Genomic DNA, 1,153,433 nt, shown 5'->3' on the forward strand with positions numbered 1-1,153,433 from the left:
GTTTTACAATTTTGTGGTAAAGGTTTTCTGTGGGCTTTACCAGTTTTCAGTGTTATTTTCATTGCAGCAGCCACGCAATTATTCTGAAGCCTATAGGTATGCAAAGGACTAATGGAAGGCATGGGAAGGCCAAAACAAAGTACAGGCCAAAACCAAAATAATAAACCTGACTTATGGTTATGTCAAAAAGGGTAATTCAAAAATCAAAGACCAGAACTGAAGGTCGCTAGCTAGAAAAGATAAAAGATTTGATTCAAAAGGGTAGTCACAACACCTACAAATTAGGACAAATCAGCAGGGATAGAATGTCTGACAATGAAGCTCATATCGATTTAATGAAGCACAATACATTGAAACAGTGTATCTAGATAGATAGATAGATAGATAGATAGATAGATAGATAGATAGATAGATAGATAGATAGATAGATAGATAGATAGATAGATAGATAGATAGATAGATAGATAGATAGATAGATAGATAGATACTTTATTAATCCCAAGGGGAAATTCACATTCTCCAGCAGCAGCATACTGATACAAAAAAACAATATTAAATTAAAGAGTAATAAAAATGTAGGTAAAAACAGACAATAACTTTGAATAATGTTAACGTTTACCCCCCCCCCCCCCCCCACAGTGTGGAATTGAAGAGTCGTATAGTTTGGGGGAGGAACGATCTCCTCAGTCTGTCAGTGGAGTAGGACATTGACAGCAGTCTGTCACTGAAGCTGCTCCTCTGTCTGGAGATGACACTGTTTAGTGGATGCAGTGGATTCTCCATAATTGATAGTAGCCTGCTCAGTGCCCGTCGCTCTGCCACGGATGTCAAACTATCCAGCTCCATGCCGACAATAGACCCTGCCTTCCTCACCAGTTTATCCAGGCGTGAGGCTAGTGTATCAATGTCCCGTCATTAAGGGACTGATTAAGTTCAAAGCTTCAAACGTCGCTCAAGTATTGGGATAGGTCTGACTGCTTTGAAGTTTTGTGCTATCCCACATGCTATAATGGTGGATATGAAACTTCTGGTCCAATTTTATACAGCGATGCTATTAAATTAAATATGAAGACGGGTGCTCATATTTATTAAGCATCTCAGAATTACTCTTAGGAATTGCACTTAAAGTCTGACTAGGGTTAGAATTTGTTCGACCCTAGAGCAGGACATGAAAAGTAGTTATGAAGCATCCCATATCCACTTCCAATGATGAGTAAGAGTTCATGTTTGAGAATAAACAACGTCACGATTTTATGACACCGCAAGGTGCAAAATAGGCACTTATTATGTGTTGTAGTTTTCTGATAGTGATGCTAAGGATTCATCACAAAGATAATAATAACAATAATATTCAATGTAGTAGAAGAAAAAGAAGAGAAGGAAAATCTAATAAGGTAGGATATTTCGCTAAGCTGCATGTAATTGTTGCCACTTTGTAACAACATCAAGAGTACTGTAAAGAGCACTGATATGGAAAGGCCAAGACACACAAATCGAATGAGAGCAAAGTACGGTAACTGGCATGTTTATCTAACAATGAATGATCCACATCTGTACTTTGAGAAGACTCATCGTCATGGACAGCCCCCTGTAAAGTCTAATGAACATAGCAACGAGTATTCTAGTGCAGCTTCTGAAGTTGTTCCCGATCATCTTCCAGAGTTATATGCAATAACTCTCTCCATTATCCTCACTTATCTTCTTCAAGGCTCTGTTTATCCAGTTCCCCGTGGAGTCTCCTCCTGCTATTTCTTGAACCTTTCTAGGCTTGTCAAGTATAAAGCAAATGTTCCATGGGTTTGTGGAATGCAGCGCTCAGTGTACCTGTGCAACATTTTGCTGTCAGTCACCCATTTAGCTCCTTCCTATCTTCAGGATAACATGCTGTCTACAAGAATACAGTTGGCATCCATGACTGCCTGTGTGTTGATAATATGATACCGTTTGCTATTCACAAATGCATGGTCATCCACATTTGTGGCAATGATCTTTATGTGCATGCTGGCATTTTGGAAATGCAATAATTTTCACATCTGTGCTCATTAAAGACAAGAAGCATTAAATAGAACATTGATGTGTAAAGTCTAAGCTACAGATCTACTTCTCCTCCTTTGATCTGGAGACCCAAATTATCAGTTTACTGAGTTACATAGGTTTTAATTTCTTCTTGTCAATATACAGTACCATGGCTATTTCCTCTAATTTTTTCTGCTTTACTTATATATCTAATGTTTTTAATATCTTAATATATGCTATGTTTTGCTTTGTTCTTCTTATTATTCCTTTTGGTCCAATGTATGTTATTTGTTGTTGGTGTCTCTAAAGTGTAATTTCCACACAGCACAGGAAATGGTGCAACTTCACTTAGCTTTCCAAAACAAAGTTTTTATAGTAGGAGCCTTAGCAAGTAAAATTCTTTTAGCTTTGAAATGGAAATTCCCTATAATGTTTCACTTTATTTTATGATCTCATCCATTCTGAACTGTCGGCAGCATCTTATATATAATTCGCCAGCCTACTCACTCACGTCTGTCCGAAGCCGAATGCGCAGTTGCCTTCTGCGCAGCTGCCCGAAAAACCTTACGAGACCGACATCACGACAGGCGGCGGATTTACAGCCGCGAAAATTCAAAGAGAAAGGCGACTTCGATTAAAGCTCTAGAGGCCTGAAAGGCGATTTCGACTACAGCTCGAGGCCTAATTATGCATTCATTCAATACACCTATATCAGGTTTGTGGTGCTTATACTTATTACTATTCCACTCGTGCCCGTTTCATCTTACGTTGTCAAAACGGGCTCTTTCTCTAGTGAGTTAATAAAGCATCCTTGAGGTGAGCAGGTGAGACGATTAGGGCTTTGCTAGTTCATGGCCCATGCCTTATTGCTGGTAGGCCTGGATATTTCTCCATACACTCCGTAGCAATGGTTCTTAAACTCTTTCTCCTTGTGACCTAACTTTACAATTTTAGTGTCTTCATGACCCAGAAGTGCCATCAACCGTCATCCGGAGGGGTTTGGCATTCCTTGCTAGAATCACTGCAGATTATCATCCCTTTCCATTGGAGAATCAATCCTCAGCATCATCACTGGGAGGTGGGGGGTTTAATGGTTCCCCTTTGGAGAACTGTCACTCACCATCATCTTCTCCCCCTTGGAGCATTGCTGATTCAGATCATAACAGAGCAATGATGTTTGCTTAAACTGCCTCCGGCAACCCATCACAAGACACTCTGCAATTTGAGCGCAACCCTTTCCAGTTATGTACTATTGTGAATCACAAATCTTCGAAGCTCAATTCCGGACATTTTGGGTCGTGACCCATAATTTAAGAATCTATGCTCGTAGGATACAGGGGATGTGGGTGGGAAGATTTTTTCTGGGGGCACATCTCACATATTCTAGGTTTAATTGGTGGGGTTGTTTTACTTGTTTTAAGTTTTGCATTTTGCAGGTAGTGTTTGGGTTTTACCTTTTTATGTCTAAATTACTTGGTTTCATAGTTGACCTTTTGTATTAAAAAACTGATAGCAAAAAAAAATTGTGAGAAATTGGAGGCTTGCCAATGGATGAGCAATAGAACACTTTTAACTACACTGAATGAAGGACAACTATGGGCTTGTTTGGCTGCACGTATTGCAGAGTGCAAATAGCCAGTAATGAAAATAGTTTGCAGTGAATTTTCATAGCCTTTCCTTTATCTACTAGGGGGCTTCGCCTCCTGCTCGCTTCGCTCGCCAACCCCCCGTGCCTGCTTTGCTTCCGCAGTTTCAGATGCGCGTTGTAGGCGCCTATGTTCATTGTATTTGTCCATGCTGGCGCGTTTTTGTAGCTCCGTTAGTCAAGCTGTTTGGTTCTGGAGCCGAGACAGTTTTGCTGCCGCGGTTTCAGACGCACGTAGTAGGCGCCCACGTTTATTTTCTTTATCCATGGGGGCTCGTGTTTGTAGCTCCGTTAGTCGAGCTGGATTGTTTTGGAGCCGTGACCGTGACTCCATTAGTTATCCGTTGTTCACTGTTAGTAATATGGATAATTGCACTTACTGTTATACTGTTAATACTGAGCATTTTCTGTGGTTGTACTGTCAATGATGCATCACTGTAATGTGATTTACATATCAGTCAAGCTGGTTCGTTTTGAACCCGTGCCTGCTCTGCTTCCGCAGTTTCAGATGCGCGTTGTGGGCGCCTGCGTCCATTGATCTTATCCAGGTGGCCTCGTGTTTGTATTGTTGAGCTGTATTGTGTTTGAATTTGGTGTAAAGTGTTCAGCGGTTTGTACAATCCCAAGCAGCACATTATTCCTAACTTCACTCAGCAGTAGTGGCACTCACAATATGGCGGTGACGCCTGCGCCCTATCTTTGTGGACCTGTGGGGCCTCTGTAGCCTCTTCCGTTTGAATCTGGGCTGCAGTGCAGAATCCTCTTTTTTATGTGGATGTGTCGTTAGTCGTTAGCTATGGGCACGTTGTTGCTTTATTTCTCATTCACGTCAGTTGAGCTCTTTCGTTTTTGGGCCGTGACTCGCGTGCGGTTTATGAGACGCACGCTGTACGTGCCTGCGCAGTATGTCTCATGGTCCCATCGCCGTGTACCTGCGTCCATTCCATCCGGTTTTCGCCGTGTGCCTGCATCCATGCCATCCGGTTTTCGCCGTGTGCCTGCGTCCATGCCATCAGGGTTTACCATTCTCGGTTAGTAATATGGATCAGGGGCTTAAAATGTTTCACTTGACTAGTTTAAAGAATTTCCACTGAACTGAAAACTACTGTAACTTGACTGGACCATTTTGCATAGTTTTGTAAAGAATAAGTTTTAACATTTTAAATGTGAATTTATTTTCAAATTATTCTGGGACATTTTCTTAGTGTACCATTGACTGACTGACTGACCATCATGATGTTTATAGCATTGACGCCATTGCTATTCATGTAGTTCTTCACGCATGACATCATGACACAGCCCCTATCAAAAAGGATGACGTGCATAACATAGGACCCAAACTTTACCTCATAAGGACTCTAGCAAACGAAAACAAACAATTAGTTTGTTAGTAATTAAGTTATTGTTAAATTGTACTGCTTGTGAAAGACGATGGCAATTTTGAGGGAGAGTGGAAGCAGAAGATGGCATGGAAATGTCAGAATTCGCCTTGGGATTGTGACTGGGAATATATCAATAATTATAATATAGCTCTGGATGTGTTGCTAGAATTGTAGTCAAAGAAAAGAGAAGTAAATCAAAGCTAAAAAGAGTATAATTAACCATAGCTAAGAAACACATATTGTAATCAGAGTCAGAAAAAAATAGTAATCAGGCAATTCAAAACTAACAATGTGAAATCATGCAAAGGTTTTATTTTGTTTTGTGAATCCAGTCTTGAAAAATTAGTAACTTGGAGTGATAGTTTTGTGAAATTAGTGATTAGTGAAATCATGATTCGCCACCCTGGGATTCACATCTCAGCAACTGGACAGCACATCCCAGTCTACCAACATGGTGGCATCCATTAAAAAAAAAAAAAAAATCTTTGGCCTGAAAATGAAAACATAGTTAAGAAAAATTTAATTCTCTAAGCCATTACACAAAACCTTACTGACAAGGCAAAAATTGCCTTCATCATATTGTGAGGTTTCTAAACTCTTTTGGGACTTCCCCCAATGGGACAACATGCCGAAGAATGCCCCAAAGTGCGATCTCAGCATCTGTGGAAGACAGCTTATTGTCAGGGCAACTGCAGGCTCCCAGAGCTGCAGCAAATCCGAGCTGACCGTGGTCATGCTATAAGCGGCTATCGTCGATGGGTGATGCAAGGAACATTATAAATGCAGGGCACAGGATTACTTGTCCACTAACCTGGCCACGTCTATGCCTGACTGCTGTGTCTGTGTATAGGAGAGTGGTAGATCCCGCTACAATAAATAACCGTGCTCTTCCTGTTTCAAGCTGAATAAAGTTGGTGTTGCTAAAGTACTGAGACTCAGCCTCGTGTTTTGGGGTGTATATGGACTCACACATCACAATATTGTTAAAACTTGGCAAATCTTTATATTAGGCATGTGCTGTGTTTTCAAATAATCACCCTTTATGCTCAGTTTTAATTATTTTAAATAGAATTTCATGTCGTTTTGATATCCTTAAAATCAATAATGAGAACTAAATCAGTTACTCCAGATAAATAAAAGGAATGGCACTATTGGGGACTTCATTGTGAAACTTCAATGAAAAAAGACCAACTTCATATTGTTCAATGTTGTACCTATTGTGACTTTTTAAAAATGGGTTCAGTAAAAACATAAAAGATAAGATGATTACACACTGTATTGATAATTCCTTTGAAGGCATTATGACTTTAGCTTGTAAATTTTGAGCTCAGCTCTTAAAACTGTCCAGAGACCACAAAAGAGACATCCAAAAGTAAAGTAAAGATACTAGGACAGTATCCCATTTTCTTGATGTCAAATAATTAGTCCTTTAGGAAACAATGCTGGACTAGCTTCACTGAATCTATTGATTTACTGACTCCAAATTGGTTCTGGCTGATATGACAAGAGTCACAAGACACACAAGTCTCAAAAAGCACTTCTAATAATGCCCACTAGAGGTAGATACTACCAAAGCCCTGTTAGAGAAACAGGCAAACCTTCATAAAAATAAAAAAAGGTTTTATTCTTCACAAAAACACTCTGTCACACAGAGAAGCTCAGGAGAGCACAATGGAGTTGCCTGAAAACACTAAGTAATCCAAGGCAAGCACAGTCCCAATACAATGATTCAGAATCATAGTTAAAAACAGAGAATGAAGGTCAAAAACTCAAACCTATGGTTACCCCGTAGAGTTTTATAAGAAATTCTCCACTCAGCTAGCTCCACTCTTATTGGTAACATTTACAGAAGCTAAAGACCACCAAATACTACCTCAAACATTTCGACAAGCATTAATCACCGTCTTTCCTAAACAAAATAAGGACTTGTTACAATGTGCATCATATAGACCAATTTCACTCCTGAATAATGATGTTAAGATACTCTCAAAAATCCTAGCTAGAAGGATGGAGAAAGTGCTGCCCTCGGTAATATCACAAGATCAAACTGGATTTATTAAAGGCCGACATCTATCTTCAAATCTCCGACGCTTGTTTAATGTTATATATTCACCAGCAAAATCAAACACCCCAGAGATATTACTATCATTAGACGCAGAAAAGGCATTTGACATGATCGAATGGAATTACCTTTTCACTGCATTGGAGAAATTTGGGTTTGGCCCGAATATTTGTGCTTGGATTAAACTACTGTATACCAGTCCAGAAGCTTCAGTTTGTATTAATAAAATTTGCTCAGACTACTTTAAACTAGAACGTGGTACCAGACAAGGATGTCCCTTGTCGCCACTGTTGTTTGCAATCGCTATTGAACCACTGGCGGTTCACTGCCGAAATTCTCATCAGATAAAGGGGATTGTCAGAGAAGGACTGGAACAGAAAATTTCTCTATATGCAGATGATATGGTCTTATATATATCGGACCCAGAAAACACTGTCCCTGATGTTTTAACAGCACTAACAGAATTTCAAAAGATATCTGGTCTTAGAATTAATCTGAATAAAAGTATACTCTTTCCGGTGAACTCACAAGCATATAATATTAAATTAGACACCCTACCTTTTACCATAGCAGATCAGTTTAAATACCTAGGGGTAAATATCACAAGTAAACATAAAGCTCTTTATCAACAAAATTTTGGAGTCTGTATGGAAAAAATTAAGCAAGACTTGCATAGATGGTCAACCCTTCATCTCACTCTAGCCGGAAGAATTAACATTGTTAAGATGAATATCCTTCCTAAACTTCTCTTTTTATTTCAAAACATTTCAATATATATCAATAAATCATTTTTTAAACAGTTAGATTCAATAATAACCTCATTCATTTGGAACTCAAAACACCCACGTATCCGAAGAGCGACCCTACAAAGACCTCAGGCAGAAGGTGGCATGGCTTTACCTAATTTTCAGTTTTATTACTGGGCAGCAAACATACAAGCCATAAAAACCTGGACACAAATAAATGCACATACACAGGCTTGGTCTGCAATAGAAGTAAAATCCTGTAGTACTTCTTTATATTCCCTGCTCTGCTCTCAAATAAATGAAAGTTATCGCAAATATACTAATAACCCAATTGTGCTTTACTCACTCAGAATATGGAACCAAATTAGGAAGCATTTTAAGATGGAAAATCTTTTATCAGTGGCACCTCTGCAAGGGAACCACCTCTTTCAACCTTCGCAAGTATATCCAGTTTTTAATACCTGGAAAAGTTTTGGGATTAAAATGCTCAGAGATCTTTATATAGACAACATATTTACATCTTTTGAACAATTACGTTCAAAATTTAACCTCCCAGCTACACATTTCTTTTACTATCTTCAAATTAGAAATTTTGTTAAACAGAAATTGCCCGATTTCCCCCACCTTGCACCCTCCACAATGCTGGAAAAAATACTGCTCAATTCCGAGGAAACAAACACTATTTCCGCAATATATAAAATCTTATTAGAGTCCCTACCTTTCAAAGATCCAAGAGGACATTGGGAAGAAGATCTCTTAATCAATATATCAGAAAAGGAGTGGAAGGTAGCAAAGCAGAGAATTCACTCGAGTTCTATATGCGCAAAGCATAGAATTATTCAACTAAAAATTATATATCGAGCTCATCTGTCTCACTTAAAATTGTCCAAAATGTTTCCAGGCCAGGATCCAACCTGCGAGCGCTGCAACCAAGCTCCTGCCTCACTGGGTCACATGTTCTGGGCCTGCACCAAACTAACATCATTTTGGACAAAAATTTTTAAGTGCCTCTCAGACAGCCTTAGTATCACAATCCCTCCTAACCCATTAACAGCTGTGTTTGGTGTCCTTCCAGATGGACTTGAATTGGAGAAGGACAAACAAACGGTGATTGCATTCACTACACTCTTGGCACGCAGACTTATTTTGTTAAATTGGAAGAATCCTAATTCTCCTCTTATAAGTCAGTGGGAAACTGATGTTTTATATTATTTGAAATTGGAAAAAATCAAATTTTCAGTTAGAGGATCTGTACAACATTTTTTCAAAACTTGGCAGGATTTAATCAATATTATTTTAGAATAAGAGAATTAACTATTATTGCATTTAACTCCCTTCTCCATCTCTTATTTATATAGATATTTACTTCTCCCCTTCTTTTGTCTAATGTTGCCTTATTAAAAAGCTTAAAGAAATTTTCCTTTAGCTAAGCTCTCCTTCTCAGGGATGGGGTTTGATTTGTTTTCAAATTTGTTGGGTTATAAATTGATCTGTTTGTATGGAATGATTACAATGAAAATTAATAAAATAAAAATATTAAAAAAAACAAAAAAAAAAAAAAACTCAAACCTAACAAAACACAGAAAAGGCACAAGAACTCCCCCCAAACTCAGTGCAGAAACAATGGGAGACCCACCAGATTTATAGGGCAGAGGGCAGTTCCTGTCGGTGATTGGCAGGAGGCCCCACCTCTTGGGGAACCACCCACAAAGAACACAGAAGATAATCCAGGCAGCTTACATACATTGACCCAATTCCAAAAAAAAGAAGAAGGCAAATACTCAACAAAAGCAACATTAATATAAGAATTGAAAATGAACCTAAAAGACATAACCCTGGCTGAAACACAACTCTGGCACTTCGTACTTATGCATACAATGTAAGTGCTGACAAGTCGAAGAGGCAGAGACAGAGGTGATTTCACTGGTCCCAGTCCAGATTTGAATATTCTTGAGTAGAGGTAGAAGTGTTGCAAACAGTGCAGAAAAAAGTGTTACACTTTGAAAAAGAGACAGATTGGTCCGAAAAATGACATTTGAAAAAATGGATCAGGAGATTATGAGGGAAAATTAAAAAAATTAATTTGTGAGACAATTATTAGTATACTGTATCAAAAAAAATCCCAGGAGATGATAAACAAAGGCAGAGGATGTGATCAAGGGACAGCTAAGAGTAAAAGCCACAAGGCCATTTAGAAACAGGCAATCAGAAACCAAAAAGACAAGATGTACAGTAGACCCCTGCAAAGTCACGGTTCAGAGTTCGCAGCCTCAGTTATTTGCGGATTTTTCTTAGAACCTATCTAATAATTTTTAGCGGAAACCGCAAATATCCTCTGCAATTTTTATGGCTTTTTTCAAGGAAATACTGTACTGTAGAGAAAACAGGAAGCAACTGTAAAGGAAAACGTGGCTTGGGATTGTGAAAGTAGCCAATAGAATTTGAAACTGCAACTCCCAGTAGTCCCTGCAGTGGCTCCGATTGGTCTTCTGCTGGGGCTGTTGGGGTCAAAGGATGTCAGCGCGGCTTTTAAAAAGGGGGCCGGTGACCAAAAGCAATAAAAAAGTTTTTGTAATTTGTGTTTCAAGTTCATGTCTGTCTGCCTTCTTTTGGATTACCTGTACTTGTGAAATGTGAATTTCCCATTGGGATTAATAAAGTATCTATCTATCTATCTATCTATCTATCTATCTATCTATCTATCTATCTATCTATCTATCTATCTATCTATCTATCTATCTATCTATCTATCTATCTATCTATCTATCTATCTATCTACTTATTTGTTTTGTCCTGGATCGTTTCGTTTTTGGTGTCTGGATTGTCTGCCATCTGCCTGTGTACATAAGGACTGTAAGTGGATTCATGGCCATCCTGCAAAGAAAGGAGCACTCCTGAACTCATTCACCCGTCTTCACCATTTCAGGAACTAGTGGTAGGACTATCTTTACATTCCCATTCAACATGCGGATCTCTGGACTATCTATTTTCATCATTACATTTCATCCGTTGCCGTTTTTCATGAACATTTTTCATGATTTACTGTGTGTGTTTTGTTTGTGCTTTGTTGTATCTAATGTGTAATCGCCGTAAGGAGAATGGGGTGGCATCGTTGTTTTCATTTATTTCATTTGTTTTCATTACATTCTTTATTTGCTGTTTGATTACCGGTTTGCTTTGTTTTTGTCTCTGTTTGTGAGTGCGTGCAGGTCGGGCCAAGGCTGGATGCATCCCTGGAATCTCCACCATAAAAATAAATAAATCTCTGTCTTCTCGACGGTGTAAATCTTAGCGGCACCGGATCACTACAGCGTTATTCATTTCTCCTTGCTGCTGATTGACTGTGATGCATCTCCAGCTGCGTGTTCTTGTGTTTTCCGTTTTGTTCCTCTTAACCCTTAAACCACCACAACCAGCTATAGTCGTTTCCCAGTGCCATTTGCAAGCACGCAGGAGCTGATCAGTCAGTGCCATACATTCGTTGAGCAGCCAGCTCATGACCACTGCCAGCCGCTTGTGAGCAGGGGGGCTGAATGCACCCCTAGAAGACACGGACATTCCTCAAAAAAACCCTCTTAAAAAATGCTGATAGACTACCTTCACATTGCTCCCTTACTTGCTGGGCTTACTTGTGGCTGCTCTGTCGCGTGATATGCTTCTTGCACAACGCTACGCATACTTAAAAGCCTGAACAGCACCTGACCTTTTTAGCTGATTGTTTTGTTTCTCTCTCCTCCCCCAGACATCCTCTGCTCCTGTTGGGGGTCCCGCTTCTGTTGTGATCTCCTATGATGTTTGTCTATTCTTTAATCGAGAACTAACTGCATACTGAGCTTGTTTTACTTCTGAAAGAGACATGTTTGTTTGAAGTGTTTGAATAAAGTTCCTGTCTCTACAGTCTCCTGTGTTTCTGTGCAATTCTGTGACCCAAGTGTGACATCCTGCAGCACTGCAGCCTCACTGTCCCTGTGATTGAGCCACTGCACTAGACTAGCCAGCAGTCATCAGCGCTTCCCTCTGTGTGCTTGAGTGCAGCCAGTTCAAGCGCAGTTGGTTGAATTTCATCCATTGTGTCAGTTGCACCTTGTACATATTGTTCCAGTACTTTTTAAATAGTTTTTACAGTTCATTAGCAGAGTGTAAAATGATCAGTGTTGCAGTAATTGTGATGATCTTTGCAATGAAAAAAGTGTTCCATTAAAATTTCACTTTTTCATTGTAAATTGTGACGTTTACATAAAGTGCAGCAAAAAAGTATTTGGCGTCAAAGGGGTGCATTAACCCCCAAGTATGTGGCAGTTTAAGGCTTAAAGCCCCAAGATGCTGCCGAAATGCCCTGCACCTTCTAAGGCAATGAAAACACGCTTGCATGAATTACAGTACATATAGTGGTAACATCAGTATTTTACGTTCTACCACTGTGGGACACATAGCAGTACAGTATACAGGTTTACCTTTACATTCTTTATTTTTAGGTAATGTATTAAGCTGAGTTTGAAATTACATTAAAGTGTTTTGGGGGCATATTTAGGGTTTAAACTATAAAAATAGGCATTTTTTAACCACATCCAAAATTTGCGGTTTTTCACAATTCGTGGGTGCTCTAGGAACATAACCCCTGTGAATTTTGGGGGTGTACTGTAATTGAAAATCAAAGACAGAACATAGTTTTAACCAAAATACACAATCCTACTGCTAGGGCCTACATGAGAAAAATCTAACTATCACTAAAACATCTGAAAAAGTAGTTCTATCCCCTGAGGAATGATTTTTTGTAATAATAATAATAATAATACATTTTATTTATATAGCGCCTCTCCCATGCTCAAGACACTTACAGAATATAAGAAAGATCGACAGGGTATACAGTATACAGCATTGTATAAACCAGATAAATAAATAAAGAAGATTACGACAGTGAATTCAGAGAAAAAAAAACAGACAACATAATTGATGGCATAGCACGCACACACAGGTTACATGAGCATCTTGACAGAGAAGTAAACTGAGAGAAGGGTAATAAAGTCAAGTGGAGCTAAAAGCCTTCCTGAACAGATGAGTTTTGAGTTGTTTTTTAAAAGAATTCATGGAGTCAGCTGACCTGATTAATTTCGGTAGGTCATTCCAGAGTCTGGGCGCTATACAGCTGAAGGCCCTGTCACCCATGGAGTGTAGATTTATGCCATCACATCCTGTGTCGTCATCAGACCCGATGACCAAAGTAATGTTTCATGATGCAAAATGGCAACAAATAACTAAAGAAAAATATGGTAATAAAAAACACCTTTGTAAATCTATAATAAAATGTGAAATAAACATCTGAAAACCCCAAAATAGACAAAAACACATGCATAACCGTGACTAATACTACGTCAAGAAGGCCATCTCGTATGTAAGGGTAGAGTTTATATACTATAAGGAACAGCACTGATAACAATGGAAGAATATATTATTTAAACTTGGTTAATTTGGTTTACTTCGCCTTCTTCTTGTCCAATAGAGGCATAGTATGTTTTTGTTGAAAAGATGGCCCTCAATGGCCATTAGTTGACTATTGTGAACTAAACAAATCAGCTGTCCATTATCAATTCACAGATTCTGTTATTTTGGTAGCACTGAATTTACAATGTGCATGTAACCTAATAAGGTTTATGGAAAGGGATAAGTGGAAGACTGCTTTCAATACCACCTTTAGATATTATCTAGTAATGCATTATAGATTATCTAATACAACCTACAATGTTTTGTTAAAGATACTTTTAGAGGCATACTATGAATTCTACAGTAGTATTGATCTAAACCTATGACATATTAAGATTCTCTCATGACAACCAATGCATGTTCCACATATTAAAGCAGTTCTTTCTCAATTAAGATAGTGGTAGGATTTTACTAGGATCCCTTCCCTGAATTTTGTCTTCTTCACTTTTAAAGTTATTCTTCTGTTTCATTTAGGTGTGCTTGCTTTTAATGAATGCAGTGCCCATTGTGATAGCCATGTCTGTCTGTCTGTCTGCATGAAAATACTTGGTCCAAACAGATGAATTTTGTTGAAGTGTGGTACACTCATTCTTTGAGGAAATTTGTTGAGACAGCTTTTGTTGAGATATCTTGAATAGGTTATGCTAAACACAGTTTTAAAATTTCAAAATCTCCCATTGCTTTTCAAACTTGTCTATCTTAAAATGAAAAAAACATTCTTTGCAACTTCATCAACAAACTAGATTACTGTTTCAGTTTTACCTTGACAGCGGTTGCACCAACTTGTGTATTTTGTATATTTTCCTCTTTTTCACCTTTGACAGCCTCTACTGTCAGCAAACAGATCCCCAGTACAAGCTAAGGAAGTCCCAACAGACTATATGTAAAATGTAAGCAATTTTACTAAGATGAAATGCACAATAGTAAATTAACATTCACTCAGTATTAATCCATATTACTAACCGAGAATACACCGGATATGGACGCAGGGACACGGCGATGGGACCATGAGACATTCTGCGCAGGCGCACATTCCATAAACCGCAAGCGAAGTCGTATCGACCGCAAACGAAGGAGTCACGGCCCAAGAACGAAAGAGCTCAACTAACGTGAATGAGAAATGAAGCAACAACGTGCCCATAGCTACCACTAATGACACAACCACACAGAAAAGAGGATTCTGCGCTGCACCCCAGAGTCAAACGTGAGAGGCTACGGAGGCCCCACAGGTCCACAAAGATAGTACGAAAGGCACAGGCGTCACCGCCATATTGTGAGTGGCACTACTGTGGAGTGAAGGCGCAGGCGTCACCGCCATATTGTGAGTGGCACTACTGCGGAGTGAAGTTAGGAATAATGTGCTGCTTGGGATTGTACAAACCGCTGAACGTTTTACACCAAATTCAAACACAATACAGCTCAACGATACAAACACAAGCCCACCTGGATAAGATCAATGAACACAGGCACCTACAACGCGCGTCTGAAACTGCGGAAGCAAAGCAGGCACGGGTTCAAAACGAACGACCTCGACTGACAGATATACAAACACGAGCCCGCCTGGATAAAATCAATGAACGCAGGCGCCTACAACGCGCGTCTGAAATGCCGCGGGCAAAGCGGGCACGGCTCCAAAACGAACGAGCTCGACTAATGTATTTCAGGATACCCAACGCCGGGGGTAGGCGAGCGAAGCGAGCAGGGAGCGGAGCACCCTTGTATTATACTAAACCCGCCTTGCACCATCATTATCTACATATTATTTCACTGACACTGTAATTTACTAGTTTGACCAGATATCCCAGTGACAGGGACAGTCCCAATTTCATGCGATGCATCCCGATATATAACTAAAAATATCAAAACATCTCAGTTTTAACCCTTTGCGGTCGTTAGGCCAGAAAACTGGCCTTAGTAAAAAGTGCGCTATAGGTCGTCAGGCCACCGCTGGTGGCCCTGCAAGTTTCTGACCGATTTGCACAGTCGCCTGGTCGAGAAAAGTGGCCTGTGTTATTCCTACGTGCTTGAAAAAAATAACTGCTGTAATTATTGGCGTTTTTTCAATAATTAATTACGACTAATGTAGCGTGACGTTGAAAATTAAATACGACTGCAAAGGGTTAACAGGCTGTCTATCTAATAAGACATAACTCTGCCGAAACAAACATCCTCACAGTATATTTAGAACAGCACGTATGAAACTCCAATACATAAGTCCAGTCCTGTTTTGAGTCTTTTAATCATTTCTGATGGGATGGTCCTTGGCACCTGTAACCCTAAAATGGATTGAGAAAGTTCTAGAACCTACCTTCTGAACTCAGTCCACTGAAGGCTACAGTACCTGCACAGCCCTCAAATGCACCTTATTGTTACGCCATGCGTACATTTTCTAGCTTGTTTAAAATTTGTTGATTTCCAGTTGAGCTGATTGCTTTTTGTAAGGTTATTATCTTTTAATTTAGTTAATTACTCTGTAATTATTTTCCCCATGTTTTGTGTTAGTGTAATCCTTTTTAATTGTTTTTTAATTTGCGTTTCTTAATGTCAAGTCCGCAGTGTTTTCTTAATCCTATAGACGCAAGGCTTTACTAAAGAGCTCTTCATGCCTCAGTCTTACATAATGAGTCCTACACCGTTGTTCTTGTCCCCCATTCTTTAAAGTTGGTCTTTCTTCCCTTTTTATCAGTTTAATTAATATTATTATAGCAGAAGAGTCAATCTGAAGGAGATGCAGCATAGGGTTGGTGGTCTGTAGGATGATGTTGAAGACCAAGAATAGGAAGAGAGTGAGGGCAGAGCCAAGGATCAAATGGTGGAAGTTGAAAAAGGAAGACTGTAAGGTTGAGTTTAGGGAGGAGGTGAGACAGGCACTAGGTGGCAGTGTAGAGTTACCAGACAGCTGGGAAACTACAGCAGATGTAGTAAGGGTGACAGCAAGAAGGGTTCTCGGTGTGACATCTGGAAAGAGGAAGGAGGAAAAGGAAACCTGGTGGTGGAATGGGGAAGTACAGGAGAGTATACAGAGGAAGAGGATGGCAAAGAAGAAGTGGGATAGTCAGAGAGATGCAGAAAGCAGACAAGAGTACAAGGAGATAAGGCACAAGGTGAAGAGAGAGGTGGCGAAGGCTAAAGAAAAGGTGTATGATGAGTTGTATGAGAGGTTGGATGCTAAGGAGGGAGAAAAGGACCTGTACCGATTGGCTAGACAGAGGGAGCGAGCTTGGAAAGATGTGCAGCAGGTTAGGGTGATAAAAGATAAAGATGGAAACATACTCACAAGTGAGGAGAGTGTGTTGAGCAGATGGAAAGAGTACTTTGAAAGGCTTATGAATGAAGAGAACGAGAGAGAGAAGAGATTGGATGATGTGGAGATAGTGAATCAGGAAGTGCAACTGATTAGCAAGGAGGAAGTAAGGACAGCTATGAAGAGGATGAAAAATGGAAAGGCCGTTGGTCCAGATAACATACCTGTGGAAACATGGAGGTGTTTAGGAGAGATGGCAGTGGAGTTTTTAACCAGATTGTTTAATGGAATCTTGGAAAGTGAGAGGATGCCTGAGGAGTGGAGAAGAAGTGTACTGGTGCCAATATTTAAGAATAAGGGGGATGTGCAGGACTGCAGTAACTACAGGGGGATAAAATTGATGAGCCACAGCATGAAGTAATGGGAAAGAGTAGTTGAAACTAGGTTTAGAAGTGAGGTGATGATTAGTGAGCAGCAGTATGGTTTCATGCCAAGAAAGAGCACCACAGATGCAATGTTTGCTCTGAGGATGTTGATGAAGAAGTATAGAGAAGGCCAGAAGGAGTTGCATTGTGTCTTTGTGGACCTGGAGAAAGCATATGACAGGGTGCCTCGAGAGGAGTTGTGGTATTGTATGAGGAATGTCGGGAGTGGCAGAGAAGTATGTAAGAGTTGTACAGGATATGTACAAGGGAAGTGTGACCGTGGTGAGGTCTGAGGTAAGAGCGACGGATGTATTCAAGGTGGAAGTGGGATTACATCAGGGATCAGCTCTGATCCTTTTCTTATTTGCAATGATGATGGACAGGTTGACAAATGAGATTAGAAAGGAGTCCCCTTGGACTATGATGTTTGCTGATGACATTGTGATCTGTAGAGATAGTAGGGAGCAGGTTGAGGAGACCCTAGAAAGGTGGAGATATGCTCTAGAGAGGAGAGGAATGAAGGTCAGTAGGTACATGACAGAATACATGTGTGTATATGAGAGGGAGGTCAGTGGAATGGTGAGGATGCAAGGAGTAGAGTTGGTGAAGGTGGATGAGTTTAAATACTTGGGATCAACAGTACAGAGTAATGGGGATTGTGGAATAGAGGTGAAAAAGAGAGTGCAGGCAGGGTGGAATGGGTGAAGAAGAGTGTCAGGAGTAATTTGTGACAGACGGACATCAGCAAGAGTGAAAGGGAAGGTCTACGGTAGTGAGACCAGCTATGTTATATGGGTTGGAGACGGTGGCACTGACCAGAAAGCAGGAGACAGAGCTAGAGGTGGCAGAGTTAAAAATGCTAAGATTTGCACTGGGTGTGACGAGGATGGATAGGATTAGAAATGAGGACATTAGAGGGTCAGCTCAAGTTGGATGGTTGGGAGACAAAGTCAGAGAAGCGAGATTGCGTTGGTTTGGATAAGTGCAGAGGAGAGATGCTGGGCATATTGGGAGAAGGATGCTAAGGATAGAGCTGCCAGAGAAGAGGAAAAGAGGAAGGCCTAAGTGAAGGTTTATGGATGTGGTGAGAGAGGACATGCAGGTGATGGGTGTAACAGAATGAAATGCAGAGGACAGAAAGATATGGGAGAAGATGATCTATTGTGGTGACCCCTAACAGAAGCAGCCAAAAGAAGAAGAATAGTATTAGTATTATAGAATGAAACAATGAGATTATTTATTGAAGAGGATCACAAGATGAAATGTAGTTCAAAAATGAAGCTGAAGTCATAAACAAAAAGATCAAAGCACTGTGCTGTCCCTACATTGATGGATTACAGGCCAGAAGTCCACATGACTGTCATCATCAAGTTCTTCCATGAGAACCCTGAATACAATGAGGACTGATTGAGATCATTGATGTTAGGTAGAATGCCTAGAGGGGGCTGGGCGGTCTCATGGCCTCAGAACCCCTGCAGATTTTATTGTTTTTTCTGTCTTCCCTGGCCATCGGACCTTACTTTTATTCTATGTTACTTAGTGTTCCCTAATTTTAATTCTTATTTATTTTGTCTTTTTTCTCTTTCTTCATCGTGTAAAGTTTGAGCTACATCGTTTGTATGAAAATGTGCTATATAAATAAATGTTGTTGTTGTTGTCTTGTTATCATTTGATAATATTACTGTAGATCTCATGTCATTTTCAAATCCACTTAACCCAGACAAGGGTCATGGGAGGGGGCTGGAGCCTATGCCAACCAGCATAGGAGCAAGGCAAGAAGAAACCGTGGACATGGTGATGGTCCATTGCAGCATTACTGTAGATGTCTTCTGAGAAAGAGAAAATAGACTGCTCTAACTTTGCACTTTTGAGATGGAGAAGCTTCTTCATACATTCTTCTTATGAACCATTCTAGTCTACTCCATTGTTGAGCACCACACAAGATGAAACTGAATTTCAGTCCATCACAGGGCATATCTATCTACACTCACTCACAAAAGAACAATTAATACTCACCATTTAAACAAATATACAGTAGACAATTTATAGGATGTAGGACAAAATCAGAATACCCTGGGAAAACCAGGCAGACCTTTGGAAAACAGGTAATATCCACTAAAACGGTAACTGGGCCAATATTCAGTTTCTGTGTCTGGAGGGCAACAATAATAGATAACGTAGCACTTCCATTAGCTAGAGGACACCTTTGTTCAATATGAACTCATTTTTTTCAAAGCACTGAACAATTTGTAGCCATTACCTCTTTGATCTGGTTATGGATGTGTTGAGTCATGGGATGAAAAACTAATCCACCTGGTGCAGGCTTTTTGCTGATGACATTGTATTGTGAAGCTCCAAATAAAAAAGGAAGTTGGAAGAATGGAGAAGGGTTTTGGAAGACAAAGCATTGAACATAAAAGGGAACAACACAGAATATATGAGGTTGATGATCAGGATTCAGAAGTTAGTCTGCAGGGAGGGCTATTGAAATGAATGGATACATTTAAACATCTAGGATCAGTGGTAGCCTGGGATAGAGAATTGTAGGCACGGATAACCCGTAGAGTGCAGTGTGGATGGAACAACTGGAAGAAGTCATCAGGCGTATAGCGTGATCAAACAAATAAGGAGAAGGTTAAAGGTAATGTTTTTAAGACAGTGGCAAGACCAGCAATAATGTATGGAGCTTACACACAGGCAGTAAACATTGTGCAGGAAAACAAGTCAGTTGTGGCAGAAATGAGAATGAGATGGATGTGTGGAGTTACAACAAAGAACAGAATAAGAAATGTAACAATGAGAGGTACAACTAATTGAGAGAGATTTCTAAGAAAGTACAAGAAAGAAGGTTGAAGTGGTATGGACATGTGATAAGGAGAGACAATGAATATGTGGGTAAAAGAGTGATGGGGATGGAAGTACAGGGGAAAGAGAAAACGAGAGAGGCCACAGCAGAGATGGATGGATAAAATAAAAGAAGATCTGAAGGGAAAGGTCTTGACTGAGGAGGACCACGCTGTTTAGAAAAGGTTGATCAGGCACATTGACCCCACATAGAAGTGAGAAAAGATGAAGAGGAAGAAGAAGAAGAAGTTAGCCTCTGAGATTAACAGTATGTTTCTTGAACTTTAATCTGTTGTAGCAGTTCTTGTGGAGTTTCTTGATTTTGTCTTCATTTGATTTGTTTCTTTATGTATGGTAACTTGTCTGTTATCAGAAATGAATCATAAACTGCAGGCTTGTAGACAGTTATAGGTAACAGTGTCTGCAAAATAAAACTATCCATCCATCTATATTTCCACTTTTGGAAATCTTTCAGTCCACTTCAGTATCATGGGATGTTAAGGACTATCCAAACAGCACTGGATGGAAGATGGGAAGCAACCATAGATAGGGCAGCAGTCTTCAGCAGAAGATGTATTTTAGTTTACCGATACACCAATAGCAATGAACTACTCTTCACCTGACTGGGGTTCTCTTAAATCTTCAAAACTCTCTAATTAACCTCCAGGGCTGTAAATATCAATCCCATAATCACACTTTTCAGTTCTGTGCCTATAAAAACACTTGACAAACTTGAGATCTTCTAGCAGCAGCCTTCTCTTTATTTCACATCCCCATTATGTAACCCTCAGAGTAACCTCATTCTGATCTGTGAAAACCTCTCCTCTGGTCTCTCTATAGTTCTTCATCAGGTTAAATATTCAAAGTCCTCCCTTACTCTCTTGTAGCTTAAATTCATAGTTCTTTCATTTTCTTTATTGCAGTCTGCCTGGTGCTGTTTTATGGGTTGACTGCTTCTTTTGAAACTCTTCATCATGATGCTTATTCTGTGAATGTGATGTTGTTAAACAAAGACCGATTTTTTATCACCTGTTGCTTCCATGCTAGAGGCAGATCTGCCAACCATTGCAACACACATTTAATTAGTGAGAAAAGCAAACTGGAAACCAGTAACATAGGAATTCACAAGTATTAGTGTACAAAAAAGTTTATTATCAGTTAAAATTCCATAGATATTCTGCTTAAAATACAGAAAGATATAATCTCTCATTTAGAAAAGTGGTAAAATGTCACCACTTCAATGAACATTGAACAAAAATAAAATAAAATAAAATAAACAAGGGTCTCTTTAGGTTATTTTTTTTTTCATTAAATGCATGAAATTCAAATCATACAAAATCACGTTTGGATATTTTACACTAGAATAGGAAAAACACTAAATGACATTTTTTTTTTTTACATTTTCCATTTCTCTTTAGCAGCTTTACACAAAACCACTCTATTATCGTTCAACTTGTTGGGTAAGACCAATATGTTGATTGGGTTTTGGGTCTAACAGAGGACAAAATCCAGCATACGACAGATAATTAAGGACTGATCACATTTAAATGAAGACATCAGGGGGTGTTTACTGGGTCTTTTGGGAAATACACAGTTAAATATTGCAACTAACTGGTGTTGCTTTTACTGGAATGAGCCAAATGTTTTTTCTTCTTCTAAAAGAAGATATTTTACAACAAGCATAACATCTCCTTGACATGTTTTATGACATGGTAATTGAAAAATGAGTTGATACAAAAGCTGACTTCTCTCTGATGATTCCAGACTCTGCAGGAAACATATCCAGATTGTTTTAAAATGTATATTAACAATCCACATCTTCCTTTTCTATAAATGTTTATAAGTTTGTCTTCGTTCTTACTTTGTTTTAACTGAAGGCAGTGATGCACTAAGTCCCATTTTTCAGTGAAGGAAAGTTTAACTCCTACCGGGATAAAAATCGCAGGTGACAGTGAGGCTGAATCCAAACAATTTGTTGTGTGAAAAAAAGTTTATGTTAAAGTAAAAAGTGGTCAAAGTGAAATTCAATGAAAAAGTAGACACAACTTTACAAGAATTTACTGTACTCTTTGATCCTGATCTTCTAGCATAATTTGGTATACAGACTTATTAGATGGGAAATTTGCCAACATTAAGGCTTGAAATGTGGCGGATTTTGTTTCACTTGGTCTCCCTGTAGATCTATTGAAGAAAATTCAGTTTACAGAAACAAAATCCATCCATCCATCCATTATCCAACCCGCTATATCCTAACTACAGGGTCATGGGGGTCTGCTGGAGCCAATCCCAGTCAACAGAGGGTGCAAAGCAGGAAACAAACCCTGGGCAGGGCCCCAGCCCACAACAGAAACAAAATCATTTTTGTAAAAAAAAAGAAAAAAAAAGAAAGAAGAAGTAACGATAGGGTCAACTCACCACTTTTAACTTTTAGTTCAGACACTAAACTGAGTGAATTTTTGTAACCGTATTTCAAAGTGTTTAAAAACCCTGTAAGAGACATTTTCCTAGTTCTATAAGATTCATGAATATTTTTCTAGATGACAATGCATAATCTATGGGAGGTTCCTATAACCCCCGTAAGTAGAATTGTATTGGTATATTCTTGCCATTTCTAACAGCTTTGAGTAAACATTATTCTTCAGTTAGTGACAGCCTTGCCATGAGTAAGGTGTGGAAGGCATACGCTTTTAAACTGTGCCTGGGCACATGCCTACGTGCCAACTGGTCCACAGGCCTTTTGAGTGTGTGAAGAAAATATGTAAAAAAACAGCACTTAATTTATGTGCTGTGCCATACGTTTAAAGCGTACAGAAGAAAAAGTTAAGAATCTTTAAGTATATAAGAATATAAGAATCTTTAAGTAGAGAAGAAGAAGTAAAGAACCTTTAAGTACAGGAATAACTGAAGTTTCTCAAGAAAAGCTAAGTTTAGAGAAGATACATTTTTCCTTTTTTTGTTTTTTATTCTACATGTGTAACTATTTTTTCTTTTATTCTTGTGTGGATTATTTGCTTTTAACTTTCACTAAATATTTTTAAAACAAACTTTTGGACTTTGAGAATTCTTTTTTCAAGTGTTACAAGACACATTTATGCCAAACACTGAAATAAATTGAGCTGGTTATGTAATATAGTTGACAATATCAACTTGGAGGTCTTTATGCCTCAGCTTTGAATGATTATTTACTGCGCATGCTTCCATAAGATCGTTGGATGACCTATAGTGGGACTGATGGCTTGAGAATTCAATGTCATATTATATTAGTTCTAACCCCATTTAAGATCCATTTTTTATGTGATAAAAAATAAATTAGAAGCTAAGCATTATTATTATATAGATTATAATAATATTATTTAATAATAATATCTATTATTATATAATAGATAATAATAATATAATTATTATAATTAATTATAATAAATCGTTGGATGACCTATAGTGGGACTGATGGCTTGAGAATTCAATGTCATATTATATTAGTTCTAACCCCATTTAAGATCCATTTTTTATGTGATAAAAAATAAATTAGAAGCTAAGCATTATTATTATATAGATTATAATAATATTATTTAATAATAATATCTATTATTATATAATAGATAATAATAATATAATTATTATAATTAATTATAATAATATCTATTATTATAATAGATTATATATTAGTAATATCCACCTACACCAACTGCATTTCCTTGTATGTTTTGCAGTACTAGGGTGTTATACAGTGTTAGCCATTATGGATGTAGTGAGAAGTCAAGCAAAATGACCTAGAAAGATTACAATATGCAAGCTTTCAAGATGACTCAGGCCCCTCCTTTAGGCAAGATGTAATTACAAATGGATCAAACTATCACTACCAACAAAGATCAACGGTATACTACGGTATCAGCACACTTGCCGTGATATGTTACACTACCAATGTTTAAACTGACTGTTAAAAAGTACTCACAGCCTTGAACGATTCCTCATTGAGTTTTTTATAGTACTCAATTAAATAAGTAAGTGATTGGAATGGAAGCAAAATTGTCGGCATTCATTAAGATAAAATGGGAAGTGATGGACACTTTTTAATGACAAATAGAAATAGGCTGTGGTACAAAAATTCTGTTTCAGTGTCACAATATCAGTGGACTGGAATCTACCAGTGTGCAGTTTAGATCTTTGCCATGATTACATGTGAAATGCACTTACTTAACATCTGGAAATTCCTGCTGTTGGTTACATCAACTTGTAAAAGCAGAGGAATGTTCAATAGTAAGGTTAATAAGAAACTGAACCTTATTTCAAAAAAGGAATCTTATATAAAATGGAATACTCCAAGGTAAAGTCTTTTACAAAAAAAATGGCAATAATCATAATAATTAATTACATTTATGTAGCACTTTTCCTGCTACTCAAATCGCTTAGACAGAGGAGAACCACTTCAACCACCAGCAATGTGTAGCACTCACCTGGATGATGCGACGGTAGCCATTACAGTGCCAGAATGCTCACCACACAGTAGCTATTAAGTGGTGAAGGGGCAAGAAAGGTACCCAATTAGAGGCAGGGGATGATTAGGGGGCCTGAATGGATGGGCAATTTCGCCATGACTCAGGATAAACACTACTCTTTTCAAAAAATGCCCAGGAATCTTTAATGACCACAAAGAGACAGGATTGAACCTGAACAGAGGAAGTGTGTGAAGGAGACCCTATGAGGTCTACTGCAACACTAGCCTATTGTCAGTAGAAACTGTATAGATAACAGTTAGTGGGCAAAATAAAAATATTACTATTGGAAAAAATGTCATCAGATGTTGATTATAATTTCCAGGAGGCATATGGAACCCTGTAAGATCAAGTGGACAAAGACTTTTATGGTGCTTGTTCATATTTTAAATAGACCCTGGTCTGTTTCTTGAAAAAAACATCCCTTCAAAGGGTTTTGGCTGTGCTTCTTCTAATTTCATAGTCTCAAAAATAATAATCTAAAAATCCAAGACAAAACAAGCCTGTGATGGACTATGATTTTGTCTGATGCACCCTTAAGATTGTTACATACATTGCTTCTTCAGAATAAAAAGATGGCTTAGAGTAATCTATATAGGCTTGATCAGAATCCAAATTAAATAGATTTTGGAATGGAAGACCTAAACCAAAGAAGGAAAATCCAAACGAAAAGATCTGCTTTTTTGTTTTTAGGGGAATTACGAGGGACGTTCAAAAAGTTTCTGCACTTTTTTTTTGACTCTATTTATTAAGAAGTTCAAAACAAATTACATCACTTTTCTACATAGTCACCTTCCTTTGTGATGCAAATTTCCCAGTGTTGTGCCAACTTTTTAATGCCCAATTACTTCTCCTCCCGCCTTCACCATTTCCAATGAAAATAAGAAAGTGCAGAAAGTTTTCGAAAGTCCCTCGTAATTCCATATTTCAGAGCCAGAATCCTAGAATAGGTTTCACTGATGGCCAAAGAAACAATAAAATGCAGAGGAATGTATGGCTTGCATCTATGTTAACATATATGGCTTCACCTCCTATGGTTTGGAGGTCTGACAGCTACCAAAAAACCAACAAAGACTTCCACACTTCTTGGTGACAAAGAGAGTATCCAAAACAATAGGTCCTTTAAAGAATTTAATAGTGGGTAACTCATAACTGACAGTGTAAGTTGAAGGCAATATGCACAATATGCAGCAATATAAATGGTCATTTCCTGACAAAAGAATATAATCTGAAAGTTGGGGACACTGGATAATGGTTCACTGGCAACAAATAAGAGAGACTAGAATAAAGGAGAATAAGACGAGAACAATATTTATGCTGAAAAAGCATCTGATTATCCTCTCTAACAGTTCAAATTGAGTGCGTTGGGTTTGGTATTTTCAGTTGTCAGAAACTCTGGAGCCCTTGTCTGGATTAAGTGGAAGGCTAGAGTGGCCCAACTAATATTATGGATTGGAATGCATTTGCATGTTTTTCAGGAATAACTGATGAAATGCACAGTCACCTGCATTAAAGTCAATCATTTACTCATCCATCATCCATGTGTTTCACAGGAGTCCATTTTATTATTACAGCTGATCAAATCAAAAGTTAACATTTGCTTTGTTAAGGCACACTGCCCCTGAGGTGATATATTCAGCATTTAAACTTTTCAAAAGCTGGCTCTCTGCAGTGTCTGCTCTGGGATAAACAGAAAGAAGGCAAAAAATCAGGATTGATTTAGATAGCTACACTTGGTCCTCACCAGAGGTTAGGCATAATTTCCATCTAATAAGTACAGTACTTACCATTAAAAAGGACCACAAAAGCACATTTTAATTTGAGATGTATTAATCATTTTTCTTTTGCCAAAATATTTTCAAGTCAGCCTTTTAGGGCACCGACCAATATTTTGAAAATACTGATTTCTGAGAGAGAAAGTTATATTCTCATTTACAGTTCAGCCTGCCAAACAACCTTGGGGAAAAAACGGAAAATGTGAGCACAATGAATGTTTCTCCGAAACGTACGTGTGATTGTCTTTACGGTCTTTGTGCTTTTTACCATTTGCATAATATTGTCCTATGTTTTTCTTCATTTTTTTCTTTAGTTTTGGTACCTAAGTGGAGTTGAATGGCAACAACTGGGTATATAGGAAAGTCAGCATGCTGGAAGAGCAGAAAGGGGCTAAACAACCATGCACTAAAAAAAATGGGAAAATAAAAATATTGGGCATCAGAGTGTCTCAGTCAAAGGGAAATAACATCATGCAATACTTTAAAACAACATTCTTGTAACGTTCTAAATGTAAAACTGATGTTGACAGTGTTAATGCACCGCCCTTCTTTTTTTTCCCCACAGACAGAGATTCCTTTTCATGTTGCAGGAAAACAAGTGGTGCATAATTTGCAATTCAGATCAAATTCTTCTCTTCTCTCCCCCTCTCTCTCTCTCTCTCCCTCTCTTTTTAAGAGTACAAATGTTTCAAAGAGATGCCATGCTATAAATATTTATAATTGTCACAGATTAGCTAGTAAGGGATTTCCTAAGCCACTGAAAAAACTGTTCTTCAAAGAGGCCGTGCCACCTCACATTAGCTTCCACGATTTCCAAAGCTCGTTGAAAGGAAGAAATTGTTCCACCTCCATTGTTCCGTATGAAGTGCTTTAGCTGGAAAACAAAAGAGGAGATTAGAATATAGCACTGCTGGAAACTCTTATATCTTATGAAATTCTGAAAACCTCTGAGGTAAGGTGTAATTGTTAAGTAAGCCAGAACAGAAACTTTGTCACTTTATTCATTATTAAAAATGAAAGATTAAATGATTATGGACCCTTGAAAATATATGGAAAGAAAAAATTGTATTTTGTAAAATTAGAATATGTGGCAGGCGAAATTTATTGAAAAAAATGTATGAAGAAAACATGTTTTATTTCCCCTTTGGATCCAAATAAAATATAAATCAGTCTACCTAATTAACCAAACAATTGCAAATATGTGGGAGGGAACTGAAAGGCCCAGAGAAGACTTACATAAAAACAACAAGAACATGCCGACATCCCACAGACAGTGACCAGATTTGTAACTAGACACAACTATCTGGCCCTGTGCAGCAGCACCATCATTAAAATATTTTTTTTCCTTCAATTCTTGTATTCCTGCATAGCCTTATACAGTAGGTAGTTACAGCTTGTCTTGGCATCACTGGGTATAAAGCAGGAATTAGCCATTGATTAAATTTAATTTATTACAGGGCCCACTCTCATAACTACACTCACTCATAAAGGTGAAAAGTACAGTCACCATTTAACTTAACACATCTTTGGAATTTTGCACTAATACTGGAATACCTGGAGGATTACCAGCACAAACACAAACTGGTGACAAGGCTGGGATTTGAGCCTATATGATTAGAGAGTCAAACAATAGTCATTTTTCCATGCCATTCCAACTTTTTCTAACTTGGGGTTGTATATTTTATTATATTATATAAATACTTAGGGTTAGGGTTAGAGTCTGCATCACTTATAGGAACTCCTCTTTTGCTCATACAATTGATCTATACAATTTAGGGGAAAATGGGTGATTTATAATTGACCTTTGTGTGAGAATGAACATGGGATTGTGAATAAGTGGCCCCTGGAATGGACTGGCACCAGGGCGAGGATTGTTTTCTGCAGTGTGTGCTGCTTGGTCACAACCCTGAATTGGATTAAGCACATCTAAGATCATTGTAATATTGTTATGATTCTGAATGTTATACAAAATTCCCAAGCTCGTTTCAACTTCTTGGTGTTTTCTGAAGTGTAGCGTCAAATTTTATACTATTTCTTTATTAATAATATTATTTTTGACTATTAAAGAAATAATTATGTCATTTCTGTTGCTATTTTATTTTTTTGTGGAGGCCACCATGTTGGCATCATTACAATGCAGTGTTGGTTGCTACAGAGTACCTCTCCAGAAATATCATAATTAACATAATTGATACACTGATATAAAAAGTGGCACAATCAGACACATCATTATCCAACTTCATGGATATCTCTAAAAAAATATCTTTCAAGTGTGTATGTTTAATTCTTGTGCTTCAGACTCCCTGGTTTGGAATCTTTGCTTTTGTCTTCTTACTGTGATTTTTTTGATTGCTGTTATGGTAGCGGTGAACAATAGTAGAGTTCTACAGTCTTCTACTTTTCTTTGTTTAACGCTTCATCTCCTAGTCATCCCCATTTTTTCAGTTAGCCATTCTTGGTGCAAGGCATAATAAATATAAGTCCATGAAACTTCATCTTACATCAATTTATCCATCCATCCATCCATTTTACAACCCGCTGAATCCGAACACAGGGTCACGGGGGTCTGCTGGAGCCAATCCCAGCCAACACAGGGCACAAGGCAGGAACCAATCCCGGGCAGGGTGCCAACCCACCGTAGGACACACACAAACACACCCACACACCAAGCACACACTAGGGCCAATTTAGAATCGCCAATCCACCTAACCTGCATGTCTTTGGACTGTGGGAGGAAACCGGAGCGCCCGGAGGAAACCCACGTAGACACCAGGAGAACATGCAAACTCCACGCAGGGAGGACCCGGGAAGTGAACCCAGGTCCCCAGGTCTCCCAACTGCGAGGCAGCAGCGCTACTCACTGCACCACCGTGCCACCCTACATCAATTTATTTTATACAAATTCAGTTTAACACAAGTTGCATTCGAATCTAAAGATAAAAAAAATCATTAATGTGGTATACAGTGGTGTTGTTTTTTGTATCATGCTCATTCCATGTTTCCTGATGTTCATTGGTTTTTCTTAATAGTTCATTTTTATTTTGATGACAATGATGTCACTGGTGCTGTTTTTGAACAGTGGTAACATCACTAGAACTGATGTCTCAAACCACAGTCATGTTGTACAGTATGTAGTAATGATGTTGGCTGATGATGCAAGGTTGCCTGCATTGTGGTAGGTGACATTATTGCATTATTAGATTTACTGATTTGAAACAATCAGTAATATTATTATTAGCATTTTGAGTCTGATAAAAGGCAAAATGAAATGTAATAAGTGGTGATAACATTGCTACAAATTGATAAGAAATGCCTTTACCGATCCTTTTTGTTTGCATTAAAAAAAATGCGTAATAAAGTCATCTCTGTATTCTCTCACTCAGCACTGTCACTTGGAAGGTGTTTCATGCAAAATTTTACACTGATAAGCTCATATTCCCCATATATCCTATGGCATGTAAATATAAGATTAGCCTACAGTTAATTTAGAAGAGTGAATGAATAAATTAATGAAAGCTGAAATTAAATGAAAGGCAGCAGCAGCTGTGGCATGGAAAGAGGTTGTCTTCTTATGTATAAGAAAGTAAAACCACAGAGAAGCAGATAGTTCAAATATATTTGGACAATGCTAAACACAACACAGGCTAAACGTATAAAGGCACACAGTACTTGAATACAATCCAATTCTGTAATTCTTTTCAAAATAACGGTATATTTTGCTCAAATTTTTTATTTTGTCATTTCTTATGCAGTAATTTCAGAGAGTGACAAATTAGACAAGGAATTTATACCACTTAGCTATACATGCTTGTAAACAGATTTTCTCATTTTTATTTTCAGGTCATTATATATTATGTTATGTTCACATCCACATCACAGTTTTGTCAAGTTTCAGAAAACAGAATGATAGTTTGGACTGAAGATTATTCCACAGGAAATAAAAAAACAGCAATATTGTCTTGTTTTGACCATGAAACATCTTCGCAATCACAGGATAAATCTACATTTTTTTAAGAATGGTTGGAAGAATAGTGTAACCGTCGTGACAAACAAGCATGGAAAAAAAAGGCAGGTAAAAATCTGTTACAATTCTGTTCATCCATCCATCCATCCATTCATTGTCCAACCCGCTGAATCCGAACACAGGGTCACAGGGGTCTGCTGGAGACAATCCCAGCCAACACAGGGCACAAGGCAGGAACCAATCCCGGGCAGGGTGCCAACCCACCGCAGGACACACACAAACATACCAAGCACACACTAGGGCCAATTTAGAATCGCCAATCCACCTAACTTCTTTCACGTTAATTTTAATCTCCTCCTGTCAACAAGTTATGCTGATGAGAATTTTTCTCAGCATTTCCTTGCGATAATACACTTTCAGGGTGCGAATGATGCCCAAATCCAATGGCTGAAGCACTGCTGTGCAATTGGGTGGGAGGAATTCAACACGAACATTATCTAAATGTGGAAGCATGTTGTGGGCAGCACAGTTATCAATCAGAAGCTGAATCATCCTTTTCTTCTGCTTCATATTGTGAGGCTTCTGAACTCTTTTGGGATCCCCCCACCCAATGGGGCGACACACTGAAGTGCATCCTGAAGCACGATTGCCGAAACTGTGGAAGACTGTTTGTCCGTTGCCGGGGCAGGGCAACAACAGGCTCACAGCGGTGCAGTGAGGCGCCACAGAAGTGAATCCTAAAAGATCGGGGTCATGCTATAAGTCCCTGTCTTGAACCCCAAAACACGAGGCTGAGACTCAGTACTTTAGCAAAACCAACTTTATTCCGCTTGAAACAGGAGCAACATGGTTATTTATTGTAGACTGGTCTACCACTGTCCTATACACAGACACAGCAGTCAGGCAGGGTTGTGGTTAGGTTAGTGGCCAAGTAATACTGTTCCCTGGATTTACAGTACAATGTTCCTTGCATCACCCATCAAGATCTTTTCTGTTTGCTTTGGTAGTGAGCCGCAGCAGAGCTGTGAGCCTGCTGTTGCCCCGGCAACTGATAAACAGTCTTGCACAGACGTGGTGATCGCACTTCAGGATGCTCTTTGGCATGTTGTCCAGTTGGGGAAGGTCCCAAGAGAGTTTAGAAACCTCATATTTTCTTGAAAGAGTGGCACATTAATAGGAATGTTTCTTGAACGAGCATCACTGAACTACATAAAAACAGCTTTTTTGACATCTTCAAATGCAGCAAGTTGCGTATGTTTGCAGTCAGAGATTTTTCTTCTTTTTTGCTCAGTCTTCCATGAAATTTAACAGTGTCGATGGCGAAATTCCAAATTCAATGGTAACGTCTTTTTTTTTTTGCTGGAATTGAGAGCCGCAAAAATGTAAAGTTTTTTTTATCTCATATGAACTGTTAGCGTTTTTTTTCGTGTCTGCCATTTCTATAGGAGGGTGACAATTAGTCAAATTCCAATGGATGTTTTTCAAATGTTGACAAGCAAGCAAAAGGTATCACTGAAAACCACAGAAAACAAAAACAGCAAAAAACAGTACGAGCAAAGTTCGAAGAAAGAAAAACACTTACAATGTTTCTGTTTGGGGATCGTTGTGCACAACTGAGCTGCGACCACAGAACTAACTGCTCTGTGGATGATTCATTCATTTCAAGGTCTTTTGAGCACTTCGTTGTAATGAAAGTATCTGCTGAATGTATTTCATAGTAACGAGATTTCTATAGACTCGTGTCATATGGGGAAACTGTTTTGTTGTAAAGATATTCGTTGTAACAGAATTTTACCTGTATTTATATGCACAAGATGTGGCACCGACTTACAGAAGGATTTAGTAGCAAAAGGATGAAGGACAAAGAATAAGAAAAATGAAATGATTCAACCTTATTGTCATTGTACAGGTACAATGAAATGTAGTTATCACATACCCCTTGGGGTCAGAGTGCAGCGTCAGCTATTGTACAGTACCGCTGGAGCAACTGCAGGTTAAAGGCAGCAACGGGATTCGAACCAAAAACCATCCAGATGCCAGCTCAGATCCTCAGCCTCAGAGCCACTACTAATACCACAAAGGCTTTCATTGGCCCAGTGATAATTTGTAAAAATAGAAATAAGACTGGGAAGATTGTTATGACGTGGCAGTTTTATTGATCGATGTATTTGTTGTGATGCATATTTCCTTGATCTTTTTCTTATTTTAACAATGTTGTTAGTTTCTAACATAATTTTGTTAATTGTATTACACCATTTTATTTTTTTATGACCATGGACACTGTCATTTAATGTCTTTTGTTGCTGGTAACACCACTTTAGTTGCTACCATTTGATTTTTGGGAGTACAATGCATAGTGTAACCACACCATTCATATAAAACATAACAGCACCTTTCTCTGCGTGTCCAGGTTTCTGGGTTGTTTTCAGACATGATTTGTTTGCACTCTGGCAAACTTTTTTTGAAAACCATTATGACTTCTTTGTGTTGCTCTTGTTTTTGGATTTTTTTGTAAGTGTTTAAATGTACTTCGTGAACCTTGTTTTGTTATTGTGTGGAAGGGATTGTATGTATTCCTGCTCTGTTCTTTAGCTTTAACCTGTGAAGGCCGCAAAGCATGCTTCTTGAATTTGGAGGTGAGTTGACTTTGGATCTAGGCTGGTTTGTGGCCTAGATGTTTGATAAAGCCTATATAGATTTAATTTAGTAAGCTGGAAAATCGTAACAGACAGATGACCACTTTATACTCTGGAAGAATCATTATAAGAACTAGAAAGTATGAACACATAACTCCAATTCTTAAGTCTTTGCACTGCTCCAAGTTAAACTTAATCCACAATTTTACATATAAAGTGTTAAATGACATATGCTCAGCTTTACAAACCAGTGAGCACATTAAGATGTCAAGATTTCTGCTTAAGATTCCAAGGATTAATAACATAACAGTAGAAGGTCAAGCCTATAGTTACGAGGCCCTAAAGCTGTGGAGTGATCTGCATGCTAATAGAAGAGATGCCCCTTGGGTCTTAGCTTCTAAATCCAGGCTGAAGGCTCACAGCTATTAGCATACTGCATTTCTATTTGTTAGCCATTTGTACAGAAATGTAATGTAGTAGAAGGGGCCTGAGTTGCCTCAAAAGCTTGCATATTGTAATCTTTTTAGTTAGCCAATAAAAGGTGCCATTTTGCTTGACTTCTTTCTACATTCATAATGGCTAACATGGTACAACACCCTAGTACTACAGAAATGTAAGTAATACAATATTTATAAACTGTAGTAACCCTCATCTATTCTGATTCTCTTCTCAGTATATACTGTACTGCCAAGCTGATCTCCTGGGAATGTCATCAGAGATATTGAGATCCTTGAAATCAATGGATGGAAAGATTCTGTCGTCAGATTGGATGGCTCAATGGTTTTCAATCTTTTTAACTTGTGGCCTGGCAGAGAAGAGATAATCTTCACAAGCCAGGGAAGTGGAAAATAGAATAAACGTATTTACAATGTATTCTACTTGGTTCAATAGTTTTTGTTAATATACTACTTTTAGCTCAAAACACAAAGCTATAATTGCTTACATATTGTTTCTGTGTTCTGAATAAAAAGAAACTTGGGACTGTCTTGAAAATTGGTTCAGACATCAGAAGCTTCAGATTCATGTTGTACTTCCTTCAAAAAATCAAAAAGATCTGTTTACTGATTAAATTCAGTCCCTTTGCCAAAAAGTTAAAAAATGTAATTGTTTAATTGTAGAGACAAATGCCTAAAAATAAAGATACTATAATTTAAAGATCAGGATAACAATTCACTATTGGATACCCAACCTCAGGTACTCCTTGTTATAATGTCTAATAAAATTTCCTTTTTTTTTTGTACTCTTGTGTTCATCACCTTTCCTTTTTCTCACTACTTCTTATCTTGATGATTTTCCACCTTGGTTACCTTATTCATCTTCTTTATAACAAATTAACTAAAGAAAATTGAAAAATAATTTGAAGTCCTTATTTACAGTGTTTGGAAACAACATATTAAAATGGAATTTTTGTCTAATGAGGCAGAATGCAACTTCATATTCATATTACAATGATTTCAAAAAGCTGGCAATAAATGAAAAAATTGCCTATGTTTGAGTTGTGAGTAATTAAAATTTCAAAAACCTCACTAAAACTGTGTTGTTAGTGAGAAAAAGTACCCACCTCGCCCCAGTGCACAATCATGCAGTCATAAAAGCCAGAAATCTAAACTAATCCACCTAAACTAAAAGAATTAATAGAAAAGAAACTAATTGTAAAATAAGTCAATAATTATTCTCTATATAAGAAATTACTTGAAGCTTCTCACAAAAGCAACTGCAAACAAATGAATATTGCAATACGATGAAAGTGAAATAGCAAACAATGAAAGTGAAAATACAACGTAAGTACTTAAACTTCTTGAAACTTTGAGTTCTGATCATGAAATCAGAATGCAGTGGGGTAAACTCATGTTGATCTAGGCGATTTAACAATTTATCCAGTCCAATGATTCCAGGATTAGAGACTGAATTCAAAAATTGTACAGAAGGGGCTTGGATTCTATTGAATGGTTTATAGAACCTTTTGAATCAGGTAGTCGATCCAAGTGTCATGGTTAGGTTTTTTGTTCAAAATGTAATATGAAAATTTTTCAAATTATCTAATAAGCAAGACCTGGAAATTTCATCCATCCATCCATCCATCCATCCATCCATCCATCCATCCTCTTCCGCTTATCTGAGGTTGGGTCGCGGGGGCAGCAGCTTGAGCAGAGATACCCAGACTTCTCTCTCCCCAGCCACTTCTTCTAGGTCTTCTGGGAGAATCCTGAGGTGTTCCCAGGCCAGCCGAGAGACATAGTCCCTCCAGCGTGTCCTGGGTCTTCCCCGGGGCCTCCTCCCAGTTGTACGTGCCCGGAGTACCTCACCAGGGAGGCGTCCAGGAGGCATCCTGATCAGATGCCTGAGCCAACTCATCTGACTCCTCTCGATGCGGAGGAGCAGTGGCTCTACTCTGAGCCCCTCCCGGATGACTGAGCTTCTCACCCTATCTTTAAGGGAGAGCCCAGACACCCTGCGGAGGAAACTCATTTCAGCCGCTTGTATTCGCGATCTCGTTCTTTCGGTCACTACCCATAGCTCATGACCATAGGTGAGGGTAGGAACATAGATCGACTGGTAAATTGAGAGCTTTGGTTTACGGCTCAGCTCCTTTTTCACCACGACAGACCGATGAAGAGCCCGCATCACTGCGGACGCCGCACCGATCCGCCTGTCGATTTCACGCTCCATTCTTCCCTCACTCGTGAACAAGACCCCGAGATACTTAAACTCCTCCACTTCAGGCAGGATCTCGCTCCCAACCCTGAGAGGGCACTCCACCGTTTTCCGGCTGAAGACCATGGTCTCGGATTTGGAGGTGCTGATTCCCATCCCAGCCGCTTCACACTCAGCTGCGAACCGATCTAGAGAGAGCTGAAGATTGAAGCAAACAGGACAACATCATCTGCAAAAAGCAGTGACTCAATCCTGAGTCCACCAAACCGGACCTCCTCAACACCCTGGCTGTGCCTAGAAATTCTGTCCATAAAAGTTGTGAACAGAATCGGTGATAAAGGGTAGCCCTGGTGGAGTCCAACACTTACTGGAAACGGGTTTGACTTACTGCCGGCAATGCAGACCAAGCTTTGACACCGGTTGTACAGGGACCGAACAGCCCTTATCAGGGGGTCCGGTACCCCATACTCCCGGAGCACCCCCCACAGGATTCCCCAAGAGACACGGTCGAACGCCTTTTCCAAGTCCACAAAACACATGTAGACTTGTTGGGCGAACTCCCATTCACCCTCCAGGACTCTGCTAAGGGTGTAGAGCTGGTTCACTGTTCCGTGACCAGGACAAAAACCACATTGTTCCTCCTGAATCCAAGGTTCGACTATCCAACGGACCCTCCTCTCCAGAACCCACGAATAGACTTTTCCAGGGAGGCTGAGGAGTGTGATCCCTCTGTAGTTGGAACACACCCTCCAGTCTCCCTTCTTAAAGAGGGGGACCACCACCCCGGTCTGCCAATCCAGAGGCACTGTCCCTGATGTCCATGCGATGTTGCAGAGACGTGTCAACCAAGGCCCTACAACATCCAGAGCCTTGAGGAACTCCTGGCGTATCTCATCCACCTCTGAGGCCCTGCCTCCAAGGAGTTTTTTGACCACCTCGGTGACCTCAGTCCCAGAGATGGGGGAGCCCACCTCCGAGTCCCCAGGCTCTGCTTCCTCATTGGAAGGCATGTTAGTGGGATTGAGGAGGTCTTCGAAGTACTCCCCCCACCGACCCACAATGTCCCGAGCTGGAACAGAATAAGCATGACCTGAAAATTTCGTGGACCAACAAAAATATTCTGGGGACCAGCAGTTGGGAAACACTGCACTGTACTCGAGAATGTTCAGTAGGAAGTGGTCAGCTGGTTGGTCAAGGTCTCCAGGAATATAGTTGTGTATTTCTATGGAAAAACCTATTATGTCACATTTTTCAAGTTTTTGGTAAATTGAGAAAATGATGTCACCCCTATAATTAATGCTCTCTAGATTTAATTTTTCATGAGCTTCACGTACAGAATATTGATTTTTTTCACAAATCAACAACACCTGCCATTTATATCACGTAGTGGCAGCATTTAAATCATGTGATCGTAATCTGACATTTTCATTGATAGGTGGTCTTTCCTCATTTGTCAGTGGAGTTGCTAGGTTTTTGTCTTGCAGTATGTAAAATACTGTGTACATACTAGATTCTTCCATCATGCTATGACCGGAGAGAAGACATTTTAGGCCATCACCACTACCTTATAACATCAGGAAAGACCTAGTAACTCTAAATTTTGTTTTTATGTGTGATTAAATAAATATGTGTCTTTATGTGTACTAATTATGTATGTAGTAATTTGTAAAATTCACACTTGTGTTTTACCTGAGAACTTGCCACAGCACTCAGTGAAGAGCACTATAGAAAAAAAAAAAACTAAATTGAAAACTGAATTGAATACTTAACTTGAAATCCATATCAATGTCATAAGGTCATTATTTAAAGAAAAACGTAACTGAACACTTTATTACAATTGTTTTGCCTCCATTATCTCTAAGTATATCCAACTTAAACTCTCATGTAAGAGAGATGTATGTTGGACACAAAAAAGCTTGCATTTATATCCACAATATGGCAACGCAAATCGAGAACATCCGGCAGCCAGATGTTAATAGCAGATAGCATTCATAATGAACCCTTCTAGACATAACTATTTATAGAGGATTGCTTTATCTGGTTTTATCCAACTTTAAAAGTTAAAGAGAAATAAAGGTGCTAAATAATCTATGTATACAAAGACAAATAAAGCATTATTTACAAATTAATAAACCCCAGTTAACTATGTATTAGCTGAACTTGTTTAATTCCATTTTAGGTGTGATGAAAACTAGTGCTTACCCTTGAGCACAAAGAAGGACCCAGCCTCGGACAAGGCACCAGTAAACTGCAGCCATTTACTGTCTAAGAAGATGACCTTTGATGATAATAAATGCACGTGATATTGTTTTCTATTAATTATCTCTAAATACGTGTGTCTAATGTTTCATTAGAATTCCTTATCTCCCGACAATTCTGTTTTCTACTGATCATTTAATCCAGCACAGAGTTAGAAAATTCAACTTTCTTTTTTTAATTCTAGTCTTTTGTTTTTATTTCTAGTTGCTTTTGATTTCAACATGCTTGTCCTAAACTCCAATAACATAAATTGAAGATGGATATTGGTGTGCAATTAATCTGAGTTATTTTAACCAAAGAGGGACTAAAAATGTCATTGTCAGGAGGTGCATAATATAATTACATTGTAAAAGAAAGAATGTGGTGTCTTACAATAACATAACTTGGAGAGGAGAATGAAAAACAAAAAACAATAAAATCATGATGTTTCAAATTTTTTATTCCAAAGCACAATGCACACAAATAATATAAAGGCCTGCCTGGACATCCAGGGCAAAGGTCTGATGCGATGTCCAGTGATGAGAACTGGAACTCAGAAGTATTACTTTTGTAAAATTAAACATAAAGCAATTATTTTTATGTCAAAATCACCTTATAAGCATGCAACTAGTAGTGACTGTTGTATATAATAGTGGCAAATTAAACTCAGGCAATTAAAAAGCAATTACATGTCTTTCTGCAGAGTTTGCCCAGTCAAGCGCGTGGAAACAGGAGCTCAATAACAAACCTTATGGCATTTTAAAAAGGGTAATTGCCGAGAATGAAAGGATTTGTCCTGCACCAACTCCACAACTGTATATTGTTAGAAAACACAATTAAAGTTGATCTGTGTACTAAGTTACATTTTTTAATTATTCAAGAACTACTGTAGGGTTGAAAGCAGATCCTGGCTAAATTTAAGCACAAAACTAATTGCAAATGTGTTCTACATCTTCAGATTTTTAATTGACTGCCATGTAGGTACAATGGTAGTTTGGTTTCCTGCTGTCTTGACTGTGTGTTTTTTCCAGGAACTTAAACCAGTTTCAAAAAATCAATTTAAACAAATAAAGTAAATGAATGCAGCGTAAATTACCTGTTGGATGGACTGTCAAAATGACTGAGATTAATCTTTGTCCATTCGGGAAGCTGTAATGGATGGACATTATACATGGATGCTTAACTCGGCTGGGGTGGTTCTCTGTTACTATCGCCATAGGGGTGAAAGAATAATGGTTGGTCAAGGGGGAAACTGTCTGCCAAGAACAGTTCCTCCCCCAGTATGACGGATGGCAGTGTTCCTCTGGCATAGTCCCAGTATGGACACCAGCTGGGCGTGTAGTCTGGAAACACAGCTCGGTTGGGGTCCATGGGTGCCACCAGTGGGTGCTACTGGTAAAAGACCTCCCTGTTTTGTGGAACGTCCAATACTATGACACTGGAGGTATTCCCGGGTCCTCCATAAAAGAAGCTACTCCACCTAGGAAGTCAGTCAGAGTAAGAATAAGGTGGACAAGGCTGCATGGGAGAAGTGATGAGTGTAAGGAGAAAGAATTCAATTATACTGTATATTGTGTTCACTGATGAGAAGCCTGTAAAAGGTATTTCTTGAATCAAATCCGGGACTGCTTTTCTGCACTTGTGATTGGGGTTTGGGACCCAACGGGCTACAGCAGCAGTAAGATTAGTATTTATTACCAAACTTTTTATTTAAAAAACAAGAGATCAGCTGGAATCATTACAAACTAAGTAATGAACTCTGGACCTAAGCTTCACTTCCCCCTTCCTACAAAAGGTGAATGTGGCACGCGGCTGGGGGTGGTACCCAGCCGGGACGCCCAGAAGGACAGGAGGAGGGCTCATGCCTCCTCTGGACCGCCAGGGAGCGTCCTCATGCCTGGAGGATTTGGGACCTCAGCACTTTCGCCACACTAGGAAGGGCTGGGGGGAAGAAGGAAATAGAGACACCCGGAGTGCTTCCGGAAAGACAGCCGGCACTTCCGCCACACAGGGGCGTGTCAAAGGAAGATTGCCGGGAACCACCTGGAGCACATCCGGGTGACTATAAATGGGGCCGCCTCCCTCCTATCAATGAGCTGGAGTCGGGAGCAGGAGCAGGACGAAGCTCCTGGAGAGAGAATAGAGGTGGCCCAGGGACAAGGCGAGAAAAGGCCCAGGAGAAGGGAGACTGGGGCTAGAGCACTGTGAGTTGTGCGGGACTGAGCTGTGTTGTGTGGAGAACGGGACGAAAATAAAAGGTTTTTGTATAAAGATGTGGTCTCAGTCTGATGGTGTCCGGGCAAGTCTCACAGTGAAAAACAAGCCTTTTTAGACCAGTTTACCGTGTACATGACTCAACGTGATTTACAGTTGGAGAGGTTGTTGGAGTTGCTGAGTCTCATTTTTTAATTATATGCCTAAAACCATGGGGTGACTTTATTATATTTTCCTCTCGATTTATCATCACAGTTCCAAATCTTGCATTATGCTGCAGAAGTACAGATTTTTGCAATAAATCAATATACAGCACGCCAGAATAAGAAGCACTGAGAAAGTAAGTGTTATGCATCGAACAGACATCTTTGCTGGCTTCTTCTGACAAGCCATTACTGTTTGCACAGTCCAGAACACTCACTCTTTCTTGTATACGAAGTATAGGGAAAGTATTGTAATCGTTCAAAGATTCGATGTTGAGATTTTGATGAATCTCGACATTTTAAACCTCCCTGACTTTCTCATATACAAAGTACTGTATAGGGAAAGTATTGGAATCCTCCAATGATTCCAGGATGAGAGACTGAATTCAAAAATTGTACAGAAGGGGCTTGGATTCTAATGAATGGTTTATAGAACCTTTTGAATCAGGTAGTCGACCCAAGTTTCATGTTTATGTTATGTGTATACCAAATGTATATGACCAAACATGACAGAATTTTTTGTTTGAAATGTAATATGAAAAATGTTCAAATTATCTAATAAGCATGACCTGGAAATTCACTGAGTTTCATGGACCAGTAAAATTATTCTGGGGACCAGCGGTTGGGAAACACTGGGAAACACTGCACTGTACTAAAAAGTTCATTTTGAGATTTTGATGAATCTCGACGATTTAGACGTCCCTGAGTCCGAAAATATCATTTTTAGAATTATGTCTGTGTGTGTGTGTGTGAGTATGTAAATATGATAATTGGAGTATGCTTTCACTTAGGTCAACCAAAGTTTGCATAGAAGTATTCGGTACAAAATGTAGATTTCTATCAATATACTTTACCTTTTATTCATGCAACTGCAGAGTCCAATTTATTCAACTTTACTTTTAGAATAATTGTTCAGTATATTATTAGTTTGGTTTGGTTTGTTGTTGATGGTCCTTTAATGTACATAATATAAAAATATAATCATTCTCTTGCGGTTTACTCCTCAGATATCAATCCCCATATCTGAGTATACGAGAAAGTTTAGGGGAGACCACTCCTGATTTTTTTCCTTGCAGCCATTGTTCGTCACTGATTATAAGCATTGTACTTTTCGTTCTGTGTTTATTTGCTGTCTATTCTTCCACAAACAAGAGCCCACCGCTACTGGCTATAAGAAAATTCAACCAGTGTCACACTACATAATCACAGGTGTACGCTACTCTGTGACTTACAGTGATTTTCTTAAGATTATGTAAAATCAAGGCTATGAATGAAGATAGCTGGAAATGTCATGTAGTGTGTCACCATCTTTAGACATCCCAGGACACAATCATGATTATACTAGAATATGACGGTGAAATCAGAATTGCATGTTAACAAACTAATGTGGTTAAGCAAAATAAAATCAATAACATGTGAGTACAACAACATGTGGTTTTAACATATACAATGCATCTGAAAATTAACCAAGGTTTTCTAGTTACTTTAGTAACTAACAACTGAAACTTACACCTATTCGTCTACATGATGTAAAATTAGTGGTATAAAATGAATAAATGTCAGAAGCAAGGAGGGAGTGTGCAGTTTGGTTGGTAATGATACATTTCAAGTTTTACATTGCTAGTTGTAATAAGTTTAAAAGGATTATTTTTCCCACTTGACCTTTTGGTAATGGAGAAAAATATTTTAGCATTAGGTATGAAAGGGCAGAACAGATCAATAAGTAAAAGGGAAAACAATCACGTGGAATGTACACACCAGTGGCAAAATCAATACATTATATAGCAATGAACAACTCTCAGTATACGTTTATGGTTTTCAGTCTTTAAGGCACTTTTATGATTGCTGCATTATGACCTAAAACCTGTGGACCCAAGTCTGGTGAGATGTCAGTTTTAAATATAGTGCAGGACTGAGAGAGTTTATTGTGGTAAAGTAACTCACCTCATTAAGCTCAGCTTCTGTCGTTAAATATTCCGTAACACCGTTGATGAGTTTGGAATTAATAAATAATGCTTCTCCATATCTGAAAAGAAAGCCCATATTTAAATTTGGCAAAATGGCAAGGCAGAAGAAGACATTCCCATTGCATTATTAGTCATCACATTCTGCAAATAAATAGTAAGTAGGTACCCCAAAGTAAAAAACTTTCATCATTGTAAATGCAATGTTTACCAACTTTAGTATAGTATAGTAGTATATTTTAAATATCTACAAGGTCTGTCCAAAAAGACATCAAATGTTTTAAAAACAACATTTATTAACATGATTACAACTTAATCAAACTTGCCATTATACACTGACCCCAACAGTTTTCACATTTCTGGAATGTGTCCTGGAATTTGTTTTGTGATATCTTGTGTATGTCCCTTGGCAAATTTTTACTGTTTCAAATCCACAACATTTAAGGGTGGAATTCAATTTTTAAAACAAAAAAGAAGTCCGCAGGGGCTGTACGCCTACCCTGTTATGATATGTTTCAGAAAGTTTTCATCAGCATTTGATAAATCTAACAAATCCTGACTGACTGTGACATGGCTCACTTTTCACTCAATTGTCAAGAGACGTTTCACAAATTTTGCAGCAACACGATGCATCTACAGTTTCTGAATCAAAATTGTGTGACACAAACCTTTACAATTTTATCAGCTTTACGGATATTTATGAATTAAAGCAGACACTTTCTCAAAGTGGTCACTGTTGAGCGTTGGGATTGCCTGCCCAATTTGAAACATTGGCACCATTTTTGACATTGTGTGCAGCTTAAATAAACCTCTTCATTAGCTTGCTGCAACTTCTGAAAAGCCTTGGCAAAAGTTTTTGCCAATTTCACACAGAATTTCACAAAAACAAGTTATTCTTCAAGATCCTTAATATTTTAACTTGCACAAAATTGCAAAAGGCACAGTAGACAAACTCATTCTACTGCATGTACTCGACGATTAATTAATGTGGTGTGATCGAACAAGTGGTGATTTTAAAAGATCAAGGCCACCACTAAACACTACTATTATCATGAATGTGGTATGTTGGCTTGTTGGCTCACTGTTTAAGAAGTTTGATTTCTTTTTTGACAGACCTCGTACATACAAATTACAGTCTGAGAAGGTTTGGGCATGAGTAGTGAAGAGGTATGTCAAGATGGATGCGAAGAGCATGAGGCCCAGAGCGAGGCCAAATAAAATGTAATTGACATTGTTGAAAAAATGTACAGGGTTGCAGAGAGCGGAGCAAACACATTCTGGATGCAACTGGCTAAGGTAGGTAAACCAAGAAAATAGCCATTAACACAGGAACGACAACAATGATGATGATATATGCATGCGAGCACACAGTTTCATCTGGGAACCCTGAACTGGAATATGTGGGTTCAGAAATCATTCAAGTTCAGAAATGGAGCGATAGATGGTTACAGACTTTTTGCAGATTGCACTTGGTTTGGACAGCCTGTGGGTATTCCACCACTAGAGCCATTTCATGCTTCATTCTCCTTATACTATCAGGTTTGGAAACACTGAGAGATTTTGCACAGAAACATTCACCAGATGTCCATCAAAATCAAGGGGACAGAAAACTCCTGTCTTGTAAAGTCATGTCTCTAGACAAATACAGTGCATAAAACACCAGCAGTGAAAGAAGTGAGTTATTCACTGTCTAAAGAGGTTGTGAATTTTAAGGTTGGAGTAGAGTATGCAAGGGTCTACATGAAGACATCCTATCTGATTTTATGTGTCATTTTGAGGCTGCCACAGTTCCTTTGAGGATCCTACCTCAAAACACTTCAGTGGCTTTCATGAGTTAGGCAGAATTTCATTTCAACATATCTTATTTAATATTGTGTGTGAATTTCTGGAGCACTACCAAGTAGTTAGAATACCTATTCATGAGCCCTTTTCTTAAATATTGGGGAGGTGCAGGATATTCCTGAAGCAACTGAGGCAAGGCAGAAACCAGGTCTGGATGAGACACCAGTCTGACACACACAAATACAGACAATGACGATTATTCAAGCCAAGTCAGTTCAATGATCATTCAAGTTCAAGTTCAACTGACCTGACATACACAGTTTTTTTTATACCCACTTAGAAATGTATAGTGTTTTCGTCAATGTTACATGCTTTAAAACTTGTTCACATTAAAATGTGTTATTTATTGCTTAAAATTTTGTATTTCAAATGCTTCCTGCCTCAGTGTGTCAAATGAGTTTATGCATATTCCTTAGGTATATTGAAAACATAAATAGAAAATGAGCCTTGTCATTTCTCCTCAAATGTTTTCTTTGTTCTGACTTTTTTTAAAATTGAGTAGATGGAAAATAAAGGTTTAACCCTCAACTTTACCATAATATAAGTGAGTACGTTTGAGAAACAAGATGAAATCCTGAAATTAACAGACATTATTATTCCATCAAGTAATGAGATATTTCAATTATTAAAACTTTCTAATATTTTGTGGAGCTCAAAATTAACGAGTTCACTAAGAAGAAAACATGTTGTCATGGCCAAATCTGTCACAATCACTGATCGTGCCATCCTGTGGCTCGACTGACTAAGGCAGTTGCTTTTTGTAGTCTGTGTGTAGTGCAAGCCCAGATTCAAGTTGTATTAAAGAGTCATCTAAATTTTAAAAAAGCAATCAGGAATGATGTATTTATAAACTATTTGGACAAAATAATTTTGAGAGATACTGTGGAATGATCACATAAGAGATCTGTTCTGGAATCATCCCTACTTAGAATTGCCATAAAAAATTAGATGACTAATTTGCAGAAGGCAGTTCACATATTTACAGTAATCCATCTTCTATGCATTGCCTCTTGATGTCTATGAATCCCGCCATTGGAAAGGATGATAAAAAAACCCACTATGGCACATCAGGCTTAATTCACTCTGGTGGACCCAAAATTCAAAGGTGTTAATATGGAGCACATCAGAGAGGCTGATAGACACTGGCACACTGTCACATACACATGGGATACACCAAGATGAGTGCTGTTAGTATTAAGTGATCCACACTCTGTAGTTGAAATCTACTGTATATATATATGCATATATATATATATGTATACTGTATACACACTCACTTCACCTTCATGCATGTTTTGCAAAACCCACTGCACCTAGGGAAAATTCCTAGACTGTAATCCAGCAAATGTCATAGTATTATTTAAAAACAAAAAATGAGCAGACTAATACAAGATAAATCAATGGAAGCAAAGAACTGGTGTGTTAGTGAACTGTCAAAATGGATATAGATGGGGAGGTAGTGCTTCACTAATATTCTGGAATTCTATGAGAAAGAAACTAAAGAATACTATAAGAGAGTTACATATATTATTATTTATCTTGATTTTCAGAAGGCTTTTGATAATGTACCGCACAGAAGACTTGGGACAAAATTGGATTAAACATTAGGAACAAATGGTTTTGGTTAGAGCAAGTCCTTCTAAAAGTGGTGCTGGGGCTGCTGCTTTTTTTAATATACATAAACATATGGATACAAATATAATCAATAAATCAAGTTTTCAATGATCCGACACTAGGTTGAGTGGCAGATAATCTAAAAATAGCTAATTCAGCTAAATCATTAAAGAGGGAACACCACTGAATTTAAACTGGGGAAATTTGTAGAAACTTTAATGTAAGTAAATTTAAGATTTTAAACATAGGAAGTAAAAATGATATATTTAAGTACAAAATATCAGATCTGAAACTTCAATGAAGACCTTATGAGAAGGAGCTAAAAGTTATAGTGGGCTCTTCACTGTCCATTTCCAGACTGTACAGAAGCCATTAAGAAGGCAAATGCGTTGTAGAATGTTAGCTTATACAGCCTGAAATGTAAAGGTATAAGTCAAGGGAGGATATGCTTAAACTATATAATGTAATAATAAAGCCTCATCTGAAACAGTTTGCACATTTTTGGTCTCCATATTATTAGCATTTTACAAATATTACATATTATTACATACGACAAAGACATAGTAGCACTAGCGAAAGTCCAGAGAAGAGCAACTAGGCTGTGGCTGGGACTGAGGGGTATGAGCTAGAAGGAAGAGTTGAAGGAATTAAATCTTTTTACTTTAAAGAAATTATGATTGTGTAGTGGCATGATTAAAATGTTTCAAATTATAAAGGGAGTTAATATAGTAAATGCAAGCTATTACTTTAAAACATGTCATAGAAGACACAGGTTGGCTGGGGTTGAAGGTTCCTTAAAAGAGTAAAGGAAGAAAATGGATTGGACGGGCATCCCAACCGGGTTGGTCAGTGGTATCTTTTCTGGTTAGGAGCCCATTATGAGGACAGGGGAAGGACATGTGCTATTTGTTCCTCCAGTACACTGGGTGGCAGTGTCCCTCTGGTATGGCTCTTGTTTGGGCACCTGCAGGGCTGCACAGGAGTTGTAGTTTTGCTGGGCAGCCCTGTTGGGGTGCCAATAGGGGTCCCTTGTTACAGAGAGGTTCTAGGTGGCAATCCTGTTGCACTGGAAGAACTTCAGGGTTTGAGTTGAAAAGCAGCTGCTCTGCCCCGTTTGGGGCTCAGAGTTGGGAGGAGGTAAACAAAGCTTGCATGGATGAGATTGGAGGTGAAAAAGCAAAGAAAAGGAATTGTGACGAATTTATCAGGAAATAAAAACAAGTCAAAGGTATTTTGTTTAACAGAAATATTTTTCTTTCAACCTGTGACAATGTGGTTTAGTTGTGTCTCGGTGTTTGGGTGCTGGCGTGCCCCCTACAGGTCACAATGTTTTTTAACATGTACATAGGGATGGGTTTGAACTTGTTAAAGGTACATTTTGTGAAAATGTTAGAATACGTTACCAAGCAGTGTAATAGACAGTAGTACTTTAAAGACCTTTAAAGTGTAACTTCTTCTTTTGAAGAAATTAGGTGGATAAGATTGATAAGCTTTACGGTGTTGAGTTACCTAATGCCCTACTTACAAATCTCACAGGCATGGCAAAGCACTCTTATTCGGTTGAGAGTAAATTAATAAATGCAATTTCAACAAAATAAATTTTCACACCAAATATAAAATACTAGCCAACCCGCGGCGTAGCATATGCCGCATAATTATGTATTGATGGGTGAACACTTCCTGAAAGACACAGTTGTCCTGATGGGGTTGGTTTTGAGGATACGACTGTAGGTGAATGAAAAGAGAGGGCAACATACAATACAGTGTTTTACACGCTGCATACAGCGATTCACATCGAAGTATAGACACTGCTAAGACCATGGAATACCCCTCGCAAACTGTTTTACACGCTGCATACAGCGATTCACATCCGCGACAAATATGATTCTTCTTAGATGGTGCTGGCGCATCCACCCTTGATCTTGAAGCATACACACTGCCTGGTCATGTGCCTGCTCGCAAGAGCAACTAACAGAGACCCGCCCACCAACTGTAAGACCATGGGATACCCCTCGCAAACTGTTCTACACGCCACATACAGCGACTCACATCTGCGACAAACAAACTGTTTTACACGCTGCATACAGCGATTCACATCTGCGACATGATTTTTCTTAGATGGTCCTGTCGCGTCCACCCTCGCACTTGAAGCATACACACTGCCTCGTCATGTGCCCAGTCGCAAGAGCAACTGACAGAGACCCGCCCACCAACTCTAAGACCATGGGATACCCCTCGGAAACTGTTTTACACGCTGCATACAGCGATTCACATCCGCGACAAACAAACTGTTTTACACGCCGCATACAGCGATTCACATCTGTGACAAACATGCCTCTTCTTAGATAGTCCTGCCGCGTCCACCCTTGTTCTCGAAGCATACACACCGCCTGGTCATGTGCCCGCTCGCAAGAGAAACTCATGGAGACCCGCCCACCAACTCTAAGACCATGGCGTGTAAAACAGTTTGCGATGGTGGACGCGGTCGTGCGTCATAACCGAAAAGAATACAGTGGAACCTTGGTTCACGACCATAATTCGTTCCAAAACTTTGGTTGTAAACCGATTTGGTCGTGAACCGAAGCAATTTCTCCCATAGGATTGTATGTAAATACAATTAATCAGTTCCAGACTGTATGAATTGTATGTAAATATATATTTTAAGTTTTTAAGCACAAATATAGTTAATTAAACCATAGAATGCACAGCGTAATAGTAAACTAAATGTAAAAACATTTAATAACACTGAGAAAACCTTGAACAACAGAGAAAACTAACACTGCAATAGTTTGCGCTATAGCGCAACCAACCGCTGGCTAAAAACACTTTTTTTAATGAGTTTTAAGCACAGGGAAAAAAATGAACATTTGAAAAAATCCGTAATTTAATAAACCACCAAGAAAAGTAACATTGCAACAATGCACACTATGAACCGATCGCTGTAAACAGAAGTGAAAACCAAATCAAGCCCAGTGCATTCTTTAACTGCCTTCCTACCTTATGAGTCCAGCCCCCTCTCTCTCGCACTGCCTGTGTGTGTGCGTCTGTCTCTCTCTCAGGCTGCCTGTGTGTGTGCGTCTGTCTCTCTCTGGCGCTGCCTGTGTGTGAGCAGGTCTCTCTCTCGGGCTGCCTGTGTGTGTGCCTCTGTCTCTCTCTGGCGATGCCTGTGTGTGTGCGCGCATCTCTCTCTCGCGCTGCCTGTGTGTGTGTGCCTCTGTCTCTCTCTGGCGCTGCCTGTGTGTGTGCGCGGCTCTCTCTCACGCAGCCTGTGTGTGTGCCTCTGTCTCTCTCTGGCGCTGCCTGTGTGTGTGTGCGCGGCTCTCTCTCTTGAGCTGCCTGTGTGTGTGCCTCTGTCTCTCTCTGGCGCTGCCTCTGTGTGTGCGTGGCTCTCTCTCTCGGGCTGCCTGTGTGTGTGTGTCTGTCTCTCTCTGGCGCTGCCTGTGTGAGTGCGCGGCTCTCTCTCTCTCTCTGGCGCTGCCTGTGTGTGTGCCTCTGTCTCTCTCTGGCGCTGCCTGTGTGTGTGTGAGGCTCTCTCTGGCGCTGCCTGTGTGTGTGCCTCTGTCTCTCTCTGGCGCTGCCTGTGTGTGTGCACGTCTCTCTCTGGCGCTGCCTGTGTGTGTGCGTGGCTCTCTCTCGTGCTGCCTCTGTGTGAACCGAGGTTCCACTGAGGTTGACTAATGAAAAATCAGCGTGGCTCAGAGGTGCATGTGGAGTCTAGCAGAGACGAACGTGAATGACGCCCGGTGTTGTGAGTTGCTGCGTCCGAGTTGGTGGGCATGGCTCTGCGAGTTGTCGTCGTATCCAATGGTCTTAGAGTTTTTGGGCGTAGCTGTCTTGTGTGCTTTCCATGAGTGGCTACTTGTCGGTGGCTTAGTGAATTATATACGGTGGGCATGGTTGTCTTGCGTGCTTTCCATGTGTGGCTACTTGTCGGCGGCTTAGTGAATTATATATATAGATATTCATAAACTAATGACAAGTATTCTTGACGTAGAAGGGACCTAGGATAAAAACATCTGCAAAATTATTAGTAATAGTAAAAGTAATAATGACTCTTGTAATGGAGCGGTGCTATGATGAGGTCTGATTCTTGCCATCTATATTGCTGGAATGAGTTATAGTCCTTTCTAACCTTCTGTTTTGTTAAGCAGATGAAGGGAGCAATAATGATAAAAATAATCTAAAACTTCTTTCTCCAATGGTTTAATGGCCATTGTATGGGTTCACACTAGTAGGCCATTTGCCCCAAAATTTTGGGGTATTGGAACATACAGGTAAGTTATTAAGGCAAGATACCCTTTTATGAACCCAACACACATTATTTGTCATTTATGAGACACCACAGAGATATTGACCTTATTTAACCTCAGCTCATTAAGGTAATGATTTGTGCCCAGGGGGAAATTCAGCATTTTACAGATGCTCTTTAGATAAATACAAAATAAACAAACAAATAAATTAATTAATTAAAAAAAAAAAAAAAAATATATATATATATATATATATATATATATATATATACATATATATATATACTGTACACACTATGGTCAACTGTAATAATAATAAAATCAATCAAAGTTATACAGTACCTGGAATTCAGAATGTCCCACTTGTCTCTGAAGTACTTCCAGGCTAAATGTCTGCCATGTGGATTTCGAGCTACATGAATAATTACATCAATGACATCTTGATTAGGAACCAGGTCTGAACTCAAAGACAGGTTTAAAAGCCTAAAAGTTAAAAAAAAACAAAAAAAGATTACAAATTATTTAGTTACAGAATGATTATTACCATTCTTTAGTTACAGAATGATTATTACTACATGGAATGGTAGGGCATATCCAGGAACCTGTGTTTGATTCCCAGAGATGCACATTTTGGTGTCACACAACTTGAGGGCTCATCTAGTTGCAATACCATTCCGAGCCAAGGGTTGGCGCTGTTGCCTAATTCTTCTCCTCCTTTTACTACAGATCAGATGAACGCCAGTCCCGGTAACATCACTTCCGGGTTACTGTCTCCTGGCTTACTCTTAAGGGACAGCAGCGCCATCTTTGTAAGTAAGTGATTAGACTCCAGCCTAAAAAGACCTTGCAACCTTTTTTCTTTATTTTTTGGCTAGCAAATATATGGGGTTTGCCTTTGTGGTGCTCCAACTATTTCAAACTGTCCTTTGGATTTTATTACAATGGAAGCTCAAAGTTAGACTGATGTGAGTGAGTGTGGTGATGTGAGCTACTTGCTCATGCCTTGCATGTGTCCCACACTGACAAATCTCTTTTTCATGTCTGTTGGGTGTGTACTATATTCTTTTTTGGTACTCCTATATCTGTTGGCTAGGCACTTCATCTTTTACTGTACATCTTTTACAGATGAAATCGCCCAAGAAAGCTACAACATGTCTTAAAATCAAGCAAGTCTGATAATACCATGGCTTCATTACTGAAATGTTTTGCATGGAACTGATTCACGTTTACTTTTTGAAAATAATTTACAAAGAATTAAAAAAAGGTTTGGCCTTACTGTAAGTTGTACCCCTGCAACCTCCCTGCTGAATTTACTCCAGATTAGTGCGGTTGGTTTCACCCAAGTGGCCCCACTCTTCACAGTGCTTTAAATGTCTTCTGTCACCTATACACTGAATATTTTCTCACAAACTTTTCTTGCCTCCATCTGACTCTTTCTACTGAAATGAATGTGTTTACACTGCTTTTGGCCATAATTTACACCAAGAATGGTTAACTGTGCTGTATGTTTAACTTGTGCAAGTTAACGCTTGCATTCTGCTGCAACTGCTTTTTACACACTGCTGTGTAAACAGTCATGCAGAAACATAGATTCTTTGCAGATGAAATAACTAAGCTGTACCCAAAAATCTATTTACAAAAGGCTTGCAGTAGCGACTGTCAGCCTGACATGCATCTATAACATCATCTTGTTCAAAAACTCTACCTTATGATTAAAGTTCACATCTTTGCATCTCTGGAGTACTGTTGGGAGTTTTGGTTTCCAGGCTACAAAAAGGACATAGTAGTGCTAGAAAAGGTCCAGAGAAGAGCGACTAGCCTGATTCCAGGGCTTAAGGGTATGAATTATGAGAAAAGATTAAAAGAATTGAGCCTTTTCAATTTCAGCAAAAAAAGATTAAGAAGAGACATATTTGAAGTGTTTAAAATTATGAAGGGAATTAGTCCAGTGGAGGGCGGTACGGTGGTGCAGTGGGTAGCACTGCTGCCTCGCAGTTAGGCGACCTGGGTTCACTTCCCAGGTCCTCCCTGCGTGGAGTTTGCATGTTCTCCCTGTGTCTGCGTGGGTTTCCTCTGGGTACTCCGATTTTCTCCCACAGTCCAAAGACATGCAGGTTAGGTGCATTGGCGATTCTAAATTGTCCCTAGTGCGTGCTTGGTGTGTGGGTGTGTGTGTGTGGATCTGGCACCCTGCCTGGGGTTTGTTTCCTGCCTTGTGCCCTGTGTTGGCTGGGATTGGCTCCAGCAGACCCCTGTGACCCTGTAGTTAGGATATAGCAGGATGGCTAGATTAGTCCAGTGGGTCAAGGCTGTTGTTTTAAAATGAGTTTATCAAGAACACAGGGACACAGGTGGAAACTTATTAAGGGTAAATTTTGCACAAACATTAGGAAGTTTTTCTTTACACAGAGAACCATAGACACATGGATTAAGCTACCAAGTAGTGTTGTAGACAGAAGGATTTTAGGGACTTTCAAAACTCGACTTGATGTTATTATGGATAGGACTGGCGATCTTTGTTGGGCTGAATGGCCTGTTCTTGTCTAGATTGTTCAAATGTTCTGATGTTCTTTTTGATTGATATGAACTGTAAGGTATTATTAGCAAAAGAGTATACACTTAATTTTCAATGATCAGAATGTTATTCAAGTTGCACAAAAGCAAATGGGAGAAAGTGATATTCAGAACTGGATAAAGGGTCAGAGCATGACTGAACACATGGCTGGAAAACACTTGCTAAAAAGTTCAAAATAAAGTCATCTTCAGAGTTTCAACAGTGACATGGACAAAAGGAACATGGGGTACTAACTCATGAAAGATCCCGGACAATGAACTAGTGACTGCTTAAATATGAAAGTGGAAAATCTACGTCTCAGATCTTTTGTGTGAATCTAAGCATATCATTTAGCCTGCCTAAACACCAACTTTAAATAACAGCTCACAGGCTTAGTTGATGACGCTATTAACCTGGGCCACCCGGGGGTAGTGTGCTATAACTGTATCTCTTCTTCTTTCCCCTCTGCAGAAAGAAAGATTAGCGGGCCTACATCCATGACGTAAGTTCTGGATACTGACCAACTATACCTGCTTCTTCCTCCCAGATACCATTATAGCCGGAGATACCTCCATCTTGGGGCAGAGTTGATTTGCACACAGAGATAGTCTACGAAATAAAACTATAGCATGTGTATTCTTTTGCACCTTTTGCGCACATTTCAATAATTTCATGTTGTGCTTATTTAAGCTCAATTACACCATTAGGCTGGAAGCCAGCTTTTTTAAAAAATTGAGTACCCTTCTTGGAAATTCATTACTTCATTTTTAATTACCCCTGAACTTATGCACTTAGCCAAAAAAAGCCAAACTCCACCAGATGAAAGCAGAGAATTTAGAGAGGTGCCATCAGAAAAGGAAGGATCCAGTCTGAGTGATCTTCATTGGGGGTTTCTTATTGGCTTCAATGAGAAGTCCATAGTATACTTTTCTAAATTGTTGAAGTTGTTCATAGCCAATATGTACAAAGCATCCTAATCATGCATTTAGTTTTTCCAACCTACAAGTAGAGACTGTCAGTCAACTGAGACCTTACAGATTTTACCACTTGTGAATCTCCCACATATTCCTATTCACAGTTTTCATTACTACTTGAAGACAAAGTCAGAGAACCTTCACTTATCATCTGTAGCTTTCAATTTTTTTCACTAGAAACATTTATGGCTGCCAGGATTTCGCCGGGCACACTTTGAATCACTGTTTTGCCTGTCTCACACATTTTCTGTCTCTTCTCGCTGTGAAGTTACCACCCCGGAACTATCAATTAGGCATGAAGCACAGACACAGAAACACCTGCTATGCTGCAAAGTGTGAAATTCATCCCCTCAGAGAGTACCAGATAGATTATCAGACATGCTGGGTGAGAAGGAATGTGTGTTTCCAACAAATAAGGTTTATTTAAAAATAAAAAAGTGTTCTGTTTTAATGTCAAATCAGCACAAACATTTTCCAAGAGCACCTCTAGTTATACTCATTACTTAGGAAGACATCAATGGACAAGGGGTGCACAATATTCAGAAAGTATTGTGCCCTTTCAGATTGCCCTCCGATACTAAAGTAAACAAAAAAAATTAATATTTATTTCACAAAAATTTTTAACAAATGAAAATCAAATGTGTACAAAATAAACCCACACCATGATCCAATGGATGTTTAAAGGTGTTAGTAAGAAATCAGGCTGCTTTAGGCCAGCGTTACTCTATAAGCACCTCACAAAAATGACCCTCCTCTTCCACATCCTATTCTAATAGTTACATTTTAGAAGCTTGATACCACTAGTGACTTATATTGTAGTGAGTGATCAAGCCTTTAGCAGTAATAAGAGTGAATCTGTCCAAGTGAGGCCATGTTAGGCCAAAGCACATAAACATTGAGGAAGTAGCAGAGAACCTCATAACACCATTCAGGATTCTGTACCTCTCTTCAGTTTAGCCTACGTTACATGCATGATGCCATCATTAGAGGAACATCCTCCATCCATCCATCCATCCAACCATTATCAAACTTACTTAATCCAGGTCACGGCCTCATAAACAGGAACAATGTGTGAAAATATAAATTTCTGAGGAAGATGCAAAGTGGAGAGTGTTACTGAAGTAAATGGTTATTTAAAGCTATTATAAGATATCTAAAAACAGTTAAAAGCCTGCTTCTCAGACTCTGTCATTATTTTCAAGGCACCTTTCTTGCCACCTGCTCGGTTTTACACTTGCCGTCTTTGAAGGCGACTCTCTCAGCATTTCTTGTATGTCTCACAATCACAATCAGACTTAATCTTTCGTTGCGTCACATCAAATCAGACTGACTAATCAGATTGATTAGAGGGACTGGACACACAGACCTTAGTGTTTTATTATATAGTGGATAGTGTGGCGGATGGCTGGGGCCCTTACCTGGCCGGGACACCTCGACAAAGGAAGGACTGGGGGAGAGAGCTTTTTCAGGACATTATCTCCCCCAGACTAATAGAGGGCAGCCCACTTAGCTTGTAGCGGGGTCACGGGTTTAGAGCATGGAAGCTCAACCCTGCTGGGGTCCGCCAAGGGGCGCCTGGATGTTTACTGAGCTCTGTTTAGCAGCACTTCCGCCACACCTGGAAGTGCTGCTGGAAGAATGTCGCTGGACACCTGGAGTCCTACCGGGTGTCCTATAGAAGGGGCTAGCTGCCATGATTCAATGGCCAGAGTTGGGAGGAAGAAGGACAAAGCCTGTAAGGAGGACTGGAGGCGAAGGGACTGCTGTGCTTGTTGGTGCTTTAAGTATTGTGCTGTGGGGAACAGAGAAAGACCGCTTCCCCACTTAAAATAAATGTGTGCTGTGTGGTGAAACTTGTGTCCTGCCTGTCTGTGTCGGAATAGGATGGCTAACACACCCTGGGCTTCACAATAGATTGCTTAAGAAACTTTTTTCTTTATAGACAATCTTTCTGTAAATCTTTACAAGATTAATTTTATTCACAAATTAGACAGCTTGCTGTTATATACAGTGATTGCCAAGACCATGTCACAATGCTCCCATGCACCTCAGTGATACCACAAGTGACACATGGCAACCATACCTTTTAGGGGTGACACTCAATATTGTCAAATCTGTCTGACTGATCATAAAAAATAATGAAAATAAAAAATGATATTAAACAACTGAGTTAAGTCAGGTACCATCTTTGAGACCTTAGGTGTAGATTGCTCCCACTGATAGAGAAAAACTCTTAGCTGCTCTTATGAAGATATACAAGTTTTCATGAGAAGGAACCTTTATACAAGACCTATTGTAGTAGTAGTGATGGTCTGTCACATCAGTTCATTACCAGTAAAACAAATGGTCTTTATCCGCATGCCTGTGATGAATCTAGGATTTTGATATCCTGTCTTCTTTCTGATTCATTTTTAAACTGTTTTTTTTTTCATTTTTGTGTTATTTTAAAATTTTAATCATTTCAGCACCACTATGTTGAGTTTTAGTTTCGTTTTTCATGTTGGCTTTGAGTCACAATTATTTTGTCTGCCTAGTATTGATGACTCCAGCTTTGCTTTTCCTGACTGAACACACTGACTGCTGCATGCTGCAGTATTGGTCTATGCATATAAGACAAATCAAAATTCATAAACAATGAAAAGAAATGTATTAGAAAAGAATGGTTTTATTATCTGCGGTGGGTTGGCGCCCTGCCCAGGATTGGTTCCCTGCCTTGCGCCCTGTGATGGCTGAGATTGGCTCCGGCAGACCCCCGTGACCCTGTGTTTGGATTCAGCGGGTTGGAAAATGGATGGATGGATAACTTCGGACTGTCTATTTGTAGTACTATTTTCGACAAGCTGTTGTGTATAAAAAAATCTACAGCTATCCACTAGATGGCAGCACTATAGAAGACATGTCAGCAAAGCTCACTGGCAAGTTGGTTGGGTCTATAGTGGCTGCAAATTGAGATATGAGTTATATCATACACTGTGCCTAGGCAGGCTCAATGAGGTACGATTTAACTCATACCATGCGCTCAAAGTGTTAAGATTCATCTCCTAGTCTTTTTTGCTCACCTCCTCCTGTGGCAGTACATTGATATGTATGGCTTGGATTCCTGTATTAATAAATCTTTTTTGCCCAGGTTCATTATAGCTGGATGGGTGTTTTTAACTTGCTTACTGTTTATTGAAATATCAAATTGAATTTTACGTGAAACCTGGCATTGCTTATTGTATAACCGGCAGTCAGTCTTTACTCAGATAACCTTTCCGGCTTCATTCTTCTCTGGCCTTGACATAGCGGCTAAACAATTGGTGTTTAGTTCAATGACATCTCGGATCTTTCGTGTGAATCTAAGCATATCACTTAGCCTGCCTAAACACCAACTTTAAAAAACAGCTTACAGGCTTAGTTGATGACGATATTAACCTGGGCCACCTGGGGGCAGTGTGCTATAACGGTATCTCTTCTTCTTTCCCCTCTGTAGAAAGAAAGATTGGCGGGCCTACATCCATGATGCAACTTCCAGGTATTGACCAACTATACCTGCCTCTTCCTCCCAGATACCATTATAGCCAGAGATACCGCCATCATGGGGCAGAGTTGATTTGCACACGGAGATAGTCTACAAAATAACACTATACCACATGTATTCTTTTGCGCCTTTTGTGTACATTTCAATAATTTCAATACAGTGGAACCTCAGTTCACGAACGTCCCTGAACACGTACAAATCGGGTTATGACCAAAAAGTTTGCCAAACTTTTGCATCTGTTCACGACCACACACTCGGTATACGAACAAGCCAGTTTGATTTCTGCATGTGTTCAGTCTCTCCCTGTGCATTCCTTGTGCAGCAAGCGAGAGAGAGAGAGAGAGAGACAGACAGACAGACACACACACACGCACACATGAGAGAGAGAGACACACACACGCACGCGACAGAGAGAAGGCAGTTAAAGAATGTACCGGGCTTGTTTTTAAAGAGACTGATTCGGGCATTGTTTTAGCCTCGTTGTATTTAATGAAGACTTTTTTCTATTGGATTTTAACCTCCACTTCACTTCTGTTTACAGCGATCGGTTTGTAGCGTGCATTGTTGCAATGTTACTTTTCTTGGTTGTTTATTAAATTACTGATTTTTCAAATGTTCATTTTTTTCCCTGTGCTTAGCGAGGGGTTTGTAGCGCTATAGCGCGAACTCTTGCAATGTTAGTTTTCTCTGTTGTTCAAGGTTTTCTCAGTGTTATTCAATGTTTTTACATTTAGTTTACTATTACGCTGTGCATTCTTAATTCTATAATATTCTATTAATTATAGAATTATATAATTAGAATATATAGAATTAGAATTATATTCTATAATTAACTATATTTGTGCTTAAAAATCTTTAAAAAAATATATTTACATACAGTTCGTACGGTCTGGAATGGATTAATTGTATTTACATACAATCCTATGGGGGAAAATTACTTCGGATCATGACCAAATTGGGTTACGACCTGAGGTTTGGAACAAATTATGGTCGTGACCCGAGGTACCACTGTATACGGGGTTTCCCTTCGGGTGCTCCAGACCCTTTACGAGAATCTTGTGTTTCTCTTACTATATATATATAAGCAGTTGTACTGTTTATCAGTACTTGTAAAGTGTTCATTACAAGTGATGATGTTCACTTTATAACGGTACTTCATAAAAATGAAACTTAGTTCCTTACAAGCACTGGCAGCTGCCTACAATTGCCCATTTTAGGCTATTCCACATCTTTCTTCTGAGCTGTGCTCTTTCGCTTACGTTAGATGTACCCTTAATTGCAGTTGCAATGAAAATACAACTAATCAAAGAAAATTCTAAAAAACCATTCAACAGTTTCCAGTGAGTACTGTCACTGATCAAATAGCACTTACCTCAACTACACAGCAGCCACTTTAAATGAAAGAAACGCCACCACCTATGATTTCCGCATAGCACTGACTACTGGATACCCAACCCTTTCAACACAGATAGCAGATCAATTTCCTGCACACTTTTTGACTATGTGCTGTAATGCAGATCAACCACTTGATGTGCATCTACAATGTGAATATAATATAATATTTGTCTGTAATTTATCCTTAACCATCTTCTGTCTATGTTCCTATGTTCTTGCTGAAGGAGTCATTTTAAAAGTAATTAGTTGCGTACACTCTGTTATGCATCAATACCTGTAAGAGCCAATCTTAGAACGTTTAAAGTTAATATTAGAATTTCTTAATTTCAATAATAGAATATCGGTTTTTCATAGTAACTTAAGTTTGACATTGTGTTGAATCAACGGTTGCTCATGGAGTCCCGAATGAGGCACATTACCTGCATTGTGAGGGAGCATCAGTTACGGCACTATGGCCATGTGGCGCGATTCCCCAAGGGTGATCTGGCTCATAGGATTCTCATTGTTGAGGACCCGAGTGGCTGGACCAAGCCAAGAGGATGCCCACTTAACACCTGGCTGTGGTAGAGACAGGGTAATTTCCGGAGGGTGGGTCTGGACTGTGTATCTCCCTGGGGGGGGGTTACCAACCAGGATCCTGAGCTGTTTCATCGTGTGGTGGGTGCAGCAATGCACTGTACCAGTGCATGCCCTGCAACCTGACCTGATAGTTACTATGGCATAGTCTTTTACCCCCTGTAAGTTAATACAAAATAGAATTTTCTTAGCTATATCTGTATACAGAGTGTTAATGAAGACAGTTAGGAAATAGTCTCACTGCTAGCATGGACTGTTAGATACATGTGCAAATAGCCGATTGGCATACAGTTTTCTGACTATTTTGATTTGAACATTTGAAAGTATGACTGTACGACCAAACATAGAGAAATATGAAACAAGATAAGTAAGCATTAAACAGAACTTTCTTTAAACAATAACTTTTGTTTTATTTAATATCAATTTTTTCTCTATTTTTCTGTGATTTGTTTTGCTTTGAAGTTAGTCTGTGGAATTATTTGAAAACACATCACACTGTTGCCAGGCTGAAGCAAACTAAAAGCTGCAGAACTTTGGTAATTTGGGACAAATGCAGTTACAAAATACCTTTAAATTATTCTGTTAGATCAACATTTAATCTCCATTTGATTAAACCAAAAAAATTAATCTATTCTTAAATATGTCAGAAATAATACAAGTCTTGGGATCTCAGGTGCAATTCCATGGCTGTCATTTTTTTCAAAAACAAACTAATGGCATGTTTCTTTGCTGTTATGCTGCTGTTATTTTGCCTCTGTCTGACAGAATTCAAATGCAGTACATCAGTAACACACTTAAAGAACAGAATGAAAGTGTCAAAACAGACCAAAGATAAAATAATACCAACGCTGACATAGACAATCAGTTTAATGTCCCTAAAATATGTGGTAAGAATGGCAAACTAATGAGAAATATTTCAATCTATGTATATACATGTGAAATTGTTCATGAAAACAATACTGATGGTGATAATAATTCTCATACAACAATGGCTTTGTGTTTACTATTTCTAGATAACAGCTTTCTTCCGTCAGCTGCTTAACTGATTTGTGAAAATTCTTTAATGGTATCCTATAGAAAGTAAAAAACAACTAACTTCTGGTTTGCTTTTTGATTATTGATTTTTTTTATAACCATTGTGAGTACTATGCATTGTTCTAAATCTTTATTAGACACTACAGTAATCCCTCGCTATATCGCGCTTCGTCTTTCACGGCTTCACTCTATCGCAGATTTTATATGTAAGCATATTTAAGTATATATCGCAGATTTTTTGCTGGTTCGCGGATTTCTGCGGACAATGGGTCTTTTAATTTCTGGTACATGCTTCCTCAGTTGGTTTGCCCAGTTGATTTCATACAAAGGACGCTATTGGCAGATGGCTGAGAAGCTACCCAACTTACTTTTCTTTCTCTCTCTCTTGCGCTGACATTCTCTGATCCTGATGTAGGGGGATTGAGCAGGGGGGCTGTTCGCACACCTAGACGATATGGATGCTCGTCTAAAAATGCTGAAAGGTTATCTTCACGTTGCTCCCTTCTGTGCAGCTGCTTCGTGAAGCGACATGCTGCAGGTGCTTCGCATACTTAAAAGCTCGAAGGTCACGTATTGATTTTTGATTGTTTGTTTTTCTCTGCTCCTGACGGAGGGGGTGTGAGCTGCTGCCTTCAACAGCTTTGTGCCGCGGTGCTTCGCATACTTAAAAGCCAAACAGCCCTATTGATTTTTAACTGTTTGCTTTGTTCTCTCTCTCTCTCTCTCTGACGCGCACTCCTTTGAAGAGGAAGATATGTTTGCATTCTTTTAATTGTGAGACGGAACTGTCATCTCTGTCTTGTCATGGAGCACAGTTTAAACTTTTGAAAAAGAGACAAATGTTTGTTTGCAGTGTTTGAATAATGTTCCTGTCTCTCTACAACTTCCTGCGTTTCTGTGCAAATCTGTGACCCAAGCATGACAATATAAAAATAACCATATAAACATATGGTTTCTACTTCGCGGATTTTCTTCGCGGGGGGGTTCTGGAACGCAACCCCCGCGATGGAGGAGGGATTACTGTACTTGTTTTTTCAGGCTGGTTATCTCTGCAGACCAATTATTCCTACTGTGTAAGGGGTGAATAGTTACAAATTGCATACAGTAAATTCCGTACAGGACTAAATTCTTGAGAACATCTAAAAGTGTGATGGTGAATACATGCAGCTGGGGGTGTTTAAATGAAAAGGTGGAAATCAAAGCAACAAAGATAAATATAAGAACATGCTTGACAGACTTTGAGGAAAACAAACAAAAAGATGTCAGGCGGATTGTCTTGGTTTTCAAGTCTTGAAAGCTATGGAGAGAATTTTGTAATTTCTGTATAAAACAGTGTCATGAATGCGCATCTGTGGATCCCTCTCTGGGCTCATCTGAAGCAGTTACTACCAAGGGGGGGCACTTGAGCTAACTTTTTCGTGTTCCCTCCACAGCACTGAGAAGACGCCCAGTGAGGGCAACTGACTCAAGTAACTTCTGGTCTAATGCCTATAAAGCCCATCACTGCCAGAAGGAAGGTAGTCAGTTGTAAACAGACTGCACCGTAGAACGGAGCTCCCTATCATTCATTCATTCATTTACTTATTTGGCTGACGCCTTTACCCAAGGCAACTTAAAGCATTTATGATGCAACTGGTTAAATTTCTTTTGGTTTTCCAATTGGATCACAGACAGGTCAAGTGACTTGCTCAGGGTCCCACAGTGTCAGTAGCAGGCTTTGAACCCACAGCCTCAGAGTTTGAAGTCCAAAGCCTTAACCACTACAACACACTCTCATTTTCCCTGCCAGACATCTTTCCTAATTTTGCCTTTTGTCTTTTGTTGTTTGTACTGGCACATACAGCTTCACCTTATCATTACATTTTGTGACTGAATGAAATGGGGATGACCGGGTTGGTGCCGCCACATTTACCTGTGGGAACCTGCAACCACAACATTCATTTGATTGTGACTTGGACATTTCAGAAAGGTGTACTATATTCTAAAACGTTTAGATAAATCCTTAAAGAAATGAGCAAAGTGAACTTGGACACGATCAAGGGTGTTTAAGCTTGGCCCTGCCAAATGCTTAAGTGGAAGGTAATCCTTATTTTTAACAGAATTTACCCAATTTTATGGCTTGTCAGTCTTTTCATTCCAACATGTCAGGTCCTTATATTTTCAAGTGTTCTTTTCCAAAGAAATCATCCAAATGACATATGGCCTAGAGCAGAATAGTCTTTCACCTTTTTCCTCTTCCATTTCTTTCCAAGTACTTTATTAAAATGATGTCAAACACATGAGCCAGGGAAATGCTTTCAAGGGGTAACAAGAGGGAATCTAGAGAATGTGACAAAGTCTATAACGTGATTTCAGCGTTTAAGTTCCCAGAATGGGTTACAAATCCATGCAGAAGAGGCCCTGAGGACATGATAAGACCACCCTCAAGCTTATTTTCTCTCCATGCCGCCATAATTAAAGAACAAGAATGTTACATTTCAGCCAGAGTTCCACCCCTGGCTGGGCTTCAAATGCTATTGTTATATCTGCTGTGTTCAGTTTTGATTCCTTTCTTTATTGTTGTAACTTAGAAGTCCCAAAGCACATCATTCCTAATACGTTCCAAAACACATAGTCCAAAACACTTGCAATAATGTCCATTAGAGGGGGGTTAGACTGTCCAGCTCTGGCTAGTTAGAAGGGCAACACAGAATCTTTATAAAACATAGGTTTAATTTCCATGACAATCAAACAATGAAGATCTGTAAAGCACAATATGCATAAATGAGTTGCATGAAACAAAAGGCAATCAAAGAAAGCATCCATCCATTTCCCAACCCGCTGAATCCGAACACTGGGTCACAGGGGTCTGCTGGAGCCAATCCCAGCGAACACTGGGCACAAGGCAGGAACCAATCCCGGGCAGGGTGCCAACCCAACGCAGGACACACACAAACACACCCACACACCAAGCACACACTAGGGCCAATTTAGAATTGGCAATGCACCTAAACTGCATGTCTTTGGACTGTGGGAGGAAACCGGAGCACCCAGAGGAAACCCACTCAGACACGGGGAGAACATTCAAACTCCACACAGGGAGGGCCAGGGAAGAGAACCCAGCTCCCCAGATCTTCCAACTGCGAAGCAGCAGCACTACCCACTGCGCCACCGTGCCGCCCATCAAAGAAAGCAAGTTTCCAAATACAGAAATCCAGAGTAATCAATAATATTTTATATTAAACTCTTAAAGCACTGAGGAAGCAGATTATCTTCCCATTTCTTTTTCTTCTCCATTTATCTTTATCCACCTATTAAACTCAGCAATTTATTTATTTTTACTAGCTTTAAGTTTAACTCTGTTGGCCATGCTCTCTTTCTCAGGGGTGGGGGCTAATTTGTTTTCAAACCTATTTTTTGTAAAAATCGATCTATTTGTATGGAATGATTACAATAAAATTAATAAAACAAAAAAAAAAAGAAATTCAGGGTAAGGCTGCGGTGGGTTGGCACCCTGCCCAGGATTGGTTCCCTGCCTTGTGCCCTGTGTTGGCTGGGATTGGCTCCAGCAGACCCCCGTGACCCTGTGTTCGGATTCAGCGGGTTGGAAAATGGATGGATGGAATTCAGGGTAAGGTCAAAATCCAGAAGTATCAAAAAGCAGAGAAGAAACACAAACTCCCACAAGTATTTGAAAGAACCACCAGGAACTGTGGGAGACCCTCCAAAGTTATAGGCAGGGAGGTAGTTCCTGGTGGTGACTGGCAGGTGACGCCGCTTCTTGGGGGACATCCTACAAAGCGCATGGAACACAAGCAAGGCATTGACAAAATGGAAAAGAAAAGAATACAAATAATTAACACAAGCAGTATTAACATAAACAGATGTATCAAAGATGGACAAAAAGGACATAAAACAAAAATCTGAACACCAGCCAGGGAGGAAACCCTCGCTGAAGTGTAACAGTTTATATTAATATTGTTGTTGATTTAGTTTCTATGTATATGTGTATCTTCCTTTTTCTTCCATGTGTTTTGTTTTTTGTTTGAGGCGAGATCATCAAGGGGCTGTTCTCAGCCCTATAAAGACACGAACAACCCACAGTCCTTAGGAGTTCATTCTGGGTGAGGAGAGTTTCTTCACTTATTATTGTTATTGTACCTTTTATGATTTTCCAGACTGTGTGAAGGCTTTGGATTTTGCATTGGGACTGTTTATTTTTGGAATAGCCTTTTTTGAAGGCATCGCCTTCTGTGTCTTTGTGCTCCTCTGAGCTTATTTTTGTTCAACAGAGCTTTTGAAAAATAAATCTATTTATTATAAAGATAATACAGTGTCCTTTGTGAAACTAGTCAGGTTTTTATAAAGGTATATCCCCCTGTAGTGGGCATTTTTGGGATTTTTCAGGACTTTTGAGGACTTTGTGTTTTTGGGAACTCTCTAGTTCAGAACAATGAGGACAGGAAATCGTCATCATTATATGGATTAGGATGTGCAAGAAAGGATTGATCCCACAGGCCGCCTTTCACGGACATAAACAAGAAATCTTGCCTTTGAAGAAGAAAACGTAAACCACAATATCAATTAACTATCTATCTATCTATCTATCTATCTATCTATCTATCTATCTATCTATCTATCTATCTATCTATCTATCTATCTATCTATCTATCTATCTATCTATCTATCTATCTATCTATCTATCTATCTAAAGGAGATCTTTAATCCAGCTTGCCAAAACAATAAGTGTCTCTGTGTCTGTCTGCGTGTCTATCCGGTTGGGTTGCTCTGTCTGGGTCATTGCAAAAGATGGCTCATCAGAAACGTTTGTGGTAATAAATTGTATTGCATTTGTCATTCCAATAGATTAACACTGCTTTCACAAATCCATACCAAATGGCATATAGCAGAAACACATGTGTTGACTTTGTCATTCTAATAAATGGCACACCACAAACATTAACACTTCTTTTACAAATCCTACACCAAATGGTATATAACAAAGAAATACGCAGAGACACACCAACAGGTTTTACGAATCCGATACCAAATGGCATATAACAGAGACATATGCATTGCATTTGCCATTTCAACAGATGTGTTGCATGGAGCACTTCAAATGTTAACAGGTCCGTGTAGATTACATAGATTTCAACCCATCTTAGACGTCTAGCACAACTAGTTACTTAAAATTTCTCTATGCAGTATTAACATCAGATCATATTTTCATGACATCTTCATAGAAGAATATGACCTCTTACCTATGTGTAAATGAAAAAAACAAACAAAAAAAAATAGCTAACGCTAAATCCATATATTCTGTTTTCCAATTTTAAAAAATTGGGTATTGTTATTCTGCGGTGGGTTGGCACCCTGCCCGGGATTGGTTCCTGCCTTGTGCCCTGTGTTGGCTGGGATTGGCTCCAGCAGACCCCCGTGACCCTGTGTTCGGATTCAGCGGGTTGGAAAATGGATGGATGAATGGATGGTATTGTTATTATTGCTTATACAATAAATCGTTTTTCCTGTTTTTCATAATTAAAGAAGAATAGGTTAAAATATTGAATATTTAGACTTAAAATATAGTAAGATAAATTATTTAACTTCCACACCCTTCCTTTTGCCATCTCTTGACATCTCTCGGTTGCTTTATTTCTAGCAGATACTTCACAATGAACACATTAAGGTGGAAATAGGACAACGTTGGAAGATGAGCTGCTGTTTCGTTTGTCGTTTGCATCTCAAAGCATCTCATTGTTAATTTTCAGCTAGTAAAGAAACATATGAAAACAGCGAACAGAGCTTTTTAAGGCACATAGAAGTAAAAGATGGAAATCTTAACAAGTGAGTAAAGGAAAATGAAGCACAAAAATAACTGCCTAAACAATAAAGACTTTATCACTGGATACTACAACTCCAAATCAGAAAAAATTGGGACAGTTTGAAAAATGCAAAAGCACAGTGATTCTTAAATTTACTTTGACTTATATTTCATTACACACAGTATGAACCCAAGATATTTCATGTCTTGTCCGGTCAACTTCATTTCATTTGTTAATTTACATTCATTCCTGCATTTAGGCCTGCAAGACATTCCTAAAGAAGTTGGGACAGTAAAGCATTGATGACTTTGTAATGTCGCCATTCCTTCTCACAACACTTCCCCCACACTATGCAACTCTTCAATTCCACCCCTGGGGGTAAACGTTAACATTATACAAAGTTATTGTCTGTTTTACCTGCATTTTTATCACTCTTTAATTTAATATTGTTTCTTTATCAGTATTCTGCTGCTGGAGTATGTGAATTTCCCCTTGGGATTAATAAAGTATCTATCTATCTATCTATCTATCTATCTATCTATCTATCTATCTATCTATCTATCTATCTATCTATCTATCTATCTATCTATCTATCTATCTATCTATCTATCTATCTATCTATCTATCTATCTATCTATCAGGCATTTTGGCACCGAGGATACGAAGCGATGAAGCATTTCAGGTGTTATTTTGTCCCATTTTTCCTGCAAACATGTCTTAAGGTGTGCAAATAAAGTGCAAATGCTTACTATGTATTTTTCAGTAGTACTAGGGTGTTGTACTGTGTTGCCTGAAGAAGGGGCCTGAGTTGCCTTGAAAGCTTGCATATTATAATCATTTTAGTTAGCCAATAAAAGGTGTAATTTTGCTTGACTTTTCATTATATGTATTTTTCAGAAATACTGTATCTATACATTACACTAATGGAATTTCAGAAGAATGGAAGCTAGTAAGCATTGTCCTGTTATATAAAAAGGTAATGGGACCAACAAGGCGATGTAGCAGATTTGTAACACAGGTAAATTAGCAGAAGCACTTATAAATGAGAAGAGAATGAATGAGAAATAGCTGACCATTCCGGTGTGTCAGCAGATAGCACTGGTTTATACTGGGTGAAGCTGTGTTTTAATAATAGGCTGGAGATTTATAAGGGAGCAGCAAAACCATCCGATGAAAGTGGTGTGCACAATATTATTTACATTGACTTCAAAAATCTTCTCCTGTGTTACTCATAGGAGGCTATCATTAAAGTACAGCGACAAGAATTTGAGGAGAGTGTGTCAATAGAGAACAATATGAACTACAATACAAATCTTTTTTTTTACCACATCCTATACTTGACATTCCATAATGCTGGTACAACTGATATTAGTAATTTAGAGAAGTATTTTACAGTCAAATAAGCAAATTGTCAAAATAAATAAAAATATAATGAAGTAATACTACAACTTGAAAATGTAGATTCATAACAGATGGAGCTGGACAAGGCTCAGATCTGAGCAGAAGTGTTAAAGTACACCTAGGAACTAATATTAGATTTGCCATAATTGCACAGTGGGGGTGAGAAACATGAAAGTACAGCTTATTAGCAGGACCTAAGAGTTAGAGTGGACTCATCATTGTCCTTAACCAAACAGTGTGCAGAAGAGAATAAGTAGACTAATAGGATGCTGGGTCACATAGCATCCTCGCTGTGTGGTATGTCATGTAATGGCAGGTTATTCTGTACAACACTAGTAAGGCCTTATCTTGTTTGTTTTGTGCAATTTTGCTCTCATTGTTATAGAACCGACATAACCGAGTCAAACAAAGCCCAGAAAACGGCTACCAAACTGATTTTAGTACTATGGGGGTATCAGCAAGGAAGAAAAACTGAAGGATTTGACTCATTTCAGTTTAAGCAAATGCAGATGAACAGGACTGAAGCGTTCAGAACTATGAATGAATGAATCAGCTGTTACTGTAAAACGAGTATGGGGGTCACATATTGAAGCCTATAAGGAGTAGGTTATGTAAACATTAAGTTATTGCTTCAAGCTGACAACTTGATAAATAGAAGAGATTACCAACATAATTTTTATTTCTTTAATTTTATTGATATTATTTGAAGAAAACAACATTCCATTCAGTCGTGTCAAACTTAACAAACTGTAATTCAACCTCCGCCTGAGAGAAGGAGGAGGAGAGACAGATGTTTACCAAGCAATTTATCTAAAAGTAAACTAAACATCAAACTTGTAAAAACAAAGTTGTTTTTACAGTTAGGTCCATAAATATTTGGACAGACAACTTTTTTCTAATTTTGGTTCTGTACATTACCACAATGAATTTTAAATGAAACAACTCAGATGCAGTTGAAGTGCAGACTTTCAGCTTTAATTCAGTGGGGTGAACAAAATGATTTGCATAAAAATGTGAGGTAACTAAAGCATTGTTTGAACACAATCCCTTCATTTCAGAGGCTCAAAAGTAATTGGACAATTGACTCAAAGGCTATTTCATGGACAGGTGTGGGCAAGTCCATCGTTATGTCATTATCAATTAAGCAGATAAAAGGCCTGGAGTTGATTTGAGGTGTGGTGCTTGCATGTGGAAGATTTTGCTGTGAACAGACAACATGTGGTCAAAAGAGCTCTCCATGCAGGTGAAAGAAGCCATCCTTAAGCTGCGAAAACAGAAAAAACCCATCTGAGAAATTGCTACAATATTACGAGTGGCAAAATCTACAGTTTGGTACATCCTGAGAAAGAAAGCAAGCACTGGTGAACTCAGCAATGCAAAAAGACCTGGACGTCCACTGAAGACAACAGTGGTGGATGATCGCAGAATCATTTCCATGGTGAAGAGAAACCCCTTCACAACAGCCAACCAAGTGAACAACACTCTCCAGGGGGTAGGCGTATCGATATCCAAGTCTACCATAAAGAGAAGACTACATGAAAGTAAATACAGAGGGTGCACTGCAAGGTGCAAGCCACTCATAAGCCTCAAGAATAGAAAGGCTAGATTGGACTTTGCTAAAGAACATCTAAAAAAGCCAGCACAGTTCTGGAAAAACATTCTTTGGACAGATGAAACCAAGATCAACCTGTACCAGAATGATGGCATGAAAAAAGTATGGAGAAGGCGTGGAACAGCTCATTACCCAAAGCATACCACATCATCTGTAAAACACGGTGGAGGCAGTGTGATGGCTTGGGTGAGCATGGCTGCCAGTGGCACTGGGACACTAGTGTTTATTAATGATGTGACAAAGGACAGAAGCGGCCGAATGAATTCTGAGGTGTTCAGAGACATACTGTCTGCTCAAATCCAGCTAAATGCAGTCAAATTGATTGGGCGGCGTTTCATGATACAGATGGACAATGACCCAAAACATACAGCCAAAGCAACCCAGGAGTTTATTAAAGCAAAGAAGTGGAAAATTCTTGAATGGCCAAGTCAGTCACCTGATCTTAACCCAATTGAGCATGCATTTCATTTGTTGAAGACTAAACTTCAGACAGAAAGGCCCACAAACAAACAGCAACTGAAAGCCGCTGCAGTAAAGGCCTGGCAGAGCATTAAAAAGGAGGAAACCCAGTATCTGGTGATGTCCATGAGTTCAAGACTTCAGGCTGCCATTGCCAGCAAAGGGTTTTCAACCAAGTATTAGAAATGAACATTTTATTTCCAGTTATTTAATTTGTCCAATTAGTTTTGAGTCCCTGAAATGAAGGGATTGTGTTAAAACAATGTTTTAGTTGCCTCACATTTTTATGCAATCGTTTTGTTCACCCCACTGAATTAAAGCTGAAAGTCTGCACTTCAAGTGCATCTGAGTTGTTTCATTTAAAATTCATTGTGGTAATGTACAGAACCAAAATTAGAAAAATGTTGTCTCTGTCCAAATATTTCTGGACCTAACTGTATATTCTACCATTGACTAGTATAGTCAACTTGGCCAGTAGACACTTCAGTCAAACTAAATGTTCATACCACATAGACATCATCTTAAAGTAGCAATAAGCGTTTATTACTGTATTAGGCTGCTGGTGAAGATAGCATCTTCTACATTTATGGATTATACAATTAAAGTCATACAGGCCACTTCACATGTTTGAATCACCTCTAAGAAATGAGAGCACTTAGTCGCCACAGGAAGAACCACTGACAAGCACTTTACAGATGTTTTGTTTCACTTTTTATGGGAAATGTAGAACACACTACTCAATATCCAACTTTCATTTTGCTTTTCATAACCACAAAAAAATCAATTGTGGATTAAAGTAAAAAATAAGGCATATTAAATCTGTAAACTAACAAATCAATGTGAAACTACTGGCCTGTACTATACTGCAGCAGTATATGAAATACGTGTATCAGTTTCTGAGAAGTAAAGATGTGATACTAAAAAGAGTGAATGAGCGTCCTAACCTCTGAGACCATCCTGGGGATTTTGTTCCTGCTTGAACAGCAGAATTCAAAGTTCTGCATGTTATTCTCATTTTTCACAATGCAGTCTTCTCAAGGGTACAACTTGTACTGCCAAAGTATCTTCATTTAAAAATAGGGGGGACCATGTATAAAAAGTGTTGTCATTTTTACATGGTATGGCCCAAATATATGTAAATCCCCTTAAATGCAATGTGCACTTTAATCACGTCTGAATTGTGTGATTTGTAATTTTAAAATGTGGAGCGGAGGGGTAAATCAGGGGAAAATGTGTCTTTGTCCAAACATTATGAAGGGCACTGTAATCTAGAAAGATATTAGAGTAAACAAGAGCTCTGCCATATTTCTCTTACCCAATACCCTTAGGCTGAAACAAATGAAAAGTAGAATCCGCTGTATCTATGCTCTCTGTACACTTTTTGTTTGTCTTAATGCAAACTTATGTTTCACAACATCTTGTTAAGTATGATGTTATAAAATGTAAACACATTTATTATTATGATTTCATGCAAACAATTTCAACATGATGATTTAAGCAAAGAAAAAAATACTTTTTTGCATCAGACCACATACTGACACATTATTTTGACAGATACCATTAGTATGCAGACAGCTAAGTCAGAGACTGTTGATAAAACTTTTTTTTTCTCATTTCAGTTTGACTGCATTAATGTAATTGCCCATTTGTCTCAGCAGGTCATTAAAAATCTCTTGGTGCCATTTTGTGCAAATCATTTGCTTTGAATGCAGGAACTTGACAGTTCTACGTACAAGCTTATATATGTTGGATTATTAAAGTGTTACTCAGTGGTATGCCTTTAGCTGCTTAAGGAAGTAGCTGTATAGAGCTGTATATCCCATTATATCTTTGCCAGTAACAGAGCACTGCATGATAATGTGCAGTGAATACACTTGACCTGAGACATTCCTAGTTTTCATCCTCTTTCTCTGTACGTTCAGCATTTATTTGCTCAGAGGTTGATGCGCTTGCTGCTTCCTGAGCAGCTCTTCTTTTCTCCAACCTAGCGGCCCGCTTCTTCTCTTCTTTTGTCGGCATCTTTTTATGTTAAAACTGATTAAGTCAATGTTCATGTTGCAATTACTTAGTACGTTTTCCTTAATTTTTCACTTAAGCTTGCACTTAAGTCTTCAATCTGCCTCAAGAATGATTTAAGATATAAAAAGGTAGGGAAAGTGATGGTGAAAGGTGGTAGGGATGAGAATGGTACCCGTATGCATGCTCCGCCTGGCTGGCCGTTGCTGAGAGTTGATTCTACAATAAAATAAAATAAAAAGAGGAATAAGCTTGGAGGTCAATCATCACCCTGAAAGCGGATAGTAGGCGTCACGTAGTATATGTGTACCAAATTTCAGGTTAATCGGTCTAACGGTTTGCGAGCTACAGGTGATTTAAAATCCTGGACAGACAAATGGACAGCCATGGTAGCGTATTATATATAAAGATATTAGCTTGGGTCTCCTCCTTAGGAAATAAAAACCTCTTGGGGGGTTAACAAAATTTTAATTCACTTGTGCACATTTGAGGTTGCTCAGTGCCACAACACAGTATGCATTTAGAATATTTCCTACAGAATTGATGCTGTGCATGCTGAGTTGTAAAAATAAAATTCTCCCTCAATCATGTATGTTGGGAATACCCTCCTAAATGGTCAGGGGCTTATGACATACACATTTACAATGAAGATAACTGTACCAAACATCCTTCTTTGAAGGGTAAGCTGTGAGGACTTTTTGTGCCCTATGCAGAAAAGACCGATGACTTACAGCAAGTAAGAGAATATTTGAGATACCACTGAACCAAACCAAAAGTCAGTTGGGAAACAACTATGAACCACTTGAAACATTTCAAAACAACCTATAATCCAATATAATTTATTGTAAACAGCCCAACTGTAACTGATTTAATTTTGGGAGCTCACCCAGGGAGGTAAATATTGTTAGGTGATTTATAAAGCCATATGGCCAGGACTGAAACTAGAAACCACTGGCTTTCTTCAGCTGGGTAATTATTAAGGAATTGAAAGTCATTATGGGTAAATTTACATAGTGAGCATTGTTTGCTGTCTTATTCCTTGTAGTCTGAGGTGGGTTTTGTTATAGGAATAAGTGAGAATTCCTTTTCCAAGGGATGGCAGAGACTGAGGATGCAGCAAAAAAAAATCGAAAAAGAGCTGGACAAGCTTCAGAACTGGGCAAACACTTACAAAATGCAGTTTAATATAGAAAAGTGCAAAGTTCTATGCTTGGGCAAAAAGAATATCAATTATAAATCCAAGATGGGAGACACTGTCATACAGGAAGCAACCACTGAAAAGGATTCAGGGGTTTATGTTGACGCAACATTCTCATTGACTAAGCAACATGCAGAAGCTATTAAAATGCAAATAAAATGTTAGGTTAGATCATAAAAAATGTTGAATTTAAGTCAAGGGACGTTATGTTTAAACTGTATAATGTGCTAGTAAGACCGCATCTCAAGTATTTTGTGCAGTTCTGGTCACCACAATGCATTAGCAGCACTTGAAGCTGAACGGAAGAGAACAACCAAGAGCATCATGGGACTTATGGACACGTCGCACACTGACAGACTCAGAGAATTAAACCTATTTAGTCTAAAGCAGAAGGAATGTGTGGGGACTTATACCAAATATCTGAAATTCTCAGAGGCATTGATAAAGTAGATCCAGCAACATTCTTTCAACTTAAGGATGAATCACATTCTTGAGGACATGAGTGGAAATTAAGGGGAAGTGCATTTAAGACTTGAAGTTAGGAAGCACTTCTTTACGCAAAGACTTATGGGACTACCAAGACATGTAGTTGAAGCAGAAACCTCAAAAACCTTTAATAAGAATCTTGATGAGAGATTAGGACAGCTTAACTATTAGCTAAACAAACAGCCTTGATGGACGGAATGGTCTTCCCTCATTTGTTACATTTCCTATGTTCTAAGACAAGATTTGCTTGCTAGACACCCATTCACATCGTAATACAGCACTTAATATATTGAATTTTCAAAAAGTATCTGTCGGGCTTCTCTACATTTCAAAGGAGATGTAATGTTTCATAATCAGGTTATAACATCTTTTATACAGTTCTAGTGACCAGGTTGGTAGAAAGTCATTTCAGGAATTCACAAATATATTGTCCTCTGAATACTGGAATAGATCACATCAGAAGTATTGAAAGCAGTCTGGGTTGGAAAGATATAGCAGCTTTGGAAATTATTCAAAGATGAGCAATTAAGTGTATCTCTAAATTCTCTAAATTAAATGGCCTACACCGAAAAGCTACTAGAATAGAAAATTCTTTAATGCTGAACACAGACGCCCTTAATCTAAGTCTTCAAAATTCTCAAAGACATCAATTATGCTGTTCCTCCACAATTCTTTTAGTTAAATAGTGAATCCTGTATTTGAACACAACTTATGGTGACAATAGAGAAGGGTATTCAACAATAAACTCAGAAAGCTCTTCTTTACACAATAGGTCTTGGGAATGTGAAACAAATGACTGAGTCATGTAGTTCAACCAGAAACTTTGACATATCTATCTATCTATCTATCTATCTATCTATCTATCTATCTATCTATCTATCTATCTATCTATCTATCTATCTATCTATCTATCTATCTATCTATCTATCTATCTATTAAAAAGTATCTAGATGAAATTATGGGATAGCCTTCTTACTAACTAACCAAATGAGCACACTTATCAAACTTCTTATAGTATAGTAAAGTTTGTAGCATACTGTACATGATTCCTGATACCACAGTACTTGGTAAATTTATTCTATGGTTCTCAGTGTCAAAATAAACTTTCTTATGTTTGTGCACAATTTATCAACTGTGTCTCCATGTTCTTGTTGAATTTGCTGCTGAGAAGCTGTGTAGGTGGACAGCTTGTGAGCTCTTGCTCTTGGTGTCTTGGTGTTACTTTCATCCACACTTTTGGTATAAATTAGTCATTTAGCAATATGTCTGATATCCATTGCTTACAAAAATCAATTACTCAAGATCAAAGTTGCATGAAGCCAACAACAGAGTTCAGTTACACAATGCTGTTCAAAGAAGTATTCAAAACAGGTTGTCTACACACTTAATAGCACACACATATACTAGGCAATTCAGTCTTTAGTCTATAGAGAAAACAGGCAAATGTCTGAAAAAAATGCATATTTTCTGCTGAACTACCTGTCAGTTCTGTAGACCATTTTTGAACAGAAACAATTTTAATAGAGATATTTTTAAGAAACTCTGCAATTAAGGGTATTTTTGATTATCTGCTATATTGATTATGGCTACCCTATGATTAAGCCGTCACTGTCCCATACACTCTAATAATTTACTTTGTCAGCACACACAACTCATTCAAATGGCTGTTTAACATTATATCACTTGTAGAAGTGAAGTTTTCAGATGCTTCTGCACCTATAGGGTGTATTGATGAGGGTGGTGAGAAAGGAGTCAGACGGAGAACTTTGCTTCTTGGTGCCAAGAGAATTGTCTGCAACTAAACATCAGTAAACCAAGGAACTGCTTATTGATTTTGACCACACCAAAAAACTCTGTGCCTGGTCCCTATTCAGGGAGTGAATGTAGTTTAATGCAGAGGTGGTCCACTCCTACAAATACTATGTTAATGACAGGTTGGACTGGTCTCATAACACAGAAAAACTATATACTATAAGAAAGGGCAGAGCAGACTCTTCTTCCTTAAGTGACTGCATTCCTTTAATGTGGGTAATGACATCTTTCAGATCTTCTATAACTCTATGATGACCAGTGCAATTTTTTACGCTGTGGTGTGCTGAGCTGGTAACATCACTTCAAGAGAGGCCCACTGAATCAACAACCTAATTAAATGGGCATGCTCAGTTAAAGGAACCACTCTGGACCCCCTGGAGGTGGTTGCAAAGGAGAGAATTAAAACAGAACTGAGTGCCATTATGAACAATGCTGCACATCCTCTCTGTGACACAACAACACTGAGGACTTTCAGCCAACAAATTACTCAGCACAGCAGTGTCAAGGGGCAGCCAAGTTAGAATGTTTTCTATCTATCTATCTATCTATCTATCTATCTATCTATCTATCTATCTATCTATCTATCTATCTATCTATCTATCTATCTATCTATCTATCTATCTATCTATCTATCTAAAGGGCTTTGGTAAAAAGCCAAATTTCCCTTTTGGGGACAAATGTCAGTCAGTCAGTCACTTTCTAACCCGCTTAGTCCCAAACAGGGTAGCTGTGGTGCTGGAACCTCTCCCAGGTAGCATAAGGGCACAAGGCAGGAACAATTCCCTGGACAGGGTGTTAGTCCATCACAGGGAGAACACACACACACACACACACACACACGCACACACACACACACACACACACACACACACACACACACACACACACACACCACACACGCACACGCACGCACACACACACACACACACACACACACCCAACCACCACAGACTAGGTCCAATTTAGCATCACCAATTCACCTAACCTGCACATTTTCGAACATTTCTTAGGAACCCAGCACTCCCAGAGGAAACCCACACAGACATCAGGAGGACATGCAAACTTCATGCAGGAAGACCCAGGAAGCAAACCCTGGTCTCCTTACTACGGGGTAATTCAGTCAATGACAGCTTTTTGTTTTGAAGATGATCATTTGTAATTGTTGCTTTAGGAATACAGTTAGCCAACTAACAGTTAAACACATCTGTGATGATGAATGATACACATCAGAATGCATTGCTTGTCCTACTCTGTCACAATGGGCAGCAACATTCACATATGCAAATGGGTATTTTCAGCAGACTGCCTCCACGCCTCTAGGTTAGGTTAGGTAAGGTTCTGGAACATTACAGTCGATTTATCTTAATATATTGGCCACCACTGTCACCAGGGCTCAGTTCAAACTGACTATCTGTAGGAACATATGAGGTAAATATGGAAATGGAGGTGGGCCAGCATATTTTTGCCACAAGCCTGAAATCTTGTTCAATTCATGCTTCACAGAATTCCGGCTGTTGAGATGTCAAATGGGGAGCCAATTTACAATTAGATAGTTGTATGTAAGAAAATGCCTGCTTAGTGAATCTTAAAATTGTAGTATGAGATTTCCCTTCAAAATCTAGTGGATGTAGAAATTTGGTGAATGAAAAACTGTAGATAACTGGGAGACAATTTAGGGAGACACACATAGCGTGTTTAAGCTGATTGTGGTGTTCAGTTTTGGACACCATAGGGCTTCTAGACTTTGATTCATTTATCACTTGTTTTGTATGTCACACCTTATTTTTCCGTGTATATGTGAGCATTTTCTTTCTTTCCAGAATCAAATCAAAATGGTCACCTAAACATCTCTCCCTTTCACACTACACCTTTGAAATGCTTTTCAGTTTTATCTGCTAAATCACTGTTAGGAAGGCAGGATTAAATAGGAGCACTAAAACCTGTGAGGTAGATCTTATTGTGGTTTGTTAAGTGACAGATATAGTGCAGCACAGCCTTGGCAAAACAAGTGGGTCAGTAAAAAGCTTAAAGGAAGACATGACTGAGTTTTATAGTCTGAATCAAACCATTTGAACCATTGACAATGACATAAGGCTGTAAAAAATGGTGAAAGTAATTAAAATTTATTTGCACTTGGTGTTACTCTTATTTATTGATTCTTTTCAGCTTTTTGAACTCTAGCTTGGTCCTTTATTCCTCCCTTGTACTCGGCAGGAGAAAATGCAGCTTTCAGCTGAATCTTTATAAAACATCGTAAAACTATAAACCACAGAAATACAGGGTTTGTATATCATCTTTAAAAATGTTCTAATTAAAATGCTCTTAGTGTTCTGGTAACCCAGCAGATGACACTTCTACATATGAGCAAACTAAGGCTTTAGGTATGCTGATGCATACAAGGAAGAGAATACGGAAGTATCTTCAAGGTGCATTCTCACTGAACAAACAGCAATTATAAAAGAAAATTATAAAACAATTACAACGTAAAAGAAATCAAATGAAAACATTTGAAAGTCTATGCATTATGATCTAGAGAGGGAGAGAGGGGTTGGAAGAATGCACTGATTACAGCATGTTGCCGCACCCACCACACGACAAACCACTCGGATTGGGATCCAAGTGCAGCCATGCAACGGGTGACACCTCAGCACCACACTAGTTTGAGTGGAATGAAACAGTGTGAGGGTTTTTTATAGTGGCTGGAGTGCCAATCTTGCCACCAACCCCAGAGTTTTCCCTGCAAGTTGGAGGACCTGCTTACAGGGCTGGATGCAGATTAACGTCATACCCAAGATGGAGCAATTGCAGGTTAAGGACCTTCCTCAAGGGCCCAGTGGAGTAGAGGGTCTAGATGAATGAAAAAAAAAGTTTTGTGAATTCCTTTGACAAAAAGAAGACATCAAAAGGCAGAAGATGGTGTTTATTTTTGGTCTAGGTGAAAACTGGCTAGTCCAAAGACTAAAGAGTAAAAAGGATGGGAGATAAACAAAGGGAAAGCCAACAGGAGAATGGTTAAACAGAGCTAGATGGCTGAACCCACCAAGACAAATAATTTTGATGTCAAAATTAAAGTACAAACTGTTAAGAAATCCCAACATTGAACAAATGTTCAATAGAGATTTTGATCACACCACCGGCAGGTCACGTGATTAGCAGCAGGTGTCATTGACAACAACAATATGGTCACGGCCATTAAAAGACTGAACAAAATGGCAGCACACATAAGAAAAATGAGGGACCAATTGGTGTAGTGAAGATGTGAGCAGAATAAAATTATTAATCAAGAAAATGTAAGAAATACATTAAACCTTATAATTAATAAACCCAAATTATACAGACCATTCATGACAATCTTCTGCTAATGTTAACAACCAGGAAATAATGGATTTTCCACGGGACAATCCAGGAATATAATAGTAAGGCAGGAAAGGTGCTACCATAGTCAGAAAATGTTGTAAAGCTGGTTACCCAAATTCTAAGAGTTATTATTTGCCATCACTAGTGCTAGTATTGGTATGGTGTTTCTTTTAAGGTCTTTAATCCAAAAATTAGATGAACTACTGCACTTGCTGGCATATTTTATGGAGGAATCATGATGAGCTCATAGATCAGAAACCGAGTAGCGACACAGTTCTTTCCTACAAACAGCATGGTAGCACCCATGTAATAAAAATTCAGAATTATTGTACCCATAGGAGAACTGAAACCAAAATAGAAATGCAATGAAGATATGAAAATAACACCACTGAAATATGGATGCAAATCTTTGATAATTTGGAACAATATTATGTTTAAATCTCTTCTGCACCACTGTGGCACATTGATGTCCACAATAGGGAATTACATGGGCTTTGCTGTGTAGACTGAAACACTTAACTAAAGAGCGGACGTTCTTAACTAACATTACTGAAATTGCTAAACTCTTTAAAGTTTAACAGATAGATAGATAGATAGATAGATAGATAGATAGATAGATAGATAGATAGATAGATAGATAGATAGATAGATAGATATTATTTATTGGACTTTGTTTTAGAATCCATTTTTGATCTAGTTTGATGAAAAAAACATTCAGATGGTGTATTCTTCTAACTCTGTAATTATTTACAAGGCAATAACTAAGTGAGAGGGTCTTGTTTTCCATCTGCTGCCTCTGCTGTAACTAAGAAATGAGCCACCTAAAATGAAGATCATTTTAAAACTGCTGCAACTACAAGAGTCTAGCATGTATACTTTACAATTGCACTTCTCAAGTTTGCCCAAGATCACCTGGATGTTCTACAACACTTCTGGGAAAATGTTATGTGGATAGATGAGACAAATGTAGAACTTTTTGCCACAAATGCACTGCAATATGTTTGGAGTTAAAAACAGCACTGCACACGAACAACAAGATCTCATTCAAACTGTAAATCATGATGGAGGGAGCGTTTTGTTTTGGGCATGCTTTGTTGCCCAGGGCCAGGCCGCCTTGCAATTGAAGGAACAATGAATTTAAAGGTGTATTGAGACATTTTACAACTGAACTTATGGGCCATAGTTCATGACCTCAAGCTTAAGAGAGGCTGGGTGATGCAACAAAACAATGACCCAAATTGGCACACAAATAAATCAGCTAAAGAATGGCTGAAGGTTTGTGTTTTGGAATCACCTGGCCTTAACCCAATTGAGTTGTTGTGGCTGTGCGATCAAGACAACCCAGACGTACAGATGAAACGAAACAGATTTGTAGGGAGGAAAGGTCCAAAATGCATCCTCAACGTTGCATGCCATCGGTGCTAAAGGGATGGACGTTGGACGTTGTTGCAGCTAAAGGGGTTAAGGGATTGTTTACTTTTGAAGACTGCACTGTGAATGATTACTCAATGTACTCTATAAACACATGAAAGTTCAACTTGTGTCTATCTATAAATGTGACTTAAATAAAAATAGGACCACATTCTATTAGTAATCAATGCAGAAATCCAGATAATACCAAAGAGTTCACTTACATTTTCTAGCAACTGTATATAGTGCTTTTGCTTCTGCATATGGTTATTAGAGGTTTAGGCTACATCCAAACTACTATGCTTCATTTAAAAATGGCATTTTTAAATTTAAATTATCTCTGTGCACACTCGAGTTTTCGTATCATTCATGAAGGTATCTCCACCCACACAAAAATAACCAAAACTGCATATGATATAGCTGTTCACCTACACTGGGCATGTGCATTTCAGTGGAAACTGGCAGGGGAAGTGTCCCCCACACTAGACATTCATTTGCAGCTTGCATTCACGAAAAGGTGGAATTGTTATTGATTGTAGCTGCAAGAGTATAAGGCAAGGACAGTGGATGAGAAAGTGTAATGACCAGGATCCAATTAGGGAAGGGACATATAATAAGCACAAACCAATCAGAACATGACTCTTTTTTTTACCCATCCACACTGCAACACTGAGCCTGCGTTTTCAGAAATATTGTGTTTTCAAAAGTCTCCACATTAGAAATGCAGGGGTTATGTACACCTAAGGTGCAAATGGAGACTAATGTGTGCATTTTTAAATGAAAATATAATAGTGTGGATGTAGCCTTAAATTATACTGACATAAGGAGCAGTTTCCCTTCACTGCTATTTTTGCCTGTGGTTTCTCGTCTGAAAATTAAGAGCTCACTATTAATTCTAGGTCAGTAGAGGTGACAGGAGACATTCTCAATATGATCTGAACAAAGTGTAGTCTTGGGTTGAACAGCACTATATGTGAAAGGATGTACCTTAGGGACTAAAGCCCCAACTCCATGAGTCTGGTAAGCACAAACACAGAAATCCAGATGTAATAGACTGTTGGTGCATAGTGGAGTTTAGGATTAAAAACAGTTAAGGGTGGCTGAACCCCCAATTGCCTATTGGGTACACTGTGGCTACAAATTTTAGAGTCCAGGTAAAGGTGTTATATACAAAATACTACAGTCTGAAGTATATGCTCTTGCTTATCAAAAAATGTAAGGTTTAGGGTCAGCGTAAAAACCCAAGAATTACACCCAGCATGTCAAAAAATAGTACAAAATGATTTATAGTGACACTAAACATGTTCTTAGAATAGAATACAGATGAATCTTTGAGTGGAAAATATTGGGCAGATTTTCAGCTAAACAAATCATTGTCAAGATTCAAAAGAGATAAAATAATTAAATACAAGTTTATAAGACACTGTAAAAATGTTGTCCAATGTCATGATAAAAAGATAAAAGCTGATGTTTTACTGAAGTATGATTTGAGAGGGAGCCAGTCTTAAATCATCTGAATTCTTTCCCATAAACAAAATCTTCTTTTGCCTTCTTCTGTTTTTTAACTATACTTCTTTTCTTTGTATTGCTTTTCTATAATATTTTGTCACAAACAAGCAGGGTCTTCCCTTATATCAAACACATGTATATTATACATTTCATCTACAAATGTAAAAGTGGAGAACTTTATGCAGGTACATAGTAATGGTGCACGTAACACAAACATATGCAGTCTGCAGCACGATCACCATCAATGTGTAGACCATAACATCTACTATGTAATAAAACACTAAAGTCTAAGTGCCCTGTTTATCTGAGCAATCTGATTGGTTAGTTTGGCTTTGTAAGAAATTGTAAGATAAGAAACTTTTATTCTCACTGTACAATGCAATGAAATATCGATTAAAGCAAGCCTAGAGATGCCTTAGATAAAGGGATATAAGAATAGACAATAAACTACAAGAAGCACAAATTTAATTAATAAACATTAAACTATGAGAAGCACAGTTACTATAACAGTTCCAAATATACACAGAGTAAAAGTAAAGGTAAATATGTAAGCATAAACAGACAAATAAATAAATGATGTCACAGTGACAATTACAGTCAATGGTCATGAGTTCCACATGGGCTGTGTATAAAGTGTGTGACTATGTGTGGCTGATGAACATGTTCAGTTCAGTCAGTGGTGGTTTCTGTTATAGAAAGAGGCAGTGATCGCTGTGCATTTAATAGGCTGATTGTTTTAGAGTAAAAGCTGATCTTCAGCCTAGTAGTGCAGGAATGCAAGGCTCTGAAGCACCTGCCAGAGGGCAGAGGACTAAAAAGTCTATGGCCATGGTGGGTTGGATGTCTATGAATGCTCTTTGCTTTTCTGCTGCAGCGGATAGTGTAGATAACTTCCTAGCTTCCTATCCTAAGCTTCCTTTCTATTTTCATAGGTAGCTGAGTGCCTGTAATTCTCTGAGCCATTTTGATGATACAGTGGAAGATTTTCCTGTTCGCAGAGGTGCAGCCAGAGTACCAAGCTGTAAAGCAGTATGTGATGACAAACTCTGTGGTGCACCTGTACAGGTTAACCAGCAGCTGTTGTGGGAGTTGTGCTTTCATCAGGTTCCTCAGAAAGTGAAGCCTTTGAAGACCTTTTTTGACCATTGCTATCATGTTTGTTGTCCATGACAGGTCCGGCCTGATGTGGACTCCAAAAAATCTGAAACTCTGGACTGTCTCCACCCTCTTGCTGTTAATGCTAATGGGATGGTGACTGCTGTAGTTCAGTCTTCTGAAGTCCAGAATCAGTTCCTTTGTTTTCTTGGAATTAAGTGCAAGGTTGTTGTTCTGGCTCCAACGCTCTAGATTCTAGACCTCTTCTGTATAGGCTGCTTTGTTATTATTGGAGATATAATGGTGGTGTCATCTGCAAACTTTATTATGATGTTAATATCATGGGTAGATTTGCAGTCGTCTGTGAAGGGGGACTAAAGGAGAGGGCTCAGCACACAGCCCTGCAGTACCCAAGTGTTCAGTATTATGGATGAAGAGAAGAGCTTACCATTGCGCACAGTTTGTGGTCTGTTAATGAGAAAATCCAAAATCCAGTTGCAGAGGTGTGAGTTGATACCCAAGTTGTTCAATTTAATAGCCAGCTTATTGGGGGGTATAGTGTTGAAGGCAGAGCTATAGTCAATGAACAGCATCCGCACACAGCTACCCCTCTGCTTCAGGTGTGACAGGGCAGTGTGAAGGGCAAGTGAGGCAATGTCCTCAGTTGACCTTTTTGGCTGTAACTGAATTGGTATTGGTCCAGGGAGGAAGGGATGTTACTCTCAATGTGTCTGAGGACAAGTCGCGCACTTCATAACAAAAGGGGTCAGGGCCTCCAGGTGATAATCGCTCAGAGAACTCACCACTGCCTGGTCATGTGCCTGCTCACAAAAGCAACTCACAGAGGCCCGCCCACCAACTCTAAGACCATGGGATACCCCTCGCAAACTGTTTTACACGCTGCATACAACGATTCACATCCGTGACAAACATACCTCTTCTTAGATGGTCCTTCCGCGTCCACCCTCGTTCTGGAAGCATACACACCGCCTGGTCATGTGCCCGCTCGCAAGAGAAACTCACGGAGACCCGGCCACCAACTCTAAGACCATGGCATGTAAAACAGTTTGCAATGGTGGACGCGGTCGTGTGTCATAACCGAAAAGAATAATGAAAAGTCACCGTGGCTCAGAGGTGCATGTGGAGTGTAGCAGAGATGAACGCGAATGACGCCCTGTTTTGTGAGTTGCTGTGCCCAAGTTGGTGGGCGTGGCTCTGCGAGTTGTCGTCATATCCAATGGTCTTAGAGGTGGTGGGCGTGGCTCCATCCTGCGTGCTTTATTGGTGTCTTGCTTGTGCTGGCGGCTGCTTAGTGAATTATATATATATAGATATTACATTGTCTATATTGTATATATTATGTATAAATATTGTATCCATATAGTGCAATATCACAATCACTGTGAAACGATGTGCAATATTTTCTTTCATATTATATTTCACCCACTGACTGGCTTACATTTATATATATCTTTTGTTTTTATTGTTTGTACTGTGCTGCCTTGTGCTGTCTTACGCTGTCTTACCTACTTTCTGTGTAAGAAGTGAAATGTTTGTAATGTCTGTATGTTGTCTTGCGTGCACTTGTTTTTTATGCACCTGTCTTTTATGTCTGCACATTGAACCTGGAGAAACGCAATTTCGTTCAGCTATGCATCCATTGTTGTAGTGTTGTATGGTATGAATGACAATAAAGTTCACTTACTTACTTATTTACTTACTTAAAAGCCAAGTGTACGGCTCATGTCCTGAAACCATTGCTGAACTAAAAAGGAGGACTGAAGAGGAAATTGCTGGCATTCCTCTTGACATGTTACATCGAGCAATGCAGAATTTCCACAACAGGCTGTTAGAATGTGTACAGAGAAAGTGACAACACCTTCATGATGTTTTCTTCAAAACATAAAATGAATATTGAATATTGATTACCATCATTAATTGCATATTCTGTACAATATATTTCATCATGAAATGTATTTTGTAACGTGTTTATTCGTGCATTGAACATCAATTGTAAATGTCTTGTTTCCCTGTGCCACCCTGCATTTTTGAATGGTTGTTGCCGTTTTATTTGCTGGTGTTGTGCCTAAAGAAGGCAAAAAGTACAGGGTTGACATAAAAAAAGAACAGTTTAAAACAGAAAATGGGGAGATGGTTGGAAACTGTTTTCAACAAATAAACAGTGGGGCACAGTTTGAAACTTGTTAAGGGTAACTATCTCACAAACGTTAGGGTGTTTTTCTTCACATAAAGAATCATAGACACATGGAATGAACTGTTGTGTGGTGCTGAGTAGGACTTTTAGGACCCTTCAAATCTTAACATGATGTTATTTTTGGACAATCAAGGTAAATGGGCTGAATGTCTTGTTGTTGTCACAATTGTTCTAATGTTCCATTGGTTTGAATCAGCAAATAATTGGGTAAACCAAAAAGAAACATGGGGAAAAAGCATTAACATCAGACAGAAACTGCTACCAAAACTAACATGGGAGAGTTAAAAATGCACTTGCCACTTCCATTCAAAACGTTCAATGGAAGTTCAAAATATGTAAGTAAAAATTTGCAAAAGAGTTGATTACATCTTGTCCGAAGAAGGGGCCTGAGTTGCATCGAAAGCTTGCATATTGTAATCTTTTTAGTTAGCCAATAAAATGTGTCATTTTGCTTGACCTGTCACTACATCCATAATGGCTAACATGGTACAACACCCTAGTACTACAAAATAGTTTTAAAGCTTCCCAAAGTTTAGATGCTGTAGCCTCAGTCCTGACATGTTTTAAATGTGGAGTGAAGTCATAATACATGCCGCCATGTGAATATGTATTCATTAATTCATCAATGATAAACAGCATGGACGTGTCTATGATAGCCAAACAGATGACAATAATATGTAATAACATTATCTCACATGAAACACATAAAATATTCAAATTAGATCATGACAATTGCTGGTGTGTGCCATCTTAGAGCTCCATAGTCCCAGGTTTGAAACCTAGCTGCCTGTAAAAGATGACAGTGTCCTGTGTGCGTGTCCTGGTTATCTCAATGGTGGATGCAACTCTCAAAACAAATATTCTCAAATCTTAATAATCTTCTAGATCAAGTTAGGGGTGAGGATTACAAAGTTATCTTTGACAATGATTTCAAGTTTGTGTTTTGGTTTTGGTGCATAGTTAAATTGGCTCTGACCTTTGTAAGATTACTTGCCTCATCCATGTGTTTAATTCCATCTCCTAACTATTATTTAGCCCTGAAGAAAGCATTATGAACACCTGTAATTATCTGGGTATTCACAGCAACTGTCACTTCAGTCCTTTGACTTAAGCAGCTTCATGTTAGGTTCATTGCTGACTGTAAAATGAACTCTGTATACATGGTGAGTGTAGGTATACAGTATGTATAAGCCTACCTTGTGATAGACTGGCATTTCATTCAGGATTGCACCTGCAGCCATTAGACCATGAAATGGAAAAAGTCGGCCCAGAAAATGGATGAATAGATGATTTAGAGCTGCCTGTCTGTTTAACCAATACGACAAGCAGGCACGTAAGATGGATACTATACTTTGCTGTCTAAGTCACCTCTTTTATCATCTGCATAGAACCTGGTTATAAAAAGAAACATACAATAAATGGTTGGATAATTATTTTTGAAGATTAAATCAGAAGTCTTCATTGTAGTGACATTTAAAAGATTTTCGTACACATGGCTTGCATTTTAAATTATGCTGACTGCACAGAGATCTGGACATTCATTGAGTTGAAAGAAAATGTCATGGAGAACAAAACATTCAAGACAATTTCATTATTATTTTTATTATTATTATTTAGCAGATGCCTTATTTGTAAGGTGACTTACAAACATCATACTACCTGCCATGTAAAAATAAGAAATGGCAATATTAATAAACGCACCACTGATTCACCCGGAGCGACAGGGAAACAAAAAAATATGGTGGGAGAGCACAAGGCGCAGAATTCTAACAGGTCCTTGCACTAATCTAAAAAAAACAGAAGCAACTGGCAGAACTACACTGAGCTTCAACAGGGGGCACATGCCTACACAAATGGCAACAAAGAAAAATCAGGAACACTAAAAAGCAAAACAATAGTCAATAAATATTAAGAAAAATAATGTGTAAAAATATGAATACAAATGTAAGTGATGCTATAAAACCTTTCAGAAAAAACAACAGCAAAAGAGTCTGAAAATTGCAAAAATCCCCAGTATGTGACCACTCCCACTTTGACATGTGACTATGCCTTGTGACATCACAATGTGGTAGCCATCTTGGATCCTTGAAAAGAATGAGAGATCACCAGTACATAAAACATTTTTTGACCATTTCCTCCCAGGACAAAAGACCTAAACTAAAATTAACAATATATGCTCAAAAGCTGGTATCAGATACCTCAAAAGAGGTATCAGTAGTTACATTTTTTGGAGTATATATGGACAGCTAATTGACTTGGAAGTGTAATATAAGTAAAATAATAGACAAATGTAAAAAAACAATGAATATACTAAGATGTCTACAGTATGTGTATGTGATTGGGGTGCAACAAGAAAAGCCTTATTATCTATCTACAGTATATATACAGTATATATATATATATATATATATATATATATATATATATTGTGAAAGCTGGCCTCGACCACGAACAAACACAAAGACAGCTATATCCAAAAAACACTCTTTTATTGTGTTTTCTCCTCCCAGTACAGCACAAATCACTCACAGTCCTTCTAATTTCTTCTCCTGCTGCCTACACTCCTCTCTTGTCAAGCTCCGTCATGCTACCTCCCAACTCCGGCTCCCGGAATGGAGTGAGGCGGCCCTTTTTATCCAGTACCCGGATGTGCTCCAGATGCTTCCTGACGAGCTCCCTGCAGCATCTCATGGTGTGGCGGAAGTGCTGCATGAGCACCCGGAAGCACACCGGGTGTAGTTGTCTTCGGGCTTAGCAGCACTTCCGCTGCAGTCCATGTTCTCTAGAATGTTCGGGCGTCCTCTGGCGGTGGCCATGTGCCCCAACAGGGTGGAGCCTCCCAGCTCCAATCTTGTGGCTCCCCTGGACCCCAGGACGGTAGCCCTCTCGTGTCCCGGGAGAGGTATTGGCGCTCTCTCCCGGTCCTTCCACGTTCCAGGCATTCCGACTGGAATGACTATCACTATATATATATATATATATATATATATATATATATATATATATATATATATATATATTGTGGTGGGTGGCTGGGGGCTGTGCCCAGCCAGGACGCCTAGAAGGGCTGGGAGAGGAACTATACCCTATAGTGGACTGTGGCTGGATGATTGTGAAGCCCTGGACGTCAGTACTTCTGCCACACCCGGAGATGCTGGTGGAAGAAATACCAGGGACACCCAGAGTGCTTCCGGGTGTGGTGGAAGTGCCATAGGAAGCTTATCAGGAGGCACCTGGAACACATCCGGGAGGGAATAAAAGGGGCCGCCTCCCTCCAGTTGTCAACTGGAGTCAGGAGGAAGAGGACAGAGCTCGGAGGAGAGGAGTGGAGGTGGTGAAGGAAGGCATTAGAAGGCCCGGATTTATGGGTGATTGGTGCTGGGGCACTGTGTGCTGTGCGGGACTTTAGTGTAAATAAAACTGTAAATGAATGTGTGTGTTTTGGAACCATTGGTGTTTGCCTGTCCGTGTCTGGGGCTGGGCTGGACTTCCACTATATATATATATATATATATATATATATATATATATCCATCCATCCATCCATCCATTTTCCAACCCGTTGAATCCGAACACAGGGTCATGGGGGTCTGCTGGAGCCAATCCCAGCCAACACAGGGCACAAGGCAGGGAACCAATCCCGGGCAGGGTGCCAACCCACCATATATATATATATATATATATATATATAGGCTTAATTAGATCAATATTTGATTATGAAAATATAGCATATGGATCAGCATCTCATTCCAATTTAGAAAAACTGGATGTTATTCAGAGTCAAGCTTTGAGAGTTTGTTGTGGAGCAGTTAAATCTTCGCTTAACTCTGCAGTACAGGTAGAGATGGGACAAATGCCATTAAAATTATGCAGATTATAGTTGCTTTTAATGTATTGGGATAATATAAAAGGGCATAAGACTGATCAGAGTTTAAAAGTCTGATAAGATCGAAAATCAATGAGATGTGGCAAAACATGTGGGACACTCACTGTAAGGGAAGGCATATGTACAGAATACAAAGCAAAGTTGGTTCCATGGGAAAAGGGGGCAAAACAAGAAAAGAAGAAATTATATTAACATGCCTCAGGATTGGGCATACTAGGCTAAATTATACGCAATTCAAAACAGGACCGCAGCAGTCTGGAGTGTGTAGATCATGTAATCAACTAGAAGCAGTAGAACATGTATTAGGGTGTGTGGAGTATAAATTACAACAAGGTCAACGTTTTAAATCCCTGGAAATGGATAAATTGACACTAGATCAATTAATAAGGTATGGAGAAGGATGTAAACTGATTCATAGATCCATATTCAGTTATTTAAAAACTATAAGGTTATTTGAGAGAATCTAATTGGAGATATAGGTATTTCGAGTCATAGTTTTTTTTGTTTCTTTCCCCCTTTCTGCATCACACTCCATTCCAGTAGGTGGCACCTGAAGTTGGTGTGTCAATCGCCATTAAATAGAAGAAGAAGAAGAAGAAGAAGAAGAAGAAGAAGAAGAAGAAGAAGAAGAAGAAGAAGAAGAAGAAGAAGAAGAAGAAGTACAAAAAACAAAGTGAAGAAATTCACCATATGTTGCAAAAACACTATGAAATGGCTCTGGATGCTGACACATGCTACAACCAATTTTGAAAAGCATGCTAACATTTGAAGGTGCTACATTTATCCAGACTAGTAAGTACCATTTTGTATTGTACCAAGCAAATATCTTGAACCAGCAGGTACTTGCTTAAGGTTTAGTGATGAAATTGTATGGATGGGTTATGTAAGTGTATGTGTTTTTATCTAACTAGAATAAAGGTCAAAATAACTTAAGATGTTCACTACAATGGTAACAAGAACTAGGGAAATGTTGGGAAGCAAGAAGGAGTGGAACTTGTTTTAGGATAGCATTTTGCATTTAAAAGATTACATGCTTCCTCTTGCCTGGGGGATTACAGAAGGAGCTGATCATTTGACATTATTCACCTGCATTGAAAGACCTTGATATCTGAGGAGATTCCTTCCTACACATCACATAGAAAAGAGCAGTCAGGGATCTTCTTTGTTCAGTAAGGCCCAGATGGCATAATCATTTTGTTATTTTTACCCACCTTTTATCCTGCACTTTGTTAATAATACCCCTTTTTTGTTGCTTTTTGTTACACTTCAATTGTTACTATGTCTCATGAGCACACCCCAGAGTCCACTATATCTACAGTATATGTTAACAAAAATTTATATATACTGTATATATAAATAAATATTCAATTCTGCTTCTTAACGTAAGTGGGTTGGACGGTCATATTATTTATTACATTTACCTAATGGCAGAGCATTTGAAGCTCATTTTTTGTGTAGCCTTTCTCTTTGTAAAGCACCTTTTTATGGACAAACTGTTCAATTTCCTTGTAGATTTCTCCAGCCTAAGTTCTAGCTGGTGAAGTTTCACACAGGTTACTAGGGACTCCACCTATGATCTCAAGTTCTTTTTTTGCAGACTGCAGGATGTCAAATTTTAAAAAATATTTGTAACATAAGAAAGACACCCAATCCTCAGATATTCCTCTGCTGGAAATGACAAGCCCTATTACAGTTTATAAATGATCTGAAGACTCAAGGTGACTCCAGGCATAGAAAACACCCTGAGAGCGAAATGTCAGGAGTAAATTACTGTGCGGCACGTAACAATATGATAGCACTTCCTCAATGTATCTGGCAAAAAAAGGAAAAAAAAAAGAAATTGAAGCTCTACTTCTCCACAATTTGATAAAATGTACCATTTTACAGAATCAGGCAAACTACAGCATCTGCTACAGAAATTTCACACATAGTGATTGCATGGACTTTGAATTTTGGGGAATTGTTTATATTAAATCACTCTTATTATAGTGTTATTAAACTGTAGTTATCATTCTTACTCCACTGCAACTAGCCATTATTACTACAGAAAATACTTATGGGGCGGCACGGTGGTTGTGCTGCTGCCTCGCGATAAGGAGACCAGGGTTCATATCCCAGGTCCTCCCTATGTGGAGTTTGTATGTTCTCCCCATGCCTGTGTGTGTTTCTTCTGTTTGCTCCTGTTTCTTCCCACGGTCCATAGACATGAATTTTAGGTGGACTGGTGATACTAAATTTGTCCTAGTGTGTGTTTGGTGTGTGTGTGTTTGCCCTGCAACAGAGTGGCACCCTGTCCAGGGTTTATTTCTGTCTTGTGCTGAATGCTGACTAGGAGACACTTCAGCAGACCCTGCTCAAGACAAAGCGGGTTTAAAAATGACTGCCTGACAGAGCTGCAATTCAAGTAAAAGTAGGAGTGCATTCTCTTTTTTTTTAATTCATATGTTACTGTGTACTCAGTTATATGAAAAGTTTCATCAGCACAAAATAGCCCATTCCTGAGCAATTTCTTTTGCCTTTTAGGTCTTGTTTTGGGTTTGAATCCCTGCTTGGTAAGACTTCACAACTCCTGCTTAATCTCTATCATTTTGGTTTCTGGGTTGAATTTAGTGATCTTGACCAGTCAGAGCTCCCCTTTACCTTCACTACCTTCTTGACTTCAGGTGATTGTACAATCACAACAAAACAAAGTTACTATTTTGACAACATAATAAAAAGATGACATGGTAGAAAATAAAGAGTAACATAAAACAGAAAGCAAGTACCAGGAGTGTGAAGCAATCTGCCAAATCGAGTAGTGTCACTGAGGCATCCTGGTGTCTTTCACTAAGTGAAATAGCTGGATCATCTACAGTTTTCACACTTAATTGATAAAACAGCATTAAATCACAGTAGATTTAATTTGTCTTTTTTAAAACTCTGATCAAAACAAAAAAGACTCTTTAATGTCAAAGTGAAAACACAACTCTGAATAGTGACCCTAATTAATAACAAATGTAAAATAATTTACAATTTAATACTTTAATCTAATACTTTCACATTTTTTTAGTATTCACTTTCCACATTCACTTCCAAAAAGGTCATCTGCTTGTTTGGGGTTGGCTAGTACATGGATGGGAGACCATCTAGGAAAAGCTTGGGTTGCTGCTTGAAGAGGTGTTGGTGAAGCACGTAGCGGGCACTCACCCTCTGGTCTGTGTGTGGATCACAATGCCCAAATGTAGTGCCAGGGACACCGTGCTATAAAAATGGTGCTGTCATTTGGATGACATGTAAAACTGAGGTCCTGAATCTCTGTGGTCATAAAATCTCCATGGGCATCCTTTCTAAAGAGTAGGGTGTATCCTGATGTCCAGGCTAAACTGCCCACCATGACCTAGTCATCTTTTGCCCCCTAATAATCCCCTGTCTCTAATTGGCTATCTCTCTCACTACTTCACCACCTAACAGCTAAAGTGTGATGAGCATACCGGTGCAAAAAATGGCTGATGTTGCATTATCCAGGTGGGTGCTACACAATAGTGGTGGTTGAAGTGGCTCCCCACTCACTATGAAAAGTAATGAGAAAAGAGCTATAAAAATGTAAAGAATTATTATTATTATTAATATGACACCAATAAATCATCACTAGTGTAGCCAATTGGTTTTAGAAGTCTCATATTTGTATTTCAATGGAGATCACCTGTCTGTAGTTAAGGGGTTTCAGTATAAATGTACAGCAATAAAACGTGAATATTTCCAAGTGGGCAAATACTTTTATAGGCACTGTACCTACTGAGTATGGGCTTTCCTGGAATGGTCTCCCGTTCAGGACAGCTTCCTGCCATGCATTCTTGGATGATATCCCAATGACCCAAATGTGGATTAAGCAGGTCTGAGAATGTTATGTTATGTTACTATTAATAAATTTGTTAGGTTATGTTATGTCACTATTTGTTAAGTTATGTCAGCGTTTCTCAACCTCTATTTGTGACCCGAGTTTTCATAACAGTTTCAATCGCGCCCCCCTAACATTTTTTTTTGAAAGGAGACCACTAATACCAATTTGTTCTTTTTTAATTAATAATATATCATTGATGCATATTTTATTATACCTACTTAACTTTTATCGACATTTATCTAACTCTATATTTATTTTTCTAGTATCAGAATGTAGTTTAAGTTAATTTGTTTTAGTTTCAATAGATGTATTTTTTATATTTTTGATTCTTGTTTTCTTTCTTTCACATCTTCGCGCCCCACTTTTTATTACTTTGCACCCCCCTGGGGAGGGGGCCCGCCCCACAGTTTGAAAACGGCTGAGTTATGTTACTATTAATAAAATTGTAGATATGTTCAATGCACTGAGTTGATATATGACCAGCCTGAAATGTGAACAGCTTTATGACGAAAATTTTTGTTTTGAATTACGACCAACATCTTGCGTTACGACCCGAATGCGGTCACGTGTATCCGCTTGTGCAATTGTAAACAAATAGCCGAGAGCCTTTGTAAGCATCAGTCGGAGCCCAGATACACGTGTTTGTGGACATAATTTTGGTCAGTGCAGTGATTTATATAATTTATTTCGATAATTGCTAAGGAAGGAAGCGAAGGTAACAAAGGTAAAAGAAAGCGATCACAATCGAAATGAATAAGGAAATTGTGTGGAAATATGAGAGTGGCGTTCGTGTGACCGATCTCGTTAATATGTACAGCATGTCGAAATCCACCATCTCGACAATTTTACAAAGAAAAGATTTGTATAAGGAAACTCCTTCCAAACAATAACCACCTTCCATTTCATTCTCCTCCTCCTTCCTTCCTGCAAGCCAAAGATGTCAACTTAAATGGTGAGTACAGTATGAAATTGTTGTTTCTGGTAGGCTAGGCACTTTTTATAACTTTTTGGTTAGTACATTAGAAAAAGTATTGGTGCTTTTGGTAAATTATGCACATTATACAATCCTTTTCTATTAAAAAAAAGTTAAGTAAGTGTTGCTGTGGGCGGTTTGGAACACATTAAGGGCATTTCCATTATTTCTTATGGGAAAAACAGTCTTGACTTACAATCAACTTGAGTTACAACCAACCCTCGCGAACGAATTGAGTTCATAAGTCAAGGGTCCACTGTATATGAAAATCAATTGAAAATACTGTATTTATGCTCATGTCAATCCTTTGTCTTTCCTTCTTGATTCAGAAATAGTTTGTTTAAACACAATAACTTTATGTAGTGCCTTTCCCTAGTGAACACCATTCCAAGACACTTTACAGCAGTGCAGTACAATTGTTTCCATACACTTGTCATAGGTGGATTCCATGCAGTTTAAGTGAATTTCTCAGGTCACACAGAGAATCAGTGATGTGGACAGATCTGGCAGGCTTAGGGGTTTAAAGTCTGGTGCCTTTAAGAATAAGCCACACTAATAAACATGATAAAAAGAAATTCTTCAACGCTTAATGGTTTATTCATTTTTTTTTCTGTTGTAATATTTAATTTCAAAATATATCTTTGGAAGGAACAGAGCTTCTCATGGCAGCCAGTACATATTAAGATGTAAAAAGATGACATTTTTAAAGGATGGCACTTTTTATTTCTCTTTAACATGGAAGCAAGACTAGAAAAATGGTAGGAATTGTGACCTAAATGGTATCTTCATTTTATAAGCTAGAGATGTAGAGCTTAATAAGAAAATGGAAAGCTGACAAAGGATTTGCTTTCAATCTTGGAGGTGTAAATTTAGATGCCTAATCCAGGATGTGCTTGATATTTAAAACAGAGATATAAAGTTTAATCAAAGATATATGACATTTGCCATGAACCTCAGGCTTAATTCTTTCATATCAGGATTGGAATTTCACATACATTATACGACAATAAAAGATTACCAGAGCAGCTGTTTATATTAAGATGGGTCTACTGGTATGCAAAATATTTCTAGGCAGAAAAGGCTGGCATAGGACAAGAACAGTGTATGGCAAGTTCATGAAGCAGAGAAAGACATGGGTGACACACATCTTCATTCCAATGTGAAGAAAAAGACCCAACAGGGGAGTGGTATGCAATATTTACTTAGTGAGGGTCCCGGAAGTAATCATTTTGTAATTGTTAATGCAAAGAAGACGTCATGGAGGAAAATGGTAGGATCTTAAGTTTAGTTGCTAATTCAAATTGGTGACCTCCTTTTTTCCCTTAAGTTATTTTAATACCAGCCATTTACATCTACTCTAGAGTCTTGTATATGACTAAAAATGCTTATATATACATTACATACTGTATATATGTATTATATACTGTATATATATATATATATATATATATATATATATATATATATATATATATATATATATATATATATATATGTGTGTGTGTGTGTATACAGATGTACCATAATGGAAAAACGTGTGGTGTGGTTTCCCTTTACAAATGGACAGGTCCAAATTTGTGGATTTGCATACCGAACAAACACACACAAACACACACACACATATGTGTATACAGTATCTATCTATTATATAAAAAAATCTTGGGCTGAGACGTGATCATCTCAGAGAGACACTTTGAAGTCCCGTGAGACTTCTTACACGTCACGCCCAACTTACAAACAATTTCTCGGAGACACTTTAACGTCCCGACAGCTGCTGTACAGGCTTTTAAATGATCATCATGCGGCATGACATGCAGATCACACAGCATTGCAGCAGCTAGCAGCAAGCCAGCAGCTGATCCATCCGCATCTCCTTAGCGTGCGTTCAGCCCCCCCCTCACAACGCGAGTGGTAGAGACACGATGTGGCTAGTGTGAAACGCTCCCCTGGGGGTTGGGGTTGTGGGGTGAGCAAGCGAAGCAAGTAGGTGGCACAGCCCCCTAGTATATATATATATACACATTCAGCTTTATATATTAGATCTAGGGTGTCAGGTAGCAGGACAGTACAGTGTGGCTGCTGCTGCCTCACAACAAACAGACAAGAGTTGGGGTCACATAACTGCATGTACATACAGTATGTAATCCATAGTGTACAAAAATATTATAATGCCATGGAGAACAGACAGGATGCCATCTGGAGGAGAATTCCATCCGCCATATGACAGGTGGAAGGGGTCCTTTCGAGGCATCCCAGTTTGGGCAACTGCAGGGGTGCATGGGAGCTGGAGTCTGGAATCACAGCCCTGTCGAGATCCCTGGGTGCCGTTAGACAGGTTTGTCATGGGAGGACCTCCCTGGTTCCCAGTTGACTTGGAACTGCTTCCAATAGGATACACTATATTACCTGAAGTATTCCTGGGTCTTGGGTCCAGTTTAGAAGGGGCCTGCTGCCTCACCTCGAAAAGTCATAGTTCAAAGGCAGCGGGCAACACTCTCCTTTAGGGCAGAAGGTGAGAAAAGGTCCAACTTGTGTTGGGATTGTGTAATTATTGATGGTAAAGACTTTGTTTGGCATTACTGTGTCTGGGGCCTATGGCTTAGTGGCAACCCCTATTGTATATTACTGTGTATTCAGATATATATTTCATGCTGGTAGGATATGCACTGGTCCAGCCATATCTGCTACTATAAATCGGTGCTGTGCCTTTGAGCTCCAGGATGTTTTTTTTTCATTCTAAAAAAGGTATTATTCAAAAATGTATTTTGAAAAAGTAATTAAATATATTTATGACACAGGTAGCATTCAAGCATTGCAAAAATAAAAAGAGAAGAAACTTACATGTTTCTGTGCATTATTAATAACCATCTCTTCATTCTTATCATGTTCATTAGTGACTAAAACTTTACCTGTCTGCTTTAGTTACCTGTTCAATAGGAATGCATTATCACTGCAGGTCAGGGCCTCCAGGAGCACTTTTTTCTCTGAAATTGCAGTCGACGAGTGGAATTTCATCCATATGAACTCCCAGACATCCTCATCCATTAGTGAAACGCCAGTGCAGTAAACAATGTCCCTGACATTCGGGGGGATTCTGGAAGTATATCAATATCATTAATATTAATAAAATCAATGCAAAATCTTCAATAAGGGAAACAAAGAAGATTACACCAATGTGCTCAGTCTGGTATACATAACCTTATTTTCATTTGCTAGATAGATAGATAGATAGATAGATAGATAGATAGATAGATAGATAGATAGATAGATAGATAGATAGATAGATAGATAGATAGATAGATAGATAGATAGATACTTTATTAATCCCAAGGGGAAATTCACAAAATTTGCTTTTGATATTGCTGATTTAAACTACACACACACACACACACACACACACACACACAAACACACACACACATTTATATAAATACACTCAATTACTCAGTCAATAAGATGCATACTGTACATATGCTAATAGCATAATACCACAGTGGTGCAGTTGTAATCAGGAAAATTGAATTTTTTATCAGTAATAGAAAATTAATTGAAGCCACCTTCATATCTAGAATTATGTCCTCAGTCTTGAATACAACCAAAAATGCACTTATATCTCTATGTTACAAAGTGTTTCCTATCCTGGGTACTGTAAATGCATCCATATTGCACTCATTCAGCAGACAGACATAATGGAACATTGTCTGTCTACTAATGCATATGGCCTATAGGCCAGTGCGCTGATGTGTAAAATCTTAGACTTTTCTATTTTATAATAAACAGATTGATACACATGATACACATTTCATTAATTATTGTTAGTCTAATTAGTATTTCTAGATTCTAATGAATACAGCTAAACCCTAGTGGTGACATTTTAGTTCTTATACTCTGTTCAGTCCTCATTGCTGACTTCCTTTATACCCTGCGGAAGTCCATTAACATTACACTAATGATTTAAACTTGCAGACCACAGTTTCACTCCTGCCTTATATGATTTTATTTACATCATGTATGTTTTTCGCTCAGTTTTTTTGGAATCTAGGATTATCACATATTGAATTCCTTATTTCGCTTATTTTAGGATATGTTTTCAGGCTAACTCACTCATATACAAAGGTTACCATCCTATCAGCACTTGCTTATCCAAAAGGCATCAATGTGAACTTTGAGCTCTTCTGCAGTTCAGCGCTTCTCAGCACCTTCTAAGATCCTTGTTTTTTCTGTAAATCGTGCAAGCAGGTCCTCCATCTTGAAGGAAAACTTGGTGGTTGGTGGCAGTATTGGCACTCCAGCCTCTGTAAAAAAAACTACTACTGTTCAGTGTGGTGCTGTCATCTGTTGCATGGCTTCACTCGAGTCCTAATTTGGGATCCTGAGGTGGTTTGTTGTGTGGTGGCTGTAGCAACATACTGTATCAGTGCATGCTCCCAACTTCTCCCCTCTCTTGTTATGTACTAATTTGTAACTTTATGTGTTTTTTAGTTATATATATATATATATATATATATTTATCTTGTGTACTGCACTTGTTGACTCTGGAGGATGATATTTCGTCCCACTGTGTACTGTAAGTATATTGTTAGGATGACAATAAAGCTCTACTTGACTTGACTTGACTAATGCTTTTTAAATTTCCTTCCAAACTTTTTATTATTTTTTTTCAATCATGACACCTCCCATGTGTTGTAATTTATCATGAAATTTTTAATTCGTTGATTTATTAGTCTTAATCTTAATCTTTTTCACTTTGTAAGAATATCCTAGTTGACAAAAAAAAAACCCTATTTTTTTCAAAATTAACTACATTATATTAATAAAGGTGCCTAGTGATGTCCAAATTATCAAAGTACTAACAAGTACTGTTTTCTAAGCAGATAAGAAATTGTCTTTATTTTTAACAGCACCTTTCCCACAGAGCATCATCAAAAAGCCCTTCACAAGAAAGGGATAAAAAGCAATAAAGTAAAGTAGATTTAAAAAAAAGTTGAAATACAAGCTAAATTATTAATCCTAGGAGACAATTGTAAACGTTTTGCCATCACGTGAAGAAAAGCCAAAAGGTGTCTCATTTTGAAATATAAACAGAATAATTTGTGCATAAACGACAATTCAAATCTACAGTATGTGTGTTTTGGGTACCCACCATTACTTTAGTAGCTTTGATCTGTTTCTGGCTAAGAATGGGTGTTACCTTTTTCCAGAATTCTGCAGGCTCTTTTAAGTACTTTTTCATAAACTGTAATCTGACCATCCTGTTTTTGTGGCTGAGTAGTGGTTTACATCTTGCAGTGTGGCCTCTGTGTTTCTGTTCATGAAGTCTTCATGAAGTCATGAAGTAGTCATCTCTGAGACATCCACATCTGCCTCCTAAAGACTGTTTCCAATCTGTCAGACTGGCATTGGGGGCTTTTTCTTTACCATAGTGAGGATTCTTCTGTCATCAATAGTGGGGGCCTTCGTTGGCCTACCGGTCCCTTTATGATTACTGAGCTCACCCGTGCACTCTTTCTTCTTAACGATATTCCAGACGGTTGATTTAGATAATCCTAAGTTTTTAACAAAGTCTGAAATAATTTTATTCTTGTTTTTCAGCATCATAATGGCTTCTTTGACTTTCATTGACATATCTCCTGTTCTCATGTTGAACAATGAAAACTACTGACTGCAAAGGGCAGAAGCAAGCCAAGGTATCTTATGCTTGCGCTATTGAAGCAATGAACCACACTTGAGTCTTCGTAAATATGTGACACTAATTGTTCTAAATGTCATGGTGCCCTGAAATGGGGGGCCATGTAGAAAAAGTGTTATCCTTTCTACAAGGTGTGACTGAAATGTATGCAAACACCGTTAAATGAAAGTCTGCAATTTGCACTTTAATCATGCCTGAATGGATTGATTTGTAATTTTAAACTGTGGAGCAGAGGGGAAAATCAAGGAAAAACGTGTCTTTATCGCAAACATTATGGAGGGCACTGTATTTTATTTACTTGAGGCCATTTTGAGGTCTGTCAGATGACCACGGATGTTGTACAGGACTTGACACTATAAATATGGCAGTGATTGAGTATTACTATATCCCTCAGTGGATATAAAGTCCTTGTTAACTTTATCGACAGTTACTTTCTGATTCAAACATGCACCACTGGTAGAACTGAGTTTTGGTTTTGACTTGTTTCTGGCTTTGCTTTCAATTTGTTCTTTGGTATTACCCTATATTCTCATGTATAAGTCGGGTCTTGAAACCTGAAAAATCAATCATAAAATCAGACCCCGACTTGTACGCCCATTGAAAAATGCGACACTTACATTTTTTCATCTTCTTGCCTCAGATCTCGTATCAGTTTCTCAGACGCATCAAATTTTGTTGCAGCAGCGCAGTTACCAATTTAGTTCACTACTTCAATGACGTTTAATTTAAAACTAGCTTCAAATTTTCTTCTGATTGAAAGCTCCATAATAGATAAGGGATGCTCTTACGATAAAGGTGTATGAGGGTGTGAGATACAAAAAACACAAATCAGTGCAAAAGTTGCTTCTGAATAGTTCAGGTATTTGGGCAAAATAGAGAGAGATAGGTTAGGAGCACGTGTTGATACAGCGCATTGCCGCACCCACATAGAAAAAAAAGGCAGTGTGCTCCGTGGTTACTCTCTCAGGTGGGTGCTAGCATATCATAATCTCTTGGAGTTTTCCGCATTTGACTTATACGACCAACATTATAAAATACCAGAAATTATACTGTAAAATTATACTTATCCGCGAGTATTTATAGCAATCACTTGGATTGAACCTTACGTCTTTCTAAACTTGAAGTTAATTGCCAGCTGGAAATTTCTCTTGGTGCTTTATTCATAGCAGTCTTAATAAGTACATAAAATGAACACCACAATATAGCATATATGGTATGATACAATCACAACATTATATATAGTTGTGTACATCGCCTCAGTGAACTTTGCAAGTTTGAATGACTTGCCGGGAGGTCATGCAGCCATCTTATTCCATAATATACTGTATAGCACCCTCCCATATTGTGTACCCTAATTTTGTGAATTTCCCCTTGGGATTAATAAAGTATCTATCTATCTATCTATCTATCTATCTATCTATCTATCTATCTATCTATCTATCTATCTATCTATCTATCTATCTATCTATCTATCTAAAGCCCTATTCCCTTTGCTACTGTTATACAAGGGATGTTCAAAAAGTTTCCACACTTTTATATTTTTGTTGGAAACGGTGGCGGCAGAAGGAGTAGTAATTGGGCATTAAAAAGTTGGTATAATGCTGGGAAAATTGCATCGCAAACGAAGGTGACTATGTAGAAAAGTAATTTGTTTTTGAAATTCTTAATAAACAGAGTTAAAAAAAGTGCGGAAACTTTTTGAACGTCCCTGCATTTTGAGTTCCTAAAGTTGGAACTAGGGCCTTTGAAGTAACTCATTTATGTGGATAATGGGGATTCATCCTTGAAAGTTTAAACTGCCCTTCCAAAGAGAACAGCATCCAAAATCATTACCTTTAACTAGTTTCCATATTTCTGCAATATGAGAGCTGACAGGTGAGGACTGAATATGGAGCTTTCTGATTAATAATGTCACTTTTCCACAAATAACTCTATTAATAGACTGCACATTTCATCTCTCAATCCATCCATCCATAAGTACAGTGCATTCATTTACATATGTTTTAAAAATTGAGCCCAGGTAAGTGAAATGACCTGCCTAGTGTCACACAATGAGCCAGTACTTAGAATAAAGCTTTCTGAATAACACTTGTGATGCCACCTTTTATAGTAAACATTACCCAAGTGCACTTTTTATTCACCATGCATCTATCCATAAGTACAGTAACTTTATAAAACATATCTGATAGACTTTCAGCCCAGGCAGATGAAGTGACCCATACAGTGAGCCAACAGTAGGAATCTAAATGTACACATCTAGTACTGTTTAACACCTACCCATAATAAACATCATATTCTCACAGCTACAGCATCACACATCAAACTCAACACAGGTGTCCCTGCCTCGATGGTCACTCCCTAAATTTACACCATTCTTTTCCTGCACAGAACGCAGAAATTGAAAGTCAGTAAATGGCCTGTTGTGCTTAGCAACAGCGTAAGCAGTATTCAACAGCCTAGCATAATGCTCAACCTCCGAGCGTTCAACTTTAGAAAACGCTTTTTCAATTCAACTTTTTTCTTACTTTTAGACGCATGCTTTGACATACAGGCAATGTGTTTCGCAGACAGCTGATGCGACAGTAGTGCGTCTTTTCTGTCGACTTTCTTGCCAGTAAATAATGTGGATGTTTTGTCGGCAATAAGTGGATAGTGACAGCAAATTTGGCAAAAAACGGAGTCAGTGTCGTCTGCATTTACCCATGGAAACTCTTTGAGCCATTACGATTGAAAAGACCGTTTTCGTTTTTTATCATACTAACGGTCCCTTTCAGCTTTTGTTTTTCTTTTCTTGCCCTCATTGTCAGGTTTTTCAGGGCCTGTTGTGCCAGTTTTAATCAAGAAACCATCCATTTCTCATCCGCGATGCTACTTGCTTCAGTTTCAGCAACACGCATATAGCGAGAAAAACGTGCTTATCGCCTAATGACGTATTCGAAATTCCGCAAGATGGTACATTTTCAAAGAAGTAAATATTACCGATGTCGTCGGGAAAAAATAATCGCGTCTAAGTGAAGATTTTTATAGATATTTCATAACATTTGGAAACCGTTAGAATTTTTCTTCTTTATTTTTAATAAATTGACAGCGCAAAACCAACTTGTTTTATATGAAAAATTCTCTAATCAAAAACGATCTATAGACAGCTAATCAAAATTAATGTTGTCACGCAATAAATTTCTTAACTCCTCAATATATCACAACCTACGCGAAATTGCAAATTTCAGGAAAGATTAACTGCCTAACAAGCTTTGTTATATGGTGAAAACATTTGCATTGCAAGTAAAATGACTGCATTTTTATGTAGAAACAATTAATTTTATCAATAATATATAAAAGTTATCAATTATAATGAAAAATCATCAGATTACATCGTAATGTCTGCATGAAAAAAAATTACCGCATCTCCAGGTGTGTTAATAGTAGGGTAAAATACTTATGTAAGACGGTAAGAGTGCTTCCCCTTTGAAAAATCAGCCGTCATTTTGTAAACAACATTGAAGACCAATATGAGACATGAAGAACATGCCTAAGTAGACCGCACGAAGTACGTTCCCAAATGTTTAAAATTTGAAAGTAGTGATAAAAATGTGCCATGCACAGCACATATAATTCTTTTTTCTCCAGAAAATTGCACTTGTCCGCGGACAACTGAAACAAGAAAAACATGCTTGTCTGACAGTCAATTTACCTGTGTCGGCATTGGATTTCCGCACCCCTGAATATGGAGATTGATCTTTTAAAATTTTATAGTATTCTATTAAAATAACTGACAACCCAAGGTACACTATAGTACAATAAAGCAATTACTATGCTACTACTACTGGTGCCTATAACAAGATTATTATTAAGTTTTTTGGATTTTACCATTTTTCATCCTATTCAAATGGTATCCATCCAAGAAACGTCATTGCCTAAGGTCCAGGATTCATGTCTGATTAATGTTAAGGGTGGCTGGTTGAAATATTTGGTATTAACTACTGCTAACAGTGCCAAGGACTTCGTTGAAAATGGATGCTCCACATATTAATACTATTTCTTTTTTTTATAGAAGTGTTAATGTTGAGTGAGATCTTTTCAGTATGTTGGATTTTGTGATAATACCAGTAGCAACTATGATGATAGGAATTGTTTCCGCATCTGTTTTCCAGAGTCTCTTATTCTCTTCGGAAAGCTGACAGTTGTTCTCTAATTCGTGGTGTTCTTGGAATGATTTTACAGCCCAATGGCATAGAGTTACCTATTAAATATATTACTGATTGAAAGTTTTGTGTAAATGGTGTCTGGTTGGTTGGTATTAACCATAACATCAGTTTGCACAGGAAGCTCCCAGAGAATCTTACATTTTATGCTCTTGATAAATCAGTCTCAACCATTTTATTGACCCTTGGAAACTGTTGTCCAGGGAATTACATTTACTTATTTGGCTAATGCCTTTATCCAAGGTGATTTACAACATTTATGATACAATATGTTGCATTTCTTTTGGTTTTCCAGTTGGAGCATGGGCAGGTGAAGTGACTTGTTCAGCATCACACAGTGTCAGTAGTGGGATTTGAACCCACAACTTCAGGGTTTGATATCAGTAGTACTACCTTAACAACTCCATCACACTGCCTGCCTGAATTAATTGAACTACGTTTCATAACACCACAGATGAAAAGTATTGGCCAGTGTTTCATTGACAGTATGACAGATTTTGTAGACAAGCAACACAAACTAGTTGTTTAAGATGTTTTATGTAAAGCTCAGCTTTTCACTTTCTGATTGCAGATAGAACTACTTGCTTCACATGAACATGTAAAAGGCTGTCATTTCATCCATATGAGTCACAAGTGACCTTCATTGTGTGCTTCCTCAGTTTTGTCCCAGTACTGTTCATGATCAAGTTATTGGTCATATGATTTCTTCACATCAAGTACATTAGCTGTCTCTTCAGTGAATTATTTGCTATTCAGATTAAATTTGGAGGAAAATCCTAGTCTTTTGGATTTTGTTTGGATGGAATATCTGGACTTTGTCAGTCTGAGTGTACTCATAGCACAGACAACCTCATCATCTCTTCTTTTAAAGAAAATGACTTGACTGACCTTTAGTTAAGTAAATCAATATTGATAAGTTTCTTGTTGACCTCCTCTATTGGCAGATATGATCTTTTGTCTCAGCTTTAGCTTGATTGAGAATGATTGAGAGTGAGGACTCTGTGGGTTTGTGTGTCTACCATTTATATGTTGCATTAACTTCAAATAGCTAATTCAAAACTGTAGGTCAAAGTAGGGATGAGATGTATATATTTATTTTCCTAATCCTAGTTTTGAAATGCTGTTTAGCTGCCAAGATCATCATTTGTAATAATCCTTTTACAGATTAATGTTGACTTCTTTGTGATTGATGCTGCAATTTTCTTTTTTTGTCAGATATTTCTTGATGTCTTTGGATTGCAACTTCTCTAACTCTTGGCTGCTGAGTACAGTGTGTTCCTCACCTAATATTATTTTCTGTTTTCTTCTTTTGAGATGGAACACTTTCAGTTTATCAAAGCCAAACTACATTCCTCTATGCTTAAGGAAGATTTCCAAGGACTCCAACAATAATTTGAACAATCTGAACTCTTTTTTGCACTTAATTTAAGATTACTCACATATATGGGGGGATGGGTAACACAGTGACTTTTACCTTTAATCTTGTATTACAGTCCTATTTTACTACACAGGCTGGAAAATTACATTGGGCTCATAGACACTGTGCTTGCCCGGATTAGTTCTTATTTATCTAACCAATTCCATAATGGACAGAAATGTGCTGAGCGTACTCCTTACGAGGAAATTACACCTTATGAGAAGGATTTAGGATTCAACACTCTTAACTGCCAGACAGTGTTCAGAAGCCATTAAGAAGGCTAACAGAATTGTAGGTTATATAGCACAATATGTGAAGTACAAGTCCAAGGAGGTTATGCTGAAGCTTTATAACACACTGGGGATGCCTCATCTGGAGTAGTGGATACAGTTTTGGTCTCCAGGCCATAAAAGTCCAGAGAAGAGCGACTAGGCTAATTCCGGGGCTACAGGAAATGAATTATGAGGAAAGGTTAAAAGAGATGGGCATTTTCAGTTTAAGCAAAAGAAGATTAAGAGGTGATATGATTGAAGTGGTTAAAATTATGAAGGGAATCAGTACAGTGGATAGAGACTGTTATTTTAAAATGAGTTCATCAAGAACACGGGGACACAGTTGGAAACTTGTTAAGGGTAAATTTTGCACAAACATTAGGAAGTTTTTCTTTACACAAAGAACTATAGACACTTGGAATAAGCTACCAAGTAGTGTGGTAGACAGTAAGTCTTTAGGGAATTTTAAAATTTAACTTGATATTACTTTAGAAGAATGAAGTTGATAGGACTGGCGAGCTTTGTTGGGCTGAATGGCCTGTTCTCATACAGATTGCTCTAATGTTCTAATGTAGTCCATCATTATACTCAGAAATTACAGTGAAATGACACCTTTTATTGGCTAACTAAATAGATTACAAATGCAAGCTTTCGAGGCAGCTAAGACCCCTTCATCGGGCACACATGTATCAATCTATGGCTAACACGGTACAACACTCTACTACTCAGAAATTAAACATGGTTTCTCACAGGGCTCAGTACTGAGACCTTTACTGTTTTCACTTTACATGCTTCCATTGGGAACTATCATTAGAAAGTATAACATTAATGTTCACTTGTATGCAAGGGACACCAAATTATACCTATGTTTAAGACCAAATGTCATTTCAGTTGTGTCAGTGAATTATAGGAGTGGATGGATGAGAACTACTTGTCTCTGAATACATAAAAAATAGAAATGTTAGTTATTGGAGAGAATGATGCTGATCACAACATTCTGTCATTTATTGATTCAGTTGGAATCATCATCAATTTTACTGAATCAGAACGCAATTTAGGCATTATCTTTGACACTAGCATGTAATTTAAAACATACATTACAAGACTATCCAAAATATGTTTTCCCATCTTAAGAAGGTTGGAATATTAAGATGTTTTATAAATATGCAGGACACTGATAAATTACTTCATACATGTATTTCTAGTTGGATTGACTACTGCAATGCATTATTCACTTGTTCTTCAAATTGTTACTTATGCAGCTTTCCTGTAAAGTGCTATGAATCTGTGCTTGTATATAATTGTTCTGACTTCAGTACTTTTTTCACATATGATTCTTTGAGCTTTTTCCATATTTCTGAACATAAAGATTTCAATTATTCCATTTTTCTTATGGATTAGCATTAGAGCATGATATAAATTACCACCATTCATTTTTATGTTACCGCAGTATAATTGAGTGACGTCACTGGAATTATATTTAAGATAGCTACTCAGTAGATTCACTTTCCGAGTCTCACTGCTTCTAGTGTTATGTAAAGTATTTCAGGTCTTGAATCGTTGGCTATGAACATACAAGTTATCTAGTTTTTACTATGCTCATTTTTTGACTTATGATTCTTCTTCTGACCCATTTTCAATTTTGCTCAGTGGTCTGTCGTTTTTTAACTCGTGTGTGTGTGTGTGTGTGTGTCCTGTGGTGGGTTGGCTCCCTGCCCGGGATTGGTTCCCTGCCTTGTGCCCTGTGTTGGCTGGGATTGGCTCCAGCAGACCCCGTGACCCTGTGTTCGGATTCAGCGGGTTGGAAAATGGATGGATGGATGTTCTAGAATTGTCTCATTCTGCAGGTGGTTATTTAACACTAGAATTACCAAAGCCTACGAAAAAACTCATAATCCCGGCCCACCTTAAATCCCTTCACACCTCTCCATCAGCGTCTTTTGTTTTGTAAATGTGTTGATCAGCACAATCAGTAAGCAGCCTTCTATCACATCCCCACCTTGACGGAGCTCAACTCTCCCAGCTCTAGACAAGGCTCCTTATCTGTGTGTGAGATGCCTTGGGGTTGTATAGGGTAAATAATACAGTATATTGTTATTTGGAATATATGCATTTCTGGTGTGTTCTGTGTCTGCAAAGATCTGGGTAAGTGTAGGATGAAAGGAAATGTGAGGCAAGAAATGCTGAACACATACCTAAAGCAGAAACTTTTTCCATTTTATTCTAATAATGACATGAAGTGTATAATGTGTGAAGACTTTAGTCCAAATATTAAATAAACAAGTGCACTTTTTTTCAAGAATATAACCAAAGAAAAAAAAATCATTCGGTTTATATGTTGCAGTCAATGAGTTAAAAATCAATGCTCAAATATCAATTGACAGGAAGTTGATAAGTGTTCTTGAATGGCGCAGAGGTAAGAACTGCTGCCTTATAACCCAAAGGTACTGAGCTGCTGCTATTATTATTACTATAATATAATAAAAACATACATTTGATTTGAGTCTGTAACACCTGGTGTAAATTTTGGCACTTCACTTCATTATTAGTATAACATGGAAAAAGTTTCCAAGTAATGATATACTGTATTATTTATCGTATACAACTCCAGGAACCTCATACACAGATAAAGAGCCTTGGTTTGAGCTGGGAGAGTTGAGCTCCATCAAGGTGGTTGGATGGGACAGCAGGCAGCTTGCTGCTTGTGCTGATCGACACATTTACAAAACAAAAGACGCTGATCATAGAGGTGTGAAGGGATTTGTGTAGGCTTCGGTAATTCCAGTGTTAACAACATATTTGATCAAGATCTCTACTAAAGTCTTTCATCCTCACATTGAACCAGTGACACCAAATCAGTACTCCCGGCCACCTCCCCACTTGTTCTGAATGGTTTCTGATCATTACATTCGCCAAGTGTTCTTGCCACTGCCTATACCTTAGGTTAGTGTTTGTGTGAAGAACAGAGTCATGTTTTACAAGTAGTAACGGCAAGTAATCTTTAGGATCTCTGGGTTTCCCCAGAATCCTTGTTTTCTTTTGCTCTTGATAAGGATATTTTTTTATCTACCTTCATCTCTTTGGCCTCTATCTAAACTTTGCAAGGAAAAAATCAAGAATGTTGTTTTGCTGCTCTGAAGGTCTCACGTAACTAAGTTAGATGGTGGAAAATTAGGCATAACCTGATAGCTGTTAATGTCTCTTTTTGAGCTATATGATCTTCACTGGATGTCACTATTGGGTGGTGTTAATTGCATTGACCAGAATCTAAGTAGAACCCTTTGTTTGTTCTTCTCTTTAGAAAGTAGTTGTCTGGGGATAGTATATTTGGATATTATATGCCTTCCTTGTGCTGCTAGGGTATTTCTAAAATCTATTGATTATAAAAATAGATATTAAATAGAAACTCATGATAGTTAGCCAGGTGCTTGTGTCTTGAGAGCATAAAAGCTAAATATAAGTCCTTTCATTTCACCTTAATTTTCTTTAAGATTTGCCAGTATTGCCTATTTGAGACATACGTTTCAGTGGGTAAAGCATTATGACCTTCACCATATCTGTGATGGTTTGTGTCCTATCCATGAGAAAAGATCTTGTTATTTTTTTAGGCATTGTAGAGTTTAATGCTTAAGAACTGTAGTACTGATGGCCATTGGAGATAAATTTCATTCCCTGCTTGCTGGAACAGAATCCTTGGAGGATTGTGCCACGTAATAAGCCCATATGATGAACAATTCATTATGATAATCCATGGACTCTTCACAGGTTTATTATCTCCAGGGATGCTGCTGACTGGAGTTTTTGTTTTCCTCTGCTATGTTGTCAACTGGCTGTAGTCCAAAAATCCTTTAATGAAGAGACAGTGTTAGGCTGTATTTATGGTAATCAGTTTTGAGTTACTTTGTTTCCTGTCTGTTTAAACAAATCTGTGTCTTAATGTGTTCTCGTTATGTAATTAGTAATTTGTGAAGTTTGCAATTCCATTTTACCTGTAAATTTGTCACAGCACTCTGCACCTGCATTCAGTAAAGAGCTTTATACAAAAATAACCTGAAGTGAATTGAATTTATGGTCGTGTTTAAAAAACTCCATTTTTATACTGCCATAGGAGGTGGCAGAGATTTGTGTTTCGGATGATAACTAAGCTGATTAAAAGGGAAAGTTAGCTTGGACTCCAGAGGGGTTACATCATAATAATAAATATATCAATCAATTAATTAATACCACTTACACAGTGCTTTTCTAACCTATTCAAAGTGCTTTACACAGACTGTGAAGAACTACTTCAACCACCAACAATGTGTAACATCCACCTGGATAATGCCACAGCAGGCACTCTTGAGCCACTACACTCACCACACATTAGCTATTAGGAGGTGAAAGGATGACAGAGATAGATAGCCAGTAAGGAACAGGGGATGATAAAGGGACAAGAATGATCAGGCCCTGGTGGGCAATTAGCTAGGGCATCAAGAAACACCCTACTCATTTCAAGAGATGCCCAGAAATCTTTTCTGACCACAGAGAATCAGCACTTTGGTTTCACATCTCATCCATAAGACGGTGCCAATTTTTAAGCTACAGTGTCCCTGCACTATGGCATTGGGGTCCACACACAGACTACAGAGTAAACATTCACTGATGACCGCAATAACGCCACTTCCAGTAGGAACACAATCTTTCCTGGTTGGTCTCCCATCTACCCAGTGGTTAGCTTCAGGTAGAATACCTGTTCTGAGGTGCAGGTCCTATGGCTGCATATTGAGAATAGTAATATCAACAACAATAACAGTTATTATTATTATGATGATGATTATTATTATTATTATTATACAGTGAATTATGTCATTCTATATGTAAGGGCTCACAGGTCTCTAGTGAACCAACAGTAGGAACTAAACTTGTAAATCTCCAAGTCTGCTTAACACCTTTACTTAGTAAACACCACCCAAATGCACGTTACAGGCATCATAGACCACTTTTCATATTTATACTTCTGGCAGGTTAGGGGGATGAAAAAGCTGACCTTGTGCTTTACAGCCCAATACCTTCTCTACTAAGCCACAGTGCTCACTGCGCTCTTCACTCATAAAGCTTCATTACTGCCTCAGAGCCAGCTGTTTATTTATTTTTCCATATGGAAGACTTTTTCCTTACATCAGTGCAAATAAAACAAGTAATTTTTTAATCATGTGTTTCTTTGCAGCCTCATTTATAATATGTGCAGTCATTAGGAAGAAAGTGAAAAACAGCATCTCATTCATCTTTTTTAATTAAGTCCTGCAACCAGCTTTTTCAAAGTTGGTCAATTGAGGCCCATAGGAAAACACAACCCCACACGCACACACTACCAATTAGCTGGAAAAAAATATTTAATGTAATTAAAAAAAATCATACAGGCTCCAGTAAAACAAAAAGAACAATCAAGTGTGTATCATTGTTAAAATGAAGCATCTTGTCATCTTAACCAAATGCTTCATAAAGTTGTTACTCTCATGTTTATAATTACTGTTGACACAGGAATGTCGTGAAGTATGCTCATTAAGGTGCTTTGCTTTCTGTTGTTCCTGTTTGATGAATTTACTTGATGTTTCTTTGGAAACTAGGCTTTCTCATAAAATGATTTTACTCTCAGATATAAGAAACAAAGCATGAAATGCTCCAACTTGTGTAATCTAGCTCTGGATTATTAGGGTGATAAGAAGCAGCCAACAGAAAATCAGTCAAATTCAAATCTGTTTCATCAGTGTTTGTGGATTTCATGGTATATAGGTGTCCGCTTCTTGTGAATGCACTCTTGTGAAAGTGTAGACAGACTAAATGATTTGATTGTGAGGCACATGCATAGCCGATCAGGCTCCCCCAAGATTTTACAGATCCACTCCTTACATAAAAGAGATGAGGCATGGAAACATTTGGATCTCAGTGTACTTTTTGTACTGACTGCACTAAACAGCAACAGTCTGAGTAAAGAATGGAGTTGGGAGAAGAGAGATATACAAAGTAACCAAGGTTAAAACCACAAAAACAAAAGATGACAAAAACATTAATCACACCGTTGAACCAAGTCATAGTCCGGGGCATAACAAGAAAGCCAAACCAGTAAAATCCCACGTACTGAGCCAAATACGCAAGCTGGAGGTTGACGTCAAAATGAACACAAAAATGGTTGTAACCTGTAATCATGTACATGGCATAGAAAGTAATGCTGTGGTTTTTGGGTTGTATCCACAAACTTGGACAAATCATAAAGTACACAATGCTGACTTTTTACATTGTTGCAGTAATGACAATACACAATCCTAGCCATCCTGACTAACGACGGCTTAGCAATCATCAGGATAACTGATTAAAAATAGTGATGCCCAAAAGAACGTGCAAAAGAACATGATTTACTTTTCCAACATTATGAAAAACAAGTCAAATCAGAAAACACATATAATCATTAAATTCCTTTGTCCCCAAAACATTGTGTCAACTCTTTTTTAAAACCAAGGATAATTTAAAAACAAACATCAGATCAATACACTTTTCTTGCATTACAGCCATTTGTATTGACATTAGGCAGACCTTACCTTCATTCATTCATTCATTTTTCTGAACCCTCTTATTCCAATACATTATAATGGGGTGGAGAACTTTAGTGGAATGAATATCAGCAAACACTGAGATGACATGATAGGGAGATGAATCCACTGTTAGAGGCCTCTACTCATGTGTCTATTCATTGTCGGAACCTGCTTTTTCCTTTACAGGGTCAAGGAGTGCCACTGTTTATCCCATCTGAAATCCATTTTTAATTCCAATAATGTTAAATTAATCACTTTTACCCACTTCTTATCTGGCTGTGTGTGTGGTGTGTTTCTTTAAATGTCTGAATCTTTGAATAAATTAAAAAATAATATAAGGTGCTGATGAGAATCTTTTATTTTCAGTACAGATTATATGTGCTTAAAAAAATCAATACTCGTAATAAAAAATATACTGAATTGACTGTTCAGTAATTAGTAACTGCTGTATCAGTGGACATTTCCTTTTCTTGATTTTTTTTATTGATACTTTGAAAACCATTAAGCTTTGTACTTAAAAATGTTGGTACTTTAAGCATGGTGAATCTCTTCATACTCTCTGTGCTACAGTGGGTTGCAATGTACTCTCATATTTTCCTTGAGCTAGGTCTAGGAATGGGCAGTATGGCTAATTATATCAATTCATATCACTATATAACTAAAGTCTGATTAGTTTGAAATATACACCAACATCTACTATATAATAAAACACTAAGGTATGTGTGTCCAGTCCCTCAGAGCAATCTGATTGGTCAGTTTGGTTTTGGTGTGGTTGGTCAGTTTGGCTTTGGTGACTCAACGAAAGAAGAACATAAGAAATCTGAGAAACGAGTGGAAACCATTTAGGCCTGTTTGTTAAAGTGCGAAGAAGAAAATGTACATGTGAGAAGCACAAGGAGGAGTAAAAGAGTAGAAGGCACACTGAGAGAGTCGGCTTCAAAGACAGCAAGTATAAAACCAGACAGGAGGTGAGAAGCGTGCCTTGAAAATAATGACACTGTTGGAGAAGCAGGCTTTACGATAACATGATCAAGAGATAGAACACCAGTGAAGTGACGTTAACACACCCACGAATACAGAGGAAAGGCACTGAAGGTTTACGTAGGGCATGAGACAGCAAATGTGTTTTAATTATTCTATTACCCATTTTCAAAAGGTACTGTGGCTAGTTTGTATACTGAATAATTTCAGAGTGAAATACATTTTTAAATACATTCCAAATGTATTACTGATTAACTGTACACTCAGATGTGCCTCTAATTTATTGTTAATGCTCTGCTGCACAGATGAATTCAGTAGGAAGTATTCATCTCTCTTGAACCGATAAAAATGCAGCTCCTTTCTCCCTCACTCACAATGCTGCCATTCAAGCACTGCATAACACATGGCTCTTCCCTAACCTTTCTTCCTGTTTGCATCAACACACCAATCAGATTGAACCATACAACAATATGGGTAATTCCTTTACAAGGATAGCTCAAATACAAGTCCATACACAAAGATGTTACCGTTAAGATTACCTTTACTAATAAATACACTGGCAGAAAAATCACGTTTTGTGTTTTTTTTTTTTTGAATGCACAGATTTACATGTTATGTGAAAGAACCTATTTTATGTTTAAATGTCTTAGTAAGCTTTCTACTCCTTTTTAGCAAAAAGGTAAAGCTTTTTATTTTGTATGCATACCGCAAGAACAATTTCTTCTGAAATACTGTATCAACCACTACTATCTGGGTCCCAGATTTTCCCAGCCTTTGTCTATGAAGAGTTTGCATCTCCCACCTCTAGTGTCTAGTGCTTTTATACAGGTATTCAGGTTTCCTCCCACATCCCAAAAATATTTTGGTTTAGCTGATAAGTGACTCCAATTTGGGTGCGTGTGTGTGTGTGTGTGTGTGTGTGTGTGTTTGTACCCTGTTATGAACTGACATCTCCTCTAGAGTAATATCTCATTTTGTGCCCAAAACTGACAGACACCAACTCTCCAGTGGATAATGAATAAAAAGGGTTTAGAAAATGGAAAGGATGAAAGAATATTCCTTTTTCCTATTTAGTATTATATTTTATTCTTTATTTAACAGACATTTGCACCTAAATCAATAATCATGTAATTCCTTGCAGCAGAAAGTATAAGGTTATGAGGTGAAGGAGATCACAGTCATACAGCAGAAGCCTATCCTAGTTTCCTTAGTAAAAAGGAATTTCACATTAACAGTACTAGCAAAACAACAAATATAAAACAGATAAGCTCACTCCTTATCGCCAGCACCATATTCACACTCTTTCAACGCCTTCCACTCCCTGTCTTTTCAGCCCACGCCCGTTTAGAATTTTGTTGTCTTTGGTTATGGAGAACTGGAGCCTATTCTATTAGCAGAAGGCATTGAATTAAGACTCGACACTGTTCGTATCATTCAGTGCCTATAAAAAGTATTCACTGCTTTGGATATTTTCACATTTTATTGTAATACAACATTGTACCACAATGAATTTAATTTGTCATTTTGACATTAACATAAATGACTCTTAATAATAATGTGCAAAGTCATCTAAATTAATTAGAAATGTAAAACACAAAATAACTGTTCGCAGAAGAATTCACCCACTTCAAAGTCAGTATTTAGTAGATGCACCTTTGGCAGCCATGACAGTCTGTCTGTGTGCACAGGTCTCAATCAGCTTTGCTCATCAGGACACTGCCATGTTTGACCAGTCTTCCTTATAAAACTTTTTTTATAAAGCACTGTTAGGTTCCATGTTGATAATTAATAAACAGCCCTTTTGAAGTCCTGCCACAAATTCTCAATTGGAATGTGATCTGGACTCCAGAAAATTAACATGGTTGTTTTTAAGCCATTCCTGTGTAGGTTTGGCTTTATGCTTGTAATCGTTGTCTTGCACGATCACATATTTTTTGCAACTGCATCCCGTTTTCCTTTGTTTTCCTGCATGTATGCTACCCTCTATCTGCACAAGCCTTCCAGGGCCTACTGCAGAAAACGATCCCCACAGCATGATGTTCCACCACCAGTGCAGGATTTACGTATAAGCTACACAAGCTATAGCTTAGGGCCCCCGCCTTCTTGGGGGCCCCCAAAACAAATTGTCCGAGTGAGCAATTGTCATATATACTTAAATATACTACAGCATTATTTGTCCCAATCAGGCCCGGCCTTAGGCATAGGCGAAGTAGGCGACCGCCTAGGGCCCCGGCGTCCGGGGGGCCCCGGATCGACTCCTTGGTCTAATTTTCACGCATTTCACAGAGCTTCCAGGGGGGCCCCTGGACCCCCCTTTCGCCTAGGGCCCCATAATACCTAAGACCGGGCCTGTCCACCACCAAACTTCATGGTGGGGATGGTGTGTTTCTGATAATGAGCAGTTAGTCAAACATTTCATTTAGTCTGAATTTTGCTCTCATCAGGCCAATAAACCTTTTTTCCAGCAGATATCAGACTCTCCCATGTGCCTCCTGCTGAGATGTTACGTGTGTTTCTTCTCTTTGACACTTCCATACAGTTGCAGCTGGTGAAGCCCCTGGACAACAGTTGCTGTCTGCACAGTGTCTCCAGGCTCAGCCACCGGAGCTTATAACTCCTTTAGAGTTCTCATAGGCCTCTAGGTTTCTTAGAGATGCATTCTCACAGCATGATGTTGGGACCACTATGCTTCATGGTGGGTATAGTGTGTTTTTCTGAATGTGCATTGTTCAAACATGGCATTTAGACTGATGGCTTAATTTTGGTCTTATAAGATCATAGAACCTTCTTCGAACAGACTACATAGTTCCATCATGCCTTTTGGCAAACACCAGCAGGTGTCATATTTGTAATTTTTGTTTGTTTTTTATTAGCAGCAGCATTTTCTTTCCCACTCTCCCATAAAGATGTAACTGGTCAAGTACCAAGACAACAGTTTTTTTCTTCACAGTCTCATCCAGAGTCATCCATAGTCCAGTCTGCTTCAGTGTTCTCACAGGTCTCTTGCTGGCCTCCCTCACTTTTCTTCTTCTTATAAATATAATATATATATAATATAATATTATACATAAATATATGTTGTTGTTCTTGACCCATCACTCAATTCTTGTGGATGGTCGGCTCTAACAGATTTATGACTATGCCATACTCTTTCCATTTCTTAATGATTGATTCACCTGAATATTCAGTAACTTGGATATTTTCTTATCTCCATCCTCTGACTTGTACTTTCCCATCACAATTTGAAGGAGTTATTTATAGTGTTCTTTTGTCTTTATTGTTAGTGTTAGGCTACCATAGTGACTCATGATCAGTTGGACCTCCTGCATACAGTCAGGCACATTTAGACTATAATCAACTGAAACCCCAGACCAGTGATCTCCAATGAACTAATTCTGTAACTTCTAAAACATATTGACTACCCCACTGATGATATATTAAATATTAAAGGGGGTGAATACTTACAGGGTCAATTTTTTTTTTTGTTTTATATCTGTAATTAATGTAGACGACTTTGCTGAGATCTATTTTTTACTTTGACATTAAAGAATCTTTTTCTATTAATCAGTGTCAAAAAAGCCACATGAAATCCATTGTGATTCAATGTTTTACAACAATAAAACGTGAAAACTTCAAAGGAAGTGAAAGTTAATAATAATATACAGACTTGATGTTTAAGATTGCTTCAAAAATAAACAAATACATAAAAATTGTTGTTGAATGCCTTATAGATTCACAAGTATGTGTTTGTTTCACAGTCTGGACATAGCCTATGTAACACTTCAATGTCCCTTCTCTGTTCTCTGTACCCAGCTGGGGTTTATTCAGTTATTCTAGTTTCTTTCATAAACCCCAAAGACATTGGCGTGAGTGCTCATGTACCCTGTTATGGACTTATGTACTGCTTGGGAGTTTGTCATTGCCTTTCTCCCACTTCTCCAGTGAGTCCCTGTAACACTGCAATGAAAGAACAGATGCATGTCCCTGGTGTGCCATACCAGCTCCTTCACCTCCCAGCTCTGTCACCTACATATTTACTGACATTCATTCTACCAAACCATTCACTTCAAAGTAATAAAACCATCTTGTATTTTCTGTACTTTTCTTTTGTCTGGTCCTGGCTGTGAAGAGACAAAGCAACAGCCAGTTGTGCATGGGATATTAATCAGTCCTTACGCACAGATTAATTTCCTTCCCTAACAATCTCTGGATGTCAAGTACTCATCTGTTACATGATGTAAGCCTTGAGACGACAGTGAATGCTAATCTTATCATGGGATATTAGTGCACAAAGAATCAGAATCTGTTTTAATTCACTCTAGATAATGTCTGTTACAAATTAAAATTTTATTTTTAGCACAGTTTTTCTTATGACATACTATAAATGATGTCATGTACTAGTAAAGTGGTCCTGTTGGCCATCTTAAATGAGAGCAAACCTGTGTGTCTGCACTTTGGAAAAATTAAGAAAAAAAAATCAAAGGAAGATAAAAATACTTCGTTAAATTTTGTAATTTAAGAAATAGTTCAGGCTTTTCAGTTTGCCTGTTGACTGACTTTGAGTTTTTTTTTTTAAATTTTTTATTTTTAATCCTTTAGTATAATGATTCCTGCTAGGTTAAGACATTTTTAAACCATCCACATTTAAGAATATTCTCTGCCACTCAGTACAAATTGGTGCAAATTTGTCCAAATGGAAACAATAACCCTTTAAGTTCTGCCCAATAACATCAATCATAATTTTTACTGCTCAGCAAATGCAGTAATTTTCCTGTCACGTGATGCTTACACTACAAAAAAGATCTGTGACAATATTAATATTTAAGTAAACATTTTATATTGTTTTTAATGTAAAAACACTCAACTTTTACTGAGTATGAAATTAGTTCTAATAGAAAGTGCATACTTTCACCCTTATAAACTCATTCTGTTTAACCATACACATAACATTACAATTAAAAATTATACAAAAATCTAAGTGTTAGGAAGTAATGTAAGTCGTGGGGAATTTAACAGACCATATTAGGGAACCCACATGGATATTTTTCAATAAAGATTAATAGATGAAGTGCTGCCATAGTGTGCCTGCACATTGCGATGGATCTTGCTGCAAATGAATGGATGGATGGATGGATATTTTAACTGTTTTAGGTAAATGATAACAAATCACATTAATTAAAGTCCATCATTTTCACTCAAAAAAATAAACCAACAGGGTTGTTAACTTTATTTATCTGATTTAAGTTAATATAACTTAAAAAAGCATGTTTACTGATATTACGTAGATTTTTCTAGTTATACGGTGACATCATTCTCTTAGATGTCACATTAACATAATTAAATCATGTACTATGCCTGGGCTGGGTGAAGCCAGAGGAAACTCTGGTGGAGGTCCACAGTGGTCCTGACCGTTAAATTAACCATTAACCATTAAATTATTTTCTTTTAACAGAAGTGTAATCAGCCTTGGGAACTGCTGTCTTTACTCACCAATCTTAAGTTAAACTATTTTAATATTCGAAGCATGGTGTGCCCATGTCTTACTATACACATTTGAATGAAGTTGATTGAACTTAAAGCAAGCAAGTTTGGTGTAAGTGACTCTCCAATATTTGCATAAAGATACACCCCTTCTGTTGCATTGTGGTCCAAGGCAACCCCACACCTTTATAAATTTTGGGATGAAGATTTGATAAATTGATTTTTTTTTCCAAAATCTGTGGAGTTTATGTGGTTGTGGAAGCTGATTTATGATGCATTTTATAAGTTTGTTGCCAACCCAACATCACGGAAACCTCCTATTCTGCAGTTAGTACTGTAAAGATTACACAGAAAGCGCAATCATTAAAATAACATGATAATGGCATAACCTTCCATATTTTTAACTGTGTGGATGCAGTATAGTTTACCATTTGATTATTGACAAAACCATTTGTATACAGTATGTTACATAAATACTATTTAATTGAATAGAATTTAATTATTTTCTTTTTAAGTACATTATGATTTATATAAATGGTTCTCTACAATGTGCGCATATAAGGAATTTTAATTGTATAAATCAAAGAAAAAAATATTAAGATTACACAGTGCACTTAAATGGATACTTTCACTTGTAAATTGGACCCAACTTTTCTTCAAATACAAAAACAGTAATAAAATTAACATATTTGATCCTCTTTAATGATGGTCAAAAAGCTCAATTTTGCTCTCATCAGGCCACTTAATGAAAACAAATTGGATTAACTACAAAATGTCCTTCTAAGGCAATATGCTTTATTTGGCTATTTTTCTTAAAATTCAGTATTTGAATCATTTCAGTTGCATAAATCAGAGAAAAAAAGATTGATTCAGTTTGATGGAAATGTGTCATACAATTGAAATGTGTTACTCTTAATCTTAAATTGGACCCAAATATTTTTTGCAGTGTATACCTTAATAATTACACAGGCCCACGACAGCCACTTAATTTTTGTTTTTTGATTTAGTTCATAAGCTTCTTGTTTATCTCCTGCACTTGTATTTTTTCTTCGGGTGTTTTTCAACCTCTGTGTTTTTGTCTTTGTTTAGTGATATTCTAGTGTTTGGTTCTTTTAATTTTATTAGTTAACTTTTCTTTCAATGTCTTTATGTGCTGCTTTCTTTTTGCTCTTTATTAGATTGACATATTAACCTATTAACTTTTAATGATGCCTCCTTACCTCTTTGACTTTCAGTCTCACTTATATAAATCTGTTCTTTAATAATGATATCACACTCAGATGTGACCTTTATCACCATGAATGTCTCACTCCCAACCGAGGGTTAACTGTGAGTTGAGAGAAGATGGCGTAGAGGGCACATTGTGCAGCGACATGATATCACATTCATTAAATCAAATTAATCAAGAAGTTAACTTCGAGGTGTCTGGAGATATGGCAGATGTTTTATTCACCAAATGACTTGAAGACACCTCTTTTCCAAAGAAATGTGATCTTTTAGCATATTCAAATTGTTTTTCATTTGATCTGTCATATCAAAAAGCGACATGAAATATCTTGAAACAGAGACTTCAACTGTATAAAGACTGGCGAATAGCAGATGTTCAAAACAGCTTTAGGAGAAGGGAAATATGCAACCAAAGTGCTAAAGGATGACCAAAAGAAAATTAATGAATCTCAGTTAGTCACAGTGGAAAATTAACAACCTTTATACTTCATCGATTATTTATCTCTAGATGGATTTTTATTTCAATAATCAAAAAATACATTATTTTAGGATTGCTAGACCCTTCTTCTGAATCAAGTAATCAACTACTTTGGGACTATAAGAATTATTTTGAAATAATTAGGCAAAAAATTGTCCAGCTATTTCAAGGTACATTTTCCATGTGCATTAAATAAATGAGCAGTTGCATGGTGGCACAGTGAGGATGATATATTGAAAAATGCAGCTATTAGCCAACCAAATGAGCTGTTTGTTAAATTCAGTGACATTTAGATTGGTCTCAAAATGAATTATTACAAAATGTGAAAGGGATCTGTCAAAACTGTCAGTTTACTGATGGGCAGAGAAGAAAGCATTGGAGGAAGCAGAAGATGAAAACAAAATTTAATGTAGATAACCCTGAAGTCAGTCTATCTATCTATCTATCTATCTATCTATCTATCTATCTATCTATCTATCTATCTATCTATCTATCTATCTATCTATCTATCTATCTATCTATCTATCTAAGCTGGCCTATTTGTTTAGAAAGTTTAATTATACTGTAAAAATGTATAATTATTGCTTCATTTAATAACAAATAAATTATATTTATATTAATTTTTTTTTCTGAGAAATTTTAGTATGTCTTCACAATGTTTAAAGTACAAAGAAAAATAAATGAGAAATTTGTCAGGCTTAAAGTTATAAGGGTTTCTGGTAGAAAGAATACAATGAATAATTAAATAACAAAAATACTTCCTAATATTTATTGAATTGCAGCAAATTCTCTGACTTCACATTCTAATATTGAGTTACAGTTTTCCTAAGGATGATGCCCTAGAGCAGCACTCCTCCTATGTCCACTGCTGTTGTGTACAAACATGGCAGCTTTGCTGATGTTTGAAAGGGTGTAAACACGGTACAATAAGTGACATGTGAAAGGCGGCTGTCATTCATCACTGAAGTTCCTCTGACAGCATTAGAATTAGAATTAGAATGCCTTTTATTGTCACTATACACATGTAAAATGAGATTAAAAGCAGCTCCTTCAGTGCAGACATATATGTAGAACACAAGTAAATAAACAAATAAACAAATGGTGCAAAAAGTTGCAAAAAAAGTTCTGCAACGCTATATACAAATGGAAAGAATAATAACTAAATCGAGTTATTGCACATTATTTAAATACTGGAAAGAAGAAATAACTATTGCCCTATTGGGTTATTGCACATAATTTAAATATTGCACAATAATGATGATCATGTGCAGTGAGTAGTGGATGTTGGACCCTGAGAGTAATGATATTGTACAGTATACAGATATTACACAGTTATTATCAGTACCATTTAGATATGGGATATTGCACAGTTGATGGATAGAAGGAAGTCCAGGGGTTGGGGGGTTAGACTGTATAGTCAGTGCATATGTAAGTTTAGAATGGTTATGGTTTTGGGAAAAAACTGCTCTTGAGTCTATTTGTCCTTGTTGTGATGCGCCTGTAGCGCCTCCCTGAGGGCATCAGGTCAAACAGATCAGAGCCAGGGTAGGAGCTGTCCATGATGATGTTTTTTGCTCTGCTGAGGCAGCAGGAGGTGTAAATGTCCATCAAGGAGGGGAGAGGGCAGCTGATGATCTTCTGTGCTGCCTTTACTACTCGCTGAAGCCTCTCCCTGTCTGCCATGGTGCAGCTGTCGTACCATACTGTGATACAATACATCAGCAGGCTCTCAATGGACGAGTGGTAGAAAGTCAGTAGCAGGTTGGAGTCCAGGTTGTGCTTTCTGAGGACCCTCAGGAAGTGTAACTGCTGCTGAGCCTTCTTGATGACTGCTGTGATGTTGTCTGTCCAGGAGATGTCAGCTGAGATAAGGACGCCAAGAAACCAGAAGGTATGGACCCTCTCCACACACTCGCTGTTGATGTAAAGGGGGGCTAGGTCAGTGCTGTGCCTCCTGAAGTCGACAATGATCTCCTTGGTTTTCCTGGTGTTCAGAGCCAGATTGTTCTTTGAACACCAGGCTGCCAACTTCAGGACCTCCTCTCTGTAAGCTGCCTCGTCTCCCTTTGAGATGAGTCCGACCACTGTGGTGTCATCAGCAAACTTGACTATGAGGTTGTTGTTGTGGGCCGGACTGCAGTCGTGGGTGTAGAGACAGTACAGAAGGGGGCTCAGCACACAGCCTTGTGGGGTATCGGTGTTCAGTGTGCGAATGGAGGAGTGGTGGGGTCCGAGTCTCACAGTCTAGAGCCGGTTGGTAAGAAAGTCTTTTATCCAGACACATGTGAGAGGGGGGAGGCCAAGAGTGACCCGTTTAGTGATGAGAATGTCAGGAATGATTGTATTAAAAGCTGAACTGTAATCCACAAACAGCATCCGGACGTAGCTCTGCTGCTGCTCCAGATGGCTCAGCACAGAGTGGAGAGCTACAGCAATGGCGTCTTCTGTGGATCTGTTCGTGCAATATGCGAATTGGTAGGGATCGAAGTCTTGGAGGAGATAGTCCTTGATTTGCTTGAGAACCAGTCTCTCGAAGCACTTCATGATTACTGGAGTGAGGGCCACAGGGCGATAATTATTTAGGCTGATGATGGGAGACTTCTTCAGCACTGGAATGACTGTGGCTGATTTGGAATGACTGCCTGGGCTAAGGAGAGGTTGAAGATTTTGGTAAAGATAAAGGTGAACTGGTGGGCACATGCTCTGAGCACCCTACCAGGCACTCTATCTGGGCCGGCAGCCTTCTTGGGGTTCACTGCCAGGAGCACCCATCTGACATCGTGCCCCTTTACAGGGAGTGGAGTAGTGCAGGAACCCGGTGAGGGTAGAAGCAGGGCTGGAGCAGGTGAGTGCTGCTATTGTGATGATTCAAAGCGAGCAAAGAAGCAGTTTAGCTCCTCTGCTAGCGGCGCACTCAGATCTCCTGTTGTTGCATCACAGCCTCTGTAGTTTGTGATGTTTTGTATTCCCTGCCACACCTCCCGTGTATTGTGGCTGGACGGGTGGGACTCTATGCTCCTTTTATGGTCCGTCTTGGCTTTTTTAATTCCACTTTTCAGAGCGGCTCGGGTAGCCCTGTACACAGCTCTGATCACCTGACCTGAAGGCAGCGTCGCGGTCTCTGAGGAGTGTACGGACCTGGCTGGTCATCCAGGGTTTCTGGCTTGGGAAAACCCGAATGTTTTTGTCCACAGTCACATTCCCGATGCAGAACCTGATATAGTCCAGTACCGTTCCTGTGAACGTTTCCAGCTCTTGGTGTTCAAATATGTCCCAGTCCGTCTGTTCGAAGCAGTCCTGTAATTTGGAGAGTGCATTTTCAGGCCAGGTTGTAACAGTCTTTATGGTGGCCCTGGCACTGCATCTGAGGGGGGTGTAGGCTGGGGAGAGCAGGAGAGAAAGATGGTCGGACTGTCCGAGTTCGGGGAGGGGTATGGCTCATGACAAGCTGCTAGTGTTTATAACTATCAGCATTGCACTGAATCTTAAGAAAATAATAATTCCACTACTGGTAGTGTATGTTATTTTAAATATGCAAGTAATAAATAAATAAATATGATAACAATAACAACAACACAAAAATAAAAATAATAATAACAATAATACTAAAATTTTAAAAAAGTTTTCAACCCTTGGAAGTTTTCACATTACAGTGGATTTAAAGTGGCTTTTTTGGCACCTGTCAACAGAGAAAAAAGTGAAAACAGATTGTAGGATAGCATTCATGTGTGGTGGTCTAACCTATTCAATTCCATTGAAATGTGACTGAAAAGCACAAGTCAGAAAATGGAGAAAAGGAAATTTCCAAGTCACTGAATATCCACTTAAATCAGTCATTAAAAATGATGGAAATGAAATGACTTTGGCACAACTGTAAATCTGTTTAGATCAGGCCATCCACAAAACAAAAACTGGGTGACCATGCAAGTAGAAGAGAAGTGAAGAAGGCCAGCAAGAGACCTATAAGAACTGTGCAGAGAGTCTGTGCAGACAAAAAATGTTGTGTGGGTGCTTCACCAGTTACATCTTTATGGGAGAGTGGTAAAGAGAAAGCCACTGCTTAAAAAAACAAAACAACACACATGACATCGCAGCTAATATTTGCCAGAAAGCACGGTGGGACTCCAAAGTCGGAATAAGTTCTATGGTCTGATGAGACCAAAATTGAGCCATCAGGCTAAATGCCACATTTGAATATTGCACATTCTGAAAACCACACCATCCCCACCATGAAACATGGTGATCATTGCTGTGGCAATGCTTCTCTGAAGCGGGTCCTGAAAGGCTTTTAAGGGTAGAACTTAATGCACCAAATACACGGCAGTCCTAGATGAAACCCTGATGCAGTCTGCAAGAAACCTGCACCTTGAGAGAAGATCTGTTTTCTAAGCATAAAGCCAAAGCTACACAGGAAATGGCTTCAAAACAACAATGTTAATGTACCAGAGTGGCCAAGTCAGAGTCCAGATCTCAATCCAACTAGAAATTGTGGCTGAACTTGTGTTCGACATGCAGCCTGGCAGAGCTTGAGCAATTTGGCAAAGAAAAATTGAGGAAACATTTCAGTGCCCAGATGTGCAAAGCTGATAGAGACCTGTGCACACAGACTGAAGGCTGTCATGGCTGGCAAAGGTCGGTCAGTCTGTCATTTTCTAACCTACTTAGTCCTGAACAGTGTCACGGGGGTCTGCTGCCGCCTATCCCAGCCCTATGCCAGCTGGGATAAGCTCTAGCGACCCCCACGACCCTGACAAAGATGCATCTGCTAAATATTGACCTGAAGGGGTGCATACTTCTACCTTCAGTTATTTTACGTTTTATCACTTTTTAGAGATCACTTTTCACTTTGAAAATAAAAAGTCATTTTTCTTTTGAATGGTATCAAAAAAGCTGAATTAAATCCACTGTGATTCAATGTTGTATAACAAGAAAATGTGAAAACTTCCAAAGATGTTGAATACTTTTCACAAGAATTATATGACTACTTTTAATATGATAACTTAAAAAGTTAAGTTGAAATCAGCTGCTCAAATTCTCTTGTTCACCCCTTCAGGTTGAGAGGCTGTCATTGCAAGGCAAAAGGGACTAGAAAGGATAAATTGTAAAATACATGATCTGCAAAGCAAACACCAGATTCTGATGGAATTTAGGGCTCACAGAAATGAAATAAACCCCAAGGGAAATCTTCTCAGAACCTTCAGTATGCTGGAGGTTAAGATTAGTGAAACCCATCCTCGGTTTTGCCTAGGGTTACACAGTCCATCTCTCTATGACAGTCTTGCCAGAACAACTACCTGAAAAACTTTCATTGCTTCTGTGAAAAAGGTGATGCTCATTTGGCATGCAGGAGGAAGAATGATGAGTAATAAGTGCTACCTAAACATTACTTCCAGCTGTTCTTACTCATTGTGATATGTACCTACCTTTAAATAATTATAATCATTGTAATCATTCTAAAAGTACAGTAAACCCTGGATAAAATAAATTGTTATGGAATAGATTTGTCAAATTCAGGCCCTGGCAGAGGGTGAGCAGGGCCCTGAGCAAGGCATGTGTTCTGTTCATGAGGGCCAGGTCATGGAGATGGAGTAGATTTCATTGTAAGTAAAAACAAGAGTTGTGTGTGTCACTTTGATAAAATATTTAAACACTGTCACAGGTGGCTGGGTGCCATACCCAGCCAGGACGCCTATATAGCGCCTCTGCCAGGAGAAGACAGCCGCCCTGGTTGCTATGGGGGTCATGGGAACCGAGCTGGGAAGCTCAACACTACAAGGGCCTGTGGCCACCGCCTTTGGGTGTTGGGGGTTCTGGATCCTGAAGCCCTGGAAGCCAGCACTTCCGCCACACCAGGAAGTGATGGTGGAAGTTATTCCAGGGTCACCCAGAGTGCTTCCAGTTGCTCAGCCGGCACTTCCGCCACACCAGGAAGTGCCGGCAGAAGTTCAACAAGGGGCACCTAGAGCATATCTGGGGAAGGATAAAAGAGGCCACCTTCCAAGAGTCGGGGAGCTGGTGTTGGGTGGCAGAAGACAAGGCTTTGGAGAGTTAGAGAAGTCAGCCCGAAGAGGACCATTGAGAGGTCGAGAGGGAGAGGTGTTTGGTGCTGGAAGCACTGTGTGCTGTGTGTATTTGTAAATAGTTTAATAAATCGTGTGTGGTGGACTTAAAATGGTGTCTGTCTGACTGTGGTCGGGCTGGCTTCCACAACACGTATATATTTATATTTGTATGCATGTGTGAAAAGAACACTTTGCACTCGCTCTTTATGTCTTGTTTTGTTTGCCATGCTGCTGTGACATCACCCTTGCAAATGTAGTCTCCACACTGTCTTGGTTTATCTTTATTTGAGCCTCTGTTTCTCTGTGCAAGTTGTTTGCTGTTTTCTAACTTAAGGACTCTATTTGCAGCATGTAAGCAGTCAGTGTTTCCTTTTGAGAGCAACTTTTGTTCATTTTGATCCTGGTGATCCATTTCTTGGTGTACTTCTTTGCACCATTTTCACTTTGTCACTTAAACCTTAATCTACTCTATATATATAAAATCCTAAGCGTAAAAGTGCAACGATTGTGTGCAATGATTTTATATGACGTTTTTATGTCACGTGTTTTGCAACGCTTTAAATCGGGCTTATTTTAAAACCTACATATATATGTTTGGTATCATTCTTTTCAGAATTTATCAAACTTTAATGTGATGTTGTTAGATTTTCAGATTCTTATTCCATTTTTAAATTATGAACTAATAAATATCAAGAACTCACGTCCCGCGTGAGTCCTCCATTATAAAAAGCCAGGGTGGGCAAGATCTATTTAATTTATTTAAGAAACCCTTAACTTACAACAGTTTTGTGTGGCTAATGCATATATGTCATGTCTGTAAAGAAATAAGTATGACTTGAAAAATACGAAAATTATTCTTTAACACCTCTGCTGCACAACTCCTCCAGGAAATTACAGTATGTTCAAATGCCTATGTTGAGTTTGTTTGTTCTCACTCCATTCACATAGGGTTTCTCCATGTGCTTGGATGCAGTTCAGGTTTACCAGCAACTTTAAATTTGCCCAACATGAATGAGTGTGGATAGGCAAAACTACTCTGTGAGCACCTGGGTCCCATTTACAGATTGTACCTGAACTGTGCCCAGTGCTTCAAGACTAGACTGTTGTTCTCTACAACCCTTTTAGTTGGAACAAGCCAGGCAAATTTATTCTTTTCAAAGCCACAGCATCCCCATTTTTTTTACATATTGACCTGAAACATTAGGGAGACCCCTGTGCTTCTGTTACCAAGCCACACAATAGTGTATCCAGCTTACACATGATTTCATTATTACCTAAGACCAGTGGTTGAGACACACTAGGCACTGAATCAAAATCCTAGACTTTAGAGCAAGATGTCAGGAGACATCTCAAAAAAAGTAGGGGAGAGTGTAATGGGCTAGAGTTCAGTATTCTAAAGAAAATGACATTTCTCTGTGCTTTTTAGTGTAATGGGGTAGAAATCAGTGTTTTAAAGAAAAGGCAACAGGTTATTGTTGATGGCTATCTACAGGACATAAATATTTGCCTGTCTTGCAAAATAGTCAAATAATCAGACTGATTTGATTAGTATCTCATCCACATACAATATAGTGATACAGAACTGCCTGCTTCTTTTGAAAAAAGGTTCTGGGGACATTGGTTTCTAATTAGGTACTTCTTGATAGCTGACAACAATGCTAAATGTACTATTGTACATTTATAGGCTGTATCTCTGGGAAAATTAGAATTAAAAAGTACAGAAAGTATGGTGAGAGATTCCTGACTGCTGCCTGCTTCTTTTATGCTTTTGACACCATATCACTGTGGCTACACCCTGTAGCAACAGTGGCTTGTACCTATCCCAGGTATCCCTAGGCCTGAGGCCGGTAACACTTTTATTATTTTTTATTTGCTAATATGGCATTTCCTGTACTTCAAGTTATGTTGGTACCTGCACAGAAGAGTTATTTTTCTAGCACAAAATGTTTTATATAAAGATATACTGTCTAATATGATTTTCTCCTTGTACTTCATACTAAAAAATTCTCTGCTTTGCTTATAGCTAGGATGCATTGTCCACACGTATGATCACCCTCTCTTAGAATATTTTGATTCAATCTGATATCCAGTCTGTGACTTTATTGACATGGACAGTTTTGGGTTTCTTAGTAAGGCAGGCTAATCCCATCCAGTGTTTTCAAATGTCTAATTGAGTGAATCACACCATTTAACCCAAAGGCTATGACAACTGGTTTAGAGCAGCTCAACACAACTGAACATCTTGAACTTTTGATTAGTGACCCAACTTGATGTTCCTGAGTACTTAGATTTCAAAGCACCATGCTTGTCAGAGGCTTTGGCTCTGTTTTCACTTCCCTAAACAAATTAGGTTAGATGGATTTAGGACTCCAAATTGACCTTGTGTTAGGGTGAATTAGAACATTAGAACAATCTAGCCGAGAACAAGTCATTCAGCCCAACAAAGCTCACCATTCCTATCCACTTAATTCTTCTAAACTAAAATCAAGTCGAGTTCTAAAAGTCCCTGTGTGTATGACCTGTAAAAATGTATGTATGACTGACGCACTGTCCAGGGCCATTTCTTACTTGTGCCAAGTGTTGACAAAATAGGTTCTCTCCAGTCTTTAACTATAAACTAGAGTAAGTCTTTTTTTAAAATGTGCGTCTGTATGTTTATTCCTTTCAGTATTCAATGAGGACATCTTTTTACATGTTCTTGTTCTTTTACATGTACCTGGAACACCAGCTCTCTAACAAGTCAAACAGGCATAGATAGAGGTCTATGATACTGGTATTATTACCAAAAGATGATTTCTGCAACCCAATCAGTGTTTCGGCCCAGTTTGATGACTTTGCTTTTGTTGTTCTATTTTTTACGTGGGCTCAAAGAAATTGTGCTGGTGTGATTGTGTTCTGCTGAGTTGATTAACTTGAAACTGATGCTGTCAGTAAATGTACGTGTGTGGGCAGGAGTGTACATCACCATACATTCTTTCAGTTAGGACACTTAACAGTTATTGATACTTTTACCAGAAGTATCAGAGTACAGAAAAAGGATGGATGAATTGTTACCAAAAAGGTCCAAACAAGAAAACAGGAAATATCAAAATGAACAGTTTAACTTAATCACACACAACAGAAAAAAGTAACATAGACAAAGACAAAAGGAATCCTGCTGCCCAACTGGTTATAATTACAACATGTTCCAATTGCTTTATAGTAAGAAGGCATGCTGTCTACTAAACACAACCAACTAGTTAGTTTCCATTATTCCATTTTCTCACCCGCTTCATCTTGAATTCTATGGCCGTCTTCATGTCTGCTACTTAATTATATATCACGATTAATGTGAATGTGCATGACCTTGGCATTGCAACATCCCATCTAGGATTAGTGATATTGTACAGTGTGAGATATGGCCGGCCATTCATCCCGGCCAATACCCCCAAGCCGCTAGATGGAGCTCTCCTTGCTACATGGAGGTGCCCCGAAGGCCAGCAAGGAATTATGGACAACGGAGTTTTATGCACAGCCCTGCTGGCTACCATGGGGGCCGCCAGGAGTCGCTGCAGGGAGGCACAAGGACATGTATTTCCCCTATATCCTGGAAGTACGTCCCAGTCACATGGACAGAAGAAATGACGTACATCCGGGATGAAGAAGGAGAGTTTTTATCTGACACGGAAGTGCTGAATAATCACGTGGACTGAGGGATCAGAAGCACTTCTGGGTCAAGGACTATAAAGGACTCTGGGAAATCCCAGACAAACGAGCCGAGTTGAGAGGAAGGGTGTCTGAGCTGCTGGGAGTGGAGGATTATTGTGTTTGTGATTATTATTGATTTGTTTATTGAGTATTGTGGAGTGGAGGGTGCTTTGCGCACATTATTATTATAAAATAAATAATTCTTGGACTTTTATCTGGTGTCTGAAATGTGGTCTGAGGGTTCAAGGTGTCGACAGCGCCCCCATCTGTCACAATTGGCGTAGTCGGCAGGATACTCTGGCCGTCGGTTTGGCAGAGGACCTGTATTTAAAAAATTTCTGTGGACAGAGAACCTCAAGAAGACAGCGTCAGGACACGCAGAGAAAAATCACCAAACTCAGCAAGCAGCGCTGCAATACAGTAAGCCTTATTGTACTTCGGTCCGTGATGGGGAAGAAATCTAGGAAAAAGAATGGGAATACCAAAAAGGAGCAGACCCTAGATGATGTTGTGCGTCTATGGACATTCCTGATGGTAAGTGAAGAAGACAGGGTAAGGATTGATGCAGAGAGGACCCGAGCATTAAGGCAGCGTGGTATCTCCCGAAGGATTGTGGGAAGGAGAAGGTCAATGTTGTCCCGTAGGTGAGGTCGCCGTTTCCCCAACGGAACTGAGCTCCCTGAAGGGGAAGGGGGAGGCAAGCGAAGCAGCGCCAGCCATAAATAAAGGTATAGAGGGACGGGATATGACTGAACGGTCCGCCGTTAAATTGGAAAAGGCGAATCGCAGTCAGTCGGTAGTGGCACCCTGGACCTCTGCCAAACAAAACTCCAATTTCCAAGAACCCTTGCGAAGCCCATCAGAGCATGTGCCAGGAGCGGACGTGCTCATTGGCTCCCAGTCGGAAGGTAAGCCTAGTGATTGCTTGAGCCTACCTCCGACTGAATTAAATAACTTTATGGACGTGTGTGTATTTGAAAAGCTAATCGAGCCTGTACGGAATTTCTTCCATATGCTGACGGAGATCAAGAGTGTGATAAAGGAACTGGGAGCGACGGCCGAAGCGCCGCTGAAGAAGATAGAGGAATATCTACGGCGGTTTGGTCGGGAGTCTCCCGTCATGATTGATTCAGTGGTACAGGTGAGTGTTACCGGTACCGTATATCATAGAGGGTCGCAGTGTGAACTAGGCCTGTGATTGATTAGTAGCGGTTGCCAAACCACTGCGAGCCCTACACGGGAGTTTGGAATGTTAACTGAGCGGTTAGGGGAAGGGTCGATCGAGCCAGAGAAGTTGGATGGTGCTGCCTCCTGGAGCGATGCGATCCTGAAGACCCCAACCCCTATTATGTCTAAATCTAAAGGGGTACAGACAGGAAAGGGTCTCTCTTTATCACATACAGAGACTCAGACTGTGGAAAAGCCCCAGAGCAAACAGGAGAGCCTAAAAATGAAGCGCAGGTCTCCTGACAAAATGGAAAATAAAGATGAAAGTTCAGGTGCGGCTGTGGAATCCTCCCCAGTGGACAAAGGGGCGAAGCGGAAGTTTCCTGACTGTTTCCAGTCTCGCAGAGGGAGACCAGTAGGAGAATGGCGGCTGTGTTACAAGTGCCGCCGGCCGGGCCACATGTGGCAAAGTTGTCCTTGGAGGACAGGGGATCAGAGGTCCTTTTCATATAATGTACCCCCTAGATTCTCCCGGGAATATTCGAGACATCGTCAAGACCCGACCAACAACTCCTCCTGGAGGAAGACATCCCTCGCGGGGCTGGCCAATCCGAATCATGTGAGATATGGCCGGCCATTCATCCCGGCCAAAATCCCCAGGCCGCTAGATGGAGCCCTCCTTGCAGCATGGAGTTGCCCCGAATGCCAGCAAGGGGGCCGCCAGGAGTCGCTGCAGGGAGGCACAAGGACATGTATTTCCCCTATAACCCAGAAGTATCTCCCAGTCACATGGACAGAAGAAATGACATACTTCCGAGATGGGAAATCCCAGACAAACGAGCCGAGTTGGGAGGAAGGGTGACTGAGCTGCTGGGAGTGGAGGATTATTGTGTTTGAGATTATTATTGATTTGTTTATTGAGTATTGTGGAGTGGAGGGTACTTTGTGCACATTATTATTATAAAATAAATAATTCTTGGACATTTATCTGGTGTCTGACGTGTGGTCTGAGGGTTCAAGGGGTTGACAGCGCCCCTATTTGTCACAACAGATATAACATACAGTTAAGTTTATATTGTTTATCTAAATTTCTCACTTGTTTATAAGTGTGGGTGCTGGAATGTTCGGCAATGCATTGGCATCCCAGCCAGTGCTTTTTCCTGCCTTGTACCTAACAATGCAAAGTAGGCTCCCATCCAGGTGATGCTGAACTAGGTTAGGCCACTTTGACAACGGATAGGAGGGTAAAATTACCATGGACCTTTCTCTGCTCAAGAATAAAGAAGTAAAGAGATTCAGCTCTCCTAGGATGTCAGAATAGGTCATGTCCTTTAGTTGAACATATGCACTCAGTTGCTCTTCTTTACTTTTTTGATAGCCACTGTGTGTTTTGTTTTCAAATCTGGGGGCCAGAGCTGAGGTCTCACTAGTACAACATTGAGTCTAACACTGACATCATTTGGAATTCAACAGTTTATGTGTCTGATAAATTTTATATAATATAATGACTGAATGATAAGTATTGTTTTGCCAATGTAAACCCCTTTTTCACGATTTGCTTCCTGTAAGTCAGAACTGCCAATTCTGTATTTACAGTATATAATTTTACTTTACCTGTGTACCTCCTTTAAATTTCAATTTATTGGCAGATGACAGGAAGGTTTACTTCAGAATTGTTTATACTGTCATGCTCAGTAGTTTCTATTTCATTCCTTTATATGCCATCTGCAAATTCTTTGATTTTGTCCTCTACCGTGTTTCCCCGAAAATAAGATCTACTCCGAAAATAAGCCCTTGCATGATTTTCAGGCTGCTTTGTAATATAAGCCCTACCCCAAACATACAGTAATCCCTCGCTATATCGCGCTTCGCCTTTCGCGGCTTCACTCCATCGCGGATTTTATATGTAAGCAGATTTAAATATATATCGCAGATTTTTTGCTGGTTCGCGGATTTCTGCGGACAATGGGTCTTTTAATTTCTGGTACATGCTTCCTCAGTTGGTTTGCCCAGTTGATTTCATACAAGGGACGCTATTGGCAGATGGCTGAGAAGCTACCCAACTTACTTTCTCTCTCTCTTGCGCTGACTTTCTCTGATCCTGACGTAGGGGGATTGAGCAGGGGGGCTGTTCGCACACCTAGACGATAGGGACGCTCGTCTAAAAATGCTGAAAGATTATCTTCACGTTGCTACCTTCTGTGCAGCTGCTTTGTGAAGTGACATGCTGCATGGTGCTTCGCATACTTAAAAGCTCGAAGGGCACGTATTGATTTTTGATTGAAAAACAAACTCTGTCTCTCTCTCTCTCTCTCTCTGCTCCTGACAGAGGGGGTGTGAGCTGCCGCCTTCAACAGCTTTGTACCGGCGGTGCTTCGCATAATTAAAAGCCAAACAGCCCTATTGATTTGTTTGCTTTTCTCTATCTCTCTGACAGTCTGTGCTCCTGACGCGCACTCTTTTGAAGAGGAAGATATGTTTGCATTCTTTTAATTGTGAGACAGAACTGTCATCTCTGTCTTGTCATGGAGCACAGTTTAAACTTTTGAAAAAGAGACAAATGTTTGTTTGCAGTGTTTGAATAACGTTCCTGTCTCTCTACAACCTCCTGTGTTTCTGTGCAAATCTGTGACCCAAGCATGACAATATAAAAATAACCATATAAACATATGGTTTCTACTTCGCGGATTTTCTTATTTCGCGGGTGGCTCTGGAACGCAACCCCCGCGATGGAGGAGGGATTACTGTAAGCCCTAGTCAAGATCATCAGCTGAAAAGTAAGGTGCCTAAGGCCAGGTTTATACTTCATACGATGTGAATCGTGTACCTGAAACATCCATTAAATTTCACGTACACCTTGCCACAATATCTCTGAACAAGATGTTTCATGATTACATCCATCAATTCGGGGATGCACCCATTCCAGCAGCATCGGTGCAAGACAGAAACAAAATCCCTGGATGAGGCATCAGCTCATCGCAAGGTGAACACAAGCACACAGACATACACTAACGTCATTGTAGCGTCACCAAATCCCCAAACCTTCATGTCTTTGGATGGAAAACTGAGCACACTGTGGAAACCCACCAGGAAAACATGCAAACTCCAGGCAGGGATCACAAGGGACGTGACTCCCTGCTAGACAGCAGCGCTACCACTCTGCCACCGTGCCACCCCATATGTGTAATTATTAGCAGTATTCATTATTTAAACAAAGTTAACGATTTATCTGTAAAATGTAACATACATATTTTTAATGCATTTCATCATGAAAGTGATATCAAGTATAAATCTAAGAATTCTAAATGTGCAGGGAGCTGGAATATTATAAATTTAATGTGTTCTCTGTGGTGATCTATTGCTGCTTGTCGCTGCTGTCAGGTCAAGAGGAAGCCCCAGAAGCGTGTAGCGATTTAACAACTAGGTCGGTTTTAAGATGATGTTTATGACGGTCTACTTTAATGACAAAGTAAACTACGGGATTAAAGAGCACATTTCGAGTTTAAAGCTGAAATTTCCACTTTAATCACAAAACAGACATTTTCATTATGTCCTTATTTTTTTTTCTCTCTGTGGCTCAAATATGGCGCCGAAAATTCTGATGGTATTGTGAAGGCATAAAAAAAAAAAAAAAAGACGGCACAGAAGGTGGTATGTGAGATTTTTTAAATGTGTTGTGTCATTACTTTGGGGAATATGCGACGCTTGAATATAAAAGCACCACAAATGCATTTGCATGCTGGCATCTTGCTTCACCACATTGAACCATTCATCAAACATCGAAGCGTGCACATCGATCCTGGAAGATCCTAAAAGCGGTTGGAGTAGCAAGAATTTCAGGCTAAAATTCAGGGTTTGAATGTGGAGAGTTATGACGATATTCCAGAAGAAGATGACATGACTGTATTTGGATAAATGTATATTGTTGTACATGAATAAATATAAGATATCCCCTGAAAATAAGCCCTAGTGCATCTTTTGGAGCAAAAATTAATATAAGACTCTGTCTTATTTTCGGAGAAACACGGTATGTCTGTGTCTTTTATGCAAACTCATTTGAGCATCCATCTACTCCAAGATCCTAGGTGGACTCACCCCATGTCTAGCTGCGTTTGTCGAGGGTTTCCAAAGAGTTCAAATGCAGCTAACAGGCAGGCATTCCAGCACTAGTATTATTACTTGTTGTACATTAAAAACTCCACAGTGGAAGTGTCTTCCTTTTAAAGATTTAGTGAAATTCAAAGTAAAGACTTCACATAAAAAATAAGGGAAAAAGGTTAATAATATGTTCAATAAAGCCGGAGAAAGGGAAACCTGTGGTATTCTGCTTGAAGATTAAGTATCTAGGTTACATTTCTTAAGGTTTCTAATGTGTTATCTCATTCACCCCATCAACATACATAGCTTAACATTGGTTGAAAAAAGGAGGTCTCAATTTTTACTGTGAAGAGAAGACTTTCTTCCAGTCTGCAGTAGTCCACAGCCGGTATTTCAAGGCCCTATTTTGTCCTTTAAGGAATGGCTTTCTTCCTGCCACTCTCCTTGTCAAACCTGCAGCACAAAGTCTCCTCTTCACAGCAGAAACTGAGACCTGCTATTTTGACCATCGTTAAACTGTGCTTGAAGCTGTTACACAAACTGGTAACCCTCAGAAACTTGTCTTCTGATGGGGTTGTGACTCTTGGTCTGCCAGATCTCTTGTTATCAGAGTTTCTTCCAGTTTCCAATTGCCTTTGGATTGTGTAGGACACCAATGTACTCACTGACACTTTGATTTTTTTGCAATTTCTCTAAATGAAAGGCCTACACTTATAAGGGCAAAAACGCTCTGTCTCATTTCATTTGTTAATTGCCATTTTCTGGCCATTAACTCTGGAATATTATCCAAATAGTACTGCAGAGGGTGTAGTAACATAGTCTGTTCCAACTCTGATTTAAGGCAGACAGACGGGTTTTTAAGTAATCAACAGAAGTTGGGACACCTGTGCAAATTGTTTGCTTCAACTTGCAAGGCTTAATTTACCTTAATTGCTGCAGAACATCTGTAAACCTAATTGTAACCTGTTTTTTCCTGAAGAAGGCCTGTTTGTAATATTCTGATATTTCCATTTTTTCAGTTTTTGCTAACCTAAACTTTAAATTTAATCCTCTGCCAGTTTACTGCTTACCTTTTCAACATTTTAAGTCATTTATTGCATTTAAGCTGATTAAAGGTGAAAAGACTAAGGTGTTCTAAAACTTATGACCAGTAGTATATGTATATTTGTTCCTAGGCATCACTCACTATTAGATTACATCTACAATCACCCTTGGATTACAATTTCATTCTGGATTTACACGCATGTCCTGTGCCTGCTTATTCGTGAGATTTTGTTTTTGTTAGTAAACATCTTCATCCGGGGAGCACTCCCAACTTCTACATATCGTCACACAACACCTGGAACATGGTAGGACAAAACTTTCATACCATTTAGGAAACTACTCACTTGGCATCTCAAGTCATTCTCTCCATCATCCGCACCTATTGTACTGAACTGTGTTTTGGATTGTGTCGTAAGTGTTGATTGTTATCACCTAGTGCTTAGTGTTTCATTAGGTTTCCTTCATGTAGTGTTTGTAAATTATTATCAACTGGGGATGGTTTTTACGTACATGTTATTTGTTTAATAGTGTTTTTTATCTTTTAAATATTTGCTTTATATATACATATTATCCTTATTATATCTTTATTATTGATTGAGTCATTGAGCCTCTTTATTAGTGTCTGTGTGTGAGTATATGCAGGCTGCGTCATGGCATGGTGTGTCCCTGGAGTCCTCAGAGTAAAACAAATAAATCACCATATTTGATCGGTGTGAATCTTAACATCCTTGCGACCGCTACAAACATTTCCTCTTCCAGTCCATTCCCATTTCTCAATCAGTCTTTCTTTGTGGAAGACATAGAACATACTGTAAAATATTAACAAATTGTCATTTAATGTGATAATAGTATATGCTCCCAATACCTCCAGTGTTTATTTTTTGAATATGTCACAGTAATAGCTTCAGCAGAGTTGTTTATTTGATTGATTTAGTATGCCACCACACAGTGTGAAGTTGTTTTTTAGCCTTATGTGTGAAGTTATGAGCCTGTTTCAATTTAAGTTCATTTAAATCTAGTCCATGGAATCTCCAGAAAAGCAGGTAAATCTTTGATAGTGAGTGCAAGGTTTTATAGGAAATTACCATGCTGCCATAAATTACTCAGCAGACTTTCATAGTTGCTGCATAGAGGTTCAGGATATGATCCCAAATGTGGGTAACAGAGTCTTCTTATGTACTATTCTCAGTCCCCTGTTATCATTTGTGGTAGACAAATTATATGGGGAGTCATGTGCACCCACCCGAGTGAGGATCACCATCCTAGCTATGTATGTGAAGAGAGGGTGCTGCTGCTGTCTTGTCATTTTTTTCTTCCAGTCCTGAGAAACCACCCAATGAGGACAACTGACTCCGCCCCTTCTGGTCCCAGGGCTTCAAAATGACGCACACCCAGAAAGGAGGTATCACTTATCAGGGAGATGACTTGAAGGAAGGAGCTCTGAATCTGATGACCCAACAGCAAAGCTGATTTAATAAGAAGCCCACCCGTTTTATGTGGCTATTACTTTTGTTGCTTTTTTTATGCCACCAAGTGTTATTTATATTTAATACTGCAAGTAAATGGGTAGGGCCATGTTGGCACCCCAACCATTCTCAAGTTGTTGCAATCTTCTCTCACTCGAATGACCACAAGGATTTGGCTGGCCCTTTTAAAAACGATGGTTTTAGAGTTTGGAAATACAGGAGCAGCTGTGGCTGTGTGAGAAAGCTCTAGGCATATGGTCTCAGGTCTTGTACACAACATCTACCGAAAGACCCAGGATTACCTGGAAACAGGTCATGACTAGGATTTAAAGATGCCTTCCAACCATATGACCATTGAATTTAGAGTTATGAGGTGAGTCAGAACAAGGGTTCAACCACTGGAACTACAGGAAGGAACAACAGAGCCTCAGAGATAAAGCATAGAAGGTAAGAAGGGGGAATGTCTTAGTGGTATTTGTAGGTGTACAAATGTACAAGACAAAGTGGGTTTGTAAGTCCTGTGTAAACTGGCCCTGTGGGATGATCAAGATATCTGTTGCTGCTTGTTTCTTTGATAATATACAGTATTACTCCTCATGTTCTTCCAATCTTGTGTTCATTATTTTACTTAATAAAACATCCTTTTGTGTAATTGCAGCCTCTTTAGCATCTATTCTAAGTTTTGGGAGAGCTTGTGACTGGCCACTGTATTTCACAATGCATATTATCACAAATTAAATTTTATGTTTTTACACATTTAAAACTCCAACTACAGAAACACTGAGTAAAATAAGAATTGTTTAACCGACTAAAGAAAATGTATAGAGTATATGCAAAATAAAGTACAAAGTACGTAATGAGTTACTGAACAATTAAATAAGTCATTAATGTCTAAGGTCTTGTAATACTTCTAATTCAACATTTCAACAGCCCCTCTTATAAAATTTAATAAAAGTGAGCATTATAAAATTGTTAATTTTATAATCCTGGCCTAAGAATCCTCACTCAGAAATGAGTGGCTCTGCACGTTCATATACTTAATGAAATTCTGATCATCAGTATCACCACAAGAACAGCAAATTAAAAATTATAATGATATCCTAATATTGCTGAGATGATAATCTCAGGTTTGTCTTCTGTTTTTCATTAATTATTCATTTCTTTTTAAGCTCCAAGTGCAGTGACACATTAATATGTGCTGAGAAAGTGCAAGGAGGACGATATCTAAATGAATATATGGATATTCTCTTGGTGGCAATGAAAGAAAACAATCGAGTCACTTTCAGTGTTTAACTACATTAAAATTCAGCCTTTGTTTTGCAGAAATGCAAGCCAGTTTTTTTTTTTTTTTTTATATGAAGAAATGCCAGTCTGAAAGTTAGCAGCAAATTTGTCATAAAAAGCAAACGGCTGGCACTGTGAAAAATAACAATACTCGCAATAACAAATTTATTCCAGGCAAAAGTGAAAATAATTCATTTCTGACCATAAACTTCAAGCCTTCCAACCTGTAAGAACCATATTTTGATTTATATCAATATTAAAAAAATGCAGTTGTTTCACGGCATTGCTGGAATTCTATTTGCTTGAATATTTTAAAAGCCATTAGGCAGTAGCAATGAGGATGACGTATGCAAAATCACTTCTCAATTTAACTTAAAAATATCTGATATACTGCATAAAGTATTTAATATCGTCATGCTAGAGAAAAATCCAGAGGAGAGCGACTTGGTTGATTCAGGGACTGAGAAGTGTGAGATCGAAGGAGTTGAACGTTTTCAGTTTAAGCAAGCTGGGATTAAGAGGAGACATGATTGAAGTGTTTAAAATTAAGAAAGAAATTAGTACAGTGGGTGCAAGTTGATACTTTAAAATTAAAAATTCTTGAACATAAACACAAAGAAATGGTTGGCAACTTCTTAGGGGCAGATTTTCCACAAATGTTATATTTTCATCATCTAAATAACCACAGAAACACAAAATAAATAGTAGTGTGTTGAAGACTTCAGGAACCTTCAGATCTCACCTTGTTGTTATTTTGAGGAATAGGATCTATTATTCTAAGTGAATAATAATAATAATAATAATAATAATAATACAGAATAGGATGGACAGACTTGTTGGGATGGATGGCCTGTTCTTATTTAAATTGTTCTAATGTTTAAATAAAGTTTCCTAGGATTATTATAACATCACGATTGAAGACTGGTGGCACAGTGGTTACAAGCCTGAGGTGGGTTGGCACCCTGCCCGGGATTGGTTCCTGCCTTGTGCCCTGTGTTGGCTGGGATTGGCTCCAGCAGACCCCCGTGACCCTGTGTTCGGATTCAGCGGGTTTGAAAATGGATGGATGGATGGTTACAAGCTCAAAAAGACAATGCTGCTTTTTGTTTTTTGTAAAGTTTACATATTTTCCTTGTGTCCGTGCAATTTTCTTCTCAAGGTACTCCAGTTTTAATCCCAAATCCCAGAGTTTGAGCAGATGCTGGAGTATGTCCAGCAAAGATTGCCAAGACCTACCTTGTGTCAAATTCCTAAGACATAGCCCTCAAATCACTATGACCCTAAATTCGAAGGATAGATGGATGGATAATTTATGGCACGACAAAATCTTAAGTCTGCCACCTGAATATCGCACATGTTTGTCATTTTATTACAGTACTAGCCATGCTACCTGTTGAAGACAGGTAGTAGAATAATTTAAAAATATTTGCTATCTCTTGCCCTACGTGCTCTTTCAAGGGGAAGAATGCAGGGTCAACACACACACATCGGGACTAATTTGTCATCACCACCTAAACTGCATGTCTTTAGACTGTGAGAGGAAACTCATGTGGACACAGGGAAAACATGTACATTCACACAGAAAGTACATGGGATGTAAATCTGTTCTCTTTGTTGTGAGGTATAAGCACTACCACTGTTCAACTGTGCCAACCATAATATAATATCCCACAATCCAAATAAATATAGGTTAGGTAAATTGACTATTCTAAATATGCGGTCGGGGTGTGTGTGTGTGTGTTCACCCTGAGATGGACTGGCACAATGCCCAAGGTGTGTTCCTGCCTTGCACCCTATGCTAACTAGGATAGGCTCCAGCAGCACCCTGTTCAGGACTAAGTGGGTTAGACAATGACTGATTACTATAATATAATATAATATAATATAATATAATATAATATAATATAATATAATATAATATAATATGGCGGCACGGTGGCGCAGTGGGTAGCACTGCTGCCTCGCAGTTGGGAGACCTGGGGACCTGGGTTCGCTTCCCGGGTCCTCCCTGTGTGGAGTTTGCATGTTCTCCCCGTGTCTGCGTGGGTTTTCTCTGGGCGCTCCGGTTTCCTCCCACAGTCCAAAGACATGCAGGTTAGGTGGATTGGCGATTCTAAATTGGCCCTAGTGTGTGCTTGGTGTATGGGTGTGTTTGTGTGTGTCCTGCGGTGGGTTGGCACCCTGCCCAGGATTGGTTCCTGCCTTGTGCCCTGTGTTGGCTGGGATTGGCTCCAGCAGACCCCCGTGACCCTGTGTTCGGATTCAGTGGGTTGGAAAATGGATGGATGGATAATATAATATAATATAATATAATATAATATAATATAATATAATATAATATAATATAATACATGGAATAAGCTACTAGGTAGTGTGGTAGACAGTTGGACTTTAGGGACTTTCAAAACAAGACTTCATGTTATTTTAGAAGAATTACATCGGTAGGACTAGCGAGCTTTGTTGGGCTGTTCTCGTCTAGGTTGTTCTGATGTTCTAACATAAATTTAATAACAACAGATGAGGTGTATATGACTATCAAAGACACTCAACCCCTGCTCCTTTATGGTTCCACATTTGAATAATGGATCTTACTCACACATATTACCTCTTCATTTTCTGCCAGCATAAAATGGGACACCACAAGATGACAAGACAAGGTAATGAAAGCAAAATGAAGTCCAAATGGACCAGTGTCAAATCCTAAAATCAGAAGCATGAAACCTAAAGTTCTTAAGTCCAATTTTTAGAAAATCAAAGCATTATGATTTTTTTTTTTGTGAACTATCCAGAAACATGGACATGGAGGAATAGGCATTGCCGTTATATATTCTTGGTGTTGTGATGTCATGTACCACACTTTGGGGGGTTACATGGTGGTAAAAGGAGCACCACTGCAGAAAACAAACAAATTAACACTTGCAGTTGGAAAATGAAAACACAACTGCAGCAAAACAATATTAAAAATTACTAACATTGTTAAAATAATGTAAAATCTGAAAAACACATATTAAAATGATACATTTGATCAAGATAATTAAAGCCCATTTCCAACCACACCCCATGAAATTTAATTTCCTAGCTCAGAGTATCTCACAATTGACTGCACATATTTTCAAAACTCAGATACTGAAAGACTAAACCTTCTGTACGTGGAACAGGAGTGGCAGCTCAGATTAAGCCCACAGTATTAAAAAGAATAAAGTTTGTTATCAGACTGTTGAAGGAAAGTGCTCAGAAAAACATGGAATTACTTATAGTGGAGGATTAAGACACATTAAAATCTCAAACCAGCTGCCAAAGATTACAGCCTTCAATATCAAACCACTAGAGGAATCCATTATGTTTTTATTGAGTGCTTATCCTTCAAGTTGCTATTAATGTATAGCTGAGCAGGTCTGGCTGGCAGGAGAGGTGCATTAGGAAAACTGTGAAGAATAAATATGGGTAAGAGTGCTGACCCTGAACGTCAAAGGCATTGCTGGGAAATGACATGAAATGTAATAGTATTTGAGATCTAATCAAAAAAGTTTGTATAAAGCTTTGCATCTCACTTCTTGTCATCCGAAATCTAATTAGATCAGGCGTACAAATGAGTACCATATGCACGATGGCCATTTAGAAGCGTAGTGTTCATACTTCACTGAATGTCTATGGAATCACTCTTTAGGGAATTAGGATTACAAGCATAAAATTCAGAGGGCCGAGCTAAAACCGATGAAACTGGTAATGAGAAATATTTTTTAAATGATGACTTTGGTCTCATGGTCTCTATGAAACAATGCATAATTTCTAATTTCTTTATTCTCGACTAAACTAAATATGAGGAAACTAGTCCATTACAAAGCACCAAAATGCCAGCACCCAAACCAATTCATATTGGAATAATTAAAACTCATCTACCATATTCCATTTAATCACAGCACAGTTATAATCCAAAATTCTTTATTTAATAAAACGTATTACAGTTTTAACTTATACTGCTAGCAATACAGTGCTTCTAAAAAGTATTCACCCTTTGGAAGTTTTCTCATTGTATTCTTATACAACAATGAATTACAATGGATTTAATTTAACTTTCTTTGACACTAATCAACAGACAGGAGGAGGAGGTTGGGAGCATGCACTGATACAAGTGTTGTTGCACCCAACACACGACATACAGACTATTTAACGGTAAAGTGAAAACAGACCTCTGCAAAATGGCCTAAATTAATTACAAATATAAATAATATATTGCATAAGTATTAATATAACACACCTAAATTATCACAGGTGCAGCCAGTTTAGTTCAGTTAGATCACCTGTCTGGGGTTTTAGTGGACTGTAGAATAAATGCACCTTATCTGGAAAGGTGGGTCAGTATGGTCACCTAACCTACACAATGAAGACAAAAGAACACCACATGCATTTTCATGATCAGGTGACTGAAAAGCCAAGGGATGGAGACAAGAAAAATATCAATGTTACTGAATATCCAATTAAATTATTCATTAAGAAAAGAAAAGAGTATGGTACAGCTGCAAATCTCCTTAGAGCAGACCATCCACCAAGAAGAAGGCTAGTGAGGGAGGCCATTAAGAGACCTCTAAGAACTCTGAAGGAGTTACAAGCTACAGTATGGAGATACTTGTCAGACAATAACTGTTGCCCGGGGTGCTTCACCAGTCCAGCTTTTTGGAAAAGTGGCAAAGAAAAAATCACTTAAAAAAGCACATGAAATCTCAGATAGTTTGCCAGAAGGAGCATGAAAGAATTTGGAGTTAGCTGGAAGAAGGCTCTATGGTCTGCTAAGATCAACATTGACCTTTTTGGCCATTAGACTAAACAGCATGATTGAACACTGCAAAATTTCAAAAACACACCATAAAGTTTGATGGTGGCAGCATCATGCTGTGGATATGCTAATGTGCAGCAAGTCCTGGAAGATATGTAAGGGTAAAATGAAATCAGCAAAATTCCAGGAAATTTGGGAGGACAATCTGATGCAGTTGGCTTTGGAGAAGATTTGTTTTTCAGCAAGAAAACTCCCCAAAGATACATAGGAATGGTTGACAAACAACAAAGTTACTGTCCTGGAATGGCCGAGTTGAAGTTCTGAACTTATTCTAATTGAGAATTTGTGGCTGAACATGAAAAAGGCTGTTCACTCCCAATCAACATGTAACCTGAATTTGAACAGTTTGTGAGAATTGGGAAGTATGGCTGTTTGCAGATGTGCAAGTATGATGGAGAAAGACCTGTGCACACAGACTCAAGGCTGTCATGGCTGACAAAGGTGCATCTACTAAATACTGACTTGAAGGGATGAATACTTATGTCATTAATTATTTTGATTTTTATATTTGTAATAAATTTAGATCACTCTGCAGAGATCTGTTTTCATGTTAAATAGAAAAAATATTTGTCTATTGATCTGTGAAAAAAGCCAATAGTGGTTCAATAGTGTACAGTAATAAAATGGTAAGTTTTCAAGGAGGTGAATAATTTTAAAGGCACTGTATTTCTGTATACTTACTTTATAATGTGCCTCTCTTAATCATCTGTATTTTAATTCAATGCACATTTTATTTGCTAGAAAATTTTTTATATCAGTACACCTTAATGTTTATTTTGTATTCCATTTTGCATTATCTATCTATCTATCTATCTATCTATCTATCTATCTATCTATCTATCTATCTATCTATCTATCTATCTATCTATCTATCTATCTATCTATCTATCTATCTATCTATCTATCTATCTATCTATCTAATCTATTGTGACAGATAGAGGGCACTGTCATACTCTTGAACCCTCTGACTTGACTCCAGACACCAGGTAAAAGTCCAATAATTATATTTATTTGGACAATACAGTGCACAAAGCACCCTCCTCTCCACAATACTCATATAATACACAAATAATCAATCAATACAATCCTCCACACTCCCAGACGTGTTGCCACCCTTCCACCCAGCTCAGCTCCACGTCTGGGATTTCCCATAGTCCTTTTATAGTCCTTGACCCAGAAGTGTTTCGCCCTCTCTGTCCATGTGACTAGGAACACTTCCGGGTCGTATAAAAACTCTTCTTCTTCACCCCGGAAGTATGTCATTCTTCCTGTCGCTATGACTACGACTACCAGGCACATAATAGTCTCTGGACCTTCCTGCAGCGTCCCCTGGAGGTTCCCACGGTATCCAGCAGTGCTGTGATGAAAAAATCCACTGTCCATGATGCCCTGCTGGAACTCGGGGCACCTCTATGTTGCATGAAGGGCTCCACCTGGTGGCCTGGGGGTACTGGGCGGGATAAAAGGCCGGCCATGTCCCACACTATCTATCTATCTATCTATCTATCTATCTATCTATCTATCTATCTATCTATCTATCTATCTATCTATCTATCTATCTATCTATCTATCTATCTATCTATCTATCTATCCCTGATATAGAGCTGCTCCCGCTCATCTTTCTAAATTCAGGATGTCATTATAATCCTGTGAGGTAGGAAAATATTAGTGTTTAATGCAACAATCTTTATATAATACATTTTATGGAACACACCATTAATGGATACTTCATGCATTTCATAGCTTTAAGTTTGGGTGCTTAGCCGTTGTCATTTAATTAAATACATTTACACAGGGGCGGCACAGTGGCGCAGTGGTAGCGCTGCTGCCTCACAGTAAGGAGACCTGAGTTCGCCTCCCGGGTCCTCTCTGCGTGGAGTTTGTATGTTCTCCCCGTGTCTGCATGGGTTTCCTCCGGGTGCTCCAAAGACATGCAGGTTAGGTGCATTGGCGATCTGAAATTGTCCTTGGTGTGTGTGCTTGGTGTTTGTGTGTGTGTGCCCTGCGGTGGGCTGGCGCCCTGCCTGGGATTTGTTCCTGCCTTGCACCCTGTGTTGGCTGGGATTGGCTCCAGCAGACCCCCGTGACCCTGTGTTAGGATATAGCAGGTTGGATAATGACTGACTGACTGACATTTACACAGTATATCAGGTATTATTTAAAATAAATCCATTCTTGATTCATTCAGGATTCTGGAATTGCTTTGTATTGTGAACTAAAACCTTTCTGACAAGTCACTCTGTTCAAACTTGCATTTGCCCGATCATCTCAACCTTCAGGTAAAAGCATTCTTACCTAATGTAAAGTTTCATTTTCTCTGCTTTATTATTTGAACTATTCTGACGCTTAGTAACAAGAGCCACCACACAAGAAAATTTCCAAAATTAAGACCAGGTCTGAAAACAATGATCTTTCTTCAGTTTTGGATTCTCGTCATACATTGATAATATAAAGGTTGGTGTCTTCTGGAAGAGGTGTTGGTGAGGCCAGCCGTTGACGTTTATCCTGTGGCCAGAATGTGGGTCACAATGCCCCAGTGCAGTGATGGAGATACTATGGTGTAAAAATGATGCCATACTTCAGATGAGATGTAAAACCAAACTGCTGACTCTCTGTGGTCATAAAATATCCCTGGGCATCCTTCATAAAAAGTAGGATGTATCCCAATGACCAGGCTAAATTGCCCACCACAGCCTAGTCATTCTGGCCCTCTAATGACCCCCATCTCTAATTGGCTATCTCACTCTCACTACTACACCACCCAACAGCTAATGTGTTGTGAGTGTACTGGTGCAAAAATGGCTGCTGCTGCATGATCCAGGTGGATGCTACATATTAGTAGTGGTTGAAGTGGCTCCCCAACTCATGATGAAAACTGCTTTGAGTAGTGAGAGTAAAGTAAAGTAATGAGTAAAGCGCTATATATAAATATAAACAGTTATTATAATTATTATTATTATTGCTGTCTCTTGAACTGAATTGTTTTAAAGAATGTCATGTTTACCTCAATGGCAAAATATTAGTGCATAGAAGCATAACAGGATCAAATCTAGGGCATGTAAGCCAATTAGCAGCGCTTGTCTGACCTTGGCACACCTTAGCTTCTTGGCTTCTACTTTTGTGACACAGATGCAAACATTTTCAGCATCCCAATCTGTCTTTAGACACTATCCCTTGGGAATGCATTCATTTAGTTGTTATCTTGCTAACACCTCCATTACCAATCCGGCAGCCAGAAATCTATTTGAAAAAGAAAAATTATCGTTTGCAAAAATATTGCTCCTCTTGATGTGCCTGATTGATGGTACTAAAGTTGACTTCCCCTTAATTTTCTTGGTCTTGCGAAGTTAAAGACAAGACTGACAGCATATAATAAATTGTTTGTTAGATATATTGGAGACCAGAAGGGATAAAACACTCCACTTAAAAGCCTGAAAGGCACATATGTACTCCATCTATAATGATTACTAAAAAGATATTGAGTCATAAGGAAGATATGATAATTTGCAAGATGTGCAGTAAAATGGCAAAAAAGCAGAAAAATGCAATGCTTCAGAGTTACAAGTACTTACAGCATAAATTATGATAAGACTTTAGCTTCTCAATCATGCATGGTGTCTATCCTATCTATCTATCTATCTATCTATCTATCTATCTATCTATCTATCTATCTATCTATCTATCTATCTATCTATCTATCTATCTATCTATCTATCTATCTATCTATCTATCTATCTATCTATCTATCTATCTATCTATCTATCTATCTCTTCTCGAAGAAGGGCCAATCGAATCTGTAGATGTGGGAAGCTTAGCACATTAAAAGACAAGAGTCCTTGCGGTCATAGCAGTGGAAATAGGCTGCCAGCACCAGGGGGTGGTATGCCTCCTAATCAAAGTTTTATTTGTTCCAATCCTATACATTACAGAAATAGTTTTATTATATAACAATCAAACATAAGTTTCAGTAAAATATTACAGGATTTAAAAAGTCCGTTCAATCAGAAATGCACTAAATCCCACAGAAATACGTATGATTTGCAATCATGAGCCACTAGTAAAACCCTACGCTCATCCAGAACACAGTTAATTAGTAATAAAAAAGAGGTTCACAGTGTTATACAACCTCTTATATATTAAAACAAAGAGAGTTTATCAGAGACAGGCGGGAACTCAATAGACTTATTTTAGAACAACATTAATGAATTTTTACCCAGACTTTAAAGGAATTATGCACAGTTATACACAAGAATCATTATTTATTTTTAAATAATATAAAATATAATTTTCCCATTGAATTATGTAGGGTTCTAGCGTTTTCATCTAATTAAACAGAATTAGTCGACACACTAACAGTATAGTATAGGACAGGGGTAGGCAACGTCGGTCCTGGAGTGCCACAGTATGTGCAGGTTTTTGTTCCAACCCAGTTCCTTAACGAGAACTCAATTATTGCTGATGAAGCATATTTTGCTTAAGTGACATTTTAATGCTTCATTTTAGTGGTCTCGCTTGTTAAGGTTCTCCAACCTTAATTGCTTATTTCAATCTTAAACTGCTGCATTCAGTGTTTTAATTGCTCCTTATTAGCAATAAGATGTAAAACAGGGGTAGGCAATGTCGGTCCTGGTGAGCCGCAGTGGCTACAGGGTTTCATTCCAACCCAATTGCTTAATTAGAAACCAATCATTGCCAATCTCAGACCTTATTTAATTTTATGGCTTGTTAGTCTGTGCAATGTAAGGCTTTTATATCATAGATTTTTTTTCCTTTCCAAGGATATCATCCAAATGATTTGAAGCCTAAAACAGATCATTTTCAGTCTGTCACATTTTTCTATTAAGTGTTTTATTAAATCAAACCGTGCATGATGAACACACACAGATGTAATTGGAAAAAAGCTAGCTGGAGAACTGCTGGCTGCTTTGTCTTTTACATCTTATTGCTAATAAGGAGCAATTAAAACACTGAATGCAGCAGTTTAAGATTGAAATAAGCAATTAAGGTTGGAGAACCTTAACAAGCGAGACCACTAAAATGAAGCATTAAAATGTCACTTAAGCAATATGTGCTTCATCAGCAATAATTGAGTTCTCGTTAAGGAACTGGGTTGGAACAAAAACCTGCACATACTGTGGCACTCCAGGACCGACGTTGCCTACCCCTGGTATAGGAAATAAGGCTCAGTTTATCACCAGATAGTCTAAGATTACCTGAAATAAGTTCCAAGGCTGCTGTTAAAGTAGTTGCAGTGATGATAAATTCTACATTTTATGATAGATATTCAAAAAATATTTTGCAAAAAGGGCTTTAATTTTGGACAGTCCCAAAACATATGCCCATGCAAGGCTGGAGCTACCTGGCATCCTTCACAATGAGATTTTAATCCCTGGTATAGTTTAGAGTAAAATTTTGAGTTAAGTTGTAATATTTCTTGCACAAAATAAAGGCGAGTGAAGACTAACACATTATCAAATCCCCCTTGTTGCCTGAGGTATTGATGGAGTGGTCTATTTCCTAGGAGTGCCTAAGTTGGTCTAGATGTGAGCACAGTAACAATATTTGATAAGGTCTGGAAATGGGGAACAAATGTCTTTGAGCCTAAATTAAGAAAATAAAAATTAGAAAAATAAGTGTAGTGAAGGAATTCCATGCGGAGCTGATCAAAAGGTAAACATATATTATCAGTCTAAAGATCTCTAAAGATAGTTGTCTTAAGGAGAATAGTTGTACATTCCCTCAGAGTACTACTGGTCAGTACTTCCCATGCTTGATAGGGCTGACTGATGCAATGTCGGTTAGTTGTATGAAAAAAGTGTATATTAGATGGAACTCCTGTGTTAAACGGACTCAGGGTGTTAGTTTATTGAATGGTCCATCAGAAAATAAAGATGCTACTCCTTTATCAATCTATTAATGCCGGGAATGTACTGTAACAAAAGCAAAAGCTAAAGTTCTGAAGATTAAGTGACCATGAAAAGAGATGTTAATTAGAGATCAGGCAGGATATAGACAAGGAACAGTTAAATGTTAGAAATAACGAGATGACGTCAAAAATATTGATTGTCAAAACCATCATTTGTGTACAAAATTTTACATCCTAAAAATACAAACCTAAAAGTTTTTTTCTAGTTTTCTTGCATAATTGTCCCAAAACTAGTATAAACAAGCTACCATAAGACAATGATGTCGCATGTCATGATGCACACAATCTCGTGTTTAGTGTTAGAAGCAGATTGAGTCAGTGCCAAAGTCATTGTGAGTTACTGTATATGACCAGGAGATTAAAATGGCTATAGAGTGGGAGAGGTAAGCTCAGAATTGTGGACAGGCAGAGGCCAAAGCCAATAAAGCTAATGAGATCAGCAAGCTAAGCAGTTTTTGGGCAAAGAAAGAATATAGTCAAAAAATCAGAGCCAAAATCAAGAATCAAGCTAACCAAAAATGAATCTCTAACCAAAGAAAAACTAAGCTCACACAGAAAAGATTTGTCTTGAAAATCTCAAAATTCAGATAACTAGAGGTCTGTGTCTCTATCAGTTAAATGCTTGTGGTGATGATGTCACAAATCACAAGGTCAGGACCATGTGACCCAAACACATCTGCTTAAATCACTAAAAAGATGGCCACTGAAATGAAAATGATCACACCAAAAAGGTGGCAGTTTCACCAAAAAGGTGAAAGATTCACATTGCCGTCACAACCATAAGAATAAGTAAATGCAATAAAACCCAAATATTTACTCAAAATATGTATAGTATTACTATAGAACCTAACTAGCAACAAGTGTCTCAGGAACCAAGACAGCTGCACCCATGAAAATCAAGCACAAAGTGGTGGCACCAGTGGCCAAAGACACAATCAAAATAGTGCTTAAAAAGACGTCATGAAAAGAATGTTAAAAATACAGAAAATAGGGGACAAAATAAAAAAAATATATATCATTTATTAATTGTCAAAATGCAGATTTATGGCAATTAGTAGTATGAAAGGAATGCATTTTTTAAACATACTCCTAAATATAACTGATTAGGACCCATTCATTTGTAATATGTAAATCCATGCATGATTTATTATTTGATTCAACATAACTGAATTCTTAGTTTATGGCTGTATGTCTGTGGTTGCCGGCTGTATGCTTTCTGAGGCTTATTATTTAATTCTGTCCTGCCAAAGAGTGAAAGTGGTGTTTCATCCTGGCAGTGGGATCTGGTGACTCAGAAGCATAAGGTTGAAGGGTTGAAAGCTTGCCATCTGTATGGCCTTGAGCAAGCATCTGAGTTCAAATTATGTAAGTATGTACATGTAGAAAATTCAGTCACCCGCTGCATTTAAAGAGATTTCAAATGGCGGAATGGAAAATTGGAATTGATTACTAATTCTAAATTTGATTAGAACTAAAAACCTACTGTCCAAAGGCCTTTACTTGGAAAATAATGTTGGCAATTAACACTCTTCTCAACTGGAGGTGGTGCACACACAAGAGACATTATTTCCAATGTTTATTTTAAATAAGTTACTCACACATAAAACAACAAGCTTCAACTAACCAGATAAGCTATTTCCTTTCACATTCATGTAACAATGTAATAAAATGACTAAAAGGCATTTTAGAAAAGCAGGTTAGGTATTTATGAGTATGTGGAATGTAAAGTATATCTGCAGGTAAAGTAAGAGACATCTTTTGATTGATCCATCAGTTTGTACTAATAATTTCACAATGGCGTCTAAACCCCACTTTTGACTCTCTTGTTGATGCACTTTGTTCTTGTCCCCTTTGTTGCCTATCTGTGCTGCAGATCTTTGATGGAAGGGGCAATTGAAATAAAAAAGAGAGATAAAATGAAGTGCATTATTCTAACATTGTACCCTGTGCTTAATAAATACCTTCTGCCAAGCTCTCTCCCTTTTTTCTACTTTCTCCTCCCATCATGTGACTGTGTTGTGATTAATGCTGGCCAGCTAGGGGAGGAAAAAGCAGATAAAGGTAAGGGTCACCGACAGAGCCTTGGAGCTGGAAACTTGTTCTCTGCAGCACTATGTATAATGAAGGATCCAGACCTGAAGATACTACCATTCTAACAATGGGCATTGTATGACACTCAAATGACAACAGCTTAGAATCATTGAGGACTTCTTCATTTTTCCGCTGCTCTGGTTAGGGGTCGCCACAACGGATCATCTGTTTCCATATATTCCTGTTTCCTGCATCTTGCTCTGACACACCCACCCTCATGTCCTCTCTCACCACATCCATAAACCTCATCTTAGGCCTTCCTCTTTTCCTCTTACTTGAAAGTTCTGTCCTTATCATCCTTCTCCCAATTTACCCAGCATCTCTACTCTGCGCATGTCCAAACCAACACAATCTTACCTCTTTGGTTTTGTCTCCAAACTGTCAGACCTGAGCTGACCCTCTAATCTACTCGTTTCTAATGCTATCCATCCTCGTCACACCCAGTGCAAATCTTAACATCTTTAACTCTACCACCTCCAGCTCTGTCTCATGCTTTCTGGTCAGTGCCACTGTCTCCAACCCATATGACATAGCTGGTCTCACTACCGTCCTGTAGACCTTCCCTTTCACTCTTGCTGGTACCCGTCTGTCACAAATAACTTCTGACACTCTTCTCCACCCATTCCACCCTTCCTACACTCTCTTTTTCACCTCTCTTCCACAATCCCCATTACTCTGTACTGTTGATCCCAAGTATTTAAACTCATTCACCTTCGCCAACTCTACTCCCTGCATCCTCACCATTCCACTGACCTCCCTCTCATTTACACACATGTATTCTGTCTTGTTTTCTACTGACCTTCATTCCTCTCCTCTCTAGAGCATATGTCTAACTCTCCAAGGTCTCCTCAACCTGATCCCTACTTTCGCTACAGATCACAAGTCATCAGCAAACATCATAGACTCCTGTCTAATCTAGAAGAATTACTTATAATCTATAAGAATCACATATAGATGTCTCAGCATGAGGACTATGGTAAAAATATTGGAGTTAATGAAAGAAACCCACATGAGTATAGGAAGGACCAGAAATCTTAACGTAGAATGCACCCAGTCAAATTGGGTTCTCATTGCTGTCTGTTGTTAGTGTTATCCAGTTTACATGCTTTTCTTGTTACTCTATAAAACTAGGAGGACAAACTTCCCTTTACCACTTGAGGAGTAAGAAGAAACCAAAAAAATCAGAAGTATTGCGAATGCCCAAGAACGCCACTTTATCCTGTTCTTCTCTCTTCCTCCCTACACAACACCTATGCTCAAGGCCACATCATCTGGCACACACTTGAGCATAATCATGTGTTCCTTGAGTTTCACAGAACTTTCATCCTTCCACTTCAGTTCTGCAGGTAGCCTGCTTTTGCATAAAACAGCAAGTCGCATTTCCTCTGCAGGATTTCTTCTTAGTGCTCAGCCAAAAATAAGATACGGTGCAATTGCATAGCCTACTTGCTACAGTATTATTATTGACAAATATCAACAAATAAAAATAAAGAAAAAAAATAAGTTGGGTATTTCCTTTTTTATGTCTCCAAATTTCATTCAAAGCAGTCAGACCATTTTATAGATTTTGGGATTTTTAGTTTGTCTATTGTAGGGGTTGTTTTACTTTTTACAAATATTGATATATCAGAATGTCTTTTCTTAGCAGATACCTACTACCCTAGATGTACAGTCCTGCCAAATTACTGCTTTCTAACTAAATGGGAAATAATGTTTTTATTGATGACTGAGTGAGTAAGTTAGTCAACTTTGCATGTTGTATATATTGTAACAGATGGCACACACTGCCGGGTAAGGATCCCTGTTCCATCATGGCTGGGGGACCAGCTGAAGCCTGCTATCTGTTACAATGTATTTCATGACTCACTCACTCACTCACTCACTCACTCACTCACTCACTCACTCACTCACTCACTCACTCACTCACTCACTCACTCACTCACAAAAACACTATTCCCTGAACAGGGACCCATTGCTGTCCAAAAAGCCAGTGCATTGAAAGACTTAGGGAAGACAACCGCTTTGGAGTATTTTCTCCCTCATCATGTTAGATGGAGGCATCAGTGGCCTTAGATACCCAGCTGGATACTCACAGGGCATGCTGGGATTTGGAGTCCCAGAGTGCAGCCCTTTTGGGTTCCAGGGGGTGCTGCAGGGATTTATAAGTACTCCTGGGTTCAAAATAAAAGGAGCCAATGCACCCATCCTGGCAAGTTGAAGGTGGGAATGGAGATCAGACAAAGCTTGCCTAGGAGTAGTGACACTGACAGAGAGACTGAGAGAAGGAGGAAGAGTTGTTGGTGTTGTTGTGTAACAAATATAAAAGTAGCCTTTTCGGTGTGTTTGTGTTTTATAAATTTTTATCTGAAACTGGGACATGTGTCATTGTGGTGGTGTCTGGGGTTTGGGGGGCTGCAATGCCTTCTACAGGTCACAACATATAGAGATACTGAATCAAAATGTTCCCTACATTGTTCCTGATATATGACAGTACTAAAGTGGGATGCAAGCTGGGAAAGTTAATGATGGAGGTCCACTGCTAACAAGGATCCCTAGCCTTGTAATCTAGAGGTAGAAAAAAATTCTTGTTAAGTATTTTGGATTGAGTGACTAATTATTTGAAATGAACTCTTGTACCTATGGTCTGCTGTCTGCTGTGTACCTCATCCTTTAACTGACTATAGATTTGCCTGCAATGGGTCTTTTTAAATATTTGCTTGCTGTGACTGTTTAGAATATGCTTGATTTATTAGTGTACCTCATTTCACTATACTTTCCCTCATGGAAATTACACTGTATGAAAAGTGAGGTTATTGCTTATACAGCACCTGTTTAAGCAATGTAGTTATCCAAATTTTATTAGTAAGATCTCAGAAACATATCTTAACACTTTTTTGCCTATTGGTGCTCTATTCAACACAAGTCAGGAGTGATAGTGGATGGTGTAGGTGGAGTGTACTTTGAAAAACAGAGTATATATAATAATAATAGGGGAACACAGCAGTTCCTCTTCTGAAATACTGCTGATGGCATTGTATCATATGTAACAATGTCATACTGAGTCCTCTGTCATTCCTCACTAATAAAACTACCCTCCATATACAAAGGTACCATGCTGAGTGTAAATTAAAGATTATTAATGTCACATGAACTAGCCTCTTCTGATATGCAAACCTGCAGAAATTGATCATTGGATAACTAAACAAAAGAGTCGGGAGGCTTCGACATCTTACAGGTTCACACTGAGCCCTATCTCTGCTACCAGAAGCTTTTTTATAATAAGCAATGGGTTTAACAAGGATGCAGGTCAAACTGTTTAATGCAGAGATTTCAATTTTACCAAGGATTCAATTTCACTGTCATCTCCATCTTGGTCAAACTGATCATGTTGCTAATACATGGCTCAAGATACACAGTGAAAGTAAATAATTTATTACTAAGATTAATACACTTAGATTACTGGATTGGAAGCCTTAATAATACGTATGATGGAGGTTATGAAGAAATGTCATTAAATTAATAAAAGCTGTTGGCTGCCTAATACACTGTTCTTTGTTGTTTTAAACATTTAAAAAATTAAAACTGTGTAGAGATGTGATGTAATGAGCCTCAATTTTGTTGTCTGTTGGCCCTGCATTGAAATTATAGACACATCTGTTCATGTTGCAATTAATAAGCTTGTCAGGAACACATTTAGATAACATTGAAAATAAATGAGGAATGATTACAAAATTATTGTTGGACAATCTGCAGCTAAAACAGAGCTCTAATTCGTTTCTGATCGTTTTTGCTATCTAACAGTTCCACTCTGCTAAAAATCTGAATCTCAGACAATGTTCTGTCAGGAGAGGGCACATAGGGGACAGTTTAAGGGCACTGGAGATAGGAATTCTCCACTGCTCCAGGGGTTTACATGAAAGATTCATGGCTTGTACACCTCTGACATCACTTTCGGCATGCGTCCACCTGGAACTGCCTCTTCCTGATGGAAACAGTCTTAACCAGAAAAACTGCCATCTTTGGTAGTCCTATGCAGACTTCCGTCTGAAAAGATATAAATTAATACTTTAGCCGCATTTTACTTCATATAAGACTTCAGTTACGTAGGGTTTGCCTACAGGTGTCCCAAAACTTCTCAGTCTTTGTTTTGCCATTTTGCCATTGCCATTTTTTTTCAATTTTTTTGCAAGAGGTGCCACTTTTTTCAGCAATTTTCATAGGCACTATCAGATTGTTGATGGTAGCATCAGTCATTAGCCATGTAGAGCAACATTGACTCAATGTTTAATGTTATAATTTATAAAGTTGAACAAGCTAATGGCCAAATTTTGAAGAAAGAAGTCAAAAACTTTCAATAGCTAGATGCTAAAGCTACTTGAAGAAAAAAAATATAATTTAGTTTGTTTAGATTTCAAAAAATTATTTTTGGATAATATTTTGGGTTTGGTAAAACATTATAGACTCATGTCTGTAAGCTGACGCAGTATTTTCATTGACGAAGCAATGCACAGAAGCAATTAAAAAGGCAAATACAATGTTAGATCCATCCATGCATCCATTATCCAACCCACTGTATCCTAACTACAGGGTCACGGGGGTCTGCTGGAGCCAAACCCAGCCAACACAGGGTGCAAGGCAAGAAACAAACCCCGGGCAGGGCGCCACCCCACCACAGACAATGTTAGATTATTTCATAAAAACTGTTGATTTTTAGTCAAGCGATTTTGTGCTCAAACTCTATAATGAACTAGTAAAACTGCATCTGGAGTACTGTGTGCAGTCCTGGTCATCGTGGTAAAAGAAAGGCATAGCAGCACTTGAGGCTGTGCAGAGGAGAGCAACCAAGTGCATCCTTGGATTTAAGGACATGTCCTCTTGTGACAGACTCAGAGAATTAAACCTGTTAAGTCTCAAGCAGAGGAGACTGCATGGGGACCTCATCGAGGTATTTAAAACAGTCAAAGTAATAAAGTAGATCCAGCAACATTCTTTCAGCTTAAGGGTGAATCACGTACTCAAAGATATCAGTGGAAATCAAGAGGAAGTGCATTTAAGACTGAAGCCAGGAAGCCCTTCTTTATGCAAAGACTTGTGGGACTCTGGAGCAAACAATATGGAGCTGAAGCAGAAACCGTGACCACCTTTTAGAAGAATCTGGATGAAATATTGGGACAGCTTAAGATTTAGCTAAACAAACAAGCTTGATGGACTGAATTGTCTCATCTCGTTTGTAAGATTTTTTATGTTTCTTATGTATCAGACGTCTAATTTAACAACTATCCTTGTGCCTTATTCTAAAAACAATTAGCTTTCTCTCTGCCACCCTAAATATGCTAATGTCCATTCTAAACCAAAATAACATAATAATTGTGATGAGGATGGACTTTTGAACTTTGAACTATTATTTGGTGTATCTGTTTTCATATTGTATTTTACAGGCGTTCTTCTACTGATATAAAAATAAATAAATAACAAATTCATTACATTTATATAGCGCTTTTCTCAGTACTCAAAGCGCTAACCACACAGGGAGGAACCGGGAATCGAACCCACAATCTTCCACAGTCTCCTTACTGCAAAGCAGCAGCACTACCACTGCACCACCTGTGAGGACTGATATAGTATGTGCCAGAGAAAACTTTTACATAATATAAAATTGTTGGTTTTCTTTACTAAATAACAGGTCAGAAACAGCTAAAAGATGAACTTGGGGTTGCTTGTACAGACATATTACCCACAGGCTGGGGTTTGCAAAAATGAAAGATATATGTCTCCCTAGCTCTAAGCCACAGGTAGAACATTCATTAATAGAAGGTTAGAGAACACAGGTTTTGCCTATCCAGGATTGGTTGAAAGGCACAAGGCCTGAAAATAATGGGGGAGATGGCTGCTAAATTATGATGCCTCATTGGTCCAAGGAGTACAGTAAGGAAATACAAGACAGGCATACATAAGGCCCTCCAGCTGCTCTAGGTCTCACTCTCTCACTCTCATTCAATCAGTTCAATCCAGAGAATATCCCCCAAAACACACAGATCAAAGACCAATAAGTTCAGAAGTACAACGCAAGCTTAAAAGGGCCACCTAAGCCTTTAGGCATATTGTGTGTTTTCTAGCAAAAGAAGCTGCTATTTATCCAGGTTGTAATGTTGTGAGTTGCAGCAATCCTTTAGGCATATTAAGAACCTTAGCTTAGAGAATTCTAATTCTTTATTGTTTAAATAAAAGTTTGAACTTCTGTGCTTGCCCTGAACTTATTCTACTAAACCATGTGCTTGTTATCATAAGCGAATGGAGCATGAATTTTGACAATAGGTGCAGTCAACCTTTGTTTGTCCTGATGGTAACTGAAAGTGGAGCTGTACGCTGCAGTTGCACCGCCATGACAGGCTGGTAAATGTGACTAGAGGGGAACAAGGGACAAAGTTTTGGGATACTCAGTCCTACATAGAAAGTGCTATGGTGAGGACAGGGTCATCATTGGACCCGTCCATGACAAAACAATAGTGAAAACTGTTACCTGAAATGAGAACATACTTTAATGAATTTGTATTCTAATTTAGGTGGTGTTGAGGAGTTTCCTAATCAATGATTTTGGGATTGTTTAACTTAAATAAAGGACTTACCGGTTTTTATTGCTTGATATCCAGTCTGAAATTAAGCTAATTGCCTGCTGGTGACAGTGCTTATGGCCAAAACTGCAAGCTAACATGATCACCTCTCGACGGAGTTCTCTGAGAACAAAAACAAATAATAAATAAATATCCTGAATAATGAAAGGCAAACATATTGACAGCTTTATAAAGGAAAATTGAAAGAAAAAACTGAAATGACAGTACTCAGTCTGATAAGCCACTTGAACAACAGAGCCATTTGAAAAGGCAGTGGGCCATCCAAGCATATGGTATATAGAAGCCACTTGTTTCAAGATGTAGTCCTGTGTAAAATAAAATAAGAAGACTGTAAGATACAAAAAATAAATTTGTTACTAAAATGAAGTTTTTTGAAAAACACAGGTTAATCTCTCACTCAGAGTTAAAATAATACCAGTCAAGTTTACATGTGTAACATTGAATGGCTGTAGATTCCAATCCTTACTTTACCGTGTTGCATTTCACATGGTCACCATACATAGTCGGAGGACTATTAGTATAAAACATTCATTTAACCATTAGCAAGCATACTTAATTAATCCAGTTCAAGGCAATGAAGTGCATAATCTAAAATATTTAATACTGCATATAGAATTTATTTATAAAGAAAAATATAATTTTAAAAAGCTACTGTTTTGAAATTTAAAAATGTGAAATACTATTTATGACATTTTGGCATCCTGTCTAGTGCTGCCCAACCTTCTTCTACGAATTTTTTATGCCACTTTTAAATTTGCTTATGATGAGGAGGCTGTATGTTGAACTGTTGGCGGAATTCACGTTGCACTTGAACAATGGACTCATACTTCGCAAACTGAAGCACGCAAAATGATTTCTCTTCAGGTGTTCTCGCCATTTTACAATAAACGAGAAACAGCGCTCGGGGTCATTCACTGGTACTTTTAGGTGGGCTATTAAACTTTGAACTTTCCTCTATCCAGTGATGTGCAGAATGTGTTTCTGTCTTATACAGTTTGTTTGAAATAAAGTTTTGAATTCTGCTCTTTCATTTTGAATAACCCTGTACAGGCTACATGGCATTTCACCAATTATATTGGAGAGAGGATTAAAAAGGGGAGCAACCCAAAAACTGTACATTGTTCTAAATCAGCTGAATTGATCTTAATGAATTTTTGTGTGTATGATAAAACAGAACCAACGTATTATCCAGAATACAAAGCATTTGAAAAAAATCATCAGGAATGATGGGTAGTGGAGCTACAAATGCATTGCTTCAAAACAGCAGAGTTAAACTTCATGAATTTTTGAATGCATATTACTGTTGATATAACCTAAAATATAAACTTGTCTGAGCCAGCCTTTCTGAATTTTCATTGAGAAAAGGAGTTGTAATTCATAAAACCAAAACTGCATTATCATGCCAAATGAGTTTTCCATATTATTTAGGTTTGGCCATACTTTCTCTTGGAGTGGATGTGGTATGATGGAATGAAATTCAAAAACTAAACAAAATGTTTAATTTATATTATTCATTATTCATCATCATTATTATTTATATTATATTATTCTTCATGCAAACTAAAATATAGGACTTGTGGTGGGCCAACAAAACAAAAACCACACATTACTCTAAAACCTCTGCATAGCTGTTTGTGAAATGTTGCATGTTCATTACAGTTAACCCAATTTAACATGTAGGCTTTATAGAGTTTCAAAAGTTTCATCATGAACTGGGGTTCAGTGGAGGGAACAACGCAAACACCAGTAGTTTTGCCCAGTGTACATGCTGTATCAATGATTCCATTATTTAGCAAGCCACTCAGTTTATTAATATTGGATTAAACATTTATTCTTGAAATCACAGCAAACCATTGATTACCAATCGTATAGAAAAAGAAAAAATTCTCAACAAATGAGAAAAAAAGATATCAACAGTTATCAGATTGGTAGTGTAAATGACACATTTGGCAGTAGCATTTCAGCCAGCAATGACAAAAGGGGCAACATTTAAAAACATAAATATTTGCTTTGTTACCTTAACTCATTATGCATCTATTCCTGTGTACTTCATCTGGTGGAGCTATATTTTAGAATCCTTTTACGTTAATCAGTTGAAAATGGCTTTGTTTAACTGTGTGGTTAAACTGTTTTAACACGTTTAATGTGCTGTGGTGTGTTTTTTAACACTAAATCTCTTAGAGCACTCTATAGAGAAATAAACTGAAAGTCCAAATTCCAGATATCGACAAGGCACGAGAGAGAAGAGAGTGCAACCAGTAGCACCATGCTGGCTCAGACATAGTAAACTATTAGCTTCGTAAATACTTCATATGGCTGTATTGTCATAAGTATAGAGGTTACTGTTGTTGTAATTATTATGTCTATTTATTCATTATGTACAGCGCTTAGATGACCTTGGACTAATCAACAGAGGCAAATGTCCCCAATTAACACACTTGTCGCTCTTGTGTTTTCTACTGCGGTGTACTGCACCTTTTCAGAATGATCAAAATGTATAATTCACCTACACTAAAGAGGTTGTACTCCTCTGTGCGGTCCAGCAATTTATCAAGATGATAGAGCACACGGCTGGCAGCGTGCCAAGGCAGAAACTCCTTCTCCTGAGAAAGGTAGCGTATAAGCTCTAGGGGAATGTTCTGGGGCAAGTATCCAGCTCTGTTAGAACAGGAGACAGAAAGAAAGAAGAAGAAGAAAAAAAAAAACACTCGCATTATACAGAATGGAAATAAAACAAGCACATTGTGAATTCAATTATAAAAGGCCCTTTTAGCAGATCTGCAGAAACAATGGCAACAGAGTTATTATACTTATTTTCACATCGACTTAAATTAAATTGTCCACTTATCACAGAGCAGCCACTTAAAGTGAAATTTAAAAATTCAATTAATTCCATTTTAAGTGTATTAGAAAGCCATTCAAATCATGACTAGCCTTACATTATCAAAATAAAAAAGAGCACAATAAAAGAACACATTGGAGTCGAGCACTTGGTATGGCACGCTGCAGAGAAATAAAGCTTACTGATGTCTGTTAGTTTAAAGGAAACAACATAATGACATCTCCTCTTAACCTTATTCATCTACCAATCCATTTTTCTTTATAGTGTATCAGATGAAAGGTACAAGCCAACAAAGAAAGCAATGACAATCCATTATAAAAGTCACTTGTCAATACCAAGGCCCATAAGCCACTTTGGCAACCTCCTTATCCCCTGACAGAGTGGGCAGACTCAGGCTCACAAAGAACTGGAGCCCATCCTGGTGGCATAAGGGGCAAGAAAAAACAACTGTGAACAGTGTGCCACATTCACATGGAGGTAATTTAGAATCACTGGCAACATACGTCTTTGGGGATGAATGTGAAAAACTGGAGTGCCTATTGCTAAATCTGAGGACAACGTGCACACTCTTCACAGACAATAACCAGGTATGAGCTTCGAAGCTACCACTGCACTGCCTAGCTACTACATCATTATTATTATAATGATAATAATTACTCCACTGGACAAAAAAAAACACTTTTGGCCATATCATTTGATTTTGGTCTTCTCGTCACAAAAATGAACCTGTCATGAACTGTTTTACTGCAATCACCTATTTTAGAAACTTTCTCTCATATTATTAAGTATACACTTAGAGTACAACAACTACAACTGAAGCATCAGTGCTGATCTAAAATAGTGGCACTGCTACTAGATATGGATATCCCAAGTACTGTTGTTTCTTTTGTGCTGGGACAGCCATGATATAGAGTCTCATTACATTAGAAGAACTGGCCATCCCGTAAACGTTTACTTCTAGCACACATGATTCACTTGTTGACCCAACAAAGTCATGTTTGCCTCCTCTTCATATAAAACTTGTACTGATGAAAAAATTTGGGAACGCTTTGAATAAAGAAAGTGAAGGAGACAAATGTTTCCATGACTAACTGGTGCCAAGATTAAAGAAAGCATTTCGTGGGTCCACAAATCAGGCATGTCATCAATGACAAGCGGTATGAAGATCTGCTAGTGGGACCAGAAGAAATCTCATGGGAGGCATTCAAGGATGCTGTTGAGAATTTGTTTTTGGTAACTACAGAACATAAAACTGCTATCGGATGGTCGACAGCATGCTTCAAGCATAGCACACCATGAAGTGCAAAACGTCATTAAAGATTAATTTTCTGCATTTACCCTTGGACTTCTATCCTGATAATCATGGTGCAGACAGTGATGACCATGAAAAAAGGTGTCAATAAGACATTACAATAATAGAAAAGCGGTATCAAGGCAAGTGGAATCCATTTATGCTGGCTGACTGAAATGAGATGCATCGCCTTCAGAGCACAAACGAAAATCAGCAGCTAAACCTTTACAGCTCAATTGAACTAACTCAATATGTAACCATCATTAAGTGATTAAATACACTAAATTCAATGAAAGTTAATTCCATGTTTCTCCAAAAGCTACATGATACTCTCTATCTGAAATTACATTGGTGTTCAGCTTGTAGCTCTCTATTATAATCGTCAAACTTTTTTCAGGATGCAAAACTGTCCAGTGTTATTAATGTTAATAATAATAATATTTATAATATTGACTGAAACAATGGGATTGTGAGTACAAGCAGACATAATGAAGTATCTACAGAGTGTGAGGAACTCAGCCATACAGGAGAACACTGGAGTGGAGTCACTGCTTCTCCGATTGAGAAGAGCCAGTTGAGGTGGATTGGGCTTGTAGTGAGGATGCCTCTTGGTTACTTCTCATAAGGGGTATACCAGGCACAGCCTGCTAGGAGAAGAACCAGGGTCAGAACCAGGACACACTTAAGGGATAGTAAATCTTGAATTGTCTGGGAGTGCCTGGAAATAACTTTGCCAATGGAAATGTGTGGCCTGTTAAGTCCATATTGGCTGCTAAGTTTTTGTAACCTAGGGATTTGAACTCATTTGTATTTTGTTCTGAGCTCTTCAGTTTTGTATGCTTTTCCTGTAACACTTGTTCCTAAACCAAGGGGTACAAAAGAGGTCAACATAATGAAATGAACATCAGTCTGGGGAACTGTACACTTGTTCCTAAACAGTCCCCCAGATTCCTGTTCATTTGATTATATTGACCTCTTTTGTAAGTTGCTTTGAAAAGTGTCTGCTAAGTGAATAAATGTAAATGTAACTTGCCACACTGTTATCATGACCAACAAAACCAACAGCAGGATGAAAATGAATGAACAAATCCTTTACATGTACTTATTTGACTGACACCTTTATCCAAGGTGACTTGCAACATTTATGATACAATTGGTTCCATTTCTTTCAGTTTTTCCAATTAGAGTAGAGGCAGGTCAAATGACTTGCTTGTGGTCACACAGTGTCTGTAGCGGGATTTGAACCCACAACCTTAGGGTTTGAAGTGCAAAGCCTTAACCACTACAACTCACTGCCTGCCTATCACATAACATTATTATTAATATTAAAACATAATTACATGATATTATTAATCCTGCTTAGTGCAATTCCTATCCTAGCACCACTGACTCATGACAGGACCCAATAATAATAAAAACATCCTTATTATTATTATGACTGTTAACGATTATTATTATTGTCAAAAAAACATGTATGTTTAAATATTCACATTTGTTTTGAAAGCAAAAGAGAAATAATTGCTCTGTGTTTTTGTTTAGGTTTAGTTAAATGCATTTAGTTAGGTGCATGAACTAGATACTGATGGATTGATTAATCACTCTGTCAAGGTTGGTCCCTGACTTGCACTTGACTTTGGTGGGATAAACTCCCAGATAAATGGATGAAGTACAAAAGTGCATTAATTCTTAAGTTTGAACTGGGCTGAAAGAGAATTTTGAGTGTGTAGCACAAAAAAGTCAGAATGTCAATATGCCAAAGTTAGTGTAGCTTTAAATGTTTACGAAAGTCTATCAAAGAGATTTTTTACTTCACATATTGCTATGAATATACTTATGAGATAAATTATTACATGTTTATACTTCTTAGGCTGCACACATGGGAAATAAATCCCAACCAAACAGTTCTGCTGTCTTGGAAAAAAAACATTTATTTTTGTACCATCTGTAAACAGAGGGGGTATTGTAGGCAGGAAAATTCTAGAAAAGCGATAAAAACGGAATCTAATTGTTATTATTATTATTATTATTATTATTATTATTACATTAAACATTTGTAACAAGGAAAAATGGTTATTTTTTAACATTATCATCAAAAACACAGAATACTGATGGAATAAAAAATTGCAGTCTGTTATATTGAACTTGCTGTAAGAATTGATCTGACCCTTTTAAAACATGGAAATCCCCAAAGGCTATATCGACCCCAGACTGTCTCTTGTCTAGTCTTGATACCAAGTAACAAGCTTATCTGATTTTAAAGGATAGATGGACCCGTTTCTGTTATGCAGTTACTGTATAAGCTGCCCTCAAACAATCAAGGAAAGAAGAGGCATGATGGGCCTGTGTGAAAAGAAGTACAATACGGTACCTGGCAAGGTTAAAAACGTCATCGATAAGACCTGCACGGTTTCCAACAGAGATTACCTGAAAGGATCAATTAAACACAAGTCAGTTTCACTCATCCAGGGAATGAGCAGGAAAAACGAATGTAAATTTTACCTCGTGATTGGACATCAGTTGCTCAATGAGCAGTCTCCAGTTCCTGAGATCGTAATTTACTCTGAAGTAGCCAGTTTGGTTTATATTTCCAAGTAACCAACTATCTTCATCCATCTGATTAATCCGGTGTAATTCTTAGAAGAACAAAAAAAAAACCCTTTAAGTGTGATGCCTTCCCCAAAGTCATCTCTGCCTTCTGATTAGGACAGTCATTGTAAGCTCTGACCTGCTGTTTCCCTATAATTGGATAATGTGAATTTATTTAACTTTGTTTTATCCTCTTCTTTTTGTAACAGTGACTTTAAATCTGAACTAATGAATTTTTTCCTAAAAAAAGAGTTGTTTGTTCTGTGTCGGCAAGAAAGGAGCATTTGCCCAAAGTAGAGGAAATATTTTAAGATTAGTTTCACATGAAGGGTAAAGGCGATGAAGTGGGTGATGATTTATTTCTGCAGAACTGGCAGATGTATAAATATTGAACTAGAGCAAGGGTGGTGAACTCCAGGCCTTGAGTTCCGCCGTGGCTGCAGGTTTTCATTTTTACCATCTTCTTAATTAGTGACCAGTTTTTGCTGCTGATTACTTCTTTTAATTAACTTGACTCAGGCCCCATAGTTGTTTCTTTTTCTTTAATTAGCAGCCAAACAATAATGAGACACAAAACAAGCCACCACATGACCAGCTCCCCTGTGCCCATTACACAATATCTGAAATTAAAGAGAGGTGAAGGTCTCAGTAAGATTGATCTCTCAGGTCACCAAAACATTTTGATGGTGCTCTTAGAAAGAACAGAAGAACAACAGTTTTCGAAATGTGTGCTGTGGCAGAATGAGAGCAGCAACAAGCCATGGAATTAAATAATGGGTTTAATTAACAGCAAGAATTGGTTTCTCATTAAGAAAGTGACTGGAGTGAAATTGGTTGGAGTTTGAAGCCCCAGTTTAGCTGGTCATCTGTTAGCTCGTTTCACATCTCATTTCTGCTTGGCTGTCATTTAATGAAGAAAGGAATCAATTCAGAGGGCTGAACACTTCTATTAAAGTGATGGGGAAAAAGTTCATTAGCAGTGAAAACTGGTCACTGATTAGGAAAAGGGTTAGAATGAAAAACTGTAGCCACTGCGGCAATCCAGGCCTGGAGTTCGCCACCCCTGCACTAGAGTGTATTGGTGCACCAGGAATTAATTCCACAGACTATGGTTTCCATTTAATGGTGACTCTACCTCTCCATCCTCATCTATAATCACAAGCTCTTGGTAATGACCAAAGAAATGCGATCATGAATAGAAGTGTTCAAAATGAGGATCCTGATTAGGGATACTGGGCTCACTCTGTGCTACATGGTGAGGGGCTCAGCCATACACTGGAGCCTTGGAACAGAACCAACTACTTTTTCCAGATCAAGAGGAGCCATCTGAGATGATCTGGGCATGAGGTTAACATGTTGCCCTGGTTGCCTTCCATAGGGGAGTATACTAAGCCCTACTCAACTGGGTGAAGACCCTGGATACAGTAGTGAAATTATACTTCTCAACATGCTTGAGAGTTTCCAAGGATGGGATGAAGACTGTGACTCAAGATAGGTTGACCTGCTCATTCAAAAGAAAAAATCAGAAAATGAGTGCAATCAGAACAGTTTCTTGGTATCACTCTGTGTTTAACTTTGTATTCCAACTCCCATTTTCAGACTTTAAACTTAAAGACTTTGGGAACATTCTAGGTTGAGAAATTAAATGCATCTGTTAGGCACTTATGCTGATGTATGGTAATACACACAGTACAGTAAGTGGCTAATAGATGTACCTATGTGGCATTTCCTTTAAGCTGCTACCAAGATTTAAGTTTTAAACTTTAAATCTTGTTACTGTTCTCACCTAATATCAGCGTTTAACAATTTTGGTCCATCTGCAGTCTCACTTTTCAAAGCTAATGCCTCACCTTTGCTATAAGGTGTCAATTGTACTGCTGCAGAATAAACTAATTTCTTCTCTTCTGGCTTTTGTCCTGCTTTTTATTACCTCTTTTACAAGCTTACTTCACTTGATTAAGTTTAACAGGATGAAATGTTTCTATATTTATTTTTTTTCTTTGCATTATTAATTTGATTCTACAGATTTAGAGTCATAGGGCAGCCAGCTTTTATTTAATAAGACTTAAACAGTCTGGAGAGTTTGATTTGGTGGCTAAAATGAAGGACTATGAAGTCTGAGTCTGCTGGTTTAGTTCCCACCTCAAAAGTCATGAAGCCTGCCTGTACTTCAACTGTAAGAAACATGCATATGTGTAATTAGTCGTACTATGTATCTGAATTTATAAAGTGCCTTGAAATGGTGTTTTTTTACAGGAGGGTGCTATATATAATATCCATTTGTTAAATTAAGGGCAAAAAAGCTTTGTCAGAGTTAATTAGAAAACAGTTTTAAGACATCCAGTTCTGACCATATCCTGAGTTGTGATATGTTTTAATTTTTCTTTGGTTCTGCTCCACATACAGTATGTTCATATTTTTTTCTTCTCAAGTTGGGTTTTTGACAATAAGGAATCCATTAATTTGATCAATTTGTTTATTTAAAATTGTTCAGAGGTTCTCAGAATTATTTTGTGTCTTGGCACACCACCATCTTAGTGCAAACGGGATCCCATCATTTTAGTCAGTGTGTGTGTACTGTTGCTAGCTTATTACTACTATGTGACAACTGGAAATTGTGGCATGTGATGCCAACTTTAATGACAAAAGTTGCAGACCTCTGCATTATCCAAGATTCTGGATGACAACAAAGAAATCCATTTGCAGTGCTAGTGGGAAATTGATTCAAGGGCTTAGGAAATTTTTCCATAAATCTTAGACTTCATGTTTGGTATTTCATTTTGGGCTTGGTTTCTCCTGTATTTTTTACTGCGTTATCTACCTCCTGCTTGTTTTTTTTGATTAGGCTTTTGAGTTGTCCATCTTCTTGTTCATGTTTACATTTAGTCACTGCCTTTCTCCATCTGTGGTAGAAAAGGACATCTTCAGCGTATACAAGTATTACAGCAACTTTTGTTTTTCATTATGTGTTACTGTTATTAAAAAGTCTGTAGAGTTAGTCCTGAAGGGACATAGTGGCTGCGAGGTTTGTTCCAAACTGATTGCTGAATTAGAAGATAATCCTTGCTAATCAGAGATCTTACCTCATTTGAATGATTATTAGTGTTTTCATTAAGCCATGTCAGGTCATTCTTGTAGATATTTTTCCTTTCCAGGGATACAATCCAAATAATTTGCAGTCTGAAGAAGATGAGAAATTCTCATTCTTTTACTCTTTTCTTTTTCATTTGTTTTCCCAAATATTTTATTTTACAAGCTAGTTCACAATTAATACACACAGGTGTAACTGGAAACAAGTCAGATGGAGATCTACTGGTTCCTTTGTCATTTGCATCTTATTGCTAATAAGGAGCAGTTAAATGCAGCAAATGCACAGACATACTGCAACAGCATTTTAGGAGATGCAAGATTCCAAATATACGGTATGTGCTCAAGGAGTCTGTGTGTGTTCAGGAATTTAACAGTCCCAATAGGTCAGAATGTCATTTGGTGTTAGAGGGTTAGCAAAGATTGACTTTTTAATGAAGAAATTGAGTTAAAACGAAAACCTGCAGTCACTAGAGCCCTCCAGGACTGACAATGATTGAATCATTCAGCAGAGGTGTGTCAAGAAACGCTACTGAGGCTCATTTATACCAAGGTTTCTGCATAATGCCTCACTGTGACACTGTGTCAAGTCAGACATTTTCTTTCTTCGTAGATGTCTTTCTTTTAGTCATTTTGTTGTGCATATCTTTATTTATTTTATGAGCTTCGGTAATAAGCCAAAAGTTCCCCTTAGGACACTTAACTCTAAGTGATAAGTGTGACCACTTATCTATCTATCTATCTATCTATCTATCTATCTATCTATCTATCTATCTATCTATCTATCTATCTATCTATCTATCTATCTATCTATCTGTCTGTCTGTCTGTCTGTCTGTCTGTCTGTCTGTCTGTCTGTCTGTCTGTCTGTCTTTGAAGACCTAGAGTATCATCTTCAGGTAATGAGTTAGATGGACAACACAAATATCCAGAGATATGTATCATATTATCAAATAAAATACATAAGAGTATTCTTAGAGGTAATATATCCCATAAAGACTTATTTAAGGCCTGAGGCAACCTTAGTAAAGTAAAACTTGGGGATGATAGCTCATAGCCAACAGGTTTTATGTAGTAGGGTCAGTCCAGTTTTCAGACAGAGGAAGAGAAGAAGAACAAGACCCCTTTATTTATCAAGCATAGTGTTTGTTTTTTTTTTTACTATTAGGTGGAAGAAAGAATACGAAAAATTGTGTTATAGCCACCCTGCTCCAGATAAGCCCTAGAACATTTGTGTCATTTTTATAAACTGCTCTCATTACAACTTAACTGAGACAGTAGCTTTTAGTAGCCCTGGCCATAGGTGACTCAACGATGGGGTGTGATCTACCATTCTTGCCATCATGAAATTAGGAATTAGTAGACAAGACCTTTTTACTTGGCTTAGAAGAGTATGGAGAGAAAGAAGGGGTGAGTGGTGGTTGGAGCAGGACAAAAAAATGGAAGAACAGGCAAACTATCAACCTTTTGGCTCTGTAGTAAAGCCATTAAATATTTCTTTGTTTTTTATTGTGCTAATGTCAGTCTTTCTTTCAAGTCATGGAAACAAACACATTCAGACCAACTAAATGAAAAGGGCTCTCAGTTCAGTTTAGACCTGATTTGAGGAAGAACAAGGCCACACCTGCCATTTATACATATATTGTAATAGTCTGTTCTCCCTCATATAGCACAATTGGCCAGGACAATCTTAAAAATGAACCAAATATAGCATTTGGTAGAACTCCTGATGCCCCATCTATGCTTTTCCCTCCCACTCAACATTACCCACAATGTTTTCCAAAAACTAATGTCAAGACTTTTCTGTGGTCATGACCTGAGAATTCCATGAGGTGGGAGAAATTGGAGGGACCCATGAATAATTTTGTACCAAGAAAGAACAATATTTTAAGACATAAAAACAGTTTGTGTATTTGTACTTTTTCCTTGTGATCCAGCTATTACAATAAGTAAATAAACACAGTGTAAACAAATGAGGAAAAAAATACCTGATCTATTAGAAATCCAAATCGTCAACTCTGTTGAAATATGACTTGAATTTCCAACTGCAATTGTTAATGGGATATGCCACTGGTAGCTGGAAAAGAAAGAAGACAGAAGAAGGCATCAGAACCAACTGATGGATGAAACTATGAAAGTGTCCTCCAATCTGTATTCTTGATTCTTTTGGAGAATGATATTATATATATATATATATACTGTATATATATATATATATATATATATATATATATATATATATATATATATATATATATTGTGGTGGATTGCCGGCTTCCCATTCCGGCCCTCACCCCCAGGCCGCCAGGAGGAGCTCTCCCAACAGCATGGACGTGCCCCGAGTTCCAGCAGGGCCTCATGGACTATGTAGTTTTTATACACAGCCCTGCTAGATACCTTGGGTACCACTAGGAGTCGCTGTCGGGAAGCCCATGGACTCATATGTGTCCTATAACCTGGAAGTACGTCCTGGTCACGTGAGCAGGAGAGATGATGTACTTCCAGGTGGAAGAAAAGGACTTTTACCCTGACCCGGAAGGAATAAGGAACTGTGGACTGTTGGGCAGGAACACCTCCGGGTCAGGGTGTATAAAAGGACTCTGGGAAAGCCCAGACACTGAGCTGAGCTGGGAGGTAAGGTGGCAAAGTGTCTGGAAGTGGAGGATTGGTTTGTGATTAGTATTTGTGATAGTTATATGAGTAGTGTGGAGTGGAGGGTGCTTTGTGCACTGTATAAGAAAAAATAAAAGAGTCTTGTACTTTCACCTGGTGTTTGGAGTGGTACCCGAGGGTTCAAGAAGTGGACACACGCCTCTACTGCTACAATATATATATATATATATATATATATATATATATATATATATACACATTGTGCTTAAAGTGAAAAGGAAAAATGTAGACTTTTGTTTTTTTAAAACTCAAAAGTGCTTGCCATAAATTACCTGGAACTGGTTATAGACTTGGGTTTAAAGTTCCTTCCAGCTTCTTGGCCTTTGAGCTCAACTAGCACATGAACGGCAGCCCGCTGATGAGCGAAGGTGATCAGATGACTTGGGGAAGCAATGGAACGGCCATCCCACTAGGGCCCTTATTGTTTAGGTAAGCCCTGAGGTTTAGGGGTTTGTCATTTACACCCCCTTGTGTATGAACCCCTTTCACTTGCTGTAATTATTCTTCCATGTGTTAATAAACACCCCTTTGATTTTTTTATTTGGGAGTCCTGTGCCAAAGTTTAGGTTCATTGTCAGCACTCAGGTGTTTTAAAGGGTTCCTGTGATGGCACTTGTTGTGAAATGCACTAAATGCAGATTAACAAAAATAAACTGATGTTTAAATCACATTACAATGAATAATTTTTAGCTTTTTGACTTTTTAAAATGCTTAAAAATGAAAAGAAAATTAAAGTTAGAACTGTTTGCTGGTATCCTATATGAATCAACAGAATTCACCTCAGCAGGACAGGCAGCAGGAGTATCATTTCAAAGCATCCATACATCTGGAAATAGTACCTCAGTGAATCCACGGTTCAAAAGTGTAATGTTGGCATGCTTGGGGAATATACTGGATGCCTTTTAATGAAGCAGCCAAGGTAGGCTTGAGGGACCTAGTGCCTCCACATCCATTTCCTACAGTCTATGGGGACTATCTACATGGTAGAGAGCATCTGTCAATGTAGCTCCAGACATGCCGTTTGCTGCTTCAAGACAACCTTCAGGCGGCTCTGCTCCTTAAACGTATCCGAAGTTGAGCTAAACATGCAGCGTACAAATGACGTATGGATTTATTTACAGGGCTATGTGATGTTGAATAATTTATTATAAAATGATTAATTTCTCAGGGAAATGTTAGTGAGGGCAGACCAAAAAATGCACCTGTTTAGCAAATTCAATAAAAAATAAATGAACTGTGATATAAATGGGAAACAAAACCAAGCAATCAGGGGGATGAGTCACATAAATTTGCAAAGAAACATGTAGCTTCTCTTGACATCTTCCAGGCTGCTGAGTGCTCTTCCAAACCTGTTCTGCTCAGTGAATAATAAGCATTCATTTCTTTAACTGTACTCTTGTTTGCTTAAATTATAGTGTATAGGCCCGTGCCATAGAAAATCACTGATTAATGCAATTTTGAGTGTGTAAAAGACAGTTATTGGATTGATAAAAATGTAATTGTGTGCACTTAGTGCACTTTGCCATTTCACCTTAATACTTCTGTTGTGTGGATTCATTTTCTTATTATTAATTAATTTTTTTCTCTTAGTTCTTTTAAATTTGTATATTTGGCAAAATAAAATATAACAAATTAAACATTTCTAAGCACTATATAATTCTTGTGTAGAACCCCTCCCTGGATACAGACCCAGAGCATTTGCACAAATTTACAACTATAAGGCAATTCCAGGAAATTAATAAACCTTAAATATAACAACAATTAAATACCATTAAAAACAGACTAAATCAGCAATTTCAAACAGAGAAACATGATCAATAGACAAGAGAGGAGAATAAAACTTCTTCTTCTTCTTCTTAATAGCTTTATCTACTCTATATATATAAAATCCTAAGCCTAAAAGTGCAAAGATTTTATGTGATGCATTTATGTCACGTTTTTTTTTTTTGTCACGCTTTAAATTAGGCTTATTTTAAAGCCTACATATTTATGTTTGGTATCATTCTTTTCAGAATTTATCGAAATTTAATGTGTTGTTGTTAGATTTTCTGATTCTTATTCTGTTTATAAATTCTAAACTAAAAAATATCAAGAACTCACGTCCCGCAAGATGAGACTTTGTGCCAAAAGATTTAACCACACCCGGAGCAGGAAATATAAGACAAAGAGTAGATGACAAAGACAGCTGCTGTACAGGCTTTTAAATGTTCAAAGCGCTGCGCAACATGCAGATCACGCAGCACGGCAGCAGCAGCAAACCAGCAGCTGATCGAGCAAAGAGGAGGTAAAAAAAAAAAAAAACTGTATTTGTTTTCACCATTTAAGAGGGGGTTTCAGAGGAGCAACCGCATCTCCTTGGGGTGCGTTGAGCCCCCTTCTTCACAACGCGAGCAGCAGAGACGCAAAGTGGCTGGCGCATAGCACAGGCTGGTGGGGTTGGCGAGAGAAGAGAGCAGGGGGGAACCCCCTAGTTCATCTATAGTTTCCACAATCCATCCTGAATATCACCCTTCTCCTTATAAATGGGTATAATCACAGTGGTATTCCTTCATGTTCGTAGATCTGCATTAGATCCCACAACACATCTACTCCCTCTTCTCCTAAACTATCTCACACTTTCACTGGTATTTCTTGTGGTCCCTTTGAATTTCCATTCTTTATTCTTTCCAGCGCTTCCTTTACTTCCTCCCTCCTTATTATTGATACTAGCCCTTCACTTGGGATGCCATCCCTAAATACTAACCTTAGGTTTTCTTCATTCAACAGCTTTTCAATGTACCTCTTCCATCTATTCTTGATCCTATCCTTAAGACCAGACCTTGCTCATCTTTCATCTGCTTATCTGACTAAAATCCTTTTCAGCTTTGTTCTTAGTCTTTACTATACTAAAAATCATTCTCTCTCCCTCATTTGTCTCTAATGTTTCATACGCCTCCTCCAAAGCTTGTGCCTTGGCTCTTGCCATTGCCCTCTTTGTTTTACTGCTTATATATTTCTCAATCTTCCTCCTTCCCTGATTGGTACCATTTCTTCTTTGTCTCCTTCTTAGCCTTCATCAAATCCTGCACCTTTCTATTCTACCACCATGTCTCTTTGTCTCCAGGTTGGCTCCTTCCTGCCATCCTACCCAACACCTACTCTTAATACAACTTTGCTATTCTTCTCCCACCATTTCTCCACACTCTCAAATGACTACACATCATGTAAAAAATTCTCCCTAATAAAATAAGAACATAAATTAACATTCCAGGATAAAATCAACTTATAACAGACAAAAATAACAGTCTTGGTGACCTTGGCCATCAGTCTGCCCACCCATTCCTGGGCATTCTATACTATTTTGAGCTTGATAAGGCAGCAAGTACACATACTGTATGTCATGTTCTTCATTTTGCCTAGATTCCTTGTGTTGGATTTGTTTTTTTATGTAGGTGCTCCAGTTTTCCTATCACATCCGAAAAGGCGATCTTGTTAGGTTAATAAGGAACTGTACATTGTGTGTGCACAAAGATGCCCTGGGATGAAGTGGCACACTATCCAGAGTTGGTTCCTGCCTTGAACCTGAGGCGCTGGGAGGAATGCCTAGTTTAATAAAAGGATAAAAGGATGATGTTAAGTATGCCAAAAGGTTAAAAAAGGAAAAATAAGAGGACTGTTATTTTGGCATTTGTAGTATTAGTCTAAAGAATTATGTTCAATATTATTATGGATTTCCTGTTGTTTTTAATATCCGTATAAATCTGTTTGTGATATTATGGCAGCTTCTTGTTATTGTCTTGTTTTGTCTTCTGCCAGGACTGTGACCTGTTTTCATGACTGCAGTCATACTGTATCGGTGCCAGTCACATAAGGTATAGATTTCGCTACACATTACTTCACCATGTCATCATTTTTTTAAGATGGTGCCATGCTAACCTTTATGCTCAAGCATCAAAACTCTTGAAAAAACAAACTTTTGCTTAGTGATCAAGATAGGGAAAGGCTGATAGACAGGTTCTGAACTCCTTACTGTGCTTTTCTGACTTTCATTTTGCTTCACGCGTTATAATTCTGACAATCATGTGTCCACAATTTCAACTATTCATCTGACCCAGATCTCTTCCCTTAGTTTTTTTGTCCCTGATCCTAAAAAGACTCTTTTCATCTCTTAATCTTTTTCACAGACTTTTGCCAACATGCACAAAATCCTTTCATTATTTTCATGTGATAAGTGGTCCATGGCGTTGTGCTTATTATAAATAAATAATTGCGACCCGTGAGGTGCAGGCTCTAATCGGGCACTGATGAGTGTGAGACAGAAGGGGGTGCCTAGCTGATCGTAAGGTTTTTGGGAGCATCAGTCAGGTGCCTCATTAGCGCCTCTAAGGGAGTGTTGTCGTCTCAAACCCACGCCCAATTAGGAGAGGCCAATGAAATTGAAAGAGACACGGAGGTTAATGGATGGAGAAAAGGGCAGGAACGAGAGAGAGCCAGTGCAAAAATGAAGGGAGCAGGTGGACAGGGATGTGAGCCCCAGGAAAGGAGTGTGTGGCCAGCGCTTGATGGGGCTAAGGTTTGCTCCAGCGGAGCATTTACTCTGGAGGATTCCCCCACAAGGCCAGAGATGGCAGCAGGAGTGGATGCCCGGTGGTGCCTAGTGGAACGCCATGGGATGGGCGGCAGGGAGAAGAGCAGGTGTGAAGGTTGTCTGCAACCTTTGCTTAACATCTCCCCATGCTGCAAGATCCAAATAGGATAAGCCGGAGTGATGTCAGTTTTAAAGGGATACACCAGAGTTGTGGGATTTTAAAGGACAGCTTCTTGCAAATATTTTAACCTCGTTTTATGCAATATTTCCTGACTATTTTTAATCTCCACGTTTACGCTGTTTTATGGATTATTTATTTAAAGAAGAAGATTGCACTGCACTGTTGGACAATGTTTTGGATTTGTTTTTAATAACACCACTATGTCACTTATGCATCCACCCCTTGGCTGAATTTTGGTGTTCTCATTTGCTTTGCTCATCTCGGCAACATTATCGATGGTTTGCAGGTTCAAGAGGATCCCAAATGGCAAGTGAAAGCATGGAGCTGACCCCTCACATTCACTTTTCATTAGAGAGATATGTCCTTCTACAAGTATTAGAACACTAGAAATATTTTGAGGAGAAAAGGCAATTCAGCGCATTATTTCCCTATTCATCCTATCATATGTTTGTCACATAATAGTTTTTGCTAAACAATATAGTAATGCGTGAGATGGAGTATGGGAGATAATTATTCCAGTCTGAGATTAGGGAGGCAAGATAACTTTACTAACTTCATTTATTAAACAAATCTGCATGTATGGTGATAGAAGATAGTGCCATGAATGCACATTGGAGGTCCTCCTCATAGGCTCAGTATGCAGTAATGGTGCTGCCCGCTAACGTTGTCATCTCCTTCCTTCCCCACAGTGCAGAGAATCCATCCAGTGAAGGCATTTGACCTCACCCCTTTCTGGATGTCCATGAAGGAGGCGCCATTGCTAGCTCAAAGAACCCGCTGGACGGAGCTCCACTAACAACAACTTCAACTGCATGACGCTACCATTGTTGAATTCCCACACTCGGGACATACGCCAAAGACTGCTATTTTCTTCTTGTGTATTTTCATTTGTCCTTAGACCATAAAAGGGATGACCGTTGTGGCACCACAAAATTTCTTTTGCATTCTGGAGACCTGTCATTCCCACAACAAAAATTTGTTTGGAACAGTTTAGGTCAGTCCTGTGATCAGCAGTTTTGTCCTTTAATTGATTCAGATGCGTAGGGTGCACATTTCTGTGGCATATAGATCTTAAGCATCATCCATCCATCCATTTTCCAACCCGCTGAATCCAAGCACAGGGTCACGGAGGTCTGCTGGAGCCAATCCCAGCCAACACAGGGTGCAAGGCAGGGAACCAATCCCAGGCAGGGCGCCAACCCACCACAAGACACACACACACACACCCACACACCAAGCACACACTAGGGCCAATTTAGAATCGCCAATCGACCTAACCTACATGTCTTTGGACGGTGGGAGGAAACCGGAGCGCCCGGAGGAAACTCACGCAGACACGGGGAGAACATGCAAACTCCACGCAGGGAGAACCCGGGAAGTGAACCCAGGTCTCCTAACTGCGAGGCAGCAGCGCTACCACTGCGACACCGTGCCGCCCCTTAAGCATCATGAGCATCTTTATTTCATTTACAGCAACAATTGTTTTTGCAAGCTCCTCAGAATTGTTTAATAGCTACAAGGTCTGGGCGTTCAGCCATGAAAATTGTCATTTTCTCCAACTGTGGTTAGTTCTTTCTAACTGCCGACTATTCCAAAAGGATGTATTTATTTAGGATTATTACTACAACTTATTTTATGCTAATATTAAACATTAGAATCACAGCTTGATAAAATTTTAAGATTAATGGGCTTAAATAATCATAATGTATGGCTTTAAATTATTTTTAAATTACTATATTTCCATATGTGGCAGGTAGCACTAACTGATAGTTAGTTAGGGGAGAGTAAACCTTGTAATCCAGCTTGACATTTCTATAACATAAACACAATGGTTTTTGGCACTATCACATTTATTTTCATAAACTCATCCAAGTTTCTTAATAACATTGTTTGTGCTGGACAAGGGTAAGTTGAAACGGATTGATTGAATTGCACATGACATGGATTAAAGGGGCCTTTCTTTAAGGGCAAGGCCAAAGAGTAACCATTGTTATTAGTGGTATATTAACACATTGTGATACATACTGTATATTTGTGTGATGGTATAAAGGTTATGATTCCATGTTCTATTTTTTATTTTAATTTAATTTGAGAAAGAATATTTTTTATTCACATAGTGCTGTTTGGTGGAATCATGTAACATCACACAGTTAGTTTCTTAATTCAAGTAGGCTCTGGTACTAGGTTTGTTTCTTTATTTATTTCTACCCCAAATTAGAAAAAGTTTGGGTGGTATGGAAAATGCAAAAAAAAAAAATCATGTTTTGTCTGGTCAGCTTCATGTTAGTTGTAAATATACATCCATTCCAGCATTTCAGACATTCAACACGTTCCAAAAAATGTTGGGACAGTAAAACATTCACCACTTTGTAATGTCGCCATTCCTTCACACTTAAAAGACGTTTTGGCACGGAGGATATGAAGCGATGAAGAGTTTCAGGTGTTATTTCTGTCCCATTCTTCCTGCAAACATGTGGTACGGGAATATTGGTGTCAAATTTTTCGTTTTTTAAAATTCTCCGCACATTCTTTATTGGGGACAGGTCATAATTGCTGGCAGCCCAGTCCAGTACCCATACCTTCTTCTTCCACAGCCATGCCTTTGTAATGTGTGCAGAATGAAGTTTTGCATTTTCTTATTGAAAAGATGTTGTCTTGAAGGCAGCATAGGCTATGTTGTTCTAAATTCTCAAGGTGCTTTTCTGCATCAATACTCCATTCACAGAAGTATAAATTATGTTTGCCAAGGGCACTGACACAACCCCATACCATGACAGACCCAGGCTTTTGGACTTGTTGCTGATAACAGTATGGATGGTCCTTTTTGTCTTTGGTCCAAAGCACACTGTGTCCATTACTTCCAAAAAAGATCTGGAAAACTGGTTTGTCTGACCACAATAGACATTTCCACTGTATGATGGTCCAGCCCAGGTGCTTCCGAGCACAGAGAAGTTGATGCTGCTTCTGGACATTGTTAACATAAGGCTTATTTTTTGCACAGTAAAAAGTGCCATTTGTGCATGTAACTTCGTGTTGTAGTGATTGACAAAGGTTCACCAAAGTAATCCCTTATAATCCCATGTGGTTATATCAGCTATTGATAAGTGATGGTTCTTGATGCAGTTCAGTGTACGCACTGAAATTCCTCCAGATTCCTTGAATCATTTAATGATTTTATGCACTGTAGAGGGAGAGATTTTCAAATCCTTTCCAATCTTTCTTAAAGGAACATTATTTTTAAACACTTCAATAATTTTCTCAAGCATTTGTTGACAAATTGGAGATCCTTTGACCATCTTTGCTCCTCAAAGCCTTTCATGGATACTGCTTTTGTACTGTCACACACAAGCACATCGGGAGCAGTCTAAGGGCCCGACACGCACCGTAGAAAGCTGTGCTGGGGAGCAAAGGCAGCGTACTAACCTCTCTTTCTTTATTTCTCCAGAAAGATCAAAGCACCGCCGCCGTAAAGCCTCCCGGACGACTACATTTCCGGGTTCCTTTGTACCTTCTGGTCCCTCCCTGATGACGTCAGCCAGCCATCCACCATCATGCCTTTCCCAGCATCCCACTGATTAATTTCCGGTCTGGCCCTATAAGTTGTCCGTCTTCCCGTTCTCTGGTGTCTCTGATTTTGTGTTAAATAACTGATCTCAATTTTTTGCTTTGGAAACAATATATGGGGCTAAAAACCCCAAACCTTTACATGTTTCTTGTGCTTCTTTTACAGTACCAAATCATGATTATCTGGTATAGGCCTGAAATGCAGGAATGGGTGTATATTAAGAAATTAAATTAAGCTGACTAGACAAAAAATGAAGTATCTTGGGTTCATACTATCTGCAATGAAACAAAATTCAAAGTAAATTTAAGAACCACTGCATTTTTTATTTGCTTTTTCTATACTGCCCCAACTTTTTCTGATTTGGGGATGTAGATAGATAGAAGAGCCTCTTCTGAGCTATGTATATTCACCCCAGGTCAAGAGAGAGTGCTGGCAACCAACTTTATCCTCTGTTTTTCCATCCACAGTGCCGAGAAGAAACCCAGTGAGGGCAACTGACTCTGCCCCTTCTGGTGGTTCCCAGAAGTAGGGGTCAATCGTTACAAGAACGCACTACAGAACAGAGCTCTTTCCCACCATGACCCTCAGCCAAGAAAGTTTCCTTGGGTTAGGACCCTGGCACATGTTTAGTATAGAAAATTATTATAATTTAACCTGCAGTTCCTTCCATGATACATAGATAGATAGATAGATAGATAGATAGATAGATAGATAGATAGATAGATAGATAGATAGATAGATAGATCGATCGATCTAGTAGTATGTATGGGTACGTTCATATCAACAGGATGAAGTGACTCACATCTAATGTTTTGCCTTAATGTTATCCAAACCTGATGTTTTCAGGGATGTGTGGACACAGAAATCTGATGATTTCAAATCAGATTTGAATCACTTTCACATATGTTCCTCAATTGGATACATATCCATTTTGTGGCCATGAATAATAGTGGTCAGGTCGGAATTCATATTTTCTTTTGCCTATGTATTGGCTGAGTGCTGTCATCATTAGCCAGCACTGGCGGCATAATTGTGCGCATGCGTACCATTTCGGAGGACAGATGCCTTCACATTCTAGTTTGATACTGATCTCTTGTACTTATGAATGTGAAATGTCAAGATAGGTAAATCTAATATGAGCAAAAAATCAGAATTGAGCAATGAGGCTGGTAATGTGAATGTAGCCAGTGAGGCAAAACTTAAATGTTAACAGACAGAAAAGAAGATAGGCAATGAGATATGGCAGATGTAAAAGCAGAAACTGGGGAACAATCTGGAAATCTATGACCAAATTGAAGGGATGAAAATAGGATCAGAGGCCAAATGCTTAGCATGAAGTTTGTGAGGTGTAAGCTATAGGAGATGTACAAATTTAAACTGAAAGTACTGATTGTTTTGGATGTTAGAGGAAATAGAGCTGCTATTAAGTATAGATTTCAGTAACATGGTGGGGAATGGGAGAGGTGACTCTGCCAGACTGCAAATGAAGGTAGAGGTCTAACAAATGCTTTTAATAAAGCTGCATATAAGCATTGTACTGGCTTTATGTTTTGAGATAACAAATACAAAAGCAGTTGGAAGAGAGTTGAAAGTATATTGGGAGAGTAAAGTTTAAAAAAATATTTTAAACGTATTCTTGTAAATCAATTAATATGTCAAAAACTTTCTTAATACAACAGCTGTAAGGAATGTTTATATTTACTTTCCACATGTTTGTTAAATCAGTACTCTGCTGCTACAGTTAAGCTGCTCTCTTTTAATTCAAAGATCTGTCTTCATCTGGCTTTCTGTTTGACAGCAGCCTCTAGTCTCCTACAGCTTACATTGTTTATCTTTGTTATTTAGCTTTCCTCATCTTTTGATTTCCTCCAACATCCAGATCCAGAGCACTCCATGTAGTCGCCTCCTATTCCTGTCTGTAAGTACTCCCACAATTTCTCCTTCTTGCGGTCTCTTTTTTTCATAATGTGAACGCACTGGTTTATCTTGCCTTCATCATCTGATCACATCCCCTTCCTTAGAGCTGCCAAGGCTGTCTTATTTGACGTCTTTCTTCACGCTGCTCGTCCTTGATTACCTACACGAGCCACTCTTGAAAGCTATCAGGTGAAAGAACGATATTCTTTTCTCATTGTTGGAGACATGCCGTGAAATGCTCACCACCATCACATTGCTTTGTAATTCTGCTTTTGCCAATGTTCCTTATTCTCCACATTACTGATACGCATTTGAGAAATACTGCCACCCTTGTGATTTTAGATTGACGTTCAGCTTGTATCTTTTTTTTTTCGAAGTAAAAAAGTAAAAAACTTTGTTTGTGGTGTAATGAAGTGTATATTCTAAGGTGTCTGTTTCACTTTTACAACTTCTGCCATAACATTTTCCTTCTACTTTTATGAACAGAATAAATCACAGGAGGTGAATGGAAAAATATACAGTAGACGCAGAATTGACGAACTCATGTTAAGAAATTGAACAAATTGTTCCTTAGCCAATCCATCCTAACAGAGTGAAGAAGATCAGAGAAGTGACTAAGAATCAATAAGCATCTCGACAGACCTCTAAAGTTCAATGGTTGAAATGGTACCAGCAACATTTCAACATTTAAAAACAAAAGACACTCCAGAGAAAACTTCTTCTCCTAATGTTTATAAACTGAAGGAGTATGAAACATTGTGTTAAAAGATTTTCTCATCTAATTAATAAAAAATATGGTCTAAATGTTAGGCACATACAGCTCTCCAGATGCATTTCTTTGTTAAGCATGGCTGTGATAGCATTTTAAAGCTATGCCTCTCAATTCGCTTACCACCATACCTTTAGTCACACCTCCGCATAATGAGTGTCTCTGGCCACACCTCCCACTTGCAGGCTGACTTATGTGGCACTCACCTCAGTCTCCTTATGCTATTTCCTGGGTTATGTAAACAGGCATATGGTCTATCTTTACTCGGCCATGAAATATTTCATGTACTTATTGCAATGAATCTGTACTGTTTGCACAAAGTGAAAGCGATTTTGGGAGAAAATGGAATCAGGAGATGGTATGAATGAAACAGAATTCACACAGAGGTCATAACTGGAAAGACAATAATTAAATAAAAAGTTTAGGATGTATAGTCAGAATTTTGGGAACGGAGAACACAGCAGTGGGTTGTAAGCCAAAACAGGTATGTTTACCAGAAGTACGAGACATAAATTGTAATCAGAGGGCAGAAAGAAACATGTCATAACCAGTAAATTCAAAAACTAACAATTTCAAATGATACAAAGGTTTCTCTTTCTTGAATGCAGATCTTGAAAGATTAAGTATGTGTGGCACCGGCTTTATAAAATGTTGTGCCCTTGGGGAAGTACCTCCCTGCAACACGGAATCATGTCCTACCGACTCCTCCAACATTGCAGTGTCAATAGTGAAAGCAAGATGGCACTACGGGAAAATACAGTTTGTTTTTAACGACGCAAAGATGTAAATAACCAGATTCCTTAGTCTTAGAGATCCGATACTCAAATAATTTCTAGAGGTCAAGGAACAGTAGCAAAACATTGAATTTATAATCCACTTACTTATAGGACACTTACAATTCTCATTTATACATGTATCTCTCACTTATTTTTTAGTTTTTTTGGTCTTACAATGCCTTTTTCTTGTTTTTGCTTATTCACTGCCTTTGATTGGCCGAGTTTACGATTGTTAAGCCCATTGCTGGATGCATGGCATGTTGTGTAATTGCTCATCGACTATTCAAGATGCTGGCACAAAAACTTTACTTATATTACACATGAATCAAGCCTTATTGACAAAGATAGGCAACAATAATTTTTCAAACTAGTTATGAGTCTCACGCGCATGTGAGTGGAAACAGCTTAAAGGCTTGGGTGATGGTAGTTCTCCACCGTGACAAAGAGATGACGCTGTAAAATAACATTCTCTCTTCTCCTCCCTCTGCAAAAAGGAAGACTGATACCTTACCACCTCTGGTGTCACTTCCAGGGTTTGTCCACCTGGGCCCACCTCTTCCTCCCAGATTGTCTAAAATCTAGAAGAGCCGCCATCTTGGGCAGTCAACCTGAGGCACTAGTCTGAGGAGCACTCATTTTTGTGCATTTACAGTACATATATTTCTTTAGCCTTCAAGTTTTTTCCAGTTATAGGCAGTCTTCTTGCTTGATTTCAGCTTATGAATAGTGGTTTGGTTTAGGTGGACAATTTGAAAGATCTGCTTGATTCTGACTATGGATAGTTTTCACATTGTTCAGTATTACCCTTCTGGCTACTTTATTGCCTGGGTTTATTTTGATCAAAATAAATATTACAATTGTTTTGGTAATTATTAGTAGTGCTGGTAGTTACTCTGGCAGGTCAAGTCAGGTCAGGTTGGGGAGCATGCACTGGTACAGCACATTGCCGCACCCACCACACGACAAAACAACTCGGAATCCTGGTTGGAAACTCCCCAGGCAGACATACAGTCCAGTCCCACCCTCCGGAAATGACCCTCTATCTACCACAGCCAGGTGTTACATGGGCATCCCCTTGGCCTGGTCCACCAACTCGGGTCCTCAACAATGAGAATCCTATGAGCCGGATCACTCTCAGGGAACCGCGCCACATGGCCAAAGTGCCGTAACTGACACTCCCTCTCAATGCAGATAATGTGCCTCATTCGGGACTCCACAAGCAACCACTCATTTGACACAAAGTCAAACCAGTGGTACCCAATGATTCTCCAAAGAGACGCAGTACCAAAGGAGTCCAGTCTTTGTCTCAGTTCACTGGATAGCATCCATGTCTCCCAACCATATAGCAAAACAAGAAGCACAAGGACTATAAAGACTTGGACCTTTGGCTTTTTGCAAAGATATCGGGAGTGCCACACACCCCTTTCCAGCGACCTCAGGACCCCCCCATGCTTTCCCAGTCCGTCTACTGACTTCATAGGAAGAGTCATCAGAGACATGGATATCACTGCCAAGGTAAGTAAACCACTCAACGAGGTCAACACTCTCTCTGCAGACAGACACTGCTGATGGCTGTGCCCAAGAGGTCATTAAAGGCCTGGATCTTGGTTTTTATCAGGACACTTCCAAGCTCAGACACTCAGGCTCCTCACTCAGTATCTTGAGCTCACCAATCAGAAACTCCATTGACTCCGCAAAGATCACAGCATCGTCAGCAAAGTCAAGATCACTGAATTTTTCTTCACCAACAGATGCCCCACAGCAGCTGGACTTCACGACCTTGCATAACACGCAGTCCATGCAAGCACTGAACAGAGTAGGAGCAAGAACACTCTAGCAGTATTCGTAATTATTAATGCATCAGTACTCAAACCCTTTAATACAGTTAAGCAATGCAGGAGCAACAGAACTGAGTGCTAGGAAGAAACTGATTTCAGATCACCTGGCAAATGGGCTCACAAATGTCTAGAAATTCACTCACTCAGACTGAACCTATTTTTGAGTTATCAAATAATCTAATAAAGTATATTATTATTATTATTAATATTATTGTTATTATTGATATTTGTGTAGTAGACACCGATTCCAAAGAGGACATACAAAATATCAATATACAGACAATGCATCAGAGTCTTTAGTTTGAAAGTACAAATGTTATTGAACAAGAGTTTTCTAACATCTTGCCAGTTCTTATTCAGCATGTGTTTCCAAACTGTAAGCAAATCAAGATTTGAACGTTCCCAAGGTGCTTATTTCAACCACATGTCTAAGCAACTGCTTCAGTGGATTTCATATTCTCCAAAAGAGAAAAAAACTTGTGAACATTTGTGAGAAATTCACGGTACTCTTAGCCAACATCGTCTGCCTTCCCCCTTGTCCTTGGTGAAGAAGCAAGTTTTCAAAGAACATCTGGCATCAACTTTATTTATTCCCTCAATAATTTAGAGCAGTTCTGTTTAGTTCTCCTCTTGCATGTAGTGCACAGATTTTTAGCACTGACAAAACTCTAAATGAAGATTTAAATACCTGAAAATGTGATTAAAATTTTTAGTCCCATTACACCATTCAGCTAAAGCTATTGTACAGAAAAAAACCATCCAACCCTTGCCAAATGCAACAGAAAGTCACCCACCTATTATTTTTCTACAAGGAATGTCAATCTCTGAGTACTGGTCTTTATTCAAGATTGGTTTCTGGCCCAGTCCCAATGCTGCCAGTTTGGGCTCCATCTACCTATGAACCTGAATTAAATTACACAACTCTTGAAACAAACAGATGGAGGAAGAATTGATTGATCATACCAGGTAATGGGTTAGGTCCTGTCTTGAGTGTATTGTAAAATGGATTGATGGAGTGATTAATAGATCTCACTAGGTAGGCAGCTTTGGATGTTATTAATGAATAACCTGCTAACACTGTAAAAGCCAGTAAAGGCATCTAGCCTTGCCCCTTCAGGTCCTGCCACCATAATGTCCCGGGTGTCCTGGAAGGAGGTGTCACTATTGGCCTGAGCAAATGTGAGACAGAGCTTTGCTGTAACTAGATGGAATCTTCCCTCAGTCATTTTTTTGATTTCCCACAAGATGGACATGCACCAACGAGGGATATATATATATATTTTTTTTTCATTACTTTGCGTCTTCGGACAAATAAAATGGATGACCTGGTTGACATCCAAAATTTCTTGCAGCAGTCCAGTGCTGTCATTACCGCACCCACCCACAGTCTTTCAATGAGATTTAAGAGGAGGTAGCCAAAAATAATGAGAATTTTTTCTAGAGGCTGGAGGGGTTAGGTGCATGTACTACACTGCCCTCTGCATCATTTGGGCAAGCGGCGTCCTTGATGTACTCAAGTGATTACATGATACAGTGCGGAGAAAATGATTCGAATTGTGGCTTCTGCATCATGACAACGCTCCCGACCACACAGCATTATTGGTGCACCAGTTTCTCACAGAGAACAATATGACAATGGTTTCCCACCTCCCCCCTACTTCCCGGACCTTGTACTGTGCGATTTTTTCTTATTTCCAAGAATGAAGAGGGATCCTTAAAGGAAAGAGTTTTAAGGATGTAGAGGAGGTCAAGAAGCAAACGACGGAGGCTCTGAAGGCTAGAGATTCAAAGAACAGTTTTGAACAATGGAAAAAGCAGTGGGACAAGTGTTTTGCTTCTCAGGCAGAGTATTTTGAGGGTGGTTAAATTTTGGAAATATTCTGAGAAATCTACGATTTTAAAAAAAACTTGTTATTTTTGGGTCCTCCCTCATAAATGGGAAAGGTGCTATATAAATAAAATTGATCATTATTATTATCATTATTATTATTATCAATAATAATAATAATAAAAAATGTCAGGATCATGGAAGCAATAATGATAACTCACTCTGGAGTTTTGGAGCAGCCACTGAAAAGCCTCAATCCCTTATTCTTATAAGGCGAGAACGTGGCACTGACAAGAAAAATTGGGAAGATGATCTCAGTGCCCTGGAGGAAGAATATTAGCTGAGGAGATCTGAAATATATGGAGGAGTCAGATTATTTAATGCTTTAAAACAAAAGGAAGAACTTTAAACAATGTCCTGAACCTAAATAGGCAGCCAATGAAGAGAACCTGTGAACAGCTTGGCAGCTGCATTTTGAACCAGCTGAAGATGACACAGAGAAGCCTGACTGGATCCCAGATATTGAGAACTGTAATAATCCAACCTATTGGAGACAAAGGCGTGGATAACAATCTCCAGGTCTTTGACAGATAAGAACTGCTTGATTTTGGCTATGTTTCTGTCACAACAGAGGGAAGAATCAAAAATCACCCCCATGTTTTTTACATGCATTTTGATATGGGGAACAGAGGGTCAAGGTTATTGGCAAAGCTACTGATGGAAACAGGAGGGCCAAAAACAGCACCTCTGTCTTATTCTCATTTAACTAAAGGAAGTTATTAGCCATCCAGCATTTAACTTCATTAAAAATGTTGAGCAAATTGGTTATTGAACTCTTATCAGTTTGTCTCAGGGGTAGTTACAACTGTGTGTCATTAGCATAACAGTGAAATGCAATATTATAATATTGAATAACTGATCCTAGAGGAAGCATGTTATTAGCGCAAAAAGTCCTGAGGCCAAAACAGACCCTTGGGGAACTCCACAAGATACAGTCGCAGAAGGAGAGGAGAAAGTGCAGATGGAGACAAAAAAGACCTGCTATTAAAATAATAATAATTACAATAATAATACATTTTATTTATATAGCACCTTTCCCATGATTTGAATCAGGCTAGAACTGTCCCCTTAATACCTACCAAATGCCTACCTACACTCTTATTTTGTAAGAGCGCAGATGCAAAGACTAAAATTGTTGAGTTGAACTTTGGCAGGGCTAATTTTGAGCAGATGCGACAAAGTCTAAGTAGGATACACTGGAATAAGCTTTTAAGTGTGGAGACAGTCGAGGAGCAGTGGAACAGGTTTAAAAATGTTTTACATGTAATGCAGGACAGATATATACCTAAATTTGGAATTAATAGGAACCTAAAAAAACTCCACGGTGGATTAATAAAGATTTAAAAAAGAAGTTGCAAAGGAAAAAACTGCTTTATAAGGCATATAAGACTAATGACTGCAAAGTGAATTGTAGAGCTTATGAGAACATGAGGGCAACCATTAAGAAGGATATCAGGGAGGCTAAAATACAGTTGGAGAGGAACACAGCAGATAAGGTGAAAGAAGACCCTAAGAGATTCTTTCAGTATCTTAGTAGTAAAAGAACAGTCAAGGAGGAGGTCAAGTGCATCAGGAATAGTAAAGGGGAATTAAAAGATACAGACAGTGAAATAGCGGATGCCTTAAACTTACATTTTTCTGAGGTGTTTACAAGTGAGCAAGTGGATAACCTCCCAGAGGTAACAGGGACTACTAAGGAGGTACTGAGGGATTTGGAAATTGTAGAGGGAGAAGTATTGCTCAGATTAAATAAGCTGAAATCGAACAAATCACCAGGACCAGATAATATTTATCCTCGTGTTCTTAAGGAGGCTAGTGAGTACATATATAAACCCTTGCAGCATATTTTTAGGAAGTCACTGCGCACTGGAGAGATTCCGAAGGACTGGAAAATGGCAAATATCATCCCATTATATAAAAAGGGTGACAGGGCAGATCCAAGCAACTATAGGCCAGTAAGCTTAACATCCATCACAGGAAAATTAATGGAAGGAATCATTAAGGATAAGATCGAGCAACACCTGGCAAGGACAGGAGTTATTCTAAGCAGTCAGCATGGGTTCAGAAGAGGGAGGTCGTGTTTTACTAACATGCTGGAATTCTATGAGGAGGCAACAAAAGGATACAATCAAAGTGGAGCTTATGATGTTATTTATCTGAACTTTCAGAAAGCATTTGATAAGGTGCCACATGAGAGGTTGGGCATCAAATTAAAAGAGGTGGGAGTTCAGGGTGATGTTTGTAGATGGGTGCAGAATTGGCTCAGACAAAGGAAGCAGAGGGTGATGGTGCGAGGAACCTCATCAGAACTGGCGGATGTTAAGAGTGGTGTTCACAGGGGTCAGTGTTAGGGCCGCTGCTATTTTTAATATATACTGTATAAATGATTTAGATAGGAATATAAGTAACAAGCTGGTTAAGTTTGCAGATGATACCAAAATAGGTGGATTAGCAGATAATTTGGAATCCGTTATACCATTACAGAAGGACTTGGATAGCATACAGGCTTGGGCAGATTTGTGGCAGATGAAATTTAATGTCAGTAAATGTAAAGTATTACACATTTCAAGTAAAAATGTTAGCTTTGAATACACAATGGGCAGTCGGAAAATCGAGAGTACACCTTATGAGAAGGATTTAGGAGTCATAGTGGACTCTAAGCTATCGACTTCCTGACAGTGTTCAGAAGCCATTAAGAAGGCTAACAGAATTTTAGGCTATATAGCAAGATGTGTGGAGTACAAGTCCAAAGAGGTTATGCTCAACCTTTATAATGCACTGGTGAGGCCTCATCTTGAGTACTGTGTGCAGTTTTGGTCTCCAGGCTACAAAAAGGACATAGCAGCACTAGAAAAGGTCCAGAGAAGAGCGACTAGGCTGATTCCAGGGCTACAGGGGTTGAATTATGAGGAAAGATTAAAAGAGCTGAGCCTTTACAGTTTAAGCAAAAGAAGATTAAGAGGTGATATGATTGAAGTGTTTAAAATTATGAAGGGAATTAGTGCAGTGGATCGAGACTGTTATTTTAAAATGAGTTCATCAAGAACACTGGGACACAGTTGGAAACTTGTTAAGGGTAAATTTCGCACAAACATTTTCTTTACACAAAGAACGATAGAAACTTGGAATAAGCTACCAAGTAGTGTGGTAGACAGTAAGATGTTAGGGTCTTTCAAAACTCGACTTGATGTTTTCTTGGAAGAAATAAGTGGATAGTACTGGCGAGCTTTGTTGGGCTGAATGGCCTGTTCTCGTCTAGAGTGTTCTAATGATTTAACAGAATAGTATGTCCAATTGTGTCAAAAGCAGCACTGCTATCAAACAAAGTTGGACAGGCACAGTCTATAGTATTGGGGGAACAAACCTAACATCTGTCAAGACACTTATTAACTGATATTGCCCATGTCTATCAGATGGGGTGTCTCACACACATACAGTACCTTCTCATAAACAGAATATAATCTTCTTCCTTCTAACTACTCTGTCCAGCAATACGCCTAGGCCAAAATCAGCAATTTGGGGGTCAAGAACAAGCTTGGAAACTCTCAATGCCATTCTCTTAGAGCACTCTCTAACTCTCCTTAGGTGTCTCTGTAATCTTGTACCCTAGCCTTCCTTGAAAAGGTCAGGCAATCCCCATTTATCTGCCCACTTTTATGGGCTGCAGAGATCCATGTATACAACAACATGCTACCTTCTACCTTACAGAAGACTTTGGCCCCAGTGATACTGAAACATCCAACTAAATATCTTTTGGTTAGAATACTATAAAGCCAAGCTCTTACTTTGAATCATATGAAACTGTTGGTAATCCTTGTCTTGTCCTATACTCTTAAAAATAAAAAAGCACTAGAGCAGCTGCATACAATAACACAGGCTAAGTCCAAGTTTTCTTTAACCTGTTAGTGTCCAGCATGGTAGACTTCCTTACACAAAAGATTCCAGTTTTTTTCAACATACTGTATTAGGAAATTTTTCAAAGCACAACTTTATATGCAAAGAATGGTGTTTGGTCAAGCAATGGCTCTATGAGGAACCACACTATCCAGTGAAGAACTATTAAAGGGCCATTAGAGAACTATTACTTTTAAGAGTGTTCACTATCTATCTATCTATCTATCTATCTATCTATCTATCTATCTATCTATCTATCTATCTATCTATCTATCTATCTATCTATCTATCTATCTATCTATCTATCTATCTATCTATCTATCTATCTATCTATCTATCTATCTATCTATCTATCTATCTCAGATAGCTCATTTCATACAGTGCCCTCCATGATGTTTGGGACATTTTTCCTTGATTTACCCCTCTGTTCCACAGTTTAAAATTACAAATCAAACAATTCAGATGTGATTCAAGAGCACATTTTAGACTTTGATTTAAAGGGATTTGCATACATTTCAGTCACAGCATGCAGAGGTGACACCACTTTTTCTGCATGGTTCCCCCCATTTCAGGGTATTATAATGATTGGGATGCAATGGCAGGTCTATTAAAGCCGTTATATTTAGAACTCTGTCACATATCCCTTGCATGCAATGACTCCTTGAAGTCTGCTATTCATAGACATCACCAGGCGCTGAGTATATTCTCTGGTGATGCAGCCATCTTCAGCTCCTGCTTGCTTCAGGGGACTTGTCCCCTTATGTTTTCTCTTCAGCATATGGAAGGCAGGCTCAACTGGATTTAAATTAACTGAATGGATTGGCTATTCCAGAATTTTCCAGTGTTGCCTTAGCAGTATGTTTAGGATCATTATCTTTTTGTAGAGTGAAGGGTAGCCCAATGAGTTTGGAGGCATTTACTAGAACTATACACCTCAGAATTCATTGTGTGACTGAAGTCAGCAGTTCCATCATCAATGAAGATAAGTGTGCCAGGACCTGTGACAGCTATACATGACCGAACCATAACACCCCCACCACTATGCCTAACAGATGAGGTGGTCTGCTTTGGATCTTGGGAAGTACATTTTTGTCTCCACACTTTGCTCTGGCCATCATTCTGATCCAGGTTTGTCTTTGTCTCATCTGTCCACAAGTCCTTTTTCCAGAGTTCTGCAGGCTTTAAAGTCCTTTTTCACAAACTGTAATCTGGCTGTCTTGTTTTTGTGGCTAACTAGTGGTTTGCATCTTGCAGTGTGGCCTCTGGATTTCTGTTCATGAAGTCTTCTGTACATAGTTGTCTCTGACATCTGCATCCTGAGACTGTTTCTGATTTTGTTGGACAGGCATTTAGAGCATTTTTCTTTACCATAGAGATGATTCTTCTGTTCTCAGAAGTGGAAGCCTTCCTTGGTCTACCAGTCCCTTTGTGATTACTGAGCTCACCATTGCGTTCTTTCTTTTTAATGATATTCCAGACAGTTAATTTAGATAATCCCAAAGTTTTACCAAAGTCTCAAATGGTTTTAATCTTGTTTTTCAGACTCGTGTTGGATTCTTTGACTTTCATTTGCACAGCTCTTGTCCTCATGTTGGCAACTATAAACTCCAAAGGGTAGAAGCAAGCCGAGGTATCTTATGAAGCAATGAAACACACCTGAGGAATCACAAACACCTGTGATGCCAATTATCCAAAACATTATAGTGCCGGGAAATGGGGGGACCATGAAAAAAGGTGTATTCATTTCCATATGGTGTGACTCAAATGTATGCAAATACCCTTAAAGTAAAGTCTGAATTGTGCACTTTAATCATGTATGAATTGTTTGATTTGTAATTTTAAACAATGGAGCAGAGAGGTAATTAGGGAAAAATGAGCCTTTGTCCCAAACATTATGGAGGACATTATATATAGCTATCTAGATTTCTTACAAAGACATGCTCATACTGTTACAACACCTTGACAAAAATAAGATAGATACAAAAAAACAGTCATTGAATCGCTACAAAAATATGTCCTGTTGTCAAAACAATAAAAACTCGCTTTCTCTCCCTGAAGTAATCTTTTCACATGCGTTTGACTTTCTCACTTCATTTCTACTTCTCCTGGCAGCATGTTGAAAAGTGGGCGAGACACTTGACGGAACTGGCTGTTTATCTCTTTTGGAAATTTCACGACGTGGAATGCACTTTTTCTCCAGTAACTCAAACAAAATGAAAACTGAAAAAAATCCTATATTGTGAGATTACGCAAGGTCTCACCGTAAATCGGGGTTAGTAAAGTTTGCCCTTTGCCTCCTAACTAACTGTCATTTGTGTAACATTTTTAAAGCTATAGACGTGGAGGGCACAATGTCACTACTTCCTCATAGTTTGAAGCACCTGGATTCAGTTCCTAACATGGTCCATATTGATGTTTCATGAAAGGAAGAATGGAGCCTCAATGCAAAGCTAACAAAATACACCTAGTGGGTGCTTGAATCCTATTATTTATTGAAATATTGGCTCCACTTTTTTATGATTATTATTTTTATGATTATTAGTAATATTAGTAGTATTGTCACATGCACAGAGCAAAGTGAAATTTGTACCTGAACACCCAACCAACATGCAACACGCTGCCACTGTCCAGCGCCATGCTAATGTGTCGGATTTCTCTTTTTGTATCCTATCACATGTGGGGCCCCATACTTTATTTTCCTTATCTTTCTCTTTGGATCAGGTTTCTTGTATTAAAATTAAACCCAAGAATATGAACTGCATTATTCTTAAGAAATGTCATGATATAATTTACAGATAAACCATGAGAATTATAGAATGGCATCATTTTTTATTTCTAAAGAGGAAACACGGAATGGGAAAAATGAAGACTTAACAAAGAATCAGTTGTTCCTTTTCAAAGCTGTTCCTTTTCAGATTTATTTGGATTTAACATTAGTACAAAAGTGCTCGGTTTCAAAATTATTTTACAAGTTTCTGCATAGGCTCATAGGAAAGCTGATGTCTCTTTACATGACTAAGAGCCGTAGCATATGTCACACGTACCTTCTGAGCTTGTCACGAGACCATGTCAATTTACAAGACCTTGCTCCTTTCTCTGGCAGTCAATAACATGCTGCTTGACCGAGTCTGTGCTGTACAAATGGGCAACAGGTACAGTGAGTTCAACCGCAGCCTCTACCCCTTTTTACATATTTTTTCCATTCTATCGTAGTATGCAAAACACAAGATATTAGACAGAGGTGCATCTCTTCTGTTTGTGAATTCAAAACGCCTATATTCCTTATTCCTTATCTCTGCATTTTATGCATTGTACTTCTGGGTGAACATTCATTGGTTGTCAGCTCTCATGCACACAGTGCCTGTCCAATGACTAGTTTTGTTGAGGTGAGTCATGCACTAGCTGGAGTGAGTCACTGGGTATATTAGATTAGGTAACTGGTCTTCATGAGATTATGTAAATGAAGGCTACAATAGAAAATTGTTTCAAAAATCGTCTAATGTGACACAGCCTTAAGAATGATAACTCTAGGCCTGCATTCTTCAGTGACCTACTATACTTAACATTACAGTATAAGAAAGAGCTGTTTAGTTTCTTCTTAGTCAATTTTGATTGAAAGGCTTGTAAAAGTAAGAAGTTAACACAACTCAGTTACAGCTCAAATGTTGCAGATGGACTTACACATGGCCAAGTTAAATGGCAGTTACTGCAAATGTAGTCTCACTGAGTTATACATATCATACACAGTGATCCCTCGCTATATCGCAGTTCAGCTATCGTGCCCCCGCTACATTGCGGATTTAGTAATGCTATTATTATTACTAGGGGGATCCACCCTCCCCCGGGTTTGGTTTGCCGCATAAACAATTTAAAGAGATTGTTATTTTCATGGGAATTGTTACATATGCATTATTTTCATTTTTACTTTAAAACTTTTGTAAAAAACAATATTTGTCCTTTATTTTCTGCCCCGGGCTTGGTTAAATCTCTTTCTCGCGGCACTTATAACGCTGCGCGCATTGTGAAGGGGGGGTCTGAACACACGCTAAAGAGATGCAATCGGTTCAGCTGGTGTCTTGCTGCTGCTGCTGGCCAGCTGTGTGTTGTGCTTGTCGCGCTTTGTGTCAATCACTTAAAAGCCTGTACAGCAGCTATCCTTTTGCCACTTCGCGTCTCTGCCGCTCGCTTTGTGAAGGGGGGGAGCTGAACGCTAAGCAGAAGTGGACAGATCAGCTGCTGGCTTTGTGCTGCTTCTACCAAGATGCCTGTTCTGCTTGTTGCTCTGTGCGTTCTGAAGGAGGAGGAGGAGGAGGAGGGGGGTGAGGGCTGAACACACGCTAAGAAGTGCTTGGATCATCTGCTGGGTTTCTACAGCTGCTACTGGCAAGCTGCATGTTCTGCTTGTTGTTGTTTTAAGAGCTGGCAGCGCCTGAAGTTTGTCTGCCAAAAAGCATTCCAACAACTGCTAGATTAGATGTCAGTGAACTTGTTTTAAATTGTTTGTAAGCAGGGTGTGTCGTCAAAGTGTCTGTCCGAGATGATCTGGTCTCGATCGCTTCGCTCAAACCCATGTTCCCCGGAGGCGCGCTACGTTCCTGCCATTTCGTGTTGTGAAGGGGGGGAGCTGAATGCACGCTAAGGAGAAGTGGACTTTGTGCTGCTTCTGCCAAGATGGTTGTTCTGCTTGCCGCTCTGCGTGTCAATCATTTAAAAACCTGTACAGCAGCTGTCCTTCTGTCTCACTGCCTTGTCTTGCGTGACGTTAAAATGTTTTATAATAGAGAGATGTTACTCATATCCTTAGCCCGACATCCACATATCATATGTGTTTACAAAGTGTGTTGTAATAAGTTTACATGTGTTTAAAGCATGTGGGAGAGGTATTTTAAGGCTTAAACTATAAAAAAAATGTTTATTTATATGGTCTTTCTATATCGCGGATTTTCACCTATTGCTGATGGGCCTGGAAGGTAACTTCCGTGATAGGCGGGGGATCACTGTATATGTCTAAAGACGATCGTGGGTGAACTTTGCTTAAAACTTGATGGGAACAATTAGATGGCTTAGTGAATGTCAAACTTCTAATTCAATCCAATGTCTTATGCAGGAGGCACTTAAAGCAGGGATGTTTATTTTTAGCTGTGAAGAGAAATGGTGTTCCTGTTAACGAGATCCGACAGAGAGCAAGCTTCTGATTATGATGAACATTCTACAGCCGAAAAGCCCCATAAGAACACCCCCCCATTAAACATACGTGTGCCACATGTGTGGAGAGTTCATTGCATGTGTAAAAAATAAACATACCTTTTTGCAAAGGAAAAATCTTTCTGTCACATCAGATCATATATTGACATTCGCAGGCATCAATAGACTCGTAGTAAAGTGAAATATACATTGTCGCAAGTGCTGGATGCACTTTCTGTACTTCACTTTTGATGACACTTTTGAAGTCAGCAAAAGGTTTAAAGAATTTGCAGCTATGTTCGTGAAAATGTGAGGACTGCCACTGAGAAAGTGATAACGAAGAGCTACCAGGGATGCAGATTTCAGTGCTCAAAACACCCAAATCATCATATTTGGATAACAACTTTAGTAGAAGCACAAGGCTACACAACATCCACCGTCTGATGACAAATCTAAATTAATAACAGAAGGAAATTAACATTATTGTCTAATTGTAAATGCAAACATACCCTGCCAGACAATAGCTGTGGCATTTTAATACATAGTTTAGACTTAGTCCACAATGTCTATCTAAACTCTATTTGCTGTTTTTCTGCCATGTAGTGACACAATAGTCAAAATAACAGAAAGATATCTTTGCAAACGAGTGGGGCCAAGTAGCTGCAGTGGTCTATGTGTGTGTGTGTCTGTCTGTCTCTTCTGTTGCCATGCTCATGATTACAATTTACAAATTAGTTGTTAAGCTTCAGGTTACTCTGTGCTACTGAGCTCCTGAAATGATAACGACAAATTTTACTTTTTATTTTCTGTCAGTGTCAAGTCTTCTGTTCAGTTTAATTTTCTCTCTCCTTGAAATTCTGTCTTTTTAAAATGTAAGGACTAGAGGACCTGGGGGTGAGTTTTTAGGAAGAAACCATGTGGGTGTAACCGTTGCAGTTGTGGATTTCTCCTCTATTTACTGCAAGGTTTCTAACTAGTTGCATCCCTGTGAGACTACTACTACAGTATTTCCTTTCAGTATGAGAAGAACCCCAAAGTTGAATATTGCAGGGAAGTTAAGAAAGAAAGATATCAAGAATACTTGCTATCACATATGTGGCTCCACAAATCCTGGAATAATGGGTAGGTACAGTATCCTGGTGGTTGCCTGGGTCCTTCATGTAATGATGAATCTGCAAACCTGACGCTGCATAGAAGGCCCCAAGAGCTTAACAGGCTAGTCCTGTCCTTGGAAACTATTTCTGGATCATACCCAAAAGTATGATCTGTCTGGGGCTTTAGAACTCCTTCAACTCATAATGCTTTTGAACTTAGAGATGTGAGAAGAGATGGTAATTAGGTGTTGAAGGTAAGAAGGGAGAGTGCGTTTTGTATCACTATGAGTAACTGCTTTATGCACCCTATTCTGATAGGGAACTACCAAAACTGCTAGTAAGAATGTGGCAGGGTAGTAAGTTACTTGGTTTTCCCCTTTATTGGTTATTTAGAGTTATCCATTTTATTATTTCATCTTGTATTTATCATTTATTTCAAAAGCTACCTTTATTTTGAACCATGTTAGTTTCTGTGGAATCTTGAGTTTGGGTGATATTGAGACAATACTGTATAACAGTTAAACACGAGAAAATAATTAGACAATAGTTTGTCTGGCTAGTGTGGGGAACAGACCGGACACAGACAGGCAGACATTGTTTTGTCACCCAACACACGTTTATTTACACTATATACAAGTATGACACATGCACAAAACACAGTGCCGCAGCACCAATCACCCCAAAAGTCCAGGCCCTTTCACAATGCCTTTCTCTTCTGGTCCGCCTCCACTCCTCTCCTCCAAGCTCTGTCCTCTTCCACCTGACTCCAGCCATCGAATGGAGGGAGGCGGCCCCTTTTATACACATCCGGATGTGCTCCAGGTGTCTTCCAATGAGCTTCCGCTGGCACTACCCAGTGTGGCGGAAATACTGACTCTGCACCCGGAAGCACTCCGGATGTCCCTGATCCTCTTTCCCCCAGCACTTCCAAGTGTGGCGGAAGTGCTGAGGTCCAGGGCTCCGTAGTCATCAGGGTGCCCCCTGACGGTGACCACAGGCCCCTACAGGGCTGAGCTTCAAAGCTCTGCACCCGTGGTCCCCAAAGCAACCAAGGCGGTTGCCCCTTGTGGTCTGGAGGAGGCGTAAGCCCTCCTCCGGTCCTCTTGGGTGTCCTAGCTGGGTACCACCCCCAACCGCATGCCACACTACTAACAGACCTAATTTATCTTCACTAAATAAAAAGAAGTTAATGATGCCTCAACTTCCAAAGTAACATGCGACATTCTGAAGACTAACATCATTTGCTTTAATCTGAGTTTCAGTGTAGACCCCCAGCTGACATGATAAACAGACAGCACTTTATTTCTCGATGAAGATCACATTTGTGCTGTTTTGTCTGTTTGACTGTATTTCTGTATTTTGTGATATGTGAAATAAAAGTGTTATGATCTCAGACAGATTTAAAGAGGGAGTATAATCAGTATAATATCAGTATAATAAGAGGGATGCCTCACGCCTGGACAAACTGGTGAGGAAGGCAGGCTCTATTGTAGGCACGGAGCTGGACAGTTTGACATCTGTGCCAGAGCGACAGGCACTGAGCAGGCTCCTGTCAATCATGGAGAATCCACTGCATCCACTAAACAGTATCATCACCAGACAGAGGAGCAGCTTCAGCGACAGACTGCTGTCACTGTCCTGCTCCACTGACAGACTGAGGAGATCGTTCCTCCCCCACACTATGTGACTATTCAATTCCACCCGGGGGGGGGGGGGGGGGGGGGGGGGGGGGGCAAACGTTAACATTATTCAAAGTTATTGTCTGGCTGTATACCTGCATTGTTATCACTATTTAATTTAATATTTTCTTTATCAGTATGCTGCTGCTGGAGTATGTGGATTTCCCCTTGGGATTAATAAAGTATCTATCTATCTATCTATCTATCTATCTATCTATCTATCTATCTATCTATCTATCTATCTATCTATCTATCTATCTATCTATCTATCTATCTATCTATCTATCTATCTATCTATCTATCTATCTATCTATCTATCTATCTATCTAATCAGGAGATGGAAGGAAATGAGCAAACTACAAACTTAAAGCAAAGTCATAGATAGAAATAGGGAAAAAATACTACTAGGGTCTTCTTGAAAGCACCTTTTAGCTTTCTGCAACTCTTAGGACAACTGGCCATACTGTAATTCAACAATTAATTAATGGATAAATATTGCTAGGCTCCATTTATAGTAGAGTGTTTCAAACTACTTTATTCTCCCAACTATTTAAACAAATCTGTGCCTTTATGTGTACTCATTCTGTAATTAGTAATTTGTAAAGTTTGCATTGGCATCTGCCTGTGAACTTGTCACAACGCCCCCGCACTTGCACTCAGTGAAGAGTGCTACACAAGCATAAGTAGAGAGTCCTTGCCGTGCTACCATCTTAAGCAGTAAAAACACAATGACGAACCTCTACATGGTGAAGTCTGATCATGTGACTAGGAACTGATGTCATTAGCATAACCAACAATGCAAAACAAACACAAGACAATTGAGCCTGCAAGAAAAATACAGCAAAAGATGATGCTGAGGTGATCACAATCTCAATAATAATTTTTTTTTTCAGGAATACAAAATTCCATAAATGAACAGAAAGTGCAAAAATGGGACATACTTTGTAGTCTGTTTCTTTAAGAGAACTCATTTGCATACCATTGTCAGGGTCATGTTCCTCGTCTTTGGGGTTGTGACCTTGACTTGATCAACAACCAGCATAAAAGGTCAGCCTTTCGCTAGGCACCTTATCTGATCTGCGCATAAAATTCCTTACGTTCATTTAGATATTGTGTGTTTTCTCTTCTTGTATTGCCTGATTACAACTTACTGCCTGTTTTTTGACTTTGATTTCCCTCTTGTCTGAGCTATGGTCACTATAATTTATTTTTATTTGCTTTGTTGTTGGCCTATTGCCACTTCTCATGGTTTACTCTCAGATTCAGCTCTCTTGTTTCCCTGCTGAAACAGGACAGTTGTCACATAATGTTCACCTTTGACTTCATTTACTGTATAAAACACAGGCGCAATGAGTTTTTTACTTTCTTTAAAAAAATGACAGCCAATGTAGACATGATATGGACATGAAAATAACAAAGTAGGAAGGTGTGGCAACACAAGGGGTAGCTCCACCAATTTAACTTGCACCCAGGTTGATTCTTAGGAGAAAGTGTGACCCATTCTGTGGCACCCTGCTAATGTGTGATATAATTGTCTACTGTGTTGTAAAGGTCTTCTACTAAAATATGCTTGGAAGGCTTTACCTTACACTTGTAAAGGGTTGCATCACTAGAACAGAGGCAGGTATTGATGTCTGATAATAAACACACACATGCACAACCAAAACAAGAAATACTGTACATTGTCTTAACTAGGTGACAGTCCACATCCAGGGATCTCTCAGATCCATCAACATCTATAATAATAAGATGCTGCAGATGTTCTATCAGACAGTTGTGGTGAGCGCCCTCTTCTACGCAGTGGTGTGCTGGGGAGGCAGCATTAAGAGGAAAGACGCCTCACGCCTGGACAAACTGGTGAGGAAGGCAAGCTCTATTGTTGGCATGGAGCTGGACAGTTTAACATCTGTGGCAGAGCGAAGGGCGCTCAGCAGGCTCCTATCAATTATGGAGAATCCACTGCATCCACTTAATAGTATCATCTCCAGACAGAAGAGCAGCTTCAACGACAGACTGCTGTCACTGTCCTGCTCCACTGACAGATTGAGGAGATCGTTGGGGTAAACGTTAACATTCAACATTATACATAGTTATTGTCTGTTTTTCTGTTTTTCACCTGCATTGTTATCATTCTTTAATTTAATATTATTTATTGTATCAGTATGCTGCTGCTGAAGAATGTGAATTTCCCATTGGGATTAATAAAGTATCTATCTATCTATCTATCTATCTATCTATCTATCTATCTATCTATCTATCTATCTATCTATCTATCTATCTATCTATCTATCTATCTATCTATCTATCTATCTATCTATCTATCTATCTATCTATCTATCTATCTATCTATCTATCTATCTATCTATCTATCTATCATCCTCCATTTTCATTGTTGCTTACCAGAGTAGGTAAGGGGTCAGTTCTGGCTCATGCCAGCATCTCAGCTTTATATTTTATTTAAACTGGTTTTCTTCCAGAGGCCTTTTTATATGGGAATGTCTGGAGAAATGACAGATTGTTTTGATTAACACTGTTTTATCAAATGAGGAGAATGGCTCAGTTACCAGGTTCTGTTCTATAAATAGTTTATACATAAAAAAGGGCCCATGGGGCGAGTTGTCCTCTTTTAGTTTTTTTTAGGTATTATTCTAGACTCTGGCAGCGGGTGTTAGGTGTGAATCTTGCAGGAATTTAACAGAAAGGCAAGTTTCTTTTGCAATTCCAAAAATGGGCAATGTCAGCTTGCGTCTGCATGTTCCACTCCATATCGGCCTGCTTTTCCTAAAGGTATTGCAGTTTTCTTGGAGGAGTTTTAGGAGAAAGTGCTTCAGTTTTAATGAGCATCTAGTGTGATGGAGTGGCGGCTCTTCAAGTATCATACTAATGCTACCAAGAGAGATACTAGTATACTACACCTGTATATTAGAAGAAAAGATTAAAAAATGGATCTTTCCAGATTCTGTCAATTCAGACACTACATACAGTCATATGAAAAAGTTTGGGAACCCCTCTCAGCCTGCATAATTTACTCTACTTTCAACAAAAAAGATAACAGTGGCATGTCTTTCATTTCCTAGGAACATCTGAGTACTGGAGTGTTTTCCGAACAAAGATTTTTAGTGAAGCAGTATTTAGTTGTATGAAATTAAATCAAATGTGAAAAACTGGCTTTGCAAAAATTTGGGTCCCCTTGTAATTTTGCTGATTTGAATGCATGTAACTGCTCAAATCTGATTACTTGCAGCACCATATTGGTTGGATTAGCTCATTAAGCCTTGAACTTCATAGACAGGTGTGTCCAATCATGAGATATAAAGGTATTTACGGTGGTCAATCGCAAGTTGTGCTTCCCTTTGACTCTCCTCTGAAGAGTGCAGCATGGGATCCTCAAAGCAACTTTCAAAAGATCTGAAAACAAAGATTGTTCAGTATCATGGTTTAGGGGAAGGCTACAAAAAGGTCTCAGAGGTTTAAACTGTCAGTTTCAACTGTAATGAATGTAATCAGTACATGGAAGGCCACAGGCACAGTTGCTGTTAAACCCAGGTCTGGCAGACCAAGAAAAATACAGGAGCGGCATATGCGCAGGATTGTGAGAATGGTTACAGACAACCCACAGATCACCTCCAAAGACCTGCAAGAGCATCTTGCTGCAGATGGTGTATCTGTACATTGTTCTACAATTCAGCGCAGTTTGCACAAAGAACATCTGTATGGCAGGGTGATGAGAAAGAAGCCCTTTCTGCACTCACGCCACAAACAGAGTCGCTTGTTGTATGCAAATGCTCATTTAGACAAGCCAGATTCATTTTGGAACAAAGTGCTTTGGAATGATGAGACAAAAATTGAGTTATTTGGTCATAACAAAAAGCGCTTTGCATGGCGGAAGAAGAACACCGCATTCCAAGAAAAACACCTGCTACCTACTGTGATATTTGGTGGAGGTTCCATCATGCTGTGGGGCTATGTGGCTAGTTCAGGGACTGGGGCCCTTGTTAAAGTCGAGGGTCAGATGAATTCAACTCAATATCAACAAATTCTTCAGGATAATGTTCAAGCATCAGTCACAAAGTTAAAGTTCCGCAGGGGTTGGATATTCCAACAAGACAATGACCCAAAACAGTTCGAAATCTACAAAGGCATTCATGCAGAGGGAGAAGTACAATGTTCTAGAATGGCTGTCACAGTCCTCTGACTTGAATATCATGGAAAATCTATGGGATGATTTGAAGCAGGCTGTCCATGCTCGGCAGCCATCAAATTTAACTGAACTGGAGAGATTTTGTATGGAAGAATGGTCAAAAAATACCTCCATCCAGAATCCAGACACTCATCAAAGGCTATAGGAGGCGTCTAGAGGCTGTTATATTTGCAAAAGGAGGCTCAACTAAGTATTGATGTATATCTCTGTTGGGGTGCCCAAATTTATCCACCTGTCTAATTTTGTTATAATGCATATTGCATATTTTCTGTTAATCCAATAAACTTAATTTCACTGCTGAAATACTACTGTTTCCATAAGACCTGTCATACATTAAAAAGAAGTTCCTACTTTGAAAGCTCAGCCAATGATACACAAAAATCCCAAAATTAAGAGAGTTTCCCAAACTTTTTCATATGACTGTACATTTAAATCTTCTGATACTGTGCTGTGGGGCACTTATTTAGCACTATGGTTCCCATTGACTAAGCCTGGAATCACACTACAGGACTAACTGCAGTTGATAAATCTCATTGCCTCTGAGGGTGTCAAATTTTAGCACTAGGAATTGCAGGAGGTGGCTGATTACATGATTGTCTCACATTTTTCTTCACACTTCTAAATCTCATATTGCATTGTGAAAGTACCCTGAGGTTGCCTCCTTTTGGCAGCCATTCAGAGTGAAGCACACCACAATAAGGGCCCATCTTTTTGCAACATAAAACTTCAAGCAGGTATCTGTTCTAGCTCCAGTGTTTAAAGACGTCCTCACAGGTGGCGCAGTGGTAGTGCTGCTGCTTTGCAGTAAGGAGACTGTGGAAGATTGTGGGTTCGCTTCCCGGTTCCTCCCTGTGTGGATAGCGCTTTGAGTACTGAGAAAAGCGCTATATAAATGTAATGAATTATTATTATTAAAGAGCACCCCTTTCCTTTACATAGTAAAAAAATGTTTGCCTTTTCTAATTTCCCTGCAGTCACCATTGTGTTCCCTGTTTCTGGGCATTGTACACATTGCACTTCCAGTTGAGCGCTCATTGTCTGTTAACATTTACAGACACAACAGCACACACTCTTTGACTTGTGAGCAGTGTGGATTTGCAAGTTTCACAAAAGCATTTTTTGAAGTAAATATGTTGAATTTGCTGGTGACCTTATTTACCAAATGTTTAATTAGCCAAGTGGTCAGCTTAGAAGAAGGCCAACATGACGTCACAGAGCTGTTAGCAGCCATGGTCAGAGCTTTCTGCCTCATGCATCTGTAATGTCACAAACTATTAATATTCCAGCCTTCATCCTCACATGCATTAAAAAAATATCTGTATTTTCATTTGAGGAGTACATTAGGTGACCATAATGAGAATAGAGTATTAGATACTGTATATAACAGTAATCCCTGTGCATTGGCAGTGCAGCACTGCATGGTTATTTTACAGGTGTAATTGGCCATGTGCTACAACTATGATCCAAAACAAGCCTTAAAGGAACCCTCTACCTCATCAGAAACACAGGAGATCCTTTGAAGTAATATTAACAAAAAAATGTATTTCTATTTACAAGGCATTTCTTTCTTCTTCATGGAAGAAAACAGTGTGAAGCATTTGCATACATTCATGGGAAACACAAAAGACCTTCTGCCTGTGCCCAGAGCTGTGACTTCAAATAGTGGAACAAGTCATTGTTACACGGCTAATGTGTACCAGAAGACTAAACTCTTTTAGAGCAATAATTTATATATATATATATATGGAAGAGAAGGTCTGTGATACGGTTTGCATATTTGCAGCTGGAGATCCACAAAGGGAGAAAATGAATCACATATTATAAAGTAGTTTTTATTCCTGAGCTTTCAGAGGATAATGCTTAGACTTACAAGAATCAACAGAAATATATATTAAAAGTATCCAGCTGCAAATGTATATATATATATATATATTTACATGCAGTATGTATGACACATGTGTGTCTATGGACCACTCTCAGTATGTAATACCAATCTGGGTCGAGAGTGGGTGTTAACGCTAATCTTCTTCTCTCTTTTTCTCCCCACAACACAGGCAAGATGCCCAGTGATGGCAAGTGACTTCTTCCATTCCGGTCCCCAAGAAGCTGCCAGAAGGAAGTGTTCTGTGTTCCACCAAACCTATCGCAGGACAGAGTAGCAGCCTTTCTACTATTTAGCTTGACGGCAATCTTGTCTGATAAGTTCTTTCTGTTGGCGTGCATAACTGACCTAATTTTTGTTAAGTTTTCCCACATATTTTTGTTTGGAATTACATGGGTGATTGGGTTGGATCCCTAATATTTTCCAGTGGTAATGTCCAATTTCTTTCTTGAGAAAGTTATACGTATATTACCTCTTGCTAGCTTGTGGCTGTTTGTTGTATTTTGTTTGTGATTATGGTTCTGTGCCTCTTTTGTTGCTTGAGACAGTTAGTCCTACCACTTTAACTTGAATGCATTTTGTGGAATCTGGTAAAGTTCCTGAACATTTCCGTGATTTCTACAAATTCATGGCAAAGTGATTTTCAGAGGATCCGCTGATCATTACTTCTGAGTTGCTACAAGAAAATCAAACCCATTCAATCTTGTCATACTAGGTCACAGAGCATTATGGGGGTCTTTTGAGAGCACTATTCATATATCTGAGTTGCTAAGGTTGTCCCATATCACAACTAATGGTAACAGGTGCACAAATCACAGCTTCCTTTATTTCACAAACCAGTCATATAAACATGGCGGTACACAGAGCACTGTGGCTGAGGTTTTGGATCATACTATTTTAAAAGTAATTATTTGGATTTCATGCTTTCTTTAGTATTGGAGGAAGCTAAGAGGTGATTCCAAGAAGAATTTAGTATTAGGACACTTTGATTTTTTTTAAATTCGACTATGAATTTGCCACCTGTTTGTTAGTTGTTTTCTTGAAGCTCTCTGTCTAACATAATCAATGTTTACCTGCCTCATATCAAATCTATTGGTTGCTCTTTCATACCTCTTCATTCCAGATGTGCTCGTCTTTCTATCCAGGCACAATATCTACAACATATTCTGCAAAATGTTCAGGGCTGTGCCTGTGTCTGACTTTGTCTGTTATAATTGACTGTAGACCTCCCAAAGGTTTATTTTGTCCAAGGATGCTGCTAAATGAAGTTTTCATTTTCATCTTCTTTGCTGTCAACTGGCCAAAACTGGACCGATATTGCTGGGCCCCATTTATGTTAATCAATTTGTATCCTGTCTATTTAAAGAATTATATGTCTTTATGTGCACTCATTATGTGAGTAGCAAGTTGTAAAGTTTGTAGCTGCATTTACCTGTGAACTTGTTACAGGCTTTACATTTTGTGAAGTGCGCTATACAGAAAGAGACTGAACTGAATGTTCCTAAGATTATGTAAATGAAGACTAAATTGAAAATCACGAGAAAGGTCATGTAAAGTGATGGCAGCATAGTATGATGTATAATATGATCTAAACTGCATCTGAAGTTTCAGCCATTTCCACTCTCTACATTTTTCCATAGTATATTGTGTACCTTCTGCCATGCTTCATGGTATATTCCTGTTTGGTTTGTGTGATACCATGTGAAGGCTGTTGCTTTCGAACATATGGTATACAAAAGGCCAAAAACTCCTACCTGTTACCAGTCCTCTGAAAAATATATAAATACATTATTAAAAAATTGGATATCATGCCTGCATTATAAATGAACAGACTCTCCATTTCTCATTACGTAGTTTAAAGAAAAAGACTGTTCCTAAATCTCTAAGAAATGCATATTTCAATTTATTTGATATTACAGTCATATGGAAGACTCTATTTAAAATGAAGTCTGATTGAATTCATATGAGCAACACATACAGATTAGCAAAGAGAAGCAAGCAGAATTAATTATATTTTTAAAAACTGAACTCTGAGTGGAGGCACTAATCTTCAAGCCCTGGAGGACAAGCTGAGGTAGGATATGAATACATGCATTTATACTTTCAATAAGGAGAATAAATGCACATATATATCATTCCAAACCATTTTGTGCCAGGGTAGATGAATGTGCTTTGTCTCAGCTGCTCAGTATTTATTGTGTGACTGTTAAGCAAGAGGTTGCAGAGTCACTACCAGGAATGGCACTAGACAGGGTAAAGTCCCACAGTATCTTTCTAGAGCAAGAAGACAACCAAACTGGCACAAGAAATGTCCTAAAAGTGCCAGCATGAGCAAGTAGGGAATGAGGGAAGTAAGCACAACATATGTGGGGCTTAGGTGGTGACTCTAGTTTGAAAGAATGAGGTACAGCCTGGGCAGATGTAACCAGTGCTCCCTCAGGACATTACAGGGTAGGAATACCTGGCTTGCAGATGGAAAGGAAATTGAGGCGCTTGAGGAAATGCCAAAGTTGGAGGGTATACACAAGGTACAGGGTTGATTTGGTTTTGGGTGGGGCCCAATATGATATCCTTGGCTGGTGCCCACATTCACTAGCAGTGCCCATGAGTGCATGATTCCTTAAGGGAACCATGTGACCCAGACCTAGACTTTTAAGAGCAACAGAAAGCTTTGTGGTGCAGGAACACTAGAGACTGGTAAGGGAGTATTTAGTCTTGTATCACTGGGGCAAATGGAAGGCTGTTCCTATTCCAGAAGTGATTCTAGGGCTTGACTACAGAATGAGGTTTAAATCCAGCTATATGAGTTCAAAGTAGGAAGAAGAGTGCACTAATAGGGAAGAGCAAGAGAAGCCGACATTTGGAAAGAGAAAGAGAGTGAGACAAAAGGCTTTTAAAAGTTTAGTTCTTTACTATTGTATTGCCATGGCCCAGTGCAAGAGCCACCAGTAGACAGATCTTGACGCCTCCAAAGGTACATCCAGAAGCTGGAGGGAACAATGTTTACTTTTATTTTTTTCACGTCTAGGGAATTTTTTTTTCTCTCTAGATTGCTGAAGAAGAGTGGCATTTCAGCATTAAGGGCCAATGTGGGACAGCCCACCTGAAATTGTGTAAAATCAGTAATAAACTTCCCACTGTAATTTAACTTATCAAAATGTTACAACAATCCTCAACTTTGTCTTAATAGCGTTCAATTTTCTATCACAAGGTCAATATTACTTATCTGGGAGCATCTTCCTTCTTGTAATGTGTGAAATCGTCTTTCTGCTAGATGTGGAAACAGTGGCACTGACTATAAATGACTTGGTCACATAATAGTTAGTGCTATTACTGGAAGTGCAGTGTGCAGTTTGAGATTTTTCCTAGCAGGTAATGGCTATTTGACTCTTACTTTACTTAGCATTTAAATCTATATAGCTGTATTTGGTCAGATGGTCAAGATTTCAGAGGTTGTTACAATGATCTGATATTTGATGAGAAAGACCAAGCACCAGCATCTGACTGTTTGATTAATTTTGTTGTGATGGGATACGTGTATGGTTATGCATGTTTCACTAGTTATTAGCAAAAGAGAGGCAGCCATTATTACTGTACTTAGGTAAATTAATGTCAATTTTAGAAAAGTATGGACACAGAGAGTAAAATTCTGGTATGTCCCAGTGTTACCAGGTCTGTGGTTTTTCTACCCAGTTTGGCTATTTTTGATCAGTATCCAGGAGTAAAAAATGGGCTTTTGCTGGTTGTGTTTTTTTGGGATAATTTTTTTAAAATAATGCAGGTTTTTGGCCTTGTTTTTTAAACCCCTTCTCTGTCTTATTAACATTGTTTTTCAACCATCAAGAACCTATTCTCCTACTCTTCGCACCCTTATACATATTTATGTATAAATATGGACCATAGCCACACCACCCTCCCCTGATGTTCGATGGTATGCGCCTCATTTTATTGCTACCAAATCTCCGAAGGGAAACCTCCTAACTCCAATCTTGGATGGTATGTACCTAATCCTTTGCTCTCAATGCTGTCCTCTGTTTTCCGGTGTGTCATTTTGTCTATGTTGGGTATTAGTCTAGGTTTTTTGTGCCACTACGCACGTTCTCAGCTGTCCTGGCAAACTTGGAACCTGGTAGACCAACATATTATGGCCCTACTAGAATATGCCACTGCTCAGAATACTATTTTCTCAAAATTTTGTTTTATATGCACAAAATTCAAGCACCATTTGGTAGTCAAGATTTAAATTACTAACTCCCACCACATCAGATGCCAAGTGGGCATCCATGAAAAGGCAGAAGAACAACAGAGAAAAACAAAAAGAGGAAAATGAGACATTACCACTAATATCCTAAAAGAGAAAAGCTATGGTGGGTGTATTTTTAGTTCTCTCTGTGATCATGATGTTTCAGCTAGGATGAGCCATTAACACACTATCATTAATAAATCTGAGTTTTGGAATCATGGGAGGGAGTCTGCTTCATTTATTGTACACATTGGTCAATTCATTTGTGTGTGTGTGTTGTTTTTTTTTAATAGATACTCTGGTAATGTCATTTTGCATTTTATTTTTTCACATGGTCACTGTACTTCTGCAACCCTATTCTGTACTGTTTCCTGTTTTCAGTCATGTGACATGAGGGTCATGTGTCACACTGCATCATTCTGTACTGCCTATTTAAGATGGCATCATGCTATACCATCCATCCATCCATTTTCCAACCCGCTGAATCCGAACACAGGGTCACGGGGGTCTGCTGGAGCCAATCCCAGCCAACACAGGGCACAAGGCAGGAAACAATCCTGGGCAGGGTGCCAACCCACCGCAGGACACACACAAACACACCCACACACCATGCACACACTAGGGCCAATTTAGAATCGCCAATCCACCTAACCTGCATGTCTTTGGACTGTGGGAGGAAACCGGAGCCCCCGGAGGAAACCCACGCAGACACGGGGAGAACATGCAAACTCCACGCAGGGAGGACCCGGGAATCGAACCCAGGTCCCCAGATCTCCCAACTGCGAGGCAGCAGCGCTACCCACTGCGCCACCGTGCCGCCCATCATGCTATACCTGACATCTATTATGAACAGGTTCTTCTTTTATTTATACTCTTTTGTAAAGTGATCATGAACTTCTGGGTACCTGTTTAGGATTTTTCAGACTCAAGGAATCGATTTCTGCAGTTTATTTTTTACCTGAAGATTTTATTAAAAAATCCATTATTTTTATCTCAGCATTTAATCTAATTGTGTAAGGACAATGGGTGGATAAACTTTGTGGATGTCTAATTGTTTGCTGCCAAGGAAATGTTTCCCACAATTCACCGGGTAGGTCTGACAATGACATTATCGACATAAATATTGAAAGATCAATCCTTTTACTTATAATTTATCTAAAATTTGATAACAACCTGAGAACGTTTTGGCAATCATTTCTTTGAATTTTCTGGCTTAAAAAAACTTCTTTCTTTCTGACTTTTGACAACAATTTTGGTTTAGTCTTTTTTACTTTGCTGTCTCTGACTACATTTTTTCTTTTCAAAAACATTTCTGTCTCATTCGGGCAGTACAATATCCAACCATTTCATTGAAATATTTTTTGATTTTAAGATTTAGGGAAAGGATATTAAACAAGTCTCGATGCATGCTCAATAATCCAGGTAAGGAAATCCTAGAAATTTGATTCTGTTCATCTGGACAAAGTTTTTAAGTGGGAGAAATATTTCGAGACTTATCCAAGTCTCTTCCTCAGTCTCAATTGACTGCAGGTTTCCCCAACCTTATAAGCAGTACCTTTGCTTAATCACAGAGACTAGCACCATTGACAAGGGGCCAGTTGATCAGTGGTATGCAAATTGTCCACTGATTAGTAAACGTGTGAACCATTCATAGAGGGTTGAGGAATGGCTGCAATCACAGCATTGTAAGACGGCGACAGATGTACCCTTGACTCTCACCATCCACTAGAGCATAAACTAGGTGTCATTAGGACTCTACAACACAGAGCTAACACCATTCCCACAGACTCAGACGCCAGGGAAGCAGAAGAACACCACATCAAAAAGGCCCTGAGTAAATGTGGATATCCCAGCTGGCCCTTTGTCAAAGCAGGGAGGACACCTAAAGAACACTCCAAGCGATTCATGAGAGTTGAAGGACATCCACTGCCTAAGCGAAAACCCTTAGTGATCCCGTATGTGTCAGGAGTATCGGAACAGCTGAGGCGCATTTTCTCGAAACACCAGGTCTCAGTGGCTTTCAAACCCCAAAACACGCTACGCCAAAGATTGGTCCATCCCAAGGATCGGGTCCCACGGCACAAACAGAGTAACATAGTTTATGCAGTTAAGTGCCAGGAGGAGTGCCGTGAAGTGTACATCGGGGAAACCAAGCAGCCACTGGCTAAGCGCATGTCACAACACAGAAGAGCTTCCTCGTCAGGCCAGAACTCCGCAGTCTATTTACATCTACAGGATAGTGGTCACTCCTTTAAAGACGAAGAGGTTCACATCCTGGACAGGGAGGAGCGCTGGTTTGAGAGAGGAATCAAGGAGGCCATTTACGTGAAAAAGGAACGACCATCTCTGAACAGAGGAGGGGGCCTAAGGGTACATCTGTCGCCATCTTACAATGCTGTGATTGCAGCCATTCCTCAACCCTCTATGAATGGTTCACACGTCTACTAATCAGTGGACAATTTGCATATCACTGATCAACTGGCCTGCGGTGGGTTGGCACCCTGCCCGGGATTGGTTCCCTGCCTTGTGCCCTGTGTTGGCTGGGATTGGCTCCAGCAGACCCCCGTGACCCTGTGTTCGGATTCTGCGGGTTGGAAAATGGATGGATGGATGATCAACTGGCCCTTTGTCAATGGTGCTAGTCTCTGTGATTAAGCAAAGGTACTGTTTATAAGGTTGGGGAAACCTGCAGTCAACTGAGACTGAGGAAGAGACTTGGATAAGTCTCGAAATATTTCTCCCACTTAAAAACTTTGTCCAGATGAACAGAATCAAATTTCTAGGATATTAAACAAGGGCCTGAAAATTTCATGAATTCCCAATTTTTATAGACAACATTTTGTGGATTTGGTTCTTATTTCTTCTAGTAATGTTTTTGAAATTTGACCCCAGCATGTACTGACTGTGCTGTGCATCTGCAGTGCTTAAATAAGAATGACATCAGGTGATGGGCTATGGTCTTATTAACTGGCAAAGTTCAATTTTTGGAAGACAACAATTTAATAAATAAATTCATGAAGTACAACCAGAATCAGAAGGAATCGAAAACCTGATTTACACCCTTCATAAACCATCTTCAGAGCAATGTTTACAACATCTAAATAATCAGTTCTACCACTTTTTCTTTATACAGTCCAAGCACATAGGGCATAGGCATGTCTCCCTCTACTTACAGAATAAACATGCTCCAATAACCCCTGTTCCATTCTTCCACAACGCTTGGTCTGTGAAGCAGTTTTTTAGCTGGGAACAACATCACTATGCTTGAGCACTCGCCTTATTCACCAGACCTCGCTCCCGGTAACTTCTACCTCTTCCCTAAGATCAAGTCGGTGCGCAAAGGCACCCATTTTTTGTCTATAGAAGATGTGAAAGCAAAAACGACAGCCTTTCAGAAAATGATCTGTGCTAAATTGCTTTGATCCTTGTCAGAATTGTATGCAGCTGTATGTCAATACTGAAGGAAACTATTTTGAAGGTGATCGTAGTTAAAATATCATTTTCAGCTTAGGTGCGATTCTTGTAGACACCTCAGCAAGCTAAGCTGTCTGGTCTGTCATTGAAGCTCCAACCGACTACACCTTAAAATTCAAATGTCTTTCATTGAGACAATTGCTTTGTGTTCATGGTAGCCAGAGTTTTAAGCTAGACCTGATCAGCAGTTTAATAGGTGGAACTCAAAAAGCTCCTCTGATACATCCAGGTTTCCACATTCTCTGTGTTTACTCAAGTTTCCCACCTTTCTGATTTGTAACTTTACTTGGAGGATATTTTTTGACTTTCAGTTATCCTCCCAATTTTAAATCAGCAACAGAAATAATATATTTATGGCAAAATACTGAAAGTGCAGTGTCTTTTCTTATTTCAGTTATCAAATATTGTAATGGTAACTTTTTCAAGCCTGGTCAATTTGTTATCTGTCTTGTGCTCAGAAGCATTGATTTTTTTATCCTTTTCTCAAACACAAAACTATGCTGAGCAAACAAGTACAAGAGGATAAAGAAGAGCGATTTCATCTCTTTAACCACATCTGCAAGGGCAGAAAATGACCGTGATAAATGAACAGATCAGCCAGTATGGCATCGTTGTCAGACTCAATCTGCAAAAATATACGTTTCTTCACCCTTCGGATCATTCCCTTGGATAGTCTTCAGTTATAGAGCACACTAAGCTCCTGGTTTATTACACTTCTATAAGGAAATGTACAGATACACTGTAGCTTTCCATTATAACATTTTTATTGTAAAGAAATACCAAAGGAAATAAACTGTCTGCAGACAGATAAGAGGTGACTGTCTCTTCAGGAGGGGCTTTACTGCACATTTTGTTTTGAGCCTCTGCAAACTGTCATTGTCATTTTTTTTCAACTTAGAGTTCAATAACTGAAGTGAAGTTACTTGGCTATTGAAATTCATGACCCCACTGAAAACTGCAAACAATGTAAAGTAAGAAGGAACAATGAAAATTTTCCATTCCATTGGAATGTTTTTTACACAGCTTGATATTCAAAACTAAACCTGGTCCTTCAAATGAGGTTTCAACCATCTTTTAGAAAAATATCCAACATTTGCACAATTGGGTTTTCTCAAGGTAGGACAGTTTACTTCCACATTCCAAAGAAGTGTTGATTAGGTTTATTGACAACTAATTATCAGTCATGTGTGGGTGTGAATGTGCCCTGAGATGGATGTTCGTGGCTTGGCTACTGCTTTGATAGGCAACAATCCCTCACTAGCTGTATTAGTTGTGAATATAAATTACTATTCTGTTGTTGTCATTAGACTGTGGGAGACATACAAGTAAGAATTTTATTATATTATGTACCACTTGTCAATCCTTTTTCAAACTACTGTATTTTAAACCAATTGTAAGGTCACAGGGAGACAAACTTGACCTGATCAGGCAAGATGCAGTAACCGGACCTAGACAACTTGATTTTTCATTACTCACCTACTCATACTTCGGATGAAATAAAGTGTTTGTCTTACGTATTTGGGTAGGAAACAGATTAAGCACACAGACATTGGAAGAAAATACAAGTTCAGCACAGCAGGATGAGATCTGAGTACATTTTCCTGGAAGTGTTATACTAGCATATCAGATCCAAAAGATCCACAACAGTGAAGTTTGGTGGTATAGCACACTATTATGACGTAGAAGCAACAATGATGAAACAGAGGCTATACTTAAGTTATAACATTCACTGGTGAGACTTCATGCCGAGTACTGGCTACAGTTTTCATTTTCTTAATACAAAAAAGACATAGCAGTGCTAGAGAAATCTCAGAGAACAGTGACTAGGCTGATTCCAGGACTAAGAGGTATTAATTATGAGGAGAGATTGAAGGAGCTGATCCTTTTTAGTTTAAGCAAATGAATATTAATAAGTGACATGACTGAAGTGTTTACAATTAAGCTAGGCATTAGTATAGTGAATCTTCTTCTTCTTTCGGCTGTTCCCGTTAGGGGTTGCCACAGCAGATCATCTTCTTCCATATCTTCCTGTCCTCTGTATCTTGCTCTATCACACCCATCATCTGCATGTCCTCTCTCACCACATCCATAAACCTTCTATTACAAATCCCAATATACCCAGCATCTCTCCTCTGCACATGTCCAAACCAATGCAATCTCGCCTCTCTGACTTTGTCTCCCAACCGTCCGACTTGAGCTGAGCCTCTAATGGTCTCATTTCTAATCCTGTCCATCCTCATCACACCCAATGCAAATCTTAGCATCTTTAACTCTGCCACCTCCAGCTCTGTCTCATCACAATTGTTCCAGTATTCTAAAATGAAAGACTGAATATGAATGGGTAGATATGCACCTTTAAGGTTTAATATTTGCAGTTTTAGGTTCACACAAGAGTCCAGGAACATGCCATTTTTATATATTCTACTGCGGTAACTTGAGAGGTGTAGCTTATTAGCCCACCTTATTTAAACAAATTGATTAGAGGTAGCAGTGGGGACACTTCTAAGAAGGCTCTCACAAACCTGAACTTCCCATGTATACACTTATGGGAAAATGGTGAATTTAAACCACCTCTCAGGGTTAATTCCAGCCCTACCCAAATTCACATTTAGAGTCAGGAATACATCTTTAAAGTCTTCCATCCACCAAGCCAAAGTTTCCACTAGTGACCCCTGAGATTACTGAATCAATCCCTTAAACTGCCAAGCCTCTCAGGCTGCCTCACTTAAATGTGCTGAATTAAGATAAGGGGCTTATTTTATCTGTGTGACCTGTGACATTTTTTTATGAAAATGCCTCCTAGATACTGTGTTAGTATGTTTGAGACAACTTCACAATAAAGATGCAGCCAGTAACCTTATTAAGACAGAATGGAGTAATGGTCCCTAATCCGTGCCGGCCGACAAACAGGGAGGATGACTTACGCGAATAGAAACAAGTCATGGATATTTATAATTACTTTGTTTTATCTCGTGGCACAATTCAACAACAAGAAATTACAAAAGCACCGAAGCATACCAGTATCTCTACAGCTTGAGAGTGCCAAGTTCTTCTTCACCAAGTTATCATTTTTGTAATTTTGATTTCACAACATTTACCTATGTAATATGCATACACGAGTGAGTATCATTTTGTGTGACCTTTGTGGGTCAGAGGGCAGGGTCAGCCATTTTAGAGAGCAAATGGAGAACTTTTAAGGTTAAGCACCCAATGGAGTAGGACCCCTTCTGGCAAAGATTAGCTCTAGTATTTGCAGGTGTAATCTTAACTTTGATAAGAAAATTGTTTCTGTAGCGTGTGTGTGTTTTTGTGTGACCCACCTACTTTATGCATCTTTGTGTTGTTGCCTGATCTATGTTCAGTTTTCATCAAATCACTATGTGCTCCTCTGGTATCTCTTCATCTGACAAAGTATAGCCACAGAGATAGAAGTACATTACATAAAGTGGAGGCCTCACAACTACTCACTGGCCAGGAAAGTATATGAACTGCCTAACATGATGCAGCAACATCTTAAACTCTGGAGCTGTGCTGTAATAGATAGCGTGAGGCGATCAAACCATTGAAACAGCTTTTCCCTAAATATGTTTTCTTTTCAGGAGTTGGACGCCGCCATTCTTTAAAGCAGGGGCACCATAGATTAGCTAATGTTTTGGGTCAGGTTGGCCCTTTGTTGGCACCTATAGAACATAAATACGACTTCTTTCAAAGCTCTTTTGAATTCAGCACTTACAAGCAGAGATGCTGACCCTTCTCATACATCGGCAGTAGGTGAAAATCCAAAGTTGTTATATAATCACATTCTGATTGACACAACATGTTGTGCATGAAGCAACCTGGCAAAAGATTTTGTTACATTTCACAGAGCAAATCTGAACTTTGCTTTCAAAAGCCTAGCCTTGACTGTTAAAAGCTATAAGATTCCAAGTGTGAACAGGAGATTAGAAACAAAGCGGTGCCCATTTTCCTGCCAAGAATGAGGTGGATACCATTTCTTATAATTTAGCCTTGTCAATCAAACAAACAGTTTTTATGTAGATCAATTCACATTATTCTGTTTTTCCTCCCAAATCTGAAATAAGTGTGTGTTATTACAATTGGACACTCTTAAATGGCCCAGTGTGTCTCTGCGTGTGTATGTGGATTACTGCCACATACATGGTTGGCTTGATAGGCTTTGGCTGGCCATGACTGCAAAAACTCCTTAAGGTAGGATTTAAGATAAAAGGATGGATGAATTATTCATAAGTGTAATTACTATACAATTACAAAACAGATGTCAATAGCTATGAAAGGCACTATAAAATAAAACTTGATTGATTAAGCTTTCTTCACTTTGCAGATGGGCTGACGATTCAAACATGAATGTATTCATTTTCAATCACTTTCTTACTTTATGAAAATGCCTGCACAGCCCACAAGAAAACTATTCCAGAAATATATTTTCCAAACCCTATAATGCATTAAAACTTAATGGAAATGTTGCCAGAAATGCAAAGCTTATGTTATTATAAACCAAGCATGACACTGAATGCGGCATCTAGTACCTGTCTGTGTTATCCTTAAAAGAAAAACACTTGTAAAATGTCACTACTGCCTCTTTTTTTTTTCTCCAAGTGAAATAAATTCCTAATCTCTAGACACACATGGATGGTCTTCCGCACTCGGAGCTCACGTCACCTAAAGGATGTAACTTGTCTGATTCCGTTGCAGCTGAGAAATGTCATTGCTACTTGCCGCGCTATGTCTAATCTATACATTTAAATCCTGTGGTTTGAGCTCATCGGGATACAGATCATTTACAGGCTTGTTTTATCTGTGTGTGAAAAGCTGCTCCGATCCAGAATAAAATAAAATAATCATCAAGACTGCAGTGTAGGAATGGAGCAAGTGAGGCATGAAAAGAAAATATTTCAGAAATTAGATTTTTAAAGGCTTGGATCATTTTAAACAAACGCGTTTCTGCATCTCATTTCTTGCTCTGGTGCAGGAGATATAAATTGTAGTGAGGGGCGGCACTGCTCTCTTTCAGCCAGGAAGACCTCAGTGTACAAGGCTGTGAGTAATCAGTAAAGGCAGCTGATAAATAATGAATTTGGCCTATCTTTTCACTCACAATTCCTAACTAATTGTAAAACAGCAGTTTGTGATTCATAAATACCTTTTAAATGATATTTTCCTTACTCTTGAATTCCATTTCTATGTAATTAGAACAAGTGCATTGTCAATTGACTGCATTAGAAGACTGGGAACGTTTAACCACTTACAATGATGACAGGCAATACAAGCAGTGATGAATGAGTGAATCTGCTACACGGATGTGGTGGCTGGGAAAACCTCAGACTCAGCACAAGAGCAGTGACGAGTGAACCATTGACAAAACGACAAACCTACAGGCCTGTGAATTCAGCTAGCATGCTTAACCCTGCAAAACCGGCTTCTGCTTTCAGAAATCATTTTCATAACTTTATAGGTATTGACAAGAAGGCCTCTTCCCTCAGATTAGAACCAGCTTTATTTTGTTTATATGAAGGTGTGTAGAGACAGTTGGGCAGGGGTAACCTAAAATGGCTAAAGCAATGCACTATAAAACACACATTAGCTAATTCAATTTCCATGAACATATAGTGGATTCAGAAAGTACTCAGACCTCTTTGCTTTCTGCACACTATATTGTGTTGTACAGTTAATTTTAAATGGAAAAATTTACCATTTTTGTCCATCGATCTATACTCAATAACCTATAAGGAGAAAGTGAAAATGGCTTTTCAGAAATCTTTTAAAAATTAAAAACTTAAATCTTCAGTCTACACTCTTAAAAACAAAGGTGCCAAAATGGGATTTTAGAGCAATGGCATAGGGGTACCATTTTTAGTTCCCAAAAGAACTATCCACACAAAGGTTTCAGAAAGAATCTTTATATATTTACACCTGTAACAGGCTCCATACAGTAAATAAGCACACTGTAAAAAATAATGTTACATTTACGGAAATGTACTGGCAGCTGGTTGACAGAATTTTACCGTAAAAAATAAGGTGACAGTATTTTTAGGTCTACGGTATAACTTTGTAGTAAATACGTGTTTTTTCTTTACAACACATCCCCATAGAAGTGAACGTTTAATCATAACCTGATATCCATGCACTGTAATAAATATGCCAGTCAATAAACCATTAGAAAACACTGTCAGGATCAAACACAGGTACACAGTTTGCATCAGTAAATTAACAACAATCAAAACAAACATTTTCATTTAATTATATACACTGAAAAGAATTCAATGTTTAAGAAAGTTATGGCACACTGTCTGGTGGAGATGTAAAGTTTGCTTTTGTGGTGTATGGTGTCCTGCAGGTGTGCCGGTTTATCAAATACAACCCACCATAAATCATCTTCCAGAACCTCAAAAACCTTCCACACACAGGGAAAAATAAGTCTGCTGACTTTGTTTAAGTTTTTTTCCCTGCTGTTCAAAGGTATGCGGCTCACTAGAACAATATGGTTAAAGGAGGTGTGTCCTTACCGAAACAGCGCTTTACCGTTTTACATTTTACAGTTGTTTACCTTCACTGTTTAACAGTTTTATGTTGTAAAATTAACAGTGATTTTTTCAGTGTAACTATAATGTATCAGTAAAGGTATGTAGCATATTTTGAAAGTAGAAAAAATATTGATTTTACAGAACTTGGCTGTGAAAAATAATGAAATGAATTGTTTATGATATACAGGTAATTTACAGTAGTAAGGTAACTTTCTTTTTGTTCAGAAAATGTATTTTACTTTCACCATTTACAGTATTTTTGCTGTTAAATTTACTGACATTTTTTACAGTGCATAAATAGATGGCAACAGATCTCTGAAATACCAATCATGATTTTAAAAGGACTCTCACTGCATCTAATCACACATGCTAAGTTAAGGTTTTCTTAATCTATTAGCATCCTGCTAGGTAGCCTACCATATATTAAAAATTTCATTTTTTTTTCTACATATTAGGAAGATTTTCAAAGCACAAAGAACCAGCTTTATATGCAAAGACCCCTTCCCAGAATGAAATGGTGGTTCATTAAGCAATAGTTCTATGAGGAACCAAACCACCCAGTAAAGAACTATAAAATGCCATTAAAGAACCAGTATGTTTGAGATTATATATAAGTATTCAGACCCTTTGCTGTAGCATCAAATGAATTCTGCTTGCTTTATTTGTCCTTGAGACATGCCTAGAACTTGATTGGAGTCCACCTGTGGCAATTTGAAGTGATGGGACATCCTTTAGAAAGTTTCACATGTCCCTCTGTATATAAGATTACATAATGTACAGTGAATGTCAGGACAAAAACAAAGACATGAAGTCCAAGGAACTCCCTGTAGTCCTCTGCCATCAAATTATGGTGATCAGGGAAGGGGTATAAAACAATTTCTACAGCTTTGAGTGTTCCAAGGGCTGTTCACAGTGGCCTTAATAATTGTGAATTGAAAGATACTTGGGATCACCAGGGTTCTTCCTAAACTTGGCTATCCAGTCAAATTGAGTAAAAGGGCAAAAAGCGTGTTGGTCAGGGAGGTAATCAAAAACCAAATGATCACTCTAACAGAAGTCATCTGCTGAGATGGGGGGATCTGTTGAGAGGATGACCATCTCTGCAGCACTCATTCAACCAGGTGTATATGACAGCCAAGTTGTAGTTTGCTAAATGGCATTCAAAGGGCTATGAGTGCACAAGGAAAAAGATTCTCTAGTCTAATTAAACAAAAATTCAACTCTTTGGACAGAACATCAGGCAAAACGTCTGGCAAAGACCAATCACTGTTTATCGCCTGACTAGTACCATCCCTTTGGTGGTGGCAGCATCATGCTATGAGGGTGCTTCTTAGCACTAGAGACAGGGAGACTGGTCAGAATTGAGGGAAGGATGAATGCAGCCAAATACAGTGAGGCCCTTATATAAAACTCCAGACTGCACATGGACCAATGCTGGGGTGATGGTTCATCCTTCAGCAGGATAATGACCTAAAACAAAAAGTCAAAATAACACTAAGGTGACATCAGGTCAAGTCTCTGACTGTCCCTGAGTGGAAGGCCAAAACCCAGACTTCAACCCAATATAGAAGAACATCTGTGGAGAGACCTGAAGATGGACATTTTCAGATGCTTTCCATCTAATCAAGGAGAGATTGAGAGGATCTGACAAGAACAATGGGATAAACTGTTCACATTCAGGTACAAATTGCCCTTTAGAAACTTACCAAAGAAGACTCAAAACTGTAATGACTATCAAGGGGACTTCTGCAAAGTACTGAATTAAGTGTCTAAACACTTGTATGAATCAAAGAATTCCATTTTTGGTTTTTAATAATTTTGCAAATCTTTCTTAAAACATGCTTTCACTTTGTCAATATGGATTATTGAAATAGATTGATGGGTAAAGTTTTCCAAATGTTTCCCACCAGTGCACAGTATAACAAGCACAGTATTAACAGCATACAACACTACTTTCTCTTCTCTCTGTCTCTGTCTGCTGCTACTCCACTCCTCCTCTAGCAAGCCTTTTCTTTTCCCTTCCCACTCTGACTCCCTGAATGAAGTGAGGCAGTGTCTTTTATGCTGCACCCGGGGTAGTAGTAGGGCTCTGTCACTCCTGCAGTACCTGCTAATGGAACCCAACTGGGTTGTGCCAAATTACAACTCCCATGTAGCCCTGTAGGAATCCGAGACACCGCTTCCACTTGGGGGGTAGGAAGAGAGGGGTTGTGGCTGCCATCTACCACTCTAGGGTAGGTAGTTCCTTATGCATATCCACTCCCCTGGTCATTCCATTATGAAGGCGTTCTGGCCGGGAAAGGGTGCTGGCTGTCCGTCTCTCTCTCTCTCTCTCTCTCTCTCTCTCTGTATATATTGTGATAGATGGCCAGGAACCCTGCCCCACCGGGACAACTGGAGGAAGGAGGGACTGGGAGAGCGGCACTTCTCTTCCTTGGGAACCTGGACAGTCCTTGATCCCTGGGGGACAGTGCTTCCAGTACACCAGGAAGTGTTGACAGACCAGGGATGGTGCACGCCCAGAGCACTTCCGGGTAAAAGGGCAGCACTTCCGCCACACTGGGGAGTGTGCTGGAAGTTCATCATCAGGCACCTGGAGCACATCTGGGGTGTTATAAAAGAGGCCACCTCACTCCATTCAAGGAGCAGGAGTTGGGTGGAAGTGGACAGAGCTTGCGAGAGAGGAGTGGAGGTGGCCGAAGGACCAAGGACTGCAATAGTGTGTAAATATTATTGTAAATAGTATAATAAACGATAAACCATTAATTACACAAAACATACAACAGTAATTTCTCAGTGTCTTGCGTTTCTCAGAGATGGATACAGATTCCAGTTGGCTCAAAAATATTTCATGAAGCATACAGTTGTTTATATGCTGTGTGTTTGTTCAGGATATGAATTGCAACGATGCGATTTGTGTTTATAACAGACAATAAAGATTTATCTATCTATTATACTGCCTGGCATATGTATCTATCTAAATTCAAATTTTATAAAGCACCTGGCATATTATTTTATCTAACTTTATTTTTATATATTGCCTGACATATATAGTATATCAATCTTTTTATTGTAAGAAACAAGAAATGCTCTCACAGTGGCATGCCCACCCCAAAATGATTCCAGAAAGGCAATACTTTATAACTGCTGTTTTTGCTGAAAATAAACTCAACAGGAAGGAAGGAGCAAAGGAACACAACAACACAAAATACGCAACATTATATAAAGCCCTATAGTCCCTAAGAGCCTATCTGTACATGGGTCCAAGTCTTATCAGATGGGACGGCTCCTCCACTTACCCACCTCAGGTACTACACAAATGCACTCCCTTTTCTGACCTACTCCAAATCCTACACACTCCAGCCCGTTCTCAAAATCTTTGCCTATCTTACTTCCACCTCTTAGCCCTTGTACCCAACTGAACTCTGGATTTTTGTGGCCTAAGGTAGTTTTCAACCATCTTGTGAGGTAACCTCTTTTCAGAGCCAACTTATTTTTGGGCTCAAGGGTGAGTTTTTAAAGTCTTTGGGCCACCAAGCCATAGTGCCCAGTGCTGGACAATGAGACCTCTGTAGTTCTAAACCTTTTGAAACCCTTTGATAGAGTGTTTGGACTACTTTACCCATATGGGTAACATGGTCTATTTGGTTGTTCCTAAAAAGCTGAAGAGGAAACAACAGGACATCTGTCAGTGTATACATTAAAATTACCAAAACACTACCATTTCTGTTGACCTTCTGCTCTGAAACAACTTTTTCCAGTTTTACAGCAACTCTTTGAGACCTTTTTATCCCTTTGAGTTCAGATATCCTGGGCTAACAGCTAGATTGCCATTCCTGCAGCATCCTGGAGAAACATTGCCAAATTCCTCTCAGAACACATTTCAATTCTGTTTATTCTTGTTACAATTTTGCTTGAATAGAGAATGGCAAGACTGTCAAAATCCATTACCATAAATTAATCTTAATAATTAAGGTAAGTTAACCCAAAGAATGAATGACGAAACCATTAAGATACAAAATTTTAATTTTAGAGGCTTTAAAAAACAGTTCTATATTAAATTCTGTACTTCTCTTAAGTACATATCTATCTTACATAACTATACATTATTAATTTGTTGTATACCATTTATTCATTATTATTCTTATCTAATTTTAATTTGTTTTTTTATTCTCTTATAAGTATTTCTTTGACATTTTGTACAGCACTTTGAGCTACATCTTTTGTACAGAAATGTGCAATAGAAGTAAATGTTGTTGTTATAAATTCTAAAGTTAAAAATACAAAACTCAAAATTTACAGTGAAAGTATCTAACAAAAAGACAAAGAAACACAATACTACAATGAACACTAAAAATGAATCAAGGACATAAAGCTAGGCAAATAATTTTCCATTACATTAATAGGATGATCAAGCTGATCCAGGTAACTATAGACTATGTAACAGACGGCCGCCCGCTCAACCTGGCTGGGATGCACAGGGACTGGAAGGATGAGGGAAGACAGCTACTGTGAGACACTGCCTCCCCCAAGACATTAGATGGCAACTTCCCTACACCATAGCAGTACCCCAGATTCCCACAGGGCACCATGGGATATGGAGTTCGGTTTCACAGCCCTGCTGGGTACCGTGGGTGCCACCAGGAGACACTGCAGGAGGACCTGTGGACCAGAAGGACGGAAGCAATTCTGGGTCGGACCATATATAAAGGACTGCTATGAACCCAGCAAGAGAGCCGGAGTCAAAAGGAAAAGAACAGAACTTGTGGGAGAGGAGTGAAGGTGGTGAAAGAAAGAGAAAGCTATCTGTGGTGCTTTGTGCACTGTGTGTGTGCAGCAGAGAAGAACAAGAAAATAAACATGTGTGTTTTGGACTTGGGTGTCCTGTGTCTGTCTGTAGCCGGGCTGAATCTCCACAACTAATATGCTTAAGGTGCATCATGGGTAAATTAATGGAATGAATTATTAAGAAAAAGACTGAGCAGCACATTACATGGGCAAGTGCGTTAGGAAATAGCATGGGTTCTGACAAGGAGGTGTTATTTCACTAATACTCTGGAATTATATTAGGACACAGCTAAAGCATTTGATAACAGATGTGGAAATGATATTATTTACCTTAATTTTCATAAGGTTTTTTGATAAGGTACCACATCAAAAGTTAGTGATTCAGCTAAAAGAAGTGGGAGCTCAATGTATGTACAGGGATGCAAAATTAATGAAAACAGCAGGAACAAAGGATTATGGCAAGAGGAACCTTTTGGAATTAGGTAATGTTAATTGTGGAGACTTTCAGGGATTGTTGCTGAGACCATTGGTTTCTTTAATATATGTAAAAGATGTAAAGAAAAATATAATTAATAACCTGGTTAAGACTCCAGGTGATAGAAACATGGTGGAATAGCAAATAATTTAGAATCAGCTAATTTGTCACAGAGGGACCAGGGCAGTAGATTTATAGCAGAAGAAATGTAAAGTGACTAAATGTAAGGTATTACACATAGAAAGCAGAAGTATTACATTTGAATGCACAATGAGAGGTCTGAAACTTGAATGTACACCTGATTAAAATGATGTCAGAGTCATAGTGAACTCATCACTAACTACATCCAGACAGTGTACTAGACAGAGGTGATCAAGAAGGCTAACAGAAAGTTAGATTTCATAGCACAATGTGTGGAGTACAAGTCCAAGGAGGTTACACTTAAGTTATATAACACAATGGTGAGAACTCATCTGTAGTACTGTGTGCAGGTTTGGTCTCCATATTACAAAAAAAGCAAAGTAGTGCTGGAACAAATCCAGAGAAAGAGACTACGTTGATTACGGGACTGAGAGGAATGTCATGAGGAAAGATTAAATCTATCTATCTAAAAGAGGTGAACCATTTAGGTCTCGTCCGTTACAGGAGATGGACGTCTGAAGCGGAGTTCCATTAGCAACAGCTTTATTTTCTCACGTATATCTTATTATTTAGAGATATCCTGTATTTACCCGACCCGAGGAGCTTCCACTACAGTATATAAACATGAGTAACAAGAAGAGAGGTCAGAAAGAACTGGAAAAGAAACTTAAAACCACATCAAAGTCTAGACAGACATCAAGCCCAAGTGCGAGGTACGGCCTCTCGGAGACTGACTTGGAACTGGCAGACGAATGCGCAGACTTCCTAGGACCTCACTCCACCGCAACGTCTCCAGTCAAGAGCGAAAATGGGAGCGAAGATGCAAGTGATGCAGGTCACGATGGATCGCCGATTTCAGAAGAAGATCAATCGAAACTAGAAAAGGCCCTGCAGTACATGCTCTCATGTACTCCTTGCGAGTCCGAAGCATCGGCTGTAATAGGAGCGGCAATTCCACCCACGGAGCATGAAAGCCGAAGCGACCTTTTCCGAACTAAAAGACATGATCGCAACACTGGTGACTGCCACCTCCACAGCCATAAATGAGCTTAAGAAGGACCTTAAGGGGCTTAAGAAGGATAACAAAGATGGGGAAATGCATCTATTTAATCGTTTTGATTCGACCTTTAAAGGTATAGTGGGGAAAATAGAGGAACACATTGAAGAAAATAGATCCAAACTGAAAAAAATTGCCGGTCAGCTGGATGACATTAAGCAGGCATTCACGGCTCGATTTGAAACAGCAGAACAATTAGCATCTAACGCCGATGAAAAAGGTACAGCTGCAAATTCCGAATGCAAAAAACTCAGAGACAGACTTGCAGCCCTGGAGGATGGGTGCAGAAGGAATAATATTAGAACTGAAGGTCTACCTGAGAAACGAGAAAGTACAAACCCAGTGAAATTTGCAGTAGAATTACTCTCTAAAATAATTGGAGATGACTTTAAACCAGATACCGAGATAGCAGCAGCTTATCGTATACGCAGTTCAAATACCTTTAAACCTAGGTCTTTTATTGTTCGCTTTGAGCGACTACAATGTAAGCTTGATGTGATGACACTTCTCAGACACAAGCAAGAGATTATATTTGAAAATAATTTCATCCGTATTTTCCCTGACTTCTCACCTTTAACAGCTGCAAAACGGGCAGCCTTCTTCAACATTAACCCCTTAACCGCCCTCTGCCGGATATATCCGGCACCGTTGTTTTATTGCTAACACCATACTGCTGGAATTATCCGGCACATTTGCCTGTGGTTATGTGAATGCCTGGCATGTAGTACAACTGACAGTTTGGCGTGGGTATTATTACTACGTTGTATTTCGACAACTCTGCGCTTGTATTGGCCGATCACGTGATGTGATTCGAAAGTGAAAGCTGTGAATATGGCAAAACGTAAACTGACTTCAAGTGAGGCTTTGCGGGCGATTTTGGACAGTTCTGATCATGATTGTAGCAGTTCTGAAGAAGATTTTAGCGACAATGATGAGCAGCGACGTGCGCTGCATGATACTGTGAATGGAGACGCATCGGATGACGGCGATGAGTGGGCGTATCCCCAGCATCTCAACTGGACTGCTGCCCGAGGTGAACTACCTTTTCTGCATCCGTTTGAGGCAACGTGTGGCTTTATTGTTGATGTAAACAATTACACTGCTGAGCAGTTTTATGAGCTGTTTGTGTCACCTGATTTGATCAGACATTTTGTTCATCAGACAAATCTGTATGCAGCACAGTTTATTGAGAAAAATCCCAATTTACCTCCACATTCCCGTGTTCGTGCTTGGTTTGACACTGATGAAAACGAAATGAAAAAATTCATTGGGATTTTGATGTTGATGGGAATAATCAGAAAACCAGATATTGAGATGTACTGGTCTACAGATCCTATGTATGCAACACCTATTTTTGCAGCTGTCATGACACGTAACCGATTCTCTTTGCTGCTGAAATTCTTTCATTTGAATGACAACAGAAATGAGCCAGATAAGAAAGATCCAAACCGCGACCGCTTGTTCAAGTTACGTCCTTTGATTGATCATTTATTTGAAGCATTTCAGTTGCCCTACATGCCAGGACCGTCAGTTGCAGTTGATGAAAGTTTATTGTTGTGGAAGGGCCGCTTACAGTTTCGACAGTATCTACCATTGAAAAGGGCACGGTTTGGTATCAAGATGTTTTGCTTAGCTGAGAATTCAGGTTACGTTTATAGATTTCGTGTATACACTGGCAAAGAGGATCCTATGAGTAGTATTTCAGCAGTGTTGCCAGATGAATGTAAGGACTTTGGACTTTCAGAAAAACGCTGTCGTGTCTATTCAAAGAAGGGTCAGCGTAGAGACGTCAAGACCTTCTGCTCAAAGTGTCCCAGCAATCCAGGACTTTGTGCAGTTCCCTGCTTTGGCCTGTGGCACAGCAAACTCAAATACTGGGAATGAAACTATGATTGACTGAACTACTTTTGACTTTTGAATTACTTTTGACTGTTCCATTTTGTAGTAGACAATAAATCCAGAAGCCTGAGAAAAGGTACATTTTGTGTTTTATTATGTGTTTGCCCATTTCTAGAACTTGCACAACATTTAGTGGTCAATACTGCTTCAATAAATGTAAAAAATGTAAAAAAAATGTAAAAAAGTAAAAGAACGAAAATTGTTCAGATTTCGCCTGGCGTGGGGAATATTTAGGGAGTTGGCGGTTAAAGGGTTAAACAGCTGTTACGGAAAACCGATATCAAATACAGCATCTTGTGTCCCGCCAAACTGAAAGTGGAAGTTCGTGGCCAATATTATGTATTTTCAAGCAAGGAGAAAGCTAAAAAGGAATTAAAGAAGCTGTTCCCGACACTCTTTTGAAAGACAATAATGAGCCGTATCCTCTCATGGCATGGCAAGGAGCTATCACCTGCTGTCTGATCCACTTGGAAAGATATGGGTATTATAATCATACATCCTTTTCATACTTGGACGCCTATAAGTTTATGTTTTAATTACAGTTATAGACGTGAGTGTGTGGAAGTTATAGATGTGAGTGTGTGGATGTAATTAAAGTAGGGGTTTTTTTTGTTTTTTTTACTTCCCTAAAGGAGACTGTTTAACATCATACCCTTGGTTTATAATTATTTCTATTATTGCATTAGGATTTACTTTGCTTATCTTAGACCACTTTTTAACACCATTCCCAGGGTTCATTATTTTATTATTTTAAAATTGCTGAAGATTATATTTTAACCTTAAACACTGTTAATGATTATATTTTTGGCAGATAGAATTTAAACTTTAGCTGCAATAGATACCTCTACTTTATAATTCTCAAATGCCGCTGCTGTTTTTGGGGGGGGGGGGTTTGTTTTGGGACATTGTGGAGTGGGGTCTAGCCTCATGTGGGGGGAGAGAAGGAGAGCAGTCTATATCTAATCTATCCTTTTAATCCTTATAATTATAACTATCAACGCAACAATAGGCTGTATGGCAATAACTTGTGGGGAAATGGGAAATTAAGATTAAAACTGCCTCACTACCAGTTTAGACTATAAAATGACATTAAAAATTCAGAATCAATGTCTCCATGATGGGACAGTTAATTTTGTGAGCTGGAATGTTAAAGGCCTGAATCACGAATTAAAGAGAAAGAAAGTATGCTCTCACCTAACAGGCTTAAACGCTAAAATAGTATTTTTACAGGAGACCCACTTACTAAGCAAGGATCTATTCCGGCTACAAAAAGACTGGACTGGCCAAATGTTCCATTCTAGCTTTACAAAGAAAACTAGAGGGGCGGGAATTCTCATACACAGAACAGTCCCATTTGTAGCATCAGATGTAGTATTGGGTCCTGAAGGGAGATAAGTGATGGTCATGGGCAACTTATTTAATTGTAAAATGATTTTGATAAATGTTTATGCACCCAATGTCGATGATAAGGAATTCATGCAAAATCTATTTGCATCCATTCTCAAAGTGAACACTCATAAAATTATAATGGCCGGGGACTTTAATTGTGTTTTAAATCCACTCTTAGATAGGATTCCTGCCACAGGGGAGATGACATCTAAAACTGCAAAGACTATTACACAGTTTGTAACCGACCACAACTTATCAGACCCCTGGAGGTTTCTAAACCCAAACTCAAGAACATATTCGTTCTACTTACCAGTGCATCATAGCTACTCAATAATCGATTATTTCTTTATAGATAATAATTTCTTGCCTACAATTAAATCTTGTAAATACGACACAATTGTTATCTCCGATCATGCACCTCTAGTTTTGGAGCTAAAATCATTATGCCCCCCACACTCACCTCACAGATGGCGCCTTAACCCACTTCTATTAACAGACGAGAACTGTACAGAATTTATATCCAAACAAATTAGCTTCTTCCTAGAGACAAACACACCCTCAGAGGTCTCTACAGGAACACTATGGGAAACTCTAAAGGCCTTCTTAAGAGGACAGATTATTTCATATCTTTCCCACAGAAATAAATTAGAAACCAAGAAACTGTCAGAGCTAAGAAGCGAAATTACTAGAATAGATGAAGAACAAGCCAGGCGTCCAAGTGAGGCTCTTCATAGGAAAAGGCAGTCTCTGCATACAGAACTCAACATCTTGACAACTAAAGAAACTGAACAACTTATTTACAAATCAAGACATCATTACTACGGGCACAGAGAGAAAGCTAATAAGCTTTTAGCTCAACAAATCCACAAGCAAGAAGTTCACAATGCAATCCCAGTAATCACCAACACTAATGGAGATGAAATCATCGACCATAAAAATATAATGCACACATTTAGAGACTACTATAAAATCTTATATTCTACTGAGTTTAAAGAAGACAACACACAATCTAATGCATTTCTAGATACTTTACAGATACCACAAATAGATACTTTTAGTGCTGAGGAACTGGATAAACCTCTGACCCTATCAAAATTACTAGATGCTATAAAGTCACTTCAAGGCGGCAAATCAGCAGGCCCTGATGGCTACCCTATAGAATTTTATAAGAAATTCTCCACTCAGCTAGCTCCCATCTTATTGGCAACATTTACAGAAGCGAGAGACAACCAAATACTACCTCAAACATTTCGACAAGCATTACTCACCGTCTTTCCTAAACAAAACAAGGACTTGTTACAACGTGCGTCATGCAGACCAATTTCACTCCTGAATAATGATGTTAAGATACTCTCAAAAATCATAGCTAGAAGGATGGAGAAAGTGCTGCCTTCGGTAATATCACAGGATCAAAGTGGATTTATTAAAGGCCGACACTTATCTTCTAATCTTCGACACCTGTTTAAATTATTATATTCACCAGCAAAGTCAAACACCCCAGAGATATTATTATCATTGGATGCAGAAAAAGCATTTGATATGATTGAATAGAACTACAGTATCTTTTCACTGTATTGGAGAAATTTGAATTTGGTCCGAATATTTGTGCATGAATCAAACTACTGTATACCACTCCAGAAGCCTCAGTCTGTATTAACAACATTTGTTCAGACTACTTTAAACTAGAACGTGGCACCAGACAAGGATGCCCTTTGTCACCACTGCTGTTTGCAATCGCCATTGAACCACTGGCGGTCCATTGTCGAAATTCTTATTAGATAAAGGGGATTATCTGAGAACAGAAACTGGAACAGAAAATTTCTCTATATGCAGATGATATGGTTTTATGTATATCAGACCCAGAAAACACTGTGCCTGCAGTTTTAACAGCACTTTCAGATTTTCAAAAGATTTCTGGTCTCAGAATTAATTTGAATAAAAGTATACTCTTTCCAGTGAATTCACAAGCATATAATATCAGATTGGACACCCTACCTTTTACCATAGCAGATCAGTTTAAATACTTAGGGGTAAATATCACAAGTAAACATTAAGCTCTTTATCAACAAAATTTCCGTCTGTATGGAAAAAATTAAGCAAGCCTTGCATAGGTGGTCAACCCTTCATCTCACTCTAGCCGGAAGAATTAACGTTGTTAAGATGAATATCCTTCCTTAACTTCTTTTTTAATTTCAAAATAAAAAAATTGAGAAAGCACATGTACATAGGTATTCACAGCCTTTGCCATGAAGCTCAAAATTGAGCTCAGGTGCATCCTGTTTCCCCTGATCATCCTTGAGATGTTTCTGCAGCTTAATTGAAGTCCACCTGTGGTAAATTCAGTTGTTTGGACATGATTTGGAAAGGCACACACCTGTCTATATAAGGTCCCACAGTTGACAGTTCATATCAGAGCACAAACCAAGCATGAAGTCAAAGGAATTGTCTGTAGACTTCCGAGACAGGATTGTGTCGAGGCACAAATCTGGGGAAGGTTACAGAAAAATATCTGCTGCTTTGAAGGTCCCAATGAGCACAGTGGCCTCCATCATCCGTAAGTGTAAGAAGTTCGAAACCACCAGGACTCTTCCTAGAGCTGGCCGGCCATCTAAACTGAGCGATCGGGGGAGAAGGGCCTTAGTCAGGGAGGTGACCAAGAACTCGATGGTCACTCTGTCAGAGCTCCAGAGGTCCTCTTTGGAGAGAGAAGAACCTTCCAGAAGGACAACCATCTCTGCAGCAATCCACCAATCAGGCCTGTATGGTAGAGTGGCCAGACGGAAGCCACTCCTTAGTAAAAGGCACATGGCAGCCCGCCTGGAGTTTGCCAAAAGGCACCTGAAGGACTCTCAGACCATGAGAAAGAAAATTCTCTGGTCTGATGAGACAAAGATTGAACTCTTTGGTGTGAATGCCAGGCGTCACATTTGGAGGAAACCAGGCACCGCTCACCACCAGGCCAATACCATCCCTACAGTGAAGCATGGTGGTGGCAGCATCATGCTGTGGGGATGTTTTTCAGTGGCAGGAAAAGGGAGACTAGTCAGGATAAAGGGAAAGATGACTGCAGCAATGTACAGAGACATCCTGGATGAAAACCTGCTCCAGAGCGCTCTTGACCTCAGACTGGGGCGACGGTTCATCTTTCAGCAGGACAACGACCCTAAGCACACAGCCAAGATATCAAAGCAGTGGCTTCAGGACAACTCTGTGAATGTCCTTGAGTGGCCCAGCAAGAGCCCAGACTTGAATCCGATTGAACATCTCTGGAGAGATCTTAATATGGCTGTGCACCGATGCTTCCCATCCAACCTGATGGAGCTTGAGAGGTGCTACAAAGAGGAATGGGCGAAACTGGCCAATGATAGGTGTGCCAAGCTTGTGGCATCATATTCAACAAGACGTGAGGCTGTAATTGCTGCCAATTATTGACCAAAGGTTGTGAATATTTATGTACATGTGATTTCTCAATTTTTTTATTTTTAATAAATTTGCAAAAACCTCAAGTAAACTTTTTTCACGTTGTCATTATGGGGTGTTGTGTGCAGAATTCTGAGGAAAAAAATGAATTTAATCCATTTTGGAATAAGGATGTAACATAACAAAATGTGGAAAAAGTGATGCGCTGTGAATACTTTCTGGATGCACTGTACCTGGTTGGGACACCTTAAAGGAAGGACCGGGGGAGCAAATATACACAGTGGAATGCCTCCACTGAGACACTAGATGCATCAATGCCTCGAATTCCCAGAGGGTTCCATGGGAGTTGGAGTTTGACACAGCCATGTTGGGCTCCGTGGGAGCCAGCAGGTGGCGCTGCAGAGTACTCATATTTCCACCCCTCCTGCTAACAAGCCAACTGGAGAACCCCAGGTGCAGCATAAACAGAGCCGCCTGCCTTCATTCAGAGGATGAAGCTTGCCCGGAGGAGTGAAAGTGGAAGGACAGAGATAGAGGAAGAGAAAGAAGGCAAAGAAAAGTGCTGTGTGTGGTATTTGTTATTGTGCTTGTGTACTGTGCTGGCAGGTGGGAAACAGTTTTGGAAGAGTTTCCCACTGCTCAATAAAAGCCTGTGCTGTGCTGGGACTTGTGCCTGTGTCTGTTATAGATAGATAGATAGATAGATAGTTATGTTGGGTTTTGGGGAGCTGGAGTGTCCCCTGGTGGCCACATGTGAAAGCTAGGTCAGAACCAGAAAGATGGTCAGGAAGGCAACTAAAACCAAGGGGCAAATTGAAAAGCAAAGCAAAACATGAAAAAAGAAGGTCAAAGCTGAAAAATGATACCTTAAGCAATGCCTGCTTTGGAAAAGAAACTAAATGACACTAAGAATTTGATTATTTGATTTCTTTATCCAACCAAGGAATAGTTTGCATCATAAATGCAGCTCTTATATATATCACAGTTCTCGCTACTTATTCTATGATGTGATACTAGTGTTGCATAAACAGAGAATGGAATGAAACAAAAAGAAAAATAAACTTTCTTAAAGCAAATCAACATTGAGGAAAAAAAAGTATACAATAAATTCTGCTTTAACAAAAAGCCCAAACTAATTTAAAATACACATATAAAAACATTTTAATGTGACACAACAGAATGGACAAACTTGTCGGGCAGAATGGCCTACTCTTGTCAGAACTGCTCTAATGTTGTAAAAACTAATTTAAATCATGTCACTCATTTCTAGATATTAAATGGAAAACTACTGAGGTAAAATCCTAAAACATGACATGCAAAACCGAATTATCAAAAGATCACTAAAGTTACAAAAGTGACAGAAACACAAAAGGAAAATCAAAACACGATTAGTAAAAACTAATGCCACTGCACTGAAGCAGTAGCTGTCTGAAATTGATATAGTCGTCAAGTGTTGTGTCCCTACTAAATAACAACTGAGAACTGTTTTGTTCTTCCACCTTCAATAAACTAAATTACATTATTAATACGAAACAGGGAATAATTCAATAAACTAGCACAGACAAACAAAGAAATATAATTAACAAATAAAAAATAACAATAAGATAAAACAAATTCAGATAAAAAGAAATGAAATACAATAAAGGAAAAATACAAAACTGAAACAAGGGCCGAGCCTCTTATAAAATCCTAACTGCTTTTCACCGAGTCCTAACCCAGAGCTCTTACACAGATTTACAGATATAATAGAATGCTAGCTAAGTACAAAACCTTGCAGAATTTACCTGTCCAAATGCACATTTCCAGGTAAACAAATATCATATCATATCATATCATATCATATCATATCATATCATATCATATCATATACTGTATCATTTTCAAACCTACTAAATGCTTATCATGGTTAGGCTTTAGGGCAAACCCTGGGTACACAAACAATAAAACAGAAAACAATATCATTGATTATATATTAACAATCATACTAAATTAATCTCCCATTAATATAAAAATTGAAATACGGTTTACAACAGAGGAGAAGAGAACATAATGTTCAGTTTAACAACAGTTCTGGAGGCCATAAAGCTTTGGGGGAGTTCATGGCAGGTGAACAACATCACAGTCTTGCTGAACCTCCACTTCATGGGCATTCTACATCTTCATGTGCACACACAGAAGTGTAAACCTGTATAACTTAACATAAAATGAGAAGATCTCGTGTTGTGTCACTAATCACTACTTCAGAGATTGATTCCGTGCACTTCTCTTTGATGCTGCCTTTATCTATTATCCTTCAAAAAATACCAGTAAACGTAAAAGGCCCACATCACCTTTAAGGGTGCGTGTTCCTGCACTGTCTTGACAAATGTACATTGTTATTAATTGTCCCTGCTTTTCACTCTGTTTTCAAATCTAGTCACCTAACTTTTGCAAAGCAAAAATGTCATTATGCCAAGATTTTAATATCCCAGTAACCCTTTCCATTATTCTAAGATTGGCAAAAATGTCCTAAAGGCATCTATAGGTGCTCCCATGTTCTTGTAGAAGAACTCATTTTAAAACTAGTATACATAATTTGCAGTATTAATTATCTTAACAATATTAAACATTTCAGTCATATCACCTCTTAATCAGTGCCTGCTTTAACCAAAAAAGTCAGATTCTTTATCTCTCCTCCAAGGTTAAACCTTGAAGTTGTATCAATTTCTCTGTCTTTTTGTATTTCTTTTCTCTAAAACCCATTTAACCTAATTCAGGTTGTTCACCTGGTGGAGCCTATCCCAGCACCATGAAGCACAAGACCTGAGACAGGGTGCCAGTTCACTGCAGGGCCCAGTCACGAACACAGGCACACTTACACGAAGATCGATTAACTAACCAGCACCATACTGAGGAGTCTATCTAGCCATTTCTCTAAATTTGTTTTTAATACAATATTTGCATGTTTACAGTATCTATCTAAACACATGCTAACATCTCCAGCATAGAAAATGTGTGGTAGGTACGATAGGCTTTGTACATCCTAACTCTGACAAAAATCAATGGTTTCAAGCCTCTGTTTAACTTAATTTCAGAAAGTGTTTTACTTTCCACTTTACTTTTTAATTCAAGGAATGAATTATTTTTTTTCAAGCAATATGAAACAATATAGCTTATTGTCAATTTTCATGTGAATATCTTCCCATCAGAGCATGGTGTGTTGATTTCCTATTTTCATTTCCATCTGTGCCTCCTGTTTCTCTACAGCAGTGTGCATACGATTGCCATTTTTACAGTTTAGTTGTGGTACAGAGGTAACTTTATGCGCGGTATCTGGCGAAATGAAGAAAGGGCCAACGCTTTGGGTAAGTTCATCTAACACGGTAGAGACTGGAACCATATGCTTACTGCTAAATATTCAATGGATAATTTGCTGTGTGTTAGTAGCATCTGCTTGGTCTCTTAAAAGCCCCCGTCTTTAAGGATTTTTTTTTTACTATTTTTTTTGATTCTGCTCACGTATTTTCAAATGAGTTTCCGAATGTATAATTCAATGAACCCAAAATGAAAGCAAGCCAGATGATGAGCAGAACAATTTTTGTATCCTTTCCATATGGTATTTTAAGCCTCATACTTAATCTGTTGAATGCAGAACATATGTAAAGAAAAATGCAATCCAATATGAAACATTTCACTGCTTTATTTCTTCACTTTGTTTCATCCATCCATCCATTTTTCTAATAAAGTCAGTCCAATTTCAGTTTGAGGGAGTTTAATTTTCTTTCATTCTCACTGTCTCTTCTACATGTCCAGCAGCGGAATGTGGGTTTCACTGTCTGGTTGACACAGAGCTAATGAGAAGCAATGGCAGCGCCATCAACAGAACCACTGGCAGACATCCATTGTGTTACACCATGGACGTGAACACTAGAATGACCAATGAGCAATTGGGGTGGAAGACCAGGTAACCTTGGTCACCAAGAAATTTATGTTCAAGTGGAGTTTTTGATTTCCCATTTTTTAATTTTTCCAAAAATCTTTATTACTCTTACAGGCCTTAAGAAACTGAATAAAAATATGAATAAGGGGCTATAAAAGTCGTGTGAAGTTTATCGAAATGATTACGTAGTACAAGGAAGTTTTTATAGGTCTCCTCAAAAGAATTGACAAACATACTGTCATGCATGTCTGTCTGGGGACCACCTTTCTTGGCTTTGATGAGATAAGCAATACCACCCTGGGAGGAAAAGTGGTACCAATGCTAATGCAATTTTCTCTTTTCTTCCCCTGCAACCAAGAAAAAATACCAAAAGAGACGACCACCTGCCTGAGAAACTGCCTCCTCTTCTTCTGTCCTCAATGTACCGTATAAGAAAGGCTCATTCCTGGAAGGTGGCGTCAGATGATAAACTTACAAACACAGGGAACAAAGCTCCTATGATTCTATCACACAGCTATTCTTGACCAGTGATATTTTTTGTTTGAGCCATTATGGGCTGCGTTTTCAGCTTTTCGATTAAACGGGGCTACCAGGCCCTAACAGTTTTTTGGCGTCTCTATCCATCTGCTTCTTACCTTATGTAAATAAATAAAAAAATAAAAAATACACCTAGCCTGAAACATATATAAAAAATAGAATATTTGTTCTCATGACTGACTACCTTTGGGTAGAAATTGTCCCTGAATTTGCTGGTGTTAAGTGCCAATGGCCCCATACTGTTTGGGAGGAGTGAGAAAAGCAGCGGTACAGAATTGCCAAGGTCTATAATGATCCTGCAGGCCTTTGTAAGGCAGTAGATGTTGTATACGTCAAAAATTGGGGGCTGCTGGCTGGTGGTGATATTCTTTGCCACCTTCACCACCTTCTACAGTGCTTTACAGCTGATCAGGTGCCGTACCAGGATGTGATGCAGCCAGTGAAGATGCCCTCCACTGTCACTTGTATAAGCTCTGATGGAGAAATGAAGACATGCAAGCTGCCTTCAGACGTCTGAGGGAGTAGAGGCGCTGGTGAGCCTTCTTGATTGACAGAATGTGTGGTGTCCACTATATATATATATATATTCAAGCACACATAGCAATCAAAAATATACCAAAAGTGTGTCACCTACAAAGAAAATGCCATTCCTGTGCCAGTGTGAGTGGCCAAGGCATGTAACATGCCTACAGTTGTTATCTCTGATGATTTGGAATTATTAGAAGTACTAATTATTTCATTTTTAGCTTAGAATAATTTTTTTTCTTGCTTGCTTAATCCAGACCAGGGTCGCCGGTGGTACTGGAGCATATCCCAGCTAGCAGAGGACACAAAGCAGAAACAAACCCTAGACAGGGAGGCAGTCCATTGCAAAGCGAATACACACACATACACACACACTAGGGCCAATTTACAACCGCCAATCTGCCTAACCTGCATGTCTTTGGACAGTGGGAAGAAACTGGCACTCCTGGAGGAAACCCACGCAAACACAGGGAGAATATCCAAAGTGGGGTGTCCTTACTGTGAAGCAGCAGTACTACCACTGTGCCACCCATGCCACCTTAGTTTAGAACATGAAAGCTTTAAGCAAAAAGGCAATGGTTTTAGATTTATAAAAAACCTATAATATATTGCAGAGTTATGAATTATTAATTAATGTGTATGAACTGGGGTGGAGAGGAAGAATTTATTGGTCGATTTCTTTAAAATAAGAGTTGGTATCTGACCTTGTTCAGAAAGGCTATTGGGAACTGACATACTAAAAGGTAGTTTTATGAGCCCGATTGTATTTCATATCATGTGTTAAACACGCACATTAAAGAGACACCTTCAAGGCTCCTGCAAGGTAAGCACTCTTACCCCAGGTCGAGAGGGAGTACTGCCATTAACTCTCTCTTCTTCTCCATCTGCAGCTCTGAAAGGCAGAACCAAGAAGATACCTAAACTTCTTGACCCTGCCCACTAGGCAATTCCAGAAGCTCCACCCCTTCTGGGGCGCACACAATATATTCAGTCCACTCGGTGGAAGTGACTGCTCATTTTAGGACCTGCATGCAATAGACACATCACTTATCACTGCGGAGGCCAGGAACATCTCACACACAGCTGCATGATCACTGATTTGGTGAGTGACCTTCATTTTTGTGTTTCAATAAAATAATGTTTAAAGATAATAAAATGTTTTATTGATACAAGTGGGCCATAAGTGCCTTAAAAGGAGTCAATGGAAGCCTTTAAAAGCCTTTAAAGTACTTGCGCCTGGAAATGCTTTTATAACTGTGAGGCAGTACTGAAAAACTAGGGAAGCTAAGTTAAGAAGTGAGGTGATGATTAGTGAGCAGCAGTATGGTTTCATGCCAAGAAAGAGCACCACAGATGCAATGTTTGCTCTGAGGATGTTGATGGAGAAATATAGAGAAGGCCAGAAGGAGTTGCATTGCGTCTTTGTGGACCTGGAGAAAGCATTTGACAGGGTGCCTTGATAGGAGTTGTGATGTTGTATGAGGAAGTCGGGAGTGGCAGAGAAGTTTGTAAGAGTTGCACAGGATATGTACGAGGGAAGTGTGACCGTGGTGAGGTCTGCGGTAGCAGGTGATGGATGCATTCAAGGTGGAGGTGAGACTACATCAGGGATCGGCTCTGAGCCCTTTCTTATTTGCAATGGTGATGGACAGGTTGACAGGCGAGATTAGACAGGAGTCCCCGTGGACTATGATGATTGCTGATGACATTCTGATCTGTTGCGATAGTAGGGAGCAGGTTGAGGGGAACCTGGAGAGGTGGAGATATGCTTTAGAGAGGAGAGGAATGAAGATTAGTTGGAACAAGACAGAATACATGTGTGTAAATGAGAGGGAGGTCAGTGGAATGGTGAAGATGCAAGAAGTAGAGATGGCGCAGGTGAATGAGTTTAAATACTTGGGATCAACAGTACAGAGTAATGGGGATTGCGGAAGAGAGGTGAAAAAGAGAGTGCAGGCAGGGTGGAATAGGTGAAGAAGAGTGTCAGGAGTAATTTGTGACAGGTGGGTATCAGCAAGAGTGAAAGGGAAGGTCTACAGGATGGCACTGAGACCAGCTATGTTATATGGGTTGGAGACGGTGGCACTGACCAGAAAGCAGGAGACAGAGCTGGAGGTAGCAGAGTTAAAGATGCTAAGATATGCATTGGGTATGATGAGGATGGAAAGGATTAGAAATGAGGCCATTAGAGGGACAGCTCAAGTTGGACGGTTGGGAGAGAGTCAGAGAGGTGAGATTGCATTGGTTTGGACATGTGCAGAGGAGAGATGCTGAGTATATTGGGAGAAGGATGTTAAGGATAGAGCTGCCAGAGAAGAGGAAAAGAGGAAGGCCTAAGAGTAGGTTTATGGATGTGGTGAGAGAGGACATGCAGGTGATGGGTGTAACAGAACAAGATGCAGAGGAGGACAGAAAGATATGGAAGTAGATGATCCGCTGTGGCAACCCCTAACGGGAGCAATCAAAAGAAGAAGAAGTAGGCAGTACTGAAAAACGCCTGTGAAGATTTGATCAAATTTTACAAAAAAGACAAAAGTTTATAGTTTACCTTAGAAAGAATCCCACAACTCACTGCTTGAAGTAAAGAGACTTGAACTGCATACAATCCAACCTCTGCTCCTTAGGGACAAGCTGATAGAGATGGGATTAGATTCATACCTAGTGGCATGGATTGTGGACTCGTCTTGGGAACTGCACGTCTGACATTGTGGTCAGCAACACAGGAGCGCCACAAGGGACTGTACTTTCTCCGGTCCTGTTCAGCCTATATACATCGGACTTCCAATACAACTCGGAGTCCTGCCATGTGCAAAAGTTCGCTGATGACACTGCTATCGTGGGCTGCATCAGGAATGGGCTGGAGGATGAGTACAGGGACCTAATCAATGACTTTGTTAAATGATGCGACTCAAACCACCTACAACTGAACACCAGAAAAACCAAGGAGCTGGTGGTGGATTTTAGGAGGCCCAGACCCCTCATGGACCCCGTGATCATCAAAGGTGACTGTGTGCAGATGGTGCAGACCTATAAATATCTGGGAGTGCAGCTGAATGATAAATTAGACTGGACTGCCAATACTGATGCGCTGTGCAAGAAAGGACAGAGCCGACTATACTTCCTTAGAAGGCTGGCGTCCTTCAACATCTGCAATAAGATGCTGCAGATGTTCTATCAGACAGTTGTGGCGAGCACCCTCTTCTACGCGGTGGTGTGCCGGGGAGGCAAGCATTAAGAGGAAAGACGCCTCACGCCTGGACAAACTGGTGAGGAAGGCAGGCTCTATTGTTGGCATGGAGCTGGACAGTTTAACATCTTTGGCAGAACGAAGGGCGCTCAGCAGGCTCCTATCAATTATGGAGAATCCACTGCATCCACTAAATAGTATCATCTCCAGACAGAAGAGCAGCTTCAGCGACAGACTGCTGTCACTGTCCTGCTCCACTGACAGATTGAAGAGATTGTTCCTCCTCCAAACTATGCGACTCTTCAATTCCACCCTGGGGGGTAAACGTTAACATTTAACATTATACAAAGTTATTGTCTTTTTTTCACCTGCATTATTATCATTCTTTAATTTAATATTATTTATTGTATCAGTATGCTGCTGCTGGAAAATGTGAATTTCCCATTGGGATTAATAAAGTATCTATCTATCTATCTATCTATCTATCTATCTATCTATCTATCTATCTATCTATCTATCTATCTATCTATCTATCTATCTATCTATCTATCTATCTATCTATCTACAGGTTTGCAAATACAGCCTCGCAGTTTTAAAAACATAATTATATTTACATTTTAATTGTTTCTTCCCATTCCCTTGAGACAATTAAAAAGGAGTTCAAAGGTGCAGATTACACTCTGCGATGATCAGGAACAGGGCTCAATGATCAGAAATGGGTGTCTGAACCCGTGAGTTAATAGAACTGCCCCCTTGCACTATTGTGCAATTAAATAAACTGCAGCATATTGGACAGGCACTAAGCAAAACTACTTATGACAACTGTTTACTTTGTTCATCAGAAACTATGGGGTTTGTTTATTGGCTGTTTTAGAAATACTGTAATGCATAAAGTGCTGCAATTATTTTCATAATTGTATCACCTACAACCTTTCCCCACTGATGCCTCCATGAAGTCACCAAAGATCTGTAATGTACTTCATCATTAGTGTAATCCCTGATCTCAACTATGTTGTTTCTTTCTCGGTTTGCATATCCTTTATAAATAGGAGGTGTCAAATGTGAAGAGAATGTGGCACTTCTACTGATGACTATAGTCAGCCAATGTGATGTTGTTCTTGTGATGCTGTAAACCCCCCCAAGGCAAAGGGTCTGTATGTAGCTACACAACTGCTTGAGGGTCTGAGCTCCACTCCTGCATCTCACCTTGACAGTTATATTGAAGACAATATTTAGGGTCTGCTGAATAAAGCACATTTGATTAATTAGTATTATTTGTGTAAAATGTGCATTAAAAGAATTATATGTATTATATCTTTGTTTGCTTTACTAAGGCCAAATAATTTTGTTGCCACTGTAGCCTACATGAAACAACAAACTAACCAAATACACCGCAAAAAGCTTTTATTCCACAGGGTCAGATATCAACAGCTGCATTTCATGCACCTTTTTTAGAACAGAAGAAACATAAGAAATGTGTCAAAAGAGAGGAGATTGTTCAGTCTATCAAGCTTGTTTGTTCAGCTAATAGCTAAGCTGTCCAATCATCTCATCAAGATGCTTCTTAAATGTCGTTGTTTCTGCTTCAACTACGTCTTGGTAGTTTGTTCTAGATATACACACACTCTTTGAGTAAAGAAATGCTTTCTGGCTTCAGTCTTAAATGCATGTCCCATTAATTTCCACTGATGTCCTCAAGTATGTGATTGAACGTTAACTTGAAAGATTTTTGCTAGATCTACTGTACTTATTTAATACTTTTGAGGATTTTGAAGACCTGGATTAGGTCCCATGCAGTCTCCTCTGCTCATAGCTAAACAAGTGTAATTCTCTGAGTCTCTCGGAGTATGACATGTTTTTATGTCCTGGGATGCTCTTTCTTGATCTCATCTTCAAATCTTCAAGTGCTGCTATGTCTTTCCTGTAGCATGGTGACCATAATACTCCAAATGTAGCCTCAGTTGTGCATTATATAGCCTAAGCATAACATTCCTTAATTTATATTCAACAGTTTTTACAATATAAACTTTTATTTGTCCTTCAAATTGCTTGACATAAACCCCTAAATCCTTTCCAGCTGTTGCTTCCTGTAGGACGCTGTTGCACTTTTCTATGCCTATCTATCTATCTATCTATCTATCTATCTATCTATCTATCTATCTATCTATCTATCTATCTATCTATCTATCTATCTATCTATCTATCTATCTATCTATCTATCTATCTATCTATCTATCTATCTATCTATCTATCTATCTATCTATCTATCTATCATTGTAAATCAGAAAAAGTCCAAGGAGAGAGACCCCGAGGGACTCCATTGGTGACCTCACTCTATGTGGAGTATTCTCCTCTTTGTACTGTACTCTTTGCCTGCATCCAGTTTTGAGATCCAGTTTTGTTTAATACCTCTAATGCCAACAGCTCCTAATTTAACAAAGAATCTAGAATCTAAAGAGTGGGACTGCATCAAAGGCTTTTTGAAAGTCTACAGGTTGTGTTGTATACTCTGCTTTTATCAACTACTGCAGTTGCCTTTTCAAAAAAATCTTTGGTTTGGCAAGATCTTTCTTGCTTGCTGTTATTTAGTGTTATTTTCAGATAGATACTTTTCTAATATTCAGTATTTCTTATTATATTTTCTATACTTGTGTATCGTACAGATGTGAGACTTATTGGTGTTTAATTACCAGGATCCATTTTATCTCCCTTCTTCAAGACTGGAGTCACAACTGCAACATTCCAGGCCTCAGGTACTTCTCCGTTCTCAAATGACTGCTCAGGTATGCCTAGTAAGGGTTTATAGATGACATCTTTCATTTCTTTTACTACAACTTTTAAAATCCCATCAGGTACAAGGGTTTTATTAGTTTTCAAGCACACATTAAATGCTTAAAGCACATCTGACTTTTCTATTTTAAAATCTGCCTTTTAAATCTGCCCAGGGATACAGTGGATTTTCAGAATCACCCTATCAGTGTTTCTGCCCCTAGGATATTTTGGAGGTTCGCAACACCATGCAGGATGGATGTAATTATTATAAGGCTATTACCAAAAAATACTTATCTTTGTATTGAGCACTTAAACACAGTATGAAACTGTGGGTGATGATTATGCATGGACAAGAACATATCTACGCTACCTCCAAGCACCAAGGTAAGATACAGCACCTTGCTGTCAGAAATTAAACACACCAGATGGCTCACAGTTATTTCATGAGTTTTCATTTTTATTTCCTTTGTTTCTACAGTCTGTCAGCTGCAGATATGGAGTTTATCTATCTTCTTTATCACACCGTACCTTTCATACGAATGTATCTAATATAGTGAGTGTCATTACTACTATAGTGTCTTTCATTTTCTATCTATCTATCTATCTATCTATCTATCTATCTATCTATCTATCTATCTATCTATCTATCTATCTATCTATCTATCTATCTATCTATCTATCTATCTATCTATCTATCTATCTATTGATATTGCACGGCTGGCAGCTCAACCCAGCTGGGATGCCCCTGGGATGGAAGGATGGGGGAAGGCAGCGACGTGCCAACACTCAAGACGCTGGATGGTAGCTTCCAGAGTGCAGATGTACCCCGGATTCCCGCAGGGCACGATGGGACATGGAGTTCGGATACACAGGCCTGCTGGGTGCCGTGGGTGCCACCAGGAGGAGCTGTCAAGAGACGCAGGGTATTTCATTTCCCATATAGGCTGGAAGTACTCCCAAGTCACGGGGAAGGAAGAACAGAAGCACTTCCAGGTCAAGAACTATATAAAGAACTATGGGAGACCCAGCAAGTGAGCCGGAGTTGGGAGGGTGTGTGACGGAGCTGCTGGGAGGAGAGGAGGAAATTTATTGTATTGATTTGTGGTGTGTTTGGTGGATGTGGTGCTTTGGAGGCACTATACTGAAGAAAAGATTACAAATTTGCTTAGTGCTTTTAAACTTGTTCAGAGCATCTGTCTGTTGGGTTTCATGGGGCAACAGCACCCCATATCATCCACACTATCTATCTATCTATCTATCTATCTATCTATCTATCTATCTATCTATCTATCTATCTATCTATCTATCTATCTATCTATCTATCTATCTATCTATCTATCTATCTATCTATCTATCTATGTATCGTTTACTCTCTGTAAATATTTTAGCCTGTAGCATGTTGAAATGTAAATTTTGCAGGTAATAAAGAATGCACAACTGTGCAAAGCTGTTTCCCTCATTTGCTTGTGTGCACATTTTTTTTTCCTACCACCAGACTTGTACATTGTTTGTAGCACCCTCCACAGTTATGGAAGATTATTTGTGGCAAAATGAAATGCAGTTCAAGGAGTGCAAACTACATCATAATGTAATGCATATGCATGTGGTGCATTTCATTTTGGCACAGTTTTATTGTCATAATTATCGACCTAATATACAGTATGTATGACCTAAGATCAAAGGTGCCAAGCAGTGTAACTTGATACAGTGTCTATAAAATGGCCATCAACTTTTTATTAGTATGATTGGCAAATGTAAGCAGGCCCATTGTGAGTGAGTGGGACCAAAAAAAGATGTGTGATTGAAAACACAGCAACAGTAAGGCAAATAGTTGTATTTACAGAAATTTACTCAGAGAAATTCCTCAAGTTGTTTTTGCACCATTTAAGAGAAAGAGAGAGGTTCACCACCTTGTAAGGAAAAGGGGGTGAAATCCATCCATCCATCCATTATCCAACCGGCTGAATCCGAGCACAGGGTCACGGGGGTCTGCTGGAGCCAATTCCAGGCAACACAGGGCGCAAGGCAGGAACCAATCCCGGGCAGGGCGCTAACCCAACGCAGGACACACACACACACACACACACCCAGCACACACACTAGGGCCAATTTAGAATCGCCAATCCACCTAACCTGCATGTCTTTGGACTGTGGGAGGAAACCGGAGCATCCGGAGGAAATCCATGCAGACACCGGGAGAAAATGCAGACTCCATGCAGGGAGGACCCGGGAAGCGATCCAGGAAGCTAGCCACTGCGCCACTGTGCCGAAGGGGTGAATTCTGAGCTAAAATTTGATGAGGTAGGATAGGCAGATGCTTTATAAATGAGCTCTCATCTGAGTCCATTTTCTAGAATCCTTAGAGGTTGATGTGACCACTAAGATTACTCTCTAGCTATGGTTCACCATTGAAATAGTAAAGGCAATATTTAAAACAAGGTGGTGTACTTGGGCAGTTAGAGGTTAATACATGTTGTGTTGCACATTTTGAAGGTGGACTTATTGAATTAATTTTCTTTAGTCTTTTCCTTTTTTCTGAATATTAGAAGTTAATATTTGACTATACTCAATGTAACAAGGATAACATTGTTTCAAACAGTAATGAGTATTAAAATTGCTCTAATCTTATTGCTATTTACTTATTCATTTTTTTCAGGACAAGGTGTTATGGCCAGCCGAGGAATTCTTATAAATAAAACTGCCCTTTAACAAATGTGACATTTCGGCTTATTAGAGGAGCATTCCTAGCCAATAAAGGAAAGGTTAAATATTTTCAGGATTACAGATTGCAGAGGTACTTTACTGCAACACATTCATCCTTTTAGTGCCTTCAAGGTTTTGTGCGGAAAGGAAGAGTCCTGCCACACACATCAACATTGTTTGCTTGCCCATTAAAGATTAATGAATAAATTGCAGAGGGTGAAAACTCCTCCAACTGCAGACTCACTAACTTTTATCTCAAAAAGGTTACATCAAAGCAAATATTTATGGCACTAGGTCTCAGCATATAGATGACCTTACAAAGAAAACCATCATGACAGCCATAAAGGGAAAAAGACAGTATAGATCGTTTTATGCTCATGGACAAAGAACACATTATGGATGTTTGTATAATTCACTCATAAAAAAATAAAATACTTTTCTAATCTTGCCAAAGGGCAGCACTGAAGCAGGTTAAACATCTTCAGTGGAAGGTAGAATCAAGAAAACTGTTAGTATATATTTTTTCTTTGATGAAATGAAACTTTTCTTAAATCTGCTTGTTTTGGCATATATTAATCTACTGTATAACGCCTAGCTGATGGAAGAATTTCAAAAAGGTTGTGGCCTGGATGTGAGGGTTCGGTGATGATTTTCCCTGCCCGTTTCATGACTCTGGAATAACACATGTCTTGCAACATGAGCAGACTGGCATCAATAATACTTTCAGAAGACCTGACTATCGTTGTTGCCTGTTTTTGTCATGTTTAGTCACTGATCTGAAGCACACTGTTATAGATGAGGTGAGAAAAGACTACACATACTGCATAAATCAAACTGCACACTTCACATTCAGTTTCAGCACTACTGTGTGTATGGTATTTTAGTTGATATATAATAATCTTTTACAACTTATTTCAAATATAAATACTATACAGTATTATATTATATTTTATATATATTGTACCATGAGGCTGGAGCCTTTGCCTGGTTGGGACACTTCCATGCTGGAAAAACCAGGGGAGCAAGCATGTCCAGAACGTTACCTCACCTAGAGTGCTAGGTGGCATCCCCTGGGTTGCAGCAGTGCCACAGACTCCTACAGGGCTCCGTGGGAGTTGGAGTTTGGTGCAGCCCTGTTGGGATTCATGTGTGCCGCCAGGGGTGGCTGCAACAGAATCTCCTGAGCCCTTAAGGGCAGTTCTTCCACAACACCTGGAAGTGCTGCTAGAAATGAAATCATCAAGCACCTGGAGTACTTCTAGGTATGTTATAAAAGGAGCCAGCAGCCACTATTCGGGAGCCAGAGTCGGAATGAGGAAGATGAAGCTTGATGGGAGGAGTGGAGGAGAAAAAGAAAAAGAAAAGAAGAAGAGTATTGTGTTGAATTGTGCTGTGTAGTGCTTGTGCTGGGAACTGTGTTGTCCTTATGGGAATTAGGGGAAGGCATTTCCCACAAGAAGAAATAAAATAAAAAAACTAAAAAATGTGTGTGACTAGAACTTGTGTCCCACGCTTGTCTGTGTCAGGCTGAGGCGGTGGTGCCAGCCTGGTGGTCCACAATATATATATATATATATATATATATATATATATATATATATATATATATATGAAGCCATAAGAGAATGAAGAACACAAGGTAAAGGGTTAACTGAATGTAAATTGAAGCTTAAGTGCATGAGGGCTCTGCCTAGTCTTATGGAAGCTACCAACGTCCCTCCAGAAAGTGGAAACAAACTGATGGGAATGTCCATACACCCCTCTTTATGAAGTGTTGCTGAAAGAAATGGAAAAACACTCCTCTTAATGAAGAAGTGTGCAGAGTAATGGGAAAATCGACATGAGTGAGAAATTACTTGAGGCATTAGTTGATTGGAGGAGATAATAAAGTTCTGGATATGAAGAATCAGATGAGGCACTGTATTAGATGAGGTGATGGAAATTAGAAAAAGTATAAAAGGAGATGAAGTGTTTAATTGATTGCTCACTCCAAGGACTGAGACATTTGTGCATAACACTATGTAAATAAAGAGATGTTCTACATTCTCATCCTGGCTCCGTGGCTGCCTCTTTAAAAGACTGATGAAAGTTTATTCACAACATGTTTGCTGCTCAGTGTCAGGCCAGCTGAGAATTAAAAAAAAAATATAAACACCAGCATCATACTGCTGACTTCTTTTCCACATAGTGGAAATATCACGTGTTGGCTTCCTTGGTGGCTTGGTGGAGACTGAGGTATCTGAAACTACGCCCCCTCTCCACATGAGTTAATACTGAAGGGGTGGTAGTGCCTCTACTGTTTTCTCCCAAAGTCCACGATCAGCATTTTATCTTGCTGACATTCAAGAGTAGACTATTGTCCTGCCACCAGTGTGACAGACTCTCCACTATATCCAGGTGGAGAGTCATAATGTCTTATGAAGACTCAATGTCTTATGAAAGATGCATTTCTGATATTAATATTCTTTCTTTTTTTTCCAGATTACTGTAGCTACATTTTATGGAAGAAATGGTACTACTCCTTTCATACCTCATAACTGTTATTTGCTGCATGGCGACAACTGGGAAAAGATCAAACCATAAATGCAAGTACACAATTAAAAAAAACCAACAACAGCAAGTGGCCCTATTTTTAATATGGGCTATGTACTTCAATCCCATTGCTAAACTGAAAAGTTCAGGTTGCACACACACACTCACACACACACACACCCAAGTGTGTAGAGAACACTGCAGGGCCAATTTGTCCAGCACTTCAGACTGAAACAGGCTGGCAGCATTTGTTACGAAGACACTTTCATATGCAATAATTAGCAATATTTCTCTAGATATGTAATTATATTGAACTAATAATAGACAATTGGGAAGATAATTGCTTTATGAAGATAATGCTGATGGTTGTTTTAATATTTTAATGATAAGATAAATTACTGAGGGAAACTTATTACTTATTTTGCACAGCACCCTTAATGTAGAAACACCACTGTTGAAGTAAAGCTAAAGGCCTGCCTAAATCAGCCTCTTGAGATGGTAGCTATGCAGGCTGAAAATGAATTAATAATTAGCACTGTACTTGGTTGGTGTGAACAAATATTCCCTAAGGTAAACTGTCCCACTCAAAGGACAGTTCTTGCCTTGTACCCCCCATCCTACTAGGATAAACTTTGGCCCTTCCATAATGCTGTACTGAAACAAGCATGTTTAGAAAATGAATGAATATATGATAATTGTGTAAAGACATCATGATTATCAATTTTTGGCAAAAATAATTTTATCGTACAATAATATTTCTAAACCCACTTAATCCAATTCTGGTTGGGGCAATGAAGTATGAAAGGAGGAATGTATGACTGAAATAAAACAAAAAAAAGTCCGATCTCTGGGGATGAAGTGGATTGAAAGTCCCCGGCAGAGTATACATGTAATGGGAGGAGAATACCTGGGTGGGTCACTCAAAAGCTTATCCCACTGACAAAATGATTTCATGATGGGTGGAGGAAAAAAACATATTAACACTCATTTGTAATTGGAGATGCCTTTTAATGTGCCATTCTGCCAGAACAGTCCTGACGACTCTCAGCTTGGCATCATAGATGACGTCTTTGTTAATAGAATGTCACTGCTTATAGTTAACAAAAGCAGCTTCATTCTCACTTTGTGTCCCTATTGCAATATGAGTACATTAAAGTGATCCAATTATGTTAGGAAAACCAGACACTGCTGCAAATTCCTTTTTGATGTTGGTAACAACATGTTATATGTATCTGCACCCACACCATATGAAACCTGGATGTTTCACTTTGTCAGCCAGGCTTTTAGCACAGTGGGCGCGACTGAGTGAAGTTTGTCTGAGATATTCCTGACCTGTTGGTCAGTTCCCTGAGAAGTGACAACGTGTAGCCAATATAATCTAACGAAAAAGCAAAAAAGTTCTTTGGTGCAAATATAACCTTAAAAGGGGACTAAAATACAGTCTATGCATATACATCACTTTTAAGGTGTAATATGTTTGTCACGTCAACAGACATTGCAATAACTGCTCAGTGATATGAGTTATCATGTGTCATCATTTCCCTATCTCTCCAAAATGTGACATATGTATGGATCTGATTTGCCGAAAATATACACATGTTTAACCCTCAAGATTTCTTTTATAAATCCCAACATTTGTGTGGGAAACTGTGTAGACACATTTTGAGCATCTTTTTGTGTGCTTTATAAATGAGACCCCAGGAGTTAAAACTGGATAAAGGGGGCAGATAGTTGTCGAGTAACAAATGAGGGTCAGAGCCATAAATGTCAGAGTTAACTGGTAAATAAAACCAAAATGTGAGCAAAAATCATAAGCTTAAAAAAAACAAAGAAAATGCCCAATTACTAGAATACCCTGTCTATACTGACATATACAGTGCATCCAGAAAGTATTCACAGCGCATCACTTTTTCCACCTTTTGTTATCCATCCATCCATTCTCCAACCCGCTGAATCCAAACACAGGGTCACAGGGGTCTGCTGGAGCCAATCCCGGGCAGGGTGCCAACCCACCGCAGGACACACACAAACACACCCACCCACACACTAGGACCACTTTAGAATCGCCAATCCACCTAACCAGCATGTCTTTGGACTGTGGGTAGAAACCAGAGCGCGCGGAGGATACCCATGCAAACACGGAGAGAACATGCAAACTCCACGCAGGGAGGACCCGGGAAGCGAACCCAGGTCCCCAGGTCTCCCAACTGCGAGGCAGCAGTGCTACCCACTGCACCACCGTGCCGCCCTTACCTTTTGTTATGTTACAGCCTTATTCCAAAATGGATTAAATTCATTTTTTTCCTCAGAATTCTGCACACAACACCCCATAATGACAACGTGAAAAAAGTTTTCTTGAGGTTTTTGCAAATTTATTAAAAATAAAAAAACTGAGAAATCCCATGTACATAAGTATTCACAGCCTTTGCTCAATACTTTGTCGATGCACCTTTGGCAGCAATTACAGCCTCAAGTCTTGTTGAATATGATGCCACAAGCTTGGCACACCTATCCTTGGCCAGTTTTGCCCATTCCTCTTTGCAGCACCTCTCAAGCTCCATCAGGATGGATGGGAAGCGTCGGTGCACAGCCATTTTAAGATCTCTCCAGAGATGTTCAATCGGATTCAAGTCTGGGCTCTGGCTGAGCCACTCAAGGACATTCACAGAGTTGTCCTGAAGCCACTCCTTTGATATCTTGGCTGTGTGCTTAGGGTCGTTGTCCTGCTGAAAGATGAACCGTCGCCCCAGTCTGAGGTCAAGAGCGCTCTGGAGCAGGTTTTCATCCAGGATGTCTCTGTACATTGCTGCAGTCATCTTTCCCTTTATCCTGACTAGTCTCCCAGTTCCTGCCGCTGAAAAACATCCCCACAGCATGATGCTGCCACCACCATGCTTCACTGTAGGGATGGTACCAGGTTTCCTCCAAACGTGACGCCTGGCATTCACACCAAACATTTAAATCTTTGTCTCATCAGACCAGAGAATTTTCTTTCTCATGGTCTGAGAATTCTTCAGGTGCCTTTTGACAAACTCCAGGCGGGCTGCCATGTGCCTTTTACTAAGGAGTGGCTTCCGTATGGCCACTCTACCATACAGGCCTGATTGATGGATTGCTGCAGAGATGGTTGTCCTTCTGGAAGGTTCTCCTCTCTCCACAGAGGACCTCTGGAGCTCTGACAGAGTGACCATCGGGTTCTTGGTCACCTCCCTGACTAAGGCCCTTCTCCCCCGATCGCTCAGTTTAGATGGCTGGCCAGCTCTAGGAAGAGTCCTGGTGGTTTCGAACTTCTTACACTTACGGATGATGGAGGCCACTGTGCTCATTGGGACCTTCAAGACAGCAGAATTTTTCTGTAACCTTCCCCAGATATGTGTCTCGAGACAATCCTGTCTCGGAGGTATACAAAAAATTCCTTTAACTTCATGCTTGGTTTGTGCTCTGACATGAACTGTGAACTGTAGGACCTTATATAGACAGGTGTGTGCCTTTCCAAATCATGTCCAATCAACTGAATTTACCACAGGTGGACTCCAATTAAGCTGCAGAAACATCTCAAGGATGATCAGGGGAAACAGGATGCGCCTGAGCTCAATTTTGAGCTTCACGGCAAAGGCTGTAAATACTTATGTACACGTGCTTTCTCAATTTTTTTATTTTTAATAAATTTGCAAAAACCTCAAGTAAACTTTTTTCATGTTGTCATTATGGGGTGTTGTGTGTAGAATTCTGAGGAAAAACATGAATTTAATCTATTTTGGAACAAGGCTGTAACATAACAAAATGTGGAAAAAGTAATGCGCTGTGAATACTTTCCGGATGCACTGTATATGATACACATATATACAGTATGTATATATATACTGTATATAAATCATGGCCGGCCTATACACTGGTACTGTGAGTGCTGTGCAGAGTGGAGGCAGAACTGTTTTTCCCAGTTGATTCTGGGGTTTGTCAGGGGTGTGTTCTTGCTCCTACTCTGTTCAATGCTTGTATGGACTGGGTGTTGGTTAAGGTCGTGGGGTCCAGCAGCTGTGGGGCATCTGCTGGTGAAGAAAGATTCATGGATCTTGACTTTGCTGACAATGCTGTGATCTTCACGGAATCAATGGAGGCTCTGATCGGAGTGCTCAAGAGACTGAGTGAGGAGTCTGAGTGCCTGGGCTTGCGAGTGTCCTGATAAAAACCAAGATCCAGGCCTTTAATGACCTCTTGGGCACAGCTATCAGCAGTGTGTCTGTTTGCTGAGAGAGTGTCGAACTTGTCGAGAGGTTTACTTAACTTGGCAGTGACATCCATGTCTCTGGTGACTCTTCCTATGAAGTCAGCAGACGGATTGGGAGAGCATGGGTTTTCATGACGTCGCTGGAAAGGGGTGTGTGGTGCTCCCGATATTTACAGTATGCAAAAGGACGAAGGTCCATGTCTTTAGAGTCCTGGTGCTTCCTGTCTTGCTAAATGTTTGCGAGATATGGACGCTATCCAGGACCTGAGACGAAGACTGGACTCCTTTGGTACTGTGTCTCTCCGGAAAATCCTTGGGTACCGTTGGTTTGACTTTGGGTCGATTGAGCGGTTGGTCACGGAGTCCCGAATGAGGCACATTACCTGCATTGTGAGGGAGCGTCAGTTACGGCACTATGGCCATGTGGCGCATTTCCCCGAGGGTCATCCAGCTCGTAAGATCCTCATTTTTGGGGACCCGAGTGGCTGGACGAGGCCAAGGGGTTGCCCACGTAACACCTGGCTGCAGCAGAAAGAGGGTCATTTCTGGAGGGTGGGACTGAACCACGTGTCTGCCTGGGGGGTTGCCATCTGGGATCCCGAACTGTTTCGTAGTGTAGTGGGTGTGGCAATGCACTGTACCAGTGCATGCTCCCCAACTTGACTTGACTTGACCTGTCTATAATAATTGAATGGCTCTGTTTGGAGGCAATTTAAAAACTTGGATACAGGAGTGTACATGCCACCATACTTTATATGAATGGCACCATGACATGACACACAAAATAATGCTGGTTATGAGCCAAGTACCCAGCTGTCATCAAAAACAACATGAAAGTGACCATAAAAATGGCACAAAATAGTAGTGCCGTGAAAACCCTAAATAATATTACTTAATGAAAATAGCAGAAACAATAATGAGTTAAAGATCCAAAAGGTCCAAATTAATAACAAAAACTGAAAGAGTTAATTAATTAAAAGAATCAGTAGGTTTTCCTAAAATGCCTTAAAACTTAGGGACAGAATACACTCTTGCCTAAAGATGGAGTTGTGCTGAGAAGAGCTGTGGTGGCAAAGCCATTATATACAGTTAGGTCCATAAATATTTGGACAGAGACAACTTTTTTCTAATTTTGGTTCTGTACATTACCACAATGAATTTTAAATGAAACAATTCTGATGCAGTTGAAGTGCAGACTTTCAGCTTTAATTCAGTGGGTGAACAAAACGATTGCATAAAAATGTGAGGCAACTAAAGCATTTTTTTAACACAATCCCTTCATTTCAGGGGCTCAAAAGTAATTGGACAATTGACTCAAAGGCTATTTCATGGGCAGGTGTGTGCAAGTCCGTCATTATGTCATTATCAATTAAGCAGATAAAAGGCCTGGAGTTGATTTGAGGTGTGGTGCTTGCATGTGGAAGATTTTGCTGTGAACAGACAACATGCGGTCAAAGGAGCTCTCCATGCAGGTGAAAGAAGCCATCCTTAAGCTGCGAAAACAGAAAAACCCATCCGAGAAATTGCTACAATATTACGAGTGGCAAAATCTACAGTTTGGTACATCCTGAGAAAGAAAGCAAGTATTGGTGAACTCAGCAATGCAAAAAGACCTGGACATCCACGGAAGACAACAATGGTGGATGATCGCAGAATTATTTCCTTGGTGAAGAGAAACTCATTCACAACAGCCAACAAAGTGAACAACACTCTCCAGGGGGTAGGTGTATCGATATCCAAGTCTACCATAAAGAGAAGACTGCATGAAAGTAAATACAGAGGGTGCACTGCAAGGTGCAAGCCACTCATAAGCCTCAAGAATAGAAAGGCTAGATTGGACTTTGCTAAAGAACATCTCAAAAAGCCAGCACAGTTCTGGAAAAACATTCTTTGGACAGATGAAACCAAGATCAACCTCTACCAGAATGATGGCAAGAAAAAAGTATGAAGAAGGAGTGACACAGCTCATTATCCAAAGCATACCACATCATTTGTAAAACACGGTGGAGGCAGTGTGATGGCTTGGGCGTGCATGGCTGCCAGTGGCACTGGGACACTAGTGTTTATTGATGATGTGACACAGGACAGGAGCAGCCGAATGAATTCTGAGGTGTTCAGAGACATACTGTCTGCTCAAATCCAGCTAAATGCAGTCAAATTGATTGGGCGGCATTTCATGATACAGATGGACAATGACCCAAAACATACAGCCAACGCAACCCAGGAGTTTATTAAAGCAAAGAAGTGGAAAATTCTTGAATGGCCAAGTCAGTCACCTGATCTTAACCCAATTGAGCATGTATTTCACTTGTTGAAGAATAAACTTCGGACAGAAAGGTCCACAAACAAAACAGCAACTGAAAGCCGCTGCAGTAAAGTAGTGTATAAAAAAAGCAGCGGCTGCTGCTTCACCACCTGAGGCCACAGGTCCGCCACGCCCTCGACCCTCTGCAGTTCGCATACTAGGAGAAGGTGGGAGCAGAGGATGCCATCATCTACATGCTACACCGATCCCTCTCCCACTTGGACAGAGGCAGTGGTGCTGTAAGAATTATGTTTCTAGATTTCTCTAGCGCCTTCAACACCATCCAACCTATGCTCCTTAGGGACAAGCTGACAGAGATGGGAGTAGATTCATACCTGGTGGCATGGATTGTGGACTATCTTACAGACAGACCTCAGTATGTGCGTCTCGGGAACTGCAGGTCTGACATTGTGGTCAGCAACACAGGAGCGCCGCAGGGGACTGTACTTTCTCCGGTCCTGTTCAGCCTATATACATCGGACTTCCAATACAACTCTGAGTCCTGCCACGTGCAAACGTTCGCTGATGACACTGCTATCGTGGGCTGCATCAGGAATGGGCAGGAAAAGGAGTATAGGAACTTAATCAAGGACTTTGTTAAATGGTGCTACTCAAACCACCTACACCTGAACACCAGCAAAACCAAGGAGCTGGTGGTGGATTTTAGGAGGACCAGGCCCCTCATGGACCCTGTGATCATCAGAGGTGACTGTGTGCAGAGGGTGCAAACCTATAAATACCTGGGAGTGCAGCTGCATGATAAATTGGACTGGACTGCCAATACTGATGCTCTGTTTAAGAAAGGACAGAGCCGACTATACTTCCTTAGAAGGCTGGTGTCCTTCAACATCTGCAATAAAATGCTGCAGATGTTCTATCAGATGGTTGTGGGCAAGCACCCTCTTCTACGCAGTGGTGTGCTGGGGAAGCAGCATAAAGAAGAGGGACGCCTCACGCCTGGACAAACTGGTGAGGAAGGCAGGCTCTATTGTAGGCACAGAGCTGGACAGTTTGACATCCGTGGCAGAGAGACGGGCACTGAGCAGGCTCCTGTCAATAATGGAGAATCCACTGCATCTATCTATCTATCTATCTATCTATCTATCTATCTATCTATCTATCTATCTATCTATCTATCTATCTATCTATCTATCTATCTATCTATCTATCTATCTATCTATCTATCTATCTATCTATCTATCTATCTATCTATCTATCTATCTATAGGCCTGGCAGAGCATTAAAAAGGAGGAAACCCAGCATCTGGTGATGTCCATGAGTTCAAGACTTCAGGCTGTCATTGCCAGCAAAGGGTTTTCAACCAAGTATTAGAACTGAACATTTTATTTCCAGTTATTTAATTTGTCCAATTACTTTTGAGCCCCTGAAATGAAGTGATTGTGTTAAAAAATGCTTTAATTGCCTCACATTTTTATGCAATCGTTTTGTTCACCCCACTGAATTAAAGCTGAAAGTCTGCACTTCAACTGCATCTGAGTTGTTTCATTTAAAATTCATTGTGGTAATGTACAGAACCAAAAATAGAAAAAAGTTGTCTCTGTCCAAATATTTATGGACCTAACTGCAAGTCACATGCATTATTATTATTATTACGGCAAAGCATTTCTTTCAAGTTAAAGTCAAAGTGAACTTTATTGTCATCTCAACCATATACAAGTATACAGATGAAATTGTGAAGCTCAGGGTCCACAGTGTAACAATATGACGTGCAAATAATAAATTAAAAATAAAATTAAATAGAATTTCAAACCATCTTCTTCATTTCAGACCAATCCCCATTGTTGTTCCATTGAACTGCACTCAGACTACATTTTGAGAACTTATCAATAGTTCACCCATTTAATAGAAAATTACAGCTAAGTGAAGACAGAACATTTTCTACTTACTGGGTGCAGTTTTGTTTTTTGTTTTTTATTTTGCCTTATACAATTTCTTGTATTAGGAATTTGTTAGTTTTTGCATACCCCTTGGGGTCAGAGCGCCCCTGGAGCAATTACAGGTTAAGGGTCTTGCTCAAGGGCCCAGCAGAGTAGGATCTCTTGGCAGTGACGGGGATTTGAACCGGCAACCTTTTGGATACCAGCACAGATCCTTAGCCTCAGAGCCACCACTCCTCCCCATTACTCACACTGGGCCAACCTAAAGTTACCCTGTTGGGTAACTAACCATTTCAACATTTGAATGTGGTCCGAGAACTCATAGGTTTTATCCATAAAAGGAGGCACCAGAGCAGTTGTGCCGCTAAAACCGCTGCTCAGACACAGTGCTGAGGTCTATTTAGTACCGAGGATTAGGCAAAGAATAAGCTACACCACACCTCACTCTCACCAGGAAAGCTACTGGCTTTCAGAAACCTTCTCTAAAAGTTGACATTCAAAGTTTACATTCTTTGTCCAGGAAAGCATCCAAATCCTTGTGAGGTATTAGATTAATTTCTACTTCAATACTTTTATCCAGCCTTCTTTGGATTTTATGACCTCAAAATACATGGCAATGTATTTCAAACAATGCTTTGAATTAGCCTGCTGCATGTGAAAATAAAAAATAAAATATCTACTGACAAACACAGCCACCATTCAGAGTCTGAGGTTTTAGCCTCCAGGCCAGTTGTTAATCTAAGGTGATCTGAAGCCTGTGAAGGCCCGGAAGCCTCTCGGAAGAATTAGCAGTGTCTTTGAAATGAAAGGAGCGTGTCTTCGATCATTTAAGTCCACATCCAAAAGCAGGGCTGTCTGCTTGATTGAATGCAAATGGAAAATGAGCTCACCCTAAGGGAGCAGACATCTTTCTCAAGGCACAGACACACTGCTGAAGTGAGACTTCAGTATTTGGCAGACTGAAGAAGATAACCTAATTACCACCAGAGCCATTTATAGGGGATTACACCCGTGTGCTGCCAAATGAGCTATAGGACACTAATGAACTGTATAATAAGACCTATTATTGGCAAGGATTGTATTTGTAATCAAGCAACCGGGGTTGGAACAAAAATCTGACGCCACTGTGGCCCTGCAGGACCAACATTGCAAACCTCCTTTGAACACTTTGAATGCGAGGTATGAGTTAAGTCATACATGAAAATGTCCATATATGAGAGAACTCGTATTTCAGCATGCAGCCACCATAGATGTAGCCAGCTTGCTGGCGAGCTTTGCTGCCATGTCTCAGTTACCCCCTTTAGTGCTGCCATTTATTGGATAGCCATAGAAATTGTTTTTGGTGTCAACAACTTCCGGTAAATAGTGCTATAAATAGACTGTCCGTAGTTATGTTGTTGCGAAAAAGGTATAAAGCTGCTGATGTTTTGAAACAGCTAGAATTATTGTAAAATGAATATTTTGATGATAATGACAGCAACCAAGAGAGTGACAATCAATTGGATGATATGGAACCTGTAGACTCTGCTACTGATGCAGATAGCTGCCCTGAATGCGTTTCTTCATCACAAGGCATCCGACTCATCACGACTGTCCAGAGAGCACCACAGTATATGAACATTTGCTGTCAACCAAGCACAAACAGTCACAAACTACTGGATGTGTTGTTCAACCAGTTTTCACGGCACTTCTTTGTCTTGTCTTTGCACAATGTCTTGTCTTGTTTGTGTTTTAATTTTAATTTAAAACTTTAATTATAATTTTAATTTAATTTTTTATTTGCACTTCATGTTGTTACACTGTGGACCCTGAGCTTCACAATTTGTATTTTTGTATATGGTTGAGATGACAATAAAGTTCACTTTGACTTTTGACTTTGACAAAGAATTGTGTCATATTTATGGCACATGTTCTTCTAAGTCTGCAGTTTGCAAGGTGCCATGCCGCAGAACTCTCACTCAAATGGAGACTTTTAGTTGTGTTGCTGATTAAAACAAAGTAACTGACAGTTTATTTACATTTTTTAACACAGTTACTGTTGATAGTGATACTGCTGCTTTCTGATACATTTTATTTTACATTTTTTTCGAGTTTTGGTAGAGATGATTTATCATCTAAGCACAGACTGTAAGCCACTAGGGGGCGTACTGCTGCCCAAACCCCCAACACAGACAGGCAGGACACAGGTTCAAGTCAACGCCAATGTTTATTTGCAGCTTTGTGCACAAAATACCAACACCACACCAATATACAGTCCCTTCTTGCCGCCAGTCCTTCCGCCTCCACTCCTCAGGCTTTGTCTCCTTCCTCCTGACTCTGGCCCCTCAATGGAGTGAGGCAGCTCCTCTTATTCAGGTCCCGGGACTGTTCCAGGTGGTTCATCAGTATTATCTGGAATCACTCCCAGGTGCGCTGGAGGTCCTGTATAGGGCTCTGCAGCTCCCCTTGCAGGCCCCCACGGAACCCAACAGGGATTCACCAGACTCCAGTTCCCAACATGCCCTGCGGGAATCTGTGGTGCCAAAGACGCCCAGTAGGGCTGCCCTCTAGTGTCCCAGGGGACGTATTGCCTCATCAATGTCCTCTCCCCTGGTCCTTCCACTCTGCTGGTGTCCCAGCCAGGTAGTAGCCATGGCCGCCCTTCACAAGCCTTATACTGCAGTGGTCCAACAGTCAATGTGTTAAGCTTGGTTTATATTTGAAGTTACCACACTAGTCACAAAAGTATGCTGGGTTTTTGCTGCAACTCTGAAACAACTTTTTTTCCTGACTATGGGGCAACGCAATTGTTGCGCCATATATTGAAAATGGCGAATAAGAGGACAAGGTAGTGGGAGAAGTGAGGTAACAAAGGCATCTGTACGATTCCTCTCTCTGAGATCAGAAACATGAACAGATGACGACAAATTCATGGAAGGAAAATACAAATAGCACTGGACAAAATGAAAGAGTAAGAAAATGTGGAAAAATATAAGTGTCAAATTTTGTCAAAGCCAAATATAAAATAATGGGACAAAGGAGAGCCTGAAGTGGTAAGAAGACTATCCCACTTATTCTAAATGAGTTGGGCTGGTTATCCACTTTTTTTAATTAAAGTTAGTGTGATGGAGGGCCGGCAGCTCAACCCGGCCAGGACTCCCCTGGAATGGAAGGACGGGGGAAGGCACCTACTTTCCGACACTGCCTCCCCCAAAATTCTAGATGGCAGCACCCCTGGAGTGTAGAGGTGCCGTGGATTCCCGCAGGGCACCCTGGGACATGGAGTTTCATTTCCCAGCCCTGTTGGATGCCATAGGTGCCACCAGGGGGAGCTGTCGAAGGACCTGGGGAGTCATTCTTTCCTTATAGTTAGGACGTATGAGGTAGTCATGAGGACGGAAGCCCCGAAGAACTTCCAGGCTGAAAAAAATGTCAGTTCTTCATTAGACCTGGAAGTGCCAGCCAGTCACGTACTCGGAAGGACAGAAGCACTTCCGGGTCAAGGACTATATAAAAGACTGCTGGAGACCCAGCAAGCGAGCCGGAGTTGGTAGGTAGAGGACAGAGCTTGCTGGGAGGTGTGGAGGAAAGATGTTGAGAATTGAATATTGTTGTGTTTATTTGTTTACTGTGGTGGAGGTGCTTTGGGCACTACTTACTTAAAAAGAAGAAATTAAAATAACTTCTTGGTGCTTTTAACACGTGTTGTCAGTGTCTACACTGTGTTGGGTTAAGCGCTGGTATAGTGCCATCTAGTGTTACACTAGTAACAACTGGCCCAACTCTATTCATCAGGAGAGTCTCATCGAGCATAGCTATCTTTTGCTGAGCAATCATCTTAACGATTCAATTGCTCTGCTGTGAAATTGACTGAACACTGCCACCTACTGACTAGGAGTATATCGACGTGCCAAGCAAACGGGCTGTCAAAAGTTATTGTATTTTGACTGTCTACTAAATAAAAATAGAGTTATACTGATCTTTTACAACACACAAGGGGGTGGTTACTATGGGGGAATAAACTCACTCAACCTTAAGAAGGCCAGTTCAGGCTGCTCTATTGCAATAGGGGGTCAGTAAGAAGGCAAAGAAGTTTCAGGAAAGTATCCTTTGCATAGTTAAAAAAAGAATGATGACCAGGGGCTTAATTGTTAATATTCTTTATTGAAAGCTCATGCAGCATTCACATATTAAAATTTTAAATATGAAGAACTTGGCATCAGGTCATCTTGTTCATTTAGTTCTAATTGGAAACCAGCAACACTTGTGGCTGAAACTCACATAATTTAATGCCACATTTTATCCTTAATCTTTCAATTAAAGGTACAAACAGTAAACACTGAACACTAACTTTTGTTACTTATATTGCACGTGATGCTGCCTTTACTTCACTGCCCCACACCACTCACTGCTCTGCTGACCACCTTCTGATCACCCACACACCCACCAGAGCTGCTTCTGTTGCCAGCAAATGGATTGGTTCTGCCTTTCTTACAGAGACACTATCCTAACCCCAGGGGTGAATAATAAAGTAATTAAATATACTTCTTTTTAATTTGGTTGTTCAGCTGTCTACTTATGAAGTCTAAATTGTTAAACAGTTTGGTCCAAATTTCATGCTGATGTTATTAAAGATGTGATTGGCTTTGTTCGTCTAACCTCTACACAGAAAAATATCAGAATTGAATCACAGTCACAAGCCAGAATCGTTACTAAGGTACTTTTGCGATGGCATGTAGCTAAATTTGGGAAATTTGAGAAATAAAGATTCCACCCCATCCATATGTTGATTTAAACGATGGAAAAAAAATAATATAGATGACTTTCTTTTTTTCTAATACATAAATGGCAAAATGGAAAGGGCACCAAAGAGCAAAGATGATTAGATAGCAAATGATCCATGACACTTTAAAATGGCAAAGAAAAAAAAAAAGAAACCTGCTTGAAATATGATAAAAACATGTTAGAATGAAGTTGGTAAAAGAAATTCAGCTCTGTGTAAATTCAGATGAGCCACAAAAGCTGCATACAGTACATTCAGATTTAGGGTCGGTGAACTTTGCTTTCAATGCAGTTGCCGGTGGATTTTCAGCATTCCTAAGCTTTGCAGCTGAAGTCTGTTTGCTCCCGGGCAGAAGAGGTTGCTGCCAAAAACCAATGACCTTTTGCAAAAGTATGTGACAATATGAGTGATCAAATAGTCCATTGTATGTGGTAGGAAATAAGGATTAGGAAAAAAAAAATAGAGAATTTAAAATAGTTTTATGTTGCCAGGAAGCGCAGACAGGAGGATCATAAACTTCACGCTCTTAGGCTGGCAACGGCTTGCCACTGGCTGTGTTATAATAATGCCGCTGGCCGTCCTTTAGCTTTTTCACTCATTGCTGAAGTTGCTTGCTTGCCCCTAGAGTACATTTGTCTTTTTTTCTCCCTGTTTTGCTTTAAAGCAGGAAGACATTACTGAGATGGAGGGATAGACCTTACATTTCTTAAGGGCTGACATTCATTTTGTTTGCTGGATGCAGGCATCATTTTATCCGCATGATTGGATGTCCTTATCTCTTCCACTAGTAGGCAGTGTGGCGCCTAAGAAAGTCCATTCTAAACCAGAAAGGTGAAGTTTTAAATTAAACCCTCGGTGTCACCCTAAGCAAGTTATTTGATGTGCCTGTGCTCTAAATATAAAAACTACACTGAAACATACAGTTGTAAACGATGGCATTCTCGAGAGAAAGGAGTTGCATCAAATGAAGGTTATTTCTTTGCCTATAGCCATTGCTTATGCGATTTAGCTTGACTGCTACTATATCTACTCAGAAAGTATTGTGACAATCTACACAAACTTAAAATGCCATTTTTTTATTTTTAATGATTATTTTTCTGGAAGGATCACAAGATCATTTTTTTTATATTTGATTGGCACATGTCATCATCACTGCAGTGGGCTGGCACCCTGCCCAGGGTTTGTTTCCTGCCTTGTGCCCTGTGTTGGCTGGGATTGGCTCCAGCAGACCCCGTGACCCTGTAGTTAGGATATAGCGGGTTGGATAATGGATGGATGTCATCATCAGCTTGATCAATGGATGAGGTGTGAACACATACACCAGATGTCTAGCATGCCTTCTAGTCCTGAAACTCTGAAATCCAACTCAGCTCAGCCCCTCACTCATTCTAAAAGGTTTGTTGTTCTGTCTCCAACTGACAACCTGACAACTGGAAAAGTTAATGTGTCCCACTATCTACTCTATATATATAAAATCCTAAGCCTATGTTAGTGCTATGATTTTGTGCAACGATTTTATTTGACGTTTTTATGTCATGTTTTTTGTCACACTTTAAATCGGGCTTATTTTAAAACCTACATATACAGTATATGTTTGGTATCATTCTTTTCAGTGATGTTGCAGGATTTTCAGATTCTTATTCTGTTTTTAAATTATAAACTAAAAAATATCAAGAACTCACGTCCCGCGAGATGAGACTTTGTGTCCAAGAGATTTAACCACGCCCAGGGCCAGAAATAAAACACAAAGAGTAGGACAGCTGCTGTACAGGTTTTTAAATGTTGAAAGCACCATGCGAGATGCAGATCACGCAGCACGGCAGCAGCAGCAAGCCAGCAGCTGTTCGAGCAAAGAGGATGTAAAAAAAAAACAACTGTCATTTATTTCCCATTGTATCACTGTTTAAGAGGAGGTTTCAGGGGAGCGACTGTGTCTCCTTGGGGTGCATTCAGCCCCCCTCTTCACAACGCGAGTTGCAGAGACGCAAAGTGGCTGGCGCGTAGTGCAGGCTGGGGGGGATGGCGAACGTAGCGAGCGTGGGCAAACCCCCTAATAATAATATAATAATAATAATATTATAATAAAGACAACTGGGCTTTGAATAGCCCATTTTGACATGTTTCTCCTTAACAGTGCACTGGTATAAGGGAAAGAAGAAGTGGATAATACCCTGTAGCAGGAATTCTCAATCACGGTCCTGGCTGCAGGTTTTTGTTCCAACTCAGTTGCTTCATGAGAAGCCATTTATTGCTGATGAAGCACGTGTTGCTCAAGTGACATTTTTCTGCTTCCTTTTAGTTTTCTCGCTTGTTAAGATTTTGAACCCTAAATTGCTTATTTTAGTCTTAAACAGCTGAATCTGCTGTTTTTAATTGCTCCTTAATAGCAATAACATGCAGATAACAAAGGAGCCAGGAGTTCTCCACCTAATTTGTTTCCATTTACACCTGTGTGGATTCATCCTGCACTATTTGGCTTAATAAAGTTTAAACTGAAGAGCAAGTAATAAAGACAACTGAAGATAAGGTGAGGAACTAAAAATTACTCATCTGTTTTGGGCTTCAAATAATTTGGATGATCTCATGGGAAAGGAAAAAGAAATCTGCGATTTAAGAATGATCTGCCATTGCAGAGTTAAAACACTAATAAGTCATGATGTTAAATAAGACCTGTTATTGGCAAGGATGATTTTCCAATTAAGCAACTGGGTTGGGATAAAAACCTGAGCCACTGCAGCCCTCCACGACTGTGACTGAGGACCCTATTGTGACATGCTCTGGCTCTGGTACATTCTGCACAACTTTAAATGTAAAAGGAATAAAGCTCCCTTCAGTCATCCCAGCCACTGGCTGGAGGTAGGCATGCAAAGAAATAATAATTATGAAGTTAAGTTAATCATTATCGACACTTTCTTTTTGAGGATGACTATTCATCTTTCCCCACACACATGTGGAAACAAGGAGTGTCTCTGTTCAGAGTGGTAAAGTTTCAATCTTGATCGGTCACATTTTCTTGTTATTTTCTAATGGTGAACAGGGCCTCTCCACTCTCCGTTTGTACCAAAGTAGAACAGCGAGCAGTGATTTGGTTTTTATGGGCTGAGGGTGGATTAAGGTGGAAATCCAAAGTGGGCTTTCTGCACAATATGGAGATGGTGTTTTACCACGGCAAAGTGTTTACGGATGGATTGAAAATTTCAAAAAAGGTTAGACAAGTGTAGAGCACAAAGGAGGAGCTGGATGCCTGTGAATGTCCACTACCAACAACAACAAGAAGTCTATACCATGACAATAACAAACCGGTGAGTGACTATCAACAAAGTGGAAAATAAAATGCACATTAGTCATGGTTCTGCAAATAATGACAGGCTTGGCACAGGGATGGGTCCTGAAGCATATTTAGCTCCTGGATGGTGGAGCTGCTGACTCAATCAATGTACTTAAGAAGTGATTTTAACCCCTATTGTGCTGTGAACATCAGTCAAATTGTTAATGAATGCTTTTTCCTCTGTGGCTATCTGTCATAATTGCTAAATTGTTAAGCAATCTTTATAGCCCATCACTTCTGGTGATCAGCTTTTGTAACCTCTCTGGCTACACTTGATCAAAACAATCCCTAGACTGATGTTACTCAATCAAGTTGACTTCCTTTGTAAATCACTCTGGATAAGGAAATAAATGTACCTGACACAGCTCCTGGAGGTGCATAAGCACAATTGTCTATCCACCTGTCAATGCTTATTAGAGTGCCACAGTAATAAAGATAATCATCACTGGAGATTCATCACTTCAAACTGGAGAGCAAACAGCAGTGTATGGAATGAAAACACTCGGGATCACCATCATTCCGATTACCATTTGTTTGGTCCACTTAAAGATTCTTTTAGAGGTCATTGGTTTCCCACACACCAACATACAGTATGAAAAAAGTGGTGCATGAGTGGTTGAAAGACTAACAAAAAATGTTCAATACACTTATTTCCATAAGTTTCCACAACAGGACTACCGAATGATCTAAAATGATGAGTCTGTATGTTCTCTTTTATAGTTCAAATCAATCTCAAAAAGACAGTGCAAATCATGAAAAAGTAGGGAAAAAATCCCCTCTAACCACCTATCCAAAAGTGTTCCTTTCCATTCTAATAGTTTGTGACATGGCCATTTCATGGTGAAGGTGTTGAGCAGTAAACAAGAAGGTTGTCAATTCAATGCTCACCACTGAACTGCTGTAGCAAGAAGGTTATTTTGTGCCAATATAATCTGTGAAATTTACTTCAAAGCCATGCAATTCAACCGAGAAAGATAGAATACCAGAGAGATAGATAAATGACAACTGGAGGGCAGGCAAGAGAGATGGACAGAAGGACACACAAGCAGGTTATTTTAAAAGTGCTGATGTCTGCTAGACCAGAGTCTGCAGAAGCCATCAATGATGAGAACAGGGGAAGATGTTATATTGGCACACAGTTCGTCTGATAGTGACCCATACTTTATCTGACAATAATTCTCTGAATATGTACTATGTGATTGTTTATAATGATGAAGATCCAGCAAGAAGTCAGAAAGTCCACCATGCCGTCGACATTCGCTGGATGGGACAACTGGTTGTCAGCATTCCCCACTTGGCTGTGATGTCCCTTGGATTCTTTCCAGCCTGAGTATGTATATACTGTATATATGAATATATATTGTATTATTGGGAATGAATGTTATCTTTTAGAACAAGTTAAATACATATATAGCTTTTTGTGCAATATTTCTCTTGTGTAATAATTTCCGCCATGAGTACAAAAGGGATGCTATTGGCTCTAGCCTGTTCTTCATCAAGAAAGGACATATCCTACAGGAGAAAGAGCACCCTCTGCTGGATACACCTGCCTATGTAACCCTAAGTGCTTCTCTTTAATGGTACGGTTCACATTGTTAAGGTATATAAATTGCTTTGAAGCACTGAATACAACTGAATTTCACTCCTTTCTTTTTTTAGTTGACATTGAGGCCAGTTAGTGACTAACATTATATATATGCTGCTATTTGATTTCCCACTGGGTGACCCCAGTGAGACACTTTACTTACCAAGTGCAAGCAGAGTGAAAAATGAAAAAACTTTACACTTGGATTTGGAAGTAGATTTTGATTAAAGTTTCATTTTTTATGTATTAAAATTAAACTGTTAAAAATTTTAGTCACTTATCTATTTAAACTTTATAAAAATATAAAATAGCTGAGATAGCTGGCAATGAAGATCTCTGTAATATAATGTGTTTTCTTAGGACTTCAAAGAGCAGAACTGAAATGAGAAGCATTCTGCCTTATAAATTAAAAAATCTAAAAAAAAAAAAAAAAAACACCCAATGCGACAAATTACTAAATCAGTAGAGCTTTAAATTGAAATATATAATTATCAATACAGATCAAGTATTAAAAAAGGCTGCGATCATTTTGAAAAAACAAATCTAGGAGGCGACATGTTGAGGCTGATGAATGGTTTCTAATGAAGCGCTAAATATCAAATGTGCCACACATGGAAATTCAATCAGGTAGGTCCGTGGAGCAATGCTTAAACTAAAATGGAGTGAGGCATATAAAGTTTGTATCGAATCATCCAGCCATCTATTTTCCTTTTTCGGGGATGCAGACAGCCAAACTCTATATCCTGAAAGAAGAACAAATGATTCCTCCATTGCTCTGTTTTCTAACCCATTCGTTCAGTTCTGTGTGACAGGAACCTGGTGTTCATCACAGCGTTTCAAAAATACTTAAAGGAGCCACAGCATCACCCTCGCCCCAATCTACTAGGGAATGAGATGTAAAGATTTACAAGTTTTAAAGTGATTTGCCTTAACATAATTTTCTCATACTTTCCAAGCCTTTTTTGTACAGTACCAGCAGATGGCAACTTTTCCTAGAAAGACACCAAGCCGGTGTGCTTGCTAGTGTAAATCAAAGCATTGACCAAACAATGACATGTGGTTTTGTCTCTTCTTGTCCTCTTTTGAGGTCTTATTGCTGTGCCCCTGCACCTTTTTTGTATCCTGCTGAGGACCCTCAATCTCCACTTCCTTCCCTGCTTTTACTATCCTGTAGCTCATTTATAGACTATCACCGCCCAATTAAGTAAACAAAGAATTCATTAACATTAAAAATAATTTAAAATAATATTCTAATATAATAAAACATTTTTCAATGTGCTTAATCCTATTCAGGGTAGTGGGAACTGCAACGTATCTGGCAGCCAAGGGCACAAGGCAGGAAACAGTCCTGGATAGGGTATGGACTACAATGAACTGGACCATGGAGCATTGGAAGAAGGTGCCCTTGTCTGAGGCAGTGTGATGCTCTGGACAGCGTTCTTCTGGGAAACCTTGGGTCCTGACATTCACTTAGATGTTATTTTAAAATGTACTACCTACCTAAAGATTGTTGCAGACCATGCACACACCTTCATAACAATGGTATTCCGCAATGGCAGTGGCCTCATTCAGCATGAGTAGCCACATCTCAATCCAATTAAGCATTTGTTGTATGTGCTGGAAAAAGAAGGCCGATCCATGGAGAACTTATCTCATAACTTAGAGGAAGTAAAGGATCTGCTGCTAATGTCTTGGTGCCAGATATAACAGGACAACTTCAGAGGGTCTTGTGAGGTCCATGCACTGACAGCTCAGAGCTGTTTTCTGGCGTGAGAGAGGCCAACACAATATTAGGTGGGTGGTTTTAATGTTATGGCTAATCCATGTAGATAGATAGATAGATAGATAGATAGATAGATAGATAGATAGATAGATAGATAGATAGATAGATAGATAGATAGATAGATAGAGAGAGAGAGAGAGAGAGAGATAGATAGATAGATAGATAGATAGATAGATAGATAGATAGATAGATAGATAGATAGATAGATAGATAGATAGATAGATAGAAAAACTTCTGACATTGATAACAAAGAGTTGCTACTGTCAATAGCAGTAGTAACAGTTTTATATTTAAAGGCATTAATATTTGGATAGAGCAGTGTCCACGAATGGAACAGGTCTAAAAGAACCTTGATTCCTTGTTTGATATATATATATATATATATATATATATATATATATTTACTATTCATGTACTATTCATGAACTTGGCGAGGTGTCAGCTAACTCTTAAGAATTACCCAGTGCAGAGGACATGGACCCACCTGTGCTTGCTGCCCACTGGCCTTTCATAAGAAGACATTGGCGATACCATACTCTTTGCCATACAACTGGCATATGAGTCCTATTAATCTTTGTCTCGAGAAAATACCTCCAGACAGACAATGTTTTTAGTGAAAACTTCAAGCCTTGCTGAGCTGTTTCACTTGCAGGCTTGTTCAGCAGCGGCCTTTGCTTCCTTTCGACATTGAGTCTCTTCATTTATGTCATTAGCACAACATCATTGTTGTGTGGCGGTATTTGCTACACAAGGGTCTTTTGTAGTGAGAAGTGAGGTGCATGTAAGCGCTGAAAAAATGGAAAAGTGCATGCATGCCCCATCTAGTAGCTATGATTGAGCGAGAGCACAGCGGACTGCTCCATAAACACAGGTCATTTGTTTATGTATGCTCTAATAATATTTATATTTGGCTGCTTCAAAATTCAAAATAAGTGTGAGCCTCAGGAGCACAAAAATGCTTTTATGTCACTGGTATCTTAATGCAGTTTGCAAATGCAAAGCATAAACCTCATAAACAGTATTGGTCTCTGTTGATCAAGGAACTAGAGAATAAAGACTTGGGATGGTGCTCTGACAGTTCCCACCAGTTAGACACTGTGTGATGCAGATCAATTGTTTCAACTCTCATTGCAAATACAAAACTATGAAAGCAATTTTATTACATTTTATTATTGTACACTATAAAAAGTCACTAAACAACACAAGTCAAACTGGTTGAGTTACAGTATTATGCAATCACAATATTTGATTCAGGACTGAAGATGCACAAATGCAGTGTAGATCCTAAGTGGCTATTGTACAAGTATGGCAGTATGCCCCTTAGTGGCTAATGTATAAGGTTACCCACTCAGCCCCATGGGTAACTCCATGACCTTGAGTGTAAATCCAAAGCCTTCCCGTTTAGTCCCTACTCTGTCTGCCAGCACTCATATTGTAGAAAATGAAAACAACTGTGCAATAAGTGCCTTCAGGCAGTGCTGCATTTGGAATGGTGCTTTGTTGCTTTAATGGCAATAAATTGCTTTCCATATTATATCTACTAAAGTATTTAGATATGAGACACAATATTAGCTAACGTATTAGACCATAAACCTTTGTTGGTTCAATTCCTTTCACATACTCCAAGTGGGACACTAAGTGACATTTACTTATTTGGCTGACAGTTTTGTCCAACACCACTTATAACATGTATGATAAAGTACAATCTATCTATATCTATCTATCTATCTATCTATCTATCTATCTATCTATCTATCTATCTATCTATCTATCTATCTATCTATCTTTATTCTGCCTTCTAACATTTATTATACAGTGCTCTTCAACTAACTGTTATATTTCATTTCTTTCATATTTATCTATACAGTATCTCAATAGTCCAGATGAATTATACATTGTGACCAAACTTTCATTGATCGTTATGGACTGTGCATGAAGTACTGCTTAAAACTGTACATGCGACAAGGTGGGGTGATTGACTAGTTAATTTATTTTAGAGTATTTAGTTAATTGCCCTGTCAATGTTTTAATTGTTTTTGGCTCATTACATTGCTGTTTACGTCTTCTACTTAATTGAAGCAGAGAAGCCATAAGGATAAGGCTCTCTCATGTCAGCTATAAAACCTAACCTCTTTATCTTGTTACCATTTAAATGTGCTCACTCAAAAACACAAGAAATGAGCAGAGTGGTGGGATCAACAGACACAGGAGCTACAGTATATGCAAAAGCATCACAGGTCACCAGAAGCAATAAAGATATCCATTTGGACAAATCCCAACAGTCCATGTTCTTCGATCTCACTTTATTTTATTTATTTATTTATTTTTACTTTAAGCTTCATGGCTTTATTTAGAGCACTTAATGTTGTAAACGTTGAAGGTGTAGAGCTTTGTCAAACTGTACACTTAAGATTTCTGCTCCCCATAGAGATTAATTGCTTCATGATCAGTGTGGTGCAAAAGATCTTGCATTTTGCTTTTATTCCACCTTCTTTTTTCTTCATTCTTTTTCTTTATTATCATTCCAACCATTCATATCCAAATCTAATTAAGTCACTTGGGGTCACCAGGATCTGGAGTCTATCCTGACACATCTAAAACGCTTTTGTGGTCCCACATCCTCCCACCTCCACTCCTATGAAACAGACCCTACCTGTAACGGTTTTAATGGATTTTTTTAAATAAAAATTACTCATAATCAGGATAAAGTGAGACCTTCACAAGCTTTTCTGTTATCAAACCTCCTCAATCTAGTTCGGGGTCATGTGGCGACACAAGGACACCTGGACAATGCATTTGTTCTTCTTCTTCTTATATGTATTATTAATTTTAACTATTACTAATATTAATGTGTTTATTTCTACTTACTCACAGGATATGAGGGTATGTATTTGTAAAGCACGCCCTTTCCATGTCAGTGTGAGGTTCTTCACCTGCTACACTGGTTTTCATCCAACATATCAAAGTCATGCAGGTAGAATTAATCAGCAACTCTAAACTGACCTAGCAAAGCTGGGTAAATGAATGTGCCCTGCGAGGAATTGCCACCATATCTCTACTTGATAGACTCCATCGCTTACCAATCCAAGGAAGGACACTTCCACAGGTGTTCTCAATTTGTCTTCATTTACAGTGCACCGGCGTGTCTTTATATCACAAATGGGTACCCTCTTCCCAGGAGGTTGCTTCTATTTTATTAACCTGCCTAATAATTAAACTTGGTTTCCAGAAAAATAAACCAAACCAGGAAATCCCTTCAAGATCACCTTACTACTGTTATTTTGAATTCAATTGCTATAAAATATAGACACCTCCCTGTCGCCATTGCTGTAAGTGAAAGTCATTATTTTCAATTTCTTGCAGCCATCCACTTTTTCAACCCTTTTAGTCCAATAAAGAGTCTGGTAGTCTTGATATAATCAATCTGTTTTTTGCTCTCATGACTTTGTAACAGTTGTTAAGTGTGTTTGGTGTCAGTGTCAGTTTATACCTTTCATCACTTCTGTGAATAGAAAAAGACGGTCAGAATAGGTATTGGAAACGTATGCTACCTTGGAACGAGTATCGGGCTTGGAAACCTAATAAGAGTAAATAGCGGAGGTTCTGACCATATCTCAAAGGACTAAAGAGCGGAAGTGAATGAAAAAGAAAGTTCCGGAGATAACATTGACAAAGTCATTTGCATGATGGGGGAAATGACACCACTTACAGGAAGCCATCAGACGAACCGGTTTATTTTTACAGAAGTAAAGCAAAAATAAACAGATTGAGATTGCCTTTTCATTTGATGGTGAATTTTGGAGTGGGTCCAGTGGATGTGTGTGAAGTGGCATCTTTTTATTTACTGTGAATTCATTGGTATAGTTGATATTCGTGTATTAGTATTTAAAAAACTCACTGCACTTCTACGTGGTGATGTAAAAAAGTTGCATAAAGAGAACTAGTTTGACTGCAATGCAAATTACATGCTTTACGCTGCTGCAGAAAACAACATAGGTGAACACTGAAGTGTGAATGAGACTTGGGGGAGCTGCATTCCTTGTTTTTCACCCCCCCCCCCCAAATTCTTTTCAATGAGTTTAACATTTCACAGTTGTGAACTGCATGCAAAATAAATGCATCTGAGTCCCATTTCACTCATCGTTATTCACAAACCAAAGAATGCAAAGTGCGCCTCATATGCCTTTACTCCTCGTTGTGTGTCTTCCTCTTTCATCTGAAAGCCAAACTGACTGTTCACACCTAAGCCAGACTGACAAATCAAATTGTTCTGAGGGACTAGACGAGCAGACCTTAGTGTTTAATTATATAGTAGATACAGTACATTGTGGGTGTGTGGGTGGGGTCTGGCTGGCAAGAGGTGGCCTGGACAAGCACATCACCTGGATTGCACATTAAGTCTTCAGTAGATAAAAGAAAGGAGAGATACCAGGAGACAGAGAGCTCTTGCAAAATATAATTCAGGTCATCGAGTGTAAAGGAGTAACTAACTCTGGATGGACGGTCAGGAAACACACTCACTAACACATCCTCTAACACACTCTGGTTCCTAACCTGGTGTTCCAGGACCCTCATGCAGTGCAAAGATGGCTTTTCGGGGGTTCAAGAAAGAAGAAAGTGTGGGATGCTGATTGTCCGGGTTTACTGTAGTACAAATGATTGTCCTTGCAGTGTGCCGTCACTTGTAAGTCTTTTATTAGTTAGTGCTCCTGATCCCATGGTATGAAAACAATCACGCATTCCACACACAATCTGTGAGATGAGACACAGAAATGCGCATTTCTCACAGGGTTTATAGCTATGGGTGAAGTATTTCTTTAGAGAATGGAATTTGAACCTTGCAAAGATCCAAAGAGAAGGGTGAGATCTGGTATTGATTTGTAATGCGAGCATTGTTTGTGAAACATCACTGATTTCAAGGTCTGATTAACCTATTGGCCAGGAGGTGGACAAGGGGGATTGAATTGGATGCAGCACCTGCTGCTTACACACAGCCTATATCTCCCATGTTGATGGGCCTGGCAGTAGCACAGCAATTTTAACTGTGCGGCACACCTGTTTTTGAACTGCATAGCAGGAGTTATTGGATGACAAAGCTCTTTGACTATGTCTCAGTGCCTAATGGTGCGCCAACACCCATGGCTTCATGAGGATTTCTAATCCCCTACACCCCTCGATTGTTGATCGTGTGTCATTTCCTCATGGCACTTGATGCTTTGCAGGATTCCACAAACCTCAGATCATCAACTGAGTGTCTAAGCTTCATAGAGGACACATTCAGATTTAGATTTTATGTACTGAGTTAAAGCTGTATAGTGCCCAGACTCTGGAATGACCTACCGAAATTAATCAGGTCAGCTGACTCCATGAATTCTTTTAAAAAACAACTCAAAACTCATCTGTTCAGGAAGGTTTTTAGCTCTACTTGACTTTATTACCCTTCTCTCAGTTTACTTCTCTGTCAAGATGCTCATGTAACCTATGTGTGTGTGTGTGTGTTAGACCATCAATTATGATGTCTGTTAGGCTTTTTCTCTGAATTCACTGTCGTAATCTTATTTATTTATCTGGTTTGTACAATGCTATATACTGTATACACTGCCGTTCTTTCTTATATTCTGTAAGTGTCTTGAGCATGGGAAAGGCGCTATATAAATAAAATGTGTTATTATTATTATTATTATTATAAAAGCTTATTTTTTGATTTTTTTCCCACAGTATTGAATGTGCTTCAGTTTGTGGTTCAAACGTTTGACATTTGATTTCTTCATCTTCAAATGTGGTATTTATTACGTTTGTATGGGGTGCAAACATAAATTGAACATTTTCTACTCCGTTGGGCCCCTGAGCAAGACCCTTAACCTGCAATTGCTCCATCCTGGGTATGCCGTTAATCTGCATCCAGCCCTGTAAACAGGTCTTTCCATTTATAGGGAAAACTTGGGGGTTGGTGGGCAGGTTTGGCACTCCAGCCTCAAATAAAAAAAACTTCACACTTTCCAGTGTGGTGCTTAGGTGTCACCCCGCTGTAACCTCTCTCTTCTCTTCCTCTCTCTTTCTCTTAGGTGTGCGGGGCATAGAAAAGGTTAGGAAGCACTGCTCTGACATGAGGTTTCTGGGATGTTGTAGGGAAAACTCAAAAACAACACACAGAGGACATGCAAACTCTACCGTGACAGTAAGGAATGTCAGGATTTGCAACCCGTCTACTGTACATGGCAGAAAATGATCAATATCCTGATCACATCCAAAACCTACCACATAGATCTTCTGTTATTGAATTACATTACATTTAAGCTAATGTTAATGGACTGTGTGTAAATACTTTAGTCTTTTCAAGTTCCGTTTTTAAATTTCAGTGTACAGGAACAGTTATTCCTCAAAAGGTCTTGATGATGAATAATTAATTTCTTTCTTTTCCTCATAACCAATGAGATCCAACTTAAGGCATCAGTATTTGACACTGGGTGTGGGTGCCAGTCCAGGCACAGGGTACACTCACACAGTAGCCATTTAACCCAAACTGCTTTGTCTTTACAATATGGGGGGAGAAATGACCAGAATACTCAAGCGGAAAACCCTTTCAGATAAAGTGAGAATGTGGGAATTCCGACTTTACCTGCCCTGCCCGGACATACTGTATGTAGAAATTAACTGAATGCTACTGAATTAGACAGAGTTGTTGGAGCATTTTTCCATAACTGTGGTTACTAGAACTTGAATTTATTATTCCATATATATTGATTGCAACTTTTATTTCTCTCCAGTCTATCCTCCTTCATTTTACATTTTGATAAACATGTTGAATAGATGTGGAAATTTAATAGATGCTTTGTGGGTCTCATTTGGTCATCTATTTGGTTTCATCATTTTTTGGGATTTTACTTTTATTCAGATTATTCTCCAGCATCACCAGACCAACTTAATTAGGGCTGTGATGTTCTTTCCTGTTTATTATGTACTTTATTATATTAACTTTTTAACAAGCACTTCTTGTTTTTTTTTTCCATAGATCTTCCCACTGCTTGGAAGGCTGACGACGAGAAAATGGATTATCATGATAATTCTTTTGAGATAAAGACCATCATTACTGAAAAATAGTGTTGATAAGCCTGCAACTGTCGGTTGCCTCGGGGGCTTTGAAGAGAAAAAGGGCATTTATTTATAATTAATGGTCAACAACAGTATTTCACGGGTCTGCTGCTGAGGGCTATGAAGCATCAATTAACGAATCCAGCACATCATGGCACTCTGATAGTGATGAACTGAAGAAGGGAATCAAAGGCAAAAGGGGCAAGAAAAATTGGAATACCTGCTGTTTGAGCGCTCGGGATCTCTGGGCTTGGCGTCAACGTCAAAGATGAAGTGCTCCTGGCTTATTGTTACGCTGTCATCCAGGCTGTCGTTCTTGATTATTGTAACCACAGGAAAGCCCATCTGTAAAGTCCAGCGATCATCACCTCTTTCACATTGATGTCTTTCCCCTTCCTTCCTCATGGCCTGAGGGAGAGAGAAAGACATAGAGAGAGAGAGAGAGTCAATCAAGGCAGAGCCGCTGATGAAATATCTCGTTACATCGCACTCGGATAAAATGAACTACTTATTGTATATGATTAGTGAGAATATTGCGGAATGAGACTGGCGATTCTCTCAAGCATCCATCCGCGTGTGAGCTGCAGTTAAAGCTTTCGCCATGTTTAACACTTCCAAGCGTATTTAAACACGATCTAAAAATGATATCTATGAATGTACACATGAAACGGAATATAATATGCAGCACGCATTTCTTGCGCTTGTTAGTGCATCCATGTGAATCGATCAGAAATTCATTGAGAGAAAAGTACAACGCCGCGACGGCTCAGAACGACGAGCTTTTCAAATGAATCGCCCCGGCACTGACTTTTTTTTTTTTTGATCAGTCTTTCAAAAGAGCTGAACATCACATTATTTTTTTAGGCAGACCCTGACAGGTTAACGTCGTAGATATTTTTTTTTACCAAGTTCATGTACGTTTGCCTTCCCCTTACTGCCACTTCTGCCTGCGGAGCGGCATAAAAGCGCACATTTGTTGAAGAGAGCGCTCACCTTCTCGAAGGGGCCAAAATGACAGGCTAATTAGCCGCCGAATTATAGGGCGCTCCTGTCGGCGAAAGGCGGCCCGCGTTCTCAACAATCTGCACTTCTTAAACAAACTACTGGCAGCCTCCTCGGCTGGAAGATGAAAGTACTAATGCTGAGGATAAAACCTCCATATTTTGTTATTATTCAAATGAAGATGGGAGCTTTTTATTTTTTCCTTCGGCACATAAAATTGCTAACACATGCTGTGCGCATCGCGTTGCTTTGCCCAGTATTTACCCAATTTGATTAATGTACCTAAGGATTCTTTAAAGATACACATCACATATTATATAACCGAGCAATCTTAAATATATATAGCGCCTTTCACTAGTAAATACCATGAAAGGTGTTTAGCGGTAAATAAAGTAGCACAACAGTTTCCCCGTGTCCTGCACTCCTAACTAGGTAAGTGAAATGAATCCGATAGTAAACTAAACCTTATATAGTGCCTTTCATAGTGAGCAACATGTACTCTGTCAATTTTTTATCTCCTTTAAGTGAATCAAAAGCCTTAACATTTTAATATTTATTTGTATTATTAATATAATAATTTTATTTATTTATATAATTATTCATAGTGATCATATCCCCAAGGCACTTTTCAGGGAACAGTAGGCTTTGTTCGTACAACCTCAGAAATTTAATTAGTACCTTACTTTTGTGAACACCATCAAATATACTTTACAGGCAGAGTATAATTGTTTTAGTGTCAATGATTAGAGCAGCAACCATCCCACAGGACAATTTTACTGCTCAAAGTTGATCTTTGATGAGAAATTAAAGAAGATTCTCATTTATGCTTCATTTCGGCATCAACTTTGTCACAGATGTTTCTCCTAAAATTTCTTACAGTAGCTTCAGACAAAAAGGAGACACCGGATACAACTGAGGTTAAAGGAGTCCAAATAAGCTGAATTTGAAAAGCATGGATAATTTTGAGAGTAACTCTCTTGTTTAAATTTCTTCAAGATTTTTTTTACTTATTATTTTACCAACATCTGAGCCACGACCAGTACTATTTCGTTTATTTTCCAAATGGAGCATAGACAGTTGAAGTGACTTGCTCGTGGTCCACACAGTATCAATAACTGGGATTTGAAGTCCAAAGTCTTAAGTCTTAAGTCTTAGCCTGCCTTTCCAACCAGAATGACTATGACTGAATTAGAGCACAACATAAAAATTTAGAGCAAATAATAATTTGATTCAGAAGCAATGGCTGCCTGTTAAAGTGTTTTGTTACCACAAAACAACTATAAATGGATTTCACCAGATATTAAAGAGCACACAATACAAATACTCTTAGATTGTGAAAAAATATGTCAAGACACTACTTGGGAAAATCTGAACCCATTGTGTGACTCTGCTGAGGATCTCGGACTGAATCTCAAAAGAAGGACACTTGTGAGACTACCGGGGTATTTTTTCTCACAAGTAAAATCTGAAATATTTCCATTTTATCTCTCTCTGATCTCATTGCTGTCTAGGAAAAAAACCAAAAAGATACTAAGGAGATCTCTTTTTTTTTATTATTTTTCATTCCTATAGGCTAAGATTTTATAAAGTGCTTTTAATACTGAATACCATCCCAAAATCTTTACAGGTAGAGTGTTATATTTCTGTCATTGATCCAGCAACCATAGTGAGCTCCATTCCAAGGTACTTTACAAATAGAGAATAATTATTTTATGATTTATACCAACTTTTTATTTAATGTAAGGCAATTTCCTAATGAAAACTGTCATCGGGGTACTTTTCAAGTAAAGTTGCTTTTTATTTTTTGTTTTCTGGTCCAGAAACTTTCATGTTTTGTATAATGCTATTTGCAGTGAATACCATTCCAAAGTATTTTACAATTAATTACAGTACAAATATTTTTTATAGTTTTTTGTATTTTTGTAGTATTTTATATAATATGCTGCATTTGCATGGGAGCCATGTCTATGGTTTTGTTTTTTGCCTTGCACCCTAGGCCCCAATTTAAGTGACCCTGTTCAGGACTAAGCGGGTCAGAAAATGGCTGACTGATTGACTGCAATTCATAGTGAAACACTATCCAAGGTACCTGACACAAAGTGTACAAATGCTTTCTATATTTCTGTTACTGATCCAGCAACTGTCTTACTTTATATAAAGCTGCTTGCAATGAATGCCATGCAAAGGTACTTTACAATTGCTGTAAAATTATTTTTATATTTCTATATAAGAGCCTTTATTGGTGAACATCATCTGAGGTATTGTATAGGTACAGCAAATTTGTTTTTATCTTTCTGCTCATGAAACCTACATACTTAGGACTTTACATACAGTAGGCATCTTATAGGTGTGCTGGGTTTTTGCTGCAACACTGCACAACAATTTTTTTCCCTGTCTATGGGGCCAATGCGAATGTGATGCCATATGCCCCAAATGGCAAATAAGAGGACAAGATAGATAGATAGATAGATAGATAGATAGATAGATAGATAGATAGATAGATAGATAGATAGATAGATAGATAGATAGATAGATAGATAGATAGATAGATAGATAGATAGATAGATAGATAGATAGATAGATAGATAGATAGATAGATAGCAAACTTTAATACTCCCAAAGGGAATCGTGGGGTTACAACTGCAGACTAAAAAGGCACAAATGTACATATAACAAAAATATAATAATCCTCATTATGTTAACAAGGTCCCAAACGCAAATATAATAAGAATTATCTATAAGTGAATTAACAAAGTTTAGGTATTTAGTAAGTGTACAGTGATTGGAACTGAACCTACTTTACTTATAAGTTACAATTTCACAGTACAGGCTGTATACAGTACTGGCACAATATATTACACAGAGCATCATTGTCTGTTCAGGTGTCTGCCAGACCAGCTCAGTACCATTCATCATACAAGGAACAACACCGCTTTAGTCAAGGGGCAATTCATTATAGAGCTTGATGGTTGAGGGTAGAAATAACCTCACGTAACTCTCTTTAGAGCAGTGCAGTCGGTCTCAGTCTGTTACCAAATGTACTCCTCTGTTTAGCCAAAGCCTCTTACATGTGACAAAAGTCATTGTCCAGGAGAGTCAACAACTTCAAGAGTGACCTGTTCTACCATATCTTCCAGTGAGTCTAGCCTGACTCCCAAGATTGAATTAGCCATTTTAATTAGTTTGTTTAGTGTGATGGCATCACTTGCACTAATGCCATTTCCCCAACACACAACATCATAGGGAAATACAGTACACTGGCCACTGCAGACTGATATAAAATGTGTAAGAGATGTTTGCATACACCAAAAGACCTCAGCCTTCTTAAGTAACAGCGGTGACACTGATTCTTTGTTGCTACTCCACTCAAGCCTGTTGTTCACCCCAAGGTATCTGTGTTTCCGCTCCACCTCCACATCTTCACCACCAATGACAACCAGGGTCAAAGTGGGCTTCACCCTCCTGAAGTCTATGATTACTTTCTCTGTCTTATTGATGTTATACTGCAAGTGGCTCAGTTTGCAACATTCAAAAAAGTCCTTCACTAGTGCAGTTTACTGATTCTATTGCCACACCACTGATACACCCAACTACTGGTGTGTCATCAAAAAAAATCTTTCGGTGATATGATTCAGTATTATATCTGAGGTGTACAGAGTAAACAGGAAAGGAGCCGGTGCTGTTCACTGTGGAACACGTATGTTACTCATGACCATGTCAGATGCACAGTTCTTAAGGCACACAAACTGTGGTCTACCAGTTAAGTAGTCCATTATCCAGGACACAGTGCTGGAATCAACCCACATTGACCGGTGATTTTCCCCCAGCTGTTTGGGCTATATGGTGTTAAATGCAGTAGAGAAGTCTAAAACAACATCCTATGCTACCCTGTTTCTCCAGATGGGAGTAGCCTCTGTTCAGCATAAAGATGACATCATTGTCCACAACCATGTGGGCTGTTAGGAAGACTGCAGAGAGTCAAGTGATGCTCTGACAAGGGATTTCAAGTGAGCCAATATTAGCCTGTCCATGGCAAGTGCTGCTGCCACACAGTAAGGAGACCGGGATTCCCATCCCAGGTCCTCCTTACCTGGTGTTTGCATGTTCTTGTCATGTCTGCGTGGGTTACTTCGGGTGCTCCAGTTTCCCTCTCACAGTCCAAAGACATGCAGGTTAAGTGGACTGGCATTTCCTAAACTGGTCCTAGTTGAGATTGGGATGTTTGTGTGGATGTGTGTTTGCCCTCCAATGGACTGGAACCTTGTCTGGAGTTTGCTCCTGCCTTGCACCCTGTGCTAGCTGGGATTGATCTCAGGAGATCCCTGTGACCCTGTTCAGGACTAAGCAGGTTTGAAAGTGGCTGACTGACTGGTCTTTGTAATGTGTGAGGTCAGAGCCATCAATTGATAGTCATTTAGGACTTTTGGCCTGCACTATCTTGTTATCTATACAGCTTTGTAGGATCAGAATGAGAATGAAGATACATTGATCTACAAACAGGAGAGGTGACATGATCACAGTGTTTAAATTATGAAGTAAATTAGTGCAGTACAGCCTGTCTGTTACTCTAAAAAGAACACAGAAACTCAGTTGGAAGTTTGTTTAAGGGGCAGTTCAGCAAATGTTAGAAAGTTCTTCAAGCAAAGAACCATAGACACGTCCAAAAATCTAGCAACTAATGAGGGAGATGGAAGGGTGATGGTTTTTTTTTTCAATCTAAGGGAATGGAACGGATGAGTTTGTTGAGCTGAATGACCTGTTCTCATTGCAATTGTACAAACTAATGTTGAGAACACATTGTATGTTCCTCAGTGTGTCATTCAATTAGTCTGCACAAAACATAAATCAGTATAAAAGGGTTTGGAAAGGGAATGACTTCATTTCTCATGCTTTAAAAATGTAAAGCACATGTTCACTTTGGTAAATAAATTTAGAGGCTAATGCCAGTGAGGCTCTCAGCATTTAACTTAGCTATCCAATTAAAATACAAATAGGCCTGAGTTGTTTTGGAGAAAGAATGATTGAATGAATGAGTGAATGAATGGATGAATGCTAATACTGTTTATAAACATGTAAAGTGCATGTTTACTAAATATAGGTGTGCTATATAAATTTAAGTAATCTGCTAGTCTGGCCTTCAGTTTGTGACTTAACTGTCCTGTAAAATGTATAAGACATGAATAGGTCAGTAGTAAAGAAATGAAGAAATGAATTCATTCTGCTATAATTTCAATCACGGAATAGCCATATTCACTGAGGAAAGGTGATACTGTATATAAAATTATGATTTTTTATACTTGCGGTCTTTGTATTGCAGTTTCACACACTTTTGCTTTGCGGTTTTAAATAAATAATCAGGTCTTGGAGCATGTAGGCTCCGAATGGGTGTGGTTGTGTGCATGCCAGCACTCCCTCCAGGGTTTATTGAGGTGCTTTGGCTGGTCATGCATATAAGAGAGTGCCTGCAAGGCAGTTAGGGAGTTCAAAAAACAAAAAAAAAGATCAGAGCAAGGAAAGAAGAAAAGAGAGAATGGAGGTTATGGGGAGGAAAAGGAGGCAGGACGGTGAGGAGCCTGTTTCATGAGGAATGGGAGGCAGGTGCTTGGGTGTATGTCCCAAAGAAGCGAGCAGCAGGTCTGCGCTTGAGTATGCGGCTGGAGAAAGGGCATTACATAGAGCAACAAAGATGAGTAGGAGCGTCTCCCTATGACAATGATGGACTGGCTGAGGGAGATGTGAGGGGGAGTTCGACAGGGACTCCTACAGGCGCTGACAGACTCGCAATAGGAACCTGAACCTGGGATTTAGTGGATGAATACAACCATCGCAGGCATCTCCTCATGCAGAAAGCTCCTGAAGGGATAAGCTGAGGAGACGTCAAATTTTGGAGAAAGGCATTTGGGCTCATGACTGTTTTTAATAGAGAAACCTGCCTAGGACTTTAATCACATTTTTACTGGAGTATTTATTTGAATTTTGACCTCAACTGGACACTTGAAATTTTATGGAGTATTTATTTATTGACTGTTTTGGAAATACATGCACTGCAGTTTAGACACTGTTTGTTTTTTCGATTGGTTTTTAAGAAAAGCACTTTGCATATTTTGCACCAAATCCGCTTGCTGACTGTGTGGGTTCGTATTTGCCCAGCTCATCTCAGTTCATAACTATTTGGGTTCAAGAGTTTCCCAGGAGCAACCAGAGAGTGCGGAGCCGGCCTGGATCGTCACACAGAGTAACACGAAACATGGAGCCTATCTTAGTATCAACGGTAGAAAAGTGAGAACAACTCTGTCTTAGGGCACACAGTTATGCCCTGTTTCATTCCCTTTACATCAGGCCATCATGGGAATAGAACCAAAGATCAAGTTCCCATAAGGCTACAAAGTGACATCATCCTGCCTGTATGTCATCTCCTACTCACAAAGTAATAGTGAACCTAAAAAAGATGCCACTGTTCTTTTAGTGGGGGGAAAATAAAGAATGGACTACTATAAGAATATGGGGTAAAATATGCACTTTGTACTGACATCATGGAGGTAGGAAAACAACCTGTGCTGATTTACACTGTTTAAAGTCATACAGAGGCAAAAGCCCCAGTGCCATGGGCATAAAGGGAATAAGGTTGGGAGCATGCTCTGATATCGTGTTGCCCGCGCCCACCACACGATGAACCACATGGACTGGGACCCAAGTGCAGGGGGGTGACACCTCAGCACCACATTGGAACAGTGGTGAGAGTTTTTTTTTATGGTGGCTGGAGTGCCAATAGCTAGGAATTTATTGAACCCAAATGCACCAGACATACATTTACTATGAAAACTGTTTAATCCATTCCAAGGATGAAGGGACTGGAGCCTATTAAACTAGCCCTGGGTACAACCAGGAAACATCCCTAGTACATTTCAGGTCTTGTTTCATACACATACACATACTCTCAATCACATGAAGTCCTGTTTTTATCATTGAAGGGTTTTAGGGTAACCCTATCAAACTTTGTTATGTAGCCCTATAGATATGTCCTTGCAATCACCTGGCTTGGAAAAATACTGAGCCCACAGTCGAAATAACACTTGCAGATTGACTATGGTACTTGAATACACCAATTATTGATTGCTACTGTTCTACACTTCTTCTATTAGTGTATGTCTCCTGTTTTCTCTATACCCTAGACAGCAAGATAGAACAAGAAGGCAAGCAAGGGGAGCAGTCAATAAAATTCATGAATTCATTCATTTATCTATTTTTGCGCCTCTTATCTGTGACCAGGTCATGGGGGCAACAGTATTAACAGTGTGGCCCATACATCCTTTTCCCCAGCCACACTTGCCATCTCAAACTGTGGGATCCCAAGGCCATTTGAAGATATAATCCTTCCAGCAAGCCCTGGATCTCCCCCAGGGTCTCCTCCCAGCTGGTTGTGCCCTTAAACCTCCACAGGTAGGCATCCTGGTGGCATCCGTATCAAATGCCCCAACCACTTCAGTTGGCTCTTCTCAATGTGGAGGGTCAGCAGCTCTACTCCGAGCCTCTTCCGGATGTCTGCACTTCTCACCCTATCTCTAAGAGAGAGCCCAGCCACTGTGCGGAGAAAACTGTATTTATTTATATACAGGTAGTCACCGACTTATGACCTATGCATCTCACGACCATTCGATTTACAACCGTTATTGTGACTCACGGGCAAATGACAGTTTTCACAACAACATCTCCATTTGCCATGACTTATTCATCTCAAGCGCAGTTTATTATCTGCACTTTTGACTACTTTCAGTTACATTTGTCTTACAAATCAGGAAAAAAAAGGCAATTGATTTCATCACAAAAATGAAGGTGATCAAGCAGTATGAGGGAGACAAGAAAGTGAATGCGAATGCGTGTGACTTCATTATCCCTTTGTAACTGGTGTTAACCTGCTCCAAATGTGCTGTACTGCTGCGCTCTGGCTTTGAATTCGGTTAACCCTCCGAAGCTTCTGTGTTGTCACTCACAATGTGCCGCTAAGTGCGAACTGCCATGAAGAGATAATGAAACCATACTGAACTCTTATATCTGTTAATATTTATTATTAACAGGCTGAAATGTTGAAACAAAAAACATATGTGTGCTCAATCTCCTCTCACCATTAACACAATGAACACTGGGAGAGGCTCACATTGATGACATAGCATAACACAGACATTCATGATTTGTGAAGCTGTTAAAGTTTTGGTACCCATGACAGCAGCAGTAATAATGAAACAAAATAATAAAATAAAAAAATACAAAAAAGTTGACAGAAAATCAATGCAATGTGATAATAATGATTACCAAAGATGGATATACTGTAAAACAAACAATATGACTCAAGGGACTTACAGTATATAGTACAATACATATAGTATAGGTTTGAATACATCTTCTGGACTCTTTTATGACCATATCGACTTATGACTGGTCCATCAGAAGTGAACGTGGTTGTAAGTTAACAACTACCTGTAGTCATTATACATTTTAACATTCTTTAATATTGTTAAGGTGCTAAAAAGCAAAAGCAAATAAAAGTAAATAAGTGTGACAAATCACCAATAATGCAATCTGGCTGTTTCAGGAGTTGTATAAGGCAATGATTTCTGAAACATCCTGTGTGTGGCTTTGAGTCTCCTCAAGTTACATGGCAGTGTCTTCTTGGTGACTATCACCTTTGTGGTTCTCTCTCTCTTAAATTCATATTTTTTTAATTTAAGCTGCTGACTTTTTAAGGCTTGTCAGGGCCAAGGTGAACACCCCTAGCTTCTTTCTGTCCATTGTCATTCTCACAAACAAAACAATATCAGTACATGTTCACAAGGTGTGAATGCACAAAGATATCTAAGGGTTTAAGGGCTTTGCTTTTACCGATGTGGAACATCTAGAAATTGACTAGTTTACCTTTTAATGTTCTGACATTTCATCTTGCCAGATGGCCCTTTTTACAGTGGTAAGACTTCATCTTTTCTGTGGTTAAGTAAGCTGCTTTAACAGAGATCTGAAGTTGGAGTAAAACAAAAAGTACACTTGCAGTTTAAGTATTTTTTATTATAAATACATTGTCTATAATCTTTCTTAACCCATTTATAAGAAAAATAACTAAATATCTACTACAAGGAAAATCATATTTCCCTACAGAGTCCATTAACCTAATATATGTGTTTTGTGGAATGTGGATGGAGAAATGGAGTACTGAAGGAATACCAAGTCACGGATGTGGTAAAGTGAGGCCCACAGCTATTTGGCATTTTGATTACATAATTGCCCCATTTGCGTCTTCATGTGCGGGGGCATGGCAACATGGCGAGAGCGGTTCCTGTGTGTGATATGGGAGTGGACAGTCCTGCACTTAGTGCACAGGTGTAGGATCGCCCGCGACCCTAATTGATTCTGGGAGCCGCTGATTCCCACAGCTGTGTGACATCCCCATTTAAAATGGGGAAGTGTGACAGATGAGGATCACGTAAGGAAAATGAGACGAGAACAGAGGTTTAAGGAAGAAAGAGTGAAGGTAAGAGAATGTGGAAGGAGCTGGTGTGAGCAAACAGGGGGAAACAGGCTCGAGGAAGAGAAGGCAGTAGACTGGGAAGGAGTGCCCCTTGAGCGGAGCGAGAGAGACTAATGCCCGTGGGATGAAGGAGTGATTGCTCTGGCTGAGCAACTTGGGGAGCCAGAGCAAGGTGCGTTAAAAGGAGCGACTTGCTGTAGAAGACCAGGAAGGTAGCAGAGGTCGCGGAGGCTTAGGAAGAGAGCTCCAATGTTGACGCCATACCCATTGGGGTCCCAAAGCATGGGATGGCAGGGACCTGGGCATGTGGAAGTTCAGGCCTGTATGGGATAAGCAGGGGAGCCACCAGTGAGAAAGAAGTCACAAGATAGTTTCCTACCATTTGATTTTAACCTTGGTTTTAATGGATTTATTTATGTGATCATTTTAACCTCCACACGAACACTTTTTCTGGATTATTTATTGAACTTTTTTTTTGAGCATTGCACTTTGGGATGCTTGTTTTGTAAATGTTTTTAATAAAAGCACTTTCACTTTTCACCGTCCCCTTGCTTTATGTGGTTTTGTCCTCATCTGCCAAGCTCATCCGGTTACAGTACTGAAGGTGTCGGATTCAAGAGGCTCCCATTATAGAACAGGGAGCAAGGAGCCGAGGCGCATTGTCACAACAGAACATTTGGAAAACATATAAACACCACTCAAGCATTCCAGGGTTACATTTGAGTCACTAAACAACTTACAGTAATTGAGCTGCTGGAAGGCAGATACATGCAGTGAGAACACTTGCTATGTCCATGACAATTGTCTCTTAGATGGAAAGCATCATGGTGCACTAACTTTCTTCAGTTTTGTTTTGGGTTTAAATAGAAACACAAATTTTCTCTCAGCCTCTCAATTCACTTTCAGAACTTCTCTTCCTAGTCAAGGCTGCAGCTGGGGTTTCAGAGCCTATTCTAGCAGCCAGAGGTATAAAGCAAGACTCAGTCATTAATGGGATCATTTAGACACCCACACATGCTCATGCTGGGGCTAATCTAGAGTCGTCATCCAATTTTGGATTACGCAAGCAGAGAGAGCATGGCAACCGCACAAACAAGGCACTTCAGCAAGTAAGCAGGATTGGCAAAGAAACTGGAATATCACAAATCAGGCATCACAGCATAATTGTGTAACACAGAACTCAAGATATTAAAGAATATGACTAGCAATATATTTTTGAGTGATTCAAGGAGTCTGTGTCTATTGTGAAAAGATTGGACAGACACAGGGAGAGGTTTGGTGGCTGCCAAAATTGAAAGGTTGGTTCCATAGAACAGGTCTCAACCGACTTCAGTCAAACAATAGAACAATCATAACAGGCAAAGATGGCGGTTTTAAAGCTGGGCAGGGGAAGTGATGTCATTTGGGCAGGAACCGGAAATAATGTTTTCGGGACCGGAACCAGAAGTGTCGTCATCAGCCCCGGAACTGGAAGTGACATCATCAAGCCTGGAAACAGAAGTGATGTCATTGGACCCGGAATTGGAAGTTTAGTCCTTGAGTCCATGGTTGGTCTGCCGATGAAAAAGAGGGAGGACTAGTGCACCCTGCCACCCCCTGGTCTGGCATGGAATTATCTCTTTGTGAGCCCTTCAGCTGCCTCCCATGCACACGTGTGTGACACTATGTAAGGAAAAACTGTCTGTTTTAGAACTAGCAGGGAAGTGAGTACACTCTGTAACTGTTATTTTCTGGTTTATCTGGTTCCTTGTAGAACCATTGCTTGACAAAGAACCACTGAATTCTGGGAAGGGTTCTTTGCATATGAAATTGTTTCTTTGGGCTTTGAAAAGGTTCCTAATATGTGCACAAAAGAGAAATCTTGATTGTATAGTATATGAGTCTATTTTATTGTACACAGCAAGAGTCCTTTTAAAATCAGGAACCTATTGGGATTGCACAAATATGTTATGATCTCTCTGCGGTGGGTTGGCACACTGCCCGGGACTGGTTCCTGCCTTGTGTCCTGTGTTGGCTGGGATTGGCTCCAGCAGACCCCAATGACCCTGTGTTCGGATTCAGCGGGTTGGAAAATGGATGGATGGTTGGGTTATAATCTATTCATGATTACTTATGGAGCATGTTATGGACCTAAACTGAGGTTCTTTCAGGGACCTTCATGTGATTGATGCATTTGGAAAGCAATAATGATTTTCAAGTTGCCATCTGAAGTATTCAGTGTTCTAGTTTGAATCCTGTCATGTCTGCATGGATTACCCTCCATATCTGCAAAGACGTGAAGGTTAAACTAATTTCTGGTCCCTGTGTGAGCATGGATGTGTGCATGAATGAGCCCTGAACTGGACTGGCATCCTATCCCTGATAGTCTTTACCCTTGTATCCATTGGATTCAGCAAGTTTGAGAATGTCGTATTGTGTTAACTACAAGCAGGGAAAGTCATCTAGCACTAAGGAGGTAGACTCTGGACCTCAAGTGTGTTAATTCAATCGCCACCATTCACCTTCTGCATAACTCCATTTCTCTGTTATTGAACACATTCGACAAATGTGGCTTAATTATAGTGAGTGTGACATTGAACTTGGCAATGGACTGCCATCTTGCTCCTGGTAGTTTTCTGTCTAGTGGTACTCGTCACTCATTTCTGGGGCTCCAAAAAGGGAACAAGAGGGCACAGGAAATGACTCAATGGTAACATTTTTTAGTTGACTCCAAATCAAGCCACATCAGTATGCCATTGCAGAGACAGAGCCCAGCTGCCCTGTGACCCAACATGAATGTAAAATGTGCTCACAATTTGAAGGTAAATGCAATTTTTGTTTTTTTGTATTTGCCGTTTTTGTTGCGTGAAGGCAACCAAATTCATCTGCTACCATACAATACAGACAATGCAGAGAAAGCTGGATTTGAACAAGTAGAGGAAGAGGAGGTGGTAGAAGGTCACCCCGGCTCTCCAGCTGTAAGGCTACGATAGCATTAATGATGAAGCCGCACCAGTCTGTAATGGCAGTGATGCACAACAGGGGGGTGGCAACAGGAGGGGTTTTGAAGGGTGACCCTGACCCTGAAATCTATCAATCACTGTTTCTTAAAATGCTGTGTTATTCGGGATAGGATTCTGCTACAACTAATATTAGACATGAAAATAAATTGGTTACTAATACCAAAGCGGAGAAGGGAACATAATTAAATGAGAAAGCACAGATAACTGAGAGATAGCTATAGCTAGAAGGGTTATAGGAAGCACTTTAATTGAAAAGAGAGAAGAAACAGTCAGTGGGCTGTAAAATCAATTAAAAAAAAGAGAAAGAAAACTTTGCTGTGACCAAAAATGCTACAGGGTCAGTGGGACAGAAGGGATAAGCAATGCAAGCCAAAGGGATTCAGAGATGTTTCCAGAATATTGGTTCAGGGAAGAAAAGGTCACAAAGAGGGACAGACACTATTCTGCCTCAATATGTGTGCTCAGGACATGAATAGATCAACACTGCAAAAGACTTCTTAGCCACTTCTTAGTTATACTCTAGTGATGTAAGGATTTGCTGTTGGCTACAACGCTATGGGATTTAGAGCACTCTTCATTTGAGTGAGGCATAGAATTTATCATCCAGGCTTTCCTAAGGCAATATTTATTTGAGCTTGGTGCAGTTTCTCCAGTTGCTGAATTGTAAAAGTCAAAATTGCAGGTTCAGCCACCACTCTGACGCCATTGTGACCTTAGTGAGTCATTTAAGCTACTAGTGCTCTTATTATAGATTTATAACAAGAAGAGGTCAGACATTGAACTGTATAGTATAAAGGCAAAGCCTGAATTCTCATGAGTCTCTGAGCAACTCCCACAAATGTGAAGCTAAGTGGTATAGGCAGGTATTTTATTGCAAGAGTCGCAGAAGATTGTCAGTGTCATTACGGTAGGTTACATGGAGAACCTTAATGTCTTTTCACCTAAATCAAACTCATGAAAAATAAAGTCAAATCAAAGTTTTTTCCCTAATGAGTTTTTTTTCTTAATTTTTTATTTTTGTATTTCACCAAGTGCTAGTCAATCCTAAAGAGGACTTTAAGTTTGAACGCCCATTATATCATCCATCCATCCATTTTCCAATCCGCTGAATCTGAACACAAGGTCACAGGGGTCTGCTGGAGCCAATCCCAGTCAACACAGGGCACAAGGCAGGAACCAGTCCCGGGCAGGGTGCCAACCCACCGCAAGCACACACTAGGGCCAATTTAGAATCGCCAATCCACCTAACCTGCATGTCTTTGGACTGTGGGAGGAAACCGGAGTGCCCGGAGAACATGCAAACTCCACGCAGGGAGGACCTGGGAAGCGAACCCAGGTCCCCAGATCTCCCAACTGCGAGGCAGCAGCACTACCCACTGTGCCACCGTGCCGCCCCCTTTATATCATATGACCATCAATTTTACAACAAATGGTGTTCATCAAGCTTTACCTGGCTGGCAGTGAATGGCATTTCATTAAAAAAAATTCAGCGCTCATGAAGTGCAATGACATCACCATGATAACATTAAACTTTTTAGAAATATAAAATAAAAATAACTAGCTGACGCCCGCCGTAGCATATGGCGGTGTAAGAATAGGAACGGAAAACAGTGAGAAAGGAACTTAGAAATCAAGACGAAATAAATACTTCTTGAAAGACGCAGTTGTGAATAGGTGTTTTGGTGGAGACGACAGATAATGAGTCGAAAATTCTAACCCTAGAAAAAGCCACGTACAGCTGACCGTGGCTGAAGACTGGTTGTTGTAGATTAACGCAAATCTTTGCAAACGTTTGTCCTGGGGACTTGTTGGTAGTCATGGAGAAGGTGAGTCTGAGTGGGAATTGTGTGTGTTTAAATTTAAAAGGGAGATTGGTGTCGGAAGGAAGGAGAGATATTCTGGGAATGAAGATTGTTTAAGAATTTTGGATAGCGATCAGTTTGCACTCAATAATATTTGTATGTATTCGGGTAATGATGAGTCTTGTTCCGTTGCAAAGACCTTTTGATGGCATAATATTTCGAAGGACCATAACTACGGCTCCCACCTTCAGATGAAGGATATGGGGAGGCATGCCAGTTGGTGTGAAGGTGTGTAAAAACTCCTGTGGGTACGTTAGTTGATCATTAGGATCGTCACTGACTACTGTATCTACACTCTTGAAGGTCACTTTTTCACCTTGTATAAGATCAAGAAGTTTGTTAATATGTAGAGAATCGTCATTTGCAACGCTCAGTATTGCTCTTGCAGCAAGTTCTTGGGGAGTCACAGTCGAGAAATTAATATCACCGTAAAGTTGAGCAACTGGGTCTTGTTGTGGTAAACATTGAGAAGGTAGTTCTGCCGTTAGTTTTGTTGCATGTATCTTGGACTTCCTGGAAATGTGGATGGTAATATGATCATTTTGCCTACACGTACTTTGTTATTTTCAGTGTTTGCTTGCAGTGTGTCTGATAGTCCTTTGAATTATTGCATGAGCAGATCTTATTGATCTAATCTGACATAGTTGAGACGCACGCCCTCTGTTTTAACATACGCATCTACGACGTACTATTAGGATAGTTTGTCGCTGGAGTGCAAAATAGTAAATGTATTCCTCATTGCTAATCTGTACAATTGGCATTGAGTAAGCCTTATTCGCTTGGCGGTTCTTTTATCGGGAACATGTTGTAAATCTTTGTGCCAGCCAATGTCTCCATATGGGAATAAAAGTGGGTAAACCATAGGATCACAACTCATATTGAGCGTGGAACTCTGTCCCAATGTGATGCAACAAAATCTACTGCCCTATGTCGTAGTGAGAGTGCATTGCCTTCGTCAACCTTTTGTGTCAAGAAATAACCCACTGATAGGAACAGGCAGTTGCCGGATCCCGGAATAGAGATGATGTTGTACAAAAACCCATCGACAGAGAAGATACTGTCGTTAATTTTATAACAAAGGCTTAGGAAACAACCGTCGCAGTATAACCAAAATAGCAAGGTGTATGGGAGGCCACAGGCAGCGTGGGGAAGGGTTTGGAAGAGGACAAATAGGATTCGAGAAATACCGTGTCGGCTGTGTGTGAGCGGGACCGGTTTTGAAGTGGAAGCAGCACGAACCAGAAGAGAAATATATATAAGAGATAGTTCTCTGGAAACAACAGAAAACAAAGCAGATTGACCTCTATAGTGTTGTAAACTGTAAACTGCCAGCATTCACATTGCAGTGCTGCAGTATTAAGGTCAAGTGTTGCCCCCTATTGGCTAGCATTTTCAAAAGTAAAGCCAAGGTCACTGGCTCATTAACCACTGATGAGTCCAAGAGTGTGACAGCAAGGCCAAAAGGGACTCACTGCAATGCACTTTGAGGTACACATCTGACAGCAAAGCACAGTAATTTACAGCAACGCCTTTGACCACAATCCCCTGCATGGATTTCCTGTTCCTGAGATCATTTGAATTCCTTCTGATTTTACTATGCATAATTGCATTCAAGTTGGAGAGTTCATATTATAAAAATGCAAGAAAAATGTTATTTATTGGTGTTAAATGCTGAACAAATAAATATTTGTTATTATAAAGCCAAACAGAAGAAAGGAAAAGGTTTAAAAAAACATTTAAGCATATTATGTTTCCTATGGCAAGGTACAGTGTTCTAAATGTTAAAATGAACCACAATAAAATACATTTAAAAATGCTCTGTTACACACAGGCCCATAGGGGACAGCTTAAGGGCTCTAGTGACACACCAGGGGTTGGCACTGTGTCTTAATCCATTTTTGCTTCCTCCCTCTGCAAACCGAAAGATTGAAAACTGTAACACCACTGACATCACTTCCAGTGTCCGTCCACCTGGAACTGCCATTTCCTGCCAGAAGGACTTAAATCTATCTATCTATCTATCTATCTATCTATCTATCTATCTATCTATCTATCTATCTATCTATCTATCTATCTATCTATCTATCTATCTATCTATCTATCTATCTATCTATCTATCTATCTATCTATCTATCTATCTATCTATCTAAAACCAGAAATCAGCCATATGGAATCCATTCTGTTATAAACTCACATCTGTGAAGAAGTCTCTGCAATTGTTGCATGCTTTCTTTCATTTTTCAATCATTCAGTTATACGGGTTTACCAGGGTAGTACCCTAAATCTGCCTCAAAATCAAGTGGCATAATGAACAAAGCAAAATCCATGTAAAGAACACCACTGAGTTTCATGTAATGTAAATGAGATGCATCATCTTCTAATGTGCACAGCATGAATGGTTATCTTTAAACTAGAGGAGGACAGCTCTAGCGACAGATTTTTGCTTTCTCAAGGCTGTGGAAGATGGCCCAAAAGAGAAATGAAAGATGGGTCCTATCAGCTGGGATGGTTGCTACAATAATTAAGGTTCTTTATCAGACCGCACGTGCTCTTCTGAAATTCTTTGGTCAAAAACTGCAACTAGTCATTCAGTGCTTAGGATTACAGGTATGAGCAACTTAAACAAAGCTTAATTTAAAAGAGTGCACACCTTAGAAATCTGGGAGAAGAAACCTACTGAAGACATTTGGACACTGAAGTTGACCTAATAGAAGTATACAGAAGCAAATCTAGGGTACACTCGAGGGAATGTAAGACACCATGACCCTAAAACTCACTAAGTGGAATGGGAGGTTATTGTTGAGAAAAAGGAAGTCTGGGTGATGTTGTTTGGTGTGTTGTCTTTATGACCTTTACGTGGATATTTGGCTAAGAAAATGGAAAGAGGAAGCCCCATTCTTTTTATATTTCCTTTTGCTTCCACTGCTTCCTTATACCTTGTACTCTATTACTAGACTGCAATCTATTTTGTTTAATAAAATAACTTGCCAACAGCAAGGCACGGTACAATCCATAAAATTAAGATTATTTTATTTATAATTCCAAACCAGTGATAGAAACCAAGCAGTTTGTTTTCTTCTTCTTCCTAGTATTACCTGGTTCAAAGGTGTTTTGGCCCTTTATCATTTATAATCAGTATACTCCATCATTACAGATTTGTAGTGTTTATTAAAGAGAAAATAAAAACTTAGCTCAAATATGTGTAGCAGTTCAAACAATGGCATGACAGGTGCTTTGGTGTAAACAAAATTTCCACGATTGAGTGACATTTAAGGCTTGTGTCACTTTATAGGAATTGCCATGATTTCTTGTCAGACAGCATGTCAAATTTAACGATGGTAGTTGCTTAATCTTTTGAAGCCATTCAGAGTGTCTAATTTAAGCTTAGGATTCAGGAGGTTTGACTGAATACAATTCCTTCATGACCTTTCATACCATGAAAGTACTGTGATGTCACCTAATTTTGGCAGCCAATCAATATGAGCACATCACAATAAGCTGCAGTCTTATTTCTTTCTCTACTCTGTTATAGTACAGCAAAGACAAAACACTGCATAAACATGTACAAATGCTTCAATGTTTGTGGAGCCTCTCCTCTGTTTTCACAATAGAAAACATCTGATTTACTTGGAGTGGCCCGTGTACCTGATTGTTTGTGGGCACTGTAGTAAGAGTAGAATGGAAATTAAAAATGAGCAGAGCAATCATAAATCAAAGTAAAGGCTAAAGGTCAAAGCCAGCAGTCAAGAAGATCTTTTATCAAAGACAAAATGCAATTGGAAAATTCGGAGTCAAAAACAATAACAGGGTTTCAAAAAACCATATGACTAAATAAAGGTCTTTTAATGCAGTAAAACAAGGTTTATCCATCAGCTCAGATACCCTAGAAATGCCTGGATGTCTATTTATTGTCACCAAACTGATGTTACAAAGGACTTCACCTCGGGGAATTCTGGTCAAAATTTCTATGGAAACAGCCGAAACAGAAACTTAACATAGTGGCACATAAATGGGAAACAAAAATTGCACTGTGACAAAATGGGATTAAAAATTGAACTTTCTCAAAACAGATTCTAAACAAAATCAATCCCAAGGCTGAATTCCTTGGATCTCAAAACCATATGATCCCTACATAGATTAATAGAAACTTAACAGGAATTTAAATAAAAGTAAATTAATAAAGTTGGACATCATGACAATTAGCAATAATGATGTCCCATAACATTTTCTGTTTTTTTATTTATATATACTTTCAATATGTTTTGGTCAACTTATAAAATGTTAACAAGCCACACTAGTAAAGATGAGACAGTAATTTGGTAGGTGTAATTTGGGCAAAAAGGGCTGCCTTTAACAAAAACTGACACTTTAACAAAGTTTTCTATCTTTCTTTATATTCATTTGGTTTGAGAACACATACTCTGTAACTAAGGAACAGAGCAATCTGGATGTTCATCAGAGTCTTGCTATTCCAAATGAGAGTGCATGAAAATTTAACCCACCTACACTATATTGTATGATTCTTTTTTAAGCACTTTATTGATTTTATTAAAATCAAATAACATTCCATACAGACAAGTCAAGTTTAACAAAACTAGGTTCGAAACAAATCAACACCCCATCCATGAGAAAGAGAGCTAGGCCAACAGAGTAAAACTATAAGTAAATATATAATTTAATAAATGAAAAAAAAAAGAATAAAAAAGAGGGGAAACAATCCACTTCCTCAGTTTAAATGCTTATTCTAAAATGTTATTGATTAGATCCTGCCAGGTTTCGATTCTATATTGTATGATTCTATGTATCACTTTGCATTTGCTGTTATTAGTTTTGATGCAAATAAATGTAGTTTTGTAGTGAAAGATTAAAGCCAGTCTCTCTGTCCAACTGCTACCAGCACTGCAGGGAAGGCAGATTGTTCATACCTTGTCTAACTGAGTTCCCTTATGGGCAACAAGAGGCTGCCTTTGTGAAGCCCTCTGTTGGTGGTAAACTGGATTAAAATAAATTGTTTGAAAGTACAGCCAGCCCAAGTTAATAGAGGGCCTGAGAATTAAACACAAGAGGTGTAGCACAAACACTGAAGTTAAAAGTAACAGTTACAATCTAGAAAACAGCCTAAGCATTTAGTTTGTGGCTTTCTTGTTAAATGCATGTCACTGGTGGTCTGATAGCATGATAGAATACTGCCTATAAATATAATTACTAAAGTAATTCAGGAGAAAACAATTGTGCAAAATATCTTGAGAGACCAGAGAAAAATTCTTGTGTGCATGAGGTATTATTTTTAATGGGTTTCTTTCTGAAGGAAATGGCATAGTTAAAGCTTATTAAGGAGTAGCCTACCTTGTTACATAAGCAACGAGTAAAACATTTAGGGTATCAATACAGGCATATGTGAAATAGAATGGCATCAGGTGTAATGCCACATCAGATTGTCTTCTGTTTATGAGTGATTCACAGTATTAGTTATAATTAGAGTATGGTTGGGTGCGGGTGGGATGGTGCCCTCTGTTGCAGTGATGTCCTACCCCATGTGGTCTCCTGCCCGGTCCATAGCTGAATGATTTGCACACTACCCTGCATTAAAGACGTTTAGTAGTTGATGGATGGATATGGTAATATTTGTGTAATTAGCAATATGTAAAATACACTCTGAAAAGTGTATTTCTCAATAAAAAATAACCATTCTTTCTGTTTGGTTAGAAAGAGCTATAAAAATAAACTTATTTGAGTTGAATTGAACTTTCAGAACTTATATGTCATTTGGGTTTAATGCCACATTAAGAGTGGCCCACTTTATCTATTAAAAACCTGCTCTCTGAAGTACGGAAGGAAAAATCATGCGTCTGGAAAAATACCATAAAAAGAACTTGTTAATTTTCTACATAAGATTTCAAACTAGGGATTCAATTGCTGTGATATGCTGACACTCTGCTGCTGCAGTGCTGCACGAAAATATAATTATACAGCATATATATTTCATTGTGAACATTTATTAAAGAGAAACTTTTTTTATAATTTTCTTTATTCAACTGGCAGACATATCAATGCGAATCTTCCTCTGCTGAATCATGCAATTAAAAACCATGTAATTTAATGAATAATTCCATTTTTACATTTACTATTTCACACACTGAAGTTATCTGCATATAATTGGAATAGGACAGCCCTATGGCTACCCCAGGATATGATAAGGCAGGCTCTAAAGAGGACTAAATTCAAAATAAATCAGATTTCACTCATAATGGTACAGTAAGATGAAAAAATGAAGACATCTGAACAAAAATTGGACCAATAAAACAAGAGCTGCTTGGCTTTAGTGAGTACTGTGGTGCAAAGCTTAATGGCATTCTGCTGTTATTTTCATTAAAATGATTTTTATATTCAGAAAATGAAAAAAGAATATCTTACCACAGAGAATTTATTCCACAAATCATCCCTTGCTGCATTGCCGTACATGTGAGTTATGAGGTAATCCTAAAATATAAAACAGAAGGTTAGTTTGTGTAAGGTTCACTTAGCAGACTTGTTATAACACCATTTATAATCATTAATATAATGGTTAGTGAAATATTGTAAATGAGTATGAGGTTTTAGCTGATTATTAATTCAGAAGCATAGTGATTGCTAAACCAATCTGGCCAGGAGGACCCCTGTGGCTGCTGGTCTTCGTTCCATCCAAATTTCAATGTGAAGTCATTTGCTGCCTTTAATTGGGCTCATAATTAAACCCTTAATTAACTGGCTCTCATGCCCTTGTTTTTGTATTCATTGTGTGAACCCTGGAAAAACCAGCAGAGTGTGTTTAATATCTCAAATGACTTTGAAATGTCTGGCAGAGTTGGAATAAAACACGTTACAGCAGTACAAATGGTGATATCGTATCTTTCAATCCTTAATAAACTTTAATGTGATATGAGGTATTACTGTAAATATCAGTTCCTCAGCTCTGGCTCACTTGTTTGTTGCTGAAGCATGTACTTAAAAAAAAGTTCAGGTATAACAATGAGTTCTTCATTAAGAAAATGTAGTCTTTATGAGAAAACCCATCCAGGTTACACCTCAGAAGCTGCTTTAAGTCATCTTGAAAATTATATTGTAAATCCTGCAGAGCAGGAAATACTACCATTATTGTACTTTTAGACTTGAGTACTGCATTAATCCTATTGTCCACATCATATTATATCAGGGGTCTCAAACTGCAGTCCAGGTGGGCTGCAGTGGCTGCAGGTTTTCATTCTAACACTTTTCTTAATTAGTGACCAGATTTTTGCTGCTTATTAGCTCTTTGCCTTAATTTTAATTGATGCACAACTTAAGATTCAGGCCCCTTAATTATTTCTTTTTTTCCTTAATTAGCAACAAAACAATATTAAGACACAAAATGTCAACAAAATAAAGGGAAATAGTTAATTAGCAGCAAAAACTGGTCACTAATTAAGAAAAGAGTTAGAATGAAAACTTGCAGCCATAGTAGCTCTCCAGGGGCCTTATGCATAACACTGTACGTAGAATACACACTAAAAAATGGTGTACGGACAAAAGCGGAAATGTGCGTATGCACAAAAAAATCCAGATGCATAAATCTGTGCGTTCGCCAACTTCCACATTCTTCCGCTCCATAAATCCCGGTCAGCGTGAAAAGTAACGCACGTGCACGTACCTGCTGTCCCACCCCAAACTCCTCCCAGAATTACGCCTCTTTGAATATATAAATAGCCCTTAAGCTCAGCGTTCTGTGAAAAGGCAATGGCAAAAGCACGGAGGAAAATAGAAGAATTTCAGCAAATACCAAGTGGAGGCAAGGAAAAACATACTATTTTTTGGTTTTAACAGTGGTATAAACAACAAAAGGAAGTTGATCGAGTGACATAGAGTGTCGGAGAAACTCGAAAGCTCAAGTTCACAAAATCAGATATCAAAATCGCTGTAAAAAAGTGAGTCGTAGCCCAGTGTCTGAGTGTCATATGAAAGCTAATTAGGGTACAGAGAAAAGAAAAAAAAATAGGGACACAGTGGGGAAAAAAGCTCGAAATGTCAACTTTAATCTTGAAATTTCCACTTTAATCATGTAGTTTATTTTGTCATTAAAGTAGAACATAATAAACTTCATCTTAAAATCGTTTAATTTACTAGTTTCTCAAATCCCATCGTAACTAAAATAGCACGTTAAATGCTTTGTTTTGAATGTCTTCTTCTATGTGCTCTATGTGGGTGAATCACTATGTGCTTAAATGGGCTTTCTCTTCCTCCAACAGGACACAGAATCCATTATATTCACGATATTACAGCTCTCTGAATAAATCAAATACTGAGATATATACTTGATATCATTTTCATGATGATAGGAATTATAGCATGTTATTAAACATGGTGATAGTGACGAGCTGGAGCATCGTCCAGAGACTGTTCATGTCTCACGCAAGATAATTGCTGCTCCATGAGTGACCTTCGATGAAATTATTTATTGTAGCAGTATTGTCTCTTTCAAACGTACTAACCTCCAATTCCTGTCCTTCCTTTTCTTTCTCCAAATACCCAATCGCCACACAATCAGCTCTGTAATAGATGTTATGCCATCTGTAAGCTGAGAACGCCCATTCTTCAAAACTTTTAAAGAACATTGAAATATCTTCGTAGTATGTGTTTAATTATTCTATCCATCTATCCTTCCAGTGTCGCGCCAACCCCAGCAAGTATACAGCACAAGACAAGAACAATCTGTGAACGGGGCGTCAGCTCCTTGCTAGCACTGCGACACCGTGTCCTCACATGTTTAATTATTAACAATATAGATTATTTAAATGAAGTTAAAGTTTTATCTGTATAATATAATAAACATATTTTGCTGCATTTCATCTTAAAAATGATATCGTCATCATATATAAAAACGCGCTAAAGTGGCTCAGGTTGTGCAATATTATAACGTATCGCAAGTTTACAGTGAGGTGATTGTACTTATAAGTACAAAGAGTTCTACAAGGAGCACCTGATGGACTGATTGATTGCCTTTACCACGAGGTCAGTACAGGAAAGACTCTAAAGCATTTGCCGTATGGAAGCAGTTCAAATAGCACATGGCTGAGGCAGCGTGTGCTAGATGCTTTATACTGATAATTCTCTTTCCGACCAGCTGCTGTAGAGCTGTGATTCTACACTCAGTGATATAAATACTCCAAGTGGTGCAGTGAGAGTAATATGGAAAAAGATGATCCGCTGTGGAAACCCCTAACAAGAGCAGCTGAAAAAGAAAAAGAAGAAGGTGCAGCGAGATTATCAACGCTAAAGCAGCTATGGTATTAGGATATAGTTTGGCCATTCCGTAGACCATTATATTGTTACAGGTTAATTACAATCAGATGCCTTAAATTAATAAACAAAATGTGGTTAATTTCAGTGCATATGATAAAGCCGCGTCAGGGATGTGAATCTAAAAAAGAAAGGGAAACCACACTTGAACAAAAGCACTGCTTTGACGCTGGGTGCCGCCAGTTTGCAAAAACCGAGCGGAGAACTTGTGTACGCCAGGTTTTGAGCTAACATGAAAATGTGCATGAGTTTACGCCAAGTTTAGGTTTTATACATCATGATTTGAGCATGGAAACGGGAGTACATAACATTTTTGTGCATATGCACCGTTATACATGAGGCTCCAGGACTGGAGTTGGAGACCTCTGTATTACATCATATCATACCATACCTATTCTACAATACTGGCATTAAAATTTACTTGGCCTTTAATGGATTGTTCTTAAGAGGTTACCTTCATACTCATCAATTCACTGTGAATACGGAGTCTGAAAACACCACTGCTTTATTCCTGTCCGCACTGGTTCCCTTGGGTTTCGGTGCTCCTTTAATGGGTAATAATGAAGGCTGAATATATATTACATTTTTGTAATATTTGTGAGATTGCTGCACTTTCTCCAGCCTGATTTTTTTTTTTTTGGTTTAGAGATATTGCAAACTACAGCTGCAAGAACTGTAAAAATGAAAAAATGTTTAATTCATTTGCCACAAATGGAATTGACAATTGTAGTGTTTAATGGTCAGGATGTTTGAATCATTAATTTACTACTCTACAGTTAATTCAAAAGACAGTGACAAGGATCATAACTAAGCATTAAGAAGTGTAACCATGTTACTTAAGTTCTTAGATTACTTCACTGGCTTCTGGTTTAGTTTATCTAAAAAGTCTTATCTGTGTGCAATTTGTGATCTCAAAATACAAGCCTCCTTAGAACTTCTAATAAAAGGGGGGAATAGGAGGCTGATTAGGACAGTTTAGGCTAGGACACCCTAACTTTGGAAAGGTAATTTATATAGAGAAGTCCCAGTAGTCTCAAGGATAAAGACTCATTCAAAAAGCATATGACTTCTACTTTGACCTGTTGCTAAGGTTATTTAATATTTTTCTGATATATTGCTTTTAGTTAATTTGTAAAAATTGCTTTAAATTTGCTATTTAATTGCTTTTAATTTGCTATTATTAAGACTCCATTGTTTACTGTCTTGCCTCAGTATTCATGGTGGCACTTTGTCTCCCATGAATGCATAGTCACATATAAAGATCCGATTGTTTTCTATGCTAAACAAATTGAAACATTTAGAATCTGGAGTTAAAAACATCCTTTACAACCATGTAATTTCACTGTGCTATTGTCACTTTGTGACGGTTGGTTGCACAGACAGGGCAGTGCCGTCCATCACCTTCTGCTTTGACTAAAACTTAGCAGACTTGCCACTCAATGCCATGATGCCATCATACTAACATTTTCTCGGTCTTACATGCCATCTGACTTCTTCCAAAAGTTCTCTCATCACACTAACTTCAATGGCATTGGGTGGTTGCCTCATCACGTGCCTTACGTATCCTAGCCTATGAGTGTTATTGTGTCTCAGGAGTTCACTTTCTGTTCTAGCCAGCTTGTAGACTTGCTTAGTAGTCATCATCTTTATCCACGAGATTCTCAGCAACTTTATGATTCATTTGTTTTCAAAAGACTCATTTCTCTTCTTCTTTCTTCAGCATTCAGGCCTTGCATCCATAATCTGCAATCACCAAGACCAAGGCTTTCTTCAAACGCAGATTCATGGAGGTGCTGACTGACTTGTTTTTTTTCCACATCCTTTTCAAATTAACCATGACGGCCATGCCTTTTATAATCAAAGAACTATATTCAGGTAAAAATCTGTCTATTCTGGGGCACAACCATGGGGATATATGGGAGAATTAGTTTATGGTGGGACAGCCCTTGAGTTCAACCTACAACACAGACAACTTCAATCAAATAGAAAAGATGAAAAGATGCTACGTCATGCCCCTCTGTTAGCATTGATACCATTTAAACAACAGCATGAAACTAAATGAGACATGTGAGATGTCAGTGATTTACTTGGGTAATCTTTAAAAAAGGTCTCAATACTTAAAAGTTTGTTATTCAATTTCTTTTTTTCTTCTCATCACACCAATTAAACACTGGCACCATGACCCTTTTGTGACCGGTTTGTGATTTATTTTCTATATATCAATAGATATATAGAATGCTTTATTTAAAAATAAATACAGTCATATGAAAAAGTTTGGGAACCCCTCTCAGCCTGCATAATAATTTACTCTACTTCAACAAAAAAGATAACAGTCTTTCATTTCCGAGGAACATCTGAGTCCTGGGGTGTTTTCCGAACAAAGATTTTTAGTGAAACAGTATTTAGTTGTATGAATGTGAAAAACTGGCTGTGCAAAAATTTGGGTCCCCTTGTAATTTTTCTGATTTGAATGCATGTAACTGCTCAATACTGATTACCTTTAACACCAAATTGGTTGAATTAGCTTGTTAAGCCTTGAACTTCATAGACAGGCGTGTCGAATCATGAGAAAAGGTATTTAAGGTGGTCAATTGCAAGTTGTGCTTCCCTTTGACTCTCCTCTGAAGAGTGACAGCATGGGATCCTCAAAGCAACTCTCAAAAGATCTGAAAACAAATTGTTCAGTATCATGGTTTAGGGGAAGGCTACAAAAAGTTATCTCAGAGGTTTAAACTGTCAGTTTCAACTGTAAGGAATGGAATCAGGAAACGGAAGGCCACAGGTACAGTTGCTGTTAAACCCAGCAGGTCTGGCAGGCCAAGAAAAATACTGGAGCGGTATATGCACAGGATTGTGAGAATGGTTACAGACAACCCACAGATCACCTCCAAAGACCTGCAAGAACATCTTGCTGCAGAAGGTGTATCTGTACATTGTTCTACAATTCAGCGCAATTTGCACAGAGAACATCTCTATGGCAGGGTGATGAGAAAGAAGCCCTTTCTGCACTCACACCACAAACAGAGTCGCTTGTTGTATGCAAATGCTCATTTAGACAAACCAGATTCATTTTGGAACAAAGTGCTTTGGAATGATGAGACAAAAATTGAGTTATTTGGTCATAACAAAAAGTGCTTTGCATGGCGGAAGAAGAACACTGCATTCCAAGAAAAACACCTACTACCTACTGTGATATTTGGTGGAGGTTCCATCATGCTGTGGGGCTGTGTGGCTAGTTCAGGGACTGGGGCCCATGTTAAAGTCGAGGGTCGGATGAATTCAACCCAGTATCAACAAATTCTTGAGGATAATGTTCAAGCATCAGTCACAAAGTTGAAGTTCCCCAGGTGTTGGATATTCCAACAAGACAATGACCCAAAACACAGTTCAAAATCTACAAAGGCATTCATGCAGAGTGAGAAGTACAATGTTCTGGAATGGCCGTCACAGTCCCCTGACTTGAATATCATGGAAAATCTATGGGATGATTTGAAGCAGGCTGTCCATGCTCGGCAGCCATCAAATTGAACTGAACTGAACTGCAGAGATTTTGTATGGAAGAATGGTCAAAAATACCTCCATCCAGAATCCAGACACTCCTCAAAGGCTATAGGAGGCGTCTAGAGGCTGTTATATTTGCAAAAGGAGGCTCAACTAAGTATTAATGTAATATTTCTGTTGGGGTGCCCAAATTTATGCACCTGTATAATTTTATTATGATGCATATTGCATATTTTCTGTTAATCTAATAAACTTAATGTCACTGCTGAAAAACTACTATTTCCATAAGGCATGTCATATATTAAAAGGAACTTACCAATGATAAACAAAAATCCAAAGAATTAAGAGGGGTTCCCAAACTTTTTCATATGCCTGTACATGATTTGTTTCTGAGCTTTCTCAAATTATTTTGCAACATTATTTTTTTCTTTTTTCATTATATATATATATATATATATATATATATATATATATATATATATATATATATATATATATATATATATATATAGTGACAGTTTGAGGCCCTTGTCATCCTCATGAATCCCTTGACTCGACTCCAGACACCAGGTAAAAGTCCAAATATTACTTTTATTTAGACAATAACGTGCACAAAGCACCCTCCACTCCACAATACTCATAAATCAATAAACACTACAATACTCAATCCTCCACACTCCCAGACACTTTGCCACCCTTCCTCCCAGCTCAGCTCAGTGTACTGGTTTCCCAGAGTCCTTTATATAGTCCATGACCCAGAAGTGTTTCTCCCTTCCGTCCATGTGATCATGAACACTTCCGGGTCGGATAAAAAGCTCCTTTCTTCAACCCGGAAGCACATCGTTTCCTCTTGTCATGTGATCATGATGCACCTCCGGGTTATAGGAGCAAGTAAGAGTCCAGCAGCCTCCCCACAGCGATTCCTGGTGGTCCCCATGGTATTCGGGGAACGTCCACGCTGTTGGGACAGCTTCACCTGGCGGCCTGGGGGTGAGGGCTGGAATATTTAGCCGGCCACCCACCACAATATATATATATATATAATCGATATTTATATTATTGATTTTAATAACAAATAACATTCCATAACTTTCCAAATAAGTCATGTTTTACAAGACTTGGTTCAAAGCAAATCAACCCTCACCCATGAGAAAGAGAGCTAGGCCAGCAGAATAAAACTTTAAGCTAGTAAAAATAAATAAATAGATAACTTAATAAATAATTAAAAATAAACAGAGTTAAAAAAGAAAATAAAAAAAGAAAAATAAGAGGGATGAGAATCTGCTTCCTCAATTAAAATGCTTATTCTAAAATGTTCCTGCGAGGTTTTGAAAAACTTCTGCACAGATCCTCTAAGTGCAAATTTGATTTTTTCCAGTTTCAAATAGTATTTGACATCAGCTACCCACTTATTTAGAATAGGTGAGTTAGGATTCTTCCAGTTGAGCAAGATAAGTCTACATGCCAGTAGTGTAGCAAAGGCAATTACAGTTTGTTTGTCCTTCTCCTCTTTTTTCAAAATATATTAATAATTATTATATAGCATGCTGGACTCACAAATGGAAATGTGCTTAACAAAAAATGTTGAGTTAAATGCAGTCATATCTTGGTTGAACAAATAAAACGTCAATGCAGAAACCGGCAGGCTTGTACATGCTGTGGGATATGGACGTGTATTCTAAGTAGTTTAGCATGCATAAATCAAAGTGAAGTGCTGTGTACTTGTGTTGTCACATTATTACAGTGTTCAGTTTTATTAAATGTCAGCTTTTCTTGATGCTTATCAATCAACTTGACTTGTCATCTTTGTCATTTTCTTTTTCTGAGTTTCTAAGTATTTTTCATAATTGTTTTCTTTTGTGCACGTCCTTTTCAGAACTATTTACCGCATATTGTTTTCTTTTATTCTTCAAGCTGTTTTGTCTGTACAGTTTTTAGTTACATGGTATTTCAAGGTCTTCTGCAGGATGTTAGTGCTAGAGGCTTTCTCTGGTCATGCGAAAAAGCCAAGAATTTAGGGAACCCATTAGTCTTCATCTGTTCAGGTTTCAGTGCAATGGCATGCTTAGGTTTACACCATGCGCTGACAGTCACTATAAAAAATAAATGCTTAGCAGCAAGACTGAGTTTTTTCTATGCCCTGGGGTGGCTGAGCCTTGAGGATATTAGAACTGATTGTGTGTTTGTACATTCCATGAATCTGTGTCACTTGTGGATTTAATCTGATCATATATGGAAAAAGGAACTTTTGTCCAGTAGCAGCATTGTCCAAGAGTAGTGTGGTTCTCTGTGTGGGAATCAGCAGTTACCTCATTCCTATTCACCTTTTTTGTTATGATGTGTATTCATATCAGTGTTAATACTTCTGGTTTACAAATCTAAATAATTGAATGGAAAATTATCACATAGTATTACTTGTTAGAATTAGTTGGTAAGTGCTAAAAATTACAGTTTGCATCATTTATATAAGTATGCTGTATATTTTAACCAATCTGTCCACTTTCTAAACCAAGAGTCTAGTGTCTACTTGAGCAAATTGGAACGCCTAGTTAATGGAGCAACCTTTCTCATTCCTATTAAGTCTCCTCACAAGAGACTACCTGAACCACAAATTGCCAGTTAATAACCATGACTCCACATTTTCCTTTAGATTGTTCCCTCTCCCATTTTCCTCTGATGTAGTCCTATTCCTTCTGTCTGTCATAACCACTAATCACTAGTGTTTCTTCTGCTTTCTTGCACCATTCTGGTATACAAGAATGTCACACATTTCCTTAAGAAACCCTCTCTCAACCCTTTTCAATTGCAACTTCTCTTTTAATCTTTCACACAAAAACAATATTATTTTTCCCATAATAATCTCCTTTAGAGAAAATAATAAATAGCAGCACAAAACTGCTCCACTGATTATCCATGAGGCACTTTAGTAAACCATTCAGTGGAGTCTCCCAGGACACTGACTTGTCTCATTCCTCCTTTTCTTAGGCAAAGATTTTTATTGCCTAAATCATTGTCTCGCATGTTTTTTATTTCTCCTCTTTCATGCTCTGTAATACACAGATCTTCCACTATAACTAATATATTACCTAACAGACATCTCTACTCAGATAAACTTAACCTTCCTCTACATCACCTAGAGTGTCTGCCTGAACTTGTTCACTTTCTTTCCTTAGCTCATAGTCCAAAGGTTCACATCATGTCCATCGCATTTGTATTACAATTGGACTATTTAAACAAATCCAAAATGCAGCAGTCTGCAAGCTTTCGCAATAGACATAAATTTAGTCCCCTCTAACCTGCCTCCAAACTTCATGATATGACATGACACTCAAAACTCTAATTTTCACTTACTGTGCTACTAGGACAGCTGAACCTGTGCACCTCCAGGACATTGTCACATCTTGTAAATCACTCAGATGTCTATGCTCAATTTCCACTGGATATCTGGAAATGCCACTGCTAGACAGCAGCACATCTGCCCTCAGCTTTTTGGCCCTTACACTGTGGTGGTGGTGGTAGTTTACCCAACACATTAGCTCTGTCCATCCCCACTTTTTAAAATGACTGGTCACCCACATGTTTCAGCAGTATTTAAATTTGGATGGATGAGCAACCCCTCTATAATTTTAGAACTACAAGAATTTTAGAACACTGTGCAGATGTGCAAAGTTGATAGAGACCTATGCACACCAACTCAAGGTCATCACACCTGAAGTAGCGTATCTACTAACTATTGACTTGAAGGATTGAATACTTAATGCAATCTATATATATATAAGTCAATGTTTGTATGTGTGAATGTTCCAGCATTACTTCCGAACAGCTGGAGCGATTTTCATGAAACTTGGTATACATGTTTCTCATTGGTTGACTAAAAATACTGTAGGGTGAAATCAACCCTAACCCACCCCCTTCTGGGTAGGGTGAGTGGTGACCTAGCGATCTTGTATGCATGTTATCTTCCAATTGACACTCTGAATGACCACCAGAGGGCGAACTGGAGGTGACTGCCATCATTCTTTATTTTTAAGCCCCACCGCACCTGCCTGTTACTTTTAAAATGAAATAGAGTTGGCCAGTTTCAAGTGTCAACTGGATGATAACATACATACAAGACCACACGATAAGCACATTAGTGAGTCTTTATTGTTTGTTAATTTATTTCATTTTTTTCTCAAACAATTAAAAAAAAAAAACACTTTATTTTTCTCCTGGGCAATGCCGGGTATTTCAGCTATGTTACCCAGTTAATTATATTTGTAATTCGTATAGAGCACTTTGCATAAATCTCTTTTTATTTTCATTATATTGTCTTTTTCTGCTGACCAGTGTCAAAAAAGGGAAAGTTAATCCATTCTAATTTAACGCTACAAAACAATAAATGTGAAAATGTCCAAGGGGTGAACATTTTTTATGGGAACTGTTTTGTGTCTTCCATTATGACATATGTTAATAATTTCCATATGAGTATTCAATTGTTAGAATGACAAAGCACATAAGATTCAGAGGAGATGCAAATCCAGAAATTATATTAAGGCACAAGCAATGAATATTTAAATTCACCACAGTTTACAGTTGTTTTTATCACAAATATTTACAGTGTGGTCTGCAATTATCACACTGAGGTAGAGCTGCTCATCTAATACCCCTATTTATTTACCTGCTGAATCAATCCACACTTTGAGTTGGGTTAACAGTGTTCATTATTGCTCACAGTAGTAATTTTACTTGATATGTGATGGCAAATATGTTCAGGACTAAGTATACAGGATCATATTTCACAAGCATCAAATAACTAAACACATTTATAATCTTTTTAAGCAGTGTGTAACTGTAACTACCAAGAGTTTTCTCCCAGAAATTTCCCAAGGTCCAAGTCTAGGGATCAGTACATTTGTAGCTCAGAAATGAGAGGGATCACTGCAAAATGATATCTCGTATTGCAAGCCTAAAGTCAAAACAACATTCCCAGCAAATGCATTTTTTAAATACTAAACATCAGATGGAAACATGACATTAGCAGAGAATATCATCTACCAGTCAAATCACCAACAGGGGAAGAGCAAGAGAGCTGTGATAAAATGTGCCATGTCAAAATTACACCATATGAAGTTTGAAGAAGTGAGAAGAGACCATTCAGTCCATCAAACTTTTCAACATCTCATCCAGATGATTTTTAAACTTTTCAAGGTTTCCACTTCATCAATATGTCTTGGTACTTTATTTCAGATTTCTACAGCATTTTGTGACCTTGGGCCTCATGTATAATGCAGTGCATAGAATTCACACTAAAACATGGTGTATGGACAAAAGTGAAAACGTGTGTACGCACACAAAAATCCAGATGCATGAATGTGTGCATATGTCAAGTTCCATGCACTTCCCCTTTACAAACCCCAATGAATGTGAAATTTAACAAATGTGCACACTCCTATAGCCCCACCACAACTCCTCCCAGAATTTTTGAAATTTTAGTATGAAAATCAGTAGAAATATCACCTTCTGTTCAGTGTTTGGTTAAAAGACAATGGAAAGAGCACTTGAAATAAAGAAGAATTTCAGCAAATGTGAAAAGGAGGCAAGAAAAAAAGTACAATTTGTTGGCTTACGCAGTGACATAAGCAACAAAAGCGTGGCGGCGACCCTAGAAAGTTGAAGTTCAGAAAGTTGCGCAGGGCCCGAAATAAAAATGAAATGGTCAGATATCACAGTGTATTTATTCAGTTTCAGACAATATTTCAAAAGCTAACCCCCATGCCGATGACATGGTGGTGCTGCTGTGTCGAGTACGTCTTAAGGTGTTGACTGTGCACACACCTCTGCCTCAGAAACTGCTGGGAGGCCATCTAGCTGTGTGCCAACCAACGCTGTTCTGGAGTCACAAAATGCAATAGTGGATGCTGTAGGAGATGAGGCCAGTGAGCTAAGGAATATAAGGGCTTACTATGCGATATTTACCACAAATTAAATGAATTGGTTAAAAATTAAATGCTGCATCTGTTTACCTGTTTTTACATTCTGCTAATTACATTCAAATGAAGTTATAATGCTGTCTGATTTGGCTGATAATTTGGTGGGTCAGGTTCATCATAATGCATCTCTTCAGGTGCCACAATTGTGTGCCACATTATATATGCAGCACACTTGCACAATTCAACACATGTTCTGTGCACATTAATAGAGTGAAAATGCTCTCTATTGACATGAGCAAATTCATTCTTTGAAGGTGCCTTTATACAGTAGTGAAGCATCGGCATCGAGCGATGCAACGGATCGATTCTTTGCTCTTTATCCTTAAAAAGACTGCTTGCCTTTTGCTGCACTAGTTAGAAAAAGCACCTGCGACTGCTGTTTTTATTGGTTCTCCAGCTATAGATGATATAATGCAAGCTCATTATTTTGATGGTTCATCCTTGGCTGATGTAACTTGTCCATACCAATACATGTGCATTTGACCGTTCCAATTACATTTGGAAAACCAGATGTTGCTGCAAATTGCACTTTCATATTTCCCAGTTCAACCACAGTGCAAGGAAATCTTACTTATCTGTATAACAAGCAGATTACACCATCCTATACAGCTGACCCAGCTCGACTCAGTGATGTTTGTGAAATACTCGATCTGTCAGCAAGTTCACATTGAAAAGCTCCTGTAGCTAAAAACCCGAGAGTGGACAGAACTTTGAAAATCGAAATCGATTTAGAAGCCAGTCATCATTGTCTTAAAATACACACTTTATTCTAATTCTTTTCTTTTGCAATGTCTACTAACAACGATAAAGCAGCTATGGTAGTTGGAATAGTTTGGCCATTCCATGCACCATTATATTGTTACAGAATAGTTGCAATCAAGTGAATTAAATTTGTAAATGATATGCAATTAATTTCAGTGAATTTGATAAAGCCTGCATCATAGATGTGAATCTAAAAAAGAAAAGCTGACCATAGAAAGAATGGCACTGCTTTGACGCTGGGTGCCACCAATTTACAAAACCGAACAGAAACTTATGGATGTAAGGGGTGATGCTTCTGTGAAAATGTGCATGGCTTTATGCCAAGTTTAGTTTTTATACATCTTGAAGTGAGAGTGGAAATGGGTGTATACAACATTTTTGTCCATACGCAACATTTACACACGAGCCCCCTAATCTCTGTATTTATAATTAATACTGCTTTGCCTACATGTACCAATAAAGTGAAATAATGGAGATTAGTAACACACATATTAACATTCTCCAACCTAATTAATCCATTTCAGGGTCCCTATGGGGAGGAGCCTATTCTGACAGTATTGGGCGAAAGGTAGGAAACAGTCAGGGACGGGATGCCAGATTATCACTGAGCCCACTCATGAACTCACCCATACTCAAAGTCACACAGCACCAATTTAGAGCCACAAATTAAAGTAACCTGCACATATTTGTTGATATGGGAAAAATAAACAGTTGCTGGAAATCTAAATATTCAGTGATAAAATGAAGCACATCTAGTTTCATCATTAATGTACAGACGTTTGAAAAATATTGGCTAATGTCACCAGAGAATACAGAAGGTAGAGCCCTCTCCATCCTGATTCATCTCATCAAATATAGCATGCACATTAGGTTTAAATGTGTTTCCACTTGTCACTAGACGGTTATTGTCTTTCAAAAGGTGCAGTCTAAACTACACACTTACTTATAAAATCACCTCTTTTTGATGAAAAATGTTGAAAGTGTTTCCCCATAAAGAGTATATAAGGGGTGATCCTACTCAAACAAAAGACATAGCAGCACGTGAAAAAGTCCTGAGAAGAGCGACTAGGCTGATTCCTGGATTTTTGGGTATGGGTATGAGGAAAGGTGACGTAATTGAATTATTTTAAATTATCAAAGAAACTGGTACAGTGGATACCAGATGTAAATTTGAAATGAGTTCAACGAGAACATGAGGGCAAAGTTTGAAAATCATTAAGGGTATATTTTGCACAAATAATAGAAAGTTCTTCTTAACACAAAGAAACATGGACAGATGGAATAAGTTACCATGTAGTGTGGTAGACAGTAGGATTTTAGGAATGTTCAAAACTTGACTTGATGTTATTTTGGAGAAAATATGTGGATAGGATTAACAAAGTTTGTTGGGGTGAATGGCCTGCTCTTATTAAAATATTTCTAATGTTCTAATCTACTCCCCTTGTTATTATGTAATCCTAAAACCAACTATTAACTTTTCATATTTGCAATTGCCTGCTTAAATGTCAAGTCGCAGCCTTCTGTGACACTCTAATTATCAGACCAATCGGGGTTAACTGCACTGATGACTTTAATTTTTCTTTTTCATGTTAACTCTCTAATTCCCAGACAGTAAGATAGAATACAAAGCAAAGGAGTGAGCTGGTTCAATTTTTTATTCTCTCTTTATAAATTTAACAATGGCATAAAGTTTAGCATTCTTAAAAGAGCGTAAAGCAAAAGCAAAACAAAACAGGTGTGTTAATCATTCCATACAACTTGGATGGAGAGCAGTAACCTTTGCTAAAAGTCTAGGCACCCAATGCCCCTAGACATCAGTTGCCTGATTCTGAGCTGATAGATCTTTCGTCTGACGTGGCCTCTGGATGCATCTTGATGGAAAGACTGAGAGGCAGCCACCTGCTGGCATGCCATATTTTTATGCCAACCTTGCTCTTTCCTACTTAAGTTTATGATAGTCATAGCGTTACGGTTTTGGCTACATGCATCTTGACCAGGCTTGACTAAGCACAAACTATATTCTTGAACCTTCTACTAGTCAACATTTCACTTGTGCCTATGGGTTAGGGTAAAACTTTTCTTTTGTCTTAATTAGTTAATGTATCTTAGTTTTGTTATTGTATCTGCTTAGATGACCCCAGGTTTCTCTATTAAGTGGTTCTAACCTGTTATGCACAGCAAGCAGTCTATTTCTTATTATATATTAACTAAAAAGTTACAGTGCAGGGTTTTGTTTTAAACCTTAAAAATGTTCTTAGTACAGACTTTATCACTATAAGAACACCAGCATTTAGACTATTACAATAAGAAAACAAATGCACCCAACGACAGTTCAAAATCCATCCTTATATCAAAGGGGACTAATTGACTGTGCGGAGCAAGCTATACAATCTTCTTCTTCTTTTGGCTGCTCCCGTTAGGGGTTGCAACAGCAGATCATCTTCTTCCATATCTTTCTGTCCTCTGCATCTTGTTCTGTTACACCCATCACCTGCATATCCTCTCTCACCACATCCATAAACCTTCTCTTAGGCCTTCCTCTTTTCCTCTTCCCTGGCAGCTCTATCCTTGGCATCCTTCTCCCAATATACCCAGCATCTCTTCTCTGCACATGTCCAAACCATCACAATCTCACCTCTCTGACTTTGTCTCCCAACCGTCCAACTTGAGCTGTCCCTCTAATGACCTCATTTCTAATCCTATCCATCCTCGTCACATCCAATGCAGATCTTAGCATCTTTAACTCTGCCACCTCCAGCTCTGTCTCCTGCTTTCTGGTCAGTGCCACCGTCTACAACCCATATAACATAGCTGGTCTCACCACCGTCCTGTAAACCTTCCCTTTCACTCTTGCTGATACCCGTCTGTCACAAATTACTCCTGACACTCTTCTCCACCCATTCCACCCTGCCTGCACTCTCTTCTTCACCTCTCTTCCACAAACCCCATTACTCTGTACCGTTGATCCCAAGTATTTAAACTCATCCACCTTCGCCAACTCTACTCCCTGCATCCTCACCATTCCTCTGACCTCCCTCTCATTCACACACATGTATTCTGTCTTGTTCCTACTGACCTTCATTCCTCTCCTCTCTAGAGCATATCTCTACCTCTCCAGGGTCTCCTCAACCTGCTCCCTACTATCGCTACAGATCACAATGTCATCAGCAAATATCATAGTCCACGGGGACTCCTCTCTAATCTCGTCTGTCAACCTGCCCATCACCATTGCAAATAAGAAAGGGCTCAGAGCCGATCACTGATGTAATTCCACCTCCAACTTGAATGCATCCATCACTCTTACAGGAGCCAAGCTATACAATATTATTATAAAATGTGAATGTTTATATCTGAAGATTGGCAGTACTAAATTGGCACTAGTGTATGAGTGTGTGTGTGTGTGTGTGTGTGTATGTGTTAACCTTGCAGTAGACTGGCGTCCTATCCAGGGCCTGTCCCTGACTTGCACCCTTGTGCTTGTTGAGATCGGCTCCAGCTTCAATGCAACCCTACTCAGGATATAGCGGGTTTAGGAAATAAATGGATGGATAGAGTATTTATTATTGTCAGAGACTTCAACAAAAAGTGGAAAATTTCACTTAAATATCATAAGTATCTGGTATGGCCCATCAGGGGTACTACACCTGGATCACTGTAAAAGATGTTTACTATCCACTGCCATGCCCTCAGCTGACAGAGGCAGATCACTGACGTCTTTGTTCAAGGCAACTTACAACATTTGAGATTCAATTGGTTACATTTCATCTGAGTATTTTTTCCCAATTGGAGCACAAGCCAGTGAAGTGGCTTGCTCTTGGCCTTAATTAAGAGAATAAAGTTCCTCCCTTACATGTGCCCACAACACAGTATGATTCATCGTTCTCTGTTTCTGGGGATGACAATTTTTAAATGAGTTTAGCTCTGTTAAATATCCACTCCAGGTGGAATTGTAGGATGCATTACATAAAAAACAACAACATTTTTGATACTTCACCATGGAATCTATGATTTGTACCTGTTTAAAAAAAGAGAACATTTTTCTTGTGGCATAGAAAACAAAAGTAGATTGTGTAAATGATTACCGACTGGTGGCACTCACTATCTTTGTCTTGGTTGCTAGTGCAAATTACCCATGAATATTCCATATAGTTTGGACCACCTCCCATCAGCATTTCACCACAACCAATCCAGAGGATGCCCACTTTCTTGCACTTCACACTATCCTGGCACACCTAAGTACTTAAAAGCTACTATGCTAGAGGAAAGACCATAAACCATCAAACTGCAAGACTTAGGACTCAGCACCACCATCTACAATTGGATTCTGAACATCTTAACTGGAAAACCACAGCATGTGTGGATAGGTAACATCACTTCCTTCACATTGATTCTCCATACTAACACCACATGTGGTAGTGTGCTGAGCCCCCACTGTACTCCTTATTCTTCTATGAAACAACTCCAATGTAATCATTATATTTGCTGATGACATCACTGACAAAGGTCTGATTATCTCCAATAATGAGATGGCTTAGAAAGAAAAGATTTCAGTACTGACCTGACAGAGTGGTGCCAGAGCAACACATTCTAATATAATGTCAGAAAAAGTAAATTCTTTTCATAGATCTCTGGCAGTAGGAGGCAGACCATATTTACATCTACAGTATATTGGTGGGAATGCTGTAGTGGGGGTTATCAGGTTTAAATTTCTTGGAAAAACTATCACTGAAGACCTGAAGTGGACACAACACAATTCATCTAGCAACAAGAAGACTTAATGATGCTTTAACTGCTTGAGTTGTCTGAGGAAATCCCATTTGTCTCAATCTATGATGGCCCACTTCAACAGGTCCACTTTGAAGTCTAAGCTTACTGCCTGCAATACATCCTGGTATGGCACCTCCTCAGCTCAGGGTGTACAGCTCTACAGTGCAATTGTGAGCAAAGAATGCTACTTCTACAAAGCTGCCTTCAGTATCTCACATATATAACAAACACTGGCATAGAATGGCAGACAATATTTAAATTTAAGAACTTGGCTGAATTCTTTTGATTAGATAGGGAATTACATATGAGGGGACACTGTGGCAATTAAGGGTAAATGCATTTAAGACAGAATTTAGGAAGTGTTTCCTTACACAAAGGGTTTTTGAATTTGGAACAAAATACACAGTCATGCAGATTAAGCGGACAACTTTTAAAAGTTCTGGTCTAATAATGGAGAGCTGCTAGCGAAGTAAATTACCTTAATGGACTCAATGATCTCCTCTCATATGTCAAATGTCTCATGTCTATCTTGCACAGTGTCACACACGTGTGAGTAGGAGGACATTGTATTGACCAAGTGAATGTCATTCCACGCCAGCCCAGAGGGTGGTGGGGTGCACTAAACCTTCTCCTGTTATCTCTGCAGACCAGCCACAGGAAAACCTGCCTGACTCAGCAGTGACGACGTCACTTCTGGCACCCCGCATGACGTCGCTTCCGGTTCTGGCACCCAGAAGAACGTCACTTAAGGTTCACGTGCCCAAAAGAATGTCACTTCCGATTCCTACACATCACTTCCAGTTTAATCCTTTAAAGCCGCCATCTTTGCAAACCTTCAGCAGTTCAATTCTGGACTCCAACAAAGAAACATATCTTGTAAAAATCAATCTATTGCAGCCAGGGATAATATAAGGGTGGCTGCCCCAAATCTTTTCAAGTGTGTCGAGTCTGATCATTTTCACAACAGTCACTTTTTCCTATGCTTGTTCTGGCAGACAGTATATAACCGTAAACACTCATACCCACATTTTTAGTGACAGTTTTTACCCATGGGTCATGACTACTCAACAGCTGTTCATTTTGACATCTAAATTAGGGTTTCTTAGATCTATTGTCTAATGTTTTATTTAATCTATCCCATACTGTTCATTGTTTGTTCTTTGCATTATACTTTCACTAGTCTTGGTGAAACATGCAGGTAAGAATGTCACAAGACAATAATGACTTAGACTTGTAAGACATTATGTTAAGTTTGCCCTTAGTTTATTTTTTGACAGGATTAATATTCTATAAGGTTAAGCAAGAGTTTTTTTTTTTATTTCCTTTCTGTTTAGTAACATTTTTGTGTATTTGTTTATTACAAGATTTATGCATGTTTATATGTACATAGTTATTTATTTATTTGTTGAGCTTCTGTAAGTTTCCCCTTGGAAAAAAAATAAGTTCTATCTATCTATATAGGGATTGGTGAGATTCTGGGGTATTAAAATCTTGAAAGGTGAGTGCTAAGGGTTAAATTATTTTTCTAACCATGCAGCAGTCCTCACTTATTATTTTATGCCCATATTTGTATTGGCTTATAACTTCTTTAGTCCATGTTTAATTATTTTTATCTGTTGTCTTAGCTTATACATTGACTTAAGACAAATACTGCAACAGGTTTAAGAATCTTAAGTCTCTTTCTGTGGTTTGTACTAACAAAAGTTGCATATGAAAGCTTGTTTAAAAATTAGCCTTTTTATTAGTTTTTAAGATTATTTTGTTCTTTCAGAGAAATGACACTTGATAAGAGATACTGTAAATGGTGACATATGTGTGACTTTATAAAAGTAGCCTGCTCAATGCAATGAGCAAAACAGTTGTAATAAGCTACTTATTCTGCAGCATCAGGTGGTTATGAAGACGTTTGCATAAGTGAAGTCCAGTTGCTCTTTTCGGAACCCGAGTGTATTTTGCCACCAGCATCACACAGCATGATCTTGCCGAAGCAAAATTAAAATATTTGCGTAAATGCACAATCACACATCAACTCTATAAAAAGGAAAGCGCCTTTTACATTAGCCTTAATACTTACCACATCTGCACGTATGGAGTAATGCTCACATACAATAATTGTTTTCTACATACTTAAATTTCTATGCTTTTTTTACTTTTACAGTTAGCATATATCAAGCAGCAGTGGAATGGAGCTGGTGGACCAATGGCTTCTGCGTATGAGATTCTTCCAGCATTTGACTAACTTTAACAGGCAATCCATTCTGCCATCAGAAGCAATCTGTCAGAAAAGTTAAAGAGGATGTCCTGCGGTACCAGATCTTCAATTTATTTTTCAAATAATAGATACCTATATTTTCATTATTATTTGGTGCAAACAGACAAGATAAACGAAAAATCAGGACACTTGCATTAATAATTAACATCAAAGTATCTTCTTTTCCTGAATTGTACCAATAATCAGTCACCTTAAAACATCTGTGTAAACGAAGCAGAAGCCCAGGAAACAGCTGTCATGCTTTGGGCCATTTTTTTATTCCTTGGGAAAAGGACATGCATAAAAAGATCAAGGAATTTGAGTGAGGATGTCCATCATATTGACAGCCAGTCAATCAAGTGTGTATAATATCACATGTCCCTGAAGCCCCACATGGAATTTTAAAATAAATATGACTTGCCCAAGGGACCAGAGAAGAGATAAGAAACAGCAATGACTAAAAAAGGACATCAGAAGAGGGCGAAGGTGATGTCAGAAAAGGAGACAAGACATATAACCGTTTCATTTGATTGTCAGCAAAAGCTTCTTATGAACAATATTGATTGCTAAGTCAAAATCTGCTCCAGGACAACTTCCAATTCTTGACATTCATTGTAAGCTTTTTCTAAAGACTATAAATATCCAGACTATGCTATCTATATTTTCTTTAATGATTTTTCTACTGGTATTATTAATGTTTGAATAAATACCACGTTACTTTAAAATTTCTGTACTTTGTCTTTATATCCATAGGGTTTATCAAAGCTAAGAAGTTGCTCCTCGAAAGACAACAGCAGTTAAAGCAGGGGATATTGTTTAGTCTGCGGTGGGTTGGCACCCTGCCCAGGATTGGTTCCCTGCCTTGTGCCCTGTGTTGGCTGGGATTGGCTCCAGCAGACCCCCGTGACCCTGTGTTCAGATTCAGCGGGTTGGATAATGGATGGCTGGATATTGTTTAGTTGGTAGGTGGCATATCCAAAACAGTTGCGCTTTTAATTGTGTCACAATGACACCTGTATGTTTGTCAGTTCTGGTGATAGTAAGTTCTTAAGTAAAGACTCCTATAGAATATTGCGAGATGTATTAAGACTCCATTATCTATTTAAGAATATTGATGTATGTATCTGAGGGGGCTCTAAGTAGAATATGGAGGGGTGACTGACAATTAGACTTTCACTTGAGACTTTGTCTACAGGATCCCTATGTGTACGAGTGATAATCTTAATGAGCAAGAGTAGACCAACCTAGTAATGGACTTAGGAAGTCCTACAGAAACCGACGACAGTACAGAGGAAAATAGACAAAATATACAAGGTGAAGTGTGTAGGACAAAGTGGATATTGTCCATTCTGTTAGGCTTTGAGTGGCATAACAAGGTCTGTTAAGACTGCAGATTTAACAAAACCTAGAAATCCAGCTACACCACTAACTTGCATTTCAGAATCACTGACTGAATTGCACATTCCAGTATCAGTTTAGTACTTCATCTGAAAACAAAGGTATACATCAGAGTGAAACTAACATTTTTGATGAGGCTACTGCAGATATGATGGCACTGAATGGACATTCATCTTAGATTTGCAACTGACAACTGAACAGTTTTTGTTTGTGATGATCAGAATAACATGGCTCGAAGCAGGCCATGGTTAGGTAGCTGGAAGTGACTTTAATTCAATCACCAGATATTACACTTTCCTTCAGAACTAGATGCACTCATCTTTATTTCTCAGCAAGCTTCCTCTCTGAAGGCTTTAGACCTGTTGTCTGCAATCTGAAAGCCGATAAGCCACCAGATGAATGCTGAAAATATCTTATGTTTGTGGACCTGAAAGCTGAGATCCTCTCTGCCAAACCAGACTCCATGCCAGTGACTGAGCTCAGTCTGAGAAGACTGAAAAGCAACCATTATGTCAATAAAGGAACTTCAGAGCCCAAACTCGTGTGCCATGAATAGCAATTTTCTTTCCCTATGAAGTTGCAGCAGACACAACAAAGAGTCTAACAGTAAGCTGAGAAAAGCAAAGTCCATCACGTCACAAAAAGAAAGAGTACACTCCAATGCAAGAAGAATCATCCACTTGAACCCAGAGCAGAAACAGCATCACGCAACATTTGATTCTTGGTATTGTAACACTGTTTATCTGTGCCAAGATAAATTAGAACTCTAAAGTTCAAATAAACAGACAAGACTTCTGTGTTATACGTTTGTTTTCCTTGACTGTCTGGCGTTCTGTCTTATTTGTCGATATATATGGAATTATAATATTTCTTTGATCCTTGTGTTTATCAATAAATTGTATTGTTCTGTTCCTTCAGTGTGCTTCAGTTACCTTGATATAACTGCCGGACACCCGCCTCCTACAACACAGAGAGGCAGCATAAATAAAGTAGGCACCCTATTAAGTTATTTAATTAATTAGATAGATAGATAGATACTTTATTAATCCCAAGGGGAAATTCACAATTGATTAACTGGCTTTGCCAAAGACGAAGCTGATAATTTATAGACTCAGTTAAAATTTTCTCTCCTCGCAAGTTAAACTTCAAGCAAAAAATTAATCCGTTACTGAATTCTCCCCCAGGTCTTTCTCTGTTTTAAAACAGACAAATCAGAAATTTTTGTGATGCTTTTCAATGGGACATTTTCAAATTTCAAAAAATTGTACAGTACACTGTATTCAATGTATTTGAATGAAAACTGAACTTTCCTGGAAATTTTTCCTTGTAGAATAAGTGTGCAACACAGTATTTCAACAAACCTGGACCACTGGGGGCAGCAACAGACATGACAATCGTCATGCTTTTCGTATTATGTACCTAAGAAGGTACTGTAATTCCTAGAATTTGTAAGCTGACTGCAAGGTATTTTTTGCTATATGTTCAAACACGTACCAAAAGACTTTTGAAACTACTATAAAAGTTTACATCTAATATCACAAAAATGAGGAAATAGTTATTGACTTTCACTGTACCAAAGAGCATCTATGTCCAATCACAACTCAGGGAGAGGATGTTGAGTTTGTTGCCATCTTACAAGTACTTGGGGGTCTACATTAATGACAGGTTGAATTGGTCTTGTAACACAGAGGAGTTAAACAAGAATTTGACAGACATCTTCGACCCCACTAACAAAAAACAGTAGAGATACTTGGATAATTCGGGACTGAGAGATTTGAAATAAAAGGAAAGATTTAAGGATGTGAATCTTTATAGTTTAAGCAAATGGAAATTAAGAAGTGATATGATTGAAGTGTCTACGATTACAAAGTAAAGTAGCACAGTGAATGGCGGCTGTTACTTTATAATAAGGTCTTTAACAAGAACACGAGGACAGAGATGGACACTCGTTAAGGGCAAATTTCACACAAATGTGTTTTTCACACTGAAAATTGCAGACACTGGGAATAAATCACCAATTAGTGCTGTTAGAGAAATAGGACTTTAGGAACCTTCAAAACTTTTTGGAAAACATAGTGAATAGGCTTGGCAAGTTTTGTAGGCCTGAATGGCCTGTTCTCATGAAAATGGTTCTGATTTTCTTATGCAAGTGTGATGAGTGATGAAGCCAATGTATCAGTAATCAACATGCATCACAACAACCAGTCACAATTACAAATAAAAGGAAAAATAAAATGTTTAGTGACTGGGAATATGCTGTCTCCTATGAACACCAACTAATTATATTTAAAGCTGGGTTATCGCTGTGGGTGGCATCATGGATTTCTTTTTAAATAATCCCTGAAGTCACACTGCAATGGCTCCAATTAAGCTCCTATTATTACAACCTATCTGCAGAAGGCAGCAAGTGAAGAGGAAAGTTCTGCTTAAAGTCTACTAAATAGAAACAAGAATTCCTGAGCTTATAAAGACATAAATAAGAAATATATGTCAGAAGTGCCAGAGGGCAGTTGATTTACTTAGAAGGAATGGAAAGTCACACAGTATTAAGAAAACAAATGTTTAACCTGTGAAATCTTTAAGGAGCAGCTGGCAAGAAATGTTTGTTGTAATGAAAGTAGTATATGAAATACTAATGTCTGTCCACCTGCCACACATTTACTCACAAATTAATAGGGCTAGTACCTGGAAATTAATCTGTAATTCAAAGAACATGTAGGTAGCAGCAACCTATTGGGCACTTTACTGGTAGGTAGAAATATTAATTGTAATTAAAGCACACTTCCTGCAAGCTCATCTGTTGATAATCCCCCAGAATTAATCAAGTGTAAATTCTTACATTTGCAAATATCAGGTGGGGTGTTTACTATTGTGGTGGTCGGCTGGGGGCTGTGCCAAGCCGCGATGCTTGGACGGACCAGGAAAGCCAGGTGATCACTAGAGGGCAGCCACCCTTGTTGGTATGGAGGCCACTGGAATGGAGCATGGAAGCTCAACCCTATAGGGGCCCGTGGCCACCGCCAGGGGGCGCCCGGACGAGTGATGAGCCCTGGACGTCAGCACTTCCGCCAGCACCTCCAGGAAATACCAGGGACACCCGGAGTGCTTCAGTGTGCTCATCTGGCATTTCCGACACATCAGGAAGTGCCACAGGAAGCTAATCAGGGGACACCTGGAGCACGTCTGTATGGAAATAAAAGGGGCCGCCTCCCTCCAGTTGTCAGCTGGAGTCAGGAGGAAGAGGACGAAGCTTGGAGGAGAGGAGTGGAGGCGGTGAAGAAAGTCTGTAATGTTGAGAAGCCCGGACTTGGGGTGATTGGTGGAAGGACACTGGGTTGTGTGCGGGAATTTGTTACTTGTATATAGTGTAAATAGACGTGTGTGTTTGGAACTGTTGGTGTCTGCCTGTCTGTGCTTGGGCTGGTCTTCCACTATATATATATATATATATATATATATATATATATATATATATATATATATATATATATATATATATATATATATAATATATATATATATCCAACTTTAATCAGCTTGAAACAGGAACAGCATGGTTATTTATTGTGATGGGATCTAACATTCTCCTTTATACAGACACAGGAATCAGGCAGTTGCCCCAGCAATTGATAAACTTCCATAGACCGTCTTCCACAGACGCAGTGATCATACTTCGGGACACTCTTCAGCATCGTCCTGTTGGGGGGAGTCCCAAACGAGTTTAGAAATCGTACTATATATATACAAGTGTAGGATTGGGTGGACTGGCCTTTCAACTGGGTTTGTGGAAGGAGTGCAAAAATGGAGGTACAACTCTGTCAAGAAGAACCTACGTTTCTATCTCATTTGGAATGAACAATTAATGAGCAGGTAATTCGTTTCCTAGAACGGGAAGTGGCAGTGCTTCACTGACCAGGTCCCGGTTGGGAAACCTGCAGTGTTGCTTGGTATTTGTAGTACTGAAGGGTAATCCTGTCAGGATCCTTGGGTAACACCAGGGAGTGCTGTCGGGAGAGGATCTCCTTGTTATGGGCATCCGTGTGACCCAGAAGTGCTTCAGTCATGCAATGCTGTGGCACCGGAAGAGTGGTCTCAGGTCCAAGGCAAAAGGAGGTATCACACCTCACTCAGGGAGTTGGGAGATAGAGGACAAGTGTTGTGAGTTGAGAGTCGAGGAAATACTGTATTGGATTGTGCTTGCAATTACTGGCGTTGGAGGAAGAACCTGTGAAAGGTATTTAGTGCAATACAATGCACTTCATTTGAACCCTTGACTGGGTTTGTGTACTTGTTTCTGGAGTCTGGGTGCCCCCTTTTGGTCACTATATATATATATATATATATATATATATATATATATATATATATATATATATATATATATATATACTAGGGGGTTCCCCCCTGCTCGCTTCGCTCACCAACCCCCTTGGCCTGCGCTACATGCCAACCACTTCGTGTCTCTGCCGCTAGTGTTATGAAGAGGGGGGCTGAACGCACCCTAAGTAGACATGGTCACTCCTCCGAAACCCCCTCTTAAATGGTGATACAATGGGAAACAAATACAGTTTTTTTTTTATCTCCTCTTTGCTCTATCAGTTGCTGGCTTGCTGCTGCTGCCGTGCCGCGTGATCTGCATCTCGTGTGGCGCGTCAAACATTTAAAATCCTGTACAGCAGCTGTCCTACTCTTTGTCCTTTATTTCCGGCCACGGGTGTGGTTAAATCTCTCGTCTCGTGGGACCAGAGTTCTTGATATTTTTTAGTTTATAATTTAAAAACAAAATAAGAATCTGAAAATCTAACAGCATCACATTAAAGTTCGATAAATTCCAAAAAGAATGATACCAAACATTATATATGTAGGTTTTAAAATAAGGCGATTTAAAGCATGACAAAAAATTGTTGCACAAAATCATTGCACTTTTAGGCTTAGGATTTTATATATAGAGAATATATATTGCCTTTGATTCTTGTAAGTCTAAGCATTATCCTCTGATGAAGACCCCTGACAGGGGTTGAAAGCTCAGGAATAAAACTATTTTATGATACGTGATTCGTTTTTTCTCCCTTTGTGGATCTCCAACTGCAAATATGCAAACCGTATCACAGACCTTCTCTTCCATTCATACAGTATATATATATATATATATATATATATATATATATATATATATATATATAATATATATATATATATATTGCTCAAAAAAATTAAAGGAACACTTTTTAATCAGAGTATAGCATCAAGTCAATGAGATGTGTAGGCTATTGATCTGTTAAGTTAAGTAGCAGAGGAGGTTGTTTCCGTTGCTTTGGTGTTAATGAAATTAACAACAGATACACTAAAGGGGCAACAATGAGACGACCCCCAAAACAGAATGGTTTTTCATTAGTTTTGCATTTGGCTACGATCAGTGTCACTACTGGACCATACAGAGGTTGTACATGTAGTCCAACCTCTCCAGGATGGCACATCCATACGTGCCATTGCCAGAAGGTTTGCTGTGTCTCCCAGCACAGTCTCAAGGGCATGGAGGAGATTCTAGGAGACAGGCAGTTACTCTAGGAGAGATGGACAGGACTGTAGAAGGTCCATAACCCATCAGCAGGACCAGTATCTGCTCCTTAGGGCAAGGAGGAACAGGATGAGCATTGCCATAGCCCTACAAAATGACCTCCAGTAGGCCACTGGTGTGAATGTCTCTAATAATAATAATTTTTTGCATTTATATAGTGCTTTTCTCAGTACTCAAAGTGCCTAGCAATTGCAGGTTAAGGGCCTTGCTCAAGGGCCCAACAGAGCAGAGTCCCTTTTGGTATTTTACAGAATTCGAACCGGCAACCTTCCGCTTGCTAGTGCAGATCCCTAGCCTCAGAGCCACCACTCTGCCTGTCTCTAACCAAACAATCAGAATAGTGGGCCCTGTGCTCACTGCCCGGCACCATGGAGTTCGATTGGCATTTGCCATAGAATACCAGAATTGGCAGGTCCACCACTGGCGCCCTATGCATTTCACAGATAAGAGCAGGTTCACCCTGAGCACATGTGACAGATGTGAAAGGGTCTGAAGAAGCCGTGGAGAACGTTATGCTGCCTGTAACATCGTTCAGCATGACCAGTTTGGTGATGTGTCAGTGTCTGGGAGGCATATCCATGGAGGGACGCACAGACCTCTACAGGCTAGACAATGGCACCTTGACTGCCATTAGGTATTGGGATGAAATCCTTGGACCCATTGTCAGACCCTATGCTGGTGCAGTGGGTCCTGGGTTCCTCCTGATGCAAGACAATGCTTGGCCTCATGTGGTGAGAGGATGAAGGAATTGATACAATTGACTGGCCCTCATGCTCACTCACCTGACCTCAATCCAATAGAACACCTCTGGGTGTCACATTATGTTTCGGTTCATCTGATGCCACCAGGTTGCACCTCAGACTGTCCAGGAGGTCTGTGATGCCCTGGTCCAGATCTGGGAAGAGATCCCCCAGGACACCATCCATCAAATCATTAGGATCATGCCCCCCAACGTTATCAGGCATGCATACAAGCACATGGGGCCATGCAAACTATGATGAGTATGATTTGGAGTTGCTGCAATGAAGTTTCAGCAAAATGGATGCGCCTGCCGCATCATTTTTTCACTTTGATTTTTGGGGTGTCTTTGAAATTCTGCACTCTGTAGGTTCCATCAAATGATGTGGCATCCTTTAGTTCCTCACACATTACCCAATCCATATCAGTAGAGATATCCAGCAGGATTTTTTTCCCATTGAGATCTGATGTGTTTTGTAAAGTGTTCCTTTAATTTTTTGAGCAGTTTATATATATATATATATATATATATATATACACACACATAGCATTCGTAGTCTGAAACACAATCTGATTGTATGGGTGGTTACCAGGTAACGCATGTGGTTGGTCTACAAGTCGGCAAACGTTCGACATGCCCTCTGAAGTAGATCATAGAATGTTATATAGTTTACTGTCAAATAATGCAAAGAATACGTGACACGTGCTTCACCCTTATTTGGGCTCATCAGGCGTACACACTCCACTGTATCCCCTCGTTGGGATTGAACCTCGGACGTCAACATCAGATGCGAAGCCCCTTTACGCTGCGCCACGGTGTGTGGTTCGTTTATTTGACAGCCTGGAGATCGGAGTAATTACAATCATATTCAGTTACAAACACGATCTGATTGTATGGGTGGTTACCTATATAATACATTCTTTTATAGTGTCCAGGAATTATTTTAACAGAACGTCATATCACAAAGTGCCTCTAATTAGCATCTTTTGTGATTGTTAAGTAGTTGAGTAGTGAGAAAAGTGCTATATAAATGTAAAGAATTATTATTATTACTATTATTATTATTATTATTAATGTAGCATTCCATACTGACACCTGGCAGTTGTGCCCAGCAATGATATTCAGAAACCATGAGAAAAGGGTCTCTGCTCAGGCCAATGCCTGTCTGTTCTTCTCCACAGACATATCCTAAGGTAGTAAAGGGAAGTCAACTGAGTTGCAAAGACATTTTGCTATTTATTAGAATACTGAAGATCTTAAATAAAAGCAAAGTTGAAACAAAAAAAGACAGAAATCAAAATGCATTATGGTGGTCATTTTTATTTCAGTACAGTTAAAAACACTTACTTTGCTAGTGTGCAGATCATGTACTACATTTTTAACAAGTGCACTTTTGATTTAGTGTATTATTTATGTAACTGTATTTTCAATATATTGAAATCATATTTTTTGAGGATTTCGATCGAATTATCAACACTTTGAATAATATAACAAAATGGTTTACAGAATAAGATGTTGTAATTTACATGTACATTTTGTTTGTCCGCTCTTCCATACTGGTTTACCACAGTTCCCTCAATTTGGATGGGAAGCACTGATCTTTCCGCAGATCCTTAAAGGGTTTTGTGTTCTTGCCTCTCAAGGTCATGTGCTTTTTGCTGTGAAGCCATTCCAGGAAAACCTCTTTACCTTTTTGGAATATGAATTATTGTCCCTGCCTTTAATTAGCATTATATTTTGCTAATGACTTTATCTAAGGTGAACTATAAGATCTGCCATAATTTTCCAGTTAGTCAGATCAGAAAGATTAAAAGAGTGAAGCTGAGAAACTTTAGTCAAAAACAGAAAGAATAGTTGGTTCAGAGCTGAGGTCAAAACACTGGTGGACAAAATAATCAATAACCAAATAAAAAACAGGCTACAATTCAGGACAAATGGTGGTCAAAAATAAAATCCTTAAAAGGAATTGACAGAGAAACTAACTTTCTTTCACTAGAAAAAATCTAGTTTCCTATATTGATCTAGTAAATAGAACAATAACTCGGTACATTATTTAAGTACACACACACTCTTACTGTATGTTAATCTGCATCTATTTAAAATACATTTTAAAAACTTTTGAAAAAATATGCTGTATATTTAATTAAACAAAATACAAGTATATGTAATGTGTTTATAGAGATTAGTCTCACAAATTAATATCTAAGTAGTTTAACAAACATCAATAACCAAAACTCCACTGAGAATAGGAATTACACATTGAACCGCATGCACAAAAGAAATGAAAATATAAAAAGTATATAGATGTTGAGAACCAAAACTAATCGAAAATACGATATTTAGTTTAAAAATCCTGCTGGACTTCATTAACTGAGTGAGCGGTGGGGATTGAACTGACAGCACTGCTCTTTCACTTGAATGCTTTAGTTACTGTGGGTGATGTGGTTTATAATTTAGGCTCAAGGGGATTAGTCTTTACTAGTATCTTATCTCTATATTAATATACTATTTAATTAATTATAGCTTAATCTTAATTTGATGATGAAATCATTATTTAACTGGGTTTTTTGTGTGTATTGTTTAAATTTTTTCATTAACTGCTTAGTTCTTTGTTAAAAATGAAATTAATCTATTACGGTGTGACAGATGGCTGGGGTCCATGCCTGGCCAGGATGCCCCTTCACCACATCTGCCAGGGGGACAAGGGCGGGAAGCCCAGTATCTCCCCCTGGACGCTAGATGGCAGCATCCCAGGGCTTCAGCGGTGCCTTGGACTCCCCCAGAGCTTCAAGGGGGTTGGAGTTCTGTGCAGCTCTGTGAGGTTCCGCTGGTGCCGCCAGGGGGTGCTGCAACAGGAGTGGCTGGCCCCTTTTGGGCACTGGTTTCACCTTACCCGGAAGTGCAGCAGTCAGCAATCAACCACCTGGAGCACTTCCGGGTGCCTGATAAAAGGGAGCCAGCAACCACCACTCAGCGGCCAGAGTCGGGTGGAGGTGGACAAAGCTTGCTGAGGAGGAGTGGTGGTGGTAGAGAGGAGAGAAGAGTGCTTGGTGTACTGTGCACTGTGCTTTATTTGGGACTGTGTTGCTGGAGGGATTACGGGGAAGACATGCCCTCCAGCTGAAGAAAATAAACAGTTTGTTTTATTTTACACGTGCCTCCCGTGTCCAATTTGTTGTTTTACTTTACACGTGCCTCCCGTGTGCAATTTGTGTCGGGTCTGCGCAATATAGCACCTTTTACCACAATGGCAAATAAGCCATAGCTGATTGATGTGCCATGTGTTGTTAAGGAAAGTATTTACATCAGGTCAGGTCAGGTTGGGGAGCATGCACTGGTGGAACACGTTGCTGCACCCACCACATGATAAGACAGCTCAGGATCCTGGTTGGCAACACCCCAGGCAGACACGCAGTCCAGTCCCACCCTCCGGAAATGACTGTCTATCAGCCGCAGCCAAGTGTTACATGGGCATCCCCTTGGCCTGGCCCAGCTGCTTGGGTCCTCAACAATGAGGATCCTGTGAGCCGGATCACCCTTGGGGAATCATGCCACATGGCTGTAGTGCCGTAACTGACGCTCACAATGCAGGTAATGTGCCTCATTCGGGATTCAGTGAGCAACTGAAAGTCAAATCAGCACTATCCAAGGATTGTCTGAAGAGACACAGTACCGAAGGAGTCCAGTCTTCATTAATGGGTTGTATTCATGCCTCATAACCATATAGCAAGACAGGAAGCACCAGGACTTTAAAGACTTGGACCTTCGTCCTTTTGCATAGATATCAGGGCTGCCACACATCCCTTTCTAGCGACCTCATGACCCCCATGCTCTCCCAATTCATCTACTGACTTCATAGGAAAAGTCACCAGAGACATGAATGTCACTGCCAAGGTAAGTAAACCTCCCGACAAGGTCGACACTCTCTCCGCAGACAGACACACTGCTGATGGCTATGCCTAAGAGACCATTAAAGTCCTGGATCTTGGTTTTTATTCAGGACACTTGCAAGCCCAGACACTCAGACTCCTCGCTTAGTTTCTCGAGAGCCCCGATCAGAGCCACCATTGACTCTGCGAAGATCACAACATTGCCAGTAAAGTCAGGATCAGTGAATCTTTCTTCATCAACAGATGCCCCACAACCAATGGACTCTGTGACCCTGCCCAACACCCAGTACATGCTAGCATTGAGCAGAGTAGGAGCAAGAACATACCCTTGATGAATCCCAGAATCAACTTGGAAAAACACAGAGGTTCTGCCGCCACTCTGCACAGCACTCACAGTACCAGTGTACAGGCCAGACAGTTTGATAACAGGGCAGTTTGATGAACTGAGTCAAACTCTTTATGAAAATCAACAAAGGCTGCAAAGAAACTCACGTTTGCACTCCATGAGAGCCCTCAGTGGCAGGATGCAGTCGATGGTAGACTTCTTAGGTGTAAAACCATCTACACCCACAAAGTTTAAAAAAATATCTGAGTAGTAGTGACAGGGATGAAGAAAAAGAAACCAAAAAGATGATTGGGATTAAACAAAAAAAAACCAGTTAGGATCAGTGTAATGGAAAGGAAGTGAAGTCCAGGGGCAGGTTGCTCCTGTTGAGCATCTGTAGGAGCACAAGTGGATGATGGCTTCGAGGGTCATCCCACATATGCCTATAAATGGTGAGGGGATGATAGAGCTGGGCTTTGGGAGTCCTAACAGGTACTGGCTGCAAAAATGAGATGAAAGCTGATGAAGGATGACCGTAGTTGTTGGCCTCTCAGCTCCACTGAAAAGACCCCGAGGGGTGGTAAATGGGAGAGAGAGAGACAAAAACAGGTTGTTTTTAACTCTGTGATTTTAGCCTTGACTTTAACATATTTATTCTGAAAAATATTTGTTTATTTATTTTTTTCATAAAGGCACTGGTTTTTATGGATTATTTGCTTAATGAACTGTACTGCACTTTTTGAACATGATTAGATGTTTTGATTGAAAAAATAATATACTGAGCACTTTTGCACCAATCCTGTTTTTTGTGTTCTCGTTGTCCTAGTCCATCCCCAGTTCATGACAATCGATGTCCCAGGGAATGGGTGATGCCAAGACTGCAGGCACCCAGTAGTTAACACTGATGCCACACAGTTCCATCGACCTGGGTTTGAATTCCATCCCAGCTAATTTACATATGGCAGTATCTCCAAGTTACTAAAATTTCCTCACACATCTAAAAAATACATGGATAAGGTTAACTGACAACTCCAAATTGACTTGATGTGAATGATTGTAGGTGTGTTTGTGTGCCTGCCATGTAACAAACTGCTTGGCTCCTGATGTGGCTGGGTTAACCTCAGGCTGATTCAGTAAACGAATTAGTGAATATATATTGAACATAATACTATAGGATACATTAGAATAGACATTTCAGTAGAGAAAGCAATTCATACATGTTAAGGATCTACCAATAAGGTGCAATGAGTCTCACTATACAGGTTTTGTCTCTGAATAAACAGTCCATTTCTAAAATTTCATTTCAGCGTTTTGCCTGTAATGCCCCCCTTTCAGAATTTCCACTCACTTAAACACTCTAAATGGCTAATTATAACATATCCTGTGATTATTTTTCAAGGTAAGCACAGGAGTGACTTCTAAGGTCAGAGGTGGCCATTTAAATTCTAAAGACCACCAGACACCAGCGCCAACCACACCCACCACATTGCCCTATCTTCTGGTTACAGGGCTAGACACACAAACTTGATTTGATGGCTGCCTGTCCCCTTTTTATAAAGCAGGGCCTTGGCCACTGAAGTAAGATTTGTCTCTGTGTCGGATATGGAGGTTCCTTTGTTCATCAAAAGGTGGGTAGCCATTCTCCAGCCATAACTGCCATAACATGTGCCAAAGAAAGCATCTGCAGGAGAAGGGTTGTTTGGTGCTCCAGAGGGATTACACTGATTATTAGGAAATGTCAGGGTTTTATCCTTGACTTAAACGTGTTTTCTTTAAATGTAGTTATTTTTTATTTTTCCATTAAATGTTATTTTGTACATTTTGTTATTGAATGTTTTGATGATTTATTTTTGTGTTTTTATTATTATCCAAGAAGTACTGCTTTATCACATTACATTATTTATGTATTCATTAACTTTGTCCTCACAGATTGAGCCTAAGGGAGTGGAGCCACCTGACATTCTTGCTGTAGGACCACCTCCAGGCTTATAAAAGTTCGAGTAGACCATAAGTTAGCCACTGCAGCGTTAGTGAAAACTACCATTGTTCTGTCCTCTCTAATTTTTTGAAATTCACATTTTTTTGTGTTTTTTTGATTTTCTGGTTAGTGAATTTTGGCTGTGATTTATTGATTTGAGTTTTGCGGATTACAGACTTGTTTTTGTCCTTGAGGTTTGCCTTTTAGATATATCTTTTTGTTTTTTATAAATATTTTAAATTAATATTTTTCAATTTTAAATAAAATTGTCTTGCTTATGGGAGCCAGGGATTTTACATGGTCCTCCTGTGACGATGCGGGTTCGGCTCCATGTTCCCCTCTTCTGTTAGGGAGCCCTTGAACTCAACACCGTCGGTAATGTCCCTGATGAGCTAGACAGTGAGGCAATAACAATTGAGCAAGGGGATGATGTATAAAATGTGCAAAGTGCTTTTATTAAAAGAACAAGCAAAACAATCAGTGTTCTAATAAAGTGCAGTAGTGTTCATTCAACAGTCTTCATTAAATAAATAATCCATAAAACAAAAAACGTGTGGAGGTTAAAATCAATAGAAAAACTCTTCTAAAGACCACAAGGTAAAATAGTACAGGAAGCAACATGTTAAAACCAAAAAGCCCAGTGTCTTCTATTTAGCCTGGCGGCTCCCCTGCTACGCCTATCTGGGCTGCTCTACAGGAGAGATGCTCTCATTGCAGCTAACCTTCTGACTACTCCTACTGCAACTGTCAGTCGCCTTTCCAATCCCTGGCTCCGGTCGGCTCCCCTTGACAGTGACCTGGGAAATCCTCCATACGGCCAAGGCTCTCACGTCAAGGACACTATGTTCCCAAGTTCTGATTCCCGCGGTCATCCGTGGAGAATCATCCACCTTCCAGTCACTCCCGTCCTTCATAAAACTCTGCGGGAGCGACAACAACTACTACGCCTGAGGTGTTGGCCTAACACCCAGGTTAGCTACTCAGCTGCTGCGAGCCTGCTCTCGCTCGCTTACTCACTCACTCGCACAGGCGCACTCGCTCTCTCTCCCTTCCATGCTTTCTTCCTTCCTTCTGTAACCTCCGTCTTTCTTTCTTCCTTTCTTTCTTTTTCTTTCCTAACCATCTCAGGCTTCTCTATATATGCAGAGAGGACATGGCAGCTGCAACCCATTAGCCACAGGAACAATCACGGATGTGGGCAGTCCCTCACCTGTGCACTTAGGTGAGAAACGTCCACATCGCAGATCGCCCTGCGGCTTGCTTCAGCCACCACGCCCCCTCACTAAGCCGCGAGCGTGGCGATTATTTATTTAACTAGCCTTAGCTGGAGAGCTGTGGACCCGTAACACCACACCTCCTCTCCCTCAATCAATTTATGAAGCCTGGATCCCCACATTTGGAAGCATGGCTTACTATGATTTTAGATACCTGCCTGGGGCTTTGAGACCTGGAGTTTTTGTGTTCTGGCTAATTATCTCGCATCTCTGTACAATGCCAAATGTTTGTACTTTCTTGTTGCAAACAAGTTTCCCTCTGGGATATTAAAATTTTACCTAACCTCTTCTAATCGTAATCTTCTTATATAATACACTACCGTGGCTGTCCGTTTATCTGTCCAGGATTTTAAATCACCTGTAGCTTGCAAACCGTTAGACCTATTGACCTGAAATTTGGCACACATTAACTATGTGACATCTACTATCCACTTTCGGGGTGACGATTGGCCTCCAAGGTTATTTCTCTTTTTATTTTTTTTAATTTTATTTTATTGTAGAATCAACTCTTGGCAGCAGCCAGCAGGGTGGCCATGCGGTGCATGTGTACGGGTGCCGTTCTCATCCCTACCACCTTCGCCATCACTTCCCCTACCTTTTTATATTTTAAATCATTCTTGAGGCATATTGAAGACTTAAATGCCAGCTTAAGTGAAAAATTAAGGAAAACATACTAAGTAATTGCAACACAAACTCTGACTTAATCAGTTTTATCGTAAAAAGATGCCGATGAAAAAAGAGAAGAAGTGGGTCACTGGGGTGGAGAACAGAAGAGCTGCTCAGGAAGCAGCAAGCGAATCAACCTCTGAACAAACGAATGCTAAACATACAGAGAAAGAGTCTGAAAACTAGGAATGCTCAGGTCAAGTGCGCCGTCACTGGTAATAATAATAATTCTTTACACTGAGATTGCAACAGAATTCTTCTACTACATGAGACAACACTGGAAATGGTATTTGGTAATGTTACTAAGATAGTTAAAATCAAGCAAAGCTGATTTAAAATTGCTACAAATCATAAGTCTGTATTGCCATCTAAGCCTAAAGGTATAGGCTCATATTCAGGTTCATATAATGAACTTGAATATATTTCAACTAATTACTGTTATTCATTCAAACTCACCATCCTCAATCGTACTGTTTCTCTCTACCATGTTCTCATCTTGTGTGACTCAGCATATACTAAAAAAAAGGACAATGTGTTTGTGGCTCTTTCTTCTGTTTGTTCATGACTTGGCTATATTGGAAATTTAGCCTTTTTTCAGTTCCTCAGTATTTTTCTTATCATGCATGAACTGAAAGTGCAAAATGTTGATTTTTGATAGGTATTGTGAACTTAGTGACAAAGTTCAGGTGGCCAATGCCATCAGCATTTTCAAAAATGTAAGGTTTTGATTTGACAACATATGTCAGGGGTGGCAAACTCCTGTCCTGAAGTGCTGCAGTGGCTGCAGGTTTTCATTCTAACCCTTTTCCTAATCAGTGACCAGTTTTCACTGCTAATTAACTTCTTTTTCCCTTCATTTTAATAGCCCTGTTTTTAAGGATCTGAATTAATTATTTTCTTCATTAAATGACAGCCAAACAGAAATCAAATGTGAAACAAGTCAACAGATGACCAGCTAAATTGGGGCTTCAAACTCCAACTAATTTCACTCCAACCAGTTTCTTAATGAGAAGCCAATTCTTGCTGTTAATTAAAATCGTTATTTAATTCAATGGCTTGTTGCTGCTCTCATTCTGACACAGCAGACATTTCCATAACTGTTGATTTTCTGTTTTTTCTAACAACACTGTCAAAATGTTTTGGGGACCTGAGAGATCAACCTTACTGAGACCTTCACCTTTCTTTATTTTCAGATATTGTGTGATGGGCACAGGTGAGCTGGTCATATTGTTTTGTGTCTGATTATTGCTTGGCAGTAAATTAAAGAAAAAAAAACAACTAAGGGGCTTGAATCAAGTTAATTAAAATTAAGGCAAAAGAAGTTAATTAGCAGCAAAATCTAATGAAGAAGATGGTTAGAATGAAAATCTGCAGCCTCTGCGGCACTCCAGGACTGGAGTTTGCCACCCCTGACGTATGTAATGCAGTGGGTTTAGTTCAGTCCACATTCATTATCACATGTTTACAGTAGAATGAAATAGTTTTTGGGACAATTGACTAACATACAACAAGCTCTACTTTTGGAATACCATGAATCTCACTCCATAGGTCTCATGATTAATTCTTTTATGTTGTCATTTCATCATGATTTTTTTGGAATTTTCATTTTCTTTATACATGTTTGAGGCTGTTTCACCCATTTCTGAAGTTTGTTTTTTTATGTGGCATTTTTTTAAAAATTATTAAATATTTATTTGCATTTTCCTATGGCTCTATTTCAGTTAGGCATGGGAGTTCCCATTTGATGTAGTTTTTTAGAACAATCTATACAAGAACAGGCCATTCAGTCCAACAAAGCTTGCCAGTTCTATCCACTTTATTCTTCAAAAATAACATCAAGTCAAGTTTTGAAAGTCCCTAAAGTCCTACTGTCTACCACACTACTTGGTAGTTTATTCCAAGTGTCTCTGGTTCTCTGTGTAAAGAAAAACTTTCTAATGTTTGTGCAAAATTTATCCTAAACAAGTTCATAACTGTTTTCCTGTGTTCTTGATGAACTCATTTTACATTAACAGTCTCGATCCACTGGACTAATTCCCTTCATAATTTTAAACACTTCAATCAGGTCTCCTCTTAATCTTCTTTTGCTTACATTGAAAAAGCTCAGCTCTATTAATTGTTCCTCATAGTTCATCCACTGCTGCCTCGCAGTTAGGAGACCTGGGTTCACTTCCCGGTTCCTCCCTGCGTGGAGTTTGCATGTTCTCCCCGTGTCTGCGTGGGTTTCCTCCGGGCGCTCCAGTTTCCTCCCACAGTCCAAAGACATGAAGGTTAGGTGGATTGGCGATTCTAAATTGGCCCTAGTGTGTGCTTGGTGTGTGGGTGTGTTTGTGTGTGTCCTGCGGTGGGTTGGCACCCTGCCCGTGAATGGTTCCTGCCTTGTGCCCTGTGTTGGCTGGCATTGGCTCCAGCAGACCCCCGTGACCCTGTGTTCGGATTCAGCGGGTTGGAAAATGGATGGATGGATGGATAGTTCATCCATTGCAGTCCTGGAATCAGCCTAGTCGTTCTTCTCTGGACGTTTTCTAGCACTGTTGTGTCCATTTTATTGCCTAAAGACCCAAAATATACACACAGTACTGCAAGTGAGGTCTAACCAGTGCGTTATAAAGCCTGAGCAGAACCTCCTTGGATTTGTATGCATAACCTTCTTGGACCACCAGTTTAGTTTGGTGGTTGCCATGCTAAAGACACTGAGGAGCATGAAAAGAGTGACATCAGGAGACATGGGGTATAAAGTTCATTCCCTGGGTTTATTTCCTTATCAGAGTTTGCAGATTTCACGTGTTTCAGGTTGCTCAGATCTGTGAAGTTAGATTTTCATTCTGGGCTTAGATGCTAGGTATTTTGATCTTCAGGTTTAGACTTTCACTTTGGTTGTGACTCCTGTTTATTTCCTGGTCCTTTCTCTTGCCTGCATTGCACAACATTACAACAAGTTATGTAAATTATAACAACACTGAATACAAAAGGCACAAAGTAGCCTGGACCCAGGCCTTGGTGGCAATGTGGTCCTAAAGTACGTGCAGCTTAAGTTTTTTTCTCTCTCCACTTACTTCAGCTTATTTTACTATGTATAGTTTTCAGTTTGTTTCAATACTTCATTTGACTTTTTTGTACAAATCTATAAGAATTGAATATAATGAATTCACTTGTAAAGTGCACAAGATGACCATGGATAAACTAGCATTGGATTTTTGACAAGAAAGATACATTTTGGATGCAATGTGTATAAGTCAGTGAACAGAGCCCTTATGCCTGGTGATGCATGCAAGTTTTAATTAATGAAAATAAAATTCAGAATGAAGCCTGCTGATTGCTGTCTAGGAAAATGTAGAATGCAATAGGACAGCATTCATTAGTCTGCCTGTCTGAGCCGTCTCTGCCTAAAATATCTCACACGAAGGATATGATTAGTTTCCTGACTTTGAAAATCCAACGAAAATCGATCAGCAAAGGCATTTGCCTTACATTTAAATCTATGCTGAAAAAAATATGACTTCACATCTAAGAAGTAAAAAATAAGAAACTGCATGGTAAGGTACTGGATCAGTTTGGACCCCAGATCAATTTCTAGCCAAAGTATCTTCAATGATGCAGTTTCTCCAGTCTTTTTACATATTTCCTCAGGGGAATCTGTTTTACTTCCTGTAAACAAAAGGAAATGGTCCTGTAGTATCTTCCAAACTCACAAATAAAGCCCAAGAACAATGGAGAAGAACACAATGCACTCAAATAAGCTTAAAGAAAACAAAACTTTGCTGCCTCACTGAGCCATCCAAAACAGGTATTGAACTCCTGACTGGCAGGTGTGGTAGCTCCATATCACACCACAATCTCACGCACAGAAACACACGCCAGGCCTCTCTTGTTCCTTCCAAAGGCCTTTACACTTTAGAACCTATTTTCGGGTCACTTCAGGCCAAGTCCCAGCATTTCTTTTAGGGGCAAGACCTGGAACTACAATTTGATTCAGTATACCAGGCTGCAATACCCCCTAGTAATCTCTTGCATTTGGCACATCTGATAATACCATTGGCCTTTGAGAATTGAACTGGCAACACTGAGATTTAAAGTGCAATGTATTATCCAATAAATCGCACACTGCCTACAGTAGATTAGTAACAAAACAATGGAAAAATTAGTGCAAATGTTAAGGAAGTGGAATGAATATGGCTGCATCATATGATTTCTGTGTTTAAACATAGTAATGTGAAAGGTCTAAGGTCCATCTGAACATTAACAGAGCTTGTTTATTTCAAACAGGGTTACAGGGAGCTGTGGCTAATCTCAGTAGACTGGAATCAGAAATAGCCCTAGGTGGGGTGCCAGTCCATTGTACAGCCCACTCACACACAACCACATGCAGCTAATATAGAATCACTAATTAAACGTAAACCACAGCTTTAAGAGAAAAACCCACACCGGTTAAGATAAAGGAGTCTGCTAAATAATAATAATAATAATATTTCAAAATTGAATTGATAAAATAATGAACTAGCTTCACCCTCCATCCAAATCTTAATTTAGTAAAAAGGGGATTTGAAAATGTAATATTATATTGAGAAAAAAAATACACAAATGTGCAACCACAGTATTGGAAACTCTGCAAGGTAGCTTTATAAAACTATTGCTCACAATTAAAAAGTAAATATTTAAAGGTTGTGAATGATAGGGGGTGCACTTGAGCTGTCACGACACCTAAAATAATGTCAAAAAATATAAAGTTCCACAATTAAAAGGTTTATCGGAAAAATATGAAAGATAAATAAGAGAATAAATATTAGGTAACACAGACATAAAATACGAATCCCTGATGATAAAATTAACCCTTGACTGTTCATTTTTGTGGCTGCAAAATTACACAATTTTTAGATAGATAGATATCTATATTGTCAAGCATGCATGAGTAGGAGAAGTCATCAGGGAACCGGACTCTTCTTTATTAAAGTCGGACAATCGCACTACCTGAAGAGCAGATTTCAGTACTGTTGTAAATGATTACGTCATGATGGTGTGACCGCCAGAACCTGCCCCCAGAAACTCATATTCACATCCTTTTAACCTAATCACAAAAACGACAGTGGTCATCAGATACCATGAGAGCATCAAGGTAAAAATAACAACAAAGAAATGAATAAAACTATTAAAAGTCTTAATGTGGATTTGAAATACAAGTAAAATGACACACACCAAGAATGCCTAAACTGAGAAATAAATGAATAAATGTATATTCACTCATGAGAGTTACACCTTTACTTACATACTTTTAAAGGTTAAAAATTCACCCAGCTTTGTTATACATCTTGGCGCCATTCAAGTCAAGTCAAGTGGCTATATTGTCATACCATCCATACACAGTATCGCAGCACACAGTCACATGAAATAATGTTCCCCAAGACCACAGTGCAACATAAACATAAACACAGGACAAGTGCAAGACAAGTAAAGAACTATACTATACTGAAAATAGCTAAATAAATAATAGGTAAGTGAATAGACAGTGTCACGTATGTGTGCTTGGCAGACATCTTAAGGGCTCTGGTCATGATAATTATTCGCCAGAGCAGGGGTTGGCACTGTCTGCTAATGCCTTTTTCTTCCCCCCTCTGTAGAATGGAAGACTGACAGCCATTCCACCTCTGATGTCACTTCCGTTGTCCACCCTCCTAGACCTTTCCCTTCCTGCCTGGAAGCCATATGATCAGCAGTTCGGCCATCTATGAGTTAGTTCTGTTTTGGACTTGCATCTGAAGGGATATATCTCTGCAACTTGTTGCTTGCTTCATTTATTTTCTACAAACCTGCAATTATATGGAATCACCAAAGTGGTGCCCCAACCCTTTCACATTGTTGTGTTTCCTTTAACAATAGGAATCATTTGAAATAGATTGTAATTAATAAAAAAAATAACTAATAATTAAAAACTACAGTAATAACGAGTGTACTGCATATCAATAAACAACTAGGAGCAGATCTGATTCTTGCCAGGTTCAGTTGTTACACAGGATTATTCTTACTAACAGCTCTCAGATTGGGCCTCCACAGCCTGCAAATGCTTTAGGCCTCATCATGTCAATATCAAGTCCTGCCTGCAATTTAAACTGAAGGCAGGGTGACCTGCCCAATGCACCCCAATGGTAAGATGCTGCAGATGTTCTATCAGATGGTTGTGGCGAGTGCCCTCTTCTACGCAGTGGTGTGCTGGGGAGGCAGCATTAAGAAGAAGGATGCCTCACGCCTGGACAAACTGGTGAGGAAGGCAGGCTCTATTGTTGGCATAGAGCTGGACAGTTTGACATCCGTAGCTGAGCAACGGGCACTCAGCAGGCTCCTATCAATTATGGAGAATCCACTACATCCATTAAACAGTGTTATCTCCAGACAGAGGAGCAGTTTCGGTGACAGACTGCTGTCACTGTCCTGCTCCACTGACAGACTGAGAAGATCATTCCTCCCCCAAACTATGCGACTCTTCAATTCCACCAGAGGGGGTAAACGTTGAACATTATTCAAGTTATTGTCTGTTTTTTACCTGCATTTTTTATTACTCTTTAATTTAATATTTTTTGCTGCTGGAGTATGTATATTCCCCCTGGGATTAATAAAGTATCTATCTATCTATCTATCTATCTATCTATCTATCTATCTATCTATCTATCTATCTATCTATCTATCTATCTATCTATCTATCTATCTATCTATCTATCTATCTATCTATCTATCTATCTATCTATCTATCTATCTATCTATCTATCTATCTATCTATCTATCTAAAACCCCACAAAACTGAATGCTGCCTGCTGACCAAGTTGTTTGCATTATGTTTTGATGATGGAGGGGTTTGGCTGTAATTGTGTGGTATACATTAACAATGCATTTGAGGTGGTGTGGAGCTCTGGTTAGCATGGAACCTCTCCAAATCTATGCGCCAGAGCACATTGTAAGGAGAGCAGGTATTGTATAGGTGGAGGCTATTAAAATGGCTCCATATGATTGTATGTTGTTCTGTGCATGAGTGTGATCCTTCTTTTGACAATTGCTTTGTATCTCTTCATTACTGCTGGGAAAGGCTCTGTCCCCAGTAACCTTATCCAGCTTTTGTAAATGGTGAACAGATCCTTGGAAATTACCCCCAGCAGCATCTGGAAAATGAATATGATGTAATAAAAACCTTTAGCTCTAACATGGATCACACTGCATGTTTAATGTATTATAAACACTGAGATCAATTTGCTGGATTTAACCTCACCTGGGAAGCTAGCGGAGGTGTGTCTGCTAAAAGATGCTTGTCATTTAAAAGGAAATCTTCAAATACTTAAAGTGATTCCCATGTCTACTTTCATTATTTCTGATCTAGGATTGGAGTTAATGTATTTACTTATTTATTTATTTAGTGTCAGGTTTTCGGATTTTTTCAATACATTTTGATTAGTCAGACTTATTAAAGTAAAATTTACCCTGATCCCAAGACGCAGCTTATTCAGATTGTTCACTAAGAGCTCGTAAGATTGATTGCTTGCTCCTCTCATGGTGTAATTGTGCTGTAGGTGAACATCAATTTACTTCAAGGGAGCGCTCTGAATGTCAGGCCTGGACATAAATAATTCATTATTTACTGCTGTTCATCATAACTTAGTCCACTACCCAACAGATATAAACAGAAAATTTTGTTTTTGTGCTAGGTCGCTGTTACTTCATGTTTTGGAATAGGTGGTCTATTACTCAGTGAAGTGAATTTTAACAGTCAAGGTTCAAAAAAGAAATGGAAAGAGTTAGGCAATAATTGTAATGATTTGGGGGTTTTGGACCATAAAGAATTTAATTCTGCACACATTGTTTATTCATAATAGTTATTTCTTAATTATTATTTCTGTACTGCCATTTTGTTTGATGATTTTGACCACAGAAACCCTCATGTTGAGCATTTTTCAATGGCCACAGGCACACTGTTGTTAATGACAGCTCCACACAACTTCCATATTGTTACTGGAAGTGTGACTTGTTACGTAATATTTAAGATGGTCATGCTCTGTGCCTCACATGCTTCGGCACCAAAAAAAAAAGTGAAAAAGTTGAGTTCTTTATTTATAGTGTTTGGGCGATTATTTACAAAAATGAAAAATAAACATCACAAACCCTTTCTTCCTCTTTGAACTGACAACAAATACAAGGAAAATAAAAAAAAGATCAATCAAAAAAAAATATTTACAAACACACAATGAGCTTACCCGTCCACCAAATTGGCTTTGGCACTCCAACTGTGGCTCTCTCACCTCCCTTCGCTCTCTTTGCTCCACCGGATTCTTTTTCTTTGCACACTACAGCAATTCAGGTTTTTTAAGCCCAACCAACCCCCCACCTTTTCCAATTCTGGTTTGCCAATAGGGAAACATGTCCATGTCTATGTCCCTACCAGAACTCAGCACATGACTACATTTGAAAGTGCTTCTTTTCTCTCACGTGCATTTCTGCTCATAAGAGTCCACCCATCTGCTGGGCTACTATGTTCATCCGATAATCTATTACGAATAAACCTGTTTTATGCTGGGCGCTTCTCTCACTGATAGTCTCTTTCTCCTTGCCACCCTCTGATAAAACTTTATTACTCTGCAGCCGGCATCCTCCCTTTTCTGCAAGAAGTGCATATGGCCATGCAATGCTTCATTAACCCCCCCACGTTTTGGCCCCATGCACTATGCGGCGTTGACTAGTAACCATTGAGCACACTCTGTCATCCTCTGAAATAAGTGTTACCAGTTCTAACTATTTAAACAATGTCAAAAAAGGCTATAAACAGCCAGAGCTTCTCTCTCAGTTGCAAAAACTGTAACACATCCCATCATATGTGTGCTATTACTGACATCAGTGAGCTATTGAAAATCTACCTGAAGGGTTTGGGCTTTATGTGCCTTTCTTCAGCTTAATTTTTGATTTGTGTTTTGGGTTTTTGACAACTCTGTCAATTTTTTTTCTTTGGCTTTTGACCTTTCCTGTCTCCTAATCAAGCTGCACTCTTGTTCTGTGCTGACTTTTTTTCCAGCATGCCAGGCAGAACAATAACTATAAAGTCACTTTAACTGCTTTTCAATAAATGTTTTGTGAGCAGGTTACTAAAGCAACACACTGCTTTGAATAACTTGCATTGGACTTGTATCTTCAAGATGACCCTAAAGTTATATCAGCAATATGTCTTCAGAAACGATGATGCATTGTAATAAAGTACAGAAAATGCTCATAATCCTGATGTGATGAAATGTGGGCAGTACTTAAAAGATGATGTGAATCACAATTAGAAATACATGACTACAAAATCTGTCCTGTTAATGAGAGGCTCATTTGACAAGCGAGAAATACAGGATAATTCTGAGGTGGCACCTGCGCTACTTGACTTTAATTTTGGGGACAATAGGGAATACAGTGAAAATAATGCGTCATTCTGAAGATTAAAACATAGAATTGAGTTTCTGATTACAGTCATCTCAATAGACACTACTAAGTAATATTCAATGGAAAAACAAGACAAAGCAAGCTAGAGTACAATGCATAACACAATTTGATAATGTAACACAGGAAATATTGGGGATATTCAGAATAATTACACTTCACTTTACTTGACATTCACTCTCCTTGGCATGGTGAGTCTCATGCTGATAACATGCTTGTTATGTTTTAGTACGGGTTCTTCCCTGGATTATATTTATATTTTATCTTCTTGTTGTTTTCATTCATTTATCACTTTGGATTATTTATAATGATTATTTCTATTGACAGACAGATAGGGGCAGCAAGCGCAGTGCTGCAGTCACTATAATGATCCATGGTCATGGAGAAGGAGCTAGGTCAGAAGGGAAAGCTCACAATTTACCAGTTGATCTACGTCCCTACCCTCACCTATGGTCTTGACCTTTGGGTAATGATCGAAAGAATGAGATTGCGAGTACAAGTGGCTGAAATGACCTTTCTCTGCAGGGTGGCTGGTCTCTCCCTTAGAGATAGGATGAGAAGCATAGATATTCAGGAGAGGCATGTAGTTGAGCCGCTGACCCTCCACATTGAGACCTGTGACCCATTTCAGATAAGCAATGGAAAATGAACGAATGAATTATTTCTATTAATATTGTTCTGTATATTTATTTCTGAGTCAATGCTTATTGTCATGTTTTTGCTATATTTATGATTATTTATGAATTGTTTTTTTAAATGTCAAAATGTTCGTTGTGTTTTGGAGTTGGAATCCTAAGAGGTAGGACCACCTCTTGCATCACTTCTAGGAACTGTCCCCAGCCCTATAAAAGGAAGCTTGTGAAGTGGAGTCCCTGTAGTTCATTGAATGCACTTTGACAAAGTGTTTCATCTTTTCTGTGTGTATTGTATTGTTTCATTGGATGTAATTGTTACATTGTTTTTTTTCTGCCTCTGTTGAAAGTTCACGTTTAAACATTTTGTTTTGTGATTTGTTTGCTTTTGGATTGCCTTGTTAACAACTCTATTTGCCTCATTTTTGCAGTTTTGGTCATTATATAATATTTTCTTATTTTTGTTAGTATGTCTCCATTTGTAAAGGATTTTTGATGCCCATTTCTCTACAAGCCAGGGTTTTATTTTGAGATATAGATATATATTTGAACTTTTGAAGCCCAAGCCTATTTGGCCTGGTGTACACCAAATCCAGCCATCAGAGTAGACATTCAAGCTGCCTGGAAGGGAGCCTCTGGGAAGGCTAGTACAGGGTTTGGCCTTCATTGCAGCTCTCTTCTACCAATCTTGAGTGTGTGAATCATAACACTGCTTAGATGATCAAACCAGGCCACCTTATACGTCAAAACTATTGTTAAGTTGCTCCCCGTCTTATGTGTAATTATTCTCTTATTGTTATTTTTTAATTATAATTTTTTTGTTTTTATGTATTATTTTATGTAAATGTTATTTATTTGTTTTCTATGGTGTATATGTGCTTCATGGAATCTTTTCTTGTTGTCTGTGGGTGAAACCATAAGAGGTAGGGCCAACAGAACATCACTCTGTAATTCCACCCTCAGGCTTTATATTGAGATTGTGGAGATGGGTCCAGCCAAACATCACTAACTGTGTGGCATGCATTTGTGTAAGTGTTGTTGAATTTTATAAGTTTATTGTGGATTTTTGCTTTGTCTTTGGTTTCTGATTTCTGCATTACAGATGGAACTTGTTAGCTTTGGGTTGTTTTTTTAAACAAAAACATTCTGCCTCATTTTTGCCTTATTTTGTTAATCTTTTCCTTATATAATAAATTCTTTGAATTTAAAGAAAAATATTTTGTTCTTGGGTGGCACGGTGGCGCAGTGGGTAGCGCTGCTGCCTCGCAGTTGGGAGACCTGGGGACCTGGGTTCGCTTCTCGGGTCCTCCCTGCGTGGAGTTTGCATGTTCTCCCCGCGTCTGCGTGGGTTTCCTCCCAGCGCTCCGGTTTCCTCCCACAGTCCAAAGACATGCAGGTTAGGTGGATTGGCAATTCTAAATTGGCCCTAGTGTGTGCTTGGTGTATAGGTGTGTTTGTGTGTGTCCTGCGGTGGGTTGGCACCCTGCCCGGGATTGGTTCCTGCCTTGTGCCCTGTGTTGGCTGGGATTGGCTCCAGCAGACCCCCTGTGTTCGGATTCAGCGGTTTGGAAAATGGATGGATGTTTTGTTCTTGTCCTTCAAGCCAAATAATTTATGGTAATTCGCTCCTTTGAAGGGTATCTTTGTGTTTTTAGGACTTTTAGAAGTGTTTTTGAACTGTTAAAGGCAATGCCGAATTTTTGGCCTTTATAAAGTCTGAAAGCCTGCCTCTTGAGCTTAGGGCCTGGCTGCCTGGCATGAAGCCTGTTTTTGAGGCTGACCAGTAAAGCCCTGGGCCAGATTTAATTTATTCTGAGGCTTGTTCAGTACTTTTTACCATTGTGTGTTGCTGTATCACAAAATTCCCAAGCAAATTCCTGGCTCAGGAACATATCTAATATTGTTGGGGCTCCCACCCCTCTCTTCACAACTAAACAGGTTTAAATCCCTTGGGTTTGTCAGAACAGGACAAGCAAAAGGAAAGATGAGGTTGTTCAGTGTTGCTCAACATATGACGTAAAGGAAAACTATTAGAAGGATGGTGATACTACATTGGCTTTCTCCCCATGTACTCCACAAAGTACAGATATAAGAAATTCACTTTATAAAAGATCTATGTACAGCCAGGTAATTGGATGGATGGAAGAATAGATAAACAGATGGAAACAAGGTTTAGAAAGTCATGTTTATAAAATTGTTGTCCAAGATGGATCCTATGTAGTCGGTATGTTTTTCCTGTGCCCATGTGGGTTTTACTTTGAATGCTCGGGTTTCTTTCTGTATTGTAAATGCATGCAGCTATTTGGAAAATATAATGTTATGAGATTTTGATCTCCCATAATCCCAAGCACAAAGTTCAAATGACAGGTAAATCCATTGTCATGACTGGCAAGTCCATAAGTGTGAGTGAGAGGTGTACTGACAGGTTAGGACCATGGATTGGTGGAATAGTAACAAGACATTAAAACATGTTCATAATCACACTACTAACAGCATGTCTTGAATATAGGTGGATGGAAACCATCCGCCTTATAATTTACTGTGTCATGGTTTATCCACTGAGGGAAGGAGCATATGTCTTGCATGGATAGATGTATAATTTACAAATATTTAACTGTTCAACACTGTAATGGAGTCTAGCATATTATAATAATGATAAGACAGTTTACATTTAATGATACAAGTATGGACTGAAACACAATTGACATCGTCTCCTGTTAAACTTACTGTAATATAATCATGGAATTCCGTAAAATGTGCATATTTTTAATTTATTATTGTAAATTAAGGGAATGAAAAAAACATGAAACAACTAGCTGGCAGCTTATTAAGGCTTCCAATGTCTGCTCGCTTATGTCATTTCTACTTTAATTTCACAGCTCACTGTTTCTTTCACTTTGTCTTCTTTGACAGAAGTATATTGATTGTAATGTTGTATATTTTATATAAAAAACCAAGCTTTCAAAACAAATTTGGTCTGAAGATGCTAACTATTGCACGGAAAAGAAAAAATAAAACTGGTTGAATACATATTGTCCCTTTCGATTTAAATTATCTGTATTGATCTTAGCTGGCAGAGATACAGCAATAACAAGCTGTTTACACGTATTGTTCAGTCATCCGACTTATATGTCATTTATAGAGCTAGTATTCTTTAATGAGGTTTTGTTATTAACTGATAAAGCCCTGATGTGTTCAGCACTGTGGTATGCTGGTCAGACATGTAAGGAAGAATTTCACTGTGCTTTGTACATGTGACTTTATTAATACTATGACTACATTATTTTCTCTACATAAAGCTGTCATTTTAGTGAATGTTGAAGCCAATGAGTTTAAAAAAGTCTGTTTTTTTCTGTTGTGCAAAATCTGTTGGAGCAAGTTTACTCAAAACTAGTAGGCCTGTTACAATGCTAGTATCTGCACTGGCAATCGGAAGGTTGCATGTTCGAATCCCGTAAATGCCAATAGGGACTCTGCTCTGTTGGGCCCTTGACCAAGGCCCTTAACTTGCAATTGCTGAGTGCTTTGGGTAGTGAGAAAAGCGCTATATAAATGCAAAGAATTTATTTATTTTCCATAATGTTTAGGACAAAGAGGCATTTTTACTTGATTTACCTCTCTCCTCCACATTATTACTCCTGTATTGACAATTGTCCTCAACGTTATTGTTCCCTGAGGGGACCATGTATAAAAAATATCATTTCAACAAGACGTGACCAAAATGTATGCAAATCCCCTTAAATGAAAGTCTGCAATGTGCACTTTAATCATGTCTGAATTGTTTGATTTGTAATTTTAAACTGTGGAGCAGCAGAGTAAATCATGGAAAAAAAGTATCTTTGTCCCAAGTGTTATGATGGGCACTGTAATTGTGCCATATTTCTGTTGGATTAAGTGATTCGATTTTTCAGTTATCACGTCCACACGCTACAAATCCATTGTACTTTCATCCCAGCTTCATGTCACGTCTGCCTCTACTTTAGAGTCCCGCTTACCATAGCAGAGTTTTTTTCAGGTTTTTTTCTAAGAAAATTTCATGAACTGGAAGCGTAACTGAATAGCAGGTAAGCTGAATTTTGTTGTTAATTAAAAAAAAAAACTCAGTTTGTAAAGACAATGGTAACAAGTTGCATGTTAGTGGAAAATGCACATATAAATTTCATTGTACTCTGTACAATGCTACTACGGCGGAGTGGTGGCTCTGAGGCTAGAGATCTGCACTGACAATCAGAAGGTTGCCGGTTCGAATCCCGTAAATGCCAATAGGGACTCTGCTCTGTTGGGCCCTTGAGCAAGGCCCTTAACCTGCAATTGCTGAGCGCTTTGAGTAGTGAGAAAAGCGCTATATAAATGCAAATAATTATTATTATTACTACTACTATGACTATTAGTCGTACTTCTACTGTTGTTACTACTGCTCTCTCCTGAAAAAAACAGACAAGCATTACTCTGGAAATGAATGCCTAAAACGTGTAAAACAAAATTTTAGTTGTCATTTGACCCAGTCACAATACTTTCCTACAAATATTTTAACAAGCCCCGAAAAGAGAGGCAGAGAACAACAGTTTATTCCTGTCTTATTACAGACAAGTTTATTATCTTGTTAAAAATCAGATAAGTCACGAAACTCTGATTCCCGTGTGTTCATTTTAGGGAGGAAGTTGAGGCTGTTATTTTATTGTAGAAGACATTTAATAGAAAAGAGCTTTCTCTCAGTTGTTGTCTTTCTGACACTTTTGTCACATGGTCAGCTCAGTTTCTGCCTAGTAAAAAAAAATGGACACTTCCAAAGAGCTTTCTCTATATGGCAAGAAACCTATTTCACTTTCTGATAGTAGATGTATAATTTGTAACTGAGGAAATGGACCATCTGGGAAAGTGCCACCAAAATTTTCTTTTGTAGATGGGACTTCATGACTACCCTCTGTTATAATCTCAGGTATTTGTTATTGTTTTTTTTGTGGTATTTCAATACTACTTTTGGATCTTTGACAACAACTATTTTCTGTATCGATTGCTAGGTAATTGACCCAGAAGTCTCACGTTTACACTTCTGAGGTCAAACGTATAATGTTCTCCTCAATTCATTTGTTCTCTATCCAAGTTTGCAGATAAATTAAAAAGAATGTTATTTTGTTTCTAACCCCTTTTTCTGATTCTTATACTTTTGATTTCTGATTAGCATTTTGAAATAGAGAGCAGACTTTCAGTTGTAACCCGAAAGTCTCCTGGCATTTTCTCCTTTGTTTTTTGTAGTTTATATGGGATAAATTATAAATTATAACACCTACCCAGGTTAAAAAATTCTTTCAGTTAGTATTCGCTGCTATTAGTTTTGATGCTAATAAACATAATTTTTAAGTGAAAGCTTAAATCAAGGGTCTCTGTCTGTCTGTCAGTTGCATTGCTGACAGATTTTGATTGTCAAATCCTTATCTAAATGCAAATCCTTAGGGGTAAGAGGGGACTTGCATATGATGTCCCGTATTGGTGATAACTGGATTGAAGTAAAAGTAAAAGAAAGCCCAGGTCAGTGACCAGACTGCCATAAGAGGTCCCTACGATTAAATACATGAGGTACAATATGGAAAGTGAGACAACTAAGAATTTTCAGGAAACGGCAGTAAATCTGGTTTTGGAATTTCTTCCTAGCTTCCATTGACATACTAACCTTAAAAGGTTAGTTTAGTACCTTCCATTTTAGGTGCACGTCATAGGTGATCTAATAACTGGTACAACTGGGATCAGTACAGTGGTCTCACAGTGGTTTGAATCCTGGCTCAGGTCACTGTTTCTGCTGAGTGACCCTGAATTGGACTGAGTAAAAGTCTGAGAACAGGATCCTGCATTCTTTAATGAAATATAATGTCATGACTTGAACTGGGATCCACCCTACACCAATGGTTTTGTCTGCAGATTGACCTCGACCTCTCAAAGCATCATCTGTTACCACACAGCATTAACTTATTAGTAGTCATGTGACTGTTTTGTAGAGGCAGACTGCCCGATACTAGGGCTCAACTGCATATTTGTTTTGCCCTTACCATGATGTGACTGTTAAATGTTACACCATTAAGAGGGGGCAATAGTAATTTCTAGACAGAAGGAGTGGTTAGGAGCAGAATCTCAATCAACTTTTGATATATATTGTCACGCATGTGTGCCTGAGGAATACCATCCAAGCTCTTCCCAGGTATGTGATACCACCCGTGCTGAGAGGGGTGCTGCTGCTAACTGTCTTGTCATTTTCTTCAAGTAAAGTGCCAAGAAACTGCCCAGTGAGAGCAACTGACTCTGCTCCTTCCTGTTTGTGGACACCTGGAAGGAGGCATCACTTGACAGAGACATGACCTGAGAGAAGGAGCTGTGTATTTATCGACCCAATAATACAACCTACATTATGACTGTTTTGTTTTCATTATCACGCCATTGAGTGTCTGTTTTGTTTTTAAAGACAGAATAAACGGGGAGGGCCAAGTTGGCACTCCAAAATTCTTCTGGTGTTTGACCCTTCTTTACCTCGGATGACTATAATAAATAGTAAATATATAATAGACCACTAAACAGTATCATCTCCAGACAGAGGAGCAGCTTCAGCGACAGACTGCTGTCACTGTCCTGCTCCACTGACAGACTGAGAAGATCGTTCCTCCCCCAAACTATGCGACTCTTCATTTCCATCCGGGGGGGGTAAATGTTAACATTAAACATTATACAAAGTTATTGTCTGTTTTTCACCTGCATTATTATTATTATCAATCTTTAATTTAATATTATTTATTGTATCAGTATGCTGCTGCTGGATAATGTGAATTTCCCATTGGGATTAATAAAGTATCTATCTATCTATCTATCTATCTATCTATCTATCTATCTATCTATCTATCTATCTATCTATCTATCTATCTATCTATCTATCTATCTATCTATCTATAATATACAGTATATTTTAGGCTGATTAGTGATTCTAAATTGGTCTGAGTGAATGGGATTATGTTCATGGGTGAGGTCTGTGATGGACTAGTGCCCAGTTTAGGGTTACTTTTTGCCTTGCGCCTACTCTGCTGAAATCAATTTCTGCCTCAAGGACCCTGAATGGGATTAACGAAGTGTCAGAACAATATAATATAATACAATATGGAGAGAATAAGAAACACTTTATCAATTTAAGAGCATAAGAAACACTAATCAACTGGATTCCTGTCTTTGCCAAGCTCTTATACGGCTCTCAAATTGAATAAAAAGGTCAATAAATGGAAGCATGCATGAAAATACTTTAACGCTGTTCTGCAGCAGGTAGATTTCAATATCATTTTTGTTTCAGCCAGGTGATTTTCATCTCCTGTCCGGGGGTGCACTGGTGTATACAGTACATGTGTGTGGAAAGAATAAGGCGCTGAGCTAGAAGTGCCAGACTTGATGGATTGCACAATTTACTCTGAACAAGTCTCCCTCAATTATTAAGGAGCTTGACACTTTTCTTTCATTTATTCTTCAGAAAGAGGGAGGAAATACTGAATAAAAGATAGACACCAACTCGTACACAAATATAAGCATTTTCTTTTTGCGTATAATAAAGATTAAATAGCTACCTCAAAACATTCCCTCTTGCTCATCCCCAGCTTCCATACATAAAGTGCTTTCTTTCCTGCTGTCAGTTTCTATGAGAATCATTTAATGCAGATTAATAAAAGGCATGTGCACAAGTTCAAGCAGACCAATTGTCCAAATTGCCAGTTCACTCAGTGGTGCAGAGTCGAAAGGGGAATTAAATGATAGCATTAAGCACAGTCAGCCAAGAAGACTTGAATGCTTAGTTAAATGCATCAAGAAGCCAAGCAGACAGCTTCTTCTGATTAGCAAGGCTCTTGAGCTGCTCTGGTAAGTGGCTCCCAATGAATGCCCGCGCACTTTAAGACACTGCTGTAACTGGGAACTCTCAAGAAACAGCACATATCAAGAGGAATGGAGCCAAGAAGCAGGCATTCTCAAAAAGGGCTGATGAGCCTCTTCTCCCAAGGCAAATTAGTGTTTTAGGACCAAATGAATTACCAACACCAAGACACTGTAACATGATGTTCAAGTAGCTAGGATAAAAGAAAAAAGTGGGATAAGAGAACGTGAAAGAAACACAAACAGATGAAAACAACTCAAATCTGTTCAGGTAGTTTCAGACTATAAGACTACAGTATAGCACTGCAGAAATGATTGGCAAGAGTTCACAGAATGAAAGCATGATCACTCTTTATAACTTTATTCTGGAATCTGTGTGTTAAGCTTCCTGGTAAGTGCAGTTAAAGCTAAATCGAATATATAATAATAATAATAATGCATTTTATTTATAGGGCACTTTACATTAGCAGTAAATCTCAAAGGGCAACATAAAAAGTTTAAACAAAGGCAAAGCAAGATAAAAACAGAGATAAAACAACAATAATTTTAGCATTCTTGTTAATAAGATTTCCTAAATAGAAAAGTCTTTAGCTGTTTTTTAAAACAGCCCACCATCTGCTGTGTTCTCAGACTCTCTCGTAGGGCATTCCCTAGGCAAAGGCTCGGTCTCCCATTGTATGAAGTTTGGCCACAGGGGGGTGAAGACGGTAGGTATTTGCAAAATGGAGGTTTCTTTTAGTGGATTGTAGTATAACGAGTTCCTTGAGATATTGTGGAGCATTTCCACAGATACACTGGTGAGTAAACAGAGTTTGTATTCGATACGGAGGTGAATAGGGAGCCAATGAAGTGACCGAAAGATTGTTGAAATGTGTTCATATTTCAGCACCCTCATCAGGATTCTTGCAGCACTATTTTGAATTTGTTGGAGCTTTTGAAGGCTCTTGCTGGGGATCCTGGTGAGTGCATTACAATAATCCAGTCTGGATGAGACAAAGGCTTGAACCAGTTTTTCAGCATCACAGAGGGAGAGGTAGGGACGGAGTTTGGCTATGTTTCAGAGATGAAGGAATGCAGTTTTACAAAGGTGATGAACATGTGTATCAAATGACAGATGGGAGTCTAACTTGACACCCAGATTTGTAACAGAAGGGGAAAGAGTAATGATACGGTCAGAAAAGGAAATACAATTTACAGAGGAATGAAGTTGATGGGGTAGGGTGCCAATTAAAAGAGCTTCAGTTTTGGTGCTGTTCATCTTGAGGAAGTTCTTGTACGTCCAGGCCTCAATCTCACCCAAGCAAGAGGAAAGAGTTAATGGAGGTGTAAGAGAAGTCGAATCCAGTCTCACATAGAACTGCGTATCATCGGCATAGCTATGGAATGAAACTTCATGCTTGTGGATGATGTGACCCAGGGGTAGCATATAGATATTAAAGAAGGTCGGCCCAAGGACTGATCCTTGTGAGACCTCACAGGTGACAGTGTGGGTATGAGATTTAGCGTCCCCCAAGGCCACATACTCAGCCCTATCTGTAAGATTGGACTCGAACCACTCCAAAGCAATGCCAGAAAGTCCAATTGTATAGTGAAGATGATGAAGGAGAATATTATGATCTACCGTCTCAAATGTAGCTGTGAGGTCCAGGAAGATAAGGAGTGATGGAGAGCCCTGGTCAGCAGCCATCAGGAGGTCATTGGTGACTCTGACCAGGGCTGTCTCTGTACTGTGAGAAGTTCGGAAACCAGATTAAAATTTTTCAAACAGATTGAATTTTTTGAACTGATCCTGAAGCTGGACCAAAACAACCTTTTCCAAAACCTTACACAAAAATGGAAGGTTGGAGATCGGACAATAGTTTGCTATCACCTCAGGATCCAAAGTGGATTTTTTTAAATGAGGTCTAATTTTTGAGACTTTCAAGGCCAGTGGGACTAAGCTGCTCTGGAGAGAGTGATTAATGATATCAGAAATAAGAGGAATGTATGATTCCCCACAATAAAAAGTGTTTAAAATAAAAGGGTTACAAACAAAGGATTACAATTCATGACCTAGCCACCTTTTGAGGTGTCTCAGTCTCCTTTCCTCATTGTTGATTGTTCCCTATAGGGTCTGGAGCCTGGTGGGGCAAAGCATCTAATTGGTTTTTTTTGGGTCTTAGGTGTTGCAGAGTTTACAGTTGCAGTCATCTAAGAGAAATCAAGAGAGGCCTCAATTCCTCAGCTCTGGCATTGCCTTTGGACCCCTTCTGTTGTGCCAAGTGATGGAATAAATGGAGTCTGTAATGACAATAAGTGTAGGAACCAGAAGATAAACATTAGTCAAAAGCCTGAGCCAAAGTTAAAAATTGGGAGATTAAAGTATAGCAGGCACTTAATAAAAACATTAAGCAGAGCTTGAGATCAAATAACCAGAAACTACCACACATAGGCTTGTGCCTCCTCCAAACCATGAGGGGGCGACCACCCTGGTTCCTTTGGGGGTCTCCGCCAGGGGGTGCCCCCATGCATGGAGAGCCTTGGACCTCAGCACTTCCGCCACACCCGGAAGTGCTGGGGGAAGAGAAGTGGGAACACCCGGAGTGCTTCCAGGTACGCAGCCAGCACTTCAGCCACACTGGGGAGTGCCGGTGGAAGATTGCCGGGCAGCACCTGGAGCACATCCGGGTGCATATAAAAGGGGCCGCATCCCTTCATGGAATGGCTAGAGTCGGGTGGAAGAGGACAAGGTCTGAGAGAAGAGAGAAGGAGGCGGTCTGAAGAAAGGCATACTGTGGTTGTGGCCTGGACTTTGGGGTGATTGGTGCTGTGGCACTGGGGTTTGTGCATATTTAATAATTGTAAAATATTGTAAATAAACGTGTGTTGGGTGCAAACATGATGTCCGTCTGTCTGTGTCCGGGGCTCGTTCCACAATAGGTAGATTTGTTTGAGAGTCCACAATCTTGAACACCAAGCCTAGCGCAATGCTATTTATGCTGTAACAGGATATGATTTCCTAGAAAACCAAACCCATATCTTACGTTTCATTCACGTGCTATCAGAGTATTATGAGGTTTTAAGTTCTGATATTTCACCTTTCCTCTTTAGTGTGTTCACCTCAATTTCTGGTTAGACTGAACTTCTGGTTGTGGTCTAGGATGGCATTTTATGGTTCTGACCTTGCCATTGTGTATAAAGCATCACTGAAACTGGAACAGGACATATAGCAGCAGTAGAAAAAGTCCACAGAAAAGCAAATAGTCTGATTCTGGGACTACAGGAAATGAATTATGAAGAAAGATTATAATTTTGTTTAACATTATTGGTGTGTACTTTTTGTTGTCTTTTTTGATTACCATTTATTTTTTATAGAGACATTTTTAACCCTGTTTGTTATCAGCAATGCTGTTCCTAGCAGCCGTGGCCCAGAAATCATGTTGTGGGACTTTAGTAGGTGAACGTTATTTGTAATTCCATTATATAAGTCCTCTCCATTAAAGTTTCTGAACTGAATAAAAAAATACACAAACAAAAAACCAAACCAGAACAAAAACATTATCTGTAATTCTGTGTAATTACTTTTAGTGTTGTGCATTTTTGCTTTTTTTTTTGTTTATTTGCATTTCTTTTAAGCATTTTGGGCATTGGGTTTTTGATTTTTGATTTCCAGGATTTTGACCTTTCTCTTTATAGCCCACGTTTCCCTTTCCCCTCCCATTCTACTAATTTTTTTCTCTTGACTCCTCCAAGCAGTAGAACAATTCCTGGTGAACTAAACAATATCTGTAATAGGCAAAGAAAACATTTTATAAAATTTGAGGATTTGTGAAATCCATTAGATGATTACAACAAGCAGGTAATTCAAGCACATCTGTATGATAGATGCTTGCATATATATTTTTGTCAATTAGATGTAAAGATTTGCTCAAAAGCAACACTGGGTAGTGAGGTTGAACCTGTTCAAGGTCACAGGAGGTCAGAGCATAACTTGATAGTATTGGGTATAAAGCAAGAACTAACCCTACAGTGCATCTGGAAAGTATTCACAGCGCATCACTTTTTCCACATTTTGTTATGTTACCTCCTTATTCCAAAATGGATTAAATTCATTTTTTTCCTCAGAATTCTACACACAACACCCCATAATGACAACGTGAAAAAAGTTTACTTGAGATTTTTGCAAATTTATTAAAAATAAAAAAATAGAGAAAGCACATGTACATAAGTATTCACAGCCTTTGCCATGAAGCTCAAAATTGAGCTCAGGTGCATCCTGTTTCCCCTGATCATCCTTGAGATGTTTCTGCAGCTTAATTGGAGTCCAGCTGTGTTAAATTCAGTTGATTGGACATGATTTGGAAAGGCACACACCTGTCTATATAAGGTCCCACAGTTGACAGTTCATGTCAGAGCACAAACCAAGCATGAAGTCAAAGGAATTGTCTGTAGACCTCCGAGACAGGATTGTCTCAAGGCACAAATCTGGGGAAGGTTACAGAAAAAATTCTGCTGCTTTGAAGGTCCCAATGAGCACAGTGGCCTCCATCATCCATAAGTGGAAGAAGTTCGAAACCACCAGGACTCTTCCTAGAGCTGGCCGGCCATCTAAACTGAGCAATTGGGGGAGAAGGGCCTTAGTCAGGGAGGTGACCAAGAACCCGATGGTCACTCTGTCAGAGCTCCGGAGGTCCTCTGTGGAGAGAGGAGAACCTTCCAGAAAGACAACCATCTCTGCAGCAATCCATCAATCAGGCCTGTATGGTAGAGTGGCCAGATGGAAGCCACTCCTTAGTAAAAGGCACATGGCAGCCCGCCTGGAGTTTGCCAAAAGGCACCTGAAGGACTCTCAGACCATGAGAAAGAAAATTCTCTGGTCTGATGAGACAAAGATTGAACTCTTTGGTGTGAATGCCAGGCATCACATTTGGATGAAACCAGGCACCGCTCATCACCAGGCCAATACCATCCCTACAGGATAGATAGATAGATAGATAGATAGATAGATAGATAGATAGATAGATAGACAGACAGACAGACAGACAGACAGACAGACAGACAGACAGACAGACAGACAGACAGACAGAACGAACATCATTTGACTATTTACGGAAGATCATTAAATAAATGGATAGTGTGTGTGTGTGTGTGTCTATCTATGGTCTGAACATACAGGAGAATGACTGAAAAAGGAAGAAAATTTAAAAGAAAGAAGACCTCTGGCTTTGTTGTCCCAGTCCCAGTGCGGCATTAGGCAGGCATATTGTTGTTAGTATAAAGGAGCCCCCATTGTGTTTCTTGACACACTTCTGCTGAACGATTTGTTTTTTGAAAGTCCCCAGTTGTTAGTGTGTCAGAGAAAGGATGTGCAGTATTGTTCGAAGTGGCACTCTCCTTTGCTTACTAAAGGGAGCTCCGGAGTGTGTCCTATACCTGATCTTAAATTAGATTGTTGATTCAAGGGGCCTCTCTTGAAGTGATGTTACCAGCCCAGAATACAACACTGGCCATCACAGAGTTGTAGGGATTGTAAAGGATGTTAATACCTTCATAAAGGAACACAGACTCCTAAGGATTTTGTTGCATAGTGGTCTTTTCAGTAACATAATTCTAAGTCTCTCAGATTCAGTGCTGCCAAAGTTTTTATAAGTAATCATTTCCACTATATTGGTAACCGATTGTTCATTCATCACAGTTAAAAAAAAAACTTGTGGATGGCTATGATTATCAACAGTAACCAAGTAAATCAATAAGGTTAAAAACTAAATTAACAGCCTCTGAACAGAAACCTTTCTCATTAATGATGATTTACGCCATACACAAAAAATCCTTTTAAATAGGGTTACCATGTCTAGTCTTAGCCTGCATTGGTTCCAGAATTGGTAGTAGGACGGTGTGTAGACATTTGGAGATATGAAGCGGTAGGCCTATTTTGGGAGCCCCCACCTCTCCACTGAACCAACAATATTAAATTATTCAAATATCCTAAACTGGCTGCATCCCTTGGCTGGCTTATGTCAGCAAATAGCCCCTGGTAAAGCCTCCATTACTTTCAGTTCTGGGGACTCTGCCAGCTTACATTAATTGTGAATAAGCTTTTACAAGATCTAAATTTCATATGCTTTTCTTGACATTATTCAAATGAAAAAAAAAACATAATAATATAGGAAATAATAAATAACAGGCAAAATATACTCAATGGCAAAAAAAAAATCTGGTGTCTTACACTTTCACCCTTCCCATCCACCCACCCACCATTCCCCAGTACATATTTCTAATAGGTTGTTGAGAATTAGGAAACCCACTTTATCAGCTTAAAAAATGTATTGTGTATTGTGTATATATATATATATATATATATATATATATATATATATATATAGATACACTAGCTGTACCACGTAGCCCCGCCCATGTAGTAGTGAAATAGGAGAAATTTTAAAAATCACTTAAAAAATTTAAAAAAAAAATGTAATAATTTGTATTGAGAACAATTTATATTAATAGCTTTCATATCTGAGGGCCTCTTGATATACAATATTTTCGGTTTTGCTATCAGGGGTGAGAATGTAGCTGTGATCTCTTTGCTAAAAATGTAAAAAGTTGGCAAGGTGTCTCTGATCAAGCAAAAGGTACGTACGCTCTGACGTCAAACGTTGCCACTGTATCTGATCATGTTCAGCTTGGACGAAAGAGTGTCCCCTGCGTGGGGAGAAGAGCACGTGGCGTGATATCTCAGCCAAAGGTCAGGTACCCTCTAAAACACATGTAACTGTGATCTCCCTCTCAAAAACGTCAAATGTTACTCTTTAACAATCTCTAGATGATAATGTCTGCTGAACAAACAAGTATTGCTAGCTAAACGGAGGCAAGGCACACTCCAGCACATGGCGAGAGGTAGAGTGACTTGAACAGAGACTGGACGCGTGAGTGAGGAGGGCCCCACCCAGCTTCCCCCTCGGCCCGCAGCCTGTCTTTTGGATTTGTGCGAATAAATCAGTGCCTCAACCAAACTATAATACTTAGCACGATGAGACAAGTCGCAAAATCAACCAGAATGTTAAAGGAATGTTAAAGCTAATTATAGAAAAAAACCCGTTCTAAATCTGTTAAGTAGTTCTCTTGTGAAATGCAGACAGACATACAGACAGATGTTGGATTTTTATATATATATATAATATATATATATATATAATATATATATATATATATATATATATTGTGACGTGTCTTGCCATTGCATGGGCTATAGGGAAGGGAAGCAGTGTTGGGGTGGAGTCTTGAGGGAACCCTGTTTGTAAGGGCTTGGGGCACCTCCCTAGAGAGAGATGAGTGACAGGGATCTGGGTTAATTAATGGGGTGTGATAAAAAGGGGTGTGTGGCCGGAAGTTGGAGTTGGAGGCTGGAGAAAGTGAGGAGAACAGTATAAGGTGTAAAGAAGGGAAGTAACTGTTTGGAGAGTAAGAGAGGTAGATAGGACGAAGGTGATTAGTCTTTGTTATTTTGGAGGTGTCCCCGTGACCCAGACAACGGGCAGCTGTAGGGCACCGTTTATATCGCGGCTGATTGAATAAAAAGCCAGTCGGCATTTTTGGAAGACTTCCCCGGACAAGCGGCTCCTGAGTGTGTTATTCGACGGGACGTCACATTGGTGATCAGAAGTGGGATTTGGTTATTAGACAAACGGAGTCGCGACAGTGTGGAAATGAAACGAAGCAGCAGTCAAAGTCCGGGTGAGAGTGTATTTAAAGAAGCGTTCACGCCGCATATAAGTTTGCCTAGGCAGTTAGCACTCATGGAGGAGGGCGGGTTTTCAGCCTGCGTGAAGCAAGAGGGCGACTTAGAGCCTCCGTCGGAGCAGTTTGCATTTATGAGGCTGAATGCTGTTGAGCCTGCAGCGCGACCCCATTTTATGGAAGATGCTCAATTTAATGCGAGGCTGGACGGAGCGATAGAAACGAAAGAATTGCAGCGCTTCCCGAGTGTGTTGGCGTGGACCGAATTTAAACAGCGCTTCCTTTATTTAGCAAATAAGTACGGATGGATGGAGGATTATGGAGCAGGGCAGTTATTGGCACACGTAGATGGAGAGGCAATAAACGTGTTGGCTGAAGGATTGCGCGAAGGGCGCTAAAAATGAGAACTGATCTCGGTACAACAGGCTGGTGTAATAGATGCGGGTGAGATAAAGTCCAAACGACCTTAGACACGATCAGATGTCTGGTCACGGGAGGGTGTCGCTATTAACTCCACGGTGGGTACAACTTTGTTTGTAAACTCCCCTTTCCAATATCGAGGTAAAGATTAATTGCAAGCACAATCTGAAGTCTGAAAGTACTTTAATTCCTGTGGCTGTGGTCTGTAAACAAATTAAATACATACACTAAGTTACAACGTTACGTACAAATACACATTTTAACACTCTGAACGTGTAAGTTTAACAAACATTTGAACCTCTTTATATCAAATTATCTATGATAAACTTACTTTTCCGCAAGGACGCACAGCATGGCTCAAGTGATAAGAGAAAAGGACAAACTATTCCCACAACGTGCAGCAAGCAAACAAAGGGACGAAAGACGTGCGAAGCATGAACTTTCACCCGGAAATATGTAGGAAAGGCGCCACAAGTGATTTTTAATATTCTGCCATTAGAGGTTCAAATTCAACCTGACAAAGGACTTTCTGACATAGCCGCCCCCAAATTTGTTAGCACAAATTTGTACTTCAAGAAGAAAGTCCTCATCACCCATCTGGTCTATATCCATCACAGTCTTCAACAGCTGGAAGCCTGACTAATTTGACTGTGGGTCGGATATACACTCGATCCTTTACCTGAATCTTCACTGTATGTATGCGACCATCAGGTCCTGGGTAGGTTTCAATGATTTTACCGCTTGGCCATGATGCTCTTGGGAGTTGCGCATCAATAATCATGACTACCTCTCCAACCTTCAACTCATCACAGTCAGTCTGCCATTTCTGACAGAGCTGGAGACCAGGTAAGTAATTCTTGACAAAATTACTCCAAAAATGATCAGCTAAAATCTGACTGTGACGCCATCGCCGTCGTCCCAGCAAATCATCTGGAGGGTAAACTACCTGTGGTAGTGAAGCATCTCGCCGCCCCATGAGCAACAGATTCGGAGTTATCGGGTCAGGATCTGCCACATCTGAGGATACATATCCCAGGGGTTTGGAGTTCAAAATACCTTCAACTTCTATAAGAACGGTAGCTAATACGGCCTCAGTCACAACATTGGTTCCAAGAACTACTCGTAAGGCATTCTTCACTGACCTGATTTCCCGTTCCCAGGTCCCTCCAAAATGTGGACTACTTGGTGGGTTGAACTGAAATTTCACTTGCTGCTTAGCGAGTTGCTCCTGCAAGGAAGGTGTCATGGCAGTAATAGCTTCCTTTAACTCAGCTTCTCCTCCTCGGAAATTTGTACCTCTGTCAGACAGAAGTTCAGAAGGCTGGCCTCTTCTTGACACAAACCGACGGAAAGCCATGAGAAATGCATCAGTATCTAAATTTTCAATTAAATCTAAATGAACACAACGAGTAGTCATACATTTGAATATAAGTCCCCAACGTTTTTCCGTCCTCCGGCCAATTTTTACCGTAAAGGGACCAAAGCAATCAACCCCTGTGGACCAAAAGGGTGGCTTAAATAGCCGAAGTCGTGCTGGAGGTAGATCCGCCATCTTTGGAGCCCGAGTGGTGGCACGCCAACGCTGGCATTCCCTACATTGGTGCTGATGTCGTCTGATAGCCTCACGACCCCTTAATATCCAATATTTTCTTCTTACCTCTGCAAACACACGCTCTGGGCCTGGGTGCAGAAGTTTTTCATCATAGTTCTGAATGAGCAGTTTAGTTATTGGGTGACATGGGTCCAGTACAATAGGATGGATGCCTTCCTCATTAAAACCCTCTATTCTTCTTAGTCGGCCACCGACTCGAATGAGACCCACAGTATGGTCAAATTCTGGTGATAATGTCCTCAAGCGACTACTTAGAGGTATTTCCACTCCTGATTGAAGATTCTTGACTTCCACAGGGAAACTGCTCTGTTGAGCTCTTCTTAGGAGTTCAACTTCCGTCTCCCTCCAGGTTTCTGCTGAGGAATAAGCACTTGAATTCCCATCAGCCGCCCCATGAAGATCCTGAATGGTAGCCTTAACTAAATCATTCCAAGACTGGAAAAGACTGGGATCTGGATATCTAGTGTGCTGCTCCATTACAAGACTTCCACAAAAGGTAGCATTCTTCATTTCAGTGGAGTCCTCAGGTGGGCCAGTAATCAAGGAACATGGCCATTCGTTAATAGGCTGTTTGAGAAAGGAAGGTCCATTCCTCCATCTGTTTAACTCACTAAGCTCCTTTAGGGTCTTTCCCCGGGTAATGTCATCAGCTGGATTATCTTTGGTTGCTATGTAATTCCAGTTGTCTAAATTGGTTAAGTTCTGTATTTCCGCTACTCTGGTGCCTACAAACACTTTATACCGACAGGATTCGGATTTCAGCCAGGTCAAGACTGTAGTGGAATCACTCCACAAGAGTACCTGCCCTATAGGCAAGCTCAGCTCTGTGGTAAGTAGATGCGCTAACTGAGCACCAGTTAAAGCAGCACAAAGGTCTAGACGAGGCATTGAGATTTGCCGTTTGGGGGCTACCCTGGACCTAGCCATCACAAAGCTAACATGTATTCCCCCCGTTTCATCTTCAGTACGTAGATAAGCAACAGACCCATATAATCGCTCGGAGGCATCACAGAATACATGCAAGTCTCTCTTAGCCCCGGGAGTATCAGCACATGGTGGGATGTAGCAGCGAGGCAAGATTACATGCTTTATACTGCCTAGCTCCTCTACCCAGGTAAGCCATCGTTGCACAAGGGTGTCAGGGGTAATGTGATCATCCCAACTACTTTCAGTCTTCCAAAGGTCTTGTACCAGAACCTTGGCTCGTGCTATAAAGGGAGTGAGAAACCCCAGTGGGTCATACTGGCTGGCAAGTACCTTATAAATGTTCCGCTTAGTTGGCTCAATGCATTTAATTGGGCAACATCTGTAACCAAGACTGTCCATGGTACAGTTCCAGCGGAGATCTAGTGTTGGCTCTAGTGGCTCTTCGCCATGCTGTGAAAGCCACAATACAGAATTCTCTGATCTGGCGTCATCTGGGAAATGTTGAATGACTGATGTGAAATTGCTGGCCCACTGCCTAATTTCAAAGCCACCTTCAGAAAGATGTTGACACAATTTATCTACTAGCTGCTTGGCACTTTCTATACACGGTAAGCTGTACAGACACTTATCCACATAAAAAGCTTTATTAACACAATTCCACACCTCTTCAAAGCCTTCCTGATTGTCCTGAGCATGTTTTCTCAATGCATATGTTGCACAACAAGGGCTACAGGTTGTGCCGAAAGGTAAGACTTGCCATTCATAAACACTTGGTAACTTATCACAGTCCATATTCCTCCATATAAACCTCAGTAATGACCTGTCAGAAGGTAGCAAACGTATTTGATGAAACATAGCCTTGATGTCACCAGATATGGCAACTATATGCTGGCGAAATCGAAGAACACCCAGTAATGAGGGTCCCAAAGTTGGACCTGCAAACAGATGATGATTTAAGGCAAGTCCGTCCCTCTCATAGGAGCAGTTGAATACAAGTTGAATACAATACATACCATTATGCTGCACCATATGATGTGGTATATACCAAGCCTCTTCATGTGATTTTATTTCCTTTTCAGTCAGAATTCTGACATGGCCTGCATCCACAAGCTTCTGGATGTGCAGTGTATGTAAGTCAGCCAAATATTGATCTTTCATAAGACACCTTTCTACACGTCTAAGGTGGGGAAGCATAGCTTCTGGAGAAGCAAGGAAGCATGGACTTCTGGAACGTCTCAATAATGGGGTGGCATATCTTTTGACCCCATGGACCTCAACTCTCACAGTCCTTGTTTCAAGCAAGTCCAGGGCTTGTTGGTTTTGCTTGGACTGGGTCACCTGCTGCAGGTTCAGATAGGGCAAAGTGTCGGTCTGCCAAAGCCGCTCTACATTTCTTATTAGTTCAGTTGAGGGGGATGAGACATTCATCAGTATACATCTTTCATCTTGTCCCTGTCCTTGGATTAGACCTGCAGGCCCTTGTAGTGTCCATCCCAAAGCAGTGTGGACTGCAACAGGTGCATTCGGTGGACCAAAATTTACTGGTTGAATCGGCATCACCAGTTGGGGAAAATCTGAGCCTATCAGAAGCAAAGGACAGGCCCGGTCTATCTGAGGTAATGGTACATTGCGTAGATGCAGGTAACGCTTCTTTAACTCATTAATAGGGTATGAGTATTCTGACAAGCACAGACTGTTTGCAGAGAAGGCCCGTTGAATGGTATATTTCTTGTTGGGTTCATTCACCGAAGAGACTTCAAAGTTCACCGCATTACCAGGAATCCGGACAATATCCTGTCGGACTGTTCTAAGAGTCATTACCTCTGGGGTTTGGGGTAACTTTAGTGTGCTGACTGCCGCAGTCATGATAATGGTCCTTTCCGATCCATCATCTAGGACAGCAAAGGTCTCAACTGAACGCCCAGCATAGTGTACTAGAATCTTCACGACTTTAAGTAACACTTGATGTGGACGTCTGTTCCGGTCAATGTATATGGCATCAGACTTGACTACGGTCATAAGTACACTCTGCCCTCTTCTCTGCATAACAGTATCATGCAGAATTGTAAGGTGGAGCTCCTTGCATGTGTTGCATGGCTTCTTCAACGTACACGAGTCAGGGGTGTGTGTACGGCCACATTTCCAACAACGCTCGTTATCTCTTATCCAGTTGGCAACCTGTTCAGCACTTAATTTCTTAAAGTCTGTGCAGGCATTCAGATAGTGCTCCTTGTTATTGCAGAATGGGCAATAAGGTTTGAGCTTTTCATTGGACGTTTTAAGTGAAGGAGAGGAGTGAGGATTCGGTTGAAATGTAACTGGCTCAGCATTATAGTAAATTGTGTTGGTTGGCTCTGTTCTCCGGACTGAAATTGTATTCTCCTTTAAGCCATGCTTCAATGTCTCCCCCCGATACAGGGCAGCAGCTTGCTCTGAAATGCGTTTAGCACGGGACTTGGTTTGTAGCCAGACTGAAAGGTCCTGCAGTGTGTAGGTACAGTCTGCATTGGACTGTAATATTCCTTGAGCAAAGCAATATTCCACAAATCCATCACGATAACTAGGGGGCAACTTGCTCAAAAGCCGATCCACATGTGATCCACACCTCAATTCGTAACCACCTTCTCCTTCCAAAGCCTGAAGCATACCAACCAATGCATGTACTGAAAGGGCAAAGTCCTCAAATGCTTCAGCATCCCCAAATTTTATAGGTGAAGCATTAAGTATTGTTCCTATTTCACTCTGTACTAGCTGCCTTGGTTGACCATATTTCTCTTTCAGCGCTTGCAGGGAAATCGAATATGGATTTGGGCAATGCATATATGCTTTGGCCAATTTGTGTGCACCAGGAAATTTCAAACATCCAAGCAGCACTTGGTATTTGTACTGTTCAGTGAGATGGGGATGGCCATTTAAAAGACTGTCTAGTCCCATTTTGAAGAGAGCAAATTCACTCTCTTTGCCACTCTCAAAGCATGGCAGTTTCGGCTTAGGAATCCCACATGATGAAGCAATAAGCAAGTCCATCATATCGGGTGCGACTTGTACTGAAGGGGCATAGGCAGATGGCTTTGACAGGAAGGGTGATTCTGTAGGCATGTTAGAAATCGTAGGAGGGACATTCACCAGCTGGAAAGGCTGATGTACAAGTCGTGGACCCCCAGGCAGTTGGTGCCTGGCGTTTCCACTCTGCATATTATTTGTTACATGTTGGATTGGTGTATTGATTATAGGAAAACTAAAATCCTGGTGGTCTTGGGACATTATTGTTGCAGTAGGGACCCTGGCACTGTCATCCTTATTTCTGCCACTCAGGTCTAATGGATAGGACATGGTGAAGGGCTCTGCATTCACATTAAGCAAATCTTTAGTTGGTGCTGACAGATTTGAGAAGTGCTTTGGGATCTGGGAAACAGTAGGGGTCACAATCCCTTTGCGTTCATTTTCCATAACAAATGAAGAAATCATTTGTGCTTCTTCTAAGTCCTGCTCAGCCCTTCGGAGACGTCGCTGCTGGGACAACTGCTGGGCTATAGCCTCTCTTTCCTTCAATGCTTCTCTAGCCTGAGTGTCTAGTAGTCTACGTTGCTCATCTATTTTAAGGTCTTCCTCTATTTGTTTTCTGAGTTCTTGCAGTTCCACAAGTTTCCTTTTTTCTCTAAGAAAGGCAGACTGTGAATCGCTCAATGACAAATGCGTAACATTACTATGCTGTGAACTTACAGTGCGATGTGACTGCTCGCTGTGACCTACATGGGAACCCAAAGCCATCTGAGGAATAGTCGGTTGGGATATTGAGCAGCTTGTAACAGAGCGTGCCTTTTGTCTTGATGGGTAATATCCCACCTCATAGGCTTCTAGCTGGGGTGGAGCGCGAGTCTCCCGGTGGATGCGGAGGTGAACTGACTGCTGACTGCGTGCATCTGCGGCAGAACTTGTTTGGCAAGTTGTGCTCACTGTGCATTCAGGAGGGTAACTCGTCTCAGTACATAAAACGGAAGGACTGACCTGACCAGCTACTGAAGGGTTAACATTTCCTGCCGTATTGATCAGGTCCGCTTTATCTGAAGTGTTACTTTGAAGAGCTGGGCTCAGCTCATCAGCGTTTTGCTCCTTATCCATTTGCCTTTGAACTTTATCCTTGTAAAGAAAATTCCGGCTCGAAGGACCATAAAAATGAGAACTGATCTCGGTACAACAGGCTGGTGTAATAGATGCGGGTGAGATAAAGTCCAAACGACCTTAGACACGATCAGATGTCTGGTCACGGGAGGTGTCGCTATTAACTCCACGGTGGTACAACTTTGTTTGTAAACTCCCCTTTCCAATATCGAGGTAAAGATTAATTGCAAGCACAATCTGAAGTCTGAAAGTACTTTAATTCCTGTGGCTGTGGTCTGTAAACAAATTAAATACATACACTAAGTTACAACGTTACGTACAAATACACATTTTAACACTCTGAACGTGTAAGTTTAACAAACATTTGAACCTCTTTATATCAAATTATCTATGATAAACTTACTTTTCCGCAAGGACGCACAGCATGGCTCAAGTGATAAGAGAAAAGGACAAACTATTCCCACAACGTGCAGCAAGCAAACAAAGGGACGAAAGACGTGCGAAGCATGAACTTTCACCCGGAAATATGTAGGAAAGGCGCCACAAGTGATTTTTAATATTCTGCCATTAGAGGTTCAAATTCAACCTGACAAAGAACTTTCTGACAGGCGCCGTGGCTACACAGAACTGTTATGCTGCATGGACAACACGTGGCTGAGGGCGGCTAGGGAGGCGGTGCATGTGAGTGATGAAATAAAGACACAACGGATGGGTGGGACTGTATTGAAGATTGGCAGATTTGATGGAACTGGGTCTTGGGAAGCATACAACACTCGTTTCCGCATGATTGCCAGGGCAAATGGCTGGAGTTTGGAGGACCAAGCTGTACAGCTGGCTGCAGCATTGGATGGTGATGCATTGGTGGTGCTGACGGATGTGCCAGAAGATGAGCTGTTAAATTCCCATGCTTTGGAAATTGCATTGGAGCGACGGTTTGGCCATACAGAAGCTGTGACTACAATAAGACAACAGCTGGAGCAGAGAGTTCGCAGGACAACTGAGGCCCTGGGGGCATTTGCAGCAGATGTACAGTCTCTGGTGCGACGGGGTTATCCCCATTTTGACAGATCCGTGCAGGCAGAGTTGGCTAAGGAGGCATTTCTGCGGGGTTTGAGCCCACCATATCTCCGACAGCAGGTCCGTTTTGCTAAGCCTGAGACCTTGGAACAAGCTTTGTCTGCAGCCCAGGAGGCAGAACAAATACTTAAAGAGGGTTACAGCCAAGCACCTCTTGCATCAGCAGAGTCGACCAAGGTGAGGAGACCGGAAGCTATCCACCAAACTAAGGCCATAGATGTAGAACAAGAGTATGAGGCAGTGGCTCCAGTGGCTACCGTACAGAAATTCAGGAATCCTTCATGCCTAATGCGCCCACCCCGCTGCTGGTACTGTGGACAACATGGACACTTACAACGTGACTGCCCCAGTAGGGCTAAACAAGAGGACTCCCAAGTAAGCATTGTACCGGGAAACGACATGGGACCAGTGTAGGAGGGACAACGCTGGCCCCAAGAACAGTCCCTGTTGGTCAGTTGGGTGAGGGTGATTACTGTCACCTTTCAGTTTTGATTGGTGGCCATGTATGCAAGGCACTGGTGGATACAGGGTCAACTGCATCTATTATCCATCCTGACATGTTGGATGTGGCGGTCCTATGTGCAGCCAATTCTACTAAGTTGATGACAGCGACAGGTGAGATGACCCCCATGTTAGGCAGAGCACAAGTAGACATTTGTATTGCTGAGAAGCAGTGGGTGCAGGATGTCTGGGTGTCTAATATCAACAACTCCTGTATCTTGGGACTTGATTTCTTACAAGCAGTTGGAGCGCGAATAGATCTTCAGATGGGGACTCTGTATCTTCAAGACATTGGGACACTCCCCTTGTTAGGGCACCAGCAAGGCAGAAGGGAACCACCAGTGGTGGCTCCCCAAGAAGAACATGTGCCTATTTTCACTAACATCACTCAAACCGTACCAGTAATGAAGGTTGTCCGGACTGTTTGGAATGCCAACAGGGAAGGGTTAACACACAAGCAACAGCGCCAGCTCTGGCAGTTGTTACATGACTTTAGGGACCGTTTTGCTACCTCTGCAGATGATGTTGGCCAGACTTCTCTTGTGCAGCATGACATCAATACTGGGAGTGCTTTCCCTATCAAACAGCGCCCCCGCCGTATGCCACTAGCTAAACAGACAGCAGCTGAGAACATTCTACAGGAAATGAGACAGGCCGGAATTATCGAACCCTCTGAGTCTCCCTGGGTCTCTCCTGTGGTCCTTGTCCCTAAGAAGGATGGCAAGTGGCGATTTTGTGTTGATTATCTGCGGGTAAATGCTGTAACCATCAAGGACTCCTATCCGTTGCCTCGCATTGATGAATCCCTGGACTTGGTGGCAGGATCAGCCTGGTTTTCGTCACTAGACCTGCGCAGTGGCTACTGGCAGGTGCCACTAACACCTGAAGCTCGACCTAAGACTGCATTCTCCACAGGAAAGGGGCTCTGGCAGTTCCGAGTTATGCCTTTTGGTCTTTGCAATGCTCCAGCTACCTTTGAACGGTTAATGGATAAAGTATTGGCAGGTATGTCTAGTACTCAATGCCTTGTCTACTTGGATGATTTACTGGTTCATGGCAAGACATTCCAGGAAGCTCTGGAGTCCTTGAGGGAAGTTCTGCAGAAGCTTCGTGTGGCCAACCTTAAACTTCATCCTGATAAGTGCCACCTTCTCCGGAGAGAAGTGTCATTTCTGGGTCACCGTGTGAGTCAAAGAGGTGTCACCACAGAGAAAGATAAGGTGTCTGTTGTGCAAGAGTGGCCAGGGCCACAGGATCGAAGGCAGATTCGTGAATTTCTTGGACTGGCCTCTTACTATAGGCGATTTGTACCTGAATTTGCCACTATTGCTGCACCCTTGCATCGTTTATTGAGCCCAGATGAAGCATTCCAGTGGGGGGGGGGACCAACAAACCGCCTTTTGTAAATTGAAAGAAGCCCTTTGCGGTGCACCGATCTTAGCTCCACCCAATATTGACCTGCCATTCCTCCTTGACACCGATGCCAGTGATGTGGGCTTAGGGTCTGTGCTGTCACAGCGGCACCCAGAGGGAGAGCGTATGGTGGCTTACTATAGCCGTGCTCTCAGAAAAGCTGAGAAGAATTATTGTGTGACTCGGAGGGAGCTCCTCGCCCTGGTGGAATCTGTTCGTCACTTCAAGCACTACCTGTGTGGCCTCTCTTTTGTGGTCCGCACTGATCATGCTGCTCTTCAGTGGTTACTGTCTTTTCGAGAACCTGAGGGTCAGATTGCTCGTTGGTTGGAGGAACTTCAGACTTACCACTTTCAAGTAGAGCATCGACCTGGTGAGCAACACAAAAATGCAGATGCTCTGTCTCGACGACCCTGCGCAGATCAGGGATGTACCTATTGTGAAAAAAAGGGAGCGTCAAGATCAAAGCTGTGAGGATCTTGATACGGTTCAGTGCCAAGCTCTTTCAGTGCCAGGTTGTACCCAAGAATGGCGAGTTAGTCAGGAATGTGATCCTGAGGTCAAGAAGGTTCTCCAGTGGAAAGAGGAACAGCATCGTCCCTGCTGGGAGGAAGTGGCACTTGAATCACCTGCAGTTAAGGGTCTTTGGTCCCAGTGGGACAGCTTGGTTGTGGAAGAGGGGGTATTGAAGCGACAATGGAGGGACCCTGCAACTGGAGAAGGGAGGTGGCAGATCGTTGTACCACGACAGCTGCGTGAAGAGATCCTGAGGAACATGCATGGAATGCTTGGAGTTGGTCATTTTGGAGTCACCAAGACCTTAAGGCGGGTGAGGCAGGCGTTTTATTGGGGACAGTGCAGGCGCGATGTAGAGGACTACTGCCGCAGGTGTGATTTATGCACAGCCAGGAAAGGACCCCAAGGAAGGTCTACTGCCCCACTACAACAGTATCAGGTAGGGGCTCCAATGGAACGGGTGGCAATTGACATTCTTGGGCCATTTCCCTGCTCAGCTATGGGGAATCGGTTTGTTTTAGTCGCAATGGACTATTTTACCAAGTGGCCCGAGGCCTATGCACTACCTAATCAAGAAGCTGAGACTGTTGCTGAAGCTCTAATTACAGGATTCTTTAGTTGGTTCGGGATGCCTGTCGAACTGCATTCAGACCAAGGGAGAAACTTTGAAAGCCAGGTCTTTCAAAAAGTATGTGAGAGACTTGGCATCCAGAAAACCCGAACCACCCCTCTACACCCCCAGAGTGATGGGCTAGCCGAGCGGTTTATCCAGACTCTGACCACACAGCTGGCTCTTACCACCTCTAAGGATCAAAAGGACTGGGACCAACAGCTGGCTCTGGTTCTGATGGCCTGCCGATCTGCTGTGCAGGAATCCTCTGGATGCACCCCTGCTTTATTAATGCTAGGACGAGAGCTGCGAACACCGTCTGCACTTGTATATGGTGTTCCCCCTGACACCCCAGCTGAACCTCCAGGCCCTGACTATGCTCGCAAGTTGTAGGATCGATTGGAGGTGGCACATAACTTTGCAAGGGGCCGGATAAGAGTAGCAGCAGAGAAACAGAAGCGCCACTATGACATTAGGGTTCGGGGGCAGCTTTTTCAAGCAGGTGATCAAGTTTGGGTGTATGGGCCAAAAAGACAGAAGGGACGCTCTCCAAAGCTGGACAGTCCTTGGGTGGGACCCTGTCAAGTATTGGAACGGGTGGGGGAGGTTGTTTACTGGGTCCAGTTACCACCTCCGGGCAGGAGAGTGTTTTTGCATCAGGACCGTCTGGCCAGTTACAGAGGTTGTGCTCCTTCACAACCTGCACCCATGACTGCCACAACACCTTCCACAAATCTTGGCTCAGACGTTATACCACTTGCCCGGCCTGACTCCACTAACAGACGCCCACGCCGGCGAAGACAGCTGCCAAGACATCTGCATGATTATGTGCTTCCTCGGGGACGAGGAGCTGAGGAGGGGGCAGTGTGACGTGTCTTGCCATTGCATGGGCTATAGGGAAGGGAAGCAGTGTTGGGGTGGAGTCTTGAGAGAACCCTGTTTGTAAGGGCTTGGGGCACCTCCCTAGAGAGAGATGAGTGACAGGGATCTGGGTTAATTAATGGGGTGTGATAAAAAGGGGTGTGTGGCCGGAAGTTGGAGTTGGAGGCTGGAGAAAGTGAGGAGAACAGTATAAGGTGTAAAGAAGGGAAGTAACTGTTTGGAGAGTAAGAGAGGTAGATAGGACGAAGGTGATTAGTCTTTGTTATTTTGGAGGTGTCCCCGTGACCCAGACAACGGGCGGCTATAGGGCACCGTTTATATCGCGGCTGATTGAATAAAAAGCCAGTCGGCATTTTTGGAAGACTTCCCCGTACAAGCGGCTCCTGAGTGTGTTATTCGACGGGACGTCACAATATATATATATATATATATATATATATATATATATATATATATATATATATATATATATATACAGTATATATATTTTTTTTTTGTTTAAATTTTACCTGTATCATATCAACATGAAGAAAGACACTACAGGAAATGAAAGAGGCTTACTTGTTTGACATGGGTCGTGTCTGGTTGTTAAAGTCTGTCTTTCTGGTACAAGCGGATTAATTGCAGCAAATTAGTATGAGATACTTTATCCAGAATAGGGATTAAATTAGTGAACCAGAATGAAATTGCAAAAAGTTGTTCACTAAGACAATTCTAGTCAATTACTACTAACACTTAAACATAAATCTAGCTAATACAAACATCAAGAGTCAAAACCTGTACATTGAAAAGTATACTTTCACTGAGTACTACTTGGTTGGTTAAACAAAGCAGGCTATTCAGCTGAACCTCAATTTATCAGCTTGTTTTAAGAGGGTAAACCTTGGAATCCAGATCCTACAACATCTATTTTAGTTCAAGGCGACTTTTAACTTGATGATGTAATGCACATAAATGAAAAAAAAAACAACATTTTTTCAAGTGAAAAAATAAAATTCAAACTCAGATTATGAAAATAAAGCTGAAAAATTAAACTTTTAAAACAGAAATGGAAATTTATTCAAAACGGTTTCTCAAACTGACAAAAAGAAGGTTTCCCAATTCTAAATAATAAAGTTTCAAACTTAGTACCTAGCGTCATGGAATATTTTGCTGTGCTTAATGAAACAGAGGTTAAAGTTAAACAGAATTTTAGTAACGCAAGTCTAACAGGCAAGTGATACGTGGATCACAAACAATAAAAAGCTCCAGAATGTCGTGAGGGAGACAACAGTTGCTCTCCACTAAAGATGCTCATCTTAAGGTACTGTCACATGAGGTTACACTTGTTTTATCAATTTGTATAATACTGATAAAAAGAAAAGTCTCATATTGGTTGGCTCTATCAATCATTTTAAAGAACACCAAGTCTTCCATGTCTCATGTCTCATTTGCTTCCTGAAAATCTTAGACTCTTGCAGACATCACTCCTTGGATGGATATCTTGTTCACTAGTTTGGGAAAGAAGGTGGGATCCTGGTATAGAAAAAAGTCAAATAGTGGGCTTCCATGATGCATGTTTCTGGACCATTTGTACTTTTCCATCCATCCATCCATCCATCCATCCATCCATCCATCCATCCATCCATCATCCATCCATCCTCTTCTGCTTATCCGAGATTGGGTCATGGGGGCAGCAGCTTGAGCAGAGATGCCCAGACTTCCCTCTCCCTGGCCACTTCTACAAGTTCTTCCGGGGGAATCCCAAGGTGTTCCCAGGCCAGCTGAGAAACATAGTCCCAATATTCCCATAGTCCCATAGTCCCAGTTCCATGACTGAAAAACCATGTGCAAAATGTGAACCTCAAGATATATACAGTAAAAGAATAAAAGAAAAAAAATGGGGAAAAATCATTAAAATAAGAATTTATCAGGTATTGGAAATACGTAATTTGCAAATGCTTTTTGCAGTAGATCAACTAGATTGTTCATTTCACCTTTCAAGTCTTCTATTACCAGTTGCCAAATGTTCAGAGTATTAGCAGATGCCTTATTAATCCTCTCAGAAGATTATTTAAAGTGAACAAGATAATCAAACTGAATGTGCCGTTGCCAAAGTGTCAGCTTTCCTGGAGAACTTCCAACTTGAAGTCATAAAAAAAAAACAACTTAGCAGTAATCTTACCCATCAGAAACATTTTAAGAGAATTTGAGAATAAATTAGAGGTGTCCAAAAATAAAAACATGAGAAATAAAAGTAAGTTTAAAATCAAACAGGCAACAGAAATTTCAGGCTAGAAGCGATGCGATGAAAATGCCTGGTTTGAGAAAAAAATAACATATTGAATCACAGATAGCTTCATGGTAACTTATTTCAGTAGCATTAGTTATTATGAAATCACACAACTTATGTGAATTAATAATTGAAATGTTTGGAATTTACCAGTTCTATCTTGAATATAGCATTTCAAGACTGGCTAGGGGAGTCCATCTTAAGACTGTGAGAACTAGCATTAGTTACTGTCAATTTCTTATAGCAGGAAATTACAGAATAGTGTATATAGAAAAGATGCCAGGACCTTTACCTAGCGCCCCATTGTGGAAATTCTTCAATTTTCGAACTGCAGACTGTTTATATTAAGTTTTAATTATTGAAATGAACCAGGATGAACTGAATTTACAGGACTTTAATTTTAGGAGTTGCATAAAACGGATGAACATTGTAGGATTAGGAATTACAGAATTAGTTTACAACGTGAGAAAAGGAAGGTGTTGGAGGTAAATAAAAGACCAAACACTTTCATCACAGTAATTCGTCATTAGGGAAAGGTAGGCAATCAAATGTGTGCAAGGTCACATGTCCCAAATCCACACATGTGCATGTTAGTATAAATATGGCTCATCTGAGGGACCAAAATGAAGAGTAAAAAAATGATATCAGAAAATGCAACCTATGGATAACACAGACTGCTAAATCAAAAGATGCCCAGGACAATACCCATTGGCTGATTTTCAGTAAGCTTTTCAAAACCGTTCTTATCCAGACTTTATCTATTTTATTTTCAATTGCTATTTGGTATTTTTATACATTAATAAACACCATGTTGTCTTTTATCTAGAATGATTGAAATAGTAAGAGGGTCAAAATCTCCCCTTATTTTCCCATAGGGTTTATCAAGGCTGCTAATGTTGCTCCTTAATAATTAGAACAACTGAGGTAAAAGCAAGGCATAGTCTGGTTAATAAGGGGTAGATAAAACCAAAAGAGTTGTGCTTTCATTTGTGCTGCCATGACACCCTCATATGTGTTAGTGCTGGTGATAGTGAGTCGCTATGTAGAGAATCCTATGCAGAATATTGCAGAATGACTGACAACTGGCACCACTCCTGACTTTGTCTGGCTAGGATTTCTACAGTATATGTATCTGCGTGGAGAGAATTCTATATGAAATATTGCGGGATGATTGGCATCTGGCACCACCCAAAACTTTGTCTGGATAGGATCTCTGTGTATTTGTGAGTATCTGTGTGTTGATCTTTAAGGGAAAGAGTAGATGAAACCAATAAACGTTCCTGGTAAGTCTCAAAAAAATTCACGATAATACACTTTGTTTTGGGGAAGATATTAAAAGTAGGAGTAAAGGGTCTAATATCATATGAGCTGCTAAACAGACACTCTGGTCTAAGGGCAGCCTATTGTTGTAGGACAAGTACTTTAATTAGCATAGTAATTAGCTAGGATAAGGATGTGTCACACAAGGTGATGTGTCATCATTCAAACAATCCCACACTTAAACTTGACTAACAAAAAAGGAGAGAAGAGGATGAGTTTGTCATCACAGTGAATGACTAAGAGAGCAGGGAAAAGGAGATGGTCATTCTAAAGCACCAAAAAATAAATCTCTTGATTAGCTTTGATGGAAGTATTTATAGGGCTGTGGTTAATGGTGCACTATTTGTTTTGTATATACACATTTTTCTTATTCTGTATTTTGAATATTTTTGTTGGAAAACCCCATACTGTAAACTGTTGAGCAGATTCCTGACTTGGATTACTGTGGAGAAAGATAGCTTTATTTTTGTTTTTGTGTACATATGGGTTTCATTAGTTTGTGTTTTTCTTTTTCATTTGGGACATTAAGTCAGCACTGTAAATGGTGTGTATATATTCATCATTTTTGGGCTTAGTTTCATAACTGTTTTTGCATGTCCTTTCCGGTATTGGACTGTGTATTTAGATTTATATTCCACAGGACGTTATTTTTTTAATTTTTCTTTGTGTGCATCTGTAAATAAAATCCTCATTTTAATTTTGCAATTTAATTATGCAAAACCCAACCCTTTTGTGTCTGTGTCTCTCTGTCTTACACCACCATCCTGGTCTAGAGTGTAGACTGGTGTCCCCCATTTCATACTACAAGGGGTGTCACAAAAAGTTGCATTATAATCTTAACAAAATTAACAGAAACCTTAAAGATGCTACCACTTGAAGGTTGTTTTCTAGGTAACAAAGGTTTATACCCAGAAATAAGTAGCACTGGACAGGTACAGGGCCTCTTAAGGTACACTCTGAAAGACAGAAAAACAGTTGTTTCAGTGACAGAGAAGAGAGCCTGTTTTTGTCATTATGGGTGGGATATCAGGGGTAGATGAGGTGAGGATTCTGGAATTAAATCCTCTGGGTGCATTCCCAAAAGATCATGATGAGATCAGGAAACTATAGAGAGGACTTGTACTCGGGGCTTTTCCCTGTACATAAGCAAACTAAGTAGCCACTTGGAATCACAGTTTGTGGGGCGGCTCCAAACACAGAGTAGTTTTGGCTTGGCATGAAAGAATAGAAATGGCTTTGTAATAATACATTACACATGTTAAGGGCCTTCTAATCAAAGAGCAAAGTCTTGAATAACTGGCACTAGGCTAGTACAACTTTCTTGGGCCAGCAGGTGGAAGCAGAGTTATCCCGCCTGTGAAAGGTGGATCCTCTTACAAAGAAGGCTTGAATTGGGGGGGGGGGGGTACCAAAGGTTCAGTTTAAAACTGTACTAATGGGTCTTACTTCAGCCTCAGCCTCACAAAACATTAGCTATTTAACCGTTACTAAAAAGACATTATCAACATGTATTTTATAACATTACAAACAAAATGCAAAACATCAACACATCTCATTTAACATTTCAACCTAAATGAAAAACATTACCAGCTTGTATTATTTTTGCATGTCAAGCCAAATGCAAACAATTATAATGTAAACCAAATACAAAAAAATATCCATTTAACATCATGCAAAACAAATATACTAAATCCTATCTTGCATCACAAATTTCTACAGAATCCACCTCTGAGCTTTCACGGTTGCAAAGTCATTAATGACACCTGCAAAATTCATTTGATATGCAAAGTTTCCATTCAAAGGACGCAATTGCAAGATTCTTCAATGTTTTTTGGTACATCGTTGCACATAAATAAATAATTTCTCATGGATTTCGGACCACTTTCTCTAAAAGGACTGATCAATTAACCCTGTGGAAACACCAAAATCTATCTGAGGTGGGAGACTGCTTTAATCTAGTGGAGGGCAGAGTGGGACAGTATAAGCAGGGAGCTGATTTGCACAGATGCATTAGCAGCTTATGCATTATACATTTGTGCCATCTGCAACCTCACACAGTTGGTGCCACCATTCCTGCCAGTATTCTTACTGATGGTGCGGTTACAAAAACAGTTAATTTCTGCACAAACTATCCTGGGCCTCCCACAAGCCTAGAGTCAAGTGTTCTTATTCCCCACGTTGAATCCCATGTTTGGGTATCTAAGGAGAGAAATTGAATGATCTAAATAATCCTCTTTAATAAAATCCCTGTGTGCGTCCAGGTGTCCGTGTGTGTGTGTCTTCTGGTGAAGTGTGCATGCGCGGGGCAGGTGCGATGCGCGATATTACTGTCAGAGAAAATTCCAGGCGTTTTACTGTATTACAGTATTACTGCGAGAGGAAATTAAAGGTACACAATACAGTGACGCATATTACAGCCACATACAAGCCAGTATTACTGTCAGAGAAAATTAAAGGCATATTACCGACGTGCACGCTTGTATTACCGCCAGAGAAAATTAAAGGTATATTACGGATGTACAAGCCAGCGGACATACAAGACAGTATTACTGTCACAGAAGATTAAAGACACACAATACACGGCGGCAGCCCACAAAGAACGGTCAGCTCAGCAAGTAAACATCAAGAAAGGCTGAAAAAAAGAAAAATACGACCACCAAAAAGAATGAGGTCAAAGTCCCTTGCCATTTAATATAGACTGTTCCTACTAATGTTTATGCACTACTGTTCTAGCGCCCGTTATTGTAACGGGCTTAATGACTAGTAATAATAATAATGCATTTTATTTATAGGGCACTTTACATTAGCAGTAAATCTCAAAGTGCTACATATAAAGTTTAAACAAAGGCAAAGCAAGATAAAAACAGAGATAAAACAACAATAATTTTAGCATTCTTGTTAATAAGCTTTCCTAAATAGAAACAGCCCACAATCTGCTGTGTTCTCAGGCTCTCTGGTAGGGCATTCCAGAGCCGTGGAGCAGCGGCTGTAAAGGCTCGGTCACCCATTGTATGAAGTTTGATCAATGGGGGGCGAAGGTGGTGGGTATTTGCAAAACGGAGGTTTCTTGTAGTGGATTGTAGTATAAGGAGTTCCTTGAGATATTGTGGAGCATTTCCATGGATACATTGGTGAGTAAACAGAGTTTGTATTCAAAATGGAGGTGAATAGGGAGCCAATGAAGTGACCAAAGGATTGGTGAAATGTGTTCATATTTCCGCACCCTCATCAGGATTCTTGCAGCACTATTTTGAATTTGTTGTAGCTTTTGAAGGCTCTTGTTGGGTATCCCGATGAGGAGTGCATTACAATAGTCCAGTCTGGATGAGGCAAAGGCATGAACCAGCTTTTCAGCATCACAGGGGGAGAGGTAGGGACAGAGTTTGGCTATGTTTCGGAGATGAAGGAATGCAATTTTACAAAGGTGATGGACATGTGTATCAAATGACAGATGGGAGTCTAACTTGACACCCAGATTTGTAACAGAAGGGGAGAGGGTAATGGTACGGTCAGAAAAGGAAATACAATTTACAGAGGAACGAATTTGATGGGGGGTTCCAATTAAAAGAGCTTCAGTTTTGGTGCTGTTCAGCTTGAGGAAGTTCTTAGACATCCAGGCCTCAATCTCATCCAAGCAAGAGGAAAGAGTTGATGGAGGTGTAAGAGAAGTCGAATCCAGTCTCACATAGAGCTGCGTATCATCGGCATAGCAATGGAATGAAACTCCATGCTTGCAGATAATGTGACCCAGGGGTAGTATATAGATATTAAAGAGGGTCAGTAAATGGCAGCATGAGGAGACTGGTGATCCTGAAAAGTTTTAAAATTCATTTCTGATTCCTTCCAATTTAGTCTTAAAGTGTATTGGGTTTCTTGCCATAACCTCAGTGAGTCTCCAGTTGAAAGGTGAGTTCCCTTGAGAGCGAGAGAGACAGAAACAGGAAGATGGGTAATGTTAAGTAGTTCTTTAGGCTACTTTATTACCGAATGCTAAAATTGTATCTGTGATCCAGATAAAAGTCTTCCAGACACTTTTGGAAGATTACACAACACGTTCTATTAACCATTTATTTAATGTGCTTGCTTTTCAATTGATCACTAAAAACTCTGAAAAGCCAGCTGCTGTGCAATCACAGTTTGGGACCTTCTTCCTTCAAGTGGCTGTCCACTGAGGGCACATGTTAAAGAACTACACCTTGCACTATCCTGGTGTCCTGTCAAAAAACTGTACTGGCCAGCACTCCTCATTACTAACTCCTGTTACTTTAAAATAAACTCCTCAACAAGAACATGGGAACACAACTGGAATCTTGTTAAAAGCAGATTTTGTGCAAACATTTTGAAGTTTTTCTTCACATAGGGAGCAATAGGCACATGGAACCTGTTATCAAGTAGTGTGGTGGAGAGCAGAACCTTAGAGACCTTCAAATCACAACGATTTTATATTTGGACAATGTGTGTGAATATTATGGACAAGGTTGTTAGAATGAATGGCCTGTTCTTGTCACATTTCTTCTAGTTTTCTAATATTTACCTGTTCAGGTCTTGTAGTCTGAACCTTTAGAATGCTTTGTACTCATTTGTCTACCTTTTGTGTACATGTGATTTGTGTTTCCACTTCTGAGATATTGTATCATTATTCTGAAAATGCTATACATTGCAATTTTTAGCATGAGGTAAGCTACCAGGGGACAATGCTCCTCTCTGTGGGCCTCTCTTGTGATACGAAGCCTCTGTTTGGCAGTATGTTCGGAAAATCTGAGGGCATATCAAAGAAATTGTGAAATTACCAGCCATTCCTTGAAATATGAAATACAGAGCACATAAGTGACCAGGGAGTCAGATAAGAAATCACTCTTTGTGTTCTGCAATGGTAGATAGAACATAAAAAAGTAAAAAATGAAACTAAAAAATGGAGACAAGTCCATGTCAAAACCGAAGTCAAAGCTGTGAAGAAATTTAAGGTTCTTGACAAATGTTTAAGTACAGAGTAACCCTTATGGAGACTGATATAAAGGGGACACAGTGGAAAGAGTCTGATGATGCCAGCTTGTCTATTCCACCATCAGTCCTGGACCTCAATTTGTGAACATGCCTCCCACCCTTCTATGACTTCAGTTCTTCAGCTCACAAGCTTGTCAAATTAAATGAAGTTGGTCTCAAACAGGACTACATGAAGGTGGCTGCTGTCCAATGCACTTATGGGGTTTTGTGCCCCATCCCTTCCTAATGATTTCTGTGTGGTTTCCTGACAATGTTTAAGATATGTTCAACTCTGGCATGCACAACTATTCTGATGCTGAATTTAGTAGTGAATATGAACTTGTAACCCTCTTTCAACAGATTACATTTTGTTTTATCATTTTTGTTATTAATTAGCTATGACATTTCACATTAAACTAAATGCTTATTTGGATGGGTTTAGTTTTATACCAGGAGGTGTCATGTCAGTTACTTTTTACAGACTGCACATTCATGTCTAAAGATTACAGAACTTTTTACCTACTATAAAATGTCCGTAAAAAATAAACCCAGGTTTAACTAGCCCCGTGTGGATTGACATGTTAGTAAGATTCTGTCATTTGAGCAATTCGGATGAAACTAAAATTACAGAAGTCTTCTGCTAATAATTACTTTTCCCAGCACTTTTAAGGGGAAAAAAACTGCCAGTACTCCATTTTGTGCTAAAAAATGGGGTGGGGTATCACTTATTAGGTCTGAAGGTACACTTTGTGACAGCTTAAGGGTCCCTGTGACCCCTTGAACCCTCAGACCAGACATCAGACACCAGATAAAAGTCCAATAATAATATTTATTATTATAAATAAGTGCACAAAGCACCCTCCTCTCCACAATACTCAATAAATCCAAGAACAATAACCAATAAACAATCCTCCACTCCCAGACGCTTAGCCACCCTGCCTCCCAACTCAGCTCATCTGTCTGGGCTCTCCCGCAGTCCTTTATAGTCCTCGACCCGGAAGTGATTCTGAGCACTCAGTCCATGTGATTATCCAGCACTTCCGGGTCAGGTAAAAACTTCTTTTTCTTCAGCCCGGAAGTATATAATTTCTTCCGTTACCGTGAATTGGAAATACTTCCGGGCTATACAGATAATATAAATCCCTGGGCCTCCCTGCAGCGACTCCTGGTGGCCCCCATGGTATCCAGCAGGGCTGTGCATTATAACGCCACTGTCCATGATTCCCTGCTGGCTTTCGGAGCACCTCCAAGTTGCAAGGAGGGCTCCATCTGGCGGCCTGGGTGTATTGGCCGGGATGAATGGCCAGCAATATCTCACAACTTATATACACAATTTATACCTCTCCCTTGGGATGTGTGAATGGATATCTCTCTATTATAAAAAAAAATCCTGGAAAGCAACAGCAAGGCTACGATACGTGATCTTATCGGAAGACATTAAAAAGACCCGCGAGACAAAAGAGACTTGCCATGGTGCGTCTCGCGAGGACTGTAAACATGAGACATTGTGCCAAGAGATTGACCCAGGACCGTCTCGCGATGACGTAGAACATGAGATTCTTGCAATACACGCCCTACTTACAATCTATCAAATAAGACAATGGGGCAGCAAAACATTCAGTCTTCTGAAGGGTTTGAGCACATACAGATCCAGGGTCTCAGTGCATATAAAGCATATAAGGACAATACGTTATAAATGAAACGTCGATGAATAAGCGAAGAAGAAAGCAGCGCGGAGAAAAGAGACTCAAAAGCATTGGAAAGAAAAAAGAAAAAATAATTTAGGTGCAAATTCAGAAAATAAGGCAAGTAATTATCAGCCCGTAACAAGTGGAATTGAAACAAAGCACGTCCAATCGGGCTCAGAATTAAAAGACAGAGTAAAAGACAAAGTAGAACTTCATAAAGACGTTCACAAACGTTGGCGCTGTACACATGCAGAGCAGATTATGAAAGCAGTGGGATTCGAAAGGCTCCAAAAAAAAAAAAAGTATGCGTGATTCAAATGTGGAGAAAGTTAAAGAGTAAAAGACAAAGTAGAACTTCATAAAGACGTTCACATCGAATATATGGACATAGGTGATATGTCAGAAGTATGTAAATATTGTAAGGCTTTGAAGTTTAAGTCAGAGAATTTCAAAAACGTGTTTTACCTCACATGCATTTATTGGTTACTTTGCAAAAAAAATTATTAACTGCTGATGATGTCGATCACTTTGTCTGTGCTTAAATTTCAAACAGAGAAACTTATCCTGAATTATCTCTAACCTACTCTGCATGTGTTTGGCCCTTTTGTTTTGTAACCTCTTTATGACGTTTTACTTTGTTTTCTACTCTGTCTTTTATCTCTGACCTCGCTTTGTCCTGCTTTTTTTTCAATGACACCTGGTCCGTGGTGATTATTTTCCCTTTTTTCAAGTAATAATATCCATTTGTTTTCACTACTGCGATCTTTACTTTCATTTTTTATACTTTCTAATTTTCCTACTTTCATATTCTTTAACTTTCTCCACATTCGAATCGCGCATACGTTTTTTTTTTTTTTTGAAGCCTTTCGAATTCCACTGCTTTCATAATCTGCTCTGCATGCGTATAGCGCCAACGTTTGTGAACGTCTTTATGAAGTTCTACTTTGTCTTTTACTCTGTCTTTTAATTCTGAGCCCGATTGGACGTGCTTTGTTTCAATTCCACTTGTTACGGGCTGATAATTACTTGCCTTATTTTCTGAATTTGCACCTAGATTCTTTTTTCTTTTTTCTTTCCAACGCTTTTGAGTCTCTTTTCTCCGCGCTGCTTTCTTCTTCGCTTATTCGTCGATGTTTCATTTATAACGTATTGTCCTTATACGCTTTATATGTGCTGAGACCCTGGATCTGTGTGTGCTCAAATCCTTCACAAGACTGAATGTTTTGCTGCCCCGTTGTCCTATTTGATAGATTGTAAGTAGGGCATGTCTTGCAAGAATCTTATGTTCTACGTCATCGTGAGACGGTCCTGGGTCAATCTATTGGTACAATGTCTTATGTTTACGGTCCCCGCGAGACACACCATGGCAAGTCTCTTTTGTCTCACGGGTCTTTTAAATGTCTTCCAAGAAGATCACGTATCGTAGCCTTGCTGTTGCTTTCCAGGATTTTTTTTTTATAATAGAGAGATGTTCATTTTTGATATCAGTTTCCTCTACTTTTAAACACAAGGAACCAAAGGAATCCATGCCATTTGGTGTAGTTTTCAGAAAACCAGAAGTAGACAAGAAATAACTGACTTTCATCCATAAGTATAAAAATGGGCTTAATCTCCCTAAATGATGTCCATTAAAGTCAAGAAAAAGAGGTATAAGTATGTTGCAGGACATTCTGTCAGTGATTTTCACAGAAAAGACCTGTTATTATCATTCAGGTAATGTGAAGTAAATGTGAATATCATTAATGGCTTTCTATAGACTGGAAGACTTTCAGTTACTGAGAATTCATGGAGAAAGGGCTACCACAGGTATTGCCTTAATAGTCCATAAACTAACCAAAATTAAAATTCAGCTTTCCCCACACATATGTGACAAGATTAATTGAAACTGAAATTTATTTTAAATTATTATTAACAGTATTGTACAGCTTTGCCCAGAATTTCATAAATGATCTAGCTCGTTCAGGCGCTCCACTGTATTTTACACCTTGGCTTTTCAGTTTGCCCTGAGAGTAGTCTGAATCAGGTGGCCATGAGGTCAGCAAGCGTGTCTATTAATTGTGGTTGACCTGTTCTCTGAATGGTGTTTTCCTGCCTCATGACACATGTACATGATGGAATTCAATTCTGTTCAGTTTAGTTTATTCCTGTACAGCACCTTCAAAGGCCTTGAGTACTTAGAACTGTAACATAACAGTAAATTAACAAGCTATACAACAATTACATATATAATCACATTACAACAAGTTCAGGGTCACCAGGAGCTAGAGCTTATTCTGCAGCATCAGGTACAAGATAGGAAGAAAGCCTGAATGGGGCACCAGTTTATCACAGATCCTTCTCACACAAACACCCATCCTTACACTCAGATAGTTTGGAATTAAAAATGAACTTAAAAAAATTAGTCTTTTGGGATGTCGGAAGAAAACTGGAGTATCCAGAGGAAACCCCACATAGACATATTTGAATCCCATGGCAGAGTTGTCTTGTTTTTCTGCAGGTAGGAGTGAGTGATAACTGATTGAGTCTTTTGTTGCCATTCTTCATTTACGAAATGGTACCTTTTTTTTAATATGACTCATTTACATCCAGTGTTTTCCCAAATAGAATAATTTATTGTTGGGCTGCCAGTGCAAAGTTTTCTGCCACTGTTGCAAATAATGAAAAGTCTTAACTATTCCCCGTGCCCTGCTTCACGCTTTTCAAAATTAATGCAGTGTAAATTAATATCTGTTCACACAGATTTGTTTATCTGCTTCTATAAAAATGTAACCTATTCCACATTATCCACAGTTTACTAATGCCTATTTATGGTCATATGCAGTAGAAAATAATATTCTGAGAGGCCCATCTTGCAGCAGAGACACAAGCTCATAGAAGGGACGCTGCAGTTTTGTTTTTGAGTAAGGTGTCCATTTTAGGACATCCTCCTCCCTCTCATAAAACTCTGATAAAAAAAAGTGGGATCTGTACTTCGACAATATAGTCCTCCTCCCTGGCCCACTGCCATTGTTCGCTGTTAAACCTCTGCCATCCATTTTCTGTTGTTTTTTTAAAATCAAATAACACTACATACACATAACTCGAGTTTTACAAAAAGAAAAAAAAAAAGGTTAGAAACAAATCAACCCCGACACCTGAGAAAGAGAGCTAGGCCAGCAGTGTAAAACTTTATGCTAGTAAAGACAAATGAATAGATAAAATAATAAATGAACCTGCTTCCTCAATTTAAATACTTATTCTAAAATGTTATTGATTAGATTCTGCCAGGTTTTGAAAAAGTTTTGTACAGATCCTCTAAGTGCAAATTAGTTTTTTTCCAGTCTCAAATAGTATTTAACATCAGTTACCCACTGACTTAGAATAAGTGAGTTAGGATTCTTCCAATTGATCAAGATAAGTCTATGTGCCAATAGTGTAGTAAAGGCAATTACAGTTTGTTTGCCAATTATTTTTCTTAGTTAGATTTTACAGCGTGACTCAAAATCAGGAATGAAGGTAAACGTTGTTGAATGTCTTTTAATACTGTGTAAGCATACATATTAAAATGTCTATATATATATTTGCATTCACAAAGAGATTTCTTACCTTTTATTAAAAAGAGCAACACAAACTTTTTTTTTTCATTCTTAAGGGCACAAACCACTTTGGATTTCAGCTGTTGTATGTGCAAAAATTTCGGGACACCAAATAAATAAACAGAAAAATATAGCACAGAGAGTTGATGGTGAAAAACGGACAGCAGAGGGCTGTGATGGAGATGATGGAGGTGGGAGGAGGGATGAGAGAGGAAGCCGGAGGTAGCAGGGGTGATAGAGTTTTATTAGAGGACTGAGAGCTGATGGAGTTATCCTCTCAGGGAGGAAGAATATTTTGTTGAAAGACAGATCCCGCTTTGGCTGAGAGAGTAGGAAGGATGGAGTTTTGAGGGAGGAAAATACCTAAAATGGACACTGTACTTGTGACATCTGTTGTGTTAAGAAGTCTCCACAATGTTCTGAAATATTCCATGTGTTCTCTGTGTTTTATGCTTCTTTTCCAATAAATGTATTCAGTTTCACCAATTACAGTGAAGCAAAGTGCAGATTTAAACATATGTATGAATTAACCCACAAAGAAAGTAATTTTAAAGACCAAAATATAATGCCGGTGGCCATGTGTCCAAAATGTGCCCCAACTACTAGATCAGAGTTTTGTAGGAAACACTACATACACCTCTTTTCTCACTGAATTTATGTGTTCTTCTACCCTGCCCAAGGTGTTTCATTAATGTTTGGTGGACCATTCCTATTGCACCCCTGACCACGGTGAGTCACTTAATCTGTCTGTGCATCAAAATTACAGAGAATTAATTGTAGTATGTTCTCTATAAATGTAAAGTGTCTCTGGATGGTGTTCACTATGTGATGTAAAAATAAAGATGTTTCTTTGTTTTCACAGCCTCTTTATTCTTCCCTTTAAACTACACACACACACACACCAATATGTTTGTCTGGTTTAGAGAGCTTTAATTGTGTATCTACAGCACTGTCTGAGCCGTCAGTTATATGGGGAGAACTGGCAGATCTAAGAAGGTGCCTTTCTGATTAATTTATCTTTTTATGCATTGTCTTGAAGTTCAGATTTGAGAGGTCATTGTGGGTAAATAAAGTGTGTACTCTAATTAAATAATCTGACCTTCAGAATGACCATGGTGCTAAAGTAGATGTGTAAAGGTAAGGCTGTCCCACCAGGTTATATTTTAAACCTTTGGAAGGTCACTCATGTGAATAGTAGGATTTACTCATTTAAGCAACTAGCCTCCTCTTGTCTTGATTAAAAACCTACATAATTGTACAATGATGTGCTGAGTTGTTATTCAATTACAAAGTTATTTTGACTGTTATTGTTTTTGTTCAGTTCTGTTTCTTTTTAATTAAACTGACAAGCTTATTTTATGTTATTACAGTGGACAGTGTTATTAGAAAATCACTGCAGATGAAAGGCAGTCATTGAGAACTTAATCATGAAAATGTAATTACTTCAACATACAAGTAATTATAAGAGTAATATATAAAAGTAATTACACGTTAACTGTATGATTATTATAGGGTAAGCAAAAATCTACAATACTTTGAAGGCTTAATGCATGTCTGTTACAAGAATCGATGCTTCTGTGGAAAGTATTATGAAGGACTAAGCATGCAGAGCTAAGCCCTCAAAGCATTTTGCTGTGATCTAGAGAGACAGACAAAACTCCACCTGGCTGCCATGGCTAATTAAACAAAATATTTTTTTTTTATAGATAGATAGATAGATAGATAGATAGATAGATAGATAGATAGATAGATAGATAGATAGATAGATAGATAGATAGATAGATAGATAGATAGATAGATAGATAGATAGATAGATAGATAGATATGTGAAAAAGTAAGTACACCTCAAGGAAATTGTTGACTTTTTCAACTGGCAGTCAATCTTCATACAAAGTGTCTACAGATAAAGATGATATACTTGAATAAAAACACAAAGAAAAAGTGCCTTTTCAATCATTTCTTCAACAAAACTAGCAATAGATGCAGAGTTTCCAATCCACGTAAATGTAGAAAGTAACTAAGGTCCTTGAGGAAATCCACATAGAAGCCAACCCAGCCAGAAAATCCCTTTCCTTGTGCTGTGTTGTCATTGTGGCAACTGTTTTTCTTGTTACACCATCATGTTGACCCATATAGAAATAAACAGATCATTTGACTGACTATTTTGCTGATAAAGAGGCTGCTCGTTTGTTTGTAAATGCCACCTCCTGGTACTACAGATACTAGCTCTACAGATCTGGTTTATTGCATGCAGAAACTGAGCAGGGATCCAAGTGCTACCAGTGAGGCACCAGTGCTACCAGCTGCTCCACTGTATCACACTAATTAAACAAAGCAATTTGTGTTCTGTAAACTGAACAATGGGCAGCTGCTGACAAGGATAACATTTCAGAGCGCAGCAGGCTAACCAACATAGCGCAGAATCTGAACTGTATAACAAGTGGGCTGCCCTGTACCAAATGAATGACAGAGATAGGGATCTACAGATAAAAAAATGAAATCAACGTGGGGCCAATTAAAGCCAGGTCAAGTTTATCCAAGGCTTCTTCCCCAAGTCGATCTGTAACATTCAAAGACACCCTTAGCTGAGTGACGACATGCAGGGTGAAGCTTCCCCATTTAATTCTGTAATTAGTTATGTGTCATTACAACACACGGCATAAAAAAAGCTCCAGCTGCTGATAAAAGAATCCCCTACATGTAAAGCTGGTTTTCACTGAAAATTGGTATCTAATTAATTATTTGACTGGTATTAATTAATGCTTGTGCTTTGAAGTGTAGCTCAAGATTTCACTAACAAGGAAAACCAGTTAAGTGACTGCTTTTGAGGCAGGATAGTCTGCTACATGACAAAGCCAATCAAAGGGAATTCAAAGGGGTGCTCTAATGGCCTTACAATTGGAATTTCTCAGCTGTTAAAATGAAAATTTTTATCTGCCAAGCCTGGAATAAATGAACGCTTTACAGAATACAGGGCGACTAAAAAACTGGGCTCTCTGAGAACGAGTGTACACTGCAATGTACTGTTGTTAACATTCAGGCTGTCTTAGTCCTTCACACATACACACACACATATACACAAAGAGGTCAGAAACTGAAAAAGCAGAATAGAAAAAGACAGATTAATGGATTTTGTTTGTTTTGTAGTGGGCCCACTAGATAGATAGATAGATAGATAGATAGATAGATAGATAGATAGATAGATAGATAGATAGATAGATAGATAGATAGATAGATAGATAGATAGATAGATAGATAGATAGATAGATAGATAGATAGATAGATAGATAGATAGATAGATAGATAGATAGATAACTTTATTAATCCCAAGAGGAAATTCACTAAGAGCATTAAATAAAATACATTTATTTTTTAAAACTAAAAATTCATTACAGTTTCTTGTTAGTTGAACTTACAGTAAATATTAGTAAAATCACCTGCCCAGGGTCACTTACTATCTTGATGATTTCTGCATTCTCACAGTGCTAAAACACTATCTCACTTACTTGGCAGGCAGAGGGCTTCATGATGATAATGAAATGAGCAGACTGTGAGGACAAAGCCTAACCTGTGTCATATGAAAGAAGAATCCAAACTGGTTGATTGGAAGACCATTGAAAAGCCAATGAGAGCAAACAAAAACTAGTAGTTTGTGGTTTAACTGATGTCCAGATAGTCACCAGGCCTATGTGAAGAATTTCGATCTTTAGAGTTAAGGATTTATTAAAGTTCTCAGACTTGTCTCCTGGCAGCAACTGATTTCAGCCTGATGGGCGGACTATAGCAATCAGAGACAGAAAAACACACCACTGGCCATTAGGCAGCAGATAGCTCATTATCATGTAACAGATACCCAAGTGAACATTCTCCAGGGACACCAGGGCACTGTGCAGAAGTCTTGAAGTTAAACAACTTAAAGATTCAATATGGTCACTTGACTATCCTGCGGCAGGGACTCATTTCAGCCTGATGGACTGACTGCAGGAACAGGAAAGAAACATGCAGGCCACAAAGGATCTGATCTGTGCTATCTAATATTAAGGAAGGTAATATTTCTGCCATCTGTCACTGAAGATCTGTCATTGTTTAAATCTAATTTAAAGAAGAGAACTGTCTTCTTTAAAAAAAAAACTTAGTAATTCATACATTTTTCAGAAGACACCTTGAATGTTAAAAGGTCAGGGAACAAAACATACATTCATCAAAGGCAACTGTATCATAAGCTTTCGATAATCTAGTGGGTAGCTTGGTGGCATAACATTACAACATTACTTATAATATAAGCACAAGCATGATTAAACATAATTGTTTTATTTAATTTAGATATAAACATGTGTAACTTCAAAATTAAGGTTTTGCCAGGAGTGCCTCCTTAGCTGTTTTCTTCTGCAAACTATTTCTGCTCTCCCCATCTCTGTCAAAACTTTCTGACACCAGCCCTGGTATAAAGTATGCATGTTCATGTGGCCACAGTCTTATGAAATAAAATCTTTTAGATTAGATTAGATTAGATTAGATTAGATTAGATAGATAGATAGATAGATAGATAGATAGATAGATAGATAGATAGATAGATAGATAGATAGATAGATAGATAGATAGATAGATAGATAGATAGATAGATAGATAGATAGATAGATAGATAGATAGATAGATAGATAGATAGATACTTTATTAATCCCAAGAGGAAATTCACATACTCCAGCAGCAGCATACTGATAAAAAACAATATTAAAGAGTGATAAAAATGCAGGTAAAACAGACAGACAATATCTTTGTATAATGTTAAATGTTAACTTTTAACCCCCCGGGTGGAATTGAAGAGTCGCATAGTGTGGGGGAGGAACGATCTCCTCAGTCTGTCAGTGGAGCAGGACAGTGACTGCAGTCTGTCGCTGAAGCTGCTCCTCTGTCTGGTGATGATACTGTTTAGTGGATGCAGTGGATTCTCCATAATTGACAGGAGCCTGCTGAGCATCCGTCGCTCTGTCACAGATGTCAAACTGTCCAGCTCCATGCCTACAATAGAGCCTGCCTTACTAACCAGTTTGTCCAGGCGTGAGGCGTCCTTCTTCTTAATGCTGCCTCCCCAGCACTCCACTGCGTAGAAGAGGGCGCTCGCCACAATCATCTGATAGAACATCTGCAGTATCTTATTGCAAATGTTGAAGGACGCCAGCCTTCTAAGGAAGTATAGTCGGTTCTGTCTTCTCTTGCACAGAGCATCAGTATTGGCAGTCCAGTCCAATTTATCATCCAGCTGCATTCCCAGGTATTTATAGGTCTGCACCCTCTGCGCACAGTCACCTCTGATGATCACGGGGTCCATGAGGGGCATGGGCCTCTTAAAATCCACCACCAGCTCCTTGATTTTGCTGGTGTTCAGGTGTAGGTAGTTTGAGTCGCACCATTTAACAAAGTCCTTGATTAGGTTCCTATACTCCTCCTCCTGCCCACTCCTGATGCAGCCCATGATAGCAGTGTCGTCAGCAAACTTTTGCACGTGGCAGGACTCCGAGTTGTATTGGAAGTCCGATGTATATAGGCTGAACAGGAACAGAGAAAGTACAGTACCCTGCGCCGCTCCTGTGCTGCTGACCACAATGTCAGACCCGCAGTTCCCAAGACGCACATACTGAGGTCTGTCTTTAAGATAGTCCACGATCCATGCCACCAGGTATGAATCTACTCCCATCTCTCTCAGCTTGTCCCTAAGGAGCATAGGTTGGATGGTGCTGAAGGCGCTAGAGAAGTCCAGAAACATAATTCTTACAGCACCACTGCTTCTGTCCAAGTGGGAGAGGGATCGGTGTAGCATATAGATGATGGCATCCTCCGCTCCCACCTTCTCCTGGTATACGAACTGCAGAGGGTCAAAGGCGTGGCGGACCTGTGGCCTCAGGTGGTGAAGCAGCAGCTGCTCCATGGTTTTCATCACATGTGACGTCAGAGTGACAGACCGGAAGTTGTTCAGCTCACTAGGACGTGATACCTTTGGGACTGGGGTGATGCAAGATGTTTTCCAAAGCCTCGGGGCTCTCCCCTGTTCCAGGCTGAGGTTGAAGATGCGCTGTAGAGGACTCCCCAGCTCCAACGCACAGACCTTCAGCAGTCGTGGCGATACTCCATCTGGACCCACTGCTTTGCTGGCACGAAGTCTCCTCAGCTCTCTGCTTACCTGGGCTGATGTACTTGTGGGTGTGGGGAAACTCTCTCCTATGTTGGTATCAGTAGAAGGATGGGTGGAGGGTGCAGTACTCCGAGGTGAGAGTGGGTTAGGGTGGTAAAACCTGTTAAAGAAGTTTTTCATCTGGTTTGCTCTCTCCACGTCTCTCTCGATGGTGGCACCCCGCTTCGAGCTGCAGCCAGTGATGATCTTCATCCCATCACACACTTCCTTCATGATGTTATTCTGCAACTTTTGCTCCAGCTTTCTCCTGTACTGATCCTTCGCCGCCCTGAACTGGACTCGGAGTTCCTTCTGCATGCGCTTGAGCTCATGCTGATTACCACCGTTAAAAGCCCTTTTCTTCTGGTTCAAAAGGCCCTTGATGTCACTTGTAATCCATGGCTTGTTGTTAGCTTAGCAGCGTACTGTTCTTACTGGAACTACAATGTCCATACAGAAGTTGATGTAGTCATTAGTGTAGTCAACAACCTCCTCAATGTTCTCACTATATGATCCCTGCAGGATATCCCAGTCCGTAGTTCCAAAGCAGTCTCTCAGAGCCTGCTCTGCCTCGGGGGACCACTTCCTGAATGAGCGTGTGGTTGTAGGTAGCTCCCTCGCCCTTGGTTTGTAGTGAGGCTGAAGCAGAACCAGGTTATGATCTGCTTTCCCAAGCACAGGCAGCGGGGTGGCGCTGTATGCATCTTTAACATTTGCATACAGTAGGTCAATAGTCCTATTTCCCTGGATGTTACAATCCATATACTGGGAGAAGGCAGGTAATGTTTTGTTCAGCGTCACATGGTTAAAGTCTCCAGCGATTAGCACAAGCACCTCGGGGTGCTGCGTTTGCAGTTTAGCAACAGCAGAATGGATGATGTCACCCACTATCTCCATGTCTGCCCGAGGAGGGATGTATACAATAACAACAATGAAGTGTCCAAACTCTCTGGGCAAGTAATAGGGAAGCAAATGTACGGCCGACAGTTTGATGTCCCTGCAGCAAGTGGAGATTTTGACGTTTACATGTCCAGAGTTGCACCACTTTGTATTCACATAGAGAGCGAGTCCTCCTCCTTTCCGCTTCACGCAGGTATTTGCGTCTCTGTCCGCTCTAACTGTGCTAAACCCGGGTAGCTCCACGTTAGCATCTGGGATGGTAGTTGTTAGCCACGTTTCACAAAAACACAACAAACTGCATTCTCTGTAGGTCCTGACATTTTTCACCAGCGCGGTCAGTTCATCGATCATATTTGGTAGTGAGTTCACATTTCCCAGGATCACAGAAGGCACCGAAGGCTTGTAATGCCACTTTCTTGCAAGCCGGTTCGTCTTTAGCTTAGCTCCGGCTCTGCTGCCACGATACTGCCTTCTTACCTCGTCAGGTAAATAGGGAACCACACCGGCACAGGCATTTGTTCTCAGCGCTTGAAGTTGACTACCTGAATAGATGAGTCTCGGTGTGTAAAAATCCATGTCCAAGCAGTAAAAAGTAGTAAAAAGTGTCCAGGGAATGAGTCCACATAAAAGAAAGTGGTAGGAGTGATCAGTGAAATAGGTAAAATAGAAAAAAAGGTAGAAAGATAAAGTTGTACACGGAGCTGCTGGAAAGGCTGCCACTTGCGGCAGAGCCTGAGTCACAATCCGATGGATTGGTAAATTCTGATTTTACTACCGTGGATATGACTTGAAATAATGTGATGTACCTCCTCGGCTACTACTGGACTACCCACCTTCTGCCTATTACCTGAAATGAATGTAATTAATTAAGTGAAGCAGGATAGTCACATGGCTGTAGGGCTCTGAATTCAATGACTGGCTCTGACAAGTAGATAGACAGATAAATGAAAAGCCAATTGAGAATTAGCCATGTAGGAATGTACAAGTGGATTTTGTGCTGGATTGACATCTTAGTCAGGGCTGGTTCCAGCCTTGGACCCAAAGCTGCAGTGACCTTGATTTGAATTATGCAGATTGTGTTATTTTATCTTGTGTTATTCTGGTGTTGCTCACAGAGACCCGAATGAGGCGCATTACCTGCATTGTGCGGGAGCGTCAGTTACGGCCATGTGGTGCGATTCCCTTAGGATTATCCGGCTAGCAAGATCCCCATTGTTGAGGACCTGGGTGGCTGGACCAGTCCATTGGGGCGCCTATATTACCCTTGGCTGCGGCAGATAGATGGTCATTTCCGGAGGGTAGAACTGGACCGTGTGTCTGACTTTGGGGCTGACAACCAGGATCCCGAGCTGTTTCGTCATGTGGTGGGTGTGGCAACATGCTGTACCAGTGCATGATCCCCAACTTGACCTGACCTGACCTGACTATTCTGGTGTCAAATTATTTACAAAATGTCTTGATTGCCCCTGACTGTAATGGTGCTGTCTATAAAATGTTCAGTACATTCTTATGTACAGATCATTGTTTTAAATTCTAACTTGACATATGGATATTTGAAGGCTCTGTCCAGTTTATCCTTTACCATCCAGTGATAAACCATATTTTGTAATGTGAATTTTTAATTGTACATTGCTTGTTTGAGCTTATTTAATTTTTATGTGGTGCTATTCACTGCGACTGGGATCAAATGTCTTTTAAGGTCTTGCCAAGGACAGTGGTGCCAGAATTGGACATACCAGGGGAAAAGCTTATCAAGTGCCAGAGACATGATAATAACATTACAATGGCAAACCAGAAGTTCCTCTGCCGTGTACCTGTGGACAGAAAATAACTAATAGAGAAAGTACTATCAAGGGAGAAAGCCTGAAGATGGCTTGATACAGTCAGACTCGCATAACAGATGAGATATTTTGATTAATGTAGTCTCTTGACCTTGAGGTGGTGAGGCAATCATAATGATTAAACCAATAGATTGTTGCAGTGGCAGTGAAAGACACCCCTATTCTCTTTTTTTGGTTGTAATCTGTTGCTTGAGACAATAAGGATGCAAACTATAAAAATGAGGTATCTATTCATGACTGTGAGGGGTGCGACAGTCCAAAAGATACTGAAATATCATGTTTGCCAAAAAAGCATGTATAGAAATTGAATAAACAGGAAAGAAGAAATAAGGATGAAGTGTCATTTAGATAGATAGATAGATAGATAGATAGATAGATAGATAGATAGATAGATAGATAGATAGATAGATAGATAGATAGATAGATAGATAGATAGATAGATAGATAGATAGATAGATAGATAGATAGATAGATAGATAGATAGATAGATAGATACTTTATTATATAACTGGAGACAACAGAAAAATAAAAAATGAGTAAAATGTTTGACCTACTTTTAAGCCCATCTGAAAAACTGGTTGTCCCATAACATTTGCGAGCATTCGGATTAATGCGGCACCCTGTAAAGAAAGGAGACAAAGGTATAAATTCAGAAGCTTATCATTGACATTAAAATACCCATACTGTACATAACAAAATCTAACACAACATTTTCAGATTAGACAGGAGTCCTTTCGTGGACTATGATGTTAGGTGATGACATTGTGATCTGTAGCGATAGTAGGGAGCATTTTGAGGAGACCCTGGAGAGGTGGAGATATGCTCTAGAGAGAAGAGGAATGAAGGTCAGTAGGAACAAGACAGAATACATGTGTGTAAATGTTAGGGAGGTTAGTGGAATGGTGAGGATGCAAGGAGTAGAGTTGGCGAAGGTGGATGAGTTTAAATACTTGGGATCAACAGTACAGAGTAATGGGGATTGTGGAAGAGAGGTGAAAAAGAGAGTGCAGGCAGGGTGGAATGGGTGGAGAACAGTGTCAGGAGTAATTTGTGACAGACGGTTGGAGATGGTGGCACTGACCAGAAAGCAGGAGACGGAGCTGGAGATAGCAGAGTTAAAGATGCTGAGATCTGCATTGGAGAGGAAGAGGATGGACAGATTTAGAAATGAGTACATTAGAGGGTCGGCTCAGGTTGGATGGTTGGGAGACAAAGTCAGAGAGGCGAGATTGCGTTGGTTTGGACATGTGAAGAGGAGAGATGCTGAGTATATTGGGAAAAGGATGTTAAGGCAGGCAAGATGAAAAGAAGAAGGCCTAAGAGAAGGTTTATGGACGTGGTGAAAGAGGACATGCAGGTGATGGGTGTGACAGAGCAACATGTAGAGGACAGGAAGATATGGAACAAGATGATCTGCTGTGGCAACCCCTAACAGGAGCAGCCAAAAGAAGAAGAAGAAGAAGAAGAAGAATTCTCAAAAATCCTTATTCCAGTCCAATGTCATCCAATCTCAGGATTTAGCACAAGTTTGTCATGGGGTACACTCACACACACTCACACATGCACCTTTACCACTTTCAAATTACTAAATAATCCAAACACACATGTATTTTGGCTAGATAAGGAAGGAAAAGTGAAGTATCCAGAGAACAATCCACATATAAATGTGCAGAATGTGCAAACTCCATGTAGTGACCAAGTGTGGGATTTAAAGCCAGGGTACTGGTGTATCAATGCTAACCACTGCACCTTCTTGACAATTGTTATAAAAAAATATCATAAAAATTTCAGCAATTCCCTTTTAGTCAACATCAAAATATTTCCCTTGAGAGTCAAAACACTCGTTCCAGCAATATTCCTTCCCTGGAAATATTTCCAGCGATCATCTTTTATTACCAGGTCTAGAGACTCATACATTTTGTTTCCTTGATTTCTCCCAATGGTAGCAAATCTCCTTCTCTTCAGTCTCAATTTTAATTTTGGGAACAAAATTAATATCTGGTGAATACTGGGGGTGCAAAGCAATCACCAAGTTGTTTTTTGTCAAAAGCTCTTTGATTAGCAATGCGGTTTGTGAAGGTGTGTTGTCATGGTGTAAAATGTAGCTCAGGGTGTGCCACTTCTTTGTAAGCTTTTTTTATGATGCTCTCCCACAGATGCCTCAGCGGTTCAACATAATGTCTCTGATTAACACCCTGTCCACAGGGAACAAAACTAATTTACGAAGACATCCATTAATGTTGAATATTGAATATTGTCTTGAAAATCTGCCTTGGTGTCTTGGAGAAAAAAAATCGCCCAAGTCCTATTCACAATTGTAGAAGAAATGGTAGAAATACTCAATCAACGCAGCACAATGTCATTCGGCAGACCGTTTAACCAGACTGTAGGCATACAAGACTTAACGGCATATTCAATAACTACACCCTATTACTGTGTAATTCAAAGTCCAGGTGTTTATATTATCATATGTGCAATGCACATCCAAATTCTAACTTGCATAATGTTCCTTACAGAAACAGTAATCAACATAAAACATTAGGTTCAAAAAAACAGCTCAAACTTAAATCTAATAATTACAGTAAATAACACTTAACACAATATTACATACCCTAGAACCACAGAAGATGTGGCACTTAATTTGCTCAGTTGATTACAGAGAGTTTATCACATATGACAGTTGATCAGCCTTATTACCTGCTGGGTAGAAACTGTTCTTAAATCTAACAAGTTCAGGTGTTAATAGCTCTATAGTTGTCTGCATGATGCGAGGAGGGAGAAAAATATTCATTCAGGGTGACTGGGGTCCTTAATGACTCACTTTGGCTTTCACAGGCAGCGTTTGGCAAATGTCCTGCAGAGATGGTATCTGTGTGCCAATGATGATCTGCACAGTACCAGCACACCATGGAGCCTGTTATGATGGACCATATAGTACATTTGTAAAAGTTAATGAAGCCTTGTAGAGACCTTTGGGCCTTCTTAAGATGTTTTGAGAAAGGACAGACACTGATGGGCCTTTCTGATGATTGCTGTAGTGTATTCTGGCAACCTAAGATCATTGAGGTTGGTAAACCTTAGGAATCTGAAACTGTCAAGTGTTTCTACAGCCTCTTTCCTAATGTAAATGGCGGGTGTGATTTACCTGATGCTTCCTGAAATCAACGATCATCTCCTTAGCCTTGCTGATATTCAGACAGAGGTTATTGTCCTCAAACCACTCTGACAAGAGCCTAATCTCCCCTCGATAAGCTGTCTCATCATTGTCTGTGATCAAGCCTACGTCAATGGGATTATCAGCTAACTTTATGATGATATTGGAGCTATATCTGGTCATACATTCATGGGTGAACAGAGAGTATAGCAGGGGACTCAGTATTCTGCCCTGAGGGGATGCCACTGTTTAGGATAAGTGTGGAGAACGTGAGTCTACTAATTCAAGCTGAGGCCTGCCAGTTAGAATGTCCAATTGCAAAGGTAGTCAGTCTAATGGAATTACAGTGTTAGAGGCCCCGCTTTAATCTAGAAAAAACAATCTGACATAGAAGCTCTTTGGATCCAGATGTTTGAAAGTGCTGTGCAGTGTAAGTGCTACTGCATCCTCCGTAGTCCTGTTGTGTTTATAACAGAGCTAAAGGGGATCCAAAATATCTGGAATAACACTCTTAATGTGTCCCCCACCAGTTTATCAAAGCAGTTTGTGATAATTGGAGTCAGCACTACTGGATGATAGTCATTAAGGCATTTCATGTTGGTTTTCTTGCACACTGGAATTTTTAAAGTATGTGGAAACCATTACTTCAGTCACTATTGAGCGATTCCAGGAATTTTTGGGCCCCACTCGTATGCAGATGTATAGTAATATGTTGCTCATTTGGGTGGGACAGGACAGGACACATTCATAAGAAGAGGAACTCATATTAGTGAGTCCCTCACTGAGTATCAGTATTGTTAAAAAGTGTAAAAAGGTCCAGTTGCAAAGAGAGGAGCAAACTGAATGCACTTAGTCTTTCTCATTGTAGGAAGACAAAGGACAACAAGATGGTATTATGTTATGTGATCATAAAAGGTACTATACAATGGACACCAGAGAAAGACAGAAACTATGAAGGATAGCGAGTAAAACATCAAAGGAGATCTACTTGGGATGGTCCCATTCCAAATACAAACAGCCCAAACATTCTCCTGTCTATTTAAATTTACATGTGAAGTTGAAGGTGCCGTTAGGGATCATCAAAGAGTGGTGTAGCCCAGCAAACATAACATTTTCAAGGTGTCACTAACTCTGAAAGTGATTCTGAAGGCTGCTCAAAATTGATTCTTTTAGGATGCTACCTCCCAGAGCTGTAAGACTGTCTCACCTCAACACTTTCCTTTATTTTTGTAATTCCACCCCTGGTCCTGTTTTTGTTTTACATGTGTAGTTTTATTGTGAACTTTACCCTAAATTGCTTCTACAGGGGTGAAAACTAACCTGAAATTTAAAGTCACTGGTGCTGCAGTCATTCAGGCCCATAGAGGACTAGATAAAGCCCTCAGTTGCCTCAGCTCTTTCACTGTGGCATTAGTTTGTTTTAGTAACTGTTTTCATCTGCTCTTTTTGTGTCTTTTCCTTTTGTAAAAAAAAAAATAGTGGTCAGCTGAGACTTTTCGTTAAAGAATTTTATAGTTTTCAATTATGGATTGCCTCCAAGGATTTAGAATTTTGGCTTGTTCGCTTCTGTATTTTCTCATTTGTTGTTGATTTATTTCTGAGCTTTTTGTCATTGCTTCTTTTGCCTTTTTTGAGTAGCTTTTTCTGTTTATTTGTTTGTCTTTAAATTAAACACTTAGTATTGAATTAAATACTTTATATGCCTATTCTTCAATGTATTCCATCCATCCATTTTCCAACCCGCTATATTCCTAACTACAGGGTCACGGGAGTCTGCTGGAGCCAATCCCAGCCAACACAGGGCACAAGGCAGGAACCAATCCCGGGCAGGGTGCCAACCCACCACAGGACACACACAAACACCAAGCACACACTAGGGCCAATTTAGAATCGCCAATCCACCTAACCTGCATGTCTTTGGACTGTGGGAGGAAACCGGAGCGCCCAGAGGAAACCCACGCAGACACGGGGAGAACATGCAAACTCCATGCAGGGAGGACCCGGGAAGCGAACCCAGGTCCCCAGATCTCCCAACTGCGAGGCAGCAGCGCTACCCACTGCGCCACTGTGCCGCCCATTCTTCAATGTATTCTTCTTGAATAATAAACATTACATTTTTGTATTTTTATTTTATAATTTTGAATTCATTATTTAAAAGAATTAATAATTTCCATCAGTTTATTTAACACTAGAATTACCAGAGCCAACGAAAAAACTCCTTGTAAATGTGTCTTGTAAATGTGTCAATAAGCCCAAGCAGCAAGCAGCCTGCTATACCATACCCCCCACCGCCTCAGAATGGGCAAGAAGTTCTCCCAGTTCCTTCCTTGATTGATTATCTGGGAGTGAGCTACCCAGATTGTAAGGGGAAATAACTTGATGTGTGTTTTGTGTCTACAGCAATCTATGTAAATACATCGTTAAAACAGAAATGTTTTTCATGTTTTAGTAATAAATAACAAAATGTAGAAACTAACTGTATAATATGTGAAGGCTGATGGCCAAATATCAAACAAACACTTTCACAAAAGGTGTAAGTACTATACAACAGCTTCCACGGAGCTGTGGTTATAACTGCTGACTTATAATCCGGAGGTTGTGAGTTTGAAACCAGCTGTCGGGCAATTTTACCATTTAGAGTAGTGAGGTGCTCTTTTTGTTAATATTAAACAATAAAAACATACATTTGATTTGTGTCTATAACAGCCGGTGTAAATTTATAGTACTTGTAAAAATTTGCTTTTTTTTTTCACTTTTACTCTCTCAGTCATGATCACAACACAACAACCACACCCCACAGAGATCTGACGTGGTTACTTTTTATCTGAAACTGGGAATAACTGTAGATGTGAGTGGTGTTTTGACACAATGGAACTGGAAATTCTCTAATCTGGATAAAAGCTGACACACAAACGCTGGTGAATCTGCCTTCTTCGTAAGTATCTCACCATTACTTGAATTTTTTTTATTCAGTTTTATTGAGTTTTCCTGCTCACGCTGAATTAGTATGCACCTTATGGTCCATGATGTCAAAGCCGCACTGACAAAAAACAGAGAAGACACAAAACACACATCAAATTATTTCCCCTTACAATTCTGGGTAGCTCACTCCTAGATGATCAATCAAGGCAGGAACTGGGAGAACTACAGAAATGCACTTCAACTATGGAAGTGAAGAGCTTTCAGCTGTTGAATATTAATTCTCATTTACTTGTAAGCAATAAAAAAATTCATGGAGGCCACTCCATTTCAATGGAAAATAGAAATATTCACATTTACGTAAATCTCAATCCCGCTTCAGCCAACTCAGGGTCTTGGGGGGCTGAAGCCTATCTCAGCAGCTTTGGGGGAAGAAGGAAATCATCTCTAGACAGGGTCATTTGCAGGACACACACCTACACTCATTTCCTTTTCTATCCTTGGCATTTATAATCTCTTTTCAAGCATAGATATACGTTTTTTTAATTGACTTTCAAGTGTAGCATGGAGGTGATCACATTTGAAAGGTCTGATGGTTTAAAATTGGGTAAAAAGTTAAGCAACGTAAGAAAAGTCAGTATTGAAATGACTGTGTTGAAGACACAGTGAAAGAAATGTAGTTTTCTGAGTAATTAAATTCAGAGGAAAAGATTTAGGTTTTCACCCACTGATTGTTTAGTAACTTCCAATTTTGTCTTGACCCATTTTTAGTTGATTTCTGCTCTTCGTTGCTTTAGCCTGAGTATTCTCTTTGGTTTGCCCTTATCTTCACTATTTGATTCCCTTCTTTCTGTTGACCTTTTTTTTGGAAATCCCAAAGTGGTCATGACATTAATCTGCACGACCATGCTGCAGTACTGAACACATCATCTATTCATCCATCCATCAACTCTCTTTTCTACATAAAATAATCATCAAATATTGAGCCCCATTTTACTGTATGCAATCAAAATCATAAAATTTAATGCCAAGAACAACTTCATTCACACAAAAGATTCTTCCTGACCTTTTTGTAAGCAATCCAGTCAAACACTCTGTCGATGTCTGTCGCTTGATGCACCTCCTGGGATATAGGGTGGGAGCTGGCGAGGCCATCCAACAGCATCACTTCATGGAGAACATCAGTCAGAAACCTTTGCTTCTCCTAAAATAAGAGGAAGGGAGAGACATAATCAGCAAGAAAAGAGCTGCAAAATGATTGATTAAAGTATTTTCCAGATTACATACCAGCTGCACTAGAGGAGAAGTAGGAAGCCATCATCAATCAAGACACCAAGCTCTTACATTGTACTAACTTACTAAGTAATTATGTTGACTGTAGTTAATAATATGTTTATCTAATTAATTAGTTAATTGTCTAGTGAATGAATTAATGACATTATAATAATAATAACAACAGATAGATAGATAGATAGATAGATAGATAGATAGATAGATAGATAGATAGATAGATAGATAGATAGATAGATAGATAGATAGATAGATAGATAGATAGATAGATAGATAGATAGATAGATAGTCATGTGAAAAAGTAAGTACATCTCAAGGAAATTATTGACATTTTCAACTGGCAGTCGATCTTCATTCAAAGTGTCTACAGATAAAGGTGATATACTTGAATATACTTGATAGATCTTAATAATAATAATAATTCTCATCTTCCAAGTCCACTTTTTCTGATCAGGGTCACAGTGGCAACAGGCCAAACAGTTCAGCCCAGACATCCCTGTCACCAGCTACAGTTTACAGCTGTTGCAGTGAAATTCTCTGGCATTCCCAAGCCAGTTGGGAAATGTAATCCCTCCAGTGTGTCTTGGGTCCACCGTAGATCTTCACCCAGTGGGATATGCCTGGAGCAGCTCCAATAATCATAATCATAATAATATAAAACAACACTACTATGTGGTTAGAGGTGAAGTGGTAAGACTCAGTGTGTTCTTAAAGTGGAGTAAAGTTGCAGTTAGAAGAAAAATAAAACAATGGAATATCAGAGTTAATGTCATGCTTTGAGAACAGACCTATCCATCCGATCATCATGTCTTGAAATTGTAATTTCAAACTAATAGATAAGGCATAATTATTAATTACTAGCTGTGTAAGCCCATGCTGTAAAAAGCCCAGGGTCCTAGAAACTATTGGAATAGTCAGAAAAAAATTGAAATATAGAGATGTCAGGTAATTGAAAGGAACTACTCTGGGCATCTCTCTCCTAGAGAGAGTTGTTTTGCCGTCATGCTCGCATCGCTTGTGCATTAGCGGCGGGAGGAAAAGTAAAAAGGATACCGTTTTGCCAATTTTAACGGCTAAGCGACTTTGTCTTTCTTCTGAGGTTTCATTTTGCAGATGTGCTGGCCTCGCTTGTGTTATTAGCGGTTAAGCGAGTTTTCTGTTTCCTCGGAGGTGGAACCTTTACCCTGACTCCACCTCTCACTTCTGGGCCGGACAGACACACACACGTAGACGTTTACATATAAGATGGTTGAGAGCATGAGTCAAGATCACTTATTTATGAATTAAAATGGAGATATTAAGTCTTGGGTGTGTTTCGTCTTGGTAGAGTAATATATTGCTCCACTTTCCCCTTTTGTATTATTAATATGTAGCCTTTATCAGAATGCCACTAATCTCACAGATTTACCACTGTTTATAAGGTATTATAGTATAACTTCTCCCCACCTTCCCTTCTACATCTATAACCTCAGGCAATTAGGTGTAGTAAAAGACAAGCAGGAGTTAAGTTACAATTTAAACAATGTATTATAGATAATATTCATAAATAATAACAATATGCAAAGAATATTTGAATATTGGCAACCATACAACCTGATTAAATGCTGATGTGTACTTTCAGGCGGCACACAGACTTGTTAGTTACTTAAAATGTGTCTAGTTAAGGCGTCATTTGTGGTCAGCTTTCTTCAGAACAGGCCACATGCCTGTCTCAATATGGCTGCCGAGCTGTGCTCTTCATTGTGTTGCCCTTTTCAGTTCATGCATCAGTTTGGTGAGATGGTCATTCAGCAGTTTGGTAAGAGAGAGAGAGTGAGGGAATGAGCAAATTTATAGATTCTCTGTCCAACCCCTAGAGCCAATAGGTCGTCATGGTACTTAAAGGCTTCTGATACAAGCCAGTTCCAAACAGCCATACTTCAGACCAATGGGGAAATAGAACATCTTCACACTTGCCACCAAAACCATTTGTTGAGCTAAAGTTTGTCAGTTAGGCAGCCTGGCTTTCCTATGGGGGTTGACTGAGAGACTTCAGAGAAACATTAGCCAAACTTGTTTAAGGCACTTCCCCCCAACTCTGTTGTAAAATTCAAAGAGACCTATTACTAAAAGAGGTGGGGAGAGGGGTTGTAAACATGAATGCTTCTCACTAATGTAACACTAATATTACATTACTTTGCCTAAGTTAAAAATAAAGACATACAAAATATTTATCAACTTATATGCAAAATCTCACATCACAACAGGTGTTTTAAATATATTTCAATTCTGTTTCCCATCTGTAAGAAGTACAAATATTGGCATGTTCAACACATTTTTTAGCTGTCAGTTTAGCTGTCAGTTCACACCTCGTTACGTGAACCAACTTATGGCAAAATTGGAGAAGGATTTTATGTCAACATAAGTCTTAAAACTAGTGTTGTATCTCCGTTACATAGGTGACATTTTCATAATCTGGAATGCCAGTGAGAAGGGCCTCCTTCATTTTCATAGTGAATATAATTCTTTTCACCCCAACATAAAGCTAAAGCTTAACTACTCAAAAACAAGTCAGCTTCCTTGACACCACCGTTCATCTGAAAGATAACACCCTTGTAACTTCTGTTTTTCACAAACCAAAAGACAGATGGACATACCTGAGAAGGAATAGCTTTCACCCCAAGCATAGAAGGTGCTCCATCATTTTCAGCCAAGTAATACGTTACAATCGTATTTGCTCAGACCCGACAAACCGGGATAAACAACTGCAGGAGCTTAGACAAGATTGCATTAAACAAGGATATACCCCCAAAACAACAGACACTCAAATAAGAGAGCTACTGCCATACCTAGAGACAACCTTCAAGAATATAAAAACAAAGACAACAAGAACTGCATCCCCCTTGTTGTCACCTACAACCACATCTTGAAGCACTTTGAAAAATTATAAAAGAACTCCAGCCAGTACTTAATAATGATGACACACTGAGAGAGAGCAGTCCCAGAACCTCCCCTTTAGGCTTACAGACAAGCACCAAACCTGCAGCAAATAATTGACCGAAGTTCCCTGGGTGAACCAACGGATAATGGTACATCTCCCTGCCTACAGTAAAGATGTAAAACGTGTGCTCACATGATATATGATAAAGTTTGTGTTTTCATAACACACTTCTGATAATAACACAACTTAAAGGGATCATATTCCTGCAGATCATCTAATGTGGTCTACCTAATTCTTTGTATGAAATGTCCCAATACTGTACTCTGTGTCAGAAACACTAGACAAACACTCCGCCAAAGAATTAATTTACACAGGTTCCACATTAAGCATGGCAACAGGGATGTTCTGGTAGGAGGTCACTTCAGCAGCCATGGTCACTGTGAGAAGGATTTTAAAGTCACAGTGCTTATGGACAACTTCAAAACACAGCAAGAGAGAAAGGAATAGAAAGATAAACTGATGATTTGAGGAGTATTTACATCTCTCGGACTGACCCAGACAACCTGACTACAGATCCACATTGCATGGAAGACTCATCAAATTCTTCAAAAGACTTTGTTGGACAGTTATCAAATGATCTTGACTATACATTGTTCTAATCTCCCTAAATGATTCCTAGCCTGGAGAGGTCTATTAATATTTTACATTTAAGTTGACCCACTTAACAGTTTTCTAATGCCGTATCTGTCCTAGTGTCTATATAAACACAGGGAATTCCAGTTTCTGTATTATGTCTTGCCTGAAGAAGGGGCCTGAGATGCCACAAAAGCTTGCATATTGTAATCTTTTTAGTTAGTTAATAAAAGGTGTCATTTTGCTTGACTTTTCATTGCATTTCACTTACTGTAAGACATTTTATGTGAAACACTTGACAAGTTTTTTTAAATAATTCATTCTCTTTTTTTCTTAATTACAGTTAAAATACAGTTACATCTGAAGGTTTTTTATTATTTTTATTTTGTTTATTATATGTCATTAATCCAGCCATGAGTTACACTCAGTCACCTGTTAATTTGACTAAAGCCATTTTAGTTAAGCATGGTCAGTGAATTACAGATCTACATACAGTATATTTTGGACACTAGGGTCGCTCCAGCTCCCCAAACCCCCAACATAAGCAGGCTCAGACACAAGTTAAAAGGCTAAAGAGTCTTTTAATATGAGAAACTCTTTAAAGCAAGTGTTTCCCACCACAGCACAATGATCACAATGGGCGCACAGCAACTCTTTTCATCCTTTTCTCTGTCTTTCACTGCCTCCTTCACTCCCCACCTTTTCCCGGCTCTGGCTTGTCCTTGTGAGGCAGGCAGCTCCTTTTATCTCCCACCTGGGAGTACTTCTGGTCTTCTGCACACATAGTCCAAAAGAACTTCTGGGTTAGGTTGGGGTCCCATGAAGTTGGGCTCCCCAGTCTCTGCATCACCCACTGGCAGCACTCACGGAACCCAACAGGGCTAAGTTGAAGAACTTCATGTCTCATGCTGCCCTGTGGGAATCTGAGGGACTACTGCAATGCAGTGGGGGCTGCCATCTATCACTCCAGGAGCATTAATGCACTGTGAGCACTCTCACTCCCAGGCCTTCCATTCTGAGGGCATCCAAGCCGGGTAAGGCTGCCCACCATCAATTGCAATATTCAATGGGGGACTAAAGTGGCTCTTCTTTTTTTTTCTGCAATCTTTAGGTAGCACCAGAAAGGCTCAGTCATTCAGATGTTATTAAGAGAAGTTCAAGGCTTCCACAATACAGTTCAGGACTGAAGAATGCAGTAGAGGCTAAAGCAATCAGAAAGCAGAGGTAGTACCAGGGTATAGCTCTTTTAACTTTTCCTGTATTTCCACTGCCCAAATGACCTCAAAGAGCTTTATATATACTGAGGTGGCCAAACTAATCCTGTCAATTTTTCAACTACACACTTCCACTCCAGGTAGGTCATGTGTACAGTGTGCTTGGGGTCATTTATGTGCCAATGGTGAAGTTTTTGCCAAAAGTCTTTTTCACAAAGAAACTCCATGATGGACTGAAATGTTTTTTATATTTCATTATGAAAAATGCAGCTTGAAAATTTGACTTGAGGTGCTGCTGCTCACTGACTGTAGCCCTGTTAATGCAACACTTATACAATATTTGTATTTCTGTCAAATTGTGTTAGCTTATTCATTTCTAAAACTCTACTCATGATATCCCAGTATTTGTAGTGACCAGGCAATTACACACTTAAGCTGCACCCCTAGCACACCTAATATCAATAAATAGCCTATTAATATTTAAGTTCAAGTTTACTATTATGTATATACTGCATAATACAATGAATTTTTTATTTGCATTTTTCCTCAGAACTGTAATAATGATAAAGTTCTAACAAAGATAAGACCACATATCAAAAAGAATCCAAGTATAAATACATGCAACACACACACATGTTTGGGTTTATGCCAGGGAGAAGAACAACTGATTGAGACAGCTCATAAAGAAGCAACAGGAAAAACAGAACATTTTATATGTTTTGCTTATTGATTTGGAGAAGGCTTATGATAGAGAGCCACGTCAAGGGGTCTGGAAGTAATAAAGAGAGAAAGAACTACCACAGAGATATGTGAGGATTGTTCAAGATATGTATGAGGGAGTGAGGACTGTTGGTTTAAAAGCAGTGTTGGGGTAACAGACAAGTTCCCAGTTAGAGTCGGTCTGCACTAGGGATCTTCTTTAAGCTCTTTGATCTGGTTATGGATGTGTCAAGTAATTGGATAAAAGGCCAATTCCCCTGGTGCAGACTTTATGCTGATGACATTGTGTTGTGTAGCACCAGAAAAGAGGAAGTGGAGAGGAAGCTGGAAGAATGGCATTGAAAGACTGAGAGTTGAAATTAAATAGGAAGAAGACAGAATATATGAGGTTTAAAGATGATCAGGATCCTTATCACGGTGGCATGTCAGGATGCAGTGGCTTTGCACTCTCTTCTGTGTTTCTTTTGTTATTTATCTGTCCTTTTAATTCTGCTATGGACCACTAGTGAGAATCGTTCATACAGTCACACAAAGTTGCTTAATACCGAACAAAGCTGTGAACATTCTTTTAACTTCAGTAGTATCCCAAGGGAGATAGCCAAAATACCAGCAGCACCCTGGATTACAATCCCGCTGAGGTGAAGACACAGGTGGCATTGGGAAAGGTGGCAGAAGCAGGGACAGCGCCCGGGTGTACGGCCTGGGTACATAAGGCTCTACACAGGCCATCGCTACCAAGCATCTTTCTATCAAATGTCCATCCACTTACGAACAAACTGAACAAATTAAGGCTGAATTCAATTCAATTTAAATCAATGCCTAATGATCTATGAGGAACTACTGCGTGCTAATTTTAACGGGGACATCAACCTGGTTCCCGACAGAGCTGTGAAACTAACTAGCCTGTCAGTGTATTGAGCCGACTTCAGTGACTTCTGGTAAGAGCAGGGGCAGAGGGCTCTGTGTCATTATATACATAACTAGCTGTGTAAGCCCATGCTGTAAAAGGCCCAGGGTCCTAGAAACTATTGAAATCGTCAGAAAAAAAATTGAAATGTAGAGATGTCAGGTAATTGAAAGGAACTACTCTGGGCATCTCTCTCCTAGGAATTTTCATTTTGCCGATGTGTTCACATCATTTTTGCATTAGCGGCCTAGCGACTGTCTTTCTTCAGAGATTTCGTTTTTCCGATGTGCTCGCGTCGCTTGTCTATTAGCCGCTAAGTGAGTGACTCTTTCTTCAGAGGTTTCATTTTGCCGACATGCTCGCCTCGCTTGTGTATTAGTGGCGGGAGGAAAAGTGAAAAGGATACCGTTTTGCCGATGTGCCCGCCTTGCTTCTGTATTAGTCGCTAAGCAAGTGACTCTTTCTTAAGAGGTTTAGTTTTACCGACGTGCTGCCACACATGTAACCTCGGAGGTGGAACCCTTAACCCGACTCCACCTCTCATTTCCGGGACGGAGAGACAGACAGACTTCCACGTATAGACATTTATATATAAGATGACTGGTGCTCAGATCATGCTGCTATATAGAGTTACTGCTCCCCAGATTTGGAATACTTAATGCTCAAATATAGGCCATTTTACCTACCAAGGGAAGTTTAAGTTGTTATCATTATAGCTGTGTACATTCCACCTCAATCTAATGCTAAGCTAGTGCTGGCACAGCTGCACTTGGCTATCAGAAACAATAGGACGATCACCCAGATGCTGCCTGCGTTATTACTGTGTACTTCAACCAGACAGATCTTTGAAATGTGCTCCAGAAATTTTACCAACATGTACAGTGCCCCACCAGGGGATCAAACACCCTGCTTAAATTATATACAAATATCACAACTCCAGGACTGATTTGAATGCAAACATTGGGAACTGTTTGTTCAGCAGACAGTATGGGGCACTGAGATAGACTTGGAAGAATACACATCCACTGTTCTTTTCAATGTTTGTAGCTGTGTGGATAATGTCACTATGGAGAAGAAGATTAAAAAAAAATTCCAAATATGAAACTATGGATGAGCAAAGAGGTGAAACCACCTTTTAAATGCACATAACCAGGCATTTAAATCTGAGGATCTCATAGCTTACAGTGTTTCCAGGTCAAACCTGAAAAAGGTATAAAAAGTCCAAAGACATCTACAGGAAATATGTGAAAGATCATTTTTACAGCATGGATACCCTGTCTCTCCCCACAGTGATTTAACATTGGCCAATGATCTCAACAAATTTTTGCCCACTTTGAATCTAGCAACCCTATTCCTCCTGAGGAAGCCAAGTCTCCCACCTTCAGAGTGAGTATGTATGATGTACAGTGCACGCTGCAGTGGGTCAGGCCACGTAAAGCTGCTTGACTGGACAGAATTTCAGAATGGGTGCTTGGAAACTGTGCTTAGCAGCTTGCTGAGGTATTTACAAATATTTTTAATCTCTCTTTGATGCTGAAAATGGTCTCTGCATGCCTTTAGCCAGCCATTATTGTGCCAGTGCTGAAGAAAACCAGCATCAGTAATATGAATGACTATCGTCCAATTGCTCCGACACAGATAATAATGAAGTGCGTTGAAAGACTGGTTCTCTCTTACATTAAAGCCAACATCCCCACCTCCCTGGACTCATCTCAGTTTGCTTACAGAACTAATAGATCTACAGAGGATGCCATCTCTCTATCTCTGCACACCCCCCTGACTCATCTAGAGGGACAGGGCACATACAGTAAATGAGGATGCTATTTATAGACTATAGAACTGCTTCAATACTGTTGTCCCCTCCCAGCTCATCTATAAAGGAGGAGGTGTATAGGAACCTAATCAATGACTTTGTTAAATGGTGCGACTCAAACCACCTACACCTGAACACCAGCAAAACCAAGGAGCTGGTGGTGGATTTTAGGAGGCCCAGACCCCTCATTGACCCAGTGATCATCAAAGGTGACTGTGTGCAGATGGTGCAGACCTATAAATATCTGGGAGTGCAGCTGGATGATAAATTAGACTGAACTGCCAATACTGATGCGATGTGCAAGAAAGGACAGAGCCGGTTATACTACCTTAGAAGGCTGGCGTCCTTCAACGTCTGCAATAAGATGCTGCAGATGTTCTATCAGACAGTTGTGGCAAGCGCCCTCTTCTACGCAGTGGTGTGCTGGGGAGGCAGCATTAAGAGGAAAGACGCCTCACGCCTGGACAAACTGGTGAGGAAGGCAGCCTCTATTGTTGGCATGGAGCTGGACAGTTTAACATCTGTGGCAGAGCGATGGGCGCTCAGCAGGCTCCTATCAATTACGGAGAATCCACTGCATCCACTTAATAGTATCATCTCCAGACAGAAGAGCAGCTTCAGCGACAGACTGCTGTCACTGTCCTGCTCCACTGACAGATTGAGGAGATCGTTCCTCCCCCAAACTATGCGACTCTTTAATTCCACCCTGGGGGGGTAAACATTAACATTTAACATTATACATAGTTATTGTCTGTTTTTCACCTGCATTATTATCATTCTTTAATTTAATATTATTTATTGTATCAGTATGTTGCTGCTGAAGAATGCGAATTTCCCATTGGGATTAATAAAGTATCTATCTATCTATCTATCTATCTATCTATCTATCTATCTATCTATCTATCTGTCTGTCTGTCTGTCTGTCTGTCTGTCTGTCTGTCTATCTATCTATCTATCTATCTAAACTGCACCAGTTGGGCCTCAGCATACCAGTATTGTAATTGGATCCTCAGTTTCCTTTTAGAGCGCCGCCATCAGGCCCCCATTTCTCCTCCACCATAAGCCTGAACATGGGCACACCGCAAGGCTTTGTACTGAGCCCCATCCTTTAATCCGTCTTCACTCACAATTGTGTACCTGCGTATACCACTGATACCATCATAATATTTGCAGATGACAATTGGGTTCATTTCCATAAGGATGAATCAACCTATAGACTGGAGGTGAAAAATCTGGTGCTCAGTAAACAACCTAGCCCTGAGCACAGGGAAGACCAAGGGGCTCATCATCGATTTCAGAAGATCATGTGATGAAGATTATGCTTCAGTTTTGATCAATGGGGACAGGGTGGAGTGTGTATAAAGCTTTAGATTCCTGGGAATACATATCACAAGGGTCCCATCATGGACAGCTAACACCCCGGCACTGCTGAAGAAGGCACAGCAACAGCTGTTTTTCTTAAAAAAAGGCTGGTCTCCTTCAACCAGTGCTGCTGACCTATTACTGCTGAGAGTATTTTAAACCATTGTATTTGATTGAAAAGATCTACAGCAACTTGTGTTGAGAGTGCAGAGGCTTGTTGAGGTGCAGCTTCCATCCATGAAGGAGATCTATAGCACACGCTGCCTCAGAAAAGCCATTCGCTCACTCATGTCATAATCTATTTGAACCTCTCCCATCCGGCAAACCCTACAGAACCTGTGGGGACCTCGAGGCTCAGACACAGTTTCATCCCAAGAGCTATAAATGTACTCAAATATACTCAAATGTACTCAATCAGTCCATTAAGTGTTCCATGTTTACACCACCACACAATGCATTAAACAGCCACAAAGTGCTCACAGTCCCTTCTTTCCTTTTGTCTCTCTCAGTTCTTCTGCTGCCTCTACTCCTTTTCTCACAAGCTCCGTCCTCTTCCTCCCGACTCTGGCTCCTCTAATGGAGTGATGCGACTCCTCTAATGGAGTGATTCGGCCCCTTTTATAATTCCCTGGATGTGCCCCAGGTGCTCTGTAATGATCTTCCAGGAGCACTTCCTTGTGTGGCGGAAGTGCTGCATGAGCACCTGGAAGCACTCCGGGTGTGCCTGGATTCTCTTCCGGCAGCACTTCTGGGTATGGCAGAAGTGCTGCAGGCAAGGATCTGTAATCATCCGGGCGCCCCCTGGTGGTGGTCACAGGCCCCAACAAGGTTGAGGTTCTAAGCTCTGATCCCATGGCCCCGATGCAGACCAGGGCGGCTACCCTCTCATGGCCCGGGGGAGGTATTGTCCCTCTGTCGTCCTTCCATGCGTCCTGGCTGGGCAGGATCCCCAGCCGTCCACCACATTATATACAGTATATATATATATATATATATATATATATATATATATATAGATATATATATACATACATTGTAATTATGTTTTCATTTTGTACATTTTCATTGTTTAATTGTGCTATTTTTGTCATCTTATGGGACGATTACTGTTTTGTGGAGGAGTTGCCTATTCAATCTCATTGTACTAGGTACCATGTGCACAATGACAATAAAAGAATTCAATTCAGTTCAGAAGTTAGCCTGCAGTGAGGGCTATTGAAAAGAGTGGATACATGTAAATATCTGGGATCAGATATAGAAACTTAGATGCAGAGATAACCCATCAAGTGCAGTGTGGATGGAACAAATGGAAGAAGGCATCAGGAGTATTGTGTGATTGAATAATTAATACTTCTCTACATTCAAGCTTATTACAATTCTATGACAGAATCACATCCACAGGCTACTGTACATGGTACATAAACGTCTGTAGAAAATCATCACTAACTCACTTAGTTAGGTCTTCTAATGGTCTTGCAAAAGGGAGAACTCAGCTGAAAAAAGGGTCATGAAAAAAAATTCCCTGGAGATGAAAAACTAATAGGAGTGAAATAAATCATTGTCTGGGAACAGGCTAGCGCCATCATTTTACAGGTTATTATGTATTTTATTATTGCTTTTTGAGTTATATGTATTTTATGTATATTATTTAGTTTATACAATCCCTCCTCCATCGCGGGGGTTGCGTTCCAGAGCCACCCGCGAAATAAGAAAATCCGCGAAGTAGAAACCATATGTTTATATGGTTATTTTTATATTGTCATGCTTGGGTCACAGATTTGCGCAGAAACACAGGAGGTTGTAGAGAGACAGGAACGTTATTCAAACACTGCAAACAAACATTTGTCTCTTTTTCAAAAGTTTAAACTGTGCTCCATGACAAGACAGAGATGACAGTTCTGTCTCACAATTAAAAGAATGCAAACATATCTTCCTCTTCAAAGGAGTGAAGCAAACAAATCAATATGTCTGTTTGGCTTTTAAGTATGCGAAGCACCGCGGCACAAAGCTGTTGAAGGCGGCAGCTCACACCCCCTCCCTCAGGAGCAGAAAGAGAGAGAGAGAGAGAGACAGAGAAAAACAAAGTCAAAAATCAATACGTGCCCTTTGAGCTTTTAAGTATGCGAAGCACCGTGCAGCATACTTAAAAGCTGCACACAGAAGGTAGCAACGTGAAGATAACCTTTCAGCATTTTTAGACGAGCGTCCGTATCGTCTAGGTGTGCGAACAGCCCCCCTGCTCACACCCCCTACGTCAGGATCACAGATAGTCAGCGCAAGAGAGAGAAAGAAAAGTAAGTTGGGTAGCTTCTCAGCCATCTGCCAATAGCTTCCCTTGTATGAAATCAACTGGGCAAACCAACTGAGGAAGCATGTACCAGAAATTAAAAGACTCATTGTCCTCAGAAATCCGCAAACCAGCAAAAAATCCGCGATATATATTTAAATATGCTTACATATAAAATCCGTGATAGAGTGAAGCCGCGAAAGGCGAAGCGTGATATAACGAGGGATCACTGTATATATGTTGTCTGTGTTCCATATGATTTGTGTGTGGCAGGGTCACCTGTCTATCATTGTTTTTCTCAGCCATTATAGGGATGAGAGCAGTCCCTTGTGGTTCATTGAATGCACTTGGCAGTTTCAGTGAGCTCTCCTTTGGTTATTGTTTATTATTGATTCCTTGAATTTTTTTGACCGTTTTGCTCTGGTTTTTGACCTTTCTACTGGATTATGTTTTGAGCCTTCATTTTTTTTGAGACTGCCCATTTCAGGCAAATCCTGCTGTGCCTATTGTGCTCCCTGGAGCTTTTGTTGAGGAGAGTAGGTAACATTTTAGTTCAGGTACTGCAAAATGCATCTATTACTCATTGACTCTTATGCAACATGACATCAACAAAGGGCTCTTTAACACTTAAATATGGTTTTAAAGCATTGGTATAGTGGTTATTCATCTCTATGTACTGTGGAATTAGATATGCTGGTAAAATTACTTATGAATACTAAGAATCCACAGGTCTTAAAATGAAGTATCTGTATCAAGGGATACAGTATATGTCTTACTTAAGCTACTTTGGACTGTTTCAAAGTGAGGTTGTTTTAGTAGGCCATATTGCCCAGATGAATAACCACTTTACTGATGCTTTGTAAGTGTATTATCACCAAAATAAGCCTTTGTTAAGGTCTTGTTACATAAGAGTAAATATGTAATAGATGCATTTCTGCAGTACCTAAACCAAAGTGTTACCGAAGAGTATTTTGGTAATAAATATTCCCATTTGTAAAGAATCTTTGTTTGCCCTTAATGTCTACAAGCTGAAGGTTGACAGATTTTTCTACTTCATGCTAAGGTTCTCCCAAGTTCATAACAGCTAGAGGTCAGAATGCCAGGAAATATAAAAAAGAAACCGTCATCAAAACCCAAAGTCAAAGCAAAACTAATAAAGCAGGAGATAAGAAAACTAACTAAATGTCTTTCCCTAAAAAACAAATAAACAAAAGACGGGTCACAATGATGTCAAAGACTGAAGAACTGCTAAAATCTATAATAAAAATTAACTAAAACATTTCATAATTAGAGTATGTATATGTTCAGAAAGCAAGGATCACGACAGATCCCTTGAGATCAACCCATGATGAGGCTGGGAGTGTTTTGGCTGATGTATAATCCTAGGTAGAGGATGAGTCATGATGAGTGCTAAGGGGGAACCAGATCTTAGATACAATGGTGTCACAATCAAATATGCCCCTTTATCAAAGTCAGCAAATTAAAGATACAGGGAGACTGACACTGTTGAACACATAACGCTCTTATGGCACACCATCTTGATAGCACTGATCTGAAGCTTACTTTCCAAGCAACAGATATTCTTTTATGTCATCAAAGTAGGCCATTTGTGTCTGATACATGGAGAGATCAAGACTACAATGAAACAGGGTTTGCTGCAAGGTGAAAGCTGGTGTTAACAGTGAACTCAGACTTAGTTACATTAGTATAAACAGTGCAGCTGATCATTGGAGGTAAATGAGTGTAATAGTGTTGAACATTTGAGCAGTAATGACAAAAAATCTTCTTTATCTAAACCAGTCAGGTCACTTGTATCCAGTCCATAATGAAACAGACAGAGGCATGGTTAGACCAAACACTGGGGTGGTGGTAATGCTAACTAACTAACTAACTAACTAACTAACTAACTAACTAACTAACTAACTAACTAACTAACTAACTAACTAACTAACTAACTACCATAGGAGCACCACCTGTATTGTAGGTAAGTCAAAGTGTGTTGTGTCACATGTGCTGGTAAGTCAATTTGTATATTACATGTTTTTAACCCCTTACCTTCTTTTTATTTATACTTTTTTTTGTCTTTACTTAAGTTCAGGGATTACTTCAGAGTTTTTTTCAAAACAATTATTTCAATATAATCTCCCTGCTTCTAAAAGACTTGTACCAGTAGTCTGAATGTTGGTGCAAATAAGAATTTCATTGGACCTTTACACATGACAAAACTACTACTATAAGCTTCTGAATGTCTTCAGAAATCGTTTTGGCTGAGTGAGAATCCAGGTATGCACCTCTTCTTTTAATGCTGACCTCTCCTAGATATAATGCAATTTAGTCTGTCGTTATTCCATTACTCTTCTGTCAGGGAGAACAATAGCTCCAGCTTCTTCCCACTTCTCTTTAGTGATTGATGTTAGTGGCCATCCGGAGAGCTATGCATCCATCACACTTGTCCAGCCATTTTTGAATATCGCTTTCCACTTGTATACACTTCAGTGAAGAAAAGCTTGTACTTATTCTGACTGCATAAATGGATGTGAAATTTCATCTCCTTCGATACCTTCTGTTCATAAAATGTATAACATCTCTCTGTTGTTCTTTGATAGGATCTGATAGACGGACAGCCATCTTCACAATTTGGTATAATTGCACATACTTATAAGAGAAGCAACAGTAGCAGGATAGGGTATACCATATATTTAATACAGTACCTTTTAGCAGTGACTGATTTACCTGAAAATGTATTTGATAGCTACCTGTCTCCCAGTGCTACCAATTTAACACTTTGTGTGTAGGACTAAAGGTATTAGAAAAAATGAGAATTTCCTTGTACTTTGTGCTTATGTGTAGAACATTTAACAGTACTAGTGCACATATTACTATACATAATATTGAAGTCAAAGTAATTGGGCTACTGAAACCTATCCGGGCTGGAAAACGGTCTGGGCAGTCCATTGCAGACTCCACTCACTGACACTGCATTTAATTTAAACTCAATATTTAACCAAACATCAGTGGCTCGATGCATGCTCAATAATCCAGGTAAGGAAATCCTAGAAATTTGATTCTGTTCATCTGGACAAAGTTTTTAAGTGGGAGAAATATTTCGAGACTTATCCAAGTCTCTTCCTCAGTCTCAATTGACTGCAGGTGCTTAACCAGACAGACTACCATGAGAAAATTTTATCTCTGCTCAGTGACAAAAATACTTATGAGCCCTTAAAGCGAGATCCAGGTAGTGGTTACAAGAAAAAGGTGATAGATTGTCTTAAGCAGTTAGTTCAGGACAATGCTATTGACCGGACCACATACCACAGATTATACCCAGGGGAATCTACACCAAGTCTGTATGGTCTACCAAAAATACACAAACAGGGTGCTCCTTTAAGACCCATTGTCTGCATGATCAATTCTGTCACGTATAACATCTCAAAGTTCCTGGCCGCTGTTCTTAACCCGGTGGTAGGCAGCTCAAAACACCACATTCAGAACACTTTGGATTTCGTGGAGAAAGTGAGAGAGGTCATTATGGAGGCAGAAGAAACCTTGGTCTCATTTGATGTTACATCTCTATTCACTTGTGTCCCAGTGACTGAAGCAGTGGAGGTAGTACGTAAGAGATTACAGAATGACCCCACTCTCAGTAAAAGAACCTCTCTCAATGCAGACCAAGTGTGCCTGCTTTTGGAACTGTGTCTTCAATCAACATATTTCATATACAAAAGCCAGTACTACAGGCAGAAGCACGGGTGTGCCATGGGTTCCCCTGTTTCACCTATAGTAGCCAATCTATATATGGAAGAAGTGGAAAAGAGGGCTCTATCATCCTATCCTGGAACACCACCGAGCCATTGGTTCCGATATGTGGATGACACCTGGGTGAAAATCAGATCTCAGGAGGTACCACAGTTCACAGACCACATCAACGGGGTGGACAAACACATCAAGTTCACCAGAGAGGATATGAAAAATAACAAGCTAGCCTTCTTAGACTGTGAAATTTCCATCGTCAACAGGGGACATTTGAAAGTGGGTGTGTACTGTAAACCCACACATACGGACCAGTATCTAAGGTTTGACTCTCACCATCCACTAGAGCACAAACTAGGTGTCATTAGGACTCTACAACACAGAGCTAACACCATTCCCACAGACTCAGAGGCCAGGGAAGCAGAAGAACACCACGTCAAAAAGGCCCTGAGTAAATGTGGATATCTCAGCTGGTCCTTTGTCAAAGCAGGGAGGACACCTAAAGAACGCTCCAAGCGATTCATGAGAGAGGAAGGACATCCACTGCCTAAGCAAAAACCCTTAGTGATCCCGTATGTGTCAGGAGTATCGGAACAGCTGAGGTGCATTTTCTCGAAACACCAGGTCTCAGTGGCTTTCAAACCCCAAAACACGCTACGCCAAAGATTGGTCCATCCCAAGGATCGGGTCCCATGGCACAAACAGAGTAACATAGTTTACGCAGTTAAGTGCCAGGAGGAGTGCCGTGAATTGTACATCGGGGAAACCAAGCAGCCACTGGCTAAGCGCATGTCATAACACAGAAGAGCTTCCTCATCAGGCCAGGACTCCACAGTCTATTTACATCTACAGGATAGTGGTCACTCCTTTAAAGATGAAGAGGTGCACATCCTGGACAGGGAGGAGCGCTGGTTTGAGAGAGGAATCAAGGAGGCCATTAAGTGAAAAAGGAACGACCATCTCTGAACAGAGGAGGGGGCCTAAGGGTACATCTGTCGCCATCTTACAATGCTGTGATTGCAGCCATTCCTCAACCCTCTATGAATGGTTCACACGTCTACTAATCAGTGGACAATTTGCATATCACTGATCAACTGGCCCTTTGTCAATGGTGCTAGTCTCTGTGATTCAGCAAAGGTACAGTTTATAAGGTTGGAGAAACCTGCAGTCAATTGAGACTGAGGAAGAGACTTGGATAAGTCTCGAAATATTTCTCCCACTTAAAAACTTTGTCCAGATGAACAGAATCAATTTTCTAGGAAACATCAGTGGCATTTCTGTATTAAGGGCTAATGGGATAGAAGCCTAACAGATGTTGTGCAAAAAAGCAATAAGCTTCCTTCAGTAATTTAACTTATTATTAAAATGTTTATAGCAACCCTTAACTCTTTCTAGACATTTTTTCACTTTTTTATCCTACGAGTAATACGATTACTGATTGCTTCTTGTGATATGTAAAAATTACCTTTGTGCCGAATGCTGCAAGCCTGTTTCTGGATGAAGGGCTAGACCAGTTGGCCCTGCAGTGTTCTTTATATACTTGGATGTATGTGCACATTTGAAACCTTCAATTTCCAGTTTAGTTATGGACCTTGCCAATAATAAAATAACTGTTGCATGATGATATTTTTTTTTCGAACCATGCATTTGAACATCTGGTTCAAGTTTGTCCCATTTGAGAGCCAGCGAGAAGGTAAAAAATTCCATTTGCTTCTGTAAAGGTAACCATAATAATTTGAAAAGAAAGAAAGAAAGAAAGAAAGAAAGAAAGAAAGAAAGAAAGAAAGATCTATAAATTTTGAAAATGCTATGAATCATAATGAGCTAAATATGAAAAAGCCAATAAGGAAAGCTACATGTGCTCCTTCGACATTGAAAGAAGCCAGCAGTATGATACTTTTGTTTCAAAGAAGCATGGAATCTTGGGGCCTCATTTATAAATCTTGCATTTGCAGAAGAAAAGGCTTGAAATGTGTTTATGCAACTTCCCAGGAAATATTATAATTAAAAAAAAAAACATCGACAGGGGAACACATGTATATTTATGGCAACTCTGACCTATGCTTACGCATCATTTTGGAGAAACTGTGAAATAATGACACCCTTGATCAAGTAGGGAAATGCAGGCAAATTAGCTAAATATCGACTTGCAAACATTTAATAATTCATATCACTGAGTCATTTTTATAATGTGTGTTCATGTGACAAATATATTATACCTTTATATTACTCAGTGTTATTATACCACAGTGATCAGTACGATGTTGAAACTCTGTTTTAGTTCCCTTTTGAAAGGACCAATGCTGCATATTTGCACTGAAGAAGGTTTTTAGTTTTTCATCAGTTTACATTGGCTACCTGTTGTCACTTCTCAGTGAACTGGCGGCCGACAGATCAGGAATATCCCAGCCAAGCTTTGCTCTGTCATGCCCGCTGTGCTGGAAGCCTTTAACCAACCGACAAAGTGCTACATCTAGTTTTTGTTTGGAGAGGGTGTATATACATACTGTATACACTTCATGTTGTTACCAACATAAAAATGTCATTTGCACCAGTGTCAATTTTCCTAACATAAATGCAGCACTGTATTGACTCATATTACATATGAGCACCTAATGAGAATGAATCTTCTGTTAAACATAAGCAATTACATTGCACTGCTGCATCTAAGATGTGACTGGCAAACATTGTGTCTCAAATGCCCAGGTCAACCTGTGATTCATCTATTTTGAGGTATAGTAGCTTTGACAGACATGACGGTGCTGTACATAGTGTCTGGCTTGTATGGTAAGGTAACTGGCTGAACTCTCAGTGTTTCATATGACCTGTGCTATTCCTCCATCCATTTTCCAACCCGCTGAATCCGAACACAGGGTCATGGGGGTCTGCTGGAGCCAATCCCAGCCAATACAGGGCACAAGGCAGGAACCAATCCCAGGCAGGGTGCCAACCCACCGCAGTGTGCTATTCATTGTAACAGCAATTATGTCATTACATATGTCAGCTAATAGTTGCTACCTGTTCAGACAAAGGTGCCTTACAACTTTCCCAGACCCCCGGAGCATACAGGAAAGTTGCTATTGTGCTGTGCATGATCTTGTGTTCTCAGTTGCAGAGAACAATCACATACTCTTGAAAGCAGGAGGCGGGGTCTTGACATGTCAGGAGGGAGCTGCTCTGCTGGCCAATGAAGTTCTGTAACATCATGACTGCATATGTATGAGGTTGATTAGCATGCTGCCATATATGGATGTTTCAGGTGGCCTTCGAGGCGCTCACATATGCATATTTACAAGGTGATTGTGATTAATAAATGGTATACACGTGCTATAGGCATTTTGCTGTTTTTTTTTTGGCCTGCGCATATTTTTGCGCTCACATCCATGCAAACGTGAAGCCCCTGGTGTGGAACCAACAGGTCTGGATGTAGAAAGTCATTTTTTTCCATTATTTCTGCCCATGTTATTGTATCTTGTCTGCTTGTACCTCAAAGCTGTTCTAATCCAAAGTTGAAGTGCTCCCCTTTCAATTTAAGCAGTTCATAGCCAATATGAATGGAGCAGCAGGTGGTTGAGAGGCTCTCACTTTAGTTAGTGTTTAAATCTATATTGGCTGTATTTTGTCAGAAAGTGTGTCAGTTATGTGAATGATTCACTGGTAGGCGGCCAAATGGAAGACAGATGTTGTTTTTGTAACATAAAACAATATCACGTTAAAAAACTGATTTTGTGTTTTGAATGCATTAACAAGAAATATCATAGAGAATGCAATTTCATTGTAGGGGTCAAAGCTCTCAATACAATCATATGTGCAGATACTGTATAGTAAGCATTGTTACTACAGTAAAACACATCACAAAGGGTTGGACTGGAAGGAGCAGGTGGGACAGCAAATCTACAGCAATGCCATGTGTATTCTAGCGCATTGAGATCTTCCTGGATGCAGACTGAAATAAAGGGAAGTTAAGCTTTTGGATGTTTTCCCACTCTTTCCCCAGTATCATTTTATTTCAGACCCCAAGAGAGAGAGACACTGGTTATATGTGTGATTTTATCCCAGACCTAGAATCTGAATTTGAGAATGTATACATTAGTGCATTATAATATATATGCAAGGACTGCTCCTGCCTAGTACCCTGTGCCTGATGGGATAGGCTTCAGCTTCCCCACCATCCTGCTCAGAATAAAGTGAGTTTAGAAAATGGATGGATATATTTAGGGAATTAATAAAGAGCTGCATGAGTCACACATCTGCAAAGGAAAAAAAAAAGTTAAAGGTCATTTCGACATTGTAAAGGAAAGACACAATATTTTGACTGTATATCTCTATATATAAAATCCAGTGTCTGTCTATCTGTCTGCTTTTCACGAGAGAATTACTTAACGATTTCGATCGTTTTTTTTTTTCTATAATTTGCTTGGACATTCCATTTGATTTTGCGACTTCTCTCATTGAGCTAAGAATCATAGGTCGCTTGCAGGAGCGATATATTTGCACTAATCCGAGACAGAGGCTGTGGGCTGAAGGGAGTGGGAAGTGTGATGTCAGGAGTGGGGAGCTGGGCGGGGTCCTCCTCCTCACTCACGCGCCAGTCTCCGTTCGTGTCGCTCTACCTCTCGCTATGTGTTGGAGTGTGCCTTGCCTCCACTTAGCTAGTGATACCTGTTTGTTCAGCAGACATTATCATCTAGAGATTGTTAAAGAGTAACGTTTGACGTTTTTGAGAAAGAGAGATCACAGCTACGTGTGTTTTAGAGGGTAGCTGCTCATGGCCATGTGTTCTTATCGCAACACGGGGGATGATCTCCCATCAGAGCTGAACACGATCAGATACAGTGGCAATGTTTGATGTTGGAGCGTACCTACCTTCCGCTTGGCCAGAGATACCTTGCAAACTTTTTACATTTTTGGCAAAGAGATCACAGCTGCATTCTCGCACCTGATAGCAAAACCAAAAATATTTTATATCAAAAAGTCATCGGATACAAAAGCGATCAATATAATTTTTTCTCAATGCAAATTATTACATTAATAATTTTTTTTTTATTAATTTTTAAAGTTTGTCCAGTTTCAGTACTGTGCGGGCAGAGACGTGGGGGACAGCTAGTATTTACAGTATATAATTGATTAAAAGATAGAAAGAAAGGTCCAGATTATATATATATATATATATATATATATATATATATATATATATATATATATATAAAGTGCTATGGAATGCTTTAAATGTTAAATTTGATGGAACCCTTATGAGTTAAAGAGTGTCTACATTTAAATACGCCTCATTTAAAAATTGAGAACTGCTGTTTCTTCTTCAGGTCACTGAACATGTATCTTAATTGTGGTCAGTAAAACTAAAAGGAAAAAATGAATCATTTTTATATAAATGGATCTCTCCCTCCCCAGCGAAGGAGTGAAATGATGTCAAATGCAAATATCTGAAAAATATGTTAAGCACCCATCTGGGTTGATGAACATTAGTTATAAATTTGGAATTAATTCATGAGCCAATGACCTGATTATCCTGATTTTTTTTTTTTACTGTCAACAGGTACATTCAGCATATATTTAGCTGAAAATCTAGTCACAGACAAAATAATACAGTTTTAAATGATAAGTTAGGCAGTATGGTTGTGGGAACTTCTTATTGATATTTTCAGTCCCTGGAGGCTACAGTAGCAAAAGCACAAGGAATTACAAACACAGGGAAGGTTAAATCAAATCATTCCTTAAGGTTATTAGTCTGCTCATTTGTGGGAAAAATTCTTTTAAAAAAATTGATCTAAAACAGAAAATTGCTTTGAAAATTGCAAAATGTGAAGACGGAGCACAACGCCCACTTAATCTGGTTTGATTCTCCTTGTTAAAAGTTGGTGGAGGCATGAAAGTGTCACTTTTGCTCATACTGAGATGGTAGTTCACAGTTTGCAGAACCCCACTAACAGCTCATAAAATCAATAAATATTCCACTAAAAACAAACTGAAAGATCCCAGGCAGATTCTTCTTTTATAAAAACCATGAGCCCCAGTGCCTCTTCCTAAAATCTGGCATCTTATCCCATCAGGATCTTGTAGCATGAGGAGATGGCCACCAACAGGTGCAGTCATCCATTAATCTCAGGTTCAGGTTCCTACTGCCAGTCCTTCAACGTCCGTAGGATTTCTCTCTGAACTTCATTCACGTCTCCCTCAGCCAGTTCGTCGGCATCTATCTGGGAGATGCTGCATGATAGGGCTGCTCCTACTTCCCTGTGTAGTTCTAAAGAGCACAGGCTCGCCACCCACTTCCTTGGGGCATACTCCCGACCACCTGCTTCCACTCCTTACAGCACTGGATCCTCACCATCCTGCCTTTTCTCACACCCTTAAAATCTGTTAATTCTCTCCTTTTTCTTACTTTATTTTCTTCATCTTTCTTTTCGATCTCCCTTTTTTTACTTTATAGCCCTGATTGGGTGTAGGTGCTATCCACCAACTACTCCGAGGTGTGAATGAAGCACTTGAGTGACTCACTCGCATTTGCATGTGAATACGCGATCAGCCAAGCACCCCAATCAGCTTCAGAGAGGAGTATGGATGCTTACATGTGCACCTGCACCAGCTCAGAGCCTACACGCCCTGGGACTCTCAATTATTTATTTAAAATGCAGAGCGCCATGAACCTCCCTCATCACAACCACAAAGGAAAGCTTACAAACGAATTGAGAAGTTCAAAAATGGCTGAACAAAGAAAAGGAGTAAGGCGCCCGTCCACATTCACTACATGAAAGCAAGCCTGTGCCACAATTCTGACAAACTGACAAGTGGCTAACAATAAAGTGGCAAAACATATGCAAATTAGGTATGATTCTGTATATGACATCATCCACAACAGGCTTTTATTTCATAAATCTCACATACTGTGAGTGCAATCATCTCAGAAGAAGCTGTGCATATGTGGCTGAGAGACCAAGCAAAAACTGAAAAGCAAGGGGATTCATCTGAAAAATGACATGAAAAGTAACTGTATGTTCTCTGCTGTTGTCCTAATAAATTTTTGAAATTGAGTGTAGATAATTATTGACTTCATCCATAATGAATATACATAAAGACACAGGTTTGTTTAAACAGACAGGAAAACAAAGTAGTTTAAAAATGATTAATGTAAATGGAATCCAACAATATCTGTCCATTAATTAACTGTTGAAGTATGGCCAGTTGACAAGAGGCAATCATTAAAAGACCAGAAAGAGGTGGGCTACTTCTCAAAAGACTGGACTTGGTGGGAATCTCAGTGGTCAGTGTGCATTTTTTATGAGGGATGAATGGTTTAAGGGAATAAAAGAAATAGATTTAAGTAAAGAAATGTTTATGAGAAGACAACCTGAAGAAGTATGCATCCTGGGAGTTTTTTGTATTTTTTAATTATCCAATGGATTTGTCAGGAAGTCTGTTTTGCATTTTTGTATCTCCATGCTAAGGGTTAACTGGTAACCACACAAAGTGAATATGCTAACATTATGCATAGCCTGCATAGCAGTTTATCTACCATTCGTTACGGTGTGTTGCAGCAGCCAAAAGGCTTGTTTAGAAAATAAATGAGAGCATGGAATGTTTTTTTCTTTTTCAGATAAAAATAAACTGTTTTATTCAGTCATGTATATTAACACAGCAGGAATCTTCCAAAGGTACAATATTCTTCAGAATATTATTAATTGAAATGTAGTCAAAAGGAGTCACCCAGGAAGTGAACAAAACACAAATACACCATTCTAAACATTCAGTAGCTGCTACTGAGACTTTGACCAGCACACTCTGATAAAATGTCAAGGGTCCACAATATACAGTAAATGAAGTTCAAATTTATAAATGCATATTGTGACCAGTAGTGGGGTTGCAGTCTCCCAAACCTCAGACACTACCACACAGATACACATCCCGGGTTCAAATAAATGATTTATTAACAATAAATCCTTCACAATGAGTTTCCAAAATGCACAATACCTCTTCCTTCTTTCCTTCCTCTCCTCTACACCTTCATGTGAGCTTTGTCGTCCTCCCGACTCCAAAGTGCCCGGATGTGGCACGGCAGTTGCTTTTATCTTAGATCCAGGAATAATTCCCGTGCCAGGGCATAGCCCAATGGCAGTGTTTCCAGGTCAATTGGAAGGCCAAAGAATAGGGATCAGGTATCCCTCCAGCAGCCCCTGATGGAACCCACAGGACACAACAAGGCTGCTCTATTAGACTCCAGTTCTCCTCAAGCACTGGTAGTGTCACCTACTGTGGCTGCCTTCTATTGTGTCCATCGTGCCTTGCCAGGTTGTTTCCCAGGTCCTTCCATCCTACTGGCATCAGGGCTGGGTAAGAGATTGGAACCCAACCTGACTGGGACACCTGCACATACGTGTTGACCATCACAATAGTCTGCCACTAGTCAGTCTACTTCTTCTTCTTCTTTGTTGTCCATAACTCTTCTGAGCCAGTTAACGACTAAGGTATTAATACTGATATATGAGACTTCTTTTGGATAATTAATTACCAAATTGTATTAGTATTGCATCCAGTGACATTTTAAAACGGATCAAGATTGCAGGTCATTCCAGACTCTAAGTGCTAACTATGTAAGGAAATACTTCCTTGTCATTTTCCTGGACACTTTTATAGATGTGAAAGCCTAGATTAGTTTCCCATTATCTTCTTTGCACATAACAGAAAGTTCTCCAGTTTCTTATAGTGTAGGTAAAAACATCATAGATAGATAGATAGATAGATAGATAGATAGATAGATAGATAGATAGATAGATAGATAGATAGATAGATAGATAGATAGATAGATAGATAGATAGATAGATAGATAGATAGATAGATAGATAGATAGATAGATAGGAGACAACTGATGAAGCTACACGCAGAAAAAGCAGTCCTCGAGTTCTTAAGGCCTGTGCTGAGTAACTTTGTGTTGTCCTCTGTGAATTTCCCCTTGGGATTAATAAAGTATCTATCTATCTATCTATCTATCTATCTATCTATCTATCTATCTATCTATCTATCTATCTATCTATCTATCTATCTATCTATCTATCTATCTATCTATCTATCTATCTATCTATCTATCTATCTATCTATCTATCTATTCAGTCTGTCCCTAAGGCTTTAGAAAGTGCCACTGCTATGGACCCTGCATTGTTCTGTGTGAAAGAAGGCAGATGCCTCTTCACTTAATGACTACAGACCAGTGGCACTTATGTCTCACTTCATGAAGACCTCTGACAAACTGGTCCTGGACTGTATGAGTCTTCTTGTGGTAGACCTCCTGGACCCACTGCAGTTTGCCCATCAGGCAAAGATTGGAGTGGTGGGTGCAATTATCTATCTATTTCAAAGGGCTTATTCTCACCTGGACAAAGCTGGCAGCACTGTGAGGATTATAATTTTTGACTTCTTCAGTGTTTTCAATACAATCCAGCCATTCCTGTCAAGGGGTAAACTCAGAGATATGCAGGCGGAGGACACTATTGTATTCTGGTTAATGAACTAACTGTTGGGAAGACAGCAGAGTTTGAAACAGATGGACTGTGTTTCTGCAGGCAGGTTGACCTGTAATGAGCAAAGTACTGTCCCCATTATAAGACACAGGCTGCAGAATTCTGCTGTGGTGGGTTGACTTTTGAAGCTGACCCAAAGTCTGGTCAGCCTTTGCCATCAATCATGGATGACAATTTTGCCTTTGTGCAGCAAAACATAATGGATAACTGAACAGTCGTGTTTGAGATAGCAGACTTTTTAACTTATTAATTTTGAGTCAGCAGAATTTATTCTTCATAAACAATTAAACATGAGCATGGTCAACGCATGTTGGGTGGCAAGAATGTTGACTCTGGACGGAAGAACCACCCCATTAAGCGTTTGAAGGAGTATCTCAAACTAAGGAATTCAGATAAATTTCAGAATCATTTCAGGACTTGAGGAAACGGATACTTTGCTTTGACTCAAGTGCAAAGAGTAATCAAAATATTTTAACGAGGATGATTCTATAACAGGGCGGCATGGTGGCGCAGTGGTAGAGCTGCTGCCTCACAGTAAGAAGACCTGGGTTCGCTTCCCGGGTCCTCCCTGCATGGAGTTTGCATGTTCTCCCCATGTCTGCGTGGGTTTCCTCCGGGTGCTCCGGTTTCTTCCCACAGTCCAAAGACATGCAGGTTAGGTGCATTGGTGATCCAAAATTGTGCTTGGTGTGTGTGTGTACCCTGTTGTGGGTTGACGCCCTGCCCGGGATTTGTTCCTGCCTTGCGCCCTGTGCTGGCTGGGATTAGCTCCAGCAGACCCCTGTGACCCTGTGTTAGGATATAGAGGCTTGGACAATGACTGACTGATTCTATAACATCAGAAATATTCTAGGTCCAAGCCAGGACTGAAAACAAAATCTTCATAATCTTGTATGATATTGAAGGTGAAGTTCATATTGATAAAATGTCTCAAAAGGTGAAAATAACAGTCACAATTATGCTGATCTCTTTTGATATTTTAGCAATCAATCAGGGAATAGTGGCAAGAAAAGCTGTTGACCAGTCACCTTCTGCTCCATTCTCTAGGTCTGCCACTGTGTGATCATCAACTGTTTCCCAATCTGAAGGGCTACCTCAGTAGGATGTACTAAACTAATAATGAAGACATCAGAAGAGTTGTTAAGCAACCCAAGAGAAAATGTTTTAAAGTGCATTGCAACAGTATTGACACTTTATTGTTATAAGACAGAATCAGAGCAGATTTAACTTTGCTCTTTTGGCACTGTATAACAGAAAATAACTCTATGATTTCAAAGTAACAACAGATCTCTGCAAAGTGGTCTAAACTAATTAGAAAAATAAAATATAAAATAATTAATTTCATAAGAATAGCAAAAAAAATTCTTTGTGAACATTAAAACAAAGTATCTTTGTGTTGAAGAATTAGAAAGCTTTGGTGATCAGGCTCAAAACTTTTTGTTTGATCCCAATGCCAGTGGGAATGACACATTTCTGATCAATCAATCCATCCCTGTTACATCCCGTCTGTTCATGATGTCTGTAGAGTGACGTGTCCCTTTCTTGACTGTTCTCTGGCTTCCTCTTATATAGAATTAAGAAGCTTGGCCCCATTACATGGATGGAATATGTTAAAGAAGACCTGATTTACACTGGCTTAGTGTGTGGTCCAACATGAGTCATTACAATGGATGAAGGTTAATTTGTAGACACTAAGTATCCCCTGATATAGATCATATTGTCTGTTTGGAAGGATGGTCATCATGAAAAACTGTCATATTAGTTGAGGATTAATTAACTGATTAATTGTTTTCTGGAGCGCTTTCACTCAAAACAATTTTGAATGAAACACATTGCACTTTCAAAACTCTGCCAGAAACTGTGGGATGCCAGCCAGAGGAATAGAAGCCTAGGCTCTTTTAATGTGCTTGTGAGTTCTTACTGTGGGTAATTGAGCACAACTTATTGCGGCACTATTAGGAGGCTGAAAGAGTACAAGGAAAAGCAACCATGTTGATTACTGACCTCTGTTAAATCAACTTAAATGGCAGTTTAACAATAGAAACATTATATTAGACAATCTTTTTGAAAATAGTGGAGAAGAGGTATTGCCAGAAGTATTAGGCGATAACAATATTTTTACAGTCAAATTCCTAAAGATATAATTCATCATGCAAGAATGTTTCGCAATCAGCAATGCCAAAGGATATCCAATAAGTATACTGACACTTGTGAGCATCCTAGGTTTGGTTGTCTTTAAAAGGTATGCAAGAACCTGTTTTAATGACTACACATAAATGTCTGATTGTCAGATGATTCACTAGTGATGCCACCCTTCACCCTATAAGATCGATCAAATCTCCTCTTTGCACATTAAGATTTATGTAATTTACTCCACAGCACATTGAGGTTTATGTAATATGATAACTTATGGGGTTACATAAATGCACAGATCACAGTGTTGTTTCTGGAGATGATTTATGGTATAACGTAAGTAGACTAAATACAATAAGGTGGTGATAGATAGATAGATAGATAGATAGATAGATAGATAGATAGATAGATAGATAGATAGATAGATAGATAGATAGATAGATAGATAGATAGATAGATAGATAGATAAAGCAATGTGTCTGTTCCTGTTAGCTAGCATCCTCTCCACTTCTTCCTTTCTGGTGCTACACAATGTCATCAGCAAAAGCATGCACCAGAGGGTTTGTTTTTTTATCCCAAAACTCAACACATCCATAACCAGATCAAAGAGGCAAGGACTTAAAGAAGATCCCTTCTGTAGACCTACTCGAACTGGGATCTTGTCTGTTACATCAACGCTACTTTAATCCACGTCTTCACTCCTGTATACATATCCTGAACAATCTTTGCATACTTCTCTTGTACTCCTTTCTCTCTGATGCATCTCCAGATCTTTTGACATTGTACTCTATCCTAACCCTTCTTCCAAATCAATAAAAAACTCTATACAAATATTTCTGTTTTTCTCACTGTTTCTCTATGAGGTGTCTCAAATGCATAGACTGCATCAGTTATTCTTCTCCATGGCAAACAACCAAACTAGTCCTCACCTATGGTGATCTCTTTCCTAAGCCTTCTCTCTATAATCCTTTCACTAATTTTCATTGTGTGTGACATCAGGTGTATCCCTCTAAAATTTCTACATTCCTGAATATTGCCTTTCTCCTTATAAATGGGTAAAATCCCAATTTTCCTCCACTCGTCTGGTATTCTCTCCTGTTCATAGATCTTCTGCATTAGATCCCCCAACACATCTACTCCCTTTTCTCCTAAACTCTTTCCATTTCTATTGGTATTTCATCGGGTCATGTTGCCTTTCCATTTTTCATTCTTTTCAGTACCTCCTTTACTTCCTTCTTCTCTTTCTCCCAGTACTGTCCGGTTTGGTACTTGCCCTACATTTGGACTCTATCCCAAAATACTACCCCTTAATTTTCTTCATTCAACAGCTTTTGAAAGTAATCCTTCCATCTAGTCTTAGTCCTATCCGTCTCACTTAAGACCACACACTGGTCATCTTTCTTCTGCTTTATCTGACTAAGTTTTGTTCCAAGCCTTCGCTATTCTTAGAAACAATTGTTTCTCCTGTTTTTGTCTCCAATTTTTCATACACCTCTTCTGAAGTCTGCCATGGCTCTCTTCGCCTCCTTGTTTGTTTGCCTGGACATTTCTCTATCTTCCTCTTTATCCTTGATGCTGCTTGCTCTGGTTTTATTATCCTGATGTTTCCGATCTCCCAGTCCATCAGCAGCATTTTATGCTGCACTGCCACATGTTTTCTCCATTTATGACCTTACAATTCTTTACCTCTTTCCAATGAGATCTTCTACACATTATAAAGACAATTCGGCTTTCTCTTCCTCTGCTACTGTAAGTCACAAGCTGATTTACTTTCTTTTCAAAAATGTGTTAACTATTACCAATATTCCCCATTTCTCTCCTCTACTTCCCACCCTCCATGTACCCTCTCTCTCATCTCTCTTCTCTTTCCCACATGCCAATTTTGATCACCTCTAACAATCACCTCTTCTCACTCTTGTTCTGCCCTACACTCTTCATCCATTTATGCTCAGAAAACACCCTTTTCCTCTTCCTCATACTCACTTGAGGAGCATATGCACAAATGAAAAATAACTACAGTTTCACCAAGGCCCAGCTTGACACTATCACTCCTCCTATTCACACTGATAAGACTATCCTTAAGTCCTTTGGAAACTGTTATATATATACCATTTCTACCTCATTCACTCCACTGTACTATACAACAACTTACAGCCAGCTCCCAGTTCTCTCGCCTTATATGTAGCTTCCTGTCCATCATAACATTCCTGCATTCCTCCTTTCCAGAAATTCTGCCAACTCTCTTCCTTTCCCAGTCATTGTCCCAGTGTTCCTATCATTACCTTCATCTTCACCTTTTAGTTATCCCTTCCCTGTCTTCTTCTTCTGCTTCTTCTGGACTAACTTCTTTAGCCAGGTCTGCCCTTGGCATAGTAGCCCTCGCTCAGTTACCACAAGGGTCAGGTGAGAGTCCTGTGAGTCGCCAACAGGGTATACCCTAGCTTTTTCTAAGGCTAATTTGATTTATTCTATTATTAAGGTTTTGGCTAATGTTTTGCAGACTTCTTGACAATTACCATTTATATTTATCTGGGCTTGGTGGCTACATCTTACCTATAAGCCTGTTATCAGACAGCAGCATCTCTCTTATATTATCCAAGCCAGAAGTTCACCACAATTCTATCTATCTATCTATCTATCTATCTATCTATCTATCTATCTATCTATCTATCTATCTATCTATCTATCTATCTATCTATCTATCTATCTATCTATCTATGTCTCTCAATCAAAAATAGGTTCAAAAGTAACCTATTAAATAATTTCTTTAAAAATCCCCTTTAGCTCAACTAGATGGACACCTTCTTTTCATGCTCTATGAGGGTGAGCAGTTCACAAGGCTGCAAGTTTAAGTTCCAACAGACATGTAAGTCACATTATTAGTAGCATCCTAAAATGGATTATGTTACATTGGTGCCCTAACCCATTTCTAAAAGAGTGCTGGAAGCAGACCCCTAGGGACTCCTTTTTGTAGAAAGTGAAGTTTGTGTGGGGAGATTGCTATTTGGATTCTGTAGCATTTTAGTGATAAACCTGGAAACTGGCTACACAATGGCACATTAGGCAAACCAGGGGGAGTTCAGGCTTAAGGGTTGTTGAATTGGGTGATGAAAAAGGGGAAGAGCTGCCCCTTTAATAAAATAGAAGAGAGTTGTAGTTTTTTTTTTGTTTGTTTTTCTGTTTGCTGCCATTCATTTTATAACCCTCTTATCTAGTTCAGGGTTGAAAGAAGTCTAATAGGGCAGCAATGGGAGAAAAGCTTGAGTCAACTCAGGAAAGGGTGCTAGTCCATTACAATGCACAATGAAAACCGAGCCTACGCTCAGTTACAATTAACCTATTAACCAATATGACATTTGCTTAAAAAAAACTGAGTACCCCAAGAGAACATTGTGTAGACATGGAGAGAAGATGCAATCAAATCAGAGGCTGTGATTGCAGGCCAGGCTACTGGAGCTGAAAGGGAGTAGCTTTAACCACAATACCATTATGCCACTCCTCATTTGTTTGTTTTTCTATGTATTGCAATAATACTGTATGTAATTGAGATCTTTATTTACAATAAGTATTTAAAGTTTTGTGCCTGCTGTTTTTCTTTTCATCTTCTCTGTTGTCAACTGGCCATAGTTCAACAATTAATTAATGGACAGATTTTGTTGATAATCATTAGTTTATATAGGGTCATTAGTTTCAAGTAGTTTGTTTTTCTGTGTGCTTAAAAAAATCTGTTTTTTTATATATAATTATTTTGTAGTTAGTAATTTGTAAAATTTAAATGAGTATTTTACCTGTAAAATTTGCACCTACACCCAGTGAAGATCACTATACAAAAAATAAACTGAATTAAATTCAAAATTAAAAAAGACAAAATTCACACAAAGCAAAACAGGCTAAGCCAACTTTGGTAAACAATATGGGAGAAAAATAGAGCCAGGCATAAAGAGAATTTACTCAGTGACCCAGCAATCACCCTGAGGCCTGCTAAAAACCTAAAACAAGGCCTAAGGTGCTCTCTTGCAGTGTCCTCCAGGCTCAGAAATAAGAAAAAGAAAATAACAAACTAAAAGAACCGAACTGAAAATCTAAAAGAAAAATTATACAATTGTTTAAAAAAAATTTTGTTTTGAGATTTTTCCGATAAGGAAGGCAGACATTTTGAGGTCAGGTACTTCTGCTCATTCATCATGGTACTGGAAAGTGGCAATGCATTGCATGTTGATTAGCACATGCAAGTCATAATTTCACTGTACTATATGCACATGACAATAATCAGCCTCTGAACCGGCAAAACTTTAAACTGTAATGTGTAGGCTTAGTAAGCAAATGAAACATTCATTAGTGGAGAATATCAATCATGCCCAAAACATGATGTACTTTCACTCCCTGATTAAACTCTTTACCTGGGAGAAAGTCAACCAGAATGAATGAGAGCTAACAGGGCAGACAGTCATTATTTTTTAACATGTAAGCTATTTATTAGTTTTATGGAAGCAGCAATATTGTTCATTGGAAAGGCACCCACTGGCTTGACATCATCACAACCTAGTAGCTCTAGTGCACCAGTTTTTGAATTAATAAAAAAAAAATTGGTTTATGATCTTAAAACATCTTAAAACAATTACCTTCTTCTTGACCGCAAATTTTTGCTTCTTTTTTCTAGTTACTTTTTTGGTATTTCCACCTACTCCTCTTTTTCTGGCAACCTTATCTTAGCCAAACTTTTCATATTTCTGCCAATTATCACTAATTATCTTTAGACTAACTGTCCCCCGCAGCTCCACCCGTGTAGTAGTGAAACAGGACAAACTTTAAAAATCAATAACCAAACAGGTACCGCTAGGTAAATGGAGGCAAGGTACACTCCAAAACACAGAGGTAGACCGACTCGAACAAAGGCTGGCGTGTGAGTGAGGAGGGCCCCGCCCAGCTCCCTACTCCTGATGTCACGTTTCCCCCTCAGTCTGCAGCCTCTGTCACAAATTAGTGTGAATAAATTGCTCATGCAAACGAACTATGATTCTTAGCGTGATGAGAGAAGTCACAAAATCAACCGGATTGTTCAAGCAAATTATAGACAGACAGACGTTGGATTTTATCCTCTTTAATAAAATCCCTGTGTGCGTCCAGGTGTCCGTGTATGTGTGTGTGTCTTCTGGTGAAGTGCGCATGCGCGGGGCACGGTGCGATGTGCGATATTACTGTCAGAGAAAGTTATAGGCGTTTTACGGAAATACAAACCAGTATTACTGCAAGAGGAAATTAAAGGTACACAATACAGTAACGCATATTACAGCCACATACAAGCCAGTATTGCTGTCAGAGAAAATTAAAGGCATATTACTGACGCGCACGCCTGTATTACCGCCAGAGAAAATTAAAGGTATATTACGGACGTACAAGACAGTATTACTGTCACAGAAAATTAAAGACACACAATACACGGCGGCAGCACATGAAGAATGGTCAGCTCAGCAAGTAAACATCAACCCAAGAAAGGCTGAAAGAAAGAAAAATACAACCAACAAAAAGAATGAGGTCAAAGTCCCTTGCCATTTAATATAGACTGTTCCTACTAATGTTTATTTATGCACTACTGTTCTAGCGCCCGTTATTGTAACAGGCTTAATGACTAGTATATATATAAATATGTGGCATTGTGGGCATAACAGCTTGGGCCAGCAGAATCAGTAAATCCTGAACTCCTACCACAAAAAAGCTTGGACAAGAACCTGATAGACCACATCAGCATAAATCCATGTGCATGTGGCTGTGGTCACTCACCCCTTGTCTCTACTCTTGTGAACAAAGTTCTTAATATTTGGGTGACTAAACATAATTTGGACGTGCAAGGCATTCTTTGAGCAGAGACAAGGTTAAAAGTTGTGTGGTTAAAAGTCCCCAACAAGATCTACTGTTGACCTGAAGTTAATACAAAGACATAAGGGCTGAGTCTGCAAGGACTTGCTTAACAAATCTGTGCCTTCATGAACATACTTGAGTGTCTACCTAACTAACGTCTTCTTATATGACAGCAAAGTAAACAGCATGGTACTGGGTATAAAAAGAATTCTGTAATGATCCTCAGCAAAACGAAATAAACTGCTCACTGTACTGACTGCGCTAAACAGGATGGAATCAGGAGAAGAGAAGATAATGTATAAACTAGCCAAAGTCAAAACCATTAGAAACTAAAAATTGTAGCCATGGGGCACAGCAAGAAAGTCAAAAGCCAGCAAATGAATGTAAACTGAACCAAAACCACAAACCAGAAGATGAGGTTGAAAAGGACAGAAAAGAAGTTTATAACCAGAGATCAAACATGAGGCATAGAAATCAACACTAGAGTCTTGGTGTTGTATCCACAAATCTGGAATACCAATACACTAACTCTGCTCCAGGTGTTAATGGCTTCTGCTTATACCTCACTCATTGCAACTTCACTCACCAGTGTCTGTACAATCCGCTCCTTGATGGTCACTGGGCATCTTTTTTCCTAATGCAGCCTTACACTATTATTACAATCTGTGGCCTGTAAGCTATCATATTGGCAGCTATTAGAAAACATGCAATCATAAAGGGCATATAGCAATTCTACCCAAACCACAACTACATCATGAACTGAACCCATATCCCTGAAGCTGTGAGGCCACCCTATGCAGTTCTAATTAAATTGGTTATTTCTTTTATGCATAGATATTTTGTAGGTTTATATCTTTGTTTTGTAACAGATTCTGCTGGTACAGCTTTTTAAAGTCAATTTCTGTAGGCTTGCACAAATAAAATAATCTCAAGTGGGTTTCATGGTGGAATACTTAAAGTATGCAAATAAATATACAATAGATAATTATTTATCATTTCTACAATTTCAGATTAAAAGTTGCTGGCTGTGATATTAAAATTGCAAATAACAAAAAAAAATCCCTAGCTGAATAAAAGGCCGACTTAACTAAGAATGATTCTCAGTCAAGTCTCTGGAGTGAAATGTTACATACTTTAATCATGCGATTGGGCAGAATCTTCTTCATTTTGTCCTTCAACAACAACCCCAACTCCCCCCGAAACACAGATTAGGAAACAGGATAAGTAATATTCTTTATTTTTCTCTAGACACTAATCAGTTCTGCATGAATGCCTTTAATTATTTCCATATTGTACATATGATGTTTCCTTATTTCTCAAATTGCCTAAAACAGTTAATTGGGGTTACTTGATGTCAGTTGAAAAAGTGCAGTTTAAAGGACAATGAAGGCTTCAGAAAGATTTTCATCAGGGTACAAAAAAGATAGCAGAAATTCAGAAGTGCTCTCTTCTGCCTTGCACATTTTTCACTTTGTACTGCTTAAAAAAAAATTTAAAAAAATAATTCAACATTCATTAAAGTGGCAGTATTTTTTACTGATTTATGCATCAAGCACTATATGAAAGAACAATTATTAAAAATATTCAAAAAGCAAGAACCGCAAAGTCTTGTTTGCATTTTTATTATCAATTTTTAAACAAACATGAAAAATGGATGAATGAAAAAAATAATCATACACACAAACATTCACACCCATACATGCACACACACAGACTGTAAAAAAGATCATCATTACAGTGAAAAACTCCTTACTCCTTCCTCACAAAAAGTCTTTTTCCATTGATGCCCTGGGAGCATTTAGTACATGGCTGAGGCTGAGAAAAGCTTCTTCTTTTTCTTTCGGCTGCTTCCAGCAAAGCTGAATAATTTATTATCATTAATATATTTATTAATTTTAATTCATTACTATTTATTCTTTATCTATTATATATTTATTAATGTATAGTATAGTATAGTTCTTTACCTGTCTCTCACATGTCCTGAGTTCATGTATATGTTACACTGCAGCCCTAGGGAACTTTCATAAAAATTTCATACCACTGTATGTTGCAAAACTGTATATAAATGGTATGACAATAAAGCCACTTCACTTGAATAGAAAGTAAGAAACAAGGAAAATGTCTCGCCCCGCTCTCACTTAAAACAGGGAGCTAATCCACCCTAATAAAACAATAAGCACCTACAGTATATGTCTATCTGTGCGTCTGTCCGGCTGCTGTCATTCCAAAAGATGGTGCAAAACAACCATTTTTTAATAATATAATGCACTGCATTTTTCACTCCAATAGATGGTGCACCACAAACATTAACATTGCTTTTACGAATCCCGCATTTAACTGAAACATATACATTGCATGGCGCACTACAAACATTAATGCTGAGGTGTACATTGATTGCTCTGATTTCAGCCCATCTTAAGACGAGTACCACAGCTAGTGTATAAATATAAAATTGTAATATCTTCTGTCTGTCTTTTAAATTTTTTCGTCATCGTTTGTTGTTATTTATCTGTTTTGTACCCTAAGGACTTCATTACAACATTCAGGTTCCATCTTATGTGCTTGCTTGTTTGCCTATCACACAAAAATGGCCAATTTTCAAAAAATTTTACACGTACGTTGCTGTTGAACCAACTTAAAATGCAGGTTAAATGGCATTTCAAGTATTTTATTGGCGATATGGGTTCCAATGAGAGTGCAATCCAAACTCTTCACATTATTGCAAAACAGCTGAGTCGATTTTAATGAAATTTGTGTTAGTAATAAAGTTGAACCAACTTAAAATCCAAACGACATGCCACTTAATACATTTCATCAGGAATGTGATGGTAATGGGGTGTAAAAAATGTGTTGCTCCAAAATGGGTGAGTCAGAGTTCATGAAATTTTGCATGCATATTACTGTTGATATGCCTTAAAATTTGGACTTCAAAGGTTGCACGGAGAAATGGGGTTGTAATTGTAAAAATACGTTATCTCACCAAAAGCTGATGATAATGATTGATTGACATCCAGTTCACTTGGGACGGGGTATGTGGTGTGTTCTCGGGTCAGCAGCAGTAAGAATCTGTTTATATGAATACTAAGGGAGCCTTAGAGTGATTCAAAATATACTGACATTAGGTGGAAATTACTATCCATACTACTATTATAGCTCTCTCCTAATATTTAAAGAGCCTTGTAATGAGGAAGCAAGATACAAGTATATAAATGTAATAGACATTTATGATAAAACAAAATAATTTATTTTGTAGAAAAAACAAGAACACAAGAAGCATTGTGTAATGATAATAATGATGATGATGAGTATGCTAATAATTTCAAAAATGATTACATGACAGCAAAGATGAAAAAGTCAACATCTAAAAATATGAACATTTGCTTTCTTACCTTAACTCGTTATACAAATATATACAGTCAGTGAGGGGTACTTCAGCTAGTTCAAAAACTAAAAAAAAACATTTTGTGGCACATTGGCACAATGACTACTCACCTACTAAAAAGATTTTGCATGTTATTCTTTTTTAGCAGATTTCCTGACACATCTCAAACACATCTTGGCAGATGCCAGTTTCAAACTGAAGTGTTGTGAGAGAGTGCAAGTGTATTCTCAATGTACCCATTATAACCAGGATATGCTCTGTCTCCCCACACTGTATAAAAAACAGGTTAAGAAAATTCTCGGAGCGGTTCATGATCATCACCTCGATGCAAATATGATTTAGACAGCTAAAGATGTCAACAGCTATGAGAAAGACATACGAGAAAATTACGAGATACGAGATTGATTAGCCACTAAAGATCTTTGTATTGATTCTTTCAGTATTTTAGTGTAACAGAACAGACAAGGAGGATTTGAAGTGCATCAGGAATAGTAAAGGGGAATTAAAAAATACAGACAGTGAAGCTCTTTCTGAGGTCTTCACATGTGAGGAAGTGGATACTCTCCCAGCAGTAAAAAGAACTACTAAGGAGGTACTGAATGGTTTAGAAATTGTAGAGGGAGAAATGCTGCTCAAATTAAATAGGCTAAAATCAAACAAATAACCAGGATCAGATAATATTTATCCTTGAGTTCTTAAGGAGGTTAGCGAGTACATATATTAACCCTTGATAATAGTTTTAGGAGGTGACTGCACTGGGAAAATTCCAAAGGACTAGACAATGGCAAATATTATCCTGGTTTATGAAAAGGGTGATTGGGCAGATCCAAGCAACTATAGGCCAGTAACCTTAATGTGCATGCAAGGTAAATTAATGGAAGGAATTATTAAGGAAAAGATGGACCAACACGTCACAAGAACAGGAGTTTTACTGAACAGTCAGAATGTATTTAGATGAGAGAGGTTATGTTTTACCAACATGCTGTAATTCTATGAGGAAGCAACAAAAGGCTATGATCAAAGAGGACTATATGATATTATTTTTCTTGATTTTTAGAAAGCACTTGATAAGGTGCCATATGAGAGGTTGGGTATCAAACTTAAAGAAGTCAGGGTTCATGGTGTTGTGCATAGGCAGCTAAAAAATTGGCTCAGACACAAGAAGCAGAAGGTTGTAGTGTGAAGAACCCTTTCAGAATTGGCTGATGTTAAGAGTGGTGTTCCACAGGGATCAGTTCTAGGGCCGCTGTTATTTTTAATATATATAAATGATTTGGATTGGAATAAAAGTAGCAAGCTGGTTAAGTTTGCAGATGATACCAAGATAGGTGGATTGGCAAATAATCTGGAATCCATTAAATCATTACAGAAGGACTTGGGCAGCATACAGACTTGGACAGATTTGTGTGCAGATGAAATTTAATGTCAGTAAATGAAAGTATTACACGTAGAAAGCAAAAATGTTAAGTTTGAATACAATAGGAGGTCTGAAATGTGAAAGTATACCTTATGAGAAAGATTTAGGAGTTGACTCTAAGCTATCAACTTCCAGACAGTGTTCAGAAGCCATTAAGAAGGCTAACAGAATGTCAGGTTATATAGCGCCTTGATGTGTGGAGTTCAAGTCACAGGAGGTTCTGATCAAGCTTTATAACACCCTGGTGAGGCCTCATCTTGAGTACTGTGTGCAGTTTTGGTATCCAGGCTACAAAAAGGACATAGCAGCGCTAGAAAAGGTCCAGAGAAGAGCGACTAGGCTGATTCCAGGACTGCAGGGGATGAATTATGAGGAAAGTTTAAAAGAGTGGACACTTTTCAGTTTAAGCAATAAAAGATTAAGAGGAGTATTGAAGTATTGAAATAGTTAAAATTATGAAGGAAAATAGTCCAGTGGATTGAGACTTTGGTTTTAAAATGAGTTTATCAAGAACATGGAGACACAGTTAAAAACTTGTTAAGGGTAAATTTTGCACAAACATTAGGAAGTTTTTCTTTACACAGAGAAACATGGACACAATGAATAAGCAAAGCTGAGCTAACTATCTTGCCAAATTCAACTTGGTTATTTCCAGGTCAGGAGCTTGTGTAATTCTTTAGAAATCACTGGGTCTGCTTATTTGTAACCCAAGGCACAGAATTCTTAGTTAAAGAATGAACAATTCACAACAGTAACACATAAAATCCCAGTATGTGAATGTAAGATAACCATTTATATGAACAGAAAAATGAGGAACCCCATGCCAATCTGCCAAGTTTATTTGTCTCATACAGATACCAAATAATAATTGTCAAGTTTTCTACTTTAGCTATATAACTCTATAGTTCATAACTCAGGTGCTTCCTGGCTTCAGTCTTGAATGAACTTCTCTTTATTTGCCACCAGTGTCATCCAGTAGGTAACCTGGGGTGTGGCCTTCTATACCTAGATCTTTGACTACCTCAGTAGAGCTTAGAAATTATTATTTGTTCATTGCTATTTGTTTTACAAGGTTAGCTATTTTTTGAAAGGTGCTTAGGCATAGGATAAACTTTGAAATATGAGGCCAGTAGCAGAACATTGTTAAGTTTGGTTGGTGGCATGGCATTTACTGTACCAACACCTTACTTGGTGGAACTAATCGCATATTCAAAATTCCTTACATGCAGGGGCCTGAAGATAATATGGGTTAATACTGAGAGGACATGCCATTCTTGTTAGCATTGTCTTGACGATTTATTCAATCGCCTGTAAATAAGAATTTTAAAAAACTCAAACAAAGTCTGTATTTCCAACCAGTTTAATTTGAATGATTTTTCCAAAAAACAAACTTTCAATCTTGTACATAGTAAAGCACCCACAGCAGTAAAAGAAAAATGATGGCAAATTAAAAATATTTCAAATGAAAATTATACACCTTTTGATTTTCTGCAACATCTATCTGAAACTTTAGGATGAAAAGAATTTGTGTAGAATTAATACGACTGAAACCTTTTCAGCAATAACAGAGCCAAGGGTGATTACAAATAGTTAATCCGTTCATTTGCGTAGATGCAAAGACACACACACACAGACAGATTTACTGAAGGTATGGAAGTTTATTTTGTTATGTTAAGTATCTCAGAATCCTGGGAATGTTTATCACCTGAAATAAAATACTGTAAGCTCAGTAGAAACTTTTGTAATTGATTACACATCTAAGTGTTTGATTTCCATACAGATTGTATATGACTTTAACAAAACGAAAGCAGGACTTCTAATATCAGAGATTAATATTATATTCAACCTTCCTTGCTAGCAAAACTCTTTCTTTTTGCTTTTCTTCTTTGCCATATAGAAGATCTTGGCCTCTTTTGCAAAACAAACAGTGAGTCTCATTTGTTCTAAAAAAGGATACTTGCACCCATACAGAAATCCTGATGTAACAATGTTAAAATGGAGGAGTCTAACTAGAAATTGAAATTTCAACCTCATTATAATATTCTCTCATTTAATGAAAAGCATTTGTTTAGCAAGTTATGGACTAAACACAACAAAGTCTCCTTTCCATTCTCTTTACGTTTGGGTAAAAACATAATTAATTATAATATTCATTATTATTGTCCCCCTTCCTGGGAGCATTATATGAGACTGGTATCAACCAGGACATTATTACATACAGTATATAAATGAGGAAATCTTGCTAGAGGGATAGCACATCTGGGAGTTTCCCAGGTTATGTGTGGAAAAGAGGCTTGTGACAGTCAGCGAATCAAAACAGGAGATGTTTAGACACTACCAAAAATACAGATGGAAGGGTGGCATGACAAATCTGCTTTGTGATAAAAGCGCAGTGTAGAAATCCACTCAATTACAAATGTGTGCAGCTAGAAACCTCCTTTAGTTATATTTTCTCCATTACATATAAATATAATTTCAAGTATAATATACACTGTAAGCTTCTTTTGAACTATGATTTTACCACATAGTTTTGGAATTTACCACATACTTTCATGGAATTTTTTAAAGTAACATAAAGAAAACAAAATTTGCAAAACAACATAAAATGTGAGGAGAAACACTAAACGTAAATGAAGATCACTCATAAAACCATGTAAATCAAAGAGTTACCATATTATGCATTTTACGGAGACAATGTATGTGCAATCCCTTTCAAAAAGTCTAAATGCAGCACCTGACTATAGAATTAACTATTAAAGACTAAGAAGAACGTATTTTGATGTGACACATGTCTAGCTCTGGAAGGAAAGTATCCACAAGCTCTTCAGAAGCAGCAGGAATGCTACTGTATCATAATGCACAAAATTTAAAGCTAATAATATTTAATCTGTAGGGAAGCCTTTCACCATTTCTTAGGCATCCACTAAAACTAACTGTTGGAAACTGCAAGCAACTAGGTGATGCATTTGTTGCTGAGGACAGTTTTTCTGTGGGCACTTATTGCTGCAGAATTTTGCTTTTGCAAGAATAAACAAATTTAATATAATTCAAAAGACAACCTGAATAAACACAATACATTTGATTTATTGAAGGAAAAAATCACAAACACCAATACAATCTATGTGGAAAATTAATTGCCCCCCTAAACTTAATACTTGGTTGTGCCACCTTTAGCAGCAACAACAACAATCCATTTTTCTGGCAACAGGAGATCAATCTTTGGTATTGCTGTGGAGAAATTTTGTCCCAGTCTTCTTTACAGAATAGTTTTAATCCAGCCACACAGGAGGACTTTAGGATATGAACTGCCCATTTAAGTTCCTGACACAATATCTCAGAGGGGTTCAAGTCAGGACTTTCACTTGGTCATTCCAAAACCTTAATTTAGTTTTTGTTTCTCTGCACTTCAGAGGTGAACTTGCATAACCCATTTTCAGCAGCACTATAGTACTGCTGCATTGAAGTAAGGAGACTAGGGTTTATGTCCTGGGTCCTCCCTGCATGGAGTCTGCATGTTCTGGTTTCCTCCCATAGACCAAAGACGTGCAGGTTAGGCAAATTGATGATGCTAAATTGGCCCTAATGCGTGTGTGGTGTGTACGTGCATGTGTGCCCTGTGCTTGCTGGGATAGGCTCCAGCCCCTGGGCTCACAGAATGGCATGTTATGGAATGGTATAACCCATATGCACTTGAGCTTCAGATCATGGGCTGTTGACCGAAAATTGTCCTTTAGTACTTTCTGTTACAGAGCTGAATTCATACTATGGAAAGTTGCCCAGGCCCTGAAAACAGCAAAGCACCCCACCTCCATTACACCATCACCCACCAGGTTTAAGTTTGGATATGATGTTCTCACTGTGCAAAGCTGTCTTAGCGTTGTGCCAAATGTAACAAGACCCATTTCTTCCAAAAAGTTCCACTTTTGACTGATCATTCCACAGAACATTATCACAAAACATTTTAGGGGAATCATGGTTTTCTGACAAATATCAGAGCCTTTATGTTGGAAGATTGTGGGTTCGCTTCCCGGTTCCTCCCTGTGTGGATAGCGCTTTGAGTACTGATAAATGTAATGAATTATTATTATTATTATTATTATTATTATTATTATGTTCCTCCTGTTTAGTAGTAGGTTTCTCTTTGCTGCTCTCCCATAGATACTACAGTATTTTTTGCCCAGTGTCTTTCTAATGGAAGAATCATGACCACTGACTTTAACTGAGTTCAGAGAAGCCTACAGTTTCATAAATGTTTGTCTGGGTTCTTCTGTGACTTCCTGAATGAGTTTTCTATGTGCTCTTAGAGTTATTTTTCCTGGCCTGAATTGTGACTGTTCTAAGTTTTCTTCAGTTGGAGATGATGGCTCTCACAGTGGTTCACTGGAGTCCCAATTTTTTAGAGATTGCTTTCCCAACTGATATATTTTAGCAATTTTCTTTCTCAGGTCTTCTGGAATTTCTTTTGATCAAAATATTGCATTCTGCCTGTTGAAACATTTTGGTCAACGTCACATTACTGGAAATGTTCTGTTTAAGTGATGTTTAGATTCAATAGGGCTGGAAAAAATCAAGCTTGAGTGTGTCTAATCTCATTTAACAAGTTATCATTTATATTTAGTCCATTGTATGACTGAGTGGCTGTGGGGGCAATTACTTTTTCACATGGGTGAAATAGACGTTGGTGAACTTTTTTCCTTCAATTAATCAAATAATCATTCATAAACTGTGTATTGTGTTTACTCAGGTTGTTTTGTATTATACTAAATTTGTTTGCAAAATCACTAACAATTATGTGTTATGAATTTTACAAAAATAGAGGAAGTGAGAAGGGGGCAAATACTGTTTCACATTACTATAAGAAAATAAAGTTCAAAAAATTAAACTTAAAAAATATATAATTCTCAAAAACTAAAAATAAAAATAATAAAAGGCACAAAGAATCTTGTAAGCAGACAAGCAAGGTTTCCCAATTTTCAACACAGAACATTTTCTGACCTGCTCATTCCAATTTGAGGTCACCCTGGACAATGTGTCTGTGAGCCTGATCATACGATCACAATTAACAATTCAGAATCACCAATTAAACAGACACACATCCTTAGTGAAATAAAAGATCCAAAAAGACACAGAGAGATCATGCAAACTCCATACTGACAATGATTTGAGCAATCAATGCTAGATCTGCAAAGTGGTGGCACTAATTACTGCTATGAAGTGGCCTCATTCTTATTGGAATCAGATGAATGTGTGGAATTGGACAGGGACAAGTCACATGGGGGCCATTAAGTATCTTAAAAGAAAGATAGTGAAGGTTTGCAAAGGACGTATTTGCATCTTGAAGATTTCTGGAAATGCTGCTTGACATTTAAAGACACTGGTGAAGCAAACATGTACTGTTTTATAGAAAATGAAAGATGAAAAATTTGCAAGGTGAAGTATGTAAGAATATCCTTAAGAGTAGAAGTTTTATTTACTAAAGTTGGTGATATTTAGAGAAATAGCATAAGGCACCAGGCATAGACTGAAGCGTGACCAAATCATAATTTGAATTTTCATATAAAGGAAACTAAACTGAATAATATAAAAGAAGTGTACAAAAGAGCAACAGAGTTGAACATGAAGATACAACAGCAATTGCAGCAAAAGAAACTTAACAAATCGGTCTTTCTGCATTGTATCTGATATCAGGCTGTAGTCCATGTCTAAAATGTTGAACTTACTTATATTCAGAAATGTACTACATAAAAATCAAATACCACCATGTATAGTAAAAGCTGTTCACCTTAAGATAAATGTATGACAGCACATCTTAATTTCAAATCCAAGCAAAAAGACAAACAACCAGGCTGCATATGCAAATGTATTCTGCCACATGAGGACTCTACAAACCAACTGTGAATATGTTGGCATTTGATGTTTTATTAAACTGTTACTCCACAGTAGTTTTCTGTTTTTCTCGGTAGGCCGCTTAATGGTGGAGGAGCTGGATTTGTATCCTCTTTGGATCATGTCTCACTCTTCTGTTGTACATTCAGCAATTTTCTTAATCTTTATGAGCCTCAGTGTAAACAATAAACAACCTTTACACAACATTTTCCCACAGTGTTCACAATTCTAAAGCACTTTCAAAGTGGGTACCTACTGTATGTTGCAATTATATGCATGCTGTATATTTTTTATAGAGATTTACTAAGGGACACAAGTGGGGACTAGAGCAATAGCCTAATGGTTTACAACCTTGACACAGGGAAACACTATGTAATTGCTCTATAATGAGTGCGAAATACCTATAACAGTGAGTCGGTGAGGCTAAGTGGAAAACGTAACCCTAACCCTAACCCTCAGTCTAACCCCAATCAGGCCCTGACATAATTGGATTAATAGGCTAAACATTGAAATCCTTTATATGTAAATTAAGGTCAGGGAAAAATCCAATAAAAACTTGGAAAGCCTGAAAACAAACAGGTCTGATGGACTGAATGGTCTCTTCTTATTCGTCAGATTTCTTTTGTTCTAAGCCATGACTATGGGCAACCCCCACAGGCCAAAAGAGGTGGCTTATAGAAACCCCAAAATGACAAAACAAATTTTATCACCAATATATATATTAAAAATAAAATGTAATATAAATAATAATAAATGGGGATTAGCAAGTATCTATCTATCTATCTATCTATCTATCTATCTATCTATCTATCTATCTATCTATCTATCTATCTATCTATCTATCTATCTATCTATCTATCTATCTATCTATCTATAATGTAGTATTTTCCTACATATTTATCTATGGTATGGTGCCTTTCACATCTATCTCTCTGTTTGTTGTGTACCACTATTCTTATCCATCTATGTATCTATCTAGTGATTTCAATTATTGTATAAGACTACAAAGATTTAATTATAGTCAAGTGTCCACAACAAATTTAATTACAAACATTGGTTTAAACAGTTCCAAAACAATTCTGTGAACTTGGAAGAAAACAAACCCAAAAATCTTTGCAAAACCAGAAAATTAGGAAAGCAGTATATCCAAAACAATGATTAGATATATTCTGAAGATAAGGCGGAATGTCTCAGGAACCATCTGTCCCAGGTTACAAACAAAGATGGCAGAATGATGTTGACAAGAGTAGACTTGTGTTCATATCTTTAAAGCTCAAAAATATGGGCAAGCCACATCGCTGCAGAAATTGCTTTTGTGCTTGATGATGCAAAATCACCAATAAAATCAGGCATTTCTGTATAACACTTGGATATTGACCAATAGGCATTAATGTACTTTGAGAATGGAACGTGTAGGAACCTGCACTTCGCTAAGAAGAATGAGCCTTGCAGGAGCAGCAAAACTATTACATTCATTATAGAAAAACGGAAAGCCTGCTAAACTATACAGTACAGGAATGGCCTCTGGACTCTCATCTATTTGTAATAAGGCTGCTGATTTCTTCTGGAACTTGAATAACTACTCATCTATACCATATGGGCTGTGAAGGAGACACTTTCTTTTCTTTATCACATCTGATTGTCCACGTATATATTATGATATGCTGCTTTGTTGTGGGTTCCTGAAGGCTTCGTCAGTCAGGTAATACTGATACATGAGAGCTTTGTATTTATAATGTTATTATGAACCAACTCCTCTTCTTCCATTATACCTTATGGTTTGGGGATCTTGAGACATTGATTATATTGTATCCTATGTTTTGCCAAGATCTTCATGTCTTCCATGGTCATCCTTCTCTTTTCTAACATATTCTTTGATGTTTTCTTCCCATACTCTTTGTCACCATACCTTGTCACCATCACCATTTTGTAGTTGTGCCATTTTGGGACTGTGTTCTTAGGATCCTCTGGGCTACCTCCCAGAACCCATTAGTGCCACATCATGGATTTTTCATTTTATAACTCTGTCCCTGAGGGTCTGAGATTCCAGTAGTCAAATAACTTCAGCATGAGGTCTCAGGAGCAAAAACGTTTTGATCTTTGATTTCCAGCCGTTTTTGTTTTGGCTTCTCTAATAGTCTTGTGCCTAGATTGTTGTGGCAGTGTGCTTTTAGGGTTACTGTCCGGTTTCATGATTTTTGTGTCAGCTTGCTTTCTGATTATTGTATGGTGTCAAGTTAGGAACTTTTGTAGCAGTACATGTTCTGGTTGTCAATTTCGGGCAGTTTTCATTCTATCATTAATCACAGTTTTACACTTTGGTTTTAACTATGGCTTTTCTGGTTTATGGATTCAACCTCCAAGCAACATCAGAGTGTGTACTCACAGTATTGAAAGTCATTTGGTTTTTGATTCTCAGCATTTCCACTCTTGACCTCATTAACAGTTTTTCATCTACTTTTGGTGAAAGCAAGTGTTTTGATTTTTCAGTGGTTCCCCTTCCAACTTCATTGCTTTGTGTTCAGGTTTTGCAATTTCAGTGTCTAATAGTACTTAACCAGCATTTATGAATTTCACTTCCCTGGCAATGCTTTTATATAGCTGCAATGTTCTGGTGAACCTTTTCTCATTGCCCATCACTGACTTTACCAAGATTAGCACAGAAAAAGTTCAAGTGTGAATGCAGAAAACAAATCTTTAGAGTTATGTTGCCCTTCATGGTTTTGTATTATTGAAGCAATCAGCTGGATGTAGTTTGCTGCTTCTGTAGTTGCCAAAAAAGTTCTAAACAACAACCTGGAATGCCTTCCATGTGATTTTCTCCAGCGTCACTAGCAGATCTTTGAACTGCTTGTTGCTGATAATATGTCCGATTTGTGGACCAGCATAACATACCTTTATTAACCTTGGCATCTGCTGTTCGTGGAAACATCTGTCTAATATATCAAAATCCTTCACCTTCCTTATACATCATTTTCATGAAATGTCAATGTCAATTTATTTATATAGCACATTTAAAACAACATAGGAATGCTGTGGCCAAAGTGCTTTACAATAATAGAATAAAAGAAAAAAAAAACAAATAACATAAATAACATAAATAGAAATAAAATATATGAACATAAATAAAAATAAAATAAATAATAAATAGAAGTGATGTTATATAATCACAATGAGAAAACCATCAGTATTACTGAAGGTCACGGAATGTAAGTGAATAGAAATGAGTCTTTAATCTTAGATGATAGAGATAGATAGATAGATAGATAGATAGATAGATAGATAGATAGATAGATAGATAGATAGATAGATAGATAGATAGATAGATAGATAGATAGATAGATAGATAGATAGATACTTTATTAATCCCAAGGGGAAATTCACATACAAACAATCTCATTTTAAACAGTTCAGTTGTAGACGACTCCTTTATATGATGAGGTAAAGAGTTCCACAGGCGATTAAAATTATTAGCCATCCAGGATCTAAGTTCAGAAAGATAGTTGTCTAGTTGATTTATTGCAGAGTTGCAGACAGGAATATAAACCTGTGTGTCATCAGCATAGCAGTGAAAGGAAATGTTAAATTTCCTAAAAATCGCTCCAATAGGATGAAGGTATATAGGGAATATAATAGGACCCAAAATGGATCCCTGAGGAACACCATATTTAAGAGGAGCAGTAGACAAAAAAGAGGAATTTAAAGTCACTGAAAAGTGTCTACCAGTTAAATATGACCTGAACTAGTTAAGAACAGCCCCTTTAAGCCCAACAAGATATTCAAGCCGCATTAGCAATATCTCATGGTCAATAGTGTCAAAGGCAGCGGACAGGTCAAGGAGGAGAAGGACTGCCGCGTCACCTGAGTCCATAATAAGAGAAATGTCGTTGAACACTTCCAGGAGTGCCGTTTCAACACTATGATAATGCCTAAAGCCAGATTGGTAGATCTCAAATAAATTATTAGAGTTAAGGTGATCGACCAATTGATTATAAATAATTCTTTCTAGAATTTAAGCCAGAAATGGCAGTTGGGAAATTGGACGAAAATTGGCTAAAACTCTAGGAACTAATTCTGCCTTTTTTAGACAGGGACGGACCGCAGCATATATCAACAGTCCAAGTTGTATATGATGAGGAGACAAAATTTTATTTTTGATATTTTTGAATCAACAAGTGGTTTATGTGCTCTGGAAGTTAAAGCTTACAGAGCAGCCAGTTCTTTTTAGTTTAATGAGACTCTTTAGCATGGCTGTATCATTTGGAAATGAAACAACAGGACTTGGCATACTTGAGCTGCATTCCCAGTAGCAGTTCCAGTACTTTGAGATAAGCACACATGTTCCACTTGTTGTTGTTGTTCTGTAGTGCATACTGTATGTTTCAGCAACAGTTTCATGTTCAATTTTCATGTGTACTGCATAGCCAGTGGATATTTAAGGGAGAGTATTACCATTGCGTAACAAGACAGCTTTTAGGATTAACAGTGATAAATCAATACACAGACATCATTGTTTAGAGTTATGATCACAATCCAAAGCCATTACCAGCCCATCAATGTCATTGCAGAAAAAGTGGTTATAAATCTGCATGAAGAAATTTGTCAGAACCTTCTGGCGGCCCTGAAAAACAGAAATCTTTGTACCTGGCCAGAGCAAACACCATCCTTGTAGTCTTGAACCAAACAGTTCTGCTTTTGCCTTTGACAAAACAATGCCCCTGGCCAGTTTATTTAATTCTGATTGTGTTATCGCATGAGGCTCAGCAGACATAAATGGTTCAACAGCTGGAATACTGTCATTTTCCACGTGCATCACAACATCTTTGTCTGACTCATCTAGGTTGTATATCTCTGGTGGCTTCGGTACTGGCAAACTGTCACCATGTGGAACTGGTCTCATGGCTGAAGGCAGTTTGGGGCATTCAGTATATTTATTTATTGCAGTAGAGAAGCCATAGACATTATGACACACGTGCGCATGGGAGACAGCTAGAGGGACCAATCAAAGGTAATTCCACGCCAGGCCATGGGGTGGCAGGGTGCACTAATCTTTCCTCTGATATTCCTGCAGATCACATACAGGAAATTCTGCCTGAGTCTGATGCCGGCCCCGAAGAGGTCACTTCTGCCAGCCTACCTTAAAACCTTCTAATCAGTTCTGTTTTGGACTCAAACCTGTTCACAACTTTACATATATTTACCATTTTGCAGCCAGGGATTAAGTATACAGATGGCTGCCCCAAACCTTTTTCTGTGTGTCAAGGCTGTTTATTTTCACAACATATAACAGGTAAAAGTAAGAGTCTGTCATGTGATCCTTCTGTTCTCGCCATATTATGGAGACTAGACAGCACTGACTTCCAAGTACTTTTGAACCAATTTCTGAGATTGACAGCATTGACATATTCCACAACAGATGTGAGGAGCCCACATTTTTACGACTGAAGTAGAACTCCTAGGCTTTCTTAACAAGTGCAGTCATGCTGCATCTTTAATGCTTCAGTGTATACTCGCCATAAATATAACAGTGAGTACACGGCTGTTGTGATATTGGCAAGACATTTCTGCTCTAACAAAATGTACTCTAGACAATAAATGCTAAATACATTGTGAATTGGCCGCTGTATAGCGCCCGACCCGGCACAAACTCACTCAGAGGCACGTGTAAAAAACAAAAAGACTTTTATTTTTCTTCAGCTGGAGGGCACGTCTTCCCCGTCAACCCCCCAGCCACAACACAGTCCAAAAGCACCTTTAGCAAACCACAATAACACTCCTGTTTCGCACTGCCACTCATCCCTGACAACCTTGTTCTCTTCCTCCCGATTCTGGCCCTGAGTGGTGGTTGCCGGCGATTTTTATAGCCCACCCGGAAGTGCTCCAGGTGCTTGATCACCTGCTTCTGATTGCACTTCCGGTAGAGTTGTCCAGGTCGGCTCAGGGACCCATGCAGCACCCCCTGGCGACCACCCCAGATCCCAAAAGGGCTGTGGACAACTCCATCTCCCATGGAGCCCTGCGGGAAACTGAAACACCATCCTCAGCCAGGAAGGCTGCCACCAAGCGTCCCGGGGGAGGTATTGAGCAGTCTACGATTGCTCCCCCGGAACATGTATAGACCCGGCAACCTGCCACAACATGTTTGTATGTACAAACTGATATTAACGTGATGGCAAGCGATCCGTAAACATTGGCATATCCTATGAATGTTGTGCAAAGGGCATCAAATTCATGACTAAACAAAACAACTTACTTTGTGGACGTCATATCAGTAGACTTAAAATATGAGAGGAAATCATAAAAGCAGGCAATTTCAATTAAATGGTATGTAATGAGAAAGCGTAAGGGTGATTTTTGTGATTGGTAGTCCAAATTCCATAAGATACTCCCATAAGTGTTCAGAAAGCAAACTCTCTGTTGTCAGTTATAATTTTCAAATTTCTAAATTATAACATACATGCTGTATTTACAGTAATATTTCATATTGTATAGCAGCATAGTGCATATGTGCCACTGCCACAGTCAATTGTAAGGACCTTGACTAAATATACAGTAATTTACCTGAACATATAAGCAGCATTGCTTTATACGGGTAGAGGAACAAGTTTCAATTCGGAGTTATCCACGCTGAAATGTTGCTGCTGGTGACCCCCAAGGTCTTACAGGCACTCGTGTGGCCAGAATGGGCATATCTATACGCTTTGGCAAAGTTTTCTGCAAAGACTATAGTAAAGTAGTCCAAGATTAGGTGCAAGTGGGTATGTAGAGCTAGAGTGTAACAAAACATGGACTGTAAGATTTGAGTGGTGGCGCAGTGATAGTGCTGCTGCTTTGCAGTAAGGAGACTGTGGAAGATTGTGGGTTCACTTCCCAGTTCCTCCCTGTGTGGATAGCGCTTTGAGTACTGAGAAAAGCGCTATATAAATGTAATGAATTATTATTATTATTATTACCAGTGCCACTCCACGCATAGCAGATGCCATTGCTGTCTCCTTGGTCTGATCTACATCTTTCTCTTGCTGGAAGCCTTTCCCTTAAGTCCAAGAAATCACCCATCTGGGTTCCATCTTGTTCATTGGACACATTACACAATCAATTATGTTTCTTTGATCTGTATATTAACCTAATTAAAGATAAATAGATATCTTTTAGAATGCATATTAATTAGTTCAGCATCAGGGATGCCATCAAGGTACTGCAGAGCATTTCTGGAATGGTCTAAAAGCACATCCAGGCTGAGACAGATGGAACTCGGTCCTTGCATTTATTTGCTGTAGTGCTGCTTTTCCTGCCAGTACCTCAGTGGTTGCTGCGGAATCTTTTACATTTGCAATATGCTATGGTTTCCTTAACTCTATTCTTTTTTTTTATGACATGAATTCTAATGCCACCAAACACTTGTGCTTATCTCGATCAGAATTCTGTGGATGCCTGCCCTCTTTTAAGTACTGTTTATTTATCACTTTGCCTTGATAGCATCAGCAGCACATACGAGACCTCTTATACAAGAAGAATGTGTAATTAAATCCACATAAAAGAACAGACTAAACAGGTACAGTAGGTCATTACTCGAAATACGGGAAAGAAAAAGAAGAAAAAATAAAGTCTGAAGGATTTTTTGATCAACCCCCTGTGACATTTCATTGAAATGTCTGCTTGTTATTTCAGTGCTATCTTCATTATGTTAATCCCTGTGGCTGGCAGGGCGTCTCCTGAGATTTAATTTGGATCATTTTAGGAGGAGAGTAAAACACACACACACAGACACACACAAAAGACTTTTTAAATCGTTTTGCTGTGCCGCCAGTGCTCCTTGTTTTCATGTTTTGAACTCAATATGTATAATTATGCAATTTTCCTCTTGGGTGAGTGTGCGCTTTCGGCTAAGAGGCGCCCCTCATGTTGTAAATAAAAGTGCACTGATGTGATGAAACAAAACAAAAAATAAATGCCTCCTTTTTAAATTTTAACTATAGTGCTTGGGTGTTATTCCTTGGGTTTTGATCTTATGGTGCCACTGCAGAAAGACCACCTTGGCTTTTACTCAGGAATGTCTACCAACTCCACAAAATTTTGCACCTGCCAATGAAAATTCCCATTCAGTTTTCTGTAGATTTCATTTCTACCTGTTGCATGCAGTTAGTATGATTTTACTACTAGGCCTGTGAGGCACTACAGGAGCAGCTGGTAATTTATTTCTTCACCTCTTTATTTCAAGAGCTCACATGGAAAAGCAAATGTCAATTGTACTCTGTTAGGCCAAGTTTCAGCTGAGGAAAGAAATACACTTTTATTAATTTGTAATAATAATATTACTATTACTACTACCTATACATGTCATACATTAACAGAGTTTCAAACAATTAAAATACAATTTATCTTAACAAATATATAATTACAAAGATAATTAACAGATAGCAGTAGAGTCAAACTGCTACTAGAGTTGTTCTCTGGCTTACATTTATATGTATGCAAAAGGTATTACATAAATAAAATGTATTATTATTATTACTATCATTATTATTTTTCCATTTAATTGATGTTTTTGAACTATTGCTTTACATTTGTTTTTGTGCGTTGATTATTTTTGTTGATAGTCTTTTATGTAAATATTATTTAATTGTTATGCATTGTGTATACGTATGTACTTGAAGGTAATATTCCTGATATTTTATGGCTGGAATTCCAAGAGGTGGGACCACCATTATGTAACTACTGAAGGACCACCTCAGACTTTATATTTCAGGCTGGGGAGCAGTTCCTCATAGATGGATTGATTATTGTGCAGAATGTTTCTAATAAGTATTTCTGGTATTGGATTTGTGCTTATTGTTCATGGAACTTTATTTGGCACTTGTTAGCCTTGGTTTTCTTTTTATGACAAAGCTTTTTGCCTCATTTTTCATATTTTTCTGTTTGCCTTAGCTTTGTATTTTTTTTTCTTATATACATAAATTAGGATACACATAGGCCTCCCATCCTCACGTTAAGGTGATTCATATAGAGCAAGCCGAACATTTCCATTTTGGCAAGACAGTGTTTTGTCTTCACCCTGTAAAAATACAGCTCTCATAGTGATCAACTTGCTGAGAGGTCACAGCTCTTGTTCTTCTTCACCTTCTTCTTCTTAGATGTGTACATATATCATTCTCTTTTGCAATCATATCCCATACATGATGTTCAGCAAATGGAGCTGCTGCTATTTTTTCTTCCTATGATCAGCTTCTGCAATGCTCTTCATGCTCAGCAGATGTCATCACTGCACTTTCCCTTTCTGCCATGTCAACCTGTTGAGAATTTAGCCATAAGAAAGACTCAAATGCTAATTATTCTGTGGAGGCTGACTCTACCAAAATGTTTTGTTTCACCAGCATATATCATGTCATATGCCTACAATTAAGACCAAGATTAAGGTTCTAGCCCCAGTGGTTTGTGAGTAATTGCATGACAGATGGACACAACCCTTACCATTTTATAAATATAGATTCTTTAATTGCTTGAATTGTCTTTTTAGCCAGAGAGCTTCCCTTGAAGGGTGTTTTGTGCAGTTTAACAATTTTTTTTAACTTTAAAAGTCAGTCCCACATTTTAGGCTTTTGCATGTCAAAGCATACCTGTGACGTTTGGGGTCAGGCTGCCTGTGGTGAGGCCTGCCTGTCTCCAGATAGGCCAGTAAAAATCCTGGCCTTGTTCTTTTTTTAAAGCCTTTTATCCTTTCTGCTATATTTACGATGCCAATTCACAACAGTAAGCCCTGTTCTTGAATTTTCTAGTTTATCAACAAAGTATATCAAATTAAAATCAAAATTATGGACTTTTACGTAGTCTATATTTTTTGATTATTGCATTAAAGATTTGATTTGTTAGCTTTGGGTTGCTTTATTTTTGCCTTGTTCTTCTTTTGATCATCTAAATAGCTTCTTCACACATAAAGATTTTTCGTTCACCTTTCTCAAGCCAGGAGTTTTCAGTTACTCTCTTACTTTAAAAGGCATTTGGTGTAGTTGGAGTATTTAAATTAAATCTGAACTTTTGATAGGACAACCTAAAATCTGGGCTTCAGGGGGCCTTAAAACCTGTCTTTGAAGTTTGGAGTGCTTGGGGTGAGGCCTTTTTTTTGCTTTCGGATTTAGTCCTGGTGTGGCTAGTGGTATTTGGAGGTCTATTAACACCTTTTTACATTTTGTGCTGAAGCTTCATAACACCCAGATGCTGTGAGGGAGTGGAATGTTTAGCTAGAGTCAAGCCAACGTGTTCTAAAATAGATGCCGTATTGAAGTGGCCCATTCCGAAAACCAAGAGGCAGGTCCAAGCCTTTCTCAATTTGGTCGGGTACTTCTGCTGGTTTGTACCCAGGTTCTCCAACAGAGTGACGTATTTGACAAATAAAAGAACATGATACCAGGCAGGTGCCAGGAATAGTTTAGACTAGTTTTGTCTTTTTTTTTTGATAGGAAACCATGCCTTTTGGGAGAGAAAGGGCTGTTTCAGGAAAAACAAAAAGCTGTGCACAACTAATCTTGTTTTAAAATGACTGAATCTCATAATATTGGTATTTTTTGTTTGGAAATAATATGTTGAAGTTATTTTACAATGTGTGTGTAATCTCAAGGCATGGATCAAATCTTGGCAGCTTTTGTGGCTTGAAAAATGGACGTATTCAGTAAGATTTTAGGCTTTTGTTTTTAGATTACCACAACCTGAACCCCAGCCCCCCACCAGTGCCAGGATAGGTACTGTATTTTAAAAAAACTGTACAATAAGCCCAACCTTACAACACAGTTCCACATAGCAAATACATATATGCCATGTTTGTGAGCAAATAATTTTAAACTGAAAATTACCGAACTTATCATTAATGCTTGGTCCGTTCAAGATTGTGCCTTCTACAGGATGGCTGTTAAAGGTGTCCTTCATGACTCTTTTATTGCTTTGGCCAGTAGCTTGGATCATAAATCTTATCAAAAGATTTCTAATCTTGAATGCTGACTCTTGCACAAGATAGGCTTGTGCCCCACCCATCCGTGTGATGGACCAAGCACATGTCATGCTGAGTTTAAGGTTCGATGCAATATGGTGCGCTGCTACGTTTCTGGATGCATACCCATTATATTACTTGCTCTTAGGCCCATCAGATGTGAATCTTTCACTACAGCTTCAGCCTGCTTTACTGCTACTAATAACCTAGGCAAAGTTAAAAAAACATTTTTTAATTCAACACTAATCTATTCTCCATACTGATGTTAGCTCCTTTCACAAATATTTTCCTTTCTATTCAGGAAATTCTTTTCTTGCTTACTAAGCTCATGGAGCCTCTGGGCCCCTTGAGCTTTGGGAAATCTCCAGGAACCTCATGTATAAACAGTGCATATGCACAAAAATGTTGCGTAAGCCCATTTTCACACTCACATTGCGATGTATAAAACCTAAACTTTGCGTAAAGCCACACACATTTTCACGCCAGCTAAATGCTTGGCATACGCAAGTTCTCTGCTCGGTTTTGCAAACTGGTGGCACCCAGCGTGAAAACAGTGCTTTTGTCCCAGTGTGGTTTCCCTTTCTTTTTTAGATCTACATCCCTGACACGGCTTTATCAAATACACTGAAATTAACCGCAAATTGTTTATTAGTTTATGGCATCTGATTGTGATTAACCTGTAACAATATAATGGTCCACGGAATGGCCAAACTATTCCAAATACCATGGCTGCTTTAGCATTGTTTCTCTCAATGCACCACTCATAGTATTTATCCCACTGTATCTGAGTGTGGAATCACAGCTCTACAGTAGCTGATCTGAAAGAGAATTATCAGTATACAGCATCAAGCACTTGCTGCCTCAGCCATGCGCACTGTCTATTGAACTGCTCTTATGCGACAAATGCTTCAGAGTCTTTCTTGTACGGACCTCGCGGTTCAAAAACAGTTTCATCCCAAGAACTTTAAACTCACTCAATCAGTCCATCAAGTGCTCCTTGTAGAACTGTTTGTACTTATAAGTACAAGCACCTCACTGTAATCTTGCGATACAGTTATAATATTGCACAACCTGCACCACTTTATAAAGAGTGTAATTACATATGATGACAATATCATTTTTAAGATGAAATGCAACAAAATATGTTGATTATATTATACAGATAAAATGTTAACATCATTTAAATAATCTATATTGTTAATAATTAATAATGATCTGGTGCCCCATTCAGAGATTGTTCCTGCCTCACGCTGTATGTTTGCTGGGACTGGCGTGACCCTGGATGGATAGATGGATAGAATAATTAAACACGTACTACGAAGATATTTCAATGTTCCTTAAAAGTTTTGAAGAATCGGCATTCTAAGCTTACAGATGGCTTAACATCTATTACAGAGCTGATTGTGTGGCGATTGGTAACTTGGAGAGAGAAAAGGAAGGATAGGATTTGGGGGTTAATACGTTTGAAAGAGACAGTACTGCTGCAATAAAATAATTCATCGAAGGTCGCACAAGGCGCAGCAAGCATTTTGTGGGAGTCAGGAACAATCTCTAGACAGGGCGCAAGCTCATCGCTAATACTGCGCCACTGTGTTCCCATGTTTAATAACATGCTTTAACTCCTATAATCATGAAAATGATATCAAGTATACATCTCAGTATTTTAATTATTCAGAGAGCTGTAATATCACGAATGTAATGTATTCTGTGTCTTGTCAGTGGAAGAGGAATCCCGTTTAAGAAGCACATAGTGATTCACACACATAGAGCACATAGAAGAACATATACAAAACAAAGCATTTAATGTGCTACTTTAGTTACAATGGTATTTGAGAAACTAGTAAATTAAAAGATTTAAAGATGAAGTTTATGATGTTCTACTTTAATGACAAAATAAACTAAGTGATTAAAGTGGAAATTTCAAGATTAAAGTTGACATTTTGAGCTTTTTTCCTCACTGTGTGCCTATTTTTGTTTTGTTTTCTTTGTACCTTAATAAGCTTTTATATGACACTCATGCGGTGGGCTACGACTCGCCTTTTCACGGCGACTTTGATATCTGACAACTTCTTTTTTATTTTGGGCACTGTGCGACTTTGTGAACTTGAGCTTCGAGTTTCTCCGACACTATGTCACTCAATCAACTTCCTTTTGTTGATTATACCACTGTTTAAACCAACAAATAGTACGTTTTTCCTTGCCTCCACTTGGTATTCACTGAAATTCTTCTATTTTCCTATTTGCTTTTGCCATTACCTTTTCACAGAACGCTGCGCTTAAGGGCTATTTATATTGATTTGCATATTCAAAGAGGAATAATTCTGGGAGGAGTTTGGGAGTGGCGGCAGGCGCGTGCATGTGCGTTACTTTTCATGCTGACCGGGATTTATGGAGCGGAAGAACATGGAAGTTGTTGAACGCACAGATTTATGCATCTAGATTTTTTTGTGTGTACGCAAATTTCCACTTTTGTTCATACGCCATGTTTTAGTGTGAATTCTATGCACGCCGTTATGCATGAGGCCACAGGTTCCAATGGTTTCCCTATGGATTCTTCTCAGCTTCCTGAAAACAATTCTCTGTCCTCTAATTCATATGCTTATTTCCACAGATTGTTCCTCACACTTTAACACCTTTTTTGATTTAACTTTCATTATGTCATTTCTCAAACAAGGAAAGAATTTCAAATATTTCTCAAGTTAACATCCATTATTGCTGACATATTCTCATGTCAAGCTGCTGAAAAACATACTTTCCCATTGACTGCAAGCTGTAATTTCTATAATTGATTTATTCAGATTTAAACACGTTTTCAGTCTCATCATGCTGCCGACAATGTATGCTGCTTTTTGCAAGTCCTACGCATTGTTCCGTTTTTTTCACTCACTGCTACTTGAGAAGGCATTTGGCAGAATGAATTTGGCCTTTGGAAGGTCTTATCTTTACTAATATGATTCAGACCCCTCTTCTATTCTTTTTACTAATACTAACTCCTTCCCCTCACTTTCCATGTATTTCACTGAGGCAGGCAGGGATGCCTCCTTTCTTCACTTCTCTTTATTCTCACTTTAGAGCCTCTTATGGTAGCTCTTGAAAAACTCAGGCATAATGAATTCTTTATTCGTGAAATGAAGATCTCAAAAAGCTTTCCTGTGTGCTGATGATATTCTGCTTTATCTTAGTAATGTCCCTGATACGAAGGATGGGGGTGGGTCCTGGGGGAGGGTGGTGTTGTTCCTTTTTTATATAAGTATATGGTTGAAATCATTCATTCAATTTTGACCTACTTCTTTTCTATTAATGAAAATTTGATCACAAAAAAGGAAATTAAAATGTACCAATAACTTTGTGTTTGATAAATTGGAAATTACAATGAATCCAAGAATATACATTAAGCCGCAGAAAATTATATGAACAAATCTAAAAAATGTGAAACATTTGTTTATTTTAGTGTTCACATTTAGGTGTTACTGTCCCCTCCACCCCCAAAAATGTGTTTATCCATTTTGCAGTTTGACCCAGTATCTGTCAGCAGGCAACAGCCGCTAAATAATGTAACACTTGCACAGATTGCTAATGGAATAATCCATTGAGTTATTTACATTTGGGGATGTTAGCTGTGTCTCTGTGTATGTAGCAAAGTACTAAAGATGAAAAGGCCATGATTCATTTGCTCTTTATTTGGTAGGGGGCTGCTTAAATGAGCACAGGTGACCTTCTAAAGTAAAAATATTGATTGAATTCACTTTTGCAGAGAACAGAGGGTTTACATTAAATTATGCTTGTCCTTTATGTCACAAAAAGTTAAAAACCGCAACATATTACTGACATATTGACCTATTTCATAAGCTTATATATACATTTTTTAATTTTTTTTTTTTTCTTTCTAAAGTGGTTTAGTGGCATGAAATTAATTCTATATAATAAGAATATCTAAGAATATCCAGTGGTTAGCACAGTTCTTTAAATTTTGGTTTTGAAGTTCAATTTTTTGAACAGATTAATGTTCAATTCTTACCTGTATATCTGACCAACATGGAACCTGTCACCTTCATTAGTAAGTATTTCAAGTTACAGTGACCAGCACAATTCATCACAGTTAGTTCTGTGTAAAATTTACATGAATTCTGGATAATGATTTCTTTTTCTTTTTTTTAAGTTTCAATAAATCAGTTCATTCTATTAACACTACAATCCCTGAAACCTATGAAAGAACTTGTAATCCTGGGCCATCTTAAATTCCTTTGCACCTCTCCATCAGCATCTTTTGTTTTGTAAATGTGTCGATCAGCACAAGCAGCAAGCAGCCTGCTAGTCCCAGCCACAGCCCAACTTGGACAAAAAAGTTCTCTCAGCTCCAATCTGTTTGTCTGGGTGTGAGGTGCCTGGAGTTGTATAGGATAAATAATATATCATTATTTGGGACATGCATTTCATATGTGTTCCGTGTCTACAACGATCTATCTAAATGTAGGATGACAGGAAATGCGAGAAATGCAAGAAATGTTGAACACGTAGCTAAAACAGAAACTGTACTGTACTCACCATTTAATTTGACATCTTTGGGCTGCAGGAAGGGAGGAGGAGGAGAATGAAATGGAAGGTGGTTATTGTTTGTAAGGAGCTTCCTTATACAAATCTTTTCTTTGTAAAATTTTCGAGATGGTGGATTTCGACATGCTGTACATATTAGCGAGATCGTGTCACACGAACACCACTCTCATACTTCCGCACAATTTCCTTCTTCGTTTCGATTGTGATTGCTTTCTTTACCTTCGTTACCTTCTCTTCCTTCCTTAGCAATTATCGAAAAAAATTATATAAATCACTGCACTGACCGAAATCACGTCCACAAACACATGTATCTGGGCTCCGACTGACGCTTATGAATGCTCTCGGCTGTTTGTTTACAATCGCGCAAGCGGATACACGTGACCGCATTCAGGTCATAACGCAAGATGTTGGTCGTAAATCAAAACAAAAATTTTGATCGTAAATCAAGTTGTTCGCATGTCAGGCCGGTCGTATATCAAGGGTCGACTGTATATGTAGTTGTATTTAATTATAACATTAAAGCAGTAACAGAAACTTGTCACATTTTTAATAAGGTTAGGCAAAATAGAACAGATGGGGAAATATTTATGTAAAGGAAAAATTGAATGATGAACTACACCATAGTGATGATTTTTGGATTTGACTGGAAAGCTTTACAGATAGCAGCTTGATATTGGGAGTATTTTAAAGAGCTCCCAATACAAAGCAAAGTTTCAATGTCCACCTTTTTAATATTAAAAAAGTTTAGAGGGGATATTAAAGTATAGGTGACTCTAATTATCTAAATATTAACCAGGGAAGATATAAGAGGATGTCTTGATTTATTATTCTATAATAATAAGGATTCATAAAGTAAAGGTGGTTGAACTGTTAAGGTCCAACAACCATATTAAGCATATTTCACAGTTCTGTTGTTGTTGTTTTTTTTTTTTGCAGACAGTTGCAAGTTAATTTTGGTTGGACAAATGTTGACAAAATGTGGAAAATCCTAAAAATGTAAACCTGTATAAGTGTGAAGTTTGTGGCGTAGCAGGGAATCAGGTTTCTAAGAATTTTACATGCAATGCCAGATAAGTTCATCCCAAAATCTGAAAGCAGTAAGAAGTTTAAGAGAACTACACAGTAGATAAATAAAGAGCTAAAGAAGCTAAAGAAGAAGTTGCAAAGGGGATAACATCTATATATATAAAAATGGAATGGGTGGGTCGTCGGGTGGGCCTTTTTTTCATTCCGTTGAAAGACACGCCCTACTCACTGGACAGTTAAAAAGACCAATCAAACTAACGATGACATCAAGTATTACCCAATCAAAAGTAGGAAAGGAGGCATCTTCATAAAATGCGTGTGGGATGATTTGCATGAGACGCTGCTTTAAAAAAAAATGATAAAAAAAATACGGGATAAATCCCGTCCAGTATTGATTCAAAACGGGACGCGCAATTTCATTCTCAAACGCGGCACGATTCCGTATTTTAAAGGACGGGTGGCAACCCTACAGTGCCAGGTAACCACCCATACAATCACATTGTGATTCAGACTAGGAATGCAATGAATGTAATTACCCCGATCTACATACAAAGCGAAAGTGTTGCAACATTCAAAGATGATGGTTTGGGATAATTACACCATACAACATAAAAGAGCTTATGAAGCCTTGAACCGAAAAAAGCAACATCTCAGAGATCGTAAAAAAAAAAATAGGAGCTAATGTCGTTTTACTCGCTGTAGATTTTAGTCAAACATTACCAGTTATTTCACGAGGGAGACCAGCACATCAACTCAACGCGTGTTTAAAATCCATGCTTCTCCCACGCTCGGTTATATGTCGCGTGTTCTCGGGTAGGTGCACCAAAAAATGTATACATTTAAGCATGTAATGGACAAACAAAAAATGAGGTATACCCGAAGGCACAGCAGTAGTACTTAATGTAACTTTACTTCTTAAATGTTAATGTTTTACTGTTTAATAATTTATACGCTTCTTATATGTTGTTCAAATTCTTTTATCAAAATACCACTGACAGCGCAATGCACGATAACATCGAGTGAATACACCATACACATCCGCCCACGGCTGCCCTGCTGTGCGCAGATAGGACTTGATTGTACAATAAAATAAAATAAAGATAAAAACACTAAAACAATCATCACCCATAAAGCGGATAGTAGACGTGACGTACTATATGTGTACCACATTTCAAGTGTATAGGTGCAACGGTTTGCGAGCTACAGGTCATTTAAAATCCTGGACAGACACACAAATTGCCACGGTAGCAAATTACAGAAGAAGATTTTACTGTTTAATAATTTATATTTATATGAAATGTGCTTCTTATATATTACTTCATATTCTCATATGATAACGATGTTAATGTTTATATTGATTTCTGTGTTATTAAAACTGCATGTATGTGTGTATATGTATATATACATATATATATATACTAGCAAAACACCCGCGCTTCGCAGCGGAGAAGTAGTGTGTTAAAGAGGTTATGAAAAAAAAAAGGAAACATTTTAAAAATAACGTAACATGATTGTCAATGAAAGCCTGTTTCACTCAGTAAGTCTTATGTGTGTGTTTATGTATGTGTGTGTATATATATGTACACGTGTATATGTAGATATGTATATATATGTATATGTATATAAATGTTTATGTGTGTGTGTATATTATATATATAATATATATATATATATCTATATATATATATATATATATATATATATATAAAAGACAGCAACAGTTATAACAATGACAACACAATTACATTGACAATCATGTTACGTTATTTTTAAAATGTTTCCTTTTTTTTTCATAACCTCTTTAACACACTACTTCTCCGCTGCGAAGCGCGGGTATTTTGCTATATATATATATATATATACGAGCTGTATATACCCGGCGTTGCCCGGGGCAGAAGTAACCTAATCGGTCAAACACTTACATATATACCAAAGTAAACCTAATCGGTCAAACAGTTACATATATAAAAAAACCGAACCTAATCGGACAAACAGCTAATCTATATACATAAGCAAACCTAATTGGTCAAACAGTTACATAAATACAAAAGCAAACCTAATCGATCAAACAGGTTCATATATACAGAAGCGAACCTAATTGGTCAAACAGTTATGCATGTGCAGAATGATTTTACAAACATTATGCGTGTTAACAATCATTAAAAAGAAAAGATTGAGGAACTGTTCTTCTATATGTGATGAAGCCACTAATAAGACAGATTTTTTTCAGGACCCAGCTGTTTCATAACTAAACTACTGCCACCCCAAAGTAATGCCTAATAGTGGTTTTTGGGGTAGCTGTGGAATAAAAAGGGTGTTTTTTAGTCAGTAAGAATCTGACACTACCCTTCAGTACGGGCTGAAGGGTGCCTATGTAAGGTTTTACATCGTTCCCGTATGGAAAAAAAAACATAAACTTTTTTTTCATCATTACACATAATCTCAGTCAAATGGAAGTATGCATTCTCAATTTATTTTTATCTAATTTTTACTTTTTCACAAAGCCATCCCATGCCAATTTGTATGAATAAACTTTTGCTAGAGAGTTAGCAAAAGTTTATTCATGCACATATTTTAATACGGATAATCTATCTCTAATCAAGGTTCTCATTTTCATTCTAATTTAAAATAATAATAGATACTCATTTTTTTCTTCTGTTTTAGAAAAACCAATCTATGCCACCTACGTCTTCGTCAAGTCAGCTTCATCCAGCTTCATCACATATAGAAGAAGAGTTCCTCAATCTTTTCTTTTTAATGATTGTTAACACGCATAATCTTTGTAAAATTATTCTGCACATGCATAACTGTTTGACCAATTAGGTTCGCTTCTGTATATATGAAGCTGTTTCATCGATTAGGTTTGGTTTTGTATTTATGTAACTGTTTGACCAATTAGGTTTGCTTATGTATATAGATTAGCTGTTTGTCCAATTAGGTTCGCTTCTGTATATATGAAGCTGTTTGTCCGATTAGGTTCGGTTTTTTTATATATGTAACTGTTTGACCGATTAGGTTTACTTTGGTATATATGTAAGTGTTTGACCGATTAGGTTACTTCTGCCCCGGGCAACGCCGGATATATACAGCTCGTGTTCTATAAAGCCCACAAGGCAAATAACTCCATCACTAACCTTAAGGTATTTGAGAAAATGGGAGTAAAGGTTAAAAAGAATGTTAGGAAAGGTAAAAGATACATGAGGAGAAATAGTGGCAAAAATGCAAACGTTGACCCAAAAAAGATACTTTTAGTATTTTAGTAGTAAAATAGTAGTGTTATGATTGAGCAGATTTAGACTTATCTTCCCAGTTGTGACCCAGGTTTGCTGACAAAACATTCATGTCCCAATCTCTGACCCTCTTAGAAATCTTTACCGTTGCCTTGTTCATACAGTTCCAACAGTCAAAAAGGAAGTGAAGTGATTTAGGAACCATAAAGGCAAACTAACATATAAAGACAGATGCTCTAGATTCCCATTTTCCTAAAGTTTTCATGCACAAAAGCTTCAGGAACTACTGGAAATTTTAGTGGAACTATTCAGCAGTTACTGGAACTATTAAGGACACAGATAGAAATGCTGCTTGAATTAAAAAAAGGTACAAATCAAACAGTTTGCAGAGACCAGATCAGCTTTATCCCTGCGTGGTTAAGGGGGTTAGTGAGCACATAAAATTTATACAACTTTGATGTACAGTCATCCCTCACCTATCGCGGGGGTTACGTTCCAGAGCTCCCCACGATAGGTGAAAATCCGTGAAGTAAAAACCATATGTTTATATGGTTATTTTTATATTGTCACACTTGGGTCACAGATTTGCACAGAAACACAGGAGGTTGTAGAGAGAAAGGAACTTTATTCAAACACTGCAAACAAACATTTGTCTCTTTTTCAAAAGAAGGTAGTCTTTCAGCATTTTTTAGACGAGCGTCCCTATCCTCTAGGAGTGCGAACAGCCCCCCTGCTCACACCCCCTCCGTCAGGAGCAGAGAATGTCAGAGCAAGAGAGAAAGAGAGAGAAAGAGAGAGAAAAGCAAACAATCAAAAACCAATAGGTGCTGTTTGTGCTTTTAAGTATGCGAAGCACCGCGCGGGAAGCATATCGCGCAACAAAGCAACCACAAGTAAGCCCAGCAAGGAAGGGAACAACGTGAAGGTAGTCTTTCAGCATTTTTTGAGGAGCGTCCGTATCCTCTAGGGGTGCAAACAGCCCCCCTGCTCACAATATATTTGAGGAGTTTTATTTAATTCATAATACATGCTCTGATTGGGTAGCTTCTCAGCCATCTGCCAATGGCGTCCCTTGTATGAAATCAACTGGGCAAACCAACTGAGGAAGCATGTACCTGAAATTAAAAGACCCATTGTCCACTGAAACCCATGAACCAGCAAAAAATCTGCGATATACAGTATATTTAAATATGCTTACATATAAAATCCGTGATAGAGTGAAACTGCAAAAGTCGAAGCGCAATATAGCGAGGGATTACTGTATATATTTAAAGAATACTGCACATGGTGAAGGCTAGAAAATATTGTCCTGTCATATAGAAATTGTATTTAGGCAGATTCAAGTAATAATTTGCCTGTAACATTAACATGGATTATGAGTAAAATGGAAGCAATTATTAAGGAAAAGATCAAGCATCACATGCCAATCACGTCTGTATTGGAAACAGACAGCATGAGTTTTCATAGAAATTGTGTTTTACTAATATGCAGAATTTCTTTAAGGCTTCAGCAAAAGCATACGATCAGATACTTTTGCTCGGGTCCCACATGAAAGGCTGGTGATCAATCTAAAAGTGGTGGGAGCTTGAGGTACTGTGATGATTTAGATGGAGTCAAAGTTGGCTTAAACACAGGAAGCAAATAATTATACTGTGAAAAGCTTTTCAGAATTAGATGACATTGAATATGGTGTTCCTCAAGGTTTAGTGGTGTGGTTGCTGCACTATGTAATATGTATAAATATTATTATATATTACATAATATATATAATTATATATATTATATACATAATTTATTATATACATACATTGTTCTGAACAAGAAAATGGTCAGATTTGTAGATAATACCAAACTAGGTGGAAGACCAGATAATTGAGAATCAGCTAAATTGTTACAGAGGGTCCTGGACAGTATACAGGCTTGGGAAAATATGTACTAAATTAAATTTAAGACAAGTAAATACAAAATATTAGAAATATTAAGTAAAATTAAATAAATTTGTTAAATTTGAATGCATAAGGGGTAAAACAGGAGAAGGACTTAGAGGTCATATAGACTATAGTCACTACATCAAGATAGTCTTCTTGCTTGCTTCTGTAAACTAATACAATGTTAGGTTACATGGCACCTACATTGTGTAGAGTACAAGTCAAAGAAGGTTATGTGTAAGTTTATAACACATTAATTAGGCCTCACTTGGAATACTTTGTTCGATTTTGGTCTACATATTACAAAAAAGACATAGTAGCACTAGAGAAAGTCCTAACAGGAACAACTAGACTGATTCCAGGACTGCAGAAATTGAAGGGGTTGAACCATTTCAGTTTAAGCAAACAGAGATTCAGAGTTGACATGACATCTTTATAGGTATGAATGTGTATTATATTGATATTTACAGTGGATACAAGCTGTTACTTTAAAATTCCATCCATCCATCCATCCATAATCCAACCCACTATATCCTAACTACAGGGTCACAGGGGTCCGCTGGAGCCAATCCTAGCCAACACAGGGCGCAAAGCAGGAAACAAACCCCGGGCAAGGCGCCAGCCCACACACACACACACACACACACACACACACCAAGCACACACCAGGGAAAATTTAGAATCGCCAATCCACCGAACCTGCATGTCTTTGGACTTTGGGAGGAAACCCATGTAGACACGGGGAGAACATGCAAACTCCACGCAGGGAGGACCCAGGAAGCGAACTCGGGGCTCCTAACTGCGAGGCAGCAGCGCTACCCACTGCGCCACCGTGCCACCCTACTTTAAAATTAGTGCTTCAAAATAAATACGGGGACACAAATAGAAACTTTTTAAAGGTAAATATCACAAAAATGTTAGGAATGCTTATTCACAATAAGAGCCATAGACACAATATGTGGAATAAATTACTGGGTAGTGTGGTTAAGAATAGGATTTCAGAGACCTTCAAAACTTGGCGTAATGTTATTAGGGCGAAATAAGTTGGACAGGATTGGTGAACTTTGTTGGGCTGAGGTACCTTTCTCATCAAAAATGATTTGTAATGTTGTAATTTACACCATATGAATTTTCATCAGTATCAATGCCAACTTATATAGTATTTACATCTTCTGCATGTAAACTATTGACCTCACATATTTCCTTCAAGCCTCAAATCACTCATTGCCCATAACTTACTAAGAAATTCCAAAATGTATCTGTTATATTGATTAGTACACAAAGAAATCTCCAAACCTTCTTTATTATAGAAAAGCCTCTCTCATACAATCTCCTTCCCGGAACTCCCATCCCTCTCCCCGTTCTATTTATATCTTTGTACAGTGCCACCTACTGTCCAAATGAAATAACATTAATACCACAACATAACATCTCCCCCTTTCTTAAATATCTAACTTCCCGTCCAAAACTTGCTGTTAACAAAACGGAAAATAACACAACAAAGAAACAACAAACTAATCTGTTTGACTTGCATTACGATCCCGTCTCATAGTCTTTTAACCACACAGGACGGCGGCATAGGCGGCCCTTCAAGGTGGACTTCCCATTTCCTTCAGGGACCAACAAAGCAGGTGGTTTCACTGTTGGAATCGGAGGCGGAAAACTCTCAAGGAACGAATCCCCATGTGACTCAAGCAGAGCAGCAGGAGGCGCACCAGAGAATTGATCCGCGGGTGGCGCGTCATTTGTCGAATCTGCACATGGTGCGCAAGGCGACAACCGCGCTGCATTCCATACTTTACCGTCACCAAGCACGTAGCTGCTTTCTCCAATTTTGTCAAGTACAGGCGTGGGATTACTGTAATGTGGCAATCCTTTAGACACCAGGGTGGGCATTTTTACTCGCACTGTGTCTCCCTTTGCCAGTAACGGGAGACGAGCTCCTCTTCTGTCATCCGTGTATTTCTTCATCTTATTCTGTTTAGCAGCAACTCGATGTCTTATGCTTGCATCGTCTAGTCCAACAGATGTTGACAAAGGCAGTATGTTCAGTTTGGTACGCATCTTGCGTCCATGAAGCAGTTCAAAAGGCGAAATACCCGTTGTCGCATGTGGCGTAGCTCTAAAAATATGAAGGAATTCCGTAACGGATGATTTCCAGGGCTTACGCTGTAAATGAAGCGTCTGTACCGTTTCCTTGAGCACTCGATTAAATCTTTCAATTGCTCCATTAGCCTGAGGGTGATAATTTGCAGATATAGTGTGCTGAATGTCCCTCTCCTGTAGGAATGTGGTCAGCATAGAGGGTGTGAACTGAGGACCATTATCAGATACCAAGCATTGAGGGTTGCCATGGCGACTGAAAATAGATATTAAAAAAGCAACTACAGCTGAAGCAGTAATTTGGGACGTAAAACCAACTTCAGGCCATTTTGAATAATAGTCAATTAGTGTGAAGGCAAAGCGACAGTCTGCAGGTGCGATTTCGAATGGCCCTATCACGTCAATGGCAACTTTCTGCCATGGCCCGTCTGGCCAAGGTACGGGTTGTAATGGCGCGGCACACACTTTTGCGGTCTTATCATTTGATTGGCAAGGTTGACAGGACTTGATTGCTGTAGTGACAAGATCATCCATTTTCGGCCACCAGTACAGGTCGCGAAGCCTGTTTTGTGCGGACAATTCCTTGATGACCCTCATGTGCTAGGTCCACAATTACCTGTCGCAAGTTAACCGGCACAACTAAACGATCCGATCCTCTGAATACAAAATCATCTTTAACAGACAGTTCATGCCGTATGCGAAAGTACGGTACAAGCTCATTTGGTACAAGTGAAATATTTGCAGGCCATCCAGAATGAATGCGATCCCGTACGGCACTCAGTTCTGGGCATGAAGCAGAAGCAGCTTCGAATTCTGCATGGCTTACTGCCTTCACGGCCGAGGACAGAAGGGCAACATACTCCGGCTCTAATTCAGATGGCACATTTGGAGCAGATATAGGGAGACGAGATAGGCAGTCCGCAGTCGAATTCTGCGCTCCCGGGCGGTACAACACGTCATAATTAAAGCAAAGGAGACGTGCCGACCATCGGGCAATACGCAAACCAGCTCTCCCCATACCTTTCGTAGTTAGAAGTGTTGTGAGGGCCTGGTGATCTGTTTTCAAAGTGAAACGGTGTCCCCACAAATACGTACGCCACTATTCAACTGCCCAAACGCACGCTAAGGCCTCCTTTTCCACTGTAGAATACTTCCTCTCGGCCTGAGAAAGTGTACGAGAAGCAAAAGCAATGGTGTGCTCTGTTCCATCTGCATGCATTTGTGTAAATACTGCACCTAGCCCGTAGTCTGAAGCGTCAGTTGGTATAATTGAAGGCAAAGCAGGATCAAAAATTGCCAGAGCAGGACTGGTCAGAATTAATTCCTTGACCCTATGGAAGCTACGCTGTGCTTCCTCTGTGAACTCAAAGTTGGATTGCCCACGTAAACAAGCACGTATAGGTTCTACTATCGTGGCGTAATGCGGTATAAACTTTGCATACCATGATGTTAGCCCTAAAAATGAACGTACAGCTGAAACATCTGTGGGAAGAGGTGCGTTATGGAAGGCATCAACGTGCTCTGTGTCAGGCGAAATACCCTCCGCAGAAATTACATGCCCCAAAAAACGAAGGGAGGACTGCTTGAAATGACATTTGTCCTGATTTAATTGTAGCCCTGCCTTCTCCAAACATTCTAAAACAGCTGATAGGTGACGTTCATGTTCAGCAGCCGTGAATCCATAGATAATAACATCATCAAGGTAATTCTGGACACCTGGAAGATGGCGGAGAAGTGTTGACAGTAATTTTTGAAACGCGGCTGGAGCGGACGCCAGCCCAAAGGGAACACGGCAAAAACGGAACAAGCCATCGTGTGTTATAAATGCAGTCAGGTCCCTACTCTCCTCGTGCAAGAGCACTTGATGGTACGCGTTTGCCAGATCTATAGTGGAGAAGACAGTAGCACCTCATAATTGAGAAAGCAGTTCCTCAATATGTGGCAGCGGAAAAGAATCAACAATAACAGCCTTGTTAGGCTCACGAAGGTCTACACATAAGCGTATGCCACCAGTTTTCTTCTGTGTGACTACTATTGGTGATACCCACGGAGAAGCATCCACGGACTCAATAATTCCTGCATCTAGCAAGTGGCGCAGTTCAGCAGAAACAGCAGTCCGTACCAATATTGGCAAGCGCCTCAGTCTCTGCTGCACCGGCGAAACCTCTGGCCGGATTCTTACCTTATGTACAAACCCTTTTGCACATCCTAGGCCTCTGAATGGAGTGGAAGACAACTGTAGCACTGGGGCCGGTGGGGTAAGTACTGTATTACCTTCAATGTGCAATTTCAAAGATGTAACTAAGTCCATGCCTAGTAAAGGGGCACCGGTTTGCACGATGAAGAAAGTAGCCGGTACCGTTACAGCTGCATATGAAACTCGGGCTTGGAGGCATCCTATGACCGGTAGTTCAGTTTTGGAATAACAGAGCAGGCGTACGGGAGGTGCTGATAAATTACAAGTACCGAAATACCGGTTACATAACCCGCTGGGTAAAATGGATACAGATGAGCCCGTGTCTACGAGGAGTCGCACCAAATGTGGTTTAGAATCGTTTGCTTGAATTGTAACAGCACATGAAATTTTCCCAGGCCGTTTTGTACCATCATTCACACACAAAATGGTAGTTTCCGGAATCTCAATACCTCGAACTCGGTCTTGTGGAGGAGAGCGACATACACGAGAAAAATGTCCAGATTTCCCGCAGCTTCTGCAAATAGCCGATGCAGCCGGACACTCTGGAGCATTTGCGAGATGTGCTTTGGATCCACAGCGGAAACACGACCGATTCTTATTGGAGGTCATAGGAGTGCCATAACTAGGCTGTATGGGGGCCTGACCATCGCGGCATCGTGTAGATAGCATCGTGCTTTGAACTGCATCGACTGAAGCTGGAGAAGTGGCCGCCAGGATCCCCGCTTGGTTTTTAGCAGCTTCAATTTGCGAAGCGAGCATCACCGCTTTTTCAAGAGTGAGGTCATGTTCAAATAATAGTTTCTCGCGGACCCGTGGACAGGCTGTCTTTTCTACCAACTGGTCCCGTAGCATTTCATCAGCTTTATCTTTAAAGTCGCAGGTAGATGCAAGATCTCGTAACGCAGAAATATACTGAGCCACAGTTTCGTCATGTAGTTGGGCTCTACTACGAAATTTATGGCGTTCAACAACCACATTGCACTTGGGCAGAAAATGCGCCTTCAACGCCGCCACGGCCTCTGCGTATGTGTTCCCTGTGTTTGGTAATGTATAGAAAAGTCTGTGTCCTTCAGTGCCCAAACAGTGCAGAAGCAACGCTCGTTTCCTGGCTACTGTCCAGTTGTCTCCATCTGCCCCAATAACAAGCAAATAATTTTCAAATATTTTCATCCACGTATCAAACGGAAGCGTGGGCTCTCCTGGACAAGGAAGAAAAGCAGCTGGTAGTGGAACAGTAGAGGCGTCCATCATTGCTTAGAAACGTTCTCGTCGCCAATTTTGTTATATTGATTAGTACACAAAGAAATCTCCAAACCTTCTTTATTATAGAAAAGCCTCTCTCATACAATCTCCTTCCCGGAACTCCCATCCCTCTCCCCGTTCTATTTATATCTTTGTACAGTGCCACCTACTGTCCAAATGAAATAACATTAATACCACAACATAACAGTATCAATTCAGTTCTTTTCCTGTTCTAAGATATTTGAATTAAAAGATAAGCAATCAAATTAAAATGAGACAAGAATTGTTACAGGAAAATAAAATCCTCACAAATGAATAGAGAGGCCATAAACTTACCATGTTCCAGTTGGGGAAGAGAAAATCTGTGCCCACAAATTCAAAGAAATGAGCAAATCCTTCTTTTAACCAGACATCTTCCCACCACACTGGGGTCACAAGGTCACCAAACCACTGCAAAAACAAAAACAAGTAACACATTTAGTTCATGTGAACAGCAATGAAAATCACTTTCTTGATATTCTTGTATATGATTTGTGGAACTTCTAACAACTGATTAGTATACTTTCAACACAATGCTTATGAATGGTGTCATTCAGTTCTGGCTTTAATCTGGAATGCAATCCATTCATACTTGCATTTTCTTGATGTATTTAATCAACTCAAGGAAAAGTAAAGGAAGAGTCTATCCCTGCAACAAATGGGTAAAGAGAGAAAATCACCCCGAACGGCATTTAGTATTTCACTAGACATACTATACATAAAACACAATCAAATATACTGTATAACAGGAACCTAATTAGCCACAATGCAAGTTGTTGGGTTATACTTTAATGGATCAGGTGTATTCAATCTTGAACAAAAAGATGAAAAGAATTGTTAAAAAATGAAATGCATTATTGACTGGTAGACATTTTTACAAGACTTGAATGTAAAGAGACAAGCAACACTCCTTTTAGACTCTGATGCCAATGCAGTGTTGTAATTAGGATGAATTTAAAAATAACTTTTAATGCCTTTTTAATAATCTAGTTGCATGTAATGCAATATTTAAAGAGCTACCTGACAAAGTTGCCCACTCAAATTTTTTAACTTTGTTGCCGATTGTTAGCTTAATATCTGTTCAGATTCATAAACAAATTAATGAATAAATAAAATGTTATGTGCTCAAACAGCTTTACTAAACATGCTAATTTACAGATCACACTTAACAAAATATTTTTTTTTAACGTGGAAAAGTTTTTACAAATGAATACATAATTATAGCATAATGTTAAGTACTGCTTACATGGTAACATAATTGAAAACTTTTTGCTCATGCCAACATGGTACTTAAAGGGAACAATGGTAATACCGGCGCAAAATTCAAAATATCACACTTTTCATCCACGGGAAATAAGAATATTCTATAGCTACTCAAACTAACAACTGCTTGAGTATATCTAGTGTGTGTTCTTGATTAGCCCACAGCGAATGAATGCAGCATCAGCCATAAGAACGACTGTGACTGTGATTGTGTGTCACCTACATGGACCTCAACCTCAAACATTCAGTAGCACCCCAGACATCCAGCCCTGCCCTGCTCCATAATAATTCATTTTTTTGTAAAAGTGATTATGCATAATTTGCCGGTGTACCATATTGTTTCTTTTATAACATACATGTACATACCATGAACTTCATGTCCACATTATAAATAGATAAAGGTGATACAATATAACAAACACCATGCCCCATTTATATTGTGTAGTCCATTGTATAATTTAAATTAATATAAAGGAAAATTTCACTTTAGGAAAATGTAAGTCTACTCCCCCACATTTATCACTAACTCAAATATCTCAAATCAGTATCAGATGCAAATGATTAGAACATCATTAGAGGGGATCTTATCTAAACCTGTCTTATTTAAACTCAGATATTTAGATTGGTTTGCTCTTTTCTGTCAAAGTGTATAATGATGCCTAGACCAAAAGAGAGGTCTTCAGAAATAAGGTTATAGATACCTGGGAGTCAGGAAAAGGATGTAAAATGATCTTCAAACAATTGTAAATCAACTATTCCACTTTTCAGAAGTTCATCTACAAGTGGAGGAGATTTCAAACAACTGCTACCATGTCCAGACCAGGCTTCGCTAGCAAGTTTAGCCCAAGAGCAGAACACGACACTAAAAGATGTCTCCAAGAACCCTAAAATTTCATCACAAGACCTACAGGTAGTTCCTTGCCACTCTTGACATCTAGGCACATGATTCTACCAATAGAAAGAGGCTGCACAAATTAGATCTAGATTGGAGGTGTGCCAGGAGGAAGCATTGTCTGTGCAGTGCGGACACCAAGAAGACTAAAATGTGTCCATTAACTTTGCCTAGGAAAACACCTGGAACAACATGGTTAGGACAGATATGGCAAACATAGAGTTATTTGGCCATGGTACACCAAAGACACCATTTAACCAAAAGAACCAACTGTAAAGCTTAGTGGTATAAATGGTTTGGGGGATGTCTTGCTGCATCAGAGTCTGAGCAGCGTAGCATCTTAGAATCCACCAGGGTTTCTTCATTGTAGCAGAGGGTGCTTCAGGATAATGTAAGAACATCCATCCATTATCCAACCCACTATATCCTAACACAGGGTCACTGGGGTCTGCTGGAGCCAATCCCAGCCAGCACAGGGTGCAAAGCAGGAACAAATCCCGGGCAGGGCGCCAGCCCACCGCAGGACACACACACCAACCACACACTAGGGACAATTTAGGAATGTAAGAACATCTGTTAGAAAATTGAAGCTCAAATAAAAGTTAACCAGGCAAGTGACCCTAAACATACCAGTAAATGGTTGAAAAGAAGGAAGTAGAATGGTCTGCAACTGAAAGAATTCTGTATGGAGGAGTGAGAAAAAACTTTCACCCTATCAATGTTAAGGACTGCTTGAGGGATAATGCAGAGCCGAGGGTGGACTTACTTTTTACACAGAAGAAAATGGAATATCTGTTTATGTCAATGTCAATTTATTTATATAGCACATTTAAAACAACATAGGAATGCTGTGGCCAAAGTGCTTTACAATATAAGAAGAAAAAAACACAATTAACATAAATAACATACATAGAAATAAAATAAATGAACATAAATAAAATAAATAATAAATAGAAGTAAGATTACATAATCACAATGAGGAAACCATCAGTACTACTGAAGGTCACGGAAAGCAAGTGAATAGAAATGAGTCTTTAGTCTTGTTTTGAACAGTTCAATTGTAGACGACTCCTTTAAGTAATGAGATAAAGAGTTCCACAGGCGAGGAGCAGCAGCTGCAAAAGCCCTGTCCCCCTTGGTTTTACACTTGGTACGAGGGACAACAAGAGACAACTGACCCAAAGATCTAAGCACTCTAGATAGCTGGCAACTAGCAACAAGATTTTAAAATCAATTCGAAAACTGACAGGCAGCCAGTGTAAAGAAGCTAATATTGGAGAAAATATATAGTATATATTTTTTAAACAAATTTTCACTTTTTTGTTGATTGTATCATGTTTACCTAAAGATTCTGTTTAAGTAAAGATCAAATCTTGAAATTTCCACAAATGTTTACAAAAAACAAATCATGGGGTGTGCATACTTTTTCACATCTACTCTCTATATATATAAAATCCTAAGCCTAAAAGTGCAACAATTTTATGTGACACTTTTATGTCACGTTTTTTTTGTCACGCTTTATAGCGGACTTATTTTAAAAACCTAATTATATATGTTTGGTATCATTCTTTTCAGAATTTATCGAACTTTAATGTGATGTTGTTAGATTTTCAGATTCTTATTCCATTTTTAAATTATAAACTAAAATATCAAGAACTCACTTCTGGCGAGATGAGACTTTGTGCCAACAGATTTAACCACGCTCAGGGCTGGAAATAAAAGACAAAGAGTAGATGACAAAGACAGCTGCTGTACAGGCTTTTAATTTTTTGAAGTGCCGCACGAGATGCAGATCAGCAGCAGCCAGCTAGCAGCTGATCGGACAAAGAGGAGGTAAAAAAAACTGTATTTAATTCCCATTGTATCACCGTTTAAGAGGGGGTTTTGGAGGAGCGACCACGTCTCCTTGGGGTGCGGCAGAGATGCGAAGTGGCTGGCGCATAGCACAGGCCACAGGGGTTGGCAAAGGAAGCGAGCAGGGGGTAATCCCCCTAGTAACTATATAACGATTATATATATATATATTATGGATAGAGAGAGAGAGAGAGAGAGAGAGAGGAAGTAGACACTAAAGTTGTATTGACAGCATAGTGGTGTATTCTGTCTATCCAGTTTACTGATCTATCTATCTATCTATCTATCTATCTATCTATCTATCTATCTATCTATCTATCTATCTATCTATCTATCTATCTATCTATCTATCTATCTATCTATCTATCTATCTATCTATCTATCTATCTATCTCCTGTATCTGTGTAACTGCCAGTCATGAGGTTTAAAAAATACCTGTCACAAGAAACCAATCAATGTGTACAATTATGGATCAGCATTTTCTCTTGGTCCCTGATAATTAAAACCTTTTGTTAGAAATACATAAGTTTTTTGTTTACTCCATGCGAGAAAGTAAAATGTATCCCAGAACAGCAACAATGTAAATTAAGCAAGTTTTAGGCTCCCTGATCTGTCTGCATGACTTGAAGTAAATTATAGACCGCTTCATTTTCCGTAACATTTTCAACATGTCCATGGATAGGATCGCTTGATGTAAAATCAATGCAATGAAAGTTGTAGCTTTCACGGAAGAGTGATTCCTAGCTGGAGAACAGCAAGATCATTTGCATATGAAAGCCTGGGGGATTCAATGCACCTAAGTCATAAACAGCAAGAACTGTCTGCTTTGTTATGACAATGCATAATAATGTAACAAAGCCTGAATGACATTTATCTTTTCCTGAGAGTGGCCTCATTCATAAAGAAAATGTGTGAGATTAGGTTTGGTATGTATTTCTATCAATCCAACATATTCTGCTTGCACCACATCCGATCTTTAAGGCTTGAATACAATACTGGGAGATGGTTTTCTCTGATAAAAATGGACCTGAGGTGATGAGGGGCCACCAACCTAGAGGAATGAGCGAGACCATGAATATGCTGTTCTGGATGAAAAAATTACAGAGGAGGCATAAGGACAGTTCTTTCCAATTTGCAAACCATACAAGAAGAATCCAGAAACTCTATGCTTAGGTGGGACAAGAACAAGCCATTCATCCCAGAATTGGTCATCAATGCTATTCACCTTATTTTTCAAATATGATATGGAGATAAAGGCAAGCAAAGTACTAATATTTACTGTAGTACTGGATCATTTAATCCAGGTATCTATGTTTCTTATGTAAAGGAAAGCTTTATATGCCACCACAATCTACTGCCATCTGTAATCTTTGTTCACAAGAAAGTCAATCAACTTTTGTCTTGTTGACAGAGGAAAGAATAATCTCATACTTCATTTTATGTTCTGCACAGTATTTGTTTGAATCAACTGACTGAGAAGGCAATGCTTGTCAAATGATTGAATTAGCTTGTGCTCTTTCAATGGTGATTTTCTTATGATGCAAGGTGTTCCTCCATAGAAGGCAATTAAAGGAATTTTAACTCCTGAAGCCATAACATTTATGTGCCTTCTAGGTAGATGAGTACATCCAAACCAATTCACCATTATGGACTTGCCAATACCACAGTGGTTAGCGTTTCTGCTTTGCAGTGTGTTTCTATGAATATCTTAGTTTGTGTACACATGCATTTAATAGCATTTGAATCTGCCACTATTTATTTAATTATATTTAATATTTGGTTTAGTTGCTGTAATGCCCTGTATTAGCGGTCCTTGACATTTTCCCTCTTTACTAAAACCATAAAGAATTAAAGTATACACAGTGCACCAAGAAATAATATCCTTGGAATGAATAAGTACACAAGCACACAGTTCAGCCCCTTTCCAGGAGAACCATTGCCCCAGTCCTGCACATAACCACAGCTCCTCTCAGCTTCACAAACACTTACACCTTGACCACTTCGCTCTGTACTGTTCCTTCTGCTTGCCAGCCTTATACTGCCGTCACTGCTCCCTGAAATCACTGAGCAGATCTGAACCTCTTCTTTCTGCTGGATCACACTATCAGTCTCTCTGCTGCAGAAAACCACAAACAGGTCACCACTGCTCTGCTCCCGTCTCTTTTGGCGTTGTGCTCACGTTCTGTTTCTTTCTCAGTTTTGCTTATTTCAAAGTCCATGCCCTACTCAGGTTTGTCATAACTGCTTTTGAAAGTTCTGTCTTTTGAGCCTTATCTTTGTAAGCAACTAGGATTTCTATCTCAAACTTAATCTTTATGGATAGATGTTTTTGGTGGCCACAAGCTTCTGTCTACAGGATCTTACAAGGGGCTAGAATATTTATGCAGAAAGTCTTTCATTACAAATCAGGGAGTAGAAATCTTGTATCCTCAGATCTGGCTGCCGTTGGGCAATGTAGCATGGTGCTTGACGGAATTTCAACTCCAGATGTGATGTTGGGGTTGCATATAAAGGATTTTCCTCATGCATCTCATCAAGTTAAGTTTAAATGACATTAACTAAGCAGCAGTACATGGGAAAAAGGAAATTAAAACTCCACTGGTAACAACTGAAAACAAATTCAAACAATCCTACGTCTTGCTGCTTCCTGGTGCACCTAGCCTGATCAATGCAACAGCATATTATTTAATGTGTGTTATTTTACAGTTTTTTATTGTGGAAAAAAATATTTTCAGGGTTTTCTGATGATTTTGATATATTTTGGCAAAAGTTGTTTTTGTTTTTGCTCATCTCATTCTTTGTTTACACGAAAAGGCAGATGTGTCACATGACCACAAATCACTTCATCGGTGAGGTCACCAGAAATTTCAGTATACATATAGTTCCATTTAAATTAGATGTTATCCATAGTCTGGGTAAACTAAAAACTCCTTTCAACAGGTAGGCCTAGCATTATTTTTTGTTTCAGTTTCCTGAACTACTTTTCACCCTTGAGTACTGACTCCTATTTTGTGCTCATGCTTTGTTTTCTTAATCTTTCTTTTGGTATTGACTCAGTTTGTTTAAAACAATTTTTCCTTATCTAACATTTTCATCTTCTGGTTTATTTCTTCTCATAATAATGCTTAGAAACATCTTGTCTCACGACAGTCACTTTCTTTCGCCGTTTGCACGTTCCTCTCATATTTGTGTAGGTTTTTCTCTCCCAGAACACAGTCATGTTAGGTGTTCTGGCACCTTTGCATTCACTTGGAATGAGTGGAAGCAGATGTCCTATACCATAGACTGTCATCAGATATAATTTTGGCTAATGTTGTTGGCATAACAATAACATTTTTTTTTTTCTTGTATAGACCAAAATCACGGAAGGAATGCCTCAATAGGCTTTACCAGGCCCTGTTTTTTGACAGCTCCCTCCCAGCATTGACTCCTTAAGGTGACAAGAAAAAACTCCCCAAAAAACCCTTGCAGGGGAAAAAATCGAAGAAATCTTGGGAATGGCAACTCAGAGATGGACCCCTTTCCAGGTAGATTGGGTCTGCAGTGGGTGTCAAAAAATGGGGAACATACAATACAAAACAGAACACAAGTAATCATCTTCACGGAGCGAGATGGCCAATCTATCATTGCCACCTCAGAAATACAATATAATAGGACAAATTACAAGGCATAGCTTACACCACTCACTAAATACAGAAATATTACATATGAGGAAACAGTTTTGTTCAAATACATCAAAAAAAGTAGAAACCAATAAACATACATGGAAAACAACAATATCTGTCCATCTGCTAATTGTAGAACCACTGCACAGGCTGTAACACTCCTTAATCCTGAATTTGTTTAAGTAGTTTTGAAAATGGACAACATGTTGCATAGGTCAGCTGCTTTAACAAGACTATAGAAAAATGACAGATGTTCCCATGGTTTATAAATCCTGAAGCCGATGGGGTATCATTTACTTTTGAAGCTAGATTGTTCATATTTAAGGCCTGTGAATAAAGGCTCTTCATCGTAATGCAGTTTTGGTGCCCTTTGGTATTATAAGATCCCAGCATACACTGTTGTATAAACCTTAATAAGTTCAGCTAGAGGACTGAAACCATTCAAAGCTTTAAATGGGAAAAGGAGGACTTCTAAAGTCTGTTTTACACTTAGCTGACAGCCAATGAAGAGATTTAAGAGTTGGTGTGAGATGATTGTTATCCTGATCCTTCTTATGCTCCCTCCTTCTGCATTTAGGATTAACAAAGGAGAACAAGTCCCAGTGGCCGAAGCTAATGTGTTACAATTCTCAGTTATGGATTGTCAGACTGCATACCAATAAGTGCATTATCTTTTGTCTGTTTGGAACAACAAGAAATCTCCTTAGTGCTGCGATTTTTGTCAAGCAGTAGGAAGATATCCTTGATAGCAAACCACACTTAGGCCATTTTTGCAGTGGGGAGAGGGGAGTAGCATGATGCTGTTTTTGCTGTCTTATAATACTTTTAAAATTGTAACATAGATCTTATATGTAATGAGGGCCCACGTTTCATAAAACTATTACATCTGTTTGACTTAGATGCAGCAAGGTATCATTTCTATGTCTACGTTTAAATGAAATGAATATGCATGGCTCCCTTGGATTACCAAATGTCATTCTTGTACCTCATAAAATCAACTAAGTATTTCATTATATACAATAGAAACATTTTAAATATTATCTCCATCAATGTATTTAATATCAAACACCTGTAATTCACTTTAGGGTTGTAAGGGACCACAGCATGTCCTTTTGTATGTGTAAAAAAGTTGATCACCTACAGCAGAAACAAGTACCACTAAGGAGGTACTGAGTGACTTGGAAATTGTAGAGAGAGGCTGAAATCTAGCAAATCACCAGGACCAGTTATTCATTCTCTTGTGCTTAAAGACATTGAATAAAAAGGGTGATTGGACTGATCCAAGTAACTCTAGGCCAGTAACCTTAACATGCATTACAGGTAAATTCATGGAAGCAATTAATAAGTAAAAGATTGTACAGCATGTGTCTAGAACATGGTTGTTAGCAAATACTTAACATGGGTTCAAGGGGAAGATTGTGTTGTACTAATATGCTGGAGTTCAATGAGGAAGCAATAAAAGAATATGGTTGGAAAAGTGCATTTAATATTATTTATCTGGATTTCCTTGAGGTATTTGATAAAGTACCACATGAAAGGTTAGTGATCAGACTAAAAGAAATGGGAATTCAGAGTGTGGTCAGTAGGTTCCAACAAAGGAAGAAGGAAAAGATCTTTTTCAGAATTAGGTAGTTGTAAATATGTTCTGAGCCAGGTTATCCTTAGTAAAGAGTGTGCTGCATATAGTCAGTCAGTCAGTCATTATCCAACCCCCTATGTCCTAACTTAGGGTCATGGGGGTCTGCTGGAGCCAATCCCAGCCAGCACAGGGCACAAGGCAGGCTGCATATAGTGGCACTGAGTATTACACTGTGTTTTGTATCTCACCAGAGATGACATTCAGGATATTACCTCTTAACACTAGAATTACCAGAGCCAACGAAAAAACTCATAAATCCGGCCCACCTTAAGTCCCTTCACACCTCTCCATCAGCGTCTTTTGTCTTCTAAATTTGTCAATAAGCCCAAGCAGAAAGCAGCCTGCTATTCCATCCCCCCACCGCCTCAGAACGGGCAAGAAGTTCTCCCAGTTCCTGCCTTGATTGATTATCTGGGAGTGAGCTACCCAGAATTGTAAGGGGAAATAATATGATGTGTGTTTCATGTCTATAACAATCTATGTAAACACATCATTTAAACAGAAACGTTTTTCATGTTTTAGTAATAAATAACAAAATGTAGACATGAATTGTATAAAGCTGATGGGCAAATATCAAATAAACACTTTCACAAAAGGTGCAAGTACAATATGACAGCTTCCATGGTGCTGTGGTTAGAGCTGCCGACTTATAATCCGGAGGTTGTGAGTTCGAATCCAGCTCCCCAGCAAATTTACCATTTTGAGTAGTAAGCTACTCTTATTGTTAATATTATATAATAAAAACATACATTTGATTTGTGTCTGCAACAGCCTGTGTAAATTTATAGTACTTGTAGAAGTTAGCGTCATGATACAACACCTCCCCCAGGGATATGACCTTGTTAGTTTTTATCTGAAACTGGGAATAACTGTAGATGTGAGTGGTGTTTTGAGACAATGGAACTGGAAATTCTCTGATCTGGAGAGATAAAAGCTGACACACAAACACTGGTAAATCTGCCTTCTTCGTATCTCACCGTCATTTGAATTTTTTTTTATTCATTTTTATTGAGTGTTCCTGCTCACGTTGACTTAGTATGCACCTTATGGTCCATGATGTCAAAGCTGCACTGACAAAAAACAGAGACATAGGTATATATAATATTTGGAATAACTCATTTTATGACCTGTATAATACATTTCAGAAAACATTGTGGCACTAATGGAACATTATTCATATTATTCATATTCATTCGAAAGCTTTCTTGCGCTTGTAATCAGTGACCGTGTTTTTTTTTTTTTTCAATCTTGCCCATGCAGTCTTTCACATTTTGGTGCATGGTGCTGTTTCTTTTGTACTCCAGGACATGCAGAGGAAAGAATAGTACAGAGGACAGTTCCGCGCTATGTGCAATCATCAGATTCAAATGTTAGCAGTTCCCACACACCCAAGGACCGTCCTTTCTACATTTATGACATGTATATCATATATACCTATGTCTCTGTTTTTTTGTCAGTGCGGCTTTGACATTGTGGATATTTGGCCATCAGCTTTCATACATTATACAATTCATGTCTACATTTTCTTATTTATTACTAAAACATGAAAAAAGTTTCTGTTTTAACAATGTGTTTACACATCAAATTATTTCCCCTTACAATTCTGGGTAGCTCACTCCCAGATAATCAATCAAGGCAGGAACTGGGAGAACTTCTTGCCTGTTCTGAGGTGATGGGGGTTGGTATAGCAGGCTGCTTGCTGCTTGGGCTTATCGACACATTTACAAGACAAAAGACGGTGAAGGAGAGGTGCGAAGGAATTTAAGGTGGGCTGGATTTACGAGTTTTTTTGTTGGCTCTGGTTATTCTAGTGTTAACAATACAAACACCCCACCTAGAATAGTGACTGATGCATTTCTTTGACAGGATAATATCATAATTGAAAAAAGGCATAGGAGTTGCTTTAATAAAAAACTAGTCCACCTGGAGAAAAGATAACAGCAGCTATTGCATGTGCCAACCCTGACATGGTTGAAGTTTGGACAGTAATCCATATTAGTGGAGAACCCTGGGCTTCTGGATGGAGCTCTAAAAAGAAGGCCTCAGTATTTTGCTAGTCTGCAAACTGTCCAGAAGATACTTAATAGTTAGGTGAGCATGACACGCTAAGTAATCTTGATTAGGTCTTTTAAAAGGGACTCCTACTCATTGCACAAAAAGGCCTGGAGATGGGAATGGAGTGAAAACAAAAACTCACCTTGCAAGGAGGAAATACACAAAAGTGACATTCTCATAGTTGTTGTTCCAGGAATGTTTTTCACCTTAAACTCAACCTCTAATATTGCAAACCAGGAAATCCATGTAAAAGCACCACAAAACCTCCAGTTTCAGTTTTTAAAAAAAGAACCTTCCTTTCTGATTTGTAAAAACATTCATAAAGCTCATCCTTAATAAAGTCAGCGGCTGAGATTAAACATGTTTGTTTGAAGATGAATGGTTGTCCTTGAACAAGTCGAATGCCATTCCAGGAACAACAGAAACCCAATTATATCACATCCACCTTATTTGGTTAAAAAGCTCTGGAGATAGGAAGAGTTTGCATTGTTGTTGTTTAGGAAGGCCCAGAGAGAGGCACAGTATTTTATTATTTTGTCCCCATGTCCCATATCCTTATATTCTGAGCCAGCCCATAATACTATACAAAAATACATTGACTTGACTCTCTATTTTTGAGATAATGTGGTTTTTACTGGCTTTATTCTAAGAGAAAAGTCTACTTAACTGTGATACAAGTGGCCATAAATACTATCTACAGTATAAATATTTATATCCATATCTATCTATATCTATAGCTATACACATATATGTTTATAAAATAGTTGAGTGAAAGACGTAAATAAGTGACAATCGTAAACATCTAATAATAATAATAATAATAATAATAATAATAATAATAATATCTAAATAGATAGGTATATAGATAAATTTGTAAACTAATTTCACTTTATTCATAGTGATTACCCATTTCAAATTAAAAGCATACACTTTGTGTAAAATTGTGTTTTACAGTGACCATCAACACAAGTCAAGTCACTAGGAAAAACAGAAACTGATCTATAGCTGGAATGTTTTACTCATATGCAGTTCTATATAGCATATTCAAGATTTAGCAGCTCCAGTAACCTCATAATATTATTACTTGTGTAGACAATAGAGGGTGTTCCAGCTTCCCAAACCCAACACAACAGACACAGGGCACAAGTTAAAAGTGCAAAAGAGTATTTTTATTGCATGGGAAACTCTTCCCACAACCATAGCCACAAGTACAAGAATAGTACAGCACACAATGACTCTTCTTTCTTTTTGTCTCCTGTCTTTGCCTCCTCTGCTCCTCCCAGAAAGCTTCGTCCACCTTCCACCTGACTCTGGCTTGCCTCTATGAGGTCGGCAAGTCCTCTTATATTGGCCCATGCCATATGGCTCCCCAGTCTTTGCAGCGCACCCTGGCGGCACCCACAGTACACAACAGGGCTGAAGTAAAGAACTCCAAGTCCCATGGTGCCCAGTGGGAATCTGGGACACTGTTGCAACCCAGGGGAGCTGCCATTTAGTGTTCTGGGGAAGGCAGTGCCCTAAAGAAGCTACCTTCCCCCATCCTTCCATTTCTTCGGCGTCCCGGCCAGGTTGGGCTGCCGGCCGTCCCTTATGCTTATTATTTGGCTGACACCTTTATCGAAGGTGACTTACAACATTTATGATACAATTTGTTACATTACTTTTGTTTTTCAAATTGGAGCATAGCCAGATGAAGTGACTCGCTCAGGGTTACACAGTGTCAGTAGCAGAATCTGAATCCACAACCTCAGGGTTTGAATTCCAAATCCTTAACCTCTATGCCACACAAAAGCTTATGTTGCATGCTCTGTAAAAGCAAAACATGTGACTAGCAGGAACTTATGAGATGTTATTGGGTTCAGGTCTTTCCTACAGCATTGAGATGGTGACATGGCATAAAGAAAAAGAAGAGCAGCAATATCTGCTGAGCATGAAACAAATTATTTAAGCTGATTATGTGATAGGAAGGAAAAGAATGACAGCTCTGGCAACCTGCTGCTACTCGTGAGCTACTGGAGCTAGAATCCTGATCATTACTGGACCAGAGGTCCACATCCTTCTAGTCTAAAGTCAAATGAACTGAAGTGAATGAAATACTTGATAAACAATTTGTAAAGATGTGCTGTTAATTCAATCATTCACCTACATAGCTACAGCCATTAATCTATTTAGCTACAGTCTGTTATTTCTTTACCAACAAAGCTAAAACAGGAGTCTTCCAGGTAAACAATTCTCCTTGGTCATGTTAGGGAAAAAAGTTTACTGTTTGTGCTAAAAATAAAATGTAAAAATGCAGTCATCACATCCTAATTTACTGTATGTAGGTTACTTTTTTCAGGGTTCACTTTTATACACACCCACACTTACACCTGCTCAATTCTGTATCGCCAGTAACTCCGGCAGGAACATCCTTGAGAGGTGGGTGACAATCTGAAGAAATCAGGGAAGAAAACACAGCAACATGGGAAGAATGAGTAAACTCCACATGGACAGAAACTGGGACATGGCCTCTACTGTCTGAAAAAATCTACCTTTAAACCAGGTATACTGCCTCTCAACTGCTCAGCCCTGTAAATAAAGAAATGCTGTATTTTAGGTATATTTTGTCTTTACAAATTTATAAAAAGTCAATAACAATAGTATTAATAAAATACCTAAAACAAAAACATGTTCCATATATCATACACGTACACCAGTGAATCCAGTATCTTATATGTGTGTTTGCCCACCAATAATAATATTTTCTATCACTTAGAACATCCTCTGAAGTTATTTCAAACATTGTCAACCAACTGGCCTTTAAAGCATTGAGGAGTCTCTGAAATTGAAGATTCCAACAAAGCAAGAACAAAACTGTTGCCAGGCAAGTGAAGATCGATGCATTGTGAAGCTCATTGACTCAATTTATAATTCTTGATCGAATAAATGGGTCCAACTAAAAAGAGAACAGATTCATATTCAAATGTCATAAAATGAATGGGTCAGAAACAAAACCATATGGTGAATATTTGAATTCTTAAGTGTTCCACCTATCACCCCATCACCTTTTACTCCAGTTGTCTTTTTCCCAGTTGTTTTCAGCCCATTTTTGTCTCAGTTTGTCAGTTTTCTTTAATGAATTTCTGATGTCACTAATCATTAGTGCCTCCTTGCTTAATCATACACTGGGCTAGAGACATGCAAGTTACTTTATTTAAGAAAATATTAAGAAATTATTTAATTTTCTGGACATAGTAATGCAGATGACTAAAAATAAACATCTGTGACTTTCACAGGGCTGGATTTAAAGGTGCGTCTTTAAGGAAATATTTTAGTGTGATGCAGCCAGTCACAAATCTATCTCCAAAGCTGAAAACCCAGAAGAGCAGAAATATCCATACCTCCAGCTGCATCCCTTCCAGGCCTTATGCAACTAGTAAGCCCGCGATTCGCCAGCGAATCAGAAAGCCAAGAATGGCAATCAGTTTCTGTTCCGTCCGATATCTGGATGGATGACATATCATGGAGGGTGGGTGTGTCTGGGGAAATGTCATTTAATTACATAAGCATATCTGTAGTAAAGCGGTCTCGTTTTGTGGAGACGTGATTCCGTTGCCTTTGCTGACACCAACTGCTGGCAGAGTGGAGCACAGCAAGTTCAGTTTACAGGTTGTGGTGTTCGTGTGCCAGCCATTGAGTGTGGGAAGCCGCTCGCCGCTGCGCAAGTTCAGTTTGCAGGTTGTGGTGTTCGTGTGCCAGCCACTGAGTCTGGGAAGCCGCTGGGTTAGAGTCTGTGACCGTCATATGATCTATATTACTGTCACAGTGGATTAGAGCAAGTGTAGCTCACAGGTTGTGTTGTTTGGGCGGGACGCCGCTGCGTTTGACTCTGGACTTTGGGGCGGGCGCCAAACTGAATGACTGCTATGTGATCAACATTACCGGCACAGTGGATTAGAGCAAGTCTAGTTTACAGGTAGTGGGCTCGTTGCAGTGCGGCAGTGCGCGTGACATCCAGTGTACAACCTTCGCGTTTCTGTGGATGTGTCGTTGAGCTGTTTGTTTTTGGAGCCGTGACTCCGTTAGCTATACGGCGTCTACTGTTAAGAATTATAATCGCACTTACGTTTAATACGGAGCGCTCGTGTATTGTTTCTTTCCATCTGGTGGCGTTTCTGTGTTTTCTGTGGCTGGTCTGTTAATAATGTACTACTGTAATACTGTAATGTGATTCCAATATGCTGTGTAGTGTGGAATGTGATTCATATATGCTGTGTAGTGTGGACCCCTGGGTTTTCCGTACTGTAATACAACTTTCGAATCCTCTCATTTATTTTTGTGCTCTGTGGCGGGCTCATTGCAGTGCGTCAGTGCGCGTGCGCTTCGACGGGCCCTGCGCAATTGTTTTGCTCCGTGGCGGGCTCGTTTTTATTTGTTTGCTCAGTGGCGGGGTTTGCGTGGACCTCTGGGGTTTCTGTAGTGTAATACAACCTTCGAATCCTCTCGTTTATTTTTTTGCTCTGTGGCGGAGTTTTATTTTTTTGGTCTGTGGCGGGCTGGTTGCAGTGCGGCAGTGCGCGTGTGCCTCGATGCGCCCTGCGCTATTTTTTTGCTCTGTGGCGGGCTCGTTCATATTGTGCGGCAGTGCGCGTGTGCCTCGGTGTACCCAGCACCCAGCGCCCAGCGCCCTGCATCCATATCCGGTTTACAACCTTCGGTTAGTAAAATGGATGATAGACTATTCAATCTGGAATCAGAATCCAGAGAAGATACTTCACAAACTTCAGAAGCATACTTTGTACCATCTTAAAATAGCCTATGCATATTGGTGGTTAAATGAGGTTTGCTGTTGACAGCCCAGTCTATTTTTCTTTGATTCTTTCCATTGTATATATAGTACATATATAGTAAATATATGCAGTATAGAGAATATACATACAAATAGTAGCCTGTGGTTGTCCTTAGTAGTGTCCTGGTTTTGAATTCAGTGCCCAGGTATGATCCAGTGGTGTTTGCACATTCTCACAGTTTTTCTTGCTGCTTTCCTCCAGGTAGTCTGTTATTTTGAGTAGCATCCAACTGCAAAGCCACAGAGCCATACATCACCACAGGTGTACACCAGCAGTGTCAGGATGGAAGTGGTTTTACCCCACGTATGTACCACACACATACTAACTCCTAACTCTAAGCTACCCCTAAACTTAACTGTCTATACTACATGCCAACCACACTAATCCCTAACCATTAACTTACTCTAATATGACTTGCACCAAGAAACTGCAGTCAAAAATTGTAGTGACTTATAGCTCTGTGATTCTGCAGTTAAATATTATTGTGTTTTTCTCCACATTACTGAAGATCTGCAGGTTTGGGTGATTGGTAACCCTGAATTGGCCTTGGATATGTGCAAAAGTATTGGTTTCTGTCTTGTATTTAATGAAGATGAGATAGGGATAACCCCCTGTGACCCTGAGTTTGACTAATTGGATTTGAAAGTGTTACATTTTACATATTGCAACATTATTGTGTGAAAACCCTCTTAAGCCAATTCTGGATTACAGGGGTCTATTATCTGTCCTAGTAGCACCTCGGTGAAAGGAAGGTAATGATCCTGAACAATTAAGTCATATACACTCTCACTTTAAGATGGGGCCCAGTTTGAAATGGCCAACTATGACATCATGCATGGCTTTAGAGATGTGGGAGGAAAAGTAAAGTACCCAGTGGGCAGAGGAAAAAACAAAGGCTGGCACTGAGCTAATGTGCCTACTCGACACAGACACAGGATTTGAACCTAGAACTCTATATCCATAAAACAGCAGGCCCACTAATTGCATGACCATTCTCTTAAAAGCTGAGATATTTATTCACTAATCAAAGATAGGTTTGAATTGAAATATGGCTATTTACCTATGTTGTACATTGTTAATAAGTAGAAGATAATTACTAAAAAAATATATACAGATCTATACAATCTATCTATCTATCTATCTATCTATCTATCTATCTATCTATCTATCTATCTATCTATCTATCTATCTATCTATCTATCTATCTATCTATCTATCTATCTACTGTAGGTGCATACTACATGGTGATTGTTGTGCTCTATTTCATGGTGTTTAGTATTTATATTACTGCTGATTTGTTTTGATGATTTTATCATTGTAAGCAAACTTGTCAGTGTGAAGTGTGCAATGCAAAGATAAATGAACAAATTAAAAAACACAACACTGTAGTGGCATAAATGGATTCAGCAAATAGATAGATAGATAGATAGATAGATAGATAGATAGATAGATAGATAGATAGATAGATAGATAGATAGATAGATAGATAGATAGATAGATAGATAGATAGATAGATAGATAGATAGATAGATAGATAGATAGATAGATAGATTTCTATTTCCCTTATTTTCAATACAGAACAGATTCTAAACAGTTTGTTTAGATAAAGTCAGCTTCCATACTAGCAGCTGAAATGAAAAAGACTAACAGCAGAAAATTAAATGATAAGTGAGTTAAGTTTAACAACAGAGTGGCACTCTACTTCTAGATATCAGAATACTGTGCCCTCTGGTGGCCCTTGGTGTCCTAGCGGCTTTGATCATTTAAACACGTTTTAACATCCACTGTCGTGTTCTTATTGGTCAGCAGCACTTACAAAGAAAACCTCACTTAAACTGATTCCTGCCTACAGAAATCCATGTTTTGCTTAGAGCAGGGGTCGCCAATTCCGGTCCTGGAGGACCACCGTGGCTGCAGGTTTTCATTTTAACCCTGTTTTTAATGAGTGCCCTGTTTGTGCTGCTAATTAACTTCTTGTGAATTCATTTTAATTGACTCCTCTTTTAAGATTTTAAGACAGATAGTGTGTGTAGGTTCCAAGGTGGACAGACTGACATCTCAACCAGAAGGGAGGGCAAATTCTTACCCAGACAGGAGGCCATAAGGAAATATATGGATGGACAGGCATCCCAGCCAGGGTAGATGCAGATATCTTTCCGGGCTGGGAAGATAAAACAGAAGGACTGAGAAAGGCAGTCTCTTGGGTCCATGTAGTCCCCAGTGTACCAGATGGCAGCATCCCATGGGTGGAGGTCCCATTTGTATACACGCAGGGCACCTTGGGAGTTGCAGTCCTGATGGACAGTCATTTAGGGTTACATGGGTGCTGCCAGAGGGAGCTGTGGGGAGAGGACTCACAAATTAAGGAGGTTCCACCTGACCTGGAAGTATTTCCAGGGTATAATCATGTGGCACTGGAAGTACTGTCAGGTCTGGCATAAAACAAGCCATCCAACCTCATTCCGGTGAGTTGTATTCGGGAGGTTCAGAAAAAGGCTTACCTGGAGGAGAGTAGAGGAGAATTAATGTATGAATTGTGCTTGTGAGTACTTTTTGAGGAAAGGACCTTGAAAAGGTATTTATGAATGATAAAATAGATAGATAGATAGATAGATAGATAGATAGATAGATAGATAGATAGATAGATAGATAGATAGATAGATAGATAGATAGATAGATAGATAGATAGATAGATAGATAGATAGATAGATAGATAGATAGATAGATAGATAGATAGATAGATAGATAGATAGATACTTTATTTATCCCAAAAGGACAATTTAGCTTTTACAGAACCTCAAGAAATATAGAAATACTATAAAAAACAACACCCTATCATACAAACACACAAATTATGAAAAATAAAAGATGAAATGCATATACTGTATATTTAAAATTTAAATGAATCTATGAAGTAATTAATGTGTGTACATTATGTAGATCTTAAACTGAAACACTGATTTTTAATGTCATCTAGTTCCTGAACACTACAATTGTTATTTTGTAGGAACTGGTGTATAGGTTTGCTTTTCCTAACCTGCTTATTCTAAAGTATGGAGGTAAGAGGCTGCTACTCATCTCAGCAGCATTCAGTGCAAGGCTGGAACCCACTTGTCATCCTCATATATTTATACATGACATATACTGGAGAGGTTTGAGAGTAACAATCAGATCAAGCTCAACGTTTTAGGAGATGCCAGGGAAGCCTACAGAGGATGGACTTAACCCAGGACTCTGGAAATGGCAGGCAGCCATTTACTGGGTGATACCTACCTGATGATCACAGTGCCTGTGCTAAATTAATAATATATACTGACAAATTACTAGTTGAAAACGAATTTTCACTTTAACAACACTTTACACTTAAGCATTATGCCTTGTCACAGAAAGAATACAGAGAGAACAGATTTAGATAGCACACATTATTTGATTGTACACATTTACAAATATTTTCAGAAATTCAAATAACCTTGTTACCTTTGCTGTTCTCCTTTATTTCAAGTGCTCGCTTGCCATGTAAACCTGACACATAACAGAGCCTTTAATAACAACTAAATAATTTATAGCTGATCCTGTACCTTACTTGGTAATTGATTAATGGCAGTATGTACTGTAAGTGAGTTCCACACAGGCTGAAAGTGTCTATGTTACGGTAATACAGTCATTATGCATATTATAGCAATAAATAAATGATCACTGCTCTTGATAAACAATGTGTCTGTAAGTAATACGCATATAATATCACCTCCCACCCTCATTCTGAGGGTTCTGTTCCATTGACAGATCAGGTTGAGAGGTTCAAAATGGGTGACGTGGGCCAGAAAAGAGGTGAAAACAATGGGCAGCATAATGAATAAGTTTAAGATCTAAACAAAAGAGAATTCTATGGAGATCAGAACGGCAATCTTACACCTTTGAACACACATGAAATGAATTGGTAGAGTTGTGCACTACATTGTGCCAGGACGGAAGAGAGCAAAGTGTGTGGCAAAAGACTGAAGCCAGAAAATTGACTTGATCCAAACCAAATCAGTAATTAAAATCAGAGTCAAAATTTACACTTAGAAGTCTTGTTGCCTAAATTGTTATCAATCACCACTACACCACAAAGTTTTATCACAGAAAGTTTTATGTTTAATGTCTTGTGGGTTCTGTAATCTGTGGAAATTGATATATTCTAGAAAGATGCATTAGGACTGCTGTAGCATGACGAAGGAGCTGAGACTATAAATGGCACAAAGTATCTATACAGGTTAGCTCGATAACTCCCCAATCCTTTCTTCCTCTTATTTAAATTAACCCAGAGATATTCTTCTTAGATAAACATAAGCCACACTTGTGTTGATCAGCAAAATTCACCTAAGAGAGTTTTTCGCAGTGAATATGTTGTGTTTACCAGTGACTAGTGTAGTGGTAAAATTTACCTTGCACCTGGCTTACAACAAGCATTTTTTTGTCCAACAAAACAAAAATGTTGCATATGCCTGTTTCCATGCTCATGTCAAGATGTATAAAAAGTAAACTTGGCATAAAGCTACGCATATTTTCGCGGCAGCCTCAGACCATGCATACGTACGTTTGTGCTCAGTTTTGTAAATGGACAGCAGCCAGTGTCAAAGTAGTGCTACTTTTTAAGTGTGGTTTCCTTTTCATTTTTAGATTTGCATCCATGACGCATGCTTTATCAAATACACCGAAATTAATTGCATATCATTTTAAAATTTAATTCCCTTGGTCCTGACGGTTAACCTAATCAGCGGTTTAGAAAGAGCGTTATTACCTTCAGCATGGAGTCAGAAACTGCTTGAGTCCTGACACCTGTGAATGTTCACGTGCGCCTGCTAGTCTGTTTATATTTTAATAAGGGTCGTGCAGAGGCGGGATGTGACATGAAGCGTGAATGTGCCTGCTTCACACGTGATTGGTTAAAGGGTTATGTTAGAATTCCAGGATTGGTCGGCTGAGAATAAAAGGCATTTCCTGCCTGCAGGGGTGGTCTCTTTTTGACCAAGTTGTGGTGGTGAGTGTTTGGTGTAGCTAAGCTTATAAAATACATCAACCATAACAGCTTATACTTGTGTATATATTTTCTTTCTGTAAATACAAATATCTTTTATGTTATTGGGGTGTTTCTTCTTGCCTGCATATTCATTGAAGAAGACTTTTTGCATGAATACATTTATCGTTCTTATTTGTTTTTCTTTCTGGACTTGTCATACTCACTTTCATTATTGTACAGTTTTTTTTTGGGGATATTGATTCTTTGTGTTTTGTGTGTCAGTTGCAGTGTGGACTGTGTAAAAAGCCTCCATGACACCAGTTAATATTCCTGCTGTAAATAAAAACACACTTTTGTGTTTGAAACTCAACCTTTTTGTATCTTACATCTTTCATTCTGATCCCGATTTGTCCCAAACTACTAAATGCCTAGTGTGAATTCTGGTGTCTTCTTTCCCACTATACAGGGTATCGCAGACCAGACAAAGGTAATTCAATCCATATTGCACATTGAGACTGGCATCCCCAGTTTCTGTACAGATCCAGAGTTCAACTGTTTACATGTATTTTTTTACAGTTATGGTGAAGATAAGTTAAGTGACTTGCTCAGTGTGGCACAGTAGTCAGAGGTGGGAACTGAAGCAGCACCCTTGTGGTCCCAAATTCAGTCCCACCCTGCTTCCTATAAATACAATGCCACAGCCTTCAGGTAGCAGCCAGCCTGCTCACCTCAGCATTAGGCTGGGAATTGCGAGTAGACAGCTCAAGCTCCTGGACCACATTACACCAACTTCTTTGAGGCCAGACATGGTGTTAACATCTGCCTCTTCAAAGCAAGGTGCTTACTGCATTGAAGAGGCTAATGAACGAAAGTGGTCCAAGTATCATGAGCTGGTGGAGAAGTGCAGCAGTGGAGGAAAGGCTGGAATGCTCATTGTGAGCCCATTGAGGTGGAGTGTAAAGGCTTTGATGGCTGCTCTTTATGTAAGGAGAGCCATAAAGTCCACCATAAAGGCTGCAGAGAGGAGCTCCAGATGGCTTTGGATCAGGAGGTCTGAATCGTGGGCTATTGCTGCTGGGACCTGATCAACCCTGGCTGGGTCACCTGAGGAAGGGTGTCTAATGTTGTGGGACCAGAAACACCCAATGACCTCAGGAAATATCACTGATGATGTGTCCCACCACATCCTCAGATGTATCTTTAAAACACTAGAGAAGCGTTAGAGCAAAATGTTTGTTGATTAGTTAAAAGTTTTGTTTTTTATGACAGCACAGTAATTGGCAAGGCCATCCATGATGCCATTTGTGTGGATTTTACAACTTTCTACCCACCTCTGTGTGAATTTTCTCAGAGCAATTCAGTTTTCAAAAAATAGGTAGATAAAAGTTAAATTGGAAGCTCTACATTTTATTAATGTGAATTGAATGTGACTGGTGTCTCATTCAGGAGTGTCATCTTGTTAACAGTGCTGGCTCCATCACCCAATAACCCTCTAATTAGCTTAAACAATTAAAATAAATTTTTAGCTGTGTAGTCTACCATTTCCTTAACAATTTTAAAATCACTTTTACTGATTACCCAGCAGATGGGAACATGCTGCCAACATAAATATGTTTTTGAGTTTATTTCCTTTCAGCCAGCATCATACATCTCGTGTATATTCTTAATTTAACCTGCAGATATATTGGCATTTTTATCAGTGTCACATCTATTTCAGCATGTTTTCTTTTTTGCGGTTCTCTGCAAACACATATTTCAAAAAGCAGATATCATTCTTGGGTCTGTGCTTATTCCTCTGGCTATTACTGCCATTCATGCTCCTTAAACAAGAAACATCTGCCATCCACAGCGATTTCTTCAATGATTCCTCATCATCTGGTAATGAGTTGTGTACTTAGCGAGTCGGGAATAACTTCCAATCTATTTTGATTTAGGCATGAAGAGACAAAATACAAATCTGTAACTGATGACTACAAATTCACTGTACATAAGTATCACAAAACTCAATCCGTAAATCCATGACATTTTTCTCTTGAAGCCCGCATTTCTGGGTCTCTAGTGCTTCATGCTCACCAGAAGCAGCTTGCCTTTGATCAGTTACATATTACCATTCCTGCTGAATTCCTTCCAGTTTTATATCCTGTTTAATATTTATAGGTTTAGTAAACATCAAGTGCAGCATTTTGACTTAGTAGGCTATATCTTTGACTTGATATGTTGATGGAAAAACTGCACTAAGGTTAAAAAAGCGCAAAAGAATTAAAAAAGTGAAATAGTTTTGGAAGACTTTCATTAATTAGGGTACAGGATGAAGTTAATATGTTAATGAAACATTGAAAAGACAGGAGATTTCCAAATACATGGTTACGTTTGTGAGAGTTTAGTTTCATATCGAATATTGGGCTGTGAAACAGGGTGACCAATACATAAGGTCATTATATATTCAATTAGCCTTTAAATTCTCTGCTTTTCTTTCATAATGAAAACTTGCCAGACTTTTGACATTATGTAATCAGAAATTAATAACTTTATCATGTTTCAGTACTGAGGAGGTTTATTTTCTGCAGCTTCCACTCCACTTGGTGTTTTTATGTTCCCCTTATGCCTGGCAATTTAGCATATGTTGTCAAAGTGGAAATTGATCCTTGTCATTATAACCAATTAACTACCAGAATTCAATGGCAACAGATTCAAATCTGTTAGGGATTTCTCGATTTCTGCCATTTATTTATTTTTGCAATTTATTTCTTGTATTATTTGTAAAGCACTTTTTAAAATTAAGGGAGATGTGCAGAGCTGTAGTAACTACAGAGGGATAAAATTGATGAGCCACAGCATGAAGTTATGGGAAAGAGTAGTGGAAGCTAGGTTAAGAAGGGAGGTGATGATTAGTGAGCAGCAGTATGGTTTAATGCTGAGAAAGAGCACCACAGATGCGATGTTAACTCTGAGGGTGTTGATGGAGAAATATAGAGAAGGCCAGAAGGAGTTGCATTGTGTCTTTGTGGACCTGGAGAAAGCATATGACAGGGTGCCTCAAGAGGAGCTGTGGTATCGTATGAGGGTGTCGGGAGTGGCAGAGAAGTACATAAGAGTTGTACAGGATATGTATGAGGGAAGTGTGACAGTGGTGAGGTCTGCGGTAGGAGTGATGGATGCATTCAAGGTGGAGGTGCAATTAACATCAGGGATCGGCTCTGAGCCCTTTCTTATTTGCAATGGTGATGGGCAGGTTGACAGACGAGATTAGACAGGAGTCCCCGTGGACTATGATGTTTGCTGATGACATTGTTACCTGTAGTGAGAGTAGGGAGCAGTTTGGGGAGACCCTGGAGAGATGGAGATATGCTCTAGAGATGAGAGGAATGAAGGTCAGTAGGAACAAGACAGAATACATGTGTGTAAATGAGAGGGGGGTCAGAGGAATGGTGAGGAAGCAGGGAGTAGAGTTGGTGAAGGTGGATGAGTTTAAATACTTGGGATCAACAGTACAGAGTAATGGGGATTGTGGAAGAGAGGTGAAAAAGAGAGTGTGGGCAGGGTGGAATGGGTGGAGAAGAGTGTCAGGAGTGATTTGTGACAGCAGCAAGAGTGAAAGGGAAGGTCTACAGGACGGTAGTGAGACCAGCTATGTTATATGGGTTGGAGATGGTGGCATTGACCAAAAAACAGGAGACAGAGCTGGAGGTGGCAGAGTTAAAAATGCTAAGATTTGCATTGGGTGTGACGAGGAAGGACAGGATTAGAAATGAGTACATTAGAGGATCTGCACTGGTAATCGGAATGTTGCCTGTTCAAATCCCGTAAATGCCAATAGGCATTGGGCCCTTGAGCAAGGCCCTTAACCTGCAATTGCTGAGCGCTTTGAGTAGTGAGAAAAGAGCTCTATAAATGTAAAAAAAGTGTCAGTGTGTGTCTATCTGGTTGCTATTTCTCAGTCATTGCAAAAGATGGTGCATCATAAACATCTTTAGTAGTAAAATGCTTTGCATTAGTCATTTCAACAGATGGTGCATCACAACCATTAACACTGCTTTTACGAATCCATACCAAATGGCATATAACAGAGACATATGCATTACATGATGCACTGCAAATGTTAACACTGAGGTTAACATTTGCAGTGTTAGATTTCTTGGCATTGTTGATTACTTAGATTTCATCCTGTTTTAGATGGGTAGCAAAGCTAGTCTATTTATATAAATTGTAACCACAAAGAGGTGCCACCAAGCCCTAATCCACAGACACAATGTTACCCCACACAATTTCGGATTCAAATGAAAGGGGTTTATTTGCCACCAACACTTTTCTAATTAAATGTTAGCTGAATAAAAAAGTATACACAGATTCTCTTCCTCCTTCCTTCATCCTGATGATTGTCGCCCGCTGCCTCCTGAGTCATACTCCTTGAGGTAAGGCTGTGGCCTTCTTTTAAATTGGAACTGGGACTGCTTTCGGCATACTGGGATTTGTCATCCAAAGCATTTCTGGGTCAGGCAGAAACCAGGGTAGTGGTCCCTTGGCAGCCCCCTCTGTAGGCACCCAAACACCCTGACAGGGTTGAACTTCTGGATTCCAAAGGATTCAGCTTGGTGGAGCACTGCCACCTGCCATGTTGAGGAATGAACTGCTCCTGGCACTCATGTTCACCCAGTCTATTCATTATCCTGTTCTCCATGCAGGGATCAAGAATGTAAGTGCCAGAGGGGAAGGACAGGCACTGACTTACAAAACATATATTGTGCCAATCATGTGCATCTGGTGACCATCTTCCAGGTTCAAAAGACATAAGCAATACCACCCTAGGACAAGAGGGGACACTGACACTATCCTCTATCTTCTTTTCATCCTCAGCAGCCAAGAAAAAACTCCCAAGAATCAGTCAAGAGGGATGACTGACCTCACCTCACCATCTCACCCTGTCTCATCTCCACCATATAAAGCTGGCCCGTTCCCAGAAGGTGGCATCAGATGCTATATTGACTAGATCAGAGGACAGCGCTCCTACTAGCTATTACTACATTTGTCACTGAGAAAAAGTATTATTGTTTTGAGCCATTATTGGCTGTCTTTTGTGTTTATATCAAATGGGTCTACCAGGGTGGAACACTAATCTTCCTTTCTTTGGTTCTCTGACTTGTCTGCCTACCTGGTTACCTCTTAAAATATATATATATATATATATATATATAGCGATTGGACATAGTTTTATGTTATTATATATGTATATGATCTTGATCATCTTGCCTCCTTATCAATCATGCTATAAGTAAAAAGTGTTATAATGACAGGAAACCTAAGCTTCAAATCACATATTAGGCAGTTTACTAAAACTGTGTTCTTTCATTTAGAAATTTTTGCAAGAGTCAGATCTCTTGTAACATCTTAAGATTCTGAAAAAATTATTCACAATTTTGCTTTCACTTTGGCAGATTACAGTAATGCACTCCTGACAAGACTACCTAAGAAAGCAAGAATTTTAATCGAACAAAGGATGTAGTGAGAAGTTAAGCAAAATGACAGATTTTATTCAATAACTAGAAAGATTTAAATATCTAAATTACAATACAAATTACAATATATTACAATATACAATGCAAATTACAATATCTAAATAATACAATATCTAGTTAGCCAATAAAAGTGTGTCATTTTGCTTAACTTTCACTACATCCATAATGGCTAACATGGTACAACACTAAAGTACAACCGAACAAAGGAAAATCTGAACACATTCCTACAGGTCTTAGTATCAATACAATGGTTGCCAGTGTCCTTTAGGATTGATTTTAAAATATTATAAATAAATAACTGTACTCCATATATTTTGTTGTGCCTGTTCCCCTACATTCCTAATCACAATCTCAGATCCCCTAACACTGGTCTGTTTATTATAAGCATTAAAGGAGTGAGGCTGCCTCTTGCTGTTATGGGCCAAACATCTGGAATGCTTTACCAACAGAGACCCACCAAGCTAATACTGTGGAACATTCATAATTCCTTTCCACGCCAGTTGTATAATCAGTACTTCATGACCGTGTAGTCATTACTTTTCTCTGTTTTCTTATTCTTTTTTATTTTTTTTTGTGGTGGTATTCCTGTGTCTCTGCCACCTGGCCAAAGCTGTCTTTAATGTTGGGTAGGATTTTGATGTTATTATTTAACATGCTTAAAACATTTATGTGTTTATTAATTTGTTTCTTTCCTCCAAATATCATTTTGTTTTAAGAGTTTTGATTATCAAAGATTTTGAATTGTTATTATCTTTGTTATTACTTCTGGAACAAAAATACATTTTACTAGCAATATATTTTGTATTTACCATGGTGCCATTTTGCTTTTCATGGGAGCTGACATATTATAACTCAGTTACCATGACACATTAGTCTATTGTTGGAGGGTGGGACAGTCAGGGGGCTGTTGGGGGGGGGGGGGGGGGGGTTGTTCAGGAGGTTGAATTGTGTGATCTCGCTTACTCAATGCCTTATAAGATGGGAATTTTGTGTCAGACAGTATCTGAGATTTTGGATACTTTTAAAAAGATTTTGCTGAGTGATTTTTTGAAGTCCCAACTCCTGGTTAGATTTACCTTGTCTTTGAATTCTGACGCATGTTTTCAGTTAAAGAAGCAAAAACTTATTATTTAATCTTTCTGGTTTTCACCCTTGCATGTTTACCAGCAAAGGTTCATCTCCTGGTCCTATATCCATTTGCCGTTTTCTCCTGCCTTTCTTCTGTTCTATGGAAGAGCAGTGGATAGTTACAACTGTTAATAAGTATATTAAATTTCTCACATGGCGTATCATAACAATAATGAGTATACTGTATTTGTCACAGGTATGTACTACAGAATATCCTTAGGGTGGACTTTTGGCCTTGAAACCACTAGGGGTTTATTTTGTCTAGCATCCCAAGAACTGGAGTTTTTGTTTTCCCCTTCTCCCTGGCCATCTGAGCATAGCATTGATTGGACTCCGACTTTGAATATTTTAACTATTAAACCTATAGGTAAGAGTAATTTAAGTTTTTCTTAATTCTATTAGGCACTCTTCCTTTTCTTATTTCTGTTTATTTGTTTGTTTGCTTTTAGTTTTTATATTTGTAACTGTAATTTTGTATTTCATTTTTGTAAAGTTACATACCAGTCATGTTCGGGACAGCAGCCCTCCCCAGGTGATATACAGCAACTCCACGTGATTATTTTAATAAATGAACAATCGATAAATTCGTCAGTCAATCAACAATTTGATCAATTAACCGTTCTTTACTTTACCTTATAGAGTGCCTTAAACAGCGAACCAAATTTCCAGAGCAGACAACAATCCTGTCATGCCACATCATCAGAAACGTTCTTTGCCTTACCTTTGGCCACACCTCCCATAGGCCCTGGTGTCATGTGGTGCAAGGCAAATGGTTATTTGTATTTAAACTCTAACTTCTTTCACTGAGTCATTTTAGCCAATTGAGAATTTAGCTTGGGCTCTCTCTTCTTTGACTCTTTGATCCTCAGTCGTCTTAGTGTTTCCGCCTGTTGGCTGCCGCCTTTGTACTCCTGATATTCTGCTTGGGTATTCATGAAGGCGACCTGAACTACTGATTTATTTCCTGGACCTGTTTCACTTCTTTGTGTTAAATCTGCTGGTATCACAAAGCTCTTTAACTTCACCTGTCTTGAATGGCCATGCCTATCAATCAAAAAACAGTGATTTTTTTCTATTGTTCTTTTTATTTTTTATTCTGATGGAAAAAAAAGAAATGTACTATTTTTAGGAATGAGCAAACAACTAAATCTAGCTTTTATTATTTCACAAAAAATTCTGTTTTTTTTAAGAGCTCTTGGAAAGCCATCCAGCTTGTACAGTTAGGTGGACTTTCACTGAGTGAGATACGGGAGGCAGTAACCCCTTCATTTAAAGCTTGGGTCACAACCAGATAAAGATCACATGGGGTCCATTTTCTGTGCATTCTAGGACATGTTGAATGTTACCAGCCGTATCTGGCATGTGGCAGTGTTGGTGAGCACCGTAGAGTAAGCTACTCTGCTGTAACAGAGCTGCAGGTAAGGTTTTAGCAGGGAACATAACTATATGAGAGCGAGTTGCCCTAAAATGACAACACCAAATTAGAACAGTGCTGACATATCAGGATGGTCCATCTGTGAAACTGTTTCAGATTATCCACCTGTACAATTGTTGAAACTGCTAACAGACCTGAAAGCAGCAACAGAACATTGAAGGATAAGCTCTGTGTTGATGGCCTGAAGCAAAATGGCCTGTCAGCAGCTCTCTGCTCACACCTCCACATGGCCTAACTATACAGCACAACAATGCCACACATAGCTGCTGTGGTCACAACTGTTCTGAGGAATGAATGGTCTGCCCAGCCTTCTGTCTTGACCAGTACCCATTAGGGCACCTTTGAGATGCCCTGGAGCACAACATCTGGAGATGAGATCCTCTCTCTGCCAATGGCCAGCAACATCATCTGCAAGAATGGGATAACAGCCCATAACTGTAGACTCTGTGCCAGAACTGTCAGGGGATTTTCCTGTTATCCTTGTTGTTGCCCTGTTTTTTTCCCTGTTATTTATTTTTATTTCATTAATGACAGTGAGTGCTGAGTTTCTTTTGCCATCAGTATATATTGAGTGGGGCGACACGGTAAGGAGACCTGGGTTCGCTTCCCGGGTCCTCCCTGCGTGGAGTTTGCATGTTCTCCCCGTGTCTGCGTGGGTTTCCTCCGGGTGCTTCGGTTTCCTCCCACACTCCAAAGACATGCAGGTTAGGTAGATTGGTGATTCTAAATTGTCCCTAGTGTGTGCTTGGTGTGTAGGTGTGTGTGTGTGTGTGTGCCCTGCGGTGGGCTGCCTTGCACCCTGATTTGGCTGGGAATGACTCCAGCAGACCCCTGTGACCCTGTAGTTAGGATATAGTGGGTTGGATAATGGATGGATGGATGGATATATTGAGTGGTAGTACAGAATGCAGAAGAATGCATAAGAAATTTGACTAACGAGAGGAGACCATTCAGTCCATCAAGCCTCTTTGTTTAGTGAATAGCTAAGCTGTCCCAATATCTCATCCAGATTGTCAAAGTTTCTGCTTCAGCTCCATGTCTTGTTAGTTTGTTCCTGAGTCCCCACAACAATTTGAGTCAAAAAGTGCTTTCTGGCTTCAGTCTTAAATGCACTTTCCTTAATTTCCACTGATGTTCTCGAGTATGTGATTCACCCTTCACCCAAAATAATGTTGCTGGATCTACTTTATCAATGCCTTTGAGGATATTAAATACCTGGATGAGATTCCCACACAGTCTCCTCTGCTTGGGACTAAACAGGTTTAATTCTCTGAGGGTGTCACAGTAGGACATGTCATTAAATCCTGGGATACACTTGGTTGCTCCCAAGTGCTGCTGTGTCTTTCTTGTACCGTGGTGACCAGAACTGCATACAACATTTGAGATGTGTTCTGACTAGTGCATTATATACTTCGAGTTAAATTCAGCTTTTTTTATGATATAACTTAACATTTTATTTACCTCTTTAATTGCTTAAATGTGCACTGTTAGTTGATGAAGTGTATCCAAGGTGTCAGCCAATTGGTCACATTTGTTTTGTTGTTTTCAGTTGGGGCCCAGGCAGCTGAATTGGCTTGTTCATGATAACGCAGTGTCATCAGTGGTGGGATTTGAACACACAGCCTCAGGATTTAAAGTCCAAAGCCTTAACCACTATAGCACACTGCCTAAGAGCATGCTTAAGATGCATCTGTCAGACTTAATAATGACCTCAAAATGAAACCAATACAATGGTAATATTAAGCTAGGAGACTAGCAAGTATATTTGATAAGTAAGAAGGAAGAAAAAGGTGTAATCCTAAACCCAAAAAATAGTCAAAACCATGAAGAACAACGCACCATTACCAAATCCCAAAATGTGAAACAAAAATGAAAGTCCAAAACTAAAGTATGAGTTGAACTCTAGGTGAAGAAGAGAAAATAATTTTAATGCACAAAAAGGTTGATTTTTGAAATCTTCAAACCTGGATAGGAAGAGTATCTTCTGATGACCTTTAAACCTGTTGCATTATTGACAAAAGATATGACCTCTGAGGACATACCCCTAGCAATGTGGGATGAACTCCTAACACAAGCTGCAGGCGAGTGTAAACAAACAAAGTGCCCCAAGGAAATTTACAGAATCAAAGTCAAATCACCAATCGCAGAAATTACACTAAATTCAGATTCCAGGGGATTAAACTTTGCAAAAGGTGAAGGAATTCACCGAAAAAAACATAAAAAGCAACTCAAATTATAACAGGCGTAGCACTGAAATCCATTCATGATCTCATCACCACCATCACTACTTATCTTTTCAGAAATCATAGATAGATAGATAGATTGGCTTTTTATAGAAGCTCTTTAAATAAATAAATACAGAAATAGATAACGAAATATATATACACAAGCACAATGGTCTGAACGCACAACAGAAAGATCTAAAAAGGAAGATAATTTAAAAAGAAAGAAATCTTCTGACTTGGCAATAACTGTCAAGCATCAGACTTTAACAGAAGCTCCATACAAGTACAGAAGAGAAGGTTGAGAGCAGTTCCATACAATAAAGCAGTTCAAAGACTGGACTCAGTCATGTGAGGACATACAGATAAACCTGACGACACCCTTCTCGTTTGAGTGATGTCTGAGTGTGACTGAATGAAAGAGTGACTCCACATAGAGTGAATCCTGTCTTCAGGTATGGAATTCCCTCACAGAATCGCCAACCTCAGAAATCCTTTCCATTGAAGTTACTGTAAGTGTTGGTAACTTGCTGTAGCTATAGTTTCTACCTTTTATTCAATTTCTTACCCAGAAGAAAACATTTACCTGTAATTTTTCCCTGTTTCATTGTTGGAAGGAGTGCAGTTCCTTGGAAGTGGTAATTGTGTCTTGTTTTACTATTGGAAGGAAATATTTCCACAAATAGGGAAAGGATTCTACTTCCTTTTCAGCTTTAGCTTGTATCTATACATATAAAAGGCAAAGCCCTCACTGACTCATCACTAATTCTCCCACTTTCCAAATGGGTGGGAAGTTGAAATTTCTCGTGCTCATTCCTTGCAGTGTACTTACAAAAGTTAGGTATGTTTCATGTCCTATTGCAACACCCAAGGGGAGGAAACGGGTGTACCCCCTAAACTGTACATATAGATAGGGGAAACCCCTCCTCACTATTTCTGCGACTTCCAATATACGTAGGAAGCCCAAATTTCCCATGCTCATTCTTTACACAGTACTTACAAATGTTAAGTATGTTTTATTTCACGCCGTGCCCTGTAATGAACATTAAAAAATATCGTCTTCTTTTTGGCGGCTCTCACCATTATGCTGTAATGAACTTTGGAACTCACCTATCCTTTTGGTGGTTTCATTCCTTATTTCCATTAACAAACAATTTATTTCACAGCAGAGACGCACAACGGCCGCCCTCAGTCCCCCTTCCTGTTTCCGCACGCCCGCTGTCCGCGCACCTACCACGTGGTTGGCTACCTGCCTATATACAATAATGACATCCCGCGCTCATGTGCCTGCTCACTTGCTTCCTTATTTTCCTCAGCTGTTCGTCGTGCTCCCTTCTCCTTTCTTCTTTACTCCACCGCTTCAAGGGTGGAAGGACTGCTCATTCTTCTTTAGGCTACCTCTAAACCTCATTCATACTGATTCCAATTCGAAACACCTCCAATTTCCAGTAAGGGTCTGCTTCACTGTGACAATGAATAAGTCACAGGGCCAGACTCTAAAAAAAGGTCACCATTGACTTGACACAAGATTGCTTCTCACATGGCCAACTGCACGTTGCATGCTCAAGAGTAAGTTCAGCAGACAGCTTGGTCATTTTACAGCCCAAGGGCAGAACTGAAAACGTCGTTTACAAAGAGATCCTCACATCCTAAAAATGTGCATTTCTCATACACAACATTTACAGTCATAAATTAAGTTCTTTACAATCATCAAATTCACTCTCAATACTAAAATAAGCCTACGACAATTACATTGACAATCATGTTATGTTATTTTTAAAATGTTTCCTTTTCTCCACTGCGAAGCTCGGGTATTTTGCTAGTCCATTATAAACTAATCGTCTCCTAGAAGGAAGTGTCTGTGTTGAATTTGAATTTCCTGGTTTGATTCTGTCCGGGGTTCATTTTTTTTTATTTAAATAACAAAGCAACAGCAAGACAAAAATAAAAGAAGAAAACATGCCTAGTACAATAACATGTTGCAAAAACACTTCATAAAGCACAGCAGTCTACTCACACCCAACTTAAAGAGCTCCATTTAAAGTGGTACTTGTATAGGACAACAGTAAATTAAATTAAAAAGGCTCAGGTGTTTACTCTACAATTAAATTAATGAATTCTTGCCAAATTCTAAAATGTTCTAAACAGATTCTGGTAAAGAGATTTGATGTTTTCCACTTTCCAAGATAAAATAGAACATAAATTTCCACTCTAAATTATAAAAGGTGGATTAGAATTCTTTCAGCTGGGCAGAATAAGTCTTTTGGCAAGTGAAGTAGCGTGCAGTATGACAGCAGAATTTCATAGGACAATGTTAGCCCATCTGGTGTTAGGAATGTACAGTATAAAGCTCAAAGGCGATCTCAGACACATACAAAAAGTGTGTCCAAAATAGTCCAAGTGTAAAACATTCCCAAAACGCAGTGATGCATGTACTTGACAACCTCACTCTCAAGTTGGATCTTGCCCTGGGTAAAGTTTTGACATTATTTAGACAGGAAACATGTCAATGATGGCGTGATGTTTGGCATATATTGAAGTAGAATGTATTTTAGGAATGACTGAATTGGTTGTTAACTGGCCAAGAATAGACAGATATTGTTGGATTCCATTGATGTTAATCAGTTTCAAACTACTTTGTTTTCATGTCTGTTTAAACATACAGTATCTGTGTCTTTCTATGTGCTCATAGTGTAATTTGTAAAGTTTACCTGTGAACTTGTGGCAATGCTCTGAGCTTGCACTCAGTAAAGAGTGCTGTGCAAAAATAAACTAAGTTGAATGGAATTGAACAGAATTGTATTCTATTCCATTTCTGAGGTTTTAATTGAAAGATCCCTTTACCATCAGTCACTAAGAGTATTAAGAGATCCTCATTCAATTTAGCCATTGTTATTTCAAGGATAAATAAAAGCAAAAAATGAGGGAAGCTGGGTAGTTTGTTGTTGACAAACTTTACGATTTGCATATGGAGAAAAAATGTGTGCCACTGGAAGATTCCGAGCTTAATAGTTCAAAAGATGCATCTAGACGGTTAAGGCTTTGGACTTTAAACTTCAAACCCCCTTTGTTGTGGGTTCATATTCCACTACTGACTCCATGAGCAAGTCACTATATCTGCCTGTGGTCCATTTGGAAAAACAAAAAAATGTAACCATTTGTATATCTCAAATGTTGTTCTTGAATGAAGCTGTCAGCTAAATAAGTTTATAAATAAAAAAATATGTAAATAAATAACAATCGCTCAGTATATAACAAATTTATATCTAGAAACTTCCTTGGAATAAATACTACACAGAGGTGATTATTATGATTATACTGTATAGTGGAAGCAGATAACACCTTCTCTACTTTATCTATAAACACATCCTACATTGGTTTAATATCTTCAATAAATGTTTCACCCTCAATTGCTGGTAAATCTTTTTGTTCTGTTTCTGAAACTGTTCCCCTTTCTGGGGCTCCATTCACTGGCTATTCATGGGTGGAAGATTTTTCATGATCTAAAAGATTTGCTTAAAGCCAATTTTCAACTAACATCAAGAAGTAAGATTCAGAAACCATAAATGTGTAGTTTCCTGTGACATGCAAGAACAGAGAGGAAAGTGTTGCTTGTTTAGTAATTACATGAAAGATAAATAAGAGGTTCTTGAAGGTTGAACAACATGGAAGAGATAGAAGGAAGTCCTACAATGGTAGCAACGCATCTTGCATTTTTCTCATACTCTTTGTTTTAGTTTTTATGCTCTGCAACATTTTAAAAATTGGTTGACTCCAGGGTTAACTGGTTTACATGGGACTGCCAGGGCCATCACTAGATTGGCACAGAGTGGTCATGAAATTACAGCGATAACCACAATGGCAGAAGAAGAGAGTAAAGTGAGAAGCTCAGAGACCTTGGTACAGTATGTTTGGTAGTGGTTCCATAAGAATAATAGTCACAAATAATAGAAACACGTAGCAACATGAAACCTGAGTATTAGCAAGCCGTATTCCCTGGAGATGCTATGGAACATGAAAATCATTAATTGCTAGTGGCATCTAACACACTTTTCAGCAGACAATTTGGGAATTTACGTTCTCAAACCTGATATGCTGAAAGCTGTGCCATGATAACCTCTCCATGAAAAGCTTGAACAGTAGATGTGAGAAGATGCATACTTGGTGGGGTCCAAAGGTCACATTGAATAGTCTCAATATGTGAACACAACTCCTGTTCCTTAAATGTAAGAATGTTGATTATAGTTAGCGAGGTTTTTTGGTTAAGTATTTCAGTTGCATGTGGTTCCTTGAGAAAATTATTAATTATTTTTGTGTTGGTATTTAAAGATACCATGACACCATTTTGCTTTCATTTGAACATCATCATTTTGGTACCTGGTTGCTAGGCGGTCGCCAGGGTCACACCCCCAAGGAGACTGTGCTCCTGCACCAATTCTACAATTGTATAAAGAGACTTACGCTATCCGACTTTATAGATGGATTTAGAAACCTTTGCACAAAAAGCTCTCGTGTTTGTATTGTGATTTTTGACACTACTTTATTTTTTTTCCCCTATTACGAGTTTGCTTTTCCATTTGGTTGTGTCACCTGATCTCTTCTCTTCCTGGTTTCAATTGTTGCCTGCCTATTGACTTCTTTTCCTGGTTTGCCCTTTTAACCCATCTGCTCGTTTTTTCCCCGACGACAGAACAACTTGCTGTCATTCTCACGTTTTCATGTTTATTTTTGATTATGTGATCATTTTTTATTGTTTTTGTATTTTGTTTTTTATCGAGGTCAATGACATTTAGTGTGTTTTTGAGTGGCCGCGGCCATAATGCTGTTAGTAGTTGTCTCCTGCTGCTAACACATGACAGCTGGAAGTTGTGACGTGTGGCATCGTCAACCCAACAATATTTAAGATGGCTGCATGCTATCCATGGTAGCCACACTTTTGGATTTGTGACTCACAACCTGTTATGTTTATCTAGTAAATAACACCAAAACCTGTCAACTAAATTTAATTGTGTTAGACAATTGTATGTTATTACTGGTTACAAGATACTATTTAAAGTAGAAAAGTTCTAACATCTTTTAGTTTTGATTTCCATGTCCTTATAACCCAGAATGTCAACATTCCAAATGCTATCAAAATAATAATTATCTAGTAATATAAAACACACAAGGAAATGATGGAAAGTGGGAGAACACAAAATTATTAAATAAACAGAACAGCAATCCTTATCTCTCCCCAGGTTGTTTTTTTTCTTCTTTTCATGAGGTGGGTGACTAATTTGGACTAACTTGTCCAATATACAAAATATTGCACCTCAAAGACCACATTCTCGAAATTCTGGCATCAGTACCTCCCTACCATCTGAGCCTTAGCCCTGTCTCTCCTCTCAAGTCCAAGCTGAGTGAGGCATTGACAGGAACTGGCTTTTAAAAACTCTCCTTTACTTACTCCAGGGCAGTCCCTTGACCTATTTTAGGGGTCATGTCCACCTTTTGGAAGTCCTGAGACTGTGTTCCTAGCACTCCAAAAGCACAGCAAAAGAACCCACGACCCCTGTGTCTCTGACACTGCCTGCTGTCCAAAGCAGGGGAAGGGACTCCTCATGTACCACATATGGGTCTTGTGCTGACACATAGCCACATGTGGGATGTTGTCTTTCCTCCATAAATATTCTGTTAATCTAGTGATTGCAAAATAGTTACATTATGGAAGCTCCATAAATCCCTAGGCATGATGTATCCCAGCAGCCTCCTAAACATATTGTGGGGTCTGCTGACCACATTTCAGCGAGTTGGAATGCCCTCTAGTAGGTGACGGAATATAAAACTACTAACTATGAACCCTTTCAATAAAGTCTTGTCATGACTGACATTGCCTTGCTAGCCCAGCACCCTGTCAAAACTTCTATTATATATATATATATTTAGACACAAGTGCTTAAGAATACTTTCAGGGCTTTATGAAGGTAAGTAGTACCACTTCATGCCAAGAGAGGGGCTGGCTGGTAAATGCCTTCTCCACAGTTCCAAAGAATATTCAGAAACTGAATGATGTCACTTGCTCCCATTCCCATGATCTCCCACCTTTTCTGTGCTCTATGATATATAAACCTGTCTGCCACTGGAAGAAACCATTCATCCAGAGAGGACAGAAGAAAGAGATTTTATTGCATGAAAACTGCATGCTTAAGCAAAATACTGTCTGGCAGTGGCTGTTGATCCTTTGAGTTTCTTTCTTGTTTGATGCAGAGGTGCTGCAACTCTTTCCTTGTCTTGTTTTACAGTGTAGACATTATATCTATGCATATTAATAAAAATTATAATTAAAATGGCAATACTACTACTACTATACAATACAATACAGTTATTTTTGTGTCGTGCTCTTCATTCTTCACTCTTCACAAATTCTCGGGTAAAATGCAAATATAGATTATACTAATTACTAAATTAAATTGCTGAATTAAATTAGTACATATAAAGCTACAGATTTGTGAAAACACACAGAACAAGTAGAAACTAATTAACATAAATGGAAACCAACAACAACTGTCCATTAATTAATTGCTGAACTATGGCAACGAAAGAGATTAAAATTGAAAAACGAGCAAGTCAGCGCTCATATTACCATTAATAACAGTACTACTAATAATAATAACCTCAGAGTAGAATGCACTAAAGTAACCAAACTTTCCAGAAAAGATCCTTAATCCTTTAGTAAGAACACACCATAGTCATTTGCAACTGTGAAACAGATTTACCAGAGTAAACACCTACACACTCTTCTTATGCAGCTTTGTTACATCATTAAAATCTAAAATAAAATGGTTTAGAATTTCTTTCTGTGGTCATAAAGAATCAGATGTGAGAAAAATTTTCAACAACAATGGAATTGATAATGTAAAATATTAAGTTATATTGAAATAAAACTTAATTAAAATAATTGCATACAAGTTTTTGTTTTCACTGGCTCTATACATTTTTTAATGAGCATTTGCAGTGGGTCTTGCCTCACTACTAAACCAACAGAGAACTTTAAAGGCTTCAGGGTTCTGTGGTCAAGAGCATGACTCCAAAGCTTTCTCATTTAAATCTCCAGGGTGACTTTGAGAAAGTCATTTAACCTCACGTAGCGTTTTTTTCCCTCAACATGAGACTTGAAAAGCAAGACCATACTGGAAGCAGTTCGGCAGCAGTTGTTTGATGCATTATTCACACTCCCGTATCTACAAAGCGATGTGATGCCTTTGGGGATGAAACGTTCGATATAAAAATTGTAAGTGTTTGACACGTGGTCCTGTAGGTGACACAATCTAGCAATCAATTAAATGAACCAAATGCAACATGTTTTGTTATTCTTCCGTTTTTATAATTAATTTTGAAGCTATCTCCTCTAGACAGCTCATCCTTGAAGAAACAAAAAAAAAACCAACTGTTATGTGAATCCCAATCCCAATCCCAACAAAAATATGGTGTATTCTTTAATATAGCTAACAGTATGAATATGATTTGTTCAATACTATACTTTTCAAATACAGTAATCATTCATTTCCCCTTGGAGACAGACAGACAGACAGACAGACAGACAGACAGACAGACAGACAGACAGACAGACAGACAGACAGATAGATAGATAGATAGATAGATAGATAGATAGATAGATAGATAGATAGATAGATAGAAATCTATCTATCTATCTATCTATCTATCTATCTATCTATCTATCTATCTATCTATCTATCTATCTATCTATCTATCTATCTATCTATCTATTTCCCTTATTTTCAATACAGAACAGATTCTAAACAGTTTGTTTAGATAAAGTCAGCTTCCATACTAGCAGCTGAAATGAAAAAGACTAACAGCAGAAAATTAAATGATAAGTGAGTCAGGTTTAACAGTGACAGTGATATCGCAATACAGTCCCCTCTGGTGGCCCCTGGTGTCCTAGCGGCTTTGCTCATTTAAACACGTTTTAACATCCACTGTCGTGTTCTTATTGGTCAGCAGCACTTACAAAGAAAACCTCACTTAAACTAATTCCTGCCTACAGAAATCCATGTTTTGCTTAGAGCAGGGGTCGTCAATTCCGGTCCTGGAGGACCACCGTGGCTACAGGTCTTCATTTTAACCCTTTTTTTTAATGAGTGCCCTGTTTGTGCTGCTAATTAACTTCTTGTGAATTCATTTTAATTGACTTCTCTTTTAAGATTTGTTCCCCGTGAATTTCTTCATCGTTCCTCATTTCTTCCCTTAAATGGCACCCAAAGAGAAATTAAATGCGAAGACCAACTAAGTCAGGGCCTCAAACTCCAACCAATTTCACTCCAACCAGCTGCTTAATGAGGAGCCGATTCTTGTCGTTAATTAAACTCGTTCTTTAATTCCATGGCTTGTTGCTGCTCTCGTGGTGAGGAAGCGGAAGCACAGAGCAGTGGCGTCTCCCACAGGCACGTAGCCCTTCGCAAACACCCGAGCAAGTTCATCTGAAGTAAAGCCGGCAGCTGACCAGTAGAAATAACCGGCAGTGAGAAACTAAAGGCGATCGCTCAGCGGGTGGTGGAAACTTAAAGCCGACGGTCTCTGTAGCAGAAAGCACTTAAAGTAACTATAGAAAACGGAGAAGATGACATCAACACTAAACGTAAGTTCTATCTGCTCTCTGCCCGTTGAGGGCACGTTTATTTGTTGCGTGTCCTGCAGCATGTACAGTTCAGGTTTTCCGGCCGACAGTGTAGACAGCTTCACTTGCCAAAAGTGTTTAGTTAATTTAGAGTTGGTTGGGAAAATACGCGAATTGGAGGACCGCGTTAGGAATCTGATAGCGATTAGGCAAACTGAAAATTGGATCGACTCGGTTTGTTTAGACAATTCGGCTACTTCTGATTCGGCTTCAGTCTCTTCTGGTCCCACTGTAGTCAGTGCACGGCCGAAGTCAGCAGCACCAGTTCAGCCACAGGGCGAGTGGGTAACAGTAAGACGGGGGTCTAACAATCCAAAATGTAGTCCCCCGGCACCCAGGTCACCAATTCGGACCCAGAACAGATTCTCAGCACTCCGCAGCGCGCCTGTGGAAACAGAATAAGAAAGTGCTCATAATTGGCGATTCCATAGTGCGGAATGTTAGAATTCCAAACTATGTTAAACCAGCAGTTAATGTTAAGTGCCTCGCAGGGGCCAAGATTTCTGGCAAGAGGCCGCATTGGACTGTGTCGCCAACGATGAAGTATCTACCTTATTGCTGCATGTCGGCACTAATGATATTTATTCACAGCAATCTGAGGTATTAAAGAGGAACTTTATCTCTCTATGCATCAAAGCCAAAAGAAAATGTCGGAATTTAGTTGTATCTGGCCCCTTACCAAGATTACATAGAGGGGATGTGATTTATAGCAGATTGCATTCCCTTCACTGCTGGCTAGAAACCTGGTGTGCAAACAAAAGCATAGCGTTTGTGAACAATTGGGATGATTTTTGGGAAAGGCCTGGATTTTTCAGAAGAAATGGTCTTCATCCTAACTGGAGGGGATCTTATGTATTATCCCAAAATATGGCAGAAAAATTGCCTGGTTGACTGATTAGAGCACCATCCAGGCCACAGTCATGTGATCTTAAATCACAGGCTGTGGTTTATCCCACCTGTTACTTTCCTGACGCTGTTACCCATAATCCTTGTCATGGGGCATCCAGTAAATTTAGTCTTGATACAAACCTTAAATTAATTGATAACCAAAAAATAAGGTGTATAATTAGACCAAGGGATAAAACCATACCCTCCACCAGGGGCATCTGTAATAGAAATTTACTTCAAATTAAAACAAAAAATATATCAGCAGTTCAGAAAGAACCATGCAGTTTTAAATGCTGCTTATTGAACATTCGCTCTCTTGGCACTAAAGCTGCTTTGGTAAATGATATTATATTAAGTACAAAATCTGATCTGTGTCTTCTCACTGAAACCTGGCTTAGTAAATGTGACACTGTCCCCCTAGCTGAGGCGTCACCAGATGGATACTCGTTCCTTCATAAGTCTAGAGATTCAGGTCGATGAGGAGGCCTTGGAATAATTCATTGTAACAAAATGCAAATCACTTCTAAAAATTTAGGCAACTTTACATCCTTTGAGGAATTCATTTTAAATATTAAAACAGATTCCAACACAATTATAGTGCTAGTCTACAGACCTCCAGGGCCGTATTCATTGTTCATGACTGAATTTAGCAACCTTCTATCTGATTTGGCTATAAATTATGATCATGTATTATTGATGGGGGGTTTTAATGTACACGTTGATGTGGAAACTGACACTTTTAGCAAATGTTTTACTTATTTGTTAAATTCAGTAGGATTTTGTCAGATTGTCAAAGGTCCAACTCATAATCATAACCACACATCAGATTTAATTATAACTTACAAAGTTGAAATTCAAAATTTAAATATCACTCCATTAAACAAAGTTATTTCCGATCACTACTTAATTACATTTGATTTTGTCAACACACTCCCAGATTAAAACAAAGACAGTGCGACATCTAGATTGTAATTCTGCTTCAAAATTTATAGATATTTTGAGTAAGTCAAGTGTAATTGTGGAAAACAATTTAGATCAGCTAACATCACATTATAATGTGACCTTGAGAGATGCTCTGGACACAGTGGCTCCCCTTAAAACAAAAGTGATCAAAGCACATAGAAACTCTCCCTGGTTTAATAAAAACACTCGAGCTCTTAAATTAGAGTGTCGAAAACTGGAGCACAGATGGAGAACAACAAAGCTACATGTCTTTCAAATTGCATGGACAGAGAGTGTTAATAAATATAAAAAAGCCCTCTTTAAAGCTCGCTCAGAATACTGTTCTACATTAATAGATAACAATAATAAAAATCCTCGGGTACTGTTTAGAACAGTGGCTAAATTAAAAAATGGAAATTCAGATCAACAGTGCAAAATACCAACAGATATTAGCAGTACAGACTTTATGAACTTCTTCAATGAGAAAATTAAAAATATAAGATCCCAGATCTCTGCATCACACTACAAACCAAATACTAGCTTAGCAGACCCTGTCTCACATTGCATTCAGCAATTTAGTAATTTTAATCCTGTAACTGAGCAGGAAGTCTTAACTTTAATTTCTAAAATGAAACCCACTACTTGTTCCCTAGATCCAGTGCCAACAAAACTAGTAAAAAGTGCAATGAATGTTCTTGCAGCGCCTATTCTAAACATTATCAGTAGTTCATTATTGCATGGCACAGTACCTGATACACTAAAAGTGTCTGTCATTAAACCATTACTTAAAAAGTCAGACCTAAACCCACACATACTAAATAATTATAGGCCTATTTCAAATCTACCGTTTCTCTCTAAAATACTAGAAAAAGTAGTCGCCAATCAGCTTCAGTCACACCTTATGCATTACAATTTATTTGAGAAATTCCAGTCTGGTTTTCGCACTGGTCATAGTACAGAAACGGCACTAACACGGGTTGTAAATGACATTCTGATATCCTCTGATGAAGGAAACTCCACTGTAATTATGTTGTTGGACTTAAGTGCAGCATTTGACACCATCGACCATTCTATTTTGCTACACAGGCTAGAAAATGATGTTGGGCTTACAGGCACCGTGCTCACTTGGTTTAGTTCTTACTTATCAAATCGATTCCAACATGTACAGAAATGTGCTGACAGTACTCCATCATTATATTCAATATGGTGTCCCGCAGGGCTCAGTACTGGGACCTTTACTGTTTTCACTTTACATGCATCCACTGGGATCTATCATTAGGAAACATAATGTTAATTTTCACTCGTATGCAGATGACACCCAATTTTACCTTTCATTTAAATCAGATGAAGTTTCTCAGATGTTGTCTTTAATTAGTTGTGTTAGCGAATTAAAGGAGTGGATGAATGAGATCTACTTGTCTTTAATTACAGATAAAACAGATGTTAATTGTTGGAGGGAATGACGCTGATCATAACAATATTTTGTCATAATTTAACTCAGTTGGAATCCCAATTAATTTTACTGAATCAGCCCGCAATCTAGGAGTTATCTTTGACTCTAGCGTGTCATTTAAAGCGCATATTACAAAGTTGTCCAAAACATGTTTCTTCCATCTTAAAAATGTTAGGAAATTAAGGCGCTTTCTAAATAAACAGGATTCTGAGAAATTAATTCATGCATTTATCTCTAGTAGGATTGACTACTGCAATGCGGTGTTCACTGGATGTTCAAACTGTTCTTTATACAGCCTCCAGTTAATACAAAATGCGGCTGCAAGAATTATTACAAGAACAAGAAAATACGAACACATAACTCCAGTTGTTAAATCCTTACACTGGCTCCCGGTTAAGTTTAGGGTAGATTTCAGAATCCTTCTTTTAACATATAAAGCATTAAATGGCCGAGGTCCGGCTTACTTGTCTGAAATTATCATGACTTACAAACCAGAGCGCACATTAAGATCTCAAGATGCTGGTCTGCTTATGGTTCCAAGGATTAATAAAATAACAATGGGAGGTCGAGCTTTTAGTTACAGGGCCCCTAAACTGTGGAATGGTCTGCCTGCTACTGTAAGAGATGCCCCTTCGGTCTCAGCTTTTAAATCCCGGCTGAAGACTCACTACTTCAGTTTAGCATATCCTGACTAGAGCTGCTGATTAACTATACAGACTGCATCTCTGTTGTTAGTCATTAGCACTAAAACATAAGTAACATGATAGTTAGAATTGGGTACTAACCCTCACCTATTCTGTTTCTTTTCTCGGTACTCAAATGTACGGCCCACCTGCCAAGTTGTTTTGCCTGCCTAAGGTAAAGTCATCCCTGATGGAGGATCGCAGGAATCGTGAGAAAGAGGGGTCCTTTCATCGGATTGGCTGGCCCAACACCGTTTCAGCCGTGGAATGGCCAAATGGGGGAGGCAGCTTGATGGATGAGGTCTCCAGGAGTCTAAAATTATCCAAATCTTATTATGTGATAGCATCTACTGTTAAATTCTGCTCCGTACTTCTAAAAAAAATTTTTTTTTTATTTTTTATTGAGGATTTGTTCTGTTCTGTGTATTGTATTGACCCCCTTCTTTTGACACCCACTGCACGCCCAACCTACCTGGAAAGGGGTCTGTCTTTGAACTGCCTTTCCCAAGGTTTCTTCCATTTTTCCCTACTAGTTTTTTTTGGGATTTTTTCCTTGTCTTCTTAGAGAGTCAAGGCTGGGGGCGGGCAGGTCCTGTTAAAAACCCATTGCGGCACTTCCTGTGTGATTTTGGGCTATACAAAAATAAACTGTATTGTATTGTGGTGCATTGGCAGAAATTTCCGAAACTGCTGTTTTTCTCTTTCTAACAGCTATGTTAAAATGTTTTGTGGACCTGAGCAGATTAACATTCCTGAGACCTTCATTTTTCTTTACTTTGAGATATTGTATGATGGACACCAGTTGTTTTGGCTCATTTTGTATTTCATTATTGTTTGGCTGCTAATTAAGGAAAAATAAACAATTAAGGGGGCTGAGTCTTCAAGAGCAAGTCAGTTAAAATTAGTTCAAAAGAAGTTAATTAGCAGAAAAAACAGGTCACTCATTAAGAAATTGGTTAGAATGAAAACCTGCAGCCACGGTGGTCCTCTAGGACCGGAATTGGCAACCCTTGCATTAGAGAACATATCTGCACAGAACAAAGTATAACCTTGTGCATAAGATATGCATTTTTGGTGGACACGTTACAGCAATCAGGACAAAGCCTATAATGTTTGTGTATTTTTGGACCTGCAAGTCACATTTGTATTGTTTATTTGTTATTCTGATCTTGTTATGAAAAGTGGATTTTTGTCATTTATCGCGTTAATGACATTGCAGTGATCACAATATACATATGTGATGGTTTCAGTAATCACTATCTCTCAGTGGATGAAAAATGCACTGGCAGGCAGTGTGGTGTAGTGGTTGAGGCTTTGGATTTCAAACCCTGCGGTTGAGGGTTCAAATCCTGCTCCTTGACACTGTGTGACCCTGAGCGAGTCAGTTGGCCTACATGTGCTCCAATTGGAAAAACAAAAAGAAATTAAACCAATTAGATCATAAATGTTGTACATCACCTTGGATAAAGGCATCAGCCAAATAAGTATATGTAATGTAAAATAACATTCAGCTTAATGTAGGTTCATTTTTGGCCTTCCAGTCTTTCACTTTCTGCACATCCTGGACTTTTAATTTCTGTCTTACCCCTTTGCTTGTGAATTCAAAGTTGATTTTGACTTCCTGGTTATGACTTTGTTTCTCACTCCCAACACTGTTTTATTTCCATTGGTCTTTTGCTACTTGCAATAATCTTTGGACAAATTCTTTATCCCTTAACAGTCATCATCTATTAGGAAAAGGTAAAAGTCCATAAAGACATGAATTAATAATAATAATAATAATAATAAAATGAAACCCAAACCTTTCACAGCACAGCAAAATCTATGATGAACACACTCTGGCTTGGAGTCTGCTTTTAGGCCCCAATCTTCCTATCACCCAACTGCTAAATGCTCAACGTAGCTTTTCATTTACAACTGTGGGTTTCTTTTTAATTAAATGGCCTATGGTTGTCACTTCAAATTTCCTTTGTTCTTTTATTGCAGTTTTGGTCCTTTCAGTCTCTTTCCAGTGTGATGGATGGCTGGCAGTTCAACCCAGCCGGGACGCCCAAAGATTGGAAAGATGAGGAAATGGAAGATAATTTGGGACACTGCCTCCCCCAGGATGCTAGGTGGCAGCTTCTGTGCAGCTTAGTGGTGCCCCAGATTCCCTCAGGGCACTGTGGGATCTGGAGTTCGGCTTCACAGCCCAGTTGGGTACCATGGGTGCCACCAGGAGATGCTGCAGGGAGACTAAGGGATTTTTACCTTCCTATAGCCTGGAAGTACACCCAAATCACGGGGATGGAAGCCCTGAAGTACTTCCAGACTGAAGAAGAAACTCAGCTTCGCCAGCTGACCCGGAAATGCAGGAATATTACATGAATGGAAGGACCAAAGCACTTCCGGGTAAAGAACTATATAAAGGACTGTTAGAGACCCAGCAAGCGAGCCAGAGTTGGGAGGTAGTAGGACAGAGCTTGCTGGGAGGACTGGAGGAGAGATTTGTGTGCTTTATTGTATTGTATTGTTGTTGTTATTATTATTATTGTTACTTGCCTGTTTATGGTGGCGGAGGTGCTTTGGGCATGGAAAACAAGAAGAAAATAATTAAATATCTTCTTGGTGATTTTACCCTGTGTTCAGTGTGTCTGTCTGTGGGGTTGAAAGAGGCAACAGCGACCTCTAGCATCTTACACTAGTCAGGCAATGTGGGCAGACTTTTAGTACACCAGCACCAGAATGAAGGATGCGATGCCTGGTATTTTTCTGGTAAGCCTGTGGGTCCTTTGATTTTCTTCTCCTCCAGGTGGTATGGCAGCCCTTCCACAGCCCTCTCGCACAAAATCATGTACTGTTCATTCAGCAGTCAGGTTAATTCACCCAGTGATGCCACCTCTTGAGTAATGAGTTGAAACACTTACCCTGTGTTAGTTTTAATGTATTAAGCTTGTTCTGACCCTCAAGTAATTTTTTAAATATCACTGAGTCATGGTGGATTTAGTTTCACTTCCATTTTAAGTTGATATTCTGTTTCTAAACATTCAATGCTAAGTAAATATATTTTATCGTTGTGTTTTTGTAATTAGACATTCCCAATTTAAATTGTTGGAAGCACCACAACTTTTTTAATGGTTGCTTAGATGCAGTTTCTCTTTACCAGGGTCACATAACCTTCCTCGAGCGACACTATTTGACTAACTGACTTTTTGCTAGAAAATTTTGTCCAGGATTGTGGATCAGTCTCTTTAGACTTTGGCATGGAAGAGTTTATTAAGACTACATATCCTTCGCTATTTATTAACAAATAGGATTTTTGAAATAGGATTAACATTTGTTTTTTGTTTGTTTTTTTTTAGGAATGTTTTAACAACTCTGCGTGTTTCAGATGATATTTCATCTCTTTGTCCTTTTCCTATTAAACACCTGCCACCTAATTACATTTTCACAGAGCACACTGTTGTACAGCCTCTCCATATTTCTACAACTGTTTTGTTACAGCCAGGGTTATGTTCCCTAAATTATGTTTATTTTCCTTTTTTCTGCATTCTCTGTTTATTTTATTTTACATATTATTTTCACGTACAGCATTTATTGTAATTTTTTTTGTACTTTTTGTCATAGTTTCTGTTAACATTGTTCTGTTTTCCTTATTATTTATCAGCTATGTATTGTGTCATTTTCCCTTTTGTTCCTTTTCTTGTGCTTTGTGGATGAAACCCCAAGAGGTAGCACCCTGATGTCACTGGTGAAGGATTTATATCCTGAAGCTGGGAGCAGATCCCTTAGTAGTTCATTGACGTTTGGAGAGTTGTGTTCTATATTGAGTATTGTTTTTCACATTCTGTGTTTTTGAGTCTGTTTTGTTGTTTCAGCTTATGCTATTGGGATATGTTTTTCCTTGAATTGCCAGTTTAGACAAGTCCTTTAACCTTACTTTGTTCTTGATTTGTTTATATAAAAAGATCCTTTTGGTAAACGCTCTTAGTGGACTTGTTTCTCAAGCCAAAGCTTGTTTATTCATTTTCCTTTCTGTCAAGAGGCATTTTGATATATTTTATCCATTAAGGTTCCATCAGGTAATATATTCTGCTCCAATATAGTCCTTGGGCATTAATAAAAATATTAATGTTCTTTTCTTTCAGTTTGACATTACCTTCTAGTGGTACTGTCACAATGATATTGCGCATGGTCACTATATGGTTCCATGGTTTACAGCCCTATAAGTTCACCATTGTACACTGGAAGAGCTTGCAGCATGACAGCACTTTCAGTCAGGTCTGCTTGGCCCATTTTGTCTGAGTTGGGGGACAGGGAGTTATGCATACACAAGCAATTTGGAAGCTCCAACGGGGCTATGAAGTGGGCACTGCCACCTCTGAACAGGAAAGAGCTCTTTTGGTACCATTTTCTCCTCTCTTATCTCCAGGACTGATCCACACTCAACTCCTCCCACATCATATTGAAAGTTGCGCCTCTTCTTTCTCAGAGGAGGTTTGAAGAACATCATTACATGAAGTTGACATTCAATAGTGGGACCCGCATTTCAGTGAATTAGCAAAAGGAATGACTTTGTTGTACTTTTATAAATGACCGTGATGGTCTTTATTGGTCTATAATTGTGTATACACCTGCTAACCTTCTCAAAGTTCTTTTATTTTATGGGGTATATATTTTTGGTGTTCTTTTGCAACAATTTTACTATATATATATGAAAGTTTGTGAACCCTTTAGAATTTTCTATACTTCTGCATAAATATGACCTAAAACATCATCAGATTTTCACTCAAGTCCTAAAAGTAGATAAAGAGAAACCAGTTAAACAAATGAGACAAAAATGTTTTACTTAGTCATTTATTTATTAAGGAAAATGATCGAATATTACATATTTGTGAGTGGCAAAAGTATGTGAACCTTTACTTTCAGTATCTGGTGTGAGCCCCCCTTTGCAGCAATAACTGCAACTAAACGTTTCCGGTAACTGTTGATCAGTCGTGCACACCAGCTTGGAGGAATTTTAGCCCATTCCTCCGTACAGAACAGCTTCAACTCTGGGATGTTGGTGGATTTCCTCACATTAACTGCTTGCTTCAGGTCCTTCCACAACATTTCGATTGGATTAAGGTCAGGACTTTGACTTGGCCATTCCAAAACATTAACTTTATTCTTCTTTAACCATTCTTTGGTAGAGCGACTTGTGTGCTTAGGGTCGTTGTCTTGCTGCATGACCCACCTTGTCTTGAGATTCAGTTCATGGACAGATGTCCTGACATTTTCCTTTAGAATTCTCTGATATAATTCAGAATCCATCAATGAAGGCAAGCTGTCCTGGCCCAGATGCAGCAAAACAGGCCCAAGCCATGATACTACCACCACCATGTTTCACAGATGGGATAAGGTTCTTATGCTGGAATGCAGTGTTTTCCTTTTTCCAAACATAACGCTTTTCATTTAAACCAAAAGTTCTATTTTGGTCTCATCCATCCACAAAACATTCTTCCAATAGCCTTCTGGTTTGTCCGCGTGATCTTTAGCAAACTGTACACGAGCAGCAATGTTTTTTTTGGATAGCAGTGGCTTTCTCCTTGCAACCCTGCCATGCACACCATTGTTGTTCAGTGTTCTCCTGATGGTGGACTCATGAACATGAACATTAGCCAATGTGAGAGAGGCCTTCAGTTGCTTAGAAGTTACCCTGGGGTCCTTTGTGACCTCACTGACTATTACACGCCTTGCTCTTGGAGTGATCTTTGTTGGTCAACCACTCCTGGGAAGGGTAACAATGGTCTTGAATTTCCTCCATTTGTACACAATCTGTCTGACTGTGGATTGGTGGAGTCCAAACTCTTTAGAGATGGTTTTACTGTATAACCTTTTCCAGCCTGATGAGCATGAACAACTCTTTTTCTGAGGTCCTCAGAAATCTCCTTTGTTCGTGCCATGATACACTTCCACAAACATGTGTTGTGAAGAGCAGACTTTGATAGATCCCTGTTCTTTAAATAACACAGGGTGCCCACTCACACCTGATTGTCATCCCATTGACTGAAAACACCGGACTCTAATTTCACCTTCAAACTAACTGCTAATCCTAGAGGTTCACATCCTTTTGCCACCCACAAATATGTAATATTCGATCATTTAATATTTTTGTCTCATTTGTTTAACTGGTTTTTCTTTATCTACTTTTAGGACTTGAGTGAAAATCTGATGATGTTTTAGGTCATATTTATGCAGAAATATAGAAAATTCTAAAGGGATCACAAACTTTCAAGCACAACTGTGTATATATATATATATATATTGCATAGTTTACTGTCAAATGATGCAAAGAGTATGTGACACGTGTTTCGCCCTCTCGGGGATCGAACCTCGGAAGTCAGCGTCAGAGGTGAAGCCTCTTTACATTGCGCCAAGGCGTGTGGTTTGTTTATTTGACAACATGTAGATTGGGGTAATTACATTCATGACATTCGTAGTCTGAATCACAATCTGATTGTATGGGTAGTTACCTACCAGGTAACGCTTGTGGTTGGTCTGCAAGTCGGCAAACATCCGCCACGGTGCCCTCTTCAGTTGCGAGAAGCAGATCATAGAATGTTGCATAGTTTACTGTCAAATAATGCAAAGAGTACGCGACACGTGTTTCGCTCTAATTCTGGGCTCATCAGGTGTACACACTCAATGCACCCCCTCTCAGGGATTGAACCTCGGACGTCAGCGTCAGAAGCGAAGCCTAAGAGGGCACCGTGACGGATGTTTGCTGACTTGCAGACTAACCACAAGCGTTACCTGGTAGGTAACCACCCATACAATCAGATTGTGATTCAGACTATGAATGTCATGAATATATATACAGTATATATATTATATATGTCTTTGTGAACATACATATTTGTAGTATATTATAATCTTCTTGTGTCCGTATATATTTTTTGGTATATTAAATTCTTCTTTTGAAGATTGATTTTTCTTGATTTGCCCCTGAACCCAAAGTATATCAAAAGAGAGGTGTCATTATAACAAAATCAATAATAATAGAAAACTACAATGTTTTGGAGGAAAAGGCACAAACAACAAAGGACACACAACAGATCAACAGCTGCCCTGTTCCTTTCTAAAACAAAATTTCCATCTAGCCCACCTGCCTACCAACTTCTACCTCAAACTGTACTGTCGCCTCCTGCTCTCTCCTTCTGCTCTGTTCCTTCACACTGGCATCTCTTCATGCTGCCAGTAAAGAAGTTGCCTGTCACTAGAAGCGCACTGGTCTGGATGGCAGAATGGGCCTTTAGGCATCAGCCAGGTGAGTACTTTCGGATAAGCCCATTAATGGCATTGGGTCTGCTTTGCTAGAATTCTTGGGTCTTCATGTAAAGAGCCAGACAAGACCCACATCATATAATGGAAGAGGAGGCCATTTTTTATTTAGCTGGTGTCCCTGCTGTGGCCTACTTTATTCCCTTTCACTATCTCTTTTTGTTCTCCACAGTCTGTTATTTGTAATGATGCCTTAAGAGTTTTTATCACCAATGCTAAATTGTTTAAACTGAAGCACAACTCCCTCATTACCAATCTGGTGTCACCAGCAGTGTTGCCATTTGTTGGTTCACTTAACAGCTGGGCATCTTAACCAAAGACCACACTATGCACAGACTATCTACTAAACAAAATGTAATAAATTATTTCAATTTGTTATAGTAGGATGCTGTACTATGTTAGCCATTATGGATATAATGAGAAGTCAAGCAAAATGACACATTTTATTGGATAACTGAACAGATTACAGACCTTGCCACTGATGGTTTATGTTGATTTATGTGTAAAACTATTGCTTTGTGTGCTTTTTAAAAAACAGAGTTTTTTGGAAAAAATATTCAACCCTCAAAGAGTTAAATCCCATCTTTTGTCCTGCACAATATTAAATTGTTTGCACTTGCTGACCCCATATAAAGAGTGTATGCTCACAAATATATTCTCCCTAACATTTCCCTCCATATTGGGAAAAAAAAAATTCAGAAAATATCTGGAGATACACATTTAAAACATCAAACGCATTTAAAGGAGCAATGAAAGGATTCAAACTTCAAGTCTCCATATCTGTGCTGTGTGTGAAATAATTTAGGAGAGAATCAATCACACCAAGTTCTAATCAGGTTTCATGGGAGCCTTATTTTTTTCCTCAAGCTAAGATAAGGTCAGAACAATACACAAGAATCTTGGTGGTGGCTCTGTCATTAATGTCTTGCCTGCGGAACTACTTTAATCCACTACTTTGTTAGGTAGTATGTGCCTTAATGTAAGGGCCGCTTGCACAGAATTAACAGATTCGCTGTGGTCAGTTATAGTACAGTTTATTGCACTGTTTGATTCATGTTCATAGGTGAAATGATTCATAAAGTGCTTTAAAGTAGTGTTTCCTTTGGAGAGTACTATATGAAAAGAAGCAGAATAAACAAGTGACTTTGTTCAGATATTAGAATTTTACTTTAGTGGTTTATTTTTGAACAAAAGTCATTAATTTATTCCAAAAAAGTGACCTAAAGGTTTATACATTTTTCTTAATATACCTCCTACCCATTAATAAAGGATCTAATGAATGATGTTGAAATAGGACCCCAGAGTAATCAGGAGACATTAGCTTTACCAGTGATAAGTGATGATTGAAATAGCCGGGTTTAACATACAGTTTACGAAATTGATGCTGAAATTCATTTTGCAAGTTTACAATTGCAAAACTAAAATGTGTTGTTGGGGGTGGAAAACAAGGAATATTGCTTTCTAATGCCTTGTTCCTGCCCTGTAACTGCAATTTTCTGCCATTGAATAACAGAGGTAATCAACAGCACACTAATAAAATCAATCGTGGCTCTCATTCACATCACTGCAGAAAACTACAGTGGTTTTTTTTTGTTTAATGTAACTTGCTACATACTTTCTGCACAAAGATGCATCAAAATGCAGCAAAACTCGCTACACTGGAACACGCTGCTTGTGTTATCAAGCTACTGTTTTCTGTTTCTTGAATCCTGCAGATGAGGCTAATGTTCATGTGCAGTAGGTGAATATACAGAGCATCTTTTCTGTCCCAACACATCTTTGAGATTGAGATTAGCAACATTGTCACCTTAAGTGACAAATCATACTACTAGAACAGCAACAATAAATACACAGTTTAATAAAATGTCTACACAAGACACAAAATGACTCCAGTGTTTTTTTTTCACTTAAGAATTACATTTAAATACTAAATAACAGACACATGTGAAATTAACATCGGGAAATGCTTCCGCACTAGAACTCTTCGCCTTTCTTCCTGTGTCAGTACAACTAATTTTAATGGTTAAATTGTACATTTCTCTGTGAAATTGGTTTTTACACATTTTGCTAGCATTTTCTGGGATCAGACCAGATATACTCTATATATGTATTTTTATATATTGTCACACACATGCGCATAGAAGATATCGAATAAATGTGTTTCTGCTCCGGACTAGGGGTTAGTGCTATTCTCTAACACTTTCTCATTTTTTCCTCTGCAGACCATCAGAAGAGCCCACCTCCTGAAGACATCACTTCTGCTTCTGGTCCTTTAGTTTTGGACTCAAGTCTGTAAGGACATATTGCTTCCTTTTTCTGATTAATTTTGCTAAGTATATGGGGTGGAAACCCCAACTCTTTATATACAGTAGTCACAGATAAGATGATAGAGTAATTAAAAAAATATTTCTTATCTCTTGTACTACATGTAACTTCAGGGCCTTTCTTCCATATTTGTATTTGTGTGAGCGCCTCTTCACTGAGGCTCTCTCCCTCGAGCTTGTTCCTGTAAAGCCTGCTTTTTATACTCATTTCAAAATTTTCCATTATTTGCAAGGAACCTTTCTCACCTCCTGCATGGTTTTTATACTTCTGTCTTTCAAGGTGACTCTCTATGTATGCCTCATTTACTTTTACTCCTCCTTGTGTGTCTCACACTCGCACTTCCTCTTTTGTCGCGTCATCAAAGCTAAACTGACCAATCACACCAAAGCCAATTTAACCAATCAAATTGCTCAGAGAGACTGGACACACAGACCTTATCATTTTATTAAATAGTGTATGCATATAACAACACTATGAAATGAGAGAAGGGAAGAATTGGGGTACCTCCATGGAGAATCCTGACTTCCTGAGTGGAAAAAAGGGCTAAAAAATAATAAGAAAACACAAAGGTTAAACAGCCTCTGCCATTTTTAACAAGGTGTCAGGTTTGTATATTTTGCAAGGTAGGATCTTTGTATCTTCTCCTTTCTGGTACAAGAATGAACTTCCTTTTCTGGTGGTTGGCAATTTATATACTGTAGGATATGAAAGTGGTTGGACTTCCTGGGTAAATAAGGGAAGTGACTTCAGCTGGATTCTGAGTGTTCTTCAGAACAGTAGAGGAAAGGGGAGAAGGTATTAGTAAATGCATCCCATCTTGCTGTGGATTGGTACTGCTTACTTTATTAGAGTCCTGAAGGTGTCCTATAAGTGCTTATTTTAATTTCTATAAAAATAAATATTTTATAGAAGCATGTGCCAGAGATTAGGCTGAGATCCCAAAATCCTAGCAAAGTTGGTGTCTATAGAATTTTCATATTCTTTCCGTTTCCATTACGGTATCAGTTAGGTTAGATTAATTAGCAATGCTAATTTGGGCAGGTCTGATTGGGTGGTGCCTTGTGATTGAAAGGTTCCCTGTCCAACATTGGTTCCTGCTATGCACTCAGCACTACTGGAATAGACTACATCTTCCTGTCCCTGAAAAGTCAATCAAACAGGTTTATTAAATAGATTAGGGGCTAATAATAGAATAGAGTTAAAATTCTAGCCCAGTCAATGTCTGTGTGGAGGCTGTAGAATCTCCTGGTGTCTAATCACATTTTTGTCTCGCATGCCAAAGACATTTAGGATGAGTGACCCTAAACTGCCTACCATAAAGCATATGCACCTTATTATGGTGTAACATTCAAATTTGGCTTCACTTTTGCATTTGTTATTTGGGTAGGCTGTTTACCTCAATGCCTCTCTAAACTGAATTTAACAGGTTTGATAATATATGGATGGATGCATTTGTAAATTTGTGTACTCGTCAGATAACTGTTGGATTTGTTAAAGGAAAATACACTAATTCAAATTGTATGTTGGCTTCATTGACTGAAGGTATACTCTCCTGCAGAACTAAAATCGTGAGTAACTCTAAAGAAGATTGGATATGAGAACAAAACCTGTTTATTAATATATATTAAATGATTCAAAGGTAGGCAGTGACATACACAATAATAAGAAATAATAGTCCTAATGTGTCTCTGGGCCAGCCTAAGCATCATTTAGATCCCCTTACTAACTCATGGGGTGGCTGATTCACTTACCTACGGGAACCCTTAGCATTCACCCCTCACCCATAGCCCTCCTTTTTAAGCCTCAGGCTAATAAGCATTTCTGTGGTTACTGCAGTACTAACTCTTGGAAATACTTCCAGGTGAGGAACTAACCATTTCCTGGTAAAGGACACCAGGTCACGGCACCATCTAATGGAACTGGAGGTTGTTCAAATCTAATAATAGGACCCCCAGTATAATAGACTGGGCTGAATCTCACAGCTTGTATATCTATTTCATTTCACTATAGCAAACTGGGGGAACACGGTGATCTCATACCTCTTGGATCCTGACTAACTTCTAGGTTAGGTTTCCATCAGTATCTAGTTTGCAAATACACTTTGTGTTATCACGTTTTTCATAGACTTGCAACTCTAAACTGGCTCTGTGTGAGTGTGACTGTAGATGTGAGCCCAAGTGGTCTCTGCAATGGACTTGGGCCTCATCTACTTCTGATTCCTGCATTGTACCCAATGCTAAAGGTTAATTCTAATTCCTTAATTGATATATATTAATAATGATATATTTTATATGTATTGATATATAATTAATATATGAGCATTCCTCATAAAGCATGTGTAAGTGGAGCAATCTGTTTAAAATAGTGTTAGATGACCATTTCACCAAAAACTGCATTCATGCTGCTTTGGTGGAAATCTTAGGTCATTAACTCTTTCAATGTGGCATATACACTTACATGTTTTACTTATATTATGTTTGTAGAGTTTTATTACCTTATGCTGAGGTTTGCCTCTGTTTTAATGTTATTGTTAATGTTCTTTTTCTATATTTTCCATATGTCATGTTAAGCAAATAGAGTCCTGTTGAAGTGACAGCTGCTCTCAATAGGCTTTCCCTGAATAAATAACAAGTTTATAAATAAATAAGTACACTCAAGAAGTTTCCTGGCACCTCCAGCTGGGTTGCTTCCTCCACTGCACCTCTTGCCCCTGAGAATGGCTTGGTCCCCAGCCACCTTGGGGGAGTGTATGGACTGGAATTGAGTAAAGGAGCTCAATTCTTTAAAGATCTAACAAATCTATTTATTTCTCCACCCACACTTTCCATTTCTTTTTTGTCCTTATTTGCTTCAGTGTAGTTCCTTGTACACGGGGGTGTTGTGAGTGGCTATGGGACCGTTGAGGCATTGCGACAAGATTTCAACTGGGAGGGTGCGAATGGATTGCCCCCGGATCATCTGTGTAGTGTGGGTGAGTAGAAGACTTAACGGTTTCATCTTGCTTCTCTTATTTTTTTTTTTTTTACTCATTATGCTATTTGTGGTAATATTAAATTAATAAACAATTGTTCATTAAAAATGCAACATAAAAAAGGACAAGGGCTACTCTGCAAAGTGACACCTACATAAAGGCAACTGCTTATTTATTAAAGGCACTGTAAAGCTGAGGCCATACTTCAGGTTTAATTAAGTAGTAATTTAGACAAGAGGAAAAAGGCTGAGCCAGAAAATTAGTCCTCAGAACGGAGTGGCAAATTACCCAAGGACACATGTTGGAAAGAAACAATAATTGAGAAAAAAGATAAGAATAGGCAAATAATCCACAAAACAAGTTTTATTGACCCTAAATGGAAGAGCCGGCTGCAAAACATTATTCTTTTGTCACTTTGTTTCTGTCTTTTATGTTCCTTCTCCATTTTGTCATGCACACTATATCTCCCAGCTAACAGCATGCACACTTTACACTGCTGGCCAACTTTCTTCCCGAGAGGCGAGATCATAAATCAAAAGCCACATCCACTTTAGAGACTATGTCTGTTCAGTGTTGCTTAGCTGTTAGCCTGCAAGGCACCAGACTAACAGCAACATACAGTTCAGTACAAGAGGGATTTCAGACATTACAAGACATGTACCACCTCCTCCTTCTGCTTTTCAACAGGTAGAGTGATGGGGACAAAAGACAGGAAATGAAGAAAAGGGCTGGAATAGGGATGGAGGTGAAATTGGCCTATGGGACTAAAGATGATGGTAGGATGGGGGACAATATTAACACTAGAATTACCAAAGCCTATGAAAAAAACTCGTAATCCCGGCCCACCTTAAATCCGCTCGCACCTCTCCATGAGCGTCTTTTGTTTTGTAAATATGTCGATAAGCACAAGCAGCAAGCAGCCTGCTATGCCATCTCCCTTCACCACCGTTGAAAGTGCAAAAACCTCTCCCAGCTCAAGCCTTGCTTATCAGGGAGTCAGGTACCTAGAGCTGTATAGGCTAAAAAAATATATAGTTATTTGGAGCACATGCATTTCATGTGTGTTCCTTGTCTACAAAGATCTGTGTAAGTGTAGGATGACAGGGAATGCAAGAAATGTTGAACACATACCTAAAAGACAAATTTTTTTAATGTTTTAGTATTAACGACAAAATTTTGACACAAAGTGTATAATGTGTGAAGAATGTAAGTCCAAATATCAAACAAGCACTTTCACAAAAGGTACAAATATAACAGAACAAGTGCGCTTTTATACAAGACTATAACCGAAGAAAATGAAATGAGTTAGTGTACTTCATTGTCACAACGTTTTTAGTAGTACAGCAGTAAGAGCCTTCCCACGTCCCTAAATAAACGTTTTGAGTAGTGAGATGCTCTTATTGTTACTATTATACAATAAAAACATACATTTCATTTGAGTCTGTAACAGCTGGTGTAAATGTATGGTGCTTGTAAAGGTTAGCATTTTAATTTTATTTTAATTCAGTTTTATTCTCTCAGTCACGTTCACGTTCCACCCGACCTGACACTGCTGTTTTCAAATAAAGACATGCTAAAACAGAAGTGAACTCAGATGAGGATGAGGGATCTACATCTGAGAAACAGAACAGAAGCCCTCTTCACAAGAAACGTCCACTTACATATAAGAACAACGCAGCTGCACCAGGCGTAAAGGCAAAAGATGGCAATGTTTAGATGCAGCAACAGGTCCGGCGTCATCCTGCCAGTCAGTCCACCCCACACCTGTCCTTCAACGAATCAGCACAGCTTACAGAGCTCGCCAAGGTATCATGCAAAGTCCAGTTTGTGATAATGTTTTGTGATGTTCTTTATATAAAAACATTTATACCGTATGATACTTATATAAAAGCCATGTTGAATGTTATTTACCTTGATTTATTTACTTATCTTCCTACAGCGTAAAGTCACAAGTAAACTGAAGAGCTTTCTGTGTTTGATCGACACGGGCAAGCTGACAAAGTACATATGTACTAAAGTGACTTTAGCTGCAGGTGGAAGCTTCACACAACTGTCTTTATGGTTCTGTTTGTCCAAAAACGGTTTCATAAGCTTTATGATCTTAGTTTCTGAAAGTCTTTCTCCCATGGGGTGACTGGTATCTTTTCCTGAATAAGATCAAACACAATTGCGTAGGATGCGAAAGGAGCAAAATCAAATCAAATAATGACACTGACATTGGTACTCTTGAACCACTGGCTGTTTAGGTCAGAACCGTGAGAGCTTAGTTGTGGTGCATTGTCATTTGTTTCATGTTTAAGTAAGTATTATATTCTGTTTGGATTTTCTGTTTTTATTTATTATACTTGTTCTTGGATTACTTTTCTGCACTGTGTATTGGCCAGCAGGTAGTATTAGGAACTTGGCTGAATTAAAGTGAGCATCTTCTCTGCAGGCTATTCATTTCCTGGTCTGCTTCTTAGCTTATTGTTAGAAGCAACACACCCTTCCTGCCTTTGAATACTCCATTTCATGACTCTACTAGTGATTGAGATTGAATGGGAGTGGGAATCAGAATATGGATAGAAATGGGTGATGGAAATAGGAAAAGTGAATAGGAATGAGAAGGAGGTGGCTACTGTGATTTGGAGGAGTGAGGATGGGAACATGTGTGGCGATGCATGTCCAGGGTTCGTGGCATATCTGAGCAGGTGTAGATGTGTTGAAAGAAGTGTAGCTCAGACCTCATGAGTGCAAGTGTGTCAAAGGAAAGCCGTGTGGCCGCAAACAACATAATTGGGGAATTGGCCGATTGCTCGTTTACATGTACAAGTGCAGGTGGCTCAGCCATTCCTTGATAATGTTCCACAGATCGTTTAGAGCACCTACACTCACAGTTATAAAATGGTCTGAGTAGGTCAAAAATTAGGGAGAAAAAAGAAAACCAGAGTAAAAGAAAACTGTTGGGAAATGGAGAGCAGGATCAGGTGGTCAGGTCAATACCATAGGGAAGAAGGAAATCATTTTCCCTGTGGTGGGACAAGAGAAATGGTACTCTAGGAGCAGTTCAATCTTGCTGAGCAGATTGAAGCAGGGTGATCATAGGCTTCAGGGGTCCAACTGGACCTATGGAGGTGGCAGAATGAGGGAGCTGAGTTCAAAAAGTCCCAGTGGCTATGATTGGGAGTTGAATGGTGGGCTGCCTTTGTTTAAGCCTCAACGTGCAGACCTGTATGGGTGAGTAGGGGAGACAAGAGAGTAGAGCACTGGGTATGAGATGGAAGAAAATTGATCCTGATTTTGGTTGTATTACTGGGTTTAGCTTTTTATTCATGGAATTTATTCACTGTTTTTTTTTTTTTTTTACTTTTTGGCACTACACGGTTTTTATGAATGATTATTTATTGGATGTTCTGCTCTTTTTGGACATTACTTAGTGTAAACAAGCTTATTATGTACTTTTGCACTTTAAAACTGTTTTTATGTCCTCATTCACCCAAGTCTGTCCTTGTTTGTGATTACCAATGTCCCGAGAAAAGCACCTGGGCCGTCAAGATAGGAATAGGAATGGATGGCGGGAATAAGAATAAGAAATGAGGAATGGATTGGCCAACGGGATCGAGCTAGAAGTAGTAATAGGGATTATTGATGAACAAGATAAAAGATTATTTCCATGCTGAACAGAAAAGAAGGGTAAAGACATACTGTTATGGCTGTATAGCCTTCATTAAGTGTACAACTGGAATGGAAAGAACAGGTTACATATATAGATAGGGAAGGAGAGAACAAAGTCAGGGCAGATGAAAGGAGAGTAGGTGTGAAAAAGATTAGAGAAGATGCAGGGAGAGATTACAAAGTTATTCAGTCATTAACTCCTAAAGAAATGTGTAATGTGTTTTTCTTTGAAAAGTGACAATGAAGTCCAGTGAAAGAACACAAAGAGAGAGATCAGTGTGGCTATGATCCAGGGATGTGAACTGATTTGCAGTAGGCGTTTTAAGGTCTTTGATTTTAATGGTTCAAATTTGCTCTCTGAGACAGTAAGCTAGCTGTCTCCCTGTTTCACTTATCTAGTTGGACTAACACTTCCTGAAAGTAATGTAGTAAATAAGATTTCTAGACTGGCAAGAGGCCTGTTCTTTAATATTGAATTTACCAGAGGGCCCAGATACAAGTGTATTGTTGATGACATATCTGCAAGTGACACAGAGGCTCAAGTTACAGCTGAAAGTGCCTGGTGACAGATGTGGTTCTCCTATGTGAAATGTGATTGTGCAGGATAAATGTTGGGGTGCCAATCTGGCTGTCCATGTTTACATTAAAGTATTTTTTAATGAAACAAAAAAGTGCCCCTGAATGTACGAGTAACAATAGTTTAACTAAATAGCCTCTCTGGGGCTTGCAAAGACAAGGCTTTTATGATTCTCCTTGCTTTGTTAGGGAGCTCCGTCTTGCAGTTTACTCAGCCAGCTAAATGACACCTCCTTCTGACCACCTCAGAATTTATGTGCCGGAAAAAGGAAGGGGTGGGTTCAATTGCCCTAAATGGTCATCTTCTTTGTACTGTGGAGGAATAAAGATAGGTCATGATTAGTTCCACCACCCCCTCTTGTCCTGGAGGGGAATTACATACCTTAGACAAGCCCTAGAGGCGATCCTCAGACGCACACGCAGGACAGAAATGAGCTGAAGACGAGAAGTTTGCATAAGTTAGGTGGTCGATGGAATTAGATCAAGGGAGAATTAGGAAAAAGGATTCCTGTAGAAGGATCAGTCTGCAAAATAGTGAAATTTTGCTTGTTGACCTGAGGGAAAGGTTGAGTGATAGGGTGAAACTGATTGGCCAGTGGGATGCAGGTTTCAATTTTGGGGTACCTTTGATAGTGGATGTTATGAGATCTACTCCTGTCTTTGTTTTAGGGCCCTGCCTACAATATGGGATTATGGATGACTTTAGTGCCTTGGGAATTGGATCCAAATTCACAAGACTGTAATTTAAAATCTGAAAAAAATACTAAATTGCTTACAATGACATCAGCATACAACTTGTTTATTAAACAGATTATAGGAGTAAATTTCACATCCTTAAATCAGCATTTCTCATTTTGCAAGGTGTAAATTGTATTCAATTTCATTTCAATTCATCTCCACTCTCTTCCTAATTACTGCTTCATTTCAAAAGCTTTAAATGATTGTTTGCTTGAAAGCTGCAAATATACTGTTCCCCACATAATGTGTACTTTAAAAAAATAATCACAGTTGATTAATTAAACTACAGAAAACATTAAATACCTGGTTATTGCTTTCAAATGATTGCCTACATTTCATAATTTATTATAACTAGGTGATCAGCTCCCATGGAGTTTTTACAATTAGCTAAGCAATAACAATATCTTAACATACAGAATGTATAGTAATAATGCTGGTACTTCAGAGGATACATTGGAGTCACAAAATTCTTGGTTACCCTGATAATCAGAACTAAACAAGCAGCCAAAGCTTTTATCTATAGGGCCAGCAATTCCGGAATGACTGCCCCCACTACTGTTAGGGAGGCTTCATTAATGTCAAGTCGGCTTTTACTGTCATCATACGTAATACATTAATACCTTGGTTAATAAAGTAGATGTGTTCTGTGATTTTAGCTTGTTATGGAAACATACTGTATTATAAAAGCCATGGGAGTTGGGGCTAGGGTGGATTTGTTTGGATGGATGTAACGAGGTTCATGCCCTCTGCTGTCTCTTGTGTCCTTCTGCAGGTCATCATACTTGTCACTGCTGAAAGCCTCATTTTGCACTACTCCATCTATGACAATCCATACACACTCTTATCTGACTTGTTCATGATGCTGGCTGCTTCTCGATCTCAGAGGGAACACCATCAGCAGCATTTTTCTCAACTCTGTGAGATGATCCAAGCCAGGATCTTTAAGAAGACCCACCAGTGGAAACACACCCAGACTAATGGAGTTTAACAGTGGAGAAACATCTCCTAAGTTGTTGTATTTAAGTGCTCTGTATCCATGCTCTCTTTTCCAAGCTCTGCACTGAATGGGTTGCCAACCCAAAACAGTCCAACTGCAGGTGTCCACAGCTTTACTCCATTGATGAGCCAATCAAATTATTCATGGATGATAGGTTTTAGCTGCTTTCACATTACATGTTAGTAATGTTATGTTATGCACCCAGTCATTTTCATCTTTGTCAACATTTCAAGGCATACCTTGTGCATCGTTCTCATAAAATATCCTTACATGATGATTCATCTTAGGGTTGTAGCAGGGTTATCCTACTCAGGGATAATGATGACAATCGATTAGTCATGTTATGTAGCAGGCATTCATATAAGTAGGAGTGTTGTGTAGTGGGATGGGCCACAGCCAGACCTTTTTCTGAGTTTTTATTGTGTAAATCACATGAAATAAACATACAATTCAATTTGCTGTTCAGCATAGCTCCTGAATCGCAGAGCTTATAACGTCTGCAGCTAGAACCTTTTCAACGATTCTGCTACATGGTGTTTTTTCTCTCCAGCTTCTTACCTCTTTATATCTGTATTTTTGTTTCTAAAGATACTGCTTTATGTTTTTGAGACTTAGTAAGTAAATTATAAACTACTCAAAAAAATTAAAGGAACACTTTGAAAAACATCAGGTCTCAATGGGAAAAAAATTCCTGCTGGATATCTTTACTGATATGGAGTGGGTAATATGTTAGGAATGAAAGGATGCCACATCGTTTAATGGAAATGAAAATTATCAACCTACAGAGGGCTGAATTCATAGACACCCTGAAAATCAAAGTGAAAAAATGATGCGACAGGCTAATCTATTTTGCCGAAATTTCTTTGCAGTAACTCAAAATCATACTCAGTTCTTTGTATGGCCCCCACGTGCTTGTTGTATGGACGCTTGACAATGTCGAGGGGGATTGCATGCTCCTAATGACACAATAGATGGTGTCCTGGGGGATCTCCTCCCAGATCTGGACCAGGGCATCACTGAGCTCCTGAATAGTCTGAGGTGCAACCTGGCGGCGTAGGATGAAGCGAAACATAATGTCTCAGAGGTGTTCTATTGGATTGAGGTCAGGCGAGTGAGCGTTTGGGCCAGTCAAGGGTATCAATTCCTTCATCCTCCAGGAACTGCCTGCATACTCTCTCCACAAGAGGCTGGGCATTGTTGTGCATCAGGAGGAACCCAGGACCTACCGCACCAGTATAGGGTCTGACAATGGGTCCAAGGATTTTATCCTGATACCTAATGGCAGTCAAGGTGCCGTTGTCTAGCCTGTGGAGGTCTGTGTGTCCCTCCATGGTTATGCTCCCCAGACCCTCACTGACCCACCACCAAATCGGTTATGCTGAACGATTTTACAGGCAGCATAACATTTTCCATGGCTTCTCCAGACCCTTTCACGTGTGTCGCATGTGCTCAGGGTGAACCTGCTCTCATCTGTGAAAAGCACAGGACGCCAGTGGTGGACCTGCCAATTCTGGTATTCTATGGCAAATGCCAATCGAGCTCCACGGTGCCGGGTAGTGAGCACAGGGCCCACTAGAGGAGGTCAGGCCCTCAGGCCCCCCTCATGAAGTCTGTTTCTGATTGTTTGGTCAGAGACATTCACACCAGTGACTGGCCTGTTGGGGGTCATTTTGTAGGCTCTGGCAGTGCTCATCCTGTTCCTCCTTGTCCAAAGGAGCAGATACCGATCAGTCCTGCTGATGGGTTAAGGACTTTCTATGAGGGGCCCTGTCCAGCTCTCCTAGAGTAACTGCCTGTCTCCTGGAATCTCCTCCATGCCCTTGAGACTGTGCTGGGAGACACAGCAAACCTTCTGGCAATGGTACATATTGATATACCATCCTAGAGAAGTTGGACTACCTATGCAACCAACCTCTGTATGGCCCAGGTATCGCCTCATGCTACCAGTAGTGACACTGACCGTAGCCAAATGCAAAACTAGTGAGAAAATATATGAGGAGGGAAAAATGTCAGTGGCCTTCACCTGTTAAACCATTCCTGTTTTGGGAGTCATCTCATTGTTGCCCCTCTAGTGCACCTGTTGTTAATTTCATTAACACCAAAGCAGCTGAAACTGATGAACAAGCCCCTCTACTACTTAACTGACCAGATCAATAGCTCAGACGTTTCATTGACTTGATTCTATACTCTGATTGAAAAGTGTTCTTTAAATTTGTATCCTATAGCAAGTTTCTTTTTCTGGTTTATGACTTCTTCTTGATTTCAACTCCTGATTTACATTTTGTGCTTTGGATGTATAGCTGCCTGGTTGATTTCAGTCTCTTGGTTGTGACCCTTTGCTCTTTCTAATTACAATTTTGTCTAAAGATGCATCTCCTTGTCTTGTTGTTAAAAAAAGTAGGTTGGTGTTAAGAACATAAGAAAGTTGACAAACAAGAGTAGACAATTCAGTCTATCAAGCCTGATTGTTTAGCTAATAGCTAAGCTGCTCCAATATCTCATCCAGATTCTTCTTAAATGTCAAGGTTTCACTTCAACTATGTGAGTCAGTAGTTTGTTTCAGATTCCCACAATTCTGGCTTCAGTCCTATATTCTCTTCCCCTTAATTTCCACTGTTGTCCTTTAGTACATGAATCACCCATAAGCTGAAAAAAATTTCTGCCTCTACTTTATCAATGCCTTTGAGGATTTTGAGGACAGGGACTAGAAGCCCATGCAGTCTCCTCTGCTTGAGACTAAACAGGTTTAGTTCGTTGAGTCTACCCGAGCATGGCATGTCCTTAAGTCCATGGATGAACTTGGTTATCCTTACCTGCACAGGCCCAAGTGCTGCTATGTCTTTTCTTCTAACATGGTGACCAGAATTGCACAGACTACTCTAAATATGGCATCACTAGTGTGTTATATTGCCTATGTTGCAGTCCACCAGGCTAACCTGAATAATATGACTGGCACCACAGAATCAACATAATGCTCCAAGCAGAAAAATCAGAGTAGTGTATGACAGCTTCACGAGACGTCATTGGGATGTGAAAGAAATGTCACTGGGGATGTGTGAGAGACTAAGTAGTAAAGCACAGAGACAGGTGTAATACCCATCCCGGAAACTGACCTGCTTTCATAAAGTAAGTTAAATGTCTGACATTTATTGCCCAACTTTTACACAAAACACACAATAGAAACAAATGTGATTTTTAAATGGGAAGTGAAATGATTTAGAAGACTTAAGACTGTTAAAATATCACGGCTTTTACAAATCCATTGCTTAGTCAGTAGCCTTGCCCCTTCAGAAAAGGGACTTAGAAGCAATTAATTTATACACAATTGTCATCCAGTGTAAGGCAGATTCCTATCTTGAATATGTTGCTGATGAAATCAAGTGCAGCTCTGCCTGACGTTATGTTCAGGAAATGAACAGGTATAGAAAAACAATTTCTCTGACATTTCCAGTTGTTGAACTCATAAATCTGGTAACTCTTTCAGCCTCTAAAAAGTGTCAAGGAGTATGAACTTTACCTACAACAATAGTTTATTTAAGAATGGCAATGCAAATCAAATCATTTTATAAAAGGGGGACCACAATGGCACCAGAATTCAAATCATAGAATTCATAAAAGCCCTCTTAAAAGAAAATAACAAAAAATGGACAGTGTTAAAATGTTCCAACATAAGCAATTCAAAATAAAGAGGTAACATGATAGAGGTTTTTAATATTATTGTTATATTATTATAAAAGCTGAGTTGACAGGACATGTCAGGTGTTAATTTCAAATCATCCCTTCGATGAGGAGATGGAGGAGGAGAGAATGATGCTGATTTAGAGTAAAATTAAATGAATTTTTAAAAATAGTGCATCATCTGACTAGATTAGTTAAACTAACTATGAAGACCAAATCAATAATATATTGGAAATGTTTCCTAAATAGAAAATGATGTGCAATGCTGAATATAACCTTGTTCTCACTGCCACCTAGTCTCGCTGTCCCAGATGTGTAATATATATAGTATATCTGGGGACAACTATGTGTGAATTGTGTTTAAAGCTATGTGGGAATGATTAGATGGCTCACCGAGTGTCATATTTCTAAACCAGTCCAACACCCTTTGAAGACGTTGCTCAGGTATGGTCAGTGATTTTGAATTGCAAAGAGTAGTGGTGCACTTGTCATGCTGCTCCGACAGACAGCAGACTTCTGATAACGATAAACCGTACAGCTAAAAAGACGTCTGTTAAACGTGTATGTTTTGTGTGCACAGAACATATTGTGCATGTTAAAAATAAACATAATCTGCAGCAAAGGAAAACCTTTTAGTACACTCAGATTGTACATTAGCATTCGAAGACTCTGGCAATGTCGCAGGTGGTCTGATCTGTCCAGTGTTAAGACGATAGTGCAGGATTTGGTGTAAGCTTGATAGAATTGTCAGCTATGCTTATGAAAATATGAATTGCAAAACATGTATTTGAAGTAAACGATGTGTCACACCCCATCAAAAGGACTGTCATTAAGAGAGCTGAAAACGAAGAGCTGCAGGGGATGCAGATTTCAGGACTCAACCCACCCGAATCAAAAAGTCTGCTTAACAACACCAGCATCCACCTTCTGACTGCACATCTAAATGAGTAATTAAAAGGAGTTAACATTACTGTCTAATTGAAAATGCAGACATGCCATAACAAAAGAGCCACAGTGTTTTATGATGTAGTGTTTCCACACACCACAATGCCTATCTAGACTCTGCTGTTATGACATTTAGTATTGCAATGATTAAAATGACAGAAAGATATCACATCTAAAACATGTCCAGCCAAGTGTTCTTTAAGATGTACAAATATATCATTAAGTTTCAGTTGCCTTGTGCTTCTGAGCTCCAATTTTTGCTTTTTAGTCTTTTGTTCAGTATATTTTGCTCTCTTCCTGAATCCCCAGCAGTGGTTTAAAATGCATGGACTAGAGGAACTTGGTGCAGGTGCTTCATGAAGAAGTTCTGTGGGTGTAGCCTTTGCAGTGCAGAATTTCGCCACTATTCACTACACACTTTTTAACAGGTTGTTCCTGGACGTGTATTCTCGTTCAAAATATAAAGTCTGGTCCCGGAAGACTAATTTGTACCTATTTTAAGCATGTTTCAAAGTAAGGTAAAAATAACTCTGCTTATTCAGAGGCTTGTGCATCTATAATAATAAAAGGCAAAGCCCTCACTGACTGACTGACTGACTGACTCACTCACTGACTGACTGACTCATCACTAATTCTCCAACTTCCCGTGTAGGTGGAAGGCTGAAATTTGGCAGGCTCATTCCTTACAGCTTACTTACAAAAGTTAGGCAGTTTTCATTTCAAAATTATACGCGTAATGGTCATAACTGGAACCTCTTTTTTGTCCATATACTGGAATGGAGTGCAGCTCGATGGCCGTGAGAGGCGGAGTTGCGTGTCGCGTCATCACGCCTCCCACGTAATCACGTGAACTGACTGTGAACTCAGTACGTAGAAAAGAAGGAGGAGCCCCAAAGAGCGCAGAAGAAAACATTCATTACACAATTGACAAGGCAGCGAAACAATAAGAAGCGAGTGAGTGACGCATACAAGCATCTTCATAAGACATGAGGTATAAAAAAGCACGGTGTAAACCGTAAGTCTAAATTAACTTTATAGAAACGCTCCCGCTGCCGTTTGCAATACCATATTCGCGAGATACAAGTTTAATAAGAAGACACGAGGTATAAAAAAGCACGGTGTAAACCGTAAGTCTAAATTAACTTTATAGAAACGCTCCCGCTGCCGTTTGCAATACCATATTCGCGAGATACAAGTTTAATAAGAAGACACGAGGTATAAAAAAGCACGGTGTAAACCATAACCTTAACTTTATACAAACGCTCCCGCTGCCGTTTGCAATGCCATATTCGCGAGATACAAGTTTAATGAGAAGACACGAGGTATAAACGACAGTTTGCATCACTTTGTAACAGAGTTAAAATTGCTGTAGCGAGAAACTTTTAACTGCCGGGTCTTAGCTAACATTAAATAAACCCGTGGACATCGCAACATCACACAAGAGAGTGGCTCACGTGAAGTGACTGAACGCAGCAGGAGTGATCACTTGCATTAATCAAACCTGTTCAAAAAACACATTACACAATTGATAAGGTAGGAAAAGAATATGAAACAAGGCACGGTATAAACCGTAACTTTAAGTTTATAGAAACGCTGCCGTTTGCAATACCATATTCGCCCCTGCGAAGCGCGGTGATTTTGCTGTATATATTAAATTATTTCAACCATTGTATGATCTGCTTCTCGCAACTGAAAGAGGGCACCGTGGCAGAAGTTAGCCGACTTGCTCACCAACCACAAGCGTTACCTGGTAGGTAACCACCCATACAATCAGATTGTGAATCAGACTACGAATGCCTGCAATGTAATTACCCCGATCTACATGCTGTCAAATGAACGAACCTCACGCCGTGGCACAATGTTAGGGGCTTCGCCTCTACGTCCGAGGATCGATTCCCATAAGGGAGTGCAGTGACTGTGTACTCCTGATGAGCCCACAATTACGGCGAAACACGTGTCGCATACTATGCATCTTCAAAGCACGGTGTAAACAGTAAGTTTAAATTGAGTTTATAGAAACGCTCCCGCTTCCGTTTGCAATACCATATTAGATGACTTTGTAACAGAGTTAAAATTGCTGGAGCGATAAATTTTTAACTGCCGGGTCATGTCGCGTGTTCTTGGGTAGGTACACCAAAAAATTTATACATTTATGCATGTAATGGGCAAACAAAAAATGTACTATACCCGAAAGCACTACAGTAGTACTCAATGTATCTTTACTTCTTAAATGTTAATGTTTTACTGTTTAATAATTTATACGATTCTTATATGTTATTCAGATTCTTTTATCAAAATACCAGTAACAGCGCACTCCACGATAACGTGGAGTGAATACACTTGACATGACCATTCATAGTATTTATCCTCTTTCTCTGTACGTTTACCATTCGTTTGCTCAGAGGTTGATGCGCTTGCTGCTTAATGAGCAGCTCTTGACCCTAGCGTCCCGCTGCTTCTCTTCTTTTGTCGGCATCTTTTCCCGTTAAAACTGATTTCTTTTAAAACTTAGTATGTTTTATTTAATTTTTCAGTTAAGCTGGCACTTAAGTCTTCAATCTGCCTGAAGAATGATTAGCGAAGGTGGTAGACAATGAAAACGTCAGCCGTACGCATCCGCCACACACGCACTGGTGCGCGCAGCTGTGAGTTGATTCTACAATAAAATAAAATAAAGATAAAAAGAGTAATAACTTGCACCACCGCTATTCAATTACACTTGCCTAACGCCTCTCCTAAGGGGAAATACTGTGGGATCTGGGCATCCGTCAAAGCAGCAATCACAAGCCCGATTAGAAAGCGGGAAGCTGTGATTTGTCCTCTCCCTCCCATGTAACAATCACAGCCCGTGTTGCAACGCACTATGTATGTATATGTATATATGTGTATGTGTGTGTATATGTATGTGTGTATATATATATATATATATGTGTTCATATGTGTGGGAAAGCGAATAGTAGACGTGACGTAGTATCTGTGTACCAAATTTCAAGTCAATAGGTGAAACGGTTTGCGAGCTACAGCTCATTTAAAATCCTGGACAGACAAACTAATAGCACGGTACTGTTTTATAGAAGAACATTTTAATGTTTAATAATTTATATTTATATGCAATGTGCTTCTTATATATTACTTCATATTCTCAAATGATAATGATGTTAATGTTGTTTATATTGATTTCTATGTTATTGTAAGTGCTCTTTATTTGTGGAAAAATAAATTTGGCAATTTCACTTATTTTATACATACATTTTATTTTTTTCTCTTGCACTCAGTGAGCGAATCCACTGGCTAATCAGCTATATATATATATATATATATATGTATGTGTATATATATATATGTGTGTATATATATATATATATATATATATATATATATATATATATATATATATATATATATATATATATATAGATAGATAGATAGATATATGTGTATGTATGTAGATATACAAATATGTATATATATGTATATATGTTTATATATATGTAGATATACAAATATGTATATGTATATATATGTATATATGTGTATATATATGTAGATATACAAATATGTATATGTATATATATGTATATGTGTCTGCATCTGTGTATATATATATATATATATATATATATATATATATATATATATATATATATATATATATGTGTGTATGTGTATATATATGTTGATATATGTATATATATGTGGATGTGTATATGTATATATTTATGTATATACACTATGTTTATGTATATATATGTTTACATAACCTCTTTAACACACTACTTCTCCGCTGCGAAGCGCGGGTATTTTGCTAGTTTATATATAAACTAGCTGTGTAAGCCTGTGTTGTAAAAAGCCCTTACCCACAACACCTCTCACTTCCGGGATGGACAGACACACACACTTCCACACATAGACATTTATCCATCCATCCATTTTCCAACCCGCTGAATCCGAACACAGGGTCACGGGGGTCTGCTGGAGCCAATCCCAGCTAACACAGGGCACAAGGCAGGAACCAATCCCAGGCAGGGTGCCAACCCACCGCAGGACACACACAAACACACCAAGCACACACTAGGGCCAATTTAGAATCACCAATCCACCTAACCTGCATGTCTTTGGACAGTGGGAGGAAACCGGAGCGCCCGGAGGAAACCCATGCAGACACGGGGAGAACATGGAAACTCCTAACTGTGAGGCAGCAGCACTACCACTGCGCCACTGTGCCGCCCCATAGACATTTATATGTATATGTAAGATTATTACTTACTTATTATTATTTTTCTGATACCTTTATTCAATGAGACATCCAACATCTGAGATTCAACTGATTAAATTTCTTTTGTATGACAAGATGTTTTTTAATTCCATGTCACCAAGTAAACAATACCTGACCAGAAACAAAATCGAAGTGGAGACTACAGACAGAATTTCTCCGTTTTCTGAATATCATTATTGCTGGCCAACAAAGTGCTTCTTTAAAGAACCAAAAGGATGCAAGTCACCTTGTGTAAGGTCTCGACCACAAAGTCGATCGTCTGGCACCTCTTATGTAAAGCATTATGAAGTTCTTCCATTCATCGGGTGGAGTCTCAACCTGCTTTTTCTATCATTCATCTGCAGTGAGACAAATGCTTATCTTTGCAGCCCTGGGGGCAAGGATAATGGAATGGCAAATCTCACATGCATACCTACACCCACCAGAGCATTTATCCTAACATAGATGTCAAAAGAAACTGAAGTTATTAAAAAAAAGTGGCAAACAGTATACAGTCTGCCATTACTGTACAACAAGGTGACTTGTCAGTGGAGAGGCACAAGCTGGACCTGATGAAAGGCCTGCTGCTAATACGATGATGTGTGACAATAGCACCTTTATTTTTGACTATGTTTTGAGATTTCACAGCAGTAGATGTTCAATCACAACCTCTGAAATGTTACCATACATAGGGTGCATAAAATCAGTGTTTAAAGTGAACATATTTGTTCTGTGTAAGGCACCATAAACATACACCTAAATTCAATACCATTAATTGTAGAATATGGAAAAAGTCCATGGACAAGTGAGAAGAATCTACACAGGTAGTATCTGGGTCAGAAATCAACAGAAGTTGTGAGGGAACATTACTGAACCCTGTGCTTCCCTCATGACTACAATAACAACAAGCAAAATCCAAGCATGATGAATTCAGGCTAATAAAATTAAATGAAGCTGGACTTATAAGAATGTTACCTTTAAAAAACGTCATATACCATACAGGTTAATCACAGTCCTTTATGATCTGGTTTCCCATCCAGAGTAGTCTCCTGCTTTGCGCAGATGTTGCCATAATAAGCTCCAGCCCCCATCACTATGAATCACATTAAATAGGTTTTTGTACATTAAGTTAGGTTACAATCAGGAATCAAAAACAGTTTCTACCAGTAATTTGTTTTAATGAGGCAAGACAGCTCATTAGATGTTCTTCAGAATGTCTTAATGAGATTTTCAGTGCATGACTTTAAAGTGCCCCACTTTACCTTATCATAGAAGCTTTCCTTAAAATGTATTTGACATTATTGAACAATAACAACCCTACATTTGAAAACTTCCTTTGAATGTTACTGTGGGAAAATCTACTGTTAAGATTATTTTTTATTGCATCATTTTAGAGTGAAGTAACTAAAATTAAAAGCGCTGTTCCTTCTTTTATTACCCCCTTTGGTTACTGTTGATAAGTAAAAGAGGAAGATGGAGAGACTGAAAATTCCACCATTGTTGCCAAGTGTATTGATGTAGACACAAATCATATGTCATCTTAGTTTGTATATATATACTGTGGCAACAGCCGATGACCAGCAGTGAAGCAAAATCTGGATTAGAATGGCCCTCAGCACAAGCCCCTTGTCACTTTGAACTAAAGAAGAACTTACAGTATATATCCAGACTATGAGCAACATGAAGCAGAGCACTTTCTGCAAATCTGTGAACTGTGATGTTTCGTGGTGTGAGTACACAGAAACACACTTGGCGACAAAGATGGGATTTACACTGTGGATGGGTGAAGTGTAGTGTTGGGTGTGGGATCAAAGAGGGAGTGAACTCAGCTGCCGTCACTAGGAAGAGCTTTGCTTGCAGTGTTCAGAAGCTTTCTTTGCATGGCTGAGACAAGGAGTTCTATCAGCTCTTGTTGTAAGGAGACTGCTTCTGAGTCAGCGGTTGAAGGTTTGTGGCTGACCAGCGACAGTTTATTATAGTGCAAATTGGCAAACTGAGATTCTTCATGGTGTGAGTCCATGGCGATACATCATGGGAAAAACAAGATTTGAAAGGAGGCTCCAGAGGCACAGCTGAAACACCATTCTGACAAGAAGAACATTTGCCACAAGCTGTAGTGCTTATAAGGTACAGAAGAGGGGTTTTGTTGATGAATGGGTTATACAAGTAACAGTGTAGTTGAAGCTTATTACATGTATTTCATATTAATAGGGGGATGATCACAATTTCAACTTATCCTGCAGTGGGTTGAAAACTCTTTAGTGCTCCTTTAGCTTTGAATTTAAGTAGGCTGTAGAATTAGGGTCTGATTTTTCTCAGATTATTGGTAGCTCATTTCTACTTTTTAACTCCTGGCATTATAACCCATGATAACCCCTTTCGACAACACCTTTGCAGCATTTTATTATCTCCTGGGAAATCATGTATAATGCCATGTGTAGAATTCACACTAAAACATGGCATAGGGACAAAACCAGAAATGTGCGTATGCACAAAAAAATTCAGATGCATAAATCTGGTCAGCGTGAAATGTAACACATGTGCATGCGCCTGCCGTCCCACCCCGATTCCTCCCAGAATTTTGCATATTTTAAAGTGCAAATCGATATAAATATCACCTTCCCCATTCAGTGTTTGGTTAAAAGACAATGGCAAAAGCAAATGAAAAAAAGAATTTCATCAAATGCAAAAAGGAGGCAAGGAAAAATGTACTATTTGTTGGCTTAAGCAGTGATATAAGCAACAAGAGGAAGTTGATTGAGTGATACACAAACTTGAAAGGTCAAGTTCAGAAAGTCGCACATTGTCCGAAATAAAATAGAAGTGGTCAGATATCAAAGTCAACGTGAAAAGGTGAGTCGTAGCCCACAGTCTGAGTGTCAAATGGAAACATATCAGGGTACAGAGAAAAAAAAAAAAAAATAGGGACACAGTGAAAAAAAGATTGAAATTTCCACTTTAATCTCGTAGTTTATTTTGTCAATAAAGTAGAACATTGCACATTTAATCTTAAAATCAATGTTAAATTTACTAGAGTTTCTCAGATCCCATTATAACTAAAGCAGCATGTTAAATGTTGCGTATTTTATGTGGTTTTTATGTGTTTTATGTTTGTTGATCACTACATGCTTCTTTAACAGGCTTTCTCTTACACCGACAGGACACAGAATACATTATATTCATGATATTACAACTCTCTGAACAATTTAAATACTAAGTTGTATACTTAATTATCATTTTCATGATGAAATGAATTAAAGCATGTATTAAACATGGGGGCACAGTGGTGCAGTGATAGTGATGAGCTTGCGCCCCATCCAGAGGTTGTTCCTGCTTCCCGCAAAATGCTTGCTGCGCCTTGCGCGACCTATGATGAAATAATTTATTGCAGCAGTACTGTCTCTTTCAAATGTGCTTTTCTTTCTCCACACAATGAGCTCTGTAATAAATATAAAACCAGCTGTAAGCTTAGAATGCAGATTCTTCAGAACCTTTAACGAACATTGAAATATCTTCATTGCACATGTTTAATTATTCCATCCATCTATCCATCCAGGGTCACGCCAGTCCCAGCAAGCATACAACACGAGGCAGGACCAATCCCAGAACGAGGCACCAGCTCATCGCTACCGCTGCGCCACCGTGCCCACACATTTAATTATTAACAGTATACATTATTTAAATGAAGTTAAAAATGTATCTGTATAATGTAATATACATAGTTTGATGCATTTCATCTTAAAAATTATATTAAGAGGTCCAAGAAGAAAATCTAAATCGACTTAGAAGCCAGTCGTCCTCATCTGTAAATATTGAATTGAATTAAATTCCTTTATTGTCATTGTATGGTACAATGAGATTCAATATGCAACTCCTCCATAAACTAATTTTCCAATAACATAACAAAAAATAATGATAATACAAAAACAATGCCAACTATACAATATGAAAGCATAAGTACAATATGCATGTACATATAGTGCAGATTAGCCAAATGGTTCATAAAGTGGCTCAGGTTGTGCAATATTACGGTTGTAGTGCAAGTATCCAGTGAGGTAATTGTAATTCTAAGTACAAACAGTTCTGCCAGGATGGCAGATGGAGTGCGTTTTGGAACTCTTGGGATGAAACTGTTTCTGAGTCTCGAGGTTCATGCTGGAAAGGCTTTGAAGCATTTGCCGAATGGGAGAAGTTCAAAAAGACTGTTCTTCATGGTAGATACTGTATCCCGATAATCCTCTGCGCTCTTGAGACAACCCGCCATAGAACTTTCCGATCAGCTGCTGTATAGCTGAGATTCCACATTCAGATACAGCGGGTTAAAATACTCTGAGTGGTGCACTGAGAGTAACAATGCTAAAGCGGCTATGGTATTTGGAATAGTCTGGTTATTCCGTGTTAAAGGTTATAGATTGATTATAATCAGATGCCTTAAACTAATAAATGATATGCACTTAATTTTAGTGTATTTGATAAAGCTGCATCAGGGATGTAAATCTAAAAAATAAATGGAAACCACACAAGAACAATAGCATTGCTTTGTTGTTGGGTGCCGCCAGTTTGCAAAACGAAGCCAAAAACTTGCGGACACAATGGATTGAGATGGTGTGAGAATGTCAATGGCTTTACGTCAAGTTTAGTTTTTATACATCACGTTGTGACTGTGGAAATGGGCGTATGCAAAATTTTTGTGTATAGGCACTGTTTATACATAAGGCCCCTTGTCTTTTTGTGCTCACAATAATATCTGTGCACTCTGCATATCTATAATAATATGTTGCACAGAGGTCAAGGAGTTAGCATGTGTCAGGAGGCTTAAGAAACCATGCGCTGGAGAAGCAATTGTGAAGAGCTTGGCAGGTCTTCACAAATGTATGATGGATTGAAGAGTGAACATCATGAGTGCCCATAAAGTGTGAGAGCAAGGCAAGGTAAGCTGTGTCTTGCCCTGGTATCTAGATGCATACAGCATTTGTTGTTTTCAAGGTATTCCTCGTTGCCCCAAACTTTGGGGAAGTTTGCTAAGGTGTGCTAAAGTATTCTGTGAAGCAATAATTAGATTAATTTATTCAAGGGCTTGAATCACTCATTCTGCATGGTGTCTCTCTTTCCTCCATACTGGTGCTCATAAAATATTTAAAAACAAGTAATCTAAGTAACCAAAACTACAGCATTGGCATTAGCCCTGCTTGTTTTTATGATAAGTCCATTATATCCATCATCTCTCTTTAATTCAATTTTAAACTTTTCCAGATTTTTGTGAAGGTGTTGGAAGCAGTAACACAATTTACATTCAGCAGGGCCGCAGCCAGTACAAACATGGATCAACAAAAGCCCTAACGTTAGTAATACTAGCATTCTCATGACCACTGTAGGACAGTATCTGCCACACCCTATAAGCCTTCTAGGGAGAACATGCAATCTGGCACTGCCCATTATACCTCAATAGCACAGAAAGAATTCAGGAACATCTGGGGCTTCCAGAGGAAGCTCTGCAAACTGCCAATGGACACTGTGTCACACATGCACATCTGTGGATCAGCCTCAGTGCTCCTTTAAAGTATATACTTGTGCTAATCATGTCCTCTCCTATTCCTTCCACAGAACAATGGATAACCCAGAGATAATCATGGCCAAAGGCTTAAAATAAAGTACCCTTCCATCCCTCCATGTAGTAAACTAACGTTAGGCTGACAACACAGAGTTGTATGGTATGTACAACAGCTAGCAAAGATGGAATAAAGGAAGACAATCGTTTAACTCTCTAGGAACATTTCATTTGTAAGCATTAAAGAACAAAAAGAAATTAAACTTGGCAGGGGTTGAGCAAGAATGTTTAGCAAGCCCAGCAGGAATTCTGAAACTGATTTCTTGAATATTATTTGTATATTTTTATTACTTATATTTCTCTCTGTAACATGCAGAGAAATATAGGCTTGCCAACTTTCAGACAGAAAATGAGGTAAATAAACTTTAGAAAAAATTTAATCTTTGAATAGTGGGGGAGATGAGTGTTGCCATGTTTTCTCAATGTTTAAGCTTTTTATGTTTTTGCTTAAAGCTGCATTTTCAGAAATGAACTAATTTGGTTTAACATTAAGTTTTCTTTTTTCAATTACTTAATTGTACTTATTTTAACAATTTCAACAGATGTTTTTGTGATTCAGATAACAGAAGTAATCATCCATCCATTATCCAACCCGCTATATCCTAACTACAGGGTCACGGAGGTCTGCTGGAGCCAATCCCAGCCAACACAGGGCGCAAGGAAGGAAACAAACCCCACGCAGGGCACCAGCCTACCGAAGGGCACGCACACACACGCACACCAACCACACACTAGGGACAATTTAGAATCACCAATGCACTTAACCTGCATGTCTTTGGACTGTTGGAGGAAACCAGAGTACCCGGAGGAAACCCACCCAGACACGAGGAGAACATGCAAACTCCACGCAGGGAGGACCCGGGAAGCGAACCCAGGTCTCCTAACTGCGAGGCAGCAGTGCTACCCACTGCGCCACCGTGCCTTCCCAGAAGTAATCAGATATTTTTAATACAGGGCTATTTGTACAGTGCTCTGACAGTGGGGAAATAAGAGTTGCTTGGCATTGGGCACATTTCCAGAATGTACAGCTGGTCTTTTCCTGGCTCTTATACCATGACCACTCAAAATTCATCTTGGGCCTTTTATAAAGGATATCAAGTATTCTTATATACACCTGATGAGCCTCAATAAGGTTGAAATGAGTGCCGTGTACTCTTTGTATTATTAGGCAGGTACTGTATCACATATCTATGAGCTGCTTCTCGCAACTGAGAAGACGTGGCGGAGGTTTGCCGACTGGCCGACCAACCACAAGCGTTACCTGATAGGTAACCATTCAAAATAACCAAAATACGATTCAGACCTATGAATATATACCTATATATATTGATTGGGGCGGCACGGTGGCGCAGTGGGTAGCGCTGCTGCCTCGCAGTTGGGACACCTGGGGACCTGGGTTCGATTCCCGGGTCCTCCCTGCGTGGAGTTTGCATGTTCTCCCCGTGTCTGCGTGGGTTTCCTCCGGGCGCTCCGGTTTCCTCCCACAGTCCAAAGACATGCAGGTTAGGTGGATTGGCGATTCTAAATTGGCCCTAGTGTGTGCTTGGTGTGTGGGTGTGTTTGTGTGTGTCCTGCGGTGGGTTGGCACCCTGCCCAGGATTGGTTCCCTGCCTTGTGCCCTGTGTTGGCTGGGATTGGCTCCAGCAGACCCCCGTGACCCTGTGTTCGGATTCAGCGGGTTGGAAAATGGATGGATGGATATTGATTGTATATTGTAATGTATTCACGCCAGTGAAATGTGGTACGACCCTAGAATGAGAGGAACACTGTTGCTAACGATCTTGTTTCCTTTTTCCCTCCACAGCCTCTTCAGGGGCAATAAAGCCCTGGAAGCCCTGCCCATTCCAGTCCACTCAATATAAAAGGGAAATGGTCAGGTGGTGTCTCATTGGACCTGACAGTGTTAGAGAGAGGGAGAAACAGCGTGTGTTGTTAAACTAACGACTGTAATAGGGAAACTGTCCCAACAATACAGCGCCATCGAGTGTGGGTTTTGTTTAAGCACCTTCTTTATTTGTTGGAATTACACCAGCTCTTGCAAGGCTGGCATTCCAATCATGCCGAACTTGCCCTGTCTCATCATTCACCTCGCTACTTTATATATATATATATATATATATATATATATATATATATATATATATATATATATACAGTATATATATATATATATATATATATATATATATATATATATATATATATATATATATATACTGTATATATATATAGTCAAAGATGTCCGTAGTCCTTGTCTAGTAAGGAGGCCTCTAGCAAGCCTGGTCAGGACAGTACCTTTCCCGGAACACTAGATGGCAGCCTCGCTGGGTTGCAGTGGTGCCTAGGACTCCCCCAGGGCTAAATGGGAGTTGGAGTTTGATGCTGCCCTGTTGGGATCCAGGGGCACCACCAGGGGTTGCTGCAGCTACTGCTGAGCCCTGGAAAGCAGCTCTTCCGCCACACCTGGAAGTGCTGCCAGAAACAGGTCATCAAACACCTGGAGCACTTCCAGGTTGGCTATGAAAGGAGGTTTATTCAGCTTGAAACAGGAACAGCAAGGTTACTTATTGCAACGGGAGCTACCATTCTACTACACACAGACACAACAAACAGGCAGGGTCGGGCCACGTCAATGGCCAAGTTATACTGTTCCCTGCATCACCCACCGGGCGACAGACACGTTGTGTATGGAGGCAGTGAGTTTGCAGGTGCCTCTGTGACACTTCAAACCTCTGGGGCGCTGTGAACCTGTGCTTGCCTCAGTGACAGACAAGCAGCCCTTGGCAGACGTGTCAATGGTGTTTCGCATGTTGCCCCTTTGGGGAGGGTCTCAAAAGTGTTCAAAAATCTTGCACCACAAGGCCAGTGTAGGGAAAGCGACTGCCCAAGCCAGGCTCAGCCAGACATGAGAGAATGTCAACGTTGATGAGCGCAGTCCTGGGACGGTAGCAAACATCAAAAGCAAATGGCTGTAAACTTATAAACCACAGAGTGAGCTGGGCAATCGCATTGTTCTGTCTGTAGAGCCACTGAAGCAGGGTGTAGTCAGTCACCAGGGTAAACCGCCATCCCCACAAAGTCTCCACTGCCCACTTAATCACTAAACATTCCGTCTCTATGGTAGATTAATTGCACTCCCTGGGAAGCAGTTTCCCCCTCGATACATTGAGAAAGCGCCGCCTCCAAACTGAAAGCACTTGCATCCGTCTGCAGAAGAAATTCCTTCGAAAAAGTTATTAGTATGCCTATACCAGGATTTTTTTTTCTTTATGAAAGACATCCACATCTCCCTCTCTGATTTACAGATGAGCAGACTCTAGAAGCTGTCCCGTCATGTTAATCAAACAATCTTGTACTGAGCTGCAGTAGTATTCTGTCCTGCTAAGTTGTTCATTTGTGATGAGTAGAACACGTCAGCTTTGTTTTGCATATGTAATTGAAACTAATATGTTTTCGCAATCACAAAATTCACTAAAAAGAGACCATTTTGGAAATTGTAAAGTTTTTTAGAAATGGATAACAAGGAAATGTGTTCCCTTATACCTTGTTAACACTTTTGTGTTTACCTGTGCTCTTTTTCACAGTTGCGTAAAAAAATATATAAATGTATGGAATGATTTAGCCGTTTTTTTTTTTTTAATTTTCATTATAATTTTTTTATTTTTTATTGATCAAGCAGGATCCAATTCCTCTATTCAGCTGGCCAAATGTGCATGACATAGTCGAGGAGATTCTTCAACGCTAGCCTTATTTTTCTTCTGTATTTAGCCATTTATAAGCAGAAGTCATATTCAAGTATCTTCCATCTCCTGCTTCATCTGTCTTTATTGTTCATAAATAAGTTGTGCTACGGAACTGAGAGCTCAAGATCATGCAGAGAATTATAGTGCCTATCCTCTACACATTAAGGGTCCAGCAAAGGTGTATGGGACCATTGCTTAAGTGGGTAGCTGCTATTACCTGGTACATGTAATGGCATGATTCCTGTAACAATGAATAGCAAAGAACATATGAAACTGTGAAGGCTCAGCCACTTGCCTAACCAAGAAGCCAGCCATCATGTACTGTACAGCACATATCACGTTTATCAAAGCCAATCTGCCTTAAAATAAATGAATCATAGGTTGACCCAAGCCATTGAGACACCATGTTTGCCAGTCACATCTTTGATGACTTGAGCATTAACTGTTTACCATTTTCAAAGGCAGCTTCATTCAGGATGGAGTGGAGGCTCTGAGGCTAGGGATATGCACTGGCAATCAGAAGGTTGCCAGTTCGAATCCCGTAAATGCCAAAAGGGACTCTGCTCTGTTGGGCCCTTCAGCAAGGTCCTTAACCTGCAATTGCTGAGCGCTTTGAGTAGTAAGAAAAGCACTATATAAATGCAAAGAATTATTATTTCATTCCCACTACTTGTCATTGTTGTAATATGAGGTCTGAGATATATCTGTAAACTCAGATAATCCAGAAATGGCTGATGCTGCCCTTTATCCTGTCACTCTTGTGATGTCAAGCAAAGCGCATTTCAGGTTTTCCAAAAATGGTGTTGTCCACAAGAAACAGAATGATATTGAAAAAGATTCAAAATTTTTTAACCATTAAACATGCTGGTGATAATTTAAAAGTAAGTAAAATAACAAATAAAAACTAAAAAAAAGCATTTTAAATTTAATGTCAAACAGAATAATAACAAGATGAACTTTAAAAAATGTTCCTGGTTCAAAGTAGGACATTGTAAAATGTGTTTTATAAGGACACAAACAAGTACAAATTCATAAATCCACCAAATACCAGTTCCACTCAGCCAAGAGACACATGCTGTGTTTTTATTTTCCAGATAATCTGAATTCCATATGTCCATATGTATAACTAATAACATGGAAAATATCCAGATTAAATCCACAGTACTGCCAGAATTGTAAAAAAGTACTGGCCTTCAGTGGTGCAGTGGTTTCAGAAATGTGACCCGAGTTCATTTATTTACTTAATTACAGAAAAATGTAAGGGTGGTGCGTACTTGTCATAAATATTGACTATCACCAGTTTAATGCCAGTGAATATATTATAATATCAAATCACAAAACAGAAAATATTTTATTCATTTATTGGCACAAGACCTGCTCATAAGAAGGAGATTTGCTGTCTTGATAAGAAACTTCTCACTCAAGTGCCGGGACCAGCAGGATGGAGAGATTAATTAAAAACTACTGAGTTTTCAGGTTTGTTGTAAGGCACCATGATTGGGCAGTTGTTACATCTTGCTAAATTATAGACAGACAGACAGACAGACAGACAGACAGACAGACAGACAGACAGACAGACAGACAGACAGACAGATAGATAGATAGATAGATAGATAGATAGATAGATAGATAGATAGATAGATAGATAGATAGATAGATAGATAGATAGATAGATAGATAATCTCCACAACAGGATTATTCTCCATTTGAGCACCTACCACACATTTTTTTTGCGCTCCTTTCAATATATGCGGTTTGCCTGCGGATGCCCCAGACTCTTTATGAGCTTCCTTGTGTTCTCTTGTTACAGTACATATACTCATTAATTATGACATCAAAGAATAACATGTTGAATGTTGCTTAGCACACACAAATAAGAATTTCAATGTACTCTGTTTCATTTATGCAACAGTCGTGACCCTGTAAACCTATAAAAATCCATCATTTTATGATTATGAAATCTACAAAAGCTCTCACAAATCTACCTTATATTTTGATGCATATGGTCAGCTGTGCTCTACAGAGTGGCCCATTTTCCAACATTCCTCATGGCTTTTTAGTCTGTGACAATACTAATGACTGGGAGTTACTTGTCTGTGCTGTCATTTCTGTCTGTGTGTATGCATGTGTATGGTGAAGTGGCATACACAAGATAATCTGGTCTTCTCCTACAGCTTTGAGATGTCCATGTTAAATTGTTAGGGACTATGTATTGTAAATACATTGAATACAATTATGTGAAAAAGTAAGTACACCTTATGGAAATTGTTCATTTTTTTCAACATATCTGAATGGTGACAATTAGATGTTTATGCAAACAGTGCCTACAGATAAAGGTGATATACTTGAATAAATGGCACATAAAATTGACATGGTGTAAACATGCTCATAATCTAAATTAACAAAAATGAAGATTTGTAATGTGGAAAAAGTAAGTACACCCCTGCATTTATCACCAATCATTTGTTCCAGACTTGGTGCCAATGATTAAAACCTCTTTAGGGAACGTGCCTTATTTAAATCACAGACATCAAAGGTCTGGTGTTCTCTGTGAATTTGACATGTGCTGTGTCATTATGCCAAGACCAAAAGAGCTCTCAAAGGCCCTCACAGAGAATGTTGTAGATGCCTAGGAGTCTGGAAAGGGAGTTAAAAAGATCATCAAATTATTTGAGATCAATCAAAGAAAATCAACTACAAGTGGCATAGATTTCTGATGACTACAAATTTGTCCAGGACTGGACTGGAATTTGCCCATCATATTCAACCAGGCAGCTGACTGTTTGACATTTCAAGGAGTCTCCAAAAACCCCAAATTTCACTATGGGATCTGTAGGTAACCCTTGCAAAAGTTGGTGTCAAAGTGCATACATCAACAACCAGAAAGAGATTGCACAAAATTGACCTGTATGTGAGGTGTGCCAGAAAAAAGATCTTAATGTCCTTCAAGAACATTGGAGCAAGGCTACAGTTTACCATTGAACACCAGGCTTTCGGGAACAATGTGCTCTGGACAGATGATTCAAAGTTATAGTTGTTTGACTAACAGTAGTAGAAAAGTGCGAACCAAAGACTGCATTTCTGGAGAACATTATTCCAACTGAGAAGCATGTTAGTAAAAATGTTAAGCTTTGGGGTTGCTTTTCTACCTCAGGGCCTGAGCAGTTTGCAGTCATCAAGTCAACTATGAATTCTGCATCATATCAAAGTATACTTGAGGAGAATGTCAGTGCTATCTGTCTGAAAGTTAAAATTGAACTGGAAATGAGGAACAGTTGAAAAAGACGTGGTAGTGTGGCGGGAGTGATTCCCAGGCACGATGCGGGCGTGGGTGTTTCCACACTGAAGTGCACAGGTGCGGGATTGCCCGTGTCCGTAATTGATGCTGAGAGCTGCTAATCGCCACACCTGTGCCATGTACCATTTATAAAAAGGAGAAGGATGAGTGTGGAGGGGAGAAATAAAGAGAAGGATAAAATGAAAGGAAAGAGAGAGCAGAGGTTAAAGGAAGAAGAAGACAGTAGGCGCTGAGAGCCGGTGCAGGAGCAAGTGAGAGTAGGCTTGCTGGTTAAGGCGGGCAGTTGGGAGGAGAGCCCCTGGAAACAGTGTTTGGCTGACATTCGGGGGCTGACAGAAGCGGTCGCTCCAGATGAGCGCTTCAGAGGAGCAGGAGTAACCGGGAGTAAGGATGGCTCACCATGTAAAGCAACGGGAGTCAGGGAGGCTTGGGAGGATGAGCCCCAATGTAATCGTCCTTGTCGCTGGGGAACCCGAGTCTCAGTCCGGCGAGATAGCTGTACATAGCCAGGGGATGGAAGGCAACCGGACCAGGAGAAGGTCAGCTGCAGATGGGCAACTCCCCTGTTACTGTTGCAAAGCTCATTGGGACAAGCAGGGGAGCCACCAATTAAGAAAGAAGAAGGCACCAGGCTTTTAAAAAAGGGACAGCTTCCAACACATTGCTTTAACCTCGTTTTAAAGGATTTATTTTTTTGGATTTTACCCTCCACTTTTATCACCTAATTTTTATGGATTATTTATTTATGGATTTTTGAAGCACTGCACTATGGACACTGTTTGGTTTTATTTTAATAAAAGCACTTTTGCACTTTGCACCTTCCCCTTGCTCCAAGAGTGTCAGTCAGTCAGTCAGTCAGTCATTGTCCAACCCGCTATATCCTAACACAGGGTCACGGGGGTCCGCTGGAGCCAATCCCAGCCAACACAGGGCACAAGGCAGGAAACAAACCCCGGGTAGGGTGCCAGCCCACCGCAGGGCACGCACACACACCCACACACCAAGCACACACTAGGGACAATTTAGAATCGCCAATGGACTTAACCTGCATGTCTTTGGACTGTGGAAGGAAACCAGAGCACCCAGAGGAAACCCACACAGACAGGGGGAGAACATGCAGAAGCGAACCCAGGCCCCCTTACTGCGAGGCAGCAGCACTACCACTGCACTAACATGATGCCCATCTCCAAGAGTGTTTTGTCCCCATTTACACAGCTCATCTGGTTCCATTACCGACACTGTTGGGTTCAAGGGCTCCCAAATCTTAAAGGAGGAGCATGGAGCAGGACCTGCACCGTCACAAAGTGCTTAACTCACTTTTCCTGTTTTCTGATTATTTTCCCCTTTTCCTGTGCAGTTTTCTCCCTTCATTTAACCCTAATAGTGACAATTAACAACAAGTATAACAGACACCCCGGATGACGAAAGCTGCAGCAATTCACTAATTAGTCAATAATCAATTAAATAACCAGAATACCTGGAAAAGCAGAATGAAAATTAGGTTGAAAATACTGTTAACGACTTAAAAAAAAATGACATATTCCCCATATAACTGCTTATTACATTTTGATAAAAATCCACCAAACTTAGTTTGTAATTTCTACATTGATTTCAAAACACAGAAACTGTGGAGGTAATGACTCACTTAATTAGGCTAAGAGTCCAATGAAAAATGGAAGTTGAGCGGAACAAAAACCTGCAGCCACAGTGGGTCCTCAGGATCGAGTTTGGGAAGCACTGCTATAACTAATTATGATTATTGCTTCTTATTGACAACCACTTTATATTAAAGCACAAAACTTCTGCATAGTGTTTGTTGCATGACAATAAGTAAACTCTTTTGGACATTTTTGATTTCATCATTAACAGGCTGTGCATAGTAGATTCACTGAACATTTTATAATATAGGAAACAGCACAACTTTCACCAGTATATGGCCCTGCACTACATATGGATTTGACCTGTGATATTTGCTAGTCTCTGAAGTAATACATAGTACTGATTAAGGATATTCTAACCATTGTTAATATAGGACTCTTCATAGCAGACAATGTACACAAGTTCAAAAACAAAAAAAAAAGTAATAAAATAAAAACTATAAAACCACAGTCCATAAGCAATTACAATGCAAGTGGAAAACAAAGTAAAACTGGGTCTTGCTTTTATGCTATCTTTAAGATATCTAAAAATAATTCATTAACCACAGCCCATAAGCAATTAAAATTCTAGTAGAATAAGAATGTAAAACTGGGAGCGGTTGTTGTGCTGTGGCGTCAAATTCTGCATTGCACAAATCAATTCAAGTCATGGGAAAATGACACAGAATTTACCAACTAAGCGGAAGCCTCCGGGAGGTAAACATAATGCTTTGTGAGACCAAATCCCAAGCTGTGATATAATACATTATTACGGGCTGTCCTGCTTTTTAAATTGTATGTTATTGAACTACCGGTCAAGTCACTTCTAATGTGCCTTGCTTTTTTTCCACCCATTTCGTGCGCTCATTACATTTATTTCAGCAGAAGAAGTTGAATGCCTCATTTTGCTCTAAAATCCAATTTGGCTGCCTGATCCTTATGTCCCTAGTTAACTCACCCCAAGTGAAAGTAAAACAGTCTAATAATTAAATGGGAAACAAGACCCAATATTAAACAAGGAAACCATCTAATTTAATAGGAAGAAATATCTTTGTTTGTCCTTCATCTTAGAAAATAAATTCAAATGGTCTCCTAAGTTCAGTTTATAACTCCACAGGCGCAGTGTAGAATTAACTATTAGCTAAGAGCCAAGATAGACCTGGCTGTCTTGTTGATTATAAAATTAAGCCTTTTAATCTTTTTAATCAGTGAGTATTACTGCACATATAAGAATGAGAGGATGGAAGAGTGTTTAATTTATTTTGAATTGTTGCCATGCCCACTAAACATGTTGTCAAGCTAAATACCTTTAATTGACTTTTTGCTAGCATTAATATAACCCTGTCTGCCGTTCTGTCTTTGTCCTCCTCTGAGCTCATGTAAACTTGCAGTTCTGCCTCCTGCTGATCATTTTAATGACATTGTTTTGGATTTAATAGTAAGAAACCAAAATAAACAAAAGAGTTCTTGGAGCTGGACAGGGTGATCATTCTGTGATAGTAATATTATTATTTATGAATCAGTCTATTTTTCTATTTTCTCCACAAGGCGGCATGGAGTTAATGCCTTGATCTCTCTATCTCAGAACTCATGGACGTATACTCATTTTTCTTTTTTAATTTTTAATCTATTTTTTTATGCAGAATAGAGAGAAAAACGTTGCCTTGGAGGGAAGGAGACAAAGTTGGTGGGTAAGGCAGAGTGCTACCAACTACTCGCTTGGTTCTAGAACCAAACCTCTCAGAGGGCTCCTTCTGCCCAGTCGGTGCCATATTGGAGTCTCAGAGAATGAGAGGGCTGCCTCTGTGCAGCTGAAGAGGAGGATTATGATTGCTGTATGTGCTTATGCACCAAATGGCAGCTCAGAGTACCAGACCTTCTTGGAATGCCTGAAGGGGATTCTGGAAAGTGTCCCAGCTGGGTACTCCATAGTTCTGCTGACTTCAACACTTATGAGGTATCATCCAGAGAGTGGTGATTGTGAGGAATGGAGTACCTGATACGTATAAACCTGAACTGTGTTTTGTTATTGGACTACTGTGCAAGACGTGGTTTGTCCATAACTAACACCATGTTCAAACATGGTGGCTCATAAGCGTACTTAGTCCCAGAGAACCTTAGGCCAAAGATCTATGATCAATTTTGTAATTGTATCATCAAATTTGAGACCATATCTTCTGGATATTCAGGTGTAGAGAGGGGCAGAGCTGTCAACTAATCATCACCAAAATGGCGAGTTCAGTCTGATCGTGGAGCAGGGGCCTGGAAATCCCAAGCCTAGAAATGAGGTTGGACTGGAAAAGTCTGAGGGAGGCTCCTCTACAGAATACTTTCAACTACCATATCTGAAAGAGCTTTTCCTGTATCCCGGGGAAGTTTGGGGACTGTAAACATTCCAGCCCGGATCACAGACAAACACCAGAACACACAGAAGTCCCAAAACACATGTGATTTATTTACAGTGTCCCAAAAAGCACAAACACACTTTCTTTACTTTCTTTTCCTTCACTCTTTGTCTCTCACTCTTTCTTTTCTCTTCGTCCTTCTTTCTTCTCCACTCCTCCTCAGCAAGCTTAGTCTTCGTCTTCCTGACTGGCTCCCGGAGTAGTGTCTGCTGGGCCCTTATATAGGGCACCCGGAAGTACTCCAGGTGTCTGATAATGTGTTTCCAGAAGCACTTGCAGGTGTGAAGGAAGAGCTTCTTTCCAGGGCTCAGCAGTAATTGTAGCACCCCCTGGCGGCGCCTGCGGATCCCAACAGGGCTGTACTATACTCTAACTCCATGAAGACCTGTGGGAGTCTGAGGCACCGCTGCCATCTAACGTTCTGGGAGAAGTAATGCTCTGGCCACACTAGATTCCCCGGTACTCCCAGTGTGGAGGCGTCCTGGCCCGGCAAGTGTCCCAGCCATTCACCACAGGACATACAGTCCAAATGGACCTTGCTTAAAGCCTTACTTGTGGAATTGTCTGCCAAGAGCTGAAGCCTGCAGGCCACAGGCGTCTCTTGGGGTGGTAACCCAAGGACCCAATGGTGAACATTTTGTTTACAAAAAGTGAGGGATGCCATCAGGCTGAAGAAGGAGGCCTTCCATGTATGGTTAGTACTGGAGACTCCTGAAGCAGCAGATGAATACCGACAGGTTCAAAGGGCTGAAGCCTTGGGATTCAGGGAAGCCAAAACCTTGGTGTGGCAGGAGTTCAAATGACCATAAAAGCGACTATAAATTGGGCTCAAATAGGTTCTGGAAAACTATCAGACAGCCCAGAAGGGGTAGTCAGCAAGGTTGGAAGGATCACTTTGTGGAGCTCCTGAATCTGACGATCAATTCTGATCAAGCACTGAGTACAGGAAAGGAGACACTTTCTAGTGGTGGAACTTCAGATCCAGGAGTAGCAATGTGGATTCCATCCAGGCCATAGAACATTGCTCAACCTCGTTACCCTCATGAGGATCCTGGAAGGGGCTTGGGAGAATGCTCAGCTTGTGTTTAGTGGACTTACAGAAGACATATGATTGTGTTCCTCAAAGGATTCTGCGCTTTAAGAGTAAAGGGTTCCAGAAGCCACTTATAAGGCCTATTCAGTCCCTGTATAATCCCAATGAGAGTTGTGTCTGCATACTCAGCAAAACAACCCCATTTTCAGTGGGTGTGGGACTCCACCAGGGTTGTGTTTTGTCTCCTGTCTTGTTTGTGACATTTATGGACAGGATATCAGTTTAGGGTCCTGTTTGTTGGCCTTAGAATTGTGTCAGTGCTTTTTGCAAACATCGTGGCCCTGTTGGCTTCACTGGGCTGTGAACTTCAGCACGCATTGGGAAGATTTGTGAGAGTGAGAAAAGAGTTCTTGGGATCACTAATCTCATCGACATGACAAAAGTAACTAGAGTTTAAAAAATTGTGTAATCTAAATCATTAAATCAAGAAATCAGATGTTCTGTTTTAACAGACTGCATTACTTCTGAAAATAACGCACTTGCTAAGATATAAGCATTAGTTGACATTAAAAGAAAGTTTTATGCTATTGGATTATGCTGTGCCAGTGACAGCACAAATTTTGAAGTCTCATCCTCGACTTTAATTTTACAACTGATTTAAAAACTCTCTGCTATGATCTAATGAGAATTGTAAGATCAAAACTGCCAGAAGCCTTGCCCTATACCATATTTCATTATTTTTAAGAAAAGCTAAATTATTAAAATAAGGAATAAGGAAGAAAAATACATTTAAAAAGTAAAAGCAAAACTAAACAACTGAAATTAACTAACAAAACAATAAACAAATAAGTCTCTAAGCCAAAATGCCCATATTTCCTAAATTCCAGATGTTTCGACAAGTGCCTGATAATTCAGAAATTATAACAGCCAAAGCTGACTGAAAAGAAAGAAAACAGAAGCCAAAGATCACAGCTGCGTACACAAATGAATTCCCAAGTGGTTTGCTGCAGCATGAAGAGGTCTTATATAAGATCCTCAGGTAACTGCTAATTTAATTAATGTAAAAAAAAAAAAAAACAAACACACACAAAACAATAAGAAGACAAATCAAAAACAAGGGAAACATGAAAAAAAAAAACAAAGGAAAACCTCAAACACTCTGAACAAAGCAGAAATCTTAACTCATAAAGCTGAAAATAGCTAGTTTTTCTTCCCACTAAGATTGGGACACAATAAATTGATTATTTAACTTATTCAACAGATTCACCTGTGACTGTAATTTTATGTTAGTAACAGAAAAGAAATTTTCTAATACAATAAGCAAGCTTACAGTCGTGATTCTAGCAAGAGTCAAAAACAGATACTCTTCAGATTTCTTTTTGCTTGGATTTTTTAAGACCCTTGCCACTGCCGTTGTTAATCCTCATACCAGCACATATTCTGTGATCACAAGCTGCTGGCTATTTTGTAAATCCTAGAATAAATAAAACTACTGCAGGCAGCAGCAACTTTCAGTATATGATTACAATAATGTGAATAATTAAAACAAGACTGAAGATCTGCTATGGCTTTCTCTCTTCACACCTCCTTTCAAGTGCTGCCCACTGCTGGCAATGCCATCCATATGTCCTTTAAGTTGGGCCATCTTATTTTGTTCTTTTCAACATATTAATTATTCAATGATTACATGAAAGACTTGAAATGTCAGACTTTCTTTTGATTATGGATTCAATTTCAGTATTGCCCAAAGCACAGTTTCATTATACAGGCTATGACATGCACTGTTGGGGTGTCTTCAGGAAGCATTGAAGATGGCTTCTTGCACAAGAGAAAATGGCTTGGGGACACTGCAGTGCTTGCTGATACCTCTTATTGAGCATAGCAGATTAGTATGGATGTCAGACTGCTGTTTTCTGGGCTTGGGTGGAAGTTCTTATTTTTATACACCGATTTCCAAAAGTATTGGAAAGTGTACTCAATCAAAGCTTCAGCGTGCTTCAAATGACATATAGTTGGCAGGGTCTGAAAACAGCACATCAACACTCCTCACCCAGCATAAGGAATCCTTAGTCATGTCATTAAAGAAGAACTGGTGTCTGGTACTGTTAACTGACTGAATGTTTTTCATTTTTATTTTTTTGCTCTAAATTCTTTTGATTGCTTGTTGTGTTGATGTTACTCTTGTGGAATGTGCACCCCTTTTGATGTTTCTCATTGTGTGGACATCACCTTTGCTACTTGTGCCCCTACTTTAATAGGCCATGTATGCACTGGAGAGTGATATCAGTGATGGTGAAGAAGGTATTAGGAATATTGTGTGACAGATGAATGATGGCGAGGGTTAAAGGTAAGGTTTTTAAGGCTGTGTGAAGGCCAGCAATGATGTATGGAGCTGAGACATAGGCAGGAGAAGTTAGATATGGCAGAAATGAAAATGTTGAGATGGATGCATGAGAGTAAGAAATGAGACAATAAGAGGTACAACAAAATTGGGAGAGATATCTAAAAAAGTACATGAAAATAGTTTGAAGTGGTATGGACATGTGATGAGGAGAGACAATGAATATGTGGGCAAAACAGTGATGGGAATGGAAGTACATTGGAAGGGAAAACAACGAAGGCCAAAGTGAAGGTGGATGGATAAAGTAAAAGAAGATCTGAAGGAAAAGGGTCTGACTGGAAGGTGCAGGACTGAGCTGCTATGGAAAAGGCTGATCAAACACATCAACCCCTCATAGAAGTGAGACAGAAATGAAGAAGAAGACAAAGAAGAGGAAGTACAGCAGAACCACATTTATAGAATTAACATCTTTTACATGTTTATTTCCAGAATTATAATTGTCATTTTTTTTAATTCAATTTGTTTTTATATAATATTAATGATTGCATGCTCAAAACCTTGTGACAGGTAAAAAAAATAATAACATATTATGTACACATAAAAATATACGTTACTTTACAGTGACTATAATTTTACATTTACATGTTTTTCCTTAGCAGACACTCTTATCCAAAGAAACTTACAAAGAAAAGGTCAACATAATCGAATAAACAGTCTGGTGGACTGTTTGAGAAAAGGCATTACAAGGTTACAAGACTGATCACTGCAAGTAAAGAACACAGAACAAATACAAGTGAGTTACAAAACCTAAAAGCAGTTAGACAGAAACTGTCCAAAAATTGAGGATGTCAGAATTTCGAAAGGAGGTGAGCAGGTCCTTTCAGAGTTTGAATTGGTATTTAATATCACGCAGGGAGAACAAAAAGGTTCATCTTTGACCTTTATATTATCCCAGCTCTTTTTTTTATAATAATCATATGTCAGTTTTATTAGCATAAACACGCAAAGTTATGTTTTCTATTGGGATTTAATTTTTGATTTATGGGTGGTACAGTGGGTGTTCAGTGTCTGCTCAAAATGATGTCTGTTTTGTTTTTTATTGTTGTTTTTGTTAATTTGGAATTATTAACTTTCATGTGCATATGTTAACTTTCATGTGTAAATGTAATTCTGTTCCTTGTTCTTTGTGTGTAGAGCCCCAGGAGGTGTGGACACCCCCATTCTTTTGAAGGGGTTTTCTATAAGTATTAATGTTTCTTGTTGGAGTTTCTGTATGATTTTTTAAAATTGTACTGGGACTCCTGAGTGCCACTTTTGCTTTTTTGATCCTTTATTTAAATTTTGTTATTTTTGTTAATAAATCTTTTGTTTATAAAACGTCTTTGTTTGCCCTTTGCCCTTTTTCTGCAATCTGACAGTTTACAGTCATCCCACTGCTTGTGGAGCTTTTATTATATTTCTGTGCTATGTATAGCTTTTTGCCAGTTCTGCATTTTTGGGCCTATCCCAGCTGAAGCCAGCAAGCAGTCTAAGGGGCCTAAAAGAGTTAAGGTGAGGCCCTACTGGACAGACCAGTGAAGATTCTGGCCTGCTTGAGTAGAAGCTTTTGGATGTCTCGCACCTTTTTTGTCTTGGAGGAAACTCCAGATCATGAGAGTAAGGCACTGCTGCCTCTGCATGCATCCCACATCCTAAGTTCATTTCAACACCTGTGTGGAGTTTCCATGCTCTCCCTGCATGGCTTTCTTGAAGGTACTCGTTTCATTTCCACATGTTTAATGGTATGCAGGATAAGTGAAGAGGCAATTCACAATTGATCCCTGTGTCGATGTGTGTGAGAGTGGGCCCAGTGATGGACTGGCACCCAATTCAGTGCTAGTTGTTTCTTACCTTGTGATCATTGCTAATTGATAAACACTGACCCCACAATGATCCAAATTGGCTTTAACAAGGTTTGAGAATAAGCACTTTTTATTTACAATTTGTCATTTTCATTGATACTTGATGATGTCACTGGATTCACAGTTCAGAGTAGCTGAAGCTGCATTGTTTCTAAGCACATATCAGGGGCGGCTCTAGGCTCGTGGCGGCCCTGGGCAGAGAAAGAATCGGTGGCCCCTTCACCCGCCAATGTCAATATGGTATCTTATGCACGGCAGATGGCCACGTCCGTTGCGGACACTGCATAGCCATCTCGTGCTCATGACACAAGTTCAGGATTGCTCCTTCCTGTGATGCAATGAAAGCCTCCTGATCCGCCTTTCTCTTTCTTTTCGAATAACCAGATTTGTGTACTCGAAATCTCTTCATTTTGCTTAGAATGGGTATGCGAATGTCTTGTGTCCCCTATCCAACCAGATATTCACTATGACTATTGCGCTAACACTAATACTTTATTAAAACTAGGTGAAACATTAAGTTGTAAGACGACTCGTCCACTTGCACTAGCTTCGCTTCTATATGCGCGTGTCCGTAACGTGAAAACCAAGTGGCGGCCGATGATATTCTCATTACAGCAGAACGTTATAAAACTACATATGGCTTACTGCTCCGACTCTAGCGACATTAGTAAATACAGCGTACTAATTAACAAGAAACACAATGTTTTTCGTCCACATTGCCGTCAGCTGTGTCGTTATTTTCTCTTTCTGTTTTATATTCAATATATATTGGTGTGGCGGCCCCTGGGATTTGGCGGCCCTGCGCAGGTGCACAGTTTGCACATGCTTAAGGCCGCCCCTGCACATATGCAAACTGCTGTGATGTTACTGTGGCTATCCAATTTAGCAAAGAGTAGCAGTTATGGAAAACATCTGAGTTTTACATACAAATAAAAGGAAGGCTTCTGGCAAGAAAAAAATGTGCTTCAAATACTTATTTAAAAGTTTATTTTTATCTGCCTAATGGTGAACACAAGATTTGTTTGGTCCATCTGGTTACAATGTCAGTCCTTGCAGTTTTTGGGCAATGTTACATTTTGACTTTTCTCAGCTGTTTGCTTTAAAAAATCTGCCACTCATAACAAATAGCATTACATTACTCATATTTTAGTTCATGGAAATACTAAATTGACTATTACACTTTGTTTCATTTTGGACACTTACATCACTTCAAGAGAGGCCCACAGAATCAACAAGCTAATTAAAAAAGCAGGCTCAGTTATGGGACACAATCTTGAATGTTCACGAAGGAGAGGATTAAAACAAAACTGCTGCACATCCTCCCTCTGACACATTAACACTGGGGACTTTCAGCCAACAAATTATTCAGCAGTTTTTATAATTTATTATAAATTATTTCCCATTGGGATTAATAAAGTATCTATCTATCTATCTATCTATCTATCTATCTATCTATCTATCTATCTATCTATCTATCTATCTATCTATCTATCTATCTATCTATCTATCTATCTATCTATCTAGTGTGTCATGAAATGCTACGGGGGGCTCCTTCATACCAACAGCAATATGCCTGTGTAATACCTCACTGGAACTGGGACTGTTTTTTGTATCTTGAGATGAGTCAGACATTTTCTATTAATTTTCTTTTCTTTTAGTAATTCTTGCACATATTTGTTTGTTATAATATTTATGTATCGCCAACCCCCATGGCCTGCGCTACACGCCAGCCACTTCACGTCTCTGCTGCTCGTGTTGTGAAGAGGGGGGCTGAACACTCCCCAAGGAGATGCGGTTGCTCAGCTGAAGCCCCCTCTTAAACGGTGATACAATGAGAAACAAATATAGTTTTGTTTTTTTTTACCTCCTTTTTGCCCGATCAGCAGCTGGCTTACTGCTGCTGCCATGACACGTGATCTACATCTTGTGCGGCGCTTCGAACATTTAAAAGCCTGTACAGCAGCTGTCTTTGTCATCTACTCTTTGTCTTTTATTTCTGGCCCCGGGCATGGTTATATGTCTTGGCACAAAGTGATGTCTCGCGGGATGTGAGTTCTTGATATTTTAGTTTATTATTTAAAAATGGAATAAGAATCTGATAATCTAACAACATCACATTAAAGGTCGATAAATTCTGAAAAGAATGATACCAAACATATATATGTAAGTTTCAAAATAATCCCGATTTAAAGCATGACAAAAAACATCACATAAAAACGTCACATAAAATCGTTGCACTTTTAGGCTTAAGATTTTATAGATAGAGAGTAGATTCATTCAGCTTCTGTAAAAAACCAAATTACACTCGTTGGGGGAAATAAAGTAGTATCTAATCTAAAACCTGGCAGGAAATAATCAATAACATTTTAGAATAAACATTTATATTGGGGCAAAAGACTCTTTTCTCTCTTTACTACTCTCAATAGTTTTGCTGTGGCTGTTGGCCTTCCTCTCTTTCTCATGGGTGGGGGTTAATTTGATTTTAGTTTTGTTAAGTTTTACTTGATTGTATGGAATCTTATATGCTTTTAATAAATTCAATAAAAGATCCAAAAAAAGTACTATCTATCTATCTATCTATCTATCTATCTATCTATCTATCTATCTATCTATCTATCTATCTATCTATCTATCTATCTATCTATCTATCTATCTATCTATCTATCTATCTATCTAGTCTTGCATTTTCATATCTATCTATCTATCTATCTATCTATCTATCTATCTATCTATCTATCTATCTATCTATCTATCTATCTATCTATCTATCTATCTATCTATCTATCTATCTATCTATTTACAGTGTCTGTCTGTCTGTCTGTTTCATTTCTATGGTGTCCTTTAATTAGTTTTCACATGAACTGGTAATTAAAGGTAAGTAAACACTTTTAACATTTTTAGGTATAATTGGGTTAAGCAAACCCTTTCAGGCTCTACAGTAGTTTTGGTTACAGTGTTCACTGAGCTTGTTTGGTAATATTTTGAGGACTATGACTGAGGGAACTGAATTGATAGCCTTGTAATTTACAGTAAAACATGTGAGCCACCATAGAACAGTTATATTCATATTCTAAGATCATCTTTCCAGACTGTAATATAGAAAAACAGAATACAATTCCAAATTCTCAATGCTACGACTGAAAAAATGAAGAATATTATTTGGTGCAGATCTGCTTTCAATATGTCACACTTTTACTAAACACTGTAGGAGGACAGGGTCTGTGGCTCCTTCAGTGGCAAATGACATGGAGTGTATAGCATAAGGCTGTGGGAGCAATCACCACTAATGACAGGGCATTACTAGATGAAACATTGACATCATTTTGATTCTGAAGTCACTTTGGGTGAAAGCATCATCAAAATGACCTCATTATTAAAAGTCTGTGTCTATAAAACCATAGTAATGCTGTAGGTATAGAATTAAAAGTGCAAAAAAAAAAAGCCTCTGTAATAGTGACAGCTATCTATTATGAAAACATCCACAGTTTTGTATATGCCAACCACTGAACCAGTAAAAGAAACTTGATATACAATATCTAATGCACAGCAGAAAGGTAATTAAAACTGTAATTAACAAAACATGCTCTTCACAAAATGTTCATTACCAGTCAAAATAAATAAACCTGCTTCACACAGATAACATGTCCATGAATCAAGAGCAGCAATTGAACTGTGCAAGGAACACAACATAATATCAGGGTGCCATCAGTAAGTGCTAAGAAGAGAAAGAGCTGGCAGAATTTTCAGTGATCCACTAAATAATCGTTATATGATATAATACCTGTGTGCTCTCGGAAAGCAATTACAGTTCAGGAAAATCATCAGTACAAAGTGACATACAAAGCATTGAAGAGAAATCAAACATGAAAGAAAATCTTTTGATAATTAAGAGGAAGTGCAATCAAGATGGACGACAGAACACATTTTTTTACACAAATGGTCATGAGAACTTGGAAAAAACTGTGATTATGAAAAGCCTGACAGCTTTTAAAAATTATTAGGATGACACATCAGCTAATCAAATGAGCACAATTGGCTGAACGGCCTCCTATTAGTTATAACATTTATTATGTTCCTAACCAGGAATCACTAATAACGAGCATGAGAAAATTAGAAAAGAAAACCAACGATTTAAATTTGTAGGTGAATTTACTGCTTTAAGTGCTCTTATTGGATCATGATAACTAAAGGTGCTGGCAATCCTTTCATATGACAGTAAATCATGAGCTCCAGTGTGAGGATAGAAAAATGGTGAAGCTTGAGAGTCCTAGCATTACAAATCACACAAAGTTCCATATCACCCCTCTCATAATAGCCTTGTCAGGAAACACAGTATTTTTAGCCACATCAGCACAACAAAAATTCACATCATGCTGAAGAGAAAAATACATCAGTGACATGGCACAGAAATGCACCGTGGTGCAGTTGGGAAATGTGAGGCAGCAAAAATTTCAGCATATTTCTCTCAAGTACACAAGTTGAGAGGAAACTCGAAAAAAGAAAACAAAAGTCAAGGTAAAGGGTTCAAAACGTTTGCCACATCTCAGTTTCTTTAAGTTACTTTTGAATAAGGTGTTTCTCCAATGCTGTCATTAAGCAGTTACGTCAGGGAATTATAAGAGTTTGTACAGAAATAGAAGTAGCAAACTGTTATTAACCCTCCTCTATTCTGTTCCTCTTCTCAATATCTGGATGTGTCACTGTTGTACTGCCAGGCTGATCTCCTGCTTATGGGAATGTCATCTCGGATAAAGGGATGTGGGAATCATCAGATAGAAGGATTTTGTCTTCAGTTTGGACTGCCAGTGCATACTATAGAAAACCCAGGAGGGGGTCGGCAGCCAGTTGTCCGAGGTCTCCAGGACTGTGACTTTATTTTTGACTTTCTCCTGTATGATTTTAATCTTCATCGTTGTGAAATGGCCATAGTCCATCAATTAATTAATGGACAGATATTGTTGGTTTCCATTTATGTTTAATCCTTTCCTGTCTTGTTCTCGGCGTGTTTTAACAAATCTGTATTTTATGTGCACTAGTTCTCTATTTAGTAATTAATATCATCAATACTTGTATTTTAGCTGAGAATAGTTCATAGCTCTCTGTGCCTGTACTCATTGAAGAGCTCTATACTATAAAAAAGTTGTATTGTATAGAAGTGGACTTGTCTTTGAACACAGAAAAACAAAGATCTTATTAATTGAGACTAATGATAAAAACTGCAGCAAGTTCCCCTCACGTTTATAATACAGTTGGTCTAAACATCTATTTTACTGAATTGCTGAGAAATCATCTTTGACAACAGTAAATTGAGAAAATTAGGACAGTTTCTAAATATGGACAATAGTGAAAAATTAATTCAAGCATTTACTCGTATTTCTGGTTGAACTAACTGCTGCATTATTCAAATGCTGTTCAAGCCATTGTATATGCAGCTTTCAGTTAACTCAATGCTTCAGTGCTGCTGCAAGAAGTAGAATTAGATTTGGGATATACAACCACGTAGTGTTGTGAATGTATAAATCTTTACTTGTTTCTGGAAATGTTTTCTGATTTAATTATTTTGTCATAATGTTTTTTTTTTTGGAATACTAAATCCATAACTGACATTAGCTTTTTGCTTCATCTCCATTTTGTTATAGCTAATCATTTTTTGCATCTTTTTCTAACATCATTTTGTTCATTTCCATTGTAGAGGTGTTGCATCAACATTACTACAGAAAGACCCGCAAGTCTATACATAATATCACCTGGCCGACATTATAAACTTTGCACTTGGCACTTCCTTATTATCAAAGTATTCGTAGATTGTCCCTGAAAAAAATTGTGGTTACTTTAGTTATTCTCTTTCAGGTATTAAATCTTTTGTCTATGATTCTTTGACTTCAAAATAGGATTTAGATATGGCTTAACGAAAGATTGGTCTGATTTTCCGGTTTTGATCTTAGTGTGTTTACTGACTTATGTTTGGTTCTCTTGTTCTCATTTTAAATCTTTTCTGCTATTCTTTAGCAGAACACATAAGTCCTATTCATAACTGGTAAGTCTGGCTTCCAGGTAGCTTAGGGCTAATTTCAAAATGCTTCTTCTCATATATAAAGCTTTCAATAGCCTAGATCTTACTTACCTTTCTGAACTTACTGTATCATAACATACAAACCAGAGCTTACATTACAATCTCATGATGCCAGTGCCACTGCTATACTAATGGTCGGTGCAACTCCTACACTGCCAAGCTGTTACTCTGACCCATGACAAATATACTAAAGATAATAGAAGCCATGGGATTCAAGGAAATCTATTTTTTGACTGTCCAGCATACATTTACATTATATAATACTGTAGGAGAATGAGGGAGGCCTGTTAGTACAAGTCTCCTGAGGTGTGACTGTGTCTGTGATTTTCCATTACAACAAGCTGTGCACCTCCCAGGGGTTTGTTTTCTCCACACCTGCTGATTGGTGTTTTTGTATTCCACTCCTCCTTTGTCAACTGACCATGATTAAACACTAGTATTAATGGACTTAAACTGTCAGGATCTTTTTATGCTGATCCACTTGAAATTGTTATGTTTTATTGCATTTTTATCCTTATCTGTACTTTTGCATATGTACATCATGCAATTTGAAAAATTATTAATCTAATTAAATGGTAAACTTGTTACATTGCTTACAGGAAAAAAATACTCTACAAAAATAAATTGACCTAACACTTTGAATAAGAGGTACGAGTTAAGTCGTATATCATTGATCCCGTCAAAATGCAACATACTTGTATCTACAGTCATTATAGGTGCAGCCAGCCTGCTGGTGAGCTTTGCTGCCATGTCTCACTTACTTCCTATAGTGCTGCCATCTAGTGGATAGCCATAGAATTTTTTTTGTGGTGGTAACAGCGTACAAGTGTCCGTAGTTATGTCGTCACAAAAAGATATAAAGCTACTGATGTTCTGAAGCAGATTTGTTGCAAGATGAATATCTTGAAGATAATGACAGTGACCAAAATAGTGACAATCAGTTGGATGATGTGGAACTTGTAGGCTAAGGTACTGATGTGGGTAGCTGCCCCAGGCGTTTCTTCATCATAAGGTGTCTGATGTGTCAAGACTGTTAGGACTGCACTACATGGACATTCTGCCACACACTGAGCACAAACAGTCACCAACTACCAAATGTGTTGTGTGTAACAAGTGTGGACAGTGCAAAGAAACGTGTTATGTTTGTGGCACATGTGCTTCTAAGCCTGCACTCTGTGAGGAGCCATGCCTCTAGGACTCTCATTCAAATGGAGACTTTTAGTTATGTTACTGGTGAAAATAAAGTAACAGTTTCTTAACATTTTAGACAGTGTTGCTGTTGAAAATAAACCATAGTTTTCAATTACATTTCTTTATATTTTGTAGAAGTTTTGATAGAGTTCATTATTTATCATATTTGCACAGACCAACACTACAGCGTTCTGGCAGTAAATGGTCGAGCAGTCAATGTGTTAATGCATCTACGATATATTTGTAAAGAATCAGGCTGCACTCGATTTTAGAACCATAATAATAACAATAATAATAATAAATGCAGCTTATTTATATAGCACCTTTCCCATGCTCAGGTGCGTCACAGAGTCTTAAGAAACAGCAGGCATATGTAACATTGGACCCAGATGTTTCCTGAATAGAACAGTAAAAGAGATACATACTGGATATACAAAGGCGTTAAATAACATAAAAGACAATAAACCAGAGTAAAATACTAAATTCAGTACTAAAAGAAAGGCTAGCAGCAAATGGCATCATTTGTGATATAACACACACACAAATTATACTGAGAATGAAAGAGGAAGCAGAACGTCAGGTAACTTAAAAGCATTCCTGAACAGATGAGTTTTAAGTTGTTTTTTAAAAGAATGAATGGAGTCAGCTGATCTCATTAATTTCGGGAGGTCATTCCAAAGTCTGGGTGCTATACAGGTACAGGCCCTGTAACCCATGGGGTGCAGGTTAGTGTGGGGCACAACAAGATTGTCAGAATCAGAGGACTATAGTGGGTAAAAGGAGCAGAATGATGGAGAAGGTCACGGATGTAGTCCGGTGTGAGGCCATTTAAAGTTTTGTAGGTTATTAATAGAATTTTATATTCAACTAGCTGTGTAAGCCCATGCTGTAAAAAGCCTGGGCTACTAGAAACTACTGAAATCATCAGAAAAAAAACTGAAATGCAGAGTTGGCTGTTTCGTTTTGCGGATGTGCTTGCCCCCTCCTTGTCTATCAGCGTTTAAGTGAGTTTCTCTCTCCTCAGAGGTTTTGTTTTGCCATTATGCTCGCTTCACTTGTATATTAGTGGCTAAGCAAGTTTGCCTTTCATCAGCGGTTTCCCTTCGGCAATGGAGTCACTTCCTTTCAGCTTCATGCTGTTGCCTCGTACTCTTTCTTCTGTTTAATTTGGGGCCGCCTTGCTGGCTCTCTGAGCTTCGTGCCGTAGCCTCGCACTGCTGGGCCGGACACACAGACACACACACTTCCACACATAGACGTTTATATATAAGATTCTGTAAGACACTGGGAGCCAGTACAGGCAAAGCAGGATGGGTGTTATGTGCTTACTGGTGTTGGTCTGTGTTAGGACACTTGCAGAAGAGTTTTGAATCAATTGGAGATGTGATTTGAAGGGGGCACCTAATCAATGCTGGTTGTGATAACAGCATGGACAAGTTATTTATCCTTAGGAAAGGAGAGGACTAAGCAAACAGGGGATATGTTATGGAGGTGAAAGTAGGAAAGTTTCTAAATGTCTTAATGTGGTTTATGTGAGCAAAATAAGAATGTGAGGGACTCAAAAAATGACACATAGATTCCTTGCATCAGAAGGAGGTCTGTTGAGATCACTGTCAAGAATGACTTGAGATGGAGCTCATTTTCTTAAGTTGCGCTTTAGTGCCAATTTACAGGAGTTCATTTTATTGCAATTTAATTTGAAAGAGTTTCTGCTCCATCCAGGTTTTAATTTCACTGAGGGCAAGTTGTGAGCTGAGAAAGCTCTGATGAAGTTCACTTTTAACATTGAAACAGACTTGAGTATCATCTCTATAAAAATGATAAACCAGTCCATAGCTATGAATGATATGGCCAGAGAGGAAGCATTCAGTACAGAGGAGCAGAGGGCTTAGCACAAAACCCTGAGGAACCCTGTGACTGGCGCTGAGCTGGATCTGCTGTTGCCAAGACTAACAAATTCGTGTCTATCAGTCAGATAGGACTTAAACCACTGGAGGCAGTGCCAGAGATACCCAGCATGTTTTCCATTCTGGACAGTAGAATGTCATGTCTGACAGTGTCAAATGCTGCACTGAGGTCTAACAGAATTAATATGCTGGGTTTGTCCAGAGTCTGCTGCATAAGCAAATCATTAGTTACCTGAAGCAGTGCAGTTTCACATCTGTGCTGTGCCCTGAAAACAGACTTGAAAGGGTTTCATCAAATTATCAGAAGTTAAGTAATTGGTGAGTTGGAAACAACAACACGCTTGAGCAACTTTTGACAGAAAAGGTAAGTGAGAAATGAGCTGAAAATTATTAAGATTGTACGCATCAAGACCAGAGCTGGATGGAGTGAGAAGGCATGGAAAGATATAAATGGATGATAGATTTATGTTAGTTGAAATTATTTAGATCTTTAATTTTATTGCAGACAAAGTGGAGCAATTTTTCACAGGCATTGGTAGGGGAGGTAACTGGGCCAGATGCAAGTTGAAGTAGTTTATCAACTACAGAGAACAAAACCCTTGGATTATCATGGCCACTTTCTATTATTCTGCCATAATGTGTGTTCTTGGCTGCAGTTAGTGCATCCCTGTAAGCCCTTTGAAACCTCCTTTTGCTTTAAAGGAGCTGTTTTATGTAGTGCTGAAAGAAGGGCTGTGTTATAGTGATCAACAAGACAATCTGGTGTTGATGGAATAGGTGAAAACAGAAAAAGATCAGAAATGGAACTAGCAAGGACAGAAGGACAGATATTTTTAAGGTTTCTGAAAGAAATTTGATGTTTACAGGTAAGAGGAGGAAAAGGTAATGAGACAGTGAAAAGTACTGCTTTATGATCAGAGAGTCCCAAATCACTGCTATAAGTGTTGCCAACAGATAAGCCAGATGTGCAGATCAAGACCAATATATGACCACCAAGTCACATTTTCCCAGAGGGTGGGAAAATCATCATGCTGCACCAAGTCAAAACAGTCCAGTAAGGATAGGAATCATTTCTCAGCTTACATGTAGTAATGTCAATATGGATATTGAAATCGCCAAGAAGAATGATTCTCTCTGAAAGAGAACTTAAGTGGGATAATAATTCAGTCAGATCAGATGAAAAAGACGCATTGTATTTTCTGGGACGATAGAGAACAATGAGTAAAACGGGACACTTGAAACATAATGGGTAGTCAATGGATTCTTTTGATGTTTAGCTCAGTTTTAACAATTACTGCGACTCCTCTCCTTGTTTTGAACTGTGAGGCTCTGCAAAGTAAATGTATCTGGATGGTGTCGCCTCCGTGACAGACGTAAAATTGTTTGGTTTTTGCCAGATTTCTGTTAGGCAAAGCATTTCAAGGTTGGAGTCTGTAATTAAATCTTATAGCACCAGTGCTTTGCCATCAAGAGATCTTGAGTTAAACAATGCAATATAAGCTGATGAGGGTTGATCGTGGACTGATCCATGATCAGAGTTTATTTTAACAAATTGCAGATCGGCACACTGACATTCTTATTTCCAAAGCCCTGAATAGGATGGTTTATTCTTGAACAAATGCTGCTATTTAACTTTTTATTGCAACCTGGCATGGGTGGCAACCTGACCCGTGATGTAAATATTTCGGGTGCCGTGCAATACCATTGTCCTTTAGGACATTTCAGTCAGACCATTTGCTCTGGACAAGCTGTATAATATGAAGGAGTTTGTCACAAGAGTATTTTAGCATAGTACAGAGCGATACTTATCTGATAGTAGCAGAGAAGCAGCATAGAACGGTGGAGAAGGTGAGATGGGCTGGGTGGGGTATGCAGATGAGCAGCAATAGGCAAGTAGCAGAAGAAGCATAGGAGGAGCATGATTCAGTTACAGAGAAAACACCTTTTAAACAGATGCTGGTTTAAGAATTGCTGTTTCAGCTACAGTTTTTGCACAAGTCTTATACTACCAGAAGTGACAAAAGGCCCTTAACCTGCCATTGCTCTGTCCTGGGTATGATGTTAACCTGTATCCAGTCATGCAAGCAGCTCTTCCAACTTGCAGGGAAAACTTGGGGGTTGGTTGCAGGATTTGGCACTTCAACCACTGTGAAAACCTCACACCAATTCCATTCAAATTAGTGGGGTGCTGATGGGTCACCCATTGCACGGCTGCGCTCGGGTCCTAATTTGGGATCCTGAAGAGGTTTGTCATATCGTGAGTGCGGCAATGCGCGGTATCGTATCTCACAGTAACAAAGATCTTTATAACTGATAATTTGCCTAATGCATGCATTTCACTACTTGGTTGGCATTTCTGTCTTGTAAACCGTTCATGGAGTTCACAGCTCTGGTCCATGTACAGCTTGATAACACTGAAGAAGTGCTGTCAAATTCTCCTTATTTCCTAGGATCTCATGACTGGAGTTTAATGAGCGTGTGTCTTAAAAGGGACCCAATATTGTTCCTACAACGTAAAAAATAAAGTGTGTTTAAAAGAAGTGTTATTTGTGCAACTATGCGACCCAATACAAGACAATATACAATATATTCACCTCTCTGGACTATTGTTATCCATTTATGACATAGTACCTTTTCCCATGACATTCCCTTCTCACTTCCATACTGTCCTCTCTCTCTCTTCTTTGTTGTATGAATTCTTTTCACTCTCCAGCAGAACACTCATTCCTACTTAGCTCCCAATTCTGTTCGGAGTTAGCACCCCTCCTGGCTGAGCCAGTCAACCCATTAGGTGACATAGGTCCTACCATCAGGGCGCATGGTCCGGACAAGAAGAGGTGCCATTTAGTTAAGTTAAAGGGTGTGCTACAGACACCAAGATGCTCCATTTACAAAATTTGAGGGGTGCATGCTCCTGATACACTGCTAAAAATCTAAGCAAGTAAAAAAAGTTTTTATAGCACACCAGTAAGTCTTGTTTTCCTTATTGCAAGATTTATTGATGTATCAATAAATTTGTGCTTAAGATTATTTAGCTTATTTTAAGAAATCGTATCAAGTAAATTTTGCTTATTAATATTTCTATTGCTGTTTTTTGTTTTTGTTAAATAAAAGCAAAATACTCCCCATTTCAAGGTATTTTTATTGCTTTTGCATATGTACACTGCAAAAATTTAAATGCAAAAAGTAGAAGAAAAAACTTGAAACGGGAGTTGCTTTGCTTTTATTTATTGAAAGAAACTGTCAATAGGGCAAAGCAAAATTTACGTGACAGGATTTCTTTAAATTAACTAAATAATGTTAAACAGATTTCTTGATACGTCAAAGAATCTTAGAATAAGGGACAAGTAGATTTTAATATATAACAAATATAGTATATATATATACTTTATATATATGTTGTGTGTGTAACATTTTTCACTTGCTTTTTTGCAGTGTATTTTTTGCCACTGCCTCCAGGTGATATTGCCATGTCACTTCAGTATCATTTCAATGGTGAGGTCGGGTTCACAGTTATAACAGGTAAATATCAAACAAGTAGTCCAACCCACATGCTGCCCAAGGTCCTTATAGAGCTAGAATCCTCTTCATTGCTTCCTTTTGCACTACAACCCCAAGCATCCCTTATGCCGGGATAGCATTTATATTGATGCTCCATACTGTACTTTTCTTATTTAAGAAAACATGAGGAGCCCGTGGCTTTTTACTTGCTGGGATGCCTATCATCTAGCAGCCTACCAGTGTCTGACTTTTCTGTCGTACCTGGACACTCGTACATACATTTTCAATCCCACTTAATCCAACTCAGGTAACACAGAGCCAGAGCCTATCCTAAAAGACTCAGGTTCAAGGCTAGAACCTTCACTTAACAGGCACACTAATGCACATGTCAAAGTGAAGCGGGTTTACAACCGGCAATTAACCTAACGTGCATATCATGTGGGCGTAGAGGAGAACCTATACAGGCATGGGCAGAATGTACATGAAAGATGTGTATATAACTAAAAACTTTGTGTCTCCAATCTAGTATTGAAAGAAAGCCCCTCAGGGCTGTGGAATAGACTTAAAATGACCTAACCAGCAGCTGGAAGGTAGGGATGCAGAGATGCTTTGGGCTGCCAGAGGGTGCTCTCTTATGAAGATGTCAGGATGTTCTGAGGCAATGTGTGCCTGCGTGGTGCATATATTAGTTAAATTATTGATAAACACAGAACAGCATACTTAAATATAGCAAGAAGATTCATTTATTCAACTCAAAATTATCAAGTCTAAAGAAAGCATTAAGCAATTTTAATTTCCTGTGTGGAAGTGAGTGGCCCAAGGCACACAGGAGCGTAATGCTAATTGCACATTTAGATTTCATTATTTTCACAGAAGTTCAAACACTCACACATAAAGGCTGAAAATCATAATGATAACATAAAGAACACATTGAACATTGAATTGTAAGTCGAAACACTCCAGTTTGTGTATTGTATTGTAGTGGGATTCAAAGGCTTTTGAAATCTTACATTTCTCCTGTATGCATTATTAATTTCCTTACCAGTTGGATGTAAATTCCTTTTTTAATATCATTTCCCACCTTGACCCTCATCCTCCAAAACTTAATTCAATGGAATTACTTCCTGTAGCTGCTAATACTCTAAACTTGTAGCATTTATGAAAACTATATTGTAGGTCATAATCAGCAGCTGCATATACAGTATTTGCAGTATAAAAGGTAAAATGAAACTGTGATGCATACAATTTGGCCTGTTTCTATTTGTTTTTTTTTTTGTTATTATTTGCATTTTTAGCAAGCCATAAGCTTTCACCTAATTTTCTGCCTTTGAACTTGGTCCACTTCACATCTCTCATTTCTCACAAAGAAGAAAGAAAAGAACTCTTCAGCAGCAGGTGAAACCATCTGGATATTCTTTTCACTAAGTACACTTTTAAGGCAGGTCATCACTAGGTGTGCCAACAAACACACTTCCAATCTGAACCTGCTTCATTAACTGTAGAATGGTCAGGAGCTGTGGCCTACCTTGACAGGATTGAACTCAACGGACTGGCACAGGCCAGGATAGACACATTGATTTTTCTAAAATATGTGGCCTAATGGAGGAAACTGGAATGTCTGTGGACACTCAGGGAATGTGCAATCTCCACACAAGCAAAACTACAAAAAGAAAAGAAAAAAGAACCTTTTATTTTAAGAAAATATCATTTTAAAAATTAAATGCTTGAAAATAAGCAAAATGATATATGTCAATGTGTGAAGAAAATTTTATTCGGTAAGACTGCTTTAAGTAAAAATCGGGAGAGTGCTCCCCTCAACTTTCTCATATACTGAGATAGAGGAAAAGGTAATCAGAACCACTTCCAGTTGCTCTATATTTCTTAAATATCATATGTCTTTGTTTCTCATCTCATCATAACTAATTGATAATATCGATACACAATCATTTATCTCTATTTATAATCAAACTTTATATTAAAATGATATTTTCACACTAAGGGAGGTCGAAAACAGTGACGGAATTTAGTAAAAGGAGTAATAGTCACCTAAAAAATAGGAAAACTGTTAGTATTATATAATATTTGTTGCAACAAATTGCTATAGGTAAAACTGCATTTAGCTACATTTAATTATGATGATGGTGGAAATAAAAAAAAAATCATACAATTAAATGTATTACCAAGAACACGACAGGGATGCAGCAGCTTATTGTTCCCATTTCATCTTTATATTTACATGGCATGTTCAGTGTTTACACGTTATTGTTGTTACTGATGATGTGTAAATTAAAATAAAATTAATAATAGTTATTGAAAGAATATGCGTTATATTGAATCCAGTTTTTAATATCATGTACTCATTTATATTTCCATGACACAAAAAATTTGGATGGTTGTTTAAATAAAATACTACTTCCAGATGAGTAATTTTTCTCAAATTTCACATCTGTCTGCTTTTCATTATTATAAATATCTATACAAAATTTGAATCAATTATCTGTAATTATAACCATAGTTTACTTGAAAATTTGCGAAAGTATTCAGTTAAAATACCACTTCCGGTTGCCGGAAGTGGCCCAAAAATTGATAGGATTCCTTATTTTTGATATAAAGTAGGTGTACCTAGGTCAAAGCATTTTCGAGTTATCGTGTTTACACACAGACACACATAATTTCAAAAACTGAATTCACTAAAATCTTGACGTCGAGATGTATACAAGAAAATAAAAATATTTACATGTAATAAATAAACAATCTTGAAATAAATGAATTTCAGCCTACAAAGGCTTGGTTCTTGATAAAAGATATTACACCCTGACCTGCACCTTATTAGACTTGATAACAGGTTTTTCTGTCTTAGTGGTGTTTTATCGTGGACTCACACACAACATGACCCATTTCAGTTCAAAGATTTGCACTGGGGCAACTTGCCAGTAACTGGCTGCAAACCCACAATGTCTGGATTATAATGGCTCTCCCTCTTATCAGCTTGAACTAAAGGAGACTCCTTTGCCTTAGCCAAGAAGACGGTGCTTCTGAATCTTGTGAGCACCGCACTTTGTGGTAGCCTGAGCTGGTAACCTGAGCTCTGTCTCTCACTCAGTCCCCAAAATACTGCACAGCACCTCCATCTCCACATTTAACCCCTCCACACTTCAAAGGCTGCTGAGTACATCAAGTGTTTCATCATCAACTCACACGACCTACCTCAATTTGCAGATTTGCACTGTGGTAATATGCTGCTAGCCAGCCATGAACCTGCAATGTCTGGATTGCAACAGCTCCCAAAAGCAGTTTTTTTTACCACCCAGAGCTAAAGGAGACTCCTCTGCCCTTGTTGAACAGATAGTGCTTCTGAACACAGTAGAGTGCTTCCTGTTGATGTCACCTGAGCTCCATCTCTCATTCAGGCCCCACCATAGTGCACAGTGCCTCCTTCTCCACATTCCAATCCTCCACAGTGCAAAGGCTGCCAACTTGCAGCCTGGACTACAAACCTTCTTGCGATGTCTGGAGTCTCTTATTGTGACAAGTCACACTGACTTAGGTTTGTTGTTATTTTTTATAGTGCCTTTCCACTAGGTTCCATCCCAAAGCACATAAGAGGTATAGTACTATAATATGGAAATTTTCTCAATCTGAATACTTTCAGGTTTTCTCAGTCAGTGTCACAAATAATTTTTTATGATGCTGGAGAGTGGTTATGTAATACATGTTCTTTGGAAATCAAATAATCAACATGACAACTACTGCTACTACTTGTTCTCACTGCTAATGATTGCATCAAAACCTTTTTGGTTACATATAGCACTTTTCCATTAAAGGCACCCAGAGAAATCACTTGGCTGGTACAGAAAAATGGTTTAGACATGTGAGCAATGAGAGGTTGATACTGAGATAATTTTGACCTGAAATGTGATATTCAGTATATCTTGATATGTTTCCAAAACACTTTAAAGTTTGAAGATCACCAGTTTATACAGATAATTATATATACTTTTGAAAACAGATTCCATTTTTTTCATAAAATGTGTGAGAATGTACAGAAGTAATACTATCTAATTTGTAGTAAGCCTATGTCATCCTTTTCTGCACTTTTAAAGCTAAAGTATTTTTTTCGACATACTAGGAAGGTTTTCAAAGCACAAAGATCCAATCCTTTCAATAATGAAATGGTGCTTGGTTAAGCAATGGTTTTTCAACGAACTACAGAATCTAGCATCATGTATGGAATTAAAGAAACATCAGCAGAATGGTGGAAAAAATTAGTGAAGGCTCATCAGTCTCGACAAGGTTATCAAGCCATTTCAGAAAGATTAAGACTCCACAAGTCCACTGCGGTAGGCATTTAAAACAATATAACCCTGCCAAGAAGAGAATATCCTCTTACACATTTCATCATGGAGAATAATAAGAGTTTAAAGGAACTCCTAAAATAATATCCAGAGGTCTACTGTACAAGGTGGGGAAAGAATCAATAAGATCAACAAGGAGAAGAACCAAGAAAGGATATCTTTGAAAAGGTTGCCAAAAAGATGCTTCTTCTGTGAAAAAAATGAAGAAAAACTAAAATAAACAAAAAAAAAAGCTTCCTGTCCAAAGATTACCAGAAACCCGTTGGATAAGCCTAAAGAGGTTTGGAAGTTTGTTCTCTGGGCAGATGAGTCCACAGGTTGAACTACCTGGGCACAACAAAAGGGCCTTGGTAGGTGAAGAGCATCCTTGTATGGGTTATATTTCTCTTGGGCATCTTGATATCATTGTAGTAATTCTGGATATTTAGAAATGTCAAGGGATTCTTGAGATGTTAGGCCATCAGAGTGGTGCCACTAGAATTTGATGGGTCTAGTGCAAAAAATAAATAAGGCTGTCCCCCATGTGACATTAAGTACAATTAAAAATAACTAAAATCAATAAGGTACATCGTGCACATAACACTCAACAATCATAATCAAGCTGAACGGAACTTGAGAGAATGATAACACCATTAAACCTTCCATTCTGATTTCATGTAAGTAAACATGTCACTAATATATAAGAATCAACAACCATGCAGTCACCATGGGTTCCCCAGTCCCAATAATTATACCTCTGAGCCATCAGTTAAAAAGCACAAGCTAGGCAATGTTGCCACAAGACAGCTATTCTCAATATTTAAGCATGTCCACTAGCTTTAAGAAGGAGACTTTCCATGTCTCGGAATGGCCAAGACAAACAAACTAAATCCTGCTGAGATGCAATGGCAGGGGCTAAGGAGGACTGTTCATGTGGAAGGTCCTTCAACACTTGCAGAGCTACTTGAGTTTGATAAAAGCAAAGTGGGCAAAAACCAAGAGTGACTGAGAATTATTTAGACGAGGCAACTGTGTGACATAAGTAGAAGTGCCACAGGATATTTATTGAAAAGGAGCCATTTATTATGATTTGTTAGTTATCAGCCTAACCCAGTCTAGGAGTTCAAAATTCCTTTTTACGTGCAGGATCCTTTTATTTATGATACTTTTATTCATTAAGAGGTTAAGTCCATTTAATATCTCTATAATATCTAAAAAAATGGCCACCCTGAAAGCTTCACAGACCTTCATGCATGAGTGTAGATATAATAATAGTGTTAAATATTTGTCCAATTCTTATGTTGTTGAGGTAAGCAACTGTTCTAGGCTCATACAGAATATCAGTGTGGGGGTTTGAATTGACACATTATTGATTTTTACAGCACGAATCCACAGGACCACCATTCCAAGGCACTTTAAAGATTTTGTACATAAAGTATGGGCATCACTACAGCAGTGTCACATTAAGGGAGTTACTCATTGGAACACATTGTGAAACTGAGTCTTTCATCTTCACTTCTTAGTCACTAAGGCACTGCGGATGTGTGTGTGGTGGTGAACAAGGAACAACACAGGTGTCAAAGGGGCACTGAACTTTGCTGTGTACCCTTGCCATGAGCTCTCTGTTCATCTTCCATTAATTGGGAGAACAATGGCACTTAACTGTGTCTGTGGCTACAAAACAAAGATGAATATATTGTAAACAATTGGTGCCCAAGAGCTGTGGAAGCAAAAATCAGTCTCTTCAAGTTGAATTTGGAACTAGCAAATTAATATTTCAATGAAAGAAAGAAGAAAAACAAAAAACAAAACATACCTGGTGGCAAATTTCATGCACCACAACCATAGTGAGGGTCCATCAGGTAGGAGACTGAAGAAACTCCAGGGTCCAATAGGATTTTCTGCTCCACAAATACACTCAGTCCCCCAGTTTTCCATAGCTGAGTAAGGGTGTTTAGGCACAGCTAAGAGATCTGCAAGAAAATGAAAGACACTGAAAATTAAGTGTGCCTTGTGATGGAGTTCAGTGTAAAGACGAGCGCTATATAAAAATAACACTGATTCTGCTGCATTTCTTTAAAGCAGGGACTTTGAGGTGGAAATGGAGCATGAAAATTGTGCACTTTTAAGAACAGCAGTATTCTTATGATTCTTACAGTTATAGGCTGCTTTTGTTTCTCTTGTTGTACAAAATTAAATATCTATCAATTTCTTGAGTCCTCTTATTCCAATGCATGGCCATTGGAGGCTGAGGTCTGAATTAAGTGTCAGGTAGGAACAAAACCCTAGCATGTGGATGTTACTGATCATGTGTGTGGAGCTGGAGCATCTCCATAAATGCGTTTTTTTTTTTTTTTTTAATTTATTCAATATTTTTTCTATGGAAGGCATCAGACAGGACTTAATTGTTTTATATGCACCAGTGAAAAACACACACAAGTACTAGAAAAGCAGATCACTACATGCCTTAAACCCAAGATGAATGACAGGGAAATACTGAGAGCCTGGGAGCAGCCTGACACATCCTGGCATTAAATCAGAATATAAATCAGAAGACGACCGATTTTACAAAAGAGGTCAATCAACAATAAGAATGGAGAAGCAATACAGCAGGCACAAAAGAGTCTGCGTGAAAGGAATTAAGTACAGGGATTAGCCTGTGCCGGAATAAACTCGTCTGGACAAGAGGTGAATAGATTAACTGGCTACACAATTAATTAACTAACTAATTGATTAATGGATGGTGGTTATAATAATAATAATAATAATAATAATAATAATAATGAAGACTGGCATGGTGACACAGAAGGCAGTGCTTGAACTCATACTTTCTAGCATCCTGGGTTCAATTCTTGTGCCCAGGCATTCTCTGTGTAGAGTTTGCACATTTTCCCCATGTTTTGTGTGGTTTGTCCAGGTATTCCATTTTTCTTTCCACACCAACAAAGATGCACAAGTTAAGATAACTGACAATTCCAGTCTGGCCAGTGTGGGCTCTGGGCTGTTTTCTGATGGCAGTTTTACCTTGCAGCTAATGCTACCATCATTGGTGGCCCTAAATTGGTTTAAATGAGCTTGAGAATATCATGTTACAATAATATTATTGCTAGTATTATTTTTATTATGGATTATAAAAAATGTTAATATTAATGAATTATATATTATAGTATAATCATCAGTCTATTTCTATTCTGCTAATCTAGTTCAGTGTTCATGGGGGAGTTGAGGCTCACCTTCACTGCATTGGCCACAAGGCAGGAATAAGTCCACCACAAACCTTTAATTACATAAACAAATTTATTACATTTAATTTATTACATTTACACTCATTTATTCAGTAACCATTTTTTCTAAACTTGGTTAAAAATCACTAGAGTGTCATAAGCTGAATTTCCCAAACCTATTGGCTAGCTGCTACTAATGGGCACAGTTTTTTTTTTTATTAATGAATGCAAATAGTTTAATTCACATTAGAAACCCTACTTAATTTATCAGTCCAACCACTTCCTTAACCTGTTTAGGCCAAAATAGAAACAAAGAATCAATTGTGGCAACATCAATAGTGAGACAGAAATGAATTCTGGTTAGGGGAGAATATTTTATTCATCCATCCCTCAATTTATTTATGCAGTGTCATATTTAGTTAACTCTCATTGAGAGCCTGTGCCACCTGTAGCAGGCACAATGCCAAAGCTACCTTTTAGTAGGCACATACCTAATATATATATATTTGAATAATTACATTGATTGATTTTTTTTTCCCCATTTACCCTGAAATTGATTTTCGTTCAATTTTGAGTCACATTAAGACATTATTTATCTGAAGGGGCACCAGCTTGTGATAGACTATTGTGAAATTATATTGAGTTGAAATGTTATGCTAGTTCATTTTATGTTATTTTTTTCCTCCCATCCACCATAATATCTTATACTGTAATTTGAACTTTAAAAATAGTGGCTGTCATCACTGGGTAAAAGACAACAACATCTGGCATGGCTGTCTATCAAATTTTTCCTTCTTAATCGGTTCTCCTATCTAAGAACCTACTGGTGCGCAAAGCACACACATGGGGAACTTCACTCAAGGCTTTCAGTGAGTATAGGCAATGTGGAGCATAGCAGTGAGATAAGTGGATGATTTGTATATTGTCACACAGGTGCTATTGGTAAACAGCTGAACGGCCTAAATGACAGTAATTCTACGCCAGACCAGGGGGCGGCAGAATGTGCTAACTGTCTCTATTAGTCTCTTGCAGACAATCCACTGGAAACCCCATATGATTCCAGCACTACTAATGACATCACTCCATTCCCGAAGATGCCAGTTCCAGTCCTGGCGCCGATGATGTCATTTCCATACTGTACTTTAAAACCACCATCTTGCCTCAATACAAACCAGTTCTGTTTTGGACTCTGGGTCTATGAACATCTCTGTTCAAATATAAATCAGTTTTGCATCTAGGAAACAATATACAGTGGCTGCACCAAATCTTTTACGATGTCTGTGACTTGTTATTGTGAATATATATATATATATATATATATATATATATATATATATATATACAAGATGCCTCCGCCCCCTGCTCGCTTCGCTTGCCTACCCCCGGCGTTGGGTATCCTGAAATACATTAGTCGAGCTCGTTCGTTTTGGAGCCGTGCCCGCTTTGCCTGCGGCATTTCAGACACGCGTTGTAGGCCCCCGCGTTCATTGATTTTATCCAGGCGGGCTCGTGTTTGTATATCCGTCACTGGAGCTCCTTCGTTTTGAACCCGTGCCTGCTTTGCTTCCGCAGTTTCAGACGCGTGTTGTAGGCGCCTGCGTTCATTGATCTTATCCAGATGGGCTCGTGTTTGTATCATTGAGCTGTATTGTGTTTGAATTTGGTGTAAAGCGTTCAGCGGTTTGTACAATCCCAAGCAGCACATTATTCCTAACTTCGCTCCGCAGTAGTGCCACTCACAATATGGCAGTGACGCTTGCGCCTTCACTCCGCAGTAGTGCCACTCACAATATGGCGGTGACGCCTGCTCCTTCCGTACTGTGTCGGGTTTCACTATGATGTGTAGGCGCCTTTGCCTTTCGTACTTTCCCGCGCCTTCCGTACTATCTTTGTGGAAATGTGGGGCCTCCGTAGCCTCTTCCGTTTGAATCTGGGCTGCAGCACAGAATCCTCTTTTGTGTGTGGCTGTGTCGTTAGTCGTTAGCTATGGGCGCGTTGTTGCTACATTTCTCATTCACGTCAGTCAGTTCTTGGGCCATGACTCCTTCGTGCGCGGTGGATACGACTTCGCTTGCGCTTTATGAGACGTGCGCTGTATGCGCCTGCGCAGTACGTCTCATGGTCCCATCGCCGTGTACCTGCGTCCATGCCATCCAGTTACCTGCGTCCATGCCATCAGGTTTACCATTCTCGGTTAGTAATATGGATATATATATATATATATATATATATATATATATATATATATATATATATATATATATATATATATATATGTGTGTGTGTGTGTGTGTGTGTGTATTTATAGTATATATACACACAAAGCAAAAATACTATTTCCTGTTTAGTTAAAAAGATGAAATTTGGGCAGGATGGTACATCTAGGGCAGTGGTCATCACCTAAGAAAGGAAAATTTATTATATAAATATTTAGGGGAAAACCTCACCCCCGCTCCACCCCCCCACAACAGAAAAACTAAATACTTCAAAATATTTAAAATAACTTTGACTGATTTGACTGAAATCTAGTAATGCTATAGAAAAAGTAAAATTAGCTGTCTGATTAGCTGTCTTTGTTGATATTTGTCATATTAATACTACAGCTAATGTGGTATTCTTAGACGCTGTGCCATTTTTTCAGGTTAGATGTAATCGTGCAAACGGTGCATGCTGTTCAAGGAGAAGCATTCCAGTGTCTAAGATGCAGTTGTAATTGCGCAAAGAAATGGGTCTGACAGTGAGTGGAGAAAGACAGCTGTCCTGTACAGGAAAAAGAGATAGGGTGTTGAACTGTGTGGAAAACAAACTGTGAAGTTAGGCAAAGCTCAAAGAAAACATGATTAGCAAGTAGCCTCATTGGGTACATGCAGTACTCCCTATTTTGTTGGCCTCTTCTTACTCCTCCAGCTAAGATTGCATCGTCGAGTCCACTTATATACATATTCTTATGCAAAGAATAGGGTTGGGGAGTGGGGCCCTTGGTGATAAAATGCATGCAATATTGTTGAGAACTGGGGTGTCACTGTAGTGTCCAAACTGCCATGTGCCGGGTACACTCTGGTTCACATTCTCTGGTACAGCCCACAGTACCCTGGGTGCAACACAAGCCAGGAGGCGACATCATGCCTTGGTCAGTTTAAATGCTTACACAGCTCATTAAAGGGCCCTCCCAAAGGCAAAGCACAGAGGAAGTGAACAATCTACACTTTCTTCACATGTTCTGTTCAGTACAATGCTTAAAACACGCAGGGCATTTCTTGGGCCACATAACATTTTTAGCCTGTAAACATCAATGCTGTATGTAATAAGTTAAACATAATTTAGTATATATTCCTTTTGACCTAAATCCACCAAACAGTACAAGATTACAGATCTAAGTGTTACATTCAAATCAAATTGAAGCTACCATTTTTACAGGGTAAAATTATATTTATACCCAAAATTCCCATTAGTTCTACTAATTATCTGTTTGAATTAAAAAGAATAAAGTTTTCTCTAAAATTGTGTTTTTAAGTGACCATTAACAAAGGCGAAGTCACAAGAATTGATCTCCAGCAGTTATGTTTTACTCATGGGTAAATGTACTGTACATAACATGTTCAAGAGTAAGGTGCTCCATTGAACTAATAAGTTTAGCCTCTGGGGAAAAAAAATGATAAAAATGTGCTATGATACAAATTAGCTACTCAAATAAGTTTGGTAAACTGAGTCATCTCCTCTCATTTTATAACATTTGATTTTAATGGACGGTTTTACCATCAACTAGTATGCCGTGCCTATATAAATTTTCAATCCTTGGAAGTTTTCACATTTTATTGTTATAAAACATTGACTGTCAATGAATTTAATATGTTTTTTAGAATGATCAACAGAAAAAGACTCTTTAAGATCAAAGTGAAAACATACCTCTGCACCATTGTCTAACTTATTGCAAGTATAAAACACAAAATAATTGTTCTTATAAGTATTCATCCACATGACACCCCTAAATCATCACGGGCGCAGTCAATTGATTTTAGAAGTCCCATCATTATTTCAGAGGAGCTCACTCTCTGGGGTTTCAATTGTAGTCTAAATGACCCTGAATGTGGAAGGTCCAATTTGTGGTGAGTCAACATGGCAGCCTAACCACAATAAAGACAAAAGAATACCCCAGGCAATTCTGTGAAGAGGGGATTGAAAAAGGCAAGTCTGGATGGAGAAAAGGAATATCCATGTCACAGAGTATTCAATTAAATTTGTCATTAGGAAATTTAAAGAGTATGGCACAACTATTAATATGCCAAGAACAGGCAGTGCACAAAAACTGAGTGATCATGGACTAAGCAGACTAGTGAGGGAGGCCACCAAGACACCCATGAGGACTCTGAAGGAGTTACAAGCTACAATGCCTGAGATTGGAGAGACTGCACAGACAGCAACGATTGCATGGGGACTGCACCAGTTGTAGCTTTATGGGAAGGTGGCAAAGAGAAAAAATACACATGACATCTAACTAGAGTTGGCTAGAAGACACATGGGAGACTCTGGAGTCAGCTGCAAGAAGGTTCTGATGATAATATGACAAGACCAAATTTGAGCTTTTTGGCCAGGAGAATAAATGCTATGTTTGAGCACTGCATATTATGAAAAACACAGCCTCCCCTCTGTGGAGGATACTGGTGAAATGATCATGCTGTGGGGTAGCTTCTCTGCAGCAGACCTGTGAAGGGACAGAGGGGAAACGAATGCAGCAAAATATACAGAAGTCCTGGAGAAAATCATAATGCAGTCTGCACCTTGGGAGATTTGATTTCCATCAAGACAAGGGCCCCATGCCTAATGTCAAAGATACACAGGAATGGCCTTAAAACAACAATGTCAATGTCCTGCAGTGGCCAAGTCAGAGTGATTAGGCTGATATCCTGGTCGCTCCTGTAAGATTATGCATTTATTTTTTTGTCACATTGATTACACAGACTACTACCGCTTTGATTACTTATGACAGGGGAACACTTTTAAAAATTGGGAACCAATTTACTCACTTATTTTGAGGTGATCTACCTATTGACTCGTCATGTCCAGGTGAGATTCTCAGTATGATCCAATTTGATGAGGGGAACAATAACAAAGGAGCTACAGGAACCAAACCGTGGCTATGGAGAAAGAAACACGATGGCAAAGGTGCTGGCGTGCAGAACAGTCTAAGGAATAAACCACATTATTCTGTTCTGCCCAGAATCCTCCTTGCAAATGTCCAAAAAGATGGATGATTTCCGAGCCAGGATTAAATTCCAAAGGGACATCAGGACTGCAATGTTTTTTTGTTTGACTGAAATGTGGCTTTCACCCTGCAATAATGGACTGAGCAGTAACCCCATCTGAGTATTTCTCAGAGTAAAGATCTCTTTTCAATTAAGAATTTGTAGCTGTTCACTCACTCAGCCCACCTCCTTAAAGAACCAAATACCCCTACTTCTGGACTAAGCACAGCTTCAGTCTCCTGTTGCTCCTGACTAGTTGGAAGGAATAAGTGCTGGCCTTCAGACTTCCTCTGACAGCTTTTACTTCTTTAACCTTGAGTCTCAAACTCACTGGTGGCTCCCTGGAATCCCATCTGGGCAATGGTCCACACAATTTCCTATGGAAGGGGACAAATGCCCTGCGTGCCTTCTCAATATACTGTATATATGTATGTGTGTGCGTGTGTATGTAGACAGAGAGAGAGTCTTTCCCCCCGAGGAGTCGAAAAACTCAGAAAAAGTCAGGCAAGCTTGTGTAATTCAAAAACATTATTACCATTATTTTCAATTGGAAAAAAATGTATGCATTCTGGAATCCCAAAAATTACACCCATTTTTCCTAAAATGACACTAAATTCCATTAAAAGGAACACAATCACATCTACGGTTAATAGCAGTTATCAAAACATACTCTACAGAGGCATTTTCCCTTTCTTCATTAATGACTCAAACAGCTCCCATTAAACTCGTTCATGGCTACTGTTATGCAGCTTGCACTTAAATTTGCAAACAAAGCAAACATGTGATACTCATTATGTGCATAGTATTTTACTTTAATTTAAAAAAACTAACAACAAAACAGTAGCTGTACAATAAAGACAAGAAGAAAAAAAGCCATCAATATCACATTTGTAGAACAAATTGTGAATGAGGAGGAGAGGCGAGGGTGGTGGAGGCATCCCTGTGGGATCATACTGGTTGGTACTGTATTAATGGTGGGAAATGGAAGTAAAGAGAAAGAAGCAATAAGGTCTTTAAACTGGATTGTCTATGTCTTCTTCCTCTTCTTTTGCAAAAAGATGATGAGAGAGCCCAGAAGTTAAATGCAAGGGCCCAAATGTGGAAACAGCAGGATAGTCAGAGCAAGTAGATTAACTTCACAAAAGAACAATATGATGATGATGGTCTGCTCAGCTTCTCATACTTTTCATTCCTACAACTGTCTGTAGCACTGTGACTGCCTGGGTTATCTCCATGCTCCTAGGTTGCTTCCAAGAGCCTCTGGAAGCAGTAATCATTGATAACCGAGATGAGCTGGGCAAATGAGGACACATACATTCAAAAAGGGATTGCTGTAAAAAGTGTCCGTGCTTTTATTAAAACCATACAAAAACAAGCAAGTGTTCAATTAGTGCATTCTATCAAATTCTTCCAATAAATAATCCATAAAGTCAATTGAATATGGAGGATAAAAATCCATAATAATTAATCCATTAAAATGAGGGTGAACATATTTTGCTGCTTTCTAAAATCTAATGTCTCCCCAGCTTACCCACTTTGGATTCCGCAGCATTAACAGACATCCACCACTACCCTTGGATCTAGCTCGGGACACTGTTGCCAGTGCATCAGCATACTGTACACAGAGTGCCACACCAAGCTTTTACTCCCTCCGATTCCAGCTGTAATTCCTCGTCGTTTTGGGGGAAAGTCCTTCTGGAGTAATTGTTCCCAGGAGGCTCAGAAGGGACCAACCTGCAGCCCCCTCTTCAGCATCAGCCACACGCTACTTCCCCAGAACTCACTTTCTCGTCTGCCTGCTTTCCCTCTGTGCTCCATCCCATTCCTACCCTTCTCTCCCTTCCATCCTTTAACCCCCGAGTCATTCTGTTCATTTTCTTTTTGTTCCTCCTCCCTTCACCGCGCAGGGTCCTTTTTATCCACCTGAATGGGCACCGGTGTGGAGCTTTTCCTATTCCGAGGTGTGAATGAGGTACCTGACTGATCTGATCACATTTGCATGTGTATGCATGATCAGCCAAGCACCGCAATCAATTTGGGAGTGAAATGTGCTCACACACCCCACACCCGATCAGAGCCTGCACTTCCTGGGGCATGATTATTTGTTTCAAAATGGCACTTTGCCACGGACCTCTCATTACATTCACTCAGTAGAAGATGCCTCATAACTTGATAAAGGCTATTGAATTAATTCTCTTTTAAACAGAAAAACCTTTGCAACCCAGGACACTCATATACGTACTATAAATTTCCACTGCATTTTCATAATTGTTTCTTATAATTCTTAAATGGGTGTGAATATAGACAAATAGACATGGATGCCAAGATTCAGGCTAATAGCTTTGTGACAGTAAAGTAAGGCACATTCAGAAAATGCGACAATTAAATCACAACAATTACCGACAACACTCTGAATCCCCAATATAAATACACCCTATCATGATCAATCTGATATTTCATGATAGTGAAATAAAATCATCAGTATTGTTATTGATTGACGTGGACATCTTTCAGTTTCAGTTAAGAAAAGCAGCCTGGAAAGAAATTCACAAAGATCTAGTTATCGGCAAAGTGATGGTCTTAGGAATTAGAATAGTAGGCAGGATCAAAGATTTGTCTATTTGGCTTTTCATTTGGGGATTATTCATCTGGGAATAATCATAAGCAGATATATGGAATCTAAAATTAAATGTGAACATTTAAAATGATGCCAATGAAATGTTTACAAGTAAACTGATGAAGATTTAAAAAGTAACTAAACAAACCAAACAGGCCATCAAGTGGACCACACTATTCAAAAAAGAGCTTTGTTCTATGCCAGCTTCTAGTTTTGTGAATGGATTCATTTAATGAATTGACATAAATAATGAGAAGTTTCGCAAATGATGATTTGTCTATGCAAAATAATTCCACTGGGTTTTTAAGTCTGGTCGTGTCCAAAAAAAGAAAAGAAAGTGTGACCCGCTCACAATTTTAGTACGAGTTGCATCTTGGCAGCTAATGTGCAATTTCACCACCAATCAATGTTCCCAACTGCCTCGCAGTCGTGTCATTGAATCCCCGCACAGCTGAGTATCAGCACATCTGGGACACAAAAAGAGGTCATCATTTTCTGTCAATGTGGTAAGCTGGAAAAATGGATTGAATTCTGCACACAGAAGTGATTTTTTTTGTATTCCAGCAGACGTATTGTTCACACAAGTAGTGTATGAAGAAGGCATTACAGTTGCAAGGTTTAAGGACCAAAGTTAACCGCCAGGCGTCTAATAAATGAGCATGGTTGCCTGAGATTTTTGCTGGATTTCTTTCTGGTTTTTTTTTTTGTTTTTTTTTAGTAAAAAGTTTTATCGGAAAATGACAATGACTGATACTGTTCTGTATTCTGCAAGCAAGGCATTGATCTGGTCCCAAGCGGAAAAGATTGGCAAATCGCTCAGAACAAATAGCACAGCCTGGGAGCTGCTTGCGTTAAATGGCTGCTAAATAGTACCGTCTTGCATGTTTCTATCATAGCTATTCTGCTGATTAAATTAAAAAATATATTTTTTGTCTGAAGGCCATGATTGCACAATATTTAGAGCCCTGGATCAACTATTCCCTGTGTGCAGTTTAGAAGGCTTTGTTGTCCAATCTTCACTTTAATAATGGATGGCAAAACAGTGTAATAATCAACAGTGCTGTCAAACTACATGAGTATCTCCCATTTGTATCCCTGCCTGGTCTGTGTGGAGTTTTCTGTATTCTCTCTATGTTTGTACTGGTTTTCCTTCCCACACCCCAAAGACAAACAAGTTAGTTGGTTAGTTAGTTGGTGATTCTAAATTGGTCCGTATTGTGTGTTTGCAGGGCTGGGGCCTCCTCTGTACAGCTGAGGAATTCCTTGTGCGATTTTGGGCTATACAAGAAATAAACTGTTCTTGTTGTAGTTGTTGGACTGGCACCCCATCCAGAATTGGTGCCTGATTATACTGGGATAGACTCTTTATTGGAATAAGCAGCTTTAAAAATGTTCTTTTACATTAGATTTTTCTCCAGCTGTCATGGTGGAACACATGTTAATGCTAATGAGTCATGGTCCTCAAGTCTTGTGTTTAAATCCCACAACATGTCCATATGGTGTTCTACCAGGTACTCCTACATCATGAGGATATACAGTACATGTAAGGTTGGTTGGTCAATCTAAACTGATGCTGTGTGAATATATGTAGAACTGTGGCTGGTGATGGACTCTCAACCTGCCCAGGGCTGGTTTCTGGCTTGTGCCCAGTGTTTCTGGAATTGACTGTGATCCACTAAAACATTGAACTGGATTAAGAACATTCCAAAATGTTATATTTTTCTTAGAATCTGCCACTGCCACAATACTTTTGTTTAGTTTCAAAATAAAATGTTATTTTTTATAATTTCTGTTCACCTGCCAAAATTAGTATTCCCATTTCCTAAAGCAGCTCCTTTATGACTACACCGATGACTAAACCTCTCAAAACCTTTCTCAATGTTATTTTAAACAGCAATCAGTAACACCTCAGTTGTGCCTTAAAGAAAAAAAGGCTTGCCTGAAAAGTAAAAAGCAGATGGACTAGAAGAAGTGTTTTATTGTGTTATCAGATCACCTACTATAAAATGTACCTAGTCTTTGGTTCTTTTCTTAATAGGGGACAGGAAGAAATGTCAAAACCAGCTTGTGATGCCCTCAGCCCAGAACAATTCCCTTACTAGTTTGTGAGTGTTAGAGCGAAACATGACACAAAACAACCAAATAAAAGTGAAAACACGGTGCTCCTTTAGTTGCAGGTGAACTAAACCAATAGTCACAGTTGTGTCACCAAATAAGAAAAGAAAACACAAAGTCCTGATGACACCCTTAAAACAATCAAACATCAAAGAGACAAACATTTAAAAAACAACTCCTTTTCATCTTCTTCTTTGTACCTTATATAAAAATCAAGAGAAAAGCAAAAGGATTAAACTATTTATACAAAAATAGTTTATACAAAAAAAGAAAATAAGCAACCCAACTCTTATTCTGGAGTTTCTCCACACACGTTCTTTTGCCCTCCTGAAGTGTTCTCTCCAACAGGATGATGAAGGCAGAAACACCTCACCCTAGCACTTATACAGCCGTGGGACTTTGTGATCAATTCACTTGGCCACTTTACTTCGCTTCAAGAAGGGCTCACACCATGATGCCAGCCACACACTATGTTCCCTCTTCTGGAACTATCTATTTACTAAAAATCCCCACTCACAAGTACGCACAGCTACAGTATCTCTCTCTCTGTCTGTTTCTCCCCTTTCCTCCTCCTCCAGAAATTATTCTCATAATCATTCCCAGGATCTCAAACACTCTTACAACTTCAATTTCTAAATAAACTTACATTTTCTTTCACAGCATCCAAGTAGCATGTGCTGCCAACCTCACCTAACCTGCGGCCTATGCTCCAGTGCATCCGCAAATCTGCAGGTTTACTGGAGCCTCTTGTCCCCAGAGCATGATGCTGCCACCACCTCTATGCTTCATGATGAGGATGGTGTATTTTGATAATGTGTGGCTTATGCTTCATTTTCTGTTTAATGTGATGGCCATCTGACCATAAAACCTTCTTCCAGTTGACTTCCCATGTGCCTTTGTGGTAAACTCTGTTTTTTGGAACAGAAAACTTTAATTTTCTTTCACAGCATCTGAATAGCATAGGCTGCCGGCTTGAGCCGCTTGACCTAACTCAAGGCATGTGCGCCCATGCAACTATATAGTCACCAGCTTACCAGACCCTCTTGTCTCCATGACATGATGCTGCCACCACCATGCTTCATGGTGTGTTTTTGATAATGTGCAGTGTTTAGCTAACTTTGTGTTTAGTCTGATGATGAAAAAGGTTCATTTTGGTCTTTTCAGACCTTAGAACTTTCTTTCAGTTGACTTCAGAGTGCCCCATGTGTCTTATAACAAACTCTCTGTGAGGTTTTTGGTGCAAAAAATGTTCATTCTCATTAGCATCCAAGTAGCATTGGGTGCCAACCTCACCTAACCCGAGGCACATACTGTCATGCAGCCGCAAAGCCACCAGCTTACCGGAGCCTCTTATCACACTTATTTTTCTGCGACAAGGTAAGTGCCTTCTCTCTATAACTATTTCCACATTGGAAAAAAAACTTAAAATTGTTAATGTTAAATAACCATTGGCATGACCCGTCACACTGCTATACAACTTTAACGTCTTCCTGTCTCACTGTCCATACTGTACTCTGAATATTCAACCCTATGGACCTCTATAACAAGCTAGTTACTGGCTGGAGGTCTTGATTTCCAAACCTTTACTTCAACCCAGCTTAACCACCAATAGAGGGCACCTAGGAATAGACTGTTATGCCAAGCAGAAGCGGGACTGAGAGAGAAGAAAAACTCACAGGTGAAATTGATAGCTGAAAATAAACCAAGTGTTAAAGTCAGTTCAAATTATGAAGTCTTAGGATATAGGAGGAGTTTAAATACCAAAGAGTAGAGATATATGCAGATATTCTTTCATTCAAAATCCACAGTGTTGGATGAAATATGGCTGCTAGTGACCATCTTGAAACCTGTTGCATTAATGGCATCAAATGTAACAAGCGGAAAGGAAATTTCATTTTTGCAACAAGCAGTAGCTAAAACTATCCATTTTCAAGCAACAGCTGAGGCAAAACCCCTTTTTGAAAAATTTCTAATAAAAGGGCAGCCACTCTCCCTTCCCTTCTCACTCAAAATGAGCACCTGGCATACTTGATTTCATCTTCGTTAACAGTATTTACAGTTTTATCAAAATACACAAAATGTTGCCTAGTCATTATCACAAGATCAAGGTTATATTTCTATGGTATTCAAATGCTTGACTAGCTAAGCACAGTGCTTTAAATTCTTCTTTGCCTTTCATCTTTCCCAGAATGCACTGCACTCCAGTTCAGCTTATTAAGTCTTTCATGCTTAAATTAAGGCCTATCACCTCAAATCAGTCAGCTGAAAAGTTTAAAGTATCTGTCATACAAGAAGAAAGTGCTAAAAAGAGAAAAGGCAAAAGAATCATCTGGGAGTAGGCAAAAGGCTGTAGCAGAAGTTCAGAAAATCATGAAGGCAAAAACAAGAAACAAAAATCTTAGTCAAAATGGAACACAACCCATCAAACTGCTATGACACAGTAATCTGTAAACTCCTACCTGTCTCACCCTCTGTATTATACCCTGAATATTCAAACTTAGCCACCAATTTGGCTTGATAGGTACTGTCTGAAAGTGTTTATTTCCAAACATTCACTTCAAACCAGGTTTATTATTATTATTACCACCAATACAGGGATTTAAAGGAGCGTCTCTGGTGCCCTTAAGGAACCATACATACAGTGCATCCAGAAAGTAAAATAGCTTAAAATGGCTGTGCACCAACACTTCCCATCCAACCTGATGGAGCTTGAGAGGTGCTGCAAAGAGGAATGGGCGAAACTGGCCAAGGATAGGTGTGCCAAGCTTGTGGCATCATATTCAACAAGACTTGAGGCTGTAATTGCTGCCAAAGGTGCATCGACAAAGTATTGAGCAAAGGCTGTGAATACTTATGTACATGTGATTTCTCAGTTTTTTATTTTTAATAAATTTGCAAAAAGCTCAAGTAAACGTTTTTCACGTTGTCATTATGGGGTGTTGTGTGTAGAATTCTGAGGAAAAAAATGAATTTAATCCATTTTGGAATAAGGCTGTAACATAACAAAATGTGGAAAAAGTGATGCACTGTGAATACTTTCCGGATGCACTGTATTCAAGGTCAAAACCAGAGCTCTAAACTAGAATTCAAATATGAGTCATATGGAAAATCCAAAAAACCTGTGTGTTGCATTTTTTATACCATGAATTCCAAAGAGGTCAGCTGATCTGCAAGTCCCATGCGTTATAACAATAGCCATGGTGTAAACAATATGTCAGAAAATGTAATGAATTATTATTAGTATTATTATAATGGCGGTTTGATAATTCAACATAGAATTTTTATAGGGTTTAAAATGTTATTGTAACAAAGCCCACTGAAATGTTTACTTGCATGTGGTAATCAAAATGCAACAGATTTCCATATCTCTCTCTATATAAAATTCAACGTCTGTCTGACTGTATGTCTGTCCGCTCTTCACGAGAGAACTACTAAACGGATTTAGATTGTTTTTTTTCTATCATTTGCTTGAACATCCCGGTTGATTTTGCGACCTCTCTCATCGCGCTATCCGAGAGAGAGAGAGAGATGCAGTGGGCTGAGGGGAGGGGGGCGGGGCCCTCCTCACTCACGCGCCAGCCTCTGGGCATATCTTACATCTGCTTAGCTAGTGAACGAGAGAACTACTTAACAGATTTAGATTGGGTTTTTTTCTAGAATTTGCTTGAACATTCCAGTTGATTTTTCAACTTCTCTCATCGCACTAAGAATCATAGTTTGCTTGCAGGAGTGATATATTCGCGCTAATCTGAGACAGAGGCTGCGGGCCGAGGGGAGGAGGAAGTATGACGTCAGGAGTAGGGAGTTGGTCTGCCTCTGTGTTTTGGAGTGTACCTTGCCTTCGCTTATGTAGCGATACCTTTTTGGTTCATTGATTTTTTAAGTTTGTCCCGTTTCACTACTATGTGGGCAGAGCCATGGGGGATAGCTAGTATCATATGAAACAATAACTTAATTATCTGAAAAGAAATGAAATAATATAAAACACCCATAGAATCATTACAAATATAGGCCTTTTACTGGTCTTTGGATAGCTTTGTATTAGACTTAAAATCATCAATAAACTCTCCATCCAAAAATCTTTCGACACTAACTAAACATAATAGGTACATAACATACCCGAGGAATTGAAAACACCATTTTGATCAAATATGATGTCTATCACATTGGATTCAGAATTCATGACTCTCATTTCGACTAAGGAATTGACAAAGAAATGCCTGCAAGGATCATCACCCTTTATTTGGGCCAACTTTACCTAATTTGTGCGGCATCAGATTATGTCCAAAACTCTCCTTCTAATTTTGAAAGGTATTAATTCCAAAACCCTATACTACCCAACCATTATTATGTTTATTTTAATAACCTGCCAGATGATTCATATGCTCTCAAAGAGATTTTCACAATTCTAAAAAACCTTCTCTTTTAATGCTTTTTGAGCTTTGTGGCTGCTGCCCTCTGGGTGTGTGTACATTCGTGAAGATCTTGTTTAAAGATTGACCTCTTCTTTCTTACATTTCAATGAACTGTATTATTCCAGTATTCTGTACAAAAAAAACAAAACATGAATTACCCTGATTCTACTGTAGTCTCTCCAAGGCTGTTGGGCTATGCCAGCTATTTCTTAAATTTGTGAATCAAGTGACAGTCCTAAATCCTGAATCCAATGTGACAGTCATGATATCTGAGATATAATGCATAGGTACTTTATGTACTTAATTGTGTATTCATTTATTTCGAACAACCAGGTTGCTGCAGGACCTCCATGTCCCTAATTGACCTTTCCCTTGATTAGGTATGCTGGAAATGGATCTAAAGTAACCCCCACCTACCTCTGTGTGTCCAACTTTCTCCTTCCCACTCCACACCTGTTAACTTTTATAGTTGTTGTTGTTCCCTCCCTCTCCCAACACTTCTTCAAACTCCCACTTTCTCTTTTTTCCATCCATCCTTATTCACTGTGTAGAATTCTCTTACAAATCCACCCTGGTGTGCCAATCTCTGGCACCTTTCCATGTTTCATCAAGGCAGTGTGAGTCTGCCTGCCATTACACTTTCTTCAAGACCAAGGGGTTACTATGGATCACTGGCTCAAATCCGGAGCTTTGAAATGCAAATCCAGGAATGTTGGAGTTGAATGTTAATATTGTTCATGGCGATACATGTTATAAAATAAACGTGGAGACTGCAATGTGGAATTTCTGCTAAGAATGAATTACCGGCCGTAGCTGCCTGTGTTTTCCTTGTTTTTGGAAAAGTAGTCTTTTCACCAAAACAATAAGAGAATCACAGGTGTACACCATTGTATTGTTCAGTTTGTTCTTCACTCATGTGCACTTTGGCCTTTAATTGTAAGATTTAATCAAAAGTTTTTAATATTTATTGTTTATATTCAAAAGTATCCTTTACTTGTGATGGTGTATTCTTTAAATGGCATAGTATGAAATGCCCATAAAACATATTCACCTCCTTTGACATTATCACATTGATTTTTAAATAATAGTGAAGCACAGTTGGTTTTACTTTGTCTCAACAAAACAAAGACTCTTTAATGTCACAGTTAAAACAGATCGCTACAGAGATCTGCATATGCAATATGCGCTTAGTTTGTAATTGTATTTAGCTTTAAACTTTTTACAGCTTTCTGAACCAGCACACATTAAAGAGCTTCCTATAAAAAATAAACCAAACTGATCTGAGTTCAATATGGGTGTCAGGCAGTTTAAGTGCATAGAATTTGATTGTTAATCTAACTTGCAGGAGAAGCAGGGACCAGCGGAGGGCACTGTGGCTTGGTGACCAAAGGTCTTAGGTGGCTTCCCCTGATTCCAGGCTCATCTAGCAGGAAGAAGTAAGCTGGGACGGTTCTGTGGGTTCAAAGTGGAACAGTAGGTGATCAAATATGGGGCTGGTTTTACAAGACTTGATTTCTCATGTCAGATAAAAATAAACTTTTCAGTTTATTTCCTTGTATTTTGATAGAGTTCTTTTGATATTGTGATTTCACTCACAGTGGGCAACACAATACTAAGTCTATACCATATTTTTACAAATATATGTCCATAACTCCACACATACACACATATATTTATTATGATCATTCTGGTTAATGCTCACTTTTGGAATCTTTATAAAGGCAGATAGACATCCGTGACTAATGATCACCAACAGACAGGAATACTCAGTGTGCCGCTTTAAATACATTTTAAATGTACAGTACCAAGCAAACCGGCAGCTAAGCAGGAATTAGAGGGGCTCAGGATGTAAGCATGTATGGCAAATGCTCCACAGAGAATGCCTTATAATTAAACTGCCCAATTAAGTGTATTCCTGGTTGAGCAAGATTATTAGTATTGACCAGCTCTCAGAAGCGGACGTGACATTAATCTGTCGAGATGTGTCCATTAAAACATCATGGCCAGAGTACTGTGCTTTAGGGGGAAATCACCCTCTCTCCATGATTGTGTTTGATCTATTGGAATTTATTTTTAGTTTCAAATATGCATGAAGCTCTGGCCTCAGACTGCATAATTTGAAGCCTCAAATGAGCTTTACCCCACTCACAGACTGTTAGGATCACCTGTGATAAAAAAAGCAAAGGTGCAAGGTATGGTATTCAGCACAGTTGGGGAGTATAGCTCAGAACAGAAGGGAGGAAGAGGCTTATCAGAGAGACAAGAACAACAATAACAGGAAAAACTTTCAAAGGAACATTCCTGGCAACATCAGGTGCACAACAGTAACCATCCCTTGTCAGGACTCCGGTTCACTTTTGAGGCCACTCATGTACTGACACAAACTAGAAGTCACCTTAGCATGCATTCAAGTATTTGGGGAAAACCCAAACAGACATGGAGAGAACATGCAAACTCCACACATAGACAGGCTGAAGTACAACTGCTGTCTGCCACGGACAAGTCTGCTTTCAAGCTAAAGTTGGTCCCTGAATTAGATACTGTATATAGTTTCACCCCAGTGGCTAAAATGATGCACTTTAACTCTTTTAGGGCTATTTTTTTTTCCTTTTCTCCCAGGGCTGCATATTTTTTCAAAAATGTTTGTTCTAAAAAGCAATGGTTTCCCTCATAAATCAACATAAAATAATTATTTATGACAAATGTTCCAAGAGCTTCCTACAGTATGTCAATTCACATACTTATTACATACCAGTTTTGTCTCATAACTCTGAAACGCACTTTCTGGAAATAAAATAGCCAACTGTCTTTCTTTTTTGATTTCTAGATCGCTTGCACTCAAATTAAGGTTTGATAAATCAAAGTCCGATTCATCGATTACACACAAAAAACAAAAAATCAATAAATAGTGCACAGAGAGTATTTTTCTTTGCGCAATTCACTTCGCTCTCTTGCCTGATGCCAATGCCATTCTAGACGTTGTTTACTCTATGCTACTCATGCAAAAATTCAACAAGTCTAACAGTCTTCCTAGCAAAGAGGGTCTACCTATAACGTAATGGTGAATTTTGTCAGTGTTTACGGCCGAGGATCACCCTCTACCAGTCTGCCCTCAACCCCTACTGTCAACAAAATTCGACATCCGCCCTAAAAGAGTTAAAGTACTATTAACCACAGTTACAGTCCCCAGGCAGCTTCCCTTACCAACTTAAAATCACATTGTAGAAAGGTGTAGTAGGCCGTTGGAACAAATTTAAAACTCAATCTGAATTGGATTTTCCTGTCTGAGATGCTATTTATAATTCCTATACTGTATGTCCATATTTGTTTCATAATCATCTTCCTTGAATTAATGCCCACATGTGCAGCCATCCTTCTGTTCTTTTCATTCTTTTTGTGTATGCTTTAATTGCTAAGAATCCAGCATTCACATTCAGTTAGGGCTTGATTGACATTAAGCGTGAAGCTCATTCAAATGGAGTGCAAAATGAGCACCTAATGGGTGTTCAAAAGCAAGAAATCTGCATTGCATTTGACAAGCAGACATTATTTTATATAGCACCTGTCAACACATGCTTTACAAATAGAATGCTAGAGTGTAATTATCCATCCATCCATTTTCTAACCTGTTTATCCATTTCAGGGCCACAGGCAGTAAAGATGGGAATGAGTCCATTGCAGGGCATACCCACGCTCATTTGATAGAAAAACGTCTTTTGAATGTCAAAGCATAACCAGTGAATGTGGAGCAAAAAAAAAACACCCTCACACATATTGAATGTTTTGAATCCCTGGACACTGGAGCTGCAAGGCATTAGTGCCAACCCCTGTGCCACCCTGAGCTTAACTATTTGTATACATATTAATTATTATCTGACTTTAGCTTGACCAGTTCTGCAAAATAACTGCGCCAAAATCAGACGTTTGCCGGAAGACCATTACCTGATCAGTTGATTATTTTGAAACTTTTCAAACTAAAAGGGGGCTGAAGTTTAATCAAGAGATATGGAGTCATTTTTTTATTTGTTTAACAAAAAGAGTTGTATGCTTTGAGGTTGCACACCCATTAGACACTGATTTTTACATCAATGACATGTCATTTTAACTCGCAGAAGAGGACAAGTTAAAGTCATGCTCTTAGAAGATGGTCAGAAAGAATGCTATGTGAAAGTGTCAAAATAAGCAACTTTAGAAATTAAATTACTTTTCAATCCCATCATGGTAGATTTACTTTGGACAAGACAGACTTGAGAATACTCACCAATTCTTCAAAAAATGCAAAAATGACTTACACCAAGAAGAAGAAATTTGAAACGAGGATATACAGTATTGTTTTAATAGTAGATGAAGTTGCTTCTCACAATTCTTAGATAATGTCCTGTGCCAATTCATGGGCACGCTACAATAAACAGCAAATAACTGAAAGGAATAATGTTCATTTTGTGCTTAAATTGTGGTTGTGAACAATATTTAGTGTTTATAAATAATTGATAACTTTGTTCAAGTAATAATTGTAATTGTGTCTGACCTCTGCACACCAAAAGGGCCAGAAACATATGAAAGCATTTTTTAGTTAGTTAATGAAACGTCTAAGTGATTTACTTACTTATGTTAAAATGTTTGGCTACATTAATGAATAGAGCACATAGCTACATAGATAATGGAAGAGTTTGTTTTATCCCCTACAACTAACACATAAATGGAATGTTTTAACTTATTTCTTGTTATTCTCAGTTACAATCAGTCTTTTGCTGTGTTCCATTTCAAGTGGGGAGTCAGAATGTCCGAGTTCGTAGTTGTAATGTTCAGCTGGAATGCTCCCTTAAGTCAGATTTCCAATTCAGACACTCTGGGCTGGTCTGCCATGTCTGACTTTATCCAACTATAGATCATGGCATGAATCCAAAATGGTGATGTACATTGGAAACTTTAGCGAAAGCTATAGTATTATACTGTTTATTAGCACTTCTGTCTATTTTTGTTTAATTAAATCAGTCATATACACAAGTACTGTCCAACTTCTACCTGTGGACATAATGCTACAGTGTTTGGATATGTGAAATACTGCATAATACATTGATATGACCTACTGTTTATTCCAATGGAGCAAGCAGAACAAAGGTTTTCCCATATGTGACCAATTTGGTTTTCTGAATGTTTTACTGGAACATGAACAAACTCAGGTAAGGTGTCACTCCATGCTCTGGACATTCAACTTGGAATGGAACACAGCCCTTTGGCAAGACATGGAGAGCAAACAGTTTCAAACCATGCCATAGCGTACGTAGAATAGCATATCATCACTGTAAAATGTAACCAGCATCTAAAATGAGAACACTAAGATTGTAATTAAATAGAGAAGAAATCATTTTTACCTTTTTTCTTTTTCAACTCTTATTTTGAACCAGAGCAGGTCACAATCTATGTCACTCATCATGACGTTTTGATCATCTAATATATTTATATTGATTACTGCTGTAGTGTTGACTGATGATGATATTGCTTCACTATATTGGATGATGACATATATCACTTTTGTGGTTTGTTCTACACAAGTGTTGGAAAAATTGTGATGGGAAAAAGCCATCCTATTTACTTTGATTTTTGAAAAATAACATCAATTCAAGATCTGAAGGACCCTAAATTCCTACTCTCTTTCGTTGTTCCTTTGTAAAAGTGACAATGACAATAAAGATCTATCTATCTATCTATCTATTAAACATTTTAACATTTGTGTAAAGTCTGCCCTTCACAAATTTCCAACTGTGCCCTCGTGTGCTAATTTCCATCATAATTTTAAACACTTCAATCATGTCACCCCTTAATTTCTATTTTCTTAAATGGAAAATGTTCACCTCCTTCTGTATCTTCTCCTAGCTCAGATCTCTCAGATCTGAATCAGCTTAGTCAATCTTCTTTGGAGTTTCTCTAGTGCTGCTGTATCCATTCTATAATATGAAGACTAAAACTGCATGCAGTAGTTCAAGTGATTGTGTTAAATAACTTAACCATAATCTCCCTTTACTTGTATTCCACACATTGCGTTATATAACCTAACATCCTATGAGCCTTCTTGATAGCTTCTGTACACTGTCTTAACGTAGACAGTGACAAGTCCATTAGGACTCTCAGGTTCTTCTCATAAGTCGTACTTTTGATTTTCAGACCTCCCATTGTGTATTCAAGTCTAGCATTTTTACTTTACATTTACTAGCATTACATCCATCTGCCACAAATTTGCCCAAGCCTGTGTGCTGTCCAAGTGTGGTGTAGCTCGTTCGCAGCTTAACAATCAGGAGCCCATTTTAATAAATAAATAAATAAATGGCCAGCTCGATCTCCGTGGGTGTGTGTGCTCACACGACTGCAACAGATTGGTAAGTTAATTGAGGCAACACACCTACATGTGAGGGTGTTTTCTGTCTCAATTGCTTCATTGGCTTCCTGCAGTGCTCGATTGAGATGCTGTGCCCACAGAGGCATAATAGGAAGAGCTGGCATGAGAAAATGGAGGAAACGGAAACAAGGTCAGCAGGCAAAAAAGATCAGAAAAGAATGAGAGCAGAGAGAGAGGAGAGGAAGAACAAACCAGCAAGCCAATGTGGGGAAAGGCAGCACGGTCGTAGGCCCCGAGACGGAACAAAGAATCTGCGCTCTGGGGTGGATCAGTGGGTGTGATCAAGGTAGAATCTTCTCGAAGGATCCAAGGTAAACTGGAACGAGTGAGAAGGATGAGAAGAGGATAACCAACCCCGAGCACTCTGGTCAATGCCACTCGAGGCAACCAAGGATTGGTGAGGTTGCTGTGGTCTCCACTAGCTGAGCAAGTAATGGGTGAGCTGGGGAAATGAACAGGGAGTTGCGGTGGGCTTGTCTAAGAGTGAAAGGAATATTGCCCCGGTGACTGTTCGGTTTTACTATCGTTTTTACTTTAGATTTTAACTTCATGGACATTCACTGTTTAAAAAGGATTAATTATTTATTTATTGAACAATTTTGAACACTGCACAGTTTTTGGAACACTGTTTGTTTTGGGATTATTTTAATAAAAGCACTTTTGCACTTTTATGCACCTACCCCTTGCTCTGTGTGAGTGTCCTCATCTGCTGACTCATCCCTTGGGTACGTTATCAGTGGTGGTGGGTTCCAGAAGCTCTCAGAATTCAGTGATTCTGTTGTTTTATCTGGTTTGGTATCATGTGCAAGCTTATTAAATACACTCTTGTCCAAATCGCTTATGTATATTAAAGAGAGCAACGGTCCAATCATTGATCTAACTCTGAAAAAGCTATCCTTTCTGTTACCCTTTGCATCATGTATATCTCCCTGTGTTATGTATTTGCCATTCAGGGGTTGTGGTCAAATAGCTTAATTTAATTGCATGTTTAATAATTCTGTTCATTTGGATTTGGTTGCTGATCTTGTTGTCCTGTAGTGTTTTCAGCTCAACTCTGTCTAAACTACTTTCCTTGGTTTTGATCCAAAGTACCCTTTGTGGAAAGACCTAAACAGTTCTGACATACTGAATCAGAGGTGAAGACTGAAATAGCAACCTTGTTTCACGTGACCCAGCATCTTAGCAACTAGGCAACATGGCCAGCACAAGATGTTAGCTGCATTCAGATTATATATAAAATATTTCTCATTTATGGGTAGATAGAGGTTACCAAATCAGGAAAATGCTGCTGGATACTTGGTTTTCTTATGATTATCAATGGTGCCCCTGTCTTTTGAGCTCTTCAAACAGTCAAATTCCAGTCTCATCCAAATGCTCTTGCTATGCTTCTGGAAGCAGTGGCAGTGACTCTTTGACCCTGTGACTGGAGGCTGCGAGTGTGGCTCATCTAATGGAGCATTAAGCCATAAGTGACTGCTAATGGTGTGACTCTTTTTAGCGAACTGTGCTGAAATTGTAATATAATTATAGATGCATTTAAGCACCTTGTAATGGTATCAGCACACTCCAAGATTTGTTTGATAGAACCAGACTTGCCCATTTCCAGTTTCTTAACGACAAATATACAATCCCTTCCTCCTCTTTCTTTTTAAATTTCTAGATGAAATTTGTTCTCAAGACATGTGGAAGAAGATTTCCTGCCCCTGTTCCCAACCATCCATTATTTGACTATTTTTTTTCTCATCTTCATTTTCCACTAAATGCATTTCCTCTTTGTTTGCCTATCTTTGTGATTCCATAATTACACCTGTCCCAGTCACTAAAAAATGGATCACTGATCTATTCCTGACAACTCCATTGTGATGGAACACAATTTTTAAAAGCCTAAAAAATTCCTCTAGAAATTCTAATTATCAACACATCCAATATAAAGTTATTCATAGATACTCTAGAAAGCATTTCCTGATGTGTTTAGCTCCTGGTCCATGCTGTCACCAGTTTTCCCTTAATGCACAGGACACTTTTCTTCTCACATTCTGAGAATGTCCCACTGTTGGAGTTCTTTGGGCCTCAGTTGCTTTCCCAGTCTCCTCCACTTTATCTGTCTCTATTCCATGCAGTCCTACTATTCTACTCCTTTAAATTTTCACTACTCTTCTCTCTCTGTTCATCAACAGTGAATTATTTCACTAGCTATAGTAACAGTCAAAGTTCTTATAGCTTCCTAATAGAAGAACCCAGACTTTGTTACTTTCTCTGCCAGGAGGTCCTCTTTTTACAACCTTGTTCTGTTAGTGTCAGCTGCACGGATCAATTATGTACAGGCTCAAACTATCAGCAAGCGGAAAGACACCATGATTAAGTCATGGATGACAATGAGCCCATGATTCAACTTGATTTGTAAATATTCATTTTCTCTTGTTTAGCCAGACATGTGGGTCTCTGGGATTTCAGTGACCTGTGTGTTTTATTAATTTAAATTTTAATCTGTTCTCTTTTGTATATCTCCATTATTGTCCTATCCCTCTTCTTGTTTACCCCCTACAGAACAGACTTCCAACACAATACTAGAGCTTGCCTTCTACAGATGTTTTCAGATGACTCCTCCATCATAGGTTGCAATAATTATGGAGATGAGTTTCAGTACAGTAAAAATGTGGAGTACTTTGTCTTATGGTGCAGGGACAACAACCTGCAACTCAATATCAGCAAAACAAAACAACTGTTGGTGGACTTCTGACTTGCCAAGGAGCCTCTGAGACCAGTTACCATTCTAGGGGAGGAAGTGGAAAGGGTGCAGAGGGTTCACTTAAACAACAAACTGGACTGGTCTGACACCACGGTGGTGTTGTACAAGAAAGGCAGACTGAACTTGCTAAGAAGACTCAGGACTTTGATGTGTGCGACTAGCTGCTGGAAATGTTCTACCATTCATAGTAGCCAGTGTGGTGTTCTACTCCGAGGTCTCCTGGGCAAGTGACTTGACCTCAAAAGAAGCACAATACCTGAACAGACTTATCAGGAAAGTCTGCTCCATCACAGGGTGAACCCTGGACACACTTGAAGCTGTTGTGGAAAAGAGAATGGTGGCAAAATTGGATGCCATCATGAAAAATCCCTCCCTCCCTTCCAGGAGGCTCTGTCTTGGAGCACATTTAGCTATAGGCTTACTCCAAAAGAAGTAAGGGTCATCTCAGGGTCTTTTCTGTCCATTGCTATCAAGCAATTCAATGCTTCCACTTGATGTAATCGTTAAGTTTATTTGTATTTATTTATTGATTGATTGATTGGCTGCATTGTCTGTCCTGTGAGTCTGTATCCTTGCTTTTCATGTTTCTGCAGCTGTATGCATCTGAATTTCTCCATGGGATAATTAAAGTTTATTTAATCCAATGTAATCTAATTTTTCTCTTCTGGTTATAAACAAAAGCTCACCTTTACTGGTAAACACCATCCAAAGCAATAAAAAACAAAATAACGGGCCAGAGGAAGGAATGAGAGATGTCAAACAGGATTCTGAAACTGAGAGTCAGAGGACAGAGATGACCACTACTGACAACAACTACTACAAACTGCTGCCCAGGATTATTGTTGGGTTTTTCTTTCCTTCATCCATGTGTGAGTGAACTGTATCATTAAATTAAAAACCAAAGCGCACTTCTTGGTGCTGACTGCCTTGATTTGTGAAGGTGTGCTGTGGTGATCATGGATGTTCCCTGCCGCTATATATGTACGAGTGGAGAATGCTCCGTACTTTCCATACTGATCTCATTATCTGTTAAACCTACACCATAAATCATCACATTGGAGACTCACTTTTGAATAATTAACTTGGTTTAAAAAAGCAGGTTATCAGTTATTACAGCTTCCACTGAAGTGCATGCATAAATCAGGGATGCTTTAAAAAAACATTGCATTGAAATGATACATGTAGCTAAAAAGAGACATATCCTAAGGTACCTTGATTTTTTTTAATTATAATTTTTGTGCTTTTGATAGATATAGCTAAATAGAGACAAATCCTAAGGTACCTATTGTGCTTTTATTTCCCTGCGAAAAAGTCAAAAATTCAAATCTTTACATATATAAATTCATCAATTATATATTGTAACTTTTAAGATGCGGAATCACGGTGGCACAGTAATTAGAGTAGCTGCTTCACGGCTTGAGGGTACTACATTCAAATTTGGGCCAGGTCACTTTCTGTGTGCAGTTTTCATGTATCCACTGTAACATTATGACTTTACCTCATAAGTGTTCTAGCGTGTCTCCAAAAACGTGTGTGATGTGTTGAAGGGTGATCCTAAATTGGCTCTGTGTAGGTGTGCGTGAGCTAAGTGATGGACTGGTGTTCCTCCAAACCAGTGGTGTAACACAGAACTCGTGGCCAACCCCCGCAATAATGAAAGTGGGAATGCCTCCATGACAATGCATTTACAATAGAATCCAGATTTAGCATTTCCATATTTAGGATTTTCACACATTTAATGTTATTTGGATGCTTTTGTTGTTGACATAAAGCTCTTGTCCGAAGAAGTGTGAGTCTTTTAAGGCTATGCTCACATGATAGCTAAAGTGATTTGATTCCGGTTTTCTCTATCTGGATTTTTGCCTGGTATCTGTTTTTTCTTGACTGCTGTAACACCACACATGGCGGGCATTCTGGCCAAGATGGGGCAAGAGTCCTTACCTGAATAGGAGGCCAGTCCTTCAGAGGCAAGACAACGAAGGCGAGGATAATTCTGCCTCAGCATGAGATGAAATTACAGACGTGGGTACACTGGCATCCCGGCAGGGTTGGATCAAGGAACAATAAGTGGTCGGGAGGTCAGCATTATGCAAGGACAGGGGGAGACAATGTCTCAGGAGAATGTAATCCACTGCTACATGAGGTGGTAGCATCCTAGGGCAACGCTACCTGTGTGGAATTGTAGTCCTATGGGGCAGCCTTGTTGGGTACTGTGGGTGCTGCTAGTGGGTGCGGCAGGGATCCACGATCCCTACTTTGAAGGGCTTCAATTTGTCCCAGAAGTAGTTCCAGTGAGCTATACCCTAGCACAGGAAGTACTTCTGGATCCAAGATAAATGAAGCCGCTCTTCCTCATCCAGGCGAGTTGGAATTGGGTGGAAGAAGGGAAAGAGAAAGAGAGAAGAAGAGAAGACATGCATTACTTGTGATTTCAAAGCATTTTTTGTAAGGTTATTTATACCAATAAACCTCTTTATTATACCGGGACTTGTGTCTGGGGTTTAGGGTGCTTCAGTGCCACATAGTGGTCATGCTTATAAGATAAATTTTGCAACTGATCCACATCAATCAAGCACTTTATTGTCATTGTGTAACACAACGAAATTACTTTTTGTGACAGCCCCAAGGTGCAAGAAAATCAAATAATTCCAAATATGTCGTATACTATGTTAAGTGATCAAGTAACCAGAACAAATTATTATTGCTCAAAGTGCAGCAGCATAAATTGTTATTGCACCTGTTAATGAATAGTACATTACATAGTAGATGTTCAATTGAAAATGATCTCAGACTGAGGAAATTCAGTGTTCAGAAAGTTTATGGCAGATGGGAAAAAGCTATTTTTTAGTTTGTTTGTGCATACGCGGATTAACCTAAAGCGTCTGCCTGACGGGAGGAGCTCAAACAAAGAATTTCCAGGATGAGTTTTGTCCTTGAGAATGTTTTTGGCCCTTCTCACACAGCGAGTCTTATACAAGATTTCGAGTGATGGCAGTCCCAGTAATGGCCTCTGCTGTTTTTATGACACTCTGCAGGGCTTCTTTAGCAGCCTTGGTGCAGCTGTTGTACCAGGACATCATGCAGTTAGTTATGATGCCCTTTATAGTGCATCTACAGAAATTAACCAGCAGCTTCTTAGGGAGGTCAGCTCTCCTTAGCTTCCTGAGAAAATAGAGGCGTTGTTGTGCTTTGTCTATTATAGCCAATTGTTGTCAGCCCAGGACAGGTCCTCTGAGATGGTGATCTCTCCACAGCATCTGCATTGATTGTTATCGGACTGTGATTGGCCTTTTAGTGGTCCTAAAGTCCAGAATAACTTTTTGGTGTTGAACCATACTGTCAGATTCTGAACCTCTTCCCTATATGCAACTTCATTGTTGTCTGTTACAAGCCCAATGACAGTCGTATCATCTGCGAATTTAACAATAATGTTTGATTGGTGGATGGATTGACAGTCATGGGTGAAGAGTGCATATAGAAGGGGACTTAGTGCACATCCTTGCGGCACACCAGTATTAAGGGTAAGGGTGGAGAATGTGTGTTTGCCCATCCTGACAGACTGGGGGCGGTTGGTGAGAAAATCCAGTAACCAGTTGCATATGGACGGAGCAAGTTCTAGTGCATAGAGTTTTTGGATCAGCTGGTTAGGTATGATGGTATTCAATGCAAAGCTGTAGTCAATGAAGAGCATCTTGACATAGGTGTTGGGCTTTTCCAGGTGTGATAGGGCAGCATGTAGAGCCACACAGATGGTGTCCTCAGTTGATCTGTTTGACCGATAGGCAAACTAGTGTTGGTCTAGATCAGCTTGGATGGAGGCTTTGATGTGAGTGATTACCAGTCGTTCTAAGCACTTTGCGATTACAGGGGTGAGAGCGACTGGTCGATAGTCATTAAAACAGGTTATCCTTGGTTTTTTGAGAACAGGTACAATGGTTGTGGATTTCAGGCACAAGGAGACTACACCTGAGGAGAGAGATTGAATATGTGTTGTGAGGGATGGCCAGCCATTTACCCTGGCCAATACCCCCAGGCCGCTAGATGGAGCCCTCCCTGTAGCATGGAAGTGCCCCGAAGACCAGCAGGGAATTATGGACAATGGAGTTTTTATTCCCAACCCTGCTGGACACTGTGGGGCCCACCAGAGGACGCTGCAGGGAGGCTCAAAGACTCTTACGTGCCCTATAACCCGGAAGTGCGTCATGATCACATGACAAGAAACGACGTGCTTCCGGGTTGAGGAAAAGAACTTTTACCCTGACCCGGAAGTCATAAGGACTTGTGGATTGTTGGACAGGAACACCTCCGGGTCAGGGAATATAAAAGGACCATGGGAAAGCCCAGACGTTGAGCTGAGTTGGGAGGCAGGGTGGCTAAGCATCTGGGAGTGGAGGATTGAGTATTGTTTATTGTATTAATTATTGATTGGTTATTGGGTATAGTGGAGTGGTGGTGCTTTGTGCACTTCATTATTATAATAAATAGTCATCTTTGGACTTTTACCTGGTGTCTGATGTGTGGTCTGAAGGTTCAAGGGGTCACGGAGACCTTAAACTGTCACAGTGTGTAAATACCTCTGCTAATTGGTCAGCACAGGCCTGGAGCACACGTCCTTGCACATTATCAGGACCTGCTGCCTTCCTTGTATTGATGTTTTTGAGTCTCCGCCACACATCATGTATGTGTACGACTACAAGCTGTGAGTCTCCGGTCAGCTCAAAGCTGACTGGAGGCTTGTTATTGTCCTTGTCAAACCGTGCAAAGAAACTGTTAAGTTCCTCTGCTTGGCTGGCATTGTTATTGGCCAGTGGGTATTGTACGTCATTTTTCTTTTTGCATGCAAATAAATACACAATTTTGTTAGACCGTTGCAAACTGGAAGATGCTGGCTGCTGCTATGCTTCATGTCATTTCAGTGCAGGACACATACAAATTCATCATCTCATGATGGCAAGGAAGAGAATCAAGAAATGTTTGAACTCAATTATCCCTGCCCATGTTCTGCACATAGAAACGGCCCAAAGGAGAGGTGACAGGGCTGGTGAGAAAGATGTGGACAGTCATTATGTGAGTAGTGCAAATACTTTCTGAAATGTTTTGATTCTGTTATGTCGTTTTGCTAATCGTATTTCTCTAAAAAAATTAGATTAACAATTTCTGGCATTTAATACTTTTTTTTTTCTGTCAGTACTCTATAGAAAAACCTTATATGAGTGTTCTACCATATTTCACACCCCTTTTTTTCCACCACTGAAGTCTGAAACTATTCAAACAATTGATGTGAGTCTAAATTAAACCAGCATTGTGCTTGGCAAATTTGTAGCAGTTCAGAGGAAAACCTTCTGTAACATTGTTAAATATAATAATGAAATGCTTTGAGACCCCAATGTTATTATTTACTTATTTCTATTCTATCCTCATTTCTAACTTGTCACTTTTTTTTTTGTTCTTTATTTCGCCTTATACAATTTCTTGTATTAGAAATTTGTTAGTTTTCACATACCCCTTGGGGTCAGAGTACAGGGTTAGTCATTGTACAGCACAATTACAGGTTAAGGGTCTTGCTCAAGGGCCCAGCAGAGTAGGATCTCTTTAAGCAGTGACGGGGATTTGAACCGGCAACCTTCTGGATACCAGAGCAGATCCTTAGCCTCAGAGCCACCACTCCACCCCAAGTTGCTCAGTACATTGTTATAAATAAGCTAGCAGATGTCTGCAGTGGGAGGATTTGGGCAAGTAGATAGATAGATAGATAGATAGATAGATAGATAGATAGATAGATAGATAGATAGATAGATAGATAGATAGATAGATAGATAGATAGATAGATAGATAGATAGATAGATAGATAGATAGATAGATAGATAGATACTTTATTAATCCCAAGGGGAAATTCACAAGTAGGACAAGCAGAAGAAGCCTCTTGTATCACACTTGCTGTGAGGCTAGATTCGTCTGACGTACGCTAATCTGCTCTGTTTATGACATGGGCAGCATTTTACCATTTAACACCAATGCCTTTCCTTTGGTAGTTTGGTAATGGCCTGTTGTGCCATTGAGTTATTTTCTTTTTCTTATCATGATGGATCTCTTCATTGCCTAGTGGCTAATTTATTCAGATTTTTTCGTGTTCACCTGAAAGATCAGAGCTGTTTGTTTGAACGCTTTTATCCCTGCCCATATTCTCCCCATATTCACCTGTCTGTTACCTGTAACGTCACATGACTCGACACACCAGTTTTAATTGTGTAAAACTTAAAAACTCACAAAATGTTTTTTGTTTTTGCAAAAATTAAGTATATTTTTGTGGCATATTTTTTAGAGCTTTAGTGAGGGGACCTTTTGGGACTGATGGCCCCCACGTATCACTGGGGCTACATGAGACAAACTAAGTAACATGAGAAGACTGATAAAGACTTTCTTGTCTGGTTAACTTATAGCAACTGTAAGTTGTCCTTATATCACATTCTGTGCTTAAATTGTTTTCATCTGTCCGTTTTTCTAAACTTGCTAATCCAGAGCAGGGGCACAGGGCAGCTAGAGCCTATCCCAGAAAGCATCAGGCCCAAGAAAAAAACAATACTTGAACATGGTGCCAGCCTCTCACAGGGTGAACCCACTCATACACACAGATCAGGGGCCAATTTGAAATTTGTCTCTTTGGACTGTGGTAGGAAGCTTATGTGAACACAGAAAGAAGAAGCTCCACACAGGGAGCACCTGGGATGTGAACCCTGGTCTCCTTACTGCAAGGCAGCAGTGCCACTGTGCCACCCCATCAAATGTTTAATTAAGCAAAATTTCAAAGTGTCATAAATAACCAAATTACCAGAGTTGTGGTGTAACAATAAACCTAAAGAAATGAACAATAATCCCAAGACAGTGCACACCAATGACACAAACTTGTCCTATGTTATAAAAAGTAAGCTAGGTACATAAGAGGTGCATAGACAGATGCAGCACCAGTCACCTGCACATAGATAGTAAATTAAGAGGCTGGAATATGGCAGGAATCACCAGCCAGCCCTGCATGAAATCTGCCAGTTACTACCATTTCTAATTATTGGAGCCAGATGACCAATAATTCTTTCTGCCAAGGGCTCAAGAGGGGTTAGGAAAAGATTCAGTAGATTCACGGCTGGGAGCTCAAACTGCCTTAGCAGCAGTTGTGTACAGAGCCAACAGCCTCTACTGAAAGGAAGATAGTAAAAGAATGGAGAGGATCATGAGGTGAAAAGAAAGAAAACAGAAGAAAGAACTGTAGCTACAGATGACCAGTAAGATGAGACCAGTGAGGCACTCATGCAGAAATGTGTCTAGGAATTTCAGTGGCCAACGTTGACAACTGGGATCCTCAGAGAAACCCTTGAGAAAGCACTTTCTGGTTGTTAACATTTAAGCACACCAACAAATTTAATACGTTGAAATTTCTGGGTTTTTGACAGAAGCATGGATACCTTAAAAAAACAATTTTCAAAGAAATGGACTGGAAAGGGAGAGACTGTGTTGCCATAGTGAAAAGTGAAGGTAAAGAACAATAGTCTGGCACACAGTTGCATATTATACAGCCACTGGAGGGTAAATGAATGCATAGGCTATACTAACATCAGAGCCATGCTTCAAAAAAAAAGGAAAAAGGGAAAAAAAGCATTTTGTTAAATTGTTTAGCAGCAGGTCAATAACTTCTCAGAAAAAGGAAACTACAGTGAGTATTTTCCATCGTGAATATAAATGTACTGTTACTAATGCCAGTGATGAGTGCTCTGTTTCAAAGAGGGCTTTGGTTAAAAATAGGCTAAGGTCTACAAATCCACAGGGAAGAATCACACTGAAAGTGATATCCTTCGACAACTGTAATTCACAGGAAACATAAAGTACTTCCATGCAAAGAAAGTCAGAAGAATAAGATTCTAAAAGTAGGCTCACATAGTTTGTTATTAGCACAAGATTTTGTGGATATTCTTGGTTGACTGGCCAGTCAGCAGTAGGCCACTGTCTAGATTAGTGAAAATGGCTTTTCTGCTCATGTTATGGAATTTACAGTTTTTCAGTTGTTAATTTCATATTCTTGGTCTGAATACTAGACTGGTGTTCATAGTGAAGGTTTTATGGCTGATGACATTTTGTGAAACTAGGAGAGTATATAAATAATTATTCACACTTTTGTGATAATTTTGCTTGGGTGGGCTATACAGCTTTCCCCACACACACACACGTGTCAGTGGTCAGCGCTAAAGATTCAACCTTCATCAATCAGTTTCATTAGTTGTTTTCCAACTCTGTTTGCAACACTGCATAAAATTAAATCTAAGCCAAGTTAAAAATATTTAAATCATGAAATTAAATCTAGTTTTCTAGAGTGAGGAGGGCCCTGCCCCCCTTGGTCTGCTGCGTGTCTCTCGGATGTGTGCAAATAAATCGGTACTGCAAGCAAACTATGATTCTTAGCGTTATGGGAGAAGTCGCAAAATCAAGAAAAATATAGAAAAAAATCTGATCTAAGTCCGTTAAGTAGTTCTCTCATGAAAAGCAGACAGACATACAGAGAGACAGATTTAGGATTTTATATATACAATATATATATAGATTATCATAGTATTTAATTATAATAATCTAAGTAAATGTGGTGTATCTTTGTTTTTTAGGATTTTACATATAAATGTATATATATAGATTATCATAGTATCCTCTTTAATAAAATCCCTGTGCGTCCAGGTGTCCGTGTGTGTGTGTGTCTTCTGGTGAAGTGCGCATGCGCGGGGCACGGTGCGATGCGCGATATTACTGTCAGAGAAAGTTAGAGGCGTTTTACGGAAATACAAACCAGTATTACTGCGAGAGGAAATTAAAGGTACACAATACAGTGACGCATATTACAGCCACATACAAGCCAGTATTACTGTCAGTTTAAAGGCATATTACCGACGCGCATGCCTGTATTACCGCCAGAGAAAATTAAAGGTATATTACGGACGTACAAGTCAGCGGACATACAAGACAGTATTACTGTCACAGAAAATTAAAGACACACAATACACGGCGGCAGCCCACGAAGAACGGTCAGCTCAGCAAGTAAACATCAACAAAAGAAAGGCTAAAAGAAAGAAAAATACAACCAACAAAAAGAATGAGGTCAAAGTCCCTTGCCATTTAATATAGACTGTTCCTACTAATGTTTATGCGCTACTGTTCTAGCGCCCATTATTGTAACGGGCTAAATGACTAGTTTAATTATAATAATCTAAGTAAATGTGGTGTATCTTTGTTTTGTTGGAATAATCTGTGGAAAGCATGTTGAGTTGCATGTAAATGTATGATAAGGTGCTATATAAATAAAGTTATTATTTTTAATAATACACAGTGTTTCCTCATTTGTACAGGGAAGGTTGGACAGCCAACCTAAACAAAATTATCACAAAATTATGAATGATTACTGACTTACCTACATAGATTTGTTGAATTAAAAACAGTGTTGAGTGCAAAGTGATTTGGGGTTCAAGCTTTGTGTAGGCCACTACCTGGAGGGAACATTCAGAGAGTAGGGTTATAAATGGAGTTTGTAATAAAAGGTCATAGGGGCCCCATATTGACCTCAGCTCTCAAATTTGTTAATCCGTCCCAGCAACACCAATTTTGAGAGATGGAGAAAACAAGAGTGAGAAATTATTGAGTAGCAAAGAAGTTAGCGAAATACATGAGCTGGAGAAAGCAGAGGAAGAATGAATAGACAACCCAGATCTCAGTGATTGAAATGCACAGAGCTCTACTTTATGTCTGGATGCCATACGATGACAACAGCAGGACGTAAAACAGACTGCTGCCAATGAAAGATCAGGGTGTGCAAATGTCAGGAGGGGCAAGAGCAGAGTTGCCTCTTAACTTTGCCCTACATTTCCACTGGGTAATTTATTATGGAAGTCAGGATGAAAGACAAAGTCTTTGATTTTAGCCAAATAAAAGGAAGTATAGAAAATGATCTGGGGTTTACTGTACTTGTTTCATCCAGCAAAACATGGTGAGAGATTATTAGTAGAGTCAAAGCAGACTCAGACAGGATGCAGTGGTATATATAACACTACGTCAGGTAAAGAGATTCCACTCTCCTGTCTATTCCTGATGAAAGTTTAATGAGTAATAGTAAGTCTTTTATGTTCCATAAGATACCAGATAGCAAGGATTTAACATTCAAACACTGTGTAATGGAAGGGGGTAGAGGCAGAAAATAAGTCAAGGGACAATATTCATTTTAATAACTGCTGTCTTTGAATTACAAAAAATAAATGTCAACAAGTGGGTCAATCAATCTTTCTTATACATTAGAGCAAACCTTTTTATCAATCAGTCTTTTTTATATAATATACAGTTTTATGATGCAGTATTTAGCAACTTTGTGTTAAGCATGTGAATATTGGGACCAGGTAAGCCCATCTACATCACTCCAAAGAAAGAGGGGATGCTGTAATTAACCAAATGTTCTGTTTCCTCCGCAGCTCTGAACAAACCCAGGGAGACAACGCCTAGTCCCGTCCCCTATGCACCTTCCAAGTTCCGCTGCCTCTGGGCTCAGACCAACTTTATATAAGCAGGCGACCTACAAACAGGAGGTCTTCATTCTTGGACCTGCTACTGAAGGAGTTCTTGTTAGCGATTTGTGAATTGTCAGTGTTGTGACACTGTTTTCGTTTTGGTTGTATTTGCCATTTGAGCCAAAGTAGGCCATTTTTATTATTAAACTATTCGGTCTGTTAACATGAACCCTTGCACCTGTGTCTATTTCCCAAACAAAAAAGAGTCTCCTCTGTCCTTTCTTGCAGTATGTAGTTCATCTGTGTTATGAGACCAGGCCAGCCTGTCGTGGATGTGTACCCCCAAGTTCTTTTAGCAAAGCATCACTTCCACATCCACTACCTGAATAGTGACGGGGCGCCCTTGGTTGCTTGCTGACAGCTTTGTTTTCTTGGATGGGCCCCAGCCTCTCATGATGCTGATTAAAAAATAAAAAATGGATAGTGTGTATGGTAAATGATGGATGAACACATTGCAGCAGCCATGGAGAAGCTTTTTATAAGCCAAATAAGGCAATCACAGCTCAAGATAAAAAACACCAGCTTATTGCAAACTACACATTAAAATGTCCAGAGTCAATCATACTGTGTGGCACTGCTTGGCCATCTTCTAAGAAAAATAATGGGATTAACATTTTTTTTAGAAAATGAGGGAAGACAACAGCACAAAAGGCAGCACTCATGTGTCTTGTGTGTCTACAGGCTATGAGTGGTTTTTATCCCTTGAATTTTGGTTGCTTGATTTTTTCCCCTTCAAACTTTTGTTGCGGGTAGACCGTTGCTACAGCTCTTGATTCATGTATTGTTTTCTACACATCATAATATGCAACTGGTTGTCGTGAGTGCATGCAGCAGCTTGCTAAGTGTGTGTAAATGAAAAACACTGGGAAAGTCATGTAGCATGACAGGGGCATTAAATGTATCCGAATAGATAGATAGATAGATAGATAGATAGATAGATAGATAGATAGATAGATAGATAGATAGATAGATAGATAGATAGATAGATAGATAGATAGATAGATAGATAGATAGATAGATAGATAGATAGATAGATAGATAGATAGATAGATAGATAGATAGATAGATAGATACTTTATTAATCCCAGGGGGAAATTCACATATTCCAGCAGCAAAAATATTAAATTAAAGAGTAATAAAAAAATGCAGATAAAAAAACAGACAATAACTTGAATAATGTTCAACGTTTACCCCCTCTGGTGGAATTGAAGAGTCGCATAGTTTGGGGGAGGAATGATCTTCTCAGTCTGTCAGTGGAGCAGGACAGTGACAGCAGTCTGTCACTGAAACTGCTCCTCTGTCTGGAGATGACACTGTTTAATGGATGTAGTGGATTCTCCATAATTGATAGGAGCCTGCTGAGTGCCCGTTGCTCTGCTACGGATGTCAGACCGTCCAGCTCTATGCCAACAATAGAGCCTGCCTTCCTCACCAGTTTGTCCAGGCGTGAGGCATCCTTCTTCTTAATGCTGCCTCCCCAGCACAACACTGCGTAGAAGAGGGCACTCGCCACAACCATCTGATAGAACATCTGCAGCATCTTACTGCAGATGTTGAAGGATGCCAGTCTTCTAAGGAAGTACAGGCGGCTCTGTCCTTTCTTGCACAGAGAATCAGTATTGGCAGTCCAGTCTAATTTATCGTCCAGCTGCACTCCTAGGTATTTATAGGTCTGCACCCTCTGCACACAGTCACCTCTGATGATCACGGGGTCCATGAGGGGCCTGGGTCTCCTAAAATCCACCACCAGTTCCTTGGTTTTGCTGGTGTTCAGTTGTAGGTGGTTTAAGTCGCACCATTTAACAAAGTCTTTGATGAGGTTTCTATACTCCTCCTCCTGCCCACTCCTGATGCAGCCCACGATAGCAGTGTCGAATACTGACAATTAAATGGTGAGCACAGCAGAACAGACAGAAGAGTAAACAACTCTGAATGCTAAAGGACAGCTAGTGCAGTGTTACTCACATGGAGGCTTATTAATAAATAAAGGCTCAAACGGAAGTCCCATAAAGTAGGGATGATGGATCCCTGCAGCACCCCCTGGCAGCACCCATGGAACCTGACAAGGCTGCCCTATGGGACTACAATACCCAGTGTGCCTTGTGGGTGTAGTGTTGCTCAGGGAGGCTGCCGCCTCGTATGTTGGGGGAGCATGTAGTCTAGGTTGTCTCTCCTGATCTTCCAGTACACTGGTCGCTTATTAATCACCCTTCATCCCAGTCAGGGGGCTAGTACATCCCTTAGGGCATTTACAAGGGTCTACTATGAAAAATAAAAAAATACAAGATATTGCATATCAAGTGCCATAACATGGATTTTACTAATTAATTAAAGCGGTTAAAATAGACAGTTTCATAGTTTATTGTAGACAGCCCAATGTTTAATTTCAGATCTGCTCCTACTCCTACTGGGCTTACTTTTGTATGTTATATTTATTGAAAGATGTTATACTCATTTTCTGCTGTCACTGGTCTGTGGGAGACCTGCAAGTAAGAATTTAAATGTTTTATCTACACATATCCATAAACTTGAACTTAGACTGTGTAGAGCCAGCAGACAAAAAGCATTGAATAGTTTCTTTCAAAGCAAAAGGCACCCCAGTGAGGACCTTTTAAAGGGTCATCCTTAATAAATGGAGAATACATTACAGTAAGCTCTGATCTTTACACTAGCTGGCCTCTTTTTACCTAAGGTATATCAGTATTGAATTCTGATTTTTATCACACCCTCATTAAACACCAATGAGGAAATAAAATCTGTTAAAAAAGAATTCCATTAGTCAAAGTAGGACGAATTAAGCCTGCAAACCCTGTTTCTAATGATGTGTCACCTTCACAATTTGACACTGCTTTAAATTAAGGACCCTGCTAAAGGCTGACCTTTCAGTGAAATGCTTTATTGGGTCCTTGAAGAATTCCGAGGCATTTTCAGTGGATTCACCTTCTTCCAGAAGTTCTAAGAGGAAGCTTTCACATTACAACTACGTGAGGCTAATTAATCGCCATTGTCTCTTTTAAATGAACTGTTTTGTGGAGTGTCACACAAGACGTAAGCACTTTACTCTTTTTGACCAAGTAGGACCCTCTAAGATGTCTTGTAAGCAAAGCTTTTCATGGATATAAGGAAGAGAACAGAACGAAATGAAGGAATGTATCTCTAAATTTCATCAATCGCTGCCCTTAACCCTCAAATCATTATCTTAAAATAAGATGGCATAAGTGGAACACTGGAATATAATTTGGCAGAAAGCATATGAGTTGAAAATAAAAATCACACTCCTTTTCCCCAAATTAAAGGCACACCCTTCCAACTTTTTTTTAATATGTAGATTAATAAGTTCTATATACTTTCAGTCATTGAATGTCACTAATGCAAATTTCCAAGCTTTACTAGAGGGAAAGAGGGCACAAAGTAGACATTTGTGTACGAGAATCTAACCATGGCTGAATAGGGCAACCATCTTCAAAAAGGCGGAAGAAGCTATGAGGGTAGGGGTAGCAGTCCAGTCTGAACTATAAGGTAGAATTCAATCATTCCTGCCGCAAGAATGACAAACTTGACTTTAAAAAGTAATTGGATCCAAGAGACACTAAAGAGCACCATGGTGCAAAGACCAGAAGAATCTTGAGAGTCACGCCAGTTTACATTCAGCAAGTGCTCACTGAGTCTGGAACCAGGCAGTGAGTCTGGATGAATGCTTGTCGGAAGAGAAGTGGTGCCAGCAAGTTTTTAATCCAGCAAGAACAGAAGGAAAGTGGGCACCATCTGATTTTGATGAGTGTTGGCTGTACAAGACACCGCCAAGAGAAAATATAGAACAGAATAAATATGACTTACCACAGCTTGCCGTTCCTAAAATCAAGTAGAAATATTCACTTACAGTATTCACTAATTTGGGTTAGAGCTTCCTTGGAGTCTTTTAGTTTCATTTTTATATTTTTTTGTTTTTTGTCATTATTAAATTTTTTTTATTATGGTAGTCTCATCCACTTAACAGCATTTTGTATTCTGCTTTGGGATATTCCCTGACATTTTTTGACCATTTTGCATGGCTGCAGCCATAAAGTTTATGGTGATGTGGAGAGTCTGTTTCAGCTATGGCAGTTTATGTTTATCTTTGTTTTTGGATTTTCTTTTTTGTTGTGAAGTATTAATTTTCAGGTATTTACAGTACTTATGTATTTTTGTTAACATTGTTCTTTTTATTTACTATTTACTGTGTATATATTACATGTTTTTTTGTGGGGTGAATCTCCAGGAGGTGTGGCTACCCTGACATCACAGCTGAAGGACCACCATCAGCCTATATATTGAGAGGCTGGACAGTGGATCCTCTTTAGTGGATAACTGACTGAGCAGAGTACAAATATCTGCTGTGTGGTTTCAGCTTAGGATTTAGCATTGGGACCTGTTCCCCTTGGATTGCATTTTTTAATTGTTTTTGCCATTGTTGCAATTCTTTTGATTCTAAGAGATAAATGGCATTATTTTAATCTATAAGCATTTACAAAGACTTCTTGTTCGTCTAGTCTCCAAGGCAGAGGTTTTCATTTTTCCTTACCCTTGAGAGGCATTTTGATATACTGTTTCCCATTTTGTTTCCTCCCACAGTCCAAAGACATGCAGGTTAGGTGGATTGGTGATTCTAAATTGGCCCTAGTGTGTGCTTGGTGTGTGGGTGTGTTTGTGTGTGTCCTGCGGTGGGTTGGCACCCTGCCCAGGATTGGTTCCCTGCCTTGTGCCCTGTGTTGGCTGGGATTGGCTCCAGCAGACCCCCGTGATCCTGTGTTCGGATTCAGCGGGTTGGAAAACGGATGGATGGATGGATGTTTCCCATTTTTGGGGCCTGGACAGGCCAAAGCCTGCCAATAGAGCTTATGGTCAGGTTACCTGATAGGAAAAGTTCTGTCCTGTTCTCCCATATAAGAGATGGATGCGCACATTTTCTAGTATTCTACTCTTGTATCTTTTCTAAATACAGTAAAAACTAACTTTGCTATAGGATGAATTAAGGGAAACTAAATCAAAATCAGAGTAACATTTATTGGATTTTGGTCATTTTTTTTATTTCATCTTCACCAATAATAAAAGTAAGTAAATACAAAGCCAGACTCTATGCATAAAAAAACCCTTAATAGGTTAAAAGAATGAGCAAATAAAATGAGAAAAAAAACACAAAACATAACTAAACTAAACCACAATCATAACATTAGCCTGTTAGATTTATGTACAAGTGTAATTATGACTGTCTGAAATTTAAGTTTTTAGATGATACTAGAAATGTAACACAGCATAATATCCTTCATTTTTATAGAGCAATCAATTAAAATAATTGGTTAACTGTCACTTGCACGATTAAACTAGATTAAACTTTCAACGTTATCTTAATTTTTTCCTGTTAGGAAGGGCTTGTCTATACCAATTCAATGATGTTGAGTTAAAGTTATTTTTGGTAAGGGTTTTCACTGAATACAAGCTCAGAGTGTGCACCCATAATTAAAGCTATACTATGTTAACAGTAAAGGATTCAAACACCATCATTCACTCCTCTCTTACAACTGGTATTATTCCCTCATCTTTAAAAACTGCTGCAATAACTCCAATACTGAAAAAACCTGGTGCCAATCCTACTAACTTCAATAATTTTCACCCTATTTCTAATTTGCCCTTTATCTCCAAAATTCTTGAAAAAATAGTAGCTATCCAACTTCACTCCCACTTATCTCATAATAATCTATATGAAAATTTCCAGTTTGGTTTTCACCCTCTTCATAGTACAGAAACAGCACTTGTTAAAATTACCAATGACCTTCTTATGGCTGTTGACTCCGGTCTAATTACTATGCTCATCCTCCTTGATTTGAGTGCGGCCTTTGATACTATTTGTGATACCACTCTCCTTAATAGATTATCTTTGGTTGGCATTACTCACACTCCACTTGATTGGTTTAGATCCTACCTCTCAGGCCGCACTCAGTTCATTCAGCTTAAAACTTTCACATCCCAACCCACCGCTATTACTTTAGGTGTGCCCCAGGGCTCTGTCCTGGGGCCACTTCTTTTTATGATTTTCCTTCTTCCCCTTGGCAATATTTTTCATAAATATAACATTAATTGTCACTGTTATGCTAATAACACCCAGCTCTGCCTTGCTAGTAAACCCACCTCTTCCTTTCTACCATCTTCGCTTATTGACTGCATTGCTGAAATTAAATCCTGTTTTTCTTCGAATTTTCTTAAATTAAACAGTGACAAAACTGAGGCTCTCCTCATTGGCTCAAAATCATCATTATCCAAAACCAATAATCTTTTTCTTATTATTGATAACTCCATTGTTTCCCCATCCCCTCAGGTCAAGAATTTGGGTGTCATCCTCGACAGTACTCTATCTTTCCAATCTCACATTAATAACATCACCCGGTCTGCTTACTTCCACCTACGTAATATTAATCGCATTCGCCCCTCCCTCACTCCTCATACCACTGTCATTCTTGTTCATAGTCTTGTCACTTCTCGTCTCGACTATTGCAATTCACTCCTCTTTGGTCTCTCTGATAAATCTCTTCATAAGCTTCAGTTAGTCCAGAATTCTGCAGCACGCATCATTACTCGAACCTCATCTATTCACCATATTACTCCGGTCTTGCAGCAGCTTCATTGGCTCCCGATTAAGTTTCAAATTGATTTTAAAATTCTGCTATTAACATTTAAGGCCATTCATAACCTTGCCCCTCCATATCTGTCCAACCTTCTTCATGTTGCCATTCCCTCCCGTAACCTTAGATCCTCTTCCTCCATCCATCTGACCGTCCCTCTCGCCCGTCTAACCACCATGGGGAGCAGAGCTTTCAGCCATTCTACTCCCAGGCTCTGGAATTCATTACCTACTGAGCTCAGAAACATCAAATCATATTCATTCTTCAAATGTAAACTTAAAACGCATCTGTTTAAAACGGCTTTTTCTTTATGATTACCGTGGCTTTGTTTGGCTTTAATTTTTATTTTTTCTTATGTTTTAAGTTGTTTATAATGTGTCTTTTATTTATTTATTTATTTATTGTTTGTTAGGTGTCCTTGAGTTCTCAGAAAGGTGCCTTGTATAAATAAAATGTATTATTATTATTTAAAGCTAATACTAGGATGATATGCACTCACTGACAGGATGCCAACTGCTCACTGATTGGACAATCCACATGTCAGTTCTGTTAATGAAGGAAAGATGTATAAGTAATGATGCATGTCGCAACTGGTTAATCTGCATTTCATTTCAATCACTGAAATGCACACTCACTGAGCAAATTATTAGGATCAACTTTCCATCTGTTTTTTTAGGCAGTTATCTAATCAGCCAATCATATGGTGCAGCCCAGATGAACATGCAGATCAGCAGCATCGGTTAATGTTCACATCAAACACCAGTATGGGGAATAAATGTGATCTTAGTGAGTTTGACTATTTCATGATTGTTGGTGCCAGGCAGGCTGGTTTGAGTATTTACTCAGATTTTCACTCATGAGTATCTCTAGAGTTTACTGCCAATAACATAAAAAAATCCAGTGAATGGCAGTTGTACAGATGGAAATGGCTTTTTGATGAGAAAGGTCAGAGGAGAATGGCAAGACTAGTTTGAGGTGCTAGAAAGGCCATGTTAACTCAGAAAACCACGCTGTAAAACTGTGGTGAGCATCTCAGAATGCACAACACATCAAACCTTGAGGTAGGTGGGCTACAATAGTAGAAGACCATGTTCCAGGCTCACCAAAACCGACAGCTGAAAACTGGAACAGCATAGCCTGGTCTGATGAATCTTGATTTCTGCTGAGAGCACAGAAATTCAGAATTTATCACCAACATCATGAATCCAGGCACCCAACCTGCCTTGAGTCAATAATCCAGGCAGGTGGTGGTAGTGGTGTAATTGTGTGGGGAATGTTTTCTTGGTGCACATTGGACCTGTTAGCACCAATCTAAGATGCTTAAATGCCACAACCCATTTAAATATTCTTGCTGACCATGTGCTTCCCCTTACAGCCAAAAGTCACCCATCTTCTAATGGCTACTTCCATCATGAAAATACCAAAAAGCAAAAGCTGTCTCACACTTGTTTCACGAATATGACAATGAGTTAAGTGTTCTTTAGTGCCCTTCCCAGTTTTCAGATCTGAATCCATGAGAACACTTTTGGGATGTGGAGAATGGGAGATTTTTAGCATTAGTGTGCAGCAAGCAAATCTGAAGAAATTGCATGATGCAATCGTGTCAACATGGACCAGAATCTCAAAGGAATGTTCCTATGGAATCCATGCGTCATCTCCAAGACGTTCTATTGGGTTGACATGTGGGGATTGTGCAGGCCACAATAGTATAACTGAAGTCACTGCTATGTTGATCATTGATATGCTCTTTGAGAAAATGGCTCCTTATCCTTCAGGAAGTATCTATTCGTAAAATGGTAAACTACGGCCGCACTACGGGATGGGGAGCAATTTATAAGCTGTGGAGTTTGCATCTGGGAAAGGTACACCAAAAGGCCTAGAAATACAGGACAAGAGGCTAGACAGTGGTCTTGAACAAAAGCAAAATGGAAACCGGGAGACCAGCAGTACCTAATGTCTAAGCCCAAAACATAAACTAGAAACAATATAATGCTTCAGGAACTTGAACGCATGCATGCACAAATCTGAAAACTCTAACAATCAGAAAGTGCAAAAAGCTAACTTTTATTCCCCTTGAGTAGTGATGTTATGCCATTTGTGACCCTTATCTTCCTCCCTAACAACCACATACCAACTGCTACACAATCTGCACAAAAGTGAAATCCACAGAAAAGAAAATCATTTCAATGACATGGCAAATGCACAAATACAAAAAAAAAAAACAATATCAGGGCTTGGTTCAGCAAGAAATAACATTCCCAAAAATGTTAACATAATAACGCAAAACTGCCACTCACAAAAGTATTAAAGGTTTTAACATACAGTATAGTAAGAAAAAATTCCCCATGCCATTAAAGTACCACCACCAATTAGTACCATTGGCACAATTTAGGGAGGATCTGTGGATTCATACTATTTAAGTGAAATTCTGACACAACCATTTGCAGGTTGCTGCAAAAATCAAGATTCATCAGACCTGGTAACATTTTTCCAACCATGTGTTGATGATCCCGTGTCATCTGTAGCCTCATTGCCCTGTTCTTAGCTCATACAAGTGGATGCTCAGTTCCTGTATTTCCTCCACTTTAAGATCCAATGTGACTGTTTAGAGGTAAGAAGAACATAAAGAGCTGAGACGTATGGAATTGCCATTACCTTCTTAGTTAGTATAATCATTTTCCTCTAATGCCTTCTGTTAACAGAGTGGTTTTGGGAACCAGTCTTTCACTCACTGGATGCCTTTTGTGCATTGTATTACTCACTATATACAAAAGGGCAGCCATTTCTAAAACATTGGAATCACTCATCTACCACAAAAAATAAAATCATAAAATGATCAAAATCACTTATGTCACACAAAATGCCCACTTGAACTTTGAGTTAAATTTCTTCACCATGTCTACGTATTTTGCTTATTTTGAATTGCAGAAATATAATTGGCTGTTTGGAAAAATAGGTGTACTAGATTTGGCAATAATAATCTATTAAAGCAAGAAATTGCATGGTTTCTCAAAATCATTCTTTCATTATAAACCATTCAGTAGCATTGCACATACAGTAAATGACTGAGGCTTTGCCATTGCTATATTGTATAGACTGTACAAGTGTGCATGTGCAAGCACAGAGCTTTTGAAAAATGGCCATGAGGAGTTCTGTAAGAGGTCTTTTCCAAGTTTCTTGGTGCAAACGTTTGTGATGGACGGCCGGCAGCTCATCCCAGCTGACACATCCAAGACACTAGATGGCATCTTCCCTGCAGCATGGTGGTTCCCCGCATTCCCATAGGGCACCATGGGAGATGGAGTTCGGCTTCACAGCCCTGCTGGGTGCCGTGGGTGCCATCGTGTGATGCTGCAGGGAGACACAGGGATTTTTATTTTCCCTATAGCCCGGAAGTACTTCCAAGTCACGGGGACAGAAGAACAGAAGTACTTACGGGCGTATGAAAAATATAAGTCTTCTTCTGATCCGGAAGTGCTATTGAATTACATGGACAGAAGGAAAGGAGCACTTCCGGGTCAAGGATTATATAAAGGACTATGGTAGACCCAGCAAGCTGAGCCAGAGTTGGGAGGTAGTGTGACGGAGCTGCTGGGAGGAGAGGAGGATCAATTTATTGGATTATGATTATTGATTTATTGTTTATTGGGGTGATTGTGGTGTCTACTGGGACACAATATCGAAAAGAAATTAAAAAGATTATTGGTGCTTTTATTTGGTGTTCTGGACGTTTGTCTAGTGGGTTTGAGGAGTGACAGTGCCCTCTAGTGTCACATGTTTTATAGGTGTGATGTTTGTGTATGCTCACCAGATTTAATCATAGGACCACTCTGTTTCGCAGCTTACATTTTTAATTTTTTTTAGTTCAATAAATGGAAATTAGCCTATACTACATACATGCATTTTAATACACGTCTTCCTTGTTAAAAATATTAATTATAAACATGAACACCAAAATTACCCATTGTCACTTTATCACTATAAGAGTTAATTTAATTCATAAATAGTATTTGGAAGCATATACAGTATGGATGATGATTTTACAATATACATCAACTCTTAACTTACTGAATTTATTAGTTGTGCAGGTAGGTTTTGCTTGAGTGAACCACAGACAAGGTAAGATAAGTGTGAACGATGTCTTGACAAACAAACCTTGAGATTTGATTAGCAAAAGGAAATGAACAAAACACTACTTCACTCAGCACTGAAAATCTCAATGATGCCAAAGTGAAGAGAATCTGTGCTAACTTTAGTGATGGGTTTCCACCAACACTACTACCATGTAAGCTAGAAAATCGACAACCACTCTGCTGTAAATGTTGAAGGGTTGACTGAGGTCATGGATTTCTGTGATTTTCACGAGTTGCAGGATATTGAACTGTGCGATGTTGGCATTTTGGTGATAACCTAATTGAGGACAGATTCATTCATAGATTCAGAGTGTGTAAACACACAGAGCAGGCATGTCAAAACTTGAGTCAAGGGAAGCTCACAGGGCAGCAGTTTGTAAATTCACAGATTACAAGGAATGTGAAAAATAGTAATGCATATTTAAGGCAATTTCCAACATCTACATGCAGTATACCTGTTTACATATAGATTTTAGGATAGAGTAAAGGCATGTTAACTGACTTTCCCCATGCCACACTGTGAGTTGGAGGTGCTAAATGGCTCACTTATTCACTTAACATGATGTTTTTTTTCCAAATCAACTTACAGTTTGAGGGTCTGTTTGGGAACAACTGTTACAGCACAAGGTTACAAAATGGGTGATTACAAGTGAGGCTCTCTAAACCAGTCAGAAGAAGACAAGGCTTGTTAGTATTATCTTAGCTCCTAGGAAACCTGCACCAAAAACATTATCAGTTAGGCAGACATTGATGGAGGTGAGTAGCTCGTTCCACCAGCACAAAACCACACATGAAAAGAGTCTGAATTGAGATTTGATGCCACATAGAGGTGGTATCCCCATACAACATTAATTAGCAGACCTAAGTGGGTGAGAAGGATCATAGGACCTCACAAGTGTCTCCAAATACATAGGTGCTGATCTCTTGACTACTCTGTAGTTGGGCATCAAGGATTTGAACTCAATAAATGCTCTCACAGGGAGTTTCTGTTGTGAACTGAAAAGAGGAATGACAGGCAACAGTCTCAGCAGGTTGAATACCAGATGTTCTGCCAACTTCCTAAATCATCTGCCATGGCTGGTAGCACATGCAGACACAGCAGTCAAGGTGCGATGAGACCAATGCCTGGACCAGGTGTTATGCTATGAGTTACAGTCTGATGATTCTAATGTTTTACAGAGTGAATGTTCGTGAAAGAGAAACTGTTACAATGTGGTTCGTAATGGATAGCTTTTCATTGATCATCACTCCAAGGTTGCATACTGACTTTGTAGGTGTTAGTGACAATGAACTGAACTGAACAGAGATGGGGTGTTGAATAGACAGACTGGCTGGGATAACAAGGAAGTTAATATGTGCCGTGTTGAGTGTTTCTTCATCCAGGTTGAGATATCAGTGAAGTATGGTGAGATTTCAGTTGAGACTATGTGGTATTCTGGAGGGAACAATAGGCACAGTTGTGTTTCATTGATATAGCACTGATAAGAAAATCCAGGAGAAGAGGAAAAGACCTGGTACTAATAGTACACTGCACTTGCCTGATGCAACTTTGACATCTTTCTTTTCCAGGACATACAGTTAGATCTGCTCAAGAGGTAGAATTCAAAACATCAAAGAGCATTTCCAAAAATGCTGAGGTCAGAGAGGTTTGGCAAGGTGGATCGGATGGTTTAACTTTGCCAAAGGCAAAGGAAAGATCTAGAAGGACGAGGGTGGATGACATGGGGGTAGCTCTAGCCATAATCAACAGGTTTGTGGTAGAAGGTCTTATGCTGTAGCCACTAAGTCACACTGGGCAAAGATGGTATGGTTCATGAGAATGCTTCTGGCAGTATTAGTGCCTAGATTTCAAGTAGAATATTTTACCAATTTTTTTACCTTAATTTTTGCAGACTCATTTTGTGTTTAGAGAACGACCATTTAACATTAGTATTCTTTTGGAAACATTGAATTTAAATTAAAGCTCTTCGATAACTTTGACTTAAGAACATGGACTTGATTTAGGGTTATTTTGGTGATATGGCTTGCAATAAACAATATAACATTTTAGTACTTTGTTTTATAGGTGCTTCTCATTATGCTTGCTATGGTTCCTGACTATACCCGGATTGCTTTTTGCCTTGTATTGTGATACTAACAAGTACAAAGGTCAACAACACAACAAGAAATACCTGCAGACACTAAAATGAACAGTATTGTAACTTGTGGTTCCATCTACTAGTGAAGGAGAGAATTTATACAAAAATGATGGCCATTATGAACAATGTTGCACATCCTCTCTCTGACATGCCAACACTGAGGACTTTCAGACAATGACTTATTCAGCAGAAGTCTTTCAAGAAACGCTACTAGGGCTTCTTTATACCAACAGCAATACACCTGCATAATGCCTTACTGTGTCTTCTCTCTTCTCATAAGCCAAGTCACAAGTCTTTTTATATTTCTTCTGTGAATTAGTGAGGTTTGTTTTGCTGTTTGTTGTAATATTTGTATATTTCCTGAGTTTCTGTAAAAGAATACATTTTCCCTTCAGAAAAATAAAGTACCATCTATCTCTCTGTCTCTCTCTGTCTCTCTCTCTCTCACTAGTCTCCAACTCTAGTCCTGGAGAGCTACTGTGGCTGCAGGTTTTCATGCTAACCCTTTTCTTAATTAATGACCAGATTTTGCTACTAATTAACTCTTTGACATAATTGTAATTGACGCACAACTTAACACTCAGGCCCCTTAATTATTTCTTTTTTCCTTAAATAGCAACTAAACAATATTAAGACATAAAATGAACCAACACGTAAACAATAACCTGTGTCCATGACACAATCTATCTATCTTATAGTGCCTTTCATATCTATCTATCTATCTATCTATCTATCTATCTATCTATCTATCTATCTATCTATCTATCTATCTATCTATCTATCTATCTATCTATCTATCTATCTATCTATCTATCTATCTATCTATCTATCTATCTATCTACCTACCTACCTACTGACAGATAATTTCTCCCACAGATAAGTTGGTGTTTGATTTTACAGTATAATTTTTGGTATTTTATAATGTTGGTTGTATAAGTCAAATGCGGAAAACTCATGCTATTGGTCCAAGAGATTATGAAATGCTAATGCCCACCTGCGAGAGTAACCATGGAGCATACAGCCTTTTTTTTCTATGTGGGTGTGGCAATGCACTTTATCAGCACATGCTCCTAACTTCTCTCACTCTCTCTATTGTTCCAACATGACCACACGGTAATACCGAAAACATTCCGAAGCGATGTTTGCACTGTTTTGTGTTTTTTGTATGTCACACAGTCATACACCTTTATTGTAAGAACATCCCTTATCTACGATGGAGCGTTTGATCAAAAGAAAATATGAAGCTGGTTTTAAATTAAATGTCGCTGAAGTAGTGAAAGAAATTGGTAACTGCGCTGCTGCAACAAAATTCGATGCATCTGAGAAACTGAAGATGTTAAAAAAAATGTAAGTGTCGCATTTTTGAACAGGCATATAAATCGGGGTCTGATTTTATGATCGATTTTTAGGGTTTCAAGACCCGACTTATACGTGAGTATGCACTCTATCTATCTATCTATCTATCTATCTATCTATCTATCTATCTATCTATCTATCTATCTATCTATCTATCTATCTATCTATCTATCTATCTATCTATCTATCTATCTATCTATCTATCTATCTATCTATGATCTCAGACCTGAATAAAAAACCTTCACCCACCAACAGGTTTGTATCTTAATACAAGAAGCTTGCTGAAAAGGACACATTATTTGAATTATTTGCAGTGATTACATTTCTTGTAGAGGAAGAAATCCCTGAATGTTAAATTCATGCATAACCTTTATGTACACATAGAGATTCCTGAATGGGCACTAGCATTGTCACACAATCATTACTTTAAAGATGCTGATCAACACAGTAGTGATCACCTGCTAAGTGCCTCCATCGAGAGCAACAACAACAAAAAAAATATTGATGAGCTCATCACATTTTTAACATTATGAGACCTATTAGGCTATGCTGGCAAGAGTGCCTCAAACACATCTTTAATCTAAAAAATGCATCAGTTGGGAAGAGGATTGTATATAAAGATACATACATATAAAGATACATACTGTACAGTTGAATGACAAGTTTTAATTTACTCTTCATGTCTTTATTGAAAAATAAAATGAGTTTTATGTTTTTGTTTGGAGTTAGCAATATCAAAATGGTTTCAGAATAGAGGACGTTTGTTTCAGAAGAACACCATTCTAATGAGACTTTAAGAGTTCACCTGAGTCCTGCTTCTATCTCACACAGAATTTAGAATGAGACACTTCTCACACCTCACCTTGAACAATCAGGGTCACATCTCCAATATAACAAGGAGCCTATCCCAGCTACAAAGGACAAAAGGAAGAAGTGAACCCTGAAAAGAGTATCTGCAAACACAAGCAGTCCTTCCCAAGGACAGCGTTTCATTACGTTAATAGATCTCCTGTGATCTGCACATAACACAAAAGGTACCAACAAACCTCCTTTCCTTAATGAAGGTTAGGAAAAAATGTAAAAAATAGCCATGTAACTGTTACCTGTAACAAACTGACAGTTTGTACCCCACCTGTTCAACCCTGGGGACCTCCAATGGCAGGCTTCCCACTGACTGAGACTGCCTTTAATTTTCACTCCTTTACTTCTACCCAGTTTAGCAACGATAGACAAATTCACAAAGCATCTTTCGTGCCATTAAGGGACTGCAGCTCAACAAACAGTGATCAGTCCAGCACTTTTCTACGCTAGTAATCAGTAATTGGAGGATAATATAGAGTTTAAGCTTTTACTTTAAAATTATATCCATCCATCCATATAATAACCAATAGCAGCAAATATAAGCAATACAAAGAATTATATACAACCATGCAGTCTTCATTTGGTCCCTTATGTCATTTACCAGATTGTATCATACCTTAATTAATGATTATATATATATTATATATATATATTTATGTCTACTCTATATATATAAAATTGTAAGTGCAACGATTTTGTGTGAAGTTTTTATGTCACGTTTTTTGTCACACTTTAAATCAGGCTTATTTTAAAACCATACATATATATGTTTGGTATCATTCTTTTTCAGAATGTATTGAACTTTAATGTGATGTTGTTAGATTTTCAGATTCTTATTCTGTTTTTAAATTATAAATTAAAAATATCAAGATCTCACGTCCCGCGAGACAAGACTTTGTGCCAAGAGATTTAACCATGCCCAGGGTTGGAAATAAAAGACAAAGAGTAGGACAGCTGCTGTACAGGCTTTTAAATGTTCGAAGCGCCATGTGAGATGGAGATCACGCAGCACAGCAGCAGCAGCAGCTGATTGAGCAAAGAGGAGGTAAAAAAAAAACTGTATTTATTTCCCATTGTATCACCGTTTAAGAGGGGGTTTCGGAGGAGCGACTGCATCTTTTTGGGGTGCATTCAGCCCCCCTCTTCACAACGCGAGTGGCAAAGACGTGAAGTGGCTGGCATGCAGTGCAGGCTGGGGTGGTTGGCAAGCGAAGCGAACAGGGGGCAAACCCCCCTAGTGTATATATATATATATATATATATATATATATATATATATATATATATATATATATATATATATATATAAACTGCTCAAAACAATTAAAGGAACAAAGGAGACTGCGGTGGGTTGGCACCCTGCCTGGGATTGGTTCCTGCCTTGTGCCCTGTGTTGGCTGGGATTGGCTCCAGCAGACCCCCGTGACCCTGTGTTCTGATTCAGCGGGTTGGAAAATGGATGGATGGATGGAACAAAGGAGAACAGTCAGAAAAGATGAGAAGGGAAAAATGTCAGTGGCCTCCCTTCACCTGTTAAACCATTCCTGTTTTGGGGGTTGTCTCATTGTTGCCCCTCTAGTGCACCTGTTGTTAATTTCATTAACACAAAAGCAGCTGAAACTGATTAACAACCCCCTCTGCTATGTAACTGACTAGATCCTGGTTAGGATAAAGTGGGTTCGAAAATGAGATACATGGGAAGTGTCCAGTAGGTAAACCGATTCCAAGCTTTATTTAAATGTTCGTGGCTAAACTGAAAACTGAACTGATTCTCTTTTCGAATAAAATTCTAATAAAAGACAGCTAGTCTTTCCCCACGTCTCACCCAAAGTGAACAACTGGTTTTCTTCCGCTAGAAGAGCAGAAAGATTCTCAACACGCGTGTTACTGCATTAGCTCAAGGTTGATTCGCATGGAAATCAAAAGCTGCACTAAGCTGCAGACAGACTGGTCATATAAAACAATTTAAGGCCCTGCTTAGCCTTTCAGCTTTCCCAGAATACACTTCACTCCTGTCCAGCGTGATAAGTCTTTCAGGCATCTGCCATTTGCCTGAAATCTTTCAGCTGAAAAGGTTAAAACACACCCCATAAAGACTGCTATTCTAGTTCTTTGTCACACTCTTCAACATATAATATTTCAGATGTAACTTCTGAGTCACAGCTTTGGAAATATGTGAGAACTATTTCTCTAAATTTAGTAACATCTTTCATTCACCTTTGCCTTTTTATAGCTAATTTGCACATTATTTTCACATTATTATGAGAGTGTTTGCTCCCTGTCCAGTGATGCATAAGAACACAAGGCAGGATTGTGTGAACAAGATGGCTACCCGATTGTTTGTAGGTGAAATTCTTGACATAGCTTCTTGGAAATCATTAGACCAGAGGCAATGCACAAAGTGTCCATGAGACAGCTGATCTAAAACGGTTCTGGGTAACTTTTTTCTTATCAAAATTTTGCCTTATGTTATTTTCATCAGTTTTGGGCAGAGGAAAAAATTAAAGTACATTCCAACCTGTGGTTGTAGCTGTGATTAAAGCAACAGAATAGAGATCTGAACAAAGATGCAGTTGTAAAGATGAGTCTAAGACAATGATTGGCTGAGCTGGACTAAAGTGAAAAATGGCTGATGGGAGAGGTAGAGCCAGAGAAAGAGACCAAGAAGATGTGATCTCTATACACAAGTTTTAGTGCCACACAAATGGGCAAAAACTGTTGTTTTCCCACAGGAAATTTAGATGGACTGCTCTGTGGTCCTACAACTACATTTTAATTAAAATACGGCAAGGTACGCATTAGTAACAGAGGGCTAAAGACGCAATCACTTCATCCAAGATGATGGGAAGGCTGTGAAGTCTGGAAAGTCATGTTAAACAATTCAAGAAGATGTGTTTGTGAGCAGGTCAAATAGAGCAGTTGCAGCTTGACAAGAGTGTCTGAGAACAATACAATATTTGCCTTTATGATGCCTCACTGTGGCTGCTCTCTTAACATTAGCCAAGTTAGCAATTTCCATCTTTTTTTTTAATTTATTGTGCATATTTGAGAGGCTTGTTGCTTTTTGTCATAACATTTCTTGAGCTTCTATAAAAAGCTAAATTTCCATATTGAGGCAAATAAAATATTTCCTTTCTCATCTATCTATCTATCTATCTATCTATCTATCTATCTATCTATCTATCTATCTATCTATCTATCTATCTATCTATCTATCTATCTATCTATCTATCTATCTATCTATCTATCTATCTATCTATCTATCTATCTATTTTCTGGAAAAACTAAAAATGATAAATGTTAATGAATTGTCACTGTTTAGCATCATAAACTAGAAAATGAGAGTTATGTGATCTCATCACTGACCAGTTAAAGATACCACAGAGTGCTAATTTCTACCTTTCCCACACAGAGGTTCCTGGGGCCAGCCATAAAGTGGCAGAGATGTCAAAATGACTCTGTCATCTGGATGCTTTTTTACCTAGCACTGAAACTTTTGTAGAATTAAATTTTATGCTCTTCTTCATTCTTCAATTTTTAAACTGCCTTGGGCCAACTTTCAAATAAGCTATTTAGAAATTAAGTAGATAAATAAGAAGAAGAGGATGCAATTAGCAGGGGCAGTAATTGCCGATATTGAAGAGTGCTGCACATCACTTATAATACTGAACATTCAGTTATTACAACTGACCTCTTGTGCTGCCTTTCTTTGACAATCATTCTTTGTGCTTGATTGTGCAAAGGTGATTCACATTGATGAAGAAAATTTAGTTATAAAATCCCTCAATTTTTGTAAAAGGTAACAATCATGAGTTGTTTGAGCTAGACTTTGAGCAATACATTAACCATTTAAATAACAAATCCTACCATAACATAGTCCATCCATGCATTATCCAACCTGCTATATCCTATTATAGGGTCACGGTGGTCTGCTGGAGCCAATCCCAGCCAACACAGGTCGCAAGGCAGGAAACAAACCCCGGGCAGGGCGCCAGCCCACTGCAGGGCGCACACACACACACCAAGCACACACACTAGGGACAATTTAGAATCGCCAATGCACCTAACCTGCATGTCTTTGGACTGTGGGAGGAAACCAGAGTACCTGGAGGAAACCCACGCAGACACGGGGAAAACATGCAAACTCCATGCAGGGAGGACCCAGGAAGCGAACCCGGGTCTCCTAACTGGGAGGCAGCAGTGCTACCCACTGTGCTACCATGCTGCCACCATAACATAGTGCTTTTACTATCTACAGTATATAGCTGTCATTCAGTGATTTTCGTACATATCTATCTATCTATCTATCTATCTATCTATCTATCTATCTATCTATCTATCTATCTATCTATCTATCTATCTATCTATCTATCTATCTATCTATCTATCTATCTATCTATCTATCTATCTATCTATCTATCTATCTATCTATCTATCTATCTATCTATCTATCTATCTATCTTTACATAGAGACTATCTATCTAATTGTCTGCCTATCCTCAACACATCAACAGTCCCCATGATTAAATTAGTTATTATAGCGTTAAAGGAACCCTTAAACCTGAAAATATGGAATCTCTCCCTGAGTTACATCAATCAGGTGAGAAAGTAGAGCAGTAAAAACTCAATGTAATTACAAAGTATATATTACCAAAATGTCTTACTCTTAGACTTGTTGCATTTATTACTCTGACTATTTTTAATGTTTAAAAGTTTCTTTGTTTACAATATTTTTCCTCCCCGTGCAAACAAGGCTATAAAATTGGATGCCTTCAGAAAGCTTATGGCTTGTCACACACATGCTCTTGGGAGGCAGCTTAAGGGCTCTGGTGGTGGTAGTTACTTGCCAAACCAGGGGTTGGCATTGTGCTCGAATGCCTTCTCTCTTCCTCCCCCTACAGAACAAAAGACTGACAGCCATTCCACCAATGACATCAGTTCCATTATCTACTCTCCAGGACCCGCCCCTTCCTGCCTTGAACCCTTATGACTGGTACTTCAGCCAAATTTTTTTCGATTCTGTATTGAACTCACATCTGAAAAGACGTAACTAACATCTTTGTAAAAAGGTTATTTTGTTTTCATTTATTTTCACTATAAAGGGTCACAGATGTGCCTCAAACCTTTTTCTGTGTTTGCTTCCTTGTGTTTGCAAAAGAAGGATAAGAAAATTAGTAACTTGTATGCTTATATGCTTACATATGTATACTATGTATACACATAATTTGCTTGCTGAAATGCTTGTTGTATATGTACTGTATGCTTACCTAAATTTTTTTTGAAAAACAACATATTTAAACAGAAAAGACTTCCTTATACAGCATTATTTTGAATAAACCTTGAATAAAACATATAGTTTGTGTCTTCAGAACATTAAAAACATACATAGCAAAATTCTGACAAGAACAGGCAATTCAGCCCAACATGCTTGCTAATCCTGTCCACCAAATTTCTCCATACCAACATGAAGCCAAGTTTTGAAGGCCCCTAAAGTCCTACTCTCTACACACTACATGGTTTAACTTATTCCATGTGTCTGTGTTACTCTGTGGAAAAAAAACACTTTCTAAAACATTTGTACAATATTTACTATTAACAAGCTTTTTTAAACACTTTGATCATGTCACCTCTTAGTCTCCTTTTGGTTATACTCAAAAGATTCAACTCTTAATTGAATTAAATAAACACTTTGTCTTCAGAGGCAATTAGTTTTCGTTTATTTTTTATGTCAAGAACTTTAAGGTTGCTTTAGATCAAGTAACATATGCTTGGCCACATGTAAAGACTGTCAATGTTAAATCAATACCAAAAATATCTAAAGTTTATTGAGCAAAAGAAATGGAGAACATGGCACACATGCTGGCACACTGAAACGTAGTAAAGAAATGAAAGCAATAATACACTTGTAAACAAACACATCTGCTTCTGCCTTAAATCTTTAGTCTATACGCAGAATGTCCAAACTGAAGTTGCTGGTGTACGTTTTTAACTATTTACATATTCACTGCATTCATTTTCTCATGTTATGCTCTCTATTACTTCCAAATGTTGTGTAGCTTTATGCCATACACTTCTTGGGAAGTTTAATGATGACCAAGATTCAGACGTTAGCCTGCGGGGAGAGCTACTGAAAAGAGTGGATAAGTTTTAATATCTAGGATTAGTGTTAGACTGAGATGGAAAATTAGAAGCAGAGATAACCCATAGAGTGCAGTGTGGATGGAAGAATTGGAAGAAGGTATAAGGAGTAATGTGTGTGATTGAAGAATTAAGGCTAAGATAAGCACACTTAGGTATATTAAACAGAGAACATTTCACTATTATTGTAGTCTTTGACCAATGAGGTGATATCCATCCATTCATCCATTATCCAACCCGCTATATCCTGACTACAGGGTCATGGGGGTCTGCTGGAGCCAATCTCAGCCAACACAGGGCGCAAGGCAGGAAACAAACCCCAGGCAGGGCGCCAGCCCACCACAGGGCACACACACACCAAACACACACCAAGCACACACTAGGGACAATTTAGGATCGCCAATCCACCTAACCTGCATGTCTTTGGACTGTGGGAGAAAACCAAAGCACCCGGAGGAAACCCATGTAGACACGGGGAGAACATGCAAACTCCATGCAGGGAGGACCCGGGAAAAGAACCCAGGCCTCCTAACTGCAAGGCAGCAGTGCTACCACTGCGATGAGGCGATATGCCCCAATTTCAAATTTTTTATCAGTTAATCGTAAAGTAAGGTTTTTAAAACAGTAGTAAGATCAGCAATGATGTATGGAGCTAGGACATGTGCTGTAAAGTTAGCAGGAGAAGAAGTAAGATGTGTCAGAAATGAGAATGTTGAGATGGATAAGTGGAGCTACAAAGAAAGGACAGAATAGGAAATGAGACAATCAGAGGTACAACAAAAGTGGGAAAGAATCTAAGAAAGTAAAGCAATGTATGTTCGAAGTGGTATGGACAGACAATGAATATGTGGGCAGAAGAGTGATGGGAATGGAAGTACAGGGGAAGAGGACGTGAGGAATGCTAAAGCACAGGTGGATTGATAAAATAAAATAAGATCTGAAGGAAAAGACCTTGACTGGCAAGGAGGTGCAGGACTGAGCTGTTTGGAGAAGGTTGATCAACCACACCAATTCACACAGAAGTGGAAAATAATGAAGAGAAAAAAGTAGAAGAAGCCTGCTTGGGAATTTACATGCAGGATTGAAATTTATGAACTTTTATGTGTCATCCATGAGCTGTACATAGATATAAGGATACTTGATGAAATAAAAAGTTAAGCGTGCTGGGCAGGATCAAAGGCAGATTCACTGATTGAAAGGTAAGAGTGCTTATCATTACACCATCATTACAATCTGTGTGGAGCTGTTTCTCGGTTGATAGATCACATTTTAAAATTTCATGCCATTGGCTCCAACCACGATCTGCGAGGTGGCGGTTGGGTTGGCTTGCTAAAAGTTTTTTTTTTTTGTAATAATTTTTTTATTTGAATTTAAAATGAATATAGAGTTATCCAATCAATAAGGGATAAGAAAAGGTAACATGACATGAAGAAAGAGATAAACCGTACAAAAGAATTATAATCTGCTAGCTCCCTGCCTTCCCATCGAATCTCACCACAGTAACCTCACATAACCATAACCAAAAAAAAAGGTAAGGTATTGCTGTATCCCTCCGCTGAAGCCACCTTTGTCCAGAAGTGAGAGAAAAAATGAGCTTGAAAGACAAAACCTGTAAGGAGAGTTAGGTATATTAAACAGAGAATATTGTGCTGTTATTGACCAATGAGACATAGTGCCCCAATTTAAAATTGTAATGTGAGAAGAAGAAGAACTATTTAATCATTCTGCCAATAACTCAACAATAATTAAATTGAAAAGAATATCTCCAAACTTTAAAAGTAGCACGAGCCAATTAAAAAGAGAGACCAGTAAGTATAAAATGAACATAAGTAGATAAACCCCTAATGGAAAACAGAAAAGGAAAAGGCAGATAAATTTAAAAGTGAAAAACTGAGGAGAGCCCCCGTGACCCTGTGTTAGGATATAGCGGGTTGGACAATGACTGACTGACTGAAAACTGAGGAGAGTAAGAACTGCTATTCTCTCAATAGTAACAGCCTAAGAGGCGATAAATGGCTGGAGACCTGCCACTGGAGGACTGTCCCATAATATGTGGAAGAAAGTTCTCAAGATGTTAAGTGGGCCAGACTACAGACATAGTGGAAAAAAATGCAAACTAGAAGATAAATAAATCAGGTGAACAAACCATCATTGTATGTGCTGGCGATTAGAATTTGTTCAGGTGAGCTCAACATTTTTTAAAAAGTACTCTGGCACAAAGGATCAGATGAGAGAATCAATTATAGGAGCAGACACCCTGGCAGCATCATGCAGGAGGACATACATAACAGAAAGAGGTTTAATGGAATTAACTGAAGATGCATGGGTAATGAGAAATTCCACATGTGCTGAGCTGCAGGTAAAAGAAGAAAGATAAGCAAAGAAGAATGGACGGAAGGAGAGACTGGAACATAAGGAAACCTGATGCATCATAATGCGTGAATTCACAAAAAGATCTAGTTCAGGAACAAAATAGGCTGACCGCCAATATTAATGTGCTCTATCTAACAATATTGCTGTGTTGGATTGCCAAAACGGAACTGACAGAATCAGTTTTCATAACTATAAATGATCTAAAACATCTTGCATCACCCCAGTCCCAAAGGTATCACGTCCTAGTGAGCTGAATGACTTCCGCCCTGTCACTCTGATGTCACATGTGATGAAGATCATGGAGCGGCTGCTGCTTCACCACCTGAGGCCACAGGTCTGCCACGCCCTCGACCCTCTGCAGTTCGTATACCAGGAGAAGGTGGGAGCGGAGGATGCCATCATCTACATGCTACACCGATCCCTCTCCCACTTGGATAGAGGCAGTGGTGCTGTAAGAATTATGTTTCTAGACTTCTCTAGCACCTTCATCACCATCCAACCTCTGCTCCTTAGGGACAAGCTGACAGAGATGGGAGTAGATTCATACCTAGTGGCATGGATCATGGATTATCTTACAAACAGACCTCAGTATGTGCATCTCAGAAACTGCAGGTCTGACATTGTAGTCAGCAGCACAGGAGCACTGCAGGGGACTGTACTTTCTTCGGTCCTGTTCAACCTATATACATCAGACTTCCAATACAACTCGGAGTCCTGCCACGTGCAAAAGTTCGCGGACGACACTGCTATCGTGGGCTGCATCAGGTGTGGGCAGGAGGAGGAGTATAGGAACCTCATCAAGGACTTTGTTAAATGGTGCAACTCAAACCACCTACACCTGAACACCAGCAAAACCAAGGAGCTGGTGGTAGATTTTAGGAGGACCAGGCCCCTCATGGACCCCGTGATCAATCAGAGGTGACTGTGTGTAGAGGGTGCAGACCTATAAATACCTGGGAGTGCAGCTGGATGATAAATTGGACTGGACTGCCAATACTGATGCTCTGTGCAAGAGAGGACAGAGCCGACTATACTTCCTTAGAAGGCTGGCGTCTTTCAACATCTGCAATAAGATGCTGCAGTTGTTCTATCAGACGGTTGTGGTGAGCGCCCTCTTCTACGCGGTGGTGTGCTGGGGAGGCAGCATAAAGAAGAGTGACGCCTCACGCCTGGACAAAATGGTGAGGAAGGCAGGCTCTATTGTAGGCACGGAGCTGGACAGTTTGACATCCGTGGCAGAGTGATGGGCGCTGAGCAGGCTCCTATCAATCATGGAGAATCCACTGCATCCACTAAACAGTGTCATCTCCAGACAGAGGAGCAGCTTCAGCGACAGACTGCTGTCACTGTCCTGCTCCACTGACAGACTGAGAAGATCGTTCCTCCCCCAAACTATGCGACTCTTCAATTCCACCCGGGGGGGTAAACGTTAACATTATACAAAGTTATTGTCTGTTATACCTGCATTGTTACCATTCTTTAATTTAATATTGTTTTTTATCAGTATGCTGCTAATGCAGTATGTGAATTTCCCCATGGGATTAATAAAGTATCTATCTATCTATCTATCTATCTATCTATCTATCTATCTATCTATCTATCTATCTATCTATCTATCTATCTATCTATCTATCTATCTATCTGTCTGTCTGTCTGTCTGTCTGTCTGTCTGTCTGTCTGTCTGTCTGTCTGTCTGTCTGTCTGTCTGTCTGTCTGTCTGTCTGTCTGTCAGTCAGTCAATCACTGTATATTACATGCCTTGGTTTTAAAAACAGAAAAACATGGAGTGCCAGACTTGCTTCAATTGGGAGCCTGGGCAAGGACAAGATCTGAGCCAGTGCTAAAGTGAGTAACGAACAAATGGCCAATAATGCCATTCAAAGTTTGGAAGTGCAACAGAGCATCTGCTCTGGATAAAGTCAGAAGAGAAGGCAGAAATGATAGACTTGATGTCTTTCCAGTATTTAGGGGTAGATGAGAGCAGGAGTGCTGAACTCAGAAAGTTTAAATGAGGAATGATGTATTTCCTAATGATAGCCTTTTGAGACCCGAAAGATTATGACATGTCATTCCAGGTACTAATAGATGGTTTAATATCATTAATTATGTGGCGAGAATTAGCAGAAATAGCATTTCTAATGGAGGAAGTTATTGCAATGCCTAAATACTTAAAGACAGTTTGAAAAAAATAAAAGAAGAAAAAGAGAATTCAGGGCATTATTCAAAGGGAGAAGAGTCTATTTATTCCAACTTGTTTTGTAACCTGAAAGAGCATCATACTTGTAGAATAGCTCAAAAAAGGGCACGTCAGAAGATGCAGGTTTAACATCATCTCATCAGCATATAACAAAGATCCTGTGATAGGCATTATATAAACCCATGTGTTAAAAATCTAGACATACACGAAGTTAATGCTAGTGGCTTGGGGCAGAGAGCAAAAAAGCAATAGCATTAACAGACATCCCTGCTGCACACTCCTTTGAATATGAAGTAGAGGAGACATATTATATTTAGTGAGCAAGGAGCACATGGGAGATGAGTACAGAGCATGGATCACACCAATAAAAGAAAGGCCAAGTCCCATTGTTTCCAAGATTCTCCAGAGGTAGTGCCAGTTGTGCCTGTCAAAGGCTTCTCCACATCCAATGAAAAAAGTGAGGGCTTGAGAACAGTCGTTGCTGATACTATGCAAGTGATGGCGCAGATTGTCAGCAGTGTAGCTAAACAGAATTAAACCAAGTTTGGCAATGACAGCTGTCAGACAACGAGCTAGCACTGCTGTTAGTAACGTCACGTCTGCATTCATCAATGACAGGTGCTGGTAGAGGGCAGAGTTTATGAACAGGTGAACACGTAAAGAAGTTAGAGTGGAGGACAGCATCTCAAGAAAACGTTGACCCAGTTGAGGGAAAAAGGCCAACAGTACCTCTTCTTGGATCTTGTCCAGTTCTGGGGATTTTAATTTAGAAAAGATTACTGATAGTAAGAGGGGCTTCCGGCAGCAAAGCATCAGCCAGCAACATTTCAGGTATAGAAAAAGGAGAATAAAATGAATCTTGTGTTAGAAGACTTGAGGTTGAACAGCCAAGAAAAATTTGAAGAGTTTTGGTAATAGTTGCATCTCTCTGTTTGTTAGCTGAATCTTATTTACACATCCTGAGAGCTAATAATTGAGTTGGCATTGCTATGTAACTGTAATATGGGGGGCTAATATTTTTTATTTTTCAGTTTTACATGAAAGACGCTTGTTGGCCTGTGAAATGTGAGCTTCATGAATTGGATCCAGCACGTTGGGCCTTGTGAATTCCAGAATATTCAGATGCAACTTAAGCTTGATAATTTTTCTTGGGTGTAATGCGGGTCAAGTTAGAAGCATATAATTTTCTTCTGTGTAATGTGGACCAACTTAGATGGAAAACAAATATAAAAATTGTGGATGCGCATCTTAATAGCCAACCAAACAAAACTGAGGTTTTGAAATGGTTTAACATTCTCCCAATTGTCCAGTTTAGCGGAGAGCCAAATGCTCTCTTTTTAAAGAGTAAGGCTTTAAAATGTACAGGAACACTCACCAGGAAAAACAGATAAGAAGATGAGATTAAGATGTAATCACAGGGCCTTCAAAGTTTATAGAGGTAAATCAGGTTGAAGATATGCTTGTCTATGATTTGATATTGAAGTAGGTGGCAAAAAAGAATCGACACAAAAGATCTAATTAATCAATCCTAGATGAAGAGAGGACAAGAAAGAAGATTCCTCTGCGGAGGGGTTTTAAAGACAAGTAAACTTGGTCAGCTACAAATATCGTGAAAAATTATGTGAAAATGAATGAATAGTTGAATTTCCATAAAAGATGATCTGAAGATAGGTCAATAAAGGCATTTTCATTCATACTGGTTACGGGTCAAATTTGGGAAAAATTCAAAATTTTATTTGCCATTATCTGAAAAAAAAACATATTTTTTAGGGAGTGGGAATGTAGGCTAACCTCCTGCCTGCCAGCTTCATCAGCACATAACATAACATCACCATTGCACCCCAAGCCTAAGACCTTGATTTTCAATGATTTGCTGAATCAGAATCAAGACGCAGATGCTACATGAATGCAGAGGAAGCAACAATCATGAGGAAGAATGAGACACAAACTGATGTGTTATTGTTGTTCTACAAAGATCAATGTCTGTTTTAATGCAAAACAAAAGATCTACAACTCTGGATTGCTTCTCAGGAGTTGAGCTTGTCCTCATGTTCCATGTAAAAACATTCAGATTAGAAACCGAAAGAAAACAGAAAAGAAAGTGCAATAGACCAGATGGACCAAAGCAAAAACTCGGCAATTAGCCAGAATCCTCCTCCAAATTGTACCACAAGAAACCCCAAAAAGTAAAAGGAATGTATTAGAAAACATTACAGTATATTGTAAAATATGTATAAATAAGCTCACAAGACAGAAGTGGCATAGTCAGTGCTGGTTAGAAAAAGAAAACCATTTGTGGAGAAAATGAGTCATACCTGCCAGACTCTAAAGCAACATAGTAAGTGTTTCAAAAAAAAATTAGAAATCTAAAAGGATTAGACAAAAGCTTAGCAGGCAGTAGTAAGCAGGATAAAACTCTAGCATGTGGTGTGCTGGGAATTAGGCGTGCCAAAAAGGGACCTCTGTCCCAAAGACCCAACAACTACACACCACAGTATAAATAGAAGAGGAAAAAATGAATTTCCATGAAGGCCATGTTATATACGAGGGCAATCCCAAAAGTAAGGTCTCCAAATCGGTGGGGATGTAGAGAACTGTTCGTATGGCTGTTGGCCACACTGTTGTGATTGGTGCTTCCTCCACTCCCAAACAAGCATGTGCGGCTTCGCTGGGATGCTCAATCTTGGCTTGGCAGCCCTTGAAAATGGAGCTCCCGTTGAACGCTACCGCCAAGTGCCAAGTTCGCGCAGGAGACCGTCAATTTCCGACGAGACAGTCGCGAAGGTTGAGGAAAACATGCGTAAAGATCGGCGGTTGGAACTTCATCACCCACCAACCCTATAGTCCGGACTTGGCACCCAGTGACTACCACCTGTTCCCTAAGTTGAAAGAACATTTGTCTGGAAGGCAATTCTGCTCCGACGAAGAGGTGAAAGATGAGGTTCAACGCTTCCTGAAGGACATGGTGGCGAGCTGGTATGACATGGGCATTCTAAAACTACTACAGCGTCTACAAAAATGCATCGACCGAAATGGCAATTATGTAGAAAAATAAATAAGTCTTTAACCTTTAAAATGATGTAAACATTATAGAAAATAAACGGTTGTTTGTATTTCTAAAAAAATAGGAGACCTTACTTTTGGGATTGCCCTCGTATAAACAACAGCAATATAGTAATAAAGTACAAAACTGCAATCATCAGAGCCAGCAGAATAAAAGAATGACACCAGTTCAAGTTACAGACCTCAGCTGAAGAGTGCAACTTTCTGAAAGACATTGTAAAAATAACCAGACTGCAGAACGTTCTGGCTGAAACAAAGAGGTTAACTGTTTTAAGGGCTTTTACAGGATCCATAGGGTAGGACAGGTGCTCCTTTGCAGGATAAAGCAGAAAAGCGAAATACCAGCCTCAAGGGGCTCTTTTAAGAATTAGAGACATCTTTTAGAACACTGTAATCAGGATAGAAACAAATTTCGCCACCCCTCAATGAGCACATTTTAGGATTCCATTGCCTCCTATAAAATGACCTGGCAATTGCTATCATATATGTTTGAAATAATGGTTAAGGAGTGATCTCCTTCACTCTTTCAAATGAAAATCCGGCAAGCTCTCAAAACCTTGGGTTTAAATTTCAGCACATTCAGAAACAATGATTGCTGTTGAAGCTCCAGGAACTGAAGTAAGTTCCGTTCACTTAGTACTTTTACAGACACCAATAATCCTGATGTTATCACTTTTGCTTAATCTCTGTTTCATGATTCTCCATGCAGGCCTGGAACAAAGCAGTGAGCTTTCAATTCACTGTCAGGTTTAAAAAAAGCTGGTTTAAAATTTACTATTAAGGCTTATATGGAGAACATTGATTTGGTCTTGAACAAAATCGCTCAACTAACCAGCACCAGAGGCTGCAGATAAGACACCATCTGCCTGAGTGTGAAGTTTTCTTCACAGTACTTGTAGTGGAAGACTGTGATGGTGTTCTCTACCCAGAACATTCTAGGAATACCAGCACAGGTAAGTGAGCACTAGTTCAGTGAAGAATATGGAAAAATCAACGAGTGAAGGAGCAGGATGGGGAGAAAAGCTATTCACTATTGGGCATCACTTGGTTACCACCAGTTGGGTCAAATGTGACTTATAGTGAGAAGTACCTGTGTGGAAAACAACAGCGTGCCTAAAGAACACAAATAAAACAGAGACAGACAGTGCTGTATAGACATGGAGACAATATGAAACAATGTTCTGTGTAAAGCTCTGTATACCATATTTGAATAATATTACAAATGTAGCTAGATAGATTTGTAAAATACTATACAAGATAGATCAGGGGTTTCCAACTCCAGTCCTGGAGAGCTACTGTGGCTGCAAGTTTTCATTCTAACTCTTTTCTTAATTAGTGACCAGTTTTTGCTGCTAATTAACTATTTCCCTTTATTTTAATTGACTTTTCTTGAGACTCTGACCGCTGAATCGATTCTTTTTTCCTTAAACATCATCTAAACATAAATTTGATGTGAAGTGAGCCAACAGATGAGCAACTAAGTTGGGGCCTCAAACTCCAACCAACTTCACTTCATTCAGTTTCCTAATTTGAAGCCAATTCTCATTAAACCTGTTATTTAATTCCATGGCGCTCATTCTGCAATGGCAGACATTTCCAAAACTGTTGATTTTCTTTTTTTAAGAGCGTTTTCAAAATGTTTTTTGGACCTGAGCAGATCAACATTACTGAGGCCTTCACCTTTGCTTATTTTCAGTTATTGTGTGATGGACGCAGGTTGTTGTTTATGTGTTGGTTCATTTTGTGTCTTAATATTATTTGGTTGCTAATTAAGGAAAAAAGAAATAATTAAGGGGCCTGAGTCTTAAGTTGTGCATCAATTAAAATTAAGGCAAAGAGTTAATTAGCACCAAAAACTGGTCACTAATTAAGAAAAGGGTTAGAATGAAAACCTGCAGCCACAGTAGCTCTCCAGGACTGGAGTTGGAGACCACTGAGAGAGAGAGATAGATAGATAGATAGATAGATAGATAGATAGATAGATAGATAGATAGATAGATAGATAGATAGATAGACAGACAGACAGACAGACAGACAGACAGACAGACAGACAGACAGACAGACAGACAGACAGACAGATAGATAGATAGATAGATAGATTGTCCACCTTAGATGTATTTTATTTCAGACATCTGTGAAAAACCACACTACATGATGTGCTCTTGAACAACATCAGAATATGAAATAGCAAGCACATGACTGGAGGTTGTTTCAATTAAAATTCAAGAAAAGGTGCCCATAAATAAAGTATATAAAAAAATCAGATTATCAATACTCACAGATGTTACTGTCTGTCAAACTCAGTGATGTTAAGAAGGCAGTAATAAAAATCTCAATTAATGAACCAATGTGGATTTGTACTTTCCCAATGTGAAAAAAACACAACTTTTTAAAAAGGTTTCTGCCTTATCAAGAAAAGCGAAGCATTGAGTCAGCTGTAACAGACCTTTCGCCTCAGTCATCTCCCCTGCTGCTAATCATGAATGCCATTGATAAAACGGAAAGCCACCGCCGCAATAAAGGCAGGCAAATTTGCATTTGAATGGTTAGCGCAAGTTTAGGAGTGGGCGGGTAAAGAAAACACTCGCTACATAAACTTATAGGAAATAATATGCTTTTTTTTCTCTTAAAATAACACATAACATGAAGTCTCATAAAGGAGCTACCGTTTATATTAACAAACCACGTCGAAATTGAGAGCCATCAGCTGGACAGCTCTGAATTGAATCAGTGCACAGGTTAACGTAAAATCATAGAGTCATTTCAAAAGCTTGGGGTTTTAATTATTTTTTATTCTTCTATATTTTTTTTTACTCGCATAGAATAAAATTATATATAAGAGGTTCCAGGTGCCTTGATTTGTACAAGCTATTGAGATGCTCATTTGACATGCGGATTTTTCAGCCCTGAATGTCAGCATGTCAAGCAAGGAAAGAAAATGACTTTAAGCTTAATTCAGCAGAGCAAGATTAGCATATCAATAATAACAGAGGTAAAAAAAGAGGATTTGTTAGATGGGTTGTGTTTGCAATTGCTCAATTTCAAACAATGTTGAACTGAACATTGTGAACATTGCACCTTTAATGTTATTCACCTCTTTTTATGCAAAAGACTATTGCTTTCTCAGATATGAATAAACACCTGTTTGATTTAAATTACGAATTTCTTTTAGGTTGTAATTATTTTTAAATTGGTCCAATGTGCCAGCAGGTGTATACGGGAGTGAGTTCCACTATGGATGGGCAGCCTATCCAGTGTGTCCTTGTACTTTGCATCCCGTGCTGCTGAGGTAACCTTCAGCTTCTTGCTATACTGAACTGGGTCCAGCAGTTTATTCAGTGTTGTGTTACTGTATGGTTTTGGGTAAGAATCATCTTTCTACATGTTTAAGATGTTGTTCTTCATGCCTTTTATGTCAATCTTTATCTGCACTCACTTATTTCTGTGTGATGCTAAATTAAATGGCTTTAGAAACATATGTGCACTGTCACACATGCATGTTGGAGGACTGTCATTAACACTGTCATCTCCTTCTTTACCCACAGGGCCCAGAAACCACCCAGTGAGGGCAACTGATATTGCCCTTTCTGGTTCAGCCTCCTTAAAAACCAGAGACTCCCAAAAGGAGGCATCATTTCTGGCATGAGCGACCCACTGGATGGAGCTCCGCTACCAGTGTGACTTGAACCTCAGCTAATTAGCCCAAATGCCTTATTTGTTTGTTTTCATACTGTCACACACATCCACATGGGAGGCAGCTAAAGGGCTTGAATGAGAGTAATTCCAAGCCAGACCAGGAGGTAGCTGAGTGCCCTGACTCTTTATCTCGCTTTTCTGTAGACCAACAGCAAATTCCACCTGGCCCTGATGACGTCATTCCTGGTTTCAGCCCCTTTCACATTACCTCCGGATGCGAGCCTATGGATGAAGACCATTCTGGTTCCTGCTCCTTTGATGTCACTTCCTACACTGGCCTTTAAACCTTTCCTCCATCCCCTCAGTTCTGTTCTGGACTCCAATCTGTACACTTCAGTACAAACCTTTAAACCATTTTGCAGCCAGGGAATAATATACAGGTGGCTGCCCCAAACCTTTCTGTGACTTTTTTGGATTTTTGTGACAAAACCCAGCATAACATGAAAGTGCACCCAAAACAGCATTTCTTTTGTTTTTCCTTTTGGTGTCATTGGCCGATAAATGGGACAAACTGGTTGGAGCTCCAAATTTTCTCACTTCATGGAGCTGTCATTTCTGCCACCGGCCATACTACATAATAAGATTCAATTAAGCATTCAAATATTTATTAGCATTTGTAAGACACTAAAAAATGCTCATCTTCTGTTGAGGCTTGCAAAAAAAATTAATATTTTTAAGATTAATTTGTCTCCAAATAATCAAGAAAATCACAAATCATTTTTCCAGGATATAAAAGTCTGGAACCTCAGAGGTTGTCACTAGATATGGCTAGAAATACCTTTCTGTTACCTCACAAGCTTCTTTTCTTACTTCTGAGCTCGTCTGTTAAGCTAAAGTCAATTAGAAGCACGATATGGCCATGACAATCCTGTTGTAAAAGGGTACACTCTTACATACTGTATGTACAACATAATATGAAATTAGTATAAAAATAAGCCATGTTGTAACATTAAGGAGGTACTAATGGATGTTGATAAGGGCCTTGGAGCTCAGGGAGCACAGCCTGCTTGGGATTCTCCTGTACATGTGATGGTCAAGATTTAGAAATACAGAAGCACCTTAGATTACCAGATGGAAACTTATGGCTAAGGCATCGAGGACACCAGACGTGATTCCCAGTGTATGTCCAAAAACAGTTATTGGACAGACCTTAAATGCCCTCTTAGCCATAAGACATTTAAACTTCTAGTAAGAAGATGAGTTGTTGGCAACTGGCGGCTTTCACTCAACTTTATGCGCTGACATCATTTTTGCAGTTCCATGCTGATTTTGCTTGTGTGGCTGCTGGTAGATACTCTAACCAGCTGTGATGTTCAAAAAATAAAAGCTGAAAAAGAGGCAAAACAGTTTCAAAAGAGACAAGAGGTAGAATATGCGATTTTGATGAAACCCTAGTACCGGTGTTTCTTGTTTGTAAAGATATTGTGGCGCTAGTTGTTTGTTGATATATTCCAGACCACATTGGGTATACTGTACAAAGTTCTATGTTTACCCATCAATAAAACTGAATTTCACACCCCTGGTATAGAGGAAAAGGTGAGCAGGAAGTGTTGTGAGCTACTGGTTCTGCCATTTAAACTGGCATTCAAGTGACATCCATATCTCCAAATAGACCCTTTACACTGTAAGGATTATAATGTTTCCATTTTTGTTATATTTTTACTTTTCTTCCATGTTTAACCTCTTGTTTATTCCTGCCTTGATTGCTGCTTTGGCAAACAGATGGCTTAGGAGCTCTTTCTGCAGGCCACAACAGACTATAAAGATAAATTAAGCTTACAACACATATACAGTTCAATAATTTTATAAACTAATGACTGACAAAAATAGACTGGAAAGGCTGGCATTTATTTAATGGACTACACCGGGCAAGATTTGTTTTATAGCAATGGAAAATGGCATATCGAGAAAGCACTTTGACAAAAGTCATCACAGGCCTGGTACTATTACTGTCCGTTGGCATTTACGTCAAGTTCTTGTCTAGTTTATAGGGCCCACAGCAAGAGAAAAATGAGCTTTACAGCGTTGGCAAGGTTTCCGTCAGGCACTGCGTCTATTGATTAAATGTGCCACGTCCCACTCAGAATACCAAAACTGTGCAAAAAACACACCCTCTCCATCATACTCATCTTTTCATTTAGTTCTAAGCGTAAATGATTGTCATATTTTTAGCACTGGCCAATTTACTACATATTGCTTGAGTGAGCATTTCTGATAGCAGGAAACAGCGATTGTCTTAAAAATTGAATATAATGACCAAAAGGTTGGGCACAATCTTTAACTTTATGACCGAATGTGACTGGTATTTGAATGTATGGAGTGATTTAACTATTCATTGTTAAAGACTAGCTTGTTTTGAAAGTTTGCTGCAGCATTTAATCACAATCCGTACTCATGAAAACAAGAAAGAGTAAATCCATTTTAGGTTTCAGCTTTAACAACATGACGTTGTACTGGAAAATACAGCTTCATAATATAATATAATTATATTTAAACTCATCACTTAAAGATATTGTACAGACAATTATCACAAAATGCTAGATATTAGAAGTACACAGTAACAAAGTGAAGAAAAAAATAGGTATACTGTCAGAAAGCTGCTTCTTTATTTTAAAGTAACCAGTTTAGATAGATAGATAGATAGATAGATAGATAGATAGATAGACAGACAGACAGACAGACAGACAGACAGACAGACAGACAGACAGACAGACAGACAGATAGATAGATAGATAGATAGATAGATAGATAGATAGATAGATAGATAGATAGATAGATAGATAGATAGATAGATAGATAGATAGATACTTTATTAATCCCAAGGGGAAATTCACGAAGTTTAAACTCATCCTTTAAAGATATTGTGCCTACAATTATCACAGAATGCTAGATATTATAACTAAACAGCAACAGCGTGAAGAAAAACAATAAAAACATTATCAAAGCAAGCTTTAGAAAACAAATGCATTTTGCACAGTCCTTAAAGTTAAATTTTCTTCATTCCTAAGCATAATTTTTAATTCTCATTACACTTTGCTTTTGGTGTTTCCTTAAAAACTGTTGGGTTAGAACTTCTGGCTTTGAATTCATTTGGTTTGACATGGATTTTGCTTTTCCCTTGATCCCTTGATTAAGTTTACCCTATTTTGTTTACTTAAGATTTAGGTTTTGTTTTTGGTTATTTTTTCCAGTTACTTCAGCTTTACTTTCAGCTTTTTATTTATTTATTTTCTTCATTTAAGATTTATTTGCTTAATGTATGGTTTATCTAGTGCATTGTATTTAGGAATTTTCTTTGGATTATTTATTGGATTGGATTGTTGTTTGTTGCTTCTTTCTAAAATAAACTTAATAAACAGAGAAATGAAAATGTATTTATTCATATTTTAAAGGTTATCAGGTGACTTAGCTTAGTGTTTGAAATTATTTTTGAGGTGTTATACAGTGTATCAAAGTGGTGCAAGGTTTTTAAAAACAGGGTTGCTCAGGCTTTGTGAGTGAAGGTGTTGCCGGCATAAAGCTGTGCAGACCTCAAGTGTTTAATGGGGAAATCGGCTGATTGCTCATTCATGCATGAGCTCAATCAGCTCAGTCATTCCTTGTCAACACTCCATGGATCATTATGGAAAGCACCTATACTCACAAGGGTAAAAGGGATCTGAGATTAGGAAGAGAGGAAGAGATTGAAAATCAAAAGAGAAAAATCATAGGAGAGAAGAGAGAAAGAGAGTGAGAGAGAGAGAAGGGGCTAGTGGAGTGGAAAGTAAGAATGGTGGTTGGGAGGACCCATGGGGAGCAAGGGGAATGGCGCTCCATGTGCAGGTCACTCCTGTTCAGCATTTGGAGGAGCAGGAACAGCCGTGTGCTCCTAGGGTCATCCTGCAGACACCAGAGGATGACATGAGAGCCAGGTTCAAAGCGTCATGGTGGATGCTGTTGTAGGTTGACCTTGTTTGTCAGCATCACAGCCCTACTGAGAAAACCCATAGGGTGAGCAGGAAGATCCACTGGGGCTCACAGAGAAATAAAAGATGATTCTGACTTTGCTTTTACTCTTCAATTTAACATATTTATTGTATCTGTTTATCGATTGATTTTAACTTCCACCATTCACTGTTTTTATGAATTATTTACTGAATAGTTTTTGTACTGCACTTTTTGATTAAATTGTTTAAAATAAAAACTATGCACTTTAGCGCCATATCTTTTTGCTTGTGTCCTCATTGTCCTAGCCCATCTCAATTATATCTATCGATGTCCTAGGAGACGGAAGATCCCAGAGCTGCAGGCACCTGGGGCATCACATTGTGATTTTAGCCTTCCTGCTTCGGAAAATAAATACATATCAAAAATGTCCCTTCTCCAACCCTTTGAAAAAGGAGAAATACAGCTTTATAAAACTAAGATTATGGATTGCTCTTAGCTTGATCACTTACATTTTTTTGTAAGATTAGTTTAAAAAAAAACAGTTTACAGAAGAAACAACCAATTTCTTTCTGAAGTTCACTTTTCTCTTCAATTAGATTATAACGTAGCAGATGCCATGGAGCAGATTTTGTAAGCAGAGACCGGGAAGTAGACAAGTGCAGCGGGTCCCAATGTGAGCTGATTTGGTCATTTCTGGCTCTTCACATTCGTAGGGTCCTAGTTCATCCATTATCTTTTGTCAGATGTACACTGTATTATTATACACTTTTTTTTGTTTAACACAAACTTAACCAGTTAGTTACAGTGGTGTGAAAAACTATTTGCCCCCTTCCTGATTTCTTATTCTTTTGCATGTTTGTCACACAAAATGTTTCTGATCATCAAACACATTTAACCATTAGTCAAATATAACACAAGTAAACACAAAATGCAGTTTTTAAATGATGGTGTTTATTATTTAGGGAGAAAAAAAATCCAAACCTCCATGGCCCTGTGTGAAAAAGTAATTGCCCCCTAGTTAAAAAATAACCTAACTGTGGTGTATCACACCTGAGTTCAATTTCCGTAGCCACCCCCAGGCCTGATTACTGCCACACCTGTTTCAATCAAGAAATCACTTAAATAGGAGCTGCCTGACACAGAGAAGTAGACCAAAAGCACCTCAAAAGCTAGACATCATGCCAAGATCCAAAGAAATTCAGGAACAAATGAGAACAGAAGTAATTGAGATCTATCAGTCTGGTAAAGGTTATAAAGTCATTTCTAAAGCTTTGGGACTCCAGCGAACCACAGTGAGAGCCATTATCCACAAATGGCAAAAACATGGAACAGTGGTGAACCTTCCCAGGAGTGGCCGGCCGACCAAAATTACCCCAAGAGCGCAGAGACGACTCATCCGAGAGGTCACAAAAGACCCCAGGACAACGTCTAAAGAACTCCAGGCCTCACTTGCCTCAATTAAGGTCAGTGTTCACGACTCCACCATAAGAAAGAGACTGGGCAAAAACGGCCTGCATGGCAGATTTCCAAGACTCAAACCACTGTTAAGCAAAAAGAACATTAGGGCTTGTCTCAATTTTGCTAAGAAACATCTCAATGATTGCCAAGACTTTTGGGAAAATACCTTGTGGACTGATGAGTCAAAAGTTGAACTTTTTGGAAGGCAAATGTCCCGTTACATCTGGCGTAAAAGGAACACAGCATTTCAGAAAAAGAACATCATACCAACAGTAAAATATGGTGGTGGTAGTGTGATGGTCTGGGGTTGTTTTGCTGCTTCAGGACCTGGAAGGCTTGCTGTGATAGATGGAACCATGAATTCTACTGTCTACCAAAAAATCCTGAAGGAGAATGTCCGGCCATCTGTTCGTCAACTCAAGCTGAAGCGATCTTGGGTGCTGCAACAGGACAATGACCCAAAACACACCAGCAAATCCACCTCTGAATGGCTGAAGAAAAACAAAATGAAGACTTTGGAGTGGCCTAGTCAAAGTCCTGACCTGAATCCAATTGAGATGCTATGGCATGACCTTAAAAAGGCGGTTCATGCTAGAAAACCCTCAAATAAAGCTGAATTACAACAATTTTGCAAAGATGAGTGGGCCAAAATTCCTCCAGAGCGCTGTAATAGACTCATTGCAAGTTATCGCAAACGCTTGATTGCAGTTATTGCTGCTAAGGGTGGCCCAACCAGTTATTAGGTTCAGGGGGCAATTACTTTTTCACACAGGGCCATGTAGGTTTGGATTTTTTTTTCTCCCTAAATAATAAAAACCACCATTTACAAACTGCATTTTGTGTTTACTTGTGTTATATTTGACTAATGGTTAAATGTGTTTGATGATCAGAAACATTTTGTGTGACAAACATGCAAAAGAATAAGAAATCAGGAAGGGGGCAAATAGTTTTTCACACCACTGTAAATATTGTTATTTTCTTATTACAAGATTGACAGTTTAAAACTTTACATGACTTATTTTCATGAATGTATCTATAGTCATTCAACTGACATTTAGACAACAAACCATATTTCTACTGTACAAATATAATTGTGCTCACAAACCATAACAATGCATTGAAACTTTAACTGTTACAGCCTATACAAAGTGAATGTCACCACAGTAACATGTCAAATATTGCCCCAGCACATATATAATTATTATGTTCACATTTTTAAACCACAGTTTCAAAATATATGCTGTTATTACCCCGATTATAGTAGTAATGCATCAACTACCATACATTAGTGTAACTCTGACCTTAGCAACCAATGCATCAACCGTCACAAAAAAGTTAACATTCACAGACCATAGCAACATTCCGGTCATGGCATCGACTCTCAGTTACATTCACAAACAACAGCACTGCACTATATATTGATCGCTGCAGGGTCTCCAAGCAGAAACTACAAAAAGTCCTGGCAACCAATTAGGAAACAATGCTGTGAACAAAATATATAAGCTGGTAAATGGTCTGAAAAGGCTGAAATCTGGACAGAGTTGTACAGTGTCAAACCAGTTCATCAAGGAACTTCCCAGATTTCATATTTTCAATATGAAAAATCCTGCCTAAATTCAAAGAAAATGAGCTTGGGAAGTGAATCTGAGGAAAGTATTAAATTCAAATCTAAAATCAATAATGCGCATTAGAAATTGCAGAACACTGCTGCCTACAGATCAGTTTATGTTGTTGAGATAGAGGAGAAAGTTTGGGAACAGACACTGATACAGCATGTGGCTGCACCCACCACATGATGAGCCACCTCAGGATCCCAAAATACGACAAGTGAAGTCATATAACAGGTGACACGTCAGCACCACACTAGTTTGAATGAAATGGAACAGTGTGAGGTTTTTTTTACAGTGGCTGGAGTGCCAATCCTGGACTTTATGCAGGTTAATGTCATTCCCAAGATGGAGTAATTGCAGGTTAAGGGCCTTGCTCAAGGGCCCAACAAAGTGTAATCACTTCCGGCATTTAGGGATTCAAAACTGTCAAACTTACAATGCTGGTGCAGAAACCCTAACCTCAGAGCTACTACATTACTTAAAATTTCATCCAGTATTATACGGGATTCGAACCATCAAACTTACGATTGCTGGCACAGATCCCCAACCTCAGAGCTAACACATTAATTAAAATTTTATTCAATATCAGTTAGGGCTATTGAATATTAAAGACAAAAAAATATTAGACCCAAAAAATCCATTTAATAAAAATATAACTAAAACCTCTAATATAAGAATTGGGCTGTGGGGTAGCACAGTCATTGGGATTGGCACCTTACAGCTCTGTGCACCAGGGTTCCATTCGCTGTACCCATCACTGCTATGTCGCAGTGTTTGGTCCCTGAGTTAAGTATATTTTCTTTTTTTTTGTCATTTCTGTTTCTGAATTATTATTTTTCATGCATTTTTTGCAATTTTTGTTAATGTTTTAAAAATTATTTAGTGTTTTATATTATACTGTATATACTTACAGTACATTGTAAAGTTAACCTGGATAACAGTACCCTTATTGACCATCAGAGGACCCTACCATCTCAATAGGAGGCCATTTAGCACACCATAAGTTATAATATAAGTCCTTTTGCAGGGTTTGAGGTTCTCCAGACTGACCAGAGGGTGATTTGTTGTTGCCTCATAGGTGTACTGGGGAATATTGCCAGTATGGTGCCCTCTGGTAAACCTTGGTTGTAAGGCTAATGTGCACCAATCTCTGGTACTGCTAGATGGAGTTCTACCCATATGACACCAGAGACTGATAATGTCACCCAGGACCCTATGAGTGCTTATGGCAGGGTACCTGGAAGGGAGTTGGGGTACAGTTTTAAAGAGTCTTGCATCCTTTTATTAGAGAGCTTATAGTTGAGAAGTAGCAGGCAACTGCTTAGATGGACAGAGGGAGGAATGAAAGTTAAATTAGTGGAAGGTGAGAGGGAAGGTAATGTGCAACAGAGTGGCCAGGGGTTACTGTTGTTTAATTAGGCCCCGGGGGCAGAGCAGTTTATTATTGTCAGTCCTTTGTTGTATTTTGCTGTTCCCCTGCATTACTTATTTAGGACTAGCAAAATACCCGCGCTTCGCAGCGGAGAAGTAGTGTGTTAAAGAGGTTATGTAAACATATATATACATAAACATACTGTATATACATAAATATATACATATACACATCCACATATATATACATATATCAACATATATATACACATACATACATATATATATATATATATATATATATATATATATATATACACACACACATGCAGACACATATACATATATATACATATACATATTTGTATATCTACATATATATACACATATATACATAGTTATACATATACATATTTGTATATCTACATATATATAAACATATATACATATATATACATATTTGTATATGTACATACATACACATATATCTATCTATCTATATATATACACATACATATATATATATATATATATATATATATATATATATATAGCTGATTACCCAGTGGATTCGCTCACTGAGTGCAAGAGAAAAAAATAAAATGTATGTATAAAATAAGTGTAATTGCCAAATTTATTTTTGCACAAATAAAGAGCACTTACAATAACATAGAAATCAATATAAACAACATTAACATCATTATCATTTGAGAATATGAAGTAATATATAAGAAGCACATTGCATATAAATATAAATTATTAAACATTAAAATGTTCTTCTATAAAACACTACCGTGGCTATTCGTTTGTCTGTCCAGGATTTTAAATCAGCTGTAGCTCGCAAACCGTTTCACCTATTGACTTGAAATTTGGTACACAGATACTACGTCACGTCTACTATTCGCTTTCCCACACATATGAACACATATATATATATATATATATATACACACATACATATACACACACATACACATATATACATATATATACATAGTGCGTTGCAACACGGGCTGTGATTGTTACATGGGAGGGAGACGACAAATCACAGCTTCCCGCTTTGTAATCGGGCTTGTGATTGCTGCTTTGACGGATGCCCAGATCCCACAGTATTTCCCCTTAGGAGAGGCGTTAGGCAAGTGTAATTGAATAGCGGTGCTGCAAGTTATTACTCTTTTTATCTTTATTTTATTTTATTGTAGAATCAACTCACAGCTGCGCGCACCAGTGCGTGCGTGGCGGATGCGTACGGCTGACGTTTTCATTGTCTACCACCTCCGCTAATCATTCTTGAGGCAGATTGAAGACTTAAGTGCCAGCTTAACTGAAAAATTAAAGAAAACATACTAAGTTTTAAAAAAAATCATTTTTAACGGGAAAAGATGCCGACGAAAGAAGAGAAGCAGCGGGACGCTAGGGTCAAGAGCTGCTCATTAAGCAGCAAGCGCATCAACCTCTGAGCAAACAAATGTTAAACATACAGAGAAAGAGGATAAATACTATGAATGGTCATGTCAAGTGTATTCACTCCACGTTATCGTGCAGTGCGCTGTTACTGGTATTTTGATAAAAGAATCTGAATAACATATAAGAAGCGTATAAATTATTAAACAGTAAAACATTAACATTTAAGAAGTAAAGATACATTGAGTACTACTGTAGTGCTTTCGGGTATAGTACATTTTTTGTTTGCCCATTACATGCATAAATGTATACATTTTTTGGTGTACCTACCCAAGAACACGCGACATGACCCGGCAGTTAAAAATTTATCGCTCCAGCAATTTTAACTCTGTTACAAAGTCATCTAATATGGTATTGTAAACGGCAGCGGGAGCGTTTCTATAAACTCAATTTAAACTTACTGTTTACACCGTGCTTTGAAGATGCATAGTATGCGACACGTGTTTCGCCGTAATTGTGGGCTCATCAGGAGAACACAGTCACTGCACTGCCTTACGGGAATCGATCCTCGGACGTAGAGGCGAAGCCCCTAACGTTGTGCCACGGCGTGAGGTTCGTTCATTTGACAGCATGTAGATCAGGGTAATTACATTGCAGGCATTCGTAGTCTGATTCACAATCTGATTGTATGGGTGGTTACCTACCCGGTAACGCTTGTGGTTGGTGAGCAAGTCGGCTAAGTTCTGCCACGGTTCCCTCTTTCAGTTGCGAGAAGCAGATCATACAATGGTTGAAATAGTTTAATATATATAGCAAAATCACCGCGCTTCGCAGGGGCGAATATGGTATTGCAAACGGCAGCGTTTCTATAAACTTAAAGTTACGGTTTATACCAGTGCCTTGTTTCATATTCTTTTCCTACCTTATCAATTGTGTAATGTGTTTTTTGAACAGGTTTCATTCATGTAAGTGATCAGTCCTGCTGCGTTCAGTCACTTCACATGAGCCACTCTCTTGTGTGATGTTGCGATGTCCACGGGTTTATTTAATGTTAGCTAAGACCCGGCAGTTAAAAGTTTCTCGCTACAGCAATTTTAACTCTGTTACAAAGTGATGCAAACTCTTGTTTATACCTCGTGTCTTCTCATTAAACTTGTATCTCGCGAATATGGCATTGCAAACGGCAGCGGGAGCATTTCTATAAAGTTAAGGTTACGGTTTACACCGTGCTTTTTTATACCTCGTGTCTTCTCATTAAACTTGTATCTCGCGAATATGGTATTGCAAACGGCAGCGGGAGCGTTTCTATAAAGTAAATTTAGACTTACGGTTTACACCGTGCTTTTTTATACCTCGTGTCTTATGAAGATGCTTGTATGCATCACTCACTCGCTTCTTATTGTTTCGCTGCCTTGTCAATTGTGTAATGAATGTTTTCTTCTGCACTCTTTGGGGCTCCTCCTTCTTTTCTACGTACTGAGTTCACAGTCAGTTCACGTGATTACGTGGGAGGCGTGATGACGCGACACGCAACTCAGTCTCCTACGGCCATCTTGCTGCCTACCATTACAGTATATGGACAAAAAAGAGGTTCCAGTTATGACCATTACGCGTATAATTTTGAAATGAAAACTGCCTAACTTTTGTAAGTAAGCTGTAAGGAATGAGCCTGCCAAATTTCAGCCTTCCACCTACACGGGAAGTTGGAGAATTAGTGATGAGTGAGTCAGTCAGTCAGTGAGTGAGTCAGTCAGTCAGTCAGTCAGTGAGGGCTTTGCCTTTTATTATTATAGATTCGCTATTGCATTCTTGTTTTTTGTCATTTGTGGACTCCTGTGTATATATATATATATATATATATATATATATATATATATAGACTGTATATATATATATATATATATATATATATATATATAGTATATATATATATATATACTGTATATAATATATATATATATATATATATATATATATATATATATATATATATATATATATATATATATATATTGTCACGCGCATGGGGAGCAGTTTAAGGACCTGACACACACAGCAACAAGTCGTGCCAGGGGACAATGGCAGCGTACTAATCTCTCTCTTCTTATTTCCACAGAAAGAATGATGCTCCGCCGCCATAATACCGCCCGGATGATCCAAAGAGCCGCAGCACTTCCAGGTTCCTTTTTTCCCTCTGGTCCCCATGTGATGATGTCAGCTACCCATCCAGCACCACGATTTTCCCAGCATCCCACCATTTAATTTCCAATCCGTCCCCATAAATTGTCCGTGTACCCCTCCATCTATATCTTTGAGTTATTTGGAACTACTGACCAGTGATTTTTTGTTACAGTATACGGGTCTAACAACCCTAAACCTTTATACAACTGTGTTTGTTTTATTACTATATATATATATATATATATATATATATATATATATATATATATATATATATATATATATATATATATATATATATATATATATATATACAAACAAACACACACACATATATATTCCTTGATTTTGTGGGTGGAATCTCAAGAGATGGGCCCACCTTAACATCGCCTCTCTGGGACCGAACTAAGGTCCTGCAGAGAGTCATTGGTGTTTGCAGAGTTTAGACTTTTCAGTTTTATTTTTTTGCGTCTGTTTTGTGGATTTTGAGTTGGACATCACTTTGGAGACTTGGGTTGCCCTTTAATTTAAACCCTTTTAACTTTATTTTCCATATTTGTTCTTCTTTTGGTTATGAAAGTACATCCCTTATTTATAAAGATGCTTTGTTGTTCATTGTTATTTCAAGCCAGAGGTTTACAGTTATTATCTCCCTTGAAGGACCTTTTTGTGTAATTGGGTCATTTCAAAGTATTGTAAAGCTATGCCCAATTTTGGATCTGAGCAAGCCTTGAAGCTTGCTGGTTGAATTTGGGGCCAGGCTGCCTGAAGTGAAGTCTGTTTCTATGCAGCAAATGTCCTGGTCTGATTTTTATTCTTTTATGAGGCCCATCATTGCCATTTAGGTATTGTTAATTTCCAATAATCACTTCATATATGGAAATAACGTTGTTCATATGGATTTTTCTTGGAGTACTCTGGTTTATTCACACATCTTTAAATAATATGTATTTCAATCCAGTTTAGATTTTTTCTTTATGCTTGATAATTCTGGGATAGATTATGGTTCTCCATACTTCTAAAATGAAAGAGCCAAGTTCAAAAAATTGCCAGCATGTGAAACTAACCAGCACTGAAATTTATTGTGAGCAGTTGTAAAATAAGTCAGACTTCAGTGATCTCTCAAGCAAATTTTATCAAATGCATACACAATTTATTACTAGAAATAATAATTACCTACATCTAAACATGAATAAATATTTTAGCGTTAAAGTCTTAGTAAGATTTAAAAACCTCCATCTCTGATTCACTTTTGGGCAATGCTTCCACAGCACAAACAGACATCATCATTACTCACAGAACAAAATGCTCAAATTGCTCATTACAGTGACTTATTTCTTCAGAGTATTTATTGTTCAAACCTGCAATTATTTTCCTATACTTCAAGGGATGGATTAGAAACATAAATTGTCTGTCTGGTTCATTTATGAAATGAAAGATGAGCTCCAGTGTAACTTTAAAGAAAGACATTTGGCTTCAAATGAATGATATATAAACCAAATACCCGGAACGTTTTGCTTTAATGCAGATTAACAACATGAGGGTGTAGAAAATACTGAGCCCTAAAAATCATGCCAAATATGCTCTTTTTTATAATGCAAGAAATATCTACTAGTGGAGAGTAATAAACTACACATTATATATCTTTGTTATTTTCTACAGTTGTCAATGTATGTGTCAGTTGAAGCCTTTGAGTTTTTCATCAGTAACTTAAAATGTTGCTTGTATATTTACTAATGAATATTGTGACTGCATCATAGGCGTCTCCCCTTGAAAAAGTTGCTAAGAAATTGAAACAGCTCCTAGGGGCTTTAAAGCTGTGTCTCAATTTAGATTATAAACATTAACTAATGTGAAAGCATGAATAGAAACCGCTAGTAACATTTTTGGGCGCATGAATAATTACAACCACAGATAGACTTTAAAACAGAAGGGGTGTATGCCTCCACGTAAATAATGTGGAATTGATTTGCAGTTGTGAGAAGGTCTTATTTAAAAGCAACCTATCAGTTACGTTGTGAGAAAAAAATGAAGCGTGGTAAATGCAACCATCATCTGGAGGTCACTGACTAAGGCAATAAGGTGGATAGTATTCAAATTCTATTATGTAATGTCTACTGTTGAATTCTGCTCTGTACTTGTAATATTTCTATTGCATTTCTATTATATTGTATTGAGGATTACTTGTGTCCTGTTCTGTGTATTGTATTGTATTGGCCCCCTTCTTTTGACACCCACTGCATGCCCAACCTACCTGAAAAGGGTCTCTCTCTGAAATGCCTTTCCCAAGGTTTCTTCCATTTTTTCCCGACAAGGTTTTTTTGGGAGTTTTTCCCTGTCTTCTTAGAGAGTCAAGGCTGGGGGGCTGTCAAGCGGCAGGGCCTGTTAAAGTCCATTGCGGCACTTCTTGTGGGATTTTGAGCTATGCAAAAATAAACTGTATTGTATTGTATACCAAAAGCTGTGTCTGACAACATGACATGACTTAATTCAACAGTAAAACTCCACTTAATGCGTTTTCATACTTTCATAGCATAAATGTCTACTCCTTTCAAGCACACTGTAAATATTCATGTGAATGTTTTCTAAGTGTGTGATAAATGTAGATGAACTTTAGAATTCACACAGGAAAGGAGTCGGTGAAGCATTTTACCCACAGGGTCAGCACGTTCAGATTTACCAACACAATGATTCTTCAAAGCGACTGTGGTGTACCACTATGTATCATGTCTTCTCTCTCTCCTCTCAGTCTATCAGATGAAAGCTGTCTCAGTTAACCCCTGATTCATCAGACTCATTATTCAGTGGTAGAAGTCACTTATAGTTGGAACTGCAGCTGTGTTAAGAGACGTACACATGAAATCAATGTCCTTTGGGTCATTTCTTTCCCACTGAAGAGGAAGAAATTCCTCTCCTTGTAGTTTTTCATCCTTAATAATAATTTTATGGGAGAGTTGATGATGAAGTTTGTGGCCATAGGTGTCATCTTAACAGGTTGTTATAGTTTTGCATATTTTATCATTGTTGTATTTTTATTGTGATGCCTTTTGACACAATTTGTTTTGGATGATGTGTTATTTTCTTTGTTTTCTCATAATAATCCTCGGACACGTTCCATATTCCAAAACTAGGTACTTTATAACATGAAGTATTCTGCTTCTCTTAGAAAAAAGATATTTTAGTATTTGATTTTACAGTTATAGTTACAATTACAGTATATAGTCTGGGTTATTGCAGTTATTTTGTATTTTATTTTGCCTTACCTTTAAATAATTATCTTATTAGGGATGTCGCATAATGGAAAAAAGCCTTTTTTTATTTAAAACGTGATTCTGAAGATTAGAGATTAACCGGTTAGTCCTGCTAAGACCTTAACAGCTTCATGCAGTCTCATTATTAATGACCAATTTGAGCAAATACACTTACTCCACACCGCTTGCAAAAACTTTCCATTACCATTAGAAAAAAATTAAGTTAATTAAATAAGACCTTTAAAAAGAAGTTAAATTACAATGTTTCTAACAACGTTACCATTTATAAGTTAAGATCATGTGGTACCTTTCAGCGTTTTACTCATTGGTTTATTTTCTGTATCTTTATCAGCTTCCGCCTTTAGGTTATGGAGTGTCTTTATATCTATGCCAGGACAGAAGCAAGCATTCTTCATGCTGCGTCGATAGCTTTGTTGCATCATAATGTGATTGATTTAAAATCTTTTGACATCAACCAGAGGCTTGAATGTATAAAATCTCTCCTCTTGATATTGACGTCTCTTACAAAACATCTACCAGCATCTTTTATCCTCTGTCGTTTCTTTTCCCTAGGCTAAATGTCTCTTCTTCCTGAAGTTATATATTAATTTCTTATCCTTTCATTTCTTCCTCAGCTAGTTCATGAATAGTCTCCACTTCTTTATCGCTATGGTCTGTTGTTGGCATATAAGCTGGTATTACCCCCACGTCCTATAGTGCTTGCCTGTAGCCAAACGATCAACACTCGGTCACAGACATATTCCACCTTTGTGCATTATGGTGCATTAAAAACATTAATACTGCTTTTATGAATCCCGTACCAAATGGTATATATCAGAGATACATGCATTACATGGTGCAGTGCAAACATTAACACTGATGTCTACGTTGATTACTTAGATTTCAGCTCATCTTAGATGGGTAGTACAGCTAGTGTGTATATATATATATATATATATATATATATATATATATATATATATATATATATTGTGGAGACTGGCTCTGACACAGACAGGCAGACACGCTCATGTCACCCAACACACGTTTATTTATAATATTTACAATATCCAGGTGCCCACAAACCCCAAAGTCCTGGCCACGCAACAATGCCTTCTCTCTCTTCAGGGCGCCTCCTTGCCTTCCTCCCGACATCATCTTACTTCCTCCCGACTCTTGTCAATAAATGGAGCGAGGTGGCCCCTTTTATACAAACCCGGATGTGCTCCAGGTGCTCCCCGGCAATCTTCCACCGGCACTCCCCAGTGTGGCGGAGGTGCCGGCTGCGTACCCGGAAGCACTTCGGGTGTTCCCTCTTTTCTTCCCCCCAGCACTTCTGGGTGTGGCAGAAGCGCTGGGGTCCAGGGTCCCCAAGGCATCGGGGCGCCCCCTGGTGGTGGCCACGGGCCCCTACAGGGTAGAGCTTCCAAGCTCTGTACCCGTGGCCCCCAATACAACCAGGGCGGACGCCCCCTTGCGGTCTGGAGGAGGAATGAGCCCTCCTCCTGGCTTCCTGGGTGTCCCGGCCGGGCACGAGCCCCATCCGGGTGCCACAATATATATATCAGCTATTGCTTCCCCACTATATCATGGATTTTTCTGTGGAACATATCTAACATTTAAGCAATACAGTAAATCATTAAATATACTAAATATACATACATCGTACACTACGGTAGACAACAAGTTTTGCGTTACAGTACCCAGATGATTTCTTACAAGGCCTGTTATTGGCTGAAAGAGGAGACTCAACCAATCAGAGCGGGATTTTTGTTCTCTTGGGCTCTGATTGGCTGCTGCTAACGTTGTGTAATCTCGCAAGAACAGCGAGTGTGGGTCCCCAACACATTTCAGTTCTCTGCGTATTGTGTACCTTGATTGTGGTCTGATTTGTGAACTTTCATTTTGTTTTAAGCCCTACGATGGCTCCCAAGCGTCCTGCATCTTCTAAGAAGGGAAGGAAAGTGTTACATGGATGTCACTTGTCATTATGGCTTGAATGAATTGACGGTATGCTACATTATTATTATTACGTTACTCATATCCTTAGCCCGACATCCACATATCATATGTGTTTACAAAGTGTGTTTTAACAAGTTTACATATGTTTAAAGTGTGTGGGAGGGGTAGTTTAAGGCTTAAGCTATAAAAAAATGTTTATTTATATGGTCTTTCTATATCGCGGATTTTCACCTATTGTTGATGGGTCTGGAACGATATATATATATATATATATATATATATATATATATGGCGCCCTGCCCAGGGTTTGTTTCCTGCCTTGCGCCCTGTGTTGGCTGGGATTGGCTCCAGCAGACCCCTGTGACCCTGTAGTTAGGATATAGCGGGTTGGATAATGGATGGATGGATATATATATATATAATAAATAAGACTTCATGACCAACACCCTCCAAGTCCCACCCCATTAATCTCTCCCCCACACATCCACCTCCCCTCCCCTCCCCTCCTTATTTGATAAACATTGCCTTGGATTCCTGTATGTCTAATCATATTCCCCCGATGATTACTCTGACATGAGTTGAAAGTTTCGGAATAAAAAACTATTTTAAGATATGTGACTCCTTTTCTCTCTTTGTGGATTTCCAGCTACAACTATGCAAACAGTATCACTGAACTTCGCTTCCGTATATAAGTGACAAAACAAGAGCCGTGCCAATGAAAGTCAAAGAAGCCGTTATGAGGCTGAAAAACAAAAATAAAGCCATTTGGGGCATCAGTAAAACCTTGGGATTACCTAAATCAACTGTCTGGAATATCATTAAGAAGAAAGAATGCACTGGTGAGCTGAAAAATTGCAAAGAGACTGGTAGGCCAAGGAAAATGACTGCTGATGACAGAAGAAACCTCACTATGGTAAAAGAAAAAGACCCAAATGCCTGTCTGACAGATCAGAAACAGTCTTCAGGGGGCCGATGTGGACATGTCAGAGACGACTATCTGCTTAAGACTTCATGAACAGAAACAGAGAGGCCACACTGCAAGATGCAAACCACTAGTTAGCTACAAAAACAGGATGGCCAGACAAGACAAAGATTAACCTGTAGCAGAGTGATGGCAAGAGACAAAAAGGAACTGCCCAAGATCCAAAGCAGACCACCTCATCTTTTAAACATGGTGCCCCCCTTATGGCTTGGGCATGTATAGCTGCCACAGATCCTGGCACACTTATCTTCACTGATGCTGGAATTGCTGATGGCAATCACACAATGAATTCTGAGGTGTAAAGAAACATTTGATCTTCTTTAAGTTTCAGTAAAGGCCTCCAAACTCATTGGATGGCACTTCATCCTACACAAAACATAATGATCCAAACATATTGCTAAAGCAACACAAGAGTTTTTCAAAGCTATAAAAATACAAAATTATTGAATGGCTGAGCTAATCACCCAATTTAAATCCAATTGAGCAGGCCTTCCATGTGCTGAAGAGAAAATATAAGGGGACAAGCCCCCGAAACAAACAAGAGCTGAAGATGGCTGCATTAGAGGCTTGGCAGAGCATCAGCAGAGAAGATCCTCAGCACCTGGTGATGTCTATGAATCGCCGACTTCAAGCAGTCATTGCATGCAAGGGATATGCGACAAAGTCCTAAATATGACGGCTTTAATAGACCTGCCATTGCTATATTCCAAACATTATAGTGCCCTGAAATAGAGGGGCCCATGTAGAATAAGTGTTGTCATTTCTACATGGTATGGCCAAAACATATCCAAATCCCTTTAAATGAAAGTCTGCAATGTGCACTTTAATCACATCTGAAACTGTATCATTTGTAATTTTAGACTGTGTAACAGAGAGTTTAATCAAGGAAAAATGTGTCTTTGTCCCAAAAATTATGAGAGCACTGTATATAGTACAAAAAAAACTGAATTGAATGGAGAAGAATATTAGCTTCTGCCCATCTTCTATCTCTTTTTTAAGCTTGTAGTCTTAGAGGGTCAGTGCTCCCTCCACTCTAAGTCACCTGTAAAATGTTATAAAACCTTCTCTGGTCACAGTCTTTGGGGTATTCGTGTGGGTCTTATTAGTTTCCCCCCACTAACTTAGTTGGTGACACTGATTATTGTGTAAAAGGAGCAAGCATGATTGTTAGTATGAGGTAAGCAGTCTCCAGCCTTGCCTTGATGCTTATGGGATGAGCTCCGTTTCCTTATGATTCTGTAATGAAACAAAAGATTTGGAAATGGATGGATGCATAGATGAGTGGATGAAAAAAATAATTTTAAAAAGTTTCATGCAGCTCTAAAAATTGAGATTTATTAAACTATTTCTTTTCATATTTCTTTTTCACCTTTTCTCCTTCTTTGATGCCTTTATCAGTTCAAATGTGTGTTACATAACTGATGTCCCGGAGTTTGCTCGCTCTGTTATGAGTAAATACTATCACAACAACAATTAATGAAATTGCTTTGTTCTGGCCTCTTTTAAGCTAATTATCTAAAGCAGATAATGAAACAATACTTTGTGTGCATCCCGCAGTGGTTGCCATTAAACGACATCAATCTCCTGTGAGCCGGAGCGTTTTTTTTCTCTCTTAGCTTATGCCCGGCCTCACTACTGACACTGTGGAAAATAGCCATAAGCTATTTTCCTGAAAGAACAGTTAACAGAGCATGAGATGCTGGGATATCAGAACAAAAACATATCCTGAAACTGTACAGCAGCCAGAACAAACCCAGATAATTTATTATCGAATTTCTGTATCAGTATATAAGAAACAAAAAATCTTGATTTAAAATTTGTACAGTATGTAACATTATTAAAAAAATGTAAGACTGCTGTAGCTAGGGGAATCAAATGACTCGGCAGAAGCTGCAGGGAACATTTTCAAGGTGACAGTGAACTTAAGCACCTAGTTTCAGTCACCTCAAGCGTGATGGTGTAGTATGACATAATCATCCAATGGATTACAGGCCCACCTTGATCGAAATCAACTATTCTGTACTGGACCAAAAAAGTCAAGGAACCTTGTGGACATGCTGACTAATTTCCTATTGGTGGTCAGCCTGTGATACATTTTTTGTTGTTTCTAATGAGGTAAGAAGTCATGAGAAAGTCTTTGCTATTTCAAAGCTTGGTAATGGTGTTTCGTTAAGAAGTGTAGGATTATGGGTGCTCGAGTATCGCTCCTAGCAGTCATTGCCTAAAATGAAAGTGTTACCTTTGGCTGAGTTCTAACTGCAACAATCATGTATCAACAATGATGATTTTGTGGGTGTCATATAAAAAATGGGAAAAATGGAAAGAAACCAAACAAATTAACAATATTAGAACTGAGACAAATGGCAACTAAGTAGTCCAGGCTGTTTGGAACACGGTCGGTCCCTTCATATTTTTTTTTCTGTCTGGTGAAGCTAGAGAGGCCGTAAAATCAACTGAGTAAAGATCACCAAAATGCGTAATACTTCGCATATGGGACTTCTATGATTTTATGTTACTGCATAAGTTATCCTTCCTAAACTGAATTATGAGACATAATTGAACAAAAGTCCATTTGAAGCACCTTTCAATATGTCCTTCTCTTCAGTTATGGGCTTCCAATTAAGGTCTCAAAATTATCTTGAACTGTGTAAGCACCCGATAAGGAAGAGGAAATATTTAGTACTAAAAAAATAAAAAGGCTGGGGCTTTAAGATTTCCTCAAAAAAGAAAAAATGTTGATTCATCACTCTCAAATCTAATTTTACCTTATTGGAAAGAAATAGTTGTAATAATTATTGTCATGGTTTGTCATAAACTTTTATTTTTTTCTGAAGAGGAGCAATGAATTCAGTGGTTGTTTCAAAGAGGCCCTGTTTCTGAGGGCATTCCAGGGCAAAGCTCCTCCTCAGAACCAGTGGCAGGACGCAGTGGTCACTTCATTTCAGGTAAAGGATATATATCAATATATATATATATATATATATATATATATATATATATATATATATATATGGAAGAGAAGGTCTGTGATACGGTTTGCATATTTGCAGCTGGAGATCCACAAAGGGAGAAAATGAATCACATATCATAAAGTAGTTTTTATATCCAGCTCTCTGGCACATACTAAATAAACAGGACATACATTTAACTGGGACAATGCACAAGTAAGATTTAAGGCCAGTACCAAAAGTGCCAGAGAGCTGGCCGAATCTTGGCTATCAAATGAGAACGCCATTAACAGACATCTGGACATAAAATCCAGCATATGCAAACTTAAGAAGAACATGTTCATAATAAATAAAATCTTTACAACCAATAACCCCCCCCTCCCTTCACACTGACTTAGCACCCCCCACCTCCCCCCCCCCCCCCCCCCCCACTAAGTAATTTTTGCTATATATTGCCTTTGATTCTTATAAGTCTAAGCATTATCCTCTGATGAAGGCCCCTGGTAGGGGCTGAAAGCTCAGGAATAAAAACTACTTTATGATACGTGATTCATTTTCTCCCTTTGTGGATCTCCAGCTGCAAATATATATATATTGTAGCAGATAAGCATGTTGTCCACCTCTCGAACCCTCAGGTACCACTCTTCGGACCAGGTGAAAGTATAATAATTCTTTATTATAATATTATACTGTAGTGCACCAAGCACTCTCCTCCACACACTCATTAACACAATACTCTCTCTAACTCTCCTCCTCGCCCAGACACGTCGCCACCCTACCTCCCAGCTCAGCTCAAATGTCTGGGCTCACCCAGAGTCCTTTTAAAGCCCCTGACCCGGAAGTGGCTCCAAGCCAAACCCACAAGTCCGTTTTCCTTCCGGGTCAGGGCAGTCCTTTTCTTCATCCCGGGAGCACATCACTTCTTCCAGTCACGTGACTGGGATGCACTCCCGGGTTATAGGGCACACAAGAGCTTACTAGCCCCCCTACAGTGACTCCTGGTGGCCCCCAAGGTATCCAGCAGGGCTGTGTCAAAACACTACAAAGTCCATGAGGCCCTGCTGGAACTCGGGGCGCAAATATGCTGTCCGGAGGGCTCCTCCTATCGGCCTGGGGGTGACGACCGGAGTCCATAGCCGGTCGTCTGTCACAATATATATATATACGAGCTGTATATACCCGGCGTTGCCCGGGGCAGAAGTAACCTAATCGGTCAAACACTTACATATATACCAAAGTAAACCTAATCGGTCAAACAGTTACATATATAAAAAAACCGAACCTAATCGGACAAACAGCTTCATATATACAGAAGCGAACCTAATCGGACAAACAGCTAAACTATATACATAAGCAAACCTAATTGGTCAAACAGTTACATAAATACAAAAGCAAACCTAATCGATGAAACAGCTTCATATATACAGAAGCGAACCTAATTGGTCAAACAGTTATGCATGTGCAGAATGATTTTACAAACATTATGCGTGTTAACAATCATTAAAAAGAAAAGATTGAGGAACTGTTCTTCTATATGTGATGAAGCCACTAATAAGACAGATTTTTTTCAGGACCCAGCTGTTTCATAACTAAACTACTGCCACCCCAAAGTAATGCCTAATAGTGGTTTTTGGGGTAGCTGTGGAATAAAAAGGGTGTTTTTTAGTCAGTAAGAATCTGACACTACCCTTCAGTACGGGCTGAAGGGTGCCTATGTAAGGTTTTACATCGTTCCCGTATGGAAAAAAAAACATACTAAACTTTTTTTTCATCATTACACATAATCTCAGTCAAATGGAAGTACGCATTCTCAATTTATTTTTATCTAATTTTTACTTTTTCACAAAGCCATCCCATGCCAATTTGTATGAATAAACTTTTGCTAGAGAGTTAGCAAAAGTTTATTCATGCACATATTTTAATACGGATAATCTATCTCTAATCAAGGTTCTCATTTTCATTCTAATTTAAAATAATAATAGATACTCATTTTTTTCTTCTGTTTTAGAAAAACCAATCTATGCCACCTACGTGTTCGTCAAGTCAGCTTCATCCAGCTTCATCACATATAGAAGAAGAGTTCCTCAATCTTTTCTTTTTAATGATTGTTAACACGCATAATCTTTGTAAAATTATTCTGCACATGCATAACTGTTTGACCAATTAGGTTCGCTTCTGTATATATGAAGCTGTTTCATCGATTAGGTTTGCTTTTGTATTTATGTAACTGTTTGACCAATTAGGTTTGCTTATGTATATAGATTAGCTGTTTGTCCGATTAGGTTACTTCTGCCCCGGGCAACGCCGGGTATATACAGCTCGTATATATATATATATATATATAGCAAAATACCCGCGCTTCGCAGCGGAGAAGTAGTGTGTTAAAGAGGTTATGAAAAAAAAAGGAAACATTTTAAAAATAACGTAACATGATTGTCAATGTAATTGTGTTGTCATTGTTATAACTGTTGCTGTCTTTTTATATATATATATATATATATATATATATATATATATATATATATATATATATATATATATTATATATAATATACACACACACATAAACATTTATATACATATACATATATATACATATCTACATATACACATGTACATATATATACACACACATACATAAACACACACATAAGACTTACTGAGTGAAACGGGCTTTCATTGACAATCATGTTACGTTATTTTTAAAATGTTTCCTTTTTTTTTCATAACCTCTTTAACACACTACTTCTCCGCTGCGAAGCGCGGGTATTTTGCTAGTATATATATATATATATATATATATATATATACATATACACACATACATGCAGTTTTAATAACACAGAAATCAATATAAACATTAACATCATTATCATATGAGAATATGAAGTAATATATAAGAAGCACATTTCATATAAATATAAATTATTAAACAGTAAAATCTTCTTCTGTAATTTGCTACCGTGGCAATTTGTGTGTCTGTCCAGGATTTTAAATGACCTGTAGCTCGCAAACCGTTGCACCTATACACTTGAAATGTGGTACACATATAGTACGTCACGTCTACTATCCGCTTTATGGGTGATGATTGTTTTAGTCTTTTTATCTTTATTTTATTTTATTGTACAATCAAGTCCTATCTGCGCACAGCAGGGCAGCCGTGGGCGGATGTGTATGGTGTATTCACTCGATGTTATCGTGCATTGCGCTGTCAGTGGTATTTTGATAAAAGAATTTGAACAACATATAAGAAGCGTATAAATTATTAAACAGTAAAACATTAACATTTAAGAAGTAAAGTTACATTAAGTACTACTGCTGTGCCTTCGGGTATACCTCATTTTTTGTTTGCCCATTACATGCTTAAATGTATACATTTTTTGGTGCACCTACCCGAGAACACGCGACATATAACCGAGCGTGGTAGAAGCATGGATTTTAAACACGCGTTGAGTTGATGTGCTGGTCTCCCTCGTGAAATAACTGGTAATGTTTGACTAAAATCTACAGCGAGTAAAACGACATTAGCTCCTATTTTTTTTTTTACGATCTCTGAGATGTTGCTTTTTTCGGTTCAAGGCTTCATAAGCTGTTTTATGTTGTATGGTGTACTTATCCCAAACCATCATCTTTGAATGTTGCAACACTTTCGCCTTGTATGTAGATCGGGGTAATTACATTCATTGCATTCCTAGTCTGAATCACAATGTGATTGTATGGGTGGTTACCTGGCAGTGTAGGGTTGCCACCCGTCCTTTAAAATACGGAATCGTGGCGCGTTTGAGAATGAAATTGCGCGTCCCGTTTTGAATCAATACTGGACGGGATTTATCCCGTATTTTTTTTATCATTTTTTTTTTAAAGCAGCGTCTCATGCAAATCATCCCACACGCATTTTATGAAGATGCCTCCTTTCCTACTTTTGATTGGGTAATACTTGATGTCATCGTTAGTTTGATTGGTGTTTTTAACTGTCCAGTGAGTAGGGCGTGTCTTTCAACGGAATGAAAAAAAGGCCCACCCGACGACCCACCCATTCCATTTTATATATATATATATATATATATATATATATATATATATATATATATATATATATAACTTTGTTGGGTGCAGACCTATAAATACCTGGGAGTGCAGCTGGATGATAAATTGGACTGGACTGCCAATACTGATGCTCTGTAATAAGAAAGGACAGAGCCGACTATACTTCCTTAGAAGGCTGGCATCCTTCAACATCTGCAATAAGATGCTGCAGATGTTCTATCAGACGGTTGTGGGCGAGCGCCCTCTTCTACGCAGTGGTGTGCTGGGGAGGCAGCATAAAGAAAAGGGACGCCTCACGCCTGGACAAACTGGTAAGGAAAGCGGGCTCTATTGTAGGCATGGAGCTGGACAGTTTGACATCCGTGGCAGAGCGACAGGCACTGAGCAGGCTCCTGTCAATCATGGAGAATCCACTGCATCCACTAAACAGTATCATCTCCAGACTGCTGTCACTGTCCTGCTCCACTGACAGACTGAGGAGATCGTTCCCCCCCACACTATGCGACTCTTCAATTCCACTGGGGTAAACGTTAATATTATACAAAGTTATTGTCTGTTATACCTGCATTTATATCACTCTTTAATTTAATATGGTTTTTTATCAATATGCTGCTGCTGGAGTTTGTGAATTTCCCCTTGGGATTAATAATCTATCTATCTATCTATCTATCTATCTATCTATCTATCTATCTATCTATCTATCTATCTATCTATCTATCTATCTATCTATCTATCTATCTATCTATCTATCTATCTATCTGGCAGATACTGTATTATATATAGTGCAGAATGGGTGGACTGGGAATTTCATCTGGGTTCAAAGAAATGTTACATTTTGATCCCATTCAGGAAAAACAATTTATGAATGGATAGTTCATCCCACAGAACGAGTGGTGGCAGTACTCCACTTACTGTTTCCAAGTCTGGACACCTGCAGGGTTGCCTTGGATTTGTAGTGTTGAAGGGCAATCATGTCATGGTCCTTGGGGCCCTGTGGGGAGATGACCTTCCTGCTATGGGTAACATCCATGTGACCCAGAAGTGCTTCTGTCATGCAATGCTGTGGCACCGGAACTACTCCTAGGTCCAAGATAAAAGGAGGCAATCTCGCCTCACTTGAGGAGTTGAAGTCAGGAGGTAGAGAACAAGATGTGACTGGAGGAGAGTGGAGGAATAATTATATTGGATGGAGACTTGCCTGGTAGCTGCATAGCAGCCATCAACAAAATGTAAAGAAGCACGAGTCAGGAGACATGAGACCCTGTGAAATAATAATAACAAAAAAATGTGTTACGATTTACAAGACCTTTTTACCTTCTTGAAGGAAGAAAAAAGTGGAAATATAGATTGGAAACAAAAAAGAAGTTCTATCTGCACCCAAAGCTGCAACTTCAAACAATGGAATGAGCCAGTCTCTGTAAATGAATGATACATGTTTGTTTTACTTATTGACAGTTTGTGGCTATTTGTCGTATTCTGTTTTGTAGTTATCGTTCCGTCTGCGTCCTATGTTGTTTGAGGCACAGTGGGCTATGGTTAGCACTGCTGCCTCATAGCTCAGGTCTCATATTTTAGGCCACCCTATATGCTTCCCTAGCCCCCAGGGATACTTGAAAGACTACTGTACCATTTAATCCATTTAAAACAAGTTTAGTTCCACCTTCCCAACTGATATTAATGCATTTCTCCAAGTTCAGCAAAGTTCCTGAACATTTCTGCAATTTCCCCAACTCTCGGCAAAGTGAACTCCACAGGGTTCACACATCACTAATCCTAAATACCATTACCAGAGGGAAGAAGTGAGAAAATGGACTGCTTAGGATGATGGAGGTCTTTAATTATCCTGTTTGCTTTTCTAAGGCAGTGAGTGTCGTATATGTCCTGAACATTAGGCAGCTGGTTGGCAGTCACATTCTGTGCCACCTTCACTCAGTCCAGGGCTATCTCACTAAAACTGTGCTGCCAAAAGAAGCATTTCAAAATGCACAAGATGCTTGATTGGATTAGATTGGAATTACTTTATTGTCATTCAAACCATAAAACAAAGCGTGCACAGCTGAACGAAATTGTATTTCACCAGGCTCAATGAACGAACACAAACACAGAGACAAGTACACATTATACAACAAAACACAGACAAAAGAGACAGCAAAAACAAACAGAATATATATAAAATCGAACAGACAAATTGGTGAATAGTTGTAAAGTATTCAAGGGATAAAAAACATTTTATTATTTTAGATTTCGAATATTTGTGTTCAAACAGTCTGTGTGTGAGTTCAGGTGTTTAAGAGTCCCAATAGGTCAGCATGTTGTTTGTTGTTAGTAGGAGTTGAGTAGTCTGATAGCCATCCATCCATCCATCCTCTTCCGCTTATCTGAGGTCGGGTCGCGGGGGCAGCAGCTTGAGCAGAGATGCCCAGACTTCCCTCTCCCCGGCCATTTCTTCTAGCTCTTCCGGGAGATTCCCAAGGCGTTCCCAGGCCAGCCGGGAGACATAGTCCCTCCAGCATGTCCTGGGTCTTCCCCGGGGCCTCCTCCCGGTTGGATATGCCTGGAACACCTCACCAGGGAGGCGTCCAGGAGGCATCCTGATCAGATGCCCGAGCCACCTCATCTGAATCCTCTCGATGCGGAGGAGCAGCGGCTCTACTCTGAGCCCCTCCCGGGTGACTGAGCTTCTCACCCTATCTTTAAGGGAGAGCCCAGACACCCTGCGAAGAAAACTCATTTCAGCCGCTTGTATTTGTGATCTCGTTCTTTCGGTCACTACCCATAGCTCATGACCATAGATGAGGGTAGGAACATAGATCAACTGGTAAATTGAGAGCTTTGCCTTACGGCTCAGCTCCTTTTTCACCACGACAGACCGATGCAGAGCCCGCATCACTGCGGACGCCGCACCAATCCGCCTGTCGATCTCACGCTCCATTCTTCCCTCACTCGTGAACAAGACCCCGAGATACTTGAACTCCTCCACTTGGGGCAGGATCTCGCTCCCAACCCTGAAAGGGCACGCCACCCTTTTCCGGCTGAGGACCATGGTCTCGGATTAGGAGGTGCTGATTCCCATCCCAGCCGCTTCACACTCAGCTGCAAACCGATCCAGAGAGAGCTGAAGATCACTGCCTGATGAAGCAAACAGGAAAACATCATCTGCAAAAAGCAGTGACCCAATCCTGAGACCACCAAGCCGGACCCCCTCAACGCCCTGGCTGCGCCTAGAAATTCTGTCCATAAAAGTTATGAACAGAATCGGTGACAAAGGGCAGCCCTGGCGGAGTCCAACTCTCACTGGAAACGGGTTCGACTTACTGCCGGCAATGCGGACCAAGCTCTGACACCGGTTGTACAGGGACCGAACAGCTCTTATTAGGGGGTCCGGTACCCCATACTCTCGGAGTATCCCCCACAGGATTCCCCGAGGGACACGGTCGAACGCCTTTTCCAAGTCCACAAAACACATGTAGACTGGTTGGGCGAACTCCCTTGCACCCTCCAGGACCCTGCTAAGGGTGTAGAGCTGGTCCACTGTTCCACAACCAGGACGAAAACCACACTGTTCCACCTGAATCCGAAGTTCAACTATCCGACGGACCCTCCTCTCCAGAACCCCCAAATAGACTTTTCCAGGGAGGCTGAGGAGTGTGATCCCTCTGTAGTTGGAACACACCCTCCGGTCCCCCTTCTTAAAGAGGGGGACCACCACCCCGGTCTGCCAATCCAGAGGCACTGTCCCTGATGTCCATGCGATGTTGCAGAGACGTGTCAACCAAGACAGCCCTATAACATCCAGAGCCTTTAGGAACTCCGGGCGTATCTCATCCACCCCCGGGGCCCCGCCACCAAGGAGTTTTTTGACCACCTCGGTGAACTCAGTCCCAGAGATGGGGGAGCCCACCTCTGAGTCCCCAGGCTCTGCTTCCTCATTGGAAGGCATGTTAGTGGGATTGAGGAGGTCTTCGAAGTACTCCCCCCACCTACCCACAACGTCCCTAGTCGAGGTCAGCAGCGCAACATCCCCACCATCCACAGTGTTGACACTGCACTGCTTCCCCCACCTGAGACGCCGGACGGTGGACCAGAATCTCCTCGAAGCCGTGCGAAAGTCGTTTTCCATGGCCTCCCCAAACTCCTCCCATGCCCGAGTTTTTGCCTCAGCAACCACCGAAGCCGCATTCCGCTTGGCCTGCCGGTACCTATTAGCTGCCTCCAGAGTCCCACAGGACAAAAGGGTCCTGTAGGACTCCTTCTTCAGCTTGACGGCATCCTTCACCGCCGGTGTCCACCAACGGGTTCGGGGATTTCCGCCACGACAGGCACCGACTACCTTATGGCCACAGCTCTGGTCAGCCGCCTCAACAATAGATGCACGGAACATGGCCCATTCGGACTCAATGTCCCCCACCTCCCTCGGGATGTGGTCGAAGTTCTGCCGGAGGTGGGAGTTGAAGCTACTTCTGACAGGGGGCTCTGCCAGACGTTCCCTGCAGACCCTCACAACACGTTTGGGCCTACCAGGCCAGACCGGCATCCTCCCCCACCATCGGAGCCAACTCACCACCAGGTGGTGATCAGTTGACAGCTCCGCCCCTCTCTTCACCCGAGTGTCCAAAACATGTGGCCGCAGGTCCGACGACACGACCACAAAGTCGATCATCGAACTGAGGCCTAGGGTGTCCTGGTGCCAAGTGCACAGATGAACATCCCTATGCTTGAACATGGTGTTCGTTATGGACAATCCATGACGAGCACAGAAGTTCAATAACAAAACACCACTCGGGTTCAGATCGGTGGGGCCATTCCTCCCAATCACGCCCTTCCAGGTTTCACTGTCATTGCTCACGTGAGCATTGAAGTCTCCCAGCAGTACGAGGGAGTCCCCAGAAGGTATGCCCTCTAGCACCCCTTTCAGGGACTCCAAAAAGGGTGGGTACTCCGAACTGCTGTTTGGTGCATACACACAAACAACAGTTAGGACCCGTCCCCCCACCCGAAGGTGGAGGGAGGCTACCCTCTCGTCCACCGGGGTAAACCACAATGAACAGGCTCCAAGTCGGGGGGCAATAAGTATACCCACACCAGTTCGGCGCCTCTCATCGGGGGCAACTCCAGAGTGGTACAGAGTCCAGCCCCTCTCAAGGAGATTGGTTCCAGAGTCCAAGCTGTGCGTCGAGGTGAGCCAGACTATATCTAGCCGGAACTTCTCAACCTCGCACACAAGCTCAGGCTCCTTCCCCTTCAGAGAGGTGACATTCCACGTCCCAAGAGCCAGCTTCTGTAGCCGAGGATCGGACCGCCAAGGTCCCCGCCTTCGGCCACCACCCAACTCACACTGCACCTGACCTCCTTGGCCTCTCCCATAGGTGGTGAGCCCATGGGAAGGGGGACCCACGTTTCCTCTTCGGGCTGTGCCCGGCCGAGCCCCATGGGTGCAAGCCCGGCCACCATCGAGCCCCACCTTCAGGCCTGGCTCCAGAGTGGGGCCCCGGTGACCTGTGTCCGGGCGAGGGAAAACGCCGTCCAAATTTTTTATTCGTCATAGGAGGTTATATTGAACCGCACTTTGTTTCATCCCTCACCTAGGACCAGTTTGCCTTGGTTGGCCCTACCAGGGGCATAAAGCCCCGGACAACAGAGCTCCTAGGATAATTGGGACATGCAAACACCTCCACCACGATAAGGTGGCGGTTCGAGGATAGCCTGTGGGATGAAATTCCTACTGAGTAGGGCAGTCTTGCGCTGCATATCTTCTTACAGATGTGATATGATAGCGGACAACCAAATAAATTTCACTCCAATCAATAAAAAGTATGACGGTAATTTCACCTTGACTTAATAAACAAAACCTGCACCTTGGAGAGTTAAGAAAGTGTATTCTAATCTGAAAAGTTTCTTCCCACTTTCTTCTTGTCCATACTGACGGTAGGACCTGTCTATAGTAAAATCCCTGTTAGCCTCCAGATGATCCCTAAAGGTTGAGCATAGTAAGTCAGGTTGGTGATGGCGTTATGATGGTATGGGTTGTTTTTCTAGCCCTCATTGAATCTCTTAATAATCATAGAAATAGCATTTCAAATATTCTGGGATGTAAAAACACTATTGAAATATTACAGGTAAGCCCTTCCAGTAGAGGATGACGTTTTCAGCACAATAGTACCCCATAAAATTCATAGAATGATTTTGACAGTCATTTTACACGGTAATTAGATCTTCTTTCAACTGAGAATCTAAGGAATGATTTGGATTAGTAATCCACTGCCTACAAATTCAGATTGTTCTGAGGGTAAATGGAGGGTCATTTGATTATTTTATACAGTAGGTTTACTGAATAAAATGGCCAGTCAGTGTGTACACACAGTAGTATACATTGGGACTATAGTGTTAATCTCAAGATTTACTATTTTAAATCGCCATAAAGAGGTCTACAGAAATGTGCATTTTTTTATTAGCTCATGTTTCTATTTGGCTGAGCATTGTGCATATCCAGTGGAATATATAGAAAGCAATCGCTGAATTTTATTTTCTATTTGATTCATAAACTTTCCCATTTCCTTTCTTTCTTGTGGCATATTGCTTGCTTTTATCAACCTTTAATTGTTTTTAGCATTTAGGTAGAACTTTTGCAACTGATTTTTTTTTCTCCCCATAAAGAATATGCATGCTTCATTCATGTTCTTCAAATATCAGTTTGGCCTTCGCATGAAAGCAAAGTTAAAACCTAACTGCATACAAAGAAGCATTTTGGAGTTCCAATAAAACATACACGGCACCAGGAGGTGTGCAACACCAAGATAACAAAACATGCATAATTATTAAAGACATTTCATTTTTCTTTTACAGATAGAAGGAGTTTAGTCTGAACAATTCTGATAAAAATAAATAAAAAGCTGGCAGCAATTGCTAATGCCTTCATATCTGAATGGGCAGTTTTTATGGATGTAACTTTTTATGAATTATCAATTCCTTTAAAAGAGACACATGAGATTTAGGTCTGGCTAGGACTGTCAAGTTTTGACACATAATAACCTTTATTTTTTCCTAATTTGAACCAATGGAAGTAACAAAACTCCTCTTAGGAAAGCAGGCTAGATGGGATTTTTGGTGACAAATGTAAAATAATGTGTTCCAAAGAAAGAATGAAAAAAAGAAAATGGGTATAGGCTGCTTTTAAACTAGAATATTTTGCTTATTTTTATCTTTACCAATTAAAATAGTAAATATAGAAATAAAAAAGTTCACACATTTTCTAAAATAGTAAAAGAATTCTCCAACCAAAAAAAACCGACATCTTCATGTATGTTACACACCGCATGTAGCTTGTAGAAATAGGCGAGAAAATTTTTAAACACGTGTAACTGGTAGGTCCAAAATCCCAACTTTCTAAGGCATTCAATTTCTCTATTTCTGTTGATGGTCCACTTGTCAAACCTGCTCCTGTTGTCAGCAATCTTGGTGTTTTGTTTGATTCATCACTTAATTTTGAGTTACACATTAGGTCTCTTTTCAAAATTTCATTCTATCATCTCCGTAACATTGCCCGCCTCCGTCCATTTCTGTCCTTGTCTGATGCTCAAACTCTGGTTCATTGTTTCATAATGTCTCATATTGATTACTGTAATTCCCTCTTCATTGGCCTCCCTGCAAAATCTATACAGAAGCTATAGTATATTCAGAAATCTGCAGCTAGAGTCCTCACCCACACAAAGCGTTTTGCTCACATCTCCCCTGTTCTCTCCCAGCTTCACTGGTTACCGGTTCCATCAAGGATTTAATTCAATATTCTGCTTCTCACCTTCAAAGCCCTACATAACCTTGTCCCCTCTACCTCACTCAGCTACTAGCTCCTTACACTCCTTGTCACTCTCTCAGGTCCTCGAGCAGTAATCTCCTTAATGTCCCACGCACCAGACTCTCCACCTTGGGAGGCAGGCAGGTCCCTCAGTGCTATAGCACCTCAACTCTGGAACTCTCTTCCTCAGTCTCTCCGAGATTGCTCCTGTTTCTCCACTTTCAAATCGCAACTGAAAACTTTCCTCTTCTGCAAACTTTTTTTTACGCTGTATGTAAAGTGACCTTAGGTTTCTGAAAGGCGCTCAATATATGTAAGCTATTATTATTATTTTCATACAGAATGGACATAACCAACTTTCAGATACAACAGGCATCTATGGATCCCAACATTAGCAACATCAAACAATATTAAAAACATTCCTTAACACTTTGAATGCAAGGTATGAGTTAAGTCGTGTCTCATTGAGCCTCTAGAAACACGACACACGAAAGAACTCGTATCTTATTATACAGCCAGTATAGACACAGCTGGCGTGCTGGCAAGCTTTGCTGCTGTGTTTCAGTTACCTACAACAGTACTGCCATCTAGTCAAAGCCATAGAATTTTTAGTGGCTGTAGCATGCGAAAGACAGTGCTATAAATAGATAGTCCGGAATTATGTTGTTACAAAAAAGGAGTAAAGCTGATTATGTTTTGAAACAACTACATTTGTTGCAAGATGAATATATCGAGGATAATGACAGTGACCGAGATAGTGACAATCACTTGGATGATGTGGAGCCTGTCAGCTCTGGCACTAATTCAAATGGCTGCTCTGAAGGTGTTTCTCCATCATAAGGCATCCGATTTGTCACAGATGTTAGGACAGCAGTAAGTGGACATTCTGCTGCACACTGACTTCAAACAGCCTGCACTCTGTGAGGTGCCATGCTGCAAAGACTCTCATTCAAATGTACACTTTTAGTCATGTTACTGTTGCTTTCTAATACATTTCTTTACATTTTTTATGAGTTTTGATAGAGTTCGTTATTTATTGTATACTGTATACATAGACCTATAATGCAGTGGCCTGGTAATAAATGGTCCAGCAGTCAATCTCACGATACTCATGTCACATAATCCACACGTCAAGTCATCCAGTCATCCACTCACAACAACCCAAAAAATTCACTTTTATTAAAATTATTTAAAAAGCACTCTTTTGGAAAATGCTTTCATGAATAAGAATTGAATGCACTCAAATACGAAAAATCATCTGAAGTTTAGACCAACCTCCTGTTGTTACATTTATATTCATAATTGGAGTACCTTGGGATTACTTAACAGTCTGTGAAACTGCACAGATGAATTGACCCTCTGCTTGTTGAAGCATCTCAGATATGCACTGTTAAGTCCTGTTTGACACATATTGCCCTGGTAATGTTTTCACTCCTTTTCTTTAACTTTTAAATTTTTAGTTGAACTTGTCTCTCAGTGCACATTTTAATGTTGACATCATGTGAAGTGCAATGTTGGCCAATTAATAAACTGTTACTGGGATGGACTCATGACCAATGCTTGATCTCATTTGAAGTTTTATTTCTGTTTGTGATATGTTTATGAAAGTGGTTTATTTAACAATATTTTAGTAAAATACATGTTTCTGGGATATTGTGTGCACATGACTGGATGTCTTGACATGTGTATTATGCAACATGAATAACGTAAGTTTTTTTTTAAGTAGAGGCTTTTGATATTCTATTCTGTTTGATTTCTATTCTATCAAAAACTTTGCTACCTCCGTTCCGCATAAGAGCATGAGTTTAAAAAATTTCTCTCAGCCATCACTAGAAACTACAGTTAATGGAGTAAGTGACTTATTTAAAAAGTTATCATTTTTGGTGGAGTATTCCATTAAGATCTAGAACAACAAGACTGCATTGCCATTGAATTTCTGAATGATCCACAAAAGGTAATAAAGGCACTTGTGGCTTTCATGGCACAAACAGGGAATGCACTGTCAAAGTACATGTAACAAGTCGGGAGTAGAAAGTCAGGGTTTTTTCCTTTGATTCTTTTTTTTTTTAATTTTCTGTGTTTTCTTTGTTTATTTTAAAGTATTATTTTTTATATGTTTTGTGTGATTATGTAATATTGTCTCATATGTTTATTTATATTAGCTATGTGTGATGAGTTGGCCTCCTATGTTCCTTGTAATTTGAGGCTGGATCCTCAGGAGGCAGGGCCACCTTGACGTCACTTCTATGTTTTCTTTCTGGCTTTATATTTCTAGTCAGAAGCAAGACCCCATTGTCGAGCTGTGACTTTATATTTGGAGTATTTACTATGTTTTGTTTTATTGTTTTTTTCTGAATTATTGCTACTCTTTATTGTAGAGAAAAGCCAAGCAAAATGACACCTTTTATTGGCTAACTAGAAAGATTACAATATGCAAGCTTTCGAGGCAACTCAGGCCCCTTCTTCAGGCAAGAAGAAGGGGCCTGAGTTGCCTCGAAAGCTTGCATATTGTAATCTTTCTAGTTAGCCAATAAAAGGTGTCATTTTGCTTGGCTTTTCTCTACATTCATAATGGCTAACACGGTACAACACCCTAGTACTACTCTTTATTGGAATGTGTTATTGGATTGAGGATTTGGACTTCACCTCGGAAATGCCATTTAGTCGAATACTCCTTGTCTCTTTTTGGTCTTTTGAACATCTTGTTATATATTTGAAAATAGATATTTTCCTTTGTAAAGACTCTTCGTGGAACTTCTCTGTACTAATCTGAGTTTAACTGTTTTTCTATCTTTAGTAAGGTCATTTTCTATATTTTGGGATATTTGCACTCTTTTTGAACGTTCAATGTCAGCACTCCATTTTGGGGCCTGCTCAGTCAGAAACCAGTGGGTAGTAGTTGTGAGGGTAGATGATTTAGGTGAGCTTCTTTGGGGCTGGCTATTTAAAGTTCTTGTCTGCCTTTATTGTCTCTTTTGGGGGCCTCACCCCCATTTTTCTATGTATGTTACCCCAAACCAGACCAGCTTTGCGAAAGCTGTGGCACTGAACAAAAAGAACAGCTTGACAAATAGGAGAGCATCCTCCCGGTCATCAAGGTAGTTGTTCTAAAATATCCTCCAGATACTTTTAAAAGTTATTAAGGTTTGAGGTTCAACAACACTACTCAACAGTTTGTTCAAAATGTCTTCAACATTTTGTGTAAATAAGTATTTCCTGTCTTTCCACTTAAGCTTCCGCAAGGGAAAAGTAGATTGTTACAAGTTTTGAATATGCTGTACAACTGTTAGATATATTATAATGAACTAAACCATTTAAGCAAATCAGTCACCTGTGTAACAACAAACACATCAGGTTCTTTGACATACTAATAAAAAGGAGTTGGTCTTGTCTGAAAATGACCATATAATTTACTTTTCAATCATTCGAAACAAAATTCAAACACAGTGACCATATGCCTTTGTATAGCAGCCAGTTTTGCACATGTGTGTCAGGTTACACATCAGATGCTACATTTCCTCCATCTTATTGGTAGAAATTGTGTCTTACGATAACTGAAATTCTTACTGCTATTGTTTTACAATGCAGTTACTTATTTTTAAAACTTCTTCTTCTTTCGGCTGCTCCCATTAGGGGTTGCCACAGCGGATCATCTTGTTCCATATCTTTCTGTCCTCTGCATCTTGTTCTGTTACAGCCATCACCTGCATGTCCTCTCTCACCACATCCATAAACCTTCTCTTAGACCTTCCTCTTTTCCTCTTCCCTGGCAGCTCTATCCTTAACGTCCTTCTCCAAATATACTCAGCATCTCTCCTCTGCACGTGCCCAAAACAATGCAACCTCGCCTCTCTGACTTTGTCTCCCAACTGTCCAACTTGAGCTGACCCTCTAATGTACTCATTTCTAATCCTATCCATCCTCGTCACACCCAGTGCAAATCTTAACATCTTTAACTCTGCTACCTCCAGCTCTGTCTCCTGCTTTCTGGTCAGTGCCACCATCTCCAACCCATATAACATAGCTGGTCTCACTACCATCCTGTAGACCTTCCCTTTCACTCTTGCTGATACCCATCTGTCACAAATTACTCCTGACACTCTTCTCCACCCATTCCACCCTGCCTGCACTCTCTTTTTCTCTCTTCCACAATCCCATTGTTCTGTACTATTGATCCCAAGTATTTAAACTCATCCACCTTCGCCAACTCTACTCCCTGCATCCTCACCATTCCACTGACCTCCCTTTCATTTACACACTTGTATTCTGTCTTGTTCCTACTGACCTTCATTCCTCTCCTCTCTAGAGCATATCTCCATCTTTCTAGGGTCTCCTCAACTTGTGCCCTACTATCGCTACAGATCACAATGTCATCAGCAAATATCATAGTCCACGGGAACACGGGAATTTCTAATCTCGTCTATCAACCTGTCCATCATCATTACAAATAAGAAAGGGCTCAGAGCTGATTCCTGATGTAATCCCACCTCCACCTTGAATGTATCTATTGCTCCTACCGCAGACCTCACTATGGTCACACTTCCCTCGTACATATCCTGTACAACTCTTACATACTTCTCTGCCACTCCTGAATTCCTCATACAATACCACAACTCCTCTTGATGCACCATGTCATATGCTTTCTCCAGATCCACAAAGACACAGTGCAACTCCTTCTGGCCTTCTCTATACTTTTCCATCAACACCCTCAGAGCAAACATCGCATCTGTGGTGCTCTTTCTTGGTATGAAACCATACTGCTGCTTATTAATCATCACCTCACTTCTTAACCTAGCTTCCACTACTCTTTTCCATAACTTCATGCTGTGGCTCATCAATTTTATCCCTCTGTAGTTACTACAGTCCTGCACATCCCCCTTATTCTTAAATATCGGCACCAGTACACTTCTTCTCCACACTTCAGGCATCCTCTCACTTTCCAAGATTCCATTAAACAATCTGGTTAAAAACACCACTGCCATCTCTCCTAAACACCTCCATGCTTTCATAGGTATGTCATCTGGACCAACGGCCTTTCCAGTTTTCATTCTCTTCATAGCTGTCCTTACTTCCTCCTTGCTAATCCGTTGCACTTCCTGATTCACTATCTCCACATCATCCAACCTCTTCTCTCTCTGTTCTCTTCTTTCATCAGCCTCTCAAAGAACAACTTAATCAAAAAAATTAAATTCATAAGAACAGGATTTATGTCATCTGGTTTTACAACATTTTCTTTTACACAGTAAAGTGCCATTTCAAAAAACCTAATTAAACCTTCCATGAAGATTCCTTCTAGAAAGTTAAAGTTCACCCTTATTCTCTAAACTGTTCTAAATTGTATACAAAGCTTGCAATAGAACTTGAAATTGGAGAGTTAAAGTTTTTATATCATTAATCATTTCTTCTGACTGTGACTCCCTGACATTGAGCGCGAGATGTAGCAGGTTCATAAAATTCATGGATAAATGAATCAACAAGTGTTGAAAAATAATGCTGTTAAAAATAAAAAAATTGAAACACAGGCAGGGTACCGGAAAAGTGAGCTCTACTTCAAGTCAATGTATGCAATTTGTCTCTAGCCATCCATCTTGTCTATAAAATAAATCTGTCACTTTCTAAAAGAAAATCCTTCTCCTGTGATATCCTGGGCATGAAGAAACTCAAAACAATTTCGGTCGATTAAAAGACACAATTACTTCTTTCTTGCTAAAGTTGCTACTTATCTGTTTTGAATGCATAGCCATCAAACTGCCTGTCACAACTGGTGCTGTTAGATTTTCATCTTAGCTTTGTTTCTTAAACTTTTTAGGAACAAAATATCAATCTTTGCTCTGCCCAATGTCTTTCTGTTTAACTTAGCCACCTACTCCTGTTCTTCCTGGCATTATTTCAGCAAGGAAACATGTTAAAGGAGATAGAGAAAGAGACACAATGTCTATGGCCAGTACGTTAAAACATTTGAACAACAGGGCATTCGGCCCAGCAAGCTTGTCCATGTTACTCACCAAAAATAACATCAAATCAAGACTTGAAGGTCCCTAAAGTCCTGCTCTCCATCACACTACTTCATAATTGGTCCCATGCATCTATGATTCTTTATGTAAAGAAACCTTCTAACAATTGTGCAAAATCAGCCCTTCACATTCTCTAAACTGTTCTAAACTGTATACAAAGCTTGCAATAGAACTTGAAATTGGAGAGTTAAAGTTTTTATATTATTAATCATTTCTTCTGACTGTGACTCCCTGACATCGAGTGCGAGATGAAGCACGTTCATAAAATTCATGGATAAATAAATCAACAAGTGTTGAAAAACAACTGTTTCCATCCTGAAGAATTTTTGTTAAGTAATAAGCTAGAATCCACTGTACTGATTCCTTTCATAATTTCAAACACTTTGATCATGAAACCTTTTAATCTCCATTTGCTAATACCTTATAGCTCATATCTTGTAAATCTCCATTTGGTTAAACTAAGAAGGTTGAACTAGTCTGTTTTCTTATAGCTCTTACCTTGTTGTCCTCCAATCAGTCTAGGATTTAAAACAATAATTTTATGTGATGCATAGAACTCGAGGTTACAACACTCTCTCTGGCTGCAAGGCAGCACTAACCTGGGTTGATATGGTTGACACAATGAGTGCTTTCTTTAGAAGCTCACTGATGTTTTTGAGAAATGCAGCCTGGAAGTGAACAGCACCATTCTGACAACATCACACCACTTCATCAGGCAGAGTGAAAGAGCACAAAACATGACCCCAAGGCAGTGGCCCAGACTAACACCAGAAAGTAAGTTCATCTTATTTAGTCTATTGTCAGAGCAGTGCCGGTGCTAAGTTATTTTGCACCCTAGGCCGAGCTTATTAGTGCGCCAACCAACTGTTCGGTTTCTAACCCCTGCAGCTGGTCCCCTAAACCACTTATGATCGGCATCTTAGGTGAATGTCTAATTCGGCTTAATGGTGTTGCCAGCCCTGCGTCAGAGCTCATACTTCTTAGTCCTCAAATCTGCCTAGCCACTTTTCTCTGGACTTTCTCTAGCACTGCTATATCTTTATGTAAAAATAAATAAGATCAGTCAATATTTTTTCTTATGACTGAAAGAAAATACTTTCAGAGCAACAATGATCAAGGGCTGAATTTGTTCTTTTTTATTTGAATTACAAAGAAGCACTAAAAACACCAGAGAACAATGCAAAGTAGAAAGAATCTGAAAATATATGCATTGTCTTTTTCCTTTTTCACACAGATGAACGAAACTCTGGTTCCAACCCCACTTCATTTCTTCATTGCTTTTATCTGTCATTGATGGTGTGAGATGTGCAGCTGGTGCAAGTGGAGGAGTGCCTCAGGGTCTTACTCGCAAGTGAAGATGAGGTGATTGATCAAAGAAGGGGCGTGACAGTGGCGGGTGGAGATGGGTCCAGCTACAGACCTTCGCAGCTCCTCAATTCAGAAGCTTCACTGCACAGCCAATTATATTGCAGGTTTTTATCAGTTTTCTTGACCAAAGTCAGAAAACCCTCCCCTAATCTTAATCGTAACCATAGTGTAACCAAGTGTTATTGCTGTTGCATAATATAAAGCAACAACCTTCTCAATGGAGTGGAGCTCTGGAGGTCTGCTGCTAGAGTCTATTGTACTGGTGATACGTATATTGGATGGTGGCTGTGAAGACAGAAACAAACATTCAAAGAAACCATTCAGTCAACCTACATGAGGAAGCTGGTAGAAGCAACTGAAATTGTGTTTTTGAGCAAGGTGGTTGGGCTCACTCTTTGGGGAAGGTATAGAATCCCAACAGTCTTAAAGGACCTTGGATTAGAGTGATAATACTCTAAACTGAGAAGGTTTAATGTAGGGAGTATGGGCAAGGAGTATGGGGCACATCAGCATGCAATGGTAGGTCAAACTGGATGGACTATGTCTCTCAATTGACCTTAGTTAGGTGTGATCTGACCAACTCTGATCCTTACCAGTAAATACAAAAAAAAAGTTGAAGTAAGCTTAATTAAAAGCTTAATGTAGGAGTAAGGTTAGGCTTCACCATAGGCTACTCTTTATGAGATTTAGGGTCCCTAAAGTTAAAGTTAAAGTAACATAGTATATCTCCCCAACACTAAGGATCCTCCTAAACCCCAGTACCCCATAATAAACAAATTAAAGTCTTTCACTAGGATAGATTTACCTGATTTACATAAAATAATTTCTCAAATGAAACCCTCCACCTGGGCCCTTGACCCAATACCAACAAATTTTTTCAAAGAAGTATCGGGCGTGCTTATTGATAATGTTCTTGACATAGTAAATTCGTCATTAGATACGGGGGTCTTCCCAGACTGTCTTAAGACTGCGGTAGTTAAACCCCTACTTAAGAAAAATAATCTCGATCCCTCTGCTCTTGAAAATTTTAGACCCATTTCTAACCTGCCTTTCTTAAGTAAAATTCTAGAGAAGGCAGTCATTATATAGTTAAATGAGCACCTCAATAAACATGCTATTCTTGATAAATTTCAGTCAGGTTTTAGAACAAATCACAGCACAGAAACTGCACTCGTTAAAGTAGTAAATGACTTGCGGGTAAATGCAGACAGAGGCCATTTATCTGTTCTCATCCTCTTAGATCTGAGTGCCGCATTTGACACCATTGATCATAATATTCTTAAGAATCGCCTTAGTCAATGGGTGGGCCTCTCTGGCAGTGTCTTAAATTGGTTTGAATCCTACCTGGCAGGGAGAAAATTCTTTGTTAGTTGTGGTAATTATAACTCAAAGACACATGATATTCTATATGGTGTTCCACAAGGCTCTATCCTGGGTCCACTGCTCTTCTCAATCTACATGCTTCCATTAGGTCAGATTATCTCAGGGCACAACGTGAGCTACCACAGCTATGCTGATGACACACAGCTGTATTTATCAATAGCACCTGATGACCCCAAATCTCTTGATTCGCTAACACAATGTCTAACTTGTATCTCAGAATGGATGAATAGTAACTTTCTCAAATTAAATTAAAAAAAAACGAAATCTTAGTAATTGGCAATAATGGATACAATGAGGCTATTAGAAATAAACTGGATGCATTAGGATTAAAAGTCAAATCGGAGGTAAAAAGCTTAGGGGTAACCGTTGATTGTAATTTGAATTTTAAATCGCATATTAATCAGATCACTAGGACAGCATTTTTTCACCTAAGAAACATAGCAAAAGTTAGACCTCTTATATCATCGAAAGATGCAGAGAAATTAGTTCATGCGTTTGTTTTCAGTCGGCTAGATTACTGTAACGCACTCCTCTCAGGTCTACCCAAAAAAGACATCAATCGTTTGCAACTAGTGCAGAATGCAGCTGCTAGAATCCTTACCAGGAAAAGAAAATCCGAACACATTTCTCCAGTTTTGATGTCACTACACTGGTTACCTGTGTCATTCAGAATTGACTTTAAAATTCTGCTTATGGTTTATAAAGCTTTAAATAATCTCGCCCCGGCTTATATATCGGAATGTCTGACAACTTATATTCCAAATCGTAACCTCAGATCCTCAACTGAGTGTCTCCTTAGAATTCCAAGAGCAAAACTTAAAAGAAGTGGTGAGGCGGCCTTCTGCTGTTATGCACCTAAAATCTGGAATAGCCTGCCAGTAGGAATTCGCCAGGCTAATACAGTGGAGCACTTTAAAAAACTACTGAAAACACATTATTTTAACATGGCCTTCTCATAACTTCACTGTAATTTAATCCTGATACTCTGTATATCCAATTCATTATAATAACTATTCATTCAAAATCTGTACTAACCCCTACTCTCTCTTCTGTTTCCTTTTCCGGTGTCCTGTTGGTGGTGGCGTGCGCCACCACCATCTACCCAAAGCACCATGATGTTCCAACAATGATGGATGGATTAAAAGCCAGAAGTCTGTATGACCATCGGCATCAAGTGACTCCGTGAAAAACCCGAACTACAAAGAGGACTATTTCATTTATGTTAGGTAGAATGCCCAGAGGGGACTGGGCGGTCTCGTGGCCTGGAACCCCTACAGATTTTATTTTTTTCTCCTGCCTTCTGGAGTTTTTTTTTTGTTTTTTCTGTCCACCCTGGCCATCTGACCTTACTCCTTTCTATGTTAACTAATGTTGTCTTATTTTAATTTCTTATTTTGTCTTTTATTTTTCTTCTCTTCATTATGTAAAGCACTTTGAGCTACTTTTTGTATGAAAATGTGCTATATAAATAAATGTTGTTGTTGTTGTTGTAAAGTGTGCAATTTCAGGTCCTATGAACCTAATGTAAACATTTTCCCCAAAAATATGTAAATGTATGAGTAACATGATTCATAAAGAAATATATTTATATTTTAATGTTTTGTTAATGCAGTCTAACAAACAGACAAACTTCTATGGAAAATTGTGAGCACAGTTCTAAGTATTCTGTGGTTGCTGAAAACAGACAGAAGGTTCCATTATTATAAAAAACAATATTTGTACTTATTTGACTTTTTCAAATTATTTTTATTACAGAAGCTACTTAAAAAGTACCTTTATCCTCTCGCTGTTCCCTTAGTAACATGTTTCTTATTATTGGAATACAATTTGTACTCTAATATCAGAGACAAGGCCTGTTTTTTTAGTAGTTCATTTTACTAGCTAATTTTTTTTTTATGAGCTCCACAGTATCCATGTGTTTAAAATCATTGACAGATGCACGCTTGTGTCTGTTGATAAAGCAGGACAATCATGCTGCATAACAGTATTTTTGACAGGTAGGAAAATTAATTTTTCATGGAAGACAAGTAATCACAACCTAGGAATTCAGAGTAGAAATTGAGGTGACATGAGAAAAATAGTTGGAAAAAAATGACATAGATAGAGGCACACTTTTTTTACACACATACAAAAAAAAATCTTTCAGTAGATGTTCATCTGTTCATTGATGATTAATTTAAAGTAAAAGGGCAAATGGCATAATTTGAAAGAATGTGGCCAGTTTCAGGTTAGACATAATTCAACTCATTCATTCCTTCCTTCATTTATTCATGCATTCATTTCTAATGCAGGGTCAGAGGGAGACGTAGGGAGACTGGAGTCTATCAAAGCAGCAAAATGAACAAAAAAAAAAAAGAATAAAATCTGGAAGGGTCATCAGTCCATCTCTGGTCATACTAACAGACATTTCTTCATTCGTGCCAATTTGGAGCTGCTAGTTAACTGAAGTGATACAGGATGAGGAAGTCGTTATCTTTGAAACATTTTATTATAGCATTAAAAAGCTATAAGGCTAGAAAATGATTGGTAAATGTATGACTATCATGTGACAGTACTCACAAATATTTGGCAGAACTTTAATTTCTTTTCAGAATATTACGGTAAGAAGTGTAAATTCTCCACCATTTGGATCATACAGGATACACACTTCTGTGAACCCTTGGTAATTCTGCCTAAGAAGGAATATTCACCACCAGGTGGAACTGACAAAATACAAGTTTTAAATACCTGTGAAATGCCTGGCCAATTAACTGAATTAAAAGGACCGCTCTTTGGTTTAGATGGTGTAGAGGACGACTGGCAGCCCAACCCGACTGAGATGCCCAAGAAATGTTAGGATGGGGAAAGGTAGCCTCTTTGGGGCACTGCTTCCCCCAAAACACTAGATGGCAGTAGAGGTGCGCCAGATTCCCACAGGGCACCATGGGACTTGGAGTTCTGTATCTCAGCCCTGTTGGATACCGTGGGTGCCACCAGGGTGTGCTTTAAAAATGGAGGAGTTGTATGGTATGTGGTTTCAGCCTAACCCGGCGCTTGCAGACCACGTTGGCAGAAGAGCAGAAGCACTTCTGAGTTGGCCAATATAAAACGATTTGCCAGCCTCACAGGGAAGAGCCTGAGTCGGCAGATGGAGGACAAAGCTTGCTATTGGAGGATTGGAGACAGAGAAAGAGAGAAGGAAAGACAAGTAAGAAAGAAAGGACTGTGTATATTTGGTACATTTGGTGTTTGTACTGTGTTGTGTAGTGGGGAGCAACAGAAAAGTGCTTCCTCACTTAAATAAAGATATGTTGTCTGGCAAGCCTTGTGTCTCTGCCTGTCTGTGTTGTGGTTGGGGGAGCCATACATCCCCTGGTGGTCCATAATGGCTAAAGCTGTCATCACACCTACACTTTTCAAAATTAGATAACCTCAAGGTACTTTTACGGTGAGATACAAAATTTAGAACTATAATGAAAAGTTATTTGGGACTCAGGTAATTAGTCACCTACTGCGATTTCTAGAATTTGGTACCCTCAGAGGCAATGAGATTCAGATATCTGACACACACTCTGACTAGCAGCCATTTTGAGTACTGTAGTGTGAGACCAGCTTAATTTGGTGCTACTTCCCTGTCCACGTGGAGGACTTTTCCTTGGCCTTTTATTTTTTCAAACATTTTGAAGACCAAGGAATCTGTTTCTGACATTTGTTTCTTTTCTTGCAACGTGTTTTAAAGATATTGAAAATTAATTATGGTCTCCCATGGTGCCTTATTTTTTTTTTAAGGATGCCGACATTTCTGTTGAAGGTTGCTTAGCCATTACCAGGCCACATAAGAACATAACAAATTAGAGGAGACCATTCAGTCCATCAAGCCCATTTGTTTAGCTAATAGGTAAGCTTTTCCAAAATCTCATCCAGATAATTCTTAAAGGTTGTCAGCATTTCTGCTTCAACTACAAATCTTGGTAGTATGCTCCAGATTACCACATGTCTTTGCATAAAGAAGTGCTTCTTAGTGTCAGCCTTAAATGCACTTCCGCGTTCTCATGTATGTGATTCACCGTTAAGATGTAAGAATTCTGCTGGACCTACTTTATCAGTGCCTTTGAGTATTTTGAAGACATGGATTAGATCCTCACGCAGTCTCCTCTACTCGAGACTAAACAAGTTTAATTCTCTGGAAATGGGCACTGCAATTGTTTAAAGGTTAGTGTCATCCATTTAATGATTGTCTGAGATTTTAGATTCTTCAAAAAAAAACTTTAGTGATCTTTCTTGATAACTTGACTACATTTAATGTTTGCTCAGTTTGAGACTTTTTATTTTCCTCTTTTGGCTATGAAATCCTGACATTGATTCTTGGTTCACATTCTGAAGTATGTTTATTTATTTCATGACTTCATGATTATGACTTTTAGCTTGTTATTCTGACTTCTCCTGATTCCCTTTCCATTTAAAACTGCTGGTATAGAGCACAGTCAGCATGGCAGACAGTTTTTCTTCAGGGCCTTCTCTGTTTTCCTTTCACATCTAGTGACTATAAATTGACCCAGCATAGTTTTTGGGTGGTTGTGATGACCTTCCAAAATAACTTGGTTTCTGCCTTCTTTGCTTCCTTACCATTGTCAGAATACTAATAAATGAATAGTGAAAATACACCCATTGTTAATGTCAATTTATTTATTTTTATCCCGACCAGGGTCTCGCGAGGTGCTGGAGCCTATCACAGCTAGCATGGGGTGCAAGGCAGGAACAAACCCTGATCAAAGCGCCAGTCTATCTCAGGGTGAACACACACCCCAAACAAACACTATGGCCAATTTAGTACCACCAATCCACCTAACCTGCATGTCTTTAGACAGTGGAAGGAAACTGGGGCACCCGGTGAAAACCCACGCAGACACGGAGAGAACAGGCAAACATGCGGGCAGGACTCAGGAGACGAACCCTGGTCTCCTTACTGCAAGGCAGCAGCACTACCACTGCTCCAAAGTGCTGGCCTAGTAAATTAATGCTGTTAAATTCACGTAAGTGTTGGCTTGTTTTTAATGGAATATAACTTTTATATACAGTAGCTAGATAGAGAATAAAAGATTCTGTTTTTTTCCTTATAAGCTAGCCTGTTAAGGGAACCTTCCTGACACTTAGTTTAAATTCCTGTGCAACATTTTAGATAGATAAATTAGAAAGACAAGCAGAAAGGTACAAAGGCAGGCAATTCTCTGCATGTCAAATCTTACACATTGCCATGCACACGTGACTAGGAGGCATTCTAAGGGCCTGATTGATTAATTCCACTCAGAGTTGATAGGGGTTGCTGTTATTCACATCTTATTTTCCTTCTATGCAGACCAGAAGCTTCGAAAGTTGAACAACAACAACAACAACTTTTATTTATATAGCACATTTTCATACAAATAATGATGAACAAAGAGAAAAAAGACAAAATAAATAATTAAAATTAGGGAACACTAATTAACATAGAATAAAAGTAAGGTCCGATGGCCAGGGAGGACAAAAAAAACAAACAAAAAAAAAAACTCCAGATGGCCGGAGAAAAAAAAAAAAAATCTGCAGGGGATCCAAGGCCACGAGACCGCCCAGCCCCCTCTAGGCATTCTACCTAACATCAATGACCTCAGTCAGTCCTCATTGTATTCAGGGTTCTCATGGAAGGACTTGATGATGACGGTCATGTGGACTTCTGGCCTTTAACAACCATGACATAATTTCTGTTTTCACCTCTTAGTCTTGCGTCATCTGATCCAGAAGTCTTATAACGCCCAGCATTCTAAAATGGAGTCAGCCAACATATGGACTCTTATCTGAGTCTTTCAGTCTTGCAAATCATTGGCAACAATTTATGGGGATCACTGGCTAGTGGCCCAAATATTTCTCTGTGTCCTGCATTTCTTTTACCACATAAAGATATATACTGTAGCGTGCGGCTGGGGCCCTTGCCCGGCCAGGATGCCTCCATGCTGGGAGGACTGGAGGAGCAAACGTGGCCAGAGCATTACCTCCCCCAGGATGATAGACTGCAAACCCACTGTATTGCAGCGGTGCCTCGGACTCCCGCAGAGCTTCATGGGAGTTGAAGTGTTGTGCAGCCCTGTTGAGATCCACAGGCACCGCCAAGGGGTGCTGCAGCAAGAGCTGCTGAGCTCTTATGGGCAGTTCTTCCGTCACACCCGAAAGTGCTGCCGGAAACAAGTAATTAAATGCTCCATGTGCCTTATAAAAGGAGCCAGCAGCCACAACTCGGGGAGCCAGAGTCGGGAAGAGGGAGACAAAGCTTGCTGGAGAGTAGTGGTAGAGAAAAGAGAAAGAGAAGAAGAATTGTGTGGTAACTGTACTTGTGGGACTGTGTTGTGGGCTCATGGGGACGGGGAAGATGTCCACACGAGCGAAGAAAAATAAAAACATTTAAGTTTTTATAAGTGTGCCTCTGTGTCAGGTTATGTGCTAGTCATTGTCACAATATTAATGCACTTTGAAGCATGCCACCATAATACAGAAACAATTTTCATTTCTGTGTGTTTTATCTTTTTTTTTTTCTCAATTTTTTGCTTTGAGTTTCACTAAAACATTTAAAAGAAATCCATTTGGATTATGAAATTTTTTTTGTGTATGTGATATTCTCAATGCTCAAACCCATGTAGTAGATGTGGAATTTTGAAAATATTGGGAAACACTGCCATGGTATACGATGACTGGGAGACACAGCCTTGTTACTGTGAATATGAACGTGATTTTTACAGGGCTCTGTTTGCTTGACTACAGGGGCAGTTTTAAGGCAGGAATGAAATCTGCAGGGGATGTGATGATGGTATGCTGTGATAAAAATGAATGATTCTAGATGTGTGTGCCACTGAAATTTCAGACTATAGTATCATATATAATATTAAAACAGAGCTTTTACATTGAAGCCATTGACCACTCTCTCCACCAGGTGACACTTTTCTTTTATTTTCCATTTGTACACACTGCTGTGCTGATATTTTGTGGTTATTTTCAGTGTTTTTTTATTGTTGTTTAAAAAGGCATAGGTAGTTGTGGCTAGTAAAGTGTTCAGAACTTATGAGTGGAGAGGTGAAGCATAAGCATAAGCATAGCTGCACAGATCTGTTTGGGAGCCATAATGTTTAGTTTCTAATCACAGTCATAATCTGCAAAGCCATATTAAAAACATATACTATCAAGATACAAAGTTTGTGAGTTGTTAATATATAGTGTGACCTCTAGGGGTAGCACTGTTGATTTCTCGCCAGGCAGGAATCAGCTAGGATGCCAATGTGATTATTGCCTGGTTGGGATGCCAAAGCCCCATTCAGAACAGCCCCTGGTACACCTCCTGGATTGGACAACATTTTGACGAATGAAGGTTGGGGCACTGGCTTTAGTAAAAGAGCTAACTTTATCAAGTAGTAGATGGCAACAGACTTTGAATGCTGCTGTGTTACAGAATTATCTGTAAATCACAAGTGTCACGCACAAGAGCATGGGGAGCGGCTTAAGGACCCCACGGGCGCCGTAACAAGTGCCAGGGGACAATGGCAGGGTACTAACATCTCTTTTTGTCTTTCTCCAGAAAAAAAGAAGCACCACCACCATAACTATTCCCCCTGGAAGACTGCTGATTCCACCCATGTCCGGGTTCCTTTCTTACCTCTGGTCCCCTCCTGATGACATCATTTACCCATCGATCACCACGGTTTCCCCATCATCTCGTCACTTCCTGTCCATCCTTATAAATTGTCCGCTCCGCCATTTTTTGACGGTCTGTTGTGCTGAGTTGAAAACACTGAGGAAAACCCTTTTTTCTTTACAGTATACGGGGCCTAAAAACCCCAAACCTTCATACTGTGTCTGTTATTTCTTTGCACAAGCTACATAGATATTCCTGTCAGCACAGAAGCCTGGGGCTACTTTGGGGAGCTCTAGCAGGATAGGGCATAGTCTCAGGGCTTTATCCATCTTGGACACTGACTCGGATATACTTCCTATTTATATTAGATTGGCCACAGAAGTATCTCGGGATCATTTCCTGAAAGACTTCCCTCACCCTTGCCTAATGGAGTCAGGAGTTTTGAGCCTGGAGGAGAAAATCAGAGTAGATTGAAAGGCCTTTTTCATAAATGGGGTTGAGAAACAAGGGGAATGTGTAAGAACTTCATCTGGAAATCAAGACGAAGCACTATTCAGTCCTTTGTTAGATATTTATATTGATGACTTTTAATTGTGTTGTTAAATCCTTTTAAAATATTAATAGTGGTTATATATAATTTTCTATTACAAGCAAATTCTACTCTCTGAGTTTGGCAACTACATTACCTTACAGTCCACACTATGTCATGGAAAAATAAATCAGTTCATGGAGAAATAATTTAATGCTGGGGAATGTAATAATGTTCCCAAAAATGTGATCATCAGCTTTAACGTCTGGGAGTGAGAGATTCCAGGAGCGAGTTCAAAATTTGCATGAACTTCCAATTATTGTTGCTAAGCTACAGAGATATCAGGAACCGCAGGAAGAGAAATCCCTTGGCGTCTCCACCTGCGTCCAGTGTGCTGCGCTCCACGGTTAATCGTGAAATGTAGCTCCTGCCAGTCTAAGGTGACTGACATTACATTTCTTTCTTGAAAACTTTGATGGAGTGCTAGCTTATAAATAGAGGAGAAGCCATCCGCTTTACCCAAAAGAAAATATCGATAACTGCCTCGCTGCAGTCTGCTGCTAAGATATTGTTAGTCCAGTTATTAAATTGGGTTTATTTTTTTTGACAGGCAGGTTGATGGTTTGGTGGTGACGGGGTGTTATACTGCAATATTTATTCTGAACATTGAGATTTACTCCACACTTTTATAGTTTCCTTGCATACGTCATGAATTACTTTATAACTGCTGGTCGTTAGGACTTCATTTTGAAACTCACATATTACACTCTGACTTTTCTTGAGTTCAACGAGGCCTAAGCCTTTTTAAGAAAACAAGCCTCATTTAGGTGGGGAAAAACAATGGCCCACCATACAGTGTTGAATATTAATCCTGCAGGTCCATTTCATTATAATTCTCTCATGATTCCCCCCTCAGGGCTAAAGCCATAATAGCAGATACCTTGAGAATTCTTTTCAATGCAGGTTGCCCCATTTCTACCATTAGGGAATTCAACAAAGGTTAGGCAACATTCTCCGTATCTCAGCAATCATTCAAGCAGAACTATCCATTTTGAAGTTTGGAATTCTGAGGTTCATATTCTTAGCACAGTGGGGTTGATGCTACACTTTTTTAGTCAGGTCAACAATTCCATATTTTAAGGATTCTATTTCTCTCAATTATATATCTTTCTTATGTATTCAGTATGTGTATTATTTTTCCCTTTTGTATACTATTTACTCATTATTATTCTTAACTAAATTTAATTTGTTTTTGTTTTGTATGTAACTACTTTTTTTACATTTCATAAAGTGCTTTGAGCTACATCGTTTGCATAAAAATGTGCTATAGAAATAAAAGATATTGTTGTTATTGTACGAAGCCCCTAAAGGGACATGAGCAAAATGCAAAAAAGAAAAAGTTATTTCTCGTGTACACATGATAGATTCATAGATTTTTTCTGCATGCACATGAGAAAGTTTTACATGCTCACACGATTTTTTTGCATGTGCACTCAATAGTATTTCTCAGATACATGTATCCTTTTAGAGATCCCAAATATTTCCAGTAAACCTGTTCTGCTAAGACTTTCTTGTGTGCACACGTAAAGATCTCGTGAGTACGCAAAAAGATCTCGTGAGCACACAAAAAGGACTCGGGGCCTCGGAACCCCTGCAGATTTTATTTTTTTTCTCCAGTTGTTTGGAGTATTTGTTTTTTGTTTTTTCTGTCCTCCCTGGCCATCATACCTTACTTTTATTCTATGTTAATTTGTATTGCCTAATTTTATTTTCTTATATATTTTATCTTTTTTCTCTTTCTTCATCCTGTAAAGCACTTTGAGCTACATCATTTGTATGAAAATGTGCTATGGAAATAAATGTTGTTGTTGTGAGCACTCCTTAGTTCCCTTTAGGGGCTCAGGATTCTTATCACGTCCTCATGCAAATAAGTTTCAAAGTTCTGGAAATTAGCCTCTTGATCTAATCTTCAATCACATCTTCAAAATCACAAATGGGGTATAAAAAGTATTCACAATAAACCAAAAATAAATAAATAAATGTCAGATCATAACATTTGAAACGGTAGTAATTTTATAACTAAACAAAGCCAACAAAAAGCTTATAATTAACAATTGAAAACAAAATTACAAAATAGAAAAAAAGATCAAAGTCAGAAATACAGACACTGTAATAAATTGGGGACAATAAATGCTGTAAGCTAAAGGCAAAAATGCAGTACAGCTATACTAAGAAAATCAAGAAGAATCCCAAAGTCAACACCATTAAATCCAAATTAAACAATATGTTTTGAAATACTGCAGAACCAACTTAGGAAAAAACAGAGGTCCAAAAAAGACCACAGTAGAGAGTCATGGCCTGAAAATGTCTTTTAATGTCCCTCAGGTGACTGCAGCTCCATTAACTGCAGCACCTGAGGGCCAATAAACCCATCATGTTTATATGCTATGTTTCAGACGGAGATTCTACCTTTGCTGGGGTTCAAAGTCTTGTTTAATGTCTGTCTTGTTCAGTTTATGTTAATACTGTTATTTACTTAGTTTCTGTGTATCTGCGCAGCCTTTGGTGCGTGCCTAGTGTTTTGTGGGTGGTTCTCCAAGAGGCGGTACCACCTGTCCATCACCACCAGGGGCTGTCCTCAGCACTATAAATACACTATAAATATGAAGGTTTCCCACAGTTCCTGGAGGTTCATGTCGAATACGCTAGGGAGTTTGTTAGTGTTTTTTGATTTTGCTTAGGGTATTGTTTTTTCTGGATTTTTGACGTTCTGCTCTGTTTTTTGACCTTGCCTTGGATTACCTCATTGGGATTTTGTATGTCTTGGATTGCCTTTTTGCATTTCTGGATTTCTTGGAGTATCATGTTAGTTCAGAGCATTTTCATTAAGAATAAATCTTTTGTTTTATAAGGTTCACGGTGGCCCTTAGTGTTACTACCCGGGATTTTTTTAATAGGATTTCCCTGTCTATAGCAGGTATCTTTGGAACTGTTCAAGACTAATATGCTTTGGGACTCTTGGGCAGCATAACAATTAGGCTCCATGATAATAAGAAAACAGTTAACAACAATATCAAATAGGGTCAGGGACTTGACAAAGAAATGAAAAAGGGTAAAACCAGGGATAAGGTCCAAAGAAAAAAGTTCAAGAGTACAATTCACTTTACATAAACATGGATTTGCAAATCCTAAATATTCATATAGGATATTTTAGAGGCATTGAGATGATTCTAGAAACACAACATAATTCACCTATGCATGATTTACTAACCTACAGTAAAGTTTTCAATTACTGTGCATCCTGAATGGTGTGACCACTAGGGGGCTCCTCCAAGTCCTGAAACCCAGACAAAACTCCACAGACACAAGTCCCCAAGTTCAAAACAAGTATTTATTGAACTGTGTACCTTTAACAGGCTTTATTTCAATCCATACAATCCTTTTTTCTCCTTCTCTATTTCACTCCGCATAGGTGAGTGTTACTTATCTCCTGTACCAACTCCAACTCCACAAACGAACTGGATGGCTTCCTTTTAAGCCTCAACCCACAAGTACTTCTGGGACCCAAATGCTTGTCTTCAAAAAGTACTGCCGGGTCAAGCGGGCCCTGAGCCTTCACTTCCAAACAGCTTCCCCTGGCAGTGCACATGGAACCCAACAGGGCAGTCTTATAGGACCACATGACCAGGGCTTCACAATAAAGGATGCTGCCACCCAGTGTATGGGGGAACAACCTGCATATATGTGGTCTCCCGACTGGGACAGGGTGTATTACTGGTTGGGATGTTGACCTATTTTGACCTTTGGCAAACCAGCTGGGCATATGATTCTCATGGCTGCTGGGATGCCAGTGCTGCTGCTCTTCTCTTCTGCACAATTCATTATGTTGGCCTCCTGGTTAGGTAAGGGAAGGGAGTCTATCCCGTCTGGGATGCAATTACAATGGCTAGGATTATATTCAATGATATTTTAAACAAGCTGCTCTTTTTTCTCAATAAGACCCTAGAGATGACTTCCCACATTGCCTAGAAACAAGTTTGATGAAAATGCTCAGTTTTAATGACTGTTGTAAGCTGATATTTGGAGTAAAACAAAAGATTGAACTGGGAAATTAAGCCGCAAAAGAGGTAAAATGAGAACAGACAGCTGGTCAAAACCAGAAGAACAAAAATGCCACAGAAAATACCAAAAAATTACCAAACAAAAAAAAAAACAATTCACAACAATATGTATACTAAAGTTATTAGCAATTATCATTTTTTTTGTTTCATATGATTTTGGCCATTCATCCATTTTAATGACTGTGATTTTCTTTAGCCTTTGTACAAATTTACATCCTTTGTAAACAGGCCACATTCCTTATTTTTAAAGTCATCTGTCATAATGGGAAAGGTGTTATGTAAATTAAATGTATTATTAATAAGGTAATAAAAATAATATCTGCATTGTAGCCATCTTATTTAGTGTTTGTTTTGGTTTTCATTGTGCAACTGTCAGTGCTCATTTAGTACCTTAGACACAATTTACAGTACAGTATGTGTTGGTTGTTTCTGACAGAAGAACTTAGAGAGGAATATAGACATAAACTTATAAAAAATACATTAACATCACAGATAGCTATATCATTTTCCTGTGAATTTAGCCCAGTTGCCCTACTGATTATCTGATTAAAGTTTAATGGGACTGAACATTTATCAAACCAACATCCATTTGACTGAACATGTTAATCGAGCAGTTTCCTCTAACTAATTTTTCTTCATTTTGCTGCTATTAGGTTCTGCCATGAATGTGGTGAGAAGATCTTTGATCCCTGCAACACTCCAACAAAAATAGCTGAACAAACTTGGGTTGAAAAATGACAACATTTTCTCACACAGACCTTCAGCAATTTGTTGTGTGGAGCATTCTGTAATGTCTTCATATTGAAGAGTACGACACATACCATATAATATTAATAATGACATTGTTGCATATCTTGAAACCACCTAAGTTGCTTCATTTTCCTTATTAGACATCTTGCAGGTATACCATACTATAAGTATTTTCAGTTATTCATGTTTTCTCAAGCTGAGTCACCCCAGGCCAAATTTGCTATTTCCTAGTTGTATACTATATATACACCTACTACAAGTATTAAAAAATAGTAGTAACAATTAATAGTAATAATGGGACACCAAATAGATATATAACAATGTATGCATAAATGTAAACACTGGTATTCGTTACGTGCTAAGCATTGCTGCCTGAAGCACCTCCATTATTGTAAATGAGCCGGCTTCGAGGTCACCAGTCAGGAGCCACCCTTCCCTGATGTTCCATCCCTTTAATTCTGTAACATCTTAGGATGGTGAGGCAGTGGTAGGCATAGGATCCTGGCTTCTCCCATTTTATGTTGTTCTTTTAACCCAAAGTCAGAAACTCCTTTTCACTGTGACAGTTCTTTGACTGCTTTCTTTTGCTGGGATCCAGCAATTCTGACAGCCTTCAGAAATCGTTGGGCTGATGTTCCAATAAAGCCTCTGCTGCAGACTTCCACAGATTAGGTTATTATCTTCTTCCCTGTTTTTGTGCATGCCTCTGACACCTTCTTGTAATTCTTCCTCTCTCTCTCAAAGGCTGCCTTCATTCCGTCATTCCACGGGATGGTGAGCTCAGCCATGATCCTGGCAGGGATAGATCACAAGATGATATCTGGTCAGAGGAGAGCTTGAGTGATTTCGTGGAGAAACTTTAATTGCCGTTCCATGTCATCTCACAGGTTCCACTCACTTTCAAGTGCCAGTCCAGGCAGTTTCCTCTGGGTGATGTTCTGTTCTCCTTCACTCTACCTGATGAACTGGTGTGATGTTATGGGACTGGTGCTGTTAACTTCCAGTCTGCATTCCTCCAAGACCTCTGGGAGCTTCTGATGAAGCTGGTCATGGTGCCAACCATTTTGACTTGGATTAATGCTGCCTCGTAGCCAGAGAGAATGTGTTACAAACTTGAGTTCTATGCATCACATTAAACCAGCCTCTATAAATCCCTGACTGATAGGAGTGTATGGTATGAGCTACGAGAAAACATTACAGTATAATAGTTGAACCTTCATAGTTAAAGCAGACAGAGATTAAGAGGTGATATGACTGAAGTGTTTAAAATTATAAAGGGAATTAGTAAAGTGTATTCCACTTGTTAATTTAAAAAAAAAAAAACAAGGGGATACAGGTTAAAAACTTGTTAACGATAAATTTCACACAAGTTTTAGAAAGTTTTTCTTCACTTTGAGAACCACAGACCAAGTAGTGTGGTAGAGAGAAAGACTTCAGGGACCTTCAAAGCTTGATTTCATATAATTTTGTAGAGATAAGACTGACAGTGGCCTGTTCTTCTCATATTTTTTCTAACATCCTGAAAAACATTAATTAAACTGAATGGACGGATAGATTAAACGTCAGTGGTCTGATAACAAATAAGGAGAGTAAAATAATGGATAATAGTTTAGAACATGGGCTTTAAGGTGTCACATAATACATCTATTACTTAATGCAATGTAACATAAACAAAGCCTTTGCAAGATGTTCATCAACCGTCAATTGACTAATCGGTGTATTATAGGTAGCCCCATTCTATGGAATCATTGGTGCTTTTTAAGTTTAATTAACCCCAAACAAACTATTTCTTAACATCTTGTTACATAATAATTACTAATTAATACTGTTTGACTATCAATCAGTCAGTCAAACAGCAAATCTTTCGCATAGTTCTTTTAACTCTGCTGCCATTGCCAAGCAAATACAGATACAATACCCAGCAATAGACGACGACAACAAGGCAGATTACAAGATCACTTGCAATTAATCACATCACTACAAGCTGCTAAGCACCCATTGTCGGCCTCCTCTCCCAGCGTGTCTTATTCTGTCACATTCTTCAGAAAGGTGATGGAAATTACTGTAATTGGAGCCAGCTGAAAATGGTAATTACTTGGAAATTCGGAACAAGTCCAGGAGATTTTGACATGTAATTCGGGGGATCTACCGCAGCAGTTCCTTAGAGATCTGTGCCTTTTGAATGTTAAAGACTGCCTAATAGCAGTGGCGATGAGCTCTGTTGCCCACTTATTATCCTTGGAAGACAATTAACTGCTTTTTGCAAACTTATTCCAAGTGCATCTTTGTCATATGCAGTAAATTTCATTTTTGTTAATATTTATCTTTTAACTTGGACAGCATGAACAGTGACTTTACTGTCCTTGTTAAGAACAGAGAATAAACCTCTCCATCCGATCATTCTGTGGCTTTTTTTAATAATTTGGGAGCTTCTTTTTTTCAAGAAAGAGAAATCATTGAAATTGGATTAATGTCTGGAGATGGGTTAGGGGCAGGAAATTGGGTTCCAAGTAAATGTCCATCTTAGTTGGAGTAACCTGTAACCCCAACACTGCTTTTAACCCGAGTCCTCACTCCTTCATACATATCCTGAACCATCTTCACACACTTCTCTGGTCCTTCTTTCTCTCTCATGCTCCTCAAGACCTCTTGACGTGGCACTCTATTATAAGCCTTCTCCAAATCAATAAACACCATTTGCAATCTGTTCTGTTTTTCTCGATGCTTCTTTATTAGCTGTCTCAAATGCAAAGACTGCAGCAGTTGCTTCTCTGCCTGAGATAAAAACCAAACTGCTCCTCCCCTATGGTGGTCTCTTCACTAAGCCTTCTCTCTATAACCCTTTCCTAAATTTTCAGCTTTATCCCTCTGTAATTTGCACAATTCTGAATATCACCCATCTCCTTATAAATCAGTTCAATCACACTGTTCCTCCACTCCTCTGGTATTCTCTCCTGTTCATAGATCTTCTGCAGTTGATCCTACAACACATCTACTCCCTCCTCTCCTAATCTGCCCCAGACATTCACTGGTATTTAATGGTTAACAAATGTAAGACAGTTAATTACAATATGTAAATGTTTTCTTTTTGAATGTGACAACTTTTTGATAGAGTAAAGAGCACGGAGACAGTAGAGACACAAAGACTTGGGTTCATTGATTGAGTTACACCGTGAACACTGCAGGCGCTTGTCTGCTGGCCACTACATACAATTATTGTACTGATCACTGACTCCAAGTCTGCAAGAGTTTGAGTGGTTAAATAATTTTTGGTTTTAATTATTAATATTTTTTTCATTAAGGATTATTTTTGTGAAGTAAAGCCTTGCTGATTTGTATTTTAGAAATCTATGAAGTTTACTCATTTAACTGCTGAATTTACAGCCACTGTTATGGGTTATTTGATCCTTATTAAAATACTGAAAGGTCTTTCAGGTTCCATCTTTGCACTTTCTAGATGGCACCTATTGTATTTGCATGGCTTTAGACAGTAATGTAAAATTCAAGTAATTAGTAATATTACTTTTTCCAGGAAGTAAAGTAATAGTAATCCTGTTAGAATTTGAAAGATATAAAAAATAATTTGTAATGGATTATTTTCTTCATCTAACTACCCTAACTCTAGTTATGCTGCATTTTCATACGTTTTCTCAAGACTTTCTTGTTCTTCTGAGTGGATTTGGCCTTCTTTTTATTTTAGGCTAATAAGAAATGTTGCTGACTTTACTTTTTTATATATTTGCTAAATCACTATTTCTGTATAATAATAATAATAATAATAATAATAATAATAATAAGGAAAAGAACATCCATTTCTGATAAGTGGAAGACGAAGACATTATTATTTATTTATTTTTGGGAAAAGAAGCTGGAGTTACTTATTGCATGCTGAGTCTGGTGTTAGTTCAGTGTGTGTGTGTGCGTGTGTGTGTGTGTGTGTCTACATTTACACATACATTTGTGTGTACTGTGTAATTGTATGTATTGTGAAGGAGGTTAGTTATGGTTTGGCAACCTGATTGAGGTGGTAGGTCGTATCTTTCTTTGACAAGAAGTTAGTGTATTGGAGGGGCCATGGAGTAGTTCCCCCAATATGCTGGTAGTTGGACTGAGCAGTCCCATCCGGGACTTCTAGAACCAATGGAGGGAGCTCTGGAAGTACCAGCTTGAAAAGAAGTCTCTCCTCATCAGTCACGTCAGGTTGTATTTGGGAGAGATGTGGGGACAAATGCTGACCTGAGATAAAGGAAAGAGGGACAGGCCTCAGTGTTTAGTTTGATTGCCTGTAATGTAGTGCAGTGTCAGAAATAAAAGGTTAATTTTTTCACCTGAAGCTTATTGTGCCTCAGGCCAGGCATGCTAGAGGGCCCAGAGACATCATATCATTCAAATTTATATATGTGTGTTTAATTTATGTATTTATGAGGGTATGAGGTTGGGAGCATACGCTGATAGCACATACCAGACCACCTGGATCGATGACAATTCAGTACCACACTGGAACAGTGTGTGGTTTTTTTATGTTGGCTTGAGTGCCAATCCTGCCATCAACTCCCAAGTTTTCCCTATAAGTTGGAGGACCTGCTTGCAGGTTAACATCATACCCAGGATGAAGCAATTGCAGGTTAAGGGCCTTGTTCAGGGACCCAACAGAATGGAGTCACTTCTGGCATTTATGGGATTTGAACTAGCAACCTTCTGATTGCTGCTGCAGATCCCTAGCCTCATACAGTATGTTTATTAGGTTTAAAAGTATCCACATTCTTTGCAGCTGCTAGACTTTTACTCAGATACAATGACTTCAACAAGTAGAGCAATTTGTTGATGGAATCCTTTTGTACAGAGGATTAAATTCACCCAGTTTAAAGTAATCTTTCAGGGCAAATCCTTTATGTTTATAAACATTAATACAGCAGGGATGAGTCTCCTAAAAGAAAACTTCAAATGAAGATACAGTAAAAGTGCATTTTAAGTAGTGATGGGCGAAATGATTCACACAGAACTGAACTAGAAGTGAACTTAAGAGTTTTGCTTCACAAAACAAATTCTGTTTCACTGCAAGCAAAACTCAAGCCATTATCATATGTATGTTTGTTATCTGGAGCTTTTTTCTTCACATGCAAACATATTGAACAGTTTATTATGGTGCAGAGTGTGGATAGCAGAAGTAAAGTAGAACAGTGTTTCTTAACTGCCGGGTTCCTATTCTTTATAATGGAATAATGGTCGTGTGTTGTGGTGGGACGCAGTAGCTTTGGCTGAGCGATCTGGACTATTATTTATGCTCTCAGCTCTGTTGTGCTTAGTTCACCAAGAGGAGCACCCCTGCTGTGACTATTGCCTTTGATTCACCAAGACAGTTCAGTGTAATATGAAAAGGTGCAGTGCTGTGATGGTGAGGGTTAGCTTCATGCTCCCTGTAGAATTCGGGAGCCTTTTGAACCTGTCATCATCTGTAACGTACCCGAGGGTTGAGCCAGCAGATGAGGACACAACATACAAACATAGTAAGTGGTAGGTGAAACAGTGCCAGTGCTTAAATTAAAACAATCAAAAACAGTATCCATATAAATAGTGCAGCACTCATAATTTTCAATAAATAAATAATCCTACAAAAATGAGGCTCTGTTGAGCTTAAAATCCAATAAATAGTCGGCAATAAGTCTCTGTCTTACCATGATTGAGCCCTGAAGCACAGAGAAATGTCCATCCAACAGGCGCAGACAACCTTTTATTCCGGTCTGCGTTCCCACCGCCAATCCCACAGCGTTCCATGGGGAGCCACTAAGCCCTGCTCCTGCCAATACCTGACTCCTCCCGGACAGAGCGCACTGTACTCCCACCACTGGCTCCTCCTGGCCAGTGCACACCTTGAGCATAATGGTCGCTCCTGCTCCATGGTCGCTCAACAGGAGCCCAATCTCCTGATTCCCCCTGTCTTGCAACAGCTCCTGACTTTCTCTCTCCTTCCTTTAACCTCCATTCTTTTTTCATTATTTACTTTTTTCTTCCCTTTTTCTTGTGCCGACTCCCCCTCAATTGCTCACTGCAGAAAGCTGATGAAGCTATTGAGACTGTGCCCTCATGTGCAGTTGCATCTCACCTGAATTACCTCACCAACTTCCCGGAACTGCATGAGCAGGCACACCCACGGAGATCGAGCTGGAAATTATTAATTTATGCAAAAATGGGACACTAAAATATAAAGCCGCAGACCCACTATACCACAGTTGCAAGACCATAAAGGCTGAGAAACATTGAAGTTGAACATATGCAAGCACTTTGTTGTTGCTAAAATTCATTGGCTTGGGTATGTGGCTGCTGGCGATCAGCTTCCAGAGCTGGGGAAACTGGGCACAGATGGTATTATCTCTGCCGGTAAATGAGTACTGCAAGGTGGTCCTAGTGGCATAAGTGGGTGGACAGGCGCAGGCAATGTGATATTTAATTGAGCCAGATAGAAGCAGCCATGTTGTGGCAGTGCTGCATGGTGGTTGAGGAAAAGGGAGAACCATTTCTGCTATGGAATAACCCTTAGGGAGCAATACAGTAATCCCTCCTCCATCGCAGGGGTTGCGTTCCAGAGCCACCCGCGAAATAAGAAAATCCACAAAGTAGAAACCATATATTTATATGGTTATTTTTATATATTTTAAGTCCTTATAAACTCTCCCACATGGTTTATAAATATTCCCCGTACAGTTATACAGCATAAACCCTTCATATTCTCTTAGTTATTAGGTAAGATTCATTGAAATTATGTATGTAAACACAGTTTATATACTACTTACAAACATACGTATCGTACATCATTGAGTTTTATTTAATATGTAATACAGTTTTAAACATATTGTAATTGAGTAGGTAATATAAAAATACGTGAAAAATCTATAACATGTAAATGCTGTACATAAAACCAAAATGTTATTTTAAAGATACTGTAGAGTGTCTCCGATATCACATTTGTCACAGCCATTACGATAGACAGGCCACTGGCAATAAATACCTACAATGCAAGGAAAAAATTGTATAAAATGTGTGCACAGTTACAATAAACGTACATACATGTACTAAGTACGTAGAAAAATAGTTTTGGGTACTCACCAACTTGTCAGATAACGATGACATTTACTGCACTGTCACAGCTGTTCTAAAGGAGCCTCTTCAGGCGACTGTGTAGCACCGCCGTCGTCTTCTTCCACTGAAGGCGTACTAGGCAATGTTTTGCGTGTAAGGAACATCGTGATGGGCAGTTGCTGGCGCTGCTTTTTCATTTGTGTAAAGAGGTTCCTATACACTTCCGTGGCGCCGTCAAGAGCATTTTTAAATTGCAAAGAACGAATCATTTGCGGGTCCCATTCTTCAACTGATGTCTGGAGATCTTTTGCCATTTGTAGAATGGTCGCGAGACGCTCGAGAGTTAGGCCTGCGTCTTCTTCCTCTGCTGGGTCGTCTTGTTCTTCCTCGCTCGCTGACTTGGTCAAATCTTCATCACTCAGCAGCTCGGTGTGGGCATCGAGCAGCTCATTGATGTCATCACCGGTCATGTCATTGAATTCCTCTCCTCCTAGCAGTTTTGCCAGCTGCCGAGTCATGAATTTCTTCTGCAGAAAAGCCCTTCTTGTCGCGCACAACTTCTGGCCACAATTTCTTCCAGCAGGCATTAACCGTGTCTTTCTTCATATCATTAAGGGCCTTCTGCACGTTCACCATACACGATGTGATCATGTACTTCCACCAGTACTCCTTCAGGGAAAAGTCATCGTCCGTGTCCATTGCCTCGACCATGTGTTGCAGGCTGTTCCTTGTGTACAATGCCTTGAAAGCCCGGATAACTCCTTGATCCATTGGCTGAATCAGTGATGTCGTATTTGGTGGCAAGAACTCTATTTTTACACCTTGGTAGGATAGATCCAAGGGATGACCTCCAGCATTGTCCAGAAGTAAAAGGACTTTGAAATCCAGCCCTTTATCTGCCAGATAGATCTTTACTTCTGGGATGAAACATTGGTAAAACCAATCCGACGTTAGGCGTTTCGTAATCCAGGCCTTCGGGTTGTCCATCCAGTACACAGGCTGCAGGTTTTTATTCTTATTTTTCAGGGCCCGGGGGTTTTTGGACTTATAAATGAGCCCAGGCTTTATCATAAAGCCCGCAGCATTGGCGCACATGACCAGCGTGATGCGATCTTTGTGAGCCTTAAACCCCGGGGCTTTTGCCTCTTCCTTCGTGATAAAAGTACGAGAGCATCCGCTTCCAAAATAGGGCAGTCTCATCCATATTAAACACGGTTTCAGGCTGATATACGCCTTCCTCAATAATCGTCTTGAACGTGTCGGTGACAAATTTCTCGGCTGTGGCTTTGTCTGTAGAAGCAGCCTCTCCTTGCAGGTTAACACTGGCCAAGTTGAACCTTTTCTTAAATTTTTCAAACCAGCCCTTGCTGGCAGTAAATTCATGGTTCTCGCTGGGGGATTCAGCAGAAGTTCCAGGTCGAGGGTCGTCGTCTAGAGCATCTTCGGCATCCGCAAACCTATCATAAAGTTGCTTGGCCTTTTGTCGGATGATATTGGTGTCCACGGGGATGTTCTTCTTCCGGCAGTCTTCGATCCAAATCCCTAACGCAGATTCCATCTGGACTACCGCCTTATTACGTCCACTTACACTTCATTTCGCCTCCTGGTTAAAGGACACTGCGGCCGTAGATCATATGTTCTTTTCCTCCTTCTTAATATAACGAACCGTGGATTCGTTGATGCCGTAGTGGCGTCCTACAGCGGCGTAGCTTTTCCCTTCCTTCAACATGTCCAACAATTTTACCTTTTCAGCAATTGTTAGCATCTTCCATTGGCGCTTCGGCACGGCCCCAGAAGCAGTAGCAGGAGAAGATCGCTTTGTAGACATAACGAAGAGCTTGACTACAGTACGCACAAAGAAAAACGTTGATGCTGAATGAGTGAGATGAGATGAGATGCCGGCTTTAAGCGAAATTGAATTCTGCACTCCCTGTCGCTGAGCCAGTCAGCACCCAGGAGCTTAACAGCGTGCTCTGATTGGGTAGCTTCTCAGCCATCCGCCAATAGCGTCCCTTGTTTGAATTCAAATGCGTCCCTTGTTTGAATTCAAATGGGCAAATCAGCTGAGGAAGCACACGTACTGTAGACCGCAGACATCCGCGAAGCAGTGAAAAATCCGCGATATATATTCACATATGCTTACATTTAAAATCTGCGATGGAGTGAAGCCACGAAAGACAAAGCGCGATATAGCGAGGGATCACTGTATTCCTTACACCCCAAACACATACAAAAAGGCCACAACATCTTAATGTAGTGAGTTTCAATTTTCACATATGAATTGAATTTTAGGGGCATTTTTGGAACGCTGTTTACAAAATGATACAGCTGTTTCGCTTATTACTAATTTTAAGCAAGTCTTGGTGGTAGGGTATTGCATCATGTTAGCTATTGTACATGCAATGAGAAGTCAAGCAGAATTACACATTTTATTGGCTAACTAAAAAGATTACAATCTGTAAGCTTTCGAGGCAATTCAGATCCCTTCTTCATGTAGAAACAGCCTCGTAAGCAAGTCTTGGGAATGCAAAATATAAAACCATTTCAAAGATATTACAAAGGCATTGAACATTCCTAGCAGCTTAGTACAGTCTACTAGAGAGAAGTGGAGAAAATGTGAAACTACTGCCACACACCAGCAATCTAGTTATCCCCTTAAATAAAAACAACACTATTTATGGAAGCTTCTGCAAGATCAGTTATGACTCTGAATAAGTTACAGTAGTTAGTGATTGCAATTAAACATGATGTTCATATATGAACAGTCCTCCAAGACTTTCCAGAAGGTAACACCTGAACAAGTAGAAGAAGAAGAAGAAGATATCACCTAAAGAATACCACAGATATGTGGCACAATGTTCTCATAACACTTGAGCAGAATATTTCATCCTGGATTCTAAAGGGTAAAAGTTGATCATGCCAGTCTCATTATACATTATGATCAAATAGCTTAGGATGCTCTCTGGAATTAGGGACAGGTAATCTTGTGAGGATTGACAGACAGATGAATTGATTTTATTTTGCCTTAAAGAAAAAAGGGGTTCTCTTGAAATGAACAAAAGTGAATGGATCAGAAGATGATGAAAAGAAGAAAGGCAAAAAGAATCATTTCAGTGCAGGTAAAATGCAACAACAAGAGATCAGAAACAGTGATGCCAAAGCCAAGAATGTTAGCTAAAAAGAAATTTAGCAATTCAGTTGTAAATCAGAATTTGAAAACAAACCATGTGAAAATCTAAAAACCTGAACATTGAAAGCTGTGTGTTACCATCTTTCATATTATGGCTGCCCTGAAGTCATAGGACATGTGATCCAAGTGTCATATGCCTAGACAATAGCCATAGCAAATGTAAACAATATTGTGGTTCCAGTAAAACATCAAAATATTGTTATGTTGAATCAAAATATTAGCATAATTATTATAATACATGGGAAGAATTATCATAATTCAAAATACCCAAAAATCATAATAAGTTTATGTCTCAAGAGAGGGTTTGAGTCCCTCTCATCATCTCGCTTTTTGACTTTGTTTGCTCCTATCAATGTCTGTTGTCTGTACAGTTACCAAGCAAAATATCCTGTGTCACAAACTCGACAATGAGCCACAAAAAGGTTTGGGGCAGCCACTCATATATTATTTCCCAACTGCAAATTTATAAAATAATTGTACTGAAGTGTACAGGTTGGAGTAAAGAACAGAACTGATTTGCTTGTAAAAAGATGGTGGTCTTTAAAGGAGAGCGGAGGAAGTGATGTCATCAGTGGAACCAGAACCGCAAGTGCCATCATCAATAGGGCTGGCACAAGAAGTAGTATCATTGGGCCCGGAATCGGAAGTGACATCATCAGGACCAGGCGAAATTCCCCGTAACAGGTCTGCAGAGAAGTGAGAGAAAGAGGTCTGGCACGGAATTACTCTCATTCAGGCCCTTTCGCTGCCTCACATGCGCATGTGTATGACAACTGATAAGAGGGTCTAGGGGCAAATTGTAGACAAAAAGAGGGACTAAGAGGGTAGCCCAAGTCTACTCCTGAAATAAACACAGAGAACCAAACCATGTAAACGCAGTATCTGACAATACCGGAGGTGAAAAAGGTCAAAATAAAAAAAAATGCAGGAATCAACAAAATTAAGGCAAGGTCACGGAAGGACTAGTTTTTTGGTGTTTATTTTATCCATCCATCCATCCATCCATCCATTGTCTCCCGCTTATCCGAGGTCGGGTCGCGGGGGCAGCAGCTTGAGCAGAGATGCCCAGACTTCCCTCTCCCCGGCCACTTCTTCTAGCTCTTCCGGGAGAATCCCAAGGCGTTCCCAGGCCAGTCGAGAGACATAGTCCCTCCAGCGTGTCCTGGGTCTTCCCCGGGGCCTCCTCCCGGTTGGACGTGCCCAGAACACCTCACCAGGGAGGCGTCCAGGAGGCATCCTGATCAGATGCCCGAGCCACCTCATCTGACTCCTCTCGATGCGGAGGAGCAGCGGCTCTACTCTGAGCCCCTCCCGGATGACTGAGCTTCTCACCCTATCTTTAAGGGAAAGCCCAGACACCCTGCGGAGGAAACTCATTTCAGCCGCTTGTATTCGTGATCTCGTTCTTTCGGTCACTACCCATAGCTCATGACCATAGGTGAGGGTAGGAACATAGATCGACTGGTAAATTGAGAGCTTCGCCTTGCAGCTCAGCTCCTTTTTCACCACGACAGACCGATGCAATGCCCGCATTACTGCGGATGCCACACCGATCCGCCTGTCGATCTCACGCTCCATTCTTCCCTCACTCGTGAACAAGACCCCGAGATACTTGAACTCCTCCACTTGGGGCAGGATTTCGCTACCAACCCTGAGAGGGCACTCCACCCTTTTCCGGCTGAGGACCATGGTCTCGGATTTGGAGGTGCTGATTCTCATCCCAGCCGCTTCACACTCGGCTGCGAACCGATCCAGAGAGAGCTGAAGATCACGGCCTGATGAAGCAAACAGGACAACATCATCTGCAAAAAGCAGTGACCCAATCCTGAGCCCACCAAACTGGACCCCCTCAACACCCTGGCTGCGCCTAGAAATTCTGTCCATAAAAGACCAATCTCTGACACCGATCGTACAGGGACCAAACAGCTCTTATCAGGGGGTCCGGTACCCCATACTCTCGGAGTACCCCCCACAGGATTCCCTGAGGGACACGATCGAACGCCTTTTCCAAGTCCACAAAACACATGTAGACTGGTTGGGCAAACTCCCATGCACCCTCCAGGACCCTGCTAAGGGTATAGAGCTGGTCCACTGTTCCGCGACCAGGACGAAAACCACACTGTTCCTCCTGAATCCGAGGCTCGACTATCCGACGGACCCTCCTCTCCAGGACCCCTGAATAGACTTTTCCAGGGAGGCTGAGGAGTGTGATCCCTCTGTAGTTGGAACACACCCTCCGATCCCCCTTCTTAAAGAGGGGGACCACCACCCCGGTCTGCCAATCCAGAGGCACTGTCCCTGATGTCCATGCGATGTTGCAGAGGCGTGTCAGCCAAGACAGTCCTACAACATCCAGAGCCTTGAGGAACTCCGGGCGTATCTCATCCACCCCCGGGGCCCTACCACCAAGGAGTTTTTTGACCACCTCGGTGACCTCAGTCCCAGAGATGGGGGAGCCCACCTCTGAGTCCCCAGGCTCTGCTTCCTCATTGGAAGGCATGTTAATGGGATTGAGGAGGTCTTCGAAGTATTCCCCCCACCGACCCACAACATCCCGAGTCGAGGTCAGCAGCGCACCATCCCCACCATATACAGTGTTGACACTGCACTGCTTCCCCTTCCTGAGACGCCGGATGGTGGACCAGAATCTCCTCGAAGCTGTCCGAAAGTCATTCTCCATGGCCTCCCCAAACTCCTCCCACGCCCGAGTTTTTGCCTCAGCAACCACCAAAGCCGCATTCCGTTTATTTTATAAATAGTATTTTTATTTTTTTGATTTATTTATTTGTTGTTATCATTCGATTTTTTTGTTCCACTGAGATGAGTTTAAAAATATTTTGAAATTAAATGAAATCACTTTGAGAGACAAATACTTAAAAACACTTACCTTAGTTCTTAACTTTTGTTTATTTTTAACAACAGACTCTAAAGAAAGAATGTGCCACTCACTCAGCTAACTAATCAGAATCTGATCTCTCAAAATTCCGAATTGTGAGCCTCTTAATTGTGAAAAAGTGTAATAAGGGCTAAATACTTTTTCAAGTATCACTAATATAACATAACACCATTGGAAATTAATGGGAAGTGGATTTAGGACTGAAGCCAGAAAGCTCTTTGTTACACAAAGTGTTGTAGGCATCTAGAATTAACTATCAAGACCTTGACAACCTCTAAGAAGAATCTGGATGAGTTATCGGGACTGCTTAGCTATTAGATAAACAAACAGGCTTGATGGACTGAATGGCCTCCTCTCGTTTGTCAGATTTCTTATGTTCTTATGTTGCCTGGTAATGGCAAAGCAACCATCAACAGGAATGGTGCACACATAAGAAGACAATAAGGCACCACATTCTAATGTTCTGTAACCTAACCTGCTTAATTCAGTTTAGAGTTGAAGTGGCTGCTAGGAAGCAGGGAAACAGCCCATTAGAGGACACACTTATGTGTACATGGCATACTTGCTCATGTCAGGTTAATTTAGTACTTCCAAGTGACCCAATCTGAATGTCACTGAGATGTGGGAGAAAAGCCAACAGACAATGACTGGGTCTCAGAATTCAAATTCCTCAAAAAAAAACATTTACTGTATCTCTTTTTCAAATTCTGCTTTTTCAGATTGTAAATGTTAAACAGAGCTGTGAGGCAGTAGCAGTATTCACAACGGCACCATGTAGTCCATGCATATATAACTGTATTATTATAAACTGCTCAAAAAATTAAAGGAACAGTTTGAAAACACATCACATCTGAATGGGAAAAAATCCTGCTGGATATCTATACTGACATGGACTGGGTAATGTGCTAGGAACAAAAGGATGCCGCATTGTTTGATGGAAATGAAAATTATCAACCTACAGAGGACTTAATTCAAAGACACCCCAAAAATCAAAGTGAAAAATTGATGCGGGAGGCGAGTCCATTTTGCCAAAATTTCATTGCAGCAACTCCAAATTGTACTAATTTGTATGGCCCCCACTTACTTGTATGCATGCCTGACAATGTCGCTCCTAATGACGACAGATGGTGTCCTGGTGGATCTCCTCCCAGGTCTGGACCAGGGCATCACTGAGCTCCTGGATAGTCTGAGGTGCAACCTGGTGGCATTGGAAGGACCGAAACATAATGCGACACCCAGAGGTGTTCTATTGGATTGAGGTCAGTGATAGTGCCCTCAAGTGTGGGGACCAGTCAATGGTATCAATTCCTATATCCTCCAGGAACTGCCTGCATGCTCTAGCAACATGAGGCCAGGGATTGTCGTGTACCAGGAGGAACCCAGGATCCACTACACCAGCACAGGGTCTGACAATGGGTCCAAGGATTTCATCCTGATACCTAATGGCAGTCAAGATGTTGTTGTCTAGCCTGTAGAGGTCTGTGCGTCCCTCCATGGATATGCCTCCCCAGACCATCACTGACCCACCACCAAACCGGTCATGTTGAACGATGTTACAGGCACCACAATGGTCTCCACGGCTTCTCCAGACCCTTTCACGTCTGTCATATGTGCTCAGGTTGAACCTGCTCTCATCTGTGAAAAGCACAGGGAACCAGTGTTGGACCTGCCAATTCTGGTATTCTATGGCAAATGCCAATCAAGGTCCATGGTGCCGGACAGGTAGTGAGCACAGGGCCCACTAGAGGATGTCGGACCCTCAGTCCACCCTCATGAAATCTGTTTCTGATTGTTTGGTCAGAGACATTCACTCTAGTGGCCGGCCAGCTGGAGGTCATTTTGTAAAGCTCTGGCAGTGCTCATCCTGTTCCTCCTTGCCCAAAGGAGCAGAGACCGGTCCTGATGATGGGTTAAGGGCCTTCTACAGCCCTGTCCAGCTCTCTTAGAGTAACTGCCTGTCTCCTGGAATCTCCTCCATGCCCTTGAGACTGTGCTGGGAGACACAGCAAACCTTAATATGCCTGTCATCCTGGAGAAGTTGGACTACCTGTGCAACCTCTGTAGGGTCCAGGTATCTCCTCATGCAACCAGTAGTGACACTGACTGTAGCCAAATGAAAAAAACAGACAAGGAGGGAAAAATGTCAGTGGCCTCCACCTGTTAAACCATTCATGTTTTTGGGGTTGTCTCATTGTTGTCCCTCTAGTGTACCTGTCGTTAATTTCATTAACATCAAAGCAGCTGAAACTGATGAACAACCCCCTCTGCTACGTAACTGACCAGATCAATACCCCAGAAGTTTCACTGACTTTTGACCAGTGCTTTCATGTTGGTTAATTTATTTTACTGTAGCAAGTTTAATTTGTAAATATTTGTTTATTTTTTAATGCTTTTGATCACTGAGGGTTAAACGATGTCTTTCTGTCTCCTTGTCAATTGGAGCTTTGCCTCATCACCCACATTGGTGTTTAGCTATTCCTCCTCTTGCTGTTTGCTTCTTCTTTCCTTTTCCTAACCTCTCCATTCTGAGTCACTAAACTCCAGCTGTCCAACACAATAAGGCTGAAGGTACATTAGTTCAGATTTGTCTTAATGTGCCTTTTAAATTTTAAGTCTATTTTTTCTCCACTATTATCTGAGCCTTGCCTGCAAGTCTACAGAGACTAGAGCAATTTTATGTCTTAACTTCTTTTAGATAACTTGTTTGTCTCTAGCAGCAGTAAAACAGCCAAATGCATCTTACAATAAAATCAGATCACTTTAAACAGCATTAGGATATGAATGTTTTGAAAAAGGAAAAAGAATCACTACAAGAGCTCAGTTTATATTTTATATATAGTGATGGGCGGCCATGTCTATTTAGTGGCCGGGACGAAGATGCTAGAGGGCCGCCATCCTTGATTCCCACAGGACATGCTGGGAGTTGGCACAGCCCTGTTGGGTTCCATGGGGGCCACCAGGGGGAGCTATAGAACCCTATTTTGGATTTCCATCACACCTAGGAGTAGTTCCAGTTAATCCTGATAAGCCACTTGGAACAGTCCCAGGAGTAACATAAAAGGAGTTGTCTCACTCCATTCGAGGAGCCAGAGTCAGAAGGAAGAGGGATGAAGCTTGCTGGTAGAGGAGTGGTAGTGAAGAGGAGAAAGATTCTGTAGTAGACTGTGTGTTTATTTATTGTGCTACTGGGTGCTTCTACTGTACTGTTGTGGGGAGAGAGGGAGAAGAGCTCCCCATTTGTAAATAAATATGTGTGTTGCAGAACTTGTGGGCTGTTGTGTCTGGGGTTTGGGGAGCTGTACGCACCCTGGTTTCCACTATATACAGTGCATCCAGAAAGTATTCACAGCGCATCACTTTTTCCACCTTTTGTTATGTTACAGCCTTATTCCAAAATGGATTGAATTCATTTTTTTCCTCAGAATTCTGCACACAACACCCCATAATGACAACGTGAAAAATGTTTACTTGAGCTTTTTGCAAATTTATTAAAAATAAAACTCCTTTGATATATTGGCTGTGTGCTTAGGGTCGTTGTCCTGCTGAAAGATGAACTGTCGCCCCAGTCTGATGTCAAGAGTGCTGTGGAGCAGGTTTTCATCCAGGATGTCTCTGTACATTGCTGCAGTCATCTTTCCCTTTATCCTGACTAGTCTCCCAGTTCCTGCCGCTGAAAAACATCCCCACAGCATGATGCTACTACCACTATGCTTCAGTGTAGGGATGGTGCCAGGTTTCCTCCAAACGTGATGCCTGGCATTCCCACCAAAGAGTTCAATCTTTGTCTCATCAGACCAGAGAATTTTCTTTCTCATGGTCTGAGAGTCCTTCAGGTGCCTTTTGGCAAACTCCAGGAGGGCTACCATATGCCTTTTGCTAAGGAGTGGCTTCCGTCTGGCCACTCTACCATACAGGCCTGATTGGTGGATTGCTGCAGAGATGGTTGTCCTTCTGGAAGGTTCTCCTCTCTCCACAGAGGACCTCTGGAGCTCTGACAGAGTGACCATCGGGTTCTTGGTCACCTCCCTGACTAAGGCCCTTCTCCCCCGATTGCTCAGTTTAGATGGCCGGCCAGCTCTAGGAAGAGTACTGGTGGTTTCAAACTTCTTCTACTTACTGATGATGGAGGCCACTGTGCTAATTGGGGCCTTCAAAGCAGCAGAAATTTTTCTGTAACCTTCCCAAGATATGTGCCTCGAGACAATTCCTTTGACTTCATGCTTGGTTTGTGCTCTGACATGAACTGTCAACTGTGGGACCTTATATAGACAGGTGTGTGCCTTTCCAAATCATGTCCAATCGACTGAATTTACCACAGGTGGACTCCAATTAAGCTGCAGAAACATCTCAAGGATGATCAGGGGAAACAGGATGCACCTGAGCTCAATTTCGAGCTTCACGGCAAAGGCTGTGAAAACTTATGTACATGTGCTTTCTCAATTTTTTTATTTTTAATAAATTTGCAAAAACCTCAAGTAAACTTTTTTCACGTTGTCATTATGGGGTATTGTGTGTAGAATTCTGAGGAAAAAAATGAATTTAATCCATTTTGGAATAAGGCTGTAACATAACAAATGTGGAAAAAGTGATGCGCTGTGAATACTTTCCGGATGCACTGCACTATATATATATGCACTATATATACTGTATATATATAAGGAGACAGCTACATGCCTCTTAAGGAGACTGTCATGTGATTCCAGAGATGTTTCTGGTTTGCCCTTTAAAAACCTTCATACCCAACTACTATGTGAGTCTGGAGAAACAAGGGGCTCACCTGAGGTGAAACAGAATCAGGTCCAAGACAGAGAAGGAGCTAAATGATAAGGTGAGACCATTAAGAAGCTCAAGTGAGGCTAGTTATCTGTTGTATTGCACCTTTCATTCATTCCATTAACTCATTGTTGTTTTTTTTTACTCCACCCAAACTCAACAAAATCCTCTATTGTTTTATACTTTCTATGCATTGTTTTAATCATAGGCCATGCTCAAGAGCTCCCCTTCAGTTCACAGTCTGTGTGTTTTCTTTTGGTTGATTATTTTCTTGAAGGAAACTTACAAGAGAATGTCTATCTGTGTTGAGTCTCTAAAATATTTCAGTGCCTTCTCTGGGGACTTCCCTTGCTAAATTGTTTTTTTTTTCTCACATCCCAAAGACGAGTGCGTTAGTTATGCCAAATGGCAACTGCAAATTGTCTTTGTGTGACTGAGTGAGTGTGGAAATTTTGTAGTATATTAAGGTTTTGTTTTTGGGTGGAAAGCTAACAATGTTGCTCCCTAAAGCCTCATTCACACTTCCACGTTTACTTGTGTTCTGTTTGACAGCTGCATAAGCCATGTAATCAGCACCACTGTGGTAAAATTAGTGCCTTCTATTCACATCACCGCAGAGAAGTGTAGTGCATTTTCTGAAAAATGTGACATACATCACACAATAAAATGTAACATTACGCACATTACCATGTTTTCTTTACAGGAAAATTTACACTACATAAAACTCACAATTTCACGCAAATCATTTTGTTAATCACTAATCACTTCTCATGAACATGACCCTCCTGGTCCCTCTAAAGGCCCAGCACCTATTCCTAACTGGTCTCATTTGTCTCTTTTCCAGCCCAAATCAGAGCATATTTAATTATGACACTCTGGTTTTGTTGGCAAACTGTCTCCATAGATGTCTGAGTGAGGCAATTAATAAATTAATTCAAATAGAAATAAAATGAAAAAAACACAAGTCATCAGCTAACTGTAATAATTTCAAACTCAGTTACCCAGATCAATAGTCTCTGGTCAAGAGGAAGGAATTTCAGAGGCTATTGAATTATAAGCTCAATTATTTGTTGTTTGTTTGGTTATTCTGTTGCTTACCTGTATTTGTTTATTCTTTCATTTGTTCATCACTCTTGATTAAATGTATTTGGAAAATGAATGATTGAATGATAAATCCAACTTAAAAATTTGGAAGTACACTATAGCGTGATTGCTTTGTAAAGTGCCTTGAGCTGACCCTTGCTGTGGAAGGTCCATCCATTTTCAAAATACCCCATTTTTTAAAGGTGCTATGTAAAAAATACTGATACCAATGGTACATGCAGTATAGTCCAAGTGCTAACAGATAGAAATGTTGCATTTTCAAGTTTTTTCTTTAAAAATGTGATACTTATTTTTAGCACACGGCATCTCAAGTTAAGTCCACCATTGAGTGATTTTTTTTACCCACATTTCATTAAGCACAAATCTTTACTGACTGTATTGTGCTCTACTAGATATCCTTCTCGTCTTCTTCTTAGACAGGAACTAAAGCATGCATAGTTTCTTTAAGTTTTCCTCTTCCCCAAATTAGACATGCACACATAAAATTTTAATTTGTGAGCAATTTTTGCCTGAGGCAAGACAGATGTCAGAGGAGAAGACTGCTCGGATATTAAGAACGTTTACACACAATTGCTCATTATAAAAGATAAAAAAGTAAGTTTCAAAACATTTGGAGTTATACAGACTGGTGGCAAAATAAAGGTTCTGTACGTATACCTGAGGAAAGTTCCAGAAACTAAATGTTACACATGTAGTCTTGTTTTGCTGGATGTATTAAATAAAATGTGTTGTCACACACGTGCGCATGGGAAACAGCTGAAGGGCCTAAACACTAGTAGTTCTACGCCAGGCCATGTGGCAGCGGAGTGTACTGACTATCTCTCTCAGTCCCTTGCAGACCTTTCCCAGGAAATCCCACCTGTTGCCAGCCCCAAGGATGACGTCACTTCTGGGCATGAGGACGCCACTCCCAGTTCCTGCACTGATGATGTCATTTCCCTTCCAGGCTTTTAAAACTGCCATCTTGCCTCAGTACAGGCAGTTCTGTTCTGGACTCTGACCTAAGGATATCGTGCTACTAAAAAAACAATTTTGTAGCCGAGAATATATGATACGGGTGGCTGTCCCAACTCTTTATGATGTCTTTGACTCATTCTTCTTACAGTGTATATACATGATATTCAATATACACATCAGATATACATACAATGCCTATAAAAAGTATTCAAAACCTTGGAGGTTTTCACATTTTATTATTATGCAACAATGAATCACAGTGGATTTCATTTGGCCTTTTTAACACTGATTAACAAAAAAAGATTTTATAATATCAAAATGAAAACAGATCACTGCATAGTGGTTGAGTTAATTACGGTTATATAAAACACAAAATAAATCAAATGATCATTTTAAGTATCATTATGTGTCTTTCTCTTTTGAAATTTTAATTTCCTCCATTGTCTTTTGGCAATAGTTTATTAATTAATTTTTGAATAGATATTGTTGGTCTCCATGTATGTTACTCTTTTTGTACTTTGTTTTTGATGTGTTTTCACAAATCTTTATTTTTATACGTTGTCACACATGTGCGTCCGAGGATCTCCTTGCTGGCTCAGTCGAGGTGGATGATAACCCACTGGGGTGAGAGAGGGCACTGTCACTAACTGTGTAGGCTCCCAAAAACCTCCCAATTAGGCAAACTAGCTCCGCCTCTTCCGGTCATCCTGTTATAAAAAGACTGAGTTGTCTTTTGAGACCAGTTCCGTATAAGTGAGAGCTCTACGGGAGACCTCTATTTGCTACAACAGGCTAAAATTAAAAGCTTCATTTTCTTTTCTGTTTTGTGCCCTGTGGGGTTATGTTAGCTATTGCCAGAAGGCACTTGTTTAAGTTTATAGAAGAAAAGCAGGGAATTAAATGGGACTACCAGGCTGGTGTCCCAAATATTCTTCGTTTGTTCCGGTTCTGTTTAGATCTGTGCTTGGCCAGCTCACAATGTATCAATTTTCTATTTAGTAATTAGTATGAGGGATAATCAGAAAGTAGAAGCAATTTGAAAATTATGTGGTAACCACAATGGATAGAGGTTGACGTAATATAACATGTTCCTGATGGATAATGGGCAGTTCAAACACCCACAACAAAGTACTCTGCTGTGAATCTAGTTGAGGCCAAGGTCAAATGAACATGGACACTCCACTATGGGATTGCACTATTGTTGAACAATATGCTGTAGTGAGATTTCTTTGGGCATGGAGAGTGAAACCTGCTGAAGTTAACCTTGTATAATCTATACTTGTATTTACCTAAGAATTTGTTCACAGCACTCTGCAGCTGTCCTCAGTGAAGACTGCTATGAAAAAATAAGTTGTATTGTATTGTATTGTATTTACCCTTCTTCACGTCAAAAGTTTGTAAATGGTAGCCATGACAGCCTTGAGTCTGGGTCCAAAGGTCTTTCTCTATCTGCTTTGTACATCTATGCACTGCCATTTTTCATCACTCTTCTTTGTAAAACTGCTCAGGCTCTGTCATGTCACATGTTGATTGTGAGTAAACAGCTTTTTTTAAACCAGCCACAAATTCTCATTTGGATTAAGATCTTGACTCTGATTTGGACAATGCAGGACATAACTATTGTTGTTTTGAAGCCATTCATATAGTTTTGGATTTATGCTTGTGGTTGTTGTCACACTGGCTCATAGTTAAGTTTAGGGCAGATTTCAAAATCTTTTTAACATATAAAACCTTAAATGGCCAAGGCCCTGCTTACTTATCTGAACTCATCATTAGTAACAAACATGAATGTATATTAAGATATGAAGATGCTGGTCTGCTTATGATTCCAAGGATTAATAAAATAACAGTGGGAGGTTGAGGTTTTAGGTATAGGGTACTGAAGCTGTGGAATGATCTGCCTGCTACTATAAGAGGTGCCCGTTTAGTCTCAGTTTTTAAATCCCGGCTGAAGACTCACTACCTCAGTTTAGCATACCCTGACTAGAGCTGCTGCCTATACTGTATTTCTGTTTTTTAGTCATAAAATGTAAGTAATATGATATTTATAAATGGTTTCTAACGTTCACCTATTATGTTTCTCTTCTCGGTATCCTCATGTTGCTTGCCTGCCTTGGGGAAAGTCTTCTCAGATAAAGGAGCGCTGGAATCATGGGACAGAATGAACCTTTAATCAGATTAGCCAGTCCATTCAACTGTAGAATGAACAATAGGGGAGAGGCGGTAAATTGGCCGAGGTCCCCAAAACTGTGTCTGGCTTGTCTGACTCCTTTTTTGCAATCTGGCCATGTTTCTACAATTAACTGATGCTCAGATATTGTTGCTTTCATTTCTACTTTGTTTTTGATGTATTTGAACAAATTTGTATCCTTATATGTGATAGTTCTGTATTTAGCGAGTGGTATAATCTCTTCTTGCATTTTGCTGGAGCACAGTGTAAGAACAAAGTATTTAGTATTTCTGAAGTGGTTATGATAGATTGGCCATCTAGATCTGTGAAGAGGATTACTTGTGTTCTGTTTTGTGAATTGTGTTGTATTTACCTCATTTTACCTCATTGAACACTCAACCTAACTGGAAGGGGGTCTCTCTCTGAATTGCCTTTCTGAAGATTTCTTCCATTTTTTCCCCCAACAAAATTACTTTCTGTGGGTGGTTTGGTTTCAAAATGGGACATTATACTCCAATGTATTTGGCATAAATGTAGATGAAAGATAGTAAAGAATGATTCAAATCAACTGAAGGGTCCCCAAAGGTGATAGGATGCAGCAGGATTCATTGAAGCAACCTGCTACAGATTTAGGGTGGACTTCTCCTTTAATGCACCCCCAGAATTCAGGACTACATGAACACCACAATGTCACCAGGGTAGTTCTAGGAGCATAGCTTCGGGAGTTCTCTATGCCGTTCCTGACCTCTGAGGTGATGCACACTATATTTTTACCCAGGAAGTACTTCTTGGCTGAGGCTTTAAAGCCATGTTCTGCCGTAAGAAAGTTGAACATACAGTTGGAAAGATATTGGCAGGTAGAAGGAATAGAGGCCATAAAACAGTAGATCAGGCACCCTGTAGGTTTTTTCTCATGTCTTTTTGTTGTGTGTAAGAAGATTACCTATACTTGTATCCACATTTGTCATTTATTTATTAAAATTTTGTTGTAATAAATCCTTTTTTTGGATTCCATTTTGGCTTTCTTGGTTTGTTCTACAGTAGATTAGGACCTGCTTGCAAATGCCTTAATATATGTATGAATATATACAGGGTATATATTATGTATACTATATACACATATAAAACATAATATTCTCAAATCCACTTAATCTAATTCATATATATTATATGCTGACACTTAAAAGTAGACTATAAAAGTTATATACAGTATATCAATAAGACATAGTTATACATATTATATATGTGAGTATATCAGCAGCAATGCAGTTATACACAGTACAACATTCTTTAATTTTCTAACCCCTGTTTTTCTATTATAGAATGCAGGAGCAACCTGGCAGCATTGTCAGGAATGTATTAAGCAGCCCTGGTTAGGTAGTCACTTCAACACAAAGCACACTTCAACACAAAGCACACTCATGCAAGCACTTCCATTCACTTTTAAACCCATTCACCACTGAGTCATGTCACAAAATCACTTGTAACAGTAGATCTGGGAAACTCCTCTTTGGCTATAGGGAGACAAAGTTAGCATCACTAACAGCTGCTGATGTCTCTGTACCATCTAAGTTCAGAATATTTCTTAAAAGAAAGAATCTCTCAGGCACTAAAACATCTGTCTTTTTCCTTCTTTTTAAAATAATTTTATTATTTGAAAGCATTAAAACTCTACTAACATTACAAATTGTGACTCTGCTTTCAATTACAGCAGATTGTCTTGACCAGGATCTTTCTTCTTAAAGGTTGTCACACACACGCACATGGGAGGCAGCAGTTGCATTCATGCATTCATATCACAGCTATAGGGGCTAATCAGGTGTACTAATGCCTCTTTTCCCATCCGTACAGGAGAAATAAGATCTAGTCCTCTTCCTCTTCTGCCTTCAGACCACGCCCTCTGATGACCACACTTCTGCTTTTCCACCCAATGACCCGCCTCTTCCTTTCCCTCAGCTATAAAAGCATATCTATCTATCTATCTATTATATAAAAAAATTTTGGGTCGAGACGTGATCATCTCGGAGAGACACTTTGAAGTCTCATGAGACTTCTTGCACAACATGCCCTAATTACAAACAATTTCTCGGAGACACTTTAACGTCCCACGAGACAAGGAAGTGAGACAAAAGGACAGCTGCTGTACAGGTTTTTAAATGATCGACACGCAGTGCGACATGCAGATCATGCAGCTAGCTCAGTAGCAGCTATCAGCAAGCCAGCTGCTGATCCGTCTTTAGCATGCATTCAGCCCCCCCCCCACTTCACAACGCGAGCGGCAGAGACGCGAAGTGGGGTTGTGGGGTGGAAGAGTGAAGCTAGTAGGGGGCACATACCCCTAGTATATATCTATATATAAACGTGTAAGAAAAATAACCGGGGGACCTGCTGACACTAACCTTGGTCATCAGCTTTGATTACTTAAAGAAGACTACTAGATGAGTACTGCATCAATGAGTGGTCTTCATATTCTAAAAAATGTTTGTATTGTTCCTTATACAAAGAATTTCACTGTCTCTAATTTATGTAAATAGAACATCACCAGATATCCTGGAGGGACTGGATATTTTGCATCTGTTTGTCAAGCATTAAGCAGATTTTTCCAGTTTAGCTGAATGAGGTGGTGTGCCAGTTGTGTTTTAAAGGCTCACATCAGAGTGTTTATTCTCCATCCAATGGTGCAACAAATAATTGTATTGAATGCTGGAAAAAATATGAACCCCTGCCTACCTTCTTGTAGGGAAAATCTCTTCTTTTCTTATTCAGGACATGCCTGTAAGATTTTGGCATACTGCTTGATCTTCTTTGATTCTTGTCCTCACTCTATGCCATCCATCTTGTGCTATCTAGCCTCTTCTTCTCTTATTTGAAAGTGGTCTGCAAGGTTTTTGGCCTAGTGCTTGACCTTCTTCAACTCTCTCCTGCCCTCAACCACCTTAAGGAGCCATCAGTTAAAAGATTGTCCACATGTGACATTTGTTCTCCTACATTACTAAATGCCTTCAGAGAATGTACCTTTAGGACAACCTTTCCAACTACCCCCCTTGGTGACACTGCCATGTAAAGGGCCAATTTTTCAAGTCTTCAGTTCGGCTATACAGAAATGACAAGAATGTATTCTTTAAAAAAAAGAGGTGTTTTGACAATGTATATAAAATAAATAGTATTCATTGAAAAAATACAAGAAATAATGATTCTTTTAAAAATACAAAAGGGATCTGATTAAAATTGGAATTCCATAACATGTATCATTATGCCTTATGCAGCACTATATTACACCAACTCATGTATGAGTTACTTTAGGCCAATTTCTACTGCAGTATACTGAATAGGTGTTCATTTGTAATAATTACCAAATTAAATTTACACCCCCAATGGATGCCTCCTTGCTGTACAGTGCTAGATAGTTGCCCTAAGATAGCAGTGTTCTGATGTCGAGTTTCTCAAAGGGGACACTCATTTTACGCTTAATTTGCATTCCTTGAAATTGGTGGGTGACCGGTCTTATAAGGTGCTTTTAATTACTAACATTTTATGAGATTATTTATTAAATCTGTAAGACTTTTTAAATAAATGTAATTTCTTTTGTTAATGTGATAGCTGTGAATGACATTAGACTACTGTTACTCAGGGAAAAATGTGATAAGTCCACAGACACAAATGTTACATTAAGACCAGATTCATAGCTATGCATAAGCAAAGATGTGTGTTAATATACAAGCATTTTCCACGTGTGTTTGTGCATTGATGTATCCTTTTAACATGCATTAACACACCTGGGTTTGTAATTTCATATATATCTTCAAGTTGTTTCTGCGTTTAAATAAAGTACTCTAGTACAAAAAAAAGAGTAACAGGAGTAACTTCCTGTCATGTGTAGACATTTTGCTGAAGCATGTGAGGTGTGTTGTGGTGTTCCAGTAGTACGATGCCCACTTTGCCAATTCTAATAGAAGCCATGATGATTGCAATGATAAAGATGTGTTAGAAACAAATGTGCTCAGCCACATTTACAGGAAACACAAATGAGGGGTTCATCAAGAATGAAAAAGTCTTGTGTGTTCTCCTATAGAAAAAAAAAACTTCATATATATGACAATGTTAAATATTTAGTAGTAATAAACTTAGTGGCCACTTTATTAGGTTCATCTGCTTGTTAAAGCAAATAGTCTGCTCCTCTAAGCATCCAATCAAATAGCAAAAATTCAAACTATACAGGAAACAGAATGGGCCAAGAGTAGTGATAAGCAAAACGATTTGTGTAGAGTTGAATGTACTGCAAAACTCAGTGTGCTGCTTTGCAAAAAAAAAAAGTGAAATTTGTGCCATTGACACAAGAAAAAAGTTTTCATTAATTCGGCCTGTCGTTTCTTGAAAAAATCACGAGGCTCATTTCCTATCACATGTAGACATTTTGTTGAGCTATGAGACGTGTGTTATGTTTGTACTGCAAAGGGGACAATCACTTTGCCAATTATGATGACAGTTTTGACAAGCGCAAGCCTAAAGAGGCATCTGAAACTGAAAGGAACTCAGAACTCCATGGCGTCCTAACATGCTGGAATCAAGATACAGGAATGGGTGATGGCTAGGCAATGACGGGAAGGAGGCAAGCAGCTTTGTTTATGCATTTTGGTGTGTCTTTGTTTGGAAAATATGCATTATGTCACATTTTCCACAAACGCACTGCGCCTCCATTGTGATCAATAGAATTGATTATCCTGTTGTGAGGGAGATTATCTGCATTATGAAGATAAAACAAAAATAAATGAATGAGAGTGATAAGTCTTAAGGGCTCAATATTCCCTCTTTTCTACCCCTCAAAAAAAACTTTAATAAACTTTAAAACTATATTTTACCAAGCTTTAGTATTAGATTTGCAAAACTGTATGTGAAGTGAAACTACCCTGTTCCACTTATCACTAGCCAAGGGGTTTAGATGTAATTTAGTCAAATGTTAGACTCCACAAGATGCATGATCTAAGTGACTGCCCATGGTTTCAGACATAGTGGGTTCAGCATTGTTCACTAGCTCCCATCCACAAGAAATGTGATACAAGGAATGGAAGTGACCTAGATGGAAGGACTGTATGTATGTTGATGAAGGAGAATGTGGAATTTAGGCAAAGATGGAACAGATTCCTCAAGACAGCCTAATCTCTTAGCAGATGAATAGTGGTGGGATGAAGAAAAAGGAAGAAGAACTAAAAGTGACCTCTGTGTTAGGAGTAAATTAGCACTCCCTGCCAATGCTAATTGACTTCACAGTGGAGAGGAGACCTGGGGTGAAAGTTTAGGATACAACTACATTTTCAATATCCTGCCTGTACTATTAGGTGGGGATCCAGGAGAACTAGCATTGTATTTCAGATGTAGTCAAGGATTTGACCTTCAGTTTGTTGCCTGACTTCTTGGTAGCATAGAAGCCAACTTTTTTTGCAAATTCTGCAGCATTTCACAGGGTATAATGGCCTCTGGACTTTTTATAGACAGACGCAGATTGATTATTCATTGCCCTCCGTGAAGGGTATAAATGGGCACTTCTGGCCAGAGCTCATTGAGTTAACATTCATGAGGTGAGTTGCAGTGAGAGATCAGAATATCAGTGTCCTGTCAGCACTATTATGCAGCGGTCCAGGGAAGCAAGGATTGTATTTAAGAAACAACTAGGATTTACCTTGATTTATCAGAGACACAAAGGCCAACTTTGTTTTGCAAATATTCCAGAAAAGTCCACAAAGATGCCTAAGGAATGTCCTCTAGACTTTTTTTATGGCAAACACTTATCCAGTAGTCAATGACGTACAAGTGCCCTTTACAACAAATGTAAATAGGCAAAACCAGCCAGAGTTCACTGATGTCACATCTTAGAAGTGAGTTTGGGTGACTTCTCAGTATAAAACCATGTTCCTAGTGCCCTGTCAGCCCTATTTGGTGGCAATACAGAGGATCAAGTCTTGTATTTTAGTTGGATTCAAGGATTTGACCTTGTTGTGTGCAACACAGGAACCACCCTGCTTGGATTAATACTGCAGTAAAGTCCACAACTATTTCTAAGAAATGAGCTACACAAAAGTAATCACTACCATGGCCAATAACCAAGGGAAAAAACCAGCATGTGCTATTTTTTATATTTCATCATTAAAAGAGTCATAAAAAGTAGCATTTTCTTGCAATGAATTCAGTGCAATTTTATTATATTAATAGCATTAGGAGCTCTTATTTTTTTTTTTATAAACCATGAAAAATTGAAAGCTATAAAATGAAAATACACACACACTTTATAAATGGTTTCCTGATGGAAAGCTATGAATAACTACTGGTATTCCTCTCCAGGGAGAAAGACAGCAATAACTTACAATGTGATGTCACCCTTTGGGACTTGTGAATTATATTGATACTGAGAATAAAACCAGTTACTCACAGAATTCTATCAGCAGCTATATACTTTGTGACGCAAGCTAGCACCAGCGGCATGAAAAAAAAAAAAGTCATAAAGTTGGTTTACACAACAGATGCTCAGTTATGTCATTATTGCATTCTGTTATTGGGGAGAATTTCCTAAGACCTCAAAAAATATTGTGTAGAATGACTGTGTGGACTGCTTTCAAAAGAAAACAGCTACAGTATATTTTCTAGCAACTTTCATTCTGAGCACATCATGCAGTGCATTTGGAGGATTTTTTTTTATTAATTTATAATAATTAACACTGGAGCCAATCCTCACAACAGTGAGCACAGAGAAAGAGCCAGTCCTGGTCTGGAGACCATTTTTAAGTCAGTCTTAATTTGTTCATCTGGAATTCCCTGACAATACTCATGCAGATTAAGGAAGAAAGTGATCAGACTTGGGGCCTAACCCATTCTTGAGACAAAATGCTGACCACTGCCTAAACACCTATATACTAATGAACACAAACAGTGTATAACCATGGGAAGTAGTTATTTTAGTCAGAATGCTCCCCTAATTCAGGTTTCAGAATTACATGTAAAAATCTACAAATCTCTCACCCTAATCCTAACCCTAAACCTTAACCTTAACTTCTACAAAGCTCTCTGAAGTTATCTAATAAAAACAACAACAACATTTATGTATATAGCACATTTTCATACAAACAATGTACCTCAAAGTGCTTTACATGATGAAGAAAGAGAAAAAGAGAAAATAAATAAGAATTACAATTAGAGAACACTAATTAACATAGAATAAAAGTAAGGTCCGATGGCCAGGGAGGACAGAAAAAACTCCAGACGGCTGGAGAAAAATATAAAATCTGCAGGGGTTCCATGTGATGATGCGGGTTCCGCTCCATGCTCCCATCCTGCTTCTGGGAGCTCTGAACCCGACACCGTCGGTAATATCACCGATGAGCTAGGCAGTGAGGCACAACAATGAAGCAAGGGGATGGTGGTAAAAGTGCAAAGTGCTTTTATTAAAATCAACAAACAAAAACCAAACAGTGTCCAAAGTGCAGTGCTTCGAAAATGTTTCAATAAATAAATAAATAATCCAATAAAAACTAGTGAACTGGTGGAGGTTAAAATCCAATAGAAAAAAAATCCTTTTAAAACCGAGGTTAAAACAATGGCTGGCAGCAGTCTTTTAAAACAAAGCCCGATGCCTTCTTTTACTGGTGACTCCCCTGCTTCTCCCATCCAGGCTATGCACCAGGGGAGTCACACTACATGCAGCTAACCTTCTATTCCATACTGGTCTTGTGGCCTTTCTGATCCTTGGCTCCGGTTCTGCTCACCCAGACCAAGACTTGGGCTTCCCAGCAACCAGGATGCTCACGCTGGGGCTTCCACTTTCCAAGTCCCCGACTCCTGCTGCCTTCGCTGCGGCGAGCAAACCTTTTCCTGGTCACTCCTGCTCCAAATAAGCGCTCAGCAGGAGCGGCCACTACCGTCGGCCCTCGGGTGCCAGCCAAACATTCCACTTGGGCTCGCCTCTCCCTGCTGCCTGCAATCAGCACGAGCCTGCGCGCGTGCGCTCACTCTCGGTCTCCTGTACCGGCTTTCTCCTTCTTGCTTCCTTCTCCCTTAACCTCCCTTCATGTTCTTTTTTTTCATTCCTTCTTTTTTCCCCCTAGTCGCCTCGCACTTCTATTATTTATCACAGGGATGTGGATCAGGTGTGGCAATTAGCAACTCCCGGCATCAATTACGGATGCGGACGACTCCTCACCTGTGCACTTAAGCGACGACCACCCGCATCACAAATTCAGCTAGCAACTGATCCGGTCACACTAACTACGCCCCCTCTCTAAGCCACGAGCGCAGCGATTATTTATTTAAAAAGTGACCCACTACACCACATTCCAGGCCACGAGACTGCGTCCCATTCAAGAAAATCTCTTTAGAACTGCATTAGTTTTGAATTCTAATTCCAGTAGTGGCCTGGACCTTGGACTCAGCTGTCTCCTCTGTATTTACCTGTGATTGTGTGGCTGGACACAGCTTCAATCTGCATCATTAAATTTGCTAATAACACCACTACTGTATGTCTGAAAATAAGTGATGAGGAGATTTCTTCCAGTGAAGAGATTCACCTTCTGACACAGTGAGCAGCAACATGTCCCTTAATGTCATCAAACCCAAGATGCTGCTAGAAGGAGGCAGACCACACCCCCACTGACATCAGATGTTATAGAGAGATTCAGCAGTTTTAAATTTCTTGGATTCATGTTTACTGGTGACCTGAACTCATCTTGACTATCATGAAGAAGGCTCACCCACACTTTTATTTCTTCACATGTCAAAAAAAAGCTCACATTTCTCCATCTATGATCACCAAATTCTACATGACAACTGCACAGCCCATCCTCAATTCCTGCCTAACATCTGGTACGATATTTCCTGTGACAGATAGGGGGCGCTTTCGCTCCCTTGAACCCTCAGATCAGATGCTAGACACCAGATAAAAGTCCAATACTTGACTTTATTCCATTAATAAAGTGCACAAAGCACCCTCCACTCCACTATACTCATAAATATACAAAATAATCACTACAATAATCAATAAACAATCCTCCCTCCCAGACGCATTGTCACCCTTCCTCCCGACTCAGCTCGCCCGTCTGGGATCTCCCACAGTCCTTTATAGTCCTTGACCTGGAAGTGCTTCTGATCCCTCAGTCCATGTGACTTCCTAGCACTTCCGGGTCAGATCAAAACTCTTCTTTTTCTTTATCCCGGAAGTACATCATTTCTTCCGCTCCCATGACTGGGAAGTACTTCTGGGTTATAGGGAAAGTAGCAGTCCCTGCTCCTCCCTGCAGCGTCCCCTGGAGGCCCCCATGGTATTCAGCAGGGCTGTGATGTAAAACCTGCGGTGGGTTGGCACCCTGCCCAGGATTGGTTCCTGCCTTGTGCCCTGTGTTGGCTGGGATTGGCTCCAGCAGACCCCCGTGACCCTGTGTTCGGATTCAGCGGGTTGGAAAATGGATGGATGGATGTGATGTAAAACTCCACTGTCCATGATGCCCTGCTGGAACTCGGGGCACCTCTATGTTTCAAGAAGGGCTCCACTTGGCGGCCTGGGGGTATTGGCTGGGATGAACGGCCAGCCATATCCCACATTCCTTAATTCAGTGGCATGATTCTGAGCTTTGTAATCCTAATTTTTAATTTTTGCTTTATTTTTATCATTGTGATTTGCACCTTTGGATACCATTTTGATTAAGTTTTTTTTAATTTAGCAGCCATCTTGGTTGGGGCTTGATGGGCTGTTTTTGGACATGTTAACCTGGCTTTGTGGTGTGTGACATCATGACCACACTGTGGCACCTTTGTTATCACAATATTTTGTGTAAAACCAAAAATAATCTTTTATTTCTGCTAAGCAATTTTATCAGGATTTGGGTTTTGCTAGGTTTCTTAACACTTTTCTATTTTTTGACCAAATATTTTGATTACGGTTTCTTGACTGGATCTTGTTTTCCTATTTACCTGTACTTTGATATTGGCTTGTTCTTTCATTTTAACTATTTTAGGGCTAATTTTTTTTTTTGTTTCTTTTCTCCCAGGGATGAATATTTTTCCAAAAACTAACTTTTTTTAAAAAAAGAACACAAAGCAATTGAAATCAACAAAAAATATTTACTTTTGACAAATGTTACTGTCTTGCATGTTGTATGAGCCTGCATACTCTATGATTTCACATACATATCACATACATTTTACACAGCAAAGTCCTGCAAAGTCTGATCTCACTCAAAACAGCCAATTTCAGTCATTGCCACATTGCACTCCTTACAATATGTGTTGCTTTGGTGCCTACTTTTCGATTGTCTGTTGCTGCACTTTCTCACATATATTGTTAGTGTGTACTGTAGAGAGACAAGTCACCCATTTGCCATCGTGCAATGCCACTGCCACTGCCACCAAGTTTTCTGCCAGCATGAAAACCGTATTGTCACCTCTTTTCATCTTCAGCCCGTCTGGCTTCAACTGTGAAGCCATGAGTATCCTATTCACCCTCACTGTGCCACAAGCTTCAATTCCTCTGCTCTGTAGCTACATGAACAATTCTGGGCATGTATAAAAATTGTCCATGTACACAACATGACCCAAATGTTCATAGCCCTAAAGCAGCTACAGCACAACCTGACTTGTCAAGGGACAGTTCTCTCTTTGAAAGAAATACTTTCCTGTATATGTAATTACTTTCAGGCAGAAACCAGTGTTTGCTTCTGCCAGTACAAAATCCTTTAAGCCATACTTTGTGGGCTTGTCTGGCATATATTTGCAGAAAAAAGGTGTCCCTTTTATTTTATCATAGATTCATGCACAGACAAATCACAGCCAGGCTGATAAAATTGTTTCTATGTTGGTTCCACAATGTCAAGCATTGGCTGAACTTTATGCATGGCGTTATATCCTGGCTCACCCCATGGGATTTGCTTCTGTTTATTACAGAAGTGAATAAAACTTTGCAGCATCACGTACCTATCATCACACTGCATAACCTGTCCAAAGCCACCAGGGGACAAAGCAAGTTTGGACCAATGCTCCCTGAAGTTATATCACCAGTTCTGTCCCATCTCTATTTGTAATGATAGATAGATAGATAGATAGATAGATAGATAGATAGATAGATAGATAGATAGATAGATAGATAGATAGATAGATAGATAGATAGATAGATAGATAGATAGATAGATAGATACTTTATTAATCCCAATGGGAAATTCACATTATCCAGCAGCAGCATACTGATACAATAAATAATATTAAATTAAAGATTGATAATAATAACAATGCAGGTGAAAAATAGACAATAACTTTGTATAATGTTAAATGTTAACGTTTACCCCCCCCGGGTGGAATTGAAGAGTCGCATAGTTTGGGGGAGGAACGATCTCCTCAATCTGTCAGTGGAGCAGGACAGTGACAGCAGTCTGTCGCTGAAGCTGCTCTTCTGTCTGGAGATGATACTGTTTAGTGGATGCAGTGGATTCTCCATAATTGATAGGAGCCTGATGAGCGCCCTTCGCTCTGCCACAGATGTTAAACTGTCCAGCTCCATGCCAACAATAGAGCCTGCCTTCCTCACCAGTTTGTCCAGGCGTGAGGCGTCTTTCCTCTTAATGCTGCCTCCCCAGCACACCACCGCGTAGAAGAGGGCGCTCGCCACAACTGTCTGATAGAACATCTGCAGCATCTTATTGCAGATGTTGAAGGACGCCAGCCTTCTAAGGAAGTATAGTTGGCTCTGTCCTTTCTTGTACAAAGCATCAGTATTGGCAGTCCAGTCTAATTTATCATCCAGCTGCACTTCCAGATATTTATAGGTCTGCACCATCTGTACACAGTCACCTTTGATGATCACGGGGTCCATGAGGGCTCTGGGCCTCCTAAAATCCACCACCAGCTCCTTGGTTTTGCTGGTGTTCAGTTGTAGGTGGTTTGAGTCGCACCATTTAACAAAGTCCTTGATTAGGTCCCTATACTCCTCCTCCTGCCCACTCCTGATGCAGCCCACGATAGCAGTGTCATCAGCGAACTTTTACACGTGGCAGGACTCCAAGTTGTATTGGAAGTCCGATGTATATAGGCTGAACAGGACCGGAGAAAGTACAGTCCCTTGTGGCGCTCCTGTGTTGCTGACCACAATGTCAGACGTGCAGTTCCCAAGACGCACATACTGAGGTCTGTCTTTAAGATAGTCCACGATCCATGCCACTAGGTATGAATCTACTCCCATCTCTGTCCGCTTGTCTCTAAGGAGCAGAGGTTGGATTGTGTTGAAGGCGCTAGAGAAGTCTAGAAACATAATTCTTACAGCACCACTGCCTCTGTCTAAGTGGGCGAGGGATCGGTGTAGCATATAGATGATGGCATCCTCCGCTCCCACCTTCTCCTGATATGCAAACTGCAGGGGGTCAATGCCACAGCGCGCTTCATCTTGTCTTTTGTTGTGGGTTTCCACTTTGAAAAACGAGAATGCGATGCATGCGCAGCCCGCAATTCAAAAATTTCTCTGCCTACCTGTTTGTCTCGTCTGACAGTAGCTGAAAAGCAGCATCAGGAGAGAGCAGCCTGAAGTAGTTCAGCAGCTGGTGATCTGTCGTGTCCAACAGCAAGCCATGCCGTCTTGTGCAGTCCGGTAGCTAGTTCGGCTCCCACGGATCAATGTCTGTGTATTCCTCCCACGCGAACCTTGCCGTAGATGCATTGACTGCACGAATGCGCTCAGCTGGCACGGCATCGGCTGGTGTCTGATTAGCTGATGCCGGCTTCTCACTCTCTTGTTCGATCTCCTGATCACTGTCAATAAAATCCGATTCTGAAAAATCAGAGTCCGACTCCGCGATAATGCGCAAAACATTGTCTGCCGGGTGTTTTCTTTTCTGCACTCGCTTCGCTCCTTTGTGACATGTCGATGCCATCTTGCCATTGTTTACATTTCGCAACTCACGCACACGCAAGGATTAGTTGCCGAGTCAACGAGTCTAGCATTCCTCCAAGCACAGAGGGAATGCCTGCGACGTGACAGTGAGTTTTGTCGCCATTAACAGCTGATTGTCGCCCTCTATCCTTTTATTATCCTTTTGTCGACATTCGCCCTCAACCCCTCCTGTCGACAAAAGTCGACATCCGCCCTAAAAGAGTTAATGCTGAAGGCTTATTTTTTCTTACCTTAAAATCAGTACACTCAGGATCTCAAAGCACTACAGGGGTTGGTGAGGTTGACTCATTTGATGCCTTATGTTCAGGGCATACAGTATATATCATACACTAACTTAGAAAGGTCACAGTATTATTAAGGACCTCACCTATCCCACAGAGTCACTCTTCTCCATCAGAAGCATTAGCTCTTGCACCACTAGATTCAGAAGCAGTTTTTACCCATAGGTCACAACAGCACTCAACAGCCTCTCATACTGTCAACCGCATGAGTGTTTCTAATCTAAAACTGTGTTTAACGTGTGATGCTTTATTAACTATGTTGTGTTCTTTCTCTTTGCTTTGGTATTGTACTACTGTTAGTGTATAGAAGAAGCACAAGTAAGAGTTTCAGTGTCTGCCCTTCTCAAAACTGTTCTTAAGCTCTTATGTTAAGGGAGACATATGGTATCAAACCCACTAATAGTGCCTGGTGCTGTAAGTGGTGTGTGTGGGGGTTCAGGGTCACTGGGAGACGTGCAGACACTAGAGGGAGCTCCAAAGACCATAATGGTATTCTGAGGGGGTTTTAATGAACTTCCACATGGTTTAAGGAATTTTCTAGATTTGCAGGATGCTGAGAAATTAATTCATGCATCTATTTCAAGTAGGCATGACTACTACAATGTGTTATTCATTAATTATTCCAATCGTTCTTCATGCAGCTTTCAGATCATTAAAAATGCTGCTGCAAGAATTATTACACAAACCAGAAAATATGAACACATAACTACAAGTCTTAAGGCCTTACATTGGCTCCCAGTTAAGCTTAAGGCTTATTTCGAAATCCTCATTTTAACATATAAAGTTTTAAATGGCCAAAGAATAGCTTACTTATCAGAACTTATTTATTTATTTGGTGCACAGTATTAATCCCCAAAGGGAAACTGGTTTTTTTTCAGGACCTTTAGTGGTGCAGAGTGCAGCCATTGTACTAGAACAATCTTCAGGTCAAGGGCCCAACAGAGTAGGATCTTTTCTGGCAGTAATGGGGTTTGAACCAGATGGCAGTGCAAACTTTGCCTATCATTAGTTACAAACCAAAGCGCATATTGAGATCTCATGGTGCTGGCCTACTTAAGATTCCATAAAGTAATAAAATAACAGTGGGAAGTTGAAGTTTTAGTTAAAGGGCCCTAAAGCTGTGGAATGATCTGCCTGCTAAATATAAGAGATGCTCCATGGATTTCATCTTTAAAATCCAAGCTGAAGACTCACTACTTTAGTCTAGCATACACTGACTAGAGCTGCCGATTAATTGTGCATACTGTATTTTTGTTTTTTAGTCGTTTGTACAGATATTTAAGTAGTACTATATTTCTAAACCAATTCTAACTGTCCTCTATTCTGTTTCTCTTCTTGATATCTGGAAATGGTACTTTGTGTCACTGATGTACTACCAGGCTGCTCTCCTGTATATGAAAAAGTCATCTCGGATACAGGAGCATTGGAATCATCAGATGGAAAAATTCTCTCATCAGCTTGGACAGCCAACACAGACTCCATTATTAGAAAACCCAGTAGGGGGTAGATGGCCATTTGGTCAAGGTCTACAATACAGTGACTGCGTCTGACTTTGACTTGCTCTTTTATAATTTGAATCTCCTTCATTGGCAACTGCCACAGTTCATCAATTAATTCATGGATAGATATTGTTGTTTTCCATTTATATTTAAACAGTTTCTACCTTGTTCTCTGTGTGTTTTAAGAAGTCTGTAGTTTTATGTGGACCAGTTCTCTATTTCATATTTAGTATAATATATACTTGTATTTTAGATGAGAATTGTTCATAGCGCTCTATATAAAAAATAATGTGTTTCTGTTGTTCTAGGGATTATTGTGAAGATAGCCCTAGTATGGGAACCTTTAAGCAATGGTCCATTAATCTTGGAGACAGGAGGTGGGGTGGGGCAAAAGCTCAAGCAAAGAAAGAGACTGTGGGGCTTGAATCTATGTGTGTGTATATATATATATATATATATAAAATTCTAAGGTATGTCCATCTGTCACGTGATTAACAAACTACTGGGCATAGAACCTTGGTGTTGGTCTTAATCTTAATACATTTTGGCAATAAAAAAAAAATTTAAATAGCAGTGACCTCGGCACAGTTACCTATGCTAGTGGGTTTATTATGACAAAGTGATCGCTACAACAAGAGACATGGTGGAAAGAAAAAGAAAAGTAGTGACATCTGCTGAGCAGCAAGCAAAACACAGAGGTTGATTCTCCGATATAGAACGCCATAACAGGAAGAAGAAGAATAGTGATATCTGCCGACCATCAAGAGCTGGATTACAGGATTAAATAATAACAAAGATGGAAAAATACAGGCCAACAATTGTAAAGATCATCAAATATATGTTCAGGTGTGAGTTCTTACCTGTCTAAAAAACTTGAGGACAGTTTACTGTACTTTATACCTAGCCTGCTGTTTTGTTACACAACTCACTCACTTATCGAATGTTGAAATGTACATAAACACTGACAAAAAGACCTGTGGTTATGTGCTTACAGCAAAGTGATCACAAAACAAAGTTCTACAAATGATAATGGCAGGAAGAAGATGAGCAGTGAGCATCTGTTGAGCATTAAGCCACAGAAGATGCTTAAGTGACAAAGAATGAGAAACAATAAAAGAACAAGACACTGAAGCACAAAGACAAGCGAGAGGTAATCCTGAATATACAATAATAGATCAGCTGGCTAACACTAGAGTTCATGTGTATGCAAGACAAAGTCTAGGATAGGAAATACAAGAACAAGAACAACAGGAAAACGCATGCCATCAAACAAGGAGATCACGAAATACTCAAAACTTTCAATCATATGCAATCAATGGTTTTCATATCCTTAGATGAGATGTTTGATCGCCAATGTGGTCACTGTGAAGCCGCATTTTTTAATGGTGAACACAAAAGAATGTATGGCCAAAATGGAAATGTTCGGCTTGCTCTGTATGGTCCCTGCAAGCCCATACTAAGTTCGGTGAGCTACCAGAAGTAATAAAATACATTATAACGTCTAGTGGAAGTAAAAGAAATTACTATTTAGAAAACTTTAAAAGTGTTAGCTGCTCCTTATCTTTAACAAGGTTATTACTTCAATTTCATTTTAGGACTTACATGCTTCACTATCCATCCATCCATCCATTTTCCAACCCGCTGAATCCGAACACAGGGTCATGGGGGGGGAAGCGAACCCGGGTCTCCTAACTGCGAGGCAGCAGTGCTACCACTGCACCACCGTGCCGCCCACTAGTAGAGAAATAAAATGAGACAGTTTTGGAGGATATTTGGTGTCTTCTGGCACAATATTGTGGATTGTGGGCAAGTAGGACATCCACCCATCTGGAAATATAAAATTTGTGTAAGCTTCTTTTCTATGTATTAATTTAGCCCTCTCATTAATTTTTTTAGAAAAGAAACCCAGTTAACTTCTGGCATTTGTTTTACCTGAGTTAAGATGCTGTCCTAGGACAATATGCAACGGGCCCTTATCTTCTAAGTGTGTTTGAATAATGGGATCTATCAAGAATAAAAAATAAAAGCCCTGCCCCCTTTTTGTTTTAATTTTAGATCTGTTCTATTGGTACTGAAACTTTATAAAAATTAATTTTGTGGTAGCCAGCATAGGGATGCTGTTACTCTACAGTGTAATGCCTTATGATTTCACAATTTCATGGGCTTTGTCTTTTGATATAACATTCACTGGCTCCACCAAGGGTCTCATCATCTTTCTCCTTCTTGAGCTATCTGGTGATCTGCTTTATTATCCTAAGTTGCTGTATGTGTATCCTGCAATATTGTTCACAATTAAAGCAGCTATATCAGGGATGAAATGCCAACAGATGCAGAGTAAAGGAATGAATATTTAATATAGAAATCTGGAAGCACTTCTTGACAGTGCTTCCTAGGAATCACACACAAACTGGTCAATCAAAAAGATAAACTTGTGATCTCAGTATTATCTTAGAAGAAAATGAATTAGATGCTTGGAAAATCTTCATGATGCACACACTGGCCTCTGCTCTGTTATAAACTTTCTTAAAGTCTACCAGATAAAACACTTCATATAAAAATGCCTAAGAAGCAGCCTGATAAAATTTATGACATCCTTGTTTTGGCTGAAATGCTGCATCCCACCATTAAGAAATCAGATTTCCCTCAGGGCAGGTTTTGTAATATCAGATTTGGCAGCCGCAATGAAGTGTTCACATGTCAACTGGAAAAATAAAACAAAGTAAATGTAATCATTATCTCAGTATACAAGAGTGTGATATGACTAGATTTCTCTGGTCTAGTTACAAATTGATACATTTCCAACAAGATGAAATACATTATCTCCACACACAACGCGGAGTTCACTTAGTATCACATCAGCCGTCTACTGGATACCTCACCTTCCTATTAATAAACATGCTGAAATCATCAAAATATCCCTTTGGGTATACTGAATGAAAGATATCTTGGTTCATTTCTACAAATGGGACAATATAGGCCTGCTCAAGAACTGCGAATGATGACTTACTCCACTCCACACAGAGACACACACACCGCTCCAATAAGAAACCACCTTGTACCAAGAACTATTGAAGAGCTCAGCAGGCTGATTGGCCATTTATGCACTTCTCTGGGATAGCTGGGTAATACACTGCCATGAAGCTTACATCTTAAAAGCAGCCGGCTTATGATGAATGTCTGGGTGTTACCGTGGATTCCAACTGTGACAATACTGGGGGTGATTTCATTGTGAAAAAAATGAAACCAGGTCCATCGTGAGCCTATTACCATGTCAGTTCATCAGTCATTTTTTCAATTCATTTTTCAAGGCAGTTGCCTCCATATAAACCTTTGAACCCTTCCTTTTTACTATTCCAAAAATTTACAGAATTATTTTCAATCGATTTATAGGTACTTTGGCCTGTCTTTGAAGCTGCATCTTAGAAGTGATGCCCTCTGGATGTCAGTGTAGGCTTTCATGTATTTATATTTTTTCTTCATATTCAACATTCTTTATCTTCATCTCTTGACACTTATTTTTGGAGTTGACGTGTTTGACCAACCTTCTCCATAAAGACTGATCCCACACCTTCTCTGCAATCAGACCATTTTTTCCTTCAACTATTCATTCACTCTGTCCATCCACTTTTGCTTCGGCCTCCCCTGCTTTTACTTCTCCTGTACCATTCCCAACACTCTTTTGCCCACATACTGTATTCATTGTTTTTCATCACATGTCCATATCACTTCAGCCTAGTTTCCTGTATTTTTCTTAGATATCTCTCCTACTTTTGTTCTGACTCTGATAGTCTAGTATCTTATTTTGTTCTTCTTTGTAACTCCATGCATCCACTTCAATGTTCTCATTTCTGCCACATCTAACTTCTTCTCTGGCACACCCTTTACTGAACATGTCCCAGTTCCATACATCATTGCTGGTCTTAGCACCATCTTAAAAACATTTAATTGCAACTCCATGTATCCATCTCCATTTTCTTATTTCGGCCACATCCAAATTCTTCTCCTGCTGTGCTCCCTTTACTGCCCATATCTTAGCTCCATACATCATTGCTGGTCTTACCACCATCTGAAAAACTTTTCATTGTTACTTCATATATCCATCTAAATATTCTATCCATCCATCCATTATCCAACCCACTATATCCTAACTACAGGGTCACGGGGGTCTGCTGGAGCCAATCCCATCCAACACAGGGCGCAAGGCAGGAAACAAAGCCTGGGCAGGGTGCCAGCCCACCCCAGGGCACGCACACACACCCACCCACACACCAAGCACACACTAGGGAAAATTTAGAATGCCAATGCACCTAACCTGCATGTCTTTGGACTGTGGGAGGAAACCAGAGCACCCGGAGGAAACCAGAGGAAACCCACGCAGACACGGGAAGAACAAGCAAACTCCACGCAGGGAGGACCCAGGAAGCGAACCCAGGTCTCCTTACTGTGAGGCAGCAGCGCTACCCACTGCGCCACTGTGCCGCCCCTCTCAATATTCTAATTTCTGCCAAATCCAACATCTCATGAACTCCCTTTACTACCCATGTCTCAGCTCCATACATTATAGCTGGCCTTACCACCATCTGAAAAACCTTTCATTGTAACTTCATGTATCAATCTCAACATTCTCATTTCTGCCACATCCAACTTCTTCTCCTGTTGTTCTCCCTTTATCATCCATGTCACAGCTCCATACACCATTGCTGGTCTTACCACCCTCTGAAAAACTTTCAATTGTAACTCCATTTATCCATCTCAACATTCTCATTTCTGCCACATCCAACTTCTTCTCCTGCTGTATTCCTTTTACGGCGAATATATCTTAGCTCCATACATCATTGCTGGTTTTACCACCATCTGAAAACATTTCATTGTAACTCCATATAACCATCTCAATATTTTAATTTCTGCCACATCCAACTTCTTTTTGTGAGCTCCCTTTACTACTCATGTATCAGCTCCATACATCATTACTGGTCTTTCCACCATCTTAAAAACCTTTCATTGTAACTCCATGTATCCATCTCAACTTTCTCATTTCTGCCATATCCAACTTCTCATGAGCTCTCTTTACTACCCATGTCACAACTCTATACACCATTGCTGGTCTTAACATTGTCTTAAAAACCTTACCATCCATCCATCCATTTTCCAACCCCCTGAATCCGAACACAGGGTCACAGAGGTCTGCTGTAGCCAATCCCAGCCAACACAGGGCACAAGGCAGGAACCAATCCCGGGCAGGGTGCCAACCCACCGCAGAACCTTACCTTAAATGTTATCTTTAACACTTCAATCACACAATACTCCTGATAGCCTCTAATGTGCCTTTCACACCGCACTCTGTTTCATTCTTTTTCTGACCACAGTAATTCTGATCAATGATCTTGGAGAGTCAGGGACTATTTAAGCAGCATGAGTTGCCAAGCAGGAATCCCTGCGGTATGCAACTCCAGTCCTTTGCAGAGCACCTTCACTCATACTGTGTCACTTTAGAAATTTCTCACCTGCACATTTATAGACATAAGAAGAAACAGGAGTATGAAGAACAGACCCACATACTGTAAACACAGGGAGAATACCACATACAGTAGATGGTGCACAGGGCTCTGGAGTTAAAGGGAGGTGACATTCAGCAGTTCTTCAATAAGCAGCATTTGCACAAGCTCCGTTAGGCAGTTTTTGACTAATTACAGGGCAAAAAAGCACATAAAGAAGATGTCATTAAACAGTTAGCTGACTCAATGATTGAAGAAGTGGATCACCCATAATCAATCATGCCAACCACATAGGATAGGCAGACTGCTTTGAGACTCTGAGCAATTTCTTTGTGCATGTATTCTTTTGATTGCTAAGATAACCTGTGTGCTTAATTTTAAGAGAAAATTGTTCATTTTTTGTGATCAAATAAAAAAGCCAATATTTAAAAGTGGGCATAATTAGGTTTAAATGGTTCAAAAAAGAAAGTTCACCCCATTTCAAGATAAAATTGTCATGGTAAAAGCAAGGGTGCCAGCACACCCTGAACTGCAACACCTTTCTACCCCTGGGAATTGCTGTCATCGCTATAGATGTTTACTGAAGAGTACAGCTAAGTAAGGTAGCATGCTTTCCAGGCTTTATTGTTCTTTTTTTCTATCCGGCAAATGCATTTGAAGTTGTGATTTTGTGGTTAGAGACAAAGCTTTGAACTCAAAGCTACACCTCTATTAAAATTAAAGCATATTGAATGTAAAAAAAAAAGACAATTTTTGAAGCAGTAATTTACAGCCGTTTAAGAAGATCTGTGAGCTTGATGTAAAAAAGATTACTAGACAATTGTGTTGCTAGGCTCATAGTAACAATTATTTGGAGAGCATAGAGACTCAATCAGTGCCACTCTTTGAAGTGTGGAGCGGTTTGCACACAGCAGAAGCCAAATGCTTGTAAATGCCACGGAGTTAATTAAATTTCGTGCTGTGAAACTATTCAGGCTGTTCTGCTGCTGAAAAATCCCGCTCATAAATTCCATTTTTCTGTCAATGATCTCTTATCCATAGCCTACAGTAGAGGCTCTCACCTCTGCTCCTGGGGGCGTTCACTTGCACCAGATACATTTCATAATTGGAGAGCAGTTGCCATCGTTCATCACTTGTCTTTTTAGTTATATACTTGTCAGTCTCTAAAGTTAAAAAATACAGCATTGCTTTTATTACACAAGTCTGCTTGTTTTTTTCATGTTACAACTGCTGAAACACTCACGTTAGCCTACAGAGGCAGTGAAAGATCTGGTGCCCTTGCACGTGTGTGTATCAGAAATATGCCTGCCTTAAAAGTGAAAAAGACAGAATATGCATGACAAGGGTGAGGAAAACTACATCAACCATTAGCTTAAAAATCAGACACATCTTATATATTTTTTTCCCATTGTTTTCTAAAAATGCCTTTTCTAGTATAGGATCAAGGATGGGCAAAAACTTATCTCAGCATTTAGTAGTAGCAAGCAGGTCATTACACGCAAAACAGTCCATTTTAGAATCTACAAAATGTAACCAGTGTGTTTTAGGATTGTGGGAGGAAAATGGAAAAGGCAGACTTCAAGTCGATGATAATGGAGTGGCAATATGCCAGACACATATCCTAGATAGCTGCACAGCTTGCTTATTTTTGATTTTATTACAAAAAATTTAAAACATTAACATTGATATGGGATAAAATGGTGCTGCCATACAACTCTAGAAACCTTTATAACCAGTGTGTATATTCTCGTTGTATAGGTGTGCCAACTGCTGTCCATTATGTCCATTTCCTAGGAGGACAGAGAATAAACCATTTGCTGTTGTGGCTGCACTTAGAACTGCTGTAGTTAAAAAGATGATGGAAAGTTAGAATAAGACATGAGATTAGATAGATAGATAGATAGATAGATAGATAGATAGATAGATAGATAGATAGATAGATAGATAGATAGATAGATAGATAGATAGATAGATAGATAGATAGATAGATAGATAGATAGATAGATAGGAAAATGCAATATATGATAGACTAGCTGTGCCCCACGGCTCCACCCACATATTAATGAAACAAGACAGTAAGGAGGGCACTGCCCGGCTCCCCACTCCTGACATCACACTTCCCCCTCCCCTCAGCCTGCCGAATTTGTCGAATATATCGCTCCTGCAAGCGAACAGTGATTCTTAGAGCAATGAGAGAAGTCGCAAAATCAACCTGAATGTTCAAACAAATTATAGAAAAACACCCGATCTAAATCCATTAAGTAGTTCTCTCATTCGCTAGCTCAGCAGATGTAAGATACGCCATGAGGCTGCCACGTGAGTGAGGAGCCAACCCCCCCCAACTCCTCTCAGCCCACTACGTGTCTCTCAGATTCGTGAAAATACATCGCTGCCACAAGCGAACTATCATACTTAGGGCGATGAGAGGTCACAAAATAAACTGGAATATTCAAGCAAATTATAGAAGAAAAACCTGATCTAAATCCGTTAAGTAGTTCTCTCGTGAAAAGCGGACAGACATACAGACAGACATTGGATTTGATAGATAGATAGATAGATAGATAGATAGATAGATAGATAGATAGATAGATAGATAGATAGATAGATAGATAGATAGATAGATAGATAGATAGATAGATAGATAGAACTTTATTTGTTACCAGATTGCCATGACTATTTGAAACAAGCTTTCCATGTGTGATATGCACAGTATAATATCCAAACAAAATTAGAAAAATAAGAAAATAAAAAATAAGAAAAAAACTGCCTAGGAGTCCTCAGAGATGCACACTGAGGGCTCAAAAGACAGTGCCACAGTGTCTATAAAAAGTATTCACCCCTTGGAATTTTTTACATTTTACTGTTATACAACATCAAATCACTGTGGATTTAATTTGGCTTTTTTGACACTGATCAACAGAAAAAGACAATTAAATGTCAAATTGAGAAGAGATCTATGCAAAGTGGTCTAAATTAATTAGACACAGAAAACACAAAGTAATTGATCTCCTAAGCATTGACTACTTTTAATGTCACACACCTAAATTGTCATTGGTGCTCTCAATTTGGTTTTATAAGTCCCATCATTGGTTCAATGGAGACCACCTGTCTGCAGTCGTAATTGATTGTAGTCTAAATGCACCTGACTGTATCGTGATGGGTCGGCTTGTGGTGAGGCAGTATGGTGTTCTAACCTCTACAATGAAGACAAAAGAATAGTCCAAGACATGTCCAAGTAATAAAAAGTCACAAGAAAATCTCCAAGTCACTGAATGTCCAGTTAAATCAATCATTAAGAAATGGAAAGAGTATGGCACATCAGTAAATCTGCTTAGAGCAGACCATCCACAAAAACTGAGTAATCGTGCAAAAAGACGACTAGTGAGGGAGGCCACCAAGAGACTTATGATGGTGGTGCAAGCCACAGTGTTTGAAATTGGTGAGATTGTGAAGACAATAGCTATTGTCCATGTGCTTCACCAGTTGCAGCATTATGGGAGAGAAAGCCATTGTAACAAAAAAAAAACAAACAACATGACATGCCAGCAGTAGGCATATGGGAAATTCTGAAGTCAGCTAGACAAAGGTTGTATGGTCTGTATGGTCCAAATTGAGCTGTTTGGCCATCAGACTAAATATTATGTTTCGTTGTATGCCAAATACTGCCAATTATCAGAATCACACCATCCCCACCATAAAGCATAGTGGCGGTAGCATCATGCTGTGGGGGTGCTTCTTTGTAGTGGGCTTCTGGAAGTAGAGGGGAAAAATGGATGCCGTAAAATACATGGAGATGCTGGAGGAAAATCTGATGCAGTCTGCAAAAAACCTACACCTTGGGAGAAGATATGTTTTCCTTCCAGACAACAACCCCAAAGCTTAAGGCTGAAGCTACACATGTTAATGTCCTGGAATGGCCGAGTCAGAGTCGAAGTCTCAATCCAATTGAGAACTTGTGTCTGGACTTGAAAAGGGTTGTTCACTCACAATCTGCATTAAACCTGACAGAGCTTCAACTGTATTATAAAGAAGAATTGGGAAAAATGGCAGAATCCAGCTGTGCAAAGCCAATAAAGAGAGACCAGTGCACATACACTCAAGTCTGTCATGGCTGACAAAGGTGCATCTACTAAATACTGACTTAAAAGTTGTGAATACTTATGTCATCAATTATTTAGTCTTTTATACTTGTGATTACTTTAGACGACTTTGAAGAATTCTTTTTCACTTTGACAGTCTTTTTCTTTTTTTTTATCAACTTTTTTTTACTGATTCAAAGTATTTAAGGCACACACAAAAAAGGTCGATTGAAAAAAGAAAAACAATATCTTCTATACAGCACCCAGTATCTGCCACTCAAAGCAACCTCCTCATCCCAAGAGTCTTTTTCTATTGATCAGTGTCAAAAAAGCCAAATTAAATCCAATGTCATTCAATGTTGTATTATAATAAAATGTGAAAACTTCGAAGGGGAAGACTTTATAAGTACCATACTACAGCTTATTTAAGAGTTTAGATATATACTGACAGCCAGCAGAAATATCATTTATGAGATGGCTACAGCTTACTTTAAGTAGAAACCTCCAACAGATATCTGAAGATGAATCAATAGAAAAGCACACAAAGACCTTGAACACCCAAGGTTGTGTCTGGTACAGTATTACAAGTGATTTCAAAATTATTTGTCAATAAGCCAAGAGCAATACAAATCTAAAGATGGCTAAAGTGCTTACTTCATAAATTGCACTCCAAATGATTTGGCGTTCAACTGATGATGAGTCAACAGAAATGTACACTGATAGTTCGAAAGGCAGAGCTTGATCTTGATGCAGTATTTGAACAAAATTAGAAATGAAGATGACTCCAGAAATACATATCAAGAGTTAAAAAGTCATTGCTAGCTCTTGTACAGTGTGTCAAATATGCTGTGCACCCCATAGGGTTTAATCCATAACACAAACTAAAGTACAAATTTAGATTTGTCATATGCATAAGTATAGTGCAGCTCTCAGTGCCGGATTAACCAATAGGCACATGTAGCATATGCTACGGGCCCCGCAATTTCGGGGGCCCCCAAATGGTGGACCCAATATTTAATGAAAAAGTGTAGCATTGAAAAACTGGTCTTTAAAAATATTATCTTTACATTTTTAAACTGTAAATTTCTTGCACAACAAAACTTTAGGGGCCCAACACATAAAATTCACATAAATATTATAAGATTCTTATTATAATCAAGAGTAAAATAATTATTTAGTCCAGTTTGAACTGTTCAGAATCTAAACGTCAGATGATGCAAACCAAAAGGGCCCCCAAATTTGAAATGTGCTACGGGCCCCCAAAGCTCTTAATCCGGCCCTGGCAGCTCTTACTGGTACCAATTTAAAAGAAACGCTGGTGGATGTAACACTATCATTTATTTCTTTTTATATTATGCCGTCTGTAACAGCCATATCCTTTAAGTTAATGTTAATGGTAAATTTATCTTAGTTTTTGTTTAGTTTGAACTTGAATATAATATAGTTTTAAAATAGATAATGGAAGATTCTGTTCAAGCCCTTTATGTTAAAGGTAATGGAATGTTCTTAATATTAGCTCTATTTGACAATAGTATAGCTCGTAGATTTAAGTTAGACATCTAGAGAGAAACATGAAATGTCAGTCAGATAGGTATTAAGGGCATCCACAGTACAGTTGTGGCCAATAGTTTTGAAAATGACACAAGTATTGGTTTTCACAAAGTTTGCTGCTTCAGTGTTTTTAGATCTTTTTGTCAGATGTTTCTGTTATACTGAAGTATAATCACAAACATTTCATAAGTTTCAAAGGCTTTTATTGACAATTACATTAAGTTTATGTGCAGAGTCAATATTTGCAGTGTTGGCCCTTCTTTCTTTTTCAAGACCTCTGCAATTCACCCTGGCATGCTGTCAATCAACTTCTGGGCCAAATCCCGACTGATGGCAGCCCATTTTTGCATAATCAATGCTTGGAGTTTATCAGAATTTGTAAGTTTTTGTTTGTCCACCTGCCTCTTGAGGATTAACCACAAGTTCTCAATGGGGAGTTTCCTGGCCATGGACCCAAAATTTCAACGTTTTGTTCCCCGAGCCACTTAGTTATCACTTTGCCTTATGGCCCAGTGCTCCATCAAGCTGGAAAAGGTATTGTGTGTCACCAAACTGTTCTTGGATGGTTGGAAGAAGTTGCTCTCAGAGGATGTTTTGGTCCCATTCTTTATTCATGGCTGTGTTCTTAGGGAAAATTGTGAGTGAACCAGCGTCCTTGGCTGAGAAGCAACCCCACACAAGAATGGTCTCAGGATGCTTTACTGTTGGCCTGACACAGGACTGATGGTAGCACTCACCTTTTCTTTGGAAAATCTTTTTTCCAGATGCCCCATACAATCGGAAAGGGGATTCATCAGAGAACATGACTTTACCCCAGTCCTAAGCAGTCCAATCCCTGTACCTTTTGCAGAATATCAGTCTGTCCTGGATGTTTTTCTTTGTTGCCCTCCTTGACACCAGGCCATCCTCCAAAAATCTTTGCCTCACTGTGTGTGCAGATGCACTCACACCTGCCTGCTGCCATTCCTGAGCAAGCTTTGCACTGGTAGTGCCCTGCAGCTGAATCAACTTTAGGAGACGGTTCTAGCACTTGCTGGACTTCCTTGGGCACCCTGAAGCCTTCTTCACAACAGCAGTGGAGAGGGACTTTGCAATTAATTGCAATTCACCTGATCACTCTTCATAACATTCTGGAGTATATGTAAATTGCCATCATAAAAACTGAGGCAGCAAACTTTGTGAAAATTAATATTTGTGTTATTCTCAAAACTTTTGGCCATGACTGTAGTTTTCTGACCGTTATGTTTGCATATACGTATGTGCAGTGAATGAAACCTTAAAAATGTAACCTAGATTCTTAGACAAGAAGTTTCCCTTTTTCTCTTTTTTTGCATGTATTGTCATCCTTTTCCCTTATTTATTGTGCAAACTATTTGCTTGGAATTTCACTATAGTCTTTATAATGAGAACACTTGAACTGTGTAACTGCATTTGAACTACTTTGAACTACTTGGAAACCCTCAACAAATGCAGACTGGAATGTCAGGATCAGGAACATGATAAAATCACTTTACCCCTATTGGTACAACGCCAGAGAAGGTTGCAATCTAACCACTGCCAATGGCTCAGAGAGGATGACTGACTGTGATAAGTGAATTTTCTTGTATTTTTTGGCCTGCATAGGCCGCCGTCTGCTGGTGTCAGTTAGGGAAGGCTACTGAAATTCTTAGCCTACTTATTTTGGAGGCCTCACGACCTTTTCACCATGTTTTTGACAGCCATTCACAACATGGGCCTACAGAAACACACCAAGACTATATGAAGTATTCAGTTATGAATTAGCAATAAATATATGTACTAATGAGGTAATATTTAATATTTAAATATTTAATTTAAATATTACTCCATTAAATGAAGTTATTTTCGATCACTACTTAATTACATTTGATTTAGTCCTGCCCTTGCCAACACAGGAATCGTGGGATAGAGGGGTCCTTTCATCGGATTAGCTGGCCCAGCACTGGCCAAATGAAGGAGGCAGCTTGATGGCTGAGGTCTCTAGGATTCTAAACAAATCCAAATCATATTATGTGATATCATCTACTGTTAAATTCTGCTCCTTACTTGTAAAATTTTTATTTTTATACTGTATTGAGGATTTGTTCTGTTCTGTATATTCTATTGTATTGACCCCCTACTTTTTGACACCTACTGCACGCCCAACTTACCTAGAAAGGGGTCTCTTTTTGAACTGCCGTTCCCAAGGTTTCTTCCAGTTTTTCCCTACAAGGGTTTTTTTGGGAGTTTTTCCAGGTCGTCTTAGAGAGTCAAGGCTGGGTGGCTGTCAAAAGGCAGGGCCTGTTAAAGCCCATTGCAGCACTTCTTGTGTGAGTTTGGGCTATACAAAAATAAATTGTATTGTATTGTATTGTAATGAGGTAGAAATCCACAGCCAGTAAGTACCAGCCAGTTCTTGCTCCATGTACCAAGAGCTCCTGACCAAGGGATGGTGTAGAATATTTGAACTGAATTATTAACTGAGACAAGTGGTGATGAACTCAAAGAAATACACAATACAGAATGTGAAAGCCAGAACACAAGGCTTCCATGGTTTTTCAACTGAATTATTAATTTTGATAATTCCAGATGAGCCAAAGAATAATATACATAAATAGTTAATAAAGCCAGTGCTTGTTCCTTTAATCGATAGGTTGGGAACATACGCAGAGAGCATGTTGCGGTACCTACCACATGACAAACTGAACCTGCCTGGATTGGGACCCAAGTGCAGGTACTGGAACAGTGTGAGGTTTTTGACGGTGGCTGGAGTACCAACCCTGCCACCAACCCCCAAGTTTTCCCTGTAAGTTGGAGGACCTGCTTACAGGGCTGGTTGCAGATTAACATCATACCCAGGACAGAGCAATTGCAGGTTAAGGGCCTTGCTCAAGGGCCCAATGGAGTAGAGTCACTACTGGCATTTACAGGATTCAAACTGGCAACCTTCCAATTGCTGGCACAGATCCCTAGCCTGAGAGCCACTACTCCCCAACAGAATTAGCAGTTTAGGTAATTGTCGATGAGCCTACAGAAAAACTCACTGAGAGTTTTAGAAAAACAGCTTCCCCACAGAGTATTGCAGATAAATGAGCAATTATGATAACTGCTAGAACTTGAGTCTTCTGCGGTATTACAGCAGCAGTAGACATTAGAGTAGCTGCAGATGAGCTAAGGAAATAATACTTACACGTACACACTGAATTCCAAAAGAATTAGCAGTTAAGATAAAAGCAGGTGAACCAAAAGAAATACACACTGAGAGTTTGAGAGTCAAATGGTAACATTTGAAATTGAGATTAGCCCAGAAAACAAACTTTTTCACTGGAAAACTTTCTTTTTGAAGTTTTAATAGTCTACAACTCTCCAGTTTTAATGGGATAATTTGATAGGGCATAAGGGAATAGACTTTAGTAACACTGGGGAAAAAATGAAAAAATATTAAAAGATGAGTAGATGTTCCTGAATTAAATCACTGCAGAAGATGCTTAGGTCTTAAGATGCAAACTAAAATGGTCTATTTATTAAAAACATGACTGGGGACATAGATGTAAAAACCCATGGTGATACAGTGAGAAGAAAGAACAAAAAAAGGTCCCAATGAAAGCTGAACCTAAAGCCACCCTACTTGAGAACATACCCAAAACATCATGTGAGAAAATGGGGTGTAAAGGAGATTCTCTGGCCCCCAGTGTAAGAGACAGTCAAAGGGGACTGGTAGGATGCCATTTGGAATCCAGCAAGGATAATAAATAGCAACAGATCACCCAACAAAAGATGGCTAAGAATCCTTTTGGCTATAGTTGAGGAAAGTCAGACAAAGGACAAAAATGGCTGCCTCACACATTGTAAATAAGTTGGGGATCACACGTCAAGTGCTACCATTGACTTCCAGAGATCTCTTTATTGCGATGATGTGTTTCTATATTTTTAAATTAATTTCTAGCAGATTGTCTATTTTCCAGGGTACTGCTATCTTATTTACTGTTACTAGGCAGGTTGCCGTTATGTGATCATGGTGCACTGTGTCTGATTTCTCAGTTTTCATAGTTATAGAGAAAAGTAATAAAGAGTTCTCAGTTTCCGTTTCTTTAATTTACCTCTTTCTAGTTAGATGAAAGAACTTTTTTAGATTTCCATTTTGACTCTCTTCTGTGTTTTTTTTTTTTTTTACTATTTACTTTTTTGCTTTTGATAGTAATGTCTTGTCTCCTCTATTCTTTTATCTTGCATCTTTAAATCCTCTAATCTCTTCATTGGCAATTTCTGTCCTTAAGGACGTGACAATTTATTTATCTTGCCATTAACATATACTAGATGTTCAAATAGAGGAACAGAAGAAGAGATGTGAGCCAGAAAAACAAGTAATGATTCAAACCAGGAAGTCAAACATTATCATCAAGAGAAAAATCCTTTAATTGTAGTTGAAAATATGTAGACTAGAAGTAATTTAACAGAACCACCAACTAAATAAACTCATGCTATTCTTTTGCTATTTTTCTGCAAAGTTGGAAGTGCCCTTTGTGACCCTTATACCGATAACTCTGTGATGTTGAAGCCGCTATCTACCATGTCATTTCCTAGCAATGTGGCAATGACTGCTCCACGGAATGGTGGTGACCTCAATAAACAAAATAGTGTTGCAGGAAAGAAGGCAAAAAAATATTCAACTTTCAATAGGTCTTTCTGGAAGGAGGCTATGATCTGATCCAGAATCCTTGGGTTAAAAAATCCCTAGCTAAAAGTAAATATATTAGGGAACACCTCAGGAAGGGTACAAAAAATGAAAGAAAACTAAATGGAAGCCATAGCACTAGGTTCCCCATCATATTTTATAGCATCCATAGAAATGTAATATTAATGTGGTCATTGAGCAATGGGTATCTGAGCAAATCGGAAGAACAGTTCACTTAAAAAATCAATATTTTACGTTTCACAGAGCCCACTCAAGGTGCTCCACACACCACTGCAGTGTATGGTTCAAAGTAAATACTTGCATAGCTTGTAGCAGAGACACATAACATCATTTTTGGGCCCCATGCCATATTTTCTATTAATCCAGGCTAGTTGGTTGGTGGCAGAAACTAAGATTCAGGGCCTTGGGGACAGCAGGGAAAGCTTCACAAAGATGAGCTCAGGAGTTCTGGGAGACCTTCCTGACCCAATAATTAATTATTGGATTGGTTGAAGGAGGAACTTAGAGTTATTTGTTAGTTTAGCGGGGAGTTGGACAAGCACTGGCAGAAGAAAGAGAGTGTCAGTAAATGGCTCAGGAGATAGATGGGCCATATGCTTTGGCATTTGCAGTGGAAAGCTGTCTTAGGTAATCCATGTGGTAGACAGGGGTCAACCACAAATTGGGTTGGCTTGGAAAGAAAACTGGGTTTCATTTAACTCATGTTTATTTCAATAATTTGCAATTATCATGTTATTTTATTTGGCTGAATAAAAGGATTTTTGACTACTTGGCATATTTTAATCAATTTTTACATTTTTATAAAAACTATTTGAAACCCAGGCCATACCATGCATATATTTAACTTATGCCATCAAATCCATATCACAAAACCACAAAATGATTTTTTTCCAAAATTCCAGAATCCACCCCAAAGCCCATACTCCATGGTTTCAGATATCATAGATAGAACTTTATTTGTTCCCCAGGGTGTAATGTGGCTTTTTACAGAAGCTCTACAAATAAATAAACAACTAAATAAGTAAATCAATAAATAAATGTATAAACATAAAAAATTTATAGAATTTATTCATTACATAAATAAATACGTAAGTAGATAAATAAATATACACAGACACTTTGGTCTGAACACACATTGGAATGACTATAAAACAAGAAATTAAAAATAAAGAAAAATTCTGTTTTGGCTGTCCCTGTCGCAGTGAGGCATTATGTAGGTGTATTGCTGTTGGTATAAAGGAACCCTCATTGTATTTCTTCACACACTTGTGCTGAATAATTCATTGTCTGAAAGTCCTCAGTGTTAGCGTGTCATAGAGAGGATGTTCAGCATTGTTCAAAGTGGCACTCAGGTTTGTTTTAATTCTCTCCTTTGCTATGACCTGAGTATGTTCCATAACTGAGCTTGCCCTATTAATTAGCTTATTGATTTGCTAGGCCACTCTTGAAGTGATGTTACCAGCTCAGTACATCACAGAGTTATAGAAGACGTGAAGGATGTCACTTCCCACACTTCCTAAGGGTAAAGAGCCTCCTCTGCCCTTTCTTATATAGTTTCAGTCCAACTTGTCATTAATGTGGTCACCCAAGTACTTGTAGGAATGGACCACCTCTACATCTACTCATTGGAGAGTGATGAACAAGAGGAAAAAATTAAAGCGATGATTTGTGTAGATAATTAACAATTTCCAGAGTGTTTTTCACATGCATGCATAATTAGCCATGTGCCACAGTTACCACTAAAAACAAGCCCTAAAGGAACCCTTTTTCTCGTCAGAAAACACAGGAGTGTCTTTGAAGTAATAATAATAATAATAATGAAAGACTTATTACTATTTAGAAGATGTATTTTTTCTTCTTGATGGAAGGACAAAAGTGCAAAGCATCTGCACAGATACATGGGAAACAAAAAAGATGTTCTAGTGGTGCCCAGAGTCGAGCTTACAAACAATGGGGAGAGCCAGTTCCACAACACAGTTTAGTGGCCCAGCCAATGTTTGATTTTTTTTCAATTTGTCTTCTTACATGACCTTTGGGGGTCAGAGCACAGGGTCAGCCATTGTACAGTGCCCTGGGAGCAATTTCAGGTTAAGGACCTTACTCAAAGGTCAAACAGAGTAGGATCCCTTCTGGCAATAACAGGATTAAACCGACAGCCTTCCAGATGCCAGCACAGATCCTTAGCAACAGAGCTACCAAGATTGCAACTCTGTGAGTGCTATGATCTATATTTTATTTACTTAGTGCTAGTTAGTAGTCATTTGTTGTATTTTGTTTGTGATGTTTGTTCCATCCAATCTTTTTTTGTTTGTAGCATGGTGGTGCAGTGGTTAGCACTGTTATCTCCCAGCTGAGGTCACAGTTTTTAAAAGAATATCTGGTTAGGCATAGTTGGTAGATACTTTCCTAGCCATCTGGTACATTTAAAAGTCCTTAAAAGCATTGTAGTATTAAAGCCACTCACAACTAGGTAATTTCCTCCCTCCACATTGACTTCAAAGCATTTCACAGAGTTTGGTGAACTTCCTGACCATTTCTTAATTTCACCAAACTCATCTGTGGGGTTCACTATTATTAGTGATGGTAAGAATGCAGGCAAATAAGAAGAAAGGATAAAGAACAAGATAACTTTTTCCATCTATAATATGCTTGCATATGTAGATGTGTGCAAACATATATAAAGACATAAATGCTTAATACAGAAAAAAATGACAACACCACTCAACCTCAACCCACCTCTGACCAGGCCAGGCAGTATCACAAATTAGGATATATATATATAGGATTAAAGGGCCTCAGTCGACATCCTCCAGAGAATGAAGGATTTAGAGGAGCATTATCAATTCTAGTATTAGATAGCTCCAAGTAAATCAACTGAAAAAGCTAAACCACAGTGCTGAACAGTCATCAATTTGGGGGATTTCCATCCTGAATCCACAATTACTTAAGCAGCTACAGCAGCCAGTGAAAAGACTTTTGTTAGATAATAATTAAAAGGAATAGGAATTTCAACAGCACGAGAAAATCAGGAGTGTACGGGCATTTTATAAAGAGACAAGAAAATAGGACACCAAAAATAAAAACATTTGGACACTCGTAGATTTCTGGAAATTGTGAATGAGAAACAGGCATTCACAAATACAACAAATATGAACAAATATCTCTATTATAATGAGACAGGTCTTTAGTCCCAACCAAAATAAAAGGAAGAGGTTTGTAAGAAGATTTACATAATAATGAGCAGATTATTGAAACAGTGCTCTTACCTGAAGGGATATATGTCAGATAGAGATATATAGGATGCAAAGGAATAATGGAGGATAAACAAACATCATTACTTTAAGAGCAGGCCAGAGCTGAAGATAAATGAAAAATGAATTGGATGGCATGTTGAAGTGTATAACTAGCTCCTGAAATATGCACAGTTTGGAGTCATTAAAAATATTCTATACCGCCTGAGTGAACTGAAGAGACCAAGGAGGGTAAACAAAAAGGAGACCTCCAATTAAGAGAGATGAGTTAATAAAAATAAAGATTTGCTTGTGCCACCTGCGTATGAAACTAAAGCAGTCTCTCTACTGCATGCTATATAGAGAGAGTTTACAAAATTTTGTGGGAAGATTTCAGAATAGAATTTAATTATGTCTGAGAAGGCTATCTATGAAGGACTCACTTGGTATTCAGGAAGATGACAAAATGAACAGTGGATGAAAAACAAAAGTCCTAAATCTTGGAAAGTGAGCTCGGCAGCATCATTAGCATAAGAGAAGTATGCAATAACCAAGATTTCCATCCATTCCTATAAAATCTGGAGATCAGGGTCTTGACATGATGACAGCATGACATAGGAGTTGGACTAAGGACCATGCAACTTACAAAATTAAGGCAAGGTATGAAATTAATTTTGATTGCTGCAATATGAGAAGAAGTTTGATTATTATGAGAATATGGAGCTAGTAAGATAACGAAGACATGCTTGGCGATGGAAAGATATTTATTCCTAAGTATTTAAATTGTCGGTATAATAAATAGAAACATTAGTAGGAATCAATTAAGAATATTTTACAAGAGAATTGATTTATTCCAAGTAATTTTATAATCAGGAATTATTTTCAAAATTGTGGAACAACTTTAGAACATGGGGCGGCATGGTGGCGCAGTGGGTAGCGCTGCTGCCTCGCAGTTGGGAGATCTGGGGACCTGGGTTCGATTCCCGGGTCCTCCCTGCGTGGAGTTTGCATGTTCTCCCCGTGTCTGCGTGGGTTTCCTCCGGGCGCTCCGGTTTCCTCCCACATTCCAAAGACATGCAGGTTAGGTGGATTGGCGATTCTAAATTGGCCCTAGTATGTGCTTGGTGTGTGGGTGTGTTTGTGTGTGTCCTGCGGTGGGTTGGCACCCTGCCCAGGATTGTTTCCTGCCTTGTGCCCTGTGTTGGCTGGGATTGGCTCCAGCAGACCCCCGTGACCCTGTGTTCGGATTCAGCGGGTTGGAAAATGGATGGAACTTTAGAACATGTGCAATGTGTGTCTCAGCATCATTCAAGTATATCAGACTATCATCTGGGCATTGAGGAACTTATGATAAAAATAGAAGAAATCACATTACATTCACATGCAGGTATAGCCCAAGGCTTGAAATATGGACATCCTTAACAAATCATCTTGTGCTAATGAAAAGATGAAATACAAGCAAATTAGTACTTATGACCATTGAGGGGGATGAGTAGTGTTTTTTCATGATAACAAAAAAATCTCTAAAGCCCATTGGATGCAGAACTGACTAGTGATTAGTAAAACGATTCACACAATAGTGAATCTGCAGCAAAACTTTGCAAAAAAATTTCAAAATCAATTGTGTTTTGCATTCAGTGAAATTTGTGCCATTCACATAAGGAAAAATGCATTAAGTTCCCGTCCATCTCACCAGTTTCAGTGTTGTTACATTGGTTACACCTTACCTCTTGAACTGACTTTAAAATACTACTAATTGCATAAAAAAGCCTAATCTTGCTGTTTCTGTGTCTTGGAGTGCCTCCCCTACTTTCCAGGTTGTAACCTTAGATCTTCTAATAGCGGCCTGCTTACAATTCCAAGAGTCAAGCTTAAAAGAAGTGGTGAGGCAGTCATTTGCTGTTATGCACCAAAAATCTGGACCAACAGAAGACCAACGTTTTAAGAAACTCCTAAAATCTCACTTTTTTAACTTTGCTTTTTCATAGCTTCTACTGTATTTAGTACTACTCTTAATACCCTAAACATGCATAGAATTATTATTCTCTTGAGTTATTTTACAATAATTATTAATCTTTATTTTTCTCTGTTTTCTTTTCTGCTGGTTTCGTTCCACACCACCATCACCTGATCAAAGTCCTGTGCAGCCGACTGTGATCTCTGAATGAAACAGATACCCCAACTTTTGCACAAAACCTACTGTGTTGAACCTTCTAAGATGTAACACATTTATGTTAGGCAGAATATCCAGTGGGGCTGGGAGGACTTTTGGCCTTGAACCCCTGCAGATTTTTTTTCAGCTTAAATGGAGTATGTTTTCATTTTTACTGTCCACCCTGGTCATCCAGCCTTATCATAAGACTAGAAATTTAAAAAACAATTCTATATTTACTTCACTACATTCTGTTAATTATATATCTTTCTTATGTATGTGTGCATTATTTACTTATTTTTAGGAAGAATACTCATTCATTATTGTTATTATCCATATTACTAAACGAGAATGGTAAACCGGATATGGACGCAGGGTCGTGCCCGTGGACGCAAAAGACGTAGTGCGCATGCGCCACACAAAGCCCTCTTCCAACGAAATGAGGCAACACGCCCCTAGCACACAAAAAAAAGGAGTCAGACGCAAGCACCACACGCAGCCCATGCGCCCCCAGCACACAAAAAAAAGGACACGAAACGGGACGCACACAAAAAAGAGGATTCAGACCCACGACACACAAAGCCCCCCTCCACTAACAGAAATAAAAAATGAGACAACGCGCCCCTAGCACACAAAAAAAAGGAGTCAGACGCCAGCGCCACAAAGATACGGAGTTCACACACTAACATAAATAAGAAATGAGACACAAAGCACCCCTCCACTAACAGAAATAAGAAATGAGGCAACGCGCCCCTGGCACACAAAAAAAAAGGAGTCACACGCAACCGCCACACAAAACACATAGCACTCCAAACGGGAAAGACTACGGAGTCCACACACTAACATAAATAAGAAATGAAACACAAAGCACACCTCCACTAACAGAAATAAGAAATGAGGCAACGTGCCCATATCACACAAAAAATAGGAGACAGACACACGCCCCAAAGTGAAACGGAACAGACTACAGACTCCACACATGGTCACCCATCGAGCCTGAGATTGAGGCTCAAAATCCAAAGAGCAACCGCAAGCGAACACTCGAGATCATACAGAAACCCCACACATACAGACAACACAACATATTTGAATCAGACTATCCCCGCCTAACAGTGAAACGGGACAGTCTAAGGAGTCCACAAAAGTTCACAAATCAAGCCCGAGATAGTACTGAAAAAGAGGACTCACACCCCCACACCACAGTAAAACGGGACAGACTACGGAGTGCAATCATTGTCATTCACTTAACTTCCCTAAAGAAACAACTGGCAATACAACTAATAAGTTTACATGTTGTTGTCAAAAGGGTCAAATTAGACTGCCTCCTTTACATTCATATCCTCAATATCTACGGAAGCTTCTAACTAATGATGTACCTGAAAGTAAAAACTTTATGAACCGCATTAGATCCTACAATAGTTCATTTGCTTTTGCATCTACCGGAGTAAGTATCAACTATACAGCATAGGTGAATCTCATTACAGTGATGCACTATTAACCGTACAACCACAGAAAATGCTCCATATTAACAGTGAGTGCGATCCTCCTTATTACTTATCCATATTGCTAATGATAGAGAACAAACAAGTCATGAATTCACGATCACGGGTACTAAACGATACGGCTCGAGTAACGGGACCACAAACACGAACCCGCATGAAAACAAACAATAAACGTTGGCGCCTACAACGCGCTTCTGAAACCCTGGAGGAAAAAATGTCTCGGCTCCAAAAACGCAAAGCTCGACTAACACAGTTACAGAAACGAGCCCAAATGGACAGATACAATGAACGTAGACGCATGCAGCGCGCGTCTCAAAGTGCTGAAGCGAAGCAGGCACGGGTTCAAAAGGAAAGAGCTCGAGTCACAGAGATACAAAAACGGGAGCGACGGGAAAAAATAAATGAACACAGACGTCTACAACGCGCGTCTGAAATGCTGGAAAACAAGCAGGCAAGGCTCCAAAAAGACAGAGCTCGACTGACCGGGATACAAAAACGGGACAGGCTCAATAAAAACAATGAACACCGGCAACTACAACAGGCGTCTCACACAACACAAGCAAAGCGATTACAGATCCAAAACAACACATCCCAAATACTGGACATACAACAACGCGCCTCTCAAACGGCACAAGCAAAACAGAAACGTCAAAGACATGAACAACAAACACCTGCTAAACGATTCCGACAGTTGGCTGACAACGCGTTCAATAATGAGTCCACTATTCATGAAAATTCATTGGGATTAATGAATGTCATTTGCAATCATTGTCATTTACTTAACTTCCCTAAAGAAACAACTAGCAATTCAACTAATGAGTTTACACGTTGTTGTCAAAAGGGTCAAGTTAGACTGCCTCCTTTACATTCATATCCTCAATATCTACGGAAGCTTCTAACTAACGATGTACCTGAAAGTAAAAACTTTATGAACTGCATTAGATCCTACAACAGTTCATTTGCTTTTGCATCTACCGGAGTAAATATCAGGCCACCAAAAGGCAATGGCCCATACTGCTGTCGCGTATGTGGACAAATATTACATCGCATTGGAACAGTGCACCCTGAAACAAATCAAGAACGCAAATATGCACAAATCTACATCTTAGATCCAGATGACGCAATCTATCAACGAATGAACCATTAAACCTGCATTTGCCATGACCATCAACAAATCACAAGGACAAACCATGGACAAGGTTGGCATCTACCTCTCTGAGCCCGTATTTGGACATGGACAACTTTATGTATCCTTCTCACGAGTTTGACGGTCATCTGACGTTAAAGTTAAAGTTATAAATGATCCATGCCAAGGAAAACTCATTCGAGGACAAGACACCATCTTTACTACTAATGTTTTGTACAAGGAAATTTTCCAATACATCTGTACAATGTGCCATGCGGTTTATTCTTTGCATCCTATATGCGTAATCTACACCTTCCCACTATGCTATGTCTCATACATACATCACGCTATTTGGAATTACCCAACACCAGGGGTTGGCGAGCGAAGCGAGCAGGGGGCGGAGCCCCCTAGTTATTATCTAAACTAGGGGGTTCGCCCCCTGCTTGCTTCGCTTGCCAACCCACCCACCTGCGCCTCTGCTGCTCGCGTCGTGAAGAGGGGGGGGTGAACACACCCCAAGGAGACGTGGTCGCTCCTGTGAAACCCCCACTTAAATGGTGATACAATGGGAAACAAATACAATTTTTTTTTTACCTCCTCTTTGCTCGATCAGCTGCTGCCGTACTGCCTGATCTGCATCTGGCACGGTGCTTCAAACATTAAAAGCCTGTACAGCAGGCTTTTATTTCCAGCCCTGTGCGTGGTTAAATCTCTCGGCATAAAGTCTTGTCTCGAGGGACGTGAGTTTTAGTATTTTTTAGTTTATAATTTAAAAGCAGAATAAGATTCTGAAAATCTAACAACATCACATTAAAGTTCGACAAATTCTGAAAAGAATGATACCAAACATTCAGTATATATTTAGGTTTTAAAATAAGCCAGATTTAAAGCGTGACAAAAAAATGACATAACATCATCACATAAAATCGTTGCACTATTAAGGCTTAGGATTTTATATATAGAGAGAGAGTAGATTTTATTTGATTATCTTTCTTTATCTTCTTTAACATGTTGTAAAGCCTTTAAATAAAAACCTCCAGTGAAATAAAAAACTCGCTGTGTGATAATCACTCAACTGGGATAAGGTGGTTAGTACAAAATGGAGGGAGTTATGGCAGCGACAAATTCCATGTACTGTAAATAGTTTTCCCATGGAGAACACACAGTAGTTTGCATGACGGCACGTTTCGGTGTCTTTATGTGGAAAATACGCAGCACCTCAAAAAACGCACTGCATTCCTCCACGGAGATGTGAGAAGGAGACATCAATGGAATTGATTGTACCACTGTGGTAAGGATTGTACATTTTATGCAGCTACAGAAAGGAACACAGAAACATTATGGAAGTGTGAACAAAGCTTAGGAGGCAGTATTCCATGTTTTCCACCTCAAAAAACTTAGAAATCTCTAAAAACTGTTTAGTGTGTGTCACATTTCACAATCACAAAACTACCTAGCAAATAAGTTTTAGTTTCACGAAACTGTGCAAATGGAAACTTGCCCATTTTACTCATGATCATGGAAGATGTCAATTTAGCCCATTAAATGCTTTCTCATCATTCACAAACAAAAGCACAGCAGACAGTTCCAAACTGGGAACAGTTTCAATCCCATGAACCAGCCATCCAGATTATCTGTGAAGACATATGAATTTAAGGAAACCCAATTTGGTCCTGGAGGACTGATTCATAAATAATCCTTCAAGTGACAAACCTAAAATGTTTGTCAGAAATGTAACATCTGTTTTCATGAACAAGAAGGGTGTGCAATTGTGAAATAATGGACGGATCTGAGGTTCATTTCTTATTCAATCATTTCAATTCTAAAATTTGCTTTGAACTGAACACAAAACTGATGATTTATCAATATACTTGTCATGAATCATCAATTAGAAGCATGAAGGAAAATCAGGGAAAATGTGAAATAGTCACCTTATTTAAATGATCTTATATATAAAAATATAATTCACAGACGCAAAAGAAAAAAGAGAACCAATGAATACACAGGCAGTTTGTTTTTGGCTGATTTATGTAATGAGTATTTTTTTACATGTGGGTTAATGACACAATAATAGATGATTAGTCACTAAGAAACTGTTTCAGTGCTGCAGTGGAATGCAAAATGCTTTCTAAATTGGGAGGAAAACTTTATAGAACTGGTGTCCACACATAAGTAAATTGCATAGTTGAAAATGTATGGTATGTACAAAGAGTCAAATGTTAGGTAGCACAGACTGAAATAAATGAAATCTTCCTTCCACACAGCTCAAGGAGAAGTAAAAAAGCCTCTATCGTCAACACCACCCAAAGCAATAAAATAATTGGAATATTACAATGTAATAAAATTAGCAAGCTACACGTTTCAGTAGCAGCAGAAGGCCTCACCACAATGTGATAATGTCTCATCAAGTCCTGTGCCCTAACATGTGCTTCCTGTAAAGAAAAGAAATTGGTATTCATACGATGTAGTATATCGAGGCAGCATGTACAACAGATGACATGGAGTAATTAAACTATGCAAATTCCAAGAAGTATTGGTGATCAGCTGTTGACAGGTGTAAAAGTGTAGAAATGATAACAGAAACAGAAGGCTGAACACCAGCAGCACCAAGAGAAATAGCTTCTAATAGATGATGTAACTCCGAGAGCAACCCACTTTTAATAATAAGGTTTAACACCCCACAAGAAACCCAAAACTATCATGGCCGGCCTGTACACTGGAACTGTCAGTGCTGTGTAGAGTGGAGGCAGAACCTCTGCGTTTTTCCCAGTTGATTCTGGGGTTCATCAGGGGTGTGTGTTCTTTCTCCTACTCTGTTCAGTGCTTGCATGAACTGGATGTTGGGCAAGGTCGTGGGTTCTAGTGGCTGTGGGGCATCTGTTGGAGAAGAGAGATTTACTTATCTTGAGTTTGCTAACAATGCTGTGATGTTCGCAGAGTCAATGGAGGCTTTGATCGGGGCTCTCGAGAGAAAATAAAAATCAAGATTGAGGCCTTAAATGACCTCTTAGGCACAGCTATCAGCAGTGTGCCTGTCTGCGGAGAGAGTGCCAACCTTGTCAAGAGGTTTACTTACTTCGCCAGTGACATTCATGTCTCTGGTGACTTTTCCTATGAAGTCTGTAGACGGGGGGTCATGAGGTCGCTGGAAAGGGGTTTTTGGCACTCCCAATATCTATGCAAAAGGACGAAGGTCTAAGTCTTTAAAGTCCTTGTGCTTCCTGTTTTGCTATATGGTTGTGAGACATAGATGCTATCCATTGACCTGAGACTAGGACTGGACTCCTTCTACTGTCTCTTCGGAGAATCCTTGGGTACCGCTGGTTTGACTGTGCCAAGTGATTGGTTGCTAATGGAGTCCCAAATGAGGCACATTACCTGCATTAGGAGGGAGCATCAGTTATGGCAGTATGGCCATGTGGAGTGATTCCCTGAGGGTAATCCGGTTCTCAGGATCCTCATTGTAGAAGACTAGAGGAGTGGCTTGACCAGGCCAAGGGGACACCCACACAACACCTGCCTTCAGCAGATAGATGGTCCTTTCTGGAGGTTGTCTGCCTGGTGGGTCGCCAACCACGATCTTGAGCTGTTTTGTGGTGTGGTGGGTGCAGCAACACGCTGTACCAGTGCATGCTCCCCAACCTGACCTGATCTAATTCCAAATAGTATCGGAGCAGGAAGAACACTTAAGGATCAAAGAACTCAGTAGTATGGAGAACTTCATCATGCATGTCATAAGCTTACAATTTAACAGATGATGGATATAAAGTAAAAGTTTGTAGACTGGCTTCTTTTGCCTGTGTTTGAGCCACCAAGACGTAGCTGAAAAAAGGTTAGTATGGCGTAATGGTTAAGGCTTTGGACTTCAAGCCCTGAGGTTATGAGCTCAAATCCCGCTACTGACACTGTGCAACCCTGACCAACTGACTTGAACTGCCTATGCAGGAAGACCAAAGGAAATTAAACTAATTGTATCATAAATGTTGTAAGTCATTTTGAATAAAGGCAATATAAATAAGTGTAATAAAATTGGGGAAAAAAGGGATGATCCTTTGCACTTAAAATTGTAAGACGTTTAGTAAGTTTGAAGTATTTTCTGACAATCTGTAAAAGATAGAAAATGAATGTGCACATGCATGTTGATTAAAAATAAGACATGACCGTGAGATGATGGAAGACTACTTCTTCACCTTATTTCTAGTCTGATCAGAATCATACTAGTAGATTGGAGACAGCAACATAAAATCAACAGGGATGTAGCCTTCAAGACCCACCAGTAGGCCAATAAAGATCCACCAGTTTATCAGCTACTATATTTTGCTGTTTTTTTTTTCATGGAAGCAATGTCATTAGCTTGCTGCCATTGCTGTTCTTGTAAAGCAATCCAGAGGGCTTTGATTTCTAACTTAAATGTATTCTGCTCGACTCATATTTCTGGAGGAAATGCTTGGAAGAGAAGATGTAAAGCAAATGTCTGTTTAATAATCAGATGAAGAAGTGATTCAGAGTAACTGTTGTGCCTATCTGCTATTTCAGTAGTGTTGTTCACTTCTTCTGGAGAAATGTTTGGTGTAATAAAATGCTTCTTCAAAGATCAAGTCAAGGCGAATCTTTAAATTTTCACAACTACTTATTAAAAAGGCGGTGCTATTAAAGTTACATTTGTGTGTACCAACTGCAAATACATTTTCCATTTGGGGCAGAGCTAAGCTAAGCTGTCATTACTACCAGAGATCATGTGATTGCCAGACACTTTGGTATACTTGATATTATTTCTGGCTTTGAGGATGACTCAAGTGTGTTATACTAACTTACTTTGGTGATGCAGTCCTTCCTTAAGGTGGAATTTATATATCTCTCTATTATAAAAAAATCTTGGGAGGGAGACTAGGGAGATGAGACGTGATCCTCGCGGAGAACAATTTGAGGGACACTTTAATGTCCCACGAGACAAGGCAGTGAGAAAACATTTAAAACAAGTTCATCTAACCTAGTAATTGTTGGAATGCATTTGGCAGACACACTTCATGTGCTCCCAGATCTTAAAACAATGACAAGCAGAACACGCACCTCGCCAGCAGCAGCAAACCAGCAGATGATCCGACCGCTTCTCCTTAGCTTGTGTTCAGCCACCCTAATCCCCCCTGCACCCCTTCACAATGCGAGCGGCAGAGACACGAAGTGGCAAAAGGACAGCTGCTGTACAGGCTTTTAAATGATCGATGCGCAGCGCGACAAGCAGAAGACGCAGCTCGCCAGCAGCAGCAGCAACAAGCCAGAAAATGATCCGACCGCCTCTCCTTAGCGTGCGTTTAGCAAGCAGCGTTATAAGTCCTGCGAGAAAGAGATTTAACCACGCCCAGGGCCAGAAATAAAGGACAAGTATTGTTTTTACAAAATTTTTTAAGTAAAAGTGAAAATAATGCATAAGACATGCAGGTTAGGTGCATTGGCGATCCTAAATTGTCTCTAGTGTGTGCTTGGTGTGTGTGTGTATGTGTGCCCTGCGGTGGGCTGGTGCCCTGCCTGGGATTTGTTCCTGCCTTGCGCCCTGTGCTGGCTGGGATTGGCTCCAGCAGACCCCGGTGACCCTATGTTAGGATATAGCGGGTTGGATAATGGATGGATGATATACTTTATGTCAAATGTGCCTGGCAATACCATATTGTTATTTAAATACTGACAGTCCCTCAGTTACTGTATGTGCATCTTTGTGGCCAATCAGATAACTTTAATAACCACAAAAATAACAGAAAGATCTTACAGAACTTTTGCATAGTGCATTTCCTTTTCAGTGGATGAACAACATTCAAGTACCTAAACTTGTCACTTAAATGTTTTCCAGGAAAACAGAAAATTGCTTATGTTGGCAAAATTCTTGTAAATATGGATATGAATATTGCTTATTTATGGTAGTTAAGTGATTAACATAATTAACCATCACCTACCACCAAAACCCTGAGCCCATCATGACCTATCAGTAATGCATTAGGCTGTTCTCCTTTGTAAATAAGAATTAATGTGAATAATATTGCATCAACTCAATATACAATGCCAACCTCAGAGTCATAAAATGGAGGAGATGAGAGGCATCCCTCCACCCCAGATCAATTCCCTTTAACTCAGTGGTTAGAGTTCTGTTGCCTGTAAATTTTTCTACGTTTTCAGATTCCATATTGCACCCCCTACACTCATTTATACTGAATGCCATTACTGATTTTCTGTTTTAGAGGTGAAAAACTGTCCACGGTAGCAGACAGATTTACGGTTGAGATTTAAACTCAAGGTTACTCTGCCTATCATTTTGATTCATGGGCATCCCGCTCAGATCTCTCTTTCTTCCAGAGAAACACAGCTCTTTTTTATTACATGAGGGTAGAGGAGAACAAAGTAGGACATGAAAGGGTTAGGCATTTAATTTGAGATATGCGAAGGTAACAGTTCAGTCCCCAATCGCACCCTTTCCTTAAATATGGATACAGTCCTGGAAGTGAGGAAGAAGAAGGAGGTGGCCCAGTGGTATTCTAGAGTGGTCTGATACTGTGAGCTACTGCATTGGAACTTGCCAAATTAAGGGCAAGTGTATTTAAAACTGCAGCCAGAAAGCACTTCTTTACATAAAGAGTTGTTGGACTCTGAACTAAATTACCAAGAGACGGAGTTGAAGCAGAAGCCTTGACAACTTTTAAGAAGAATCTGAATGAGATACTGAGACAGCTTAGCTATTAGCTAAACAAACTGAAGTGATGGACTGAATGGTCTCATCTCATTTGTCAAATTTCTTAAATTCTTATGCTCAAACAGCAGCAGTAGTAGTAGTATTAGCAGCAGACGTAGTAGTAGTAGTAGTTGAAATGTGACTTATGATTATTCCTTGAATATTCAGCTAGTGGGCTCAACAGACTGGGATGTAAAAGTGAAAGCCTCATTTACATGCGTTTTTACAGTGAATTGGACGTACAGTATGTCTCATCCTAAGGACTGAAGAAAAGCCACAAGCAAATGAAAATATCATCAGGCTGGCTTAAAGTGATCCTGACTAGGAGCTTGATGGCTATAACTGGCTATACTATTTTCTATGAAAGACATTATTGCTTGTGTGTACTTGGCACTGAAAAGTATCAGCCTAATATTTTGTGAATTCCCAACCCCAACATCTATCTATCTAATATAGTACCTTTATGTATCAATCTATCCTCAAAATGTTAAGCACCTGTTCTCTAATGTAACACTTTTCTTACTAATTTAACAGTGTGATGTGAATGGGTGAATAACTGCAGGGTGAGTACTAAAAGTGTTGGGGTGTCAACGGGCTCACCCTATTTTAATTTTTAAACAACTATTAGTCAAAATCAGTGCTCAAGGGCATAAACCAAACATCAAGCAAAGCAGCCTTATTGGCCTCATAGAAATATTTGGCCCTTGAGAGTGCGTCATTTACAGGAAGTTCCATCCTTTCACCAATTTCTTGTCCAAATGAGACTTTTATAGTCCTATGGCTGGGAAAGGAAGGGTTACATTCCCTCAAGGTGTGTATTCTCACTGCTGCAGAGGAGAGAAAAGACGAGGCTGTTGTTGACAGTGCCCCCCTTGGCCCAGCTAGGTATTGTGTACCTGTGATGAGCCGGGAAGATGTTCCTCTGACACACATGTGTGATAGTCTTAAATATCCAAAACTTATTTTACATACTGTTTTTTACATCTATATATCTCAAGAGTGGGCAAAGTCGTTCCTGAAGGTCCGCAGTGGCTGTGGGTTTTTGTTTCAACCCATTTGCTTAATAAGAAGCGCTTATTGCTCAAGCAACACTTCTGCTTTATTTTAGTTGTTTCACTCGTTAAGATGAACCCTTATTGCTTATTTTAGTCTTAAACAGCTGTATTCTCAGTTTTTAATTGGTCCTTATTAGCAATAAGATGCAAATGACAAAAGAAACCGGCATTACTTCATTTAGCTTGTTTCCATTTACAGCTGTGTGTATTTTTTGTGCACCGTTTGGTTTAATTAAATACTTCAAAGGAAAGTGAAGAGGAAAAAGTGAAGGACTGAGAATTACTCATCTGTTTGAGACTTCAAAGCATTTGATGATATTAGAAAGGAAAAAATGTCTAGGATATGAAAATGACCTGACATGGCAGAGTTAAAGCAGTAAAAAGCCATGAAATTAAATTATTGGCAAGGATTGTTTTCTAATTAAGCAGCTGGGCTGGAACAAAAACCTGATGCCACTGTGGCCCTCCAGGACTGTAATTGAGGACCCCTGAATATACAGTATCTATGTTACGTATTGCTATTCACATTTATATGTCTATCTTGTATAGCTCCTCCATTTATAAGAGAGACTTTCAAAAACTTTCCGCACTTTTTTTAACTCTATTAGGAATTTCAAAAACAAATTACATTACTTTTCTGCATAGTCACCTTCGTCTGCAATGTAATTTTCCTAGCATCATACCAGCTTTTTAATGCCCAATTACTACTCCTTCTGCCTTCACCATTTCCAACGAAAATATAAAAGTGCATAAACTTTTTGAACGTCCCTCACATATTGATTTGTTTGTTCATTTATGTACTTTTGCTTTTTGTTTTCACTATTATGGTATATCAGCCTTTGAGAAAATATTTCTTGGATGCTACATGGATAAACACTGAAAAGGTTCTTTGTTACCAGAAATTTCTCAAAAATTAGGCAGTCACTAGGCTAGGCAGTCACTAAGATAACTAAAGTCATCTTAAAGTTGCAAAAAGTGTTACCAGACCGTGGCTCTTGAGTACTTCACACCTGTTAAACATCAGACATGCTAGAAAACTAAAATGGCTGTCCTGCTCAACCTTGCGGCTTTTAATGATTGAGAATGAGACAGCCAGTGCCCTAACTACTACAACAACATTTATCCTGTGGTTATTCAATGAGGGTCTTCCAGCAGAGCCTGAAGAGTACTGTACAAGTACAGTAATTATTTGTTAATGCAAACTGAATTTTAAATCATTGCTTGTTTTGTGATTGGTTTTTATTGTTATTTTGTTGCCATTTTGGCTTTGTGGTGGTTCTTGTAAGTGGAACAACTTTTCCACAGTGCATTTGCCAATGTTGTACCTCATCTGTTTGTGGAGTTAACGCTTCCTGTCAGACACGATGGTATAATGTATTATGGTTTCTAATTTCATTCATTTGTACATCAGTCAAGGTATAAAAACAAACTCAACAAAAAAGGTCAAGGATAATATTCATTTTACAAAGGAAATTCGTGACTGACTACTTGGCATTCTAAAAGTCGGCTTTCATTGCACTACATAAAAATGTTAAAGTACATTGTCAGTATGATTAATTTGATTCATACTTTATAAATTAGAAACCAATAATTAAAGGAATAAAATGTCATATAAAATCAATTGCACAATGAAGCATGAATTTTGCCACCTAACTAACTTTTTGTGTACAGCCTACCATTGTAGCTTGGCATAAACAGGTACCCTGAGTTTACCAAGTTCACGCTACCAGCACCTGCTGTATCAGATTTATCCAGCCATCCTTTTCATAATCTCATTTTCTAACTAATGGAGACAAAGGCTTTCCAGTGTAAATATCAATAACAACTGGATACAAACACCAACTCTGGACAGACCATTTTCCAACCTAACACAGGTTTACGGGGAGGTTACTAACAAGGTTACTGGAGCCAATCCCAGCCAACACAGGGTGCAAGGCAGGAACAAGTCCCGGGCTGGGCACCAGCCCACCACAGGACACACACCCCCACACACCAAGCACCCACTAGGGACAATTTAGGATTGCCAATGCACCTACCCTGCATGTCTTTGGATTGTGGGAGGAAACTGGAGCACCTGGAGGAAACCCACGCAGACACGGGGAGAACATGCAAACTCCACGCAGGGAGAACCCGGGAAGCGAACCCAGGTCTCCTTACTGCGAGGAAGCAGCGCTACCACTATGCCACCATGCCGCCCAGAGATCATTTTAGTGTACCTTAATCTAACTTAAAATGCAGCTCTTTGGAAAAGGGGTTAAGTTGAGAAAATCCTTCTGGACACAAGGAGAAGATGCGAACTCTGCAAGACCACTATAAGCCAAAGTAAGCATTTGCCCATCCTGCTAGGCTTTAGTGGTACACCAGGCTTTTTCAGAAAGCTGATTTATCAGGGATGCAGGCATCCAGCTGCACCTTCCTCCACTTGTATTCCAAGCTAAGTCACTGATCTCCAGCTTCTACCAGGATTTGTCTGGACTTCAACAAAGGTGAAAATCAGAGTTGCACTGACATCTCTCCAGAAGGCCCTCTGCAGACCTTTTGAGACAGAAGGCACAAAATGGACTCAAGCAGGCACAAAGAGCTATAATTCAAGGGGTGACAACTAACCTGTCTATTAAAAGACACTAGTTTTGTGTCTGGAAGTGACATTGATCCAATCAGGAGAAGGTTCAACCTTCTTTTAAAACCACAAGCACCATCCTGAAGAAGCACTCTGGGATATTCTCTGGACACTCACTGAACTCCTTAGGTATTCTCTCAGGGCATCCTCTCTGCGATTCTCTCAGGGAAGAGCAAATATGCAAAATGACCTTCTGAAACCTGGTCTCTGAAAACTAAAACATAATGAGCCGCTCTTCCTTGGCAAACCCTTCTCTTTGTGAACCTGAAAGCTAAGATCCAGTCTGCCAAGTGAAAGTTGTGGGCCAGGGGGCTCAAAAGGATGAGAAGCAGCCATCACTTCAAGAAGGGAACTTCGGCATCTAAACTCTTGTGCCAGAAAGAGTTGCAGATGACACAGCAAAGGTCTTAGCTGAGAGAAGCTCTGCACAGCACAAATAAAGGATCATGCACAAAAAGAAAGAGTGCACACCAAAGCAGGAAGAATCTTACACTTGAACCCAGAGCAGCAACAAAGCAACAACTCCACACAACATCAAACATCATCTTTAAAAACTTGGTATCGTACAACTATCTGTGCCAAGACAAATTAGAACTCTAAACAGTTAGTAAAGAGCAAACCTATATTTTATATGTTTGTCTGTTTGCATCAAGTCTTATGTGTCAATATATACATGTATTTGCAGTTATCATACTTCTTTAATCCTTGTGTTTATTAATAAATTGAATTATTCTGTTTCTTAAAACGAGTGTGCCTCAGTTACCTTGATATAGGCAAGAGATCGCCTCCTACAACAGAGAAAAATAAGATAAATATAGTAGGAGCCTTGCCAAATTATTGGAGTAATTACCAATATTGCCAAAGGCAAAGTTGATCATTAATTAACCAACTTAAAATTCACTCAGTTTGTAAACTGACAGAACCTTGGTGGGCAAGTTAAAATTTCTTTTTCAAATCCTATACCAGTGGCTAAATCACAAATCCTCCCTGGGCCCTGGAGCTTTCACCGGTGTCCACTTAAGCCAGCAACCCATTACAAGACTTCATGTCAGAGGGGATGTCAAATTTGATGAGTGCAGATGCTGATCTTGTTGTCCGAAGATGTTAGATTACACGACCTGGAATGGATGAGATGACAGATGATATGACTCAGTCACAGCTTTCCAGGATAGTTCCAAATTTTCCAATTTTGCCAGTGCCCACTGCATTCTGTCAGCCAATAACAGGCTGTCTGGCAGAGGCAGTGCTGTACGAAGGCTTTTCAGGCATTTCTTTCTTTTTGTATTTCTATTCTGGTGTAGCATGTGTGGCGGGCCATCTACATATATTCCGGGGGAGCAACCATGGGCTTCTCAGTACCTCCCCCAGGACGCTTGGTGGCAGCCTCCCTGGCTGACGTGGGTGCCTCAGTTTCCCGCAGGGCTCCATGGGAGATGGAGTTCTCCACAGCCCTGTTGGGATCTGGGGTGGCCGCCAGGGCGGTACTGCATGGGTCCCTGAGGCGGCCCGGACAACTATACAGTCCCGCCTGGAAGCGCAATTAGAAACAGGTGATCAAGCACCTGGAGCACTTCCGGGTGGGCTATAGAAAGGGCCAGCATCCACCACTCAGCAGCCAGAATCGGGAGGAAGAGGACGAGGTTGCCTGGGAGGAGTGGTGGTGCCAGAAGAAGAGTGTTTATTCTGTGCTTTAAGTGCTTTTGGGACTGTGTATTACCTGTGGGGTTCACGGGAAGACGTGCCCCACAGATGAAGAAAATAAAAGTTTTGTTGAGTTTTACACCTGCCTCTGTGTAAGTCTGTGCCGGGTCAGGCGCTATATTGCATCCTTATTACACATGACAAACATGACACATCAAACACACAAGCCATGCATTATATACATCCTGCCTGCATTATATGCATTGTACTTCTGGGTGAGCACTCGTTGCTTCTTAGCTCTCACACACAAAGACTGCCCCTATAATTTGATTTTGTTGGGTTAAATTGTAGAATGGATGGCCTGACTCACCGGGTATGTGAGTCTACATGACTGGTGGTCACAAGAGTGTGCCGTAACTGACCTCATACTTGCTAGGATTATGAAATTGAAGTCTTTGATTGAAAATCGCTGGGAAAATGGTTAAAAAGATTTTACTTATCGTTTTAACAAGAGCCAGATCGGCACAAACTGTTCAGCACATTCTTGCTTTCTGTTCCCAAGCAGAGCCCATTTAACCATAGGCTGGCATACTTTCAGAGATCAGCACAGCAATATACCAAATTGGCAGGTGCATCCGATTTTTAAAGTGCCTTGTGATGATGTTGGCCATGAAAGATGTTATGGAATTTCACCCCACATCAATAGCCACATTGTGGAAACATGCACTTGTGCAAAACTACTATGATGTGATTTGGGCAGAGTTTTCAAGAATCCAAACTCTCCTTTCACTTGTTCATCTGATTAGGTGGACCTAAATACAAGTAGGCCCTAAGATGCCCCCAGGATGAGCTTTTGACCCATGACCTTGAAATGGATTGAACGTTTTGGAGAATTTTATGTGTTGTTAGGTTAGATTATTAAGAAGAATCTAAACCATTCTGTCATTTGTTCAGTAGTAGTATTAGGTGGACCAAAATATGAGCAGACACTCTAAATGGAGAGTGCCTATTCAGAGGTGTTTCATGTTTTGTGTCCAGTTCCTCCCTGAATTGGATTAAGCAGTTTTCAAAATGTTATGTTACATGTACATGTAGTTAGGGCAGCTCAAAAACTTATTAATTTTGATCCATGTTTGCCTGCTCATCTTAAGTCCACTGAATATCTTCATGAATATCATGAAAGGAGCACATTAGAAGAACAATCAGTAGCGTGCAGACATCTTCCGTACACACTGCCTGCTGTTGCTGGCACCACAGTTTTTAACATCTTGAGAGATGGTATAACTGAAAGTATACAACACTTATAACTGCCAGCCATCCAGAGAATCTCCACAGCCAGATGGCAAGGCTGATGTGTGTGGCTCACCTGAACCTCCATGAGAGCCATTGGGAGCCCCAGACTAGCTTGATGGCTAAAGCTGAATGCTGACATTCAAATTAGTGAGTAACAGAGAGCAAAAAAAAAAAAAAAGTCACAAAACACAAGAGCGGCCGATGGCTAGAATTAACCCATGTGCTTAAAATCAGCAAAGTGCCGCTAAAATAGGGCCTGTCACAAATGAACGGTAAAAGTAACATTTTTTAAGAATATGATCGAAGGATGCCAATCCTGAAATGCCACATGAATAGCCTGAGTCCTGCAGTTACATTCACATTCAATAAAAAAATAATAAAATAAAGTGGAAGATAATCTGGCTTTGCCTTGCTCACCGAAAAGCACATTAAATGCTGAAAAGGCCAGTCTGCGATTCAGCGTTAGCCTCTAATGAACACAAATAAATAATTCCTCTAAAACTGCAAGCAGGATTATTTATTCCAAGCTTTCAAAAATGTGAGAGCAAAGTATATTTTCCTTGGGGATTAATTTCAGGCTCACATGGAACGTAATGAGAAATAAATTCTTGTAAAGTATGATGGCTTAAAAGGGTAAATCAATCTAGCTGGCGCTTTGCTATATAATTGATTCTCATACGCCTTTTGATCGGCTGTCCCCATATTTAGAGGCATGAAGGTTAAGTGTCTGACAGAAGTGTTATCCATTAGATAGCAAAGCATTTTTTTGTGTTTGTTTGTTTCTTAGTTAAGTGTTTATCAGTATGCAAGAGTAATGGAGAAAATGACTGGACAAAAAGGCTGGAGTGATATGTCAGTGAATACAAAAGAATGTAATGGAGAAGGAACAAATAAACCTTGCAAAGGAGTGTCACCATGTTTTTATTGGAAAAAGTCTATTTTATTTAACAACGTTAAGTAATAAAACTTACTTTGCGTAAAGTGGCAATGACAATAAGTCTTGTTTTATAGATAAATAGACAGATAGACAAAACTTTATTTGTATCCAGGGGGAAATTTGGCTTTTTACAGAAGCTCTTTAAATAAATAAATTCACAAATACATTAAATAAATAAATTAATAAATACTATATTGTCTGTCAAAACTGTTAACGATTTCAGTGCTACTTATAGTGCCTCTATTAGTCAGCTATGAAATAAGGCTTTAACAAATATTCATTTAAATCTTGATAAGGCTTTGAAGGCATAATGTTAGTTTAAATAATGGCTGTCTATAGAGTAGCTACAGATGTGGACAAATTTGTTGGTGCCCCTAGACAAAAAAGAAGAACCCACAATTGTCTCTGAAATAACTTCAAACTGCCAAAAGTCATTGGCATCCATCATTGTTTTTTTCCATGTTCAACAAAAATCAGAATTTGTTTTAGAGTTTCAACAGAATATTTCAATTAACAGCTCAAATGAAAACAGCATGGACAAAAATGACGGGATTCTTAACCTTTTGTTGCACAGCCTTTAGCGTTTGCAATTGCTGCACACAAGTAATTTGTAGCGGGCCTACATAGTAATAGTGTTGTCAATGTTAGTATTGGGTGCGTTTTGTTTCCATGGTCCCGTTTGCTGTTTAATGTGTGCATCAGCGAAAGCCGTCCCCGTAAATAAAAGGGGGGGCGGATGATGGAGGGAGACCACAGCCCCTTAATTATGGAAGGCACCTGTGTATAATAATCAATTACATCCAGCACAGGACTATATAAACAATCAGGAGGGAACAGAGGAGGAGGAGAGGAGAGAGAAGGAGACTTTCATTTTCACGACCACGAACCATTTGTACCTGCTGTATTCCACATCGCGCATTTTGCATCTAGTTTGTTTTTCATTCCACCGGACTTACTCCAATACCCTCATCACGAGAGACCCCGGGGTCGGACTTCATCATCCACCACGTGCCGAGGATTCACAGTGAGGCTGTTCCATTTTGTTCCGGGAAATACAAACACTTCACATATCGGTTAACCAGTCATCTGCATTCAGGACAATTGTTACTCGGACTCAAGTTCACGACCATTCATTTCCGTATCTCATTCATTTTTGTTATTCGTGTTGTTTGTTATATGTTACAAGGGCAAGGGAGGGTTTTTTGTGTGTATATATACTGTATATGGTGTTGTCACGTTGTTGCTTTGGTGGAGGGATATTAATATTTATTTATTTTGCTATTTTTTTTGTTATTGTTTCATTTAATTTAATTAATCACCTATTTTTACATATCTGTTTTTGGCGTTCTTGATTAAACCGTCGATTGTGGGGAAAATTTTAATTTGTTAAGAGGTACGGCTCGTTATTTAGATTCAGCTCAGTAGTTTATCCAGGCCACAGGTCTTGAGGTGTAGCTGCCGGCTGGGTAAGGGGTCGGCCATTACAAATTCATGTGACCTTCGATGAGACTTCTGCACCTACCCACAGGGAGTTTGGCCCACTCTTAATGAACAAACTGCTCCAGGGTTGTCAGGTTTGAAGGGGGCCATCTCCAGACTGCATGTTCAGTTCTTTCCATAGCTGTTTGACAGGATTCAAATTGGGGCTCATTCCACTTCAGAATAGGCCAATATTTTGTTCTTAGCCATTCACGGGTGTTTTAATTGGCTCCTTATTCTGTTGGAGGATCCATGGACCTGAGACTGAGACAGAGCTTTCTGACACACGGCAGTATGCTTCGTTCCAGAATGTCTCGATAGTCTTGAGAATTCATTATTCCCTGTAAAGACTCAAGGTACCTCGTACCAGATTCAGAAAGCAGCCCCAAAACATAACCGAGCCTCCTCCATGTTTCACAGTAGGTATGGTGTTCTTCTCTTTGAAAGCTTCATTTTTTCATGTGTAAACACAGAGCTGATGTGACTTGCCAAAAAGTTCCAGTTTTGTCTCATCTATTCAAAGGATGTTCTCCCAGAAGCATTGAGGCTGGTCAATATGCATTTTAGCAATTTCCAGTCTGTTTTTCTTTCAATAGTCTCTTGAAAAGTGATGAATAGTGTGGTCACACACTGAAGGACCTTGACCTTGGAATTCAGCTTGTATCTCTTTGGAAGCTGTCCGTAGCTTTTTATCTGCCATTCTCCCTATTCCTTCTGCCCAATCTGGGATATATTTTCCTCTTAAAGGGCTACAGTCCTATGGACCTTACAGTTAACTATATTTGCAACTATTGCCACAGGAACATCAAGCTTCTTGGAGATGGTCTTATAGCCTTTTCCTTTAACATGCTTGTCTACGTTCTCAGACAAGTCTCATGTTTGCTGTCTGTGGTCCATGTCCAGCATGGGACACACGATGATACTAAACAGCAGAGTGACTACTTTTCTTCATTTAAATAGGCCGAATGACTGATTGCACGATTGGAGACATGTGTGATACTAATTATATTCCTGTAATCCAAGTATTTATGATCTTTTCTAAGGGTACCAACAAATGTGTAAAGTCCATTTCAGAATAACTTGATCTTTTTTCACACTTGCTTTGCTTTGTTTAATGTCATATCAAAGGCATGTAACTATATAGGGTAGAATTGCTTTTCATTTTAGCACTTTTTAGGAGGCATACAGAATTTTTTCATTGAGTGTTAAAAGTACCAACAAATTTGTCCATGTTTCTACTAGTCAGTTACAGCTACAAAATGAGATTTTAAAACATGATTAGCATTTACAAATGACCATTAACAAATTAGAATAATGGCTGGATACAGTGTATCTAATAGTCATGTACTGCTATGTAAGAAGACTTTAACAAAGGCTTGGTTTGATCTTGAGACTTGAGAGGCACCAATGTCAGTTTATATAGGGGCCACCTATAAGTGCATGTATGAAACGCTCTTTGCTACTGTATGTAACAAGTCCTTAACAAAGGTTTTGATTGTGTCATGCACCCATAAGTGGCCAATGCATGCACTCCAGCACACCCTTCATGCCCTAGTCTAAACAGTTAACACTTTATTACCATAGTAGTAATAGTTCTAGCAGTAATTGTATTATAATATCTAAAAGAGTAAAGTGGAATTTTTATAGGCAAGTTTAACCAATACTTAAAAAAGAAAAAAACAATTGTGCTACTGTATTACTAATGAAATTTATTCCTGCCACTCCTTAAAATAATAAAATAAGTGCTGTGTCTACACTCCCTCCACCACTACTTGTTGCTGCTTTTTGCAGCCAGCTTCTCTAGGTACTCCTGCCCCCTCAGACAGGTCTCAGCCACCTGAGGAGTGTGTCCCTCTCAGATCCGGATGCAGAAGTACTGCAGTATTTATAAAACACAAAAAAGGATCAAATCTGTCTGTGTTTCTGGTCAGTTTCATGAAGGTTCAGGGGTTTAGAATTTTAAAACAAATGCTGGCAAATGAATATGCAGTGTTTTACACAAAAGAGGGAAAGTAATACAAAGCATAATAAGTAACTATGTAACATATTTGGCTACTTTTTCTGTAAGTAATTATATAATTAAGATACTTTAAAAAGTAATATTCCCCAAACACTGGTACTTTGTGACCAAAAGTTAGTGATTGCCTAATCAATCTAGCTCCTAATGAGCATAAAAAGATACAGATTGATAAATAGTGTTTAGATAGTGTTTTTCATTTATTTCTATCTGGAAGGCTAAAAGTGTTAAAACACTGACAACAACTCTTAGTAAATCAATAAAGTTGTTTATTAATTCAACAGTAATTCAATTAACAGAAATTAACCAAATATGTTACAAAATCCAAATTCAATAAAAAGGAACTCTTTACAAGTAATAAGAAATATTAAAAACTAATACTCAATAATTCAATGCTTAATAAAAACAAAACAAACGAAGGAAATTAACAGCTACAAAACAAGGTTTTAGGTGCTCAAAGCCAAGCACTGCTCCAGCCCAGATTCTGGCATATAAAGTGATCTTTAAAAGTGAGTGAATGGTGGGAAGTTTTTAGGTTTGAAACAAATCAAACCCTACCCATAAGAAAGAGAGCTAGGCCAACAGAGCAAACTTTAAACTAGTAAAAAATAAGTAATAGATAAATAATAATAATAATAAAAATAATAAATGAATAAAAATAAACAGAATAAAAAAGAGGGGAGAGAATCCGCTTCCTCAATTTAAATGCTTATTCTAAAATGTTGTTTAGATCCTGCCAGATTTTGAAAAAGTTTTGTACAGATCCTCTAAGTGAGACTAAGTGAGACCAGTTGAGCAAGATACGTCTACATGCCAGTAGTGAAGTAAAGGCTCTTACAGTTTGTTTGTCCTTCTCCACCTTAAAACCATCTGGGAATGCACCAAACACAGCTCTTAATGGATCAGGAGGGATTGTGACACCAAGGCTGTCTGATAAGCATTTAAAGATTTTTGTCCAGAATATTAGTTTGGTGCAGGCCCAAAACATGTGGCCCAATGAGGCTGGAACTTTATTGCAATGTTCGCAGGTTGGGTCTTGCCCTGGAAACAAGATAGTCCAAGATAGGTGAAGCCATTTATCCCGGCACAACTTATTGATTCTTGGTTACATTACGTTTTCAAATTCAAATTGTTGGAGGATGTAATGGTCTCTACCCAAGGGTGGTGATTTCAGCACTGCAAGACAAATTCTACCATAGAATTACAATTTGCAGTTTGAAAAAGTTCTTCCTAACATTTAGCACAAAAGAAAAATAAAATTTCTAATTCAAGGAAAAATGTTTGTAATCTCTGAACATTAATTGCTGTTAAACAATGATCAGCTCTGTCTTTCCTGATTTTTTTTTCATGAATTTTCTGTCTGACTCTGAGAGAAAAAAATTATCCTAATCTTGTCAGACCAGATTTGTTTTCACATGTAATTTTATTCACAGAAATTTCACCCTTGAACATTGTGCTAATTAGGGTCAACTTAAGTGTAATGTGAAGGATCGATTAGGTAGCAGATCTACAAAGCATTGGGGAGATCTTTTGAGAGAATTAACACGCCATTTGAGAGAAAAAGATATTGACTCTGGCAGGAACAAAATTAACAATGAATACTGCTGTGTTTCAAAAAGGAGAAGAACCTACTATAACATTTACTCTCCTATGCAAACTTGAAGGCTTGTGTCCCTGAGGTGAACTGAAGTGTAAGTCAGGGTTGTTGAGATTGTAGACGTTATGTAATAACCTTGCGTTAAAATTTAGTTATCTTATAACTTTATCAAAGACAACTTTCAAATTACAGTTCCAGGATATAATTCCTTCCAACTCAGGAAAACAATAATGACAGTCGTACTGTGCCCGTATTACAGGAGCTGTTCTTTTTACGTCCATACATCTATAACACTTTCTCTGTGTTATACAGTTTGTTTACCATCAAATACACTACCCATGCCGGTTAGGAAAAAGTGAATAAAACTAATAACTAAATAACTATAACTTGATTTTTAACTTTTCTACAATGAAAAGATTGTAAATTAACATACAGAATCACTCATCTGTTGGCAATCAACATGTGGATTTTGAAAATGGGTAGACAAAACGAGTTACACATTACACTTCTTTTAGTAAATGTCAGTGGTCCCTATAATTAACATGTTAATGTAAACGTTATTATCTTCACATGAACATTCAAAAGAAATTGAGATAATAAAAAAGTACTTTTGGTTTCAATTGACCTACTGCTTTAGCGTCTTACAGTAATTCTGCAGTGCATAGCAGAGCCACCTAACAGATCAGCTATATTTGGGTTGAATTCCACACTTAGTCATTATTCATATGGTGTTTCCACGTATCAATGCATATTCTCATCCATGTACTCTAGTCCCTCCACCAAAATCTCAAAACATGCTGCTTGAATTAATTGGTGGTTACAAAATGGCTGAAAGCGAGTGTGGGTTGTTCCTGCTATGGACTGGTGCCCTGTCCAGTTTTGTTTCCTGTCTGCCCCTACTGCTGCTGGAACTGGCTTCATCTACCCATTTTCCTGACTGCGTAAGGTGACAGCAGGAACAATTTAACATTCAAATCTGTCTTCTGTGTTGAAGGGACAGATAAAGACCAGAAGCCTCATGTATAAAGAGTATATTTTCACTACAGCATAGCACCATGCGTAAGCTCTTTTCTGCATGATTTTGAAAACTGATGGCATCCAGATCCAAAGCAGTGCTACTGTTTCTGTGTCATTTCCCTTTCTTTTTTAAGATTCACATCTATGACACAGACATTTAAGGCTGTTGATTATAACCATTCTGTAACAATATAATGATGCACAGAATGGACAAACTATTCCAAATACTATAGCTTCTTTAGTGTTGCTAGTCTCAGTGCACCACTCAGAGTATTTTAACCCACTGTATCTGAGTGTGGAATCACAGAGCTGTTTAGAAAGTTCTATGGATGTTTGTGTCGAGAACGCAGAGGATTATCGGGATACAACTTACACTCCTGGAGGACATTTATAGCACACGCTACATTCTCTGGTAAACCACCAGCATCTGCATGGATTCCATTCACCCATACCACAGTCTATTTCAACTTCTCCCATCCAGCAAACACTTCAGAAACTTTCCTGCATGGACCTCGAGGCCCACAAACAGTTTCATCCCAAGAGCTATAAACACACTCAATTAGTCCATCAAGTGCTCCAGGTAGAACTGTTTGTACTTATAATTACAATTATCTCACTGTAAACTTGCACTACAACTGTAATATTGCACAACCTGAGCCAGTTTATGATCCATTTGCATTATCTGCACTATATGTACATGTATATTGTACTTTTGTATTGTACATTTTACATTGTGTTTTTAATCGTATTATTATGCATGTTGAATCTCATTGTACCATACAATGCCAATAAAAGAATTTCATTCAGTTCAATACATGAGAGTGTATTTACAAATGATGATGATTGGCTATGTGCTATTAGAATACTAGGATGTATACATCATATCATTTTTATGATTTAATGTATTAAAGAATGTATATTAAGTTTTACAGATAACTTGTTAATTTCACCTAAATAATGTAAACATGTGCATGGTGGAGAAGCAGTAGCAATGAGCTGGCGCCCCATTTATGGAATGTTCCTGTCTTGAGCTCTATGCTTGCTGGGACTGGTGCAACCCTGGATGGATGGAATAATTAAACATGTATAACAAAGATTTTTCAATGTTTGCTAAGTTTTGAATAATTGGCGTCCTAAGTTTACATGTGATTAATCATTTATTACAGATGCTTATTGTGTGGTGATTGGTTACATGGAGAAAGAAAACAGAAGGACAGGAATTGGGGTTGAATGGAGATATTATTGCTGCAATAAATTTATTCCACTATCCTTCATTGCTACCACTGCACCCAACATGTTTAATACATGCTTTAATGCATTTCATAATGAAAATATCAAGTATACATTTTATATTCTAAAATGTTCAGAGAGCTGTAATATCGTGAATGTAATGTATTCTGTGTGGCAATCACTGCCTGTGTGCTCCTGTCAGCATAAGAGAAAGCCTATTTAAAAGGCATGGAACGATTAATGACTGGGTCAGGGAACACATAGAATACAAAGCATTTAACGTGTTACTTTAGTTATATTGTGATTTGAGAAACTACAAGGAAATTGAACAATGATTTTAAGATTAGGTTTCCAACATTTTACTTTAATGACAAAATAAACTATGAAATTAAAATGGAAATTTTGAGAAAAAAGTCAACCCTAATCTCGACATAGACCTTTTTTTTCCTTCACTGTGTCCCTATTTTTTTTTTTCTTCTCTTTGGCCATAATACGCATTTGTATGACACACAGACACTCGCCTTTTCACGTCAACATTGACATCTGACCACTTTTTTATTTTGGGCACTGTGCAACTTTCTGAACTTGAAATTTTGAGTGCCACTTTAATTTAATTTTGTTGTTCATACCATTGCCTAAGCTACCAAATTGTACATTTTTCCTTGTCTTCACTTCAAAGAGTAGGACCTCCACTTTTGCTTTCGGTGAAATTCTTCTTTTTTACACATGTTTTTGCCATTGTATTTTAACAAAACACTGAATGGAAGGGGCTTTTTATATTGATTTGTGTATTCAAATATGCAAAATTCTTGGATTCGAGGTGGGGCTGTAGGCGAGGGCTCGTATGTTAAAATTAACATTGATTGGGATTTATAAAGGGAAAGTGCATAGAACCTTGCTTACGCACAGTTTTAAGCATCTGAATTTTTTATTTGTACACACATTTCTGTTTTTGTCCATACGCCATGTTTTAGTGTGAATTCTACCCCCTGAGGAGAGATGTACAGAAGATTGATAACTGAGAAAACAAGCCTATGTTTCACCTAGCCCGGAAATGAATCAAAAATCGTGGTTAAAAAATTGAGAAAGTAAAGTTCCTGATCGGAAACACAACAAAGAAGAGATTGTAAAACAGTGCAGTGTTTTATCCAATCTCAGATGGTGAGAAACCTCTTGCACTGACCATTAGATGATATCATGTGTCATGCAGCCCCAGAGTGTTCTGGGAAACATAATCATGGAAATGAACAATGCAGATATTTTTGTCACTTGCACTGTGGAATAACAGAAAAAAGTATACAGTATAATATTTAAATGGAGCAAGATAAAAAAAATAAAACAACGCCAAAAAGGAATTCTCTGAGGTTGGAAAAATCCAGAATGATCGTAAATATTGACCCAAATGGCTACAGAAATTGAATGAATGAAATTAACAAAACACTGCCAATCAGAAGATGGTATCAGAGGAAGTCGCATACCAGGGAGTCAAATAAATCTTTAAAACTATCCAAAAACATGAAAAGAAATTTAAAATGAAAATTAAGTAAAATACTGTAACTATCAAAAAATGTTAAACAAAATTTTAAATGAAAATCGAGTAAAATAAATAAAGTGTGGTCTCATGCCAATAAAATCTACAAGTAACCTATGCCAGAGCTAGAGATGAAACTAATATTGAAAACAGAAGAGAATTCATAGCTAGAATATGAGGAAAGGCACATCAATGAACGCTAGAGGTTTTCTTTGAGAGTCCACAAATATGTACAATCAGGAAGTTTATGACCTTTATACATAGTGATGTCACATGCTACACACTTCCTGGTAACCCTACTAAGCAACAGCTTTATAATCAGGCCAAATAAAAAGCTCAAAAATAGTCAGTACCCACCATATGGTGGAAGAGTGTATTTCATTTGTAATATTCCTACAAATATCACTAAATACAAAAAAATAAATGAAATTGCTGCATTTTCTGGCCTCCCATACCCTCAAAATTATCCCTTGATGATTATTAAATGCCAAGGAATGACTATAAACAATTAAATATAAATGTCAAATCATGACACCTATGATCCTAAATTGAATGAACAGGCAGATACTTATATTTTAGCTATCTTACTGTAATTGATAATCGGATTGTGTTCACTACAGAAAGTTGTTATATATTGTTGTGGTATAAAAACAGTTCAAAAGTGTTTTATTTGATCTTGTTTACTAGTAAATAAAAAAGTTAACTCTTTTGTCAGATTCCATTCTGTATAAAGCTGTATAAACTCAAACCTCGAGACTTTGGTCCTTGGCACTAATCACAGAATAGTACAGTCAACAAATTTCCCTAATACTCGTAACTTCACACCTTTTAATTTCCCTTTTTGTTCTTTTCTTGATATTTGACTTAAGTTGTATATTTCAGGTGAGACAATAGAAACTTATGAAGGTAAAGTCTGTCAGTTAAGCCTAAAGCCTGCGGTCATCTATACCTGCCTGCAGTGGAGAATCAGTTATTAAGAATCTCTTTGAACTATTCAAAAGAAGAAGCCGGCCTCGAGCCTCTGAGTCCATAGGGAACAGTTAAAAGGAACGTAGCAATCCTCAAGAGAACAAAATGGCCTTCTCTACCTAGAGTTATTTCTCATGTACATAACATTTGAACTAATGATCTTGCAGTTAAAGAGCCATAAAGAAAGACTAACATTCAAACCGTGACTAGTCTTTTGTGTGATTTAATATTTAAAGGAATAATTAAGCTCTGATGTCTTTTTTTTCCCTCAAAAATGCTTTAAACCAAGCTATGAACATTGATCAGCTATTTTCTATCTCACAGGCTAAGCTTCTAAAAAAAAAAAAGAAAAAATTACAGTCCAAGCAGGGAAAATGAAATAAGGGAAAATCAGCAGAAATGAGCCCTGTAAGAGCTTATCCATCCATGGTAGACAAGAGGAACGTGCTAGCGGCTTTTAAAGGGCGGGTGATCAATGATCCTGACAGACTCCTAGTAATCTCGCTACTTGCCTCTGTCTGAGCTTCAGGTCAGGAAAAAGCAGTGTGTCGAATCAAAGGGCTTCTCCTGGTTTGCAATTCACTAGCTGTCCCCTTTTCTCTACTGTATTATTCTAAGAGTAAATGTAACTGAAAAATCAAAAGGAAAAAAAATTAAAAGGTAGAAAATTAGATGGCCTAGTCTGTCTAGTTCTGAAGGTAGTCAGTGTCACATGCATGACTCTTACAAGTACTATATGAACGCAGGAGAAAATATGAATGTTTCATAGAAGCTTAACTGTTCTTTACTGCAAAGAAGACACTGTCCAACCAAGAGATTTGTGACAACAATCAAGCCGTACCTTTGGTCATGTTGTGATTCCTGTCACAACAAAACTCAAAAGTGGGTATAGACCTACAAATCAAATGCCAAAAGCCAGAACTGACATTTATTTACAGCTCTGGGTCTAGTGGATAGGCCACACCACAGGCAGCCTAGCTTCAAACTCAAATGACAGGCTTCTGGGATGTTGTTATATTAGTTACCCATGTCATTCAGAACTGACTTTAAAATACTACTAATGGTGTATAAAGCTTTAAATAATCTTGTCCCTTCCTATATTTTGGAATACCTATCCCCCTACAGTCCAAGTCATAACCTTAGATTTTATAATGGCAGTCTGCTTATAAATCCAAGAGCCAAGCTTAAAAGAAGTGGTGAGGCGACCTTCTGCTGTTATGCAGTAACATCTGGAATAATTTACCAATAGAAATTCATCAGGCTAACACTATGTAACATTTTAAAAAATGACTAAAATCCCATTATTTTAAATTGTCTTTTTGTAGCTACTTTTCAGTTGTACTCCTAATAGACTATATAGGAGTAGAATTATCATATTCTTCAGGGATTTGAAATCTTTAATAATCTCTAAATTTCTCTGCTGTCTTTTCCGCTTCTTCTGTGGTGGCAATTTGCACCACTATCACCACCTGATCAAAGCACCATGCAGCCACCTGTGATGCTGGAATGAAGGTGTGTGCCTCCGCTGTCCACGAGACCAACTTCATCAAATCCTGTCATATGAAGCCTGGAAACAAATAGCAATGAGTTAAGAGCGTTTATGTTAGGCAGAATGCCCAGTGGGGACTGGGCGGTCTTTTGGCCTTGGAACCTTTGCAGATTTTGTTTTTTTCTACAGGTTAACTGGAGTTTTATTTTCTTTTTTTCTATTCTCCTGGCCATCTGACCTCATCATCAGACTCATCTTTAGACACTTAATTCATGATGCTACTCTTGTACTTGATATTTATCTGTTTTTTAAGATCTAATTTATAGATTTGTTTTTTCTTTGTTACTTATTGTTTAAAATTACTGCCTAATCTTATTTGTTTTTCTTTTCTTGTAAGTTTCTCTTTGACATCTTGTAAAATACTTTGAGCTGCATTGTTTGTATGAAAATGTGCTATATAAATAAATGTTTTTGTTGCTCTGGACTGTGTAGGCCGAAAAAATGAGGCCAAGACTTTTTAAAATCAAAACATGCAATTTTTCCCCAAAAGGAGTAGAGAACTACCATAAAACATCTGTCCATAATACAGATAAACCACAGTTCCTTTAAATGTAGTTATTATTTGAAAAAAAGTAAAAGGATTATGTAAGAAAAGCAGGGGAGAAACAAAAAGAAGCAAAAATTGGTTTTGTCTTTTAGCAAAGTACTCCGAGGTGCAAACCAGAAAACAATACCCTAGATATGAAAATGGGCAAAACCACAGAAAAAAAAATCACCAAGAACACAAATCTGCATCAAGTGCATAATGCCAAAAACTGCAGCGAGCCCTACTGTTTGCCTTTACATACAACTCAGGTGGCCTCATCTCCTTGGGCTCCACATACAGGAGACAGAGCAGATAACGCAGAAAACCAAATGTTTATATACTATAACAATAATTCATAATCACCACATAAAACAAATAAAACGCAAGAACAAAACCAATAAATAATAAAACAATAACAAATTTAAATGAACAGAAAAAACAATAGAGGCAGGGAAAAAATGAAGGCTGAACCATTTGCTTGATTCTCATCAGGTCCAACTAATGATATAAATGCCAAAACTTCTGGAAGACAGCATCTTTAAAAGACCAGCATGGGATCAAGACACCATAATATTTTCCCAATCCTGCAGTTTTTAATACTACCAAAATTAAACAGGGTAACCTGCAACTGGTATGATTTGCATTAGTTTCTTTAATCCTATTTTTCAATATTTTTAAGCCAATTAATTAATTTCTGTTTTTACTTGAATTGTTTCATTTTAAGTTAATTAAAATATTTTCTACTTTCCTGCACTGCCATCAGGGAATTCTTGTACATTGATTTCAATAATAAGGAGTTGCTGCAGTGTGACAATTAGAGGCAAGCATTATGTGCATTTTGTCAAAGGTCAAAAGGTATAAAGTTCAATTCGACTTCTGCATCCTATGGAATCAGAAGGTTGCCAGTTTGAATCCCATAAAATGCTAGTAGTGACTCTACTCTGTTGGGCCCTTGAGCAAGGCCCTTAACCTGCAATTGCTTCGTCCTGTCCTGGGTATGATGTTAATCTGCATCCAGCCCTGCATGTAGGCCCTCCAACTTACTGGGAAAACGTAGAGGTTAGTAGCAGGATTGGCACTCCAGCTACCATAAAAAAGCCTCCCACTCTTGCAGTGTGATGCTGAGGTGTCACCTGCTGAACTCGGGTCCCAATCCAGGTGGTTTGTCGTGTGGTGGGTGTGACAATGCGCTATCAGTGCATACCCCCAACGTCTCTCTCCTTTGCCTGTGTTTCTTGCTACCACCCTGGTTTATCCTTGGAACTATGAGATGGCCCAGGTCATCTGTGTTGGGAGTCTAATAAAAACTCAATAAATAAATAACTATTATGAAATAATTACTAATATCAATGTCAGATTACATAACCTTAAAAACCTATAACCCAGAACAAATTATAATGACCCAAGCTCAAATAAAATATAAATATGAGTGGAAACTATTACAGATTTAATTTGTGAGGAATATCTGCAAACTGTTGTGCCATAGCTCTGTAGATCAAGTGCCTTAGGCTACTATCCATTACAGAAGGACACTATATAAAATAGTTAGATAGATAGATAGATAGATAGATCTTTATTTGTCCCCAGGGGGAAATTTGTCTTTTTACAAGCTTATATAAATGTATTTATTTATATGACTATTGTCATGAATGCATATCTGAGGGTCACCTTGCCTGCTCTGATCAGGAATGTGCTAACAGTCCTGTCTATTCCATCTGCAGCGCAGAGAAGATGCCCAAGGAGGCCGAGTGACTGTGCCTTCATCACTCCCAAAATTTCCTGCCCCTTCTGGTGCAAAGCATTTAAAAAATGGCCTTCCCCAATGTAGATGTCTCCCTTGTGACCAGAGACTTTGACAGGATAGAGCTCCCAGTTAGACCTTGTTTATTCGCTTTTAGAACATTAGAACAATCTAGACGAGAACAGGCCATTCAGCCCAACAAGGTTTGCCAGTCCTATCCGCTTAATTCTTCTAAAATAACATCAAGTCGAGTTTTGAAAGTCCTACTTGATTTGTGTTCTTGCACCCCCATGCGCCTGTTTATTACTTTGAAAATGTATTACTTTTTCTGTTGCCTCACATTTAAATGTGGTGGAGGGGTTGGCAGCCCAACTATTTTTGGAACCCTGCAAGTCACTCTGTTCCACACTATACTGTACATAAAATAAATTTCTCTACAGATTTTGTACTATTAAAGCACCGTAGAGTGTAATATTGAAAGGCACTAATTGAAACAGAATTTATTTGCAACCATATTACTATGTTAGGTGGCTCAAAGTTGCCGCCTGCTGTGTGAGTATGGCACTTTATGGACAGCCATTCTTTCTACAGTCACTGTGTAATATCTGCCTTAAACCCAGACACGCAGATAGATTTCGCCTCTCCATAGCTAGATGTTGATATTGTAAAGGAAAGGCACCATGTAAAATGGAACACTGATAAGTAGTCTCATCAGTGCAGGATCAAACCAACAATGACGTGAAGCCAAATAACTTTCAGCAGTTTTACTGAGGATTAGTTAAGTAAAGGAACAGTTAACTAAAAACACTAGTCATGTCTTTGTAATATTTGTTTGATTCCAGCTCATTCCAAGCTTGGGTGTTTTCCTTTCAAGCCCAAATCCTTGAGCCATCAAAGATTTCTTCTGCCTTTAGCCACATCCCAACTGAGGAAAGCCCCTTGACCACCTGACAGTATCATTATCTCGTTTGTAAGCCTGGGACATCCCTTAGAATATTTGTCTGCTCACATGAACTTAAGTTGCCTCTTTTTTGCTGTGAAGCTGGCATGGAAAGCACTGGTTGATATAAGATGGCTTTGCCAGTTTGCAGCTCTTGGTATAGTTTGTAATGGAACTGCCAGTTCTTGTCAGTTTTTATTCTGGTGCCTGCATATCAAAAATAAAGAGTGATGTGTTCCTCCTTTTTGCCTTTGGCTTGCACTTAGTCCAATTTTGTAATCTTTATATTGGAAAGCTTAATGTTTGGGATAGCCTGACATTTACAGGCAGAGAGATTCAAGATGGAATGGACTCATTATGTTGAGTGGAGTTAGATGGGGATGGGGACACATACCGGAAACCTGTTAGATAACGGCAGCATTTAGTGAAACTTCTGACTTCCAACATGAGCAGCATTGTGGCAGAGTGAGCTACATAGCCGGTAGACAGCTATTGGCAGTGAAAGATGAAAGAAGTGGAGGTGCCAACGTGTGTCGGATTGTCAGAAGACAGCACACTGGCAGCATAATCAAAACTGTGTGCTCACCTGGAAAACCAGGCATCTCTTTATGTCAGAAAAATCGCTTCATCCAAAGAAACAGCAGACACACGTGGCTTGCTCACAGTGAGCTGTTTTGAATTTTTTATTCTTGCAGTTTATCGTGGCCAACCTTAAACCTTTCCAATCCAACCCTAGTCTCATTTACATCTTCATTCTAGCTTTGCCCTCCTCCTTCTTTTTTCAAGGTTGCATTTTAATCGGATCCTTTAATCTTTCTCCTTAAAACCACCATGGAAAGGAATAGCCGTGGACACAGCGGGTTTGCTTGTTCCTTTTATTTTGTTGGTTTTCAGCTCAAGGTTGAAGCTGGTCTTCTGGGAGATCCAGTTTCCTTAATCTATTTCCTACTGCCAGAATGTTAGTATGAAATTTCCTGAATCAAAGGAAAAAACACACAAACTAATACATCAGCTTCAGTGGCTGGTATAACAAGAAGAATGAACACACAGCATACAGGAGAGGAGTTCATTCCATCCTTTGTCTGATGTGGCTATTCCCATCATGCTTTTCACATGGTGTGAGACACACTGGGACAGATTACAAGACTCCAAATGGCCATCCAGCAACGTGTGAGAAAATAAGAGAATCAGAAGTGTGCTAATCCTAATCTAACTGCAGTAAAAGCAGAGATTTCTGTACTTGGGAATGCACCCAAGATTTAAAGATGATGCACAGGTATCTTTCATCTGTATAGCAACCTCTAGTGCACTGTCAAATGGGGATTTAGAAAGAAATTATTCAATATTTACTTTTGTTAACACCTCTTGTGAGAATAAATAAAAGGTAGAGTGCCTACTATGAATCAATCAATCGTCAGTCTATATAGCATCTTTCTTAATTAGTAGCATTAAATAGGGTTTGACAATGCAATGATTACAGTATTTATTTATTTTACAGGAATTGTTTTTGCGTGAATGAATAGATTTTAGCATGCCTGCTATCAATCAATCTATACATTTTTAAATGGCACATTTCCTAATTAACACAATAACATTAGGGTTTGTAATGTAAAGATTAAGTAATGTATTTACTTTTCATAAAACTGCAATCAATCTTCATTTTGTATAGCAATCTTCCTAGTGAGCACCATCAAATAGGGTATTAGAAACGTAATGATAAAATATTGAAATCCAAAAACGTAGAATAACACAAACCAGAAAATGATGAAACACAAAGAGAGGTGAACAACAAAAGCCAAGGAAAACTAATGCCTCAGCAATCCACTTGAGGCATATGGGCGCTTAAAAAGACCTTAAACAACCTGCAGCATCAGGAAGACCTACCTCCTTGGGCTCAACCTACACACTAATAAAAACTCAAACTAAATTAACCTAATAAACAATTACAAAATTATTCCAAAACACACATTTGATAAATGCCAAACAAGAGATCAAATTAATTTTACAGTTTTTTCATGAATAAAATGCTGTTAGCCTGCATATGTCTTTGCTTTTTCATTTGGGATGAAAATGGTGGAAACTTCCATATAGATACATTTCCTGAGATAAATTCTCAAATGATTGCAATATTCCTTCTCTTGGTTGAAATAATCTCTCTATATTTCAGAAATCATCATTTATGTTGATGAGCTGAATGTAGAGTATTAATTTTGAGCAAAAAGAGCATTTCCTTATATACTGTAGCTCTCTGTGATCATATTGTCTACCATATGTGTTCTGTAAAGTACAGACTCTGGGATTGCCTTTGAAAGCATCCCTTTTAAGGAGTAAACTCAGAGATATGCAGGTGGATGAGCCTATGGTGTCCTCAATAATGAACTATCTGTCAGGAGACAGAAGTTTGTGAGACTCAAGGACTGTGACTCTGATACGGATGCGATCAACACTGGAGCACCACAAAGAACAGTCCTGTCTCCTTCACCCTTCAGTGTGCACACCTCAGACTATAAATATAGTAGCATGTTATGTCACTTGCAGAAATTCTCTGATGATTCTGCACTTATGAGGTGTATTGATAAAGGGGATGAGATGGAGGAAAGGAGTCCGGTGGAGAACTTTGTTTCTTGGTGCAAAGAGAATTGTCTGCATCATAACATCAGCAAAACCAAGGAACTGGGTATTGACTTTAACTGCACCTGAAAGTCTCTATATTCGGTCACTACTCAAGCAGCGGTAGAGGTGGTCCACTCCTACTTGTACTTGGGAGTCCACATTAATGATAGGTTGGACTGGTCTCATACTTGGGGTCCTTCAGTACCTGCTCTCCCTTTCCTTGAATTTGCAGAAGGTTCCTCAGCTGTGGAAGATATCCAGTGTTGTCCCAGTGGCAAAGAAAGGGCATCCCAGTGATCCCAAAGACTTCATACCAACTGCTCTTACTTCATACATCATGAAGACGTTTGAGAGGCTGCTCCTAAAACAGCTAAAATCCCTGGTTTCAGAACATCTGGATCCCCTGCTATTTGCCTATCAGGCACATATTGATGTGGAGGATACTCTAATGCTCTCATCTACATACTCCACAGAGCCTACTCCCACTTGGAAAATGCTGGTATCACAGTCAGGATAATGAGCTTTGACTTTTCTAGCACTAAACACCATTCTGCATCACTGACTGGGGAAAAAGCTCAAGGCTTAAATCTTGATGCCTCCACAATCTCCTGGATCATGACCAACAGACAGCAGTTTGTGAGGCTGAAGGACTGTGTGTCAGAAATGGTGGTGTATAATACTGGCCCACCTCAGGGAATTGTCCTGTCTACTTTCCTGTTTACCCTGTAAACAATGGACTTCCAGCATAATATCAGCACTTGCCTTCTACAGAAATTTTCAGATGACTTATTCATCATAGGTTGCATTAATAATGGAGATGAGTCTGAGTACAGGAATGTCATGGTGGACTTTGTCTTGTGGTGCAGGGACAACAACCTGCAACTCAACATCAGCAAAGACAAAAGAGCTGGTGCTGGACTTCTGATGAGCCAAGAAGCCTCTGAGACCAGTCACGATTTAGGGGGAGGATGTGGAAGTGGTGCGGTGCTACATTTATTTATTTATTTATTTATTTATTTATCAATTGATTGATTGGCTGTATTATCTGTTCTCTGAGCCTGTATCATGTTTTTTAGGTTTCTGCTGCTATATGAATTTGAATTCCTCCATGGGATTAATAAAGTTTTATCTAATATAATCTAATACCATCTAAACAAATCTAGGCTAATCTAGCATGGAGGAACTATATAAGAAAAGGCAGAGCAGGCCATTAAGAAGGCTAACAGAATGTTAGGTTATATAGCACAATGTGGGAGTACAAGTCCAAGGAGGTTATGCTCAACCTTTATAATGCACTGGTGAGGCCTCATCTGGAATACTGTGTGCAGTTTTGGTCTCCAGGCTACAAAAAGAACATAGCAGCACTAGAAAAGGTCCAGAGAAGAGCGACTAGGCAGATTCCAGGGCTACAGGGGTTGAATTATGAAGAAAGATTAAAAGAGCTGCGCCTTTACAGTTTAAGCAAAAGAAGATTAAGAGGTGACATGATTGAAGTGTTTAAAATTATAAAGTGAATTAGTCCAGTGGATCGAGACTGTTATTTTAAAATGAGTTCATCAAGAACACAGGGACACAGCTGGAAACTTGTTAAGGGTAAATTTCGCTCAAGTTTTTCTTTACTCAAAGAACGATAGACACTTGGAATAAGCTAACAAGTAATGTGGTAGAGTGTAAGACGTTAGGAACTTTCAAAACTCCACTTGATGTTTTTTTGGAAGAAATAAGTGGATAGGACTGGCAAGCTTTGTTGGGCTGAATGGCCTGTTCTCCTCTAGATTGTTCTAATGTTCTAATGTTCTTGCCTGAAGAAGGGGCCTGAGTTGCCTCGAAAGCCTGCATATTGTAATATTTCTAGTTAGCCAATAAAAGGGGTCATTTTGCTTAACTTCTCAATACATCCATAATGGCTAACACGGTACAACACCCTTGTATCAATTCAGAAATTACAAACTGGTAATTTATTTTACTGACTTATTAAAGGACAATTTATACTTCAGCAAGTCCACTGAAGCTATTAAAGTGCATTTGGCAGAGAATTCAATAAACTTGTACTTTACAGAGCAACTGTCCTAGTGAGCATGTTGCAAAAAAGTCCTTTAAAGAGCAATTCTTCAATCTCTGCTGTATAGAACACTAACTGCATTACCATAGGGAGCTGTGCATCGGTCTTTATAGTAACAAAATTAGGAAAGCTTTCACAAGAACATTCATTTTATCATTTTAAATGTAACATAACATTCTCCAACTTCTCAACATACAGTCCCATCTGAATTTGACGTCTCAAAATGTGATATTTTAGCAACTTACAAAGAAAGCACTGCTACAGAGCATCAACTGCATTTTCACATTGTATAGCACATTCATTGAGACCTAGGAAATACTTGAATTAATGCTATTTTATTATTTCACTTAAAACATTTGATTCCGCATACCATCATTATCTTCATTATAACCATCCAATATATAGCATTTGCAATAAAAGCACTAAACCAATCAAACATCATTTTACAGTATTTGGTGCCATGTACATTGAAGAAAAAAGTCAACATACTTCATTTTGTATGCTAAAGCACAATCACAGATTTATAATGTGCCATTTTTAAAGAGCAAACTGAAATTAAAATTTTGCAATTTCAAAATGGAAAACTCACAATAAAGAGTTTTTCAGAGGTTTTAAAGATGTTTTTTTGGTGTAAAAAAAAATACTGCTTCCTGAATCCCCTTTACATGTATAAATATGCTATATTTCTAACTACTATACATATATTATTATTATCCGTGTCTGTGTGGGTTTCCCGTGGGTGCTCCGGTTTCCTCCCACAGTCCAAAGACATGCAGGTTAGGTGCATAGGCGATCCTAAATTGTCCGTAGTGTGTGTGTGTGTGTGTGTGTGCCCTGCGGTGGGCTGGCGCCCTGCCCGGGGTTTGTTCCTGCCTTGCGCCCCGTGCTGGCTGGGATTGGCTCCAGCAGACCCCCGTGACCCTGTGTTAGGATATAGCGGGTTAGAGAATGACTGACTGTACTACTAGCTGTGCCCCGCGGCTCCACCCGCATAGTAGTGAAACAGAACAAACTTTAAAAATCAATAAAAAAATAAAAATAAAATGTAATAATTGAGAAGTATTTATATTGATAGCTTTCGTATCCGAGGGTCTCTTGATATACAATACTTTTGGTTTTGCTATTAGGGGCGAGAATATAGCTGTGATCTCTTTGCCAAAAATGTAAAAAGTTGGTAAAGCATCTCTGGCCAAGTGGAAGGTAGGTATGCTCCAATGTCAAACGTTTCCACTGTATTTGATTGTGTTCAGCTCTGCCGGGAGAGTGCCCCCCGCGTGGGGAGAAGAGCATGTGGTCGTAATATCGCTCCTAATGAGCAGGTACCCTCTAAAACATACTTAGCTGTGATCACTTTCTCAAAAACGTCAAATGTTACTCTTTAACAATCTCTAGGTGATAATGTCTGCTGAACAAACAGGTATTGCTAGCTAAGTGGAAGAAAGGTACACTCACTTAGCGCAATGAGAGAAGTCGTAAAATTAACCAGAATATTCAAGCAAATTATAGAAAAAAACCTGATCTAAATTTGTTACGTAGTTCTCTCTTGAAAAGCGGACAGACACACAGACATTGGATTTTATATTTAGAGAGATGCTAGCACAAATCTGTTTAGCTTTTAATGGAATTCTTCACTAAGAGGTCAGCTGTGCCTGCACTGCCCCAACGTCTCTGTCTACTTGGATGGCACATCTGGACTGGCTGACCTGACTTTGACAATCCTGGCACTGGAAAGTCTTTCAGACCCTCCCAGATAATATCTTAGTTTCCATTAAACTCAGTTTGTAAAAGTTCTATAAAACGGAGAGAAGGAATAACCTTTTTTATTATTTTTTGCTTTTCTCAGGAACAATAAGGTGTTCCTTTGAAGCCTTTCTGTTATAATCTTTATGAAAATCCTTTCATGTTCACCTTTCAGCAAAACCTTTATACAGTATATAAAAAATGTGATAAACGAAAGTTTATTTAACTGTACCTGAAAGAGTTTTGTTTTGAATAGTTTTGTGAAATTGATACCTAATTTTTCTGAGCATGTAAAATTCACCAAAATAAGGTTTTCTGGGTGCTTAAAGATTTTTTTGGATTGAATGTAAGAAATATTGTAGCTACTGCTATGTGTAAGCCTACTTGCTCACTTATGCTGACACTCGCCATCCTCTCAGCACTATGGCAGGGCACTGGATGATAGCGCCACATGCACCACCATCCTTTTTCCACTTGCCTTGCCTTTCATAGTGTTGTGCAACCCTAACAAAGGACAACTGGTTTACACAATTGGGAGGTGATACAGGGCCACAGGCAATGCAGTGGGTGGAATAAGGATTGACAAGGGATACCCCTAGCTAACACTTTATCAATAATTGAAAGTTAAGGAAGGGATATGGATATATAGTGTGTATGTGTCAGAAATTAAACAACTTTCGTCCTGTGCTGGTGACGCTAGTTTTGCTGGTCCTGAAACAATAGTGTATTGCAAAACTCTCTGTCGAGCAAAACTCATGGCTTGCTGGAAATTCTGCTTTTTGCATATGCTTTGTCTTGGTAGAGTGATATATTACTCTACTTTTCCCCTTTTGTATTATCAATATGTAGCCTTTGTCAGAATGCCTCAAATCTCACAGACTTACCACTGTTTATAAGGTATTATAGTATATAACTTCTCCCCACCTTCCCTTCTACATTTATAACCTCAGGCAATTAGGTGTAGTAAAAGACAAGCAGGAGTTAATTTACAATTTAAATAATTATTATTGATAATATTCATAAATAATAACAATGTGCAAAGTACATTTGAATATTGGCAACCATACAACCTGATAAATGGTGATATGTAGTTTCAGGCGGCACACAGACTTGTTAGTTACTTAAAATGTCTCTAGTTAAGGCGTCATTTGTGGTCAGCTTTCTTCAGAATAGGCCGCATGCCTGTCTCAATATGGCTGCCGAGCTGTGCTCTTCATTGTGTTGTCCTTTTCAGTTCATGGTGTGAGATGCTCTTTCATCAGTTTGGTAAAAGAGAGAGAGGGTGCGGTAAGCAAGCAAATTTATAGGTTTTCTGGCCAACCCCTAGAGCCAATAGGGCATCATGGTACTTAAAGGCTTTTGAAACAAGCCAGTTCCAAGCAGCCATACTTCAGAACAATGGGGGAATAGAACACCTTCACACCTGCTCTCCAAACTATATGTTAAGGTAAAGCTTGGCAGTTAGGCTGCCTGGCTCTCCTGTGGGGGTTGAGAGAGAAACTTTAGCAGAGAAACACTTACCAAACGTGTTTGAGGCACTTCCCCCAAACCCTGTCATAAAATTACCATAAAAGGGAGGAAGGTGTTCTTAAACCATCAAACCATTGCTGTTATTATCAATAATGTAACACTAATATTACATTGTTTTGTCTAAGTTACAAATAAAGACATACAGAATATTTATCAACTTGTATGCAAAATTTCACATCACAACAGCATATCACTGACTCCTCACTGCTTAGAGATAATGAATGTGCAGACGTTAACTACAAAGACAAAATGAAGCAAATTATGTATGTTGATATACAGTATAGAAGGTTGGAAGCATACACTAATACGGTGCATTGCTGCACCCAACACATGACGAACCACTTCAGGATCGCAAATTAGGACCCGAGTAGAGCCGTGCAATGGGTGACACCTCAGCACCACACTAGTTTCAGTGGAATGGAACAGTGGGAGGTTTTTTACAGTGGCGGGAGTGCCAATCCTGCTGGAGGACCTGCTTGCAGGGCTGGATGCAGGTGAACATTATACCCAGGATGAGCAATTGCAGGTTAAGGGCCTTTACAGGATTTGAACTGGTGCAGATCCCTAGCCTCAGAACCACCACTCCACCCAGATACAGTATAAATGTATTATAAATATACATGGGTAGCAAGCTAATTAAAATGCAGGCTCAGTTTTCAGATGCACTCTGGATCTCCTGGAGATCCTAGCAAAGGACAGAATGAACAATTATGAAAAATACTGCACAACCTCATATTGACACACTACCGCTGAGGACTTTCAGCCAACAAATTATTCAGTAGAAGTGTGTCAAGAAACACTACAGGGGCTCCTTTATACCAACAGCAATATGCCTGCATAATGTCTCACTGGGACTGCAAAGTCAGAAGTTTTCTTTTCTTTCTTTCTTGCTTTATAGTCATTCTGGTGTGTGTTCAGACCACAGTGTGTGTGCATATCAATTTATTTCTTTATCTATTTTTGTATGTATTTATTTAAAGAACTTCTGTAAAAAAAAAAAATTCCCTTGGGGACAAATAAAGTTCTATCTATGTGAGAGCATGTGTGTGTGTGTGTGTGTGTGTGTGTGTGTGTGTAGGTGTGTGTGTATGTGTGTGTGTCTACCTGGAAGTCAGTCAGTCAATTTCTAACACACTTAGTCCTGAGCAAGATTGCAGGGGTGTGCCCGAGCCTATACCAGCTAGCAAAGGGAACAAGGCAGGAACATACCCTGGACAGGATGCCCCATATATAAAACACAGAATAACATTCTCAAACTGTATTAATTGGTCTTGGGTACCATAGCCAATCTTGGAAAGACTGATTGCAAGGCAAGAGACCTCAAAGCAAATTCATCTCTTTTTTTCAGGAACAAACCAGAAACATCTCAGGAAAGCCATGACCCAGAAAGGCACCACAAGTTTTCAGGAATCTTCTCATTGAGGTCACCTCAAAGGAAGTTGAAGCCCACCACATGTAGTCACACAATGACGGTCTTCTATAAAGAAGGCCAGTTCAATTCTGACTGTAACTAAGAATGGAACTCCAACTACACCATAGCAATATTAGCCGAGGACCAACAAGAAAACCCTACTCTAGGATGTAACTCTAAATAAAATCAAAACTGAAGGTTAGAACTTTATTTGATTGCTTTAAGCGGACAAGACAGGGTGCTTGGTCACCTACATGTAAGTCTTGATATTTCTTCTGTTTAGCAACTGTAAAAGACTCTATTATAATAGACTCTTTAAATGTGTTGATGCTAGGGGTCACTGTTGCCCCTTTTAACCCTTAAAGACAGATGCAGGACACAGGATAAAAACCAAGAAATTATTTAATTTCTTCCCTTTTTCTTTAAAGTGCCCACAAGCACCACAGTCACTAATAAACAGGCAAGTAATCACTAAATAGCACAATACAATTTTCTCTTTTCTCCACCAAACCTCCCAGCAAGCTCTGTTCTCCACCGCCAGACTCCTGCTCACTTGCTGGGTCTTCAGCAGTCCTTTATATAGTTCAGACGGAGAAATCAAGTTTTTTGTCAGCCCGAAAGTAGTTTTAGATTTCCGTCCTCATGACTCAACAGTACTTCCGGGCTATAAAGGAAACACAACTCCCCCGGTCCTTCCATAGCACCCCCTGGCGGCACCCAACACAGCTGAGATAATGAACTACAAGTCCCAGGATGCCCTGTTGGAATCCGGGGCACTGCTATACTCCAGGGGAGCTGCCATCTAGTGTCTTGGGGGAGGTAGTGTCCAAAAGTAGCTGCCTTCCCCCATCCTTTCATTCTCAGAGCATTCAGGCCAGGTTGACCTGCCGGCCATCCATCACAACTTACATGGATGACCTGAAGGCCCTGTTGAACAAGTTTGTGTTTTGGTTATGTCTACAGAAAGAGACAGAGTGAGAGAGAGTGACAATGAGGTAGGCTAGCATTCGGAGAACAGAAGCAGTGCTGCCAACAATTGCAAAAACCATACCAGAGGGCTTCACTCTAACATTCAGAAACCTACAACATTAGGTTCTTCAAATGTAAAACCCACCAACAGCAACAATAGCAAGCAATATAAAGCATCCAGAGGGCATCATTCAGGGCAACATACCTCAAGCACTGTTAATTGGAGCAAAATAATAGTTTGAAGCCCCTAAAGCTGAAATTGTTACTAAAAATAAAAGAGAGCAAATAGAATGAGCTGAAGAGACTGATGTGCTTGTCTCTGTGGAAACTAATGAAACTTCATTATAGGCTTCACATCCAGCAAGGGCTACAGTAATTAAGAAGAAGAAATCTCAGTGCAAATGAGCGACATCTTGTTTAACAAGAAAGAAAGCAAGAAGGAAAGAATGCTGAACAGACTTACTCGGAGGACAGTAAACGTCAAAACAAAAGCTTTTACTTTGTGGAGTGTATGGGAAATGCACGTCAGAGTTTAAGTTCAGGAATTTCCAGATACGGATGGGATTAGTGAAATTATAGAAAGATTTCAAACATATGCACAACTCATGTAAAGTGTTCACTATTGAAGGGTATGACAAACTGTACAATCAGTGTATACATCCACCAGTTTTCCAATTGCCACACACGCACACACAGAGGAACCTTTGCTTAACCCGGCCTGCACAGACGTTGTGTTATAACTCTCTACACAAGCCTGTGATCCATGGAATTGCACCAACATGTCATATACACTTCAGCTCAATTCATTTTGTATTTTAATATAAGCTGTAGCTGGTGCAGAATGCAGCTGCTAGAGTTTTGACCAGCAGCTGAAAAAGGGGTCACATCACTCTGGCGTTGGCCTCTCTTCATTGGCACCCTATTAGTTACAGAGTGGATTTGAAGAGTTTAGTGTTTATTTTTAAAGCTCTACATGGGTCAGCGCCACCTTACTTAGCTGATCTTCTTGTTCCATATTTGTCATCCAGGCAGCTGAGGTCTTCAAATCAGCTATTGCTTACTGTTCCACGTGCACAGTTGAAGCTGAGGGGAAATTGTGCCTTTGCGGTGGCTGGTCCTAACTTGAGGAATAGTATGCCCCTCGTAATCAGATTGGCGCCCACACTTCATAGTTTTAAATTTCTGCTAACAAAGCACTTTTATTCACCTTATGAACATGTGTGTTTAAATCTTTCTATTTATATTGTTTATACTGTGTTCATTTCATGTATGTATTTTATTTGACACAGTTTTACATAATCTATTTATGTTTGTATGTTGGTATATGTGTGTTCATGTATGTATAATGCTGTTTCTTTTTAATAATTCCTTATTTGGCTTTTATTTCTTACTGTTAGTCTTTATTCTATGTAAAGAACTTTTAGTTATTTTAAATGTGGTATATAAATCAATAAAACCTAAATCCTATCACTCCCTACTAATAATCTCAGAGACTGGTGAAAATGTATAGCTAAAGTGTATGTAGATCATTTTTGTAATACAATAAAATGAAAGATAGCAAGGCAGTCTCTCTTACTTGCTGCATGATCCTGAATGAATCTCTTAACCTGCCAGTGCTCAGGTTGTATGTATTGTATAAAATGGGGCGGAGTGGTGGCACTGAGGCTAAGGATCTGCGTTGGTATCCAGAAGGTTGCCGGTTCAAATCCCTGTCACTGCCAAAAGAGATCCTACTCTGCTGGGCCCTTGAGCAAGGCCCTTAACCTGAAATTGCTCCAGGGGCGCTGTACAACGGCTGACCCTGCGCTCTGACCCCAAGGGGTATGCGAAAACTAACAAATTCCTAATACAAGAAATTGTATAAGGCGAAATAAAGAACAAATATATATATATATATATATATATATATATATATATATATATATATATATATATAAGGTGTCTATATATGATCAGGCAAGTATGCTTCGGTAACAATCTCAGGGAATTGTCAAGGAGAGTGATGCCACTCCAGGGACATAGAGGGCGCTGTTGCTGACTTCTTTTTCCTCACAGTCCAGATGCACCCAGATCAGAGGACACTTGGAACAGCTTCCAAACCCCTCCAATAGCCCTGCCACTTCCAGGCACATGGACATATAATCCAGCTGCACCGAGACAGTGGTCGTCACTAGGTTGGCCAGCTATTGTTAAGAAAACCTTGCTGAAGGAACACTAGCTTTCAGGATTATAAAAGCAATCGCCAGCTTTTTTTATGTTTATTAGTGATTTTGTTTTCATTCATAAAAGTTATAAATACCAAGGAGGTAACACAATACTTGAAACCATGTCTGTCTCTCTTTACCATTTTTTTTCCAATATAAAACAGGGTAAATCAAAAAGTAAATGAAATTCCCATCTTGTGTTTTTTACTAATGTTTGCATATTTATTTAATTTTGTTCACTACTGAAACATGCTATACTTAAACAAATGTAGTAATGACATAAAGTAACATTCCCAGACTCACATAATCCTAATGAAAGCCTTGGGTTCAAAGTTTATGATTGTAACAACACGGCAGGAATTGGGCCTGGACTGGTCACTAGTCCATTTCAGGGTGTACTCATATACACCCATCAACCCACACTCACACTGATTTAGTTTACAATTGATAGATAACCTAATATGAATGTCTTTGGGATATGGAAGGAAACTGTGGTATTTGAGCAAAAACATGTCCCTCTAGCCAGGATTGTTATCCTTTAAATTGTTTCAAATTATACAAAATACTGGGTTGAGGGTAGTCGAGGTGTGTAGAACATCTTTAAAAGGACTCTAAAGTGCATTCAAAGAGCGAAACTGATTAGCATGCAATCCAGTTGGCACTGACCCCTCAGACAAAAAAGGTAAGGTTGGACTGGATAGTGTCAAAAACAAATGTGGAAGGGGAAACACAAAAGAAGCATATATTTCGTCTTTCACAGCAAGCAAGTCAAACTATCGTGCATACATCTTTACAAACTGAGCTGAGAACTTGCTAAGCGTTGAATAAGCAGCATACAACTTTGTGCCTTTGGGTGCCATGTCATTTCACTCAGAAGTCACATGACATATGCCTTCTCTTTTTTGTAGACAAGTGATCTGAGCCGCACGCTGTCACACCAGACGTAGCCTTGCTAAAATCCAGAACAAATTATTAATTTGTTTGTCATGTTTTCTTTTGTTTACACGCATTATCAATTTTATTTTGTATAATACTGCTCTAAGATTTTTTCAGTAAGGAAGGCAGCAGTTTTGAGGTAAGCTTGTTATAATTCAAATTATCATAGCAATATGATGCATTTTGATTAGATTAGATTGACTGTATTAATCCCAAGGGGAATGCAGATTCAAAAATCAGCAAAAATATAAGAAACAAGGAACCAGACTCACAGGACATATAATACAGTCAATCAATCAATCAATAATATAAATAAATAAATAAATGTATATTATGCAGGTATTTAAAAATTAATTTAAAGACTACATAGGGAGGAAGCATTGAATTGCCTGATAGCAGTCGGTGGAAAAGACCCCCAGAGATGCTTCTTAGCACACCGCTGTGGAATGAGCCTGTGGCTAAAAGGGCTCCAAGAGAGTGCTTTATGGAGGGGATATGTCATGATGGCATCCTAATTTGCCACCATTCTCAGTTTCACTGTACATATGACAATAATGACCCTATGTACCTACAGTGCCCTCCATAATGTTTGGGACAAAGACACATTTTTCCTTGATGTACCCCTCTGCCTCTGTTTAAAATTACAAATCAAACAATTCAGACGTGATTAAATTGCACATTGCACTTTCATTGAAGGGGATTTGCATACATTTCGTTCATACCACGTAGATATGACAACACTTTTTATACAGGGTCCCCCATTTTAGGACACCATAATGTTTGGGACAATTATGATTCATCAGGTGTGTTTCACTGCTTCATAAGATACTTCTACGCTTTGGAGTCTGTAGTTGCCAACTTGAGGATAAGAGCTGTGCCAATTAAAGTCAAAGAAGCCATTATGATACAAGAATACAACCATTACAGACATTGGTAATACCTTGGGATTACCTAAATCAACTGTCTGGAATATCCTTAAGAAAAAGTGACTGGTAGGCCAATAAGACCCCCACTGCTGATGACAGAAGAATTCTCACTACGGTAAAGAAAAAGCCCCAAACACCTGTGTGACAGATCTTACACAGTCTTCAGGGGGCCGATGTGGACGTGTCAGAGACGACTATCAGCAGAAGACTTCACAAACAGAAACACAGAGGCCACACTGCAAGATACAGTATAAACCACTAGTCAGCCATAAAAACAGGATGGCCAGGTAACAGTTTGTGAAAAAAAGGACTTCTGGGAAAAGGTCTTGTGGACCAATGAGGCAAAGATGAACCTGGATCAGATGGCAAGAGAAAAGTGTAGAGATAAAAAGGGACTGCGTGAGATCCAAAGCAGACCACCACTTCTGTTAAAGATGGTGCTGGGGATGTTATGGACTGGGCATGTAGGGCTGCCACAGATCCTGGCACACTTCTCTTCATTGATGATGCAGCAGCTGACTGCAGTCACACAATGAATTCTGAGGTGTATAAAATCATCTGATCTTCTCAAGTTCCAGTAAATGCCTTCAAGCTCAAAGTGGTATTTCAAAATAAACTTAACTAGTGTCCTGGGAGGAAGCATTGAAATGTCTGATAACACTGAGCACAAACAACCTCCAGAGGTTCTTCTTAGCACACAGTGCTAAGCACCTCCAGGAGTGGATTTTTCATGACAGCATCCAATTTTGCCACCATCCTTTTTTCTACTGTTTTGACGATAGAAGTACAGTACTATTTTCACAAGAGCTTCCAGTATGTCCAGGATTCGTCCTGTGATGGAGCAGGATTTCCTGATAGGTTTGTTCAGGCATTGGGCTTCTTCTGTGCTCAAGTTGCTTCCCCAGGAGACTGAAGTGTAGAACACCACGATGGCTACTATGGACTGGTAGAGCATTTCCAGCAGCTTGCTGCACATATCAAAAGACCTGAGTACGCTCATGAAGTCCAGTCTGCTCTGGCCCTTCTTGTACAGTGCCACTGTATTATCAGACCAGTCCAGTTTGTTGTTTATATGGTTAATATGTCTGAATTGTTTGATTTATAACTTTAAATTGTGGAGCAGAGGAGTAAATCAAACAAAAATGTGTCTTTGTCTTAATGACATATAATTACTACAATTTTGGTGACATGACCACCATTTTATGTATTTCTTTTTTACGTGTCTGAGCAGATGGAAAGCATGTGATGTACATGGCATGTTACTCCTGACATCACATTAGCCTTAATATACAAGATGGCAGCTTACGTTATGAAAGTGTCTGAACTTTAATTAAAGACATTAAACACCTCACAAGAAACTTTCTTCACAAATGAAATAAAAATTATGGATTGACTATTTTTTAACGGTTAACTTAAACTGCTGTTTTTCCCTACAAGATTTTATTTTCCTCAAGTGTAATGAACCTTCCCATTGACCTTGATTATCCTTTTGCTTTGCTTTTAAAGATAAAGGAAAATCAACCCATCCTTCCATTCATCCATCCATCCATCTATTTTTAAAGCCACTCAACATCAAAAGCAGTCCAGCAGGACATGCAATTCACATCCTATTTGAATATTCCAGCTAACACATAGAATCTCATCCTAATCTTCTATGATTTTCATTTCAACAGTTTTCACTATTTAATCTGACATTTTAACTTTTTCTTCTACTTTTTAATTGCTTCTGCACATTGCCTAGTAAGTAAAAGTGTTATATCAACATAAAGCCCAAAGTTCTTTACAGAATCTTCTTTGTACAGGTCAGGTAGCTCCAATTTATATTTTTAAATAAAGTTCCTTTCTTTTGCCTGTTGCTTGTTTACCCAATCCTGAACTTTCACCAGGCCTTTCTGAATTGTGTCTTTCTAATTAAGTGTTTTTGTGTCTTCTGCTAAGCAAGTAAAAGTTTGCACCCTTCATCTTGTGGCCTAATCAGAAGAGATGAGTTAAGTGGGGCGGTGAACACTAAGCACTTTGGAAAAGAGTTCAATAAGAAAGGGGCTGTATAAATTAAAATCTGACTAATGAAGTAATTGGCATGCGTACCATTCAGTCAGACACATTTCTGGATTGTCTAAGCCGTTCTGATTCAAAACATCTCACATTGGGTTTAGAAGTTCAGTTCTTTGGGGCTCACAGTGGGGCTGCATGGTTGTTATGATCTGGCCTATATGGACTGTTTCCAGCTAAATAGAAACATACACTTCGGCACAGCTCCAGGAAGCACATAAATAAGCATCTTGTTCAATCACAAGCATTCCATTATAAAGCAGTGGATTTGCAAATACTCAAGAGCTACTATTATCTTCAGCTAATCCCTTCTGTAAAGATTGTGTAATTGTCGCTACCAGGGGACCATTTGACTAATCCTATAATTAACACACCAAAAAATCCATCTCTTTTCTATTCTCCTTCATTTTTCAGTACGGTGTTGAAAAGACCTGAAGGATATCCCAAGAGCAATGGGGGTAATACTGGACTTGTCATGTAGGGTTACGAGTTACATAAAAATAAATAAAAATCCAAAACTTCTCCATCTATTATCATCTTGTGCTTCATTTAATGCTGCATCAGGCCTCTCATTATTACTCACATCTGTCGGGGTCTCACGGAGGAATGTTTTGGTGTGATGTCAGCACACTGTCACTGTTCATAAAAGATGGTATTGTGCAACCACGGATGTATGATTTTTGGCTAAAGAAAGAAAATGAACTGTGCTAGAAGAAAATACAAAATGAATACATTTATATAACTCATTGTTTGCATAGCGTTCTTAACTGAGTGCAGGCAAAGAGCACTGTGAACAATTCACAGCGAAATTACAAGTATAGATTAAGTTAATTACCAAATACAGAACTGGTACACATAAAAACACAGATCTGATAAAACACATGCAGAACAAGGTCAAAACGCATTCAACATAAATCATTGATATTTAGTTTTAGCAAGCAGAAAAGATCTGTGACAATGACTTATAACAACATTTGAGGTTTTGGTGAAATGAAGTTAAGAAAAAGAAGGTGTTTACTTTGCGATAAACCTTTTGACTGGGGTTTCTGATTAACATTTTGATATTGGCAAAAGATCCAACAGACTTCTCCATATATAACATGGATCACTTGTGTCCTGCAGATCTGGGATATAAGCATCAGTAATACAAATGCATATGTTACCATGTTATAAGTATTATATACAACTAGCTGTGTAAGCCCGTGCTGTAAAAAGCCTGGGCTCCTAGAAACCATGGGTTCTGGCACTTCAATCAATCAATCGCATCAGCTATGCATTAGCGGTTAAGCAAGGTTCTCTCTCCTCTGCTGTTTCGTTTTGCCAGCGTGCTCGCCTCTGTTGTCTATCAGCGGCTAAGTGAGTTTCTCTCTCCTCAGAGGTTTTGTTTTGCAGATGAGCTCGCCTCGCTTGTGTATTAGCAGCTAAGTGAGTTTCGCTTTTGTCGGCGGTTTCACTTTGCCGACAGATTTGCTTTCTTTGAGCGTTATGCAGTAGCCTTGCACTTCCGGGCCAGAAAGAAGAACACACACACTTCCACGCGTAGACGTTTATATATAAGATATAGTCATGATAAGCATTATAAGACGGTAAGTTGTTTTTCTTTTCGTTTATTTATTTTTTCGAACTTTTAAATCTTTGTGGTAGTAGAAAGTCTAAATCACACAATACAGGAAAATTAATATAAAGTGACTTTTTTATTTTGCTGCATAGAGCAGACTTACAAAGAGGGACTTTTTGGTAAAATGGTCATTTTCTGGATTTTCTGTGCTTAGGCTACATCCATAATACTACTACTACTATTACTACTACTAATAATAATTTATATGTATATACAGTCATATGAAAAAGTTTGGGAACCCTCTCTCAGCCTGCATAATAATTTACTTTCAACATAAAAGATAACGGTGGTATGTCTTTCATTTCCTAGGAACATCTGAGTACTGCGGTGTTTTCCGAACAAAGATTTTTAGTGAAGCAGTATTTAGTTGTATGAAATTAAATCAAACGTGAAAAACTGGTTGTTCAAAAATGTGGGTCCCCTTGTAATTTTTCTGATTTGAATGCATGTAACTGCTCAATTCTGATTACTTTCAACACCAAACTGGTCGGATTAGCTTGTTAAGCCTTGAACTTCATAGACAGGTGTGTCCAATCACGAGAAAAGATATTTAAGGTGGGATCCTCAAAGCAACTCTCAAAAGATCTGAAAACAAAGATTGTTCAGTCTCATGATTTAGGGGAAGGCTACAAAAAGCTATCTCAGAGGTTTAAACTGTCAGTTTCAACTGTAAGCAATGGAATCAGGAAATGGAAGGCCACAGGCACAGTTGCTGTTAAACCCAGCAGGTCTGGCAGGCCAAGAAATATACAGGAGCGGCATATGCACAGAATTGTGAGAATGGTTACAGACAACCCACAGATCACCTCCAAAGACCTGCAAGAACATCTAACTGCAGATGGTGTATCTGTATATCGTTCTACAATTCAGCGCAATTTGCACAAAGAACATCTGTATGGCAGGGTGATGAGAAAGAAGCCCTTTCTGCACTCACGCCACAAACAGAGTTGCTTGTATGCAAATGACTCATATAGACAAGCCAGATTCATTTTGGAACAAAGTGCTTTGGACTATTGAGACAAAAATTGAGTTATTTGGTCATAACAAAAAGCGCTTTGCATGGCGGAAGAAGAACACTGCATTCCAAGAAAAACAACTGCTACCTACTGTCATATTTGGTGGAGGTTCCATCATGCTATGGCTAGTTGAGGGACTGGGGCCCTTGTTAAAGTCGAGGGTCGGATGAAGTCAACCCAGTATCAACAAATTATTCAGGATAATGTTCAAGCATCAGTCACAAAGTTGAAGTTATTCAGAGGTTGGATATTCCAACAAGACAATGATCCAAAACAGTTTGAAATCTACAAAGGCATTCATGGAGAGGGAGAAGTACAATGTTCTGGAATGGCCATCACAGTCCCCTGACTTCAATATCATCGAAAATCTATGGGATGATTTGAAGCAGGCTGTCCATGCTAGGCAGCCATCAAATTTAACTGAACTGAAGAGATTTTATATACAAGAATGGTCAAAAATACCTCCATCCAGAATCCAGACACTCATCAAAGGCTATAGGAGGCGTCTAGAGGCTGTTATATTTGCAAAAGGAGGCTCAACTAAGTATTGATGTCATATGTCTGTTGGGGTGCCCAAATTTATGCACCTGTCTAATTTTGTTATGTTGCATATTGCAAATTTTCTATTAATCCAATAAACTTAATGTCACTGCTGAAATACTACTGTTTCCATAAGGCATGTCATATATTAAAAGGAAGTTGCTACTTTGAAAGCTCAGCCAATGATAAACAAAAATCCAAAGAATTAAGAGGGGTTCCCAAACTTTTTCATATGACTGTATATATATATATATATATATATATTTATATATATATATATATATATATATATATATATATATATATATATATATATATTTATCCATCCATCCATTTTCCAACCCGCTGAATCCGAACACAGGGTCACGGGGGTCTGCTGGAGCCAATCCCAGCCAACACAGGGCACAAGGCAGGGAACCAATCCCGGGCAGGGTGCCAACCCACCGCAGTGTATATATATATATATATATATATATATATATATATTGTCACACACGTGCGCATTGGAGGCAGCTAAAGGGCCCGAATAGTGACAATTCCATGTCTGACCAAAGGGTGGCAAGGTGCAGTAACTTTTTCCCTCAGTCGTCTACATCCCATTCACGGGAAATTCCACAGGGTTCCGGCACCCCGATGACGCTACTTCCGGTTCCGGCACCCATGACGACACCACTTGCAGCTGTGGGACCCATGATGATATCACTTCCACTCCAGACCTTTAAAGTTGCCATCTTTGCCACATGTCATCAGTTCTGTTTTGGACATTGAACCACACACAACTCCTCCAAAAATCAACCCTTTGGCAGTCAGGGTATAATACACAGGTGGCTGCCCCAAACCTTTTTATGTTTGTGACAATACGTGTGTGTATATATATATATATATATATATATATATATATATATATATATATATATATATATATATATATATACATATATATATATATATATATATATATATATATATATATACATATATATGGAGCATACCACCATACCACCACACACTAAACCACCTCGATTGGGACCTAGGTGCAGTGGGTGACACCTCAGCACCACACTGGGACAGTGTGAGGGTTTTTTTTTACGGTGGCTGGAGTGACAAACCTGCTTTTCCATGCTAACATATTTATGTTTAAAAGCTATGACATTAGTCTTCAAATTCGTCTTTCATCCACACTAGCCTGAGTTTTTAATCCCTGAAAATGAAGACTTTTGAAAATGCTCTCTAGAACTGTATTATTATTACTGTTGCCAACATAAGAATCAATGAAATAGTTGGATAATGATGTGAATGATGTACTGATAGGATTCTCTTCTTTTGTGCAATTTCTTATATGACTATGGAGAAAGAGTAATCTTCCATTTCAGCTAGATAACTAAGTCAAGCTCACCTCTCTCCTCTTTGGTGATAATCATAATCAAACCTGAGCCGTCATTCCTCGTTGAGAATGTTAGAGAGTATTGCGATCTTTTTTTAATGTGAGGTCCCCTATCCGCTTTGCTGTTTGCTAAACACTTAATCAATAAATACAGCCCATTTCAATAAGCCCTTTTATCACTCATATTGTGCATTTATTACGCCTCTTGTACAGCTGCAAACAAAACCAAACATTTGATCTATTTTCAGCAAACTGAGACAGACTAAATGGGAAGCTTTCATTAACTAGTGCAGCTCTGAGAGCCTTTGTTCGATAAATACCAGTGTATCACTGAATAAATAATTGTGTCATTATTACACACAGACAAAACAGTTTAATTAGCCCCTCGCTGCCACACGTCGAGCTCTGTGCCAAATATTATCTGTTAGGCGACAAAGTAAAAAGTGCTCAGTGGCACATCTGTCGCTTGATGATACCCTCAGATGCAAGATCCTGTCAGTCTAACTACCAGTGCTTCGTGTCTAAATTTCAGTGTGGAGGTGTTGCCTGTCATGGCCCATGTCAAGTCATCATTAGGACTAGATATGGTATTACAGAAGTAAGAATTATAGCCTGTCCTAGCAGCATGAAGCTCAAGGCAGAAACCAGCATTGGGTGGTATGCATGTCTATTACAAGGTACACTCACCCATACCCCCATACTCACTTCCATAGGACAAGGAGTCTACAATAAACTTGCATGACTTTGAAATGCATGAGGTTGTCAGAGTACATGGTTGGAACCCAGATAAGCATGGGGAGTGTGTACAGCTTCCATAAAGAAGGCAACTCAGCCTTGAAGAAAACTCTGGTCCAAGTATTATTGAGGCAACAACAATGATACTCTTTACACACAATTAAATACATGCTTATTCATGTATAGAGGTATACTTATGAGACCGAGTGAGTATTTATGTATGTATCTATAGTGGTTATATGTATATACTGTATGTGTGAACATATACTTTTACATACGCATAAAAATACACATATACCTGCTTAAACATATGTACTTTACATATACCTGTACATTACATATGCACATTTTCTTTCTATATTTGCATATGTTTGTATGGGCATGTGAATATAAAAGTTTAATATACTTCATAAATTTGAATATTTTAAAAAATGCATAACTTTTTAAAAGCATTTACTTTTGGAATAACTGTACATAAATAAAACTTTCAGTTTTCCTAGTTTCCAAGGGCCTAAATTGTAGATGATTATTTGGAAAATGATTATTTGTAGATGATAATTTGGAATATTTATTTCACATGCTTTTTATGTTTAGATTCATCAAGTGTGCTAATTATTCTGGTGTATACACACACGTACACAGCTATGTTTCACCATACTCTGTACACATGATAATATTAACCCTATAAACCTGTATTGAAATATATGATATGCTATATCCACAGAATTTAATGAAAGGTGCTGCATACAGTAAAATGTTGTTTCCTTTAAATGTAATGCCGAATAAAGAGTAAAGAGAGCCTTGTTTTGTATAAAGAGTATATAAACTACACACCACGCAATAAGGAGACCTGTCTACATTTGTGGGCTTCCTCTGAGTGCTCCGTTTTCCTCCCATAGTCCAAAGACGTGCAGGTTAGGTGGATTGGCAATGCCGAATTAGCCACTGATGTGACTGTGTCCTCACCCTGTGACAGACTGAAACCCTGTCCAGGTTTGGCTTCTGCCTTGTACCCAGTGATTGCTGGGATAGGCTCTGGCTGCCCTATGCCCCTGCCCTGGATTAGCAGATTAGCACAATTGATGGGTGGATAGAAAATCCATACGTTTTGGGAACAGATTTCTAGGTAGAAAAACAAATACTAAGGTTAAAATGGACAACAATACTTGGAAACAGACTGGCATGGGTTATTTAAAAAGAAAAAAGGTGGACTCTCCTGCAATTGTGGGTAAAAGGAGTGACGGAGCACTGTTAAACAAAGATAGACTCATTTAAAGTTAACAGTTAACTTAATATGCTTGTCTTTGAAATGTGAGAGAAGAAAACATAGTACCCAATGGAAAGAAAAAACACCCAGACACAAGGAGAATGCACAATCACCACACAAACAAGAACTAACCCTATGTTTTAGAGCTGTGAGACAGCAGTATAAGACCCTGCACCACCAAACTAGATTCCTATTAGCATTAAGATAAGCATCCTACATTAGAACACTCTAGACAAGAACAGACCATTGAGCCCAGCACAGCTCACCAGTCCTATCGACTTAATTATTCTAAAATAACATCAATTTAAGTTTTAAAATTCTGTAAAGTCCTACTACCTACCACACTAAATTGGCAGCTTATTCCATGCGTGGTTCTTTGTAGGAAGATAAACGTCCTAATATTTGGGTGAAATTTACCCTTATCAAGTTTCCAACTGTTACCCCTGTGTTCCTGATGAACTCATTTTAAACTAACAGTCTCAATCAACTGTGGTAATTCCCTTCATAATTTTAAACATTTCAATCATGTCTCCTCTTAGTCTTCTTTTGATTAAACTGTAAAGGCTCAGGTTTTTTAATCTTTCTTCATTAATCATCCCATGTAGCCCTGAAATCAGCCTAGTCGCTCTTTTCTTGACTTTTTCTAGTGGTGCTATGCCCTTTTTGTAACTTGGAGATCAAAACTGCACACAGTACTCCAGATGAGCCTGAGCATCAATCACCTTCTTGGTTTTGTACTCCCCACCTTGTGCTGTATAACCTAACATTCCATTTGCTTTCCTAATGGCTTCTGTTACATAAAGCACCAGTCTATAGTCAGTTCTCTACCATTTTAAGGTGCCTTACAAGTCAACATGCAGTTTTATAGCCAGAGCTTAGGATGATTATATGCCTCATACAGCCTTGTCACCCTCTCCAAGACCTTTATCAATTTGAAATTAAGTTTAATTGTATAAATTTGCTTTCTACAACTGTAGCACATGCAGATTTAGTGATATATAGAGTGCCTTTCTATCAGAATCAGAATCAGAATTCACTTTATTGGCTGGGTACACTAATGTGTACTAAGAATTTGTCTTGATAGTGACAACAAATACAAGGTGGTTATGCATATTGGAGCTAACAATTGCAGGGCAGATAGGTTAGTGACCTACTAAGGGTCACATAGGCAAAATGATTTTACTTTATATATGTATCGTTCTGGGCGGCACGGTGGCGCAGTGGGTAGCGCTGCTGCCTCGCAGTTGGGAGACCTGGGGACCTGGGTTCGCTTTCCAGGTCCTCCCTGCGTGGAGTTTGCATGTTCTCCCCGTGTCTGCGTGGGTTTCCTCCGGGCGCTCCGGTTTCCTCCCACAGTCCAAAGACATGCAGGATAGGTGGATTGGCGATTCTAAATTGGCCCTAGTGTGTGCTTGGTGTGTGGGTGTGTTTGTGTGTGTCCTGCGGTGGGTTGGCACCCTGTCCAGGATTGGTTCCTGCCTTGTGCCCTGTGTTGGCTGGGATTGGCTCCAGCAGACCCCCGTGACCCTGTGTTCGGATTCAGCAGGTTGGAAAATGGATGGATGGATGTATCTTTCTAAAGTGATGAAAACTGCACGGTGCTTCTGTGTATGGAGTCAAAGTACAATTAACTTCATGTATTTTTTATACTTGGTGCACAAGCAGGGTTAGGGATTCCAAACCGTTTTATTTCTATAGTAATGAGTATTCCAAAGTGCTTTATAGTTATGGAAGTAAATTTCTTGCATTTTCTGCAAATGGAGCCTTTTGTAGGTTTAGTGACTTGTGCAGGGTTACCCACTAAGTGACATATTCAGATTGAACCTCAATCAAAATCCAGTGTCTTAGCCAGAACTCATGTGAATAAAATACTATCAAACATGCGGACATAGTCAGCACCTTTCAGAGACTGATTTAATAAGACATTGGCAGAGACGGGGTCTATATCTCCAGTTTCCTCTCTTGTTCTCAGCCATGAGGATTTCCAGTCATTCCAAACCCCCAACTCCTTCTGCTCTCATAAAGATAAAAGATGAAAGTCTCTTCATTTGGAGGACTGATTGAGGTCATTTATGTTCGGTAGAATGCCTAGAGAGGGCTGGGTGGTCTCATGGCCTCAGAACCCCTGCACATTTTATTTTTTTCTCCAGCCGTCTGGAGTTTTTTTTGTTTTTTCTGTCCTCCCTGGCCATCGGACCTTACTTTTATTCTATGTTAGTTAGTGTTCCCTAATTTTAATTCTTATTTATTTTGTCTTTTTTCTCTTTCTTCATCATGTAAAGCACTTTGAGCTACGTTGTTTGTATGAAAATGTGCTATATAAATAAATGTTGTTGTTGTTTATTTGACTATGGACTCCATAAGAAGCACATCAGTGTTTATCTCAACGTTGTACCTTTCCAGGACAAAACAATTTTCCTTTATTTTCCTTTTGTTTTTGAGCAGTTTAATGTTTCCACCATTAAATGGGGATTGAGAACCCAGCTAATCTCATGGCTGTTTCTGTTCATTGTCGGTCACACCCTGAATATTCTGGAAATAAAATTAAATGGACCATCTTATCATCACCTGTTAGAAGAGGCTGACCTCACCAGTCCTGTGGAACGGCTAGTCTGAAGACTACTTTTTAATTCCCGCTGACTTGTAGAAGTCAGCTTTAAGGGGAAGCACCATGATGGACTATGGCTGGGCTGAATGCCTCCTGTTAGAGGACTCTCGCCTTTTACCGTTATCAGCTTCAAACACCTTTATTTATTTAACTGTGCTAACAGCAGTTGTTGCCTTTTATATCATTATCACTTGGTAATTCTTGTTCTTATCTATATATGCTCTGTTCAGTAATTGCTAATTTATTTATTCATTCCCTTTTCTTAATTGACTCATTTGCATACAGCAGCTCACTTGACAGCGTCATCATCACATATATGCTATTTTTTGGACAAATTGGGTCACCAGCTTAGCTTTTTTAGCTAATTGCTTGTTAACAAATTAAGCTTGGATTGATTTCCACACATGCTGCTGCCATTCCAAGAATGACGACTGAGTCGCAAGGCCCAGCTTTGGTTGATGGCATTTTAAACAGAATATTCCGAACTTTAAACGGCTGACATAGCTGTGTGAAAACATTTAGATGAAATAACTGTCTGATTGACAAGAAGCCCACCATATAGAGCAGCTCACATAGGAGCAAGAAATTATGTCATGACATCTCTAAGCATTTAAGGGAAATGTTTATGAAAGCTGTATAAGGAGTAGTTTGATCTATTGGAGTAAGACATGGCCGATGAAAATGCAACCTGAAGCAAGGTTGGAAGGAACAAGGATGAGAAAGATCAGATAGATTTATGAAGTGTCACTGAGTGAGAGGAAGATGATTTATGAGTGTGGAGGTGATAGGTGTTTTGCTGAGGAGAAAGGCAAAGGAATATTGATTGAAGAACTACACCAAGATGTAGGTGGAAGGGAGTAAGCACAGAGGCATGTCAAAGAAGATGTAGTAGGAAGAGGTGCTGGATAATATGCAAACAATTGGTCTCACCCGAAAATGTCCAGGACCATGGAGAGTGGACAAGAATGACTGGGGGCCACTGGCTAAACTAAGTGAACGTGAAAAGTAGCCACTAAAGCAGTGATGATGACCCAGAGGAGAGAAACAGTTTAAACATGGGGGTCTTTAGTATTGTGCAGAACTGCCTGGTTGGTGGCAGAAGTACATCTGTGTAATAGCACAGCCTCTGAATGATATGTGCTGAATATTCTACCAAGCACAACAGAAGAGAAACGGTCCTCACTTATACTCTGGAGAAGGCAGAAAAGCGTTCTGAGTGCACCAGTCTATCCTGGTCGAACACACATCCACTCACCCTTTACTGATTGAAACTTTTAAGATAAGCTATCCCAATAACCTAAAAAAGGCAGCTACAGACCATGTAGGAAACGCACCTAAACAAGGAGAGAACTTGTAAATTCTGTTCACTAGGCAGTGCAAATAATAATTGGACTGTAATTACAGTAGATGAGTAAAACACTAGTCGGTGCCCTCCAGAAGCATTGGTCAGTCACCTAGTAAGCTCAGACCCTTAGCTTGTTTAATTTGCTGTAATGTTAGTCTTCTACTGGACTTAAACTCACAATACTCCCATTATTGACGTTGAACATTCCATTACAGGGCTTGAATTCAAAACATTTTTACTACCAGTGATGGTCCTTCGTCTCTTGGACTTGATCTCAGAACATCTTCAATGCTAGTTGATCCTGTCTTCAACTTAGACTTTAAGCATTTCAAATCCCATTACTAGTTAGTTCTCTCCTGGACTTAATCTCACAACATATCGATGCCCAGTGATAGCTGGTTTCACCCTGTCTACAGTCTGAAAACAATTTCATTTGCAAAGCTCCCCTATGGAATTAATTTCAAAGCACTTTTTTAACCAGGGTTAGCTGATCCGTGTCAGGATTACAGAAATACAGGATTGTCAGGATTGCAAAAATAATTACAAAAATAAAAACATTTTATTTCTATTTTATTTTTATTTTAATGGCATTGACCATTTTGTACATTTGTTTCTGGTGGAATGTCATGACAGTCCTGTTCTGCCTCAATATGAAATCATCTTGATTTCCAGTATTGGTCAGTCCTCTTCTAGCTTGGTTCTCAAAATATCTCAGTTTCTAGAATTGGGCAATTCCTCCTGAATGTCACGTTTTCATTCCCAGTGCTGGACAATTTAGATTCCCAATTTTGTGATTCAGCAGAGGCAGAGTGGTGGCTCTGAGGCTCTGGACCTAAGCTGGTATCTGGAGGGTTGCCGATACAAATCCTGCTACTGCCAGAAGCAGTCCTACTCCGTCGGGCCCTTGAGCAAGTCCCTTAACCTGAATATTGCTCCGGGGTGCTGTACAATGGCAAACCAGGCACTCTGACCTCCAAAAGGTTTTGTGAAAAGACAATCTCTACAGTACTACATAGGGGTAAAGTCCCTAAAACAAACCTAATCCCAAACTCATAAGGCAGGCTTTCTAATCTGCACAAGCCAAAAATAGGGATCAAGCTTTCAAAGTAAAAAAATAAAATCAAAATTCACAAAAATGCCCTTTAGGCGAGAGGATAATGGTAAACTTTTGGTCCTTAGGACAAAAATGAAACATTTTTTTTTCAATTAGAATTCAAGAATTGGTTAAATAAACAAAAATGAAGAATAACACAATAAGAAAGGGGGGAAAAGGAAACACAAAATAATCTAAAAGGGTTTAGATTAGGCAGCCCAAAGCAAAACAAATCCATTCTGAACTCAGACAGCAGAATCCAAAAACAAACAAGATACTCCCAAAAATGATCCACACTTCACATCACTCAGTACCTCTTTGAAGAACCAAAGCCCTCAGCAAGAATAAATAGGCATGGGTTAACCAATTAGTCATTCATACAAAATATACAAAACAAAACCATAAAGTCGTGGTTGATAATTCATAAGAATACCTTCTTTTACGGGGAAACACAAAACAAAAACTGATAAAGTCATGCTCCCCCTCACTCCCAGTCACCCCTAGGTGCAATTTCCTCAAAAACATGTATGCAAAAGAAACACAATACCAGTTGCCATTGTAAATAATAAGGGCATCGAAGGAAGATGGGAATGAACATCAACATTACAGTACACTTTGGAAATGAAAACATATGTCACTATTGTGTTCTGCATAAGTCAAAAAGTCAAATAGGAGTTACGCTAGCTCTACAAAGTACACAAGATGTTGAAAAAATTACAAACACTCTTATTTAGTTTTCATCTTTTTTGCCATTTTTTATTTTTTTGGCAGGATTTTCTCCTCCGTGTTTGAGTAAGTATCACACTGACCCTTGCAGACCTCTTAATTGTCACCTAGGAAAAAAAAAAACATAAGAAATTTGACTGAGGAGTAGAGGCCATTCAGTCCTCAAGCCCTTTTGTTTAGCTAATAACTAAGCTGTCCTAATATCTCATCCAGATTCTTCTTAATAGTTATCAAGGTTTCTGCTTCAGCTCCATGTCTCTGTAGTTTGTTCCAGAGTCCCACAACTCTTTGTGTAAAGAAACACTTCGTAGCATTTCCAAGCAGGCCATTACAAATTAAAATAATCATTATAATTAAATGAATTAATAGCTATCTAATTTTTTATTTTCCACACAAAATTCTGGAAATCATAAAAGGAATCAAAGCTGCAAGATTATACTTGGAGATATAAAGGGTTAATTTCTCAATCTATGGAGTTTATCAGCCAGCACATATTGAACGATTTCAAAACAGGACCTGTGTTTCAGAGTTGGCATGGTTCCATTACATATAAACTCTCACGCTTAAAATTTGCCTACTGTTTCTGTTAAAATAAATTTATACTGAAACGTAGCGTGCGCCACCTTTAGAGCAAATGGAATGGATTTTTATTTTCCTGTTTCTCAAGTAATACATTTTGTTGAGAATATATTTCAGACTCAATAGGGTGCACAACAGAGCCAATATGGCATGCATTTCACAATACTGGAATGTCACAAGAAGCTCATAAAAATAAAAGAAATGCAGAACAGCTGGAGGCTGTCATCCACACGAATGACACAGGGAACCTGTGGAAATCGTTCCGCAATGTATTTTGAAATGCGTGCAAGTAAATCACTGCTTACTCAGGGAGGATACTGACAAGTAAATCAAGAATTGTGTCTCGGCATCTGGATAACTTGGATTGAATATGTTGGTTGAAGCGTAGACATAGTGGAAAACTATCATGGTAAATTTTACAGTCCCACTAACCCAAAATATGCCACGAGGATCTCTAAAAGTGCAGGGTTTGTTACTTGATGTGTTATACTGTCTCTGCCATAAAATGATCCCATGACATGTGGTAGATTACAGTTCATTGTAAGCATCCACGCGATAGATAGATAGATAGATAGATAGATAGATAGATAGATAGATAGATAGATAGATAGATAGATAGATAGATAGATAGATAGATAGATAGATAGATAGATAGATAGATAGATAGATAGAACTAACTTTATTTGAACAGGCTGAACCTTTCAAGTGAGTTGACAGTGACTGTGTCTCATTAACGTAATATTTCCATTTCTGAAGTAGTGAGAGCACTAGATACAAGGCAAGAATCGGCCATGAAGTAATGGGCCAAGTAAGGTTTTGCTAATAGCCATAAATACTGTACAAATCTTTGCAATATGCCCAGAAATATGAAGAGATGGCAAAATTGAAATATGGGAAATGAACATGATCTGTGCCAAGAACTGAGCAGAGAGTCAGGATGCATGAGGCAACAGCACTAACAAATGTACCATAATATCTGATCTGATTCCAGCAGAGGTCAATGTAAAATGGCAGCCTTAATGCCTTCTCATCTCTATTTGCTACCTGATAAGAGTGTGCAGGCAGGGTGGAATGGGTGGAAAAGAGTGTCAGGAGTAATTTGTGACAGACAGGTGTCAGCAAGAGTGAAAGGGAACGTCTACAGGACGGTAGTGAGACCCACTATGTTATATGGATTGGAGACGGTGGCACTGACCTGAAAGCAGGAGACAGAGCTGGAGGTTGGCAGAGTTAAAGATGTTAAGATTTGCATTGGGTGTGACGAAGATGGACAGGAAAAGAGGAAGGCCTAAGAGGAGGTTTATGGATGTGGTGAGAGAGGACATGCAGATGGTGGGTGTCACAGAGCAAGATGTAGAGGACAGGAAGATATGGAACAAGATGATCCGCTGTGGCCACCCCTAACTGGAGAAGCCGAAAGAAGATGAAGAAGAAGGAAAATGGTCGCTCATTTCCCCTAAAATAGGCAGATCTTTTAGCAATATACACTAAACAAGTGGGCAAAAGCATAGCATGGAGCCCTGTTTAACACCATTATGTTCCACAATTTTATGTTGGCTCTCCCTGGTTTGAATACTACATTCATTCTTATTCCACACATGCCAGAAATCTGGTGATGGAAGAGGCCACTTATTAAGTAAATTTGTCGTCGTGTTTTCAGTAGCCTTCCAGCAATTTCTCAGTTTTGTGATGTAACAGTTATATAAAATAATATAGACATAGGGAACTTCACCAAATCCCGATGCACTCTACATGCTGTATTGTATGTTCCTCTGCTTTGAGCATATAATGTTCTCCCAAGTTTTTTCCCTTTGTTATGTGATGTCATCATTGTGAGATCCTCCAAGTATTCAGTGAGCGTAACTGAGAGCAGGTAGAGAAACTGTATAATCAGTGTGTATTTCTAATAATTACAATATTTGGATTTGCTTTACTTACTTTTTTATGCAACTATAATTACGATTTTTTTGGAGAATGTGGAGTTGCTGTTTTTTATATTAATTCTGTTATATATCAGTGTGAATGTTCAATGCCTTTCTTCATGTGTCTTTTTAATAAGAATTGAATGAACAGGACATGTGCTTTTATTTGTTAACATTTCAGGTATGTTTGCTTTCTGGTGTCTGGTTTCTTTTTTTTTGTAAAAGTTTACTATCAACTCAACTCAACAAATTTTATTGCCATTCATCCACATACATAGTCTGTAAAAGGTGGTAAAATGGATTGCGGCTAGCAGATTCGCTTCAGTCTCCGCAGGAAAAAAAGCATTGTTGTGCATTCTGAACAACAGAGATGGTGTTGATTGTCCAGGAGAGGTCATCAGTAATATACACACCAAGAGACTTGTTGCTATCGACTCTCTCCACAGCATAGCCTGTTCCCCTGAAATCAACCAGCATCCCTTTTGTCTTATCAACATTTAAAGTTCAGATTATTTTCACAACATCACATCACCAGGGGCCTCATGTATAAACGGTGAGTACGCACAAAAATGTTACGTGCGAACGTTTCCACGCTCAAATTGCAATGTATAAAACCTAAACTTGGCATAAAGCCACGCACATTTCCACGGTAGCTCCAACCCTGGCGTACGCAAGTTCACCGCTCGATTTTGCAGACTGGCGGCACCCAGCATCAAAGAAGTGCTACTGTTCCTGTGTGGTTACCCTTTTTTTTTAGATCCACATCCCTGACGCGGCTTTATCATATACACTGAAACTAACTGTATATTGTTTATTAGTTTAATGTATCTGATTGTAATTAACCTGTAACAATATAATGGTCCAGGGAATAGCCAATATATTCCAAATAACATAGCTGCTTTAGCGTTGTTACTCTCACTGCACCTACTTTTTCTTCTTTCAGCTGCTCCCGTTAGGGGTTGCCACAGCAGATAATCTTTTTCCATATTACTCTCACTGCACCACTCGGAGTATTTGTATCACTGTATCTGAGTGTGGAATCACAGATCTACAGCAGAGAATTATCAGTATACAGCATTGAGCACACGCTGCCTCAGCCATGCTGTCTATTGAATTGCTCTCACACAGCAAACACTTCAGAGCCTTTCCTGTACGGACCTCGCGGTTCAGAAACAGTTTCATCCCAAGAACTATAAACGCATTCAATCAGTCCATCAAGTGCTCCTTGTAGAACTGTTTGTACTTATAAGTACAATTATCTCTCTGTAAACTTGCGATACAGTTATAATATTGCACAACCTGAGCCACTTTATAAAGCACATATTTACATATGATGACGATATCATTTTTAAGATGAAATGCAGCAAATTATGTTAATTATATTATACAGATAAAACTTTAACTTCATTTAAATAATCTATATTGTTAATAATTAAACATGTGAGGACATGGTGTCGCTGTGCTAGCAAGGATCTGGAGCTCCGTTCATGGATTTTTCCTGCCTCACACTGTATTCTTGCTGGGTCTGGCGCGACACTGGAAGGATAGATGGATTGAATAATTTAACATGTACTATGAAGATATTTCAATGTTCCTTAAAAGTTTTGAAGAATCGGTGTTCTAAGCTTACAGATGGCTTAACATCTATTACAGAGCTGATTGTGTGGCGATTGAATATTTGGAGAAAGAAAAGTAAGGACAGGAATTGGGGGTTAGTACGTTTGAAAGAGACAGTACTGCTACAATAAAGTATTTCATCTGAGGTCACACATGGCGCAGCAAGCATCTTCTGTGAGACATGAACAATCACTGCGGCACCGTGTTCCCATGTTTAATAACATGCTTTAACTCCAATTGTCATGAAAATGATATCACGTATACATCTCAGTATTTTAATTATTCAGGGAGCTGTAATATTACGAATGTAATGGATTCTGTGTCCTGTAGGAGGAAGAGAAAGCCTGGAAGCACGTAGTGATTCATACACATAGAGCACATAGAAGATGAAATACAAAACAAAGCATTTAATGTGCTACTTTAGTTACGAAGGGATTTGAGAAACTAGTAAATTAAACGATTTTAAGATGAAGTTTGTGATGTTCTACTTTAATGACAAAATAAACTCTGTGATTAAAGTAGAAATTTCGATAAAAAGTTGACATTTCGAGCTTTTTTCACAATGTGTGCCTTTTTTTTTTCTCTGTACCCTAATCAGCTTTCATGTGACACTCAGACGGTGGGCTACGACTTGCCTTTTCACGGCAACTTTGATATGTGACAACTTCTTTTTTATTTCCGGTACTCTGCACCTTTGTGAACTTGAGCTTTTGAGTTTCTCCGACATGCTATGTCATTCGATCGACTTCCTTTTGTTGATTATACCACTGTTTAAACCAACAAATAGTAAGTTTTTCCTTGCCTCCACTTGGTATTCGCTGAAATTCTTCTACTTTCCCCCGTGCATTTGCCATTGTCTTTTTACAGAAGGCTGAGCTTAAGGGCTATTTATATTGATTTGCATATTCAAAAAAGGCATAATTCTGGGAGGAGTTGAGGGCGGGACAGAAGGTGCGTGCACATGCATTTCTTTTCACGCTGACCGGGATTTATGTAGCAGAAGAACATGGAAGTTGGCGTACGCACAGATTTATGCATCTGGATTTTTTTGTTCGTAAGCACATTTCCGCTTTTGTCCACACGCCATGTTATAGTGTGAATTCTACGCACTGCATTATACATGAGGCCCCAGATGTTCAACCTCCTCTCTGTAAGATGTGTCATCATTGTTGCTGATGAGGCCCACTATGGTTGTATCATCTGCAAACTTGACAATGACATTTTCCTGGCTTACTCTTCCCTATTCTTGGTATTTCTGCTTTGCTGGGAGGGTTTTGATATGTGCTGAATCTGAATCTGATACATTTATTTGAATCTGAATCTGAATCTTTTACATTTATTTGAAATATATATAAAGTAAGCTTGTTTTCATGTCTTTTTACAAACTGTCTTGTTTTGCGTAGGGTATCACTATTTTTTTGTTAAATTTTGATGGTTACCAACTTGGAGTGCATGGTGAGAGTTGTCATTTGTACGATGGAATAAAAGGTCATCACCAGCCACTCTTTGGTATCCTTAGATTAGATAAATATTATTACATCTGGTATGTACTTTGCTTTCTGCTTCTTTTTTGGCTTTACAAAATATTGACTTTTTGCTTCAGTTTTCTTGACTATGCTTTTTGTTTCTTTTTCAGGCTTTAGCAAAAAATAGATTTTTTGGTTATAAACTTTTTCTTGGGTTAGACTTTGTTTTAGTTCCCAAACCCATTTAAAAAATATCTGCATTTTTTTCTACTGATAACATAATAATGACAATCTGAGAAGAGCTGTGCATTTGAAGTGGCACATCTTGGTATCACTGTCTTCAAATATTCTAAAAAAGTAACTCAACTTGAAAAATATGAGGCATAAAATATCACATATTGACTTCTTCTGGTTGATGTGTGAAGATGTTTTCACCATATCTTTGTTCTTCCATTAAGGAAAACAAGATGTTTTTCGCACCACTTGCTGCCTCGTGTCAGTGTTACTTAGTCCACTTTAATAGGACCTTCTAGTGTTTCACCCAAAAGAGTGGAATTCAGCTCATTTTCAAATGCATGTGTTGATGTCACTTTTTTCAGGTATACTCCTACTTTCAAACTACAACTTTAGAACATACAAAAATATTGACAAGAACAGACCTTTCAGCCAAAGAAAGCTTGTCAATCCTATTCCAGCTAATTTCTCCAAAATAACATCAAATTGAGTTTTGAAGATCCCTAAAATCCTACCACACTACTTTGTAGTTTATTGCATGTGTCTGTGGTTCTCAGTGTCAAGAAATTTCCCCTAAACATGTCTCCAACTGTGTCCCTATGTTCTTGTTGAAGCTATTTTAAAATAACAGCCTGGATCTGCTTTACTAATTCCCTTCATAATGTTAAACACTTCACTCATGTCCCCTCTTAATCTCCATTAGCTTAAAATGAAAAGGTTAAAATCTTTCGATCTCTTCTCTTAGCTCGTACCACTCAGTTCTGGAATTTCCCCAGTCGCTCTTCTCTAGATTTACACACATTGCTATGTCTCTTTGCACAGAGTACTCAATACTGTTCTACATTCTATCACATGATTAAGTGAAATATCTCATATCAATTCACCACTTCTTGTTATCTCTTTCCAATACTTCACTGTTCTATATTGGTGTGTTTTAATTCCCTTCAATAGAACCTTCTTGTTTTTTGCTAACAGTAGTGGAATTCTGTTAGGTCTCCTGCTGCCATACCTCATCCATCACAATGTAGAAGTTGCACATTCTGAAATGCCTTTTTCAACATCAATGTGTTCAGATACCCTGCAACATCCAAATGTTGCTTTACTTGCATCATACGATGGATCTATGCACAAATTGTAGTCCTCCTGGACTTTCCTGAGCAGATAATGTTTTTGAAATCATTCAGTGCTCAGTGTTTTTGTTCCTTAATCAATAGGAAAATATGAACTGGAGTTTAACATGCTGCCACACTTCATTTGTGATGAGTTGTATATTCTGATATGCCCCTTTCTGTCTCACTCTTGTACTCAGCTGTTAGTTGACTGACTGTAGCCCACCATGCTAAGTTCAAACCTCCTTAAATTTTTAAGTTTCTTAAATAACACACACTTGCACAAACCTATGATCCATTTAATGCCTGTGCACTGCACTGATTCAGCAGTAAATTTCAAATGGACCACCTAAGTGATGGTGCAGAATATGCCCCCTGAGGAGCAGGTTGTGCACAAAGAGTTCATGTCAGAACGAACACTGCAGCAGTGCAGGCCATTGAAAAGAACCGGATCTGTGGTGTGATGGGAGTTTTTCTATAGGGTAAGCTGACATTAGGACGGATCCACGTGACTCTAGTCGGGTGCAACAGAGTGCAGTATGATGACAAAGGAATTCACTTTGCCTCCGCTTATGTGCTTCTGTTTCTTTTAACGGCAGCTCCCCCCTTTGTGCAACTGAGCATACTGCTTATCAAAGCCTGATGAACACTTCAAGCCCTCCTGTCAAAGTGTGAGTTTCTGCATCATTCACAGACTAAGAAAGTTCTGTCTCGAGAGAAACAAAAAGACAAACTGTGAAGACAAGGAAACATGTCGACCCCTGAAAAAGATCACTTGTTGAACAAATGTGATCAACAGCGCCTGTCAAGTGGGGTTGCATTTTCTTCAGCAGGCGATGTGCAACAAAAGCATTATCAGGAAGGGGTTTAAAGAAATCTAAATTTAAACTATATATAAAATATCGAGTTGACAGAAAAATTACATTTGTGTATTGGATAGAAGACACTATTCTTAGTCGAAATATTTAATAGGGGAAAATCAAAAGGAAAATTAATTATAATCATATTGCACTTAGTGAATAAAAGGAAAACATACCAATAACACATACATTTTTTATGTGTATAGAAATGGTGTTAGGAAGTCACAAATCTCAAAGCAAAACAAAGTTGAGAAAACAGAGCAAAAAAGTCTTAACACTAACTTTTTTATCAGAAGCTACTATTATCTTCCTCTGAGGAGAGATAGACAGTTGTGATACCAGTTTGATCCAAAGCTAGGATGCTAGAAGCTGTGTGCCTCCAACTTACATAGCAGGAGTGTAATGACATAAAATGTCACCTGATACTTGACCAGCAATAGGCATTACAGTGTAACGTTGCCCAGGACAAAACAACACAAAAGGGCTACACATATGCTACACAAAACATCTCCACAGTAGCGCTACAAAAATAATATTTATAATAATAAAAGATAAAAGGGGACAGAATAAAACACAGAGCAACCACTCCAACAGATGTCATGCTGGAATTGTCAAATCATGTTCAGAGATGCCTAAAATGCGCAAATCCATTCATTCGTTGGCACTGCAGTTTTGAAATTTTTAACAAATGAAAGTAGCTTGAAATAAAAAAAAAATATATAGGATTATTTGAGAAGTCAAGCAAGATGACACCTTTAATTGGCTAAATGAACTGATTACAATATAAAAGATTTTGAGGCAGCTGAGGCCCCTAGTTCTTACAACCTGCCTGAAGAAGGGGCTTGCGCTGCCTTGAAAGTTTGCATTATGTGATCGGTTCAGTTAGACAATTAAAGGTGTCATCTTGCTTAACTTCTCATTGCATCCACGATGGCTAACATGGTATAACTTCCTAATTGCAGTTAAAAAGTTTTTGATAGGTATCAGTGTTTCACCTTTTTATCTTTTAATAACTATTTTGAATGTGACTTCAGGTCAGGTCAGGTTGGGGAGCATGCACTGGTGCAGCGGGTTGCCAAACCCCCAGGCCAGAAATGACCCTCTATCTTCAGCAGCCAGGTGTTACGTGGGGTCCCCTTGGCCTGGTCCAGCCACTCGGGTCCTCAACAATCAGGATCCTGTGAGTCGGATCACCCTCAGGGAATCATACCACATGGCCATAGTTCCGTAAATTGACGCTCCAACACAATGTAGATAATGTGCCTCATTCCGGACTCCATGAGTAACAGCTCATTTAACACAAAGTCAAACCAGCGGTACCCAAGGATTCTCTGAAGAGACACAGTACCAAAGGAGTCCACTTTACGTCTCAGGTCACTGGATTGTGGCTGTGTCTCGAAACCATATAGCAAAACTGGAAGCACAAGGACTCTAAAGACTTGGACCTTCATACTTTTTTAGAGATATCAGGAGCATCACACTCCAGTGACCTCATGACGCCCCCATGCCCTCCAATCTGTCTACTGACTTCATAGGAAGAGTCACCAGAGACATGAATGTCACTTCCAAGGTAAGTAAACCTTTTGACGAGGTCAACGAAGGTCCAAGTCTTTAGATTCTCTTCAGAGAATCCTTGGGTACCGCTGGTTTGACTTTGTGTTAAATGAGCTGTTACTCATGGAGTCCCGAATGAGGCACATTATCTGCATTGTGTTGGAGCGTCAATTTACGGCACTACTCTCTCCACAGACAGACACACTGCCGATGGCTGTGCCCAAGACGTCATTAAAGGCCTGGATCTTGGCTTTTATCCAGGACACTCACTAGCCCAGACACTCAGACTCCTTGCTTCGTCTCTTGAGAGCCCTGATCAGAGCCTCCATTGACTCTGCAACTCCCAGTCATTGAAAACCCGCCATAGAAGGGTGTTTGTGTTGGTTAAATAAACCAGAAGTTTCAGATAGTTGCCGACAAGAATGCACCAGTTGAATTTACACCTTGCTGTGCTTTTTGATGTTTTTCTCTAGAGGAGACTTGATGTGTTCCTTGTAATTGAAATCAATTCACATCCTGGTCACCCTTTCATTGACATTACACTGTGTCTACTTGGGTTTCTTCCATGCAGTCCAGATGTGCCTAAGATGTTTGCGTGTGTGTGATCAGGTAATTTTACATTCTAAATTGGCCTTTTATAAGCATTGGTATACGTCACTGTTGCCAGCAATGGACTTGCCTTGAATCAGGTGCAGCTGAGATAGGCTCTTGCCCTCCACCATTCTCAGCTGGCAGGCTAATGGATATTATGTTACAATATGTTATGTTAAGTGGTGCCAACTTCAGTTTATCCCACATTGTTCGGTTTTCCTTCATAGCCCAAAGATTTATATGATAGATAAGGCTGGTGCACATCAGAGGAATTCCTACTGGAGAGTATGTCAAACAGAGAATAAATCACAGATGAAGCAGCAGGCGGATCTTATAGAAATGGAGTTAAGGATGAAAAACCAAACACCAGACATAGAAGAACATAGGTGCATTGCAAGTGAAGCCGTATTGCATTTTCTATTCTCCTTGACATAACTCCCACATCCTAAAACATAAAAGTTGGCTCAGATCTATGTGAACGCAAAGTGTTTGGGCTAACTATCATGTCAGTATGTTTAACACCCATCATTTATGCGGCACATAAGTTTCCAACACTCTCTGTCTTCATTATGACTTAATACTGGACATCAGAGAAAATAAAACTGCTTGCTGGATTATACAAAAAGGATCAGAAATGGGAGACATGGAGAGGTATGGCCAGGATAGATGGAAACCAGGCACAGAATAAAACAGACTTCAGCATTAGTTAAGAGAATAATAAAAACAAGACATGTAGTGATGGATGTGGCAATAAAGTGTCCACCTGGTGTATTAAAGCAGCGTACCTAGTGTGGAAAGCATACCCCCGGACACAGACAGACTGACACCAGAATGTCCAAAACATACTTCTTTATTTTTCCTTACAGCACCACAATACCTTCATCCACCAACTCTCTTCCTTTCTCTCTTTCTCTTTCTCTTCTTCTTAACAATGACCTCCTCACAAGCTTCATCTCCTTCCTCCCAACTCTGGCTCAGCTTCTGGAGGGAGGCGATCCCTTATATACCGACCCGGATGAGCTCCAGGTGCTCCCCCTGACGACACTTCCTGGTGTGGCGGAAGTGTCAAGAGAGCCCCTGGAAGCACTCTGGGTGCCCCTGGGAATTCTTCCGGCAGCACTTCCTGGTGTGGCGGAAGTGCTGCCATCCAGGACCTTACAGCTGTCTGGGCGACCCCTGGCAGTGGCCACGTCCTCCGGTAGGGATAAGTGTCCCAGCTCCGGTCCAGTGGCCCATAAGCAGACCCGGGCGGCTGCCCCCTCGTGGCCCAGGGGAGGTATTTTCCATCACGGGGACCATCCAGGCGTCCCGGCTGGGTAGGGTCCCCATCCATCTGGGACACTAGACTTTCAAAAAGCATTTGATACAGTATTCTCACACCAAAGATTATTTCTGAAGCTGGACACTGTAGGCATCAGAGGTAACCTACAAAAGTGGATCTCTAGTTGGTTAGCCGGGAGGAGACAAAGAGTACAGACAAGAGGAGAAATATCATATGGAGTGAGGTCACCAGTACAGTCCCTCAGGGGTCTGTCCTTGGACCATTACATTTTCTGATTTATATTAATGACATTGATTCTGGTATATTTAGTTAAATTATCAGATGACACTAAAATTGGAGGTATGGCAGACACTGAGGAGGCATCAAGAATTCAAAAAGACCTGGACAAGCTTCAGACCTGTGTGAACACTTAATGTACTCTAATGTAGAAAAGTGAAAATTGCTACATGTGGGCAAAAGGAACATCAATTATAAACACAAGACAGGAGAAACTCTCCTACAGGAAGCAACCTCTGAAAAGGATTTAGGAGTTTATGTTGACGCAACATTTTCATCATCTAAGCAATGCACAGAAGCAATTAAACAGGCAAATAAAATGTTAGATTATATCATAAAAACTGTAGAATTTAAGTCAAGCGGTGTTATGCTCAAACCATATAATGCACTAATAAGACCACATCTGGGGTATTGTGTGCAGTTTTGGTCACCACAATGCATAGCAGCACTTGAAGGTGTGCAGAGGAGAGCAACCAAGTGTATCCCAGGACTTAAGGACATTACCTACTGAGACAGACTCAGAGAATTAAATCTGTTTAATCTCAAACAGAGGAGACGGCATGGGAACCTCATCCAGGTATTTAAAATCTTCAAAGGCACTGATAAAGCAGATCCAGCAACATTCGTTCAGCTTAAGAGTGAATCACATACTCGAGAACATGAGTAGAAATTAAGTGGAAGTGCATTTAAAACTGAAGCCAGGAAGCCCTTCTTTAAACAAAGAGTTGTGGGACTCTGGAACAAACTACCGAGAATTGAAGCAGAAACATATGACAAACTTTTAGAAGAATCTGGATGAGATATTGAGACAGCTTAATCATTAGCTAAACAAACTCTTGTTTGTTAAATTTCTTGTGTTCTAAATAAGAGACAAGTAGGAAGTGGGGTAAGAATGTGTGAAACCCAATGACAGTAAAAGGCAAAGAACAGAAACATGAAACGAATAGAGCCAGAATCAAGATGTATAGACACCAGGGATGATAAAAGCCGTCTGCAGCATTAGTTAAAGAGGACTGTAAAGGTAAGACATGCAGGAATAGTTAAAGCGGATTATAAACAGGAGACAGGTACAGATTGGGGGGCTCCAGGGACAGTAAAAGCCATGCATAGTGTCACTTACAAAGGATCCAAAACAAGAACATAACCAGTGATGGAGTCAGGATCAGTGGACATTAGAAACAGGAAAAGCCAGCTGCAGCATCAGTTAATGGCCAACAAAAATGCTTGAGAAACAGATGTGGTCAGGATGTATGGACACCAGGGACCAGCAGCATTAGTTAAGGAGGATTGTAATTGAGGGGCGTGTAGAAATGGGATTGGGATGAATACACACCAGAAGCAGCTAAAGAAGGCATTTCAGCATTAGTTAAAAAGGATTACAAAGGAGAGCCAGTCAGAGACAGTGTCCAGATGGGTGAACACAAGCATCACTTACAAAGTGTTGGACAATAAGCAGAGGTGGGGTCAAGGCTGAACTGATACTATGAATACTAAAATAAAAAATATCTGCAATGTTATTTAAAGAAGATCATAAATGGAAGAAAAGCGGAGGAAGTGTCTAGACGGGCAGCAAAAGACACCTTTGGCATTAAATAAAGAGGATTAGAAATTTAGAAATTGCAGACAGACAAAGACGGTGTCAGTGCGAGCAGAATTTGGAATACAAACAATGGATAGCACATTTAAACGGGCAAACATACAATTCAACATTAACAGCCAAAGATTAACTATGAGACATTCATCTAACCATTCCTTAAACCCTCTTGATCCATTTCTAAGATCATAAGCAACTGGAATATGTCCGGACAGCACTGGGCATAAGCCTGTAACCAGCCTTGAATGATTGAAGGTTAAATTCAAAGCACGCACCTACATTAATAAAGCTGAATTCAGAAGTTATGTACACTTAGGGTGAATTCTTTAAAACTCACTTTCTAACCCCTCCACAGGTTTTATACTAACAAACTATAAATTTAGCATATCACTTAAGACATCTGATTTGTGCTGGGCAAAAGTTATTTATTCCACCAATGTTCACAGACCTCAGAGTATTTCTCTTTTTATTGACAATATCACAATTCCAGTGGGTCTCAAGTCTAAATACAAATTTGTTAATATTTGGTAGCTTTGCCTTTAAAGTGTTTAACTTGAAGCCAAACATTTTGGGTCACCGTCCGCAAACTTTTTACAGTAAGTTGTAACTTGGTGTAACTGGGACAGGTTAGTAGACCTCCTTGCTCACACAAGCTTTTTGAGTTCTTCCTACATATTTTCAATCAGATTGTGGTCAGGGCTTTTATGATGGCCACTCCAATTCCTTGACCTTGTTGTCCTTAAGTCATTTTGTCACAAGTTTTAGGTGTGCTTGGGGTCTTTGTCCCTTTGCAAGACCCATTTGAATTTGAGCTTCAACTTCCTTGCTAAGCTCTTGAGATGTTGCTGCAGTATTTCAACATCTTTTTCCTTCCTGATGATGCTATCTGTTCTGTGAAGTGCACCAGTCCATCCTGCAGCAGAGCACCCCCACACCGTGATGTTCCCACTCCCATGCTTGATGGTGTTCTTTGGCTTGCAAGCCTCACCCTTTTTCCTCCAAACATAATGATGGTCATTATGGCCAAACAGTTCAATCTTGGATTCATCAAACCAGAGGACATTTCTTCAGACAGTAAGATCTTTGTCTCTCTGTGCCATTGCAAACTGCAGTCCAGTGTTTTTATGGTGGCTTTGGAGCAGTGGCTTCTTCCTTGTTGATCACCTTTCAAGATATGTCGATACAGGACTGATTTTACTGTGGATAAAGATACTTGTCTACCACATGTTTCCTCCAGCATCTTCACAAGGCCCTTTGCTGTTGTTCTGGGATTGATTTGTACTTTTTGTGCCAAAGTACATTCTTCTCTAGGACACAGAATGCATCTTCTTCCTGAGCACTATGGTGGCTGTGTGATCCCATGGTCTTTAGACTTGCGTATTATTGTTTGTACAGATGAACGTGAAACCTTGAGGTGTTTGGAAATTGTTGCCAAAGATGAACCACATTGGTGGCGGTCCACAATTTTGGAGGTCTTGGCTAATTTCTTTTGATTTTCCAGTTACTGTATGTCTGTAGTGAGGCTGTGAGTCTGATGGTAGACCTTAACATACATTAACATGTTGACTCCAATTAGGCTGTAGCGGTGCTACTGGGTAATGAAACGTCAACTCCAGGCAGTCCCTGCAGTGGCTCAGATTGGTCATCTGCTGAGGGTACAGGGGCTGCTGGGGACAAGGAGGCCGGTGCAACATTTAAAAGGGGACCCATTCTACAAAGAAAAGGAAGTCTTTTGTGTTTCGTGAAAGGAGTTGCCTGTCTGTTTGCCTTCCCATTTTGCTACCTGTGCATTCTTGTTTTGTCCTCAATTGTCTCCTGTTTTGGATGTATGGACTATATGGTGTCTTCCTGCTGCATGAGGACTGTCTGAGGATTTGTTGTCATCCTGCGAAGAAAGGAGCACTCCTGATCCCATTCACACCCAATCATCTAATCAGAAAATACTGGTAGGACTGACCTTTACATTCACATACAGCGTGCTGATCTACCTCCATCATTTCATTTCATCAATTGCCATTTTCATGGACTTCATAGTGTGTGGTTTTTGTTAGTTGTTTGTTATTGTTGAGTTCATGTTTATTGTATATCGCCATAAGGGAAACTGGGGTGGGATCATTGTAGTTTTATATATTTCATTTATTATTGTTTAATACATTCCTTGATTTCTGTTTTATTACTGGTTGTTTTTTTGTCTCTGCGAGGGATTGTGGGAAGTTGGGCCAAGGCTGGGTGCGTTCCTGGAATCCCCACTTAAAAAATAAATAAATCACCCACAATCATATATCGACAGTGTGAATCTTAGCTGAGTTTTAGTCCGCTACAAGGCTACTGTCTATCAGAAATGAATTGTCTCATTGCCTGAAGTCTTGACACTATTTTGTGGAATTCTCCAACCTGTTTAGAGGCACAGTTATCAAAGTGTATGTAAACTTGTGAACCACTAGAATTTTGATATGGTCAATAAAAGTGAAATAATCTGCATGTGAACATTTTTGGAAAAAAATTATTTTGCCTTGAACAAAGCAAGGCAAAATATGCCAATTTTATAGTTTGTTAGTATAAAATCTTGGAGGGGTTATACGTTGAGTTTTAATAGATTCACCCTAAATGTATGAAGCTTCTGACTTCAACTGTAGTTATGAGTTCACAGCATGTGTTTATGGGAAAGGAAACAGCGTGTCTGAGATGCAAGAGGACTAAGAGCATTGAGTAATTGCAACAATCCAACTTCATGACTGCTGTGCCATAACTAAGTTCCTTACAAAAGCCAAGCATTACGTGTACAGCAAAAAGAGGCCTGGTCAAGTATGAAGGAGTGAACAGTAGGACAGTCTGGTCAGATTTGTTGTGTAGGACTGAATGTTACCGTCTCTTAATTGTGTATCTGAGACATGTTGCCTAGACTGTCTTCTGCACTGTTGTAGCCTTTGAAGATGTTGTTCCTCCTAAGTGGAATTACTCCTTCAACATATAGACTCTGCAGGATAGTCAGGTGAGTGTTGGTATCTTCCAGGTTTTCAAGTGGACATCTTCTTTCCTTGATGTTTTGCTGATAGAACCTGACACTTTCAGAAGGTTCAGCTGCAAAGATTATGTCTTGGGGTATAAGAGGATGTGTGTGTTCTGACTGAATTTCTGCTGCCTGGAGAAACCAAAAGTTCTGCTTGGTATATCCAAACAGTAAAGAAGCACCATTGTGTACTGCGTAATAAAAGCCCTGGAAAGAAGATCACCCTGCAGCACAACGATGCTCAGCTCCACCTTACTTGTTTGACCATGGACGAAATTAAGAGAATGGAATGGGAAGTACATCACACTCTTATTACAGTCCCAATTCAGAACCCTTCGGCTACCATCTTTTTGGCATTGTGAAGGACCAGATGAAAGGCTAACACCACAAGAGCTCAAAGGTATCATAGCAAGCTGTATATCAGTGACTTTGTGTGGCTGGAATGGAGTTTTTCTGTAAGGGTGCTTTCAAGCTACCAAAACAAATGGAAAATGTATCCAAAGAATGCAGATTTAAGTAAAAAAAGTCAAGCTGTTTTCATTAAATTATGGTATTTGATTTTTCATGCATTAAAACTCTAAATAAAAAAAAATTGCTGCTCATTAACTTTGGTACAATCCCTTTATTTATTAACATTCCCAAAACAATTCTGGGTCATGTCATCTGTCAGAACACTGCAGCACCCGATCACACTGACAAAGGGCCAAATTAATAATGGCAGTTAACCTAATGCACACATGCCTGGGAAATGATGTGCAAGTCACATGGGGATGAAAGTGAGGGACTCAGTTTCTGCATCACAGACTATGCAGACTATATTAACTTTGGTGTCTACACTGTGCTACGCTCAAAAGTGTTTCTTTCCAAACAACAAACACTTAATTACTAAGGAGCTAAAAGGTCTTCTGAATGAGAAAAAGAGAGCATTCAAATCAGGTGGCAAAGAGACTCTGAAGGACATGCAGTGTGTGATGAAAAAAAGGATGAGTGAAGGAAAGGAAGCTTAAAAAGATACAATAGAAAACAAACTGACTCTGAATACCATAAAAATGTATAGAATAGACTGAACATAATTAATGGACTCAAGCAATCCACAGCTCAACTGCTAGAAGGGGTTTGCTAACACCCTGAACCACATTTGTAATTTTGTTTTTCCCTTCCAATGCCACCTTCTTCCAATGACTATTGCCCTCACACCATCCATACTACATCAACTATTCCTACCACTTCAACAGGGATGGCCAGTGATGAGTCCATCAGTGTAGAATGTTCATAACTGAAGACCAAGTAAGGAGACAACTGATGAAGCCACACACAGGAAAAGCTGTGGGTTCAGACGGAGTCAGTCCTTGAGTTCTTAAAGCCTGTGCTGACCAGCTTTGTGGTGTCCTCTGTCACCTGTTCAGTCTGTCCCTAAGGCTTCAGAAAGTGCCACTGCTGTGGAAAACATTCAGCATTCTTCCTGTTCCAAAAAAGACAGGAGCCTTCTCACCTAACGGCTACAGACCAGTGGCACTTACATCTCACATCATGAAGACTTTTGAGAGGCTAGCCCTGAACTATACGAGTCCTCTTGTCATAGATCACCTGGACTCATTGCAGTTTGCCTATTGCACAAAGATGGGAGTGAAAGATGCAGCTATCCATATACTTCACAAAGCTTATTCTCATCTGGACAGCACTGTGAGGATTATGTTTCTTGATTTTTTCAGTGCCTTCAGTATCATCCAGCCATCCGTGTTAAGTGGTAAACTCAGAGATATGCTGGTAGATGAGCCTATAGTGTCCTGGATAATGGACTGTCTGTCAGGCAGACAGCAGTCTGTGAGACTCAAGGACTGTGACTCTGATATGGATGTGAGCAACACTGGAGCACCACAAGGAAAAGTCCTGTCTCCTTCACCATTCACTGTGTACACCTCAGATCATGTCACTTTCAGAAATTCTCAGATGATTCTGCACTTATAGTGTGTATCAATAAGCAGGATGAGTCAGGTGAGGAACTATGTCTCTTAACATTAAGAGTATTGTCTGCTTCTTAACACCAGCTAAAATAAGGAACTGCTTATTGACATTTGCTGCACCAAAGAGCTTCTTTGTCCAGTCACAATTCAGGAAGTGGATTTCAAGGTGGGGCACTCCTGCAAGTACTTGGGGGTCCACCTCAGTGACAGGTTGGACTGGTCTTGGAACACAAAGGAAGTATATAAGAAAGGGCAGAGAAGGCTCTTTTGTTTTTCAGGAGACTACATTCCTTTAATGTGAGTGAGTAGTGACATCATTCACATCTTCTACTATATAACTCTGTAATGGCCAGTGCAATTTTCTATGCTCACTGAATCAACCAACTAATAAAATGAGCAGTCACAGTTATGGGACACTCTCTGGACAACGTAGAGGTCGTAGCAAAGGAGAGAATTTAAGAACACAACTGAGTGTCAATATGAAGAATGCTGCACACCCTCTCTCTGACACACTAACACTTTCAGCCTACAAATTACTGAGCAAAAGTGTGTCAAGAAACGCTACAGGGGCTTCTTTTTACCAACAGCAATATGTCTACATAATGCCTCACTGTGACTGGGACAGCCAAGTCTGAAGTTTACTTTCTTTTTAAATGTCCTTTCTTTTTAGTCATTGTAATGTGTGATCAGACCATATTTTCTTTCTTTCTTTCTTTCTTTCTTTCTTTCTTTCTTTCTTTCTTTCTTTCTTTCTTTCTTTCTTTCTTTCTTTCTTTCTTTCTTTCTTTCTTTATTTATTTAATGAGCTTCTGTAAAAAGCTAAATTCCTCCTAGTGAAAAATAAAGTTCTATCTATCTATCTATCTATCTATCTATCTATCTATCTATCTATCTATCTATCTATCTATCTATCTATCTATCTATCTATCTATCTATATGTCCGCATAATGCCTCACTGTGACTGGGACAGCCAAGTCTGAAGTTTACTTTCTTTTTAAATGTCCTTTCTTTTTAGTCATTGTGTTGTGTGATCAGACCATATTTTCTTTCTTTCTTTCTTTCTTTCTTTCTTTCTTTCTTTCTTTCTTTCTTTCTTTCTTTCTTTCTTTCTTTCTTTCTTTTGTGGCAGACGGCAGCTTTCTTTCTTTCTTTCTTTCTTTTGTGGCAGACGGCTGGGGCTGGGGCTGGGGCTCCTGGATGGAAGGACTGGGAGAGGGACATTACCTCCTCCGGGACATCTATCTATCTATCTATCTATCTATCTATCTATCTATCTATCTATCTATCTATCTATCTATCTATCTATCTATCTATCTATCTATCTATCTATCTATCTATCTATCTATCTATCTATCTATCTATCTATCTATCTGATGTGGGAGGAAACCTGAAAGTATCCTGAGAAAAATTCATAAGTTTCATGTAGACAGAAACTGTATTTGAACCATGATGGCTAGCACCAGTACTAGCCATTGTTCCACCATGCTAATATAATACCATGCACAATTAATAACAATGCAAATATTTGCATGTCTCCACTGAAAAGGATAATGAAGGTGCTACAGTGCTGGAGGATAAGAATGGAAATAAGAGTGTGAGAGTGACAGGACACAGGGATGACCATGACAAGATGCCTGAGGGTATGATGTTGAGACAGAACATTAAGGAAGAGTAGAGGGTCTCAGAAACTGGTGGGCAGCAGTCAACTTTAGGGTTACTTGTCACATTCCAGTCAATCAGATGACTTTCTTTAGAAGAGTCCCACACTACATGTATAATCAGTAAATGCATTGATCAGTCATGTAATTGTTTACTTAGTTAATTAACAAAGAAACAGGCAGAAAAACAATTGTGTTACCATATAATTTAATTTAATCCACACTTCTATTTTTGAGCTCAGTGCCCTCTACAATAATGACAAATATCGTAAGGATCATTCGATACGTGAATGATGACGTTGCATGTGAACTTTAAAAACAATTGGCATTTCTTATCACTGAAGCTTTGTATTTTAATGAAAAACTGACACATTTTAAAAGTGTGGCATAAACTTTCCTTTCAGTACATAACAGCTCATTACTTCTAAGTTCAAAATGTGTCATGCCGACACGCTTCTAAGAAAACTGAAATAAAACTGAAGGCTTTGTTTGCTTACTCTTTTAATGGATGGCTAAGAGGATTAATAGCAGACACATCACTGAAAAGTCGCAGCGCTCATTTGCAACTCAGTGTGTTTAGGACTACAGAAATCAAGCCTGGGGCTAGGATTACTTTGGGGGTTTGCTGTCCTTGCCCATTTTTGTTTAACTATTGTTTTTATAATCATGAGCAGATTATAGACTTACTGCATACGATAGAAAAATAACACTGGATGCATAGGCTCAATGATCTTACATTTAATTTTCTTTTATTCCAGGTGTAGCAGCTAACTGCTAAATAAATACATAAACATGTTAGTTATAATCAATAAATTAGCTTTTGATCACCTACTATCATAATGATAAAAATTAAGTTAACTAATTAATTCCAAATTTTAAAATATGCATGTATTTAGCATAGCCCGGTGTTTAGAGCTGCTGCCTCGCATACCTACCTTTCTAGATTTGAATGCGGTGCCCGTGCTCTGCCCCTGCATGGGTTTTTTCTCTGAGTCCTCCGACTTTTTTCCAACATGCATGTTGAGTTAACTGGCAGTTCTACTTTGGCCTCATATGGATTGTGTGCACAATGGACCGAAGCCCTATCTATGATAGCCTCTAGCCCCCTACATCTCAGAATTGGATTAAGCAGCCTTGAGAATGTTATGTGTTTAGTTGACTCCGTGAAATAATTGCCTGTTGTTCTAATACTTTAAAATTGCTGCCTATCAAAACTAACTGCATATCGTAGACTCAAGGTCATTTGATTTCACAATCAATAGAGCTGGTCCACTGGTTAGCGCTGCAGTTTCCCACCTCTGTATCCCTGCAAGCATTAATTGGATTAAACAGGATCGACAGTGCTATGTGTTTAGTTGACTGAGTGAAATAATTACATGTGACCTGAACATTTTGAAGTCACTGAATGATGAAAGACACTATATACTGTAGACTGAAAAAGCATTAGATTTCACAATCAAAAGGGTGGCTCACCAGGGCCGTCTTAACAGCATTACAGGCCCCCGGGCAAAGTAGTGCACTGAGGCCCCCACCTACACAGCCACTCAGCATGTCGCAACATACATAGATTAGCATGGGGCCCCAATGCGTGCCCATGCGTTAAGACGGGCCTGTGGCTCACTAGTTAGCACTGCAATTTTCCAGCTTTAAACCCTGCAGCCTTAACTGTGGATTAAGCAGGACTGAGTGTTATGTATTTACTAATTGAGTGATGGTGTTGTCTATTTATCGACTGAGTGAAGTAAGTGCGTGTGGCCCTGATAGTTTAAAGACACTGCCTATGTAAATTCATTCAGTAAAATAAAGGTTGTTACTTATGCCCTGTATTAGCTGGGATAGGCTGCAGCCCCAACTGTGACCCTTGTTTAAATTAAGCAGGTTACAAAATGACATGACATGACTTTTCACCCATCACTAGGGTGGCTCACTGATTAGCACTGCACTCTCCAGTGACCTAAAAGCAAAACACAGCTCAAACACGAGGGAACTCCAGTTTACCTCTAGATCAGAGCTGTGTTAACGTATGGACACTGGCTGGGGACCCCAGGAACACAGGGGCCCACAATATTTCTGATGCCTATGCATGCTTCTGTTTTGCTGTCAAAATAGGGGGCCCAGTGCACTACTTTGCCCGGGGGCCACATTCTAACATTTTGTTCCTCAAGCTAACTGGTAACGCAAATTCTGCCCAGTGTCAAGTGTGTTGAGGTTCACTACACCCACAGAGCTGGAAGCACACACAATGTGATCTTCCCACTTTGTCATTTCAACAAGCAAAAGCAAACCACTTGGAAAATCCCCCTGTATGCTCGTACGTACCAGGGGTACATTGCAGGTTTAGGTTAGAACCGTGTAAGAAGACACTGAAAAAACAAGGTAACACTTTAGTTTAGGCACTGCACAAGTGCATCCATTACTTATTTACTACTAACAAACATTTCTTTTGGTGTTAACAACACTTACAAAGCATTAAGTGTTTGCTCATCTTTGTAATGTAGCCAACTAAAATAACTTCACTTTGGAATGGTCAAAGGTGGCTTAACTGATACATGTTTCTCTTGAAATTGCATATTTGAGTATAAGACCTGTAAAACTTTTATATTCACAATTAATTTTACCAGCATGTTAATTAGCCGCACAGTGAATAACCCCTTAACTGATGCTTTATAAATGACAGTATGATCAAACAAAGCCTTAGTTAAGGTCTTGTTACATATCAGTATATAACTAATAGCGGCATTTTTGTAGTACTTAAATGTAAGTATCACCAAAACAAAAAGATTTATTTAAACAAATCCAAAATCAAATAAGAAGATCAAAAAATGCAGGTAATCAAAAACATGAAAATAGACAGAAATACCAACAAATCCAAATGATCTATTTCAAAAACAGAATGCAAAAGCAAGCAGAAGATTAAAAACACTAAACAAAACTCAAAAAATCCAATAAAGCCTACGCCAAAAGGTAAAAAAAAAAACACACAATTTTAGAAAAAGAACATATAAAGTACTGAAGAAGGGGCTGTCACAAGAGCGAGAAAGCAAATGCTTAAGCAAAGCCACTATCCTGATTCCCAAGCCATTTGCTGCTATGCAACAGACCAAGCTGGAAGGGGGCTGAGACAAAGTGAAGGACTCGGTGGGTTGGGGGTATTAGCCCATTCCTGACACCCACTATGACTGTATCTGGTGGTGTATGTGTGTAAGTCTTCCCTGTAATTTTAATGTTGGCTGACATATTTCTCCAAGATCGGGATACTTTACAGCTGCTTGCAGAAATTATCTATAAGTGGTGTACCAGCAGCTTAATGACTTGTATACTTTGCTACACAAAAAAAACTCTAAAAGATCAATTTGGCTGGATCTTCCTCTCTATGTTATTTTCATATAGGTACTATTGTAATGTATTTCTTATTATAGCTTCCATAATTTGTCTCCCTTCATATATAGTGATGGATGGCCGGGGCACTTTCCCAGCTGGGGGGCCTACTTAATGGATGGCAGATGGCAGCCTCCCTGGGTTGCAGAGGTGCCTCAGATTCCCACAGGGCCACAAGGGAGTTGGAGTTCAGCACAGCCCTGTTGGGTTTTATGGGTGCTGCAGGAGTCACGGAGCTCTACTACATCAGGCTTCCACCACACCTGGGTGTACTTCCAAATTATGGTGATGGGCCACCTGATGTGCTCCTGGGTGCGGGGTTATAGAAGCTCACTGCCTTCATTCCGGGAGCCAGAGTTGTGAGGTGGAGGACAAAGTTTGATGGAGAAGGAGTGGAAGAACACTGAGGAAGAAAATAGAGAGAGAAAGAGAGAAGAGAAGGCAAAAAAAGAAGTACTGTATGCTACTTTTATTGTGCCTATGTTTTTTAAATGTGCTATGCAGGTGGGAAAAGGAAAAGGAAGCATTTCCCACAGCAGAATAAAGCGTGTCTGTTGCAGAGACGTGTGCCTGTGTCTTCTTATGACACATTTGGGGAGCTGGTGCACCCCCTGGTAGCCATATATATATATACGAGGGGGGACCCAAAAATAACCGGAATTTTGTTGTTGTTAGGTTATTTATTTATTTCCGGTTATTCTTGGGTCCCCCCTCGTATATATATATATATATATATATATATATATATATATATATATATATATATATATATATATATATATATATATATAATGTGTGTGTGTGTATATATATATATGTTACATAGTTTACTGTCAAATAATGCAAAGAGTATGCAACATGTGTTTCGCCCTTATTTGGGCTCATCAGGCGTATATACTCCCCTCATGGGGATCGAACCTCGGACGTCAGCAGCAAAGCCCCTTTACGTTGTGCCACAGCATGTGATTCATTTATTTGACAGCCTGGAGATCTGAGTAATTTCATTCATAGCATTCACAGTCTGAAACACAATCTGATTGTATTGGTGGTTACCTACAAGGTAATGCACGTGGTTGGTCTGCAAGTCGGCAAACATCCGCCACACCCTTCTCAGTTGCGAGGAGCAGATTATAGAATGTTACATTGTTTACTGTCAAATAATGCAAAGAGTACGTGACACGTGTTTTGCCCTAATTTGGGCTCATCAGGCATACACACTCCACTGCACCCCTCACCGACTACGAATGCTATAAATATATATATATATATATATATATATATATATATATATATATATGTATGTATATAGTGGTCAGTAGGGAATTTCACAGAACCCCATACATCAGACACAATTACACGAAATTCAAACAGATTTTCTTTGTAAAATAAAATACCTTTTTCACAGGTCTCACTATTTTCTTTCCTCTTCATTCCTTCTCCATTCCTTTTCCTTTCCTTTCCTTTCTTTTGCTCCTCCAGGCAAACCTTGTCCAACTCCTCTCCTAACTCTGACCCCTGAGTGGATGGAAGCTGCTCTTTTGATGCCGGACCTGGGAATACTTCTGGTGTCAAGAAGGAAGCACTCTTAGGTCAGGTGGAAACCCCTGTAAGTAGGGACAGCCCTATCTAGTAGCTTCCTATGTCAGTGCCCACTGAACATAACAGGGCTGTCCCATGGGACTGCAACTCCCAGCATGCCCTGCAGGCACATGAAGAATCATACTAGCCACCAAGCTTGTTGGGGAAGCATTTGTTCTTGACAGGCAGCCACCCTGTCCACCAACTACACTGGCCTCTCTGCCAGGTAAGGGTACAGGGTTTGTTCCAGCCGGGAAATCAGCCCACCCTTGCTGTCGATCACTATATATACTGTAAATAAATATATATTTACCGTACATATATGTCTAACAAAGGTTTATAAATAGTGTCTTCAATTTCTTAAATACAACTGGTAAAATTCCATCAACTTTGGGGGGGTTTGTTAGTTTATAACATATCAAGAGCCTGAAGCACAACTGTCTCTTCTACTGTTAAATCTGTAAACTCAGAGCTCGATTTTATTTCTGCCTGAGGCATTCCATTTATTTCTTCTGTTACAAATACTTGAGAAAAATGTTTATTTAATTTATATTGTTCATTGATTACATGGTGGCCCAGTGGTTAACACTGCTGCCATGCTGGGGACTGAATTTAAATTCGAGGCGTAGGCACGGTCTGTGTGGAGCTGTATGCCTTTTCATATTTGTGTAGTGTTTCTCTAGGACCTTTAATTTCTTCTCAGGACCTGTGGATATGTGTGTGTGTGTTTGTGTTCCCTGTGAAGTTGAGGACTTAACCCCTTTTTTGTTCCCAGGCCTTTCCAGAGAAGGGTCTGGCTGTCTGAAACCTTCCAGCTATATAAGGTGGAATCATGAAATGAGTACTCAATTGATTAATTGCTATTATTAAAAGCATTATCCAGCTAATGTAATACTGCATATAAGTAAAATTGAAAGGTTACCTAATTTAGCAATTTATTGTTAAGTAGCTAGTTAACACCATCATAAGATCCTCACGTGTGTGTAGTTCAAATCTAGAATTCCAGATGCATGTGACAGCAGCTTTGAAAATTGCACCACCAAACTGCAATGAATTAATTGTTTGGTTATAATTACTAGAGAGAAGAAGCTAATTTCTTAATTTATTCTAGAATTTTTTAATCAACTAATTAATTAGTGTGCTCATTCATTTTCACTCATGGTAGCAACATGCTGAGCTAAAAAGACCAGGCCATTCTTTTTAACTACTTTTTCCAGCTCTTCCTTTAAGACCAGATGAATGATACTGTACGTATATTCTCTCCTGTGTGTCCTGGGTCTGCCCCTGGAATTATTAAATTGAGGAGTGCTTGGGTCAGGGTGCAGCCTAACTACAGTACATTCCCCCACTGGGTTCTTTCAGCTGTATTCTACTGATCTAAAGAAACAGTGATCCTGCTCTGAAATCCCTTCCTTAGCAATATTCTTTAATTAATGATTAATTATAATCCAGGTCTGCGTGCTTCAGGGCCCAAGGTATTGGAATTAAACTCCAAAGTTGCCAGTTCAGTTCCTGCCTGTGGCTCACTGTGTGACCTTGAGCAGATCTTTCAGGCTTCAATTTAAAAAAAAAAAGTTTGTAAACTGTTGGAATATATTTCTATATTTGTAATATCCATCCATCCATCCATCCATTATCCAACCCGCTATATCCTAACTACAGGGTCACAGGGGTCTGCTGGAGCCAATCCCAGCCAACACAGGGCACAAGGCAGGAATTAAACCCCAGGCAGGACGCCAGCCCACCGCAGGGCGCGCACACACACACCAAGCACACACTAGGCACAATTTAGAATCACCAATGCATCTAACCTGCATGTCTTTGGACTGTGGGAGGAAGCCGGAGCTCCCGGAGGAAACCCACGCAGACACGGGGAGAACATACAAACTCCATGGTGGGAGGACCGGGAAGTGAACCTGGGTCTCCTAACTGCGAGGCAGCAGCGCTACCCACTGTGCCATCGTGCCGCCCTTTTTGTAATATCAATTTTAAAATAAATAGCATAATTGGATGCATACATTTTTAGATAGATAGATAGATAGATAGATAGATAGATAGATAGATAGATAGATAGATAGATAGATAGATAGATAGATAGATTGATAGATAGATACTTTATTAATCCCAATGGGAAATTCACATTCTTCAGCAGCAGCATACTGATACAATAAATAATATTAAATTAAAGAATGATAATAATACAGGTGAAAAAAACAGACAATAACTATGTATAATGTTAAATATTAACGTTTACCCCCCCTGGTGGAATTAAAGAGTCGCATAGTTTGGGGGAGGAACGATCTCCTCAATCTGTCTGTAGAGCAGGACAGTGACAGCAGTCTGTCGCTGAAGCTGCTCTTCTGTCTGGAGATGACATTATTTAGTGGATGCAGTGGATTCTCCATAATTGATAGGAGCCTGCTGAGCGCCCTTCGCTCTGCCACAGATGTTAAACTGTCCAGCTCCATGCCAACAATAGAGCCTGCCTTCCTCACCAGTTTGTCCAGGCGTGAGGCGTCTTTCCTCTTAATGCTGCCTCCCCAGCACACCACTGCGTAGAAGAGGGCGCTCGCCACAACTGTTTGATAGAACATCTGCAGCATCTTATTGCAGATGTTGAAGGAAGCCAGCCTTCTAAGGAAGTATAACCGGCTTTGTCCTTTCTTGCACAGCGCATTAGTATTGGCAGTCCAGTCTAATTTATCATCCAGCTGCACTCCCAGATATTTATAGGTTTGCACCATCTGTACACAGTCACCTTTGATGATCACTGGGTCTATGAGGGGTCTAGGCCTCCTAAAATCCACCACCAGCTCCTTGGTTTTGCTGGTGTTCAGGTGTAGGTGGTTTGAGTCGGACCATTTAACAAAGTCATTGATTAGGTCCCTATACTCCTCCTCCAGCCCATTCCTGATACAGCCCACGATAGCAGTGTCATCAGCGAACTTTTGCACATGGCAGGACTCCGAGTTGTATTGGAAGTCCGATGTATATAGGCTGAACAGGACCGGAGAAAGTACAGTCCCTTGTGGCGCTCCTGTGTTGCTGACCACAATGTCAGACGTGCAGTTCCCAAGACGCACATACTGAGGTCTGTCTTTAAGATAGTCCACGATCCATGCCACTAGGTATGAATCTAATCCCATCTCTGTCAGCTTGTCCCTAAGTAGCAGAGGTTGGATTGTGTTGAAGGCGCTAGAGAAGTCTAGAAACATAATTCTTACAGCACCACTGCCTTTGTCCAAGTGAGAGAGAGATCGATGTAGCATATAGATGATGGCATCTTCCGCTCCCACCTTCTCCTGATATGCAAACTGCAGAGGGTCAAGGGCGTGTTGAACCTGTGGCCTAAGGTGGTGAAGCAGCAGCCTCTCCATGGTCTTCATCACATGTGATGTCAGAGCAACAGGCCGAAAGTCATTCAGCTCACTAGGACGTGATACCTTTGGGACTGGGGTGATACAAGATGTTTTCCAAAGCCTCGGGACTCTCCCCTGTTCCAGGCTCAGGTTGAAGATGCGCTGTAGAGGACCCCCCAGCTCCGATGCACAGACCTTCAGCAGTCGTGGCGATACTCCATCTGGACCCGCTGCTTTGCTGGCACGAAGTCTCCTCAGCTCTCTGCTCACTTGCGCTGTTGTTATTATGGGTGGGGATGTTTTTCCTATGCTGGTATCAGCAGAAGGATGTGTGGAGGGTGCAGTACTCCGAGGTGAGAGTGAGAGTGGGTTAGGGTGGTCAAACCTGTTAAAAAAGTTGTTCATTTGGTTTGCTCTCTTCACGTCTCTCTCAATGGTGGTACCCCGCTTCGAGCTGCAGCCAGTGATGATCTTCATCCCATCCCACACTTCCTTCATGCTGTTATTCTGCAACTTCTGCTCCAGCTTTCTCCTGTACTGCTCCTTCGCCGCCCTGAGTTGGACTCGGAGTTCCTTCTGCACGCGCTTGAGCTCATGCTGATCACCGTCTTTAAAAGCCCTTTTCTTCTGATTCAAAAGGCCCTTGATGTCACTTGTAATCCATGGCTTGTTGTTAGCATAGCAGCGTACTGTTCTTACTGGAACTACAATGTCCATACAGAAGTTGATGTAGTCAGTAGTGCAGTCAACAACTTCCTCAATGTTCTCATTATGAGATCCCTGCAGGATATCCCAGTCTGTAGTTCCAAAAAGTTCTCTCAGAGTATTCTCAGCCTCCGGGGTCCACTTCCTGAATGATCGTGTGGTTGTAGGTAGGACTCTAACTTCTGGTTTATAGTGAGGCTGAAGCTGAACCAGGTTATGATCTCCTTTCCCAAGCGCAGGCAGCGGGGTGGCGCTGTATGCGTCTTTAACGTTTGCATACAGTAAATCAATAGTCTTATTTCCCCGGGTGTTACAGTCCACATACTGGGAGAATGCAGGCAATGTTTTGTCCAGCGTCACATGGTTAAAGTCTCCAGCGATTAGCACAAGCGCCTCAGGGTGCTGCGTTTGTAACTTAGCAACAGCAGAATGGATGATGTCACTCGCTGACTCCACGTCTGCCCGAGGAGGGATATACACGATGACAACAATGACATGTCCAAACTCTCTGGGCAAATAGTAGGGACGTAAACTTACGGCCAACAGTTCGATATCCCTGCAGCAAGTGGAGATTTTGACATTAACATGTCCAGAGTGACACCACCGTGTATTAACATAGAGAGCGAGTCCTCCTCCTTTGTGCTTACCACAGGTACTTGCATCTCTGTCCGCTCTAACTGTGCTAAACCCGGGTAGCTCCACGTTGGCATCTGGGATGGTGTTATTTAGCCACGTTTCGCAGAAACACAACAAACTGCATTCTCTGTAGGTCCTTACATTTTTCACCAGCGCAGCCAGTTCGTCGATCTTATTTGAGATTGAGTTCACATTCCCCAGAATAACAGAAGGCACCGAAGGCTTGAAACGCCACTTTCTCGCAAGCCGCTTCTTTTTTAGCTTAGTGCCGGCTCTGCTGCCACGATACCGCCTTCTTACCTCGTTGGGTAAATATGGAACCACACCGGCACTGGCATTTGTTCTCAGCGCCCGAAGTTGAGTACTTGAATAGGCGAGTCTCGGCGTGTTAAAATCCATGCCCACGTTGTAAAAGTAAGTGTGTCCAGGGAAGGAATCCACATAAAATAAAGTGGTAGGAGTGATCAATAAATTAAAATAGAAAAATAAAAGTAGAAAAGTACACATACATATACAGTCATACACGGAGCTGCTGAAAAGGCTATACAGTATACAGTACCTGTATTGCTAAATAAGTTACTTTTAATATTATAATTAATTAATTATTATAAATGAATCATTATTTAACTAAAAAAATCAGTTCATCCTTCAATTAGTGCATTCATATGCAATTGAATAAATAATTAAATTGTAAGATTATAGCTTAATGACTTTTTATTTCATTTCATTTATTAACTTCTAACTTGTGTATCCAGTTTAGGAGCTGGTGACATTCCCAGCAGCACCAGACACAAGGTTGGAACCAACCCTGGGATGGATGCCAGTCCAACACTGGGCACAGTCACATACACCAACATGAAGGTAATTGAGAATTGTCACAATTTGGGATGTGGTAAGGAAATTTGTGGACCTGGAGAAAGACCCACACAGACCCAGGCATTAGGGAGAATATGAAAGCTCTGCACGGTCGGTGACCAGGCCAGGCTTCAAATGCTGAAACATAATCCTCTGGTTAACTCTCATAGCTAAAAATTAAAATGATTGGATAATTAGTTGAGTTTATTTATACCAGTAACATACACTTTAATTCCATCTACCATCATACGTACAAAAAATTCTAACATAATGTAATATCATTTGTTTATTTGCCATTAAAGGATCAACTTGTTGACAGGCAGACAAATAAGAGCTGCAGCCTTCCAGACTGTCAGTTTAATTTTCATTTTTTTATAGATCTTACAATCTTCTTTCTCAAAAGCTTTTAGCACAGAGCTCCTCACTTTTGCCATCAGTCAAAACAAGGCCACTGTGCAATGATAGTATAATTGTGATTTGATTCCTGGAAAGTTCTCAGATCAAGTTTAGGAGGCAAGATGTGTCTTTTTCTAACAAGATGTTATCAATATGCCAGCTTTCCCTCATATACAGTACATAAACAGCCCATCGGCATCCTCAAATATGGGCTTGCTCAGCCGTACTGTTTGAGAGGTGTTCCTATGTTCAATCTTATTTTCTTTTTTAATCTTTACTTAATCATATGCATTACAGTCTGTTTCCTGACATGTAAGCTAACCATTTAACAGTGATGACCTGAATTTTGAGCTGCAGAAGGTTACTGACATGATTTCATTGAATGGTGCACACATCCTAATACATCTGAACTTGATTCACTTGGGTCATATGGTGTGGACTAGCACCAACGCTTTACTGCTTGCCTAAGCCTTTGTTTTAGAGTGAAAGCTGGGGTGGCTTGGAAATGTGCCATTGTAGTGTGTTATTTCGAGTGGAGCCATACCTCTGTGGCTGTAGTCTCTCTTTTCTGAGCCATATCAGGCTGACCATTCCTGATGTGTCCACACATGACAGTGAAACCCTAAGTGGTGATGTTGATGTGATTACGTTTACCCCCCACCCCCCAGACCTTTTTTGTTCCATATTGTGAACTTTTTGCAATAACACAGTATTAGAAATGCCAAAGCCATTTTATAAAACTTTCTGCCATTTTTAAAGCAAGCATTGGAAATTTGTGAATAGCTTACCAGAGGAAGGAGGTTTGTAATAACACTACTTGAAAAACTTTGCACACGTTATCTGTTTTAGGAGGCACTTGAGAAGTGTGTTGTCTGTTTCAGAAGCTTAGCAAAACGATCTGACAGGTAAAGAACCTTCATTGTATACAATGGTTTTCTATAGTCAGGGTAGATCCACCATCAGAGCCTTCTGGGTGCGGTCCCAGTGGTCAGTAACGAAAAGGGGCTTTTCACGAAGACCCTCCCACCTGCTTGATGAAATGATGGAGTACCCACAAGACAAAATAATCAAGGATATGAAGTGATCAAGTCTCACACCAAAATCAAAAGTGAGAGATACCACACTGCATTGGACGGCCTGGTGTCTACATGCTGCAGTGTTAAAAATATGATCAACTCTCTGTTAGGGTGCTAAATCGCCCAGGGGCCTGTGGGGTCTTATTACATCCTTGTCTGTCATAAACACAGAAGATAATTATAAGAAAAAGATAAGATATTTTACAAGGATAGATAGATAGATAGATAGATAGATAGATAGATAGATAGATAGATAGATAGATAGATAGATAGATAGATAGATAGATAGATAGATAGATAGATAGATAGATAGATAGATAGATAGATAGATAGATAGATAGATAGATAGATAGATAGATAGATAGAACTTTATTTGTCCCAAAGGAAAACAGCTTTATTCAGAAGCTCATGAAGTGCAGATATATTATAAAAAACAACAACCTCCCTAAGCTAACACAAGCATTACACGAAAGAAGAAAAATTTTCTGACTTGATTAAAGATAAAAGAGCATTTCCAGTCACAGAGAGATACAGGCATATTGCTGTTAGTATAAAGGAACCCCAGTAGCATTTCTTGACACACATCTGCTGAATAATTCTTTGTCTGAAAGTCCTCAGTGTTGGTATGTCAGAGACAGGATGTGCAGCATTGTCCATAATGGCCATTGGTTTTGTCTTCATTCTCTCCTTCACAACTACTATCAGCATCTTGAAAGTTTGCCCTGTTATTGAGCCTATCTTCTTGATGAATTGGTTGGTGGGCTTCTCTTGAAGTGAGGCTATCAGCCCAGAACAGTGTACATTGATTTTTTTTACAGTTGGAATCCTGGCAGATTAGGGGGCTTGCTTGGGGTCACACACAGAGAGAAACCGAGGTGGTTTTTGAACCGGAATTCTTGGGATTTAAAGTTCATACCCACTATGCCACACTTATGTTTAAAGCCATATAAGGTGTCCAGTCAGTATAGGACATCACTTTCAAAAAGGGCTAAGAGAGCCCAAATGTGACCTACACCACAAGGAGGTTACTCAGATGGACATTGAAATACCCTACCATCATAAGTCTTAAACAGGAGAACAGATACATCATTGATTTAAAGGCCTCTGTGCCTTACTAAGTAAGCAGCAGAGTGCCACTCTTCATATGCTGTCATCTGACCCTATTTCTGCCCAAATCAGGACCTCCTCTTAATATTCGGTAAAGTCTCATATGAGATTTGCTATCTGGTTCTGCTTTTTTCCAACTTTGTCAGGTCTCTTTTCACAGCCTGCCTGGAGCAATTGCTTTGCAAGATTATTTATAGTTGGTGCCTGGGAAAGGTTTAGGCACAGGGAGAGCACAATAATTATCACAGTGTTTGCAAGACGGAATATTTTCTCAAAATATATGTTGTTACTGAGAAGGCCTGTTTGGTGTTTAACATGAAAAAAATATGTATAGTATTGGGTTTGGGGGTTTAATGAAAGATGCTATGTTAAAATACAAGTTGCTGGCTTGTTAAGTTTGCAAAGGAAATAATTACACAGATAGATTGCATCCTCTAAATGGAGCATTTATCTATTAATTCTTAGTGTGTACTAGTTATGGGGGTTTCATTTAGAATACTTTATACTTTTATTCAAACCAGTATCATTAAAATCACAAATGTGTGCTCATATTTGTTATAGTCACTTGCTTGGGGCCAACAATTAACTGAATTTGTAAACTTGCAATTGCAATAGTGAATTCCATCCCAGGGTGCTTTATACAAGTAGTAAAGCGTTTCCATATTTTAAACTGGTCATTAATTTGTATATAGCACCTTACATGATGAATGCCACCCCAAGATGCTTTATACACACATCATAGTGCTTCCATAGTTCTGCATCAGGGTCTTCCCGTCATTATATCTTACTAATCTGTGACAGAATACAGTCATGCAGTGACTCCACAGTTAGAACACTGATATGTTAAGTGACACAATTAAGGTCTTGGTATTAAATTTGCCACCTTGTGACTGCTTATATCAACTGTTGTTTCCATCTTAAAAAAACTGCAACATTGGCGTGTAAGATGGGTCAATCAGGGGCTGACTGTTAGTGAATGTGCCACCTTACGGTTGTATATCTCAATTTACATAGTGCTGTAAGGTTTATGGAATCCTGGTGACCTCTCAACGTTGGTTGGTTCCTTTCTTGAATGAAAAGTCAAGCTAATGAAAGGAGAGCTGAAGACTGCACACCGGGGTAATATATTGCCCCCTATAGCTACTCCAATCTGTGAGAGATGTCGTTTGGGTCAGAGGAATCAAGAGCCAGTAAATGAGCCCCCAGGAGATGGCCTTATTCTTTCTATGAGGATCAGGCTGACAGAGGAGTATTTCTGGGATGTGCTCCTAGGATGCTGCAGTTACTCCCAAATCAGACTTTAAAAGAAGCCTCTATATGGTTGCGAGACATGAATGCTATCCAGTGACCTGAGACGAAGACTGGACTCCTTTGGTACTGTGTCTCTCTGGAAAATCCTTGGGTACCGTTGGTTTGACTTTGTGTCGAATGAGTGGTTGCTCATGGAGTCCCGAATGAGGCACATTGCCTGCACTGTGGGTGAGCATCAGTTACGGCACTACGGCCATGTGGCGCGTTTCCCCGAGGGTGATCCAGCTCGTAAGATCCTCACTGTTGGGGACCCGAGTGGCTGGACCAGGCCAAGGGGTCGCCCACGTAACACCTGGCTGTGGCAGATAGAGGGTCATTTCCGGAGGGTGGGACTGGACCCACGTGTTTGCCCGGGGGTTGCCAACCAAGATCCCGATTTGTTTCGTCATGTAATGTGTGCGGCAACTCACTGTACAAGTGCATGCTCCCCAACTTGACTTGACTTGACTCTTAGGATGATGCAGTTACTCCCAAATCAGACTTTAAAAGAAGCCTCTGCTCCTCAGTCGGTGGAGCCTACAGCCAGGGGGGAAGCAATGGCAAAGCCTATCCTGGCCAGAAAATAGGTCTGAAAAGCAGGAAGTAAAAGAGTAAAGGAAGAAATGTGTTTACCAGGGCAGGTGAAAATGACAAAATTATCTTCTGTATATCTATGGGTTTCCCAAACACATCCATTAATTCTTCTGAATTGGATCTTTAAGTCACAAGAACAAGTATTGCAACAATACGTGTATATTGTGAAGGTCATCAGGGTACATAAGTGCACTATAGGGATTTTTTCCTGACGAACAGGAGCTCATTGGGAACACAGCCTGGATGGAAGGCCAACGTGCCTTTGGAATTACTGATGATAGGCCGATATACTGTGTGGAAACTGGTTGGGACAACTGCACAGGCATGACACAAAGAAGCCATCTGTTAATTGGAGATTACATTATAGATGGAGAAGTGAAGGTTGCAGTCAACTTTATATGTCATTTGAACTTTAAGTAGATGGCTACATGACTGACAAAGGGTTAGTGATGACCTGGAACATCTGCTTGGCAAATTGGCCATGAACTTAGACCCACACTATAAATGAAACTTCCTTCCTTTAGCCAGGTGAGCTTGAAGTCAGGAGTGAAGTGGAGGCAATGGCTCACCTGGCAAAGAGGTGAAAGTAAGAAGAGAAAGAAACATTAATATTATTGGTGAGACAGGAAAGAGGAGAAGAAAGGTAGGCAGGAGAGAAAATATAGCATAATGTAGGGTCAGGTCCTGGAGTCTCTTAGCATTTACTCTTGTCCTGTTATGTAAATCTGTGCCCCGGAACCTATCTGAGACCCTTTTTACTGTAATAAATCCATTGCTACTGGATCTTTGATGTGTCTGTGAGTCATTCTGAATCTGGGGGTCTGTTCAAAAGTGCCTCTCCACTGCTTACAAAATACTTATGTAATACTTACAAAAACATATTTTATATATTGCATGTAATTTTACATGTTCTGTATGTGTTGCATGCTATGTATGTTTTGTATCTTGTGTTGTAATGTGTGTCTCGGGAACTGCAGGTCTGACATTGTGGTCAGCAACACAGGAGCGCCGCAGGGGACTGTACTTTCTCTGGTCCTGTTCAGCCTATATACATCGGACTTCCAATACAACTCGGAGTCCTGCCACGTGCAAAACTTCGCTGATGACACTGCTATCGTGGGCTGCATCAGGAATGGGCAGGAAGAGGAGTATATGAACCTAATCAAGGACTTTGTTAAATGGTGCGACTCAAACCACCTACAACTGAACACCAGCAAAACCAAGGAGCTGGTGGTGGATTTTAGGAGGACCAGGCCCCTCATAGACCCCGTGATCATCAGAGCTGACTGTGTGCAGAGGGTACAGACCTATAAATACCTGGAAGTGCAGCTGGATGATAAATTGGACTGGACTGCCAATACTGATTCTCTGTGTAAGATAGGACAGAGCTGGCTATACTTCCTTAGAAGACTGGCGTCCTTCAACATCTGCAATAAGATGCTGCAAATGTTCTATCAGATGGTTGTGGCGAGCGCCCTCTTCTAGGCCGTGGTGTGCTGGGGAGGCAGAATTAAGAAGAAGGACGCCTCACGCCTCACGCCTGGACAAACTGGTGAGGAAAGCGGGCTCTATTGTAGGCACGGAGCTGGACAGTTTGACATTCGTGGCAGAGCGACAGGCACTGAGCAGGCTCCTGTCAATTATGGAGAATCCAATGCATCCACTAAACAGTGTCATCTCCAGACAGAAGAGCAGCTTCAGCGACAGACTGCTGTCACTGTCCTGCTCCACTGACAGACTGAGAAGATTGTTCCTCCCCCAAACTATGCGACTCTTCAATTCCATCTGGGGGGGTAAACGTTAACATTATTCAAAGTTATTGTCTGTTATACCTGCATTTTTAATACTCTTTAATATTGTTTTTATATCAGTATGCTGCTGCTGGAGTATGTGAATTTCCCCTTGGGATTAATAAAGTATCTATCTATCTATCTATCTATCTATCTATCTATCTATCTATCTATCTATCTATCTATCTATCTATCTATCTATCTATCTATCTATCTATCTATCTATCTATCTATCTATCTATCTATCTATCTATCTATCTATCTATCTATCTATCTATCTATCTATCTATCTATCTATCTAAACAGTAGCATGTTAAAGAATTCATTTGGTGCCACAAAGAGAATGTCTACGGTGAAGTCTACAACCTTGAAGTTTGCCTTACCCCATTCCAATGCACTATAATGGCAGAGTACAAGTATTTCTATCATTTTTGCAACTTGAAAATCAAAATGTAAAGGTACTCATTCAGGGCTGTAAAGGGAGTAATGTCTACAATAGGATGGAATCTATAATCTGGATGTAGTGCTTTACATAGTGAGCACCACTTGAGTATGATTTACAGACATAGCCTTATCACTTCCATGTTTTACCTAATGGTACAATAAATATGTTAGCAAAGACTATGGAGGGGAAGAGTCATGGCTCCATATGGGACTGGCCATTTAGCCGTTTGTCAAGTTAGCCGTATGTCAGTCGCAAAGTGTACAGGTCATTGCAACTCATGCCCTGTGGGTCTGGTGTGGGTTGCCTGTATGCAGACTTTAACTGCCAGTATATGAACTGATCATCACATCTCAGTGACCTATCGCTGGGTCCTTGTAAGGTAGTGTTTCTTAACCACTAGATCACAAGTCCATGGGCGCAAGGGTTAACCCCATTGGTTTGCAAGTGGGTTGTGGTGGGCTGCCTATGCCAGTGTTTCTCAATCATTGGATTACGACCTGTGTTGCCACCAATGGGTCGTGGATAACAGCAGCTGGTTCGCAAATGAATTTTGGTGGATCGCCAAAGCAATCAGCAGGACAACACAATATGTTTCCCTGTTTCTAAGTAAGTTCATTTCACTAAGTAGGCCCCCGATCGTTTTAGTAAACTGCTAATGGGCCCTCAATGAATGTAAAAAGGCAAAACGGGAATATGGGACCATAATGGAAGGCATAATACATACGAATTAGCCATGTGGAGCAGTGCTGGTCAAAACAAACATACAGGGCACCTCCAAGAGTCAGAAAACATGTGAGACCTTGTGAAATAATAACAATAATAATGAAAGATGTATTACTGAGGCCGGTTTTGGTGAATGCAAGAACATTATTACTCTATTGTTGTCCTATGGCCCTGAGTGGTAAGTATAAATTGCCTCAACTTGGTCGGTCATAAATTCTGAACGAACTATATTTTAAATAATGGCATGTTAATTGGCTTTTCTGCATTTCAAGGGGAATCTATAACCTTCTAACACAACACACACAGCATGACACACACCATGACACACACACCATGACAGTACACACCATTTTAAGGTGATTTACAGGCAGAGTTCTATTACTTCCATAGTTCTCTCAATGGTAAATTAAACATGTTAGCTAAGGTTACACTCTGTGGGTGGTCTTCACTTTGAAATTGGTTGGTTGTATATAGCAAGTTTACATAGTGAGGCCCATCTCACAGTCAAGTAAAGTCAAGTAGGGGAGCATGCACTGGTACAGTGCGCTGCCGCACCACTACATGACAAAACAACTCAGGATCCCAGTTTGCAATCCCCCAGGCAGACACACGGTCCAGTCCCACCCTCTGGAAATGACCCTCTATCTGCCGCAGCTAGGTGTTACGTGGGCAATCCCTTGGCCTGGTCCAGCCACTCGGGTCCCCAACAATGAGGATCTTATGAGACGGATCACCGTCGGGGAAACGCGCCACATGGCTGTAGTGCCGTAGCTGACCCTCCCTCACAATGTAGGTAATGTGCCTCATTTGGGACTCCATGAGCAACCGCTCATTCAACACAAAGTCAAAGCAACGGTACCCGAGGATTTTCCGGAGAGACACAGTACCAAAGGAGTCCAGTCTTCATCTCAGGTCACTGGATAGTGTCCATGTCTAGCAACCATATAGCAAGACAGGAAGCACCAGGACTCTAAAGACTTAGACCTTTGTCCTTTTGCATAGATATCGGGAGCGCCACACACCCCTTTCCAGCGACCTCATGACCCCCCATACTGTCCCAATCCATCTACTGACTTCATAGGAAGAGTCACCAGAGACATTAATGTCACTGCTGAAGTAAGTAAACCTCTCGACAAGGTTGACACTCCCTCCACGGACAGACACACTGCTGATGGCTGTGCCCAAGAGGTCATTAAAGGCCTCTTGGTTTTTATCCAGGACACTTTCAAGCCCAGACACTCAGACTCCTCGTTCAGTCTCTCAAGTTCCCTGATCAGAGCCTCCATTGACTCCACGAAGATCACAGCATCGTCAGCAAAGTCAAGATCCATGAATCTTTCTTCACCAACAGATGCCCCACAGCCACTGGACCAAACCTTGCAAAACCATCTCAAAGTGCTCAAGAATAATTATTTTTCTATTTTTTATCACCATGACTCTGCCACATGTGATTAGCATTGGCTACAAAAGGAGGCAGTGGCAGAAGCTGAACTGTCCGATATACAGGTTTCAGTCCAAAGGGCCAAACTGCCTATATTTGAACATTTCCTTTGCTTTGTTTTTGTAATTTTAAGAATAAAATAGCTTCATATGAGTGTGTACAGGTGTGTGTCTAAATATTCTGTGCCCTGTAATTGACTGGTGCCCTCATGCCATTTAGTTCAAGCCTTCTACCTGATGACAAATTCCATCCACACAACCAGGAACAGACTGTTTTGATAATGGATGGACAGACACAGAAATCTTCAGGAGAGAATTTAATGGGCACCAAGCACTTTTACCAACTACTGAACAGAACCAAAAAAAGCCTCAGGAAACCTTGTTTAGGATCTCACCATTCCAGTAATGGCATTCACACTCTCACATACCACAATTCTGAAAACAGACTTCCATCCATTCGTAACCCACTTAATCCTGCTCAGGGTTCCGGGGGATGAACTTTCATCATAGTGTAACTGATTTTGTATTATGGTTAAACTGACTATTTTATACAGGAGGCAACTAGCTCTTTTAAATAATTAAATTCCCTTTACAGGTCTCACCGAATAGCCTTGGTACAGATGAGTATTGTCTTCAATTGCTAAACTTGAAATGCAAAATTTTCTCTCAGACACAGCCAACACCGATTGCCTGTTTCTCCCCGTTTAATATTGATGAGATGATTCAGCATATGCTTTATTTATATTTTTGTAAGGATGGCATATGCTCGCCTGCTAGAACCTCAGCAGGGCAAGCAACAATTTGTCACTCAAGGGGACATCTCTGTGAAAAATGCGAGGGAGACAACGGCTGAATTATTCACAGGCTGTCCCGATTTTTTAAAAAATCACCATGGTTGTTTCTTTCTCTGGAATTGCTTAAGTTGTTTAGCACAGCCTGCTGGGCACCACTTTATTACTTCATCTTGCCTAATTTTTGGTATATACTTTCTAACCTCAGGAATCCACCACATTTTGGTACCTGTTAATTTTTAAAACAGCTGGATGCAAAAAAATAAATAAATAAAAATTGTTTACAGTGCTATGTCAATTAACTTCACGCTTGGAACATCATGATGTGGTTTAGTCTCATCTGTATCAAGGAAACAAGTCTTAAGAAATTAATCTCTTGGACAATTTTGTCAGTATTTTTCCATGCACACATTTTCTACCCCTTTAAAATGCGTATTGTAGTGAGTGGACAGTGTGGCCCCCTAGTGGCTAAAGTGCTGGACTGCAAATCAACACTTGTTTCTTTTGAGTGAATCACTTAGGTTGAAAACACTTAGGATGCTGAAGTAGATGTGAAAATGTAAAGCACTTGGGGGCACACTTTACTATGAAAGGTGCTATATAAAACTCACAGACCACATGTTCAATTTCTGCTGTCTCACTGAGCCAGTTGGCTAATCTGCACTGAATACACAGTATAGGGCTGAAGGTTTGCCCATCATTATGAAAGCTGCTATAAAGCCACAAGCCTAAGATTCCATCCCCTCTATTGTCTTACTGAGCAAGTGGGTCAATCTGTTTATACTCCAGTTCTAAATATTATTTATAAGGAATAAGTGCTTGGTGTGTGGATGTGTTTGTGTGTGTCCTGCGGTGGGTTGGCACCCTGCCCAGGATTGTTTCCTGCCTTGTGCCCTGTGTTGGCTGGGATTGGCTCCAGCAGACCCCCGTGACCCTGTGTTTGGATTCAGCGGGTTGGAAAATGGATGGATGGATAAAGATTTAAAGTGTTATGTCACTATGAAAGTAGTTACATGACACAATATGGGACAGATTCAGTTTACTCAAACTGGTCAGCTTATTTGCTTGGATTCCAGTTCTAAATCCATATCACAATCTGTGCTGAATATGTAGCACTTAAGGTGACACTGAACTATGAAAGGTGCTATATACCATAAAATCGCAGTCTAGATTCAATATTCTGCACTGTCTCTTAGAAATAACCTGCTTCTACACCAGTTTTAAATCTACTGTATATGATCTGTTCTGAGAGTTTGTATTTCACTATAAAAGGTGATATACTGTAATACATTCAGTCTCCTCCACTGTCTCTCTGAGAACATTAGAACAATCTAGAAATCTAGACAAAAACAGGCCATTCAGCCCAACAACAGGTGGAAGTCAAAAGGTGGACAGTAGCTGAGCAAGATGATTCAAAATGACAGAGCAGGAGAAGCAGGCTTTATGGGAACATGCTTGACAGAGGGCAAGAGAGGTTGAGACACTCGATGATACCGAGGAAGGGCATAGGAAGAATGTTGAGGGTACACGTAAGACAAGAGATATGAAACATCACATATTTTGAAAGTTATTCTATTATCTGTCTTTGTCAAGTAACATATCTGGTAGATTACATAAATCTACAAATGGAACAAAACCAGATTGTATGATGTTATAACACACTGGTGAGGCCTCGTCTGGAGTACTTTGGTACAGTTTGGGTCTCCAGGCTACAAAAAGGACATAACAGCACTTGAAAAAGTCCAGAGAAGAGCGACTAGGCTGATTCCAGGGCTATAGGGGGTGAATTATGAGGAAAGATTAAAAGAGCTGAGCCTTTACAGTTTAAGCAAAAGAAGAGTAAGAGGTGACATGATTGAAGTGTTTAAAATTATGAAGGGAATTAGTCCAGCGGATCGAGACTGTTATTTTAAAATGAGTTCATCAAGAACATGGGGACACAGTTGGAAACTTGTTATGGGTAATTTTCACACAAACATTAGGATGTTTTCCTTCACACAAAGAACCAAGGACACTTGGAATAAGCTACCAAATAGTGTGGCAGACAGTAAGACTTTAGGGACTTTCAGAACTCGACTTGATATTTTTAGAAGAATTCAGTGGATAGGAGTGGCGAATTTTGTTGGGCTGAATGGCCTGTTCTCGTCTAGATTCTTCTAATTATCTAAAGTCAAAGAATCAAGCAGAGTCTGCTAGGATACAGAAAGACTCTCATTTTGCAAACGTTTTCTTGCTTTTATTAATTTTTATTATATGGAGAACTTATCCAAAATCTGATTTCTGCTCAGCAGTGTTTATTTCTCCAATGATTTATTGAATTATTTGATTTATTTAAAGATTTATTTTCCAGAATTAAAATGTACAGTACTGCACAAATAAAATACATAATATATAAAGTAAAGAGGCTTCCTTAAACAGAAAGGTGCTTGGCTTCCAGCTGACTTGACCCTTGGTCCTGTTGAAAGCTTCAAGACGCTGCCAGGCTTTTGCAACACAACATCTGTACACTTTTTCCCAAGCATGTCTTTTTAAACTGCTGCTAAGGTCTACTGTTTCCATTTCTTTTTCTTTGCAGGGTGGGCTTACCAATCCATTTTTCTCGCTTGCTGCACTGCTCTGACATCCAATCAAGTGAAACCGACATAGCTAATCTCATTGTGTCTCATGAGCGGAACCTGTTAAGGTGTTTTTCTGTGTCAATTACAGCTTTATAAGCACTAACGTTCCCTGGCCTTTTACAAGTCACCTTCCACTTCTGTCTCTTTCAATCTAATTGTAGATTTGCACAAGCCATTTTGCATTAAAACTGCTATTTACATACGACCAATCAATTTTATGTTCCCATTTCCCTGGGAGAAGGGAAATGGAATGAAGCCTTTGACAGCAGTTATGGATGCAATGCTTGATCCAGCCTGCAGTGAGAACAATTACAGCACATGAGTCCCATCATACCAGTATAGCACCAAGTAGCAACTTAATGGATGTAATCGGACTGTGACATGAAAGGTGCATGAGGTGGGTAAACATGCCAGCCCTTGAGGATGCTATCCTAGAACCAGCTTGTGGAAGGCATTAGTACATCCTGCCAGTTTGATGTCCATTGCTGTGTTTATGTGCTACAGGAATTCCCATTTCTGATGTCCCATCTTCTCACATCATTGCATTCACATGAATATCTTTTTTGTGAAAATAAGCATCAAACTAAAAGCATTAAAATTATCCCATGTCACCCAATATCCGATATCAGCAAGTTCTGTCTGACCAGATTCTTTTTTTATATATACGAAGGGGTACCCAAAAATAACTGGAATTGAAGAAAAAATGTTTTAATTATTTTTAACTTACTAAAACTTTAGTCTCCTTCAAAGTACTCTCTATGTGAATGAGTGCACTTGTCCTAACGGTTTTCCCACTGGTGGAAACATTTTTGGAATTGCTGAAGAGGAACGTTGTCCATTGCTGGCAGCGATTTTTCTTTGACTTCCTCAACGGTACAAAAACGCTTTTCTTTGAGTTCTTTTTTCATATGCGGAAAACAAGAAAAAGTTGCACAGAGCAAAGATCAGGCGAGTAGGGAAGGTGGCAAGAACTCCAAGACACACAAGCCAATTCAGAAATCTCTTCAATAGTCTGACGGCAAACTTTTTCAAGATTTTCGTCATTCTTAATAGTGGGAGGTCGGCCAGATCTTGATTGGTCTTCAAGTGACATTTCCCCTCGTTTGAAATGTGAAAACCACTCATAGACCTGTGTTTTACTTAAAGCTTCCTCTTCAAAAGCAGTTTCAAGCATCACTACAGTTTCAGCAGCTGTTTTCCCTAAGAGAAAACTAAATTTAACACAGACTCGCTGTTCTTTATGATCGCCCATCACAAAAATCTCAGAATACATTTAATAAGCACCAAAAAAAATGACGCAGAATGCCGTATGAACAATACAGAGCAACGCCACTTGGCAGACTGCGACAGAATACTGTAAGTATGCTACACCTAGCCGCAAAATTTGCAACTAAGTCTAGATTGCCCGCCAGGTATAGATTCTGGTTATTTTTGGGTACCCCTCGTACATATATATATATATATATATATATATATATATGCATTTATTATTTGTCAGAAGATCACCCACCAAGTTCCACCTAGGTGTGTGATACCACCCCAGGCTGAGAGGGGGCACTACTGCTAACTGTTCAGTCCTTTACTTCCTCCAAAGCACAGAGAAACCATCCAGTGAGTGCAAGTGACTCCTCCCCTTTCAGTCCCTGAGCTATAAGTACTCGACCGCCCAGAAAGAGACATCACTTCTACCTAGAGCGTCCAGAACTAAGAAGCCCTGTGCCTTTCAGAAGGCAGACAAGAAAGCCTTCTGCATTCCAGCCACTTTAAGTTTTGTTTCCTTTTGCACCACTGAGCATTTGTTTCGTTTAAACAGGTGCCCCAAACATCTATCCATCCATCCATTATCCAACCCGTCATATCCTAACTACAGGGTCACGGGGGTCTGCTGGTGCCAATCCCAGCCAACACAGGGTGCAAGGCAGAAAACAAACCCTGGGCAGGGTGCCAGCCCACCACAGTGCCCCAAACATTTTTCTTTTATTTCCTCGAATGAACACAATTGTCAATAAACGGATCCTTGAGGGCGCTCTTGCCCCATGAAACCCAACAGACAGATGCAGACACTGGTTTAAAAGCACCCAAAAGTATTTTTATTTTCTTCTTCTTAGTGCCCCAAAGCACCTCTACCACCATAAACAAGTAATCACTAATAATAAATACACACTGTTAAACATAATAATTCTCCTGTCCTCCCAGCAGCTCCATCACACTCCCTCCCAACTCTGGCTCTGCTTGCTGGGTCTCTACCAGTTGCTTATATAGTCCTTGACCTGGAAGTGCTCCTGTCCTTCTGTTCAAGTGATTGATTTGCACTTCTGGGTCAGATGGAGACTTGTATTTTTCTTCAGCCCGGAAGTACTTCTGTTCTTCCGTCCCCGTGACTTGGGAGTACTTCCAGGCTATACGGGAAACAAAAATCCCCTCATCTCCCTGCAACGTCACATGGTGGCCCCCACGGTACCCAGCAGGGTTGTGAAGCCAAACTCCATCTTTCATGATGCCCTGCGGGAATATGGGGCACGTCTAGGCTGCAGGGAAGACGCCATCTAGCGTCCTGGATGTGTCGGCCGGGATGAGCTGCCGGCCATACATCACTATATATATATATATATATATATATATATATATATATATATATATATATATATATATATATATATACAGTAATCCCTCCTCCATCGCGGGGGTTGCGTTCCAGAGCCACCCGCGAAGTAGGAAAATCCGCGAAGTAGAAACCATATGTTTATATGGTTATTTTTAGAATGTCATGCTTGGGTCACAGATTTGCGCAGAAACACAGGAGGTTGTAGAGAGACAGGAACGTTATTCAAACACTGCAAACAAACATTTGTCTCTTTTTCAAAAGTTTAAACTGTGCTCCATGACAAGACAGAGATGACAGTTCTGTCTCACAATTAAAAGAATGCAAACATATCTTCCTTTTCAAAGGAGTGCAAAGCAAGCAGTCAAAAAAAAAAATCAATACGGCTTTTAAGTATGCGAAGCACCGCCGGTACAAAGCTGTTGAAGGCGGTAGCTCACACCCCCTCTGTCAGGAGCAGGAAGAGAGAGAGAGAGAGAGAGAGAGAGAGATAGCGAGAGACAGATAAAAAAAATCAATACGTGCCCTTTGAGCTTTTAAGTATGCGAAGCTCCGTGCAGCCTGTCCTTCAGGAAGCAGCTGCACACAGCCCCCCTGCTCACACCCCCCTACGTCAGCGCAAGAGAGAGAGAGAGAGAGAGAGAGAGAGAGAAAGTTAGCTGGATAGCTTTTCAGCCATCTGCCAATAGCGTCCCTTGTATGAAATCAACTGGGCAAACCAACTGAGGAAGCATGTACCAGAAATTAAAAGACCCATTGTCCGCAGAAACCCGCGAAGCAGCGAAAAATCCGCGATATATATTTAAATATGCTTACATATAAAATCCGCGATGGAGTGAAGCCGCGAAAGGCGAAGCGCGATATAGCGAGGGATCACTGTATATATACATACATACTATACATAATTGACTGAGCTGAAACGTCAGTATCGTGTCACAAAGTGGAGAATTCAGGTAGCAATGTTTTCACTGAATTGTCTGACTGGGACCCTCTGATTTTGAACCACATTCTTAAAAATAAATGTACTAGGGTGGTTCTTCAGAGCGATGCCATAGGGGAACCACTTTTGGCTACAAAAAGACTCATCGACATGAAGGTTCCAGAAAGAACTATTTATTTATGTAGATCCACAACAGGCTCCATACAGCAAATAACCATAAACCAACAGTAACAGATTTGTGAAATACAAATGGGTTTGTGATTTTAAAAGGACTCTTGCTGAATACAGTAACACAGTAAGTCCAGGTTTTCCTAATTTCTTGTTGTACTGCTAAGTAATGTCCCATGGAAGCATCCCAAGATGACAGCAGCCATGTGCAACCCAGCAGGGCATGATGGGAATTGTAGTGCTGAGAGTCAACCCTGCTGAGTCCCATGTGAGTTGCTAGGGGGTGCTGCAGGTTTTCGCAATGCCTACTTTTCGGGACTTCTGCCAGACCCAGAAGTGTTTGCTTCAGGCTATGCACAGGCACTGGAAGTACACCCAGGTCTGACATAAATGGAAACCATCCACCCTTCTCTGGGGCAACAGAGACAGTTGTGTTTATTGGTGCATGTGGGACCTGAAAGAAACCTTTTGTGAGGTATTTTGTAATAAACACCTCTATTTTGAACCTGTGACTGTCAGTGTGTTAGTTGTTTCTGGGGTTAGGGGCTCAGTGATGAAACGAATAATCAGGTGAGCTGGAAATTGCATCAATCACTTCGCTGTATATTTATTTTAATAGTATCAACTTTCAAACTAATTTGGCCTCAAAAACCTGCTGCTAAATTCTGAAGCTGGTAAATTCCAAACCCACAGTCGACTGTGGGAAGTCAGACAAGTCAGTGTAAGCATAAGAAGACTCAGATAATTGATATATTTAGTAAATAGCATATTTTATGTGATTTATCATCAGGAGGATATTTAGCCTGGATTAACCTGGGTGGAGTCTGCACATTTCCCCAGTCCGTGTGACTTGTTTTTGGGTTTGCTCCCATATCCAAAGATCCTGCAGATGTAATTAACTGGCCTGCTCTGTCCTGGCTCCATGTGAATGAGTGTGTGTGTACACCAGAGTGTGCCTTTCATTAGATTGGCTTTGCATCAAACAGACAGGCTGATGCCCTCACAGGCCTGAATTGGGATAAGCGGGTTTCTGAAAAATAAGTAAATGAAGGAAGGAGAAATGGTGGAGGGCATCACAAAGCTGTTCATTTACCACTTCTGCTATACAGTATGTGCTGCTAATATTCAAGTAAAAAAACTGTAATACTGCTAGTTTATATAACATTAAAAGTCATACTGATAGCTTATATAACATTAAATGTATTTTCTGTACACCCCAAATGTTTTCTATTATTTTATTTTAATTTGAACCAGGATGCCAAAACACAAGAACCCACACCTCCCTTTTAATTTTATGGGGATGTGCATGTGCTCTGGAACAGTTATGTAACTTTTCTTATGAAGACAGATGATGAATTACAATATTTGCATGAAATACTCTTACAAAAAATTATGAGCAAAACTGAGGCACATAATCTCTAAGACAATTATCTAGAGAAAGCAGAAAACTTAAAAAAAAATCCGGGGCAAGTGAAATTCTCTCATTAGTGAGAAACTCTCAGATATACAGCATGTCTGTCTGCTAGGTAGGCCTTAACTTGCAGAATCAAAACTCTTGGCAAGCCAATGCTTTTTACCCAAAACCCAGCAGCTGAATCATGGACTACTCCATCAAGCATAACTGAAGGAAATGTCAGGCGGTAGAAAAGAAGTAAAATCTGATAAAATAAAAAAGAAAATGGCACTCAATTGCCAGGCTGAAAATGCCAGGCAGTGCTTAAAAGTAGGCTATATATTGTAAAATCCAAATAGGTGGGACATAAAATGTTCATTACTGCTTTAAATTAAGATTTTTGTCATAAATTCATTATCATCCCAAGAGCCATCATGATCCCATCCTCCCCGATCTGAACCCGAGTGGTGTTTTGTTATTGGACTTCTGTGCTTGTCACAGATTCTCCATAACAAACCCCATGTTCAAGCATAGGGGTGTTCATATGTGCACTTGGCACCAGGACACCCTAGGCCTCAGTTCGATGATCGACTTTGTGGTCGTATCGTTGGACTTGCGGCCACATGTCTTGGACACTCGGGTGAAGAGAGGGGCGGAGCTGTCAACTGATCACCACCTGGTGGTGAGTTGGCTTCAATGGTGGGGGAGGATGCCGGTCAGGCCTGGTAGGCCCAAACGTGTTGTGAGGGTCTGCTGGGAACGTCTGGCAGAGCCCCCTTTCAGAAGTAGCTTCAACTCCCACCTCTGGCAGAACTTCAACAATGTCCCGAGTGAGATTGGGAACATTGAGTCTGAATGGGCCATGTTCCGTGCCTCTATTGTTGAGGCGGCTGACCGGAGCTGTGGCTGTAAGGTGGTCGGTGCCTGTCGTGGCAGCAATCCCCGAACCCGTTGGTGGACACTGGCAGTGAGGGATGCTGTCAAGCTGAAGAAGGAGTCCTACCGGTCAGAAAACTCCTTGGTGGCAGGGCCCCTGGGGGTGGATGTGATACGCCCGGAGTTCCTCAAGGCTCTGGATGTTGTAGGACTGTTTTGGTTGACACGTCTCTGCAACATCACATGGACATCAGGGACAGTGCCTCTGGATTGGCAGATTGGGGTGGTGGTCCCCCTCTTTAAGAAGGGGAACCGGAGGATGTGTTCCAACTACAGAGGGGTCACAATCCTCAACCTCCCTGGAAAAGTCTATTCGGGGGTTCTGGAGAGGAGGGTCCATCGGATAGTCAAACCTCAGATTCAGGAGGAACAGTGTGGTTTTTGTCCTGGTCGCGGAATAGTGGACCAGCTCTACACCCTTAGCAGAGTCCTGGAGGGTGCATGGGAGTTCGCCCAACCAGTCTACATGTGTTTTGTGGCATTGGAAAAGGCATTCGACCGTGTCCCTCAGGGAATCCTGTGGGGGGTGCTCCGGGAGTATGGGGTACCGGACCCCCTGATAAGGGCTGTTCGGTCCCTGTACGACCGGTGTCAGAGCTTGGTCCGCATTGCCGGCAGTAAGTCGAACCCGTTTCCAGTGAGAGTCACCGATTCTGTTCATAACTTTTATGGACAGAATTTCTAGGCGCAGCCAGGGTGTTGAGGGGGTCCGGTTTGGTGGACTCAGGATTGGGTCACTGCTTTTTGCAGATGATGTTGTCCTGTTTGCTTCATCAGGCCGTGATCTTCAGCTCTCTCTGGATTGGTTCGCAGCTGAGTGTGAAGAAGCTGGGATGGGAATCAGCACCTCCAAATCCGAGACCATGGTCCTCAGCCGGAAAAGGGTGGAGTGCCCTCTCAGGGTTGGGAGCGAGATCCTGCCTCAAGTTGAGGAGTTCAAGTATCTCAGGGTCTTGTTCACGAGTGAGGGAAGAATGGAGCGTGAGATCGACAGGCGGATTGGTGCGGCATCCGCAGTGATGCGGGCTCTGCATCGGTCTGTCGTGGTGAAAAAGGAGCTGAGCCGTAAGGCAAAGCTCTCAATTTACCAGTCGATCTATGTTCCTACCCTCACCTATGGTCATGAGCTATGGGTAGTGACCAAAAGAACGAGATCACGAATACAAGCGGCTGAAATGAGTTTCCTCCGCAGGGTGTCTGGGCTCTCCCTTAAAGATAGGGTGAGAAGCTCAGTCATCCGGGAGGGGCTCAGAGTAGAGCCGCTGCTCCTCCGCATCGAGAGGAGTCCGATGAGGTGGCTCAGGCATCTGATCAGGATGCCTCCTGGAAGCCTCCCTGGTGAGGTGTTCCGGGTACATCCAACCGGGAGGAGGCCCCGGGGAAGACCCAGGACACGCTGGAGGGACTATGTCTCTCGGCTGGCCTGGGAACGCCTCGGGATTCTCCCAGAAGAGCTAGAAGAAGTGGCCGGGGAGAGGGAAGTCTGGGCATCTCTGCTTAAGCTGCTGCCCCCGCAACCCGACCTTGGATAAGCGGAAGAGGATGAATGGATGGATGGATTCATTATCATTACAACTGACAAAACATTTTGTTGTAGTTGTGCACGTGAATACTATCTAAATATACTAGCGATATGAAGACATGAACATAATGCCAAATGCTGAAAAGTAATTTAACATAATTGCTACAAAAACACAAGTTCAGAAGTGCAGAAATTGCAATATTAGACAGAAATAAGTAAAGTTGTATATTATACAGTATGTTATTATAAAATGTATCATGAAATCAAATCAAATTGCATTTGTCACACACAAATTATACATATAGTACAAATTGTCACACACGCACGCTTGGGAGGCAGCTAAAGGGCTCAAATGAAGGTAATTAAATGCCAGACCAGGGGATGGCAGAGTGCACTAAGCCTTTCTCTCTCTCCTCTGCAGACCAGTTACGGGAAATTCCGCATGGCCCTGATGACGTCACTTCCAGTTCTGGCCCCGAGGACATCACTTCCAGTCCCGGCCCCAGTGACGTCATTTCTGGATCTGACTCTGCTGACCTCACTTCCTGTGCCTAACCATAAAACTGCCATTTTGTTTCATCCAGTCAGTTCTGTTTTGGACTTGAATCTGTAAACAACACATATTTAATTGCCTACTTTACAGCCCGATTTAAAGAATACGGGTGTCTGCCCCAAACCTTCTCTGTGGCATTTGTCTGGTAATTTGACAACATGTAGTGAAATGCTTAGTTGCTCAACTCCAATGGTTATGCCTTTAAGAAGAATAAGAAAAGGACAGTAACAATGATACAGAACTTTATAAATATCAAAAATGACTATTAGAATGTAACATATGTGATACATAATAAATAATAGCTAAATAAAAAAAACAACATACATAACTTAATGTGAGAGAGTTAACAATAGGGTATCACGTATTTCTAGACACTTGCGGACGGCCTGTGGTAAAAAAAAACTCCTCCTCGGTCTCATTGAACCGGACTGACCGCAGCACACAAAAGAGGCCATTGTTGGGATGGCTGCTATCATTGATATTTTTCTTTGTGTTGGTCTGACATCACTTGGTGCAGATGTCCTCGAAGTTAGGGTGTGTACACCCAGTGATGCATTCAACTGGTCGCACCACTCTCTGCTGGGTGCTGCTCCTAAACTAGGCAGAGATACTTCCTCTCATAATACTTTCAACTGTGGATGTAAAGGAGTCCTTTAGTAGTTGGAAGGGCGGCCTGAAATCCCTGAGGCATCCAAGTTACTAAAGACATTGTCGTCCCTTTTTAACCAAGGTGTTAGACTAGGTTAGGTTTTTCAACATAAAAGAAGCTGTCCCATCTCCACCAAGTGAGTCAGAGTACCCTTTTGTTATGTGATTAAATACAGCTTGTTCTATCTATCTATCTATCTATCTATCTATCTATCTATCTATCTATCTATCTATCTATCTATCTATCTATCTATCTATCTATCTATCTATCTATCTATCTATCTATCTATCTATCTATCTATCTATCTATCTATCTATCTATCTACCATACAGTGCCATTCAGTGGGGACTGGGCAGTCTTGTGGCCTTGGAACCCCTGCAGATTTTTTTTTTTTTTCCAGCCCTCTGAAGTTTTTTTTTTGTTTTGTTTTTTCTGTCTTCCCGGCCCTTGGACCTTACTTTATTCTTTGTTATTTAATATTGCCTAATCTTATTTTTATATTTTTATTTATTATAAACTTTTCTTTCTTCAACTTATAAAGCACTTTGAGCTACATCAATTGTATGAAAATGTGCTAAATAAATAAATAAATGTTGTTTCATATTTATCTATGTATCAATCCATAAAGAGAAAGAAACAAACAAAAATTCTCTTATTTGTTCTTTGTAAAAAATATTGTTATAAACTGCTATTAAGCATATTGTACTGTACTTTAGTGTCAAGCATATTTCAAAATTTATGACACTGAAAACCAGCACACCTTTTACAATTTGCTCTGCAAGTCAAAAAGATATCAAGCACTGTGTTTAAAAACTTAGTAGTCAAAGCATACCTCATCACACCAACTGTAATTCACACTAATGCTGCTTGACAGAAAGTCAATATCCAAACTCAAAGTGCTGGATTGCATTTTTTAGTAACGTTATACAAAATTAAAATGAATAAAATTTCCAAACACTGTAGTTGTTTGACATAAAATCTTTTGCATCTATACATTAAAACATATATTTTTTTAATATTTTACATTGTTATATGTAGTGTACTACAAACTGTTTTTTTGTTTTTTATTGAAAGTAAACACATGTAAGAATTCTAATATTCTAGAGCCAAGCAGCAAATAGATAGATAGATAGATAGATAGATAGATAGATAGATAGATAGATAGATAGATAGATAGATAGATAGATAGATAGATAGATAGATAGATAGATAGATAGATAGATAGATAGATAGATAGATAGATAGATAGATAGATAGATAGATAGACAGTATGGCCATTTGAATGACAGATAACTTGCTATACATAATAGAGGTCTATGGCACACTAGTAGCAGCATATTAGATTAGTGAACATGGTAGCCCTTTTAAACCAGTCTAGTATCACAGCGTCCAGTACAGATTTCACTTAGGATTCTATCCTTTATTCACTTCCTCACCGTAATACAAGACAATAATAATTAAACAGTCTATCTCTTTCCAAACTCTGTTCACAACATAAACTGGCCTCTTGTGCCTAGTATGGTGTGGCTGTTTAACCTCCCCATTCATAGTTACATCTATTGTAAGTTACTGATTGATTTAGAATATTAGAGCAGCTTTGACAAAAACAGACCATTCATCCAAACAAATCTTGTTAGTCCTATTCAACTAATTTCTCCAATACAACATTAAGTCAGGTTTTGAAGATCACTTAAGTACTTCTTGGTGATTTATTTCATGAACCCATAGGTCAGAAACCCTGTGCTGGCAGAAATTAGTGTAATCATAAACCAAGAAGAAAAGCTGCAATATAAAAATAGCCATTGATGAATTACCAAGTTATTATCAACCATGCATTTCAAAGGGAGAAACATATTTTTTATTTTTTCATATTTGTGCTCTTTGTGCAAAATTCATCTAAGATGAAAATGAGGAATGTGCCACCAACATTCAGGTTTATGGCTGGGTTTGTTCCTTCCCCAGTGAAGTAGAAACATGGCAGGGCTAGTCTTGTACCACGAGTAGTATTTACCGTGACCCCACCATGTTCCACGGCTGTCATAAATGACCCAAGAGCCTATTTCAAAGATGGAAATGATAGAAGGAATGAGTGGAAGAAGAGTGAAAGAGACAGAGAGGAAGGGAGGTAAAAGATGAGTGGATGATGAAAAGTAGTTCATGGAACCACATGGTTCACTAGATTAGGTACATATGAATAGGATGTCCCTGAGAGAGTGGTATTGTCAGTGATAGAATTTTCAACACATTATTCATACTTCCAAAATAAGTTGGGAGGCAGGTGTTTCTCTGGCTCTTCAGTAGACTGTGAATGTGTTCCTGCTACTACTCTTTTTCTCCATGCGGTATACAGTAGATGTATGTTCTCCCAATGTCTGAGTTTATTTTTCTTCTGGCTCTCATGTTTACTCTCACATCCCCAATGATGTCCAAGTTAATTTATTTGTTAACTCCAAAATTTGGGAAAGTGTGCGTGTGCTCCACTATGGACTGGAACTATAACTAGATTTAGTTCTTATCTCGAGCCTATTGCATCTAGAAAGGTTCAGGTCCCCCATAATTGTCAATATAGATTTTGCAATTCTGAGAATATTACTTTTTATACAGTATATTGTCATAGTCATAGGAATGTGGTAACTACATTGAAGATTGCCTCTCTTCTAACCAGTAACATATTTACAGAACCATCAAAGACCATGAAAAAGGAAAAAAATGCTCCTTAAATTGATTATCTTCAATTAAATGAGTATAATGGTAAGGCAAGAGAATACAGTATCTTTATACACTTCTAAATATGAAAGCTCTCAACGAAGATGTTATGGATGACTCTCAAGAGACACAATTAATAATAAACTCAATTGTTATTAATGGACAAGGTGTCAGTAGAGAGGCTGAGGTAAGAGCCGAGGTCATGTCATTATAATCCATCTGATAGGTTTCCAAAGCAAGCCCAGGAGGTGAGGGCAGAAGGAAGATGGCCAAAAGGAGGGATGACCAGGGTGGTGTCTATGGAGCTGTTGTTCTGAGAAAGAGGGGAAGACTCAAAGTGAACAGCAGCAGTACTGAAGGATAGGATCCAATGGACAACTTTGTGCCATTCAGAGGCAAAAAGTAAGCAAAAGTGCCTGGTCAAAGTTTGATCCCTCGCATTGAACCAAATGCTCTGGGGATACAGGGGAGACCACTAAAAGAGGGCTTAGAGTTACAGAAGCCTGTTGTACTTTCCTCTAGTCACTGCAAGTAGGCGCTGGAAGTTGTAGACAACAAGTCAACAAGAAGTGGAGGGACTAAATTACCAGCCAAAATGGTCATTGGGGAGCCTATGGACAGCCCCTTTCAGTTAGGCCCATTTCAAAGCATATAAAAACTGAAGGAAATAATCCAAAAGAAGTTAACCTATGCTTATTTTTTTTCAGAGAAAGAACTCCCCTTAGAATTTTTTTTCTCCAAGCACCGTAAACTGGGCTTTGCGCTTTGTTGGAGAATGGAGTGAAACTAAGGGTTAAAAGGCTCCTGCAAATGGCCTAACATGCCAAGATGTCTGGTTGTAAAAGATTTCTTCAGTATCATGTCTTATAGTTTACTAAATACCTCATTATGTAAGCATAATATATTCAATAATGTCAACAAACAGTATACGATACGGTGGGTACTGCTGCCACCTCATGGATCCAGCTTCTTGGATTTGTATCCTGCTTGTGGTTTCTGTCTGTGTGGATTTTGCACGTTCTCGCAATGTCTGTGTGAGTTTATCTCGGGGTACTCAGGTGATCTTCCCTCATCTCTAAAGACATCCTAGTTAGTTGTCCTATGTGAGTGTGGATGTGTTCATGAAGGAGGCCTGCCATGGACTGACACCCTGCCCAGGGTCAGCTTCTATTGGCTCCACATCCAACACTGACACAAATTCATCAGATCTCATAATGAATGAATGGATGGATGGATAGTTTGAACTTGTGTAAATATAAGCAAAAAAGTATTCACTTATTTATTTATCAAACAACTAATTCATTAAATATGTAATTAGGCAGCCTTTATAGCATTTATTCATTAATTGGTTGATTAATTTGTAACCAGTCACTCATCCAATTCATTAATCACTTAGGTAATTAACTGTTAATAGATGAACAATTAATCAGTTAGTCAGCTATTGAATAACTGGCCAGTTCAATAATGAACTAATTTATTCATCCGTTAAAAACAATCTCTCAGGTTTGTTTGTACATTTTTTTTGTTGTAATTAATTTCCTTAGAGAAACTTGCAAGGAGTACTCTATGTATGACAGGGGATTCTTGTCTAACTACATGATTGATGATGGTACATCACTTTTGTAGATCAGGAAGCCAACACAGTGACCGCTAGCCCCTTCATTCCTCAATCCAGAGCTCATTAATGGTGATATTAAAATAAAGAAAATCTTTCCCCTTTTTACGTTCAACTTCAAACTAACCAGCTGCTCAGCCTTTCCAAATGACAACTCTGCAGCCGCCCCATCATCTGTTGCCATGTTGCCTTGCCCCTGGCTCACACAAACTGGACCGTGAACAACAAAAGAGCTGGGCTTTGCTCTTTTCCTGCAATTGTTTCCAGGCCACAGCTACAAGCTCACTTCAAATGCATCACGCCTGACATCTTTTCTTGGGACAGCAGGCACGCGCGCATTCCTGAGGGCATGCAACTGCCATTGCACCCATCACCCAGATGGCACCTTATATAATCTGAATAAACGGAGATTTTCTTTGAAGGCTTTAAATTGATTTTATGCTTTCTTTGTTTTCATGGTTTAACCCTTTTTTTAAGTTTAAAAACTGAGCATTTATTTGTCTCTTATCTTGCAGTGTACATATGCAATAAAACAAGAAATGCCTTCCACTAAGCAACACATCATTATAAACTTACCAAGCTTGGGCAAGGAGTACTTCACTTTAAAATAGTCCTCATAAAATTCCAGAAGTCTCTTTGTTATATGCAGAGCATAATCTCCAGATCCTCTTTGGATTGCGTCAGGTCTGGCATAGAGACGAATCTTTAAAGAAATGACACAAAGAAAGAAAAATGTGATTGATAACAGAAGAATATGGGCAATTGGAGGTTAAATTATTCCCCAACATTCTCCTTAAGTGCAGCCCACTTATTATGAGGTGAAACTGAGGAATGCAGGTTTAGAAAGGGGCAATTGCATAATGAAGGTTGTTCAACAATTTAATGGCTATTTTTGAATGGCTCCAGCTGAGCTACTAGCAGCACCTCATTTATATATCGAAATAGGAATGACTCCAGCATTTTTGGCCTTTCTTGCTGGAAAATAACATTTTAATAATATTAATGTTTATGCTGTAGGACAAAAAGTTTAGTGCTGTTGTCTCACTGATCCAATGCCCGGGATTTGAACTCCACACCCATTTGCTCTTTGTGTCTCCAAAATTCCCTTTTGTCTTTTTGGGTTTGTTCTCAGTGTGGTCTGGTTCTCTTCTCATATCCCAAAGACATGTATGACAGATTAATCGACAGCTCTATATTGGCCCCATGTGGATGTAAACATGCATGGATACTGTAATGGACTGGTGTTTCATCCAGTTCTTGTTCTTGCTTTAAATCCAAAGCTGCCAAAATAAACTCCCCATGTCCCAGAACTGAATAAAGTGGGTTTGTGAATGTCATGTTTCTTTGCATCTCTGAATTTTTGAATACATAGCTTTAAAGACAAGTTATTTTCTATTAAGTCTCATAAAAATCCAAATCTTCTATATAAAAATAAACTTGGATATTTTATTTCACATTCATAATGGTCATTAAAAATGGACGCCTCAGCATTAGTATGGACCATTAAAATCCATCCATCCATTATCCAACCCGCTGAATCCGAACACAGACCATTAAAATACAAAATCATATTTTAATAAATTAAACATAATTTTAAACATAGCACAGAAATAATGTATTAAGTATGAAGTCAGTGATCACAGGGGTGAAACACTTATAATAGATGAAAAAGACCTGGACAACCTTCAGAACTGAGCAAACAACTGGAAAATGCAGTTTAATGTAGCAAAGTACAAAGTGCTACACATGGGCACCAGGAACATCAACTATAAATACAAGATGGGAGACACTGGCATACAGGAAGCAACATCTGAAAAGGATTCAGGGGTTTATGTTAACAGAACATTTTCATCAACTAGGCAATGCACTGAATCAAATCAAATCAAATCAAAATATTTATTGTCATTGTAGCAATGAGACATTGTACAATGAAATTTGTAGGTGCAATTTTCCAGTGCAGAAAAAAATAAAATAAAAATAAAAACAAAACCAAAACACAATTACTCAAGTTACAACTAAAATAAGAGAATAAAATCCATCCATCCATCCATTTTCCAACCCGCTATATCCTAACTACAGGGTCACGGGGGTCTGATGGAGCCAATCCCAGCCAACACAGGGCACAAGGCAGGAACCAATCCCGGGCAGGGTGCCAACCCACCGCAGGAACGAGAATAAAATAAGTATCCAAAATTGTCCATAACAGCAGAACAATGTTTTCCACTCATACATACATACATACATACATACATTATATTGCACTAAACAATTAAAAGGGCAAATAAAATGTTAGGTTAGATCATAAAAACTGTTGAATTTAAGGCAAGGGGCATTATGCTCAGACTATATAATGCACTAATAAGCCCACATTTGGAGTATTGTGTGCAGTTCTGGTCACCACAATGCATAGCAGCATTTGAAGGTGTGCAGAGGAGAACAACCAAGAGCATCTCAGGACTGAAGGACATGTCCTCCTGTGACAGACTCAGAGAATTAAACCTGTTTAGTCTCAAGCAGAGGAGACTGCGTGGGGACCTCATCCAGGTGTTTAAAATCTTCAAAAGGCACTGATAAAGTTGATCCAGCAACATTTTTTCAGCTTAAAGGTGAATCACGTACTCAAGGACATCAATGGAAATTAAGTGGAAGTGCATTGAGGACTGAAGCCAGGAAGTACTTCTTTACACAATGAGTTTTGTAGGGCTTTGGAACAAACTACCGAGACATGACGTTCAAGCAGAAAACCTTTAAGAAGAATCTGGATGAGATATTAGGACATCTTAACGATTAACTAAACAAAAAGGCTTGATGGACTGACTGATCTCTCAAGTTCTTATATTCTTATGTATAGGGTGTCTGTGTAAGTGTGTGTATTCGTTTTGTCCCTTGGAGCAAACTTATTCAGCAGATTGACTTTGGTCTGATTGGTCAGCTTCGCTTTGATTACTCAGTCAAATATTATCCAGACAATTAATGCCAGCCACTAGGTATAGGAGGAAAGCTGAGCGTCATCAAAAGCAGGAAGAATTCGCAAGAATTATAATGTTTTCTCATCGTTTAATGAGGGCTCGTCTACCAATGGTGGTAGTCAAGAAGTGAAGAGAAGGAGTCCGAGAAACAAACCTTAGAGAAAAGTGATCCAGAGAGGAATTCTTTGCTTCTGTAATAAAATGACTCTAGAATCAGCACACATTATGCATGCCAGGGGCTTGACTAACGTGTTGTATAAGATATCTTTTCTTTTGAAAGATAAGTCATAAGGTATTCCATTAGATTGCTATTGCTATTGCTCAGGAATGAAGCTAACAGAAGTGACTCGAGTTCAGGCCTGCACAAAATGCATTTTATCTCCTGAAACTCCTCACTGAAGTGATGGACTTTGATAATAGTCTCTGCTGTTATGAATGGTTATTTATCAATTTGTAGCATCTGATATTTGTATTTGCCTTTGAAAAATTAGGTAAAGCTGGTTACTCAAAAAAAAAAACAACTGCAATATCTTTGGAAATAAGTTAGGTTGGTTGCTTAAATGTTTGAAGAAACCTGCTGACAATACATAAAGTCACTTCTGACGTCAGAAGTGTAAGTTAGTTTTATGAACTCTAATAGTTGATGCTAGCTATCACCAGAGACATATAAATGCAGTTTTATGAGTCCAAAATGAAAGACAAGTGGTTGGGCAAGATTTAGGAGCCCCTCCGGGATGGAGCAACCATGCAGAACAACCAGCTTTATAAGATTCTTCCACCACCATCTTAGCTGAAGTACATGTGTAGTGTAGAAGAGGTTAAGACACCACGGTCAAGAACAGAGTCACCCGGAAGACTAAACAGATGCAACTAACAGGTTGTATGGTGGGGATTGCCACAATTTATCTGCTTCGCTTAATATATAAGATTATGAAATATTAGTATTTTCAACATTATAATTTTAAAATGAGTTAATTTTCTGCTTTTCTGGAATTTTTTCTATCTTTACTTCAACTGCGACTAAGTGCATTATGTCAGCTGGTGAGATAGGCGCTCCAATAGAACTGATACAGTAGCATTATAGAGAATAAAGTGTGGGTTGAATACAACTTTTATGGTAGAACCATTTGGAATAAAGTTTGGCTGTATAGAATTGATACAATAGTATGATATAGAATTAAGTGCTGGCTCTACAGAATTGATGCAGTAGTATGATTTATAATTTACCGCTGGCTGTATACCCTACTCTGCGGTGGGCTGGCATTAAAAAGCATCTGTGCAGGTAATAGATTTTCAGGAGAGGTGCTCCCCAACGCTTTAATATGACAAAACATGCACTCTGTTGGTTTTCTTGCATATAAAGGTGCAGATAGACTTTTGCTCTACATATATTAGTTTTTTGTATGTGTATATATATATATATATATATATATATACATATATATATATATATATATATATATATATATATATATATATATATATATATATATATATATATATATATATATATATATATAATCAGTTTGATTGCAGTTTAATGTAAGAGTGACTTGGGTCATGAAAAAGTAGGTTACAAATTATGGAGTACATGAAAACATAGCCATTATGATCGACTGATCTATTGTGATAATCTTGGTGTCGAGTTTTAAACACATCTCTCCCTGTTGTCTGCAAAGCTGATTTCTTAGTTTTTTGCATTGATTATTGAAACCAGCAGTATGCCACTTTTTCACCAGCTCCTGAATACTCACAATGGGACATTATTCCATGAATTACTTACGTCACTTTGAATGAGTCTGTATGAACATACATCTCCACAATCAAAACACTATTGTCCAATGAATACAATGTGTCTTCCACCAAGCAAGCAATAAGACAGATAACTACCAAAATTAAATAAAAAATGTACAGAGACTTTCCACTAGCTTCACCTGTCCATTTCTATTGTCAGAAAAACACGTGCAGGGCTAATTCCTCATGTGCCACCCAGTAAAAGTAGCTATGACTGTTCTGTTTGATTTCAAAAGGTCAATAATTAATGAATGGACAGATTTAGCAGGGCTGCATTTATGTTTTGAACCACTGTGTTTCCTGTCAATAGGTACAAATCTGTGCCTTTATGTGTTCTCACTATGGGATTAGTAATTTGTAAGGGTGCTATATAAATAAAATTTATTATTATCATTATTATTATTATTATTATTATTATTATATTGACATCCGCCCATGAACTTGTCACTGCACACTTTGCCTGCACTCAGTGAAGAGCACTTTACAAAAATAAACTGAATTGAATTTTTTAAGTTTTGGTAAAATAAATAAAAAAAATAATAATCCAAGTTAAAAATTCCTGTTTAACGGTTGAGGAGAATTAATTTTTATTTTGTTACTTCTTTTTTTTTTTTAATTTACAGAACTTTACATAAACCTACCAACACATTCTCTTATAACACCTACATTTGTCAGTAATTCTTTTAATTGTCCTCTTCAAAACATAAAAAGTACAGAATTTTAAGATGTTCGAAGGTTTAGTGAATAGCTCCTTACATTGGAAGAGGAAGCTGGAAGATAACCAGCTAATCATCTGATGATCAGGCTATCTGAAACCCTCATTCAGGTGAAGAGTTGTTGCAAAAGCAATGAAGAAGAAGGAGGAGAAGGTATTTAGAAAATATGTACTCAAGAGAGAGTGAGTTCTGCCTGGCTATAAATAGCTGAGCTTAATTGAATGAAATGAGCTTGAATGATTGAATGAACAAATGAATAATTGAAGGAGAGCTGCCCTCTTCTTGAACCTTCCTTTAAGAAAATAATTTATCCCTCACAAATTGTCAGCACTGAATTACAGACAATTTCAATTTTGGTAAAGAAATTAACTGCAGGAATACAGTAAGTTGTTAAAAGATGACAGAATGTGCCATTTGTTATGTTTATTAAATGACCATTCCATTCAATGCTGTTTGTTTTTTTGATTATTACAGGGTGGTGAGGTGCCGTTTACAATCATGTCGGTATCAAGGACAAGGCAGTTAACACCATGTACTTCCTTGTACTTATCCACATTCACTCATATTGGACCACACCTCTAAAAATAGCATACTAGATGACCTGAAGAATATCGATGTGTCTCTAGTCTCCATTGTTGGAATTTACCTCCTTGTCCATGGAGCTTTGAGGCAGCAGTTAGATAATGATCAAGTTTATGTACAATTAGGGTTTCATTTGCAATACACGTAGAAGATGTACAAATCTTAAACAAGAAAATGTTAATTATAGTTTACAACATAATACAGAAGAAAGACTGATTGACTATATATGTTTTATTTCATTTTATATATTGGCACTCTCACACATATATATTCCAAATTTAGCTTCGGGCATTGGTGCCAACAACATTTCTTTTCTTTCTTGGATGTGTAGAAGTATTCAGAGATGTTTATGAGAACACCAAGCTCTCCACATGCCAGTCACTGTGGTCCAGTTATATTGTTCCCACTTCCAGTTATGATATATGATTCTTAAAAAATTAATTATTCCTTATATACATTTTTTTACTCTAAAGAATGAAGTCTTTTTGTCATTTTTCTGTTTGGATGTATATTTATCAAAATGAATTTTTATTTTCATTTTATTAAATGTTCACCACACCACAATTTTATTTTTTGGTGGACACCACCATTTTGTGGGGCTGTTGTCAGGATGTGCCAATCTGTTCTTAGATCTGTGCTTTCAGCAGCTATGCAAGGACTGCACCATTAATGCAATGGCATGAAGTCAGGCATCAAAGAAACAATCTTCATCTTAGATTGTGGATATTGGCAAGAGTTTGGTTAGTTAAGATCCTCTGGTATTGAAAACTTTAAAGATTCCTGGAAAATTTCAAGTTTGGTTATTTATGAGGGGCCAAACAGGCCATAAATCATATACTGTATTGTTGTGCGTAATCTATTGGTTTACATGTGAACACTATTGGTTTATGAATATATACGATCGGTTTGCGTGCATACTTAATTGGTTTGCGTGTATACAATACTGCTTTCATTCATATTAACTATATTGGTTCGTGTCCGTATATTTATCGGTTTGTGCATGAGCAATATCTCTTTTTATATGCATAGCATTGGTTTGCATAAGATCTATTTTGATATGCGTGTGTATATCACTGGTTCCAGTGCGTTCGTTATTGGTTTGTGAGTGAACTGCATCGGTGTACACTCGCATGTTATCGGTTTACGTGTGGACATATTGGCTTGCGTTAAGTGACAGTCTAACAACAGATTTGTGTATGTATTATATTGGTTTCTGTTTCCTTGAGAGGCATTAGCTCTCTGGAAATGTGTTTTTTTCAATTGTGGCATTTTAATTAACCTGAATTTAAATAATTATAAATTAAAAAGGTGTTATCCCCCCCAGCATGCAATATGGCGGTCACAAAATTACATGAGAAGTAAAAGAATAACTTAGCTTTGTTTTAACCCCTTAACCGCCCTCTGCCGGATATATCCGGCACCGTTGTTTTATTGCTAACGCCATACTGCCGGAATTATCCGGCACATTTGCCTGTGGTTATATGAATGCCTGGCAAGTAGTATAACTGACGGTTTGGCGTGGGTATTATTACTACGTTGTATTTCGACAAGTCTGTGGTTGTTTTGGCCGGTCATGTGACGTGATTCGCATGTAACAGCTGTGAATATGGCGAAACGTAAACTGACTTCAAGTGAGGCTTTGCAGGCGATTTTGGACAGTTCTGATCATGATTGTAGCAGTTCTGAAGAAGATTTTAGCGACAATGATGAGCAGCAACGTGCGCTGCATGATACTGTGAATGAAGACGCATCGGATGACGGCGCTGAGTGGGTGTATCCCCAGCATCTCAGCTGGGCTGCTGCCCGTGGTGAACTACCTTTTCTGCATTCGTTTGAGGGAACGTGTGGCTTTATTGTTGATGTAAACAATTACACTGCTGAGCAGTTTTATGAGCTGTTTGTGTCACCTGATTTGATCAGACATTTTGTTCATCAGACAAATCTGTATGCAGCACAGTTTATTGAGAAAAATCCCAATTTACCTCCACATTCCCGTGTTCGTGCTTGGGTAGACACTGATGAAAACGAAATGAAAAAATTCATTGGGATTTTGATGTTGATGGGAATAATCAGAAAACCAGATATTGAGATGTACTGGTCTACAGATCCTATGTATGCAACACCTATTTTTGCAGCTGTCATGACACGTAACCGATTCTCTTTGCTGCTGAAATTCTTTCATTTGAATGACAACAGAAACGAGCCAGATAAGAAAGATCCAAACCGCGACCACTTGTTCAAGCTACGTCCTTTGATTGATCATTTATTTGAAGCATTTCAGTTGCCCTACATGCCAGGACCGTCAGTTGCAGTTGATGAAAGTTTATTGTCGTGGAAGGGCCGCTTACAGTTTCGACAGTATCTACCATTGAAAAGGGCACGGTTTGGTATCAAGATGTTTTGCTTAGCTGAGAATTCAGGTTACATTTATAGATTTCGTGTATACACTGGCAACTTGCACAACATTTAGTGGTCAATACTGCTTGAATAAATGTAAAAAATGTAAAAAAAATGTAAAAAAGTAAAAAAACGAAAATTGTTCAGATTTCGCCTGGCTTGGGGAATATTTAGGGAGTTGGCGGTTAAAGGGTTAATATCGGCTTACGCGGTATTAGAGACGGGAAGCTTATGACAGACTCTATCAAGAATGTGGGAGTCTTGATTTACGCAGTCTGCCATCTTTTGTCGCCACGCTGAAAGGAATTTCCGGACGGAGGACATAGTCTTCCGCCCGTTACCTTCAAAGTGTATTGGCCGTAGGTCCAACCTTATATACTGGTTGCTCCATGTGCAGGCTCCTTCTATGGATCCAAACAAGGACAGGAAAGGACTCAAACCCCAGCTTCAAAAATACAGGAATAGCACAATGCCTACATGCAGTTCTCATTCTCCCAACAAGTAAAGAGGATTTTGTGTTGACAGAGGACAGAAATATACTAGTCTGTCTTTAGGCTGACTATTCAATTCTCCAGTTGTCTTTTGGCTATCTAATCCTGTGCTTGGCTTGGCAATTCTAAATGCTGAGCCCCTGCGTACCATACTTGGTCTGCCTGTATGAATGAATCCATAATAGTGTGTACAGAGACAATTAAACTTAAATATTATAACAAACATTGTTATAACAGTTTCATGCATGTCTTATACTGGTTTCATGTGGGTAACATGCCGGTTTTACACTTGAACTCTATTGGTTGTATGTGTGTACTATGTTGGTTTCTCGTACAAAACATACTGGTTTTGTGTGCACACCCTATCCCAACTTTGAGTATGAACTACATTGGTTCTGTGTGCAAACTATATTGGTTGTTCACATGATCTTTGGCAGCAATGGGAAGGGCAAGAAACAGGAACTCAAGGGCCAGTAGAGTCATGGAGCATGAAGAGAAGTGGACAGGAGACAGATCTGCATTAAAACAGTACAGTATTTTCTTTTTCGCACAATATGTTTGCAAAAAGACTTACCGGTAATTATTACTATTTTACAGTTTCTACCCTTGAGTCTGTCATGAACACAAGCCTGAAGTTAGGTACGTATTTGGCCATCTTCTTATTCGTTTCCAGGTTCATGTTTGCTCAAAACTAGCCACTGTACCTTTTCACAAAACTTTTGAAACAAGTTACTTATTCTAAAAGTAAAATATTCTACATTTATGACTGACACCTTAATCCAACATACAACATTTAGATACTACAAGTTACATTTCTTTTTCCCAGTTCCCCCAACACCGCATAGATAGATGAAGTGATCTTCAGACCTTGCAGTGTGATCTTCTAAATTGGTACCCCATGTGGAAACCAGGGGGCGTACAGCTCCCCAAACCCTGGACACAACAGCCACAGAGTCCACAAGGTTCAGCAACACACGTTTATTTACGAATGGAGAGCTCTTCTTCCTCGCTCCCCATAAACAGTACAGTACAAGCACTCTGTAGCACAACATAAAAAAGCACACAGCCTACAGCAGAATCTTTCTCCTCTTCACCACCACTCCGTCTTCTAAAGCAATCTTCGTCCCTCTTCCTCCCAACTCTGGATCCTCAAATGGAGTAAGGCAGCTCCTTTTATGTTACATCTGGGAGTGTTCCAGGTGACTCATCAGGATTAACTGGAACTACTCCCAGGTGTGATGGAAACCCAAAGTAGGGTTCTGCAGCTCCCCCTGGCAGCTCCTATGGAACTCAACAGGGCTGTGCCCTGCAGGAATCCTGGCTTCCCTCTAGCATCCCAGGGAAGGTAGTGCCTTATGGATGCTCTCTCCCCAAGTTCTTTAATCCCGCTGGGGTCCTGTCCAGGTAATGGCCGTAGCCGCCCATCACACCCATTTCATGGAACCTGATTTGTAAAACTATTTTTAAGAACCCAAACTATCAACATGTTCAGTTCAAATATGTATACAACCTATATGTTACTTCCAGTAAACATTATGCCATACTCCTGGCTATGGACCCCACCTGTCATCTGTATACTGTCAATGCTCCAGACATACTTTATACATGTTATGGGAATGTTCACCAATTCTAGCTTTCTGGTGTGCTATCTTTAATTTTTCATCTTCCATTGTTTCCACCTGGCCTTAAATGAGCTCTTGGGCACAGCCATCAGCAGTATGTCTGTCTGCAGAGAGAGTGTCGACCTCGTCAAGAGGTTTACTTACCTTGGCAGCAACATTCATATCTCTGGTGACTCCTCCTATGAAGTCAGTAGATTGGGAGAGCATGGGGGGTTCATGAGGTCACTGGAAAGGGATGTGTGTGGCGCTCCCGATATCTATGCAAAAGGATGAAAGTCCAAGCCTTTAAAGTCCTGGTGCTTCCTGTCTTGCTATATGGTTGTGAGACATGGACGCTATCCAGTGACTTGAGACGAAGACCGGGCTCCTTCGGTACTGTGTCTTTTCGGAGAATCCTTGAGAACCGCTGGTTTGACTTTGTGTTGAACGAGCGGTTACTCACAGATTCCCAAATGAAGCACATTACCTGCATTTTGAGTTTAGTCACTACGGCCATGTGGATTGATTCCCCAAGGGTGATCCGGCTTTCAGGATCTTCATTGTTGAGGGCCCTAGCTCCTAGCTGCATCAGACAGATGGTCATTTCCGGACTGTGGGATTGAACTGCATTTCTGCCTGGGTTGCCAAATGGGTTCTTGATGTATTTCATTGTGTGGTTGGTGGGGCAATGCTGTGTACCAGTGCATGCTCCTCAACCTGACCTCATCTGATTCTTTCTACTAATATACCTCCAGTGCCTCAAATGTGTCCTCACTTTAATCTTCCTTCACTTCCTCTTACTTTTATCCATCAGGGGTTATTCTGTTTAGGTACAATCACTGCAAAACTTATATTAGTTTTTCACTGGAAATTCCCTGACTCTTTCTTTCACTTTATAGATTTTATAATTTACTTTTATTTGAACTTTCCACAGAATGATCAAGGATTCATCTGACCAAGGAGTCATCTGATCTCAAAATTAAAAAGATGAAAGTCAGTGGTGAAGCTAGACCATGGTCTTAGTGTTTAACTTTCTTTACTTATTGCTTTCCTTTTCTCACACTCATGCATGGCTTCTTTCTCTCTGGGTAGCTCAGGCAGGCTCTAACGCTTGGTTTTTTTCTTACTATTTTTTTATAGTGCTGAGTTGGGTTAGACTGGGGAGAAGTACAGGGGTTTGGGCTACGTACCAGTGGCTGTTTCATTTTTGTTTTAAGTTTTAATTACTCCCAAACAGACTTACAAGCAGGGTGACACCAGAAAGCTTTCAAAGGGCTTGCTCTCAAGGAGGAGAAATTGTTCCAACAGGAGCTGAGAACCAACTGTCTTACTCTTGACAAAGCTTTCATTGTGAATATAAGAGCCAATCGTAGAAAGTTCATGTAAAAGACACATAGTGCCTGCTAATTCCAATAAATTATCAGTTTCTCATAGTTACTTATCGTATGGTATAATCTTTTACCCTCAGTAACTTAACAAGAAATAGACCTTAAGTAGTCCTGTAAAAACAGAGTGTTAATTAAGCCAGCTTGGAAGCATGGATTGTTAGTTTAGCTTAAAAATAGAGCTATGGCATACAGCTTTCCAATTGTCTTCTGATTTTTCTGCAACCTTTAAACCTTTAAAATCTTAAAACATTTTAAACCTTAAAACTTTTAAAGAACATATGAACATTTGAAAGTATGACTGTCTGACCAAATATAGAGAGAAATGAAAAAAGATAAGTAACCTTTAAAAGAACTTTCTTTAGACAAGAACTATTCTTTTCTTTGTAATATAATTTTTTTTCTCTCTTTTTCTGTGAACCATTTACTCTGAATTTTAGTAAAATGAAGATATTTAGATTGAAATTATTTGTAAATGCATCACACTGGTACCTGAATTGTTCTATGAAGTTCTAAAGCTGCAGAACCTTTATTTTGGACAAATTCTTTCAGCTCCCTTTTGATTACGAGATGTTTTAGAATTCTGTCTCTCACCACACCCCTCAACCTTTTAAGTCAGCTCCCTCATCCATCTTCCTTTTCCATCTGCTGTCCTGTATTTTTCCCCACCCTTTGGTCTCTTCTTTACTTCTCTGCAGCACACTAATGTCACTTTTCTCACCCTTTTTATGTTTCTTTGCTTCACAACAGAGCTGTACCCCTCTCTGGAATTCTGTAATTATAACAGTTCTTTACTTTTCCAGAATTCAACCAGTTAAGTCTCAAACCCAGAAATTCACTTGAGGCTGCTTGCCTACATAACACAGAGCTTCTTCCAGATATTTGTTTTTATTCTTGTTGAGTTTCTAGTGGTTGAGAGAGTGAAGCACCAGATCCTGCTTACTACACTATGAATACTTTACATTGGTGTATCAGGCATGAACTTCTAAATCATTATGATTGAGAAATTCTGTTTCAGCTATGCACTTCTTGTTCATAGGAGTTCTTTAGCTCAATACTGGTATAGAACCACTGAATTGATATTATAATAGGGTGCTCATTGTATTAGAGTTCGTGAGCATGGGCGACATGTAACAAAGCTTGAACAATGTGGATGTTATAACCTAACACACCTACACTCTTAAAACGATAAAAAAGAGACAGGAACCCAAAATGCTTCCCATTGACAAGTGCATTAGCAATTGACAGTGCAAGCACTTATTAGCCATTACCAGATCAGAGAGACTAGAAATGAGTACCTGTTTTGACAAATAGCTTATTTGAGCAAAACAAAAATACCACAAACCATAAAGACTGTTCTAAATAAAGCAATTAGAAAAAAAAGAGAAACACTCTACAGTAAATATGAGAAGCAGTCCATTTTTCCACAAAAGCAGCAGAGATGAGATGAGAGTTGATTTCTGAAATGAAACACTTGACTTGCCAGAACATGCATGCTACCAGCAACAGCACAAGTAATAGGTTCCACAAATGCAATTAGCTAGGGCAACCAAGAAGGAAGATAGAAGAGCTGAGAAGAGAAAAAAAGGATAAATTGACTTAGCTGCCCACTGAGCCTGACAGTTGGTTTCCTTCCTTTTGTCATTATAGGCCAGCTCCCTGAGCCCTATCATTACCTCAGCATGGTGTCTCCTATTTCATGCTATTCTGAAGACACTAGTCATGTTGTATAAAACTGTTTTTTTATCCAGTATCTCCAATGCATGTTTTTCTCTCAAAGAAAATAATTAGCATCTTATGTGGGATCTCAGGATCATTAATTGTCCCCTTAACTAAGTCAATGTGAATTATTTTACTTTGCACCAGATGTTTTTATGATAAAAAAAAATCCTCAGAGAAATCAGAATTGTGGTCAATCAGGTGATGATTAAATAATACAATAGTTTTCTAAGGATAAGTCAAACAAGCTAATCTAATATCTGGTACAAGAAAATCAGGAATCTTCAGTGTGAGTTGTCAAACAAAGCTCGACAACTGTGCAAATTACCACTGGCAAACAGTACAGGAAGGCTAAACAAACAAGCATGCATGGATGAGAAGACAGAGACACACAAGTGCTTCTCTTGTTTCTTGGTTTTCTCCAAAACTTTTCACTTGAATGTCAGATTACTTGAGGGATATTTTCCCATAGATGGGTAAATATCAGCTGCAGTTCAGCCTTAACAAAGAGAAAAGTTCCTAACGTCACAGCAAGGCCTACATTGCAACGTGATTCTACCATCTTACCAAGAATAACAAGAGTGAAAAGTGCTGTAAGCATCAGCTGGATAAATTCCAGGGATTTTCCATAATACATTAATATAGATTCCTCCTCTATAACATTTGGGGGGAACACTATAGCAATATCTATCTATCTATCTATCTATCTATCTATCTATCTATCTATCTATCTATCTATCTATCTATCTATCTATCTATCTATCTATCTATCTGTCTGTCTGTCTGTCTGTCTGTCTGTCTGTCTGTCTGTCTGTCTGTCTGTCTGTCTGTTCTGTCCGTTCTGTCCTGTTCTGTCCTGTTCTGTCCTGTTCTGTTCTATGCTTCAAGTGCTGGTGCAGAGTTGGATTATTGTAACCCATTCATTATAGATCTCCTATATGCTCTTGCTATGTTTCTTCATCTCATTTAGTCCACACATGTTTTTATGGAAGATTTCAATATGTCTCCTGATTACGTGTTTTGAAAAAACATTTCCTCTTCAACTCAAAAAAACTTTTGGTGCTTGGTGACCTTATCCTCGCATTGAAGACCTGTATGGGCATCAAGAATCTGGATGTCATTCTTTGATAATCTCGATATTTTCCCAGAACATGGCAATAGTGACCTTCTTGTAGTTTCCTAAACTATCAGAGAATCCAAACTTTCTCAAAACATCACTCAATGTATCTCTTGTTTCAGGTGGTTATCCTCCATTGCTTGGGCTATGTTGCGCTATTAGATTACTCTAATTCATCCAGAAAGCTTATGTCTCTTCTTATATGTCAGCCTTCCTGGCATACTTTACAGGGTGGTTGAAGATACCATACAGTTCAGCTTCTTCAAGACAGAACCTCTCTTCATCTTACGCATGCATTTACTCTACCATAGAAAGTGAAATCAACACGCACATAGAGCTCCAGCATCACTAATTTAGTTTGTGTTCTTGATGTTGCCCAGAATATGATTTCAGTGAGTTTATTCTGCAGGTTCCTTCACTACAACATCCAGAGGATTTGCTCTAAATGGCTAATCCAGGTGGTTTGTCATGTAGTGGTATCAGTGCATGCGCCCAACCTTTCTCTCTCTAAATACAGTATACCTCAAAGTCATTTCTAATACAATGTGATCTAGAAGTGAAACACATTAATTCAGCTACGTAACAGAAAAAGACATCAATGACATAAATGTATTGATCCGTTCATTTGTTCAACTCCATTTTTGAGTGAGAGGGTGGTGAAGCCGATATCAGAAGTATTGGATTCAAAGCAGGAACTAACTCCAGATTGGATGGCAGTCCAACACAAGGAAATTATTTCTTTTTCTTCTTCTTCTTCATCATCGTCATCATCATCTTTAGTGGCATGGGCGGGGTCAATGGTTAGTACTACTGCCTCACAGATTCAGCTTCCTGATTTTAAAACCTACTTATGAGTATTTTCCGTGTAGAGTTTCAAGGTTGTACCCATATTGTGAAATGTTTCCTCCAGCTACACCAGATTTCCCCCAAATGTTGTGTGTAGTAACTTGATTGACAATTCAAAATTGGCCGCATGTGAATATGGTTGTGTGATTGTGAATATGCGCTTGTAAGGCTGATTCCTGCCTTCTTCCTGATACTGCTTGGTTAGGTTCCAGCCCGTTGCAACTGTAAATTATATTAAGAGAGGTGGAGAATGTTATGTAGTAATTTTATTGTTGTTATAATACATAACTAAATAGTAGCATAAAATTACAATAATGGATGGTATGGTGACAGGAGATTAGATCTGCATCCACTCATCTCTGATTACAGGAGTAATACCAGATAGGGTTAAAGTATGCTATAAGAAATGAGCTATAATCTTATATATAAACGTCTACTCATGGAAGTGTGTGTGTGTGTCTGTCTGTCCATCCTGGAAGTGCAAAGCTACAGCATGAAGCTCAAAGAAAGTGACTCTGTCGCCAAAGTGAAACCGCTGAGAAAAGAGAGAAACTTTCTTAGCCGCTAATACACAAGCAAGGCGAGCATGTCGGCAAATGAAACCTCCTAGGAGAGTTTAGTTCCTTTCAATTACCTGACATCTCTACATTTCAATATTTTTTCTGACAATTTCAATAGTTTCTAGGACCCCGGGTTTTTACAGCACGGGCTTACACAGCTAGTATTCTATATTGTATTACGTACACACAGACTGATTTTTTTCAAAAAACAGAATTGAAATCCACCTTCTAAAATGCAGTGGGAAAGTGATTTTCATTATTATCTCTAATGGGAAATAACACATTCTGTTTATAAGGATCTGTTTAGAATTGTTTTCATAGCTTGTCTAGAATTCATTAGTTTAATTCAAAGGTAAGCATGCTGAGTTCTATGCTGAACATTTTTTTGTTATTTACTGTTTTATGCTACACTAGCCAAAGTAGCTGTCGCAGACAGCTAATAGAAAAAATAAAAAAATATTCTCTATCCCTTGCCCTACGTGTACCTTCAGCACCTTTCCTCCATATTCGTGAATGTGTGTGTGTGAATGTCTCTTCACCGGTGATTCCTCTCGAGTAAAGCATGCATCTCATACTATAATTATTTGCGAGGCGCCTTTTTCGCCTCCTGTCCAGTTTTATACTCTCCATCTTTGAAGGCGACCTTCTCAGTATGGCTCATACACTTTCACTCCTTCATGTGTATCTCACACTCGCACTTCCTGTTTCAAATGTGTCACCAAAGCCAAACTAACCAATCACACCAAAGTCAAAATGACCAATCAGATTGCTCTGAGAAACCGGATACACAAACCTTAGTGTTTCATTATATAGTAGATAAAGTAACATTTTACAGGAGGCTGTCCTGTTGTATATCTCTTTTATTGAATTCTGAGTTTCGTGGTATACTTTACTGGTTTGTTTGTGCCTTTCATCTTATGCTGTCTTGGGATGCTTCACTGTTCCAAGATCTTGAAATAAGAATATAAGAAGTGTGACAAATAGGAGGAGGCCATTTATCCTTTCAAGTGTGTTTGGTTATCTAATATCTTAGTTAACCTCTTTATCTTTTATAGGCACTTTTTAAAGTTGTCAGCCTCTCCACTTTAATCACGTGATTTATTTGTCTATTTGTTTGCTGTGTGAAGAAATGTTTCATGCTTTCCTTCCTGAATGTAATCCCACTTAGCTTCTACTAGATGTCCTTGAGCAAGCGATTTGCTATTTAAACGAAAGAATTCTGCTGGATCAAGTTTAGCCATGTCTTTTGGCTGAATAATTACTTGGTGAAACAACTGCATTTTGATACATGTATTAGTACGTAATGCACTTTGTGGCTAGTAAATAGCCTTTTTAAAGAGTTGAAGGCAAAGAAATGTACAGTAAGTGATGTCAATCCATGAGTTACATGCTCACACAGTCTTTTTTTTTATTGAGGTAACAGAATGAGATTTACTGTGCAGCACATGCTTTATTAAATTAAATATCCGCCTATTAAATGAATTAGTCACAGCGATGTGGCAGGTGATAAGGACAGGCGTAAAAATTATGCCTGGCACTCAATTGATCATCAGGGATGAATAACAAATTAGAGCCACAAAAATACTGCGATAGGAAAGGCATGAAGGAAATGGAAAAAGACAATAGAATTTTCTGAGTGTCACACCTTAAAAATGCACATGTATTCAAAATGCTGTATATTATATATATTTTGGTTGGATGCTGCATCTTTACCCAGTCAGATGGCCATTATAGCAGAGAGACAGGGGTAGATATTTGTTCCTCTAGTGTGCTGGGTGGCAGCATCCCTCTCATTGTGCTCCCATTTAACACTCATGGGGCTGTATGGGAACTGTAGTTTGCAGTGGGTGGCACTATTGGGGAATTTGGGTGCTGTTGTGGGTCAATCTTCCCTGTTCTCAGGAGCAATTTCCATCTGACCCAGAAGTGCTTTTTTGGGAGCAATGTTGCAGCAACAGAAGTACTTTCAGATCTGCCATAAAAGAAGCTCCTCCACCTCAGCCAGGTGACTCATGTTATGAATTATGCTTTTATGTAATTTTTTTTGTGAGTAATCCTTAACTACTGTATTTTGAATCTGATAGTGGTGGCTTGATTTTGATTATAATGGTGACGGGGACGATGACGGTGTACTAACCAATCACTCTTTTATTTTAACAGGAAAGACAAGAAACACTACCTTAACCTGAAGTCCCTTCCGCTTCTGGGTTCCCTTCTTTCCTCCAGTCCTCCTTTGATGACGTCACACATCCCAAGATCCCCAGCGCCTCCTTTCCCAGCTATCCCATTTCTGTTCCCACCTCATAAATGCTCCGTGTTGTCTACCATTCAATGTTCATGTTACACCTTTGTGAACTGACCGTAATTTCAAATCATTGGCTCTACAGTATACGGGGACGGATTCCCCAACCCTTAACGTCTGTGTTGTTGTGCTTCTTTTATTATATATATATACATATATATACTGTATATCCATCTATTTTCCAACCCGCTGTATCCGAACACAGGGTCACGGGGGTCTGCAGGAGCCAATCCCAGCCAACACAGGGCACAAGGCAGGAACCAATCCTGGGCAGGGTGCCAACCCACCGCAGGACACACACAAACACACACCAAGCACACACTAGGGCCAATTTAGAATCGCCAATCCACCTAACCTGCATGTCTTTGGACTGTGGGAGGAAACCGGAGCACCCGGAGGAAACCCACACAGACACGGGGAGAACATGCAAACTCCACGCAGGGAGGACCTGGGAAGCGAACCCAGGTCCCCAGGTCTCCCAACTGCGAGGCAGCAGCGCTACCCACTGCGCCACCGTGCCGCCCATATACTGTATGTATATACACATATATATATATTGTGGCAAAGGCACTTTATTGGCGCCGACCTGACACAGACTGACACCAGAGGCATGGGTAAAATAAACAAACTATTTATTGTTTCTTCAGCCATGGGGCACGTCTTCCCCGTGTCCCACAGGCCCTACACAGTCCCCAAAACAAACAAAGAAAAATCACCCCAAATGACACTCTTTGTCGTCTTCCTCCACTACTATTCCCAGGCAGCTTCGTCCTTCTCCGCCCGACTCTGTCGCCCTGAGTAGTGGCTGTAGGCTCCTCTTATAGCCCACCCGGAAGCGCTGCAGGTGCTCGGTGACCTACTTCCGGCTGCACTTCCGGGTGTGGCTGCGCTCCCACCCTGACGGGCTCGTTAAGCCATGCAGCTCCCCCGTCGAAGGCCACAGAGCCCAACCAGGATGAGCTCCGGTGTTCCACGAAAGTGGCCCCGACGCAACCCAGAAGGGCTGCCAACAAAGGTTCCAAGGGACGTAGTGTGGTTCCCATGGCTGCTCCTCCGGATCCAGTGACAAAGGGGCGTCCCCAGTCGGGACCCATGTTCTCATCTAGATTGTTTTAATGTTCTAAACGTTTAACCCTGCTCCTCTGCTTCATTTGTACTCAATCCTACTGCCTGGGAATTTGAAGGTTGAATGAAAAAGTGAAGGTATCCGTGTAGTTTAACCTGATTCACTCTGAGAACAAGTTGTGCTGCAGACAGAAGCTGCATCCCCGTGACAGGTGGGTAAGTGTGACGTGATAGAGCAGGAGTCAAAGGTTTGGGATAGTCAGTTCCTTACAGAAAGTCTAAATGTGAGGATAGGGTCACCATCGTATTAACCCGCAGCAAAACAGATGCTTGTCCATCGTTGGGCACTATTTCTCATTCACCTACTTTGGGTCAGATAAGAGTTACCAATCTATATATATAAAATCCCTATGTGCGTCTAGGTGTCCGTGTGTGGGTGTCTTCTGGTGAAGTGCGCATGCGCGGGGCACGGTGCGATGCGCGATATTACTGTCAGAGAAAGTTAGAGGCGTTTTACGGAAATACAAACCGGTATTACTGCGAGAGGAAACTAAAGGTACACAATACAGTGACGCATATTACAGCCACATACAAGCCAGTATTACTGTCAGAGGAGATTAAAGGCATATTACCGATGCGCACGCCTGTATTACCGCCAGAGAAAATTAAAGGTATATTACGGACGTACAAGCCAGCGGACGTACAATACGGCATCCTTCAATAAGGGCGAGCACAAAAAGGCGAGCCTCAAAAGGGCGACCTAAATTGGGCGCAGCGAATAAAGGCGCGCGTAAATAAAGATCTGCACCTTTGTTGCTCTTCACATATTCCAGAGCCATTTGAACTAAATTATCTACGAACGCCTTTATTCGCCGCGCTCAATTGAGGTCGCCCTTTTGAAGCTCGCCTTTTTGTGCGCGCCCTTACTGAATAGAGCCATACAAGACAGTATTACTGTCACAGAAAATTAAAGACACACAATACACGGCGGCAGCCAATGAAGAACGGTCAGCTCAGCAAGTAAACATCAACAAAAGAAAGGCTGAAAGAAAGAAAAATACGACCAACAAAAAGAATGAGGTCAAAGTCCCTTGCCATTTAATATAGACTGTTCCTACTAATGTTTATGCACTACTGTTCTAGCGCCCGTTATTGTAACGGGCTAAATGACTACTTAACCTATAAGCCATACTAGTCTTACACAGCTTTAGATTTTGTGAGGAAACTGGTGAAAAAAAATCACACTGACATTGATCGAGCCAAAGTTTGAAACTAGGTGTAAACAGCTTCCCCATATTGCTATTGTCTATGCATTATATAATAATAATAATTAAAGTATGTATATATTATTATTATTATTAGCAGTAGTAGTAAGAGCCTCTGTGATGGACAGGCTCTCCTTCCAAAGCATGGCTTCCAGTATAGGCTCCAGTCCTACATGAGCCCAAAATTGGATTATGCAGGTTGAGAATGTTATGTTATATAGTAATAATAATGGTTATAATGACATAACAGCACTTCCAGCCTGCTTACACTTGTTCAGGGTCATAGGAGGTCGGAGGCTATTCTGCTAGCAAGGTAATTATTATTATTAATAATTTCATTATTATTATTATTATTAGAAGTAGTAGTAGTAGTAGAATTTTGAGTCATAAAGAAGAAAAAAATACTTTTTTAGATTAATTTGTGATGGAAATAAAATAGTTGAATCTTGTTATATAACATCAAGGGATGCCCCTTATATTTTAATTAATATGTACCGTTAATGTCTAACTATCGCCTTTTAGTTTTAGAAGGTACCTCACCCATGACATTTCATTTTCTCCCCTGTCTCAGCGCTTTGCCATACAGTCCGGACAGCTGCTCAGTCACAATGTCACAGGTTCAGTCCCAAGCCCAGACATCACAAGACCTGCCTGTGCAGTCACAGCAATAAGCCTTGGGGTAAGCAGCTGGGGGAAAGGAATAGACTGATGTCAGGTAGTCCAGATCTTTGTGGTCCAGCTATTTCAATCCATATTCTACAAATAATGCAGGAGAAACAAGAAACATTTTAATAGATGTTTCTACTTTTACGAATGTTGCTGTTTTATTTATCATTGTTTATTGTATCCTGTTTTGTTGCTTTGTCTTTCACTATTGTGTTGCATACTTCTTTTTGGTTTTGTTGAGCACCATTTAATACTTGTTTTTTAAAATTTATCAGATATGGTCCTCATTATTGGCTGTCTTTTTATTGCCCTGCTGAGACGGACATATTTCATACTGTTTTCTCTGTAAAACTATTGCAGTGTATGCTGCATATAGCAATGTAAGAAATAAAGAGTGATCGATTGATTATAGATCTTTGTGTAAACAGGGCCTACTTACCCAGCATTTCTTGTCTGAGGCGAATTTGTGTTTCAGTCTTAGAAAACTCTAATTATTGATCTTACTTCATTCATTGCTTCAACTTTGACACATTAGCAGCCATGTGCTCCTAATTGGTAATTAGTAGTCGATATGAAGCTTTGTGCCTGTGCATTATAAAAGATGTAGATTTTAAAAACACCACGGATAGTACTGCTGCTTCACAACTTCAGAGATGAGGTTCATATTCTATTCCAGTCTGTGAAGTTTGCATATTTGCACTTTGTCTGGGTGGTTTTTTTTTTCAGGTTCTTCGATTTTTCTTCCAGTCCCAATGATACGCATGTGACACTCAGCATAATTATGTATGGTTTTGTGTGCACTTTGAAAGGCTGACCCTCCATCTAAGGTTGTTTGTTGCCTTACACCTGATTGTGCCCCCCAACACTGAAATGGATTAAGTAGTTTTGATCACTAATGGTTAGATGCAAAGAGGGAAGAGGGAGAGGCTTTGGCTGCTCACAAGCCTATAACAGATAGGATGGCTCAATAAATGGGTAATTGGATTATATGTGTGGCAAAACATGTTTTATAATATAATATAATATAATATAATATAATATAATATAATATAATATAATATAATATAATATAATATAATATAATATAATATAATATAATATAATATAATATAATATGGGGCGGCACGGTGGCGCAGTGGGTAGTGCTGCTGCCTCGCAGTTGGGAGACCTGGGGACCTGGGTTCGCTTCCCGGGTCCTCCCTGCGTGGAGTTTGCATGTTCTCCCCGTGTCTGCGTGGGTTTCCTCCGGGCGCTCCAGTTTCCTCCCACAGTCCAAAGACATGCAGGTTAGGTGGATTGGCGATTCTAAATTGGCCCTAGTGTGTGCTTGGTGTGTGGCTGTGTTTGTGTGTGTCCTGCGGTGGGTTGGCACCCTGCCCGGGATTGGTTCCTGCCTTGTGCCCTGTGTTGGCTGGGATTGGCTCCAGCAGACCCCCGTGACCCTGTGTTTGGATTCAGCGGGTTGGAAAATGGATGGATGGATAATATAATATAATCCTCTTTAATAAAACCCCTGTGTGCATCCACTGTCTGTGTGTGTGTGTCTTCTGGTGAAGTGCGCATGCGCGGGGCATGGTGCGATGCTTCAAAGGCCGCCTGACGCGTCACACAAGACAGAGAGGGCGGGACCTATAAAATATCGCTCGGCCGATCCAATCGGATTTCGGTAAATGAGGTAAGATCTAAAACATAAAACACGAAAAATCCAATTGGGTACTGAGACGCGGAGACCAGCTTCCCCATTGTTGTGCAAGTGTTCACTCTGAGGATGTCAGATTTGCGATTAAGAAGCTTGGCCCGGTAAAGTGTAAAGTGTCAGTCGTTGAAGGGGTTTTCCTAAATATACGAATTTTCATGATATTACAATACAATGACTTTTAAAAGTAGATTTATTTTCGCGCACATTAAATCAGTTGCTGGGGAGAATCTGCTGATTGCCCACTGTTGTGACAGAAAATTAAACGCATATTACGGACAGCAAAGACAGTATCACTATCAAAGAAAATTACAGGCATTTTACGGAAAAAATTTAATGAGGTAAAAGGTCCCTTACCATTTAATATAGACTGTTCCTACTAATGTTTATGGCGCCCGTTCTAGCGCCCGTTATTGTAACGGGCTTAATGTCTAGTAAAATATAATACTAGCCAACCCGCGGCGTAACATACGCCGCATAATTATGTATTGATGGGTGAACACTTCCTGAACAACACAGTTGTCCAAATGGGGTGGGTTTGTGGATACCACTGTGAGTGAATGAAAAGATAGACCTCTGGAGAGAGCAACATATAATTGTCCATGACTGAAACCGGGATCGTCTGTGACGAAGAAGGCCACGCTGGTGAAAGTTACTTCATCGGTAGGGATAAGTGTCAGTACTTGTAGATTAAGGTGTAGCGAGTCTTCGTTGTTGACGCTTAATATAGCTTGGGTACTGAGATGTTCCGAAGTCACAGTTGAGAAACACTTTGTTAATGTCTTTTAAGCAAAGGAGAAAAAATGAACATGTGAAACATCCGTAATGTAATAAGCCACCAAGAAAAGTAACATTGCAACAATGCTATCTACGACCCGATCTCTATAAACAGAAGTGAAAACAAAATCGAGCCCAGTGTATTCTTTAACTGCCTTGTGGCGCTGTAGTAGTGCTGCTGATTTGCAGTAAGGAGACTGTGGAAGATTGTGGTTTCGCTGGTTCCTCCCTGTGTGGATAGCGCTTTGAATACTGAGAACACCGCTATATCAATGTAACGAAGTATTAACAGGAAGCCTTCGTGTAATAGTAAAAGGCAAATTATCCGCGACAAACAAACTGTTTTACACGCTGCATACCAACCTGTGGCGTAGTATATGCCGCATAATCACGCCGCTTTTTAAATGTGTTTTAAGTAGAGGGAAAAAAATGAACATCTGCAAAATCCGTAACGCTGCTTTCAGTAAGTACAATGCACACGCGTGTAATTTGTCGGCCACTTTTTGCCAGCCGTCTTTTCTGGTTTGGGCTGCTTTTGCAGTGTTACCGCTTGTGCATATTAAATCTTGAAATCCCTCGAGTAACTAATTAACTAACTAACACCCACCCACCCACACACACAGCTTGTGTGAAAAAATGTGCCCGTACTTCCATAATTTTGTTGCAGCCTATAGTGGAGTCAGGCACAGAGAAGGTCAGCTGCTGAGAGAGCGTCTTGAATGTTGCAGGGCCTGCATCGGTGAAGCAGGTGAGACGCTAATGAAACAGAGGCACAGGGCTTATTGGTTTTTAAAGACTGCTTCCTTCATTGTGTTTTAACCTGTTTTAAAGGATTGTTTTAAGGATCCCATGGGATACCCCTCGCAAACTTTTTTAGACGCTGCATTCAGCAATTCACATCCACGACAAAAATACATCTTCTTACATGGTCCTGCCGCGTCCACCCTCGTTCTCAAAGCATACACACTGCCTGGTCATGTGCCCGCTCACAAGAACAACTCACGGAGACCTGCCCACCAACTCTAAGACCATGGCATGTAAAACAGTTTGCGATAGTGGTGTGTGCGTCATAACCGAAAAGAATAATGAAAAGTCAACGTGGCTCAGAGGTGCATGTGGACTCCTAGCACAGGCGAAAGCGATTTACGGGGTGGTTGGTGAGTTGTTTCATCCGGGCACATGAGCAGGCAATAGGAATGCCTAGAGAGTGAGGGTGAACGCGGGCCGGGGAATAAGGAGTGTTGGTGGGCGGGGAAACGTTTTCCGTGTTCCTGCAGGACCATCTAAGAAGATGCATGTTTGTTGCGGCTGCGAATTGCTGTATGTAGCGTGTAAAACAGTTTGCGATGTTGCACGCGGTCGTGCATCGTAACCGAAAAGTCAATGTGGCTCAGAGCTGCATGTGGACTGTAGCACAGACAAACAGAAATGACAGCGTGTTTTCCGAGGTGTCACGTCCCGAGTTGGTGGGCGTGGCTGTGTGAGTTTTTGTCGTATCCGATGGTCTTAGAGTTGGTGGGCGTGGCTCCTTCCTGCGTGCTTTCATAGGTGTCTTGCCTGCTCTGGCGACGGCTTAGAGAATTATATATGGCTCCTTCCTGCGTGCTTTCATGGGTGTCTTGCCCGCTCTGGCGACGGCTTAGAGAATTATATAATATAATATAATATAATATAATATAATATAATATAATATAATATAATATAATATAATATAATATAATATAATATGATTTGGTTGAGCAAACAACCAATATAATGTATAACATAACAAAATATAATCAGGCTTTTTAGTCTGACATAGGCTGGCACAACGACAAAGCTGCCTCACTATGCTTGAAAACAGGTTAATTTTCCTGGAGAAAATGGCAAAAGAATACACAACAGGAAGATTTAATACAGAGTTCACTGTAAAGACATACTATAATATTAAGAGTGATTTTTCTTAATAAAAAGGGTTATTTCTAACTCACTTTTTGATATTGCTGTCTTGAAAAGTTAAGGAATGTTGATTGACTTCATCTTAAAGTGTCATATAATAACAATTGCTATAAAAAGTGCTATCTAAAATATAAAATGATTGAATGCTTGAGAGCTTGCTGTACATTCTAAACATTATTGTGTTGATAATGACTTTAATGTCAGTGCGCTATATTAAAGGCTCCATGTTAAATTAAAATTAGTAAGGAAAACTTTCTGATGGTGCTGAGTTGATAGTTATCATGTATTATATTATATAGTAGGACTTTAGCTCCTTTCAAATCTTGACTTGATGGTATTCTAGAGAAATTAGTTGGATTAGTCTTTTGAGCTTATTGCGCTGAATGGCCTAATCTCAGCAAAATTGTTCTAATGTTCTAATAGGCTACTAGTAAAATAAATTCTGGTTGATTGAATTATAGGTGCCTCCACTACCCTTTGAAGCCACTATATAAAATACAGTATAAAAGAATGAAATAAGGCTAATTTCTTCCTGCTGTGATTGGAAGCAGTTATACTCGGAAAAGGCATTGTATTAAAGCAACATAAATTGGCTTACAGTTCATTTTTTGATCTTTTAAATTACTTTAAACATTGGGCAGCACCTAGAATGGGATGCCATTTATTCACACACACCCATACAGTTACAAATAAAAGATGACAATTGACACATCGAGTTCATCTTTGTTACTAGTTCAGCAAAAGGGCCTGGTCAAACAGCACCCTCTGTTGGAGGCCTGTCAAGACACAATGGACACAGAAACTCCCAAGTGTTACAAGTCTTTGGAGACCACTGGAGCAAACCCACAGGGCAAATAAGACAATATGCAAAGTCAAGAACACCTTTTAACATCTAAGGAAAATGTTAATTCCACAAAAATGAGGTATCAGCACTGGGAGCAAAAAAATATTCACAATGAATTTAGATGGCTTGAGAATCAGTAGGGGGAAAAGCATTGACTTTAAACTGTAAAGTCCTTTGCCTTTGAAAAAGAGAAATAATAAAAATGGTGGTGCTGCATTATATAAAATAATAGACAAGGAAATAAGAAAAAATGAATAGCCAGCTCTGTGCAGTAAAAAGAGTATACTAAAAACTACATTAATTTAAGGGTCTGAGTTGGGGGCTAATCATAAAACTCAACCATGCTTCACGTAATTGTGCAAACAATTGACAGAAAGCATTCAGGTAAAGCAAATGTTATTGTGTCTCAAATAATAAGCAAGTGCCCCTCTTCAGAATGGTGGCTTTACAAAAAAAAGCAATAAGTAGTTTAAGTTAATAACAAGACTGTCATACATGGCCTTGATGTGTCTTTCTTTCCAGTTTCAGTTTTTCAGTGTAAATGAAGCATATTTACAGTATATATATATATATATATATATATATATATATATATATATATATATATATATATATATTGTGGCAGACAACCAGGGACCTTGCCCCACCAGTACTGGAGAAGGGAAGGACCAGGAGAGGGACAATATCTTCATCTTCATCTACATCAGACATCAGGGCCACGAATTGGGAGTTTGGAGGCTCAACCCTGTTGGGGTTCGTGGCCATCGCCAGGGGGCGCCTGGACAGCTCCGAAGCCTTTCTATGCAGCACTTCCGCCACACCTGGAAGTGCTGCCGGATGTTAATCAGGAAGCACCTGGAGCACTTCCGGGTGCAGTATAAAGGAGTCCACCTCACTCCACTCAGGGAGCCGTAGTCGGGTGGAAGAGGACAGAGCTTGAGAGAGAGGAGTGGAGGCAGCAGAAGACAGAGATAAGGACTGAGTTTACTGGTGATTTGTACATTGGTTGGTGCACTGTGCATATACAGAGGAAAGAAAATAAAAAGCATGTGTGTTTTGGACATTTGGCTGTCTCGGTGTCTGTCTGTGTCCAGGCATCTTTCACAATATATATATACTGTATATATATATATATATATATATATATATATATATATATATATATATATATATATATATATATATATATATATATATATATATATATATACTGTATACTGTATATATATAAGATATGTTTTGACTGGAGTTGCCGGAGGTTAGCTGCCCATAATGGTGGCGATATTTCCCCTGCTCCGTTTTGCCTCCTATGCAAGCTAGCTGTGAACTCTTATGCTCTTAACTGCAAGCTGTCTTACTGTTAAAAAAAAACCTGTGGCAAAGAAACATGGCTGCCCATCAGAAACTCCCTCTTAAACAGTATTTTAATGAGAAACAAACACAGTCTTACGTGTCCCCTTTGCGGGATCACTAGCCGGGTTGCAGGCTTACCACGCAGTGTGCTTCTTGCACGAGGTTTAGAACATTTAAACGTAATGGCTCACAATTCTGTCCTCTCTACCCCAGACTGCGTCTGCCCCAGTTGCTGCTTCCAAGCTACTGAACCCACTTGATGAAGAAGACTTTGTGTTCTTTTGACCTGGAGAGGGAAGCAGACCACCACGTTTGTCAGTTGCAACCTGTGTGCTTATCTGCTGATAATAATCTCCTTCTGAAAAAAGTCTTGTGCCTGTTTTGTACCTGTCAGTACAACAATAAAGATTTTGTACCTTGGAAACCTGGTCCCTTTTCCAGTCTCCTGGGCAACTCTGTGACCAAAGCTTGACAAGATATATATATATGTCTGTTGTGCTTCCAACAGGCTATGTCCTAGTGCTGGAAGTACTTCCGGGTCAGGAATAAAGAGGCAGCTTGACCTCATCCAGGTTTGTTGGAGCTGAGTGTGTAAGACAGTCAAAGCTCGGCTGGGAGGCATGAAGGAGAAAAAAGCCACGTATTGTATTCTGCTTGTGCCTTTGTAAGGTATTTGTTTAATAAACCTTGCATTTGCACTTGGGACTTGTGTCTGTGTGGTTGTGTCTGGGGTTCGGAGCTCAGTGGTGCTCCCTACAGGTCACACGCATACAAGCTTAAGTACTCATATTTTCCCGGGGCATATTTGTAGAATGGTGACCCGTTTGTTATTGCTAGCTGTCCCATCCATCATTCATTCTGCCACTGCCTATCAAAGTCTCTGCTCTGAGTCAGGAACATGCTTTTTGTGGCTCCAATTGGATTTCAGGATTGCAATAATTACCTTGCTGGGTTGTAACCATTAACACTGTCATGTCTGACTTATCCTCTTAGTTCAAGATGGAAAGTTTGTCGCGTTCAAACTATGAAAAGCTGACAAAGGAGGAGTTAAACAAAAACCCTTTGATTTTCTGTTGTATTGTGCTGCACTTACACTCTTGATCCAGCCTCACACAACATCCCTCTGCGAAATCATACAAAGCTCCTTTTAGTATAACAGTAGATAAAAGCAGCATGTGGCATTGCTGTGGTAAGTAATGTTAAGTTCTGGTTATATTGTCTGCTAGTCTGGCTTCAGTCTGTTTGGATATTTTACTTGTTCTGAGTCAGCAGGTGGCACTGGTTTGCAAATTGTAATATGCAGGGAAAAAACTAAACATTGGGCCCCCGTGAGTGAAAATCTTTGGTTCCAAAGTAGTTTATCTTGACTATATGGTTGTGAAGATCCAGCATACAAAATTTGGTGCAAATCAGTCAAAGGGTATAGGGAACATATGGAGTGAAAGAAAGATAGACAGATAGACAGACAGACAGAGTTTCTATTTTACTAAATAAACAATGAAAGAATGGGAGATAGAGTTATGCTAATTTTGAAAGCAATAATAAGGACCAATTAAAACATACAGCTACAAAGTGCAACAATTGTTCCATATAGTCTTGTAGGCAATTTGAACATTCTGATGAATGACCTGATCAAAGCTCACCACACATTTAAACTTCTGGCATGTCGCAGCTTTCATCCATCCATCCATCCATTGTCTCCCGCTTATCCGAGGTCGGGTCGCGGGGGCAGCAGCTTGAGCAGAGATGCCCAGACTTTCCTCTCCCCGGCCACTTCCTCTAGCTCTTCCGGGAGAATCCCAAGGCGTTCCCAGGCCAGTCGAGAGACATAGTCCCTCCAACGTGTCCTGGGTCTTCCCCGGGGCCTCCTCCGAGTTAGATATGCCCGGAACACCTCACCAGGGAGGCGTCCAGGAGGCATCCTGATCAGATGCCCGAGCCACCTCATCTGACTCCTTTCGATGCGGAGGAGCAGCGGCTCTACTCTGAGCCCCTCCTGGATGACTGAGCTTCTCACCCTATCTTTAAGGGAGCGCCCAGACACCCTGTGGAGGAAACTCATTTCAGCCGCTTGTATTCGCGATCTCGTTCTTTCGGTCACTACCCATAGTTCATGACCATAGGTGAGGATAGGAACATAGATCGACTGGTAAACTGAGAGCTTCGCCTTGCGGCTCAGCTCCTTTTTCACCACGACAGACCGATGCAGCGCCCACATTACTGCAGATGCCGCACCAATCTGCCTGTCGATCTCACGCTCCATTCTTCCCTCACTCGTGAACAAGACCCCGAGATACTTGAACTCCTCCACTTGGGGCAGGATCTCGCTACCAACCCTGAGAGGGCACTCCACCCTTTTCCGGCTGAGGACCATGGTCTCGGATTTGGAGGTGCTGATTCTCATCCCAGCCGCTTCACACTCGGCTGCGAACCGATCCAGAGAGAGCTGAAGATCACGGCCTGATGAAGCAAACAGGACAACATCATCTGCAAAAAGCAGTGACCCAATCCTGAGCCCACCAAACCGGACCCCCTCAACGCCCTGGCTGCGCCTAGAAATTCTGTCCATAAAAGTTATGAACAGAATCAGTGACAAAGGGCAGCCCTGGCGGAGTCCAACTCTGACTGGAAACGGGTTCGACTTACTGCCGGCAATGCGGACCAAGCTCTGGCACCGATCGTACAGGGACCGAACAGCCCTTATCAGGGGGGCCGGTGCCCCATACTCTCGGAGTACCCCCACAGGATTCCCCGAGGGACACGGTCGAATGCCTTTTCCAAGTCCACAAAACACATGTAGACTGGTTGGGCAAACTCCCATGCACCCTCCAGGACCCTGCTAAGGGTATAGAGCTGGTCCACTGTTCCGCGACCAGGACGAAAACCACACTGTTCCTCCTGAATCCGAGGCTCGACTCTCCGACGGACCCTCCTCTCCAGGACCCCTGAATAGACTTTTCCAGGGAGGCTGAGGAGTGTGATCCCTCTGTAGTTGGAACACACCCTCCGACCCCCCTTCTTAAAGAGGGGGACCACCACCCCGGTCTGCCAATCCAGAGGCACTGTCCCTGTCGCAGCTTTTCTTACCTTTTTTATTATACTGTTTAATTATGTAGTCATGTTGTATTATCATTTTGTCAGCCCCAGAAAGTACTTTGTGAAGGTTCCTGCTACTCATGGCATATCCAAAGTAAACACTGACTGATTAACATATTAATTGAGTGAAGCAATTGTACTTCATAGTGCTGCTTATGGCCTCCACCATGTACTTTAGTAGAGAAAAAACATTTGAATGCCTACTTGGGGTGACTGCTGTTTAAAAAACAAATGATCTGATAACCTAGATTATTCATCTGATCTTCATGAGTTTTTAGGCAGTTTGATTGTGTGCTTTGTAAGCAAAATTGGAAGAGCTCGACTTTGCTTTAATCTACCACTCGCACCTTTTGGAGGAAAAGTGGAGTACATGGAGTAAAAACCCACAGTAACATAGGGAGAGGGTGCAAGACCAACTGGAAGGAACACACTCTTGATGTTGTAGAAGAAGATCTGTTTTTCATTGTATCCTGGGTCACCCAGTGTATGTCTTTTCCATCCCCTTCTATTTCTGCTCTTCTCCTTTCTTAGACGCTGTCTCCTGCATATCCTTCAGTACCATATCTTTCAGTATTATTTTTTTTTTGTCTCTTTTTCTTTCTTTCTTTTTGAAAATCTATCTCTAAAACTCTCCTTATTACACTGTTTTCCTCCTTTCCCCATACATGTCCAGCTCACTGGAGTCTTCTCTCCATCATCTTCCACCATATTCTTTCCACCTTAAATAATTATATGTAAGTATAATTATACCCGAGTGTATATAATGACAGAAGGCGTCCTTGTGTAAAGTCCTTGCTTTCACTGAAGAAAAGTGATAAAACAAGGAGAATCAGCCCTTGCTGGCATCTTGGGCACAGCTATAAAGATTTTGAACCCTGTCTGTGAGGTTGGATGACTGCTACATTGTCTCACTGTCCAAAGCACCATGTCATATCTCTTAGATACCACTCCTTAATGCACTCTCTGCTTCACACACCACACTTTGGCCACAGTGACTCCCTACAAGGTTGAGCCTTTGTCTTAAGTAACGTTACAGATCTAATCTCCTTGATTAATATTGCTGAGGCTGCCTTATATGCCAGCATGGGACATTCCTGGAATCACCTACTCCGGTGAGGATTCCTTCCAGTATGTCCTGTGGCCTTTCTTGTAGAGGTCCCTATGGTGGCCCCAGCTTTCCTACATTCTAGTGTCCCAATACTCCATCCATCCATCCATCCATTGTCTCCCGCTTATCCGAGGTCGGGTCGCGGGGGCAGCAGCTTGAGCAGAGATGCCCAGACTTCCCTCTCCCCGGCCACTTCTTCTAGCTCTTCCGGGAGAATCCCAAGGCGTTCCCAGGCCAGTCGAGAGACATTGTCCCTCCAACGTGTCCTGGGTCTTCCCTGGGGCCTCCTCCCGGTTGGACGTGCCCGGAACACCTCACCAGGGAGGCGTCCAGGAGGCATCCTGATCAGATGCCCAAGCCACCTCATCTGACTCCTCTCGATGCGGAGGAGCAGCGGCTCTACTCTGAGCCCCTCCCGGATGACTGAGCTTCTCACCCTATCTTTAAGGGAAAACCCAGACACCCTGCGGAGGAAACTCATTTCAGCCGCTTGTATTCGCGATCTCGTTCTTTCGGTCACTACCCATAGTTCATGACCATAGGTGAGGGTAGGAACATAGATTGACTGGTAAATTGAGAGCTTCGCCTTGCGGCTCAGCTCCTTTTTCACCACGACAGACCGATGCAGCGCCCGCATTACTGCGGATGCCGCACCGATCCGCCTGTCGATCTCACGCTCCATTCTTCCCTCACTCGTGAACAAGATCCCGAGATACTTGAACTCCTCCACTTGAGGCAGGATCTCGCTACCAACCCTGAGAGGGCACTCCACCCTTTTCCGGCTGAGGACCATGGTCTCGGATTTGGAGGTGCTGATTCTCATCCCAGCTGCTTCACACTCGGCTGCGAACCGATCCAGAGAGAGCTGAAGATCACGGCCTGATGAAGCAAACAGGACAACATCATCTGCAAAAAGCAGTGACCCAATCCTGAGCCCACCAAACCGGACCCCCTCAACGCCCTGGCTGCGCCTAGAAATTCTGTCCATAAAAGTTATGAACAGAATCGGTGACAAAGGGCAGCCCTGGCGGAGTCCAACTCTCACTGGAAACGGGTTCGACTTACTGCCGGCAATGCGGACCAAGCTCTGGCACCGATCGTACAGGGACCGAACAGCCCTTATCAGGGGGGCCGGTACCCCATACTCTCGGAGTACCCCCCACAGGATTCCCCGAGGGACACGGTCGAATGCCTTTTCCAAGTCCACAAAACACATGTAGACTGGTTGGGCAAACTCCCATGCACCCTCCAGGACCCTGTTAAGGGTATAGAGCTGGTCCACTGTTCCGCGACCAGGACGAAAACCACACTGTTCCTCCTGAATCCGAGGCTCGACTCTCCGACGGACCCTCCTCTCCAGGACCCCTGAATAGACTTTTCCAGGGAGGCTGAGGAGTGTGATCCCTCTGTAGTTGGAACACACCCTCCGATCCCCCTTCTTAAAGAGGGGGATCACCACCCCGGTCTGCCAATCCAGTCCCAATACTCAATTAAAAAATCAGATTCCCCTAGCGGTAGCAATAATGGCATGTTTAGAGAGAAGTGAAAGTATTACCTGTAGTGAACTTGAGCCTGTCTGTTACAAATAACAACTGCCAGTTTCTCCATCTGGCAGTTAGGAAACACTCTTCTAAGGTCCTTTTATTAATTGCTGTGCCCACAGAGTGATGATTTTCAGGGTCGTTTATCAACTCTTGAGGTGTACAGCTCTCTAATGGATGCTAACTCAAGTTTCCACTGTTGCAGGGGTCCTCTTATTACCTTTCCAAGATACATATATCACTGTGGCAGCTGCCTCTGCTACTATAACAGGGGCTTCTTCTGTTTATATCTAAGTAACCCGTGCAGATCCAGAGGCTGAATACTCACATCAACAATTTTCAAGCACCTTCGTTGAAATTCAGGCTATTTATAGCTGCCGTTCTTAAGCTGACCTGTTTCCTGCCTCATTTATCCGTGACACCATCTTTTCAGACCAGCAGTAAATAGTGGTGCACACCTCCTGATGTACAGAACCAGCATGCTGGACTCGAATCTTATACTTAGTGCTTGTCCATGTAGAGTGTAGATGATCTCCCCATGTTTTTCTACTCCCACATTTCCCGAGGTTAAAGCGTTAAATGATGATTCCAAATTGGACACAGTTTTAATTTTGGGTGCTGAGTGTGTGTTAGACAGGACTGGACATGACACCGGTACATTTTTTTATACACTGTATTATAGAAATCTTTTGAAGGATGGATGGAATTCCCTGAAAACAAGTTGCTTTGCCTTGAATAAAGCTGTCAGAGGACAAAGTCCATCTGGGAGTGATTGGAAAAAACAAAAAAATTAGACGTGAGCATCAGTAGGCTTTGTGCCCTAGGAACCAAGTTACTCAAACTATTCTCTAACATTTCAGTAATTATTTACTGCTCTGATGCTGATCTTTCTGATCATATAATAGGTCATTATGATAGCAATTGACTAGAAGAATCCATCATTAATTGAATAATTACAGTATATGAGGCATCCTCTAGAGCGCCTCTTTCTCTTGCATGATTTGGTTCCAAAACTAATCAGCACATCGTCATCTCCTAACAGGCTTAAGTTTCAACTTTGGTATTTTTCCGTCCAGCCATTGTAGCTCTAGACCTTCCTCAAGAAACTGTGACACACACAGACAGACACATACCCATCATTGAGATATCAATGTTTTTGACCCTAAAATGTCAAGATACACCAAAAACCAGAGATTGAAATTTTTGACGAATCTAAAGCTTTCACTCCTCCCCTATAGACCATAGGTTATGGTGGGGGTGGGCACAAAGCAAAAGAACAATAACGACACTGGTGAGTGGAGGATTTCTCCAAATACTCATATGACTTGACTGGGTCTGCCAAGGGCTGGTGTGCTGTGTGCTCCAGAGGAAGAACACTGGCAGGATACCAGCTTCATCCCTCCAATCCGCCATGTTGTGGCAAGAAAGTTCCCAGAGAAACTCAGCAAATGAACGAATAATTGCAAAACCTGAAGATTTCATAGACATTTAGGATATCTGTAATCACTGGCCTGTATAGAATAGAAGAATTGAGGTGATTAGGATTGTCTATGTTCGATATCTACAATGTACAACGTTACTTTCATTGTCCATTTTTAGCTAAATCACACATCTTACAAGGTCTTGGTGTGCTTATTCTTAACATTGACAATACAAATCTTAAAATGTAACCAACTTACTAGTGTGTTTGATAGCCAGCAGAGTGCCCAGAATTAATATGCCTTTTTATGTGTCTTAGCTACAATGTTTGGCTTTGACTTTAGTCATTTTCCATCCATCCCAGTGAGACAAGGAGTACTAACACTGGCACTGGTGGCAGGTATTTCTGCATTCCTAATTTCAGAATTTATGTCAGTTTCCTACTGTTCTGTCTTCGATTTACTGAACCCACTGTTAAAGACAGGAGCCCCTTCCCCACCCGAACCCAAAATACTGCTAAGGAGGCCAAAGTGTGTAGGATAAAGTAAAATAAAAAGAACACAACACAGATAATGCAGCAAAAGCCTAATGCCTCTCTGGACCTTCCTAAACCAGGGTTTATTGTCCATTACTATTTGTGAGTAGCCTGTTCCTCATTCCTAAATCACTCTCTAAGCATCAAAACTGGCCTGTTTTTTTCTGCCTCTCCATCTTCTCTATTAACCTCTGGCCATTTTCCTTCCTGCCAATCAAATGATTGCCCATAATTCGCTTTCAGCTTCTACACTTTACTTGTCTGTAAACTCGGAGGAGCATTGAACACTGTCCTGAAGTTGCTTCTGCTTGGGTCTTGAGTTTCTATGTAATAACTGCACAGGAAGAAACAGACATAGGATGTTTTACATTAAGGGTCAGTAGATGAAGTTAGAAAAGCAACCTGGAGTCGATTCCAGTGAGAAAGAAAAAGAATATTTTAAACAGAGCCCAAAATGTGAAGCAGAAATCAGGGTCCAAAAAGGATGTAGAAATACTGTAGGTCAGGGAAGGTAATTAAGAGTTATTAGACAATACAAGAAAAAAGTCAAAAACAAGAGATCAAACTAATATAATAAGCCACATGAAAATACTCAGATGATTTGGAAGCCAGCCTTTATGCCATCATGGCAATGACTTTCATGTAAGTAATCTTCTAGCATGCTTCTAAAATGTCAGTTTTTCAAACACAATTTGTGGAATAAGGCTTCTTAGCCTATGGTTACTAAAATACATTTTCAGACTTGTGATATGGAATTATAATTTACAAATCTTCATGTCTCTTTCATGTGCTATAGGACTTGTCACTGATGGTGACTCCCATTTTCATGTTTGGTGTGTTCACATAAATTTGCAATTGATGTTTTGGGAGAAATACAAGCTCGCTATTGATTTCTACTAAATGTTCACAAAAAAGTAATTTAAGGCTAGCTTAATTTTATTAATAAAATAAAAGGCTACATTGAAGTAATTAATTATGAATTAAATCACTCCAGATATGATGCAGCCACATAATGCCATTTCCTGATAATCTTCTTTTAATTTTACTAGGGGGGCTTTGCTCGCCAACGCCCCGGCCTGCACTATACTCCAGCCACTTTGTGTCTCTGCCGCTCGTGTATGTGGATTTCACTTTCACCAAACAACAAATCTTTTAATTCTCGTGGATACGCCTCTTCATTGGGAAGAAACACTAATTTTCCCTGATGGCAACACGAATTAGACAATCTACAAGTCTATGATTTAAAGTTTAAATCTAGAAAATATATTCAATCTCTTTACGATGTTCTATTATTTCACTAAGTAATAATTTCCATTTGTTTGCACTAATGCAATCTTTACTATCATTTCTTTTAAACTTTAGAATTTTAGTACTTTCATTTTCTCTAACCTGCTCTGCATGTGTATCGCGCTTTTGACGTTTTTGAATGCTTTACGACGTTCTACTTTGTCATCTACTCTTTGTCTTTTATTATGACGTTCTACTTTGTCATCTACTCTTTGTCTTTTATTTCCAGCCCCGGGTGTGGTTAAATCTCTTGGCACAAAGTCTCGTCTCACGGGACTTCAAAGTATCTCTCTGAAAAAGTCACGCCTCGTCCCAGGATTTTTTTAAATAATAGAACGATATTATTCAAAGATGCAAGACTTTAAGAATACATTTGAATTTAGCCAGTTGTCGGGTGGCATTGTTTTCACTCACACTTCACACACATGAAACTTGTCTCTCCTATATCATGCAAAGTGCAGCATGAGGTGAGGGGTGTGTTGGTTAGTCTGCTCCTTTTGTTCTTTGTGAAATTCAGCCTGGAAGTACAGGGAAAACCCTGGGGAAGCAAGGAAAGGATTCCATATAGCTTAGATCTTGTTCTGTTCTCTTTATACAATTTAGAATTTTTAGAATTTAAAATTTAGAAGCCTTTATTGTCGTTATACTATGTATGACGAAATTACAGAGCAGCTACTCCTTTCAGATGCAATGAAAAAAAAAACAATTACACATTTATACAAGTAACAGTAAAGTATTACATATAAAAACTGATAAATAAAAATATAAAGAATACTAATTAATAAGTGCTAATTGCTAGGCAACAAATGTGGAATTACAAAACAAGAATATTACTGATCATGCAGCTGCAACAATTGAATTACCAATGATATGAATATTGCACAAAGAATACTAATATTGCACATAGGACAAATAGAACAATATTGCACTAGGCTGTACTTATTGCACAATGAATTACCAATGATATTAAATATTACACAAAAAATAATAATGTAGATATTCCACATAGGACAGATAGGGCAAATATTGTGCTGGACTGCTGACTGTTTCACAGAGGATTATTGCACATCCAAGAAAAGGTGAGCAGAGGAGGAGAGAGAGAGAGAGAGAGAAGGACAGAGAAAAGATAGAGGGACAGACACAGAGAAAGAGATAGTCAGTGCATGCTGAGATTCAATGTAGTTTCGGCTCTGGGAAAGAAACTGTCCCTGAGTCTATTTGACCTTGATTTGATTGTCCTGCATCACCAACCAGAGAGCAACAGTTCAAACAAGTGAAATCCAGGATGTGAGGGGTCCTTCAAAATGTTTTTTGCCCTGATGAGGCAGGAAGTATACGAGTCTTGTATTAGGGAGGGCAGAGAGCAGCTGACAGTCTTCTGAGCTGCATTGATGACATGCTGTAGTCACCTCCTGACATCTGCAGTGCAGATTCTGTTCCACACTATGACACAATCTATCGAGGAGTGGTAACAGTTCACCAGCAGCTTGTGATCCAGGTTATTCTTCCTAAGCAGTCTCAGGAAGTGAAGTCGCTGCTGTGCCTTTTTAATGACTGCTTTGGCATTTGCAGACCAAGACAGTACAGAAGAGATGAAGGTATATAAGAATTTGAAGGCTGGGACCCTCTCCACACAATCAACATTGATATAGAGGGGTTCGAGGTCTGTGCTGTTTTTCCTGAAGTCAAAGATGATATTGAGGGAGAACAGGAATTCACCACAAAAGGACACAGTCAATAAGGTAGCTGGAAGTAACTGAGAATGAAGACTGAACAGTCAGGTCAAGATCAGACACAGAAGCCCTTCCTATACTGGTCACATGTTACCAGAGACCACGACCATATGAAGAACTAGCAGTTCACTTCCAAGCGCAAAAGAACAAGGAACTCCACCTAATGCTAATAAAAGTTAGAAGAGACCCTAACTCCAATAACTGGGTGAACTCCCTAGAAAAGAAAGGATATAGAGCTATGAGAAGCTAGCTGGACTCAGAAAGCCTAAAATTAATGTACAAGAACCCTGAACTGTAATCTTAAAGAAACCAGAACTTTGAAAACCTTAGCAGTTGGTTGACTTTTTCTTGTCCAAGAATGTCCACCAATCAGCCACAACTTTAAAACCAGCTGCCTAATATTGTTTAAGACTAGTGTCATCAAAACAGCTCTGATCCATTGAGGCATGATCTCCCTCAAGACTTCTAAAGGTGTCCTGTGGTATCTGGCACCAGGTCGCTAGCAGCAGTTCCTTTAAATCCTGAAAGTTGTGAGGTGGGGCTTTCATGGATCAGACTTGTTTCTTCAGCACATCCCACAAATGCTCGACTGGATTGAGATCTGGTGAATCTGGAGGCCAAGTCAACACCTTGAACTTTTTGTCATGTTCCTCAAAATATTCCTGAACAATTTTTGCTTGGTGGCAGGGTGCATTATCCTGCTGAAAGACGCCACTGCCATCACGGAATACCATTGCCATGAAGAGTCTGCAACAATCCTTAGGCAGGAGGTACGTGTCAAAGTAATATCCACATATGTAAATGCCAGGACTTCCAGCAAAACATTGCAGAGAGCATCACATTCCCTCAATTGGCTTGCCTTCTTTCTATAGAGCACCCTGCTTTTATCTCTTCCCAGGGTAAATGATATACACGCAACCATCAATTCTGAGCTAAAAGAAACAGATCAAGCTGCCTTCTTCTATGGTTCAGTTCTGATTCTGATCTGTTCATTGTAGGTACTTTTGGCACTGGACACGGGTCACCATGGCCTCTCTAATTGGTCTAAAGCTACACAACCCCATATGCAACAAGCTGCAATGTACTGTGTGTTCTGAAACATTTCTTTCATGGCCAAACATGAAGCAACTTGTGCTACAGTATATCTTCTATGGGATCATCCCAGACGGGCTAACATTTGCTTGCATCAATAGGCCTATCACTGGTTCACCGATTGTTCTTCCTTGGACCACTTTTGGTAGGTAGTAAGCACTGCATACCAGGAACACTTCACAAGAGCTGCCATTTTAGAGATGCTCTGACCCAGCCATCTAGCCTTCACAATTTAGCACTTGTCAAAGTCGCTCAAATCCTTACACTTGTCTATTTTTCCTACTTCCAATACATACAAGAACTGACTGTACACTGGCTATACCTAAAACATCCCACCCATTGAGAGGTTCCATTGAAACGAAATAATCAAAGTTATTCACTTCAGCTGACCTGTCAATGGGTTTAATGTTGTGGCAGGTCGGTGTATTGTGGTTTAATAAATATAATTTTCTATTTCAGAATGAAATATCTATGGCATGTATTTGTGTTCTGGTTGGCTAAATCCTCCTCAATGGTCACATTTAAATGACAGTTTACAAATAAAAAGTTATCAAATGTTTTTTGATTCCCTCATTGCTCTACAGTTAAAACGTTAAAAATAACTTTGGCTTCAATTTACAGTAGGCTGATATGTTAAGGAAATCTGCTCATACCCAAAGTCATACAGTGTGTGTGATGGATGGCCAGGACGCTGGCTGGGTGGAAGGACTGAGGGAGACAACATGTTTGGGACATTATCTTCCCCGAGATGTTAGGGGGCAAGAGAGAAAGAGGAAGAAGGAAGGACTGTGCTTGTTTGTATATTGGGTGCTTTGTAGTGTTTTAAGTGCTTTCCCACTTAAATAAAGGTGTATTGTCTGGCAAGCCTTGTGTCTCTACATGTCTTTGTCAGTGTTTGGGGAGCTGTATGTCCCCTGGTAGTCCACATATGTCAATAGTTCCAAAACAGTATTAATCAAAATTAGATTAAATGGATAAAAGACAGAAGACAAATTTAAATGACTAAAACAATGCAGTGTTATCATTGCTTTCTCACAGACCCAGTGCTCTGGGGTTGACAGCCTTTACCTGCTTGTTGTGCATTTGGAGTTTGCATGTTCTCCTAGTGTTTGTGTGGGTTTTTCTTACCACGACCCTATAAAAGGCATGTTAGTTCAATTAGTCAGTGTTATAGGTTAGGTGGAACTTCCAGTCCTTTTGCATACATTGTGTTCCTGTACCTTCCTCTCAGTGTTATTCTGCTTCAGCAAGTCAAGTCAAGTCAGGCTGGGGAGCATGCACTGGTACAGTCCGTTGCCACACCCACTACATGATGAAACAACTCGGGATCCCGGTTGGCAACTCCCCAGGCAGACACGCAGTCTAGTCCCACCCTCTGGAAATGACCTTCTATCTGCCGCAGCCAGGTGTTATGTGGTCGACCTCTTGGCCTGGTCTAGCCACTCAGGTCCCCAACAATGAGGATCTTACGAGCTGGATCACGCTGGGAAACGCGCTACATGGCCATAATGCCGTAACTGACGCTCCTTCACAAAGCCGGAAACGTGCCTCATTCGGGACTCCATGAGCAACTGTTCATTCGACACAAAGTCAAACCAGTGGTACCCAAGGATTTTCCGGAGAGACACAGTATCCAGAGAAAGGCCTGGATTTTTCAGAAGAGATGGTCTTCATCCTAACTGGAGGGGATCTTATGTATTATCCCAAAATATGGCAGCAAAACTGCCTGGTTGACTGATTAGAGCACCTTCCAGGCCGCAGTCATGTGATCTTAAATCACAGGCTGTTGTTTATCCCACCTGTTACTTTCCTGAAGCTGTTACCCATAATCCTTGCCATGGGGCATCCAGTAAATTTAGTCTTGATACAAACCTTAAATTAATTGATAACCAAAAAATAAGGTGAATAATTAGACCAAGGGATAAAACCAGACCCTCCACCAGGGGCATCTGTAATAGAAATGTACTTCAAATTAAAACAAAAAATATATCAGCAGTTCAGAAAGAACCATGCAGTTTTAAATGCTGCTTATCGAACATTCGCTCTCTTGGCACTAAAGCTGTTTTGGTAAATGATATTATATTAAGTAAAAAATCTGATCTGTGTCTACTCACTGAAACCTGGCTTAGTAAATGTGACACTGTCCCCTTAGCTGAGACGTCACCAGATGGCTACTCGTTCCTTCATAAGTCTAGTGATTTTGGTCGAGGAGGAGGCCTTGGAATAATTCATTGTAACAAAATGCAAATCACTTCTAAAAATTTAGGCAACTTTACATCCTTTGAGGCATTCATTTTAAATATTAAAACAGATTCCAGCACAATTATAGTGCTAGTCTACAGACCACCAGGGCCGTATTCATTGTTCATGACTGAATTTAGCAACCTTCTATCTGATTTGGCTATAAATTATGATCACGTAGTACTGATGGGGGATTTTAATGTACACATTGATGTGGAAACTGACACTTTTAGCAAATGTTTTACTTATTTGTTAAATTCAGTAGGATTTTGTCAGATTGTCAAAGGTCCAACTCATAATCATAACCACACATCAGATTTAATTATAACTTACAAAGTTGAAATTCAAAATTTAAATATCACTCCATTAAATGAAGTTATTTCTGATCACTACTTAATTACATTTGATTTAGTCCTACCCTTGTCAACACACTCCCAGATTAAAATAAAGACAGTGCGACATCTAGATTGTAATTCTGCTTCAAAATTTATAGATATTTTGAGTAAGTCGAGTGTAACTGCGGAAAACCATTCAGATCAGTTAACATCAAATGTAAACATGGAAAACAATTTAGATCAGCTAACATCACATTATAATGTGACCTTGAGAGATGCTCTGGACACAGTGGCTCCCCTTAAAACAAAAGTGATCAAAGCACATAGAAACTCTCCCTGGTTTAATGAAAACACTCGAGCTCTTAAATTAGAGTTTCAAAAACTGGAGCGCAGATGGAGAACAACAAAGCTACATGTCTTTCAAATTGCATGGACAGAGAGTGTTAATAAATATAAAAAAGCCCTCTTTAAAGCTCACTCAGAATACTATTCTACATTAATAGATAGCAATAATAAAAATCCTCGGGTACTGTTTAGAACAGTGGCTAAATTAACAAATGGAAATTCAGATCAACAGTGCAAAATACCAACAGATATTAGCAGTACAGACTTTATGAACTTCTTCAATGAGAAAATTAAAAATATAAGATCGCAGATTTCTGCATCACACTACAAACCAAATACTGGCTTAGCAGACCCTGTCTCACATTGCACTCAACACTTTAGTCATTTTAATCCTGTAACTGAGCAGGAAGTCTTAACTTTAATTTCTAAAATGAAGCCCACTACTTGTTCCCTAGATCCAGTGCCAACAAAACTAGTAAAAAGAGCAATGAATGTTCTTGCAGCGCCTATTCTAAACATTATCAGTAGTTCACTATTGCATGGCATTGTACCTGATACACTAAAAGTGTCAGTCATTAAACCATTACTTAAAAAGTCAGACCTAAACCCACACATACTAAATAATTATAGGCCTATTTCAAATCTACCGTTTCTCTCTAAAATACTAGAAAAAGTAGTCACCAATCAGCTTCAGTCACACCTTACGCATTACAATTTATTTGAGAAATTCCAGTCTGGTTTTCGCACTGGTCATAGTACAGAAATGGCACTAACTCCGATGAAGGAAACTCCACTGTAATTATGTTGTTAGACTTAAGTGCAGCATTTGACACCATCGACCATTCTATTTTGCTACACAGGCTAGAAAATTATGTTGGGCTTACAGGCACCGTGCTCGCTTGGTTTAGTTCTTATTTATCAAATCGATTCCAATATGTACAGAAATGTGCTGACAGTACTCCATCACTATACACAGAAGTTCAATATGGTGTCCCGCAGGGCTCAGTACTGGGACCTCTACTGTTTTTACTTTACATGCTTCCACTGGGATCTCTCATTAGGAAACATAATGTTAATTTTCACTCGTATGCAGATGACACCCAGTTATACCGTTCATTTAAATCAGATGAAGTTTCTCCAACGTTGTCTTTAATTAGTTGTGTTAGTGAATTAAAGGAGTGGATGAATGAGAACTACTTGTCTTTAAATACAGATAAAACAGAGATGTTAATTGTTGGAGGGAATGACGCTGATCATAACAATATTTTGTCATCTTTTAACTCAGTTGGAATCCCAATTAATTTTACTGAATCAGCCAGCAATCTAGGAGTTATCTTTGACTCTAGCGTGTCATTTAAAGTGCATATTACAAAGTTGTCCAAAACATATTTCTTCCATCTTAAAAATGTTAGGAAATTAAGGCGCTTTCTAAATAAACAGGATTCTGAGAAATGAATTCATGCATTTATCTCTAGTAGGATTGACTACTGCAATGCAGTGTTCACTGGATGTTCAAACTGTTCTTTATACAGCCTCCAGTTAATACTAAATGCGGTTGCAAGAATTATTACAAGAACAAGAAAATACGAACACATAACTCCAGTTCTTAAATCCTTACACTGGCTCTCGGTTAAGTTTAGGGCAGATTTCAAAATCCTTCTTTTAAAATATAAAGCATTAAATGGCCGAGGTCCAGCTTACTTGTCTGAACTTATCATGACTTACAAAGCAGAGCACACATTAAGATCTCAAGATGCTGGTCTGCTTATGGTTCCAAGGATTAATAAAATAACAATGGGAGGTCGAGCTTTTAGTTACAGGGCCCCTAAACTGTGGAATGGTCTGCCTGCTACTATAAGAGATGCCCCTTCGGTCTCAGCTTTTAAATCCCGGCTGAAGACTTACTACTTCAGTTTAGCATATCCTGACTAGAGCTGCTGATTAACTGTACATACTGCATCTCTATTGTTAGTCATTAGCACTAAAACATAAGTAACATGATAGTTAGAATTGGATACTAACCCTCACCTATTCTGTTTCTCTTCTCGGTACTCAAATGTGGCACTTGGTTCCACGGCCCACCTGCCAAGTTGTTTTGCCTGCCTAAGGTAAAGTCATCCCTGATGGAGGATTGCAGGAATTGTGAAAAAGAGGGGTCCTTTCATCGGATTGGCTGGCCCAACACTGTTTCAGCCGTGGAATGGCCAAATGGTGGAGGCAGCTTGATGGAGGAGTCTCCAGGAGTCTAAAATTATCTAAATCTTATTATGTGATATCATCTACTGTTAAATTCTGCTCCGTACTTCTAAAAAAATTTTAATTTTTTATTGAGGATTTGTTCTGTTCTGTGTATTGTATTGTATTGTATTGACCCCCTTCTTTTGACACCCACTGCACGCCCAACCTACCTGGAAAGGGGTCTCTCTTTGAACTACCTTTCCCAAGGTTTCTTCCATTTTTTCCCTACTAAGTTTTTTTTTGGGAGTTTTTCCTTGTCTTCTTAGAGAGTCAAGACTGGGGGGCTGTCAAGAGGCAGGGCCTGTTAAAGCCCATTGCGACACTTCCTGTGTGATTTTGGGCTATACAAAAATAAACTGTATTGTATTGTATTGTACCAAAGGAGTCCAGTCTTCGTCTCAGGTCACTGTATAGCGTCCATGTCTCGCAACCATATAGCAAAATAGGAAGCATCAGGACTCTAAAGACTTGGACCTTCGTCCTTTTGCATAGATATCGGGAGCGCCACACACTCCTTTCCAGCGACCTCATGACCCCCCATGCTCTCCCAATCCGTCTACTGACTTCACAAGAAGAGTCACCAGAGACATGAATGTCACTTACAAGGTAAGTAAACCTCTCAACAGGGTCGACACTCTCTCCGCAGACAGACACACTGCTGATGGCTGTGCCCAAGAGGTCATTAAAGGCCTGAATCTTGGTTTTTATCGCTCAGTCTCTTGAGCACCCCTATCAGACCCTCCATTAGATGCCCCACAGCCACTGGACCCCACGATCTTGCCCAAAACCCAGTCCATCTAAGCATTGAACAGAGTAAGAGGAAGAACACACCCTTGACGAACCTCAGAATCAACTGGGAAAAACACAGAGGTTCTGCATCCACTCTGCACAGCACTCACAGTACTAGTGTATAGGCTGACCATGATATCCAGCAACCTCGAGGGAATCCCTTGAAGACTCAGGATGTTCCACAGGGCAGCTCGATCATCTGAGTTGAACGCTTTATGAAAATCGACAAAGGCTACAAAGAAACTCTACCGATATCCGCATGTGTGCTCCATGGGAACCCTCAATGCCAGGATGCGTTCGATGGTAAACTTCTTAGGTGTAAAACCAGACTGTTCCGGTCGCTGGTAGGTGAGCAAGTGATCATGGATCCTATTAAGGATGACCCTAGCAAGGACCTTACCTGGCACCGAGAGGAGTGTTATCCCCTTGTAGTTGCTGCAATCCAGGCGATCACCCTTCCCTTTCCAGATAGGGTCAACAAGTCCCGTTTTCCAGTCAATTGAGATGATGGTCGTCTCCCAAATGGAAGCAAAGGTTGCTTGCAATGCCAGGAGGACAACCTTACAACCAGCCTGGAGATGTTCACCCCAGATACCACAGATCCCTGCAGCCTTCCCTCCCCTCAGCTGGTTCACCACTTGTGCAATCTCAGTGAGATTGGGTGGTTCACAGCTAATTGGAGCATCAGACTCACAAACCGTGGACCCAGAGATATCCAACGTCCTAGCCATAGGATCAACTTTGAACAACTGCTCAGAGTAGCTAGCCCAGTGGGTCACAACTGCTGTGTCATCCATAAGGACCGTTCCATCAGCTGCCCTGACTGCGACTGTCCGAGGAACAGATTCGGATTTGGTAATGCTTCGATTCTTTTGTAAGCAGGACGTGGGTCGCTAGACCACAGATGGTGTGTCACTTGCTCACAGATTCCTCTAATAAACGCCTCTTTATCTGCCCTCAGAGCCCTCGCTGCCGTCCTTCTCAGTTCCCGGTACAGACCAGAGTTGCCATTGAGCTGTGCGCTGCGACTCCTCTCGGTGATATCCAGGGTGCCCTTCAAGATGAAACACCTCCAGCAAGAGTTGACAATTTTTTTAAACAAGGGACCAGGAGAAGAGATGGAATCCAAAAGATAAAAGGAGTGGTGGCTTTGTGGCTAACATTCTGCGCAGGTATCCAGAAGGTTGATGGTTGAAATCCTGTTACTGCCAGAAGGGAGTCCTATTCCGGTGGGCCCTTGAGTAAGAGCCTTATCCTGAAAATTCCTTCAGGGGTACTATACAATGGCTGACTGTGTACTCTGACTCCCAATTTCTCTTCAGGGATTATCCAAAACAAAAAAATCTAAAGATTCATTAGCAGAATTCCAAAGTCCAAACTCTAAATCATTGTTGAAAATATGTGAAGCAGAGGACATTTGGACGGAAACTTTAACTAAATAAGCACACGCTAAACTTTTAGTTTTTTTCACCACAACCTTGGATGAATAGGAATTTCACGTCATGAACTTTATACTGTCAGGGCACTGATGACAGTGGTTTGCACACTTCTGGGTCAGTTACTTAGGAACACGTTAATAACCCCTTTACAAAATAACAGTGCCCTCATTAAAAATGCTGATGAACTAGATTAAATTCATTTTATTTGAAATTAACAATGGAAGATTTGAAATTCTAACACACCTAACACAAGGATCAAAAGGTTTATCAAAAAACAGTAGGAGAGCAACACACCAATGAATCCGTAGCCAGGTTATAACAAGTTTCTGTTGCTAGGGAACGTTAATCAAGCTGCAGGTCATGTGATAGAATGAGTGCTGACAATTAAAGTGGGAGCCAAGCCGGAGGATTGTGCACCCTGCCAATGGAAAAGCAGCTAGTCAAGTGCTACCAAGTTTTGTGGTTTAAGAGTCAGCTTTGCAAGTTTTTACGGTATCTTTGAAGCTGATGCCTGTTTTTATTTCTGAATTTAAGTTGCACTTCGATTCTACATAGGTAGTGATGATTTTAATAACTCAGTGTACATTCACCTTACTTTCCTGTAAATGTGTGCTTAATTTTAAAGCCATCTAATCATCTAGCAAATCACCTTCATCATGAGTTTATTAATATCCTGTGATGACCCATTGCTTAAAAGGGTAATAGAAACTGAATCCTTAAAACCCACATCTTTTGGTATTGTCTTAAAAGTAGATATTCATTAAAAGTCTTAGTCCATTGATAGCATTTAAGTAAGTGATTTGTGGCCACCAATCCATTTTTTTCCAGTGATGTTAAAATAGCTATAAACTCTTTCATAAACTCATGAAGATTATAAGAGCAGGGATTATTAGAAGCAAAAATAGTAGAGAAATAAAATAGATATATATTGATCTGCCTATGGAAGGTGTGAGATTGATGGTTAAAAATGAGTTGGCACTGATTTAGAAAGCTAGAAAATATATTACAGTCACCCGAAAACCTCTCTGGATGTGGGATAAGGGACTCATGGACGGTACTGTCTTTAGCTAAGGGAGCTCTCAAAATTCCTAGAGTTTGTTGAATGCCTTGACTTTTTTATAACTACTTGTTAAATGGAACTGGAGCCATTTAATGGGAAGCAGCCAAGTCATTAATTTGCTCCTGTACTGCTTTAAGGCTTTTTCTGAAATGAATTGATTTGAGAAGAGGCACATTTCAATTTGGGGTCAGATATCTTTTCTTGTTCCAAATTGTTGTCTTTATTAAGGAGATAAGAAGGTATTCATCAAGAACAATAGACCAGAAAATGAAATTAACTAAATGAGGCATTGCAGAAACAAAGTCAAGGAACGAGTCACGGTCAAAATACCAGAAACTCAAAAGCACAACTGAATATCAAAGCTACTAATGCAAAAACTGAAGTAAAAAAATAAATAAAATAAAAGCAAAAATATCAAAAAACAGTAAACAATCTTATTCCTACAAATCAAAACGATTGTTTGAAAATACTTTTTACCCACGAACTTGGCCGTGGATCTTACCATGTCTCTATCTTTAATACCCGCACCATTAGGATGCAACATGCAGTGCCCCACAACCAATAATTAACAATATGGTAGTGATCATCAAAATGAAAGAAAAACAGATCAACAAAATGGTATTATTCTAATGTCAGAAACATTATGGTAAACATTGCTAAGTACCAGAAACATATAAAAATAATGTTAATTCAGAATCAATATCAGAGTCCATCCATCCATCCATTGTCTCCCGCTTATCCGAGGTCGGGTCGCGGGGGCAGCAGCTTGAGCAGAGATGCCCAGACTTCCCTCTCCCCGGCCACTTCTTCTAGCTCTTCCGGGAGAATCCCAAGGCATTCCCAGGCCAGCCGAGAGACGTAGTCCCTCCAGCATGTCCTGGGTCTTCCCCGGGACCTCCTCCCGGTTAGACGTGCCTGGAACACCTCACCAAGGAGGCATCCAGGAGGCATCCTGATCAGATGCCTGAGCCGCCTCATCTGACTCCTCTCGATGCGGAGGAGCAGCGGCTCTACTCTGAGCCCCTCCGGGATGACCGAGCTTCTCGCCCTATCGTTAAGGGAGTCAGAAAAACAAAAATTATAACACAGTGTTTCAAAAAACTGGGATCTCATCAAGGTCTGATTCCTTTGCAGGGAACTGTAATATTTAAGCTGAGAGCTTAAACTCACCAATGCCAGGTCATCAGCCTAACACCCACATATTTTTAATGTTTCTTTAAAAGTTGTATTTCTTTTCTTACTTCTTAGCCTTTATTGTTGTTATTTTTTAGAACTTGCTTATATAGTGGAAGGTCTTGGGGAGAAGGAGACTGCCCCGCTGCAATGACCAATAACTAATACCAGTACAAAGCAGGTCACCGCCATGCACACCGACACTCACTCACTAACATTTGGTCCATTTCAAGTTCAACTCATCAATGTGGCTGCATGACTCTGACCTGCTGATGGTGGTTTCAGTTCTCCAGGGGAATCCCACACAGTAAGTCAAAACATGAGTCCAAGCCTTATAAAGCAGCAATGTTTTCCACTCCACAAGTGGTGGTGATGGTGGCATGTTATAATACTAGAGTTCCAAATGAGTGAATCCCATCACTTATCCTTTAAGATGGTACATTAGTGATTCAGGTATGTCCATCCAACATTCCATTTCCTAAACCTATGCTTTCCAGTAAAATGGGATATAGTTATACAAAGCTTATTCTACTGTCTTTAGGTACAAGATAGGAACCAACCAAGGCAGAGAGAGACAGCAGTCTATCACAATGTTTGGACTTTCTGCCCATGTCTGATTTCCTTGGGGTACTCCAGTTTTTCTCCTAAATCACATAGACATGACAATGAAGTTAAATAATCTCTAAAGTGGTGAGTAAGTGAGGGAGTGAGTGTGCATACATGTGCCCGTCTGGGTGTCTGTCTTGTGGTCGACTGGTGTCCCATGCAAAGCAAAGCCTAGAAACAATGTGGGAATGATAATCATTATAAGTGCTGCCAGTGATGTCATCAATATTCATTCATCCATCCTTCCATCCATCCATTTTCTAAACCCACTTATGCAGAGAAGGATCATTGGGGTTATGAATGTCACTATTGATAAAATTATGTTCTGGATTTCTAAGGTTTTGTACATATTTTTTCCTTTGGAAATGGTATTCTTCCTTAGGAAGTAATTTAGGGCTGAGGTTCTGTAATTATTCTGTATGTAAAAAGAAACATTTATTTTATTTTTTGCTATATAATTTATTTGCCACATCACCTTTTTGCTTTTCAGTTCTGTTGCAAAGACGCTAGTTTTTCCTAGTAGTGTGGCTTTGTGGTGTGCCACAACGTACGTCATCATTAGCGTGACATGTTAGGTGGTCTTTGCAAACATGACACCGGGCGCTTACGTTGGCAACACTGTACAAACAGATTGGTAAGGTTTCATAACCTTGGTATATCAGTGTCTCACAGCTGTTTTCATGTCGACGTGTGGCGGTGTCTTGCTGAGTGGCGTTCATTATTGTTGTTGCATGTTCTTGTGTGCAATCGCGAGAATGTCAGGGCTTACATTAGAGTAACAAACAAACACCAGATCACACGGCACTGTCTGTGAGGGAGCTTTTAGCCTGTAAACAAATAACTGTTTTAGAACACCCTCACTACTCTCCTGGGGCCTCATGTATAAACGGTGCGTACGCACAGAAATGTTGCGTATGAACCTTTCCACGCTCAAATCGCGATGTATAAAACCTAAACTTGGCGTAAAGCCATGCACATTTCCACGGTAACTCATACCTTGGCGTACGCAATTTCTCCACTCGGTTTTGCAGACTGGCGGCACCCAGCGTCAAAGCAGTGCTACTGTTCCTGTGTGATCACCCTTTCTTTCTTAGATCCACATTCCTGACGCGGCTTTATAAATACACTGAAACTAACTGCATATTGTTTATTAGTGTAATGCATCTGATTGCAATTAACCTGCAGCAATATAATGGTCCAGGGAATATTCATAGTATTCCAAATACCATAACTGCTTTAGCATTGTTACGCTCACTGCATCTTCTTCTTCTTTCAGCTGCTCCCGTTAGGTGTTGCCACAGCAGATCATCTTTTTCCATATTACTCTCACTGCACCACTCGGAGTATTTATATCACTGTATCTGAGTGGGAAATCACAGCAGCAGCTGATCGGAAAGAGAATTATCGGTATACAGCATGAAGCAGACGCTGCCTGAGCCAAGGCAAAACGCTTCAGAGACTTCCCTGTACGGACTTCGCGGTTTAGAAAAAGTTTCATCCCAAGAACTCTAAATGCACTCAATCAGTCCATCAAGTGCTCCTTGTAGAACTGTTTACTTATAAGTACAATTACCCCACTGTAAACTTGCACTACAGTTATAATATTGCACAACCTGCGCCACTTTATGAAGTGTGTATTTACATATGATGATATCATTTTTAAGATGAAATGCAGCAAAATATGTTGATTATATTATACAGCTAAAATTTTAACTTCACTTAAATAATCTGTATTGTTAATAATTAAGCATGTGAGGACACGGTGCCGCAGCGCTAGCTAGTTCAGGGATTGTTCCTGCATTGCGTTGTATTCTTGCGCTGACGCGACACTGGAAAGATAGACGGATAGAATAATTAAACATGTACTACGAAGATATTTCAATGTTCCTTAAAAGTTTTGAAGAATCGGCGTTCTAAGCTTACAGATGGCTTAACGTCTATTACAGAGCTGATTGTGTGGCGATTGGGTATTTGGAGAAAGAAAAGTAAAGACAGGAATTGGAGGTTAGTACGTTTGAAAGAGACAGTACTTCTGTAATAAATTATTTAATCGAAGGTCGCACATGGCGCAGCAAGACTCTTGCGTGAGATATGAACAATCACTGCGCCACCATGTTCCCATGTTTAATAACATGCTTTCATTCCTATCATCATGAAAATGATATCACGTATACATCTCAGTATTTTAATTATTCAGAGAGCTGTAATATCACGAATGTAATGGATTCTGTGTCCTGTCGGAAAAAGAGAAAGAATGGAAGCACGTAGTGATTCACACACATAGAGCACATTGAAGATCAAATACAGAACAAAGCATTTAACGTGCTACTTGAGAAACTAGTAAAATAAACGATTTTAAGATGAAGTTCGTGATGTTCTACTTTAATGGCAAAATAAACTACGTGATTAAAGTGGAAATTTCGAGATTAAAGTTGACATTTCGTGCTTTTTTCCCACTGTGTGCCTATATTTTGTCTGTACCCTAATAAGCTTTCATATGACACTCAGACAGTGGGCTACGAGTTGCCTTTTCACGGCGACTTTGATATGTGATTTCTTTTTTATTTCAGGCACTGTGCGACTTTGTGAACTTGGATCTATCGAGTTTCTCCGACACTCTGTCACTCGATCAACTTCCTTTTGTTGATTATACCACTGTTTAAACCAACAAATAGTACGTTTTTCCTTTGCCTCCACTTGGTATTCGCTGAAATTCTTATATTTTCCCCTGTGCTTTTCCCATTGTCTTTTCACAGAAGGCTATTTATATTGATTTGCATATTCAAAGAGGCGTAATTCTGGGAGGAGTTGGGGCGGGACAGAAGGCGTGTGCACGTACGTTACTTTTCACGCTGATCGGGATTTATGTAGTGGAAGAACGTGAAAGTTTGCGTGCGTACAGATTCCTGCATCTGGATTTTTCTGTGCGTACGCACATTCCCGCTTTTGTGCTTACGCCATGTTATAGTGTGAGTTCTACGCACTGCGTTATACATGAGGCCCCTGATCTGGTCCCCAATTACTTTTTTCTTTACCCAAAGATAAAGGAAATATTGAAAGGAAGACATTTTAATGACATTCAGATGTAATACGACGACAACTCTGATGACCATTCCAGATAAAGAGTTCTAAAATTGCTTTGAAGGGTGGACTAGGCGCTGACGTTGCTGCATAGCTTCCCAATGTGAGTACTTCAAAGGTGACCATACTGATATTCAACAATGAGGTATGTACTGTAGCACTTTTTCTTGTATGAGTTCACAAACTCAATCATCAGACCTCATATATACCAACACAATGATTATTTTGTTATGTGTATTTGAATAAAAACACCTTCTCAGAGTGTCGTGTGTTTATATTCTGAACTTGTGATTTTGATTTTCTTGTGTGTCCTTTTCTACTACGACATTGCTTAATGATTTTTGGCTTTGTTATTTTCAATCTCTCTGTCCCCTCAGTAACGTCTCTCGCTTTGATCTTTGACATTATTTCATTTTCTGACCTCAAGCCTCTCTTTAATTTTTTGAGTTTGGCACTGCTACAGCAGTGAGGTAGTTGGAGCCTATCCCAACAAGCGCTGGGTGCAAAGCAGGAAAAATTCTGGAACAGTGAGCCAGGCCACCGTAGACTGTGCACAGACACACACACATGCACACATCAGGGACCAGTTTAACATTGCTAATCTGCCTAACCTGCACGTCTTTGGTCTGTGGGAGGAAACTGGAACACACCAAATAGTTTTTAAATTCTGTCAGTGCCTCATTTTGGTAGGGTTGTCTCAACCTCCCGGTGACCTAGGAATGGAAAAATATGAATGGATGTAGAGATATGACAGTGTTGCAAGGTTAGGCCCTTCTTCTCTAGAAGTATGGAATGGAACAAGCAAGTTCTGAAAACTGATGAATGGTTCTTTTATTTTTTAATGTTACCGGGCAGGCTCTATCTTCTTAAGATCCAATAATACATTAAGTTAATTGTGAAAAAGGCTTTATGTATGGAAGTTTCCTGCCTTCTGTTCATCTCCTCATACATGTTTATTGGATTTTCAAATTTAGGAAATTGAGGGATAGTTGCTTCATGACAACTGCCTGATGTTCACAGGATAGGTTTCATCTCCTCAAGATCCTGTAATGCAATATTTGAGTTCACAAATGAATGGACGGATGGGAGATCGAATTGTCTTTCATTAATGTACCGTGTTTATGCTTTCATCCCTGTTATTAATTTGGAAGTTACTTTGGATAAAGGCGTCTGTTAAACAAATGAGCATGAATGAATGGACTTGATGAGCAGGATGACTGCCTTTTGCTTGAGACACAAGAACATTTATAACAGTAACGCAACAAAGCATTGTTTGCTTGACTAAAAGCACTCACCCCCTCATCCTGATAAAAGTAAATTACAGTGAATGTCAACAGTGGAAAACATCTGGGCTGAAGACATCTGTTGTTTATTTGTGAAAACTCTGAATAATCAGAAAGCATCTAAGGAAACCGAATAGTGCAGAGCAGGCACTTACTGTAACACCCCGATTGGTCAGGGTTTCTTTGTACGTGAAGTTGCACACTGCCCAAGCCAAGTAGTATGTGGACATCCTAGGAGTCCTGGCAAAATGGTCAGTGACCCAACCCTCCTCATCCGGCTCTGAGACCTCCACTGGCATGTTGGATAGAGACAGGTAGCTGCTTTCATGCTTGATGCTGATTTTGAACGTGGCTTTATAGATGGGCTCATCAAAGCAGGGGAATGCTTTCCTTGCGTGTGTTGGAGAAAACTGTGTCACAGCCAAGTACCTGGAAGAAAAGGAGGAAGCCATTAGCACAGAATACAAGAAGCAATCATTGACGACACAGAGAAGCAATTAACTTCCATGTCAAACACAAAGATACAGTCCCATGTTCAATAGAGCCTCATCTGCATAATTAGAAAATCTGTAGGCAGGCGTAATTAAGGGTCCTTGAAAACGTGAGGGCTCTGCTGCATAGACCATTCCCACACTTCAGAACATTGTATTTTTGAACAAGTTAGAAAATGTACGCACGACATAACATTTCACTGCAGTCAGGGACTTAGTTAATGATTTTGAAATTTTGAACATTTTACATTTTTGTTTGTTTACTTCATCAAAGATACAGTTATTCAATTTTGGGTTATTATATGTTTATGTAACAATGAGTCATATACAAAATTAGCAATAGTTGAAGAACGTAATTACATGTGTTAGCAAAATACCTGAATTCCATGTTTTTAAGTAGCATTTTACAATATCATGTAGTTAAAAGCTGAGCCAAAATAGCCTTGTGGTGGTTGAAATAGCTTTCACAGACAGCATAATTAACACAAAGGATGTAAAAATTGGATTGATTGATGTACGATTGTTAGTTGTTGGTTGTGGATTGATTTATGGCTAATTGCAGTTCAGATTCTTTAAGCACAAAGGAAAGAAGTACCTGATAGAGAAGTTCTATGTTGAGGTCTCCAACTTAATTTTTGGTCCAAGATGGATAGCATGGACTAAATTACTGTGCCTTCCATAATATTTGGGACAGACACATTTTTCCTTGATTTACTCCTCTGCTCCACAGTTTAAAATTACAAATCAAACAATTCAGATGTGATTAAAGTGAACATTGCAGACTTTCATACATTTCCATACATTTTGGTCACACCATGTAGAAAGGATAACACTTTTTCTGCATGGTCTCCCATTTCAGGATACCATAACGTTTGGGACACAGCAATGGTGAGTAAAATTAAAGCAGTTTTATTTAGGACTTTGTCACAAATCTCTTAAATGAAATGACTGCTTGAAGTCTGACATTCATAGACATCACCAGGTGCTGAGGATCTTCTCTGCTGATGCTCTGCCAAGCCTCTAATGCAGCTATCTTCAGCTCCTGCTTCGTTTCGGGGGTTTGACCCCTTAAGTTTTCTCTTCAGCATATGGAAGGTCTACTCAATTGGATTTAAATTGAGTGACTGGCTTGGCCATTCAAGAATTTTCCATTTTTTAGCTTTGAAAAACTCCTGTGTTGCCTTGGCAGTATGTTTGAGATCATTACCTTGTTGTCGGATGAAACGCCGTAAAATGAGTTTGGAAACATTTACTGGATCTTGAGCAGATCAGATGTTCCTCTACACCGAATTCATTGTGTGACTGCCGTCAGCAGTTCCATTATCAATGAAGATAAGTGTGCCAGGACATACATGCCCAAGCCCCACCGCCATGTTTAACAGATGAGGTGGTCTGCTTTGGATCATGGGCAGTTCCTTTTTTGTCTCCACACCTGCTCTGATGCAGGTTCATCTTTGTCCCATCTGTACACAAGACCTTTTTTCCAGAATTCTGCAAACTCTTTTAAGAACTTTTTTTGCAAACTGTAATCCTGTTTTTGTGGCTAACCAGTGGCTTGCATATGAAGACTGTTTCTGATCTGACAAACAGGTATTTGGGGTTTTACTTTACCACAGTGAGGATTCTTCTGTCCTCAGCAGTGGAGGTTTTCCATGGCCTACCAGTCCTTCAGTGATTGCTAGGCTGACCAGTGCGTTCTTTCTTCTTAATGATATTCCAGACAGTTGATGTAGGTAATCCTAAGGTTTTACCAATGTCTCTAATGGTTTTATTTTTGTTTTCCAGCCTCATACTTGCTTCTTTGGCTTCCCTTGGCACAACTCTTATCCTCATGTTGAACAATGGCAACTCCAGATTCCAAAGGGTAGAAGTAAGTCAAGATATTATATGAAGCAATGAAACCCACCTGAGGAATCACAAACACCTGTGACACCAATTCTTCCAAATGTTATGGTGTCCTGAAGTTGTGGGGACCATGTAGAAAAAGTGTTGTCATTTCTACATGGGGTGAATAAAATGTATGCAAATCCCCTTCAGTGAAAGTCTGCAATGTGCAATTTAATCACATCTGAATTGTTTGATTTGTAATTTTAAAATGAGAATCATTAAAATCTGCAGATAATGCAGCCATGAGGTTGTTTTTATTGTAACATAAATACTAAAAAACATGTTTATTCACTGTATGCATATATGCCTCACTTAGAAAGCTGCTTTCCACTTTCATTCATTTCCAGATTAATTAAGTAACCTTTTGTTTTCCATGCTTTCATTTTACACTTTTATGGCTATGGTGTTTCTGGCCTTGCACGTGACTCTGCTGAGGTTTAGGTACTTGTATTGGGGATTTATTTTTGCCATCATGAGCAGCTATTAGATGCTACAAAGGAAAATATATAAAATATAGAAGATGAGATAACTTCTCGTAAAATACATTTGTAACATAAATTTAATCAGTAAAAGAGGCTGCACAGAATGTTTCATCCTTTTAAGACTGGTTGTTCTGATATTTCAACAATGCTTTCAAATGATTATTTTTCAGATTTCCAATATTTTTATAGCATGCTCTCTATTCAAGAATTCTCAACAAAAATTAAGCTTTTCCCAGAAATTTACTTGAACAATAAGAGTACCAAATTCCAACAAAATGAGTTTACCAGAAGTTGAGTTGTTTTAAGCAGGCAGACATACATGACAATGACAGTACCTTGTGAAATAAAGATATAAAATTAATGTTAACCCTTCATTTCTAACTGTAAGGAATTTCTAGTCATAACTAGTATGTAGGTACAGATAGCTTAAAATTATATTACCCGGGACTGACTACTTTAATAGCACGGTGTCAGATTGTTTTTTCACTTTGTTTATTTTTGCTATCTGAACGTAAATTCTTCAGTTTGCCAAAATACTTTTTATCCTCAATGAGACATTTAACAAAACAAACATGAAAATTGTGTGAGTCTTCCTAATTATAATTCTAACTTTGAGATAAGGCACTTATTTTTAATAGGAAGATAAACGTTTTGAGGTAAGGAAGACAGAAGTTTCAAGCTATGGTGGGATCAAACATACAAGCTTAGTGTGCATTTTATGAGCCCTGAATAGGAAAGGAGACTCTGGGTGAAAAGAAAAGGAGTAACACAGTGGTTAACATTTCTTTCCTCCTTTCCTCTAGAGTAGACACCATATGACGTATCCTCATATCACTTCTGCCAGGTCCCCTTATGGCCATTTAAGGATCCTCACCACCAGAAGTCACCGTACATCCGCAGACCTGCTTTAATGAAGGAACAATCTCTGTGGAACAGAGCTTTCCTTTCTGACAAACCAAGCCCGTTAGGCCACCAAATCCTTGGGATTTGCAGTTTTCATTTCTAAGTCATCCCTTTATTGCCCAAATTATCTCCAATTATTTACACGTGACCTTCTTTTTGTTACTGTAGTAATACTCACTGTTCATGGTGCACAAGAGTGGTGACGAGCTGGATGTTGATTAACACATGCAAGAAAGTATTTAAATATTGACTGCATAAACCTAACAATGTATGACTATATTAACTTTACTACTGTGATTAGGAGATGGATGTCACTAATAGTGGTTACAACCACATAGTTGTAGATTGCAGAAAGAAATCCAAATGGACAAAGCTACAAGACCCTATGGGAAGTTGCTATATTGGAAACTTTACCAGTGATGTTAGGAAACTGAAATACCTTGAAATTATCTGACTAAGTAAATATTTAACACACCCTTTCCATCAATGAGGTAATCATGGGTGCTTTTAGCAACAGAGATTTCATTAAGCTGTTGGTATCCAATTGTTCAAAATCAATTACGTTCAGGGATCATAACGTAGTACTCTTCGGGTCCATAAAACGGGGGAGTAGTTTGTAAAATTCAGCCCTGTAAAGGTTAATTATCCATAATTAAAGGAATAATTAAACTGTAATTGAGACCATTAAAAGACTATCAGCGGTTTGTAACCAGGACACAATAAAAAAGTACAAAGGCCTCACTTTACAGCTATCGCGCGAAGGACATTAGAATATCACATAAGAAATGATGATCTTTATAACAGCATATCAAGGGCACTGATCTCCAGGTGTCTCCAAAGCAGTCTCTTGCCAGAAGGTCGTTGTGGAGAGAACTTGTGGCTTTTTTTTCTGCCTAATGCATTTCAGTAATGTTTGTGTCAGGAATGGCTGGGGGAGAAGATATGTGGCACTGAAAACTCGGTACATCTCAGACTATAAATATAACACCAGGTCATGGCACTTGAAGAACTACTCATGTGAATCTACGCTTATAGGGTGTTTTGATAAGGAGGATAAGACAGTATATGAGTCTGGTGGAAAAGTTTCTTGGTACAAAGAGAATTGTCTGCAACTCAACATCAGCAAAACCAAGGAACTGATTACTGACTTTTGCCTCACCAAAAATCCTTTAGTCTGATCCCTATTCAAGGAGTAGATGTAGAGGTGGTCCACTGCTACAAGTGTTTGAGGGTCCACATCAATGACAGGTTGGACTGGTCTCATAACACAGAGGAACTATATAAGAAGGGGCAGAGCAGGCTCTTTTTTCTTAGGAGACTGTGTTCCTTTAATGTTGGAAGTGACACCGTCATCTATAATTCTGTGATGGCCACTGACATTTTCTGGGCTGTAGGGTGCTGGGCTGGTAACATCACTTCAAGAGCATCCCACCAAATCCACAAGCTAATTAAAAGGGCAAGCTCAGTTTTGGGATGCACTCCGGACTCCATGGAGGTCGTAGCAAAGAGGTGAATTAAAACAAAACTGAGCGTCATTATGAACAATGCTGCATATCCTCTCTCTGCCACAATAACACTTAGGACTTCCGGACAATGAATCACTCAGCAAAAGTGTGTCAAGAAACACAACAGCAGCTCCTTTATGTCATCATCAATATGTTTGTATAATGCCTCACTGGGACTGGGACAGCCATGTCAGGAATTTTGTTTCTTTTTAAGTTTCTTTCCTTATTAATAAAGTTCTATCTATCTATCTATCTATCTATCTATCTATCTATCTATCTATCTATCTATCTATCTATCTATCTATCTATCTATCTATCTATCTATCTATCTATCTATCTATCTATCTATCTATCTATCTATCTATCTATCTATCTATCTATCTATCTATCTATCTATCTATCTATCTATCTGGTAGAGATTCCATGGGATCTCTAGAGAGGTAGGAGTGCTTAAATCCTCTCTTATTCTGGGATCAGATTAATTTTTTGTTCCCTTCTCTCTTCTCCACTTACTGTATCCTCTTTGTGCTTCATGTAGAATATAGAACCATCAAGGTGATGTTTTGTTAAGAAAACAAAGTTGAGAAATGAAAGGTAGTCACTGAATACATTACATTTTTGGGATCTCCTTGAGGTTGGTTGTTACAACATCTCTTCCATAATCACCACTTCAGATTTATGGCCTTAGTAACTTTTTATGATTCTAATGCAATTTTGGCTAACTAGAACTATGTGGTTTCCATCATTACTTCTGATTAGAAAATTAGCTTATTAACTATAGTAGTATTCTGTTGGATTAATGTTTTATTGATTACTTTAAAAGTTTTGTAAATCTGGATTCCCCACGATTTAGTGGTCTTTGCTCAGGACTAATGTTGATTAGCGAATTTCACCAAAGTGTTATTCACAGCGAATGTGCTGCGTTCGCCCTTGTGCATCAAATTATTTACTGATAATTCCGTCAGTTTAAGAGAACTTTTCCCTCCAGTGTTCCATAATGCTTAGCGAGGCCAGCGTGACATCCCCCAGCATTGTAACAGCCAGCACTGGATGGGACTGCACCCTGGGTATATAATGCTGATCATTTGCATTACAGACTTTGTGGGACTTAGTTAGTAGTAGAAAAGATAAGTAAATAATGCCAATTCCCAAAATGTTATTTTTATGAAACATATGTAGCATAAATGATGTGTTATCTCTGCTTGTTCGCCAAATGTACAGGTCGATCTTCGAGTTCCACATCAGTGAAGGAGGCACGTGTCCTATGCATGCATAATTAGCCACGTGGAGATTAAAAACAAACCTTAAAGGAGCCTGACAAAAAACACAGGTGACTATAAAATAATACAGTAACCCCACTTCCATCGCGGGGGTTGCGTTCCAGAGCCACCCGCGAAATAAGAAAATCCGTGAAGTAGAAACCATATGTTTATATGGTTATTTTTATATTGTCATGCTTGGGTCACAGATTTGCGCAGAAACACAGGAGGTTGTAGAGAGACAGGAACGTTATTCAAACACTGCAAACAAACATTTGTCTCTTTTTCAAAAGTTTAAACTGTGCTCCATGACAAGACAGAGATGACAGTTCCGTCTCACAATTAAAAGAATGCAAACATATCTTCCTCTTCAAAGGAGTGCGCATCAGGAGCAGAGATTGTCAGAAAGACAGAGGAAAGCAAACAAATCAATAGGGCTGTTTGGCTTTTAAGTAGGCGATGCACCGCTGTACAAAGCCCCATTGACTTTAATGCATTTTGCCAAGTTTGGCGATATTCACAGACACATTCATGATTTTTGTGAACTTGAGGTGAACACTGCAGAGTTATATCATCACTACTCAGGACTAATGAACCTCATTTTTTTTTCCGGTTAAAACAGGAAGCACTAGACCTATTTTAAAAAAAGCCTGAATTGTGATTCTGTTCCTACCCTCAGGGGGGTTATTGCAATATCTGGTCACACTAGACGTGCTACAGAACATCTGGCACCCCTACACCCTGAAACTAAACAACAACATTTATTTATATAGCACATTTTCATACAAATGGTGTAATTCAAAGTGCTTTACATGATGAAGAAAGAGAAAAAAGATAAAATAAATAAGAAAATAGAATTAGGGAACACTAATTAACATAGAGTAAAAGTAAGGTCCAATGGCCAGGGAGGACAGAAAAAACAAAAAAAAACTCCAGATGGCTGGAGAAAAAAAAAATCTGCAGGGGATCCAAGGCCACAAGACCGCCCAGCCCCCTCTAGGCATTCTACCACCAACATGACCTACAATGCACGCATGCAAATACAATGCATTAAGTGACTTTAGACCAGTGGCATTAATTTCTCATTAATCAATAAATCCTTTGATAATTTAATTAAGAAAGAATTACTTAACAAAATTTAGGCTCTTCTGAGCCCTCACCAATTTGGATACAGAGTAAAGAGGGGTGTGGAGGATGCTACAGAAACACTTTTGAATTTATTACATGACCACTTGGAAGGATCAAAACACCACGCAAGATTGCTTTATATGGACTTTTCATCAGTTTTTAACACAATCCCACATTTTAGTTGAGAAACTGATTGATTAATTCTGTTTGGACCCTGACTTGGTGGGGTGGACTCTGGAGTTTTTAACAAATAGAACACAAAGAGTGAGTGTCAATGGCTGTTTCTCTGAAAGCCTAAATACATCTGTAGGTACTCCACAATGTTGCTGTTCATCTCCGTCTTTTGTTGATCCTGTATACAAATGGCTACAGAAGTTTACACAAGGATAGACATACCCTGAAATGTTCAAACGAGTCTGTCATTGTAAGTCTTCTATAAGATAAGGAAGACAGCCATGGATCTATTGTCAATGAGTTTGTACAATGGTGTGATCGCTCTGATTTATGACTTAATATTCCTAAGACAAAAGATATGGTTGCAGATTTCAGGTGCTCTCCACCATCCACTGTCTTAACTTCAATTAAAGGGGAGATGTTGGAGAATACGGCAATACAAATACCTGGGAACAATTGTTGATAACAAACTAAACTTTGATCTTAATACAGAGAAAATCTGTAAAAAAAGGGCAGTCACAACTTTTCTTTCTTAAGAAACTTGGCTGTTTTAAGGTGGACAAAACCATAATGACACTTTTTTAGAAGTCCTTTATTGAATCCATTGTGACATTTGCTTTGATCTGTTAGTTTGGCAACCTCAGCAATAAGAAAATAAATCATCTTAACAACATTATAAAAATTTGCAATAGAATTATTGGTTCACATCAGAGCTATAAGCATTTTAAATTCGGTTACTTGTAGGAATGTTCTTAAATGTTAAATTCTACATTATTGTTTTGTGCACTGTTGAAAGTAATTATTCTTCTTTGTATTATTATTACTAATTTTGAGTGTGTGTTTATGCAATAACATTGACTGGCAAATGTTGTGTCTCTGTTTACTTATTGGATCTCTGTAACAATGTATTCTGTTTTTTGTACATTCCTGTTAATAATAATAATGATAATAATACATTTTATTTATATAGCGCCTTTCCCATGCTCAAGGCACTTACAGAATTTAAGTCAGAACGGCAGGGTATACAGTATATAGCATTGTACAAACCAGATAAATAAATAAAGAAGATTAAGGCAGTGAATTCAGAGAAAAAAAACAAACAACATAATCACACACACACACACACACGCACACACACACACACACACACGCACACAGGTTACATGAGCATCTTGACAGAGAAGTAAACTGAGAGAAGGGTAATAAAGTCAAGTGGAGCTAAAAGCCTTCCTGAACAGATGAGTCTTGAGTTGTTTTTTAAAAGAATTAATGGAGTCAACTGACCTGATTAATTTCGGAAGGTCATTCCAGAGTCTGGGCGCTATACAGCTGAAGGCCCTGTCACCCATGGAGTGTAGATTAGTGTGGGGCACAACAAGATTGCCAGAATCAGAGGACCTTAGTGGGCGGACAGGCACATAGTTATGGAGAAGGTCACTGATGTAGTTTGGCGCGAGGTTATTTAAGGCTTTGTAAGTTATTAGTAGGATTTTCTATTCGATTCTGTAAGACACAGGGAGCCAGTGGAGATGGAGCAGGATGGGTGTGATGTGCTCGCTGCTGCTGGTTCGAGTAAGGACTCTTGCAGCCGAGTTTTGAATAAGTTGGAGCTGTGATGTAAGATTAGAAGGGGCACCTGCCAGTAGGGAATTACAATAATCGATGCGGGATGTGATAAAAGCATGGACAAGTTTCTCAGCATTAGAGAAGGAGAGGAAGGAACGAACATGGGATATGTTACGGAGGTGAAAGTAAGAAAGTTTCTTAATGTGATTTACAGTGCATCCGGAAAGTATTCACAGCGCACCACTTTTTTCACATTTTGTTATGTTACAGCCTTATTCCAAAATGGATTAAATTAATTTTCCATCCATCCATTATCCAACCCATTATATCCTAACTACAGGGTCACAGGGGTCTGCTGGAGCCAATCCCAGCCAACACAGGGCGCAAGGCAGGAAACAAACCCCGGGCAGGGTGCCAGCCCACCGCAGGGCGCATACACACACACACACACCAAGCACACACTAGGGACAATTTAGAATCACCAATGCACCTAACCTGCATATCTTTGGACTGTGGAAGGAAACTGGAGCGCCCGGAGGAAACCCACGCAGACACGGGGAGAACATGCAAACTTCACGCAGGGAGGATCCGGGAAGCAAACCCAGGTCTCCTAACTGCGAGGCAGCAGCACTACCACTGTGCCACCGTGCCGCCCTAAATTCATTTTTTTCCTCAGAATTCTACACACAACACCTCATAATGACAACGTGAAAAAAGTTTACTTTAGGTTTTTGCAAATTTATTAAAAATTAAAAAATTGAGAAAGCACATGTACATAAGTATTCACCGCCTTTGCCATGAAGCTCAAAATTGAGCTCAGGTGCATCCTGTTTCCCCTGATCATCCTTGAGATGTTTCTGCAGCTTAATTGGAGTCCACCTGTGGTAAATTCAGTTGATTTGACTTGATTTGGAAAGGCACACACCTGTCTATATAAGGTCCCACAGTTGACAGTTCATGTCAGAGCACAAACCAAGCATGAAGTCAAAGGATTTGTCTGTAGACCTCCAAGACAGGATTGTCTCGAGGCACAAATCTGGAGAAGGTTACAGAAAAATTTCTGCTGCTTTGAAGGTCCCAATGAGCACAGTGGCCTCCATCATCCGTAAGTGGAAGAAGTTCAAAACCACCAGGACTCTTCTTAGAGCTGGCCGGCCATCTAAAATGAGCGATCAGGGGAGAAGGGTATAGTCAGGGAGGTGACCAAGAACCCGATGGTTACTCTGTCAGAGCTCCAGAGGTCCTCTGTGGAGAGAGGAGAACCTTCCAGAAGGACAACCATCTCTGCAGCAATCCACCAATAAGGCTTGTATGGTAGAGTGGCCAGACAGAAGCCACTCCTTAGTAAAAAGCACATGGCAGCCCACCTGGAGTTTGCCAAAAGGCACCTGAAGGACTCTCAGACCATGAGAAAGAAAATTCTCTGGTCTGATGAGACAAAGATTGAACTCTTTGGTGTGAATGCCAGGCGTCACGTTTGGAGGAAACCAGGCACCGCTCATCACCTGGCCAATACCATCCCTACAGTGAAGCATGGTGGTGGCAGCATCATGCTGTGGGGATGTTTTTCAGCGGCAGGGACTGGGAGACTAGTCAGGATAAAGGGAAAGATGACTACAGCAATGTACAGAGACATCCTGGATGAAAACCTGCTCCAGAGCGCTATTGACCTCAGACTGGGGCGACGGTTGAACTTTCAGCAGGACAACGACCCTAAGCACACAGCCAAGATATCAAAGGAGTGGCTTCAGGACAACTCTGTGAATGTCCTTGAGTGGCCCAGCCAGAGCCCAGACTTGAATCCGATTGAACATCTCTGGAGAGATCTTAAAATGGTTTTGCACCGACGCTTCCCATCCAACCTGATGGAGCTTGAGAGGTGCTGCAAAGAGGAATGGGTGAAACTGGCCAAGGATAGTGTGCCAAGCTTGTCATTATGGGGTGTTGTGTGTAGAATTCTGAGGAAAAAAATTAATTTAATCCATTTTGGAATAAGGCCGTAACATAACAAAATGTGGAAAAAGTGATGCGCTGTGAATACTTTCCGGATGCACTGTATGTGGGCGGAATAAGAAACAAATTCCCTCAGGTATAATAAAGTCTACCTAAACCTAAAATGCACAAAGTGTGTAGAGCTGTATGGATCTTCTTCTTCCTCTTTTGGCTGCTCCCGTTAGGGGTCTCCACAGCAGATCATCTTCTTCCATATCTTCCTGTCCTCTGCATCTTGTTCAGTTACACCCACCACCTGTATGTCCTCTCTCACCACATCCATAAACCTCCGCTTAGGCCTTCCTCTTTTCCTCTTCCCTAGCAGCTCTATCCTTAGCACCCTTCTCCCAATATACTCAGCATCTCTCCTCTGCAGATGTCCAAACCAAAGCAATATCGCCTCTCTCATAACACCCAATGCAAATCTTAACATCTTTAACTCTGCCACCTCCAGCTCTGTCTTCTGCTTTCTGGTCAGTGCCACCGTCTCCAACCCATATAACATAGCTGGTCTCACTACCTTCCTGTAGACCTTCCCTTTCACTCTTGCTATTACCCATCTGTCACAAATCACTCCTGACACACTTCTCCACTCACTCCACCCTGCTTAGACTCTCTTCTTCACCTCTCTTCTACAATCCCCCCTTACTGTGTACTGTTGATCCCAAGTATTTAAACTCACCCACCTTTACCATCTCTACTCCCTGCATCCTCACCATTCCTCTGATCTTCCTCTCATTTACACATGTATGTGTCTTGTTCCCTATCATCCAACTTCTTCTCTCTCTCGTTCTCTTCTTTCATCAGCCTCACAAAGTACTCTTTCCATCTGCTCAACACACCCTCCTCGTTTGTGAGTACGTTTCCATCTTTATCCTTTTACACCCTAACCTGCTGCACATCTTTCTCAGCTCAGACCCTCTGCCTATCCAATTGGTACAGGTCCTGTCACACAACTCATCATACGCCTTTTCTTTAGCCTTTGACACCTCTGTCTTCTCCTTACACCTAATCTCCTTGTATTCCCATCTACCTTCTGCGTCTCTCTGACTATCCCACTTCTTCTTCAACAACTTCTTCCTCTGTATAGTCTGAAGTACTTCCTCATTCCATAACCAGGTTTCCTTTCCTCCTTCCTCTGTCCAGATGTCACGCCAAGTACCTTTCTTGTTGTCACCTTTACTACTTCTGCTGTAGTTGCCCTGCTATCTGGCAACTCTTCACTGCCATCCAGTGCCTGTCTTACCTCCTCCCTAAACTCAACTTTTCAGTCTTTCTTTTTCAACTTCCACTATTTGATCCTTGGCTCTGCCCTCACTCTCCTCCCCTTCTTGATCTCCAGTGTCATCCTACAGACCGCCATCCTATGCTGCCTAACTACACTTTCCCCTGCCAAAACTTTGCAGTCTTCAATCTCCTTCAGATTGACACTCCTGCATAGGATATGATCTACCTGTGTGCATCTTCCTCCTCTCTTGTACATCACAGTACGTTCCTCCCTTTTCTTAAAATACATATTCACCACAGACAATGTCCATATTCAAAAAGCAAGGATGTACTTTAAATTATTAAAACTACAACATCATATCACTTCTACACAGCAGTTCCACTTAGAAGGGATCAGTGTCAAAAAAAAGGTTGATTGAGTTAAAACAAAGTAATGTCTCAGTAGGCTTCCATCTCGGTGTCAGGCATTAAAAGGTTTATAACCTTCCTAGATATCTATTTAAATTCACATGACAATTTCAAACTGAAATCTTTATTCTTTTATAGGAAGTGGAATACCCTGATGTCTAAGGGCTTAGAGTGTTTAGTACAGGGAAGCTGTATGTGACCCTTTGTCTAATAGGGTGCTAATTCTAAAAATGACATAGAAGTATAAAGTATAACTGTACTGTGTATAATATACTGTAAATGTGTGTATATATACAGTATATATATATAACGGTGCACTGCATGATAACGTGCACTGAAGTACACTTGACTTGAGCATTCCTAGTTTTCATCCTCTTTCTCTGTACGTTTAGCATTTGTTTGCTCAGATGTTGATGCGCTTGCTGCTTCCTGAGCAGCTCTTCTTTTCTCCACCCTAGCAGCCCACTTCTTTTCTTCTTTCGTTGGCATCTTTTCATGTGAAAACTGATAAAGTCAGTATTTGTGTTGCAATTACTTAGTATGGTTTCCTTAATTTTTTACTTAAGCTGGTACTTAAGTCTTCAATATGCATCAAGAATGATTTAAGATATGAAGAGGTAGGGGAAGTGATGGTGAAGGTGGTAAGGATGAGAACGGCGCCCGTACACATGCACCACACGGCCGCCCTGAAGCCCCTGCTGAGAGTTGATTCTACAATAAAATAAAATAAAAAGAGGAATAACCTTGGAGGTCAATCATCACCCTGAAAGCGGATAGTAGACGTCACGTAGTATATGTGTACCAAATGGTTTGTGAGCTACAGGTGATTTAAAATCCTGGACAGACAAATGAACAGCCACGGTAGCGTATTATATATAAAGATAGAAAGAGAGAATTGAGACTGGAAATGGAAGAGTAGTCCAAAGCATCGAACACAAGAGGTTTTTAAATAAATAAAATTACATGAAGGATAATAATGGAGACAAAGTAATAAATCCTTATACCTTATTTCCTCAAACAGGTCATCTTGGGCTATTCATGTGATGACTTGTTCACTTGCTCATTTTCTTAAAACAATGCCTCCAGGGTCAAGACAACTCTTTTTCTGGGACTTGATACCATCCAGCCATCCCTGTTAAGCAGTAAACAAAGAGATATGCAGGAGGATGAGCCTATGGTGTCCTGGATAATGGACCACCTGTGAGGGAGACCACAGTTTGTGAGACTTGAGGACTATGTCTCTGATATGGATGTGATCAACACAGGAGCACCACAAGTTACAGTCCTGTCTCCTTCTCCCTTCATTCTGTACACCTCAGACTATAAATATAACACCAGGTCATGTCACTTGCAGAAATTCTCAGATGACTCTGCAGTTATGGTGTGTATTGATAAAGGGGATGAGACAGAGGAGAGGAGGCAGGTGGAGAACTTTGTTTCTTGGTCCAAAGAGAATTGTCTGCAACTTAACATCAGCAAAACAGAAAAACTGGTTATTGACTTTTACCACACCAGAGAGCCTCTATATCCAGTCACTATTCAAGGAGTAGATGTAGAGTTGGCCCATTCCTACATGTGTGTGGGGGTCCACATTAATGACAGGTTGGACTTGTCTCATAACACAGAGGAACTGCATAAGGAAGGGCAAAGCAAGCTCTTTTTTCTCATGAGACTGCATTCCTTCAATATGGGAAGTGACATCCTTCCTGTCTTCTATAACTCTGTGATGGCCAGTGTGATTTTTTGTGCTGCAGTGTGCTGGGCTGCTAACATCACTTCAAGAGCGGCCCACCGAATCAACAAACAAGCTCAGTTATAGGACACACTCAACAAATTATTCAGCAGACGTGTGTCAAGAAACGCAAAAGGGGCTCCTTTATACCAGCAGCAATATGCCTGCATAATGTCTGTGACTGGAATTGTCAAGTCAGATGTTTTCTTTCTTTTTAATTTTCTTTCTTTTTTTAGTCTTTCTGATGTGTGTTCAGACTATAGAGTGTGTGTCTGTATTGTTTTATCTGTCTATCTGTTATATAGTGCTGTTTCTATCTATTTATCTATCTATTGTAACCAGTGGGGAGCACCACTGAGCCCCAATACCCAGAACCAATAATATCCAACACAGTCACACGTCCAAATCCTTCTGCCTCCAGTTGAGTGTTGCCCACTGCCTCCAAACTCTGACTCGTAGAGGTAAGGCAGTGCGTTCTTTTTATACTAGACACAGAACAGTTTCTGGTATCCAGACATAGAGGGGTCCTTTCATCGGATTGGCTGGCCCAGGACTATCTCAGCTGTGGAATGGCCAATTGGGGGAGGCAGCTTGATAGCCGAGGTCTCCAGGACTCTAAACAAATCCAAATTGTATTATGTAATATCATCTACTGTTAAATTCTGCTCTGTACTTGTAATATTTTTATTTTACTATTATACTGTACTAGTCAACCCACGGTGTAGCATATGCCGCATAATTATGTATTGATGGGTGAACACTTCCTGAAAGACACAGTTGTCTAAATGGGGTGGGTTTGAAGATACAACTGTAGGTGAATGAAAAGATGGAACTCTGAAGAGGGCAACATACAATTGTCCGTGACTGAAAACTGGAGGACCGCCGTTGCGCCTCCACCTCCCAGAGCGAGGGACGGGGCTGGATGGCGCTCGGGCGCGGAGGGCAGAACGGGGGGAGAGGGTAAGGACGCCCATTCCGCCCCCTCTGCCCTGGCCCCCTCGCCATTCTAGTCTGCTGATTTCTTAGTCATCTCTTAGTCATCGTTCAGTATGCACTGCCTGTTCATGTGCCCTCCCCCAACTCCTCACCTGAGTCGCTTTCGTCTGTGTACAGTCCACACATGCACCTCTGAGCCACGTTGCCGTTTCATTGTTCTTTGCGGTTCCGGCTGCTTTGCTATATATAATCCACCAAGTCACCCGACCATGGTAGTAGAGACAGGGGGTGTGTACAAAGGGCAGGGACTTAATCAGTGTGAGCGTATGACCCGCACTTACTGGGAATTCCTCGCCACTTGTCCCTCTAAGAAGTTGGACGCTGACCGCTCGGGGGTCGCGTAACTATTTAGCAGGAGGGAGTTTCGTTCGTTATCGGAATTAACCAGACAAATCGCTGCACCAACTAAGAACGGCCATGCACCACCACCCACAGAATGGAGAAAGAGCTATCAATCTGTCAATCCTCTCCGTGTCCAAGCCGGGTGAGTTTTTCTGTATTGAGTCAAATGAAACGAAAGGCTCCACTCCTGGTGGTGCCCTTCTGTCAATTCCTTTAAGGAATTCCTTTAAGGACTTTGGTTACCCGGTCGGCTGCCCGGCGGGTCATGGGAATAATGCCGCCGGATCGCGAGTCGTCATCGTTTACGGTCGGTGCCATGACGGTATGTGATTGTCTTCGAACCTCCGACTTTCGTTCTTGATTAATGAAAACATTCTTGGCAAATTTTCGCTCTCGCTCGAATTATTGGTGGGCGGGGCTCTGTGAGTTGGCAGGCGTGGCTCTGTCTTGCATGCGTCTTGTTTGCCATGGACTTAGTGAATTCTTAGAGTTGGTGGGTGTGGCTCTGTGAGTTGTCGGTGGGCGTGGCTCTGTGAGTTGTCGTCGTATCCCATGGTCTTAGCGTTGGTGGGCGGGTCTTTGTGAGTTGGTGGGCGTGGCTATGTCGTGCGTATCCCATGGTTGTCTTGTGTGCCCTGTCGGCTTAGTGAATTATATATATGGATTGAGGATTACTTGTGTTCTGCTCTGTGTATTGAATTGTATCGACCCCCTTCTCTTTGACACCCACTGCACACCCAACCTACCTGGAAAGGGGTCTCTCTCTGAACTGCCTTTCCCAAGGTTTCTTTCTTTTTTTTCCCTGCAAGGCTTGTTTTTTTTTGGGGATTTTTCCTTGTTTTCTTAGAGAGTCAAGGCTGGAGGGCTGTCAAAAGGCAGGGCCATTGCGGCACTTCTTGTGTGATTTTGGGTCATACATATTGTATTGTATTTTGGAAGCCAACAATGCTCAATTGTAGCACCCAGAGACCCCACTGGGATGCTTCTAGCAGACCACTGCCACCTGACATATGGGGGCCAGAACTGCTCCTGGCCCTCAAGCTTTGCTTGTCCATCCCCTGGCACATTCCATTTTGTCCAGAGGTCATGCTGTCAACCATCCTGGATGCTCATATCTCCTCAGTGGCAGTCACACTATCTATTTAAAAAGCTTCTTTAAAACGTGAAACTTCCCCCTGGGGTCAAATAATGTTCTGTTTATCTATTTTTGTGACCACCAGGGTTAGGTTAATGGAGTTGAGGGACCTGAGCACAGATAGTGTTACCCAATAATGTTACGAGCCCCTAAATGAAGTCATGGAACTCCAGAGTGGTGCCAGAAAGGGACCAAGGAAAGCAAGTGTGGGTTTGGGTGCAAAACAATATTTCTTACCTTCCACCCCAGAAAATCTGAAAACCTCTTTTTTATAGTCACATGTTAAATGTCTTTGTCACGAAACTATATGTAAAACAAAGCTCTTCTCTTTTGCTTATCTTAAGCCACAGGCTGAGCAAATGATTATATGGGAGGCAACAGCTGTGAAATATTTTGCTCCCTACCACCAGACTGTATGCAGCAGGAGCGCAGGGTAGACCACTCAAGGGTAGGCTAAACCTCTGGATGCCTTCTGTCCTCTTTTCCTAGGATATATACCCAAGCAGGAAGCAGGGGGTCCTTATCAGCACTTGCGAAGGTTGATTGAGTTCATTGAGAAGATGTCCTCTTGACTGGGTGTGTAAATAAAAGGATGTGGATGTCTGAACTCCAAGGAGTCCTTTTCACAGTCTATCGAGTTGCCCCCAAGCACTCACTTTCTCCTAGCATTAATTAAAATGGTCTCAGAGAATATGTAGCAGTGGTGATTGCCTTTCAAAGGCACTATAAACGACTATTTCTTATTTTGTATTTGACCTTGAATGAGTCACAAAACCTAGCAGTTCTCACATTATAGAGTAGTGGGAATGCTGTTTGTGTATCACTGAGTGAGTCACTTCTTCCGCTAGTGATCACATTCTAGAAAGATAGGGAAAGATGAGAACAGTTGTATTCATTTGTGGTTTACAAGTCGCTTTAGATAGAAGTGTCAGCCAAATACAGGAAATCAATATCAATTTTACTTTTGACTAGAGACACAGTGCTCGCTATTCAGGAGTGTATATATGGTAGATACAACAGACTTTGTGCGCATTGCAAAGAAAGTGTGTTGCAAGATTCCCGGTCTTTAAATTGCATTCAATTAAAAAATAAAATATAAGTAACTATCCAGACTTTTCTAAGAGAAACTGAAATTGTGTGTTTGATGGTTTGCCAGATATAAAGCTGGCAGCTGTAAAGGCATATTGTTAGATGGAGCTGCACTAACGCTTGATAATCTGAAGCCACACTTCTCAGTAAACATGGAGGGAAAAGGCAACAAAAAACACTTTTAGCTTTGTGCGTTTGCTAACTTAGAGCAGTGAAAATTCAATGAAATAAAAACAAGTCTGTCAGCTGCTAAACACGGCTTGATGTGCATTAATTCAAGGAAGGCCAACAGATGGTTGCTGCTAAAATTTAGAAAGCTGCCGCCTACTAAATCCGCTGAACTCTCTAATATTACTTTTCAAGATTTAACTAAACTTGAGAACAATGAGAAACTATTGTGGATAATTAATGCAGAAGTTGTTTGGATGACTTCTCTCCTTTAATAACACAACTCCCACCCACATCTCTTAAAACGACCAACTATCAACCAGACAGTGGTTCGAGAATTATAATCAAACAAACACATACAGAAATAAGCCAGTTGTCAAGAAGATTAGATAAGAGGAGAAGGACAGGACATGACAAGGCAAGACAGGTGTAGAAGAGTTAAAAAGAGAAAAAGGAAGGAAAGATAGGGCAGGCCAAGATAAGGTAGCTGTCATGTAGGTGCACATGTGAGGCAACTTAAGAGCTCTGGTTATGGTAGTTACCTGCCGAACCAGGAGTTGGTGCTGTTTGCTAATGCCTTCGCTATTCATCCGTCAGCAAAACAGAAGACTGACAGCCATTCCATCCCTTAAGATGTCATTTCTGTTGACTGCTCTACTGGACCCAACCCTTCCTGCCTGAAAGCCATATGACCAGCAGGCCAGCTATCTTGGAGTTAGTTCTGTTCTGAACTCCAGTCTGAAACGACTACTCTACATTTATTGCACGCTTTCTTTATTTATTATTGGGGTGGTGGTGCCCCAACTCTTTCACACTGTTGTCTTTTTTTACACAGTGTAAAACAAGACAAGATGACATAAGATTGTACAAGATAAGGTAAGAAAAGGTCAGCTAGGACTGAACAAGACAAGACAAGATAAAAAAAGACAAAAGTGTTATGATTAGAGATTGTGACCAGCAGAGGGTGTTGCAGCACCCCAAACACAAGTCCCAAGTTCAAAGAAATGATTTATTGTGCACAAATGTCTCTCACATACTTCTCTAAAAGTTGCACAAGCACAATTACAAGGAAATGTCTCCTTCCTTCTCTCTGTCTCTTTCCTCTGCTTCACACCCTACAGTGATAAGGAGTGGCTTCCTCGATACTGGGCACAGGAATACTCACATTGCATACGAGTAGCACTTCTAGGTCAGCTGGAGGCTCCCTAAAATGAGGAAACCTCCTCCCCACAGCTTCCCCTGGTGGATCCCACGAGACCCAGCTGGGCTGCCCATTAGAACTGCAATTCCCATGCAGCACTGCAGGTGTGTAAACGGGAGACCCACCAGAGAGCTGCTGGCACCTCCTGTACTGGAAGAGCACATGGCCCCAGAAGGTGGTCTCCTTCCACCCTTCCATTGCCAGCCAACCCTGGTCTTCTATGACAAGATAAATAAAACATTTTGCAGAAAAGTGAATTCACTGTGTTGTACGGTGTTTCTCTTCACATAAAAAATCCCACATATTAAAAAGCATTTTCCATCCATCAAAATCCATTCCAATGACACAAGACAAAAAGGGGTTAGTTCCTGTCTGGGAGTGTTTGCATGTTTTAATTCTGCATGTGTCTGCCTGCCATTTAATATTCAAATAAAGATCTCTAGTGGAAAACAAAACAGAAAATTCTGTCATGTACACAAATGTTGGCAAGACGATAGATGTGTCCTGGTGGTACAATCCCATCTTTGTCAATTTCAATGACAATCTTGCTGATTGCAATCCCCAAAATGAAGACATCAAGAGAACAACAAAATGTGAAGGGTCATGCCGCTTGGAGAGTGCATGTCCTCAGCCTTTTCTGCAGGAATCCAGAAACAGAAAGGGGCAGCCGCTGGCTAATGGTGTGGTGAGGTTGGGGTTCGGCTTCTCATGTAGGAAGATTTTCTTGTGGGGAAATCACAGTAACGTGCACAATCGGGTGCTGCAGTGTGTCAGACTGTCACATTTTTTAAATAATGCACTGCACCTCCATGACGATGTGAGTGACAGGAATAAATAGAATTGACTTGATTGGTGTGTCAGTGATTACCTGCATTACGCAGCTGCAGTGGCATTGTGCCAAGTTGATTGAATACATATTTCCAGCATTTATTCTACAACTGTGCAGACTACTTGTGTAATTTTTTTTTTTTGTCAAGTCAAATATAAATCTGATGTTCTTGTTTTTTGACACTGGTTATGACGTTACAGGTTGGTTCCATGCTCTCTCTTCACTTTTGGGAGCCTCTCTTCTTCCTTTCAACCTCCATGCTCTTTTCCTTTCTTTCATTTCGTTTCTTTTTTTCTCATGTCAGCTGATTCTCTGTGGGTGCAGTGTATCAATTGCGCACTGCAGGAAGCCGATGAAGCAGTTAAGAAAGACCGCACCTTCACATGCAGGTGCGTCTCGCCCGAATTACTCCACCAACTCCCCACAGCCGTGTGAATGCACCCACAGAGAATGAGCCTACCAATTGATTATTTATTAAAACTGACATTCTTTCTGAGCCGCAGATCTACTGTATCACACTGGCAGTCTTGCTCGTAAAGAGTTTATAATAATTAGTAATGTTGAGAATGTTGAGACATATATGGGAAAACATCAGGAAAAAATGGCCCAGAGAAGTGATGCACTCCTGCACACACCATGTTGTCAGTCAAAGAGTTTTTGACCAAGAACAAAGTGGCTGTTGCTTCGCACCCTTGTATTCGCCAGATCTCACTCCCTGCGACTCATTTTTGTTCAAGAAATTAAAATAGAGACTAAAGGGAAGAAGGTTTGCTATTGTGGAAGAAATCTAGGGGGAAAACAAGCAGGAGATTCTAGACATGGTAACAAAAGATGAGCACAGGAAATGCTTCAAGGAATGAGAGAAGTGCTGGGACGAGTGTGGTGTATCTCAAGGACAGTATTTTGAAAGTGACTGAAAGGGTACTGCTGTAAAATTTATATTTTTTTTTCTGGAATTTTTGGGTTCCCTTTCAAAGATTAAACTATATTAACATTTTTATAGCCAGTTTTGCCCTTCCAAAAGTATTATTGTTCGAGCTGGGCTGGAGGTAGTTGACCAGGTTACCATGTTTCATTACATTGAGTGAAAACATCCTTTTTATCACAGGGTCACAGGGAGGTAGAGGGCCCAGTGGTCCAACTGTATCAGTCTTCAAGCAAGAAGAGCAATCAATACTTTGAAGCTTTTAAAGGATATATGGTACTCTTGAGTATCTGAATGTTATAATAAATGTTCTAAATGCTTGATCAAATTCATTCCTAAAACCACCCCCTATTTGAAACCTCTCAAAGAAGAAGTATGGACTCTTATTACAGCATTAAGATACTTGGTAATAATTTACTTCCACATTTTCTAAACAGTTTTTTAAAACATTTTTCTAAACTGTTTGCATAGCTCCTGTTTTACTTGCAGTCCTTCTTGCATTTGAAACAATTTACTTTACACTTACAAATCTTCCTCCCTTCCATTCAATCATCAGTTTTCCAAACATTTGTATTCCTATTGTATACACAGGCACATTGGGCTCACGGCTGAGCCCAGAAATATTAGACACAGATCCTAGACGGAAGACCAACTATTCTGAGGTTAAGTTTGTACTATTTCCTACACCAGATTACTAAATACAAGCATTCATCCATACATCCATCCATCCATCCATTATCCAACCCACTATATCCTAACTACAGGGTCACGGGGGTCTGCTGGAGCCAATCCCAGCCAACATAGGGCGCAAGGCAGGAAACAAACCCAAGGCAGGGCGCCAGCCCACTGCAGGGCACACACACACCCACACATCAAGCACACACTAGGGACAATTTAGGATTGTCAATCCACCTAACCTGCATTCAGTTAATATTAAATTTATGTGATGCCAGTCTCAGAGTGCACCCTATAAGAGACAAAGGTAACACAAGAAAACAATTAGCAAATTAGTTGGATCTGATTTTGTTTGATGTTTTCAACTATCTCATTTATCCTTTTTTATTATTATTATTTATTCTGGAATTTCTGACATCCAGAGTTCAGTTTTCTGGTTTTTTTTATCTGCCTAGATTAAAAGGAGCAAATTACAGCTGAAAATGTATTGAACTTTTTACCAGACGAAACCATGATACTTCACATTTTATGAAACTAGAAAGATGACTAATGGAATTGCTAGTTTTTGTGTGCAGAATGAAAAGTTTAGGCTTCACTAAAAATTATCCTCTGCAGACAGGAATTATGACTAAGTATTCTGATTTATGCACAACAGTTGTAAAAGCAAGGAGTAGAGTTGGCGAAGGTGGAGGAGTCTAAATACTTGGGATCAACAGTACAGAGTAACAGAGATTGTGGAAGAGAGGTGAAAAAGAGAGTGCAGCCAGGGTGGAATGGGTGGAGAAGAGTGTCAGGAGTGATTTGTGACAGATGGATATCAGCAAGAGTGAAAGGGAAGGTCTACAGGACGGTGGTGAGACCAGCTATGTTATATGGGTTGGAGACAGTGGCACTGACCAGAAAGCAGGAGACAGAGCTGGAGGTAGCAGAGTTAAAGATGCTAAGATTTGCACTGGGTGTGACGAGGATGGATAGAATTAGAAATGAGTACATTAGAGGGTCAGCTCAAGTTGGACGGTTGGGAGACAAAGTCAGAGAAGCAAGATTGCGTTGGTTTGGACATGTGCAAAGGAGAGATGCTGGGTATATTGGGAGAAGGATGCTAAGGATAAAGCTGCCAGGGAAGAGGAGAAGAAGAAGGCCTAAGAGGAGGTTTATGGATGTGGTGAGAGAGGACATGCAGGTGATGAGTGTAACAGAGCAAGATGGAGAGGACAGAAAGATATGGAAGAAGATGATCTGCTGTGGTAAAAGTTTATAGGCGGGATTTTATGGTAAGCATTAATAACTTAAACAAGTAAAGAACAAAAGTTCATCCAACTCATTCGTTCATTGATAAACCAGGCGATGGTTCTTATTCAAGAACCAATGTGTGCAGAGCCTGTTCTCAGTGAGTGAAGACAACTATACAAAAAAATAAATTAAAAACTCAAACTGAAATGTAAACTTCATTCATGTAGTGAGTATGCTAGGTTCTTGTTACCATGGCTCCATCACCAATTATGTGAATTTCCCATTGGGATTAATAAAGTATCTATCTATCTATCTATCTATCTATCTATCTATCTATCTATCTATCTATCTATCTAATTCACTGATTGACTGATATACAGTGATATACAGAGCTCCTGATAATATGGCATATTTATTTACAATATATAATATCTGGTTTCTAATAATACAGCTCACTAACTATTAGACATACAGTAGTTTCCGTTCATAGATCTCATTCATTCATTCACCAGTATGCAAGGGTCTACATGCCATTGATTTAATTAGATAACCTTAATTAATCCCATGAGGAAATTCAGATGCATACAGCAGCCGAAACATAAAAAACATACAGACTCACAGGACAAATAATACAGCCAACCAATCAATCAATTAATCCACAAATAAATAAATAAATGTATAGTGTGCAGATATTTCAAAATGAACTTAACAAGTACATTGGGAGGAAGCATTGAATTGTCTGGTAGCAATGGGCAGAAAAGACCCCAACAGGTACTTCTTAGCACACTGTGGTAGAATGAGCCTGTGTGTAAGAGTGTTCCTAAAACCCACAATTGGCAAACAATGACAAATGTAAAACAGAATAGTTAAGCTTCTTACAAGCTTTTTTTTTGGTTGTTTATAGAATCTTTATTTTCTTTTTAGTCTGTTCACAGCTCAAAGTCAGACAGAGAAAAGTGCTGACTACACAAAAAAAAAACGTGGGCTCTTCCGCTGTAAATATAGATGCAAAGGCTTTGAAACATTTGGAAAGATTTCACATCAGTGTTGTTTCTTTTTTAAAGGCCAGGGGGGAGCAAAGGATCCCCTACCCCCAAATGCTGCACAAAATAAGTGATACGCTTCTCTTAGTAATTTAACTTATTATGATAAACGTTTATAACAACACCCAACTTTGTCTTCCTAAGTATTCGTTCATCCATCCATTTTCCAACCCGCTGAATCTGAACACAGGGTCACGGGGGTCTGCTGGAGCCAATCCCAGCCAACACATGGCACAAGGCAGGAACCAATCCCGGGCAGGGCGCCAACCCACCGCAGGACACACACAAATGCACCCACACACCAAGCACACACTAGGTCCAATTTAGAATCGCCAATCCACCTAACCTGCATGTCTTTGGACTGTGGGAGGAAACCGGAGCGCCCGGAGGAAATCCACGCAGACACGGGGAGAACATGCAAACTCCACGCAGGGAGGACCCGGGAAGCGAACCCAGGTCCCCAGATCTCCCAATTGCGAGGCGGCAGTGCTACCCACTGCGCCACCGTGCCGCCCCTTCCAAAAAGTTTTTTTTTTTCCAAATTTACATCACATGCTCAATGTTGTTTCTGATAGCTTTTCATTTTATGTGAAAGGGTCTTTGTTTCCCCGTTTCCAGTTCAAAGGGCCCTGCTCTGTCGGCCCAGCAGTGTTCTCTACAGCCTTGGGGTTGTGTGTAAGTTTACCTGTGCAACCTCAACTTTCCAGTTTAACCTTGGGGCTTGAAGGCAACACTCATTTATTCTTGACACTAATATTTTTTAATTGCTCACTTTGTGCTTCTAGTTCAAACTTTCTTGAGTCAAGGCTATACGATACAAGTCAACAAAGAGGTGTAAAAACCTGAAGTGCCACTTTCTCTATTAAAGGTATCCCCACTGAAAGAGGAATAAAAAAGAAACAAGAGCCATATTAGGAATTTCCCTGAACACAAGATGTTACTCTGGTCAGAACGGGGCCAAGCAGAGGAGGATGGCGTGATGGCGTTCAATTTGAAAAAGGCACCAAGGAAGCCTTTTGTGTGCTCCTGAAACTTTGTGGACATAAAGCCAGAGTTCTGGAAGAAACAGAACTGTACAAAAATGTTTTTCAGTCTTTCACTGTTTGGAATAAGCTACCAAGTAGTGTGGTAGACAGTAAGACTTTAAGGACTTAAAACTCAACTGGATGTTGTTTTAGAAGAATTAAGTGGATAGGACTGGCAAGCTTTGTTGGGCTGAATGGCCTGTTCTCGTCTAATGTTCTAATATTGAATGCTGTGGTTAGCACAGATACTGGACATCCCCACACTCTTAAGTCAGCAGCCATACCACCTGCACTTCAGACGGGGCCATCCACCTGAAGCTAAGCCAGTACTTGGATGGGAGACCACCTAGGAAAACCCTGGGTTGCTGATGAAAGAGGTGTTGGTGAGACCAGCAGGGGCTGCTTAGCCTGTGGTCTGAAGAAACCAGAACATATGCAAGAAACCCACACAGACTCTGGGAGAACATGCAAACTCCATGCAGGAAGCACTCAGTACCTGAACCCTCGTCTCCCTGTTGTGAGGCAGCAGTGCTACTAATGCCCCACCGTACTATCCCTAGGTATGCACAATATCACCAGAACTGTGCACTAGTAATAATGTTTGACTATGCACAATACAGTATTAATCCATGGTCCCTTTTTGCTTTTATCATTACTTTGCTTCCAAGGTGGCTTAAGAATTTTTTTAATGTAAATAATACCTACCTACAGATCTTCATTTTCTATGCAGTAGTTTAGTAGTTTCTATGCAAAATATAAGTGGTAATTTAAATCCTTTAACAGATCTACTGTGGTATTATCCTCAACAATGAAACTGTAAACTGCATTTGTTTCAACTGCAAAAGCAAATATTTGTTCATCCCTCCAGTTGTACCAATGAAGCAATTAGCTAATCAAATGACCACAACGGCCTAAATAGTAAATTCCTGTTGAATGTGTATCATTTAGATTTTTTTTTTTTATTATTGTGCATCTGTTGCATATCGCACCATATTAATCTATCTACTATTTTATCTGCCAAATACCACAATTTATATCAACCTCTCTATCTATAGACACACATTTATAACAGCCAATAATGCATGTAAGTGTGGTGTGTGCTTGATGTGCTTTGTAAATTAACATTCATGAAGAGATATATACATTTTAAAATTAACTTCATACAAATCCATAACATGGCCATGTGTGAGGGGGATTGGAGCCCTTCCCAGAAGCGTTGGACATCGGATATATTTACATTAATTAATTATCTATCTAAACAAAAATAGTGTCTTTCAAATTGATGTACCAATGATATAGCACATTCCTCTATCTACCCAATATAGCGCCTTTCAAATCTTTGTACCAATGATTTAGTACATTCCTCTCTCTACCCTAACCCTAACCCTAACCCTTTCAAATTTATGGACCAATTATAAAGCACATCTATGTACCAAATATAGTGCCTTTCAAATCGATGTACCAATGATGTAGCACATTTCTCTATCTATCTACCTAATATAGTGCCTTTCAAATTTATGGACCTATTATAAAGCACATCTATGTACCCAATATAGTATTTTTCAGATCTATGTACTAATGATATAGCACATTTCTCTATCTACCCAATATAGTGCCTTTCAATTGTATGTAATTTTTATATAGCAAATCTACCCAATATAGTGCCTTTCAAATCAATGTACCAATGAAATAGCACATTTCCCTATCTATCTCCCAATCATACAGTACCTTTCAGTTCATCTACCTATCTAATATAGTGCCTTCCATGACTATCGATCCATCCATCCACGTATGTATCTATGTTTGATTGTATCCATTGCATTCTGCCTTTGATATTTATCTTTACACACACACACACACACACACACACATATATATAAATATTTTTTTGCGTTAACTTCATGCAATTCCATGACATTGACATATGTGTGGAGGAATGGGGCCCCTCCCAGAAGTACTGGATGTAGGAAATATTTATTTTAAATATAATTATCTATCTAGCAATCCAATATAGTGTCTTTCAAATCTATGTATTTCTATTACATATCACCTTCTCTATCTGTCTATCATAAAGTGCCTTTCACATCTATTTAATATAGTGCCTACCATGACTTTTGATCCATCTATTCATATATATACAGTATCTATTTATGATTATATCTGTTGCCTACTCCCTTTGATATTTATCAATATATCTAAAGATGGAAGCCAACACAATTAACAAAGTAAGCGGTGTCTATGACATGGTTTATAAATCTACATTCATGCTCATGCACAAAAAATTTTAAATCCACTTTGTAGGGGTCCTGGGTGTAGTTGTATTGGGGAGATTGGAGTCCATCCCAGAAACAATTTGGACAAGGTGCAAGTCCACCATAAAGACATTTTAAAACAGATTATTAAAGTATGTGTTCAAATGCGTGTTATTTTAGAATGTATTACTAATTAATGAATGCTTCTTTTAAACTGAATGTTTTGTACATTTTTTACTTTCAATTCAAATTAAAATGAAATTTTCATAGATAGGAAGTATTTTTAAAATTATCTATTTTTAAATTCTCTCTCTATCTATCTGTCTAAGTGTGCTAGTCCCAGTTATAGGCATGTTTTAATCGTAACTAAAACAAGTGAAAAAATGTAAAATGCGATAATGGGCGATTCTGAATGTTCGCAATATTCGTCAGTAAGGAGTCGGGGTTTTGACACCCATATGGCGGAGTTCCCACTTACATCATACAGACACATAATTTAATAGTCTGGCAGGCAATCCAGTCCACGGAGAGGCGTTGAAAGTCGGTCGGCTGCACGCTAAGAGCGGCTCAGCTTGTGCCTGACCCTAACGAGGTCAGATAACGTGCCTGAACATACCGGAATGTGATTTGTGAACATTCACTCGAATGCGCTGTTGTTGTGCTGCACAAACGAAGTGCTGAAGGTCTCACTGGAGTTGCGTTATTCAGCTAAGCAATAAGAGAAGCGAGTCACGTGGTTGTGCAGTCATTGCCAGTTAATTAAGACAGGCATCGTCTGCTCAAAATTCTCCGAGTGTGATTGCTGCCAAAATCGGGAGTTAAGGAGTTAAGCCGCGGATAATGCTTTACTTTGAAACTAAGTTATATTTAGTAAAGCGAGGTGAATGTATACAGGGTTCATAATTGCCCCGTGGAAAATAACTTGACGGGGTTAACTGTATTAGAAAATGAAATCACTTCACTTGAACATATGCAAATATATTCGGAATTAATCTTTAACAGCTTCAGAGTATATGCGAACACTGCCGGCTATAAGATGGAAGTCAATAAAAAGTCTCTTGTGATATATTTTTGTTTAACTGCTTTGAAGATTTTTAATTATTTGCACAACTACGTTAAAATGAATTAAATTTAAGACAACTAAAACTTAACAAAAACCAAAGGCCGAAACGGCAGGTTGAGCATTCAATGATGTACTATAATATATGAAGGGTTTCTAACTCTTCTTTTAAATTGAGCATGAGCTCGATTCTAATTGTTTTAAATGTAACGTTACGGCACACATCCAGCCACATGCTACAGAAGCACAGATGTTGACAGATGAACTTTTGACAATAGACCTGAAAGGGGGGCATAAGGGAGAAGGAGTATAAATGTGAGGATGTCAACGTTAAATAAATAGGTGAAAGTAACAAAATATTGCCGCTTGATAGATAGATAGATAGATAGATAGATAGATAGATAGATAGATAGATAGATAGATAGATAGATAGATAGATAGATAGATAGATAGATAGATAGATAGATAGATAGATATTTTACTTGTCTCCAGGGAGAAAGTTATTTAAGTGAGTTCGTATATAATATAATATAATATAATATAATATAATATAATATAATATAATATAATATAATATAATATAATATAATATAATAGATGGCTCGTTAATACAATGCCTTACGCCCGGTCGTGGTCCGTGCACGGCCACCCTGTGTTCTTGCGGTTCCGGTTTACCATCGACATTTTTTTATGTTCAAATTAATTTGATTAACGGTATTTCAAATCCTCCTTGTGTAAGTGTCAGTGAGTGTAGGTGTGTTAGTAAGTAGGCTCAATTATTGACCGGGCGTCCTGTCTGTAATTGTTACTGTCTTGCTCCCAATGCCGCGCTCTGGTTCCCGAGACCGTGAACTGGTTAAACTGTTTTGAGAATGTTATTCTGGACTAGACTATACTAGACTAGAATAGAGATAAACTTCCCGGTAGATGGATGTTCTTCAGAGTGGAGTTGCTCTGAATTGATAGCGTGCACTCTAATATTAAAACAAGACAGGCTTAATAATAAAACTGATAGCGAGAGGCCAGTCCCCAGCGCTCTGTACATTTAAAAGTAACTTTAATGATGGGACATATTGATTAACAATGCCTCCTAATCATGGGATGCCTTGCACTCGTCCTGTTTATTTCTGCGTATACCTACACACTACCAAGCCATCTGATACACCCGGATGGATTGATAGGTGCCAAGACGATCATTGCCGAGGCAGAACTCACGTGGCTCGGTATCCGTGTCTGCGCATCTTACCTTTTGTCCCCGAGTTGCGGGTAAGTGCTGCGGAAGAAGCCCAGTAGCTCATATTCGATTCGAGCATGGAAAGTTAAGTTAACTTTATAGCTCCTCCGGGGTTCCATCTCACCATTGAGCGCGATGACCAGTACCTGGTTGGCGGGGTACTTAAATTGCCGGTGCACCTTCAGCGCTCCTCTCCTTCTCTCGCCCGTGTACACGATCGCCCTCTGCAGCTCTAGGCGATCCGCATGTAGGACGATAAACCTGGTGGAGTTGAGGCATTCGAATTCAATGCTGACTTGTCCGTGAAAAGTAAAATTGTCCATGAACACAGTCAGGTAGAGATTGTAATGGATGGGTCGCAGCGAGGTAGGCAACCTGAGCAGTTTCCAGGGTTGGATGCCATGCTCCTCGCCCCGGTGATGGACCTGTGAATCCCTGGTCTGGTTGAACTTAGTGTGGTTTCCACTGGCCGGCCGGCCACTGGGCTCGCCGGTGCACTCTTCAAATTTGACGCTGAGAAGCACGGCGATGATAGTCACGATGATTAGAGTAAGGATGGAGATGGCGAATCCAAGCACCAGCGTTTTGTGCACGGTGATGTTACGCTCTGTGGTCCTGGGTCTGACCACCACGCTGTCTGCCCACTGATCGGAAAGGCCCCTGCCGTTCCGTACTGAGTTATCGTCTATTACCATAGCTGTAAAAGATAAGTGTTTATCACGTTTATTATCCAAAGCCATATAAACCCCAGAAAGGATAAGGAGGAGTTGGAAGGCAACAGGCAAAGAAAGTGTGCGGGTTACCGAAGTAATACAACTCCGGAAAGCACACGTTTGGCAGTAGCCATAAGCCTCCCCTGGTACTGGTCCAAACTACAGGACATTCAAACAACAATGAGAAACGGAACAGAGCTGAGAAGCATTAGTTTGGATTCCAGTTTTAAAAAAAGGGGGGTGGGGGGAGAGAGAAGAAAAAGAGAGATCCACAACTCTCACACTTTCAAGTGCAGTCCACAGTCCGTATCTTCGCTTTATCCCAAGATCGTGTACTCCAGCTTTTTTTTTTTTTTTGGTGATTGCGGTATCCGTTTAAAGTATCCCTGCAGTTTTGATTAGGATCCCAGTGCAACAACAGCAGTGTCGCGGAAGAAGCGAGCCATTCATCCCTTGGACTGGTGCCGTCTGCCTTCCAATGATCTCAGTGCGCCCCGCTCGCATATTTCAGTTCACTGGCTCCCTTCGCATCCCTATCCCCAGCTCTGGGGCAAGCATCACCAAAGCAACCGGCTCCCGCTTCCGAGCTATCCTCCTCTGTACTGCGGGGCTTCTTAGATACGAGGATTTCTGCTGGGGGCGTGCTGATAGGATCCCGGCTAAAACATGATCTTTTGACCAAAGCCCACCGTCTTACGATCAGCTCGACATAATGCAGGAGCCCGGACAGAGCTGGCGTCTTCCTTCATGATGAATCAGAGCATCAAAGCGCAAGCAAAAAAAAAAAAAAAAAAAACTACTTTCGGCCGCTACTTGCTAAACGTGTACGCTCCAGAGGGGGCGCGGCTTGCTGCCACGGCAAGGATTTATTTATTTATTTAGTTTTATACAGAGGCAAGCCCTGGTCCAGATGAGAGATACGCATGGACGGCGGATTAAATAAACGGCGAGAACGCGGAATCTGCGGGTCCAGGTGCCCTGTTCCTGAAGGATGCCGCTGATGGGTTTCATTTATAATTGCATCAATTAATCATAAAACAGAAAGGAAAGAAAACCTGTTGAGATCAGCCTTCGGATCTTCATTATATTCTAATTTATGAAAGTATTATCTACTTGGAAAACCCCTGGCAGTACTGGGATAACTGTATTTAACCAGTTACATTTTTTTATTTGCCATTTTACAATATTGATATTTGTTTATGATGAATTAATGTGAAATCATCGAGGTTAATGAGCGGCCGCCGCTCTTGCTGCCGATAGAAAATTTAAAAAGTAAAACGAGGGACAAAAAGTACTCGTGAGTACAATAATAACTTTACACTTATGAACAGAAAAAGGACGTGTCTCTGTTATATAGCGCCTTTCTGTCGCGCTCTCTGTTTGCAGCTGCAAAGTATAATCGCACTAAATAATTAATTCAGCATTGAAATGATAATTTTAGTTTAAAAATACATGTTTGTCTTTTAAGTAGCAATATTTTATATCATATAAAAAAAACAATGCATTATGCTTTCTGCTGTTTTGCTCTTAGAGTAGAGTTATAACAATTACATTGCTCGTAATAAATAAGTACATAGGTAAAACAGGGGAATCAACACCTTCCGTACGCAAATAACTATTGCTGCGAACAAAATCTGCTACGAACACCCACTACACTACAGCCGGCATGCTGCTTCTATAAATTATAACTGCACCCCTTAAAGCAAACGCCTTCCTGCTAGTATATGCTTGTAAGACTTATTACATTAAATGCGCGTTAAACGTGATATATCAAATATGTTCTGATACCATTACAATTAATCATAATACTATGATGATGAAGAACAATAACTAATAATAATGATAATGCAATTTCTGTATTAAGCGCGTGCCTTTTTTTACTGTTCTCTAATTCCACAGTCCATTGCTATAACTAAATAGCTTTCTTCTGAAAACTTGAAGCATTTTTTTCAAAGACAACATGTCTCTGAATGATCCCTCTATTTTCCTGTCGACATACCTAAAACATACAAACGATGGCAGAGCCCTCTCCGTGCATTAAAACTGCTCGCCCTGTCATTTTGAGCTCTTTAACCGACCTTCATTCTGTTTCAGAGTTCGTCCTGCAGCTTCACTCGTCGAGTGTTTTTTACCTCCTCAATTACTCCACCTTGTGGACAATTACCGAACTTAATCAGCTGTGTAATGAATATTGCAAAGAAAGCGAGAATAATGCTTGAGCGATTTATCAAAGAAATGTAATTATCTTTTAATGAAATATTTCAACACTCGCGGGAGGGGCCTTTCATAGACATTTTACAAAAGTTCAGTTTTCCCTCTAGCAATAAATTATTAATTTTATCTCTGTCATGATTTTTTTTTTTGCAAATACTTTGAGTCTAAAGTTAAAAAAAAAACCTGCTTACCCCATTTAGATGTAAACCTTAAATCCTTTCAAGCAGTTTCTTTTTCTTCGTATTATTATTTCAATCATCAATCAACCTGACACACATATCTTTAAAATGTGAAAATAAAACTGGAAGACTTGAAGAAAAACTCGCACACACACAGAAATGAGGAGGATGATAATTAGCATTGTTGATTTTTCTAATTTCTCAGCAAATATGTTGGGGAACAGTCACTTGTCCCAAATGTTAATGGGATTAGACTCAGCAGGTCTTTCATGGGACAAGAATGGAGGAAATGGAGTTTAAGAGGTGACTTGATCAAACTATTTAAAATTATGAATGTAATTAATAATAATAGTAATATTACTACTATTACTGCTAATAATAATAATACAATTTATTTGTATACCATCTTCCCTGTGCTCAAAGCACAGTTGAGCCCAGCTGTCATTTTAAAATGAATCACAGGGACACAACTGGAAGCACGTAAAGTGCAGATTTCCCACAAATGTTAGAAAGTTTTTCTTAACACAGAGAACCACAGATACATGGTATAAAGTAGCAAGTAGTGTGGTGAACAATAGGACTTTAGAATACATCAAATTTTGAGCAATCCAGGTGAAAAGGATGAATGGGCTTGTTGGGCTGTCTCATCACAACTGCTCTAAAGTTCTAAAGAGCCATCTCACAATATATATATATGTAGCATATGTGCTGTAATAATGTTATTTTGATGTGTGGCAGTTACTATGGATGCTTTATTAATGTTTTTGTTGTCTGTTCTGTTGCAGAGTTTAACAGAGGGCTAACCCTAACTCTGTTGAGGTACCACATGTCTTTGACACCTTACATAATTGTCACAGGGGTGGCACGATGGCACAGTGGTAGCGCTGCTGCCTCGCAGTAAATACACCAGGGCTCAGGTCCTCCCTGTATAGAATTTGTATGTTCTCCCCATGTCTGAGAAATGAATTCATGCATTTATTTCTAGTAGGATTGACTGCTGCAATGCGGTGTTCACTGGATGTTCAAACTGTTCTTTATACAGCCTCTAGTTAATCCAAAATGCTGCTGCAAGAATTATTACAAGAACAAGAAAATACGAACACATAACTCCAGTTCTTAAATCCTTACATTGGCTCTCGGTTAAGTTTAGGGCAGATTTCAAAATCCTTCTTTTAACATATAAAGCATTAAATGGCCGAGGTCCAGCTTACTTGTCTGAACTTATCATGACTTACAAACCAGAGCGCACATTAAGATCTCAAGATGCTGGTCTGCTTATGGTTCCAAGGATTAATAAAATAACAATGGGAGGTCGAGCTTTTAGTTACAGGGTCCCAAAACTGTGGAATGGTCTGCCAGCTACTATAAGGGATGCCCCTTCCAGTCTCAGCTTTTAAATCCCAGCTGAAGACTCACTACTTCAGTTTAGCATATCCTGACTAGAGCTGCTGATTAACTGTACAGACTGCATCTCTGTTGTTAGTCATTAGCACTAAAACATAAGTAACATGATAGTTATAATGTGTGACTAACCCTCACCTATTCTGTTTCTCTTCTCGGTGATCAAACGTGGCACTTGGTGCCACGGCCCACCTGCCAAGTTGTTTTGCCTGTCTAAGATACAGTCATCCCTGATGGAGGATTGCAGGAATCGTGGGAAAGAGGGGTCCTTTCATTGGATTGGCTGGCGCAGCGCTGTTTCAGCTGTGGAATGGCCAAATGGGGGAGGCAGCTTGATGGCTGAGGTCTCCAGAACTCTGAACAAATCCAAATCATATTATGTGATATCATCTAATGTTAAATTCTGCCCCATACTTGTAAAATGTTTCTTTTTATACTGTATTGAGGATTTGTTCTGTTCTGTGTATTGTATTGTATTGACCCCCTTCTTTTTGACACCCACTGCACGCCCAGCCTGCCTGGAAAGGGGTCTCTTTTTGAACTGCCTTTCCCAAGGTTTCTTCCATTTTCTCCCTACAAGGTTTTTTTTGGGAGTTTTTCCTTGTCTTCTTAGAGAGTCAAGGCTGGAGGGCTGTCAAGAGGCAGGGCCTGTTAAATGCCATTGCGACACTTCTTGTGTGATTTTGGGCTATACAAAAATAAATTGTATTGTATTGTAATTGTTGGTGTGGTTTTCTTCTGGGTGCTCTCGTTTCCTCCCACTTTCTAAAGACATGTAAGGTTAGGTGGATTGGCAATGCTAAATTGTCCCTGGTGTGTGTCTGTGTTTGCCCTGTGACAAACTGGTGCCCTGTCCAGGGTTTGTTCTTGCCTTGTTCCCCATACTAGCTGAGATAGGCCTTGATCCCCCAGACCCTGTTCAGAACAAAGTGGTTAGAAAATGACTGACTGACTGATGATTGCCACATACATATAGATTTTCTCTCTGTGCATCTTAATGAGATTCACAGATAGTGAAACTCCAATAGTGATTCATTCGACTGTTTTCCTACTTTCTTCGATTAGACAATATCAGGTTGATTAGCATTTATTGTCTGATTGGTTACAATGAAGTGAGCCTAGCAGAGCCTGAACTGGCTATTGTAATCTAGGTTTGTATTAATAGTATGACATTGTTCTCTTGAGAAATCCTGAGTTCATTTCATGGTCGAATCTCTTTATAATAATAATAATAATAATAATGGCCAGACAGAGAGTCTCCTCATGGTAGCTGAGGATCAGACACTTAACACAAACTATCATTACAAAAATCTCTCTATTATATAAAAAAATCTTGGGTCGAGACGTGATTTTCTCGGAGACACTTTACCGTCCCGCGAGACAAGGAGGACAGCTGCTGTACAGGCTTTTAAATGTTCAAAGCGCTGCATGACAAACAGATCATGTGAGCAGGGGGCAAAGCCCCCTAGTATTCTCAAGATGAATGTTGATAGCAAGAGTAAGATATGCCAGCAACAAGAAGATCACATCATTCATATTGTTGCTGGATGCTCAGTGTTAGCACAAATCCAGCAACTCCTTGGCTGCTGAGGGATACGCTTCTCTGGCAGAGGAGCTGAACATCTTCTTTGCCCACTTTGAGGCGACAACAACAGCAGCTCCATCACAGCCACCTGTTCACAACAGCAATATACTCACAGTGGAAGAGTGTGAGGTGAGGCGGGTGATGAGAAAGGTGAACCTGAGGAAGGCTGCAGGACCCGACGGTGTGGCTGGATGGGTTCTGAAAGACTGTGTGGATCAACTGGCCGGAATCTTCACTAGGAGTTTCAACTAGTCCCTGTTCCAGGCCACTGTCCCATCCTGCCTCAAGTTCTCCATCATCGTCCCGCTGCCAAAAAAATCCATCACGAACAGTCTGAATGATTTCCTCCCAGTGGCACTCACATCTGTCATCATGAAGTGCTTTGAGAAACTGGTGCGGAGTCATATCATCGCCTGCCTGCCAGCAGACCTGGACCCATTTCAATTTGCCTACAAAGCAAAGAGATCCACGGAGGATTCTGTGGCCACAGCCCTTCATACTGCCCTGATCCACCTGGAGCAGCAGGGGAGTTACGCCAGACTGCTCTTTGTGGACTTCAGCTCGGCATTTAATACTATCCTCCCACAATGACTGGTGTCCAAACTGGCAGATACGGGACTTCCATCACTCACCTGCAGTTGGATACTGGACTTCCTGTTTGGTTGCTCCCAGAGGGGCAGGCTGGGTCCCCTCACCTCCACTGCTCTCAGCCTCAACACCGGGATGCCGCAGGGTTGTGTGCTCAGCCCGCTCCTCTACACCCTCTACACATATGACTGTGTCCCCATAGCAACAAGATCATAAAGTTCACGGATGACACGACTGTGGTCGGACTCATCTCGAGCAAGGAGGGTGAGCTGGCATACAGGGATGAGGTGGAACAGCTGTCAGAGTGGTGCAGAGTCAATAATCTGCTCCTCAACACCACAAAATTGAAGGAGCTTGTTATTGACTTTAGAAAAAACAAAAACTGACATCCAGCCACTCATCATTGGAGGGGCCTGTATGAAGAGGGTCCGGGTGTTCAGGTTTCTGGGCATTGAGCTGGAGGATGACCTGACCTGGAGCACCAACACCAAAGAGCTGCTGAAGAAGGCGCAGCAGAGACTGTATTTTCTGAGAATGCTCAGAAAGAACCATCTCTCCAAAAATCTGCTCCGTGCCTTTATTCACTGTTCCATCGAGAGTGTGCTTACATACAGACTATGTGTGTGGTGCGGCAGCTACACTTCCTCAGAAAGGAAAGCGCTCCACAGGGTCATCAGGATAGCGGAGAGAACAATTGGCTGTACCCTCCCCACTCTGGAACAAATCTACACATCTAGCAGTTTAATTGGTTGAACTAATATTTTAGGGATCTGAAGAGCCATAAACATTTGCAGGATTGATTTTTAAAACCTGCTTGAACGCTGTCACAACAGATCTCCTCCTTCTGACCAGTACACAAAAATGAATATCACTACAAACATAGTTACACAAATGTTTAAATATATATGTATTATATACTAGCTGTGTTACCTAGCTTCACCCTGGAAGTTTCATAAGACAATGGGCTTCAATTATAGTACCTTTGGATTAATTGGGTGTTTCTGAAGTATTATATAACTAAGTATTTTCCTGTATTAAATTTTTTTTATCAATTGTTAATATTATTGGCAGGTAGTGTGTTGTATTATTTAAGGCTTTGTACTTCAAAGATTGAAGTTGTGTGTTTAAATCCCACTACTGACACAGTGTGAGCATGAGCAAGTCACTTCACCTGAAATGTTAGCCAATTGTATTTCTCAGATGTTGCATGTTGCATAGCATCAGTCAAATAATAAGTTATATTAATATTATTAGGTCAATGGGGCTGCTTACTCTCAAACACACTATACACAATTGTCCATGAGTAAATCATTCCTGCATTAGATCAGTTTCTGCTTTCCCTACTGACTTGACTTTTGTTGATGGTCATTGCAACACACAATTTTAGAGGAAAGTGTATTCTTTTTAATTAAAATGGGTAATCAACAGGAACAATATAAAATTTGAGTTTATATTATTATCATTATTAGATATTTATGAATTTCATTTGTTTATGTCATTCACTCAAGTACAGTGTTTCTTTTCATATTTTTCTTCAGTTGCATGTAGTCCCCCTTGAAAGTCATCAGATACAAATTTAATTGAAGAGCAATGCTTAAAGTCGATATACATAAGTGCAGATACTCTTATGTGTTACACTGATGTATTAATGTGAAGTGCGAGGAGCAGTAGCTTTGAATGTTGTGACACACTTTTTGTAACTTCCCTCATTAGAAATGCAAGCACCACAATCTAAGATCAGCTTTGGGTTATTGAGTGATTTAAGCACCACAATCAAGGCATTTAGGGATCTGGGTGTCCACTTTCGAGCTACCCGAGGATTATTGGAGGTTGAAAGTAGATGGAGTAGAATGGATAGCCATGATGAGAGCTGGTAAGCTACACAACACTGCTGGTACACATCTAAGAGTGCCAATAATCAAAAGCAAAGAAGCAGAAGCACTGATGCAAAGAGTTTATGAGAGCAGGGGAATCTGGCATCCCCTTTCAAAGTAAATAGCCATGCATCCATCCATCCATCCATTATCCAATCCGCTAAATCCTAACTACAGGGTCACGGGGGTCTGCTGGAGCCAATCCCAGCCAACACAGGGCACAAGGCAGGAAACAAATCCTGGGCAGGGTGCCAGCCCACCGCAGGGCACACACACACAAACCAAACACACACTAGGGACAATTTAGAATCACCAATGCACCTAACCTGCATGTCTTTGGACTGTGGGAGGAAACCGGAGTACCCAGAGGAAACCCACGCAGACACGGGGAGAACACGCAAACTCCATGCAGGAAGGAAGTGAACCCGGGTCTCCTAACTGCAAAGCAGCAGCGCTACCCACTGCGCCACCGTGCCGCCAAATAGCCATGCAAGTAAAACTAAACAATTTTAGAGGCCGGGTCCCCTTTCAAAGTCTGTAGATATTAATGTGTATTACAATGGAGTGGCCTGTGCAGAACCTGTTAAGTTTTAAACTGACACGATTGGTCCAGGGGCATTTCTAGAATTTGCAGCTATTAAAGTCTTGGCCTCCTCTGTGATTGTCACACACAGTCTTACACATATATAAAATCGAGGAGGAGGGAGTCAGGGGGAGGGTCCCTTTAAACTTTTGAACACATTCATATAATGGTGTAAAATTAATTTGGAAATATTGTATATTATATATAATACTCAAAAGGGGCTTACTGCTATTTTCATATATATATACTGTAGATATATATGAACTCAAGAGAAAGATCAGGGGCTGCGCACCACTGCATCGCTTTTGGATGGTCTTGGATCATAGAACACCACTTCCACTTCTACTTTTCTCTCACTAATTTTTGCTTCTACTACATCTACTCACAGTACAGTACCTGGCAGCAGAACTCAGCCTTTATGGTGCACTTGCTAGCCGTTGAGCTTTGCATTTTATTGGAGCTTTGCAGAACTTTCTCCTTCTGTTTTCATACCTGACTGAAGACATGATCATGTCTCTTTTTTCCTGTCCAGGACACCATCTCTTCTTTAGTTGTTCATCTACCCTATTAGTTAGTGCTGCTGGTGTTTCTCCTGTTGTAAGGGCGAGTTTTACACCTTAATATAGATATAAAAACTACTAGATAGATAGATAGATAGATAGATAGATAGATAGATAGATAGATAGATAGATAGATAGATAGATAGATAGATAGATAGATAGATAGATAGATAGATAGATAGATAGATAGATAGATAATTTTACAAATACTTAAAAATACTTAAAATATATTGTCACAATAATGACTAGGAGACATCAGAAAGGTTTGGAGCAGCCACCTGTATAATATACCCTAACTGCAAAAGGTAACGGTTGAGAGTTGTTCACAGGACAGAGTCCTGTAGTCAAAGATGGCGGCTTTATATGCCGGGAACAGAAGTGATGTCATCAGTGGCGCCAGAAATAGAAGTGACGTCATCAGTGGCGCCCAAATCCAGCAGGATTTCCCATGGATGGTCTACAAGGGATTGAGAGACTGTCAGTGCACCTGCTGTCCCCTGGTCTGGCGTGGAATTGCTATCATTCAGGCCCGTTAGCTGTCTCCCAATTTCATGTGTGTGACAACATAAAAATAGAACTTTATTTGTCTTTTGGTGGAAATTTACCACCCTCTAATGAACTATTCTGCCAAATTTCAGCTTTTTAACTAAACAGGAAATATTGTTTTTGTTAATGAGTGAGTGGGTGAACTTTTTTATATATATGTTGTAACAATAATGCCCTCTTGCGCCCATCCCAGCACAGACTCACACAGAGGCACGTATAAAAATCAAAATAAATATTTATTTTTCTTCACATGTGGGGCACGTCTTGAATCCTACAGGCAATACACAGTCCCAAATAAGCACTGACCACAACCAAAACACGCCCTTCTGGCATCACCACTCCTCCCTTGAAGCTTCGTCCTCTCCTCCCGACTATGGCCACTGAGTGGTGGTGGCTGGCCCCTTTTATAGCCCACCCGGAAGTGTTCCATGTGCTTGATCACCTGGTCCCAATTGCACTTCCGGGTGGGGCTGAAGATATGTCCAGCTGGGCTGTGGAATCCAGGAAGCACCCCCTAGCAGCCACCCCAGCTCCCAACCAGGCTGTGGAGGACTCCATCTCCCATGGGGCCCTGAGGGAGGTTGGGGAATCACTGTTGGCCAGGGAGGCTGCCACCAAGTGTCCTGGGGGAGGTATTAAGCTGCCCATGATTGCTCCCCCGGAACATATGCAGCAGGGGCATCCCGGCTGGGCATGGGACCTGGCCGCCCATCACAATATATATATATATATATACCGTATATAGAGGGATAAGGCAGCATGGTGATGTAGCAGTTAGTTCTGCTGTCTGTTCCGTCTTGCATCCTGGGTTTGAATCCTGGTCCAGTCACTGCAGGTATAGTGTGCACATATTCCATTTGTTACTTTTTTTTTTAGGTAGTCCGGTTCTTCTCTAACATCTCCAAATTTTTTTAGTTATGTCACTTGTCAATCATAAATTGTAACAGAGTGCATGTATGCAGGATTAGGCCAGACAGTGAATGGCCACTCCACTCATGTTTGGTTCCTGACTTTGGCCAAGTTTTTCTGAGCTGGGTTCTTGACCTCTGCAATCCTAAATTTGATTCAGCTGTCTAAGAATGTTATATTGTCTGTTATTGTGTCCAGTTAATAGGAGTATACCAGGGGTATGGCCACAACTAGGGTGAGACATTACAGGGTTAGGTCCTGCTCTAAGAGCCCAAACAAGACAGAGAGAAACGTTGACAGCAATAACAATCTTGAACATCTGGATGCAGAGGGCCTGCTATGTGGTAAATGCTGCTTACTTGTTGCATGCTCCAAAATCAAATTTGGAAAAGGGAAGGACTATGAGAAACCACATAATTCTTTCCCTGGATGCTTGAAGACAGGTGGCTCAGCAGTGAACAGAAGATGCTTAGTTCCCTATCCATCCATCCATTCATCCTCTTCCGCTTATCCGAGGTCGGGTCGCGGGGGCAGCAGCTTGAGCAGAGATGCCCAGACTTCCCTCTCCCCGGCCACTTCTTCTAGCTCTTCTGGGGGAATCCCAAGGTGTTCCCAGGCCAGCCGGGAGACATAGTCCCTCCAGCGTGTCCTGGGTCTTCCCCGGGGCCTCCTCCCGGTTGGACATGCCCAGAACACCTCACCAGGGAGGCATCCAGGAGGCATCCTGATCAGATGCCTGAGCCATCTCATCTGACTCCTCTCGATGCGGAGGAGCAGCAGCTCTACTCTGAGCCCCTCCCGGATGATTGAGCTTCTCACCCTATCTTTAAGGGAGTGCCCAGACACCCTGCGGAGAAAACTCATTTCAGCCGCTTGTATTCGCGATCTCGTTCTTTCGGTCACTACCCATAGCTCATGACCATAGGTGAGGGTAGGAACATAGATCGACTGGTAAATTGAGAGCTTTGCCTTATGGCTCAGCTCCTTTTTCACCACGACAGACCGATGCAGAGCCCCTCATCACTGCGGACGCCGCACTGATCCGCCTGTCGATCTCACGCTCCATTCTTCCCTCACTCGTGAACAAGACCCCGAGATACTTGAACTCCTCCCCTTGGGGCAGGATCTCGCTCCCAACCCTAAGATGGCACTCCACCCTTTTCCGGCTGAGGACCATGGTTCTCGGATTTGGAGGTACTGATTCCCATCCCAGCCGCTTCACACTCAGCTGCGAACCGATCCAGAGAGAGCTGAAGATCACGACCTGATGAAGCAAACAGGATAACATCATCTGCAAAAAGCAGTGACCCAATCCTGAGTCCACCAAACTGGACCCCCTCAATGCCCTGGCTGCGCCTAGAAATTCTGTCCATAAAAGTTATGAACAGAATCGGTGACAAAGGGCAGCCCTGGTGGAGTCCAACTCTCACTGGAAACGGGTTCAACTTACTGCCGGCAATGCGGACCAAGCTCTGACACCGATCGTACAGGGACCGAACAGCTCTTATCAGGGGGTCTGGCACCCCATACTCTCAGAGCACCCCCCACAGGATTCCCCGAGGGACACGGTCGAATGCCTTTTCAAGTCCACAAAACACATGTAGACTGGTTGGGCGAACTCCCATGCACCCTCCAGGACCCTGCTAAGGGTGTAGAGCGGGTCCACTGTTCCATGACAATGACGAAAACCACACTGTTCCTCCTGAATCCGAGGTTCGACTATCCAACGGACCCTCCTCTCCAGAACCCCCGAATAGACTTTTCCAGGGAGGCTGAAGAGTGTGATTCCTCTGTAGTTGGAACACACCTTCCGGTCCCCCTTCTTAAAGAGGGGGACCACCACCCCAGTTTGCCAATCCAGAGGCACTGTCCCTGATGTCCATGCGATGTTGCAGAGACGTGTCAACCAAGACTGCCCTACAACATCCAGAGCCTTGAGGAACTCCGGGCGTATCTCATCCACCCCCGGGGCCCTGCCACCAAGGAGTTTTTTGACCACCTCGGTGACCTCAGTCCCAGAGATGGGGGAGCCCACCTCTGAGTCCCCAGGCTCTGCTTCCTCATTGGAAGGCATGTTAGTGTGATTGAGGAGGTCTTCGAAGTACTCCCCCCACCGACCCACAACGTCCCGAGTCGAGGTCAGCAGCGCACCATCCCCACCATACACAGTGTTGCCACTGCACTGCTTCCCCCTCCTGAGACGCCGGACGGTGGACCAGAATCTCCTCGAAGCCGTCCGAAAGTCGTTCTCCATGGCCTCCCCAAACTCCTCCCATGCCCAAGTTTTTGCCTCAGCAACCACCGAAGCTGCATTCCGCTTGGCCTGCCGGTACCTATCAGCTGCCTCCAGAGTCCCACAGGACAAAAGGGACCGGTAGGACTCCTTCTTCAGCTTGACGGCATCCCTCACCGCCGGTGTCCACCAACGGGTTCGAGGATTGCAGCCACGACAGGCACCGACTACCTTATGGCCACAGCTCCGGTCAGCCGCCTCAACAATAGAGGCACGGAACATGGCCCATTCGGACTCAATGTCCCCCAACTCCCTCGGGACATGGTCGAAGTTCTGCCAGAGGTGGGAGTTGAAGCTACTTCTGACAGGGGGCTCTGCCAGACGTTCCCAGCAGACCCTCACAACACATTTGGGCCTACCAGGCCTGACCAGCATCCTCTCCCACCATCGGAGCCAACTCACCACCAGGTGGTGATCAGTTGACAGCTCCACCCCTCTCTTCATTCGAGTGTCCAAGACATGTGGCCGCAAGTCCGACGACATGACCACAAAGTCGATCATCGAACTGAGGCCTAGGGTGTCCTGGTGCCAAGTGCACATATGAACACCCCTATGCTTGAACATGGTGTTTTGTTATGGACAATCCGTGATGAGCACAGAAGTCCAATAACAAAACACCACTCGGGTTCAGATCGGGGGGGCCATTCCTCCCAATCACGCCCTTCCAGGTCTCACTGTCATTGCCCACGTGAGCATTGAAGTCTCCCAGCAGTACGAGGGAGTCCCCAGAAGGTGTGCCCTCCAGCACCCCCCTCCAGGGACTCCAAAAAGGGTGGGTACTCCGAACTGCTGTTCGGTGCATACGCACAAACAACAGTTTAGGACCCGTCCCCCCACCCGAAGGCGGAGGGAGGCTACCCTCTCGTCCACTGGGGTAAACCCCAATGTACAGGCTCCAAGTCGGGGGGCAATAAGTATGCCCACACCTGCTCGGCGCCTCTCACCGGGGGCAACTCCAGAGTGGTAGAGAGTCCAGCCCCCTCTCAAGGAGATTGGTTCCAGAGTCCAAGCTGTGCGTCGAGGTGAGTCCAACTATATCTAGCCGGAACCTCTCGACCTCGCTCACTAGCTCAGGCTCCTTCCCCTTCAGAGAGGTGACATTCCACCTCCCAAGAGCCAGCTTCTGTAGCCGAGGATCGGACCGCCAAGGTCCCCCGCCTTCGGCCACTACCCAACTCACACTGCACCCGACCTCCTTGGCCCCTCCCATAGGTGGTGAGCCCATGGGAAGGGGGACCCACGTTGCCTCTTCGGGCTGTGCCCGGCCGACCCCCATGCGTGCAAGCCCGGCCACCAGGCACTCGCCATCGAGCCCCACCTCCAGGCCTGGCTCCAGAGGGGGGCCCCGGGTGAGGGAAAACGCTGTCCAAATTTTGTATTCATCATGGAGGTTTTGTTGAACCGCACTTTGTTTCATCCCTCACCTAGGACCAGTTTTGCCTTGGGTGGCCCTACCAGGGCATAAAGCCCCGGACAACAGAGCTCCTAGGATCATTGGGACACGCAAACCCCTCCACCACGATAAGGTGGCGGTTCGAGGAGGGTTCCCTAGCAGAACAGAAAGAGATTGGGACTGGTTGAAAAATGCCAGAGATGACAACACCTCCTGTCCACTAGAGGAGAGAATGATCCAGAAGAAATAATAGTCTGTGGGATTTCACTGTTATTATAATAATGAAGGAAAGCTGCCATGTAGACCCATCAATTTATGGGCAACAGAGGGCTCAGGGGTGTAGGGCTGCACAAGGGATTTCTAGCATTTTAATCTTGCAGCAAATGTATGGCCATCCTTTGATCCAATAAGTGATTTCCAATCTTGCCAAGAAATGACCCAGGAGATGGGGTTTCAAGCCACTTAAAGGCCAGTGGAGTAGTAAGTGCAGCAGTAGGCAGTGTGGTGTAGTGGTTAAGGTTTTAGACTTCATATCCCACTGCTGACACTGTGATCAAAACAATTAAAGGAACACTTTGAAAGCACATCAGATCTCAATTAGAAAAAAAAATCCTGCTGGATATCTCTACTGCTATGGACTGGGTAATGTGTTAGGATGCCACATCGTTTGATGGAAATGAAAATTATCAACCTACAGAGGGCTCAATTCTAAGACACCCCAAAAATCAAAGTGAAAAAAGGATGCGGCAGGCAAGTCCATTTTGGGTCCAATGTTGGGTGTGGGAGGTTGGGGGGAGGCATAGGGTTGTGCTCCTAAAGAGACGATGGTGGGGGATCTCCTCTCAGATTTGGACCAGGGCATCACTGAACTCCTGGACCGTCTGAGGTGCTACCAGTAGTGACACTGCCACAGCCAAATGCAAAACGAGTGACAAAACAGATGGAGTGAAAAATGTCAGTGCCCTCCAGCTGTTAAATCATTCCTGTTTTGTGGGTCGTCTCATTGTTGCCCCTCTAGTGCACCAAAGAAGCTGAAACTGATTAACAAGCCCCTCTGCCACTTAACTGACCAGATCAATAGCCCAGTTTCATTGACTTGATACTATACTCTGATTAAAAAGTGTTCCTTCTATTTCTTTGGGCAGTAGATATATATATATATATTCAGACCAGGGGGTGGCAGAGTACATTAATCCTTTCTGTTATTTCCCTGCAGACCAAATATGGGAAATTCTGTCTGGTTCCACCCTAGAAGACATCACTTCCAGCAACTGAGGGCAACTGACTCTGCAACATTCACATCAATTTTAATTTCAAACCTGTTATATATAACTCCATTTTATTTAATAGATAACATAAATTAGTTTACCTGGATGTATTCCTTAGCCCAGTTTCCTAGCCACCATAGTCTTAATGCAGTAACCTGGACCTGGCTACAAATGACTTCAGCAGATAACTTTACTCCGGCCTGTGGACCTCTGACTCTGGAATAGTGAGATTACCTAGGGAAATGCTCATTGGTTGGAGGAAGAGAAAGAAAGCTAGAATTTATATATATTTTTAATATAATGGTCACACCATAAATCTAAAATACAACTGCTATACACACACACAAGCTAAGGGTCCAGGAAGACTCTCTAATGCATGAACATGCAATATAATAGCTCCTTCTTTTTCTTTCTCACTTTTCCTCCTCCTCCTGAAGTGACCTTCATCCTCTTCCATTCCCAACTCAAACTCAACCAGTTGAGGCAGAGGGTTCCCTTTTGGGTCAGACGCAGGAATATTTCTTGCATATTATTACAGTGGCCGGGAAGCAGTTCTGGATATGGCAGAATCTCTACCTGACATTGAAGCCTCATTCATGCAGCCCCCTTCAGCAACATCCAAGGACCCCAAAAGGGCTTTTTTTCTAGAACTGCAATTTCTATAAAGGTTAACGAGTGTTCAAATGGGAGTATGTTAAAGGGGTGCTGCACCCCAGAGTACTGTGGGAACTCATGGCCCAAGGAGGTAGTCTCCTCTGTCTAACTGGGACAACAAACAGCAAACATTCTGGCCAGGATGCCATTCATCCACAGCGTACAATCAAGATGGACTTCCCATCATGTAAAGGAATACCATCCGGCCCAGTAGAGATGCCAATCTCTCTCTATATATATAGGGCGGCAAGGTGGTAGCGCTGCTGCCTTGCAGTTAAGGAGACCTAGGTTCACTTCCCGGTCCTCCCTACATGGAGTTTGCATGTTCTCACCATGTCTGCATTGGTTTCCTCCGGGTGCTCCGGTTTACTCCCACGATCTAAAGACATGCAGGTTAGGTGGATTGGTGATCTGAAATTGTCCCTAGTGTGTGCTTGGTGTGTGTGTGTGCCCTGCGGTGGACTGGTGCCCTGCCCGGGGTGTGTTTCTTGCCTTTCTCCCTGTGTGGGTCGGGATTGGCTCAAGCAGACCCCCGTGACCCTGTAGTTAGGATATAGCGGGTTGGATAATGGATTGATGGATGGATATATATATATGTTTACAGTATTAACATAGCAGAAATTCTCCAACACAGTGAATCCAATTTAAGGTCTCGGGGGGAAACAGATTAACAAGTCAGAAATGGAGGCAAACAGAGGAAACAAACTTAGACAGGGTACCAGACTGTCAAAGAATATACACTCACCCAGTTTAGAATTGCCAATTGTTCAAATCAGCATCTCTTGGTAGGAACGCTGGATATAACATACAGATATCACTCATAGAGTGACAGGGCGCTATATTCAAACCCGGACGCTGGATTTGTCCTGCTAATCCAGGCACTGTGCCGCCCATGACCACTTCAGGTCATTTTTACAGGTTATTGATAGTACTATTAACTTAAAGAAACTCTGCTTTAAGTAGCTTAAATTTATTGTGCAGCAATAAATAAATCCATATAAACACATTCAGAAAAGCTTATATAAAATTTCTGGAAATTCTTAGAGTGGATACCTTGTGCTAATTTCCTTCAGTTTATCCATGGGAAGGGCCTGAAATGAGGGGCACACATTTAGAAACTGCAGACTACTAAGAAAGGTGCAGCTCTTTGTCATTGGCTTGAATTATTCTTTACCTTGATTATACTCCACATCATTTCATTTGAAAGTTTGTATCCCAAAATCATTTTCACATTCACTTATCCAACAGAGTGTTAGGGTCCCTTAAATAGACAGAGCAGATTGCATGCACACACTCCATTCAGAAGCTTTGAAACTGTGAAGCAGCAGCGCTAGCCACAGCGCCACCCTGAATGTGTAGACGCAAATTGCTGAATTATTAGTAAGAATCATACTGTGTTCTTAATTCCATGCATTTTATCAGGATGCTTTTCCAAGGTAGGGTTGCAAGGTTGAAGCTTAAACGACAAGCAAATCGAATCCAAGGAAGAAATAAATTTGAATTCATAATCAGCCAACAGTCATTCTTCTGGGAGAGGAATCAAAATGAATCATTTTAAAAACTCAGTTATGTTCATGGCAGGCATATATACTCAGCACATGATAGATGATTTCTGATGTCTGAAATGCATCACTTAGTCACAAGTGGAGTAGAGTTGTAAACTGAAATGAAGAGAATGGAATTTCCCTATGTTTATTCTTCTTCTTTAATTCCTTTAAAATTATTTTTTAAGTTATGTTTACCAGTACAACTAGGTAATAATTATAGTAGTTTTACACTTGATGGCATAGTTGTTACCACTGTGAATTTTTTCTCAAGTGTACAACCCAAAGGAGTGTAGGTTAATTTCATTGGCAACTTTATAGTATATTGGCAATGTGTGTGCCCTGCATTGAGCTGGTACCCCATCCTTGGTTGGCTTTACATGAACACAAACTGGATAAGTGGATTTATACCACTTCCAGAGTTTTTTCCTCCCTATGACTTGATGCTGCCAGGTTAGGCTACAATCCCCTAAAATGAACTAAGTGGGCTCAAAAAAAAAAATTGATGGATTATACATCTGAGACCAGTGCCACTCCATCACAGTTCTGCACTCTTAAAAATAAAGGTGCCAGAGTGGCCCTTTAGAGCTATACCACGGGGGTACCATTTTTGTTTCCAAAAGGAACCATCCACAGGAAGGTTCCAGAAAGAACCTTTATTCATTTAGATCTGAAACAGGTTTCACAAAAAGCCATGAACAGATGGTAAATTATTTTTTTTTTGTTCTTTATTTCGCCTTATATAATTTCTTGTATTAGGAATTTGTTAGTTTTCGCATACCCCTTGGGGTCAGAGCGCAGGGTCAGCCATTGCACAGCACCCCTAGAGCAATTACAGGTTAAGGGCCTTGCACAAGGGCCCAGCAGAGTAGGATCTCTTTTGGCAGTGACGGGGATTCAAACCGGCAACTTTCTGGATACCAGCACAGATCCTTAGCCTCAGAGCCACCACTCCGACTCAAATCAGATTTGTGAAATAGCAACGGGTTCCTGGTTTTAAAAGGACTCAAACTTCATATAATCACACAGGCAAAATTCTGTTTTTCTTGATCTATTATTATCTAACCTACTGTACAAAATTAAAAATTCACACAATGGAATGGTTCTTTTCAAGTATGGGTTCAACAAGGAACCACACATTCCAGTAAAGTGCAATTAAAGAATTAGCATTTTTAAGATTAGGCATTACTTTATCACACTCATCCTGACGTCTTTCTCTAAGAGGAAAAAAAATGAGGAGGGAACTGAAATGAGAAAAGACAAAACTGGGGGGCTCCTGGACATCCCTTTTTAACAGCAGCAATGCTACATGAAGTTAAATACAAAGAAAAAGATTTTAACCAAACAATTCATTCTCTCTGGTCTGCAGAATCATGGCTTCTGCAGACTCCAGAAGATGGGGTCCAATATTGAACACATGCTTCCAGTTGTCTGATTTCTTATATTAGGATGGGACTGGAAGGGGGCAGGCTTCTGGGATGTCCCACAAATGAGGTCAACACTCTTCTGTGGGCTCCTCGTCTATTCCAGGGCTGTAGAAAAGGATGAGAGGTTAGTAACTGCATTGATTCCAAATCCATCTTCAGTTTCAATCCCTTAGCAAAGCATTGAACACACCCCTGAAGTGCATGTATGTGTCAATATGTTTACTCATTTGAGATCCATAACATCCTCAGACGCAGGTTATTGGGGTCTGGAGTCCTCCTGAGCAACACCGGTTACAAGGCAGGAAGCAGTCATAGAGAGTCTCACTGCATACACACATACATTTTTGCAGCAGGAAAATTTAAAATTTCCAATTAACCCAAGACTTTTGGGATGTGAGAGGAAAATTGGAGTATTCAAAGGAAAAAGAAATTTTATATTGTTCATTTTATGTTTTGATTTAGTATAACCAGTATATTTGCTTAAAGACCTGTCAAATGTAAAAAAAAAAACAAAAAAAACAAAATGTAACTGGCTACCAACTACCAGTGAACTGCATTTGACTTAATGTTGTTGGAACCTGTTGACATTACAGTTAGTTCCATAAGACATTTGGACAGTGGCACAATTTTCATAATTTTGCATCTATAAACCACCACAATGGATTTGAAATAAAGAAATATATTCATGATTGAAATGAAGGCTTTCCACAGTAATTCAAAGGGTTTAACAGAAATATTCTATGAGCCATTTAGGAAGTACATCCATTTTTATACATGGTCTCCCATTTCAAGGGACTCAAAGATATTGGGACATTTGACTGACAAGCTGTTCCATAGCCAGGTCCCTCATTATTTAATTAACTATTAAGTAGTTAGAAGGTGTGGAGTTGATTTAAACTGTAGAATTTGCATTTAGAAGCTGTTGCTATGAACACTTAATATGAGGTCCAAAAAGCTGTCCATGCAAGTAAAAACAGGCCATCATTAGACAAAAAAAAACAAAGCAAACCCTATAGAGAAATAGCAGAAACAGCAGGGGCCTCATGTATAACGGCGTGTATAGAATTTACACTAAAAAATGGTGTACAGACAAAGGTAGAAATGTACGTTTGCACAAAAAAATTCAGATGCACAAAACCGTGCGTAAGCCAACTTCCACACACTTCAGCTCCATAAATCCTGGTCAGCGTGAAAAATTACACACTTGCCTACCGTCTCACCCCGACTCCCAGAATTACATCTCTTTAAATATGAAAATGAATAGAAATAGCCTCTTAAGTTCAGCGTTTTCTGAAAAGACAATGGCAAAAGCATGGGGAAAAAAGAAGAATTTCAGCAAATGCGAAATGGAAGCAAGGAAAAACGTTCTATTTGTTGGGTTAAGCAGTGGTGTAAGCAACAAAAGGAAGTTGATCAAGTGATACAAATTGGCAGAGATACTTGAAAGTTCAGAAAGTTACACGGTGCACGAAATGAAAAAAAAGTACCCATGTAAAGGCAAGTCATAGCCCACCATCTGAGTGTCATACTGAAGCATATTTGGGTACAGAGAAAAGAAAAAAAATAAGGACACAGTGAAGAAAAAAGGGTCAAAATGTCGACTTTAGTCTTGAAATTTCCACTTTAATCTTGTAGATTATTTTGTCATTAAAGTAGTACGTCATAATCTTCATCTTAAAATAATTATTTAATTTACAAGAGTTTCTCAGATGCCATCATAACTAAAGTATCACATTAAATCCTTTGTATTTTATGTGTTCTATGTGTGTGAATCACTACATGTTTCTTAAACAGGCTTTCTCTTTCATAGACAGGAGCGCATAGGCACTGATCTCAACACAGAATACATTACATTAATGATATTGCAGCTATTTTTTTGGAAACCCAAAATTTTAGAATACTAAGATATATACTTGATGTCATTTTCATGTTGAAATACATTACAGCGTGTATTAAGCATGGGGGCATAGTGGTACAGTGGTAGCAAAGAACTTGTGCCCCGTCCAGGGATTGTTCCTGCCTCCAGAAAGTTGCTTGCTGCGCCGTGTGCAACCCTCAATGAAATAATTTATTGTAGCAGTACTGTCTCTGTCAAACGTACCAACTCCCAATTCCTGTCCTTCCATGTTCTTTCTCCACATAACCAATCACCACAATATAATCTCTGTAATAAATGCCAAACCAGCTTTAAGCTTAGCATGCCGATTCTCCAAAATTTTAAAGGAACATTCAAAAATCTTCAAAATACATGTTTAATTATTTCATCCATCTATCCATCCAGGGTCACACCAGTCCCAGCAAGCAAACAATACAAGGCAGGAACAATCCCTGAATGGGGCACTAGTTCACCGCTACTGCTACATAACTGCACCCCCAAATGATGAATTATTAACAACATACATTATTTAAATGAAGTTAGCAATTTATCTGAATAATGTAAAATACATACTTGCATTTCATCATAAAAATGATACCTAGTATACATACTAGTATTCTAACAGCACAGAGCTCCAAGAGGAAATATGCCAGTAAATTTCATCTGTAAATACGCCCTCTCTTCTATTGATTTGAACTCAATTCCTTTATTGTCATTGTTTGTTACAATGAGATTCAATATGCAAATCCTTCATAAATTTAGTTTCTTGTAAAATGATAAAATAATAATAATACAATAAAAACACTCAAAATATACAGTATGAAAGCATAAGTACAATATACATGTTACCACACACGTGTGAGTGGGAGACAACTAAAGGACGTGAATAATAGTAGTACCACACCAGACCAGGGGGTGGTGAGCTGCACTGACTGTCTCCCTCAATCCTCTGCAGACCATCCACGGGAAATCCCACTAGGTCCAGGCACTACTGATGATGTCACTTCCAGTACCGGCATTATTGATGACATCACATCCAGTCCTGAAGACGGCACTTCCGGTCCTGATGACATCACTTCCGGTTCCGGCACAGATGACATCACTTCCTTCTCACACTCAAATCAGTTGTGTTTTGGACTCAAAGCTGTTAACATCTCAACAAAATTTCACATTTGCAGCCAGGGCATAATATACGGGTGGCTGCCCAAAAATTTTTTCAATGTCTTTGGACTGTTATTGTTACAGTATACATATTGTTCAGATAGTGCAAATGGTTCATAAAGTAGCCCAGGTTGTGCAATATTACAGCTGTAGTGCAAATTACAGTGAGGTAATTGTAATAATAAGTACAACCAGTTCTACTGGGAGCACTTGATGGATTAATTGAGTGTGTTTATAGCTCTTGGGATGAAACTGTTTGTGAGCCTTGAGGTCTGTACCTGAAAAGCTTTAAAGTGTTTGATGGATTGGAGAAGTTCAAATAGACTGTGTGCATGGCTGAGTGGAATCCATGCAGGTTCTGGTGGCTTTCCTGAGGCAGCATGTGCTATAAATGTCCTCCAGGTCTGAAGCTATATCCCGATAATCCTCTGAGCTGTCAACGCAATCTTCCATACAGCTTTCCGATCAACAGTGATACAGCTGTGATTCCACACTCAAATACAGTGGGTTAAAATACTCTGAGTGGTACACTAAGAGTAACAACATTAAAGCAGCTGTGGTATTTGGATTGGCTTGGCCATTCCGTGCACCATTATATTATTACAGGTTGATTACAATCAGGTGCCTTAAATTTCTAAACTATATGCAGTTAATTTCAATTTATTTGATAAAGCCCATGTCATGGATGTGAATCTAAAAAATTAGGAGTGTGCTCCCCTTGACTTTCTTGTATACTGAGATAGAGGAAAAGGTTATCAAAGGCACTTCCAGTGACGCAATATTTCTCAAATATCATATCTCATTGTTTCTTATCATAACTAATTGATAATATTGATACACTATCATTTATCTCTATTTATAATCAAACTTTATATTAAAATAATATTTTCACACTTAGGGAGGTCAAAAATGATGGTGGAATTTTTTATGATTACATATGTATTACATAGTTTTTAATTAAAAAGAGTTATAGCCACCTAAAACATAGAAAAAGTGTTAGAATTATATAATATTTGTATATAATATTTGTTGCAATAAATTGCTATAGGTAAAACTGCATTTAGCTACATTTAATTATGATAATGATGGCGGAAATAAAAAAAAAAATCATAAAATTGAATGTATTACCAGAAACATGATGAGGACGTCGCAGCTTATTGTTCCCATTACATCTTTATATTTACATGGCATGTTCAATGTTTATAAGTCATTGTTAAACTGATGATGTATAAAGTAAAATAACATTAATAATAGTTATTGCAAGAATATGCGTTATATTGAAAACAATTTTTAATATTGTGTACACATTTATATTTCCAGGATACAAAAAATTTGGATAGTTGTTTAACTAAAATATTACTTCTGGCTGAGTAATTTTTCTCAAATTTCATATCTGTTTGCTTTTTATCATTATAAATATCTATACAACATTTGAATCATCGATATGTAGTTATAACCATAGTTTACTTGAAAATTAGGTTGTCTGAATTGGCCCAAAAGTTGACAGGATTCCTTATTTTTGATACAAAGCAGGTGTACAAAATCTCATTGAACTAGGTCAAAGCATTTTCGAGTTATCGTGTTTACACACAGACACACTTAATTTCAAAAATGGTATTTTCAGACTCCGGATGGTCTAAAATGTCAAGATTTATCAAAATCCCAAGGCTGAATTTTTTCAAGACTCTATGTATAAGAGAAAGTAAAAAGAAAGGGAAACCACACAGGAACAGTAGCACTGCTTTGACACTGGATGCTGCCAGTTTGCAAAACCAAGCAGAAGCATACATGCGCAAGTGGGGGTGCTGTTGTGAGAATGATCGTGGGTTTACGCCAAGTTTAGTTTTTATACATTGTGATGAGAGTGTGGAAATGGGCGTACCCAACATTTTTGTGCATACACACCATTCATACATGAGGCCCAGGAGCAGTCAGATCAACTATCTGGTATATTCTTAAAGAGAAGTAACACACCAGTAATCTCAGCAACACCAGAAGGCCTGGACAACCATGGAAGACACCTGTGCTGGATGATTGCAGAATTCTGTCCTTGGTAAAGAAAATCCAATTCACGACATTTAGACAAACCAAGAGCACTCTTTGGGAGGTAGGCCTATCACTGCCAAAGTCTACAATCAAGAGAAGAAAGACTTCATGAAAGTAAAGAGTGAGGGTTTACCACAAGGTGCAAACCTTTGGTAAACCTCAAGCATAGGAGAAGGACCGATTAGACTTGGCCAGAAAATATTTTTTAAAAAAGTAGTCCAGGTCTGGTACAGTTTTGTTTGGACAAATTAATTTAAGATCAATATGTACCAGAATGATGGACAGAGAAGAGTATGCAGAAGAGAAGGAACAAATCATGATCTATAGCATAATATATCATAGTGGAGGCGGTGTTATGGCATGGGCATTTGTGACTGCTAATGGAAGTCAGTCACTGATGTTTATTAATGATATGAGTGTTGACAAAAGTTGGAGGATTATTTCTGAAGTGTACAGGGCTATACTATCTGCTACAACTCAGACAATTGCCTGAAAGCAGATAGAACAATGCTTTATAGTACAGATGGACAATGAGCCAATACATGCTGTGACAGCAAACCAAATGCTTTTCAATATAAAGCAGTTAGGATAGTCTTCAATGGCCACATCAATCAACTGACCTCAACCTAATTGGACATACATTTCACTTGCTGAAGACAAAACAGAAAGTCCATGAACAAGCAGCACCCGAAGACAGCTGCAGTAAAGGCCTGGCAAAGCATCACTAGGGTGGAAACCCAGCACTTTGATAAGGCCATGGGTTCCAGACTTCAGACAGTACTATTGAGCCTCTGAAAATGGAAGATAATGTATAAAAATGTCTGTCTTTTCTAAATGGCACTTGCAATGTTTTTGTCATAAGCCTTAAATTAAAACTGCAAGTCCACACTTTAATCACATTTTGATTGATTCATTTAAAATCCACTGTGGTGGTGTACAAAGCCAAATTTATGAAAATAGTGTCACTGTCCAACTACTTATCGACTTAACTGTAAGTGGATTAAGTTTTTTCAATACTTTATTTTTTTTTCCCTGGGCTGTCAGCAAGCAGCAGCAAAACATAACTTGACAAAACAAACAAACACCAAATATATAAATGTATGAATATTTTAATTAGAAAAACGAATGGATGAATGAACATTAAAACATTAGAGCAATTTGATGAGAACAGACCATTCACCCAAACAAACTAGTCCATCCTATTTACTGTACCGGGGTTCTCCAAAATGCTATCAAACCAAGATTTGAAGGCCCCTAAAGTCTTACTCTCTAACATGCTACTTGGCAATTTATTCCATGTGACTATGATTCTTTGCATGAAGAAAAACTAACTTTTGTGTAATATCTGCCCTTAACAAGTTTCCAATTGAGTACCCTTGTTCTTTATTGTAACATCCAGCATCTACTGCACTAATTCCTTTCATAATTTGAACCCCTTATGCACTAGGTTTTTGACATTACCAGACCTAAATTACATTCCCAAAAATAAACTTTTATTACTCGTTTATTGTAATAAAGGAGCTGCAAATAGCTCAAGAGTGTCAGTGAATAAACTTTCCTCTATCTTCAAAGAAGGCAGTCACGGAGGACAGATGAGAATGCAGAACTTTTCTTTATTTTCACAAATATATGAACAAATGTCTCAGTCCATGGAGTGAGCAATCAATTAAACAATTCACCCTCTTTTGCACTTTTCTATTACCATTACCTCATCTAATACATCACATCATCTGACTCTTAATTTGCAGAACTTTGTTATTCCATCCAATAAGCTAGTGCCACCAGTATTTTCTGAATCCTGTCGACATTCCCATTAATCAGAATGTCGCCATTGATAGGGGGTGTTCTGTGGATTCTCCTATTGATCTTATCACCACTTCATAGGAAGGGGTATTTGGGCTTTTGGTCCGCGTACTTTTTGGTATTTGAAATTTAATTTTAGAAAATATCATTTAAAAAAGAAAAAGAGACACTTATTTCATTTTCAACTTAAAAGGGAAAAATGAAAAACTCAAAATAATTACTTTTTACCTTTTGTTCTTTCACACATCAGAAAAGAAACATGCAAGAAACGAGAATGAGAAAACACCCTTTATTTATTTTGTCTGAACCAGAAATTTTTGTAGGTCAACAACCTGGTCAGGTAATTTGCTACTTGCAGCAAACACTGGTCACTGGTGTGTAGACTGGACTATCATCATGACGTTGGAACAATACTCAGATGTGATTTTAGAGATGGCAAAACAAGGCCTGTCATCGATAATTATATCTGAGTGTCTGTCATATGAACATGGAGAAGCGAGAGGGTTTTCTGTGAGAAATGTTAGAAAGTTTTGTGCTGAGCAAATCTTGGGCTGTTGATTCTCTGAAAGTTTGAAAGGCACAAGTACAGCATAACAATTACTCATCAGTACTCTAAGGAACATTATACTGTAAGCCGAAAATTAAAAGAGTACTGTTCAGAAAACAAACATAAGGAGAATGTGCATTAGACAGCCTCCGGGTATGATAAATGAACTGTAAAACTGCACGCCACAGTGCTTCAAAGTCATACCAAGAAGTACATTCAAATCAAGCATAGCCTTGAGTCCTTCATGAAACATGTCGTTTTCAATAAAGTCAAAACTTTCTTCAGAATCTAACTCAAACTTTGTGTGTAATGATGCTTAATGGTGTGTAATGATGAAAGGTTACATAGGCATTATTTTTGTTGCCATTTATGCACAGCTATGACATGTAGTACAAATGAACAATCATAGACAACTATACATCATTAGAATGCTCTGAACCTCAGCTATCCAATGGTAATGAGCCTTTCAATGTATGTGACTCGATGTAGGAGGGATAATTGACTAAGTCAACTGTGACAAGCTGCTTGCCTCAGTGTATATATATATATATATATATATATATATATATTGTAGCAGTTGAGGTATTTATCGACCTCTTGAACCCTCAGGTACCACTCCAAACACCAGGTAAAAGTACAATTATTATTTATTGTACAACAATTACGTGCACAAAGCACCCTCCACTCCACACTATTCATATAATCCACAAACCAATCACAATACTCTTTCCTCCGCTCCCAGACACTTAGCCACCCTACCTCCCAGCTCAGCTCAGTGTCTGGGCTTTCCCAGAGTCCTTTTATACCCCCTGAGCCAGAGGTGTTCCTGCCCAACAGTCCACAAGTCCTTATTACTTCCAGGTCAGGGTAAAAGTCAACCTAGAAGTACGTCATTTCTCCTGTTCACGTGACCAGGACGTACTTCCAGGTTATAGGGCACATAAGAGTCCATGAACCTCCCTAGAGCGACTCCCTGTGGTCCCCAAGGTATCCAGCAGGGCTGTGCATAAAAACTACAAAGTCCATGAGGCCTTCCTGGAATTCGGGGCACGTCCATGCTGTCGGGAGAGCTCCTCCTGGCGGCCTGGGGGTGAGGGCCGGAATATGTAGCCGGCCATCGATCACAATATATATATATATATATATATATATATATATATATATATATATATACTGTATGTATATATATATATATATATATATATATATATATATATATATGAGCAAATCTCATATTTTAATAATGAAAGAAAGCTGTCAACATGGAACCTTCTGATTTATTTGAAAGAAGACAACATTGGGTATGTAAAAACAGCATTATTGTTTTTGATTGCATTGCACACAAATCACTTTGACATAAAGCAGTGCGCAAGTAGTTAAACTCTTCAATCATGTTCCCTCATTATCTACTTGTTTGAACGGAGAACAAGAGGGACCTTTATGTCCAAATAGGCAAGGGTACCACCAGAATGTCATAGACCCATGCTAAACATCCAGACAATGGTGAGAACACCACCAAAAAAAACAAAAGGAAGGGACATTTCTATGCTAGCTAGGCCAGTTACTGTATGTCCTAGCCATGGGAAGGGTGCCATGGAACATATAATGTAAGATTATGGTAGCATTGAGAGGAAACATGTAACTTTCCAGGTCACTAGAGGCTGGGCAGCTAAGCAGATGGCAGTGTTGCTTAGTTTTCTACTTATGGAAAGAGAAGAAAGCAGGGAAGCCATGAAGGTGTGTTAATACGATCACTAACATCCAGTTTTCTGGTAGTAACTGATGTCCATTTAAGAAATGGGGCAGTATGGGACCATCAAGGGCTAATTAATTTTCAGAGATACAGCCCCACTGAGTTGAGACCTACTCTGGTAACTAAAGAATAGCTGCACTGGTCATAAAAGCTACCAGGAATGACCTTTGGAGGGTGTTTATACGTGTTATGATTGGAAAGTGATAATGAAGTGTTGTTGGTAAGAATGTCAGTATTTCTGAAACTATGAGCTTAGCAAGCATAGCCGATCCACCCTTGTTAAAAATTCTCTCAAGAACTGTAGTTCTGCCAGATCCACTCTACTTGAAAGGGGACTTTTTTTATTATTTTGAGGTGGTTCATTCTGCTATGACCAGGAATCCAAACACACGAAGTTCCTAAAAAGTTGCAAAACACTTCTAATAATGTCCACTAGATGGAGATATACCACCAAACCCCAGTTAGATAAACAGAGGTGCCCAGAAACTTCATGAACATAAAAAGAATATTTTCTTCATAAAAATGCTCTGTCAAATAGAGAAGCTCTGTAAAATACAATGGAAAAATGGAGCTGAAACGCAAGGCAATCAAAGGTGAACAAAGTCTAATACAAGCCAATTCCAAACACCCATACTTCAGATCAATGGGGCAGAGAATACCTTCACACCTGCCCCCAAAACCATGTGTTAAGGTGAAGCTTGGCAACTAGGCAGTCTGGCTTTCCTGTGGGGGTTGACTGAGAAAGTCCTGCAGAGAAACACTTACCAAACTTGTTTTAGGCACTTCCCCAGACTCCGTCGTAAAATTCACTACCCTGACTTAGTCTAAAAGGGGGGGGTTTGTAAACATGAATGCTTCCAGCTAATGAAATACTATTATCACATTGCTTCGTCTAAGTTACAAATAAAGACATACAAAATATTTATCAACTTGTATGCAAAAATTTCACACCACAATAGTTGCCTAATGCCTTTTCTTTTTTATGCCTTCTGATCCAATGAGTAAATGAACTCCAGCGTCTGATGACTCTTCCAGGTTCTGATTACCTGAGCCTTCCCCTTCTGCATCCGCTACCTCATAACTGACTTAATGACCGCCTTGTCTTGGACTCCTATCTTTTCACCTTGGGGCAGTACCCTTTTATTGGAGCGCCCATGTGCACACTGTTGGTACAACCTGGTGATTGTAGTCTCATTTAGCAGCTTTTCTTGTTGCCATGGGTGCCACCAGATATGGCTGGCAAAAGTAGGTGTCCCTACATTGAGGTGCTTCCACCTGACCCAGCTAATGCTATGGCATCAGAAGTACTTTCAGGTCCAGCATAAAACGAGTTACCTTACCTCAATCTGGGAGTTAGAGTAGGAAAGTGGTGGACAAGGCCTGCATTGAGAAAAGTGAAGCAGGATAAAGGAAATAGAAATTGTGACTGGGATTGTGATTGTGCTAATTGGGAGAATTGCCTGTGAATAGGTATATTATTCAATAAAATAACCTTTTTACCATTTGCTTATATGCAGGTTATTTTCATGCCATATATTGACTACACATCACAAAACACTGACCCGGAATGACAAGGCTCAGTAATTCCTAGACAGATGGATATTCCACGTACTGCGACCTTTCTAGAACAATTCACATACCCATCCATCCATTATCCAACCTGCTATATCCTATCTACAGGGTCACGGGGAAATTCACATACATGCTAAATTATAAATAAGAAGAAAAGATTCCAAAAAAGAGTAAAATAATCATTCAGATGCCTTACAATACCCCGTGGCATATCTGGTCAAACATTTTGCAGGCAGCCCTTCAAGAAAGTCCTTCGAAGATGGTAAAAATCTGACTGACATTAGTAAATCAGAATGTACCTCTCATACGCTGTCAGAGACAAGGCTGGGATCGCAACCAGCCAAAAAATGAAAATAACCTGACATTACACATGCATGTTGTAGAAAATACAGACAGACACACAGACCCACAGACCCACAATGTCCAGAACACACACATTTATTTATGTAAATGTCCTGCACACAACACCGTGCTCCAATATATCCAAACTCCGTCCTTTCTTCAGCCACCTCCACTCCTCACTCGTAACCTCGTCCTCCTTCACCCGACTCTGGCCTCTTGCTGGAGTGAGGCGGCCTCTTTTATACCGCACCCGGAAGTGCTCCAGGTGCTCCTTGATCAAATTCCGGCAGCACTTCCGGGTGTGGTGGAAGTGCTGCAAGAGAATCCGGCTCCTCTACTGGTAGCACTTCCGGGTGTGGCGGAAGTGCTGTAGACCATGGCTCCGGAACTGTCCAGGCGCTCCCTGGTGGTGGCCAAGGGCCCGCACAGGGTGGAGCTTCTAAGCTCCAGTCGTGTGGCCCTGATGTTAACCAGGGGGGCTGCCCTGTTGTGTCCCAGGGAGAGGTACTGCTGGTGATATGTCCACTCCCCCGGACCTCTCCTTAAAAGGGCAGAGTTCCTGGCCGTCTATCACAATGTCCATAAGATAACAGCAGTATGAAGTCCCATTAATAAAAAGACACCAGGCAGGCCTTCTGCAAAAAGTCAAACAATCCAAAACAGGGTCTCCACAAAGTGTCATCGCATGGTCAAACATCCCTTAACAAGCAGAGGTGACCAACATTTTTAGAAAATGTTACTGCATACCATGATGTTCACCAACTGGCAGATGGTTATTCGTAAGGAGAATATTTATGAATTTTACCATTATCTACACTGTCCCCATAGATGTATTCAGCATTCATTAGCACCAAGAAAAGCAGGATTGATGAACAAAGATGCATTCAAAACTACATTCCAAACATTTTCAGCACTGGCCAGTAGAAGCCCTCATAATCGGTAAGAAAAATGTTCACAGGGTGGGCTTCACTTCTCCATTCATTGTGAAAAGTGTTTACTTATGCAGTGTATTATTAATACACAGCATAGGTTTTATTTCAGCAAGACACCACCATCAGAGAAATTTTTTTAGCATTCCAAGAGAAAATGCGAAGAGTGAAATCAATCAAGTCATATATGTGGTCACAAAAGAGGACAGGGCCAGTTTTAATGTAAGCCCATTTAAGAGATGACTATACTTTGAATTAACTCAACAACATTTATTTCTATAGCACATTTTCATACAAACAATGCAGTTCAAAGTGCTTTACAAGATGTCTAAGAGAAAGTTACAAGAAAAGAAAAACAATTAAGATTAGCCAAGATTATTAAAGAATAAGTAACAAAGAAAAAAAATAAATAAACCCATACAATCGTAAAAAAACAGAGAAATATCAAGTAGAAGAGTTGTGTCCTTTTATATAATGCCATGATGCAAGTCTCTAAAGATGGGTCTGGTGATGAGGTCAGATGGCTGGAAGAACAGAACAAAACAAAATAACAGTTAAGATGAAGAAAAAAAAAACAACTCTGCAGGTGTTCCAAGGCCAAAAGACCACCCAGTCCTCACTGGGCATTCCGCCTAACATAAATGTTCTTAAGTCATTCCTCATTGTTTCCAGGCTTCATTTGAGAGGCCTTTAGCAATGCAATCAACACCTAAAGATGAAGTCCTGTTGCTGTTGTGATCATTTAACTTTACGTTACCATGACTCATTGCTACACCATTTTTTAATTTTATTATTATTATTATTATTACCACAGTGAATCGCCCATTTATTAAAATGGGCTTAAGGGTACAATGGCACGTCTGTCTGTTTTGTCCACATTCGGTATTTACAAACCTCTATTCACCAGATATGCCTTACATCCCTCTTTCTTTGTGGTTCTTCTTGACTTTCTTTGCTTGACATTCCAGCCCTGTTGTGGGCACAAGATGACATGATGCCATAATGCATAAACGTACACCACATTGTTTACTATCTTATGCCTGTCACTTGCCTTTTTTTAATTGGACATTCCAGACCTCTTGTGGATGCCTGATGACATTACGTCTGGGTAAGGACGCCGGACATTTTATCACTTTATATATAGAGAGATTATTGTTATCAATATTATTATTATTATTATTGCTGGATTATTATGTTATATGTTGTATCCAATGCTTATTATAGGTTGATGCCCATGCATATCATTTTGTAAAATATTGTTAATTTTTGGAATTTGTTCAAGGTGTCAGTCACAATGTCTGTTAAAAGACTTTCTAAGTCTGCACCATGCATGTTTAGTCTAAAAGAACAGGCGCCTTCTTGCTAGCAATTCACAGTCTGAAACAGCCAAGGTGTTTAGAGAAGTGTGTAGACGGAGCAAAACAGCCATGATTCGTTTTGCCTTCAGTTTCTTATTAATGTTTTTAATGCCTTTTTTATTGTTTCACATTTTTTCCAAAAATAATATATATATTTTTTCCCAGCATTCAGAGAATGCACTGCATCATGCAGCTTATATCGGAAAACATATTGTATGCTAATTAAGTATATGATCATATGGATGGGGATGGCAAAAATGTGCCCTGCTTCAAACAACATTATTTAATGATACTGCTTAACAGTGTCAGGAACTCTTTAGTATATCCCATAATTACTTTGTTTGATGTTTTAAATGTTTATTTTCTGGTGATTCCATTTAGGTTTGATGTACTATTCATTTTTATCTCTTATTTTTGTTATGGACGGAATGAGAAAGAAGATAAAATACTGGGAGAAGAAGGTACCAGGGGCTGGGCCAGACTTAGTCAGGACAGGTACGAATGAAAACCAGGAAAGACAAAAACAGGCCATAAAAATGATTTTTGTTTTTTAGTCAAAGTGGCAAAACCAAAATCAAAGTAAAAGAGCAAGTTAGAGTTCTAAGCAAAGGAGCCAGACAGTAACTTTAGTTTACTAAGGATTCCATTTAACAAATCTTCTCTCCATTAGAAGACAGTAGCAGATGTCCTGATGGTATCACAAACTTCAGCTCACATTATAATAAAATGTTCTGAGATCAAGACAAAATGTCATCCTCAAGATGAGCCTTAGCAGCAGAACAAACAAGACTTCAAATAGTTTAAACAGGACTAAAAATAAAGTGATTTTTTAAGTGATTTTAAAGAAAAAATGAGTAAATGAGAAATGTCACAACAGTAAGTTTGTGTTCCGGGTCCTCCCTTTGTGAAGGTAAGATGGACAGGGAAGGATAAGGGTGAAAGACAGTCCTTGACCATTCTTGGAGGAAAGCTTTGCTGGCGAACCCTGATGTCATAAGGCCAGCACATACGAGGGGGGACCCAAAAATAACCAGAATTTTGTTGTTGTTAGGTTGGTACTTGTAGCACGTGGTTGGGCCGCTAGGGTGATTTAGTTACACTCCTCACAAGTCAGTTTGCCAAGTGCCATCAGTCTGGAAGGTTGTGCTTGTGTTCAGTGAATTTTTTTGTAAAAGTAGGTTGCGCAGCAGTGTAAGAAGGAAACACCCTGATTTGTGGGAGTCGGGCGATTGGTTCTTTCATCATGACAACGCTCCATCTCACACTGCTCTCAGCATTCTCCAATTTTTGGCAAGAAACGGTATGACAACACTGAACCACCCACCTTACTCACCAGATTTAGCTCCGTGTGATTTCTTTTTGTTCCCTCGGATGAAAAAAGACTTGAAAGAAAGGCGTTTTGCTGACGTCGAAGAGGTAAAACAAGAAACCACCAGAGCATTAATGGGCATTACTTCAGACGAATTTAAAAAATGTTTCGAACAATGGAACAAATGGTTAGATAAGTGTATTTCCGCCAATGGAGAGTACTTTGAAGGAGACTAATTGTAGTTTGTACAGAAAATTAAATTAAACACATTTTAAAAATATTTCCGGTTATTTTTGGGTCCCCCCTCATATATACTGTAAATGATGTGCAGCTGGAAATCATCATTCATTCTTGACCCTGATCCCAACAAGGCTAAGAGCTGACAATTCCCACCTTTACTTTGTTCACTCAGTTCTGTCCGTCAACGTATCCAAAACACTAAACTAAATTTGTAAGTCAGACAGAATTGGTAACTAGCACCTTTAACTGAAATTTTGCACCAAAGGTTTGTTTTTTGTCTACAACTTTGGACGGAAATGCGTAAAGCTGACATTTTAAGCTATTGTGATGGTGAAGTCACATGTCTCACAGGGGATTTGCCTAGCAACTCTAACACAACAATACACAAAATGGCAGCACCTACAAAGCCCATATTGGCAAGAGAAAAATTGAACATTAACAAAAACGGCTCCAAGCACTGAGTGTACATTGGAAATGTATACTGCACTATTCACAACCTCTGACTCAGAGAAAAAAAATACATATAAACCCCCAAAGCGAAAAAAAGAAAGGATAAATATCAGCCTTTACAAGAAAGACCTGAAAACATTTCTCTTGCCTGCTATCTCATTTGTTCCCTTTGATCTCAGATTGAATATATTAGTCAGACTCACTTAAATATTTGTATAATTGGAAAGGTAATTGCTAAAGTATACTTTCTATGATGCCTTCAAATCTTCTTTTACTTTATCCATCCACCTCTGGTTTGGCCTCCTTTGCTTCCTTGTCCCCTGGACTTCCATTCCCATCACTCTTTTGTCCACATATTCTATTTAATGCTTTGTTATCTGTTTCATTGTTCTATTCAGGAAAACATTTTTATCCAATGTTACATATACCCTGCTGTTTTTTTCTAAGACTTTGTGAAGCGACTTGAGCATGGGAAAGGCGCTATTTAAATAAAATGTATTATTATTATTATTATAGGAGAACAAGATCACAATCCAGTCCTGTCCAGTTGTTGAAGTTTGGCATAGTTGGCATGATATTGAACAACAATCTTTCTTGTTCAATATCCCTGTGTTCTGTGTCAGCTATCATTTTTTCCCTGGCTTATGCTATGTTTTTGTCATATATGTTAATTCTTAAATATTGTTGGTCATGTACTTTTGATAAATATGTTAATACTGTTTAAATTAAATATTGCTTAATAATTGTGTTTTGTGTATTTGTGCCTTTAAGCTGGATTCCTTCTATTTTGTGGGTGAAAGCCCACAACGTCACTTCTGCTGGGAGTGCTCATTGCCCTCATATTCAGGTGGAGGAGTTGGTGCCAGCAGAGGTTCATTGAGAAGCTGAGGAGAGTTTTTCTGTGTGTAAGTACATTTTGGATTTTTTTTCTTTTTCTGCCATCTTTGGGTTTGATTATTGGATTACTATTGGGACTTGTTAGGCTTGGGTTTCCTTTTTAGACAAAACTCTTTTACATAATGTTTAGCCCTTTTTTTCTTTTTAGGCCTTATTTTATTGTGTTTCTAATTAATATTTTTTATAAGATTCTTCAATCACTTAAGCCATAGGTTTGATAGGTTATCATCTCCCTTGAAGTGTATTTTGAACATTTAGAGCATATTTTTTAACTTTAAAAGTATGAACGCCATTTCGGGTGTGTGCAGGCTGAAGCCTGACTGTTGAGTTTGGGGTCAGGCTGCCTCAGATGAGGCCTATCTCTAAGCAGGCCAATGAAGGTCCTGCTCTGTATTGTGGATGTTTTTAGAAGTTTTTCACCCTTTTCATTATGTGTGTCTCACCATTTCACAACATCCTCTCTCATGCAGTATGTGCCCCTGAATTAATTGCTTAAACTGTTTGGGATCCAAATGTTAAAACTAAATACAGTTCAAAACAATTGTACTATATATCAGATCTTGCAAATTGTTTTGGATAAAGGTATTCGTTAAATGCATAATAATAATAATCCATCCATCCATCCATTGTCTCCCGCTTATCCGAGGTCGGGTCGCGGGGGCAGCAGCTTGAGCAGAGATGCCCAGACTTCCCTCTCCCCAGCCACTTCTTCTAGCTCTTCCGGGAGAATCCCAAGGCGTTCCCAGGCCAGTCGAGAGACATAGTCCCTCCAACATGTCCTGGGTCTTCCCTGGGGCCTCCTCCCGGTTGGACGTGCCCGGAACACCTCACCAGGGAGGCGTCCAGGAGGCATCCTGATCAGATGCCCGAGCCACCTCATCTGACTCCTCTCGATGCGGAGGAGCAGCGGCTCTACTCTGAGCCCCTCCCGGATGACTGAGCTTCTCACCCTATCTTTAAGGGAAAGCCCAGACACCCTGCGGAGGAAACTCATTTCAGCCGCTTGTATTCGCGATCTCGTTCTTTCGGTCACTACCCATAGTTCATGACCATAGGTGAGGGTAGGAACATAGATCGACTGGTAAATTGAGAGCTTCGCCTTGCGGCTCAGCTCCTTTTTCACCACGACAGACCGATGCAGCGCCCGCATTACTGCGGATGCCGCACCGATCCGCCTGTCGATCTCACGCTCCATTCTTCCCTCGCTCGTGAACAAGATCCCGAGATACTTGAACTCCTCCACTTGAGGCAGGATCTCGCTACCAACCCTGAGAGGGCACTCCACCCTTTTCCGGCTGAGGACCATGGTCTCGGATTTGGAGGTGCTGATTCTCATCCCAGCCGCTTCACACTCGGCTGCGAACCGATCCAGAGAGAGCTGAAGATCACGGCCTGATGAGGCAAACAGGACAACATCATCTGCAAAAAGCAGTGACCCAATCCTGAGCCCATCAAACCGGACCCCCTCAATGCCCTGGCTGCGCCTAGAAATTCTGTCCATAAAAGTTATAAACAGAATCGGTGACAAAGGGCAGCCCTGGCGGAGTCCAACTCTCACTGGAAACGGGTTCGACTTACTGCCGGCAATGCGGACCAAGTTCTGGCACCGATCGTACAGGGACCGAACAGCCAACCCCTCCACCACGATAAGGTGGCGGTTAAAGGAGGGGAATAATAATAATAATAATAATAATAATAATAATAATAATATGTCTAGCTGAATGGGCATTGGTCATGAAGCCATAAGGTTGCTGGCTCACATCCCACCTCCGACACTGTCTAACCACAGCTAGTCACTTAAACTGCCTGTGCTCTGATTAACATATTCCAATCTCATAAATTGTCTTGGGATAAGGTGTCTGCCAAATATATAACAATAATCATAATTGCTTTTTAATGGCAAGTGCAATGAATTACGCTGTATTTGGCATCAGGCGTTGGTGTAGCAGACATGTACCCCCAATCATTGTCAAACGTGACCTTCCAGATCTGTCATACCGCCTTTCATGCAAACTCGACCAGCGCTCCAGCGCGTTTTTTTTTTTTTTTGTAACAGAGTGTTTATCCATAGACACAATTTGTCAATGCAGTGAAAGCCTGCTGCCACCATGCCTGCTTGTTTCCCAGCTTTATCTAACCGACAGATGTCTTTTTATTTTCATATTTCATGGATTCAGACTCACAGGCAACAGTCACACTTGTATAAATATTTATCCCAAATACCAGATGTTAATGCAAGATAATAGTCGGCCTGTTTCTTTTCTCCCCTGTCAGGCAGCTGGATGCTCCACTGGCTCTGATTAATGCGAGCTCTGTCACGCACCCTTTCGCACCCCAGCATTTAAAGAACAAGATAAATTCTTGTGGTATTGCCGCTTGGCCTGCCGCAACTTTCCAGATATTTACATTTATGCATAATAACAGTGTGGGTTGTTAGTCAGGGAGAAGTAACACGAAAAAGCTGCCGATTCTCATCAGACAACAGCCCAATGAGGCAAATAGAAGTGACAAGTAAATAAGTATTTACAGTACATGGTCCCCAAATCAAAGAGCAAACAGGCAGAAAGCAGCTGCTCCAGACCTGTCAGCAGATTCCTTCTCCGCAGGTGCCATTTGCCTCGTCTGTTAAGCTGCTGTCTTTGGCACGGAGTCTGCAGTCCCTTTAACTGCACAAAACAACATACAAGCACACCCGGCACCTTCATTGTGCTACTATTTGTTCCTTTGAAGTGAACGCTAGTGTTCCTTCTACATGTGTAGTTAATGGTCACAGGATACAAGGGCACAGAATGTCCAAGCTATTTCAAAAGGAAATAAACATGCAGTGTTCCAGTCTTATCATTCTTGTACCTTATTCATGATGCCATTATTAAGGACCTTCAGGCAGAGGAGAGCTGACAGGATACATTTGATGTCTTGGGTGGAGCAAAACTCAGCACCGTATATTCACAAAGAGGAAGAAACTTTATTTTATAAGCACCTCAATAAAGTGGTACTGTTCCTAGATAAGCAGGCTAAGTGAAAAACAAGCAACATTTTTTTGAAACAACTTTTTATTCTTCTCACTTTTTTTAAACTTATTTTTTTGTGATTTTAAAGAAGAAAAAAGGGAACAAGCAAATGAGAAATGTCACAACAGTAAGTTTGTGTTTCGGGTCCTCCCTGTGTGGAGTTTGCATATTCTCCCCATATCTGTGTGGGTTTCCTCCCACAATCCAAAGGTTTGCAGGTTAGGTGAATTGGCCCTAGTAAGTGTTTGTGTGTTTGCCCTGCATTAGCCTGGCACCATGTCTGAGGTTTGCTCCTGCCCTGCACCCTATGCTAGAGGGAATAGGTTCTAGCACCCCCTAACTGAAACCCTTCAATTGATTAAGCGGGTCACAAAATGACACAACATGATTTCATGCTAGAGGGATATGTTACAAGTACCACAGGCAACTTACAGTAAGTGATTTACTCAATGTGTGACACATGGAAAAGTGGGGCCAATTACAATGGGTTTTAAGTGTACTGTCATACTATATCTGTATATATTGTAGATGCCATGTGGGCTGGACGGACAACAGGAGAGGGGATGGTTCCTTACCCAGAGGGGAAGACTAAAAGGGATGGATAGGCAGCTCACTAGGAAAGAAAGACATCCCTAGAAACTTTTTATTTCCCCAGCACACAAGATGGCAGCAGCCCCGGATTCGGTGCCCCCTTCCTATTCAGTCTTATGGAGCTTGAGAGGCCAAATCCAGATGTGCAAAGCTTGTAGAGACTTCACTTAAGAATACACTATGCTGTAATTGCTGTCAAAGGGACTCCTGTAAAGTACTGAATTAAAAGTCTGAATGACAGATTGCAGTTTTAATGTAAAAAATTTACAAACCCTTCTCAAAACATATTTTTACTTTATTATTGTTGTTTATTGAGTGTAGATCGATGGGTAAAAATGGCCAATTTATCCATTTTAAATGAATCCAAAACATAATAAAATGTGCATAAAGTGAAGGGATCTGAATAATTTCTGAATCCACTTGTATCTTTACATCTGTTGGAGAAATCTACAGTATATACTTATTGAAGGAAGAGCAAAATCAGTAAACTCTGAAAACTTTTTTAGATTTTCAGAAATTTATTTTTTTAATCTTTTGTTTTGTTTGTACAGTCTTTTTTATGAGTCTGCTTCATCCAATATAAAGAGAAAGGCTCAGAATAAATACTTTATGAATCCATTATAGATAGATAGATAGATAGATAGATAGATAGATAGATAGATAGATAGATAGATAGATAGATAGATAGATAGATAGATAGATAGATAGATAGACCTTCTGCCATATACAGTATCCTAAAGATTTACAACAGAATGATCCTACACCTACATGCCTTAGAAATCTTTAACTTTCCTATTTTACATGTCATGGCTTTCTCAGCAATTACCTGCAACTACAGCTCCCCTGCTCTGTGGCACTTATTGTTAGCCTTGTTTTTGAAAGCTATGCTACTTGATGATGTATTACACTGTGAAAATGGCTGATAACCAAGTGCATGGCTGAATTTGTATTGGCAGAAGATCAGAAGTCATGTTAGGAATGAATGAACAATGTCAGCCTGCAGATCTGCACTAAACAGCAAGATTAAAGGAGCAGATGGTCACAAGGTTAAAATCCACAATGAAGTGTGAAATCTGAACACATAATCAGAGAAACGCAGTCAGATGGACAAAACACAAAAACTTTTGCAGAATCAGGAAGGCTAAGCATGAGGGAAACTTCCATTGGATGGTGTGACTGAGGTCTGTGAGCAGTGTGTAAGGCAACTACAGTATATGGAGGGTGTGGCCAGAGCAGTCATCACAAGGGGGTGTGGTCAAATGTAAAGTGGGTGGGCACATGCTAATACCAGTGAAACAGTGTGAGACTTTGTTGATGTGCAAAGGATGGCAAAAATTATAGCTTTTCAGAGGTTTTTTTATTTTATTTGCCACTTTTATAATTACAATATGTTTGCTGTGCAGAGCTTTTCACACCTGCTGTTCTGCTAATGCATGTAAAGAAATGGGTTTTGTGATGTGTACTACTTTTGGCTCATATAATCTTTTAGAATGTAAATGCTAAATTAAAAAAGAAATACATACAAACGTCATTTAAAAACGTGTGTGTTAAAAAGTCTTGTTATAAGATACAGAACGTCCTTTATCTACATAAAGCAATATTATTTTGCTGGAGATAAAAGGCAGTATCAATTCAGCAAAGTAGTTTTTTATTATCTGTAAGGAAATATGGCTTCTACAATAAAAGAAAGGATAAGCACACCAAAATAATAAAATGACAGTTTTGTCCATTATTTATTAGGCATAAACATCCTTATGTTTAGTGAGAGGATAACATTGCTCAATTAAATGGAAAACAGACTTGTCTGAATAATCGCTGTGGTTGGTCCAAGTCGTAAACACAAAGAATATTTACTTTAATATTTACATTTGAGTGAGGCAGCAGGCAGATGAGGACTTAGAAGAGGAAGATTAATTATGATGGAGCAGAGTTCATACACAGGAATCGCAAAGAATGGCAATCAACACAAAAGAACAAAATCAAGCCTAAAATGAGAAAAAAATAGAACTGAACACAAAAGTAAAAAAAACGCTCTATATCAAAGATCTTCCATTTAACAACACAGTTGGGGCAATGCTAGAGGATACAATGCAACCCTTAAATAAGAATGGCAGTGATATAGTATGCCTGTGGTCACACCATCTAGTAATGCACGACATCAATCAAAAATCCAGTTTTGGCATATTGATGGCGTCTTAAACAGGACGGTACTAGACATTCTGTAGCCATAATGTATCTTTAGAAATTCTTTAAATGAGTCTCTACTATTTTGTACCATAAATTCACCAACTTTCATGTCCATTTCACTCATTATAAGATTTTTGTTTTGTTCTCAGTGAGAGCAACCGTATTAGCGCATGAAACCACTGCTAAGGCTGCCAGACAGAACTCGGTTCTTCCTAATTCTGTAATGGAAATTGAATGAATGGAAACAGTGGTTGAATACATACAAGAAATGCAGAGACAAACTCAGTAAAGCAATCAAACAGGATAAACGTCAGAGCAGGAGTAAACTGGAGATGGAATTTAGCAGCTGTAACAATAGCAGGAGATTCTTATGCACTACAAAATAAAACCTATTCCAATATCATCTTCATTTTCCCTCCCAGACCAAGTTAATGCTTTCTTTTCCTGTTTTGATCATGACAACCCACCATTTGATTGCCTTCAGCCCCATATGCTTCATTTTTCTTGTTTTTTGTTTGTGACATAAGGAGGACTTTTAAACAAATGAATGTCTAGATGGAATTTAAGGGCATGTTTTACTAACCTGTAGCAGCTGATTAACTGATGTCTTCAGTTTAATATTTCACTGAGAGAATCTGCTGTCCTCACCTGCTTCAACAGGGCAACAATTGACCCTGTGCCAAAGAAAACAAAAAGTGGAACTGTCCTAGTGACTACAGCCTGGTGGCTCTCCATCCCATCATGATGAAGCGTGACAGGTGTCTGGTCACACTTATAGGTAATCTAACTTAGTCACCATTAAAATATCCGACTACGCCACCCAGTTTTATTAAGAGACTGGGAACTCTTGAAATTTACTGATAATAGCACACAGGTTTCTTTAAATTGGGCGGTGAGTAAACACACAATGAAAAACACAACAGTAATTTTAGAAAAAAAGCCACAGTAAGTTCTATTACACAAGACAATATAAAGTACATTAAAAAGATAAACGAACATAACAAAATCTAAACCTATCAGGAATGAATTTCCTTTTTTTAATAGGAAAACACACAGTCCACACTCTAAAAGTCCGTTAAAAACAAGAATTGGAGGATACAACCTTTAGTGGTGCAGAGTCCAAGTTGCTCACTGTGTTACCCCAACACTTAATTGTTCGACTGTCCACGGATGCACTCTGTTCACCGGACACTCGTTTCCCAACAGAAGTTTTGTCAAATCGTTGAATCCCTGTCAGCGTCTCTTCGTCGTTCCTTTTTTTTTCCACTCTGGGCTCCTTGTGTTGCTGTGACCTAGGCACGCCTCATTTCTCGTCTGCCAGCTTTGCTTGGTCCTTTCATGCGGCTTCCCTCTCTCACTGGACCCACAACTGGTGTCTCCTTGTGGAGCTGTCTCTTCCTCCCTGGAAGTAAGTGTTGCCGTCCTTGTGCCTCACATCGTGCCAGCCAGGTACCCTCGTCTGCCTACGAGCCCCTGTGCCCTGTCCGAGTGTCTTGGCAGCGTTCTCAGTGGACCGTCCCTCCTGCCTTCTCCTGCCCAGGAGTTTCAATCTCCTTTAGTCCCTGCCATTATCAGTTCTGGACAATCAGATTAAACAATGGCACATCTACATTTCCTGGGTTTAACAATTAATGAAAACACAAATTAACAAAATGTATTGTTACCAACCATTGATGAGTACAGATCTGCCAATTAGAAACCAATATTGTCAAACATGTTAATTTCCAAGTCAGGTAAATACAGACATCCTCCAAGGAAGGAGTAGTTCTGTTATCACAACTTGGTATTGTTTGTAATCTCAACCAGCCAAAGTGACTCCTTTGCAATACAGCAAATACCTACATCCTGCAGACAGCCTTTTAACTTCTCAAACACAGTCCCAACAATGGGTGCCTAATGGAACCACCCAGTGCACAAAAAAATATCCCCCTCTGACATCATGCTTTTAGAGACACATTAAATGGAATATTCCAGACAGTCATGATCAACTCCAGTTTGCATATCTTCACAACCAATCCACAGAGGATGTCATACCCCATGCATTTCATACACCTGGAACATCTCGATACTACAAACTGCTATATCAGAGTCCTGTTTTCAGACCATTCTTCAGCATTTACCACTGTTGCACCAGCAAACCGTACCACTAAACTCCTCCATTCACTGCCACCTTCTGATTTTGAACTTCCTAATCAACAGACCTCAGCTTGTGCAAATTTCCGATGTCACATCTTTCATGCTAACCTGAACACAGGCACCTCCACAGGGCATTCTTCTGTATTCCTTCTTCACATTGGACTGTGTGGCTCCAACTCCATCATTACATTTGCTGATGACACCACCGTCACAGGCCTGATCACTAACAACGACAGGGTGATTTGCAGATTCAAAGGTGCCAGGACAATAATCTGAACTTTAATTCAGCAAAAAACGAGGAGCTGCTCATAGACTGCTGACCACACTTTCATCTACATCAGAGGGGATGTTTTTGAGAGGGTGAGCACATTTAAACTTTGTGAAGAGACCTTCACAGAAATGAAGTGACACAACACATTTTGTCTTCTGTTGAGAATGCTCACCAGCACCTCAAATTCTCCAAATGTCCGAGGTCAGTTTGCATTTCTCCATTTTTACTCACTAACTTCTAGAGGTTGGGCAGTGGTGTCTATTCTCGTTGGCTACATGACATCCTGATACGTCCTGCTCAGCTCAACAATGTAAAGCACTGCAGAAGGCGGTAAAGGAGCCATGCAAATATGAATTTCATGGCATTGTGTACACAAGGCGGTAAACGTGACTTGCCTTGACTGGATTTCTGTCAAACAGTATCTTGTGTTAATTTAACAAACTGGAATGAAGAAACAAAAAAATTTGAAATAGGTAATGTCCTTTGGAATACTTGAAGCATTGTTGTATTGACCTTAATTTAAACACTAAATATCCATTCGTTCATTTATGAATTATGGGACTGCAGAAGGCCAAAAGGATTCAATATTCACTATTTTGTTTACTCTGTAATTCATTTTCACATGCTTTCCTCTTGTTGTGTCTAAGTAGTCATCACTGTTGCCAAATGGGTCCAATAGTCTGAGTTTACATCCCTTCAATGGCTATTATCTGCTGTAATGGATGGAAGGGCTAGGCTGACAGCCTGGCCAGAATAGACCCCATACCCTTACCTGGCATGGAGGCCAGTGTAGTGGATAGATAGTGGTGGGGGGGCTACTTTCCAAGAGTACATGCTTCTCCGACACACTAGGATGCCCATTCATGTACTTGCAGGGCATGATGGGACTTGCAGTCCTGTGGAGCAGCTCTGTTGAGTTCCCTAGGCACTGCCAGGGGTGGATGCTGGGGAGGGGGCCCAACTTTCAGGGGCTTCCACCTGACCTGGGAGTGCTTCCTCCTTTCCTGGGTCAGGCATAAAAGTGTACACCTCTGACCACTGGGTAGTCAGTTTCAGGAAGCACTGAAAGAAGCACATAAGACTGCATGGGAGGTGTAGAAGGAGAACCTTATTGCTTGTTGTGTGGTCTAGAAGGAAGGAAACTGAAACCCTGTGGAGTTATTGTGTGAAATAAATGTCTTAAATTTGAATCCTGGACTGTGTTGTGTAGAGGTTTGGGCCACTGCAACACCTCCTACAGGTCACACTCTGTAGACTTTGCATGTGTCTGTGAGGGTTTTTTTAGAGCAGTGTGACACCCCGTGTAGTGGCAAGTTTGGCACCAGACCACATAGTGGGCGTCTTGTAGTGGAGGACTAACTGGGATCAGATTTGTGAGAAGTCAGACATGGAGACACAGACACAAAAGGGTGGTGTTTCCAAAACAAGAGTGGGTTTACTTACAAAACAACAAAAATAATGTCCTAGGCAAAAATAATGAGCAATATATACAGTGAAGTTTCCAGTCCCCAAAATGAAAAATAAAGACAAAAATGTATATACACAAATATTAGTAGTCTTCCTAAATAAAGAAAAGGAGTTCAGGAAGAAACTACACAAAAAGTCCAAAGAATGCCAAGAATATTTACACAGAAAAAAAAAAAAACAGTGTATATACAAGAACAAAAACAAACCTCACCGAAACCTAAAATCTATATAAATAGAAATACCTCCACCCAAATAAAGGTACACTAGGAGATATCTATACTAATAAAAGGCAAAGCCCTCACTGACTGACTGACTGACTGACTGACTGACTGACTGACTGACTCACTCACTCACTCACTCACTCACTCACTCACTCACTCACTCACTCACTCACTCACTCACTCACTCACTCATCACTAATTCTCCAACTTCCCGTGTAGGTAGAAGGCTGAAATTTGGCAGGCTCATTCCTTACAGCTTACTTACAAAAGTTAGTCAGGTTTCATTTCGAAATTCTAAGCGTAATGGTCATAACTGGAACCTGTTTTTTGTCCATATACTCTAATGGAGGAGGCGGAGTCGCGTATCGCGTCATAACGCCTCCTACGTAATCACGTGAACTGAAAACAAGGAAGAGATTTACAGCACGAATCAAACGCGGGAACGAAGGTAAATGACATTAATTGTTGAGTGTCTTTTAATACTGTGTAAGCATACATATTAACACATGTGCAATTAAACGTGTGCATTTACGGGGTGATTTCTCAGGCTTAAAAGCTCGCCTTTTATCAAACGCGGGAACAAAGGTAAATGACGTTAATTGTTGAGTGTCTTTTAATACTGTGTAAGCATACATATTAACACATGTGCAATTAAACGTGTGCATTTACGGGGTGATTTCTCAGGCTTAAAAGCTCGCCTTTTATTAAAAAGGTAAATGCAAACTGTTTTCATTCTGAAGGGCACAAACCATGTTAGATTTCATGCTCAACAGTAAGCTCAGCACACAGCTTGGTTATATTACAACCGGAGGGGCGAACTGACAACGTGGTATACAAAGAGATCCTTAACAAATAATTATTGATTCATTTTCCCTCAGTTTAAAAAGGTTTACTTTTCTTCTTAATAAAATTTTAAAGCAGTACTTCGTCGCTGCGAAGCGCGGGTATTTTGATATATATCAAAATATATTGCGTCATCACGCCTCCCACGTAAGCACGTGAACTGACCCGCTGCCGTTTGCAATGCCATATTCGCGAGATACAATGTTAATGAGAAGACACAAGGTATAAACGACAGTTTGGATCACTTTGTAACAGACTTAAAATTGCTGTAGCGAGAAACTTTTAACTGCCGGGCACGGTGTAAACCGTAAATTTAAATTAACTTTATACAAACGCTCCCGCTGCCGTTTGCAATGCCATATTCGCGAGATACAAGTTTAATGAGAAGACACGAGGTATAAATGACAGTTTGGATCACTTTGTAACAGAGTTAAAATTGCTGTAGCGAGAAACTTTTAACTGCCGGGTCTTAGCTAACATTAAATAAACCCGTGGACATCGCAACATCACACAAGAGAGCGGCTCACGTGAAGTGACTGAACGCAGCAGGAGTGATCACTTCGATGAATCAAACCTGTTCAAAAAACACATTACACAATTGATAAGGTACGAAAACAATATGAAACCGATTGTGGATTTGCGTACAGCCTCTGAAACTTAGTGACGGCACGAGACTTCAGGTCACGTGTCTGCAAAACAACCTCATTGAGGCAACTATTTTTACTGGCAGTGGCTCAGAGGAGAGAGTTTTTATTCCTCGCATCCCCGTTATACCCTCTGATCTCCCATTTCAATTCAAACGCCTACAATTTCCACTAAGGCTCTGCTTCGCAATGACAATTAATAAGTCTCAGGAACAGACCCTACAAAAGGTTGGCATTGATTTGAGGCAGGACTGCTTTTCACATGGCCAACTGTACGTTGCATGCTCAATAGTAAGCTCAGCGCACAGCTTGGTCATATTACAACCGGAGGGGTGAACTGACAACGTGATATACAAAGAGATCCTTAACAAATAATTATTGATTCATTTTCCCTCAGTTTAAAAAGGTTTACTTTTCTTCTTAATAAAAATTTTAAAGCAGTACTTCGCCGCTGCGAAGCGCGGGTATTTTGATATATATATATATATATATATATGTAGATATGTAGATATGTGCATATATATATATATATACATATATATATATATATATATATATATATATATATATATATATATATATATATATATATATGTCAATGTATGTATGTATATATGTATGTCTAGATATATGTAGATATGTATATATATGTGTATATACAGTATATGTAGATATGTATATATATGTGTATATATATGTAGATATGTATATATATATGTAGATATGTAAATATATATATATATATATATATAATGTGTATGTATGTATGTATGTATGTGTGTATATATATTTATGTATGTGTATGTATGTATGTGTATATGTATATATGTTGACAACACAATTACATATATATATATATATATATATGTATATAAAATTTGGGGGTGGATGGAAAAACTATACAAACCACACCACCGATCCTAAAGATAACCCTTACAAGGCAGGAATTGCCTGTTATAGTTGCGGCACAAATCTTTACCCAATCGTGCAACACGTTGTTCCCTTTCACCAATCGCGATTGACGTAGTTGCTTTCTGCACAGGTGCTCCTCTCAATCTTTGCAAGGCATGTAATAAATAGGGCTAGCGGTCTCACGTGCGTGTGAGCGAGCGATCGCAAACTGGAGCGCGTCCCGACACTACAAAAGTAAATACTTCTTGGGAATTCCCTCCTCATGCTAATGCATTCATAACTAAAATGATTTGCACCTTTCTTTGCCAACAGAAGGATTAAAGAGACGCTCATCTTTATGACGGGGTATGAGCAGTGTCATCCAGCAGGTCTGACCTGGAGGCGCGCCGGACCCATCTCCGGCATTCCGCAGCGTGACTTTTTCCTTTCAAGTGGTAATGCCTGGTAGGCGGATTACCACAAGCAGTGGTTTCCAAAATTTTCTATGCCCCACATCCCTTGGAAATGTTTCATTTATGTTCACACCCCTTCAAAAGTTATAATCACATTTGAAGATAAAGTAAAATTTCTTATTTTTGAACCATATACAGTACTGCGGGCGGCACGGTGGTGCAGTGGGTAGCACTGCTGGGTTAGGAGACCTGGGTTCGCTTCCTGGGTACTCCCTGCGTGGAGTTTCCATGTTCTCCCCGTGTCTGCGTGGGTTTCCTCCCACAGTCCAAAGACATGCAGGTTAGATGCATTGGCGATTCTAAATTGTCCCTAGTGTGTGCTTGGAGTGTAGTTGTGTGCCGCCCTGCGGTGGGCTGGCACCTTGCCCGGGGTTTGTTTCCTGCCTTGCGCCCTGTGTTGGCTGGGATTGGCTCCAGCAGACCCCCGTGACCCTGTAGTTAGGATATAGCGGGTTGATAATGGATGGATACAGTACTGAACTAAAAAAATAAGGATTAACTATATAAACTGAGCAATTTACCTAGTAAATGTGTCCCCCATGAAGTGTTGTATCTAATTCAGTCCCTTTTGTTTCCCTTGGCAAAAATGTCAGTCATTCCTTAAAATCAGTGTGGTTTCATAATCAGGGCTTGCCACAGAAATCAATACTACACCTTGCCCTTCTCTGTGGATCACTGCAAGGTCCAAATTCCATTTTCTTAAAGTTAATCATCTTTATGAACGCTCCACTCACAGCAAGAAACCCAAAAGAATGTGCATTTCTTTGGTTCATTCATAGATCACAGTTCATATTGTAGAACAGGAGCACTAACTAATAAATGACCTACAAATAACGGCACACTGTGAAACACCCATTGCACTATAATAAAGCTGGCCAACACACCTCACTCAGTGTTAACAAATCGCGATGCATCCTTCCTAAACAGTCCCAGGAAGAACATGTAAATATCACAGACAGACTCGAACCCAGGACTGTGTAGCAGAATGGATAATTGTCCCAGCTCTGATAGCCACAATGAGTTAGTAGTAATGATATCCATTTCACTCTTGCCATAGAGGAATTTTCTCTTCATCCCATTTAAATAGCTTAACATACCATAACATAATAAACACAAATCAGGGTTGTGGCCTGCTATTTAAGTCAAGTTTTTAGTTTATTGTGATCCCATAGTCTTTTATTTCACTTTCTTTGTGTTTCTTAATAAAAAGTAATTTTTACTTCAGTTGATGAAGTGTCTTTTCTTTACATAATTGCCTTTGCAGCTCTTTGTTTTTTAAGCTGACATGCCTGATTCCTTTATTTCACTGACTTTACTCAAGGACTCAACATGCCATTCAGTCTCCTGCATCAGCCTAAGCTTGTAAAGTGTTTATTGAAGATGATTGCCATGTGAGTGGTTGTTCAACTCGTGTAACTCCAACCATTTCTTCATCTCTGTGTTGAGTTGGAAGCTGGTTGGCTGGTGGTTTGTGTTGCGTTCCCACTCTGAAGCCACATCCACACTACTATAGTTTCATTTCAAATCACAGACATTAGTCTGCCTTTTTGTCTATCATCCGCATTACCCTAAAGTTTTGAACTCCCAACAATGTAGACTTCTAAAACTGCTCTACAGAGTCATATATTTCTGAAAATGCTAGCTCAGCATTGCGGTGTAAAAACATAGAGACTTAAAAAGGCAGATTCTAATCACGCTCTGATTGGTTTATGCCTATTACATGGCCCTTCCCTGATTGGATCCTACTCATTACAGTTTTGCTTATCTTATAATGATGAGTTACTCAACAACAATTCTACCTCATCATCAGTCCAAACAAAACTATCTGATTTACTTTTTTTTGCTTTGTTTTTCAAATCCACTACTGCTATTCTTCATCTGTAAATACAAGCTGAAAATAAATGTTTAGCATGGAGGACACTTCTGCTTCCTCTTTCTGCTGATGCATGCATGCCCAGCGTAGACCAGCACCTATTTTATATGTGTTTTCGGTCATTTTAGTGTTGGTGAAGTTATTTTCATAAATGATGTGAGAACACTAGTGTGGAAGATTATTTCTGCTTAAAATGCCATTTTCTACTGATCTTATTGGCTAATTTTACAGAGTCGATATTTACAGATGCTGTTTTCTTCTTTGATTTCATTTAAAATTTGATCATAAAAAATACAAAACATGGAAATATAAATATGAATTGCAGAAGATGCAAGTCAGCAAAAGTCTAGAAAAACAGACAAAAACAAGAAGAGATGTTAAGTACTGAGGACAGTGAGAGAGGGGGGCCCAGTTTGGGCTTCTTCTATGTGTGGGTACGATTGTTCTCACTCGCTTCATTGGCTTCCTGCACCGTGTGATTAAGGCAATTACGGAGACGTGAATGTATATACACGGGTCAGAACAAGGAAAGGGGAGGGTGAGAATCAAAGAGGGGAGAAATAAAAGATGAGAGAATCAAAGAGGGGAGAAATAAAAGATGAGAGAATCAAAGAAAAGAAAGGAGGTTAAAAGACGTTAAAGGCAGTCTTGGCGATTGATCTGGCCACCTGGAGGGAGGAGACAGCACAAGCTGGGGCCCTGTGAAGGAGCGTTAGCTGTGGCGCTCAAGGGGCTAGTTCACCGCACTGAACATCCAGGTGGAGTGTGGCAAACAAGGCAGGAGGCTTCCGAGTTGCGACTATGTGAGCTTGAAGGAAGAAGGGAGGAGAGCCAACCTCGGATGGTCTGGCCGTGATGCCTGGAGGCAGCCAAGACAGAGGTCAGCCGAAAGGAGCTCGTGGCTGCTGAGTCTCCGCCGGCTACTTGAGCAATGGGTGAACCGGAGAGCATGAGAAGGAGGTGGACAGAGATCGGAACAAGTTAGACTGCATTTTAACCTTGGATTTTAATGGATTTATTTATTGATTATTTTTTATTCTCACTTTTCACTGGATTTATATAGATACTTTGTTTTTGAACACTGCACCATTGGCACTTTTGTTGGTTTTACTTGTGTTTTGACTTTGCTTTTAATAAAGGCACTTGAGCACTTTTTCCACCATCCTCTGGCATTATCAGTGAATTGTCCTCATGTCGGCTCATCTCGGTCATAACTATCGACGGTGTTGGTTCCACAGACTCCCAAGTTGGAAGAGGGGGTCTGTAGGGGACCGGCATCGTCACAGCGAGCACCATGTGTCAATCGGATTAATCTAAATCAGTACTGTGCAATTTATAGGATGTTTCCTTGACAATAGTCCCCCACCTGTTTCAATCAATCCACTTTCAAACCAGGTTGTCCTTTTCTAACTCCTGGAGAATTTCTATATGTCCTCAGGCTAGTCAAGACATACAGCCCTCTGTTGTGGCCTTGGTTTTAATCAGGTTTTCACCTGGAGGGCTGCACTCTGTACAATGTCTGAGATGCCCAGGTGAGACTCTAACTACATATCTAAACCATCTCAAGCTGTACCTTCTGTATTTGGAATAGCCAAATAGTGGTCTTCTCATTTTATGCAGCTCCTCACCCTGTTACAGAGAGGGAGCCCAGGGCCCCAGTGCAGGAAACTAATTTAATTTCGGCCATTTGTGCTTGCAAACTGATTCTTTTGGTCACCACCCTTTTCTACTTTTTTCTCTATTTTTTATTTCAGATTATAAAACCTATTTTTTTCATCTTTAAGAAAATGTTTCACTAAACATTCTTGTGAACAATTAAGATATCTTAATTTCTGGATTTTATCCAAAATGTAGTCTGTCTCAGTGGTTTTTTTTTTTCCCCAGATTGCAAAGATTCCATTCTTGCTTACCATCAGGAGAAAAACATTTCTCCAGGTATTCCTCCATATTTTACAAATCATTATTTTTTTTCAAACAATACAGCTACAGCAGTAGACTCTTCTCATTTCTGTCCCAGTGATTTTTTTTTCCAGACCACAGCAACTCAATCCTCATTTTCAAAATTGGGATAATAATTATTTTTTTTAGTGTTTCACTTTATTTTTTTGTTCCTCTTTCTCACAACTTCATTCCAAGGTTTTGTCTGGAAGGAAACAATTCTTTGCTTTGAACAACTTCATTCTATTTTGCCACCTGGTGGGGGAGGGTTTTCTGAGCGTTAATTATTTTCCCAAAGTGCTAGAATCTATCCCTTTCTTTCATCCAATTGGAGGAATTCCATTTAGTTTCAGTTTATTTTCGTATAGTGCTCCTTCCAGAGATCAGGTGTAGAGAGCTGAGACAAGTTCTCAGGTTAAAACACACGTATACATTTTATAAGACTCTTCCTTTAGATTCTAATAACCCTGTCCATGAATGTCATCCCAGGGAAACATTCCTCCAGGTGTTTTAGGGGTGTTAACACTTCCATTTTTTTACTTCTTCTTCTTCTGATGGGGAATATTTCTCCAGGTGTTCTTCTCAGGTAAAAATAAATCAGTCCTTGTATTTTGTCCATAGGGAAACACTTCTCCAGTTGTTGTTTTTTTCTTAGATGTTTTGCCATTCCATTTTTCCTTTTTGTAATTTGATGAATAATATTTATCCAGGTGTTTTTTCCCCAGATAATAACACATCTATTCCTGAATTTCTCCTTTCTTTATCTGGTAGAGAAAATTTCATAGTGTATTTTTTTTTTCTTTTCCAGGTTGTAATGTTCATTTTACTCGGCTCCTCGCCCTATTACAGCAAGGGAACCCAGGAGCCTAATTTAATTCTGGCCATTTGTGCTTCAGGTATGATTCTTTTTGTCACTACCCACTTCCGACTATAGGTCAAGATGGGATTGCAGCCTGACCAACAAACTGAAAGCCTTATGCTTCACCTTTACAGTCCATTAAAACATCCACAAAACTGCTATCCACTGCACTAACTAGTTGGTTAATCTCACAATCACCGCTACCCTGATCGCTACCCAGAGCTTATGACCACAGATGAGAATGGAGATGTAGGCTGACCAATACATCTATGGCGTTATCCAAAGTCCTACTGTAGCTTTATCACTATGGCCTGGTACTCCTCCACTTGGGGTGGCTACTTGGCAAATATGTGTAGAGAAAAAGCCACTGTTTTACTGGAAAGCACCGTAAACCCAGAGTTGGAGGTGCTAGTTCTCATCCAAACACATTACATTTGACTGGGAACCATCCACGAGATGGTTGAGACCAAGAGGACAGCATTTTCTGTAAACATAGGGAACCAAATCTGATACTCAGAGTATCAGCTGTCATTTACCTACTTTCTGTGAAAATCATGAACAGGAGAAGCAACACTCTTGATGGCATCCATTGCTAGAATTGACTTGACTTAATATTAAGTAGGCCAACACAATTCTTGTTCAATTGTAGGACTGTATAGCACTCAGCAATGGAGCTATAGCCCTACCTTACATAACATACAAATACTTTAAGACCTATTAGACTCTCTTAAATATCTACACAAGCCCAAAGAGTTGGTCCACTGGTTCACCTTTGAATCAGTCCATCAGTTTAACTGTTAACTCATTATTCAAAGTTTCATACAAAATGTACTCAAGATTTGCTCCAAGTCAGACACTGGTGGAAAAATAGTATTGTGGTTTATAGTCTGTGCCTTACCCACTAGGCCACCGTCTTTAGTTCATGTAGCTCCTTTGACAATGAGCACCAATACGTTACACATTATAAAGCAAACAAGAATACAATCCCATGATGAAATCAATATGTTGGACTTGCTGTGTGATTCCTTGCCTAACAGGCCACTGGGGAGAAAGCGTCTTGCTAAAGCCAGTGAATAAATTTACAACTAAAATCTTTGAATGGTGTACAAAGAAAACAGACTTAGGAAAATTTACAAACACAGTATTTCAACACTGACAGATAACTTTTATAAGAGGATCATCCCTTGGGGGTTATAGCAGTAGTTCCTGCCTGTTGCGTGCCCTCTGAACACAGTTCCCAAATTTAAAAATGCAACCTCTTAAATGGATTATGATCAAAGTTTTTTATACCATTTTCATAATTCTTGATGCCAGCTCATCAGCCATCCTGTCACCTCCACTGTGACTTCTTCTAACAATCTTTTTTGTTAACACTAGAGCTATAGAAGATTGAAAAGAATTTTTTTCAGCAAGAGCATGTGGAGTGTAAGAAACTGCCTTATTTAATAGATTAGACAGCATGTTTGCCACCTGCGCCCATGATATTTGTGCTCACAGAAGGCTCTAAAAATATGCATAAAAATGCAAGAGACTCCTATGGTACAGATTAGGCAAAAAGGAGTCTGAGAGGCTGTAATGAGGAATGATTTCTCAAAGCGTGTGCACGATTTGTGGACTGTATTGTGAATTAGACTATGTATACTATGTGATTAGTATTGTGAATTGAGGCAACGAAATGATTTTGCTAGTCTTTATAGCACCTTTTGCATAGTATGTGAAACAGTTAAGGCCACATTTAAACATTTTAAGAAAGCGCTTGGTATGAATATAATAACCTAATAAGAAATAAGAAATTTAACAATTGAGTGGAGATCATTCAGTCCATCAAGCCCATTTGTTTAGCTAATAGCTAAGCTGTCCCAATGTCTCATTCAGATGCTTCTTAAAAGTTGCCAGGGTTTCTTCTTCAGCTCCATGTCTTGGCAGTTTGTTCCAGAGTCCCACAACTCTTTGCATAAAGAAGTGCTTCCTGGCTTCAATCTTAAATGCACTTCCCTTAATTTCCACTGATGTCCTTGAGTACGTGATTCACTATTAAACTAAAAGAATGTTGCTGGATCTACTTTATCAGTGCCTCTGAGGATTTTAAATACCTGGATGAGGTCCCCACACATGCAGTCTCCTCTGTTTGAGACTAAAGAGGTTTAATTCTCTGAGTCTGTCACAGTTGGGTTTGTATATAGTTTACCACAACACTCTAAAAAGAGCTTACATAAATTTTAGAGGAGTCTAGGGCAGACTGGCACTTCATCCAAAGTTGGTTCAGGCTTTAAGGTCAGTCTTGCCAGGATAGGGTCTCACCCCCGCTGCCCTGAATTAGAGAATATTGTCTGAGGTATTGTATGTTATTTCTCAAAAAAGTGAGAGAAATTGAGTTGGCTTTACAGCATGAACAGTGTGTCCTGTCGGTTGGGCACTGCCATATTTCAAAGTTGTTTATATATGTTGCCATAAACACACAAGTCAAAGAAAAAAAACCCAGATGGATTCCTCATCTCAGCAAGAGACTTCAATCATGCAGATTTAAAAGTTTTATTGCCCAGATTATACCAACATGTAGACTTTCCTACAAGAGGAGACAACTCACTGGATTTGGTGTATACAACCTGCAAGGGAGCCTACAAGGCCTACCCCTCTCACATCACCATCATGCTGAGACCTGCATACAGACCCAGAGTGAGAACCATCAGACCAACATAAAAGTAGGTTCGTGTGTGGCCAGGGGGTGCCTCCAGTGCTCTGAGGGACTGTTTTAGCACTACAGACTGGGATATTTTCTAACAAGCAGCCACTTACAATGACCACACAGACATTGAAGAGTACACTGAGGTGGTTATAGCATACATTGCAAAATGTACTGATGATGTCACCCATTACAAAAATATCACTGTTCATGCTAACCAGAAGCCATGGCTGACAGGAGAGGTCCACAGGCTTCTGAGGATCCGCGACGCAGCCTTTAGGGCCAGTGACACTGCAGGACTAGCAACAGCCTGAGTCAACCTGTCCCGTGGCATCAGGGAAGTAAAAAAGCACTACAGCAAGAAAATATCTGGACACTTTAGCAACACCAGAGATGCACAGTCTCTCTGGCATGGCATTCAAACCCTCACTATTTACAATCCTCCACCACAGACCTGTGAAGGTGACATCACACTGCTTAACTGCCTAAATGACTTCTTTGGCCAGTTCGAGATACAAAAGAGCACACCGGCACAGAAAATGATTCCCCCCTACCCCCAAACACCCACAGGGCGAGCCCTCAATAGGATCAACCCACGGAAGACAGTCGTACCAGACAACATACCTGGTCGTGCTTTGAAGGATTGTGCTGAGGAGCTCAAGGATGTCCTTGCTGACATCTTCAACATCTACCTGGACCATGCTGTTGTTCTCACATGTTTTAAAGTCACAACCATAATTCATGTCCTTAAGAAGCCCCTCCCATCTAGCTATAACGACTATCGGCCCATAGCACTGATTTCCACCATCATGAAATGCTTTGAGCGGCTGGTTATGCAGAGCATTAAGTCAATTCTTCCCCCCTCCCATGACCCATTTTAGTTTGCATATAGGTCAAACAGGTCCATAGAGGATGCCATTTCTGCTGCTCTCCATCCAGCCCTCACCCACCTGGACTCAAAGAACTCCTATGTGCGAATGTTGTTCTTAGTTTTTAGTTCAGCATTCAACACAATCATTCCCCAGCAGCTAATACAAAAACTCAGCCATTTGGGACTCAAGACCTTTCTCTGCAACTGGGTGTTGGACTTTCTTACAGGGAGGCCACAAAATGTGCGGGTTGGCAATAACACCTCTAATACCATCATGTTGAGCACACGGGCCCCACGAGGGTGTGTGCTCAGCCTGTTGCTCTTTACCCTGCAGACCCACAACTGAGTACCTATCTACAGTTCCAATCACATTGTCAAGTTTGCGGACGATATAACCGTGGTTGGCCTCATCACCAACAATGACAAAGCCAACTACAGAAACAAGGTGAGCCAACTGGTCCAGTGGTGTAAAGACAACAATCTCTTCCTGAACGTAGGAAAGACCAAAGAGATTGTGGTCGATTTCAGGAGCGATCATTCACAGCACCCCCCACTGATCATCGATGGTGCAGCTGTGGAAAGGGTGAGTAGCACAAAGTTCCTGGGGACGTACATCTCCGAGGACCTCTCCTGGTTAAATAACAGCACTGGCCAAGAAAGCTCAAACCCCCCTCTACTTCCTACGCAAACTGAGGAGAGCACAAGTTCCATGCCCCATCATGTGCTCTTTCTACCGGGGCACAATCAAGAGCATCCTCACCAGCTGCATCTCTGTGTGGTATGGAGGCTGCACTGCCTCCTGTAAGAAGTTCCTGCAACGCATAGTGGATGTGGCCAGCAAGATCATTGGTGCCCCACTGCCCTCCCTCAAGGACATTTTCCACACCCGTCTCACCCGTAGAGCCATTAGCATTGCTGTTGACTCCTCCCATCTCTTACACTCCCTTGTTAGCCTCCTCCCCTCAGGGAAAAGGTACCGGAGCCTCAGGGCCCGCACTACACGACTGTCTAACAGCTTCATCCACCAAGCTGTCAGAATGTTGAACTCTGTCCACAACCTTGCCCCCTGTCCCTGGACCGTAACAAGAGTCACTATCAACCAAGTACCCTACCTCAGCTGGTATTATATAAAGAGTCAGTATTACATCTGCTGCTAACTGTCTTTTTGTACATCTCATAAGTTACTCTATAATGCACCTTCTCATTTTTTACTGTAATTGGCTTTTGCACTACTGACTATTGCACATTGTACACAGGTCTACTTTACAAGTTCTAATGTTATTTATCTTATATGTTATACTTTTATAGTTTTTTTTATATTTTATTGTACTACGAAGATGAGAAAGAAACAGTATTTCGATTCTCCTGTATGTTCTGCACAAATAGTGAACTGACAATAAAAGGCTATTTGATTTGATTTTTGATTTTATATACCCACGGCTATCTTCTTTCAAATAAATCTTACGTTTCCATGTTGTCTGCTCTCTTTCATTAATAAAATATACAATTTTCACATGTATATACTGAGGAGAGCAGTGTATCAGGGCTGAGTGAATTTATCAAAGATTCTACCTGCTTTGAGCTGCATACAGTGAAAGACACTTTACCATTGGATAGCTGAGGTTCAGAGCATTCTAATAGTTGTCTATGACTGGTCATTCATACTACATGTTTAGATACTACCTTTGATAAGGTGCCACATGAGAGTTTGGGCATCAAACTAAAAGATGTGGGAGTTCAGGGTGATGTTTTTAGATGGGTGCAGAATTGGCTCAGACACAGAAAGCAGAGGGTGATGGTGCAAGGAACCTCATCAGAATTGGCTGATGTTAAGAGTGGTGTTCCACAAGGGTCAGTACTAGGGCTGCTGATATTTTTAATACAGTATAAATAAATGATTTAGATAGGAATATAAGTAACAAGTTTGCAGATGATGCCAAGCTAGGAAAATTGGCAGATGATCTGTAATCTGTTAAATCAGGGGTGGGCAGATTCAGTCCTGGAGGGCCGCAGTGGCTGCAGGTTTTTCCTCCAACCCAATTGCTTAATAAGAAGCCCTTATTGCTCAAGTAGCACTATTGCTTCACTTTAGTTGTCTCGCTCGTTAAGATTTTGAACCCTTATTGCTTATTTTAGTCTTAAACAGCTGTATTCTTAGTTTTTAATTGCTCCTAATTAGCAATACCATGCAAATGACAAAAGAGACCAGCATTTCTCCATTTAGCTTGTTTTCATTTACACCTGTGTGTATTTATCACACACTATTTGGTTTAATTAAATACTTGGAAGGAAAGTGAAGAGAAAAAAGTGAAGCACTGAGAATTACTTATCTGTTTTAGACTTCAAATCATTTGGATGATATCCTTAGAAAGGAAAATAAATCTAGGATATGAGAATGACCTGACATGGCAGAGTTAAAGCACTAACAAGCCATGCAATTAAATAATTGACAAGGATTGGTTTTTAATTAAGCAACTGGATTGGAACAAAAACCTGCAACCACTGCGGCCCTCCAGGACTGAATCTGCCAACCCCTGTGTTAAATCATTACAGAGAGACTTGGACAGCAAACAGGCTTGGGCAGATTTGTGGAGGATGAAATTTAATGTCAGTAAATGTGTGGTGGGTATGACTAGCTCTGAGTCCCTGCACCCAGGTGTGCCATGAAAAGCATTGTCTCCACCTCCATAAGCCAGCACTGGAAGAAGCTCATATGAAAATGTATGTAAGCACTTGATTCAATTCAGTTGTGAAATGCCAAAAAAAAGCAACAACAAACAAACAAACATACATACATACATACATACATACATACATACATACATACATACATACATACTGTACATAAAATCATATTTAACTTCTGTGAAGAAGCTACAACCAAAGTCAACAGAAGTTGTGTGAATTGCAGCCCAGAAATTCCAATAAACTGTTTAAAATGTAATGTATCATTGTGTCAAGTGTGAAACAGAAATTATTTTAAGGACTGGCATAATAAATAATTCTGAATGTAAAGGTTTGGATGAGTATGTATATTATACGTACATAGTGTGGACTTTGCACCCAGACACAAACAGACACCGACTCACAATGTCCCAGAAACATACACGTTTATTATTTCCTTCTCCCTCTGCACCCATAATATAGTGCACAAACACCAATGCTCTCTGTTCAGTCCTTTCTTTGTCTTTCTCTTCTGCCGCCTCCACTCCTCCCGTCGAAAGCACCTTCCTCTGCCTCCTGACTCCCCTAATGGAGTGAGGCGGCCTCTTTTATGCTTCACCTGGATGTGCTCCAGGTGCTTCCTGATGATCTTCTGGCAGCACTTCCTGGTGTGGTGGAAGTGCTGCCATCCATGGATCCACAATCATCTGGGCAACCCCTGGCGGTGGACACGGGCCCCAACAGGGATGAGCTTCCAAGCTCTGATCCTGTGGCACCCATGTAGACCAGGACGGCTGCCCTCTCTTAGTCCAGGGGCCATATTGTCCCTCTCCCGGTCCTTCCAGGCGTCCCAGCTGGGCAGGATCCCCAGCCCTCTGCCACAAAAGTTACAAACTGTTAACTTGTTGCTTCAGAGTGATGTACATTGTGTGTGTTTTGAGGAATTATTTAGGAACATGACAATTAATGTTTCTAAAAAGGGACACAATGTTTCCATTTGGCACAAGTTGGGGGACATCTGGTGCCAAACATTATAACTTTTCAGTGTTATGAGATATGCCATCTAAACTTGGTACACTGATAGCTGACAGATTGGGGCATAAAAGAAGAATGATTCTAGGGTTGTGCGTCATGAAATGGCTTGGTTATGTACTGTAAAATCCAGTTTTTTGGAGAGAAATCCCTAAAGCGCTAATTTTTTTGTGTTTTATTTAGTTGATATTGGTATAAATAAAGGTTTAATACATTTCCGAGTGTTATACTTGCTACTCTTCCAACATTTGCAGCTCCTTTATTAAACAAGGAGTATAATAGTGATTCATTTTTAGGTATGTAATTTAGGCACAATAATGCCAAAATGCATCATTTAATACAGGAAGAAAAGGGGGTGTAAATGTACGGCATTTGGGTGTTTTATTTCCCCATATACTGAAATCTCTTTTATAATTTAAAATAAACATATGATACACTAATGTTATATGCTAAAATATTTGTCCTTATCTTTTTTAGATGCTTTTTTCTATTTTCCAGTGTCATGAAGATGAATTTTAACTTGCTCACCTGGGAACAGTCACAATTATGTAAGGAAGGGGGAGAGTTTTAACTTGATTAATCAATTATCAGTTTTGCCATTGGCAATGCTGGTAATAGATTCAAATAATCAGTAAGGCTTGTACTTTACTTACCTTACCTTTCTCTGTTGTAGAACGTGGGTCTCCAAGCATTAGACTTATATCGAGACAACTGAAGCCAACTTGTTTACAGAAGCAGAATAATGCAATTTATTGATAAACACAATGATTCTAGAAATATGATAGATGCATATATACAGTATGTTGACAAACAAGGCTGGATGCAGACAGACAAGAGAGACAAATATACAGATAAACTGGCTTATCTTGGCACAAATAAATAGTTTTATGATACCAAGTATTTAAAGATGATGTTTTGTGGAGTTGTTACTTTTGTTGCTACTTCAGGTTCAAGTGGAGAGTTCTTCTTGTGTTGGAGTGCACTCTTTCTCCTTGCTGAATAATCCTCAGTCTACAGTTTGTAGTGCTTTCCTCATTTAGGCCCTGCAACATCATAGGGAAAACCATTACTTGAAAAAAAATTAGGATGCAGAAATTCCCTTCTTGAAGTAATGGCTACTTCTCAGCCTTTTCAGACTACTGGCACACAACTTTGGCTTGGTAGACTAAATCTCAAATTTCTGGTCCACAAAGAAAGCTTTTAGTTTCAGATAGAGATTTTATAAGGTCATTTCAGACCTGACCTGACATGATTTCAGTAAGTTTGAAAGCAGAGTGCTCTCCTGAGAGCTTCCTCAAAGTGTCTTCACAATTCTCCTGAGAGATCAGCGAATGTGTCCCTTTCTGAGAGAATGTGTGGGTGCAGCTAGTTGTTAAGAAGGAATTCTAACTACTCTTGATTAGATTAAACTCACTTCCAGTTGTAAAATCTGTGTCTCCACACAGGTTAGTCATTCTGTCCATCTCAGTTGTCATTCCTTGAATTACTGTTCTTGCTTGAGTTATTTTTACGCCTTCTGACTCAAAAGGTCTGCACATAGGCTATTGGAAACATGTCACTTCAACTCTGATGTGCAACTTTGTTATCAGATGAAGTCCAGGCAGATCCTGATACAAGCTGGAGTTCAGTCAATTTGGAATGTAAGTGGCGAGGAAGGTACAGCTGGAGGTCTGCTAAATCTGCTGCTAGGGTGATAAAGCCTAGCATAATGGGCAATGCCCACTTTGTCCTACATCAGTTCCTCAAATCCACAACCTTGCAGCTTAGCAGTGGGACAAACAGATTCCCAGGGTGTTCTCGGTTAATATAGAATCAGTGGAGATGTAGTTTACGTGTTTTAATTTATATTTTAAAGTTTGTGTAATTACAGTATGGCTGTTGAAGGTAATTATAATTTGGATTAAATACTGTCTGTTTATGGGTCTACTTTCATCTATTTAATTTAATTTAGTTCTATGAAATTTTAAGTGTTAAGGGTCAAAGGTTAAAGAGGAGAGACCACTTAAACCAGGTGTTTGGTCCATGTTTTTCTTTCAAAGAACAAAATAGTAGGTAGAGAATAGGTAGGTAGAGAATGCCCTGGATGGCTGGAATTGCTAACATTTAATTATTTTTAGTCATTTTTCTTTTTGATTTACCCTGCTTTGGACAACATCACAGTGGATCACATGCCATATTATGCCGTTGCACTCCACCTATATAAGATGGAGGCACTGTACTTTGTGTGTTTTGATAGTGAGCTTAGTTATAGATAAGTTTAAGTAGTAATTCAACCACAGGCTCTTTCCAACCGGAGTCCATGTATTCCTTAAACTTTGTAAATACTCTGATAATCAAGAAACAGAGAAGGCTATGGAGTCAGTTGAAATAATTATGTGTTTGTATACATTCAAAAGGCTGCAGTCCTGTACCATAGGTCTTTTAAACATTACAACATACTGTAGTTCTGACAATATTCCAGTCATACTGGGACAAATTAAGTGTGCATTGTAAATATTTTTCAAGGTCCTCATTAACCTGTTCTCCCTGTTCAGTTTTCTCCGGAAATACAGTAAGGTACAGTAAATACAGTAAGGTTGAATTCCCATTATAGAGCAAAGATACCTTCAGAATCTAGAAACAAATTATAGAACTCAGTTGAAGATAACTGACTTCAGAAAACTATGTGCAATAAATGAACAAAGTTCATTCAGTGGCAGATTATACTTTCTTGGGTGGAACAAAATGAGCACTTTTGGAGGACTAGTCTTCTAATACTAAAATAGCACTGTTCTTTTGTGAAGTAGGTACAGTAATCCCTCCTCCATCGCGGGGGTTGCGTTCCAGAGCCACCCGCGAAATAGGAAAATCCGCGAAGTAGAAACCATATGTTTATATGGTTATTTTTAGAATGTCATGCTTGGGTCACAGATTTGCGCAGAAACACAGGAGGTTGTAGAGAGACAGGAACGTTATTCAAACACTGCAAACAAACATTTGTCTCTTTTTCAAAAGTTTAAACTGTGCTCCATGACAAGACAGAGATGACAGTTCTGTCTCACAATTAAAAGAATGCAAACATATCTTCCTTTTCAAAGGAGTGCAAAGCAAGCAGTCAAAAAAAAAATCAATAGAGCTTTTTGGCTTTTAAGTATGCGAAGCACCGCCGGTACAAAGCTGTTGAAGGCGGCAGCTCACACCCCCTCTGTCAGGAGCAGGAAGACAGAGAGAGAGAGAGATAGAGAGAGATAGCGAGAGACAGATAAAAAAAATCAATACGTGCCCTTTGAGCTTTTAAGTATGCGAAGCTCCGTGCAGCATGTCCTTCAGGAAGCAGCTGCACACAGCCCCCCTGCTCACAACCCCCTACGTCAGCGCAAGAGAGAGAGAGAGGGAGAGAGAAAGTAAGCTGGTTAGCTTCTCAGCCATCTGCCAATAGCGTCCCTTGTATGAAATCAACTGGGCAAACCAACTGAGGAAGCATGTACCAGAAATTAAAAGACCCATTGTCCGCAGAAACCCGCGAAGCAGCGAAAAATCCGCGATATATATTTAAATATGCTTACATATAAAATCCGCGATGGAGTGAAGCCGCGAAAGGCGAAGCGCGATATAGCGAGGGATCACTGTAATCTGGAGAAAACTAAATGGGAAACATCTTCCCAAGGTCGAGTAGATAGAAATAAAAGGCACACTACAAGGGACTTTTACAATTGCATATACAATATCTGAGGCAGCAACATATACTTTTACATCCTTACTCATTAAGGTCCTCCAAAAATGTTTTTTAATAAATTTAGCCTCTACTTGTCATGAAAATTAAGTCAAATTAGAATATTATCTGTATGCAAGTACACTAACAACAAATATATTTCTAAATGCATTATTTGAAAGTGACTGAAACATGGTAGGAGCATTGGCCAGACCATATGCCATTACTAAGTACCTGTAAATGAGTCAAGTTATATCTTCTTCTTCTTCTTTCAGCTGCTCCCATTAGGGGTTGCCACAGCGGATCATCTACTTCCATATCTTTCTGTCCTCTGCATCTTGTTCTGTTACACCCATCACCTGCATGTCCTCACTCACCACATCCACAAGCCTTCGTTTAGGCCTTCCTCTTTTCCTCTTCCCTGGCAGCTCTATCCTTAACATCCTTCTCCTAATATACCCAGCATCTCTCCTCTGCACATGCCCAAACCAACACAATCTCGCCTCTCTGACTTTGTCTCCCAACCATCCAACTTGAGCTGACCCTCTAATGTACTCATTTCTAATCCTGTCCATCCTCGTCACACCCAATGCAAATCTTAGCATCTTTAACTCTGCTACCTCCAGCTCTGTCTCCTGCTTTCTGGTCAGTGCCACCATCTCCAGCCCATATAACATAGCTGGTCTCACTACCGTCCTGTAGCCCTTCCCTTTCACTCTTGCTGATATCCGTCTGTCACAAATCACTCCTAACACTCTTCTCCACCCATTCCACCCTGCCTGCACTCTCTTTTTCACCTCTCTTCCACAATCCCCATTACTCTGTACTGTTGATCCCAAGTATTTAAACTCATCCACCTTCACCAATTCTACTCCCTGCATCCTCACCATTCCACTGACCTCCGTCTCATTTGCACACATGTTTTCTGTCTTGTTCCTACTGACCTTTATTCCTCTCCTATCTAGAGCATATCTCCACCTCTCCAGGGTCCCCTCAACCTGCTTCCTACTATCACTACAGATCACAATGTCATCAGCAAACATCATAGTCCACGGGGACTCCTGTCTAATCTCGTCTGTCAACCTGTCCATCACCATTTCAAATAAGAAAGGGCTCAGAGCTGATACCTGATGTAATCCCACCTCCAACTTGAATGCATCCGTCACTCCTACCGCAGACCTCACTACGGTCACACTTCCCTCGTACTTATCCTATACAACTCTTACATACTTCTCTGCCACTCCCGACTTCCTCATACAATACCACAGCTCCTCTCGAGGCACCCTGTCATATGCTTTCTCCAGGTCCACAAAGACGCAATGCAACTCCTTCTGGCCTACTCTAAACTTCTCCATCAACATCCTCAGAGCAAACATTGCATTTGTGGTGCTCTTTCTTGGCATGAAACTATACTTCTGCTCACTAATCATCACCTCACTTCTTAACCTAGCTTCCACTACTCTTTCCCATAACTTCATGCTGTGGCTCATCAATTTTATTCCCCTGTAGTTACTGCAGTCTTGCACATCCCCCTTATTCTTAAATATCGGCACCAGTACACTTCTTCTCCACTCTTCAGGCATCCTCTCACTTTCCAAGATTCCATTAAACAATCTGGTTAAAACCTCCACTGCCATCTCTCCTAAACACCTCCATACTTCCAAAGGTATATCATCTGGACCAACGGCCTTTCCATTTTTCATCCTCTTCATAGTGGTTCTTACTTCCTCCTTGCTAATCCATTGCACTTCCTGATTCACTATCTCCACATCATCAAACCTCTTCTCTCTCTTGTTCTCTTCATTCATCAGCCTCTCAAAGTACTCTTTCCATCTGCTCAACACACTCTCCTCGTTTCTGAGTACATTTCCATCTTTATCCTTTATCACCCTAACCTGCTGCACATCTTTCACAGCTTGGTCCCTCTGTCTAGCCAATTGGTACATGTCTTTTTCTCCCTCCTTAGTATCCAGCCTCTCATACAACTCATCATACGACTTTTCTTTATCCTTCGCCACCTCTCTCTTCACCTTGCACCTTATCTCCTTGTACTCTTGTCTACTTTGTGCATCTCTCTGACTATCCCACTTCTTCTTTGCCATCCCCTTCCTCTGTATACTCTCCTGTATTTCCTCATTCCACCACCAGGTTTCCTTTTCCTCTTTCAGATGTCACTCCAAGCACCCTTCTTGCTGTCATCCATAGTACATCTGCTGTAGTTTCCCAGCTGTCTGGTAACTCTTCACTGCCACCCAGTGCCTGTCTCACCTCCTCCCTAAACTCAACTTTGCAGTCTTCCTTTGTCAACTTCCACCATTTGATCCTTAGCTCTGTCCTCACTCTCTTCCTCTTCTTGATCTCCAATGTCATCCTACAGACCACCATCCTATGCTGCTTAATTACACTTTCCTCTGCCATCAATTTGCAGTCTTCAATCTTCTTCAGATCAACTCTTCTGCATAGGATGTAATCTACCTGTGTGCATCTTCCTCCACTCTTGTACGTAATCCTATGTTCCTCCCTCTTCTTAAAATATGTATTCACCACAGCCATGTCCATCCTTTTGGCAAAATCCACTATCTTGTGACCTTCTTCATTCTTTCACCTCCAAAACACTCTTGACATACTGTTCCTTCAGAATAACTCCTCCCCATTTCTCCTGCCATCCACACCATGATAGAACAATTTTAATCCACCTCCAATCCACCTGGCCTTACTCCCCTTCCATTTAGTCTCTTGCACGCACAATATATCAAACTTCCTTCTCTCCATCATATCTGCTAACTCTCTCCCCTTACCAGTCATACTGCCAACATTCAAAGTTCCTACCCTCAGTTCCACACTCTTTATTTTCCTCCTCTCCTCCTGGCTCCGGACATGTCACCCCCCTCTTCTTCTCCTTCTTCTTCTTCGGCCAACAGTAGCCCAATTTCCGCCAGCACCCTGTTGGATAACAGTACAGTAACAGTTTAACCCGGGGCTCGACCGTTCTGGTATGGAAATTTGTATTGTTGTCTGCACATTGATTTGGCAAAATTTAACAAATGAGTCAAGTTAAATGCACTTGTAAAATATAATTTATTGATTATAGCAGAGCCTGTTACCTGATTTGTTAATAAGGCTTTATTAACATGTGGGTGATTATTTTTAGCATTATTTTTTCCACTCCTTTAGTCAATACAAGGATACAGTAAGCCATCCTTATTTATGCAAAAAAGCCCCAGTGGTGCTTCTTGACACCAATAATTTGTTAGCTGACAGCTCTCAATGCCAGAGTGTCAGAAAGAGGATGAGTAGCATTGTTCATAATAACCATTAGTTTTGTCTTCATTCTCTCTTTCACCACTACTTCCAGGGGGTCAAGTGTATGTCCCATAACTGAACCTGATTTTTAATCAGCTTGATAATTCAGTAGGCCTCTTTTGAAGTGGTGTTACCAGCCCCGCACACCATAGCAAAGCAATTCCCAATGGCCATCATAGAGTTGTAGAACATGTAAATATTGTCACTACCCACATTAATGGAGTGCAGTGCCCTTAAGTCAATGTCACTATGCAACTTTTAGTCATTTGGATATATTGTCTTAAAATAAGATCCTAAATAAATAATATCTAAAGTCAGAAAATCATGCAGAGTCCAAAGCCTTGTGGTTTCAGTTTAGACTTTAATGAAGATAATAAAAAGCTGTGCTTTGCCTGCAGAAAAAGCCGCTGTTCCTCAGCATGAGGACATTTTTATACATATGGTTAACATACATAAGATACCATGACATGCCTGCTATGCTAATGGACAATATCTAATGGCATTTTGTGACATTTGTGCAAGCGACTTTCAGTCATGCCCACTTCTCATCATTGTCTATCCATCCTTGCCCTTATTCATTATGCTAATCATTAGCACCTCTTAGCATTTTGCCATCGTTGTCTGGTCTCGTTTTGAGCCACACCTCCTTATTGCTAATCCTCCACCCAGTCTTTGGCATCAGCTTTCAGGATCTCATTTTACATTGGTGGACTGTTTAAGGCTCAGTGCCGTTTAGTGCTTAACAGTTCTATACTGGTGAGATTACAATATAAATACAATACAATATTAAATAATAATATCTAATAAAGTGCAGAATCACATAGTAAAACAAGTGCTTAGTCATATTATACATTCAAATTTAAGTGTATTCTGTATTCTATAGCCATTGTTTGATTGTATTTAAAAATACCCATTAAGTATTCCTGTATATATTTCCATAATATCAGACTTGCCGACTGCAGTTGCTGACCTCATTGTAAGTTTAAAAGACTGAAAATCACAGGGCAGATCAAATTACGCCACTGTGTGCCAACTTTCCGGTGCAGCCATATTTGCCTGTTTCTACAGCAAGTTCAGATGCATTCTCAAACGATTATTTTTTTTTCCATTCTGTCATGGTACATAAAACAGGTGACATTATATGTTTTGTTGTTCAAAAAACAATGTTCCTTATTCCTCATCACTACATTATATGAAATGTACTTCCAATTGAGCATTTATCAGCACCTGCCCATACAACTAAAGACCAAAGCATAGACTAGATGGAGTGAGTGATCGAGCGCGTCACATTACGTGATTGAGTTCACGACAGTGTGCTGCCAACTGCCTCTGACTTACTAATATTATGTTAATGACAGCCGCGACTGAAATTGCTGGAAAAGTCATCTAATGTGACATAGCCCTTAAGAAAAAAGAGAGAGTCTTCTCTACTGTTTCTTATACACTTCCTTTATGTTAAAAGACCAGTCCTGTCTGCCAACCCTTGCAGCAGTGCACCACCTGCACATCCTCTCCCCACATAATGAAGAATTCCCAAATCAGTACCAAAGACTTTTGAAGAGAAATGATACATGTGTATGCACTTCTATGAGAGTCACATATAAATTGGTTAAACTGTATTTTTTGGATCCCCATGCTCTCTAGTTTTTTACATCTGTCCTCTCTGGACTCTCCCTCTACTGTCTCCTCAATGCTTTTCCCTCTTCTGTACATATCCCCATGTTCCACCTTTGATCTTTTGCCCTCCAGTCCTCTCCTGGGACCTTTTTGTCTCAACACTGTGAGAATCCGCAGTCAGTGGCTTCAACCTGGCTTAGGCCCTGAGACTCTCAGTAGTGGGAATTGTCTGGAAGAGATGATAGCAATGATGATGAATGTGACAATTTAGCATCAATATGGTTCTTTCACGCTTAAATTTTTTTTTGCAATTCAGTCATGGTCAGGTAAGCAAAATATTAAAAAAAAATCATGATAAAAGACTCTAGAGGCCAAATGCTTGAATAATTACAATATCAGGGCAACACACTGCCAAATCCTTAATCGTACAGGCAGTAAAGGCAGGTGTGCTACCTTCATTCTAGTTACATAAAATTAGTCAGTGCCAAACTCAAGGTTATTATTCAAAATATCACTCATCAATGTGTGAAAAGAAAGTCAGATGCCAGCTCCACCCGCAAATGCAGCACAAGCACTACAAAATCCATTTACTTTTTACTTTTATAGCATTAAAGTGGAATACTGGCATGAACAGAATGTTAATTAATCAGATAACAGGTTCAAATTTTATATAGCACCTTCTACAGTTATCGCTATCATAAATAATTTTACTAAGAGAACAACAATTGCAATTGCTCATTCATCTATTCCTCCATTTTCTAAACTCAGTTTTTCCATCTGTTATACAGTATTTTGAGATAATAGAGGACCAAAGATAATTCCAGTAGCATCAATCCCAAGGCAGAAACCAACCTCTAACACAGGCACATTTAACACATATTAGTTCTGTTTCCTCTTCATGTTCCTGTCTTGTAACATTTCTTCCTGAAAAAGTACTTTGGTTACAGTTTTGTTTTTTTTCTTCTGCTCCAAGAACTATTTCAGCATTGATCTCAAAGCTATAAAGCCTTTAGTATGTAATAGGGAAAAGGCGCTATATAGGCGTCGTCCCGACACAGACTGACAACGAAGGCATGTGTACAAATAAATAAAAAGGTTTTTTGATTTTTCTTCAGCCGTGGGGCACGTCTTCCCCATGTCCCACAGCCCAAAGAAAAATTTTAAAACTTTTTATTTATTTCTACACGTGCCTCCATTATCAGCCGTGTAGTGCGCGTGCCTCATGCTGCTGTGCCGGGTCACCACACAAAAAAGATTACAGGTCCCTGCCTTATGGACAGCCAGGGATCCTGCTGACTACACCAGTGTGGCAGGCGCTATATATAGGCGTCCGACCCCGACACAGACTGGACACGGGGGCACATGTAAAAATAAAACTATTATTTATTTTTCTTCACCTGTGGGCACACATCTTCCCCATGTCCCACAGGCAGTACACAGTCCCAAGCACAGCAAACACCAATAAAGATACAAAATATCTTCCACTCCTCATAGGCAGCTTCGTCTTCTCCCTCCCGACTCTAGCCCTGAGTGGTGGTGGCTGGCTCCTTTTGTTAGGCATCCAGAAGTGCTCCAGGTGCTTGATTGCCGACACCCGGCTGCACTTCCGGGTGTGGCGAAACTACTGCCCAGAAGGGCCCAGCAGCTCCCACTGCAGCACCCCCTGGCAGCCTCTTTTATATCCACTCGTACATGCTCCAGGTGCCCTCTGAGGATCTTCCTAGGCACTTCCTGGTGTGGCAGAAGTGCCGTATGAGCACCCGGAAGCACTCTGGGTGTCCCTGGTAATCCTTCCGGCAGCACTTCCGGGTGTGGCGAAAGTGCCGACATCCAGGGCTCCTCAATCCTCCGGGCACCCCCTTGTAGTGACCACGGCCCCAATAGGGTTGAGCTTCCATGCTCACTTCCCTTGGCCCCCATATAGACCAGGGTGGCTGCCCTCTTGTGGCCCAGGGGAGGTATAATCCCTCTCCCGGTCCTTCCAGGCGTCCTGGCTGGGCATAAGCCCCCAGCCAACTGCCACAGTAAGTATAAGCAACTTTTGTGGGATATCATAGCTCATCTGCCATGTCTGCAAATGCATGTACCTGATTGGGCATAAAATTTTAATTTCAGGACACTCTCCTCCCTCTGACAAAATGGCAACCTTGTTCTAACAAACCACCATTCTTACTCTGCCAAAACAACATCAGTCCTCCAACAAAACTTCCCTGATTTGTTTGGTAAAACTCCATCCTCTCTCCTACCTCTTTCAAAACAGCATCCATCCTCTGACCTCCAAAAAAATGACATCCTCCTTCCCGTCTCTAACATCAAACAAAAATTCCTCTCCTCCCTCCTACCTTAGTCACAAAAAGTGAGAAAAACTCAAGCTGAGCACTGTGGAAGGGAATGTGGTAACTATCAATCATTTCTACAACAACAGAAATTATGCCGCCCAATTTTTAATAACAGGTAAACATTAGAAAACAGATACGCATAAGTCAGTCTTTTCACATAGACAGGAATATAAATTCGACAGTCAATCACTGCTATAAACTAATAAACTCCTGCTCTCATTATGCTTTATTTTTCTTATGTAATGCTATTTGTAATCTGCATTTTTATAATTTGATTTTTGAAAAATCATACGTTTTAAAGTGTAAAATGATGACATTGACGTTTAAAGCATCGTTTATTTTCCTATTTCTATAAATTAAAATTGGAGTAGTACGTGGTACATTTTAGGACAATGACACATTTCTCTACTATTTTAATCAATTATAACACAACAAACTCCCCATATTTTAAAAAAGAAAGTGTTTCCTGTACAAAGTTTTCAAATATAGCTTATATACAAACATAGACTGTATATAGAGGAGTTTTGAAGGGGGATGAATGATAGAACTTTATTGATAGAACTTTATGACAGAACTTTATTTGTCCTGGGGGTTATCTCAGAGGTCGAAGGATGGATGCCAGTTTGATAAAGGGCAGGGAGGGGTAATGAAGCTATGCTGAAGGGAGTAGAGAAGATTGGCTGGAGTGTGGGTACCATTTTGACAGAGGTAGGATGGAGTTTTGCCACCGTATGGATGTCATGTGAAACCTCTAGCTTCGTATTTTCCAATAGTTGCTGTGGTGCCTGTTTTTTCGACTGCTTTGTTGTTTATCCTGTTCAACCTGTCCTCATTTCCTGACTAATCTAATTTATCTCTTGTTTAGTACTGAGTGTACTGGGTAGCAGCAGATTGGGATGAAAAGGGATTGTGGAAAAGTTACAAAGTTAAAATTACAAGTGTCATACCTGTGAAGTTGAAGACATGAAGCAAGGATCAGAGCTGAGATACAATGTGGGATTTCATAGCCAAATTGGAACATGTAATGAGTACCAGATTGAACAGACATACTGTATGCATAGTCAACGAACAGGAATGATTGGTAAATTTTTCTTCAGAGAAAACTTTGCTCTCTAATGATCGCAAAGTGTCTGACACTGACTTTTAAACAGTTGCATCAATGTCACACCTCCTGCACTCCCAGTTGTTGTGCTTGGTAAGAGCCTTGCAAACATTAACAAAAAAGGCCACAGCACGGTGGCACAGATAACAAAACAATACAAGACAAAGGGAGAACATATTTAACTACTTTCTCATATCCATAGTATAGAGAAAGTATAGGAATCAAGAAAAAATTCAGCCTCGAGATTTTGATGAATCTTGACGTTTTAGACCTTCCTGAGTCCAAAAATACCATTTTTGAAATTATGTGTGTCTGTGTGTAAACATGATAACTTGAGAACGCTTTGATCAAGGTCGATGAGATTTTGTACAGCTGCTTTATATCAAAAATGAGGAATCCTATCAACTTTTGGGGCACTTCTGGCAATACTTTTGCAAATTTTCAAGTAAACTATGGTTACAATTACAGATACATGAATCAAATTTTGTATAGAACGATAAAAAGCAAATAGATATGAAATTTGAGAAAAATTACTCAACCAGAGGTAGTATTTTATTTAAAGAACCATCTGAATTTTTTGTATCATGGAAATATAAATGTGTACACAATTTTAAAAACTGTATTCAATATAACGCATATTCTTTCAATAACTGTTATTCAATTTAATTTAATTTATGCATCATCAGTTTAACAATAACATGTTAACATTGAACATGCTATGTAAAGATGTAATGGGAACAATAAGCTGCTACGTCTCCGTCGTGTTCCTGGTTGTACATGTAATTTTATGATTTTTTTGTTTTATTTCTGCCATCATTATCATAGTTAAATGTAGCTAAATCCAGTTTTACCTATAACAATTTATTGCAACAAATACAGTATTATATAATACTAACATTTTTTCTATAATGTTAGGTGACTATAATTCTTTTTACTTTGCACATAATCTAGGTAATGCATATGTAAAAATTCCACCACCGTTTTCAATCTCCCTAAGTGCGAAAATATCATTTTAATATAGATTGATTATAAACAGAGATAAGTGATTGTGTATCAATATTATCAATTAGTTATGATGAGAAACAAAGACATATGATATTTGAGAAATATTACGCAACTGGAAGTGGTTCCGATGACCATTTCCTCTATCTCAGTATACGAGAAATTCAAGGGGAGCACACCCCCAATTTTTTTTTATGGATGGCTGGTGCCCTTGCCTGGCTGGAATGCCCCTGCCTGGGAAGGATCAGGGGAGAAAGCCTGGTGAGGGCGTTACCTCCCCCAGGACGCTAGATGGCAGCCCCCGTGGGTTGCAGCGGTGTCTTGGACTCCCACTGAGCTTCATGGGAGATGGAGTTGTATACAGCCCTGTTGGGATCCGGAGGTGCCGCCAGGGGGAACTGCAGCTGTTCCTGAGCCCGTGTGGACGGTTCTTCTGCCACACCCGGAAGTGTGACCAGAAGTGGGGCAACGAGCACTTGAAGCACTTCCGGGTACCTTATATAAGATAAGGGCCCAGCAGATGGTGATCGGTGAGCCAGAGTCGGGTGGAAGGTGGACAAAGCTTGCCAAGGAGAGATAGAGAAGGAAAGAGGAATGTTGTGCTTGTTCTTGTGTTTGTGCTTGGGACTGTGTCTTGTACTTCTGGGAAGGGGGAAGGCATTGCCAATGAATGAAGAAAAAAAAAGAAAGAAAATCTGTGTTTTCTAAGTGTGCTTCCTGCGTCTATCTGTGTCGGGTTGGGTGGCTGGCACACCCCTAGTGGCTCTGTCACAATTGTTAAAATCATGTTGAAATAGAAAAATGAATCAGTGTTCAACACTGGGTATACTTATGGCAGAATTTCATTGTAAAAGGACTGCGTATTTATATTAGAATAGATTAGATTAGATCAGGTTAGATTAGATAAACTTTATAAATCCCATGGGGAAATTAAAATGCATAACAGCAGCAGAAACCTAAAAAACAAGGATACAGGCTCATAGGACTTAAGGATAACAATTAATTTTTTTTTCTAATTTCAAGTAGTGTGTGTTGGCTACAGTTTATTTTTTTCTCTGCGACTCTTTAAAGACAAAGCAAAGGCCTACTGTGATTTTTGGGGCATACCTTTATAGTAATGCCATTCTCCTTTATAACCCATTGATCCACCACTAATTTTCTGACCCATTTATCCATTTCACAAGTTAGAGCTTATCCTGACAGCATTGTGCCCAACACAGGAAGCAGCCTCATATGGAACAGTGGGCCATTATGGTCTTTTTCAATAATTTAATCAAAAATATGTGCTGAGATGACACGTGAATGAAGAGGCATAAAAGTGAATTACTATCGAAATGCAGTATACGTTTTGAATCCTCTTTCTGAACCTTGTATGCTTCACAAGCTGTTTTTTATCTTTGATGAGCATCAAAGATAAATAACAAAACACAAGATGACACACGGCTTTTGTGCTTCAAAAGACACTTAAGGCATCTCAGCTCTGCACTGTCTACATGAATTATTTCCCTGCCCTCTCAGCTCAAGTGCCATGTGAGCTTTGTGGTTAAAAGACATTTTGACTGTCAGACTCCATCCAGAAAGTATCCCGCTTATACTTGGCAACTCTGCATGTGAAGGAGGTTGCAATGGTGCATGCATAATTAAAGGTGATTCACACTTCTCTCTTAGTGCTTCCAGCTGAGTTTTCTCCACGGATGGTGTGACCATTTTCTGTTATATTTTAATAATAGTGAGTGAGACAAAAATAACAGAACATTCTCAAATCTGTTTAATCCGAGCCTTGTTCAAGGGGGTCAGAGCCAGTCCCAGCAGCACTGAGTGCAAGGCAGGAGACAATCCCTCACAGAGCCCTCTCTCTCACACACACACACTTAGAAAGTGTGGAATCAACAGCGAAGCTTACTTGCATATCTTTAGGGATGTAAGAATAAAACCTACCCAAATACTGGCAGAATATGCAAACACTACATTGGGGTCTGCAATGTCTGTCCTGGAGGGCCACACTGGCAGCAGATTTTTGTTCCAGACTGATTGCTTAATAGGAAATCATTTATTACTGATAAACCACTCATTGCTCAAGCAATATTTTTATGCTTCATTTTAGTTGTCTCGTTTGTTAAGATTCCCCACCCTAAATTGCATAATTGTCTTAAATGGCTTCATTCACTGCTTTAATTGTTCCTTATTAGAAATAAGACGCAAATGACAAAGAAGCCACTTGTGTGTACTTACCGTGAACTAGCTGGTGTAATAAAATACGTATTTGGAAGGAAACTGAGGAGAGAAAAGTGAAGGACTGGGAATTACTCATCTGCTTCAGGCTACAAATCATTTAGATGAAATCCTCAGAAAAGGATTAATCTATTGTACAATATTAGGACCTGACATGGCAGAATGAAAACATTAACAAGGCATAAATTGAAATAAGATCAGTTATTGACAAAGATTGGCTTCTAATTAAGCAACTGAGTAGGAGCAAAAACCTGTAGCCACTACAGCCCTCCAAGACTGACTCTGCCTACCACTGCTCTACACACACAACGACTGACCATTTGAATCAAACCCCAGCAGTCCTCACCTCTGCATCTGATAGTGGTCATCATTCACCCCTACCAGGACGTGAAGGCAGATATAACAGTAGACAAGAAAAAAAAGTTTGCCGTGTAAAAAATAAAGCAACAAAGTGACAATGGATCAGGAGAAGAGATGCAGTCAAAAACAAAGTGAAGATCAAAACCAATAATTCAAGAAGCACGAACGAATCACAACCAAAACGAGAATCAAAGAAATGCTGAAAGATCAAAAGCCAGAAAAACCATCAAAAAGTATTTTAAAGTTATTTTTCAGTTTGATCTCCACAATTTCAGACAGGAAACCAACAGAAACGGTGACCCTTTATCACACTCTGTCAGTTACATCACCCGTATTGAATTACCAGGAGGTTCTGTGACAATGAGTAAAATGGGCACTGAAGAGCAATAAAAAGAGCAATAAGTGCAGTGAACACAGAGCTGCTTTTATGTCGGCTTCTCCAGGTAGTCCTGTCCTCCTCAGACATGCAGGTCTTGACCACTGGAGGAGTGCGTCTCTCTCAGGTCAGGACGCAGGGGCACTAAACTGTTATTTCCATGATGCACCAGATGAAAAACTCTTGTATAGAATATAATTATCAAGTTTTTATGAACAATTGAGTATTTGTGGAATTTTAACACAAGTTTTAATGTATACTCATTTAAGAGATGCTTATTCTTTCAATTAAATCAATTATCAGCCACACATTCAAAGTCAACAGTCGTTTTGATCATTTAATCTTTACTTGACACGTCTGTGTCTCATATGCTGTGCCAATCTGAGAATCAGTACATTGGCCTTGTTTTCTTATAACCTTCTTTTCAACTTGCCTTTTACAAAGGCATTCAAATTCAGGTTGTATTTGCTTAAGTAGTGTTTTGTTAAAAGTTCAGGTTTAAGGTCATTGTTTTAAGTTTAAAATATACCATTAATTTTTTTTAATCCCTTTGTACAGATTCTACATTAAATTTGTGATTCATTGTGTATTTACTTCATGATTTAGGAAGTCATTTTATAATTACGTTTTAATGTTAGATGAAATTACTTGTGATTAATTACATAAATTTATGTGATTAATTTTTTTAATCAATTCCCATCTCTAATATAAATATCAACTTAATTCTTAGTTCTTCTAAAATAATATCAAGTCGAGTTTTGACAGTCCCTAAAGTCTTACTATCTACCACACTACTTGGTAGCTTATTCCAAGTATCTGTGGTTCTCTGTGTAAAGAAAAAATATCTAATGTTTGTGCAAATTCACCCTGAACAAGTTTCCAACTGTGTCCCTGTGTTCTTGATGAACTCATTTTAAAATCACAGTCTCAATCCACTGTACTGATTCCCTTCATAATTTTAAACTTCACTGATGACTACTCTTAATCTACTTTTGCTTAAACTGAAAAGGCTCAGCTCTTTTAATCTTTCTTCATAATTCATCTCCTGTAGCCCTGGAAACAGCCTAGTCGCTTTTCTCTGGACTTTTTCTAGTGCTGTTACATCTTTTTTGTAGCCTGGAGACCAAAACTGCACACAGCAGAGGCGGCCTTTGGGGGTGACGACTAGGGCAATCGCCCCAGGTCCCGCGCCTGAGGGGGCCCCGCAATAGGAGATTCTTTTGTCACCATCAGCTCATCATACAAATATGCGGGGCCTCTGCAAGACATTCAAATCCGTTATAGACTGAAATACGGTACGTGGTGGATTTCTTCTAATTCCTGTGACCGTTGCGAGTGCAGAAAGAAGCTTTTCAAAGTTGAAACTTATCAAAAATTATCTACGATCAACAATGTCACAAAACAGACTGTGCAGTTTAGCTATTTTGTCAATCGAAAAGGAACTTGCCTCAACATTGGACTACGAGGATCTTATCAATGATTTTGCTCAGCGAAAAGCCAGAAAAGTGGACTTCCATCTGTGACTGTCAAAGCAGCTGTTTGGTAAGTGTCCGTTTTATTACAAGTGTTCTGGTTCTCCGTAATTAAATAAATTTGCCGACTCCAGAGGGTTCTGCAGAAATGACTGTTATCTAGTTTGTTAATTTTGCGTGCAAAATGTTTCTGAATCATTAATTAAGTTGGTTAAAGGCCACTAAACCAATATAAGAACAATTACAATACGTAATGTAATCAAACGGCCAATGGTACCTACATAAGGCATCATGTTTTTTAACAATAATAAGGCGTACAGCATTAGAGGCGGACAAGCCCGTGAGCGTGGTGGTACGGTATATAGCCTACAGTTATGGCTCTCGGCCCTGCATATGACACTCGCCCAAGTCCCAGTGTACTCCTAAGGCCGCCTCTGAACACAGTATTCCAGATGAGGCCTCACCAGTGTGTTTTAAAGCTTGCGCAGATCCTCCTGTGACTTGTATTCCACACATCAAGGCGCTATATAACATGATATTTTGTTTGCCTTCTTAATGGCTTCTGAACACCGTCTGGAAGTCGCTAGCTTAGAGTCCACTACGTTTCCTAAATCCTCCTCATAAGGTGTACTCTCGATTTTCAGACCTCCCATTGTGTATTCATACCTAATATTTTTACTTCCTATGTGTAATACTTTACATTTACTGACATTAACCTTCATCTGCCACAAATCTGCCCAAACCTGTGTGCTGTCCAAGTCCCTCTTTAATGATTCAACGCATTCCAGATTATCTGATAATCCACCTATCTTGGTATTATCTGCAAACTTGATCATCTTGTTACTTACATTCCTATCTTAATCATTTATATATATTAAAAATAGCAGCAGCCCTAGCACTGACCCCATGGAACACCACTCTTACCATCGGCCAATTCTGATGAGGTTCCTTGCTTCCTGTGTCTGAGCTAATTCTGCACTCACTAAGAAACATCACCCTGATCTCCCACTTTCTCCTATAGATATAAATAAATATTATATATATATATATATATATATATATATATATATATATATATATATATATATATATATATATATATATATATATATATAGTCACAAACACACTCTCTGAGGGTGACCTGTTCTCACAGCCCTTTACCATACAGCTTGATTGACATTCACAAGAGAATACCACATTCAGCATCTCCTGTTCTCTTCACAGATTAGAGCAGGTTCACATTGAGCACGTGACAGGCACATGAACATTATGTAGCCTGCAGCATCATCCAGAATGACCATTTTACCAGTGGGTCAGTGAAGGTCTACTGAGGGATATCCTTGGAGAGTCGCACAAATCTACATATGCTAGGCAGCAGTATCCTGAGTATTGTTAGGGATGAAATCCTCAGAGCCATTGTCAGACCTTACACTGGTGCAGTGGGCCCTAGGTTCCTCCGGGTGCAGGACAATACCTGCCGTCATATAGCTAGAGTGTGTAGGGAGTTCCTGGATGATGAAGGCATTGATGCCATTGACTGGCCTGCACCTTCCCAAGACCTGAATCCAATTGAGAACCTCTGGAACGTTGTGTATTGGTGCATTCAACACTGCCAAGTAGAGCCACTGACTGTCCAGGAGCTCACTGACACCCTGATCAGACATCTCATCTCATCAGGAGCAAGCCAAGAAATTGGCAGGAGTGCATACAGGCAAGTGGGGGCCATACACATATTGTGTCACATTATGAGCCACCATGACAAAATTCACAAAAGTTTGGAATAGTCTGTGACTTCAAGTTTTGACTTTAATTTTCAGTGTGATGTTGAATCCAGCCCTCAGTGGGTTTGTGATTTTTGCTTCCATTGACCATTGTTTCATCATTTTGTTCTCAACATATTACCCAGTATTACTCAAGACAGATTTTCCACTTGAATATTTCATTCATCAACATCTGATATTTGATTTAAGTGTTCCCTTAAATTTTTTTTTCAGCAGCGTGTACAATATTTTTATTTTCATTGGCAGAAGATGGGACAAAGAAATTATTTTCTCCGTTATGGAAAATCATTTCACCAAAATTATGTCTTTTGTTATGTTTTTCCCAATGGAAAAATGAAAACCACAAGAATTCTTCTCTAAATAAACACAACCCTAAATAACTTTCATAAATTTTAGCATTAAATAAATTATAAAAAATTAAAGGAAATAAGACAATTATTTTAAACAATGAAACAAAATGAAAAGATAGATGAAACTACCAAAGACTACAAAAATAAAAACAGAAAAATAATTCTCACTAAATAACACTCACTACCAATAAAGTATATTATATTTTAATAACCACCCAGGGCTGCTAAATCCAAGAATCTTGGTGAACTAACAAGCTAGGCTGAGATCCAAGAGTGACTTCCATACAAAATTCCAGTGCTATTTGTTATAAACCAATAGCCTTGAAAGCAACACGCACTAGACTTTCAAATTCAAAACCAACTGTCTCAAAGAAAATGAACAATTCTTCAGTAAAATCAAGAAGCAAAGGGAGACAAGAGCACAGAGTCATCAACTTACTAATGTCACAATGCAGTGCCGTGGCAGACAAGGGTCTTATATAGGCAGCTGTCACCCTCCTGACTACAGCATGTGAGAATCCATGACCCTCTCCTACAGACTCTGAGCACAACATAAAAATAAAAAGCACAAAATAAAATATAAACAGTAAGGGGCTGGGATAAATTTTTTCACCAACAGATGTCTCACAGCCGCTGGAACACATGACTCTGCCTAACACCCAGTCTGTGCAAGCATTGAACAGAGTAGGAGCAAAAACACCCTCTGATGAACTCCAGAATCAACTGGGAAAAACACAGAGTTTCTGCCTGCATTCTGCACAGAACTCACAGTACCAGTGTACAGGCTGGCAATGATATTTCCGGGGGATCTTGAAAGTCTCAGGATGTTCCACAAGGCAGCTTGATAAACTAAGTCAAGCACTTTATGAAAATCGACAAAGGCTGCAAAGAAACTCTGCCAATATTAGGTGTTTGTGCACCATGAGAAACCTCAGTTGCAGGATTTGGTTGATGGTAGATTGCTTAGGCATAAAACCAGACTGCTCCAGTTGCCGGTAGGTGAGCAAGTGAATCACAGATCCTATTAAGGGTGACCCCAGCAAGGACCTTACCTGGCACCAACAGCAGTGTTATCCCCTGTAGATGCCACAATCCAGGTGAATCACCCTTTCCAAATAGGGATGACAAGTCCCATTTTCCAGTTAAGTGGAATGACACCTGTCTCCCAAGTGGAAGCAAAGATTGCTTGCAATGCCAGGAGGACAGCCTTACCACCAGCCTGGAGAAGTTCACCCTGCATACCACGGATCCCTGTAAAGATATCCAACGTCCTAGATGGAGGATCTGCCTTTAACGATGCTGTGATCTTTGCAGAGTCAATGGAGACTCTGATCGGGGCTCTCAAGAGACTGAGTGAGGAATCTGAGTGTCTGGGCTTGTGAGTGTTCTGGATAAAAAACAAGATCCAGGCCTTTAATGACCTCTTGGGCACAGCCATCAGCAGTGTATCTGTCTGCGGGGAGAGTGTCGACCTTGTTGAGAGGTTTACTTACCATGGCAGCAACATTCATGTCTCTGGTGACTCTTCCTATGAAGTCAGTAGACAGACTGGGAGAGCATAGAGGGTCATGAAATCTCTGAAAAGGGGTGTAGAGTCCTTGTGCTTCCTGTTTAGCTATATTGTTGCAAGACATGGACGCTATCCAGTGACCTGAGAAGAAGACTGGACTCCTTTGGTACTGTGTCTCTCCAGAAAATCCTTGGGTACCGCTGGTCTGACATTGTGTTGAATGAGAGGTTGCTTGCGGAGTCCTGAATGAGGCACAATACCTGCATTGTGAGGGAGCTTCAGTTACGTCACTACAGCCATGTGGCATGATTCCCGAGGGTGATCTGGCTCACAGGATCCTCATTGTTGAGAACCCAAGTGGCTGGACCAGAGCAAGGGGACACCCACGTAACACCTGGCTGCAGCAGATAGATGGTCATTTCCAGAGGTGCCACTGGACTGTGTGTCTGCCTGACCTGACCTATTGCTGTGCACCTTGTCTCCTTAAGCGACATGACAATAAAGTGACTTGACTTAACATATGAAGCAAACCCTTTTCCTGCTACTCTCTCAAAAATATTGTAAGACTTAATGGCATCTGAGTGGAGGACACCCCAGAATATCTCATTTAAACAATTGTTTTAATTATTTTGTTATAATCTTGATAGTTTTTGTTTTTACTTTCATAAATTATTTTGGCCATATCACCAGACTCATCTTTAGAGACTTACATTATAATAGTGCATGTAGCCGCCGAAGTATAAGGCGAAGTCAAGCACGGGTAAAATGAATGTCAAAAGAAATCTCTCAGTCCAAAAGTTCATTTTAAAAATATTTAGTGAAAGATAAAGGCAAATAATCCATACAAGAATAAAGGAAAAATAGTTACACACATAGAATAAAAGGCAAAAAAAAGAAATATAAGCACGTTATCTTTACATGTTACTTCACACACTCAAAGAGCACGTAGGCGTGGGCACAAGCACGGTTTAAAACCGTATGCCCTCTATGCTTTACACATGGCAAGGCTGTCACTAACTGAAGAATAATGTTTACTCAAAGCTGTTAGAAATGGCAAGAATATACCAATACAATTCTATTTATGGGGGTTATAGGAACCTCCCACAGATTATGCACCGTCATCTAGTAAAATATTTATGAATCTTATATAACAAGGAAAATGGCTCTTACACATCCGGCCCCTAATTGTTTATGCTAGGGCAGAAATCAATTACTTTAACATTACTTAATAAGACCCTTCACTGCTTTACTTAACTTAAATCAAACTTAAGAAACTTAAAACTTAAATTCTACTGTAAAAACACGAACACTAAGCTTAAGAAACTTAAAATTAAGCATGCAAAAAGAAAAATTAATCATTTCAATCATTTGCTGCTTCCTTGATCAGGCACAGTTTGTTCACGGGTCTGTCCAGTGTGCTGGTCTTAGTTTGCACACAAACTCTTCTTACTGCCACTTTGGCATCTGACATTGTTTTAACTATTCATCCCATCATCCACAAACTTTGGGGAGCTGATTGATCTATTACTAATACTATATCACCAATTTCTAAGTTTCTTTTAGATGTGGACCATTTTTGACGTTCTTGTAGTCTCGGTAGATACTCTTTTGTCCATCTTTTCCAAAACAAGTCGGCCATGTATAGAACTTCCAGCATCTTCTTGAATATGGTTCATTTTCTGAAATGAGTTCAGGCGGCATTTCAGGTTGTGTGTCCATTAATAGTAAATGATTGGGTGTGAGTGGTTCCAAATCATTAGGGTTGTTTGATGTCTCTGTAAGGGGTCTGTTATTGAGTATTGATTCTACTTCGCACATCATAGTATAAAGATTTTGATCATCGAGTGTTTGTGGTTTAGTGTTGAATTTAAGATCTTTTTTATGCTTCTGATTTGTCTTTCCCACATTCCACCTTAATGAGGGGCTGATGGTGGGTTAAAAATCCATTTGATTTCTCTTCGCATCATTGCATTACTGATTTTTTCGTGTTCCAAATTTTTTGTAGCTTCTCGTAGCTCTCTTTCTGCGCCAACAAAATCTGTTGCATTGTCTGAGCACATGATTTTTACTTGGCTTCTTCTACACATAAAACATGTGTCAAAAGAAATCTCTCAGTCCAAAAGTTCAATTTAAAAATATTTAGTGAAAGTTAAAGGCAAATAATCCATACAAGAATAAAGGAAAAATAGTTACACACAGAATAAAAGGAAAAAAAAAGAAAAATGTATCTTGTATAAACTTAGCTTTTCTTGAGGAACGTTAGTTATTTCTATATTTAAAAGTTCTTCTGTACGCTTTAAGCACACGGCTTTGTACTTATATAAGCACATTATCTTTACATGTTACTTCACACACTCAAAGAGCCCGTAGGCGTGGGCACAAGCACGGTTTAAAACTGTATGCCCTCTATGCCTTACACACGGCAAGGCTGTCACTAACTCAAGAATAATGTTTACTCAAAGCTATTAGAAATGGCAAGAATATACCAATACAATTCTACTTATGGGGGTTATAGGAACCTCCCTTAGATTATGCACCGTCATCTAGTAAAATATTTATGAATCTTATATAACTAGGAAAATGGCTCTTACAGTGTATATAAGGACTCTACCCTTTGTGGCAAGCGGCTGGGGGTGGTACCCAGCCGGGACACCTGGGAGGACCGGAGGAGGGCTTGCACCTCCTCCAGACCACGAGGGGGCGACTGCCCTGGTTGCTTTGGGGACCACGGGAACTGAGCTTGGAAGCTCAACCCTATAGGGGCCCGTGGTCACCGCCAGGGGGCACCCCAATGCCTGGAGAGCCTTGGTCCTCAGCACTTCTGCCACACCCGGAAGTGCTGGGGGGAAGACGACCAGGGGCACCCAGAGTGCTTCCGGGTGAGCAGCCGGTACTTCCGCCACACTGGGGAGTGCCGGTGGAAGATTATCGGGAGGCATCTGGAGCACATCCAGATGATTATAAAAGGGGCTTCCTCCCTCCATTTGATGGCTGGAGTCAGGTGGAAGAGGACGGAGCTCAGAGGAGAGGAGTGGAGGTGGCGAAGAGAGGCATTGTTGAGGGCCTGGACTGAGGGTGATTGGTGCTGCGGCACTGGGTTGTGTGCTTCATTGGTATAAATACTATTGTAAATAAACGTGTGTGGTGCTTTAAAACCATGTCTACCTGTCTGTGTCCGGGCTGTTCCCCACACCTAATACTAATTATATATCTATGTTTTTATATGATCTTATGGAATTATTGTACTTTTTCTTTGTTACTTATTTATTAATATTCTTACCTAATCTTATTTGCTTTTTCTTTTTTTTGTAACTTTCTCTTTGACATCATGTAAAGCACTTTGAGCTACATTCTTTGTATGAAAAATGTCACGGGGGTCTACTGGGGCCAATCCCAGCCAGCACAGGATGCAAGGCAGGAACAAATCCTGGGCAGGGCAGCAGCCCACCACAGGGCACACACACACACACCCACACACCAAGTACACACTAGCGACAATTTAGAATCACCAATTCACCTAACCTGCATGTCTTTGGACTGTGGGAGGAAACCGGAGTACCCGGAAGAAACCCACGCATGAAAAATGTTTTTGTTATTTTGCGAGCCCTTGGTCACATCAAAGGGACTTCTTTATTTAAGAATTCCTGCAGTCTTTATTAACTTTGAAGCACATCAATATAGCACACATTTGCCAGTCATTTTCTTTGAAACCACTAAACACTCAAGTTATTCTTTAGAAAAACTGGTACTTCAGATATATATATATATATATATATATATATATATATATATATATATATATATATATATATATATATATATATATATTGACTAATGTTCATATCTAAGATATTTGGAGTGGCAGCCTCATCTTATTGCATATAGTATTCCAGAGTTCTAGCTTATGTACAGTATGGTATATTTTGAGAAGTTGCTTAAAATCATGAGTAATAAGAACCATAATAGTTTTACATGATAATTATCTGCAGCTTATGACCCTTTAAAAATGAAGATGGGACAAGTTCTTAATTTAAATAGGAATTAATTTAAGCTTTGAAACTAATGTACCTTGAAATTTCATCTCCCTCTCTTTCATATTTCCACTGAATTCCCTTAATACTCCATTTTTATTTTCACAAATGTCCTTGGGATGAGCATCTGTTTTTTGCCTCTAAATATAATGGCTAGTATAGTGCACATGTAAATTTATGGTTTACATTTTATCTAGAAAATTGTGTCTAACTATCTATCATATAATGACTTTCATGATCAAAACTAGTTTAGTAATGGCAGGAATTTATTTCAGGGTTAATGTCAGCTTTGATGCAAACGAGCTGAAACTTTCTGAGACATGTCTATGTAGGACCTAGCTGCCCTAAACCTTTATGATATTGTATATCTCAGTAGTTCAATCCATCTACTGTATCCATCTATCTATTAAATAATGTTTTTCATAATCAAAACGTAAACACAAAGGAATACTCAATAGTGCTGATTAAGCAGTCAAAGATAAGCTTCTGTACATTTATGAACTACATGTTATTAGCATTTGTAGTTAATAGTGCATGCTTCATAGTTTTGGTACAAAGAAAACATGGATGAAAAAAAGACCAACATCATCATGCTACTGAATTTGTAATGCTTGAGAAAATACTCTTTCAAAAATTCATTCTTGCCTAGCCATCATTTAGATAGATAGATAGATAGATAGATAGATAGATAGATAGATAGATAGATAGATAGATAGATAGATAGATAGAGTCACTATAAGCAAAATAGATAGATAGATAGATAGATAGATAGATAGATAGATAGATAGATAGATAGATAGATAGATAGATAGATAGATAGATAGATAGATAGATAGATAGATAGATAGATAGATAGATACTTTATTAATCCCAAGGGGAAATTCACATACTCCAGCAGCAGCATACTGATAAAGAAAATATTAAATTAAATAGTGATAACAATGCAGGTATACAGACAGACAATAACTTTGAATAATGTTAACGTTTACCCCCCCCCCACGTTGCCTTCATATGACCTGCATAATTCTGAATATTTCTTAAAGATGATCCAAAAACTGGCCAACCATCATTACAATTTACTTTACTGTGTCATCAGTGCTGGAGTATCAAACAGTGATGCTGCATGAAATTGCTGACACTAGACTGATAAGTTATGGTCCAACTGAATCCACTCATCATAACAATTATACATGAGCAAAGTATGAGCACATTAGATGTTTAGCATGGCAACTCCTGGAATGAGGCATTACCATAACCATTGTTCCAAGGATTATGTTACTTTAATTAATTCCAATCTGAAGAAATTTAAAATGAATGGTCAATCTTCAACACCAATAATAATAATTCATTACATTTATATAGTGCTTTTCTCAGTACTCAAAGCGCTATCCACACAGGGAGGAACCGGGAAGCGAACCCACAATCTTCCACAGTCTCCTTACTGCAAAGCAGCAGCACTACCACTGCACCACCTGTGAGGACACCAAATATATTCAAGGTCCAAGCCAGTACCAGCAAGATCACATGCAAAATTATTGACGATGTTGAGAATGTTTTCCACATCTATCGTATTCCACAAAAGTCCACATAATAATGGTCAATCAGGGGAAATAATCAAGGAACACTGTTGATAACTTTCCATCTGCCATCATGACAATGCCCCAATTCACACCCCATGGCTTTGAATGCCTCTGCTGGAAAACTCTGGGCTTAAAGTGATGTTAAACTCACCTTACTCACCAGACCTTGGCCCCTTGTGGCTACCACCTGTTCCATCCTTCACTCTCAGGAAGCACTTCAAATTGGGTGCCAGAGCTTTCACTTGCAAAAGGCACTCCAGGGCGGGTGCCAGCATCATCACCTCCAGGTGTTAAATCAGAGGGGGCACCAGAATCCCCACCAGCCCAGGTCTTACAGGAGTTGTTACAAGAATTCTTGTGAACAGAAGGTGCTGCAGCTTTTCTAGTCTTTCTTTTAGATTTTATTTTGAGTGTCTGTAAGCCATCCCTTTGAAGATGGAGGGGGTGTTTTATGTAATGGTTTGAACAGGGCTTTTCCCTTGTCATTTTTATTTGTTTGTGTTGTTTTTCATCAATTCTTTTCTATTTTATGTTATTTAACACTAGAATCCCTGAAGCCTATGAAAAAAACTTGCAATCCCAGACCACCTTAAATCCCTTTGCACCTCTCCATCAGCGTCTTTTGTTTTGTAAATGTGTCGATCACCACAAGCAGCAAGCAGCCTCCTGTCCCATCCCCTGCCTTGACGGAGCTCCGCTTGGGCACAAAGCTCTCCCAGCTCAATCCAAGGCTCGTTATCTGCGTATGGGGTTCCTGGAGTTGTATAGCGTAAATAATACAGTATATAATTATTTGGAATACATGCATTTCATTTCATGCGTTCCATGTCTACAAAGATCTGGGTAAGTGTAGGATGAAAGGAAATGTGAAAATGCAAGAAATGCTGAACACATACAGTCATATGAAAACGTTTGGGAAACCCTCTTAGCCTGCATAATAATTTACTCTACTTTCAACAAAAAAGATAACAGTGGTATGTCTTTCATTTCCTAGGAACATCTGAGTACTGGGGTGTTTTCCGAACAAAGACTTTTAGTGAAGCAGTATTTAGTTGTATGAAATTAAATCAAATGTGAAAAACTGGCTGTGCAAAAATTTGGGTCCCCTTGTAATTTCGCTGATTTGAATGCATGTAACTGCTCAATGCTGATTACTTACAACACCAAATTGGTTGGATTAGCTCGTTAAGCCTTGAACTTCATAGACAGGTGTGTCCAATCAGGCGAAAAGATATTTAAGGTGGTCAATTGCAAGTTGTGCTTCCCTTTGACTCTCCTCTGAAGAGTGACAGCATGGGATCCTCAAAGCAACTCTCAAAAGATCTAAAAACAAAGATTGTTCAGTATCATGGTTTAGGGGAAGGCTACAAAAAGCTATCTCAGAGGTTTAAACTGTCAGTTTCAACTGTAAGGAATGTAATAAGGAAATGGAAGGCCACAGGCACAGTTGCTGTTAAACCCAGCAGGTCTGGCAGGCCAAGTAAAATACAGGAGCGGCACATGCACAGGATTGTGAGAATGGTTACAGACAACCCACAGATCACCTTCAAAGACCTGCAAGAACATCTTGCTGCAGATGGTGTATTTGTACATCATTCTACAATTCCGTGCAATTTGTACAAAGAACATCTGTATGGCAGGGTGATGAGAAAGAAGGCCTTTCTGCACTCACGCCACCAACAGAGTCGCTTGTTGTATGTAAATGCTCATTTAGACAAGTCAGATTCATTTTGGAATAAAGTGCTTTGGACTGATGAGACAAAAATTGAGTTATTTGCTCATAACAAAAAGCACTTTGCATGGTAGAAGAAGAACACTGCATTCCAAGAAAAACACCTGCTACCTACTGTCAAATTTGGTGGAGGTTCCATCATGCTGTGGGGCTGTGTGGCTAGTTCAGGGACTGGGGCCCTTGTTAAAGTCAAGGGTCGGATGAATTTTACCCAATATCAACAAATTCTTCAGCATAATGTTCAAGCATCAGTCACAAAGTTGAAGTTACGCAGGGGTTGGATATTCCATCAAGACAATGGCCCAAAACACAGTTTGAAATCTACAAAGGTATTCATGCAGAGGGAGAAATACAATGTTCTGGAATGGCCATCACAGTCCCCTGACTTGAATATCATCGAAAATCTATGGGATGATTTGAAGCAGGCTGTCCATGCTTGGCAGTCATCAGATTTAACTGAACTGGAGAGATTTTGTATGGAAGAATGGTCAGAAATACCTCCATCCAGAATCCAGACACTCATCAAAGGCTATAGGAGGACAGCGTCTAGAGGCTGTTATATTTGCAAAAGGAGACTCAACTAAGTATTGATGTAATATCTCTGTTGGGGTGCCCAAATTTATGCACCTGTCTAATTTTGTTATGATGTATATTTTCTGTTAATCCAATAAACTTAATGTCACTGCTGGACTACTACTGTTTCCATAAGGCATGTCATATATTAAAGGGAAGTTGCTACTTTGAAAGCTCAGCCAATGATAAACAAAAATCCAAAGAATTAAGAGGGGTTCCCAAACTTTTCATATGACTGTACCTAAAGCAGAAACGTTTCCATTTTATACTAATAATGACGTGAACTGTATAACATGTGAAGACTTTAGTCCAAACTAGTGTTTTTTCTTTTTTAATTTTCTTTTTTCTAACTGTGATGATTCCTTTTATTATCAAGACCCCTTGCCACTACAGTTGTTAGACCATCCTCAACTTATATAAGGTGGAGCATCCCAGGCCTTCCTCTAATAAACTTTATTTTTGGTCATTTTTTTTTTTTTTTGGTATTTGGAACACTGTATTAATCCCCAAGTGGAATTTGTCTTATTGTTAGTATAAAGTACCAAGGTAAAGTAACTAGGACTCTTTTCTTATTTGGGCCAGGGGTTTTTATATTTCCCCCTTCCCTTTTTGGGATTTATAGACTTTGGCCCAGTTTTATTTATGCAGGCATGTCTGTTTCTGGAGTTTCACGGCCAAGCCTACTTTATTTTTTTAGACCTCACTGGAGGTGAAGTCCTTTTTTGAGATTTGTTATTATCTTGCCTTACTTGATTTTTCTTCATTTCTCTTTGATCTTCCTGTTTGATTTTTTCTCGTTTTGTTTATTTGTTAGGGAAGATTAGTCATTGTTTTGTCATATTGTGCAACCCTCTTGTTTTGTTTTTGCCAGGTTGCACACATTTTGTTTACTGCTTTTGTTGTTCAGTGACACTCTTTAGTGGTACCATTTTTGTCTTCTGGTTGCTAGAACATGGGTGTTGGTAGCTGGTCTTATGTGTGCTTGTAAGTCATGGCTCTATACATGACTAAACCTGAAGTGCACTACACACCACATCTAAGACTGAGGATATACAAACCTTCAGCTGTATTTTTTTGTGATTTAATGTTCAGATATTTTATCTTTCTGTTTTTGCATCCTGACTACAGTTTGGTGTAATATTTTGGTTGTGGTGACTCAATGAGTTGATTTTCTAGCTTTGACCTTTGGTTGATTTGGCAGAGTTTAACAATTACAGACAGCAGCATCTCCTTGCAGAGTGGACAACCCTCATAATAGAAATTACATGCCTATTAATTGATTAAACTGAAAAATACAGTAAAAGCAAAGTAATACATATTGTCACACAAATGTGATTGGGAGACAGCTGAAGGGCCTAAAGGACAGTAACTCCACGCTAGAGCAGGGGGTGGCGGGGTGCACTGACTGTCTCTCGCAATCTTTTGTAGACCGTTCATGGGAAATCCTGCACGGCACCACTGATGACGCCACTTCTGGAACTGATGACGTCACTTCCGGGTTTCCAGTGCCAACGATGATGCCACTTCCGGTTCAGGCCCTGATGACATCATTTCCTTTACTGGCCTTTAAAGCCACCATCTTACATCCATAGTGGCAGTTCTGTTTTGGACTCAGATCTGTGAACATCTCTGTTCAAATTCTAACCTATTTTGCAGCCGTGCAACAATATATGGGTGGCTGCCCCAAACCTTCATGATGTCTTTGACTCCCTCCTGTGACAATATGTATATGACATACTGTATGTTAAACCACTGACACACCACTTTATGGAAGTATTTGTGTGGGATACTGAAGGAGACATTATCTCTGGAAATCACCTTAAGTTTCGTCTCTAGTTGCACAAGAGCATCTTCTCTCCATCTGTTAAAGTTTCCTCCAAATTACAAATAACATACCAGATGACTCAAGGGGCAGGAATGAGTTACTCTTTTGGACCGATGATATTAAGAAAGAGATTTCCTCGACCATAAAATGCACTGGATTTCTGTAATTATAAATTAATTTTAATGTCTGCCTTTAATGTAATGGGGCTACATAGATGAGACCCCAATTCTTTCTTTTTATTCTCCCAGGCTTATTCATCCTTGATAAAATAAACAAGCTTTTAATAAGGAACCGCAAATAGTTTATTAAAGCATAACTGTCTGTTCCTGTGACATTAGCACTGCCCTGATAGCTGAATTATGGGGCCTGAGGCAGCACACCTGATGTTATGCTACATGGCAACGGATATGTGAAATGAAAATTATTATGATCTGAAATAATTACCAATGTAACCTTGTGGAAATGGCCCACCATTATCCCACAAAGACATAAGGGCAAGATTAGCCCCCAGACTGAGTGACTTTGTGATATGCGTAGGCATGCAGGACGTTCTTTGAAGCCATGAAACAGATTGCAAAGTCTAATATTCACTGTGTAAATATCATTAAAAATCATTAAATATCCCCATAATTGGGTTAAACTTCAGGTGGCTGCCTTTCAATTTTGTTTATGAGATTTTTTAAAATGATTGACCCATCAGAAAACCTCTACAGGCATTATAATACAAAGACAAGCTTTTCTAGCTGACATTTTCTTTCTGCTTGTACTAGTGACATTGTGCTCTGTGAAAGATGCTATATACAGTACAGTAAAATGAAAGCAATAAAGGGTCACCAATACTGTATGTAAAACAAAGACTCTACTTATGTTCCAGATGTCAATCAATCATTTTTTATTAGTTTTCTGACCATTTTTAAAAATACATCAGTTCATTGTGGGGTGCACTCACAGACACACTCACAAAGGGTCAGTTTATTGATTACCTTCAAGTTCATGTCTATGGAATGTTTTATAAAGCCATACTGACATGTTGAGGACATGCAGGTAGAGATTACCGTAAACTTGGATGTGAGCCCTTAAACTGTGAGACACTAACCAGTGCGCCATAATGTCAATCATCTTTTATTTTATACGACATTTTTCACAAGGTAGACTTCAGAGTAGTATATTGGTAAGTGACGCCACTGATCAGTTTCATATTCTATGCTTGGTTTCTTGAGTATTTTAAAATATAATAGAATTTCAGATATTGACCCATCACTTAAGTGATTTTTAAGTCTCAGTTGTGGCATACGAACTGGCATCCTGGCCAAGAGAGAGCATTAATTATTACCTGCATGGGATGCCCAAGATAAATGTCATTGGCCAGCTGGGTGGCAGTATAAAATAAAGGAGGGTGCCAGACCACAATCTCACCAATATACCACACATGTAATAGAATAAAATAAAAGATTTTTATTCCTTTTTTCAGGCACCTTCTCACAATCCTCTTGTCTAATTACAGTAGTAATAATAATAATAATAACAAACCACCAACTATGCAATAAATGATCTTTTGGGTCTTCACATCCTTCCTCCTTCTTCTTCACCTCCACTGAGTATTGCCTGCTGACTCCCGACTCCAACTCGCCCATCTGTAGCAGTGGGCTTCCTTTTACAGTATGTTGTACCCGGGAATGCTTCCGCTATCATTCTGTCCATTCTAATAAGCATTTCCGGATCATAGACAAAGTAGAGTGGACCACCCACAGCAGCTCCCTCTACTGATCCCAATGGAACCCTACAGGGTTGCACTTCTGGACTTCATTTACCTGGCACCCCTGACACGAGGACCATTGCCACCTAGTGTATGGAGAATGGAGCCACTCCCAATTTCTGGCTTCCTCTGGTCCCTCTATTACTTTATACAGCCTGGGCACAATATAATCTTTCTGCCCAGCTGGCCAATGACATTTCTCTCAGGCCTTCTGTCCAGGTAATAATTCATGCTCTCTCTTGTCCAGGACACCCGTTTGTATGCCACACAGTCTTGGTCCAAAAACAAAGATACTTGAAGTTTATATAATGGTTTAGATACCAACATTTGTATCTATTTATCTATCAATGGATGTATAATGCATATATACATAAACATGCAATTGGTACCTGTCAAAAACAGATAATAGAATACCGTATATACTCGCGGATAAGTTCTCCCGCGGATTAGTCGGTATTTGATTTATTTCGTATAATTTCTGGTATTTTATAATGTTGGCTGTAAAAGTCGAATGCAGAAAACTTACGCTATTGGTCCAAGAGTTTATGATATGCTAAAGCCCACCTGAGAGAGTAACCATGGAGCACACTGCCTTTTTTTTGTATGTGGGTGCGGCAATGCGCTGTATCAGCACGTGCTCTTAACCGCTCTCTCTCTCTCTCTATTGTGCCTACATGACCACACGGTAATACCCAAACTATTCCAGAGCAACGTTTGCACTGATTTGTGTTTTTTGTATCTCACACCATCATACACCTTTATCGTAAGAACATCCCTTAGCTACGATGGAGCATTCGTTCAGAAGAAAATATGAAGCTGGTTTAAAATTAAACGTCGTTGAAGTAGTGAAAGAAATTGGTAATTGCGCTGCTGCAACAAAATTTGATGCGTCTGAGAAACTGATGTGAGATTGGAGGAGGCAAGAAGATATAAAAAAGAAAAAATTAAGTGTCGCATTTTTGAATGGGCATATAAGTAAGAGTCTGATTTTATGATCGATTTTTCGGGTTTCAAGACCTGACTTATATGTGAGTATATACAGTAATTAAAAAATATTTATTGCCATATGTGTACCTTCATAGCATTTCCTCTGTATTTGTGTGTGTAATGTCTCTTAACCAGAGTTTCCTCTTTTGAGTGCATTTCTGTGAAGTCCACTTCTTAGACTCTGTTACTATTTTAGAGGCACCACTCTCCACTCCTTTTATACTTTGGGTCTTTGAAGATGACTCAGCGTGCCCCTTCACTCCTCCTAATGTGTCTCACACTCACACTTCCTCTTTCACTACATCACCAAAGCCAAACTGAAGAACCACACCAAAGCCAAATTGACCAATCAGATTGCCAAGTAGGAGTGGACACAAAAACATAAGTGTTTAATTATATAGTAGATCTAAAATACTGCCGTTTTGACACACGGCACTAATTCTGGGGCCACGTCCCCTATCAATGGGTTGCTGTATAATAGAAAATGACCCTCAAAATGGCATCTTAATGTTTAAAAAAAAATAAGGAAAAAATAAAATATCAAATTTTAAATCAAATTTAAGGTTAAAAATGTAAGTGAAACAAAATTGCTTAAAATTCTAAACACCAATAAAAAAAATAAACTGTCCTTAGAGTAAAATTTCTAAAGCCCCAGAATACAACAAGACCAAGTCACAGTCCAGACCTAAATCCAATAAAGATGCTGGGTCAGGACCTGAAACATGCAGTCCATGCTTAGAAACCTACTATTGGTGTATAATCAAAGCAGTATCGCAAGGAGAAGTGAATTAAAATTCTAAAACAGTGTTATAACAGCGGCCAAAGGCAGTGCAGTCTAAACTTTCCACAGTCTGACCTATGTGTCCTGGCACCTATGCTCTAGACATTAAATGGAGAGCCCTTTCAGTCTTTGACAACAACAGGAACAATAAATCAGAACATTAGTGCTGCATGCTGGCATAAACGACATTCACTTCTGCCAGTCAAAGATGTTGAAGATGGACTTCTTGTCACTTTTTCAAACCGTCAAGAAGAAGATCCTTGCCACAAAGATTGTAATTTCCAGTCTTCAGCTGCGTTTGAAAGAATCAGCTGAAACTTAAAGCAGGCTATTAACCCTGAACAACTGGCTAAAGACCTTCTGAGAAAGACAAGACATCCATTTCATGGACAAATGAGACCCCATCTGGGAAAGACCATTCATGCTACTTTAGATGGGATGCCCAACATCCCAGTAGACTTGGCGCCAGGGTTCTCTCTGAAAACTTTATCAAAGTAGTACAGCTTTCATCACCATCTGACATTATTTATAATGGTAACTATTAATGCATATTAAAAATATGAGAATTTTGCACTTTTCCTAATTAGGTACATTATATTGATTCTGTGTAAAGATTTACAGATTTGCTGAAAAGACAGACTGCTGTAAATGAGAATAATTCAATTAGTATCTCTAGTTGTTCTAAACTTTTGGTACAGTTGTCTTAATTCATATGAGAGCTTTAACTAGTAAGACATTTTACATACTGTAAATGTCCTTATCTTCAAAAGGAAAGTAGGGTTTCTCACATTGTGTGAAACATACAGCTTAGCAGAGATGATCCTGCTGTGCTAATTGAAGCAGCCCTTCTGAATTATAATCTTGTTCATTCTGTTAAGAGAGACAATTTGATGACTTTTTTGTGTTTTCTAAATCTGTTTAAACTGTAAAAATTCCAGTCTTGATAGTACCTTAAGCTGATTTCTGTTAGTAGGTGAACTACCACAACTATGCAGCTGACATACAGCTTTTCTTAACCATAGCGCCAGATGACCCTGAGGCTCCAGTGTCTTACTAGCCTTACAAAATGGATTAGTGTTAATTTCCTTAAACATAACAAGGCAAAAATTAACATTTTAGTTCTTTACATCAACTAAAAAATGTATCTTAGAAATAAACATGGCAATCTTGAGGTACAATTCAAGCCAGCAGTAAAGGAATGTAAACATTATTATGGACCTGGACTTAAACTTCAAGTCACGCATTTGGTAATCATTGTAAGAGTTAGATCTTTTACAAATTTCAGGATGATGAGAAATAAATACACTTTTTTTTCCAGGCAGTTATTGCTATGGGTTGGCTACTTTTCATATTATTTTTATGAAATAACAGTCTTCTCTATTGAAAATATGCATGGAAATATTACTTTTTTTGTCATAGAATGTTTCTAGTCAAGTTTAATAATTATTGTTTTTACTGTGAAAAAGTTGGATTTATTATTTTTATGTCCAGCAGGTACTCACTTGATCAAGTTAGCTTGGTAAAACAAAGAAAAACAATTAGGACACAAGGGAGCAAAAATTGAAAAGAAAGAAGTAACCCTGAGTGTGATGTACTCAGTCACAACTGAGTGGTTCAAATAACTCCCTCCGTCTTGGGCCGGCAGGATTTATAAAGCTGATTCCCAGAAGGGGTGTGGCTTGGCTGGAGGAAGTGGGAGTGCCATCAGTTGTCTTCCAGCCAACGCCCCTCTGAGCAGTCAATGGAAAAGGAGAATGTCTTAGCAAGAGGGTTCCCTCCCATTCCAGTGTGGTGTTGCTCCTACCTGCATGTGCTTCACAATTTATATATATGTTGTCAGAAACTCGACACAGAGCCATAGCAAGGTTTGGGGCAGCCACCCGTATAACTGGTATCCTGGATGTAAAATCATGAATATATTACACAGCACTGATGTGCACAAAACCGAGTCCAAAACAGAACTGAGGGAATAAGGAAAAGGTGGAGGCTTTTAAAGGGGAAGACAGGAAGTGAAGTCAGATGGGTCAGGCTCATAAGGGTCTTCAGCCATAGGCTCGAGCCCGGATGTGACATCAAAGGGGCCGGAGCTGACAAGGTCTTCCTTCATAGGCTCGGACCCAGAAGTGACGTCAACAGGGCCAGGTGGAATCTCCCATGGATGGTCTTCAGGAAAACAAGAAAAAGAATCAGTGCACTCTGCCATATCCCGGTCTGACTAGGAATTGCCCTTACTCAAGCCCTTTAGCTGCCTCCCATGCACATGTGTGTGACAATGTATATACAGCATATATATATACCGTATATCAAGTGGGGAAGGAGGGAGCAAAATACGGTGATTGGTGTTAGCTTGCCTTCCAAATGACAATCCTGTATGACTTAGGTGAAGAAGTATAGCCAGCTAGCCCAGTTGACGGACCATCTGTTACAAAGTAACTAAATTGAACTCTGACTTTAGTCATTGCTAGCTGTGTAAGCTGTGCTGTAAAAAGTCCGGGGTTCTAGAAACTGTTAAAATTGTCAGAAAAAAACTGAAATGTAGAGATGTCAGGTAATTGAAAGGAACTACTCTGGGCATCTCTCTCTTAGGAGGATTCGTTTTGCCAACGTGCTTGCATCGCTTGTGTATTAGCGACGGGAGGAAAAGTAAAAGGGATAGTGTTTTGCCGATATTAGCGGCTAAACGACTATGTCTTTCTTCTGAGGTTTCGTTTTGTTGACATGCTGGCCTAACTTATGTTAGTAGTGGCTAAACGAGTTTTCTGTTTCCTCGGAGGTCAAGCCTTTACCCTGACTATACCTCTCACTTCTGGGCCGGACAGACACACACACTTCCACATGTAGACGTTTATATATAACAGGGGTGCCCACACTTTTTTGGCTTGCGAGCTACTTTTGCAATGACCAGTTCGAAATAATCTACCTAAAGTACATTAAAAATTATATATATATATATATATATATATATATATATATATATATATATATATATATATATATATATATATATATACATCCATCCATTTTCCAACCCGCTGATTCCAAACACAGGGTCACGGGGGTCTGCTGGAGCCAATCCCAGCCAACACAGTGCACAAGGCAGGAACCAATTCCGGGCAGGGTGCCAACCCACTGCAGGAATATATATATATATATATTGTGATGGACGACCGGCTACGGACTCCGGACGCCACCCCCAGGCCGCTAGGAGGAGCCCTCCGGACAGCATGATGGTGCCCTGACTTCCAGCAGGGCCTCATGGACTCTGTAGTTTATACACACAGCCCTGCTGGATACCTTGGGGGCCACCGGGAGTTGCTGTAGGGGGTTAGTGGGCTCTTGCGTGCCCTATAACCCGGGAGTGCGTCACAGTCACGTAACTGTTTGCCCTGACCCGGAAGGAAAATGGACTTGTGGGTTTGGCCAGGAACCATTTCCGGGTCAGGGTGTATAAAAGGACTGTGGGAAGCCCAGAACACTGAGCTGAGCTGGGAGGTAGGGTGGCGACGTGTCTGGGCGAGGAGGATTGGTTTTGAGAGAAAGAGAGAGAGTTTATTGGTTTATGAATAGTGTGGTGGAAAGGGTGCTTGGTGCACTGTACAATAATAAAAATAATATTAGTTGTACTTTTACCTCGTGTCTCGAGTGGTACCTGAGGGTTCAAGAGGTGGACAAAAGCCTTAACTGCTACAATATATATATATATATATATATATATATATATATATATACAGTAATCCCTCGCTATATCGCGCTTCGCCTTTCGCGGCTTCACTCCATCGCGGATTTTATATGTAAGCATATTTAAATATATATCACGGATTTTTCGCTGCTTCGCGGGTTTCTGCGGACAATGGGTCTTTTATTTTCTGGTACATGCTTCCTCAGTTGGTTTGCCCAGTTCATTTCATACAAGGGATGCTATTGGCAGATGACTGAGAAGCTACCCAGCTTACTTTTCTCTTTCTCTTGTGCTGACTTTCTCTGATCCTGACGTAGGGGGATTGAGCAGGGGGGCTGTTCGCACACCTAGACGATACGGACGCTCGTCTAAAAATGCTGAAAGATTATCTTCACTTTGCTATCTTTTGTGCAGCTGCTTCCTGAAACGACATGCTGCACGGTGCTTCGCATACTTAAAAGCTCGAAGGGCACGTATTGATTTGTGCTTGAAAAACAAACTCTCTCTCTCTCTCTCTCTCTCTCTCTCTCTCTCTCTCTTTGTCTGCTCCTGACGGAGGGGGTGTGAGCTGCCGCCTTCAACAGCTTTGTGCCGGGGTGCTTCGCATACTTAAAAGCCAAACAGCCCTATTGATTTGTTTGCTCCTTTGAAGAGGAAGATATGTTTGCATTCTTTTAATTGTGAGACTGAACTGTCATCTCTGTCTTGTCATGGAGCACAGTTTAAACTTTTGAAAAAGAGACAAATGTTTGTTTGCAGTGTTTGAATAACGTTCCTGTCTCTCTACAACCTCCTGTGTTTCTGCGCAAATCTGTGACCCAAACATGACAATATAAAAATAACTATATAAACATATGGTTTCTACTTCGCGGATTTTCTTATTTCGCGGGTGGCTCTGGAACGCAACCCCTGCGATGGAGGAGGGATTACTGTATATATATATATATATATATATATACTGAGTATACTTTATTCATAAAATATATGTCGTTGTACCTTGCATAACTGAATAACCTTTATGGCACAATAACAATTCAATACATTTATGGTCACTACAGTATTTGGATTTAATGATCTTCATGTGAGAAAAGGCTGACTCGTATAAATAAGTAGAGCTGAATAATGCAGTCAAGGAGGTAGCACATTTCCTCATGTTTGGGTACTTTTCCTCTGTGAGTAAGTTCCAAAACTGTCCAAGAGCCCCAGACTTCAGCTGAATGTCATCTTGTAGTGTCAAAATCTCATCCTCCACTGTAGAGGAGTTTTAGGTGAAACAGTGTTGCAATTTTTGAAGCGGGTGAATCACCCTCAACATCTTCCCTAAATGGATGGCACTTAAATGTAGCGATTGGCTCAAGTAAAGCTGAGTCTTGAAACCGTCTGTCAAAGTCTGACAGGCGATTATTAATCTGCTCTGTGTAGCGTATGCTGTCAAGTTGCTCACATGCCTTCCATTGCGTCTCCAGCTCTGACGCGAGGTTTTGGATGTTCACCAAATCAAGGCACTGCAGCTTTGAGGACAGATGTTGCATTTATCGTTCAAAAGCATTAACTGAGCTAATCATATTGACCATGGAGTTCTCTTTTCCTTGCAGCTGTAAATTAAGCTCTTTCAACATGTTGGTCAGATCGGAAAAAAATGCCAAGTCTAGCAGCCATTGATCGTTATTAAGTTGCTTGTATTCTGCATGTTTAATGACATGGAGAAACTCCTTTTTCTCCGGCCAGGGGTCTTGAAATCTCAGCAGGAATTTCTCCCTATCCATCTGTCTCAACGAAGGCCTCTTTTATCATCTCTCAATCTTGGAAGGACTTCTTATGCTTAATGATCGAGTTACTCACCCAGAACGATGCTTCGGTGTGTCTGCCTTTGCTTTTGAATTCATCCGAGTGAAAAATGACAGCTGTCCGATTAACTGCGATTTTAGTTCCCTCTCCTTTATCTTTCTCTGATTGCTTTTTGGAAGGAAGTCAGTTTCGTAGTTTTTATGAACAGTTCGAAAGTGCCTTTCCACATTTTCCTTCTTTGGAATAGCAATGATAGATTGACAGATCAGACAAACGCACTTCGATTGTGACATTGTGAGAAAAAAAATCCTCTTCCAATTCCACAGCCAGCCCATACCCTCCCCAAACAATTATTTTTTTTAAATCCCTTCTTTAGTCGATATAAATTGGAAGGCTAACTAGATCACAGCTGGAGTTTTGCAGTAGCTCGAGTGTTTGATCGTGTGTGCGGGATGAGCAGTGTGTTAGAAGAAAAGAGATTTCAGACTGGCCAATCAAGTCAATCAATCATGTCAATCAAGTGGCAAATGCATAGGGAGGATATATGATAGACTAACGTTTAAAAAATTTTTCTTTGAATGCAACGTGATCTACCTGCACTACCTTTCCGATCTACCAGTCGATTGCGATCGTCGCATTGGGCACCCCTGATATATAAGATAACTATTTAGATAGATAGATAGATAGATAGATAGATAGATAGATAGATAGATAGATAGATAGATAGATAGATAGATAGATAGATAGATAGATAGATAGATAGATACTTTATTAATCCCAATGGGAAATTCACATTTTCCAGCAGCAGCATACTGATACAATAAATAATATTAAATTAAAGAATGATAATAATGCAGGTGAAAAAAAGACAATAACTTGGCATAATGTTAAATGTTAACGTTTACCCCCCCGGGTGGAATTGAAGAGTCGCATAGTTTGGGGGAGGAACAATCTCCTCAATCTGTCAGTGGAGCAGGACAGTGACCGCAGTCTGTCACTGAAGCTGCTCCTCTGTCTGGAGATGATACTATTTAGTGGATGCAGTGGATTCTCCATAATTGATAGGAGCCTGCTGAGCGCCCTTCGCTCTGCCACAGATGTTAAACTGTCCAGTGTCATCAGCGAACTTTTGCACATGGCAGGACTCCGAGTTGTATTGGAAGTCCGATGTATATAGGCTGAACAGGACCGGAGAAAGTACAGTCCCTTGTGGCGCTCCTGTGTTGCTGACCACAATGTCAGACGTGCAGTTCCCGAGACGCACATACTGAGGTCTGTCTTTAAGATAGTCCACGATCCATGCCACTAGGTATGAATCTACTCCCATCTCTGTCAGCTTGTCCCTAAGGAGCAGAGGTTGGATTGTGTTGAAGGCGCTAGAGAAGTGTAGAAACATAATTCTTACTGCCTCTGTCCAAGTGAGAGAGGGATCGGTGTAGCATATAGATGATGGCATCCTCCGCTCCCACCTTCTCCTGATATGCAAACTATTAGAAGCTTAAAAAAATTGTCTATAGTTAACAGTCATTTAACTTATGCTTAATTACATTGGAGACTCTGCCGTTGTTTGTGCATTTATCTATTTATTTATCTAATTACTTGTTTGCTTTGTTTTAGTTTTTTCTCTTTGTAACAGTGATGTTTGCTTTTTCCTTTTGTAAAGAATTTGATATATATATACCAATTAGTAGACATAAGAGGACAATTACTTTTTCACATAGTGCCAGCTAAAGTTGGATAAAACTACATGTAAAAAATATTATTTGTTCGCTAAAGTAATACTAATTATTGGAGGAATGCTTGAAAACATATTGTGTGAAAGATTTACAATAATAGAGAAAATTGGGAAGGTTCAAGTGCATTTCCACAGAACTGAACTATATAAAGTAAAACAAAGGTTTACAAACCATGAAGGACTAATAATAGCTTTAAAAGTTTACCCAACATGTGTAAGTTTCTCTAAGAAAACATTTATTAACCAGTTGTAAAAAAAAAAAAAAACCTGTTGTTGCAAATTGACTGGTGTGAAGGCATCAGCCAAATAACACATAACAAAAAGAACTCCCTAATGATTCAGTCTTGGTATAAGAATGAATAACTGACTGAATGACTGACTGAAATAATGAATGAATGAGCAGCTCATAGCATTGTTCAAGAAAGCTACCTCACCTTCGTTATATGTCATTTTATTGAAAATAACAGTAAAGGGGTAAGCATACCATTACTTACATAGTTATCTCAGATTGTTCCAGTGTTGTGTTTTCTATTGTTTATTGTGCTCGATTTATAATTAAATCAGCAGAAGTACAATTTTTCAAACTTGTATCACTAATCCCGTGGGTTACACACACTCCTCCATAATTAATTGAACTAATTGATTAAGTTAAAACACGCCCGGCTACACTTGGACTCGCTATCATTGTTTCCACTAAAAGGCAGTTAAGCGTGTATGTGTGAGGTGCCATTCATGTGCCTAGATTATTAAAATATTAATATTCAATTAAATTTCATTCAGTTCAATTTATTTTTAATTAGCGCCCTTCACAGCAGATTGGCTCACAGTGCTTTTTTAATGTTACTGATCTTTTATTATGTCACAAATTCTTTAATACAAATACAAAAAACTTGCTTGAAAAAAAGAAGGGTTTCATATGTGAATACTGCATGGTGGCATCTGCTCCAGCAAAGCAATTTGTGAATGGCCTGGGATCAGTTGGCCTTTTAGCATCAACCCGTGAATGGTTTGACTTTTTGCTCTGATTTCTTTCTCCTTTCTTCTGGTTCTTGTTTTATTCACCATGAACTATGGTACAAGTTACAACCAAAATGCTGGACATAGTCAAAAGCTGGTAAGGTGTCATCTTCCTGTCTGCATTTCTCAAGTGACGATAAAGATCATAGCTGCTAAAGGTGCAAAATGTGGAGATGATGAAATCTACAAAGAAAGCAAAATATAGAGAGACAGGGTGTGACCGAAAGAAGACAACTGAAATATGGTACATTTGAATTAATGACAGGAGAGAGCAGAGAGATCAAAAAAGTATTTTGAAGTGAGGTGAGGCCGAAGTCAAAGCTGACACACCAAAGATATTAGTTCAAGGCAGACTGAAAGATGTTGAAATTCTCAAAGTTTTATATAATAGTAAATATTTACATTATGTATATTGTAAATAAAGCACAAATTGTTAGGATAATAAGTTGGGTAGCCATTCAACTTCTTCATTTACTTGAGGAGGGGCAGACAGAGTGGCATTCATTAGTAATTTTTCAAAGGCATTATTTCACATTCTCTGTGTCTATTGTAGTCTAGTCCTCAGCTCTGTCATACTTGTACATGACTATGTGTTGTTACACACGAGTGCTTAGGAGGCAGTCAAAAAGCCTAAAGGTGAGTGAAATATCGCGAGACAGGGGGTTGTCACATGGTACTCACTTAAATCTCCCATTCAGCAGGAAAACAGCAGAGAAATAAGAAAGCTACTTCCGGGTTCCAAGATGGCCGCCCGGAGTCACCTCCGGCACCTGACACGATGTCACTTCCAGCAACTCCCGATGACATCACTTCCAGTTTCCTGCCAACCATTTCCTGCCTCCATTTTCTTTTACTGTATAAAAACGCCATTTTCCCACTGTAAATCGTCAACTGCTTATACAAATTGCTTTTGATCATCATAGCGTTTCTTTTTGTGCTTTTTTTCTTGTCCGTTGGACAATATACAGGGACAGTCCCCAAAACTTCATTTTGTGACACTGTTTCTAAAGAAGATATTTCCACAATTGGCGTAGCCTGCAGGATTTTTTTTTAAAAAATGACTGCAGAACAAGACCTAAATACCATCCTATCAACCATCATGGCTGAATTAGGTACCTTGAAAGTACAAATGGGTGAGACTCGGACCCAGCTTGCCGAATCTGAAGCCCAGGCTGCAGCCATGGTATGGACGGAGGCCGCTCGGTCCCTCCCCACTCAGCTTACTTACTTAACTGAGGGGGGCGACATTGAGTCATATTTTTTGGTTTTTGAGTGTAATGCTAAGCGGAACGCATGGCCGAGGTCAGAATGGGCGTACCTACTGGCCTCCTACCTGAAGGGGATAGCGCAGAGGGCCTATTACAATTTAACTGAGGAGCAGGCCGCTGACTTTGACGTATTAAAAATGGAGGTGTTCAAACGCTACGGCATTTCTCCGGAACAGCAGGTGAGAGAATGTAGGGAGTGGTAATTCGACACCGAACGGCCTTTCCGCACCCAGGCGTTTGAGGCTTGGAGTAAAGTGTGTCGGTGGCTACGGCCCGATATAAACAATTCAAACAAGATGGCTGAGCTTTTAGCGTGTGAGACCTTTGTGCATGCCCTCCCGAAAATATCACCCAGCAGATCCAGAAGCAAAATTTTGATAATATGGGCACCCTAATCAAAATCACTGAACATCATTGGGTGGCTTGTAAATCAGAGCGATCGGAACGGTCCTCTCACCGAACCCAACAGGCACTTGAGGCAGACCCTAAGCCCTCTCGACGAGCTCCTGATTCTGCCGTCAGAGGGACAAACATTTCAGCCTTCCCCGCTGTTTCAACTGTGGGGAGGCTGGACATCTGTCACCTGCATGCCCCAATGAACCCATGGACTGTTCGCTGATTAAGGGAGAAAGGTACTGTGTTGTTGTGACTAACCCTCTGTCTCTTCCTTACACCAGTGCAGTTCTTATAAATGGGGTTAAGGTAAGAGTGATGTTCGATTCCGGGAATAACATTTCCATTGTTTCTTCCCAATTTGTTTTACCGCAACAATAGCTTAAAATAATTACTAGCCTAAGATGTATTCATGGGGACATATATGACTGTCAACTGTATGGTGACTATAAATCATATTATGAGAAAAGTAACCATGGCAGTGTTACCAGATCCACCATTTCCAGTCATAATTGGGAGAGACTGGACAAAAATTAAGAGCGGTACAAACATAACTGCTCCTGGAAAAAATTTGGGCTTAATAATGGAGAGTTCATCAACTCCGACTGCCTTCATGCCGTGCACTTCAGCCACTAGGACCCATATAGGTATTCAGTGCGAGGGAGTTGATGTCCCATCGTCCTCTGCGGGAGCTAGTACAGTTAACGCAGGGGTCGTGGTGGCTGAAACTCCTCCCATTGAGGTCACCCAAGATCCTATTCAGAATTTATCTTCACAATTCTTAATTACCCTGTCTTCCTTTAAAAGAGAAAAATGGAACGATGATTCCTTAAAATTTGCTAGAAATGCAATAGTGTCAGTTAAAGGAACTAGTGAACTAGCGCATGCCCACCTTCTGGGAGCCCATCTGGGCTCTTTAAAAACACTGGAGAGAATTAAACTCCAATTTTATTGACCAGGGATAAATGAGGAGGTCCGACGATTTTGTGTTTCATGTCCAGAATGTCATCTTCATCAGATTCCTAGGAGGGACCGTGCTCCTCTCGTCCCTCTTTCCCTTATTGAAATTCCCTTTGAACGAGTCAGCATCAACCTTGTAGGACCTTTAGAATCTTTGTTGAGATGTCATAAATATATATTAGTGTTAGTGGATTACGCCACTTGATTTCCAGAAGCTGTTCCCTTGCGCTCAGCTACCTCAAAGAACATCGCAACCCCCAAAGAGGTTCTTACGGATCAAGGGGGTGGCTAAATTACTCAAGATAAAACATCTGAAAACATCAGTCTATCATCCACAAACAGACGGATTGGTAGAACAATTTAATCAGACTTTGAGGCAGATGTTACGAAAAGTAGTTAATGAGGATGGAAGGAACTGGGATCAGTTACACCCCCTCATATTGTTTGCCTATCGAGAAGTCCCACAGGCCTCTACAGGTTAATCTCCTTTTGAATTACTGTATGGAAGACAACCCAGTGGGCTATTGAATATATTAAAAGAAGGGTGGGAAGAAGAATATTAGAATATATCACCCAATTACGCGATAGATTGGACAAAATTAGACCCATTCTAAAAGAAAATTTGGAAAAAGCTCAAGCAGCGCAGTCTCGTTATTATAATAGAAACACCACCATGCGGGAATTTGTCCTGGGAGATCGTGTAATGGTACTCGTTCCTAGTTCCCATTCTAAATTATTGGTGCATTGGCAAGGCCCTTACGAAATTAAGGAATGAAAAGCACTCATAGATTATTTGGTAAGAAAACCAAATCGTTGACAGAGTGAACGAGTTTATCATAAATTTGCTATACCCGTGGAAGGACAGAGAAATCGATCCCTCCTCCGGTCAGCCTCGCTCCCTTTTCGTATCAAAGTCACGCCTTAATTTTGGACCTGATTTAACACCAGAACAAAAGCAGGACCTAGAGATGGCTATCCTGTCAGTACCAGAAGTAGTGAACGAGTTACCGGGACAGACTAGCTGATTGAACATGACATCATCACTGACCCAGGGATGATTGTCAGCGAAAGACCCTATAGGCTCCTGGAGGCAAAGAAGATGGAAGTAGAGTTGGAAATTAGATGAATGCTAGAATTAGGGGTTATTGAAGAAAGTTCCCCTGGTCTAGTCCAATTGTCTTAGTTCCTAAACCTGATGGGTCATGGAGGTTTTGTAATGACTTCTGATGACTTAATCAGGTCTATAAATTTGATGCGTATCCAATGCCGTGAGTGGATGATCTACTCGATCGGCTAGGTAACACCCAATTCCTAACTACGCTTGATATGACAAAAGGGTATTGGCAAATTCCTTTAACGGCCTCCACTAAAGAAAAGACCGCTTTTAGTACCTTGAGTGGACATTGGAAATACACTGTTCTTCCTTTTAGTTTGCACGGGGCACCAGCGACCTTCCAACGTCTGGTAGATTCACTGCTACGGCCCCACAATTCATTTAGTGACGCCTATCTGGATGACGTTGTTATCTATTCTGGCTAGTGGAAGGAACATGTATTGCAGGTTAAAACGGCGCTCTCCACAGTAGCTCGAGCCAGTCTTCGTATAAATCACAAGAAGTGTTTCTTTGGATTAAAGGAAGCCAAATATTTAGGCTATCTGGTAGGGGAAGGGGCACCATTAAACCTTAATGCTCCAAAATTAATGCCATCATTAATTGGCCCTGTCCGGTGACTAAGAGGCAAGTACAAGAATTTCTGGGTTTAGCAGGTTACTATCACCATTTTGTACCTCGTTTCTCAGAGATCGCTTCGCCCTTATCCAATCTAACAAAGAAAAGAGCACCCTTAAAAGTGGTATGCGATGATCATGCTGAGACTCCATTTCGTAACTTGAAATTGGCCCTTACGTCAGCACCTATTTTGAAATCTCCTGATTTTTCTTATCCTTTCATCCTCCAGACCGATGCATTGGACACAGGTCTAGGTGCAGTGAGCTAGTGCATCAATGGTGCTGAACACCCCGTCATGTACCTCAGCCAGAAACTACTGGACTGGGAGACCAGGTATCCTGCGGTGGAGTGTGAAGCCTTGGCAATCAAGTGCGCTATCACGCAGTTAAGGTACTATCTATTGGGGGGGAATTTACTCTGGTGACGGATCATGCTGCCCTACAGTGGATGTCCGTTCACAGAGACTCTAATCCCTGTGTCACTAGGTGGTTTTTAGACCTTCAACCTTAAAGTTTTAGTGTCATTTATCGTAAAGGTTCCTTGCAGGCCAATGCAAATGCTCTCTCCCATGTTCACAACCTCTTGGTGCAGGTCGCCCGACCCGACGGGTCTGGGCTGGGGGGGGGGGGTCATGTCACACACGTGTGCTTAGGAGGCAGTCAAAAAGCCTAAAAGTGAGTGAAATATCTAGAGACAGGGGGTTGTCACATGGTACTTACCTAAATCTCCCATTCTTCTCAGCAGGAAAACCGAAGAAAAATAAGAAAGCTACTTCTGGGTTCCAAAATGGCCGCCGGGACGTAATTTCCGGCAACTCCCAATGACATCACTTCCGGTTTCCTGCCAACCATTTCCTGCCTCCATTTTTTCTACTGTATATAAAGCCATTTTCCCACTGTAAATCGTCAACTGTTTATACAAATTGCTTTTGATCATCATAACGTTTCTTTTTGTGTTTTTTTTCTTGTCCTTTGGACAATATACGGGGACAGTCCCCAAAACTTCCTTTTGTGACACTTCATTTTGTTTCTAAAGAAGATATTTCCACAGCATATAACTTAATTCTTTTTATATTGAAAAATCTAGTTTAAAGTGTTCGCTCCACTTTGGTTTGAATTTGAGAGTTTGAGTTTATTTATTTCATTATGTGTTTATCCAACAAGGGATTCGTGTCACATAACCATGGCAGTCGCTTCTGTGACTTATAGATGCTACTCTCTAAATATTGTGGGCTTAGGACAAACAAAACACATCTTTAGCAATAGTTACTTTCTTCAAACTAGTAGGACTAGCAGAACTTCTGTTTGTTAGTTTTTGAAATGCTCTTTTAACCATGACTTTGGATTCTTGTTTATACCTTTTTGCCTTGGTTGAATGATTTAATAGTCCCTCTGGTTACAATTGCTTTCATTTTCACTGTGATTCAGGATTATGTTTCCATCTCCCTGTCCTTTTCACTCTCAATGGTCCTCAGAGATGAAGACTCATTACAAGTTCCTCGCAGATCATCAGATGGTATTTTATAGTGTACCCCACTCATAGGTCAGTTTTTTGGATCTCTAGTGAATATATAGCAGTTTTTCATGCCAATGTTGAAGAACGCTTTAGTTGCATATCCTACTTTCCCTTAAATACAGTCCTCAAAGAGAGATCCTCAATTCTCATTTTGTTGTGAAGATGAATGTAACCCTCCAACTCTAAGGTTTTACATATCACAAAAAGTCTGATAATCATTTAATCCTCAGCAAGTAGTAAAACTATGTAACTCTAAGCTTAGATGACGCACTACAAATTGTCATTATTTATTTAGAGCCCATACATATTTATTTTGAGTCCATACACATTTTGCTAATACAGGATGCCACATAAGGTGGAAATCCTAGAGAAAAATAAAAATGGCATCTTTATGTTATTGGATTAATGCCTCAATGCAGTCTTTTAAACTCTGCTACATCTTTCTGATTCTAGTTTCATGGAAAAAGAATTATCTAGACTCATTCTTCCTTATTCAAAGACATCTTGATGTTACAAAGATATGAATATCTGAATTAGTTATTTGTTAGACTTTGTGATTTTATCATAGCCTTGTAGGACAAATTGGGCATTGCCCATATAGCTGCAATTTAGTGGCACACCAGACCTGTTAAGGCAGCAGCTTTAGCAGAAGACATCCAGCTTACCCTTCACTCACTTGCACTACAAACTAAATGACTGAACTCCAGCTTGTACCAGGATCTGCCTGGACTTCATCTGATAACAAAGGTGTAAATCAGAGTTGAACTGAAGTCTCTCTAGAGGCCCTTCTGCAGATTTTTTGAGCCAGAAGGCACAAAATGGATTCAAGCAAGGACAATGATCTGTAAATCAATGAGTGACAACTCTAATGGACAGAAGAACTTGCCTATGAGGAGACACTGATTTTGCAACCAGAAGTGACTTTAATCTAATTGGGAGAAGTTATACATTCCCTTAAAACGCTCTACACTTTCTGGAAGACTCCCTGGACACTCACACTGAACCTCCCGAGGATTTTCTTGGGGTACCCTCTCTGGGATTCTCTCAAGGAGGGCCTTCTAAAGGGAACTCTCAGGAAACACTAAAGGAATTCCCTAGGGCACTCTGCCCAATGTCACTACTGAGCACACTCTCTAAAAATTACTGAAATCTCTGAAACGTCCTCTCTGTCTGAAGTTAAACACTGATGAGCAGCTCTTTCTCTCATTGGGGAACTGAAATAGATAATGTTTTTTTTTCTCTTTGTGGACCAGAAAGCTGAGATCCAGTCTGCCAAGCCAAAGTTGTGTATCAGTAGTCTGAAAAGGCTGAGAAGTACCCATTACTTCAAAAAGGGAACTTCAGCATCTAAATTCTTATGACAGAAAGAGTAATGCCTTTCCCTATGAGGTTGCAGATGGCACAGCAAAGGGACTACCTGAGGGAAGCACTGCAGACCACAGACAAAAGATCATGCAGCAGCAAAAAAAAGTGCACTCCAATGCAAGAAGAATTCTTCACTTGAACCCGGAACAACAACAGCAACAATTCCACACAAAATCGTATATTACCTTAAAGACTTAGCATCTTAAAACTATGCATATGTGCTATGATAAATTAGAATTTAAATAGCAAGTAAACAGCCAACCTTCTCTATTATGTTTATTTGTCTAGTCTGTCTGCATATATGCTATATATATATATATATATATATATATATATATATATATATATATATATATATATGGTTATATTTCTATAATCCTTCTGTTTATCAATAATTGTATTATTCTCTTTCTTAAATCGAGTGTGCTTCTGTTACCTTGATATAAATCTAACAGCCAGAGACCACCTCCTACAACAAAGAAAGGTAAGATAAATAAAGTAGGTGCCTTGCTGAAGTACTTAATCAATTACAACATAATCAATTACACCTCCTGCAACAGAGAAAAGTAAATTAAATAAAGTAGGACCCTTGCTGAAGTACTTAATCAATTACCAGTATTGCTGAAGGCAGGACTGATAGTTGATTAACAAAGTTAAATCTCTCCTTCTTCCCACCTTATTATGACTGTCCCTGGGTGGGCAAGATAAAATACTCTACCCTTCTGCCAATGTTAAAACATCTGTACTAAACCCATTAAACTTTAACCCGATTAAAACTAAATAAATACCTATAACATGTAGGTAACACAGTAACACACATGCACAATGTTACTGGCAGTTACAAGCAATATGTTTGTGAAATAACACAATACTTTTGTGAAATGATGTGGAGGAAATATGCTACCACAGATATAGTGATGGTTACATGTTGTAACCACAAGGGGGTGCAATTGAGCCCCAAACCACAGACACAATAATGCCCTGGCACATTTACAGGTTTAAGTAAAAGATTTTTATTTGGTTCCAACACCTTCTTCATACAATTACCAGCCACAATACACCAACATAAATCATCTCCTTCCACCGCCAAGCGAGTCTTCCCTGACTTGATTAACCTGATTAACCCATCAGGCCCAGGTTGTCTGGAACATTTCTGCGTTGTGCACAAACATAGGCAGTCCTCCCCCAGTAGTGCCCTCTGGGGTTATCCAAAGACCCTGACAGAGCTGTGTTTCTGGACTCCAACTCCCATGCCACCCTGCTGGTGTCTTAAATGGTTTCCACCTTGAGGAACACTGCTACCTGTCATTTGGAGGAAAGATCTGCTCCCAGTATGCCCATTCACCCAATCCATCCATTATGACCTTCTGTCCGGGCAAGAATCCCTCCTTTATCCTTGCTTGGATATCTGCCCTTCCTCCATGGCACCTTCAGTATATTTATAATCTATAACTGAATATGTCCAGCAGGTTATGTTTGCTCCACATGTTCACTGGTTTTTTAATGCTGGTAAATACACTGTGGGGAAAACTTTCCAGCTTACAATGCTGTCTCAAAGCCACAACAGTAGTAACAGAGTACCCACAAAAGTTACACTAATCAATCATTGCAAGCAAGTAGCTTATATTAAAGAATCTTTCCGCATACAAATACACCTTTGATCAAAGTTGACAATAAATGCAGCAGCTCATCGAGGTGCTGTCAATACTCCAGTTGATATCTTCTCTATGTGCTGTTTGAAGGTGCAGGGTTACTGAGGGCAGCAATCACAAAAGTTTAGGGTTGAGCAGGCCAGCAGCTTTGGTGGGCCAGCAGTCATGGTACGGTATCTCAAATGCCAGAGTGTGATAAAAAAAATGTAATAATATTTTTGGTTCAATAAACTAATCAGGGTTTACTTCAGTCACTCCCATACTTCAAAAATCTCCATGAACAAAGTTTTATCAATGTTTTTCCTGGCAGAGGCTAAGAAAGACTAATATTGCATTATAATCAAAATAAAAAGCATGACCTTATAATAAAAAGAAAAAGCAAGCAAAGTTCACATAATAATAAGGAGTAGCAATGAAATATACATGTTACATGTTAAATAATATTATGTCAATAGCAGGTTATATAAGTGCAAAGCTTATAGAATACACAGACCAAGGACACAAACTGCATTTTAGTTTTGTTTTATGGCTGCCTTCACTGACTGTCAATGATGTTTAAATTACACAGGTTTGATACTGAATTGTGCAGTCTGTAAGTACTGTGCACACAAGTAGTGGCCAAATAGGTGTAAAAACAGACATGGCATTATGCCACAGGGATCTCAATGTGCCACTATAACAGCTTGTACGCACTGTAGCATAGAATGAAGAAGTGTGTGAAATTCTAGAGGGGAGATGTGACCACTGCTTTTCAAAGTTATAATCAATCATCTCGTGCCTTGTTGAGACAGGAGGAAAATACTGTCTAAGACACCTTTCCAGGTTTTCTTAAGAAGCCACAGTTGGGTTTTGATCTGTGACTTAGAAAGCAATGGCATATGGAAATCTTTATTATAATTACTAAATCACTGAGTGACTAAGTGCCTGCACCGGTATAATCCTGAAGATGGCCCTCCATGAAGTCCTTCCAGAACTCTTTATATTGGGAATCATGCATGAAGCTCTATATAATCATATATGACATGACAGCTTAAATGTATGCCTATTTATAAATCCATAATGATCATACTTTGCTCTCCAGTCTCGCTATGTAACCTGTCCTATGGAGTTGTTGATTTTCTATTAAACTGCTTGTCCACTGAAACTTTCATTTCTAATTAATGCACACTTGCCCACTAATTTAAACAGCATTAAAATATTTTAGGTTATCAATGGGATAATCTAGATGAGAACAAGCCATTCAGCCCAACAAAGCTCGTCGGTCCAATCCACTTAACTCTTCTAAAATAACATTAAGTCGAGTTTTGAAAGTCCCCAAAGTCCTACTGTCTACCACACTACTTGGTAGCTTATTCCAAGTGCCTATGGTTCTCTGTGTAAAGAAAAGATCCCTAATGTTTGTGCAAATTCACCCTGAACAAGTTTCCAACTGTGTCGCTGTGTTCTTGATGAACTGATTTTAAAATCACAGTCTCAATCCACTGTACTGATTCCCTTCATAATTTTAAACTTCACTGATGTCACCTCTTAATCTACTTTTGCTTGATCTGAAAAGGCTCAGCTCTTTTAATCTTTCTTCATAATTCATCTCCTGTAGCCCTGGAATCAGCCTAGTCGCTCTTCTCTAGCCTTTTTCTAGTGCTGTTACATCTTTTTTGTAGCCTGGAAACCAAAACTGCACCCAGTACTCCAGATGAGGCCTCACCAGCGTGTTATAAAGCTTGAACAGAACCTCCTTGGACTTGTACTCCACACATTGTGCTATATAACATCACATTATGTTAGCCTTCTTAATGGCTTCTGAACACTGCCTGGCAGTTGATAGCGATGAGTCCACTACGACTCCTAAATCCTTCTCATAAGGTGTATTTTTAATATTCAGACTTCCCATCTTGTATTTAAAAATAACATTTTTACTTCCTACATGTAATACTTTATATTTGCTTACATTAAATTTCATCTGCCACAAATCTGCCCAGGCCTGAATGCAAGCCAAGTCCCTTTATAATGATTCAATGCATTCGAGAGCATCCGCCACTTCACCTATCTTGGTATCATCTGCAAACTTAACCAGATTGTTACTTATATTCCTATCTAAATCATTTATATATATTAAAAATTTGGATGTGAGGGACAGTAGGCTTTCCACGCTAGGAACCAAGTTATCCAAAATATTCTATCAAATTTCATTAATTATTTAATACTCCGATGCTGATCTTTCTGATCATAAAAAAGGTCATTATGATGAGAATTCATAATTAATTGCAGAATTTCGGTATTTGAGGGTTCCCCTGGAGTGCCTTTTTCTCTTGCATGATTTGGCTCAAAACCTAATCAGCACATCGTCGTCTTATAACAGACTTAAGAATCAAGTTTGGGATTTTTCTGTCCAGCCATTTTAGCTCTAGACCATCCTCAAGAAACTATGACACACACCCATCATCGAGATACCAATGTTTTTGGTATCAGGGGATCCTAAAATGTCGAGATCTTTCGAAAACCGGAGATCCAAATTTTTGATGAATCTAAAGCTTTCACTCCTCCCCTATAGACGATAGGTTATTGTGCCACAGGGCACAAAGTAAAAATAGCAGCAGGCCTAGCATTGACCCCCTGAAAGTCCAGATAAATTATATCATCTGCTCAACTTCAATCATACCCTTTTGCTGTTTCCTCATAGAATTCCAGCATGTTGGCAAATCACAACCTTCCTCTTCTGAACCCATGCTGACTGTTCAGTAAAACTACTCTTCTTGCCAAGTGTTGCTCAATCTTATCCTTAATAATTCCTTCCATTAAATTACCTTTGATGCACTTTATGCTTACTGGCCTATAGTTGCTTGTATCTGCCCAGTCATCCTTTTTATATAACATGATAATATGCACCACTTTCCAGTCCTTCAGAATTTCTCTAGTGTGCAGTGACTTCCTAAAAATGTGTGATGGGTTTATTTTTGTACTCGCCAATCTCCTTAGGAACTCAAGGATAAATGTATTTGGTCCTGGTGATTTGTTTGATACCAGTGTATTTAATCTGAACGGCACATTTCCATTTACAATTTCAAAATCCCTCAGTACCTCCTTAGTAGTCCCTGTTACCGCTGGGAGGTTATCCACTTCCTTGCATGTGAAAACCTCAGAAAAATGTGAGTTTAGAGCATCTGCTATTCCACTGTCTGTATTTTTTTAATTCCCCTTTACTATACTATTCCTCATGCACTTCACTTCCTACTTCACTGTTCTTTTATTACTAAAATACTGAAAGATTCTCTTTGGGTCGTCTTTCACCTTATCTTCTGTTTTCCTCTCTAAGTACCTTTAATCCTCCTTAATTTCCTTCTTAATGGTTGCCCCTCATGTTCTCATATGCTGTACGATTGGCATTGGAGTTTTTAATTTTATAAACCTTATAAAGATGTTTTTTTTCCTTTGCAGCTTCATTTTCAACTCTTTATTAAACCCTCTGTGGAGATTTTTTTCCTCCAAATATAGGTATGTTCCTGTCCTGCATTATATGCAAAATGTTTGAAAAAACCTGTTCCACTGCTCCTCGACTGTCTCCATACGTAAAAGCTTATTCTACTTCATCCTCCTTAGTTTTGGCTGCATCTGCTCAAAATGTGCCCTACCAAAGTTACACTTAACAGTTTGTATTTGCATCCACACTCTTTCTAGTTGTATATTGTACTGTGGAAAAAGTGAACCCCTCTTTTTTTCCAGGTTTTATATAATTAAGAGCTACTTTCTAAATAGTTAATGTAATGATTATACGATAGTTATTATCTATTTACCACAGTTTATGAAAATCACTTGCTTTGCAGATACTGTTACATTGCATCTTCAATCAATGAAAAAATATTTTCCAAAGTCTGTCATGTTTTCAGTATGTTTTCATTGACATTTATAGTGTTTCTTATCTATTTCTTGAATAATTTACAGCTTGATAGCAACCCCATTTTCTCTGTGCTATCCAAGACAGTCACAACATCCTGACTTCCAAGAGCATCGTCACACAGTCTTATTTCAAAGAGGGGATGCTGTCTGTAGTCCTCACTCTTATGACTACTTGAATCCAAGCGCTATCTTCTGCAGTCTGTGTTTTATTGTTGTATTTGCTTGTGGTAGGCAATTTAATAATTCATGAAGCTTTCTGTTTTTTCAGTCACTTAAAGTCTTCAGGTTTTTGGAGCTGCTTCACAAAAGCATGAGGCTTTGTGGTGAGATGTGCCACATGAAGACAGTCTTCACATGTTTTAACTTAACTGGCTGGCGTCTTGAATGCCATCACACATATTTAATTTGTTGCAAGTCTATGCATCTGAAGGCAATATTGGGAATTATTTTCCACTAATGTGTCTTCCGTTTTCACTATTCTTTCTCGAAGGGGCAGGTTCTGCTTTTTCTCTCCACAGTAGTTCTGGCTTTTCATTATTTTTTTTTCTTTTTGGCAGGAAACAGCTCCTTTAATACTGTTCACTGATGGCAGCCAGTTAGTTTTACCTGCAGTTACAGTTGAGTCAAAACATCTTTGGCCAAGCCGCAATTGACTTTTATCTAATTCAGGAACACCAATTACCAAAACAAAACAGCAGAATTAAAAATTAAAGCAAAGTAAGAGTCAGTGCACCATCTCTCTTTATCAATACCTACATTACCACCAGATAATGAAGTTATGAGTCAGTGTTATGAGTGAGTCAGTGAAGGCATAAGTCAGAAAAAGAGAGAAAAACAAACTGTACTGTAGCCACTGTTTTACAAATTGAGCACATTCATAGTGCTTGATATATGAATCACAACTGACATTGAAAATGGCCGTATAATATAGAATCATCAGACCCACTAAATCCAATTCATAATCATAGGAGGGTCAGTGCTAATCCCGGCAGGCATTAAGTGCAACCAACTGCATATGTGGAGCCAGTGCACTGGAAGGACTGCTCAAGGCTGTTTTAGACTTGGCAAGTAATGTTCTTCTTCCTCTTCATCTTTTGCCACTTTATCAGACTTTGCAAGTAATGTGGAATGCAAAACCTGAAAACCAAAAGAAAAAAACATGGCAAGAATGTGTAACACCGTATAGAGAGGGATCAAGAGCAAGTTTCAAGACCAGAACAATAGATCTGTGATACAGGAGTGCTCTTCCACCAAATTCAGTGACGGCGGGAGCCCGAATTTAATGGGGGGAACCCACAACCCTGACAAAAAAAGTCAGAAATAGGGTAAAGTTTATTTCCTTGGAAAAAAGGTAAAAGACACAACATTTCGGCCATGTACTATAGCCTTTATCAGGTGTGCAGCTGAAAAAGAAAGAGCAGGTAACATGTATTGGAGTGGAAGAATGGAGCAAAGCCAGGATAGATGAAAGGATAACAGGTGATAGCAGGTGTGAAAATGAAGATGAAGAGAGAATAAATAGTTAGTTGGTTATTAAGACCTGGAGAAATGTGATCCCAGGCTCAGAATGTGTTTAGTTTCTACCGTTTTTATTTATGTGAACTCCTTTGAAAGAACACAAACAGAGAAATCAGTGTGACTATGATCAAGGGATGTGAAGTCATCTACAATAGGCTTTGCAGTGTCTTTAATTTTAAAAGCTGAAACATGCTCTCTGAAATGGTCTACTGGCCATCTCCCTGTTTCACCTACATTTTGTTGAATAGTCTCGATCTTTGGGCCAGGGCTTTGATGGCTTCCCTCTTGAAGGTTTTTTGAGTTTTTAGGCCCTATGCTTTTTGACTCTTTAGGTCTAAAGACTTTTTTAAAGTGCTGGGTTGCTTGAGCCTGTTTGAGCTTTGAGGCCTAAAGTCATAAAAGTGGGTTTTCCTACCACATCCTCAAAGATGTGTAGCTTAGGCTAATCATTGATTCCAAACTGGACAGTTGAGTGTGTCCTTTAAAGTCACCGTTACACGCCCAAGATATGAAGGCAGCTTGGAAGAAGGACGTTCAGTTGGCTTCCAGCTTTTATGGAAGAATGTGTTCTGCATCTGAGAGAAGACAATATATTTAATGACACAGACCAGGAAATACGACTTAGTTGAAAGTAGAGTGCAAACTTCAGCAGTTAGAATGTCCGTCCGGTCTTTGATCAAACCCAAAACACAACCCATATTTGATGTTGTTACACAAGTGCACACAGCTAGAGGGCTCTAGTGACTGTAATTCTACCTCCGTTCCAGGGGTTGGTGCTGTGTCCTAATGACTGTCTCTCTTCCTCTCTTTATAGGCTGGATGATTGATGGCTATAACACTTCTGACATCACTTCTGGACCCGCCTCTACCTGCCAGAAGTGCCCAAAGCCAGAAACTCTGCCATCTTTGAAAGTTATGTTCTGAACTTATATCTGCAAATATGGCTCTGCAATAGCTATGTGTATTTTGTTTATTTTTCGGTTATACGGGGTGACCAGGCTGATACCCCAACTCTTTATCGTTGTCTTCTGTTTCTCTTACAAATTCAAAGATGCTGTAAGAAAAGATGAATGTTTGTACGAAGTGTTTGTATACCAGGTGGTAAACCCCATTTAACTGCACTTGGCAAAAGGAGATAAATGGGTGCACAAAGGTTTTGATGGTTCACCAAAAAAAAAAAACAAACTAAGGCAAATGACCAATCCTTCAAGCTCTAATTTGGGTACTCATCTGAAGAACAAATTCTGGTGGGTCAGTTTAACCTGAAAGGCACGGTGCTTCATGGAGGAAGTGGAGTACCTTAGCATAAAGTCTCACAAGCAGAAACAATCGCACAAGTGGATGAATCCGTCAAACTTCGGCTTGTAAAACATAAAGGACAAAGAATCTTTATAAATAAAAAGTATTTTACAAAAATGCTCTATAGCACAAGGAAGCTTGGAAGAGCACAAAAGGCACAGAATGAGTTGCCTTCTAAAATATACTGTAGATAGTCCAGTGGTAAAGTAGTCCAAATGCACAAATCCAGAGAAAGGTTAAAAAAAAATACAGAGCAATCCAAAGAACAAACAATTAACAAACAATATCACTAGAACTCATCGACTCCAACACTTACAATGTACAGTAATCCCTCGCTACTTCGCGGTTCACTTTTCGCAGATCCACGACTTCGCGGGTTTTTAAATACAAGTGATTGCCCGCCTATCGCGGAAGTTATGTTCCAGACCCATCAGCAACAGGAGAAAATCCGCGATATAGAAAGACCATATAAATAAACATTTTTATAGTTTAAGCCTTAAAATACCCATCCCACATGCTTTAAACACATGTAAACTTATAAAACACACTTTGTTAACAAATATGATATGTGGATGCCATGAGTAACATCTCACTATTATAAAACATTTTAACTTCACGCAAGACAAGACAGTGAGACAGGGAAATAGGTGATGTACAGGCTTTTAAATTATTGACACGCAGAGCGACAAGCAGCACAAAGCCAGCACAAAGTCCACTTCTCCTTAGCGTTCATTCAGCTCCCCACCGCCTTGACAATGCGAAGTGGCAGGAGCGTACTGTGCCTCCGGGGAGGGGGGGTTTGAGCGAAGGTGCGTTCAGCTCTCACACACCCACACACACACACACACTCCTCGCGCAGAGTGACAAGCAGGCATTTTGGCAGAAGCAGCACAAAGTCCATTTCTGCTCAGCGTGAGTTCAGCTGCCCCCCTTCACAAAGCGAGTGCAGACACATCGACGTCTGATCGCTGCGTGCAGTGTTGGTCTGCGGTGTTTAAGAATGTAGAAAGTGTTTAAGAGCATAGGAAGTGTTTATAAGAGTGTGGGAAAGGTTAACAAGAGAGTGAGAAAGGTTTATAAGAGTGTGGGAAGCGTTTATAAAGCCTTAAAATATGTATAAATAATAAAATAAATATAGGTCACTACTTTGCGGATTTTCACCTATTGCGGGGGGCTCTGGAACGTAACCCCCGCGATAGGTGAGGGATGACTGTACCGCAAAGAACTGTGGGTTTCCTAAGCCTTTGTAGGACTGAGGGAAATCCCTTCACAGTGATAGGCAGGTAGCCGCACCTTTTGAGCAACCACTCACAAAATACAAAGAAAATAAAAGAAGATGCATAGACACATAGAAACTCAATGATCAACAATACTGACCAAGACTACATAATTATACAAATAATAAGCATGAACAACAATATTAACATAAGCAAAAGAATAAGAAAATTAATAAAAAGGACAAAAAAAGGAATTTGAACTCCTTCCCAGTATGTCTTCCAGCTGACGAGCCTTTGAACTGCAGGTGAAAATTGAGAACTTGTTAGTGACAGCACCCCTCTCTGTTCGGGGTGGTATTACATACAGTATTAGAGCCCTGATGTTCCCTTTGAGTTTGTGCTTGACAATGTGTATCCAAAACATCCATTGCTACTAAGGATGGAAACAAGAAAACACACACAAACTATTTTAAGGACTTATCCTCCATATTAGACAGGGTGCTGACCTTTCATACCATCACACAGCTGACATCATGTGCCGTGCATCTGTGGTTTGTTGCCCTATTAGTTCTACAGCAAAAGCCTCAATATGGCAATGCCTAGCTGAAAAGAATATAGCATAAAAATAATGTAAAATTATTTTTAAAAAAAGTTAAGCACATTTTATAAAAAAAAACTAATGCAAAATTTGAGAATTAGAGAAAGAATGCATATTTTTCTGCATATTTTCCAGTATAGAAAATTTAAAATCAAAACTGAACTTTAAAAGCATCGAATTTAGCAACAGTGTTGGGTTAACTGAAAATTCAAGGATGTTAAGGTGTCTCTTTGGTATATGGGATGAACTGGTATAACTAAAAACTTCTAGAAGTGCAGAATTACAGTCATATGAAAAAGTTTGGGAACCTCTCTTAATTCTTTGGATTTTTGTGTATCATTGGCTGAGCTTTCAAAGTAGCGACTTCCTTTTAATATATGACATGCCTTATGGAAACAGTAGTATTTCAGCAGTGACATTAAGTTTATTGGATTAACAGAAAATATGCAATATGCATAATAACAAAATTAGACAGGTGCATAAATTTGGGCACCCCAACTGAGATATTACATCAATACTTAGTTGAGCCGCCTTTTTCAAAAATAACAGCCTCTAGACACCTCCTATAGCCTTTGATGAGTGTCTGGACTCTGGATGATGGAACCTCCACCAAATTTGACAGTAGGTACCAGGTGTTTTTCTTGGAATGCAGTGTTCTTCTTCCATCATACAAAGCGCTTTTTGTTATGACCAATTAACTCAATTTTTGTCTCATCAGTCCAAAGCACTTTGTTCCAAAATGAGCATTTGCATACAACAAGTGACTCTGTTTGTGGCGTGAGTGCAGAAAGGGCTTCTTTCTCATCACCCTGCCATACAGATGTTCTTTGTGGAAATTGTGCTGAATTGTAGAACGATGTACAGATACACCATCTGCAACAAGATGTTCTTGCAGGTCTTTGGAGGTGATCTATGGGTTGTCTGTAACCATTCTCACAATCCTGTGCATATGCCGCTCCTGTATGTTTCTTGGTCTGCCAGACCTGCTGGGTTTAACAGCAACTGTGCCTGTGGCCTTCCATTTCCTGATTACATTCCTTACAGTTGAAACTGACAGGTTTAAACCTCTGAGGTAGCTTTTTATAGCCTTCCCCATAACCATGAAACTGAACAATCTTTGTTTTCAGATCTTTTGAGAGTTGCTTTGAGGATCCCATGCCGTCACTCTTCAGAGGAGGGTCAAAGGGAAGCACAACTTCCAATTGACCACCTTAAAAACCTCTATATCTCACGATTGGACACACCTGTCTATGAAGTTCAAGGCTTAACGAGCTAATCCAAACAGTTTGATGTTGTAAGTAATCAGAATTGAGCAGTGACATGCATTCAAATCAGCAAAATTACAAGGGGACCCACATTTTTGCACAGCCAGTTTTTCACATTTGATTTATCACATTTATCACATTTTCATACAACTAAATACTGCTTCACTAAAAATCTTTGTTAGGAAAACACCCCAGTACTCAAATGTTCCTAGGAAATGAAAGACATACCACTGTTATCTTTTATGTTGAATGTAAATTATTATGCAGGCTGAGAGGGGTTCCCAAACTTTTTCATATGACTGTACATTTCTTGCCGCTCCTAGAGAAGCACATGAAGATGCATTAATAAAGAATTATTAAAAATAATCCCATTTTGTCTAACATGGAGTTTCTACTCTAGTGGCACACCCTTTAGTGGCCACAATTACCTGAAAAGCAGCTATCCACAACTGATGTCCATGAATCAAAGGCAGAGTGCATGTTACAATAAAGAGTAAGGCATGGGCTTTAAAATGATGGTGTGAATGTACAAATGCTTTTAGGCTGTAAGTCCTTTTAGTTACAGCCCATGACTCCATAATGATCTTCCCATCAACACAATACTTTCAGTTCTCCTTTTTCTAGATTGATTTTCTCTCTGTAACCCAGGAAGATGTAACAGTAAAAAGCATGCATTGAAAAATTCTGGGTAGGCTACAGCTGACATCATTTAACTTTGAAACAAAAATATGATGTTCTCTTTAACAACATGGTTGATTCAATTTAAGGTCATGGGGACTGGAGCCTACGTTTAGCAGCACAGTGCCACTCCATCTAAGGTATGCTCGTGTACACATCTTCATTTAGTAAAATGGAAATACCTGGAGACAAAGGGAAAACATGCAGACTGCACAGAGCCAAGTTTGGAACCCAGTTATCTAGAGCTGTGAAGTCGTAGCACAAACCATTAGGCTACAAAAAAAAGATATAAACCTGAAAAATTAAATTGAAGCTTCAGTAGTTTGGTCTCCTGGTATTGCAGATTCAGCCTATACAAAATCTGCAAGATCAAACCATATCTGACAGAGTGTGTAGCACAACTCCTGGCCCAGGCTTTGGTCTTGTCACATCTGGACTACTGCTAGTCTCTAATGACTTGTGCACATCCATGGGTCACCAAGCCACTGCAGTTGATCCAAAATGCAGTAGCACATCTTGTGTTCAACCAGTCAAAACAGGCGCATGGCATTCATCATTTCAGATCACTACATTGGCTTCCTGTAGCAGGCCATATTAAGTTCAAATCTTTGATGCGGGCCTACAGAGTAGTCAATGGGTCAGTACCTTTACATATGGTGACGCTTGTGAGGTCCTGTGCTCCTTTTTGGCCACTCAGGTCTGCTGATGAAAGGCATCTAGTGATGCCACCTCTGTGTGGTATCAGATGTCACTCCAAACTCTTTTGTGTAGCTCCTAGATGGTGGAACAAACTGCCCCACTCCATTTGAAATCCTGAATCCTGCCATGTGTTTCAGAAGCTTTAGAAGACTCTCTTGTTTGGTAAAGTTCTGTCCAACTGATATTAATTATTAGATTTAGTAACCTAGGAATTCTAACTTGCTTGCATTTTGTTCTGAGTTTTACACTCTGTGGTGATCAAATTTTTTAAGAACGTTCTCCAAATCTTCACAAATAGTGTCCCAGACTGATGTTTACTCATTTACATTGACCTGTTTGGATTAAACTATCTGGTAAGCAAATGAACATAAGACAACTAAACCATGTCCAAATCTTTGTTTATCAATGACAACAATGTATTCCTTGTATAACCCAAAATCACACAACGAATGCTTCAATGGGCTTTTATAGGCCTTGTTTTTGGTAGCCCTCTCAGCCTTGACTCCCTAAGAAAACAAAAGAAAAATCCCCAAAAAAATCCCTTGTTGGGGAAAAAAATGGAAGAAATCTTGGGAAAGGCAATTGTGAGAGATATCCCCTTCCAATCAGATGAGGCAAAACAACGTTTGTCAAAAATGGAACAAATACAACACACAAAACAGAACACGGATGGCCAATCCATCTGTAACCCCCTTGCAACACCCTTCCGTTATCGGTATGCAAGATCCTGAGCTCTTTTATAATGGTGTCGCCACCTCTATTGTGGGAGGGTACACTATCACCCACCTTCAACCTTATAATCAATAATCAAATCAGTTACTGAAATATATAAACAAAACTCTCTTTACTAAATTGAAAGTGAAACAGTTTTTTTTTTTAAATTGATAATTTACAATATATACACTATACATAAAACACAAGCAGTAACTTATTTATAACCCGATAAATATAATGGTCCCGACACTATTGGTGAGCTCACCCGGACATATTTCCACAGTCAATGAATATTACTCAATCCGTTGGGGGCCCCAAACGTAGCTCGGGTGCGTAGTGGCCAAACAAACAAAACAGAAACTGGCCCCTTCACTTGAGAATTTACTCAAGCCACTTTAAAACAAATAAACAAAAAAAAACACACCGACCTTGTTTTGTATATTCTTCCTTCTCCCTTTTTCTCAACCACTCTCTTTACTCACTGATCACCATTTCTGCACTTGTGTCCTGCCTGCCGTCTTTCTCTTTATCCAACAACTCTTCTTTTTGTTTTATCCGCTTGCTACATTTAGTCCTTCTTTCTTTCTCTCTGTCTTGCATCGGCGTTTTGCTTCAACTGCGACTCTCTTTTCTCTTTCTGTCCGTCTTGCTTCGGCATGCTGCCTCAACTCCAACTTTCTCTTTCGTTCTGTCAGTCTTGCTTGGGCGTGCTACCTCAACAGCGACTCTCTTTCTAGTTCTTTCTCCGTCTTGTTTCGGCGTGCTGCCTAAAACTCTCTTTCGTCTGGTCTCGGCGTTTTGCCTGAAACTCTCTTTCGTCTGGTCTCGGCGTTTTGCCTGAAACTTTCTTTCTTCTGGTCTCGGCGTTTTGCCTGAAACTTTCTTTCTTCTCGCTTCGGCGTTTTGCCTGAAGCTCTCTTTTCTTTGTTCTTTCTCTCTCACCACTCCCGCCTTCTCCTCTTCGTACCGTGACTCTTCCTAACTATCTTACAATCTCTTGTTTAACTATCTTACAATGGCCGTCTTCCCCCCCCCCAACCAATCCGAGGACACCTACATATATACTCAACTTCAATAAACTTTATTTACACAAAACTCGCAGTTATATATATTCCTTTTGAAATCTGACCCAGGTTACACATCATTGCCACCTCAGAAATACAATACAATAGGACAAACGAAAAGGCAAAATGCAAGAACAGATCACACCACTCACTAGTAGTAATACACACCTATCACACATCAGGATACAGATTTGTTCAAATACATCAAAAATCAAGTAAAAACTAATTAACATAAATGTAAGACAATATCTGACCATCAGCTAATTGCAGAAACACCACCATATTGCAGAAGAGGAGTCAGACAAGCCAGATACAGTCAAAGTCCAAGAGACCTCATCCAACAATTCGCCTTTCCCTTATTGGCCATTCTAAAGCCGGGTCAGTGCCGGGAGCCTTCTGTCCCATGATTCCAGTACCCCTTTATTTGAGATGACTTTTCTACAAATAAGCAAACAACTTGGCAGTAAAACACTGACACCAAGTGCCACATGAGAATACCATGAAGAGAAACAGAATACAATTATAAAAATGACATCTGTCTTAGTCCAATGCCATTAATATATGAAAGTGATTCTAGAAACAGCAGAGACATCTTAAAATAAAAAGTAACATTTTTGGGGGATTTTAAGTAGTACAGCTCATTGTTAATACTATAGAGAACACCACTCAAGAAGAATCAAAGGTCATGGCTCAAGAGAACTCATCGCAGCTGATTTCACAATGAAATCTTTAACAAAGCCTGACTCATTTGTTGCAGCCTTTGATAAAACTTAGTAGGTAGAGCTGGCAGAGTCCTTAGAGATCAAGACCTTGGATCGATTGGCAATGACAAATCTAACTACAGAAAATAAAGGAAGTAAAACAAAATGAAAATGGATAACAAGTGTCTGGCCTAAGAATGGCTCACCCTAGCTAGCTCTAAGGCAGAACACTGCTAAATTTTCTGAGCAAATGACATCTACCTGTATGAGAAAGTTGCACTTCGGGAAAGCCTAATAGCTCAGACACTTTCTCACTGTCAAGAGCTAGTTCCGAGACCCTCGACGTAGCTGGCATATTTTATTCATGCAATTATCCATCTGCCACAACGGTGCCCTGACTTTCTCGTGAATAAGTCATTGGCGCTATAATTTGTCTGGCCTTCCTCTAGTTGAGCTCGGAGCCCCTGCTCTCAATCCTGTTGTTATTTTTTGCTCAAGGATGAATCTATGATTGATAAACTGCTGCCTCAGTGGTTAACATGCTTCAGCAAAATGTCAGCATAATCTTGTTAGTCAGTTGTAGAGCGCCTTAGTTAGATAGGAAACAACGGTCGCAGTCATCCGTTTCCCTGCTGTCAGCCACAAATGAGTTAGTGTGCTCTGGCAGAGAAATATTGCAGTTCTGAGACTGAGGAGCCTGCATTTTAGAGTGGACAGATGTTATAAAGTTGAACCTGGAAATGAGTTTTAAATGAACCCAGTGCTGTTATCCTTGTATTAAAAATTTAAAAGAGCCGGAATTGGATTAAGTGGGTTTGAGAATGGAATGCTATGTTTCTGGAGCACAACTGTAGCAACAAAGGAAGATTTTATATCTGAAGCAGAGATTAAAAATGTTACATTACAGCAAAGTCTACATCTGTCTTTGTGTGTTGTGTATTGCTTTGTGCTACAGTGTGGGGAAACTAATTTACCTGTCGAAAACTACCAAAATGGAAACTTTAATGAGGAAAGACTGTTCAGCCCAGCACAAATCAGCAATTCCTATCCACCTCATGTTTCCAAAAATGATGCTGCGTTGAGTCTGGCAGGTCCTCAGGGCATTTTCTATCCACAAGGAGTTGCAGCTCCTTAAACTTCTTTAAAGTGTGCTCTCCTTTGTTTGAGAACAGTTTACTCTTCACTAACTTTCTCTAGTTCTTACCCATTTTATAAATGTAATAGTTTTCACGTAACAGCTGCAGACGAGCTTAATTTCTCCAATTTAACTGGAATGAGGGGAGAAGGAGGAGGAGGATTGAAGAACAGGGTCATCAGGATCTCATTTAATGCTGCTGTTGTGAATCTCAAGTGTTCCCAAAAATTTCCACACAATTTCCATTTCTAAAAATGCTCACTAGAGAGGGAAACACCATCAAAAAACCCGGATAGCAACACAGAACACTACATAGAATCAGGAGTAAACGATTTATTTTACAAAAAGGCTCTGTGAAGCTCCCAAGAGCACAACGCATACTGTAGAGGCAATTCCAAATGTAAACTAAGTCCCAATCGGAAATCCAAGAAGTAAAATCAAAACACAAAGCATAGTTTCACAAATCCAGTTATTCACAAAATAATCAAAACCAAAGAAAATCATGGAAGAAAACTCACCACTCCCAAGCAATTTTCCCTGCCTTTAGAGGGCTGAGGCCAGTCCCTTGCAGGGATGGGCAGGTGGCCCTGTCTCCTGTGGTGCCATCCACAAAACACACAGAGCATAACGACAATAACATTTATTTTTATAGCCCATTTTTAAACAAACAATGTAGCTCAAAGTGCTTTACAAACTGTCAAAGAGAAAGTTACAAGAAAAGAAAAAACAAAAAAGATTAGGCAATCAGATACATAATTAGCAGAAGAACAGACAGAACAGAACACAAGCACAGATGTATTGACACATATAAAATATGATGCAAGCAAACAAAAATAAAATTAATATAAACAAGGGGCGGCATGGTGGCACAGTGGTAACACTGCTGACTCGCAGTAAGGAGACCTGGGTTCGCTTCCTGGGTCCTCTCAGCGTTGTGTCTGCGTGGGTTTCCTCCGGGTGCTCCGGTTTCCTCCCACAGTCCAAAGACATGCAGGTTAGGTGCATTGGCGATCCTAAATTGTGCTTGGTGTGTGGGTGTTTGTGTGCGTGTGTCCTGCAGTGAGCTGGCGCCCTGCCCAAGGTTTGTTCCTGCCTTGCTCCCTGTGCTGGCTCGGATTGGCTCCAGCAGAACCCCGTGACTCTGTGTTAGAAAATAGCGGGTTCCATAATGACTGACTGACTGACTATAAACAAGTGAATGAAAATGAACAAAGAACACATAAAACATGGATTTGACCCCAGCCAGGCAAGGAACCCTGGCTGAAATATAAAAGCCACTGTACTGACCACTTAGGGTGGAGAGGAACTCAGGGATATGTTCTTTTTATTTTCAAGGAAAGGAACTAGGAAATGTTGTAATTTTGTTTTCTGAAATCTTAATTTGATTTTACCTTCTTGGCCTCCGTACTAAAGCCATGCCTGTTTTTTAGATTTTGTTTCTGAATACATCTTTTGATCCCTCCATTTCCTTCAAATGTCAATGAAATAGCACATACGAGACTTGTAGTTATCACTAGATAATGTAGCTGAAATACCCTGCGTTGCCCGGGAGGAAAATAAAGTGTTTTTTTTAAATTGCTTGAGAAAAAAAACAACTTTAAAAATAAAAATAAATTCCTCTTCCGCTTATCCGAGGTCGGGTCGCGGGGGCAGCAGCTTGAGCAGAGATGCCCAGACTTCCCTCTCCCCGGCCACTTCTTCTAGCTCTTCCGGGAGAATCCCGAGGCGTTCCCAGGCCAGTCGAGAGACATAGTCCCTCCAGCGTGTCCTGGGTCTTCCCCGGGGCCTCCTCCCGGTTGGACGTGCCCGGAACACCTCACCAGGGAGGCGTCCAGGAGGCATCCTGATCAGATGCCCGAGCCACCTCATCTGACTCCTTTCGATGCGGAGGAGCAGCAGCTCTACTCTGAGCCCCTCCCGGATGATTGAGCTTCTCACCCTATCTTTAAGGGAGAGCCCGGACACCCTGCGGAGGAAACTAATTTCAGCCGCTTGTATTCGCGATCTCGTTCTTTCGGTCACTACCCATAGCTCATGACCATAGGTGAGGGTAGGAACATAGATCGACCGGTAAATTGAGAGCTTTGCCTTATGGCTCAGCTCCTTTTTCACCACGACAGATCGATGCAGAGCCCGCATCAATGAAGACTCACTGATGCACTTGTTTTGCGGCCTTGTATGTATGTTCTCATCCAGTTGACGCTCGGAACCGGACAAATCTATTTAATTTTAGAAGCAACATGAGTGCGGTGGTGCTCAAACATAAAGAATGATGGCAGTCACCTCCAGTTCACCCTCTGGTGGTCATCCCGAGTGTCAATTGGATGATAACAAGCATACAAGACCGCAAAATCACCCCCCACCCTACTCAGAAGGGGATGGGTTAGGATTGATTTCACCCTACAGTATTTTTAGTTCACCAGTGAGAAACGAGTACCAAGTTTCATGAAAATTGCTCCAGCTGTTCGGAAGTGATGCTGGAACATACATACATACACACACACACACACATACATTGACTTATATACAATACAATACAATAGTTTATTTTTGTATAGCCCAAAATCACACAGGAAGTGCCGCAATGGGCTTTAACAGGCCCTGCCTCTTGACAGACCCCCAGCCTTGACTCTCTAAGAAGTCAGGGGAAAAACTCCCAAAAAAACCTTGTAGGGAAAAATAGAAGAAACCTTGGGAAAGGCAGTTCAAAGAGAGACCCCTTTCCAGGTAGGCTGGGCGTGCAGTGGGTGTCAAAAGAAGGGAGTCAATACAATACAATACACAGAACAGAACAATTTCTCAATATAGTAAGAAATAAAAAATATAAATTTTAGAAGTACAGAGCAGAATTTAACAGTAGACGATATATCCCATAATAAGATTTGGATTTGTGTAGAGTCCTGGAGACCTCATCCTTCAAGCTGCCTCCCCCATTTGGCCATTCCACGGCTGAAACAGTGCTGGGCCAGCCAATCCGATGAAAGGACCCCTCTTTCCCACGATTCCTGTGATCCTCCATCTGGGATGACTTTTCCTTAGGCAGGCAAAACAACTTGGCAGGTGAGCCATGGCACCAAGTGCCACATTTGAGTACCGAGAAGAAAAATAGAATAAGTGAGGGTTAGTATACAATTATAACTGTCATGTTACTTATGTTTAAGTGCTAATGACTAACAACAGAGATGCAGTCTGTACAGTTAATCAGCAGCTCTAATCAGGATATGTTAAACTGAAGTAGTGAGTCTTCAGCTGGGATTTAAAAGCTGAGACCGAAGGGGCATCTCTTATAGTAGCAGGCAGACCATTCCACAGTTTAGGGGCCCTGTAACTAAAAGCTCGACCCCCCATTGTTATTTTATTAATCCTTGGAATCATAAGCAGACCAGCATCTTGAGATCTTAATGTGCGCTCTGGTTTGTAAGTCATGATAAGTTCAGACAAGTAAGCTGGACCTCGACCATTTAATGCTTTATATGTTAAAAGAAGGATTTTGAAATCTGCCCTAAACTTAACCGGGAGCCAGTGTAAGGATTTAAGAACTGGAGTTATGTGTTCGTATTTTCTTGTTCTTGTAATAATTCTCGCAGCCGCATTTTGGATTACCTGGAGGCTGTATAAAGAACAGTTTGAACATCCAGTGAACACCGCATTGCAGTAGTCAATCCTACTAGAGATAAATGCATGAATTTGTTTCTCAGAATCCTGTTTATTTAAAAAGCGCCTTAATTTCCTAACATTTTTAAGATGGAAGAAACATGTTTTGGGCAACTTTGTAATATGCGCTTTAAATGACATGCTAGAGTCAAAGATAACTCCTAGATTGCGGGCTGATTCAGTAAAATTGACTGGGATTCCCACTGAGTTAAATGATGACAAAATATTGTTGTGATCAGCATCATTCCCTCCAACAATTAACATCTGTTTTATCTGTATTTAAAGAAAAGTAGTTCTTATTCATCCACTCCTTTAATTCACTAACACAACTAATTAAAGACAACATTGGAGAAACTTCATTTGATTTAAATGAAAGGTATAACTGGGTGTCATCTGCATACGAGTGAAAATTAACATTATGTTTCCTAATGATAGATCCCAGTGGAAGCATGTAAAGTGAAAACAGTAAAGGTCCCAGTACTGAGCCCTGCGGGACACCATATTGAACTTCTGTGTATAATGATGGAGTACTGTCAGCACATTTCTGTACATATTGGAATCGATTTGATAAGTAAGAACTAAACCAAGCGAGCACGGTGCCTGTAAGCCCAACATCATTTTCTAGCCTGTGCAGTAAAATAGAATGGTCGATGGTGTCAAATGCTGCACTTAAGTCCAACAACATAATTACAGTGGAGTTTCCTTCATCAGAGGATATCAGAATGTCATTTACAACCCGTGTTAGTGCCGTTTCTGTACTATGACCAGTGCGAAAACCAGACTGGAATTTCTCAAATAAATTGTAATGCGTAAGGTGTGTCTGAAGCTGACTGGCGACTACTTTTTCTAGTATTTTAGAGAGAAACGGTAAATTTGAAATAGGCCTATAATTATTTAGTATATGTGGGTCAAGGTCTGACTTTTTAAGTAATGGTTTAATGACTGACACTTTTAGTGCATCAGGTACTGTGCCATGCAATAATGAACTATTGATAATGTTTAGGATAGGCGCTGCAAGAACATCCATTGCACTTTTTACTAGTTTTGTTGGCACTGGATCTAGGGAACAAGTAGTGGGCTTCATTTTAGAAATTAAACTTAAGACTTCCTGCTCAGTTACAGGATTAAAATTACTAAAGTGCTGAGTGCAATGTGAGACAGGGTCTGCTAAGCTAGTATTTGGTTTGTACTGTGATGCAGAGATCTGGGATCTTATATTTTTAATTTTCTCATTGAAGAAGTTCATAAAGTCTGTACTGCTAATGTCTGTTGGTATTTTGCACTGTAGATCTGAATTTTCATTTGTTAATTTAGCCACTGTTCTAAACAGTGCCCGAGGATTTTTATTATTGCTAGCTATTAATGTAGAATAATATTCTGACCGAGCTTTAAAGAGGGCTTTTTTATATTTATTTTTATATTTATTTATATTTATTTTTATATATATGTACTAGTCATTAAGCCCGTTACAATAACGGGCACTAGAACAGTAGTGCATAAACATTAGTAGGAACAGTCTATATTAAATGGCAAGGGACTTTGACCTCATTCTTTTTGTTGGTCGTATTTTTCTTTGTCTTTCAGCCTTTCTTTTGTTGATGTTTACTTGCTGAGCTGACCGTTCCTATTGGGCTGCCGCCGTGTATTGTGTGTCTTTAATTTTCTGTGACAGTAATACTGTCTTGTACGTCTGCTGGCTTGTACATCTGTAATATGCCTTTAATTTTCTCTGACAGTAATACTGGCTTGTATGTGGCTGTAATATACGTCACTGTATTGTGTACCTTTAATTTCCTCTCGCAGTAATACTGGTTTGTATTTCCAGTTTGTATTATCAAATTTGTAGTCTGCCTTTAAGAGACTCTGATGTTGTTCTTTCAAGTTCAGGAATAAAGTGTGTTTAGAAGGAGTTTCCTTTGCAACTCCGGATTCAAAATGCAACAATATCTTGGTCTTGTTGAAGGGAAACATAGGGGGGAAAAACTATTGTAGAAACATAATCACTGACCCAATTTCCATTTACATGTTTGGAGTGGAGGAGAACATACATGAAATCCAGGAAGCAAAATCAAAACACAAAGCACAGTTTCATAAATCCAGATGTAATCCTGATGTAATTTCCAATTTCACATCACAAGCACTGTCTCTTCCGGTCCATGTTGCATTTACAGTATATATCTGCTGTTATGTATTAATGAGTGTTTATGTATTTTATTTATTCACTACCCAAGAATCAGTGTAACAAATCTTGTTTATTTGATTAGTGAATGAGTCACTACCTGAGAACTAGTCTAATGATACTTTTTTATTTAACTTGCAGACGAATGATTATAGGTTATGCAATTCTCATTCATTTGATTCTGAATAGTTAAATGTTTTATGTTCATGTATTTTCTGTTTTGACTGTAATTACATACTGTCCTTTCCTTGTTCCTTGTGGGTGAAGGCACAAGAGGCGGGGCCACCCTGATGTCACAGCTGCTGGCTCCTCCTCCTGGCTTTATCTTCATTTATTTATGGTTGGAGTTTGTGAGATTTCTTTTTCTTAATTATTTTGTTTCAGGATTTCAGATGGGGACGTTGTTTGTTGTGGATTGCCTTTAGAGGTATATCATTCTACCTATTTTCACTCATTCAAGCACTTTGTATTTTGTTTCCTATGTTATTAATAAGTCCTTGTTATACAAATATTCATTGCCCTTCTGTGCACAAGCCAAGGTTTATTGTTGCCCTTCTACTTGTTAGGCTTTCTGATATATTTTTGCAACATTTAAGTTTGTTTTTGAGGCTAAAATCCATTTTGCACCTGCAAAGCCCAAGGCAGGCCATTGGAACTGGAAATAATACTTGTTGGGTTGAAGTGTTTCCCAGGAAGGTAAAAGAGGCCTGATTTGGCCAGTAAAGCCTTTTGTGAAGAATTTTGGAAGCCTCACACCCTCGTGCCATGTCTAGGACTCAATAACACACATTCTCAGAAATTGGTGTTAATTTTAGAGCTAGCTTCTTAAGGAGGACAATGCTGCCCTAACAAATGGCAGAACTATTTGGTTAGTCAGCCTTTTTTATTTATTTTTTTTTACCTAGACATTAAACTTGATATCCTTTGGAGCCTCTTTATCTGTAAGAAAGATAAAAAAAACATGATAAAAGTCTGGGGCACAACCTGAATTTAAAAAGTTAGAGAAAAAGTTTTCCTTAAGAGTCTTATACAGACGTGAATCTGAAGGTGACTGCCTGCTAATGATAGGCAATTTGCAAATGATTTGTTCTTTTTGAATGATTCTTTTCAGTAAAACATATGCATTGATTCAGTAGAGTTTAGTGCATGTATGTTCTGCTCATCAGGGTCCTTCATATCACTAGTAGATGTTTAAAGCACATGTGCAATAACCACCTGAGTCATGAGTCTTGACTCATTTGATTAGTGAATGAGTCTCCACACAAGAACCAGTCTAATGATTCTCATTTCTTTGATTACAAGTTGTGCAATTTTCATTTATTTAATACTAGCAAAATACCTGCGCTTTGCAGCGGAGAAGTAGTGTGTTAAAGAGGTTATGTAAACATATATATACATACTAGGGGGCTCCGCCCCCTGCTCGCTTCGCTCGCCAACCCCTGGTGTTGTGAAATTACAAAGAGTGTGATGTATGAATGAGATATAGCATAGTGTGAAGGTGTAGATGACGCATATAGGAAGCCAAAAAAGTTGTCCATGTCCAAAAACGGGTGGAGATAATATAGTGTGTTGTGTTAAAAGGGGTATTTGGTCTAATGAGATTGCTGTTCCAAATATCTCCGTAACTAAGTCGTCGCAGATAAAGGCTTGAGGAATTGTAATAATATCTGGGTGAAGTCCATCTGTATTGGTGAGTGTACCATCTCCCAGTTGTAATAACCAATTGTTATAATCTGGATCTGGACATCGAATGTTTTGTACTAACTGTATCTTTTGAAAGCGATGCCAATTGTCTGCGTATTTTAAGGTGCACTGAACAATAGCTGAGCGTATGGCATGTGGAACAATAGCTAAGCACTGTCTAAAATCTCCTCCTAATAAAAGTACCTTTCCTCCAAAGGGAATATTATTATTCATAAACGTTTGTAGAAGTTTATCAATGGTGTTGAGTAAGTGACTGGATGGCATTGTACATTCATTAATAATTAACAGTTTTGCAAGATGGATGTCACGTGCATTGCTACTGTTCATGTTCATAGTGGATAGCGATTTGTAGGATCTAATGCAGTTCATAAAGTTTTAACTTTCAGGTACATCGTTAGTTAGAAGCTTCTGTAGATATTCAGGATATGAATGTAAAGGAGGCAGTCTATTTTGACCCTTTTGAGAACAACTTGTAAATTCATTACTTGTATTGCCAGTTGTTTCTTCAGGGACGTTAAGTGAATGACAATGATTGCAAATGACATTCATTAATCCGAATGAATTTTCGTGAATAGTGGACTCATTATTGAACGCGTTGTCAGCTAACTGGCGCAAGCGTTTAGCAGGTGTCTGTCGTTGATGTCCGTGACGTGTATCTTTTGCTTGTGCCGTTTGAGAGGCGCGTCGTTGTATGTCCAGTATTTGGGACATGTTGTTTTGGAGCTGTAATCGATTTGCCTGTGCTGTGTGAGAAGTCCGTTGTAGTTTACGGCGTGCATTGTTTGTATTGAGCCTTGGCCGTTTTTGTATGTCGATCAGTTGAGCTTTCTGTTTTTGGAGCATTGCCTGCTTGTTCTCCGGCATTTCAGATGCGCGTTGTAGACGTCTGCGTTTATTTATTTTGTCCCTTCGCTGCCGTTTCTGTATATCTGAGACGGGAGGTGTTTCGTTTTGAACCCGTGCCTCTTTCGATGCAGCATTTGAGACGCGCGGAGTATGCGTCTATGTTTATTGTGTCTGTTTATCTGGGTTCGTTTCTGTAACTGTGTTAGTTGAGCTTTGCGTTTTTGGAGCCGAGACATTTTTTCTTCCGGAGTTTTAGAAGCGCCTTGTAAGCGCCGACGTGTATTGTTTTTTTTTATACGTGCATTGCTACTGTTAATGTTCATAGTGGATAGCGATTTGTGGGATCTAATGCAGTTCATAAAGTTTTGACTTTCAGGTACATCGTTAGTTAGAAGCTTCTGTAGATATTCAGGATATGAATGTAAAGGAGGCAGTCTAATTTGACCCTTTTGACAACAACATGTAAATTCATTACTTGTATTGCCAGTTGTTTCTTCAGGGAAGTTAAGTGAATGATAATGATTGCAAATGACATTCATTAATCCCAATGAATTTTCCTGAATAGTAGACTCATTATTGAACGCGTTGTCAGCTAATTGGCGTAAGCATTTAGCAGGTGTCTGTCGTTGATGTCCGTGACGTGTATGTTTTGCTTGTGCCATTTGAGAGGCGCGTCGTTGTATGTCCAGTATTTGGGACGTGTTGTTTTGGAGCTGTAATCAAGCCTTTTCTGTGGTTGAACGGTTAATAGTGCATCAGTGTAATGAGATCGACCTATGCTGCATAATTTGAATGTGTTCAGATGACGTATGTTTAATACGGACGGTTCGTTCAGTAATGGGGCTTTGTGTCTTATTTCTTATTTATGTTAGTGTGGTCGTGGGTCCGAATTCTCCTTTTTGTGTATGTTTCGTGTGCTATGTCCGTAGTCTGTCCCGTTTCGTGTTCAATGGGGTTTGTGTGGCGCTCGCGTCTGACTTCTTTTTTTTTTGTGTGCTAGGGGCACGTTGCCTCACTTTTTTTTTATCTCTGTTAGTGGAGGGGGGTGTTTGTGTGTCGTGGGTCTGAATCCTCTTTTTTGTGTGCGTACCGTTTCGTGTGCTATGTGGCGCTTGCGTCTGACTCCTTTCTTTTTGGTGTTCTAGGGGCGCGTCGCCTCATTTCTTATTTCAGTTACTGGAGGGGGGCTTTGTGTGTAGTGGGTCTCAATTGTCTTCTTTGTGTGTGTTCCGTTTCGTGTGGCACGGGCTTCGTGCGGCGCTGTGTGCGGCGCCGATGTCTGACTCCTTTTCTCTGTGTGCTATGGGCGCCTCATTTCTTATTTTACGTTGCATTCCATCCGGTTTCCGTTGCTTGGAAGGGGGGTTTTGTGGGGGCGCCTGCGCAGTACGTCTTTTGCGTCCACGGCCCATGGCCGGATGTCCCTGCGTCCATCCGGTTTACCATTCTCGGTTAGTAATATGGATACATATATACATATCTACAAATACACATATCTACATATACATATATATACATACATATACACATTCACATATACATATATATATATACATATACAAATTTACATATCTACATATATATATATATACAAATAAATATATTCATATCTACATATATATACACATATATATACATATGCACATATATATATATAAATATAGACATACATATATACATACATACATACATACATACATTCATATATATTCACGCCATTGGTAGTCTGAATCACAATCTGATTGTATGGGTGGTTACCTACCAGGTAACGCTTATGGTTGGCCAGCAAGTCAGCTAAAATCCGCCACAGTGCCTTCAGTAGTGAGAAGCAGATCATAGAATGGTTGAAAATAGTTTACTGTCAAATAATGCAAAGAGTACGCAACACGTGTTTCGCCCTAATTCTGGGTTCATCAGGCGTACACACTCACTGCACTCCCTTACAGGAATCGAACCTCGGACGTCAGCGCTAGAGGCACAGCCCCTAACATTGCACCATGGCGTGTAGTTCGTTTATTTGACAGCATGTAGATCGGGGTAATTACATTCACGCCATTCGTAGTCTGAATCACAATCTGATTGTATGGGTGGTTACCTACCAGGTAACGCTTGTTGTTGGCCAGCAAGTCAGCTAACATCTGCCACGGTGCCCTCAGTTTTGAGAAGCAGATCATAGAATGGTTGAAAATAGTTTATTGTCAAATAATGCAAAAAGTATGCGACACGTGTTTCGCCCTAATTCTGGGCTCATCAGGCGTACACACTCACTTCATATAGCCAAATTCCCGCGCTTTGCAGCGGTGAAGTATTGCTTTTAAATTTTAATTAAGAAGAAAACAAAAACCTTTTTAAATTGAGGGAAAATATACCAATAACAATTTGTTAAGGATCTGTTTTTTTGTGAAGCTGCCTTTACACAGCTTGTCTGCTGTTTTATAAACGAATGCCATATAAGGCCGTCCTTTCTCCTTGCTTAGCGGTTCTGTATTGTTTTATTGTTCGTTTATTATGATTGTTATAGTTTTTGTGTAGGTATCTGAGACTCACTTTTCTGTTCAGGTACCCATTTCCTTTATGTAATCCACGGATTCTCCGCTATTTTTTGTTCGTTTATTATGATTATAGTTATTTATTGATTCCCTTCTTTAGCTGACTGCCTGCTCATATAAGGCGCTCTGCTGTTTTTTTGTCAAGCAGTCTTTACACAGCTTCTCCGCTGTTTTATAAATGAACGCCATATAAGGCCATCCTTTTTCCTTGCTTCGCCAAGGAAGCAGCCTTTTTATTTAATCCACGGGTTCTCCGCTGTTTTATTGTTCGTTTATTACGATTGTTATAGTTCTCTTTGTATACCATGTTGTCAGTTCAGCACTCCGGTTGTAATATGACCAAGTCGTGCAAGCTTACTGTTGAGAACGCAACGTATAGTTGTACAGGAGAAAAGCAATCTTGCCAAACTTAATTTAAATTTACGGTTTACACCGTGCTTTGTTTCCCCCTTAGCTGCACGTATGAATATGCTTGTATGCGTCACTCGCTCGCTTCTTATTGTTTCACTGCCTTCTCAATTGTGTAATGAATGTTTTCTTCAGCGCTCTTTGGGGCTCCTCCTTGTTTTCTATGTACTGCGTTCACAGTCAGTTCACGTGATTACGTGGGAGGCGTGATGCTGCGATACGCAACTCCGCCTCCCATGGCCAGCGAGCTGCAGTCCATTACAGTATATGGACAAAAAAGAGGTTCCAGTTATGACCGTTACACTTTGAATTTCGAAATGAAACCTGCCTAACTTTTGTAAGTAACCTGTAAGGAATGAGCCTGCCAAATTTCAGCCTTCCACCTACACGGGAAGTTAGTGATGAGGAATTAGTGATGAGTGAGTGAGGGAGGGAGGGAGGGAGGGCTTTGCCTTTTATTAGTATAGATGTATAGGTGTGTGTGTATATATATATATATATATATATATATATATATATAGATAGATAGATATATATAGATATATAGATATATATATAGATATCTATATATATATCTATATATATATATATATAGATAGATAGATAGATAGATAGATAGATAGATAGATAGATAGATAGATAGATAGATAGATAGATAGATAGATACTTTATTAATCCATATATAGATGTAGATATATATATAGATAGGTTTGCTGTGGCTCAATCTGGTTAAATGGAAAAGAAAGAAAAGAGAAAGCGCACGTTTCTAATATGCTTAATTTCACAATGCTTGTGGGTATACAATATTTTTTGTTGTTCCATTGTCTGTGCAGAATGTTAGACTGAATAATATTGTTAAGTTCGTAGACGTCTTTGTTTTTGGCCGCAAGAATAGCTCGTTCACTCAGCCAATCGTGATTCTTATAATTGGTTTGAATATTGGGAAATACTTTTTCAACCAATTCTTCTTTTGATGTCACTAAATTGCAGAAGTTATGAGGCAATGAAATTCGTCCTGTCGGATCAACCGGCACCTTTCCGTTCCCAATTTCTAGATTTCTCCAACCCCGTTATTGACAGTTTGCATTATTTGATCGTAAATGCCTTTTTGCTGAAGCGTTAGCTTAGGAATATTTGATTGCACATACGACAAAAGATCACCCGTGTTGTAATTTTGTTCACGACGCAATTCTACATCGAATGAAGCAACAGCAGATCGATTTGGTGATGGCATTCCCAATTGATTGAGAACTTTGTTCACGATTTCTAAGCACAAATCTTCAATCATTATCAACGCTTATTTGTAGATTTCTGCTGTGAAATCCATGTTTATATTTGAATTTTACTTGCGTATTCGACAGAAAATATCTTCAGCCATGTGCGATTTATATTTCTCCCATAACTGTTTTTGGAGATGACGGAGAGCAGGCGGTCAATATGATTGCAAACAATGCATGAATTTGATTTGGATGTGACGTGTTGCACGCGTCATTAATGTATACATCCCAGTGTCGGTCGTTCTCCAATAAATTCAGAGCTTGACATGTACTTCGGAAAGTGGCATGTGTAACGCCGTTGACATTTACCAACAGCATGTGAACAAAGAAGCATTCATCTTGATTGGGATGAATGGTGTACAATCTGTCTATCGTAGTTTCTTTGAATATGCCAGGTTGTTCGTTGACTCGCTCTCCTCGCTTGCTTTGTTCAAATGATTTTCTACTCGCATTCCATGTGTAATACGTAGGCACTTCTGAATACAGCAGTGTTTTCGCAAACCCGTCATTTTGACATAACGTAAAGAAAGCAGTTAACGTTGTAGTCGGTGGATTTAGGGCTATTTGTTGCGCATTTGCAGCTGTGAAATAAACGCGTTGTCCATTTTCTAGATGTACTGCTAAGTGAACAACATCGGGACTTCGTTCATGTATGGGAAATGAAAGACTTCACCATACAGTTTCATTGCTGCTTATGTATCTTCCAGCCTAATACTGTGCGATTTCATCGATATGTATGACCCTATTCCTATCACTTCTTTCTGGTTGCACGCCAAAAACTGCCATGTCGCTGCCTTTATTCACGTACTTACAAATGTATTTGATCGAAACATTGAAACAGAATCGTAAAATATTTAGTATAGTGTGTGTTGCTTTTACGTCCAACAGATGGCACTGTGTTTTCAAAAAAAGCATGTTTTTACCTGTCACAGGTGTGACATCTATATAATATGTATATAAAAACACGCGCGTATTCGAATGCAATGTTGTGTCAAAATTTCAAAGCAATCGGAGAAGAACTTTCGGAGATTTAAAGTTTTGAAGAAACGAACATTTACATTTTTTATATATATTACTTGGGTCAAAACCTAAAGAAATACACACAGCAAATGCAATTGAGAATACACCAGAATCCATCCATCCATCCATCCATTTTCCAACCCGCTGAATCCGAACACAGGGTCACGGGGGTCTGCTGCAGCCAATCCCAGCCAACACAGGGCACAAGGCAGAAAACAATTCTGGGTAGGGTGCCAACCCACCACAGGACTACACCAGAATCTGTATGATTTAATTGTTGTTGTGCGTCTTCATAAACTATGGGAGGTTTGTAAGGAAACAAAGCATGAAGGAAACGAAGCTGCTTTTCGGTGAGGTTGAATTTTTTATCAGCGTTTAAACTGTCATAGACATAAATTACAGCACCGTCATAATAGGTACACACCCAGTGAGTCACTCATTCAGTAGCTGCAGAAGGTAATATTTGAATATGTTTTGCATTTTGTGGAATGGGCATTATAGGTATGTCAGGAGTCCACATTAGCAAAACCTTTTGAGGTTGGAAATTGCATGCGCAGCTAAAATTTCGTTGAATTTGCTCATGTGATCTGTTGATAAATAATCATTATTTACCAACTCATTCATTGCAAAATCTGACAGTGGTAAGATCACACCTTCCATAACACTAAACACAAACACTAAGTAGACACTAACACTAAAAAACGGCAACACCGCCGGGAAGAACACTAAATGAGATAAAGTAAAAGTCTACTAAACTTCTTTATTATAACTGCTTTATTATAGCAGATGAGGGGGACGCTGGCGCAAGCTTGTTGCTGCAGCTCCTCCCTGTTAACAACACGTTTCGCAAAATTCGCCTTAATTCTGCACTTTCTTATACTTGTTTTATTTTGTTTATTGTATGTATAGTTCGTGGATACAGCTGACTCAAATTGCTTGGATTTGGCTTAATATTTACAGATTTTATGAACTCCACTTTACTGGGAACAGCCGAGTCTGTGGATCACGGAACGAGACCTACGAACATTTCTTTGTACCTGGCGATCTAGCACCTCGGGATGATCTGTCTCCGTGATTATATTCGCTATGCTGATCTGCTCCCGTTTCATCTTACAGTACTCTACGACCGGGAACTGATCTGATGTTCATACTAACCTGGCTTATGGCTTCGGGGAGATCACGCCTGAAATTACCAAGCGTTACTGTTAATGGCTGTGTATTGGAACATCCAAATCCTGCTTCCTCCTCCTGCTGTGCTTTCTGCTGCTTGCTATCGCCGCTCACCTACGCTACCACACGCGCCTGTCCTACCGGCTCCGTTGTGCTGTGCTGCTTCTACACTGCTATCAGCTAAGTATCACTCACTATTTTAGCACTTTGAGTACTGAGAAAAGCGCTATATAAATGAAATGAATTATTATTATTTATTATTAAACACTAAAGTACAAAAACGAAGTAGAAAGTAACACTAAACTGCAACACTGCCGGGAACACCGGCACACTGCGTCTACTAAACACTAAGAAACACTAAAGGAAGAAATACGAATCAGTAAGTACTGCGTCTACAAAACAGTAAATCAGTAAAGGAGAAAGGACTAACCGCGTCAACTGCGGAGCTCAGCTCGGAGCGAAATGAAGTGAATGGGAGGGGAGATGATCACGTGACTCCCCCAACTGCCTTAACTCTCCATCCCTCCACAAACATAGTCTCTCAGATCCCAACTCTCCTTTCGCATACCGCTAAGAAACACTAAGAAACACTAAGTAGAAACACTAAAGGATAAAATACTATTCAGTAAGCACCGCATCTACTAAACAGTAAATCAGTAAAGGAGAAAGGACGGCAAGACGGCATCAGCTGCGGAGCTCAGCTCGGAGCGAAATGAAGTGAATGAAATGAGGTGAATGGGAGGGGAGATGATCACGTGACTCCAACACCCGCCTTATCTCTCCATCCCTCCACAAACACACAAACACAGCCACACGGATACCAACTCTCCTTTATATGTATAGACTATAACGAAACCCTCTTATTTTAATTATGCATTTTAATTGTGTTATTGTTCTTTGTGGAAACAAGACAATGGCATATGAATTATCAAGTTAATTATATAAACAATATATTTATATATAATTATATATTTTATATATAGTTAGTTTATTATTTAAAGTTAATAAAGACATTATCATTTATATACACACATACATACATATGTATCAAAAATGTAGAAATTATTAAATTATACATTTTTAATGTAATCAGAACAGGGGACCGGGGTCCCTACACTTATACGCCAAACTCTAAACTCTGTGCACCAAACTCACTTAAAAGAATTGATTCAGTAAAGTGAATTGAAATGCACATTAATTATTACTGCTGAATTATGGCTGGCTCTTAAATACCCAGAACTGGAAGGGGCAGGTCTTCTTGTGGAAATGGAAGTGATGTCAAGACTGTTCCAGCCTTTGGAAAATAGGATGGAAGAGGGAAAGACAGCTCCCACCCACGACTCGGGGTGGAATTGCAGTTATTATAGAAGCACTGAAGATGCTCCCTAATCAAGCATGTGTGACGATATGCGTAACCGTTATTAGGGGCATATCCTGTGTTTCTAGGGGTGTGGTCTCTGGGGTCATGACCTTGAGTTCATCTGCAAGATGGGATAAAGTGTCAGCTGTGGCACAAGCTTTATCCAATCTGTGGGCAAATCCTTATCCTCTTATTGAAATTCTCTCTCTCTCTCTCTCTCTCTGGTATTGATTTTGATGTCTTGCCTGGTTTTTGCCTCTTTTCTGGGTTTTGGTTGCTTCGTTTATATTTTACTTGTTTTCCTTTCCCCGGTTCAATTTAAAAAATTAGTAATCTCTTTCCTATCGAGCCAGGACACTCGCACATTCAATCCTGGAGAAACCCTGTGACTGCAGGTTTTCATTTCACTATCAAAATCAGTTTGTCATTCTTACTTTGAAATGACCACATTCTTTAATTAATTACCAGCTGAAAGTGCAAGACTTGCATTTGCAAGCAGGGCTGACGCATTACATAATGCGACCCTAGGTGCACCCTAAATTCTTTGCTAAATTCTTCAAAGGACAGAATTGTTGTACCTAACACCTAAATTTCCCTTCGGGGATGAATAGTGTTATCTTATCTTACATTATCATCTTTTATGCAATGTTACTGAAAAAATTGTGAGTTAGATGTTTGTGTTTTGTAAAAGAGTTAACTTCAAGGTAATTGAAATTGTACACAATTTCTTTGGCATTTTCATTCATAATGTGTTAACTGTTCCTCTCCATTCTTTTGATCACAGAATTAGTGCTACTACCAGAACAAACTATTTGAAATCTGGCTTAGTAACTCACACAGCTGTGTTGATTGCTACATAAGACCTATAAGATTACAGCATTAATGAAAATGAAAGAAAATCCTCCGAAAGTAAACTGAAGAAAAATAATTACTGTAAAATATGCAAATACTGTTACTCTCTTATAATAATTGAACAAACGTACTATCATGGTTTAAGGTCTATCTCCTTCTCTAACCCTACTTTTATCTGGATTAGTCCTTTGCAATTAACCTTAAATGTTACGTTTTCCTTAAAAAAATGGGACTTTTAGTTATCTGATATTCCTCACACGTTATTGATACTTTAGTTAACAGGGATCACCACAGTAAAATTTAAGATTATCTTTGAAAACACACAAATGTATACCAAAATGAAGACTTATATGTTGAGGAAAGCAGAGTTTATGGGGGTGAGGAAGAATCTACAAATCATCTAATGAGAAACAAAAAACTCAGTAACTATAACTGATAGTTGGTGTCATTAAGGGATCTTCTGATCCAGGCTCAAAAAAAGTTTATTTAAAAAAAAACAATAAAACAAAAAGACTCAAAAAATCAGCCAAAATGGATAAATAGGAGCATTCATAAAAAAGTAAAACTAAAAAGATCACTATACAAGAAAATATAAAAAATAATTTGACACAGAGAAATATTGGACACTACAGCAAGAGATCCAAAAAAAAGCATTTGACACATGAAAAGAGAAACCAGAATAAAAATTGCTAGTAAAGCCGAGACAAACAACAAACATCAGTACCATTCCTGTAAATTGACGATAAAAAAGAGTTTAAGAAACCTTAGGGACACCAATATAGAAATCATTGAAAAATGAGAAGGAAATAGCAAAATGAACTGAACAAATATTTCACCCAAGTATTTAAAAAAGGAAGAAACAAGAAGTAAAAATAACCTCTCAGTTCATAGATTTTAAAATAGAAAAGTCAGATGTGCTTTAAGCCCTCAATATGTTGAAGACCAATGATGGAATCTTATCAATTGTTCTGAAAGAAATGAAAGACATTATCTATAAAACTTTATTAGGCATATCTCAGCAATGACTTCAGAAACGAGAAGTACCTGAGGACTGGAAAGCTGAAAATGTGACTCCAATCTTTGAGAAGGGAGACTAAATGGATCCTGGTAATGACAGACCAATTAGTCGTACTTCTGTGACATACTAAATTATGGAAACTATAATAAAAAATAAATAAGAAAATTATCTAAATGAAAATAATATACTAAATAACAGCCAGCAGGAGTTTATGAGAGGAAGGTCCTGACAAACCAATGTTTAAGATTTTTTTGAAGAAGCAACTAGAATAGTTGACAAAAACAACATACACCATAATTTACCTTGACTTTCAAAAAGTATTTGATACAGTAAAAATTAATTTGGATACTAGAAGCTGAGAGGATCAGAGGTAACCTTACAAAACTGGACCTTTAGTTGGTTAACTGGCAGGAGACAAAGAGTACAGATAAGAGGAGAATGATCCACATGGAGCAAGGTCATCAGTGGAGTCCCTTGGGGATCTGCCCTTACATCATTACTTTCTCCGATTTACATTAATAACATTAATTCTGGTGTAGCTAGTAAACTTGTGAAATTTGAAGATGACACTAAAATTGGAGGGATGGCAGACACTCACTGAAGAGGGAGAAAAAGAAATCAAAAAAACCTGGACAAGTTTCAGAACTAGGAAAACACAGTTTAATGTAGAAAAGTGCTACACGTGAGAAAACGAATGACAAGTATAAATACAAGATGGTAGACGCTGTCATACAGGAAGTATCATCTGAGAAGGATTTAAGGGTTTATGTTGACACAACATTTTCATCAGCTAAGCACAGAAGCAATTTTAAACACGAATAAAATGTTAGGTTATTTCGTAAAAACTGTTGAATTTAAGTCAAGAGACGTTATGCTCAAATTATATAATGAACTAGTGAAATTCCATCTGGAGTTTTGTGCACAGTTTTGGTCACTAGAAAGAAAGACATAGCAGCATTTGAGCTATAAAAACAAAATACAATTCATTTAATGGTTTATTATCAATTCAAAAAGATTGTAAAGGCAAATATAGACAGAAGTAAAGGAAATGGTAATATAATTCAAAAACAGTACCTTGCTATGAAATCCAGAAATTAAAAAACAGGGAATGCAATAACAAAATGCAAATTCAATAATAAAAAAACAGGAGAAAAACAAATACTGAATCAGCCACTGAATGGGCTGCAATTTTAGCAAAATTTATAGTGCATTGAGAAAGTATTCAGAACGATTTACTTCCTGCACACTTTACTGTTTTATAAAATGGATTTTAAATTTGCCACTTTTCTCAGTCAATCTAGACTCAAAAACCCATAACAACAAAATGCAGAAGTCTTAAGAAGGGTTTTAAATTTTATAAAAAATCAAAACTGAAATCTGCCATTTCTCTTAAGTATTCAGACCTTTTGTTGTGACACTCCAAGTCGTGCTCAAATGCATCCTGCTTGCTTTCAATTCTCCTTGAGCTGTGTTTCAAACTTGATTGGATTACATCCGTGGAAATTTCACTTGTTTGGACATTATTTAGAAGGGCACACATCTCGGAATATAGGGTCCAACAATTCACACTGCATGTCAGGACAAAGACCAAGCTATGATCTCAAAGGAAATTTCTGTAGACCTTGGGCCTCATGTATAAAGCCGTGCGTAGAATTCACACTAAAACATGTACTATGTGTTGGCTTAAGCAGTGGTATTATAAGCAACAAAAGAAAGTTGATCAGGTGATACAGAGTGGCGGAGAAACTTGAAAGTTCATGTGTAGAAATAGTTCAAGTTGTGCAGCATTACAGCTATAGTGCAAGTTTACAGTGAGGTAATTATAATTATAAGTACAAACAGTTCTACCGAGAGCACTTGATTGGATGAAACTGTTTCTGAGTCTCGAGGTCCATGCTAGAAAGGCTCTGAAACATTTGCCAGATGGAAGAAGTTCAAATAGACTGTAACATGGCTGAGTGGAATCCATGAAGATGCAGGTGGCTTTTCTGAGAAAGCATGTGCTATAAATGTCCTCCAGGGCTGGAAGCTGTATCCCAATAATCCTCTACGCTTTCGACACACACTGCCATAGAGCTATCTGATCAGCTATTGTAGAGGTCTTGATTCCACACTCCAATAAAATGGATTAAAATACTCTGAGTGTTGCACTGAGAGTAACACCGCTAAAGAAGCTGTGGTATTTGGAATAGTTTCAATGTATTTGATAAAGGAGAGTCATGGATGTGTGGAAACTGGTGGCACCCAGCGCCAAAGCAGTGCTTTTGTTCCAGATTGGTTTCCCTTTCTTTTTTAGATCCACATCCCTGACGCAGCTTTATCATATACACTGAAATTAACCGCATATTGTTATTGAGGATAAAGAAAGAAAAGAAGGACGGAGGTTAGGAGGAGAAGACGGCAAGAAGCAAGAGGGAGACAGCAGGTGCAGGAGAGAAGGTGAACGAGCAAGCGTAGGCTCGCGCTGTTAACAAGCAGCTGGGAGAGGCAAGCCTGAGTGGGGTGTTTGGCCGGCACCCGAGGGCCAATGGTAGTGGCCGCTCCTGCTGAGGAATTGTTTGAAGCAGGAGTGACCGGGAGAAGGTTGGCTTGCCACAGCAAAGGCAGTGGGAGTCGGAGATTTGGAATAGAAGCTCCAGTGTGCACGTCCTGGTCACTGGGGAGCCCAGGTCTCGAATTAGGTGAGCAGAACCAGAGCCAGGAATCAGAAGGCCACCAGACCAGTAGAGCAAAGAAGGTCAGCTGCATGTAGGGTGACTCCCCGGATGTTAGCCTGGATGGGAGAAACAGGGGAGTCTCCAGTAATAGAAGGCACCAGGTTTTGTGTTTTTAAAGAGACTGCTTCCAGCCATTGTTTTAACCTCGTTGTTTTTTTTTTTTTAAAGGCTTTTTTCTATTGGATTTTAACCTCCACCCTTTTCACTTGTTTTTATGGATTATTTATTTATTTATTTGGACACTGTTTTGTTGGTTTTAAAAATAAAAGCACTTGGCACTTTTACATCATTCTCTTGTTTCATTGTTGTGCGTCACTAACAAGCTCATCGGTGACATTACTGACGGTGTTGAGTTCAAGGACTCCCAGAAGCAAGATGGGAGCGTGGAGCCGAACCTGCATCGTCACAAGTCCATCAAGTGCTCCTTGTAGAACTGTTTGTACAATTACCTCTCTGTATGCTTGTGATACAGTTATAATATTGCACAACCTGAGTCACTTTAGCTCATATTTAGATATGATAACGATATCATTTTAAGAAGAAATGCAGCAAAATATGTTTATTACATTATACAGATAAAATGTTAACATCATTTAAATAATCCATATTGTTAATAATTAAACATGTGAGGACACAGTGTCGCAGCGCTAGCAACAAGCTGGTGCCCCGTTCAGGGATTGTTTCTGCCTCACCCGGTATTCTAGGGGACTAGCTAGACACTGGATGGACAGATGGATAGAATAATTAAACATGTACTGCGAAGATATTTCAATGTTCCTTAAAAGTTCTGAAGAATCTGCGTACTAAGCTTACAGATGGCTTGACATTTATTACAGAGCTGATTGTGTGGCGATTGGGTACTTGGAGAAAGAAAAGAAATGACAGGAATTGGAGGTTCGTACATTTGAAAGAGACAGTACTGCTGCAATAAATTATTTCATCAAAGGTCGCCCACAGCGCAGCAAGCATCTTGCGTGAGGCAGGAACATCTCTGGACGGGGCGCCAGTTCGTCACTACCACTGCACCACCGTGTTCCCATGTTTAATAACATGCTTTAATTCCTATCATAAAAATGATATCAAGTATACATCTCAATATTTAAATTATTCATAGAACTGTAATATCACAAATGTAATTCTATGTCCTGTCGAAGGAAGAGAAAGCCCGTTTAAGAAGCACATAGTGATTCACACACATAGAGCACATAGAAGAGCACATAGAAATACAAAGCATTGAACGTGCTACTTTAGTTATGATGGGATTTGAGAAACTAGTAAATTAAACGATTTTAAGGTAAAGTTTATGATGCTCTACTTTAATGACAAAATAAACTATGTTATTAAAGTGGAAATTTCGAGATTAAAGTTGACATTTCCAGCTTTTTTCCCACTGTGTTCTTATTTTTTTTTTCTTTACTCTCTACCCTAATAAGCTTTCATATGACACTCAGACGGTGGGCTACGACTCACCTTCTCACGGTGACTTCGATATCTGACAACTTCTTTTTTATTTCTGGCACTGTGTGATTTTGTGAACTTGAGCTTTCTATCTTCTCCGACACTCTATGTCACTCAATCAACTTCCTTTTGTTGTTTATACAACTGTTTAAAACAACAAATCGCACGTTTTTCCTTGCCTCCACTTGGTATTTGCTGAAATGTTTCTATTTTACCCTGTGCTTTTGCCATTGCCTTTTCACAGAACGTTGAGCTTAAGGGCTATTTGTATTGATTTGAACATTCAAAGAAGCATAATTCTGGGAGGAGTTGGGGAGTGGCAGCAGGCGCGTGCATTACTTTTCACGCTGACCAGGATTTATGTAGCAGAAGAACATGGAAGTTGGCGAACACACAGATTTATACATCTGGATTTTTTTGTGCGTACGCACATTTCCACCTTTGTCCATACGCCATGTTTTAGTATGAATTCTATGCACGGCGTTATGCATGAGGCCCCAGGTCTTTATGGCCTGTACATTTACCGCCCTGTAAAAAAATTAAACGTTAGGTAGTGCCATGCCCCCTTCAGCTTTAGGTTGTTGTAGAGTTGCCCTTTGAATGAGTGGATGTTTTGAATTCCAAGTAAATGAGGTGCTGATTGAATCTAATGTCTTAAAAAGATATTTGTCAGTGTATATGGGGATGGTTTGAAATAGAAAAAAAAAAGCTTGGGAAGGATGTTCATCTTAGCAGTGTTGATTCTTCCCACTAATGTAAGATGAAGGGTAAACCGCCTATTCACGTCTTAAGTTTTTTCCATTCAGTCAGAAAAATTTTCTTGAAAAACAGCTTTATATTTACTTGTGATGTTTACCCCTAGGTATTTAAACTGATATGGTAAGACAAATGGGAAAGTGCGCAATCTAATATCGTGTGCTAGAGAGTTCACTGTAAAAAACACTTTTGTTCAAGTTCATTTTGAGTCAATATATCTTTTGAAAATCTGCTAGTGCTTTTAGGACTACTGGCATGGTGTTTAATGGGTCAGTACCATATCTTCTGCGTATAGTGATATTTTCTGTTTGAGTCCTTCTCTAAAAAATCCCCTTTGTCTCTGATGTATTTTGAAAGTGAACAGCCGATGGTTTAATGGTGATTGCAAAGAGCAATGGTGATAGGGGACATCCTTGTTGAGTACCACGTTCTAGTTTGAAGTAGTCTGAAACAATGTTATGTTTTTTGACTAGTATAGAGTAGTCTGATCCATGCACGTATGTTTGGGTTGAAGCCAAATTTGTGCAATGTAGTGAATAGGTAATCCCATTCAACAATATCAAATATTTTTTCTGCATTCAAAGATAATATGATCTCTGAGGTATTAGATTTAATGGGTGAATATATTACATTAAACAAGCATCAAAGATTAGCTGAATGTCTTTAATAAATCCAGTTTGGTCTTGTGATATTACAGAAGAAAGCACTTTCTCAGTCCTCCTGGCTAGAACTGTGGAGAATATCTTAATGTCATTATTCAGGAGTGAGATTGGTCTGTATGATGCACATTGTAGTAAGTTCTTATTTTTCTTATGAAAGAGAGTAATTAATGCTTGGTGAAAAGTCCAAGGTAGAATTTTACTATATCTAACTTCTATAAACATCGCTAATTGTAGTGAAGCTAACTTATTTGATTTTTTTTTAGATATAAAATTCCACTGGGTAGCCATCAGGACCTGCTGCTTTGCCATTTAGTGATGTCAAAATTTAATTGATTAATGTACAGTTCTATGATGTGAGTGTTCACATTACTTAACCTTTATATTTCTAAAACATCATTGCTGCTGTTTCAATAACCAGTTTTAGAGTTCTGTTTTGTCATGCTTTGTGATGCCCAGATTGTCTGTGGCTGGCATACTCGTCCTTGAACCCTGGGACATAGATAGTCACAACTGAGAATGGACTAGACTATAATGACACAACACAGAAAGAGGTAGATTCAAAACATTGCTTTGTACTTTTTATCTTCAATCAAAGTGTTTAAAATAAATCAAGTGCAATGTTCTTAATAAATAACCCCAAAAAAATCAGAACTCATGGAAGTTAAAATTCAAATAAGTAAATAATTAAAACAATTAAATATCCAGGTTAAAACAAAGTCATGATCTCTTCCTTGAAACCACTCATAGCTACCTCTGTGCCTCCTTCTAAAACCCATGGTCTCCTCTTCTTAATGAGTACAATGCGTCTTCTCAGTGAGAGATGTCCTCTGACAAGTGCAGCTAACCCTTTTATCCGGCAGATGTCTAAGACACTATCTGTTTGCATTTGTGGGGTCCCCATGACCCCTATTCCCCTCTCCAATCACCATACCTGAGGATCTGTGAGAATCTCTTGGAGTAGTGGGTCACTCTTGCAACTCTACAATGATCCTTTATCTCCTTTCTTTTACTTTCCATTTAACCTCTGGTTCTTTTCTTTCTGATATCTCTCTTGATCTCTAGCAGGCTCCCCTTTATACTTCTGTGAGTGCAGCATCCTAATTACTATTTGCAGAATGACAATGGGAACAGCTGAGATGATCTCACTTATTTACATTGTCTCGCCTTCACACCCAGCACTCTGTGCCTGCACTCACAAAACCTGAGACAGACCATTTTTATTTTAAAAATATGAACACTGCTATAGACACTTAATGTGCATCACCACATGCATATCATTCATGTAAAAGAGGACATTATAGAATGTGAAATTGCCTCTGTTAGGGTAAATTAAAAAGAGTAATTTAATCAGTAATTAAGGCTGCACAAAAGGTTTCTTCATTTTAAAACAGGCTGACTATTTTAAAAATTCACCAGTACACTTTAAATAGAGTTTTTGAAATTTAATTAATTTATTTGAGATTCTTCAATTAAATTGGACCTTTTCTGGCATACTAATGAATAAGTAGCAAACTTCAACTAAACCTGTCAAACAGGAATCAAATAGTTTCATACTGATAGACCTGACGACCACTATAGGTTCTTTTTTATTATTTTTAAAATAATACTATTAAAAAACAGCTAAACTCACATTTAGATCTGAGTTTATAAAAAAAAAAAAAGGTAACATACCTCTTCTGGTTAGTTTCGATAGAAGTCTACATTTTATATCTGTTACTTGTATGCAAAATTTGGTTGACCTAAGTGAATGCACATAGACACATAGACATAATTCCAAAAATGGTATTTTATGAGGGCGGCACGGTGGCACAGTGGGTAGTTAGGAGACCCAGGTTCGCTTCCATTCTCCCCGTGTCTGTGTGGGTTTCCTCTGGGTACTCCGGTTTCCTCCAACAGTCCAACAACATGCAGGTTAGGTGCATTGGCGATTCTAAACTGGCCCTAGTGTGTGCTTGGTATGTGGGTGTGTGTGTTTGTGCATGTGCCCTGCGGTGGGCTGGCGCCCTGCCCGGAGTTTGCTTCCTGCCTTGTGCTCTGTGTTGGCTGGGATTGGCTCCAGCAGACCCCCGTGAACCTGTGTTAGGATATAGCGGGTTGGATAATGGATGGATGGATGGTATTTTATGACTCAGGGAGGTCTGAAATGTTGAGCTTCAACAAAATCTCGACATAAAATTTTTGGACGATTACAATACTTTCCCTATACTTCGTATACAAGAAAGTAAAAAAAGAAATAGTTCACAATGACAATAAAAATTGCTGACTACATTTCTTTCTTTGGAGTGGCAAAGACTGAAAAATAGTAAGCAGTTCAAAACCTAATGACAAGCTGGGAGGATATTGATTGGGCAAAATTAGTAAGATTGCAAAAACAATACATGTAGTCATTTTATCTATTTTTAATTTTATTTTTGTCTAGAGTTTCTTTCCTATATTTTTCCAGTGATGCTTAGACAAGAAAACATTGCCCATCCATCTTCTTAAACAAGATGGTGTTTAGGGGTTGAATTCTGTTTTGTTATGTTTTGTCTCTTTTTTGTTCCTGCTTTCTTTTTTAAACTTTCTGATGCTGTTTTCCTTTTTTTCTTCTAGTTTGACACTAAAGTCATTTGTTTTATAAGTTCAACTTGATTGCATGCAATGTTATTTTCTTCCAATAAAATAAAATAAATAAATAAATAAATAAGATGGTGTCCAACAAGTAATTAATTGGCACATTCACATTGGTGCTGCCACAACAGGAATTTGTTTCCAATAACCAGTGTAGTGCTAAAACTGGCCAACATTATCAAAGAGATGAGAAAAAGGCTATAAAAAATAAATACATTTTAATAAAACAAATGAGAAAAAATGCCCAAAAAAATATCATAATCTTAAATGGCAGCAGATCCTAACTAAAAACAATGCAAAGTGAGATTCAGAAGGACATGCAAGTAAATGCTTGTAGAAACCTTAATGGTAGCTAAAGCCAAAAAGCTAGCCTTAATTACAAAACCCTTCTTCTCTTTACCTGTAAGTGGGTGAAGAAAGGAGGATACGCTACCAGATCAGAGTTCCAATACATACATTCTCAAAACTGCTTAATCCAGCTCAGTGCCACAAGGGCGTTGAGCCAGACTTGGCACAAAGTGGGAAACAGCCCCAGACTGGGCCACAGTCTATCACCAAGCACGCAGACAAGTCCCAATTTAGAGTCACCATTTAATATTAACGTGCACATCTTTAGAAATTGGGTGGAAACCTACAAAACTTGAAGAAAAAAGACCATGCTGATAAAGGAAGAACATGCAAACTGAGCACAGACAATGACTGAGAGCAGAAGTTAAATGATGCAGCAGGACGTGGCACTTTACCATCCAGAACTCAAGGTAATCTGACTGATTAATAAATAATGCTGAACAATGCTGCACATCTTCTCACTGACACACTAACACGGAGTACTATCAGCCAACAAATTATTGAGCCCAAGTGTGTTAAGAAACAACACTGTGGCTCCTTAAGACCTACAGTAATACACCTTTATATTGCCTCACTGTGAGTGAGCCTGCTACTTTAATCTTTAACCAAGTCAGTGGCGCAGTGGGTAGCGCTGCTGCCTCGCAGTTAGGTTCGATTCCCGGGTCCTCCCTGCGTGGAGTTTGCATGTTCTCCCCGTGTCTGCGTGGGTTTCCTCCGGGCGCTCCGGTTTCCTCCCACAGTCCAAAGACATGCTGGTTAGGTGGATTGGCGATTCTAAATTGGCCCTAGTGTGTGCTTAGTGTGGGTGTGTTTGTGTGTGTCCTGCGGTGGGTTGGCACCCTGCCCAGGATTGTTTCCTGCCTTGTGCCCTGTGTTGGCTGGGATTGGCTCCAGCAGACCCCCGTGACCCTGTGTTCGGATTCAGCGGGTTGGACAATGGATGGATGGATGGAGAAGTGTTCTTTTTAGTCATTCTGTGGAGTATTTGAGAGTGGCTTTGTTGTTTGTCATAATATAATAATATATGTATTTATCTGTCACCTGTCAGAAATTTGACTTTTTACAGAAGGTCAATAAAGTTTATCTATTTGAACAAAACAAGATAATAATCTACAAAGTCACAACCCAGCGAAAATATAAAAAGCAAAAGTCAGAGTGAAAGCCTGAAAGACAGGACAATGCCCAGAGCTCTGGACAAATCCCAACATATTCTTTGTTACCTAATTTCAGCAAAGTTTCTATCAGATAACTTAGACAAGCCAGTTCATCATTTATTTAGTCTTACAATCTGTTTCTGAACAAAAGGCATCGTGGTGACAACTATAGATAGAAACATTACCATTGCCCTGTAAATTTTATAACATTTGAGAATATCCGCCTATTTCCTCCACAATGGCATACATGGCTCAGAGTCCATTGAAAATTAAAGGCAAGCATTCGTAACATTTATGTCCACAAGAACAATAAACAAACTGTAAAGAAAGAGCCTAATTAGACAGCAAACAACTTACACTGACTATTCTTGTACTATCAGTAAGACTGCAAATAGAGAACCTTTGAGGAACTCATGAAAAACTTTATATTTCCAACTGGTGTTTGGAATCCAGGTTTGTTTATGACACTGTACCAACTAATAGCTGCTGCTATGCACTGTGGAACTACAGAGGACCATTTGTTAAAAGGGGAACGCATTTTTGAAAGGTGATTTTTTTTTCTACATTTATAGGGTGCCAAATATGAAAAACACTTTATTGTATCAAATGTGTATGTTTTCCTGTTGTGCAAAGTGTCAAATATCAAAAGTATGTCAAGCATGTCACATTTATAGGACATAAAAATCATCCTAAATTTGAAATGTCCAGCTCACATGGTAAATGTGTCACTTATTAAATATGGCAAATGCCCAGCATTTAATGACAAAAGTCTCACGCATACTATATGTTACATAGCCACCCTAAATGTCAAATATATAGTTTATCTAGCAAATGTCCCACTTTATATCAGATATTATTTATATGACACATGCCTCACTTGTATGTAAAATATTCAGTTTATAAGTCATATATCCAGTTTATATGTTGCATATCTAGGTTATACAGCAGATGTTCTACTTGTAGGGGACATATGTCATATAAATGAATGACATGAATAAATGACAATAATCTTCTTTATATGTAAAATGTATGTGCATATATTATATCTTACATATCTACCTTAAATGTCTAATGTACAGTTTATCTGGCAAATGTCTCACATTATGTCAAATACTGCATTCAGTTTATATGATACATGTCTCACTTGTATGTAAAACATTCTGCTTATAAGATAAATGCTTCACTTTCTGTCAAATATCCAGCTTTAACATCAAAAATTCAGTTTATGTGATAAATGACATACTTTTATGTAACATCTTTCATTTTATGTCAAATATCTGGCTTATATGTTGCATGTCCAGGTTATATAGATAGATAGATAGATAGATAGATAGATAGATAGATAGATAGATAGATAGATAGATAGATAGATAGATAGATAGATAGATATGATTTACTTATAGGACAAATATGTAACAAAAAAAATCCTGCTTATATCTCATATGTTCAGCTTAAATGGAAAATGTCTCCCTTATATGTAAAATAGCATGTAAAGGCAAAAGTCTCACCAATCCTATATATTACATATCCACCTTAAATGTCAAATATTCTGCGGTGGGTTGGCACCCTGCCCGGGATTGGTTCCCTGCCTTGTGCCCTGTGTTGGCTGGGATTGGCTCCAGCAGACCCCCGTGACCCTGTGTTCGGATTCAGCGAGTTGGAAAATGGATGGATGGATGGATGTCAAATATTCAGTTTATCTGATAAATTTCAAATACTGTATTCAGTTTATATCTATCTATCTATCTATATGATTCATGCCTCATTTGTATGTAAAATATTTAGCTTATAAAACAAATGCCTCACTTTATGTCAAATATCCCTCTTATATTAGACATATATAAACAAAAGACCTGTATGTGTGTGTGTTTATGAAGCATCCACTCTGCTCATACTCCACCACAGCCACTAGATGGCGCATGCATGCACTTTTAAGTTTTTTCGGGGCTTGCATGGACCCCAGTTCTCACTACGAAAGGTGCATGCTTGTGTGTGTGTGTGTGTGTTTGTATGGAGTGGTCCGCTCTGCTCATGCTCAACCACAGTGACAGGAGTTGGTGTGAATTCTATGGGAGATGTAGAAGCTTATACAAATGTGACTTGCACTTAGTAAGATGGCGCATCATGCACTTTTAAATTTTTTTCAGCGCTTGCACGCACCTCACTTTTCATTCAAGCCAAGCACAAACAAACTGAGCTTTGTGGTACATACACGTTGTATATTCTCAAAACAAGCTACCGTACGTTTGCCTGAGAGAGTTCCCACCCTGTCCCACACAATTTGTGCCACAGCTGCACTCGACTACACGTCCGTCTCAGACAAGATACGACCTGTCCCGGCCCACTTAGCTGACATCTCCGCAAGTTCACCAATATAGTAAAACTGCTAGGGAGTCTTTGGGTTGTTTTTTGTCCTGAAGACCACACGCAGCTAGTGTTACATATCAAGGTCGTATGTCTTAGATAAAGGGGAAAATATGTAATTTAAAAATCCTGCTTATATCTCAAATAGAAAATGTCTCACATGTCAAAGAGCATTTAATATCAAAAAGTCTCACATTGCTGTGATTGTTTTAAAATAAACAACAGAACAAAACATGTTAAAAAATGTGTGCATGGCGTTACATTCAGGTGCATTTGGGAACTTAGTTAACTAAGTTGAAAGCTGGAACATAATACACTTACTAGTTACTTCATCAAAGACTCAATTATAAAATTTTTGTGTGTTAAATATATATTTTTAACAATCAGTCAAGTTAAAAAATAACAGCAATAATAGAGTGCAATTACATACATTAAATATTTTAAATATTTGCTTCTTAACAGCACTTCACAATGTTAAAAATGTAACCCCATTAGGCTTGTGGTGGCTCAACAGCTTTTAAATACAGCAGAGTCCAAATCGAGAGAAGTAAAAATGGCATTCACTGATGTGCTACTTGTAGTTTGGTGTGGATGGTCTTAACGATTTCTTAAACATAACATTGTTGAAAGAAAACCCCAATGGAAAGTTAAAATCACTGTTGAAGTCCCAAAGTAAAATTGTTGGCTATTTAGAACCATCACGTAAAGCTGTTCTAGAGGTTTGTCAACAAATTATAGTGTCAGAGAAATACTGAATCATTATAATGTGCAGATAATGCTGGATATACTCCGATCAGCCACAACATTAATACCACCTGCTTAACATTGTGTAGGTCACTCTTATGGTGCCACCAAAACAGCTCTTACATTCGTCCTTCCCTTAACTCTAATCAGTCTCTCTGTATCTGCTGCTGAGAAGCATTCCAAAAGTGTAATGTTGCCACCACCATGCTGCACCATTGGCATGGTATTAGGCTGGTGATGAGCTGTGCCTGGTTTATGCCAGACATAGTACTTGGAGTTCTGCCAAGAACTTAATTTTTGCCTCATCAGGCCAAAGAATCTTTATCCTCATGGTCTCAGAGTCCTTTAACCTGTCATATGCCTCTTAGTCAAGAGTGGTTTCCATCTAGTCACACTACCATAAACACCTGATTAGGGAAGTGCTGCTAAGAAGGCCATTCTTCCATCAAGTTCTTGCATCTTAGTAGAGGACTTTTGAAGTTCGGTAAGAGTGACCATTGGGTTCTTCATTACCTCCCTGACCAAGGCCTTTCTAGCCCGTTTGCTCAGTTTTGATTAAAGGAAGAATCCTGTTGTTTCCTAACTTATTCTGTTTCACAATTACTGAGACTGCTGTACTACTGGAAACATTCAAAGCTTTAAATGTGGGTTTTATACCTTGCCCTGATCAATGCCTCACCACAATTTGATGGCAGAGGTCTATAGGGAGTTCCTTGGACTTCTTGGCTTGATATTTGTCCTAACATTTAGTGTGAATTTTGAGACCTTTTTTACACAGGTGTGTGCCTTTCTTAATGATGTCCAATCAATTTATTTTGCCACAGGTGGACTCGAACCAAGTTCTAGAAATTAAAGCAAGCAGGATGGGCCTGACCACAATCTGGAGTGCCAGAGCAAAGGGTCTGAATACTTATAGGAATGAGAGATTTCAGGTTTTGATTTTTGAGAAATTTGCAAACTTTTCTGAAAATATGGTTTCACTTTATTATTATGGGTTAGCGAGTGTAGATTGATGGGCAAAATGGAAAATGTATCCATTTAAAATTAAATTTACAACAAAAGAAAGGGTGAAGAAAGCAATGAGATCTGAGAATTTTCAGAAATCATTTATGTTCAGTCCATTTCAGTGCCTAATTTTGTTTTATTACACATGCATAAGCAATGACAAAGTATTATTATTTGTGAGCAACAGCCCTGGAAACACACCAAAGGCTACATATACATACACACACAGAGTATATATACTGTTTGGTAAAACTGTAGCAGTATTTATTAAAAAGTTTCCAAAGTTCTGCAGGTACTTGTTGGCGTAAGTTTAACATGTCACTGTGATCTGTGCAAATGTATTTTATGGAATCTGATTTTTACTCACATGCGATACAGCAGATACATAGCCAGATTAAATTCTTAAGCAAAAATTTCACAAAATGAAGAGAAAAACTGATAATACTGTATGTGCAACAAAAAAACTTCTCTCTTATGATGTTTAAATTACAAGCTTAAATCGTAGTTACATTTCTTTAAGTTACTGTGTGGATTACAATATCGGCATGACATACAGGTGAAAAACTGTAGGCCACCTTTCTATTTGCAAACAATCTCTCATTCTAACATTCCACCGTTCTACCTGAGCTTTATATGTTATTACAGTGGAAGTATAGCAGTGTGTTAAGGACAGTCCATTAACATTTTATCTTTTAGAAGATAAAACCGAATTTTACAACATCTAGGTGGTAATATAAAACTAAGATTCTATTCCTTTTTATGCAAAGACTTTTGTAAATTTAAACATTAACTGTAAGTTTCTCAGACTGGATCTATTAATACAATAATACAAGAGGAGAAGTGGAAAATGGTTGGCTTTCCAATATTTGAAAGCCCCACTTAATAGTCATTTAGGACTTAGATCAGGGGTCCTCAATCACGGTCCTGGAGGGCCGCAGTGGCTATGGGTTTTCATTCCAGTCAGTGTCCCAATTAGACCTCAGTCCTTGCTGATAATGATAGTTGGTGTTTAACTCGAGGCCTTGGTTAGTGCCTTTCATTCATCAAAGACAAAGTTTAGTTACTTTGTAGATCAGAGGTCTTCAGTTACAGTCCTGGAGGTCTGCTATGGCTGCAGGTTTTTACTTTAACCAATTTCTTAATTAGAACCCTTTTATTTACTACTAAAGCAGTACATTTTTTGGGCTTAATTTTAGTTCTCTTGCCTGTTACCATTCAGAACCCTTAATTGCCTATTTTAGATTTTAGCAGCTGCATTTAAGTTTTAATTGCTGCCTGTTTTCTTAACCAGACATTAGTTAATAATGAGATGCAGATAAACCAATAAACCAGCAACTGTCTAGCTAACGTGCTTACCATGAAGTATCTGTGATAAAAACATGTTAAGAAATGAATGAGAGGGGAACTGGAAGGACCGTTAAGTTTAAATCTGTTCTGGTCCACAAGACACTTGGATAATGTTCTCACAGAAGGAAACTCTATAGTGCAATTAAAATTGCTCTTGGATGAATGCAAGCATTAACAAGCCAAATAGTTCAATACCGAGTTTCATTTTCAGCATGGACTGAGTTCTAATTAGGAAACTAGTTGGAATAAAAACCTACAGTCACTACAGCCCTCCAGGACCGTGATTGAGAAACCCCTGACATAGATGGTTTTCAAAGTGAAAAATAAGTAATTTAACACAAAGCAGTGTCTTGCTCCAGTGATGCTCGAAGAATGACAACGACTTCCTCTGTCAGACCAAATTTAAAACTGCAAGAGGCAGAGTTAGGATGCTTCTTTAGTGGTTGAGGTCTTCCTGTTTGTGGACAAAAGGAGAAACAGTAATCAACTCTGCAGCTCATAAATCCCTACATGGAGGCCACTTAAAAGCAGACCTGTCTAAGAAACCAGAAAATGAATATTGAGAAAGTTACTGTATGGTAGCCCTTTATGGCATGAGAAGCAGCCATGAGGCAGGATACACAAATTTTTAAGCATGCTGCATCTTCTTCATGGTGCAGACCTATAAATATCTGGGAGTGCAGCTGGATGATAAATTAGACTGGACTGCCAATACTGATGCGCTGTACAAGAAAGGACAAAGCCGGTTATACTTCCTTAGAAGGCTGGCGTCCTTCAACATCTGCAATAAGATGCTGCAGATGTTCTATCAGACAGTTGTGGCGAGTGCCCTCTTCTACGCAGTGGTGTGCTGGGGAGGCAGCAGTAAGAGGAAAGACGCCTCACGCCTGGACAAACTGGTGTGGAAGGCAAGCTCTATTGTTGGCATGGAGCTGGACAGTTTAACATCTGTGGCAGAGCGAAGGGCGCTCAGCAGGCTCCTATCAATTACGGAGAATCCACTGCATCCACTTAATAGTATCATCTCCAGACAGAAGAGCAGCTTCAGCGACAGACTGCTGTCAATGTCCTGCTCCACTGACAGATTGAGGAGATCGTTCCTCCCTCAAACTATGCGACTCTTTAATTCCACCCGGGAGGGTAAACGTTAACATTTAACATTATACATATTTATTGTCTGTTTTTCACCTGCATTATTATCATTCTTTAATATTATTTATTGTATCAGTATGCTGCTGCTGAAGAATGTGAATTTCCCATTGGGATTAATAAAGTATCTATCTATCTATCTATCTATCTATCTATCTATCTATCTATCTATCTATCTATCTATCTATCTATCTATCTATCTATCTATCTGTCTATCTATCTTCTGGTAAAGCTTCAGGTACACTAACCATTGCGGCTTTGGGATTGTTCTCTTCTTTTTTTTTCCTCTCTTTCTCCTTTACTTTTCCAAACAGAAAGAGACGATCCACACATATACCTTGAGGACTGAGGAAATGCCCTCTCCAAAATAAGACCTTCATTGTTAGGTTGACGGCGGTGGGTCCTTAAATTTCTGTGTTCATAAGAGTTTCCTCCAGGCATTTTTGTTTTGATACACTGCATAAAAGTTTCACCATAATTAGCATTTCTACCACAGGTTTTACTTTAAAATAAGGCTTTTATAGAAGTATAGGCGCTTTCACACTAATGTGAACATCCATCCATCCATCCATTTTCCAACCCGCTGAATCCGAACAGGGGCACGGGGGTCTGCTGGAGCCAATCCCAGCCAACACAGGGCACAAGGCAGGAAACAATCCTGGGCAGGGTGCCAACCCACCGCAGGACACACACAAACACACCCAGCACACACCAGGGCCAATTTAGAATCGCCAATCCACCTAACCTGCATGTCTTTGGACCGTGGGAGGAAACCGGAGCCCCCGGAGGAAACCCACACAGACACGGGGAGAACATGCAAACTCCACGCAGGGAGGACCCGGGAATCGAACCCAGGTCCCCAGATCCCCCAACTGCGAGGCAGCAGCGCTACCCACTGCGCCACCGTGCCGCCCCTAATGTGAACAATGCATTTAAAATTGAACTGCTTCTTTGTGGTCAAAAGTGTTTTCCAAAATTACAATTAAGTTAGACCTGTGTCATAATTTATGGTAACATAATTGTACACTGATCCTTATGCTTTTGAATTCACTTAATCCAAGTTTCTGATTGTGAGGAGGCAAAGCCTGACCTTTTAGTGAAGGCAGGAACCAACTTTGATGATGACACCCGTGTGAAATTAATTCAGAATTTAAAACTCTTAATAATTTTGATGAACTGGGGTCTGAGATTTGTCAAGTAAGACAGAACATTCAAGGTAAGGTAGTTACAGTATCCTTACTAATCAGAGGTGTCAAAGAGTGGTGACATGTTGCATATTGATTAGCACATGTGAGTAGGAATTTCACTACACTCCATACCAAGAACATAATTACCCTCTAAATCTATAATAGCAGCTGTAGGAAACATAAAAATAAAGACAACAGAATTTTTTAATAATACTCGGCTTGTAAATAGCAGAACTTAAAATGAAAACAGTAAGCCAGAAATATTTATCAAGAAAACAGTGAAATGTATTTCTTAACATTCATTGAGAAAATACTGAAATCTGGAATGGTGTGTGCTTTCTGCTTTATAATTCTGTAGCAACGTCATCAGTGATGAGACTAAAATGAGTGTGCAAAGTTCATTACACCTCAACTCTGTATTTCATCTGCACTAGATTCCCATGCTGAGAGGTTGATCAAGTCAAAATTTCCTTGGAAGCAGCAAAGCAGAGAAACTCAAAATTTGTGCAATTCGATGTGTGTGTGTCAGTTTTCTGTGCTGACCACCATGAGGCAAGACAGAAGTCCAGAGTTTAATTTGAATATGGAGGATGGGGAAATGTATTGTCACAGATGGCTGGGGTCATTACCTGGCTGGGATGCCTGGAGGGACACTAACAGCTTCCGGGGCACAAGGGGGCAGCTGCCCTGGATAAAAAGAGGACCACGGGAAAGGGACAAAGAGGTTTTGACCTATTAGGAATCGTGGCCACTGCCAGGGGGTGCTTTAAGCCTCATGGGACCTGGGGAACTGTCACTTCCGCCACACCAGACAAGATGGCGGATGAACCTGCCAGGGACGCCCGGAGTGCTTCCGGGGCAAAGGGCAACACTTCCGCCACACCAGGACGTGTGGCCGGAAGATTGTATTCAGCCACCTGTAGCACATCCGGGCAGGAATAAAAGGAACCGCCTCCTAACAATCAGGGAGCCAGAGTTGGGAGTGGGAGTTGGACGAAGCTCCCAGGAGGAGAGTAGAGGCGGCCAATGACTGAGATAGAGAGATATTGGGGTGATTATTGCTGTGTGCATTGTGCATAGTGTTGGGAATGTCTTTATTAATGTTTAATAAACATGTGAAATTGATAAAGAAGTGTTTTCTGACTGGTGGTGTCCGGGCAAATCTCACAGTATTTACAAGCAGACTGAATTGTTGCCGTTGGAGAAAATAGCTTCAAAATTCCTAACTTGATTTATTTTTTACCTCTCTAAAGTTGATTTGATTTTAAGAGTATCCAACAATCGGTAACACAATGTTGGGAGCCACCATCTTAAATAGGTGAAATATGATGGCTTACTGAGCCATGTGACTTCTGTGACACATGACTAGCTGGGGCATAGCAACTGTAAACATGGCTTGGGACAGATAATGACTGTCGTGATCAAGGAATCCCAAGCATTAAACTGTTCCAAAGCATGAAGTTCCAATAATGCAAGCTAGAGGGGGATATCATGGTCAAACCCCTGCTAGTAGTTGGGGAGGGCACCAAATCTTTATAAAATAAAAGATTTATTCTTTACAAATGAGATTCCAAAGACAATGAAGCTCCTAGGAGGACAAAGCCAAAATGGAATTGCCTGAAACACAAATGCAGTCCAAATCAAACAAAACCCAGCACAAATTCCAAAAGCAAGGTCAAAACACAGAACAGAAAGTGAAAAAATCTAAGAGATCTAAATTATTCACAGAAATCACAATAAACATAAGTACACTCAATGACACATTTGAGTTTTCCTAAAGAACCGTCAGGAACTGTGGGAGACACTCCAGATTTATAGGGTGGAGGGCAGTTCCTGGTGGTGATTAGCACGTGGCCCCATCTATGGGGGTCCAACCACAGAACATATGGAACATAACACAGGCAGCTTACATAAATATACATTATCAAAAACAAATGAAAGTGCACATTAATCAACAAAAGTAACATTAACATAATCAACTTAAAGAATCAAAGGTAAACAAAACAGACATAAAACATGAACTAAGACATGGCAGTGACCATCCAAAAAGCATAAAATGGTGTCAGAGTAATAATTAAATGAATAAAGAAGAAATAAACATACAAACCTTAAACAAATAATCAGTTGTCATGTTGAGTTCTGTTGATTAGATATATTTTTATGAGTGAGCCATATTTAAAAATATCAGTGATAGCAGAACATATTTCCTTGTATTAGTAGACATTAAATGTACTTTATTTAGAAGTACTTTAAAATGTCATGTTGTTAACTCTTAAAGCTCAGTTTCGTTTTTGCCAGTTTTTTAATACTTTGATTTAACTGGCTAGAACTCATCATCATTCTTCACTCAATATTCATGTTCTACCAATAAAATAGAGAATTAGGTTTGTTTTACACATATGTTACAACAGAGTATATTGTAAAATGCAGTAAAATTTTTACCAAAAAAAAAGCACTTTGAATATTAATCTTATTTCTGTAGGTGCTGAAATAAGCTTTCAAAAACTATAAAAGTAGCAGAGAATGTGTCAGATCTCTAGTGTTATTGTTTCGAAGCAGTACAAAATCAGGATTCTTTTTCTCCGCTTTTACTGTTTTCAAATAAGTATCCATAGCATACATATTCATTATTGAAGACCCCTGGACCATATATCATTTTTCAATGCCAGATCTTACTATTTCAATATATATATATAGTGTGGCGGAAGGCCAGGATCCATGACTGGCCGGGATGCCCCTTCGTTATATGCTCAGGGGGAGCAGCCATGGACTGTACAATACCTCCCCCTGGACGCTAGATGGCAGCTCCCCTGGGTTGGAGCGGTGCCTCAGTTTCCCAGAGGGCTCCATGGGAAGTGGAGTTGGGTGCAGCCCTGTTGGGTCCCGCAGGCGCCGCCAGGGGGTGCTGCAGCTGGAACTCCTGAGCCCTTGTGGGCAGTGTTTTCACCACACCCCGAAGTACAGCCGGAACTTGGCAATTAAGCACCTGGAGCACTTCCGGTTGAACTATAAAAGGGGCCAGCAGCCACCACTCCAGGAGCCAGAGTTGGGAGGAGGAGGACGAGGTTGCCTGGGAGAAGTGGAGGAAGAAGAAGTGTGTGCTTTGTTTTGTGTTGGTGTTTTATTTGTGCACCTGGGATTGTGTTGTGGCTGGGGGACACGGGGAAGACGTGCCCTCCAGCTGAAGAAAAAATAAAATCAACTTATTGATTTTACACGTGCCTCCGTGTCCATCTGTGTCAGGTCAGGTGCCTATATAGTGCCTTTGTTACAATAGTTAGTAAAGAAATTATAGTGTATAACCAATAGTTGGAAGATTTAGAAATGTCTTTACAAAAAAAAAGTATACATATATTTCTGAAATATAAAGAGGAAAACAGAGAAAGTGGAAGGCGGTGTCATTTGAAAGTTGAAACACCCCTCTCAATCGTGCATAATTGAATCTGGATGAAGAAAGCCATGGAGGTGAATTTGGAAGCAGTTGGTGCAGCAAATCAGCCACCTTTGAAGGAATAAAGAAAAACATTGCAGCATGCCATCAGTCAGTCATTTTCTAACCTGCTTAGTCCTGAACAGGGTCTGCTGGAGCCTATATTGTTTTCAATATGGTATTTTAATGGCAAAACACTGTATTTTAATTATAGCAATGAGGAAATAACTGATTTTATGTAGATTGTTAAAAAAAAATTTGTATTATTGTTCAGTTCTGCTTGTGGGCTCCAAACAATGAGGCTGATTTTAAAGGGTTAAATAGCCTAAATACTCTTGTGGTGGTTCAGTAGCTTTTACAGGAAGCAGATTCCAAATTAAGTAATGTGCTATTGCTAGTGGTTAGTTAAGCAGGGTCTTTGACTAACTGTAGTTCAAATTTCTTTAACACAACATTTTGAAGTTTGATCTGACTTGCAGCATCCTCATTGTTGAGGAGTGGAGCAGCTAGACCAGGCCAAGGGGACACCCATGTAACACCAGGCTGCGTCAGATAGATGGTCATTTCGAGGGGTTGGGACTGGACCTCATGTTTGTCTGGGGAGTAGCATACCAGGATCCTGAGCTATTTCGTCATGTGCTGGGTGCGGTAATGTGCTGTACCAGTGCATGGTCCCCCACCTGAACCTGACCTGATCTTGCCTCTTTTTGTGGGGACTTAGCACCTTGTCTCCATTTCTGTGTAGATTTTCTTTGGGTATTTTAGTTTTCATTTCATATCCTAAAAGCATGCAGGTTATTTTAAATTAGAGTGATACTCAAAACACAGCAGCAGAGCAGAGTATGAAAACCTTACTAAACTAGGAAATAAAATAAATAATCAGAATATTAATACAAATGAAGCGTTGAAACCATCAATTATAACTATCCTCACTATTCTTCATTTTCTTATTACAGTCATCCCTCACCTATCACGGGGGTTACGTTCCAGAGATCCCCAAGATAGGTAAAAATCTGCGAAGTAGCGACCTTATATTTATTTTATTATTTTTATATATTTTAAGTCTTTATAAACCTTCCCACACTCTTATAAACCTTACCGCCTTATTACGTCCACTTACAACTCATTTTGCACCCTGGTTAAAGGACACTGAGGCCGTAGATCTTATATTCTTTTCCTCCTTTTTAAATAAAACATATCCAAACCTTTTACCTTTTCGGCAATCATTAGCATCTTCCGTTGGCGCTTGGGCACGGCCCCTGAAGCAGTAGCAGGAGCAGATTGTTTTGGAGCCATAACGAAGGGCTTGACTATGCACAAAGATAAACACAAAAGAGCACAAAAGTCAACTCTTTACACAGTGAAACATGTTGATGCTGAATGAGCGAGACAAGACTTCCTGGTTAACGCAGCTGAATCGGAGTCGGCGCACCGTCGCTGAGCCAATCAGCACACAGGAACTTAACTGTGTGCTCTGATTGGGTAGCTTCTCAGCCAATAGCGTCCTTTGCATGAAATCAACTGGGCAAACCAACTGAGGAAGCATGTACCAGAAATTAAAAGACCCATTGTCCGCAGAAACACGCATTATATATTTAGATATGCTTACATATAAAATCCACGATAGAGTGAAGCCACGAAAGTCAAAGCGCAATATAGCAAGGGATTACTGTACTTTGCACTGGATATATGGTATCAGTCAATCAAGCCATTAACCTGTCTACTGTGTATTTTATATAGTAACATTTCCAGTAACCATCATCATAACGCATTATACAAATTAAACAAGAGTGCAATGTAATCAACACCAGATGGAAAATAAACCCCAGCACACACCAAAATGAGCTTCCTTGTGAGTGTTTTGTATCTGTGAAATGCAGGATCCGCCACAGATATGTGTCAACAAGCTTCACGCAGCTAATTAAAAAAGCAAGCAGGGAACTGAGACGCTAATTCCGTCATGTATGTGTCTATTCACCCCAGTGACGTGATAAGACATTTTACACATTTACAGTCAAGAATGGTCGATGTGCTACATCATAAAAGGATGCTTATTATGATGTTAATAAGGAACATTTTAGTAGGTAGTGTGGTGTAGTGGTTAAGGTTTTGGACTTCAAACCCAGCAGTTGTAGGTTCAAATCCCACTGATGATACTGTGTGACACTGAGCAAGCCACTTGACCTGCCTGTGCAGCAACTGGAAAAACCAAAAAGAAATGGAACCAATTGTGTCATAAATGTTGTAATGTTGTAAGTTGCCAAATAAGTTAATGTAAAGGGACACAAAGAAGCCTTTTTCCACTTCTGGCTACACTGTCATCCTTATTTTATTTCAAAATAGCAATATTTGTTTTTTTATTTCTGTTACATGAAATTTCCTTGTTTGTGATCAATCTTTTATTGGACATGTATCAGATATAACTAAACTAAACCATAAATAGAGCAGTGCAGGATATACACAGCAAAACACCATCCTCATGGTGCCCACAAACCCTTGCAACCCACCCTGACTCAAGAAACCAGTAAAAGGAACCTAACCACAATGGCTCAGAGGGACAGGGCTGAATAAAAGAGCCAGAAAGAACAACGTCAATGTATAGCAGATTTGCACGGTTGGAAGCTTTCCAGTCATTGGTAGTGGGACACACGTGCTCTTAGGAGACAACTTCAGGGCACATCTTAAGGGAATTAAACTCCAAACCAGAGATTGGCGCTTTCGCCTAATGCTTTTTCTCTTCCTCCCTCTGCAGAAACAGTGTTTGACAATTGCACGCATGATGACATCACTTCCGGTTCCTGCCATATTGGACCCACCTCTTCCTGTCCGCCAAGCTGAAACGCGGCCTGAGTCAGTCGACTTCAGACTCCCATCTGAGAACACATAACTCTCAATTTTTTTCCGCACAATTTATTCTGTGTAATATATCATCAGCTGTACGGGGATCACTATAGTGCCCCTAACTCTTTATCTTTCCTTTTGTCATTATTTACAGTAGCCTTAAGGTATGCTCTCTTGAAAAGAGAAGCAAATAAATCCAACTGTAATTGATTGTGAAATGTAGAAATGTGAGAAGCTCAGGAGGTTTCCAGTGTGAAGTAAAAAAGAATTTGAAAGCAATGTCTGCCCAGAAATACATTCTTCCTTGACTCTAAATTAAATGTTGAATATGAATAGTTCCAAAAGAAGACAAAGTTCAGCTCAGTTCGGTTTGAAGCATCATATATTAAATATGAAAAATAAATAAGGAACAACTGTGCATTTGACAGTAAGAATGACTGTTGAGCATTTTGACCTTTTAAAAAAAACTCTCAATTTAGTGTGTTAATGGATTGAACAGGCATGGCGCCAATACAGGGCCCGGGTAAGGGTCCGCCTGTCCACTTTTGTCATGGCCCACTCTGTGTTTTAGCTTTTTTATTTTTTTAAATGAAAAAAGCTGATGTTGCATACCAGATTAATGATTAATTAATTATAAACTTATACAGAAAAATCACCAGGGCTAGCGTTACCACTATAAGAGTTAATTTAACTCTTACAAAATATTTGGAAAGTGTATATATTGTCACACACACGTGTTTAGGAGACACCCAGGGGGTGGCGAAGTGTACTAATTCTCTCTCTCAATCCCTTGCAGACCATTCTCGGGAAATCCCGCCTGTTTCTGGGGCAGCCAATGATGTCACTTCCGGTTCCGGACCTGATGACATCACTTCCTTTGCTGGCCTTTAAAGCCGCCATCTTGCTTCCAGTATAAAAGTTCTGTTTTGGACTCAGTTGTGTGAACATATCTGTTCATGCTAATCATTTTTGCAGCCAGGAAATATTATACGGGTAGCTGCCCCAAACCTTCACATTGTCTTTTTCTCGTTCTTGTGACAATATGCATAACAATTTCACGTTGTACAGTACATTGAGGTAACAAGGCAGTGTGCCCACTGAAACATTCATCCATCCATTTTCCAACCCGCTGAATCTGAACACAGGGACACAGGGGTCTGCTGGAGGGCGCAAGGTGGGAACCAATCCCGGGCAGGGCGCCAACCCATCGCAGGACACACACACACACACACACCAAGTACACACTAGGGACAATTTAAGATCGCCAATGCACCTAACCTGCATGTCTTTGGACAGTGGGAGGAAACCAGAGCAACTGGAAGAAACCCACGCAGACATGGGGAGAACATGCAAACTCCACGCAGGGAGGACCCGGTAAGCAAACCCAGGTCTCCTTACTGTGAGGCAGCAGCGCTACCACTGATCCACCGTGCCGCCCCCCCACTGAAACAACATTTACAAAATAAGATCAACTTTAACTTTTACAAATCACAACCACTCAAAACACATGATGTTAAGAGAATGCTATCAACTTGTAACTTACTGAATTTACTAGATGGGGTAGGTCTCCTTGGAGGGAAACATGAACAAGGCAAGATAAGTTTGAACAATGTCTCGACAAAAAAAAGGTTTTGTTAGCGAAAGTAAACAAACAGAACTGCAAAACATTCCAGTTTCTGACGTCAGCACAGAAAATTTCATTGATGCCCCTTATGTAAAAGTAAAAAGTAAAAACCCCGCCATTAGATATGTTTGCTACCAACACTCCTATCAAGTGTCAGAAAAACAACAACCACAACAGCCACCAAATGTTGAAATATCGGCTAAGATGACAGATTTCTTGATATTTACGAGCCATCAACTTTCCAACTTCTGTTCCACCTGATAAGGAACTGTGGTCATGCAAGGAATGACAACACTTCACTGAATAAATGTTGGGGCGTCAACCAACCATCCCCATTTACTTAAGTGTCTTTTTATGCAACAAAAAAGGATACTTGATGGTGCTCATAGCAACAACAGCAACATGAATTTTTATAGCACATTTTCATACAAACTATGTAGCTCAACATGCTTTACAAAATGAAATAGAAGGAAGTTAATATAAAACATAAACAAGCAAGATTAAGCAATAAGAATATAGAGTATGTAACAAAGTCAAAGGTTAGGTTAAATGGCCAGGAGGATGGAAAAAAGAAACAAAAAAAAAAGTTAGGATGGAGAAAAAAACAAAATCTGCAAGGGTCCCATGGCCAAAAGACCGTCCAGACCCCACTAGGCATTCTACCTAACATAGATGTTCTAAATCAGTCCTCAAACAAGTAACACAATAGTATTAACAAATTAGTCTCTCTGGGTCTTACAAAGACAACAAATCTCTCTTTCTACCTGCTTGGTTAGGGAGCTCCATCTTGCAGGTCACTCGGTCAGCTAAATGAGACCTCCTTCCAGCTGGCTTGGAATTTATCATCCAGGGATCAAAAGTGGTGGGGTCAGTTGCCTTCACTGTGTGATTTCTTGATACTGTGGAAGGAAAAGGAGAGGACAACAACAACAATAACACTGATTCATTATTTTGGTATAGCCCAAAATCACACAGGAATGCTCTCAATGGGCTTTAACAGGCCCTATTTTTTGACAGCCTGCTAGATTTGACTCTCTAAGAAGACAAGAAAAAAAAGCTCTCCAAAATGGAACTTATAGGGAAATAAAGTGGAAGAAAACCTGGGAAGGACAATTCAGAGAGAGACCTCCTTCCAGGTAGGTCCAGCGTGCAATGGGTGTAAAAAATGGGGTAAATACAACACACAAAACAAAACACAAGTAATTCTTTTCACAGAGCTAGATGGCCAATCTATCATTGCCACCTCAGAAATACAACACAATAGTATAAATTACAATGCCAGAATAGATTATACCACTCACTAAATATATAAACTACTACACATGAGAATACAGATTTGTTCAAATACATCAAACACAAAATATAAACTAACATAAACGAAGAACAACAATATCATGATTAGTGCCAGCGTCTTCTCTTGTCCCGGAGTGTGGCAGACAGTCCCTGAAGGTGGCTTTAATAAAGGATATTGAATAATGTGATTTTGGCATTTTGGTGATAATCCATTTGAGGACTCATTCACCAGCAGATTCAAAGATATGCACACACGGATTACAAGAAATAGTAAAAACAATAATCCATCTTGTTATATAACAGTACTGGTTTAAAGTATAATGAATATATTTGGGCTGCTGTCTTGTGTAGATCATCAAAAGATTTGCAGGCAGTTCATTTTCACCATCTCTGAATTTCTAAATTCATGTTAACAAAAGTCATTCAGACTAACTAGGTCAGGAGTATTCGCTGATAGCTAGATGTAAAAAAAAAAACATAACAACATTAACGTTAGTATGACTGACCTTTTTTTTATGAATGTATTATGACGTGTGAGTCCCTGTCTTGCACCCCAAAACACGAAGCTGAATCTCAGTACTTTAGCAAAACCAACTTTATTCAGCTTGAAAATAGGAACAGCACGGTCATTTATTGTAGTGGGATCTACCACTCTCCTATACACTGACAGAGCAATCAGGCAGGGTCGTTGCCAAATAATACTGTTCCCTGCATTTGTAATGTTCCTTGTATCACCCACTGATGACAGTGCTTATAGCGCAACTGTGGTTAGCTCAAATGTACTTTCTCAACGAACCGCTGTAGCGCAAGGAGCCTGTGGTTGTCCTGGTAATGGATAAGCTGTCTTCCACAGACGTGGTTATTGTGCTTCTGGACGCTCTTCTGCATCTCATCCCGTTGTGGGGAGTCCCAAAACAGTTTAGAAACCTTACATGTATATTGAACAGTAATAATAATATTAGGCCCACTTGTGACAAATTTAGGCCCAACCTTTTATGAAATCCTGGAGCCACTACTGCTTCAGAATAGGGCGAATACTGAGTATGCAGGTTGGTTTGGTCATGAATAACATTGTAATAATGTTGTGACTTGCCACAGGAATGCCCAGCTTATACAAATGAATGCCTTTTTAGCTTTGAGTAAGAAGAGGTCAGTTGGACTGGAGGGAGTCAAGCCTAAGTTAATGTCATGTACAAGCTTCCAGAACATTCTCTGGATAGGATTGTAGTCATTCTGTGTTTTGTTCAAGATCTCACTTATGTTTAGTTTCAATGATTTCCTCAGAAGTGCATGACATTTTCAGAAAACTGACATGCTTAGTATCCTTTATCTTTCTTAAGGTCTATTGAAGGTAGTTCATCGTTGCATTGGTCTCACCTCATGTTCAAAAAATAATTCAGTGGCAGCCATACAAATAAATACACTGTGGCAAATGATCGGGGACCTTAACCCACTGGGACACCTGGAGAAGAGAAGAACCGGGAGAGAGGCAACATCTTCCCCAGGACACAAGAGGGCAGCCCCCATGGATTACATCAAGGCCTAACTCAAGGGGGTGCCTGGACAATCCCGGAGCCCTGGATGGCAGCACTTCTACCACAACAGAAGGTGCTGCAAGAAGAGGAATCAAATGCACCTGGAGTGCTTCCGGGTGCCAATGCAGCACTTCTGCCACACCAGGAAGTGCTGCAGGAAGTTCATCAGGGAGCACCTGGAGCACATCCGGGTGCAACATAAAATGGGCCGCCTCACTCCATTCGAGAAGCCAGAGTCGGGAGGCAGAGGACAGAGCTTGCAAGTGGAGGAGTAGGATGGCAGTAAAGAGAACAGAAAAGAAAGGAAGGACTGAGCATTGTGAGTTTCATGCTTCTCAACACTTGATCTGCTTCATGAAACCCTTAATGTGAGGTACTTGCAGGCTTTGTCTTAACATTCATGGAGGTTTCCTGACTGGTGAACATAAATTCGCCTCACGGTGTAGGGTTGTGTTGGACTGTGGTGCTTTGCCTCCACTGTGGCCATCTTTCACAACCAGAAACTAGAAAAGCAAGCCAGAAAATGGATGTCTGTTTTACGAAGGTCACCTGCTACTTAAATTTGAAATGCAGCATTTAATAAATTATGAATGACATAAAATAATTCAAAACTATTTATATTGAATCACTTTATTAAGCCTTGAAACCTTCTACAATGCAAACATGCATTCTGGATGACTTGCTTACAGTATATATGTTTAGTTTTTAGTTTTGATCACAGATAATTAAAATGCTAATAATTTACACACAAATGGGTAAAAGAAACTAGATGGTGTAAAATAATACCATAATGGTTTGTTCATATTAAATCAGATTTATTTAGCAGACAGTTTTATACAACAGGACTACAAATGTGAAGTGGATGAAACCAAACATGAGATAGCCATTGAAACCCTAAATATTACCACTAGTGTTAGCTGACATGGTCAATGAATATTTAAGTAGAACTAAAGCATTCAATGGCTACAGGCAGTCTTCAGAGAGTTAGAGAAATGTCAGGTACAATACCTGTGGACAAGCTGCAAGGCTGAATGTGATCAATACCGTATAAACTTCAGCAGTTGCCCTCAAGACCCAGCAAAGTGAACCTCGGCTGTCACTGAAGCTACCTAACCTACACTGAGCAAATGAGGCGGCTGCAGAGGCAGCGATTAAGGATAAAGGAGGAAGGTCAGAAAACAAAGACAAAGTATTGCAAGGTTTATTGAGTTAGAAAGGTGTCACGCATTTTCTTTTAGATCACTCTGCAATTATTCTAAATAAAACTCTTTTGTTCAATGCATCTGAGGGAGATTGGCATATAAACAGTTCAGTACATAATGGCCAATGCTGATAAATATGGGGTGACATGAAATAACATTGGTTGAAATGTATTGCATGATACACTTGCCTCACATGTCACACTATGTACTATATCTAGACAATAGATAGATAGATAGATAGATAGATAGATAGATAGATAGATAGATAGATAGATAGATAGATAGATAGATAGATAGATAGATAGATAGAGTGAACATTATTTGTCCCCAGGGATAAATTGTAGTATGGCAGAACTGATAAAAAAAGGAATTTATTTATTTACATTTATTTATAATAATAACAAATAATTTATTTAAATTATGTATTTAAATTTATTTTAAAAAGCTCTTTAAATAAATACATACCTAAATAGGAAGGTAAATGCCTAAATAAGCAAATAAATATACACACACACTTTGGTCTGAACATACACCAGAATGACTATAAAGCAAGAAAATTAAAAAGAAGGAAAAGTTCTGACTTGGCTGTCACATTCACAGTGAGGAACATATAAGAAAAATCAAAATGTTAGTGAGGGTTATGATGGTACCCTGTGCGGTGAGCTTGTTCGGTATCAGTTTAATGCCTTCAGTGGCCTCCTTCTTAAATGGAAATTGTGTCAACACAACACAGGTGAGAGGTACATTCCACTTCACAGTAGTCACCGCTGGCTCAATTAACTTCTTTTCCCCCACATTGTTTTACTGTAGCTGTACAGAAGACCTCTGGGACCTCAGTCTTGGGTATGGTAGAGTCCCTAGTATGGAATGTTTAGTTAATCTATAGACTTTTACCGTTCATTGCAAGTATATATAGATATATAGTTATAATAGAAAGAATTATTTAAAATAAAGATAAGGAGTAAAGGTAACTTAAGGGTTAACTAAATGTAGCTTAAAGATTAAGCGTGTGAGGTCACTGCCTCATTTTAGAGAAGCCAACAACTTGATTTTCCAAGGTTAGAATGAGGTAAATGAGTAACAAACACCCCTCTAGAAAGTGAGAATATACTAATGGAAAGCCCATACACTCTTCCTTTGAAACTATGATAAGATCAATAGAAAGATCAACCATTATCCCTCCTAATAAAGCGTTGTTCAGAGTAATGGAAGAATCGACATGAGTCAGAAATTACTTGTGACATTATTTAACTGCATAAAGTGATAACGTTCTGCATAGAAAGATTCAGATGACACGATGTATTAGATAATAGGTTAGGAGCACACACTGATACAGCGAATTGCTGCACCCACCACATGACAAACCAACTCAAGAACCCAGATTAGGACCCAAGTGCAACTATGTGGCGGGTGACACCTCAGCACCACACTAGATCAGGTGGAATGGAGCAGTGTGAGGTTTCTTATGGTGGCCGGAGTGCTAAATTTGCCACCAACCCCCAAGTTTTCCCTGCAGGTTGGAGGGCCTACATGCAGGGCTGGATGCAGATTAACGTCATACCCAGGATGGAGCAATTGCAGGTTAAGGGCCTTGCTCAAGGGCCCAACGGAGTAGACTTTTTTTGCATTTACGGGATTTGAACCAGCAACCTTCTGATTCCCAGTGCAAATCCGTAGCCTTAGAGCTACCACTTCACCCATTAGATAAGGTAATGGTAAAAAGAAAAAAAGTATAAAATATAATGAATTGTTCAATTGGTTGCTCACTCCATGGACTGGGAAATGTGTGCATACTCTGTCCAACTAAAGAAAACTTCTGCATTTTCATCTGGGCTCTGTGATTACCCTTTTTAAAGATAGGGGAAAGTTTTTTTCCATGACACCAGCAAGCCATTTTCTGCTTCCAGGTGGACTCACACCTGTGGACTGCATTGTCCTCAGTGGTGGGAAGAAAATACAAAAGTAATAAGGCTATAAATATTTACAGAAAAATATATAGCACAAGCCAATGCTCCTTACTACTCTTACAGATACTCAGCACTGTAGTTCGGGATTCTTCCCCACTTCTTTCGACTGCACTGGCTACTATGATGGGAATAGAATCCATCCATCCATCCAGCAGCTTGAGCAGAGATGCCCAGACTTTGCTCTCCCCGGCCACTTCTTCTAGCTCTTCCGGGAGAACCCCGAGGCGTTCCCAGGCCAGCTGGGAGACATAGTCCCTCCAGCGTGTCCTGGGTCTTCCCCGGGGCCTCCTCCCGGTTGGACGTGCCTGGAACACCTCACCAGGGAGGCGTCCAGGAGGCATCCTGATCAGACGCCTGAGCCACCTCATCTGACTCCTCTCGATGCGGAGGAGCAGCGGCTCTACTCTGAGCCCCTCCCGGATGACTGAGCTTCTCACCCTATTTTTAAGGGAGAGCCCAGACACCCTGCGGAGAAAACTCATTTCAGCCGCTTGATTTCGCGATCTCGTTCTTTCAGTCACTACCCATAGCTCATGAGGGTAGGAACATAGATTGACTGGTAAACTGAGAGCTTTGCCTTATGGCTCAGCTCCTTTTTCACCACGACAGACCGATGCAGAGCCCGCATCACTGCGAATGCCGCACCGATCCGCCTGTCAACCAATTATGATAAAACCTGCCTATGGATGAACCCCATCTGGTAAACAGATAATACTTTGCCTAAGTTTACACAGCAAATCTCTGTCCAAGAGGTTAACTGGAGATGATATGATAATAAAAAATAATGTTCAACTGTCAGTGGACCTGTGTGTGCCGGCATGTGTTCATTTTGGGGTATTGCATGTGGACGCAAACCCGTTTAATATCAAGTTGGAGATTATACAGCCAGTCCCCTACTATGTCTATGCCCTTGACCAGTAGTGGCAGGCGCAGTTACGTTCACCCAATATTGCACAAGCACTCTGTTAATTTGGCTCATTTCCTTGTGCACATGCACATGTGGACCTTCTATGTGTGAGCACAATGATGAATATATCTACGGTAAGTCTGAAACACTGTCTGTGGACTCCCTTTCAAATAAATGATGTCAGCACACTAACACAAACACTCTGCTTTCTCCTCTGGTAGACATACTGTTACTGGAACCAGCTGCGCAGGTCTGAACTGCAGAAAGAATCCATCTTAATACAAGAGCAAAGGCAAGTGTCTGTGTATTACTTGTCTTCTGGTTTGTGTGTTGTATTTACCCCATTTTTGACACATATTGTACGCATAAGGGGTCTTGGAAGGGGGTCCCTCTGTGATTTGCCTTTACCAGGATTTCTTCCACTTCTTCCCCTTTAAGGGTTGGGATGGGGAGTTTTTTTCTTATCTTCTTAGGGAGTCAAGGCTGAGCTGAGGCATTCCTTGTGTGATTTTGGGGTATACAAGAAATAAAGTGTTGTTGTTGTTGTTAGTCTGTGTATCCGTGTGTCCATTTTGCTGTTATATCCCTGTTATATGCCATTGGGTATGCGGTTTGTAAAAGCAGCACTAATGACTGTATTGTGCCATGTATTGGAATGACAAATGCAATGCATTATATTACTGTAAATTTTTTGATGGACTATCTATTTCAATAACAAATGCAATGCATATTATTACTACAAATATTTGTGATGTGCCATCTGTTGGAGTTATAAATGCAAATGTTAACACTGAGGTGTATGTTGATTACAGGTAGTATAATAATACTCTGCATAGATCTTATCACAACCAAATTTTGGAAGATAATAAGAAATGTTTTACATCTTTTGAACTGGATCTGAAAGTGCATAAACAAAATAAATATGTTAGAGATAGTCATGATTACACTGTGGTGTATGAGCTCAGGCGCCTAGGGCAGCAGCAAAGCTCATCCACATATGTCTATCCTTGGATAGTTTCTCCATGGTTCCCCAGATCATGCTCATGCTCTGTAGCGTTTTTTTGACTGTACACATCCATGTTGTTTTTGAGCATCCCTGTTCTTCTTCTGCCTTCTGGAGTTCAGAGTAGAGCAATTTTGGTGTTGGACTCTGCATCCCGCCTCAACATGTGGTATAACCACCTCCATTGCCTTGTCATCAGAATGGTGTTCATGCTAGATTGGTGGTACTGTACAAGGAGGTCTTGGTTGTGCCTCTGAGGCATGTTGTGTAAAAGGATGACACTTTGGCAAAGTCCGGCAACACTGTGGGCTTTGGGTCTAAATGATTAGCCAATGCTACTTCACATCACTGAACTCAATAAGCCTAAGTCTCGGAAACAAGTGTATTCTCATCCTGATTATCCTACTTCTTTTTCAGCATCATCTTTCTCTTCTACAGACTCTTGCTCAGAACAAGCCAATACATCAGCTTTTGTTGAAACATCCTCAGTCAGACAGACCTTATCAAGTACCTGCCACTAACCATCACAAAAGCCACCCCTAGATGACATAGGACAGATTACAGAAATTAATATTTCTTCAAATGATTTTACTAACCACAGAATTTCCATTCTATCGAGTATCTTTCAGTTGTCCAGACTTTCAGATATCAACCTTTTACTACACACATTAAATTGTTTAAACATAGGAAAATTCATCGCCGCAACACAACAGTCCATAATTTGTAGTAAATCTATATTTATGGCTCCTGGTCCTGTTAGTTCAAAGACTAAAACTTTTTATCATTTAATTACCAAAGATGTAGAAAAAATGGGAGGTTTTCAATATAAAGCTTTTGTGAACATCTCCCATAAGGAATGTAATGCATTACTGTGACGGTGTGGGACGGCTCCACGTTCCTACTCTTGTCTGGGAGCAATCTTGAACCCGACACCGTCAATAACGTGACTGGATGAACTTGGCAGATGAGGACAAAACACACACAAAGCAAGGGGAGGGTGAAAAAGTGAACAATGCTTTTATTAAAAGATAATTCAAAAACAAAAGTGTCCAGACAAATAGTGCAATGCTTCCAAAAATGTCCAATAAATAATCCATTAAAATGAAAAGGTGCTGGTGAAGGTTAAAAACAGTTCAATAATGAATCCATTAAAAACGATGAGGTTAAAAACAAGAGAGAGGCCATAAAAACAGTGAGCCCCAATGCTTCCCTGTTAAACCTGGTGTCTCCCACCCCTTATCCTGTCCGGGCCTTTCCCTGCCACCCTTACTTCAGCATATGCAGGGCAACCTGTTGAGCCCCACATGCCTCTCCCGCCCCTCAGCCCTTGCAGGGAGATGATTTCAATTGGGCCACTCCTGGTCCCAAGAAAGTGCTCAGTAGGAGCGTCCCTTCCACATTCTCCAACTCCCATGGTCCTGAAGTTCACTCCAGACCACCTACCTCACTGGATTCCACTCGGGGACTCTCACTCTCCGTTTCTGCCTCTCTGCCATCTATCTCCTACTAAACTCATTCTTGTCTACTTCTCTCAGTCACTGGCCAGTCTGTTTTTCTCTCGACCTCTGATCTGCTTTTTTCTTTTCTCTTATTTTCATACTCTGTCAAAAGGAGCGGTATCACAGCTGGGGCAATCGGCAGCTCACCGCGCCAAGTAGAGTTGTGGGTGATCCTGGACCTGTGCACTAAGTGCAGGGCTGTCCGCTCCAGCATCGCAGATGGGAACCGCTCTCACCACACTATCACTCCCTCACATAAAGGTGCGAGTGCAGCAATTAGAACTATTTATTTATTAAAATGGTCACCTTTCTCAGCTGTGGACCCCACTTTACCACAATTACATGGTTTAAAGAATAACCCCCATATAACAATAGTACCAGCAGACAAGGGTGGTGCAATTTTTGCATATAGATCCATCCACCCATCCATTTTCCAACCCGCTGAATCCGAACACAGGGTCACAGGGGTCTGCTGGAGCCAATCCCAGCCAACACAGGGCACAAGGCAGGAAACAATCCTGGGCAGGGTGCCAACCCACCGCAGTTGCATATAGATACAAACTTATATTTACATGAAGGTCTCAGACAATGAAGTGACACTTCGTGTTATGAGTTACTTGACATCGATCCTACACCTCAATATTTCTTCTCTAGTTCATTCTGCAATTAATCAAGTTGTGGTCAATAACACCTTTAATGAAGAAAGTGTTAGATTCTTACGCAATCTTATGCACCGCTTATTTTTATCTCGCACCTAAAATACATTCAAATCTTAATAACCCACCTAGTTGTCCAATAGTTTCTGCCAGTGGTGCAGGACAGTGACAGCAGTCTGCCGCTGAAGCTGCTCCTCTGTCTGGAGATGACACTGTTTAGTGGATGCAGTGGATTCTCCATAATTGATAGGAGCCTGCTGAGCGCCCTTCGCTCTGCCACAGATGTTAAACTGTCCAGCTCCATGCCAACAATAGAGCTTGCCTTCCTCACCAGTTTGTCCAGGCTTGAGGCGTCTTTCCTCTTAATGCTGCCTCCCCAGCACACCACTGCGTAGAAGAGGGCGCTCGCCACAACTGTCTGATAGAACATCTGCAGCATCTTATTGCAGATGTTGAAGGATGCCAGCCTTCTAAGGAAGTATAACCGGCTCTGTCCTCTCTTATACAGAGCATCTCTATATATCTATATATATACTGTAGTTATCTGCTGCCAGCTCAACACAAAATCCCAGTTCATTGATTTCCATATTGCACATTTTGTGCCATTATCGCGTTCCTATGTAAGAGATTCTGTTCATTTCATACACCATCTACAGGAGAACAAGTATGAAGGTGACCTAACTATGGACACAATGGACATAGCTTCATTGTATACAAATATTCCTCAAGACGCTGCACTTCTCATAGTTCAAAACACCTTGTTACAATTCTCCGCTTCTCAATTAAATCTTTAAATCTTTATTGTACAACTTAGGAATATTACTTTACATTTTGTATTGAATTACAGAATCTGTTGAGTCATTACAAAGGGACTTGGACAGCACACTGACTTGGGCAGATGAAATGTAATGTCAGTAAATATAAAGTATTACACATAGGAAGTAAAAACGATAGGTTTGAATACACAATGGGAGTCTGAAAACTGAGAGTACACCTTATGAGAAGGATTTAGGAGTTGTAGTGGACTCTAAGCTATTGACTTCCCGACGGTGTTCAGAAGCCATTAAGAAGGCTAACAGAATGTCAGGTTATTTAGCGCCCTGATGTGTGGAGTACAAGTCCCAGGAGGTTCTGCTCAAGTTTATAACACACTGGTGAGGCCTCATCTGGAGTACTGGGTGCAGTTTGGGTCTCCAGGCTATAAAAAGGACATAGCAGCGTTAGAAAAGGTCCAGAGAAGAGCGACTGGGCTGATTCCAGGGCTACAGGGGGCGAATTATGAGGAAAGATTAAAAGAGCTAAGCCTTTACAGTTTAAGCAAAATGAGATTAAGAGGTGACCTGAGTGAAGTGTTTAAGATTATGAAGGGAATTAGTACAGTGGATTGAGACTGTTATTTTAAAATGAGAACATGGGGACACAGTTGGAAACTTGTTCAGGGTAAGTTTCACACAAACATTAGGAAGTTTTTCTTTACTCAGAGAACCATAGACACTTGGAATAAGTGACCAAGTAGTGTGGTAGGCTGTAGGACTTTAGGGGCTTTTAAAACTACACTAGAAGTTCTTTTAGAAGTATTAAATGGATGGAATTGGCGAGCTTTGTTGGCCTGAATGGCCTGTTCTCGTGTAGATTCTTCTACTAAGAAAAGCGCTATATAAATGTAATGAATTATTATTATTATTATTATTATTAATGTTCTAACAGCTTTTACCATCAGCACTTGCTCCAATATTGTAAATCTATATGTTACTGTAGGTAAACAACAATTTATTTACTCTGAATAATCCATCTGTTGATCACATCATCATTTGACTTTAGATTCCTTATATTGATACACTTACTAAGACAGATTTTGCTTATTTAATATAGTTAATTTTTATTTTTTGTTTCTTCTTTTTTCACAGTTTATAGACTCATTTATGGACTTAATTTTTGCTCTATTTTTCTTAATTTTCCTGCTAATTCTATATTGTTGATTAATGACCAACACGAAACACGCCATGCCTTGACTTCCTTGTTTACTGAACTTTCTAGAGATGGTCGACTGTCACATAAGTTTTGTTTCACTCTCTTCCACTGGCGAATATGGAAATACAAATGCAGGGGACGTTAGCTTATTTTGAGCATTGTTTTGAATATGTTTGATTTTTCGCTTTCTGATATTTGCTGACAGACACAAGAAGACTCTAAAACTCAGTCAACCGCCTTTGGCATTGCAAGTCAAGTAGTTACGCAGTGTTTCTAAGTCTTCAAGCAGAGAAGACACCCGTGGTTAGGCTTTTTGTAAATTCATTGACTTAAGAGCTGCCATCATTCATTTAACAGTGTAGAAAGTATAAAATGATGTTCTTCCATATGGGTTGCTTTTTGTAAAACATGTGAGCTTCTTTTTTGTATTGTCTTTTTTAACATTCAGACTATCGTGAATGTAAAAACATTTTGTCACATAAGCTGGATGTTGCCACATACTTTAAATAACACAATTGACATTTAATATGGAAATCTAATATAAAACTGTGGCATTTGCGTTAAAAGCTAATATGTGACATACAGTACAAGTGTTTCATTATTTGTTGAGGTTTTTGTGCATTTTTCGTGGAATGAATGTTTTTTTTTATGTTCAAACTATTAATTTACTTCCAAATTCACTTGACATGGCGGTGTGGTCTGCAACAAACAATACACATAATATTAGCTATTACAAATAGTTAACTCCTTGTTTATTACTGTCTGTTAAATATTTCTATTATGAAACAATTTCATTGAAGACCCATTAGACTAGACGGTGTGCTATGTACAGAATTACCATAGAAACGGAGGAAAAATAATGTAACATAAGAAAATCTATAAATGTAACAAGACACAAACAGAGATCATAAAGGGTTGGGGCATCACCAGGCTTTCCGCGTATACCTGAAGGATCTTTGGAAAACAAAAAAGCATGCAATGCAGCAGAGACATCTTTCCAGACAGGAGTCTTCTGTTAGACTGCCAGAGGAGCAGGGTCACCAGGTCCCTAAAACATCTAAAGCCCAAGGACAGTTTAGCAAATCTGCCAAAAAAAGAATAGGCCAGTGCCTGAGGTAGGCAAAGTGACACACCAGAAGGCAGGGGACAGAGTTAAGGTAAGAGGGTTAGGTAAGTACCAGCAATGTCTGAGATGGTGGGGGTACACTCAGAGAAAGGGTATATACCCTCACACAATCTTTGGAGATTTTAGAACAGGAAAGAAAATTTACAAATAGCAGGGGTAGATGGATGACAAATATGGTAAATGGGAAAGGTAAAATGGTAAATTGAAAAATAACCCAAAGTACCGCGTCGTTTTTAGCAAAGTAGCCCAAAAAAATGCAACCCGCAAAACAATTCCAATCGGGGAAGAAAACTGTGGACCTGGCATGTTGGTGAAGCTGGTTTTCACGTGAGGCAGGAGGGAGAAGCCAGAAGTGACATCCATCATCTGCTCTTCTGTGGTGAGGTATTATGAGACAATGCCAACCCGTGACCTGGGGTGGAATTACTGTTTGATGAGCCCTGACGTTACCTCCCAAGCATGCATGTGTGACAATATATAACTCACTTACACATATAAATCGACCTTTAAATAAATGTATGAATAAATATTAACTTAATAATATTGAAAATAATCCTAGCACTAAAAATCATGCTTGTAACTTCTGAAATTTGTACTTTAAAACCTTCATACTCTACAAATAACCTAAACATAATGAATTCCTTGATACAAGTGTAATCCATTATATACAGAATTTGAAAGAAATATAGCTTAATACTTTAGTGAAACACTCCCACTTCCACATTTAAAGAATGCAACTGAAATGCTGCTAAACTAACTGGAACAAACTACAAAGTAAAAAACAAACATACAAATGAATACAATTATATTATAAACTCACCATATCCTCTCCTCCATTTAGCATTAGGATCCTCATCAGAACCAGAGGTGGGTAGAGTAGCCAAAAACTGTACTCAAAGTAAGAGTAGCGTTACTTCAAAATAAAATATTACTCAAGTAGAAGTAAAAAGTAGTCATCCAAAAAATTACTCAAGTAAGAGTAAAAAAGTATTTGGTGAAAAGACTACTCAAGTACTGAGTAACTGTTTGAACATAATAAATGATTTATTTTTTAGAAATGTATAAGACAGACAAAAATATAAAATAATGTGCAAATTCTGCTATTTCCAAATAATAAAATAAAAAAATGAGTAAAAATAAATCACATCTTTACAAAATAAAGATGCACAAATAACACAAAGTTCCAAATCTCAGTTTTCATAACAAAGCTTTTGAAGCCAATACCTACAGTAGGTAACTTGTATGTCTGAACAGTGCAAACTACTTACAGTGACAAGATACACTGTACACTGACAGGATAATACTGCATAAGCACTTTGTGGTGTAGCGGGTCTGCAGCTTCAAAAAAAAAAAGGCCAGTTTCAAATCCATAAAGCCGTGTCGCTCTCCGTAGGCACAATTGCACGACTGCGGGGAGTTAATGAGGTAGTTGGAGCGAGTCACACCGGCACGTGCGGGTGCGATCGTTCTCAATTGCTTCATTGGCTTTTTGCGGCATGTGATTAAGGCCCACAGAGATGGGAGTGTATATATACGGGTCGGCACAAAAAAAAAAAAAAGAAGGGGGAATCAAAAAAAAGGAGAAAAGAAAAGAGTCTGTAGGGGACCGGCATCGTCACACACTTGCTCTCCAAATAGCACAGCTGATAGAAAATAACATTAGAACAAGGCAGCTTGTGCACGTACAAGAAGTCTCACTTTACCACGACTATCTGTGTCTGTGCAAGTTTGTTTAAAACGTGCTTGTTCTTCACTCAGTGAAGTGATGGTTAAGCTTCAGCAGGAGTTGGCTCTCAAGGTTCTTGCAGTGAAGCTGTGACCGTTTAGCAGTGAACAGGAGCCCCGCAGGACTAAAAAGTCTCTCACAGGCTGCAGACGCAGGAAGTTTGTGTGTGGTCATGTGACTGCATGGCTACGTCTGATTGGTGAAACGGAGTCGTGATTATTGTTGCTACGTCTGATTGGTGAAACGTAGTCATGTGATCATTGTTGCTACGTCTGATTGGTGAAACAGTCATGCAGTAGCTCCACTGGCAACTTCTCTCTGGCAAAAAAATAAGCGTATCTGATGTGTAAATGGAAAAAAGTAACGAGTAAGAGTAGTGTTTCTTCTTCACAAATGTACTCAAGTAAAAGTAAAAAGTATGGTGCAGTAAACCTACTCTTACAAGTACATTTTTTTTAAAAAGTTACTCAAGTAAATGTAACTCGTTACTACCCACCTGTGATCAGAACCTAACACATCACTGTATATTTCAACCCTCGGAGCTCAAGAGATTCCTCAAGCAGCAGGTCCACAGTTGTGATCAGCATCTATGCAGTGGGCTTCTCATGCCAGATCCATAACACGTTTTCAGTGCCCCCTTACCATTTCCTTGTCACCTTCCTCTTCCACACAGAGTTGGACACAAGCCCCTACACTGTTACTGTACCTGAATCTTATTCTCCAGTTGTCTCTTCCCTTCTGGGCCAGCGTCTCCTGAATTGTCAGCTCATTCTGTCCACCCACCCACATGTACTGAGAGGTCATCTAAATGCTTATCTGCTGATACTTTTTCTTGTATTGAGCGACTGTGTATTTTATTCTGTTCCTTTGATTTGCCCTCTTGTTTGCTTTGTAGAACACTTTGTGCTCGTATGTTGAGTCAAGGTCACTACATAAAATAAGGAATGATTGAGTGACTGACTCATGTCTCTCTCTTTCCTACCAGTGCATTTGATTACCCTACAAAGCATCAGATACTGTATGCTCAGAAAGGTGTTATATATAATAAAGACTAAGGCATCAAACTATTAATTGACATAATTCAAAATATTAAAATATTAATCTGCTAAGGTGATCCCTTACACAGCTTCATCTTTTGTTGAACTGAATGCTGTCCCATTGCAAAAATGGGCAGGAAGTATAGCATAGTGGCTAAGAACTTCAAACCCTGTGGTTGTGGGTTCAAATCCTGCTACTGTTGCTGTGTGACTCTGAGCAAGTCACTTCACCCGCTCCAACTGGATAAAGAAAAGAAATGTAACCAACTGTATCTCTTATGTTGTAAGTCACCTTGGATAAAGCCGTCAGCCAAATCAGTAAAGAAATAAGTCAAAATGGCACTAATGCACACTAACGGAGGAACATATAATTATTATACTCTTAAGTTACAAAAATGAGGGCAACACTGGTTCATTAGATAGCTTAGTGCACACAAACTGACAAAATAATATCGGGCTCTTTAAATAACTTTGAATTATACACAAGCATATATATATATATATATATATATACTGTATATATATATATGTATATATATATATATATATATAAAAACAATATAAGCAGCATATGTTATTTCAATGATAATTACACGTCTGACTAGGCAGAGTAGATTAAAAACTGTGCAGATTAAAGGGAACATCAGATTCACTATGGTTTAGACAAGAAAGCCAACAAGCATTTAAAGCAGATCTCAAAATATGGAATTAATGTAGCATGGCAAGATATCTTCGTTTCATTTATGCTGCCGTGGTCATGTGAGGACAGCAGAGCAGAAAATGTCCTTCATTTAGCAAAAACAAAAACAAAAAAACAATTGACCAGGGTTTTCATTCCTTAACCTGCATCTGAGGTCTTATGTTGTACTGTTGTAGTGTCAGCACTTGTCATTCTGTACCTTCCAGGCTCTGCTGAAGTAAGCAATACCACTCTAGGATGAGAGGGGGCGCTGTCACTAATTGTATATTCCCTTTCACTCACATTTCTGAGAAGACAGCTAAGGAGAATGGCTAGCCCCGCCCATGGTGCACAGAGCAGGCCCCACCCCTTCCATTCGAATGGCATAAAAAACAGGCAATCCAAAGAAGGTGGCATCTCCTTTTGACCGTACCCTCAGTAAGGACAGAGCTCTCACCGATGGAACCTTTCTGTACAAGAAATCCTCAACAGGCTGATACGATTCAACCTTACTTTGTGAGTAGTCAGACAAAAATATGGTGCCACCGCATGATCTATTTGGAATAAAGCTGGTCTCCTTACTAATAACCCAAATGAAATGAACAACTATTTTGACAAATTCTATTCTGACTTATTTTCTGAAGCACTCCAGAGATTTTTTCAAATCCCGCCCTCCTCTCAACCATTTCTGGTTAACGTCCCACGCCCATGGTCCTCTCACCTCTCATTCGTGTGAATGCTTTTGTCAGACACAGTTCCTGCGCTCTCGGTTCTTATAAATTTTTATGTTTTCCTCACTTTAAGTTCCCAATAAAAAAGACTTATTTTGTCTAAATCTTATTGAAGAATTTCATCCCGAAGGGTTATCAACAGAAGAAATGAGTACACAGGCAATCCTAGCAGCAAGAAACGATGAAGTCAAATGAATTAATGCAAAAATTGTCGATCAATTACATGGCAAATTGGTTAAATGCGTATCAATAGACTGTGCTGAAAGAGTTGGCGGTGATATTGCGGAAGATGAAAACATCAACTTACAATATCTCATAGAATATCTACAAACGTTATCACTGTCCGGTCTTCCACCGGTCGAATTACTGTTGAAAGAAGGATGTATTGTAATGTTATTGGGTAATTTATACATGAGTGATGGGCTATGCAATAGGACAAGATTAGTTGTATTCAATATTGATTGAACAATTCTGACATGTAAAATTTTAACAGGCGACAAGAAAGGTAATACCAATATAGCACTTATTGTTCGGATCAGTGTCCCTTGGTGGATGAAACTCTGTTTGGAGAAAAACCTTAGCGTAGTCAATTTCTAAGAGTCATCTTTAGATTTCATTTTGGTATTGTGGTACAGTAGGTCTGTGGCATGTGCATTTTAGAATGAATAAATAAACAACGTGCTGACACTTTCGGGTAGAGTGTAGTTAGCGTGTTAGATGCCTGGAATGGGCAACTCCATATTCATGTGCACACGTGTGAGATTGACCTATCCCTCGTTAACAACGGAGTCATGGCTTCTGCACCTGCTTCCCACAAAGAGTTAAAAGGGAGCGGAAACATAAGAGGAAAGGAGGAAAATGAAAAAGAAACAATAAGGGAGGTTAAAGGGAAGGAGGAAGGAAATGGCAAAATTGGGAGACACCAGTGTTGGCATAGGAGAGGGAGGCAGGCAGCCAGGTAGAGAGCCCTGAGGAGGAGCATATGGCCGGAGTTCAAAGGGCTTGAAGAGGGTCGTTCTGAATGAGTGTCTTCAAGTAGCTGGAGTGATCCTTGGCTCAAGAGGGCGTCGTTGGGAGTTGAAGGAGTGAGGATTGGTGTGCCAACTTGCCAGAAGCCTGTGATAGCAGCAGGGGCCCGACACTGGATTTTAAAGGTTGGGTGTGCTTGTTGGAAAGGACTTCTCCTTTGGCTGCAGGATTCCATCTGGGGTAAGCCAAAAAAATGTTGATTTTTAGAAGGATGCATAAAGGATAATTAGGTTTTTAGAACTGTTTTAATAGATTATTTATGATCTTTTTAACCTCCACTTTCACATCAATTTATAGATTATTTTTTATTTATATGAAGATGTCTGCACTGCACATTGGAGACTGTTTTGATT

At 39.5% G+C, this 1,153,433-nt stretch overlaps 1 protein-coding gene across 1 annotated transcript; it reads right to left on the reverse strand.

Annotated features, from left to right (window-relative positions):
• Nucleotides 1-25,293: 25,293 nt before the first annotated feature.
• Nucleotides 25,294-966,136, reverse strand: LOC114664349 (thyrotropin-releasing hormone-degrading ectoenzyme-like). The gene is given in 21 exon segments (XM_028818439.2): nt 25,294-26,987; nt 41,968-42,049; nt 50,036-50,176; nt 95,784-95,951; nt 157,459-157,566; nt 157,672-157,769; nt 159,975-160,122; nt 163,966-164,021; nt 164,097-164,230; nt 169,258-169,346; nt 274,182-274,369; nt 295,759-295,824; nt 392,828-392,893; nt 399,413-399,550; nt 471,044-471,157; nt 583,113-583,148; nt 583,150-583,221; nt 583,223-583,269; nt 880,465-880,591; nt 934,528-934,801; nt 964,346-966,136. Coding segments are annotated over 21 exon segments (3,024 nt in total). The 5' UTR covers nt 965,074-966,136; the 3' UTR covers nt 25,294-26,843.
• Between the last annotated feature and the right edge of the window lie 187,297 nt (nt 966,137-1,153,433).

Source organism: Erpetoichthys calabaricus, chromosome 1 (genome assembly GCF_900747795.2).
Source record: "Erpetoichthys calabaricus chromosome 1, fErpCal1.3, whole genome shotgun sequence".
NCBI classification, from domain to species: domain Eukaryota; kingdom Metazoa; phylum Chordata; class Cladistia; order Polypteriformes; family Polypteridae; genus Erpetoichthys; species Erpetoichthys calabaricus.